The sequence below is a fragment of the Oncorhynchus gorbuscha genome, linkage group LG05, assembly GCF_021184085.1.
Source record: "Oncorhynchus gorbuscha isolate QuinsamMale2020 ecotype Even-year linkage group LG05, OgorEven_v1.0, whole genome shotgun sequence".
NCBI lineage: Eukaryota > Metazoa > Chordata > Actinopteri > Salmoniformes > Salmonidae > Oncorhynchus > Oncorhynchus gorbuscha.
Genome location: NC_060177.1, coordinates 23,553,366 through 24,577,840, shown reverse-complemented (window position 1 = coordinate 24,577,840; position 1,024,475 = coordinate 23,553,366). Strand labels below are relative to the sequence as shown.

The 1,024,475-nt window shown below is 43.6% G+C and overlaps 40 protein-coding genes, 3 long non-coding RNA genes, 1 other non-coding gene and 5 pseudogenes across 89 annotated transcripts; 25 read left to right on the top strand and 24 right to left on the bottom strand.

Moving 5' to 3' along the window:
* Positions 1 to 32,039: 32,039 nt before the first annotated feature.
* LOC124035050 (DNA-directed RNA polymerase II subunit GRINL1A-like) lies at positions 32,040 to 34,727 on the bottom strand. Its single transcript, XM_046348465.1, has 4 exons — positions 34,363 to 34,727; positions 33,430 to 34,041; positions 33,071 to 33,302; positions 32,040 to 32,730 (listed from the first exon to the last, which is right to left on the bottom strand). Exons 1-4 carry the CDS (start codon positions 34,482 to 34,484, stop codon positions 32,587 to 32,589), a joined length of 1,110 nt encoding a protein of 369 aa, XP_046204421.1. The 5' UTR covers positions 34,485 to 34,727; the 3' UTR covers positions 32,040 to 32,586.
* Positions 34,728 to 37,307: 2,580 nt separating this feature from the next.
* Positions 37,308 to 58,536, bottom strand: LOC124035049 (myocardial zonula adherens protein-like). Of its 3 annotated transcripts, none has more exons than XM_046348461.1 (14): positions 58,078 to 58,536; positions 57,089 to 57,169; positions 43,311 to 43,397; positions 42,217 to 42,384; positions 41,915 to 42,007; positions 41,678 to 41,791; positions 40,965 to 41,117; positions 40,070 to 40,195; positions 39,456 to 39,584; positions 39,235 to 39,329; positions 39,038 to 39,143; positions 38,836 to 38,919; positions 38,443 to 38,549; positions 37,308 to 38,344 (listed from the first exon to the last, which is right to left on the bottom strand). In XM_046348461.1, the coding sequence occupies exons 1-14, from the start codon at positions 58,141 to 58,143 to the stop codon at positions 38,095 to 38,097; spliced, it is 1,659 nt and encodes a 552-aa protein (XP_046204417.1). In that variant the 5' UTR covers positions 58,144 to 58,536; the 3' UTR covers positions 37,308 to 38,094. The 3 variants fall into 3 exon arrangements, with proteins under 3 accessions (XP_046204417.1, XP_046204420.1, XP_046204418.1); XM_046348464.1 differs by having other exon boundaries at positions 38,443 to 38,504; XM_046348462.1 differs by having other exon boundaries at positions 42,217 to 42,381.
* A 6,459-nt stretch (positions 58,537 to 64,995) lies between these two features.
* Positions 64,996 to 108,278, bottom strand: LOC124035723 (cingulin-like protein 1). The gene is made up of 19 exons (XM_046349335.1): positions 108,130 to 108,278; positions 103,183 to 104,884; positions 102,958 to 103,052; positions 100,692 to 100,788; positions 100,029 to 100,130; positions 99,584 to 99,732; positions 98,238 to 98,376; positions 97,722 to 97,934; positions 86,383 to 86,589; positions 83,770 to 83,874; positions 83,058 to 83,210; positions 82,750 to 82,920; positions 81,109 to 81,270; positions 70,381 to 70,470; positions 68,112 to 68,195; positions 67,729 to 67,853; positions 67,290 to 67,398; positions 67,023 to 67,186; positions 64,996 to 66,630 (listed from the first exon to the last, which is right to left on the bottom strand). Exons 2-19 carry the CDS (start codon positions 104,833 to 104,835, stop codon positions 66,489 to 66,491), a joined length of 3,960 nt encoding a protein of 1,319 aa, XP_046205291.1. The 5' UTR covers positions 104,836 to 104,884; positions 108,130 to 108,278; the 3' UTR covers positions 64,996 to 66,488.
* A 3,009-nt stretch (positions 108,279 to 111,287) lies between these two features.
* On the bottom strand, positions 111,288 to 203,968 carry LOC124035721 (transcription factor 12-like). 6 transcript variants are annotated; one of them, XM_046349332.1, is made up of 21 exons: positions 203,662 to 203,968; positions 202,819 to 202,907; positions 202,539 to 202,611; positions 181,693 to 181,775; positions 176,348 to 176,450; positions 149,922 to 149,986; positions 144,781 to 144,916; positions 144,183 to 144,235; positions 130,076 to 130,175; positions 129,219 to 129,358; positions 128,500 to 128,644; positions 128,308 to 128,378; positions 124,278 to 124,422; positions 120,468 to 120,544; positions 119,366 to 119,437; positions 118,629 to 118,814; positions 115,377 to 115,497; positions 115,061 to 115,226; positions 114,653 to 114,888; positions 114,379 to 114,535; positions 111,288 to 114,253 (listed from the first exon to the last, which is right to left on the bottom strand). In XM_046349332.1, exons 2-20 carry the CDS (start codon positions 202,888 to 202,890, stop codon positions 114,390 to 114,392), a joined length of 2,190 nt encoding a protein of 729 aa, XP_046205288.1. In that variant the 5' UTR covers positions 202,891 to 202,907; positions 203,662 to 203,968; the 3' UTR covers positions 111,288 to 114,253; positions 114,379 to 114,389. The 6 variants fall into 6 exon arrangements, with proteins under 6 accessions (XP_046205288.1, XP_046205283.1, XP_046205286.1 ...); XM_046349327.1 differs by lacking the exon at positions 119,366 to 119,437 and having other exon boundaries at positions 203,662 to 203,966; XM_046349330.1 differs by lacking the exon at positions 119,366 to 119,437 and having other exon boundaries at positions 124,317 to 124,422; positions 203,662 to 203,966.
* LOC124036786 lies at positions 123,397 to 123,479 on the bottom strand. The gene has a single exon (XR_006839036.1). It is a non-coding gene; the product is annotated as a small nucleolar RNA SNORD35 (small nucleolar RNA).
* A 6,050-nt stretch (positions 203,969 to 210,018) lies between the features above and the next one.
* On the top strand, positions 210,019 to 224,379 carry LOC124035720 (zinc finger protein 280C-like). 3 transcript variants are annotated; one of them, XM_046349325.1, is made up of 22 exons: positions 210,019 to 210,122; positions 210,238 to 210,385; positions 210,678 to 210,816; positions 210,949 to 211,124; positions 211,334 to 211,548; positions 211,898 to 211,997; positions 212,405 to 212,614; positions 212,759 to 212,824; positions 212,933 to 213,042; positions 214,484 to 214,683; positions 216,013 to 216,170; positions 216,343 to 216,443; positions 216,638 to 216,784; positions 218,818 to 218,952; positions 219,141 to 219,379; positions 220,064 to 220,204; positions 221,068 to 221,130; positions 221,398 to 221,516; positions 221,621 to 221,654; positions 222,354 to 222,396; positions 222,485 to 222,531; positions 222,647 to 224,379. In XM_046349325.1, exons 4-22 carry the CDS (start codon positions 210,956 to 210,958, stop codon positions 223,362 to 223,364), a joined length of 3,015 nt encoding a protein of 1,004 aa, XP_046205281.1. In that variant the 5' UTR covers positions 210,019 to 210,122; positions 210,238 to 210,385; positions 210,678 to 210,816; positions 210,949 to 210,955; the 3' UTR covers positions 223,365 to 224,379. The 3 variants fall into 3 exon arrangements, with proteins under 3 accessions (XP_046205281.1, XP_046205282.1, XP_046205280.1); XM_046349326.1 differs by lacking the exon at positions 210,678 to 210,816 and having other exon boundaries at positions 212,408 to 212,614; XM_046349324.1 differs by lacking the exon at positions 210,678 to 210,816.
* A 6,691-nt stretch (positions 224,380 to 231,070) lies between these two features.
* On the bottom strand, positions 231,071 to 236,433 carry tex9 (testis expressed 9). Its single transcript, XM_046348460.1, has 12 exons — positions 236,364 to 236,433; positions 235,917 to 236,041; positions 235,724 to 235,787; positions 235,536 to 235,609; positions 235,388 to 235,433; positions 235,088 to 235,161; positions 234,744 to 234,910; positions 234,395 to 234,477; positions 234,131 to 234,304; positions 231,817 to 231,951; positions 231,506 to 231,640; positions 231,071 to 231,408 (listed from the first exon to the last, which is right to left on the bottom strand). Exons 1-12 carry the CDS (start codon positions 236,385 to 236,387, stop codon positions 231,331 to 231,333), a joined length of 1,179 nt encoding a protein of 392 aa, XP_046204416.1. The 5' UTR covers positions 236,388 to 236,433; the 3' UTR covers positions 231,071 to 231,330.
* Positions 236,434 to 238,193: 1,760 nt separating this feature from the next.
* On the top strand, positions 238,194 to 273,321 carry LOC124035719 (DNA-binding protein RFX7-like). Of its 3 annotated transcripts, none has more exons than XM_046349322.1 (10): positions 238,194 to 238,614; positions 249,578 to 249,611; positions 256,929 to 257,011; positions 257,912 to 257,950; positions 258,106 to 258,228; positions 259,195 to 259,311; positions 260,542 to 260,626; positions 260,863 to 261,070; positions 262,145 to 262,443; positions 265,722 to 273,321. In XM_046349322.1, the coding sequence occupies exons 1-10, from the start codon at positions 238,481 to 238,483 to the stop codon at positions 268,983 to 268,985; spliced, it is 4,386 nt and encodes a 1,461-aa protein (XP_046205278.1). In that variant the 5' UTR covers positions 238,194 to 238,480; the 3' UTR covers positions 268,986 to 273,321. The 3 variants fall into 3 exon arrangements, with proteins under 3 accessions (XP_046205278.1, XP_046205279.1, XP_046205277.1); XM_046349323.1 differs by having other exon boundaries at positions 258,103 to 258,228; positions 260,863 to 261,058; XM_046349321.1 differs by having other exon boundaries at positions 258,103 to 258,228.
* An 8,682-nt stretch (positions 273,322 to 282,003) lies between these two features.
* Positions 282,004 to 319,467, top strand: LOC124035717 (E3 ubiquitin-protein ligase NEDD4-like). Of its 4 annotated transcripts, XM_046349319.1 has the most exons (29): positions 282,004 to 282,252; positions 284,231 to 284,304; positions 285,778 to 285,856; positions 285,950 to 285,988; positions 294,145 to 294,198; positions 305,756 to 305,806; positions 306,286 to 306,347; positions 306,738 to 306,834; positions 307,354 to 307,517; positions 307,671 to 307,791; positions 309,965 to 310,123; positions 310,602 to 310,691; positions 310,974 to 311,093; positions 312,993 to 313,196; positions 314,983 to 315,060; positions 315,223 to 315,277; positions 315,367 to 315,425; positions 315,628 to 315,693; positions 315,890 to 316,119; positions 316,322 to 316,443; positions 316,630 to 316,700; positions 316,839 to 316,934; positions 317,070 to 317,143; positions 317,387 to 317,447; positions 317,542 to 317,601; positions 317,703 to 317,810; positions 318,232 to 318,328; positions 318,521 to 318,593; positions 318,689 to 319,467. In XM_046349319.1, exons 1-29 carry the CDS (start codon positions 282,205 to 282,207, stop codon positions 318,789 to 318,791), a joined length of 2,715 nt encoding a protein of 904 aa, XP_046205275.1. In that variant the 5' UTR covers positions 282,004 to 282,204; the 3' UTR covers positions 318,792 to 319,467. The 4 variants fall into 4 exon arrangements, with proteins under 4 accessions (XP_046205275.1, XP_046205276.1, XP_046205274.1 ...); XM_046349320.1 differs by lacking the exon at positions 284,231 to 284,304; XM_046349317.1 differs by lacking the exons at positions 282,004 to 282,252; positions 284,231 to 284,304; positions 285,778 to 285,856; positions 285,950 to 285,988; positions 294,145 to 294,198 and adding an exon at positions 299,843 to 301,800.
* An 8,174-nt stretch (positions 319,468 to 327,641) lies between these two features.
* On the top strand, positions 327,642 to 373,243 carry LOC124035716 (protogenin A-like). Its single transcript, XM_046349316.1, has 19 exons — positions 327,642 to 327,776; positions 328,902 to 329,204; positions 344,045 to 344,189; positions 344,380 to 344,513; positions 344,669 to 344,965; positions 345,067 to 345,226; positions 345,663 to 345,910; positions 347,553 to 347,717; positions 348,613 to 348,918; positions 351,251 to 351,439; positions 365,723 to 365,818; positions 365,939 to 366,125; positions 366,549 to 366,676; positions 367,289 to 367,459; positions 368,252 to 368,428; positions 368,726 to 368,846; positions 368,978 to 369,119; positions 369,245 to 369,358; positions 369,491 to 373,243. The coding sequence occupies exons 1-19, from the start codon at positions 327,710 to 327,712 to the stop codon at positions 369,884 to 369,886; spliced, it is 3,546 nt and encodes a 1,181-aa protein (XP_046205272.1). The 5' UTR covers positions 327,642 to 327,709; the 3' UTR covers positions 369,887 to 373,243.
* Positions 373,244 to 374,816: 1,573 nt separating this feature from the next.
* On the top strand, positions 374,817 to 379,848 carry LOC124035715 (pygopus homolog 1-like). Its single transcript, XM_046349315.1, has 3 exons — positions 374,817 to 375,024; positions 376,471 to 376,556; positions 376,804 to 379,848. Exons 1-3 carry the CDS (start codon positions 374,976 to 374,978, stop codon positions 378,004 to 378,006), a joined length of 1,338 nt encoding a protein of 445 aa, XP_046205271.1. The 5' UTR covers positions 374,817 to 374,975; the 3' UTR covers positions 378,007 to 379,848.
* A 3,967-nt stretch (positions 379,849 to 383,815) lies between these two features.
* Positions 383,816 to 387,710, top strand: dnaaf4 (dynein axonemal assembly factor 4). The gene is made up of 9 exons (XM_046349310.1): positions 383,816 to 384,034; positions 384,214 to 384,361; positions 385,031 to 385,164; positions 385,237 to 385,453; positions 385,558 to 385,703; positions 386,322 to 386,431; positions 386,521 to 386,674; positions 386,791 to 386,896; positions 387,472 to 387,710. The coding sequence occupies exons 1-9, from the start codon at positions 383,912 to 383,914 to the stop codon at positions 387,582 to 387,584; spliced, it is 1,251 nt and encodes a 416-aa protein (XP_046205266.1). The 5' UTR covers positions 383,816 to 383,911; the 3' UTR covers positions 387,585 to 387,710.
* Positions 387,711 to 388,946: 1,236 nt separating this feature from the next.
* Positions 388,947 to 393,088, bottom strand: LOC124035714. The gene is made up of 4 exons (XR_006838794.1): positions 392,804 to 393,088; positions 390,036 to 390,265; positions 389,338 to 389,451; positions 388,947 to 389,116 (listed from the first exon to the last, which is right to left on the bottom strand). It is a non-coding gene; the product is annotated as an uncharacterized LOC124035714 (long non-coding RNA).
* On the top strand, positions 391,735 to 409,120 carry LOC124035710 (cell cycle progression protein 1-like). 7 transcript variants are annotated; one of them, XM_046349306.1, is made up of 11 exons: positions 391,735 to 391,878; positions 394,611 to 394,703; positions 396,384 to 396,498; positions 396,747 to 396,832; positions 396,935 to 397,142; positions 401,259 to 401,582; positions 401,724 to 401,735; positions 402,806 to 402,924; positions 406,133 to 406,258; positions 406,560 to 407,920; positions 408,015 to 409,120. In XM_046349306.1, exons 2-11 carry the CDS (start codon positions 394,644 to 394,646, stop codon positions 408,202 to 408,204), a joined length of 2,601 nt encoding a protein of 866 aa, XP_046205262.1. In that variant the 5' UTR covers positions 391,735 to 391,878; positions 394,611 to 394,643; the 3' UTR covers positions 408,205 to 409,120. The 7 variants fall into 7 exon arrangements, with proteins under 7 accessions (XP_046205262.1, XP_046205263.1, XP_046205260.1 ...); XM_046349307.1 differs by having other exon boundaries at positions 391,784 to 391,878; positions 394,633 to 394,703; XM_046349304.1 differs by lacking the exon at positions 391,735 to 391,878 and adding an exon at positions 394,179 to 394,217 and having other exon boundaries at positions 406,560 to 407,914.
* A 2,034-nt stretch (positions 409,121 to 411,154) lies between these two features.
* On the top strand, positions 411,155 to 412,242 carry LOC124035713 (protein PIGBOS1). The gene is made up of 2 exons (XM_046349314.1): positions 411,155 to 411,288; positions 411,849 to 412,242. Exon 2 carries the CDS (start codon positions 411,892 to 411,894, stop codon positions 412,120 to 412,122), a length of 231 nt encoding a protein of 76 aa, XP_046205270.1. The 5' UTR covers positions 411,155 to 411,288; positions 411,849 to 411,891; the 3' UTR covers positions 412,123 to 412,242.
* rab27a (RAB27A, member RAS oncogene family) lies at positions 411,267 to 436,591 on the top strand. 2 transcript variants are annotated; one of them, XM_046349313.1, is made up of 6 exons: positions 411,267 to 411,288; positions 431,933 to 432,105; positions 432,732 to 432,817; positions 432,964 to 433,067; positions 433,199 to 433,322; positions 435,594 to 436,591. In XM_046349313.1, the coding sequence occupies exons 2-6, from the start codon at positions 431,953 to 431,955 to the stop codon at positions 435,796 to 435,798; spliced, it is 672 nt and encodes a 223-aa protein (XP_046205269.1). In that variant the 5' UTR covers positions 411,267 to 411,288; positions 431,933 to 431,952; the 3' UTR covers positions 435,799 to 436,591. The 2 variants fall into 2 exon arrangements, with proteins under 2 accessions (XP_046205269.1, XP_046205267.1); XM_046349311.1 differs by lacking the exon at positions 411,267 to 411,288 and adding an exon at positions 416,137 to 416,324.
* Positions 436,592 to 436,785: 194 nt separating this feature from the next.
* LOC124035047 (probable ribosome biogenesis protein RLP24) lies at positions 436,786 to 440,309 on the top strand. Its single transcript, XM_046348459.1, has 6 exons — positions 436,786 to 436,949; positions 437,376 to 437,489; positions 437,600 to 437,672; positions 439,446 to 439,509; positions 439,765 to 439,850; positions 439,998 to 440,309. The coding sequence occupies exons 1-6, from the start codon at positions 436,869 to 436,871 to the stop codon at positions 440,066 to 440,068; spliced, it is 489 nt and encodes a 162-aa protein (XP_046204415.1). The 5' UTR covers positions 436,786 to 436,868; the 3' UTR covers positions 440,069 to 440,309.
* A 290-nt stretch (positions 440,310 to 440,599) lies between these two features.
* Positions 440,600 to 455,487, top strand: LOC124035709 (annotated as a pseudogene).
* A 794-nt stretch (positions 455,488 to 456,281) lies between these two features.
* On the bottom strand, positions 456,282 to 469,383 carry LOC124035708 (guanine nucleotide-binding protein G(o) subunit alpha-like). Its single transcript, XM_046349301.1, has 8 exons — positions 468,971 to 469,383; positions 468,766 to 468,808; positions 461,599 to 461,740; positions 461,131 to 461,291; positions 460,357 to 460,485; positions 460,105 to 460,234; positions 459,857 to 460,010; positions 456,282 to 459,687 (listed from the first exon to the last, which is right to left on the bottom strand). Exons 1-8 carry the CDS (start codon positions 469,086 to 469,088, stop codon positions 459,500 to 459,502), a joined length of 1,065 nt encoding a protein of 354 aa, XP_046205257.1. The 5' UTR covers positions 469,089 to 469,383; the 3' UTR covers positions 456,282 to 459,499.
* A 4,022-nt stretch (positions 469,384 to 473,405) lies between these two features.
* Positions 473,406 to 484,378, bottom strand: LOC124035707 (tumor necrosis factor receptor type 1-associated DEATH domain protein-like). Its single transcript, XM_046349300.1, has 6 exons — positions 484,260 to 484,378; positions 475,798 to 475,891; positions 475,348 to 475,498; positions 474,683 to 474,963; positions 474,353 to 474,500; positions 473,406 to 473,894 (listed from the first exon to the last, which is right to left on the bottom strand). The coding sequence occupies exons 2-6, from the start codon at positions 475,816 to 475,818 to the stop codon at positions 473,596 to 473,598; spliced, it is 900 nt and encodes a 299-aa protein (XP_046205256.1). The 5' UTR covers positions 475,819 to 475,891; positions 484,260 to 484,378; the 3' UTR covers positions 473,406 to 473,595.
* A 3,364-nt stretch (positions 484,379 to 487,742) lies between these two features.
* On the bottom strand, positions 487,743 to 496,218 carry ogfod1 (2-oxoglutarate and iron-dependent oxygenase domain containing 1). The gene is made up of 13 exons (XM_046349298.1): positions 495,984 to 496,218; positions 492,286 to 492,431; positions 492,129 to 492,175; positions 491,701 to 491,801; positions 491,349 to 491,465; positions 491,180 to 491,271; positions 490,942 to 491,070; positions 490,728 to 490,841; positions 490,567 to 490,646; positions 490,106 to 490,338; positions 488,435 to 488,563; positions 488,188 to 488,246; positions 487,743 to 488,094 (listed from the first exon to the last, which is right to left on the bottom strand). Exons 1-13 carry the CDS (start codon positions 496,138 to 496,140, stop codon positions 487,933 to 487,935), a joined length of 1,566 nt encoding a protein of 521 aa, XP_046205254.1. The 5' UTR covers positions 496,141 to 496,218; the 3' UTR covers positions 487,743 to 487,932.
* Positions 496,219 to 496,629: 411 nt separating this feature from the next.
* Positions 496,630 to 502,846, bottom strand: LOC124035706 (cleavage and polyadenylation specificity factor subunit 5-like). The gene is made up of 7 exons (XM_046349299.1): positions 502,569 to 502,846; positions 499,816 to 500,016; positions 499,631 to 499,694; positions 497,568 to 497,657; positions 497,391 to 497,466; positions 497,194 to 497,308; positions 496,630 to 497,068 (listed from the first exon to the last, which is right to left on the bottom strand). The coding sequence occupies exons 1-7, from the start codon at positions 502,691 to 502,693 to the stop codon at positions 497,047 to 497,049; spliced, it is 693 nt and encodes a 230-aa protein (XP_046205255.1). The 5' UTR covers positions 502,694 to 502,846; the 3' UTR covers positions 496,630 to 497,046.
* On the bottom strand, positions 497,668 to 499,620 carry LOC124035705 (annotated as a pseudogene).
* Positions 502,847 to 504,080: 1,234 nt separating the features above from the next.
* LOC124034852 (C5a anaphylatoxin chemotactic receptor 1-like) lies at positions 504,081 to 504,956 on the top strand. Its single transcript, XM_046348270.1, has one exon. It carries the CDS (start codon positions 504,081 to 504,083, stop codon positions 504,954 to 504,956), a length of 876 nt encoding a protein of 291 aa, XP_046204226.1.
* A 116-nt stretch (positions 504,957 to 505,072) lies between these two features.
* Positions 505,073 to 513,245, bottom strand: acd (ACD shelterin complex subunit and telomerase recruitment factor). 3 transcript variants are annotated; one of them, XM_046348458.1, is made up of 14 exons: positions 513,006 to 513,245; positions 512,222 to 512,357; positions 511,375 to 511,499; positions 511,102 to 511,192; positions 510,898 to 510,977; positions 509,609 to 509,653; positions 509,107 to 509,153; positions 508,838 to 509,013; positions 508,677 to 508,755; positions 508,401 to 508,580; positions 508,172 to 508,285; positions 507,498 to 508,045; positions 507,303 to 507,379; positions 505,073 to 505,482 (listed from the first exon to the last, which is right to left on the bottom strand). In XM_046348458.1, exons 2-14 carry the CDS (start codon positions 512,336 to 512,338, stop codon positions 505,377 to 505,379), a joined length of 1,785 nt encoding a protein of 594 aa, XP_046204414.1. In that variant the 5' UTR covers positions 512,339 to 512,357; positions 513,006 to 513,245; the 3' UTR covers positions 505,073 to 505,376. The 3 variants fall into 3 exon arrangements, with proteins under 3 accessions (XP_046204414.1, XP_046204412.1, XP_046204413.1); XM_046348456.1 differs by having other exon boundaries at positions 508,401 to 508,583; positions 513,006 to 513,243; XM_046348457.1 differs by lacking the exon at positions 513,006 to 513,245 and adding an exon at positions 512,670 to 512,989 and having other exon boundaries at positions 508,401 to 508,583.
* Positions 513,246 to 513,633: 388 nt separating this feature from the next.
* Positions 513,634 to 522,099, bottom strand: LOC124035703 (capping protein, Arp2/3 and myosin-I linker protein 2-like). The gene is made up of 8 exons (XM_046349296.1): positions 521,950 to 522,099; positions 518,105 to 518,208; positions 517,352 to 517,814; positions 517,077 to 517,178; positions 516,961 to 516,997; positions 516,790 to 516,861; positions 516,609 to 516,656; positions 513,634 to 514,334 (listed from the first exon to the last, which is right to left on the bottom strand). The coding sequence occupies exons 1-8, from the start codon at positions 522,046 to 522,048 to the stop codon at positions 513,940 to 513,942; spliced, it is 1,320 nt and encodes a 439-aa protein (XP_046205252.1). The 5' UTR covers positions 522,049 to 522,099; the 3' UTR covers positions 513,634 to 513,939.
* A 444-nt stretch (positions 522,100 to 522,543) lies between these two features.
* Positions 522,544 to 534,729, bottom strand: LOC124035699 (transcriptional repressor CTCF-like). The gene is made up of 13 exons (XM_046349290.1): positions 534,505 to 534,729; positions 532,657 to 532,939; positions 532,356 to 532,547; positions 531,888 to 532,242; positions 531,346 to 531,516; positions 531,093 to 531,226; positions 530,899 to 531,019; positions 529,442 to 529,591; positions 529,172 to 529,332; positions 528,769 to 528,951; positions 524,441 to 524,576; positions 524,160 to 524,315; positions 522,544 to 523,949 (listed from the first exon to the last, which is right to left on the bottom strand). Exons 2-13 carry the CDS (start codon positions 532,927 to 532,929, stop codon positions 523,669 to 523,671), a joined length of 2,313 nt encoding a protein of 770 aa, XP_046205246.1. The 5' UTR covers positions 532,930 to 532,939; positions 534,505 to 534,729; the 3' UTR covers positions 522,544 to 523,668.
* Positions 534,730 to 535,538: 809 nt separating this feature from the next.
* On the bottom strand, positions 535,539 to 547,788 carry LOC124035700 (rho family-interacting cell polarization regulator 1-like). 5 transcript variants are annotated; one of them, XM_046349291.1, is made up of 17 exons: positions 547,597 to 547,788; positions 544,794 to 544,878; positions 544,351 to 544,468; positions 544,158 to 544,236; positions 543,960 to 543,983; positions 543,777 to 543,830; positions 543,409 to 543,558; positions 543,050 to 543,113; positions 542,837 to 542,880; positions 542,624 to 542,749; positions 542,204 to 542,352; positions 541,824 to 541,932; positions 540,041 to 540,733; positions 539,710 to 539,966; positions 539,362 to 539,464; positions 539,133 to 539,265; positions 535,539 to 536,110 (listed from the first exon to the last, which is right to left on the bottom strand). In XM_046349291.1, exons 3-17 carry the CDS (start codon positions 544,440 to 544,442, stop codon positions 536,043 to 536,045), a joined length of 2,145 nt encoding a protein of 714 aa, XP_046205247.1. In that variant the 5' UTR covers positions 544,443 to 544,468; positions 544,794 to 544,878; positions 547,597 to 547,788; the 3' UTR covers positions 535,539 to 536,042. The 5 variants fall into 5 exon arrangements, with proteins under 5 accessions (XP_046205247.1, XP_046205249.1, XP_046205248.1 ...); XM_046349293.1 differs by having other exon boundaries at positions 539,362 to 539,461; XM_046349292.1 differs by having other exon boundaries at positions 547,617 to 547,788.
* Positions 547,789 to 549,294: 1,506 nt separating this feature from the next.
* Positions 549,295 to 556,871, bottom strand: LOC124035045 (inactive serine/threonine-protein kinase VRK3-like). Of its 5 annotated transcripts, none has more exons than XM_046348450.1 (15): positions 556,794 to 556,871; positions 555,491 to 555,708; positions 555,273 to 555,416; positions 555,042 to 555,164; positions 553,238 to 553,378; positions 552,928 to 552,983; positions 552,770 to 552,836; positions 551,645 to 551,729; positions 551,041 to 551,143; positions 550,841 to 550,933; positions 550,614 to 550,746; positions 550,384 to 550,504; positions 550,213 to 550,271; positions 549,882 to 550,117; positions 549,295 to 549,747 (listed from the first exon to the last, which is right to left on the bottom strand). In XM_046348450.1, exons 1-15 carry the CDS (start codon positions 556,862 to 556,864, stop codon positions 549,733 to 549,735), a joined length of 1,665 nt encoding a protein of 554 aa, XP_046204406.1. In that variant the 5' UTR covers positions 556,865 to 556,871; the 3' UTR covers positions 549,295 to 549,732. The 5 variants fall into 5 exon arrangements, with proteins under 5 accessions (XP_046204406.1, XP_046204411.1, XP_046204409.1 ...); XM_046348455.1 differs by having other exon boundaries at positions 549,981 to 550,117; XM_046348453.1 differs by lacking the exon at positions 556,794 to 556,871 and adding an exon at positions 556,325 to 556,509.
* An 11,690-nt stretch (positions 556,872 to 568,561) lies between these two features.
* LOC124035698 lies at positions 568,562 to 573,484 on the top strand. 7 transcript variants are annotated; one of them, XR_006838792.1, is made up of 6 exons: positions 568,562 to 568,612; positions 570,552 to 570,630; positions 570,707 to 570,972; positions 571,278 to 572,115; positions 572,376 to 572,646; positions 572,952 to 573,484. It is a non-coding gene; the product is annotated as an uncharacterized LOC124035698 (long non-coding RNA). The 7 variants fall into 7 exon arrangements; XR_006838788.1 differs by having other exon boundaries at positions 570,552 to 570,972; XR_006838790.1 differs by lacking the exon at positions 568,562 to 568,612 and having other exon boundaries at positions 570,460 to 570,630.
* Positions 573,485 to 575,534: 2,050 nt separating this feature from the next.
* Positions 575,535 to 579,717, bottom strand: LOC124035044 (zinc finger BED domain-containing protein). The gene is made up of 3 exons (XM_046348449.1): positions 579,228 to 579,717; positions 576,352 to 576,816; positions 575,535 to 576,169 (listed from the first exon to the last, which is right to left on the bottom strand). Exons 1-3 carry the CDS (start codon positions 579,469 to 579,471, stop codon positions 575,730 to 575,732), a joined length of 1,149 nt encoding a protein of 382 aa, XP_046204405.1. The 5' UTR covers positions 579,472 to 579,717; the 3' UTR covers positions 575,535 to 575,729.
* Positions 579,718 to 580,502: 785 nt separating this feature from the next.
* On the bottom strand, positions 580,503 to 590,036 carry LOC124035043 (annotated as a pseudogene).
* A 6,925-nt stretch (positions 590,037 to 596,961) lies between these two features.
* Positions 596,962 to 600,029, bottom strand: LOC124035697. Its single transcript, XR_006838786.1, has 2 exons — positions 598,988 to 600,029; positions 596,962 to 598,347 (listed from the first exon to the last, which is right to left on the bottom strand). It is a non-coding gene; the product is annotated as an uncharacterized LOC124035697 (long non-coding RNA).
* A 39-nt stretch (positions 600,030 to 600,068) lies between these two features.
* LOC124034851 (centromere protein T-like) lies at positions 600,069 to 611,909 on the bottom strand. Its single transcript, XM_046348269.1, has 15 exons — positions 611,898 to 611,909; positions 610,301 to 610,537; positions 608,831 to 608,934; positions 608,522 to 608,651; positions 607,648 to 607,804; positions 607,409 to 607,502; positions 607,153 to 607,289; positions 603,605 to 603,671; positions 603,358 to 603,509; positions 601,831 to 603,132; positions 601,310 to 601,651; positions 601,131 to 601,230; positions 600,875 to 601,042; positions 600,539 to 600,643; positions 600,069 to 600,428 (listed from the first exon to the last, which is right to left on the bottom strand). Exons 1-15 carry the CDS (start codon positions 611,907 to 611,909, stop codon positions 600,296 to 600,298), a joined length of 3,240 nt encoding a protein of 1,079 aa, XP_046204225.1. The 3' UTR covers positions 600,069 to 600,295.
* On the top strand, positions 609,647 to 611,403 carry LOC124035696 (THAP domain-containing protein 11-like). The gene has a single exon (XM_046349289.1). It carries the CDS (start codon positions 609,770 to 609,772, stop codon positions 610,601 to 610,603), a length of 834 nt encoding a protein of 277 aa, XP_046205245.1. The 5' UTR covers positions 609,647 to 609,769; the 3' UTR covers positions 610,604 to 611,403.
* Positions 611,910 to 615,790: 3,881 nt separating the features above from the next.
* Positions 615,791 to 619,677, top strand: LOC124035695 (neuritin-like protein). Its single transcript, XM_046349287.1, has 3 exons — positions 615,791 to 616,077; positions 617,061 to 617,208; positions 617,485 to 619,677. The coding sequence occupies exons 1-3, from the start codon at positions 615,891 to 615,893 to the stop codon at positions 617,792 to 617,794; spliced, it is 645 nt and encodes a 214-aa protein (XP_046205243.1). The 5' UTR covers positions 615,791 to 615,890; the 3' UTR covers positions 617,795 to 619,677.
* A 141-nt stretch (positions 619,678 to 619,818) lies between these two features.
* On the bottom strand, positions 619,819 to 627,431 carry dnaaf1 (dynein axonemal assembly factor 1). The gene is made up of 10 exons (XM_046349286.1): positions 627,161 to 627,431; positions 626,919 to 627,054; positions 626,731 to 626,822; positions 622,917 to 623,138; positions 622,292 to 622,458; positions 621,978 to 622,099; positions 621,692 to 621,858; positions 620,837 to 621,453; positions 620,544 to 620,609; positions 619,819 to 620,313 (listed from the first exon to the last, which is right to left on the bottom strand). The coding sequence occupies exons 1-10, from the start codon at positions 627,285 to 627,287 to the stop codon at positions 620,011 to 620,013; spliced, it is 2,019 nt and encodes a 672-aa protein (XP_046205242.1). The 5' UTR covers positions 627,288 to 627,431; the 3' UTR covers positions 619,819 to 620,010.
* Positions 627,432 to 634,569: 7,138 nt separating this feature from the next.
* Positions 634,570 to 638,657, top strand: slc38a8b (solute carrier family 38 member 8b). Its single transcript, XM_046348448.1, has 10 exons — positions 634,570 to 635,160; positions 636,223 to 636,421; positions 636,590 to 636,746; positions 636,894 to 636,998; positions 637,151 to 637,208; positions 637,363 to 637,477; positions 637,727 to 637,874; positions 637,965 to 638,167; positions 638,299 to 638,350; positions 638,536 to 638,657. The coding sequence occupies exons 1-10, from the start codon at positions 634,972 to 634,974 to the stop codon at positions 638,636 to 638,638; spliced, it is 1,329 nt and encodes a 442-aa protein (XP_046204404.1). The 5' UTR covers positions 634,570 to 634,971; the 3' UTR covers positions 638,639 to 638,657.
* A 15,883-nt stretch (positions 638,658 to 654,540) lies between these two features.
* On the top strand, positions 654,541 to 659,872 carry cmtr2 (cap methyltransferase 2). Of its 4 annotated transcripts, XM_046349283.1 has the most exons (4): positions 654,578 to 654,779; positions 655,232 to 655,416; positions 656,122 to 657,386; positions 657,683 to 659,872. In XM_046349283.1, exons 3-4 carry the CDS (start codon positions 656,139 to 656,141, stop codon positions 658,751 to 658,753), a joined length of 2,319 nt encoding a protein of 772 aa, XP_046205239.1. In that variant the 5' UTR covers positions 654,578 to 654,779; positions 655,232 to 655,416; positions 656,122 to 656,138; the 3' UTR covers positions 658,754 to 659,872. The 4 variants fall into 4 exon arrangements, with proteins under 4 accessions (XP_046205240.1, XP_046205239.1, XP_046205238.1 ...); XM_046349284.1 differs by lacking the exon at positions 655,232 to 655,416 and having other exon boundaries at positions 654,541 to 654,655; XM_046349282.1 differs by lacking the exon at positions 655,232 to 655,416.
* A 25,057-nt stretch (positions 659,873 to 684,929) lies between these two features.
* LOC124035041 (purine nucleoside phosphorylase-like) lies at positions 684,930 to 699,147 on the top strand. The gene is made up of 6 exons (XM_046348447.1): positions 684,930 to 685,051; positions 695,209 to 695,378; positions 696,136 to 696,239; positions 696,636 to 696,811; positions 697,422 to 697,612; positions 698,800 to 699,147. The coding sequence occupies exons 1-6, from the start codon at positions 685,029 to 685,031 to the stop codon at positions 698,994 to 698,996; spliced, it is 861 nt and encodes a 286-aa protein (XP_046204403.1). The 5' UTR covers positions 684,930 to 685,028; the 3' UTR covers positions 698,997 to 699,147.
* Positions 699,148 to 703,083: 3,936 nt separating this feature from the next.
* On the top strand, positions 703,084 to 720,556 carry LOC124035040 (calretinin-like). The gene is made up of 11 exons (XM_046348445.1): positions 703,084 to 703,264; positions 709,601 to 709,677; positions 709,975 to 710,064; positions 710,257 to 710,337; positions 711,194 to 711,250; positions 711,416 to 711,493; positions 711,592 to 711,647; positions 711,755 to 711,794; positions 712,392 to 712,445; positions 719,468 to 719,539; positions 719,864 to 720,556. Exons 1-11 carry the CDS (start codon positions 703,171 to 703,173, stop codon positions 719,978 to 719,980), a joined length of 816 nt encoding a protein of 271 aa, XP_046204401.1. The 5' UTR covers positions 703,084 to 703,170; the 3' UTR covers positions 719,981 to 720,556.
* Positions 720,557 to 746,845: 26,289 nt separating this feature from the next.
* Positions 746,846 to 754,220, top strand: LOC124035692 (aspartate aminotransferase, mitochondrial-like). The gene is made up of 10 exons (XM_046349281.1): positions 746,846 to 747,028; positions 749,762 to 749,918; positions 751,609 to 751,737; positions 751,835 to 751,894; positions 752,141 to 752,302; positions 752,487 to 752,591; positions 752,814 to 752,964; positions 753,151 to 753,316; positions 753,500 to 753,650; positions 753,810 to 754,220. The coding sequence occupies exons 1-10, from the start codon at positions 746,946 to 746,948 to the stop codon at positions 753,930 to 753,932; spliced, it is 1,287 nt and encodes a 428-aa protein (XP_046205237.1). The 5' UTR covers positions 746,846 to 746,945; the 3' UTR covers positions 753,933 to 754,220.
* A 3,099-nt stretch (positions 754,221 to 757,319) lies between these two features.
* Positions 757,320 to 767,696, top strand: LOC124035691 (putative sodium-coupled neutral amino acid transporter 7). The gene is made up of 12 exons (XM_046349280.1): positions 757,320 to 757,464; positions 760,713 to 761,198; positions 761,330 to 761,383; positions 761,483 to 761,627; positions 763,351 to 763,495; positions 763,620 to 763,718; positions 765,467 to 765,524; positions 765,659 to 765,773; positions 765,902 to 766,049; positions 766,135 to 766,334; positions 766,420 to 766,471; positions 766,542 to 767,696. The coding sequence occupies exons 2-12, from the start codon at positions 760,944 to 760,946 to the stop codon at positions 766,657 to 766,659; spliced, it is 1,389 nt and encodes a 462-aa protein (XP_046205236.1). The 5' UTR covers positions 757,320 to 757,464; positions 760,713 to 760,943; the 3' UTR covers positions 766,660 to 767,696.
* Positions 767,697 to 769,410: 1,714 nt separating this feature from the next.
* LOC124035690 (lysosomal protective protein-like) lies at positions 769,411 to 773,845 on the bottom strand. The gene is made up of 11 exons (XM_046349278.1): positions 773,573 to 773,845; positions 772,778 to 772,889; positions 772,504 to 772,641; positions 772,128 to 772,286; positions 771,831 to 771,922; positions 771,591 to 771,675; positions 771,299 to 771,448; positions 770,979 to 771,133; positions 770,360 to 770,522; positions 770,178 to 770,267; positions 769,411 to 770,032 (listed from the first exon to the last, which is right to left on the bottom strand). The coding sequence occupies exons 1-11, from the start codon at positions 773,746 to 773,748 to the stop codon at positions 769,949 to 769,951; spliced, it is 1,404 nt and encodes a 467-aa protein (XP_046205234.1). The 5' UTR covers positions 773,749 to 773,845; the 3' UTR covers positions 769,411 to 769,948.
* Positions 773,846 to 786,415: 12,570 nt separating this feature from the next.
* On the top strand, positions 786,416 to 797,254 carry LOC124035689 (transcription factor E2F4-like). Its single transcript, XM_046349277.1, has 10 exons — positions 786,416 to 786,726; positions 787,241 to 787,649; positions 789,578 to 789,687; positions 789,769 to 789,930; positions 790,156 to 790,264; positions 790,400 to 790,649; positions 790,779 to 790,904; positions 796,088 to 796,135; positions 796,385 to 796,429; positions 796,528 to 797,254. The coding sequence occupies exons 2-10, from the start codon at positions 787,506 to 787,508 to the stop codon at positions 796,641 to 796,643; spliced, it is 1,110 nt and encodes a 369-aa protein (XP_046205233.1). The 5' UTR covers positions 786,416 to 786,726; positions 787,241 to 787,505; the 3' UTR covers positions 796,644 to 797,254.
* Positions 797,255 to 801,644: 4,390 nt separating this feature from the next.
* On the top strand, positions 801,645 to 812,104 carry LOC124034850 (annotated as a pseudogene).
* Positions 812,105 to 842,468: 30,364 nt separating this feature from the next.
* LOC124034849 lies at positions 842,469 to 843,950 on the bottom strand (annotated as a pseudogene).
* A 9,201-nt stretch (positions 843,951 to 853,151) lies between these two features.
* LOC124035687 (furin-1-like) lies at positions 853,152 to 947,798 on the top strand. 3 transcript variants are annotated; one of them, XM_046349276.1, is made up of 16 exons: positions 853,152 to 853,288; positions 859,476 to 859,778; positions 906,966 to 907,064; positions 914,650 to 914,745; positions 917,847 to 917,975; positions 918,163 to 918,239; positions 927,962 to 928,050; positions 932,141 to 932,313; positions 934,029 to 934,241; positions 935,637 to 935,737; positions 936,547 to 936,650; positions 936,957 to 937,074; positions 938,516 to 938,695; positions 938,924 to 939,048; positions 940,040 to 940,168; positions 943,978 to 947,798. In XM_046349276.1, exons 2-16 carry the CDS (start codon positions 859,575 to 859,577, stop codon positions 944,589 to 944,591), a joined length of 2,451 nt encoding a protein of 816 aa, XP_046205232.1. In that variant the 5' UTR covers positions 853,152 to 853,288; positions 859,476 to 859,574; the 3' UTR covers positions 944,592 to 947,798. The 3 variants fall into 3 exon arrangements, with proteins under 3 accessions (XP_046205232.1, XP_046205230.1, XP_046205231.1); XM_046349274.1 differs by lacking the exon at positions 853,152 to 853,288 and adding an exon at positions 853,690 to 854,420; XM_046349275.1 differs by lacking the exon at positions 853,152 to 853,288 and adding an exon at positions 855,622 to 855,761.
* Positions 947,799 to 966,840: 19,042 nt separating this feature from the next.
* LOC124035686 (tyrosine-protein kinase Fes/Fps-like) lies at positions 966,841 to 1,015,693 on the top strand. 4 transcript variants are annotated; one of them, XM_046349272.1, is made up of 19 exons: positions 966,841 to 967,035; positions 968,708 to 968,937; positions 969,935 to 970,108; positions 982,150 to 982,246; positions 984,211 to 984,394; positions 986,409 to 986,546; positions 986,658 to 986,777; positions 990,183 to 990,305; positions 991,777 to 991,972; positions 1,006,940 to 1,007,017; positions 1,007,987 to 1,008,196; positions 1,010,069 to 1,010,191; positions 1,011,540 to 1,011,593; positions 1,011,716 to 1,011,834; positions 1,011,937 to 1,012,031; positions 1,012,126 to 1,012,249; positions 1,013,762 to 1,013,919; positions 1,014,352 to 1,014,474; positions 1,015,118 to 1,015,693. In XM_046349272.1, the coding sequence occupies exons 2-19, from the start codon at positions 968,713 to 968,715 to the stop codon at positions 1,015,267 to 1,015,269; spliced, it is 2,493 nt and encodes an 830-aa protein (XP_046205228.1). In that variant the 5' UTR covers positions 966,841 to 967,035; positions 968,708 to 968,712; the 3' UTR covers positions 1,015,270 to 1,015,693. The 4 variants fall into 4 exon arrangements, with proteins under 4 accessions (XP_046205228.1, XP_046205227.1, XP_046205229.1 ...); XM_046349271.1 differs by having other exon boundaries at positions 968,677 to 968,937; XM_046349273.1 differs by having other exon boundaries at positions 968,661 to 968,937.
* Positions 1,015,694 to 1,024,475: the final 8,782 nt, after the last annotated feature.

Below are 1,024,475 nucleotides of genomic sequence, written 5' to 3'. Positions count from 1 at the left end.
GTCTTGGTTAGTGATGACAACTCTGATCTCTTCCCTTTGCAGGCACTCTCCTTTGACGAAGCCCAGCATATTTCTCTACTACTGGACAGAGCAATCAACCCTCTCTCTGTGTCACATGCACAAGTGCACACCCAGCGCACGCACACACACGCACACGCACACAAACGCGCACACACACACACACACACACACACACACACACACACACACACACACACACACACACACACACACACACACACACACACACACACACACACACACACACACACACACACACACACACACACACACACACACACACACACACACACACACACACACACCTACTACATCGTGGGCCATTTGTGTTGTTAAGTGTGTGCTAAATGCTACAAGGTGATTATCAGGGGGGGGGCAGCTAATTGCCCCATGTCCTATAAGAACACCTTGGCTGTTGTGACTCTCACAGTCCTCCTTGAACTTCAGTGGAGAGGCCTCACTGTGCTGAGAGTTCCAAAGACATCCAATTAAATATTTTGGACTGGAGATATAAACAATAAAAATATTATACTTTTTGATCATTGTATCTTGGAGACAGCTGAGCTCTAAGTCTTTATTGGGGATGGTTTGCCTTCACAACTTTGCTTTGATGCAAATCATGCAAAATTTTCACTGCTTTGAAAACACATTATGTGTTTTTACAAGTTATATCCAGAGTATGACAGCCTCCCCTTCCTAACAATGGAGGAGGAGAACAGGGCTGGTGGGATGAACATATTTCCATGATGCACTGTGGTCACTTCTTATCTATAATGTAATTATCAAGGTTATTATAGTTTTGTATCTTTATGTTAGTTTTATTTCTATTCGTTTTTAGATTCTTTGGGGGAAATTCAGTGTAGTTTCAGTTAATTTTCTGACCTGATTTACTAGTTTGTATTCAGTTTTCATTTGATAAAACATGTATATTATATATTATATTATATTTTATATTATTCAGTTTCAGTTTTAGTGTTAGGGACATAAAGTAGCCTATGCATGGGAGGCTAGGAGCCATGTATCTGTTGTAGGATCTATTTATTCCCTGTTAGCTAGTGTTAGCTAGTAGTCTCCTGTTAGCTAGTGATAGCTAGCAGTCTCCAGTTAGCTAGTGATAGCTAGCAGTCTCCAGTTAGCTAGTGATAGCTAGCAGTCTCCTCTTAGCTAGTGATTTAAATTAGTCTCCTGTTAGCTAGTGATAGCTGGTAGTCTCGGAAATCCCAGACCTAGATCAACAAATAAATAAATAAAAGAAAATGTTATTTGTCACATGCTTTGTACACAACAGGTGTAAACTAACAGTGAAATACTTTCTAATGGGTACTTTTCCAACAATGTAAAGTTAAAGATAAAGATACAAAATAGAAAATAAAAATGTAAATAGTGACACGAAGAATAAATACACCGCGGATAACGAATTAAAATAACAAGTAAAAAATATCATGGCTATAAACAGGGAGTACCAGTCCCAATGTGCAGTCAATGTGCAGCGGTAAGAGGTAACAGAGGTAGCTATATACATATCGGAGGTGGTAAAGTGACTAGGGAACAGGATAGATACAGTGCCTTCAGAATGTTTTCACAACCCTTGACCTTTTCCACATTTTGTTGTGTTACAGCCTGAATTTAAAATGGGTTAAATTGAGAGTTTGTGTAACTGCCCTACACACAATACCCCATAATGTCAAAGTCAAATTATGTTTTCAATTTTTTACAAATGAATTCAAAATGAAAAGCTGAAATGTATCTAGTCAATAAGTATTCAACCCAATTTGCTTTCCAGTAGACACAAATTCACCTTTCAGCAGGACAATAACCTAAAACACAAGACCAAATATACAGTGGAGTTGCTTACCAAGACAACATTGAATGATCCTGAATGGCCTAGTTACAGTTTTGAATTAAATTGGCTTGAAAATCTATGGCAAGACTTGAAAATCTTGAAAAGCTTGAATTATTATTTTGAGAATAATGTGCAAATATTATACAATCCAGGTGTGCAAAGCTCTTAGAGACTTACCCAGAATGTTCCGTTCTGACCCTAGTTCCTTTGTTTTGTCTTTGTTTTAGTATGGTCAGGGCGGGAGTTGGGTGGGCAGTCTATGTGTGTTTTTCTATGTTGGGGTTTTATGTTCGGCCTAGTATGGTTCTCAATCAGAGGCAGCTGTCAATCGTTGTCCCTGATTGAGAATCATAATTAGGTAGCCTGGGTTTCACTTTTGAGTTGTGGGTGTTTGTTTCCGTGTGAGTGTTTGTTGCCACACTGTACTGTTTCGGTTTTCGTTCATGTTCACGTTTATTGTTTTGTATTTCATAGTGTTCCGTTTATGTCTTAAAATAAACGTTATGGACACTTACCACGCTGTGCATTGTTCCCCCGATCCTTCTCGCTACTCCTCCTCAGAAGAGGAAGAAGAATGCCGTTACACAGAAATATGTCTGTATTCGCTGCCAAAGGTGATTCTAACGTCAAATCAAATCAAATGTATTTATATAGCCCTTCTTACATCAGTTGATATCTCAAAGTTCTGTACAGAAACCCAGCCTTAACCCCAAACAGCAAGCAATGCAGGTGTAGAAGCACGGTGGCTAGGAAAAAAACCCTAGAATGGTCAAAACCTAGGAAGAAACCTAGAGAGGAACCAGGCTATGAGGGGTGGCCAGTCCTCTTCTGGCTGTGCCGGGTAGAGATTATAACAGAACATGGTCAAGATGTTCAAATGTTCATAAATGACCAGCATGGTCAAATAAAAATAATCACAGTATCACAGTAGTTGTCGAGTGTGCAACAGGTCAGCACCTCAGGAGTAAATGTCAGTTGGCTTTTTCATAGCATTGAGAGTATCTCTACCGCTCCTGCTGTCTCTAGAGAGTTGAAAACAGCAGGTCTGGTACAGGTAGCACGTCCGGTGAACAGGTCAGGGTTCCATAGCCGCAGGCAGAACAGTTGAAACTGCAGCAGCAGCATGGCCAGGTGGACTGGGGAAAGCAAGGAGTCATCATGCCATGCAGTCCTGAGGCATAGTCCTTGGGCTCCGGTCCTCCAAGAGAGAAAGAAAGAAACAAAGAGAGAAAGAGAGAATTAGAGAGAGCGTACTTAAATTCACACAGGACACCGGATAAGACAGGAGAAATACTCCAGATATAACAGACTAGCCCCCCGACACATAAACTACTGCAGCATAAATACTGGAGGCTTAGACAGGAGGGGTCAGGAGACACTGTGGCCCCATCCGATGATACCCCCAGACAGGGCCAAACAGGCAGGATATAACTCCACCCACTTTGCCAAAGTACAGTCCCCACACCACTAGAGGGATGTCTTCAACCACCAACTTACCATCCTGAGACAAGGCCGAGTATAGCCCAAAAAGATCTCCACCACGGCACAACCCAAGGGGGGCTGGACAGGAAGACCACGTCAGTGACTCAACCCACTCAAGTGACGCAACCCTCCTAGGGACGGCATGGAAGAGCACCAGTAAGCTAGTGACTCAGCCCCTGTAATAGGGTTAGAGGCAGAGAATCCCAGTGGAGAGAGCGGAACCGGCCAGACAGAGACAGCAAGGGCGGTTCGTTGCTCCAGTGCCTTTCCGTTCACCTTCACATTCGTGGGCCAGACTACACTCAATCATAGGACCTACTGAAGAGATGAGTCTTCAGTAAAGACTTAAAGGTTGAGACCGAGTCTGGATCTCTCACATGGGTAGGCAGACCATTCCATAAAAAATGGAGCTCTATAGGAGAAAGCCCTTGCTTTTTGCTTAGAAATTCTAGGGACAATTAGGAGGCCTGCGTCTTGTGACCGTAGCGTACGTGTAGGTATGTATGGCAGGACCAAATCGGAAAGATAGGTAGGAGCAAGCCCATGTAATGCTCTGTAGGTTAGCAGAGGTAGAGGTAGAGGTTGTTGTCCTGGCACCACACTGACAAGTTTCTGACCTCCTCGCTATAGGTTTCCTCATCATTGTCGGTGATCAGTCCTACCACCATCGTGTCATCAGCAAACTTGATGATGGTATTGGAGTCATGTAGTTGTGGGTGAACATAGAGTACAGGAGGGGACTAAGAAAACACCCCTGAGGGGCCCATGTGTTGATGGTCAGCATGGCGGATGTGTTGTTGCTTACCCTCACCGCCTGGGGGCGGTCCATCAGGAAGTCCAGGATCCAGTTGCAGAGGGAGGGGTTCAGTCCCAGGGTCCTGAGCTTGGTGATGAGCTTGGAGGGGACTATGGTGTTGAATGCTGAACTGTAGACAATGAACAGCATTCTGACACATGTATTTCTCTTGTCCAGGTGGTTGACTGCAGTGTGGAGTGCAATAGAGTTTACGTCATCTGTGGATATGTTGGGGCACTATGCGAATTGGAGTGGGTCCAGTGGGTCTGGGATGATGGTGTTGAGGTGAACCATGTCAGATTCTCTTGGACATTTATAAAAACTTTGTTCTGGGGAGGGTCCTCTTCAGACAGACAACTCTGCCAACAAGTCATACGTTTGGGTAGGCGGGCCAAGCCTGAAAAATCAAACTCTTTCCGTAGCCTGACATCTCAGAACGTCAGAACGTGCTGGCAAAACCTTTGCATTATCTACCTTCACTAAAACCACAGCAAACTAGCCACTTGCAATACACTCATTAAAAATAACCTCCACATTTTCCATCTTGCTATCTAGCTAGCTACTACTTTGTGTCCAGCGGGGATGTTTACGCTAGGGCAACAAGCGGATAAGGCGGGGCTGTCACTGGATAAGGCGGTGACTGTCTTCCCTGTTCTGACTCATCCACTCTTTCCCGTCGCAGGTACTGTACTTGTAGAGATGTGTATGCTGAAACATTGGTACATTGTGTGAGGCAACCCATCTGTCTAGAGAGATAGATAGTGATAGTGTTGCACTAGCTAGGCCTATTTGAAACATTGCCATCTCCTGGCAGCATTTACCTGCCAGATTCAGAAGCTTGAAAACCCCATTGGAAAAAGTTAAGAAGAGAAAAAAACTACAACTGAACATAATGTTCCATTTTTTATTTTATTTTGTTTTTTAGTAAAAGAAAGTTTTAGTTTTGAAAGAGGTTCCTAAATTATTTATTTGTTTACTAAATTGTTTTTTCATCATTAGTTTCATGATTCCTGCAACATCTGTAGTAAACAGGTTGGCCATCCAACGTAGCTAAACTCAGCCAAAAAAGAAACGTCCCTTCTTCAGGACCCTGTCTTTCAAAGATAATTTGTGAAAATCCAAATAACTTCACAGATCTTCATTGTAAAGGTTTTAAACACTGTTTCCCATTCTTGGTCAATGAACCATAACCAATTAATGAATATGCACCTGTGGAATGGTCGTTAAGATACTAACAGCTTACAGACGGTAGGCAATTAAGTTTACAGTTATGAAAACTTAGGACACTAAAGAGGCCTTTCTACTGACTCTACTGAAAAACACCAAAAGAAAGACGCCCAGGGTCCCTGGTCATCTGTGTGAACGTGCCTTAGGGATGCTGCAAGGAGGCGTGAGGACTGCAGATGTGGCCAGAGCAAAAAATTGCTATGTCTGTACTGTGAGACGCCTAAGACAGGGAGAGAGGATGGACAGCTGATCGTCCTCGCAGTGGCAGACCACGTGTAACAACACCTGCAGAGGATCGGTACATCCAAACATCACACCTATGGGACAGGTACAGGATGGCAACAACAACTGCCCGAGTTACACCAGGAATTCACAATCCCTCCATCAGTGCTCAGACTGTCTGCAATAGGCTGAGAGAGGCTGGACTGAGGGCCTGTAGGCCTGTTGTAAGGCAGGTCCTCACCAAACATCACCGGCAACAAAGTCGCCTATGGGGACAAACCCACCATCGCTGGACCAGACAGGACTGTCAAAAAGTGCTCTTCACTGACGAGTCACGGTTTTGTCTCACCAGGGGTGATGGTCAGATTCAAATTTATCATCAAAGGAATGAGAGTTACACAGAGGCCTGTACTCTGGATCGATTTGGGGGTGGAGGATCCGTCTTAGTCTGGGGCGGTGTGTCACAGCATCATCGGACTGAGCTTGTTGTCATAGCAGGCAATCTCAATGCTGTGCATTTTAGGGAAGACATCCTCCTCCCTCATGTAGTACCCTTCCTGAAGACTCAACCTGACATAACCCTCCAGCATGACAATGCCACCAGCCATACTGCTCGTTCTGTGTGTGATTTCCTGCAAGACAGAAATGTCAGTGTTCTGCCATGGCCAGCGAAGAGCCCGGATCTTAATCCCATTGAGCACAATCTTAATCTCATTTTTACCAAGATGGCGTAGCAGTAACTCGTCCTGTCGTATCGTCTCTCTGTAAATATCGTCTCTTTTTCGTTTTAGATATCTTTTTCTTCGCATATCTTTAAAAACATTTTGCTAAACCTAAGCTCCCAAATACTCTTCTGCAACCCGCCAATGTAGCTACTTTTCCTAAAGTAGTTATATTTACCTCGAAACCGAAACCCTTCAACTGAAGCTAGCCAGCTATGCTAGCGGTCTTCAGCTAACCTTTAGCTCGTTTGCACCCACGTAGCTTGAAGCTAGCCCGGCCAGAGCTCCTAGCATACTCCTGGGCTTCTATACCCGGATCCACGACCGGTCTATCGATGTCACCGCATGAAGAGGAATAAACAGACTCACCCCATCGCAACGTCCTACAAAGGCTAACTCACTAGCCCTCGCTATTTCCTTGCTTGCTAACTCGGCATGCTAACTGCTAGCTTGTTTAGCTTGTTTAGCCCAGAACACACCCAAGAACCTCCAGAAGCTAACCAGCTAGCTACAAGCTATTTAGCTACCAGCTAGCTAGCTACAAGCTACTTAGTCATTGTTAGTTTTTCTTAACCTGGATAACACTCGCCAGCCCAGCCCCCCTGCCCCATCCACCGCTGCCCCTGGACTCTGATCACTTGGCTACATAGCTGATGCACGCTGGACTGTCCATTAATCACGGTACTCCATTCTGCTTGTTTGTTTTATCTGTCGGCCCCGTTGCCTAGTCAATGCCATTTTACCTGCTGTTGTTATGCTAGCTGATTAGCTGTTGACTCACCCACTGTTTTAGCTAGCTTTCCCAATTCAACACCTGTGATTACTGTATGCCTCGCTGTATGTCTCTCTCAAATGTCAATATGCCTTGTATACTGTTGCTCAGGTTAGTTATCATTGTTTTAGTTCACTATGGAGCCCCTATTCCCACTCCTCATACCCCTGATACCTCCTTTGTCCCACCTCCAACATATGCGGTGACCTCACCCATTACAACCAGCATGTCCAGAGATAAAACCTCTCTCATCATCACCCAGTGCCTGGGCTTACCTCCGCCATACCCGCACCCCACCATACCCCTGTCTGCGCATTATGCCCTGAATATATTCTACCATGCCCAGAAACCTGCTCCTCTAATTCTCTGTCCCCAACGCTCTAGGCGACCAGTTTTGATAGCCCTTAGCCGCACCCTCATACTACTCCTTCTCTGTTCCGCGGGTGATGTGGAGGTAAACCCTGGCCCTGCATGTCCCCAGGCACCCTCATTTGTTGACTTCTGTGATCGAAAAGCCTTGGTTTCATGCATGTCAACATCAGAAGCCTCCTCCCTAAGTTTGTTTTACTCACTGCTTTAGCACACTCTGCTAACCCTGATGTCCTTGCCGTGTCTGAATCCTGGCTCAGGAAGGCCACCAAAAATTCAGAGATTTCCATACCCAACTATAACATCTTCCGTCAAGATAGAACTGCTAAAGGGGGAGGAGTTGCAGTCTACTGCAGAGATAGCCTGCAAAGTAATGTCATACTTTCCAGGTCCATACCCAAACAGTTCGAACTACTAATTCTGAAAATTACTCTCTCCAGAAATAAGTCTCTCACTGTTGCAGCCTGCTACCGACCCCCCTCAGCTCCCAGCTGTGCCCTGGACACCATTTGTGAATTGATTGCCCCCCATCTAGCTTCAGAGTTTGTTCTGCTAGGTGACCTAAACTGGGATATGCTTAACACCCCGGCAGTCCTACAATCTAAGCTAGATGCCCTCAATCTCACACAAATCATCAAAGAACCCACCAGGTACAACCCTAACTCTGTAAGCAAGGGCACCCTCATAGACGTCATCCTGACCAACTGGCCCTCCAAATACACCTCCGCTGTCTTCAACCAGGATCTCAGCGACCACTGCCTCATTGCCTGTATCCGCTACGGTGCCGCAGTCAAACGACCACCCCTCATCACTGTCAAACGCTCCCTAAAACACTTCTGTGAGCAGGCCTTTCTAATCGACCTGGCCCGGGTATCCTGGAAGGACATTGACCTCATCCCGTCAGTTGAGGATGCCTGGTCATTCTTTAAGAGTAACTTCCTCACCATTTTAGATAAGCATGCTCCGTTCAAAAAATGCAGAACTAAGAACAGATACAGCCCTTGGTTCACTCCAGACCTGACTGCCCTCGACCAGCACAAAAACATCCTGTGGCGGACTGCAATAGCATCGAACAGTCCCCGCGATATGCAACCGTTCAGTGAAGTCAGGAACCAATACACGCAGTCAGTCAGGAAAGCTAAGGCCAGCTTCTTCAGGCAGAAGTTTGCATCCTGTAGCTCCAACTCCAAAAAGTTCTGGGACACTGTGAAGTCCATGGAGAACAAGAGCACCTCCTCCCAGCTGCCCACTGCACTGAGGCTAGGGAACACGGTCACCACCGACAAATCCATGATTATCGAAAGCTTCAACAAGCATTTCTCAACGGCTGGCCATGCCTTCCGCCTGGCTACTCCTACCTCGGCCAACAGCCCCGGCCCCCCCTGCAGCTCCTCGCCCAAGCCTCTCCAGGTTCTCCTTTACCCAAATCCAGATAGCAGATGTTCTGAAAGAGCTGCAAAACCTGGACCCGTATAAATCAGCTGGGCTTGACAATCTGGACCCTCTATTTCTGAAACTATCTGCCGCCATTGTCGCAACCCCTATTACCAGCCTGTTCAAACTCTCTTTCATATCGTCTGAGATCCCCAAGGACTGGAAAGCTGCCGCAGTCATCCCCCTCTTCAAAGGGGGTGACACCCTGGACCCAAACTGTTACAGACCTATATCCATCCTGCCCTGCCTATCTAAGGTCTTCGAAAGCCAAGTCAACAAACAGGTGACTGACCATCTCGAATCCCACCGTACCTTCTCCGCTATGCAATCTGGTTTCCGAGCCGGTCACGGGTGCACCTCAGCCACACTCAAGGTACTAAACGACATCATAACCGCCATCGATAAAAGACAGTACTGTGCAGCCGTCTTCATCGACCTTGCCAAGGCTTTCGACTCTGTCAATCACCATATTCTTATCGGCAGACTCAGTAGCCTCGGTTTTTTGGACGACTGCCTTGCCTGGTTCACCAATTACTTTGCAGACAGAGTTCAGTGTGTCAAATCGGAGGGCATGTTGTCAGGTCCTCTGGCAGTCTCTGTGGGGGTGCCACAGGGTTCAATTCTCGGGCCGTATCTTTTCTCTGTATATATCAATGATGTTGCTCTTGCTGCGGGCGATTCCCTGATCCACCTCTACGCAGACGACACCATTGTATACACTTTCGGCCCGTCATTGGACACTGTGCTATCTAACCTCCAATCGAGCTTCAATGCCATACAACACTCCTTCCGTGGCCTCCAACTGCTCTTAAACGCTAGTAAAACCAAATGCATGCTTTTCAACCGATCGCTGCCTGCACCCGCATGCCCGACTAGCATCACCACACTGGATGGCTCCGACCTTGAATATGTGGACACCTATAAGTACCTAGGTGTCTGGCTAGACTGCAAACTCTCCTTCCAGACCCATATCAAACATCTCCAATCGAAAATCAAATCAAGAATCGGCTTTCTATTCCGCAACAAAGCCTCCTTCACTCACGCTGCCAAGCTTACCCTAGTAAAACTGACTATCCTACCAATCCTCGACTTCGGCGACGTCATCTACAAAATTGCTTCCAACACTCTACTCAGCAAACTGGATGCAGTTTATCACAGTGCCATCCGTTTTGTCACTAAAGCACCTTATACTACCCACCACTGCGACTTGTATGCTCTAGTCGGCTGGCCCTCGCTACATATTCGTCGCCAGACCCACTGGCTTCAGGTCATCTACAAGGCCATGCTAGGCAAAGCTCCGCCTTATCTCAGCTCACTGGTCACGATGGCAACACCCATCCGTAGCACGCGCTCCAGCAGGTGTATCTCATTGATCATCCCTAAAGCCAACACCTCATTCGGCCGCCTTTCGTTCCAGTACTCTGCTGCCTGTGACTGGAACGAATTGCAAAATCGCTGAAGTTGGAGACTTTTATCTCCCTCACCAACTTCAAACATCAGCTAGCTGAGCAGCTAACCGATCGCTGCAGCTGTACATAATCTATTGGTAAATAGCACACCCATTTTCACCTACCTCATCCCCACAGTTTTTTATTTATTTACTTTTCTGCTCTTTTGCACACCAATATCTCTACCTGTACATGATCATCTGATCATTTATCACTCCAGTGTTAATCTGCAATATTGTAATTATTCGCCTACCTCCTCATGCCTTTTGCACACATTGTATATAGACTCCCCTTTTTTTCTCTGTGTTATTGACTTGTTAATTGTTTACTCCATGTGTAACTCTGTGTTGTCTGTTCACACTGCTATGCTTTATCTTGGCCAGGTCACAGTTGCAAATGAGAACCTGTTCTCAACTAGCCTACCTGGTTAAATAAAGGTGAAATAAAATAAAATAAAAAAACATCTGGGACCTGTTGGATCAGAGGGTGAGGGCTAAGGCCATTCCCCCCAGAAATGTCCAGGAACTTGCAGGTGCCTTGGTAGAAGAGTGGGGTAACAGCAAGAACTGGCAAATCTGGTGCAGTCCATGAGGAGGAGATGCACTGCAGTACTTAATGCAGCTGGTGGCAACACCAGATACTGACTGTTACTTTTGACTTTTACCCGCCCCCCTTTGTTCAGGGACACATTATTCCATTTATGTTAGTCACATGACTGTGGAACCTGTTCAGTTTATGTTATTGTTGAATCTTGTTATGTTCATACAAATACAGTGGGGCAAAAAAGTATTTAGTCAGCCACCAATTGTGCAAGTTCTCCCATTTAAAAGGATGAGAGAGGCCTGTAATTTTCATCATAGGTACACTTCAACTATGACAGACAAAATGAGAAACAAAATCCAGAAAATCACATTGTAGGATTTTTAATGAATTTATTTGCAAATTATGGTGGAAAATAAGTATTTGGTGACCTACAAACAAGCAAGATTTCTGGCTCTCACAGACCTGTAACTTCTTCTTTAAGAGGCTCCTCTGTCCTCCACTCGTTACCTGTATTAATGGCACCTGTTTGAAATTGTTATTAGTATAAAAGACACCTGTCCACAACCTCAAACAGTCACACTCCAAACTCCACTAAGGCCAAGACCAAAGAGCTGTCAAATGACACCAGAAACAAAATTGTAGACCTGTACCAGGCTGGGAAGACTGAATCTGCAATAGGTAAGCAGCGTGGTTTGTAGAAATTAACTGTGGGAGCAATTATTAGGAAATGGAAGACATACAAGACCACTGATAATCTCCCTCGATCTGGGGCTACACGCAAGATCGCACCCCGTGGGGTCAAAATGATCACAAGATCGGTGAGCAAAAATCCCAGAACCACACGGGGGGACCTAGTGAATGGCGTGTTTGGAGGACAAATAATGCTGAGTTGCATCCAAAGAACACCATACCTACTGTGAAGCATGGGGGTGGAAACATCATGTTTAGGGGCTGTTTTTCTGCAAAGGGACCAGGACGACTGATCCGTGTAAAGGAAAGAATGAATGGGGCCATGTATCGTAAGATTTTGCGTGAAAACTTCCTTCCATCAGCAAGGGCATTGAAGATGAAGCGTGGCTGGGTCTTTCAGCATGACAATGATCCCAAACACACCGCCCGGGCAATGAAGGAGTGGCTTCGTAAGAAGCATTTCAAGGTCCTGGAGTGGCCTAGCCAGTCTCCAGATCTCAACCCCATAGAAAATCTTTGGAGGGAGTTGAAAGTCCGTGTTGCCCAGCAACAGCCCCAAAACATCACTGCTCTAGAGGAGATCTGCATGGAGGAATAGGCCAAAATACCAGCAACAGTGTGTGAAAACCCTGTGAAAACTTACAGAAAACGTTTGACCTCTGCCATTGCCAACAAAGGGTATATAACAGTGTTGAGATAAACTTTTGTTATTGACCAAATACTTATTTTCCACCATAATTTGCAAATAAATCCATTAAAAATCCTACAATGTGATTTTCCGGATTATTTTTTCTTATTTTGTCTGTCATAGTTGAAGTGTACCTATGATGAAAATTACAGGACTCTCTCATCTTTTAAGTGGGAGAACTTGCACAATTGGTGGCTGACTAAATCCTTTTTTGCCCCACTGTATTTACACATGTTAATTTTGCTGAAAATAAACCCAGTTTGACAGTGAGAGGACTATTCTTTTTTTGCTGAGTTTACATATCCAATCCCTTGGTCGTATATTATATATTCTATTTAATTATTGCATGATAACCTTACATAGCACACTGGGTAGAAAAGGAAGACTGATTATTTATCTTTTTACGTCTTGCCTCTTTGTGTGAACCCATTAGTGAGTCCGGTGCATGGGAGTTAGTGCATGTGGCTCCAGCTGAAAAGAGTGGCAAAATACTCAGGTTTTTTAAATGTCCATTTATTCAGATCTGCCAGCGTTGTTTTCCTCTTTAGGTCTCTTAGAGACTGGTTTTACACTGTCTACACGCATTACTTCCATAGCCGGTTGAAGGCTGAACCTGTCACCCACATTTTGTGTGCAGCTGGGCCACCCAGTCTGGACGTGCCTCTAGCATGTCATCCCTCTGTGTGGTCCTCACAAAAGAGAAACAGATAGATGGAGGGAAATGTAGGGAAGTGCCAACAAAGAGAGAGATGTTTCAAAATCTGACACTGTCATTTCTGGGCAAGGAAGGGAGGGGAAAGGAAGGGAAGGAGAAGGACGGAGGAAAAAAGACAAAGCATAGGAAGAAACAGAAAGTGTTGTGAGTCATGCCATGGGAGGAAAGAACACAGTTGGAATGGTAGTGTGAGAGGTGTCAGAGGAGGAGTGAATTCAAGCATTCAATTGGATTTGCAGGGAAATAAATCTATATTATTCTAGGTACCTGTTGGTAGGCCTGGATATATGTGAGAGGCAAAGTCTGCAATGCTGTCATGAAGGCAAAGGGTGGCTACTTTGAAGAATCTAAAGTGTAAATTATCTTTTGATTTGTTTAACACTTTTTTCCTTACTACGTGATTCCATATGTGTTATTTCCTAGTTTTGATGTCTTCACTATTATTCTCCAATGTAAAAAATAGTACAAATAAAGAAAAACCCTTGAGTAGCTGTGTCCAAACGTTTGACTGGTACTGTACATATATTGAACTATGCTTCCCTCCTGGAGTTGATAGTATGAGAGCCATTGAAACCATGGAGCCCAAATTAGAGCAATAACATTATTATACTGGAATATTTTATAGCTTTTAATAAGGGCAAACTCTCATTTCCTATTTGTAGAGTAAACACAGGTGATATCATTTACTGACATTTGCACTTTTTTCACCATCACATACAGGCATCTCCTCATGTTTTGCAATAAAAATACAAGTAATGTAGACTATAAATACCATAAACCAGTTTGGATCTTCAAATGTGGGTTTGTGAAAATTCACCATAAAGAGCACAACATTCCCCCTTAATCAGGTTTATTTGTGGCTTGCTGGATGGAGAGAAGAGAAAGGCCTTTTCCGGAGCACAAGGTGCAGATCCAGTGCCCTGAAGGTGTTGTGTCAGTGAAACACAGGCAGCTGGGAGACATTAATAAACGTCTGTGCATCGTAAATACTGCCGTGCTCCTGTGATTTATGCCATATCAGACAGCGGAGGGATGGGGAGATAAGGGCAGCGCAGAGACAAACGTTCGGTTCCAGCGCGGGAGGGGGGCGGGACACATCTCCCCACCCTCCATCTGATGCGAGCTTGTGCTGTGCCAAAGGTATCTGAGGCTGGAGAGACTTGATGAGGAGTCTGGAAGTGACAGAGAGGAGAGGGGCATGAGAAAGCAGGTTTTACTGTTGTCATATGGGTGAGTAACCTTGCATCCAAAGAGACTGCAAACTAACTTAGTCAGTCAAACAGAAATGTATGTTTCTTGAATCAGTCACTCGTATACATGCCATCGGATCACAGGTGATAAAGCACAGAAATACTGGTCTATATTTGAGAAGACAGCTGTGTCTGTGTTTAGTTTATTACTGCAATACAGTTGTTCCCTACCTCTAAATCAGTATTTTCCTATCTGGAATCAATCATATACACATAAGATAGCCTCCAAAATGACCAGTTGACTTGCTCAATGAAAAGCCAACGGGTGCAAGTATTTACACTCACACAGATGGGAGTGATTTGTTGATATCCAAACTAATATATAATGTCTTGTTTTACCAGGGTTTGCAGAATGTTGCAGTCACAGAGGGGAGGAAAGGGTGAAATACAGAGCTCTCTGGCCAACAGGAGAGGAAGAAGGTGGTTAGAATCAGGTCTTTTGACTCTGCTGATCTTCCTCTGGGGAGGAAGGAGGTTTCCATGGCCAGAAAATGTAAGACATGTAAAACAGGATCTACAAACCAGTAACCTACTCCAGGTTGACTCTCCACCCCAATGGGCACAAACTGGTTGAATCAACGTTCTTTCAAAGTAATTTGTCAACGTATTGTAATGTGGAAAATACATTGGATTTGGAAAAAGTCATCAATGTGTTGTTTTGAAGGTGAAATTTCAACCGCTGGATTATGTCATAATGGTAACCAAATTTCAACATAGACAAACCTTGTATAAAATATGTTGATTTTGTACCTTTAAAATAACCTCAGCATTATATCCAATATCAGAAAAAACAAAAACAATAGGCAGGGCAGCACCTCCTACTGGAGAATTGATATATCTACAGCTAACCTTTTATCTCCCATACATTTTTAAACAAGCTCAACCCTGCTTAGCTTTGATATTTGTCAATGACTATTACCAATGTGCTTTTGAGAGATCTCCACTTATTTAGCCCTAAAGTATATGCATTTGCCAAGTTATTAAGAGCTATCGTTTCGATGAAACCTAGAATTCAACAAAAATAGACAATACAATAGGCCTAGGGCAGGGTTCCCTAACTGGCAGTCAGAGGCCGAATTTGGCCCGTGGGTGATTTTATTTGCCTCCTCTCAATTGCTGGGCATAAAAGACTGTAAAAACACCAGCAAATCAGCTCCAAGTGATATTAATTTTGGAAATCTGCTCTAAAGTATTCCCACGTATAAGTATTCCCACGTATAATAGATATATGACACCGTGAACCATCAGATCCTCCTCTCCACCCTCTCAGGGCTGGGCGTCTCAGGCTATGCACACTCTTGGATCGCATCCAACTTGGCAGGCCGCTCCTACCAGGAGACATGGAGAGGATCTGTGTCTGCACCACGTCTCACTACTGGTGTCCCCCAGGGCTCGGTTCTAGGCCCTCTCCTCTTCACTCTATACACCAAGTCAGTCGGCGCCGTCATATCCTCACATGGTCTCTCCTATCATTGCAATGCGGATGACACTCAACAACATTTCTCCTTCGACCGTTCTGACACCCACTTTGGGACACGCATCTCTGTGTGCCTGACAGATATCTCAGCTTGGATGCCAGCCCACCACCTCAAGCTCAACCTTGACAAGACAGAGATGCTCTTCCTCCCGGGGAAGGCCTGCCCACTCCAATACCTTTCATTCACTGTTGACAACTCCACAGTGTCCCCCTCCCAGAGTGCAAAGAACCTTGGCATGGGCCTGGACACGATCTGTCCTTCTCTACAAACATCAAAGCTGTGACTTGCTCCTACAACAGCCATATAGTACAATCCTACTTCACACAGGAAGTGGCGCATGTCCTAATCCAAGCACTTGTCATCTCCCGTCTGGACTACCGCAAGTCGCTGTTGGCTGGTCTCCCCGCTTGTGCCATCAAACCCCTGCAACTTATCCAGAACGCAGCAGCCCGCCTGGTGTTCAACCTTCCCAAGTTCTCCCATATCACCCTGCTCCTCCGCACATTCCACTGGCTTCCAGTCGAAGGTCACATCCACTAAAAGACCATGGTACTTGCATATGGAGCAGCAAGAGGAACTGCCCCTCCCTACCTTCAGGCTATGCTCAAACACTACACCCCAACCCGAGTATTCCGTTCTGCCACCTCTGGTCTCTTGAGGTCCCACTCAGCCCAGTCAAAGCTTTTCACTGTCCTGGCACCCCAATGGTGGAACCAGCTTCCCCCTGAAGCTAGGACAGCAGAGTCCATGCCCATCTTCTGAAAACATCTGAAATCCAACCTCTATCTTAAATAATCCCACAGCACCCCGCCGGAAAGGTATCTCTGCTTGGATAGTTCCATCTGTGCCACTGATTTAGTCTGGTTTTAATTCCAGTTTGTCTACAAATTAATAATTGATATGTTGGATTCAGGTCTCCATCTCAACAAAAAAAGTTTACAAAAAAATAGAACTAAATCAAATTCAACTTTCGATTTTTGGTTGAGATGGATAAGTGAATCCAACATATCAATTATTCATTTGTAGACAAACTGGAATTAAAACCAGAGTAAGTCAGTGGCACAGATGGAACTATCCAAGCAGAAGTTACATTACTTTGAAATGTTGATATTTGGTTACGTTAATAACCAAACACAATTCAATATCAATTTTGAAATACAATAAATAGCCTATTAACTTGTTTGACAACTTAACAGACTCTTTGGTTAACCAAAAATAAAAGTTAAAGAATGGGATTAAGTTAGTGGCCCAGATGGAACTATCCAAGCAGTAGAAACATCTCCTTAAAATGTTGATATTTGGTTACGTTGTCAACCAATAATACTTTTTTAATACAGTAAGATTCAACCTTAAAATTAGTAATAGATCCATGGCCACCTTTTGAGGTTACTGTAAGTATACATTTCTTCTTATGTAATGATATAAAACCTGCATGTTCAAGATAACATGCATAGGTCTTCACAGATCTTCACAATTAGTCAACAAAATAAAATATCTAGATGTATTTTCTTATCAATAGGTGAACGATAATGGCAAGGAGAAGGTATCAATATTTAAAAATGTATAGATTTGGTAGATATATTTTTATAATTTTGACCTCCCCACAGTTGTGTAAACTCTAACATAGACAATTAGCTAGGAAGGTAACTCCAAACACCCTGTCAGTAGTAGCAGCTGTTTAGCAAATGAAGTGTAACTTTAGTCCGTCCCCTCGCCCCTACCCGGGCTCGAACCAGGGACCCTCTGCACACAGACAACAGTCACCCACGAAGCATCGTTACCCATCGCTCCACACTTCAAGGTCTCAGAGCAAGTGACGTCACCGATTGAAACGCTATTAGCGCGCACCTCCGCTAACTAGCTAGCCATTTCACATCTGTTACAGAAGCGAAGCACAATGATAGCACATTAAAAAAAATATCTGACATTGTATTCCCATTTGAACTTTGCTATGCTTTTAAATGGTTGAAATGGTTGAAATGGTTGTGGCGGCAGGTAGCGTAGCGGTCAAGAGCGTTCAAATCCCTGAGCCCACTAGGTGAAAATCTTACGATGTGCTCTTGAGCCAGGCACTTAACCCTAATTGCTTCTATAAGTCGCTCTGGATAAGAGCGTCTGCTAAATAACTTGAAAGTCATGTAAAATGTTGAAAGCGCAGTGATAGACATTTGGGTGACAGCTAAATGAAGAATCTGACATTGTTTTTCACTGGAATTTGGTTGTGCTTTTTTAGATGCTTTAAAACATAGTGATAACACATTGACAATTCAACTAACCTTTGGGTGAATATAGGTTGTAATCTCAATGATCAACGTCTAAACCAAATATTACCCAATTATCCACTTTGAAATGAAGTGTTGTGCCCGGTGGGACTTTTAGAGCTTAGAAAGAGCTAGAGAGAGAGTTTGAGAGGAGAGAGACACTGGACCCTTGTGCCTTGTTAGTTGTTACTGTACCTGACAAAGGCAAAGGCCTATAAACAAATGGCAATATGGAGCACTACTGTGTACCTTTCTTTGCCAATGGGCCTTCCTCCCCACACAGACTGATGCCACTTCCACTCATCTCTCTCTCCCCTCTTCGGGAATTTGCGGTCATTTTGCAATCAGATCAACTTTAAATGTAGATACTTACAATAATCATTCCAAAGTAAAGTATACCAAACTATGAAGACATGAACATACTACAACCATGTGTGTTCCCTTCACTGTCATACAGTACAGTTCACTGAAGTGCAGCCAAGGAGAATGATTAATGACTCACGTTTTCTCTTTTTTTAACGGAACATTATCAGATAATTGTGACAAAATGGAAGGGTGTGAGTTAAACAAGGAAGAGCTGGCATGGCACAATGGATGAGAGCACTAAATATAGCTGCTGCAGGGATGTGGCCAAGTGGGATAAGGTACTGGTATATCCTGTTAAACTCAAACAGTGTGTGATATTATCAGACCGACGGTCTGGGATCTTAAATCCATCCAAAATGGAAGGGTGTGCCAAAACACAAAGGTGGAACACAAGCTGCTTGGCTGAGCCCTGTGAATCCGAGACCCTCGTGGGAGCGGATGGGGAAAGCGGACGGGGTGAATAATTGCTTTACGACAATGACATGGGTGATAATGAAAAGAAGATTTACATCATCACAATAATCACAATACTTCAGGGGTGATGTCATACAGAGCCCTTATGGTAGCAAACATCTCGCTTACTGCACAGTATGGAGGCTGTGTTGCAACGTCACACAAATATCCCAGTGTTCAGGTGGAAGACCTCATAGTTATGGCCAATTACTGCATAATATTTTGTTTATTTTGTCATTTGTATACCCAAGTTTTAACTGGCAAACCTCTTGTCAGTTGGAGAAAATACCAGATGACACTGAAGGTGCAGACTATAGGGCCACCTTCCAGTGTCTCCTAATACTTCAGAACTGTACACACAGCACAAAGCACTGGAGATGAGTCAAACACATGGGATGGGGCCAGCAGGCTCAGCTCACCATGTTGAGCTGTCCAGCATAGATGATGTCACTCGCAGCCCGTTCTCGCCCCCTCCTCGCCTCGGCCTCAGCAGTGGTGCAGGCAAGCTGAGTGGCGGCAGGATTTGTTTTTCTGGGCAGACAGCAAGGAGTCGGTTTATCGGTTGGGGATTATTATTTAACGGCGCTCCACATGGAGCCCTGCATCCCCGCTCCTGAGAGAGAAAGGTGTTAATGCCATTTCTCAATGTGTTTTTAGTTTGCCCCATCGCTGACATGCTTCTCAGCTCTAATGGGCACCAGTGACGGACAGCCCAAAGCTCGCACCACGTTTGGTGGGAGAGAGTGTGCAATTATGTGGATGGAAAATGCAAGGCAATTACTGAATTGAGCAATCCTTATATTTATATAATAGCATCCACTACCACACCCTTGGGAGAATATAAATAAATAGTGAGGTTAGTGAACAATGACATAGTAGAGAGTTTCTACATCATTAACAAATAACGGCATTAACCAATAAGGCATGAAACAACTTAGCATACAGAGCGCTGTGGATGAAAACTGAGGGGCTCCTATTTAGCAACGGCAAACAAACAATTGCCTCATAGATGTAGATCAAGTCAATCCTTTTAGTTTGGCATCAGTTCTCTCAGATGTTCTTTCAGTCTGCTGTCTGGCAAGGTGAAGGTAAGAGAGGAAGATTGGCTTTTACTTAGCAGATCAGCAGTCCAACAATACTCCCATCCACCCTATGTGTAGTGGGACTGGACAGAATACACTTTAAACTGAATGGGTGGACAACTTAATCTTGTTTCATCATAGAAGGCATGTGAACAGTCAGTATATCAGCTATATTGGCCAACAGACCACCATTCACATTTTTGAATTGCACAACACACTAGAAAACACATTTGATTCAATGTAATAATCCATCAACTAACGATTACATGAGAATGCATCTAAGTGTAAACCAGGCCCAAGTATGAAGACATTCTGGGCCAGCAGCTGGGTGGGTTTCAGCAGCTAAGCGGTTCTGCTCTGGTCTGCTGAGATCCTGCTAATGACCATCCATGTGGACTCCATTTCCTTCCTGTCCCCAGCCCGCCCACCTATTTATCCTGACACACACACACACACACACACACACACACACACACACACACACACACACACACACACACACACACACACACACACACACACACACACACACACACACACACACACACACACACACACACACACACACACACACACACACACACACGCACGCATGCACACACACGCACGCACGCACGCACACACACAGAGAGAGAGAGACAGAATGATATGGTGAGAGACTTGTCGTTTTTCTCTCATATGCTTTTAAACAGCAGATCGGAGTTCCCAGTAGGTTAGAGGGCAACAAACTTCAAATGCCTGGACAACAACCGACAACAGTGCTTTCCCCGTCATTTGCTAGGAAAACACTTCCCGTCGTGGGCTCCCCGCCCCCAGCCTGCGTTCCCCCACTGTAAATCATGATGAAATGGCTTGCAGGTGTCAGGATTAAAGAATAGTCACACAGGACCTCCAGCCCCAGCTGGGTCGCTCCCTTTGCCAGGTCTTCTGTTGCTATTTGTTTTTGTGAGATCCTCTTGTATAGTACCAGGGACCGGCACCGAGGAAGGCAGGGCCGGTTGGGGGACAGGGGGGCTCTGGGCCTGCTCTGAGTTATGCACTCAGTTAGCCCAGTGAGTAAGAGAGCAGATGTCCCTCCTGCCCTCTCATGGTGTTTAGCATACCTGCCTCCTCCAGTTAAACAACATAACCTTCACACATCTCTGGCTGTATGAGCCAACACCGGCCCCGTGCCAGAGGCTCTGGGATCAATAAATCCTCCTGTCAGCAGCCATGAGCAGCACAGAGAGAGGAGCTACGTAAAGAAGAGGATGCTTCAGAAATGTTATTTTACGTGACTGCGGTGTAAACCGTGGAAACTGTAAAACTGACAGCACAGCGCTAACAACACGCTCAAAGTATAAACCCAAATTAATCAACTTTAAAGCTATGTGTCTATAGGCTGAGCAAATTCTTCTGATAGTTTCACTCAGGGGTGATCCCAGATGGGCTGGTCCATTCATAGCCTAGTGGGCCTCTCTAACTTGGCTTTTTTGCACAAAATGAGAATTATCTGGCTAATAAAGGGCTAACAATAGGCCACGTGGGGGCCACGAGGAAAAAAATGGCCGGTGTGTTAAAAATGCCAGAGATTATATCTGGTCCCAGTCTGCCCCTGGTTTCACTCTGTTAAATCGACCAATTTTCCCCTAATATAATTTCCAAGAAACAGAGAGAAAGGGAAGAAAAAGAGAGAACACCATTTTCTCTCTCCAATCTTTCTCTGAAGAACCTGGGTACCTGATTACCTGCTCTTTAAGTAGTTATGTTCCTCCCCTGTGTTGTGCTGACTAGGCTGTTGTGAGAGAAGCGTGAGTGGTTCTGCCAGCTCTGTTCGCCAGCTGAGGAGAAACCACAGTATTAACCAAAGACAGCTTTGACAGTGTGGGAGCAGCCTCCATGGAGAGATGCAGTCCCTGGGCATTCTGAAGTGGTCCAGAAACCTTCTCACTGAAATTATCACTGACTCATTGGTGAGTCTGCAGCTAAGGGCTGGAGAGATTATGGAGATATGTTGATATATTGAGAGGGACTCTCAACTACTGAGCCAATTACTGTGAACCATCTATAATACTACACACTGTAGCTATGGGCTATACTCGTCATTATCATATCCTATTCTTGTGAAATGTCATATAATCTTTAGGTCTTTAACATCCAACAATACCGTTTGCGAGGAGCATGCCATGTTAATATATAACAACTTTAATAATACTTAGCGATTTAAAGGAACACTGCCTTCAAACCCCCCTCTACCACAAAGCTGGGGGAAACTCAATGGTTTGGTGGGAAGTTGGGTTAGTTTACAAGTGCTTCAGTGAAAGGGGACCCCACAGAGCAGGTTTTATACAGCCAGCGTTATTTCACAGAACACAATCTCTTGGACCACTTGTACCCCCTTCTTGCGCTAAAGAGGAGAGCCAGTCGGGGGGAGGGGGAAGAAGAAGGCTCTCATGTGGCTGATTTGATAATGACCGTTCTGTTGAGAGCAGATTGATAGACGCTGTCAGAGAAACATAAGAACTCTCGAGAGCGTTGTCAGGGGCCTGCGCGAGCCGAAAGCCATAAGAGACGTGTGTAGCTCCTGCCAAAGGATGTGCACCAGTCCCCATCCACTGCCAGACAGGAAGAGGAGACCCACTCAGGTTGAATGGAGCGAGCCGCTCAGCAGCAGTTGTAAGGGTGGATTGTTCCCAGTAGAAATATTCATCCAGAAGGGTTTGAAGATTATGTCATGTCGTTAAAGGCATTTCAATAATTGTCAGAGTTGACATATTTATTTTGTTGAAAGGAGGAAGAGGAAGAGACATCTCTCCGGAAGATAAAACAAACCCCTTGAGACCTCACAGTGTAACACCATCTGAGACTGTTGTTCCTGTGCAACATCTGAAACACACACTGTCTCTTCACACACAGAGACGGGAGATCAGTTGGTATGGTGGATGGCCTGTCTATGTCTTACGAGGGCTCTATTTCTCTGGGAGCCCACTGTATATTTGCAAGAAGTGAAAACGATATGAGAGGGTGGATACCTGCCTGCGGAGGCACCCCATGCTGCATGTAAAACATGTCAGGGAGGAGTGGAGCCCTCCCCTTTCCTTCCTTCCATCATCCCTTGCTCTGATCTGCTCTCCTCTTCCACAAACTCTGCTTTCTATTAGACAGCACTGTGGCACCTGTAGGGGCTCAGGCAGGGAGGTACAAACATGACCATCTGCAGCTCTGTGAGCGTTTGCCAGAGTGTGATACATTCTCCATTGGTCACGGCCCTCTGTGTAATTCTGTTTTGTTTTGTGCTGGCGAAGAACAAAGAAGAACAGGAAGACAAACAGCCTTTATGAATTTAGTTAAGTGGATGGGTGGATGACACTCCACCCATCATACGATTGAATCATAGGGCCGCCCTCCATAACAGGAAGACAGCACTTTCTTTCTGCCCCCTTTACCTTTCCATTTCATACTGTGATTATGTCAACAGAGATTGTTTATAGATAAAGGGATAGTTATTCTGGATTTTAACCATATGTTTATGGGTGGAGAATTCCATGTAATCATTTCCCATAGGATTTTGTTTGTGAGCCATTTCTAGACGTATATATGACATACATCTCAAAACCCACCAATAAACAATGGATCCAATAACAACAGCAGGAGAGTTTTACTCACAGTTACACTGTATGTACACTATATACACAAAAGTATGTGGACAACCCTTCAAATGAATGGGTTCAGCTATTGTTGTTGTTGACAGGTGTATAAAATCTAGCACACAGCCATGCAATCTCCATTGACAAACATTGTCAATAGAACATGCACAGAGCCCTGACCGCAACACCATCGAACACCTTTGGGATGATGAATTGGACGGCCGACTGCGAACCAGGCCTAATCGCCCAACATCAGTGCCCGACCTCACTAATGGTCTTGTGACTGAATGGAAGCAACTTATAGCAGTAAAGGGGGGCACCAACTCGGAGGAGTATTTCTGTCTGTAATAAAGCCCTTTTGTGGTCCTGGCTCCCAAGTGGGTGGGCCTGTGCCCTTTCCAGGCCCACCCATGGCTGCTTCCCTGCCCAGTCATGTGAAACCCATAGATTAGAGCCACATTTATTTATTTCAACTGACTGATTTCCTTCTTCAAGTAAAATCTTTGAAATTGTTGCATGTTGCATTTATATTTTTGTTCAGTATATGTATGTATGTAACACTAGAGGAGGATGAGTGTGTAAGGTTCATTTAAGACCATCCCTGCCTCATTCTGCTGTAAAATATTTAATACAGGAACAGGAGACTGATCCCTCTGACTGGGCCATGGATACGGGAGTCTATACTATCCTGTAACACACTCACACTGCACAGTCACATGGCCCATGTTCCTGAAAATGATTAAGTTGGCCAATCCAGACTCTCTCACCATTAAAAAGGGATTGGATTTCATGAGATTTTGACTAATAATAGAACCCAATCCTAATGACAATAGCAGCAACCCAGGCTGTAAATGGATATGAAGCAGTCCCAGTGCAGCGCAGTGAGAGCAGGGCCACACACTACAGTACTGCTCTCTCCTGTCACGACCAGTGGGAGGCTTCCTGACATTACATCCAGGCACATTATGTCTTTCCTCAGCCCCAACAACTTGTAGGATATCTTGTGTGGCAGTCATACGAGGCACACAAGACCATCAAGAGGACTGTGAGAGGCTACAAAAGGAGATATCAGACAGAGATGTAAACACTCAGTCGTTCAGAAACTTGATCAGAAAAGTGCTGACTAAGCATCATTTGTGAATAGTATTAACGCTGACAGCCTGGAGCAGTTTAAGACAATTAACGTTTGGAATTGGACAGTGTCTTCCTCCTCATTGAACACAGATGTTTTGTTTTGGGGATGGAGAGATGGGACTGGAGTGAAAAAAAAGAAGGGGGGCTTCCTGTTTTCCCTGACAAATGCAGTTTGTATCAAACAAACAAACAAACAAACAAACAAGAAAACAATCAGGGAAAGTCCTCCCACTCTCACTCTGTCTCCTCTGACGGATCACACCCTTCTGAAGCCGCCCTGCAGAGCCAGAACCATGCTGCAGACACAGCACTCCAACACACTCCCTGCAGCAATCAAAACCACCAGGCCCCAGGGCTCAGAACGAGCTTGGCGTGGACACAACATTACAGCATATAAACAAGCCTGCAGTTCCTTATAGAGGCCCTGTAATTGTTATGAGCTGAGCTAAGGAGGATTGCCTCTTTTTTACAGCAGGGTTTTACTACTGTTGTAAGACACAGTGCCCAGATCAGAACTTTATTACACAATGCAGACTTCATAGAATACAAGACATTCTCACCAAAATGCATACAGTACAGAACCCCCCTCCACCTTCCCCAGCAACACCCCCTCATCTGTAGCCTACTCCATGACTGCAGCTTATGTTCGTCATGTTAGAGGAACTGTCCTTCAGATTTGATCTAAAAAACCCTTTCAACTCCCTGCCCTCATCCAAGTTGTACACCTGCAACATTAAAAAGAATGTGGGAAATGATATTTGACATTTCAGAGGTTGTATTTCATGACCCTTTAAATGAAGTTAGTGCTCAATGTGTAATGTCTGGCACCATTCCCTGAGTTGCTGCTAATTTACACTCCTGGTGCTTGTCAATTGGTGCGTTCACAAATCAGGAGGCATGATTTCAGTTAAAAATAATGAAAATAATGAAAAACAGAATTACATTGTATTCATCACGCCTCTTTGCTGACAACTTTAGATTGACGTCACATGTAAATGCCCCAGCCAAGAAGTTATTACTTAAAACTGGTGTTTTACATCTTGAATGCCATAACTGACATCATCCAGTCATCAGAGCCTCATGACAACCTCTCTAATGCCATCTACCAGGCTACTAGCAAATATGCCGAGACAACCAATGTTCTATCTGTCACTTTGAATGGAAACATGCTCACTTTGTACCACTATAAGACACCACATGAATTAAGTAACGATGTTACACAACGTCAGAGTTAGCAGTCTCATGCACCAGGATACAGTATAACTCCTCTAATAAGCCAGGCAGCTGGACTTGTGTAATGTGTTGGGAGGTTACCACGTAACATAACTCCATTAGATATAAATAGGTGAGACAGAAAATATAGGCCTACTAATCATAATTAAGGCACTTGGTATAGCTGATGAGCAGAAATTAAGGAGGAAAAAAGGGTACTGAGTAAAAAAAAAGAAAAGTTGGACAAAAGCAAATTGTTATTGTTACATTAATTTGGATACAAGAATGAGAATTTTCCTCCTCATTATGGCCAAGCTGCTGGACAAGACTCTGGTTTCTCTCCCCTACCGTGCCCTGGCACTCCCGCAGCATCCCCACGGAGACGGCTTCCTCGCCGTGATGAGCTTTTGACAGGCCTCGAAACAGCCCGCTTAATGCCGTGCCAGCCCAGACATGGGGCGGCTGGGACGCTGGCAGCTTCTTGGCCCTCTCCGCGCACCATGGGCCTCGGCCCATCTAGACCCTCTTTTCTCTGCTTTTCTTTCTGCAGCCTCATGATTGTTATGCAAAGTTCTCCAAGCAACAGTTGTTGGAGTCTGCTTAGCCACAGATGTAGACAGGGATTTCAGACTGTTTCCCCTCTTGGTAGATTTGTAGATCTGGGCTGATTGTTGGTGTTATCTGGACTAAGCAGATGCTGGGCTGTGGCACATTGGGCCACACACGAGGGACATCCACCACACCTCAGAACAGCAGGTTCTGGAATTAAACACAATTATGTCAGCTCAGGACTGAAAATGAAAGCTGACAGCTGTTCAGTCAGATCCTTTCAGAAATGGTGACACTTGTTGCGTACTTTCGTTATGATGAGGTGTCTTCATAGCCGAGGGCTTGCTGGTGTGCTTGCTTTCCAACTCATACAAACAACGCTGACTGTATCCTCATGAGAGCAGTTTCATGAAAACAGAACCTAGTTATTTTCTGCATGTATATCATTATCGTCAACTGGCCAACAAAAACCTTCTATGTTTATCCAAAGTTTACTGTATGTTGGTGGTCTGTCCAGTGTAAAAAGGTGCGAGACAACAGGTTCCAGGTACCGTAAGGAAGGGCACAAAGTGGTGCTACTGCCATCTAGTGTTAGACTGTGGAAGCTACATACTGTAGGTAACACGTCTGTAGTCCCATCTGCTGGAGGAAGCTTGAAAACGTCATAGTAATTCATTACAGCCATGTAATGTTTTTTCCCCCCATATGTGGTCAGGGATACAGCTACTGTAAGATAAATATTTTTGTTAGGGAAACTAACGTGACTTATTCTTGTAGGCCACAGGAGTGCCGAGCCTGGCATACTGTATTCCACATGGAACCTCAGTAGGATACAGTTCTGCATGCAATGTGTGACCTGGACATACAGTACAGTAGCCTATATCTTGACATATATCACTCAGAATGATATGCTGGCAAAGCACTATATTAAAGATATCAAATGCTACTACTCATGGCCATAACTTGTCCATGTCACGATCAGCTTCTATATAAATAATGTTTCTATGGTTAAGTGTTATTTTTGCATAACACATACCACCTTTTCTATTTATCCCTGCCTGTGCAAGGGCCTTCTCTAATGAATCTACGCCTTCAGAAAATATTCACATCCCTTGACTTTTTCCCACATTTAAAATTGATTAAATTGAGATTTTGTGTCATTAGCCCATCATTTCAAAGTGGAATTGTTTTTGAAAATGTGTACAAATGAATACAAAATGAAAAGCTGAAATGTATTGAGTCCAGAAGTATTCAACCCTTTATGCCAAGCCTAAATAAGTTCAGGAGTAAAAATGTGCTTAACAAGCCACATAAAAGTCGCTTGGAATCACTCAGTGTGCAATAATAGTGGTTAACATGATTTTTGAATGACTACCTCATCTCTGTACCCCACACATATCTATAAGGTCCCTCAGTCGAGCAGTGAATTTCAGACACAGATTCAACCACAAAGACTAGGGAGGTTTTTCAATGCCTCGCTAAGAAGGGCACCTATTGGTAGAAGGGTCAAAAAAAAACTTTGAGCATGGTGAAGCTATACATTTTGGATGGTGCATTAATACACCCAGTCACTACAAAGATACAGGCGTCCTTCCTACCTCAGTTGCAGGAGAGGAAGGAAACCGCTCAGGGATGTCACCATAAGGCTAATGGTGAATTTAAAACAGTTATAGAGATATGAGAAAACTGAGGATGGATCATCAACATTGTAGTTACTCCACAATACTAACCTAATTGACAAAGTGAAAAGAAGGAAGACTGTACAGAATACAAATATAAAAGAATAGAGCTACGCACAAGCAAAATCCTAGAGGAAAGCCTGGTTCAGTCTCCTTTCCAAAAGACTCTGGGAGACAAATTCACCTTTCAGCAGGACAATAACCTAAAATACAAGACCAAATCATCACTGAAATTGCTTACCAAGACAACATTGAATGTTCCTGAATGGCCTAGTTACAGTTTTGACTTAAATTGGCTTGAAATTCTATGACAAGATTTGAAAATGTCTGTCTAGCAATGATCAACAACCAACTTGACAGAGGTTGAAGAATTTCAAAAATAATAATGTGCAAATATTGTACATTCCAGGTGTGCAAAAGTCTTAGACTTACCCAGAAAGACTGCCAAAGCTGATTATAACATGTACATAGTCAGGGGTGTGAATACTTATGTCATTTAGATATTTCTGTATTTCATTTTCAATCAATTTGCAAACATTTCTAAAAACATGTTTTCACTTTGGCATTATGGAGTATTGTGTGGAGATGGGTGAGCGAAAAATCTATTTAATACATTTTCAATTCAGGCTGTAACAACAAAATGTGGAATAAGTCAAGGGGTATGAATACTTTCTGAAGGCACTGAATCACAATATGACAAAGAAAATGTACACAACCAAGCCTTTCGCTGTCTTCATACGAACCAGACATTAAAATCAACTTCAACTCATGGAAAAGTAAATGATGGTGTTCATCTAAAAATAGCAGCATTTTGAAGGGGATGTTTACTTCATGCACGGTGAGACCCAGTTCCAGACAGCTGTAGTGAATCTCTAATGCAGTGTTTTATTAGGAGTAACACCAGCCAGGGAATTCAGTGATCTTATCTGCATATGGTGTTGATGATGGGGCAGCTGCACACACTTCCAGGACTGTTGAGGCCACGTGCGATGTCTCTTCTGGAAGACATCAGGCATGACATAAACAACCCTTTTCCTTACTGTCGTCTGTCTCACAACTTTCTCACAGAAAAACAACCTGAGACAGAGGCTTGAGAAACCCACTGTTGTCTTGTTAAAGTTATGAGTAACCTCCTTCTCATTGGACAGAACAGACTAGACTAATGAATAGCAGCGGAATTGGGTAAAATAATACTTACATGTACAACCATGAGAGAACACAGCAGGATACCAGTTCAATAGCACCCACTCCCTGAAAACTATTTTCTCTGTGTTATCAAAACACTAACCATCTTCTGACCTGCTTTGACGTATGTCTTCCACGCATCAGGATTGATTGTGAAAACAAATTTCTGGTGAATACCATTGGTTGAAAAAAGCACTACATCATAAATTGAAAATTAGACTGAAATGTACAATTGATCAACAATACACATATCAAAATACCAATGAATGAAACAAAAAAACCTGGAACACATCATTCAATCTGGTCCCAGTAAGAGGAGGCAGAGCTGGTTGTAATTGGGAAGGGGAAGATAAACTACCATTACAAAGCTGCTGACTGCTGCATTATTTCATATCCATATCCAGGGCTCTGTTCTAGGCCCTCTCCTATTCTCGCTATACACCGAGTCACTTGGCTCTGTCATAACCTCACATGGTCTCTCCTATCATTGCTATGCAGACGACACACAATTAATCTTCTCCTTTCCCCCTTCTGATGACCAGGTGGCGAATCGCATCTCTGCATGTCTGGCAGACATATCAGTGTGGATGACGGATCACCACCTCAAGCTGAACCTCGGCAAGACGGAGCTGCTCTTCCTCCCGGGGAAGGACTGCCCGTTCCATGATCTCGCCATCACGGTTGACAAATCCATTGTGTCCTCCTCCCAGAGCGCTAAGAAACTTGGCGTGATCCTGGACAACACCCTGTCGTTCTCAACTAACATCAAGGCGGTGGCCCGTTCCTGTAGGTTCATGCTCTACAACATCCGCAGAGTACGACCCTGCCTCACACAGGAAGCGGCGCAGGTCCTAATCCAGGCACTTGTCATCTCCCGTCTGGATTACTGCAACTCGCTGTTGGCTGGGCTCCCTGCCTGTGCCATTAAACCCCTTCAACTCATCCAGAACGCCGCAGCCCGTCTGGTGTTCAACCTTCCCAAGTTCTCTCACGTCACCCCGCTCCTCCGTTCTCTCCACTGGCTTCCAGTTGAAGCTCGCATCCGCTACAAGACCATGGTGCTTGCCTACGGAGCTGTGAGGGGAACGGCACCTCAGTACCTCCAGGCTCTGATCAGGCCCTACACCCAAACAAGGGCACTGCGTTCATCCACCTCTGGCCTGCTCGCCTCCCTACCACTGAGGAAGTACAGCTCCCGCTCAGCCCAGTCAAAACTGTTCACTGCTCTGGCCCCCCCAATGGTGGAACAAACTCCCTCACGACGCCAGGACAGCGGAGTCAATCACCACCTTCCGGAGACACCTGAAACCCCACCTCTTTAAGGAATACCTAGGATAGCATAAGTAATCCCTCTCACCCCCCCCCCCATTTAAGATTTAGATGCACTATTGTAAAGTAACTGTTCCACTGGATGTCATAAGGTGAATGCACCAATTTGTAAGTCGCTCTGGATAAGAGCGTCTGCTAAATGACTTAAATGTAAATGTAATGCTTTGAGAAAAATTACAAATAAACATAAGGGGAGAGAATTGAAAAAAATTGTATGACCTCAGACTTTGTAACATGGCAAACGTAAGATAATGCAATAATTTAACTGAGATTGAGTTTAATGCCAGTCTATACACTACTGTTCACTGTACGGGCGAGCTGGCTGCTCTTTGAACAGGCAGTTTTAAAATCATATGCCATTTCCCCTTCCCAAATCCAAATTATTCCAGCTCCCCAGAGATGTGTGATTTCAGACACACACTAGGAGCAAATCACCTGCAGACTAGCTGAGCAGTTTATTAATCTGAGGTAAGAAGTGTGGGATTCACCACAACTATAAGCAACCTCCCAAACGAACAACTTAAAGGCTCTGGACATAGAACGCATGCTTGGTTCCAGCTCAGACATATCAATGTACTTGTGAGTGATAGCACAGGCCAGAAACCATGGAGCAAAGCTGTAGGAAAAATGCAACCCTGTAATTGGTAACAGTCTCCACATTTATGTAAGCAAGGTAGGCCTAATTAATACCAGTACGAGGAAGATCCTCTCCTGAGCTCGCTGACATATTTATTATTGGACGTCGGAGCAGAGCTTTCTGGAGTCCATCAGACCTGTGTCTAAACACACAGCAGCCAGATGGTGGTTTTTTCTATAGCAGCTCCCACCAATGGCTCAGCAGCAATTACCAGGGGTTATCAAGGGGCATCAACCATGGAGCTCAGACAGACCAACATGAATTCTCCCTCATTTCCCCTGAGCTCGCCTCAATCACTTCTCTCTTTCTCCTCATTAAAATTCCTGAATCATAATAAAGTTAAAATGGTTCTGTATAACTACTAGGGAGGATTGGACTGTAGGTGATGGGAATGGATGTTTGGGAAGAGTTTTTAATGTTGCTGGCACTCCTTATCAGCATTAGTAAGAAAAAAGCTGAAAAATGGTATGTCAGTCTGCTGCCATCCCATCATACCCTGCCACAAGTAACATGAGCCAAATGCAAGCCAGATGTATTTCAGCCATTGGGCCAGATTCCATCAAGCTACAATATTTCACTAGACCATATATTAATCTTCTAAAGCGTGTCACAGATTTCTCCACTGATAACATCACAGGGTTTAAATGACAGCTGAGTCATAGCTCTCATCAAACTGTGGCAGGGTTAAGAAAACATTCTGCTGGAAAATGTCAGCACGCTGCTCCGTCTTAGACCGCAATTAACCACTACCACCTTTATTTTCAGAGCTCACAGAACTTAGGGCTATGATGATTTGTTCCCATTTCAAGAATATGATCAACCAAAATATGGTAAGAACAGATTTTTATTTTCAATCAGAAACACTTTAGAAAAAGATCATACAAAAAAATATTTTCTTTATATTTCTCACATGCATACGGTCAATACTTTTGTCTTTTGGAAATGCAACCACCATGGGAGTCAACAATACCAGACAATACTGTAGCAGCCTCATCACACAACTGATCTTTTACTCTCTGACAACATGGTGAGATAGCCTCTTGCAGGGAGCATTAGGTTTGCTAACACATCACCCAACGGGAGGCCTAAGGTTCTGTGGCAGCTCTGATAAACTGGACAGGATGCTGACAACTCAGTGAATTACTGATGGTGAACCAAGACCCACACAATTCACCTCCCTGGATAGACAAGACAGGGACACCCACTGTGCCTTCAAAACCACCTGATGCCCATGACCCTTTCCATCTCCTCAGGCAGGCCTCTCGTCTTTGAATTGCCAATCCCCTTCCTTTCATAGGCCCTGATGCAGGGCACAGAGACTTGTCTCAGAGGTCAGGGGTCACCTGAGTTTCCTTGATGTGGCCCCCCCCGGATTAGTCTTCCTCTGAAGAAAGCTGGGCTACGTCGTCATGAACCTCCCTGTAGGCGCCCAGCGGGCACCCTTCCACAACATAGCTCCCAGTGCTGAACCTCAGCCCCTCAGACAGCTTCTGGGCTGCCAGCTTGGCCTGCAAATCCTGAGGGAAACACACAATACAGGAGAGATGCTGACATTGATAGGGCAATTAACCTGAAAAATGAGCAAGTGCTTAGCAGTAAGTATTAGGCTGCTATACTATACCATGAATGGAAGTAGCATAGGGAGTGTTCATCATTAGATGAGCAGTGTTTTTGTGGTGATAATGGAATAGGTAGGTAGACTTTGCCTCAACACTTATAACACTTTTAATTCCCTCATGTAATCTGATCGTATATCTGATCAGGAGTAACTGTTACCTTGAGCAGTGAGCATTTTGGTGTTGTTGGACAGACCTTAATGTTCCTCTGTTGTGTCAGACAGACTCAGGGGCCACTCACCTGGTGTTTCCTGGTCTGCTCGAGTAGCAGGTCAGCTGACTGCTCCAGTGTCAGCAGCTGGGCAGGGCTGTAGTGGAGCAGTGGCAGCCTGGCCGCAGTGACATCGTCAATGTGCTTCCTGTCTCGCTCCCTCCTGGCCTCAATGGAGAGCACTGGTGATGGTAATAAGCCTCCAGGGGATTGGCTGGGTGACAGAGACCCTGACGGGGAGCCATCTGTGTTGTGGGCAAACCTGTAAACATTACAGGAAGAGTAATATAAGAGTTAGTAGGTGAGAATACAAGTGCATTGCCATAACTAAAGGCATCATCACTGAACTATACAGTATTCTTAAATACTTTCATACAAAGTGGACATACTGATTAGGCTTATACTTCTGTCTCCTCATAGCCGGGTCCTTCTCAGTCCTCGCCAGGACTTCTATGTAGTGTGGTTTCTTCTGTGGCTGCCTTCCAAGGAAGGGGTTGCCAGTAGCAGGTCTGTTGAATGTGTCTTTAGGGGATCCACTTGAGCCACTTGAGTGGTCAGACAGAGTGACCCTCTGCAAGGCCTCCGCTAGGTCGCTCTCTTTTGTCCTGTCAGAGTCTAGAGAGGCCCCTGCATCACCACCAGCCTGGGCCACCTCCATGGTTTCAGCAGCAGATACTTTGGACACACTGTCTTCTTGCAACGTGTGAACTATTTTGCTCTCCTGAACATTAGGTGACAGAGGTGAGACATCCAATTCTTGGACATTTCCAGGAGCTGTGTCCCCAGCTTGTCTCCTATGTTGGGAAGTTTCTGGTTTATTCTGGCTACCATGTTGTCTCTGTGTCAAAGTCTGCTGGTATTTAGACTGCAGCTCTGTCCTGACATATGACAGCATATCTTGCTTCATCTCCTCTTCTTCATTGTGGGCAAGAGCAAGGCATAATCTCTCTGCAAAGTCTGAGATCTTCTTCCCTTTGTCTGGAAGGGTCTGTATGAACCCCCTGTTGATAACAACATATCAAATCAGTCTGTCAACAAGAAATAACGAATAACTAACTACTGCTTTCAGCTCAACTTTAAGAAAATGTAGTTGGCAGTAATAGTAAAAACAAAGGAATGTCAGGTTCAGGGTAAAACGCATTTCCCTAGTTGAAGTAACATCAGCTAGCCTACATTGAGGCGGATAGCATATACACACATGCGCCAAAACTGGCACCACTGTCTAGACAACAGCTGGAAGTTTCTAGAAGAATGTAATGTTGTAGCAGCTAAATAATCATTTGAGTTAGCTTCTGTCAGATGAATGATATGAAGTTACATACTTGTTAGATAATAATTTATCTTGGCGTGACAGTAATTCACCAAGTTCTTCTTTGCTCTTGGTTTTAAGAACCCCCACTTGACCCTGGCGTTCTGATGGAGCTGCCCGCGATGACGAGAACATTGTTAGCTAGCTAGTAGCTACTAGTCTAAAACCCGACCAAATAAGTTTACCGAATAGCTCAAAATACTCTATAAAAACATGACTTTGTTATTCCATTAGCGTTACACTTAACGATATTATGCTGTTCAATAAAATATACTTTCATCTTCAGCTGTCTGTTAGATTGAATTTGTATTTTGGTAGCTACGTAGCCGGCGCGCTTTCATTGTAACCGGAAGTAGTACGGAAGTACGTTGCCTTCAATATTCTTCTTCTTTTGCTTTAGGATTTGGTTGGCGGATCGCGTCCAACTTTTAGGTGCATACACCGCCACCTACTGTACTGGTGTGTGAGGCCATTCACGGCCTACCTACAATAAATTATTGATACGGTAATTCAAAATTGGGAAAAATTAAAATTGCCCTGTCAACTATTTGCCCTCTATAAAAAAAATAAAAAGCACACCACCCCATTCCACTTTTTAAACCTATCTAATCATATTACACTTCCTAACTTGACATTGTCAGGAAAAGACTACATCAAAACTCAGCAAGACAGACAAGTACCGACAATTATTATTATATATTTTTTTCACCTTTATTTAGCCAGGTAGGCAAGTTGAGAACAAGTTCTCATTTACAACTGCGACCTGGCCAAGAATAAAGCAAAGCAGTTTGACACATACAACAACACAGAGTTACACATGGAATAAACAAAACATACAGTCAATAATACAGTTGAAGAAAATAATATAATGATAATAATAATAATAATATATGCCATTTTTACCCAAAGCGACTTACAGTCATGTGTGCATACATTCTACGTATGGGTGGTCCCGGGGATCGATCAACTGAGCTACAGAAGGACACACAAAATCTATATAGTGTGTGCAAATGAGGTAAGAAAGGGAGGTAGGGCAATAAATAGGCCATGGTGGCGAAGTAATTACAGTATACCAATTAGACACTAGAGTGATTGATGTGCAAAAGATGAATGTGCAAGTAGAGATACAGGGGTGCAAAGGAGCAAGATAAATAAATAAATACAGTATGGGGATGAGGTAGTTGGATGGGATATTTATAGATGGGCTATGTACAGGTGCATTGATCTGTGAGCTGCTCAGACAGCTGGTGCGTAAAGCTAGTGAGGGAGGTAAGAGTCTCCGGCTTCAGTGATTTTTGCATTTCATTCTAGTCATTGGCAGCAGAGAACTGGAAGGAAAGGCGGCCAAAGTAGGAATTGGCTTTGGGGGAGAACAGTGAAATATACCTTCTGGAGCGCATGCTACGGGTGGGTGCTGCTATGGTGACCAGTGAGCTGAGATAAGGCGGGGCTTTACCTAGCAGAGACTTGTAGATAACCTGTAGCCAGTGGGTTTGGTGACAAGTATGAAGCGAGGGCCAGCCAACGAGAGTGTACAGGTCGCAGTGGTGGGTAGTATATGGGGCTTTGGTGACAAAATGGATGGCAATGTGATAGACTGCATCCAATTTGCTGAGTAGTGTTGGCGGCTGTTTTGTAAATGACAACGCCGAAGTCGAGGATTGGTAGGATTGTCCGTTTTACGAGGGTATGTTTGGCAGCATGAGTGAAGGATGCTTTGTTGCAAAATAGAAAGCCGATTCTAGATTTAATTTTGGATTGGAGATGCTTAATGTGAGTCTGGAGGTTAGTTAACACAGTGCCCAATGATCATACCATAGAAGTTTGTTACATTTTAGGAATCTATAGTAAGTTACTCCTCCACACAAGCCTTCGTTTGAGTGTTTGAATATTTTCTTGGAGCTAGTAGTATGGCATAAACTACATGTTATTTACCTGCATTCATGTATTTGCTTACCTTGCAGTAAAATACTTTCAAAGCTGCTTCATATCATATGGCATGTAAATAGAGATGAAACACAGATAATTGATCAGATGGCGCCACCCAGCGTTGAGAAATAAAGATTACACTGATGCGACCAATGACTTTATAAAACTTGGATTGCTGATGCTTGGCACTCCCCAATAGGAGCATTCCTCCATTTATTTTTTATTTTACCCTTATTTTACCAGGTAAATTGACTGAGAACACATTCACAGCAACAACCTGGAGAATAGTTACAGGGGGATGAATGAGCGAATTGTAAACAGGATGATTAGATGACTGGTATTAGGGCCAGATTGGGAATTTAGCCAGGACACCAGGGGTAACACCCCTACTCTTACAATAAGTGACATGAAGAGTCAGGACACCCATTTAACATCCCAGCCAAAAGATTGCACCCTACACAGGGAAATGTCCCCAATCATTGTGATATTTAGAAAGGGTGGCACCTACTGGCCCTACAACACCACTTCCAGCAGCATCTGGTGTTTCATCTTGAGACCAAGCAGGATCATTCCTGCTAAGTTTCAGAAGCAAGCCAGCAGTGGGATGAAGGGTGGTATACAGCTGCTACTTAGGAATGCTTGGAATTCTACAATATTTAAATGAAATATCTCAATGACAAAATTACATGTATTTAAGAATTTAGTTGTAGTGGGTAATCTAAAAAAATATATACTTTAAGTAAAATGTTTTATATATTTTAACCTTTTATGTTTAGCCCACATAATATAATTTAAAAGTATGCATTACAGTGTCGCTAATAGAATAATTATGGCAAAAACGAATGTAGACATTAATAAGTGCATTTCTATAGGTTCCAAAACTATTATTTTAAACGGTGGCAGAGTGGCAAGATTGAGTCATGTTGGCTTCAACACAGAGCCCCCTATAGTCATCTAGTGTATATATAAACCATTGTATGCTACATATAACCTACCTGAAAGCTTCACAAAATGAACAATCAGCCACTGGACAGTGAACATTTTCATGAATGATTATAAAAACACCACAATGGTAAAATGGCACATTTTCAAAACATACACTGATGTCATTAGTATGCACTGAATGAGTATCATTCAAGAAAGGCACGTCATGATAATCATAACTTCTCATATACACAGTCCTGGCAGTGTAGACAAATGACTTATACCAGTGGCTCAGGGATGGCAGTCAGTAGAAATACAGTTCTTCAGTTTGTCAGATATAGTTCAATATTATCCAATAGATAAAACACAACCGATTATCATCACCGTTGTGGAGTATCAATGATTAAGCTGTTAATAAAGGCACAAAGTATATATATTTTACATATTTTGTACATAATTTGACTAATATTGCATCTCATTTATATAGTGCAAAGTAAAAATGTCAAAAAAAGATACAGTATAAATATATACCTTCATACATGATAGTGAATTCAAAATTCCATAAACCATACAAGAACATTCACTGTAAACAAAACCAAACATAATTCTTCAAAATGATACTTTCAAGTATTATTTACAGAACAGTAGACTATTTACACAATATGCAACATTGTCCCTTATACAGTATACTGAATAGCCTTCATAAAAAAAATATTTCTTCATGTGATTACTCAATGTTAATCTTTGCTGTTATTTCTATAAGTTTCATGAAAGGTGTGTTGATTTTGGATGGGCTTGATCTTGCTCGAGAACAGGATGGGGCTGAAATGTCCACCTCTGGACTTGAGGCTTTATCTGTGATTTGAACTGAGGCAGACTCTTCTGTACTGGACTAATCAGGGCTTAGTGGGCCAGACGAAGACAGCGTTGGACTGGTTAGTGTTCCAAAGGATCTTGAGTTGGTTGACAGATACCTACTGTACTCAGGAGGAGAGTACCTCAGTAAACTAGACTCCAGTCTGCTGGGCGGCGGTGGACCTGATCTGAATGTCCTAGACTGTCCTAGGTATTCTGTAGAAGAGGGACGGATTGGGGTTTGTCTGGGTTGGTTAGTTACAACCTCATACCCCTGTATTTCAGGTCTGTGGAAGTAAAATGAGAAAACAGAATGAGAAACTTCAAAGAGAAACCCAACTACAGGAAATGAAGACACGTGTATAGTAGAACCAGTGGTTCATACCCGGGGAGCAGATGACAGCCCACTCCTATCTCTCTGGTTTGCACAACTTCCCTTGGTGTACTCTGTACAGACATAAAATACTTCAGCTTGTCTTCTAACTCATTATTCTAGGAAGAAGAAAAGAGGAAGGAGCAAAGTCAGATCCATGCAAATGAGGTGGATGTGATGTAATCCAAGTGGACCAGACAGAGACAGATGATGTCACAAAAGGTGCAACACTGAATTTATAGGTAGAGTAATGTCAAAGCACAACAAACAGATTGACAATCTGAAACGTAGGAGAACGCTGGACATGAATGCACCCATAAAGTTAAACGTTTTGAAAACCACACCATGCATTCATAATGGTTCGGGAAGTGGACAGTACATAGTGTGGTGGCAGTCCAGTCTCACCTCACACTCCACAATAGCAATTCTGTCCAGAAGCTCTGAGATGAACATGTCCTTCTGTGCCAATTTAGCTCGTAATGATTCGACCTTTACATTTTCAAGATGAAAAAAAAGAAACAAACGTTGCATATCAGTATAACATTTATATGTCAGTGTACTCATGTTTCCATTGACAGTGAGACAGAAAGAGTGTGTAGTCATTCACCTCCTCTATCATGCCTTTGACCTTCCTCTGCTGACAGAACACCATGTCATTCAGGTGTTTGATTCTCTCACGGAGCTCCCCTGCCTCCTCTTCCAACTTTTGAGAACTGTAATAATTAATTATAGTGTTATTACTTCAGTATATCATTTCAACGGGATGGAATATGTAAAATGCCATTATTGTTTTGGCATTTGTACCTCTTTGCTACAGTTGCATCTGTTTTGTATGTCACCTCCATCGAGCGTAGACGCTGTTCACATTCCTGCAGTTTATTCTGAAGATGGCCCCTTTCCTACAAAAAATACATATTATTATAGTATTCTTGCCCAAAGGACTTGACATATCACACCTACAGTAAATACTATAGATATAAAGATAATGTTGCATGCATTATTGCATGCGTTATTCTGGGTCTTACCTGTCCCATACAGTCCAGCAGGCGCTCCACCTCACTGATCCTCTGGTCCCTTTCAGCAATCTTGGCCTCTGCAATCTTAGCATTCTTCTCTTCCTCCTCTAATCGCCTAATATACTCGTCAATTTGGGCCTAGTTGAAATATATTGATGGTAAACAAAATATATTCAAAGCTTTAAGGCAGAGAACATACAATTTAATCTGGGCTCATTATCATATCAACACTTGGAAGTTAAGACTACTCTACATTTAACAGTACCACACTAGAGGGAGACTCATACCACTTGTATGAGCAGAGTGAAACTGGAACCTTTTATACTGTTTACATCACAGGAGGTTGGTGGCACTCTCATTGAAGAGAACATGGTAATGGTGGGAGCAGAATCAATGAAATGGTATCAAACACATTGTTTCCCTTCCATTTGCTCCATTCCGGACATTATTATGAGCTGTTCTCCCCTCAGCAGCCTCCTGTGGTCTACATATACACTTTTCATGAACATGTAAGATGGTGAACACATCACCATCCTTACTTTTTACATGATTAATCAATCACCACCCTTTCTCTTCAGGCAGGGGCTTGGGTGAAGTGATATCAAAAGGAGACTCAGCAGTACCTGTAGCTTCTCTAACTCCTCTCTGTGTTTACTCTGCTCCTCTTGAAGTCTCTCCTCATACTGTCTCTGTAGCCTCGCTGTCACCTCCTGCACTGCATGGCTGTTGGCCTCCTGAGACGATTCCACCTGGACAATACAAGCACACATCGGTCAATTTCATACAACAATGTGACGATTCAAAGACTTGCTAAAGATCATGTAGAAATGTCTATTGATTCTGTATTTTTCTAGTGAGTCCGGCATGAATGTTAATAGTTCAAATCTGGATGACTGGTTCTTTGAGCTTGAACTGTCTGTACATTCATTATTTGTCCATTTTTTAAATGAACTTTTTATTTAACTAGGCAGGTCAGTTAAGAACAAAATCTTTTTTACAGTGACGGCCTACCCCGGCCAAACCTGGACGACGCTGGGCCAATTGTTTGCCGCCCTATGGGACTCCCAAACATGGCCAGATGTGATACAACCTGGAATCAAACCAGGGACTGTAGTGACGCCTCTTGCACTGAGATGCAGTGCCTTAGACCGCGGCGCTACTCGGGAGCCAAATAATGTGTTCCCTGACTGGGAATGGAACAAAGGCCGCGGCGGTGAGAGCACGGAATCCTAACCATTAGACTAGACCATTCATCTAATTGATTTTAAAAATTCAGAAAGTTTTGAGTATCTTCATCCATTGTCCAACTTTTGCATTTATTGGAATTGTTTTCATAACCTTTTAACAATTGTGATGACTGTTGTTACTTCATGGAACTCGTTCAGGGTGAGGATGGTGTATCCTGTGATCACTAATGACTAGAGTAAACTGTGCCCCATAAACAAAAAGCAAACACTTACCAGGCTTGTGCCATCCACAGTGTGGTGCTGGTGTGCTGTGTTTACAGTAGTACTCTACCTTCAGTTTGAGTGTGAGGTTCTCAGCCTGGGCAAGTTCCAGCTGCCTCTCCCTCTCCTTCAGCCTCTCCTCAGCCTGTTGAAAGGAGTTTCTCAGACCCTTCATCTCATCCCGGGAGTCCACACGATTGTGACAGCTCTCTAGAAGAGATTTCTGCAAAGGAAGCTACTTCTTTAATTCCTCAAACCAACCCTGGACATTATTGAATGCAGAAATCATGAGCAGAAAGGTTGACCCATACACTGAAACTAAGATTAACAGCTTAGAGCTACTTTATAAAACAAACATGTATAATGAACGACAGGATATCTTTCACTCTCCACAGATCAGTAGAAGAAGGAAGTATAGTGCTGCACATCTCTGTTTGAGAGGATTAAGACTTTCCATGGGGGGGGTTATGAGACATCCCACTGGGCAAAAACTGGTTCAATCAATGTTGTTTCCACATCATTTCAACCCCAAAATTCTATGTGATGATGTTGAATGAAAGTGGAGAACTGATTGGATTTGCAAAAAGCCATCAACTTAAGGTAATTTCATATTTCTTTAGCTAACTTTGAACTTAAATCCAATGACAGGGTGACATTTTTGGTTTATTTCACATTGAATTCACAAATGTAAATCAAAACTAGACATTGAACTGACGTCTGTGCCCAGTGGGATGGCCGTGACGAGACAGTAACAGGCCTGTTTGACAGTCGTTGATCCTGTACCTGGAGGTCAATGTTGGCAGATATAAGGGAGTTGTTCATCTGGTCGAAGCTGTCCATGGCTGCAGTCCGAACCCTCACCTCTTTCTCCAGAGTCTTCCTCTGGGAGTTGGCAGTCTGGAGAGACACATAGCACACCCAATTCTCAGATTTTGGATCCATTTTGTGTTTATAAGAAATTGAAAGAGAAAGGATTTCCAGCTGTTAGCTGTCTTATTAGTCATGTGTGTATTGTCTTACCCTGATGTCTTGTGATAGTTTCTGCATCGACTGTTGCATTCCTCCAACCTGGCTGTACATCCGCTCTCTGACCTTCTCCAGGGAATCTCTCACCTGTGCAGCACAGAGATAACACACGATTGAAGTAATCCATCCTTATTGCTTGATTAGCAAATCCATAATGTTGTCCATGTTACAGAATCCCGGTGTTAGCTCTTGGATACCCTGCAGGCCTGTCAGGTGTACTGTACTGTAGGCCTCTGCTCTGTTTACACTCCTTAACTTGGATGAGCTTCATCGTTATCTTCTCCATCTCCACTCACCTCCTTGATGTACCTCATCTCATCCCTCAGGTGATTGACAGACCACTCGCACGCCATCACTTCCTGCTGTCTGTCCGAGCCTATCCTCTGCAACACACCGTACACCTTGAGCCCATGCTGTCGCTGCAGTGACGTCTCTAGCTCCCCATTGGTCGCTGCTCTGAGCTGCTGAGGGAGACAGGATCAACCCGGTCAGGTTTCTATCTAGGCACACTTTCTATCAGCCTGTAGATGTGTGTGTGTGTGTGTTCGCCTCTATGTGAGTGTTTGTGCGCTTGCATACTTGCGCATGCCCAGGTATTTAAAGTATTGCTGCTGAGCACTTGAATCTGGAGGTTGGGAAGCAGGGATGGAAACAGGGTGCAGTGAGGGTGTCATGTTTCTGCAACCCAGTATATGAGCTCCCGCTGTCTCCCTGCTATTATTCCTCTCCAACAGGGCTCTCAAGGAGTACAGGTGCACACTGACACAGGTCCTTTGTAGATCAGCAGTATCAGGAAGTGGCTCTAGCACCTTTATGTTATCTTACAGTAACATACAATATGAGAGGAATCAACTGAGTGACACAGATAAAGAATCTTATCAAAGTCTCATAATAAATAAGTCTTACTGTGTGAAGAAGCAATATGTTTCCATTGTTATGATCAGACAGGCAGCCAGCCTGCATTTATCCACCCTACATTATTCAACAATAGAGGAGCCAAAACCATGAAAGGTGAATCTGTTTTCCTTTGACGATAAATCCAGGACACTCAAATTAGTATGATAGACCAGGTTGTGCACACAGGTCCATGTGACCTCTGTTTCAACCAGAGGCAGAGGGTTGTACCCAATACTACATATCGACATAATCAATGCTTGGAATTATCTGAGGATAGGTTATATCAAGTATAGTACAAAAGGTTCTAAATGTTCTTGTTTATATACAGTGCATAGCTTGAATATTTGTGTTTCACACGCCAATAAAAGAGTTGACCACAAATTCAGGAAGTTACTTCCCATATTCTCACCATAACATTCTGTAACTTTCCCTTTCAAAAGCCTCTATGTGGGAAACCATGATAGCTTTTTGTGTTGTGGTTGTGGTAGTTTACCTGTACAGGTGACTCACTGCCAGCTGGCCTCTCTCTCTGGATGAGTCTGTTCTTCTTCCATGTTCCATTGACAACCTTCTCCTTTTGCTGAGAAGACAAACAGAAACAAATGAACTGTGTGCTCACAATATCTAGAGATATTTCACAACCCTGTAACCTGATTGTTACTGAATGCTTGGAATTCCTGTTTTTTTAAAGCCACATATTCAGTTTGCAAATTATGTGCTTCAATGTACACACCGTATTCCCCTCTTTCAGATAATGATATGGGCCAAGGGTATAGTTTAAATGCATGGATCCTGTACCTGTTCTCATCAAACTGTTGATGACAGATTACCATCTTTGTTGAACATAGTCTACTGTAGTTTTGATCACTGGGAACAGTCATTATACTCTTTTCTAGACCACATCTTAGTCATAACCCATACATGTTTTAAAAATACGGGTTTGGACTACTGCAATGCTTTGTGGGGAACGAGCTAGGAGGAGCCTAGTTTCTGAACCTGTTTGGGATAGGCGTCCCGCTACTGGAGGGCACACAATTTTTTTTTTTATCATAAAAATTATGGGTATTAAACATTTAGTTACATACAAGTGTCTTATATTGGTTGAAAGCTTAAATTATTGTTAATCTGATTGCACTGTCCGATTTACAGTAGCTATTACAGCAAAAACATGCCATGCGATTGTTTGAGGAAGGCGCCCCACATCAAAATATTTTTCCACCGGCACAGGTTTCATACATTCACAAATAACGATTAAATATTCACTTACTTTTTGAAAATCTTCCTCTGATTTGTCATCCAAAGGGTCCCAGCTATAGCATGTAGTGTTGTTTTGTTAGATAAAATCCTTCTTTATATCCTAAAAAGTCAGTTTAGTTGGTGCCATTGATTTGAGTAGTCCACTCGTTCAACATGCAGAGAAGGAATCCGAATATCTACCCCTAAACTTTGTTTCAACAAGTCAAAACAAGTTTCTATTTACTCCTCAGATACCCTAAAATGTAATCAAACTATAATATTTCTTATGGTAAGAAGTATGTTCAATAGGAAACCGATTTTAGCAGGTGCATCCTGTCTTCATGGCGGGCGCAAACGCCGAATTTCCAAGACTGTGTCTCTGTACTAAAACTGATATTTATTCTTTGCTTTTGAAGTTACAAGCCTGAAACCTTGACCATAGACGGGTGACACCCTGTGGAAGCCATAGGAATTGCATCCAGGGAGCTAATTGTCAATATGACCTTTCTAAGAAGATGGTCTTTCAAAATAAAATGTCCGGTTGGTTTTTCTTTCGATTTCCTCCTACCATATCTATTGTGTTATATTCTCCTACATTATTTTAACATTTCTACAAACTTCAAAGTGTTTTCTTTCCAATGGTACCAATTATATGCATATCCTGACTTCAGGGCCTGAGCAACAGGCAGATTACTTTGGGGACATCATTCAGGCGGAAATGAAGAAAAAAGGGGCTTAGCCCTAAGAAGAAGCACTTAATGACAGACTTCAACAACACAGGGGATGGTAATTGATATACAGTACCAATCAAAAGTTTGGACAAGCCTACTCATTCAAAGCTTTTTCTTTATTTTACTTTCTTCTACGTTGTAAAATAATAGTGAAGACATCAAAACTATGAAATAATACATATGGAACTATGCAGTAACCAAAAAAGTGTTTTAATAAATAGAATATATTTGAGATTTTTCAAAATAGCCACCCTTTGCCTTGATGACAGCTTTGCATTCTCTCAACCAGCTTCATGAGGATTGCTTTTCCAGCAGTCTTGAAGGAGTTGCCACATATACTGAGAACTTGTTGGCTGCTTTTCCTTCATTCTGCGGCCCAACTCATCCCAAACCATCTCAATTGGGTTGATGCCGGGTAATTTTGGAGGCCAGGTCATCTGATACAGCACTCCATCACTCTCCTTCTTGGTCAAATAGCGCTTACACAGCCTGGAGGTGTGTTTTGGCCCATTGTCCTCTTGAAAAACAAATGATAGTCCAATTAAGCGCAAACCAGATGGGATGGTGTATCACTGCAGAATGCTGTGGTAGCCATGCTGGTTAAGTGTGCCTTGAATTCTAAATAAATCACAGACAGTGTTACCAGAAAAGCACCCCCACACCATCACACCTCCTCCTCCATGCTTCATGGTGGGAACCACACATGCAGAGATCATCCATTCACCTACTCTGCGTCTCACAAAGAAGATTGGAACCAAAAATCTCAAATTTGGACTCATCAGACCAAAGAACAGATTTACACTGGTCTAATGTCCATTGCTCATGTTTCTTGGCCCAATGAAGTCACTTCTTCTTATTGGTGTCCTTTAGTAGTGGTTTCTTTGCAGCAATTTGACCATGAAGGCCTGATTCACACAGTCTCCTCTGAACAGTTGATGTTGACATGTGTCTGTTACTTGAACTCTGTGAAGCATTTATTTGGGCTGCAATCTGAAGTTCAGTTCTAATGAACTTATCCTCTGCAGCAGAGGTAACTCTGGGTCTTCCTTTCCTTTGGCAGTCCTCATGAGAGCCAATTTCATCTATAATAGCTCTTGATTGTTTTTGCGACTGCACTTGAAAGAAACCTTCAAAGTTCTTGAAAAGTTCCCGGATTGACTGACTTTCATGTCTTAAAGTAATGATGAACTTTCGTTTCTCTTTGCTTATTTTACCTGTTTTTGCCATAATATGGACTTGGTCTTTTACCAAATAGGGCTATCTTCTGTATACCACCCCTACCTTGTCACAACACAACTTATTGGCTCAAACGCATTAAGAAGGAAAGAAATTCCACAAATTAACTTTTAAGAAGGCCCAACCGTTAATTGAAATGCAGGTGACTACCTCATGAAGCTGGTTGAGAGAATGCTAAGAGCGGGCAAAGCTGTCACCAAGGCAAATGGTGGCTACTTTGAAGAATCTCAAATATAAATATATTTTGATTTGTTTAACACTTTTTTTGTTATTTCATAGTTTTGATGTCTTCACTATTATTCTATAATGTAGAAAATAGTACAAATAAAGAAAAACCCTGGAATGAGTAGGTGTTTGCAAACTTTTACTGGTACTGTATATTTTGGACAACAACTAAAAAGCTCTCGTTTCTTAGAAGAGAAAAGAGAAGCTTCCCTACTAAACAAATATTAGCTCAGAGGAACATCATCCAAGACCTCTGATCTGCAGCCAATCCAGCCAGAGAGAGAAGGCGTCCTTCGCCCATCCAGCAGAGATAAGAGATGGGGAATAATGACGCCACTGTTGTTTCATGGCCTCCTGAGCTGGACGTTGCTTCACATTTCCACACCAGATAATCCACAGAGAGAGAGAGCAGGCTGACATTACGAGGGGCTCCAAATAGGCAATGTGAATTCCAACAGATGGGAGAGAAGAATGGCCGTCATTATGTGTTATGGTCGGTACTGCACACACCCTCTGAAAGAACTTCATATGTCAGCCTCTATTGCATTTTAAATATTACAATATAGGTGTTTCAGCATGTTTACGGAGGGGGTATTTATTCCAGTTTTGTTCCAGTTTTGTCCTGGATTTTCTGAAGCTGAATTGAAACAGAAACTGATTTTTCTTCTTCTATCCAGGTCAGATAAGGGGCTGTGAAAACAGCTTTAATGTCCTGCCAAAGGAATGTGAAAGAGAGTTTATAGTCTAACCAGACACCTAGGTATTTGTAGTTGTCCCCATATTCTAAGTCAGAACTGTCCAGATTAGTGATGCTAGACGGGCGAGCTGGTGTGGGCAGCGATCGGTTGAAGTGCATGCATTTGGTTTTACTTGCATTTAAGAGCAGTCGGAGGCCACAGAAGGAGTGTTATATGACATTGAAGCTCGTCTGGAAGTCTGTTAACACAATATCCAAAAAGTGCCAGAAGTATACAGAATGGTGTTATCTGCGTTGAGGTGCTTATTGAAATTCTCGATTATCGTAGATTTATCGGTGGTGACAGTGTTTCCTAGCCTCAGTGCAGTGGGCAGCTGGGGGGAGGTGCTCTTATTCTCCATGGACTTTACAGTGTCCCAGAACTTTTTGGAGTTTGTGCTACAGGATGCAAACTTCTGTTTGAAAAAGCTAGCCTTGGCTTTCCTAACTGCCTGTGTATATTGGTTTCTAACTTCCCTGAAAAGTTGCATATCGCGGGGTCTTTCGATGCTAATGCAGTACGCCACAGGATGTTTTTGTGCTGGTCAAGGGCAGTCAAATCTCTTGTGAACCAAGGGCAATGTCTGTTCTTATTTCTGCATTTTTTAAATGGGAAATCTGAGTTAAGATGGTGAGGAAAGCACTTTTAAAGAATAACCAGGCATCCTCTACTGACGGAATGAGGTCAATATCCTTCCAGGATACCCGGGCCAGGTGAATTAGAAAGGCCTGCTCGCTGAAGTGTTTTAGGGAGCGTTTGACAGTGATGAGGGGTGGTCGTTTGACCGCGGACCCATTACGGCCTCAGGCAATGAGGCAGTGATTGCTGAGATCCTGGTTGAAGACAGCAGAGGTGTATTTAGAGGGCAGGTTGGTCAGGATGATATCTATGAGGGTGCACGACTAGGAGATCAGGGTTGGCGGAGTGTGCTATAGCAGTAAATAAAACAAACTTAGGGAGGAGGCTTCTGATGTTAAAACATCTTAGGGGTAGACCCATTTGTTTTACATATTCACCTAAAATGACATACCCAAATCTAACTGCCTGTAGCTCAGGCCCTAAAGCAAGGATATGCATATTCTTGGTACCATTTGAAAGGAAACTTTGACGTTTGTGGAAATGTGAATTAAATGTAGGAGAATATTTCATCTGGTAGATGAAAATACAAAGAAGAAAAACGTTTTTTTTCCTTTTTCTACCAACATCTTTGAAATGCTACAGAAAGGTCCCACATCTAGCCATCACTCTGGTTGTAATTCCTATGGTGTCCACAAGATGGCAGCAGTGTATGTGCAAAGTTGTAGACGGATAACATGAAGTATGAGCAAATTGCATGACATTTAGTGTGAAGTCACCCAGGAACATTTGGGCAAATCGTGAAGGAGACATTTACATTCACATTACATTTTACTGCAAGAATATTGTCAAATCTGTATACTTGGATTTAGCTTGTCCAGTTAAAGTAGCCACCCAGTTTTCATAACTTCATAACTCTCCATATTCTTATAATTTTTGTCCAAAATGAAAAGGCTTGCTGTTACACAAGGTTAGCAGCTACATTTTGCGGCATATACGGGGCTCATTGGCCTGCTCATTGGCTATCTAGCAAGCTTTGTTTGACCCCAATTGGTGCTTATTTGACAAAGTTACAGTCGATCAAGTGAAGATTGCCCGCGTCATCGGCGTGCCATGAAGGCGTCGCTTTTGGACCAAATTTGGTGTCCTATAGGATATACTACACCCCTAATGATATAGTGAAATCTGGTTACATTCTAGGATCTCTGAGGAATAAATATGAATGTGATTTGACTGGTTGAAACAACGTTTAGGGTTAGATTTTCACAGATTCCTTTATTTGCAAATTGAGCGAGTGGAAATACAAAATCGATCGTGCATGCTATATGGACCTTTTTAGGATATGAAAAAGGATTATCCAACAAAAAGAAATGTCATGTTATCTCTGGAACCCCTTGGATGAATGTAAGTACACATTTCACCTTCAGAGGTGAATGTATCAAACCTATCGCGGTGAAAAACGTGCTTGTTGTTAGGAGCTCTCCTCAAACAATAGCATGGTATGTTTTTCTCAGTAATAGCTACTGTAAATTGGACAGTGCAGTTATATGAACAAGAATTTAAGCTTTCAGCCAATATAAGATACTTACATGTATATGTACCGACATTTGTTGTTTTTCTCAAATCTTTGATCGTGATTTATAGCTGTCCCTGTTGACGGGACGCCTATCCCTAAATAGCATGCATGAATCCAAGGCTTTTACGGTTACAGAAGTCAAAAAATGATAGTGCCTGGGGGAATAGAAGTGTGCCTTGGTTAACCTCTACATGACCAGAGGAACGGAGTAGGATAAGGGTATGGCTAAAGGCTATAAGAACTGGTCATCTAGTGCGTTGGGGACAGAGAATAAAAAGGAGCAGATTTCTGGGCATGGTAGAATAGATTCAAGGCAAAGGTATGGTAGGATGTGAGTACAGTGGAGGTAAACCTAGGCGTTGAGTGACGATGAGAGAGGTTTCGTCTCTGGAGGCACCAGTTAAGCCAGGTGAGGTCTCCACATGTGTGTGGGGTGGGACAAAAGAGATGTCTAAGGCATTTTGAGGGGACTAACAAACCAAGAATATGTGCACAATATGGGAGTGTTACCTATAGTTACCTATATTTTCAATTCCTCTGAAGATAACATCTACATACAGTGAGTTCAACCATGAAAGAATCCAGTGTCAAGGACAGCCCACAGACCTTTACGATGGTTGCTCTCCATGTTGGATGCTGACCTTTATTATTGGATGTACACTACCGTTCAAAAGTTTGGGGTGTCCTTGTTTGTGAAAGAAAAGCACATTTTTTGTTCATTAAAATAACATCAATTTGATCAGAAATACAGTGTAGACATTGTTAATGTTGTATATGACAACTGTAGCTGTAAACTAAAAAAAGCTGATTTTTAATGGAATATCTACATAGGCGTACAGAGGCCCATTATCAGCAACCATCACTCCTGTGTTCCAATGGCACGTTGTGTTAGCTAATCCAAGTTTATCATTTTAAAAGGCAAATTGATCATTAGAAAACCCTTTTGCAATTATGTTAGCACAGCTGAAAACTGTTGTCCTGATTAAAGAAGCAATACAACTGTCCTTCTTTAGACCAGATGAGTATCTGGAGCATCAGCATTTGTGGGTTCAATTACAGGCTCAAAATGGCCAGTCTCAACGTCAACAGTTGTCACGCCCTGGCCATAGAGAGGCTTTTATTCTCTATTTTGGTTAGGTCAGGGTGTGACTAGGGTGGCATTCTATTTTCTTTTTTCTATGGTTTTGTATGTCGTTGGTTTTGGCCGGGTATGGTTCTCAATCGGGGACAGCTGTCTGTCGTTGTCTCTGATTGAGAACCATACTTAGGTAGTTCTTGCCCACATGGGTTTTGTGGGTAGTTGTTTTCTGTTTTTATATTCTGTACCAGACAGGTTTCGTTCATTCTCTTTTGTTGTTTTTTCATTCAGTGTTCAATTCATAAATAAAGATGAACAGGTACCACGCTGCACCTTGGTCCTCACGTTCTTCCACCAACGGCCGTTACAACAGTGAAGAGGCAACTCCGGGATATTGTCCTTCAAGGCAGAGTTCCTCTGTCCAGTGTTCTTTTGCACGTTTTAATCTTTTATTTTTATTGGCTATTCTGAGATTCTGCTTTTTCTTTGCAACTCTGCCTAGAAGGGCAGCATCCCGGAGTCGCCCCTTCACTGTTGACGTTGAGACTGGTGTTTTGCGCGTACTATTTAATGAAGCTGCCAGTTGAGGACTTGTGAGGCATCTGTTTCTCAAACTAGACACTCTAATGTACTTGTTCTCTTGCTCAGTTGTGGACCGGGGCCTTCGACTCCTCTTTCCATTCTGGTTAGATCCAGTTTGCGCTGTTCTGTGAAGGGAGTAGTACACAGCGTTGGACGAGATATTCAGTTTCTTGGGAATTTCTCGCATGGAATAGCCTTCATTTCTCAGAACAAGAATAGACTGACAAGTTTCAGAAGAAAGTGCTTTGTTTCTGGCCTTTTTGAGCCGGTAATCGAAGTTTTCAGCTGTGCTAACATAATTGCAGAAGGGTTTTCTAATGATCAATTAGCCTTTTAAAATGATAAACTTGGATTAGCTAACACAACGTGACATTGGAACACAGGAGTGATGGTTGCTGATAATGGTCCTGTAAGGGTTTTCCTCCTCTTTGTCTGAGGAGGAGAAGCGAGAAGGATCAGAGGACCAATGCGCCGCGTGGTAAGTGTCCATGGTTCTTTAATAACAGAAACTCAACATGAACACACTACAAAACAATAAACGTGGCAAAACCCGAAAACAGTCCTATCTGGTGCAGAGAACACAGAGACAGGAAACAAATCACCCACAAACCCCAACACAAAACAAGCTACCTAAATATGGTTCCCAATCAGAGACAATGACTAACACCTGCCTCTGAATGAGAACCATATCAGGCCATACATAGAAATGGACAAACCAAGGTGCGGACTCCGACCGCACAACCTAAACCTATAGGGAGGGTCTGAGGTGGGCATCTGTCCGCGGTGGCGGCTCTGGCGCTGGATGTGGACCCCACTCCATCATTGTCTTAGTCCACCTCCTTAGCGTCCTTTGAGTGGCAACCCTCGCTGCCGACCTTGGCCTAGGAACCCTAACGAAGGGCCCCACTGGACTGAGGGGCAGCTCCGGACTGAGGGGCAGCACGGGACTGAGGTAGCTCGGGACTGAGGGGTAGCTCAGGACTGAGGGGTAGCTCAGGACGTAGAGGTAGCTCAGGACGGAGAGGTAGCTCAGGATGGAGAGGTAGCTCAGGACTGAGAGATAGCTCAGGTTAGTTGACGGCTCTGGCAGCTTCTGGCTGACTGACAGCTCTGGCAGATCCTGGCTGACTGGCGTCTCTGGAATATCCTTGCTGACTGGCGGCTCTGGAAGATCCTGGCTGACTGGCGGCTCTGGAAGATCCTGGCTGACTGGCGGCTCTGGAAGATCCTGGCTGACTGGAGGCTCTGGAGGATCCTGACTGACTGGTGGCCCTGGCGGATCCTGGCTGAATGCCGGCTCTGGCAGATTCTGGCTGAATGGCGGCTCTGGCAGATCCTGGCTGACTGGCGACTCTGGCAGATCCTGTCTGACTGGCGGCTCTGGCAGATCCTGGCTGACTGGCGGATCTGGCGGCTCCACGCTGACTGGACGCTCTGGCGGCTCCATGCTGACTGGCGGCTCTGGCGGCTCCATGCTGACTGGCGGCTCTGGTGGCTCCACGCTGACTGGCGGCTCCACGCTGACTGGCGGCTCTGGCGGCTCATGACAGACTGTCGGCTCTGGCGGCTCATGACAGACGGGAGACTAGAATCTCTGGACAGACGGGAGACTCTAGCAGCTCTGGACAGTCGGGAGACTCTAGCAGCTCTGGACAGACGGGAGACTCTAGCAGCTCTGGACAGACGGGAGACTCTAGCAGCTCTGGACAGACGGGAGACTCTGATGGTGCTGGGCAGACGGGCAGTTCAGGCGGTGCTCGGCAGATGGCCAGCTCAGGCGGCGCTGGGCAGACTGGGGACTCCGGCAGCACTGGAGAGGAGGAAGGCTCTGGCAGCGCTGGACAGAGGAGCTCTGGTGCCTATAGACTGAGGGGCTCTGGCACCTCTGGACTGAGGGGCGGAAGCTCTGGCAGCGCCGGACAGGCGGGAGACTCCGGCAGCGCTGGAGAGGAGGAAGGCTCTGGCGCCTCTGGACTGAGGGGCTCTGGCGCCTTTGGACTGAGGGGTGGAAGCTCTGGCAGCGCCGGACAGGCGAGAGACTCCGGCAGCGCTGGAGAGGAGGAAGGCTCTGGCAGCGCTGGACAGAGGGGCTCTGGAGCCTCTGGACTGAGGAGATCTGGCACCTCTGGACTGAGGGGAGGAAGCTCTGGCAGCGGCGGACAGGCAGGAGACTCTGGCAGTGCTGGAGAGGAGGAAGGATCTGGCAACGCTGGACCGAGGGGCTCTGGCGCCTCTGGACTGAGGGGCGGAAGCTCTGACAGCGCCGGACAGGCGGGAGACTCTGGCAGAGCTGGAGAGGAGGAAGGCTCTGGCCGCTCTGGACAGAGGAGCTCTGGTGCTTCTGGACTGAGGGGCGGAAGCTCTGACAGTGCCGGACAGGCGGGAGACACCGGCAGCGCTGGAGAGGAGGAAGGCTCTGGCGCCTCTGGACTGAGGGGCTCTGGCGCCTCTGGACTGAGGGGTGGAAGCTCTGGCAGCGCCGGACATGTGGGAGACTCCGGCAGCACTGGAGAGGAGGAAGGCTCTGGCGCCCCTGGACTGAGGGGCTCTGGCGCCTCTGGACTGAGGGGTGGAAGCTCTGGCAGCGCCGGACAGGCGGGAGACTCCGGCAGCGCTGGAGAGGAGGAAGGCTCTGGCGCCTCTGGACTGAGGGGCTCTGGTGCCTCTGGACTGAGGGGTGGAAGCTCTGGCAGCGCCGGACAGGTGGGAGACTCCGGCAGCGCTGGAGAGGAGGAAGGCTCTGGCGCCTCTGGACTGAGGGGCTCTGGCGCCTCTGGACTGAGGAGTGGAATCTCTGACAGCGCCGGACAGGCGGGAGACTCCGGCAGTGCTGGAGAGGAGGAAGGCTCTGGCAAAGCTGGACCGAGGGGCTCTGGCGCCTCTGGACTGAGGGGCGGAAGCTCTGACAGCGCCGAACCGGCGGGAGACTCCGGCAGCGCTGGAGAGGAGGAAGGCTCTGGCCGCTCTGGACAGAGGAGCTTTGGCGCCTCTGGACTGAGGGGCTCTGGCGCCTCTGGACTGAGGGGCGGAATCTCTGACAGTGCCGGACAGGCGGGAGACTCCGACAGCGCTGGAGAGGAGGAAGGCTCTGGCCGCGCTGGACAGAGGAGCTCTGGCGCCTCTGGATTGAGGGGCTCTGGCGCCTCTGGACTGAGGGGCTCTGGCGCCTCTGGACTGAGGGGCTGAAACTCTGGTAGTGCCGGACTAGCTGGAGCACCTGTATTGATGGTACGGAAAGACAGCCTGGTGCGGGGTGCCGGCACTTGTGGTACCGGGCTGGGGACATGCACCTTCAGGGCGAATGCCTTGCATACTACGCCAAATCAACTGCTCTCTCTCTTCACTCTCCTCCAATTCTATTAACACTTCCTCGAGTGTCTCCTCATCTCCTATCCGTTCACTCTCCTCCATTCTGTCCAATAACTCCTCGATCTTCTCAGACTCAGCTTCGCCTACAGCTCCAAGTGCCTCCCCCCAATAATTATTTTGGGCTGCCTCTCGGGCTTCCTTGCCAGTCATGTTCCCTCGTATCGATGGCTCCTCTCTCCGGCTGCCTCTGCTCTCCTCAATGCCTCCAACTGTTCCCATGGTAGGCGATCCCTACCAGCCTGGATCTCCTCCCATGTGTAGCAACCCTTGCCATCCAACACATCATCCCATGTACAGGAATCCTGACATTTCTGCTGCTGCTGTTGCTTCTTCTGCTGCTTCTGTTGCTTCTCCTTCTGCTGCTTTTGCTGCTGCTGCAGCTTCCTCTGCTGCTTCTGTTGCTTCTTCTGCTGCTGCTTTTGCTGCTGCTGCTGTTGCTCCTGCTGCTGCTGCTTCTCCTGTTGCACCGTGAGACGGCGACACTCCCCTGGCTTGGCCTAGGGTCCTCTCCCGTCGAGGATTTCCTCCCACGTCCAGGAGTCTTGTGTCTTCGGCCGCTGTTCCTGCTGCCCATTACCACGCTGCTTGGTCCTGTTGTGGTGGGTGATTCTGTATGGGTTTTCCTCCTCCACTTCATCTGAGGAGGAGAAGCGAGAAGGATCGGAGGACCAATGCGCAGCGTGGTAAGTGTCCATGGTTCTTTAATAACAGAAACTCAACATGAACACACTACAAAACAATAAACGTGGCAAAACCTGAAAACAGTCCTATCTGGTGCAGAGAACACAGAGACAGGAAACAATAACCCACAAACCCCAACACAAAACAAGCTACCTAAATATGGTTCCCAATCAGAGACAATGACTAACATCTGCCTCTGATTGAGAACCATATCAGGCCATACATAGAAATGGACAAACTAGACACACAACATAGAATGCCCACCCAGCTCACGTCCTGACCAACACTAAAACAAGGGAAACACACAAGAACTATGGTCAGAACGTGACAGGTCCTCTGTATGCCTATGTAGATATTCCATTAAATATCAGCCTTCTCCAGCAGCAATAGTCATTTACAAAATTAACAATGTTTACACTGTATTTCTGATCAATTCTATGTTATTTTAATGGAACAAAAATGTGCTTTTATTTCAAAAATAAGGACATTTCTAAGTGACCCCAAACTTTTGAACGGTAGTAGTGACGTCATCTGCTTACGGCTTTATTCACTCAAAGTACTGTACTGATGAATACTGAATTGGCATTACTGACTGAAACCCTGATAACAAGGGAAGAGTCATGTCAATTTCAGCTGCCTTCAACATGCCTGCTAAGTCAATAGATAAAGGGAAGCTAGAGGAGATGTGGTTGGAGGGGGGGGGCACTTTGATCATCCTTCTCTCCTCCTTTCCCACTGTACATCCTTACATACTAATCCTCTGTTTATGTTCTATCTGTAAGGTCTCTGAAGTTAATGGGCTGGGATAATTATTCATGTGATGTGCAATATGTCCTGGCTGCTCCAGAGCACTGCTCTCGTTATCGCTGGTTGGCTCGTTAAGTGGGCCTAGCTTCAGCACAGACTGATACCACATTGCAGACTGGAGTGCACAGCTGGCCGTGGCAGTGTGGCACGGCCCCCATACGACTGGCACAGATGTGTTGTGTCATCAGCAGGGCCCTGAGTATTTCCAGACCACATAACTAGACCAGGAAAAACTCTGGGCCCTAATTAACTAGGGCCCAACGTTGTTCTCCTCTGTGCTGCTCTCTGTTCAACTCTGACCTGGCTGTCGTCATTCATCAGTAGTAATGCTGTAAACATGCACAGTTTCCTGAAGGGAAACACCATCAGATGACACTATTAGTCACACTTCTATCAGCTGAACTGTGATGACCAAGGGGTGGGGCAGGTTATAGAAACAGTGTTCAAGGTACAAAGAACAGCATGGACCTATCTCTCTGCTTTCTGTCACTATCTCAGTCTCTGTGGAGGAGCGACTGAAACCACACTTCCCCTAACCTCAATGTGATTCCAAGCAGCACACTGAGTGCTGTCAAACACTTAGATTACAAACTAGCTGATGTAACTTTGCCAGACCACAGCTTCTCAACACAAACAGAGCAAAATGGCAAACCACCTCTGGCAAACAACATGTCTGCCTTTATTATGGCGTAGGCTACCCATGTGTATTAAGTAGGTACCGTGTAATTAAAAAGAGATCCATGATTGTTTAGTGATTGTTTATTGGCTAAACATTTGTATAAGACGACCTATACAATTTTACAGTAAGATATTATCATGTGCCGTGTACATTATATATGATATATGGCATCTGAAAATAGACATCAGCATGCGGTTCTGTGTAATTCTGTCGTCAGCTGAAGAGAGTTTTACTGTAGATGAAAAGGGACACGCACCTTCTAAATTTGTGCAGAGTGCTGTGAAAATCAGACACAGCTGTGTATGTATGTGTGTGTGGTGTACACACCCCTGTGTGGATACAATTGCATAACCAACAGCCCAGATAACATAACAGCAGTAAATCTCAGTGGTTCCACCTTTCTCCGTCTCTGTATTGTGTAGACAGTCCATGGAATGTTTCTTAAACTGGATAAAAGCTGGTTCCTAGTTCACAAACATTCCCACCTGATTTGTGTTTTTTTTTTGTGTGTTTGAGGGATAGAGAGGGCCGTGAATAAGAAAGGGAGTGAGGCAGAGCACACTGACTACAGGTTGAGCAAGTGACGATTAAGGGAGGGGAGAGAAGGAAAAGATAAGATCCAGGATCCATAGGGTGGTGAAGATGAAGACATGTGGGGCTGACTGGGTGTGTGAGGCTGACTGGGTGTGTGAGGCTGACTGGGTGTGTGAGGCTGACTGGGTGTGTGAGGCTGACTGGGTGTGTGGTTTGGGACTCACTGTGTCTGAGGTTGGTTTCTTGGTCTCATTCTGTCCATTGTCTCCTGTATGAAGAGTTAGTCTGAGTCGCCGGATCCTCCTCTGGGGGAATCAAAAACAGACAGAAACACACACAGGCATAAAAAGAAAATGTCAAGGTCACTCAGTTCAAGCTCATGCACCAGTAATCAATGTCATAGTTGGATGAAAACTCAAATGTGTTGTGTTCCCCAGTGTCACTCTTTACGACATAAAAATGGATCGGTTCATATGTAATGTGATAAGCATGTGAGCACAACATTTGTGTTGTAATGAGCCTGATTGTTGTGTTACAATAAGCAGTGGAATGTTTCTGACGGGGTCCAAATACAACAGGTCACCATCAGTATTTATAATGATAGACTGTGACACCACAAACAGAAATGATGCAAATGTAACTGCAATGAGGTAACAGCATCAAAATGCCTTATACCACTTCATGCTAGCACTATCTTGTTTACAAGTTCAACACATCCCTTTAGAACCAAGGTGCCCTAGGAGCTGATTAACATACTGTAAGTCATACATACTGTAAGTCAATGGGAATAATTAACTTTCTTAAAAGGTGTTAATTGCTAAAGCAATCTCTTGGTTGAGAGTGAAACATGACGCTGTAATCACCATAAAGATTAATCCAACTCCATGTTGGCTTTTATGTTTGCTATAAATCCTTTGGTGTCACTTCATTAGCTGTGAGAATGGCTTTTATTGGCAGTTTAAAGATGTGGTCTCTGGGCTGATCAAATAAACATGACAGCCCTGCCTCCCAGATACTCGGCTCTCGTTACAAGCTCAAACAGATACACATATCCCTGAGCCACATGGGAGAGGAGACAAAAGCAAACAAACACCAGATAGTCTACAAACACACTGACTTACACAAACCAACACGCCATGCTACTCATCTGACAGGTGAATGAGTGATGTTTGGGTTCTATCCTGGGACAGAGTGGCCCCCTGGGGCTCCTTACCTCACTGGGCTGCTCTGGATTGTCCTCAGTGGTGGTGACCGATCCTGGTGAGCTGTAGCGTAGCATGTCTCCCCTGGCCTCTGTCCACTCCCCTGTTATCTCTTTTCCTCTCTCCCTCCCTCTCTTCCTCTCACTCTCTTTCCAGACTACTGTACAAACTCACACAGCCCCCAGCTCCAGCCACTGTGTGAGAGACTAGAGAGTGAATGAACAAGACGGGAGGGGAAAGAAAGTTCCACTCTGACAAGTTTCTCTCTTCAGTGTTATGTATAATTCATTTTCCAGTTGATAAACAAGGCCTGGTATTCCTGTTGAGTGCCAGTCAGTCAGTTAGGGGCTAGCCTACAGCCCAGCTCCACACAGTCCCTACTGCTCTACTACTGTATAGAACTATGACACTGTCCCAGCCCAGACTGTAGACAGCACCTGACTCCACCTGGCTGACTGCCTCTCTCTCTCTTTCCCTGGGCCTCCCATCAGACCTGTCGGGCCACATTTCTCCCACTCTCATGCTTTCCACCGCCCACCTGGGCTGGGCTGTCACAAACATGGACAGGTAGAGCTCTATTGCACATTGGGGATGGGCCATCCATCAACAGAAGCCTCGTTTACACCTGTGGGTTTTGTGATCTGATCAATATGATCAAATCACTTTCTGATCAAGGTTTGTTGGTTCTACACATGGTTTTAAAATGTGGCTCTTATCCATCCACTGTGTCCCCATTGTGACCAGATTACCTGGGGTCTCCCTGTATGCAAATCACTCAAAGTATTGTCATAAAATTAATTTCAGAATATGCCATTCTGTTCTTCAGAAGAAAAAAAGAAGGAACAAAAATTACGTTTCAAAATATTGTTGAAGACCTGCCCTTAACAAATTAATCATTATTGATCTTTATGATGGTGTTTTTAATGGATTTTACCACTTGAATTGTGGTGTTTTAGTGGTTTTTGGTATGTACTTATTGTATGCAGTTACATTAAATTGTTTTATTTGAAATACATTTTCTTTCATATTCTATTGTTACCTAAGACCTTCATAAACACAACCAATGATTATTTTTGCAATGGCATATATGAAATGTATTTATTAGACTGTCAGAATGTTTACGTCCAAAAGACTCATCACTGGCTCGAATGGGGGTCCCTCAAGGCCAGGCTTTTCTAGTGGTACATGGTTTGACCATCCAGATCTGTTTACACTTGACTGATATCCAGATACAATGGGTCCCTGACTACCTCCAAAGGTGGTCAGAAAGATCTGATCGCAATCAGATCACAATGCGTCCTTTAATCGTCTACACCTATCTTTAAAATGTGTGCACAATCAGAATGTGGACAAGATCAGGACAAAGGATGCATGTTAGCACCAGGTGTAAACTGGTAGCTAGGCAGGCCTGCTTCTGGTACAGTAGCAGTATTGAGTGTATGCATTATAAACATTGAATGGTTTGTGGGAAATCATGTGTGAGTTGAATTACAGTAAGGTTGTATGGACAGGTGTCTGTTTGCTTATATTCAGGTTTCGATCGTGTTTTAAGGCTTGGGGTGAAATGTGTTGATGATATGGTAGGCTGCTCATTTAAAATGTGATAGTTGATATTTGATCATTATATTTGATCATTCCCTTGAGAAAAAATGAAGTAGTTGACACATTTCTCCATGTCAAAATGGGGGATCACATTCCTGGCATTGGTATGGTCACAACTCTATGTCCTCCCTCAGCAGGAACAGACACATAGAAACTAAACTAATATTCAGGGTATTTTCATTGGTCTCATAGTAAAACCAATGGCGTAACAGGTCATGTTGCACATAGGCATTGAGTGGTGGCATAGAAAAGTTCAACTGAAATATATCATATGTTTCAACAAAAAAGCACCAATATGTAAAGTAAGTAAATTGTCTGAATAATATGAGTGTTATTTCCACACTTTAAGGTTTAACCATTAACCACCATTAACCACCATCAGCCAGCCCCCTTTCATGCTATACCGATCACTTCTTAAAGTAACACGGGGATGTATCAAACTCAGATGCCATATTTCACTATCCCATGAGTACTATATGTCAGGTAAGGTGTGTTGATTGTGATCTTAGTGTCTTGCTTCTGGGAGGCACTTGATTCAACAGTGTTACTCTTGTTTCCACCTGGCTGGTCTTTCAAGAATGACTAGATTCATACTGGAGCCGATCTGATAGTCGAGCTCAGACCTCAGCAGGCCTCCAGGGAGAAACAGTTCAAGCCCAGAATATTTAATTCTCTCATGACCTGGCATCCTCAGCATATCAAACTGCATACAATGACAACCACACGACCCTAAAGCTCCCAGACAACTCAGACACGGATGACAAGTTCATATCCTTTCAATAACAAGGCAACATACAAAACATGTATGTATTCTACTGACTTGTTAATTCAGTGTTTGATGTCGGAAGGCTGGCTGTAGGTTGTCTGTTCCTTTCTGATGCTTTCTGTTTGTTTTGTAAGAGAGAGGCTCAGTGCATTGGGCTCTCCTATCAACCATTGGCTGCATTAGACCCTCAGAAGACTGTCACTACACTTCTATGGGGATACTTACTGACGTGGGGAAGTGGCTGTTGTTGTTGTAACCAACAACAAAAGCTGTTGTCTGTCCTGCATCACCACAGCCGTGGAATGTCATAGACTTTTGTTTTGGCAACTACCTCACGGAAGAGCCAATCGTCACCCACTGACAGACAGTCTTGTATCACAGATAGTCTGTCCCAATTGTACAATTATTCTGTCTGTTGCTGGAGTTCTCTGGAGTGAGTGAACAGCAAACAGGTTGTTTGACATTTGTAATGTTATCTGATCCCACTGGGCACACACTGGTTGTTTGACATTTGTAATGTTATCTGATCCCACTGGGCACACACTGGTTGTTTGACATTTGTAATGTTATCTGATCCCACTGGGCACACACTGGTTGTTTGACATTTGTAATGTTATCTGATCCCACTGGGCACACACTGGTTGTTTGACATTTGTAATGTTATCTGATCCCACTGGGCACACACTGGTTGTTTGACATTTGTAATGTTATCTGATCCCACTGGGCACACACTGGTTGTTTGACATTCGTAATGTTATCTGATCCCACTGGGCACACACTGGTTGTTTGACATTCGTAATGTTATCTGATCCCACTGGGCACACACTGGTTGTTTGACATTCGTAATGTTATCTGATCCCACTGGGCACACACTGGTTGTTTGACATTCGTAATGTTATCTGATCCCACTGGGCACACACTGGTTGTTTGACATTCGTAATGTTATCTGATCCCACTGGGCACACACTGGTTGTTTGACATTTGTAATGTTATCTGATCCCACTGGGCACACACTGGTTGTTTGACATTCGTAATGTTATCTGATCCCACTGGGCACACACTGGTTGTTTGACATTCGTAATGTTATCTGATCCCACTGGGCACACACTGGTTGTTTGACATTCGTAATGTTATCTGATCCCACTGGGCACACACTGGTTGTTTGACATTCGTAATGTTATCTGATCCCACTGGGCACACTGGTTGAATCAACGATGGTTCCACCTCATTTCAATTAAATGACGTTGAACCAACTTGGAATATATGTTGAATTGATGTCTGTGCCAAGTGGGATGTTACTGTAAACCTTGAGGCATGATCTTGTGTTGGAAGCATTTTTTATTTTTTGAAGGACTTAAAGTGTCCTTCATATTGTTGGAAATATGTCTGAAACAAGCAGTCATTGTGGGGTTCAGAGTGACTCAGTGATGATGAGGTGTAAACTAAAATGACTGAAGATGAGGAAGTTTTTACTATATTTCAGGTTCATCATATAGGGTAACACTGACTAACACCGCTACAGAGAGATAGGGAAATCTGACTCCTGAAGAAGTTAGGCATCTTTAAGATTTAGTCATCTTTGTAGTGAATGGTGGTTTTGGGGTGTGAATGGGGGCCAGTGGTTGTGGAAGGCAGCCACCCTCTCTCTCCCTCTGGGTCTATTAAGGCTCCTGACAGTCAGGAGCCTTAAAGCCATCTGCCAGGGGCCACAGCCCCCTATTGAGATTCATTATCTACCTCATCATTAACGCTCTCACCCATAGAGATCATACATTAATCAGCATGCCTGCCCATTAACACGGTCTACAATTCATCTTCCAGCAGTGTCAGTCTCTCAATATGTATTCTGTAAAATGTTCTTTCTCTCCCATCATGAATAAGTAGTTGAGGTTTGTTATGAAACTTCATCAGAGGTGTCATGCCCATAGGGGGCACAAAGGCACTTGCCCCCTCAGATTTGTCATCTTAAATAAAATAATAGTTTTTTTGTTTTGTTGAATTAATTACTAAACTTAAGAGGGGGTACACTGACTGGACCATGCAAGGTGTACCCCACCCACGTAGTAAGTGGTTCCTTACAAGGTGCACCACAGAGAAAAGATATGCAAGGCAGGATGCTAGATACTCTACCAGGATTTCCCAAACTCAGTCCTGCTTTTAGCTGTCGGTAATGGGCAGGACTCACAGTCAAAAGTTTGGACACACCTACTCATTCAAGAGTTTTTCTTTATTTAGACTAATTCTCCTACAGGAATTTACGACCTGAGATAACAGCAGCCTGGCAGCGAGAGAGAGGGGGGGAGGCACGCTATACCCAAAGAGGGCCACGTCATGACAGTTGAATTGCTGCAAAGAAACCACTACTAAAGGACACCAATAATAAGAAGAGACTTGCTTGGGCCAAGAAACACGAGCAATGGACATTAGACCGGTGGAAATCTGTCCTTTGGTCTGATGAGTCCAAATTTGAGATTCTTGCATTCCAGGTGAAGCTGGTTGAGAGAATGCCAAGAGTATGCAAAGCTATTATCAAGGCAAAGGGTGTTTACTTTGAAGAATCTCAAATATAAAATATATTTAGATTTGTTTAACACTTTTTTTGGATACTACATGATTCCATATGTGTTATTTCATTGTTTTGACATGTTCACTGTTATTCTACAATGTAGAACATAGTAAAACTAAAGAAAAACCCTGGAATGAGTAGGTGTGTCCAAATGTCTGACGGGTACTGTATGTCTGTAAATGAGTTTGATTCAGCTATTATTTTTTGATGAATAAATAAAACAAAAATGTTTTTTTTGTTTCTGTAATACTAGCCACCTGGCCATTTTATAAAGATGGCTTTAGCTAGCCAGCTAGATAGGTTCCCAATCTCCCATCATCATAACTCCTTACCAAGCCATTTCAGGCTATCAGTCAAGTTAGAGTAGCTTGTCTAACTATCTTAGCTGGCAAGATTGTTTGACTTTAGAAGAGACAAAAATGGATTTAATTATTGGTTTATGATACTACATCCCAGTGGCAGTTGTACTAAACTCCTAAGGCATAAAAGTTCTTAAAGAATCAATGTGGATTATTGGTTAAAATGTCAAGATTGCAGAGAAACACTGTTTCAGATGTTTGAAAAATGCAACATTTACTGATATTTGGACCTCCCTCCCTCCATCCTCATGTACTTCTTGCCCCTTCTAAAATAATGGGTGGATGACTCCCCTGTTCATCATCAGCATGTCATGCTTCTTTCCCATCTCACCAACAGGCAAGCATGCATTTTACCAGCTTAGAGAAGAATATCAAGAGGACTTGAGAACGCAATTTACAGCAGACAAAACAAAGCCAACATTCCAGATGTCTTTGAAATTCTTCCTCGTACCTTCTAACGTGTGCCGTTAGCATTTCTACAGCTAGAGGGCAGCAGAGTACCATGTACAGTTTTGAGAAAGTTCTCAATAGTTGGTCGGACTACCTATTTTCATTTTTCAATATTATCTGAAAGAACAAGATATTCTTCAATCTCAACTAAAACATTCTAAAAGTTATACAATTGAGACCTGAGGTAAAACAATGAATAGTGTCTGAGGCCATGGTCCACTACTTCCAACTTTACAGAAAATCACTACAGCCACCAACCATGACAGCTTAATATTTTGCAATTGTAAAGTTACTACCTCATGACCATTTCCCGCTCCCCACTCCCATCTTTCACCAGTTACTGCATGAGTTCACCCAAGCACGGGACAAGAATTTAAAGAATGGTCATTCTCTAAAGCCCTCACAAAAGCCCCACCCCGAGCAGTGCACTCCCAGTGTGTGTGCTGTTTGGACTGACAGGGGGGCCAGAGATGATCCCCATGCATTTAAAAGGTTGATTTGTTTGTTCTCCACAGAATGGCGACAAATGCAGGTCACGACCTGGGAACAATGACCTGCCAGTCTTGCTGAGAGGATAAGAAAGCCTTGTCTCTACTTCCTTTCTTCTGCTGTAGTCAACTGTAAAATACCTTTAAAAATAATGTAGTCATATCTCCTAATGAAGCCTGGATTGCACCTTCCCACATATGGTGTCATCTCTTTAACACAAGGGATCAATCATGTCCTTTCCCCCTGAGACCTTGGAGGACCTGTCCTGCGGTGCTTTGGTGTCAGGTGCTGGACACAGGATCAATAGGCTTCAGCAGGCAAATACTGGCCCACTCATCCCCCATTAAATATGGGGGGCTGATATTGACACAGCTGCTTTGGCCAGCCAATAAAATAATAAGTAGGATGAATGAGGTCACACTGAGAGGATCATAAAGCATTCACGCACCACTGAGGTCAATCCTTTCAACTTCCTCATACAACTAAACACTCTCCAAAGTTGCTTATTTTGTGTACCTAAATAGATTAGAAGAGACAGATGTGATCAGCAGTATGATTTACAGAGACAATAATGTGAGATTAATGTGAGATTAACTAAGGATAACTTTATTTCATTTTAGCAGGGTTTTTAGTCTCAGTAAAGTACAGATGTGTACATACAGAGAGGTAGAGGCAGTATTTCTTCTCAACCCCCCCCACTCCAAAACGCCTGGAGGAGGCACACAGCCAGAGACCTCTTCTTCATTCCATATGGCAACAGCCTTGGAAACCTTCAGAAATAATCCCTCGGACAGTGCAAATCATCACAGTGTAGCTAAACAGATCGATTGTCAATACAGCTCACCTGTAGAAAGTCCCTCATCATATAAACTTGCATAACAGAGGACAGTCCCCTCCAACAGATAATATATAGGCACAACAGATGCTTATAACAGGTACTGACTGTATGGTCATATAGCATATTAATATGCTCCCACAGGTGCACATAGCAAATACAAAGGTAGGCGACACAAAAATAAATGTTAATTTTACAGTAGATTGACTCGTATGTCCAATATTAACACTGTTTAGTTCTTGGAGGATATACCATAAACATAGCTTCTTCTCACATTGTAACATGTTTCTGGTAAAAGTCATATTTCTATGAAATACAGAGATGAATCACTTTTAAACAAAAGTAAGGAATGTGTTTGTTACTATAATGCAAAAAAATGGATTATTGACGATTTAAACAATAATCTCAGGAGTAACAGAGCAGTCCCAGTAGTTAGTGGAAAAGCCCAACTAAAAATACACAGTAGAACCTTGATTTGAGAACGGTGATCTAACCAGTCTTTATAAAAGTTCTACTGCATCTTATTTTAATAAAGGCAGGGTTGAATACTGCAATAAGTCAGGAGTCGTAAACCTGAAAACAGAAGTGATAAAACCGAGATGTGTTCTGTAGACCACGCTAACATTATGGATGGATTACTATTCCTTATTCAGGTTTTAAAAATATACTAAAAAGCATCTATATAAAGAAGAATCCCTCGTACAAATTTCCCTGAAAACATATTGCCCTTCATTCAGCCATTTCTTCATATATTCAAAAGTAAATAAATAGCTAATATTTCACTCAAATCAATTTAAGGCCTTACACTCTGCCTGACTTCATTACAAAATTGAATTGATGTTCTAATGCACAATACAAAAATGAATGTTTCAAATGAAATTTGTTGCTATCAGACTTGATAAGCGGCTTAACATATTTGATTAAAGATATCAAATCTAGTGTGGGATTAATACATTGATACATTTCAATAAGGCATAAGAGGTTACAGAATGCAGTCCTTCACAGTGCATTACACGGTGAATATTTGGATTCCCTTTACATCTCTTTGCTGGATCATTCATAAGATGTAAGAAGACACATGCAATGATTATCTACAAACTTAGAAATTGTGCTGATAATTCAACTATTGCTAAATTATAATCAATAATTTACAAGACATTGCAATTCATCAATAACTATTATCTAGCCATTCCCTCTCAATCTATGTACTGTAAAAGGAAAAGCAAACACACATCACTATGCTATTTGACCGGTTTTCCAAAAGCACGTCGTGACCTGAAAGTGGTCTCTCTGAATAGGAGTCAGTCCACTTGGTCCTTGTGTAGTTTTAGTGACATTCTCTTTATTATGTTGGTTCACAAAGAGTATGTTGACAGGATGTTGTCTTGACTAGAGGAGCGTTTATAGCCAGATGAAGAGCGGAAGTAGGTCTCTCCGTCCGTGCTGATGTCATCCTCATCATCATCGTCGTCCAGAGGAGCAGAGTTGGTCTTACGCCTTCAGGGAGGGGAAACTAGTGTTATTCTGGGTGGAGGGCTGGGTGAGGTAGTTTACACAGTATGAAATAGTTACAGTTTGAGAGAAAGTGGGCTAAAGCCTACACACATTGCATTTTACTATGTTCATGTTAGACTACATTGCTCAGGAAGGTGTGATTAATACCCTAGGACAGTGGTAGGGAATGTGTTCAGATCAATTATAGTGGGTTCACATAATGTGTGTGCAACTGTGAAACTTCATAAACATGTGCTTTACACTGTGGAATCTCTTGGTGCTGTTAGCTTCAGCTGGCTAGAGCTGCATTATAATTAACTAGGTAAACAAATGCCAAAGCAGAATGAGCATGTTCTTAGCATCTTCTGTTAGCCATGTGTATTTAGCATTTTTACCTCATCTCGCTGCGCAGGGATTTGAGCTGGCTCTGGAGCTGCTCGTTGGCCTCCTGCTGTTCATCCAGGTCTCTCTGCAGCTTCTTCTTGCCGTGTTCCAGCCGGTCAATCTCCTCCTCCGCCTCGTCCATCTGCCTCTTCAGGGCCTTCAGACGCAGGTTCAGCTGCAAGAGGAACACCGAGGGTTAAAACAGCTTTTTTTGTGTGTGTGTGTGATATAGATATATAGATAATATGTGTGTGTGTGTGTATATGTTGCATCCTGACCTGGTCCTTCTGATCCTGCAGTGAGTGGTGCTCTTCATCAACTTGCATCATCATCTCCTTCACCTTCCTCTCCAGCCTCCGGTTCACCAGCTGCAGGTTGGCACGGTCCCTAGAAAACACAGCATCATGGGTAAGACTACCGATCTGCTACATGTCACATACTGTAGCAGTACATAAAACACTCTGGAAACCTCAAGGTAATTGGCCATATGCCACATACTGCATGCATCTACACATAGTATGCAGTATAACCTAAAGAATGTAAAACTAAACTAACCAACCCAAAGAACCAAGGTTAAGTGCAATGTGACCTAATTAGAGCCAGACAGCTTCTGTAATGAGTCTGTAGGCAGCACTGGTCCCTATAGCAGGACCTCTCTTCTCCCTCCAAATCCCACCTCTCCCTAGGAACCCAAACCAACCCCAACCCTAACCATACCGCTCCTCTCCCTCCAGCCTCTCCTCCAGCTCCTGGATCCGGCTCTCCAGTTGGCTAACCAGGCCCTCCTTGTTAGACTTCTGTGAGCCCTCCTGATGGGCTATTCTGCTCTTCAGGTCCTTATTCTGTTAGAAACAGTGTGAGAAACAACTTTGATACACAGTCTTAGTTCTACTTTATTAGGTAATGTTTTGGTCAACAAGAACATTTTCAGAGCAGGAGTATAGAGATGGAGACAGAGAAGGACAGATAGAAGACAGAGATGGATTAGATGAGTGCATGTTTTGGTATGTTCTGGTAATGGACTTTTCACAGATAGACTGCTGTTGTTTCCCCCCAGACAGGAAGGGAAGAAGGAGCGGGAAGAACAGGGCCGTGTGTACCTGTCTCTCCAGAGTCATCTTGTCACATTCCAGGTCCTGTCTGCCTGCCCTCTCCTGCAGGAGTTCATTCCTCATCTGCTCCACCTGTCAATCAGAGCGGAGACCTTCATCTCAATAGTTACACAACCTGAGAACACAATTATTATGAGAGGCTGCTCATGTGTCGGTAGGAAGACCCCTTCCTGTATGTGTAGGTGTGCAGATGTTGTAGTGTCTTACTCAAGGTGGAAGGAGCCTTCCTGTAGCTAATTGGGGGTTTGGATATTCTTATTTCGGTTGCATGATCTCACGTCAGCACTCAGTAATCTACATTCAGATAGACTCATATTTAGATTAACCTATCATAGCTAGTGCTGGGAATGCACTGACACCTCTCAATTCCTCAGGGAGTTGAACTTCTTCCAAAAGCCAGACAGAGAAAAATGTAAATGTTAGCTTTTAAGCTTGACTATTTCTGTGAAAGATTAGAAACTGAGAAAAATAAACAACCTTTGACTCAAAGTTACAAACTCAAACTGTCAAACTACTTAATTGTCTCAGAGAGAAAGAGAGCATGAGAGAGTGAGAGAGAGCGGGAGAGACAGACAGACTAGTTCAAGAGAAGGGAATACAGATGTGGATGGAAAAAAGACAACTAATCAACAATTGTTTTTGCAAGGGAAGCTTAGTATGGGTGATATTTTATGCCAATTAGTGTGTGAAGGTGGGCTGCTCTGATGAACGATGGGCCACATAACTGGTGTGCCCAGTTCAGTGCTTGAGGGAGCTGATTCAGCAGACTGGAACATACAGCAGAAACTAATCTGCTTTGTGAGAGACGGTGGGAGGAGAGAGGAGAGATTACTCTCATTTAGACAGGAGAAGAGCACCTGGTGCCAGGAGAGACGCAGGTGTTCTTCCTGCCGCCCCTGCCCCCTCCCTCACTCCAAGCCATCATGGCCATGGAGACCCCACTCTCTCCGTCCCCCTCTCCCCCTGACCACCACCACCACATCCTCCTACCCTAACCTCATCCACTTCACTAGGACTGTACACCACTCCACTGTTGCCTTGGCAACTCACCTTGGCCCAGTGTTGCGGTAATGCCACTTTGTCTAGTGCTACTCTTTTGTCTGTGCCAGGAGTTTCTTGCCTTTAAGGAGATGTAAGTACTTGTTCATTCCTTTAGGCCTCTCATACTTAGTTCAGTTCTTTACATTTTCATCCATTTCAATGTTGGAGGACTGTGCAGACTTAGCCCTTTAATCTTACCATAGCGGCACAATGAGCCTGACTGTAAAATAAATGGCCCTATCTTTGTTAGACATGAAGAATGCATCATGATTGCATTGGCAGTATGTAAATCAATGAGAGCACAGTGAATTGCAGAGGTATTGCAACAGGCTAGATCCTTGGAGGTAAATGCACTTAGCACGTGTTGAATAATACAAACACATCCTAGAAGAAAAAGCTTGTCCTGTACATGAATTGTATCTGGAACAATGTCACTTCCTCATGAAAGAGCACCAGTCCAACAGTCTCCTGATCTGAGTTAGCAACGCTTTCTGACAACAACTCTTTCTCCAGGAAGCATGTACTAGTTTATAATGGCAACATCAGCAGGTTTATCAGAGGGGAAGGAAAGCTGCAGTGTTTAGGTCTGACTCCCTCAAGATGTGAGAACTATGATCAGCCACAAGAAATGGATTTGTCCCTGAGACGCAGTCACAGCTAAGTGAACTCCATTGCCGTAAACTTGATACATTTGGCAGTGTGCATATTTTGGCTGAGGTGGTGCATTAAAAGGGGTATTTTGTGACTGATGCATGAGAATTGGATTGGTGCTTTTACACCGAGCAGGCAGCCTGCCAAACTGAACGATTATGCAAGATCCTCTTACAAGATCCCCTCTGCTCTCTCCAGAACACAAATTAACTGGGATAGTGGGATTTTTGGGTGGCTGTTCCACACACACACGCAATGAAGAATGGCTTGGTGTGTAGGTCTGTGTGTGTGGGTATTTGAGCTGTCGATGGCGGGAAGGGATGGCAGACAAGCACAAAGAACTGATACGGGGTGTAAGCTTAGATTAAGTCACATTATGCCAAGCTGCTCTGGAAAGACTGTACTTGAAATGCTTTCTGTCTTTTGCAGATGATAATGAAGTTCATGAAGTTTAGGAGTGTGACTCCCGGTCAAAATAGAGTAAGAGACAAATTGGTGAACCATGGTTAATGAATGTTAGAATGCCCCACTGACTGGAGGTCAGTTAGAGTGGTCAGGGACTCACCTGTTCTCTGCCTCGGTCTATCCTGACAATCAGCAGGTCTCCACTTTGCTTTTCCTCATCCAGATCCAGCTCCAGCTGATTGATCCTGTCCTGCAGTACACAGCATCAACATTGACATGGTAATACCAATGACATTATTATTTGACCTTGCTGTAAACATGGGGTTGCTTTTCTGAATGGCAGCTTTAGATTTCCTTCTGCCGTGTTTGCCATCACACCACAGTCAACACCAGAGGCCTGCAGTACACATGACTTGTGTCTATAACAAACTCAGGAAAGATCCCAGCTAGCACATTTGGTTCCTTGGAAGTTGTGGGATTGTATGTTTTTGATTTCACATTGGTTATGGGAAGCAATACTTTTCCTGACCGATAAAACTGAACGTTTTATTTAAACGTTTTGAGAACAGAAGTAAAAATGTTGCCTTTTCTGGGAACGTGCATTTTTTTGGTTGCAGGGAGGTTCTGAGAATGTTTTATTCTGGTTCCTTGAATTTTTTCCTGGGAGGTTTTATTAACGGTCTGAGAACAGAATTTATAGGTTATTTGGAGGTTTTTAAATAATTTCATAAAAATGTTCGCTGAATCATTTAATAAGACTTTTAATAACATCTTATTTTGCTTTAACTCTTTAGCACAGATAGGACACACAAATGAATTTCCTTAGACATTAATCATGCAACCACATTTATCTTTAATAGTGACACGGCATCAGTGAGATTCGAACGTATAAATTGTTGCATCCCCAGTTAAAGGAAGTAGGTTCTTTTTAGTTATTGCAAAGAGAAACTCGACAGTATAAAGCATTAACATCATGGAAACGGTTTATTTCCAACATGACAACAGATACAACATAGCCAGTTCAATGAGGGCCTGCCAATTAAGCTATGCGCATCCAATCAGATACATTCTTCCAATATCACGCCCTGAACATGTGCATACCATTTTAACCAGAAGCAGCATGTTATTATGCACATCTCTCACACACTACAGATCCTCCCCTGTAACTTCAACTAGTTGAGAACCTTACTCTTGTCACGCCCTGACCGTAGATTGCTTTATATGTTTCTATTTTTTGTTTGGTCAGGGTGTGATGTGGGTGGGTATTCTATGTTTGTATGTCTAGGTTTTGTATTTCTATGTTTTGGCCGGGTATGGTTCTCAATCAGGGACAGCTGTCTTTCGTTGTCTCTGATTGAGAACCATACTTAGGTAGCCTGTTTTCCCACTGTTAGTTGTGGGTGGTTATTTTCTGTTTAGTGTTGGTTGCACATTGCAGAACTGTTTTGGCCATGTTTGTGTTATATTGTATTCCGTGTTCAGTCAGTTAAGCTAATAAAGATGAACACGTACCCCGCTGCATTTTGGTCCAATGACTCCTGTTCTTCCGACGAAAGCCGTGACAACTCTCTTATTTTAACTTTAACAATGTTTATTTTAACAACTCCTAAGTACATAACCAATTTACTGCGTTAACATTCAAGGATTCGTCAAAACAAGTTGTTACATATTTCTTTGTTAAAAAATAAAATAAAATGATTCCCAGTAGTCCTTTTACAAGTCCAGCTTCTGTGTTACGGACAGGGTCTCAGAACATTCTGAGGCTTCCACCAAGGCGCATCTCAACTGTTTCAGCAGCTGTGCTCTGAGGCATATTGATCGCATTGTCCATCTCATTGTCCATATCAATGTCATCAACATCATAGTTCCAAAATCCTCCTACATAAAGAGAACCATCTCCCTGTGCAAGAGCATCACCTTGTCTCCTTGGCTTGATGTTCAAAATCTGATTCACGTCTTTTCACACAGTTACCCTCAACATTAACCATGTATGTAGCAATAACCAGAACCTTATCACACCATTCAACCATATTTCTCCTCCCCTGTAATTCTTTACCAAGACCTCTTGAACAACAGAGAAGGATCTGACACTGGCCCCTCAGTCTGTTCACTCGGCGAGAACTATGGTTTAATCAGGGACAGCCGTGTACGAACCTGTCTCTTTAAGGACAGCTCTGCTGGCGTTTTGCGTGTTCTAGTATGTGGTGTGTTGTGGTAGCCATATAGGAAGTTAGCAACATAATACTGTAACGTCATACCACCTACTGCTCTGTTCTTAGCTAGTGACTTCTTAAGATTTTGCACTAGCCTTTCAGCTAACCCATTTGAAGCTGTGTGATATGCAGGTGGCGTGGTATGCTTGATACCATTCAATTTTAAGTATGTTTTCATTTCACAGGAAGTGAATTGTGGGCCATTATCTGTGACTACTTCCTGGGGCAGACCATAGGAAGCAAACAGATTTCTGAGTACCTCAACAGTTTTAGCTGAAGTAGTACTCTGCATGTGTACAATTTCTGGCCATCTAGCATAAGCATCCATAACGATCAAAACCAATTGCTTGTGGTCTTCTGCAAGGTCTAAGTGAATTCTCTCCCATTGACCTGATGCCCATTGCCATGTACTGGCAATTTTGCAGGCATGCTACACTTCTGCTTGCATATGTCACAGAGACGTACTTCAGTTTCAATATTTTCATCAAGAGTGGGCCACCAGAGAAGACTTCTAGCTAAGGATTTCATCTTAACTACACCCCAATTACTCATGTAGTTCTGCCAATAGTCCGCTTTGCAGGCTTTGTGGAATCACCACCCTGAAACCCCAAAGAATACAATCATTCTCAATGGTAAGTTCAAACTTTCTTTTGACATAAGGTTTAAAGACTTCGTCTGGTCATGGTTTGGCCAACCTGACATTACATACTGCTTAACCATTTTCACTCTATACACTGGATTTGGTGTAGGACCCCTACAATCACCCAGTGGGAGTCTGGACAACGCATCTGCATTGCCATGCTGCCATGTTTCTAAAATAAAAGACCATCGCTGCATTCTAGCTGCTGCAAGTGTTGGGACCTGTCTTAGGACCAAGAATCATAAGAAGAGGCTTATGGTCTGTCAGCATGGTACTTTTCCTACCATACATATACTCATGAAATTTCATGAAACTCCAAACACCAGTCCTAGTGCTACTTTCTCTATTTGAGAATAGTTCCTTTCTGTTTGGGAAGCATCCTAGAGGCAAAACATAACACGATTCAACAACTGAGACATAAACTGAACAAGTTCCACAGACATGTAACTAACAGAAATTGAATAATGTGTCCCTGAACAAAGGGGAGGTCAAAATCAAAAGTAACCGTCAGTATCTGGTGTGGCCACCAGCTGCATTAAGTACTGCAGTGCATCTCCTCATGGACTGTACCATATATGCCAGTTCTTGCTGTGAGATGTTAACCCACCCTTCCACCAAGGCACATGCAAGTTCCCGGACATTTCTGGTTGGAATGGCCCTCACCCTCACCCTCCGATCCAACAGGTCCCAGACGTGCTCAATGGGATTGAGATCCGGGCTCTTCGCTGGCCATGGCAGAACACTGATATTCCTGACTTGCAGGAAATCACGCACAGAACGAGCAGTATGGCTGGTGGCATTGTCATGCTGGAGGGTCATGTCAGAATGAGCCTGCAGGAAGGGTACCACACAAGGGAGGAGGATGTCTTCCCTGTAATGCACAGTGTTCAGATTCCCTGCAATGACAACAAGCTCAGTCAGATGATGCTGTGACACCGCCCCAGACCATGACGGACCCTCCACCTCCAAATCGATCCCACTCCAGAGTACAGGCATTGGTGTAATGCTCATTCCTTCGACAATAAACGCGAATCCGACCATCACCCCTGGTGAGACAAAACCGCGACTCATCAGTGAAGAACACTTTTTGACAGTCCTGTCTGGTCCAGTGACGGTGGGTTTGTGCCCATAGGCAATGTTGTTGCCGGTGATGTCTGGTGAGGACCTGCCTTACAACAGGCCTACAAGCTCTCAGTCCAGCCTCTCTCAGCCTATTGCAGACAGTCTGAGCACTGATGGAGTGATTGTGCGTTCCTGGTGTAACTCGGGCAGCTGTTGTTGCCATCCTGTACCTGTCCCGCAGGTGTGATGTTCGGATGTACCGATTCTGTGCCGGTGTGGTTACACGTGGTCTGCCACTGCTGCGAGGACGATCAGCTGTCCATCCTGTCTCCCATTAGCGCCGTCTTAGGCATCTCACAGTACAGACATTGCAATGTATTGCCCTGGCCACATCTGCAGTCCTCATGCCTCCTTGCAGTATGCCTAAGGCATATTTACGCAGATGAACACGGACCCTGGGCGTCTTTCTTTTGGTGTGTTTAGAAAGGCCTCTTCAGTGTCCAAAGTTTTCATAACTGTAAACTTAATTGCCTACCGTCTGTAAGCTGTTAGTGTCTTAATGACCGTTCCACAGGCGCATGTTCATACATTTTTTATGGTTCAATGAACAAGCATGGAAAACAGTGTTTAAACCCTTTACAATGAAGATCTGTGAAGTTTTTGGGATTTTTACTAATTATCTTTGAAAGACAGGGTCCTGAAAAAGGGACGTTTCGTTTTTTTTGCTGAGTTTAGATGTCTCTTAGCTTCCTCAAAAGTACTTTGGCTTTTCTGTGACCATTCCCATTTAACACCTTTCTGCAGTAGAGCGGTCACAGCCTTAACTATGGTAGACAGATTTTGAATTCATTTTCCATAATAGCTAAGTAACAAAAGAAAAGACCTGAGCTCAGTGGTGTTTGTAGGAATGGGAGCCTAATAGCTTCAGTTTTCTGTTTCATGGGGTGCATCCCCTCTGCATCTGTCACATGACCTAGATAGGCTATGCTGTTCTGGAAGAAATAACATCTCTTTTAACCTTCAGATTTCAGTCTTTTTAGCACTTCTTCAAGATTTCTCATGTGCTCTACTGTGTTACGCCCTGTGATAAGTATATCATCAAGATAGTAGATTACCCCATTTATACCTTGTAGGATCAGATCCATTATTTTCTGAAAAATAGCTCGAGCACAGGCAACACCATAAGGAAGCCTGTTGACCTTAAACAACCCCTTATGCATATTCATGGTGAGATTGTGTTTAGAGCTCTCCTCTAGTTGTCCTGGATGGTATGCCTGTGACAAATCCAGCTTTGTGAACTTCTCACCCTGTCAGCTTGGTGAACGAGTCCTGCGTTTTTGGTAACGGATACTGATCTACTTCCAGCCACGGATTGATAGTTATCTGTATTTTCTGTTTTCGGTATACACACACAACTGGAGCAGCCCATTCACTGTAGTTAACTAGAGTAAGGACCTCTTCTGACTCCAATTTGACAAGCTGTTTTTCAACAGCTTCTATAAATGCAGAGATTTTCCCTTTTAGAACTTGTGACTCTTTACTGTACGTTTTTAAACACAAAGTTTGCAGGTGTTATGTTCCCCAGTTTCCGTGTTGTTGTGTGTTTGTACAGTTGAAGTCATAAGTTTACACACACTTAGGTTGGAGTCATTAAAACTCGTTTTTCAACAACTCCACAAATTTCTTGTTAACACACTATAGTTTTGGCATGTCAGTTAGGACATCTACTTGTGCATGACACAAGTAATTTTTCCAACAATTGTTAACAGACAGATAATTTCACTTATAATTCACTGTATCACAATTCCAGTGGGTCAGAGGTTTACATACACTAAGTTGACTGTGCCTTTAAACAGCTTGTAAAATTCCATAAAATGATGCCATGGCTTTAGAAGCTTCTGATAGGCTAATTGACATAATTTGAGTCAATTGGAGCTGTACCTGTGGATGTATTTCAAGGCCTACCTTCAAACTCAGTGCCTCTTTGCTTGACATCATGGGAAAATCAAATGAAAACAGCCAAGACCTCCACAAGTCTGGTTAATCCTTGGGAGCAGTTTCCAAACGCCTGAAGGTACCATGTTCATCTGTACAAACAATAGTACACAAGTATAAACACCATGGGACCACGCAGCCGTCATACCGATCAGGAAGGAGACGCGTTCTGTCTCCTAGAGAGTGCGAATCAATCCCAGAATCGCAGAAAAACAGCAAAGGACCTTGTGAAGATGCTGGAGGAAACAGGTACAAAAGTATCTATATCCACAGTAAAACAAGTCCTATATCGACAACCTGAAAGGCCGCTAAGTAAGGAAGAAGCCACTGCTCCAAAACCGCCATAAAAAAGCCAGACTACAGTTTGCAACTGCACATGGGGACAAAGATCATACTTTTTGGAGAAATGTCCTCTGGTCTGATGAAACAAAAATAGAACTGTTTGGCCATAATGACCATCGTTATGTTTGGAGGAAAAAGAGGGAGGCTTGCAAGCCAAGGAACACAATCCCAACCGTGAAGCACGGGGGTGGTAGGATCATGTTGAGGGGGTGCTTTGCTGCAGGAGGGACTGGTGCACTTCACAAAATAGATGGCCTCATGAGAAAGGAAAATGATGTGGATATATTGAAGCAAAATCTCAAGACATCAGTCAGGAAGTCGAAAATGGGTCTTCCAAATGGACAATGACCCCAAGCATACTTCCAAAGTTGTGTCGAAATGGCTTAAGGACACCAAAGTCAAGCTATTGGAGTGGCCATCACAAAGCCCTGACCTCAATCCTATAGAACATTTGTGGGCAGAACTGAAAAAGTGTGTGTGAGCAAGGAGGATTTACAAACCTGACTCAGTTACACCAGCTCTGTCAGGAGGAATGGGACAAAATTCACCCAACTTATTGTGGGCAGCTTGTGGAAGGCTACCTGAAAGGTTTGACAAAAGGTAAACAATGTAAAGGCAATGCTACCAAATACTAACTGAGTGTATGTAAACTTCTGACCCACTGGGAATGCTATGAAAGAAATAAAAGCTGAAATAGAAAGTTATTTACTATTATTCTGACTTTTCACATTCTTAAATAAAGTGGTGATCCTAACTGACCTAAAACAGGGAATTTTTACTAGGATTAAATGTCAGGAATTGTGAAACTGAGTTAAAATGTATTTGGCTAAGGTGTATGTAAACTTCCGACTTCAACTGTATGTGTTTGTACGTGTGTGCATTTCAGGTTGGCTTCCTGGATTCCAAAGCAGCTGATATGTCGGCTCATCACTAATTGGAGCTCTGACCCCGCCCTCTCGTCAGGGGAAACAGCTGACTGCAATTACCGACTCCTTCTGCAGCTTTAAAAGCCAGTGTTCCTTGTGTTAGGAGAGAGATGTCTTGTGTTGGTCTGGTAAATTTGTTGAAAGTGGTTTTGAGCTGTTCCTGTAGAGGTATATGTGTATACCATAGTACCTAGTGTTTTTGGTTTATTGAAATTGTTCAATACGTTTGAATTATTCTGTTCATTTGTTCCCAGGGGGGTAAGGGGAAGGCACCTTGGTAGTTTTTAGGCAAGAGGCCTGCAGGCATACATATACCCCTAGTATTTACTCTCTCTGCACACTAGGTAAGACCTGGGCGGACCACCCCGCTGTATTTTGGTTAGTGCGCCAGGTGGTGCTAAGAATAGGTAACCAGTGGGTAGGCAGGTAAGGTAGGAGAGGGAACTTTAACTTTTCTTTGGTTCCGTCCAGCCCCTTTTCCCCACCTTACCGTGTGAAGGAAGAATAAATTCCTTGTAAACGGTAATATTCTCTGCCTCTCATCCTTACCCGCACCTACAATCACGTACCTTTTTTCCCCACTCCACAGGGAGTTGAGTTGTAGTCTGGTGTTACGTTCCCTCAAAGGTGTATGTAACAGCAGGACTCGATTTCACCCTCTTGAACCTGCGGTTATACAACCTCTATCACAGAAACTGCTGCACCTGTATCAACTTCCGTTTTGGGTCTCACATTTACATTTACATTTACATTTAAGTCATTTAGCAGACACTCTTACACAGTACGGTTTAGTAATGTCTTTACCTGTATTTAATGCAAACAGTTCAATTCCTTTTACGTTACCCAACTCAGTCAGTGGCAAACAGCCGATGTCCCTTTATCAGATGTCTGGCTCATGTGAGATGTAATGCTCATCTCTGTTGCAATGACGTTCTTGCCTCTCTCTCGCTGGTGTTCGTTGCCCTGGTGCTGATCATCGTTGCGCCTCTAGTCTTCCTGCAGTCGAAGTAAGGAGGCCTCTCCGTAGCATCCAGGTGCTTGTTCCATTTTGTTTGCTTCGTCATTGTTTTTTCTCACTTGACACTCCCAACAGGCCCTGGCTATGTGTTCTTTCTGCACTCCCGATAGGCCCTGGCTATGTGTTCTTCTTGCACTCCCGACATGTCCTGGCTATGTGTTCTTCTTGCACTCCCGATAGGCCCTGGCTATGTGTTCTTGCACTCCCGACAGGCCCTGGCTATGTGTTCTTCTTGCACTCCCGACAAGCCCTGGCTATGTGTTCTTCTTGCACTCCCGACATGCCCTGGCTATGTGTTCTTCTTGCACTCCCGACATGCCCTGGCTATGTGTTCTTCTTGCACTCCCGACAGGCCCTGGCTATGTGTTCTTCTTGCACTCCCGACAGGCCCTGGCTATGTGTTCTTCTTGCACTCCCGACAGGCCCTGGCTATGTGTTCTTCTTGCACTCCCGACAGGCCCTGGCTATGTGTTCTTCTTGCACTCCCGACATGTCCTGGCTATGTGTTCTTCTTGCACTCCCGATAGGCCCTGGCTATGTGTTCTTGCACTCCCGACAGGCCCTGGCTATGTGTTCTTCTTGCACTCCCGACAGGCCCTGGCTATGTGTTCTTCTTGCACTCCCGACATGCCCTGGCTATGTGTTCTTCTTGCACTCCCGACATGCCCTGGCTATGTGTTCTTCTTGCACTCCCGACATGCCCTGGCTATGTGTTCTTCTTGCACTGCCCTGGCTATGTGACATGTCCTGGCTATGTGTTCTTCTTGCACTCCCGACATGCCCTGGCTATGTGTTCTTCTTGCACTCCCGACATGCCCTGGCTATGTGTTCTTCTTGCACTCCCGACATGCCCTGGCTATGTGTTCTTCTTGCACTCCCGACATGCCCTGGCTATGTGTTCTTCTTGCACTCCCGACATGCCCTGGCTATGTGTTCTTCTTACACTCCCGACATGCCCTGGCTATGTGTTCTTCTTGCACTCCCGACATGCCCTGGCTATGTGTTCTTCTTGCACTCCCGACAGGCCCTGGCTATGTGTTCTTCTTGCACTCCCGACAGGCCCTGGCTATGTGTTCTTCTTGCACTCCCGATAGGCCCTGGCTATGTGTTCTTCTTGCACTCCCGACATGCCCTGGCTATGTGTTCTTCTTGCACTCCCGACATGCCCTGGCTATGTGTTCTTCTTGCACTCCCGACACTCAACCCTTGTAGCGGCACTCATTTGGCTTGTGCCCTTCTCCCGCGCAATGGTAACATGGTTTACCTGTTTTTCATCATGACTGCATTTTGCTTTAAAGGTATTTTGTGAGAACTGCTGTGCACTTTCTTTAAATCAAAAGTATTTTGTGTGATCTATGTTTAGTAAACGGTTTCTCAGCTCTGCACTTTAAACACTGCACACATCTATCACGTAATGACTCAAACTGACCAAATGTACATGTGGCTAATGCTTTTCTTAAACTAGCCAAGTACTCACTAATAGACTCTCCCTTGAGTTGACTCCTTGACTGGAACTTTCATCTTTCAGTAATTAAATTTGTCCTCGGTACGTAGTGATTTTTCAACAGTGTGACCGACAATCTTTTTTTTTTTTTTTTTTTTTTTGGTTTCTGTGGAGCACAAGTCCATTAACAAATTGTGAGACTTTCTGCCAACAATAAGAAAAATGGCTTTTGACTTATCCTCGTACTTGAGCCCATTAACTTCAAATCTGTTCGACACTTTCCTCAGTGAAAATCCTCGGCCTTGCCGAACATCATCGGTGCTAGCTTTTCTACACAGACTGTCTCGACGGCGCTTGCACTTTCTTGCTCGCTCTTGTTCTCCTTCAGACAAAAACTTGCATCCCCGGTTAAAGGAAGCAGATTATTTTTAGTTATTGCAAAGAGAAACTTGACAGTATAAAATATTAACATCATGAAGATGGTTTATTTCTAACATGACAGCGGATACAACATAGCCGGTTCCAAGCTGAGTCCATCTGCACCCGCTCAAAGGTAGCACACTTGAATACCCTGGCCAACAACCAATGAGGGCCTGCCAATTAAAGTTGGCGCATCCAATCAGATCCATATATCACACACTGAACACGTGAACACCATTTTAACCAGATGTGCATAATAACATGCTCCTTATCTCTCAAACTACAATCTTATGTTCTCTATCCATGGAATTAGTCCACTCAACAAGTACTGCCATTTCCACAGAATTTGTCTCTTAATGTTCTTTGAACTATTTAAGAACATGCCCAATGTCAAACCAGTTGGAGAATGCTCCTAGAACATTACAAACATTTTTATTGAATGTAACCATGTTTGAACTTTTAGGAAACATTCTGTTCAAGTAATGAAATCCCAAGAAAAATTTATTTTGTCAAATTCCTTAAATATGCCAGGAATGTTCTAAAACCAAGTAACTATCTTGCACCATTCCCAGAAAGTTGTTGTATGCAAAATAACCATAGGACAACGCTGCTCTCACCAAGCTCTAAGAAACATATGGTTCTCAGAACGTTATGTGCTAGCTGGGAACTGTTCCTTTCTCAGGACTGGAGTACAAACAAACAGACTAAATGGAAGGACTAGCATAGACTGACTGAAGACTCAAAGATAACCAATTAATACAGCCCAAAAAGTCTCCATGAACACATGTATAGTTTAGAGACAATGTGAAATTAATAATTAAGATATACCTCCATGAGTTTGATCTGTCGGATTTTGTCATCCTTGGAGTGGGCTTTGGTCTCTGCCTCCACCTCCAGGTCATAGACTTTCTGCTCCAGGGCCTTCTCCTTGAGCACCGAATCATCCCTCTCCCTCTTACACTGCCTCAGGTCTTCTTCCACATGGCTCAGCTGCAGGACACACACCACACATACTTTTAAAACAGAATGGAAATGGAAAACAAGTTTTGTGAATGCCTCCTACTCATTTACCAGTACACCACAGCGAACAATAAACCACACGTATGTGTCATACTGTTACAGTAACATCCATACCTGTCATGTCTGCTTTAGCAATGCAATTTCAGCAGTGGCCACAAGATGCCATCTGTTCCTTTAACAATAGTGACTTAAGAGAAACTTTCACAAACACTAGCCTGGTGAGTGAAGAAAATGAAAGAAGAAAATACATTTGTCTTTAGCATGTCTCAATGTGCATGCTTATAAGATGGATGTCGGGGGTTGGGACAGACTGGAGATCTGAAGCAGATGAAACAGTGACCTCATCACCAGGCTATAGAGGAGTATGTCAGTCGGGAGGAGGATGTGGGGTCAGTCATTCCTGCTCTCACAACAATGACACTACATCCCCCTCTTCCTGTAGACCAGCTGGACAAAGATACATCAGCCTATCCCATCTGTGCATATACATTACACTGGGTAGACTACAACACAAAGATGAACCATTAGCAGCAAGTCCTCTCTCTTCTGTAAAACGGACACATTTCTATGGAAGAAATGAGCATGTTATGGCTCACAATTCCAATGGTGTTTGAACTGTGTTGGACTGAGTCTGGCCACCTGTCTTTAACCTACTGTAGGAAATAGCCAGGTTTTCTTTAATGACATTCTGCAGGGGTTAGTAACTCAGACACACAATGAGGGAGGACATTATTAGATCAAATAAACAATGCTTATCCCATATTCAACAAAAACATTCCAAAGATTCCAAAGTGTTTAGTAGGTTAAACCACACCCAATGAGCAGTGGCCCGGGGTTATAACAACATTATGTGGTGCAGATCACAGCTACTAAGGAGTTATAGTTAGATTGTGAAAATGAACCACAGTAATTGGAAAAATATTAGCTGGAGAATTCCTGAATGAGGCAAAATGCCATGAAGAACTTAACAGAGGCTCAATCCAAATGTCATAAGCCTACCTAGCTACAACTCCCTTAATGTATGAGAACAATGGATGTAATGTAAGATAGTCACAGCTAATAATTTGATATTGTTCAATTAAAAGAGGTTCATAAATTCATCCTAGTGTCTGAAGTTCTAGATTGCTAAAACATTCTGATGCTTCACCAATAGAAAAACAATGACTCAGATTTTTTTACCACCCTCCACAGCTCCAACTCTAAACCACAGATATCTATGAAAATATACATTATCTAACCTCTTTAACCCTGTAATACCACCAGGCCACCAGGCATCTACAGCTGTGACCTTCTGGTCCAGTTCAGGGCAAAGGGGAAGTATAAGAGGGGAGAGGACACGCATTCCAAAGCCATGACCTCACTGTACAGACCCTGAGTGGGGGTTTACAACACACTGAGTCAGGACAATGGCTCATCCTCCATTGTCATGGGGAGCACTGGCCAACCCACCTCCTCCTGCAGGGACTTAGCAGCCAGACGGGACTTGTCCAGATCCACACCCCGTTCCCTCAGCTGCCTCTGAAGCTCAGCCAGCTCCCGACGGTTCTTCTCCTTGTACACGTCTATCTGCTCCTGCAGCTCCTGGGTGGACGACTGAGAGGCCTCCACGATCTCACTCATCTACAGGGAGAGAGGGAGAAGGTATAGTTAGCCTTGCTAACAAACAGACATGCATGCACACATTGACACATACATGTGGTGTGATATTTGATTGACTAAAACAAGGATGTCCGAAGGCCTTTAGTTGGTCCACTCACCTCCCTCTGTAGTTTCTCCACTGTGCGGTCCAGCAGACTCCTCTCGTCCTCTATCTCATTCTTAGTGTTCTTGAACTGTTCTTTTTGACTCCTCTCCTCCTTCAGCCTCTCCTCCAGCTCTCTGTGGTCATGGTTCAGCTTGGTCAAGTTCCTCTGTAACAGAAAGAGTTTAGAAAGATGGGTCAGAATGGTAAGGAGGACCAGCACTTATGCTTTATTATTCTCACCAGTAAATTCTCCCGAGCTTGTGGTCAAAGCTTGGTCAATCTTAGCTGTACATCCTCTAACCATGTGGTCAAAGCCTGGTCAATCTTAGCTGTACATCCTCTAACCATGTGGTCAAAGCCTGGTCAATCTTAGCTGTACATCCTCTAACCATGTGGTCAAAGCCTGGTCAATCTTAGCTATACATCCTCTAACCATGTGGTCAAAGCCTGGTCAATCTTAGCTGTACATCCTCTAACCATGTGGTCAAAGCCTGGTCAATCTTAGCTGTACATCCTCTAACCATGTGGTCAAAGCCTGGTCAATCTTACCTGTACATCCTCTAACCGTGTGGTCAAAGCCCGGTCAATCTTAGCTGTACATCCTCTAACCATGTGGTCAAAGCCTGGTCAATCTTACCTGTACATCCTCTAACCATGTGGTCAAAGCCTGGTCAATCTTACCTGTACATCCTCTAACCGTGTGGTCAAAGCCTGGTCAATCTTACCTGTACATCCTCTAACCGTGTGGTCAGAGCACGGTTGGCACGTGACATCTCCTCCTCCTGCTCCTTGATTTCTTCCAAAGACTCTTCCAGCTGCCTCTTCTCTCTCTGTGAGCTCACACATACACATTAACATACACCAGCATAAGACAATAGGTAACAGATCTGATCTTCAATGTGAAACGTTTTATTACTGTCAATCTGATTGACACTCCTGTGCAGTTTACAGTGGCTCTCCTTTATATAACTAGCAGCTCATGTTACACTCGAGGATCTGTCTTTTTCAGCCATCTATTTCCTGTGTTTGAGGAACGCAAAATACACTTGTAACTTAAATCTTACATGAATTGATTGCTTTCATTTTACTCCTGCGACTGTTTCATACTTTGCTTGTGCCTGTCTTTTTTATTTGTTAACATTACGACTGCGGAAATGCTTGTAATGACCTGTCAAACACCCCGGTAACGGCTGAAATGGGGTCAATGGAATACAATGTCTTTCAGTTGAATCTATAATAATGCTAAAGCTTCATCAGGGATTTAACGCACCGCCTCGACACTTACATCACAAGAAAGAGAAGAAAGAAAGAATTGAATACAGTTGAAATTTTTACAAATTACATGCACTGCAATGATTATAGTGATATTATCTCTGATCTCATAAACAATGTAAAGTATCTTTCGATATGTTTAATCTAGAGCAAAGTGTGTTGATTTTTAATCCAAGGATATCCTGCTATTGATACACTTGTTTAATTATGCAAGAGAACTTGACAACAACAGTAATTAATGAGGCAGTCTAGACAGCGCATGAGAGTGAGGGTAGGGTAGACAGAGAAAGAATTTGGTAGTTGAAGTCCTGTTATGTTAATGTATCCATATATGCAAATACACCCTGTGTGTTTATGCAAATGAGGCACATAAAATATATATATATACACACAGTTGAAGACAGAAGTTTACATACACCTTAGCCAAATACATTTAAACTCTGTTTTTCACAATTCCTGACATTTAATCCTAGTAAAAATCCCCTGTTTTAGGTCAGTTTGGATCACCACTTTATTTTAAGAATGTGAAATGTCAGAATAATATTGGAGATAATTATTTCTTTCAGCTTTTATTTCTTTCATCACATTCCCAGTGGGTCAGAAGTTTACATACACTCAATTAGTATTTGGTAGGATTGCCTTTAAATTGTTTAACTTGGGTCAAACATTTCAGGTAGCCTTCCACAAACTTCCCACAATAAGTGGGATGAATTCTGTCCCATTCCTCCTGACAGAGCTGGTGTAACTGAATCAGGTTTGTAGGCCTCCTTGCTTGCACACGCTTTTTCAGTTCTGCCCACAAATGTTCTATAGGATTGAGGTCAGGGCTTTGTGATGGCCAATCCAATAGCTTGACTTTGTTGTCCTTAAGCCCTTTTGACACAACTTTGAAGTATGCTTGGGGTCATTTTCCATTTGGAAGACCCATTCGTGACCAAACTTTAACTTCCTGGCTGATGTCTTGAGATGTTGCTTCAATATATCCACATCATTTTCCTTTCTCATGAGGCCATCTATTTTATGAAGTGCACCAGTCCCACCTGCAGCAAAGCACCCCCACAACATGATGCTGCCACACCCGTGCTTCACGGTTGGGAGGGTGTTCTTCGGCTTGCAAGACTCCCCCTTTTTCCTCCAAACATAACGATGGTCATTATGGCCAAACAGTTCTATTTTTGTTTCATCAGACCAGAGGATATTTCTCTAAAAAGTACGATCTTTGTCCCCATGTGCAGTTGCAAACTGTAATCTGGCTTTTTTTATGGTCGTTTTGGAGCAGTGGCTTCTTCCTTGCTGAGCGGCCTTTCAGGTTATGTCGATATAGGACTTGTTTTTACTGTGGATATAGATACTTTTGTACCTGTTTCCTCCAGCATCTTCACATGGTCCTATGCTGTTGTTCTGGGATTGATTTGCACTTTTGCACCAAAGTACGTTCATCTCCAGGAGACAGAACGCGTCTCCTTCCTGAGCGGTATGACGGCTGCGTGGTCCCATGGTGTTTATACTTGTGTACTATTGTTTGTACAAATGAACATTTCATCTTCAGGCATTTGGAAATTGCTCCCAAGGATAAACCTTATAGGTGGAATAATCTGTCTGTAAACAATTGTTGGAAAAATTACTTGTGTCATGCACAAAGTAGATGTCCTAACCGACTTGCCAAAACTATAGTTTGTTAACAAGAAATTTGTGGAGTGGTTGAAAAATGAGTTTTAATGACTAAAACCTAAATGTATGTAAACTTCTGACTTCAACTGTATACATCTACAAAAACTGATACAATAAGATAATGTATATACAGTATGAGTGGATTTATGTTTTTCTTTCTTTATTTGACAATGAATTGAATACCTGAATTCCCACCAAAATCCCTTTGTCCATGCCAGTAAATGTTTAATGCGCTGTAATTCATGTGATGGATTATACATATTCTAAAAGTTTGGAGTATCTTCATCCACTGTCCAACAGTTGCAATTATCTTCAAATTGTTTAAAAAACATTTCAACAATTTCTATGACCGTTGCTACAGTAGTTACAGTACATTAGGTTTCTCTGTTCCTCACCTCAAGCCGGCCGACTCTGTCCCCCAGCTTGCTCTCCTGTAGCTTGGCATCATCAATGATACGGTTGAGTTTGGCCACTTCGTTCTCCAGCTCCTGTGCCCGCTTTCTCAGCTTCTCGGCCTCCTGGCTAAGACGTCCCGCCTGGCCCTCCACTGCCCCCTTGGCTGCCTCCACTTCAGCCTTCTCCTTGCCCACTGCAGCACTGCTCTGGAGAGCAGACAGAAGGGTCAGTACAAAGTAAATACAGGGTAGAAAGATGCAACGTTGCATAGAAAAGGACACAATACTGGCTTGATAACTGGTTAAAAATAAAAGTCTACGGTCTTATTTGCAAGGCAACTCAAATTCCTTCACAGCTCCTTCATGACAAGCTCAGGGGGATTTAAGAGGTGGATGCATGACAATAACTCTAAGCCTCCATTCACCTCCCATTGAACTGCCTCTTCTGCTGTAGCTTGGCCCACACAAAGACAGCATGTCACCCGCAAAAGGCTGGGGAGATTGAGGTGAATGGTCCAGTCCAGTAAATCCGCCCACTTCATTCTGAGTCCCCTGAGCATGACCAACATCAATGTCTCATTGGCTTTATCTGCCAGAGTTGTACAGTTGTGGGGCTGCTGCTTAAGCCTCATGGCTCTGGCTTGTTCAACGCTTGTCACTAAACAGGACCAAATTCCATAATTAGATGACCCACTGTTGGTGGCAGCCTGTCTTTGTATGAACTTGGCTGCTGTGGCAGGACTGTGTGAAAGGAGGTCCCTGTGTGCTTTGCCTCTGCCCAGTTTTATCAATGGAGAGCCTGCCCTGGCTAGCCTGTCTGGGCTGCTGCTGTCCTAAGGGAGAGCAGTCAATGCCTGAATTCTGTCTTCATGTAACCTCTTAGCTGACAACAACACACAGCACTCTATCTCGGCCCGCATTAAGTTTTGAATAGAAAAACAGATAGCAGGTTTTGCTGTGATGACGCTGTCAGAGAGGGATTTACTTTATATCCTGAAAGTGACCGTTTAAGAAGATATTGTAGCAGCCAGGCTCCCAAATATTTGTTCAAAAACAAGAATATCTGGAAATGAGGCAATGCTTGACAGAATGCCAGATGACAGGTTTGACAGTTTCTTGTTCTGTTTACTAAAGTGAGGAATACCCGTGCTGCACTGGTCCACAGAAACAACCAGGAACTGACGTTCATATGGAGTTGACTACTGATACAAAGGGCCAGGAGTTTTCCCTAACCAGGAAAAACTAGAAGACCTAGGTAAGTTATACACAAGGCCTAGAGTTTTTCCTGGTTGGATTACATGGCTCCTGGCCATTCTCATTACAGTACTAGGCCTATATTTAATTGACTAAATATGATTATGTAAACACGTTTTATATTTAAGCAATAAGGCACGAGGGAGTTTGGTATATGGCCAATATACCACGGCTAAGGGCTGTTCTTATGCACGGGGCAATGCAGAGTGCCTGGATACAGCCCTTAGTTATGGTTTATTGGCAATATTTATTAAATTATTTTATTTTACCTTTATTTAACTAGGCAAGTCAGTTAAGAACAAATTCTTATTTTCATATATATATATCACAAACCTCTGAGGTTCCTTATTGCTATTGTAACGATGTGCGCTGAGAGTCGGGAAGCAAGTTCAGGGAGTGAATAAATTTAATAAATAATAAATAAATGAAAATATAATACAAAACAAGAAACACAAACAACTCACAGACATGAAACAGAAACAATGACACCTGGGGAAGGAACCAAAGGGAGTGACATATATAGAGAAGGTAATCAGGGAGGTGATGGGGTCTGGTTACCAACGTAATTAGAACAGTAAAAATACATGTTTTGTCATACCCGTGGTTTACGGTCTGATATACCACGGCTTACAGCCAATCAGCATTCAGGGCTCAAACCATCCAGTTTATAATGTAGGCTATCAGTTTTCTCCCCATTCATGTTATACAGTATGCAGGCAGGGAGGGACTTAGCAGGTTCATTATGATGAGGAATGTCTGCTCCCAGGGGGATTAGAGGCAAATGGTGCAGATTAACACACTGTGGTTCAATTCCCCTTAGCCTCGCCTGGACAAGCAGGCAGGCAGACAGGCACCTCTCACTGGACAGGTCCAGGAAAAGCCTATGCCTACACACACTGCACACACCTGACGCAGATACCCGTCACATACTCCGCTCACACCTGACGCACGCACACAGATGCATCTGTTTCTCTCACAGACAGACAGACACACACACACACACACACACACACACACACACACACACACACACACACACACACACACACACACACACACACACACACACACACACACACACACACACACACACACACACACACACACACACACACACACACACACACACACACACACACACACACACACAGTGCTCCAGGTGAGCACCAACACTGACTCACCCAGTGGAGAGTGAAAAAACATTCACTAACGAAACAGCATGATAAATAGCAGACAGCTAATGTCATGAAACTACTTCAATTACAAGTCCTGTGATTATCAGTCATAGGTTTAGTTAGATACAGATGTCTTACTAAATGGGTGTCTTAAAAGGAATCTGACTTAGTGCTTGGGAAAGTGTTTGAATCCCCTCTTCTGTCATTAGAACCACTGTACTATGGTCCCTTAGTGACTCATTATCTGTACACAGAGCTGAAAGAGTCCAAAGTCCAACCACCTCGCCCCCTCAATCATCCCCTCACCACTGGGTGAGTTGGAGGACCCTCATTGGTCACTGAGGCTTGGTGTTCCAGTGTTTGAGCGGAGGGTGGTAGGCGAGGGGTTAAGGTCACCCAGTGGAGGGGAGAGCATAGAAGACAGATCATTAACCACCCCACCTCCAGGACCCACTGAGGTCTGTTGGGCCTGTTCCTCTCCCCGACACCCTTATCCCTGCATGGGTCAGCTGGGGCACAAGTACAGACTGACTGACTGATATGCAGGTGTCACTGGAATTACCTACATCCCAGACCAGGATATTCTCACACAAAAAAGTGCTTAAAATGTGTAAATGAAGGCAGTGTTCTATTTTTCGAAACATTGGGCATATCCCAAACATCTTTCACCTGTCTATGACTGTACAGAATCCAAGGACAGCAGGGGGTAGAAGCTCGTGAAAAACCTCACTGTTTTACAGGTCACTTCGCCTACTTAGCTAGAATATGTGAAGATTGTAGTATCATCTCTGTATTCAAACTAATCAACTGTGGCTGTGGGTAGAGGGCAGGTTGAGGGGGAGGGGAGCATAAAGAAAATGTAGACTCATTGAGTTCTCCGTTTTTTTTCTCATACAAACATCCCCTCACCCCCTCTTTCACTGTCCCGTTTCCCCTCCTGGGTTCTTTGAGTGTCCAGTCTGGGCACTACCACTCAGAGGGTGAGGGGGAGAAAGACCCATGCGTGGTGGAAATTCACAGGGTGCCTTGGTGATCATTGTTCCTTGTGTTTGCCATTTTTTACTCGCTCAGACTTTTACAAAGCCTTAAAATTAACAATTGGAGAGTTTAATTTCAAGGGCTCTCTTGTGTACTCTTAAACTGTGTGTCTATAGTCAGACATTAACTACCATTGTGCGGCCAGTAAAAAGAGTGACACTAACAATGCAGTGAAGTATGCATGGCCCAGTGTGCGAGGTCTGAGCTTTTACAGGGTGCTCTCAGGTTGCTGGGAACACACACAAACCCCTGCTGAGCCCAGGGAACACGCAATGGAGGGGTAATCCCACATCCAGCAGAGCCCCACTCTATTCACATTTATAGGCACATACATATCCCTTTTTAAAATGACAAGAGTGTTAATCCATTCTAGATCCACTGTCAAGAGTCAGTGTGCAGCAGGTAGGACGGAGTCAGGCGCAGGACACAGAACTCAGTAACAACGTACTTTACTTGGAAAATCACAAACAAATACCATACAGGGAAAAATATTCCAGCTCGACACAACAGAGCGACTACTTCAAAAAGAACAAACACATACCAAACCATGTGGGAACCAGAGGGTTAAATAGGGAATAAATTATAACGTAATGGAAACCAGGTGTGTTAAATCAAGACAAAACAAATGGAAAAAGAAACGTAGATCGGTGGAAGAAACGTAGATCGGTGGCGGCTAGAAAGTCGACCGCCGAACGCCGCCCGAACAAGGAGAGGCACCAACTTCGGCGGAAGTTGTGACTTCCACAACGCATCAAAATAGTATAATCTAACTTTTAACTGAATCAAAATGTTAATCTTTCAACAAATCCTGAAAATAAAGATTGTGGAGTACTCATGCCCTTGTCAGTGAGTAGCATACCCTCTGATTGGTTATCACAGACAAACTGGTGTCATCTATACTACAGAGATTAAAGTAAAAGTCCTGGCACACCCCATAACACATTTTATGTGTTTACTATCACATGCATTCATAACACTGAACTCAACCTTTTATATGAGTGCACTGTTGTGGGCATACAGCATTCACACGGTTTTAGAAATAATACCTATTTCAGACAGTAACACTCACAGTGCAAGATTGCAGTATATCAAAAATAAGTAACTCCCTCTGCTCTACCAAGACCTTGGGAAAGGTACAAAGCAACACTTCTTTGATTGAGCTGACACATTGTCAAGTTGCTATAATGTCCCAGCAGCATCCCTGACAGAAAGGCTTTGGTTAGGAGCTGAGGGGCAGTGTTCCCCCTACCTAACCCAGGACATAGGCCAGGATGCAGAGAAACACAGGATATCCCTCTACCCCAGCTGTAACAACACACGGGTGGTGACATCGTTCAAACAGACACATACTGGCCACAACCACAAGTGAATCAAATCAACGCGCAACACCACATCCTTTACAATTATTTACTTCAGTCTACCTTAGTTAGAGGGTACTGTGAGCCAAGGTTGATGCGGCCTCATAGTTTTATGGTCCTGTTTTCAAATGACTTCCATTCATGTGCTCTCCCTGAGGGAAAAGTAAATATGGGATAAGAGGGGAAGTCGAGATAGGCAATCGGGACTAAATAGAAGCACAAAGATGACCAAGGTCCTTCCAGGAACGGGTCATATCCTGTGTGATATCAAGTTAATGGTATTCAACACCATGTATTCTGTCTTCAAGGAAAGTGAATAGCATCACAGGTCACTCAAGCTTTTCTCCGGCAATGAATAAGCCTTAGTTTGTTTCACCAGCAAGAAGGTATGCATTACAATAGAGACGCTCTCCAACAAAAGGCACATAGACTAGTGTCTGCCTAGTAAAGACAGGTTTGTGATGGCTTGGGAGAAAAGCTTGCAGTGGAAATTAAAACTTGCTGCTTGAGGAGCACTGGCATCTCTCCAGTCACCATAAGATGCCAGCAATCAAATCTTGTCTTGTCCTTCGGGACATGGAAACAGAAACCTTTTTAAATGGAGTCTCTATTGCCGGGCCAAATGATAGGATTTCAGGGGTGTTTGGCTTTAATAGAGAATTAAATAGGCCAGTGCAGTGAGAAGGCAGTCACAGTAGAGCTTTGAGGGACACTGGCCCTTTGTGTCAAAAAAATGGAACCAGAGAATTAACATTTACTGTCACAAAACTCCAAGCCTCCCCAGAATGTGGCATTATTACAGTTTAGCACTTCGCCAGAAGGCCAGTGGCTTCAAAAGAAGGGAGTGGGATGACACAATGTCAAATTCCACACACAGTACTCTATTCTGATCTTAAATGGTTGATATGAGGCCAACCCAGAGTGATTATAATATCAAAAGACCCTTCAGAAACTCATTATAGTAGGACAAAACACTGACATTGAGCATAGTACTTCTTTTAACTCTTGGACGAAAGCCAGACCTTGGGGAATCATGCTGCCTGGTCGGGCTGGAGGAAAATCACAGGCAAATGACTGGGCTTTGAATGTCAGAGCTGAGGTCAGATCCTGCTGGAGGGAGAGTGACCAGTGCCACTTGCAACCGGAGCAGACTACGCCACAGGAGAGTAAGTCCATGTTAAATACTTTGCCTGTACTTGCGAGTACTCCCTACTCTGTTGGATGTTGAAAAGCAATGTACCAACACAAAACAACCTATTGAGTGGAGAAACCACATATATATAAAGTCTCGGTGTGAGCGAATTAGCTTTCTACCTCTGGTCTTAAAACTGAGGTACATCACAGTCTTGAGCACACTGACCCTCTACTCCACACTCCTGGGGGTATTTGTTGGAATCCCCAAAGCCTTGCATGCATTTTGGCAAAGTAGGCTCCCTCCCCACCAGCTCAGCTCTGCAAGGCAGTGACGCAGCAGAGGAACAATAGGCCCATGAATTCAGGCTACAGCCTCACAGCAGAGCGCTATCATCAACTGAGGAAACACACTGCCTCCTGTGGGACTCTTTACCTTCAAAAAGCCCTGAGGAGGTGCTCACCAGGCCACATGGCTTCAATGATTACACACAAAAAGAAGTCAGTCACAGAGAAAATAAAGACAGGAATCACTCAAGTGGAGGGCTAGAAGCTGGGGGATGGAGCTGCCAGTGTGTCAGGGGATGTATGAGATAGGGCTATAAGGGCTGAGGCTTGGGACTGTGGCTAATTAATTTAGGAGTGACTGTATGGTTAGGGTGGAGGGAGGGAGAGGATCAAGGCTGAGGGATGAGAGTGGGCTGGAGCCGGGAATGGGGTTTGAGCCTGGAAATGGGACTAGGGGCTGGGGCTGGTACTAGAGGCTGGGGCTGGTACTAGGGGCTAGGGCTGGTACTAGAGGATGGGGATGGTACTAGAGGCTGGGGATGGTACTAGAGACTGGGGCTGGTACTAGAGACTGGGGCTGGTACTAGAGGCTGGGGCTGGTACTAGAGGCTGGGGCTGGTACTAGAGGCTGGGGATGGTACTAGGGGCTAGGGCTGGTACTAGAGGCTGGTACTAGGGGCTAGGGCTGGTACTAGAGGATGGGGCTGGTACTAGAGGCTGGGTATGGTACTAGAGGCTGGGGATGGTAGTAGGGGCTAGGGCTGGTACTAGAGGCTGGGGATGGTACTAGAGGCTGGGGCTGGTACTAGGGGCTAGGGCTGGTACTAGAGGATGGGGATGGTACTAGAGGCTGGGGCTGGTACTAGAGGCTGGGGCTGGTACTAGGGGCTGGGGCTGGTACTAGGGGCTAGGGCTGGTACTAGGGGCTAGGGCTGGTACTAGAGGCTGGGGCTGGTACTAGAGGATGGGGCTGGTACTAGAGGCTGGGGATGGTACTAGGGGCTAGGGCTGGTACTAGAGGCTGGTACTAGGGGCTAGGGCTGGTACTAGAGGATGGGGCTGGTACTAGAGGCTGGGTATGGTACTAGAGGCTGGGGATGGTAGTAGGGGCTAGGGCTGGTACTAGAGGCTGGGGATGGTACTAGAGGCTGGGGCTGGTACTAGGGGCTAGGGCTGGTACTAGAGGATGGGGATGGTACTAGAGGCTGGGGCTGGTACTAGAGGCTGGGGCTGGTACTAGGGGCTGGGGCTGGTACTAGGGGCTAGGGCTGGTACTAGGGGCTAGGGCTGGTACTAGAGGCTGGGACTGGTACTAGAGGATGGGGCTGGTACTAGAGGCTGGGGCTGGTACTAGAGGCTGGGGCTGGTACTAGAGGCTGGGGCTGGTACTAGAGGCTGGGGGGCTAGGGGCTAGGGCTGGTACTAGAGGCTGGGGCTGGTACTAGGGGCTGGTCCTAGGGGCTGGGGCTGGTACTAGAGGCTGGGGATGGTACTAGAGGCTGGGGATGGTACTAGGAGCTGGGGCTGGTACTAGAGGATGGGGCTGGTACTAGAGGCTGGGGCTGGTACTAGAGGCTGGGGCTGGTACTAGGGGCTAGGGCTGGTACTAGAGGCTGGGGCTGGTACTAGAGGCTGGGGCTGGTACTAGAGGCTGGGGATGGTACTAGGGGCTAGGGCTGGGGCTGGTACTAGAGGCTAGGGCTGGTACTAGAGGCTGGGGCTGGTACTAGAGGCTGGGGCTGGTACTAGAGGCTGGGGATGGTACTAGAGGCTGGGGATGGTACTAGGGGCTAGGGCTGGTACTAGAGGCTGGGGCTGGTACTAGGGGCTAGGGCTGGTACTAGAGGCTGGGGCTGGTACTAGAGGCTGGGGCTGGTACTAGAGGCTGGGGCTGGTACTAGGGGCTAGGGCTGGTACTAGAGGCTGGGGCTGGTACTAGAGGCTGGGGATGGTACTAGGGGCTAGGGATGGTACTAGAGGCTGGGGCTGGTACTAGGGGCTAGCGTTGGGACTACGGGTTGGAGCTGTCTGCAGTTGTGGCCCTCTGAGAGAGCATTGAGAATCAGGAATGTCTCTGAGAGGGGGTATAACAGCAGCCCCCTGAAGAGGCATGGTCACGTCGCACCCCTCCCGACCCCACCCACTGGTCAGAGCTGGAGCATTGTAACAGAATATGCAGGAGGGAAGGGGTCTGCTGGGTGCACATTCTCTAACCAGCCAGAAACATTCTCTGACACACCCTTCTCGCTGCTCACTGTACCTTATCAGTTCACATTTTCACATTCCCTCGAGTCTCACTGTTGTGAAAAACCTGATTTACACAGAACTGATCTACAATAAGTAACTTACAAGGGGGAAGACTACAGTCTGATTATAGATTCTCTATGAATACTGTTGTTTGACCTCTATAGGTTCTACCTATAGATTAACATCTAAAGAATGGACCATGCTACAACTCAATAAAAATACAATTGAACCTAAAAATGCAATGACACAAAACAAACACACATATTTTCAGGGAGATGTCCACTCCATAACTCATCTGACCCACTTTATTCAGCATATCCCAACCATATTCCAAACCCCTGCTGCTATTATTGTGTGAAACAAACTCATCATTCATCTACTGAGGTCCACAATTACCCCTGCCCTTTCAATGGATGAACAGAGAGAGAGAGAGGAGGAACAATGAGGAAAAATGCACAACTCATGAACTACAGCTCATTAAATTAGTGACGGCTTGCCACTGCAATTAACGGGCAACGGGAACAATTTAGTGCTCCAGTTTCCAGCATTATTCTCTGCATGGGGCAGCACTATCAATGCACATTTCATGGCCGAAGGAGAGAGGAGCAGCGTTTCGATGGAAGACAGGACAGATGAATGCCAGACCGTGCACACTTTATGCTAAGCAATTTAGCAGGCTGTGCGGTTGCTCACTCACATGCAGACATTTGTATTACTTTCAATCCTGCCAATGCCTGGTGGATAAAAGTACAGTAGACTGAAATTGACATAAATAGTTTTTGTGTGTGACAACCTAACAATGGATTGTTATTTTAAGGGAAAGGCCCAAATTACTGAAGATAAACTCAAACTGATAGCAGCCAAACTGTCTGAATACTGAGTAACAATAAAGTCAGACATCTTGTAATTTATTTATAAAGCACTGGTGGTGAATTCTTGATCACAAACTCTTCCCCTCAAGCAAGAACAACAATATCTCAGAATGGGCTGGCTGCTGTGTCGGCAGGAGGAAGTGGGGGCAAAGAGAGGACTCACAAACAGGAAGCATGTGAGCCAGGCAACACCTAGTCAACACAATGCTCCTCTAGCCTTGTCAGTGGTTCTCTTATGCCTCTCTCCTCCATTAGCCCTATTTATGCTCTTACCTCACTGTCCTCTCTACCACTTCCCTACCCTGTCTTCTCTTTACTAGTCCATTTGCCTCTCCCCATCCCCTCTCCCAAGTCTTTTAAAGGCTTTGTTTGGTCCTATTTTTCTTCCTGTTGAGCCACCCAGTAAAATCTGTTTACAGCAAAATCACACCTCAACATCATGAAATACGTCCTAAAGCTTCTTAATGACACTATATGTCATCTAGGATAAACAGAGTCCAAAAAGTTCCCATGAAAAGTGATGACAAGTTGGTTTAACTGGATTGGATAGCTGAGTCTTTTTTTAAATCTTGGTTGGTTCAGCTGAACTACAGAGAAGGGAGTGTTTTTTCCCAGCACAGTTGAACCGTTTTCAGACTTGTTTTTCAGCCTTCAGCTGGGGTTGTTATTACAGTGTGTGCAGTGAAATGCAGTTAGGCAAGTGCAAGAAGAGAGAGGAATAGAGCAGTTCATGTATAGAACTATGACATTCTCTAACACTGGCACCATGCAATGATTCACTAACTCCTAGAGGACTTTCCAGACATTCATTCAAGTATGCATACTGTATGTAACATTTTCATCTCAATAAACACAAAGGCCTGATTTCCTTATAATAACACATAATGAGGGTTTCATTTCCTCAGTAAATAAACAATGGAACACTAAAGTTATACAAATTCAATGGCCTTTGGATAGCAATGATTATTTACTTGTTCCAAACCAATGAAATATCTTAACAGCTGGTAGACAATGATGGGGGTGTAATTTTTCCAATTCCAATACACAGCAGTCATAACAAAAACAACTTAAAGCATTTTTTTGTTCGAGGTAAGACGGTCCTATTGGGTTAGTTACTCAAATTAAGCTTAATTTTGAGGCACAACTTTGAAGCTGGTCGAAAGCTATCGAATATCTACTGATGCCGAACATATGGCAACAAAAACCTTCCCAAACAAACCTTCTAAACAAACACTTTTACTACCCAAAGTACACGTGATGCCCAAAGGGTTTGCCCAATTCTCCCATTAACATCAATACACCCAGCAAACAGGTGACGTCTTGAGGACATTTGGCGACATTTCCATTAGATCCCTTAAGGGTTTCGACACAACGTTATCCCACTGAACTTTCTAAAAGCGTTGCGTGATGTACCCAAGGGAACGTTCTCCGGGGGACCTTTTTATTGTTCCCGGTTTGTCGCGGGGATGTTCTTAGAATGTTCTTGGAACGTTGTGTCATGGTCCTCTGGAGGTTTTGTCTAGTTTCTGGTTAGTAACGGGGCCCTCCCGAGGACGTTTTTGGGCATTCTTGTGATATTGTGTCATGGTCCCCTGAAAGTTCTTGGGACATTGGGTCATAGTTCCCTGGAGATTTTTGTCACGTGATGGTCCCACGTGTCCCAAACCATTATAAGTAAAGTAATGAAATATATGGGGGTTTGGGGGTTTTAAGGTAAGAGGTGGGGTGATGTATAAAGAAAGTAGGGTGCGTGTGCCCTTAAAATGTTTGTTTTTTTGTGGGGGAGAACGTTTCTTTGCAACCATCAGGTGGCGTCCCGAGACAAACCGGGAACTAGACAAAACCTCCATGGGACCATGACACAGCGTCCAAAGAACGACCTAAAAATGTCCTCAGGCATGTCCCCATATCAACCAGGAACTACACAAAGCCTCCAAGGGACCATGACACAAGGGACCAAGAATGTCCTAAGTTACCTGCTTGACCTTCTCCACAGACGTCTGCAGCTTGCGGATCTCCTTCTCATACTGCTCCCTCAGTTTATCCACCTCCTGGTCGTGTGTGGCCACCTCCTCCTTCAGTGCTCCCTTCAGGGCAGTCAGCTCCCTCTCCCTCCTCCTCAGCACCTCCTCCTGCTCCTCCTTGGCCAGCAGCACCTCCTGTAAGTCCAGCTTAATTTGCATCAGCTCCTACATAGGAGGAGAGGAGGAATTGGTGACAATGTCTCACTAAAATCTCACCCTGAGATTAACCGCTACCTTAACAGGTGACATGCACAGAAATCTCCAGCACTGCCATTATTGCTGAGAAATTCTGCTTCAGCAAATGTGCCAGTAAGAATAACATGTTTACACATTACCAACACTGGCACTACAATGGTATTGACATGGCGGTTATTATGGGACTGCAAAGCCCTTTCCATGCAGGCCGCTAAGCTCCTCTATGTCAACGCTCTGTCCTCTGAGAGTTGTGGGACCTGGCCTGTGTTTTACCTCCATCATGGCATCCTTCTCTCCGTCGGCCACCACCGTCTTGGCGCCATCCAGCTCGTCGTGCATCTCTGACAGCTGGTCCTGCAGGTCCCTGATCTCCGTCTGGTACTGCTCCCTCTCCATCTTCACCTGGAACAGCCTGCCAGACACAGAGCAGCATACAGTCACAACACACACACCATCACCTGAACACCTGCACCCTGCCTCACACAATGGAACGATACCACCTGCGCTCTGTCAGAAACGCCTGTTCTCCAGGCTAACAGGAGCTATGATGAGCACCTGGGCACTGATCTACCAATCACATCACAGTCACACCACCTGCCCTCTTCAACACAGAGAGGGTCTGTTTAGTGACAGGGGGTCATGCGCACAGATGTAGAGTAAGTAGACTGAACACTACTTATTCGCCAGCTCAGTGTACTTATTCCCACATACTGACATGAACCTTTTTCAAAATAGAGAATCCATTCTTGAAAAATTGAATCAATTATACAATGGCTGAGGGTAGTTGAGTGATTCTTTCTAAATAAGGCAGGCCCCTCTCTGTCTCTGTCTCTTATTTCTATGGAGTCCATGACATAGACGTCTCTATGTCGTTAGATTACAGGGGAGTCTGGCTCCACAGGGCCTCCACTATCAGCTGATATCCACCAGGACGGCCAGCCTCTATTGATATCCACCAGGACGGCCAGCCTCTATTGATATCCACCAGCCTCTATTGATATCAACCAGGACGGCCAGCCTCTATTGATATCCACCAGGACGGCCAGCCTCTATTGATATCCACCAGGACGGCCAGCCTCTATTGATATCCACCAGCCTCTATTGATATCCACCAGCCTCTATTGATATCCACCAGCCTCTATTGATATCCACCAGCCTCTATTGATATCCACCAGCCTCTATTGTGATTGTCCATGATCAGGATCAACAAATCCATCCCCAGGTTTCACAGACTAGTCCAACATCAGACATTTAAGCCATGAAGGTATACACTCATCACTTTGTAGGGCTTTGGTGGGACTGCAGTGTACATTAACACAACATGTCAGAGGAGAAGGAGAACTATAGGGGGCCATTATTTTCAGACTAAGACAGAAACTCTCATGGCCGAAAAGAGATTGCAAGCCCAAGGAACACATTATAATCATCCTGAGACTACAGAAAACAACCTACAACTTTCTCCTCCACAAAAAAAAGAGATATAGATAAACAACTTTCCCCCGATAAGAGTCTTAAATCTGAGGATTATCCCCATTGTGCTGGCTTCTTAAGCCAGGCTTTGTCAACCTGTCACTCCTTGCCTCACATGGTATGCCCTGGTCTGGTGGTCAGTCACTTACTCCTCCAGTGTGGTGCGGAGCTCAGCCTCTGTTTTGGCCAGTTTGTCCCTCAGTCGGGAGCATTCCTCCTGGCTCCTCTCCAGCTCCGTCTGCAAGACCTTCACCCCCGCTCCGGCCTTTTCATGGGCCTCAGTCAGACCCATCTGCTTCTTTAACACGCAAGGACACACGCACACACACACTTTAATAAAACACCATTCCTCTCACCACGCCAAATAAATATGAAATGCATGGCGTTCATAGTACAGTATCTGAATGACAGTTTTGACAGTATCTAACCAACAAACTCAGTGGCTGTGATGTCAACTGGTCCGCTTAAGTTAGGTATTAGCACCAATAGGATTATTGTCTCTTAAGAGGCGGGAGCCAGGGATTCTCATGCCCTGCACAGACATCCAAGATAGCAGCTAGGTTCAACATGTCTGACATGGCATCATAGTATTACCTTGGTTTGCTCCTCCAGCTGCTTTTTAAGTTCAACAACTTCCTTCTCTAGTGCTACCCTCTGTTCCTGTAGGGCTTTGGCTTGGGTAGCCATGTCAGGAGACTGGGAGGGGGAACAGAGACAGGAGTTATATTTGAATCCATTTACCTTTTCAAAATCACTCACAATATGTTTGCACGATAGCATTACTCTAAAATGTCTTATTTTCGTAAAATACAAAAACATGTTGGTTGCTTTGGTTCATGGCAGATCTCAGTGAATAAAAGGAAGGGTGGTGACTAGTTTCTCCCCATAATGCACAGGTTTATACATGGCGGTCAGTGGAGGCTGGTGGGAGGAGCTACTGGCTCATTGTATTGGCTGGAATGGAATATATGGAATGGAGTCAAACATATGGTTTCCATATGTATGATGTGTTTGATACCGTTCCATTTATTACATTCCAGCCAATACAATGAGCGCATCCTCCTATAGCTCCTCTCACCAGCCTCCACTGATGGGGGTGGTAATTACAGTGGCTGTTGTCAATGCTAGGTAAACACAGCCTGGTGCGTTGTATGCTGCTCACCAAGTGAAAGCTTCTGGACTAAGGCTAAGATAAGAGGCTCACAGATTTAGCTGTTTGTTGAGCTAAATTACAACAACTCCACAACAATGCCTCACTTTGTTGTCGCTCCCTGCCGCCCGCGACTTTAATGTCTGTATCTTCTCAAACACCAGGTTGACCTTCCTCTTAGTGGTGTCCTCATTATCAGTGCTCCTGCGGGGACACACACACACACGCGCACACACAGTCAGAACACAGGTGCACTCCCACACTCGGCTGATTTGAAGGTAAAGAGGGGTCTGTGTGTGTGGGGTAGGTGGATCAGATTAGGTTCTAATCCCAGACTGTTCTGGTTCCTGCTCTGCCGGGGACCAACTGCTTTGATGTGTCACCTCGCGACCCGGTCAACCTCATTATGCCCATCCATTAGGAGGCACACGCAGGGGAATCCCTGGCCCTGCTATAGAACCTGGCTGTATGCAGGGTGCACCCTCTCTCTTCCTATATCGGCCACAACCAGGGGAAAGGTTCTATGGTTCCATTCCATTCCACTACCTGACAGGGAAGTTCTAGCCCCCCTCCTTCATGTTTTATAACTTCAGCTGGTGAATGTTTGTCCTTTCTTTGATGACCATCTGTGTTCCATCCATCTGTGTTCCTTTCCATTGACTTCTGACCCTTGACCTGTGACCTGACACACCAAAAGCAGTTTTCTGAACTCACTGGGCATCGAAAAAGCCTGGAGCACACATGGAATGTAGACACTGAGGAACTGAGGCACTTTAGAAGTTTAGGATTTAAAATACAAAACTTCTAAAACCATGGACACAAATGTGCAGTCCAACCATGACACAATGCTCTGTGAGAGAAACAGAATTTGACCTGGGATTGGAACTCTAAGATCCAACTTTACTGGTGCTGTGATTGACATGTTATCCTATTGTATATGCACTGGACTTTCAGACTTGGCTTCTTGACGAACATAACCTAGACTAGGTTAAAAGCCTTTTAACCTAGTCTAGCTATAACACTTTTAGAGCGTGAAACCAAATGTTAGCTGGTGTACCTTGGTACTGAACAACAACGAAACTGTCTAGCACCTCATATTACTGTTTCATAATATAAACCATCATGTATCACCCTTACCAGTTCCTCTATCTTAAACCATGAAGTACACCATAGAGATACTAATCTGATTGGGTATCTATGTGAGATGCTTCCCACTGATGACTCCTCCATTTCCCCCTACTGTAAGGGATGGGATTTACAGCGTAGGGTGAAAGGAGAACATCAAGAATCAGGTGATAAGCTGAGCAGGGTTGATACCCTACATTCCTCAGTAGAGAGGGAGAGAGAGAGACAGGGAGAAAGAGAAATGGGAAGACGAACAAACACCACTAAGCAGCTGCATCGACCACAGCTTAGAAATGGAGGAGGAGACTGAATGGGAGTATAAATTCCTTCCCTTTTATCACAAACAGTCAGACTCAGATAAAAAACTTTTTAGTGCTCCCATGGGTTTTTTTCTTCAAATGGTGCATTACTTAAAGATGCACTATGTAGAAATTGTTCCTCTATTTTATGTTTGCAAAATGTTTCATAGTTTGCTTCATTTCAATGTATGTGGCAAAACAAGCAAGTATACTGTATCATTGCACCATCTAAACCCCTGTGAAATATTTTTTCATAACTAAGATTGGGAAGTATAGAAATAGCGCACGTAGAACATATCTACCTGTCACGCCTTGGTCATTGTATTTTGTGTTTTCGTTATATATTTGGTCAGGCCAGGGTGTGACATGGGTTTATGTTGTTGTATTTCGTATTGGGGTTTTTGTATTATTGGGATTGCGGCTGAGTAGGGGTGTTGTATGGGCTTGGCTGCCTGAGGCGGTTCTCAATCAGAGTCAGGTGATTCTCGTTGTCTCTGATTGGGAACCGTATTTAGGTAGCCTGGTTTCGCTGTGTATTTCGCCTTTTTCTATTAAAGTCATGAGTAACCACTACGCTGCATTTCGGTCCGACTCTCTTTCTACAAACGAAGAACGCCGTTACACTACCACTGCTTTTAATGAGAATGACAGCGCTATAACACATATTTCTATGTGAATTTCTATGTAAATTTGGTGGGGTAGCCCAAAAAGTTACATATTGCAGCTATAAGAGTGTAACTTGGCACATGTTATGTTTAGACTGTGCAGTTTACTGCCCGCTGCATATTGAAAGTGATACTCATGGCGTCATCATGTTGCCTACTAGTGTATATCTTTTAAAAAATCTACCATTAATACCCTTTAGATTTAATGGACATTGCTGTAAAACTGGAAATTGTTGTGCGATAAAATGAACCAGGAACATTACATCAGTGAGGTAAAAACTCACCCATCCTTGAGGTAATTAAACAAAATCTGTTTTGCCGTCTCTTCATGTGTTTGTTGTGAAAGCTCCTGCTGACCTTTCAAAAGATCAGGTGTCACCTGGATGCAAGAGGAAATAAGCAGAGTCATCAGAGTTCTGACAGATAATTTCACATGCAGTTACGTAGTAATAGAGAATGATTTGTTAAACAACTAACCTAACTGTAATCATAAATAATGTATTGTTTACCTGCACATCCATCTCTGCATTAGGCTTCTTGCCAAAGTTAGAGGAAGGCTTGGATAGTGAGGTTGTAGCCACACTTGTTAAAATCTTTGTGTTTGGTGAAGACTGACCATCCTCAGCATCTGTACTGTCCAGGGGTAACGTAGAGGAGCGATTTAGCACCACCTTATACCCCTGGATGGAGCCTGCTGCTTTAGAGGTCATGCTCTGAGGGGAGCCTGGAGCACTGCTACCACAGGCCGAAGCTTTGGCACTTGGCTTCCCCTCCACCGCTGTCACCCAGGAGTCTTTACTCCCAGATAACTTCTGCAGATGCAGCTGTGATGGGCGGAGGACATGCTCTGTGGACCTCCCCTGGTTCTTGCTAAACTCATCCATGTATTCCGATTCTCCCCGGAGGCTAAAGGGGAGGGCGCTGTCAACACTCCTAGAGCGCTTCCTGTCCTCTGGATTGATCCTGTTCCTGCGGCCTGCCCTGCCCCGTCGCTGGTGACCACCATCCTTACCATCAAACTTATCGATGAGCTCGTCCACGCCGGGGATGGAGCCTGTGTCGATGTCTCGGCCCGTGCCGGGTTGGAAGGGGATGTAGCGTCGGTTCTGGTGGCGGTTGATGGTATCTGCGTACAGCGCCTCCAGCTGATCAGTAGATGAGGTAGAGGAGTGGCGGGAGCGGGACGAGGACTGCAGCACGGGGCCACTAGAGTCAACTCTGCGCAGGGGGAGGACGTCTGGCTCATGGCGGCTGCGCTCCAGACTAGAGTTGGCACTGCTAATGGAGCTGACGGACCGGCAGGAAGCCTTGGTCTGCTCACTGGGAGGTCTGGACACAGCATAGGGCTGGGGTATGGGGATGCGTTGGGGCAGCTGGGACTGGGGTGGAGACTGAGACTGGGGAGGAGACTGGGGTTTGGACTGTGGCAGAGACTGGGGTTGGGGTTTGGACAGGTGCTTGAGTTTGGACTGGGGCTGGGCCACCTGGGTCTGAGGCTTAGACTGTGGCTGAGCCAGCTGGGCTTGAGGCTTGGATTGAGACTGGACTAGTTTGGTTTGAGGCTTAGAGGGGGCTGGCTGGGGCTGGGGCTGGGGCTGTGTTCTCTCCTGCAGGGCAGGGCTCCTCCTATGATCCAGGTTGGATGACCCGGCATGGGCGACTACTGGGGAGGTGGATCTGGGAGAAGAGCCCTGGTAGGTGCTCCCAGTCTCCGCCAGGGACATCGGCCGGGGAGGCAGGCTGTGGTTACCATCCAGGTTCAAGGTGTTGTTCTCTGGGTCATAAGGCTTGAGGATCTCTGGGTGTCTCTGGAAGTTCAGCAGGGTGGACGCTGGCTTCTTCCTCTGCTCTGTGACCTCATTGTGAGAGCCCCCAAACTGCATCTGTTTCTGGGACCTGTACTCAACAAAGGGGCTGTCAGAAACAGCCTCCCTGCTTCCTTTGAAGTCATACTCGTGGTAGTTGTCAATAAAGGAGCCCTGTGTGTCATTGTAGCCGTTACTATTAGGATCTGTATAGGAGTTGGACCCACGGTCCTGGTTGTTCAGCACCACGTAGGGGTGTCCATCAATCCCCTGGACCCTAATGCTGAGGCCATAGGAGCCAGCTCCATTGTGAGGCCTGGAAGGGCGAGCCGGTTGATTGACTCTGTACGACTCCATCAGGAATGCAGCAAAAGAACAAATCCCTCTTGCTGGATCAGGCCCACCTCTGCAAAAAAGGGACATAATCAGCAAATGTTTCACTGCTCCATGGCCTGCTAATGAGAGTTTAAAGCCTCACAATATTTGATTATGTCATCTGGTCTAATTTGACTTTTTTCTGTACTTAACGGTCTCTGTGTCTAGAGAGTGGTTCCACAGAGAGCACTCTAACTGTTCAGCTCCACCACAGGTTGCCTAGCAGTTAAGAGCATTGGGCCAGTAACCAAAAGGTTGATGGTTTGAATCCTGAGCCGGCAAGGTGGAAAAATCTGCCATTCTGCCCCAGTTAACCCCCAAAAACAACAACAACTGCTCCCCGGGCGCCGATGACGCCGATTAAGGCAGCCCCCTGCACCTCTCTATTTCAGAGAGGTTGGGTTAAATATGGTGCAAGGCATTCAGTTGGGCAACTGACTTGGTACTCCCTTTTCCTGCCAATGAAGGAGTGAGGCACTGCACTGCCCTAAAATAACATAAGAGAGGCCAGTCTTTATCAACACACTGAACTTGAAAAACAGTGAGTCAACAATTCCTACACTCTTTTGAAGGGCAAATATGACCAGGTACTGTATACAAAACCATAACAAGCAGGTTACTAACTGGCATCTTAATCCGCTGTAATAGGCTGTTACTAACAGGCATAAGTGAATAATTATATACATGGTGTGAATGAATATTTACTGTACATAAAGGTGTATTCAGGTCTAATGGCCTAACAATAAAAACTGGTATTACAGCATAGCGACAGACTCCAACGATATGTCACACTACACCTGGAAATCCCATGATTGTGCGTAGCCGTTGCCTCTACAGTAACCTTCTTGAATGTCTTTGCTAGTGACTGTGTGTGTGTGTGTGTGTGTGTGTGTGTGTGTGTGTGTGTGTGTGTGTGTGTGTGTGTGTGTGTGTGTGTGTGTGTGTGTGTGTGTGTGTGTGTGTGTGTGTGTGTGTGTGTGTGTGTGTGTGTGTGTGTGTCTATCTGTGAATCTATTGAACCAACCTCTGCCAATCCTTGTAAAATGCACTGTGATTTGCAGTCCCTGTAGAGGGCCCTGGTCGGTGTAACAGTGTACCATGGGAGGACCAGGGTAACAGACCTACAGCAGGGCCATTGTCATCAACCCCACTTAACACCACAGCATTAAGAGAGGCGCTACACCACTGAAGACAGGAACCTGTGCTGATAGGTTCAACTGTTTTCTACTATACTTGCCAAAAATATAAACAAGTAACTGAATATTTAGACCACCTTGATACTATTGGGTATTCACATTATAACACACAGATATGGTAGAGATCAAGTTCATTGGTCTCAAGTATCTGAGTGTCTTCTCAGTAAAGAAATATAATATTTGTGAATTATCTACCAGATTACAAGTAGTGTGTAGTCTGAAGCTGAGGACAGAGCATAGGGACATTTGACCCTAAGAAACAGGTATGTATCAGCTAACAGGAAGGCCAGCAGAGACACACAGCATCACAGACATCAGTGGGCACCATGTGTTTGTATAGACAATGGGCTCTTATCAGAGACCTGTAGGCTCAGCTGATAATGTCCTATTCCACCCCCAAACAAACAAATACATAGGTGAATGTCATGAATGGCCTGGTTTTACAATAGCAAGACAAATGGTGATAGGGATGGGAGGGCTATTATAAGGAAACAAAGGTGACAGCAGATAATGTCACTTTGTAATGAAATGCACAGACATGCCCACAAGGCCTTTGAGGAAATCTCAATAAATCACTCTTTCAAACTGAAAACGAGTGTTGTATACTGCTCTACAGAACTGAACCAGCATGTTGATATCAGGGGTGACAGGGAGAATAGAAGCGATGCAGCAGGCTCTTCTTGATTCTATTAATACTCAGAGGACAGAACCTCATACTTTCCAACCATTGATTGGAAGGGAGAACAATGAGGCCAAGTTAGCCCCTTATCCAAAAGGAAAGGCACTGTGGAGGACAGAAAGCAGCAGAAGACGACACAATAGCCTCTTTCACTCCAAGTATCACATGTATCCAACAACACAAGGGCTGTGAGGTTTGAGTGCAGCTCGTTTCCTCTCATTGTGTTACTCTCTGCAAGGGAGGAAACACTTGCTGAGCCAACTTCTCCCCCCTTCTCCCCTGCAATCCATAACTAGAGCACTACCCTCGCCACGGTCCCCCTACACCTCAGACCAAAGGTCAGTGCTGAGAGTGGGTCAGGATGTCAAGGCCCTGCCTTTGATCTTTCCAGGGAAACATTGAGAACAGAAAAAAGGAGAATAATCTACATGTGCAGTGCACTAACTGATTCTCTACATCCTGGGGGTGTGTTGTTATCACAATACACCATTCAGGCCTGTAAAAGACAACTATAGGAGAGCACATTAGGACACTGCCTTGATTGCAGATTAAAAACTGAATAGAAAAGAGTTACATTCATGGCAGATTTGATATTATTACTGTACTCGTGACAGATTGAGTGTATTCATATTCCAGGGAGAGCTATTAAGCCTTAGAAATATTATGCAATTCATAATTCAAAATCCCTTAAACAGATTATTTATGGAAGAATATCAGTTACTTATAGCATGTTATGACATGTAGATCTCATGCATTCATACCAAGTAAATAACAGAAAGTAATGGAAAACCAGGAGAAAAGAGGCAGACATCTTATTCAAAGGAATTTGCTCTTTGGAAAATATAGCCATGCATGACTTAATCATTTTTGCATACTGAATACATGAATTAATCTATTCATATTACAGAATGTGGTATATGATATTAAAGAATGTGTAACATGTTTGATTAAAAATAATGTTTTAATGCTGAATAGATTCACTTAGTTTACAACAATTCTTCAAATTCTAAATACATACTGAAAGTCATTTATACAATGTATAATATGTATACAAACATATTCCTATTTAATATCTATTGACTTAATAGAATTATTGTGTAAAAAAAATTGCACAGATAATTGAATTGGAACAGGGCAAGATGAGCAAAGTTTTCAAAAGTTTATACTGATGCTTTGGTTTAGGGTACAACAGGTGGTTTAACTTCTTATTTACATTAACATGAAATAACACGATTTTTTAATGTAGTTTTCTCTATGATTATTATTTTAAACAAGTAAACAATTTATCTGCATTTGTGCTTAAAGCAGCCACTGCCCAGTCAGTAACCTAAAGTTCCCACGCTATGACGCATTCAATAACTACTGTAACAAAAAGTGTAAGAAGAGAAACTTGTCACTTACCAGCTGCGCTTTACGAACAATAATCGCGTATTAGTTGTTCAATAATGGCCAAAAGTTTAAGTGACATGCTCCACGGAATTGTTCAAAATCTATTTGTTGCAGGTCATGTTTACTGAGTCAGTTCAGTTTAAAGACGCCTGAAGCTCTGCAAACCCCGCCCCCTGCTAAGAACTCTGTAAACCCGCCCATCTCAAACCCTACTGCTAAACACTAAACCTCAAAACACTGACCTAGGAACAGATCGACAATGCCAACCTGAACACTCCCAAATGTTCTGTTTGACAAAGTATCTCTTTATCAGTTTCGAAGATACCGGTACTCTGTTGTGAGCCACAAGTTGCAACAGTTTAGTAGGCCGTCATTGTAAATAATAATTTGTTCTTAACTGATTTGCCTAGTTAAATAAAGGTTAAATAAAATTAAAAATTAAAAAATAGTTAGGCCCTGCTAAAGTCCATCATGCTGATTTGAGTATGAATAGCCCATGTTGATGTTGATTGCAATTTGTGAATTAAAATTAAAATGTATACTGTATGGAACACGTCATATGGCAGGGTCCATCGCGCACTATATCGTCAACATTAATCATAGATGAAAATATGGGTGAGCTATTGTACAAAATCCTTCAGGCCCAGTTAATGGGTTTTCCATTAGCCCAACTAGGGATTTGTGGTTATAATAAAGCTACCAAATAAAATATAACTGAAAAGTCCACAATTAATAGTTTAACTTGTTTTTTTTGGTTGTTTATTTAAAATTATTATTATTTGTACGCAGATAATGTATGTTTACTGAAGCATATGGATTCACTATACTGTGTGGACCACTCCCAATTTTCTCATCTATTTTTAAGACCAATAGCGTCATCTAGTGGATAATCACTTACCTCTATGCAATTTGCCTAGTGATTACTCTGGCTGCTGTTATACACTGTTATACAGCACTTTGATAAAGTATGAAGTCCGACCTACAAGAAACCTCCCAAATTAGCAATGTTTATTTGTGATTTTTGTGAACATTACAGTGCTATAAAAGAACACATTACAGACTTATTAGAGTATAATAACAGATATTTTTATATTTCTATTACAATACTTCCCATCATCTTTTACACCTAGTTCCCAAGCATGATGATAAAAAAATATATAATTCTCATTCTTTAGTTGCTCTGAACCTTGAGAAAGAAAACCCCCCAACAATTGCCCTCGGTCCTTGTTGTAGCACAGAGTAGGCATTTCAATGGCTCACACAAGGACTTCAATAAACATTAAAATCGGAGTTCTTTTGTTTAGAGGATAGCAAAGGGCATCACACACATTTTATTTGTTCCTTAGCTGCCCCCTCCCTTTGTTGTGGCCCACTGTGTTTTCATTTCTGTGTCTGTGAGAGGACTGAAAGTGTGGGCTGTAAATGTGTCTTTAATCTCAACTCTCTGGCGCTATGTTGTGTTACAGTGCTGCACAATAGGGGCTCTGTTCTCCTCCGAGGTGCAGCAGCTGGGACCTCCAAGCATGCTCAGTAGAGTGCGCTGTTTGACCCTGGCTGAGGGAAACTGGAGGCGTTCTAGAAAGACAATGGAATACAATGGCTATACAGTCAGGTCACAGTCAAGTTGGACTCTTGTGATGGTGTGGCGGATGTTTTTATGTAACATCTTTCTATGTAAGAGGGGAAATTGTCCGTTGCGAAAGCAATCTGGGTTTAGAAAAGAAAATGTACGGAGCTATAGATACTTAATAATAAAAGAGGAGTGTTGACAGATCATTCTGTGGGAAGGAACAATCAACAAACACAGACCGACAGAAATACAGACAGACCTAGAGACAGAGATAGGCTTGGGATCCACTGCGTGGCAGTAGGCCCTCTGGTTTGGCTCCAGAGATATGAGCCAAGACTCATCTGTCAGCAGGCCCACCATGGCTCACTCACAGGCAGCCAGACCCACAGGAAGTCAGCCTTCAAACAAGGTGGTCCCACTCTTATATAAAACATGCCCATGACTCTAGGTGACCGCAAATAAACACCCCCGGACATGATAAAAGCAGGAAGGAATAAATACACCCACGCACACAGGCAGAAACACACAATCACACACACACACACACACACACACACACACACACACACACACACACACACACACACACACACACACACAGAATAACTTTACGTCTGTCCCCTCGCCCCTACCCGGACGCGAACCAGGGAACCTTCTGCACACATCAACAACAGTCACCCTCGAAGCATCGTTACCCATCGCTCCACAAAAGCCGCGGCCCTTGCAGAGCAAGGGGAACTACTACTTCAAGGTCTCAGAGCAAGTGACGTAACCGATTGAAACGCTATTTAGCGCACACCGCTAACTAAGCTAGCCGTTTCACATCCGTCACACACACACACACACACACACACACACACACACACACACACACACACACACACACACACACACACACACACACACACACACACACACACACTCTACAGGGGAAGTGGGGATATACGTAACTTTTGATTCCTGATTAAATGCTATTTTAAAAGATGACAGTCATAATTCACAGTGCATAACTTAAGCGATCCACAGACTTTACAGCAGTCAGCATCTTCTCTTGTCTGTCACCTCTGTCAGTGCTCTGAACTTGGATCTGGCCTGTCAGGATACCGTGAGGAATTGTCTCACAATCTCACATACAAAAGGATAATGCTCTGCAGATGTGGTGGGTCACTGAGACAACTTCTGGGATTTAAATCTGTCTTATAATTGGACAAAGAGGGCTGACTGATGTCACAGCACAAATATGTGCAGATGACTTCCTAGTTAGGAGTGGACAGCCAACACTATGCTTCTGCAAATGTCCATGCAAATATCCTTATGTTTGCATGTCTACCACTGACCTGCATGCCTGTTGACATTCTGTTTAAATGCAATGGGCTCCTTTTAAGATCTTATTTGTGAATGACAAGTGTGGCATTTTTATTTTATTTCATACTTGTGAACAACGCACACAGCAGCTGAATTTAACTAAATGTGTTGTCTATTATTTTGTGATGCCTTAATACGTAATACAAAAAAGTTATACCTTCTCAAAGTTATTCTGTAAGTGAGCATAAAATGAAATTCAAAAAGAAAACGGCATTTTGAAAAATGAGACTAAATGAATGCTGCTATCACACTTTATTAAAAATAGAAACATATATTCAATACAGACTACAATGGTCCACTGATATTGTTTTAAAAATTAGTAACATACTATAAAACACACTCTTGCACAGAGTTCCTCATTTGGCCTAGATCCACTGTAGAAAAGTCTTCTGAGAGGGAAAACCTGGGAAGGGTTGTTGCGTCAGTAGCTCACTTGAGTGAACACATCATGGGACTGTACTTGTATTGAGCTCAACCAAATGCACCACCAGCACATCATTTCATAAAACAATCACACAATTCGAAATTGAATGTAAATAACTGGAAAATGAAAGGTGGAGAAACAGAAAATAAAGATGACGTCCAAAGAACGAAATAAATCCACATACAATTGTGTTAAAAAAAGATGGCACATTTATTGCTACATAAATGTTATTTACATGCTGTGGTTTCTGTTACAGAGACAGACAGTTACATTTCTTGTTGCTGGTTTTTGATGTGCATCAACAATACCTAGACGTTTTGGACACAAGTACATATCTTTTATCCACCAACAATAGAGACTGAAGATCACACCTTCATGAAATTTGAGCTTGTACAATACCTCAATGTACTAGACTGCCAGCTACAATCCTACTATGTTTTCGGATGCTATTTGTACGTTTCGGTTAATAATGGACAGGTTATGGATAACCGTGCATTTTACTATCTAACATAGTAAAATAAAGTAAGAAACTTTTTACTCAAAACTTTCGATTAAAAAAATCTAGAAAGAGTAATATTTAGAATTCAAGAAATGTTCTTACAATATTATTGTATAAAAGACTAACTACAGTGAAAAATAAGCCAAATGTTTTTTTAAATCTTATTTTTGTTATTTTTTCATATATTATACGAGGAAAATCATCTGGGAATACAGAAAAGTCTAACATAGGAGCAAAGAGACAGACAGCAGAACATTAGAAAATGACGGGGGAAATGAGAGAGCAGGCAGTGACATACATTATAACCTCAATCAGAGTCTGCCAGCAACATGAATACAAGCTCATGAATACTGAAATGATGAACAAGGCCACATGCAGTCAGAGAAAACACGACAATATGTTTCCAAGTTTATCACAAAAACAAAATGATTGTAAAATCAAAAATATTTTTGATAAACTCCTTGGGGTGGTTCTCAATGGCATCCTTCATTCTATGACTTTATTTTCACAGAATAGGCTACTTGTCTCTGGATGTGGCAGCCTTGTTTTAAAGGTTGATAATAATGGAAGACAGTATTACAAGGAAACAAATGGAATAAAAACCAGGAGTTAAGACCAAAATACTTTTTTTAAAGAAAGTAAAGCATGCAAACAGATAAAACATGTAAGTGGTGACCATTGTTCTTCATCCTGAAACATTTAAAAAATCTGCTCAAAACTGCATTTGTTCATCATTGTACTATACCTATCTGAAGGACCAGCTGTTTGTGATGTTTAACAGCATGTGAACTCTTAAAGCTCCCCCTTCCCTTCCCTTCACCAGTAACTTCACTGCTTGGATCAAAACAAAGCCATTCTAAATAACTTAGAACTCCTCGCTGCTATTTCACGCTTGACATCATATTCCATACTATGAAGCCTAGAGAAATGATTTGTATACAATTACAAATAAAGATAACTTTTGATTACTTTGAATAATGTTTTTTTTAAACTTTTTTTCTTTAGTTATGTTTAACAGAAAAAAAATTATGTGAAAAGTTCATTCAGGCCAGGTGATATTGTGGTCGTCGTTTTGATTAAACTTTTTCACTAAGCAATCTTTGATAAAACAGCGCTAGGCGATTACAAAGAGCATGACCATGGCTGTTCAACTAACCAGAGACCATACTGTAATATAGAAAACAAACTGCAATATCAGAAATATGTCATTGTTTACATTTAACACTATATGGCATAGGAATGAAAAGGCAGTGAAGTCCCTTTTCCTTTAGTTAAGACACTAAGAAATATGCAGGGAATGCTAAGGGTTTCAAATGGTTTGCTTTCTGTATTTGAACTGCTCACTACTGAGAATAAACACCTTATAAGTCTTTAGTTGACCTTTCAGGGAAACTAGAGTTTGCCATTCGTCTGTCACCTGTGACACAGCGTTTATAGTGTTCAGGCTAGTGTATGTGTGGAACACTATTTAGCTGGGCTCATACCCACCACTCATGTCTAATCCTCTTCCTCTAATTATGTCAGTAACATGAAGACTGAGCTATACCAAACGGACACATGAGCAGGTCGTTTTGGTTTAAACATGCTGTTCATTGCAGCATGAATAAAATATAAATATAAATAATATATGTTCTTTTTTTCAATGGGATGCTTTCTTTTCGTACTCAATACCACTAATTGATTTTTAGTTGGGCCCTAAAGATCACTTTAAATTGCCGAATATATTAATGTATATCTTTCTCAGGAGCCTGAGTATCTTAATCTTAGCTCAGGCTAGCCCGAGACTGGCTAGGGAGAAGGGCTGGGCCATACTAGTGACACTGGCAAACTGTAGATCAACTGAAAAGCCAAGCATATTAATAACTTTCCCTTTAGACGTAGACTTTACAGCTCAATAACATAATAAATAGAAAAAATAATACAAAAAAAACCAACATAATTGCGGTTACAATGCATTCGTCAATTCAGTTTAGGCACAAGGCAAACTTCCACATGGGAGGGTGGAGGAGATCGCGACAGTCTCTGATTGTTCAGATGCGACACGCTGCTTGCAGACAGTGATATGTGCTGAAGTTTTCTCGTGGGCAGAAATGTGTTGGATGTCATCACAGGGACCTGGACACTGGGCTTTTCTTCAATCTAAGGATTGCGTTAGTCTGGGGTTTAGCTTCAAGTGGTCTGTCGCCTCCAATTTGTGTCACAAACTGTGAGTCCTGTCTGCCATTGGGAAGCAAGGGCACCATCTCTATCTTACAGAATTGATCTGGATCATTTTGATCTGAAGGGGCAAAAACAGGAATAACTCAGTCACAGATGTCCAACAGTAAAGAAAATCTGATGTTTCACAAAGTAAGTAATATAGTATCTCATCATGCTCCATGGAGATGTACTACTGTACTATACCTGTGTGCTCCTCAGAGTCGGCCCATGGGGTTGGATGTGTCGGTGAGGCCGGGGTGGACCCCATGGTGGGCCTGCTGGTCCCCAGAGATCCCATGGCCAGATACCTTCTCCTCTTCCCTCCTCTTAAGGCAGGCTGCTTTGGGGTTCAGATTCCGCTCTGCGTGTATAGAAACAGATTTACTTGTGTTATTACTCTTCATAGGTGGTGTTATAACTCTTCATAAGCGGTGTTATAACTCTTGTGTGTTACATGTGAGAGTGTAGGAATGCTGACCTCTGACTTGTTGCTCCAGGCTCAGTATGACTGCCACAGCCTGGTGCAGGATGAGCAGCTTGGTCTGGGGCTTCTCGCTCTTCAGGTGCAGCTGAACCATGCGGCCCAGCTCCTTGAAAGCCTCGTTGATGTCTCGCACCCTCAGGCGTTCGCGGGCATTGTTGGCCATCCTCCTCTCGCGCTCCCGCTCAGCCTTCTGCTCTGGGTTCAGGTTGTCATCATCCTCATTGATGCTGCTGCAGAGGAAGAGAGGCCCAGAGGTGCAACAGTAAGAATGAGGCTGATCGTTTTTGGTTATTCACATGTGGAGATCGGACTCCAGGGAAGTTTAGGGACATTCTGAGGGCACTGCATGTTTTAGACAGAAGGTCATAAAGATTCATGTTTGTGGTTGTTAGGTTTATTTACCTTGTCCGTGTACCTCCTCTGGGAGTCTTGATGTCCCTCTTGTCACTTTCGTCTCCGGAGCCGAGGTCGTCGGAGGAGTGGCCATCATGCATGTCGTCTCTGTCCTGGTTCTCTACCTTCAGCTCCAGGGCTGCAGCCACCTGACCAGCCAGACCTGCAGCCAGACCTGCAACACGCAGACATAAAGGTAGAGAGTCAGTTCAAATGGAATCTCCGATCATTTACAGCCAACAGACATTTCACATGTAGTTATTTTCGGTGTGTAGTGCAGAGATGGGATGGTCATGGGTGAAGTTGGGAGTGTGTCATGTCATACCTCTGAAGGTTTCCACTTGGTGGTTGAGTTCAGCGGTGGACATGCTGGACATGGAGCCCACGCTGGGCGGCCCTCCGTGACTGTTGATCAAACTGCCAGCCTCATCCCGGTGAGAACCACCCTGTCAGAACACACAGAGACAGAGAGACAGAGAGCGAGAGAGGAGAGGATGAGAGAGAGGAAAGAGGAGAGAGAGAGGAAAGAGGAGAGAGAAGAAAGAGAGGAGAAAGAGAGAGAGAGAGAAAGAGAAGAGAGGAAAGAAGAGATGGGAGAGAGAGAGAGAGAGAGAGAGAGAGAGAGAGAGAGAGAGAGAGAGAGAGAGAGAGAGAGAGAGAGAGACAGAGAGACAGAGAGAGAGAGACAGAGAGACAGAGAGACAGAGAGACAGAGAGACAGACAGTGGGAAACAGTACACGTTCAGCTGTGTGGAAGGGTTCTGGTCTGAATGAGTCAGGTACACACAGGAAAGGAATGATTTCTATTCAACCAGAGTGAATGCTTTTATGACTCAGATATCTCACACTTGAAAAGCAGAGAGAGAGAGAGAGAACTTTGTTGTTCAACTTCACTTTAGACTGACCTTCACAAACGGAATGCTGTTGCTGTCTGTTCAAAAAATTAAATAACAACCTTCCAGAGCCTGGCTCAGAGCTTTGAGGGAGATTTTGTAGTCTACAAGCCGATGATGAGAACCTTGGTGGAAAACTGTCCATTGAAAGCGCTTGTAAAAATACATGTTTGACTTGGATTTCAAAACAGGATTTTCTAAACACAAATTGAACACAATGCCTGACCTTTCTGGTCAGCTAAACAATCATATTTCCTCAAATTAAAAGCAGGATCTACAGGTGGAACTGCAGTACAGGAGTCCGTTTCTGAGAACTAATGATAGTTCTCAAGTCCCTCAGTTCTGACACTGGGGGGTGCTTTGGTGCTGTACTTCACCATAACAAAATGCATAATTCATATTCAGGATAAGGGAAACACAAACACACATTTGTATTGCTGTATAATCTCTCCATAATAATCAATGCAGTATGTGATGGTAAACCTATCCCCTTCTCTCTCTTCTTTCTGTTTTCATTTCTATTGCTTTTCTCTCTTGGGTTAGCCACGGTCATTATGTTCTGAGGGTTCTTCTTCCTCTTCTAGATATATCTATCTCTGATCTATTTGGCAGCAATATAAGGCAAAACCCACTCCAAAGACAGACCATTTCCTTATTTTCCCTCCATATTGGTTGTGAAACAGAGTCCTCCCATCATGCTGCATCACCATCGCTGTGCTCGCTGGGGTTACCACATGTTCCCCACTCAGCTATCTGGTTCTCTTCTGGGAACTAGGGGAGGAGGATGAGAAACTAGTACGGGGGGGGCATCTTCCCCTTTTCTTATGGAATGTGATCCCAAGTCATTTTTGGCCTACGTTATAACCCCGCTGCCCCCAAACCCTCCCCCTCCTCCTCACTACGCTAATCTCTGCAGCGCTCTCAACAGGTGTCCAAACAAGTCTTTGTCTAGAGGAGGAGGAGGGGCGCGGGGGTGCTGGCGAGGGAAGAACGCTGCCATTTTCCTGGCTGGGCCTGATTACCATACAGCTGAGGACCTCTATTTGGGTGGAGACTGTGGCCTCAGGCGCGCGCTTCTAACCATTCAGATTTGTTGAGTTGGTTAAAAAGAGGCGGTGAAAGAGTGAAAAGGCCTGTCCTGAGTAAACGGTTGTGGCTGTGCCATGCTGAGGTGGCTGAGCTCTGTCTGAGCAGCAGTCTGAGGGGACCCTCTCTCTCTACCACAGAGGAGGCTCTGTGTTCATGCAGACACAGCCAGTCCTCTTTTAGTCTCACAGCCCACCAACACTATCACTATAGTCCCTCAACACTCTGTAACGAGCACACCAAACTGAACTGCACCATGGGAGAACCACTAAAAAGCACTTTCAGTCACAGACCAGTAAATACTATCCTGAGAGTTCCAAGGACCACAACATCAAAATGGCCATGACTGAAAACACATGGTGCGCTGGGACATTTTCTTCCTTCTACAGAGAGTAACAAACCAGAAATACTAGCCCCTGTATTTAAATTATTCTGGGCAAAAGGGACACAGGCTGCAAGCTTGCATGCTGCGAAGGCTGTGAAAGGCTGTAAACTTGTCTGTAAAATGACACTGGTTTTAGTTTTGGCAATACAGATACAGGAGCACCAACTCCAATAAATGAACAGTTAGGGAAGCAGTAATACGGCAGAAACACAGAACACATCCAAACCTTGTCCACTTGAAATTGGATATGATTGTTACCATAGGCCAGGGATCAAATGCCTCCCAATTCTCTTGTGGGTTTGTTGGCCCTGATTACCATGTGAGTAATTCAAGGACTTGTCTCACAGATGCTACTACTCAGCAAGAATGTTTACTAATCAGCCAGTGGTAGGGGGACAGGTTCCTGTGAGGAGCTGGGACTGAGGTTGAGGTCTGGACAGTAAATGATGAGGTAAGGGAATGCTGAGCATGTTTCAGTCCTCGGCATCCTCCCCTCCTCCATCACTTCCCCTGAATGCCTCCATCCATTTTCTTAGAAAAGGGAGTTTAATCCAAGAGGATCTTAATCCAACCCTCCACCCACGTACGCCAGGACTGATTCAGAAAACTCAGGAAAAATATGGCCTAAATTATTTCCCATCACCTAGGGATTAGTGTAGAACTGTCTCCCTCTGTTGAAACTTCCACTACAGATGTGCTCAAATCCCTCTCCTCTCCGATATGAAATAGTTCAGATGGAGGATGGGCAAACACATTATGCTCTGCACCGAGACCTGCATCCCCCCGTTCCCCAGGAACCGCCTCATAGGAGTGCAACTGACAAACACTTTCCAGACCAAAGCAGAACTTCACTCCGTTTTGCCTGGTTTTCTCATTCAAACCTGTATACGAGGTCTTTCTTAAGGAGAGTAAGCCTTCAGGCCAACCATTACACATATGGAAAGTATGTGAGTTTAAATTAAACTGCTCTCTGTGGAAAAAGCCAGAGTTTTTGCACATGGCTGTGGACTCATTCTGAACAGGTGGCCAAGGCTTGTTTATTAGCCTATTTGGAGAAACGCAACGCAAAAACACATATGCCTACCCTCAATCCAAAAAACAGACTTTCTTTTAAGTATTCAAAGTCAATTCTTAAGTTGCAAAAACATGAAACATAATATCCTTAACATCTAAAACACTCAAGATCTTTTTCTTCTGTAAAGTTAATTCATACCATTGTAGCTGTCCGACTAGCAACCAATCCGGCGCCAGGGAAGTTTGCTCCGAGGGCTGCTATTGGCCCGTTCTGTCCCAGCAGGCTGTGTATGTCGCTGGGCAGACTGGTGGTGGAGCCCACGGCATGGTTCCGCAGGACGAGGATGGCATCATCCAGTCTGTCCAGGCGATCCTCCATCCGAGACTGGGAGGACCCAGAGAGAAGAGGGGAGGGGAGGGGAGAGGGGGGCGAAGAACAGGAGAGAAGGACAGAGCAGCTTAATATAAGCACATTAGGACAGAAAATGGAGGACATTGTGATTTTATGGTGTGATCTTGGAGTGAAAAAACACCACAGGGATAACAAAAGCATAAAAGAAAGACACGCAAAAACAGATGAAGATAAGTCATTTCAACCTGAGGAGGGGCACAAGGGATGCATGTGTTCATAACAGACAAGCATCCTCATTTGTATCTATAGAAACTGATAAACGGGCTGGCACACCACTCATTTGGAGCACCATGACTATTCATTTGGTATTAAAGCGTCTTATGCTCCTAAGCTGATTACTGCAAGCTGAAATGTCAGTATATAAATAATAAACAACAATAAAAAGCATGGCAACAAAACATTTGAAACTCCAATTAAATGGAACGGAACGGAGGCCAAGCTGGTGAAAGAAAGAAAAACAACTAAGGATGTGCAAAGGTGTCAAACACTGATGGGTAAAGTCTCCATCTAAAGGACAGGAGTACCTCGCATACATCCTTTAAGAATGACATGGCATCCTGGAGATGCTCATGAAGCTGCTGATGGACTCGAGTTTTCTGCCAAAATCAGATAGAACAGGAAAGCATGTGAGCACAAATAAACATTAGTGGAAGAGCCAGAGATAGTATAGACTGAGATAGAAGTACAGAAATAGTGTAGACTGAGATAGAAGGACAGAGATAGTGTAGACTGAGATAGAAGTGCAAAGATAGTGTAGACTGAGATATGAGGACAGAGATAGTGTAGACTGAGATATAAGGACTGAGATAGTGTAGACTGAGATATAAGGACTGAGATAGTGTAGACTGAGATATAAGGACTGAGATAGTGTAGACTGAGATATAAGGACGGAGATAGTGTAGACTGAGATAGAAGTACAGAGATAGTGGAGACTGAGATAGAAGGACAGAGATAGTGTAGACTGAGATAGAAGGGCACAGATAGTGTAGACTGAGATAGAAGGACGGAGAAAGAGGAGAGTCAGACAGAGACAGATATATGGTAACTAATAACTGTGTCAGGCAGCATCAAAACTGTGGTCCTGTGTAGATAATAACCCCTGACCCCTCGTCCTCTCCTCCCACACGTCCCATCCCTCCCACACATTCGCCGTTCACACTGATCATAGGTTTGGTCGCTTCACAAAAATCCCATTGTAGGTGGCATTCAAATATAGTGAGTAAATATTTATCCCCACAGCCGATGGTGTGAATGTGTGACGTGGGCGTCAGGTGGTGTGGGGTGAAAACTGATCCCAAGTCGTGTTTCTGGTCCGCTTACGGACAGGCAGCTAGCGCAGGAATCCTGGAGCAGTGGTGGTTCAGTCAATGCAACAGCTGCCAGGCTCCCCAGCCCCCCCAACCCCACCCTGGTCCACGAAGTAGGGGACAGATGGCAGGAGACACGCCCCAAGGGACGGTTATTGTTCAGCACCCCCAACCCCCCCCCACCGACATTTGTCAGCCAAGAATCTTCATGTAATGCTATCCCTGCCCTCCGTGAGAGAACCCATCTACTGTGTGCGTGTCCATTAAAAAGTGCTCAGGGTGTGGGGGAAGGGAAGAGAAGGGAGGCAGGGAGACTTACCAGTGAGTGCAGGGAGTTCTCATAGTTGGGGGAGGAGGAGCTCTGTCCGGCTGCACCACGGGACCATTGGTTGTTACCTGAGAGAGACCGAGCGGGAGAACCACAGTTATCCACCTGACATGGCTGATTCAGACATCACAACATGGCCAATGATAAGAGACCTGCATCCTGCTCCACTCTACAGGGGCTGACTGACACACTGCACATCCACATCCTGTCTGGTCTCTTGTTGTTATGCTGTGAGAGGTATTTTCATCATTGGGGTTCAGCTGCATCATTTCCTGGTGACTGGGCTGCATCCTGCATCATGAGCCAGGGCCGTGGGTGGACGGCTCCAACATACACCAGGACACTGGGACACACTGGGACATGGCCTACATGTACATCCGCTCATTAATGAGCTAATAGCCCAGGGAACAAAGTGAACAGTGATAAGAGGCCCGGCTGGGATAGAGGCTGTCTTCCACTGACACTGACAGAGTGATTCTTCCACGACAAAAGGACTCCCTTACTCCATCCAATGAGCCAGAAAGTTCCAGAAGGCTCTAGCAAGGCTGCACTCATGGGTGCTCCTCTTGTCCACTGATCTAAGCCCAATGTGATTGGCTGACAAGCTTCCAGGGGTCACAACACAAATATCATCTGTCCAATCACATGCCAAGCTGAGGTATAGTGTAACAGCTCCATGGCTTGCCAAAACATGCAGACCAAGAGAGACTCAGAGACTTGACCTGAATTAACTTTCCATTCTGAGATTCTAGAGACAACCAAGAGACAGGGCAATAGTCCAAACAAATGGTGGAAACATCAAATGAAGGAATTCCATTCTGTCCCAGACTGGGTGATCTCTAGAGCACATAAAGCAGAGGGGATCACAATGTGTGGGAATGGTTACAATCAGTACATGAAATGTGCAATTGCACATACAAAACAAGTGTGAAACGAAAATAATCTGCTAATCAAATTGAGGTCTGACGCAACAAAATATATTTGTCTTTGACTCTTTATTTTAGCAAATGTTGTCTGAAATAATCCAACTAACAAACAACAGTGCACCAGGAGTTAATGCATTACACCAAGCCTGTTGTGTGCACATGAGAACAGTTCAAGTCTCCGTAATCGATTGTGACAACGAGGAAACCTCCCAGGTTATTTATACTGGGCTGTGTTAGTGAGCTAGCCCCAGCTATGGGCCCTCACTATACCGTCTGGTCTCCATAACTGTGGCAGGAGACCAACACCCAGCTCGCGTACTGTAGCATACTCTACAGATGGATACATTGTTTAGCTTACCTCTCATTCTCTTATTTAGGCTGTTTGTCAAAACCAACAGCAGGCCCCATTTTCTCCCTGTTCTCCTCTAAAATGGTATTTCAGTATTTGAGAGAGAAAGATCGGAGATCACTAGCTAACGTTAGCTTGTTTCTGACGAACACTAGGATTACATCTCCACTTGACCTGGGGGAACTGTTTAGGATTTTCCATTGATTCATCGTCAGCAGTGTAAACTAAGCATTAGTCCTCTTCTGAGAGAAAGTCTCTCCACACAAAGGTCCTGGAAAAGCCAGGCTTTAATTAAGAGGCTATTAAAAGTAACTTTGGAACAGGGATTGAGGGAGCCTCTCTGCTCAACCTCAGTGTTTCCCTGGCGCGAACCAAACAGGAAGTACTCATAACTAAGCCTCCCTGGGCCTCTGGTCCCCACGTGGAGGAGAGGGCTAATTTAACACACCAGCAAGAGTTGAGTTGAGCAGCACCAGGGTGTATATCTGTTCCTGCCTGGTTGGGTTATGAAAGTAGCTAATCCTAATGAACAGATGGAGCAATTTGTGGTTAATCTGAACATCATGCCAAATCATGCCCCAACTGACCTCTGTAATGCCCCCTATTCTAATTAACAAACTTCAAACAAATAAATGGATATTAGATCGCAAAACATGAAACAAGAAATACATTTTCAATCATCCCAGTTGCCCTTTTAAGCTACATTAACTTTAGTTTTTATGGAGGCGTTCTATTAAACTAATGGAAACAGATTTGGAAATGGATAAGTTATGACTTTTGGGAAGGGTTTTGGACAAAGGCAGATGTTTATTCATATGGAAAGTCATGGATGTGGAGTATTTGTTTTGCATTTGTAAATTGAACAGAAACTGTAGATTCACTGAGGATGATTATAAAGATAAACTCTGTTTCACATTGTAACACAAGTTGGTGCCCTTGGTATCATGTTGTCTCATTATTTGTATAACAAAACATTCCACACCCACATAACTGGAGTTCTCAATCTCCAGGTGACAAGAACTTCACTGATAAAATCAAAATGGTTGTTGGCATTCTACCTCCTCTGTCCTCCCAAGTAGGGCATGCTGCCCTGAGGCCTGGCTGGCTGAGGTGTAAAGAGGGTGCGTGAGGGGTCGACATCCCTCTGTGTGAAGCCGATATAGTCCTCCTCATCAGCTGAGTCACTGTCGCTCCTCGGGCAGATAAATGAGGCCCTTTGCAGGCCGGTCGATCCGTGGGGGGAGAACAGCTGTCCACAGACCAGAGCAACAGCTGAGGACAAGGGGGGCATACGTGGAGACAGCTGTCGCCACTACATCACCACACACGGCACAACTGCCCACTAAAACAACACGCTGGGCTTTCCTCTCTTTCTCTCTCTCTCTCCCTCCCCTTTCTCTCTCCTCGCTCTCTCCTCTGCCAGAGTGTCTCTCACAATTATTAAATGTCCCCTGCACATTGCTCTGCTACTTATGGACCCAGTTTCAGGGAAATGGATTATCTGAATGATCTGGTTGGTTATCTGGTAGCATGAATACAGTGACTGAGAGGAGAGGATGTCAAACTCTAAGATAGTCTCTTAGTTCCTTTCACCAACCGAAGAGAGCTGACTCTTTATCACTATGTAGCTATGGGTTGTCTGGGGTAAACTGCATCAGCTGTCGCCGTGAGGCAATGTCGTCAAAGTCACAGAGACTGAAGACCATCGTGAGACAAACATCACTTGAAGACCATCGTGAGACAAACATCACTTGAAGACCATCGTGAGATAAACATCACCTGAAGACCATCGTGAGATAAACATCACTTGAAGACCATCGTGAGATAAACATCACTTGAAGACCATCGTGAGATAAACATCACTTGAAGACCATCGTGAGATAAACATCATCTGAAGACCATCGTGAGATAAACATCACCTGAAGACCATCGTGAGATAAACATCACTTGAAGACCATCGTGAGATAAACATCACTTGAAGACCATCGTGAGATAAACATCACTTGAAGACCATCGTGAGATAAACATCACTTGAAGACCATCGTGAGATAAACATCACTTGAAGACCATCGTGAGATAAACATCACTTGAAGACCATCGTGAGATAAACATCACTTGAAGACCATCGTGAGATAAACATCACTTGAAGACCATCGTGAGATAAACATCACTTGAAGACCATCGTGAGATAAACATCACTTGAAGACCATCGTGAGATAAACATCACTTGAAGACCATCGTGAGATAAACATCACTTGAAGACCATTGTGAGATAAACATCACTTGAAGACCATTGTGAGATAAACATCACTTGAAGACCATTGTGAGATAAACATCACTTGAAGACCATTGTGAGATAAACATCATTTGCAGTGTTCACCTACAGCACTAAGACAGAGCCTTATGGAGGAAGCAGTGTGAATGCTCTGAGGAAACAATAACCCACAAATCTCCATGGCATTGGGACTAGTTTAGGCTGGTATAATGCTATAGTGCAGTAGATCAGAATGCAGACTGATGTTCTACCTGCACTTCCAGAGGGGGCGCCGGTGGTCACCACTGTACCTGCTGAGGCAGCAGCACCTGCTGTGCAAGTCAGGGGCGACGGAGATCCTACAGGGGTGGAGGGGTTGGATGGAAAACTACTGCTGGTGTGGTCAGGTGAGTAAATCTGTGGAGAGAGAGGGAAGAGAGAGAGGGGAAGGGGGAGAGGAACGGAGGGAAAGAGAGTGAGAGGGATGACAGAAGGAGGGAGAAGGAGAAAGATCCGTCAGTATGGTAGAACATGCATCTCTTTAAAATCACAACCTATCGTTTCCCCATACTTTTTATAGCCTGTGTCACCATCCTTCAGCGGGCGCACGGCCGAAATTGGCTCATCAATTCTGGGGATTTTCCAACCAGGGAGCCCATAAAAATGTTCAGAGCATACATATGGGTCTTGAGCAGTGGCTTCAGTGAAAGTTTAAAAAAGGGTACCGCAAACCATATTCACTGCGACACCTGAAGGCTCTGACCAGTCAGGTGCCCTTCTCCAACTCTGATTAGTGTTGTTTTATTTAGATCTCCCCCACTGGCCACAACATAGATAATATCATACAAATACTGTATCTACAGTAATATGGCTGATACACTATTAGTGGAGAAAGTCAACGTCTTTACTTTGGGGGGGAAACTGGAACAAAGCGGTTGAAATCCTTTAAAGCTAAAGTGGACTAAAATCTGCCCTAGATCCCATTAATATCTTTCTAACATGGTGCTATATAACTCCAGTATAAACCCAGGGTGGAGCCATAGACAGGGAAAGATACAAAGGCCAGCATTAATCCCCCAATAGTGATGGAGCGGAGGGGGTTATCCTGAATGAGCTGCACCACCGCACCTCTCCATGCTAGACCACGCCCTGAACTAACTGGCAGAAGACCTCTGTTACCATACCGTAGCATGTACAGCCTTCCACTGTGTTTGTGGGGAATGTTAAGCTTGGGTCAATGAGGTTTTAGGGCAACATGACGAGAGAGAGACAGAGAGAGAGAGAGCGAGAGAGCGAGAGAGCGAGAGAGCGAGAGAGCGAGAGAGCGAGAGAGCGAGAGAGCGAGAGAGCGAGCGAGAGAGCGAGAGAGCGAGAGAGCGAGAGAGCGAGAGAGCGAGAGAGAGAGAGAGAGAGAGAGAGAGAGAGAGAGAGAGAGAGAGAGAGAGAGAGGATGATGTGATTCTGAAGCACACAGATTACATCTCTAAAACTTTCACAGGGATTTCACTTGTTTAGAGAAATGCTGGATTAAAGCAGACAACACATCCCTGATTTGTTCCCTTTAAGAGGATAGTTTGTGCCAGAATGGAAAGTGTCTCCCAGTAAACCAGGGTATTAGAGGTTTGATTCCCATTAATTAGCAGAGGCAGTAGATCCAGAAGGATTTCCCTGCAAGTAAACATCACATCCTACTCATAGGAAACCGTTTAATTTCAGTAAACACAATGGAATGCCGTTGTTAATAATCTTCTCTTTTAAGCTTGATCACCAAGCTTTTGTGTTTCAATCAACTTTTGGAAGTCCACATGGTTTGGCTATTGCATGTCACTCTGTGTACCAAATGTTTTTCCCTGTGGGGATTTATACCCACTTCTTCTCTAATCTTTTAAAATCACATTTCTCAGTCAAAAGCATTTGTTACTGTTCAGTATCTTTACCCTGAGACACTCACTCCTGTTGAGAAGTAATGACCATCAACTGTGATCACAAGTGTATGTCTCAAATCAATGGGACTCAAAACGAATTAGCCAATATCTCTTCTCTTTCTAAAGCGGGCCGTCTATAGCCGTGACTCCTGACCCTGCAATATACAACGGGCCATTCTTCTGGTCCCGGGCTACTTCTGCTGTATTCAAACTGCAACACGACTCATTTTACCAACAACAAATGAGGCTCCGCCTCCTCATCGGTCACGCTCCCCCAGGCAGTGGGGGCCAATAAGCACGGCCCGTTTAAAAGGCCGGAGAACAAAAGGCCCACAAAGGGCGGCCCGCAGAGTTGAGCCACAGCAGTTAGGAACCCCCTTCGCTCCCCCTAGCCTCCCCACCCCTCGTCTCACCCAGCCCAACAGTGTCCATTTCACTGCAGCTTTGTCATGCTAATAGAATTGAGTCTACGAATACAAAAATACTTAATTTGTGATTATCATACACCCTCACACACACTTTCCTCTTTCGGGTGCGCACCACTAAACCATAGCACTTCCCAAATGTAAACCCATTACGCTTTTACACATCCTACTTCTCTCACTTTTTACTAGGAATAAAAGCTATGGTGGGTTTCATTTCTCTGAGGTGAGATACACTATATGGACAAAATTATGTGGACTCCCCGACAAATTAGTGGATTCGGCTATTTCAGCCTCACCCGTTTCTGACAGGTGTATAAAATCAAGCACACAGCCATGCAATCTCAAATGACAAACATTGGCAGTAGAAAGTCCTTACTGATGAGCTCAGTGACTTTCAACGTGGCACAGTCATAGGTGCCACCTTTCCAACAAGTCAGTTTGTAAAATGTCTGCCCTGCAAGAACTGCTGCAGTCAACTGTAAGTGCTGTTATTGTGAAGTGGAAAAGTCTAGGAGCAACAACGGCTCAGCCGCGAAATGCTGGGTCACACGAGCTCACAGAATGGGATCGTCGAGTGCTGAAGCGCGAAGTGCGTAAAAATAGTTTGTCCCCGGTTGCAACACTCACTACCGAGTTCCAAATTGCCTCTGGAAGCAACATCAGCACAAGAACTGTTCGTCGGGAGCTTCATGAAATGGGTTTCCATGGACGAGCAGCAGCACACAAACCTAAAATCACCATGCGCAATGACAAGTGTCGCCTGGAGTGGTGTAAAGCTTTCCACCATTGGACTCTGGAGTAGTGAGAACTCTGGAGTGATGAATCCTGCTTCACCATCTGGCAGTCCAACAGACTAATCTGAGTTTGGCGGATGCTAGGAGAACGCTACCTGCCCCGATGCATAGTGCCAACTGTAAAGTTTGGTGGAGGAGGAATAATGATCTGGGTCAGTTTTTCATGGTTCAGGCTAGGCCCCTCAGTTCCAGTGAAGAGAAATCTTAACACTACAGCATACAATGACATTCTAAACGATTCTGTGTTTCCAACTTTGTGGCAGCAAAGAGGGGACCAACTCCATATTAATGCCCATGATTTTGGAATGAGATGTTTGACGAGCAGGTGTCCACATACTTTTGGTAATGTAGTGTATATTAGGCCGGGTTACAGATGAGTTCTGGGAGTTATTCAAATGAGAAATAATCAGTAAGAGGAGAGACAGAAGAGCTCTCTGTGAGGTTCTGTGGCTGTTGAAACCAAGAGGGCTCTAACTGGATGGAGGACATATTCATCCTCAGTAGCACAATGGTTTATGAGTCACTGTGTGTCAAACGTGCAGGGAGACATGATCAAAAATGGAACAAATACCAAGGTTGGATTATTCAAACTGGTGAGGTTTTTTTTAAACATTTTTTTTTTTTTTACAATTTCCTTCTTGTATACTCAGAGATTAAGTCTATAATTATCCAGGCTTAGGCACGAAAACAACTGCAAACACATCCCTCTGGGCTTATTTAATCAGCATTCACTATAGCACTTAATACCCATCGTGACCACCGAGGTCACTTCCTTTACAGACTGAAGAGAGCCATTAATATAATGCACCATCTCAGTTTAACACAGAAATAAAAAATATATTTGATATTAAAGTGAGTGGAGAAGGTACTGTAGCCAAGAACACAGGATTCACACCCAGAGAGGGGACCAACCCAGAGGGGATATCCACAGAGGATTCCTAACCATCCATGTCAGCCTAACGCCTCAATCAAACTGCCATTCAGAGGGAGAGAGTGCAATTTTAAGTGCTGCATGGATTGTGCCTCCATTTACAAGTAAACCAATAGGGCTTTACTCCCAACAAACAACCTCTGTGGATTTGTAACATGGTTTCTATCTAAATCTCTTTTGAGGCTTTCCCATTTCCCCGGAGGAGAACAGGGGTGGGCTGTACTCACCGAAGCCAAGGCTTTGCCCAGTGCATCTCCAGTCTGCTGGCTTCCAGAGGCGTTCCCCCGATTTGCAGCAACTACAGAAACAAGGAGAGGACATTTATAACACAGAGCATAGATGAAAGAAGAAAACATCATTGTAGGAATTTATCTCGCCTATTGATATTTAAGAGTAGATCAACCAAATATTCGCCGTACCCATGACCCCGTCGGTGGTGTTGACGGGCGGGTTGTGTGTTGGGTTAACGAATGGTGAAGTGCTGGCATTGCTGCGGTGGAAGCTGGACATTGGAGGAAGACTGGCATGGATGTCTGTCGGCGACACAGAGTGTGGAGGGTAATTCTGAAAGAGAAAGAGGACAAAACACTTGTTCATCAGGACAATGCAATATTGTGTGTGCATACACTTGTTCAGTGGTAAGAATAGCATTGTGCATGGTGAAAAAATATCACTTGATAAAAGAGGTTATATGAATGTGGAGCCCAGACAGACAGAGGGCTTTGGTTGGGCAGCAGCTGCAGGCTCCCTGTGATTCCCAGTGAGACACAGTGGGCAGACAGAGCAGATGAAACACTGATAGAGGAGGTCAGCCGTGTCTTACACAGATACTGCCCAGACAGCAACATCACTACGGGCTCAGCAGAGAGGAGGGGATGTGCTCTGATGGGGCAGAACAGGACATGGAGGCTGAATACGCATCAGTCACAGTGTTTCCCCTAGCTGGACTTTTTCTGTAGGCAGGGTGGGCAATATTGCACACCACAAATATTAAATTGAAACCAATGCAAGCCAAATGTTTTAGGAGAATGGGGCAATAGAGCTTAACAGGGAGGAGGTAGACTGTCTAAGAATAGGTAGGGGAGACATTGAGACATCACTTACAGTATGTGCTTACATCACTAGCTGGGTTGCTTACCTGGCGGTCATGTGAGTGCATGTTGACGTAATTTCCTGACTGCGGCATGTGAGATGAAGATCCTCCCAGCATTCCTCCATAACTAGGCTGGTTGATCCCATTGGAGGAATTCCACGGATCAGAAGAGTTGTGGGTCCCATCTAATGACAACAAACCGAGTTGAGTTGAAATGGATCCATCTTGAGTTTCATCCCTATTCTTTACAGTATAACGACTCACGTAACAAAAGGATCGTCCAATTGAAGAGACATCCTGGATTTGATTCCAGAAGGGAGCAAAGACGTTTTAATAGCTTTAGTTTAACAACCAGACAAGTTTACATAAAATTCAATATGCCTGAACCGCCGTGAAGCAAACCACAACACACAGCTTGATTATGAGAGCCCAGAGAGACCTTTCCACAGAGGGCAGTCACCCTCCTCTCTGCTGAGTCGCTGGATCACACAAGGGGGTTGTTCACTCCCCCAGTCTGGTCTTAGGACTGAAACACAAGCCCTGTCCTGGACACAGCTGAGATAACACTAAGCCTCCCTTGGCTAACAGAAACCAACCCGATCCCTTCAAAGACCAGCGACTCTGAGACCAGGCTCAGTGAAATACTGTCTACCAGAAGAAAGAAATGGCTAAATCGAGTTGAACATTTGAAACTGTTTAGCAACATCAGAGAGAGTGACTACAGAGAGAGTAACTGAGTGTGATGTTAGGATGTTTGTCCAGAAATATTTTCTCATGGGTCCACTGTCCATCAAGAGGCAGGAGAAGAAATAGATAAAGACAGCGCATCCGATTGCACAAACAGATGACACTGGCTTCTTTAGACTCCATGACAGAGACGGTCTTAAGTCAGAATCACTTACCAAAGAAAGTGGTTGCAAACATACTGCTGGGGGGTTTGGGAGATGAGTAGGAGGGAGAATCTCTGTTGAAGTCTTCTGTGTTGGGAGACGGGGCATACACCTGCCAAAAGAAAACAGACATTATTAACATGAATAACAACAGCAGGTGCATAGGGCAGTCTAGCATTTTGTCAAAGTCATTATCCTCTAAGATGTAACTTGTGACTGTTCTCTGTATGTGGCAGGAGCATAATGATGATGATTTGGTTGAGTTATTAGGATGATGTTGAAGAGGAACACTTCTAATGCCCCACCACCCTGCCTGGTGGGTTGATCACAATCTAAAGCCAGTGCATTAAGGACTGCTTCATTAACCATCATTAGATGCAAACGAGTACCTTCGCCTAAATGTGTCCCTATTCCTCACACGACTGTCATTTGTAAAGTAGAGCTGTATGTTGAAGCCAGATTCATGTCTACTTTAATGAATGTAGTGAACAAACTGAGCCGTGCCGGTTTAAGAAGCCAGTGGTGTGGCAGCTGGGCTCATTTGGAAGGCTCGTGGAGGGAGGACTGGATTATCAGGGGGTGTTTGCATTTCAGATTGTCTCAGCTCTTAATGGAACTATAATGACACCAGCACACACACTTTCATATAAACACTGCAAATTGCAGCTCGCCAAAGAAACAGAAATCAAATCAGAAAATCAAATATGGGGCCTGTGCTTTTCTTCATTTTGCTACCTGGTTGTGAGCTGGCGAGGGATCGAGGGAGGGGATGAGCGGTGAGGCACAGAGGGCTGTTGTGCAGCTGTGGCTGTGCCAGGCTGGGTGGGAGGATCAAAGGGTCGTGAGGCCAAACATTAGTGATGTGGTCTCTGACTTCATCCACTCCAGATGGAGGGAGAGAGAGCTAGTGAACTCACCACGCCATAAAGAGGGCCGGTCCCTCAACCTTAACACCATCACCATGCAGCACAAATCACTACCAGACCTGCCACCCAGCCCCCCCCCCCACCCATCCTCTAGTCACCAGCAACATAAATTCCTTTTTTAATGACCCAATGGCATACTCATCTGTTTGTGTGAACAGAGCCCTTCAAGAACTTCAAAGTTTGCTGCCTAATGCAACAAGATGTGTCAGTGGGCTTGGAGAGAATGTTTTGCTGTCCTACTGAAGAATAATCATCTTATTTACGAGACACAACCTCAACTTCATTCGTCATCACTTTACCACGTACGTCAAGAGAAAGACACGCACATACACACTCACACACACACACAATCACACTCACACACGTGAACGACATATCAGTCAGTCAGCTTAGCAAACACTCAGGGCCACGGGGTCTTGCTGAGCAAGCAGTGTGTGTGAGCATGTGATTAGCTGTGTGTGTAACTCCAGCACCCTGTGTACATGTCGTTTAGCAGGGAGGGGAGGGGATCTCTTGGCTCCTCTGGCTCGCACATGTGACCCAGGTTGTGGGGACTCCCGTGGTGATTCCAGGTTTGCCTCACACAGGAGCCCTGGCTTTGTCCCAGTCTGAGCCTCAATGGGCAGCATATGGCGGTGGATGATGCTAATTGTTCTCTTCACACTGTGCTAGACAGTCAAGGCATTAATAAAACACCCAAACACCGGGCGACCTCATTCCCCTAGCCTCTGGAGGAGAGGGCCCGCCTGGGTTTCCTTTTACTACAACATGAATTAAAGAGACATCACTCAGAGCCCGGGCCAGCAGGACCAGCACAGTTGTTGGAGTTTGGTCGTTTAGTTTCTGTATATTTTCCGCATCACGTTTAATTTAAGAATATCTGTAGCCATCATAATCCATAAGCAATCATTAATTCAGGGTTTGTGGTTCATACACTGAGCAAGGGCACCACCGTTCATCCACCTCTGACCTGCTCGCCTCCCTATCACTGAGGAAGTACAGTTCCCGCTCAGCCCAGTCAAAACTGTTCGCTGCTCTGGCCCCCCAATGGTGGAACAAACTCCCTCACGACGCCAGGACAGCGGAGTCAATCACCACCTTCCGGAGACACCTTCCGGAGACACCTGAAACCCCACCTCTTTAAGGAATACCTAGGATAGGATAAGTAATCCTTCTAATCCCCTTTAAGATTTAGATGCACTATTGTAAAGTGACTGTTCCACTGGATGTCATAAGGTGAATGCACCAATTAGTAAGTCGCTCTGGATAAGAGCGTCTGCTAAATGACTTAAATGTAAATGTAAATGTAATATCAACAAGCATCAGATTTCACTGTCAGATTGGAGAGAATGGGGACAGTAGGTTCTTGGCAGAGCTTCGTTCTGCAACTCTCTCATCTCTATGTAGCTGGTCTGAGAGGGCTGATGAGTCCCTCCACACCTTTCCACAAGTCACCAGCCTACAGCACCCGCCTTTGATCTCAACACCACACCAATCAAAACAGCACATGTAAAAAAACATTAAAACTGTCAACATATGGATACACCAAATGACGACGGCAAAAATAACCTCTTAAAAATAAATTATCACCGCAGTAAAAACTCACAAAAGAGAACAGCTGAAAGCAATGGGCTGCTGGTGTCAACACAGTATCCTGTCTCTACACGTCACTATGTGGAACCAAACCATGCCCGAGGGCCTTTCTTTTCAAGTCTAAATCTAACACACTTATAGAGGCTAAAAGGCACACACGCAGCTCCAACACAATGGTCCCCTGCTACACAGCCCCAGAACCACCTTCCTGATGGGGCATGTTGAGCGCTGCAGACTGGTACCAGGCAACCCTTTAACAGAGACATCTCAAGCCTCAAGCTGTTGATGCTTAAAAACTCCAAGATTTAGGTCTCAAGAAACACCATTTTCAAAGATCAACTGCACTCTGATAAATGAGGTGATATCAGGTGTTATATACGTGGGAAGCTGTCAACATGAATTTTAAACTCTGAGGCAAAACCTGATGTTATCTTGTGCTGTAAACACTTATTCCATATTTCCTGAGCTGGGAAGAAAAACAGCCATTTACTGGATGCCTCCTTGGTCCAGTCCTCAGTGCACTTGAGGGATATTAGACAGGAAAGGCCACACCTTAGAAAAACACACTCCACCAAATCCTCCCAAATATCTGAATTCTCCAAAGCTTGGGTTACTCATTGTCTATGGAACTGGAGGAAACAACGGAAATCAAACACTTAATACGCCATAAAACACAGAAATCAAAGACTTTAAGGCTCTTACCATAAAAACAATGATTACTCTCAAAACTCCAACAAGTAAATGTGAGTTTTGTTGATGCTCACAGTAAACACAATTTATCTCTCCGAAGAAGAAGAAGAGAAGATAAAGAGCTTGTTATTGGTTGGTTATTTATCGACTGCTTTGGATCATAAAGTTGACCCATGCTGCCCACACGTTCCCAATTCTCTCCCTCTGCCAGCCTGTAAGACATTCCTGGTAATCCTTAATATAAAAAGATCAAAGGGATCTGTGGTGCTGTAGAAACAAAGGGCATTGTCCTAATGGGGTATGAGGAGGGCTAAAACACGAGCCTGAACATGTTGACCTCATAAAAGTGAATCTCACAATAGTATAGAAATGTTCAACTTCCTGGTTTCTAAAGTCAGAGAATGAGGTCCAATGAGGCCCTGACTCTGAATAGTGGAGTTCTCTTTCTGGATGGAGCTGACTGGGTGTTTCAGTGTTTTTGCTCTCTGGAGAGAAGCTGAGAAACAGGAGGAGACTTTTCTCTGCTCATCTCTTATTCAGCAGCTGTGCCAGTGAGACTTTTACACCTGTGACACAATTACTGCAAGCATCTGAGGAAACTCAATTTAGCTCAGAGGCAGGTAAACCGAAACACAAATGCACGCAACCACACACACGCACACTACACACTCTCCCACATACACACAAAAAAATAAAGTTTTTGCAGGAACACAGAAATCAAAGAGTTTTTTACTGAGCAATCCAGGAATCACATTAGGCTCCCTGTAGAGTCCAGAATGCCGATGTGATTAAAAACAGATGGAATAACAGCAACGCTGGTGCTCAGAGCTCAATCTACAAACAGGAAAGTCTAACCTCAACAGGCAGCCTCTTTTCCTTAATCATTCCCAGACTCCCACGTGTTATTATTTCAAACCAGTCTCAGTTCTGAACCAACCAGCCAGTAAAAATAAATTCACAGCTAAAAAAATATATATTTTCAGTCTGACTACAAACAGAGGTGAGAGGAAAAAACGTGTTTGACATTTTTCAACCACACACATCCACATATTGAGTTTTGTTCCTACTTATATACAATTGATGTGCCTTGCTTATATTCTGCTTTATCTCTAATAGAGAAGTCTGTGCTGAAATTAAGTGTAAGTTTTGACATACATGGTTAGCTAATAAAAGGAAGTGAACCATCTAACAGATTCAGGCTATAACATGTCTAGAACATATTGAGAAAGAAATGAAGTAAGTCCTCTATTTGAACTGCAAAGAAAAACAAATGGTACTGTCACACAGCTGTAACTGAGGCAACGGAAAAATCAGTCCACAGAGGAGAGAGGGAAAATGAGAGAGAGAGAGAGAGAGAGAGAGAGGGAAAATGAGAGAGAGAGAGAGAGGGAAAATGAGAGAGAGAGAGACAGAGAGAGAGAGAGACAGAGAGAGAGAGAGAGAGAGAGAGAGAGAGAGAGAGAGAGAGAGAGAGAGAGAGAGAGAGAGAGAGAGAGAGAGAGACAGAAAGAGAGAGAGAGACAGAAAGAGAGAGAGAGACAGAAAGAGAGAGAAGTGCAGGGAGAACGGGAGAGAGAGAGTAAAGCAGAGAGTAGTGATAAACTCTAGAGCCGAGAAACATCCTGTGCAGCCGGAACAACCCAATATTCTGCAACTCCATACCCGTGGGCCAATGACAAACGTGGAGACACACACACACACACACACACACACACACACACACACACACACACACACACACACACACACACACACACACACACACACACACACACACACACACACACACACACACACACACACACACACACACACACTCTTTCTCCCGAAGACAGAACTCACCGATTTCCCGTTGTAGTAATACATTAAGGAGTTGCTGCCCATTCCAGGGACAGGGTAGGCGCAATACATGATAGCTTCGGCTATTATACTGATGACTGGAGCAAGTGTACTGTTTCAGAGCACGGCAGCAGCAGCACACAAGCCTTCTCCCTAGACATACATCGAACCCGTTAAAAAGGGACTAATTCTTTCAGTCCTGGGCTGGCCCTTCACACATGGATCTACTCAGAGGAAACTTATGCAAAACAGGGCTGAACCATTCGCCGCAGTGTTAGGGGGTGGTTGAGAGAAGGGGAGGGGCTGAAATGGTTCTTCCCCTTGAGCCTCATAAGTGCTGAGGCAAAGAGGAAAGCAGATTGGGGGAGGGGAGGCGAACCGGAGGGAGGGGGGATAAAGCGAGGAGGTGGGACAGAAAACAAATGCTTGAGTTGATTTAGAAAGAGGAGAAAAAAAATTGTGACTCCCAAAAATAAACATTTACATTTTCTGCAGGGGAGATTGAACTAAAACTATTTAGCTTTGGGCACAATATCATTAATTTATGTTATTCAAAAGCAAACAAATTACTGAGTAAATAACTGCAATAAACAAGCTCTCCCACACAGGTTTTAATCCTGAGCGGGCTAATCTGTTGTTTTTGTAATAACTGAATTAGTCCGCTAGCAGTGAGGTAACATGAAGGGATAGGGTTTCTACACAGCCATCTGGACAGGAGCTGAACCTGTTCCCACACTCAACATTATGCCAATTAACAACCGATATGGGAAAGTGGACTCTCAACAAGGAAAAGGAAAAAGGAAGGAAAAATAAGACCTCAAATTAAATTTGGATTCTTTTTCTTAGGCAGAATACCCAGAGTCATAAAAACAGACCGGGAGAAGGAGAAAGAAACGTTTAGAATGTTGTAGAACGTCTTAGTGAGAATGTTCATGTATACTGTGTGTTTCCATAACAATGACACTTTCCCTATAGTCAGAATGAACCCCCTTGTCACGACGGTGACTGTAAACAGAGAGAGTTGTTAAACACACGCCACAGCTGCAGAGGGGCCGGGCCTTGACGTCAGACAGGCAACAGAACTGTGATGCTCCATTTCCTAAACCCCCGGGGGCCTCAAGCTCAGACGTACACCACAGGCCAGGGGGAAGCAGAGGGGTACAACCAAAACAGCCACAGCCACTTCATTTCACTGTCCGCCTGTCACTCTCAGACCGCTCTGCTGTTCCATGTCGGCCTCCATTGAAGGAGGAGAAAGAGGAGAGGAGGAGGAAGGGAAGTCGAGGAAGAGCGAGGCGAGAGGTGAGGACTGACCCATGTGCTGTACAGAGCCTTTAAAGCCCACTCCATCCAGCCTCCCTGGAGCCTTTCATGTCTGCCAGTGGAAGCTCCCTGGACTAAACACAGTCCTGTGCACTCATTGAGAGCATTATTGTTATAGAAAGATGAAAGTCTCCTTTCCCAAAGAAAACGAGGCTTTATTATGTTTTTCCTTCAGTACTATTATTATGTATTCCTCTTTCTTCTCTGAGATTCTTTTAAACTCTTCCAAGGCACTGGGGTCCACATGCTGGTACCACTTTATATCTGAACCCGTTTCAAGTTGATGCTTTAAGGAAAATGTGTGTTCGAATGGTCCAAAAACGGGTCCAGACACAGAAGGCCGAGCTGAGAAAAAAACACATGAAAGCTCAAAGAGAATGAGTAAAGAGAGATGGACTCAACATTGATTAAAGCAGACGCATTACTACTACTCACAAACACAGCATACAACATGTAGCTGCAAACACAGGGACACTTTGGAATCATTTACATTTGTCTAACAGACAAACAGATATTAGCTGTATTAGCGAGAAGATGCCCACGTTGTCATACTTCATTTCCTGAGCTTCTGAACCATGTCAGATCTCATCCTAAACACCAATCGTCTTAAGACAGAGCCAGGACCACCACCCTCTATCACTTCATCAACATTGAACCTGGGCCCGGCCCCCTGACCCATCAGCCACCAAGAAACAGGACCAGTCTGCATCTGTGTCAAAGTGGGCCAAATGTAACCTCACTGGCAACCAGCCAGCCATGCACCTGTCCACACAACTCCCCCCTCTAATCACATTTGAGCCAGTGGCCATGCTTTTTTCCCTGGGAATTGTTTGGGCGTTAAAAAAGATCCACCGCAAATCCACCCACTGAGGTCACCTCCATCTCACGCATGGATTTAGCCATGATGTCATAAGACTGGATGGGGGGATTGTTTCCTGTAAGAAACTCGGGGGGAGCGGGGGTGCTGAGGGGGGTTCTTAATCTGCCCAAAACCCCACAAGACGTTCATAACACAAAGCTTTGCCTTGACTTAATTACACATATATTACACATGAACTCTAATGATTTACAACTGCATAAATCAGCACAGAACAGGCATTTTGTCATCTGTAGGCTGTTCCAGAGCAGGCATACAGTGCAGTGCTACTGGCTCTGCTTCAGTTTGAGATGTCAGAGTATCTCTAACTGCTGAATCTCTAACGACAGACACGTTTCCTCCTCTTCCAACTCCCCCCTGACCATATTTCCCTAACACTTTGCATGTGTGTATGAAGCAGAAAGGTGCTTTAGGGTTATTTATAAAGCACTCATTCTGTGTGACTGAGTCAACATACACTTCCTCTAGTGCTGCTTCTGCCAGACATACGTACATGTAGCTATAGGTAATCCTGGCTGAGCCACTCCTGGCCTGGCTGACTGATTGACCTGACATAGGAGATAAACACACACACGTACACAGAGAGACAGACACAGACACACAGAGAGACACACAGACACACAGAGAGACAGACACAGAGAGACAGGCAGACAGACACACAGAGAGACAGACACAGAGAGACAGACACAGACATACAGAGAGACACACAGACACACAGAGAGACAGACACAGAGAGACAGGCAGACAGACACTCTACCCTCCCCAGAGTTAACATGGATCTCCAGTCCACAGACATGCCTCATGTGATCTTTTTCAGTACATCCCTACACTTCTGTGAGTTCATTCAACATAGGCTGGAACACAGACCCTCTCTCTCTCCCACCCAAATATGATCTGAACCACATTCCCTATGAACCACAAAATAACACTCCACCCAACTCCCTTTCATCAACTCTGCCCTTTGTCATCCAAATCCTCCCGGACATACAAACCTCCGTCCCCCAAACAACTGTTCATAAAGTTATTTAGTGATAGGACACTGCTCTAGCGCCATAGCGCCGTCACATTGAATTCCTTCCTTGTCTCTTTGTTTGTTCTCAGTCATCAAACACGACTCTGGATCCAATGAATTGTATTAATATAAAGGGTGTCACGACAACGGCAATGTGTACTACACAAACACAGCGATCCAATACGCATGAGTAAAGCTGCTGGATGGAAGGAGGCTATCTCTGAGCCACGACATTAAGACTGAGCCTCTCTATCCAGTTCAGCCTAGTACAGTAGGTCAGTGTTCTTGCCAGTGTCCTCTAGTCTTTCACTGGTCAAATGCACAACCAGGCACCCAAGAAGGACCAATCCAATCAAAGCACCCTGACATGGCTCTGACTTACACACTCTGAGGAAACCCTCCACTGCGTTAGGGGGGTAACTGACCTACAACTGGGTCTGCAGATACAGCCTATAACGTGAGTTTCACCTGTTGACACTCCCTTAGACCAGAGGGTATACTACAAAGGAGGATCGATGAGTTAGCCAGATAACTTTGATAAACAACTAGGAATAACTATTGATTTTCTGGTTCATTAAGAAAGTTATACTTGGATATGTGCTTTTGGTTGTTGTTGAGTCAATTAGACCATACTCATTTCAAGCTTATCTTTCAAAAAAATACAAAATAAAAAGACAAGTTACCTGGCTAACTCATTGATCCTGCTTTGTAATATACCCCACTGGCCACTCTGGTGTGGTTTAGAGTTAAACGACCTCCAACTAACACACTCTATTAACCTAATCATTAGTGATTGTTGACAGAGCACCGTGCCAAGCCTGCCAGGAAGCAGTCTAAAACCAAGGCCTGCGTTAATGTGGTGCACTCACGCAGCCAGGCCCTACATTAATCATTTACTACAGGCCGAAATGTGAGTAATGACTTTAATGTGTGCATTCATTTCTGCTTCATGTTTTTTTTTAAACTCTGTTTCTCTCCTTTAGATGAAAGCAGCCGGGACCTTTGGAGTTGTTGGCCTTCTCCTTTATCTCCACTTCTCATGTCATTGGTAAATCTGAGCAACCCAAAGACGGATAAACAAACCAAGGCAAGGCCCTGGGGAGGGGGGGGGGGGGGGTTCTCTGTTCAGGATCATCCCAGTCAAACGAGGGGCATCTATCTAATCAGCCATCTGATGAGCTCATCTCCATAGGGTCTTCAGACTGGGGTCAGAGCAGAGCGGCAGAGCCTGGCACACTGCCCCCTGGTGGTCTGACTCTAACCTGCTGACCTGATAGGACGGGCAGGGTGTTGAGATAATGGGCATCATGCCAACCCAAAGATGGATGGGAGCTGGTCTGTTGCCAGGAGGCAGAGGTAGACAGAAAGACAGTCCTGTTCTGTTTAGTACTATAAATATTCTAGAATTGATTTTAGAAAATGAAATGAACCATGTCAACCCACATTCCATGACCATAGAAAGTCTTGTCAGCTAAGTCACAATGACCATACTCTTAAAATCCTCCTTGAATTAAAAAAAGAGAGAAATTAAAATAAATGCTTAATCAAAAAAAAGTGATAGAAGAATGTCGAGGTACAGTGCATAACGACCGTTGTCTGGTAAGTCATCTGATGCTGTGAAACAGTCAGACAACAAGGATATCCAGATCACTTGAGAAGATACAACCGTGTCTACATGAAAGGGCCACATCAAACAATGATTGTTTGGCTGTATTTGCAGAAGGCTTTGCTGACGCGTTTCATCCAAAGGCACGTCTACACACAAGAGCTGCCCTCTGCCAGGTCCTGACCTGCCCTGGCTCAAAGAGAACCCAAAATGAGCTCTGCTTACTGCACCATCCTGCTCTGCCTGCAGATGGCTGTCTAGTCAAAATACATGTAGCTGCATCGATGAAAGGGAACTGTAGTCTCTCGGAGTTCAGCTAAACACACACACACACACACACACACACACACACACAAAGGAGATAACCTCTGTGTGTCATTCACCCGACCACTGTGAGGCAAAATCCTGGGTCTTAGTCTCAGAGCCCGGAGCAGAGCAGACTTCCTTTCTTCTAGTCCCTGTTTCCCTGCTAAGTGAAAGTCTCTCAGAAACAAGGGTGTCTGAGTGATCTGTCAAAAGCAAATTACAATCTTTTTTGTCATTCACAGCCAGGGTTCTCGCTAGCAAAAGTCCCTGAAGGGAGTTGATTCTCTCCCCCACCTCCTCCCTCTCCCACCACTTTCTTTCTTCCCCTCCTCCAGACTAGCATCACCACAGCCAAGGAGGAAATGTCACATCAAGCCGTTGTGCCAGTGACAAGGGCACGTAAAAAAAGCCTGGCTATTTACACACACACCAGCAATGGCCTCCCAGCTACACATGAATATCCTACAAGATATAGCTTTACCCCACGAGCCACAGAGCTGCCGCCGCGGCGCGTCTCTCTCCTCTGTCCTCCTGTCAGACGGACCCTTAACGCAGGTGCCCGTACAGCTGCCCGTCAGCAACCCTGCTCCGCAGCATGCTGTCCATCCAATGATAGCCCGTTATGTCTTCACTCAGAGCGATGCTCAGTTTACAAAGTGATACATCTATCTATGACCACAGTCAGCCCACTGTATCATGAAGTCAGCCTTACAAGACTTAAGACTGATACAGTCAATCTCTGATCATCTGCAAGGACCTTGTGTTTGTGTGCATTGTACTGGATTCATGATCTACATCTACATTAATGTGTTTGAATTGGGAATAGTGGACTCCACTGCACATATACACTACATCAGGGTTCCCCAATATACAAAATGCTTTGAAATGATGATGTTTTAGTCAAATGTTATATCTGCTTGGGCCAGAAGAGGACTGTCCACCCCTCAGAGCCTGGTTCCTCTCTAGGTTCCTTCCTAGGAAAAGATTTCTACATCTGCATTGCTTGCTGTTTGGGGTTTTAGGCTGAGTTTCTGTACAGCACTTTGTAACATTGGCCGATGTAAAAAGGGTTTTATAAATACATTTCATTGATTGATTGATTCTTGCGGTCAATTTGCAGTCCACATATTATTTGTAAATAAGTTCCGGCCCCCTGACCAACGGCTGAATCTCGTTGATGATCCCTGTACTACATCATGTTCGTGCCACATTGCTCACTTTATTTGTATTTCACTATGTACACAGTTTATCTATTGATCTACTGTTCAGAGGGAAATGGTGCTTATCAGGCTGACAAAGTTGGTCACGCACCTACATATGTAGGATCTTCCTTTGAGCCTGAATAATACAATAATAATCCTGCAGCAAGAGGAAATGTGAATTATTATGTGGATAAAAATGTATGGAACCGTTTTGTAGGGGTTGATACATTTTTCATTAGGGCAATTCAAGTCTGACATTTTAAAGTGGAAATGACAAACTTCAGACTTTTTAAACATGACTTTAAACACTACAAGTTTGCATTTCCTGCTGTGCAGGAAAATTCACAGTAACAAAAGAGTAATCAAATTAAGATCCTACATCTGTACAGTAGCTCCTGTCCCCTAAAAGGAGTATGTACGTCAAATGAACTGCAAAAGTGGGTTAAGGAAAAAGTGTGTATATGAGACGAGATTGGGGTATAAACATGTGAATGTTTGCAATCAGCAGCTGGCTGGCTCTCCCTGATGGCCTCCACATCCTGGTATATACTGCAGGGAAACAACCTAAATGCACAGAGGATGTGCTCCCATAAATATTTTGATTGCAATATAAATCTTACATATACACACATCATATATACACACATCAGCCGCTCATTAAAAACACACCACTCTTCAAATCTAAACTCCTCACCATTTTTAGGTGAGGATGAAAAAAGTAAAAATAGTTTGAAACAAATAAATAAATAAAAGAGAATTCCCAGTAGGGGACATAATGATATGAAGCTTTGTGTTCATTTTGTTTATCATGCAGCTCTTCAGGCCTCTGGTGAAGCCTGGGTGCTTACACAAGCAAAAGCCTTTCAGCAGCATCTGCATCCAGCTGCATTTCTACATTACAGGTACACTGCAGGCTCCTCACCCGGCATGTCACAGCACAGCTGCCCCCGGCAACCCTGCTCTGCTCCAGGTGCGCCTGTGCCCTCGACACTCCTAAACTCCACCACCGCTGTCTGCCGCCCACACACACACACACACACACACACACACACACACACACACACACACACACACACACACACACACACACACACACACGCACGCACGCACACGCGCACACACACATACACACACCCGCACCTCCTACCAGCCAGTATATAACCTCTAAACACCTATAACCAGTTGCAGGACAAGCTATGGCAGCTCATATCCCCTCCATCTCCTCGCCCTCGCCTCCCACCAGGCCCATACAACACCTTCTAAAAGCCTCCAGACCAGCCCTCCATCACCGCCTACTCAACCTCCATCCCCACACACCCCCCATACCACAGGCTCGCTCTCTTTACCTTTCCCTGCAACCAGAGGAAATAAGAGAAAAACAGCCCCTTTTTCCCTGTTAAAGTCTTGGCTCTGTCTTGGGATCAGAGACCAACTCCTCCAACATCCAGGCCTCGTCTTCTCCACACAGAGTGACAGAAGAAGAAGAAGCTGCATTAGCTCCTCTACTTATTCCACTCAGGATTGTACTGCTTTGATTCTACTGTTATGAGTCACATAGTGCACCTGCGCCCATGTGTTAAGCAGAGACAAATAAAAGCCCGTCGCCCATTTACACAACAAAGAGATGTACCCCGCAAGGCAACCAATCTTTCTCTGCCTCCCTCCCTGTCTCCTGGCACCACCCCCCCCCCATATCCCCTTCACCTACTTCAGGAGGGGAGAGGCGGCGTGCCTTTCCCACTCCGCTGCTTTCCTGACAAACTAGTGTTCAAACACAAATTCAGAGACAAAACACATCTCTCTCTTTTATGTCCTGTGTCTTGTTCCATATTTGATTTCAGAGGAACAGCGGTGGAGCTCGCGATTATCACAACTCCCAAAAGCAAATCCAGTCTCTGAGCCACCCTCATCAAAGCCCCCTTGTTCTCTGGGGCTGAAGACTAAAACCAGTTGCTTTTTTTTTTAAAGCATCGGCCGGTACCAGTGGCTGGGAAGTTAAGGCTTAATCGCCCGCTTTGAGAATCCACCAGGATTTTCACAATGAACATCTGACTTAGTGATTTATGCATATTAATGAGGCCCGGCCCAGGCGGAGGCAAGCTGAGCTCCACACTTCCTCTGCATTCTAATGTCTTCTGCTCCACCGGGATTATTACCCATGGAAATGTCTCTGATTCTGCACTATTAATCTCTGTCTGTCCTCCTGTTTGGCTACATAATGACTAATTAAACATCAAAAGAGCAGCGCCTGGGATCCACTCTGACAGCTCTGCTCCCCGTGCCCCGCATAGCCCCGCGTCCCAGGAGAGGAGCTGAGGAGACCACGCTGTGACAGGACAGACCCCAAAATCAATCACCCCAATGTACACACACTCTCTAGTACACACACACACACAAAAACAGCAAGGCAGGGCTACAGGCTCCCTTACACATCAACCAGGTACCAACGGTGCCACTGCAGAGGACGTCTTTGAAGAGTCAAGGAAAGCAAGTAAAACAGCTCTCTTTGTCAACAGCTCTCTTTGTCTGTGTGTGTCTGTGTGTCTGTGTGTCTGTGTCTGTGTCTGTGTCTGTGTGTGTGTGTGTGTGTGTGTGTGTGTGTGTGTGTGTGTGTGTGTGTGTGTGTGTGTGTGTGTGTGTGTGTGTGTGTGTGTGTGTGTGTGTGTGTGTGTTTGGTTAAGCTCACTGAGAGATCTATTTATATATGAGAGGCATGGCAGGCAGATGAAATGATCTTCCACTCACAGATGAAGGCAGACCAGGAGGGACCTTGCGAACTTTCTTTGTTTGTAGAGGATCTGTGAAAAGATAAAACAGGATTGAGGCAATAGAAAGGGCCTTTGTGGGATGTAAACAACACAACAGCTCATTCACACACTGGCATAAATAAGGGAACGACAAGGATGCCTTCCCTGGCCTAGCATTCTTTTGTTGCACACAATCAAGTCAAATAAAAAATAATTTGTCATGTAAAACCAAAACAATTTGTGCATGTTGGTATAAAGAAGATTTCTATTGAAATCACCAGGATAATCATTATTAGTGTTAAAATAGGAGTATAATGGCTAAGCAAAAGTCATTAATCCATTGAAAACACAGGGACTCCTGCAGGCTTGTTCACGGAGTTAGTGAAAACAGATCAATGGTCTCTTGCAAATGTCACATCCAGTAAAACGAGTGCTCTGGCTTTGACTTTGCTACATCGTCTGTGGTCAGCCTGAGGTTTAGAATTGTGTCCGCACATACTGCTATAAACACTATACTAGACTAAAATGCCATTTTCAGGGACTGGATAACTTGCCCTGCTCTGTATCTCTATAGGTATGGGTTAATTGGCACTGACCAATGGGAGTAGGTTCCAGTAGGGGGCGTCTTCTGGGGTTGGCCCCTGTGAAGGGAGGGTAGAAGGGAGGGGCCGTTTTCCCCGATGTGGTCACAGGCCCAGGACTCACCAAACCAATGTCCGGCCGCAGATTGGCCTGGAGGAGACAACAGAGAAACAACAGATAAGTGGAGAACAGCAGATGTGTAACTAGTGTGTGTGTGTGTGTGTGTGTGTGTGTGTGTGTGTGTGTGTGTGTGTGTGTGTGTGTGTGTGTGTGTGTGTGTGTGTGTGTGTGTGTGTGTGTGTGTGTGTGTGTGTGTGTGTGTGTGAGAGAGAGAGAGAGAGAGGGGGTACTCATTCAATCAGGGGGTGATCTCATGCACTGTCAAATATTATCAGAGACACTTGGCCATGAATCAGCCATTCCCCTAATGATCTATTAAATACCATGAATCAATCCATTGAACAGCTTTATGGAGATGTGCTCCAGTGGGAATAAGGGGCCACTGTGTGTTATGCTACCATAATTCACTAACAACCTGCCCTCAAACAAAATACATTTCTCTTTAACGGTAAAGACAGTAAATACCTATTATCACAGCAGCAGATGAGCGCAGACACCTCAATTAATGCATGTCCACTTAGTAGTAAAAGAGTTCTTATTCAAAATGTCATAGATATGTGTTAATGAATGCTTCCTGTGGAGCTGACAAAAGGTACAAAACATTCAGATTTGTTTTTACTGTTCTATAATGCTGGTAAATGGTGCTGTGTTATGGAGCATCAGCATAAGAAATCTAATCACAAGATACAAATTTCAGTTACAATTTTTTTACACACACAGTCATTTGTGTACTCCTGTGTGCTCCACTGTTAGCAGCTCCACTGAACTCCAAGGAGAAATCCATCCAATCAGTCTGACCTAGTGATTTCTCTCTCCTCCAACCTGCAGTGGAACGGTATTGATCAGCAGCGATCACGGCCTGAGGGCATCCTCAGACACAACCAGGGACATGCCCTGACTTGCAGGAGCAGCTCTTTGAATGGAGGGGGCACAGGGAGGTGCAGGGGGGTGAGAGGAGGCGCAGGGGTGGGGGGCGAGAGAAGGGCAGCTCAAGGCTCATTAAACCATCTGTCTGATCCCAGGATCTGTGGGCTCCCCCGAAAACCATGCTGGCTTAACTGGACAAAACGGCCATCCCAGAGACCTGGGAGTCACCAGGCCACCAGCCTGCTGGACCTGTGTCTGATCTCAGGCACACGTATCCAATTAGTGGAGGAGAGCCGAGATGACACAGAGCTGTCCCAAAACCTGCCTCTGATCTGACAGGCCCAGATTAGTGGGCTGGAGTCCTGAGTCCTCAGCACCCTCCTCTCCTGTTTACTGTGTCATGTGACTGAGCTGAGGCATCCTCTGGAAGGTTCCAGCAGCCTCCAGGCTCCGCCAGTATCCACTCCACTCCAGTGAGCACTGTGCCCCTAGCAAACAGGCCAATTAACGGCCTGGACCAATTCGTCTGATTTGCTGCAACCGTAAGTGGAGAAGGAGGGAGGGTCGAAGTGAGTGAGGATACCTCAGAGGAGAGAGCTGCTCTGGAGACTGGAGCCCTCGTGTGCTTCCAGGAAACACTACAGTAGACTGAGAGGGCTGGGGATTGACACGGACACCAATGGCGTTAAACTAACATAGGTCAGAGGGATGGCTTTGTCCTTGGTCAATGGCCCAAAAAATGTTCATCATCATTATTATTATCTGGATTCCCTGGGTATTTCACCTACGATAAATACAAAATATTCCCCAAAATCAAAATCTCTCATAACAACATCAAAATGAGGTGTTATTCTAAAAATACTATAGATTCTGATTTTAACAGATTGGAATGAAGGCCATCAAGTCCTGTGAAAATCAAGTCTGCCACTGCTTTACAACAGTAGAAATGAGGGGAGAAGCAGGCTCTGCAAACTGACAACCTGTCACAGAGGCCACTGCATTGACATTGACATGGCACAACAGACCAGACTCACTTCTGCTGCCTTTGTTCAATGATATTCAATCTTCCCAGAAATATTAGCTGGTGTTTCTTTTATAGAAACTACTGCATGGAACAAAAAACATACGAGATCCACAAGAGGTCAAATGAAATACCAATTACCATGTAATCTACAGTACACATAGTAAAGCATAGGAAACTCAAGCAAGGCCAGGGTTTATTGGTTGTTGATTACATAGATCTTCAAATCATCAGAATCCTATTTAAAGATGACAGAAAATGTTGTTATGCATTCATGAAACTAAACCCATAATCTTTGATTTTCTGGAGAGAAACAAAGAGAGACAATTGAGGCGAAGAAGAAAACAGACAGAGAATTGAGTGAAATTGAGTTTAACAGCCAAGGCTTGTTCTGTAGTCAGTGTGTGACTGTCTAAGGAGAAGGAGAAAATGTCCTCCCCTAGTACTCCAATAACACACTTGCATCAAACGTTGCAGTCAATCATGTTGCTAAAGCCCAATACCCGACACAAGGCTTTATTATGTCAAGAATTTCCTGAATCACAGGGCTTTCTGCCCAAGACTCTTCACATCTCAATGATCATCTTCCACAGTGAAATGTCACGCAGATTTGAGGAGATAATGGGAGTCGTCTGTCAACTGCTTCCTGTCACTTTAATCAGGGTAATCCGTCTCGCAGGAGGCACACAGGAGCTACCTGCTGAACACAGTGCTGCTGGCGCCACGGCAACACAGCGACCCGCCAACCCCTCTCTCCCTCTTTCTCCCAACCCCTCTCCACCCCCTTCCTCCCACTCTCTCTCCCCCGTTCTCCCCCCACACCCCAGCCCTGTTCATTACCTCATCCCACTGGGGACATAGGCCCAACTCAACATGGGTACACACAGAACAGTATGCCCGCACACTCAGGGGGAGGGAGAGAGAGGAGAGAGAGAGAGAGAGAGAGAGAGAGAGAGAGAGAGAGAGAGAGAGAGAGAGAGAGAGAGAGAGAGAGAGAGAGAGAGAGAGAGAGAGAGAGAGAGAGAGAGAGAGAGAGAGAGAGAGAGAGAGAGAGAGAGAGAGAGAGAGAGAGAGAGAGAGAGAGAGAGAGAGAGAGAGAGAGAGAGAGAGAGAGAGAGAGAGAGAGAGAGAGAGAGAGAGAGAGAGAGAGAGAGAGAGAGAGAGAGGGATGATATGCTGAAGGCCTTCAATTAAATCTGATTTCCTGCTATATATGATGAAGGCTGAATAACACCTTACCATGTGGTTACATTGGGCTCTTTTTCTTTTACTGGTGTGCAGATAACAACTGTCCGAAAAGATGACGCCAGAAGGTTTAGAACACGGGTTGATTATGGTGAGACCGACATGTTCGGTGTAAAAAAGGAACAGTGGAATAAGGGGCCACAGCTGGCTACAGCACTCTGAATATCTAACCCAATAAGACATGGGGAGTTCTTCATCACGTTCAAATGATGCAATAATCTGATGCTGAGCGAGGCAATTTGCTTAGACTTGACGACAAGCCCACAACTGACGGTCTGTTTGGCAGATATCTGGCGCTATTACGGGAGTTTCCAAAAATCAACCTCTTGATAGATTGCTTGTGTGTTTCGAATTTCCATTCTTGGTCCTCCGAGAAGAGAATACAATGTTACCTTTTATTAGGTTAGTGTGGATGGATTATGAAATCTCCAGGATATGGGGGTTGTGAACATTCAGGCTGCTCATTAAAAGATAAACAATGCCTGATAATCTTTGCACCTGAGATGCTTTGCTCATGCGTGATTCGGCTGGGCAAGATTCAGCGGTGGAGCCCTGTTGATAATCACTAGAAGTGTTACACAATATTAATAACGTCTTTTCCAGACAGCATTCTTCCTACATTCTCGAAAGAATGAAATTACTTTTTTGGTCTTCCTCTTTTTTGTTTTTTTCTGGGACCAGACAAACTGAATCTCTGCCAGCCTCAGATCTCAGCAGCTGCAGGCCTGCATCAATTCCCCAGTTCCCACACAAAATGTCTGAACTGGCATTCCATCTCCAAAAGCTCTTTTATGAATGACTAAATGAGCTTTCAACTCACATCAGCTATTTTTTCACTCTGTCTGACTGGAAGCACAGACCTCTGTATGACCACATAGTTGTTAGTAGTAATGTGTACAGTGTGTACAGTGAGGGGATAGAGAGGTGAAGGGTACTACTCTGGCACATGATTAGCTTGGGGTTAAATGAGTGGTGAGTCAATGAGGTCAGAGGCTCCCTTGATCTTTGGGTTAAGCCCAAAGAGGTGGGCTTAATCTTTTAAAGACATCTTTCAGACGTAGCCCTAAACCTAATCTTAAAGTCCAGACTCACAAACCCCTAATCCCAATATCATTGACCATAATGTGGAACATAAATGCTCAGTACTGGGAACAGTGGAGGGTGAAGCAGACCCTGACGGAAGCCATTTTCTGTGGAACTTCTCTTACTGGTCTCACAGCCAGGGCAGAGGGAAAGGAAATACAGAGATACTCGAGATAGAGTGGGAAGAGACTGAAAAACAGTGAGTGAGAGCGAAAGAGGAGAACAGAGAGAAGAATGAACGAGGGAGAGAGAGAGAGAGAGAGAGCTATGGCTTGTGCACACAATCAGGCCTTTGTGTTGAACATCTGTGTGGCTGTGAGAGGGGATCTGGGCTGAGCTTGGCTGTGCTCACTGACCCTGACTTAATGGAGGTGTTGAAAGTGGTGTTTCTCTGTGGTTTTGGGCTGCCCCTGCTAGACCCTGCTAGACTACACAGGGCACGGAGAAACTCCTCAGCCCAGGCAGCGAAGACCTGAGGACGCTCCACTGTAATCACTCACTCATTATCTCTAAGCCTCCACACCTCAGAATATTCTCGGGAGCTTTCTTGTTTGCATTATAAACCATCTCCAGTGCAAACGTTCCTTTTCACTCTAATTATACTACCAACAAAGGCATTTTATCTGATGAGCTGGACACGCCAATTAGTTTTAACAATGTATTGAGAATGCCCAAACAAAGAGAAGTTAACAAGCAGAGTTCACCACACTATATTGACATTATAGTCATTTAGCAGATGTTCTTATGCAGAGCGACTTACAGTAGTGAGTGCATACATTCTCTTACTTTTTAGCAGTAAATAACGGATATCAAACTTACCTGGCAGCCAGACACGCCAGGCTCTCTTCCATAGGCTGGAAATTGAGCCCTGTCTGCTGATTTACCTGTGGAGGCACATAGAAAACCATTTTTAGACAAAAACCATTAACACCACATTATGGTCTTGAAATCATGTTTCTTATTCATTGTGTCTTGAAATAACAAGGTAATATCCTAATTCCCTTTCACACTTATACAGGTCACATATTAGGCCCCACATTAGAACATAAACCACATATCATAATGCAGATCTGTACAAAATGTTATGTAGAATACGTATTCCTTAAGCTAGAAGAGATCCTCCTAGACAGAGTTGCTCCATCAGTGTCACACTTTTGGTGTGCAGCACTCCTCCTGAGAGAGACGCTTCCCGGCAGCCGTCAGGACAACAAATAAAACACACGACGCACAACGCACATGAATCATGCTCCTCACAATATACTAAACTCAGCACTTTTTCTCCGGCGGAAAAAACAAGAGGTTCCTACAAGGAAATGATAAACAACTTTAACAACATCGTACATTATTTTTGTCAGACTTTCAAACATTGCAAGCACCAGACGCAGCCCTGGAACAACACTGGGTTTACTCTGGGGAAAAGGTAGATATTCTAGTGAGTTCAAAACTTGCCTAGCCAGGAGATTCTGTAACGCTCTGACTGAACAGAACATCATACTGGCATGCCCAGGTGAACAGAGACACATGTTGGAGGATTCACATCTCTGAGTATTGCTGCGGGGCACAGTTGTACTGCATCTGCACACAGTCTCCAGAGAGCTAGAGAGGAAGCTGCCGAAATCAGGTAAAGTGGTTTAACTGACAACGCTGCTTCCCTTTCAGTAGCAACACAACTCATTTGATATGATATAACATTTCGGATTTAGCTCTCTCACAAAGGAAGGAGCATTTAGTTGTGGGTTAACTACATACCCCGAGCCACCGCAGAGGGACAGAACATCTGTCTTGGCTGACTAAAAAGGTTATACCTGTTTTGTTTTTTTACATTTCCTGAGCTGCACCTCAGCCTCGGCGTGGTTTGGTCTCCATCAGTATTACTTAGTCCTACTCTCTCCCCTGTGAGGAGATGCTCGTGCCCACAGTGAAATATTCATCCCCAGCATGTGTTTTGTCACACACTCTCTATCCACCGTGAATAATTGATGGCTGAGTGTTAACCCCAGCAAAGCAGGAAGTCATGCTCAGGAAAACTCTCTCTCCAGGTCTGGACCTACCTACCAACCAACCAACCAGGGTGAGAGGTAGCTAGCTAGCGGCCAGGCAGGCAGCTCCCCTGAACCTCTGGAGCACGACCCGGCCAAGCCAAGCGTTGTAACACGCCCAGGGACCTGAGCACAGTCAACAACGCTGCAGTTCAGCCCAAACCGAGGGGAAAACATCCCTGAGGAACCCGACGGTAAACAGACATTTAACTGTTTAGCGTGCCGCCACACATGATCACACAGCATTGGTAAACAAAGAGATGTTCTCATTCTCATGTCACTGCATTTACCAGCACAACACTGAGTTTACCACCGCTACATGTGTAGATACAGAGGATAATAACAATACTGAGATATAGATACATTTATTTTGAGGTGTATATATATATATATATATATATATATATATATATATATATATATATATATATATATATATATATATATATGAGGTGTATAAGATGTGTGCTACTACACTGTATAGAAATCACCAGCATGCGTTTTATTTTTAGGGGGGAGGACATGCCAAAATACTATATTCTGTACATCAAAAAGAAAACCCCAAAACACATCTACGAATCTCTATTCAAATGCTAAATATTATATTACATTTTTTGAACTGTTTCAGATATCATGAGACAAAATATATTTTGGGGGTGAGGTTGTACATTCTCATAGGCAATAAATGCTTTCAGTGGACAATGTCGAAACCTTTCAGTGGATAATGTAGAAACCTTTCAGTGGATGATGTAGAAACCTTTCAGTGGATAATGTAGAAACTTTTCAGTGGATAATGTCGAAACCTTTCAGTGGATAATGTCGAAACCTTTCAGTGGATAATGTAGAAACCTTTCAGTGGATAATGTAGAAACCTTTCAGTGGATAATGTAGAAACCTTTCAGTGGATGATGTAGAAACCTTTCAGTGGATGATGTAGAAACCTTTCAGTGGATAATGTAGAAACCTTTCAGTGGATAATGTAGAAACCTTTCAGTGGATAATGTAGAAACCTTTCAGTGGATAATGTAGAAACCTTTCAGTGGATAATGTAGAAACCTTTCAGTGGATGATGTAGAAACCTTTCAGTGGATAATGTAGAAATCTTTCAGTGGATAATGTAGAAACCTTTCAGTGGATAATGTAGAAAACCTTTCAGTGGATAATGTGGAAACCTTTCAGCAATGTTCCAGTTTGAAAAAAAAGAACAGGGTGTCAAAGAGAAGCTTCTGTAGAAGACCGGCGGAATAAGGTGCTCAACACACAAACACAAAGATTAGAAAACAATGTGGGCTCGCTCATAACATACAGTCATCTACATGATGAAAGCCTCCAAAAAGGAATATAGGGGAGAAAAAGTCTCTTAGAATGTCAAAAATCAACAATGTAAGACAGCCCAGCTATTGCAATTGCAATTTGTTTAAGTGTTACTGGCAAGTGTTTGTGCCAAGCAGGCTGCTGGCTGCGACACTGATGTTTGAGGAACCGGTGCCAGCTAGCGCAGCTGTGAGGCCACTGCCCCACCCCCGTCGCCCACCCACCCCAACCCTCTCTCTCTGCTTCATGAGCCAAATGAGTCACTCAGAGGAGAAGGATGCAGTGGCGAGGGGAAGGGCCAAGTGGGAGCGTGCCTAGAGATGTACTTCAGGATCTGGTGTAGAGGTCACTGATTAACAAGGTTCTGGGCTCGGCTCACCTGCCTTGATGCCTGCCTGATGCGGATGCTCCTCTAACCCCGTTTTTATCTAATCACATCCTCCATCTCTCCTTAGCACTGCTAGAGGAGTGACAGGCTAGAGGGGCTCTGTGATCAATAACCTGCCTGGCCCAGCACTCCCCTCTGTCTCCCCCTGCCTGTCCCCCTGGAAGCCACCAGCAGGCACTTCCCCTCCGTAATAGGACACATCATACATTATAGAAACCCTCTGACTGGGATGATTAATGGAGCCAAATCATCACACTTAAGAGCAGAGCGCATGTGGAGTGTGATGTGTTGGTCGAGGACACAGTACAAGACCTGGGAGAGTCTCTCTCACATGCCAGTGGATGAGGGGAGGCAGAGAGCCAGGGCAGGATTACTGTGCTTTGATTGTAGAGGGCACTGCTGCTGCTGCCGCTGCTGCTACCACTGAGACTGCTAACTCAGCCATTTAGAAACTTGGTTGAAGAAAACTTGGCTCAAGGAAAAACAAAGGAAGTTTTCTACAATACTTTAACAAAAGACTTCTAACAATAAAGTAAAAGGTAGACTGGATAGCGTTCCATCACAGAGCACCGAAACTCTATGGCCTGGCTGTCTTGCCATGAAAGTTAATCCAGCAAAACATCAGAATGAATAGAAATGTACAGCTAATAGGTACTTTCAAGGGTATCACTCAATGTTTTTTAAACCACTAATCATGTGAAGTGATGGAGAAGTTGATCACAGGTCTGGTGGATGTGTGTTCAAGATGCTGAACCTGTGAAGAACAAGTTATAATAAATCAGGTGGAACAGATTGGCACTTAGGTTTTTCTTCTAGAGCCGAGCGAACACCCAAATTAGCCCGAAAAATACACCCTCATCACAACACAGCGCTCTCCTCTGTCTCTAGCAGACATAACTCAATCTGAGGAGAATAGGTCCCCGTAATAACCTATATTAACAGAGACAGAACATGACTCGAGCCATTAAATCTTAATTCTCCTTTACGAAGCACTGAAGTCTGAAACAAGACCTCATCCATCAAAGCCCACTAACGTTGTGAGCGAAAAGAGGAACGAAAACCATGAGAACAAGAGACCAATTTCACCAGAGGAGTCGCAGGCCTGACACTTTCCAGGGCATTAGCCATGCTGTTTATTATCTCCCCAAGCAGGCCTGTCCTATCACAGCCAGCCTGGCATTCACAACAGCAGCGCTAATATCATTATTACAAGATTTGTTCTGAGCAGGTGCAGTCGGTCTACAGAAAGCAATATTAATGTTTCCTTTTTTGATTCTTGTCTGTGACAGTCTGTATTTTCTTAATTTTTTTAATACATGTTTGTACTTCCTTAGACTACAGTGTGTGTTGATGGATGGGATGCTAAGTGAATTCATCATTCTGCGAGGAAGAAGCCCAGGCTGTCCAGGTGTCCATCAAGAACAGTGTTGACACCGGACGCAATCCCCCAGACACATGATGCAAAAACAACAAGAATAAACCGGCTTAATTACAGCCATCAGTGCAGATGATCTAAATAGAAATGAAGTCCACTGGGACAGACACCTTGGCTAATACTGTGGCTCCTAGCCAAATCAATAGCACTGATGACACCGGCTCAATACGAAAATCAATTTGAACGGAAAATGGCTTCATTTAATTCTGGCATACGACTAACACCGTCTGAATGTATACGTGTCACAATATACATTTGGCATTTTGAATGGCCATTATGATTGCTTCAAATTTCTAACAGTTTTGACATTGAATGCAATCCAATAGATGTGTTGTGAATAATTATGTTGAACAGTTACCATCAATACCAAAAATAGATGCTATGCTAGTCTATGCTAGTGTGCAGCAGTGGAGACGTTGATTTGCCCTCCACCCTACAATTCAACCTTACTGAACTGAATGACTTCCTTAGATAGAGTATAATGAGTGAGTGAGGTATGAACAGCATCTGCAACATGAAATATTGAAATGAAATTGGGATGCAGCTCAGAGACCTCAGAATGAAGGCGTTGTGAGGAGTCATTCAGAGTATGACTCCCTATTGATTGGAGCATGGAGGTGCTGTGCAGTGCGCCTTGTTTTGATACTCTGGGAGGTAGTGATCTAAGCATCTCTAGGGATCAATTCAAAACCCCAGCCACAAAAACAGCAAATTAGTGAGCTCTGCTCTGCTCCCTCCGCTATACAGCATCTCTGATGCATTACTACCGAGGGCGTCGGTAGGAAGGAACGGACCAAATAAAACACAAACAACACGGAATAAAATCTAAGTTATAGGTTGTGTACACAGATTGGCAGATGTTATCACAGGTGCAGTGAAATGCTGTGTGCAGTGAAATGTTTCTAGCTCCAACAGTGCAGTAATACCTAGCAACAAAACACACAATCAAAAAGGAAATATCAGAACGAGCTATATCAGAACATAAATATAAATATATATACACTGAGTGTACAAAACATTAGGAACACCTTCCTAATATTGAGTTGCAGTTCGTTGGGGCATGGACTCTACAAGCTGTCAAAAGCATTCCACAGGAATGCTGGCCTGTGTTGACCATAATGCTTCCCACACTTGTGTCAAGTTGGCTGGATGTCCTTTGGGTGGTAGATCATTCTTGATACACGCGGAAAACTGTGTAGCTTGAAAAACCCAGCAGTGTTGCAGTTCCAGACACACTCAAACTAGTGAGCCTGGCACCGACTACCATACCCTGTTCAAAGGCACTTAAATATTTTGTCTTGCCCATTCACCCACTGAATGGCACACAATCCATGTCTCAATTGTCTCAATGCTTAAAAATCCTTCTTTACACTGTGTCCTCCCCTTCATCTACACTGAATTGAAGTGGATTTAACAAATGACATCAATAAGGGACCATAGCTTTCACCTGGAATCACCTGGTCAGTCTATGTCATTGAAGGAGCAGGTTGTACACTCAGTGTATATACACTACATGACCAAAAGTATGTGGACACCTGCTCGTCGAACATCTCATTCCAAAATCATGGGCATTAATATGGAGTTGGTCCCCCTTTGCTGCTATAACAGCCTCCACTCTTCTGGGAAGGCTTTCCACTAGATGTTGGAAAATTTCTGCAGGGACTTGCTTCCATTCTGCCACAAGAGCATTAGTGAGGTCGGGCACTGATGTTGGGCGATTAGGCCTGGCTCGCAGTTTGCGTTCCAATTCATCCCAAAGATGTTCGATGGGGTTGAGGTCAGGGCTCTGTGCAGGCCTGTCAAGTTCATCCACATCAATCTCGACAAACCATTTCTGTATGGACCTCGCTTTGTGCACAGGGGCATTGTCATGCTGAAACAGGAAAGGGCCTTCCCCAAACTGTTGCCACAAAGTTGGAGAACTGAATCGTCTAGAATGTCATTGTTTGCTGTATCATTAAGATTTCCCTTCACTGGAACGAAGGAGCCCGAACCATGAAAAACAGCCCCAGACCATTATTCCTCCTCCACCAAACTTTACAGTTGGCACTATGCATCTGGCAGGTAGAGTTATCCTGGCATCCAGTAAACCCATTTGTCTGTTGGACTGCCAGATACTAAAGCGTGATTCATCACTCCAGAGAATGCATTTCCACTGCTCCAGATTCCAATGGCGGGAGGTTTACACCATTCCAGCAGACGCTTAGCATTCTGCATGGTAATCTTAGGCTTGTGTGCGGCTGCTCTGCAATGAAAAACCATTTCATGAAGCTCCCCATGAACAGTTATTGTATTGATGTTGCTTCCAGAGGCAGTTTGGAACTCGATAGTGAGTGTTGCAACTGAGGACAGACGAGTTCTACTCACTACATGCTTCAGCACTCAGCTGTCCCGTTCTGTGAGCTTGTGTGGCCTATCACTTTAGCCGTTGTTGCTCCTAGACATTTCCACTTCAAAATAACAGCACTTACAGTTGACCAGGGCAACTCAGGGAAGAATTACTCTGACGGTGTCACGTTGACAGTCACTGAGCATATATAGTGTATATATATATAAATGGTGCGTATAGACAGTATAGACAGTATATGAATAGAGAAGGTGTGTACAGAAGTAGTTATATAGGATGAGCCATGACTAGAATACAGTATATACATATGAAGTGGGTAAAACAGTGTGTATACATGAGGAGATAGAGGGTAATGCTAAAGCCAAATGAATAGATCATACATCTGTTCCTCCCTCTTTCTTTCCAGTGTGTGCTGTGCCTGTGAAGTATCCCAACCCATGCTCCTGTCCCTGCATTAGGAGTGCTAGCCAAGAACCTCATCGCAATCCATTATCGCTGTCAAGTTAATGTTCCATGTTGAGCCATGTGGCAGGGCTAACACACGCAATAAAGGAAATTCCTTCAACTTGTTACAATCAGCACTTTCAGCTGTCCAAAAAAACAAACACAAACAGCTTTATTGTGTTTGCTGCATTTTCTGTTGATATTCATGACAAAAACAGGAAAGCCGACAGGAAAAGAGAGAGACAGAGGGGGTGTAGAAGGGGTGGACTCAGGGACCTACAGTGGGAAAGTAAAACATAGGAAATTGATTTTAGACCACATACTACAGAGCAGCTCCATTTCCACCCTTGATATTCTACACTAACCCTGTAGTGGAAAGTTCTGGTCTCTCTGGAAACCTTGACATGAAGCACTGCAATAGGCTCAGTAGCTCCCAAACACAATCCACTGGCAGGCGTGACATTACAGCCGAGAACAAAGCAGCACACCCACTCACTGGTTTCCCTGGCTTTTAGAACGGAGCTGTTTGTTTCCTTGTCTCGACTGTTTGTGTACATCCATCCTGTTGCAGGATTTTGATGTTCCCGCCAGCTTGTGTTTGACCGTAAATAAAAGCTGTGCTGTGAGCTGGGCTGGGGTTGTGGAGAGGTCAGCAGGTCTTGTGGAGAGGTCAGCAGGTCTTGTGGAGAGGTCAGCAGGGTGATAAGGGTAGTACATCAGCACCTCCTCTCTCTCTGATGTAGCAGTCAGTGCCCACTGCCCAGCCAGCCCAGTCCACATACCAGCAAGGCATAGGCCCACACTGGGCGCACAACAAAACTCTGGGGATACAACTCTCTCTTCCCACCCTGAGCTCAGCATCAATTTCTGTTAATTACAGCCTTGTCAGCAGCAGCATTATTCAAACAGCCAGCGCAAATGTTAATGAGTTCTTTTGCATATTTATTTTTTCCTTTGTTGAAATGTCATTGATTATTACGTTCTACGATGATGAATGCCTTCGCTGATGCGCTCTGATATGTAATTAGTCATTAGGTGGAATGAATAGATCAATTAAAAGAGAGAGGGGCCGGGATTAAGAATAATCAGAATCAAACGAGGAGGAATCTAAGTAGAGCAAAATGAAACAGACTTGTTAAGGTGAGACACGCTCGACAAAATGAAAAGGCTCACTTTTAACAGCAAAGACAAGCTTCCTCCATCTCGCTCAAGTTCAGGATGGGAGGAGCATGAGATATAAATATTCAGCTGGATCAAAGACGACGTTCACTATAACACACAGCTTTCAGCCTTGAAGTCTGCCATTCAAAATGAAGTACCACTGCCCCCCTGACTACCTAGAGACAGAAGGGATTTGATTCCCCTGGTGGTCTGTCTCTGTGTATAAGAGACGGATTTCCAGATTGTATTTATCCCAAACACCCCCGGCCCCCACCACACAGGATAATCAGACGAGAAGCTTGGTCTATTTGATTTTCCGCGTTGGTAAAAAGCAAAAAGGGGAGGGGGGGAATGTTTTCGTTTGGCCTTTCCCATTTTTGGAGCCTCACTGTCCTCCAGCCAGTGCTTGCTATTCACAGGATGGAAAGAAAATGCATTACTGCAGACCAGATGGGAACATTCCACATGACCAAACCAATCAATCACCTTGGTGGGACGCAGGTGCGACACAGCCGTGCTGCAATACACCATTTCACAGTCTATCGGGCACAAACACATGGCCACCAATCAATGGCACCCGCGAGAAGGGGGGTGCCTCCCCAGCCCTACTGGTTCATGGCTGATGACTTCATAATCACGCATCCATTCTCTCAGCGCAGGAGGGCCATGAGCTACCTAACAAACTCTCCCACCACGTGGTTCACACTGACGCTGTGATGGAGGCCATGAGCTACCTAACAAACTCTCCCACCACGTGGTTCACACTGACGCTGTGATGGAGGCCATGAGCTACCTAACAAACTCTCCCACCACGTGGTTCACACTGACGCTGTGATGGAGGCCATGAGCTACCTAACAAACTCTCCCACCACGTGGTTCACACTGGACGCTGTGATGGAGGCCATGAGCTACCTAACAAACTCTCCCACCACTGTGATGGAGGCCATGAGCTACCTAACAAACTCTCCCACCACTGGTTCACACGCTGTGATGGAGGCCATGAGCTACCTAACAAACTCTCCCACCACGTGGTTCACACTGACGCTGTGATGGAGGCCATGAGCTACCTAACAAACTCTCCCACCACGTGGTTGAGCTACACTGACCGCTGTGATGGAGGCCATGAGCTACCTAACAAACTCTCCCACCACGTGGTTCACACTGACGCTGTGATGGAGGCCATGAGCTACCTAACAAACTCTCCCACCATGTGGTTCACACTGACGCTGTGATGGAGGACACCACAGTAGAGTCACTAACACACACGTAGTCACACCCCTATCAAGACATGCATGTGAGACGGCCATATTCGGGCAACTGGAGCGTCGAGGAAAAAACAAGAATACATTTAATAAGCCATGGAAAAGGAGGGGAGATAATTCTTGCATGTCCCTGGATGGATATTATAGTACAGTCAGTGTGCCACATCAAAGTGTGTGTGTGTGTTGGCGGCTGGTATTAGATGCCAGGCAACTGTTAAACAATGAGACATCAGAGGATCAGAGATGAAGGACCAGGAAGGATAACACAGGTCAGGAAGTTCGATCCGGCTCTTAGTCACAAAGCACTTTGAGCATATTCCCTTTCACAGAAATCCCAGAGACCCAAATGTCCGACAGAACAACCCAAACACTAAACAGCCATATACAGAGGGTGGCTAAATGGGACCAGTCCTTTGATAATAATTTCAGAGCTGTGTGTATTTATGTGTGTGTGTGTGTGTATATTTATGTGTGTGTGTGTATTTATGTGTGTGTGTGTGTGTGTGTGTGTGTGTGTGTGTGTGTGTGTGTGTGTGTGTGTGTGTGTGTGTGTGTGTGTGTGTGTGTGTGTGTGTGTGTGTGTGTGTGTGTGTGTGTGTGTGTGTGTGTGTGTGTGTGTGTGTGTGTGTGTGTGTGTGTGTGTGTGTGTAAAGTGCGTTGTAGGCGTTTCAGAGGTCTCAGTTAAATTCTCTGAGTTGACTAAGCATTTAATTCCCACCTTCATCTCCCTGGCAGCAGCGGGGGGGCTCCAACAGGGGCTGAGAGAGGTGGACAGAAGAACAGGAGGAGGAGGGGAATAGAAGGAGAGGGGAGGAGGTGGTTAAAATAAGAGGGATAGAAGGAGAAGGAGAGAAGGGGGATAGAAGGAGAGGGATAGAAGGAGGAGAGGAGGGGATAGAAGGAGAGGGGAGGAGTGGGATAGAAGGAGAGGGGAGGAGTGGGATAGAAGGAGAGGGGGAGGAGGGGGATAGAAGGAGAGGGGGAGATAGAAGGAGAGGGGGAGGAGGGGGATAGAAGGAGAGTGGGAGGAGGGGGATAGAAGGAGAGGGGAGGAGGGGGATAGAAGGAGAGGGGAGGAGGTGGTTAAAATAAGAGGGATAGAAGGAGAAGGAGAGAAGGGGGATAGAAGGAGAGGAGGAGGAGGTGGATAGAAGGAGAGGGGGAGGGGGATAGAAAGAGAGGGGGAGGAGGTGGATAGAAGGAGAGGGGGAGGAGGTGGATAGGAGAGGGGGAGGAGGGGGATAGAAGGAGAGGGGGAGGATAGAAGGAGAGGAGGGGGATAGGAAGAGAGGGGAGGATAGAAGGGAGGGGGAGGAGGGGGATAGAAGGAGAGTGGGAGGAGGGGGATAAAAGGAGAGGGGGAGGCGGGGGATAGAAGGAGAGGGGGAGGATAGAAGGAGAGGGGGAGGAGGGGGATAGAAGGAGAGTGGGAGGAGGGGGATAGAAGGAGAGGGGGAGGAGGGGAATAGAAGGAGAGGGGGAGGAGGGGAATAGAAGGAGAGTGGGAGGAGGTGGATAGAAGGAGAGGAGGGGATGGAAGGAGAGGGAGGGAGGGGGATAGAAGGAGAGAAAGAGGAGGGAGGCTAAGCTTGGGCAGGGGAAACAGGGGACATTCTGACAGACATTCATCCAGCTCTCTGTGAGGGCTCTAATTGAATCACAGGTCAGGTGTGGCAGAGTTTATGCTATTTCATGCTTTTTAGTGTTTTAACATGTACTTAGTGTTTTAACATGTACTTAGTGTTTGCTCCAGTTCCCCTGTTTCTGTGGCTAACTGAAACCTACAGAGATAACAGAAATATGCAAAGTTAGAGCTCATGTAGGTGGATAATCATTTATATAGAAGACAACCTTTCGTGTACAGTTAATGAAACATAACAAAGGTGAGTACACAATGACAAAGAGAATGGAACCAGATCTGTTCCCAGGTAAATATAAATGTTCCAGCTGAAACACAGGATTAATATCTCATTAAGCCACAGCGCTCCAGGCTAGGACGGGAAGCAATGAATAAAATAAGATATGTGTAATGAAAGATTTAATATGGATGAACAGGAACGAAGTGGGGAGGATTGGTGTGTGTGCTCAGTGGAGTGTGTGTGTGTGTGTGTGTGTGTGTGCATGCTCTTTGCCAAACCCTGCAGGTTGGATTATATTACACAGGCAGGGTAATGACACTGTGGATTCCCTACGTATCCTGGGAGGATTGTGGTGCCCTGCTCCTGGGACGAGCACGTCTGAAAACTCACACGATTACATTGATTCATTTGCTACATTCATTTCTCTCCATGAATCGGATCCATGCGGGAGGATATTTTTAGGGGAGGCTGTGCCGGGCGCTGTGTTTGCCACCTGAGGTCCCTGGGCCAGGTGTGTGTGGAGTGTGTGGTATGTGTGTGGACTGGAGTGTGTGAGGGCTGGAGTAGTGCACCTGCATGGCTCTGTAGGAGTACAGGGCACAGACACACAACTGGCCCCAGCACTCTAAACATGAAGTCCTATGAATTGAATTGGGTTGATTCATCCCAACAAGGCCTTAAACACAGAGGTTTATGAATGGATGTGTGATCATACTGTCAGTCTGGGTCATGGGGACAAAGTCAATTATTCCTGCTAGACTCCTTGAAGAAACAACTGTAGCGCCGCCTGTGTGCTCTCAAGGTTACATGGGGCGGGAGATAGAAGGAGAGTGGGAGGAGGGGAGCCTAGTGGTTAGAGCGTTGGGCTAGTAACCGGAAGGTTGCAAGTTCAAATCCCAGAGCTGACAAGGTACAAATCTGTCGTTCTGCCCCTGAACAGGCAGTTAACCCACTGTTCCTAGGCCGTCATTGAAAATAAGAATTTGTTCTTAACTGACTTGCCTAGTTAAATAAAGAAAAAATAAAATAAAATCTGCAAACTCAGAAGGATAGTGCCAATGACAGTGCCAGTAATACAGTGCCATCAATACAGTGCCATCAATACAGTGCCATCAATACAGTGCCATCAATACAGTGCCATCAATACAGTGCCAGTAATACAGAGCCATCAATGCAGTGCCATCAATACAGTGCCAGCAATACAGTGCCAGCAATACAGTGCCATCAATACAGTGCCATCAATACAGTGCCATCAATACAGTGCCATCAATACAGTGCCAGTAATACAGTGCCATCAATACAGTGCCATCAATACAGTGCCATCAATACAGTGCCATCAATACAGTGCCATCAATACAGTGCCATCAATACAGAGCCATCAATACAGTGCCATCAATACAGAGCCATCAATACAGAGCCATCAATACAGAGCCATCAATACAGAGCCATCAATACAGTGCCAGCAATACAGTGCCATCAATACAGTGCCATCAATACAGTGCCAGCAATACAGTGCCATCAATGCAGTCCCAGCAATACAGTGCCATCAATACAGTGCCATCAATACAGTGCCATCAATACAGTGCCATCAATACAGTGCCATCAATACAGTGCCATCAATACAGTGCCAGCAATACAGTGCCAGCAATACAGTGCCATCAATACAGTGCCATCAATACAGTGCCATCAATACAGTGCCATCAATACAGTGCCAGCAATACAGTGCCAGCAATACAGTGCCATCAATACAGTGCCATCAATACAGTGCCAGCAATACAGTGCCATCAATACAGAGCCATCAATACAGTGCCATCAATACAGTGCCAGCAATACAGTGCCATCAATACAGTGCCATCAATACAGTGCCATCAATACAGTGCCATCAATACAGTGCCATCAATACAGTGCCATCAATACAGTGCCATCAATACAGAGCCATGAAAAAGTATTTGCCTCCTTTCTGATTTTCTTTATTTTTGCATATTTTTTATATTGAATGTTATCAGATCTTCAACCAAAACCTAATATTAGATAAAGTGAACCTGAGTTTACAAATGTGATGGTTTGGGGATGCTTTGCTGTCTCAGGACCTGGAAGACTTGCCTTAATAGGAGAACCCATGAATTCTGGTCTATATTAGAGAATTCTACAGGAGAATGCCAGGCCATCCGTCTGTGAGCTGAAACTGAAGTGCAGCTGGGTCATGCAGCAGACAATGATCCAAAAGACAAAATCAAGTCTAAAGTATATGAAAATGGCTAAAAAGCAACAAATTACAAGTTAGTCCCAATTGAGATGTTGTGGCAGGACTTGAAATGAGCAGTTCATGCTTGAAAACGCACAAATGTTGCTGAGTGACAGCAGTTATGTGTGGAAGAGTGGGCCAAACTTCCTCCACAGGGATGTGAGAGACTGATCAACAACTACAGGAAGCGTTTGGAGTCATTGCAGCTGAAGGGGCACAACCAGTTATTGAGTGTAAGGGGCAATTCATTTTTCACACAGGGGCATTGGGTGTTGCATAACTTTGTTTATGAAAGAAATGAAATACGTTTGTAATTGTTGTATTATTTGTTCACTCAGGTTCCCTTTATCTAATCTTAGGTCTTGGAAGATCTGATAATATTCAGTATCAAAAATATGCAAAAGTTGAGAACATTAGAACGTTGCAAATACTTTTTTATAAGCACTGTATCTCATGTAGAAATGTAGCATCTCATCACACTTTAAAGAGCCAATCCGGAGCTCAAACAATGGCCACACCTCCACATGTTTTGGTAAACAGCTGACAAATGGGGCTTGAGAAATATAACCACTCTCATAGACAGAGCTATGGAGGCAAGGACTGACTAGCCATGAGATCAAAATGATCGTTTTAACCATGTTTTAAAGCAACACAGTTTTTGTTTACATTAACTTTGTTTACAAACATTGGAGTAAAATATGCTTATATTTTGGATATAATGTATGTACCAACTCCAGATTGGCCCTCAGTAAAAAGTTCTCAAGGCTGGTCTCCCTGAATAGCGAGTCATCCCAAACTGTACCTAAAATAAACGTTGTTGATGGTTTGTGTACAACTGCCTCGCCTTGCCCTTTCGCTGAATCAAAGGACATGTGAAAGCTCAGACTACCTCAACTCACGCAACACTGAGTCACAGAGACCTCAGCGCAGTACTTCAGTGTTAAAACTCTGCTACTGAACTGGCTGGACATGGAGCCTGGCAAGACTCTCAATCAGGGAACAAGATAGAGCACAATGCCAGAGACCGGCAGACGGACGGACACATTCCAACAGATATATGGAGGTACAGTAGCCAAGAGTGTGTCTGTGATGGAGATGCAGTGCAGTAGTGGAGTCAGGAGACTTGAGCTGTTCCACTGGCAGCATTCCTTCCTAATGAATCATTGCCCTTAAACTTTGTGTTTTCATTTAACAATCACTAACATTTTTATTGGCATCAGCTGCCTGCTAGTGTAAGGGGAGCATAAATATACAGAAGAGACAAAGGGGACAGAGAGAGAGAGAGGGAAATGGGGGAGGAAGAAAGAGAGAGAGAATATGAGGGATAACGAGGGGTGTGGGGGGGAAGCAAACAAAGGGGGCTAAGGGAGGGAGAAGGTAGGAAAAAGGAAGTGGTCAAGAAAAGAGAGTGTGACATGGACAAAGTACAGCGAGATGAAGAAAAGAGAGATAGAGGGAGGGAGAGAGAGAGAGAGAATGCCTAGTCTCTGCTAAAAGTATGGATGCTTTCCAATAGTGATTGTAGGCAGATTCTTTAGATGTGTGTATAAAGGGATTGGCTAAATGCTGGCAGCTCGTCAAACCCTAGTAAGACACTGCCTCCACTATTCTTAAAATCCTTCCTTGCTGTAGATGTAGTATCTCACATTTGAGCAACGCACCGAGCTACACTTTTTGATGTGTCATTTAGCATTACAGAGATTTCTATGGAAATAGGCTTGCCTGACTTTAGGTGGGCTTTACAGGAGTGGGTTGGCTTTGTCACCAAGGGAAACAGCAGACAAGGTAGTGGAGACAGGATGTGAATTACTGAACAATCAAACGCCCATATATTTTATGAAACGGGAATGAAAAGAAGAGCTGGTTTTACTGAATGCTTATAATCCACAGTCAAACCAACACCAGAAATATTTCACTATGATGTACAGTATGCTGTGCTGTCAGAATGAGTGGAGGTGAGGTGACTATCATGAACAATATGATACAATATTACATGCAGTGGAAAAGGATGATATTTCCAGATGTTCCTGGACTGGCTGGACCTGTAATTACTGTCATCGCCCCTCCGCTGCTGCAGCTGCCCCTCAAGGACCTGTTACATCACCTCACCTCTCCCCTGGCCCTCCTTCTTGGACAGACAGCCCCCTCTGCAGCTGGGCTGGGCAACGCCACACTGACAGCACTGGGGCCAGGGCCTGAGGAGGAGGGCAGGGCAGGGACCGGGTGGGGGTGAGTGGGGTGGGGAGGGAGGGAGCGCGGCATGGAGGAGAGGGATTTGTGCCCTTTCAGCTCGTCTTCAGCTCTTCACGCTTCACTGAGCACAGTAACAGATAAGCGCACCCTGCAGCTCTGCATAATGACCGGCTACATCCACTAGACTACAGCGCACCACACCTCTCCCCGCGCCTCCCCTCTTCTCCCTCTCCACCCTCTTTCTTTCTCCTCCTCTGCTGGGCTGACACACAGAATAACACTAGACACATTCAAAGATGCACAGAAAAACAACACACACAAAAAATATATTCACCTATTGTTTAGTACCCAGTAAACAAATCACAAGTAGCAATACATATGCTTGAAATGGTTGCAGAAATGTGCTCTCACTGTGCTACGGCCTTGTGCCTTCACACAAGAGTGGATTCATTACAAACCAGTCTTCTCTCATAATGTGGTACCAGTGGAGTAGACAAAGGGATAATATCATCTATTCCATCTCTAGTTCAGTTGAGCTAACAGTGAGTATGGTTAAAGGACCAAACACCACAATCACTCACAGTCCTTAATGATCTACTGTTACTCACACCTGTGAGTACAGCTCACCATCTGTGTGTGTGTGTGTGTGTGTGTGTGTGTGTGTGTGTGTGTGTGTGTGTGTGTGTGTGTGTGTGTGTGTGTGTGTGTGTGTGTGTGTGTGTGTGTGTGTGTGTGTGTGTGTGTGTGTGTGTGTGTGTGTGTGTGTGGTGTGGGCAGATATGAGCGTAACCAGGAGAAGACAGAGAGACAGAGAGAGAGAGGGGGGGCAATCAGAGAGAAGGGGGGTGCAATCAGAGAGAAGGGGGGTGCAAGCAGGAGCGAGTGAGTGACAGACGGAGGAGAGGAGAAGGAGCAGCCTAGGCAGCACCTGTGACCCAAAATGCAGAAGTACCCGGGTGAACACCTGAGCAGCACCTGGCCGCAATCACAGCCTGGGTCGGGGGAGGGGCCCTCGCGGGACAGAATGGCGAGCACACCGACACCTGCACCAGTTAAACACGCTCGGGATGCTAGCGCCATGTGGGATTTAGCTCTCCATGATAAGCCTTAAGGAACAATTAAAAAGGAAAAGTAGAAAAAGACACTACTGAGGCACTGAGAGAGATTGATTTTTCCCCCCGCTGCACAAAAGGCAGGGAGAATACATCTTGGCGCTGTCATGGCCCCTCTTGTGCACAAAACCCTGGGCAACATAATGCTCTGAACACTTTGCATTGTCACTAAACGACTGCATCACTTCATTTCCTGGAAACCCATTACGTTTCATCAAAAGGAGAGGAAAAACAGATGAGAACAATTCTTCTGTGCAGGGAGAATTCATTTAGCAGAAAGCCGAGGGAGAAGAGAGGGGAGAGAGGAGGAGAGAGAGGAGGGCTAACTGCAGAACACTCTGCAGGCTGGCAATGAGGATGCAAATCTCAGAAACTAGTGCTGCATGGGCTCCACAATTATTTTCCTGGTGACAGCAAGCATTACAGCTTTAATTACCCAGATAAGGCAAGCAGCACAAACTATTCTTGGAAACTGTTCAATTTAAACTGTGTGATATTCATCTGTTCCAAGGATACTGAGCAATGCTGCTTTTAAAAAAGGTGTACTTTCATCCAGATTGAAATTGTTGTATGAAAAGCATTGATGCACTTGGATACATGGTCACAGTGGTCTTGGACACACTAACAGGGGTTGGCTGGCCTTCAAGGACAGATTGTGATTTAAACTCCGTTTTCACTGCTCTCCTCTCGTCCATCTATCAACTGCGAAAGCATGTCAGTCTGTGGACTTTTCCTGAGCCTATACACAGACTTTAAGACTGGTCCAAGGCCTGGCTGTTGAGTAGCTCTGGAGAAGGCCTCACATTTTCAATAAAGGAGCCTGTGGAACCTAGTCTCCACATATTCTGGCCTGAAAACTAAAAAGCACTTTCCTCCAGGGAATTATATGAAAAAAATACAAATGAATTGACATAGAGACAACACTTTCTATGAAAATAAAAATCTGTTACAGATCAATTTCATCTATTACAAATGAATTAGGGTTAGGAGTCCAAGGTATTTGGTGACGGTCCCAGTGGTATCAGATGGAAACCCAGTAACCACTGTCTCCAGAGGAGACAGTCTGTCTCTGGGGCCCAGGCCACAGCCTCCCCTGCTCCATTAACTGCCATTTAATAGATTTAATTTATCTGGAAATATGAGCCGTGTTTAAGCAGGTTAGTTAGGGGACTTTTCACAGTAATCCCTAGAATGGTGTTCAACAACTGGAAGGCAACACCACACACAGCTCTGAGATCATCATGGGTGACTCGAAATACAGTCCCATGCCATTTCAGACATGACGTAAAGTGAAATACCATTAGCCCACCAAATCCAGTCTAACGACAGAAGGCCTGGGAGTGTGTGGCGAGTTAGTCATATTAATCAGATTTGTTTTCATAGTACTAGACACACACAGAGCGTATGAGGTGCGCTGGAGGAACGTGAGGGTGCATCGTAGCAGCTCAGCAGAGTTATTAATACAGACACAGTCACATGGCTGAACACACACACATACAGTACTAGTCAAAAGTTTGCACACACCTTCTCATTCAAGGGTTTTTCTTTATTTGACTATTTTCTACATTATGGATTAATAGTGAAGACATCAAAACTATGAAATAACTCACAAGGAATCATGTAGTAACCAAAAAAGTATTAAACAAATAAAATTATTTGTTATATTTGAAATTCTTCAAAGTAGCCACCCTTTGCCTTGATGAAAGCTTTCCACACTATTGGCATTCTATCAAACAGCTTAATGAGGTAGTCACCTAGAATGCATTTCAAATTCAATTAACAGGTATGCCTTCTTAAAAGTTAATTTGCGGAATTTATTTCCTTCTGAATGCATTTGAGCCAATCAGCTGTGTTGTGACAAGGTAGGGGTGGAATGCCGAAGATAGTCCTATCTGGCAAAAGACCAAGTCCATATTATGGCAAGAACAGCTCAAATTAACAAAGAGAAATTACTGTCCATCATTACTTTAAGACATGAAGGTCAGTCAATCTGGAAAATGTCAAGAAATTTGAATGTTTCTTCAAGTACAGTTGTAAAAGCTATCAAGCACTATGATGATATTGGCTCTCATGAGGACCACCACAGGAAAGGAAGACCCAGAGTTACTTCTGCTGCAGAGGATAAGGTCATTAGAGTTAACTGCACCTCAAATTGCAGCCCAAATAAATGCTTCACAGAGTTCAAATAACAGACACTTCTCAACATCAACTGTTCAGAGGAGACTGCGTGAATCAGGACTTCATGGTTGAATTGCTGCAAAGAAACCACTACTAAAGAACACCAATAAGAAGAGACTTGCTTGGGCCAAGAAACACCAGCAATGGACATTAGACCGGTGGATGTCTGTCCTTTGGTCTGATGAGTCCAAATGTGAGATTTGTGGTTCCATCCGCCGTGTCTTTGTGAGACGCAGAGTAGGTGAACGGATTATCTCCCCATGTGTGGTTCCCACTGTGAAGCATGGAGGAGGAGGTGTGATGGTGCTTTGCTGGTGACACTGTCTGTGATTTATTTAGAATTCAAGGCACACTTACCCAGCATGGGTACCACAGCATTCTGCAGCGATACTCCATCCCATCTGGTTTGCGCTTAGTGGGACTATAATTTCTTTATCAACAGGACAAAGACCCAAAACACACCTCCAGGCTGTGTAAGGGCTATTTGACCAAGAAGGAGGGTGATGGAGTGCTGTATCAGATGACCTGGCCTCCACAATCACCCGATCTCAATCCAATTGAGATGGTTTTGGATGAGTTGGACCACAGAGTGAAGGAAAAGCAGCCAACAAGTGCTCAGCATATGTGGGAACTCCTTCAAGACTGTTAGAAAAGAAAAAGTATTCCTCATGAAACTGGTTGAGAGAATGCCAAGAGTATGCAAAGCTGTCATCTTTTTTCATTACTGCATGATTCCATATGTGTTATTTCCTAGTTTTGATGTCTTCACTATTATTCTGGAATGCAGAATAATAAAGAAAATACCTTGAATGAGTAGGTGTGTCCAAACCTTTGACTGGTACTGTATACATACATACTCTACATATGTACTCTATACACACACACACACACTAACTCTCATACTCAAACTCTCATTAAATCACTTTCAACACACTCAGCAAACAATGGTCATCAAACCTACTTCAACTGTCAAGAGGAAGGTTGCAACAGATTTTTTGCTGCAAAAAAATAGAAAAGTGATCAAAAGACAGCAACAATGTTTCATGTTTCTGGATATCCTTGTAGGACATTTCCCCTTCTTTCTCTTCTTCTTTGACGCACAGCCATCAACGTGACTCACGGAATAAATCCTGTCTTGCGAAATGAAGCAGTGATTACCAAGTGCCATCTGAGAGCCAGGTTGAAAGTCAGTAGCTCTTCCTAGCCTCTGTCTTTAATGGTAGATATAGGCCTTGTCTATGCCGAACTGAAGGAAAAGAGCAAACACCGCCAAAAATATTTCGAATAGAACTCACCCAAGGTGAATGAAGAAGCTCAAAGCCAACGGACTTGAAAGGAGTGAGAAATGAGTGGAGGACTTATTTAAACTGACACCTGAAGCAGCGTACAGTAACCCTCAACACCCTTCCTCCTCACCTAGGAGGGTGAATAGGCTCTGTGCTTCTACTCAACAGAAAAGGCTTAACAAAAATCACACTGCTACTAGTCTATTTATATCTTATCATCTGAACCAATTGTTCAAATTGCATCAGATTGTTAAACGTTTCCTCTCCATTCTACAGTAAGAGATGAAACTCAGCAGGAAATAAGATCCAAGTCTGGTACTCATATAGTCATCCCAACGAACCAGCATAGGGCTCTCAGGAAATACAACTCAATGAGTCCTGTCATGCTCTCAATGCAGGAGCAGATACAAGTATAGCTATCGTTCACCATAGGTCTGGCAACTCTGAAAAATGAAACAACATTACAGGGCCAGGAGAATTCTCCATGTTCCGCTGTTAAATGAACATATTGAAGATATAGAACCACTCATATGTACATTAAGAACACCTTCCAACTATTGAGTTGCACCACCTCCTTTTGCCCTCAGAACAAGTTGGCTGGATGTCAAGTTGGCTTGATGTCCTTTGGGTGGTAGACCATTCTGGATACACACAGGAAACTGTTGAGTGTGAAAAACCCAGCAGAGTTGCAGTTCATGGCACCTACTACCATACACTGTTCAAAGGCACTTAAATATTGTGTCTTGCCCATTCACCCTTTGAATGGCACATTATTGAACCAGTCTCCTCCCCTTCATCTACACTGATTTTAGTGGATTTAACAAATGACATCAATAAGGGATCATAGTGTTAACCGGGATTCATCTGGTCAGTCTATGTTATGGAAAGAGCATGTGTTCTTAATGTATTGTACTCTCAGTGTATATACACATATGCACAGATGTGGACCACAAGCTGACCCAGAATGCATGGTGACACTACAGGGAAATCTCAGGGCTACAGTGCCTTCAGAAAGTATTCATACACCTGGACTTATTCCACATTTTGTTGTGTTACAGCCTGAATTCAACATTTCTTACATTTATATTTTTTTCTCACCCATATACACACAATACCCCATAATTACAATGTGAAAACGTGTTTTTTGGAGATTTTTGCAAATGTATTGAAAATTAAATAAATAAATATCTAATTTACATGAGTATTCACACCCCTGAGGCAATACTTGTAGAAGCACCTTTGGCGGAAATTACAGCGTTATGAGTCGTCTTGGGTATGTCTCAATCAGCTTTCCACATCTGGATTTAGGCATTTCTCCCATTCTTCCTTGCAGATTTTCTCAAGTGCTGTTAAGTTAGATGGGGAGTGGCGGGGAACAGCAATCTTCAAGTCTTTTCACAGATATTCAAGGTTATTCAAGTCTGGGCTTCAGCTGGGCCACTCAAGTTCTTTCACATTCTTGTTCTGAAGTCATTTCAGTGTTGCTCTGGCTGTATGTTTGGGGTCATTGTCATGTTGGAACGTAAATCTTCGCCAGTCTAAGGTCATTTTCACTCTGAAGCAGGTTCTCATCAAGGATTTTCCTGTATTTGCCTCCATTCATTGTTCCCTCTATCCTTACCAGTCTCACAGTCCCTGCCACCATCATGCTTCAAGGTAGGGATGATGTTAAATGGTTGATGAGCTGTGTGTGGTTTTCTCCAGACATAGCGCTATTGCATTCGGGCCAAAGAGTAAAATGTTTGTCTCATCAGACCACAGAATCTTTTGCCTTTATGATCTCAGAGTCTTTTACATCCCTTTTTGCAAACTCCAGGTGTTCTGTCATTTTTCTCAGGAGTGGCTTCCGTCTGGCCACTGTCCCATAAAGCCCAGATTGGTGAAGTGCTGTAGAGACTGAGGCAGGTTCTCCCATCTCAGCCAAGAAACTCTGTAGTTCTGTCAGAGTGGTCATTGGGTTCTTGGTCACCTCCCTGACCAAGGTTGGTCGGGCAGCCAGCTCTGGGTAGTTCCATATTTAGTCAATTTCCCAATGATGGAGACCACTGTGCTCTTCGAAACTTTCAACACTCTAGAAATAATTTTATACCCTTCCCTTGATACACTGAGTGTACAAAACATTAGGAACACCAGCCCTTACCATGACATAGAGTGACCAGGTGAATCCAGGTGAAAGCTATGATCCCTTATTGATGTCACTTGTTAATTCCACGTCAATCAGTGTAGATGAAGGGGAGGAGACAGGTTACAAAATGATTTTTAAGCCTCGAGACAATCTTTCTAAATCATGTCCAAACAACTAAATTACTTTCTGCCAGATCTTTTTTCTGATTTAGTTTTATATTAAAGCAGAAAGATTTTCCCATCCCAATAATACAATTGAATATGCTTAATTATGAGACTATATTTCAAGTGATACATACTATATGACCCAAAGCCAAAACAGGTGTGTTTTGCCTTGCCAACTGTTACTGTTTGTGTCTTGAATATCAACAAAAGCCTAAACCAATTTCTCTTTGTGATCATAATCTGTTTGACCAGTAAATACTACACCCGCTGAAGAGGCAGGATTCCCTATCTGCATGCATATTTCTATTTAATCTAAAGCTGGATTAGTGCTTATTAAATATTACCTCAAACAACTACTCACAGTCAGCGTTATGCAACACCCTCCACTCCTCCCTCAGAGAAACACTGGTATACAGGACACATCCTCAGCCAGGAGAGAGACGGGGCAAGGAGGGCTGGACATAGGCCATAATCATCTTTTACCTTAGAGCTTCTAGAACTTGTTCTAGGGTTCCTTACATGGAATATAGAGTGAACAGAAGAATATGGGTGAAAAGGGAGCAGAGATATAAGTATTTAATAAATCTAGAACTTCAGTGAGAGTTGTAAATACTAAGAATATTGCATTTGTAACACTGGATGGGATTGAACAAGTCGTTCCATTAGAATACTCACTCCATCCTTTCCCACTTTGTTTTCCGCTTACCATTATTTACTGTTTACTGGATCTTGTCAAGGAGCAGCATTTGCATACATACAAACATGGAAACACAATGAGCAGCATGTCCGTGTTGCTCACCACCTCGTCATCTACACAGTCAGTGACTGAGTCAGAGGGATCTACATGGCCTTCTGAGTGAGACAGTGAGCTGATACTGCACTACTGTATGTATGGATAGTGTAGTGTGCTGAGGAGGATGTGTCGTCGTGCAGTAAGAGGATTGGAGAGCCTGACCCGCTCTGACACAGGCACTGCGTTAGCCCCAAGAGAGGTTGCTGGTGCCATCACTGGGAGCTCACACGACACCCTGCCCTCCTCCTCATCCTAATCCACATTCCTCACCCTCCAACCCAAAGGCTTTACTCGTGAGGGACAGACAATAAGGCCATCACATGAGGCAAGAGGGAGTAATTCTGATCATCATCTATTTATGTAGATTCATATCTGATTCCTGAAAGACATTGGGTACTCCTTTTCCCATACATGTAGCTACATACGAATAGCTTCATTGAATTTATATTTACAACACAGTTTACTACTCATTTGTTATTCTACTATTCCCAAGCTGTACAAAGACAAAGCCCCAATGAGCCAAAGATGACGTCTAGAATGAGCCTCCATTATTCAAGTCATGCAGCATATTCTGCTGGTAACTGTCATTAAAATATAATGTCAAATAAACAGTCATTGCCAGCCATCTGTTGGGCACTAACAACTGTAACATGTTCATTATCATATACAATAGCTGACCTCAAATAACCCCAAGCTGCTTTCAACATGTCATACTTCTCTTTGGTTGAATGATGGAGTCAGGTCTGAGCCAACCGTCTCCTCTGTTCCATTTACCAACCATGAAATTAAATACAAAGACAAAAACATGCACACACACACACACACAATACAATCAGGACAATGGCTTGCTGGCTTTTCTTCGACTAAGTACGTCTTAGGAGGTAAGATTTCTTATCTAAACTAAAGCTGATTTAGATGTTGCTCAAAAGCATTGCGAATGAGGTTTCCTGGTCATTGTGAGTCAGGTCTGTCGAAGCCAAGGACTGTATGGGTCTGAACACACACACAAAGCAGTGAGTAAGGAAGGCCATTGTCCCTTTCCACCTGCAGAGCTATCAGTAAAGCACGGCGCACTTAAGAACAATATCCATTCGTATACAGTGCCAAATACAATACCAAAAATAAGGCTTGGTAAATGCTTCCAATCCTTCAAAACATGTCATCTTCTTTTAAATGTCTTGAGTAACCACATACACTGAGGTATCTAAGCAAAGGGTCTACATCCTCCAAATATTTGTCGAAGGAAACTGCAGACCATTGAGATTTGGATTAAGATAATCCATTCAGATGACCATGGCTCGGTTGTAAAACTCCAATGGTGAGATCAAACAAAAATGGGTCACGTAGTACTGTACAACCAGAGGGTTCCCTTGGAAATGCTGCGTGTATAGTTGTAATGCATAATTGTGTAATGTCCCTGCATGCGTGTTCCACCTCTTTCATTGGTGAGGAATAACCTTTCAGGCTTGATTTAATAATGCCGCCCCAAACTAGGTAATTCCATGTAAATCCCAGATATTACTGCTGAAATTCAATTGTATTGAAGACCAGGCTCATCTTCCAATCCCAGCCTCTGATAAGCACAGGCTATTTAGGCCCACAATCAGATTGTCTAATGCCCTGACACATCATTGCAGCAGATCATTTCCATATTGTGCCACTTATAAGCATAATTACAGCCAGAGCTGGAGAACAGAGAGGAGCCCACCCTCCCAGACGCATCCTGTGATCAATCGCCACAAAGATAACATTTCATTTTCAGTCGTCTCCTGCACCAGCACCCATCCGTAAACTATCCACCTTGCATGGCAACCAGTCTCCAGGGCAATCTTACAATGAGCCGGGGATTCAGTTGCCCATAAAACTGTCATGTGCTAACACATCACAACGACTCCAGGAGAAAGGCCAGTGTAATATATAGCTTTTAATTGTTAGAATGTATCTATCACATCAGGGGGGAATAAATAACCTTTAGACATTCTAAACCACAATTTAGGTTTGATAAATCTATAATATGGTGTTATGATGGGGATTTTTTTAACCAGTGATCATCATTCTTATCTGTTCATACTCAACAGTGATTATATACTGGGGTGGCAAAGGACCAGCACAGTAAATTCAATCTCCTAAATCTCCAAAAGCCTCCCAATCTGAATGGAGTCACTACTGGCTTCAAAATAAATGCTTTTATTTGGAAGGGAATTATCATACTGCTGCTGGTAGCAGACAAATGGAGGTGGTGGTGCAACATCAGAGCAGCACAATCAGGCTATGCATGATTTAACAAACCCAAACGCTAAGTCTGCATAAACCATCACAGATCACCTGCCATTAAAGCATCTATTAGAAATCCTGAATGATATCCCACAATGGTGATGGTGGGCTGTTTTTGTATGAAATGGTCTCTGGCACATCTGCTTGGTTAACCCCCCTTCCTTAGACACCACCTCCTGCTACTGGAAGTTGCCGGTGGCTTTTCTGATAGCTAGAAGACAGTCTTTTGTGATGGAAAACTGTACTGATGGTGTGACTTCCACCCTGGGGGAGGGTCAACTTCTGAAGACGGTCACCACAGGACGAGGAGAGAGAGGGTGAAGTAAGGCGGGAGAGGAGAGGAGAGGAGAGGAGAGGAGAGGAGAGGAGAGGAGAGGAGAGGAGAGGAGAGGAGAGGAGAGGAGAGGAGAGGAGAGGAGAGGAGAGGAGAGGAGAGGAGAGGAGAGGAGAGGAGAGGAGAGGAGAGGAGAGGAGAGGAAAACACTGCTTGACCTAGCACGGCTGTGAGGGCTGCCACTTCCAGAAGCGTGACATGCCTTGTCCACACAGGGCTAAAGGGAGTTTTTAAAATAAAATAAAATGGATCTCTGAGACCTGTGGGCATGTGAGGGGTGAGACCTACTTACCCATTATGCTGGAGTTCATAAAAGGTGTCTGGGACAATCCTTCATGGGACACTAATCGACTGTCACTCATGTGATCACCATAATGAGGGCTGTCTGCCAAACCCTGGGGGGAGAGATCAGAGTATTAAACACATTATTAGGCTGCTTGGCTAATTGAGTGCTATGACAGTACACTAATTACTGAGGAAGGAGAGCACAATTGGTCAACTGTCCCTTGAAACTGTACTTTTTTCCCCTTTCCGTCATTAAAAATGACTTTTTTCATCTTTGACTGATTGTAAAAGCAGTAAAACAGAACCCTGATGAGCCTGTCAACGCATATGCCACGTTTCAGGATTAGAAAATACAAGGTTAATGATGCACATGTAATTCTGTGGATCTGAAGAGGCAGTGGGCTTTTTGAGAGAAGACATGTTGACATGTTAATTGTACACACATTACATGGATCAGAACATGCATGATGCACAAACAAGCACATTCACATATGGATGAAAAACTATTAGGAAAAGCCCTTAGTCCAAATGGATACATAACAGCATCATTCACTTGTGTCAATTCTAAGGTGTAGTTGCAGAGATTCATCTTCCAATGTCCTACAAGAGTCTGTCGTGAACCAGTCCAAGAGATCCTAGCAAACCTCTCATAAAATGCGATACCCATTTCCAAGATCAGTTTTAAAATGTTTCCCCCATAACCCTTCTAGGTGGTGTATTTGTTTAGCCAAAGACAGCAAGTCTCAAAGCGTTGCCAAGCAACACTAACACTAAACGCAACACATGCGGCTTTGTATTTTTAAGGATTTTTTTGGTCTATGAATGAACAAATCTTACTCACTTACGATAATTAAAAACCTCTATATACTGTGACAATATTGATTTTAATTTAAAACATTTAATAACAGGGTATTATATTCTATGACGGGGAAAACTGCCGCCCTCCATCCTACCAAGGTACCTGCAGCTTAAAAAATTGCCTTTTTCTCCTGCGGCCTTTCATGACAGTTATCAGCTTCAGGAGCTTAGGTCTAAATATCGGTCACAGTATGGTCTTTGAAAACTCAGGGTCCCCTGCAATAAAAGATACTCTGTAGCAGTGCTAATCCCAGGCCCTGTGAAAATCCTCCTGCGCTCCAGTCAAATGCGTCCTTCCAAACTACATTAACTCCCACCGGAGGGACCGAGCAGCACTGGACGAGAATTTCTATAGCGCTTTTTTTCCCCAACTCGTACCCTCTGCATTCAACATACAGTAAAAAAGTAAATCTTATTATCCATCTTTTTTTTGTGAGCAGACGGTGATGGAGTAATTTCAAAGGCAGTGGAGTGTTGTGCTGTGTCGAGGGAATCCACAGAGATTCCCCATTGTGTTCCTGCCAGGCCGTGCTCCCCGTTAATCACGCCATGAACGGACTCACTAATAACACCACTCCTGTGAGAGGCTCCGAAAACACACACACACACACACACACACACACACACACACACACACACACACACACACACACACACACACACACACACACACACACACACACACACACACAGGCAACAACAAACCATACAAACCTCTCCTGCACTACAAATCAAATCCCCCAGGTGTGTTTCAACTGACATTTAACCAAATAAAACAAAGAGTAGTAAGTAATGAACAACTTCATCTGGACATCTCAGTCCTCCATTTCCTCCTGGTCTTTTCTTCCCTGGTGGAGACAGCTGCCACAGAGCTGGAAAAGGCCAGCGAGGAGGGGCAGGTAGGGAGGACCAGAGAGAAGAAAGGCAGAGGGGATAATGGTCAGGGTGAGATCACACTACCCAGCCCACCCTGTGTCTGCTCCTCTGGGACCATTAGATCATCAATCACAGAACCCTCATCATTTACAAACACTGCTCGGCTACGTCGGCCCAGACACTAACACATGCTGTCACTGCGACCAACGGGGCCAGTTACCGCCGGCTACATAACTGTCAAATCACTACTTAAGCATGCAGGCCACAGCTCCTGCCTTGCCCCTATCCTTCGCCACAGAGTTTAAAAAGTCATCTCTTAGATGGTGTGTGCTGTCCCAGGTGAATGTGTGGCTGCACCACGGCGGCTTGGGGAGGCATGATACGGGCGTGATGGACGTGTACGTGGTGAGTGTCGCGGCAGGGCTGGGGCGTGCGGTGGCGTTGGGCACAACCCCGTCTGTCAGACGGCCGGCCTGCAGCCACAACTGCCCATGGTACGTTGGCTGGCTGGAAGCCAAGGTCAGGACGGAGGGCTGGAGTCTGTTCACAGTCCACTAATCATACACTGTTAGCTTGAAGCACCCAAGCAGGCCCCGCTCGGACAGACACACTACACTGAACTCTTTGAATAACAGAAACGCGCTTTTCCGAAAAGTGTTTCTTCTGGGAAACCTTCCTTAGTATTGACGCTGGACACAATTTATGAAACATTACAATGAGAATTATGAAAATACGATTTTTAAGACAAAAGCTGAACCGTAGATAAGTGCTTGACTACTGTTTAATGGATTTAAAGGGTTCTGTTCCTAGACTCCTCCCTGTCTTCCGGCTGGGCCTCAGCTCTACGGCTAGAAACACACTGATAAACCTAATAATCCCATTATTTCCAAATCTCAGATGAAGATCTAAACCACATCTCAAAATCAGAGGACACTCTTCCTCTTATTTGGGAATAAGTGCCATTGTGCTATAAATACCACTGGATAACAACCAAGTAGTACCAAGTAGTATCTGTGCATGTGTGCTGCTGCAGGCTATTTATCTGTGCAATCAGCACATTGCTAGTGAACATTGTAACTGCATTTTAGGTACACTGCTTCAACGTGAATATGGCGCAGGAGTGTGGGCCAGCAGAGGCACAAAGACATAGCACACCATGGTCTGTACGGACAGACAGAGTGATGAATGGACAGATGTACTAGTGCAGGCAGAGATCAAATGTGCCTGGGGATTAAAGAGATTGGCTCCATTCTCTTTGGTCAAAGTCATCCAGATGAACCTTTGACAGGCTGGACACCAGGCAGTGTATAGTTGGTATGTTGTGTCCATACTCACTCTCAATTATGTTTACAAAATATCTCAAATAGCATGCGCTGCCAATAAATGAAATGGTTTGGTATAAGGTGTCAATTAAGAGGACCCTGCAATTTGCTGTGCAGAGAAACTAGAATAAATCCCATATAATGAGAATGGTTATTTCAGAGCAAGTCTTCTCTGGCCTACATGAGTAATCACATTGACAAAACACCTGTAAAACCTGGACAAACAACCCCATCTCTCTGGCTCTCTGGTATATGTGTGTGCATCCATGCGTATCTGTGTGCATGTATGCGTGAATGTATGTGGAAGTTTGTGTGTGTGTTTTTTGTTGTTGCATGTTTGTGTGCATATGTGCAGTATGGAGGCACAAACAGCTGTCTGCTTACTGATGCCCGCCCCTTGCAATGTCAGAAACACTGATTTATATGCACCTAAAGCAAAGATATCTCAAACGTCTACATCTTATAATTCGGATCAGGCAGCCGATGGACCCATAGCCTGTAGAGGTTCATTCGGGAAGGGCATTGGAAAATAAACAAGGTAATGCGGGCCGAGCAGACCTGACATTTAACTGATTTCTGATGGAAAGTGACAGGAGATTGACGTTAAATTAAATTCATACAGGGCACCCAGAACCACCATGGTGTAGGAGACAAACAACAAATACAGAGACACAGAATATACATTCACACTTTGAACAGAAATGCCATACGAACCAGTTCATGTCATGCATCATTCTATGTTTTTATCTCTTTGCATGATTGCATGATGAATTCAACGCAACTGATCATGTCTCTGAAATAACATTTGAATTACTGCCAAAATATTTCATATGAGTCTGGAAATCCTAATGGAAAGAATGAATTAATCACTCGTTGCTGGTACTGAAATCATTTCGAAGGAATATTCATGACCTAATATAAACATTAGTCACAGTTAGAATTTCAATCAACCAAAACGAACAATATTTCCATTGATGTCCACTTCCATAAATATAGTTTGCACTTTAAATCCTAATATTGGCACAGATCTACAAATGGTGGAGTAATTTCCCCCAATTCAGAAATTCCACAATGTAGCCATAATGTTCCAAAGCACACAACATTAATCAGCTTCCCCTGACAAATGCTTCATATTTCAGTTTAGCGCAAATAATCCAACGCAAATGACAAAATATTTAAACCCATCACTAAAGAGGATATTGGTGCCATGCAATTAGGTCATTCTGGAAAATAAAATTATGCCAATTACAGGTCACACAACATGACTGGTGCTCTCTCCCTCCCTGCTCTGCAGTGAGCTGTGAACGTAATGTAACACGTTGATGTAATGAGTGTTAAATGATGCGGTGCAGAAAGGCCAGGCAGAGGGAGACAGAGGGGTGAGGTGAGGGAGACAGAGGGGTGAGGTGAGGGAGACAGAGGGGTGAGGTGAGGGAGACAGAGGGGTGAGGTGAGGGAGACAGAGGAGTGAGGTGAGGGAGACAGAGGAGTGAGGTGAGGGAGACAGAGGGGTGAGGTGAGGGAGACAGAGGAGTGAGGTGAGGGAGACAGAGGGTGAGGTGAGGGAGACAGAGGAGGGTGAGGGAGACAGGTGAGGTGAGGGAGACAGAGGAGTGAGGTGAGGGAGACAGAGGGGTGAGGTGAGGGAGACAGAGGAGTGAGGGAGGGAGACAGAGGAGTGAGGTGAGGGAGACAGAGGGGTGAGGTGAGGGAGACAGAGGAGTGAGGTGAGGGAGACAGAGGGGTGAGGTGAGGGAGACAGAGGAGTGAGGTGAGGGAGACAGAGGGGTGAGGTGAGGGAGACAGAGGGGTGAGGTGAGGGAGACAGAGGGGTGAGGTGAGGGAGACAGAGGGGTGAGGTGAGGGAGACAGAGGGGTGAGGTGAGGGAGACAGAGGGGTGAGGTGAGGGAGACAGAGGGGTGAGGTGAGGGAGACAGAGGGGTGAGGTGAGGGAGACAGAGGAGTGAGGTGAGGGAGACAGAGGAGTGAGGTGAGGGAGACAGAGAAGTGAGGTGAGGGAGACAGAGGAGTGAGGTGAGGGAGACAGAGGGGTGAGGTGAGGGAGACAGAGGAGTGAGGTGAGGGAGACAGAGGAGTGAGGTGAGGGAGACAGAGGAGTGAGGTGAGGGAGACAGAGGAGTGAGGTGAGGGAGACAGAGGGGTGAGGTGAGGGAGACAGAGGGGTGAGGTGAGGGAGACAGAGGAGTGAGGTGAGGGAGACAGAGGGGTGAGGTGAGGGAGACAAAGGGGTGAGGTGAGGGAGACAGAGGGGAGTGAGGGTGCCAGGGTTCTTACCCTGGAGGACTCGTAGGAGGGACTGGACGACTGGCCACCTGGGGCCCAGGAGGACGATGCCTGGCTCGGCCTCTCATCCATACCTGTCAGAAGAAGAGATGCACAACTCCATCAGCACCGTGTCCTCAGACTCCTCACCAACACACACACACACACACATTTAACAGTTAGACAGAGCTGGAGTGACAGGTTACACACATAAACAAACACAGAAAGAGAGGGGCCATACAGCACAGGACGGGAACCAGTGTACCCCTAGAGGAACTGAATTAGACATTCACACTATTCAAAATGTGATTTAACAAATGAATTGCAAAGTTGCATTGCTATCCAAAGTGATTGTTTTTCACATTTCTTTATGATCTCTCCTGAATCAAAAGGCGAAGGCTGCAGTTAATCAAACAGGGCAGAGATATTTCACACGTCTAATGTCTCATAGCAACGGCCTCTCAGTTCTCCAGGGGCCTGGTTTAACAAAAGACATAACAGTGCATCTACAGTCATGTCTGTCCCTGGGCGAGCGAGCATGCTGCCATTCTCTTGGCAGGAGGACAGACAACAGAGCAGAGTAGAAGAAAGTGACTAATCTATTATACCTCTATTCAAAGGCTGTGCTGCCTTACGAGTGCCAGGCACATTTTCACGGCGTCATTTATTTTGGTTTACATAAATCACGGACAAAACAATGTGCACTCCTTAGCATGTGTGCATGCTCAAAATGTGCTTCAGAGCACTAGAGCTGTATGATTTGGCAGTGATGTATAGTCCAGTCCTGTCAAAACAGCTGAGCACTGAAACTTCATAAAACTCATTTTAAAAAAGTCCATGTTTCCAAAGACAGCAAAATAAAATAATAGATAAACAAATAAATCAATAAAGTTGCATGAACACTATTGCATCAACACTATTGCATGAATTCAACATCTGCTATGTGATGAACAAATATAATATCTGACCTTCAAAATTACATTTATGGGGCCTGCTCAGTAAAGAGATACGATTCTGAGATTCTTCACGCTGTTTGAGCCAATATTGTTTTGTAGGTAACAGCATTCCACTCCCGGCCCCATGTAAGTTACATAATTGTAGGAGGGGGAGTAACATCAACATTTTGCAAGTTATTGATTGTTGCCTTGGTCATTTCACCCTGCTTCAGAAAACTGCAATAGCATTCATTTGATTCCGCTCTCAAATATAACAGATCAGATTTAAAGGAATTGTATATACAATGAATCAAACCTTTAAACCATAACACAGACTCTCAGAGGGCCTGTAATCCAATTTAATTGGTTGAACATTTCAAAATATTAGTGACAAAAAAACATACATCTTCGGTTGCCTGAACGTGCCACTTGACCGCATGGCTGGGCACACACTAAACACCAGCTATCTGGGCACACACTAAACACCAGCTATCTGGGCACACACTAAACACCAGCTATCTGGGCACACACTAAACACCAGCTATCTGGGCACACACTAAACACCAGCTATCTGGGCACACACTAAACACCAGCTATCTGGGCACACACTAATCACCAGTTATCTGGGCACACACTAAACACCAGCTATCTGGGCACACACTAATCACCAGCTATCTGGGCACACACTAAACACCAGCTATCTGGGCACACACTAATCACCAGCTATCTGGGCACACACTAAACACCAGCTATCTGGGCACACACTAATCACCAGCTATCTGGGCACACACTAATCACCAGCTATCTGGGCACACACTAAACACCAGCTATCTGGGCACACACTAAACACCAGCTATCTGGGCACACACTAAACACCAGCTATCTGCATTTGCATGAGTAGAACAAACAGGCGAGGGGAGAAGTAGACTTTTCCACCGTGAAAAAGAACTAGGCCTACATCACACAATCACGATGTGCGGGCTGGACCCCGTGCCAAAGACAATGTCGAGGCCGGCCAATGTGAGGCTGGCAGAACTGCAGAGTGCAGCAGTCAACTTAACTCATGGCACCTTCATTGGCATACTCTAGCAATACACAGTAATACACTTTTCAAAAGTGAAATAACATGTTAACACTACACATAATAATATAACATTCCAAAAGGGGGAAACGCTGTACTCCACACTAGCTGTAGCACCTGGCTCTGACTGTTGTGCAACCTTTAGGGCACTAGTTGTCACCAGCTCCAGTCTCTAGTCTCTGTCCTGACTGCCAGCTCCTGCCTGAGGCTCCAGGGTCCTCTCTCTACACACGACTACAGATGTAGCTACACCAGCCAGGGACAACACAATATCACTATGCTTCACACTGATCGAGACAAACACAGAGCAGTAGAGTTGTCTTCAAATGAGGAGATAATTCTAAAATAGTAATCTACGGAATAGCAACATGACACGTTTTCTTAAGCATTCTCTTCAAGGGGTTAACAAACTAATATAAATGCGTGAATGTGCTGGTTATATTATGAATGTAAACACCAGTGGTATTTGCGCAGATGTCGTTTTTGATTCTTCCGTGCTTATGCCGTTTCTTCAGGAATATCCATCGTTTTTGTTCTCTAGAGAAACATAAATATGGCTGCCATTGATAGGTGAAATGTTAGGGGAAATGACATGGGTTTTGTATCTACAGCACAGGGAAGTCCTCCTCTGGGGAGTAATTAGGCTTTTATTTTATATTTCTAATGTGGAATGCATTACTAATATCTCTGGAAGAAATATCTAAATGCACATATGTGATGTCAATTCTAAGCTAACAGACTACAAGGTTTGAAAGAAAGTGGCCCAGGGACTCGGATCGGAACCATTTGGCTTGGAAGGAAGGAACCTCCTCTCTGTGGTTTCTACTGTTATGAGTCAGCCGCTCCATTTAACCACCCACCAAATCACTGACAACCAACGTCATGAGACACTGCTACAGTAGCTGAGGTCACACACACACACCAACAGTTAAGCAGATAAAAGACAAGAGGCATACTTTTATTGTAGCCTGACAAATGTATTATAAGATCAATTCCACCTGTCTGTAATATCATCCGGGTTTCATCTGCTCTTAATACAGTCCATATTCACCTACCATTCATCACTTTCATCACGTTTGATGTGTAACAGGTTTCATGGAACAGGGTGCCCATGTCCTGCTGCTGGGGCTTCAGAGGTTCAGAGGGATGGCACGCAGACCTGTCAGCCCCATCTGTGGCAGCTCTGCTCTGGAACAAACTCTATCATATATCCACTCCGCAAACCAGCACACTGGTCACACTGGTCACACACTTAACATGGAATCATAATGCACCGCATTGACAGCCACATTGTCAGCTGTGCATGTGTGTGTGGCAAAGACCCTCTTCTAATTATTTCAGAACCCGAGTTCTCAATTATAGAATTGAACAGGAAATAGACAAAGACATTATGCAGATATGAATGCTTCAGTTTGACTAAAGTGGGATTTTGCTCTCTGGCGTGCCCCCACTGCATAAACCTATGCCAAAGAATGTTCATTTACATGCAGTGTATGTGGAATAGAGGATTTAAATATGGATTTAACTTGGCACGGGCACTGCTCTGTGTAAAAATCTTTGTCTATCCTGTTTTCAAGTCTGGCAGTCATTAGATATCCTCAACATTTTATTCAGTTTAGTGTTTAGGAAGAAATCAAAGCAATTCTTTGTTCATTGATTAAAATAACATTTGAAGGGCACTCTGGACATAGGAGACTAACTCCTAGGAGAGGTCTTAGGTTGGCATACTTTTATGAAGCCCTTAGCAATAAAACAAAATACAAATAACTGATCACAGTCAGTCACAGTACTTGTGTTGTGCATTTCAGAATGCAGCCTGACACACAACCTGGTACTCATTTGCCTGTAGTCTCTATAGTCTCTGTAATCGTTGTAGTCTTTGTAGTTGTTGTAGTCTCTGTAGTCTTTGTGGTCGTTGTAGTGTTTATAGTCTTTGTGGTCATTGTAGTCTTTGTCGTCATTGTCGTCTCTATAGTCTTTGTGGTCGTTGTAGTGTCTATAGTCTTTGTGGTCATTGTAGTGTCTATAGTCTTTGTGGTCGTTGTAGTCATTGTAGTCTCTATAGTCTTTGTGGTCGTTGTAGTCTGTAGTCTCGGTGGTTGTTGTAGTCATTGTAGTCTCTAGTCTTTGTAGTCTGTCGTCTGTGGTAGTTGTAGTCTATATAGGATATGTAGTTGTTGTAGTCTCTGTAGTCATTGCGGTCTCTGTAATCATTGTGGTCTCTGTGGTTGTTGTAGTCATTGTAGTCTCTATAGTCTTTGGGGGTCGTTGTAGTCGCTGTGGTCATTGTAGTCTCTGTAGTCGCTGTCATCTCTGTGGTCATTGTAGTCTCTGTGGTCGTTGTAGTCATTGTAGTCTCTATAGTCTTTGTAGTCGATGTAGTCTCTGTCATCTTTGTGGTAGTTGTAGTCTATATAGTATCTGTAGTTATTGTAGTCTCCGTAGTCATTGTAGTCTCCGTAGTCATTGAGTCTCTGCGAGCCGATGCAGCCTAGGAACAGTCAGATCCAGAACCTTCTTTTCTATTCAGAATAGTCTAATAAAAACATCCTGTACCAGCTTTAAGTTCAACTAAAAGCATTTCTAGGGTCTATAATCTTTTCGGTTATCCTGTCAGAGGTTACCGTTTCTTCAGAGGAAAACAATCTCCCAAAAATAAAGACAGGAAATGTCTTGCTGATCTACATGTATGCCTAGAACTAGTTGAACTACATATGTGTGATCCATTCCTCAATGCATACCAACACCTCTATCTGCACTATTTAAAGAAATCAGTGGCAAATATATTTACGGTTACACAGGAGCTCGGAAGAGAAGCTTAGGAGCACCGTTAAAATCACACCCTTTCTCACAACATCCTAGGCACTGAACTCTTTTTTTTTAAGTGAGATTGTCACAACAGTAAAAATGTAAAAAGGGTAGCTAACATTCTTACATTTCATCTGCTACCTTATGACATAACTGCTACATAACTGTATGGAAACACAACATCTTGAAGAACAAAATGTATACATCAAAGAAATTCCAACATAGTTTATTTACAGATTTATGGATAGAGACTGAATACAGACAAACAACTCATTGTAACTCTGCTTGAGCCAGTAAGAACATTTAATCAAAATAAGCCACACTAAACATTGGAACTCTGTCACAGTGCAAAATACAAATAAAATCTACAGCATCATTTAAATGAGGTAGCCTGAACAGCAAATGTTTAGCCTTATGAGTAACCTCACATGAAACCACATGTTCCACAGCCACTGAGCAGTGCTGTTATGTTCTGAGTACTCTGTTTGAGTGAACAGAGGTGTTCAGTGTGGGGAACTGGAGCTTACATCACTGCCAACTGACTGTCAGGAACAAACACGTAATATCCTCCACGTCTCAAATCAAACACTTGAACACAACCTTGAATTGGAGGGCAAATATTTATCTTGGCAATGTCTGCTCTCCTCTGTAGTTTAATTGTTGAGCAGGTGTCCACATCCCCTCAGACATACAGTCAAAAGCGCACCGCACCGAGTGTTCAAACGGACCCTGTTTCCTGGCAAACACCACTGAAAAAAGAAATGCATTTGTTACTTCACACAACTGTGAACGACCACTGCTAAAAACAACAAGCACACCAGACGCGACATCACAAAGCGATGTCCAAGTCATTCGGCAGAACTGAAAACACAGTTTTTCTTTGCCAAATTGCTAGGAAACCAAACATTCAGACCAAGCGTGCATCGCTTGTGGAATCACTGCGGGCTGCAATCGATACGGACCTACAGGGAAGCAACATCGTAAATGATGGCAAACAGTTGTGGCTGCCGGGGCATTACCATGTCTTTACCAGTTGTGCTCTGCCTCCTCAGAGAGGAAACACATCCTCCAGACATAGTCTAGGAGTGAAACATCAATACAGAAAGAAAACGTAAACAAGCTAGCCTCATACTTCACCTTACATGACTGAATTTACATTGGGGTTAAAATAATAAACTAAACATTCTCAGAATCTTAAATAATGATCACTACACTCAACTGATATTTGTCAAAAAGCAATGAAGACATCAGGTATATTGATAGATGTTTGATTCATTGTTAAAATAAGTAAACAACACAGTGCTTATTTCACATACGGTAGTAACCATCATACAAATCAGACCAAAACAAGTTTACCGTTTACTATGTTCACCTCCTCACAATTAATATTTCTAATAGACTACCACTACTACAACTACCAAGGCTCTGAAGAGCTCACCAGCCTGTTAATTGAATTAAGTCCAATTTCTGCAATGTACAATGTGACTTCCCCATACACATGTAGCAATGAGAGGTTTGTCAGAGCTAGTGCCGTAGTGTCTTCATTAGACAGACTCTCTCTCTGCACTGAGATCCAGTCATCCACAAAGCGCTGTCACAGACAGAGGCCTTGACAAGCAAATGACAAGACGCTTCCCCTTCGGGATCCCCTCCAACTTCGAGCAAACAGTCGTAAGGCAGGCAGCGGGCAGGTTAATAAGACATGCTGTAGCGATAGATAGATATACATTTGAATTTGTCACGGTATCTTTAATGAAATGCATCAAACAAGAGTGCCTGCAAGCGAAAAACCAAGTCTGCCACGGTGCACAGCTTGAGCTGATTTGACTGTATGCAAAGAAGGGAGCTATTTTCAGTTGTTCACTTCCAATCTAACAGCTACTCTCTCGTGTCACATGGAGACCGGCTCGGCTCGCTGCGAGGGACAACCCCTTATTGGGTCTGTGTGTGTGTTGAAGTACCCTAAACTGTTCACAACTCACAAGGATGTAGACACCAACAACAAAAACATTTTGACTGTGTGCAGAGAGATACATTTTGTTTAATAAAAAAACATTTAAATGGGATATCGACTAGGTTTGGGCAGTATCCACATTTTCATACCATCATACCATTTCTGTACCATACCGGGGTATACAGTATATTCGAATGTGCACAGGGATCTTGATCTAGGATGGGCTTGAATGTCCAAGATACTTGATCTTGACATCTAGCCACTTAGTTAGCAAGTTAACAAACCAAATGCATAGGTGGAGCCCTGAGCTGGATTTAAATGATTTGACCAGTTAGATTTCTTATAGTTGAATTTAACTGATAACTAGTAATAAGCAGTGGGGTAGCACGCACTTCGTCAGCCCCGTGACCCCCCCCCCTCCCAAAAAAGTATATATATATATATATTTTTTTTAACAGTATTGAAAATCATACCGTCTGTATTTCGAAATACCCCAGTATACGGTATATCACCCAAGCCTAATATTGACATAGCCAAATGTCATCAAATAAACCATAATTAGTATCAGTTTCATAATTTGTTTTATACTTAGTGATTTGAATTTGTAGAAATATCTCTAGGTAGGCAGAGGTATGGAGCCGGCGAAGCTGCAGTATTTGCCCAATGTCCCCCTGATGAGCACACACAACCCACAACCGATGGCCTCTTCAAATTCATGTCATTAAAAGGCACGAAGGAGAAACCACAATCTCCCTCTGTTCAAGCTGCAGAGGTGTATATGTTTGTTTTGCTATCTCTGTTTCTCTGGCACACTTCGGAGGGGCCTTGAAGGGTCCTGGCAGTGCAGTTCTGCTGCATTTGTCTGGGTATGCCCAGTTCAGACGCATTAATCCAAACTCTCATTCCCTGCAATTTCCACACTTCCTTCCTGTGCTGCTGCCTGCGCCCCTCGCCATATGTTCACAGTGGCTTACGGAGGAAAGGTGCTTTTTCCTCTAGAGGAGCTGGAGCACGCAGGCTAAAGAGATGAGGAATTTATCTCTGCTATAACATAAACTGCCAGAGTGCAGTAGTTATGCAGAATAAATTTGTTTCTTATTTAACATAAATCAATTTCCCTTAGGTTTTTAGTTAATAACGTGTATCTAAAATGTTTACGAACACCAAATCCACTCATATTTCATTCAAAAGGCAAAAGGCCTTGAACTGGTTGAGAAACAGTGGCAGACTAAATGAGCTACAGTTGAAGTCGAAAGCTTACATACACCTTAGCCATATACATTTAAACTAAGTATTTCACCATTCCTGGCATTTAATCCTAGTAAAAATTCCCTGTCGTAGGTCAGTTAGGATGACCACTTTATTTTAAGAATGTGAAATGTCAGAATAACAGTAGAGAGAATGATTTATTTCAGCTTTTATTTCTTTCATCACATTCCCAGTGGGTCGGTAGTTTAAATACACTCAATTAGTATTTGGTAGTATTGCCTTTAAATTGTTTAACTTGTGTCAAACGTTTCGGTAGCCTTCCACAAGCTGCCCACAATAAGTTGAAGGTGAATTTTGGGTCAGGTTTGTAAGCCTCCTTGCTCACACACGCTTTTTCAGATCTGCCCACACATTTTCTATAGGATTGAGGTCAGGGCTTTGTGATGGCCACTCCAATACCTTGACTTTGTTGTCCTTAAGGCATTTTGCCACAACTTTGGGAGTATGCTTGGGGTCATTGTCCATTTGAAAGACCCATTTGCGACCAAGCTTAAACTTCCTGACTGATATCTTGAGATGTTGCTTCAATATATCCACATAATTTTCCTGCCTCATGATGCAATCTATTTTGTGAAGTGCATCAGTCCGTCCTGCAGCAAAGCACTTCCACAACACGATGCTGCCACCCCCGTGCTTCACGGTTGGGATGGTGTTCTTCAGCTTGCAAGACTCCCCCTTTTTCCTCCAAACATAACAATGGTCATTATGGCCAAACAGTTCTATTTTTGTTTCATCAGACCAGAGGACATTTCTCCAAAAAGTACAATCTTTGTCCGTATGTGCAGTTGTCAACTGTAGTCTGGCTTTTTTTTAATGGCGGATTTGGAGCAGTGGCTTCTTCCTTGCTGTCATGTCGATATGGGACTCGTTTTACTGTGGATATAGATACTTTGTACCTGTTTCCTCCAGCATCTTCACAAGGTCCTTTGCTGTTGTTCTGGGATTGATTTGCACTTTTTGCACCAAAGTATGTTGTTTGTACAGATGAACGTGGTACCTTCAGGCATTTGGAAATTGTTCCCAAGGATGAACCAGAATTGTGAAGATGTACAATTATTTTCTGAGGTCTTGGCTGATTTCTTTTGATTTTCCCATGATGTCAAGCAAAGAGGGACTGTGTTTGAAGGTAGGCCATAAAATACATCCACAGGTACACCTCCAATTGACTCAAATGATGTCAATTAGCCTATCAAAAGCTTCTAAAGCCATGACAACATTTTCTGGAATTTTCCAAGCTGTTTAAAGGCACAGTCACCTTAGTATATGTAAACTTCTGACCCACTGGAATTGTGATACAGTGAATTAGAAGTGAAATAATCTCTCTGTCAACAATTGTTGGAAAAATCTCTTGCGTCATGCACAAAGTAGAGAACCTAACCGGCTTGCCAAAACTATAGTTTGTTAACAAGAAATTAGTGTAGTGGTTGAAAAACAAGTTTTAATGACTCCAACCTAAGTGTATGTAAACTTCAGACTTCAACTGTAAGTACTCTAATACTGCTATACAATAATATTTCAAATAATGTTACATCAACAACAAAAAAGACTCATAATTGCAGACTCAATTTTCAATGAACCTGTACTGTAAAAACCCTCAACTTGCAATCCACTCAGCAGAAAGGTTAACTACAGAGAAGTGCTCTCGTGTGGTCGCACAAGCAGACAAGTCATATCTCTTTATTCATTCACCGTGCGTGGATCTTTTTAGGGTGAAACAAACACGGGAGCACAAAAGGATTAGCCTACCACACCAGCGGGTTCCTGCAATCAGCAGCGTGTTTATTACATCAGGAGGAATTTGTTTTATTGAGCTGCTCATTAGTAGGTTTAATCAGAGTCGTGTCTTATGACTGTTCTAACAGCACTATCAGATCCCTCATCAGAGGGCTGAGTGCTATCACACACACACACACACACCTTCTGATACAGAGGCCCATCGAGTCCCACTCCTCTGCCTCCAACTGCTGTGCTGAATATAACACAGGCCCTGGTAGGCAGTGGACTGAGGGAACGTTCCAAACGTTCCCTCATTCTCCCCTGTCCCTGACACCAATGGCAGGGCTGTCAGCACAGCAAGCTACTCTCACGCTACTCATAGAAGGGGGACAGCAGGCTTTCCTGACTCATTTGGTCTTGTGTGATCTTCTCTTTCTCGTGACGTGTTTTATAGTGATGGAGATGAACATGTGGGAGTGAGAGAGCCCTTCTTTGGTATCAAAAGTGAAATAACATGATGGGACGATATTAATGATGTAATAAGGTGAGTGACAGCCAATCAGAGTGCATGACCAGTGCCCCTCTGCTGTCCCATCTGTTTCACAGTCAGAGAGGATCCTGGGACAGGGCCAAAAGGAGGCTGGATAAACGACAAGCTCTCTCAATTTATTAACTCACTTTTCATCACCCTTTTTGATCAATGTTGATTAGCACAAATAATCAAAAAGCTATTTTAAGTATTCTGGACCTAACTGTCAAATAATAAGTGATTCATATTTCAGTTTTCTAGCTCAGTAATAATTATTAGATTTTGCAGGAAGGGAACATATTCCCAGCTGAGAGACAAGGAGAAAAATGTTAGGAAAGCACACAGTGCAGTGTCATCAGTATTTCCTTCAAATCCTGTTTTTTTATTAATCTGAAATAAAAAATAAAATGTTAATGTTGCCATTTATGATGTAAAGGATGTAACCCATACGGCTGCTTCCTCTCCCTCATTCAATAATGTAACAAAGCCAAAGAGAAAATGATTTCCCTTCATTACAATAATTACCATGGTAACAAACAAAATGAGGTTGCACGAATTGAAAGTTGAGAGCTTTACAAAAGATTTAGCTCGAGTCCATCGTCTTTAATTTATTAGTGTAAATCCTTCAAAAGACAAATTAAAACCAGGAACAAATCAGTGGTACGCACAAATCCTCAAGTATTTTAAAAGAGGAGAGATTGAACTTCAATTTGATTGGTATTTTGCACAGCACAGCAAAAAAAAACATTTCAGACCTCAGACCTAAAAATAACATGCCACATTCACTGTAAATGCAGTTGCAACTAAATCTATACATAGGAGAGGCTGGCCCAGCCACTGCTGAGGGATTAGGCCTACACAACAACGACTTGGACTCATCAGCATTTTCTATATCTGAAATGGAAATCCTAACAAATGTATCAAGCCTCAGGTCACGGTCAGCCCCAAACACTCAGTTATCCTCACAAACTAGCCACAACACCTGAGAAAATGTTGAGAGAGCGAGAGAGAGAATTTATGAGTGTGGGAAAGTGTGAAAGAAACAGAGATGCCCCATTGTGCAACAATCCACTCTGTGATCTTTAAAACCACTAGAACAAAACATGACCCTATGATGGAAACCTATCTGATAAGGACAATTATTTGGTATGTTTTTTGGCAAGGCAGTGGTGTATATAGTCTGATTCCTGCATTTAAATCCCCCTCCCCTCAACACCCGCAGTGACCAAACAGACCATTTCCTTATCATCCCTTCCATCTTCAAACACAAATAGGACATAGCCAGTGAAGAAACTCAAACAGCTAGGTAGGCAGAGAGAAAGCTGTAATAAAAACAGTGATAGTAGAGGGGTGGTCACGTACTGCACGTAACCACTGCACTCTGGATGGCACATAACATAACATCCCAGGTCGGAGCTCCCATGCAGTCCGTTGGACACAAACAGTCAGGTCCTTTCCTGGCACTACGTATATCAATACAGGTGCAAGACTTGAGCTGCTACTGGAAAATAGAACACATCTGAATCTGCAAATACAAAGCTGTGTGTTCATAATCACACAATTTACAATATCACCTTTTCCATTCAATAATGGCTGTCTCTTTAAAAACAGCACATAGCACATGCTCCCTCCTAGCCTGCATCCCTCCCTCCTTCTGAGATCCTGAGTAGATATGGTTAAACTGGTAAAGGGCCAGTTCCCAACTCAGCATCCCAGCAGCTCCCCAGAGTACCCCCAGTAATGCTCTGTCCAGGGCTCTCTGACTCCCACAGGGGCCTGGTAGATCAAACAGGGGATCATAACTCATTCCTTCCCACTAACCCCTGCTCTGTTATTCCCAATCGAAGCCCAGCGCGCTCCCAGGCGCATCACTGACACCACACAGCAGGCCCGGCTGCATGCAATGGCCACGGGCTCTCAGATCATTAGATGAGGACAACCCACCCCTCCTCCTCCCGCTGCTGCCCCCAGATACGTCCTCAGAGGGTAGGGTCAGTCATTAGTGGTCAGGATGGAGGTAGCTAAAGCTAATGCTCTCTCTCACTCTGTGTGGCATGTTGACCAATGCAACTCTGTATCTCTGAGGAGTGCTTTCCACCTGACACCCAACATGCTCCCTTAAGTCCAGAGTACTCAGCATCAATGTACTGTATTTGGGAGTTTAGTTTTAAAACTAACAGACATCCTGTGCTTCAGCAGCAGGTGTTCTTGAAGCATACTACCGTTCAAAAGTTTGGGGTCACTTAGAAATGTCCTTGTTTTTGAAAGAAAAGCACATGTTTTGTCCATTAAAATAACATTAAATTGATCAGAAATACAGTGTAGACATTGTTAATGTTGTAAATGACTATTGTAGCTGGAAACGGTTGATTTTTAATGGAATATCCCGACTCCGGGATGCTGGCCTTCTAGGCAGAGTTGCGCTTCTGTTTCTCAAACTAGACACTAATGTACTTGTCCTCTTGCTCAGTTGTGCACCGGGGCCTCCCTCTCCTCTTTCTATTCTGGTTAGAGCCCGTTTGCGCTGTTCTGTGAAGAGAGTAGTACACAGCGTTGGACGAGATCTTCCGTTTCTTGACAAGTTTCAGAAGAAAGTTATTTGTTTCTAGCCATTTTGAGCCTGTAATCAAACCCACAAATGCTGATGCTCCAGATACTCAACTAGTCTAAAGAAGGCCAGTTTTATTGCTTCTTTAAATCAGAACCACAGTTTTCAGCTGTGCTAACATAATTGCAAAAGGGTTTTGTATTGATCTATTTGCCTTAAAATGATAAACTTGGATTAGCTAACACAACGTGCCATTGGAATACAGGAGTGATGGTTGCTGATAATGGGTCTCTGTACGCCTATGTAGATATTCAAAAAAAAAAATCAGCCGTTTCCAGCTACAATAGTCATTTAAACATTAACAATGTCTACACTGTATTTCTGATCAATTTGATGTTATTTTATTGGACAGAAAAATGTGCATTTCTTTAAAAAACAAGGACATTTCTAAGTGACCCCAAACTTTAGAACAGTAGCATACATACATACATACATACATACATACATACATACATACATACATACATACATACATACATACATACATACATACATACATACATACATACATACATACATACATACATACATACATACATACATACATACATACATACATACATACATACATACATACATACATACATACATACATACATACATACATACATACATACATACATACATACATACATACATACATACATACATACATACATACATACATACATACATACATACATACATACATACATACATACATACATACATACATACATACATACATACATACATACATACATACATACATACATACATACATACATACATACATACATACATACATACATACATACATACATACATACATACATACATACATACATACATACATACATACATACATACATACATACATACATACATACATACATACATACATACATACATACATACATACATACATACATACATACATACATACATACATACATACATACATACATACATACATACATACATACATACATACATACATACATACATACATACATACATACATACATACATACATACATACATACATACATACATACATACATACATACATACATACATACATACATACATACATACATACATACATACATACATACATACATACATACATACATACATACATACATACATACAGATACAACTCACTACCTCCGTCCAACACCTAACAATGTGTCCATTCAGACTATATCAGCCAGAGGTCAAGCACAGATAAGCAGGTATAGAAATGCATCTCTGGCTGGTTTTAAATCCAGCAGCCTCAAGTCACAATAAGGGTTGTTTGGTCCCCACCAACTAAGTGCCTTCACAACTTAATACAACATCAAATACATGGTAATAAACTGCTCATTTAAAAAATGAATTGGAATCCACATCAAAGGAGCCACATCTGATGTACAACACCAACTTTCTTATATCAAAATAATGACATTCTAGGAGAAGCCTGATAGTAATCTACCGCATATTGGGTGACTGAAGACATTATTTTAATGCTTTTCCTCTTGGCAGACGTGCAAAAAAAAAATGCAAAAGGTGTGCCAAGTCACCTGCCTTCAATGGACTTTCATTGCTATGGCAACAGCACAGTTCTCCATAACCAAGTCAGGAGGTGACCTGTGATACATAAATGAGAGATGTCCAAACTCTCCCTGAATCTTCCCTCCAATGGAGGGTAGGAGGCCCAGTCTGCCAGGGGAGGGTACCCATTTGAAGGCATCACAAACACAGTGTGGCCCAATAGTTCACAGAGCAGCCAGCAGGTTATCTCAAAATAAACAGGCATCTCTGAAAGAAAAGGATTCCTTCAGCAATACACTCAAAGGCTTAAAACATGAAATGAGGTTTGTCAAACTAAAGCCTGCTATAAGACCTGATCAAATTTTTAAAAATGAAATAAAATCTTTTTTTTATATAGTCTATCATTTTTTCATGCACTTTTGTAAAACAGGGGTTCTGAGATTACAAACTAAAATGAGATGATCTTATTGTCACGCCCTAACCATAGAGAGCCTTTGTTTTTTTTCTATGGTATAGGTCAGGGCGGGACTGGTTTTCATTTTTGTTATTATTTTCTATGTGGGGTTCTAGTTTAGTTTTTCTAAGTTGGTGTTTGGTATGATTCTCAATTAGAGGCAGCTGGCTATCATTGTCTCTAATTGGGGATCATATTTAAGTAGCATTTTGTCCACTTGTGGTTTATGGGATATTGTTTTGAGTTAGTGCAAGTAGCACCTCTGTAGTCACGGTTCGTTGTTTGTTTCTTTCTTTGTTGTTTTGTTTTGTGCGTTTTCAAATAAATATTATGTGGAAACCATATCGCGCTGCAGTTAAGCCGATAATTATTCCAGCGAACGTGACAGAATATCCCATCAAACCAGGACCAAGCAGTGTGCCCAAAGAGGGAAGGAGTTCTGGACATGGGAAGAAGTGATTGGGAGATGCGAAACCCTTCCTTGACGACAGACGGAAGGAGATTATGGAGGACAGCGATGACGACAGGGTTCGTGGCTACAGAAAGCCCAAGGACAACCAAGTTTTTTTTTTTTGGGGGGGGTGCACATGGAGATGGCAGCTGAGCAGAGGGAAGAGTCAGAGACTGTCAGGGAGGCAATAGCGAAGTTGGGAGAGAGTGAGATGAGAGATGTTGTGGCCACCCCTCAGCCTGGTTCCTCTCTAGGTTTCTTCCTAGGTTTTGGCCTTTCTAGGGAGTTTTTCCTAGCCACCGTGCTTCTACACCTGCATTGCTTGCTGTTTGGGGTTTTAGGCTGGGTTTCTGTACAGCACTTTGAGATATCAGCTGATGTACAAAGGACTATTTAAATAAATTTGATTTGTTCAAGTGTGTTCTGCTCAACGTCCGACCAGAGGATCTGGTTAGCAGTCTGGTGCAACCTGTGCTGGTTCCACACTTCTGGCCTCAAGTGCACCTCTCCAGTCCGGTACGTCATGTGTCTTCTCCTCGCATTCTCCCTGAAGTGCGTGTCCCCAGTCCGGTACGTCCTGTGCCTGCTCCTCGCACTCTCCCTGAAGTTTGGTCCCAAAAATTATTCCAGCGAACGTGACACTTATGTGGATTTAAATAAACACACAAACCAATGAGAGCCAATGATAAATGAAATCAGTCAAAAGGAGAACTGGAGTGGGAAGCATCTCAAGGGACAACCGCTTCATGAGCAAAATAAAAGATTCAGCTCAGTCCTTCTTTAAGAACCTCAGTTGAAAGCACTGTTGTGGTTACATATATTGAATCTGTTTGAAATAATCAATTTTAGAAGAAAAATGCATGCTTAAATTGAAGACCGACTTAGCAGTTGCTTTAAACAAAAAAAATACAACATTCCAAATCCTTAAATGCTTTGAAGATAAGTTGCATTCAAGATGAGTTTTGTCACCTTTTATTGCTTCACACATTGTGCCATGTGCAGTGGAGAGGTTTTTGTGTGTGTTAAATTATCTTAAAATGCAAGCTGGGTACTTCTGCAAGTTCTAAGTCTTCTGACAGAACAAAAACATCCTTGCTTAATAATTATGAATGCGAATAAGTAATTCTTTAACACTGTATTATTAATTAATCAGCAGGTAATATTTCCTAATCCATGGGGATAAAAGCTGAAGAAAGAGCTTTAAACTGAGAGAAAGTTTGCTGAAGTGGAAGGAAAATGCAGTGTATGTCTATCACAAGCATATAATTTAAATTATATTCACAAAAAGTATTGTAAATATAATTGAACAGTTCTGACATCCTTGTAACATCCTTGTACAACTTGTCTTCATCTATTCTGTAAACAAGTGAATGATAACATGTGGCACATTCTTTGAATTGACTGCAGTCCAACCAGGAATACTTAGGCCCATTTTAAACAAGATGGGATAAATAAACAATTACAGGAAGGCAAATTTGCAGGAGAAATGTATCAAATTATGTTCAGGTTGCCAATCCGCAGTAGGAGCAGAATTGCAAATATGCCTCAGTCTGTCCCTCTAGGAGCAATAACAACCCAAACATAATTATGGCTTTTCTGATTCTTGGCTGACTTCTACAGCAAGTCTAAAGTAGGTGGGACAGAGAGAGCAAACCATGATCTGAAAATATTCCTAATATAGCTCTCCAAATATAAAAGTGCCACAGTGAGCTATGAAGCAAGCTAACTGAGCAGCTTGGACATAGATGTTAACGTGAGTATTGCATCATGCAGAACATTACATTTGAGGTATCAGTGGTTTCTAGTTTACTACTTACTTTAGGTCAAGGAGTATATCAAGCTTGGAACAGACAGGTGTGTGACTCTGACACACATAAAAAACCTCAAGGAGACAGTAAGCCCAAAACAGATCCCACATAATGTCTATTGATGGAAATAGAACAAAAATACCATTCACATAAGCCTCTACAAAACATGGCTCAATTCTTGTGACTTTTCTTACTGACTAAATAAATAACACTAGGCATTTTAGCCATGACGATGGGCTTTGATGGGAAAAACAGTCTTAACAGTCTCTTTCTTTTCTATTCTAAACAAAAAGCACCATGCCGATGCTGGTCTATTTTGGAAGCCACAGAGTGCATGCCCAACACATCAGGCTTAAATGTGGCTGGTCACATGATGTCCATGAATGCCATGCTATATTAAATTCTAAAGCACACCGCAGAGTTTACTAAGTTCAATTCTCCCACTTCACACATTAAGAATTCAGAAAATGAGTTCCTTTGTAACACTTGAATTGAAGCAACATTCTATTTTATATTTCATTATGGTGGGGCAAAATGGAAGGTATGATCACTGAAACCGAATTGCACTCAAAAATGAAGTAGGCCTATTCAGCAACACTTTACATAGCATTAGCTACATAGAGCGCTATTAAAGGATGGTTGGGAATATATTTGACATAACGTCAACAGGCTCAAATTGATATATATTGATAATGCTCTGTAGTTGTTAATACTCATGAATGCACAGTGAATGCTTTACCCAAACTGATTGATGAAAGTGCAAGTATATACAGCGCCGGCAGGTAGCCTAGTGGTTTGAGCCAGTAACCGAAAGGTTGCTGGATCGAATCCCTGAGCTGACATTGATAAAAATCTGTCATTCTGCCCCTGAGCAAGGCAGTTAACCCACTGTTCCCTGGGCGCCAAAGATGTGGATGTCGATTAAGGCAGCCCCCCCGCATCTCTCTGATTCAGAGGGGTTGGGTTAAATGCGGAAGACAGATTTCAGTTGAAGGCATTCAGTTGTGCAACTGTCTAGGTATAGCACTTTGTGACATTGGCTGATGTAAAAATGGCTTTATAAATACATCTGACTGATTGATTGACTAGGTATCCCTCTTTCCTTTCAGAAAGTATTCAGACCCCTTGAAATGTTCTACATTTTGTTACAATATAAAAATATATATATATATATATGCCATTTAGCAGACGCTTTTATCCAAAGCGACTTACAGTCATGTGTGCATACATTCTACGTATGGGTGGTCCCGGGGATCGAACCCACTACCCTGGCGTTACAAGCGCCATGCTCTACCAACTGAGCTACAGACTTATTCTAAAAATGGATTAAATAAATAACAATCCTCAGCAATCTACACACAATACCCCATAATGACAAAGCGAAAACAGGTTTTTAGAAATGTTTACAAATGTATTAAAATAATAAAACATACCTTATTTACATAAGTATTCACACCCTTTGGTATGAGACACGAAATTGAGGTCAGGTGCATCCTGTTTCCATTGATCATCCTTAAGATGTTTCTACAACTTGTATGGAGTCCACCTGGTGTAAATTATATTGATTGGACATGATTTGGAAAGGCACCCCTCTATATAAGGTCTCACAGTTGACATTGCATGTCAGAGCAAAAACCAAGCCACAAGGTCAAATAAATGGTCCGTTGAGCTCCGAGACAGGATTGTGTCGAAGCACAGATCTGGGGAAGGGTACCAAAAATTGTCTGCAGCATTGAATGTCCCCAAGAACACAGTGGCCACCATCATTCTTAAATGGAAGTAGTTTGGAACCACCAAGACTCTTCCTAGAGCTGGCCGCCCAGCCAAACTGAGAAATCGGGGGAGAAGGGCCTTGGTCAGCGAGGTGACCAAGAACCTGATGGTCACTCTGACAGAGCTCTGGAGTTCCTCTGTGGATATGGGAGAACCTTCCAGAAGGACAACTATCTCTGCAGCACTCCACCAATCAGGCATTTATGGTAGAGTGGCCAGATGGAAGCAACTCCTCAGTAAAAGGCACATGACAGCCCGCTTGGAGTTTGCCAAAAGGCAGCTAAAGACTCTCAGATCACGAGAAACAAGATTCTCTGTTCTGATGAAACCAAGATGGAACTCTGAATGCCTGAATGCCAAGCGTCATGGCTGGAGGAAATCTGGCACCATCCCTACAGTGAACCATGGTGATGGCAGCATCATGCTGTGGGAATGTTTTTCAGCTACAGGGACTAGGAGACTAGTCACGATCGAGGAAAAGATGAACGGAGGAAAGTACTGAGAGATTCTTAATGAAAACCTGATCCAGAGCGCTCAGGAAATCAGACATTTGCTTACATTTCTAAAAACCTGTTTTTGCTTTGTGATTATGGGGTATTTTGTATAGATTGATGAGGGGGAAAAACAGTTTAATCAATTTTAGAATAAGGCTGTAACCTAACATAATGTGGAAAAAGTCAAAGGGTCTGAATACTTTCCGAAGGCACTTGTACTTAAAGCATCAATTCAGCACTGACTTGACCTGGATCCCAAGCTATTTACTTCTGTGGAGACAGCATCCAGAATGGGAAGTGAGGATGTAAAGTACTATGAAAAACATCAGAACACTTCAACAGGCTTTTCACAAAAACTCCCTTTTGGCTCCATTGTCTTGCTGATCAGTCCATTGTCTTACTGTTGTTTCCAATAAAAGTGTGTCATTTAGAACTAACGACAAGGCAAGGCTTTGTTGCTTTACGTAAAACAAGTATTGAGGAGATAATGCTTGATTGTGCTATGGATTAATGTGTTGGAGCCTTTACAGTAAAGAAATGACTTATTAAAACATCTACACCAATGAAGCAAGCTGAATCAGTCTAAACAGCTCACTTCTGCATGAGAAATGCTCCCGGCTAAAATTACACTACATCAGATCACATCCTCTAGTCATTGAGCCTGTGAGATAGGTGTGTGAAGGCCACATGAATGGCCAGGCCTTTAGGGACCTGGGGCTGAGGAACTCACTGCCTTTTTCAAAGAGCTCAGCACTGGGGGACGGACACAGTGAAACACCACTTGATGAACAGGAAGTAACCCCATACTGTACTTACTACACAACTGATAGACATTGGATATCTTTGGCGCAGCTTTTATATGTTGCACAAATCTAGGGAGCAATATATCACAAACACAATCAATGCCCCACTGTCAATATGAGCAAAATTGATTTTGTGTCATAATCAATAGAAAATGGATATGCGAACAAGCCACAGATATCTTTCTGCACACAAACACAAGGAAGGGTTATAAAGAAGTGATCATTACAATTATATTACACTGTCAGAGCTGTTAGGTCGATAAGCATTCTTTCACATAGGTCAAATAAGCCTAAACCAGTCCTTTTTTCCACATCTTTACAGCAGTCAGTCTACGATAATTCCAGGTGAAGGTGGCATGTTTCACACACCAGATGTGGAGTGCACACACACACACACACACACACACACACACACACACACAGGCGCGAAATGAATAGTAATACTATGTTGAATATGAAACCTTGCTCCTTTGGCTTTTCACAAAATTAATAACACAAACATCCAAAATGCAGTGGGAGACATCAGGAACACGCATATGAACTGATTTCAAACAGCAGTGGTTAGACATGACACAACAGGGGGAGAGAGAACCAGGGCTATAACTGAACAAAACAGAACAGAGAACATATTAAAAATAGGTTTCTGGGATAAAATCCTACCTGGTGCACTGAACTGGCTGCTTCCAAGGGTGGTTGGCCTGTTTTTCCCACTATTTACAGGTGGAGAAAACATCTACCAGAAGAAAAGAAGTGGTCTGAAAAATGTGACTGAGACAAATTAATATTTTGCCTTTGATAATCATGCATCTGTTACAAGCTGTTCAGACTTCCTGTGTTTCATAATCAATTTCCTCACTGGAGAGACATTGACTGATACAGAATAAAGTGGGCTAAATAACAAACAAATAAAACATTGTAAAAAGATAGATAACTGTCCTACCGCGCTAAAATCCAGTAAGTCACTCAATTCCTTGTCTGTTCCGATAGCGGCAATCCGCTGTTGAGGATTCATCCTGCCAATCTTTAGACCTAAAGAAGAAAGTTTGTTTGCTTAAGTCCAATTTTGTTTTAAATTGTCCTAATTCCTTGATTTAAAAAAATATCCATTCAATAACGAACTTCAGTAAAGTGAAATCTCATTCTAGATTCTCACTGAAGTTGACAAGGAATATTCCCAGAACACGTCGGTTCCGAAAATAAATCTGCACAGTGACCCTTGACATTGTTGTGCGAGTTAATTGATCAAAGGTAGGCTACTGCAACAACCGATGAAAGTAATTGTAATTGACCCATTCATTGTCATCCACGTTTCCACGCTCCCTTTTAGAAAATGTTATTGCACATTATGACATCTGAACAGAATGAAAAGGAAAAGGTAGCCAGTACGTGGTAAGTAAATTCTATCTATTTACAATGGTACAGGCACATTGAAAATGCTTGGCGCTGCGTGTAACACCAGTGACACACACTGAGACCTGCAGCATCGTTTTTCAAATGTTTATCTGACTCCCCAAACGCTACATTTGTATCAATCTTCCGCGACAGACTAAGTTACAAAATAACTAACCCACTGTAGATGTTCAAATCAAGGACTAATGAATGATACGCTATACAATATGTTGCTTTGCAATAGTCAGTGATGAGCCACGAATTTGATGTGTCATTAAATAGAAAGTGAATTAGCATGTTAAACAAAAAGGAAGATCCACCAATATGCTGTAGGCTACAAATTCAGGCTGTGTAAAACGCCCTTTCAAGTAAAAGTAGTAAAGCAAATGCCAACCCTTTACTCCATACCAGCTCCAGTCTCTTGTATCCCAACTTCTTTCACCCAGTCCGAAACCTTTTTTTGACAAACTCACTACAATATTTTACCTTTTCCCCTTTAAAATTCCAACTAGGGCGATCGGGTGTGGTAGTATGGAGCCTCGTTCTCTTGTAACGCGTATCAAATACTGTAAAATAGTGATTTAGGTTGTAATAGTTAGCAAAATATCCCTACATGTCACTTGCGAGTTAACCTTAGGCAGACAGACATTTTTGCTTCGCAAAAACCTCAGCACTATACAATGACATTCGGTGTTGTATCCTTCCGCTGAAAACCGTGAAACGATATCCCCAGCCTAGCCTACTACAGACACCACGCGGAGTGGTAGGAGATGACAGCAGTTGAGAGGACCCATCATATTACATTTAGCCTGTCTTAATCAATCATTAGGCAACATTATGTGACACTAGTACAAAGAGATCGAAGCCAGATTTTGTAAGTTGTGTCAATCAGCGAATTGGTGTAAGGAAAGGTATTGGTGAGACCTCTGAATTCGCTACACTGGTGTCAGAAGTGGGACAACGAATAAATGAGTAGCCAATGAATGCATATGGACCGAGAGAGTGGGAAAGAGAGAGATCACTTTAAGGTGGTTGCAACTAATTGGACATGTAGCAAAATTCTGTCCCACACTAAATGGGAAATGTTGACGCAGAGTAGGCCTAGTTTCTTTAAAAATACGTTAGAGTATCACAGTTCTAACCTGTTTGTCCCTATGTATGTTAGCCTTATTAATTGAGGCCGTCTAAAAGACCGAGAGCATAGTGTGCTGCAGTGTCATGTTTATCACGGTTTGAGCTCACTCAAAAAGCAAGCAAACTGCAAACTATTTTTATGAACAGCACAATAAATCGGGAATACTTTTTCTGTTCCGCTAAGGCAAGAGGAAAAAGGGAAAGAAAGTGGTGTGAAAAAACTGTAGACTACATGTATCGACAATTTATATAATTATTAAAAAACAGCTTGATCGGATTATTAATTGCTAAAATGTTAATAGTGGTAATATCCTAGCAATTCGGCTGCATGCTTCTTCAGCCATTGGTGTTGAATGGGCTCAGAAAACAATAGAGTTGGGTCAGGGCCAAAACTCTAATGCAGGGGTTCTCAAAGTGCGGCCCGATGTACTGTAGAGGGTCTGCGGCCAGATAAATCGTCTAAAAAATGAATACATAAAAGTTTTTTTATTTTTTATATATATATATATACGTTTTTTAACATAAATATTACTAACAACAACAGATTCAACTAATTTTGGCCAAGGGATCCATGTAATACGTTTAGTTTGTAATACAATAAAATGTAATATTACTCATCAACAATTTATGTACTTAACCCTGGGCACATGGGCCTAGGAGGCTCACAGGAATATTGGTATCCACAGAACTTCACCATTTACATTTACATTTAAGTCATTTAGCAGACACTCTTATCCAGAGCGACTTACACAATTATAAGTCTGTGGCCGCTTCTCCAGTTGTTTTCCCCTCTACTATCTAGAGGATTTCAGTTATTCGGTTTTGAGCATTAATAAACTCTGTTTCTGTTAAAGTCGCGTTTGGGTCCTCCTTCACCTGCATGACACTAGGAGGCTCACAGGAATATTGGTATCCACAGAACTTCACCATTTACATTTACATTTGTTTCAACTCAATAATTATTGCATTTTTTAAATATAAATGGCCTGTAATTTAAGCTTTAAAACGACAACATTTTCTCTCAGCCTCATAGAACAATGTGTTAGAATTGCAGGATATTAGAAGATGCAACAACAAACAATACAAAATGTGTAGAATTGCATGACAAAATGTGTAGAATTGCATAAAATTAGCTTGAAAACTGCTTAATATTCTCTCTGATGCTAAGAGGCTGGCCTTTAAAATATTACTTCCAAGAGCCCAAGACTTGATTCATCCAGCCATGCATGCACTGCTGAAGTCATAGTAACTCCATATATGCTATTTTTTCTCATTTGAGTTGTGTTCTGGGGGGGTCACTGATGAATTTTCTATCACGAAAAGGGTCCTCGGCCACAAAAAGTTTGAGAACCCCACTTCAAATGATCAAAAGTTTGGTGTGCGATCAAAATGATAAATTGAAGAACAAATAATCTGGTCCATCCAGGCTATTATGTTTTGTTTCCACAGTAAAAAAAGTCAAGAGAAGAGACATGATACTTACGGATAATAGAAAATACTGCTGAATATTGAAAATATCAAATCTCTGTAGCCAGTGATCGTCAGTAGCATATGCATACTGGATGTAGATACTTAGAGGAATTCAAATGCTTTGGTATTATACAGTTAAACACATTTATCCAATTTAGTTCATTTTGTGAGTCTTTCTCGGATTACATTTTCTCTTGGTAGAATAGTAGTATTTGTCTGGCTGCAGTCTGATAGGCCTACATCACCAGGTATATCTATATAGTTATATATCTTATCTATATAATCACAATGAAATCAAGTTGGGAAAATGCATTAAAAAATTTGTGGTTTGGTAAGACAATGCATCTAGGTTTAAAAATACCCCCAAACAAGGCTAACACTGCTTGTTTGGATGTGGCCCACCTTGAGTAGAATACTGTAGGTCAAGCTTTAGCCTTGGTTTTATGCTGTCCATTGTCCACTCAATGGGCCTCTACTGTATATCCACTTATTACTTTTCTGAAATCCAGACTGCCACCTGTTGGACAAACTAACCATAGTCGACTATGTTACTCATCACCAATGTGTAAAATGTATAATTGAATGTAGCTCTGATTAATGACGTTTGTAGACCTATTTAGATGTCCTACATGGCAACTGGCAATATGTGTGAAGAGTTTTTTTAAATAACAGGAAACCCAAAGTTTATAACAGGCTGAAATGGATAACGTCAGAGTGTTGATGTTGCTAATCCATACCATGTCATAGATCATATTCAGACATTGAGATTTTTCACTTACCAGTGCATCAATGCAAACTTGCATGGAGTGCATCAATTGTTTTATGTTAATTAAATTATAAATATGGGACCCAATCATGCTTGCCTCAGAACCAGAGAAACCTGGATTGGATCCCCAGCTGGGTTACCCCAGGATGTGCTACACTAGTGGGCGGCAAGCCTAATGACAATACTTATAGGTGGGGCGGCATTCACCTTTAATGTTTGTTTGTGGACCGCCATTATATCATATAAGAAGAAGAAGTGCATGTCAGAGCAGAAACTATACATGAAGTCCAAGAAACTGTCTGTAGATCTCAGAGATAGGATTGTGAAGAGACATATATCTGGGGAAGGGTATAAAACAATTTATAGAGTGCTAAAGTTTCCAAGAGCACAGTGGTCCCCCTCATTTGGAAATTGAAAAAATGTGGAACTACCCAAACTCTGCCTGGAGCTGGCTGTCCAACCAAACTGAGCAACTGAGCATGAAGGACCTTGGTCAGGGAGGTGACAAAGAACCAAATGACTACTCTGACAGAACTACACAGTTCCTTGGCTGAGAATGGAGAACATTCCAGAAGGATAATGGTCTCGACAGCACTTCACCAGTCTGGGCTTCATGGGAGAGTTGACAGACACTCCTGAGAAAAAGGCACATGACAGCATGCATGGAGTTTGCAAAAAGGCACATGAAAGACTGTATTAAACTATTTGGCCTGAATGCAAAGCACTGTTTGGAGAAAAACAGGCACAGCTCATCACCCGTCTTAACACCATCCCTACCGTGAAGCATGGTGGTGGTAGGATCATACTATGGGGATGCTCGTCATTGGCAGGGACTGGGAGACTGGTAAGGATAGAGAGAACAATGAATGGAGCCAAATACAGGCAAATCCTTGATGGAACCTGCTTCAGAGTGCTAACAACCTTAGACTGGGGGGCGAAGATTTACGTTCCAGCAGAACATTGACCCCAAGCATACAGCCAAAGCAACGCTGGAATGGCTTTAGCAGAAGAATGTGAAAGTCCTTGAGTGGCCCAGCCAAACTTGAACCCCATTGAAAATCTGTGGAAGACTTGAAGATTGCTGTTCACCACCGCTCCCCATCTAACTTAACAGAGCTTGCAAAACCTGCAAGGAAGAATGAGAGAAAATCCCCAAATCCAGATGTGCAAAGATGATACAGACACCCAAGATAACGCAAAGTTGAAATGCAGCCAAAGGTGCTTCTACAAAGTATTGACTCAGGTGTACGAATACTTATGTAAATTCGATTTATGTATTTCATTTCAATACATTTGCTAGCATTTCTATTTTAAAAAATCACTTTGTCATTATGGGGTTTTGTGTATAGATGGGTGAGAAAATATATTTTGAATATAGGTTGTAACACAACAAAATGTGTTATAAGTCTAGGTGTATGAGTACTTTCTGAAGGCACTGTGTATATAAAAATAGAAACACAACGTGCACAATTTCAAAGATTTTTTTGAGTTACAGTTCATAGAAGGAAATCAGTCAATTTAAATAAATTCATTAGGCCATAATTTATGGGTTTCACAAGACTGGGCAGGGGTGCAGCCATGGGTGGGCCCCACTGGGGAGCAAGGCCCAGCCAATCAAAACAAGTTTTCCCCCACAAAATGGCTTTATTACAGACAGAAATGCCTGTGATGACAGAAGAACGCTGTCTGCCCCAATGCATAGTGACAACTATAAAGTTTGGTGGAGGAGGAATAATGATCTGAGGCTGTTTTTCATGGTTCAGGCTAGGCCCCTTAGTTGCAGTGAAGGGAAATCTTAATGCTACAGGAAACAATGACATTCTAAACAATTCTGTGTTCCCAACTTTGTGGCAACAGTTTGGGGAAGGCCCTTTCCTGTTTCAACATGACAATGCCCCTGTGCACAAAGCGAGGTCCATACAGAAATGGTTTGTCAAGATTGTGTGTGGAAGAACTTGATTGGCCTTCACAGAGCCCTAACCTCAACCCCATCGAACACCTTTGGGATGAATTGGAATGACAACTGCGAGCTAAGCCTGATCACCCAACATCAGTGAACCTCCTCACTAATGCTCTTGTGGCTGAATGGAAGCAAGTCCCCACAGCAATGTTCCAACATCTAGTGGAAAGCCTTCCCAGAAGAGTGGAGGTTATTATAGCAGCAAAAGGGGGACCAACTCCATATTAATGCCCATGATTTTGGAATGAGATGTTCGATGAGCAGGTGTCCACATACTATTGGTCATGTAGTATACCGTATATATACAGTATCAATCAAAAGTTTGGACAAACCTACTCATGCAAGGCTTTTCTTTATTTTTTACTATTTTCTACATTGTAGAATAATACTGAATACATCAGAACTATGAAATAACACATGGAATCATGTAGTAACCATAAATGTGTTAAACAAATCAAAATATATTTTATATTTGAGATTCTTCAAAGTAGCCACCTTTTGCCTTGATGGCATCTTTGCTCACGCTTGGCATTCTCTCAACCAGCTTCATGAGGTAGTCACTTGGAATGCATTTCAATTAACAGATGTGCTTTGTTAAAAGTTAATTTGTGGAATTTCTTTCCTTCTTAATATGTTTGAGCCAATTAGTTGTGTTGTGACCTGGTAGTGGTGGTATACAGAAGATAGCCCTATTGGTAAAATATAAACAATTTTGAATGTCTGTGCAGTTGGTCCTTTTGTGTGTTGTAATTTAAGAGAACATCCACAGAAAAGTATTATTAAACAAACCTTTCCAAACGCTGGTACTGCCATTGCCATTTCAATTACCTGGCACATGCGCACAATTCTACATGTTAACACCTGTAAGACTTCAGTTAGTACGCATGCATTGTGTGCACGTTCTTCCGTCTTGTGCGCGTGCTTCAGGTGACGAGAAAGAAAACAGTGATAGCTAACACCGAGACATAAGTTTTGAAGCCTGTTTAATAATACTTTCCTGAGGATATTTTGTCTTACATTTCTACCCACAAAAGGACAAAATCAGTAGACAACAGGTAGAGTAAATGCAAATGGAATGTCATTCAATATTTGTGATAGACAGGGAACAAATAGGTTGTAGGTGACTATGTTGTCAAAGGGACAGCATAGGAACGTTGTGACTAAGTGCTCCAGTGCTTTCACGGGCTTTGTTAGGAGTTGCCGACAAGTTCACAACCGACCAAAAACAAGTAGTGGAATAGTGGTGAGGTTTTAATGGGTGTAGGGTTAGTCAGTAGGCGGAAACACATGGCTAGATAAGATAAATAGATGGCCTCACACTCCAGTACAGTAGGTGGCGGTGTATGCACCTTTCAGTTGGTTGTGATCCTCCAATACACATTTCAAGAAGAAGAATTAAGCTGATCTGCTTAAAACGTGGACAGATTTTGGGTGGTGTTTGTTTGCGCACCGCCATTATACCATAGAAGAAGATTTTGGGCGGAGTAAACACAAATGCTTCGCTTTTTCCTCTGTTTGTCACTAGGTACCACTTCCACAAAGTCATAAATCCTGCCTATTTCTATCATGTATCTTCTTAAAGTGTGATATTAAACCAAACGGTTAACTCTAACTAATTGTTGTTTTCATGTATTTTAAAGATATAGCTCATTTTGAGGCAGTGGTAACCTTCCTCTCAGCAAACCCCAAATTTCCCATCAGCCACCACAATATTCACAGGCGCTCCATAGAAGGTATTTCTCGTTTTGTACTAAGGACAAACCACCCAGTTAAACGTTAGATTAAAAGGTAAGTGGACTCTGTACTTGGCCACTGGTATACCTAGAATGTTGGTATTGTTGAATAGCATTTAAGCATATCGTAGTACTACTGCATCAGATAAAATTAAGTTGGAACAAAGAGATCTATGTTGTGTTGTCGCGCCAGACGCCATGATTGGTTGCCCACACTAGCTAATAATGGCTGGCTAGCAGAGTTAGCTAGCTACTGTAGTGAGTTAAAATAGATGGCAACTGGACGTTTTGGTAGATAACGTGAGTATCGCTAGTTAACTATGTGGTGTTCTGTATTGTATTTCCAGCTTGTTGATGTAGCTAGCTATGGTTTTTCGACGGGATATAAGCAAGAGGTCCGTTAACTAACTAGTCGCGCGGGCGCACGGCTATGAGGAATCAACGTATCCAGTTTCCAAGCTTTTCCTACTAACGTTAGTTAGCCAGGTACGCAAAACATGTTAGCTAACGTTAGCTCGCAGCTAGCTGAAGAAAACATAGCTAACTTCGTTTGACTAACTAGCTAGTTAACATTTGTTTTCCTAGCTAACATTAACGTAACTCTCATCCATTTTTCAGCATCACAATGTCCGAGCTTTTTATGGAATGTGAGGAAGAGGAGCTGGAGCCATGGCAGAGACAGACACCAGAAGTTAATTTGTTGGGCGACGGTAAACATGATGATGATGACGACGATGAACCTATATTTGTTGGGGAGCTTAGTACTTCAAAGGGCACCATTAACACCAGACCAAGTATGTTTTCTTCTCTTGGTATGGCTCAGTTAATGTCAGGTCTCCGACGTCTGTTTTCTCTAGTTTGGATAGTTTGCTTACACAATGTCCTTCCATTGGATGATTTTCCCTTAGTTGCTCTACAAAGTTGGTAAATGTGATTATCAATATATATTGTATTGCTTTGAAAATTAACCAGTCTTGTTCATGTATCTGACCTGTCTTTGAAGCGAACAACCAAAGAAATGTGAAGACCACCCCAGTTCAAAGTGGCGGAGTTGGAAGACCAAGAGCCCCTAGGATGACAATGACACACAGCTCCCCCCAAGCTCATCTCACTCAGGGTCCAGTTCCCCAGAACATCATAATTCCAGGGAAAGGGTTGAACAATGCACCTCAACCCTTAACAGCAGTACCACCACAACCCATCATTATCAACAACCAGGTATTTTGTGCTATATCCCTTATTTCACTTTGCTATACATTGCAAAAAAACCACACATTACATTTGAGTCATTGAGCAGAGACTCGTATCCAGAGCAACTTACAATTACTGCATTAATCTTGAGATAGCTAGGTGAGACAACCACAGATCAGTTGTAGTAAGTACATGCTCCCTCAATAAAGTAGTTATCAGCAAAGTCGGTGCTAGTAGGAAAATGCTGATTTTTCCATGATTGTGGTGCTGGGACAGCAGAGCTTTGACTGGACACCTGTTTAGTTGTAGAGATGTAACTTGGCTTTAATGGTGTTGGTGCAATGTTTTAATAAAAACGGTTTGCCTTTTTTCTTAGGGTTACATTATGACCACACCACAGTTACCGGCCAACTCGGCTTTCCTTGCTTCCCTTGGGAAACAGTATCCCCCCGGGACATCTTTCACTGTGGTTCCAGGTAAAAAAAAAATAGAAACATTACTTAATTTGATTGCAGACAGGCAAGCAACAAACCAAAACATAACACATATTTTTGTATTTCAGAGCAGACTAATAATTGGAAATGAATTTCGTGAATCTATGCCCTACAAGTAAACTTATATATTCCCTATACAGCCACAGTGCACACGTACTACTTTTTTGCTGTGTTTCATATTTGTAATGTGGTCCTGTGGTCCTGTGTAGCTCAGTTGGTAGAGCATGGCGCTTGTAACGCCAGGGTAGTGGGTTCGATCCCCGGGACCACCCATACGTAGAATGTATGCACACATGACTGTAAGTCGCTTTGGATAAAAGCGTCTGCTAAATGGCATATATTATTATTATATTATTATTATTATATATTATAATGTGTTTTTTTTTCAGCAGGCCAGCAGCACATTCTGCAGCAGGTGACTCCAGGGAAGCCTTCACCTGGGGTTATCCACAGGCCTCAAGTGCACATGATCCACAACAACGTAGTGACCTTGTCCAATGTGCAGGGCCCCGCTGCATTGTCTTCCCAGCCCAACCGCTCAAATTCTACCAACCTCCAGATTGTGTCCCCAGTTATTCATGCCAAAGGCAACAGCTGGGGTGAGCCAAAATATCTAACTTGTTTGACCCAGAGATATTCCTGGCCAGGTCAAAACTCCTGACCCTCTGTGTGACCTCATGATCTGAAGATTGCATGTGACTTGTGATAATAAGTATGAATCATTTTTCTCTCCCCTTAAACAGACTATGGCAAACGAGGTTTACCTCAAGACCAAAACAGCACAGCTAAAAAGGCAAAGCAGGACATGGGTAGGGGTTTCCTTACATTAGTTGCATGTTCTGTTATTAGCTAGATTCATTAGCACTTACTTTTTTTATTTTGACTGAAAACTGAAATTTAGATTTTTGTTTTTGCAGGGTCTTCCCACGCCCAGGAGATATTAGAAAATGGGGCACGTTTTTGTAAAAAATGTCCAAAGTGTAAATTTGATTTCTACCAACAAGTTGTCATGAAAGATCACATGGTGGTGAGTTCAGTTATTCTAAAATGCATGCCTTTAGCTGTGACAATTGTTTTACATAAATATTGTATAACGTTACTATTCAGGGCTTGACATTAACTTTTTTAGCTGCTTGTACTTCGGACAAGGGTGACAGATTTTCTTTAACGCCATTTTGACATCATTGTATGATGCAAGGAACTACTTTTCAAAATCTCTCTAATATATATATATATATAAATAAAAGCAAATTTACCATTAAAAAAAAGATACATTTTGCTGGGCTACACTCTGCCTATTCGTGTCTTTGCATATTAATTTGTGTGTCAAAATACACCACTGCCCCTTTTAAGGCTAACCTTGAGAATAGTTGGCCACCCTTGGTAGCCTATAAAATATTGCAACGTTACAATTACAACCAAATACTTTTTATGGCTTTTATATATTAAAGGGCGTCCCTGGGACGATAAAACATGTATGCGGTTCGAAACAGACCCTGGGACGGTTCTGGGATGACGTCCAAAAATCATACAAAAAAATCATACAACTGCTGCACATATAATATATATATATATTTCCATATGCACACATGGCTGCACACAAATGTTCCAACATGCGATTAGTGAGAACACCTTTTTCAGTGTGCGAGCGGTTTCATATGACAGAGATTAAAATGTCTGTTAGAAATGAAGAAGTGAGATCTAAAGCTGTATAAACTGGCATGGTTTACTCACGACTAGTATTATGCCTTTGGCTGTTGGGAAATAATATTGATTTGGGAAATAATATTGATTTGAAAGCTAATATAACATGAAAAATTCTGGTTTCAACATTTCTGTGGTCATATTTTGCCTAGGCTAGACTACATCCAGGTTTGAAACAATTAAGTTTATTATGAAATAAGTTTATTATGAAATAGTTTCAAAATGTTGGCCGCCTCCGCTCAGATTCAAGGTGGGTGATGTGCAGTGCGCAACATGCACTGTCTTTCACTCTCCGGTCTTGACCATTTGATCTGAACGAAGTGCCTAGAGTATGTCGACAGATTCAAGCCTTCAGACATTAATGTTAATTATTATTAATATTTAATGTAATTACAATTCTCATTAAAGTTTTCCTACATTTTCTGCCTCCTCCCTCATGTCAGTATCCGTCTGGACATGAGGCTGTAGCCAATATGCATATACATTTATGTACATGAAAAATAGATTTGAAAATTATTTCAGTGTGCTTCTCACATCCAATTCTGATCGCAGTAATTATTTGATTTTTGTGATAGATTTGTTGTCCAAATGGACAAGTGAAAAAAATGGTTCTTGTCCCGAACAAGAGGTCATGTGTTAATGTCGAGCCTTGCTATTAGTGCATGAACCAGAGCCTTATATAAGGCATTTTTTAAGAACTACAATATCAACTCTGCAGATTGCAATTTGTCAGCCTATTTTAATTTAAATTCCTTTAATTACAGAAATGTTGTCCTCACCTGTTGGAGTGTGTCTTCCCCTCAACCCCGAAGTCTACTTACCTTTTTGCAAGCAAGCGCATCATGCTTGTCACAGACTTCTACTATGGTAGATTTGAGGGAGACAAACCAAAATCGCAGCAGCAGAAGACCCCATTTACCTATAAGTGCCAGAGCTGTTTGAAAGTACTCAAGAACAACGTCAGGTAACTACAGCAGACTTTGCTTGCTATGCAGCTCTGCTTCTGTTTTCAATAAGCCACCGTATTCCTCAATAATACGATTATTTGTGTCGAAAAAGGGTGTCGTGTCTACTGCGCAAAATGTGTTTTGTATAAACAAGGTCATTTTCTAATCTAAAGAACTTTTATATCCTATTTGTCCAGTGGTATATTGAAAACAATACATTTGGCATGTCACGTGTTTACATAATGCACACACATTACACAATTACACCAATAAGCAGATTGGTGGACATATCTTCTACATTTATATGAATGGCTAAATGTTATTGGTAATGGATGGATACATCAACCAGCCTTTCGTCAATACGTCACCCCAAGTGTCTACTGTGCTGTTTTGGTGCATGGAAATGGTGTTCATGAACAAGTGTTAAATGAGCCCTCTGCCCATGGAGAGTGATTAACTTCAATGTGAAGAGAGGAGATTCAATGTGTTTCAGCCCTCATCACAGTTTTCTCCCCCAGGTGGATGACATATCAACTCATATTCCCACTTGGGGCCAGAGATGAATAATGGCTGCTAGTTTGGATGGTGTAAGAACTGCTCCTTTGATTAAATAACTTTGCTTCAGAACGTTGCAAGAAAAGCCTCTGTAAGCTCCTTTTAATGGGCAGACGCATTTGTGCTGTACTCAGTCTGGCAGCAGAGGTCATAGTTGGTCTGCATAAAAATCCCTATTAGGGGAGCTGAGGTAACAGACTGTGCTGGCTGAAAAATGGGCCTTGCCTGCCTTGTCAGTGCAGCGGTTACATGTAGAGGTCATGCGGCTCGGTGCAGCCGTGGAACACCTCATCATTAAGCCAAACAAAAAGCTGTGTGTAATTGGCGGTATTATAATGGCAATTATGCATGCTTAGGAAGTGAGGTGCAAGGAGTGGTTGCTAGTTTCTTTTCTTTTTTTACCATGGGGATCCGAAGCGCAGGTTTGGTGTTGCACACAGGCCACGATCTGTTGAAGTGTTGTTGAATACGGCTTCACTGTAATTTAGCTCAGTACATTAAGTTTTTCTTTTTCCAAATGGTTGAAGTAGGGTAGTTATTTATGCATGTATGTATGCATATATTGAATTATTTACAAGTTTGACTAAAAAGATAATGAGCTTTTTTAGAATATATTCACAATTTTTTTTATGAAATTTGCTCTGGGTGACTGGATAGTAGTTCTCTTTTTTTTTAATAGCTTGTTTAAAAATAACATTCCGTTTTTTGCAATGTAAACTAAAGATAAATGGCAAAGCTCACACCCATCTTTGTTTCTTTGGCATATCTTGCACTTTGTGGGACTCTTGTAGGTTCATGAACCACATGAAGCACCATCTGGAGCTAGAGAAGCAGAACAGTGAGAGCTGGGAAAGCCACACTACCTGCCAACACTGCTACCGGCAGTACTCAACCCCATTCCAGCTGCAGTGCCACGTCGAGAGTGCCCACAGCATGGTCGAATCTTCAAGTAGGCATACCAGTCAATGGCAACCAACATGAAACTTCAGTGAAACCATACATTTCACCTTAACGTATTGAATACCGTCTCAAGCAATCATACATTGTACATAACTTTATATATAATCAACCTGTCCTTAACAAGTTGGGCCCATTTTTAGTAATTTGTTCTTGTTTTGTAGCCAATTGCAAGATATGTGAATTAGCCTTTGAGTCTGAGCAAGTGCTCCTGGAACACATGAAGGACAATCACAAGCCTGGAGAGATGCCCTATGTCTGCCAGGTACATTTTGTTTATCGATCATGTTTTTATAGTAGTTTGTTCACAAAGAAAAGTTATTCACAGTTGATCGTAGAGATGCCCTGGCACTACAATCAGGAATTGAAACATTTAATTCAAATTATTGAAGGGATTTGACTTGCAGTCTTCCTGAACCTTTTATTATTCAAACAAATACTTTAATTGTCTCCTTCCAGGTGTGCAACTACCGGTCTTCATTCTTTACCGATGTGGACACACACTTCCGTACGGTGCATGAAAACACAAAGGATCTCCTTTGTCCTTTCTGCCTTAAAGTTCTTAAAAGTGGTCATGTCTACATGCAGCACTATATGAAGCATCAGGTAAGAGGCTTAGTTATATTGGGTACTTTTCTATTGTTAAATATGTGCAACAATCCATGATCAATAAATATGTTGATTGGGTCATTTTTGATTGATGGGGCTCATGTTCTGACTGACCTGTCACACATTGTAATTTCATGTCAGTTTCCTGATGGTTCAGGCTCTTAATAAAGCAGTGAATGCAGCAAATAGTTTTTCTCTCAGAGTTAGAGTTTTATAGCTGGCTGGTTTAAAGAAAAATTGAACACTCTTGTGAGTTACCCTATTGGCTTTCATTCTGAGGTTGGATTGATTTGGTTGTCTGCTGAACACCTTGCTGTAATACAGAACTGTCTTACAACAATGTCTGCTTCCTTTCTCCTGCCTAATGGGCTCTCTGGCAAAAAACTAACATTTACATTACATTTACATTTAAGTCATTTAGCAGACGCTCTTATCCAGAGCGACTTACAAATTGGTGCATTCACCTTATGACATCCAGTGGAACAGCCACTTTACAATAGTGCATCTACATATTTTAAGGGGGGGGTGAGAAGGATTACTTTATCCTATCCTAGGTATTCCTTAAAGAGGTGGGGTTTCAGGTGTCTCCAGAAGGTGGTGATTGACTCCGCTGTCCTGGCGTCGTGAGGGAGTTTGTTCCACCATTGGGGAGCCAGAGCAGCGAACAGTTTTGACTGGGCTGAGCGGGAACTGTACTTCCTCAGTGGTAGGGAGGCGAGCAGGCCAGAGGTGGATGAACGCAGTGCCCTTATTTGGGTGTAGGGCCTGATCAGAGCCTGGAGGTACTGAGGTGCCGTTCCCCTCACAGCTCCGTAGGCAAGCACCATGGTCTTGTAGCGGATGCGAGCTTCAACTGGAAGCCAGTGGAGAGAGCGGAGGAGCGGGGTGACGTGAGAGAACTTGGGAAGGTTGAACACTAGACGGGCTGCGGCGTTCTGGATGAGTTGTAGGGGTTTAATGGCACAGGCAGGGAGCCCAGCCAACAGCGAGTTGCAGTAATCCAGACGGGAGATGACAAGTGCCTGGATTAGGACCTGTGCCGCTTCCTGTGTGAGGCAGGGTCGTACTCTGCGGATGTTGTAGAGCATGAACCTACAGGAACGGGCCACCGCCTTGATGTTAGTTGAGAACGACAGGGTGTTGTCCAGGATCACGCCAAGGTTCTTAGCGCTCTGGGAGGAGGACACAATGGAGTTGTCAACCGTGATGGCGAGATCATGGAACGGGCAGTCCTTCCCCGGGAGGAAGAGCAGCTCCGTCTTGCCGAAGTTCAGCTTGAGGTGGTGATCCGTCATCCACACTGATATGTCTGCCAGACATGCAGAGATGCGATTCGCCACCTGGTCATCAGAAGGGGAAAGGAGAAGATTAATTGTGTGTCGTCTGCATAGCAATGATAGGAGAGACCATGTGAGGTTATGACAGAGCCAAGTGACTTGGTGTATAGCGAGAATAGGAGAGGGCCTAGAACAGAGCCCTGGGGGACACCAGTGGTGAGAGCGCATGGTGAGGAGACAGATTCTCGCCACGCCACCTGGTAGGAGCGACCTGTCAGGTAGGACGCAATCCAAGCGTGGGCCACGCCGGAGATGCCCAACTCGGAGAGGGTGGAGAGGAGGATCTGATGGTTCACAGTATCGAAGGCAGCCGATAGGTCTAGAAGGATGAGAGCAGAGGAGAGAGAGTTAGCTTTAGCGGTGCGGAGCGCCTCCGTGATACAGAGAAGAGCAGTCTCAGTTGAATGACTAGTCTTGAAACCTGACTGATTTGGATCAAGAAGGTCATTCTGAGAGAGATAGCGGGAGAGCTGACCAAGGACGGCACGTTCAAGAGTTTTGGAGAGAAAAGAAAGAAGGGATACTGGTCTGTAGTTGTTGACATCGGAGGGATCGAGTCTAACCAAATCAACTCCACAAATCACTGTATGTAGCCATAGAACAAATAAATAGCTGAACCTATTATCTACCTATATGCAGTCTTGTTATCTTGACTCGTGCTTTTCTATTGTACTTGTTTTGTAAATTCACCAGAAAAAAGGAATTAATCGTTGCGGGAAATGCAGGCTGAATTTCCTCACCTACAAGGAGCGAGTGGATCACAAGACTCAGCACCATAAGACTTTCCAAAAACCCAAAGCTTTGGAGGGCCTTCCTCCTGGAACCAAGGTTAAACTCTTCTTATTTATTCTAGGAAAACATGTCAATACCTCTGTACCAAGTATCTACAATATAGATAAAGTCAATGGCAACTGCAATAAAGCCTCATTTGAAAGCAAGTTCTATTACAAATGTTTAAATTACGGCATGAATTCAGATCATCTTAATTTGATCTGTTCTTTTAATACATTTTTCAGGTGACTATCCGGGCCTCTCTGACAGGGCCATCTCCCAGTTCCGCCCGTGCTGCTGACAAATCCAGTGTCAGTGTCATACCAGAGGTCTCAGGCATGAAGGGAGCCATGAAGGCAGCCAATGTAAAAGCTCAGAGCAGTACATCTACCACACAGGGCAGCAGTGGGGGGAAAGGCAAGGGCGCAGTGAGCAAAAAGCTCCTCAAGCAGCAGAAGAACAACCATGTGTTGCAGAGTCTCAGGTCGGTACATCACTCAGTCAACTTGTTTTTTTTTCTCATGGTGCAAACTACATAGTTTCTGTTATAGCAACTATGGTCAGGGACAGTTTCTTTTCATTGTTGGTTATGAACAGGGCTCTAAATTCAAACGTTTCATTGGTAGCACTGGTGCTCTCAACATCAAGTTAGGAGCTAATGAGGTTACGTGACTGAACAACAGGTAAACAAATGCCTGCGAGTGGTTTTGGAACAGCTTGTGAAGTGGTTCATGAATGTATAACCAATTCACAATAGAACACTGCAGGTAATATGGGTTGTATTTTTTTTACCAGTTTGTGCTAGAAACAATGTGTTTTCGCTGTAGTGATGGTGTTACCATGACAGTAATAAATATGTGCTTGCTTTTATGTCTAGTTCACTCAAATAACGGTACGGCGAAGCCTAATCATTACAACAATTATTATCTGGGAGATTGTATTCATAGACGCACAGTGCTCCCAAAATAAAATGTCAGGTCGCACAGCAAAATATTTAGGAGCATATGTGACCAAAATGGTCGCACTTCAGAGCCCTGGTTATCAATATATTACACCAATCAAGTAACTTGTATGTTTAATAATGCATCTCAGAATGTTTTACTGAAGGTAATAGTACTTCAGATATAAATGAAATAATGATGCCCTAATTAATTCTCTACTTTTTTAGTATTGGAGAAAGACGGCATACCTGCATTGAGTGCTACTCGGAGATTCATGACTTCTATAGTCACTATCCCATGGTTGCAATTTGTGGTGCATGCAAGTATCGGACGAGTTGCAAAACATCCTTTGGAAACCATATGATAAGGTAAAGCATCAGATTCATAAAGCATATATACACTGAGTACAAAACTTTAGGAACACCCCTACAAGGTGTCAAACGTTCCACAGGGATGCTGGCCCATGTTGACTCCAATGCTTCCCACAGTCGTCAAGTTGGCTGAATGTTCTTTGGGTGGTAAACCATTCTTGATACACATGGGAAACTGCGTGGAAAAACCCAGCGGTGTGCAGTTCTTGACAAATTGGTTCGCCTGGCACCTTCTACCATACACTGTTCAAAGGCACTTAAATATTCTTGCCCAGTCACCCTCTGAATGGGGTACACACACAATCTGTCTCAATTGCCTCAAAGCTTAAAAATCCTTCTTAAACCGGTCTCCTCCACTTCATCTACTCTGATTTGAAGTGGATGTAACACGTGACATCAATAAGGGATCATAGCTTTTACCTGGTCAGTCTGTCATGGAAAGAGTAGGTGTTTTTAATGTTTTGTGAACTGTGTGTATGTCCATTTTTACATTTGAGTTATTTAGCAGATGCTCTTATCCAGAGCGACTTACGGGAGCAAGTAGGGTTAAGTGCCTTGCTCGAGCACATCGACAGATTTTTTTCACCTAGTCTGCTCAGGGAGGATGTTTTATTGTTCATATTAAATATATATTGTAAAAATAAAGTCTTGAGTCACCCTGAGGAAGGAACAGTGATGCCGAAATGTTTGTAAAAAAAAAAACATTAAATTGCTGGGAGTTTAAACATGGAGTGTGCAAATTCATTTTTATAGTTTATTCGCTGTTAGTCAGCACCTCCACACAAACTATTTTTTTCTGCGTGTGTGCCAGCTCATGTTTTTTAATCCATATTAAATATATACAAATATATTTTTGTCAGGTTCCATAGTGCCATCTCAAAAGAGAGATTCCGGAAAATGAGGAAAATCCCAGTTGTCCTAAGGTACGTCTCCCTAACTAAACAAATCTGGTCTCAAATCAATTCTTTAATGTTGCCATTGTTCTGCACTTTAGTTTTTGGTAATGACTTCTTTATGTAGTGTTGCATTTTCACCAAATATGACCAAAATTAATAATATATATATGCCATTTAGCAGACGCTTTTATCCAAAGCGACTTACAGTCATGTGTGCATACATTCTAGCACCATGCTAGTTTATTCTGTTCCATTAGGGTCATTATGAATCACATTTTACCTGCGGTCTTGCAGGAATTTAACCCTTGTCTGTCTGAACTGTGACTTCCTGGCTGATGCGCATGGAACTGACCTCATGAGCAAGCATTTGATTGACAGACCACACCACATCTGTAAGGTCATACTAGAGAAAGGTATAAGGTTTATCACATTCTTCACAACCAGATGCTTAGGCGTCACATTTTGTTCATATAATAATAATAACCTGTCTGCATGTCATGTTTTTCTTGTCTTGCAGGAGAAGGTGGTGCTGTAGATGATGGCATTAGAGGGTGAGTAGCTACTCTCCCAATGCAGCAGATAACGAGAACATCCTAAAATAAAAGTAACACCCCTCATAGTGTTGTAATGAGATTCTCAGAATTTGATCAAGTACTTGTGAGACTTCCAACTCCCTGACCTGAGTTTGAATGCATCCATTATTTTGAGAAATCTTTACCATGTACCGGTACTTTTTACATTAAGCTAATTGGGATGCATATTAAGTGGATTCTTTTTTTTTTTTTTTTGAACTTTGGCCTTAATTAATACCAGAGAACATTGCTTAATTAATGTGTGCCTAAAGTTAGGTCATTTTGTCATTGGGAAGCTGCTGAAATGAATATCCTCGTCTTAATTTGTTGTATTCCCTTGAGAAGCCAAACGCACTGACAATACACGAGATCAAGTTCAAATGTTATCATTTCATAAATATGTTGTTCCTCCTGAGATTTTAATATGTACAATTGAATTGTTTGAAGAATAATTTGTCTGGACAAGGACATTGGTCCTTTTGCTTCATGATTAATATAACTATTTTTTTAAATAACTATTTGGATACTAATTCTGTGCTGATAAGCCGGTCTTAATTATGCTCTGAAAATTAATTTGACGTTTTCATTACCATATTCTAACGCTATCTCCAAAGTAGTTTTATTAAAAGTGCTCTACGTTTAATGGATTTGAGGTGATTCTCTTTTGTTCTGTTTCAGAAATAAGCAAGGGATCTCTGCTCTGATGTTCCCTGATATCCAGGTACTATAGCTGGATTGTACCTGAGAAACGGATATGTTTGATTTTGAACTGTTTCCTCAACCCAGCACCTCTTTTTATTTTTACATAGAATGCTGAAACTGCCACAGTGAGTGGCGCTTTTGACCAATTCCACAGGTAATTAAAGGGTGGTCCACACAAAATAGAACCTAGGAAAAATATTTCTATCTTCGATGGAGTTGATTAGATTGATTTGGTATGTTCCCCCCACCCCCTCCCTTCTCTTTCACAGCGTTCCCAGATTGATGGAGACCTCCAATGTCTTGTGTATCACCCCAGCTGCTGAAAGAAGGGATGGGCCAGAGGTAATGCATGTTCAGACCCAAGAGTCAGGAAGGGGTGCTGTAATTCTACTAGACAACGATGATGCAGCAGTTAACCAGCTAGGAGAGGCAGAAGTGCAAGGGCTTCCACATATCTCTACAGTGGATCAGAGCCAGGTAGTCACACAGGCTACAGAGCTAGAAACACCCATGGAAAGTTCAGTTGAGGAAGACCCGTCTTTGCAGTCAGGGCCCATGGATAGAGAAACAATTATAGGAAACTCAGTTGAAGGGAAGTGGAGAGAAGAGCAGTCTTTGCAGTCAGGCCTCGTGGAAAGTGAAACACCCATGGAAAGCTCAGTTGAGGGGGAGCAGAGGGAGGAGCGGGCTTTGCAGTCAGCGACCAGGTCCCCCACTAGTTCTGTGGCCTGTGAGTTAGATGGGGAGACGGTGCATTTGCATGCGTCATTAAGCAAACCGGAATCTGTGAGCTTTGACGACCGTAAGGTCAGCGCTTCCCTGGAGACCATCCCCTTTAAGGTTGTAGACCAAGAGGTGAAAGATATCGTGGAAGCAAAGGACATCTCGTCCTCTCAAAGTCCAGCTGACGTCCTGCATCAGAGGGCAGACGACAAAGACATTCCCTCCAGTCCTAAAACACTGAAGGGATCGGTGTCCTCGGAGTAGTGAGAAGTGGACCGGATGTATTTTTAAGAATACTGCATATCATTGAAATGTATTTCTCTTCCCATTTTCTTATACTTGACTGTCCTTGACCAGATGGAGATGAGCTGAGACGTGTTGTGTTTATTAGATTTGGCATTTGGAAAAACATGTATCATTTTTTTCTAACATCAGTGCAAGATTTGACTTCTGTCTGTCAAACTTACAATTTGGTTGTAAGCTTTCAATGAAAGTGAAAATGGTACACTGAATAATTTGACTTTCTGTAGTGTCGAAAAATACAATTTCTGAATGTTTATGCTTTCCTTTATCTGAACCTGTACTCGTGTGAAAAATCCTTGAAATATCTTAACTATCCTTCCACTGGTAGAAATAGGCCTTTTTGTTTATTTTGGATACCTCCTCTACTTCCATTGACATTTCATAGGTGCTTTTGTGTATTTTTAATATACTATAATCCATCACTTTCCCTTTGATCATCTGTATGTCTTTAGTTTGAGAGCAGTCCAATGGACTTGAATCATTGAGGGATTTTTAGTTAAATGGAACTGCGGAGCACCGGTCTATGGCCCATCACATGAACAGGCAAAAGCAGTGGGGGGAACTGAAAATCTTCTTTACACTCTCTTGGGTAATTCATTCTAATCATTTTAAATCGAACAGTAGTCTGCGTCGCTTGATCATGTCAACAGGGCAGCATGGTGCATCGTCCAGAAACACTTTGCCATAACTTGTTTGAAAATTGAAGCATTTTTTTTTATTGTAAAGGTAGATGGTGTTTTGATCAAAAGCAATCACTTTTTCACTTGAAACCAGTATCTTATTCAATACTCCACGTGCTTAACCTACGTCAGATGATTTTGCCATCAGCCAGAGTGGGGCACCTGGCTCAAAAAAGAATGCAATCACATCCAGTGCAAACTCCTCCCACTGGAGACAACTGGGCCAGGTAATCTAATCCCCTCAGTGTTTCCATTGCAGTCGTGCTAACATGTAAATAAACTTTGGTAATACAGTATGAAATCTGCTATTGACACTTGATTAAGAACGGACTGTCCATGTTCATTATGGTTGAGAGAGATGATCAACTGGTCAACTGTGGTCCTTCTGTAGCTCAGTTGGTAGAGCATGGCGCTTGTAACGCCAGGGTAGTGGGTTCGATCCCCGGGACCACCCATACGTAGAATGTATGCACACATGACTGTAAGTCGCTTTGGATAAAAGCGTCTGCTAAATGGCATATATTATTTATATATAACTGTAGTCTGTAGGATCATCACTGCCCAGCTTACATGAAAAGTAATAAAATGCATTGATTCCCCAGTTACCTCACAGTAGTTATAAATTACAAGCATCTTGATAGGTTTAACACTGACGGGAGTGTTGACTTAGCACTGAAATGTCTTCACCTTTGCTATGAATGTGATCATTGTGCCATTTTGTGTTTAGTTTGGTGAATTTTCAGCTGATGGGGAGGTTGAGGATGCAAAAAGCTTGAGGGAGAAGTGTGACATGAGTTGGTGCGTAAACAAGCTAGAGATGGATTTAATTTTTTTGACAGGTGACAGCAAAGGTGTCGCTCTTGGCCAGCATGTGCAGATAATACATACAGAATTATCCCAAGCAGTGAAGCCAGACTGTTTTCTTGCATCCTTAAAATAGACAAGAATGGGAAGTAATCATGTCTAATTATTCTGTTTATTATATCCTGTGTGTAACATCAATCCACCAGAATTGCCTGATAGTTTTTCTTGTGATCAATGGATTGTACTGTACCAGTATTAGAGGACCTGACAGTGCAGAAAGGGTACACCACTACAGTAGTAGTAGTAGTAAACTAAAACCGAGATTTATCTGTTTCCTTTGTGGGATCCTCCAGACTGAATGTCACTGTTCAATCTTTATTTACTTTCTTGAGGGAAATTTAACAAAAGAAACAATGAGAGCAAAGACAATTGTCATATTATTTCAGCATTTCCTTTTCTGGCAGGGCACAGTAGGCCCAAATACAATACTCAGTTGTCACCTCAGGCTAAGTCGTTTTGAAGATTTACGGATGAGTTCTCAGAGGGAGGCACACTTCTGTCAAATTTCAGGGCACCTCGAGGAGCAATGCCACCTTGTGAAGTGAGAACACCTCATGTATGCACAGCCCCACCCCCCCAGTCATTTCTATCTGTATTTGTTTGCAAGTGTTCCAAATGTCAGCTAATGATGCTCAATGGGAACAAGCTTTATAGAATGGCTGACAGTATATGACAGTTTCAACCAAGGAGCAAGAGACTTTGAAAAGTGAAACTCAAAGATTGTCTCCCTTTTGACTTCTATGCATATGCAAATCCTGTAAAACCTTCAAAGTAAATTCTGGATGTCAGTACCACTGCATTTTTTTCATTGTTCCCCTCTACTCAGGGACTGATTTAGACCTGGAACACAAGGTGGGAGCAGAAAACCAGCAGGCTCTGGACCTCAGAGTAGTTGAATAACCTTTCTGTAAAGGCAAGATAAAAAGAAAATGACAGGCTTCTGAGTTTGTTTATTATGGTCCCTGCATCATTGTGAAAAGGATCAAACAAATGGCCTTTGGATCATCTGAAATCAAGTGATATCATAGCTCCATATCTGAAATCAATTGATATCATAGCCCCATATCTGAAATCAAGTGATATCATGGCCCCATAATTTTTCAGGCTTCAAGGAGTTATACCTTCAGAAAGTATACCCCTTGACTTATTCCTCATTTTTATTTTACAGTCTGAATTCAAAATGGATTAAAAACAATATTCTCACTCATCTACACACACCAGTTTTTTTTTTTTTAAATGTATTAAATGTAGTACAGATATCTAATTCACACCCCTGAGTCAATACTTTGTAGAAGCACATTTGGCAGCGATTACAGCTGTCTTTCTGGGTATGTCTAAGCTTTCCTCACCTGGATTGTGCAAAATTTGCCCATTTATTTTCTAAATTCTTCAAGCTCTGTCAAATTGGTTGTTGATCATTGCTAGACAACCAATTTCAGGTCTTGCCATAGATTTTCAAGTAGATTTACGTCAAAACTGTTTTACTCAGCCGCTCAGGAACATTCCAGTGTAAATCTGGCTTTGTGTTTAATATTATTGTCCTGTTGAAAGGTGAATTAATCTTCCAGTGTCTAGTGGAAAGCAGACTGAAGCCGATTTTCTTTTCCTCCAGGATTTTGACCGTGCTTAGCTCCATTCCTTTTCTTTTTTATCCTGAAACACTCCCCAGTCCTTAACGATTACAAGCATACCCACTTCATGATACAGCCACCACTGTTCTTGTAAATATGGAGTGGTACTCAGTAAAGTGTTGTATTGGATTTGCCCGAATCATAACACTTTACATTGAGAAGGAAAATTAATTGCTTTACCACATTTTTTGTTGTATTACTTTAGTGCCTTGTTGCAAACAGGATGCATGTCAATTAGGTTAGTATTGTGGAGTAACTACAATGTTGCAGTTTTCTCAGGGGCCTTGCGGATAATTGGATGTGTGTGGGGTACAGAGATAAGGTAGTGATTTACAAAATCATATTTAAACATTATTATGGCAAACAGAGTGAGTCCATGCAATTTATGACTTGTTAAGCATATTTTTTACTCCTGAATTTGTTTCGTCTTGCCATAACAACGGGATTGAATACTTATTGACTAAATATTGACTAAATTATTAATTTGTAAAAAATTCGAAAAACAATTAAACTCGTGTGTAGGCCAGTGACAAAAAAATCGAAATGTAATCTATTTCCAATGTAGGCTGTACAAAAAATTTGGAGTAATTCAAGAAGTGTGAATACTTTAAGGCATTGTAATATAATACTTGTGACAGCTTTACTGACAATACTCTGTCCCCAGCATCGATCAAATTAGAACTTTTTTTATATACCAGTAATCTGAAATCAAGTAATATCAGGCCCACCCTTAAGGACCTGGCAATTGGACAAATGATTTTAGAAAAGTATTCAGAGGTAACTAGACCGGGGTAATCCTATTATTGTCCTTTAATTTTTAAAAAAACTACAAAATACATATCCATTGTACAAACTATGTTATATTTACATAGTTTGAAGGGGGTGTCATAGAATGGGAGAGAATTGGGACTTGTGTGTGGATGGGCATAGAATGGGAGAGAATTGGGACTTGTGTCTGGATGGGTAGGTGATATGTTGTCTGATGTTTGTGATGAACTATTGTGTCAATAACTTAATTGGTTCTGCGCAGTACCTGTAACGTTACCTTAGGGAAGATGGGAGGACCAAACTGACTTTTTAACCAAATACATTTGAGTTTATTGTTAGGCACAAAAGGCGCGATGTTACCAAGACGACTGGAAGCAAAATAAATTGAGCAAAGTGGCAGATGAAGATGACATTTTTGCCTGGTGAAACATACAAATCAACGAGGGGCTTGCAACAGCTCCACGCAATGATGGTAAATTACTTTGTTGTCGATTATGTTTTCCATGAAAATGACCTTGCTATTCGATGGTTAACGACGTTAGCTAACTTTAGTTAATTTACCTAACTAGCTTTGAGGTTCCCAAACTTCAAACTTGTTTGCGTCTGGGACCACTTTTGTGATAGACGCATGAGAATATCAGAATACAACTCCAACTTTACAGTGCGATAAATACAAATAAATAAAAAAACAGGATACAAGCAGTTTTACTATAACTGCAGTGCACAAGTCTCGGTCACTGGGAAATAACATTTAAGGCTCTTTTGGCATCAGATAAAATGTTGACATTTTAAAATACATTTCCTGCAATTCTACACATTTTGCCTTGAGGCAGAGAGAATATTTCAGTTGTAAAGCTTAAATTACAGGGCATTATGCTCAAAACAACATTTGAGGAATGCAAGAAGAATCCAGTTGAACAAATTGATCATTGATGGAGCACTGTGGATACTATATCCCTGTGCCTCCCAGGCACACGTGCATCTGGAATCTCTTACGGATCTGACCCTTTTAAAAATGTTCGCCAAAAATGACATACCTACATACATAAATCTAACTGCCTGTAGCTCAGGACCTGAAGCAAGGATATGCATATTATTGATACCATTTGAAAAGTTAACACTTTGAATTTTGTGGAAATGTTAAATTAATGTAGGACAATACAACACATTCGATCTGGTAAAAGATAACACGAACAAAAAACATGCGCTGATGGAATTTAGATTTTGGCCACTAGATGGCAGCAGTGTGTGTGTGTGTGTGCAAAGTTTCAGATTGATTCAGTGGAGCATTGCAATACTGCACAGTATTTTGTATCAAGTCTGCCCAAATGTGCTGAATTGGTCAATTGATACATTTCAAGTACATAACTATAGAGAACATACAAAAATGATATGGTAATACAAAATTTAAGTTTACGCACACACAGAAATGTCATACATAATGGATCATTAGCTTATACACTAACTTTCACACATCTAGATGGCAGGGCAGGGTGGGTGTAGAGACAGCAGGGGTTCAAACTTTAAACTGTAGAACCCAGTTCCTACATTTGAATATAAAAATAAATTTTATTAAACAAAACCATGATACATTTTATCTCTGAGACCCTCAGACAAATCAGAGCAAGATTGAATGTAAGTACATTTATTTACCTTTCAGATGTGAATGTATCAAACCATTTGCCGTGATAAGTTGTTGTGCACTCCTCAAATAGCATGGTATTTTTTGACTGTAAATTTTACAATGCAGTTAGATTAACAAGAATTTAAGCTTTCTGCCCATATAAGAAATGTTTATGTCCTGGAAAGTTTTCTGTAACTTACAACGTCATGCTAATCACATTAGCGCACGTTAGCTCAACCGTCCCAGTATAGGGACAACGATCCCGTAGAGGATTTATTAAGAACATCAATAGCGATTCATGATATTACATTATATTGTATTGCACCCTCAACTTACACAGATCCCTTGTCTAAAATTGGTTGGTTCTGTTGGTGCTAGTAATATTCATTAAAATGAACCCACTTTGGAAATCCTTAACCTAGCTGTTAGTGCTAAGTAAGCCAGACTAGCTAGGGTTGACATTAAGGGTTGCCCTCCTATTGCCTGGGTCAAGTGAACTGAGCAGTCGCACCTGCTCTGAGGTTGCCCCATTGGGCAGGTCATTTAAAAATAAGAAGTGAAAATAATTGAACTGCAACTAATTCCAGTAGCCTAAAACTGAAAGACAGTCAATTTATGGCAGTTGGGCAAGTTGAGCCTGCTGAGATTTTATTTTTTACTGAACCAAAATACAACAAATTCCAGTACTGATCTTTCTGATTCCTCCCCTATGTGTAGATGAAAGGCAGGCAATATATGGAGCATGTAAATAGCTCATTTACATTTGCTGGCAAGTGATCATAATCTTCGGTCAACCCAAAAATACTCTTGACTTGCATGATGGGAAAGTGCCTTTCAGACTTTAATAAAAATCCAAGGGTTAGTGTATCAACAATAATCTGTCCATAGTTGTTGCAGGATGGATGTTTTATGTTGCTGTTAATGTTTCCTTTGTAATTTTAGTGTTGATCTCCGTGAGTTGGAGGGGAAGCTCAAGTCTGCATAACTAAACCTGGAGAGGGCCGCACAGATTGCTGAAAAGGAGTCTGAGATATGAGACAGTAGTAAATTCATAAATGTCCTTTCCCAGGGTAGAAGGGACATCTGAGACTTGAACCAAAACACTTGTTGGTTGTGCTTTTTGTGAATCCATATTTTTCTCTGACATTAGCGTCAGGAGGCTGATATTGCTCGTAAGATGAAGAGCAAGCATGAGCGGGCCTCTGTGGAGCAGGAGAAGCAAGACCATAAGCGCTACGAGGAGGTGGTAGAGTACCAGCAGCTTTGTCAGGAAGGCAGAAACAAATCGTATTCAAGCATATTTACATTTTATAATTTCCTAAATTTCCAAACCACCTTTAGAGGATTCAACCCTTTTTAAACGGGTTAACAGGAAGATATGGTGAAGAGAATCAGACAGAGGCTGGAGTTGCAGCAGACCTGCCAAGAGCAAATAGCCTTCAAGGAAATGTGGAGGCAGGCTGATGTAACAGTATAATTTTAAACCGTCCCCTCGCCCATACCCGGGCGCGAACCAGGGACCTTCTGCACACATCAACAACAGTCACCCACGAAGCATCGTTACCTATCGCTCCACAAAAGCCTCGGCCCTTGCAGAGCAAGGGGAATTACTACTTCAAGGTCTCAGAGCAAGTGACGTAACCGATTGAAACGCTATTTAGCGCACACCGCTAACTAAGCTAGCCGTTTCACATCCGTTACACTGAGAAGGTGGAGGGAGATCTTCAGGCAGATGATGATGGCCAAGTTTGCTGAGGACCACATAGAGCAGATGAATGCACAGAAACATCGCATGAAGCAGCTTGAGCACAAGAGTGCTGTGGAGAAACTGCTGGAGGACAGGAGACAGCAGTACCTGACTGACAAGGTACAGTATATTGCTCTCATCATGAACACACTTGTGCACTCTTTATCAACATCAAAGTGATGTTATTGTAACTGAAGCTTTTCTGTTTAACACTGTTTTGCCTGCCTCAGAGGTAGTCTTTAGGTACCTTAAGGAATATTTGTTGAATGTAAGTTTGATCTCTCTTCCCAAGGAACGTGAGGCTGAAGAAAGAGCAATGGAACAGGAGAGGGAGACATTGTGTTGACAGATCATCGAGGAGGAAAAAACACAATTTCCTTTATTAGGTGATGATGCAACTACAGTTTAAATTGATTTAACCCCATTATTGTAATAAAATGTTAAACTTTTAAAATCCAACTGCATTACAAATATATTCTGTATAAATGAACAATGCATACATACTACATAACTTACATACAATGTTAAAGGCCACATAATTAATGTTGTAACTAACCATAAGAATACATTCAAGGCAAGCAGGATTGTATTACATACATTTTTCAGTATTGCTTTATGATTTCCCCCAGTCAAGAGCTTTCATGAATTCCTCTTCTGTAAATGACAACATCTTGGCAGCTTCAAAATGCATCTGCTCAAGCAAGAGGGAAAATGTCAGTTTGATAAGGAGAAATATGAATAATGATACTGCCTTGTAATAATTACTTGGATTTAATATGAAGACTTACTTTTTGCCTTTTCAGTATATCAATCAGTTTGAGCTGTTTTTTAAAACCCACTATCAGTTCAGCTTTTTGCTTTTCCAGCTTCTTGTTTTCAGCTTTTAATGCTTCTATTTTTTTATGCTCCTGGTCTGCTGTGTCCTTTTGGAAAGGATAGACATAAAACAAGTCTATGCAACAAGTGACAGAAGCCAAATTTGAATGCCAAACTCCGTACCATGCTATTAGTATAGTTCCATCTATAAATACAATTTACAGTGTAAATTATGATTGATGTGATCACTAAATGCACTGATAGGTGGTGTGGTTTAATTTACCTTGCTCATCTGCTTGATCTTGGTCAGTTGTGTCTTGGACCTCTCAACTTCCTCCAAGGCTCTGTTCAGTCTTACCTCTATGGCACTGTGATTGGTTGCTGCCTGTTTTTGTGCTCTCTTCAAACCCTCGATTTCCTTTGTTAAACACACACAGGTAAACGAAAAAAAAGAGAGAAAAAAACACACACAGGGGCAAGCTAATTCAGTAAAATCATTTTGTGTAATGTTTTTATAGCGCACCAACACACACTTTCAAAAGCACTGTAATGATAATGGTAATATTTGGTTAGATATCTACAAAAACTGTCATCAGTTACTTGTTAACTTTATATTTCAGAAATTAAATGCTAATAGTTCATTTAAACCGATAATTGTTGTGACTAAGCAATAGGAAACCATCAACCATTCATTCTTCTTTTTCTTTGGGAGTGGACATACACAAAGTGTACAAAACATTTTGGAATGCCTGCTCTTTCCATGACACAGACTGACCAGGTCCCTTGCTTTTTTTCAAGCTTTACTAACGACATGCCACTGGCTTTGAGTAAGGCCAGTGTGTATGCAGATGACTCAACACTATACACATCAGCTACTACAGCGACTGAAATGACTGCAACACTTAAAGAGCTGCAGTTAGTTTCAGAATGGGTAACAAGGAATAAGCTAGTCCTAAATATTTCCAAAACTAAAAGCATTGTATTCGGGACAAATCATTCACTAAACCCTAAACCTAAACTATGTCTCCTAATGAATAATGTGGAAATTGAGCAAGTTGAGGTGACTAAACTGCTTGTAGTAACCCTTGATTGTAAACTGTCATGGCCAAAACATATTGATACAACAGTAGCTAAGATGGGGAGGAGTCTGTCCATAATAAAGCATTGCTCTACCTTCTTAACAACACTATAAACAAGGAAGGTCCAACAGGCCCTAGTTTTGTCGCACCTAGACTACTGTTCAGTAGTGTGGTCAGGTGCCACAAAGAGTGACTTGGGAATATTGCAGTTGGCTCAGAACAGGACAGCACGGCTGGTCCTTAAAAGTACACGGTAAGCTAACATTAATGACATTCATGTCAATTTCTCATGGCTCAAAGTGGAAGAGAGATTGACTTCATCATTAGTTGTTTTTGTAAGAGGTGTTGACAACCTCAATGTACCAAGCTGTCCGTTTAAAATACTAGAACACAGCTCAGACACTCATGCCACCAGAGGTCTCTTCACTGTCCCCAAGTCCAGAACAGACTATGGGAGGCGCACAGTTCTACATAGAGCCATGACTACATGGAACTCAATTCCACATCAGATAACTGATGCAAGCAGTAGAATCAGATTTAAAAAGCATGTAAAAATACACCTTATGGAGCAACGGGGACTGTGAAGAGACACACATAGGTACAGACACATGCATACGCACACATTGTGATATTGTTGTATGGTGGTATTGAACATTTTGTGTTGTGGATATGTGGTGGTGTAGGTATGTTATATGATGTACTGTTTTATCTTTAGCACATTCAGTACAAACATAGTTCACTGTTTTATCTTTTGTTTTATATGTATATGTAGGTGCTTTGGTGTGTTTGGACCCCAGGAATAGTAGTTGCTGCCTTGGCAACAGCTAATGTGGATTCATAATAAATACAATACAAAAATACCAGGTGAATCCAGGTGAAATACTCCACCAGCCAATGTATATCCAGCCACCTTGACACAACTGTGGGAAGCATTGGAATCAACATGGGTCAGCATCCCTGTGGAATGCTTTCGACACCTTGTAGAGTCCATGCCCTGACGAGTTGAGGCGATTCTGATGGCAAAAAGGGGTGCAACTCAATATTAGGAAGGTGTTCCTAATGTTTTGTACACTCAGTGTATGTCTCTGTTGTGATCCCTCCCAGTGGGAAATATTATACAACCATGTTTTACTCCACCCCTAGTCAAGGCGAGGGAAATGTCGCTGGGGGATTTCTCTGAATTCCAAAGATATCTATCACATGAGGGCCGCACTATCGCCAGCTGCAGGAGAGGTTCACCTTACAGGCTGATCATGTTAATGAGACCATGCCAGGCATTCCCCTGCTGAGGGGTTGATTTCATATTTCATTAACAACTGTGTCTAAACTGTATAACGTCCCCCTCCCCATTCAGCAATTAAGACATTAACAGCTATCTCAACTGCTGTTTACACACATCTAGGTTTCTCGGTCACTGTTCATGGACTTTCATGGTTACAATATGTGCTCTTTAATATGACCAAAATGACTAACTAGAAAGATAATCAATGTAATAACTGTTTTATCCTCAACACCCACCTTCTGTAGAGCAGTTACTTGTTGTTGAAGCCCATCACCTTTTCTGTTAGACTCCTCCGCTAAAGCTCTGTGTTTCTCTATCTGGGTTTGCTGAATGTTTGTGGTCTTCTGTAGTCTAGCTCGATCCTCCTCCACCTCCTTTATGTTGGTGCTTAAACTACTGTTTGCATCATCCTAGAACAAATAACTGTTTTATACTTGTTTCAATGTTAAATTTTACTCAAAAATATACCTAATTTCCATCTCTCATATTTCTATCATTACCTTTTTGTTGCACTCATATGATAGCCGGTTAAATTCTTCTTGCAAAACACAAAGCTTTGCTTTGAGAAAACGGATTTGAGCATCTAAAACACAGCACACACAAAAACTATTATACTATAGTTACATAAAAAAATATATATATTTTTAGGATATGCGAGATTATACCATTTTAAGGATATGCAAGAAGTTCAAACTAAGAAGGCTGAAACAATTGATATTCTGTAACTCTGATAAATAACTTATTTTTTTGTAATTAATGTTTTTGCAAAGATCCATTCTTGTGCTCCAGATGTGATATTGTGAATGTGTGAGAAAGCCACAAAGTGTGATAAATTAAATCAGAATTCACCTGATCCCATCTCATCCCCAACACTGGGCATGATATCTTCCATAAGATTGTCATGAGTATCTCCATTATCCAGCTTCCCCTCAATGTTACGTATTGTTTTAGACAAGGAAAAATCCACAAAATCTTCAAGAACTGCAACATCCTCAACTGCAGCTGCCTTTGTTGTTCTGAAATAAAATAACAAATAAACAAAATACAACTCAAACAAAACATTGAAAAAGTAATAAACATAAGGAACTGATATTCACAATGCTGGACACTCATTAAGCCATAACCTTTCACAATCTTCCAATGTTTACAATAGATATTTGTGTGAACGTTTGTGATAAGGATAACATTCTTACTGTGCTTTTCTCTGGTTTCCATGAGGTCTGTTTTGTGAATTGGATTTTGATGTGACCCTTTTCTTTGGCATGACCTGAACAACAGAAATATGATTTAGGGAGAATTTCAATTGCATTTCCTTGATTCCTCACCTTCTTCTCAAGACCATTGGATGAGAAGGTCAGAGGTCCCTCCCCTCTGACCTTCTCATCCAATGGGTTTTAAAAAGGCGGTGAGGGGAGAGGAATCAAGGAAATGAAATTACCTTTGCGTCTCTGAGATGTTACATTTTACCTATCATACTGAATTGAATACTGCACCTTAGTAGTGGACTTCATAACTGAAGATTCCAGCATGTTCACATTCCTAAAGACAAATACATTTGTATTATTGGCTGTTCTCATATATTCTTATCAAGTCAACTACACTGAAATGCTATACGTTTAGAGCAATGCAATATTTTATTACTTGAAATCCTCCTCCTCAATGTCAACATCAAGGTGGAAAGAGATTGGCTTTGACAAGACTTCATTTTGGTCACTCTGAAAAAAAGAAAGAAAAATAATGTTTGAATCAAACAAATATGTCTAAAAATGAATGTTTTATGTTGTTTTGAAGAGTGTCAATTGGTCAGGTAGCTATCTTAAACCACTTACCATAACCTGTTCCGCTTGCCTTACTAGTTCGGCTGTTTTTGCCTCCAGCTCTGCATTTATACGTCTGGAATGGGAGAAATATGATTTATTTTATGACAATAGCCATCTGGTTACATCATCTCATATGATACAGTCTACATTGACTCAATAGATGTTTGGCAATGGGTACAGCTGTTTGGGCAAGGAACCTTACTTGTATTCCTCCTCTTTAGCAAGTAGGTCTATCGTGGATGGTTTCTTTGAGGGGACAGAGGCTGGACGTCTCACAGATTTTCCTCCTTGAGACTTTTCTGCCTTGGATGACATGGGTCTTTTGGTCTGAATAAACAAATGTAGTAAGTTAGGTAGCTAATTACAAATATATTAGTTGTTGGTTATTTTAGTCAACAGGCATATAACATTTCAAAGGAACAACGCTTTCGTTGAAAGTCAGGCTGCGTATAATATAGTTTTTAGATAGCATGCTAACTATCTAGCTAGCAGTTAGCTAACTTAGATCTTAAACAGCGATATAACTAGGACACATAAAGGTGGCTACAGCTAGTTAGTTCTTCTTGTATTTAACTTGTGAATGGGTATGTTAACGTTTTTTAGCAGTATAATACTGTAGCTAGTTGTTTGAAACAATACATTGACTCACCTCATGCATTCTTCTTTCAGACATTTTGATGTGCTGAATCTGGCGGGTGGCGTTGCGGTTGCATAGCAACAAGTCGTGGCCAAATGTTTTTCTCGGCTGTGCGATAAAGCGAAGGAACACGCACATTTGCTGTGCTCGCTGTTTTCCATAATCTTGACTTTGATACGTTTAAGAAAAAGATGATGTTAGGGACCCATTGTGGACTAATGAACACATTCATTTGAGTTGTTTGCTAAAAATAAAATGTGAAAAGCTGAAATGTGCAAATGTGTAGGGGGACAGCCTTTACGAAGGCTAACATATTCGCTACATGTCCACACATGGAGCATTATGCCATTGACATGTTCATGTGTTTACCAGTTATTGTAAATAATTGCATTCAAATGAAATAGAAATGTGTAACTGTTATTTAACCCATTGGATTATTGAAGACCACGTCCATAGTACTGCTCATTCATACATTTTTATAAAGCATTTTTACTGTGGGCATTTAAGCCAAATGTTGCCATTAGGCACACTACTGCTCACCACCGCTGTGTGGGAAAAGAAAAGCTCTTAATTCTTCACTCGTGTATGCTGCGCCTGCGCTGCCGATGCTTGACAGCAGCAGCAGCATCCTATTACCGTTCTCCAAGCAGTAGGATATTATGCTGACGGTCGCGCATTATTTTCTTCAAAATAAGAGTTCCCCTGCAAAGACACGCTAAACTGTGAACATAGATTTTTTTTTAAACTTATTTTGTATTTATACCAGCATTTATTTTGAACGTTTGTACAAGTACTGGTATGTTGAAAGCTATTCATTTGGCTATATTTAAAGAAATGGTGACACCTTACTCCACCCACTCCTTTCACTGCAACTCAATACACAGTGGGATACTTATTGGCTTGTAGAGAGATATTTTATACCTGTCTCAGCTGAAGTGGGGTTGGAAATATTCAGTAGGGTGTAGTTTTGGAGGGGGACTGTGTCGCACGGCCTGCTGCAGGCTTTTCACTCCGCTCCTACATAGCCCCCAATGCAATATATTGTAAAAGACTGTTTTTATTTATTTTTATGAGGCAAGTCAGTTAAGAACAAATTCTTATTTTCAATGACGGCCTAGGAACAGTGGGTTAACTGCCAGCTCGGGGGTTTACTGTCAGCTCAGGGGTTTGAACTTGCAACCTTTCAGTTACTAGTCCAACGCTCTAACCACTAGGCTACCCTGCCATGGGATACATATTGGCTTGTAGAGAAAGAGAACAAGGACAGGAAAAAAACGTTTGTGGAAAAAAATATATATAATCAAGGCTACATTGTTCCCTAATACAGGACTAGTAAAGGCCCAGTGATTTTTTTTATTTTGTGATTTTAAAATAGTAATGAAATAGTATTCCGATTGTTCAATGGGTCCTGCATCACCCCTACTTCCTGTGTATGTACAACACAGTCCCACTCCAAAACTAACCATATTTGGTTAATAGAGACCCTACTGAGTATTTCCCATGCCACTTTAGCTGAGACAGATAGAAAGGTTTTCTCTCTACAAGCCAATATGTTTCCCATGTAAAATATATTACAGTATATTGCTATGGAGGAGACGGAGTGAAAAGCCAGCAGTAGTAGGCTGTGCGACACAGTCCCCCTCCAAAATTACACATATTTGGTTCGTAGAGACAAAAAAAAATGTTAAAAGTAAACATCTTTTGAATGAGTTATCCACATTGCAAGGTTTTGAAATGCGGGCTTTTATTTAGGAGCTTTCCTCATTAACATACAACGTGACGTCACTTTTCGTGCTGCTGGCAGAATACTAGTCAGCATCACAAACACTTCCACCACTAGTGTTTGCAAACGCACGGGTCGTCCCAAAAGGCTGCGACAGAACCCTGGCGAAAGCCTGCATTTTGTATTCCTCTACACGTTTTAAAACATGCCTGTGCATGGTGTTCGAAATTAACTGTCTAACCATGTTTTCCCGGCACCGTTTCTACCTTGGAACTGAGGCCACGTATATCGCAAATGAGAACGGGTGGGTCCGTAATGTACAGTAGGAAAATAACTGCTTTCTCGAGGTCCAGGTTGAGGCCTGCATGTTAAAGATCCCTTTCCTCCCATCCTGAAACTCATCGTGATGACTGAGGATCAACAACAACATGATCAGCACCCGAAGCTGGGCTCTGGAATAAGCACCTTACCATCCCTAGTTCCTGGACTGCAAGGGACTGAGGCCAGTGCGTTGCAGCTCAAAATAAAGAATTCCATCTGGTAAGGAGGACCATTAGCTAGCATTGTGCTACTTTGATTGCTAGCCAGATAGCTAGCTTAGTTAACATACATTAGTTGAGCCAGCTCCATATGTTTTGCCATTATAGTGTGGCTACATCTAGCTAGCTAGCCCATTTATTTAATTAGCCAGCTCATTACTAACTTGCAGCTACAGTGTTGCCTCCTTCGTCCATTTCCATAAACGTAAACATGTCAACCTTTGATTGGCGTTGACAATATGACACTTTTTACAGTCTTCGTGACTTTCCTGGTACCAAGAGCTAATATTGTTTACTATAAATTGTCGAACACATCTTCATGACATTAAGCAGCAAGTTATCGCTGCCTTTTTCGTAGTGGTGGACAGGTCTGTAATGGCCCAAATGTGTGATTATTCACAACCCGGGTGCTGCAAGAAACCTCACGGTTGGTAACTAAACACTAGCGAGCTGGGCCACTGAGGTATATATGGGCTGGACTTGTGCAAGGTTTCCGTATCCTCATTAGTGCACGCACTCTAGGCAATTTGGGCAATTTCGGGAAAACAGAATAGTATGTAGCTCGTACGCTTGCCCGCCTTATAACGAAGTTAGTTTATGGGAGAAAGTGCAGGCGTGCACAACTGGCTAACTGGGTTGAAAACCGCAATCATTGTTTTTTTTGCATGTCTCAACATGCATTTCAAATCCATGGCGGTATAAATGGCTATGGTAATAATAACACAGCCTGCCCTGCACCTTAGCATATTTTCATACATAATAATGACCCGCATGTTGTATCAGTACATGCCTGCAAAATATTATTCGGCAACATTCAACATTAATCACTTCACATATCTCTAGGTAAAGATTTTTGCACTCATTCCTCAGTCAGCTTCCAGAATTATATACTCAATTTGCACACTGAATAATATGGTGATTTTACTTTTATGCACGTTTCACCTGTTGTCTTATCCTTTGGTTTCATATAGAAACTCCCTACATGAATTATGAAGTATCACCAGGAACCATAATATGTTAATAGATGTGGTTTGCTTTTTGCACTTGAACTGTTGTTGACTGATGTTTCAGATAATCATACTTAAATGTTAATTGTCTAACTTGATATCACCATATTATGTGGTGCACAATCATTCAGAACCTACTTGTGATTTGTCTTGGTTGCAATATTGTGTAAATGGTTTTAGATTATATATAGTGGCATGTCAAGAACTGAAGCACACCAGACTGTTTGTTTGTCTGTCAAATTACAACATTGGGAAAGTCATGACTGGCACTTTTTTATAAACTTTTCTAATCTTAATGGACATCATATGAAAAATATTGAACAACTTGGGTAACATGTAACCATAGCCTAGTCACAAATTGCAAAATGCCGCCATTAACATAGGCTTATGTTAATCATCGGAAAATACATCACAGTATATTTGTTGATTCTCTGCACAGTAATCTGCTGTAAGGCCAGGGTCCCCCAGTGGTACCCCCAAACCAGTGGGAAGGAATGCGGTTCTGGATGACATGGATCCATCCATGGGATATCACTTCCCTATTTTGATGGGCATAAGTTCCATCATCAAAACATTGACTTGATGTGTTATGGTCAACATCAGACATTGTTATGGAATAGTGCAAATACATTTAAAACATGGAAATAATTGTTTTGCTTCTTCCTTTTTTATTACAGGGGAAGTGTTGGAACTCCCTTTATGAGATGACAACTAATGTAGTAGTATTTTGAAATACCATGGAAGATTTTGTAATGGCCATTTCCATGTTATAGGACTCACGAGCACCAACATGTGAAGTTCATAGGAGCACATCAAATGAAGGTTGACTCTATATATTTTTAATTAAGGCATATAGCTTTTTAAAAACAAATTTCCACCCTTAAATTTAGGAATAAGCAAAGGCTTTGATTTCAGGTCAAACAAAGGGGTCTTAGAAAACAACATGTTTTTAAATTATTATTTTTAACCTTTATTTAACTAGGCAAGTCAGTAAAGAACAAATTCTTATTAACAATGATGGCCTACCCAGGCCAAACCCTCCCCTAACCTGGACGTCTGCCAGAAGTCTTAAAAGCTATTAGAATAACATTAAAACCCAATATTGTTGCAGTTAAGACCCTTGACAACTAATATCAACATTTTGTATTTAATTTTGCTGGAATTATTTGCCTTCTGTAAGTTGAAGAAATATTGCCTCGTGACTTGTCATTCTTTTACAACAAAAAAATGCACATTTAAAATGTCATTCTGTTACGAAATCTGCAACAGAATGACTGACAAATCAATAACAGAATTACTGCAATTGAATTGGATAAAATGGGAAATGATAGTAGTCACAAACCACAGTTGGTTCACCTGCTACTGTCCTTCCTTCCACTGGCATACTGTTATGTTCAGCTCATAATTGTGAAAAGTCGAGAGAGCCCCTCTCTCTTTCACTCTCAGTCAATGTCATCTCTCCTGGCTCTTACTGACACCTACCTAATAAGCCCCCTCTGTTTCCATTTACTGTAACCAGCGTCCTCAACCACTGAGCACCGGATGTGCATAAATGTTGAAAAGTAGTTGAATTTTAGACATGTTTCACAAGTTTAGACAGCACATTGCAGTACATACAGTCAATAAATGTAGAGTCGATATCAATACAAAACAGCACTGTACAGGGATTAAAGCACACTAGAGTGCAGTATAATGTACTGAACGCTACTCTACTGTACTTTACTGTGCTCTACTATGATGTCAAAACTTGAGAGACTTATATCATTGGTTCACATATGGTCTGGTCCGTACCAACCAAATGTGGTCTTGTTTGGGGGGAGCATATTGGCTATTATTCTAATGTGTAAAACAATACTCAAACATGCAAAGGAGGATAGTGCATTTTTATATCTTTTTTGTGTACCTGTTCAAGATACATCGCAATGAATAGATCATATATCCATAATTATTAGGGATGTGCATCTTTCTCTTTCAAGACGAGTCTATGTATCTAGATACTTTTGTGTATGTGGTAGAGGTCGAACGATTATGATTTTCAACGCCAATACCGATTTATTGGAGGACCAAAAAAAAAGCCGCTACCGATTAATCAGCCGATTTTTATTTTATTTTTTATTTATTTGTTTATTTTCAAAAAATAAATAACAATTACTTTGTAATAATGACAATTACAACAATACTGAATGAACACTTATTTTAACTTAATGCATCGATAAAATCAATTTAGCCTCAAATAAATAATGAAACATGTTCAATTTGGTTTAAATAATGCAAAAACAAAGTGTTGGCACATATTGCACTTTTACTTTTTTCTCCATGTAAGAAAGCTAACATTTAAGTTCCTTGCTCAGAACATGTGAACATATGAAAGCTGGTGGTTCCTTTTAACATGAGTCTTCAATATTTTTTAACCATTATTTAACTAGGCAAGTCAGTTAAGAACAAATTCTTATTTTCAATGACGTCCTAGGAACAGTGGGTTAACTGCCTGTTCAGGGGTAGAACGACAGATTTGTACCTTGTAAGCTCGGGGGATTTGAACTTGCAACCTTCCGGTTACTAGTCCAACACTAACCACTAGGCTAACCTGATGCAATATTCCCAGGTAAGAAGTTTTAAATTGTAGTTATTATAGGACTATTTCTCTCTATACGATTTTGTATTTCATATACCTTTGACTATTGGATGTTCTTATAGGCACTTTAGTATTGCCAGTGTAACAGTATAGCTTCCAACCCTCTCCTCGCCGATACCTGGGCTCGATCCAGGAACACATTGACAACAGCCACCCTCGAAGCAGCGTTACCCATGCAGAGCAAGGGGAACAACTACTCCAAGTCTCAGAGCGAGTGACGTTTGAAACGCTATTAGCGCGCACCCCGCTAACTAGCTAGCCATTTCACATTGGTTACACCAACCTAATCTCGGGAGTTTATAGGCTTGAAGTCATAAACAGCGCAATGCTTGAAGCATTGCGAAGAGCTGTTGGCAAAACGCACAAAAGTGCTGTTTGAATGAATGCTTACGAGCCTGCTGGTTCCTACCATCACTCAGTCAGACTGCTCTGTCAAATCATAGACTTAATTATAACATAATAACACACACAAATACGAGCCTTAGGTCATTAATATGGTTGAATCCGGAAACTATAATTTCGAAAACAAAATGTTTATTCTTTCAGTGAAATACGTAACCGTTCTGTATTTTATCTAACGGATGGCATCCCTAAGTCTAAATATTGCTGTTACATTGCACAACCTTCAATGTTATGTCATAATTACGTATAATTCTAGCAAATTGGTTTTCATAAGATAAGTTTAATGCTAGTTAGCAATTTACCTTGGCTTCTTACTGCATTCACGAAACAGGCAAGTGGTTAGAGCGTTGGACTAGTTAACAATAAGTTTACAAGATTGAATCCCTGAGCTGACAAGGTAAAAAATCTGTCGTTCTGCCCCTGAACAAGGCAGTTAACCCACCGTTCCTAGGCCATCATTGAAAATAAGAATGTGTTCTTAACTGACTTACCTCGTTAAATAAAGTTGTAAAAAATATATTTTTAAATTGGCAAAATCGGCGTCCAAAAATACAGATTTCCGATTGTTATGAAAACTTGAAATCGGCCCTAATTAATCGGCCATTCTGATCAATCGGTCGACCTCTAGTTTTTGGAGAACTTGGTCACAGTTTTCTACCGTCATTTGTCACAACTTCACATCTGCACTGTTCTTCAAGTAAATGTGTTTTTGTAACATTGTCAATGGAAATTGTTGAACATTGTCCTTGTGCATAGAGTTGTATGGTTTGTTTAACTTTGCAATCAATGGTTTTACTTTGGCATGCATATTAAGGTGAAGATTCTGTCTCTGCATCATTCTGTTACCATAGAATTGCCCTAATGTTAACCAACAGGATTGAGTCCTGAATGGTGCCCATTACACTTGACTGGGTGAGTACAGCCTGAGTGATAGATGATACCTATGATCTACATTTGGAGAGCTGGCACAGAAGTAAATGCTGCCTCCCATGGAAAAGATCTGTCCTTGGCTTGGTTCTGGTGGCGCTGCACTGCCCTTTGGAAAGTTATGATGAGAGCTTTGCATGTCTCTCGAGTCAGTGGGAGACTGAGGATTGATTTGGCAGTTTTTATACTGAACAACAATATAAACACAACATGTAAAGTGTTGGTCATGCCTCTTGAGTGGCACGATGCATTGCAGTGCTAGCTGTGCTACTAGAGATTCTGGGTTTGAGTCCAAACTCTGTCGCAGCCGGCCGCGTGACACGATGCATTGCAGTGCTAGCTGTGCTACTAGAGATTCTGGGTTTGAGTCCAAACTCTGTCGCAGCCGGCCGCGACCTAGAGACCCATGGGGCAGCGCACAATTAGCCGAGTGTCATCCAGGTTAGTTGGAGGGTTCGGCCACCAGGGATGTCCTTGTCCCATCGTGCACTAGCAACTCCTGTGGCGGGCCCGGGCGCAGCACACGCTGACACGGTCGCCAGGTGTATGGCATTTCCTCCAACTCATTGGTGTGCCTGGCTTCCGGGTTAAGTGGGTATTGTGCGAAGAAGCAGTGTAGCTTGGTTGGATTGTATTTCGGAGGACGCATGACTCTCGACCTTTGCCTCTACCGAGTCCGTACGGTAGTTGCAGTGATGAGACAAGACTGTAACTACCACCTGGATATAAATTGGGGAGAAAAAGGGCAAAACATTATTTTTTTTAAAGATCCCAGAAATGTTCCATACACACACACAGCTTTGTTTCTCTGAAATATTGTGCACAAATGTATATCCCAGTTGGTGAGTTTTCTCCTTTGCCACGATAATCCATCCACCTGACATGTGTGGTATATCAAGAAGCTGATTAAACAGCTTGATCTTTACACTGGTGCACCTTGTGCTGGGGACAAAAAAAGGCCACTCAAAAATATGCAGTTTTGTCACAAAACCCAATGCCACAAATGTCTCAAGTTTTGAGGGAGTGTGCAATTGGCATGGTGGCTTCAGGAATGTCCTGAAAATTTAGGCAAATAATGCTGCAATACATTAGTTCAATCTACCCTTTAAATGACTTTATTTTAAGAATGTGAAATGTCAGAAAAATAGTAGTGATTTATTTAAGCTTTTATTTCTTTCATCGTATTCCCAGTAGGTCAGAAGTTTACATACACTCAATTAGTATTTGGTAGTATTGCCTTTAAATGGTTTAACCTGGGTCAAACATTTCAGGTGGCCTTCCACAATAAGTTGGGTGAATTTTGACCCATTCCTCCTGACAGAGCTGGTGTAACTTAGTCAGGTTTGTAAGCCTCCTTGTTCACACATGCTTTTTCAGTTCTGCCCACAAATTTTCTATAGGATTGAGGTCAGGGCTTTGTGATGGCCATTACAATAGCTTGACTGTTGTCCTTAAGCCATTTTGACACAACTTTGGAAGTATGCTTGGGGTCATTGTCCATTTGGAAGACCCATTTGCGACCAAGCTTTAACTTCCTGATTGATGTCTTGTGATGTTGCTTCAAAATATCTACATAACTATCTTCCCTCATGATGCCATCTATTTTGTGAAGTGCACCAGTCCCTCCTGCAGCAAAGCACCCTGGGGAACATGATTCTGCCACCCCCGTGCTGCACGGTTGGGATGGTGTTCTTCGGCTTGCAAGACTCCCCCCTCTTTCCTCCAAACATAACGAAGGTCATTATGGCCAAACAGTTATATTTTTGTTTCATCAAACCAGAGGATATTTTTCCCAAAAGTACGATCTTTGTCCCCATGTGCAGTTGCAAACCGTAGTCTGGCTTTTTTATGGCGGTTTTGGAGCAGTGGCTTCTTCCTTGCTGAGCGGGCTTTCAGGTTATGTCGATATAGGACTCGTTTTACTGTCGATATAGATACTTTTGTACCTGTTTCCTCCAGCATCTTCACAAGGTCCTTTGCTGTCGTTCTGGGATTGATTTTCACTTTTCGCACCAAAGTACGTTCATCTCTAGGAGACAGAACGCGTCTCCTTCCTGAGCGGTATGACGGCTGCTTGGTCTAATGGTGTTTATACTTGCTTACTATTGTTTGTACAGATGAACGTGGTACCTTCAGGCGTTGGAAATTGCTCCCAAGGATGAACCAGACTTGTGGAGGTCAACAATTTTTTGTCTGAGGTCTTGGCTGATTTCTGAGTTTGAAGGTAGGCCTTGAAATACATCCACAGGTACACCTCCAATTGACTCAAATGATGTCAATTAGCCTATCGGAAGCTTCTAAAGCCATGACATTTTCTGGAATTTTCCAAGCTGTATAAAGGCATAGTCAACTGAGCGTATGTAAACTTCTGACCCACTGGAATTGTGATACAGTGAAATAATCTTTCTGTAAACAATTGTTGGAAAAATTACTTGTCATGCACGAAGTAGATGTCCTAACCGGCTTGCCAAAACTATAGTTTGTTAACAAGATATGTGTTGAGTGGTTGAAAAATGAGTTTTAATGACTCCAACCTAAATGTATGTTAACTGCCGACATCAACTGTATGGATGAATTATAAAGTCAGGCACATTTAACAGTTAGGCTATTGATTATAGACCTAATTAGGTTGGTTTGCTCTCTACTCACTTTTCTTTAGACAATTAGGTAAGTGCTGTTTTTTCATATCTTATCTCCTCTGCTGCCTCTGCCGCATTGTTTTCAACACCAATATACTGGTTAATTTAGCTATTATGCACATAGCAAAATGGTCTAAGAAAAGGCGCCAATTCAACAGCGCACTAATATTTCAGAACCGTGGAAAGCGACCGCTATCAAACGTGGGAGAAAGCGCATTTGATATAAAATAATTTTTATTAGCGTTGCACCGCTGTCCTTAACCATATACAATTTCAGTAACACATGTCTTTTTGTGATGGACTGTTATGGCCTGCGCAATGGAGTAGTCCACTCAGACACGCGCAAATCGAACAGTTGTCTTGTACACCATGTTTTTAGTGTTCGTCACTGCTCGACTAAAGAAATCTTGGTCGACCAACAGCCTATCGACCAAACAATCGACCAGTCGACTAAATGGGGGCAGCCCTAAATATTGCTAAAGTTAATGTAACAAAATATTGTTTTCTGAAGTCCTCGTTAAAGCAGTTGGGAGACTCGAGTGAAGGGATGTCATGTCTTTGGTGGCTCTATTTAACAGTTGACCTACTGTCTTTAAACCTCTGTGAAAGTTATGTTCGATCTGATTATAGGCCAACTGTAACTCCCAGTCGTAGTAGTGGGCTGTAGCTGCTACACACACAATTTGGTGGCTGTTCTGATGGTATGTCAGGCTTCAGTTTAAAAGATTCACCATCACCACTCTAGCGGAAGAATATGAGATCAGAGAGGTTCAGAGAGGCTCGCCGTTGGAGGGTCTCCCCACATTGATAATTCAGAATAGCACAGCTTTGGTGTTCCAGCCTTCCCGAGTGTCAGGCTATACTGTCTGCGGTTGCTGAGGTTTAGAGGTTAATGTCAGGCAATCCAATTTCTCCCTGAAGCGGCCATATTGAGGGAGGGTGGCAGACAGTGAGCCTCCAGGGCTGCCCCTTCCTGCCAGCTCTGACTGTTTACGTTCAATAGGGGGAGTGCAGGAGGGGCCAGCTGGGGGGGTGGGAGAGTCTGCTCTGCTGCTTTTGGAAATCAGGGTGCTTTTCAGGAAAAAACGATACACACAGTCCCTATTAATGTAACATTTTAGTGTTTATTATTTCAAAAGATGTGAATTATTTGAACATGTCAGGTCATATTACCAGTTATAATTTTCTAATGTTGATTTGTGTTTTGACTTGGTTCTTATCTCTCTCAATGTTTCAGAATGATTTATTAAAAGGCTGAAATAAGATCTGTGTGGTAGATGTAGGCACATTAGTTGATGATCATTGAAGGGTTTCTGAATGGGGTAACTAAGAGTAATTCAATACATGCAGCAGTTAGTTGCTTAGTGCAGAAAGGTTTTTGTGAGACAAAATCCTGCAAATATATACAATCAATCATGTAAATCTCAAGCTGTGGCGGTTGGTGCATGCCACTAAATAAACAAAAATAATTAGATCAGACATGTTGAAGTTTACCTCAGTGACCTGGTGCACCTTGGATATAGATGAATGAGACCAACAGGCAGTGTGAGGGGGTTCATCCCTCAGAGCTGAACTCCTCTACTGCCAGCCCAGGGTTCAACAGGATGTGTTTAGAAACCAAAATTCCTCAGTCTCAACGTACGTACAGTCTCAACGTAGGTACATTGCATGGCAATGAGTCCATGTTTCACATGAACATCACCAAACTCAGAATTTAGGGACAGGGATGGCTTTTCTAGAGGAATACAAACACACTCCACTCTGATCCACAGGAATGTTATTTTTCTCACTTTTTTTTTTTTTTTTTTTTTTAAGTCGGAGGAATCAGTGCCATTTTTATACTGCAGGTTGATTTACCCCTAAACCCACTTTGTAATACCAGTCATCAACATTATTGTGTACCCTGCCAAGTGAGGTTCTAGTCCAGACTAAGTAATTCTAGATAGAGCTTGTTAGGTCATGCTCAGTCAGGGGCTCTGTGTGACCAGAACTGGGGCATAATTGCTGCAGAACATTTTAAAACTTGAGTGATGTGCAGTAAGGAACCGGCAGGGAGAATCTAAATCCTGTCTTCCCCTTTCCCAATCCCCTCCCAGCTCCCCACAGCAACAATGACTTAACGAGGCGCTCTCTCGGTACCTGCCTGGCCTTACCTAGAAACAGCTTAATGAGAGGAACCTGGCAGACCTGCTTATTATCAACACTGAGAAATCCTGGCCTCACCTAGTAACAGTCCATTAAAGCTTTACTTTCTCTGTCACAGCTAATAACAGTCTCCTGATTCTGATCTGCCCTGAGTAACCTAGTAACAGCCCCTCAGTCTGCCTGACTTTTACTTAACAAATAAGTAAGTCCTAGGTTCTGCCCCTTCATTGTAATAGATGATCAAATAGAAGCAGCCGGCCTCATTATGACCAGTTCATGCATTGATTCTTAGTTGTATGAGAGGCCATTGCATGAGAGCCAAGTTACCATCTCCTACTACTATGTTATCCAGGTAAACTGACTTGAATGTGGGCTGAGCCACACCATGTGGTTCAGTTGAATTGTCATGGACCACGCACCTCTTGAGCTGCAGAATGTGTAGGCACACGCATACTGAGTGAGAGAAAGTGTTTTCAATTCTGCATCTCTCAATTAACCTTTTGACTTGTGTTGTGGTTCACACCAATGTCTAGGCCTTGCCTCACGTAACATTTCTGAAGGCTATGGAGAGGAAATTGGGTCAATTTAGGCTATGGGAGTAGATGTGTGTTGTTTTTGAGTGGGCGGACTCAGCAAGGGGCCACGAGAATCTCTGACTGTAAAAGCATTTAGCAGCCTCTTCACTCACTTCACTGTGGGGAACTGTAGCAGGTTTAATGAACTATTGTAACCAACAGTCAGTGAGTCCGTTTTCTCTATTTGATTTTAACTGTCTGTCTGAGAGAGCTTGTCTGTCTCCTATAGGTCCTTTGACTAATATGCTGTGGGATAATTTAGTGATAGGTTGACTTTCCTTTCTGTAGTTCTAGCAGTATATTGCCTTGAGGTCAAGTCAGATTTTACAGTACTTTTTATATGGATGAGACCTAGATACCGGTTTGTACTGGATTGAAGTCCCCTCAATGACTTTCTGAGGGAGGTGTTATAAATAGGCATTGAGTGCTATAGAACATTTATGTAGTGTCTGTCTCCATTTTTACATATGACAACGTGTTCCTAGGATATATTGGTTACGACCAGGGAGAAGCTGGTGAGAGGGTAGTCTCATGCCTTACGTTACAATGATTTATTAATACATCCGGTGTATGCATGGTGCTCACGTTACACTTGCGTCATACTAATTTGTCTTCTGTTTCTCTTTTTTTTCAGTAAATCTGTACAGTCAAAGGTGGACAATATTTTGGTGAGTCTTCCTTGTCATAAAGCCTTTAACCACAATGTATGCTCTGTTCATAATTGTTCAACTTTTCCCCCCAAAGTTTAAGGTGGGTTTTTGACTTGAGTAAGGTCAATTTTAGGTTTCTGAAATGTAATCTATGTGCTTATCTCACCTCTTCGCCAGTGTTGTGAGACTGTTAGAGGATGAAGAGAAGCAGCATTGCCATCTACTGTCTGTAGTATTTAAACAGGTGGTCCTATGTTTGACTTATTTATACTACACTTGATGTCAGAGCTGAAAGTAGCCCTGTTATGAAACGGCCATTGCTGACCATAAAATACTGCTCAGTTCTGTTGAATGATCTCACTGAAACTCCACTAACCCATTTAATCTTACTTCATGAGTCCTATAGTTATACTACACCGTATTTGGCTCGTAATGGTCTCCAGAAGATGGGGTGAAATGATTTACATCTGTGTTTGGTGTTGTGACCAAGCCAGTGGTCATGTCCCTTTGTCATCACCTCGTCTTTTTAGCCCTTTGTTTTTTTTTTCTCTCAGGTTCTGGCCTTCAACTGAAATTCAGTCAACCACGGTGTGATTGAACATACATTATCATCTAAAACCCACCTTGACATACTTGAACATAACTCATCTGCAGCACATAGCTTACCTGAAAGTTCAAGATGTGTACGTGTGTTCATGTGAGGATTTGGCCCTATGTACTGTAATTGAGCAAGTATAGAAATATTTTGCCTGTCAATAGAGATGGGTGCTATACAACACTGAGGTAAGATCCAGTGCATTGCCACCAGGTGAGGCAGGAGAATGATCAGAGGTCAAGGCTACACTCTAGTTACTCTGGGAAACCTGCTGTGTTTACTCGATACTGCAGGCTGGGCTTCAGCTTGTCAGAGGTGTATCTTACCAAGAGGTATGTTGAGGATAGACGGCTAGACCTGTCAAAGCAATCAAATCACCCACCACCACTGCAACATAGTAACCTGCGTTTTGCACTCAGGCTCAGGTCAAGTTGTTTGTTTTCCTTGACCTGCCTTGCCTCTCCTCCTCCTCAGTGAGAGGGAACCCCAATCCCAGTGGTTAAAGTCCTGTCTCATGTACTGTTAAGTTCCGAATCCAGAATCCCTGGAGTCCTAAAGTTTCACACAAATCTCCATGTTCGTGGCAGGTGCCAGAGTTAGCAAAACACGCATGAGCTCTCGTGCTCCAGTCAGCTGCCGCGCTCCAGTCAGCCTTACGGTGCTAAATGTTGCAATCTCAAACAATACCTTGCATCAGCTGCGCTCATTAAAGGTTAATGCCTTCAGTTGTATTCCACAAGGGTCTTGTGTTTTTCAATTCCGACAGACTTTGTTTTCTTTGCCTCTTAAGGATTTCTAGAGGACATGGGAAAGCACTAGTGTCTAATATTAACTGCTCTCTCTCTCCCTCTGTTTTCATTTAGACTTTGAATGTGTCAGCGGTGGTGATAAGTAGAACACACATCAATAATGAAACTTGTGTTGATACACTGTGGTTGTTTCCTGCCTCAGACTGTGTCTTATGGAGATGTGAGAGTGGTCTCTGGGGAGAGGTGGCTGTTTTTAGTCTTTCTAAGGAGTAACCCATCTGTGTGTGTGTTGAATCACTAATGCCCAGCCCTCGCTCCACTAGTAATGTCTTAGTACTATTACTAGGCTTCCACCATCAGGGTCTGCATGATGCATCTCTTTCTGGTGTCTGGCCTCATATCAAACTGGTTCTTTTCAGATGTCCTCAGTTATAGTTGCCCTTTGTGTGAATATTAATTCGCTGTAGAGCTTTGGGTTTAGTTGGAAGACTCAGAGGTTAGTGGTTCTTAGAGAGAGAGAATACAAAGTAGATAATGTACAGTATCAGGCCAATGTAACCAGAGGCTTAACCTGTTAATTACCATTTTTTTTCTCCCTGTGTGTTATAGTTTCCTCTAATAGCTTTCAGTTTCTCTGAGCCTCAACACAACCAATCCGGTTCCTCTCACGTCTAGTTCATTCTCCTAGATGGTATCAGGCTCGGTAATAAAGTTGTCGGGTTGACGCCATAGCTCAGTTTTGCCGACACATAGCATAGCTAGTTGTGTAACTGCCATTTATGAACTTGTCTTTCATCCAACAAAAAGCTGTGTTGTTGGCGTGAGAATACAACCAGGCTATAATTGTTCTGTTGATGTTGTTGGTACCGAGGGGACTGATATATGATTATGGATTGTGGTGGATGGGTATTTAACCTTGGCCGTGTGAAGTTGCAGGGGAGTGTAGACTGTCTGCTGACACTGACTCATTTAGGATTGTCATCCAAGTGTGGACCCTTGCCCCTGTGAAGGGTGCTGTAGTTTGTAGGTTCTTCAGGCCAGTCAAAGTCTAAATTAATTTCAGAGATGTAAGGTCTAAGTGGCTGAAGTTGAATGACTACAGAAGCAGGGCTGGGCGACTATATGGAATTAATTTGAATGTATGTTTTAATGTTTTCAGTTTTTATGAGCATTTGTCTTTTTGGTCTCGTCTCCTTCGATCCTTCTGTGCTGTGTGCACCTTCCCACTCAGACACCATTCCCCCCCTGCCTCTCACGACAACAAAGCCGAAAGATCAATTCAACCTCTGACAAGTAGTTTCAACTTGCCTTTTGCATTTGAGGTTTGGTCCAACAATTGGTCGTTTTCCCCTTCTATCGATAACCTACCTCCTTCTAAAAAGGAGAGTCCAGTTGAATCCACGACGTCTGTATGTATGTATTTACCCCCCCCCCCCCCCCCCCAATCGCTAACTCTGCTCAGTGGCTGATAACTTTAGCTATTGGCGAGCTCCTGTTCGCCTAGCAACAAAGAAGTGAATAGAGAAGACAGAGGGGCGAATACTTCTATTCTTAGAAACCAATTGAAGGGGGGCGCTATGTTTGACGGCTATGTTTGACTATGTTTGACGGGGGCTGCTGACCACACCGCTAGCAGAGGCCAGTCCAGGGGAAAGGGTTAACGACAGGGGATTTCAGTTTAACTCAGTCTGCCGGCGCTGCGCACAAACACCCCCCACCCCCAGACCCAACTATGGCTGTCTGGCTCTGTGCACTCATGCCGTTAAGACACACTTGTCAGCATCTCTGTGTGTGAATGCTTGTCCCCTCCCTGCTATGGCACCCAGAGCTTCTCTTTATGGTCATGTGTTGTGTGTTTAACTCTTTTCCATAATGTTGGTGTCAGAGATGCTGCTCTGGGCAGTTTTAGCTGTCCACTGCAGTCTGCACCACAATGTAAAGCACTGGTCTGGTGGTCTGATGTTCCTTAGCGTTGGTGTCCTACAGCAGACACCATTTAAACAAAAGCTTGTTTACGAGAGCTTAACTGCCCGCTCCGCTCTGCTAGCCCCCGGATTAGGTATTCCTCGGATTATTGCTACCTCCGATGACTTCCTCTATGGGGGGTTGGTTGGGTCATTGAAATGCCATGTCTGTATCCCTTCTGCTTTTAGATGTTGTCGTGATCCATCAATCGGTATTGAAATAGTGCATTGCACTCACAGCTTCATATTAAATAAACATTAAATTAAGTGTTTGCCTCTAAATAGTTTTTGTAAAAAATATAACAATTAGGTGCTAGAAAAAACCATCGTACTACATGTTGGTTACTGTTTTAAAACAGTGAATATTGTGTAGTAGTCAGAGGCACCATGGCCCCTTCAGATCATCAAGAATCCAGAACGTGATGTGGGAGCCTGCTCCTCCCCCCTGCAGGGCCCTCGCGCTCCGTGTTGGAGAGTTGTGCCTGGAGCCAAAGTCTCTCGTCTGCCGCCTTCTACTCCAGCAGAATTTAAATCACCCCTGCCCCACCCTATCATCTTCCCTATTCCCTTTGAAACAGTGTGTTGGAGAGGGCTGTTTCTGTTTGTAGCTCTGGGCCCAGCCATTCTCCAAACACTGAACTGGGTTGGGTTCAACTGGCACCCACCATCCATTGTAGTACTGGGGTAGAGAGAGGGTGAGAGATGGAGATTGTGCTTTGTTTATTTTTCACGTCTGTCTATTAGCCAATGTGTTTCATAGGTGAGCTTAGCAATGTGTATTTATTATGGATACAAATCTTTTTACTATTGTTCTTTGTCATTTATCTTTGTTTCATAGTGTAGTTTCTTCTTTTTATTCAGTTTAGTCACATATCTCAATTTGCAATACGTTTGCCAATCGGTTGTGCAGCCAGACTTATTTGCCATACCTTTTGCCTCCTCCCTCTCAACCATACAATTTTTCATTCCCCATCAATCCACTGGGATTTAACTGTGTGTGTGTGTGCCAGCACGTTTCAAAGCTTGTGTCTGTGTGATTGAGAGGGAGGTTAAAGCGAGAAACCGACAGTGAATAAGAGTGCAAGCGTGATCCAGTGCTTGCTTGCTTTGTTTACTGTTGTAAGTTGTACTTATCTGTGGCATACGTGGCCACTTGCTGTTGTATTTCTGTTAGTGCTCTGCCCAGGCGGGGAGTGGAGGTGGTCACTGAGCAGTGGAGATCAGATCATGGAGTAATACAGCCCCAAAGCCCCTCTGTCACGACATCTGTGAGACCCAGTGCTGCACGTGCCCACCCCAAAATTGTTGGCATGCCTTCCAAAGTCTCTCAGTGAAATTGCTTCCTAATACGTAAACCATCATCCCAGTTAATGTTTGTTGATGTTTTGTAAAATAATATATAATAATAATATATGCCATTTAACATGTCATAGACTTGGGTAGCTGGGCTACAGCCCTAAGGCATCTATCTTGTATGTGTGACACCCTAATCATCTGCATTCACATGGAAATGTCTGCCTCCAGCGTTATTTGACTAACCGCAAAAAAAAAAAAAAGTAGAAAGTAATGAACTTTAAAATGCATTTTGTTCCACCCCCAAAGACTGTCTGTTTGTTAGGTTAGCAGGTATCAGTGTTTTAAAGTTATTTCACTGTCCCATGGTAGCTGCAACAACCCCCTCTGGATATTGCAGGGATCCATCACCTCATATTTATCCTCATGTTCCTTCAAGGTCTTCTCATAGGGGATTTTCCCACATAGTCCTCTTTAAAAGAACAGATATCATATGTCTCATGTTGTCTTCTCACACTTCAAACCCCACAATCTCTTAGCCCATAGATCACATTTCAAACAAATAATCTGAACATAACTCCACACACATTTTGGTATTTCTGTGCATCCTTGACAAGGGCTAAAATCAATATCCCAAAACGATATCCAAAAACAACACGAGATGTGCAGTAGTCTAGTGTGTGGTGTGGGAATTTTGGTGTTGACATTGCCCTAAAAAATGGAACCGGACTGTCGGATTTCTAGAGAACCGAACTCAGACCACCTTTCGAGATGGTCTCCGGTCGCTTCAGGGACTCTTTTGAGGGGCCCGAGTTCCTTTGAAGTGTTCACTCTGCACCAAAATTAAGTGAACTGCACTGAATTTTTTTGTTGTTGCTAAAAGGGACCAAGTATGAAAAAATCCTTAGGAGCTCTCAACACACACACACACACACACACACACACACACACACACACACACACACACACACACACACACACACACACACACACACACACACACACACACACTAACCCTCTCCCCTCGATGGAAACATTTGTTTGATCTCATTAAGAGATTTCCTCATGGCTTTTGTCATTGTGGCAGGGATGAGGACCCCCTGTGTTGATCTTTAACACCCTGTGGTATTTGTTGCACACACACGTTTTAGAAACATTCAGAATCCAAGAGGTTGAATGTTTTTTGTAATTTTGTTTATCCTGACACTCGTCCACATTGATCTTAGCTTGAGCACTGTTTATCAGGATGCATCCAGGATCCTTCTGAACGAGACCTCAACAAGAACAGTGGTTCTCTCTGCCGCAACTTCCACCCCTTCTCTTCCCGTATTTTTTAATCTCTCCTTTACATCCCTAATCTCATTTGCAGGATCATCCATGTTTTTGTTTTCCTGTGGGGGGGGGGGGGGGTTTGTTCCTGAACACTGTTGTCTTTTAGGGTGTTTTTACACATTTTGAGCAGTAGTGAACTAAAACTCCTAAAACAAATACGTGCCCATGCACAAAATGTGTTTCTTGGACAAAAAAATGTGGTGTTCTATGCGTTCCCAGGTGCGGATAGTGTTCAAACTAGTCCAACCAAACTAAAGGGGATTGTTTGAAATGGTTGTTTTAGGTTTCACTGGAACTGAATAGTCTGTCGTAGATTTCATAACTTTTGAATTAAAAATGTTACGCTGATGGTGCCTCAAGCCCTACATAGTACAACTAAACACTGTGTTACTACAGCAGAAGCAATGAGAGCACCTGACTTCACTCAGTGGAGAATAGACTAAGAATGGATCATTTAAACAGGAAACATTTCTGTATTATTCATGCTCTTCAAACTGGAGTGGAAGGCAACCGGTCAGCCTTTGGAATGTATCTTGGTGGATTATTGTAGTAGTGAGAATGAAAAGAATAATTTCCTTTCTCATGAACTGGACTGCCAGTCTGAGAGAGACATCAGTAGAGCATGTTAAATCAGTGGAGTGATAAAGACTACCATGAACACAACTACTACCGATATTTACAATTTTTGCTGCCTTTTAAGCATTCAGTTAACACACACACACACACACACACACACACACGGACGCAGATGTTTAAGGCACTGCATCTCTGTGCAAAAGGCGTGACTACAGTCCCTGGTTTGAATCCAGGCTATAGTACATACGGCTGTGATTGGGAGTCCCATAGGGCGGTGCACAATTGGCCCAGCGTCGTCCAGGCCACCATTGTAAATAATAATTTGTTCTTAACTGGCTTGTAGTGCAACATCTGAAAAATAGCACACTTGGTAGTGTACCGGTGCTCGACCAGTTGGCAAAAGCCAAAATCACCCACGACAGAGAATGGTTGATTGTCAAGGACAATAATTTCCATTATCTTGGCTTTAATGGGTTTTGCCTTTTGAGTTGTCTCACTGAAATGTTCTTACTCTTTGAAATGACTGCTTGACTTGTTGACTGCTCGATCCACACAGCAGACATTGTGGGCGAGGTTAGGAATGCTGTGTTACACGTGTAACGCTACATTTTACGTGGCGTCATTACGTCACGTGCCTACATTATATAGGTCTGCACGGTAGCTTTGACATCGGTTTTTAACATCGGCTTTAAACTAGACATCTGGCCGATACCGATGTTGGTATTTTTAGCTATTATTGGCCGATTCCAATATGTTCACCGATATATCGTGCATCCCTACTGTTTGTTATTAAATACCTCTTCTTCCCTGTGCGCCGCTTTTACAGCAAGATGTGGAGACGTTTACAGACATCGAGAAACTCTACCTCTACCTTAAGTTGCCTTCTGGTCCCAGCAACAGTGAAAAAAGGTAATTGATCATTCTGTCATTTGATTGAACATAGTTTGTTTTGTGTCATGTCTAGATGCAGTTCCATGCCATTTGCACATGACTTAGCCTGTTGTTCATCTACCCCATTATCCATTAGCCTAGTAGCATAATATAGATGTTCTGCACCCTATCCTATCCCCACATGCTACAATGGTTGTCAACATTAGCTTGGACTGTGGTTAAGTCAAACTCTGCTCATTATGCCATACTCTCTCCCTTAGAGAGCAAGTAGGCTTTGGCTGTTTTTAAAAAATGAAAAAATAAATAATTGCGTTGATTGATTTGATATTGGACTACCAGTTAGGGGGGTGTGTGTGTGTTCAAACATTCTCTCTTCAATAGCAAATATGCTTTGGTGCTTTTGTTTTTTATTGTTGCGTTAGTTGATTTGATAATGATTTCCCACATGACTATCACCTGTGTGTGTTCTGATAGAAAGTCCTTACTTAATAACTTATTAATAACATCTTTCCTCAACCCTTCATGTTTGACCTTTTTGCAAAATATGTGTAGATTTATGCCCTGTCTTCTCTCTAATGTATATTTGATCTGTAACACACACACGCACACATACGCACTCTTAATTCCAAATGACCCAAGCCCCTACTCCCTAGGAATGTGTGCAGATCTGAGACGATTGGATATGTATTAGGCCTAAGGAATACTGTAATAGCTTTACTTCTGATAGGCTAAGAGGAATTTCCCCACATTGTTTGAACTTATCCAATCCTCTCATCTACAGAAGTGTCCAAACACACACTGCTCATTGATGTTGTCAATATCATACCTTGATTGAAAAGCAATGATCAATTCCTACTTGTTCTCCACATCTAATCCTCATCACCTCAACTCCCCAACACTCCACACGATGCCCATCAGGACTGAGAGAGGGTCTGCCAGTCCTGGAGAACTGTCATGGTACATAAACCTCTCTCACTTACAACATAGAGACATGGGGGTGATGTGTGTTGGTTGCGTTTGAAAAATGGGGCGGGAAAGGTAGATCCGACTGTAAATGTTTTTTTTTGTGATTGTATTGTAAATAACCTATTTTCTCCTGCTTTCTCTAGCAGTGATCAGAGCTCCATGTCATCAAGCCGCACTCAACAGATGCACGCGTTCAACTGGATTCGCAGTCACCTAGAGGAACACCCAGAAACCTCTCTGCCCAAACAGGAGGTCTATGATGAGTACAAGTGGGTATCTGACAGTGAGAAAGGGGAAATAGGGAAGTGTGAAGCCAATGGTGCTATGCCCAACTCGGGTCATTTTCAAAGCAATAGCACTGTTAAATACAAATAAAAAACTGTCACCCTGTTTTGATGTTCTGGAAAGGGATACCGGACCAATTTAAAAACATATAATACCTGCACTGTGTACAGGTATTTTAGGGAATTTGGGATACCTGATAGGTTAAATTCCATACCAGGTGTAAATGGATGGATTTACTTTTGAATTTGATTTCCATGAGTACTTGAATTCTAAGAGGTTTCACAAGAACAAGGTACACATTTGTATGGCCGTTTTATTTTATGACATGAGATACATGTTATGAAAGTACATAACATTTGGCATTTGGCTGTTACTAAATAAATAAGCCTTTAATACACACTGCCAGCTATGAAGGATCTACACACTGCCAGCTATGAAGGATCTACACACTGCCAGCTATGAAGGATCTACACACTGCCAGCTATGAAGGATCTACACACTGCCAGCTATGAAGGATCTACACACTGCCAGCTATGAAGGATCTACACACTGCCAGCTATGAAGGATCTACACACTGCCAGCTATGAAGGATCTACATACTGCCAGCCAAAGCACCAATATAAATAGATGCAGAAAGCATGGGAAAAGATGTGCACCATGTGTTGGTAACACTAGAACGGAAAGTCTGAAATGCTATGTGACTGTTACGTAACACGCAGTTTGACGTCCTCATTCATTGCAAATTAAAGTACTAATAATGTTTCTGATTTCTATGGGAACGTCTTCACCCAGATGTCACTGTTTTGATGTGACTGTCTTTTATTTGATATTTAACATAGTTTATTTGGTTTTACTGAGATTTCCAATACCTTGCTTATCTGAACCTTACTTCCCCTGTCCAACAAATGTTTACTGTCTGTGTCTGTCTGCCTCTTGTTTGTTTGTTTCAGGAGCTATTGTGACAATCTCTGCTACCACCCACTGAGTGCGGCGGACTTTGGAAAGATCATGAAAAATGTATTTCCAAACATGAAGGCACGTCGACTTGGCATGAGAGGCAAATCAAAATATCCTTCACTGGAATGGTTTGTAGCGAACAATCTGGCCTCTCTGGACTCTGGTCGCAGAACATCTGTTGTCTCAGTTCATGGAGCCTCTAAATATAGAACTGAAATTAAATCAAATAAAGCGGCCTCTGCCTGGAGAGTAGTATAGTAGGACAGAGACACTTAGGGGAATCACTGTGTTCTTGACCTTCAGGAAACAATTTGTGAAATGTCTTTTCAATGTCTTTTCCATGAGATCACGACTCTAGACTTGGCAAAGCTACAGTCTCCAATGAGATTAACGTCCGTTAAATTAGTAAAGTGACAAGTGACTTAGTTCTTATTTTGTTGTGGAGTTCAAAAAAAGAATAGCATAAAATACTTGCGTATGAATGCAGTTTTTATTTTCAATGCTGAGCCTTTCTGAAATAGACCTTGTTTTTATATGACTGTTGCAATAGCAACTGAAACTCAATATGAGCGCCCAAGTCAAATCATACCAAATCAGAACATCTTGAGCTGTGGCTTGCTTAGTAATCTATATCTCCCTTTTTTTAAATTAACTTTTTTCTGTTACCAAAGTTAATACACACTCTACAAAGGTACAAGTTAATTCAAGATCTTGGACCTATTTGTCTGTATTTTATCATTTGTTTTGTGTGAGAGAAAGTGAGTCATTCATAACTATGCTATACCTCTGAGTAGTTCTTTGCCTGGTTGTGTGGGACACCTCCTAAGTGTACACTCTCACACACCAGCATCTGATAAAAGTCTAGCTCTCACCACAAATCCACAGCGCCTTATTTTGGCAGTGGAGTTGGTCACATCTCCAAAGGTTGGAGGGGGAAGAGAAGGTTCAGTGGGAGTGTGAGGGGCTGAGGGATTAGTAGTGGAGGGACTAGTGACTGATGCTGACTGGGAGATAGGTTGCAGTTGTAAATTATAACTTTTCCTAACTGGGCCTACCTGCTTAAATAAAGGTGGAAAAAAATAATAATAATAGCCGTCTCAGCTTCGGGTGAGAAGGCTCTTCCTCAGATCTGTCTGTGAGTGACAACTGACCTTCTGCCCTGAGTCACTTTTCTTACCCTATCCTATGGGGCAATCCCAGTCTCTTATGGCTAGAATGGTCCCTGAAGCACTAATGCCCGGCTCTTTACAGACAAACAACCAACACATTTTAGCACCTCCATAAATTAACTCTTAAATATTTGACCGTTTAGTGTTTTTTGAACCTTAACCCCTGCTCACATACTGCTATAGTGGACTGAGGAAGAAAGCCTTTGTCCACATGCCAGCTTTACCCAACCTGGAGTTACATAAAACAGGGGACGGGGTAAGTTGTCTTTCTGCCTTCCTCTCTCAAGGTCTTTACCTTATTTAAATAGATTTTCAAGAAAATAAGTAAGAAATGTTTGCCTAACTGTAGTCCAACCATAACATAACTTTCATTAATTGAATGTGTTAAGAAAAGGACTACGTTTTGAGGCTTCATATTGAACTAAAAGTAATACAGGAATATGTACGACTATAATTCCTAACACCTGTACATGTGCCTATGTTATGCTTCAGTGTGAGGTGCTGGAGGCCTCAGGTCAGCTGTGCAGTGCGGACGAGGAGGTGCGCTCTGCGGCCTGTGGCCTGGTGTGTGAATGGGCCCAGAAGGTGCTGAGCCGCCAGTTTGATGCTGTGGAGGACCTGGCTCGCTTCCTCCTCAACAGCCACTATATCGGCACCAAGTCTGTGGCAGCCCTCACGGTCATGACTGGTACACCAACAGGTGACAATACAGTGCATCCGCAAAGTATTCAGACCCTTTGAATTTTTCCACATTTTGTTACGTTACAGCCTAATTTTAAAATGACAAAGCAAAAACAGGTTTTTAAGGCTTTTTTGCAAATGTATTAACAAATAAATAAAACTGATTACATAAGTATTCAAACCTTTTACATAGTACTTTGTTGAATCACATTTTGGCAGTAATCACAGCCTCGAGTCTTCTTGGATATGATGCTACAAGCTTGCCACACCTTTATTTGGAGAGTTTATCCCATTCTTCTCTGCAGATCCTCTCAAGCTCTGTCAGGTTGAATGGGGAGCTTCGCTGCAATGCTATTTTCAGGTCTCCAGAGATGTTTGATCGGGTTCAAGTCCGTGCTCTGGCTGGGTCACACAAGGACCTTAAGAGACCTGTCCCAAAGCCACTCCTGTGATGTCTTTGCTGTGTGCTTAGGGTCGTTGTACTGTTGAAAGGTGAACCTTCGGCCCAGTCTGAGGTCCTGAGCGCTCTGGAGCAGGTTTTTATCAAGGATCTCTTTACTTTGCGCCGTTCATTGTTCCCTCAATGCTAAATACTTATGTAAATAAGGTATTTCTAATTTTTTTATTTTTAATACATTTCCAAAAATGTATATAAACCTGTTTTTGCTATGCCATTTTAGAAAAGGGCTGTAACGTAACAAAATATGTGAAAAGTTAACGGCTCTGAATACTGTCAGTGTGCACTGTAAGTCAAACTTCACTTGTCCTTTCACTGCCTCATGTATGGTGAACAGTGAAATGTTTCCATCTAGTGGCAGATTTTTCTCAATGACCTGCTGTAGTGCATTTACATACCACCTCATGTCAGTCCCTAAAAGCCATCCCATTAGGTACAGATGTCAATTCAACGTCTATTCCACATTGGTTCAACAACATTTCATTGAAATGATGTGGAAACATCATTGATTCAACCAGTTTGTGCCCAGTGGGATAGTTATGCTTTCTACAAAATAGAAGCTGCTCTGTCTAGGAGGACCGTGACAATTTGTTAACTCAAAATATGTGTTAACCTGTTTCTGTCTCCTCCCTTTAGGAGTTAAAACGCCACTGCCATCCACAGCATTCGCACCAACAGCTGAAGCCCACTCCTTCCAGTCCCAAGTGAAGACCCTGCCCTCTCCCTCCATCGATGCCAAGCAGCAGCTCCAGCGGAAGATCCAGAAGAAGCAGCAGGAGCAGATGCTGCACTCCCCCCTCCCCGGAGAGGCTCAGTCTAGGCGGGCTGACGGGGGCACGCCTGGGGTCGGCTCCATTACCTGTAGAAGCCCAGCCCTGCTCTCCCCACATCCCACCATTGGCATTATGGTAGCTGCAGTCCCCAGCCCCATCACGGTAAGCCAAGCTTGTATTCTACTTCTGTGTTTGTCTAAGCTTACTCAATATATCCCACTGTCTTTGCAGTGTTCCTGTTACTCATCTATACAAGCAATAACTTTGTGTTGCCTATATCACATGTGCAACAGAAGCTATTCATAACTGGAGTTATGAAAGTGTTGCATACTTTTACAGTTGACGTTGGAAGTTTACATACACTTAGGTTGGAGTCATTAAAACTTGTTTTTCAACCACTCCACAAGTTTCTTGTTAACAAACTATAGTTTTGGCAAGTCGGTTAGGACTAGAGGTCGGCCGATTATGATTTTTCAACGCCGATACCGATTAATTGGCTGTATTTTATTTATTTATCTGTAATAATGACAATTACAACAATACTGAATGAACACTTATTTTAACTTAATATAATACATCAATAAAAATCCATTTAGCCTCAAATAAATAATGAAACATGTTCAATTTGGTTTAAATAATGCAAAAAAAAAAAGTGTTGGAGAAGTAAAAGTGCAATATGTGCCATGTAAAAAAGCTAACGTTTGAGTTCCTTGCTCAGAACATGAGAACATATGAAAGTTGGTGGTTCCTTTTAACATGAGACTTCAATATTCCAAGGTAAGAGGTTTTAGGATGGAGTTAATATAGTATTTCTAGGACTATTTCTCTCTCTACCATTTGTATTTCATATACCTTTGACTATTGGATGTTCTTATAGGCACTATAGTATTGCCAGTGTAACAGTATAGCTTCCGTTCCAAATCATAGACTTAATTATAACATAACAATTAGAAATACAAGCCGTTGGTCATTAATATGGTCGAATCCGGAAACTATCATTTCGAAAACAAAACGTTTATTATTTCAGTGAAATACGGAACCGTTCGGTATTTTATCTAACGGGTGGCATCCCTAAGTCTAAATATTATTGTTACACTGCACAACCTTCAATGTTATGTAATAATTACGTAAAATTCTGGCAAATTAGTTCACAATGAGCCAGGCTGCCCAAACTGTTGCATATACCCTGACTCTGCGTGCAATGAACATAAGGAAAGTGACACAATTGCACCTGGTTAATATTGCCTGCTAACCTAGATTTCTTTTAGCTAAATATGCAGGTTTAAAAAATATATACTTCTGTGTATTGATTTTAAGAAAGGCATGGGTGTTTATGGTTAGGTACAGTCGTCCAAAGAATGTGCTTTTTTCGCAAATGCGCTTTTGTTAAATCATCCCCCAGCGTTGCATCGATTATATGCAACGCAGGACATGCTAGATAAACTAGTAATATCATCAACCATGTGTAGTTATAACTAGTGATTATGATTGATTGTTTTTTATAAGATAAGTTTAATGCTAGCTAGCGACTTACCTTGGCTTCTACTGCATTCGCTTAACAGGCAGGCTCCTCGTGGAGTGCAATGAGAGGCAGGTGGTTAGAGTGTTGGACTAGTTAACTGTAAGGTTGCAAGATTGGATCCCCCGAGCTGACAAGGTGAAAATCTGTCGTTCTGCCCTTGAACAAGGCAGTTAACCGACCGTTCCTAGGCCGTCATTGGAAATGTTTTCTTAACTGACTTGCCTAGTTAAATAAAGGAATAAAATGTATTTATTTATTTTTATCGGCAAAATCGGCACCCAAAAATACAGATTTCCAATTGTTATGAAAACTTGATATCGGCCCTAATTGATTGGCCATTCCGATTAATCGGCCGACCTCTAGTTAGTTGCATGACACAAGTAATTTTCCCAACAATTGTTTGCAGACAGATTATTTCACTTATAATTCACTTTATCACAATTCCAGTGGGTCAGAAGTTTACATACACTAAGTTGACTGTGCCTTTAAACGGCTTGGAATATTCCAGAAAATTATGTCATGGCTTTAGAAGCTTCTGATAGGCTAATTGACATCATTTGAGTCAATTGGAGGTGTACCTGTAGATGTATTTCAAGGCCTACCTTCAAACTCAGTGCTTCTTTGCTTGACATCATGGGAAAATCAAAAGAAAGACCTCAGAAAATAAATTGTAGACTTCCACAAGTCTGGTTCATCCTTGGAAGCAATTTCCAAATGCCTGAAGGTACCACGTTCATCTGTACCAACAATAGTATGCAAGTATAAACACCATGAGACCACGCAGCCGTCATACCGCTCAGGAAGGAGACACGTTCTGTCTCCTAGAGATGAACGTACTTTGGTGCGAAAAGTGAAAATCAGTCCCAGAACAACAAAGGACCTTGTGAAGATGCTGGAGGAAACAAGAAAAAAAGTATCTATATCCACAGTAAAACGAGTCCTATATCGACATAACCTGAAAGGCCGCTCAGCAAGGAAGAAGCCACTGCTCCAAAACCGCCATTAAAAAAAGCCAGACTACGGTTTGTGACTGCATGTGGGTACAAAGATCATACTTTTTGGAGAAATGTCCTCTGGTCTGATGAAACAAAAATATAACTGTTTGGCCATAATGACCTTCATTATGTTTGGCGATAAAAGGGGTGTCTTGCAAGCCAAAGAACACCATCCCAACCGTGAAGAACGGGGGTGGCAGCATCATGTTGTGGGGGTGCTTTGATGCAGGAAGGACTGGTGCACTTCACAAAATAGATGGTATCATGAGGGAGGATAATTATGTGGATATATTGAAGCAACATCTCAAGACATCAGTCAGGAAGTTAAAGCTTGGTAGCAAATGGGTCTTCCAAATGGACAATGACCCCAAGCATACTCCCAACGTTGTGGAAAACCGGCTTAAGGACAACAAATTCAAGGTAATGGAGTGTGTATCACAAAGCCCTGACCTCAATCTTACAGAACAGTTGTGGGTAGAACTGAAAAAGCATGTGGGAACATGGAGGCCTACAAACCTGACTCAGCTACCCCAGCTCTGTCAGGAGGAATGGGATAAAATTCACCCATCTTATTGTGGGAAGCTTGTAGAAGGCTACCTGAAACGTTTGACCCAAGTTAAACAATTTAAAGGCAGCTACCAAATACTAATTGAGTGTATGTAAACTTCTGACCCACTGGGAATGATGAAAGAAATAAAAGCTGAAATCATTTTCTCTGCTATTATTCTGACATTTCACATTCTTAAAATAAAGTGATTATCCTAACGGACCTAGAACAGGGAATTTTTACTCGGATTAAATGTCAGGAATTGTGAAAAACTGAGTTTAAATGTATTTGGCTAAGATGTATGTAAACTTCTGACTTCAACTGTGCATCTTATTAACACTTTTTTGTGTCATGTTTTTCTATGCTGTATATGCAGGTACAAAGGAGCAGGCAGCTGATGTCCCCCAGTCCTGTGGGAACATCGGAGGGCAAGATTCTGCCTGTCAACTTCCAAGTGTTGACCCAGTCAATGCAGCCTGTCAAGTGTCCCAAGACCCCTCAGAATATCCCAGCCAGCCCTGTGGGGGACCGCTCTGCCCGCCACCGCTATGCCCAGATCCTGCCTAAACCCTCAGCCACCAGCGCCATCACCCTGCGCTCTCCCCCCACCCTACTCATCACCAACAGCCCCATCAAGACCGTGATGCAGCCCACACCCCACATCAGCTCTGTCAATGTGGTCAAGATGACCACCATATCCCTGGCTCCCAACTGCAGCACTACAACAACTTTAACAAACACCACCTTAAGGCCTGCCTCTGCTGGCATGGGCAGCACTGTAGCCCTGGAGGAGAGCAGACCCAGCCCACGGGCCAGGAGTGGCTCTGCAGCCCCCATCCTGTCCCCCTTAGCCAGGTCAGGCTGGGCCACCACCACCCCTACCATCGACATCAAGATGATTGAGGGTGAAACCATAAGTGAAGGCAGTCCGGCCCTGGGTGCTAGCAGGCTTACTATGAGTCAGGAAGCTGCAGGGGGCCAGAGGGCTGGAGGAGCTGTACCAAGGGCTGCCAGTGTGCCCATGCCTCACACTAAAGGCTCCCTGGGACTGGAGGCAATGGCTGGAACCAATTGCAATGGCAAGTCCTCTTTGTGCAACAACACTGTGGCAGCTACAGCTGGTAGCAATAATGACACCAATAACGAAAGTACTTTGTATTTGACGGTCTCCAATCAGAATACCAGCACCACTCTGTCACCCAATGGCGGTACTGTTGCCACATCACTCATCGCCTCCAAGAGCCCCAGGAAACGCACAGGCGTCGGCCCAGAGTCTTATCCCACGCCTGTCAAAAGGGTCTTCATCTCCCAGCAACCTCTTGGGGGCTCCGATGGTTACAGACATGGGATTGGTGCAGGAGTGAAGAAACTCCCCAGGGCAGGAACCCCGGTCAGACCTGAAAGTGCACCAGCCATTGGTAAAGTTACTGTGAAACTGAACTCCACTGTCCCAACTCGAATCCTGTCACTCTCTGATTCCCCCATCGGAACCAGAGGCTTCCAGACTGTTGTCAAGCCACAGAGCTCCGTGCAGAGAAGAGACACTCCGATCACCATGGACACTAGCAGCATCGGCAACGTTAGTGCCCCGGCTGGTCATGCACGAATTCAGCACCAGCAGCACATGACGGGTAACATGCAAGCCATGCCCAACAGCTCTGCCCTACTGGAGCAGTCTGCTGTGAGTGACCTGAGGAACACCATGTGGGTTGGGGGCCAGCTGGAGGGAGGTAAGCAACAACAGCAGCAAGCCTACGCCCAGCAGATCACAGACCACAAGCAGGCATCCACACAGGTCATGGAGCCCCTGGCCATGATGGGCCAGGCCCCAGCCTCTAGCCAGCTCTCCATGCAGACAGACATGGACTACTTCCATTTCAATGATGACGATATGACCCAGGACAGCATTGTGGAGGAGCTGGTGCAGATGGAGGAGCAGATGAAGCTCAACAGCAGTCTGCAGGCCTTCGGAGCTGACGTGACGCTGCAAGGCCATCAGTCTGTAATGCAGGGCAACATGATGTCCTCCAACCAGACAATGACCCCTTACTACCAATCAGTACACAGCAGCACCACCCCTGTCCAAACTCCCACCCCTACCCCAACTCCCACATCCACCTCTGAGATGATGGGAGGAGGCCAGGGCCTGACTAGGGAGAGCCCCTGCTCCCACATGGCCCCCACCACCCCAGTGGACAGTGCCCTGGGGAGCAGCCGACACACCCCCATCGGCACTCCACACTCCAACTGCAGCGGCAGCGTGCCCCCCAGCCCTGTGGAGTGCAGGAACCCCTTTGCCTTCACTCCCATTAACTCCAGCATTACAGGCTACCACGACGGCAGCATTGTCTCCAGCAGCCCCGTCAAGCCCATGCAGAGGCCCATGGCTACTCACCCAGACAAGGCCAAACTGGAGTGGATGAACAATGGTTACAACAAAAGCGGGGGGAACTCCATCAACGGCATCAGTATCCTCCCCAGCTATCAGGACCTGGTCGACGACCACTTCCGAAAGCCCCATGCCTTCGCCATCCCTGGCCAGTCCTATCAGTCTCAGACGAGGCACCACGACGGACACTACGGCCGCCTGACACCCATCTCTCCGGTGCAGCAGCAGGCAGCCAGTATGGCCAACCTGAACAAGCAGGAGAGCTTTGCTGTGCCCGCCCCTCTGGACAACAAGACCACCAGTACATCTTCAGCAGGCGGGACCTTCCGCTGTCGTAGTGTAAGCCCTGCCGTGTGCCAGCGAAACCTGAGTGGCAACCAGAGTGGCAACATCCCCCGAACAGTGGTGTCCCCCTTCACCTCCCCCGTGACCCCCGAGATGATCAACATCTTCGCCAACAGCCATGGGGATGTCAGCAGCATGGCACAGAGGAGCCAGTCTGTGCCTGTTAACGTGATGATGCAGACGGAGGTGCCGCCCACGCAGGGCCAGACCAACAGCAAAAAGATCACCAACGTGCTCCTGAGCAAGATGGACGGGGACAGTGACGACGCGGTGCGGGGCCTGGGTATCAACAACCTTCCGTCCAACTACACAGCCCGCATGAACCTCACCCACATCTTAGAAACCACTCCCAGCTTCCCCAGAAGTGCCAACCATCAGACTCTGATGACTTCCAACACTCAGAATGCGTACGAGTTTCAGAAGCCTGGTTACCTCATGAAGAACTCTAGGAACGAACAGATGATTCTCTCAGCAGGTGACAGCCAAGCACAATCGGCTACTGGAGAACAGCAGCATCAGCAGAGCCAGCCTATGCTGCTGGCCCAGAACCTTCAGCAGCAACAACAACAGCTGCAGCTAGATTTCAGCACCACCGTTAAAGACCTCTTAGCGGACGGCAGCCTTACTCCTGGCAATCAGCTTGTGGGACAGGTGTCAGAACTCAACCCTGTGGGGTCTGATTTTCGACTGACCTCTGATCTTTCCAGTAGCATCAATGACCTGAACAATTTGGACACAAACCTTCTGTTTGACCCCAATCAGCAGCAGGGACAATATGAAGACTCTACACTGGAAGAACTGAAGAATGATCCGCTGTTCCAGCAGATTTGCAGCGAGACTGCGAATTCCAATGGATTTGATTGGCTGGAAAGTAAAGACCAGCCCACAGTTGGGTTAATGGGTTAATATGGGCTCTGCTTTTATTTCATGAAGGTGAAATGGTTTGTTTATACCTATTGTTTTGTAAAAATCTTCTTTGTAATTATTCACATTGACATTGTATAGCACACTGCAACACTCGGGATACAATGACTTTTGTCCAGTCTAAGTGCCAGGCTGAACAGAAATGATCACACTTACAAATATGCTGGTTTTCTCTCACAGCTCAGCGCTGGTGCTGACTCATCCATTTCTTCCTCTTCAGACATCATAGTTATTCAAGACCATTCAAATCAAGACCGTAGAATAACAAGTATTTTTACATTTTCAGAAGGACAGGATATAAAGAGAGAGATGTTTAAGAGATCTCTATCTGTAGACTATCATTTTGGATAATGTTTTTGTTCAGGAGCTGTTGACTAAAACAAGAGGTTTGGCAAATAATTGGCAACTGTTCCTCCCTCTGTAAATTGTTTTACTTCCATTGAGGTAGATCCTGAAGATGGACTTTATCAGACAAATCATTTGGAATTGCTTTAGAAGCATACTGTTGTGCAAGAACGGTAAATGGGTTGTATGCTCACCTAATATGCCCCTGTACCTCTCAATTAAGAGTTGAGATACTTCGAGAGGGCATTTGCAGTAGCATGCACTGGTACTAATGTTTCAGGTGCAAGACAAATATACCAAAATCAATCGATGGTTAAAAAAAATCCCCCATAATCTGTAAATAAAAATGTTTTGTTGGTCTACTTAAAGAACCATGTTTTATATATTTCCACACTGGTTGGAATAATACTGTGAAAATGATAATGCCCTTTTAGTGTAGGAGCTGTTTGAAAAGAACGCCTAAAATTTCAGCCTGTGTAGGTGAGATGGAGTTTTGGCCTGCATGGTGACATCACCTGGCAGTATATGTATTTAATAGACCAATAAGAAAGAGTTCCAAACCTTCTGCCAATAACAGCTAGTTTTTAGGTTTCCCCTCCCTACTCAGTCCTAGCAAAATTCTTGCTTGAGAATTTGTTCTTTGCTAAGAACCTATTTTTATTACTTTTTGCCCATTTCTTTCAATTAAATCACAATAAGGTACTTCATTTTTACCCAGAAATAAATGATTTGATATTGAGATAAAAAAAACCCCGCTGTGTTCGACCTTTAACATACATTGTTTGCAATGATATTGAGGCAAACTAATTCCATTCTCTCAGAATTTGGATTTTTACAAGTAGGAAAACGGCAGCTGTTTGAAAAAGAATCTGTGTGACTACAGAATATTATTCAAACTATAGATTTAAAGGTCAAGATATACTGTCTGTATACTAAACTTGTCAGAAGATGTCGGATTGTCCGTTTTGCTGAAATGTTATGCAAACTTTACAAATAAGATATTGACCACTCAAATTGCAGTGTGCATGGTACAAAAAATGTAGGCTATTAAATCGAGATTTGAATGTACTATGTCTTTTCACCTTTTCAAATTTCCCCTCATGTCTCAGTAGTTAATGCACTTTGGGACATTGAAACTGAGCGCAGGTAGCTGAAGAACAACAGATGGTATCTGTTAATATTGTCATTTTGTAGGCTTGCTTCACCCACATTTTGCCCTGAATGCTGACATTATTACTGTAGTTGAGCTCCCCTGTCCTTCGTGTCGAAAGGATTGCTTTGTTTAGAATCGTATATGTTTATAAGAATTAAAACAATCATAATAAAGACCTGTAATGGGGATAGCTTGCACTTTAGTGACTGCAGAACTAAAGGAAATGGGCTTTAAGATGGAGCTCAAAGAACAGTTAAATATTGTATTTAAACCGTATAATGCAGAAGATGACCCTTTTCACCTCTGTCAAGTTTTTTTAAGACTTGTGTAGGGCACTCGTGGGGAGTTTTATTTACGTTCTTTGTGACTATATGGCGGGTATCATTTTAATTAACAGAAATATATTGATTTAAGTAAGGAAGTGGAGGAATATATGAATAGGAATTTACCCTTATAACACCCCTATACCAAAGTGTATTGACTGGAGATGACCCTGCCCTGTTTCAGTCGTGTATCTATTTGGGGGAAAATGACTATTCATTCTGGTTCTGATTTATTTTAACACTATGCATTTTTTACTTATCAAAGCGGCTGCTACTGTCAAAGTAGGTTACTGCAGGTTTATGTAAATGTGTGTCGTTTTTCCCTTAAAAAAAAATTGTTTCATGTTACATACATTCAGTAAAACATGTGGTGGATATGAAGTAATTCAGATTAAATTAAAGTTAGTTTAGTTTAATATTATGCCATTAGATATTCAAAGTCCTTCCTATAAAAAGGCACAAAAGTGCATATTTTACCGTCATACATCGAAAGCTATTCCCCTTACATTAGTCTAGATCCAGTAGAAAATACAGTATTCTGGAATACTGTAATACAGAATTACATAAACATTTGTATAAATTGTCATTTTCTTCCCCTTGAATAATGTTTTTGTTGAGTTCATTAATGCACTGCATTTTATTCTAACAGTGAAGGGACGTGTTTCACCTGGAAACAAAAAAAAGGCATTTCTTGGTAAAGTATGGGTCATCTATTACAGGTTTAAATGGCTTATAGTATAGTGAAGAACAGTGTGTGAATAAGGCGTGCAAATCATAAAGGGAATAGCTAATTGGCCAGATCCTGTGGTTTTTATGAGCTTTTAATCTTCTGAGCCTTATATCCATACCAAAGAGTAACTAATGAGAAAAAAAGCATTAAATAGGATTTTTTTTAGAAGTACCCACAAATAACCCTGACATCAGTCAAATACCTTTATATGGCCATTTGGAATTGTCCTTCTTTCAGGTGGGATGGTTGAAAATAATTTGAGGAAATTGTGAAACTGGCAACTGATCTGTAGCACTGGAAAACATGCTGAAAACCACACTACTGTTCTGGTTTATAAAAACCAATGTAGCAGGACAATATTGGGGTTAATTCAGTTGACTGTTGTAAGTGTTCCTCTCATTTTGAATCCCACAGTTTGTACATATGAAAGCTCTGACACTGTATTGTTATAACTTAAACTGGTTCTGTGCACCTGCACCCTCTGAAATGCTATATTGGTGATTTTGGATCAGGAGCCAGCTAAACTGTGCTTGTGTGTTTGGCCGCTGGCACCCTGCCCTTTCTTGTACAGATAATGCTGTGTTTGTTTTTTTCTTAGCTTGGTGTTTTTTTGTTTGCTTCCTGAGATTTATATTGGTCACCTTTTTACAGAAGACGTCTGCTTCGAGTGAGAAAATAGCATGGGTATTTACATTTTAAGTATTAGATATTACCAGGTTGCATAGCTATCTTTCTCTGACAGATTTTGTGCCCAGAACATTGCAATGGACATCGGAATGTCATGGTTAAAATTTCAACAAGCTTTGAAGGTTCATGTTATTGCACTAAACATTTAATGAACCAAGGCATTGGCACCTCTTTTAGGACAAATGCATTAATTGAAGCCACCCAAATATTTTTTTAAAGAGCTTAACTAAGTGAAAAAATAATTGAAATGTCAATCAAAAAAATATGAGAACGCTAATTGTCTTGTGTAGCAATGTACCTTAATCTCAATGAGACTTTTTTTTTACTTCATTCTCATGAGAATATGAAACTCCATTTAAAGAAACATTTAAACAGAAATATCGTCAAATAAATCATTCACCATGTTAATAAATTATATGTGTGCATGTTTGTAGAATTATATTGTACAGAGTATTTGTAACCACTTTGCTGTAATTCAGGATTGGTCCTGTCAATCGGAACAGAAAGGAATAGCGACTCACAAGTTACTTGCATTGTTTGATGTTTACTAATTCAGATTAATATTTGTTCTGTATGTTCAGGTTTTGAATACGTTCTGTTTATTTAGATGTTTTTACTTTTTTTATGTAACTCTGTGAAGATTTATTTTTTCTCTCCAGAAACAATTGAAAATAAGCACTGATGTTTGTACTTAAATGAAGACAAACCCTGTCTGTTCTTTAAGTGCACAGGGGCAGCTGAGTCCTGTACTTTTCACAGACCTGGTAAAAAGTCCCTTTAACCCTTGTTGTTGTCTAGTGTACAGCAGACCGTAGAGTAATTTGATAAAGTTGCTTTAGCGTTTCAGCAAAGTTTCTTCTGTCTTTTTTTAATTGAATGTGCTCAAGGATGTTGAGATTTTTTTAAGGGTTTTTAAAACCAATAAAGTTTTTTAAAGTACTTGAATATCTTGGTTTCAATTGTTGTTTTTCCACTCTGTGCATTTACATTACCTTCACTTAGCTAGAATCTTCTGGTTTGGTCCCACAAAGGTTTTATCCCCAGAGCTGTGATGATTAAAATAAATATGTATTTACTTTACTGTTAATCTCACTTTTGTTTTCAGTGTCCTTTTCCTCACCGTAGCTTAAGTTATTCAATATGAAGCTAAAAAGAAATGGTGTGCCAAACACCACGTTCCATAGATCCTATATCTATTCTGGTTGATTAAGTCACATGAGTGTGGAAGACCATGGTTTGAACTGATCTTCTCAAATCCTGTTCCATAGGGGTTATTGAAAATGTTACAGTACCACAAAAGGAATGAAACCGAACTTGTGGGAAGTGTATTCACAATTTCCAATTATGTTATTTGTACGTTTTAGCATTTTTGATGTGAATGTGGTGATGATGTTCCAGAGAGTGGCTAATCTGTATACAGCCTGATGCAGCTCATGATAGAACAATTATGCACATTTGGCATCATTTGCACCATCTGTCTGAGATATCAAGCCTGCTGATAAGAGCTGGCTAGTAGAAGAGCAGGAAAAAATGTCTGCTTCTAGTCTTTGTAAATTGCTTATAGCTCCAATGCTAATTCATGAGCTACGATCCCTTATTGATGTCACTTGTTAAATCCACTTCAATCAGTGTAGATGAAGGGGAGGAGACATGTTAAAGAAGGATTTTTAAGCCTTGAGACAATTGAGACATGGTTTGTGTGCCATTCAGAGGGTGAATTGGCAAGACAAAAGATTTAAGTGCCTTTGAACAGGGTATGTTAATAGGTGCCAGGCGCACCAGTTTGAGTATCAACAACTGCAATGCTGCTGGGTTTTCACACTCAACAATTTCCCATGTGTATCAAGAATGGTCCATCACCCACAGGACATCCAGCCAACTTGACACAACTGTGGAAAGCATTGGAGTCAACATGGGCCAGTATCCCTGTAGAATGCTTTCGACACCTTGTAGAGTCCATGCCCTGACAAATTGAGGTTGTCCTGAGGGCAAAAGGAGGTGCAACTCAATATTAGGAAGGTGTTCCTAATGTTTTGTACACTCAGTGTAGTTCTATTGTAAAAATGGTGAGAGGAGATTACCATTTGGCTTAAAGAGCTTGTCTGCAAAAACATTCTCCAAATTAAAATGTTCTGTTGGTGAGAATGTTCCATTATGTAATGAACCAACTTGAACAGATTAATGTGCAACAGCAAACTGTGTAATTGGTCTGGTAAATACAATGTCCCACTCCATTGTCTGTTTTTGGAGTTGTTAACTAGCTCATACTGAACTAAGAATCTTCTCAAATTCCCAATGATGTGGTAGTTCAGTGATTTTGTAAATGTGTGGTAATTGAGGGAGAACAGCTGAATCAAGGCTTGAACCCAGGGCAAGTGAACTACCTCTCCAAAAAGCCCAAGATCTTTTGGTAGAGGACATATCCTCCCATTTATTATACAGTGCACTCATTGTACTCCCTTCTAAACAGAAACGGGCTGAAGTTGAGAGCTAATGTTACATTTTACAATGCTGTCGCCTTGATTTGATCAAGATGATCATTGTAGAACACTATTGCTGAATTTAAAAAGTATAGTCCAAGTCCAATACTTTTTACTGATTTTTAATTTCTTGACTTTTTGTACAGGTTCCAGCGAGGGACGGCATGAACAAAAATACTTCTAAGCAAGGTCAGTTGGATCAGGTATCTTTGAATGTGAACAACATCCTTTCGTCCATCTCATGGGATGTGGATTAACCTGTGTGTCATTCAACTGGTTTCCTAAATTATGATAACGAAGTAATGCTTGTCTCAAGGTAACCCATTCATAGATGCTAACTACCTTTAGCTCCTATTGACGATAGTATCTTCTGGCCTGATGAGTTTTGTTAAAAGCCCAGAAGCGTGTGGTACGGTTTTGTTAACATATCAGCGAGAAATGATACTTTTTTTATGGTTGAATTACTACACACCTTTTTATAGGGTTAGGGTTCCCACACGGCCATATTTGCATGTTACAGCGCTTGTTTCCGAAAACATTAAATTTGATTTGTCACATGCGCCCAATACAACAGGCCCAAACAATGACAGTTAAAAAGTAAGAAAAATGTGTTAAATAAAATCTAGTAACACAATCAAATGACAATAACGAGGTTATATACAAGGAATACCGGTACCGAGTTAATGTGCAGTGGTATGAGGTAGGTGAGGTAATATGTAGAGTACTAGTCAAAAGTTTGGACACACCTAATCATTCAAGGGTTCTCTATTTTGACTATTTTCTATATTCTAGAATAATAGTGAAGACATCAAAACTATAAAATAACACACATGTAATGTAGTAGCCACAAAAGTGTTAAACAAATCACAATATATTTTAGATTCTTCAAAGTTGCCACCCTTTGCCTTGACAGCTTTGCAAACTCTTGGCATTCTCTCAAAAACATTATCTCAAAAAAGCTGATGCAGCACTCGATCACTCTCCTTGGTCAACTAGCTCTTACACATCCTGGAGGTGTGTTGGGTCATTGTCCTGTTGAAAAACAAGGATAATTCCACTTAGCGCTAACCAGGTGGGATGGTGTATCGCTGCAGAATGCTGTGGTAGCCATGCTGGTTGAGTGTGCCTTGAATTCTAAATAAATCACAGATATTGTCGCCAACAAAGCACCATCACACCACCACCTCCATACTTCACGGTGGGAACCACACATGCGCAGGTCATCCGTTCACCTACTCTGTGTCTCATAAAGAGACAGCGGCTGGAACCAAAAATCTCAAATTTGGAGTCATCAGACCAAAGAACAGATTTCCACTGGTCTAATGTCCATTGCTCGTGTTTCTTGGCCCAAGCAAGTCTCTTATTATTTTTGGTTTCCTTTAGTAGTGGTTTCTTTGCAGCAATTTGGCCATGAAGGCCTGATTCACATAGTCTCCTCTGAACAGTTGATGTTGAGATGTGTCTGTTACTTGAACTCTGTGCAGCATTTATTTGGGCTGCAATTTCTGAAGTTGGTAACTCTAGTGACATTATCCTCTGCAGGTAACTGGGTCTTCCTTTCCTGTGGCGGTCCTCATGAGAGCCAGTTTCATCATAGCACTTGATGGTTTTTGTGACTGCACTTGAAGTAACTTTCAAAGTTCTTGAAATGGAAAAAAGGAAAAAGAAATTCCACAAATTAACTTAACAAGGCACACCTGTTAATTGAAATGCATTCCAGGTGACTACCTCATGAAGCTGGTTGAGAGAATGCCAAGAGTGTGTGTTGGAGATGTCCGTGTAGTATGTGTATGTGTGGGTAGAGTTCATTGTGTGTTGGAGATGTCCGTGTAGTATGTGTAAGTGTGTGGGTAGAGTTCATTGTGTGTGCATAGAGGAAGTGCAACAAAAAAAGGGCAGGAAGCAAATGGTCTGAGTAGTCATTTGAGTAACTGTTCAACAGTCTTATGGCTGGGGGTAGAAGCTGTTCAGAAACCTTTTGTTCCCAGACTTGGTGCTGCGGTTCGGCTTGCCGTGCGGTACCAGATGGAACAGTCTGACACTTGGGTGGCTGTAGTCTTTACCATTTTTAGGGCCTTCCTCTGACGCCGCCTGGTATAGAGGTACTAGATGGTAGGGAGCCCAGCCCGGTGATGTACTGGGTCGAACGCACTACCTTCTGTAGCGCCTTGCGGTTGGATGCCAAGCAGTTGTCATACCAAGCTGTGATGCAGCCAGTCAAGATGCTTTCAATGGTGCAGCTTTAGAACTTTTTTAGGATCTGAGAGCCCATGCCAAATCTTTTCAGCCTTCTGAGGGGGAAGAGGTGTTGTGCCCCTTCACGACTGTGCAGTGGTCAAAAAAGTACCCAATTGTTATTAAAAAGGTTTTTTTTTTAATCAAAGTTAAATGTAATTGCTAAAATATACTAAGTATCAAAAGTAAAAGTATAAATAATTTCAAATATCTTATTAAGCAAACCAGACTGCACCATTTTTTAAATGTACAGATAGCCAGGAGCACACCAACACTCAGACATAATTTACAAACAAAGCATGTGTGTTTAGTCCACCAGATCAGAGGCAGTAGGGATGACCAGGGATGTTCTCATGATAAATGCATGCATTGGACCATTTTCTGTTCCTGCTAAGCATTCAAATGCAACAAGTGGGTGTCAGGGAAAATACATGGAGTAAATTTAGGAATGTAGTGAAGTAAAAGTAGTCAAAAAAGAAATAGTAAAGTACAGATACCCCCCAAAATTACTTAAGTAGTATTTCAAAGTATTTTTTACTCAAGTTCTTTACACCACTGCAACGGTGTTTGGACCATGATAGGTCACACCCCTGAAGGGCCCCCATGTCGAGGGTCAGTATGGCGGATGTGGTGTTGCCTACCCTCACCACCTGGGGACGGCCCAACAGGATGTCCAGGATCCAGTTGCAGAGGTTGGTGCTCAGTCTCAGGGTCCTTAGCTTAGTGATGAGCTTGGAGGGCACTATGGTGTTCAATGCTGAGCTGTAGTCAATAAACAGCATTCTCACGTAGCTATTCCTTTTTTCCAGGTGGGAAAGGGCAGTGTGGAGTGCAATAGAGATTGCGTCATCTGTGGATATGTTGGAGTGGTATGCAAATTTGCAGTGGATGTCTGGGATGATGGTGTTGTGAGCCATGACCAGCCTTTCAAAACATTTCATGGCTACAGATGTGAGTACTATGAGGCAATAATCATTTAGACTGGTTACCTTGGCATTCTTGGGCACAGGGACTATGGTGGTCTGCTTGAAACATGTAGGTATTACAGACTGGGTCTAGGAGAGGTTGCCAGCTGTTCAGCGCATTCTCTCAGTACGAGTCCTGGTAATCCGTCTGTCCTTGTGAATGTTAACCTGTTTAAAGGTCTTACTCACATCGGCTACGGAGAGTGTGATCACACAGTCATCCAGAACAGCTGGTGCTCTCATGCTTAGTTCAGTCTAGCCCTTGATCAAGACTCTCAGTTGCATTACACAGTCATTGTAAGAAGGCGTCTTCTGTAGAGGGGAGTTTTGTTAAGAGCTGCAACGCTCGGTCTGAACATAAACACGATCTCTTGCGGTATGGTTTTGGAAGCACAAGGACCTCATCTTTCATATCAGAGAAAAATGATTAAAAGATTAAAAGTTCAATTGAAACACCTTCATAGTATTAGTGTTCCCACACTGCCATATTTCCAGTATCTGCATCTCCGAACACCTGTGTGTAAACGGAAGACAGACGCCACAAACGTGTTGTCACTGAATAATACTGTCGGCTGCAACAGTGTTAAAACCAGTTAAAACAGTGTACAGAAGCGTATATTTTGATTTGTGAAATTATTTTATTGTGATATGAAAGCAGAGGGATTTATGTTTCTAGAACTTTACCACAATTGAGAATCAATACACGTTTAGATTGATTATTTGGCTGTTTTGGATTCCAGAGACAATACGCCCTTTAAACAGAACAGGTCCTTGGAGTAACGTTAGGCTCATTTAGCCCAATATTGGGCTTGATTCAGTGTTGCTTGCCTCGAAGCGAGCATAAAAGGCATTTAGTTCATCTGATAGGCTCGTGTCAATGTGCATCTCGTGATTGGGTTTCACTTTGTAATCCGTGATAGTTTGCAAACCCTGCCACATCTGACGAGCATCAGAGCTGGTGTGGTAGGATTTGATCTTAGTCCTGTATTGACGTGTTGCCTGTTTGGTGGTTCATTGGAGGGTGTAGCAGGATTTCTTAAGTGTCCGGAATAGTGTCCTGCTCCTTGAAAGCAGCAGCTTTAGCTCAGTGCAGATGTTGCCTGGATTCCATGGCTTCTGGTTGAGATATGTACGTACGTTCATTGTGGGGATGACGTTGTTGGTGCACTTAATGAAGCCAGGGACTGATGTGGTAAACTTCCCGGAACATATTCCAGTCTGTGCTAGAAAAACAGCCCTGTAGCTTAGGAGCACTTCCGTATTGAGTGTGTCACTGGTACTTACTGTTTTTTTTTTTGCTTGTAAGCAGGAATTAGGAGGATAGAGTTATGGTCAGATTTGCCAAATGGAGGGCGTGGGAGAGCCTTGTATGGAGTAACGGTGATCTAGAGATGTTTTCGCTTTTAGTTGCACAGGTGACATGCTGGTAGAAATTAGGTCAAATGGATTTTAGTTTTCCTGCATTAAAATCACCGGCCATTAGGAGTACCGCCTCTGGGTGAGAATTTTCTTGTTGGCTTATGGCCCTATACAGCTCATTGATTGCAGTCTTGATTGCAGTCTCAGCGCCAAATCAAATCAAATCAAATCAAATCAAATTTGATTGCTGTCTCAGCGCCAAATCAAATCAAATCAAATCAAATTTTATTTGTCACATACACATGGTTAGCAGATGTTAATGCGAGTGTAGCGAAATGCTTGTGCTTCTAGTTCCGACAATGCAGTGATAACCAACAAGTAATCTAACTAACAATTCCAAAACTACTGTCTTATACACAGTGTAAGGGGATAAGGAACATGTACATAAGGATATATGAATGAGTGATGGTACAGAGCAGCATACAGTAGATGGTATCGAGTACAGTATATACATATGAGATGAGTGTGTAGACAAAGTAAACAAAGTGGCATAGTTAAAGTGGCTAGTGATACATGTGTTACATAAGGATGCAGTCGATGATGTAGAGTACAGTATATACATATGCATATGAGATGAATAATGTAGGGTAAGTAACATTATATAAGGTAGCATTGTTTAAAGTGGCTAGTGATATATTTACATCATTTCATCAATTCCCATTATTAAAATGGCTGGAGTTGGGTCAGTGTCAATGACAGTGTGTTGGCAGCAGCCACTCAGTGTTAGTGGTGGCTGTTTAACAGTCTGATGGCCTTGAGATAGAAGCTGTTTTTCAGTCTCTCGGTCCCAGCTTTGATGCACCTGTACTGACCTCGCCTTCTGGATGATAGCGGGGTGAACAGGCAGTGGTTCGGGTGGTTGATGTCCTTGATGATCTTTATGGCCTTCCTGTAACAACGGGTGGTGTAGGTGTCCTGGAGGGCAGGTAGTTTGCCCCCGGTGATGCGTTGTGCAGTCCTCACTACCCTCTGGAGAGCCTTACGGTTGAGGGCGGAGCAGTTGCCGTACCAGGCGGTGATACAGCCCGCCAGGATGCTCTCGATTGTGCATCTGTAGAAGTTTGTGAGTGCTTTTGGTGACAAGCCGAATTTCTTCAGCCTCCTGAGGTTGAATAGGCGCTGCTGCGCCTTCTTCACGACGCTGTCAGTGTGAGTGGACCAATTCAGTTTGTCTGTGATGTGTATGCCGAGGAACTTAAAACTAGCTACCCTCTCCACTACTGTTCCATCGATGTGGATAGGGGGGTGTTCCCTCTGCTGTTTCCTGAAGTCCACAATCATCTCCTTAGTTTTGTTGACGTTGAGTGTGAGGTTATTTTCCTGACACCACACTCCGAGGGCCCTCACCTCCTCCCTGTAGGCCGTCTCGTCGTTGTTGGTAATCAAGCCTACCACTGTTGTGTCGTCCGCAAACTTGATGAGCCAGCATGAGTTTGTGGTGGTAAATAGACAGCTACGAAATATATAGAAAACTCTCTTTCTAAATAGTATGGTCTACAGCTTATCATGATGTATTCTTGGCGAGCAGAACATTGAGACTTCCTTAATATTAGAGATCACGCACTAGAAAAAACAGCTCCAGTTATATTTTCCTTGTTCAGTCATGACTCAAACAGGATACTAGAGTTCTTCAGATCACGTTTATAGGGTAGTATCAAATGGGGATCGTCCAGTTTATTCTCCAGTGATTGCATGTTCGACAATAGAATGTGTAGAGGCGGTTTATCCACTCGCTGACGTAGTCTCATCGTATTCCGCAATCCGGCCTCTATAATGCCGCCTCTTCCTTTTTCAAGTGTCAGGGATTTGGGCCTGGTCCGGATGAGCATTATGTCCTTCGCTGTCAACTCTTTGAAGTAGAAATCCTCATCCAAATCGAGGTTAGTGATCGCTGTTCTGATGTCCGAAAGCATTTTTTCGGTAATAGGAAATGATGGCAGAAAAATCATGTACAATTTTTTTTAAGATCAGCTCAAAAAAGCCCAATGTTAAAACGTCTGCTCTTCCCTCCAGCGCCATTCTAAAAAGGCAGAAGACAGAGGGGCATACTTTATGCTACTTTACCTATCTGTGTTTCAGAACACCTGTGTGTAAACAGAAGATGGATGCAACAAAGGTGTTGTCACAAAAAAATACTGTTGGCTGTAACTGTTAACGGTGTACAGTAAGTGTTTATTTTAGATTTGTGAAATTATTTTGATGTGATATTAAAGAGAGCTTTACGTTTATAGAACTGTACCTCAATTGACAATCAACTCACGTTTAGATGGAGTATTTGGATGTGATATTAAAGAGAGCTTTACGTGTATAGAACTGTACCGCAATTGACAATCAACTCACGTTTAGATGGAGTATTTGGCTGTTTTGCTGCCAGAGCCAATTCGGATCTGAACAGAACATGTAAGGTCCTTGGACTATAAGGAGTAAAGTTAGGCTCTTTTTGTCCATATTCGGCTAGTCTCAGTGGTTTGGAAAATGATGCAACATTACAAAATTTTAAATGGGTACATTATTTGTCATGGTCTGCAATGGAAGTGAAGATGCAAAACTATTAATTACAACCATTTGCACTAACCACCGGATGTTATGTGATGGCTGTTTTGTGTCAACTTTTTATATACATTGTACATCACGTTCTTGTGAATTACTACGTAGGGGTGGAGGCGTGGTAGCGGAGGGAGGAGAGGAGTCAGGATCCTGTTGGTGGAGAACAACGCACGACACATTTGAACATTTTAACTAGAATTGAGTTTGGAACAGTTCATTTGTTAGTGAAAGGTAAATTGGTGGAAGAGCACCTACAGCGTTAAAATTCTGTACATTTTACTTTAATCGAGCTACAGGACAACTACGGGGCTGAGGATATGAGTATGGCCGCACTTCCCGAGGTCCGTGGACTTCAGACTGATGAGGTAAATATTTAGCTAACGCTACCTAACTAGCTAGCTAATTAACCAACTGGCTACGTGGGCAGACAAAATCCGTTATATCCAAGTGTTTAGCTAAATTGTCATTACATTTCTTTGGGTATTGTCAACCAAGCTGTTAGAGTTGGACAGTCAAGTCCCAACATACCAATATCCATTTTATCGAAGCAACGTTAGCCAACTAGCTAGCTAGTTAGCATGTGTAACAGTTGATGGTCACTGAGTACATCATCAGCTATCTGGTAGCTGTCATCGTTGTATAGGCCTACTGTTGATTAATTAACACACATTTTTTGACCACCTATAGATAATACAATATATTAATTGAATTATCAACTAACCATGTCAGTTGGCTATAAACTCAGAGAGCATTGCCCAAAGGAGTCATGTGAGTTATTATCACGTTATTATTAATGTGGCCTAAATTGATCTTGAATGTTTGAGATCAAATAAGTATCCACTTGGAAAACCACACTTTATATTCCTGTGAGTCATTTACAGTAAGTAACATTTATGTAGTTAACATAATTTAAACTGATATTTACAGTGTTGCATTTGGGAAGTATTCAGACCCCTTGACTTTTTCAAAATTTTGTTACTTTACAGCCTTATTCTAAAATCGATGGGAAAATAAATAAAACTCAGCAATCTACACACAATAACCCAAAATGACAAAGCGAAAACAGGTTATTAGATTTTTTTGCAAATGTATTAAAATTAAAATAAAATAAACTTATTTACAAAAGTATTCAGACCCTTTGAGGTCGGTATTTTCGGTAGAGCTCAGAGTCAGCAATGTGTCACAGCACAGATCTGGGGAAGAGTACCAAAAAATGTCTGCAGCATTGAAGGTCCCCAAGAACACAGTGGCCTCCATCATTCTTAAATGGAAGAAGTTTGGAACCATCAAGAGTTGTCCTAGAGCTAGCCACCCTGCCACACTGAGCAATTGGGGGAGAAGGGCCTTGGTCAGGGAGGTGACCAAGAACCCAATGTTCACTCTGACTGAGCGCTAGAGTTCCTCTGTGGAGATGGGGAGAACTTTCTAGAAGAACAACCATCTCTGCAGCACTCCACAAATTAGGCTTTTATGTTAGTGGCCAGACGGAAGCCACTCCTCAGTAAAAGGCACATGATAGTTTGCCAAATGGCACCTAAAGGAATCTGACTATGAGAAACAAGATTCTATGGTCTGATGAAAACAAGATTGAACTGTTTGGCCTAAATGCCAAGCGTTACGTCTGGAGAACATGGCACCATCCCTATGGTGAAGCACGGTGGTGACAGCATGCTGTGGGGATGTTTTTCAGCGGCAGGGACTTGGAGACTAGTCAGGATCGAGGGAAAGATGAACAGAGCAAAGTACAGTGAGATCCTTGAAAACCTGCTCAGGACCTCAGACTGGGGCAAAGGTTCACCTTCCAACAGGACAAAACTCTAAGCACACAGCCAAGATATCGCAGGAGTGGCTTCAGGAAAAGTCTCTGAATGTCCTTGAGTGGCCCAACCAGAGCCCGGACTTAAACCCGATCTAACATCTCTGGAGAGACCTAAAAATAGCTATGCAGTGACGCTCTCCATCCAACCTCGCAGTGCTCGAGAGGATCTGAAGAGAAGAATGGGAGAAACTCTCCAAAAACAGGTGTGCCAAGCTTGTAGGGTCATACCCAAGAAGACTCGAGTCTGTAATCGCTGCCACTGATGCTTCAACAAAGTCCTGAGTAAAGGGTCTGAATACTTATGTAAATGTGATATTTCAGTTTTTTTTTTTTTAATACATTAGCAAGCATTTCTAAAAACCTGCTTTTGCTTTGACATAATGGGGTATTTTGTGTAGATTGGTGAGGGGAAAACGATTTAATATTTTAGAATAAGGCTGTAACGTAACAAAATGTGGATAAAGTCACTTTGCACTGTAAGCAGCAACTAATGTGATTTATGTCCTTATTGTTTTTTTTTCCAGAATGAGGCTAGAATTCTAAGAGTGAAAGTCATAGCTGGAATTGGTTTGGCCAAGAAAGATATCCTTGGAGCCAGGTCAGTCTTGATTTTGAGGAAAATATGTCTTCAAATGGATAATCCAATCTATCAGTATCACTTTAACAAATTCAGAAGATTGGTTTTTAATGGTATTATAGCGAATGGTGGGACAGAGAAGTTAACCTCATATTAGCGAGGATAGCTTCACTGCCCCCCTCCGAACGCAAAATCACGTCCCTGTGTTTTGACCACTCGTACGTCCCATCCCGCCTTACATTCTGATGCAATCCCAATTCTGACACCAATTTAACGAACAGCGGTCCAGGGAAGCGAACCCGGGTCATTGGTGTGAAATGCAAAAACCCTACGGATTGCACCCATAGGGTCAACCCACTTGGTTGGAATTGTAACCAGGCTCATATTAGCGAGGATTGCTTCAGTATCTTTGTACAATTCCGGTGTCTCATGTTACCAAAATACGGTGTCCTATCTTTGGTACACTCCCTTTTTAGGAAACTCATGCTTTTGGCCATGTTATACCATAAAATACTAAATTCTGATTCTACATGATCCTTAGTGTGGACTGTGGAACCTTCCTAACTTATTGGACTCTTAAATCATCTATTACAATTCTGTGTGCTATTTTGCCCAAAACACAAGAGTCTAGAGTTTATAAGCAGGTCTATTGCCCCAATCATTTTACACATCTACCCACTTCATTATAAACAGCAAACTGATTATCAGTTTGTACTGTAAACACTTGGTAATGAACCCATGTGTGTGGAACTTTTTTTATTTAGTCAACATTGTGGACCTGGTGGTGTGCAGGCGCATACTATACTATATGGTTGTTGAAGGCACTGTGCATTTAGAAATACAAACTTATTTGCCTAATACCTATTGAATATTATTAATCAAACTTGAGTGCAAAAACCTGAGACTTGCAAAATCATCTTCAAACTGTGCTGTTCCACAGACAGATAATGGTTGCTGTGGTCCTGTTTTGCATTGTTGAATGGAAAGTTCAGCACCATAGCAGTGGGTTGAAAGACGGCCTTGAAGAAACCTTGTGTACCCACTTCAAAATATGATATTCTTATTCATATCAAGTAGGCTTATGTCATCTTCCATGCGTTCCTTAAATTGTTACATTTTTCCTTAAATTCTCTTTAGACCGTAATGTAACTGTCCTGTGCAACCTTAAGATGGCGCTATAATCAGGAGTTCTGTGCCCTTGCATACAGTAGATGCTCCAGAATCTCCAGACTCCTTTCCCCTAAAAAGCCCACCATTTCCCCTCAAGGCAGTGCTGTCGAATAAACACTTTTTTTTCTTCACATGTCCATTGTAAAAGATCAGTCGTTTATTTTCAGTGCAACTAGTTAAGGTTCCGATGACATCATTGGTTTGTGCTCCATATGGCCTGTGGGATAATGTTACATGCTGAGATGTTCCCTCGTTTGATCTTTGGGCACACCAAGGGACAGATAGACAACAAGTTGAGCATTGTCTTTTTATTTTCTATCACAGTGATCCATATACAAGAGTGTCCCTTTATGACCCTGTCAATGGAGAACTAACAAGTCTTCAGACTAAAACAATTAAAAAGGTGAGTAACTGCGCTAGCTGAATAAGTACAGAGCATTTATTTGTTTGTTTTGTAAGTATCCTATTTACATTTGAAATGCATTGTCATTTCCAGACATTGGATCCGAAGTGGAATGAGGAATTCTTTTTCAGGGTAAGTAAAATATATGGTAAAAAGAGCATTGTGAATGTGTGTGTAGTTTCTGTTTTACCCAGGGCTCTGAGAACATTTAAGACTCAACCTTTCTAAAAAAACAACAACAATTCTCTCTCTTTATCTCATCTCTTTTTGCTGCATGCCTCCATGTAGTATGGACAATTAACTGGAGCCTTATTTCCTAGCCCTAACGGCTCAGTAATATGTTCCCTATTAGTGTTTGAAACTGCTCCAGATTCTCACTGGGAGAACATTTCACAAACAGTAAGTTAAAAGTCAGAACGCGAAACATGTTATGTTCATGTCTGCAGACATGGGTGTTTTTTGAAGAAAAAAAAATTCACAATGTTCATGGGTCTCTGTACATAATGAGCACCAACAGGAAGTCCTCCACTGTGTTGGACATTGTGATTGGTCAGTAAGACCCACACAGCATCCTGTGACTATTGTTGCCCCTTGTTCCTATCTTGGGGATGTAAACACAGCTTGATTGAATGTTGAACTGAAGGTGTGAAACAGAGCCTCTGTGAGTCAGCTGGTGTTGACGTGAGTCTTTGCTCTGGGGTTTTTGTGTGGAGAGCTGCGTATAGCAAGGTCCTTCCTTCCTGATTGTTTTTCATTAGGTTGATCCTCTACGGTGGAGGAACAGACATAAATATTCACGACTCTTTTTTAGTAGCTATGGTGGCACAGATATGAATTTGAAATGTTAGTGTTCAAGGGCACAATTCAAAAGCTGGAACTTTTGCTGACGGAGGTTGAATTCGTTATTTCAACAAAAATACTTTGAAAAGAGCAGGTTGTTTGGGTGGTGGATTCCTAAGCCTATTGTGGTTGCAAAACTGTAATCTTGATGGAGAAAACCACATCTTCTGCATGTGGAGAAAAAGCAGAGAGCTGGGTAACTTCTACCTGCATCTGGGTGTACCACATAGCAGGAGACTTGGGCCATCTTGCCAGGAGACCGAGGGAGATATTTGAAATGTTTTAATTTCTCTGGCCCTGGAAATTGAGCACGAAGCTTTTGTGTGTGTGTATATATAGTTGCACACATTCACTAAAATATCCACTATGTTTAAGCCTTAGACACTCATTAGCCATGTCTAGAAATGATGGCAGTGTTGCACAATGTCTCATTGCCCTGGACAATGATTCAACACTCTCCCAGTCATCTGAAATGTAAAAAACAATCACGTCACCATGCCAGTTGAGATTTCTCCATCTCCTACAGTCTATTCAGGCCTTTCTCCATCATGGTTTATTGGTACAGTAAATCAGTACCTTAGTGTTACAACAGCTGTATACGTCTAACAGCTCCCTGCACTTTGTAGTACTTGTCCCTAATGTGAATATTATTATGTTTATACCTGCCCTGGAACTCTATATAGAACCTTCTTGATAAAATAACGTGTCCAACCAATGTCAAAATATATTTTTAAACACCTGATTCCCTAGCCTATCTCTTATCTTTATCCTTTGATTGTTCTTTTGAAGTTAATCATATAAAGTAAACAAGTTATATTTGACAAACGCACTCATATTCTACAGGCGTTGCGGCCTATTTGGCCCACCTTACCAACGTGGCAGTGTCAATAATGGCTTCATTTAGCAAGAGGGCCCATTTTAACAGAAACACATTTCATTTTCCAGTGGTCATGAAATTCCTGGGGGCAGTGACTTTAGTTACAATGCCCCTGTGCGCCCCTTCCCAGCTCTGCCAGGTGGTTTTCTGACGTATTTTACTTATAGATCATTTCTCTGTTTTAAGCATTGAGAGGAAACAGTGGGTTAACTGCCTGTTCAGGGGCAGAACGACAGATTTGTACCTTGTCAGCTCGGGGGTTTGAACTTGCAACCTTCCCGGTTAGTAGACCAACGCTCTCGCCCCCCTGGGCCGGCAGGGTAGCCAAATGGGATGGGTTTTGTAATTAAAGATGGGTGTAAGCAGATGGAGGATCCAATTAGCTTTCATTAGTCCAGTCAGCGATGGATTGAAACAGTAGCCATGTTTGGTGTGAAACCTACCAGTTTTCAAGGACCTGTTTGTGCTATGTCTTAGCCAACCAGCCAGAATACCACAGGGCTATCTTTGCTTGTGAGTGGAGCTTGATTTTAGCTTTGACAGCTGACATTGGTCACCAGCCATTTGTGGTGCTGAGGACTGTGCTATTGGGGAGTGGGCTTCCTCCAAATATCAATCAATCAATCAAATGTATTTATAAGCCCTTCTTACATCAGCTGATGTCACAAAGTGCTGTACAGAAACCCAGCCTAAAACCCCAAACAGCAAGCAATTCAGGTGTACAATCGTGGCCAAATGTTTTGAGAATGACACAAATATACATTTTCACAGTCTGCTGCCTCAGTATGATGGCAATTTGCATATACTCCAGAATGTTATGAAGAATGATCAGATGAATTGCAAAGTCCCTCTTTGCCATGCAAATGAACTGAATCCCCAAAAAACATTTCCACTGCATTTCAGCCCTGCCACAAAAGGACCAGCTGACATCATGTCAGTGATTCTCTCGTTAACACAGGTATGAGTGTTGACGAGGACAAGGCTGGAGATCACTCTGTCATGCTGATTGAGTTCGAATAACAGACTGGAAACTTCAAAAGGAGGGTGGTGCTTGGGCTTGGAATCATTGTTCTTCCTCTGTCAACCATGGTTACCTGCAAGGAAACACGTGCCGTCATCATTGCTTTGCACAAAAAGGGCTTCATAGGCAAGGATATTGCTGCTAGTAAGATTGCACCTAAATCAACCATTTATCGGATCATCAAGAGCTTCAAGGAGAGTAGTTCAATTGTTGTGAAGAAGGCTTCAGGGCGCCCAAGGAAATCCAGCAAGCGCCAGGACCGTCTCCTAAAGTTGAAGGTACAGATTTGGACTGCTGAGGACTGGGGTAAATTCATTTTCTCTGATGAATCCCCTTTCCGATTGTTTGAGGCATCCAGAAAAAAGCTTGTCCGGAGAAGACCAGGTGAGCGCTACCATCAGTCCTGTGTCATGCCAACAGTAAAGCATCCTGAGACCTTTCGTGTGTGGGGTTGCTTCTCAGCCAAGGGAGTGGGCTCACTCACAATTTTGCAACTTCTCCCAACCATCCAGGAACAGTTTGGTGACAAACAATGCCTTTTCCAGCATGATGGAGCACCTTGTCATAAGGCAAAAGTGATAACTAAGTGGCTCGGGGAACAAAACATAGATATTTTGGGTCCATGGCCAGGAAACTCCCCAGACCTTAATCCCATTGAGAACTTGTGGTCAATCCTCAAGAGGCAGGTGGACAAACAAAAACCCACAAATTATGACAAACTCCAAGCATTGATTGTGCAAGAATGGGCTGCCATCAGTCAGGATGTGGCCCAGAAGTTAATTGACAGCATGCCCGGGCGGATTGCAGAGGTCTTGAAAAAGAAGGGTCAACACTGCAAATATTGACTCTTTGCATCAACTTCATGTAATTGTCAATAAGTCTTTGACACTTATGAAATGCTTGTAATTATACTTCAGTATTCCATAGTAACATCAGACAATATCTAAAGACACTGAAGCAGCAAACTTTGTGGAAATTAATATTTCTTTTGGCCATGACTAGAAGCACGGTGGCTAGAAAAAACTCCCTAGATAGGCCAGAACCTAGGAAGAAACCTAGAGAGGAACCAGGCTATGAGGGATGGCCAGTCCTCTTCTGGCTGTGCCAGGTGGAGATTATAACAGAACATTGGCAAGATGTTCAAATGTTCATAGATGACCAGCAGGGTCATATAATAATAATCACAGTGGTTGTCAAGGGTGCAACAGGTCAGCACCTCAGGAGTGAATGTCAGTTGGCTTGTCATAGCCGAACATTGAGAGCGTCTCTACCGCTCCTGCTGTCTCTAGATAGTTGAAAACAGCAGGTCTGGGACAGGTAGCATGCCCGGTGAACAGGTCCATAGCCGCAGGCAGAACAGTTGAAACTGGAGCAGCAGCACGGCCAGGTGGACTGGGGACAGCAAGGAGTCATCACGCCAGGTAGTCCTGAGGCATGGTCCTAGTGCTCAGGTCCTCTGAGAAAGAGAGAATTAGAGAGAGCATACTTAAATTCACACAGGACACCAGATAAGACAGGAGAAATAATCCAGATATAACAGATAGACCCTAGCCACCCGACACAAACTACTGCTGAGGCTGAGACAGGAGGGGTCGGGAGACACTGTGGCCCCGTCCGACAATATCCCCGGACAGGGCCAAACAAGCAGACTATAACCCCACCCATTTTGCCATTGCACAGCCCCCACACCACTAGAGGGATATCTTCAACCACCAACTTACCATCCTGAGACAAGGTCGAGTATAGCCCACAAAGATCTCCGCCACGGCACAACCCAAGGGGAGGGTGGCGCCAACCCGGACAGGGAGATCACGTCAGTGACTCAACCCACTCAAGCGATGCACCCCTCCTAGGGATGGCATGGAAGGGCACCAGTAAGCAAGAGAATCCCAGTGGAGAGAGGGGAACCGGCCATGCAGAGACAGCAAGGGCGGTTCGTTGCTCCAGTGCCTTTCTGTTCACCTTCACACTCCTGGACCAGACTACACTCAATCATAGGACCTACTGAAGAGATGAGTCTTCAATAAAGACTTAAAGGTTGAGCCCGAGTCTGCGTCTCTCACATGGGTAGGCAGACCATTCCTTAAAAATTGAGCTCTATAGGAGAAACCCCTGCCTTCAGCTGTTTGCTTAGAAATTCTAGGGAGAGTAAGGAGGCCTGCGTCTTGTAACCGTAGCGTACGTGTTGGTATGTGCGGCAGGACCAAATCGGAAGATAGGTAGGAACAAGCCCATGTAATGCTTTGTAGGTTAGCAGTAAAACATTGAAATCAGCCAGTGTAGAGAGGCTATCACTGGAGTAATAGCAGCTGTTTTTAGCACTAGTTTCTGATTTTTGCAATGTTACGTAAATTGAAAAAAATCTGTCCTTGAAACAGTCTTGATATGTTCGTCAAAAGAGAGATCAGGGTCCAGAGAAACACCAAGGTCCTTCAGGTTTATTTGAGACGACTGTACAACCATCAAGATTAATTGTCAGATTCAACAGAAGATCTCTTAAATAGAAATAAGAAGCTTGAAGCTTGCCTGAGTTTATCCGCATAGACAACTCATGTTTTACAGACCCCTCATAACATGGCTGGGCTCGTTCTTACTCAAATCTGGTCATGACTCAATCATGACTCAATGCATAAACACTCAACTTATTTACAGTAGGAATTACTCAGGACGTTTTCGCAAGTACAAATATATTGTCTGGTCCTCCTTAGCCATTTAAAAAATAATTCATATAAAAAAGAAGCTCCATTTGCTGTCTGGTCCGCTGAGCAATGGCCCACCTTTCCCATTGTCCTATTGTACCTTCATTTGGTCTAGACCAGGTATTTTCAAACAGGTGTATGTGCAATGCCGTCGGGGGACTGCATTGCACATACATATTTTCCAATGGGGCTATACATTTGGGTGAGTTTTTTTTCTCTCGCCTGAGTAGCCTCGTTTCGCTGCCCCCAAAAAAATCACCTATCCAGTGGTCATAACAACACAATGTCAAATACAGGTAGCCAAGTCAAATAATTAACATCCATTAACTGTTACTCTCTCACGGGAATTCCATGAACTGTCTGTATGTAGCCAAACGTAGCTGCTGCTCATTCCGTTTGCTCGAAAATTGATGAATGGTATAAAAAAAAAAGTAGACATAGACACATTTTATTTGACCTTTATTTAACTAGGCATGTCAGTTAAGAACATATTCTTATTTTCAATGACGGCCTAGGAACAGTGGGTTAATTGCCTTGTTCAGGGGCAGAACGTCAGATTTTTTCATTGTCAGCTCAGGGATTTGATCTTGCAACCTTTTGGCTACAAGTCCAACGCTGTAACCACTAGGCTACCTGCTGCCCCACATAACAGCTCTGAACTACCAGCAGTACTACACCTGCACCTGTCAACGACACAAGTTGTTCTGCTTCCATGAGCACATCCAATGCTAGCATCAGTAATTCTAAATTTGTTGTTAGCCCAGCTATTATGGACACTGACAGTTGTGAATCTGATGCAGCCGAAGAGCTACTGCCCCCCCTTACCCGGGAATGCACCGAACAGACCGGGATGTTGGACCATCGAATAGATGGCAAATGTGATAAGAACTACATTGATTTGGGTTTCACTTATATTGGGAGTAATGCCTGTTATACAGTGGGGCAAAAAAGTATTTAGTCAGCCACCAATTGTGCAAGTTCTCCCACTTAAAAAGATGAGTTAGGCCTGTAATTTTCATTATAGGTACACTTCAACTATGACAGACAAAATGAAAGAAAAAAAATCAAGAAAATCACATTGTAGGATTTTTAATACATTTATTTGCAAATTATGGTGGAAAATAAGTATTTGGTCAATAACAAAAGTTTATCTCAATACTTTGTTATATACCCTTTGTTGGGAATGACATAGGCCAAATGTTTTCTGTAAGTCTTCACAAGGTTTTCACACACTGTTGCTGGTATTTTGGCCCATTCCTCCTTGCATATCTCCTCTAGAGCAGTGATGTTTTGGGGCTGTTGCTGGGCAACACGGTCTTTCAACTCCCTCCAAAGATTTTCTATGGGGTTGAGATCTGGAGACTGGCTAGGCCACTCCAGGACCTTGAAATGCTTCTTACGAAGCCACTCCTTCGTTGCCCGGGCGGTGTGTTTGGGATCATTGTCATGCTGAAAGACCCAGCCACGTTTCATCTTCAATGCCCTTGCTGATGGAAGGAGGTTTTCACTCAAAATCTCACAATACAATCTTTCCTTTACATGGATCAGTCGTCCTGGTCCCTTTGCAGAAAAACAGCCCGAAAGCATGATGTTTCCACCCCCATGCTTCACAGTAGGTATGGTGTTCTTTGGATGCATCTCAGCATTCTTTGTCCTCCAAACACGACGAGTTGAGTTTTTACCAAAAAGTTCTATTTTGGTTTCATCTGACCATATGACATTCTCCCAATCTTCTTCTGGATCATCCAAATGCTCTCTAGCAAAATTCAGACGAAGTATATGAAGTATACCTATGATTAAATTATAGGCCTCATCTTTTTAAGTGGGAGCTTGCCCCACTGTATGTACAAAAGTACTATCTGACAGCTCGATGAAACCTTCACTCTTGCGCAGACATTTAGAAACAAAATATTCCAATTTGAAAAATAAGCCACAGGAGTTTTTTGAACAAGATTTAAGATGACTATAAAAGCAACAAATACCATTAATAAGAAGGGTCAAGAAGCATCTTACATGGTGAGCTACCGAGTGGCTAGGACAGGCAAGCCCCATACGATTATGGAGGACTTTATTCTTCCTGCTGCTACGGATATGGCTGGGGGAAAAGGCAAAATAAAACTATAGAGGCAATGCCTTTATCAAACAACACTGTTTCACAACACATCAGTGACATGGCATGAGATGTTTTGAAACAATTACTGCTTCTCATACAAGCCAGTGAATTCTATGCGTTACAGCTGGATAAGTCAACAGGCGTGGCGGGCCTGGCACAGCTCCTGCTATATGTCCGTTACGTTTATGGCGGGTCAATTAAGGAAGACCACCTCTTCTGCTAGCTCCCGTAACCAGCACAACAGGAAATTATATTTTTAAAGTACTGGACAGCTTTGTGACATCAAATAGACTTTGGTGGTCAAGATGTGTTGGTATCTGTACTAATGGCGCAAAAGCCATGACAGGGAAACATAGTGGAGTGGTAACGCGTGTGCAAGCAGTTGCTCCCGACACCACTTGGGTACACTGCAGCATCCACCAAGAGGCACTTGCTGCCAAAGGAATGCCTGACTGCTTGAAAGATGATTTGGACACTACAGTGAAAATGGTTAACTTGGTTAAAGCAAGGCCCCTGAACTATTTTCTGCACTATGCAATGATATGGGCAGCGACCATATAACGCTTTTACAACATATAAAGTGGGCTGGTTATCAAGGGGCAAACAATTTGTTGTGATTGACAGAAACTAGGGTTCTTCTGACTATACCATGTTGGGGAAATTAAGTAGGGGTTGTTGTTGATTTAATTTGTTGATGTTCTTTGACCCATTTATTGACGTCGATCTTTTCTCTTTCAGGTTCATCCCAGGAAGCATCGGCTGTTGCTGGAGGTGTTCGATGAGAATCGTCTGGTAAGTCATTACGATATTCTTTCACTATGCCCAGGCCTGTGGTTTTGACACTGCCACCACTGCTGCTGACTCACTTTACTGGAAGTGGAAATTATCTTGAAGGCAGAGACATAGTGATTGTTATTATAATCCTGTACATATGTTTTACCGTTTAGCACTTTATGCATCTAGTCCCCCTATTTGGAGGTTCATAAGTATTTGGACAAATTCACCTATGTGTATTAAACTAATCCGAGGTTAAGTATTTGGTCCCATATTCCTAGCACGCAATGGTAAAATCAAGCTTGTGACTCTTCAAGCTTGTTGGATGCATTTGCAGTTTGTTTTGGTTGTGTTTCAGGTTATGTTGTTCCCAATGAATGGTAAGTAATGTGTTGTCATTTTTAAGTCACTTTTATTGTAAATAAGAATAGAATATGTTTCTGAACACTTCTACATCAACCCCTTACACTCGTGGAAATTGGCCTATATGGATAAGGCCAAATTGAAATGAAGAACAATGAAAAGCATTTGCATGACCATGTTAGCAATTGAAAGAGAACACTTTTGAGATTATGGGGAAATGATCAAGCCAAAGGTGAGGACACAACAGTTCACCTGACACAAGACTGAATCCAAACATTACACTTTTGATTTAATGTGCATTTTACATTTACTGTACATTTTTCACAGCCTTTTTCAATAACGAAAATCTGAAAATACTCTGGATACATTCAGTAACATAATAAGAATATTCATTGGCATTTTGGAGTAGGTGCAATATATAAAAAAAATATTACAAGGGTTGAGTGAGAGGTCAGAGTGGTGTTTCCAAGTGGCCACACACCACTCCAGTGTGCACAGTTCCTAAGTCACTTCAAGTCACTTCAATGCACTTTTATCATATAGTTGACAGAACCCTTAACTATAAGGTTATTTTTTGAGCTCTCCTGGATTTGCCATTGAGGAACTGAAGCAAGCCCACTTGTAGTTTTTTTCTGTGGAACACAGCCCTGTGTCCCAACCATCATACATTACTGTTGTATACGCAATCAAAAAACTTTCCATTTATAAATCGCAATTTGGGACAGATGGCATCATTTGAAGGCTGATTCTATTGCCAACATGGCTAGCTAAGTTATAAAATATGGTCTTAGTGTTAGGCTTTCAAAAGGCACTTCAGAAGTTGAATGCATTTAAGTGCGTGTTCTGCTGCAAATTTTCTTCACAATACGACAAACACTCTTATTGTGTCCAGGACAACCAAGGGTATAACGCATGTCATCCTGTAACTGTGGATCAAACATAATGATCATAAACGTTGATAATGTAAATGACATGAGTTTTCAGATATGGACATGTGAAGTGCACATTTGGACTGTCGAGTGTGTGGTTTGCTTCTATAACATCAACGTGGTATTCATTATGATCCTCAAGGGTTCAACTTTCAGAACACATCGACGACTCCTGATTTACAGCATTATCCTCACTCAGACAACAACTGTGCAAAAGTAGACCCAATTACTGGGAGGGACGGGGGCATCTTCTTGTCTCGTGCAGCTCTGTGAACTGTAAAAGCTGAGCTCTGACGTCATGTCTAGCATGTTACTGTACAGCCACTGGTTTCCAATTTTGGTGCTTGTCAATTACAAAATCTGCCATTTTCAACATGTGGAAATGGTTATTCTGAATGAATCGTGAATGAGAAAGTTACAAAGGCGTATGATGTTTGGGCCTCTAACGTTCTCACTCATCATTATTCATGATTCATTCATGATTATCCATAATCATGGTAGCATCCACATTAGTACTGAAGTGTTCGGAAACATATTCTATTCTTATTTACAATGAAAGTGACTCCAGAATGACACACTACATTGTTTACCATTAATTTCTATTGGGAACAACAATCTGAAACACAACCAAAACAAATTACAAATGCATCCAACAAGTTTGAAGAGTCACAAGTGTGATGTAGTCATTGCGTGCTAGGAATATGGGAACATATATTACACTTTTCACTAATTTAATACAGAAGTGAATTTGTCCAAATACTTGACACCTTAAAATGGGGGGACAAGATATATGAAGTGCTTTAATTTCTAAACGGTAAAATGGATATGTATGAAAATAACCTCAAATGAAAGGTAACATTTTGTGCTCTCGCCTCAAATTAAACATTTGAGCTCAAATCCAAAATGCTGGAGTATAGAGCCAAATGAAAAGTTTCAGCTTCACTGTCCAAATAAGTACATAGGGGAGTGTAAATGTGGTGAGTTATCACTTGATTCATTCTGACAATGGTCAGAATAACTTTTACTCCACGAATAGGCCTAGTTTATATTCAAGTACGCCAACACTGAGTAGGCCTACCTGTTTGTATTGCTACCTTCCAGGTGTATTTGGCTTTCATTTGGTTATTTCTGGTCTCTGTAATTGTCACATCGACATATTTTGAATGACTGAGCAGCATCAAGCAGTGAATGCCAGTTGTACGTATGACCTACAATACATAAAGGCTGGTATGTTTGTGTGCATGTTGCTGCCTCAGTCACATTTAGTCTAGATCTAGGTTGTTAACACTGGTGTTTTGTCCAAAAGTACAGACCTATGTTTTGACTTTTGATGAATACTATTATACCTTTTATAGCAATTTGTCTCCATTAAATCCAGGTATTGGAAATAGAATATCCCCCTGGGTCTTATTAAGAGTGAAAGGTAGGCTATTTGGTTCTGAATACATTAAACTAACTCAAGTATGACCAAGCAGTGATTTGTTTTAGTAGTGTTATGGTTTGCCAACGGCCACATAGCTGAACTGCTGACTAAGACCCAGGATAGTCTCCCTTTTAGTTCTAAGTGTGTAAAATTGTGCATACATGGGGCCTCGTCCAAACTTTAGACACGCCATGTAGGCCTGACTCAGACTTTCAGGCTTTGTAAATTATAATTCATTGATATCAATAGATTTGCGCAGATCTTAACATAGTGTACATGTATACAATATATCAGTGTTGATACTAGAGGTTGACCGATTAATCGGAATGGTCGATTAATTAGGGCCGATTTCAAGTTTTCATAGCAATCTGAAATCGGTATTTTTGGACACCGATTTGGCTTTTTTAATATATTTTTTTGCACCTTTATTTAATCTTGATTTAACTAGGCAAGTCAGTTAAGAACACATTCTTGTTTTCAATGACAGCCTAGGAACGGTGGGTTAACTGCCTCGTTCAGGGGCAGAACGACAGATTCTTACCTTGTCAGCTCGGGGGGGAATTCAATCTTGCAACCTTACAGTTAACTAGTCCAACACTCTAACCACCTGCCTCTCATTGCACTCCACGAGGAGACTGCCTGTTACGCGAATGCAGTAAGCCAAGATAAGGTGAATGCACCAATTTGTAAGTCGCTCTGGATAAGAGCGTCTGCTAAATGACTTAAATGTAAATGTAAGTTGCTAGCCAGCATTAAACTTATCTTATAAAAAACAATCAATCCATCAATCATAATCACTAGTTATCTACACATGGTTGATACTACTAGTTTATCTAGTGTGTCCTGTGTTGCATATAATCGATGCGGTGCGTATCGTTGCTCCAATGTGTACCTAACCATAAAATCAATACACAGAAGTATATATTTTTAAACCTGCTTATTTAGCTAAAAGAAATCCAGGTTAGCAGGCAATATTAACCAGGGGAAATTGTCAGGGTATATGCAACAGTTTGGGCCACCTAATTTGTCAGAATTTTACGTAATTATGACAGAACATTGAAGGTTGTGCAATGTAAACAGGAGTATTTAGACTTATGGATGCCACCCGTTAGGTAAAATAAGTAAAGGTTCCGTATTTTACTGAAAGAATAAACATCTTGTTTTCGAGGTGATAGTTTGTGGATTCGACCATATTAATGACCTACGGCTCGTATTTCTGTGTGTTATCATGTTATGACTAAGTCTATTATTTGATAGAGCAGTCTGACTGAGCGATGGTAGGCACCAGCAAGCTCATAAGCATTCATTCAAACAGCACTCTTGTGTGTTTGCCAGCAGCTTTTTGACTTCAAGTCTATCAACTCCCGAGATTAGGCTCGTGTAACCAATGTGAAATGGTTAGCGGGGTGCGCGCTAATAGCGTTTCAAACGTCACTCGCTCTTGGAGTTGGAGTGGTTGTTCCCCTTGCTCTGCATGGGTAACGGTGCTTCGAGGGTGGCTGTTGTCGATGTGTTCCTGGTTCGAGCCCAGGTAGGAGCGGGGAGAGGGACGGAAGCTATACTGTTACACTGGCAATACTAAAGTGCCTATAAGAGCATCCAATAGTCAAAAGTTAATGAAATACAAATTACAAATGGTATAGAGAGAAATAGTCCTATAATTCCTATAATAACTACAACCTAAAACTTCTTACCTTGGAATATTGAAGACTCATGTTAAAAGGAACCACCAGCTTTCATATGTTCTGAGCAAGGAACGTAAACGTTAGCTTTCTTACATGGCACATATTGCACTTTTACTTTCTTCTCCAACACTTTGTTTTTGCATTATTTATACCAAATTGAACATGTTTCATTATTTATTTGAGGCTAAATTGATTTTATTGATGTATTATATTAAGTTAAAATAAGTGTTCATTCAGTATTGTTGTAATTGTCATTATTACAATTAAATTTTTAAAATGGCCGATTAATCGGCATCGGCTTTTTTGAGTCCTCCAATAATCCCAATAATCGGTATTGGCGTTGAAAAATCATTAGCGGTCGACCTCTAGTTGATACTTAGTGGCTCTTGATACCCCCATGCCCATCACGGGTTGTTGTGGGAATAGTCACTATGTGGTGTGACGTGGGCGCCCTGACTGCGTCAGTCTCAACTGGTGAGTCATTATCACATCCAGCCTGTGCCACTTTCATAGCATTACAGTATGGAACTGACCTACTGCAGGCCAGGCTGACAGTAATGCCCCAGAATAGCCCCAGCCTCACACAATAGCTTTTAGTTGATATGGAGTGAAATGTCAATGACCGCATATTAAATTAAACCAGCTACTGGCTGTTATATGAGGTGTCGAATGACAGGTGATGCCGCATATATCCCTTTGTGTTTCAAAGCTGCTTTATACATGAAATTAAGCTCTCTATAGTTGCCTAGTTTTGTGCCGAGCTACTGTAGGAGTGAAGTTTGTTTGTAATAGGTATGAATGTTTAAACGTTAAAATGAAGTTGGGATCAATTATTTTAAGAAAAATCGCCAGCCGATAAGCAATTTTTTATTTTTTTCCCCCCACAAAATTCAAATCACAATGCAGTTACCACAAAACATATGACTTTCTGTACTTTCTCTAGGGCTTTTCAGACTGCTGTTAGGGGACCCTTCATTAATTAACTTATTTGTATTTTATGATTGCATTGTGTGTATGGTTTTGTGTGTATGATTGTGTGGATTTGTTTTTTATGATGAACGTGTATATTGTGCTTTTTTGTATAGATATGTATATTTTTATCTACAGGGCTCATCTGTCAAAATAGTGATACAAAAAAAGTGTGTGTGTATTAGGACACCCATTCCTCAGTTTCATATAGAATTATGCTGAAACTCATTCCTCTTGATTTCCTGTAATTGAATACCAGTGGGTAAAAATATGTGTGGGGGCACAGCGCAGGAGAAACATTAGAAGCATAGCTGCTGCTGGGAGCCAGTAGCGCCAGAGTCTTGAGTGAGTGGCCTGAAACAGAAATGAACAGTTCTCCAGTCTGAGATGCCGAAGAGACTCCTGTGTTCTTGTTTCTAGTGAAGCAACCAGGAGGAGTGGGGCTTTTGGAAGAGGCAGGGGGGTGTCGGACACGGTCTGTCTATATTTCAGAAGGCACAGTTGCAACAAGGCTGAGGTTTGGCTGGAATGGGAGTACTGCCTTTTAAAGCCTTGGTGCAGCTCTCTGTGACTGGGTTGAGTTCAGTTCCATAAAGAGGCAGACCACTGGGGTTACTTCAGTCTGAGGGGCTTGTGCGTTTGGGTCGTGGCTCCACAGAAGAGTGCCTGACCTCCCCTGACTACTAGCCTTACAGGGCAGCCCTGAGAGGAATGTAGATTGTCACCAGAGCTATTTTGGCTATGTGCAACCGCTAATGATTGTAATCACAGAGCAGAACGGGACTCTGAGAAGTTTTTCCTCCCCAGCAGTTCTCTTGCCATACCACGCTCACTACTGTCTCCCAGAGATTAGAGCGTTAGCCGAATGGCACGTCGGCTCCGCTTGCACTTTGCGTCGAGAAGAAGCAACACGGATCCTCTGTCAGAGAGCCTGAGCAGCCATGGTGAGGAGAGCGGTCTCTGTGTGTCAACCCGCAGCCCCGCAGAGATCCTAGCGCACAGCTCTGTCCAAATGAAGGTGATTCCAGGGAAGCTAGCCTTGGCTTTGCCTCCCCTGTCCCCGGAATACGGTAATTTACAGCGCTACTCATCCGTATTTATACCCAAGGTGAACACCGTCAGCAAGAAGAGTACTCTGCAGATCTCCCTGCAGCCCCGTGGCAAGCTGAATGGAGAGCTGGAGAACAGCACTGAGGGCGGGGAGCCAGGGGTCTGCGAGGTGGGAGCAGGCAGTGGCTCAGACGGGGTATCCTGTAGCAGCAGCACGGCCAGTGACGCAGGCTACTGCAGCAGCAGCAGCATCTTTGAGCCAGAGTTCCCAGATCAGCGTAGGGCATCCCATGAGAGAAGTCTGCCCCGTAGGAAAACCAGGGTCCCCCTGAGACGCTGCTCCTCCCTGGTTATATTTCCAAGGAGCCCCTGTAATACACCACCAGCCTCCCCGATCAGCCCTGTGGCACTACCCGCCTTGCCTCTAGCCAGGGGCTCCTATCAGACTTCTCACCAGCTCCAGTTGTCCCCCAGTGAGCCCCCGCAGGAGGACGAGACGGGGACCTCAAAAGCGTCCATCGCCACGGCGATGAACGGCCTACGACTCTCTAAAGGCAGCTTTCCGTCAACTGAGTTCAGAGACGCCAGGCCCATGGTGCATTTTAACATTCCCCTTCCAGATAAACCTAAAGACAAAATGGAGGAGTGTGAGAAGACTGACCACTCGGCTACCTTAGACAGACCGTGTCGCGACAAGGCCGACCTATCGGCAAATTTAGACCAACACTCCAGTGTGCTACTGCACTTTGCCCACCAGCGACCAATGTCTGGGAAGGCATCTAGAAACAGAACAACAGTCAATGTTGAATGTCCTGAATCTCCAACCCAGCCCCCTCAGTCGGAGGGTGAATGTTGCCCTCGACACATTAAGCTGTTTCGCAGCACTTCTGCTTGCTTTCTCCCCTCAACTAAACTTTCAGAGAGGAGCCACATTGCCGGTCTCGCAGACAATGGAAATGGACAGGAAATGCCTGAGGAAAACCATTGTCATCACGCCTTACAAAGGAGCTTTTCTCTGGAAGTCCCCTACCATAATACTAGTATTTCATGTCACGTTTCCAACCAAAAACTATCTAACTCTCCACATGTGCACATCCATGTGTCCCACGGCTCTGGGGCAAGGGTCTCTAGCCCTGTCATTGATGTAAACACTAACCACAAAGGGGATCACATACAAAAGAGCCCTGCAAGAAAGACCACGGTGAGTTTTTTCCTTCACTGGGTGGGGTAGGATAGGAGCTTAGCAAGGCTGAGAATAGAGAGAAATTAGGCCAATGCTTTGGCCAAATGTAGTAGAATGGGTGGTACATTTATTGGTTAAATTATAGAATTTATGTTTTCAACTGTGTAGTGTGATAGTGTATTGGCTAATTGTGGTTGGTCTGTATTTGAACCATTTCACTTCTAACCTCAATAAATAGAGATTGTGGTATTCACTAAGTGGGGTATTTATGTTGTACTTGTTATGTTCGTCACCCATAAGATGGCGTATCTGAAATGCTCCATTAGATTCCATTTTAAATATGTTGTGCTGTTTAGTAAAGCAGTAAACCTACTCTCTAAGAGCGATGGCTAAGAGTTTGTGTGTAACTTTCAGTGATTTCCATTTGATAATGCTACCTCCTTAATTGCTCAGTGCTCAGTCTGTACCCTACATGTTTCTCTGTTTACTCAGCCTTTGGGCTCCCTGCGAGCAAGCAGGAGCAAAGTTCAGTAACTGAGAAGACAGCTACAGCTAAGTCATGCGATTAACAAGCCCAATGTGGACAAAAATTGAAAGGTATTCAGTTGTATAACAGTAAACCATTAACATACTTGCACCCAGCAAAATGCTAAAAGAGAAAGAAAAGAAAGCCTCCCTCTTGCAATTACTGGTCTGCGGCGGCCTTGTGAGTGTTTCTGTACACACGTGCTTTGGTTAAGAGGGGTTCTCTGTTTTTATTATTCTAATAGTGCTTTGAGTAATCAGTTTAAGTATTTACCCCTGACTAAATTTAGTTGTGGGAAAAGCAGGGCCCCCCGTCTCGCTATAAATAAAGCTCCTCTGAAATATTCCCCCCGACTCCAGATAGTCTGTCCCGCTGTTGCCCTGACCAGCCCTATGAATTCAAATTGAACAACGTGATACTAGAGTAGCGCTCATTTATGCCAGCCTTCCGCAGGCCTGGGGATCATGTTATGTAGGTAGAGGGTGTTTGGAGACGGAGTCTTTTACAGTAAAAGGATGGTGTGTTCCCTTCCTCGCGGGTCCCCCTGCTAGACCGTGTTTGTAAAGCATCATGAATCAGTCCTTCTCCCCCTCTATCACTCATGTTCCCTTGCTCCCTCTCCCTCTTTGCACTTAGCAGCTTGTCAAGTAAGACCCGCACCAGCAATTAGCCAAAGCTGCTATCGTTATAACAGCTGAACTCTTATATAAATCTCATTTAGGACATGAGAGACCCTCCGCTGCATATCTCTTGCTTAAGCCCAGCAGGTCATAAGCATATGCGCTCCTGTTTTACGACTTATTTTAATCCAGTGATAGCCTCCTAGTGAAGCTCCTCTGGAAACATAATCTGAATAACAGTTGCAAGACATGTTTATTACATTTATTCCACAGGACACTTTTGATATTTTTGACTGGTATATTCTACTTTTATTAGCTCCAATCAGTACTGTTGCCAGGAAATGGCTTGTGCTATTTAAAGAGGGCTGACTGATAACATATGTTCCTGTATTTTGACACTGTTAGTCTCAAAGTAAGAGTTCTCTGATGTAGGGAAAACTAGATACTCAAAACGCTGGTGTATGTGTTGCCTGTCAGTGGAGCGTGAAGAGAAGGTAGACAAAAGCGTGCTGCCAGAATTGTGCCAGAATTAGCCACGCGGTGAGAGCTTTGAAGTCCGAGGCGAGCCCTCATGGCCTCCACTGTGGCTACATCTCCTCCCTCCTTATTTACTTTCTCTCTGTCTTTCCCACTCTCTTCTTCCCTCTGCCTCTCTGTGTTCCTTGCCTATTTCTTGTGAGCTGACCAGATGCCTTTTGGACATTGACAAGGCTAAGCACCATCTTGATATGAGCCCTGATACCTCACTGAGCCTGATAAGTGACCATTTCTCCTGATCAGTCGATACACCTTAACCCATATTTGGCTGTTTAAAGGGCAAAATAGTAGCAGCCCCAGAATCATGATCAGCAGCTCAGTGTTGTGGCCAAACACAGAGGATAAACAAGACACCAAGCATGAGAATGAGGAGAATGAGATGAATGACAGTCTCATAATGTAAACATTGAATCTCCCTAATCATGACGATCAGTCCCCAGGCAGTGAAGTTCAACAGAGCTCAAAGGTCATGCTCGTTTTTTGCATCACATCTGAGTGTTGTCCTGGATGATGCAAGAATGACCTGCTTTTCCTTCCAAGGTCGTGTAAAGATACTGTACAGTAGCAGAGCTGTTGGCAAACACTGTTTTCCAAGACCAAGCTGGTTGACTACAGTAATCAGACTATCGATAATGAATAACAGGTGACCGAATGCGTTGTTCCCTCTAATTTTTGCAGCACTGAGCAAATTTAAAGTCTGCTGAGAGCAAACGTCAATATTGTGAAAATTCTGTGCAACTTCCTTTGTGAACACTGAGGTTGTAGACCCTTTAATTTCCTATTTTAATAGTGACCAGGTAGGCTACTGTGACTATTTCATAATAATCTAGCCCTAGCAGAGTGGCCTACCATAAAAAAAACTATGAAGAAAATGCATCACATAACATTTTAACATGGAAATAGCGGTTCTATCATTCAGCCTACAGAAGCGGCCAATGTGTAGTGTTCAATGTAGGCCTACATTCCTTGAGACTTTGGAAAAAAAACATGCAAGCTTGGCATTAACCTGTTTATCCACTTGTCCTTCAGATGAGGTGACTGAACATTTTGTTTTGATGCAAGAAACCACTTTACAAAATAAAATATATTATTATCCCCATACCGTTATTACAGAGAATCAGACAAATTATGCTACTCTCAGCCTATTGACTACTTAGCTTATTCAAGCCTTTTTTCAAATACAACACTGGCCATTTAGGGCACACAAAAAAAAACTCTTTCCCTAACTCGCTTTTCAAAGATGGCTAGAAATGTTCACATTTTGTGCTCTTGTAGGAAGCAATCAATCCCACATTTCTGACTACAAATGAGCTATAAATTGGCTAATAAATCACGAACTAGAAAATAATATGACCAAATGTACATACGTGGCTATTTGCAGCTCTCGCTTTGATCTAAAAAAAAGTGCATAATAATCGTTCATGCTGTAAAACAGTCCAGTTCAAAGTGAATGGCACAAATCCGTATATGGCAATGGTTGATTTGCATATAGGTCTACTGCAGCTCTGATTTGGATATGGCGCACGTAGTATGCAGGCCTGAGTCCTGCCTGCCAATGCAATAGAAGTCCTACCCCGATGTGCTCTGCCAACAAAATCTCTTGCGTAGTTAGTTTTGCATAATAATTATTGCGTAATTCATTTTATTTTGTTATGTTGCATTGAAAGTGGCTATTGCATTGATTCAAAATGCACGCAGAGACGTACAAATGCTATCCATGAGTTCATCTGACTCTGAGGAAGTGGATAAAGGGCTTCATTGCTAGAATCCTGACGTTTCCCTTTAACTAGATATAATTTTTCCAGATAGGGTCCCCAGCTTTTTCTGTTGTCAATTTGGGGTTGTGTGCAGTGCCATTTATTTGGAACACCTTGTCTAATAGAACTATGTGTATAATGTGCCAATGAATACATTTACAACTAAATCATCCATGAGGGCTGATGGCACGTGCTGTAAAGGTGACTGTATCATGGAAAATTATTATCTATCTTGGCTAGTCGTGTGTGTGTGTGTGTGTGTGTGTGTGTGTGTGTGTGTGTGTGTGTGTGTGTGTGTGTGTGTGTGTGTGTGTGTGTGTGTGTGTGTGTGTGTGTGTGTGTGTGTGTGTGTGTGTGTGTGTGTGTGTGTGTGTGACTCATACCTATTGCACTTGAGAGGTAGGTAGGTGTGTGTGTGCGTGCGAGCCGGCAAACATGCCGATACATTGTAACCACTCCCTTTTTTGTTGGACTGACTCATGAATGACTACTGTACATGACTCCCCATTACAATCTCTTATATCCTTCCGCAGACACGTGATGACTTTCTGGGGCAGGTGGACGTGCCATTACACCAGATACCGGTGAATCAAGTGCAAGGAAATTGTTTATTTAGCACTTGCATAATGTATGTGGAAACCAATTTTCCTAAATCAACATGTTTCCAATCCCACGTCTAAAGGAGTAGGCTATTCTGTGCTGTTTGGTGTTCCATGTTCTCCTTTAGATATCATTTGTTGGAGATCTGTACACTTTACATAGTTATCTTCACCCATGAACTCTTCATAGGCGCACTCATGTAAACATACCCCTAAACATACCCCTCATGTTCCACAACGTTGTCCATAGTTATGGAAATACAGTCCTCCATATTTGTTACTTTTTCCTACCTTTAGATGGCATTTACAGTAGACCTACTGTACATCTGTCCACTGTCTATACAGGAATTGTTTATTGTTCATATATTATACAGTTACTGCATGCGTAGATGTTATACAGCAAATATCTTTATAGAGCATTTCAACTGGTTTTTAAATACTTTTATTTTTGTTTATTTTTTCAGACAGAAAATCCTAACATTGAAAGGCCATACACATTCAAGGATTTTCTACTTCACCCGAGAAGGTTGGCATTATTTCATGATTATTCAAGCTGCTTATCCTTCCTGGTTTAACATGGATTTACTTTGTGACATTTTTATCACATTCAGCCTCTTGGCATTGCATAAATTAATTTGAATAATATCTTGAGTTCCATTCCAGTGAGTTTGCCTAACATTCAATAACCTTATTTCCTGAGGTGTATAAATTAAGCTCAAATAACATGAGGCACATATTGATTTTACCTCGGAGAAAGCTCAATTTCATGTTTGAGTCCGTCACAATGATAAATTGTTCGAATGACATTTATTGTGTATTTGATACACCTAAGAGGCTCACATTACTCTCATTTAGAAAGTGCACTGTTTTCCATGTCATTTGTTTTGTAAAGTGTTTACTTTTTGTTTTGATGTAGTCACAAATCCAGGGTCAAGGGTCATCTCCGTCTGAAGATGACCTACTTACCCAAAAACAACTCAGAGGATGCTGCAGAACAGACTGAAGACATGGATGTAAGACCGCCACCCACCCAACCTACCCCTATCTCCTGCCCTCTGTCCCCCCTGATATTGAATATTCCCATGCCGTCACCCCCCTCCTCCTTTGATTAGACTGTGTCTAATCTACGTGCCTTGGCTATTGCTCAGTCGGCGTGCTTCAGTATATACATGTAACAGCATATTGGTGCTCAGAGCCAGGAGAAAAGACACTAGGCTTGTTTTACCAATGTCAAGCCAAGATGGCTGATTGCCTGCCATCTCCCTCCTGATGTAGTTTTGATAAAACCAGCCTGTCATCATTCTTGAACATGCTTAATGTAAGCAGTGGCTAGGAACACCATGTCCAAAAGGCCAATCTATATTTGTCTCACCATGGGTCACTTCAATAAATTACAAGTCCCTATGATTGCCACTGAATTTTCTGAGTAGTGGCCAAGACCTTGTTTGACTTGAACAAACGTATGTAGAGGATTTGGGCAATGTTGACATCTGCATGTGCCGTGTTGTGTAACAGTTGTTTTTGTTGTACAGCCTAGCTGGGAGTTTCTAGAGGGCCAGGACATGTCCGGTCCCAGGCATAACCACCTGCTGCCTGCAATGCCCCCTGGCTGGGAGGAGAGGCAGGACAACCTGGGCAGGACCTACTATGTCAACCACGAAACCAGGACGACACAGTGGCACAGGCCCATAGTACAGTAAGTCTGGGGTTCTCCTGTCATGTCCTTTATTCTGACAGCTTGAACTTAATCTAGCACTATTTCAACACAATGGTAGTATTGGAATACAGTAACACCTGATTGGTCAAGAGATGAGAAGTTGACTGTGAGTGTGTGTGTTTCCCTGTGTAGAGACAGCCAGGTGGAGGCAGAGCAAAGGCAGAACATCCACATGGAGGCCCAGCACGCCTTCACTGCCCGCAGGCAGATCTCCGACCAAGAGGACTCCAATGACAGACACGAGTCTCCTGAGGTAACTTTCAAGTCAATCGAAGTTCAATTAATGTATTGAAAAATTCACATTAAAGTTTAATGACACTTTAAATTCATAAATTGAATTACAGTTATTCTCCTGAATTGGATATTGAAATGGAGACGAGACTCTATTATATCCTTTTGCGGTCTCTGGTACGATTATGAAACAACTGTACGTGGTGTGCAGTCCAACTATACGACCTATCTAAGGTATATAGGCCCGGACCTAAACTCAGCAAAAAAAGAAAAGTCCCTTTTTCAGGACCCTGTCTTTCAAAGATAATTCGTAAAAATCCAAATAACTTAACAGATCTTTATTGTAAAGTGTTTAAACACAGTTTCCCATGATTGTTCAATGAACCACAAACAATTAATGAACATGCACCTGTGGAATGGCCGTTAAAACACTAACAGCTTACAAATTAAGGTCACAGTTATGAAAACTTAGGACACTAAAGAGATCTTTGTACTGACTCTGAAAAACACCAAAAGAAAGATGCCCAGGGTCCCTGCTCATCTGCGTGAACGTGCCTTAGGCATAATGCAAAGAGGCATGAGGACTGTAGATGTGGCCAGGGCAATAAATTGCAATGTCTGTACTGTGAGACGCCTAAGACAGAGCTACAGGGAGACCGGACGGACAGTTGTTCGTCCTCGCAATGGCAGACCACGTGTAACAACACCTGCACAGGATCGGTACATCCAAACATCACACCTACAGGACAGGTACAGGATGGCAACAACATCTGCCCGAGTTACACCAGGAAAGCAGAATCACTCCATCAGTGCTCAGACTGTCCACAATAGGCTGAGAGAGGCTGGACTGAGGGCTTGTAGGCCTGTTGTAAGGCAGGTCCTCACCAGACATCACCGGCAACAACGTCGCCTGTGGGCACAAACCCATCGTCGCTGGACCAGACAGGACTGTCGAAAAGGTGCTTTACACTGACAAGTCGCAGTTTTGTCTCACCAGGGGTGATGGTCGGATTCGTGTTAATCGTCGAAGGAATGAGCGTTACACTGAGGCCTGTACTCTGGAGTGTGATCGATTTGGAGCTGGAGGGTCCGTCATGGTCTGGGGCGGTGTATCGCAGCATCATCGGACTGAGCTTGTCATTGCAGGCAATCTCAACACTGTGCGTTACAGGGAAGACATCCTCCCTCATGTGGTACCCTTCCTGCAGGCTCATCCTAATAATAATAATAATATATGCCATTTAGCAAACGCTTTTATCCAAAGCGACTTACAGTCATGTGTGCATACATTCTACGTATGGGTGGTCCCGGGGGATCGAACCCACTACCCTGGCGTTACAAGCGCCATGCTCTACCAACTGAGCTACAGAAGGACCACAGCATGACAATGCCACCAGCCATAATGCTCATTCTGTGCATGATCTCGTGCAAGACAGGAATGTCAGTGTTCTGCCATGGCCAGCGAAGAGCCTGGATCTCAATCCCATTGAGCATGTCTGGGACCTGTTGGATCGGAGGGTGAGGGCTAGGACCATTCCCCACAGATATGTCCGGGAACTTGCATGTGTCTTGGTGGAAGAGTGGGGTAACATTTCACATGCCGAACTGGCAAATCTGGTGCAGTCCATGAGGGGGAGATGCACTGCAGTTCTTATTGCAGCTGGTGGCCACACCAGATACTGACTGTTACTTTAGATTTTGACCCCCCTTTGTTCAGGGACACATTATTCCATTTCTGTTAGTCACATGTCTGTGGAACATGTTCAGTTTGTCTCAATTGTTGAATCTTGTTAGGTTCATACAAATATTTACACGTTTGCTGAAAATAAACGCAGTTGACAGTGAGGATGTTTCTTTTTTTGCTGAGTTTATAAGGACAATATCTTACGACCATGTGTTCTGGTCCTAGCCCCTCTCTTTAGAGGCTGCTAACCGAGCAAATTACTAAATGTCAGGAAGGCCCTTAACAAGATCAAGTTCAGGATCAGGGTGTTCCGCAAAGTCCCCCAAAAAAGTTGCACTACTGAAGTCATATGACATGTCAGTTTTGTGTAATAACGTCACTCCGTGCCAGAACAAGCAGGCCAGAACTGTTTTCTTAGCTTATAGCCAGATAAGAAGACAGTGACGTAACACTATCAAGACATCCTTCAGATGGTAAACTCTTCATTTGTCTTGTTTCCTGTCTGCTCCAGAGCTGGGAAATCATGACAGAGGATGAGTCCACCTTGTACAACAGCCAGTGCTCCCCCCCTCCACCCCACTCCCCCCTGGAGTTTCACTCTTTCTGTGATGAGCTCAGTCGCCTCCAGGCCTCGGGTGCCACATCCGGCAACCGACGTACCTCCCTCCAGGTGAATAATTTACTGGCCGGCGCTGACCGGGCTCCCGTTATTAATCAACCGACACCCAAAGCCTCCTGGGGATACGCGTCCTCCACAGTTCCAAGAAGGGACTGAAACACACGTTATAGCTTGTGTTATAACAACACAGCTATAATCAGTCCCTCCAGGATTTCGCTGGGATTTTTTGTGATATGCAAATATTACTGATTTTGCAAATATTTTACATGGCAATATGCAAAGTTTTTCTGTGTGGCTTGATTGAACCATATTATGCAGTATATGTGCACTGCTGATTGGTTGGAGTTGGAAGTCCTTGCATAATATTGTTGATTTAAAAAAACATTTCAAATGCATTTGCGTAATCTTGGAGGGACTGTAATATTTTAGTGTAAGACGGGTATTAGTGCCTGTCTAGAGCTGGAGAATATGTGCCTATTAACACGTGTATGGGTAATGACTGTGGTTTCTGTCGTCTTGCTCTCTTCAGCTGCAGGGCCCTTCCAGTCATTCAAGTCACTCCAGTCGCAGAGGCAGTGCCCAGACTCTGACCGTAGAGGAACACCCTGTTCATCCTGTGGTGTGTTGCATTCCCTGAATCCCCTCCGCCCTCACACACACACACACACACACAACACTCCTGTATTACAGCAGTATTTGTGGGATAGGGTCATCTGAGCTGAGATTTAGCATGTAAGTGTGGCTTCCATAGTTTTCCGAGATGATGCAAGGACAGTGAGAATGCAGTCATTAGGTTTGAGCATGTAGCTCAGTGATTCAGAGGAAGTTATTGTTCTATTCACTTGAGGTATTGTTGTATGGATTGTTTGATGCCTCTCTCTCTCTTTATGTTGTTTAATAGTTGTTAGCAACCTCAGCGGGGCTGCCTCCAGGCTGGGAGGAGAAGCAGGATAGTAAGAGCAGACCCTACTACGTTAATCACAACAGCAGGATAACCACTTGGACACGGCCACTCATCCAGGTAGGCTGCATTCCTCCTTCTTTTGCTCTCACTCTCTCTCAAACCACAGTGCACTGAAGAAGTATTCAAAGTCATGTCAAAAGCCAATCAGGACCTACTTAACTTGTGTAGTTCCAGTGCTTTCGGAAAGTATTTAGACCCCTTGACTTTTTCCACATTTTGGTAGGTTACAGCCTTATTCTAAAAATGATTACATTGTTTTTTTCCCCTCATCATTCACAATATCCCATAATGACAAAGCAAAAACAGGTTTTTAGAAACGTTTGCTAATTATTATTTTTTTAAGTAATCAGTCCCTTACTCAGTACTTTGTTGAAGCACCTTTGGCAGCAATTACAGCATCGAGTACTCTTGGGTATGACGCTACAAGCTTGGCACACCTGTATTTGGGGAATTTCTCCCATTATTCTCTGCAGATGCTCTCAAGCTCTGTGGGGTTGGATGGAAAGCATTGCTGCACAGCTATTTTCAGGTCTCCAAATATGTTTGATCAGGTTGAAGTTCCTGTTCCACTCAAGGACATTCAGAGACTTGTCCCGAAGCCCTGCGTTGTCTTGCCTGTGTGCTTAGGGTCGTTGTCATGTTGGAAGGTGAACCTTCACCCCAGTCTGAGGTCCTGAGCGCTCTGGAGCAGGTTTTCATCAAGGATCTCTCTGTGCTTTTCTCCGTTTGTCTTTGCCTCGATCTTGACTAGTTTCCCAGTCCTTGCTGCTGAAACACATCCCCACAGGATGACTGGCCACCAGGCTTCACCATAGGGATGGTGCCAGGTTTCCTCCAGATGTTATACTTGGCGTTCAGGCCAAACAATTCAATCTTGGTTTCATCAGACCAGAGAATCATGTTTTTCATGGTCTGAGAGTCCTTTAGGTGCCTTCTGGCAAACTACAAGCGGGCTGTCATGTGCCTTTTACTGAGGAGTGGCTTCCGTCTGGCCACTCTACCATAAAGGCCTGATTGGTGGAGTGCTGCAGAGATGGTTGTCCTTCTGGAAGTTTCTCCCATCTCCACAGAGGGACTCTAGAGCTCTGTCAGAGTGACTATCAAGGCCCTTCTCCCCCGATTGCTCAATTTGGCAGGGCAGCCAGCTCTAGGAAGAGTCTTGGTTGTTACAAACATCTTCCATTTAAGAATGATGGAGACCCAGTTGAGTCATGCGAGCGGTGTCGATAGACCCTATTCTGCAGATAACATACTGCGCATCAGTAGCCGCAGGACTAACCTCCCAACAGACTTTACAATGTGCTTTTACACCCGGCCAACATCAAGAGCCTGCAAAGTACTTATAGGAGACTTAAACCCTTTACCCGTCTGTATTACTAGCGTCACCACCAGCTGGGCGTCGGCCACTGTGTTCTTGTGGACCTTCAAATCTGCAGAAATGTTTTGGTGCCCTTACCCAGATCTGTGCCTCAATACAATCCTGTCTTGGAGCTCTACAGACAATTCCTTCGACCTCATGGCTTGGTTTTTGCTTTGACATGCACTGTCAACTGTGGGACCTTTTTATATGGACAGGTGTGTGCCTTTTCAAATCATGTCCCATCAATTGAATTTACCACATGTGGACTCCAATACAGTTGTAGAAACATCTCCAGGATGATCAATGGAAATGTGATGCACCTGAGTTCAATTTCGAGTCTCATAGCAAAGGGTCTGAATACTTATGTAAATAAGGTATTTCGGTTTTCACTTTGTAGTTATGGGGCTATTGCTGAGGATAATTTTGAATTTAATCAATTATCAATTTTAGACTACGGCTGTAATGTAACGTGGAAAAAGTCAAGGGGTCTGAATACTTTCCGAAAACACTGTAGATAATGTTGATATAGGATCCAGTCCACCCTCCTATTGAGTATACCAATAGTGTTCATCTTCATCTCTTCTTCCATGTTCCAGATAACCTCAGAGGCAGCAGCCCAGGCTCTTCTATCCCAGAACGCCACTGTGTACCAGCCCCCCATGCTCCCTCCTGAGGGCTCCCCCCAGCACTCCCCCGGCTCACAGAGGGAGTGTGGTTTCATGCCGGCGGGCTGGGAGGTCCGCAATGCCCCAAACGGAAAACCCTTCTTCATCGACCACAACACTAAGACCACTTCCTGGGTGAGAGAGCAAGCACCTGCATACCGCCATTCTTAAAAGGACATGCAGTACCAGTCAAAAGTTTGGATACACTTACTCATTCAAGGTTTTTTCTTTATTTGTACTATTTTCTACATTGTAGAGTAATAATGAAGACATCAAAACTATGAAATAACACACATGGAATCATGTAGTAACCAAAAAAGTGTAAAACAATTCAAAATATATATTTTATATTTGAGATTCTTCAAAGTAGCTACCCTTTGCCATAATGACAGCTTTGCACACTCTTGGCATTCTCTCAACCAGCTTCATGAGGAATGCTTTTCCAACAGTCTTGAAGGAGTTCCCACATATGCTGAGCACTTGTTGGCTACATTTCCTTCACTCTGTGGTCCAACTCATCCCAAACCATCTCAATTGGGTTGAGGTCAGGTGATTGTGGAGGCCAGGTCATCTGATGCAGCAATTCATCACTCTCGTTCTTGGTCAAATAGCCCATACACAGCCTGGAGGTGTGCTTTGGGTCATTGTCCTGTTGAAAAACAAATGTTGATCCCACTAAGTGCAAACCAGATGGGATGGCGTATCTCTATAGAATGCTGTGGTAACATGCTGGTTAAGTGTGCCTTGAATTCTCAATATATCACCGACAGTGTCACCAGCAAAGCACCCCCACACCATCACTCCACCTCCATGCTTCACGGTGGGAACCACACATGCAGAGATCATCCTTTCATCTATTCTGCGTCTCACAAAGACACGGAGGTTGGAACCAAAAATCGCACATTTCGACTCATCAGACCAAATGACAGATTTCCATTGCTCGTGTTTCTTGGCCCATGTAAGTCTCTTCTTGTTATTGGTGTCCTTGAGTAGTGGTTTCTTTGCAGCAATTCGAACATGAAGGCCTGATTCACGCAGTCTCCTCTGAACAGTTGATGTTGAGATGTGTCTGTTACTTGAACTCTGAAGCATTTATTTGTGCTGCAATTTCTGAGGCTGGTAACTCTAATGACCTTATCCTCTGCAGCAGAGGTAACTCTGGGTCTTCCTTTCCTTTGGCGGTCCTCATGAGAGCCATTCTCATCATAGAGCTTGATGTTTTTTTCCGACTGCACTTGAAGAAACTTTCAAAGTTCTTTTAAATTTCTTTACATTCGTGTCTTAAAGTAATGAGGGAGTGTTTGTTTCTCTTTGCTTATTTGAGCTGTTCTTGCCATAATATGGACTTTGTCTTTTGCCAAGTAAGGCTATCTTCTGTAACCATCCCAACATTGTCTCAACACAACTGATTGGCTCAAACGCATTAAGAAGTTAAGAAATTCCACAAATTAACTTTTAACAAGGCGCATCTGTTAATTAAAATGCATTCTAGGTGACTACCTCATGAATCAGGTTTGAGAGAATGCCAAGAGTGTGCAAAGCTGTCATCAAGGCAAAGGGTGGCTGCTTTGAAGAATCTCAAATATTCAATATATTTTGATTTGTTTACACATTTTTGGTTACTACATGATTCCATATGTGTTATTTCATAGTTTTGATGTCTTCACTATTACTCTACAATGTAGAAAATAGTACAAATAAAGAAAAAACCTTGAATGAGTAAGTGTGTCCAAACTTTTGACTGGTACTATATATGTAGTTTTTCTTGATCAGGTCACATGATCAAGAAATACACCCAGGCCCTACCTATAGGGTCTAGTCACACATCATCATGGCCAGAATGTCCACTGGACAATACTGCCATTCTCACTACTCCTTCCTGTTTGTGTGACTTATTTCCTGTTTATCTGGCTGTGAACAGGAAGACCCCAGATTGAAGATTCCTGTGCACATGAGGAGGAGACCTTCGCTAGACCCAACTGACCTCGGGCCAATGCCGGTAAGCTTTACAATAATATCATACCCAATAATAGCATTCTAAGAAGGCAATTAGCAGCCCAATGTGATGAGCCTCTTAAAGTTGAAAATTGCTGAGTGAATGGTTGATTTTTAAGGGGGGAAATGATGGTGGGAGTAATGTTTGTGCTATCCCTTATCTTAGCCTGGCTGGGAGGAGAGGGTCCACAGTGATGGGAGGATATTCTACATAGATCACAGTATGTATGGCATGTATTAAAATGTATTAAAATTTGTGAAAAATGCATACGCCGACTACCAATGCTGAATAAATCTGATGTATTTTCAGATACGAAGAACACACAATGGGATGATCCAAGATTGCAGAATTCAGCCATAACTGGACCAGTAAGTACAGATTATATATTTTAAAAGCTATAGCTAGAGATTTTTATTTATTAGATTCCGATTGGGTCATATTGCATTCCTCATAAATTACTCTTTCTCTTTTTGGAGTCAGGTTCTCCAGGTTGGCCATAAAACCGCGTAATTCATAATGTGTTCATAATTGATTTCCGGTCATTGGATCTCCCATCCTTGTCTATTTTAGGCTGTGCCTTACTCCAGAGACTATAAACAGAAGTATGAATACTTCCGGAAGAAGATGAAGAAACCAGTAAGCATTGTTTTTATTTCACAATTAGGCCAGATATACAGAACATTCAAACTGTAAAAGCCTATCTTGTCTTTCTTTCAATCATCCTCACAATATCTTCTATGACATTTAGTCTAGCTACATCCCCTGACCTGATGTCAACTCAGCTCTTCAGTAGAAAGTCCACTCACTCAGCCTGCTCTATCTCCAATTCCAGGCTGACATCCCCAATCGCTTTGAGATGAAGCTCAGGCGGAACGCCGTGCTAGAGGACTCCTACAGACGAATCCTGTCAATCAAGAGGGCTGACTTCCTGAAGGCTCGGCTGTGGGTGGAGTTTGAGGGAGAGAAGGGCTTGGATTACGGTGGCGTGGCCAGGGAGTGGTTCTTCCTCATCTCCAAAGAGATGTTCAACCCCTATTATGGGCTGTTTGAGTATTCTGCCACGTGAGTCTATTTGAATGTGTTAGAATTCCATTTTCAGGCAAGGAAAAATGGAACATGCCCTCAATGGGGCTTGTTAGTGAATAACATCTCTGACAGCATTATGAATCACTTTAATGAGGGGATATGTTCTGGAATGGATCAGAGAAGGATTTGGATAACTTTAGAGCTGTTTTAAGTTTCTCCTCTGCCTGTTCTGTGTCAGGGACAACTACACTCTGCAGATCAACCCCAACTCAGGCCTCTGCAATGAGGACCACCTGTCCTACTTCAAGTTCATTGGCCGTGTGGCAGGCATGGCTGTCTACCATGGCAAGCTGCTGGATGGTGAGTCTCACTGCTGGGGATTTTGCTCATGAACTTTGTGTTTGGTAAAAGATCATTAATTTGTATAATCGTAGTGTTACACAAGTGTGTGTGTGTAGAGAAACTAAGAGCGGAGGACAGCTCTATGCTTGGGCCACAAGGATTAGGTGTGTGTTGAACAGATCCTGACATGTAATTTTTTTCTAGCCTTCTTCATCAGGCCTTTCTACAAGATGATGTTGCAGAAGCCCATTACTCTACAGGACATGGAATCTGTGGTAGGTGCCTAATACTATCTAGATTACTCTCACATCTTCCCATCACCTAATCAGATAGTAGAGACATGATAAATCAGAGAGCTAAAACAGCAGTGTTTCACCATAAGAGGTAATGGTGTTTGTGTGTTGTTATTTCAGGACAGTGAGTACTTCAACTCCCTGAAGTGGATATTGGAGAATGACCCGATAGACCTGGATCTGAGGTTCACAATAGACGAAGAGCTCTTTGGACAGGTGGGACCTGCTTCCTATTTGTTGTTTGGCACAAGTATTTTCTGTTCAATCTTGTGCCTATTGAGTGAAGTGGATAAAGTCGATGCTAGGTGGTACTCTGGTATCAGTCATGCTGACATGACATTTCCTCTTTAGACACACCAGCATGAGCTGAAGCCAGGAGGATCTGAAATAGTTGTCACCGATGACAACAAGAAGGAATACATCCAGTAAGCACCAGAGCCCTCTGCTGGTAGAAAGAGGAAACACGCCTCATACTCACTGCCATGTAGTGCTGTTCAGCTGGTTACCTGTTGGTGACCCACAAGTCACGTATTTGGCCTTGGAAGGGTTTGCTAATGGACAGTGAAACCACCACCCACCACATAATGTCTGCATCATTAGATAAATTTGAAATTATTTTCAAATTATTTTGAATGCTTCCATTTCAAAGTAAACCTTTTCTTTGTCAGTCTTGTCATGCAGTGGAGGTTCGTGAACAGGATACTGAAGCAGATGACCGCATTCAAGGAGGTAAACACTAGGTTTTATTGAGATGTTTTGATTGAGTTGTGATGAGATTGAAAGAAATGGTTGACCTATTACTTGTTTCTCTCTCTTGTCTTAGGGATTCTATGAGTTGATACCCCAGGATCTCATCAAGATATTTGACGAGAATGAGCTGGAGGTGGGTGTCATTCCTATCACTCTGAAATGTATGCATGACTGAGAGCCTGTCTTTCCAGATAGTTGAGTGATGTTCTATCTTGTTTTTGTCTCTCTCTCTAGCTCCTGATGTGTGGCCTGGGAGACGTGGATGTGAACGACTGGAGGGAGAACACCAAGTACAAGAATGGCTACTGTCCCAACCAGCCTGTCATCCTGTGGTTCTGGAAGGTAAGAGGATACTCCACCACTAGAACAGAAGCCTCTGGATTCTAGAATGTTTTTGTTAGGGATGCAGGATTGATCGGTGACCATATCGATATCGGACGATAATTGGTTAAAAAAAATATTATGTCTATCTGTCTGATGTGGAGACAAAGGACAATGATGGAGACCGTGGTCTGTGGCGTTTTTTAAAAGTGGGTAGGACAATGTGAAGAAAAGGTTTTCCTATGAATTTGGCTTTAGCGTCCAAATGGTTTGAGCTATTAGCTATTATTAGCCCATTCCTGAAAGCGAAAACTCCCAGGAACGCGTTGGATATCGCTAAATATCTGATATCGGCCCAGAATTTCCACATTGTGCAGCCTTAGTTTTTGGGTGAATTCTCAATATTCATTCCAACTATTTGATGATATTTTGTCATTCTCAGACTGTTCTGCTGATGGATGCAGAGAAGCGTATCCGCCTGTTGCAGTTTGTGACTGGCACCTCCCGGGTCCCAATGAATGGCTTTGCAGAGCTCTACGGTGAGTCCTCTTCTCTACTTCTCTGTATTAAGACTCATTTGTATAATACAGGGTACATTCTGGTTATGTTTTTAACCATTTTGTCATTACATAGATTGATATGAACTTTGAAACATGGATTTTGAGTTGTAACCAGAGCTGTTTGTATAAGATTCTCACCTCCTAATCTTGTTTTATGTTGTGAAATCGCAGGGTCTAACGGACCACAGCTGTTTACCATTGAGCAGTGGGGAACACGAGACAAACTACCCAGAGCCCACACATGGTGAGTAACTAACAATACAGCAGTTTGGCTAATAGTCCTACCTGGTTACTGCAACAAATGTGCATTTGAATTTGGTTCTGTTTTACCGTCTTCAGCTTCAACCGGCTGGACCTGCCTCCCTATGAGTCGTTTGAGGAGCTGAGGGAGAAGCTACACATCGCCATAGAGAATGCACAAGGCTTTGATGGAGTAGATTAGGGGAGTGTGTGGCCTATGGCGCAGATGTTAAAAGGGCAGTTACTGCCAGTGAACTGAGGGCTAGCACCAAGTTTTTGTGCTGTAGTTCTGTTTAATGCTGATAAAACACCTAATATTCAGGTCCAGACCTGACAACCGCCTGAGAAGATGGAGAACAATCACAGACAGCAAGGTCTTTGGTGCTCCTCTCTCCTGCACAGTGGAAGGGATGGATGATGAGTGAAAATCACTTCTTAAATCACTCTTGGTCTGTGAAGTTTACAAATAGTTTTTTTGTGTCTCGTAAATATGTATGTATACTTAAACCAGATCTATATACAATTTATCAAATGCATTATAGCATACAGATATTATTGTTCATCTATGATAAACATTCTATCATGAGGAGATTGACATTGGACTTCGATATACATTACCGTATATACACTGGTGTCGAAAGAGTTCAACAGGGATTCTGGCCCATGACTCCAATGCTTCCCACAGTTGTGTCAAGTTGGCTGGATGTATTTTGAGTGGTGGACCACGGGAAACTTAAGTGTGAAAAACCATGCAGTGTTGCAGTTCTTGACATAAACCGGTGCGCCTGACGCCTACTACCATACCACTTTCAAAGGCACTTCAATCTTTTGATTTGCCCATTCACCCTCTGAATGGCAGACACAAGCCTTGTCTCGAGGCTTAAAAATCCTTCTTTAACCTGTCTCCTCCTTCTACACTGATTGAAGTGGATTTAACAAGTGACATCCATAAGGGATCATAGTTTTCAGCTGGTCAGTCTATGTAATGGAAAGAGCAGGTGTTTTCTTCCTGTTTTGTACAATCAGTGTATGTGTACGCAATTGACAGTGAATGCACTTTTGTATAGCTTACTGAGGAAACCACAGACTCCACATTAGACTCCATTGAAAAACCATGTTGCCATTGCTTTCTCATTCTTGCACACACACTTGCAAAATATTTCCTCTGCTGTTTTTTTATTCAGTGATGGATGTATTATTTTTTATTCCGCTATTCCAGGGCTCTCAACCCTGTTCCTGGAGCGCTACCCTTCTGTAGGTTTTCACCTCCAACCCCAGTTGTAACTAATTAACATAATCAGGAGCACTAGATTAAGGTTGGACTGAACCTACAGGACAGTAGGTCTCCAGAAACAGGGTTGGAGAGCCCTGCTCTATTCATGGGTGTTATAGAGCAGTATAATACTCTATTTTTAGGAGTACATGTATTTTTTTCAAATTGCTCTATGTAATAACTCTGTTGAATTAATATCAAGAAATTGATTTGGTCAATTCTCAAAGATTTCTGCGAATGTCTTTTTGCCTTTGATTTTCTTGAGGGAATTGACTGTACATATGCAGTGGTGTGCTCTATCAAGAATGTATTGTATGAATGGTAGAAAACATGTTTACACGCTGGTATGTTTACAGATTGTTGATGAAGGAAAATATGATGGGCTTTTTCATTTCTCTTAAATCAAAATGTTATACTTGTGCTTTTATAAGGTAAAGCACTTAGTTAAAATGGTTATAAAAGTCTTAATGTCTTGATCTTTGCCAAACTACCAATTTCAGAATGCATACGTTGAGTATGATTTCATGCTAAAATCCTCTGCTTTTAAGTGCATGACTTGAGTACATTTTACTTGCCAAGGAAGAAAAAAGTGCATTCTTTCCTTTCACTGGTAATTAAGACTTACATTACAAATGAAGGCATTGTAATTTATCATAGAATTTGATCATCAAAATCGTTTGACATGTTCTTATCCTTTAGTTGAATGGATATATTGTTAACATCCGATACTCTATAATTCATTATTTTAAGAGATACTTAATTTATATATTATGTCAGAACTGTCATTCTGACAACTGTAAGTGGATTTTCTATCAATGTTTTAATGAAATAAAACTTCTGTATCTTGATGAAAACATGTTTTGATTACATTACAAGTAAATGGCAGCATATTTAGAAAAATAAATACATGGAAAATGCCACCTAATGTTCTCCTTTCATATTATACTGAACAAGAATATAAACACAACATGTAAAATGTTGGTCCCATGATTCATGAGCTGAAATTAAAGATCCCAGAAATGTGCCATACACACAAGCATATTTCTCTCAAATGTTGGGTACAAATTAGTTTACATCCCTGTTAATGAACATTTTTCCTTTGCCAAGGTAATCCAGCCAACTGGCAGGTGTGGCATATCAAGAAGCTGATTAAACAGCTTGATAATTACATAGGTGCACCTTGTGCTGGGGACAATTAAAGGCCACTCTAAAATGTGCAGTTTTGTCACAACACAATGCCACAGATTTTGAGGGAGAGTGTAATTGGCATGCTGACTAGGAATGTCCACCAGAGTTGTTGCCAGAGAATGTAATGTTAATTTCTCTACCATAAGCCCCCTCCGTCATTTTAGAGAATTTGGCAGTAGATCCAACCGGCCTCACAACCGCAAACCGCGAATAACCCATGCCAGCCTAGGACTTCCACATCCGGCTTCTTTACCTGCGGGATCATCTGAGATGAGTCACACGGACAGTTGATGGAACTGAGGAGTATGTATGTCTGTAATAAAGGCCTTTTGTGGGGAAAAATTTGTTCTGATTGGGTGGGCCTGGCTCTCCATTGGGTGGGCCTATGCCCACCCATGGCTGCGCCCCTGCCCAGTCGTGAAATCCATTGATTAGGGCCTAATGAATTTATTTCAATTGACAGATTTCCTTAAATGAGCTGTAACTCAGTAAAATTGTTGAAATTGTTGCATGGTGCGTTTATATTTTTGTTCAATATAGTTGTTTGATATCTACAAGCCAGAGAATTACTTTTATTCTGTACTTTTTGATGACCGTATTTGTCTGTTTTAAGAGTAGTTAATTTCTCAAGACATCAAATCAAATGTATTTATATAGCCCTTTTTACATCAGCTGATATCTCAAAGTGCTGTACAGAAACCCAGCCTAAACCCCAAACAGCAAGCAATGCAGGTGTAGAAGCACGGTGGCTAGGAAAAACTCCCTAGGAAGAAACCTAGAGAGGAACCAGGCTATGAGGGGTGGCCAGTCCTCTTCTGGCTGTGCCGGGTGGAGATTATAACAACATGGCCAAGATGTTCAAATGTTCATAAATGACCAGCATGGTCAAATAATAATAATCACAGTAGTTCTAGAGGATGCAGCAAGTCAGCACCTCAGGAGTAAATGTCAGTTGGCTTTTCATAGCTGATCATTAAGAGTATCTCTACCGCTCCTGCTGTCTCCAGAGAGTTGAAAAAAGCAGGTCTGGGACAGGTAGCACGTCCGGTGAACAGGTCAGGATTCCATAGCCGCAGGCAGAACAGTTGAAACTCGAGCAGCAGCACGGCCAGGTGGACTGGGGACAGCAAGGAGTCATCATGCCAGGTAGTCCTGAGGCATGGTCCTAGGGCTCAGGTCCTCCGAGAGAATTAGAGAGAGCATACTTAAATTCACACCGGATAAGACAGGAGAAATACTCCAGATATAACAAACTGACCCTAGCCCCCCGATACATAAACTACTGCTGAGACAGGAGGGGTCAGGAGACACTGTGGCCCCATCCGATGATACCCTGAACAGGGCCAAACAGGAAGGATATAACCCCACCCACTTTGCAAAAGCACAGCCCCCACACCACTAGAGGGATATCTTTAACCACCAACTTACCATCCTGAGACAAGGCTGAGTATAGCCCACAAAACTCTCCGCCACGGCACAACCCAAGGGGGGCGCCAACCCAGACAGGAAGATCACGTCAGTGACTCAATCCACTCAAGTGACTCAGCCCCTCTAATAGGGTTAGAGGCAGAGAATCCAAGTGGAGAGAGGGGAACCGGCCAGGCAGAGACAGCAAGGGCGGTTCGTTGCACCAGAGCCTTTCCGTTCACCTTCACACTCCTGGACCAGACTACACTCAATCATATGACCCACTGAAGAGTTGAGTCTTCAGTAAAAACTTAAAGGTTGAGACCGAGTCTGTGTCTCTCACATGGGTAGTAGGCAGACCATTCCATAAAAATTTAGCTCTATTGGAGAAAGCCCTGCCTCCAGCTGTTTGCTAAGAAATTCTAGGGACAATTAGGAGGCCTGTGTCTTGTGACCGTAGCGTACGTGTAGGTATGTACGGCAGGACCAAATCAGAAAGAGAGGTAGGAGCAAGCCCATGTAATGCTTTGTAGGTCAGCAGTAAAACCTTGAAATCAGCCCTTACCTTTACAGGAAGCCAGTGTAGGGAGGCTAGCACTGGAGAAATATGATTAAATTTTTGGGTTCTCGTCAGGATTCTAGCAGCCGTATTTAGCACTAACTGAAGTTTATTTAGTGCTTTATCCGGGTAGCCGGAAAGTAAAGCATTGTAGTAGTCTAACCTAGAAGTAACAAAAGCATGGATTAATTTTTCTGCATCATTTTTGGACAGAAAGTTTAAGATTTTTGCAATGTTACATAGATGGAAAAAAAGTTGTCCTTGAAACAGTCTTGATATGTTAGTCAAAAGAGAGATCAGGATCCAGCGTAACGCCAAGGTCCTTTACAGTTTTATTTGAGACGACTGTACAAACATCAAGATTAATTGTCAGATTCAACAGAAGAGCTCTTTGTTTCTTGGGACCTAGAACAAGCATCTCTGTTTTGTCCGGGTTTCAAAGTAGAAAGTTTGCAGCCATCCACTTCCTTATGTCTGAAACACAGGCTTTCTAGCGAGGGCAATTTTGGGGCTTCACCATGTTTCATTGAAATGTACAGCTGTGTGTCATCCATATAGCAGTGAAAGTTAACATTATGTTTCCGAATGACATCCTCAGGAGGTAAAATATATAGTGAAAACAATAGTGGTCCTGAAACGGAACCTTTAAAGAGACTTGCAGCTCTTTACTATTCACTATGTGTCATGGGCTCTAAGTCAACTGTGCAATAAGCAATTTTTAAATATATATATATATATAGCTTTAAAAATAGATTTTTCCCATCGTCACCGGGATACAGAGGTTTTGCTTGACCACAATGAACACTGCCTACATATTGGCTGTGTTCGAGCGCATCAAATCAGTGATGTAGTGTTAGTCAATTCGGACTGATTCTAACCCTAACTTCCCAGTTCAACCACAACCCTAACTCTAACCCTAGCTTCATGCACACATCCCAGTTCAACCCTAGCCTCAACCACAACCCTAACTCTAACCCTAACTTCATGCACATATCCCAGTTCAACCCTCAACCACAACCCTAACCGTAGCTTCATGTCCACCATCCAGATCAACCCTCAACCAAAACCCTAACTGTAACCCTGGCTTTATGTCCACATCTCCAAATAAGTGGATGAAAGGCTTCCCCTCTAAAGCATGCAGGGCCCATTCATATGATTCAGCTTATCCACAACTGTCCTATTTTCCCCCAATCCCCAAAGTGCTGGCTAAAGACCAACCCCCCAGGCCGAAGGGTCAGGTGGTAGGTCACATACAATTCAAGCCAGCCTTTTGGATGCTGCTGGGGTCAGTGAGGATGGGTGTGTATGTGAGCAGGATGGCACTGGGTTTGTCCAATAGCAGAAGGCCATGGAGGTGCCGGATACTCCTCAGCCCCCTTTTAACCTATTGATCTGGCCCCAGAGCTCGACCTCCATCCATGTGCAGCCCTATCTTCACTCCACCCCCTAACAGTGTCGTGTTGGCAGGTGCTCAAAACCAATTTATAATCGAACATCCTCGAGACCCCTCGTGAGGGGTCACCATAAATGAGGCTGCATATTCACTTTCACATGTTATGTAAGAGCAAAAGCCATAAGGTTAGCCTGGGTCACAAACAAACATCTTTCTAATACAACGATTCGTCAGGAGGGTACTGTAGTATATCTCTACGCAGCCTACTGGATGTTCAGTTATTGTGATGGATCACATAGTTGTAGTATTATTACATAAGAGGATCATAGTGTGTCCACATTGATTGTTCAAACCAACAAACGATATTAGGCTAAGTGATTTTAGAGTTATTACAGTCATAAGGCACTATACATTGTAAATCATGTTAGTTCAAAATTAGCAGATCTTAAAGTAGATTTTTTTTTCAAATTAATAATCATAAGTCCTTGCACTTGCATTTTAACTTCAAATATTTCACGAGTTCAGTTATATTTCCTAAAATAGTTTTGTTTCACCACTTTTACACCTCAGCTTTCATCCATTTTCTCTTTAAGTGCACACCTTGATCCTTGACTGTGAGAATCAGCTTTTGGTTTGGTTATATTTTAGGCTGGGGACACTCAAGGACACAACAGCTGGGCCTCGGCCCTGCTGCAGAATGAGAGTCCGGAGCAGGGAGGAAGGTCAAACTCACTCCATAATAAAACATGGACACTGGATCAATATCTGCATTTTCTGCATTTACACAGTAGTTGTCCTGCTCCTACCAATGCTTCCTGGTAATTGCTGAGCCTAGTTCTCAGTGGTTGAGAGAGTGCCTCATTTCCATAAACAGTTTTTTCTCCTCCAGAGTGACCATTTGCAGTGCAGTTGTCCTGTTTGACATGGAGTGACTTTTCCCGGCCCATGTTGAAACAAACACAAATGTATCTATCTTTACCCATATGCCTTAATAAAGGTCTATGTGACCGAAACATTTTCATTTGTCAATTACGTTTAATTATGCAAGTATACACAATGAGTTCTTCTACCAGTTCTCTATATCCATGTCGTTACTTTCAAAGTGGGAACGTTGGTCAAATTCCTCAACACCTTCTTTTCGTTCATCAATTGTCCCTGAGTTGTCTTAAAACGCATCATACTGGTGTTGGAATACAGCCGTGTCCTTGAGAGCCATTAAAAATAAATGCATGGTGTAAATAGTATATGGCATTGGCAACTGATAGTGTGTAAGGCCAATATGTCAAGAGCTTTTAAAAGTTTTAAGATGTCTGTAAGTGTCTGAGCATTATGCAATGGAGGTTGCTATTTTAAGGACACTCAGAGTTATGTTGTGGGATATCTCACTAAGAAAGTTACTGAATTATTGAGACTAACTGGGAAGTGTTATGATGCTCTGTCAACCTAAACCCTTATGATAGGTAATTGTCACCAACCTCTTTATTTTCTTCTTCCACTTTTCATCTTCTTCTGTCAGTTTGTTCTCTAACTGTGGCTATTAGCAGTCTTAACTGCAACTCCTTTGTGTTAGAATACAGACTCGTCATTGAGGGGCATTAAAAATAAATGCATGCTTGGAAGACAACATGATAACCAGTGGTGGAAAAAGTACCCAATTGTCATACTTGAGTAAAAGTAAAGATACCTTAATAGAAAATTACTAAAGTAAAAGTGAAAGTCATCCAGTAAAATACTACTTAAGTAAAAGTCTAAGTATTTGTTTTTAGATATACATAAGTATGAAAGTAAATGGAATTGCTAAAATATACTTACTATCAAAAGTAAAAGTACCAATCATTTCAAATTCTTTGTATTAAGCAAACCAGATGGCCCATTTTTTCCCCTTTTTTCTGGTAGCTAGGGGGACACTCCAAAACTCAGACATCATTTACAAACAAAGCACTTGTGTTTAGTCAGTCCACCAGATGAGGCAGTATGATGATCAGGTATGTTCCCTTGATAAGTGTGTGAATTGGACCATTTTCCTGTCCTGCTAAGAATTCAAAATGTAACAAGTACTCTTTGTATAGAGTAAAAAGTACATAATTTTCTTTAGGAATGTAGTGAAGTAAAATTAGTCCAAAATATAAATAGTGAAGTAAAGTACAGATATCCCCAAAAATGACTTTAGTAGTACTTTAAAGTACTGGTGATAACTCACCTTGTCAGGTGTAAAATATGTTATATGCTTTGTTGAACCAATATCCTTTTGGCTATACAGTATCTGAAATTAAATGCAATACCTTGGTTAGAGTGGGAATTTGATCTACAGTCCAGCTAGCTGGTAGAGGATGGTTCTGAGTAAATCTGAATGGACTTTTAAATAGACAATTGTTGGAACAGCCTTGGGATAACCTAATATGAATAAATATATGCACACACACATAAACATTAGGCACAGAATATAACACATTGCCCTGGTTCTTTTTACAGACAGCATGATAAATTATTTATTGCATATCCAAACTATCCACATGAACTATAACTCCAAAGCCATTTACACACAAACACACTTTTCCCGAGGAACTGATGCTTCCCAGGATTTAAATTCTCAGTAAGCAGTAGACCATAGTCACACCTTGCACATTAACAACTGTGAGTTTCGTGTTGGGTTTACTCTAGTCATCATCATTCAGCACTGCACTCAGGGCATGATAGCTGTGCATAATGCTCCCCAGATCTATGAGGGCATGTGGATCATATTCTCTCAATGATACTCAATCATGTTCCATGGTTGAAACTCTATATTCTTGTTTATTTAGGTATGTCTATGTCTAGGTGAATTATCATTCTAATTCCCAAGCCTCTTAGTTATCATTGAATTATCATTGATCCTGATGAGTCATCAAAGTAAAGGTCTGCTCCATGTTTTCAAAAGGCATAAGGGAAATTAACAAACCATATGCATTAATCGCACAGGTGTGTTGCATGCATTAACTTTCGTGTATTAACTTTACACAATTACCAGTAACACCTGACCAAAGTATACCTGCTATGGCACTCATAAAAAAATAGTGATTAAGATGTTGGCCTGTGTATTGATTTGCCGACTGATGGTGGCGGAGGAACTCTCCCCATACGTTTCCCCCATGAATTACTCAACCGTAGAACGCAGCACTGGGTGGGGTGATGTCCATTTGCCCCCGAGAAAAAGTAATCCCTGCTGAGATCAGAAGCGCAGTCACTTTCCTCTTGGATTAGCACGTAGTTCGACTGGAGGTGGTGGCTGAGAGAGTTAGTATGCGTGAACTATTTGAATAAATGGAGTCTTTTAAAAGGAAGTTATATCAGCGCTTGCTGTTTTTTGCGTTTTTTCTTCCAATCTCAGGTAAGAAAGTTAATATTTTGTTTGAGTTTATTTCAAATTGAAATTATAGTGACTGGTTTAGTGGTGGGAAAATGCCGAACTGGTCATTGGAAGTGTGTCCGTACTCATAACGTAACTACCTAGTCTAATGGGGGTTGCTATTTACACTGATAAAGAAGAAGTTAGTTGACGTGTTCTGTATTAACGAATATTCAACATTGAAGAGTTTAGCCTTAGTTGCGAGTTCTATAGATGAATGGACGCACTGCCACTGGCCGGAGTTTAGGGGGCAATGAAATGGCCACGCTGACCACTGACTGCTTCGAGTATTGCCCGATGTAGGCTATACATTTAGATAAACACAGAACCTATACACGTTTATGCTTGGTTTTTGCTTGTATCTCGAGTTACATGATAACCCGGGTTTCTGCATGAAATTGTGTACGTGCAGCACAACACAGCATTCAGATACACGTGGATTGTACAACATCGTCAGCCCTGGTTTGAGATATTGATCAAAGCAAAAAACATATAGGTTTGCCATGTTATGTTCATTCAGTACATACAAATGCATTATTATATCAATAGAAAAACTGGCTACTGATTTTATTTCCATAAATAATCCACTTTGACGTTTGATGCAGACAATTAACATAGGCAATTAACAATGAATATAATGTGGTGTAAATTAGGACATTAGACGTGTGAAGCCATCACATTTGATTTGGAAAATTATAAAGGCTTTTGCTTCCTGTCTGGATTGTTACTTGTTTACAGCTGGCGGTCTTATCATTGAAAGGGGAGCTACTTATGAATTTCATGCTGGGGAGTGCAGTAAAACATTTGTGACTGAATGGAGCCATGAAATCAGTGACTTCACTGCTTTATGAGACACGAGTAATAGGATTCAATTGGAGCAGAAAGAAATGAAATAGGAGTAACCTGCTGTTGGATGGGCTCCAAGCCCCTGCCTGTAGGCACTATGATGTTATCATGCTTTCAAGTGTAGATCCTACCAAAGCAATATGCCTGTGGACAAAGTAGAATAGTTGTAGGTCCTGGCCTAGAATTGTCGCTAATTTCATCACATTGATTCTTCTCCCACTCCAGCCAGGCACTGACTCTGTTCTCTTCTCTTCCCCACAGGTGTTTTGTGTTTTAGTGAGTTGTTTTTTATCAAAGAGCCCCACGATGTTACTGTCATGCGGAAGGATCCCATTATATTGGACTGTCAGGCGCACGGAGAGTCGCCTATTTCCATCAGGTGGCTTAAAAATGGAGTAAAAGTTGCAGAGAATGACCGCGTCTACATTCTCTCCAACGGCTCCCTTTCTATTCCGGAGGTGGAGAGCAGGAGAGGAGACAAATCAGATGAAGGGTTTTACCAGTGCCTCGCTCAGAACAAGTATGGAGCCATCCTGAGCCAGAAAGTCTGTCTTACAATTGCAAGTAAGTATCATACTGGAGTTGTGTATCAGCACCACATGGAATAATGGAGAGGTTAGGCAGGACCTCCAACCTTTGGGCCACAGAAGATGTACATCATTGGTCATGTTTGTGCCTGGTCATGGGGAACTTCATAAACACAGTAGAAAAATAGACAACAGTTTACATTGGATGTACATTGTATACTTACTTACATAAGATAAGTAACATAAACTGTCTACATTCTCTTTCGAATCTATTAGTTACTGTGTAGTTACTTATAATTACAATTTCATGTAACTGCATGGGATCTGTGTGACTTATTTTAATGTGTTTAATGCTTTGATAGGTTAACCAAGCCTTAGTCTGAGGATGTTATGTCATAGCATGTCATAATAACATTTACTTGATGAACAATGGAACCCCTGAGTCACAATTGTGTTTTCATCTTAAAAGCATGGTAAACATATCCACTTTAGAGGTGAGCTTAGTACAAGCCCCACACTATCAGCACAAGTTCTTAACTTCTTAGCAGGTATACAACTGAACAAAAGGTTTCATGTACACTCTTAGAAAAAAGGCTGTGCCCATAGGATAACCCTTTTGGGTTCCATGTAGAACCCTCTGTGGAAAGTGTTTTATATATGGAATCCAAAAGGATCTACTTGGAAACAAAAAAGTTTCTTCAAAGGGTTCTCCTATGGGGACAGCTGAATAACCCTTTTAGGTTCAAGATAGCACCTTATTTTCTAAGACTGAAGAACAACAATCTCTGTGATGATTAAATAGAGTGAGAGATCTTGCTTGTAGTTATCTGCTAAAATGTTTAAATCTGGCATAGTAATTTGGGAGTAGATGGGAGACTTTGCACTCTTAACAGGCATAAAATAGGCTTTTCCCGTTCCCAGGGAAAAAGGGTCTTTCTCTCATCACCAGCAGGGCGCTATAATTGTCTATGTAGTCTGGTGAGTCTAATCTCTCTTCTTTCTTCGCCAGTGTAATGCCCAATGTTGGGTATTCCGGTTATCTAATCCACCTAATAGCTGAGGAAGGGAAGGCATTGGAGGCTTCAGTGGTGGCATTGGGGGGAAGGGAGGTACAGACTTCAAAGTTTGAGGCCTGCAGCCAGAAAGATACTCCGGGTGGAAGATAATATGTCCATTGGTGTGCAAATGAGGGAGCTGCAGGTTTGAAAGGTTAGGAGCTGTCCAGGATGCCGGTTACACCAGTGTTAAAGAGCAGATGACCCCTATTCACTGGACTGGGCTTTCATGTCGTTGCTCCATGATCACTGGGAATTGTTCTTTTGGAATGCTTTTTTCTCTCCCAATAGCATGTATGTGAGCCTGCTGCCTATTCTTTTAAAGGGCTAGTGGAGCAGCTTTATCCAGAGCTGCTCTTTAGGGACCCTGTTCCCTGGTGTCACCACCCCCCAGGCCATGTTCCTTGCTGTGCTTCTTTTGCACAAAGGAATTTACTTTTTTCCCCCCTCCCCTGCATTCGCTTTCACAGGGAAACCTGAGCTTTTACGTGGCGCTTAAGACATGCACTCGTCCAAGAATATTGTGATGGTTACTAATTCTAACTGTACATGGACAAGTTAGGTCCTGATCCATGTAAAATTGGGCAGGATTGTTGTGAAATTATTTAGTTGTGAAATTGTTACAATTATTTACCACTGTGAGGTCATGATTCCTGAAGAGCCCACTGGTTGGAATACTATTCTTTAGGAGCACATCTCCTGTCTGATATGATCCTGACAATCCACTGGCAAGTAGATGTTGAGAGACAAGAATGTGTCAATCCTGGTTCAGTTCCCTAAGCTGCATTCTATTGAAGAACTCTAAAACAAACAGATACCATTGATAAAATGTTTGCTTTCCAGATAGGCCTAGATTTATATGTAAAAGAGAAAAGTTACTATTTTTGGGCCTTTACAAGCACTTTTGAAATGACTCACAGGATAATCTCTCTTGGACAGATCTACGTAAACACAAGCGGTACCATAGCATCCGTTGGGAAGGAAGCTCCTCGTTCTGGCTCCGCTCCTCATTCTAGCATCTCTTGATCCCTTCACTTAACATGTATAGACCCAAAACTTAATTGAGCACCTGACCAATTACGCAATAATTTTATTCTGGGTTAACTGAGATTACTGTCAGGACAATTGAGTGCAGTACAACCTCAATCTTTTTTTGTTTTGGAAGATGCCACACATACTTGTAGATGCTACACCAATAAAATACAGAGTTAATGAGCCTTGATTTGCATGAGGTCCATGAAAACAGTGACTGCCTTAAAGCCACTAAAACTACTCTGACCCTCTCACATGCTATACAGCAAGTTTCAGTCCGGTATTACTGTGGCCCGAGTCCTTGCTGTGATTTTTACAGGACGCTGTGTGTTTGTAGTTTTATTAATTGAGAGGGTTTGCTCTTTTATATTATGAACTTAAGAGGTGATAAAGGCTGCCAGCGGAGTTTATAGGCTTGTTTTAAAGGGACACTTAGACCTGCTTGACGGTCTATCTGGAAGCTCATAAAATTTGCACGTACCTGAGAAATGCTCAGTGGTAGAAAACAAAGGTGGCAGTGGGGGTTGTTGAGAATCACACACACACATACAGTACACACACACACACACACATACAGTACACACACACACACAATTTTGAATTTGCCGTTCCCTCATACCACAGCCTTTCCTTGAGTGTCTAAATGGCCAAACTTTATTGCATGGCCAGCCAGTGAGGCAGAGGCTAGTGGTCTCCTCACTATGGTTTTTGGCTCTGCTACTCTGAAGATTAATGAAAAGCTTTTCACTCTGGCCTTCTTTGTCCACCTTGCCCCCAACTGCCCCCTAACTAAAATTAGTTATTTGGGGGGCATTTGTTTGTCCAGAGATCAATGGTTAGGACAGCTGGGCCTATTCACTTCTGGAAGGGTAATTATGAGAATGGCACTGCAGAGTTTTATTAAACTTTTAAAATTTGGATTTTGGAAATCTAAAATCAAATGTGATTATCCGAACTTCAATTCTGCTTTTTCAATAAATTATTTTTAAGTTGATAAAGTGACTTTTTGTAAATGATATGACTTTCCGACGTGGCCTATTTGTTTTTTTATCCTTAGGTCTTAAGATGCTTTTTATTGATGTTACTGTGCCCTAGGTGGTGTTTATGACGCCCCTGTTTGCATTGAAAAAACACTCCTCATTGAATGATGTGAAAAGATTTCAGAGTGAGCGTTACTGTGGCTCTGAGCTTTTCATGTGTTGCATCCTTCACCAGGAAGATTGATAGTACAACATGTGGGGACCTTTTGTACCTTCTGCCCAGAGGCTCTTCTCACCTCTGGCCTTAATAGATATCCCTCACTATCAGTCATGCTGCCAAGTCCTTTCTGACTATGGCCTTTAGAAAGACTGTGGCATTATTTAACAAAAAATAACACTAAATTCAGTTAATTGTTTTATGTTATAAATGTGGGAATACCATCCCTAACACCATCTTAGGCTGGTTCTCTTTTCAGATCTGGTTTCTACTCTTTCAAAATCCCTTTGTCCTCGGAGCAGATGCGCCCACTTTGAAGCCGGGACTTCCTTTTTTACCTGGTATTTTTCTGAACAAGTAAATGTTACAGTGTCAGAGTCAGAGATAATGATTTAAGTCGACCATTACAGGCAGGAAATGGAGGGTTTGAGAAACGTTAAATGCCAGTTGCCCTGAGGGAAACGATGAGAGGGGATTGTGTCTTGATAAACGGCCATGTGACTTGGTAGCTAACCACGTGAGTGCTGTCAATAGGCCTCCTCAGATTGATGGGGTTGTCCGTAGAGACAGTCTCATGTGTATGATCCCTCCAGGCATCCTAAACCATGTTTCCAGAGGTTCACAGGGCATTACGCAATACACAGACATTGTAAAACCATATCCATGTCCTTGCCCATATCCTTATCCATCGGTTCCGATGCAAGGTCTTACTGTGAGTGTGCTGGGATGTTTTTAATTGATTCGAAAATTAGCTCCCAGTTGTGTTTTTTCGAGGTTACAAAACCAGTGTAGAGAATATATCTCGCTCATTGGTGTCATAAGAGAGAATAGATAAGAGGCATAAAATATATAACAAATCACACACATCCCTGATGAAAAAAACCCAGCATAGACCAGCATAGGTTGGTTCAGCACAGGTGCTGGTTTTGCTGCGTTTTTGTGGTGACCAGCTTTACCTGTATTTTTGCAGGTTTAGTTTATTTTATTTTATTTTTACAGGGACAGTGCACATTAATCAACGTTTCAGTAAAAGTGCCGGTTTTAGCCAGCCGGCTAATTTTCAACCGCAGTCCCTGGGCAGGTTATTAAAAACAATAGGTGGCCAGCCTTCACTGTATTTTTGCTGGTGACCTGCATAAGTTGGTCACCAGCAGAACCAGCATCAAGTCACATTATATTGGCTTGCAAAGTGATGTTTCATTCCTAATGGAATCCAGCCAGAGTGTGGATAACCAACAATTGGAACGTTTCTTCACCCACAATATGCATTCAGAATAACTGCCAAGGTTAGCAAGAAGAAGAAATTAAACTACCCAAATAATAAACTGTGACAACCATTTCAGTAATGGTTGCAATAAATCCAACTAACAGATTGGATTCATTTAGAAAAATGTATGTTATTTATCTTTGTTTAACATAAGATTAATCAATCAATGTACATGCAAAAAACACAACAAACAATTCTAAAAATCACCTGCAATAGAGCATGCTGGGAAATGTGATAATGATGGACATGGTCAGACCAGCTTAACCAGCTTGGTCACCAATATACTAGCAATACCAACATAAGCTGCTATGTGTCCAAAACACAGTGAAGGCTGGTCACCAGTGTCTAAAATATCAAAACCTGGTCTAGCAAAACGAGCTAGACCATGCTGGCCAACCAGCATAACCAGCTAGAACATGCTGGTCAAACCAGCTTGACCAACATCTGACCAGCAAATACCAGCATGGACAAGCTTGAAATGTATGCTGGTCTATGCCATATTTTTCAGCAGGGATTTGGGACCAGTTTTGACTACCCCAATAAATGCAAGTATGTAGTGCAAAGATACTTGGCCTCTGGAGTAAGCATATAGAATACAGGTTTTAAAAAACGGAGTACATGGTTGTAAGGATTCCTAATGCTGAACAGTTTACTAACCTCATATTGTGGTCGACAATAAAGCACCTAAATCAGTATTCCACAGCAGACTTTGTGACTCCAACAAAATGGTTGTTTGACCCCACCAGCTCTCTCCGTGTGTGACCACAGCCCCAGTGTTTATTTTGGTTGCTACGGAATGTATAAGACCTGCAAAGGCTTGGCAGCATTAGGACCACAATAAAGGAAAAGCAAACCTAAAGGCACAGTAATGGATTGAAGTGAATGTTTGAAATAATTATTTAAGAGAAATAAGTCTCGGAGCCTGGATTCGTTTTTCCCTAATCAGCATCTGTGGGACAGGAATGGTTTCCTTGGACCGAAGTTCCAGAGGTCCAAGGTGTCTTTAGATTGCCCAATAGGTGTTAGGTACTGAGAGTACTCACAATTTAAATCCTCCCTGCAACAATGCTAGACATTCTTTCTCATTTATCAATTACTTCAACAGTCCCCTATCAGTGTTGACCCAAACTACAGGTATGTCTACCCAAAAAAGGTGTTATGCTTTCAAGATTTACTCCATTGGCATCATCTCCCATTGGAATTTGAGCACAAAGCCACATTTTGTGGTGAATTGTTTTCATTTTAGAGAAACAAAGCATGACACTATAATTGATTCAGAGGGGTTGGGTTAAATGCGGGAGACACATTTCAGTTGAATGCATTCAGTTGTACAACTGACTAGGTGCCCCCTTTCCCTTAATTAAGTAGAAGACTGTACTGATTTGAAATTGACTGTTTAAAACCAGCACTCTGATGAAGAGATTAGACACAATGAAAACACTGTCTCTGGTGGGTGAAGGGCTGATGTTGAATGATTGGAGAACTTTGACACCAGATAAGAGATGGGAGGAGGGGGCAAGTGTCCCTGTCCTAACCCCACCCCCCCACTAGCCAGGGGACTGAGAGGTCACAGTGCTCATGGGATATGTGCTTTGTTTGGCCTGGGCCAATGACCATTGGGCTGTTCTGCAGGCTCTATGGAGCTTCCTCCAGTAGCCTGCTTCCTGGCCCAGCCCAGCCCAGCTCGCCCGGCCAATGATTGATTTGTGGGGCTTTTCAGCATTGCATTCTTCCCCTCAGTTGCCAGGCTGAGCATTCTTTTTCAGGAACCCTTATTATTTATTAAAGGGGGGAAAGACAAACGTGGTGTGGGGTCATTGCACATTATGAAGGAACTCATCACTCAAGAGTTTCTTGGGTTCTGTTCCATTGGAGGCATTTCATTTGAAACTCATTAAATAGCCTCCTTTAAAGCAACATAAGGAAACAAAGCAAAGGATTGATTTGTCAACTAGCTCCTTTTGTTTCCACTCAGAGTTAAGGTTAGGAGGGAGAGAGACTAGCCTGGGCTATTCTTGTTACATAGTGTGGAATACCTAGAACTCATTCTGATGTGTGACGCATTCCAATGTACAGAAAAGACCCAAGGACTACGCGACTCAGTCCCTCTTGACAGAAAGAGACCTGGCTGTTCCTCTTATCTTTATTTTCTGGGATTCTCAGTTCTTTGCCACCTTTTGACCTTTCATAAAATGTGGGCAGCAAACCAAGGCAGTGTCCATTTACATGAAACCTCAACAGAAAGAGACCTGGCTGTTCCTCTTATCTTTATTTTCTGGGATTCTCAGTTCTTTGCCACCTTTTGACCTTTCATAAAATGTGGGCAGCAAACCAAGGCAGTGTCCATTTACATGAAACCTCAACTGCTTGCTTCCTAAACTGTTTCCTCTCTTAGGCCATTCATGTGTCATTTGAATATGAAGTCAGGAAATGAGCGGTCCTCCCCACCCACTCACCCTGATCCCTTCACTGCTCAGCTCTGTCCCTCATTTGAATGAATTGCACAAATCAATATCACCATGACAAACATTTGTCATAGTAATTATCACTGAATTTAATGTTTTTGTGTGTTTTTTGTTGTTGAATTTGACCCCTTTTTCTCCCCAATTTTGTGGTATCCAATTGTTTAGTAGCTACTATCTTGTCTCATCGCTACAACTCATGTACAGGCTCGGTGACGAAGGTTGAAAGACGAAGGTTGAAAGTCATGCGTCCACAACCCAACCAAGCCGCAATGCTTCTTAACACAGCGCACATCCAACCCGGAAGCCAGCCGCACCAATGTTTCGGAGGAAACACCTGACAACCTTGGTTAGCGCGCACTGCGCCCGGCTGGCCACAGGAGTCACTGGTGCGCGATGAGACAAGTATATCCCTACCGGCCAAACCCTCCCTAAACCGGACGACGCTAGGCCAATTGTGCATCTACCTCGCGGCGCGAACCCAGAGTCTCTGGTGGCACAGCTGGCGCTGCAGTACAGCACCCTTAACCACTGCGCCACCCAGGAGGCCCTTGAATTGAATGTTTCTAGAAATTGGTTGAAATGAAAACCAAATGCTTAACAGCTTTAGTTGTGTTATGGCTCTTGATGAGCTCTGACAAGTCTGATGACGTTGAATGCTAAAGTGGTTAAATGTTTTATTGGGTTGAGTACAGAACTGTTCAGAACTGTCCGTATTTGGACCTTGAGGTCGAGGCCAAGGAGTTTTGTTGAAGTCATGAATAGCTGTTTGCTTCTTCCTCTCCCTTGCAATGCTATCCAAAGAAATCATCCTTCAGTCCTACTGTTTAACACTTACAGTAATGCTATTTGTTCTGTCACTTATGACTCATAAGGGTGGGGAGAATCAACTCCTTTATTCTTTCATTGATTATGAGTAGGGCCCAGAGGGTTTCCTGACCACATGACCTGACCAGGACCAACTCCAGTCCTTACCTAGTCATGCGTAGTGAAGCTGCAAGCCTTGCCCAGGTCATCTGCCAGATTAGGGCCAGTGTTTCCACTCAATTGCTCTGCAGATCGCTTTAGACAAAGCTGCCAGAGCAGATCCCCGACCAGCCACTCTGGATCTGGCCTCAGTGCTCATCCACCTTGTTCCAATCAGGAGCGAGGAGAAGTCACACATGTAGCCAGGGCCTTGAAGTAGATAGAAAGGTCCAGTTCTGTCCCCTGCTTGACCACTTACTGTGTTTGTCTACTGCTAGGAACCTAGAGGCCTGGAGGAAATTAGTGCTGCAGAGCTCAGAGCAGAGCTCAGCAGCAGCCATTGACCTGTCGACAGACGCCCTGCCTAAACTCTGAGCTCCTCTGCCCCTGCAAAAAACAACAACATAGGAATGTTTCTGAGTTACAGCTCAGAGAACAACAAAGTGAACCCCTGACCACAGAGGGATGTATCTGAATGCACACATACTGACTCTGCACACTATAAACATTTGCTTTATGGTTTGCTTTACTGTGAAGATATTCTTTGCTTTTTATTATTACTGGATGATTCATGCTCATTGGGCAACCTCTCCATACAGCACATATAGAACACATTCTTCTCACCTCATTATGAGCATTTTTTAAAACCTACATATTAGTGAGGTAGAATTTGTGCCTGCAGTGTGATCCTTCAAGCTATAGTAATTAGGAGCGCATATAACTGCTCTGAATATTGGATTCCCATTTGTTAAAGAGCATGTCCTCGACTGGGATGGGATGGGGAGATTTGGGTTGATAAAGCACCCCTGTACTGTGGAGGAACCAGAGGGAAGGGGGACAGAGCTGGCCCCTGAAGTTTCTAAGGGAACCTTTGTCCGGGCTTGACCTGTCCACTGACCTGCGGTTTACTGAGCTTCTGGCTTCAGCAGGCCTCTGGAAAACAAAGAGATTGGCCAGCTGGGAGTCAGGGCACGGAATAATTCTATAGTTTAGTTCGGACATTGGTGAAGGTGTTTTCAGTGGTCACTCACTGATTTTTTTGTTGATGCTGTCAAACTTGTTTCTGTTTCTTAGAATAAGGGTGCAGTCTGTATTCTGAAAAACCTCAGAGGAGGTTTAAATGGTCATTACTAATAATGGAACACCCATCATTATGTTTTGTGTTAGAGATTTGATTTATTGTGAATCCCCACTTTGTTCATGATCAATAGTAACATATTTTCTTTCCTACTCGGCACCAGCATCCACCAACATCTCCCATCTGCCCAGTGACTAAATGAAGAAAAGCATTATGCAAAGCGTTGTTCTACTGTGCCAGTATGGGATGGCAGTGGACAGGGTTTAAGAGAAAGAGCATGTTAGCGGGGGCATTTCATATCTGTAGGAAGGCAGAGTACCCTCCCAGTTTTAGGAGGCTCTGAGTGATTGATTGGCAGTTTGCAGAGAGCCAGCAGGGGAGCGTTAGCATTGCAGCAGTGCTGGGGTGGCCTTGCAGGGCTCTGCCTTGATGGGCGGTGTGCTGGACAAGATTTGTAGAGGTTGGAGGTCAGAGGTGGGGTCACTGCAAGGGGCAGATGGCCAGATCCTCTTTTTTGTGCCGCCTGGCGCAGGCATTCACCCCATCATTAGAAACATCTGGGCAAAACATCCGGGTAAACAATCAATTATTTTACATTTAAGCTAGGTGGGTTTGGTAGTTATATATTCTCCAGGTGGTTGAATGAAATCATTAAGTAACAGAAACACATTGTGAAAGGTGGAGAATAGTCAAGTCACCTTTTCATTTATGGAGGCCTTGCTCAATAACTGGATACCCAAGGCTCCAGGGGAGAGGTGCATATGATGAGCATTTGTGTGTTTAATGTGTTTCAAAAGTAATCTGGAAGGTGACTGGAAGAAGTAAATGGTAAATGGGCACACAGAGATAATTGAAGGTATAATCTAGTCATTGTAGTGTGAGCCTCATCTGCTTTAATATTTCATCCTAAGAGCATTAGGTGCTGCCTCTGGCGACCATCATCACTCAAAGGAGATGGTCAATCGCATATTTTGAGCAGCCATGGCAGTGACCACAGCTCAACAAGCCCTAGCAGAATAGATTTTAGACTGAGGCTTAGTACGCAATCCATAACCAATAAGGATCTCTCTGTTTGTCAATCCAGCATTTTTTGACTGTTCAGAGAGACAGAGTATCTGGGAAGCTCATTGTCTCAAGCCCCCAGGCCCCGGGCTACTGGGATGGATGCCTCCATGTTGCATTGCTGCTGTTGTGCAACACTTAGGAATGAGTTTGATGTTGATTAGAGGTTCCACATTCTGTTCCTCCGTGGGAGTGTGTTGCTGAGGGATGGACCCCTGTAGCCGTTCTATGATGCTCCCAATCCAATGCCTGCCTGCACTTCTCTCCACAGCAAATATTCCTCTGCAGAGGGCTGCACTGGGCCTGATGCACAAGAGACCTTACAGCTCAGAACTAATTAAATAAAAAATGCCCAAAGCAAAGTGGCCAGGGGCTCAGTGAAAGGATCAGTCCCATTGTCTTCAAAATAACTTCACAACAAAGAAATGGGCATCTACAGCAACTTGTGGCACACAACTCATTAGAGAAGTTAGCATTTCATTTGAAAGTCTGCAATCTAATACTAGAAGGAAAGTGCTCTGCAAATTAAAGTTCAATGCAAAGTGGCGCAGCTCTCTAAAACTGGTCAGGGTAAACAATGTAGGTTATGGATCCTAAATGAATTTGGTTCATTCTAGCTTTGCTCATGAACAGTACATGCTCTGTTTGTGGCCAGTGGAAAAAACGAGGATGTCTTTACCTTGAAATGTCCGAGGTTAAGCTGCATTTAGGAGGGACAGCATTCCCCTTGCCTACTTCCTGAAGACGACACGGAGTAGTTGTCAGTGTGCAGTGCGCTGATCAGGATTCACAGAGAGCCCAGTCTGGCAGTTAGGGCTTTCCCGCTGTTCAGCACCACGACACATGGAAACCCAGGTTACGTCCAGCTATCCATATTGGCTGTTATAGAGGCCAGGACACAATCCAGTGTGTTTATGACGGGGTGGAGTTTACCTTTAGGCAAGGTTTCTCGAGAGCAGTGCTTGAGATTTACATTGCTTTTAAGTAGTACTCTGAGAAAGGTTTGTTAAGGATACAGCTAGAAGTGTACCACCTGTGCTGTGTGCTGATTGTCAGTGAAATTTGATGATTGGTAATAGTTCAATTATTCAGACTTAAGGTGCAAGAAGATGTTGATTGGGGTCCTCTCTGAAGTCAGTGGCAACAGCTGTTCAATCAGAAACGATAAACCTCGCACCTATCTTTGCACGGCTCCTCGTATGTTTTCTTTATCTGTTGCCCACCCCCACCCCTGGATTTTCTCCCCTGTCAAGCCTGCTGTGTTTGATGTGCGTTCAAGATATTTCGTGTGCAGAATGTAGAGAAGAGAGGTCATTTCTGTGATAAAGTTAGTGGGGGAACCTCCGAAGGTAAACACTGGGGAGAGTATATCATTGTTTCACTGGGCTAGCGAGATAACTGAGCCTAGGGAGGGGGGAGAGAGTTGGATAGAGAGAGAGAGCCCAGGAGAGGTACTCTGATGCCCCTTTCCCCTCCCCTCAGACTGCCTCTTCATCTGTGAGTGCTGATGGCTCCTCGCCCCTGCAGCATAAACAGCATCGGATGTGTGCAGAGGTCAAAGAGCACTGCAGTCTGTTTGTTAATCCATTACTTAAGTAGTGCACATTGCATTCTGAACATGCAGCTGTTTTGAATCTGAAGACACATGTCACGTGTATCTTTGAATTATCTGATTCCTTTTTCTCTGAGTAGTAAATGGGTGAAGAGGATTTTGTTTTATGGTACTTGTTTTGGGTATTTCTGATGTAGTCTTCTTTATATAGTCCTTCACTGATGTAGCCTAGTCCGTTGGTTGCACTGGGTCCCAGTTGTTCCAGGAGTGGTTTGATTTATTTATGATAATTAAGTTGATGTTATCCAGACCTGGGGCTTTTTGGTAAAGATTTTATTTATCTCAATCCTTCCAAAAATGTGATTTAAATTGAGGTCTGTATCAAGAGCAGCAGTACCATCATTTATTTTAATAAAGTAACTGTCCAGTGTTTCCAGATTTATATGAAATAAGACGTATTATTAATTACAAAATTAGTGAAATAGTTTTCTTTCCTAAAATTGTAATTACGTGTATTACAATACAGATTTTGTGTGTTGGAATGGTGTGGGCGTGGGACACACTCTTTTCACGCCACTTCGAAACAAAGTGATTTTCGTAGCAGGTTTGGAGAGCATTTTCACTAACCCTAACCTTAACCCTTTCCTAACCTTAACCTCAGTCTCCTAATTGGCTATGTTAATTCTCCTAATCTGCTGCGTAAATGCTCCTAATCTGCTACGAAAAAGTCACTTTGGTATCGAAGGCGCGGGCGTACCCCAATAACAGAGTAGACTGCTGATTGGCCATCTCATCCTCCTCAGGAGGATGACATCATACTCCATGATGAAATAGCAAGCATTTTTTAAATGGTCTGTTTGAGATACAAATTTGATGTGGGGTTTTTTAAGTGTTTTTTCTCCATTTATGCTTTGGCCACAAATATGAGTATAGGATCGTGAGTCAACACCATTATTTGGGTATAACTTAACATATTATTAACTTTTAAAAGTAATATTTTCACTGGACAGTAACTTTAACAAACTATTGACCCGAGGCTTCTTTAGTTGAGAAGGGGGATGGGAGTGGATAGCGGTGGATAACCTTAATGGCTTTTTATTTTTTTTATTTCACAGTGACTGAAAAGGGGGGGGGCATAATGTTCTAGGTTATTTTGTATTACTTTTTTGAAACAATGAACAATCTATTCTAGACATTGAACTACTTGCAACATCATTCTTAACGGTGGATAAGGTTTAGGTGAAATCAGTAATGGGACACACGCTGTGTACATGAAGTTTGTCATGGAGTTTAGTTTCCATACAGTTCAGGTGGTGTCTGACAACCAATCAGTTTCAGGAAAACCCAATCCGAGCAGGATGTTGCCGGACCTCTCCACCAATCATCACCGTCCGGCTGCACTCAGCAGGGTAACACTTTTAGATATATCTGTCATCAGGGGTTCTCTTTATCTCAGGAGGATAAAAGTATAAAATCAGTGGCAAATAATATATAGGTAACACTTGACTTAAAGGAAACAGTTATAATGATGTATTAATTACTATAAGCATATGAGATGTACTACCTAGAGGTAGGCCAAATTAGGAATTAGATGCTGTGAAGAGGTAGCACTTTTCCCAAAAGGACTGTGTGTCTGTGAGGGTTGGTTACATGTGATGTTGTCCTTTAAGGCTACTGTTAGCATAGAGCAGTCTTTTTAGGTTCCCACTGGCTGGCCATTTGTTGGGCCTGTCAAAGACCTCACTTTCAGTATCATCTTTCACTGACTGATCTTCCCAAACTCTGCTGCTCCATGAGCAGGAAATTAATCAATGATCTCAAACAAAATGGATCAAGCGCCCCCTCCTCCTCCACATGGCCTCATAATCACCTGTGGGCTTAATGACTCTGTGTTCAAATATAAATATTTTTACAGCAAGCGTATGAGGAATTTTATTTCAGTTAAAGTATTAGCAGTAGTCATTAGGGGGGTCGCTAAAATATTGTGTGCATGGCACACATTTGACTGATTGACCTCTGCTCATGTGCGTAGATGTGTATAGTAGTATAGTAGAGAAGCTAATTAATAAGATGGGCCTAGCAGAGATTTCCTCTGCTCTCTGATCTCCTCAGGGTTTAATGTGCTCCAGCCAGGATGAGCTGACAGGTACATGTAGCATGCTGGTTTGTTTAGGTTAGTTATGGCCTCGGGAACCCCGTCTGATATCTGATGTCTGGTGCTTGTATAACACCTAATTTGAGGGAGAACTGGAGCTTATGCATTTTCAAAGAGAAGGTGAGAGACAGGGCAATGTTTTGTAAGGAGAGAAAAACAACAGCTGATTTCAATAGTGGACTAACCTACATCTCAGGGCAAAGGGTCTTCCTGTGACTGTCTTGATTAGACGGCAATGCATCAACACATGAACTCTGTCTAGGCTGTAAGGAGAGGAGGTCAGGGAGAGAATTTGTCTTGGAGGGGTAAGGTTGGATGGCTTGTGGGGCTCTTCAGATCTTGCTGTCAACAGCCCTTATGCAAATGTTCAATCTCAATGCTGATGTACAGCATTTAGGTTGATTTTAATAGGATATAGCTTTCTTGTTGGGACATGGCAGCTCCCTGGCAAGTAGTTTCATGGACAAATATATGAATAAAGGGGATGGCAGTTGGGGTCGTGATCATTTCGGTATAATTGTGCGCATAGATTTTCCTATTTTCACTGAAAATTCTAAGAATGGGGTTCAGCTTCACAGCACTAAAGTCTCACTATCAGGCAGATACTGAAGTGGGTTGGGCTTTGCTGGGTATGGCTTTAGTGAGATAGTAACCTGAAAGTGAAGTAATGTATATTTATAAGATATGCCTGGCAGATCAATATATTCCCTTATTTCCATAAATGTCATTGATTTCCATTTTAACTGAACAGTGCCCTTAAGTCCTAAGATACAGAGGCTTAGTTTGATTGAAAGACATGTAACTTTATCCACCAAGATGAGCTGCTGAGCAAGAGAGGATATTGGGCCATGAACATACATTTTTGTGATGATTGGTCTTATAGATCCGAATGGGGGAAAACAAAATACTAGAAAAACATAATTTCACAGTTCTTGCTTTCTAATGGCTGCATTGCTAGTAATCATAACTGTGCAAACATGTATTGTACATTAGAGAATGTGTCTACTGTTGGAGTACACAGTGTCTCACCATTTCTTGTTTTGTTCTGTAGGTATCTCCCCCTTTACATATCAGCCAACTTCCATTGTGGTGACAGAAGGATCAGTCACCCGTTTCACCTGCAAAGTCACTGCAAGCCCTCCACCCATCATCACCTGGGAGTTTAATCGGGTCACATTACCGCTGGCAACTAATAGGTATGCATTCTCATTATTTCATTATCATGTCATGTCATTAACTTTATCTTTAGATGAGGTTTGAGATTATTGGAGAAGTCTATTACGACTTTAAACTGTACATGTCAGTGGGATAGAAATATCAGAGCTGTGTGCTCATCCACTAATATCTATGATGTACTGATTGTCTTTGTGTTCTTGTCTCTCCCAGAATCACAGTCCTGCCCAGCGGCGTTTTGCAGATCCATGGGGTGGAAAAAGGGGATGCTGGGAACTATCGTTGTGTGGCGACCAACATCGCCAATCGTCGCCGGAGTACAGAGGCAACCCTCACTGTCACTCCAGGTGGGAGATAGTGGAGAAATTGCACTTTTTTCAGATTAAATCATAATATATTCACAAGCATTGCATCAAACGTTATAAGCCCAATAAAAGCCAAGTTATATTTATGTTGAGTAGTGAAGTGGGCACCCTGGTCAAATCCTGTCTCCCCTCCACAGCTCCAAGCCCCAAACTGCCTCAGAGGCCTCGTATCATCGCCGGGCCCCAGAATGCCACTGTGTCCCTGCACCAAAGTGCCATCCTGGAATGCATGGCTACAGGGAACCCCCGACCCCTCATCTCCTGGAGCCGAGCCGACAGCAAGTCCATCGACGTGTTCAACACCAAGGTGCTGGGCAATGGCAACCTCATCATCTCTGACATCAAACCCCAACACGGAGGAGTGTACATGTGCAGAGCCACTACCCCTGGCACACGCAACTATACCATTGCCACAGCCAACATCACTGTGCTAGGTAAAAACATGTTAGTTGTCTGTGTAGAGGTCCTATAAGTGTCAGTTGTTATTACAGACATGATTGTTGGTGTTTGTTACATCTACGTTTCCCTTATCCAGCGCCTCCGTCCTTGGTGGAGTGGCCGGAGAGCCTGACCCGTCCTCGTGCGGGCACGGCACGCTTTGTGTGCCAGGCTGAGGGGGTTCCCCTGCCCCACATCACTTGGCTGAAGAACGGAGAGAAGGTCCACTCCAACGGACGCATCAAGATGTACAACAGGTCTGAGCTCTAATACCAAATCGACTGTAGCTAATAACTCTCTGCTCCTGTTTGTCTCTCTCTAAATTCTTTATTTATATGATCATCCCATTGTTTTATAAATCCTTGCCTCCTAAACACCAACCATATTGTATGTTCTGCTGTATGTTAATTGAAACAGAATCCCTAATTCCTTTACCCCACAGGTAGGTGTCTTTGTTGATGGTTGCCCTTTCCCACAGAAGAAAGGAAGCTGAATAATTAAAAAACATGCAAATGGCGTTTCAGTGGATTTCCCACTAATTTGCTTCCTCTGCTAATACCACTGCCTTGGCTTGTTAACGGTTTCTGATTTGAAAGAGAATGATAGAGCTGGTAAGCAATGGGTTTAGTATTGGTAGGTGAAGCTGGAGGAGGGACAGAAGTCTAATAATGCCATGTATGTTTTGTCCCACAGTAAATTGGTGATCAACCAGATCATCCCTGAGGATGATGCCATCTACCAGTGCCAGGTAGAGAATGAGCAGGGCTCTGTGCTGTCCATGGCCCGGCTCATAGTGGTGATGTCAGAGGACCGGCCCAGTGCACCCAGGAACATCCGGGCTGACACTGTATCCAGCTCCGCCATCTTGCTGGCCTGGGAGAGACCACTGTACAACTCAGACAAAGTGATTGCCTACTCTGTGCACTACATGAAGGCTGAAGGTGAGACATGATGGCCAATTCAGGGGGAGCCTCTTCTATGTCTTGTATGTTTTCAAACAGAAACTATTTTTGATGTTGGCAGGATAAAGTTAATGTCGTATGTATTAGGGAATTCCATATTAATGGCCTTGGTAGCCCCAGGAGTTAACAGTTCACACTGTTTAGAGTCCTGAATGCTCCGCTTCCTCCTTGCCCCCAGAACAGAATGTGGAGGATTGGCCATCTGTTGTTAATAGTTGGTTGCTGGGCAGAGGTCAAGGAAAACGATGATTACTGCACCGAAGAAAGAACAGCAGCTTACTCTGTACAAACAGGACTAGCCTTCCATAGGCGATCTCAAGCCCTGTGCATTTGTTTTAAATGTGAGAGAACCCCCTACACTAGATGAGATGCTGGATAGACAGGAACCGATCACGAGAATACAAGGGCTGTACTGTAGTCACTAAACCTCAGTCATTGACTGCTGGACCTTTAGCTTTCCTGGGAACCTGTATTGTTGATGAAGAGGCACCAAGAGTCACATTCAAACAATATAACAGTTCAGCACAAATGTTATCCAGTTCATTCAGGCACGGTTGTTCATCCCCGGCTATGGAATACCATTGTATAGGCCAAATGTAGGAATTCCATGCAGCAAAAGAAACACCTGCTAGGCTATGTAAGGATAAGGACTTTAACGGAAGTAAGTTAGAAAATCTGCCCCTTTCTCCTTAAATAACTGGCGTCTGTAAAGGATTTAGTGCACTTGATTAAGATTTTGTGAAACATTCTGTCCGGTCTCAGAGAATGGCTGGCTGTTGAGATTGACAGTAGTAGTAGCACCAATGCATTCTGCACCTGAGGTCTCAGACACAGAGCCTTGGCACTAAATGGAGGTTCTAATGAAAGGAGGAACTAATTAGTCTGTGTGTTGGAGTGTGCTAATCCAACAGAGGAGATTCTGTCAAGGCACTGGGACAGTGTGAGCTGGACTGGGAGGGAGGCTTTGTGTGTCTTTTCAGGGAGGTTTCCTGGGCCTTTCAGGCACCCGGACAAGGCCTTTTCTGTTTACTCTCAAGGATCTTGTTTACCAGGTCAGAAATCAGGCTGGACGATTCAATATGTCCTGGCTACAAGTGAGTCTTTTGTGGGACCTTCCTAATCTGTGCTAATTAAACTGCTATTAGGCTCAGCCAGCAATGTGGGAAAATTGAATGCTGGAATTTGGTCCCAGCAATGTTGATGAAATTGTCTATAAAAGGGGAAGGAACTTGTTTGATTGAGTTGACACTTTTTGTATATTGTCCATACTGAATGGACCAGAAGCCCACCGTTAGAGACAGATGTACATCGTAACTTTGTAAGAATCAGGCGCCTCAGACAAGGAGGTTCCTAAAGCTAAAGTGATTATGTTCTAATTGCTCTGTATACTGAGAGAAATCATTGAATGATGATTATGGAAAGTTATCAAAAGTTGTCTTTGTACTCAGAATGTACGCAAATCTTCATATACCCTTTTATGATTAGGTTCCCCTTTAGTGCCCTAAAGAGTTTGCATTGAAGGATCAGATCCCCTCTGAACTCCTTGCCTGTACATGCAGCTTACAGCTCTGTGGGTGGTAATTGATTAATTGATTAAATGTGTGCCCTTCCCTGAAACCAGGCTTGAACAATGAGGAATATCAGGTTGTCATTGGCAACGACACAACCCGGTACATTATTGATGACCTGGAGTCAGCGCGGAACTACACCTTCTACATCGTGGCCTACATGCCCATGGGAGCAAGCCGCATGTCAGACCATGTGTTCCAGCACACCCTGGAGGATGGTGAGGCCTCGTCGTTTACATACACAAACATACAGTCCACCCTGGCCTTTATCAGGCTGTAACCCAGGGAAACAGAGGTAATGTGCAGCCAAACACCCCCAGATGAATAGTAAAGAGAATGCTTCATATTGATCCTGTAGTCATTGTGTAAGGTCTTCTATCACTCTAATGGAGGACTCACAGAGGATGTTTTCCAGTGTGTTTAATCTGTAATGAATAGGCTGTAGAGAGTGGGCAGTACTGTAGGTCCTGTAATGAATCTAGTGGGGCTAACCCCTGGCTGTCTAATTGGGGTCGTCTCTGAGAGGTGCGTCAGAGGAATAGAGGAGTCTAATAAGCAAGGATTAGATGGTGGACCATTCGACTGGTTAAACATTAGTCAGGCTGATCTTTAGAGTTCAGGAATGAACCTCTCTACTATAATCTAACTCCCCACAAGGGCCCTTCACAGTTCACACCACCCCATTAAATGTTTCTGCACTGTGCAACCGTGACTACCACTTATGATCAAGGAAAATTACATTTCTTACATGTTCCATAGAAGATAACTGGTCTATTGTCCTTGGCTAAGGGAACATCTGTCACATGATTGCATACCAGTCTAAATCAGATCACATATATTTATTGTGTACACTTGCATACTTACTGAATTGATTATCCAGTATGACTGAGTGTGCCGCACAGTGAGCTGATTTGTATCTCTGGGTTTGTTCATTATAGTCTCAGTAGCTAGCTGTTACTTTAGAAATAAATCACAACTCTTCCTTTGGTCCCCACCAAAACACGATACAAAACAACCATAAATATAGACAGAAACCAGAGAAAGTAACACAGTAATGAACAAGTTGGTGACTGTATAAGCCTCTACATGACCACTCTGTCTCCCTCTCCACAGTGCCCCTGCGTGCCCCAGAGCTCAGCCTCACCAGCCGCAGCCCCACAGACATCCAGGTGTCCTGGCAGCCCCTTGCAGCCAAGCTAAGCCGAGGCCGGGTGTCGGCCTACCGCTTGTCCTATCGTACCAGCGCTGATCAAGCCATCACCCAGCTGGAGCTTCCTGGGGAGAAGACCCAGTATCTCCTGGAGGGCCTGCAGCCCGACACCATCTACCTCCTTCGAATCACTGCAGCCACTAGTGTGGGCTGGGGGGAACAGTCAGCCTGGACCTCCCACCGCACCCCTAAGGCATCCAGCGCCAAAGGTACTTACACATGCTCCTCAGTAGTAGTGATGAGTTATTGGCTGCTCCTTGATGGTCCAATGCTAGGTTTCTGCATGCACATATGATGTTTGTACAGATATGATTACAACTGTATGACTTGTAATCAATCAAAGACAAAAGACATAAGTAAGCCATAACATCTTTGATGAACCGGAATTTCAACCTTAGATTTGTGAAGCTACCAGCCTGCCACATCATATAAATAAACATGTAAGGACTTACTTTCTGCACTGACTTATCATGCACAGTAAAACCATCATGCCTTGCAGGTGCCCAGTGAGCGCACACTTCCCTCTACACATAGTCAATATAGGAGCAAAGAGGCTGGATTATCTCTAAACCTTTCTTCTTCCCAGTCCTCTGCTGAGTGTCTGAGAGAGAGCCATGAGAAGAGCGTCCTCTCTAATAATCTTGTTAAGGCATTGCGTTTGTTACTCCATGACCTTTGGTCCTCTGTCAGTAACATCAGAATGGCTTCAGTCATGGGTCATAAAAGAGAGGGACCCAGGCCTCTGGGTGGGAGGAAGAATAGTTCTGTTAAGAGCTACATCTGAGCCTTAGGGGTGGGGGAGGGGATTGCTGCCCTCTCTCTCTCGCTCTGTCCCTTTGGAAACAAACAGGATCTTTTCTACAATTCAGCCAGGATCATGACGGCTGAATAGGCATTCTGTCAGTAGAACTGAGGACCTGGCTCATCTCTGCTAGTGTGTTTGTGCCTGGCTGTGTATCTGTGTGTCAGGCTGGGGCATGGTATGTATGTGCCTCTGGTTGGGGGCTACAGGCTGGGAGCCGGTTATTTCCATCAGATAAAGCCAGTGAGCAGCTGGGTGGAGAGCATTCCTGTTTTCAAGGAACAAGACAAGCTACAGAGTCAACTTGCTCACAGCCTGCCACCCTGCATCTCTTGCAATACAATGCTTTTTGGTGACTTTGACCCTATTTGTCCAGCAAATTATTTCTGGGAAATCTAAATTAGCATGTTTCTGCCATGTTAAGTGGTTTACTCTTAATAATTTGGGTATCCCAAACAAATGTGTTCCTGAACAGGTCTTTAATTTGTTAAGGACTAGCTAACCTTTCATAATAAATAGTTGTGGACTGTCAATAGTATCAAGGCTCTGAATGGTATCTGAATATGAAGCGAATTGACCTTTATGAACACATTGGTGAGGCCTGGCCATTGGGCTTAAGGTAAAGAAGGCCTGATCGGGAAGCAGGGGTTGGGTAGGTTTCATATTCTCCCTTGACTTGGTACTATTCCAGATGAGCTGGTTAAAATAAAGACATCTGACTAAAAATTAAGAGTCATGCAGGTTGAACTCTGTATATAAATAGTACACATGACCTTTAAAAAGAGAGATTCTGTTTGAACCTTACATCCTCAGAACTGTCCTCAATAAATCAAATTGTATTGGTCACATACACATATTTAGCTGATGTTATTGCAGGTGTAGTGAAATGCTTGTGATATGAAATAACACAAACAAAAACAATACTGCAAAGTTGCTTGGGAGCTAGAAGCAGGGCTGCCAAGTCTGTCGGCACCATCTTCACAAAATAATTACATTAAATAAATACTCTCTACAGATCTCTCTCTCTCTTCATGTCTCCTCACAGTGCCTCTAACCACAGATCTCTCTCTCTTCATGTCTCCTCACAGTGACTAACTACAGATCTCTCTCTCTTCATGTCTCCCCACAGTGACTCTAACCACAGATCTCTCTCTCTATTCATCTCCCCACAGTGACTCTAACCACAGATCTCTCTCTCTCTCTTCATGTCTCCTCACAGTGACTCTAACCACAGATCTCTCTCTCTTCATGTCTCCTCACAGTGACTCTAACCACAGATCTCTCTCTCTCTTCATGTCTCCCCACAGTGCCTCTAACCACAGATCTCTCTCTCTCTTCATGTCTCCTCACAGTGACGCTAACCACAGATCTCTCTCTCTCTTCATGTCTCCTCACAGTGCCTCTAACCACAGATCTCTCTCTCTTCATGTCTCCTCACAGTGACGCTAACCACAGATCTCTCTCTCTCTTCATGTCTCCTCACAGTGCCTCTAACCACAGATCTCTCTCTCTTCATGTCTCCTCACAGTGACTAACTACAGATCTCTCTCTCTTCATGTCTCCTCACAGTGTCTCTAACCACAGATCTCTCTCTCTCTTCATCTCTCCACAGTGACTAACTACAGATCTCTCTCTCTTCATGTCTCCCCACAGTGACTCTAACCACAGATATCTCTCTATTCATGTCTCCTCACAGTGCCTCTAACCACAGGTCTATCTCTCTTCGTGTCTCCTCACAGTGCCTCTGGCCCCTGAACTACAGTTGGAGCCTCTGAACTGCACCACCATCATAGTGCGCTGGCAGCTGGCACCAGGAAACTCAGTCAGCATCCAGGGCTACAGGCTGTTCTACCACGAGGAGAGCCAGGCTGAGAGTTCCCCCATTCAGCTGCGTGTCCAGGACAACAGGCACACCATTGGAGGCCTAGGTGAGTAGACTCCACATAGAGGCACCTATGATCTCATTGTTGCTGATGACATTTGTCTTGATTTTGGATTTCAATTGCAAGATTAAGAATATGTTCTAGTCAATGCATGGTTACACAATGAAAGTCCTCCTTAAATTTGATTAAGATCAAAGATGCTCTTAAAAAACATTTTCCATGTCCTCACCAGGCATGTTTAAGGTCTTTTTAGGATCAGAAAATCCCATTAGTTTGGGAAGGACAAAGTCTTTTCATGTGAGTTGTGGGGGCTCATGTCCAGAGGTCCAGATAGAAGCCAACCCCCCATGACCTTACGGCCCTGGCCTGGTTTCCAATGTATGTCCCCCCCAACAGCTTTAGAAATAGCTGCTTGCTGGGACTAAGGAAGGGGTGTTGGGCATATGCTGGTTCTCTGGCCTCTGGGTCAAATTCATTTTGTCACGTTGGAGAGTGTGGAAGGAAAGGGAGTCCCACACCACTGCAGTGGACAACTGACCATCTGTGGCCAGAGGAGGTCGGCCAGGTGGCCAGCAGCTGAATTTTGAATCAGGAAGCTCTGGTACTAGACCAGGATTAGAAAGCGTAGGGGGGAATGGTGGGTAAATACAGTATGTGTCCTTTTTTACCTTTTTGTTTTCTTGCTACAGTATGTGTTTTGTCATGGAGTGGTCTTACTGTGATAGGGGCGATAACTATGACTGCTGAAACTTCCTCCATTTTGCCACCAGCTGTTGTTTAGAATAACACAATGCTATATTGTTGAGTAGGTTTTAAAGTGCTGTACTTTATGAAATATATGTTGTTTTGAATGGATAATTATTTTCAAAATAGAGTATTTTTATAAAGCTTGAGGTAAAACCTATTGGAGAGATAAGAGAAAGAACATAGGAAGTCTGGCTTTGTGTGCATTCTCCTTTTCCTCATGAACCACATTTTCCTCCTGGAATAATGAACATAGTGGACAAACAAGTTGTAGTAATGTGACATAGATAGATATCACCAAAACACACTTACTATGCCTTGGTTTTTCATTAGTTTCTCATTGAAACAGTTTAATGACCTCAAATGTGCTTGTTTGATAGAATAGCTGGCAGAAGTGTATTCCAGGACTGTCTTTAGAGGAGAGGGAAGCTGTTATTGTGGAGCAGATTTATGGTGTGTTTTATGACTGCTGTGAGCAGAGCATTTGGAGGAGAATTCACATCAAAGGCTTTCATTGTGTTAGGCTTTAAGGGCCACAAAAGAGACTTAAATGACCAAGAGTCAACCAAATTCAGCCCCTCACCACTTGTAGCTGAGCTTTTCTGTAAATACATACAGTGGGGCAAAAAAGTATTTAGTCAGTCACCAATTGTGCAAGTTCTCCCACTTAAAAAGATGAGAGAGGCCTGTAATTTTCATCATAGGTACACTTCAACTATGACAGACAAAATGAGGAAAAGAAATCCAGAAAATCACATTGTAGGATTTTTAATGAATTTATTTGCAAATTATGGTGGAAAATAGGTATTTGGTCAATAACAAAAGTTTATCTCAATACTTTGTTATATACCCTTTGTTGGCAATGACAGAGGTCAAACGTTTTCTGTAAGTCTTCACAAGGTTTTCACACACTGTTGCTGGTATTTTGGCCCATTCCTCCATGCAGATCTCCTCTAGAGCAGTGATATTTTGGGGCTGTTGCTGGGCAACACGGACTTTCAACTCCCTCCAAAGATTTTCTATGGGGTTGAGATCTGGAGACTGGCTAGGCCACTCCAGGACCTTGAAATGTTTCTTACGAAACCACTCCTTCGTTGCCCGGGCGGTGTGTTTGGGATCATTGTCATGCTGAAAGACCCAGCCACATTTCATCTTCAATGCCCTTGCTGGTGGAAGGAGGTTTTCACTCAAAATCTCACGATACATGGCCCCATTCATTCTTTCCTTTACACGGATCAGTCGTCTTGGTCCCTTAAAAACAGCCCCAAAGCATGATGTTTCCACCCCCATGCTTCACAATAGGTATGGTGTTCTTTGGATGCAACTCAGCATTCTTTGTCCTCCAAACACGACGAGTTGGGTTTTTACCAAAAAGTTATATTTTGGTTTCATCTGACCATATGACATTCTCCCAATCTTCTTCTGGATCATCCAAATGCTCTCTAGCAAACTTCAGACGGGCCTGGACATGTACTGGCTTAAGCAGAGGGACACGTCTGGCACTGCAGGATTTGAGTCCCTGGCGGCGTAGTGTGTTACTGATGGTAGGCTTTGTTACTTTGGTCCCAGCTCTCTGCAGGTCATTCACTAGGTCCCCCCGTGTGGTTCTGGGATTTTTGCTCACCGTTCTTGTGACAATTTTTTTTAAATATACATTTTATTTTTGCATTTTCCAATTAAGAACATTCAAAACAAAAGTGAAAATATATTAGACAACGATAGGACAAAGTGACAGTAACAGACGAGCGTAACAAAAATAAAATATAATTATAATTATATAAATAAACATACAATAAGGGAAAAAAATATTTAAAAAATAAAAATAACGAGACATTGGATCACCTGCCGTAGGCTACATATTATACGTTACGTGTGAAACTTTATGTGAGGATTATATATAGATTCAATCAATGAGATGTGGGGGGAGATTCTCCATATAGTCAATAAAAGGTTGCCAAATTCTGTAAAATGTCTTTAACTTATTCCTCAAGCAGTAAGTGATTTTCTCCAACAACTATTAACTTCCGATAGCCACATTGCAACTGGCAGGGAGGAATCCAATTTCCATTTCAAGGCAATACATTTCTTGGCAATCGCTAGCAATATTTCTGTTAGCTTTATAGTATGGCTTTGCCTAAGATTGGTGTTAGCAAAGTTACCCAGTAGACAGACCTCCGGGTCTAAAGGGAATGCAACCCCGTGAATTGAGGATATGGTATTGCATACCCCCTGCCAGAAACTGTGTAGTTTTGAACACTGCCAAGTGGAATGGAGGAATGTTCCTTCATCTGAGCCACATCTAAAACATAGGGAGGAGATATCTGCGTTGAACTTGTGCAGTCTAGTTGGGGTGATATAGAGCTGATGGAGGACATTCAACTGGATCAGTCTGTATCTGTAGTTCAATGTGGATGTAACCCCATCCCTGCATAGGTCACTCCATAGATCCTCATCAAGATCAATACCCAGATCTTTCTCCCATCTAAATCAGGGTTTATCTAGCCCAGGCAGTGTTAGTCCTGATATAAGAGCATTGTAAACACAGGAAATGGTCTTGAACAGTGGTTGGTCTGCGTGGCAGAGTTGTTCAATAGGTGTCATCTTAGGTAGGTTCCATTGTCCCTTGAGAGTCACCCTAATAAAGTTTCGTAGTTGTAGTTAGCTAAAGAAGTCCCTGTTAGGCAAGTGGTATTTCTGTTTCAGCTAATCAAAAGACATAAGAACTCCCTCCTTGTAATAATGTTCTAGAAGAGTGATCCCCTTATCAGACCATGGTCTAAAGTTACTATTCTGGAAAAACATAGGGATCAATCTATTGTTCCATAAAGGGGTTTTAGGGGAAAGGAATCCCCCTCGTCCGAACAGCTCATGCAGTTTGCACCATGCCAGGACAGAATGTATGGTTAAAGGGTTGTCTGTGATGTTTTTTATAGATTTTCTGTCCCATTTGTAAAACAAATCTGCCCCAGTGTCATCATTTACCTCAAGCTTTTCAATGTTCAACCATGAGGGAGAGGGACCATTGTCAAACCTCTGAGCCAGAAACCTAGACTGTGCAGAATTGGGGAGGTTTAATTGGGGAGGTTTAAGCCCCCTTGACTGTAATCAAGGGTCAGTTTATCCAGGCCAACCCTAGGGGTTTTGCCGTGCCAGATAAATTGTCTGGTCAGCTTGTCGAGAGAGGAAAAAAATGCTGCGGGAACAGGGATAGGGAGAGATTGAAACAGATATAGAAACCTGGGCAGGACATTCATTTTAATTACATTGATTCTACCCAGTAGAGTGAGAGGTAAGTCCATCCATTTACAAAGGTCAACCTCCACCTTTTGCAACAAACTGGCCAGATTGAGTTTATAGAGGTTGTTCAGATTACCATCCACCATTATGCCCAAATATGTGAAGCCCATAGGCAACCATCTAAAAGGAAACTTGTGCTTGATGGTATGATGGTCAAAGACAGACAACGGTAAGATTTCGCTTTTATCAAAATTGACCTTATATCCAGAGAAAGAACTATAACACTGTAGTAGGATCTGCAAGTGAGAGAGGGAGTGTTCTGGGTTTGTTAGAAATAAGATAAGGTCGTCCGCAAAAAGTGTGATAATTTATGGGTATGGGGGCCCACCTCAAAGCCATGTATGTCAGGGCACGTTCTAATAGCCTCAGCCAACGGTTCGATGGCGAGGACAAAGAGGTGGGGGCTAATTGGGCAACCTTGTCTGTTCCCTCTATAAAGAGGGAAAGAGGAGGAAGTAATCCCATTGGTAGCAATCCTAGCTTTAGGAGATTTGTAGAGTGATTTTATCAAATTTACAAACACGGTACCTAAACCAAACTTTTCCAAGACGCGAAAGAGGTATGGCCATTCAACCCTATCAAAGGCCTTTTCAGCGTCGAGGGAGACTGCGACACTAGGTATTTTGTTTTTGTTAGCAAGGTGAATTATATCAAAGAACCTTCTGAGATTATTGGAGGACAATCTATTAATTATGAAGCCAGTCTGATCTGGGTTGACCAACAGGGGAAGACATGACTCCAGTCTCTTAGATAGCATCTTGGTGACCAGTTTACAATCTGTGTTAAGGAGAGAGATTGGTCTATAGGAGGCGCACTTTAGCGGATTTTTCCCTTTCTTGTGGATTACAGTAATCACTGCTTGAGAGGAGGACTCTGGAAAGCAGTTGTCTTCTCTGGCTTTTTTAAGTACCTCCATAAGGTAGGGGACCAACAGCTCCCTAAATTCTTTATAGAACTCTGGAGGGAAGCCATCCTCCCCAGGAGATTTATTAGAAGGTAAGGATTTAATGGCCTCCAACAATTCAGGAACTGAGAAGTGTTCACTCAGGCGCTCGCTGTCTTCCCCTGACAGGCATGGGAGGTTGAGAGAGGAGAGAAAGGAGTCGATCTCTGATAGATCATCGCTTGATTGGGAAGTGTAGAGGTCTTCATAGTATTTCTTAAAAGTATTATTAATTTCAGTTGGTTCGAAAGATATCTCATTAGTAAGAGTTTCTATGGCATTAATTGTCCTCTTACTTTCCTCTGCTTTCAGTTGCCATGCCAATACTTTGTGAGCTTTCTCTCCAAGCTCATAATAAAGCTGTTTTGATTTAGTGATGACCCTCTCAGCTTGATATGTGTTCAGAATATTAGATTTAAGTTTTTTATTTACCAAAAGCCTGTATAGATCTTTAGTCGGGCCTCTTTGGTAGGTTTTCTCTAGCTCAGAGATTTCAGATTCAAGGGCACTCAGTTCCGCACCGTGTTTTTTCTTCAGCCCTTTAGTATAGGAAATAATCTGTCCCCTCAGATAGGCCTTCAATGTGTCCCAAAGAATGAAGCTGTCAGGAGCAGAGGGTTTGTTTGTCAAGGTAAAAATATTGATCTGCTCTTTGATGAATGCACAAAATTCAGGTTGCTTTAGGAGTGTAGCATTTAGTCTCCATCTATATGCTCCATTTACCTTGGTAGGAATGGAGATTGATAATACCAGAGGAGAAAGGTCACTAAGCAATCTGGGGAGATACTCGACATCTAACACTCTATGAAAGAGTTGTGTCGAAAGTAAAAAAGTTATCTATGCGTGTGTGTGTCTTGTGTGGGTGTGAATAAAAAGAGTAGTTCCTATCCTGTGGGTGCAACTGTCTCCAGATGTCTAGTAAATTGAGATCTTTCATGAATGACATGGTGAGCTTGCCGGCTTTGGTAAGAAGTGAGGGTTTATCAGAAGACCTATCAAGAACTGTATCTAAGCAAAAATTAAAATCTCCTCCAACCAGTAGCCATCCTGGTGGTGCTTGAGCAACCTGAAGGAAGACATTCTGAATAAACATATGGTCATCGAAGTTAGGAGCATAAATATTCAATAGGGTCCAAGACTCTGAAAAAATATGCCCCTGCACCAAAACAAACCTGCCAGAGGTATCAGAGATGGTGTTGTTGACGCAGAAGGGGATGTGTCTACTTATCAAAATTACAGTTCCTCTTGCTTTGGAGTTAAAAGAGGATGCAAAAACTTGTCCTACCCATTCCCTCTTCAATTTCTTGTGTTCACTGGCTGTAAGATGTGTTTCTTGTAAAAACACAATGTCAGCCTTTAATTTCTTAAGGTATGTATAGACTCTTTTCCTTTTAAATCGGGCTGTTAAGACCTTTTACGTTGAATGTGACATATTTTAGTGGATTAAGCATAGGTTGGGTTTCAAATATGTAACTGAATAGAAATCTATCATATGCAGATAATTAGGAAATGTTTCAACTTTGGTTTGAGCACAAAAGTGACCTGTGTGTCTCTTTAAGAAGGAAACAATAAACATTTTAAAAAAGGAAGAAGAAAAAAAGAAAAATCCCACCCACCCCGATTGTCAGACTAAAACAACAATCCCAACAATCAAACATGAATACACTTGTAGAGATACGTTGCTGCTCGCTTTCCATCTTGCTCTTACTAGCTAAACCTTGGCGTAAACTAAAAACTGCGAACTCTCTAAATTGAAAACAAATGTTGTGAATAGATATTTATGGCTGAATATTTACTGCCCACGGTAAGGGATGCTTGAGTCTCTTTTCGGAAGATTAACATAAATGAGGGGGAAAGCAGTGGGCCTAAACCCACTTATTGCTTCGCCCAGTAGATATGGACTAAACCAAAATATACTCTCCTGTAAATGTAATAGAACTCACCCCGGGAAGATACGGTTAGTTGAAAATGTACAAATCAATTATAGTGACCGGGAGATACCAGCAGTTCAATCCGGATAAGAGAAAACAAACAAACTGAATTTTATCACCCAGAGAGACCGTCCTGGCTCGGACGTTGCTCAGTTCTTTGAGAAAAGTGTGCACCTCTCCCGGTGTGTTGAAGAGATGGCTTCGGCCTTTGTACTGATTTTCATCCGCACAGAGTGGATGAGGTAGCCGGTGATGTTCTTCTCCTTCAGTGCTTTGGCGGCAGGTCTGAACTGCTTGCGGCATCTGGCGAGATCCGCGCTCATATTTGGGAAAAGGCTGACCCTCTTTCCATCGATGTGATGTCCCCTTTGGCTCTTGCGAGTTGCAGTATCTTCTCTCTGTCTTGGAAACGGAGGAACCTGATCAGGACGGCTCGTGGGGGCTCATCTGGCCGGGGTTTCGGCGCTGATGTTCTGTGGGCGCGTTCGATTTCCAGCGGCTTGGTGAAGTTGATTATGCCTAGGACCTCCGGGATACATTGAGTGAAGAAATGGACCGGGTCACGGCCCTCGCTGTCCTCTTTCAATCCCACCACATGGATATTACTATGTCTACTCTGGTTCTCCATCTGATCTACCTTGTTTTTGAGGTAGGCATTGTCCTTTTGCAGTTGTATCAAGACCTGGTCGTGTCTAGCGATGGTATCTTCAACTGTGCTAATGCGCAACTCTGCCTCAGTCGTTCTCAAAAGGAGATCATTCATGGAGGATTTCAGGTCGTCAATGGAAGAATGGAGTTCAGCCGATTTCTTATCAATTTTCAGAGAAAGACCTCTGTTACCATCCTGAATTTCCCGGAGGAGAGTAGCCAGCATGTCGGCAGGCTCGCAAGAGGCTTCTGAGAGCAACAGTCTGGAACTGTCGTCTGAGTTATGAGGGCTAATGCTAATCTTGCTAGCTGTAGCCTTATCGTTATCTTGGGAATCAACAACGTTTTGGTCGTCCTTCTTGCCTCTTGGTCGGAGGTCCATGGCTATTTGGGAAGGTAAGTACTTGACAATTTATCAGCCGTTGTTAGAATATTGTTTCAACGTTGTTATTTAGGTAAAAATAGAATAACTTTGAAGAGCTCGGTTTGTCAACGTCTTCTCAGCTCCGCGGCATCACATGCTCCCCTCTTGTGATCATTTTGACCCCACGGGGTGAGATTGTGTGGAGCCCCAGATCGAGGGAGATTATCAGTGGTCTTGTATGTCTTCCATTTCCTAATAATTGCTCCCACAGTTGATTTCTTCAAACCAAGCTGCTTACCTATTGCAGATTCAGTCTTCCTAGCCTGGTGCAGGGTTACAATTTTGTTTCTGGTGTCCTTTGACAGCTCTTTGGTCTTGGCCATAGTGGAGTTTGGAGTGTGACTGTTTGAGGTTGTGGACAGGTGTCTTTTATACTGATAACAAGTTCAAACAGGTGCCATTAATACAGGTAACGAGTGGAGGACAGAAGAGCCTCTTAAAGAAGAAGTTACAGATCTGTGAGAGCCAGAAATCTTGCTTGTTTGTAGGTGACCAAATACTTATTTTCCACCAAAATTTACAAATAAATTCATTAAAAATCCTACGATGTGATTTTCTGGATTTTTTCCTTCTCATTTTGTCTGTCATAGTTGAAGTGTACCTATGATGAAAATTACAGGCCTCTCTCATCTTTTTAAGTGGGAGAACTTGCACAATTGGTGGCTGACTAAATACTTTTTTGCCCCACTGTATCCATGGAATGTGACTTGTAGTATGACATGTTGAAGAGAAGTATGCATCTCATTTATCTTCCCTAAGGTTTCCCCCCTCAGGGGAGAGACTTCCTGTTGGAGAGGAGACACCGTAGTTGAATTTGTCACGTATTACTGTCAGTGTCAGAGAGGTTTAGGTTCGATTTCAGTTCATGTCACCACATTTTTACAACGTTGATTTCAGTAAGTGGCGCGTTAAGCAGTGAGACAGCTTCAGATAAAAATACTGACTTGACTCAGCTTTCCCTTCGGATATATGCTTTGGTCAGTTTAGTGTGACATAGATAATAAACCAGTATGAGAAGTGTAACGTTAAGTATTTTTTTATTTTCGTGGAGGTGACCCACATCTCCAAACAGGGTATTTGAATTAAAACGGGGTGTTCTCAACAATTTGGGTCTGCTTTAATGTCCATGTTTGCCTTGTCTTGATTTAACCTTCCAAGGACAGAACAGCAGTGGGAAAGGGCATTTCCCTATTGATTTTGTTCACTGTTGTTTGAGTGACAAACCATGACTTATGTTCCTTAATAAACTATCCTGATGAGCAGAGGTGGCTGCTCTGCAACCAAGAAAACAACCAGTCACATAACAAACATAAACAGTGGTATACATATTGTGCCCGATAGGACATTGTTTTCTAACTGACTTTTAATCAGCCTACTTACTATTGAATTGATTAAGCGTTTTATCCATTAGAAAACACTCTGGATACTTCTCATAATAATATTACTTACCCTCCATGGCATGTCTGAAGTAGAGAGCAACATGGAGCATCAATTAAAATATGAATTGGATTTTATCTAGGATAAAGGATTACGCTGTAATGTCTCTGATAGTAATGCAATTAACAGAGGATTTAACTCTTTACTTCACCCAAGGACACTTGTGACTTATGACAGTCACACTGGTTTGGAAACCACACACAGACTAGAGAATGTGTTCGATCAGTCAGGGATTATGAACAACACCAATCTCACTGAGTGACTTTAAGTATTTCAGATCCCAGGGACCTAAATTCACTTAGCTTTGATGTGGTAAAGACAACAACCCAACCGTTACTGTATTATTGAGTCAATGTTGCTCTAAAGTGCACAAATAACATACCTCTCTAACAGAAAAAAAGACGTGGTTGAGTTCTGAATCTGTAGTAGAAACAGACCAGCTCTGCTCTGGCTATTACTAAATGATCTCTTAAGACCATTCCAAATGACTGAAAGGGCTCTCTAAGTTAGGAATGTGAAAGGTTGTAGCTCAGTGTATAAATGACATGGTGTTGAAATACTGAGGCCCTCCCATTCATGTTTATTCTTCCTGTGGCATAGTCATGGTTGACATACCTCCCATACCTGTTGGCACCAGGACTGGGTGTACGGTAGTAGATTTATCTCATAGCTTGGGGCCACCTTGCCCATCGTGGAGTGGTCTTTTCTCTGGGAAAACATTAGTTATTGCATGCCTGGTGTCAGATAAAAGATAGATGGGTATTAGTGAGCCCACTACATCAATAAACTGTGTGTGTGTGTCTCGCTCAATCTCTCAGAGGGAGATATGTGCTCCCCCTATGATATATGCTGCTTTGTGGATCAGTGTGGGAGTTGACATTTATGGCCCTGGCTCAGACCCTTCTTGCTGTGGCCTGGGGGGCCATTCTCAGGGCAGAACAAAGCCTTTGGGGCCTGCAGGATCTGCAAAACGGCTGTAAAAAAAATCAGGTGACCACAAACAGCTCAAGAATTTCCCCTCAAATACAAACTGGCATCATAATTTATGGGGAGAGCAAAGCCTTGCAAGATTAACCCAACAGGCTTGACGGGAAAATGAACCAGCTTCACTTTGGTGTATCTTTAAGCAATGGCAGGGTTAGGCAGATAGTGTATTATTCTGAGGAAATTAGTTCTGAACTTTTCTCAAGCAAAGTGAGTAAGGCACAACAAGTTTGAGTGGTTTGTTTTTGTGATATCTAAGAAGAAACATTTGGCCTTGAATCTACACACAGGGGGATTATTGCCCATTATTATGTGGCAACTGAAGCATATCTTATCTTTGTGAGGGATTTGGTGTTGTTGAATGAGCCAGGGCTAACACACATTTCCTTTTGACCAGGGTTGGCGGTTAGTGCAAGCATGGTTGACTCCATACAGAGGGGGAGGTTTGTGTGGACATCTCTTATCTTCAACCATGGAGATCCCTGATAACCTTACCCAAACCATGTGTATTACTCACAGATTTTAAAATTAACACCTCAATACATTTCCTTTTGGAAGTTCAATCACATTTGCAAGTTCTGAATTTATTCTAGGTCAGAAAACAAAGTATAACCTTAGGTCACTCCTCAGTTTACAAAGAGCAGTTAAGCTGAACAATTGAGCTCGCCATATCTAATCATGCTTTCATTATATAGGCTATGAAATTGCCCATTGAAGAGTTCTGCTCTCTTGCTTCACCATTAATTCCTATTGGCACTATTTATCATCACCTATTAAGTGACTTATTATTTTTGTCTCTTATTATTTTTGTTTTTTCCCCCTTTTCTACTCAGTTCCCCTGCTTCTCCACCACCCACCCCCACCCCTTAAGAGCAGTGTCCATAACCCCTCCTTTGGCAGGATTTAGCTTGCCCAGATTCCATGTCAAAGGTCATGGCCCAGATGTCAAAGCTTGCCCCCTCTCGCAGCCCCTCTCCTGCGTAATTACTACAGGCCCATTGTGCTGTGTGGCTGGGCAGGGGTGGGACTGTGAGACCCTGACTGCTCCTCTTCATAGATGGACACTGGGGCTGAACAAAAGCCTCTGGGACTGTCCAAAGCTGGTCAGCCTGACTGTGGACATGGGACAGGAGGGAGCTATGCTAGTGTACACTAATTCATTGTCTTTTACTAGAGAAAGTAAAGATATAGGAACCTCACAAATATGTGCAGCTATTTTCATATTGTTGTTTTCAACAAACAAGAACTCATTAGCATAACTAAATGTTTTCTGTAACAAATTACTACAGTAGCCTAGTCATTGACCCATCTATAATGTAGAAAAATAAAGAGAGAATCTTCATATTTTTATGCAATCATATTATCAGTAATATTTCCTTTGATCCAATTCTAAGCTGTTGTATCTAATCTATAGAGGATACCACATCGTTTTTAAGACACTTTTAAGTAGTTTTTCCTCCCCTCCTCCAAGTCCCTTCTTTATCTTTCCCCATTAAGGCTTAGGGCACAGAGAAAGGAAACTGATTCTGAGAGAGAAAAAAAGAGGCTCAACTCGTATTCCACACCCATGACCTCAGATTCCTTCTGAGTTTTATCTAGGCCTGACCTGCTGGCTCCATTGAAAGTCCTCGGGGCTAGGGGTCTTAGTGGCTCAAACCACACCCCTCGGACAATCCTCCTGCCCATCCCCCTGCCTCCCACAGCCCTGACTCCACCCTCTGGACCCTCCCATAGCCTCAAGGCTCTCAGACCGATCCTAGAAAAAACAGTTGTTTTAACTCTGGAGCATAGTAAACATGATGAGATGGTTGTTCAACAAAGTGGTTGGATTTTTCACAATGACTGTAATTGCTTTTTGAACTGTTCAACTCTTTTGAAGATATAAAGCCTGCTCACCATTACAACATATTTTTCACACACATGCAGTGAATATGATCCTCTAGCAGTTTGTCAGATGAACAACATGGGTTACCCTTGGGTTTAGATCGTCTAATTTAAGGTTTCCTAAACTCGGTCCTGGGGCCCCTCTTGGGTGCATGTTTAGTTTTTTTGCTCTAGTATTACACAGCTGATTCCAATTTATCATCAAGCTTTGGTTATTTGAATTAGCTGTCTAGTGGTAGGGCAAAAAACAATACATTTTTTAACTGACTACCTTTTATTTGTCTCTGAGACATGATCCCAGAAACTGTAAGTAACGTAGAACTCATAAATGACTGCTTCGGTGACTGGAACTGAGGATAGGCATGACTTCAGTTTGTATCCACACTCCTGTGCTCCTCTCAACGTATGTGTCCTGGAGCACAACCTAGTGGTCATGTTCTTCACTGCATTACTGTTCCATGACGAAAGGGAAGGGGGATACCTAGTCAGTTGTAAAACTGAATGCATTCAACTGAAATATGTGTTCTGCATTTAACCTAACCTCTCAGAATCAGAGAGGTGCGGAGGGCTGCCTTAATCGACATCCACGTCTTCGGAGCCCGGGGAACAGTGGGTAAACTGCCTTGCTCAGGGACAGAACAACAGATTTTTACCCTGTCAGCTCGTTGATTCGAGCCAGCAACCTTTCGGTTACTGGTGCTCACTATTCCACTGATACTAGTTATGTTATTAGTACCTGTACATCTTCTCATGAAGTACTGCAATCTAGCTGTATAATTCTGTAAAGTATAGGTGACGTTCTATACAGCCTACTACACTTACCCCCCTCTTCAGTTGGATAATGATGTGTCATCCCACAGCCTCTTACGTAGGCCTATGATGTGCTGTAAGATCTCATGTACGGCCGTGCAGTAGTTCATTTCCCTCTAGACTAGACTGTATTTCAGTGCTGTTTCGACAACTGATGACTGAAATGCAAATCAATATGTCCCAGTGTTTTCAAAATAAACGTATTGAATAAGCACTCACAGATTGAAGATAATTTGCTCAGATTCCTCTGCCTACTGTGTGTGTAATGATGGGTGACATATTGAAGAGCCTTGGCATGCATAAGAGGCTGTAAGCCATTAGTTTGATAGATCCTCAGCTATTTCAGCAAGGTCCTCTAGGTTGGAGCAGGAGCTTCCTGTAATTGCCTGTGTAATGATATTTTAATACACTGCAGCCGGTTCACCCAATACAGCTATACTATTGTTTCGCACAAAACAAGGTAATAACACAATAACATGATGAAGTATTACCTTTCCAACCCTATCCTCCTTATCTGAATATGTCATGCACAGTAAACTGGTTATTCCAGGATGACAAGAGATCGTAGTCTAGGAGACAAATTAACCAATCAATGCAGATATGAAGTGAAACATTTGGATAGTGTTTGGCCTGAACGTTTTATCAGTGGCCTGTTGGGTACAGAGAGAACATTTAACTTAGCAGCGTTTGTTCTACATGGGGTCTGTAAGGCCACTGACTCTGGCCATGTGATTGACCGCTCTGTCTTTCCTAGGGGGGCATTGTCTTGTGGTTTAACCCCCCTGTCCTGGAACTGAATAGGACTGACCACTGGCCAGCAGCCCTGGGTGGGGGAAGGGTTCCCCTATTCTCCCTGAAAAGGCAGAGTGATGGATAGAGGAGCTCCTCTATTGTGTGCCTCATTGCCCTGAGAAGGGCAGGAACTGACCTAGGGACTGGGCTCCCAGCACTCAGCATCTGTCGCAGAGCTCCACAGCCAAACCTCAATGACCTCTCAGCCAAACCTCAATGACCTCTCAGCCATTCTCTTTCTGATCCAGCACTCTCACAGCCTACTGGTTGGAGAAATCACACAGCCTCTGGTTCAGTGTAATGCCCTCCAGTAGACAGACACAGTCACTTCCACTGTAGATCACATTGGTCAATTTGAGGTGAATGTCTATGATATGATGTATACTATACCCATAGGTTTACAGTGAAAGATATGTAAATGTTGTTATTTTTAGACCCAAGGAAGAAGTACCATGTGAAGCTCCTGGCGTTCAGTTTCATAGGAGATGGCTACCAGGCAGACCAGACTATCAGCACACCTGGATGTGTCTGTAAGTTCTTCACTTAATGCAAGCAACCATTGTCTATAATGATAGATGATAGTTATGATAAGTTATCAATCCTTCGATGCATGAGTACCTCTAGCATTCTTTTTTTTCTGTGTGTATCAGCGGTCCGTGATCGTATGGTGCCCCCTCCGCCACCCCCTCACCACGTGTACGCCAAGGCCAACAGCTCGTCTGCCGTGTTCCTCCACTGGGGGCGTCCAGCCTTCACCTCCAGCCAGATCGTCAACTACACCATCCGCTGTAACCCTGTGGGCCTTCAGAACGCTTCCCTGGTACTCTACCTGCAGACGTGAGTGTCCTATATAATACCTTCCTCTTCATACTTCATACTTGCGAGCAAGAAGGTCTCAGTTACACCAACTCTGTCAGGAGGAATGGGCCAAAATTCACCCAACTTATTGTGGAATGCTACCTGAAACGTTTGACCCAGGTTAAACAATTTAAAGGCAATACTACCAAATACTAATTGAGTGTATGTAAACTTCTGACCCACTGGGAATGTGATGAAAGAAATAAAAGCTGAAATAAATCACTCTCCTATTATTCTGACATTTCACATTCTTAAAATAAATAGGATCACCAAAGACAGGAAATATTTACTAGGATTAAATGTCAGGCATTGTAAAAAAAACTGAGTTTAAATGTATTTGGCTATGTAAACTTCCAACTTCAACTGTAAATTCATTTTTATTACTGTGGTTCTCCTCTACAGTGCTGAGAAGAACATTCTGGTCCCGGACTTAGAGCCCAACACCAGATATGAGTTTGCAGTCCGCCTGCACCTTGACCAACTGTCCAGCCCCTGGAGCCCTGTGGTCTACCAGAGCACTCTGCCTGAAGGTGAGCACCAACATGGCTTCATACAGCAGCACATGCTGTATAGATGAATAGAATATTCTCTCACCCTTTTTTGGGCTCCGATGGTATTTCCTAGCCTACTGAAATAGAATACTTAGGCACAATAATTCCAGTGTCTTAAGACTGCTTATCTCACCAGGACTCTCGCAGTCACGTATCCATAAGGCTCTGCGTTCTGCAAACAAATCACAACTAGAGCGCAATCACTTGACAGATCCTTGCCAATGAGCTCTCATTTTCCCTCCAATGATGTTTTGCTCATGAAAGGATGAGAAAGACACAGGAGAAAATTAATTGAACTGCTCAGTAGTCTATATGCCACTCTCACTGCATTATTACACATCTCTAGGGAAAGGGATCATAAGTAAGGGCCATAGCTTGTGAGATATAGTTGTCCTTTTGAGTGACATCAAAGAACCTACTCTGATTGAAATGTCGCTATGGTGTAGGCCCTGGTTCAAACTTACATTTTCAGTATTCCTCAACTCATTACCAGTTACGAAGATCCATTTTTAAAATTTTATATATGACAGTTGTACATCTTCATCAGCGATTTAGCCTCAGGGGTAAAACTGGCATTTTTTTCCTCCTCAGCACCTACTCTGCCACCGTCAGGTGTGAAAGTGACTCTGATCGAGGGCGACACAGCGCTGGTGTCATGGAAACTTCCAGATGAGCCCAACTTGGCGGTGACACGTTATACCATCCTCTACGCTTCCAGGAAGGCCTGGGTAGCTGGAGAGTGGAAGGTGCTGCAGAGAGAAGGTGAGCCAAAGAGGGAGAAAGAGGGAGAGAGTAGCTGCAGCCTAAACTGGGCTGCAGAGACAAAGAGCCCTGCCCCAGCTCCACACCATACAGGCCATTGGAAATCAACTCATTTCTTCCTCCCTTCCATTTCTGTATTTGTTACTAGTCCTTGAGATCTCTGGTTGTTCTTAGATAACCCCCTCCAGTTGTCTTATCAAAGGATGGATTATATACTTAGTTGTTTTTTTTAGCATTGGGTAGCATCTGTCTTTATGGCTTTAGGTCCAATATTGTCATTCTCCTCAAGATTATAATCATTCAACCTGAAACACACTGGTCAAGAGTGCTGTAGTCACTATGGACTACTACCATATAGTTAATGTGGCCATAGCAACACACACATATGCTTTGTGTACCCAAAGGCCTGACGTGTGGCAGTAAGTAATACTGGCCAGCTGAGAGTGTCCAGCTCCTGGGTAAAGAACACAGATTATGGGTAGCATAGGCGTAATTGGGAGCAGATGACTCCAGGAAATGTGAGGCATCTGATCTTTCCTTCTAAGCCACAGGTGAGGGGGTCAAAAGTGAGGCTGTTCACAAAGCCATCCTGCCTTGCTCCAGCCCCCCACCACTGTAAATCAACCCTGTCACCCCAACCGTTACTGCTGAGACCTCACCTCAGTGGGAGCTGGGTGGTGGGGGAGCTGGGTGGTGGGCGTGTTGAAACAATATTCACATGTCCATTTCCTTTTATTGCGGAGGCTCAAATGGGTTGACATAGGTCACTAATCACTTATTTCTCGTTGATAGGGAGCATCACCATGGCTCTACTGGAGAACCTACAGCCGGGGAACATCTACCTGGTCAAGGTGTCTGCGTCTAATGATATGGGAGACGGGCCGTTTTCACACACCGTGGAACTGGCCGTGCAGAGCGATGGCTCCACCTCTGGTCACAACCCCAGGCGCTCCCATGGCTCAGCTACAGGTTAGTGACTAATGTGGTGCATACTTGGTCTTTCTTTCATTGACTTTCATGACAGGATTCCTCTTGTTGTCGTCACTTGACCTACTAGATGTAATTCAAATTCAATAGCTTGGCCTGCAGCCTTCGTCTCCTGCTAAATTATTTACACTGTAATACATCTCTGTGAATGTCAGGGGAGGTGATTGCCAGCTGTATTGATTTTGATACACAGTGTGGAGATGTAGTACCCACACAGAGCCTAGATAAGAGTGTATGTCTCCAGTGGCTGTCTCATCACTTGTGACAACTGCCTTGCAGTGTTCTCTGGTGGCTTCTACCACCTGGACCAGAAGTCAATGACAGGTATCATTGTGGGGGTTTGCATTGCACTGATCTGCATCATCTGTGCCTTCATCCTTGTCTGCAGAGGCAAAAACAGGTAACCATTTTAACAGATTCAATGTGATTTTTGTTGTCATTTGATATGACATTACTTTTCTGACTGCCCCATTGATTTGGATAGAACCTCTGCTGTTATTTCTATATTAATATTGTAGGATTGTTTGACAGGAAATCGTCAGCTACTAAAGCCATCAGGCAGGAGGATGGTCAGGTCCCCTCAGCTTCGGCCCACCTGGGCTCTGAGAGCCAGGCTGAGAATCCTGATGTCATGGTGGCAATGATGAGAGCAGACCACTTCATTGATGCCAAGGTAAGGGGATATGGCTCTATTACGCCCTTCCTTTCCTCTAACATTTCCTCTTGCATTATGTCTCCAAAGTACATGGAAAATAACCAATGTAGAGATATTCAGATATTTGCTAATTTAATTTCCAGGGTGGAACAAATTTGATCATCAATAGCCTTGGACCAGTTTATCCAATCACTGAGAAGAAAAATAAATGGTTTTCCTTCAGAAATCAGAAAAAAATGAATGCTAAGAAAAGCCAGGTAAGAAAGATAAAACAAAAGTGTTCAAGTAACATAACATTACTTAAATAGAACACAATAGGAGGTGACCAGCAGCTATTCCTCCTTTTATCAATATGAATTCCCTTTGTTCACCTTTTCTTACTTACTCAGATCCAGAGGAAAAGCCATGGAATCTGCTCGTACCAGCCAGGAGCAACAGTGCTGTGCTACGAGGATGAGTCTCTGTCGTCACCCAACCAGCCCACCTCCCTGCAGGTCCTGTTTGGCCCACCTGGTGACACAGAGGGCTCCTCCAACAGCGACGGCAGCCACGAGACAGGCGACTCGGGCCGTTACTCTCACGACGACATAGAGATGACCAACCGCACTGCGTCTCTGAAAGAAGAGGAAAGTGGGGGGTCAGGCTGCAGTCCTGCCCAGGAGAGTGAGGGTGAGCTGGGGGAGCAGTCTCACCTCGACCTGGAGATTGGAGATTCCATGGAGAAACCGTGCAACCATCATCACGATCAGGCCCCAGACAATTCCCAGCCTGCACTTTCTCTCTAGCAGTCTGTGTCCTCCCATCAATCTCTCAACCCTAAACTCACTCCACTGTTCTAAAAGACAATGAGCAGTTATCCAAAAATCCAGGTCTTTGGAAGAACTGGGCTCTGGTTTGGGTTCTGGTGATTTCTATCGAAGAATCTTCTTCTAGTGAATGTGTACTCATTTTATTTTTATTCTAAATGTTTGTATGTATTTGAAAGAAATCTCACCCACCATGAATGTTTCAAGAGATTGTCAAAAATGTGAAATGTGACTGTTACATTTCTGACATTATTTAAGAGTTTATCACTGGAGCAAAGTGTAGAGTGAGCCCTTCTTTTGCTGATTATCTACCTCAGTTTACCTCTCGGTGAACTCCAACTATATATTTAATGATAATGACTTATACCTGCGTTATGGAAGGGGTCTCTTCCTTTATGGAACAACTAATGCGTCCTGATGGCAATTTGTTTTTACTAGGTCAGACTAGTCCCGTATTCATTTTCCTCCTTGTTTGTAATGAAGTACGGGATTGTAAGGGTACTGCAGATCTCACTTAAAGCTTTGTCGTTTTATTTTTATCACAGGTTAATTGGACTATTTCTCAGGTTACTTGGCTATGGTAGATTAAGGGCCAGTACAATTTACTACATAAATTGCTGAAATTCAGTAATAAGCCAGTATGACACTTTTCAGGTTATCCATAGTAATAATGGTTAAGATTTTTTGTTGTCAATGTGCAGTTTTCCTTGCAATTCCTGTTTTATACTACCTCTTTTTAAGAATGATTTTGTTGTTATTATTCTCCTGAACTCAGGGAACTAGGTTTAGTACATTTGAAAAGCCATGTGTAGTGTTCCATGGTTGACTGACAGGGTATCTTCTTAGTGCTGAGCTGTTCGTTGTAGAGGGTAGTTGCCATAGATCTGTTATGAATGTATCTCTAGAACATTGTCAGTTACGGTTCAGAGCCTTGTGATGCCCCACTCACAGGTGGAAAAACCTGTTTGAATTCAGTTGGAATTATGTGTCTGGGGTATGGCAGGCTATCTTTTTGGTTATTTTGGGAAAGAACATACCAAAAATGCTTGTGTCGACGCATTTCAATACAGCAGACCTTAAAAGCTTTATAAATGGCCTTAATGGGGAAAGAGACCCTCAGATGTCGGAAACAAACAGAAAGGCTCCTATACCAAAGTCCGATCCATCTGAGGTCCAGCTCTTTGACACATGGGGATGGGAGAAGTGTGAAGAACAATTGTTGAAAACCAAAAGCGTTAAATCAGTGCGATGGAAGTGAATGAACACCAAGAAAACATTTTATCTCTAAAGATATATTTTTGTCTACGTTTATGTACTACTGAGTACAGATTTGAATTACTTTTTTGTTCTTTAAGTAGTTGATACTTTACCATAGAGTAGAAAAATAAGTTTAGCACTTGTCAGATTAGTTTGATTTGTTGATCACAGCCAATGTGTAGCGGTGACTGATGCTATCATACAAAGTAATTGTTTGCTCCCTCTGTTTGTTTTTGATCTCTCAGTGGGCCCCTGGGAAAATTACATTTATTTTTTTCTCATGTATTAGACCAAAAATCGAACGCCTTGCACATGTGTGCCCCCGTTCTGTGACCAACTGAGTTGAGATGCGGGTTCTCTCAAAGTGCCCCCAGGATTTTGGGCCCTTGATAATGGTTAAAATGACAATAATCAATGTCATGCACACTAACCAAATCACCCTATTATTGGATTTCTTTAGAGCTTTACTGTTGCAACTAGATGTGTACATTGTAGGGGGAAATTATATGCAGAGCTAAATACAGTATATTATATTGATTCTCATCCTACATTGTAACAGTATTTTCAATCAACGGATTTCTAACTAATAGGATGACGGTTTGCATGAAGTGTGACACAATCAGTTTTACTTTATTTTGAATGGCAAACAATGTATACCAAAGAATTCAGTTCACTGTTGCACATTGACAAAAGATCCATTTAGACTCATATCTTTGCATGATATTTTCTCATTTTATATGGTTCCAAAAGCTTTATCTCCATTTAGGTTTTGATTACTACTTAATAAATGGGTGTCTATTAGACCACAAACCAAGATGAAAGTTGTACACCGTTAGTGCTTTTAAACGTGCATTGTTATTTGTCATTGAAGCAAAAAATACATTTCTCTACATTCTTTTTAACATTTTCCTCACTGGAGGAGAAATATATATTATTGTTATTTCTATGGGGTTTCGTATACCCCAGTTTTGAGAAAGTACCAACTGAATTTAGTTTTTTCCTAGATGCCTAAAATGTATTAATCTTTGATACGAATGTGAATACCCCTTTAAACTGTTGTAGATGAGCATTAGTCTGAAAAGCTGTGTTAAAATGTCAAGTTCATATTGTATATGGAATATTTTAGTTGTTTTTGCTTTTTATTTACATGTGTAATCCTCTGCATTGTTATAATGCCCAGTGACCGCAATCCAGCTCTCTGATAACAACTAAAAACTGGAATAGACAAGTTATTATTGAGCAGTAACAGTATTGTTCATCTTTTCAATTGTGATAAAGAGTAACCATAGGGTTCTCATTCTTATATATGTTTTCAGAATCAGAATGTTTGAGAGGGTTCTGCATTCTCGTATTGGTTGTGAATGTCCGATAAGTGATATATCGTCTTCTACCTCAGGTTCCTCTTCCAGCTTTTGATAGAGATGTGATGGATGCTATAGTCAGAGGGGGTCAGTGTTATGCAAGAGATGGAAGAACGAGTGATGCAGATCCAGTCCTGTGTCTCTTTAATTTCAAGAGTTGTTCTCTTTTTTTTCCTTTTTTTTACATGAATATAAAGGGATAAAGTGGAGGACTTGGTGTGAATCATAATTCTCTGGTGCTCCGAGTCCTCTTTCCTTCTGCAGTCACGTTTTTCTGTAAAGGCTGTGCTGATGGCTTTAGCTGCAATGGTGGAGCCCTGTGGGTCATTTACAGTTAAACTCAGGGGAACCCACAGCTGCTTCACAGTTGTAGTGAGAGTAGCTTTGGGACACAACATTGGGAGTCTGTGTAACCAATACACAGATTCGCATTGGTGTGTTTCAAAGTTATAGTAAGAGCAGGCACAGGCCTTGAAATTGAATGTACCTTTTGTCATTATTTTGTGTTAATGTTTTGTTTTCCTTTTTTCTGTTTGCTCTTTGATCACACACCAACAGCTTTTCTTCAAGACATTCAGGCAAGCCTTGGTCCTTACTACAACTTTCTTCATGATGAAAATGTTAGCCTACTTGTCCAATTAAAGTTACAAATAAGTTAAACAAATTATTCTCAGAATGACTGATTCTGAGTTTAAATAAAAATAAACAATGTGAACTTTCTTGCACGTATTGGTATGTCTGTCCTCATTGTTACTCTAATACAGTTTAATAGTTTTATAATGATACTCTAATATTTGTTTGTATCAGTAGTTTTTATAATAACCTTCTTTGTAACTCACACAATGCATATTGCCATGAATTTTTGTTTGCTATTAATTCTTGAAGGTGAACTTGGTGATCTCCATTGTATCAGCGTGTGGGGCATAGAAGGGACACACGAGGCTTACCTGGAGGGTCCATGTATGTTTTGTGATTTTCGTTATTGTAGCCAATACAGTAAGTTAAAATAAGCCTTTTTATTGATATGGTTTATAGCTCATCAACATCCTTTCCTGCTGACTGAAAGGCAGACGGGTGCTATTCTCTTCAATTGTGAACACGGCTTTTGCTACGACAATTGGCCTACATCTATAAATGTATACAGGTGTAGGATCTTAATTTGATCAGCCTGTTGTTGCAGGAAATGTCCTGCACAGCAAAAAAATGCAAACTTGCAATGTATTCAAGGTTTAAAAAAGGCTTCTAAAGTTTGTAATTTCTACATTAAAATGTCAGACTTGATTTGCACTAACAAAAAAGGCATCAACCCTTACAACACTGTCAGTTAATTATAATCCACACAATAATTTACATTGTGAGAAAATAAGTTGATGTTCTGTTTTTCACTCTCCATTTTCACTCTGAAATCAAAATAACAAAACGTACACAGACCATGGAGGGCACTTGTAAGGTCATGTCCTTTGGTCCATTTTGTGACAATGGTTGTCTTCCTCACCGGACATTTGGGGCCAAAGATTGAAGGCTTCCTCTTGTAGTCAGTTAAAGGCCCCTCTGGCATTATCTTCAGTTATATTCAGTTATTACAGTCCATCCAATCATTGGTCTTCCCTTATCTGAAAAAGCAGCAATTAATTACTGTTAATGGATGAGAAAGGTCAATACATGGATTGTTTAACCCCATGTGTATGACAGTAGAGCCTCTGTTTGGAGAGATCTGTAACCTACCAAAACAAATGGTGTCCATAGATGGCTGTGAAAAAGAAACAAAAAGTGTAGCCTAAACAACAACTTTATTATTTTAATTTGGTATAACATTTTGCCTTCTGTAAATACTGTAGCCTATTCCTACAGTAAAAACAACTTTTGAAGTGTGTGGAGAAGTTAGGCCTATTAGGCTGCAATTCATCATGACTAAGGAGATAACACTTAAGAAAATGAATAGCGCAAAACTCATCCAAAGAGAGTGGTAAGTATGTCATAAACTTAAAATAAACAGTTATTAGACAGACCGATATTGCCACTAAATATCCAGACTGGACGTATTAGCTTCCGCCCCAGTCGAATCATTACATCAGCGGTTCATCACAATACACCGACACTTCTGACGGAGCGGCAGTGCAGACACATTCAACATGCCAATGTGGAGGGGTCTCTGTGCTGTCACACAAAGGTTCCGTTTGTCAAAATCTAATATTAACCGTGCTTTACAAGTTCCAGTCATGTGCCACGTGGAGAAATATGTGACAATGATACAATGTTAGCAATAATTTCCCAGCGTGACACAGGATATCATGAAGTTGAATTTGTCTGCTCCTCCCAAACTTTGCAAGCGATTGCAGCTTTCCTCGTCACACAGATAGTTGTGATTGCTCCTGGGGGTAGAGAGCGGTCGGGTACTGTTACCTTTTCAGCACAATTATGCACGTTTAAGTCATGTAAGAAGCTCTGTAATGTCAAAAGAACAGGATAAAGATACCTTCTCGCTCAAAAGAACCCGAGGTAATGCGCGTTTTCGATATTTTTCCCTTCCTGCGCGTGGTATGTTGCTGTCTGGGGGCACGACACGCTGCACACAAGTCTCGACAATAATTACGACGTTGAAGGAGCTTATCGGCCTACCTCAAGGCCTTTGAAGTATTGAATGAAACTCCAAATAAATAGACAGCGCTGGCATTTTCAGTTGGAAAAATATATATCGTAAACTATCCAAATCTAATTGACCTTGCTGACGTGGAAAGTTCAACAAAACTTTCACTGTCGGAATGTGTTCGCAAATTTGGAACTGCCACGAAGTGTTTTAAATGTAGCCAGCTGAGGTTTTCTTATTGCCGTGAACGATATATGAAGTGCATTTAGTTAACCGACTGTCTGTTTTACCTCTGTGGGACAAATTATGTTGCATAAACTGTAGGCACTATTTATTTATAACAACAAGATATAGGCTACAGAAATTGAAAACATTGATGACCATTCATCACATGCGCCAGTAGTCTACTGTAGGCTATCATACAAGAGCAAGCCTACTGTTTTGCAATTTTTAAAATATTTTTATAACTATTACACAAACTAGCCCACCAAAGGAGAAGATTTGGGTGGTTTTAATAGCATTCTGTTACATATTTACAGAGCTGTGTGTATAGGCTAATAGATAAGAGCCCCGTATGACCCCCCCAGACACAGTAGATAACAGATACCAGGCCAGTATGACCCCCCCCCCCCCCAACCCAGTAGATCATAGATACCAGCCATTGTAGTGGCATAGCAATCCAACACGTCTTTGTGATTGAAACTTTAATGTACCTTTGCATCCTTGAGGAGCCTTTAGGAGGATGTTGGTTATCGCCTGTATGAAGACTGGGAGGCTGTCAGGAACTCTATAGACCATGGTTAGGCCCCAAATGGCATCATATTGCCTATTTAGTACACTACTTTAAAGGGGTGAGTTACAGAGTTCTACTGTATTGATCTATTGTGGTAATATACCCTGGAGAGGAGGAGAGGCTACTGCTGAATACTGATAATTTCGTTCTGGTTACCAAGTATACTGACTATACCATACTTAGGTTACATGAGTTTACAGCTTGCCGCATATCATAGGGGCAACATGGACAACGTGATAGGGGCAGCAAGCTGCCAAACATTTTAGATTCTTCTCAATGGAGAAGATTGGACCATTGAAATTTGGTTAAACTACATGAAAACAGTGTGCAGCTAGCCTTTCTTATAATTTAATCCTGACACTGCTTGCACATAGACTTCTCAAAGGTGTAGGCAATAAGCCATTCATGAGAAAATTAAACAAGTTCTGTGTTGTTCGTCATATTGGCATGCCACAAGTAAGTTTTCTATACAATGTCTGTCAGAGTGAAAAGTGTGCCTTGTAGTTTAATGGGAAACCTGCATTTTATATGGCTGTATAACATTTTGTGTGGTTTTCCTTCTCAGGTGGAGATGGTGGGCTTGATGATCTAGGAGGGCCGGGTGCTCTGCTGGATAGCCCAGACAAGAAAAAGTGCAAGTTGAACGCACAGGTAAAATACAATATAACTTTCTGAGATTCCTTTTCTTTGTATAGGTCAAAAATCTTGTGGTTTCCAATATTAACCAAACTCATTCAGTCAAACAATGTTATTTCAAGACAAAACTAATATGCTGCTCAATTATTCATCAAACTTTTGAGAAGTTTTCTGAATGGCTGTTGATAGTCAAGTATTTGATGCTGCTTACATAGTTCTGTATCAACTACCTTTATCATTGCCTTTTCATGTGTGTCCCCAGGCCCATTTCTTCGCTCCCCTATCCGAGTATGCTCCACCACCAAACCGAAGTGCCGACCACCTAGTGGCTGCCAATCCTTTTGATGACAACTACAACGCACCATCTTTCAAGCCTCTGTCCTCTGGGAACCCATATTTTGGCAACCCGCACTACCCTGGCTGCAGTGGCTATGGCCCGCCCGAGATGGACCACCTCATGCCCAATAGGATGCCGTTTTCTTACAGGGGTCCCTACCAGATACGAAACCAGCTCCACCCTTTTGCCCAGAATCAAATGGGCATGGGGTTCAATCGACCCCCCGGCTTTAACTATGGTTACCATGAAAATCCCAATTATGGTAACCATCCACCATTAAACAACAACAACAGTATCATGCCACTTCCACCCAATCAATCTTTCAGACCAGGTCCCCGTGGCAACTTAAATCAGGTGCATCTGCATAATGTGACACAAAGCACTTCTCCTGACATGGGCCCGAGCTTTAGATCAACAGTCATCCCAATTGGGAATCCACCTCCCCGACCCGGCATGGACTCTAGTCCCGGTTTTATTCGGCAGCAACAAAACAACAGCTTTGCCCAGTCCAATACACCCACACCTAAACAGGACATGAGTGAGGTGGTGTCAAGCAAAAGTACATCCCAGAATACATCTCCATGGAAACGAAGCCAAGGCTCAGAGGAGATCATGGGTCAGAAAAACTCTGTCGACCTGAAATCAAAGAATAGAGGCGCCCTGGTCTGTCAGGGTGCAAGTCAGCCTAACACCACAGAGAAAATCAACGGCATCATCCACCCCAATAATGATTCTCTGAAGAAGTCCCCACAATCAGGCAGGCACATGGAGGCAGCCCCCCTGGAGCGGAGTAGAAGCAATGGAGGTGGTGGTGTGGTCATCAATAAGACACTGATGCATCCCAACAGGCCTAGCCACTCCTCCACAGAGCCTGTGTTTCCGTGTGGAATATGCCTGAATGAAGTGAATGATGACCAGGAAGCTATCCTGTGTGAGGCCTCATGTCAAAAATGGTTCCACAGGGTTTGTACTGGAATGACTGAGACAGCTTACAACCTGTTGACAGCAGAGGTGTCGGCAGTGTGGGGCTGTGACATCTGCATGGAGGAGAAAGGGGCACAGCTCCATAGAACAAAGGAGATAACAGGGCAGCCAGCAGGGCAGCAGCCAACAGTTAACAGCGAGTGATATGATCATGAATATGGGCCATCAGTAACATTATTAATATACTGGTTATACTATTTCCTTTGCTATACTTCCTTTGTTGGTGATTTTTCCTTACGTTTTTATGTAGGGTTTACGAAGGGTTACATTTTTACCATTTTGTTGTTTTATTTGAGATTTGGTATAATTTGGATAGCAGTGTCTGTCCCCTGCTTAGACTGATGCAAGAGCTAGACTGAAGTTCTCTTTAATGTCATATGTATTCCCTATTTTTGGGCAGGTACCATTGGCCATGTTGACCACAATAATGTCATTCTTTTAACAAGGTCCTCACTGTTTCGCTCAAATTTCCTGGCCTATGGTTTATATAAGTTATTATAACATCAGTATGAGTAAGCTATCCGGAAAGGTTAACTGATTGACGGATGCAAACGTATTCAACGTTTTAATCATATATTTTTTTCAACTGCTGTTATTGTTTGACAGATTTTGAGCAGTATGATTGTTTCCCAAAACGTTGATAGTCACAGCTGGAGTGGTGTTCCAAAGCCATACACCTGTACTGTATGCTATACAACCAGAATTGGATCTGATACATTTTGTATAAATGATTCGATACATGTGGCTCGTTCCACCAATTCGATGCCTTTTGAGGTGTATGTATAACTTGGTGAGAAGAAAAAAAACAGTTTAAAAGTAACAGGGTTGAAGATGTCATCTTAAATTAGACATAAATCCCCTCGTGACAGTGGAAATGGAAGTTGTGTGTGCAACAGGGAGGGGCAATTGAATTCAAGCTTAAGAAAAAAAGTATAAATGTTCCCCCCCAAAAGTAGCCTGTTTAATCTATCTATGGGTAACAGGGTTAACGTGTTATGCTCGTGTTATGCTCCCACAGAACACCAGAAAATGGCCAAAAAGAGTAGAACCAGCTCACCTGATTTTACAATAGGATTTGACTATTAGATGTTCAATGTTGCTTTTCCTTTTTTTTAAAGGAATCATTTCACAATATTAAAACAAAAGTTCAGTTCACATAACAGGATTGACCTTAAAATGAATGCCAGGTTGTTGTGTTTTTACCTTAAAATTATTCACCAATCACATTAAATAATCTTCATAAAATGACTTTGTCAAAGCAAATAAAATAACTAGGGCTTTACAATGATGGTTTAAACTTGGATAAATCTTAGGGTTTTGTGGGTTAAATTCTTCCTGGAAGTCAGAGTGCACGGAGGAACATGTCAAAATGCAGAATTTTGGCACTTTAGCAAGTCTTCATTCATATAAAAACAGGCTTTTAAAATTCAATATTGATGCACAATTTCTACGTAAAATACCAAAGGGACGCAAAAGGCACTCATTTTGTGGAACGAGCCATGTATGTTTTTTAAACTGTTGATATTGAATGTATTTAGAGCCTAAAATGAAGTTACTTTGTAAAACAGTATACAGATTAATCTCATTTAAATTAACCTATTATATAAAAGATATGTACAATGCTCAAAATGTTTTTAGTATGTGTGCACTTTGCTTTAATTGTATTATTTTTGCGCAAACATGATGCATTTACATCAACATTTCTTTATATTTTGTTTTCATTTTGGAAAGGTCAAATAATATGATAATTAGTACTAAGAGACATGCTTACTGCATAAAGGGAAAATAACCTTGGTTCAAAATAAACTTCTTTGTCAAAATATAGTTTCAAGCATGGCTTCCATTTTTGCAAATAGGGAAACTAACTAATACACTGCTCAAAAAAATAAAGGGAACACTTAAACAACACAATGTAACTCCAAGTCAATCAGACTTCTATGAAATCAAAGGTGGTGACTACGTACCACTTCACAGTACCTATGCTTCCTGGCTGATGTTTTGGTCACTTTTGAATGCTGGCGGTGCTTTCACTCTAGTGGTAGCATGAGACGGAGTCTACAACCCACACAAGTGGCTCAGGTAGTGCAGCTCATCCAGGATGGCACATCAATGCGAGCAGTGGCAAGAAGGTTTGCTGTGTCTGCCAGCGTAGTGTCCAGAGCATGGAGGCGCTACCAGGAGACAGGCCAGTACATCAGGAGACGTGGAGGAGGCCGTAGGAGGGCAACAACCCAGCAGCAGGACCGCTACCTCCGCCTTTGTGCAAGGAGGAGCAGGAGGAGCACTGCCAGAGCCCTGCAAAATGACCTCCAGCAGGCCACAAATGTGCATGTGTCTGCTCAAACGGTCAGAAACAGACTCCATGAGGGTGGTATGAGGGTCCGACGTCCCCAGGTGGGGGTTGTGCTTACAGCCCAACACCGTGCAGGACGTTTGGCATTTGCCAGAGAACACCAAGATTATCAAATTCGCCACTGGCGCCCTTTGCTCTTCACAGACGAAAGAAGGTTCACACTGAGCACATGTGACAGATATGACAGAGTCTGGAGACGCCGTGGAGAACGTTCTACTGCCTGCAACATCCTCCAGGATGACCGGTTTGGCGGTGGGTCAGTCATGGTGTGGGGTGGCATTTCTTTGGGGGGCCGCACAGCCCTCCATGTGCTCGCCAGAGGTAGCCTGACTGCCATTAGGTACCGAGATGAGATCCTCAGATCCCTTGTGAGACCATATGCTGGTGCGGTTGGCCCTGGGTTCCTCCTAATGCAAGACAATGCTAGACATCATGTGGCTGGAGTGTGTCAGCAGTTCCTGCAAGAGGAAGGCATTGATACTATGGACTGGCCCGCCCGTTCCCCAGACCTGAATCCAATTGACCACATCTGGGACATCATGTCTCGCTCCATCCACCAACACCACGTTGCACCACAGACTGTCCAGGAGTTGGCGGATGCTTTAGTCCAGGTCTGGGAGGAGATACCTCAGGAGACCATCCGCCAACTCATCGGGAGCATGCCCAGGTGTTGTAGGGAGGTCATACAGGCACGTGGAGGCCACACACACTACTGAGCCTCATTTTGACTTGTTTTAAGGACATTACATCAACATTGGATCAGCCTGTAGTGTGGTTTTCCACTTTCATTTTGAGTGGGACTCAAAATCCAGACCTCCATGGGTTGATCAATTTGATTTCCATTGATAATTTTTGTGTGATTTTGTTGTCAGCACATTCAACTGTGTAAAGAAAAAAGTATTAAATAAAAATATTTCATTCGTTCAGATCTAGGATGTGTTATTTTAGTGTTCCCTTTATTTTTTTGAGCAGTGTATATTTTCAAATTATTTGCAGTTATGAAAACTTAGGACACTAAAGAGGACTTTCTACTGACTCTGAAAAACACCAAAAGAAAGATGCCCAGGGTCCCTGCTCATTTGTGTGAACGTGCCTTAGGCATGCTGCAAAGAGGCATGAGGACTGCAGATTTGGCCAGGGCAATAAATTGCAATGTCCGTACTGTGACAGCACTACAGGGAGACAGGACGGACAGCTGATCGTCCTCGCAGTGGCAGACCACGTGTAACAACACCTACTCAGGATCGGTACATCTGAACATCACACCTGCGGGACAGGTACAGAATGGCAACAACAACTGCCAAGTTACACCAGGAACGCACAATCCCTCCATCATTACTCAGACTGTCCGTAATAGCCCGAGAGAGTCTGGACTGAGAGCTTATAGGCCTGTTGTAAGGCAGGTCCTCACCAGACATCACCGACAACAACGTCGCCTATGGGCACAGTCCCACCGTCGCTGGACCAGACAGGACGGTTTTGTCTCACCAGGGGTGATGGTTGGATTCGCGTTTATCGTCGAAGGAATGAGTGTTACACCGAGGCCTGTACTCTGGAGAGGGATCGATTTGGAGGTGGAAGGTCCGTCATGGTCTCGGGTGGTGTGTCACAGCATCATCGGACTGAGCTTGTTGTCATTGCAGGCAATCTCAACACTGTGTGTTACAGGGAAGACATCCTCCTTCCTCATGTGGTACCCTTTCTGCAGGCTCATCCTGACATGACCCTCCAGCATGACAATGCCACCAGCCATACTGCCTGTTCTGTGCGTGATTTCCTGAAAGACAGGAATGTCAGTGTTCTGCCATGGCCAGTGAAGAGCCCCGATCTCAATCCCATTGAGCACATCTGGGACCTGTTGGATGGGAGAGTGAGGGCTAGGGCCATTCCCCCCAGAAATGTCCGGGAACTTGCAGGTGCCTTGGTGGAAAAGTGGGGTAACATCTCACAGCAAGAACTGGCAAATTTGGTGCAGTCCATGATGAGATGCACTGCAGTACTTAAAGCAGCTGGTGGCCACAACAGATACTGACTGTTACTTTTGATTTTGACACCCCCCCCCTCCCTTTGTTCAGGGACACATTATTCCATTTCTGTTAATCACATGCCTGTGGAACTTGTTCAGTTTATGTCTCACAAATATTTACACATGTTAAGTTTGCTGAAAATAAACACAGTTGACAGTGAGGGGATGTTTGAGTTTATAATAAATATATCCCGCCTACTTTCTATGGGAGTACATTGCTCAAGTTAGGCTTCGGCCCATCAGACATAAATGTTGGTAGTTGATATTGTTCAGAGATTAGTTTTCATATGGTCAGTCATTTAAAAACAAAAATCTAAATATTCTATAAACCAAATCAAAACTACTGATCAAAACTACTCAGATTTTTAAACTACTCAATGTGGCATTGTGAATAGTACTGTGCTCAATTTTGTATAATGTAATTATATCAATGTTTGCTTACTTTTTCATCTGCTACGAACAAGCAGTTAATATTTACTGTTGATTCAGTGCTAACATCAGGATCAACAGCCTTACAATTGTTTTAATACATCATCACTTTTAGATATTTTGCTTAAACAAGTGAAAACTGCATTTGTATGTTGTTGGCTGTTAATCTATTAGCCGTTTGTGACAAGGCTGAATATTGTGTGATCAAAATATTGATAATGTTTATAGGAATAATATATTATTACCCCATTCCTAATGAATTGAGAATGGTTAAATGGTCATGTACCAAAATGTTATTTCATAAGTACATTCGATACAGAATAACAACTCCACTTACATATCTCGTTGTTTGCAAAGTGCAGTTAGCTTGATTTTCAAGCCCATTTTTTCACACAAGATGCCTTATTTTCTTGACATTTTCAAATGTTGTTTATTAGTATGTAATGTATGAATAACCTGTATGTTCATTGTACATGCACATTAAGTATTTGTATTTTCCCACATCGATTGGCCACAAAAAAGGATATCATTTTCAAATGAGCACCTGATTATATTACCTTTAGGATATTGAATGTACCGGTACATGATCTCAAATGTTAATTTCACTCATAGTTACAACAATTTGATTGTGGTTTTATGAAAATTGTGCAGAGGTATAAAAAAATGGCAAACAGGGCTCAATTGCGAGGTCTGGTAATAGATTAGATATGAGCCTCTGTAACATGAACAATATGGTTTAATTTCTTCAATGACCTAAAGCTTCATTTGTTAATTTGTTTTGTATTTTGTTCTTTATAATGAATGTATGCACTAATATTAAAATGGCACAAACTCTTTTTCTAAATTAACAAAGATTTTATTGCAAAACTTATTTTAATAAATACAACTTTGAAATCGTGTCTTCGCTTTCATGTATGAAAATGTTGGGCTCTCAGATTTACACCTTCAAAACAGACCTTTAAAAAAAATAGCCCATTAGAGCACTAGGAACACGACATCAGAACATTTAGAACTGTCAGATATTCTTTGCTTCAACCCTTCAAGTCCAGCTGGGCTCTAGGATCTGAAAGCAGGTTGGCCTGGCAGTGGCCCTTTAACAGGAGATAAACTTTGAAACAGGAAGTACACCAATCGTTCGCGGAAACAACTTTACTTCTTCCTTGGCAACTGCCAAAGTTGTAGCTACCACCACACACTCATAGCAATTTAGCAAATCAAAGTTAACTATAAATTTGTTTGAAATGCCTTTGATTGTCAAAGATTACACATGGACACAGACAGAAACGATTGTTTACATAAATATACCATTAAAAGGAGTAAAGGTTGGGAAAGTAGATATCTTTTCCACAGACGAATATGTGAAGGTAAAAGTTTTTTGGAAACACCCTAAAGCTAGCTAGCTAAAGTTAACTAGTACCTACCTAAATGTTAACAACAGTAGTAGATGGGCAATTGCTTTGGTAATCAGTTTGCTTTGGTTTGCCTCCTTCATTTGAGGTACATTTCCCCACCATTCTTATTTGATTTGCCTCCTTCATTTTAGGTACATTTCCCCCCGTTTTTATTTGAAGCCTTCCTGTCTGAGCCGATAGATGATGACAAAAGCACAGCAAAAATTGGAAATGGAGTTGCAGTTTTCACATTACAGAAAAAGGAGGAGAGACTGTGGGAGCACCTTGTGATTAATAACAGTAAGTCATTAGCTGACAGCAATATAGATATTAGTCTAATTAGCTATGTAAGCGATAATCGACGAGGGGCTATGTATTTGAAAATAATAAATGACATGGAAGACGCGCTAGCAGAGTGAAATAAACCTTCCATGGAGTTGCATTATTTTCCAGTGAACGCATTGAGAGCCCCGAGTTGATATCCCTTTTATACCATGGCTATACTTTTGCTGGAAATGTGTTCAACATCCACTGAAGTAGCTAGCAAGTTTACTAGATAGGCTAGCTACAGTAGTTGCCTTGGTAACTAAACAAACAGACTTGCTAATTTACTAACCAAACCATAAGTCCTAGCATGCCATTATTGAAAGTTTTCAATTCTACTTTTACTCTCAAAAGCAGCTCAAAACATAGAACTTGTAAGAATGAACTAAAGCCATTGAATTCTACCCTGCTGATATACCGTGTGCCTTATAGGGAAATAATGCACGCTCTAGAATGCCCTTAAAGCCAAACAGAAACAACTATTCAACAACGACATGGGTATAAAGTAGCTGCAATACATTATGCAAAGTAGTCACAGTATTTTACAACTTAATTGTATATATTACATTTGATCCTGATTGGTATTATTACGCAAAGAAGATATTATAAGGCTCTTGTTAGTGTGTGTGTGTTTATCTGTTTTAGATGACAAAGACAAATCGAGAGAGATCAGGCAAAGAGCACTCTTGAAAGCCCAGGCAAAGCTTGCTGCTGAGTCGAAAGCCAAAGCCACGAAAACACAAGAAGAAAGAAAATATGCACTGGAGACCATGATGAAGGTGATACACTTGTAAAATATATTCTCTGAAATTTGTGCTAAGAATACATTTTCAGTTATTTAATATTTTTAGCTTGAAGAAGAGGGGAGAGCCAAGATCCAGAAAATGAAGGATGATGAATGTGAGAAAGCAACAGCACAGTTGGAGGCATGGAAACTGAAGCAGAGGCAAATAGCAGAGGAGGAGGCCCAACTAAAGCTACAAAGTCAGAGAATCAAGGTTGACAAACAAAGCAAATCGGAAAAGATACATGTACCCAGAACATCAGACCAATGCAAGGTCAAGCATGGTAAATAAAACTCTGGTACAATCAAATTGTACACTCTGCAATCATAAGTTTGTTGATTGGTTGAGTATTCTGTAATGAATATCATCTGCTTGTTTCTTACATAGATCAGAAAAACAGTGTTCAATCAATCAGCAAGAAAAAACAGGTGGATTTGCCAGCTCCAAGATCCACAGGCAACATTCAGATCAAGTTCACACCACGAGTGTTTCCCACAGCTCTACGAGAATCAAGAGTACCAGAGGAGGAAGAGGTGTAAACTCATTTTTCCCTTTCCACTTTCAAGTATTAACCAGTTTTTTTCATCAGTGAATCTTTGGAACTGTGGTTTATTAAAGAGCAATTCCGCAACTTTTTGACCTCGTATCCATTATCTGCAGCACCATACCAGTGTCTACATACTGTATGTTAAAACAGCACGTTTCTATCATCTGTGGTTAAAAAGATAAGCACTGTCCTAAAAATGCTTCTCTGTGACATCACAGGGTAGGATTAAAACCTGCATCGAGTTTCTTGCCAGAGGGAAGGTATATTCTTTCTCACCACGTCACTGGGAATCGCAGTGTTTGAAAGTCACTGTTTTTAAAATGTTTTCACTTTTGATTATGACGTCGGGTAGAACATTTTAACTTAAACGCACCATTTTCACATATGTAAATGCTGGTATTTTGCCGGAGACAATGAAAAGTGGTGGAATTTCCCTTTAAGTATGGGTATTGATTGCTTTGTCTTTACTTTAAGCTATGGGCATGGGATGCGTTTGTCCATTCTCGGTTCCATATTGGGAGGTAGCATCATGTGGTTTCATAAAAAATGTAAAAAACATTTTATCAAGTCAACCCAATCATATGAATGTGTTCTTTTGGAACAGTGGCTTCAGAAACAGGCCGAGGCCAGAAGGGCAATAAATGTAAACCTGGCAGAGCTGAAGGACCTGACAGAAGAAGAGAGGAACCCTGACTGGTTAAAGGAGAAAGGAGAGTAAGTAGGCTTATCTTGTCAAAATCAGTGATCATAAGAACAATGAAGCATAGCGTTAATATTAAATGTCTTCCCTCCATGTTTTTCAGCAAATTGTTTGCAACAGGTAACTACTTGGCTGCGATCAATGCTTACAGCCTTGCCATAAAGCTTAACAGAAAGATTCCTGCCATGTATTCAAACCGTGCTGCTTGTCACTTAAAACTAAGGAATCTTCATAAAGCTATTGAGGATTCCTCTTGGGTCAGTATTCATCTTCCTTGTGTAAATGTTTCCTTTTACTCAACAGCATTGGTAAAAGAGATTGTTGTATAGAACATGACATTATGTTTCTTCATACACACAATCTTTCATTGCAGGCACTTGATCTGTTGATGCCACCTGTGGCTGGCAATGCAGGTGCCAGAACAAGAGCTCATGTAAGACGAGGCACAGCTTTTTGTGAACTGGAGCTCTATACTGAAGGTCTGTGCAACATCAACTAGGGCATTTCTCAAGCTTTATGGGTCCCCTTTTGCACGTTCTATTTTAGTTTTAGACCTCATTGTTATTCATACTTTGACAAGTGAAACGCAAAAAAAGAGAATACTTTGCACAATACACTGCATCTCAGTGCTAGAGGTGTCACTACAGACACCCTAGTTCGAATCCAGGCTGTATCACAACCGGCCAGAATTGGGAGTCCCATAGGGCAGCGCACAATTGGCCCAGCGTTGTCCAGTGTATGCTGTAATTGTAAATATAATTTGTTCTTAACTGACTTGCCTAGTTAAATAAATAAAAAAAATGTAAAGATTATGTACTGTAGCCCTAGAGATGGGTGTTTTGTACTTTACCCTCTAACACTGACCTCTGCTGGCTAAAAAGTCAATTATTTAGTTTGTTCTGCCCCGAATGACAAGCCGTCTGGCCTTGTGACTGAAATAATGCAGCCGTGGATATCCTAGGCTAGGAAGTAGGGATAGCTGGTTTAGCAGCCTATGCCTACCATGGCCAGTGCAGTCAGCTAAACTTTTTCTCTCTTGGTAATATTTTCATAGGTCTTCAAGATTACCAGGCTGCTTTGACGATTGATCCTCAAAATGAAACTCTACAAGCTGACACACACAAAATCAGACAAATCATCCAAGGGAGTGCACCCTGTCCTGAATGATATATTTAATACATTCATATATATTTTTGCAATGAGGAACACTACAATGAATGCTGATAGCCCACCTGTTCAGTGTAGCCTAATGTGTTTATAGTGATACAATAAAAAGTCAAACATTGTAACTTGCTTTACGTAACCAGCAATTATTGTAACCAGCTATTAGTGTGTTTCTGTATGTCACAAATAACATAAGTGCAAGTAAATCTATGCTTTACTTTGTGTGTAAGTAGAATGATACAACATGCATATTGTAGAACTTAAATGTACAGCAAAAATGCATTTTCAGGACACCAATCATTGTCAATGGAGTGAAGGTCCACCAGGTAGTTTAATCAACACCAAGACAATGTTATACCATGTCAATCAAATCAGATAGTGTTTTGCAAATTAGGGCAGTCATATACCCTGCTTCGATCAAGACTTGTATTGAAGGAGTTGTCACGTAACATCCCACAGTTCCCAAGGTCTTCTGTGAATCTTTGTGAAAGTGGGTGGTAGGTACAGGGTGAAGATTCAAATGTTGGAGATCTAATTCCATAGTCACTTGAGGTGGTCTTGTAGAAGGGGCTTTGAGGCTTTGCCCATGGCACAGGAGAATTGTTAACCACTGGGGTCATCATACATGAGAAAACAGGATTCCCAGGGTTTGCACACAGGGCTCTGCTTTGTTCCTGCTGTTGAGGAGCCGACATTGTTGCCAAGGCCTACCTAGAATGACAGGTTATAACAAAAAAATATATCAAATAGTTCAGGGTTTCCCAAACTCTATTTTCGCAAAATATAAAAGATGGATACTGACAAGATACTGGTCTCTCCGCCCTAACAATGGGAGTCGTTGTCCAAAAAGCAGCACGCCTATCCTTTTTTTTGATTGGTTAATACATCTCATTATTTTAATACTTAAAAAAAATAGTAAAATGAGGGTTGTTGACGTTTCAATTGACTGTATTCAATTGAGAGATGTTATGCCAATGTAGCAAATAAGCCATACATTTGTTGTTGTTGACAAAACTCTACACTCATTATACAAAATATCATTGCCTAGTGGGCGATAGACTTTCAGCCGAGTTGGGCCTAGCTATCTCTTTGCGTCTTCCTCTCTGAATATCAACATGCCTCATGACTGTTTTTCCTAAACTCGGTTCTGGGCCCTTCCCCCTGGATGCACGTTATTATTCTAGCACACAGCTGATTCAAATTTCAAAAATTGATGATGAGTTAGTTGTTTGAATCAGCTGTGTAGTGCTAAGGCAAAAACCATAAGACCCAGGGGGCCCCAGGACAGAGGTTGGGAAACTTTGTTATATGAAACGCTACAAGGTTCAGACAAACTTTGTAAACGCCTAAAGTAAGACTTACCTTGATAGTTGGTTGGTGAGGACAGACCTCTGTCGTGGTTTCAGGATGTTGGTTACCGTAGCTACCCTCCTTTGCGACGGTTTTGACGCGACAGTTGATGTAGATGTACTAGATCGGAAGGATCATCCTCCTTGCTTCATATCTCTTCATTCTAAGCCTTATATTATACAAACCTTACATAAAGTTGGGCGTATTGAATAAAGACAACCCACTGACATAATCATTGCAGTAGACTAAAATCATGAGTTGAGTATGTTGGTTTACATCTACCCATGTATTTCTCAGTTGATCAATCACGTGATCCAGAGACCATAGTATACTGGGAGCTGTAGTTTCCAACTTTGGCAAACGACGTGCTCACTTCACGCAAACTCATAATTAAAACTAAACTTACCCCTCATTACGTTACACGTTCTTCAGCTTCGCAAAGGTCTGTTGTTATTAGAGTCATGACAGCAACATTCGCGTCCCGGTGGCAGCATTAAGACTTCCAGTTTTCAAGTTATTCCTTCAAAACAAAAGTCTGAGGTAAACGCTATCTGTAGGATTTGTTTTTCAGCTTTGCATAGCCATAGTGTATCATGTCAAAATTGTTATAACTACATCAGGGAAAATCTGAACTAAAGAGAATTACTACTCTATATAAGATAAAGAATATGTAATTGTATAGGACTGGTTCTGTGTTTTTTCTTGGTTCTTACAGATCCTATCACGGTTTCAATTTATTTCCAGTTTGTTTAAATTGTATTCCTGGATGATTATATGGCCTTGTGGCTTATTGCCTCGTGTCTTGTCTTAGTAGCGCCCTTTAGTGGCTTAAAGCCTCGTGGCTTATCCTGAACTCAGCAAAAAAACAAGTTTCGCCTTTTCAGGACCCTGTCTTTCAAAGTTAATAAAAATCCAAAATTAACTTCACAGATTTTCATTGTAAAGGGTTTAAACACTGTTTCCCATGCTTCTTCAATGAACCATAAACACTTTAAGAACATGCACCTGTGGAATGGTCATTAAGACACTAACAGCTTACAGGCGGTAGGCAATTAAGGTCACAGTTTTGAAAATGTAGGACACTAAAGAGGCCTTTCTACTGACTCTGGAAAACACCAAAAGAAAGATGCCCAGGGTCCCTGCTCATCTGCTTGAACGTGCTGCAAGGAGGCATGAGGACTGCAGATGTGGCTAGGACAATAAATTGCAACGTCCGTACTGCGAGACGCCTAAGACAGAGCTACAGGGAGACAGGATGGACAGCTGATCGTTCTCGCAGTGGCAGACCACGTGTAACAACACCTGCACAGGATCAGCACATCCGAACATCCCACCTGCGGGACAGGTACAAGATTGAAAAAACAACTGCCCGAGTTACACCAGGAACGTACAATCCCTCCATCAGTGCTCAGACTGTCCGCAATAGGCTGAGAGAGGCTGGACTGAGGGCTTGGAGGCCTGTTGTAAGGCAGGTCCTCACCAGACATCACCGGCAACAACGTCGCCTATGGGCACAAACCCACTGTCGCTGGACCAGACAGGACTGTTAAAAAGTGCTCTTCACTGACGAGTCGTGGTTTTGTCTCACCAGGGGGCGATGGTCAGATTCACGTTTATCGTCGAAGGAATGAGCGTTACACTGAGGCCTGTACTCTGGAGCAGGATCAATCAATGCCCTGCTGCCTGTCCCCTGACCTTACCCTGCTGCTTGCCCCCTATCCCCCTGACCTTACCCTGCTGCTTGCCCCCTTCTCCACCTGACCTTACCCTGCTGCTTGCCCCCTTCTCCACCTGACCTTACCCTGCTGCTTGCCCCCTTCTCCACCTGACCTTACCCTGCTGCTTGCCCCCTTCTCCACCTGACCTTACCCTGCTGCTTGCCCCCTTCTCCACCTGACCTTACCCTGCTGCTTGCCCCCTTCTCCCCTGACCTTACCCTGTTGCTTGCCCCCTTCTCCACCTGACCTTACCCTGTTGCTTGCCCCCTTCTCCACCTGACCTTACCCTGTTGCTTGCCCCCTTCTCCACCTGACCTTACCCTGTTGCTTGCCCCCTTCTCCACCTGACCTTACCCTGTTGCTTGCCCCCTTCTCCACCTGACCTTACCCTGTTGCTTGCCCCCTTCTCCACCTGACCTTACCCTGTTGCTTGCCCCCTTCTCCACCTGACCTTACCCTGTTGCTTGCCCCCTTCTCCACCTGACCTTACCCTGTTGCTTGCCCCTTCTCCACCTGACCTTACCCTGTTGCTTGCCCCTTCTCCACCTGACCTTACCCTGCTGCTTGCCCCCTTCTCCACCTGACCTTACCCTGCTGCTTGCCCCCTTCTCCCCTGACCTTACCCTGCTTGCTTGCCCCCTTCTCCCCCTGACCTTACCCTGTTGCTTGCCCCCTTCTCCCCCTGACCTTACCCTGTTGCTTGCCCCCTTCTCTCCACCTGACCTTACCCTGCTGCCCGCCCCCTTCTCTCCTCCTTGACCTTACCCTGCTGCCCGCCCCCTTCTCTCCTCCTTGACCTTACCCTGCTGCCCGCCCCTTCTCTCCTCCTTGACCTTACCCTGCTGCCCGCCCCCTTCTCTCCTCCTTGACCTTACCCTGCTGCCCGCCCCCTTTTCTCCTCTTTGACCTTACCCTGCTGCCCGCCCCCTTCTCTCCTCCTTGACCTTACCCTGCTGCCTGCCTCCTTCATTGTTAATGTTTAAACAGTTATTTTTCATGTATCATGAATAAATACAGGTTATTGACACGTTTCTACAATTACATGGGATACTTTTATTTAGAACGTTTTCGAAATTCTGATCCGGAAGTACTATTTTTAGTGTTGCTGACGAGACGCTGATTGTGTTGTTGTTGAATTGAAATCGATGAAGCTGTGAGAGCGCAATTGTGACTGCAATATCAAGAATCGTTTGCAGAAATACGTACTTTCTACGTTGGAAACTTACTGGGTAATGATATTACTGTCTGTTGTTTTGTCAGGTTATAGTGGTTTGTAAGTCATACTACCTGTCGTTACAGAGTAGGATAAGTTAGAAACTAAAGCGTACTAGTAGCTAGCCATTACTGTTAGGTAGCAAGAAGCTGTTTAAATGTCAGTCTATCTAGCAGCTGTTTGCAGAAAACACCCCTCAGTTCGCATTTTCACCTGATTGTGTAATTTCTTATGATAATTGTTAGTATTGTGCATATAATAACGTTACATAGCTACATATGTAACGTTAGAGATATATCTATTCAGACATCAATTTGTTAAATAATCAATTGCGGATTGGACTCCTCGTGTGCTAACTGTAGTTGGCTAGCTAGCTGGCGGCATCGCAGCATTGCAATCCTGCACAGTGCAGCTACGAAGGCCCCCCATGCATTGAACCGTGTACACCAAACTCGGGTTGTTGAAATAATATCAACAATACTCACTTGGCTTCGTTTTCCTAACCAGTAAACCAGTTAGGTGGTAAAGTAACAGTATTCCAAAATGTTGTTGTTGTGGTGGGGTTGACATTTGCCCCCGACAATCCACATTCTACACAACCACTACTGGGTACTATGAAAGCTGTATAACCTATCATGTATCAAAAATATTATGCCTATACAGAGAAACAACAGTTTTCGATATCCCCAAAAGTGGGGCATTGGTGCGATCATTCACCAACAAAGGGGGGGTCACATGACATCCCCTACCATTCATAGACGCAAACAACTTTAGCGCCTATTGACGATAGTATCTTCTGACCGGGGGAGTTGTGTTAAGTGCCCGGACGCTTACACTAAACATGAACACGCATCGCATGCGGTACTGTATTGGAAAATAAGTAACTTATATTTCATATCAGTGAAACATTTATTTTAAACAAAAGGTAAATTACTACACACCTTTTATAGGGTTAGTGTTCCCACACAGCCATATCTCCACGTTCGAGCGCTTGTTTACGGAAGACATAATTCGCCACCTGCTGTCTAGTGTGTTCAGAACACCTGTGTGTGTGTGTTAGCAGAGAGGAAGAGAGATGTCCAACTCGGCAGAAAAGCAGTCTCCCTCCTTTAGGTGGTGTTTTTATAATGACTGTCGAATTTGGTCAACAAATAAACTAATGTCTTATTTTCTCGAATATAAGCATAAGTTGTTAAGTGTACTGATATAAGTAGGACACGTGGATAACCAGGTGTTGTGCCGAAAATCTCCCTCCTGGCAGAATACTTGGGGCAGCAGGGTAGCCTAGTGGTTAGAGTGTTGGACTAATAACCGGAACTGCAAGTTCAAATCCCTGAGCTGACAAGGTACAGATCTGTCATTCTGCCCCTGAACAGGCAGTTAACCCACTGTTCCTAGGCCGTCATTGAAAATAAGAATTTGTTCTTAACTGACTTGCCTGGTTAAATAAAAACTTCCCCCTTCGGGTTCTTCATTGCTGCGACTTGTTCTCACTGAGATTTCTGCTCTCCACGCCGTTGTCAATTTAGCCTACATTTCACTGATCTTAGTAGCAGAAAGCATTTTTGTCTGCAGTTTTCAAGTGTATGTGGCGGTTCTAGCTTGTACGGCGCCCTGGCCGAACCCACTCTTCAGCCCCCGCCCGCACCCGCGTGCGCCCCGGGCGCCTGCCCATGTCGCCCGTACCTAAATCCGCTACTAATTTATATTAGTCTAAAAATACATCTCTTTGCCAAAATTCGTCATATCTACCATGGCCTATTCGACTAGTATTTTTGAAAGTGTAAGGATAATAATTCAGCCATAGTTGTTCTGAAATGTTTATTGCTTGCCAACATTTGACTCCTCTGTTTAATATAACAGACACATTAATGATTCATTTCGGTTGCCTATCCTGACTTGAAGTTTGTTCTCTAGAAAGTATTTGACTCTAGCCACAAAATTAAGGAAATTAGAAGGGGAGATTCTGGCAGGGGGATTTTTTCGACACAACACTGGCAACTTTGAGAAAAAACACTTTATATCCGAGTTGTCTCGAGATGGCTATGCATAGTCATGGCATGAGGCTAGTAGCATAGCATCTCTCTCTATTGAATACAGGTGGTTAAAGTCAACAACCCTCATCGAATATTCAAAAAAGTATTATAATAATGAGATGTATCCACCAACCCAAAGAACAGATAGATAGAAGCTAGACAGCCCGTCTTGCCGCTTTGTGGACAACGGCTCCCATTGTTAGGGAGATGCATGTATTGTCAGTATATCCATAATCTTTGGTGTAAGCTAACTAGAGAGGAAAGGTAGTTTGTGAACTGGAGGCACATACAGTGTATGAATCTGTGCACAACTGCTACAGTAAGTGTATCTTTTTTATTTGAAAAATGTTCTCGCTGACATGAAAGATAAGGGGCATATGTTTAGAAAAAAAAACGTTTTGAAAGTGATGATTGACATTTCTAAACGTTAAAACACAATGTCAAAATTGTAGTTGACATGGATCCAAATGTGAGCGAATGTAATGGCTGAAAACCCTCCATATGGAAATGAATGTTTTTTGAGAGCTAGACATTGCCCTGTCAATGAGGCATGCATTATGCTACAATGTCTGTGTACCGTTGTTGTGAACTGTCTTATCTCAATGTCATATCAGTGAACTGTGGTTTTATGCAGAATGATACATTTTGCATTTGAGTATTCAAATGTTCCTCTTGTGCAAAAAATAAAAACTCCTAATCCATTTTTTTACAGTGTGCTCCATTGTTTTTACCAGCTGGCGGAGCCATGTCAGAGAGCTCAAGTGACACAGAGTCCTCCTGTGGGTGGACTATCATAAGTAATGAAGTAAGTCAAGTCTTTCTGACTCGACCTGTGTCCTTATTTGATTCCCCATCAGCCTGAGCACCTCAGCTAACCCTTTTAGGACCAATAGTCCAGTACTAGGAACTAGAGGTCGATCGATTAATCTGAATGGGCGATTAATTAGGGCCGATTTCAAGTTTTCATAACAATCAGAAATAGTTTTTTTTGGGTGCTGATTTGCCTATTTTTTTGTACCTTTTTATTTAATTAGGCAAGTCAGTTAAGAACACATTCTTATTTTCAATGACGGCCTAGGAACGGTGGGTTAACTGCCTCGTTTAGGGGCAGAATGACAGATTTTCTCCATGTCAGCTCGGGGGATCCAATCTTGCAACCTTACAGTTAACTAGTCCAACGCAATAACGACCTGCCTCTCTCGTTGCACTCCACAAGGAGACTGCCTGTTACACGAAGGCAGTAAGCCAAGGTAAGTTGCTAGCTAGCATTATATTTATCTTATAAAAAACTATCAATCATAATCACTAGTTAACTACACATGGTTGATGATATGACTAGATATTATCTAGCGTGTCCTGCGTTGCATATAATCTGACTGAGCATACAAGCATACAAGTATCAAAGTATCTGACTGAGCGGTGGTAGGCAGAAGCAGGTACGTAAACATTAATTCAAACAGCACTTTCGTGCGTTTTGCCAGCAGCTCTTCGGTGTGCGTCAAGCATTGTGCTGTTTATGACTTCAAGCCTATCAACTCCCGAGATGAGGCTGGTGTAACCGAAGTGAAATGACTAGCTAGTTAGCGCACGCTAATAGCGTTTTAAACATCACCCGCTCTGAGCCTTCTAGTAGTTGTTCCCCTTGCTCTGCATGGGTAACGCTGCTTCGATGGTGGCTGTTGTTGTTGTTGTGTTGCTGGTTCGAGCCCAGGGAGGGGCTTGGAGAGAGGCGGAAGCTATACTGTTACACTGGCAATACTAAAGTGCCTATAAGAACATCTAATAGTCAAAGGTTAATGAAATACAAATGGTATAGAGGGACATAGTCCTATAATTCATATAATAACTTCAACCTAAAACTTCTTACCTGGGAATATTGGGTAAAACTCATGGTAAAAGGAACCACCAGCTTTCATATGTTCTGAGCAAGGAACTGAAACGTTAGCTTTCTTACATAGCACATATTGCACTTTTACTTTCTTCTCCAACACTTTGTTTTTGCATTATTTAAACCAAATTGAACATGTTTCATTATTTACTTGAGGCTAAATTGATTTTATTGATGTGTTATATTAAGTTAAAATAAGTGTTAATTCAGTATTGTGTAATTGTCATTATTACAAATAGATAAATAAAAATCGTCCGATTCAATCGGTATCGGCTTTTTTGGGTCTCCAATAATCGGTATCTGCATTGAAAAATCACAATCGGTTGACCTCTACTAGGAACCAGAGGCCTTGAAATTCCTCAGTGCACTCTAATGGGACTGGCCTATGGATATGACTGTTACAGTGACTGACTAATTTAAAGTTTCATGTCATCTAGTTACTTCTTGAGTGCCTTTATGGCAGTCAATGCCATTATGCCGACTGTCTAGATTAATTTGAAAGTCTGAGGGTTAATGCTGTGAACTGGAGATCATAGTATGCCTTCATGTCGGGTTGTCTAAAATGTGGTAGGCTAATATAATAGGTTTGTTTCTAAGGGTTCAGATATTGAGGCCCTGGGGCCAGAGAACGGCCTGGAATGTGGATCTGATCTCCCAGAGAGCGTAGTGCTGGAGCCAGAGCTGCTGCAGGACCAACTCCCCGCTCTCTCTGGTAGGAGGAGTTACCATATGCCTTGTTATGACAAATGAAATATCTAGGCCTATTACAAAAAAAGTATCGATGACTGGGTTAAACTGTTTCAACATTGTAATATACATGTATCAGAAAAACTACATAATTTGGTTTAACCATCTGTAATGAAACACATTTATAGCTGTATTGAGATGTTATGTGCTCACAGTAGATGGCGTGCACTCAACTTTTCTTCAAATTTTAAATGTCTTCTCAATGTGTTTCAGCTGAGTTCACTGAGGAGAGGGGTGAGTCATCTCTTAATGCCACTCTAAAAGAAGAAACCTTAGATGAGATATTGTTTGCTTCTGAGGTGAGGGATAAAAACAAAACATTCTTCAGCTGTATATTTGTATGATTCCCACGTCGCTATGTTTCCAGTCCCTATGCCAACCATGTGGAATATCCTCTGCAGGCTGAAGGTGAGGTGGCCGGGGACGAGCAAGTGACTCTGTGCTCCTCCAGTGACCACTCTGACATTGTGACTCTGGGGGACACGAGGGAGACTGAGCTCGGGCCTTGGGATGAGCAGGCGGTGGAGGAGGAAGAGGGAGCAGTCAGTGAGGAGCTCTACCTGGGCACCTCCTCCAGCAGCCAGTACACCTTCAGTGCAGCAGAGACTGGTAGGGCAAACCAACACACCCTTTAGGGGATGTTTCAATGAATTCCAGTATGAGGTAAATTTGAGAATTTAGATACATTTGTATTTATCTTTGCAGTTCAAAGTTAGAGATGTTTCCATGCAAGGTTTGATGGTCTGGTGATGATCAAGCAACTTAAGTGGATAAGAGAACAGATAGGGCATGATGACAAACAGAAGAAACCAACACAGCACTCCTTCCTATACCTTTCCCTTGTCCTAAAGCAAAGCTGATGATGGGCCACTGGAAGCTTCCACAGAGTCTGTGGGACTTGGGCTGCCAACTGAAAGGGCAGATGTCTGGCAGCCGTTCTCTCTCAGGTGGTATAAACTGGACTGGTGTGAATATGATAGTGTGCTGCTTGTCTTGCTCAACACAGTGTAGCAGGTCTAAACCTGATAAGCTGTTGTCAGGGCAAATTCTGTCCGATGATGTAAACAAGTTCTGCTTCTTTTGAAGGGTGTTTGCAACTGCCACTAAATGTGTGAAACGAAACACTTGCGTGGTATTTCTGCATGATGTGTGTTTTTTAGGCTTAACAACTGGAAGTTGCCCCAGTGATGATTTGCCTAAATGTCATTGGTTTGACTGATATACCTGATGTATAATTAGCTCAGCCTATAATACATTTTATTTCAGAAAAATTGTATATCAGATTAGTTGTTAGTCTGGATCTCCTGTATTTCTCTTTAAACTTTAGGCTAGGGGTCACCTCTGTGATCATGTAACCTAGATTAAACTTGATACTGAGGCATGTTGTTTACATGTTGCTCCTATTACCAGAGGGATGTCTTTAATCAGATTTTGCAATCAATGGTTATTGTTAAGCAAAACATAAGCACATTTTCACAGCAATGTGGGTCCGTTTCACAGGTTTGGCATTTCCTCTGGAAGACTAAAGCATTCTTTTTGTTTCCTCAGTTGAATGTGCACCAATGTCATGAAGCCTAGCTTTACAACAGGGGTCTCCAACCCTGTTTCTGGAGAGCTACTCTCCTGTAGGTTTTTGTGCCAATCTCAGTTGTAACTCACCTGGTTTTTAAACCAGCTAATTGTTAGAATCAGGTGTGCTAGACTGAGAACCTACAGGACTGTAGCTCTCCAGGAACAGGGTTGGAGAGCCCTGCTTTACAAAAAAAAAACTATGTATAGGCTTTAAAGGGGGGCTGAACTTCCTGATTTTGGTTTAGTTTTTCTACTTGGTCATTGAGAAATGCAGCAGCCATGACCAAAGCCAAATAAGAGTTGTCTTGGGGGGGGTGTGGTTTAATGTGTGTGTGTGTGTGTTCACACGTTGCAAGTGTTTGTTTGTGTACTGTTTTGGCAGAGTGAATATAACTTGAACGTCTAACCAGGTCTTGTCTTGATGTCGTCTAGGCTAGTTAGTGCTAGCCAACCTATTTAGCCAATTAAATCAAATCAAATCAAATTTTATTTGTCACATACACATGGTTAGCAGATGTTAATGCGAGTGTAGCGAAATGCTTGTGCTTCTAGTTCCGACAATGCAGTGATAACCAACAAGTAATCTAACTAACAATTCCAAAACTACTGTCTTACACTGTGTATAAGGGGATAAGGAATATGTACATAAGGATATATGAATGAGTGATGGTACAGAGCAGCATACAGTAGATGGTATCGAGTACAGTATATACATATGAGATGAGAGTGTAGACAAAGTAAACAAAGTGGCATAGTTAAAGTGGCTAGTGATACATGTATTATATAAGGATGCAGTCGATGATGTAGAGTACAGTATATACATATGCATATGAGATGAATAATGTAGGGTAAGTAACATTATATAAGGTAGCATTGTTTAAAGTGGCTAGTGATATATTTACATCATTTCCCATTATTAAAATGGCTGGAGTTGGGTCAGTGTCAATGACAGTGTGTTGGCAGCAGCCACTCAATGTTAGTGGTGGCTGTTTAACAGTCTGATGGCCTTGAGATAGAAGCTGTTTTTCAGTCTCTCGGTCCCAGCTTTGATGCACCTGTACTGACCTCGCCTTCTGGATGATAGCGGGGTGAACAGGCAGTGGTTCGGGTGGTTGACGTCCTTGATGATCTTTATGGCCTTCCTGTAACAACGGGTGGTGTAGGTGTCCTGGAGGGCAGGTAGTTTGCCCCCGGTGATGCGTTGTGCAGTCCTCACTACCCTCTGGAGAGCCTTACGGTTGAGGGCGGAGCAGTTGCCTTACCAGGCGGTGATACAGCCCGCCAGGATGCTCTTTGATTGTGCATCTGTAGAAGTTTGTGAGTGCTTTTGGTGACAAGCCGAATTTCTTCAGCCTCCTGAGGTTGAATAGGCGCTGCTGCGCCTTCTTCACGACGCTGTCAGTGTGAGTGGACCAATTCAGTTTGTCTGTGTGTATGCCGAGGAACTTAAAACTAGCTACCCGCTTCACCCTCTGGTGTGCCACTGTGGCAAAGTTGGTTTGACATTGAATAGCTTATCTCTAGGGCTAGTTAGGGGCCATCAATAAATTACTGTAAATGGGAAAATATTTTGATGTTTCACATCTTTTAGTTGTCTCTTCAACGCTTTCAATATTTTAATTTCCACAATTTATTGCATGTTTGAGGTTTTTAATTAAGTACATTTGGAGCTATTGACATTTTAAAATATTGTCCCATGTACATTGTGTAATTTACTGATGGTCCTTAAATAGCCCCATAGGGATGTCACATGTCAAACCAAATTGACCATGGGCATTACGATGGGCTCGCCTGCAGCTGAGCACTGAACTGATGATTACTTGGTGCTGCCAACTGTGGGCAGGATTGAAATATACCCAACCCAAGGAAAACTGTTATGGTACTCATACATTTTTTTCCATCTCGCAAATCATTGTTTTGGACGAGACTGACTTTATGACCAAAATTATCCCATTTACACTTTAGTCAATTTTGATAGTAGAATAACTGCTTCTGACTCATATCGATGCCACATAGGCCGTTTTCAAAATGAGAAGTAGCTTTTTTTACATTACATTTAAGTAATTTAGCAGACGCTCTTATCCAGAGCGACTTACAAATTGGTGCATTCACCTTATGACGTCCAGTGGAACAGCCACTTTACAATAGTGCATCTAAATCTTTTAAGAGGGGGGGGGTGAGAAGGATTACTTTATCCTATCCTAGGTATTCCTTAAAGAGGTGGGGTTTCAGGTGGGGTTTCAGGTGTCTCCGGAAGGTGGTGATTGACTCCGCTGTCCTGGCGTCGTGAGGGAGTTTGTTCCACCATGAGTGTGGGAAGTGTTGGATGAGAGCGAGAGGGAAAAGGATACAAGGTAGTGGTCGGAGACTTGGAAGGGAGTTGCAATGAGGTTAGTGGAAGAACAGCATCTAGTAAAGATGAGGTCGAGCGTATTGCCTGCCTTGTGAGTAGGGGGGGAAGGTGAGAGGGTGAGGTCAAAAGAGGAGAGGAGTGGAAAGAAGGAGGCAGAGGAATGAGTCAAAGGTAGACGTGGGGAGGTTAAAGTCGCCCAGAAATGTGAGAGGTGAGTCGTCCTCAGGAAAGGAGCTTATCAAGGTATCAAGCTCATTGATGAACTCTCCGAGGGAACCTGGAGGGCTATAAATGATAAGGATGTTAAGCTTGAAAGGGCTGGTAACTGTGACAGCATGGAATTCAAAGGAGGCGATAGACAGATGGGTAAGGGGAGAAAGAGAGAATGACCACTTGGGAGAGATGAGGATCCCGGTGCCACCACCCCGCTGACCAGAAGCTCTCGGGGTGTGCGAGAACATGTGGGCGGACGAAGAGAGAGCAGTAGGAGTAGCAGTGTTGTCTGTGGTGATCCATGTTTCCGTCAGTGCCAAGAAGTCGAGGGACTGGAGGGAGGCATAGGCTGAGATGAACTCTTTTTAGGGGCAGTCTCTTTAATTAGAATTAGAATTGAATGGAGACATGATATATTGCTACTAGATCAATGAGGGCAATTAAAACAATATATTTTAAGCAGCAATGTGCTGTTAATGATTTTAGCAGCATAAGCATGATTTACAAGCTTGTCAACCTACATGTCTACCTTGTAATTATGGTTCAGTGCACTAATGATTCTTTGTGTGGGTGTGTGTATGTTGCAGTTTTCCCTGCAGAGCAGCCTGTGGTTGCAGACTCCAGCAGCAGTGAGGATGAGGGAGGAGAGCAGGTCACCCCAGTAATGCGGAGGCGCAGGGTGAGGAAGAGCACCACTAGCTCTGTGGCTGAGCCTGGAGAGGAGGTGCAGGAGTCTGGCCACATTGACCGAGAGGAGACTCTAGAGGAGGAGCAGAAGGAGGTACAGGAGGAGGTGCAGCAGGAACCTTGCGTTGCACCCCCACCTCAAGGCCATGTCAGCACCACCCTTAACAAATGTATCATACTAGCCCTCATCATCGCCATCAGCATGGGCATTGGTCACTTCTATGGTAAGCATCATGGGAAAGTATTGTTAAATATGTGATGAAGAATTTCAATGTTGCTTATTATAAGTATGGAATCATTGGTAAAAGGAATTCACGAGTAGGGCTGTTTTAGCAGTTTTAACTTGTGTTGGTTTTGTGTTCTAGGAAAATTTGAAGGTACAGTATGGAGTGGATGGTATGAGGGTAATTAACTCGGCTTGCTTAGGTGTATAAGTCATGATAACGTCATGTGAATGTTATGTGTCATCACCGCATCGTAGTTTTGAATAGCACAAACTAAACCTGTGTGTTTAGTGGGATTATGCAAAGCATGTCTAGTGCCTACATAGATATATTTGATCATATTGAAAGGATACACATCCTATTAAGATAGTGAAAAGAGAATTACAGTGCTTCTGTTGACTTCTTGAATCCATCCTCATCAGAATGTTTTATGTTTAGAAACAAATCATTTAGTCTTAGGGTGGCAGGTAGCCTAGTGGTTAAGAGGGTCGATGTGCCCTTGAGCAAGGCACTTAACCCGGATTGCTCCTGTAAGTCACTCTCGATGAGCGTGTCTGCTAAATGGTTCAAATGTAAAAATGTAATACAGAATCTGGGTTGTGGTCAATAAGCAATCAGTTTTCCAATGTTATTGGAAGCTCAGAGCTGGCTGAAAGGTGACATTCTGAGTATGACTGATAAACATAATCAGAGGTGTGCCACATTTTGTGAGTTGACTACAAACTCGATGCTCATGATGGGACACTTGTTTAATGTAAGTCCATTTATTTTCTGTTTTTATGTGTGGTAGTATATTACTTTCTTGTGCCATCATCTTTTGTGAGGTAACAATGGGTTCCTAATTTCCCAAGGGTCAGGGAATTCCAACACCTACACCCCACACATGGAATGTCGGTAATTTTCTAATTTGCCAGCGAGTGTGGTCATAAGTCAACAATACACACAATAACAAATTGATGTTATTGAGTTCATTTTGCCACTGCTGATCAATGTCACCAAATAGTTTTGAATCTTGGAAACTAATTGGGCTGCATGGATAAGCCTTGAAATGTTTGTTTGTCCAAGAGTGGGGAACCCTTTTTATTGCACCTAACATGACGTGGACATTTCCACAACTTTTTCTGCTTCTGTGTTACTATTCTTGAATGTGTATTATCATCTGGTGAATCATGCCTATGCTTACGGAAAATGAAGGGAATGCCTAATATTTCATTCTAACACAGGCACAGTACAGGTTCAGGACAGGCAGAAGATTGTGGAGAAGATCTGTGGAGTGAACGACCTTAGTAATTTGAGAGCTCTGCAGCCTCAGTGTCATAAAGGACCCAATGTCATCAATAAGGTCTGTAAAGAGTTCTTCATGCATACACTTAGGTATCTTAAGACACCTCCCTCTATCATTCTCAAATAAATTAGCATAATAAAACAAAATACATGTTATTTTCCTGTTTTAGAAATGGGTTTTTCTTTTTTCTTTGGTGAACTTTGTTTCAGCTATAGAATTCTCTCATTCTTTTGACAGAACACATGCAGATTTCAGGCATTAAAGTGGCAGTAGTCCTAATGTCACATTTGGAACTATCAGTATCATATTTTAGGAATAACTTTTAAGCGTTTCAATATTAAATTGATCTATCCACAACTTTTACACCAATGCTCAGTGAGCACTCATTTCACTATTATTTGTCAAGAAAATCTAACTTCTGTGGTAAGTATGCTTATGCCCCAACTAAAGCACACTATTGCTCCTTCCAGAGAGCAATTTGCTCACAAAATAATGCATCTTCACCACCCACCACACGGAAGGATGTTTTAATTAATTAATTTTCAAATTATGCCTCAAAGGAAGTGGTCAAACACTATCTAGCTTTGTTACATTTTCCACTGATCTCAAATAGTTTTTGATATGACATACAGTAGCAAAATGTTTCTTTAGGCAATGAGGTCCTTGTATTGAAATGCATTGCAAGCCCCCTATATTATACTGTGTAGCCTATCCTTGTTTTTGTGGTTTATATTTAGGGCTTCACAGTGACACTGAAATCTATTGTTATGCTTAGATTATTTTTTCTTGACCTGGTCAAATAACTTAAGATTTGATTGGTAACTTTTTTCTAATTTGGCACAACGAAATTAGAGGCCATGGTTAATTTAGACAAAAATAATTGCCCCGATTGGCCTAAAGGTGGCAGTGTTAACTTGTTATGGCTGCAATCCCACTAACGGGATAAGTGTCATCAACAACTGCTGAATAGCATAGCGCTACATTCAATAAATATTACTAAAAATATTTATATTCATGAAATCACAAGTACAATATAGGAAAACACAGCTTAGCCTTTTGTTAATCTACCTGTCGTGTCAGATTTTGAAATGATGCTTTACAGCGAAAGCAATCCAAGCGTTTGTGTTAAGTTTATCGATCACACAACAAAACCTTACGTACACTTAGCATCAGGTAGCTTGGTCACAAAAATCAGAAAAACAAAATCAAATTCATCGTTTACCTTTGATCTTCGGATGATTTCACTCACGAGACTCCCAGTTACACAACAAATGTTCCTTTTGTTCCATAAAGATTATTTTTATATCCAAAATACATCCGTTTGGCGCGTTATGTTCAGAAATCCACAGGAAAGAGCGGTCACGACGACGCAGACAAATTCCAAATAGTTTCCATAATGTCCACAGAAACATGTCAAACGTTTTTTATAATCAATCCTCAGGTTGTTTTAAAAATATATAATCTATAATATATCAACCGCAAATGTCTTTCACAGTAGGAGAAGGAAAAGCAATACCTATCCAAACTCTGTTGTGTGAGTAAAATTCATGTGACCACTTGATGCGATGTTATAGTTCTGGCTCATTTTTCAAAAGAAAAGCCTGAAACTATGTCTGAAGACTGACACCTTGAGAAAGCGGTAGGAAAAGGAATCTGGTTCATATCCCTTTAAATCCAGCAAAGGGAGGTTATGGAACATGGAGTTTTCAAAATAGAAGCCACTTCCTGTTTTGATTTTCCTCAGGGTTTCGCCTCTAATATCAGTTCAGTTATACTCACAGACAATATTTTGACAGTTTTGGAAACTTTAGAGTGTTTCTATCCAATAATAATATGCATATATTAGCAACTGAGACTGAGGAGCTGGCCGTTTACAACGGGCACCTTTTAATCCAAGCTACTCAATACGGCCCCTGCAGCCATAAAAAGTTAAGCAACCTCACTTATTAAACCCTCATATCCTCCGTTCCATTTAACCTAGAGACTTGAAACGTTGTATGTAGGTGTCTTTCTTTATGCTGAACAAATTTGCCTCAAGGACCCATAAAGTCAATCAGCATAGATTTTGTTCCATCTTGAACATTTTGGAAAACTTAAGACCAAATTCGTCATGTAGGCTCACAGTACATCTCTTAACTTAGTTTGAGAAAAGCTAAGGGATTGGTTACAAGATGGCTGAGTTATTGATAATCAGATTTTACGTGTCCATTTAAATCCTTTGTAAATCCACTTCAAAATCGCCTATCAACTTAACTTTAGGGTCATCAGACATTACCATGATGAACCATGTTAAGTTTGGCATTGATATCTTCAAAAAATAAGGAAACTTAACAATTAACTTTTGACTCTTTAAAGCTAATGCTTAAAATATTCATAAATCTCATGGAATAAAAGTCAGATTCACTCCAAATGTGATCTCTCAAAATAGTCCCTAAAGAGTAAATAAACATTGCATTCAAAGATGGCCACACTATACCAGTATATGCGTATATGCTAAAATAGGTTTAAAATACTTCAAAAATCTTCTCATGAACCATAGGACCAAATTACACCAAATCTGGAAAGTAAGCCCATGGTACATGTCTTAAATTACTTTGAGAAAGACGAAGGGATTGGTCAAAATCTGATTATGTGTCCATTTAAACCAGTGTAAATATACTCCATAGTGGTCTAGCAACTTGAAATTTTTCATCGCTATCATAAGATGAACCACACTGAATTTGGTTTTGATATCTCAAGTCATGTAATGCTAATGCTCAAAATCATCTGCAGGCATATTCTCCTCATGAACCATACATCAGATGCACTCCAGATTTTGTATTTAGACTTAAGGCTTTTAATAGTTGTTTTTTCTCTGCATTCAAATATGGCCACACTGTACCAAAAGATGCACATATGCTAATGATAAAAATGATTGAAATCTTCTTCTCAATGCTTTCAGTGATTGCACATAAAGGAAGATAGCACTTTATCATGTAGGAACTTTCTTTGTTATCCAACTGATATTTTCTCCTTTTTCATCCTGTGACCACGTTCATATTGCTGCTCGCAGCTATATTTGTGATTTCACATTTAAACTCTTCATGTTACGTGACTATTCTCTACAAATTGGATTCTCTACGATTTGTTTTTGATCGCTTTTTGCCCCCTTGAGAACCATTTGACACTCACTCACTTAACTGTAGAGTGAGATGAAGCTTAAGTGTATTCTCATTTTATAGCAATGCATTTGCTCACTTTGGTGATGCTGTTTCCACACGTTTAGGATGTGGTTAAGAGTCTGAGAGAAGATCTAAAGGACAAGAGTGACATGATGCTGTCCCTCACAGGGATTATGGACACGCTTACTAAAGAGAACCAGGATCTCAGATCCAAACAGGCCCAGCTACAGGTAACATGCAAGTACAGGTTACGGTTCAAATGTAACACTAGTGGTGGGTCTTTCCATATAAATTTAAGGGTGACTAATATCTAAAGATAAAGATTCAAATGCTGCAACAAAATTCACCATTAATTGATTTGTCATTTATTCGTCTGACTGAAGAAATTGTATTTTGTCATTGTTTCACTGTTAACCATCTTCATTATTAATTTGAGGACTAACTGTTCCCCTTGTTGTTCATATGTTAAGTGTTTTGCTAATACTCATTTGTGGATGCATAACAAATTATGTATTTTTGTTTTGAAACAAGGCCCAGAAAGAAGACTTGGTCGTGAAACTGAAGCAGACTGGCGAGGAGAGGGTTAAGATTGAGTCTAAGCAGAGTCACCTGATGGTGGAGAACCAGCTGCTGAAGAGCTCCCTGGAGCGTGAGGAGGAGTCCCTGTCCACCCTTCAGGAGGAGCTGAGGAACCTGCGCTCCCAGATCCGAGAACTGGAGGAGACTGGGGCCGGGGCCGACTCCATACTCTCTGAGAACCAGAGGCTGAAGGACCACCTGGAGGAGGAGACGCAGCGCCTCCGCAGCTTCCTGAGCCAGCGGGAGGCCCTGATGGCTGAGGCCCAGACACTGAGGAGGGAGCTGGATAATGAGCGGAGGGTGACTGACCAGCTTAGGGAGCAGCTGAGCAGCCTCAACACCAGGGCTGGAGGAGAGGTCGACCCGGAGACAGAGGAGCTGCAGTCACGGCTCATGGAGTTACAGAAGAAGCTGAGCTTTGAGCAGCAGCGCTCTGACCTTTGGGAGAGGCTCTATGTGGAAACCAAAGAGGAGAGGGCCAAGGGAGACAAGCAGGCCAAAGTCAAGAGGTCCAAGGATGGCGTGATAGGGAAGGTGAAAGACACTTTTGATGCGGTGAAGAACTCCACCAAGGAGTTTGTGCACCATCACAAAGAGCAGATAACGAAAGCCAAAGAGGCTGTGAAGGAGAATCTGAGGAAGTTCTCTGATTCTGTGAAGTCCACCTTCCGCCACTTCAAGGACTCTGCTTCGCGTATGATGGACAAGACTTACCGGCCTCACGATCGGAGGTTTCATGAGAGGAAGGAAGCCAAGACAGAGCAGCAGGAGCATCATAGAGACCATGGAAACAAGGACTCAGAGGAGGAACCATGGCAGCCCAGAACCCACAAGCCCCTGCATCGTCACCCTCGTAAATCCACTGATGACTCTTTCCAGGCACACCGTAACACCCGGAAGTCAGGGGGTAAAGTTGAGGAGGACCCAGAGGCTGAGCAACAACAAAGAGAAGTGCCCAAAGGTTGCTCTGGGGTTTTCGACTGTGCCTACCAAGAATCCATGAGCCTCTTCAACAAAGCCATGGACCCCATAAGAGCAGATGAGTTCAACCAGCTGCTTCACAGCTACCTCCAGCAGGAGGTTGACCACTTCCACCACTGGACTGAGCTGGAGAGCTTTATTAAAAATTTCTTTCACAACGGCGTCTTCATCCATGATCAGATGCTGTTCACAGACTTTGTTAGTGGTGTGGAAGACTACCTGGAGGACATGGATGAGTACCATGGCCACAACGATGACGTCTTTGAAGATCTTGATGAGTATGTCTACAGGCACTTCTTTGGAGATACCTACTCAAAACGTTATGGGTCAAGGTAAGTTTATAGTTTTCATAACTGTTTTTTTCAATCGGATCTTGTGAATGTTGTGCTTTACCATATTCTGACATTTCTTTTCGCCAACTCACAGTAGACCCTTTGAAGTGCCAAATACGGATACGAAAGAAGAAAGAATAGCCAAGCACCAGCAGCGCAATCAGAGGGCCCGGCCCCGGTCACAAAGAGAGAGGAAGTGGAGCAGAGCAGGACGGAACACAGACAGACACATGGCTGATGTAAAAATAGAGTTGGGTCCTATGCCCTTTGATCCCAAATATTGAGAATAATCTTACCTAATGAATCTGTTTTTATAATGGCTGATATTGTAGTTGCAAATGCTATTTAGGATGTGTTTGATGGAAAGCCTTTTCTCTTCTGTTTTTGTGATTTTGCACAATGTTCTTTTAATGCTGCCGAATGTCCCCTTGCTTCCTGTGTTGTGTAAGCAATCCTTAGGTTAGTAGCAATGGTGGTGTATCTGACTGCAATCTAATCTCATGCGCACAAGGAAAATTATTGCTGCAATGATAAATATGACTAACTACAGCAAGAAACATGGGAATGTTTAGTAAATCTGACAGTAGCTAACTCTGTAGTACACATTCATTGTCATCAGGTCAGCTGTTACATGTTCATGTTCTTTTTAAGAGCTGACTAATTTGCACAACATTTCTTAGTTTTGGGCCTTAATTTAAAAAATAAATAATAATCTATTACCATTTTAATTGTCTAAATGTAGGCCTAATGTGAATGAATAATGATTAATTGGATGGATCCAACAATGGAAAGAAATAAAATTTTGTCAGTGGCATTGAGAAGTTATGCACTGACAAATACACTTTAATTTCAATTCCAAATTGTCATAAGGTGACAAATTGATAATTGTGAGATGATGGCCGAAACAATTGCTGACAATGATACTGTTGTGTGCAGTAAAACTTAAAAAGTAGCAAAACCACTGAGAAATACTTGCAAGAATGCAAGCTGGTTCCACAGTCGATTTCTATAATTTGCTGCTACGTTACATATTTGTTTAAAATGGTGAGATAAAGTGCAACTGTGTTGTTGTTAAATTTTTCAGTAACATTCCAACTATGGCTTGTTTTATTAAGGCTGATTTTATTTCCTTTTCATTTACTGATGTGCTGTTGAAAATGAATTGCAGCTTCCCAATAAAATTAAAAAAGTGAATATTGATTGCTTCTCCGCTAACAAAGTGGACTGTCTGGCTAGGTGTTGCATTATTTTCAATGTTTAAAAGATCAATCTGTTATTCAGTTTTAATTATAATTTATTCCTTTACATTGCAGATCCATTTTGATTTAACTTCCCGATGGTTCTGTTCAGTGCATTTTGTAAACTAGGATGCTTCTTCAAACTCGTCCTTGAGATACATGAGTAAGGGAAAATCTTTGTGCTTCTTAGAAATGTATTCGCATTCTGTTCAGTGCTTTTGATAAACTAGGATGCTTTTTCCAACTCGTCCTTCAGGACCGTGACTGTGAAATATTTCTGTACTTCTCATAAATCTATTCCCCTCCAAGAATGCAGAGATCTGAGGACAGAAAAAGATAATAATAAAAGTGATTGTAACAGTGAAGGAGCCATTAGTCTTGAATGACAAAATGCAGAGTATCTAACCTTCTTCAGAACATCAAAGAACACCAGGTGTGTTGGTAGCATTGACTTATAAGGAAATGAGGTCAACCAATGATGAGGATCAGCGAAGAGTCTCTCAGCTTCATCGACATAGCTTTTGTCTCCTGTGAGATCTGGTGGACATTCTAAGAAATGCGTCTTAATTGGACAGTGGATGTGACAACAAAAATGTATATTGAATATTTACTGCACTGCCTCGGTAGCTATAAGCATGCCACAGTTCTTACTCATGCAAAAGCCCACAAAAATGGACTGTACCTGTAGAAAGGTGTAGAGTAATAGGGCATTAGAAAGAGGGCTTCAGGCAGTGTAGGGGTTGAAGGATCACTGTTGTAACACAGGGTCTGGAGGGGACCCATGACATCCAGTGTGCCTCGCTGGTGAAGTAGACCTGTGTACAGGGCTGGGACCTTATATCTGCTGTCCACTCCCATGTCAAATAGGCATAGGTGAAGTTATTAAGGATTTAGCAGAATACACAGCCTATTGTCCACAAAAAAAAGGTTATTAGAAGGGTACTGCTTAAACTTTAAATATTTTTTTTGCAAGAATATTCAAAAACCATAAGATGTGTGTTTTCGAGGGACTGCCAGTATTCATATGGAACAAAGCTGGTCTGGACCAGGAAGCAGTTGATGAGACGAAATGCCACAGTGAAGACATTGACATGGACCCCAAATACACCTGCGGAGAAGAAGAATAAACAAAAACACGTCAGATTAGGCTGCCTGTGTTAGATGTGCATTGGTAATTACATCCATTATCAACTAGTCATTTGAAAGACTCAAGCATTCTGAAACTGCGGGACTTTGCAATGAATTGCAATTCATCAGATCACTCTTCATAGCATTCTGGAGTTTATGCAAATTGCCATCATACAAACTGAGGCAGCAGACTGTGAAAATTAATATTTGTGTCATTCTCTAAACTTTTGGCCACGACCGTAGTGTACCATTATCAAGAGGACATGTTTCTTCTTCACTATATAGTTGGGATTTTCGTTTCCTCAGTTTAACAGGCTCTGCTTTGTTTCAGATATTTAAGCGTGCGCAAATATATTCCTTTACTTAGATAAACTAAAACTAATTACATATAACGTAGATCATTCGAGCAGCACTACAACCCACATTCGTTTTCTTTTTTTTTTTAATTTATTTTTTATTATAAATGTATTTTATTCATAATACAAAAATCAACTTACATTGCTACATCAAACATGTCTAGCAAACCAAACACAGGTCTTAACAATGCTCAAACATACAAAAATATAAATAAAATAAAAGACAAAAAATAAACCATTTAACTGCAATTATATTCACTGAAAAAAAATCCACATTAGTTCCGTCTTTGTGCTCGTAGGTAGATGACGTCAGGCGATTCCTAGGAAAGTGAATGCGATTGTCAAGATATTATTGTGTTACATATCGGTGATGTAAATTTATACAGCGGGCAATGTTATCTGTACCACTTATAGAACATACAATTGATTTAATAAATTATTATATGCATTTTATGGGGATGAATCGTACAAGTCCCGAATCGGATTTTAAATTCATTGTTGTCCTTTATCTTGTCCCCTTTCATTCGCCGTAGATGCATGTTCGACCTTTGCACTCAAACCAAACGTCGTTTTATAACCAGCGTTAGTTGTTTAATTGTTAGCATTTTAGACGGTTTGGTCTAAACACACTTCATAAAAGATCGGGGTGAGTTATGTTAAAGCAAGGAAAATTATGAAAACACAAGATTTTTGTGTCCCTCACCAGCTAGCTATGGCTAACAACCCACGGCTTTGTCTAAAGGGGATACAGTTTTTGTGAAAGTTGACTTTGTAGCAGGTTGGAATTTATACAGCAGGTTAGGATAACGAATTAGCATTCGTGTAAGTGTAGTAGCGCAGGATCTGGTTGAGTATGAATGGAGAGTTTTGCAATGTCGCATGTTACAAATAATCTGACACCACTGGGACGTACAACAATTCATTTCATTATTATTCATATGATGTATGTAGCTGAGGTTCGCGTTTGCATCACGAATGCTGTATCATGCACACAATGTTTTATAAATGCTTACATTTCCTTCTCCGCATATGTAGCAGCCTGGTAATGTCACAACATCCACGTGATTTAAACTTTTGATATGACATTCTACTACACAATTGAGGCCCATGAAGAACGCTTTGTGTGCTTCCTGCAAAAACGTAATGTACAACATCAGTGTGACAATACACGGCAAAGCTTTTGGGTAATCTCTTCTATTCTTCCAGGATCATCGATGCAAGTGTAGGTGGGACTCCTGATCCAGAGAACATGTTTCGACGAAGGATACCCTTTGCACAGATAGCCTTTGCCACTGTGCTAGGAGTTGCTGGGGGAGTTTATATATATAGACCCATGTTTGAGCCCCAGCACAATAACTCTGTTCCAGAGACTTTGAGTCAAACTGAGGACAATAGGATGCCTGAGAGCCAAGGACAGTCTAGAGATGGAAACAACGTGCCTGAGGGTCCTGTACAGTATGAAATCAATAGAACTGTGTAGGAGAGTGTGGGACAGTCTGCGGCCTATGCAGAAGTGGCTGTCAAGGAATCATTTCATTTAATTTGTAGTGTGGTGTGTAAATTAGACGTGAATTAAATAAAATCCCTTCTGCTACTGAAAGATCTCACAAATCCAGTAATGTGTCAGCAGGGTTGGGTAGGTTACTTTCTAATTGTAATCCGTTAGTTACTAGTTACCTGTTCATAATTGTTATCAAATCAAATTTATTTATATAGCCCTTCGTACATCAGCTGATATCTCAAAGTGATGTACAGAAACCCAGCCTAAAACCCCAAACAGCAAGCAATGCAGGTGTAGAAGCATGGTGGCTAGGAAAAACTCCCTAGAAAGGCCAAAACCTAGGAAGAAACCAAGAGAGGAACCAGGCTATGAGGGGTGACCAGTCCTCTTCTGGCTGTGCCGGTTGGAGATTCTAACAGAACATGGCCAAGATGTTCAGAAGTGACCAGCATGGTCAAATAATAGTAATCACAGGAGGAGTCATCATGCCAGGTAGTCCTGAGGCATGGTCCTAGGGCTCAGGTCCTCCAAAAGAGAGAGAGCAACAAAGAGATAATTAGAGAGAGCATACTTAAAACTCACACGGGACACCGGATCGGACAGGAGAAGTACTCCAGATATAACAGACAGACCCTAGCCCCCCGACACATAAACTACTGCAGCATAAATACTAGAGGCTGAGACAGGAGGGGTCAGGAGACACTGTGGCCCCATCCGATGATACCCCCGGACAGGGCCAAACAAGCAGGCTATAACCCCACCCATTTAGCCAAAGCACAGCCCCCACACCACTAGAGGGATATCTTCAACCACCAACTGACCATCCTGAGACAAGGCCGAGTATATCCAACAAAGATCTCCGCCACGGCACAACCCAAGGGTGGCGCCAACCCAGATAAGAAGACCACGTCAGTGACTCAACCCACTCAAGTGACGCACCCCTCCTAGGGACGGCATGGAAGAGCACCAGTAAGCCAGTGACTCAACCCTTTTAATAGGGTTAGAGGCAGAGAATCCCAGTGGAGAGGGGAACTGGCCAGGCAGAGACAGCAAGGGCGGTTCGTTGCTCCAGTGCCTTTCCGTTCACCTTCACACTCCTGGACCAGACTACACTCAATCATAGGACCTACTGAAGAGATGAGTCTTCAATAAAGACTTAAAGGTTGAGACAGAGTCTGCGTCTCTCACATGGGTAGGCAGACCATTCCATAAAACTTGAGCTCTATAGGAGAAAGCCCTGCCTCCAGCTGTTTGCTTAGAAATTCTAGGAACAATTAGGAGGCCTGCATCTTGTGACCGTAGCGTATGTGTAGGTATGTACGGCAGGACCATATCGGAAAGATGGGTAGGCACAAGCCCATGTAATGCTTTGTAGGTTAGCAGTAAAACCTTGAAATCAGCCCTTGCCTTAACAGGAAGCCAGTGTAGGGAGGCTAGCACTGGAGTAATATGATCACATGTTTTGGTTCTAGTCAGGATTCTAGCAGCTGTATTTAGCACTAACTGAAGTTTATTTAGTGCTTTATCCGGGTAGCCGGAAAGTAGAGCATTTCAGTAGTCTAACCTAGAAATAACAAAAGCATGGATTAATTTTTCTGTATCGTTTTTGGACAGAACATTTCAGATTTTTGCCATGTTACGTAAATGAAAAAAAGCTGTCCTTGAAACAGTCTTGATATGTTCGTCAAAAGAGAGATCAGGGTCCAGAGTAACACAGTGGTCCTTCAGTTTTATTTGAGACGACTGTACAACCATCACGATTAATTGTCAGATTCAACAGAAGATCTCTTTGTTTCTTGGGACCTAGAACAAGCATCTCTGTTTTGTCCGGGTTTAAAAGTAGAAAGTTTGCAGCCATCCACTTCCTTATGTCTGAAACACAGGCTTTCAGCGAGGGCAATTTTGGGGCTTCACCATGTTTCATTGAAATGTACAGCTGTGTGTCATCTGCATAGCAGTGAAAGTTAACATTATGTTTTCGAATGACATCCCCAAGAGGTAAAATATATAGTGAATACAATAGTGGTCCTAAAACGGAACACTGAAATGTACAGTTGATTTTTCAGAGGACAAACCATTCACAGAGACAAACTGATATCTTTCCGACAGATAAGATCTAAACCAGGCCAGAACTTGTCCGTGTAGACCAATTTGGGTTTCCAATCTCTCCAAAAGAATGTGGTGATCGATGGTATCAAAAGCAGCACTAAGGTCTAGGAGCACGAGGACAGATGCAGAGCCTCAGTCTAACGCCATTAAAAGGTAATTTACCACCTTCACAAGTGCAGTCTCAGTGCTATGATGGGGTCTAAAACCAGACTGAAGCATTTCGTATACATTGTCTTCAGAAAGGCAGTGAGTTGCATTCAATATAGGCCGATAGTTTTTTATTTTCTGGGTCAAGGTTTGGCTTTTTCAAGAGAGGCTTTATTACTGCCACTTTTAGTGAGTTTGTTACACATCCGGTGGATAGAGAGCCGTTTTTTTATGTTCAACATAGGAGGGCCAAGCACAGGAAGCAGCACTTTCAGTAGTTTAATTGGAATCGGGTCCGGTATGCAGCTTGAAGGTTTAGAGGCCATGATTATTTTCATCATTGTGTCAAGAGATATTGTACCAAAACACTTGTCTCCCTTGATCCTAGGTCCTGGCAGAGTTGTGCAGACTCAGGACAACTGAGTTTTTGGAGGAATACGCAGGTTTAAAGAGGAGTCTATAATTTACTTTCTAATGATCATGATCTTTTCCTCAAAGAAGTTCATGAATTTATCCTCTCTTGGGGAATGCTGCTTTGTAGTTAGCTTTGCGACAGTATCGCAAACCAGAAAATACATTTCTGGTTCTTATTTTCCTCAATTAAGTTGGAAAAAATAGGATGATCGAGCAGCAGTGAGGGCTCTTCGATACTGCACGGTACTGTCTTTCCAGGAACATAACTTTTGGATTACCTAAGCTAAATAACGTAATATGATTCCATTCTTTTGTTTTAAGATTACTATCCCCTTAAGAGGCATTAGAAGAAGACAAACATGTATGTTACCAATTGAACAACATCTATTGCAGCATAAATCAATCTTAAAGTTTACATAGGTGGCCATATATGGATGTTAAATTTTAATTTATGGGTTGGTTATGTAGACTTCTTCTAACCCATCGCTTTCTACTACATATAATAATACGATTAAATTATATCTTTACATTAAAAACCAAAGTCTATCAGAATTCCAATCATTCCAATAAATGTTATACCCCTTGATCTTCAAGAATAGGACTTGGAAGTATAGATTAGCCAAATTGTTTTACCTGAGCATGACCCCAAAACTAAGGACTTATTAGCCAGCCCTACTCTTGTTTATGATTTTGTCATGGAGGACTGATTGGGCTCATGGAATGACATGCTTTGAGCACTACTGAAAAGTGCTATTTACATGTGACAAATGAATGCCATTGCTGCATTTGCTATAGGCCTATTGTTTACTTTTTTTGGTGACACTTTAGATATCTTGATTATATATATATAAACGGCTTGACAGAAATGGTAGCAGAAGGTTAATGTTGAACTTTTGTTGCATACATATCCAGATGATGCTGCTACTATTTTATGCAATGACACTGTCGGTGTCTTAGAAGCATTACTCCCCAACCCTGTGTGTCACTTCCAACACATCGACCGTGTCATGGCGCAAAATAGTATGCAGCATCATCTGGATATGTATGCAACAAAAGTTCAACATTCAGCTACCATTTCTGTCAAGCCGTTTACGCATACAGTTTGACGTATACGTTCGATAAATCCAACGTATGCACTGCAACTACCTCTGCAACGCAAACGCAGCGTTTAATTGTAAATTAATGTTATTATGTTGTACCAAAATGCAATGAAGCTGTGGGTGTGATCAAAGTGTAGTTCCAAAAGAATACTCCTGAGCGGGTAGGGTTGTTTTCCGTTCCGAGGTCTTCTACGGGTTGGCGAGAGAGGGAGGGGCTGGCTCACTTCAACTGAACGGGAAGTGATGTTACATTGATAGTGAAGGGTGTTCATGCAACAAATGGATCGAAAGGACTTAGTAAACTCAATTTAGTGAGTATTTTTAAAAATCTAAAAATCAACAAACTGTCATCGCTTTTGATAGGGCGATTCTACACGAAACACCAAGAAAGAAAGAGACTCACATATACTGGTAAGTTGCATTTCTCGAAATAAAGTTAGCGTGATAAATGTGTCTCGGCATATGGAGCTGTTTAGCGGATTTGTTTCTATCGACAGCTATAAGTGCAACATATTACATTTTTTTCTCAAGACGGGGTAACTTCATCTGCATTTTCACTGAGCCAAGGCTGAAACAAAGTTATTTCCTGCTCACATTTACTAGGCCTACTTGAAGCCAAGGCTACTGAAAGTGCAATGACATTTTTTAATTTTTTTTTTTATAGTTGCCTTGAAGTGAATTCTAACTCAGAGGTGAACTCTTAAATTAGATAGACCTACATTGTAAAACAGGATAGGCTACGTGTAGCCTGTACTTAGGTAGGAATGCGACACTTTCATTGGGAATTGATGTAACATTTTAAAATAAAATGACATTTAATTTTAGTTTTAACATTATACTGCAGTGGGCTAAATCAGCCTCCGTGTTTCTTGGTGGTCTTAAACAAATCTACGTTGAAACAAATGTACACCTCACACACATGATTATGGACTTCAAAAAACAAGATACTTGTACCATGTCAGATATAGCATTTAAATGTATAAAATGGTGAGTTTGCATCCCAATATTATACTTTCAATACACCACAGAAGACAAGAGTTGAACGTAATCACACCTTATTTATTAGTTTTCCAGTCGAAGCAACAATAAAGAGGGAAACTGTTCACGTGTAATGGGACCTCATAATTACAACCCTTGTATTGTCTACATTTATCTATCCATAAACCTGCATTCATTTGGCTAGTGAAACATCAACAGGCGTCTACCTCACTCTTTTAGTGTGGTGTCTTATCTGGCATTTTGGCTGGAGACATGCCATGCAGAAAAAACACAAGCTCAGACAAAACCAAAAATGAACACTGAACTAAAAATGTTTGTCTTTGTGTTAATACATTTTTATTTTCTCAAGGTTTAAACACATTCTGGACATGATAAACCAATTTATTCCAAATTAAGTTTTAGGCTGTCTTTAGTTTACTTTACATCTGTCAGCTATTCAAAGATAGACCTCTGTCTAGTCTGAGATTTGAGCAATTGTGAACAAACTAGGAGATATGGTTATTAAACATGGTCAATGGTAGAGTAAAACATGACCAGAGGGATGCAAAAACACATTTCCAATTCACAAATGGGTATTAATACACACTTGTACATGTGTGAAATAACCATAATTTAAAAATATTGTCCTATCAGTAGAAACATTTCAAACACACATACCTGCCCACACACACACACACACACACACACACACACACACACAGAAGAAAACAATTGATTATCTGACACAAACCCTACTTGAGACATAAAACAACATCTAACATCCAACTGAGCTGGGGGTTATTAGATGTTGTTTTATGTCGGGTTTGTGTCAGATAATCAATTGTTTTCTTCTCTCTGTGTGTGTGTGTGCGGGCAGGTATGTGTTTTTGAAATGTTTCTACTGATAACCATAATTTCTAAAAATTGTCCTATTTCACACATGTACAAGTGTGTATTAATACCCATTTGTGAATTGGAAATGTGTTTTTAAATATCCTAACTCCACCTGAGACACCCTTGGAGAGTGGGGTCATGGCCAGGGTCACCATTGTCCAGCGCCCCTGGAACAATTTAGGCTTAAGTGTCTTCAAACCTAGCGACCTGTCAGTTACTGGACCAACGCTCAGGGTAGCCTAGTGGTTAGAGCATTGGTCTAGTAACCGGAAGGTTGCAAGTTCAAACCCCTGAGCTGACATGGTACAAATCTGTCGTTCCCTGAACAGGCAGTTAACCCACTGTTCCTAGGCCGTCATTGAAAAATCACTCTCTCCAGAAATAAGTCTCTCACTGTTGCCGCCTGCTACCGACCCCCCCCCCCCCCCCCCCCCCCCCCCCCAGCTCCCAGCTGTGCCCTGGACACCATTTGTGAATTGATCGCCCCCCCATCTAGCTTCAGAGTTTGTTCTGTTAAGTGACCTAAACTGGGATATGCTTAACACCCCGGCAGTCCTACAATCTAAGCTAGATGCCCTCAATCTCACACAAATCATCAAGGAACCCACCAGGTACAACCCCAACTCTGTAAGCAAGGGCACGCTCATAGACGTCATCCTGACCAACTGGCCCTCCAAATACACCTCCGCTGTCTTCAACCAGGATCTCAGCGATCACTGCCTCATTGCCTGTATCCGCTACGGAGCCGCAGTCAAACGACCACCCCTCATCACTGTCAAACGCTCCCTAAAACACTTCTGTGAGCAGGCCTTTCTAATCGACCTGGCCCGGGTATCCTGGAAGGACATTGACCTCATCCCGTCAGTTGAGGATGCCTGGTCATTCTTTAAAAGTAACTTCCTCACCATTTTAGATAAGCATGCTCCGTTCAAAAAATGCAGAACTAAGAACAGATACAGCCCTTGGTTCACTCCAGACCTAACTGCCCTCGACCAGCACAAATACATCCTGTGGCGGACTGCAATAGCATCGAATAGTCCCCGTGATATGCAACTGTTCAGGGAAGTCAGGAACCAATACACGCAGTCAGTCAGGAAAGCTAAGGCCAGCTTCTTCAGGCAGAAGTTTGCATCCTGTAGCTCCAACTCCAAAAAGTTCTGGGACACTGTGAAGTCCATGGAGAACAAGAGCATCTCCTCCCAGCTGCCCACTGCACTGAGGCTAGGTAACACGGTCACCACCGATAAATCCATGATTATCGAAAACTTCAACAAGCATTTCTCAACGGCTGGCCATGCCTTCCGCCTGGCTACTCCAACCTCGGCCAACAGCTCCGCCCCGCCCCCGCAGCTCCTCGCCCAAGCCTCTCCAGGTTCTCCTTTACCCAAATCCAGATGGCAGATGTTCTGAAAGAGCTGCAAAACTTGGACCCGTATAAATCAGCTGGGCTTGACAATCTGGACCCTCTATTTCTGAAACTATCCGCCGCCATTGTCGCAACCCCTATTACCAGCCTGTTCAACCTCTCTTTCATATCGTCTGAGATCCCCAAGGATTGGAAAGCTGCTGCAGTCATCCCCCTCTTCAAAGGGGGAGACACCCTGGACCCAAACTGTTACAGACCTATATCCATCCTGCCCTGCCTATCTAAGGTCTTCGAAAGCCAAGTCAACAAACAGGTCACTGACCATCTCGAATCCCACCGTACCTTCTCCGCTGTGCAATCTGGTTTCCGAGCCGGTCACGGGTGCACCTCAGCCACACTCAAGGTACTAAACGATATCATAACCGCCATCGATAAAAGACAGTACTGTGCAGCCATCTTTATCGACCTTGCCAAGGCTTTCGACTCTGTCAATCACCATATTCTTATCGGCAGACTCAGTAGCCTCGGTTTTTCGGATGACTGCCTTGCCTGGTTCACCAATTACTTTGCAGACAGAGTTCAGTGTGTCAAATCGGCAGTCCTCTGGCAGTCTCTATGGGGGTGCCACAGGGTTCAATTCTCTGGCCAACTCTTTTCTCTGTATATATCAATGATGTTGCTCTTGCTGCGGGCGAATCCCTGCTCCACCGCTACGCAGACGACACCATTCTATATACTTTCGGCCCGTCATTGGACACTGTGCTATCTAACCTCCAAACGAGCTTCAATGCCATACAACACTCCTTCCGTGGCCTCCAACTGCTCTTAAACGCTAGTAAAACCAAATGCATGCTTTTCAAGCGATCGCTGCCTGCACCCGCATGCCCGACTAGCATCACCACCCTGGATGGTTCCGACCTTGAATATGTGGATATCTATAAGTACCTAGGTGTCTGGCTAGACTGCAAACTCTCCTTCCAGAATCATATCAAATCTCCAATCGAAAATCAAATCAATAGTCTGCTTTCTATTCCGCAACAAAGCCTCCTTCAGTCACGCCGCCAAGCTTACCCTAGTAAAACTGACTATCCTACCGATCCTCGACTTCGGCGACGTCATCTACAAAATGGCTTCCAACACTCTACTCAGCAAACTGGATGCAGTGTATCACAGTGCCATCCGTTTTGTCACTAAAGCACCTTATACCACCCACCACTGCGACTTGTATGCTCTAGTCGGCTAGCCCTCGCTACATATTCGTCGCCAGACCCACTGGCTCCAGGTCATCTACAAGTCCATGCTAGGTAAAGCTCTGCCTTATCTCAGTTCACTGGTCACGATGGCAACACCCATCCGTAGCACGCGCTCCAGCAGGTGTATCTCACTGATCATCCCTAAAGCAAACACCTCATTTGGCCGACTTTCATTCCAGTACTCTGCTGCCTGTGACTGGAACGAATTGCAAAAATCGCTGAAGTTGGAGACTTTCATCTCCCTCACCAACTTCAAACATCAGCTATCTGAGCAGCTAACTGCAGCTGTACATAGTCTATTGGTCAATAGCCCACCCATTTTCACCTACCTCATTCCCATACTGTTTTATACTGTTTTTTATTTATTTACTTTTCTGCTCTTTTGCACACCAATATCTCTACCTGTACATGACCATCTGATCATTTATCACTCCAGTGTTAATCTGCAAAATTGTAATTATTCGCCTACCTCCTCATGCCTTTTGCACACATTGTATATATACTTCCCTTTTTTTCTACTGTGTTATTGACTTGTTAATTGTTTACTCCATGTGTAACTCTGTCTGCTCACACTGCTATGCTTTATCTTGGCCAGGTCGCAGTTGCAAATGAGAACTTGTTTTCAACTAGCCTACCTGGTTAAATAAAGGTGAAATAAAATAAATAAATAAAAATACTCAGAATGTTACAAAATAGTGCTTCCAGTCCTGAACATGATGAAACCTGGTGATATTTCAGATGCATATTGGCAAGTCATTCTGTCAATACATCTGGGATGAGTGCTGTAGTATTGTAGTACTGCAACACCCTTCATCTTGTGCAGTTTGTTTAAGTTAATGTCATCTGCATATCCTCATTTGAGGAGTTTGTTTTAGTTGGCCAACTGCCCAGGGTGGGTACTTCATCTCTACTGCTCTGAGAATGTCTGAAAGGCTGTGTTCTGATTGCTTGCACATAATCTGAGGTGCCCTCCTCCAACTAGTGTGAAATCCGCACCACCAGAGAACAGGGCTTTGCCTAAAGCCTTCTCTTTTAACCACTTTCACTTGAAGTTTAGGTTTAAAAGTAAACATTCAATAACTTTTAAACACCTTTTGGAAGAGGACTAAGGCTGATCCTTGTTTATGAGCTCAGTTTGGATCTTCTGTTTTAGAAATGGGCAGGGGCAGCGATGTGACTCAAATAATTTGAGCAAATTCCTGAACAAATGTGTAGAGAATCTGAATTTAATATTTACCTGATATCAGTGACAGGCAGTGAGGTAGAACCAGCCAATCAGTGCATAGGGATTTCACTCAAAAACATGTGCAGAAGGCCTACTCAAGATGATGTAATGTCTAACTTGCAAGGTTGTATTTCACACCTTGTTAAAATATTTCATACTGCAGTCACTGTAGTGGGCTTCCTCATCTGCAACACATGTAATCACAGCCGTTCAGGCTTCCTTGTAGAAGCTGTGATCAGATTAGTCTCAGGACAATTCATACACCTGCTACTTGTTATCCCACTCATCAAAAAAAGGATTCCAGTAAAAAAAACTATAGCAAACCCATTTAGCATAATTAGATGAAAATATGTAATTTAGGCTTTTCTTGTTTTTTTTTCTCTACAGGCTGTAGCTTAGGGTAGACGGTCTCAATGGGTGTGCCACAGGGTTCAATTCTCGGGCTGGCTCTCTTTTCTGTATACATCAATGGTGTTGCTCTTGCTGCTGATGATTCTCTGGTACACCTCTATGCAGACGACCCCATTCTGTATACTTCTGGCCCCTCCTTGGACACTGTGTTAACTAACCTCCAGACGAGCTTCAATGCTATACAACTCTCCTTCCGTGGCCTCCAACTGCTCTTAAACAAAAGTAAAGCTAAATGCATGCTATTCAATCGATCACTGCCCGCACCTGCTTGCCCGTCCAGCATCACTACTCTGGACGGCTCGGACTTAGAATACGTGGACAACTACAAATACCTGGGTGTCTGGTTAGACTATAAACTCTCCTTCCAGACTCACATTAAGCATCTCCAATCCAAACTTAAATCTAGAATCGGCTTCCTATATCGCAACAAAGCATCCTTCACTCATGCTGCCAAACATACCCTCGTAAAACTGACCATCCTAGCGATCCTTGACTTCGGTGATGTCATCTATAAAATAGCCTCCTACACTCTACTCAACAAACTGGATGTAGTCTATCTGTTTTGTCACCAAAGCCCCATACACTACCCACCATTGCGACCTGTATGCTCTCGTTGGTTGGCCCTCGCTTCATACTCGTCGCCAAACCCACTGGCTACAGGTCATCTACAAGTCTCTGTTAGGTAAAGCCCCGCCTAATCTCAGCTCACTGGTCACCATAGCAGCACGCGCTCCAGCAGATATATCTCACTGGTCACCCCAAAGCCAATTCCTCCTTTGGTCATATTTCCTTCCAGTTCTCTGCTGCCCATGACTGGAACGAATTACAAAAATCTCTGAAGCTGGAGACTCCCATCTCCCTCAATAGCTTTAAGCACCAGCTGTCAGAGCAGCTTACATATCACTGCACCTGTACATAGATGGGCTGTTTACAGATGGGCTATCTACCTACCTCATCCCCATACTGGTATTTATTTATTTTGCTCCTTTGCACCCCAGTATCTCTACCTGCACATTCATCGTCTGCCGATCTACCATTCCAGTGTTTAATTGCTATACTATAATTACTTCGCCACCATGGCCTATTTATTTCCTTACCTCATCTGCACTCACTGTATATAGGCCTTTTGTACTACTGTATTATTGACTAGGTTTTGTTTATTCCATGTGTAACTCTGTTGTTGTATCTGTCGAATTTCTACGCTTTATCTTGGCCAGGTCGCAATTGTAAATGAGAACTTGTTCTCAACTAGCCTACCTGGTTAAATAAAGGTGAAAACAAAGGGAATGATAGGCAGTTCAATGACACAGTGCCTAGTGAAAGTCTACACACCCCTTGCACTGTATTCACATTGTGCCACCTTAAAATTAAGCCATAACAGCTGTGAATAATTTTCAACAAGATTCTAGCAACTTTGCCCGACTCTTATGGCAACATACAGGTAACTGCTAAAATAATGAAAACACTTGCGTAAATAAGGGATACAAAGTATTGAAAGCAGGTGATTCCACAATCCACACTGGTGTGGTTCCTGAGTTAAATAAGCAATTAACATCCCATCATGCTTAGGATCATGTATGAAAATGCTGAGCAGGCCATTTTTTTTGGCTACCATGGCCATGTCACCATGTTTTTTGGCTACCATGGCCATGTCACCATGTTTTTTGGCTACCATGGCCATGTCACCATGTTTTTTTGTTGAGTTGGTACAGTTATTTTTCTTTCACTTTGAGAATGTGGAGTAGGTTGTGTAGATCAGTAAAATGTTTTAAACACTTGTTGTCCCTTTTTTAGATAAAATTATAAGGCAACTAAATGTGAAGACAGTGTAAGGGGTCTGTAGACTTTCACGAGAGACTGTAAGCCTTTGGCCTACATGATTAGCATCCTCTGTAGCAGCCTGCTTTCACATGAACTTTTGCAGTTAATCTGATTACCATTGGAGGCGACTGGTGCCGCCTCAGTGATCCTAACCTTCGAAAGAGCAGGGCTGCCCGCAAGCCAGGGGGCCTGTTTCTCTGGGGAAATCCTCTGTAAATGTGTCCCTGCTGGCCAGATGGTGTACCCTTATACAAGCATGAACTGCCTGGTGACCAAGAGATTTGAGACATCATTTACTTAATAATACAGTTGACTGTCATTTTTGCTTGACGAGGTCAATCGATTAGTGTGTGCAGGTAGTACTGTGCAGTTGTGCAGTGAAGCATAATAAGTCGGTCCATATATAAGCCTTTAGAATGTAAGCCTGGCTATTCCATTTCCTACTGGGGAACAGCTCAGAGAGGCTGGAGATTGGGTACCACTAGTCCAGTCACAGTTGTGTTCATCACAGAACTTGATTTTGCTCCAGACTTTAAGTAGCTTATTGCTCAGGATGAGGGCTTTAGTGCTGGACAGAGTGAAAGAATGCCTTTTCATACCGTGGTCATGTGATGGACTCTGCTTTCAGTGGGAATCACATCCAGCTTGTTCTCTTGAATATTATTTGATGGATATCTGTGTTCAGTTCATTTTGTGTCCACCACAGTCTCTCATTCACAGGCCTCAACTTTCTAGCTATGCTATAATAACTCCGTAGTAATGCATGTCACTATAGCTTTGTGTAATACATATTTTGTATCTATCAAAAACACATCGATTAATTCTGATTTATTTACAAACTATTTATGGACCAGGACCAATCATGCCAGTGAAAATTTCAGCTCAATACAATTTGAACTCTAATTGTGACAACTCTTATGGAATAACTTGTTTTTCTTGTGAATTTTTAGTCTGTTGATCAATTGTTTAATTCTTAGTCTTATTTGCATAATTACCCACAATTAATCCTCTCATGTAGAGTTTCAATCTGTAACAGTTGCCCCAAATAGGAGATTATCCACTTTTACCAAGCAAACAGGTGAAAGTTCACTGTGGATGGGGTTATAGCAGGATCTAAGTTTGAGCATTTCCTTACTGAACATGCATAGAGGCGAATGTAGTTTCTTTCACATAAAATATTTGTGTTTCCTGTTACTGTGTCCGCATACTTACATGACCATGAGAAGAGAGCTGTAGGCTCTCAAAAGACAGACCGAGGCGTGTCCGTCTCCAACATAGCTCTAAAGGTTTGGTCCTCGGGTCAACTGTTTCGTAGGCACTCTACCCTGCTAGCGTAAAAATCTGCTATTTTTAAGGCACTGGGAACCGTTTTATGTTGTGGTTATGTAGTAGAAACTAGAGGTTGACCGATCAATCGGAACGGCCAATTTAATTGGGGGCGATTTCAAGTTTTCATAACAATTGGTATTTTTGGACACATTTGGCAGATTTAAAAATAATACAAAAATTACACATTTTATTTATCCTTTATTTAACTAGGCAAGTCAGTTAAGAACACATTCTTAATTTCAATGACTGCCTAGGAACGGTGGGTTAACTGCCTTGTTCAGGGGCAGAATGACAGATCTGTACCTTGTCAGCTCGGGGATTCAATCTTGCAACCTTACAGTTAACTAGTCCCAACGCTCTAACCATTTGATTACTTTGCACTCCACGAGGAGACTGCCTGTTAAGCCAATGCAGTAAGCCAAGGTAAGTTGCTAGCTAGCATTAAACTTTTCTTATAAGAAAAACAATCAATCATAAATCACCAGTTAACTACACATGGTTGATGATATTACTAGTTTATCTAGCATGTCCTGCGTTGCATATAATCGATGCAGTGCGTGTTTGCGAAAAAGGACTGTATTGCTCCAATGTGTACTTAACCATAAACATCAATGCCTTTTCTTAAAATCAATACACAAGTATATATTTTGAAACCTGCATATTTAGTTAATATTGCCTGCTAACCTGGCTCGTTGCAAACTCTGAAGACTATTCTTCCTAACAAAGACAGGAAACTTCGCCAAACGGGGGATGATTTAACAAAAGCACATTTGCAAAAACAGCACAATCGTTGGACGACTGTACCTAACCATAAACATCAATACCTTTCTTAAAATCAATACACAAAAGTATATATTTTTAAACCTGCATATTTTGCTAAATGAAATCCAGGTTAGAAGGCAATATTAACCAGGTGAAATTGTGTCACTTCTCTTGCGTTCATTGCACGCAGTCAAATCAAAATCAAATCAAATTTTATTTGTCACATACACATGGTTAGCAGATGTTAATGCGAGTGTAGCGCAATGCTTGTGCTTCTAGTTCCGACAATGCAGTGATAACCAACAAGTAATCTAACTAACAATTCCAAAACTACTGTCTTATATACACACACAAGTGTAAGGGGATAAAGAATATGTACATAAAGATATATGAATGAGTGGTGGTACAGAGCATCATAGGCAAGATACAGTAGATGGTATCGAGTACAGTATATACATATGAGATGAGTATGTAAACAAAGTGGCATAGTTAAAGTGGCTAGTGATACATGTATTACATAAAGATGCAGTAGATGATATAGAGTTCAGTATATACGTATGCATATGAGATGAATAATGTAGAGTATGTAAACATTATATTAGGTAGCATTGTTTAAAGTGGCTAGTGATATATTTTACATTTCCCATCAATTCCCATTATTAAAGTGGCTGGAGTTGAGTCAGTGTGTTGACAGCAGCCACTTAATATTAGTGGTGGCTGTTTAACAGTCTGGCCTTGAGATAGAAGCTGTTATTCGGTCCCAGCTTTGATGCACCTGTACTGACCTCGCCTTCTGGATGATAGTGGGGTGAACAGGCAGTGGCTCGGGTGGTTGTTGTCCTTGATGATCTTTATGGCCTTCCTGTAACATCGGGTGGTGTATGTGTCCTGGAGGGCAGGTAGTTTGCCCCCGGTGATGCGTTGTGCAGACCTCACTACCCTCTGGAGAGCCTTACGGTTGTGGGCGGAGCAGTTGCCGTACCAGGCGGTGATACAGCCCGCCAGGATGCTCTCGATTGTGCATCTGTAGATGTTTTACTCACCTCGGCTGCAGTGAAGGAGAGGCCGCTTGTTTTGGTTGCAGGCCGTGTCAGTGGCACTGTATTGTCCTCAAAGCGGGCAAAAAAGTTTATTTAGTCTGCCTGGGAGCAAGACATCCTGGTCCGTGACTGGGCCGGTTTTCATTTTGTAATCTGTGATTGACTGTAAGACCCTGCCACATACCTCTTGTGTCTGAGCCGTTGAATTGAGATTCTACTTTGTCTCTATACTGATGCTTAGCTTGTTTGATTGCCTTGTGGAGGGAATAGCTACACTGTTTTTATTCGGTCATATTTCCGTCCACCTTGCCCTGATTAAAAGCAGTGGTTCGCAAAAGTCATATTCTTGGTCATACTGATGGTGAGTTGACGCTGCTCTTATATTCAGTAGTTCTTCTCGACTGTATGTAATGAAACCTAAGATGACCTGGGGTACTAATGTAAGAAATAACATGTAAAAAAACAAACTGCATAGTTTCCTATGAACGCAAAGAGAGGCAGCAATCTCTGTCGGCACTAGAAAAGTCAGTGTATATGCAACAGTTTGGGCCGCCTAATTTGCCAGAATTGTATGTAATTATGACATAACATTGAAGGTTGTGCAATGTAACAGGAATATTTAGACTTATGGATGCCAGCCGTTAGATAAAATACGGAACGGTTCCGTATTTTACTGAAAAAATAAACGTCTTGTTTTCGAGGTGATCGTTTCCGGATTCAAATCAAATCAAATCAAATTTATTTATATAGCCCTTCGTACATCAGCTGATATCTCAAAGTGCTGTACAGAAACCCAGCCTAAAACCCCAAACCGCAAACAATGCAGGTGTAAAAGCACGGTGGCTAGGAAAAACTCCCTAGAAAGGCCAAAACCTAGGAAGAAACCTAGAGGAACCGGGCTATGTGGGGTGGCCAGTCCTCTTCTGGCTGTGCCGGGTAGAGATTATAACAGAACATGACCAAGATGTTCAAATGTTCATAAATGACCAGCATGGTCAAATAATAATAAGGCAGAACAGTTGAAACTGGAGCAGCAGCACAGTCAGGTGGACTGGGGACAGCAAGGAGCCATCATGTCAGGTAGTCCTGGGGCACGGTCCTAGGGCTCAGGTCCTCCGAGAGAGAGAAAGAAAGAGAGAATTAGAGAGAGCATATGTGGGGTGGCCAGTCCTCTTCTGGCTGTGCCGGGTGGAGATTATAACAGAACGTGGCCAAGATGTTCAAATGTTCATAAATGACCAGCATGGTTGAATAATAGTAAGGCAGAACAGTTGAAACTGGAGCAGCAGCATGGCCAGGTGGACTGGGGACAGCAAGGAGTCATCATGTCAGGTAGTCCTGGGGCACGGTCCTAGGGCTCAGGTCCTCCGAGAGAGAGAAAGAAAGAGAGAAGGAGAGAATTAGAGAACGCACACTTAGATTCACACAGGACACCTGAATAGGACAGGAGAAGTACTCCAGATAAACAAACTGACCCCAGCCCCCCGACACATAAACTACTGCAGCATAAATACTAGAGGCTGAGACAGGAGGGGTCAGGAGACACTGTGGCCCCATCCGAGGACACCCCCGGACAGGGCCAAACAGGAAGGATGTAACCCCACCCACTTTGCCAAAGCACAGCCCCCACACCACTAGAGGGATATCTTCAACCACCAACTTACCATCCTGAGACAAGGCCGAGTATAGCCCACAAAGATCTCCGACACGGTACAACCCAAGGGGGGGAACCCAGACAGGCCGACCACAACAGTGAATCAACCCACCCAGGTGACGCACCCCCCAGGGACGGCACGAGAGAGCCCCAGCAAGCCAGTGACTCAGCCCCGTAACAGGGTTAGAGGCAGAGAATCCCAGTGGAAAAAGGGGAACCGGCCAGGCAGAGACAGCAAGGGTGGTTCGTTGCTCCAGAGCCTTTCCGTTCACCTTCCCACTCCTGGGCCAGACTACACTCAATCATATGACCCACTGAAGAGATGAGTCTTCAGTAAAGACTTAAAGGTTGAGACCGAGTTTGCGTCTCTGACATGGGTAGGCAGACCGTTCCATAAAAATGGAGCTCTATAGGAGAAAGCCCTGCCTCCAGCTGTTTGCTTAGAAATTCTAGGGACAATTAGGAGGCCTGCGTCTTGTACGTGTAGGTATGTACGGCAGGACCAAATCAGAGAGGTAGGTAGGAGCAAGCCCATGTAATGCTTTGTAGGTTAGCAGTAAAACCTTGAAATCAGCCCTTGCTTTGACAGGAAGCCAGTGTAGAGAGGCTAGCACTGGAGTAATATGATCAAATTTTTTGGTTCTAGTCAGGATTCTAGCAGCCGTATTTAGCACTAACTGAAGTTTATTTAGTGCTTTATCCGGGTAGCCGGAAAGTAGAGCATTGCAGTAGTCTAACCTAGAAGTGACAAAAGCATGGATTAATTTTTCTGCATCATTTTTGGACAGAAAGTTTCTGATTTTTGCAATGTTACGTAGATGGAAAAAAGCTGTCCTCAAAATGGTCTTGATATGTTCTTCAAAAGAGAGATCAGGGTCCAGAGTAACGCCGAGGTTCTTCACAGTTTTATTTGAGACGACTGTACAACCATTAAGATTAATTGTCAGATTCAACAGAAGATCTCTTTGTTTCTTGGGACCTAGAACAAGGATCTCTGTTTTGTCCGAGTTTAATAGTAGAAAGTTTGCAGCCATCCACTTCCTTATGTCTGAAACACATGCTTCTAGCGAGGGCAATTTTGGGGCTTCACCATGTTTCATTGAAATGTACAGCTGTGTGTCATCCGCATAGCAGTGAAAGTTTACATTATGTTTTCGAATAACATCCCCAAGAGGTAAAATATATAGTGAAAACAATATTAATGACCTAATGACCTAAGGCTCGTATTTCTGTGTGTTATTATGTTATAATTAAGTCTATGATTTGATATTTGATAGAGCAGTCTGACTGAGCGATGGTAGGCACCAGCAGGCTCGTAAGCATTAATTCAAACGGCACTTTTGGGCGTTTTGCCAACAGCTCGTCGATGTGCTTCAAGCATTGAGCTGTTTATGACTTCAAGCCTATCAACTCCCGAGACTAGGCTGGTGTAACCGATGTGAAATGGCTAACTAGTTAGCGCGCACCCCGCTAATAGCGTTTCAAACATCACTCGCTCTGAGACTTGGAGTGGTTGTTCCCCTTGCTCTGCAAGGGCTGCGGCTTTTGTGGAGCGATGGGTAACAGTGCTTCGAGGGTGGCTGTTGTCGACGTGTTCCTGGGTCGAGCCCAGGTAGGGACGATGAGAGGGACGGAAGCTATGCTGTTACACTGGCAATACTATAGTGCCGATAAAAACATCCAATAGTCAAAGGTATATGAAATACAAATCGTATAGAGAGAAATTGTCCTATAATTCCTATAATAACTACAACCTAAAACTTCTTACCTGGGAATATTGAAGACTCCTGTTAAAAGGAACCACCAGCTTTCATATGTTCTCATGTTCTGAGCAAGGAACTTAAACGTTAGCCTTTTTACATGGCACATATTGCACTTTTACTTTCTTCTCCAACACTTTGTTTTTGCATTATTTAAACCAAATTGAACATTCATTTTATTTGATGCTAAATTGATTTTATTGATGTATTATATTAAGTTAAAATACGTGTTACTTCAGTATTGTTGTAATTGTCATTATTATACATTTTTAAAAATGTAATCGTCCGATTAACCGGTATCGGCCCCACAGACTCCACTCTTCTGGGAAAGCTTTCCACGAGGTGTTGGAACATTGCTGCAGGGACTTGCTTCCTTTCAGCCACGAGCATTAGTGAGGTCAGGCACAGATGTTGGACGATTAGACCTGGCTCAGTCGGTGTTCCAATTCATCCAAAAGGTGTTCGATGGGGTTTAGGTTGTCGCTCTGTGCAGGCCAGTCAAGTGCTTCCACACTGATCTTGAAAAAACATTTCTGTATGGACCTCACTTTGTACACGAGGGCATTGTCATACTAAAACAGGAAAGAGCAAAGTGGCAACACAGAATTGTCGAATGTCATCGTATGCTGTAGCACCAAGATTTTCCTTCACTAGAACTAAGAGGCATAGCCCAAACCATGAAAAACCGCCCCAGACCACTATTCCTCCTCCATCAAGCTTTACAATTGGCACTATGCATTGGGGCAGGTAGTGTTCTCCTGGCATCCGCCAAACCCAGATTCTTCCGTCAGACTGCCAGATGGTGATGCTTGATTCATCACTACAGAGAACATGTTTTCACTGCTCCAGAGTCCAATTGCTTGGAGCTGTACACCACTCCAGCTGATGCTTGGCATTGTACTTGGTGATATTAGGCTTGTGTGCGGCTGCTCGGCCATGGAAACCCATTTCATGAAGCTCCTGACTTAGCTTCCAGAGAAAGTTTGGAACTCTGTAATAAGCGTTTACAACCGAGGATGGACTACTTTTTCGGTCCCGTTCTTTGACCTTGTGTGGCCTACTACTTCGCTGCTGAGCCATTCTTGCTCCTAGACGTTTCCACTTCACAATAACAGTACTTACAGTTGAACGGGGCAGCTCTAGCAGGGCAGAAATTTGATCAACTGACTTGTTGGATAGGTGGCATCCTGGCATCCTATGACGGTGCCATGTGAAAAGTAACTGAGCTCTTCAGTAAGGCTATGCTACTGCCAATGTTTGACTATGGAGATTGCACGGCGGTGTGCTCAATTTTATACACCTGTCAGCAACAGGTGTGGCTAAAATAGCTGTATCCACTAATTTGAAGGGGTGTCCACATACGTGTGTGTGTGTGTGTGTGTGTGTGTGTGTGTGTGTGTGTGTGTGTGTGTATAGTTTAGTTTACAAATAATTATCTACAGTCTCTGTTTTAAATTTGCATCAGGATATGTGCACAGATTTTAAGTTGCTTCCTTCAATGTTTGGTTTCTTTGTCTGGTTTTCAGGTCTGAAATAAGCACTCACTATGTCTGATGGGGACTATGACTACCTCATCAAGTTCCTAGCCCTTGGTGATTCTGGAGTAGGGAAAACCAGCTTTCTCTACCAGTACACCGACAAAAAGTTTAACTCCAAATTCATCACTACAGTGGGCATTGATTTCAGAGAAAAACGAGTGGTAAGTTGATTGCCCTAGTCATACAATTTGTCACTTGTGTGAGAAACCATTAATTTAATTATTCACATACAGGTACTCCCTTACCACCCGTAATGACCAAATAGTGTGCTGCTTGGTTGAAAGAGTTAACATTTGAAATGGCCAATTATTCCATGTGACATTTTTTGTAGTGCAGGTTTACTATTAACCATGGAAAGTAAGTAGGAGCTTAAAAGCATTACTCCTCACAGTGCAAAAGGTAGTGGTAGAACTGTTTTTTTGTAGAGAATGAGTCTGAAACATATGAACCTGCCGATGTACCAGTATGTGTGGGTGTCGCAGGAATCTGAGGAACTCCCAGACCAAGAATGGATGACTAATATCACTTGAGTTCAGCAGCACCCTCCTAGAAAATAAACACTTCACACCACATAACCAAACACCAGGGTCATTTAATCATAATCACTCATGCTGTGTATAATTGTAGAGATTATCAGGGCAAACATTTTCCATCTAAATGTTGCAAGATTGGGTTGCAAGATAATACAGTATATGTAGGCTGACCAATAGGAAAGTATATTTTTAGGGCCTCATAGCCAGAATGACCTCACTGCTTTATATTGGTATAATAACTCTTTGTCTGACAGGTATACAAATCAAATGGTCCAGATGGGGCAGCAGGCAGAGGACAGAGGATTCATGTTCAGCTGTGGGACACGGCAGGGCAGGAGAGGTAAGCCAATCCAAAACTCATCTCCCACTGACACTCGTGCTCAAGCCCTCACTGGCTGTCAGGTAGTTGTTGGCAGCTTTCAATTGCTTACTTTCTTCAAGCTGAATGAAGCTCTTTACAAGGTGTTTTTTCTTGTGTGGTGTCAGGTTTCGGAGTTTGACAACAGCTTTCTTCCGAGATGCGATGGGCTTCCTCCTCCTGTTTGACCTCACCAATGAGCAGAGTTTCCTTAATGTCAGAAATTGGATGAGTAAGTCCTCTGTACATGTAGATTCTGACAACCACAATCTCATGTTGACTTCCAAAGAAATGTGCAGTGTCTTAACCACTATCTTTCAATCATGACTGGTGGGCTGATGACTGGCTTATTCACTTTTTCAGGTCAATTACAGATGCACGCTTACTGCGAGAATCCAGACATTGTTCTCTGTGGCAACAAGTGTGACCTGCAGGAGCAGAGGGCAGTCCGTGAAGATGAGGCCCGTGAGTTGGCAGAGAAGTATGGGTATGTGTCCCTTACCTGTGACTAACCCTCCCTGAAACATTTGCCAAGAAGGCAGTGGCTGATGTGTGTTTACTCAAGGCTGTGCAGGGGAATCTCGAACAATACTAAATGTTAGGCTAGGTTGGTCTTTCTGGAAAGGCAAATATTTACACATCCATGTAAAGTATCCTGCTTGTGGCCTGAAATTACACATTTAGTGAATATAAAGGGATTAGATATGGACATCCTATGTTTTGCTAAAACTAACAAATGCAAATTTGTGGTCAAAAGCCATGTCGTAAGAGACTACGGACTCTATTTTAAAAAACCTAACTCAATGGTAAATATAAGCGCTGGGGGTAGCTCTGTAGGTGGAGGGGTGTGTCAGTAATATTTTTGCTATTTTCACAGCTGTTATTATAAGCATAATAGCTGGCGGTGGTGCGAAATGGCTGTTTTATAAATGTATGAATAAACAAGTTGTAGGTGGGAGGAGGACTTGACCACTCACTGGCCAATCAAGGCTGCATGTGTTAGTCTCAAGTTCTGTAGGTTATTGAAGGTCTTTGCATTGTCATCAACTCCAGTTTGGCTGGGGGCATGGAATATTCTGTCCTAGACCATTGTAGTACAATACAGTATAATACAGTTTGGTCATTAGCATAGGCTACAGTAACAAGTGATAACACGAGTAAAAAATAAAAAATAACATCCTGTGTTTGCTCTATTTTGAGTGTTGACAGCCAACCTGGTTATAATAGGCTTCAATCAGTATAGGCCTTTAGATATTGCGCTTAAAAAATAGTCTGCCTTAAATTGTATTGTTTGTGTGAGGCACATTCTCAATAAGAAAGATATAGCCTATGTCTACCGTTGATACTGCATAATAGGACTGAATTGTTTAAATACACTTGAAGGAGTGTCTTTATTTTTTTTACAAATCAATACAAAAAGTTTATGGGGGGCTCCCGGGTGGCGCAGTGGCTAAGGGCGCTGTTTAAGGGCGCTGTACTGCGCCACCAGGAGGTCCGTGGGGCGACGCACAGTCGGCCTAGCGTCGCCCGGATTAGGGAGGGGTTGGCCGGTAGGGATATCCTTGTCTCATCGCGCACCAGCGACTCCTGTGCACCTAGGTTGCCAGGTCCACGGTGTTTCCTCCGTCACATTGGTGCAGCTGGCTTCCGGGTTGGATGCGCGCTGTGTTAAGAAGCAGTGCGGCTTGGTTGGGTTGTGTATCAGAGGATGCATGACTTTCAACCTTCGTCTCTCCCGAGCCCGTACGGGAGTTGTAGCTATGAGACAAGATAGTAGCTACAATTGGATACCATGAAATTGGGGAGAAAACGGGGTAAAATTCACAACAACAAAAAAAAGTTTATGGGGAACATTTAAAAAAAACACTTGTCTCTTGTTCCATGTGCATATGAGCACTGTGAATCAGGGCTGGATAGGCTGCGCTTCCGTGGTCAATATCCATGCCATATCCAACCGCGTTAGCTACTGAATTTGCATACTGAAATTGGCATTTTGGCGCATGTTTTTAAGGACACTAATTGGATATTTCCACCCCTCCCACCTCATCTCAAGCGAGTTCATACGACAGGTAAATTACCAATCCTGGCGCTAGGGTGTGAAAATAGAACAGCCCTGGCTTTAACAGGTCTAAATTGCAAACGAGCGTGCGTTTTGACAATTGCACGATCTTAAGGCCAGATGAAAATAGAGCCCCCAGTACTTAGTTATGATCATGTTATGTTAAAAAGTTATGGTGAGCTGAATGGCCATCTTGTGCGTGGAAAATATCTAAATGACAACATATTTAAAGTTTTAGGATGGGTAATCCGATTAACATAGCCCAGTCATAATGTTATTGCTGAATATCATATAGGTAGCCAGTCTGAAGTCTCTCTTCCAGATGCACATCATATTGAGTTGTCATGGTTGACTAGATACGACTCATATGTCAGATTTGGTTAGTGTCGTTATTTTTTAACATTAACGATGGCTCCACCAGTCTGAAATCCAATGTGGTTTTTAGAGAGCCATGCTCCTCTACTATTTCAAATATGCATCTTCCACTACTATAGCACAAGTGCATGTTTCATGACGAAAACCAAACACCCACACAAATATTTTTTTTCAACCTTGATTTCTTTTCAACTGCTGAGAACTATATTCTCTCTTAGAGTAACGCTTTCAATTAGATCAAAACCTATTCAGGTTGTAGGTAGATAGTTTGCATCATACAGAGACATCAGTCAATTTTCTTGTGTTGCTCTCCTTCCCGTGCAGAATCCCTTACTTTGAGACAAGTGCAGCTAACGGGCAGTTTGTTAGCCAGGCCGTGGATGTCCTGCTGGACCTCATTATGAAGAGGATGGAGCGCTGTGTGGACAAGTCCTGGATCCCTGATGGAACTGTGCGATCCAATGGACACAGTGGTCACACAGACATCACAGAGCCCAAGACCCAGGAGAAGGGCAAATGTGCTTGTTAGGGTCCACATACAGATAATGGTTACACCATCCCCTCAGTGATGTTTTGGTAGGACTGGGTTTTATTGTATGTGATGAAAGGCATGTAATATTTGTAAATCAATGATGTCATAGTAAGTTTTTGCAAGATGTGGGGGTGGGTGTGTATGACGTGCAAAGCTGAAAGTAACTACTAACCCCTGCCAAATGTTCCAGAGCATCATTATGTTTTGTTAATTTGATTATGCCATTTGGTGTGGTGCCTCTCCTTACACTTGTCCATACAGTGTCAATTAAGTGCCTTTTTATGTTTTCATTTCAGAGAATATTAAATGTATTTTACATTGTAAAAGAAAAGTGTATTATAACCAACTATTTTCTAAGATCCAGAAGAAAAGTGAGAAGCCACTGAAAATTGTATTAGTTGAGAACACTTTCCTGTGAATTAAAAGGAAACCCATCCTTATTAGATTGAACTTTTTGACACAGGATATTTTTGTCACTATGCACTTCCATTTATTCTTGTACAATGTAAAAGTCCTGAGCACATGCAATCTGTAGTGAATAGTGATTGTTTTTGTATAGGCCTGCTCTGTAGTAGCAGAGTAGCAGTGTGTTTTTATTTGTATCACAACGTCGGGTTATTGGGTCTATCAGAAATGTTTGACGTTCCATGTAATCAATGCTGATTTTGTTCATTCGTAATTTTACAATGTGCCTTAAATCTGCTGTATTCTGTCAAACACTGTTTTCATGCCAAATATGTAAACCATATCCTTTATTCCATAAAATAAATATATTTTATTATTTATTAAAGTGCTGTCTCCGTTCTCACCTTGGCAAACGTTACCTCTGAAACAATCGTATTATTTAGTCAATCTTGTTCTAGTCAATATGTAGCGTAATTTTAACAAACATCTGCATTTCCAAGCGCTAAGGTTTAGAAACGTATCTAGTTACACACTAGGGGGCAGTTTAACGTAAAAATAAATGTATTTACCGGAAATAGTACATCGTAACTTCCTTTCAAATCCTGCCACTCGCATTCCACCACGGATAACACATGGGCAATAAATAATCAAGAGGTCTAACGATGCGAATTGAAAAATGTTACTTTTGCTCGGGACCTGTGTATCCCGGGCACGGTACGATGTTTGTGCGGAACGATTGCAAGGTGTGACTTTTCTTTTTGTGTCCTCCTTTCTGCTTTCACGGCTTCTATGCTAATATGCTAGGTGATTTTCTAACTTCCTGCTAGCTAGCTTGTTTTGTCAGCTGGGATGTTTTTTTTTCTTCCAAATCTGTAGCTACGTAACATAAGACAGTATAAGCCCGGGTGCCCAACTATACCAGATAACCTATTCGTTTTTTTTTTTACCTCTTAGCTATATTTCAACATTTTAGTGCAGTTTCTTAGCCAGCCAGGCCTGTTATTGTTGTGAAGTCTGTCTCACTCAGCAGTGGAGACATTGGCTTTGCTAAAGCTGTAGTAGTGTTGTTTCTCGTACATTGAGTGGGTCTCTCCATGAACAGACATGGAACAGTTCTTGTTGCTGCTACCATGTGTATAAATTAAATAATGACTCAAATGTATTCTCAGACGTTCAGGTTTTGTAAATCAAAATGCCTCAAAAACTTCAAGAAGAAACGTAACCCAAGAAAAACCAGATGGACCAAGGCTTTCAGGAAAGCGTCTGGCAAGGAATTGACAGTGGTGAGTTCCCACGTCCACCCATGCAAGATGTGAAATGGAATGTGATAAGATTGATAAACCATCATAGACGATTTGCCCTTGAGTCTCTTACTGATTTATTTCCAACACAGGATAACTGCCTGGAGTTCGAGAAGCGCAGAAATGTGGCTGTCAAATACCAGAGGGAATTGTGGAGCAAGACAGGTACTTGTTATGGCTAAAGTTCAGGAGTGTATTTATTAGTGCAAACAGTAGCAAAACATTTTGCAATGAAAACTAGTGTTTCCTACTGGGTAAGTCAGGGCTGTTTTCAGTACTTCTTACAACGGAAACTGTTTACCGTTTAAAAACCAAACAAAGGGAATGGAACCGGGAAGGACCTACCTAAATTTGTCCAATATAAATGATAGTTTTCGTTGCAAATCGTTTTCCACTTGGAGTGAACACAGACAAAACATTTTGCAACAGAATCGGGTGTAATCAATAAACCTCTAATGGGTGCCTCTACTTCGGTCTGTTTGGTTCTTACTAATTACAACCCTGCCCTCACTTTCATCTTTCAGTTGTTTTCATACACTATTCAGGTCAATTCTCACATGACAGGTTGATCATGCTCTCTGCACATTAAAAAAAAATATATATATATATATATAGATCACCTTTATTTAACCAGGTAGGCTAGTTGAGAATAAGTTCTCATTTACAACTGTGACCTGGCCAAGATGAAGCAAAGCAGTGCGACACAAACAACAGAGTTATACATGGAATAAACAAATAGTCAATAATACAGTAGAGAAAGTCTATATACAGTGTGCAAATGAGGTAGGATAAGGGGGTAAGGCAATAAATAAGCCATTGTGTCAATTATTTTCAGTATGGCAAATTAAACACTGGGGTGATGGATGTGCAGAAGATGAGTGTACAAGTAGAGATACTGGGGTGCAAAGGAGCAAAATAAATAACAATATGGTGATAATGGTAGTTGGATGGGCTATTTACAGATTGCTTATGTACAGTGATCTGGTGCTTAAAGCTAGTTAGGGAGATACGAATCCAGCTTCAGTGATTTTTTGCAGTTCGTTCCAGTCATTGGCAGCAGAGAACTGGAAGGAAAGGCGGCCGAAGGAGGAATTAGCTTTGGGGGTGACCAGTGAAATATACCTGCTGGAGTACATGCTGCGCGGGTGACCAGTGAGCTGAGATAAGGCAGGGCTTTACCGAGCAACGACTTATAGGTGACCTGGAGCCAGTGGGTTTGACGATGGATATGAAGCAAGGGCCAGCCAATGAAAGCATACAGGTCGCAGTGGTGGGTGGTATATGGGGCTTTGGTGACAAAACAGATAGCACTGTGATAGACTACATCCAATTATCTGAGTAGGGTGTTGGAGGCTATTTTGTAAATGACATTGCCAAGGTCAAGGGTTGGTAGGATAGTCAGTTTTACTAGGGTATGTTTGGCAGCATGACTGAAGGATGCTTTGTTGTGAAATAGGAAGCTGATTCTAGATTTAATTTTGGATTGGAGATGCTTAATATGAGTCTGGAAGGAGAGTTTACAGTCTAGCCAGACACCTAGGTATTTGTAGTTGTCCACATATTCTAAGTCAGAATTGTCCAGAGTAGTGATGCTGGACGGGTGGGTAGGTGTGGGCAGCGATCGGTTGAAGAGCATACATTTAGTTTTGCTTGCATTTAAGAGCAGTTGGAGGCCACGGAAGGAGAGTTGTATGGCATTGAAGCTCGTCTGGAGCTTAGTTAACAGTGTCCAAAGAAGAGCCAGAAGTATACAGAATGGTGTCGTCTGCGTAGAGGTGGATCAGAGTATCACCAGCAGCAAGAGCAATTTAAATGACACATGTTACTTATGGTGTGTATGTTACTTCTACAGCTACATCAAGACCGATGTAGCTAACTGCTAAGGTTTGTTAATAGCTTTGTTGATCTGTTAAATCCAACTAATTTTGCTATTTTCAGTGGAGGCAATGAGGAAGGTGGAAGGAATAAAGCGGAAACGACAGGCACAGTTCATCTTCAACAGGTGAGCCCTAGCTTTCCTCCCACAGATAAGAGCCTGGTTCAATTTGAAATTGTTGGCCACATGGGCCTTCCAACTTTATAATGATAATATTAGTATTCTGTCAAATCTGGTTGAGTGAGTCAAACTTTAATTACACAGTTCCTGCTTCATAACATTACTATGAGTTACAGGAAAATAACAAAGGCCAGTATCACCAAGTATTGGAGTCTGTTTTCAAATTGATTTTGCCATATTTTCTCTCCCTTTCTTGATCAGACTGAAGAAGGGCAAGCAGTTGGAAAAGGAGGAAGCCATCAACGAAGTGAAGAAGAACATTCACCTTATCAAAGCCCCACATGCAGGTGAGTTCACTGATTTCCCTTGTTGCTGTTTAGTATTTTATGTTGTGTTTGTATATCTATCTATATTAGGTGATGGCATTCCTTCCACTTTGAGTTTACATAAATGAAATATAGAATTTTGCTAATCAATTTGTTTTCCATGTGTAGGCAAAGCCAAGGTTCTGGAGGAGAAGATGGTGCAGAAGTTACAAGAAGATGTGGAAATGGGTGACGATTAGCAAGTCCTTATTGGGCCTCTGCTGAAATGGAGACCTACAAAACAACCACTGGCTCTATTCATAACATCCATAGACTATCCTTTACCAAACTCTGGACAACACAGTCAGGGAAGAAACAAGGAGACATAGAAGTGCAACCCAATGCAGTTGCGGAGTGCTAACACAATATTAAACACTTTTAAAATAATTTTGGAGAGTGTTGTCATATGTTGGATTTAATAAAGTCTTGTGTCCTGACAAATATTTGTTTTGTTATTCCTCCTGATATTATTCATCCACATGAACTTTGAAATGGCACATTGTCAAATGTGTTTGAAGTAAATTGCATTTATTGGGAGTTTTGGTGGAGACTTACTGAATTCCAGTACTTCAAGTACAGACATGGCACAGAGGGAATTGAATGGCAAGATAATTGTTTAGAAGTGAATTATGAGAAAGGAATGCATCAAACAGAAATCCTCATTGTTAAATCCGGCTAAATAGCGACGCCTAGCGGTTTCAGGAAATGTGCCGGTGCAGGTACGGAGCGAGCAAACGGAAGTGGCACGTTTTCTGTTTATGTGAGGCAACTATGGCAGAGAGCAGCCCTATAGTAAAGCGATGTGATTCTGCATGTGTATCTGCCGTGAGCATGGATGCTATCTCAGCTCTGACGGAGCTGGATGATCTGGAGCGAGTCTACCAGCAGCTCTGTACCGAGGAGGTGAGAATTCACCCAGCAGGCAGCTGTAGGGATGCAAAGATGTACCCCTAGACTGTTCGCATAGCTAGCTAAACCAGAAACATAATTCTCTGTCATAATATTCTATCTGCCTTATAAACTGGGTGGTTCAAGCTTTGAATGCTGATTGGCCGTATACTACCACGGGCATGACAAAATAAATGTTTACTAATTACGTTGGTAACCAGTTTATAATAGCAATAAGGCACCTCGGGGGTCTGTGGTATATGGCCAATATACCACGGCTACGGACAGTGTCCAGGTACTGCGTGCTTAAGAACAGCCCTTAGTCGTGGTATATTGGTTATATACCACACCTTCTCAGGCGTGTGAGAGAGAGAGACTTTGTGTGTTCATCTACCACAGAAAAAGGTGGAGACTGAGCTGGAGAAGTTGGTTGGGCAGCAGGGGAACATTGACACCAAGATGCTCGCTCTTCAAAGGATGGGGTAATTGTGTGTACTTTAGAGAGGGTGAGAGAAGTTTCACTGTCTATGAGTACATACCCTACATCCCAATAATCTAGAGAGGTTTCCTTTCCTTATCTCCTTTTCTTCATTTGCACTGGTGTGGAAGAGATGGACTCTGGGAAAAGTGATATCTGGTAGACATTCACCACTGTAATTTCAACAATTTCCGATCATTATAGATGAAGGAAAGGAGATTAGTTGTGGAAGCTACTGTAAACTATTGAGATAAATACCATGTCTAATCCAATATCAATTATCCTGTCACGTTGTCCCCCAGGCCCAACCTGCAGCTGATAGGAGGAGATGCCAGTCAGCTGTCTGGCATGATTACATTCACGTGCAGCCTGGCAGAGAATGTCAGCTGTAAAGTCCGCCAGCTAGACCTGGCAAAGGTACTGTCTACAGACACGCTATTTACACCCACATAGACTCACTCACAGAAAGCATGTTTCCATCCACAGTTTTTATGCGAGTGAAGTCATACCATATTTTTTTAAATCAGCTGTGATGGAAACAAGAGGTTTCGGTACAATTTTTAAAAATGCAAAAGATAATTTGTTCATTCGACATGGTGGATCTTTTTGTGTATGTAAAAAAAATAATGTAAGAAATGGCGGGGGAAATGCCTTTATGTGCTAATATTGACATATTTTTGTTTGTATTTATTATGGATCCCCATTGGCTGCTGCTGTGCCCTCAGGCCACGACTCTACTACCACATCTACAACACAAAATCCATGTGTATGTGTGTGTATAGTGCGTATGTTTTCATGTGTGTGTCTTCATGTGTCTGTCTCTTCACAGTCCCCGCTGTTCCATAAGGTGTGTTTTTATTTGTTTTTTAAATCAAATTTTACTGCTTGCATGAGTTACTTGATGTGGAATAGAGACCCTTGTAGTCATGGCTCTATGTAGTACTGTGCACCTCCCATAGTCTGTTCTGGTCTTGGGGACTGTGAAAAGACCTCTGGTGGCATGTCTTGTGGGGTATGTATGGGTGTCTAAGCTGTGTGCCAGTAGTTCAAATAGACAGTTCGATGCATTCAACATGTCTCAACACCTCTCATAAATACAAGCAGTGATGAAGTCAATCTCTCCTCCACTTTGAGCCAGGAGAAATTAACATGCATATTATTATTAATTAACATTAATTATTTATTATTATTATTATTAATGCATATTATTAATGTTAGTGTACATCCATGTGCCAGCCGTGCTACCCTGTTCTGAGCCAATTGCAGTTTTCCTAAGTCCCTCTTTGTGCACCTGACCACATGACTGAACAGTTCTTAACTGACTTGCCTAGTTAAATAAAGGTAACAGTCCAGGTGTGACAAAATTAGGTCCTGTAGAACCTGCCTTATTGATAGTGCTGTTAAGAAGACCGAGAAAAGCTTTATTATGGATATACTTCTCCCTATCTTAGCTACTGTTGTATCAATATGTTTTGACCTTTGACAGTTCTTAGGTAGCGGAATTACTTTTGCTTCCCTTCAGGCCTGAGGGCACACAATTTCTAGTACGCTTAAATTCAAGATGTGGCAATATCGTCCGCTATTATCCTCAGTAATCTTCCATCCAAGTTGTCAGATCCCAGTGGCTTGTCATTGTGATAGACAACAATCATTTTTATCACCTCTTCCACACTCACTCACTTTATGGAATACAAAGTTACAAGGCTTGTCTATAATACTTTGGTCAGATATACTTAGATGTGTAGTGTCAGCGTTTGTTGCTGGCATGTCATGCCTTAGTTTGCAAATCTTGCCAATAAAAAAAATAATTAAAGTAGTTGGTAATATCAGTGTGTTTTGAGATGACTTAGCCATCTGATTCAATGAATGATGGAGCTGAGTTTGCCCTTTTGCCCAACATTTCATTTAAAGTGCTCCAAAGCTTTTTACTACCATTCTTTGTAATTTATCTTTGTTTCATTGTGTAGTTTCTTCTTTTTTATTCAGTTTAGTCACCTGATTTATACATTTGCAGTCCGGTTGCCAATCGGTTGTGCAGCCAGTCTTATTTGTCATTCCTTTTGCCTCATCCCTTTCAACCATACAATTTTTAAATTCCTCATCAATCCACAGATATTTAACCGTTTTTACAGTCATTTTCTTAATGGGTGCATGCTTATTAGTAACTGGGATAGGCAATTTCATAAATGTGTCAAGTGCAGCATCTGGTTGCTCCTCATTACACACCACAGACAAACAAAAATATTATTTGCATCAACAACATAGGAATCACTACAAAAGTTGTGAACTATATTATGCCCAGACTTTGGTATTCTTAGATATGGCTACTATATTGTGATCACTACATCTGATGGATTTGGATACAGTTTTATTTGGATACAGTTTTAAAGCTAATTTCTGTAGCATTAGTAAAGATCAGTAAAGATCAATACATGTTGATGATTTCATTCCTGTGCTGTTCGTAACTACCCTGGTATGTTGACTGGTAACCTGAACCAGGTTGCAGGCACTAGTTACAGTTTAAGCTTTCTCTTGAGTGGGCAGCCTGATGAAAGCCAGTCAATATTTAAATCACTCAGAAAAGAAACCACTCTGTTGATATCACATACATTATCAAGCATTTCACCAATATTTTCCAGATACTGACTGCACTTGGTCTATAGCAGCTTTCCACCAGAATGAAATTATGTCAATTAGCCTGTCAGGAGCTTCTAAAGCCATGACATCATTTTTGGGAATTTTCCAAGCTGTTTAAAGGCACAGTCAATTTTGTGTATGTAAACTTCTGACCCACTGGAATTGTGATACAGTGAATTATAAGTTAAATAATCTGTCTGTTAACAATTGTTGGAAAGATTACTTGTGTCATGCACAAACTCGATGTCCTACCTGACTTGCCAAAACTATAGTTTGTTAACAAGAAATTTTTGGAGTGGTTGAAAAAGGAGTTTTAATGACTCCAACCTATGTGTATGTAAGCTAAGCAGTTGCTAGGGACTCTCCTGGAAGAAGCTAGCTAGCTTACAAAGAATAACAACAAAAAATATCTAGTTAACAGAAGAAAGGAAGACAAAATAAGGACAAAAGAAGGACAGAAGAAAAAGGAAAAGAAAGAGGACAACATAGTGAAACAGTCAGCACTTCTATTGCAACTTGTATTTCGTCGTCCTAACGTAGTCTACACTGCTATCTGCCCAGCAGCTAGCCAGCTAGCATACGTCCACCGTCTACCGAATAGCAGCACTGTAGAAACTATTACACTCAACTGAACGACTTGATTAGTGTAGTGTTAGCTAGCTACATAGTTGTCTTTGCTGTCTTCGTATCCAAGATAATTGTGTAGTTTAGAGCGTGTAGTCTTAGAGTGATTATCTTAATTTACTGAGGTTAGCTAGCCAGCTATTTGTCGTCCTTAACGTAGGAGACACTGCTAGCTAGCCAACAGCTAGCCAACGTCTACTGAATAGAACTTCCGCACTCAACAACCCGGTCGCATTCCGCTCGCTCCACAGGTAGTATCACATTTTTCATTTCATTTCATTACAGCACAACGGTTTGATTTGTTTGATCGTAGCTAGCTACATAGCTAGCTACATAGCCGTCTGTGTATCAAAGATAATTGTTGTCGTTCTTTTAACGCAACGTAACGTAATCAACACTGCTAGCTAGCCAGCTAGCCCCCGAATAGCAGCACTGTAGAAACTATTACACTCAACGGAACAACTTGATTAGTGTAGTGTCAACAACGCAGCCACTGCCAGCTAGCCTACAAAGTCAACAACGCAGCCACTGCCAGCTAGCCTACTTCAGCAGTACTGTATCATTTTAATCATTTTAGTCAATAAGATTCTTGCTACGTAAGCTTAACTTTCTGAACATTTGAGACGTGTAGTCCACTTGTCATTCCAATCTCCTTGCATTAGCGTAGCCTCTTCTGTAGCCTGTCAACTATGTGTCTGTCTATCCCTGTTCTCTCCTCTCTGCACAGACCATACAAACGCTCCACACCGCGTGGCCGCTGCCACCCTAATCTGGTGATCCCAGCGCGCACGACCCACGTGGAGTTCCAGGTCTCCGGTAGCCTCTGGAACTGCCGATCTGCAGCCAACAAGGCAGAGTTCATCTCAGCCTATGCCTCCCTCCAGTCCCTCGACTTCTTGGCACTGACAGAAACATGGATCACCACAGATAACACTGCTACTCCTACTGCTCTCTCTTCGTCCGCCCACGTGTTCTCGCACACCCCGAGAGCTTCTGGTCAGCGGGGTGGTGGCATCGGGATCCTTATCTCTCCCAAGTGGTCATTCTCTCTTTCTCCCCTTACCCATCTGTCTATCGCCTCCTTTGAATTTCATGCTGTCACAGTTACCAGCCCTTTCAAGCTTAACATCCTTATCATTTATCGCCCTCCAGGTCCCCTCGGAGAGTTCATCAATGAGCTTGATGCCTTGATAAGCTCCTTTCCTGAGGATGGCTCACCTCTCACAGTTCTGGGCGACTTTAACCTCCCCACGTCTACCTTTGACTCATTCCTCTCTGCCTCCTTCTTTCCACTCCTCTCCTCTTTTGACCTCACCCTCTCACCTTCCCCCCTACTCACAAGGCAGGCAATACGCTCGACCTCATCTTTACTAGATGCTGTTTTTCCACTAACCTCATTGCAACTCCCCTCCAAGTCTCCGACCACTACCTTGTATCCTTTTCCCTCTCGCTCTCATCCAACACTTCCCACACTGCCCCTACTCGGATGGTATCGCGCCGTCCCAACCTTCGCTCTCTCTCCCCCGCTACTCTCTCCTCTTCCATCCTATCATCTCTTCCCTCTGCTCAAACCTTCTCCAACCTATCTCCTGATTCTGCCTCCTCAACCCTCCTCTCCTCCCTTTCTGCATCCTTTGACTCTCTATGTCCCCTATCTTCCAGGCCGGCTCGGTCCTCCCCTCCCGCTCCGTGGCTTGACGACTCATTGCGAGCTCACAGAACAGGGCTCCGGGCAGCCGAGCGGAAATGGAGGAAAACTCGCCTCCCTGCGGACCTGGCATCCTTTCACTCCCTCCTCTCTACATTTTCCTCCTCTGTCTCTGCTGCTAAAGCCACTTTCTACCACTCTAAATTCCAAGCATCTGCCTCTAACCCTAGGAAGCTCTTTGCCACCTTCTCCTCCCTCCTGAATCCTCCTCCCCCTCCCCCCCTCCTCCCTCTCTGCAGATGACTTCGTCAACCATTTTGAAAAGAAGGTCGACGACATCCGATCCTCGTTTGCTAAGTCAAACGACACCGCTGGTTCTGCTCACAGTGCCCTACCCTGTGCTCTGACCTCTTTCTCCCCTCTCTCTCCAGATGAAATCTCGCGTCTTGTGACGGCCGGCCGCCCAACAACCTGCCCGCTTGACCCTATCCCCTCCTCTCTTCTCCAGACCATTTCCGGAGACCTTCTCCTTACCTCACCTCGCTCATCAACTTATCCCTGACCGCTGGCTACGTCCCTTCCGTCTTCAAGAGAGCGAGAGTTGCACCCCTTCTGAAAAAACCTACACTCGATCCCTCCGATGTCAACAACTACAGACCAGTATCCCTTCTTTCTTTTCTCTCCAAAACTCTTGAACGTGCCGTCCTTGGTCAGCTCTCCCGCTATCTCTCTCAGAATGACCTTCTTGATCCAAATCAGTCAGGTTTCAAGACTAGTCATTCAACTGAGACTGCTCTTCTCTGTATCACGGAGGCGCTCCGCACCGCTAAAGCTAACTCTCTCTCCTCTGCTCTCATCCTTCTAGACCTATCGGCTGCCTTCGATACTGTGAACCATCAGATCCTCCTCTCCACCCTCTCCGAGTTGGGCATCTCCGGCGTGGCCCACGCTTGGATTGCGTCCTACCTGACAGGTCGCTCCTACCAGGTGGCGTGGCGAGAATCTGTCTCCTCACCATGCGCTCTCACCACTGGTGTCCCCAGGGCTCTGTTCTAGGCCCTCTCCTATTCTCGCTATACACCAAGTCACTTGGCTCTGTCATAACCTCACATGGTCTCTCCTATCATTGCTATGCAGACGACACACAATTAATCTTCTCTTTTCCCCCTTCTGATGACCAGGTGGCGAATCGCATCTCTGCATGTCTGGCAGACATATCAGTGTGGATGACGGATCACCACCTCAAGCTGAACTTCGGCAAGACGGAGCTGCTCTTCCTCCCGGGGAAGGACTGCCCGTTCCATGATCTCGCCATCACGGTTGACAACTCCATTGTGTCCTCCTCCCAGAGCGCTAAGAACCTTGGCGTGATCCTGGACAACACCCTGTCGTTCTCAACTAACATCAAGGCGGTGGCCCGTTCCTGTAGGTTCATGCTCTACAACATCCGCAGAGTACGACCTTGCCTCACACAGGAAGCGGCACAGGTCCTAATCCAGGCACTTGTCATCTCCCGTCTGGATTACTGCAACTCGCTGTTGGCTGGGCTCCCTGCCTGTGCCATTAAACCCCTACAACTCATCCAGAACGCCGCAGCCCGTCTGGTGTTCAACCTTCCCAAGTTCTCTCACGTCACCCCGCTCCTCCACTCTCTCCACTGGCTTCAGTTGAAGCTCGCATCCGCTACAAGACCATGGTGCTTGCCTACGGAGCTGTGAGGGGAACGGCACCTCAGTACCTCCAGGCTCTGATCAGGCCCTACACCCAAATAAGGGCACTGCGTTCATCCACCTCTGGCCTGCTCGCCTCCCTACCACTGAGGAAGTACAGTTCCCGCTCAGCCCAGTCAAAACTGTTCGCTGCTCTGGCTCCCCAATGGTGGAACAAACTCCCTCACGACGCCAGGACAGCGGAATCAATCACCACCTTCCGGAGACACCTGAAACCCCACCTCTTTAAGGAATACCTAGGATAGGATAAAGTAATCCTTCTCACCCCCCCTTAAAATATGTAGATGCACTATTGTAAAGTGGCTGTTCCACTGGATGTCATAAGGTGAATGCACCAATTTGTAAGTCGCTCTGGATAAGAGCGTCTGCTAAATGACTTAAATGTAATGTAAATGTAAACTTCCGACTTCAACTGTAAGTTCTGATGAACTTCACAGGGTGATGAAAGTGCATGGTGGAGAGCTTGATGCTCCTTTCCAATAAATATTGAGGTTCTTATTCTGGTGACATGATGATCGATGCTTAACTGCTATTTGACTGATAAAAATATTCTCTATCTTATCCAAAATAATCTCATGTAGACTAGCCTAGATGTATTTGCAAACTGTTGGCTAGAGCGCACGTGCCAAGACCAGAGTGTGCACGTTTGCTATTTAACGCAACAGTTTTTGTGACAAAACTAGTTGTAAATGCGATGGAAACACATTGAACTTTTTTCCCATTTTTTTCAGTGCATGACAACTTAAGCGAAAATGTACATTTTGTGTGCACTACATTACCACGCACTGATTTTTATCCGCAATAAATCAGTTTCCCACGGGTGGGGAAATGCATATATCTTCTTAATGCAGATTTTTGAACATTCGAATCGAAATCTGTCGGCAATTGGATGGAAACCTAGCTAATCACACACTTACTGTATGTGTGTACACAAATCAGCATTATAGGCTGTTAACCGAGGGATTAGGATATAAAATGATGTTCCTATCAACTCCAGTAAGTGATATAATGGCACACTGTTTGTATGTGTGTTAACAGACCCGGCTTTATAAGGTTATCCAGCGGGCTGATGACATCCTGGACCTGAAGTTCTGTACAGACGGCGTTCAGACGGCGCTACACAACGAGGACTATGAACAGGCTGCCGCCCACATCCACCGCTACCTTTCTCTCGACCAATCAGTCATTGAGCTAAGTCGCCAAGGAGAAGAGAGTAAGGCCCCTATGTTCCACCACAACTCACAACTAGGGTTGTAAAATTACGGGAACTTTTAATAATTTCCTTGATTTTCCAGAAAACTGGGTTGGAATGAGTTGAAAATCCAGAATCCTCCAAACAGGATTTCTGGAAATCCAGGCAATTCATTGAAAGTTCCCGTCATTGCAACTCTACTCACATCACACTTGCTGATAGTGCAGGGGTGGGTAATCATTTTGTATCGAGGGCCGCATCGGGATTTCTAAATTCAACCGAGGGCTGCAGTTGTTTTGGGATCGATTTTGTTTTGTCAAAATAAATTATTATTAGTTATTTAAAAATCGAAAGGTCCATTATCATTTCTAACATACTTTCTATCTGGTTCTAGACGTTCATATTTTGTAGGGATGCACCGATGTGGGATTTTTTTCTTTCTATGTTCATAAGAGTAATAAGAAAATATGTCAAATGACTTGAATATGGGAAAGGTGTAGAACATTTTTTTATTTGGATCACAAAGTTACTGAAAAGCATTGGAGAGTTCAGGAAATTTGGGAAGCACATCAGGTAATGTGCAGAAAGTAAGATCTGCATTGCTTTCAGTTTTTGTCACAGTCCCTTCTAACGTGTTCTGTGCGGTCTTTGATACTATTTTCTGCTCAGGCAGTGCTGTGGACGCTAGCCTTGCCATGCTTCAAGTGACAGAGCAGCAATTGAAAGTCCTGGTTGTGGAGAGACTGGATGAGGCTGTTACCAGGGGTGATCTGGCGCAGGTGGAAAGATTCTTTAAAATCTTCCCTCTGCTTGACCTCCACGATCAAGGCCTGGCTCGCTTTGGCCAGTACCTCTGCAGCCAAGTGAGTGGGGTTGTCCATGCAATAGTGTGTGTGTGAGCGTTAATGCTTGTCCATTTTGTTTATCTTCGCAGACATCTTTTTCTCTCTCAGCTGTCCTCTAAAGCAGATGAGAACCTGCTCTTGGCTGTGGGAGGAGAGCTGGGAGAGAGGAGAGCTGCCCTGGTCTTTGCTGACACCCTGACTCTGCTGCTGGAGGGTGAGGGACTGACCATAATGATGATGTCTTTTTAGACATGTCTGTAAACGTGTTGGTTTGTGTGTATGTATAGGAAAATAGAATTGGTGGAAAATATTTAGTGTGTTTTTCAGGCATAGCTCGTGTTGTGGAGACCCACCAGCCCATCGTAGAGACGTACTACGGTCCAGGCTACCTGTATACTCTCATCACTCACCTGCAGCAGGAGTGTGACCGACAGGCCCAGAAAGTAGTTGACAAGTTCATCCAACAGAGAGACTACCACAACAAGGTCTGTGTGTCGATTGCATTCAATTCATTAGATCTTTCAATTACAGAGTAAAGTAAGAAAGTGTTATTAAATTGAATATCTCTGCTTGCAGTTTCAAGTCGTCCAGAGCAGCATGATGAAGAGTGTGCCCACTGAGAGGATTGAACCCAGGTCAGTGTGACAGTTCAGCCCACTTTATTTCAACAGCATTACTCAATGTCATCTTTTGGTGTAGAGGACAATGCATGTGTACTATGCATATTTATGTTGCGTTTCACCTGTGTTTCACCTGTGTGTGTAGGGAGCTGGATCCTGTATTACTGGAAGTCATGCTGATGAATGCCAGGTCGGAGCTTTACTTAAGATTCCTGCGCCGTCGCATGAAGGACGACTTTGAGGTTGGGGATGCTACAGCAACACCTGGCATCGTCCAAGGTAAGACACCCAGCACACACACACACTCAACGTACACACTTATAAAACCCTGTACACACGTTGTTGACTGTGTTAGTAAGTTTGGTTGTCTTTGTTTCTTGCTACAGAGCACAAGCATAATGTGGAGAAACTGCTGAAACACTGCATGCTGGGCCAGCTCATGCAGGAGCTGATTGGCTACTACATTCCAATGGAGGAGTACTACATGAGGGGGACCGTCAGCAAGGTTAGCCACCACTTCTAACTATACAGCAGGGATTTCATTTATCCCTGAATCAGCCCATCATTAGAAGTAAAATAATGAAAACCAGCAATTCTGTCGACCTCAAACCCTGATTTGATTACCATTGATACACAGTATACATATGTAACCACACAATAGTAATAATGATTACATTAATTCCCTTTGCCCATCTCTTCTTAGGCTGTAGCAATGGATACATATGAGAAGGGTCAGCTGACATCCAGCATGGTGGATGACTGTTTCTACATTGTGAAGAAGTGCATCAGCAGATCTCTGTCCAGCTCCAGCATTGACTGCCTGTGTGCCATGATCAACCACTCAACCTCAGTGCTGGAGTCTGACTTCAGGTAGACAGTAGTAGACACACAATCAATCATTTGAACGCTCATTTGAATCTCCTCCTAGCTCTCACACCTTCCTTTTTCTCTCCATCTTCCACCAACCCATGCTTCTCCCTCCCACCTTCTCTCTGTCTCGCTCAGGGAGATGTTGTATAATAAGCTGAGGCAGGGCTTCCCTGCGACCACGCTACAGGACATCCAGCGTGGGGTGAGCAGTGCAGTGAGTCTGATGCAGAGCAGCCTGCAGCAGGGCAAATTCAACCAACAAAATTCAACAACAACAGCGCAGAGGTCGCCAAGGCTGCCTTCCTGGTGAGGGACTTGACAAACACTGACCGACACACACAAACACTGACCGACACACACAAACACTTACCGCCAAACTGAGCATTGAAAGCACAGAAAATGCCGTGGCATCGTTCCTGGTAAGAAACAGACACAGTCTAAAACACAAACTGGTCACAGAGAGCACACTAAGGCAGCATTCCTGATGATAAACACGGAACAGACAACAGACACATAAATTCACTCACACCCATCTTTCTTTCGATCCCAGGTGACTCTGAATAATGTGGAGGTGTGTAGCGAGAACATCACCACTCTGAAGAGGAACCTGGAGGTGCTATAGAGTAACATTTCAGTAAGACACACTATGTGTAGTATACCACAGATAATGACGTTTTCCTCTCTCTCTCTTTCTCAGAGTGATTGCTCCAAGTTGTTCACTCAGGGGGCGGGATCAGGAGAGCAAGCTAAGATTGACAGCTGTCTGTCAGACATGGTCAACACATCCAGCAAGTTCAAGGATCTCTTGCAGGTTGGAGGATGCAGAAGTATACTCAGATCAGAGAGACACATGATCTGCCTCTGTGCAGTTGTGTTAAGGGGGTCTTTGACCTCATTTTGCAAGTAATACTAGTAACAGTAGTAGTACTAGCAGCAACATTTATTTGTAAGTCACAGTGATAAACTGAATTGTGTACCAGTTTACATGCATAGACAATATACAACTACAAAACGTCACCTGTGTGTCTAATCTGTATGGAGTAGAACTAACTCAGTTGTGACCCTCAGGAGGGCCTGACGGAGCTGAACACCACAGCCATTAAGCCTCAGGTCAAACCGTGGATCAGCAGCTTCCTGTCCATCTCACACAACATAGAGGAGGTACAAAAACACACACACTAGGCCACACCCTTTCCTCCCCAGTGTGTGACTGTACTGTTTTCTTGTGCAGTAGGAGTTTAATGAGTACGAGGCCAACGACCCCTGGGTCCAGCAGCTCATCGTCAACCTCGAGTAGCTCATGGCAGAGTTCAAGGTAACCATGGTTCTGCTTAGCTTCAGGAATAAATATCTTACATTAGCATTTTAGAAACTATTTATTTTCTCTTCTCCCCCTCTTTATAATCTCTCTGTCTTGTTCTCTCAGGCGGGGCTCTCTTCAGTTATCTATGACACACTGACCAGCCTCATGACCAGTTTGGTCTCCATGGAGATGGAGAAGACCGTCCTGAAGTGCACCTTCAGCAGGGTGAGATATCCCAAGCCTGGCCACAAGGTGGCATCACACCTACCGCATGCACATCTGTGGTGTAATGATGAGGCCCTCTTTTAATGTTTTATTTATGATTCCAGAAGGATGGTAGATGAAGCTTCTTTCCCCTTGGCATCTGCCTCTTTAGACGGTGTGTGTGCTGTAATTTAGTGCAAGGATACTAAAGCATTTTATTGCAGGCCACGTATCCCCTCTTTCTTTTTCTGGGATGTTCTCTGTTTGATCCTTTGATCATTTTTGATGTGGTCTTTGTTTAAATATTTAATTGCTGGTCTGGACACCTTTTTTTCAGTTTCATGCTCTTGATTTGAACCCCTTATTGCACCTGTCTCTTAGCTGGGAGGGCTTCAGTTTGATAAGGAGCTGCGTTCTCTGGTAGCCTACCTCACTACTGTCACCACCTGGACTATTAGGGACAAGTTTGCCCGGCTGACTCAGATGGCCACCATCCTTAACCTGGAGCGGGTAATCTGCAGTATACACACTCACACATTTCTCAACCCACAAGCAATCCTCAACCCAGACACAATCACATAGATGGGGCCACATTGTTTGTTGAGCTCCTAGACAGGATTGTGTCGAGTCACAGATCTGAGGAAGGGTACCAAAATATTTCTGCAGATTTTAAGGTCCACAAGAACACAGTGGCCTCCATCATTCTTAATTGGAAGAAGTTTGGAACCACCAAGTCTCTTCCTCGAGCTGGCCTTCCGGCCAAACTGAGCAATCAGGGGTTAAGGGTCTTGGTCAGGGAGGTAATCAAAAACCCAATGGTCAGTTCCTCTGTGGAGATGGGAGAACCTTCCAGAAGGAAAACCATCTCTGTAGCACTTCACCAATCAGTCCTTTATGGTAGAGTGGCAAGACGGAAGCCACTCCTCAGTAAAAGGCACATGACAGGCCACTTGGAGTTTCCCGAAAGACACCTAAAGGACTCCCAGGCCATGATAAACAAGATTCTCTGGTCTGATAAAAAAAGATTGAACTCTTTGGCCTGAATGCCAAGTATCACGTCTGGAGTAAACCTGGAACCATCCCTACGTGAAGCATGTGGGAATGTTTTTCAGCGGCAGGGACTGGGAGACTAGTCGGGATCGAGGGAAAGATGAACGAAGCAAAGTACAGAGAGATCCTTGATGAAAACCTGCTCCAGAGTGCTCAGGACTTCAGACTGGGGAGAAGGTTAATATTCCAACAGGACAACGACCCTGAGCACACAGCCAAGACAACGCAGCAGTGGCTTTGGGACAAGTCTCTGAATGTCCTTGTGGCTCAGCCAGAGCCCGGTCTTAAACTCGATCGAACATCTCTGGCGAGACTTGAGAAGTTCTGTGCAGCGACGCTCCCCATCCAACCTGACAGAGCTTGAGAAGATCTGCAGAGAATAATGGGAGAAACTCCACAAATACAGGTGTGCCAAGCTTGTAGTGTCATATCCAAGAAGACTTGAGGCTGTAATCGCTGCCAACAAAGTACTGAGTAAAGGGTCTGAATACTTATCTAAATGTATTATTTCAGTTTTTTATTTTTAATAAACCTGTTTTTGCTTTGTCATTATGGGGTATTGTGTGTGTGTAGATTGATGAGGGGGGAAACTATTTAATCCATTTTAGAATAAATCTGTAACGTAACAAAATGTGGAAAAAGTCGAGGTCTAAATACTTTCCGAATTCACTCTATTTACCACTGACCTCTCATTTTGTACTTTCATGTCTCTGTATACACAGGCCTGTTCTCAGAACTGTGTATGCTTTTGTGTTTCTCAGTAACAGAGACCATGGATTACTGGGGCCCGAACTCTGGTCCTCTAACGTGGCGTCTGACCCCTGCGGAGGTCCGGCAGGTTCTGGCGCTCCGCATTGATTTCCGCAGTGAGGACATCAAGAGGCTCGCCTCTAACTCTGCTACCCAGAGACTGTGCTGGGGTGGCAGGGTAGCCTAGTGGTTAGAGCATTGGACTAGTAACCGAAAGGTTGCAAGTTCAAGTCCCCGAGCTGACAAGGTACAAAATCTGTCGTTCTGCCACTGAACAGGCAGTTAACCCACTGTTCCTAGGCAGTCATTGAAAATAAGAATTTGTTCTTAACTGACTTGCCTAGTAAAATAAAGGTAAAATTATTTTTTTATTTTTTTAAACATGTTACATGGGACTAGACTCATGCTGATTGGTCTTTGAGGAAAAAGAGGAATGTGCAGATGGATCCCCTGAGAGGAAGTCCCTGCTGCTTCTGACCTCTGCTGGCCTCATAGGAGGAGGAAGAGGTTGCCCCTTAAGTACAGATACAGGGATAGATATTTGTTTAACCCCCAAATGGTTGCAGTTAGGTTTGAGGGTAGTGAGATCTGATCCTAGATCTGTAGTTAATGCTACTTCTAATTCTAGCGGCCTCATACAGCCAATCAAGGCTAGGAGTAACAGCTGTAATGGAACTATGGGATTGTGGAACAGTGGGATTATGGATTTGAGCCTTTTGGCTTGGATTAATAAATATTATGTAACATATTAAATGTAAAATATTAAAGTGTTCTCTCGAAGATGTCTTTTTTTGTCATTAATTTATATTGAAAGCCCAGCCCTTTAACGGAATCCATCATATTGAAACGGGGCACGCAGGGACAGATGAGTGCTATACTCTCTGGCGGAGAGGATCTCGCCTATGTTTTCTGACACTGAAATGACCCAGTAATGAACATCGCATCCATCAAACTAACAGAACCAGGTCAGACGGCTGATCTAGACTCATCATTCAATATATAAATAACACATTTTAATTGATGACAGTCTAATCTAGAAGATCGACCACTATCTTAGAAAATGGAATTCTGTTGATAGCTGCTACTTTCAAATATTTCCTGACATGATGTTCCATACATATGTAGATGGCTATGTAGAAGTCTTAGGGCTAGATTCAATGCGATCTGCCCTTTTTGGCCATGCACCCTTTAAAGGCAATGTTTTTGTGGAGACCGCATTCACGGTAAATGCTGCATACATCGGCTCAATCGGAAATTATCTTTAAATGTCAATGGCGCTATAATGCAGATCTGATTGAATCTAGGCCTTATGCTCTCATGAGGCATATAAGACCTGTTTTCAGTCTGAAATATAACCCTGGACACTTCTGGTAGATCTGAGAGGATTAGACATGTAGGCAGTATGGAGGAAAGTCCACCGATCCAACCATAAGAGTCAATATGGAGCTATTACCATATTGCACCCATCCGATCATTTCAGATCAATGAGAATATGAGAAGAGCTTGGGGGTTGATTTCAAACAAAGCACTGGGAGAAAGACAGACATGAAAAAGATACTCAATATGGCCGTGGGAATAGTTAGGAAAAGTGTGGCTTTAATGTAAACACAACATTCGATTGGCTCAGCACAAACATTCCACATGAGAGAGCAACCAATAATCTACGGAGGAGGAAGGGGTGCAGAACAAAAGCATTCACAGTAAAAAAAAAGAAATCTGGTATAATCATATATATACAGTACGGTGTTTAAGGTGAAAATGGAAAGGGGGATTGAGAGAAATGAGGAACGACACGTGATAGAGGGAGTATAGAGGGATAGGATGCATCTTCAGGTGCACAGGTGAATGAGTGGAGAGCAGTACTTTTCCTCTGTGAAAATAGAGAACGTGACAGCCGGAGTTTGACTGTGGCCTGCTCAGGGTTAAGAGGTCAGGGGGTAGGGGTTAGGGTTAACCCAAACTCCCCACTGAGAGACTGCTGCTGAATTCCAACTCTACCCCAGCCCCTGCCGCTTGGACATGTCTGTAGATCAAAAATCGATTGTGTGTGTGTGTTTATATATATATATATACAAGCAATGTGGCAAAAATACCACCCACTCTATCAGAAGAGAAGGTGACGCAATTACCATATTACCTAACCCATTCATGTCCATATTAACAAATGTGGCACTGAACAAATTGTCTTTGGTGTAAATGCATTACATTTGGTGATAACATAGTACAAGTGTCTAGATATGCCAAATTGACGTTTTAAGATTGGCATTATCTATCATACCTCCAAAGTTGGGATTTTGAGACAATAAAAATAATTAAAATGACTTCAGCATATGTATTTTGAAATACAATTCAGAATGATATAGTTTAAAAGCATAAAGTGTTGTTCTGTGACCTGTTAAAGCCCAAATATGCCAAATAGATGATTCAACTCATTGTTGTTTGTGAACTACAGTCGTTTCTGTGTCGTACTATATTTAGTCTTTGGACACATGGGGTTACTGTATTTTACACATTACACGAATCATGTCATGTGAATACATGTTCAAATGATCAGATCTAAATCACTTTTGGTATATAGATTGTCCAGACTAATATAAATATGAAAACAATATTGAAAGAAATCCCCTCCCTCTCTCACACATACACCTCTAGAGTACTTGCAGTATTTCCAAATCCAATGGAGACTGCAGAGAGAAACATTTTACAACTGGTGTGCATTGATGTCTGTGGTGTGTCTACACACGCATGTGCTTGTGAGAGAGGGAGAGAAAGAGAGAGAAAGAGGGCAAATGCTGTAGCAGGCCTCACTCGCCATTGACTTACATTGGATTTGCTTATGCTGTATAATATACTCTAGGAGTGTATGTGGATTTCTTTAGATATTGCTTTTATATTATATTGGTCGAAAAAATTATTAAAATTTGAACATATTCTGAGAATCAGATAAAAAATCTCATAAAATGAATTTGCTTGTGCGATAGAGAGGGTGTGGAATTCTTTAGATATTGTTTTTATATTTATATATTGGTCCAGAAAATCTATATAGCAAAAATGATTAAGATGTGAACATGTTTAAGATCTGAGAAAGAGGGACAATGCTGTAAAATCACTCACTCTCCAGTCTCTATTGACTTGCATTTGATGGGCTTATACTGCATGCACTCTAGGGGTGTGTGTGTGTGGATTTCTTTAGGTATTGTTTAAATGCTTTGGCCGATTTGTCCATCAGTAAACTCAGAGAATATGTGTACTGTAGAATATTATACATTTCTGTTATGGACATGAAAAGGTTAAACCAATCAAATCCTTTCAAATCTACAGGAATTCCTAGAGGGGGTAGTATGGATGGATTTCAAATTCAGCATGCTTGCTCACAAGGGTCATCCTGAGCTAAGCACTGTGTGGCTTATCTAATTTACAAATTACCTCAACTTCCAAATAATTCAGCATTCACATATTCATGTTTTATTACATAAAGAGCACCTAGGAAGACCCTTTTGAACAAGCAGAGAGACTGGTCAGTGGTCTGTGGCTGTCCTCTCCTAAAACTACAAATCTGTAAGGACTAGTGAGTGAAAACAACACGGTGGAAACCTGTCCAGTCCTTTCATCTCAGTGATAAGTGATTAAGTGAAAGGAGACCAGGAGACAACCATATGATACATCACTGACCAGTGGACAAGTCTAAAATGATAACCTATTCCCCATATTATGTACTACTTTTGAAGAAGTAGTACGCTACATGGGAGGTGACATTTGAGACGGTCCATCAGAGCAGCTCTAGACCCTCTGAGACTGAGACAGGAAGTGGTGTTCCACCGGTCTGACAGGACAGGAAATAAATATGTGGCACGGGATTCTAGGAGGTAGGAGGGCATGAGGTTGAAATAAAATCCATAGATAATTTGATGATAATAAAGCGTTTGTGTCCCTTCAATTGCATTATATTTTAAAGATAGTGTGAAAGTGATCAATGATCTCTAATTCTATTCCCCTATCTGTCATGCTCAGAAGGTTGGCACTGATATCACACTTTCCCGACACAGATATATCATTGGCTGACAGGCATTTCATCACACTGCAGGAGGCCAATGGCAGAGCCTGCCACACAAACAGAACCCCCCCCCCTGGATGTTTAAAAGAGAGAGGAATAAAACAGAGCAGAAGGAGCTCATGTAGAGCAGCCCAGTGTGAGTCCAACAGAGATGGGGGTTCTATCCAACGCTGTACAGAACCCCCACTACGCGCCCCAGCCACCAGTACCTCCTCTATTACATCATCACCTAGAGCACAACATCACCTCTGCAAACGGAGCACCAAGGGGTACATTCATCGTGGCTCAATGTTCTGGATGTTGCAGATAGAGATGTAATGTATAGAACTGACACAAATCTCTATCACAAGGAAAAGAGGACCTTCTCCTCTCTATGCATAACATTTCTATCTCATTTGTTGCGAAACATGGCACGAAAACAGAATATACCCCTTGGACCTCCCCTTTTCTGATTTACATCTTACAGTTGTTCACACAATCAACAAAACATGAAAGACATTCAATAGGAAACACATGTTGATAACAAATAAACAAAAGAGGGGTGGTGGGATTCTGAAATTTAAAAAAGGAATAGAGGAACAGAACATGGCAAAGAATCCATCGTGGTGTCTGGCGGCAGCTCTTTGGGTCCCTTTGGACGTGTAGATTTACATAATTATGCCTTTTAATATCATCAAAATTATTATTATTATTAACCACCTCACACCCTCCAATGCAACCTCTGTGCAGGGCTAGGCCTCAGTATAAGCCACACCCCCTCAGGTTGTTGGCGATGATGATGTCAGTGACTGCGTCAAACACTACCTGGATGTTTCCTGTGTCAGTGGCACAGGTCAGGTGACAGTAGATCTCCTTGTTGGGCGAACGGCTCTTACTCTCAAATTGCACCTGAATGTATGCGGTAGCATCATCATAAGTGTTAGCACCTATGGGGAAATTGGGAGGAAAGGTGGGTGAGGGCGAGAGAGAGGAGAAAGAAGAGTAGGAGAGGAAGAGAGATACAGCGCCAGAGAGTGAGAGAGACTTACGACCATCTGTTCTGCATGTGTGTCTGTCTAAGTTTGTGTATATTTGCGGACTGTAGGGAAGTCTTACCTGTATATTCAGGGAAACAGATACTCAGTGGTGACTTCTTAATCTTCTCCTCGAACAGATCCTTCTTGTTGAGGAAGAGGATGATGGAGGTGTCGATGAAGAACTTGTTGTTACAGATAGAGTCGAAGAGCATGAGGGACTCGTGCATGCGATTCTGCAGAAAATACCAAATAAAACAGATGAGATGCATGTTTGAGAATATGTGTGGTGTGTTTGTGAGTAGTACGAAGTGTGTGTGAAGTACTTACAGTTGTTTCGTCCTCATGCAGAACCTGATCATAGCCACTTAACGCCACACAGAAGATAATGGCCGTCACATCCTCAAAGCAGTGGATCCACTTCTTTCTCTCTGACCTCTGACCTCCAACATCAAACAGCCTGAAAGAAACATAAGAGTTATAAACGTGTCATAACATACACCACAAATATGCTACAAACAAATATACTGGACTGGGAGAGGAACTGTATGTGTAAACCTATGTGTGTGTGGTGTGTCTAACCTAAAGTGCAGGTTTTTGAAGGTGAAATGGGTCTCCACGATCCCAGTGGTCTTGACTCGGGTTCTCAGGATGTCCTGCTCGGTGGGCTGGTAGTCAGCAGCACCAATACGGTCTAAACTGTCCAGGTAGCTAATGAGAGAAAGAAGGAAGGAGAGGGGAAATGGAAACAGGAGGGAGGAGGGAGAAGCGAAGGAGGGGGGGAGGGGAGGGGAGGGGAGGGGAGGGGAGGGGAGGGGAGGGGGGGAGGGGGGGGGGGGGGGAGAGGGGAGTAATACACCCTTAGAAAAAAAGGTGCCATCTAGAACCTAAATGGGTTCTTCGGCTGTCCTCATAGGAAAACCCTTTAAAGAACCCTTTTTGGTTGCAGGTAAAACCCTTTTGGTTCCAAGTAGAATCCTTTCCACAGAGGGTTCTACATGGAACCCAAAGGGTTCTATCTGGAACCAGAAAGGGTTGTATCTAGAACCAAAAAGGGTTCTCCTATGCGGAAAGAGGAAGAGCCCTTTTGGAACCCTTTTTTCTAAGAGTGTAGAGCTACAAAAATACAGTGCGAAGACTAACCTTTGCACTGTAAAGACTAACCAACGTAGTCACTTCAAAGACTAACCTTTGCACTGTGTTACTGTTCAAGAACAGGTAGCTAATGGACTCAAATTCCAATATGTTATGTAACTGGAACTTTCTCACAAATCTTCCATTGATTCAATGCATGAATTATGCTTAATTTAAAGTTTCATGCATTCCGATATGCTTGGTCCCTTAGTGTGTACTCACTAGGCAGCGGAGTCATTGAGCTGGTACTCCCTGGCCCTGTTGAAACACTCCTGGGTCCCGGCATCGGCCCACAGACGCTTCATAGCTGTCAGCAGCTCTGCTGAGTAGGGCTCTGTGTCCTCCATACGAGTGACCACATCACACACCAGCTTAGCATCCGCCTGGACACACACATACATAAGATATTATGTACAAAAGATATGACTATGCATCACCACACACACACACACGCACGCACGCACACACACACACACACATACATACATACACAAACAAAAACACATGCATAGATTTATTAAGACACATATGAGGTGAAGACTGTATAGCTGAATTCCTGGACGTCTACCACCATACCCCACTGGAAACATTAAGGTCTGCTTTGCAGTGCACCTTGAAGTAAGGTTTTGAAAGGGCCATTGGTTGTATACTATGGATGAATCCTACTCTGTGCAGGGAGCATGTACCCACCTTTCTGTCCTTGTCTGCGTACTCAATGCCCAGAGAGTCCATAGCTCGGAGGACGGCAGCCAAACTCTGGATGGTGTTGCTGTAGACCACAGGCTTATACTGCTTCACATCATCCCCAGAAAAGCCATCCTCATGGATAATCCTGCATACACACACACGCATCAGAACACATACAAAATAACACACACACACACGTACGTAGGCTAAGTGTGCGTGCATGAGCGCACACACACAAACATTCACACTTCAGTGAACCCACATTTCAGCAGACGCTTTAGTGTATGTGCATCTGTACGCACGTGCATGTGACCAAGAACAGGGTTGTCTCTGAGCGTCAAGCAGTGCCTGCTCCTTTGCACACACCCAAATACACGCAGCACATCAATGGCTGCCACCCACCTTCTCTTTTCTTCCCTCCTTTCACACACAAACACTCACTCACACCTCAGCAGCATCAACTGCAGCCAATACAGCCACTTTAGGTTTCACATTTGTAATGACAAAGGTGGTCTGTACATTTAAACCACTCAACAACATTGACATGAAACGTTCTGATATTGAGGATCAGATTATAAATCCATTACACTAGCCTAGTCTGGAATAAACTTCAGCAGTTGGGGCGGCAGGTAGCCTAGAATGACAGATCAAAATCTGTCATTCTGCCCCTGAACAAGGCAGATAACCCACTGTTCCTAGGCCATCATTGGAAATAAGAATTTGTTCTTAACTGACTTGCCTAGTTAAATAAATAAGTATACCATTGACTTCAAAAGGTGCATAATCCATAGGTATGAAGATCTTATTCTTACAAAGTAAGGTGGTTCACACATTATGGAATACATTTTTAAAACGACTTCTCAGACAGAGTTCAGACTGTCAAATCGGAGGGCCTGTTGCCCGGTCCTCTGGCAGTCTCTATCGGGGGTACCACAGGGTTCAATTCTCGGGCCGACTCTTTTCTCTGTATTCATCTTGCCGAGGATGATTCCCAGATCCACCTCTATGCAGATGACACCATTCTGTATAGATCTGGCCCTTCTTTGAACACTGTGTTAACTAACCTCTAAACGAGCTCCAATGCCATACAACACTCCTTCCGTGGTCTCCAATTGCTCTTAAATGCTAGTAAAACCAAATGCATGCTCTTCAACCGTTGTCTGCCCGCATTCGCCCGACTAGCATCACTACTCTGGACGGTTCTGACTTAGAATATGTGGACAACTACAAATACCTAGGTGTCTGGCTAGACTGTAAACTCTCCTTCCAGACTCATATTAAAAATCTCCAATCCAAAATAAAATCTAGAATCGGCTTCCTATTTCGCAACAAAGCCTCATTCACTCTCGTTGCGAAACATACCCTCGTAAAACTGACTATCCTACCGATCCTCGACTTCGGTGATGTCATTTACAAAATAACTTCCAATACTCTACTCATCAAACTGGATGTAGTCTATCACAGTGCCATCCGTTTTGTGACCAAAGCCCCTTATACCATCCACCACTGCGACCTGTACCTCTAGTCGGCTGGCCCTCGCTACATACAGTGGGGCAAAAAAGTATTTAGTCAGCCACCAATTGTGTAAGTTCTCCCACTTAAAAAGATGAGAGAGGCCTGTAATTTTCATCATAAGTACACTTCAACTATGACATACAAAATGAGAAAAAAAATCCAGAAAATCACATTGTAGGATTTTTAATGAATTTATTTGCAAATTATAGTGGAAAATAAGCATTTGGTCAATAACAAAAGTTTATCTCAATACTTTATATACCCTTTGTTGGCAATGACAGAGGTCAAATGTTTTCTGTAAGTCTTCACACACTGTTGCTGGTATTTCGGCCCATTCCTCCATGCAGATCTCCTCTAGAGCACTGATGTTCTGGGGCTGTTGCTGGGCAACACGCACTTTCAACTCCCCCCAAAGATTTTCTATGGGGTTGAAATCTGGAGACTGGCTAGGCCACTCCAGGACCTTGAAATGCTTCTTACGAAGCCACTCCTTCGTTGCCCGGGCGGTGTGTTTGGGATCATTGTCATGCTGAAAGACCCAGCCACATTTCATCTTCAATGCCCTTGCTGATGGAAGGAGGTTTTCACTCAAAATCTCACGATACATGGCCTCATTCATTCTTTCCTTGACACGGATCAGTCGTCCTGGTCCCTTTGCAGAAAAACAGCCCCAAAGCATGATGTTTCCAGACCCATGCTTCACAGTAGGTATGGTGTTCTTTGATGCAACTCAGCATTCTTTGTCCTCCAAACACAACGAGTTGAGTTTTTACCAAAAACTTGGTTTCATCTGACCATATGACATTCTCCCAATCTTCTTCTGGATCATCCAAATGCTCCAAATTATTTTGGTCCCAGCTCTCTGCAGGTCATTCACAATTCACAGCAAACTTCAGACGGGCCTGGACAATATCTGGCTTAAGCAGGGGGACACGTCTGGCACTGCAGGATTTGAGTCCCTGGCGGCGTCGTGTGTTACTGATGCTACCATCAGTAACACACTACTTTGTTACTTTGGTCCCAGGTCCCTGCAGGTCATTCACTAGGTCCCCCTGTGTGGTTCTGGGATTTCTGCTCACCGTTCTTGTGATTATTTTGACCCCATGTGGTGAGATCTTGCGTGGAGCACCAGATCGAGGGAGATTATCAGTGGTCTTGTATGTCTTCCATTTCCTAATAATTGTTGATTTCTTCAAACCAAGCTGCTTACCTATTGCAGATTCAGTCTTCCCAGCCTGGTGCAGGTCTACAATTTTGTTTCTGGTGTCCTTTGACAGCTCTTTGGTCTTGGCCATAGTGGAGTTTGGAGTGTGACTGTTTGAGGTTGTGGACAGGTGTCTTTTATACTGATAACAAGTTCAAACAGGTGCCATTAATACAGGTAACGAGTGGAGGACAGAGGAGCCTCTTAAAGAAGAAGTTACAGGTCTGTGAGAGCCAGAAATCTTGCTTGTTTGTAGGTGACCAAATACTTATTTTCCACCATAATTTGCAAATTAATTAATAAAAAATCCTACAATGTGATTTTCTGGATTTTTTTCCCTAATTTTGTCTGTCATAGTTGAAGTGTACCTATGATGAAAATTACAGGCCTATCTCATCTTTTTAAGTGGGAGAACTTGCACAATTGGTGGCTGACTAAATACTTTTTTGCCCCACTGTATTCGTCACCAGACCCACTGGCTCCAGATCATCTATAAGTCTATGCTAGGTAAAGCTCCGCCTTATCTCAGCTCACTGGTCATGATAACAACACCCACCCATAGCACTCGCTCCAGCAGTTATATCTCACTAGTCATCCCCAAAGCCAACACTCTTTGGCCGCCTTTCCTTCCAGTTCTCTGCTGCCAATGACTGGAACGATTTGCAAAAATAGCTGAAGCTGGAGACTTATATTTCCCTCACTAACTTTAAACTATCTGAGCAGCTAACCGATCGCTGCAGCTGTACATAGCCCATCTGTAAATAGCCCACCCAATCTACCTACCTCATCCCCATATTGTTTTTATTTACTTTTCTGCTCTTTTGCACAACAGTATGTCTACTCACACATCATCATCTGCTCATCTATCACTCCAGTGTTAATTTGCTAAATTGTAATTACTCTGCTACTATTGCCTTACGTCCTCACGCCATTTGCACACATTTTATATAGACTTTATTTTTTTTCTATTGTGTTATTGACTGTACGCTTGTTTATTCCATGTGTAACTCTGTGTTGTTGTTTGTGTCGCACTGCTTTGCTTTATCTTGGCCAGGTCGCAGTTGTAAATGAGAACTTGTTCTCAACTAGCCTACCTGGTTAAATAAAGATGAAATAAAAAAATATATCAATTTACACAGATGTCCAAGATGCATAGCCTTCCTCAGTATGTGCCTTTCTTAATGTGTGTGTACCACTTTGCTAGTCTGTACTAGTACACTATGATCAAGTTCTATTAAAACATACTTGCTATTTAATAATTAAGGTGTTGGTTTTTAATAATACAGATTGCTGTATACCATTATCAATTCACCTTGCTACATACAAACACAAACACACACACACACCTTTTTTCAAATGTGGCACAAAGAAACAAGAGTCCATGATTAACTTGGTCAAAGAAAATGGCCCCGATTGGCCTATAGATGACGCTGTTATAAGCAGTCTCACTTAAACTCTCATATCCACCGCCTGTTTGACCCAGACACTTGAAAATTTGCATGTAGGTGTCTTTCCGCAAGCTGAACAAATTTGCCACAATGACCCATAAGGTCCTTCAGGATAGATTTTCCTCCATCTTGGAAATTTGTGAAATTTGTGTTTCCTTAGTTTGAGAAAACCTAAGGGATTGGTTAAGTAATGGCTGAGTTATGGATAAATCCACTTCACAATGGCCTATAAGTTTGAAACATTAACATGATGAACCATGTTAAGTCTGGCATTGATATTTTTTTTTTTTAATTAACAGTTCACTATGTAACGCTAATGCTTAAAATAATCACAAAAAAAATATTCTTCTCATGGACTAAAAGTCTGATTCACTCCAAATACGGTCTTTGGACTCATCACAATAGTCCTTAACGAGTTTGACAAAATAACATTGATGAATTCAAAGATGGCCACATGTAGATGCATATTAGCACATAGGCTAAAATTCTAAAATATACTAAAAATACTTCAAACATCTTTTACTTATGAACCATAGGACCAAATGACACCAAATTTGGAATGTAGCCCATAGTACTTGCATTAACTTAGTTTAAGAAAAGATCAAAAGATGGCTGAGTTATTGACAAATCAAGAATCTGTTTTTATTTGTGTATTTAAACCAAAGTAAATCCACTCTGATCTTGTGTCTTTTCTGTCATCCTGAGAACCCCATTCATTGCTGGTGGTAGCTATACTACATGGCCAAAAGTATGTGGACATCCCATAAAATTAGTGGATTCAGCTATTTCATTGCTGATAGGTGTATAAAATCGAACACACAGCCATGCAATCTCCATAGACAAACATTGGCAATAGATTGGCCCGTAATGAAGAGCTCAGTGACTTTCTACGGGGCACCGTCATAGGATGACACCTTTCCAACAAGTCAGTTGCGTCAAATTTCCTCTGCCTTGCTAGAGCTGCCCTGGTCAACTGTAAGTGCTGTTATTGTGAAGTGGCAAGGTCTAGGAGCAACAACAGCTCAGCAGCAGGCCACACAACCTCACAGAATGGGACCGCCAAGTGCTGAAGCACGTAAAGGGTAAAAATCGTCTGTCCTTGGCTTCAAAACTCACTACTGAGTACCAAACTGCCTCTGGAAGCAACGTCAGCACAATAAATGTTTGATGGGAGCTACATGAAATTGGTTTTCATGGCCGAGTAGCTGTCCACAAGCCTAAGATCACCATGTGCAATGCTAAGCGTTGGCTGGAGTGGTGTAAAGCTCACCGCCATTGGACTTTGAGCAGTGAAAAAGCGTTCTCTGGAGAGATGTATCACTCTTCACCATTTGGTAGTCCAAAGGACGACTCTGGGTTTGGAGGATGCCAGTATAACGCTACCTGCCCCAATGCAGAGTGCCAACTGTAAAGTTTGGTGGAGGAGGAGCAATGGTCTGGGGATATTTTTCATGGTTTGGACTAGGCCCCTTAATACCAGTGAAGGAAAATATTAATGCTACAGCATTCAATGACATTCTAGAAAATTCTGTGGTTACAACTTTGTGGCAACAGTTTGGGGAAGGTATTTTTATGTTTTAGTGTGCACAAAGCTAGGTCCATACATAAATGGTTTGTTGAGATCAGTGTGGAAGAACTTGACTGGCCTGCACAGAGCCCTGATCTCAACCCCATCGAACACCTTTGGGATGAATTGGAATGCAGACTGTGAGCCAGGCCTTATCGCCCAACATCAGTGCCCAACCTCACTAAAGCTCTTGTGGCTGAATGGAAGCAAGTCCCCGCAGCAATGTTCCAACATTTAGTGGAAAGCCTTCCCAGAAAAGTGGAGGCTGTTATAGCAGCGAAGGGGGGACCAACTCCATATAATGCCTATGATTTATTTTTGAATGAGATATTTATTATTATAATTAGACTCCTTTGTAAAACATGATAGGGTATGTCATGGGGTTTATCGTGTCAATGAAATTCTGGCAAATAAACATATGGATGTAAGCACATCCAGACACACACCATTATCAATATACATACATACAAAACTACACAAATGCACACCCATGTGTACACACACAAGGAGCCAATGCTATCTCTGTCCAGGATCAGTTTTTCCTCTTCCGATCCTGGCATTATATAATATAACCAATGTAACATATGTAGTTCACAACAGAAGCCTCTCCTGAGCGATGCTTTTGGGTAACTGTCTGAACCGCTAGGGAGAAACTCCAGGATAATTAAATATGGAGAGAGTGCTAGAATGGAAGGAAACAGAGTGGAGTAGAGGGAGGAGTGTGTGTGTGATGGAAAAAGCAGGGTGTGTGTGGGGCAGATGAGTGTGTGCTGAGGTACAGTGAATGCACTGAACCCAACATTTTTTAAATTGTGTATTTTTGAGAGGATGTCTGCATAGCAACAGCCATGTTTAATTATGTGCATGAAAATATTATATAATGTGCTTTTCCGGTTGGGCCCTGGATACAGAGGTCTTCTTTAAAGAAGAAATCTAGTAACAGGGTTTAGAAAAAGAACAGTGATTTAGATAAGAGAGTGGTTTAGACGAGAAGGGGAAAGGTTTAGATGTGGTTTTAGATGCCATATTTTCTGAGTAAATCCGCTTTATAAGCAAAGTACTCTCAGCGATATCAGGCACTTAAAGCCAGTAAGATTAAACCAGAGATATTTGCTAATGGAGCTGTAATGTAGTGACCTCACTAATACACACATATTGACTGCACAAAAAAACACACACACACACACACCGATGTATTCGCCATGCCTCTTTATCGATAGATGCATGAAAAACCTATGGGTAAATTTCAGCACCATGTCAGTGGACAGCACCCCTGCGGCCTGCTACTGACCGTGAGCACCGCCTCCGATTACCGTCTACAGGAGGTGCTCGAATCACCGGCAAAGGTACGGCCTCTGAGGAAACATGGCGGAGCTAGCGGAGGCGCAATCTCAGGCCTCGTCAAAGACGCCTGTTTCAGAAAAAGAAGCACTTACTTCATTTGTTTGACGATGGTGCTTTTGCCCGATTCTCCTCCCCCTAAAGGGAATAGAGAGCAGAGTGAGAGTCGGTTGTCTTTAGGGGGACATGACATCAGGACCACGGAGAGCGCCTGTCGCCCCGGCCCGTCTCTCTGCAATCGACATCAACATCAACCGAACCGTGCAGAACGGGCAGCCCCCGTTATAAACGGTATCTTACCAAGCAGTAGCAGTTTCACTTCCTTTGCGGCAGTGACTCCATCATCCTTCAGGTTTTTTTCGATGGCTTTGCTCCTGTCCAGAGCAGCGCGCTCCTCAGCGCTGAGTGTACATCCCATGTCTAGAGCCGAATGAACAATCCCTTCTCCTCTATTCCGCCCTGTCCCTCGCCGACTCAATATGTGTGTTTGTCTCTCTCTCTCGCTCGTTCAGTCTGCTACAGCATGAGGCCCGGATTGAGGGCAAATAAAGTCGGGTCAGAACAGGGTTTTTTCTCCGTCCCTCTTGGAGCGGGGGTGGGGTCGTTGTGTTCGAGCCTCGGGGCTGGGGGTCTCTATAGGGCGGCACTGATGACAGCGAGCGCGAGCGATCTCATCGTTCAATCTCTTCGCAATAACCGACGGAGAGAGGAGGGGAGGGGAGGGGAAGGGAAGGCAATGTGCGCGAGACTCACCTAGCGCAGACAATCTCGTTGACGTCAGAGCAAAGGCAGGCGCTAATCGTCCGATGCGACCACATTCAAACGGGGATTTTAAAGACACATTTTGCTTCGTGGAATAATTTCGCTGAATATACAATGTATAATACGCCTTTTTATTACATAAAAGGCGTGGTCTCGCACGATGCTTGGAGTGGGCTATTCTTGTCTTCCGTGTCCTTATAAATACAATTTATAATCCACTAGGAGTGGGTAAACATCGGCCTATAACTTTAGCCTTTTTACATTTGACATTTTAGTAATTTAGCAGACACTCTTATCCAGAGCGATTTACAGGAGCAATTAGGGTTAAGGGCCTTGCTCATGTAATGTCAACAGCAACAATAGGCTACACAAGGTAGTACAACACAATACCATTTCAATTGTATTAATTATTAATCTAGCAATTGCTTTTATCCCGTGTGTGTGTTATGTTGCTTACATATGTGTTTATGTCTGCAGTGCAGTATGTGTAAAAGTGAATGTGTGTGTTTCTTTGTGTGTCTCTGTGTCAGTCTTACTGTGCATGTGTGTGTAACTATGTGTGTATGTGTGTGCACATTAAAAACTTCCAATCCACATGTGGAAAGAGTGGAGTGTTAAGGTGTGAGGGTTTTACAATGGACTATACTGACACCAAAAGCCTGAATTACCAGTTAAACCTACAGCCTTACAAGTCAATTCCTCAACCTGCGAAGGCCTATAGCCTTCATAAACTAAGCCCCAAGCTCTTACCTTAATGCAAGAGGACATACCGTGATCTCCAAAAATATTGGGACAGTGACACGTTTAGTTGTTTTGGCTCTGTACTCCAGCACCTTGGAATGATACAATGACTATGAGGTTAACGTGCAGACTGTCACCTTTAATTTGAGGGTATTTTCATCCATATCGGGTGAACCGTTCGGTTGAAAAATAATCCCATATTCCTAGCACGCAATGATTACATTAAACTTGTGACTCTAGAAAATTTGTTGGATGCATTTGCTGTTTGTTTTGGTTGTGGTTCAGATTATTTTGTGCCAAATAGAAATGAATGGTAAATCATGTACTGTGTCATTTTGGAGTCACTTTTATTGTAAATAAGAACATAATATATTTCCAAACACTTCTACATTAATGTGGATGCTACCATGATTACGGATTGTCCTGAATAAATAATGAATAATGATGACTGAGAAAGTTAGACACACAAATGTCATACCCCCCCAAAAAGGTAACCTCCCCTGTTATTGAAATGCTGAGAGGTTGGCATGTTTTGGGGGTATGATACAGTGGGGCAAAAAAGTATTTAGTCAGTCACCAATTGTGCAAGTTCTCCCACTTAAAAAGATGAGAGAGACCTGTAATTTATCATAGGTACACTTCAACTATGACAGACAAAATAAGAAAAAAAATCCAGAAAATCACATTGTAGGATTTTTAATGAATTTATTTGCAAATTATGGTGGAAAATAAGTATTTGGTCAATAACAAAAGTTTATCTCAATACTTTTTTATATACCCTTTGTTGGCAAATGACAGAGGTCAAACGTTTTCACAAGGTTTTCACACACTGTTGCTGGTATTTTGGCCCATTCCTCCATGCAGATCTCCTCTAGAGCAGCAGTTTTGTGGCTGTTGCTGGGCAACACGGACATTCGACTCCCTCCAAAGATTTTCTATGGGGTTGAGATCTGGAGACTGGTTAGGCCACTCCAGGACCTTGAAATGCTTCTTACGAAGCCACTCCTTCATTGCCCGGGCGGTGTGTTTGGGATCATTGTCATGCTGAAAGACCCAGCCACATTTCATCTTCAATGCCCTTGCTGATGGAATGAGGTTTTCACTCAAAATCTCACGATACATGGCCCCATTCATTCTTTCCTTTACACGGATCAGTCGTCCTAGTCCCTTTGCAGAAAAACAGCCCCAAAGCATGATGTTTCCACCCCCATGCTTCACAGTAGGTATGGTGTTCTTTGGATGCAACTCAGCATTCTTTGTCCTCCAAACACGACGAGTTGAGTTTTTACCAAAAAGTTATATTTTGGTTTCATCTGACCATATGACATTCTCCCAATCTTCTTCTGGATCATCCAAATGCTCCAAATGATTTTAGTCCCAGCTCTCTGCAGGTCATTGACTAGGTACCCCCGTGTGGTACCCCCGTGTGGAGCCCCAGATCGAGGGAGATTATCAGTGGTCTTGTATGTCTTCCATTTCCTAATAATTGCTCCCACAGTTGCTTTCTTCAAACCAAGCTGCTTACCTATTGCAGATTCAGTCTTCCCAGCCTGGTGCAGGTCTACAATTTTGTTTCTGGTGTCCTTTGACAGCTCTTTGTTCTTGGCCATAGTGGAGTTTGGAGTGTGACTGTTTGAGGTTGTGGACAGGTGTCTTTTATACTGATAACAAGTTCAAACAGGTGCCATTAATACAGGTAACGAGTGGAGGACAGAGGAGCCTCTTAAAGAAGAAGTTAGAGAGCCAGAAATCTTGCTTGTTTGTAGGTGACCAAATACTTATTTTCCACCATAATTTGCAAATAAATTCAATGTGATTTTCTGGATTTTTTTCCCTCATTTTGTCTGTAATAGTTGAAGTGTACCTATGATGACAATTACAGACCTTTCTCATCTTTTTAAGTGGGAGAACTTGCAACAATTGGTGGCTGACTAAATACTTTTTTGCCCCACTGTATTTGTGCCTCAGTAAATTTCTCAGTCATCATTATTCACGATTTACTACACACTATGTGTTTATGCACACATAGTTGCACACACACACACAGAGAGACAGACACAGTGACATATACACATGAACTTTTACAAATACTGCACTGCAGACAAATACCAACACACACACACACACACACACACACACACACACACACACACACACACACACACACACACACACACACACACACACACACACACACACACACACACACACACACACACACACACACACACACACACACACACAACATAACACACACAAATCCATCCAACAATTTTGTAGAGTCACAAGCTTGATGTAATCATTGCGTGCTAGGAATATGGGACCTATACTAAACTTTTGACTACTTTAATACACATAAGTGAATTTGTCTCAATAATTTTGGTCCCCTAAATTGGGGGGACTACAGTATGTACAAAAAGTGCTATAATTTCTAAACGGTTCACTCGATATGATGAAAATACCGTCAAATTAAAGCTGACAGTGTGCACGCTAACCTTATAGTCATTGTATCATTTCAAATCCATCCAAAGTGCTGGAGAACAGAGCTAAAACAACACAAAATGTGTCACAGTGTGTGTGTGGGCTCGTATTACTATCCGCATGGCTACCAAAAATCCCCACAAGGATAACAAAACAAGGAAAATTCTCCCTTGGGGGATATCTCCTAGGTCCCCACAAGGACAAAGGCTGTTTTAAACTTTGGGGTTAGGTTTAAGGTTACAATTAGGGTTAGGTTTAGGGCTTAGGGAAAAAAATATTTTGAATGGAAATACATTTGAGGTCGCCACAAGGATAGTAAAACATTTGCTGTGTGTGTGTGTGCACATTTTTTAGATACTGCCCATTTCCCAAAGTTGACACATATTTTTTACCTGGGTGGTATTTCCATAGACTGTAGGGCATTTCAGAAAGCAGGATCAACGGGTTTGCTAAATATGAAATGCAACTCTCGACATGACTGAAAGCAATGGGCAATTTGTTTTTATAAATCCAACACTTTATTTGGATTTCGGAACAAATATTCCCCAAACCCATTGCAAATAGTTCAATATCAATCTAGTTTTTGTAATAACTAAAGGTTATTGGTAGAATGATCAAATACATCAAGGGTCCAGTCTGTGGTGGAGAAAGGGGGTTGGGTTTATAGCGGAAGAAGAAAAGGCCCGCAGTGATTTCAGTTTGCTCTCCAACCAGAGACAACAATGAAGTGACATAGCAATTATGAGAACTATTGGTTTTGTAACACAATACAATTTTACTCAAATAAAAAAAACATACAATCAAGCTCACAGACACAAAACTCACACAGAAAAGACATGTTGTCGCACACAAGAAATGCCACCCACACGTTACCACTCTTTCACAAAGACACACACACATACAGACCAACACACACCCCCCAGACAGTTTGACAGACAGCGTCACTCCCGGGGCTGGCTGTCCAAAATGTTCTCAGCCAGGCTGGTGAGTTTGCTGTCTTCCAGTGCTCTGACCAGCCGGCCTAGCCGTGCCGCCCTCCCCTCCGCCTGGATGAACAGGCTCAGCAGCTGATAGGCCTGCTCGTACAGCCCCTCCCTCTCATACTCATAGGCCAGGTTGTCTATGGCCGGCCCCTTCAGCGCACAGCAGTTCTTGCCCAAGGCCCGCCCCACTTTCCTCCAGTCCCGTCCAACGCCGTTGGAGAACCGCTGCAGGTCCCCTGCCGCCAGTATGCGGTCCTCTGATATGTCAGGAGACAGAGTGGGAGGGGCTGTTAGAGACATGTATCCAGAGTCTATATATATTTCTGCATGTAAGACGTGATGTAAGTAAGTAAAATACAGCAGCAACCTTCCAGCTACTGGCCCTCCTCTCTTACCTCTAGGCTACCCTGCCGTCCCGGGTGTAGTAGATGACCCATAATGAGTGTCCTCTATACCAGAGATTGGGCAAGCTATAATGGTCCTCTTCCTCAAAGGACCACTTAGATTAAAACCAGCACTTGAGCTGACTAAAAGTGTCATCAAACTATTTGAGGCACAGGTCAATAACCTTCCCTAGACCAGTGGTGGTCTACTGACCGAGAGGTGAGAAACACTGTTCTATGCCAGTGTATGAATGTAGAGGACCCTGGGGACAGCCCCCTGCTGAACCCCCACTGAAGATAAGAAGCAACCATGGAAGTCGGAGACAACTCACCAAACACCCTCTTCTGGAACAGGAAACAGTTGCTGGGCACAGGGGGCTCTTCCTGTGAGAGGGTGGGTGGCTGGGGGATGTGACCCAAGGCCTGGCTCTGCAGCTGCTGGTCCAGCTCAGCAATCTCATCATCCCTTAGGCGCTCCGGCTGACAGGAAGTGACATCAACATTTAGAACACCTCATAGTGAGTCATAAGGCATAAGGCACAGCAGAGCACCTGTTAGGTATACACTATAGATTGCTGAAGTATTGCTTGTGATCAGTTGATCATATATTACCAGTAACAACACCACTATATATGGATTATAACCGGTATATAGTATATTACCTGTGACTGGTGGATGTGTTGCAGACAGAGCTCCAGGTCATCCAGACAAAAGTCCAAAGTGTGCGTCCCGGCTTTGAGCTGGGTTTCCAAGGCAAGCTCCTGTGGGCCGTGGAGGAGGCGGCAGGCGTGCTGGCAGAGGGCCTGTTGTACGGCACCGGAGCCATAGCTCTGCAGGAACCTGCGGCATGCCGCCACATCCTCAAACTTCACCTCTACACCCAGCAGAGGATCTGCATCATGCAGCTTCAGGATCTCGTACCCCTCCAGCCCCCCAGCTGAGTCTGGGACACAGTCCATGTAAGGTCAAAGGTTAGAGGTAACCATAGCGAATCACTGGCACAATAGTAATATTACTGTGACCATAAAATAAATATAACCTGACTGTGTATCCCTCCACTACTCTGGTCCAGGCAGAGCTCTGAGCTCAACCGTGTTATGACTTCCTAAAAGATCTACTAGCGTTTATCTGACAGCAGTTTTTCATAAGCTTTTAACTATATTCATCCCCTCAGTAGATAAGCAGGTCACACTGCAACACCAGCCCTTTTTCACTCCCCATGACCACCAAGCTAAGCCTTTCTTTCTATCAATAATACATCTGCCTCACCCAATGCTCAGCATGCTCCCTACGCTAGCTGGAGACCGGATGGCCTGATGTGGCTCACCTGTGAGTGTCAGCTTGAGGACTTTGAAGACGCTGAACTTGCCCTGCTGGTCTTTGTAGAGAGAGAGCAGGTTCACTGCGGGACAGGCGTGCAGGAAGAGAACCGCACATCCTGTCCACGGGCCATCCTCTACACTCAGTGTCACCATTTTCTAAAATATCAGATTAAAGTTCATAATGCCTCTGCTCTGTATACTACTAGTCAGACATTATGCTGAATTTTGTACAGCACAGGAGCATGTACTTATAGCTATATTCTTACATACACAGTACACACACATTCCCCACTTGACATTATCACACGCATGCGCACTAACAGAAACAGACATGCACGTTGTCCTATAAATAGTTAATGGGAACTGTCTCTGTCTCTGCCTCATTCCCTTTTCTCTCTCATACATATCACAGCTCCTCTCTCCTGCCTCTCTCCTCCCAACTAAACATACAGTACCTTTTCATCCATTATGTCCATTGTTTGGGCATTCCCGTCATCTGACCTCAGCTGTCACAAGCTTCTTCTGTGTTTCCTTCAAGCCTCCTCCTTCCTGCAGAGATAGAGCCGATATATTGCTCAGACAATCAAAAGTCTGAGTTCAAAGGCTAACATCAATCAAATCCCTCCTAGTATTAAAAAGAGTCAGGATCCAGATGCAGTCACAATACCATTTTATTTTATTTTTACCTTTATTGAACTAGGCAAGTGAGTTAAGAACAAATTCTTATTTTCAATGACAGCCTAGGAACAGTGGGTAAACGCAGAACGACAGATTTGTACCTTGTCAGCTTGGTGATTTGAACTTGCAACCTTCCGGTTACTAGTCCAACGCTCTAACCACTAGGCTACCCTACCCTGCCACCCCAATGCAACCCCTCACTTCATATTATCTCCCTCCACTATTCTTATTTTACCCTATCTTATCTCCCCTATATGTCATTAATAATTTACTATTTAATGTCCCTTTACTACCCAGGGGCATTTCTAGGATTTGAAGACATTAGGAACTTAGCCCAAACCAGTAGGGGGGTCTGGGGACATTCTCCCCCAGATAAAATGTAAGGAATTTCAACAGTTAAATGCATTAATTTGGTGCAATTTGAGATTAATATTGAGAGATCAGAACATTGAGAGAATATATATTTTTCAGGTAACTTCCACCTTCCCACCTGCCACAGGGTCTCTCTACTCTGGAACACACACATCTACAGTGTATTTCCAAAAACCACTGAGCCAAAACTGATTAAAGTCCCACTGTCACTTTGGTATGAATGATTCGGGAGACAGGCGCAGGAATGCGTAATACGTTTTTTTTATTACACCCAAATTATAACGTGCCGTGCAAAGACACAGGGACAAAGACGAAACAAACACTATACAAAACACAGGGTAGAAACCCCCCAAAAAGAGCGAGGAATACCTTGAATAGGATAAGTAATCCCTCTCACCCCCCCCCTTTAAGATTTAGATGCACTATTGTAAAGTGACTGTTCCACTGGATGTCATAAGGTGAATGCACCAATTTGTAAGTCGCTCTGGATAAGAGCGTCTGCTAAATGACTTAAATGTAAATGTAATGAATAGATAACATAAGCGCACAATGATTAACACACGGAATGAGACCCGTAATTATGTGCGCATTTCACAATGGCACGAAAGCCAAAACACACAGCACAGGTACTCGCACGCACCAACTGACATTGTAACAATAATTGTCAGGACACTTGTAAACCAAGGGCACGCTTATACAGTGACTAACCACTGGGAATAGGGGGCAGGTGTGCGTAATGAAAGTTCCGGAGGGATCCGTGACACCCAAAGTACCCAAACACCCTCTCTCTCTCACACACACACACACACACACACACACACACACACACACACACACACACACACACACACACACACACACACACACACACACACACACACACACACACACACACACACACACACACACACACACACGTAATTAGAATCCATAGGGAAGCTTTAAGTGATAGTTTACTGTGTGCTCACCCCTCCTCTACCTCTCTCCATCACTTTCTATGTGTCGTCTGTTGCTGTCCCTTAGTATTCTATGTTGCTGTCTTTTGTCTACCCTCCTCTCTCATCCTGTCCTGGTTGTAGAAAAGTATAAAAGTAAACAAATGTTTTAATAGTAATTTCACAGGATTTTCACCTTACATTTTTTGTAAGCCATGTTTTATTTTTTCACTGTCTGTATTTCACTTCTTATAATTTGTGAAAATAAATTACACAAATTATATTCTATTGAGCAGCTTGATTATATTCTATTGAGCAGTCTACTGTGTGCTCAATCCACCTGCCCTCTTCTGTTACTTTCTATGTGTCTTGTCTGTTGCTGTCTGTGTCTTGTCTGTTACCGTCTCCTTTGTCTATCCTCTTCTGTTTATGGCTTGTTCTGTTCTTCTGGTGTCTCTCCATCCTATCCTATTCTTCTGTTGCTGTCTCTGTGTCTTGTTTAGTGTGTTTCTTTAATTTTGCAATCCAAAACGGTCAAGGGGATACTGGGGTAGCTTAACTTGTTTTGGGCCTGTGACCGGATCACCTAAATCATCCTCTTTCCTACCATTTGCTCCTGGCTGCTGCTGTTCTAATTGCTCCACTGACCTCCTCCTAGGCTTATCTGAAAGGTATCAAGGTGCAGCATGTCATTAGTTTGTTTTGAAGGGCAACTGCACTTCCTGATTTGACCTTGTTTGGTTTTGGGGTGTGGTTTGATGTGGGTGTCTCGTGTGCATGTTCACAGGTGGGAAGAATTAGACAAATTATATTGGCAATTATTGTCAGCCTGCTGGTGTGTGTTCTGACTTTGGATAGCCTATCTCCGAGGCTAGTTATGGCCAGGAAATAAATTAAACAATGTAAATGAGCCAATATTCTCATGCTGCACACCTTTTAGTTCTCATGAAATGCTTTAAACTTTTGTATTAGAATTTCTACAATTCATAGTCATTGAAGTCATTGAAATTTGGAGCTATTGGAGCTATTCAAATATTAACATATTGTCCCATGTACATTGTGTAATTTACAGAGGGTCCCTAACTAGCCTCATATGGATATCCAAAGTCAAACTAAATTTACCACAGGCATTACGATTGGGTCGCATGCAGCTGCACTCCAAATTGATTATTACTCGTGTCCTGCCAGCTGTGGGCAGGATTGAAACAAAACCGATTTACGTTTTGATGCGGTCACAACCACAAGTCTCACAAAACTCCGTTTTGGACAAGATTGACTTCATGACCAAAATCATCATATTTACACTTTGTAGTTAATTTTGACAGTAGAATACATGTTTCATATCTTTTTAGGGGCAGATGCATATTTAAAGTTATTTTTAAGTTATGACCGGGCAACTGTAAAGATTTTTTTTTCTGCGTAACAGCGCAACACAACTCCAAACATGACAGATAAGAAGCTACATAGCCCCTAGGCCAGGGATGGGCAACTCCAGGGGACTGGAGTGGTGTCACAATTTCGCCCCATCCCAGGAAAACACAGCTGATTAAACTAATTGCATTCTAAAATGAAGATCATGATTAGTTGATTATTGGAGTCAGGTTTTTTTGCTGAAGCAAAAGTGTTACACCAATCAGGCCCCCAAGGTTAACTCTGCTGCTGCTTTGATTTTCTGGCTGTTCTGCCCTCTCCACCTGCTCGCTTTTTTTGCCACTCTTTTGGAAGAAGTTCTGAATATCCAGACTCTGACTGAGTGACAGGCGTATTCATAAGTAATGACATTGACATTTAACCAGTGCTGCAGGGGTGAGGGAGGGGTCAAAGGACATGAGCGGTCCACTGCATTGTGAAATCTCAACCAATCACAGCAGGCACTGCATCACTCCAGGGGCTTCTTGCAGTGCCTAGAGCAGTATATTGTATTGTTTATTTTGTGATATGTGTTTATGGAAACTTAAATCAGACTGAAATGTGAAAAACAATGTTGCCATAACCCCTATCTAACACCTATCTCTGGATAGACTTCTTTCAATATGACTTGGGTCTGGTTTAGGGTCAAGTAAATGCTTGATGTGCTAGACCTGGGAGAGGGATAAATAAAGGGAAAACAGTATCTGAGCTAGATTATGCAGTCTGTGATACAGTCTGGAATCAAACCAGGGTCTGTAGTGACGCCTCTAGCACTGAGACGCAGTGCCCTAGACCGCTGTGCCACTCGGGAGCCCAAAATAATACATATAGAAATCTAACTAACATGTCCATAACTCAGCCTACAATTCAGGGTTTCAAATTTGGCCTGTGGGTGATTTTATTTGGCCCAAGTTTTCTGAGTAAAGAAAAATATATATCTTTTTAAATTGCTGCCTATTGGGGAACATAAAATACTGTAAAATCACCAGGAAATCAGCTCAAAGTGTTTAAATTTAAGAAATCTGTTCCCATGTATTCCCACGCATAAATAGAGGCACGTACAGTGCCTTCAGAAAGTATTCATACCCCTTGACTTATTCCACATTTAGTTTCGTTACAGCCTAAATTAAAAAACTATTTAAAAAACTGTTCTTACCCATCTACACACAATACCCCACAATGACAAAGTGAAAACATGTTAAGACATTTTAGTGCATTTATTGAAAATGAAATACAGAAATATAATATTTACATAAGTATTCACACCCCTGAGTCAATACATTAGAATCTCCTTTGGCAGCAATGAGCTGTGAGTCTTTCTGGGTAAGTCTCTAAGAGTTTTTCACACCTGGATTGTACAATACTTGCACATTATTATTTTTTTAATTCTTCAAGCTCTGCCTTCGGAAAGTATTCAGACCCCTTGACTTTTTCCACATTTTGTTACGTTACAGCCTTATTCTAAAAAAGTATTGTTGTCTTGGCTGTGTGCTTAGGGTCGTTGTCCTGTTGGAAGATGAACCTTTACCCCCAGTCTGAGGTCCTGAGTTCTCTGGAGCAGGTTTTCATCAAGGATCTCTCTGTACTTTGCTCCATTCATATTTTCCTCAATCCTGAGTCCCTGCCGCTGAAAAACATCCCGACAGCATGATGCTGCCACAGGGATGGTGCCATTCAGGCCAAATAGTTCAATCTTTCATCAGACCAGAGAATCTTCTTTCTCATGGTTTGAGTTATTTGGTTCCTCTTGGCAAACTCCAAGCGGGCTATCATGTGTATTTTTACTGAGGAGTGGCTTCCATCTGGCCACTCTACCATAAAGGCCTGACTGGTGGAGTGCTGCAGAGATGGGGAGAACCTTCCAGAAGGACAACCATCTCCACAGCAGAACTCTGGAGCTCTGTCAGAGAAACTATCGAGTTCTTGGTCACCTCCTTGACCAAGGCCCTTCTCCCCTAATTGCTCAGTTTGGCCGGGCGGCTAGCTCTAGGAAGAGTCTTGATGGTACCAAACTTCTTCCATTTAAGAAGGATGGAGGACACTGTGTTCTTGGGGGCCTTCAATGCTGCAGAAATATTTTGGTATCCTTCCTCAGATCTGTGCCTTGACACAATCCTGTCTCAAAGCTCTAAGGACAATTCCTTTGACCTCATAGCTTTTTTTTTGCTCTGACATGCACTGTCAACAGTGGGACCTTATATAGACTGGTGTGTGCCTTTCCAAATCATGTCCAATCAATTGAATTTACCACAGGTGAACTCCAATCAAGTTGTACAAACATAAAAAATGATCAATGGAAACAGGATGCACCTGAGCTCAATTTCGAGTCTCATAGTAAAGGCTCTGAATACTCGTGTAAATAAGTTATTTCTGTTTTTAAAATATCTACAAACCTGTTTTCACTTTGTCATTATGTGGTGTTGTGTGTATATTGCTGAATAAAGTATAATATTTAATCCATTTTAGAATAAGGCTGTAACGTAACAAAATGTGGAAAAAGTCAAGGGGTCTGAATACTTTCCGAAGGCGCCGTATGTGTGAGGTACAGAGATGAGGTTGTCATTCAAAAATCATGTTAAATTATTATTGCACACAGAGCCCATCCATGCAACGTATTATGTGACTTGTTAAGCACATTTTTACTCTTAAACTTATTAAGGCTTGCCATAACAAAAGGGGTTGAATACACAAAATCAAAATTGAATCAGTTTTGAATTCATGCTGTAACACAGCAAAATGTGGAGTAATAATATAATATAATAATAATATATGCCATTTAGCAGACGCTTTTATCCAAAGCGACTTACAGTCATGTGTGCATACATTCTACATATGGGTGGTCCCGGGAATCGAACCCACTACCCTGGCGTTACAAGCGCCATGCTCTACCAACTGAGCTACAGTAAACCAAGGGGTGTGAATACTTTCTGAAGGCACTGTATGTGATCTTTTCTCAATGTAATCAAGGTTTGAAATGATTCTGTTTTTGTCAAATACTATATATGTTTGGAATTCTTGATGTCAATTTGCAGTGTACAAATTATTTAGATCTGTGTTCCGGACCTCCGACCATCCGCTCAAAGAAAAATCAGTTCACAGCTGAATGTAATTGGGGACCCCTGGCCTACATGTAATCATAAGCCATCATTACATTCATAGACCGGTAGTGTCATACATTATTAAAACTGAAAGTGTACTGGATTAATTCACCAGATGTAGCCTAGAATACCATAGAGTGTATGGGGATTATGTCATCATCAAGAGTTTATTAATGCAACATTTAACATCCACCACTGCAGCGTCAAAGACTAAAATCATCCTGCCAAGTGCCAACCAAAGGATTCCCTGGACATTGGGTGAATTCAGTGAATGCCATTCTTTTGATTGGGATGAAAATGAGAATCAGTCTACAAGGCACAGACTGCCAAACAAGTAGAATTGGTCGGTTTCATTTTTTGTAGTGAATACTTATATTGTACAGTCTATAGATAGCAATAGTAATGATTCATTGGGCAAAGCTTACAGGAAAATTTAGTTTTTGTAGGGTTTATTGATAAACGCCGAAAATAAGGCCTGTGGTAAACACAGGCTTAGACAATCTTATACGTTTTGTTCTATGAAATAATCTTCATCAGCTAAAATCCCTTTTTGTGAATGTTGAAGCATTTACATTATAATAAACACATATATTCATAAAGATCATGTTAACTGACTTATTTTCTCATAGAATAAAATATATAAGATCTCTTAAGCCTGTGTTACCTCAGACATTATTTTTGGTGTTTATCCCAAATCAAATTCTTTCTCCATTCATTTTCCCCATAGGAATGGCTGAATGAACCAGAGGTAATGCATTTCTGGTTTTTAGGACTACAAACTGGTGAGCTCAATGCTGGGTTAGACTAAGCATTTAAATATACACTAGATGACTGACAGGGGGCGCTCTTTTGAAGCTACAGATATTTTGGAATATTTTAGAACGCATTTATTTGTTTTTGCCACATTAACTCTATTACAGACACCTTAATGCATACTTGTGAATCATATTATGTGAGCTAAGCATACAAATACAACATTTAAATATATAAACACATCTTCCTTAAAGTATAATATTTTGAAATACTAATATGTCACTGTCCCCACGACAACAAAAATACTTAAATAGATGTAATTTTGTCCTTGAAAGATTTAAATGAAATACTGAATAATTCTATTAATTCCTATGGAACTGCTGCTTTCTGAAGAGTGCCAACATGGCTTCAAAGTCTCTCATTGGCCAATACAGAGCATCAGCAATCCAGGGTTTATATACATCATTCGGTTAGACTACTGGGCCTACAAGACAGGTGGCACTGTGGGGTGTGCAGTCCTGTGAAAACCTCGAGGCCCGTACATGATGACAGGCATTTCATTACATTCTCTCCTGCTATGAGGCAAGAATATGACACAGCAGACTGGTCTCATACACTAGACGTAACATAGTAAATGTAAATCCAGGTCACTCAAATTAGTATGATATGTTTGGTATGGTGAAAGAGATGGAGACCCGCAAACTGTCTAAAAAAAGGAATGAATCCAAAACTGAGGCTTGAATGTAAAATAATGATTGTTTATTAGAACATCATGATTCCCAAATAAGTGAAGGTATGTTTACACTGAGAATGGCCTAAGGCCAAAACTTTTGTGTTTTGTTTTGACTTTTCATTTATGTACTTTCTTGCACTATGAATAACATCACCCAGGCAAAAACTAAAGGAGGGTGGTTGGTCGGGGTGGATGGGTGAGCATATAATGCAAAAGTGTTTGAATTTCATCACTGACAACTTTAGCATTTTAGCTAATTAGTAACTTCTCCTAACCTTAACACTTTTAGCGAACCCTTCCCCTAACACTTTAACTCCCAACCTTAACCCCTAGAGCTAGCTAAAGTTAACATTAGCCACAAAAAAATGAATTTGTTGTGTAACATATCAAATGTTTTGGAAATGCATAACATATTATATTAATCACAATAAGTAACATAAGGTTCAAATTGCAATTCGTAATATGTCATATGAATAGTAATTTGTAACATATCATACAAAATAGATGGACATCCACAAATTAATACTTCCCATGCTAAATTAATTAAATGTCTAGCATTTCCGTACAAAATACATTTACGTACAGAATAACACGAAATGCTCTGAGACCACGTTGGACACAGTGCGGTTCAGACTTTTAGGAAACTAGAAAAGTAGACCTACTTAATAGTAAATTAAGCTTCACCAAACACCGCCTATTGACCTTCAATAATAAATAAATAAAATACTGCTGAAGTTTTAATCATACAGTCAAGTTGTTACAAAACAGTAGCCTAATTAAACAATAGAAAGGAATCATAGCAACTTGAGAACATTTTCTTTCACGATTGACTAGTACTGTTATGCATTTGTCTACTGTCATTTGTGGCATTAACTGTTGTATAGGCTATAATTTCGTTTTGGGTTTAAAGTAAATTCATAACTGTTTTGTTAACTTACCTTTAAAGAAAAAAACGTCGTAAGGACGGCAACGCGTCCTGACCACAGGAACACACAGACACATTCATAACTTCCCGTGCAGGTGATTGGCCACAGGGAAACCTGGAGGCACTGTGATTGGTGAGAAAGAACATGCCGTTTCCCTATTGGTTAGAATCACGGATCTTTACGGGAAGGAAGTAGTTGACTGTTTTTGTTGGTTGATTGGATGGAAATAATTGTCTAACTGATCCTTTACTGCTTTAGCCATTTGCTTGCAACTGTGTAGCTAACGACAATGTTGAAATTATATCATTGCATGTACTCACTGAACATGACACTGAAAGCAAAATGAATCGACTGAGAAGCAACATACCAAATAAGTAACAGGTTATATAGATATAGGTACCGTTATTTTATGTTTTTGGAAGCAGGGCCATGTGTGATGTTATTCATTTGCCCGGTTTAAATGTTGTTAACATGTACAATCCTTCCTCGAAGTATTCACTGCGCCATTTGAATGTAAGGGGGTGGGGGTACCTTACGTGCACATCCACATTGTCAGACAAGTGATTCATTCCGAGAAGGTAGGCCACATTTAACAAGGAAATACCTCTGTTACAGACTGAAACTATGGCAACTGCTTGGGGACAAAAACAGGCCAGATGAAGCCTATAACAGAATAAAAAGGATTCACGTAAAAATAAATGATGTGAGCAAGGCCCACATAAGGTCTGATAGTAAACTGCCAGTCTTATCTAGGCATGGCAGGAAATTGCCTCACTATTAATCAGAGAGCCACTTCGAGGAAGATTCGGACAGGTGAAGTCAAGACAGACTTTAGCCATTACATTACATTACATTTAAGTCATTTAGCAGACACTCTTATCCAGAGCGACTTACAAATTGGTGCATTCACCTTATGACATCCAGTGGAACAGTCATATTACAATAGTGCATCTAAATCTTAAAGGGGGGTGAGAGGGAATACTTATCCTATCCTAGGTATTCCTTAAAGAGGTGGGGTTTCAGGTGTCTCCGGAAGGTGGTGATTGACTCCGCTGTCCTGGCGTCGTGAGGGAGTTTGTTCCACCATTGGGGGGCCAGAGCAGCGAACAGTTTTGACTGGGCTGAGCGGGAGCTGTACTTCCTCAGTGGTAGGGAGGCGAGCAGGCCAGAGGTGGATGAACGCAGTGCCCTTGTTTGGGTGTAGGGCCTGATCAGAGCCTGGAGGTACTGTTCCCCTCACAGCTCCGTAGGCAAGCACCATGGTCTTGTAGCGGATGCGAGCTTCAACTGGAAGCCAGTGGAGAGACTACTATAACTATAACCAGTCAGTACCATTACTACTGCAGACACTACTAATACTATAACTATAACCAGTCAGTACTATTACGACTGCAGACACTACTAATACTATAACTATAACCAGTCAGTACCATTACTACTGCAGACACGACTAATACTATAACTATAACCAGTCAGTACTATTACGACTGCAGACACTACTAATACTATAACTATAACCAGTCAGTACCATTACTACTACAGACACGACTAATACTATAACTATAACCAGTCAGTACTATTACGACTGCAGACACTACTAATACTATAACTATAACCAGTCAGTACCATTACTACTGCAGACACGACTAATACTATAACTATAACCAGTCAGTACTATTACTACTGCAGACACTACTAATACTATAACTATAACCAGTCAGTACCATTACTACTGCAGACACGACTAATACTATAACTATAACCAGTCAGTACCATTACTACTGCAGACACTACTAATACTATAACTATAACCAGTCAGTACCATTACTACTGCAGACACTACTAATACTATAACTATAACCAGTTAGCCCTCTCTTCCTCTCTCAGAATCTGATTTGTCAACACTTTACAGTGTGCAAAGCTAAAATATATTGATTAATAAACCCTAGTGCTGAAATATATCTGTAGTGCTGTCAAAACACCCACACACATTAAACGTGTTAGACTACTGTTCATCTCCAAGTATCCTCTTTGATCACAGCAGTAAGATTGTTACCATCACAAACACATTCTCTCTATTTCAGTGAAATGGGGGGAGGGAGGGGGAGAATTAACAATTGTGATGACCTTTTTTTAATGAAAGGAACAAATTATTTTCATAAATTTTATGATATAGACCATTTTTACTTTGTGGTTGTGGAATCTAGTGAAACCCATTTATCGTCCACATACGGGCTTGCAAAATAACCGCACCAGTTCAAGCACCGCCTTCGCCCCAATCTTGATTTATCCAAATAATCAATGATGAAAACCCAAAACTAGGAACTACTGCTGCTAGTAATAACAAAATGATATGTGAGCCTTGACAGTTTCTCGCCGTTTCATCTGTCCACAAGAGATTATGCCGCTTTCACAAGCAAATTGGAATTAGGAAACTCATACATTTCCGATGAGCTAATTCGTAAAATAATTCCCAGTTATCATGACACACCTATCTCGATCGATGGGAGAAGATTTGAAATAGACAAGATGGCGGCGTACACATCGTTAGATTACTTAATGGAGCAACACATTTATTTTAATATTGGGGTATTTTCGCACCACTTGCAATTGGACACATACATTTTAGAATATACGTTTGTCCGAATCGAGAACGAAGATAGTGTCGCCATGTTAAAGTTGGTCGAAAATTCTCTGTGCTACACCAAACAGTACCTAACCTGTAACTCCCAGTAATGGATACCAAAAGCTTCTGGTTAAATCACAATATCTGGTGTAACAATCAATAACTACAGTATGTAGCTCCATCCTTTGTCGAAATTTAAGTCAGATTGCAACAATTGTTTCAATAGTTTCACTAAGGTGACTAAAAACTATATAATGTATACCGATGTGTTTAAGTACTATGCAATGTATTTAAAATAACACTATTTTGCTATGTAACTACTGTGTAAAAAAAGTGCCATGTATGTAAAATGAGTCATATGTAAATGTAACAACAAAAACTGTAAGAGGGGATGGGCCAAAAAAATACATTTAAAAAGAGTAGTGAAATCATAGGTCTGCCAAACATTTAGCTGTTATTACTAATTTGTTATTCAGTTTGATATCCAAGTGAAGAATTTAACATTGGAGTGGTGGTTGTGCGAGTGTGTGTGGATTTGGTTCTCTAATGTTCAATCACTGCTCTGTAGTTTACTTTCCTTGCAGACAGATTCATTTTTTTACAGTGACAGCATGAATACTGTAAGATAGTTTGAACACATACTACAGACACATACAAATAAACTAGCAATATATAATAATAATATTATATTCCATTTAGCAGATGCTTTTATCCAACGCGACTTGTAGTCATGTGTGCATATATTTTACGCCTGGGTAGCCCCGGGAAACAAACCCACAACCCTGGCGTTGCTAACGCCATGCTCTACCAACTCAGCCATACAGGGCAACAATAATGAACATAAAATACTACCAAATGCTGCCACTGTAGACAATTTTTAAAAATCTGTTTTACTCTGTGGCTGCCGACCAAAACCAGGTAACCACGGTAACAGGGTATCCCTGCCTGTTTACTTTAATGAAGAACACATGACATCATGAGGCTTTAGAGTAGACCGACCACCCCTCACAGTGGTGTTATATTACAAACACATACACCTCAACACATACACACAAAAACTCATTCATAATACACAAAGGAGAAGTCATAAACTGCTCTCCTACAAGAATCACCAATAGGTAGAGTGGAGCTTCTGTGATTGATATGTTTGACAAATTTGAGAGTCTCTTTGTCTCTGTAGACAAGAGCCAGGGAGTTCTCCTCTGGATACACCATCAGGAGCTGCGGACAGGAGGACACCGATGAGAAATGACAACCATGACAATCACAGGAATCTAGTTGATCCGTTGCCATTTGAACAGTGACAGCACTCACCTCCTCATCCTCTTCATTAGCAATGTAAGAGGTGAAGCCCCCAAACTCGGTCTGCCAGTCTGAAAAATAAAAAGACAGTTATTACACTTTAGAGTTGATATTGTGTATGATAACATTCACACCTACAATTTTGAAAATAGTTTCCAAAACTATGATTCTAACCTACATTGTGTGTCTGTGTGTGCGTGCTTAGGCATGAATGTCTGATTAAAGCATGTGTGTGTGTGATTAAGCGTGTGTGACTGACCAGGACAGCTCAGGGGCAGCAGTAGGTCAAGGGCGTACTCCGCTTTCGATGCATCTCCATCGTGCAGTAGTGTGTAGTCCCCGTGAGCCCAGCGACGGAGCTCTCCAACACACACCGGTGTGCTCGGCTCTTGAGGATACACACAGAGGGGTCAACACATACTTACAAAGGCATATTCAGTCCTGAGGAGGTACAGAAAGGTCAAGGCTCACAAAGGATACACACAGGGGTCAACACACACACCCGAACCCACACATACACTACTGGTCAAAAGTTTTAGAACACCTACTCATTCAAGGGTTTTTCTTTATTTTTACAATTTTCTACATTGTAGAATAATAGTGAAGATATCAATACTATGAAATAACACATGGAATCGTGGTAACCAAAAAAACCTGTTAAACAAATGAAAATATATTTTATATTTGAGATTCTTCAAATAGCCACCTTTGCCTTGATGACAGCTTTGTACACTCTCAACCGCTTCTTGGGGTAGTCACCTGGAATGCATTTCAATTAACAGTGTGCCTTCTTAAAAGTTAATTTGTGGAATTTATTTTCTTCTTAATTCGTTTGAGCCAATCGGTTGTGTTGTGACAAGGTAGTGGGGTAGATAGCCCTATTTGGTAAAATACCAAGTCCTGGCTGTCATGAGGACCGCCACAGGAATGGAAGACCCAAAGTTACCTCTGCTGCAGAGGATACGTTCATTAGTTACCAGCCTCAAAAATTGCAGCCCAAATAAATGCTTCACAGAGTTCAAGTAACAGACACATCTCAACATCAACTGTTTAGAGGAGACTGCGTGAATCAGGCCTTCATGGTCGAATTGCTGCAAAGAAACCACTACTAAAGGACACCAATAAGAATAGACTTGCTTGGGCCAAGAAACACAGGCTATGGACATTAGACCAGTGGAAACTTGTCCATTGGTCTGGAGTCCAAATTGGCGATTTTTGGTTCCAACTGCCTTGTCTTTGTGAGATGCGGTGTGGGCAAACGGATGATCTCCACATGTGTATTTCTCACCATAAAGCATGGAGGGTGTGTTATGGTGTCGGGTGCTTTGCTGGTGACACTGTCTGTGATTTATTTACAATTCAAGGCTTGACCAGCATGGCTACCACAGCATTCCGCAGTGATACACCATCCCACCTGGTTTGGGCTTAGTGGGACTATCATTTGTTTTTCAACAGGACAATGACCCAACAGACCTCAAGGCTGTGTAAGGGCTATTTTACCCAGAAGGAGTGATGGAGTGCTGCATCAGATAACCTGGTCTCCACAATCCCTCGACCTCAACCAAATTGAGATGGTTTGGGATGAGTTGGACTGCAGAGTGAAGGAAAAGCAGCCAACAAGTGCTCAGCATATGTGAGAACTCCTTCAAGACGGTTGGAAAAGCATTCCAGGTGAAGCTGGTTGAGAGAATTCCAAGAGTGTGCAAAGCTGCCATCAAGGCAAAGGATGGTTATTTGAAGAATCTCAAATATAAAATATATTTTGATTTGTTGAAGACTTTGGTTACTACATGATTCCATGTATTAGTGTTGATGTCTTCACTATTATTCTACAATGTAAAAAATAGTTTAAAAAAAAAAAAAAAACTTGAATGAGTAGGTGTTCTAAAACTTTTATTTGGTAGTGTACATACACAAACAAGCAACACACCTTTGTTATTCTTATTAGCTGATGGTGTGTCCCCAGATGACCCTGTGGCTTCTCCCTCTTCCTCATCTTCTTGGTCCTTCTCTTCCTCCTCGTCTTCGTCACTAGGGCTGAGGTAGTGCAGTCTCAGGCCAGTGAAGTTGGACAGAAGCAGGAAGAAAGCCTCCGAGCACAGCAACTCCCAGCATGCACTTACACACTGGGGGAAGGACTCTAACGAAGCCACTTCATAACATCTGCACAATGCACATATATAAAAATATTTACACACATCATATACATTTACTGTCATCACAACATCTTAGGGATCTCTCTCTCTCTCTCTCTCTCTCTCTCTCTCTCTCTCTCTCTCTCTCTCTCTCTCTCTCTCTCTCTCTCTCTCTCTCTCTCTCTCTCTCTCTCTCTCTCTCTCTCTCTCTCTCTCTCTCTCTCTCTCTCTCACACAAATTACTCGACAGGCTCACCTCCTGTTGGGAGGACCTCGCTTGGTCCACTGGACATCAGTCAATCGCAGTGCTTCACTCACCTCCTTAAACTTCTCCTCCTGTAGAGAGAGACACTGTCAACCAGGAGAGGGGCAGCAGGACAGAGATGGAGAAATGAAGAGATAGAGTAATGGTGTTACTTTGAGAAAATTCTTGAGCTGGATCTCAGAGCTGTCCTCAAACTCTTGCTGAACCTGTGACTGGTAGTCAACATCCAGATACAGTGGATTCAGCCACTCTAGCAGCAGTGTCTCCTGTGACCAGACACACAAAATACACACACATGTATTTATTTCATGTGACCACATCTTTGCTCTATGGCTGTGAGTTCACTCTTTCAGAACAAACACACACATCTCTGGGAAGGTGGGGGCTCCTTAGGAAGGGGGGCTCGATGTGACGAGGGGGTCGCTCCAAAGACGGCCCGTGAAACCAGCCACTCAGAGAGAGACGACACTTATCCTCTGACAACACCTCTGCAACCTGGACAAACACACAGAGAGACAGCCATCTGTAGATTGCACTACTGCTACCTGGACAGGTGAGAGGTGTGAAGTGTGTGGTTATTACCCAGTGGTATAGGAAGAACTACCTGGTGGAAGGAGACGGGTGAAACCTCAAAGAGAATCAGAGTGTTCCAGCTGGGCACCAGAGACTTCACCACACTATGGGGCTGGAAGTGATCTATGCACAAAGTAGATTATAAATTAAAACACATGTTTAACTCATGCCAATACACACACCCACAGACCAATACTTACCATCTGTGCTGAAGAGATCCAGGGTTCCTCCATCGCTGCTCTCCCATGGAGGGACAAGGTAGAGGATAAAGGCAACACGCCTCCCCTCCAACTCATCATCATGACACAACAGAACATCTACCGACAGAGTGATAGAGAGGGCATAGATAAAGAGAGATATGAAACAGATTATGTATATTTCATAATTAATTCCAGAAATATGCATGTCCATATAGACTAACTATGCAGTGGGTAGAATAGGATATCTTGGGGGGATAGCTCAGTGCTTCTGCTCTTTTCTAGGAGGAGCATGCTAATATTAAGGCTTGCTCATTGTCTTTTTGAAGAGTAGAGGTAAAAAGATGTGACTCACCAGTGTATTGGTACTTGGCACAGGAAACATCCACTATAGGCTCCAGTTCTACCCCCAACACTTCCCCCAGCCAGGATCGAAACAGCCCAAATAGTGCTGCCCTGAAATCACACACAAAGCTCAAAAACAGCCAAACTGAGAGCATGCACATGTGAAGAACATCACACAGCTTGCTTAGTGAGTAACACTTTCCCTGATTCAGCACATACCAAGGCTTGAACTCAGGACCTCAACCTCAAAAACACGTGACCACCATCCTGAAGCGTCTTACTCAGTCGTCCAAATGGAGACACTTGTGGAAGCACGCGCAAGTGGAGATACTTCAGGCTGAGGACTGAGTTACACAGATACCCCCATCTGCTACACACACACAAAGCAAACATGTTCTCTCTACCTCCCTAAATTGCTCTCACACACATACAAATTACCTCAAACCTGTGATGTGAGGCTCTTTTCTCTTTTTCAGGTCGTCTGACTGTAAGAGAAATTGTCAATGAGTATCAACTCCAAAAAGCAGAGTAAAAAACATTACGAACAAGAAGCAACCCGTTTAAAAACTGTATTCCTATCAGTTTTTCTTTTCACCTGATTAAATTTGTACAGGTCGTTGGATTTCTCATGGAAGTTGAGGTCCAGAAGCTCCCTCTGTAGGTTCTCTGTAAAGCTGTCACCCTGGATGAAGTTCCTGATGAGCAAGTGAGGGAAAGGGTGGCAGTCCAGCTCCAGGTCCCCTTAAGAGGAACACCAGAGGAACACTCAACGACTGGTCTACCAATATAAAAACGTTTTAACACTAATTATGTGAATAAATGTAACATTAACTAACGTATGTCTTAGAGTCAGTTGTTACCTCTGGAACATTTTCATTTGAGGTTCTAACCCATTCTAACAGCACATAGGAAGGTGGTAAACCTTCTCAATACTCCAAAAACATACTTTTTTGTGAATTCTCTTTGGGTGCCATATATGTGTCATGTCATGCTCAACAATACAGTACTCACAATACAAACAGTTTCCTCTCATCTATTTTCCTTTCCTACAATGCTGAGAGCCTGTACTGCAGCATTCAATGTCAGCAGAACGAACCCCAATGAATCGGTGGTGCGCAAAGTGTACAAGGCAAGCAGGTACGAGCTCCGCAAATGGATTAGGGACGCAAAAAGACAAACTTAAATTGATGTTCTACAACTCAGACTCGCGTCGCATGTGGCAAGGACTACTGACTATCACAGACAAATCCAGCTGTGCGCTGCCCACCAAAGCCTCACTCCCAGACAACCTTAACACATTGAAGGCTTGCTTCGAAGCAGACAATAAAGAGCCATCCAGGAAGACTCGCTGCTCCGGACGACCAGGTGTTTTCGCTTTTCAAGGCTGACTTGAGGAAAACTCTCAAAAAGTGAATACTCAAAGTCGCCGGCCCAGATGGCATCCCTAGCTGCGTCCTCAGCGGGTGTGCTGACCAGCTGGCAGATGTCTTTTCGGACATCTTCAACCTGTCCCAGGCTGTAGTCCCCACCTGTTTTAAGGAGACCACCATCGTCCCAATGGCCCAAAAAAACAAGGTGTCATGCCCAAATGACTATAGCACAGTCGCATTCACATTGTCATCATAAAGTGCTTCGAGAGGCTGGTCATGGCTCACAACAAGGCCAGCCTGCCAGGCAGACTGGACCCACTCCAATTTGCCTACCGTTACAATAGATCCAAATCCATTTACATCGCTATGCACACGGCCGTAACACATCTGGACAAGAGGAACACCAAAGTGAGAATGCTGTTCATTGATTACGGTTCAGCATTCAACACTATCGTTCCCTCCAAGCTCGACACCAAACTCAGAGCCCTGGGTCTGGACACCACCCTCTGCAAGTGGATCCTGGACCTCCTGACAGGCAGACCACAGGCTGTGAGGTTTGACAACAACACCTCCGCCACACTGACTCGTAACACAGGGGTCCCACAGGGGTGTGCCCTCGGTCCTCTGCTGCACCCCCTGTTCACCCAGGACTGCGTGGCTTTGCACAACACCAACTCCATCACCACGGTTGTAGGCCTGATAACAAACAATGACGAGTCAGCCTATGGGGAAGAGGTACGTGAATTGGCATTGTGGTGTCATGACAACAACTTCTCCCTCAATGTAAAGCAAAACAAAGAGTTTATTATTTTTTTTAATGTTTTTTTTAATTGAACCTTTATTTAACTAGGCAAGTCAGTTAAGAAAAAATCTTATTTACAATGATGGCCTACACCAGCCAAATCCTGGGCCAATTGTGCACTGCTCTATGGTACTCCCATTCACGGCTGGATTTGAACCAGGTACTATAGTGACGCCCCTTGCACTGATGCCGTGCCTTAGACCGCTGCGCCACTCGGGAGCCCAAAATGATTTACTTCAGGAAGCAGAGGAGGGAACAAGCCCTGATCCACAACAACGGGACTGCAGTAGAGAGAGTCACTAGTTTTAAGTTCCTCAGCATCCACGTCACAGAGGACATGTCATGGATCCACAACCCCACCACTCTTGTCAAGAGGGTGCAACAGCATCTCTACTTCCTAAGGCGGCTGAAGAAATCTGGCATGCCTCCAAATACTACCGCTGCACCATCAAGACCGTCCTGACCAGTTTCATCACGGCCTAGTATGGGAATTGCTCCGTGCACTAATGGAAGATCCTCCACCGGGTGGTGAAGATGGCCCAGTACATCACTGGGACCGTGCTACCATCCATCCAGGACATCTATTCGAACTGGTGCTCGAGGAAGGCACACAACATCATAAAGGACACCACACACCCAAGCCACAAGGAGAAGGTATCAGCAAATGAGGTCTGATACAAACAGGCTCGGTGGCAGTTCCTTTCTACAAGCCATCTGACTGCTGAACACTTGAACTGGACTAACCACCTGTTCTGATTCTCCGCACACATGCGCTCAATCACGCACAGACCCACATATATACAGTATTCAGACCCCTTGACTTTTCCCACATTTTGTTACATTACAGCCTTATTCTAAATGTTTTTATTTTTTTTTAAAGCGAAAACAGGTTTAGACATTCTTGCTAATTTATTAAAAATAAACAGTAATGCCTTATTTACACAAGTACTCAGACCCTTTGCTATGAGACTCAAAATTGAGTTCAGGTGCATCCTGTCTCTATTGATCATCCTTGAGATGTTTCTACAACTTCATTGGAGTCCACCTGTGGTAAATTCAATTGATTGGACATGATTTGGAAAGGCACACACCGGTCTATATAAGGTCCCACAGTTGACAGTACATGTCAGAGCAAAAGCCAAGCCATGAGGTATAAGGAATTGTCTGTAAAGCTTTGAGACAGGATTGTGTCAAGGCACAGGGGCGGCAGGTAGCTCAGTGATTAGAGTGTTGGGCCAGTAACTGAAAGGTTGCTGGATCGAATCCCGGAGCTGACCATGTAAAAATCTGTTGTTCTGCCCCTGAACAAGGCAGTTAACCATCCAACCTGACAGAGCTTGACAGGACATGCAGAGAATGGGAGAAACTCACCAAATAGTCTTGTGCCAAGCTTGTAGTGTCATACTCAAAAAAAAACTCAAGGCTGTAATTGCTGCCAAAGGTGCTTGAAGAATGTACTCAGTTTCTTATTTTGAATACATTTGAAAAACGTATAAAACTATGTTTTTGCTTTGTCATTATGGGGTGTTGTGTGTAGATTGACGAGAAAAACACAATCTATTTTAGAATAAGACTGCAACGTAACAAATGTGGAAAATGTGGAGGGGTCAGAATACTTTCTGAATGCTACACACACACATCACAACTTATGCTACCAGACTCGTATTACACTGCTCAGTTTATACACTGCCCCCCTCCCCTATACACGTGTAAATATTAGCTATAAATGGTGCATTCCTGTATTATACCTAAGCTAAAAAAATATATATATTCTACGGTGTAATTTACTCTATGTTCGTAATATGATTTGTATTGTTGTTGCATTGTCGAGAATGAACCTGCAAGTAAGCTGGATGATGTATAAGACTTGTAGAAAAAAGATGTAACTTCGTGAAAAGTGATAATGGTTGAGGAAGATAGTTTGATCCACATGTTTTAGTGCTTTCGTATCAGTGGTCATGAAAGCAAAGTTGACTAAATCTGTGCACTTGACTGACAATATTGTATTGTAATATGTAGGGAGACTAATAGCGTATCAATTAAAATAACCATCAACAAGACTAGCCAAAGCATGTGCTCGGTGTAAACACATGTAGCTAAGATAGCTAGCAAGTAGCTGACCATGAGAGTACTGCGCTCGCTGCGACCATGCTTCCTTCACTCCCCTCTTCACATCATCGTCCTCGAGTAGTGCAGAAAGTTCTGCTCTCTCTTCGCGTTTATTTCTCTTCTTTCCTTTCTCGGCATTCTTGCTATCTCGCTGTCGTTTACAATTCATTTTTGTATAAATGAGTCGCGGTTAAATTGCGTCATAACACAGGACGTTAGTGGTTCCGAGTCTTTTCGGTGAGCCGGTTCATTTGGCTCATTACATTTAAAAGAGCCGGCTCACTTGGCTGACAAACGACTCTTCTTTCGCAATGTTTTAAAATCGAGGGAGTCGGTGGGACACATTTTGACATGTTCATAGAAAGAGATCAGGGTCCAGAGTAACGCTGAGGTCCTTCAGTTTTATTTCAGAGTACTGCGCAACCATTGATATTCATTAGCAGATCTCTTTGTTTCTTGGGACCTAGAACTAGCATCTCTTTTGTCAAGAGTTAAAAAGTAAAGCATTTGCAGCTACCTACTTCCTTATGTCAATATAGCAGTGAAAGTTGACATTGATTCCAAATGACATCACAAAGTATATATATATATATATATATAGTGAAAACAATACATCAAAACCAAGAGGTCATCAACACACTTGTTATAAGAGACCAAGTCTAAATGAAAAGACTCATTTATTTTAAAGAAAATGAAATAGCATGACAGTAATACAGGTTAAAACACAACAGGAAACTCAATGCTGTTGTTTCTTTAATCAAACAAATGTATTCTGCTGCAAGAGCATAAAATCTGATTCTTGAGACACTGGGTGGCAGTATAAGAAATTACTGATTTTTTTCAGATCCAAACAAAAATTCTGACAGTGTATTTTCTTCCATCATTGTAAACAGCACTTTTACAGTCCCTTCTCTTGAGGTGGTGTTTTTTTTGTTCAGCCTTACCGGGAAGCCAGAGGTGAGAAGCCTTATTTGGATTTCCCCACATTGTTTTACTTCACCTCCATGTCTTCATTTCACCCATAATTGGCTGCACTCACAGAGTCAGCTAGCCACTGTGCCCATTCTCATACCATTTAGTTGTAGATAAAGTTGAACCTACAGGAAATAAATATGAATATACAGCATACCTGAGCTCACACACACACACCCTTTATACACATTCTAACACACACACAAAAGTGCTTAATACACAATATACAACACACACACACACACACTACCTGCTTAGTAGTTGCGGTAGGCTGGATATGATTGGCCCATAGCCGGGGGCGTTGTCATAAAGCTCAAACAGAGGGGCTGCCACCAGTTTGTAGTTCTTTGGGACTGCAAACAGAGCTGAGACACAGAAGCAAATATCACTCAAGATTATGTGTGTAGAGTATGTAGAACAGATTTTGACTAACTAAGGGGAACTTACCTTTTTCCTGCAGTTGAACCAGGAAGAGTTTTTTATGCTCCTTGGGTTTAGTGATGTGGGCTGGAATGTAGGGATACTGCAGCAGAACAGACAAACACAAATATTTACTGTAGGCTCAATATCTCCTCCTCGATACATTTCAGTATAAACTATACTGGGTGTTGGGGATGTGCTCACCTGTGGGGGTTCAAAGTTGGGGCGCCACCAGTTTCCGATGGAGTCATCGATCACCCAATCCTGCTTCACCCCGTCCTGCCGGCCCAGGATCTGACAAAGACACAGTAAAGACAATAACTATGGCATCAAGGCTTCCTGCAGGATCTTAGAGAATGCTACCCCACTGGTAGATGCAAACTACTTTAGCATTTTGTTAAGAGCCCCTGACACTCTCTAAATATTAACACGCATCACTTGCAGTACTGTTTTGGAAGCATAAAGAATGCATCTTTCATATCAGCGAGAAAAATATATATATATTTTCAAACTGTAAATTACTACACACCTTTATAGGGTTACGTTTGTGTTCCCACAAGACCATATCTCATTTCATTTACATTTACATTTAAGTCATTTAGCAGACGCTCTTATCCAGAGCGACTTACAAACTACCATATGTTTCTGGAGTTAGTCCACAAGCTTGACCACAGAGGCCTCAACTTAAACTCACATCTTCACCAGTCCTAATGGCTCTCAATCACAACTGGCTCATAGACACCGGCGGACACCCTGTTTCCAAGCTGTAGCTCATTCAGGGAAGTGGTCCCGTCTTTACTGACAAACAGTCGCAGGTTACTGTCTTCAGTGTTACTTATGTCACCAAAGTTCTGGCTCTGGACGATCTTTTCAACTATATCGTCAGCATCGATGCGGGTGTCATTCACCCAGGTGGGATGGCTCTCCACAGAATCCTGCTTCCTCCTATGGGGTCTGTTGGATGGCAGGATGGGCCGCAGATGTCGCTCTCCCTCTCTGGGGGTGTCTACAGTCACACTCAGGCCCCCAGAGGTGCTGCTTCCTGTGGAGGTGTTCCTCCGGTGTGTGAGATCAGACATACTGGAGGAGCAGGAGTGCTCGGTGCTGTAGCCTGAGATCTTGCTCAGCTGGCTGGCGTAGCTGGAGTTGCGAGAGTGGCCCGACTGGAACACTTCTCCTGGGCTGGCCACCTGGGTCTGGTCTGGCTCCTCTGGAAGTCCTGAGCTGATGACAGAGGGCCTGGGCTTCATGGACCGGCCCAAAGATGGGGGACGGTTAGGGGTTCCAGTGCCCTCACCCTTGCAGTCTAGCTGCAGGGTATGGTCCTGGCCTGAGATCGAGATGGACTTGGCTGTGCGGGGGGCGGTTTAAAAACACGGATCTCCAGAGAGGAGGGTCATCCCGATAGTCACCTTCAGTATGGAGTTGTCCTGTCTGGTATTCTTGGTGTTGTATCCCTCCAGTAGACAACAGCGGACCGCAGAGCCTGAGCCAGCGAACTCTGCCATGTTTAGGTCAGTAAAACCCAGCTTTGAATACGTTTTTCCTCCTTTGAGTTCCTTCCGCACAGAAACCCGACAGATCGAGGGATCCAGCACTCCAGTTGCGGGGTTGGCACTCATTTTACACAAAAAGGTGAACCTCTTCTTCCATCGAACACAGTTCTCCTGAACCTCCACTCTTGATGAAGTTGCAACAAAGTCTCCACCGTCCAACAATCGAAGCTTGCAGAACAATACTCCGTTGACAAAAGGCACAGCGGTCAGCTCCTCCAATGTCAAATGTGTCTGAAACTTGAATTTCTTTTTCACAAAAAAAGCCATTGATGAAGGATATTTTAATGAACCTTGAGACCGAACCAGTTTAGATTTTCACGTCACAACTTTTTCTTGAGTGCTTGATGCAATGCGCTTGTTTACAGCAGACATAGGCTGCCACCTGTGCTAATGAGCTACCTGTGTGTGAGCTAACTGAGGAGGAAGTGTTGTTCATGAACTGGAGGAACACAATGTGTGCAAACCTGCTACAATAAATTATTTTTTTAAAGATTATTTCTCAAAACAATGATTATTGATGTTTCTAAACGTTAAAACACAGCATTGGAATTGGAGTTTACATGGAGCCAAACGTAGGGGAATGGAATGGCTGAAAACCCTACATACAGAGAAGAAGAGTTTGAGAGCTAAGTGAACGCTAGGATGGATGTCATCCGAGGTTGTGATTCCAACTCTTGGCCGGCCTCCTTTGAGAGTGCATGTGTATCGTACCTCTGTCATCAGGCGTTTCAGCCCATCCACCTCATCCTCCCCCGGACACAGCTCTCCACCTGGCCTGCAAGAGAAATACAGACAACCCTATAAGAGAACCATACAAACACGCATGCACACTTTAAAAACAAACAGACTGTTGGTGTAACTCCTGCAGTCTGTGCTTGGTTGGTGGTAGTGCTTACAGTTTGAAGAAGGTGGTTCCCAGCTGCAACAGCAGTACATGAGGCAACCTGTGTTCATGGACAATAAGCACTCCCTCCACTGCCCTCCGCATGCCCAGCTTGTCAAACTCCTCCCTCATCCTCTGGAACCGTGCTGCCACTGAACTGTCCTTCTCATACAGAGGCTCCTTGGTCCCAAATGTGTAGTTGGTGAGAGGGTATCTGAAACACAATGTTATGAATACCATTTTTAAGGGTGAACATCCCATAGCATGCCTCTAATAACATGCACACACTACCCAGAACAGGCGATTGGTGGCACCTTAATTGGGGAGGAAGGGCTTGTGGTAATGGCTGGAGCGGAATCGGTGGAATGGAATAAAATACGTCAAACACACAGTTTCCATGTGTTCGATGCCATACTAATCGCTCCGTTCCTTCCAGCCATTATTATGAGTCGTCCTCCCCTCAGCAACCTTCACTGCTACCCAGTCAACCCCCCACGAACACACACTATATAGCTTTTGAATGAGGATGCATCAGATGACTATCAATTCATCATCATTTTTATGTCACAAACTTTGGCTGTCAAATAGGACAGAGCCAGTTGCAAAGCTAGCCAGAATCCAAATAGACGTTCATCACATTCTCTCTCCAGTCGGAAGGTGGCTATGCAACGATCAGGACAGAGCAGAGCCGGCTCAAGATACTGCTCGGAAAACGTACCTCAATCCAGGGATGGGAGATGGCAGCGTACTACTAATGGTCTCATCATCCTAAATGACAAATCGAGATTTAAATACTGCTAGTTTTTTCGTCAGCATGCTAGGCTAGCTAATTCTATAGCAGTCCACCAGATTCGACAACACTTCCAGTAGTTGCCCACCCCAATACTACGCCAGAGACGGTAGAGAAAGCAAGACAACCCACTCTCTAATTTTTTCTGATCGGGGTGGGGCCACTCTGGTTTACTTATTGCCCCCGTCCCGTGGGTGCCCCAGGGCGAGACATCTCACTGGCAAACGTTTTCTGGGCGGGACAGGTGGAGTGAAAGGGAGGGGACAATAAGTAGACCAAACCTAGCTCAAAGACAGAAGAATGAGCCAACAGAACAAGCCAGATATTTCACCTGATGTAAATGTGAAGCATCTGGTTGGCATTTCCACTCACTACCAAATATGGTGATGAGAGGAAGCCCAGTGGCTGGCAGTGGGAGAAGATGGAGTGAGATGGATTTTGGCAGACATTCTGCAAATTTTCTCATCAATTAAACATTTGATCTTAATACATTTGATCTTAATAATATTTTCTGTTTCCAAAACTATAATCTGTAACAGAGTGGACTGCATTTTGTAGATTTAACCCTTTTCCAAAGTTTCTAAAGGTGGTGTTGTTTAGGAGTGCACGAGTGAATTGAGTTCTTGCACACACACGCACTTCAGAGTAGGCGTTCCCTAACGGAAATATGCAAATACATGCTACAACGTGCCAATAGGATCTCACTAGCGGGTGTTGAGTGGTAGTGTTCTGACCTGTGGTCTGGAGTAGGATTAGATAGGGTTAAATAGTGGAATGGGATGGAGTTTTTATTATTATAGGGCAAATAGTAGGAGGGGCAATTTTCCACTACTGTATCAATAATTTAATGTAGGTAGGCCGTGAATGGTCTCACAGCAGTACAATAGGTGGTGGTGTATGCACCTAAAAGTTGGATGCGATCTGACAATCAAATCCTAAAGAAGTAAAGAAGAAGATCTCGCTAGCTTGTACTTGTTTCACATTTTACAAACATAATAGATTAATTCATATGAATACAAATTTCAATAGGGTTCATCGTCATGGGTTCATCGTTAGGCTAATTAACATAATTTACATATTTAATATTGTCAATGGAAGCTGTTGTATGCCAACTTGTTTTTTGGAGTTCAGCCTTCTTTTTAATTCAGTTTTGATTTGTTATAATAATTCTGCTCACGATGCTTAATTTACTACCACTGTAAATGACACAGATGAACAATCTTGGGTTAGTTATTTAAGCAATAAGGCCTGGGGGGGTGGTATGGCTGTTCTTTCGTATGACGCAACATGGAGTGCCTGGACACAACCTGTAGCCGTGGTATATTGGCCATATATCACAAAACCTTATATTGCCGGAGGTGCCTTATTGCTATTATAAACTGGTTACCAACGTAATTAGAGTAGTAAAAATAAATGTTGAAATACCCGTGGTATACAGTCTGATATACCATGCCTGTCAGCCAATCAGCATTCAGGACCTGAGCTACCCAGTTTATAATTGTATTTTATTTTTTATTATAGACGCATGTTCACGCGAGAGATGAAACGCCCACTTAAACAGACAATATCATTTGTTACGGTTCCTATTTAGCCACCATCTTCGGCTAGGATTAAACTTTTCATGGAATCCAATGGGCTGCTATAGCATTAGCCTAGCATACCGACGAAAAAACTAGCAGTCATTAAAAAATATTCTCGATTTGTTGGAATAACTGGGATTGAGGTCAATTTTCCGAGCCATATCTCTCGCCAACTCTGTGCTAACCTGATCGTGTCATAGCCGTGTTCCGACTAATGTAACCAACGTCTAACTTTAGTCGGATTTTGGCTACTGCAAAGCTTGCAATCCATTATTTTTTCCATACAATTGAATGAGACTGGTATTTTAGGAGTCTTTGCATAACCATGATACATACACACATAATCTGAAGTTAGAAACCAATCCTCGTCCCCCCCCCCTTCATCCTGTTACTCACAAATTAATGGTTCTCTCCAGGCTGAGTGGTTTTGCAGGCGCGCTCATGTATTTGTTCCCGCCGAACTGACTGACCCCGCGCGGCCAGCCGGCGGATGAGCGATTCGGAACAGGCACACTCGACATTGCTCCAATACCACTAAACAAAATCTAACTCCAAAATCCTCTGGTAGAAATGCAATGCAAAACATGTATTATAACAATAACAAAGAAAAATGGAAGGACGTAACCATGCGCAAATTGTCTTCTCCCTTTCTCCTTTTCCTGTTCCGTGTTTGATGCAGTAGGTATACTTCGGCAGTACCACCACCTATCGTGCTGGAGTCTAATAACCAGTAATAAAGTAGCTCCTGTAGATGAAGATCTTACTTCAAGAGACTAAATTCTGAGGTGGTCGAACTCTATCCAATTGCTTTGCCCTTGTCCAACATAACCCAAAGGTTGTGTTAAATGTAAAAACTATAACCCTGCATGGATAAGGTCATGATGGTTCATCAATAAAAGCACTTTCCTCCATCAAATCTAATTGTATTGATCAAATTCACATATTTAGCAGATGTTATTGTGGGTGGTTATGATCCTTGCTCCAACAGTGCAGTAGTATGTAACAGTTCACAACAATACACACTCATCTAAAAGTAAAATAATGAAATTAAGAAATATATGAATATTACATTGAGCAATGTCGGAGTGGCACTGACAAAAAAAATTGTTTTTTAATTCACCTTTATTTAAAAAGGCAAATACAGTAGAATATAATACAGTATATAAATATGAGATGAGTAAAGCAGTATGTAAACATTATTAAAGTGGCCAGCCTGGTTACGTAACCCAGTCTCTAAGGTGCAGGGTTACATAAGCGGGTGAAAGTCAGCTAATGATGGCTGTTTAACAGTCTGATGGCCTTGAGATAGAAGCTGTTCTTCAGTTTCTCAGTCCCAGCTTTGATGCACCTGTATTGACTCACCTTCTGGATGATAGTGGCAGGAACAGGCCGTGGCTCATGTGGTTGTTGTCCTTGATTATCTTTTTGGCCTTCCTTTGACGTCTGGTGCTGTAGGTGTCCTGGAAGGCACGTAGTTTGCCCCCGGTGATGCGTTGGACAGACCGCACCACTCTCTGAAGAGCCCTGTGGTTGCGGGCGGTGCAGTTGCCATACCAGGCGGTGATAAAAGTTTGTGAGGGAGTTATGGACCTCTGTTGAGGTTTTCCTGTAACTCTCATGGGTCAGGAGGCTATACATGAGTGTGTCATGTTGGTAGGCTGTTACCTTCACATAACACAGAGCTGTGCACACGTTGTATATTCAAAACAGGCCCAGCCCAGAGTCATACACAGGTACTCTTTGTTCACAGCATATCATCACTACCACCAGTAGTTAAGCCAATCTGGGGGACGACTCAGAGTTTAGTGTGTCACAGTCAGCCCAGCCAGACAGAGGTAGTGAGACATCCCTGTTTAGTTTCTAACCAGCATTCTCTGTGGATTTTAATAGTCTGGACAGTTCAGCCCCATGCAGCAGCCAGAGTCCTATCCGTACTGGCACATGGCCCGCGTGATGCCCAGCGTGATCATGGGCTTCTGTTGCATGGTGGGAATTCCTGGGAATGTGGTGGTTCTGATTGTCGTGGGGCGGAAATTTGAGAGTGGGAACTTCAACATGCGTCTGATGCTGAACCTGGCACTGTGTGACCTGATGGTCTTGCTGTGCCTGCCTCTAGTGATTAACAACCTTCTGAGGAACTGGGATTTGGGCTCTGCCGCCTGCAAGCTGCTCTTCTTTCTGATCTATTGCAGCCTGAATGGTAGTGTGCTAACCATCACCCTGCTGAGCGTGCAGCGCTATGTCCAGGTGCTGTACCCCCACAGCTGGGCGCGGCTGGGCCGTATGGGGGAAGAGGCACTCCTCCTGTCTCTGTGGGGGCTGGCAGGGTTCATTGCCTCTCCCGCCTTCTCTGTCCTTGACGTCAAGACATACGACAACCGCCAATTCTGCAGCTCGCACTACCAGAGCCTCAGACAAGAAATGGCCATCCTACTTGTCCAAACGCTGCTGGGGTTTGTAGTTCCCTGCTGCATCCTGGTGACGTCCTACTTCTACCTCCACAAGAGGGTGAGCCAGGCGGCCCTGTTCAGGCAGCGGAGGCTGACCAAGCTGGTCACCTGCATCGTTGTGTCCTTCTTCTGCTTCTGGACTCCGCTGCACCTGTTCAACCTGCTGGCCCTGGTGAACTTGGCCGTGCAGAATGAGGTTGTGGAGAATGTGTGTGACTCAGCTTGGAATATCCTCATGGGTTTCACCATCATCAACAGCTGCCTCAACCCTTTCCTCTATGCCTTCGCCTCTTCAGAAATCCCCAGGGCAAGCCCCCACCCCACCAGCACATGACACTGGCTTCCATTGAGTAGATATAATTGATTAAAGCACTATGTACAAGCATTATGTACCTGTGACTATTTTTGTTATGCTTATATTTTGCAAACATTATTCTAGAGGACATCTGATATGATTTGTATTTTATTATAGCAGCCAGTGAATGTTTGCATAAGGAAATAAGTGCATGTGTGTTATTCAAATGTCAAATTAAGGAAAGAACATCTGTGTAACTGACAATGAAATTATCTTGCTGTTGATAAATTCACATTTGCCTGCTTCACAATAGAGTTGACAATTCAATTACTAATGTATATGTATCAATATTCAGAATGTTACATAAACATAACAATAGAGATTCATAAAAAAACAAAGCTGCCTCTGTACACTATGGATTCAACACAATGGGAAGATGGGGGTGATGACCTCAGGTTGTCAACTGGGGTGAGTCTGGGGTCGCAGCTGTGTATCCTTGACAACCTCCGTCTGCATGGAAGGGACCAGGTACCGTACAGCCCAGTGCAACATGCCATCAGGTATCCTGCAGGATACGTACGGACAGACACACACACAGTTACACATTGTACACACATACAATGCCTTCAGAAAGTATTTAGACCCCTTGACTTTTTCCACATTTGTAGGTTACAGCCTTATTCTAAAATTGATTAAATTGTTTTTTCCCCTCGTCATTCTACACACAATATCCCATAATGACAAAGCAAAAACAGGATTTTAGAAATATACATTTACATAAGTATTCAGACCCATTACTCAGTACTTTGTTAAACCTTTGGCAGCGATTACAGCCTTGAGTCTTCTTGGGTATGGTGCTACAAGCTTGGCACACCTCTATTTGGGGAGTTTCTCCCATTCTTCTCTGCATATCCTCAAGCTCTGTCTGTCAGGTTCGATGGGGAGCGTTGCTGCACAGCTATTTTCAGGTCTCTCCAGAGATGTTCAATCTGTTTCAAGTCCAGGCTCTAGCTGGGCCACTCAAGGACATTCAGAGACTTGTCCCAAAGCCACTGCTGTCTTTGGCTGTGTGCTTAGGGTCGTTGTCCTGTTGGAAGGTGAACCTTCTACCCAGTCTGAGGTCCTGAGCGGTCTGGAGCAGGTTTTCATCAAGGATCTCGCTGTCCTTTGCTCCGTTCATCTTTTCATCGATCCTGACTGGTCTCCCAGTCCTTGTAGCTGAAAAACATTCCCACAGCATGATGCTGCCACCACCATGCTTCACCGTAGGGATAGTGCCAGGTTTCCTCCAGAAGTGACACTTGGCATTCAGGACAAAGAGGTCAATCTGGGTTTCACCAGACCAAATAATCTTGTTTCTCATGGTCTTAGTCTTTAGGTGCTTCTTGGAAAACTCCAAGCGGGCTGTCATATGCCTTTTACTGAGGAGTGGCCGGGCTGTCATATGCCTTTTACTGAGGAGTGGCTTTCGTCTGGCCACTCTACCATAAAGGCCTGATTGGTAGAGTGCTGTAGAGATAGTTGTCCTTCTGGAAGTTTCTCCCATCTCCACAGAGGAACTCTAGTGCTCAGTCAGAGTGACCATCGGGCCCTTATCCCCCGATTGCTCAGTTTGGCCAGGCCGCCAGCTCTAGGAAGTCTTGGTGGTTCCAAAATGCTTCCATTTAAGAATGATGGAGACCACTGTGTTCTTGGGGACTTTCAATGCTGAAGAAATGTTTTGGTACCCTTCCCCAGATCTGTGCCTCTACACAACCCTGTCTCTGAGCTCTAAATCAAATCACATTTTTTTTGTTACATGCTCCGAATACAACAGGTGTAGACTTTACCGTGAAATGCTTACTTACAAGCCCTTAACCAACAACGCAGTTCAAGAAATAAAGTTTAGAAAATATTTACTAAATAAAATAAAAAAGTAACAAGAAAATTACATAACAATAACAAGGCTATATACAGGAGGTACTGAGTCAATGTGGACAATCTACTGACAATTCCTTGGTTTTTCATCTGACATGCACTGTCAACTGTGGGACCGTATAGAGACAGGTGTGTGCCTTTCCAAATCATGTTCAATCAATTGAATTTACCACAGGTAGACTTAACGTCTCAAGGATGATCAATGGAAACAGGGTGCACCTGAGCTCAATTTTGAGTCTCAAAGCAATGGTCTGAATACTTACGTATTTCTGTTTTTTATACATTTGCAAAAATGTCTAAAAACCTGTTTTCGCATTGTCATTATGGGGTATTGTGTGTAGAATGCTGAGGATTTCAATTTTTTAATCCCTTTTAGAATAAGGCTGTAAAGTAACAAAATGTGGAAAAAGCCATGGGGTCTGAATACTTTCCGAAGGCACGGTACACACGCACACACGGCTTACTCACTTTAAATGGCTTAAATCCTTCGAAATGTGGCCACCCAGCTGATAAGAATATGAGAACAAAGTGCCATCACTGTGAACCTGAGAGAGCAAGACAGATAATTTACTTCACACCAATCTAACAAAATGGACAGGTTCAAAATTCCATTAAATGGTCAATATAAATACTATTTCTTGGTTTAAAACTGGTCACCCTTACATTGGAGGGCCTCTGGGGGGCTATTGCTGCAACTGCGTTCTGATTGCAGCTGCTTCCCTCCCCAATCCTGGGAATATCCTGAGTTTCAAACATCCAGGAGGGCGGGCTGCGTTTCTTCTGCATATCTTCCTCCTCCAAGGTGATATCATTATCCTCGGAGGTCTGCACAGAACTCTTCCTCTTAGCCTTACTACACCACCTCTTCACAACATCCTCCTCTTCCTCCACCTGATCTTGCTGCTCTGTGATTGTAAGTTGATGTGCTGTGGTTGAGCTACAGTGGTGGAGCTTCATGCCAGAGTGTTGGTTCTTTGTAGATAGACTCACAGTGAAGGAGGAGCCACTGGAGGGGAGTAGGCTGTGGGAGGGGCCTGGTTTTTGATAAGGAGGAAGGGAGCGCTCGCCTGACCTTTGGGTGGCCCCAGGGGTCAGGGATGGCACCTGGGTGCTGGTTGCCAGGGGAAATGTTGCAAGAGTGACTGGTTGTGGAGTGGAGTCAAGCAGAGACTGGCTCTTCTGGAGGGGGAGGGGCTCCGAGGTGATGGATTCTATCAGGGAACCAATGAGAGACAGAAGTCATAATATCTGTAGTACGGCACAAAGATAAATGTGCATGGTGTGGTGTGTGTGTGTAAAGGTTGAATGATTAAAAAGTTAAAAGGAAAGGAGCACACCATCAGATGCAGAGGAGGTCCTGAGCAGCTCCGCTGCTGGTGCAAACATGTCCCATGGGCTCGCCACTGCTCCTCCGGTCATCCCTGACACCACCTCGCCATCCATACTCTCCTCTGGAGAGAGGCAGAGAAAAATAGAGATATTTGTACACACACTGGGCTCTATTGTGGTAGCAGCATACTTCAGCTCGCAGTAACTGATAACAAATACTTAATCTACAGCACGGACCAGTTAACAAACATAAGTCATGAGAAAGTGTGAGCTCATGGGAAGGATGTCTTCTCTCCAGAGGCATTGGCCTGTCAGTCTGCCTGCTGTCAGCAGCAACGATTGGTTGATCTGTCTCTGGTGGGTCTGTCGGTCTGTCTTCAGATGGAGGGACCAGTCCACTCTGCGTTTCACTGTTGTCTTCTAAATAAAACACAACGGTCAGTTCAGAAAGACAGAACAGGTATAGATGATTTTCAGGAGTGAGAGAGATGGTGAGGCATCCTTAAATGTTACCTGAGGGTGCGTGCAGTTTCTGACTCAGATCATCTGGGATGTGTAGGTGAGACACAGGGACATTGAAAGTATCCTCCCTCTAGGAAAAAACAACAACCTTCTTGTAAAGTTGCAGATTTCCTACTGTTTTCTTACATTTAATAGGTTGGTCACACACACACCTTATATCTGAACCTTTCAAAAGCCCATCTGGTGCCAGTGTATGTGAGGGCGTTGGAGGTTGAGGCCTGTGGGGAGGAGAGGTTTGTGGGTGTCCTCAGGAGTTCCATCACATCCTTCAACAGAGACTGGCGCCAGTCATGCTGCCACTCCCCCAGCAGCTCTGACAGACTGAACTCTAGGAGACAGGAAACACAGTCATATACACAGGTGTGGCAAACAATAAGGATACAAATCATCAATGTAGTGCAGAGTGTATAGAGTTCCATACCAGACTGGGTGTTCTGAGTATGGACAGAATCCTGAGCAAGCAGGGATCTGGGGATAAAAGAAAACACATTATCAACAAATACAATATACAACGTAATGTACACATGTATTATACGCAACAACAAAAAATTAGCAAACACAGACACTTGTCTCTACCTTCTTGCCCTTTGTGCTGTTGTCTGTGCCCAATAATGTTTGTATCCTGTTTTGTTCTGCTACCATGTTGTGCTGCTTCCATGTTTTGTTGCTACCATGCTGTGTTGTCATGTGTTGCTGCCATGCTATGTTGTTGTCTTAGGTCTTTCTTTATGTGATGTTTTGTTGTCTCTCGTCGTGATGTGTTTTGTCCTATATTTTTTGTTACATTTATTTTTAATCCCAGACCCATCCCTGCAGGAGGCCTTTTGCCTTTTGGTAGGCCGTCATTGTAAATAAGAATTTGTTCTTAACTGACTTACCTAGTTAATTAAAATAAATAATAAATACACACACCCCATGCTCACCTCCATGTTGTACAGATCCTTTGTCTGACTGAGTTGAGCGATGTGCTGAAACAAAAGCCAGTTGGAGAGTCACTACATTTAATGTGTGTAGAACAGGAGGATTGTGAGGAGAGAACGGCTCATAATAATGGCTGAAACGGAGCAAATGGAATGGCATCAAAGACCTGGGGTTATATCCTTCCTGTTTGGCCCTGTCCGGGGGTGTCCTCGGATGGGGCCACAGTGTCTCCTGACCCCTCCTGTCTCAGCCTCCAGTATTTATACTGCAGTAGTTTGTGTCGGGGGGCTAGGGTCAGTTTGTTATATCTGGAGTACTTCTCCTGTCCTATTCGGTGTCCTGTGTGAATCTAAGTGTGCGTTCTCTAATTCTCTCCTTCTTTCTTTCTCTCTCTCGGAGGACCTGAGCCCTAGGACCATGCCCCAGGACTACCTGACATGATGACTCCTTGCTGTCCCCAGTCCACCTGGCCATGCTGCTGCTCCAGTTTCAACTGACCTGAGCCCTAGGACCATGCCCCAGGACTACCTGACATGATGACTCCTTGCTGTCCCCAGTCCACCTGGCCATGCTGCTGCTCCAGTTTCAACTGTTCTGCCTTACTATTATTTGACCATGCTGGTCATTTATGAACATTTGAACATCTTGGCCATGTTCTGTTATAATCTCCACCCGGCACAGCCAGAAGAGGACTGGCCACCCCACATATGCTCTCTCTAATTCTCTCTTTCTTTCTCTCTCTCGGAGGACCTGAGCCCAAGGACCGTGCCCCAGGACGACCTGACATAATGACTCCTTGCTGTCCCCAGTCCACCTGACTGTGCTGCTGCTCCAGTTTCAACTGTTCTGCCTTGTTATTATTCGACCGTGCTGGTCATTTATGAACATTTGAACATCTTGGCCATGTTCTGTTATAATCTCCACCCGGCACAGCCAGAAGAGGACTGGCCACCCCACATAGCCTGGTTCCTCTCTAGGTTTCTTCCTAGGTTTTGGCCTTTCTAGGGAGTTTTTCCTAGCCACCGTGCTTCTACACCTGCATTGCTTGCTGTTTGGGGTTTTAGGCTGGGTTTCTGTACAGCACTTTGAGATATCAGCTGATGTACGAAGGGCTATATAAATAAAATTTGATTTGATTTGATTTGGAAACCATGTGTTCGATGCATTTGTTACCATTTCACTCAATCCACTCCAGTCAATAGAATGAGCCTGTTCTCCCCAATTAAGGTGCTACCAACCTCCTGTGGTGTGTATGTGTATGGATTTAGAGGCCAGGATGTGCGTCTCTTACCAGCAAGGGGTGTTGTCTTTAGCAGCCCCAGCTGATGTGGTGGTCAGCTCATCAACCGATAAGTAAAACTGGCTCTTTGTCTGAGGAGATGAGGACACATTTAGAGTAAAATAAAATATGAGTGGTAAAGACTAAAGAACATGAACTGTCTCTCTAAGACCAAAGGACTACTAGTACCAGTATTATAGGATCATTCACACGCACCTGCTCAGAGTCCATGTTGAACTTCAGTGTGTATGAAAACACACACACTGTGCAATTAATGAGACTGGAGAAGCACTCACGGTCCTCCTGCCTGCCAGAGGATACAGATAGATGGAAAAGCATATTATCTTAATATGTTTTGTCTCGTCTTGTTTCTCCTTATGTTGGCTGTTAGATTTGTACTGGGCTTAACAAGATATGGTTTATAAATGACATACATGTAATTTAATACGATCTCATAGGCCCCTTGGCTTGTCCTAAATGTTAACTCACTCCTGAAGAGTCTCCCAGGCGTCCTGGGTCAGTATGGCGGGGATGTGCACCACTCCATCAGAGAGGAACAGCAACGTTGTCAAACCCTCAGTCTGCCGGGCCTGGGACTCTGACATCCGGCCAACCTACAGAGAGAGACAGAAAGGTGTGTGCAGCCTCCCGAGTGGTGCAGTGGTCTAAGGCACTGCATCACAGTGCTAGCTGTGACACTAGAGATTATGGGTTCGAGTCCAGGCTCTGTCGCACCCAGCTGCGACCGGGAGGCCCATGGGGCGGAGCACAATTGGTCCAGCGTCATCTGGGTTAGGGAGGGTTTGGCCGGCAGGGATATCCTTGTCTCATCTCGCACTAGCGACTGCTGTGGTGGGCCGGGTGCAGTGCACACGGTCGCCAGGTGTACGGTGTTTCCTCCGACACATTGGTGCGGCTGGCTTCCGGGTTGGATGGGCATTGTGTCAAGAAGCAGTGTGGCTTGGTTGGGTTGTGTTTCAGAGGAATCATGGTTCTCGACCTTTGCCTCTCCCGAGTCTGTACGGGAGTTGCAGCAATGAGACAAGACTGTAACTACTACCAATTGGATACCATGAAATTGGGGAGAAAAAAAGGGTAAAAAATACACACAAAAAAAGGTGTGTGTAAAATAAGTGCCCTCTTGTGCGCACACACACACACACACACACACACACACACACACACACACACACACACACACACACACACACACACACACACACACACACACACACACACACACACACACACACACACACACACACACACACACACACACCTTCTAAACTTGGAACACAGGCCTTGCATGAAGTGTATGTAGTAGATGCCTCATTACCCCCACAACATGCGCTTTCATCAGAGTGTTCTTCTTCTCCTCCTCTGGCTCTGTGCCATAACTCAGGATGACCTGCTCTATCCAGGGCTCCAACTTAGTCCTCCTACCCCGAGTCATGGCCACACACCCTAAAACACTGGGGACAGGCATGTACAGAATAAGTTGAGAGTTGCACTAGTCTCTTATGCTATTTTCAGTATAATAGCTAGTTACCTGTTACACTAACTGGTGTGGTGACTATAATATCCATACACAATTGTGGATGTATTAGCTAGCTAAACATTGCAGTGAAAAGGCTCTCATGGTACTAACTTTTACACACATAACTAGTTTACAAACTAAACTAAGATCAATTAGAACTATAAGTCGCTCTGGATAAGAGCGTCTGCTAAATGACTTAAATGTAAATGTAACTAGGCCTAGCTAATAGAATAGATCATATCCATACCGAGCTTTGTTGTGAACTGTACGGCGAGGTCTTCCTCCTACTCGTGTGACCGCAAACTTAGCTGCCTACACCTAACGTTAGCTAGCTACTGTAGACCCCCCTTGGTCAGTGGTTTATAACCTTTTTCAGTTACTGTACCACCAACTGAAGTTTGCTCTTCCCGGAGTACCCCTGAAGTATTTGACCAGTAGGCCTATGGTCTCATGAGTCTACTCACGTACCCCCTGTGGATAGGCCATGTACCCCCCGGTTGGGAACCACTGCCCTAGGTCGTCATGTCGTTCAGATGTATACTATTACATTTGGGATCAGAGGCAAATAGATATTGCAACTCACCTGATAGTAAAACAACGACAACCACTTTTGAACCTGGTTAAATGTAGTGGTTCCACTGAGTGTTACTTTATTTACGTTCCGTTGGTGAACCTTTCCACAGCAATTGGTACCCACTGCAGTCCCCTATCATGGGAACACTGTTCACGCCATTTCGATACCGAAATGTGTCCTGTCCCACTGCACACGCGTGCGTGCGTGCGCTCGCTCGCTCGCACACACACACACACGTTACATTCCTTTCCTTGTCCATTCATGATCCCTTTTCTAAAATGTCTGTATTAAAGTACTTATGGAGAACACCTGTACAGTCCCTTCATCTACCCTTAAAAAAGAAAGGAGATTAAGGAATTATGCCTATAGGAGTACCGGGAGCAACATCTCCTTGTGTAATTGCTTGACAATTTGTCCTTGGAAACAGGTGATGGCCAGATATGTATTCTGCTACCACATATTACCTTCATCAATCCAATCATTTCTGTCCCTCAAGGTGTGTCATCGAGGGAATATGGGAATAGGGCAAGGATTCACTCTGGTACTACCATGACAAAACACTTCTATCTCAGACATTCTCTCCTTTCACCACCCTTTGTCATACATTTCTGGTTTAGGCTTAGTTATAGATATTACAAAGAGATTTGGAGCCAGGAACTAACAGATGGACTGAAGCGTGATAAAGACATCATGACATTATGAATATTCATTTTAATAATCATAAGTAACTATATGTCTCATATCCATCTATTGTAAACATATTTCACCACAGTTAATAATGTATTACATAATCATACAATACGTGCAATGCAAATGTAAACATGGTCGTGAAAAAAAGGACACGTTGCTGGGTCAGTCCATTTGTGTAACACAGAGGGGGTCTCAGTTCTTTGGTCTGATGTTCCACCCTCTGCGGTTTGCTGCTGTGATGTGGTTCCGGTACTCAGTCCCATGGACTCTCCCCCGTTTCTTTTACTGTGGCCTCCCCTGCCTCTATCACAGTAGTTGGTCCCTTGTTTGACTTGCTGTCTACCACCTCCTTAGTATTGAACTCTTTTTCATCTGACCCATTAGTCCCTCCTTCCCTCTTTTTATCCCAATCCTTTTTACACAGCTCTCTACCCTCATTTGATTTGGTCCCTTCTACTCCCTGCCTCATGATCCCATCCACCTTCTGCAGACCCTCTTCCTTCTCCTCTTTTATGGTTTTGTCTATGTAGTTCGCCAGTGATTTCTGTTCTTTTTCTTTCCCTGTGGCCCTCCTGACATCTTCTTCCTTGCTACGTTTCTCCTTCTCCGTCTCCTTGTTCCTCTCTACCCTCTCGGCATTCAGGTCATCTGTAGGAGAGATAAGAGAAGGACAAATTATGTTATTTTCAACAGGTTACTTCCAAATTTCAAGCAATATTATTATTATTGAACACACACACTTACTTGTACCCTTAGTCATGGACAGCAGTCCCATTGCAGGATTAGGGCTAATTCTCTCCTCAGGTGATGGCTGAATAGTATTAGTTGGTGTTTGGCTAGTAGAGTTAGTGGGGGTTGGACTGGAAGAGTTAGTGGGGCTATGAGTAGAAGAGTTAGTGGAACTATGAGTAACAGAATTAGTGGGGATTGAGATAGTGGTTTGTGTAGTAGAGTTAGTAGGTTTAGTGGTGTTGGTTTGATTTGAAGGGTTAGTGGGGGTGCTGGTAGTAGAGTTAGTGGGGCTGAGGGTACTGATGAGGACAGAAGAGTTAGTGGCAGTGGTGATATTAGAAGGGCGTGTAGAGATAGTGGTGATATTAGAATGGCTTGTAGAGATAGTGGTGACGGGGCTAGAGTTAATGGGGGTGGGGGTAGTGGTCAGGCTAGTAGAGTTAGTTGGGATGGGACTAGCAGTGGTAGTAGTGGTGTGAGTAGAAGACAATGTGGGGGAGGAAGTAATGGTGGAGTTAGTTGAGTGAGTGGCAGTGGGGATAGAAGTGACAGTGGGGGAGTGATTAGTAGAGAGAATGGGAATCGGACTGCTAGGGATAGTAGCAGTGTGAGCAGCACAGTTAGTGGAAGTGGAGCTGGTAGAGGAAGTAGGGATAGGACTAGTAGAGTTAGTGGAGCTTAAGGTAGAAGTGAAGTTGACAGAGTTAGTTGCGCTGGTATTGTTAGTTCCAGTTTGGGTAGCGTTGGAGTCAGTAGAGTTTAAGGAGGTAAGGGTGGAAGCACCATTCATAGATTTAAGGGTAGAGGTTTTTATAGTAGCAGCAGGAAATGAAGGTGGGGTAACTGAATTAGTAATTAGGGTAGTGGGGGTGGGACACAGAGAGGTAGTGGGGGTGGGAGTATAAGTGTTGTTGGCAGCAGAAGCAATTATGGAGATGGAAGTATTTAGTGTTGGAGTTGTCAAGTCAGTAGAAGTTGAGGCAGCAGTATCAGTAAAGGTAGGGGTAGAAGCATTAGTGGTGGGGGTTGTTGATGTATGAGTATCAGTATTAGTGTTAACAGGTGTTGGGGCAGTAATGCTTGTAATGGTGATGGTGGCTAGATTAGGGATGGAAGACGCAGAGGTGGTTGGGGTGGTGGACTCAGTGGAGGTAGGGGGAATTGGGGTGTGGGTAATAGTGGGGATAGAGCCAGAGTTCATGTCAGTAGGGGGGGTGGAAGTTGTAATATTCATAGTGCCAGATGTAGTTGTGATGGAGGTAATGGTAGTGGTTGTGGCAGGGTTAGTACTGGGGATGAAGGTGGTGGTGTTGGGGGTAGGGGCTTTAGTATTGATAGGGACGGGTGCAGAGGTCATAGAGGGGATGGTGTCATTGGGGGTTGAATTAGAGGAAGTAGCGGTGGTAGAAACAGGGATGGAAGAGTTAGTGGGATCTGGGACAGGGGAGGGAATGATGGTGTCAGTGAGAATAGAAGAGTTAGTGGGATCTGGGACAGGGGAGGGAATGATGGTGTCAGTGAGAATTGAAGAATTTGTGGGATCTGGGACAGGGGAGGGAATGATGGTGTCAGTGAGAATAGAAGAGTTAGTGGGATCTGGGACAGGGGAGGGAATGATGGTGTCAGTGAGAATAGAAGAGTTAGTGGGATCTGGGACAGGGGAGGGAATGATGGTGTCAGTGAGAATAGAAGAGTTAGTGGGATCTGGGACAGGGGAGGGAATGATGGTGTCAGTGAGAATAGAAGAGTTAGTGGGATCTGCAACAGGGGAGGGAATGATGGTGTCAGTGAGAATAGAATAGTTAGTGGGATCTGGGGCAGGGGAGGGAATGATGGTGTCAGTGAGAATAGAAGAGTTAGTGGGATCTGGGACAGGGGAGGGAATGATGGTGTCAGTGAGAATAGAAGAGTTAGTGGGATCTGGGACAGGGGAGTGAAGGATGGTGTCAATGGGAATAGAATGGTCAGTGGGATCTGGGACAGTGATGGGAATAGGGGTGTCAGTGGGGATAGATTTAGAACTGGTAGAGGTATCAGTATCAGAACTGGTAGGGGTGGGGTTTGTGGGGAAACACGCTTCTACTTCCTGTATTTGAGCTAGATCATTCTCAGGGGTGAGATGACCGGAGACAGTGGGAGGTGGGGTTGGGCCTCGCTTAATTATTGGCTTAGGAGGCAGAGCAGGTTTACCAGCTGACTCATGTGCGGACACACTCTGTCGGACCGGACGTCTCGTATCTAAATAGAAAGAAGATGAGCATAAGATACACAAAATTGTATTCAATAATGTGTGTGTTTGTCTGTGTGTGTGTGTGTGTGTGTGTGTGTGTATGTGTGTGCGTGCGTGCGTGTTTGTCTGCGTGAGTGTTACCTGATGAGGTGGACATGGTCCTGGGCTTCATAAATGTGGGTGGGGGCTCAGGTTTATTATCGATGATAGTGCCTGAAACCGAGACAGAAAATTAAGGAACACACACATCAAACACCATACACAGACTCACACATACACTGTAGCAACTGTTATATGAGTAAAGGGACTTACCCTCTGATTCAGCTTTTTTCATCTCTCTCTCCTGACTCTGTAGAATGGAATAAGACTTTTTATGTTTTCCTTAGACACACAACCACATACACACTCAGATTAATACACATACACACCTGTGTCTCTCCTGGCTGAGCTTTGGACACACCAATACGTTGTAGCATGAGCTGCAGGCGCTGCTCAAAGCCATGATGGCCGTCAGATGAGTGTTTCTGAAACTAACCAGAACCAAGGAGAAGCAGTCAGTGCCGATAAGAACCAATCAAAACTAAAGAATGCTCAAAATAAAACCAAAAACAATCCTTCCATAGGCGGTGTAGAATTATTTACCAAATTGCTTTAACCCATCAAATTGTTTCAAGGGTCGGTATGAATACATTTGAATACCTACCTTCCCTTGTGCAGTGTTCTTGGTGTTCCCAGCATTGGCTGCAGATCCAGAGAGTAGAATTAGAGACTGTGACTTCCCCTCTCTTAGCGCACGACGGGGTGGAGCCTCACCCCTCAGTGGAGTGGGACCATCAGGAGGGGTTTCTGCTTCCACTGGATCTCCTGTCACAATGTTGTCATCCACACTCTCCTTCTCTTTCACTTTTTCATTCTCCTTCACTTTATCTTTTTCAGCTCTGGTGGCCTCCCTGAGAGGCCGGATGAGGTCGGCAATGGAGGTCTTCTTGGCCTTCCCCTCTTGGCTTCCCTCTGATTTCACAGCCCTCCGCTTTTTAAGGGTGAAGAACTCGCCCAGCTTCCTCCTTAGGGTTCTGGAAGGGGCGGGGCAAGGGGCGGCGCTAGTAGGTGCTACTTCCACTTCCTGTTCAGTAATGGAAGGTTCCCCAGCCTCATTCTGTGTTTTCCTGGAGGAAGAGTCAGAGTAGCACAGGATCAGCGTGTGTGTTAGTCAATCATAGGTCCCTGAGTTTTTCTGGCCAAGTGGCCTGACCTGGACAAGCTAGGGCCTACTTGCAGGTAATCTGGTCGGGAAATGTTGTTTATTATATTTCTTGAATGTACTTATTGTAGGTTGTTATGAACGTCTCATAAATTACTCAAATTTAAAGAGGTTTACTGTGAGCTGGTTAAGATGTGTTGGGTATGAGATAGTGAAGAGTCAGATTATCTAGGATGAGTTTGGTCAGATACTCACAGGGTGTCGACAGGAAGGACTCGCTTAGTAAAGAACTCCTCAACTCCCTCATCAACTCGCCCCATGTGATCAGGGACTCCATTTTCATTGTCAACCAACAATTCCTGTGTCACACGCATGCACAGAGAAAGAGATGATAAGTGTTATGATATCTGTGATTATTAGGTGTTTGTGTGTGAGAATGTGTGTGAGCGCTGTTAGACTACCCGAAAAATAGAAATGAAAGAGTTTTCAATTGGTGGAAAGAGTGCTATGTTGGATATCAGGAGGTTACTGAGAACAGTTTCCTTCATATAGCATATAGTAATTATTACATAAATTGTCACCTCATGGGCTCAGACTTCCCTGACACACAGATTATACACAGACACATCAACAACACCTCATACATACAGTGGGGCAAAACAGTATTTAGTCAGCCACCAATTGTGCAAGTTCTTCCACTTAAAAAGATGAGAGAGGCCTGTAATTTTCATCATAGGTACACTTCAACTATGACAGACAAAATGAGGAAAAAAGCCAGAAAATCACATTGTAGGATTTTTAATGAATTTATTTGCAAATTATGGTGGAAAATAAGTATTTGGTCACCTACAAACAAGCAAGATTTCTGGCTCTCACAGACCTGCAACTTCTTCTTTAAGAGGCTCCTCTGTCCTCCACTCATTACCTGTATTAATGGCACCTGTTTGAACTTGTTATCAGTATAAAAGACACCTGTCCACAACCTCAAACAGTCACACTCCAAACTCCACTATGGCCAAGACACAAGAGCTGTCAAAGGACACCAGAAACAAAATTGGAGACCTGCACCAGGCTGGGAAGACTGAATCTGCAATAGGTAAGCAGCTTGGTTTGAAGAAATCAACTGTGGGAGCAATTATTAGGAAATGGAAGACATACAAGACCACTGATAATCTCCCTCGATTTGGGGCTCAACGCAAGATCTCACCCCGTGGGGTCAAAATGATCACAAGAACGGTGAGCTTGCTGTCTCTGCCTGGCCGGTTCCCCTCTTTCCACTGGGATTCTCTGCCTCTAACCCTATTTCAGGGGCTGAGTAGGGCTCTTTCATACCGTCCCTAGGAGGGGTGCGTCACTTGAGTGGGTTGAGTTACTGGTGTGATCTTCCTGTCTGGGTTGGCGCCCCCTTGGGTTGTGCCGTGGCGGAGATCTTTGTGGGCTATACTCGGCCTTGTCTCAGGATGGTAAGTTGGTGGTTGAAGATATCCCTCTAGTGGTAGATATCCCTTTACATACCCTACATTATTCATCTCATATGCATACGTATATACTGTACTCTATATCATCTACTGCATCCTTATGTAATACATGTATCACTAGCCACTTTAACTATGCCACTTTGTTTACATACTCATCTCATATGTATATACTGTACTCGATACCATCTACTGTATCTTGCCTATGCTGCTCTGTACCATCACTCATTCATATATCTTTATGTACATATTCTTTATCCCCTTACACTGTGTATAAGACAGTAGTTGTGGAATTGTTAGTAAGATTACTTGTTGGTTATTACTGCATTGTCGGAACTAGAAGCACAAGCATTTCGCTACACTCGCATTAACATCTGCTAACCATGTGTATGTGACAAATCAAATTTGATTTGATTTGATTTGGTGTGGGGGCTGTCCTTTGGCAAAGTGGGTGGGGTTATATCCTTCCTGTTTGGCCCTGTCCGCGGTGTCATCGGATGGGGCCATAGTGTCTCCTGACCCCTCCTGTCTCAGCCTCCAGTATTTATGCTGCAGTAGTTTGTGTCGGGGGGCTAGGGTCAGTTTGTTATATCTGGAGTACTTATCCTGTCCTATCCGGTGTACTGTGTGAATTTAAGTATGCTCTCTTTAATTCTCTCTTTCTCTCTTTCTCTCTCTCGGAGGACCTGAGCCCTAGGACCATGCCTCAGGACTATCTGACATGATGACTCCTTGCTGTCCCCAGTCCACCTGGCTGTGCTGCTGCTCCAGTTTCAACTGTTCTGCCTGTGATTATTATTATTTGACCATGCTGGTCATTTATGAACATTTGAACATCTTGGCCATGTTCTGTTATAATCTCCACCTGGCACAGCCAGAAGAGGACTGGCCACCCCACATAGCCTGGTTCCTCTCTAGGTTTCTTCCTAGGTTTTGGCCTTTCTAGGGAGTTTTTCCTAGCCACCGTGCTTCTACACCTGCATTGCTTGCTGTTTGGGGTTTTAGGCTGGGTTTCTGTACAGCACTTTCAGTTGATGTACGAAGGGCTATATAAATAAAATTGATTTGATTTGAGCTAAAATCCCAGAACCACATGGGGAGACCTAGTGAATGACCTGCAGAGAGCTGGGACCAAAGTAACAAAGCCTACCATCAGTAACACACTACACCGCCAGGGACTCAAATCCTGCAGTGCCAGACGTGTCCCCCTGCTTAAGCCAGTACATGTTCAGGCCCGTCTGAAGTTTGCTAAAAAACATTTGGATGATCCAGAAGAAGATTGGGAGAATGTCATATGGTCAGATGAAATCAAAATATAACTTTTTGGTAAAAACTCAACTCGTCGTGTTTGGAGGACAAAGAATGCTGAGTTGCATCCAAAGAACACCATACCTACTGTGAAGCATGGGGGTGGAAACATCATGCTTTGGGGCTATTTTTCTGCAAAGGGACCAGGATGACTGATCCGTGTAAAGGAAAGAATTAATGGGGCCATGTAAGATTGTGAGATTTTGAGTGAAAACCTCCTTCCATCAGCAAGGGCATTGAAGATGAAACGTGACTGGGTCTTTCAGCATGACAATGATCCCAAACACACCGCCCGGGCAACGAAGGAGTGGCTTCATAAGAAGCATTTCAAGGTCCTGGAGTGGCCTAGCCAATCTCCAGAGCTCAACCCCATAGAAAATCTTTGGAGGGAGTTGAAAGTCCGTGTTGCCCAGCAACAGCCCCAAAACATCACTGCTCTGGAGGAGATCTGCATGGAGGAATGGGCCAAAATACCAGCAACAGTGTGTGAAAACCTTGTGAAGACTTACAGAAAACGTTTGACCTCTGTCATTGCCAACAAAGGGTATATAACAAAAGTATTGAGATAATCTTTTGTTATTGACCAAATACTTATTTTCCACCATAATTTGCAAATAAATTCATTAAAAATCCTACAATGTGATTTCTGGATTTTTTTTCTCATTTTGTCTGTCATAGTTGAAGTGTACCTATGATGAAAATTACAGGCCTCTCTCATCTTTTTAAGTGGGAGAACTTGCACAATTGGTGGCTGACTAAATACTTTTTTGCCCCACTGTATATCCCCTAGATCTACATTATCACACTACCATTGGTATGTACAATTACCAATGACTGACTCAGAAAACCAGTAAGACCCTATGATGTCATGTCCTGTGGCACTAAGCCTGCCCATGTGATTAGGTTTGGTTTAGTTCATCCAACAAAAGCAGCATTACATGTGTTAACTCTGATCGTGACTGATACAGTACCAATGGCAGGCATACAATGGATAGGGTGATGATGGCTAAGGTAGAGAAAATTCACACCTACCAAGAAAAAGCCTGCCAGCTTCAGACGAAGCATTATATAGCCTTAGAAATTAGCCACATATAATCACAATCCTATACACCAATGCAACCCCCCCCCCCAAACACACACTATTGGTGTTGAATATGCAAGAAGCTGGTTGCTGTTGCGATCCAAGTACCTTGAATCAAGCAGGCACCAGGCATGTTCCCTCCCTTCCCCTGCCTCTTCCCACTGTACCCTATCACATCTCCCCCTCCTTTCCATTATGCCTCTACACAGCACCCCCTTTTCTCAATCTCTCTGTACCTGTGGTCTGCTGGGGCGGAGGTGTTGGTTTTGTCGGTGTGGTCTAGGTCTGCTGCGGGTGTAGTGCCTCAGCGCCGGCCCACCCAATGGAAGCTCCATAAGGGGAGACACAGCACTCCGTTGCCGTGGTGCTCCGTTGCCGTGGCTCTGTTGCCGAGACACCGTTGCTAAGAGCACCAGCAGCAGTATTCTCTGCCTCCACCAAGGTAGGAGGGGCCAAGCTGAGCTAGACTGACAGATTTGACAACAAGGGGCCTCGCCTTTCTCTCGCCTTCCTCGCCCCCTCCCTCAGAAAGACAGAAAGAATGAGAAGACGGAGAGAGAATGGAGAAATTTAGAGCTTGTGCTAGAGGGAGAGCAGTGCAGGTGCACAAGGTAGTCTAGTATATATTCATTTATAATAGAAATTAAGGTTCTTCATGGAACTGACCAAAATGCAGGAAGGGAACAATGTGCTGAAATGACAAATTAATAATTAATTTTACGTGGATGGGATATAGAAAATTCAGGGGGTGACTGGTGATCTGGCAATGGGTTTCTGGTGTGTGTAAATCTCCATGAAGTGATTCAAATATCAAGCAAGGGAAAACCAGGTAGGGGACTAAAATTGTGTTTTAATAAAGCACTCAATATCAGAGGGCAGATCCTCTGAAAGAAATTCAACAGGAACAACCAAAATAGTCTAGTTCACCTACTACTCCAAACAGGTTTCTAAAGAGACTTGTGGTATACGCATTCTGTCAGAACCATGTAGCAGATAAATAGGGCAGATTATGCTGTAGTCTGAACATGATCGAACATCCTATAGTGTCTATATTTCAGTATTACATGCCATACTAAATTAGCCTAATCAAGGCTGAAACTGAAGCAAATTGACTCATGACAACACAGTAGGTTGATCTTTTTTTAATTTGTATTATTATTAGCTGTACAGTCAAGCATTCTCCCACCCCTCCAATCATATCATTGCCATTCAAGTCCCCTAGCATTTCATTTTGATGGTACAAAAAAAAGAGAGCATCAAACCAAAAAACTAATACATTCTAAAAGCTTTAACAAGAGCAAGGTATTGTGTTTAATTTGAATACAGTTTAACAGTTTGTAAAAGCAGAATATTTCAGGTCATCCCACCCCCTAACCTTTGAACCCCTAACAGCTAATTCCATGGGTGAAAGCACATGATACTTTTTAGACAGACAACAGAGCACGAGAAGAGGGCCAACATGAAGAGATCAAATGTGGGCCAAAATATGCTACAGAGAAGGCATTCTGAGGGCCTATAGAACATAATTGACAGCAGAATGAGAACATGATTTATGACATAATACATCATCATGAGCTAAACCACACCCCCTCTCCTTACATCTTTTCCAGTGACAACACTCTGCACAATGTTATCTAGATTCTGTATACAAACATAATTCAACATGAGGGTGTCAGGGGTTTCGCAGTAGGATGTAGATAGAGATCGCAAGAGAGGTAAATAAGCTCTTAAAAAAATAGAATGGGCTAAAGGTATCTTTAGACATGTCCCAGGCATTATCATCAACATCAGAGAGAGATCTAAGGTTATAACTGGGGTGTGCATGTGTGGTATACGTGTACGGTGTATGCGAGGGCAGGTATGTGTGTTTGAGAGTGGGTACAAATGGGGTGCATGTGAGTGTACAGATAGGGGACAATTTGTATTGTTAGATGTAGACAGAGGCTTCGTCTTCATCACCGGTCCATCATACTGAGAATCATCTCAGGAGTGAGGTCACCGTTGGGCGGAGCCTCTGTGACAGACAGTGCCACTTCCTGCACCACCTCCTCCCCCTGGAATGACTCTTCTACCTGATTGACAGGCTCTCCTTCAGCATGCTCCACCTCTACTGCTGGCACCTCATCCTCAACAGCTTCTTCCTCCTGGCTCGCCTGCTCTGCCTTCATCTCTTTCTTCACGATTATGTCATCCACCTCGCCTGTGGTCTCATCCTCCACACGGATGATTGCCGCCGCTGAGGGAAGAAGAAAACCACTTTTACAATCTGTTCAGCTGTTTTGAGTCCCTTTGGGTACTGATCAGTGATCTGCACCTGATTAAATATGTGAAGGCCAAATTATTCACTCGATTGCATGTCTGCATGAAAAGTGATTCCTTCAACAAATTAAGTTGGGAGGGTGGTATTTTTTTAATTATTCCAACAGAGTTCCAGAGTGTGACTCACTTGGGGCAGGTTTAGCCTTTGGAGGTCTTCCACGTTTCCTCTTGGCTGGCGGGCCAACAGGGGCAGGGACAGGGACAACCGGTGGTGCCTGTTCGACCTCAATCTCAGCTAGCAGCTCCTCCTCCTCCTCTTCCTCAATGTCATCCAGCTCAGGCTCTGTGGAAGAGAAGAACAAGAACGACCTGATTTTAGCACTGTACTCTTAAGATGTACACTAAATAACATTACATGATATTGTTGCATGTGTAAGAACAATAACATTAACTGTGACTTGGTCGTACCGGTGTCATCATCATCGTCATCCCGTCTGGAACGCATCTTCCTCTTTCTGCCGCGGCGGCCTTTCTTGGGCGGGGTCCCGTTCTCGTCGCCGGTGTTCTCTCCATTACAGTTCTCTGCGTGACGCAGCATGGTGTTCTGAGGAGCAAACAGTAATATACAGTGCCTTCAGAAAATAGTGAGATAATCATCCAGCCCAGAGACTTTTAATCACTCATCTTGAGAACAATTATACTAAAAACATGTAAATTAACATAACGGGGGAAAAAAATCTAATGATTTATTGAAATAGCGTGGGTGACCTAGAAAGACAAATTGGTACAATTTAAGGCCATGTGGCAAACAATAATGCTGGTACTAGGGATGCGGTGTGAGCATGTGGGTCTGGGCAGACGAGATGTAGTCGTTGTTCGTATGTGCAACTGGTTTAAAAATAATAATTGGGGAAAAAAAAATGTAAACAGGTATTCATATCCCTTGACTTATTCCACATTTTGTTGTGTTACAGCCTAAATTCAAAATGGATAAAATATATTCTCGCTCACCCATCTACACACAATACTCCATAATGACAAAGTGAAAACATGTTTAGAAATGTTTGCACATTTATTGAAGATAAATACAGAAATCTCATTTACACAAGTATTCACACCCCTTTGCCACGACACTCCAAATTGAGCTCATATACATCCAATTTCCTTTGATAATACTTGAGATGTCACTACAATGTGAATGGAGTCCACCTGTGAATAATTCAATTGTTTGGGCATGATTTAGAAACACCTGTGTATATATATGGTCCCACAGTTAACAGTGCATGTCAGAGCAGAAACTATACCATGAAGTCCAAGGAACAATCAGAATGGTGATGAGACATCTGGGGAAGGGTATAAAACAATTACTGGAGTGTTCAAAGTTTCAAAGAGCACAGTGGTCTCCATCATCGGGAAATTGTTAAAATATGGAAGCACCCAGACTCTGCTTAGAGCTGGCCTTCCAACCAAATTGAGCAACCGTGCAAGAAGGACCTTGGTCAGGGGGGTGACCAAGCACCCAATGACAGAACTACAGAGTTCCATGGCTGAGATGGGAGAACCTGCCAGCAGGACAACAGTATCCACAGCACTTCCCCAATCTGGGCTTTATGGGAGACTGGGCAGACGGAAGCCACTACTGAGAAAAAAGGCACCAGCACGCCTGGAGTTGCAAAAAGGCACGTGAACGACAGATCATACGGCAAAGATTGTGTTCTGATGAAAAAAATTTAACTTCTTGGATATAGGGGGCGCTATTTTAATTTTTGGATGAAAAACATTCCCGTTTTAAACAAGATATTTTGTCACGAAAAGATGCTCGACTATGCATATAATTGACAGCTTTGGAAAGAAAACACTGACGTTTCTAAAACTGCAAAGATATTGTCTGTGAGTGCCACAGAACTGATGTTATAGAAAAAAAAACAGATAAAAATCCAATCAGGAAGTGCCGCCTTTTTTGAAACCGCCTCATGCCAATGACTCCTTATATGGCTGTCAAGGAGCTTGGAGTAAGCTTACGGTTTCCACGTTTTCCCCAAGGTGTCTGCAGCATTGTGACGTATTTGTAGGCATATCATTGGAAGATTGACCATAAGAGACTACATCTACCAGGTGGTCGCTTGGTGTCCTCCGTCGCAAGTCGCAATTATTGCGTAATCTCCAGCTGCATTATTTTTCCGTTTGCTTCTGATGAGAAGCCAACTGCCACCACCGATAGATTATCGAATAGATATGTGAAAAACACCTTGAGGATTGATTCTAAACAACGTTTGCCATGTTTCTGTCGATATTATGGAGCTAATTTGGAAAAAAGTTTGGTGTTGTAAGTGACTGCATTTTCCGGTCTTTTTCTTAGCCAAACGTGATGAACAAAACTGAGCTATTTCATCTACACAAATAATATTTTGGGGAAAAAATAAACATTTGCTATCTAACTAAGAGTCTCGTCATTGAAAACATCCAAAGTTCTTCAAAGGTAAATGATTTTATTTGAATGCTTTTCTTGTTTTTGTGAAAATGTTGCCTGCTGAATGGTAGGCTTAATGCTATGCTAGGCTATCAATACTCTTACACAAATGCTTGTGTAGTTTTGGTTGAAAAGCATATTTTGAAAATCTGAGATGACAGTGTTGTTAACAAAAGGCTAAGCTTGTGTTTGAATGTATTTATTTAATTTGCGATTTTCATGAATAGGAAACGTTGCGTTATGGTAATGAGCTTGAGGCTATGATTACGCTCCCAGATACAGGATTGCTCGACGCTAGAGGTTAACTCCTTGGCCTGAATGCAAAGCACTATGGAGGCAAATACAGGTAAATCATTGATGAGATCCTGCTTTATAGCCAATGACTTTAGATTGGAGTGAAGATTTACGTTCCAACCGAAAAATCACCAAGCATACAGCCAAAGGAAGACTGGAATGGCTTCAGAACAGAATGTAAGAGTCCTTGAGTAGCCCAGCGAAAGCCCAGACACAAATCCCATTGAAAATCGGTGGAAAGACTTGAAGATGGCTGTTCACCGCCGTTCCCCATCTGGCTTAACTTCTCTAGGGTAGGGGGCAGCATTTGGAATTTTGGATGAAAAACGTGCCCAAACTAAAACTGCCTTCAACTCAGGCCCAGAAGATAGGATGCGGCAGCGTAGCCTAGTGGTTAGAGCATTGGACTAGTAACCGGAAGGTTGCGAGTTCAAACCCCCGAGCTGACAAGGTCAAATCTGTCGTTCTGCCCCAGAACAGGCAGTTAACCCACTGTTCCCAGGCCGTCATTGAAAATAAGAATGTGTTCTTAACTGACTTGCCTGGTTAAATAAAGGTTAAACATTTTTTTTAAAAGGATATGCAAATAATTGGTATATTTGGATGAAAACATTAAAGTTTCCAAAACTGTTCAAATATTGTCTGTGAGTATAACAGAATTGATTTGGCAGGCGAAACCTGAGAAAAATCCATTCAGGAAGTAGGATATTTTTGTTTGTTGTAGTTTTCTATTCAATACCATTACAGTATCCATTGACTTAGGTCTCAAATTGCAGTTCCTATGCCTTCCACTAGATGTCAACAGTCTTTAGAAATGGTTTCAGGCTTGTATTCTGAATAATTAGGGAGTAAGAGCAGTCTGAATGAATGGACCCTGCTGTGTCAGAGCCTTTTCATATGCGTGAGAGTGAATTTCTTGTTTACCTTTTATATTGACAACGTTATTGTCCGGTTGAAATATTATCTATTATTTAGGCTAAAAACAACATGAGGATTGAATATAAACATTGTTTGACATGTTTCTATGAACTTTATGGATACAATTTGGATTTTTGTCTGCCTGTTGTGACTGCGTTTGAGCCTGTGGATAACTGAAGAAAACGCAAACAAAACTGAGGTTTTCGGATATAGAGACTTTATAGAACAAAAGGAACATTTATTGAATGTCTTCTGAGTGCAACCATCATCAAAGGAAAGTGATTAGTTATATCTCTATTTCTGACTTGTGTAACGCTTCTACTTGGCTGTTTACTGTTTGTAATGATTTGTCTGCTGGGCTATGTTCTCAAATAATTGCAAGGTATGCTTTTGTCGTAAAGCATTTTTGAAATCAAATCTGACCCCGTGGTTGGATTCACAAGTTAGTTAGAAACAAAATTGTACAACTAAGACATCCTTGGCAAAAACATAAAAATTATTTACAGATTTGAGTTCTCTTAGATTTATTCAGTGACTAATGGGGGTACAATCATAAACCAAATGCGGATTTTGGTCAGGAAAGACTGAAATCCCATTTTTAATGAGCAACATAAAAAAAACTGCCAATTGCCGTGTTCAGTGGCTCTAACAGAGCTTGAGAAAATCTGGAAGAAATGGCAGAACACTCCAAATCCAGGTGATAGACAGACCCAAGACGCCTCAAAGCTGTAATTGCTGCAAAAGGTGCTTCTACAAAGTATTGACCCGTGGGAGTAAATACTTATGGAAATTAGATATTTCATTTATAATAAATTTGGGAAAATTTCAATAAACAAGTTTTCACTTTGTGATTATGGATAGTGTGTGCAGATGGGTGAGAGAAAAACCGGTTTAATTCAGGCTGTAAAACAAAATGTGGAATAAGTTGAGCAGTATGAATACTTTCTGAAGGAACTAAGACCACAACACACGATGGAGCAACTAGGCTTCAAACCTCCCCTACCTGGTGGGAGGGTGTGTTTTTGTGTGTGTCCTGTATTCTGCTCAGGAGGATATGGGTTTGGATGCGAAGAAATCCTTTAGTTTTCTGTGTGGATGTGTATTGTCCCCTTACCCTGCGAGTGAAGGTCTTGGCACACTTGCTGCAGACGAAGGCAGTGGGGATGAAGTTGGGGTCATGGTAACGTTTGAAGTGCATGTCCAGCAGCTGCTTCTGCCGGAAAGTTTTTTCACATTGGTTGCAGGCGTACGGCTTCTCCCCCGTGTGTGTGCGTCTGTGCATGATCATGTGACGCTCCTAGGGGTAAGAGGTTAAATATAGGACAGTCAGTGAACACACCGAGGCCTAGAACAGTCTCCAGCTGATTCCAAACATATCCATGGGATGCATCTCAATAATCTAAAGTGGCCTCTTCTCCTCATCTCAGATTGATGATGGCAAATATCTGGTGGACATCCACCATTTCAAATCAGGGAAGATTGAGAGGAAACAAGCAGAGAAAGTCTCTTTCACGTACCTGTCTGCAGCAATAGTCACACTGGTCGCACTTGAAGCGCTTCTCGTTCTTGTGGGATTTCTGGTGCTGGATGAGTGCGTAACGCTCGTGGAACACAGCGTCACAGTAACGGCACTTCCTGCCCATCTCCATGAACGAATGCTGCTTCCGCAAGTGCACACCTGAGAGTGAGAGAGGGGACAATCCAAATGTAAGGAACACAGACTGATCCAGGTTACAAGACAGTATTTCAGCAGAAGAGATATGACTGTGCACAAGCGAGTCACTTACCCAGGTCGCTCTTGCGAGCGATGACTGTGTCACAGTGGGGGCAGTGGAATTTGGCCACATTCTCTGTGTGCTTCTGCAGGATGTGCATCTTCATGGTGCCGCTCTGCGTGAAACGAGCATGGCAGATGTAGCACTCATATGGCTTCTCACCTGCCAGAGAGAGACACTTTAATAGGTTGTATGCGAGACAGAGATATACATCTACACACACACACACACACACACACAACTTCAAATTAGTGGATTCAGCTATTTAAGCCACCCTCATTGCTGACAAGTGTATAAGATTGGCTGCGTGCTCAATCTCCATAGACCAACATTTGCAGTAGAATGGCCTTACTGAAGAGCTCAGTGACTTTTAACGTGGCATGTCATTTTATTTATTTAATTCGGCAAGTCAGCTAAGAACTATTTTTCTTTTATTTACAATGACGGCCTACCCCGGCCAACGCTGAGCCACCCTATGGGACTCCCAATCTCAGCCGGATGTTATGCAGCCTGGATTCGAACCAGGGACTGCAGTGCCTTAGACCGCTGTGCCACTCGGGAGCCACCATTCCAACAAGTGTGTTCGTCAAATGTTTGTCCTGCTAGAGCTGCCCAAGTCAACTGTAAGTACTGTTATTGTGAATTGGAAACATCTAGGAGCAACAATGGCTCAGCTGAGAAGTGGTAGGCCACACAAGCTCACAGAACGGGACCGCCGAGTGCGGAAGCATATAAAAATCACCTGTCCTCAGGTGCAACATTCCCTAGCGAGTTCCAGACCGGGGGCAACGTCAGCACAAGAACTGTTCGTCGGGAGCTTCGTGAAATGGGTTTCCATGGTCGATCAAAAGCACACAAGCCTAAGATCACCATGCGCAATTCCAAGCGTCGGCTGGAGTGGTGTAAAGCTTGCTGCCAATTGACTCTGGAGCAGTGGAAAGCGTTCTCTGGGGTGATGAATCACGCTTTACCACCTGGCAGTCCGATGGGTGAATATGGGTTTGGCGGATGCTAGGAAAACACTACCTGCCCCAATGCATAGTGCCAATTATAAAGTTTGGTGGAGGAGGAATAATGGTCTGGGGCTGTTTTTCATTTTTCAGGCTAAGGCCCTTAGTTCCAGTGAAGGGAAATCTTAACCCTACAGCATACAATGACATTCTAGACAATTCTGTGCTTCCAACTTTGTGTCAACAGTTTGGGGAAGGCCCTTTCCCGTTTCAGCATGACAAAGCCCCAACATCAGTGCCTGACCTCACTAATGCGCTTGTGGAAAGCCTTCCCAGAGGAGTGGAGGCTGATATAGCAGCAAAGGGGGGACAAACTCCATATTAACGCCCATGATTCTGGAATGACATGTTCGACGAGCAGGTGTCCATATATTTTTGGTCAAGTAGTGTAGCATCGATCAACAGAACTAAAATCAGGAATACTTGGGTGTAAGGCTGAAAGATTGGGGTATGTGTTACCCGAGTGTGTCCTCATGTGTCTCTTCAGTTTGTAAGTGTCTCGGCTGGCGTAGCTGCACAGACTGCACTGGAAGGGCCTCTCGCCTGTATGGGAGCGGATGTGTCTCTTCAGCTTACTCACCTGGGGCAAAGAGAAAGAAACATTTAAACAACATTCCAGAAAAATGTCAGTTAGACATTGCAAATGTACTTACCTCCACACTAGCGTAGTCACACATGGAGCACTTGAAGGGTTTCTCGAATGTGTGTTTGTAGCGACGATGACGCACTAGCTCTCCACTGGTCACAAATGCCATGTCACAATCTTGGCATTTATGAGGACGAGTGCCTAAAAAGGAATGGTAAGGGGCAATAGTAAACATAATTAACACGCACCCTATCAATTCATTAAGGGTAAATATTATTTTTTTTAACAGCCTGCGACTGAACATGAAAGGCAGTAGATACCTGTGTGTGTGTTGAGGTGGTTCCTCAGCAGTGTGACTGTTCTGAAGGCCCTCCCACACAGGTGGCATTTGTGTGGCCTCTCATCTGTGTGGCTCTTCATGTGGCGGTCCAGGTTAGAGCGCCGGGGGCAGGTGTAGCTACACAGCTCACACTGGAACGTCTTCTTCACACCTGAGAGAGACAAGAGGTTATTAAACACATTAAAAAGGTAGACTCAGCGAAATGACGTCGCCACGAGCAGCGCCACAGATATTGAGATGAGCGAAATGCAAGACATCGCGCTCACTGTCACACAGTATCGGCACAGAGTCGCTTCACGCTGTTAAGAGCGTGGTAGCCACGGGACCAAAACAGCACAGAAGTTGAGCCTTGCTCTTCAACGTTCATAGTTGTTGCGGAAATTGACCCACTATGCGTTCTACTTTCTGCATCATCGCCGATTCTCCCTTTAACACACATAGATCTCCTCCTCACACCCCAAAAGAGAGGGGTTGCCATACCCCCACATACACACAAAACTTGACCTTTCACACAACTCTGACCTTTCTTTTTTATCTTGGTGGGTTTGGGCGGCTTCATGTTGCCCACAACCTTCTCAGCGTTGACCTCAGAAAGCATCCCCTCCTGCTGCTCCTCCTCAAAGTCGTATACAGACACATCCATGTCCCGTTCCCCCTCCCCGTAACGCAGGCGGCTCTTCTTGCCCTTCTTCCCCTTGCGGATGCCAGCAGTTGGCTGGTAATCTGGGTCTTTGGACCAGGTCTGGTCCTCTACTTGGGGCTCAGCTTCCTCCTCCTCCTCCTCCTCCCCATGGGTCACCTGGAGCTCATCCTGGGCTGCCTGCAGTTCTTCTTGCTCAACTGTCTCCACCTCTCCATTCGCCCCCACCTTCACCACCTTCACCAGACAAAAACAATTTGCCAGGAAGGGATTAGAGTTGTATTATAGACAGTGCATCTCACCTGAGCCTTCAGGCCAAAGTGTGTGTTTGTAGTTGAGTAGCGTCCGACCTGGAAGCCCTCAGGCAGAGGGAGGGTGTGGCAGATCACTGGCTCTGCCTCAGTATTGCCTGCAGAGGCGTCAACAAAGCTGGCCTGGAGTTCTTCCACGGTGGCTGTAGTGACAGGAACCTGCACCAGCTGCAGCTGTCCAAGCCCCAGTGCTGCACTTGTCTGCTCCATGTTCCCCTCCATGTTCACCACCTAAAGTCAAGACACAGTCAGGGTCAGTCAATTCTCTGAATAATTTATGCCTACAAGTTTGGCTTACAAAGGATATCTTTCTCAGCGTAAACTCACAAATCACACTAACCTGCAGGGTGATGATCTGTCCCTCATCTCCCCCGGTGACCGTCACTGTGCCACCCCCTTCGAGGACCTCAGTCTTCATCTGTAGCAGGGCAGGGTCAAGGGTTGAGTCCAGGGTGTCCATCACCATCATTTCAACATTCCCTGTCACCACTTGGGGTGCCACACCCCCTTCCATTAGGGCAGCCTCTACAGTCTGGAGCAGCTCGGATCCCTCCCCACTGTCCTGGAGACCCTCAACCTGAGCGGTCTCAATGGAAATGACTTCACCCTCCATAGAAAACGACCTGTTAATAAGACCATAAAAATAACTTTGACACATGATACATATATATATACATATACATATACACATATATATACATATACATATATATATACATATACATATATATATATACATATATATACACATATACATATATATATACATATATATATATATACATATATATATATATATATATATATATACACAAAAGTATGTGGACCCCACTTCAAATGAGTGGATTCTGCCATTTCAGCCACACACGTTACATACAAGTGTATACAATTTAGCACACAGCCATAGACACACATTGGCAGAAGACAAATCTGTGCTTCCAACTTTGTGGCAACAGTTTGGGGAAGGCCCTTTCATGTTTCTGCGATACAGAAATGGTTTGTCGAGATTGGCATGGAAGAACTTGACTGGCCTGGACATAGTCCTGACCTCAACCCCATCAAACACCTTTGGGATGAATTAGAACACCAACTGCAAGTCAGGCCTAATCACCGAACATCAGCTGATTATTTTAATTTTAATCCTACTTCTCTGATCTACCAAACATTTGACAAAGTCCCAATAAAAAAAAGAACACTGCCAAAATACAAAATAAGCAGATATTTTGTTTTGGTGGTGGGGGGGTATAAAACTCACTGGTAAAAGGAAACTACCCTAATCACCCTCGTGTCTTGCCCAGGGAAGAGCGGATGTTTTTGTAACATTAGTGTGCAGGTTAGAGGGAGCTCGGGCTCCCTCTCTCATGACAAGTTTTAAATCGAAAGGCGGCTGTAGGCGGACCGGGCTAGAGGGATGGGACGTGGTGCCGATGATAGGAAACCAACCCCTAATCTAGTTTCTGATTTGGAAGAAATCTACTCTCCGTGCTCGCAGATTTATTTGGGCTACATAAGAGATTACTCTACATTCCCTCCTTCCGTGTTTACTCTCGGGAACCTTTGTGAAACGTTACCTAGTTACCGAGCCAACTTAACTAGAGCCCCATTTTGAGAAGCAGTAAAATAACGAATCCATAGAAAGTATTATACAATTAGTGTTGATATTAGAACCATCGGATGGTTCTAGAACATAGACTAAAACAACTACCCAGATCAGGGGCTATGTAGTAAATCTGAGACTACAGAAGATATTCATTTTCATTTTTTCAAATCGTAGCACCATGAGTGACAGGAAACATTAAGGATGTTACATTGAAATTGATATAAAGTTTCAACTCGAAATGTTGAGCTTTCGTTCTAGAACCCGGAGACGCAGGTTCTCTTCTCAAAAGAGGAAACAAAGGGCACGAGAAGATGGACGCCTGGCCTAAACAAGACCCTAAACATTAAAGCATTTATAAAGCCATCCGTGCCTTAATACGAACCAATAGCCGTCCAAATACACTAATACGTTTAACAGAAGCTCTAACTTCTGGGTTATAAATGTTTTTAGTAAATTTTCGATAACGATAGAGGGAGACAAACACCCCCCCGCCAGTCGCCTGGACCGCGAGCCCCACCGTGACACCTAGAGGCCGACGACAGCTCCTACAAAAATGCCCCCCCTTCATCGGAGAAAGTGCCGTTTTACCTGGTCCTCGGTCTTCCTTTTCCGGGTAAATTTACTTGAGCGCTCAGTGCTTGTTCGGTCTTCCTCTGGCGACGGTAGGGAAGCTTGCCCTTACGTCCCAGCTCGATTAATCCTCACACGCGTTGACAGAGTTGTCTCTAGACAAAATGGTGGCCTGGAGCAGGCGAGTGTGCATGCGCAGACAGAAGCCCGACGGGAGAAGTGGGAGGGTGGTACGGCAGCAGTTGGGTGGCAGTGACGTCTGGGCGCCAGTTTTGAATTCAAGGGTTCGGGGGCGTGGTTCTGGGTGAACAGTTGTTTCCACACTACAAAAAAAATGATTTTTTTTCTACAGTTTAGTTTGCATTACCTTAAGAGGGCTATTTTACCCTAAAAGCTAAATATTTCAAGACTAAAGACTACCATGCAACCAGAACATAAATGCATGCTTGTAAGAATAGTTTGTGCAAGATGTAGCTTTTATTACATAATGTTATTGTGCGGCTGGGAAGGATTGAAGCAGGCTATTATAGTGCATATCAGTGCTTGACTTGTACCGGCCCCTCAACGTTCTACTGCTTGAGCTCCTAATCCTCTTATAAAATATTTGCTCAAAAGTATTGGGGAGCTCCTGCACCTAGAAATATACAGTACTGGCACCAAACATTTGTACCGACACATATTTTAGTCCAAGTAAAGCACAGTCAGTGTATATCCTATATACCTCCTTCCAATGATCAATCATTTAATTAAAGGTCAAAATAATATTGTGTAAAATTGTATGGCCTCCTCTCCATCATGACCCAGGAGAGGGCAGTACAGATTAGAAAGATGTTGAAGTCTGGAAGTCATGGACATAAAAGTGCTGCTTTTGGGTAGTGGATGCCAGCCCAGAACATTTGAGGGGTTTTGTTTAATTGTTATTAAACAATGAGAAAGTAGTCTCATAAAAGTAGTCTCATAAAGTAGTCTGAAAGTAGTCTCAAATACCATCCAATGTAGATTTACCAAAATACTTTTTTATAATACAGTTTAAAAAAAATTGAGAGCAGGCAACTTATTTGCTCAACATTATTTATTTATATGAAACAGTAAAGAATTGTATATTTTATTGTGTGCAATCTGTAAGTCATCCTAAAAATAAACAATGTATCAAAACTCTATACTCATTCATATTCTTCTCTGGTTCGTAATAAAAGTACATTTTCTTTGTGTATTTGTTAACTGACAATCCCCCTTTAACTTGAGGCACTTTCTGATTGAAGAGGCTCCATTAGACTACAGATGTCTACCTTCACTGTAAGGTGACTGTGTGCATACCTGTGGCCTTTGGATGAGTGGACAACAATAGTCAAATGTTTTCAATCACGAGTGGAGAGAGGGAAGCAAATACATTTCTGTTCATTTGCGCAATCTCCACCCACATGGCAGAAATCGCTTGTCTGATCTAGAAGGGGAGCGGAGCTCTTTGATCTGTGAAATGGTAAGGATCTCTTAGGAAAGTGGTGGGATTAGGATGGCATCCGATAATGGTCTGAGGAAGTGGCATCTCCATTATGTTAAAGGACAGTGGTGGCCATTATGCTGGGGGTGGAGCGGGGTTCCTCATCACAGGATGCCTCATCACCTGCATGAAACATAAATTCAACTTACTCTTCACCAATGACAACTCCACAATCAATACAGTGCATTCAGAAAGTTTTCCAACGCCTTGACTTTTTCCACATTTTGTTACATTAGTCATAATCTAAAATTGATAAATATTTTTTCCCCTCAATCTACACCATACCCCATAATGACAAAGCAAAAACAGGTTTAGAATTTTTTGCTAATTTATGTAAATAAGTTAATTCTGTTTATTTTAAACTTTTAATAAGTATTCAGACCCTTTGCGACATGACTCAAAATTAAGCTCAGGTGCATCCTGTTTCCACTGATCATCCTTGATGTTTTTACAACTTGGAATCCCCCTGTGGTAAATTCAATTGATTGGACATGATTTGGAAAGGCACACACCTGTCTATATAAGGTCCCACAGTTGACAGTGCATGTTACAGCAAAACCCAAGCCAAGAGGTCGAAGGAATTGTCCGCTGCATTGAAGGTCCCCAAGAACACAGTGGCCTCCATCATTCTTAAATGGAAAAAGTTTGGAACAACCAAGATTCTTTCTAGACCTGGACAAACTGTGCAATTGGGGGGAATGGCCTTGGTCAGGGAGATGACCAAGGACCCGATGGTTACTTTGACAGAGCTCCAGAGTACCTCTGTGGAGATGGGAGAAAGTTCCAGAAGGACAACCATCTCTGCAGCACTCCACCAATCAGGCCTTATGGTAAGAGTGGCCAGATGTAAGCCACTCTACAGTAAAAGGCACATGACAACCCGCTTGGAGTTTGCCAAAAGGCACCTAAAGGACACTGACCATGAGAAATAAGATTCTATGGTCTGATGAAAACAAGATTAGACTCTTCGGCCTGAATGCCAAGCGTCAAGTCTGGAGGAAACCTGGCACCATCCCTATGGTGGCAGCATCATGCTGCGGGGATGTTTTTCAGCAGCAGCAAATGGGAGACTAGTCAAGATCAAGGGAAAGATGAACAGAGCAAAGTACAGAGAGAGATCCTTGATGAAAACCTGCTCCGGACCTCAGACTGGGGCGAAGGTTCACCTTCCAACAGGACAATGACCCTATGCACACAGCCAAGACAACGCAATAGTGGCTTCGTAACAAGTCTCTGAATGTCCTTGAGTGGCCCAGCCAGAGCCTGGACATCTCTGGAGAGAACTGAAAATAGCTGTACAGCGACGCTCCCCATCGAACCTGATAGAGCTTGAGAGGATCTGTAGAGAAGAATGGAAGAAACTCCTCAAATATAGGTGTGCCAAGCTTGTTTTATTTTCATTTAACCAGGCAACCTCTATTTAACTTGTAGCGTCATACCCAAGAAGACCCGAGGCTGTAATCGCTGCCAAAGGTGCTTCAACAAAGTACTGAGTAAAGGGTCTGAATACTTATGTATTCTCAACCACACTGCACACTGCCCTAACCAATCTGGACAAGAGGAATACCTATGTGAGAATGCTGTTCATCGACTACAGCTCGGCATTCAACACCATAGTACCCTCCAAGCTCGTCATCAAGCTCGAGACCCTGGGTCTCGACCCCGCCCTGTGCAACTGGGTACTGGACTTCCTGACGGGCCGCCCCCAGGTGGTGAGGGTAGGCAACAACATCTCCTCCCCGCTGATCCTCAACACGGGGGCCCCACAAGGGTGCGTTCTGAGCCCTCTCCTGTACTCCCTGTTCACCCACAACTGCGTGGCCACGCACGCCTCCAACTCAATCATCAAGTTTGCGGACGACACAACAGTGGTAGGCTTGATTACCAACAACGACGAGACGGCCTACAGGGAGGAGGTGAGGGCCTTCGGAGTGTGGTGTCAGGAAAATAACCTCACACTCAACGTCAACAAAACTAAGGAGATGATTGTGGACTTCAGGAAACAGCAGAGGGAACACCCCCCCTATCCACATCGATGGAACAGTAGTGGAGAGGGTAGCAAGTTTTAAGTTCCTCGGCATACACATCACAGACAAACTGAATTGGTCCACTCACACAGACAGCGTCGTGAAGAAGGCGCAGCAGCACCTCTTCAACCTCAGGAGGCTGAAGAAATTCGGCTTGTCAACAAAAGCACTCACAATCTTCTTACAGATGCACAATCGAGAGCATCCTTTCGGGCTGTATCACCGCCTGGTACGGCAACTACTCCGCCCTCAACCGTAAGGCTCTCCAGAGGGTAGTGAGGTCTGCACAACGCATCACCGAGGGCAAACTACCTGCCCTCCAGGACACCTACACCACCCGATGTTACAGGAAGGCCATAAAGATCATCAAGGACATCAACCACCCGAGCCACTGCCTGTTCACCCCGCTATCATCCAGAAGGCGAGGTCAGTACAGGTGCATCCAAGCTGGGACCGAGAGACTGAAAAACAGCTTCTATCTCAAGGCCATCAGACTGTTAAACAGCCACCACTAACATTGAGTGGCTGCTGCCAACACACTGACATTGACACTGACCCAACTCCAGCCACTTTAATAATGGGAATTGATGGGAAATGATGTAAATATATCACTAGCCACTTTAACTATGCCACTTTGTTTACTTTGTCTACATACTCATCTCATATGTATATACTGTACTCGATACCATCTACTGTATGCTGCCCTGTACCATCACTCATTCATATATCCTTATCTACATATTCTTTATCCCCTTACACTGTGTATAAGACAGTAGTTTTGGAATTGTTAGTTAGATTACTTGTTGATTATTACTGCATTGTCGGAACTAGAAGCACAAGCATTTCGCTACACTCGCATTAACATCTGCTAACCATGTGTATGTGACAAATAAAATTTGATTTGATTTATATAATATTTAAGTTGTTTATTTTTAATAAATTTGTACCCCCCAAAAATAGAATAAGACTAACGTAACAACATGTGGAAAAAGTGAAAGGGTCTGAATACTTTCACAATGCACTGTATATACAAATTACACACATCTCGATCAACACCACTCCCACTTCAAATCACTCTCAAGTTAGCAGTTTCCCCTGTTTTGACCCTCCCCTCTCACCATGCTCCTGCCTGGCAGGGATGTCCTTCTCTGTAATCTGCTCCTCCTCCTTCTTGTCTTCCACATTCTCCTTTTCTTCCTCCTGCTCGTCCCTTGTCTCACTGGAGGCTTGCAGCTGCTCGCTACTCTCCTCCTACGTAAATTTTACAAGCAAACATGTCTACAGTTTAGAACACTGAAATCTAAGGCACTATTTATACATGCATACACTCATGATCATTATCATTACCTCAGAGCTGCAGTCTGCATCTAGAGGAGGACAGTCCTCATTCCGGAAGCCTTCAGGGGCCTCGACAATGATTTCTATAACATCGTCCTCACACTCATCACTACTGAGGACAGCAAAAAGGAGAATATTACAGACCACAATCTGACATACACACTCACACACAGACTCACTCTGTGTAATACAAAATATTGAGCAAACAGTTCTGTCTTATGAAATGGATATGAAGGATTTGGGCACATTCAAAGAAGTGCCCAAATGGGAGTACAGCATTAGAAAACAGCACTATGCAACTTCACCCAGTATTATACAAACTAAATCCACCATCAAGACTCAACTAAATTCACGTACCATTCCGCTTTCCAAACACTAGATGGCAGGATGAGTTCAGTTAGAGCCTGATACTTAAGAGAAGAGAATGCTGACCTATCAGCAGAGTCCCTTGTCTTGTCTTCCTTCTCATCCCTCTCCTGTACATCTTCTTCTTGTTCTTTCTCCTCTTCATCATCATCATCATCATCAAGGTCAGAGCAGTTGAGAAAATCAAAGCTCTCCAGGGCCGTCTCAACTTCCTGAGTGAAGCTGGAGGACCGACTGCGAGATCGACCCTATGGAGGAAAGAGACTTAGTACACACATCACACAATTACATGTGTACCCACACACCTGTCACATACACTCACAGTCACTGTCTCTTCTGGTTGTGTTAGCTCTTGTGGCTGGGTAGATTGGAGTCTGTGATTGTGTTCCGTGGAGGACTTTTCCTCCCTCAGTCCCTCTCCCAGTACACGGTCTGTGGGAAGAGGCTCTACTCCAGCCCTAGGCTTCTCAGCCGGCAGTGTTGAGGCCGGAGGAGCATCATCCTGATCCACTGGGGTTGAAACGCATGACTCTGGGCCCCCAGATTCAGGCAAGTCCAAGGCTTCATGCATGTCCTGGTTAGAGCAGTGAGAAGCCACATAGGAGCCTTCAAGGTCTAAGCGGGGTAGGGGTTCTGGCGTTTCAGAGGATTCAACCGATTGGTCAGACAACCTGTTAGTCGAAGCACAGTCTATGGCTCTCTCACTGATATGGCTGAGAGATCGAGAACACTTCAAATGGCCATTCAGCAGTGTACACTTCACAGAGTCTGTTTTGCCAAATCCCTTGGTGGTGCCTGGCTCCCCTTCCTCATGATTGGACGAGAGGGATGGGGTAGAGACGCTTGATTGGCGGGGGTTGAAGGAGATCTGGATAGTGGGTGTGGTCTGCAGGCTGTGAGTGGCCATCATCCTTTGTGTGTGTCCCATGGCTGGGCTGGAAGAGTCATCTGATGATTCAGAGGAGTTTGACCAGACTGTACCATTCTCCAGCTCCCCTGGTCTCCTCAATAGAGACTACAGAGAATGATAAATGAGAGAGGGAAGAGGTGGAGGCAGAGGAAGAGAGAAAGATATTAATAACAGCCAAGTCCATCTGACAAAATATGGAAAGCAAAAGTATATTTATTTCCATCTGGAAAGGAGAATTTAAATTCCTATTTTGATGACCCGGTGTTGCTGTCACACACTTATCTTGGCTAAAACACCATTAATGACATAACAATTATACCAGAACTGCACACTGAATATACACTTTAAATACAAACATGATTTTCAATATATCTGAAGGATAAAATAATCAAATTCCGTAGATGGCACTGCGTTTCAGAAAATTGCAATGATCAGACTACATGGACAAAGGCTCACTCACTGGCTAGTTCACATTTACCAAGTACAGAACACTGAAAATCATGACTTGACTACAAACCACCACACACTAACCAGACCACCATATTTCAACTACAGACAACCACACTTCTTCAACTGTATGCAGCCACACACCAACTGTGAGTGGACACGGCTGGGTGGAGAGAGCCTGTCTGCCAAGGTGTCACGGAACACCTCCAACGTTGACCAGCGTTGGCCCAGTCTGGCCCTGCTCCGAGGAGAAATGCTCTTCAGCGCGCGAGGAAGAGGGAGAAATTGGACTACTACTCAACCACTATTAAACAGCTAAGAAAACCACAGCTACATTCATACTCATTTCTGTTCTCACACATATCACTGGTACCCTCATTCACTCCACAACCAGATCGCCACTCTTCACACAACTCACTGCTATCCTCACACACTTCTCTCCTACATTTACATGGCTCACCAATACACTCACACAGTCCACAACCCGATCTTGTACGCTCACACACTCCTCTCCTACACAGCTCACTGATTCACACACCTCTACTACAATCACACACACACCACTGCTACCTGAAACAAAACAAACTAATAATAGCGAGTAGTAATCAATGGTTATAATTACATTATAATTACATCAATACAATAATACAACAATACAATATTTAGGTTTTCCAGACAATTATGAACTGCTGACTTAAGCATAGGTTAAAGTTGGGGAGAGAGGCAGGGAGGCCAAGGTATGACTCACATAAAACACCTGCTCGCGCATGGAAGGTGTGTCTGGAGGGCTCTGATTGGACAAAAAGCGCTTGGAAACCGTACTGGAGGACGAGGTCTGGTCATCTTTATCAAACGGACTGAGAGAGAGAAGGATAGTGTGTGAGAGAGCGAAAGAGGGCAATATAATTACATTAGATATGTATTTCATAGAAACAGCTGTATCATGTGTTTATTACTACTGACAAACGTATGAGTCTTAACACAAACAGTACTCTTTCTCTTCACAAATGGCCTGGTTTGGCTATCACCAATAGAATGGGGAGATAGATGGAGGTGGAACAGGGGTTGAGGTGGAGGAAGGTGAGACAGGGGGATGTGGTAAACAGGGATGATTGAGGTGAGACTGACCTCCAGTTGACCTCTAGGTTCAGTTTTACTGTCCCCAAGTCGTTGATATCCACGGCAACCGTCTGAGGCAGCGGACAGAACAGGTCGAGTGTCTCACAAGACACACTGCCAACCACCACGTGATTGGCCAAGCTCTTCAGCTCAGTCACCTTGGCAACCATAACGGACAATAAACCCCAGTTAGTTGAATGGTGGCGGTAAGTGATGTTTTTTAGGACTATTGTTAAGTTCTGGGTATTTTTGCTGTTTGTGTAGAATAATGTGATAATAACATGGCAATACAGTAATAACAGTTATTATAAACATGTTTATAATATCAATATGTTATTATAAACACAAACACATTCATCCAGAGTTAATTACAGTAAATACTGATTTGATCATAAACACTATCATGCTCCATCCAAAGGGCTTTCTCACCTTGATTGACAGGAGCTCTGTGATGAGAGGCAGGAAGACATTGTCCTCACTGTCCCACACTTGTTTACTGCTGACCTCCACACGCCCTTTCATCCGCCAGCGCTGACGCCCGTAACGCATCAGGACCTGGGGGTCAAGAGTACCATCAGTGCCTCGTGTGTGCGCATACTGCATGTGTGTATGTGTCAGTGTGTGTCCATTAGTTATTCTCACCTCATATTGGTCTCCTGCACACAACCGTGCATAGCCAACCAGACCTGCAATACAGGAGACATACAGTTACGGCACATAACATATGCTCACAGGGAGAACACTAGAATGAGAGAGAGAAAGAGAGCGAGGAGGTGGTAAGAACAGATGGGATTGAGGGCCAGAACAAATTGGTGGGAGAAGAGGGGGTAAGTGGAGGGTGAGAAAATTACTCACCTTTCATCTTGATATGAAACTCTCCCATCTGGTTCTCCAGTTCACCCTCCAGGGAACACATGTGCTGCAGAGAGACACGAGAGAGAGAGAGAGAGAGAGAGAGAGAGAGAGAGAGAGAGAGAGAGAGAGAGAGAGAACGAGTCATTCATATCAATAATATTCTGACGTTTGTTGTCAGAGCAACATGACATTGCAGTCAAACTCTTATTTCTGATAAGTTACTTATTTCAATACTTACTTTACCTTACTTTCCTTTCTGTAAACGGCTGTTTTAAACGTTAAAAGGCGCTATTGAAAGAGCGAATAGCCTTGTGCTCTAACACATCTCCCCAGTGTACCCATAAGCCCCTGCCCCTTACCTCAGTGTACTCCCTGTAGCCCCTGTTGGCCTCATTCAGGCTCTCCCGTGCCTCCTTGCTCCCTGTGGCAGAGTTAAAGGCTGCCACCATCTTGCTGGCCCCATCCCTCAGCCGCCGCTGCATACAGTAAGCATCGTACAGCTCCTCTACCTGGAATGTTACAGCAACATTACAGCTGTGCAGAAACACTATGGTGATGCAGACCTGTAAAGCTCCTTAATCTGCTACCAAAAAGTATTAGAGATGGTTATACTATAACAAAACAGAGTCTACTCTGTAGTTACAACATTATGACAACACTATGACAAATGTACGGCTAACAGGTATCTTACTGCACTGCAGATGCACACACACACTCAAAGTCATACCTTGCTGAGGTGGAACTCTAAGCGACGCATAAATCTCTCTATAGCCTTCACTTGCTGATAAAGCACAAAGATCAAAGACAAGTTATTCAGTCATTAAATCACCCCAAAATGTACATATTCATTAGTTTATTAATAGAGTTGTGAATTAATACAGTCATCTCCCCTGGTGTGATTGAAACCCACCTTATCCAACTCATACAGAGACCCCTGCAGAGAGGAAAGGAGGCATATAACAGTTAACATCACCTTGCACACAGTATTACTCGAACAGACTGTCCTAAGAAATTAAACGTCCCCTAAGTCAGAAGTTGCGGGTGGCATTGGCTAGTGTGATGATGATGGGTTAGTAGTACTGGTGTGATTGGTGGTGTGTGTTCTCACCAGACGGCCATTTCTCTTGCTCTCTCTGATCTGCTGCCCCAGGCTGTCCAGCTCCAGCTGGTGGACCTGCAGGAATGACCTGAGAACACAGCATTGTGATGTCATTTCCTGTTTCACTTTGAACCATTTCCTGTCTCGCTGTCGACCTGTCTGTTACAACAGCCAGGCCAGTTGTGTGTGTGTGTGTGCTCACTGTAGGCCTCTCCTCAGTGCAGAGTACACCTCGTCCAGCCGCTCAGGCTGAGGTATTTTAGGGGTTGGGTTCTTGGTAGAACCTGTAAACATCCTGGTTCTTTAGATGGCGCCGTGAACTTAACACAGAGAGAGAAAGATACTTTGTAATAGACATAGTGGAGTACTGAAGATTAAGAGAGAGAGAGACAACACACACACACATGCAATGGTGTTTGCTCGTTGTGGCTTCGTACTCCACAGGGGGTGAAGAGGATAAGTGACTAGTACACACACAGGCAGCCAGACACACAGACACAATGAGTAGATTTGGCTCAATGAGGAAGATAAAGTCACAGTTCACAGACACTGCAGGATGGACTTGCTTTTGTCTGTATGCCAGCAGTCAGTGTGTTACAGCATTCAGGTGTGGAGAGTGTCTATGTGTGTACATGTGTGTCTTACCTGTGGAGTTAAGGTGGACCGCCCCTACTGCATGCTGGGATGACGTAGCACGGTGGGGAGGCTTCCACAGATCCTAGGACACGTCCTGTATGTAAAGGAACAGGAGGGAAGACATTACAGGTTGCACACACACGCTCTCTTTCTCCCCTTACTCTCTACCATACTCCAACCCATAGCTTACTTTCAAAAGCATCCTTTCCTTCATTTTTTAATTTCACCTTTATTTAACCAGGTAAGCTAGTTGAGAACAAGTTCTCATGACCGTTGATGAGAAAGGACTAGATAATTGATATTGTATAAGACAAAATGCGTATGGGGAAGGAGAGCCATTTAACAGGCCATAGCCTAGCTCCCACCCACTTACTTCCCCTCCTTCCCTCAGAGCTTGTCTGCTGTGTCGTGTCCAATATTATGTGGCTGCATTGTGCATAGCTCAACAACCAACACTGACTCCAGCAAACACTTCCTCGCTCTCCTTTCCTGTTCCCCATTACCCCCCCCCCCCACCCCCAATCCTGAATACAGGAAGTCTGATGGCTGACTCTACACAGGAAATTCTACAGAGGAGCTTGGGCCAGGAATAGAAAACCATCTGTGTGCGCAAGTGTACCCATATGAGTAGGAGTGTGTGAAAGAGTGTAAAACTGCCACTCTTCCTCCTGCTCATATATTCAAGTAATTTGTTAGATTGCATGTGTGTCCACTGTATCATACGCATTACACACGAACACACACACACACACACACTACAAAATGTTCTGGTTGAAGTACTCTGGAAAAGAGAATCCAAGAACAGTCTAAACAAGCAAGAAACCAGCCACATGTACAGTCACCATGAACAGAGCCTCTCCAAGAACAGAGTGTAATAAGCATTACAGCCACCCCACAGGGTAAGTGTCTTAGCTATGATAACACAAAAGGATTAAAGGCTAAACTTGATCTTACTAGCGAAGGCCAAACCTAAATTAATACCATGGTTCAATAAATGAGCTGAGGCGAGGCTTAAACTCCACACGCCTGTAGATGAAACTGACATGACGACTCAGCAGTAGCCTACCTTTTACACGTAACACTCAAACCACTTACTACCAATTGCTATCCCAAACAGTGTTAGTTACCCTTACTCCACCCTGCATCTTTATGGTCGGGTGTTTCTGTGAGAGAGTAAGTGGCAGGCAGAGAGAGAGGGAGAGAAGGACAGATGGACAGGTAAACTAAAATCATCTTAATTTGATGCCTATTTAATGGACAATAAAATAATGCACACATCCAACCTCAACCATCACCATGGAACTGTCCAAGTGATTTCTGGTCTAAGATTGTGAAATCCTTAGACCATGCTGAATTCCAAGCGTCCAGTTTAATCCTTAATCCAAGCCGGACGCTGAGAGGATTAGCTTGGGTTAGTCAAGGTCAGGTTTAGTTTTGGATAGAGGTGTGGTTTGGGTAACAAATCTGATAAATGAAGGCAGTCTATTACATTTTATGGATTCCTTTTGTTTTTACCAGCCAACACATTCACTAACATAGACACATACACAAAACACACATACACCTCTCATCCCAGACATTTTCCTCCAAACACACAAATCCCAAAACTCAACCCCTCCAGTGCCACCTCCTGATCCAGGTGTAGACTGCAGTAGATCTACATTTGTGATGTTTATGTTTTTCTGTGTGTGTATCCCTTTCTTCACCAGTGTTAGTGAGCAGCTGATTGGATCATTAGCTATTATTACTCCTCTACAGAGGCGACTGGCACACAAAGGACAGATTGTAAGAATTAACCCACAAGGCTGAGTTTCCATAGAGCTGTTCCCACACACTCAGCAGGCCAGCGCATGAGCAGCAGGCCACTCTCTCACACACACAAACACACGAAGCCATACTCTATGGACCTTCTGCAAACCATTAAATATTTCTTGACCATCCTGCTGTAACCTACTGCAAGTCTTTTACTCCACTGTAACTTTGTAATATTTACAGGACACGGTTAGCCTTCTTTTGAAAGATCTCCCTAAAAAGGGTTTGAATTACAGATTATAGTAATAATGTAGTCAGGGAAGAGATCAATTCAATGATACCATGAGGTCATCACTGTGAGACAGTGGCCTTGCACTGTTGTGTATGTGGAGCTCTGTCAAATCCATTCTGCACTGCACAAGCAGGGCCATGCTGTCGGTTTTGACAATGGTGGCAAAAGTTACATTCTGGGTAGGGGTGATGGGGACTGGTCCCCTGCATGAATAAACTAACACAGATTATAAAGGAAGGAACATGTGGAGGGATGTAGAGAAACCCATTGACAGATTGACAGACACCCAGCGGTGTGAAAAAAAGCATTTGGAGTACTTTGGATTAGAGATTACGGGATTATCGTCAAAGACACAGACATACATGGACGACATAGGCAATGGCGAACAACTCCAAAACAGCGCATTTACGCAGCGTTTAGGATGCTCCACTGAGTTGGAACACGGCCTCAAAGTTTGCCACCCAGTAAACTGACTCGAGACAGTGTTTGTGGATGTTTTCTCCTCTGTGTCACCAAAAAATAAAAGTAGGATGTATTATCGGTCACGATTTTTTTTTAAATGACATGACTTTCAATTTGAACTAAACCAAGCCTAGTTAAAAACGTTTAGTAGCCTACCAGAACATCTACTTATGAGCACTGGCTCACACTGTCACTTTGCCACATAGCGGAAGAGTGTGAGAAAGCCGAAAATAACACTGTAAACTGTAAATTACGATATGGATGCAACCCCCACCCATTAGAAAATTAAAGGGAAATTATTCTTACAAATTGCTGTTGTTACGTACATGTCCATAGGACCCGATGTTTCAATTGCCGCTATTCCGACCGGAGCACGAGAGTCCGATGTTTCGATGTGAAAATAAAAAGGTATTAAAAAAGGTAGGCCTATCCTATTTCAGCATGGGCGCTGTCCTGCTATCCTTACTCCGACTCCCAACAATTTTTTCACTTTGTCACTGTCACTCTCTCCCATCTCCTCCTCCTCCTCCCCCTCCCCCTCTTCTCCTGGAGACGCCTCGGGGTTTAAACCCCTCCCCTAGTAAGGGGTGTGGCGTTCGGGGTAAACGGAAAAAGCACGTCGGTTTGTGACTAAATTTCCCGTTATATCTCGGGAATAGGAAGGGGAGCTGAAAATAAGTTCTCCATAAACATCGACGACGTTTCAGGATTTGCTTGCAGTGTTCTGGAGCCATCAAGCGTCGCACATACCCATCTGCACTAGGGGCCAATAGAAACAGCTTCTGGCACATATTTATTTCCTTCTCTCTCACACAGTAACACAATGTTTAATACAAGGTAGTATGGGCCATGTGTGAATATGCTATAGCCTTAATGTGTGTCCGTGCATTAATGCACTACCTCTTTTACTTCAAGTGCAGCAGAACACCTGGGTTATGTAAGTGTTTTGTGCAGGGAGGGGTGGAGAAGTCAGCCAGTCTCTCTGGGCATGGGTATAGTTCTTCCTATACTGAATTATTCAAAAGGTCTGATTAATATACTCTTCCACAGCATAAACTAGGACGCTGAAGTTTGTGATGTTTCCATGACAACAGTATGTAGTCTCTGATGCTAAATATAGAACCTTTCACATATTCTTTTCTTACACCAACATGGTGGTTCACACAGGGATCCTATTAAATGACTAGAAGGGCTATGTCATAAACCCTCAAAGTTCCAGAAAGGTGTGAACATGGCAGCTATATTGGTCAGGGAGAAATCCAAACCAGTCCAATTGGAATGAATGGCAGTAGAGGTATAATCAGGAGTTTTCTTATGCAGGAAAATAAAAGGCATGCACACAATTAACCTATATCAGCATAGAGACTGAAGAGGTAGCCTAACATCTTTATGGAACACCTAACATTTTAAATGTCATCCCTAAATGTTTATTTTCTCAGAAGAAATGTTATGGGTGGAGGGTGGAATATATGCAGAGGGCTACAAACGGAGTAAGATAACCACAGAAGTTTGAAAATGAACAGGATTTCTCTGCTTCCCCCCTTTCATGGGACTTAAAGGTTCTCTCCCTCTTATAATGAATCTGTTGCCTAACTTTTTTTCATAGCCAGCAGCCTCACAGGGAGTCCCCACCATGTAAGTGTCCTGACTTAGAAACTGTTCCCTCAGGGAGGGACCCTCTTAAACAGAGGGGTCATAAGAGATGCACCAGTCTAGAGGTGACAAGAGCATGTTGACTAGTCTGTGTTGTATGGCTCAATCTAGCCTCCATACACAGTCTTCCACCATGTTTCTCACATCACAAACATCAAGTCCTGACAGATCTGAGAAGGGGCTCAACAAGAACCTAGGGATATGAGCAGCGAATTAGTTTGTAATTGGGCCATGATAACTACTCTTCCAGATCAGTGTACTGACCCTGAGCACTCAGGGGTACACAAGAGAGTTTCACAATCGACACCAGAAACCCCAAAGAAATTAGCACATACAGATACACAGTTGAATTAATAAAAGCTCTTTAATAACAAAGTATTATCCTGATATGAAAACAATACAAAAAGTCAAATGCATATCATGAACATCTACAACACCTAACTGGAACAGTGTACATTTTTGTACTTACAATCATTACCACCCTGAACAAAGGTTCTTTGTTATGAACTGTATTATTTCATAGGTTAAACATTAACTACCCACTCACTGCCACAGCGCCAACTACTGCTGACAATAACACAGTACAGCAGTGCTCACTAACCTGGCATAACCAGGAGTTTCTGTGCACTGCACCTCCAGTGAACTTAATGAAACGCACCTTCACACGCTCCTCCTTGAGTGCAGTAAAACCACAGCAGGACCCACACCACATAGTCATGAAGTCAGCATTTTAAAAACAGCTGGCTAAAAATTCCATTAGTGAATTATCATCCCGAAGTATCGTCTTCCTCAGATCGCTTTCATCTGAAGAGAGAAAGATAAAAACAAACATTCAGACTGGTGTAGAGGTGTAAATTCGTTCAGGAGATAACCTGAACAGGCAGCAGTGTAAGGATGAGTGGTCTAACCAGTTGGAAGGGACCGGTTTCGGGTCAGACCTGCTGGGGGGGAGGGGGAGGTTCCAGGTTTCTGTGGTCATCTGACTGTTTTCTCAATGGAGCTTGGGGATAGTGTAGAGGTTGTGTGGGTGTTCTGACCTGAAGGTCAAGGGGTTGCTCCAGTGACCCTCCCAGCTTCTGCAGAGCTGCACTAAGGCCTGCCCTCAGAGCCCTGTAGTCCGGCTGGTCAGAGTACTGCAGAGCCATCACCTGAGACAGGTACACCTGCAGCGCACCTGATACATAGTACACACAGATGCATTATATCCCATGCACACACAAAATATATTATGCTGCATACAAAAATGAATCACTAGTAAACTGGACTTACTGGAGACTTTCTTCTGTCCGAAGCAGTGACTCAGGAGACCTGGAACATCCCCCATGTACCTGGATCATTAGTGAATGGTCAGGTTTGGCCACTCAAGGCTTTACCATTTTATAAATACAGAATAACATTATCATAATGGCCTTGTTGCCATAGTGAGGACCTGGCTCTCACCTCTCCTTCTCCGTGGCAACGCGGGCTGGATTGTGTGTGAGGGAGGTCCAGGGCAGTGCCCCTGTGTACCAGCGCAGCATGCAGTAGCCCAAAGCCTGCAGGTCACTACGACGAGACGGACCTAGAAGTACGATCACACACAAGTACTTATGGTTGGTTAGAGGCAACTTGTACATCCTCCACAGTATCCGAAGGACTGCAGATGATTGACAGGCCATAGGATGACTCACCTGCTCCCTTGTGAGATTCCAGGCTTATAAAATCTATGGCGCCTTCATTTGGTGTTCGGCTACCCTCACGGTACTCCACATGCCGGCCACCAGGTGAGTACCGGAAAGCATGGCAGTACCCTGCAAGGTATACCTACACACATGCATACAGGAGTAAGAACATATTAGAAGGGTCTGGCAGCTACACAAAAGTACACAAACAAACAACTATACAAACACACTCTAACCTGTGTTTGTTGTGCTGGGCTGATGTAGATGTTTTCAGCATGGATGTCTGCGTGAACATACTCATTTTCATGGATGAACTCCAACACATCCAACTGGAAGAGGAGGGAGAAAGGCAGAGTCAAACAGGAAGCACATCAGATAGGACTTCAAAATAGGATTCCCTATCAGGGCCTCAGTATGAGCCTGAGAGAGCACTCACTACTCTGCAGGCCAGCTGAAGGACCGCTTTCTCAGACAGGAGCCCCTCCCCCTCATCCATGAAAGACTGAAGAGTTTGGCCCATGCTGGAGAAAATCAAAAACCTGAAACAAAAAATATTATGTCACATGCGCAGAATACAACAGCCCTTAACCAACAATGCTTTTAGTTAAGAAAAAAAAAAGGTAAGTAAAAACATAGATGTAGAAAATAAAACAAATAATTAAACAGCAGCAGTAAAATAACAATAGCGAGTCTATATACAGTGTGTACAGGCACAGAGTCAATGTGTGGGAGCACCGGTTAGTCGAGGTAATATGAACATGTAGGTAGAGTTCAAGTGACTATGCATAGATTATAAACAGAGAATAGCAGCAGTGTAAAAGAGGGGTCTGGGTAGCCCTTTGATTAGCTGTTCAGGAGTCTTATGGCTTGAGGGTAGAAGCTGTTAAGAAGCCTTTTGGACCTCGGCTCCGGTACCGCTTGCTGTGCGGTAGCAGAGAGAACAGTCTGACTACACATTCAAAACACACATACAAAAACACACCACAAATTCCCCCATATGTACAAGCAGGCAGCAAACACACATCTCAATGTACACACACCTGTATGAGTCTGCATGGAGACCAAATCCTACACAGGAAGGAATCCCAAGGAAGTCCATCTTGGCATGCTTTATCCACTTGTCCACTAGGGGGAGACAGCATCAAAGCAGTTAGAAAGGCTCATTAGTAACTAACAGAGCCTCTACAATGTGCTTCCACCACCAGTAGTCTCGCCAGTCATACACAAACCAAACAGTTCCTCCTACTCTATACCTCAGTTTACACGTCCACCTATGGGTTCCCATCGGAGTTGCCCATTCATACGCCAGTTTGCAGCTTTGCATTAATATAAGGATGTTCCAGCCAAGTAGAGCCCAACAGGTATGAAGTACTTAAGTCAAAAATACTTTAAAGTACTACTTAAGTAGTTTTTTTGGGTATCTGTACTTTACTCTTTATATTTGACTACTTTTACTTCACTACATTCCTAAAGAAAACTATATACTTTTTACTCCATACATTTTCTTTGACACCCAAAAGTACTCGTTACATTTTCAATGCTTAGCAGGACAGGAAAATGGTCTAATTCACACACTTATCAACAGAACATCCCTGGTCATCCCTACTGCCTCTGACCTGGCGGACTCTCTAAACACATGCTTCGTTTGTAAATTATGTCTGAGTGTTGGAGCGTGCCCCTGTCTATCCGTAAATAATAAATGATCCCATCTGGTTTGCTTAATGAAAGGAATTAGAAATGGTTCATACTTTAACTTTTGACAGTTAAGTATATTTTAGCAAATACATTTACTTTTGATACTTAAGTATACTTAAAACCAAATATTTTTAGACTTCTCCTGGGTGACCTTCACTTGAGCCATTTTCAATTAAGGTATTTAAACTTTTACTCAAGTATGACAATTGGGTACTTTTTCCACCAATGCCTATGGGCTAAACATCAGTGATCTGCAAGCCCCCTCTGTGACCTGCTTATGAAAGGATTTTGTAACAATCTTGGCCTGGTATTCTTTAGAGCTTCTGTCAAATGTGTTACTGTACGGCCAGACCTACTTAAATGTGTAGATAGCTATGGTAAGAGAATGGGTAATGCAGTCAGGGGTCCGTTTAGAGCTGTAGTCAAGCTGAGGGCTGGCCAGATAACCAAAGGCAGATCTTGACACTCACCAGATGAGGGCTTGGCAGCTCTCTGCAGGAAGTTCTGCTCATTAAACATCTTCCCGTCCTTAGCCCCCTGAGAACAACATACATCACTATTCACCACATAACACTGAAGCCAACATAATCATTCTATATTAGAGAACAGTCTGTGCAGTTACACTCACTAGTTTGAGGATGTGCTTGTAGTCACTGGAATTGGCACCTTGCCCATTCTGCTGGACTGGGGAGAGATTGAAGACAAGAAAAAATAATAAGTGTCTGATTAAATCACCCTAGCCCATGTTAGACACCATCCTGTGTGAAAGTATTCTTCAATCCTGGTCCTAGGGGGTCGCACAGGGTGTTGCAGATTTTTGTTCCAGCCCAGTACTAACACACCCGAATCAGTGAATAGTCAACTAATCATCAATACGTGTTAGTGCTAGCATGGAACAAGAGCAGTACACCTTGAAGAAGAGTGCAGTGTGACCTCACCTCCATAGAACATCTCTGCATCGCTCTGACTCAACAGTTTCAACAGCCTCCATTTCCTGCCAGTTGTGTCACAAAGCTCTTCCCCTTCCTGCAGTGGCTCCACAGCACATACCCGCTTGGCCTTCTTTGCCTTCCCCTTGCCTACAGACACACAGGAACATGCATATATACAAGCACACATACAGTTGAAGTTGGAAGTTTACATACACCTTTGCCAACCAATTACATTTAAACTCAGGTCAGTTAGGATCACCACTTTATTTTAAGAATATGAAATGTCAGAATAATAGTTGAGAGAATTACTTATTTCAGCTTTTATTTCTTGCATCACATTCCCAGTGGGTCAGAAGTTTACATACACTCAATTCATTTTTGGTAAAGTTGCCTTTAAATTGTTTAAAACTTAGGTCAAACGTTTCAGGTAGCCTTCCACAAGCTTCCCACAATAAATTGGGTGAATTTTGGCCCATTCCAACTGACAGAGCTGATAACCGAGTCAGGTTTGTAGGCCTCCTTGCTCGCACATGCTTTTTCAGTTCTGCGCACAAAATGTTCTATGGGATTGAGGTCAGGGCTTTGTGATTACCACTCCAATAACTTGACTGTTGTCGTCCTTAAGCCATTTTGCCACAACTTCGGAAGTATTCTTGGGGTCATTGTCCATTTGGAAGACCCATTTGCGACCAAGCTTTAACTTCCTGACTGACGTCTTGAGATGTTGCTTCAATATATCCACCATTTTCCTACCTAATGATGCCATCTATTTTGTGATGTATACCAGTCCCTTCCACAGCAAAGCACCCCCACAACATGATGCTGCCACCCCCGTGCTTCACGGTTGGGATGGTGTTCTTCAGCTTGCAAGCCTCCCCTTTTCCGCCAAACATAATGGTCATTATGGCCAAAGAGTTCCATTTTTGTTTAATCAAACCAGAGGACATTTCTCCAAAAAGTACGATCTTTGTCCCCATGTGAAGTTGCAAAACATAGTCTGGCTTTTTTTATGGCGGCTTTGAAGCAGTGACCTTTTCCTTGCTGAGCGACCTTTCAGGTAATGTTGATATAGGGCTCGTTTTACTGTAGATATAGATACTTTTGTAACCGTTTCCTCCAGCATCTTCACAAGGTCCTTTGCTGTTGTTCTGGGATTGATTTTCACTTCTCACACCAAAGTACGTTCATCTCTAGGAGACAGAATGCGTCTCCTTCCTGAGCGGTATAACGGCTACGTGGTCCCATGGTGTTTATACTTGCGTACTATTTTTTTGTACAGGTGAACGTGGTGAACATTTGGAAAATGCTCCCAAGGATGAACCAGAGGAGGTCTATAATTTATTTTCTGATGTCTTGGCTGATTTCTTTTGATTTTCCCAAGCAAAGAGGCACTTGAAATACATCCACAGGCACAGGCACAAATGATGTCTATCAGAAGCTTCTAAAGCCATGACATCATTTTCTGGAATTTTCCAAGCTGCTTAAAGGCGCAGTCAACTTAGTGTATGTAAACTTCTGACCCATTGGAATTGTGATAGTGAATTATAAGTGAAATAATCTGTCTGTAAAAAATTGTTGGAAAAATTACTTGTGTCATGCACAAAGTAGATGTCTTAAACGACTTACCAAAATTATAGTTTGTTAACAAGAAATTTGTGGAGTGGTTGAAAAACTATTTTTAATGACTCCAACCTAAGTGTATGTAAACTTCCGACTTCAACTGTACGAGGGAGAAGGACACAAATCACGATGCCAGGCTGTTGGGAGTAATGTGTTTTGTTAGTTGTAAGTGGCTGTAGTTTAGACTTACCTGTGAAGGGGGACCCGGGGCGAGGTGAAAAGCCAGGTGAGGCGGCAAGCTCCACAGACTGTTCTTCTTTTGGGGTGAGAGCACGTCGTTTCCGTGGAGACAAAACAGATTTGTGGCTTTGATCTGCCGATAGGGAGGACAAAGCATCAATGTGACAATTACATTTCCAAAGCCCGTCAATGGCTACGATCATTACCACTGATGATAATCATACTGCCCCTGTCCCCTTACCTGCAGTATGTTTTGTGGAGGCTGTGACAGGGGGACTGGTTATACTACTAGGAGCCTCCTCACTCCAGGCCATGGGGACAGAGTTACAGGTCCTATGGAGTGAGGGACGGGTCGACACAGGGCTGGGGGTGGCACAGACGAGGCCTGTAAACAAACGAGAGATGTGACAAGTCCATATTTTAATCTCCAGGAAGAGAACCGCCCTCCCTGTCCATTACCTTCTGTGTCCCAGCCAGTCAGCTGTGCTGTGCTTGGAGTAGGACTGCTTGCATTAGCAGTCATAATTACACCATGAAGCTGAGAGACTCCAGAGGAAGCAGCCTCCACAGGTCCAGAGGGGTCCACAACACACTGCAGCTTGTCCCCACAGGAGGGGCAGAACCGGAAGCCAGGCTGTAGTTTGGTGCCACACTGGGGGCAGAAGTGGAAAAGCATCCTGGAAACACAACACGAGTTTTACAGACAGACAAGATCATGCTGTTTAACACAAACGGAGCCAGAAACTTTAGCTACACAAGGTTTTGCTCATGATTGATGACTGCTTTTGAACATTCAAGGGCAATGTAGCTAATAACATTTAGTTTACATTTTGGCTTAACTCTCAAAGCTATGAACACAACGTTGATAACTAAGTTAGTTAACTAACTTAACATAACGTCTAATCAGATGTTTAAAATCAGGAACCTAGCTAATGTAGTCATTTCCTCTGACTTGGTCAGATCTTGCCTAAAAACACAAGGTGACATTCTTTACCATACAAATCTAGATAGAAAACTAAGCTAAACGCTAACGTTGAATCTAGCTAAAGGCTCACGCTCGCTATCTCAACGGTGTTATTAGCAAAACAAGTTTAGACAGCTGCCCTCCGTCTCCTATCGCTAGCTAGCGAAATAAATTAGTCTAGCTTCAGCTTGTACTGCTCTGGTACCTTGCTCTTTGCAATCACAGGGACCTAAATCTGCCAATAAGGATTCATCCAAGGAGCTTCTTATTTCTAGCACATTGCAGAGACTCACCTTTATTGGCAGATTTAGGTCCCTGTGATTGCAAACCTGGGGAGAAGTGAAAAGCCAGGTGAGGAGGCAAGCTCTACAGACTGTTCCACTTTTGGGGTGACAGCACGTCGTTTCGGTTGAGACCCAACAGATTTGTGGCTTTGATCTGCCGATATGGAGGGTGGCGCTGTTAGTAATTACTACATGTGACCATCTGTACTTGCAGTTGACCCAATGACATCAGATAAACGTTATTTTACACGCCTCAGTGTGCTAATATATTACATGTTCTCATAAGTTAATACAAAAGAAAGCTCAATATTACGAAACATGGAACAAATGACACCACCAACTCCTCTGAACCTAGAAGACAATCTAGCCGAAAATGTAACCTTTATCATAGCCAGTGGCATCTCAGAGAAATCCGAAGTCTAATGTGCCACATTCTTGCACGTAGCCGGAAATTTTTTGATTGACTGTCATTTGACGATGACTTGGATGTATTAAAGTAGCAAATCGGACGTACTTGAGGCATATCTTGTAATATATTGTCCGCGAGAGACTTAAACCCTGAAAGTGAGTGGCGATTGATTCCATGCAATAAAGTACAACTGCAATCTAGTGGCGTATTCTGGCCACCAGATGGAGCCAGAAGGCAAGAAACTACCCATGTCAATACAAAAACGGCGTTTGAACTGGAATTTCAAGTGACAAGATGCACCGGCAATACTTGGACGATCAGCTTGTCTGCAAATGGCCTTTAATAAAGAGAATATTCAAGTTCGAACAAAGGACAGAGACCGACATTGAGTTAATATGAAGATTTATTCACAGGACTTTGAGGAGTTGTTGCAGGAGTTCATTTTTTATTTCACCTTTATTTAACCAGGTAGGCAAGTTGAGAACAAGTTACTATTTACAATTGCGACCTGGCCAAGATAAAGCAAAGCAGTTGGACACATACAACAACAGAGTTACACATGGAGTAAAACAAACATACAGTCAGTAATACAGTAGAAATATAAGTCTATATACACAATGTGAACAAATGAGGTGAGATAAGGGAGGTAAAGGCAAAAAAAAGGCCATGGTGGCAAAGTAAATACAATATAGCAAGTAAATCACTGGAATGGTAGATTTGCAGTGGAGGAATGTGCAAAGTAGAGATAGAAATAATGGGGTGCAAAGGAGCAAAATAACTCACCAGCAGCGAGATCCTTGATGTATACAGAGAAGAGTCGGTCCAAGAATTGAACCCTGTGGCACCCACATAGAGACTGCCAGAGGCCCGGACAACAGGCCCTCCGCTTTGACACACTGAACTATATCAGAGAAGTAGTTGGTGAACCAGGCGAGGCAATCATTTGAGAAACCAAGGCTAGCGACTCTGCCGATGAAGATGTGGTGATTGACAGAGGGGCATCTCCGGCGTGGCCCACGCTTGGATTGCGTCCTACCTGACAGGTCGCTCCTACCAGGTGGCGTGGCGAGAATCTGTCTCCTCACCATGCGCTCTCACCACTGGTGTCCCCCAGGGCTCTGTTCTAGGCCCTCTCCTATTCTCGCTATACACCAAGTCACTTGGCTCTGTCATAACCTCACATGGTCTCTCCTATCATTGCTATGCAGACGACACACAATTAATCTTCTCTTTTCCCCCTTCTGATGACCAGGTGGCGAATCGCATCTCTGCATGTCTGGCAGACATATCAGTGTGGATGACGGATCACCACCTCAAGCTGAACTCGGCAAGACGGAGCTGCTCTTCCTCCCGGGAAGGACTGCCCGTTCCATGATCTCGCCATCACGGTTGACAACTCCATTGTGTCCTCCTCCCAGAGCGCTAGGAACCTTGCCGTGATCCTGGACAACACCCTGTCGTTCTCAACTAACATCAAGGCGGTGGCCCGTTCCTGTAGGTTCATGCTCTACAACATCCGCAGAGTACGACCCTGCCTCACACAGGAAGCGGCACAGGTCCTAATCCAGGCACTTGTCATCTCCCGTCTGGATTACTGCAACTCGCTGTTGGCTGGGCTCCCTGCCTGTGCCATTAAACCCCTACAACTCATCCAGAACGCCGCAGCCCGTCTGGTGTTCAAACGTCACGCCGCTCCTCCACTCTCTCCACTGGCTTCCAGTTGAGGCTCGCATCCGCTACAGGACCATGGTGCTTGCCTACGGAGCTGTGAGGGGAACGGCACCTCAGTACCTCCAGGCTCTGATCAGGCCCTACACCCAAATAAGGGCACTGCGTTCATCCACCTCTGGCCTGCTCGCCTCCCTACCACTGAGGAAGTACAGTTCCCGCTCAGCCCAGTCAAAACTGTTCGCTGCTCTGGCTCCCCAATGGTGGAACAAACTCCCTCACGACGCCAGGACAGCGGAATCAATCACCACCTTCCGGAGACACCTGAAACCCCACCTCTTTAAGGAATACCTAGGATAGGATAAAGTAATCCTTCTCACCCCCCCCTTAAAATATGTAGATGCACTATTGTAAAGTGGCTGTTCCACTGGATGTCATAAGGTGAATGCACCAATTTGTAAGTCGCTCTGGATAAGAGCGTCTGCTAAATGACTTAAATGTAAATGTAATGTAAATGTATTTCTTCCCTTGTTTTCCGTTCCTGTCCTGTCGGATCCTTGCCTATTGTTCACCGTGCTGTGTCTATGTATTACCTTGTCGTGTCGTGTTTCCCTCAGATGCTGCGTGGTGAGCAGGTGTCTGAGTCTGCTACGTTCAAGTGCCTTCCCGAGGCAACCTGCAGTTCTTGATCAAGTCTCCAGTCTGTTCTCGTCATTACGAGTAGTATTATGCCTTTTGTTTGTAAAGTAACTTTACTGGATTAAAACTCTGTTTTCGCCAAGTCGCTTTTGGGTCCTCATTCACCTGCATAACAGAGTCGGCTGGATCGGTCAGATATACCAGTCTAACTTTGATGCAAAAGCGAGAGGGTTAGCAATCCTGATAAGGAAAAACATTCCGTTTGTTTTCTCATCCTCGATTTCAGATCCTACTGGTCGGTATATTATTGTGGCTGGTACACTGTGGCTGGTACACTGAATTCGAAACTCAGTTGGTAGAGCATGGCGCTTGTAACGCCAGGGTAGTGGGTTCAATCCCCGGGACCACCCATACGTAGAATGTATGCACACATGACTGTAAGTCGCTTTGGATAAAAGCGTCTGCTAAATGGCATATATTATTATTATATTAAAAGCCTTGGCCAGGTCAATGAATACGGCTGCACAGTATTGTTTCTTATCGATGGTGGTTAAGATATCGTTTAGGACCTTGAGTGTGGCTGAGGTGCACCCATGACCATCTCTGAAACCAGATTGCATAGCGAAGGTATGGTGGGATTCAAAATGGTCTGTAATCTGTTTGTTGACTTGGCTTTCGAAGACCTTAGAAAGGCAGGGTAGGATAGATATAGGTTTGTAGCAGTTTGGGTCTGGAGTGTCACCCCCTTTGAAGAGGGGGATGACCGCAGCTGCTTTCCAATCTTTGGGAATCTCAGACGACACGAAAGAGTTTGAACAGGCTAGTAATAGGGGTTGCAACAATTCCGGCAGATCATTTTAGAAAGGGTCCAGATTGTCTAACTCTCCTTCCAGACCCATATCAAACATCTCCAATCGAAAATCAAATCAAGAATCGGCTTTCTATTCCGCAACAAAGCCTCCTTCACTCACGCTGCCAAGCTTACCCTAGTAAAACTGACTATCCTACCGATCCTCGACTTCGGCGACGTCATCTACAAAATTGCTTCCAACACTCTACTCAGCAAACTGGATGCAGTTTATCACAGTGCCATCCGTTTTGTCACTAAAGCACCTTATACTACCCACCACTGCGACTTGTATGCTCTAGTCGGCTAGCCCTCGCTACATATTCGTCGCCAGACCCACTGGCTTCAGGTCATCTACAAGGCCATGCTAGGCAAAGCTCCGCCTTATCTCAGCTCACTGGTCACGATGCCAACACCCATCCGTAGCACGCGCTCCAGCAGGTGTATCTCATTGATCATCCCTAAAGCAAACACCTCATTTGGCCGCCTTTCATTCCAGTACTCTGCTGCCTGAGACTGGAACGAATTGCAAAAATCGCTGAAGTTGGAGACTTTTATCTCCCTCACCAACTTCAAACATCAGCTAGCTGAGCAGCTAACCGATCGCTGCAGCTGTACATAATCTATTGGTAAATAGCACACCCATTTTCACCTACCTCATTCCCACAGTTTTTATTTATTTACTTTTCTGCTCTTTTGCACACCAATATCTCTACCTGTACATGATCATTTATCACTCCATTGTTAATCTGCAATATTGTAATTATTCGCCTACCTCCTCATGCCTTTGCACACATTGTATATAGACTCCCCCTTTTTCTCTGTTATTGACTTGTTAATTGTTTACTCCATGTGTAACTCTGTGTTGTCTGTTCACACTGCTATGCTTTATCTTGGCCAGGTCGCAGTTGCAAATGAGAACCTGTTCTCAACTAGCCTACCTGGTTAAATAAAGGTGAAATAAAATAAAAAAATAAAAAAATTGTAGGGGTCCAGATTTCACAGCACTTTCAGAACATCAGCTGACTGGATTTGAGAGAAGGAGAAATGGGGAAGGCTTGGGCGAGTTGCTGTGAGAGGTGCAGTGCTGTTGACCGGGGTAGGGGTAGCCAGGTGGAAAGCATGGCCAGCCGTAGAAAAATGCTTACTGAAATTCTCAATTATAGTGGATTTATCAGTGGTGACAGTGTTTCCTATTCTCAGTGCAGTGGGCAGCTGGGAGATGTTCTTATTCTCCATGGACTTGACAGTGTCCCAGAACTTTGAGTTTGTGTTGCAGGAAGCAAGTTTCTGCTTGAAAAAGCTAGCCTTGGCTTTTCTGCCTGTGTATATTGGTTTCTAGCTTCCCTGAAAAGTTGCATATCACAGGGGCTGTTCGATGCTAATGCAGAACACATAGGTTTTTGTGTAGGTCTTTGGGAGTATGCAGTTGCATGGTTTGCTAACTGTCTGATAGAACTCAGTGCACTCCATTTGATGGGCTTATGTCTGTTAAATTGTCTGTTTTGAATGGTGTGCCACAAGGCTCTGTACTTGGTCCTCTCTTATTCACTATTTATATAAATGATTTAGACAAATTTCCAGAACATGCAAACTGCTTTTTATACTGTTCAACATACCTTGTGTCAATTGAAGTTTATCCTCAATACTGACAAAACTAATGGCGTTTTCTAATGCAAGTGTCATGACGTTGCCCTCTTTGGGTATAGCAAGCCCCATCCCCATCTCCCTGCCTCTTTCAACTAGGTTGCTGTTGTCAGAGAGATGTCATAAATTCCTGAGAAGACCCTGTCACATAGTATAAGAGGCAGACTAAATTTTCATAGAGCACAAAAGAATTTCTTCCAACACACAGACATCGAGGTACGAACAAATTTCATGTTCCGGAGAAAGTATAAAAGATCGGTAAAGAATCCAGCTACGAACTGGTCCGTTTGTCACAACTTGGGGAAGCTCATGGGAGACGTGTGGCCGCATGACCATAATACTGTTTATATAATAGCCCCAGATATGAGGTTTACATCTAATTGTTGTATAAGATGAATAAGTGAATAGGATACTGTTTACACAATTTTACAATGTGATTTTGGACTGTTTAATGAAGGAAAACTCAAAAAGGGAATTGGATTTGAAATAAATCAGAGGACCGCCCCTGAGCCCAGTTAGGGTCAGACATCCTGGGACAGCCCTTTTCTGCCATTCCGAATAAAACCCCCACTCTGGTTTTCGATCAGCAGACCGAGCTTACCTCAAATTACAAGATGGCTAAAGGTTGCAGACCATGTTTTTCTCCATTATGAGAGGACAAAGGTTGTAGACCATTGTTGAATCTTTTAACCATACTGCGTGGTTAAACTCTTAGACTACCGATACCGACAGAATAAGACTTTGATATTAATTACTAGTCTGCAGCTAGGAATTCGGTAAAATTGAACGCGAAGAACAACAACCTCCGAAACAACCATTCTATTCTATTCAATTGTTATAATTATCACTCTGTAGTGACTTCTTAGTCGACAAAGTTATCATTTCCTAAAATAAAGTGGGGGTCATCTGAATATTTTTCCTTGGTGCCCCGACTTCCTAGTAATTACGGTTACATGATTAATCAGTCTGATCGCGTAATAATAATTACAGAGAATCTTGATTAAAAACTATAAGTCGTCAGTTAATGATAGTAAAGACAACACACACATATATAAAAATATATATACACACACACACACACGTGTCTTTGGCTATGCCGGATTTATGCTATTCTATAAAATAATTTCTCCATAATTAATATTACCTGATTGAGCTAATTAGGTAAATGTAATTAACTAGAGAGTCGGGCACCACAAAAATAATATTTATAGAGCTGTTATCTTCCGAAAACTCTTAAAGACCTAGTAATATTTTACATCAATAGCAGTCAAGATGAATCGTCATCTTAATTCAGTCTCATCTGAAAGTTGTAAATACTTGGTTATCTACACAAACCCTGGCTAACAAGTTGAACCAGCAATACCAAATTGGGTTTAATTATTTATTTACTAAATACCTGACTAATCACACAGAATTACAAATACACAATTAAATCATAACTTGATTACAAATGACTTCATAAAGGAAAACGTCCCTAGTGGGCGGAACAGATATGACAGCTTGTTACACAAAAGAAAAGGGCTGGGTTTGAGTGAAAGAGCGGGAAGACTGAGGAACAAAGGCCGAAGCTGTGCTACCGTAAATACAGTATCTTATGAATTCTAAATTACCGCCCATTTGGAAAAGGAAAATGCAATAAATATTTACTCTGAGCTGCGCTTCGGTAGGTTGGTGGTAGATGGAAGGCAGTGTTGCCCAACCGAGTCCTTTGAAGAATGTCTCTGGTTGTCAATTGGATACGTTGTAGTAACGTCGTTGTGTGGTTGATAGGATACTCTGTCTGTTCCTTCATAACCTGCGTTTGCATCTGCTGTTGCTAAGTCAACAGCTAGGAGGCATCACTTCTGTAGTGAATAAGAGTTCAAAGTTTGTACCATTAGCAACCAAAGCTCACGCTGATGTTGGCTTCGTTCTGTAGTTATCTGAACCATTCTGACATCGGACCATTGTCCTCACATCCTCGGAACAGGAGGTTATATTGTCGTCAAGGCTTTATATAGGAAGGGAGAGGGGGCGTGTTTGAAAAGTTTTATAGCCCATGTCCCTTCACAGGGGCAGGCCCCTGATTGAGCAGAGCCCTATCTTATAAAAACCCCAAAGCTCACATTGTAGAAGCTAAAAATCACATTTCATCCCATCACGAATCATTTCATATTCAAACATTTAAATTGAACAACAATTCCATGTGAATCCGATAACTCTGATGTGTAGACTTTCCACTGTAGAGTTTGTCATCTTATCATTGATGAGAATTGCTCAGATGACAACCGAACTGACGACATATTCATTAAGTACAACCGCATATGTTCCATTGGTCGGATTACCAGAATATAGTTCATTTCCCCCCACCTTCTGATGTTCCCAGAATCTCTATGTTAACCAAGGGTTTTGCAAATATAACATCAGCAGGGTAGAGGAAAAGAGGTATTTATGACCGTCATAAACCTACCCCCAGGCCAACGTCATGACACACACACACACACACACACACACACACACACACACACGTGTATTTATGTATATAAACATATATATATACATACACATATACATACACATATACATACATACACATACATACATACACATATACATAAATACACATACATAAATACACATACATAAATACACATACATACATACACATACATAAATACACATACATACACATACATAAATACACATACATACACATACATAAATACACATACATACACATACATAAATACACATACATACACATACATAAATACACATACACATACATAAATACACATACACATACATAAATACACATACATACACATACATAAATACACATACATAAATACACATACATAAATACACATACATAAATACACATACACATACATAAATAAATACACATACATAAATACACATACTCATACATAAATACATATATATACACATACTCATACATAAATACACATATATACACATACTCATACATAAATACACATATATACACATAAATACACATAAATACACATATATACACATATATACACATACATAAATACACATAAATACACATACATAAATACACATAAATACACATACATAAATACACATAAATACACATATATACACATACATAAATACACATATATACACATACATAAATACACATATATACACATAAATACACATATATACACATATATACACATATATACACATACATATATACACATATATACACATATATACATATATACACATACATATATACACATATATACATACACATATATACACATAAATACACATATATACACATACATAAATACACATACATAAATACACATATATACACATACATAAATACACATATATACACATACATAAATACACATATATACACATACATAAATACACATATATACACATACATAAATACACATATATACACATACATAAATACACATATATACACATACATAAATACACATATATACACATACATAAATACACATATATACACATACATAAATACACATATATACACATACATAAATACACATATATACACATACATAAATACACATATATACACATACATAAATACACATATATACACATACATAAATGCACATATATATACACATACATAAATGCACATATATATACACATACATAAATGCACATATATATACACATACATAAATGCACATATATATACACATACATAAATGCACATATATATACATACATAAATGCACATATATATACATACATAAATGCACATATATATACATACATAAATACACATATATATACATACATAAATGCACATATATATACATACATAAATGCACATATATATACATACATAAATGCACATATATATACATACATAAATGCACATATATATACATACATAAATGCACATATATATACATACATAAATACACATATATATACATACATAAATACACATATATATACATACATAAATGCACATAAATACATACATAAATGCACATATATATACATACATAAATACACATATATATACATACATAAATACACATATATATACATACATAAATACACATATATATACATACATAAATACACATATATATACATACATAAATACACATATATATACATACATAAATACACATATATATACATACATAAATACACATATATATACATACATACATAAATACACATATATATACATACATAAATACACATATATATACATACATAAATACACATATATATACATACATAAATACACATATATATACATACATAAATACACATATATATACATACATAAATACACATATATATACATACATAAATACACATATATATACATACATAAATACACATATATATACATACATAAATACACATATATATACATACATAAATACACATATATATACATACATAAATACACATATATATACATACATAAATACACATATATATACATACATAAATACACATATATATACATACATAAATACACATATATATACATACATAAATACACATATATACATAAATACACATACATACATAAATACACATACATACATAAATACACATACATACATAAATACACATACATACATAAATACACATATATACATAAATACACATATATACATAAATACACATATATATACACATAAATACACATATATATACACATAAATACACATATATATATACATAAATACACATATATATACATGTATTTTATATATATGTATATATGTATGTGTATATGTGTATGTGTATATGTATATATATATATATATACATACATACACACACATATACATATACATGTATGTATGCATGTATGTATGCATGTATATATACACATATACACACTGCGCAAAACATAAAGGGAACACTAAATAACATCCTAGATCTGAATGAATGAAATATTCTTATTAAATACTTTTTTCTCTACATAGTTGAATGTGCTGACAACAAAAATCACAAAAATGATCAATGGAAATCAAATTTATCAACCCATGGAGGTTTGGATTTGGAGTCACACTCAAAATTAAAGTGGAAAACCACACTACAGGCTGATCCAACTTTGATGTCCTTAAAACAAGTCAAAATGAGGCTCAGTAGTGTGTGGCCTCCACGTTCCTGTATGACCTCTCTACAACGCCTGGGCATGCTCCTGATAAGGTGGTGGGTGGTATCCTGAGGGATCTACTCCCAGACCTGGACTAAAGCATCCGCCAACTCCTGGACAGTCTGTGGTGCAACGTGGCGTTGGTGGATGGAGCGAGACATGATGTCCCAGATGTGCTCAATTGGATTCAGGTCTGGGGAACGGGCAGGCAGGTCCATAGCATCAATGCCTTCCTCTTGCAGGAACTGCTGACACTCCAGCCACATGAGGTCTAGCATTGTCTTGCATTGTCTTGCATTAGGAGGAACCCAGGGCCAACTGCACCAGCATATGGTCTCACAAGGGGTCTGAGGATCTCATATCGGTACCTAAGGGCAGTCAGGTTACCTCTGGCGAGCACACGGAGGGCTGTGCGGCCCACCAAATAAATGCCACACCATGACTGACCCACCTCCAAACCGGTCATGCTAGAGAATGTTGCAGGCAGCAGAACGTTCTCCATGGCATCTCCAGACTCCGTCACATCTGTCACATGTGCTCAGTGTGAACCTGCTTTCCTCTGAAGAGCAGAGGGCGCCAGTGGCGAATTTGCCAATCTTGGTGTTCTCTGGCAAATGCCAAACGTCCTGCACGGTGTTGGGCTGTAAGCACAACCCCTACCTGTGGACGTCGGGCCCTCATACCACCCTCATGGAGTCTGTTTCTGACCATTTGAGCAGTCACATGCACATTTGTGGCCTGCTGGAGAAAATTTTGCAGGGCTCTGGCAGTGCTCCTCCTGCTCCTCCTTGCACAAAGGCGGAGGTAGCGGTCCTGCTGCTGGGTTGTTGCCCTCCTACGTCCTCCTTCACGTCTCCTGATGTACTGGCCTGTCTCCTGGTAGCGCCTCCATGCCCTGGACACTACGCTGACAGACACAGCAAACCTTCTCGACACAGCTCGCATTGATGTGCCATCCTGGATGAGCTGCACTACCTGAGCCACTTGTGGGTTGTAGACTCCATCTCATGCTACCACTAGAGTGAAAGCACCGCCAGCATTCAAAAGTGACCAAAACATCAGCCAGGAAGCATAGGAACTGAGAAGTGGTCTGTTGTCACCACCTACAGAACCACTCCTTTATTGGGGGTGTCTTGCTAATTGCCTATAACTTACACCTCTTGTCTATTCCATTTGCACAACAGCATGTGAAATGTATTGTCAATCAGTGTTGCTTCCTAAGTGGACAGTTTGATTTCACAGAAGTGTGATTGACTTGAAGTTACATTGTATTGTTTAAGTGTTCCCTTTATTTTTTTCAGTAGTGTATATAGACTCACACGCACACATATATATATACACACACACAGGCAACTTTCCAGGTAGGTGGGTCTAGCATTCACACACACTTTGGTTTGGTGTGTGGATTTAATGGTATAAAATGTAGGACGATTACAGCCATATATAAAGCTTTGCGAAGGTAAATGCAGTTGATACTGTTGAATGTTAATATCTGATCTTTTCCAAACACACACTAGAGGAACTTTATGAAGCAACCATGCGGTTTAGATGCCTCATTCCGTTACATATCATAGCATCTACACTTTCTATTTTTTTATTACAAAAAAATAGGTTCTTGCACTAACAACCACAACAGCCACTACTACTACCCCTACCTCCATAGCAACTACTGCTCCTACTCCTTCAACTACTTCAACTATCGTTAATTTTAGAAGCCGATTTAGCCAATTAAACAAAAATATATATATTTTATAAATTTATTTAAACGAGGCAAGTCAGTTAAGAACACATTATTTTCAATGACGGCCTAGGAACGGTGGGTTAACTGCCTGTTCAGGGGCAGAACGACAGATCTGTACCTTGTCAGCTCGGGGATTCAATCTTGTAACTTTACAGTTAACTAGTCCAACGCTCTAACTCCCTGCCCCTCTGCACTCCACGAGGAGACTGCCTGTTACGCGAATGCAGTAAGAAACCAAGGTAAGTTCCTAGCTAGCATTAAACTTATAAAAAAAAAAAACATAATCACTAGTTATAACTACATGGTTGATGATATTACGAGTTTATCTAGCGTGTCTTGCGTTGCATATAATCGATGCCGTGCGCATTCGCGAAAAAGGACTCATTGCTCCATCTTGTATCTAACCATAAACATCGATGCCTTTCTTAAAATCAATACACAAAAGTATACATTTTTAAACCTGCATACTTAGAAAGGTTAGCAGGCAATATTAACCAGGTGAAATTGTGTCACTTCTTTTGCGTTCATTGCACGCAGAGTCATGGTATAGGCAACAGTTTGGGCTGCCTGGCTTGTTGTGAATTAATTTGCCAGAATTTTACGTAATTATGACATAACATTGAAGGTTGTGCAATCTAACACCAATATTTAGATTTAGGGATGCCACCCGTTAGATAAAATACGGAACGGTTCCATATTTCACGCAAATAAACGTTTTGATATAAGGCCACTCGAAGATGTGGAGAGAGTGTGTAATTGGCATGCTGACTGCAAGAATTTCCACCAGAGCTGTTGCCAGAGAAGGTAATGTTCCTTTCTCTACTGCCTCAACGTCATTTTAGAGAATTTGGCAGTACGTCCAACCAGCCGCAACTACTTTTTCTTGCCATTCATTCATATAATTAATATTATTATTATTTTTGCTGCCTCTGGGCCCTAGGGCTTTAGCCCTGGTAAGCCCCTGCATTATCTGGCCCTGCCCATAGGAGAAACCTTTGAAATATAATTTTAGGTTCCAGGTAGAACTCTTTTGGGTTCCCTTTCTACAGAGGGTTCTACATGAAACTCAAAAGGCTCCTATGTGGAATTAATAAAGGGTTATTATATGGGGACAGCAAAGAACCCTTGAGTGTACATACAGTATATCAGACATATATACTGCACGCAACCTTCCAATACATATCAGCATCAAAAGATTGTCAACTCCAACGAACCATGGATTTCAATATAAACTTCCTCTCAATTATATACTATATCAAGAACATCTCAACACAGCATTTATCTGAACATCTAAAACAAAGCACATTTACAATTACTCACTGTTCATTAAGAATTTCTCTAATATTTGTGTGTAAGTAATATACAGACCGATGTATCTGAATAGGAGATGGAGTTGTCACTGGTACAGTAAGTGCATTAGTGTACATGTAAGTATCAGTATGAGGGTGTTGATGCGTCTCTCCCTAGATCTTATTCAGCATCGCAGAGATTTTGAACCATGAACTACAGGTGAACCCACCCCCTGACATCCTCTCAGGGCTAAAGCGTAGACATGCCCCTGACATGGTTAAGTTAATCTTCTCTGTGTCTAAAAGCCCACCAACAAAATGGGTGAGTTACCATGCACTCCCAAGTTGCACATCACATGGCGAAAACATCTCAAACTTTTGTCAGGAATAATGTCTGTGTGGAGACTGTTGCGGGACAACTTGGCAAGATTCTCTTTGGTATTGAAGTTGAGAACATAATGTGAGCGGACCAAGTAATTAGGCGTCACTCTAAAGCGGGAAGGTGTAATAAACGAGTCAGGAGTAGGTTTTCTTGATTGAACATGGTTCTCTATTGAGGGTATTTTGTCAACAAAAACATTCTAACATAATCAATGAAAAATCTTCCAAGGAAAAACACACATCTTCTCCAGATGAAACAAGAACATAATAGGATAATCTTTAAACTACAACAAACATAAATCACAGGTTTGTCACCGTCTTAGTGGTTCTTTCAGCACAGCTTCTCTCTCGGTGGCCATCTTCCAGAGATAGATTTCCCCCTCTCTGCTGGTTCCATTCTCTCTTTTATAGGGGAAGGAGAGTATCTCATTAGTACCGTCAGCTGTGCTTAATTGACTCTGGTTACCTTGTCTCCCATGCTTTGTTGGGCTACTATCCATGAGCCCAGCCTGCCCTCTAGTGGTCCTTCCACAATAACCATCTCTCACCTGTCAACACCATTCAACATGGCCAAATGTGAACTACAGGTAGCTACCGTCAAAATCAACTTAACAGTGGTAAGATTTAAACAAGCTGCTTACATTGTCATTTTCTTTTCTTCAGGAAAAAGGAGAATACAACATGTGTCTACCTCAACCAGAGTCATAAATATGGACTGCATATCTTTCAACTAATGGGAAATGTTGTATCAAATCGATATATACAGGCTAATGCTTTGATAGAGCATGATATGAATCAGAATGACTTATTCAAGAATGGAATATGAACGTCTGTTTCTTACTGTTGGAGGTGAACGGGTCACTGACTGCTGCCACACCGAAGCTCACCAACCTGACCATCTGTAGCTGTGACCACTTTTTGCCCTCATGGTGAGATGATCCTACTTTTCATATTACTTCCCAGATTATATCTTAGTGTTTGCCATTTCCTTTCCTGAGATCTATTCATGGGCAGCATTTGCATATCTCCAGAGTCAAAAAGTCAGCTCCAGTTACGATAGTGTCATGCTGCCCTGAGAAGAATAGTCAATGCATTGAGATTGTGTTCCAATATCCATATTCGCTTCTTGTTTACTACACACTGCCAAAGTAATATACAAATGGTATGTAGATAGTCTTAGGGTACTCAGATCTGTATGAATGTCATGTGCAGCATGATGTCACTGCTCCCACAGATCCCTGATGTGAAACTGAGTGAGGTCCATGCCAGGACGATGAGCATGCTCACCTGTGTGGGTGGAGCCACCTGTGTTCTTCTGCACGTCACCTTACTGACACACTGCCTCCAGCCTTTGTGAGTGACACCCGTCAAGCAAACACACATTTTAAATACTTAAATTGAACCCACCAATCACATTACAGTCGAGAAGGATTCAAACATTTCATAGATCATGGATACAGAAAACACATCCTTCTCCATACAGCTAAGCTGCCCATGACTGCTGACAGAGGAGTACCTCGCTAGTTGCTTTGCCTTCGTCCGATGCAGGTCTGCAATCTGAAGGCCATGTACTGTCAGCCTATGTACATGGCCAAAGCTCCCAAGTATCACCACTACAAATCAAAAGAGCAACTGTATACAAGAAAACATCAAACCAGCCTCCTCTGATAAGATAATGTTTGTGAATAAGCACTGATGGTGGTACTGTCTGTCTCACCTCACTAGCTAGCAGGTTAATGAGGCGGTCATGTCTAGCTATGTAAAAGTCCTTGTATGAATGGCAAACGACCACACACAAAATCTCTTTCAGAAGGAAATCTACTGACCATGTCATGCTGGTTCATCTCCAGTTGGGGGCATTTCTGCTGTTACTCAACCTGCTGCTGTTGAGCAGTGTGGGTTTGGCCTTTGTGGGCCCTGCATCTATGGCCCCTGGCCTGTGTCCTACTGTGGCCGCCCTGCTGCACAACTCACTGCTTCACCTGGATGGGCTAGCATCTGTACAGGCTGCTGGTCCTAGTCTACAACACCTACATGAGACTACCTGCTGAAGCCAAGCCTGCTGGGCTGGGGTAAGAACAGCAGTTTCAGAACAGACACCACAGTTAAATAGTCAACAACAATTAACATGTCCAGACCAACAGAAAACTAAAAATCCAAAGCCTCAAATCTGTCTCCTCTCAGGTGTTCCTGCTTGGTTGTATCCATAGTTGCAGCTGTCAGTACAGATTTCTATTGGCTGAATAGCAGAATGAGAGTTTATTAACAAACCATATCATATCGGTGCATTGCTTACCAGCCCTAAGGAGGACTTTCTCCCTCTGATACACAGGTGCTGGATAAGACGGATGTGTTGTACGGCTGTGATGTGGCTTACCTGTTAGTGGTCCTGCTCTTCAACAGCACCATCTTCGTCATCACAACGATGCTCAAGCTGCGCTCTGTCACGTTGCTGCAGGAGAAGAGGCGGAGCCGCAACATCACCTGCAGTGTTCTGAGGCTGACCTGCGCCATGGGCCTCACCTGGGGGCTGGGCTTCTTCTCCATTGGCTACACCAACTAAGTCATCCTCTACGTCTTCACCATCCTCAACTCACTTAAGGGTAAACTCTCATCCTTATCGGAGGGAACCAACGGCATACTTTATTTATTTTTCCTTTCTATAAGAGTGCGAAAACAAGCAAGTAACAGGGGTGAAAGACTTCCCGTACATACTATCTAAATAATGCTTATTCAGGAACATCACAATTTTACATTTCTAACAATGCAGATCGCAATAATGTAGTGCTGAGCTCCACAGACAAGTATGGCTGTTCTACACAATATATTTCTTTCTGAACATTCAGCAATGTTGAGCTCTCCAGATACACCTCTGCTAGTTTATGACACTGCTTCCTGTTTTACACAGGGTTCTTCCTGTTCCTGAGGATCTGTGTTAAGAGACTGCAGGGGCCAGAACCGAGTTCCATGACAACTGGACAGAGGTCAAGCACCCACATTCTCTCCGTTGGAAGCGAGGTCTGGCCCTCTTCTGGAAGAACAAGGCAGTCAGTGCCTAAAGAGGGAGCAATTGGAGCAAATACATCCAAGTTCTGAACAAAAGCTCAATGAGATGAATGGAAATTACTAATGGAAATGAAGTACCGTGAAGGAATTGTTTGCGTCGGTCCCAAACAGTACATCACATTGTTAAATAAATAAATGTTGAAGCAGATAATCACTAAGAAAGAACTTGTTGTACTCCTATCGTTTAATTTCTTCCTGTTAAAATTAGATTGACTGTTTTTATGCCATGATGTATGCACATTTCACCTAAAGCCTTCTATTATATTTTCCTGGGATGGAAAGGGGGGTTGGATTAGGGTTGGGACTGTTCCCAGAGATTGTAATTGTAATGAATTGTACACTTTAATTCTGTAATAAATATACAGTACCAGTCAACTTGACACACCTACTTTATTTGTACTATTTTCTGCATTGTAGAATAATAGTGAAGACATCAAAACTATGAAATAACACATACGGAATCATTTAGTAACTAAAAACATTTTAAACAAATCAAAATATTTTACATTTGAGATTCTTCAAAGTGGCCACCCTTCCCCTTGACACTATTCTGTATACTTCTGGCCCTTCTTTGGACACATAACAAACCTCCAGATGAGCTTCAATGCCAGACAGCTTTCCTTCCATGGCCTCCAACTGCTCTTAAATACAAGTCAAATTAAATGCATGCTTTTCAACCGATCACTGCCCGTCCATCCAGCATCACTACTACAGTTCGGACTTAGACTATGTGGACAACTCCAAATATCTAGGTGTCTGGTTAGACTGTAAACTCTCCTTCCAGACTCATATTAAGCATCTCCAATTCAAAATTGGATTCCTATTTCACAAAAAAGCATCCTTCACTCATGCTGCCAAACATACCCTCGTAAAACTGATCCTCTACCGATCCTCGACTTCAGCGATGTCATCTACAAAATAGCCTACAATACCCTACTCAATAAATTGGATGCAGTCTCACAGTGCCATCCGTTTTGTCACCAAAGCCTCATATAATAGCCACCACTGCGAACTGTATGCTCGTTGGCTGGCCCTCGCTTCATACTCGTCGCCAAACCCACTGGCTCCAGGTCATCTACAAGACCCTGCTAGGTAAAGTCCACCCTTATCTCAGCTCGTTGGTCACCATAGCAGCACCCATCTGTAGCACGCGCTCAAGCAGGTATCTCTGGTCACCACCCAAAACCAATTCCTCCTTTGGCCGCCTCTCCTTCCAGTTCTCTGCTGCCAATGACTGGAACAAACTACAAAAATCTCTGAAACTGGAAACACATCTCCCTCACTAGCTTTAAGCACCCGCTGTCAGAGCAGCTCACAGATTACTGCGCCTGTACATAGCCCATCTATAATTTGGCCCAAACAACTACCTCTTTCCCTACTGTATTTAGTTTATTTTGCTCCTTTGCACCCCATTATTTTTTATTTCTACTTTGCACATTCTTCCACTGCAAATCTACCATTCGAGTGTTTTACTTGCTGTATTATATTTACTTTGCCACCATGGCCTTTTTTTTGCCTTTACCTCCCTTATCTCACCTCATTTGTTCACATCGTATATAGACTTGTTTATACTGTATTATTGACTGCATGTTTGTTTTACTCTATGTGTAACTCTGTGTCATTGTATGTGTCGAACTGCTTTGCTTTATCTTGGCCAGGTCTCAATTGTAAATGAGAACTTGTTCTCAACTTGCCTACCTGGTTAAATAAAAGGTAACATAAAAAATTTGAATTCAAGGCAAACAACCAGCATGGACACCACAGCATTCTACAGAGATACGCCGTCCCATCTGCTTTGCGCTTAGTGGGACTATCATTCGTTTTTCAACAGGACAATGTAACACCACACCTCCAGGCTGTGTAAGGGCTATTTTAACCAAGAAGGAGTGATGGAGTGCTGCATCAGATGACCTGGCCTCCATAATCACCCGAACTCAACCCAATTGAGATGGTTTTGGATGAGTTGGCCCGCAGAGTGAAGGAAATGCAGCCAACAAGTACTGAGCATATGTAGGAACTCCTTCAAGACGGTTGGAAAAGCATTCCAGGTGAAGCTGGTTGAGAGAAAGCCAAGTGTGTAAAGCTGTCATCTAGGCAAATGGTGGCTACTTCAAAGAATCTCAAATATATTTAGATTTGTTTGACACTTTTTTAGTTACTACATTCCAAGTGTTATTTCATAGTTGAGGTCTTGACAATTCTTCTACAATGTAGAAAATAATAATAAATAAAGAAAAAACCTTGAATGAGTAGGTGTAGCCTAACTTTTGACTGGTACTGTATATAAAAAAATATTTTTGTAACTAAATATGTTATACCCCTAACTCAAATGAGTCACTTTGTTCTATAGTACAATTATTTAATGGTAGGTAGTCTTCTGCACGAGGACTTTCTATACTCCTGAACTAAAAACTCCACAACTTAATGACATGGTACTGGTTTATTTTCATTTTTAAAAAGTTAAGTATTTACATCACTAAACCCTCTCCAGAGTGCATTAACCCACCATATCCCTCCTTTTAGAGAGGTGTTTGAGGTAGAGTCTGAATGCATGGTGATGGGATAGGTTGTCAACTTCTGAATATTACAGTATCGTCCTGTTGGCTTACTGAAACATCCCCTAACCAAGAACCTCTTCCCTCATAGTCACCTCCTGTTCCTGTACCACGTCCCCCTGGAACAACCCAGTGGTTCGGTCTACTGTCTGCACCGGACTCCTGTCTTGCCCATACTCCCTTCGTAAGCACTCCAGCTCCTCTCTCTCCCTTTGCATCCTTTCCTTCTCCAACTGCAACTCCACTCGCTCTCTCTGCAAGTCTTCCCTCTCTCTCTGCAGGGAGCGGGCCTCCTGCTCTTGGCTTCTCCTCAGGGTCTCCAGGGCCTCTTTCTCTGCAGATGTCTCTCTGGTGTTGGCCCGACGTAGTGTCTCCAGGAGCTCCCTCTGCTGCTCCAGTGCCCGTGCCTCCTGCTGCTGAGCACTCCTCAAGGCCTCCGTCAGCTCACGCTCCCGCTCCAACACACGCACCTCCCCCTCACATGCTCCCATCACATCAAATGCATCTACAGAGTGAGAGAAAGAGAGCGGAGACAGGAAAGGAAGCATGAAATCAAGAGCTCAGGTTCTCCAACTTATGTAATTTCATAAATGAACACACGTATGAGCATCAGTTCTTCAAATACAGAATAATACAGTATTTTGGGATCAACACCGACATTCACATATATACAGTCATCAGACCGACCTGGAAATTTCCCTGGGCTTTGTTTCAGTGCAACCTCTCCAATTCTCCTTGACAGGTTGGTGTGTTTGGGGCCTGAGTCGCCGTCTCTGCGCAATGTCTTCTGGACACCGCTGGTCTTCTGTTTCTTGATGTGGCACTCCAGGCGAGCAAAGGCATCTGGATGTCTCTTGGAGAGATGGCGCAGCAGGTTGCTGGTGCTGCTCTGGTGCTGGATCTTCTCATTGCAGATCAGACAAAGCGAGCGGTTCTGCCCCCCCAACCGCTCGTAGTGCGTCCACACGGAGCTCCACTTCCGGCCGGATGGTGTGGCCCCTGCACTGCCCTGGCCCACAATCCCAGCCCCGCTGTCACGGACCACAGCATGATCCTCTGCTGCCTTCAGGATGCCATTGATGGCGCTTGCGATGTCTGCATCACTCACCGAGGCTGCCTGCTCTGGGGGCTGCTCCTCTAGTGCTACCTCCACTGAAACAAACAGACCAGCAAAAAACTAAATACAAAAAATAAGTTACTCCACTGAGGACTGTCTGACAACCATTCACCTAAAATGCATTGCTAGCTAATCTATCTTACTACAAAAGTATGTGGACATCCCTTCAAATGAGCAGATTCAGCCATTTCAGCCACACCCATTGCTGACAGGTATATAAAATCTAGCACACAGCCATGTAATTTCCAGAGACAAACATTGGCAGTAGAATGGCCTTACTCAAAGTGGCACCGTCATAGGATGCCACCTTTCCAACAAGTTAATTCGTCAAATCTCTGCCCTGGTCAACTGTTAGCGCTGTTACTGTGAAGTGGAAACATTTATGTGCAACAACGGCTCAGCCACGAAGTGGTAGGGCATACAAGCTCACAGAATGGGACTGCCAAGTGCTGAAGCACGTAGCTCATAAAAAAAAATCTGTCCTAGGTTGCAACACTCACTACAGAGTTCCAAACTGGCTCTGGAAGCAACGTCACCACAAGAACTGTTTGTTGGGAGTTTCATGACATGGTTTTCCATGGCCTTAGATGACCATGCAAGATGCCAAGCGTCAGCTGGAATGGTGTAAGCTCACCGCCATTTGACTCTGGAGTAGTGGAAACGTTCTCAGGAGTGAGAAACCACACTTAACCTTCTGGCGGTTCGATGGACTAATATTAGTTTGGCGGATTCCAGGAGAACACTACCTGCCCCAATGCATCGTGCCAAATGTACAGTTTTTTGGAGGAATAATGGTCTGGGGCTGTTTTTTTTATATATATATATTTTTAAATAGGTCCAGCTAGGCCCCTTATTTCCAGTGAAAGGAAATCTTAAAGCTACAGCATTCAATTACATTCTAGACGATTCTGTGCTTCCAACTTTGTGGCAACAGTTTTGCGAAGGCCCTTTCCTTTTTCAGCATGACAATGCCCATGTGCACAAAATGAGGTCCATACGGTATGTTGTGGTCCTTCTGTAGCTCAGTTGGTAGAGCATGTCGCTTGTAACGCCAAGGTAGTGGGTTCGATCCCCGGGACCACCCATACGTACAATGTATGCACACGTGACTGTAAGTCGCTTTGGATAAAAGCGTCTGCTAAATGGCATATATTATTATTATATATTGTTGAGATCGGTATGCACATGCATAACTAATGGGTTTGAGCCCTGAATGATGCTTGGTTGAAAGCCATGGGAATTGCAAAACCAAATAAGGACATAGCAATCAGGCTCCTCAGGGGTTTGTGGTATATGGCCAATATACCACGGCTAAGGGGTATGTCCAAAGAACAGTCCTATTTATTGGCCATATACCACACCTCCTTGGGCCTTATTGTTTAATCATAGCAGTCAAAACCATTTCAAATCAACATCCATTGATAGAAAATAACCTGGAGTTTACTAAGGGCGATTTAGATTCTCTTGCAACATTCTTAACTTGCAATATTCGGTTTCCCATTAAAATAATAATTATTGCTTCTTACCCTACGTTGATATTCCTTAATTCGCTCGGTAAAGTCCTGGAAAAGGGTTTCATGGATAAATTAGGCAAATCCTCTGACGCTGCAAAACAACATTTTGGGGATAATTTTCAGGCCTTGTGGACGCGTTTTCAGAGGTCATTGGGTTAGACATTTTTACTAAACCTGGCAACACTGTGTGGCTTGTTCAATTAACCTAAAGTTGCAGACATGCTGCCCCAAACGTAAGGAGTGTTATCACAAATCAATTCGTAGATCAGCATGTTTCTCCACGATCACTACATTGTAACGTTGGGTCAGCAACAGCTGATTCCGGACAGACAACATAGCTGCTAACTTTACAAGCTAGCTAACATTTGGTGAAAACATTCAGCATTGTGTGCAGCATAATATAGCTAGTTGGTAAGCAGCATTCCATTCATTTATTTTAGTGTGACTTGCTCAGCTAGCATAATAGGTCTTCCCATAGATGTCCAGCCATTGAGCTAACGACTATCTATTTAAAAGGGCGGCTCGGCAGAAATATTTATATAAACTAATGACATTTGACAGCGGTTGCATATATGAATATAGGCTAAACACTGCCTTTAGGTCATGATCAAAAATAACTAAGCATCTGGGGTCAGAAAGACACACACATTAGGCAGTCAACCAAACTTTGCAACAAGAATTTCCGCTTTGAACCGAGACTCGTAACACTTGGATATGGGGGACGTTAACATAGCTAGCCCGGCCTAGTATGGGTACAAATGTGTGTTAGCTAGTTGAGTTAGCATCTGGGCTAACACAATGGAAACATTTGACTGAATAACTAAACACCGTATGTGCATCACACGTGGGTTGACCAAGGAAAGTTTGATACACTTTACATTCGCATTACCTGATATTCGAGTATGATAACTTCACATAATATAAAATCATACCATCACAATAGTCTTCACTATTAATCATCATTGGTTGACTGTTGTCGTCCGCCGCCACAGACCGCCTTTCTTTTGATGCTGCCGCGCTACTATACTCGTTCAGGTGTTTGCTTCGCAAATGCCTTAGCATGTTCGTGGTGTGGCCGCAATGAAGGACGGTCTCCAAACACAGCAGACAAGTCACTTTCTTCTCGTCTACTGCTCTGAAAAAAGACCAAACGACACTTCGCTTTCTAGGCGCCATCTTCACATAAACGTCTCGTCAGTCGTCACTAGTTACCACAGCCTCAATGTCATAACGCTAGCCTATTTATATAATTTATCTTATTAAATTGTGGTTTTGAACCTAACCTTAAACAAACTGCTAACCTTAAATGAAGACCACATGTTTTTTCATTAATTTCTACGATGTAGCCCTTTTGACTTTGTGGTAACTAATAGACGTCTCATCAGCGACCCCAATAAGTACTTCCGAGTCACGACATTTCTGAAACGTTATAGTGTCGCGGCGAGTCGACTGTTATACGGATGATGTATTTGTGCACATGCGCTTAGCTATCTAACGTCGCCTACAAGTGTGATCAGGGATTTCTCTTGAAAAAAATCAGTTTTATTTTTATCTTCATTTTGGTGTCACATGCGGAAAACTGACAGCAATCCTTGCCCAATCTCGTCACAGAACTGCTTATGCTTCCAGATGCACAACCAAAATTGCTGACATGTCAGAACATCTGACAGGGGTCTAGAGAACAAAACAGCCATTATCGGTGCGTCCTTGACCCGCTCAAACGACGCGAGTCCCGGCTGTTCTGATTCTAACCCAAGTTCATATGATCCTAGGCCAAAATCAGAGGATTTTACCCCGATCATGACAACTTGTCTGGGACGGCAAAACATGGCGAATTCGTGGCAAAATCGTATAGTGTCTGCATTATACCTTAGTGATTGAGAGTTGCTTGAATGCTGGAAAATGACACTAACGTTGCCACCTATCGTATTTGCAGTTTTCATCGAAAGCCTGCAGCAGAGAATTGGAACCCCTAGCCCGTCTTAATTATCAACATTGTGATGCAGTGCACTTTTGGGCAGTCTAATTGTACATCCATCATTTGAATGAGACCCCAATTCATAGGGGAAGATTGGAGCTATATTATTCAATGAACATTGTGTTGTGTGGATTACTTTACACTACTGGAAAACATTTACATTTTATCAGTCATTTTTGAAAATCCTCACGTCTGAGTAAATTAAACACGCACGGAGGCAGCAATATTTGTCAGATATTTATTAACTTGGGAGCTGACAGGATTGCACGGTGTTTTCACAGCCTCTGGCCACTCCCCTGAAAATAACATTTTCAGTTATTTTGTGTAACAGTGATAACACCAAGTAAAACTGAAATAACTTAAAACAAAATATAAATATCCATTTGTCTTGTTTTGCACGCTTCGTACAAAATAATAAAATGCAGTACTACAGGATATTTCTTAACGTAGCTCTTTATTAGCTAGCTACAACTGCATGTTCACTTATCTCCAACCATGATCAACTGACCATGACCTAACCCTCTGGGTGGTCTTAACCAATCATAGCACAGTATGATACGGCGATAAAATGCATCCAATTATAATTCAGTATGTTTACACATATGAATATTACACCATTAACAAACATCTTATAGCTTATCAGACAGATTTCAACTTGCTGAACACATACTAATTCAATAAAACAGTCTTTCTTAGTAAAAACGCAAAAATAAAAATGAAATAAATACAGTAGTCTTTCCACCATATAGGTCAGACACATTCTATTCACAGGCTTGCACATAGCACAGGGTTGTAGTAGCATTTTATCAATGCAAGAGATGCTGATATGGAAAATGGGATCAACAATCAATTAATAAAAAAATACAAATATACACATCAAATAATAATTAACGGAAAGTCAAGGGGGATTGCATATGAGTAACCCTGCTGTGATGGCAGTCTGATGATGATGATACGCATCATCTTGTAAACTTTACAAGAAGTTGTAAAGTTAGATTTTTTTAATGAAATTCATGAGTTAGTAAGTTAGTTACTTTTAAATAGGATGTTTTTTATGTGTATAATACACATTTGTGTAAGAGAAAACCCAACATTTCATCTGTGACATGTATGTAAACAACTCCAAACATTTCTTTCATCGGCAGAATACTGAGGCACTGTGAGAAACGGTAGCATGAATACTAAACACTTCCTTCCTTCAAGGTGTTCACTGATTTGATAGGAATGTGTGTCGGTAAGGTGAACTAGGGTTGGATTGTCTGGAAAATGTAAAAACGCACACACAAAAACTCTGCTGAGAAGAAGAGTTCACATCCAGTAGAAGGTGTGCCCACCAGTCTGCCTGCCTGTGGCTTCTTGCAGGGCAGGATGCTGTGGCTTTGAGTGTGGCCCTGATGCACGGAAGAGGTCGCCAGACACAGGGTAGTGGTTGATAGGGGACAGTCTCCTCAGGACAGGCCATAGAGGCTGTCTGTAGGTCATTTAAATTAGTGTGTGTGTATATATATAAATGAGTACTCAGTTCTTGTTTATCAGCAGCACCTCACAGAGGTTTTGGTTGGGATCTGGTTCCTGAGTCATGACCTCCACACTTTCCCACTCTCCGCTGCGGCTTGACCGTTTCACCGCCTCCACCACCGTCTGCACATACAGCCCATCCTCAAACGTCGACGCCATAGCAACCGGCCCCCGCGCCCACAACCGACGCTCTTCCTGTGCCTGGAAAGCATCTTTTAGAGCCGTAACCATGGAGCCTAGCCCCCGCAGGTGTGGCAGGGGGACATCCTTGACCTCTTGTCCCGTCCCTCCGCTGTCCCCTAGCAGCAGCTCCTCCTCTTTCCCTCCATTGCGCTGCCCATACAGCTCTGTCCCCCTGGCAATCAGCCTCCCTGCTGACCCAACAACCATCACCTCGTGGACAAAGGCCCCCGGCATGTTGAAGTTCAGAGTCACAGTGCAGCACACTCCTGACCCAGTCCCAGTCCCTACCCCTCTACCAGAAGCAGACCCTCCCATCAGCATCTGGAAGAAACTGAAGTCATCGCTGGTGACGCAGCGGATCCCGTGGATTGCTCCATTCTGCCCCACGAACGTCCGGAGAAGGCCGCGCACCCGCACCGCCCGTGCTGCCGTCAGGTGACTCAGAAGGTCCACGAGGGAAGAGCCAACCGCGTGGAGCCCGCCACCCCCCATGAACTCCTCGCAGGTCCAGCCGTATGATTGATCGAGCAGACTGGGACCATAGACACGGGCGTCGCACACTTGCAGCTCACCCACGTATCCCTCTGCCAGCAACTGCTGCATTGCTACGAACGCTGGGAGGAAGCGCAGAGCATTACCCACAATGCTCAGCAACTGGGGGTAGTATTGCGCAGCAGTCACCATCTTGAACGCGTCCACAGCAGTAGCAGCCTTCTCACATACCACATTCTTACCTATCCCTGAGAGCGAGAGAGCGAGAGAGAGAGAGAGAGAGAGAGAGAGAGGTGTTCTTGAAAACACCTCTATGCTTCAACAACCACCATGTGTGTATGTAGGTTGTGGCACTATTTATTAACTGTGTGTGTGTCTATATGCAAATATAACCTCAGCCCTGACCTTAAAGCCCCACCCAACACAGGAATTCCACCATTCGGTCGACTCAGTAGGAGGAAGACCATACTGTCCAGACCCCTCTGCCGCATGTGCGCACACACACACGCACACACACACACACACACACACACCTCCCTCCCTCCCCCTTCCGGTTGGTGGAGACACTCTCAGGAAGCAGAAACTAAAGCAGGAAGCTGAGGTCAAAGCTCAGGAAATCACCCAGATAAGACGGTCACCTCCTTTGACATAACCTACTAGTACCTCAAAACTCACGATTCAGTTAAAGCTTATAGGCAACTATTGTAAATCAATCGGAATACAGTGAAAGACAGAGAGGGCTCAATAGAGACTAAGAGAAGGGATGTAGTGAGAGAGGAAAAAAGAGCCTCAGCCGTGGAGAGGGAGAGAGATGGGGGGGGTATGAGTCCATAGCATTGCTTCCCTACAGCTTCGTCAAGTATTTGTGTGCTATGAAAACACAGTAAGAGTATTCTGTGTATTGGCTGAGCGTTGTGTAGGCATTGTGCCAATGTTTGTGGTGTAAACACTGGGATTTTTACAGCGATTAACCACGCTCTCCCACGGGGCAGAGGCAAATCAAAATCAAATCAAATCTTATTTGTCACATACACATGGTTAGCAGATGTTAATGCGAGTGTAGCGAAATGCTTGTGCTTCTAGTTCAGACAATGCAGTGATAACCAACAAGTAATCTAACTAACAATTCCAAAACTACTGTCTTATACACAGTGTAAGGGGATAAGGAACATGTACATAAGGATATATGAATGAGTGATGGTACAGAGCAGCATACAGTAGATGGTATCGAGTACAGTATATACATATGAGATGAGTGTGTAGACAAAGTAAACAAAGTGGCATAGTTAAAGTGGCTAGTGATACATGTGTTACATAAGGATGCAGTCGATGATGTAGAGTACAGTATATACATATGCATATGAGATGAATAATGTAGGGTAAGTAACATTATATAAGGTAGCATTGTTTAAAGTGGCTAGTGATATATTTACATCATTTCCCATCAATTCCCATTATTAAAATGGCTGGAGTTGGGTCAGTGTCTATGACAGTGTGTTGGCAGCAGTCACTCAATGTTAGTGGTGGCTGTTTAACAGTCTGATGGCCTTGAGATAGAAGCTGTTTTTCAGTCTCTCGGTCCCAGCTTTGATGCACCTGTACTGACCTCGCCTTCTGGATGATAGCGGGGTGAGCAGGCAGTGGTTCGGGTGGTTGATGTCCTTGATGATCTTTATGGCCTTCCTGTAACAACGGGTGGTGTAGGTGTCCTGGAGGGCAGGTAGTTTGCCCCCGGTGATGCGTTGTGCAGTCCTCACTCACTACCCTCTGGAGAGCCTTACGGTTGAGGGCGGAGCAGTTGCCGTACCAGGCGGTGATACAGCCCGCCAGGATGCTCTCGATTGTGCATCTGTAGAAGTTTGTGAGTGCTTTTGGTGACAAGCCAAATTTCTTCAGCCTCCTGAGGTTGAATAGGCGCTGCTGCGCCTTCTTCACGACGCTGTCAGTGTGAGTGGACCAATTCAGTTTGTCTGTGATGTGTATGCCGAGGAACTTAAAACTAGCTACCCTCTCCACTACTGTTCCATCGATGTGGATAGGGGGGTGTTCCCTCTGCTGTTTCCTGAAGTCCACAATCATCTCCTTAGTTTTGTTGACGTTGAGTGTGAGGTTATTTTCCTGACACCACACTCCGAGGGCCCTCACCTCCTCCCTGTAGGCCGTCTCGTCGTTGTTGGTAATCAAGCCTACCACTGTTGTGTCGTCCGCAAACTTGATGATTGAGTTGGAGGCGTGCGTGGCCACGCAGTCGTGGGTGAACAGGGAGTACAGGAGAGGGCTCAGAACGCACCCTTGTGGGGCCCCCGTGTTGAGGATCAGCGGGGAGGAGATGTTGTTGCCTACCCTCACCACCTGGGGGCGGCCCGTCAGGAAGTCCAGTACCCAGTTGCACAGGGCGGGGTCGAGACCCAGGGTCTCGAGCTTGATGACGAGCTTGGAGGGTACTATGGTGTTGAATGCCGAGCTGTAGTCGATGAACAGCATTCTCACATAGATATTCCTCTTGTCCAGGTGGGTTAGGGCAGTGTGCAGTGTGGTTGAGATTGCATCGTCTGTGGACCTATTTGGGCGGTAAGCAAATTGGAGTGGGTCTAGGGTGTCAGGTAGGGTGGAGGTGATATGGTCCTTGACTAGTCTCTCAAAGCACTTCATGATGACGGAAGTGAGTGCTACGGGGCGGTAGTCGTTTAGCTCAGTTACCTTAGCTTTCTTGGGAACAGGAACAATGGTGGCCCTCTTGAAGCATGTGGGAACAGCAGACTGGTATAGGGATTGATTGAATATGTCCGTAAACACACCGGCCAGCTGGTCTGCGCATGCTCTGAGGGTGCGGCTGGGGATGCCGTCTGGGCCTGCAGCCTTGCGAGGAATAACACGTTTAAATGTCTTACTCACCTCGGCTGCAGTGAAGGAGAGACCGCATGTTTCCGTTGCAGGCCGTGTCAGTGGCACTGTATTGTCCTCAAAGCGGGCAAAAAAGTTATTTAGTCTGCCTGGGAGCAAGACATCCTGGTCCGTGACTGGGCTGGATTTCATCTTGTAGTCCGTGATTGACTGTAGACCCTGCCACATGCCTCTTGTGTCTGAGCCATTGAATTGAGATTCCACTTTGTCTCTGTACTGACGCTTAGCTTGTTTAATAGCCTTGCGGAGGGAATAGCTGCACCAAAGGTTGCCACACTTCCTGGGTGGGGCTGGACACCATAGAACCCAACTGAGTGTGTGTACAAGCGTGCATGCATGCATTTGTGTTGTCTTACCCAGGGCTTTGACTGCAATCTGCCGTGTGAGTGGGGGTGAGATGTAGATGCAGACCAGGTCAACATTAGGGTGCAATAAGACATCATCCGATTGGCTGGTGTGAAACAGAATGCCAGCTCTTGCGCCAGGGAGCTTGCCTCCTCCTCGCTCCTCCCCCAGAGCGTGTGTACCTCAAACCCTTCCCCCCGCAGCAAAGGAACTAGCACCCGTGCCGTACTCCCTGTGCCAAACACACCAACACCAGGCAACATTGCTGCCACTCCACTTCACTGTATGTCTGTTTGGCACCACACAGACACGCAAGCATCCCAACGTCGTCCTCTTCTCTCACAGTGGTAGTATCTGTTGTTGCCTGGAAACACAGGAACATGTTTTAGAATTATTATTATGTACAATGGAGAAACTAAACTATAAACGTCCACGACTACCTGCTCCTCTGTCCTACTATCTACACATTAGCTACAAATTGTTAGACCAGATGTGATTTAACCAAAGATTTTTGGTATCCATTACTGCGAGTTACAGATTTGCCTATAAAAAATGTTGCCAGAGGTTTTTCAACGAACCTGGTATTGATTGAGATAGACGGGTCCACCCCAAAGTGTCGCATGTCATGATGACACTCATGTCTCGATCAGTGAGAGAAGATTTTAAATAGATAAGATGGCGGCATACACATTGTTAGATTACTTTATGGAGAGAAGCATTTATTCATTTTAACAACAGAGCATTTTAGAAATTCCAAACGCACCACTTGCAACTGGACATTTTTGTAGATACATGTTTTGTCGAATAGAGAACGAGGATAGTGTCGCCAATATCAGGTTAGTTGAAACTTATTCTCAAAAACAATTTGATATTCATACCTATGGTTCTATGGCTGATAACCAAGTAGTTTACACTACAGAACTGCAAAGACTGCTACTTCTGCATGTGTGAGTTAAGCAGAACCATAGCTCTCAAACCCCCTAGTTCTCAGCCATTAGTTTTCCCCCAGACTGCCTTGTGTGAACTACAACCACAACACTGTGTTTTAACGTTTGGAAATGTCAAGTCATCGCTTGCGATACGGCCCTCATCAGCGAGAAACAATCCTTCAGATAAAGAAGATACTTACTGTAGCAGTTTTGCACAGTTCCATACAGCTATGGGTATTTCCATCCTATCAAACTACACTTCAAGTTATGCTTACATACAGGTGTTCGGAGCATGCTAGATTGCTAATTAGCAGAGGTGGTCAGATTTTGTCTTCAGTCTGTTTTCTGTAAACAAGAGCTGTAACATTGAGATATGGCAGTGTGGGAACACTAATCCTATCAAGGTGTGTATAAACGTAACCTTTTGTTTTCTGAAAATTATTTATTGCTGATATGAAAGGTCCATATGCTTCCAAAACCTTACTGCAAGCAATACATGTTAATGTTCAGACCGAGTGACGGGGATCTCAACAAAACTTCCCTCTAAAGAAGACGCCTTTGTACAATTAGTCTTATTATGTGTAATGGAACTGAGAGTCATGACCTAGGGCTAGGCAGAACCATATCCAGACTGAACAAAAATATAAAACGCAACACAAGTGCATGTAAGTGTTGGTCCCATGTTTCCGATCCCCGGGACCACCCATACGTAGAATGTATGCACACATGACTGTAAGTCGCTTTGGATAAAAGCGTCTGCTAAATGGCATATAGTATTACTATTATCTGAAATAAAAGATCCCAGAAATCTTTCATCCACACAAAAAGCTAATTTCTCTCAAATTTTGGGCACAAATTTGTTTAAATCCCTGTTAGTGAGGATTTCTCCCTTTCCAAGATAATAACACTATGAAGTTTCTAAAACTGTTTGAATGATGTCTGAGTATAACAAAACTCACATGGCAGGCAAAAACCTGAGAAAGAAATCCAACCAGGAAGTGGTAAATCTGAGGTTTGTAGTTTTCAACTATTTTCCTATCGAATACAGTGTCTATGGGGTCATATTGCACTTCCTAAGGCTTCCAATATATGTCAACAGTCTTTAGAACCTTGTTTGATGCTTCTACTGTGCAGTGGGGGCAAATGAGAAGGGATTGAGTCAGAGGTAGAGTGCAGAGTGCCATTAGCTGACCACGCGCGTTCACATGAAAGTTAGCTTGCTTTCCATTGCATTTCTACAGACAAAGGAATTCTCCGGTTGGAACATTATTGGTGGTTTAGCTAGATGCTAAAAATATATACATCGTTTGACATGTTTCTACGGACTGTAACGGAACTTTTTTTTACTTTGTCTGCACACGCGTCATGAATTTGGATTACTGGGCTAAACACGCAAACAAAAAGGAGGTATTTGGACATAAATGATTAACTTTATCGAACAAATCAAACATTTGTGGAACTGGGATTCCTGGGAGTGCAATCTAATTAAGATCATCAAAGGTAAGTGAATATTTATAATGCTATTTCTGACTTCTGTTGACTACACAACATGGAAGATATCTGTTTGGCTTGTTTTGGTCTCTGAGCGCTGTACTCTGATTATTGCATGGTGTGCTTTTTCCGTAAAGCTTTTTTGAAATCTGACACAGCGGTTGCATTAAGGAGAAGTGTATCTAAAGTTCCATGTATAACACTTGTATTTTCATCAACATTTATGATGAGCATTTCTGTAAATTGATGTGGCTCTCTGCAAAATCACTGGATGTTTTTGGAACTACTGAACATAACGTGCCAATGTATACTGAGATTTCTTAAATATAAATATGAACTTTATCGAACAAAACATACATGTAATTGTGTAACATGAAGTCCTATGAGTGTCATCTGATGAAGATCATCAAAGGTTAGTGATTCATTTATCTCTATTTCTGCTTTTTGTGACTCCTCTCTTTGGCTGGAAAAATGGCTGTGTTTTTCTGTGATTAGACACTCACCTAACATAATCGTTTGTGGTGCTTTCGCCGTAAAGCCTATTTGAAATAAGACACTGTGGTGGGATTAACAAGAACTGTATCTTTAAAATGGTGTAAAATACTTGTATGTTTGAGGAATTTTAATTATGAGATTTCTGTTGTTTGAATTTGCACTTTCTGCACTTTCACGGGCTGTTGTCATATCGATCCCGTTAGCGGGATCTTAGCCCAAAGAGGTTTTAAGGGAGCATGCAATTGGCATGTTGATTGCAGGAATGTCCACCAGAGCTGTTGCCAGAAAATGTAATGTTAATTTCTTTAACATAAAGCGCCTCCAACATCATTTTAGAGAATTTGGCAGTACGTCCAACAGGCCTCACAACCGCAGAAGACGTGTAAGCCGTGGGCAAGCGGTTTGCTGATGTCAACGTTGTAAACAGAGTGCCCCATGGTGGGTTATGGTATAGGCAGGCATAGGCTACAGACAACAAACACAATAGCATTTTATCAATGGCAATTTGAATGCACAGAGATACCGTGACAGGATCCTTAAGCCCATTGTCCTGCTATTCATCCTGATGACATCACCTTGGGATGCTCTGGATTGATGTGTTCGACAGTGTTCCAGTTCCCAACAATATCCAGCGGCTCAGCAACTTCGCACAGCCATCAGAAAAGAGTGGGACGACATTCCACAGGCCACAATCACCAGCCTCATCAACTCTATGTCAAGGTGATGCATCTTGCTGCATGAGGGAAATGGCGATCACACCAAATACCGACTGGTTTTCTGATCCACCCCTTACCTTTTTCTTTAAGGTATCTGTGACCAACGGATGCATATCTGTATCCCCAGTCATGTGAAACTAATAGACTAGGTCCAAATTTATTTCAAATGATTGATTTCCTTAAATTAACTGTAACTCGGTAAAATCGTTAATTGTTGCGTTTATTTTTGTTCACATAAGTTAGCTTGTTAGCTAACATTAACGATCCACTGGCTGGGGAGACAGACGCCCAGGGGTTCTGGATAACGATTTAGAAAATCGATGAGATCTGTATAACCACTCTTGTGACTAGGATATATTTTGGTGGTTTAGCTAGATGACTTTTGCTCCGCCGATTGTTAGGAGGCTATGCCGTGTAACGTTACCTGCTGATGTGATGACGTCCCCCGTCTCGGTCAGACTCCCGGTGGTGGTTTAATCTGTGGCAGCGAGACTCACCATTCACATTCAGGTCAAAAGTTAATGGTATCAGAGCAAGACTCTCAATTTATTCACACTTCTGTATTCTGTCGTCAGTATACTTTTCGAGGTTCACGTTCGCCCAGCATCCGTCTTTCTTCACGACGTTGTCCTGATGAGTTTGGGCAGTGTTGTCGGAGAAACACAATTCCAGGCACGTTCATCAGAGCAACGCCTGGACTGGTTCAGAGGAGGGCTCCCAAGCCATCAAGACCCACGCCATTGGCCGTTCGATAGCCAATGGGCTCTCAGCAATGATTTCACCACCGCGTTTGAGCCTTCGAGGAGAAGCAGTCTGCCTGCAGCAGTGCTGCGTCCAACCAGCTTGTTCGATTGACTGACAGCGAGTTAATGTAAATTAAGGAAGCTTGCTAACGAATTAGATATGGTTTACGAGTAGAATTGCTTGTTTTCAGATTCAAAAATAGAGCTTAAATTGCATCATTGACATTGTCAAATACGTACACACATTGGTATGCTGCGTTGCACTTCATGAAATCAAGAAAAAAACTGGCGACTTTGACAGACTGAGCAGTAGCCTACACTGGAAGAAAGTGAAGACAACTCAGTAAGGTAGCTAGTTACTATAATTTATCTGTCTATGATGTGTCACTCTGAAATCACAAAATGTCTGTACACTTTTATTTCAATAGCGTGTGCATGTCGTTACATATAAAACAGCACCCACCAGTATCATGAAAGGTAATAGGAAGTCGACCTAATGGTAAATGTTAATTCTGAAATATTGTGATGCATGGCATGCATACAAAAGTATTAGTTATTATATTAATGCCATTTTGACATTTGTTTCCATCAATGACGGGTGTGTGTGTGTGTGTGTGTGTGTGTGTGTGTGTGTGTGTGTGTGTGTGTGTGTGTGTGTGTGTGTGTGTGTGTGTGTGTGTGTGTGTGTGTGTGTGTGTGTGTGTGTGTGTATATGTATATATATATATATATATATAATATACTTGTTTTTTGTATAATTCTAAGACATGTCAATCAGCAGTAGATCCAACAGTGTCCTCCCTTCCCCTGGTATGGTGAAAAGCTGAGGGATGGGCCTGGAGAAATATAAATTATCTCAGATTCATAAATGGTGCTATTGATGTAAGGACTGACCATCCATGATATCAAAATTATAGTTTTAACCATGTTTTGAGGCTATATAGTGTTTGTTTACAAACGGAGTAAAACAATTTTGGGTTCTGATGGGACAGTTGAACTAAGCTCTTGAGGCATTTCTAAGTTATATTCTTCAATAATCATTGGATACATATTTAATTTAAGTCCAAAAATGGATGTACTGTAGTAACTTCTGATTTCCCCTTTTAAAGTCTGCACATTGGACAAACTGTCAATGCCAATTGGAGACTACCCCACTGGAATAAGAGGTCAACCACCTCCGTACTCAACTGCCTGTCTCTGCACCTCAGAAAAAGCAGTGTCTTGCCCACACCAAGGCAAAGAAACCAGTCAAGATTCAGGTGGGAAACTGCTGGCAGACCATGCTAGGGCTGCCCAAAACAGAACAAAGTAACAAAGAAAGTAGTTTTAGGCCTATCTTAAAATACTTGTCCCCCCAAAGGGCTTATTATATAATAAAATGTAGCCAAAGCTATGATATTAAACAGCGTATTCTTTTATCAAATATCTATTTCAATAGTGTTAATAGTTTTGATTGTAATAATACTCTGTTGTGTATTTTTAACTTCACCCCGCTCCTCCGTTCTCTCCACTGGCTTCCAGTTGAAGCTCGCATCCGCTACAAGACCATGGTGCTTGCCTACGGAGCTGTGAGGGGAACGGCACCTCAGTACCTCCAGGCTCTGATCAGGCCCTACACCCAAACAAGGGCACTGTTAGTCAGTCATCTATTTCCGAATTGGTTAAAATAAGGTTAGGTTAAAGGTCCAATGCAGCCATTTGTATCTCAATATCAAATCATTTCTGGCCTGGCGAAAAATTATGTACCTTTTACTGTGATTGTTTTCAATTAAAATGATTAAAAATGAAATCAATCAATTTTAGCAAAGAGTGATTTCTCAAGCAAAAATTTAGCTAGGACTGTTGGACTGGTCTGATTGGGGAGGGGAAACTGAAAATTAGCTGTTATCGGCAGAAAGGTTTGGAACTCTATTTCTTATTGGTCTGTTAACTAATTTACTGCCTGGTGATGTCACTAGTCAGGCCAAAACTCCATCCCACCAAAGCAGGATGAAATTCCATGCAGTCTTGTCAAACAGCTCTTACATTAAAAGGGCATTATCATAATGATCATAATCATGATCATAATTATCATAAACATAATCAACAGTGATTGATCTGTTGCTCTGCAGAGAGGCTGATTGAGACATTGTACTCTCATAAGGTCTGATTTCACAAGCAGGTCAACACTCCAGGAGTCATTTTCATGATGCCTGTCCAGGGTCTTCATTTTATTCTTTTGGTTCATGGTACTGTTGGCAATTTCGTGGCATGCCTTGCATTGAAGAGACAAGATCTCAATATATGTGACCAGGTCTGGGTGGATGTGGTTTGTCACATTCTCAGAGTGGGAATTCTCATGGCCCTTGTTCTCCAGCATCTTTCTGATACACACTTTTGAGGTGGGCCCATCGTTGATGTCAATGGACACATAGACCTTACAGCTGTTTGCCGTGGTGTCCTGTGGCTGCCGTGTCGACTTTCCTCTTGCCATGTGTTTTTCACAGTAAATATGAAGTGGTTGTGTATTTAGACTTTTGTAGTCATATGACCCATCAAGGTCACTGATATAGCTTTCGATATACACCTCCACCTCTGCCCTTACGACTCCTTTTGAAAGCACTCTTAATTTTAAAAATCTTTCTGGAAGAAAATAACATACAGCATAGAATTTCACTCCTCTACCTTTACCTTATAAACTGCCTCTACCCCCCCACTATCATATTTTTATTGAATTTTGGGTCAGTGGGGCCCCTCAGAAGGATTTTTTAAAACGCCCCCCCCAATTCAGTAAGTCCCCTGCAAGTAGGCCTATTGAGAGCACTCTCTCGGAGGTGAATTACCTCTGAAATTATGTGCAAGCGAGCACTCTCCGACTTGTCAATCAACCAAAAGCTATTGTAATATTTTACATTATATACAAGTCCATTGTAATGATGGGTATTAAATCCTAGACAATCATTTTCTAACTATTTTCATTAAATCACTGAGCCTTCACCTACTTCTCGCTCCAATAAGTTTCTTCTCACACAAGTCTTAAGTATTCTCCTGAGGGGAAGACACAGGGGACAGCTGATTGGCAGATAATTAACATATTCATATATTCAAAACCAAAAAGTTTAGTGGTAATAGACAAGTTTTTTTATATATATATATATATATATATATATATATATAAAAAATTAAAGACTGATATTCAGCTTATTAAACAGACATATGTACATCATTTATCAACCTCTTTCCTTGGGCTCTCGAGTGGTGTTTAGGGTTCTAATGCACTGAATATCAGTGCTAATGGCGTCGCTACAGACCCTGGTTCGTTTCCAGGCTGTATCACAACTGGCTATGATAGTATGACGCACAATTGGTCTACCGTCGTTAGGGTTTGGTTCGGGCTGTCAGTCATCAAAAAAATTGCCTTACGCGTCGAACACACCGACTGTGTTATTGCATCGCTGCTGCATAACATTTTGCGCAGCAAGGCAACTATACTGATGCAGGTACCTTTTGCCGACGGTCGAATGCGGTTGGACACATGGAGAGAATAATTTTCGCAGTATCCTCAAAATCGTGTATTTTTGACACAGCTGCTGACAGCTACATAAACACAAAAAATGTTGCTTGGTGACAAGTATGAGGTTTCTGTGTTTTACACTATAGCCATTACCATATATATCATTGAATATTATCTGCTGTTGGCTTGTGTGGATGTATGTATGTGTTATGCAACATAGCTGACATGAAACATTGTTAACAGTTTCAAGGCCATGGGCCTTTCTCATGATGGAAAAGTAGCATGAAGACAAGAACTGATTTAGATGCACTATTGTAAAGTGACTGTTCCACTGGATGTCATAAGGTGAATGCACCAATTTGTAAGTCGCTCTGGATAAGAGCGTCTGCTAAATGACTTAAATGTAAATGTAAATGTAACTGTTCAATGAGTTGGGAGGGGGGCACATTCAGAGCGGGGTGTTGAGAGAACAAGCGGTCTTTTGTTAGATAACAGGAGCCAGGTGCGAGATAACTGTATGAGCGCATGGATAGGCTGAGCAAGTTTAAACCACGCCCAGTCTCTATTGCGATAGGCCAACAGACGGGTTGGAACTGTCTATCACAGTATAAAGAATACTGTTTACATACATCTTGTCAGTTCTCTGTTTTGCCCTGCGAGGTGGGACAGAGAGCCCGTATATACGATAATTGCATTTACCACTTATTGCTTAGCTAATAAAAAATACATAGTATACAATCGGTGACTCATTGTCATATTTATCCTGATACCAGATTCGAATTGACGCAACTCTAACACAAGTGTCCACGATAGTAGGATTGCCAGGTCAGTTTAGTAGTGAGCTTGTGCTAGATGTGGCTAGTTAACGTTAGTTAGCTAGCTAACCTGTTTTTTGTTCAAATATATCCGTTATTTTACCAGGTAAATTGACTGAGAACACGTTCTCATTTACAGCAACGACCTGGGGGATGAATGAGCCAATTGTAAACTGGGGATTATTAGGTGACCATGATGGTTTGAGGGCCAGATTGGGAATTTAGCCAGGACACCGGGGTTAACACCCCTACTCTTACGATCTTTAATGACCTCAAAGAGTCAGGACACCCTTTTAAGGTCCCACCCGAAAACCTAGCTAATGAGGTGTGTGTGTGTGTGTGTGTGTGAAAGTCAAATAAATAATGCTAGTTACTACCCCTGATAACTTTACCAAATAATCATGTTTGAAAGAGTGAGTGTGTATGCTAGAGTAATAGAAATGGTAGATACTACTGTACCCCTGATAATTTGGTCAGATAACCGTGTGTTTGTGTACAGTAGGTGACATGTCCATGATAGCTATCTAATAACTGTAGTTATGCTAGGTAATGGTTTGGCTTATCGTGTTCATGCCTATGTAGAAGAATACTGTAGGAGGAAGTGGAGAGGACTCAGGGACAGGTATCAGAGAGAGAGAAGGGCAGAGAAAAATAAGAGGCTTCAGGCCAGCAGCATTGGTGCTTCTGCCACATTCTTTATTTTCTGGATCCATTTGTTGTGCCTAGGGAAACGAGTGGCAATTTTACAGCCAGACCCTTTACTTCATCCACAAGTGTGGGTGCCACCCGTGCATCAAGACCCCTTGTCATTTACAAGTGAGTCCACTGGTGCAGCGAGACCCTGTCATCTACTAGTGCGACCATCACCAGTGCAGCGAGACCCTCTACAACATCCACAAGTATGACCACCACCGGTGCAGCCATGGAAGATAATGGAGCAAGCACCTCTGGATCTAGGAACACCTGAGATTATTATGACCACAGAGGACCTTGAACAGGATGTGGCCGTGGAGACAAACATGGAGAAATGAAGAGGAACACAACAGGCGCTATCGTAGGTACCAGCTCCCAGATCCACTCAACTCATTTCAGCATAGGTTACTCCAAGCCGTCGAGAGGGAAGCAGCCCAACCTGATCCCCACATTGAGGATGAAGAGACACTCTGCCTGTTGCCAACCCTGAAGAGGCTGCCTCAGCAAAGAAAAGCAGCAGTTAAGATAAATTCTTCAGCTCCTTTTCGATGACAAGTTCAATGGTACGTTTTTTTTCTCTTCACTACACAGGTAGTGTCATAGGTTTTCAACAGTGAAGTAAAGTGTATTTTTTTACAGTATACTCATGTAGGCTAATTGGTATTTCAGATCAAAGGATTAATGTTTCTGTTTCTGGGATAGAAAATATCCTAAAACAACAGTTTGCTGTCTAAATATTTGCCTGTCATATTCATCTTTTGATCTGAAACACAAATTCCATGAGTAAACAGCAAAAAGTATTGTAGCGACCCGCACAGACAGCTGTGTGTTAGGTTAGTAGGTGGTTGTGTTGTACTTACCAGTACCCAGTGTTTGCGGGGCCAACATAACAATCAACCTGCTATCTGCCAATCACGGGAATGCCTGGAATGTTCTGATGCCGGGCATCCTGGCGGTTGGCAGAGTGGCGTGGAGGGGGGTTGGGCAGGGGGATGGAGCATTGGAAGTTAAGACCAGGTTTAGCCTTTGTTCTCTCTCTATTACGGCTGTCCTTTACAAGAGGTCACGGTTGGCTTGTGGGGTATCTTTAGTTTAATTGGCATGGGCTACGGCCAAACAGTAGCCTGTGTAAAGTTGGGTTAATAAACCGTCAATTTGTAAACTCAACCCTCTGTCTGGACAATTGTTACTTTATGATCTAGTCAGGTCATTACAGTATTACCAACTTTACCACACTGCTCCAATATTTATGCCATAAACAAACCTAAATACTGTTTGTATAGTGAACATAAATCTCACATTTAATGGTGTTATTTATTATGTAATGGTTGTATGTTGTTTTTCTCTTCTTCACAGGAAGGACAGGAGGAAGAGTTGTCTGGTTGTTGTTTTGACCTTCTCCAATGGGTTTTGAGCAGGTGAGGAAAGAGGATGTGAGGAATCAAGGAACTGCAACTGAGATTTTCCAACTGTCCTTATTCCGCTTACTATGTCCTTGTTAGACTTTTTTTAGTTTACAATTAATTGAATTCATAAAGTAAATCGTTTCTCAATATTTAGGATAGCATTCATTATTTGTTGTACATAGATTGCATGAAAACTGACACACCGGAGAATTCAGATTTTCTTGTTCTTTTACAAAGACTAAAGGTTAAATGTGTGTTTATCAGTATTGTGGCTACACATTCACTTTTAGTTTTCAAACACACCTCTCCTCTCTGTACCTCAGATATCCAGTGCCTTGCCCTTTCTCTCTTTATGGCCATGTCTGAAGTTCCCTACTACATCTAGGCTTTATGGAGTAGTCCCTGTATCTGTCTGCAGTTGTGCAAAAAAATACATGCTCTGGTTCTCTTACAGATTACAGGCTACACATTTAATTGTTGTATTTTTACACACAAGTTATTTTTTAAAACATTTTTACAACACATACCTGTCATGTTCTTTCCTGTACTTGAATACTTATTAAATTCTAATGTTTTCATAGTCATTTTCATTTGTTTATTAATATCTCATTTAGACAAGATGAAAGTAAACGCACTCTTTCTAATTGTTTTTTCCCCCACCTGCATTGTGTCAGAGCAGTGAAGATGGTGGTAAACTGTACTATTTGTATGGACTCTAGGTTACCTTTTCCCATTATCATACTAACTGTATGTCTTATAACCTTAGAGGTCCTGCAATTTTGTGGACAACGGTAGATGTTTCTTAAAATAACCTTGGTGTTAAAGGGCTCTTAAAAGAGCCGTTTCACTTCACGGCATACTGCCATGGGACTTCACCTGCCGGCGATGAAGTAGGTGGTCAGCTTCTTCTTCACCTGGAGTGCCTGCCTGGGGGTGTTGGCACCTACCCTGGTGACATCAGGTAGGTGACCATTTAGCGTGCCCGTCTCCATCCGGAGTGGCTCCTGGAATGACCTCTGCAGGTAGTTGTGGAGAACATGTGGTCTTCATGCAGGCATCGACATTTGAGGGGCTGAGACCAAGCACTCTCCGATACATTTCTCCACCAGGCTGCCAGACCCCCAAAGACGCATTCAACAACTAACCTTGACCTGGATAGTCGTTTGTTAAAGATTCTTACAGCCTTTGGCAATGGCAGCTGGTGTCCAGCATAGAGCCTCGTGAGGTTGGGTCTCAAGGAAAGGCCTCATGCCGACGAAGACGTGGGGAACAGGTCCCAGGTCTTCAGCCTCAGGGAGTGATGCAGGTGGTGGAATCTCCAGGGTTTGAAAATAAAGGAGAGCTGCACACTCTAGGAGCTCAGATGCAAAAAAAAAAAATGTAGATTTTGGATCTAAGCTCCTAGTGTGCAGCTCTCCTTTATTTTCAAGTTTTCTACTCGGCTAGCCAGCACCTCACCTAAATAGGTGTGAGTTTATTTTTCTTCTAGGAATCTCCCGGAGGGTCCCGCCATCACTTCCCTTGCCGTAAGCACCAACATTGACGACATGGAAACAGTAGATGGCATCTACAACAGCCAAGAGTACAACTTAATATGTACCCTTGTTGTAGAATTGCAAACCCGAGCACGGTGGAGCCTGGATTACTACATGTTTCCCAGCAATGGAGCCAAGAAAGTTGGGGAAATTCCACCTCTCCAGGAACTCTGCAGCAATGGCCCTCCAGTCTTCCTCCTTGGGGACAGACATGTATTCACCAACCAGACAGTCCCAAATGGCGTGTGCCACAGAGGGGACAATGCCTACCACTGTGGACCGTCCAACACCGAAGCTGAATCCCGTCCCCAAGAATCTGAAATATAATTCAAAATAATTATCAATATTGTGTGTAACTTGAAATTCCACCCACATATTATATCTACTCATACCTACACCTCATTAGTTTATTATGCTCTAATTATATTTTAAGTCATCAACCATCATTAACAATGCCTTGAAACAATACAATACAATTCAATCTGACTATCAAACTGTAGCCAAGGCCAACTCTACTCTTAGAAAAAAAAGGTGCTATCTAAACCTAAAAAGGTTCTCCGGCTGTCCCCATAGGAGAACCCTATTCGGTTCCATGTATAACCTTTCCCCCAAAGGGTTCTACCTGGAACCAAAAAGGGTTATCCTATGGGGGAAGCAGAAGGACACTCTTGGAACCCTTTTTTCCTAAGAGTGTAAGTAATTCCAATAAGAATTTAATGAATGACTGTCTTGAACAACAAGGGGCCCTGGACTTAATTTTCATTTGGTAACATTGCATCATTAAAGGATTTTAAACTAACTTTGGAAGTTAAAGTCCGAATGAACATTCTGTTAAAGTACATCTGATGTCACATAGGGGCTATTAACTAAAGAGCCATTCAGCTCATGCACATAAAATATCTAATCAATCAATTACGGCATCAAAGGCTTTTAAAATGTACTAGAATTTAGCTTACGGGAGAAAAATCGCCAGGCGTTCAACTGGGCTGATGGACTTCCGGTAGTTGGTTTCCATCGGGGCGATTCTGGCTCCAACAATCCGGAGCAGGTGATTGAACTGGCTGCAGTCCAGACGAAAGTAACTTAGAAATTCCTCACCAATCGAAGCTTTTGAATGATACGGAACTCCCCTCCATGCTTTCGGGACATCAACCATTTCTGGACCCACACAGACCTGCGCTTTCCGCGGGGCTGGCCCCGAACACCGGCCCAACAACGCGATCAAGACCACCTTCCACAACGTTGGTCTCATTGTTGAAAGAGCCTACGCTGCTATATAGACTATTTATTATTGCATTTCGCTCCAAAACTATGCATTTGAGGTAAATGATAGGCTCTCACAATTTTTTGATTTCACCTTATAAATATGTATGCTACTTGGCAAATAAATGAATAAAATATGTAAAGAAATTATGTAATTCAACTTTATTATGGAATCCCACTTTTTTTACTGGATATGTGTGCAACAAAAATTCAACATTCTACGCATACAATTTAATGCATACATTCGATTTACTACACAACGGATTACAACTGCCTCTGCAACGCAATATAAGGGAAACGCAGCGTTCCACTGGAAATGAATGTAGTTCTGGTGCACCAAAACGCAAGACACAGTCGGTGTGTTCGACGCGTACGGACTGAAAACTGACCGTTTACCAAGAACCAAACGAAAGCAAACAAGGCGAACGAAACCGGGCCTACCTGAATTAGTCCAATATAAACTGTCGTATGCATTTTCTGTTTGGAGTAAATTGTTTGTTGCAAAACGTTTTGAAACAGAATTAGAGTAATGATTACACAAGTATCGAATGCGAAAGTTTGAATTATTGCTTTTTTTAAATTCTGACTGTACTGTGATTAGCTGGGTCGATTTTGAAAACTGGGGGCAGCATGAGGGCATTAGATTAGAGTCTACAAACTATAGTGCTTGTATTGGTTGTGTCTTTCAGGTTGCTCTAATGGAATCCAATGCGCTCATAACCTCAGGGGTTTAAACTCCAGTCTCCTTTCTCATCCAAAGGCAGGTACAAATGCCAGACTACTGAATAAATCAAATAAAACATTTTGCAGTAATATTCGACAAATATAAAAGAAAGCCATATTCAAACAAATACAACACATTTACACCAGGTTACATGGTCTTGTCCTGGCTGTGTTTGAATGAGTGTCTACAAATAATAAATGAACAGCTGTTCATAGATATTCAATCAAATATACAACATCAGCCCTCATTTGGGCTGATCATTCTTAGTATAGGCTGATCATTTTCTCCTCGGTTTGGGAATGACGTAGTTACCACTTGTTGCCATGGGAATGAGGAGCTTTCGGGATTCCATTGGGAGATATTTCTCAATCAACACATTTACTGGCATGCTGTCAGTCACAAACCCCTGTCTGGAGAGAAAAACAGAGTTAGAGAAAGACGAATGCACACACACACGACAAGGTGATTATAGTACATACTGTACACTTAAAAACCTGGCGAACCACAGCTATAAACAAACCTCCGCATCAGCAGCTCTACATCCTCTACCTCAATGGTCTTCCTCTTGGCGTGAGCAGCAAACGTCTCCAAGTCATCAGCTAGCCGGTCAAAGTAGCGCTCCATTCTGATAAGTAAATGTTACACATGCATTCATCCATCCATCAATACCTTATCATTAAGAAAGTCCTATATTCTGTCACTAATACATACATCAATGAATTTAACATCAACGATAAAAGAAAAGTTGCATTCTGATGTTTTCCTGTCTTTAAACAGATCGGTACATCACTAAATCACTTGATGTGCAAGTTAATGAACATAAGCACTTTTCCCTAAGATGGGTGTAGATTCTTACATCTCCTTTAGGACAGGGTAGACATCTGTAGACACCTTGGTCTTGGCGAAGTGTTTGAACACGCTCATGATGTAGCTCTTAGAGAGACCAGGAGCCTTCTTGGCTGATCCAGTCCGCTTTCCCCTCACCACTTTGGGCTTCACCGCAGCTGCAGCACCAGCCGAAACACTGAGGCCCCAAAAGACAACAGATTAGGTCACAAACTAGCACACAATACTACTACTAAAATGATTGCATGTGTTTGTGTGTGACTTGCCTTGGTTGAAGGTCTTTGAGAACAGTGGGTGTGGCCAGGGGGTCAATAGGCAGAGCATTCCTCTTCTCTCTGACAAACGCAGGAGTCTTCATGGACAGCTCTGTAGGAAAGAAGGGGTTAGTCATCACAACATATACGCATGTGCACACACACCTGAATGCAGATTTTGTGGATCCAACCTTCACTCCGGATACCATCCCCCTCTTCCACATCATCCCAGTCCTCCTCATGCTCAGCTGGGCTCTGGGCAGTGATGGGGTGCAGGGATGAGTTGCTGCTGTGAGGGACGTTGTTCCCAGGTTCAAAGGTCATCTCTAAAGGAGGCATGGAGTTCTCCATCTCCTCATTGCCAAGGCTGGTGCCAGTTCTACTCAAAACTTCCAGCTCATCTTCCTGGGGCAACGGGGAGGGAGGGACGCTGCCAAGGGTTACTGTGCGGGTGTGGGCGCTCTCACTAGCTCCCACCTCCGGCCCGCTGTGCCACTCACCAGCCGTGTCCCCCTCTGACCTGCCTGCCCACCCTACAAAACACACAAAGACATCAATAAAACAGTCTCACAAATACTACATTAAATAATAGAATAGACCCACAAATATTATTTTTTCAAACTTGAAAGACTGAACAGTCTTGTTGACAAGCAGTATTTGAGCCAAGTGAAATCCACATGGGACAATGCCACATCATGCCCTCATTACCAACCTGACTCACCAGTCTCTGTAGGATAGAGCGCTGCTCCCATGCTCTTGTAGCCCCTCCCTCCTTCCATCACTCCAGCAACCTTGACGCCACCCTCTGAGCAATAAGTTCTCCGACTGATGTGCATCGCATTGTGTGTTAAACTCTGTGATATCAATCTTTTTTCCTGCACTTCTTCCACTACCTGTCCCCCTTCATCTGCTACATCTTCTGCTGTCTGAGATTCAGCCACCTCGTCCTCTGCTGTCTGAGATTCAGCCACCTCGTCCTCTGCTGTCTGAGATTCAGCCACCTCGTCCTCTGCTGTCTGAGATTCAGCCACCTCGTCCTCTGCTGTCTGAGATTCAGCCACCTCGTCCTCTGCTGTCTGAGATTCAGCCACCTCGTCCTCTGCTGTCTGAGATTCAGCCACCTCGTCCTCTGCTGTCTGAGATTCAGCCACCTCGTCCTCTGCTGTCTGAGATTCAGCCACCTCGTCCTCTGCTGTCTGAGATTCAGCCACCTCGTCCTCTGCTGTCTGAGATTCAGCCACCTCGTCCTCTGCTGTCTGAGATTCAGCCACCTCGTCCTCTGCTGTCTGAGATTCAGCCACCTCGTCCTCTGCTGTCTGAGATTCAGCCACCTCGTCCTCTGCTGTCTGAGATTCAGCCACCTCGTCCTCTTCTGTCTGAGATTCAGCCACCTCGTCCTCTTCTGTCTGAGATTCAGCCACCTCCTCCTCTTCTGTCTGAGATTCAGCCAGCTCCTCCTCTTCTGTCTGAGATTCAGCCAGCTCCTCCTCTTCTGTCTGAGATTCAGCCAGCTCCTCCTCTTCTGTCTGAGATTCAGCCAGCTCGTCCTCTTCTGTCTGAGATTCAGCCAGCTCGTCCTCTTCTGTCTGAGATTCAGCCAGCTCCTCCTCTTCTGTCTGGGAGTCAGCTACCACTTCTACAGTCTGTGATTTGGACACCTTCTGTCTCACTGAGTCCTCGCTCTGCCCAGCATCTCCAGCCAAATCCTCTCCATCTTTGTTGTCTAATTCCATCTTGTCCTCATTTTGTTCCCCTACCTCCTCCATAATTTTCTCATCCTCATCCTTCATTCCTCCCATTTCTCGCTGGATCTGTGTTCCCGTGATGGGGTCTTTGTCCTGGGTGGTGATAGTGAAGGTTGTTGCTGTGTCAACAGGCAGGGAGTAGAGCGCTGTGTTGCTGGTGATGATGTCATGGGTGATGTCAGGAGCGGTGAGGTCACTCTGTCCCAAGGTGAACCCCTCAGACCGAACGGTCTCACTGAGACCCTGTTGATCCTCCCTAACACTCAGCTCTGAAAAACAGGGAGAGGGAGGTGGGCGTGGGAAGAGAAAAATAGAGGCGGAAGAACTAGGTGTAAGTTCTACTCTTCACACAAAATGTAGTCTTACATAAGTCTCAATTTCATATTGTTCCAGATCATTTAAGTACATATCAAACAATATAATACACCGAACAAAAGACAAACAGAAATATAAGGGGGGAAGAAATGAGATAGGATGCAAAGGAAGGGGCTTACCAGGGTCTCCACCCATCGCCGCCAGTCGATTTTGTAGGGCCTCGTCAAACTCCTCAAGGCAAATTTTTTTACGATTTGTTACCTTCCTTTGAAATCCCCTTTTCTCAGTCCGAACATCCATAAAGGGTGTTTTCAGGGAGAAGGTGATAGAGCTAGAAAATGTGTGAGAACACAGCCTCAGTTACATTTCTGACATTCACCACTGAAATTCAATGACTAGAAGTTTTTCCAATTTGCAGCTCCTTACTTTGGAGAGGCAGAAGACAGGGATGAGAGGTCTTTTTCTGTTGCACTGCCACCTTCAGCCTCTCCATCTGCAAAGAAAAAAAAAATCTGAACATAAAATTCTATCAGAAAATGAATACATCCATCATCAGACTCCTAACCAACATGCTATGAGACAGCTTCTACCCCTAGGCCATAATACTGCTAAATAGGCATAAGAATATTAAATAGTGAGTCCATGTAGCCATTAAATTATATTCAAAAGTTTGGAGTCACTTAGACATTTCCTTGTTTTTTAAAGAAAAGCACATTTTTGTTAATGTTGTAAATGTTGTAGCTGGAAAAGGCTGATTTTAGTGGAATATCTACATAAGCGTACAGAGGCCCATTATTAGCAACCATCACTCCTGTGTTCCAATGGCACATTGTGTTAGCTAATCCAAGTTTATCATTTTAAAATGGCTAATTGATCATCAGAAAACCCTTTTGCAATTATGTTAGCACAGCTGAAAACTGTTTAAAGAAGCAATAAAACCAGCCTTTCATTTTTTAAATTGAACCTTTATTAAAAACTAGGCAAGTCAGTTAAGAACAAATTCTTATTTACAACGACAGCCTAGGAACAGTGGGTTAACTGCCTTGTTCAGGGGCAGAACGACAGATGTTTGCCTTATCAGCTCAGGGATTCAATCTAGCAACCTTTCGGTTACTGGCCCAACGCTCTAACCACTAGGCCACTCGCCACCCCATTAAAGCACCCGCAAAACACCAGTCTCAATGTTAACAGTGAAGAGGCGACTCCGGGATGCTGGCCTTCTAGGCAGAGTTGCAAATAAAAAGCCATATCTCAATAAAAAGAAAAGATTAAGATGGGCAAAAGAGACTGGACAGACACTGGACAGAGGAACTCTTCCTAGGAGGCCAGCCTCCCGGAGTTGCCTTGATGTTGCGACTAGGAGGTCGACCGATTAAGATTTTTCAACGCCGATACCGATTATTGGAGGACCAAAAAAAGCAAATACAGATTAAAGGGACAATTTAATTTTTTTGTAATAATGACAATAACAATACTGAATTAACACTTATTTTAACTTAATATAACACATCAAAATCAATTTAGCCTCAAATAAATAATGAAACATGTACAATTTGGTTTAAATAATGCAAAAACAAAGTGTTGGAGAAGAACGTAAAAGTGCAATATGTGCTATGTAAGAAAGCTAACGTTTAAGTTCCTTGCTCAGAACATGAGAACATATGAAAGCTGGTGGTTCCTTTTAACATGAGTCTTCAATATTCTCAGGTAAGAAGTTTTAGGTTATAGTTATTATAGGAATTATAGGACAATTTCTCTCTATACCATTTGTATTTCATTAACCTTTGACTATTGGATGTTCTTAAAGGCACTTTAGCATTGCCAGTGTAACAGTATAGCTTCCATCCCTCTCCTCGCTCCTACCTGGGCTCGAACCAGGAACACAACGACAACAGCCACCCTCGAAGCAGTGTTACCCATGGAGAGCAAGGGGAACAACAACTCCAAGTCTCAGAGCGAGTGACGTTTGAAACGCTATTAGCGAGCATCCCGCTAACCATTTCACATCAGTTACACTAGCCTCTTCTCGGGAGTTGGTAGGCTTGAAGTCATAAACAGCTGCTGGCAAACGCACGAAAGTGCTGTTTGAATGAATGCTTACCAACCTGCTGGTGCCTACCATAGCTCAGTCAGACTGACAAATCAAATCTATCACATCATAGACTTAGCTATAACATGATAACACACAGAAATACAAGCCTTAGGTCATTAATATGGTCGAATCTGGAAACTATCATCTCAAAAACAAGATGTTTATTCTTTCAGTGAAATACGGAACCGTTCCATATTTTATCTAACGGGTGGCATCCATAAGTCTAAATACTCCTGTTACATTGCACAACATTCAATGTTATGTCATAATTACGTAACATTCTGGCAAATTAGGCGGCCCAAACGGTTGCATATACACTGACTCTGCGTGCAATGAACGCAAGAGAAGTGACACAATTTCACCTGGTTAATATTGCCTGCTAACCTGGATTTCTTTTAGCTAAATATGCAGGTTTAAAAATATATACTTCGGTGTATTGATTTTAAGAAAGGCATTGATGTTTATGGTTAGGTACACATTGGAGCAACGATAGCCACCACATTGATTATATGCAACGCAGGACACGCTAGATAAACAAGTAATATTATCAACCATGTGTAGTTAACTAGTGATTATGATTGATGTTTTTTTTTTAAAGATTAGTTTATTGCTAGCTAGCAACTTACCTTGGCTTACTGCATTCGTGTAACAGGCAGTATCCTCGTGGGGTGCAATGAGAGGCAGGTAGTTAGAGCATTGGACTAGTTAACTGTAAGGTTGCAAGATTGAATCCCCCGAGCTGACAAGGTAAAAAAAATCTGTCATTCTGCCCCTGAACGAGGCAGTTAACCCACAGTTCCTAGGCAGTCATTGAAAATAAGAATGTGTTCTTAACTGACTTGCCTAGTTAAATAAAGATTAAATAAAGGTGTAAAAAATTTAATCGGCCAAAATCGGTGTCCAAAAATACAGATTTCTGATTGTTATGAAAACTTGAAATCGGCCCTAATTTTTCGCCCATTCTGATTAATCGGTTGACCTCTATTTGAGACTGGTGTTTTGCGAGTACTATTTAATGAAGCTGCCAGTTGAGGACTTGTGAGGAGTCTGTTTCTCAAACTAGACCCTCTAATGTACTTGTCCTCTTGCTTAGTTGTGCACCGGGGCCACCCACTCCTCTTTCTATTCTGGTTAGTGCCAGTTTGCGCTGTTCTGTGAAGGGATAAATCCACAGCGTTGTACAAGACGTTCAGTTTCTTGGCAATTTCGCACAACAAGAATAGACTGACGAGTTTCAGAAGAAAGTTCTTTGTTTCTGGCCATTTTGAGCCTGTCATCGAACCCACAAATGCTGATGGTCCTGATACTCAACTAAACTAGTCTAAAGAAGGCCCGTTTTATTGCTTCTTTAAATCAGGACATCAGTTTTCAGCTGTGCTAACATAATTGCAAAAGGGTTTTGTAATGATAAATTAGTCTTTTACAGGAGTGATGGTCGCTGATAATGGACCTCTGTATGCCTATGTAGATATTCCATTAAGAACTCTGCCGTTTCCAGCTACAATAGTCATTTACAACATTAACTATGTCTACACTGTATTTCTGATCAATTTGATGGGCAAAAAAATGTTTTCTTTCAAAAACAAGGACATTTCTAAGTGACCCCAAACTTTTGAATGGTAGTGTATATGCACTTACAATACTTTGTACAAATACGTTGTATTTGCAGAATGTAATAAATACAATTTAATTTAAACATGAACCCATGAAAAGTGGAATTGTCAGTGGGTCAAAATGAGTGGAACAGAAAATTTATTCTCATATAGAGCAGTTGACCAGTATGTTTAATCACACCCTCTAACACGTTCAGAACATGCTCCAGTTACAGATGTCACACAAACTTAACCATGCGCACACTGTACAGTGCCGACCCTGACCGTACCTTCATGTTCAAGCTGCCTGTTGAATGCTGTTATGTTGAGACTCCGACGTGGTCGCTTCCTGCTTAGTCCCTTCACCGTATGTGACAGGTTTACTGTGGTGGTCATGTCAGGGAAATCCAAGTCAGACAGCCCTGTACTAGGAGGCACAAACAAAAACAAGGTGTAAACGCACAAACACATCACCACACCAATAATGCAGAGGGCTGTGTGTCCTGAGTGCACCTATGAGGATATCGTCCTTGTCTGTCAGCATACCTTGGGCGGTTGCTGTGAATACTGGAGTTTGTGGAGGGCAGCTCTGGCTCCTTCTTGACTGGCCGGTCCTGAACCAGAAGGGATGTCTCCGGCTCTGACCAATCAGAGAGGAGACAGAAGAGCAACAAAGACAAAGATCACTGAACAACGTGCCCATGATGAGCATATAATAACACATCCATCTTACCGCTAGTCAATAATAAAGGCACTAACGCACACACTGTGACGACAACACTCACCTGTTTGCAGGATCCCCCTGAGTAGGTATCTAGGTGTGATGTCATCATCATAGAGAAGTGAGGCTGTGGCTGGTGCAGGCGTGTTTATCTTCCTGACTCCCTCTGATATAGTCCGCCTCTTACTGGGTGGCACTGGCAGGGTAAACCTGGAAGTGCTCTGTAAGAAAAAGACAAATGCAGATGAACTCAACACAAGCCTGGTTTAAAACAGTTTCTCTGCCCAACACAGACAAACGAACAGAAAGACAGATCTCCAAAGTAACACCGAGCAGACACTACAGGAGTGTCAAACTAAGACATGCTGTCTTGACATGGATGTGATTCCATAGCTAGAACGAGCTGTGGCTCAAAGCAGCCTCAAACGTTTTCAGTCAGACATTCATGCTTGCCCTACAGAGTTGAAATATATAACCAATACATTTTTAATTGAATAACATTGTGGGTAAAGAGCTGTAACGATTTGACACTTTGGCAAGGACAAACGCATACTAGTAGTATTCATCGCTCCTGCTCGAGAGTACACATTCTGGATGATGCGATACAATGTCATCTCACTGGCTCCTTCTCAGGAGAGCTCTCATTGGCTATTGCTGATCACCGTTCTCAAATATTTTCATTACATATGTCACACTACAAGAACATTGCAGATTTTGTGCAGATAAAATCAAACATGTTTGAAAATATTAGGACGTCAAAGACAGGATCGGAGCCCTCTGATTGTGTCTCTGACCCGCCTACATTAAACAAGCGTAGCTGATGGCCGCGCACCCAGAGTAGGCAAGGACATTGGGATTTTGTCTCAGATCTCAAAAACTTATCTGAGACAGCTAAAATTGGGGCCAAAAATCACAGTGTAGACCCGGCTTAACCGAACCTCATGAAGCTTCTTTTTGATGCTCTGTTTGAGGGCCTCCTGTGGTGTAAGGGTCCCAACATCACTCCTCCTTAGTCTGATACTACGTCTAACTCTGGACCCCGGGGACTGGAACTGAGCCTGGGAGGCACTAGAGAGGACATAACACACATGGCTTATTCCATTAAAATTACACATTTTATCTCGAGATATCACAGTTGGCAAGAGAGAGCCTTTCAAACTAACACTCGACAACCGTTGCCAAAGCAAGTTTAGTTGATAGATAGTAGTAGGTACTGTGGATGACACTTTTCGACAGTGTTAATTTACCTGCGGGTAATTGGGGACCTGGAGGACTCCGTATGAATTACACTTTGCAGGAGAACTCGAGCAGACACGTCCTCGTCTACAGAATCCATGGCATAACGTTCAGTCTGTCGAAACAGAAGAAGTCAACGTTTTATCAATATTCTGGAAATAATTGACATGCTGTCATCTTTAATTAGCTATCTAACTACTGGTTTAGTACTTGCTAGCTAACGTTAATGCAAATAAACACATAGTTTACTACTTCTGAAAGTAAGTGGGGCGACTAACGCGTTAAAGTTAACTTCGCTAACGGATTAAATTAAATAAATAAAAACTTAGCTAAATTAGCTATCCATGCTAGGCTAAAGTTAGATATATCATACACTGACTTACACAATCAAGGAATTCTACCGGGTCGTGTTCACGATACGTTAGATTCGTGTCGCCTCTTTATGTGGAAAATCACCGTTTTGATGTGCTATTTTATGAAAGTATCCTAAGCTTGCTAAATAAATACAATAAAAAGCTTGCTAGCTGGTGTTTACCTTTCAGCGGGTGGCTCCCGCTTTAAAATTCAAGTGACAACTCGCGAGATGAGAGTTTATGGAATGCATTAGGGGACTTGTAGTTTATTTAAGTTCTTAGTTCTGATTCACGCTTGCTTGGAAAGCAGTAATAATGGATAGAATAGTTAAACATCTATCAACATAATAAAAGTCTGCGACATTATATACAAATACGTCTAAAAACATTTGAATTGTGCGCAACACTAAACAAAATGTCATATTTTTGGGGCTACCTGCTTAGGACACAAAACAGGAAGTTGTAAGCATTGTGGGACGTGTAGTTCCGCTTCGAGGCCGATCGGCTTGATAACAACGCGAGGAAGAACGAAACAAAAATAAATTAGACAAAACTTCAATAGAATAACAAGTTTATCAGATTTTCGTTGTAATAAACATGCCTGGATTCACCTGCTGTGTCCCTGGCTGCTACAACAACTCTCATCGGGACAGAGAGCTGCGGTTCTACACATTTCCAAAGGATACCACGCAAAGGGAGATTTGGCTCAAGAACATCTCCCGGGCCGGGGTGAGCGGCTGTTTTAGTACCTTCCAACCCACTACGGGACACCGCGTCTGTAGCGTACACTTTCCCGGTGGCAGAAAGACCTATACCGTTCGAGTACCGACGCTCTTCCCGCTGAGAGGAGTGAATGAACGCAAGAATCGAAGGGGCAGGAACAGGAAAGCGTCTGCGGCGGCTCCTATTCCAGCCCCCAGTCCAGGCAACATTGTCATCACCAACGTTGTTTCGACAGCCCCAGATGCCGTTGAGACCGCTCAGAGCGATGCAGTCACCGACATAGCTGCTACTGATGGCCCTATCCTGGTGCAGATCGGTCCGGACGGCGAATACCTCGGACCAATAAATCCAGCCGCGCAGGGTGACGGGTCCTGTTTTACTGCAGTCGTCTCCAGCTCCACTGACCTGGCCAGGGGCGACGATCCCCCTGCAGACTCCGCGGCCACTGCCCAGCAGCAGACTGTGCAGTACTACAGCGTTGTCAGCAACCCGCTGGACCACGCGTACTCGCTGACCACCGGGACCACCTCGGCCGAACTGCTTCGGAAGCTGAATGAGCAGCGGGACATCATCGCACTCATGGAAGTGAAAATGAAGGAGATGAAGGCAACCATCCGCCAGCTGCGCGTGACCGAGGCCAAGCTACAGGAGGAGGTGCGCGAGCGGGACCGTTTGCTGTCGGCAGGAGCAGCGGTAAAGAAAATGTGACCATCATTCCCACCCAAATGATGGATAACTAAAGACCGTCGCGACCTAAGACTCTAACGTGAGATGAAGGGGTCCGTGGAGAACAGAGCAAACCCTCTTTTTTACGAAAGCGTTGAGAATTTATTTTCAATAGAGGGATAGCAACTTGTTGGTCTACTAATGCTATTTTTGGCTAGCTAGTTGATAGTAATAATCCCATAGTTGCCTATAAAACATTGCCCAGTTTAGTCCACCCATGTGTTTGCTAAGTGCAAGCAGCCTTTTAGGAGAGTGTAAAATCATTGACGAATGAGTTCTTGTGGATCGCCTGGCTGCAACTCTGTAGCCTACTTTCGACAGAACATTTAAAGGGAGATGGGGGAATTATTAGGCCATTGTTTTGTTGTTAAGCTGTTTGTGTTTGTATGTCAGTGTCTGCAGTTGAATTCTCCTTGCAGTATATTAAACACCAGCTTTTCAGCTCAGAGGCCATCCTCCAAAACAAGGTTGCTTTGTGACTAACTGTGGGAAGATGTGTTGTGCATCATGAAAGTGTGTGTGTTTATCAGGTGCCTATTTCCACCAGAGACCTGGCTTGATCCATGGCTCCATCTGGTTGTAAGACTTTAACACCACCTAGAGGTTCACTGTGACTGGTGTCTCAACCTTCTCCTCCCAAATGGTTTGCCTTGGTATCTGCAGTTGGCACTCCCATATGGATATTATGTTAACCTCTGACTGTTGAACTTTGACCTGACAGCAATGACTGTTCTGAAACTTAAACCATATCCATTTGAAGTAAATTTCATTTTAAAATAATATATCCTGCGTTGTTTCTTTATCTGTTTAAATTGTTGCATGAGTGTTATTATGAGTGTTACTAATTTCTTGGATATAGCTCAGGCTGGATAGAGACATTGGTGCAGTGACCTGGATCATATCATGCAGTTGATGTCTATCATTTCTATTCCCCTTTTCAATTTAAACAGACATTCTATTACAGAAATCCACTAAAGTGAACACCATAGGGATCTAGAATCATGACTTAATCTTATCTTGATTATTGGCCTGATTTGTATGGTCAAGTTCTGCAGAAAAATACCTAGTTAAGCTGCAGCTGGCCCAGAACAGAGCTGCATGTCTTGCTCTTCATTATAATCAGAGGGCTAATATTAATACTATGAATGCCAGTATCTCTTGGCTAAGAGTTGAAGAAAGACTGACTGCTTCACTTCTTGTTTTTATAAGAAATGTGTTGAACATTTCTAATTGTTTACTTAGTCAACTTACACACAGCACTGACACACACACTTACCCCACCGGACATGCCGCTAGGGGTCTTGTCACAGTCCCCAGGTTCAGAACAAATTCAAGTAAATGTACAGCCATGAGAGCCATGAGACAGAGCCATGAGTGCACAGAACTCCCTTCCATCTTATATAGCGCAAATGAACAGCAAACCTGTTTTCAAAAAACAAATAAAGCAACATCTGATGGCACACTGCCTGTCCCCCATGTGAACTACTTGTTGTGTGTTTCTACTGACATGTATGTGTAACTGATAGATACACACACACACTACATGGTAATGTTTTTAAATGTAAATGGTAAGGTCTTTTGCCTGTAATGTATTTTTCGTTATGCATCGGACCCCAGTAAGACTAGCTGTCGCCATTGTCGTCTGCTAATGGGGATCCTAATAAATCAAATTAAATGACTAGCTCACATTAAGGAATATCTGGTATGGCGAGTTCATTTTTTAAAATAAAGTTTGAATCCTCTCACCAGACCTGCAGCACTATAGAGAAACTGTAGATGGCACTACACTACAGCTTGGACATCAATGTCACTGGACTTTCCCCTCCCCATTCTGTCTGACAAGTGTCCACCCCTATTGTCATCTCCTTCGGCGGATCATGGTCCACTATCTTACCTTTCCTTTGTTATATGGGACCTTGTGCATTCTCGTCCCTTCCCTGTGTCACTTAGCATCAGAAAACTATTGTATTATTTTCTATTGTATTATTTTGATGTAGATTATATGTATTAGTGACTTATCTTTAGCAAAGACTAATTCAAATCCATTTATCATAGTTAAATAAAGGTTAAATAAAAACCATTTAAAAAAGAGAGATGTGGTTAGCATTGCAACGTAGGAGGCGTGGCGACAGTTTTTCATGTGAATATTCTCAAATCCGCATAAAAACAATACGCGCATTTTCCCACCAGAGATGTTTCCATCAAATTGACTTATTGCTGATAAAAGGCTGTGCGTGATGACGTAGTACACATAAAATAAATTTTGTAGTTCAATTCCCATGTGCCGTATAAAAAACAGAAGTTAAATGGGTTTCCACCGAATTTTCAACTCTACTGATGGTTTTCTCACAAACTATGATGCGTTATATAGCGAGTGTGCCCACTTGAGACGTGCGCTCTAGCGGTGTTGGCTAGAGCTCATGTATAGCCTACATAGTGAGATTATTATTTATTTGTCAAATGGCAGCCAAACATCGACCATCATGTCACCATAACAAGACCCTCGATATTTATTGTAAAGGAGCATCAAGCTCATCACCTTGCACTTTCACCACCCTGTGAAATTCATCATAATGTATTTAATCTGTAGCCTAATAAACTGTATGGTTTCCCAAACGTAGTGGGAGGATCACACATGTCATAGCGTGACTCCAAGTTTTTCCCCATATGATGGTTATTGTATCAATATTCGCGCATAAAAGCGTTTTAATCGACATATCTCGCATAATTCATTTTACTGGCACAAAAAGATCCCACTATACCTAGCGGATTGAGTTTCATCAATATTTGGAATGTTTCCCGAAAAATGTTCTGTTTCCATCAGGCTGGTCATGAAATGTTTATATCCGACATGTACTTTACCAGTATAAAAAGGTTTAATAGAAACCTCCTTAATTTGTATGGATTTAAAAGCACTGGACAGTCAAAAAACACTTTGAGGGATGTCAAATTATACAGTGTAGATTAAGGAAAGGAGACGAGGAGGCCAAGTAAGAGTATTGATATGCACCCTCAGTCTTCTGACCAGACCACTCAAGAGGCTCCACTGCTGGTTTGCAAAGGGTTTGTCTGAGGGTTGACGCCTCACATGAAAGCTAAGAGCTGTTTCCCAGGGTTGGTAACCTGTATGTGTGTATGTTTGTTAGAGACTGTGTATAATGGGTGTGTTTGAATATTCTGTGTTCATTGCATTGCTAGTTATTTTGGAGTTTAAAGACCAATGATGTGTGTAAACTGGATGACTGACTATGCAGTGTTTAAATATATGTATATTTGTTCAACTGACATGGGTACAGGAATTATGTGTGTGACAGAGTGAGAGAATGAGAGAGAGAGAGAGATGAATGGAGAGAGGGAGGTTCCTGATCCTAATCTGGATTTATTCTCTACCCCAGGTCCCAGTAGAGTTATGTAATGACTTAATCTAGGTCTGTCAATCAAATTTACACAACTCTCCCTTCATATTTTTTACAAAACAAACAATTCATGAAATACTCTATCAAACAATCCCATGCCAAAGCTCTCAGTGGTCATCGTGTGACTTGTGTAAGTGACCACACTGCCATGCATCGTTCCAAGTGGATTTGCCTCTATTTGTAAGGATATTACATTCACTTTTGTGGCACATTTCTTCCTTTGGTTATGTTAAACCTGTTTAGCCTTGTTTGCCCCTGTGGATTTCGTTAGCCCCTGTGTACTCTGGTTCTATAACCTATACTGTCCTTGCTTTTCATTGTTAGATATTGTTCTTCTCTATTCTCTGAACAACCATAGAGATCAAGCACATACACTTTATCTGACCATAGTGTCCCTACTTCTTAATCTACATAAACCGACCCTCAAATCTATATAAAGATGCCACCCATTGAACTGTGGGAGATTAAACACAAGTGTGACGATTGTGGCTCTCAGCTTCCTGCCATGCTGAGACCCTTATTCTGAAATCAGATATTCAGGGATATTGTGTACAGGACCAGTATGGGGTTACCTGTCTTTAGAACAAAATATACATTCCATGTGTCCTAATCTCAATCCCTGCTTCCAGTTGTCATTCTGATTGTCATTCTGACGGTAACACACACACACACACACACACACACACACACACACACACACACACACACACACACACACACACACACACACACACACACACACACACACACACACACACACACACACACACACACACACACACACACACACACACACACACACACACACACACACACACACACACACACACACACACACCAGAGGGACATAGCAGGTATCTCCAGAGGCAGACAGGCAGTCAGATTATTCAGAAGTTAATGGTTGTATTAAACCGCAGATATCGAGATATTGAGATATCGTTCCTCCCATGTGTGACTGTCTACAGATGTGAAACAGAACTTATCTATTAATGTACTCAGCGCCAGCCATCTGGGGGGCATGGAGGGTGGAGCAGGGGGCATACGGTAGGAAGAGGGTTGTTTAAACTGTCTGTAAAATATATTGCAAAGACTCAACCAGGAAGGGCTGGCATTGGATGTGGGGCAGATGGAAACTCCACATATGATCTGTGTGTGGGTAACTAATGTTGCCTGAACCCGGTCCCCCCTCCCTGTCCTCTGGGGGCTGAGTTTCCCAGAGGATCCTGTGATTCCGAGCTTGTCTCTCCCAGGTGGGCCGGATTCTCTAATCCTCAGAAGCGGGCCATCTGCCCACTTCTTCCCAAACATCGGATTATTTAACCCAGCACAGCCCACCTCACCGCCCTAGAAAACAAGACATAGCCCCACTCAGGCAGAAACTGTCAAAATATACAGGACAGATTTACTGAGTAATTCTCAATAAACCCAGAATAAATTATATTCATTGAGAAATAGTAACTCCAAACATCTGGAATCTACAGGTCTGTATTCGGAGTATTTCCCCTCTTTTGTAAGAAACTGTTTTGCAAACTATATGAAGCCCATATTTCTCAGGAGCTCTGCTCCCTCTTCTATCTCTCTACCAAATTGAGCTATGTGTTTTTTTTTTACCTTCACTAAATGCCCTTAATACTGAGATTGGAAATGAGAATGGTCTAATCCAGTGTGCTATGATGTGACGTCCCTGGTCCGTTGCCCCCAAGCTTTCCACAGCTTGCCCTCCACCCCTCCCCTACACACACATCCCCTGGATGCAGCACGTCGGCCCTTTGCTCTGTTAATCCCGTGAACACTCACTACGATCTGCCTGTATGCTCTGCTCTACTCTTGAGCTCTGATGATCCAACAAATGAATGACAGGACACCTCACTCTGAGAAGACACCAAAATTCTGTCCGGGATTATAACACTGCTGTGAACGTCATCAGATCAGAGCCCATTAATTGTGTGCTGGGGCTCCACTGGACTCAGTTGGGCCAGTTGAGTATGAGGTGCCATGCCTGCACCGTGACTTTCCTCCTGCCTGTTGCTCTTTACCTCTGTAAGGATGCCTTTCCCTTATCTATTTATATAATGTATATCTATGTGTCTCTGTCTGTGTGTGTTGTAGTGATGTTACTTTAGTGTGGTGAGCGCAATGTGACACTTCATAGGCAGCCTTTATCTCACTCTGCTCTTACTAGTTTCCTGTATTTTGTCTGTTCAATTGTTTTTGTTTATTAGAATATTTTAAACTGAAGCGATGGAATAAGTAGCAGGGCAGGAGTGATGGTTTGGTATGAAGTGATGGTAAATTGGTCAGGAGAGGAGTGCAATGGTATGGGTGAAAAAGTATTTATTTCTGAATCCATTCGGAAATTAAGGAGAGAGGTTTTACGAAGTACTTATCCTAACGAAATACATGTTGTTCTTGTTCCGAACAACGCAGTGTGTGTGTGTTTATTTGTGTGTGTGTGTGCCTCCCACTGTCGTCTCTCAGGGAGTTGTGGGACAGCTGTAGAATACTATCCCACTGAGTGCTGAGGATGGGGGCGGTACCTCCTGTAGTTTACGGAGTTACTAAAGGCCATAAGAATGTTATGTTGAGAGAGAGACATCATGCATGTTGTGCCAGGACACCAGACCAAGAGATTAATTTGTAGAGTGTGTTGCATTCACCCCAACCTTCCCCCTGTGGTGATGCTCATCTTCATGTTCCTTCTCCACCCTCTCTCAGAGAGAATGTGTGTGTGTTTGTGTGTGATTATGTGGTTGTTTGTTTGTATGTTTGCCAATGTGTGTGTACATGTGGTTTACACACACACACATACACACACAAAGACACAGACACACACATGTGATGTAACTGTAACATGCAGTGTAACTGTAATATATAATGCAGGCTGATGAATGACCTTACTCCGATGCTAAAACCCCAGACGTAAATAAACAAATGAAAAGTAATCTATTAACAGCAGTGGACAACGGAGCTTATCTATCTACTGTAATTAACATTGATACTCTTCACTCCCTCCCCTCCCTCAGGTCTGGCCCCTGTGTGTTGGGCTGCTGCGCTCCCTAGCTCCTGTGGCGTCATTTACAAGAGCTTTGCTCAGTGTCTCCTCACTCTGGGGGACAGTCTGGGTGACACACAGAAAGAGCAGAGCACACAGGACATTGACACAATCTGCAGGTGAGTCTCTCTCTCCCACTCCAAATTGACACCTACTCTGACTCTCTCACTCCAGCTCTCTTTTTATCCTCGCATATTCTCCCATCTCCTCTCGAAAATAACTGTTGTAAATGTTCATCTGACTAAATCACATTTTCAGCCACTCATACAGAATCAGACTGTAGCCCAACATGTGCTCCAATACCTGTAAACACACATACGTCTCACTCCCTTACATGTCCCTCATTCACAACCTTCAGAATTCCTTAGAGTGTAGAGTTCCTTGCCCCCTTACAGATCATGGGATGCGTTCCATGTGTGCGCAAATGCGGCACTTGCCAGTTGTCCTGGAGACGCAGCGGCTGTGTGGGAGTCTCTGAGGCAAGAGTCCAGGAAGACCCAGTTTTCTGGAAACCTCTATGACATGTGTGCCAGCCGCACCACACTGGCACCCAATACAGTGCCCGTGCCACCCTCCCAGAGGCCACCAACGTCAGACCAGACCAATCAAGAAACTCTAAAAGGGTACACGCATCACCTTGGACCCGCTTACACCACGCTTCTGCTCTCAGCATGCATCTCTCTACTGCTCCTGCTCAGGATGTAGCCCTGGCCTCCCTCAGACTGCTATAGGTTCTCTGTGAGCCTTGTGTTTAAATGGACTGAGCATCAAATTAACCAACACACACTTGTAAACAAACCTCACTCCAACACACACACAAGCACACTCCAAAATGCATACCTCCTCCAACACGCATCCACACACACGCAAGAAAACACTCCCAAGCGTTATGGACATCATTATTATGCATATTATGTAAAATAGAGTTTCTATGTCAACCTCTCTGTGCAATTGTCTGTATACCACCTATCATTTATAAGAGGGAAGTACTGCCATTACTGATACAGAGTTGCTCTATAATCTACATGTTGGGTGAACTCTGTTTTTATATGTGACATGTGTAGTGGGTCAATATTTGATACATGTATGTATGCATATATTATATATACCTCACATGCAACTTGTAAATAAGACTAAGCAATAAGCCCATTAACTGAATTATCTGACTTCAGAAGATAAATAACAATATGAAAAAGACTATAGTTAAACCATGTGCAATCAAGTATCATGCTGACTTATATCAAGGAACTGTCACGAGAAGTGAATATCAAAGCAAGTATTACTTAATAACTTTATGCAATGAATGGATTCACATACAAGACATTAAGCTTAAGTTACAAAGCATTAGCAAGCATTCTAGGCATGGTCAGAGAGAGAGACAAAGAAACCATAGCTTGAGCCATGGCACATAGCTCATGGGAGAGGGAGAAAACAAGAAAGAAAGACGAAGTATCTCACCATCTCATCGTAAGAGTTCACCTGTACAAAATGTATTTTACTCAGCCACCAGCTGACTAAGTCCCTATATTACCCAATCATTGATTCTTGCATTGTCTGTGTGGGCACTGGGCACGGAATAGCCACCACACACATTGTGCCTGTGGACTTATTATGTAATGATTCATCATAATGTAAAAATTATATCAGAAGCAGCACTTCACTTACATGTTTGTCTTCATAGTTTCATGTGAGCTTGCTCAGAGCAGTTGCTTTAAGGGGTGCATGCTTTGTTTCATTAAATTGTAAGATGTGAAATCAGACACACATCTGATTAATCCAGACAGTTAGATTGAATAATAATTCATGCATTCATTTGTAATAAAATATATTAACAAGAATATGTATGGTGTAGCATGTAACGTGCAATGTGTGTGTATCCTGTATGTGTGTGTGTTTGTAATCTTTGCTCTTAAATCCTTTCATAACAGAAGGTCATGAGCAGATCAATTTAATCTGTCTTTGTTCCTGCCCAGCATCCCTCGATGCACCCTGACAGCCCATGTGTCAGAGTAGGGGAGGGAGGAGGGGTATAGGGAGGAGGAAACATGAAGAGATGGTGAATTATGATGTGAACATGGTCATGAACAGAAACAAATATTTAGAGAACAGTAGACAATCCCATTTGTGCATGCGTGTGGCTATGACGAGAGAGATGAAGAGACAGGTGGATATATTTTTTGTTAATCCTCTTTTTGGTACCTTTATTTAAAAGACCCAATCTACTAAAATCTATTCTCTAGTCTCCCTGTGACCAGTATTTGACCTGAGCACTTGGCCCTGAAATCTCACCCCCAGTCCAGGGTATATTAAATGATAAAGAAGAGATTCTATGTGTTTTTGCATTAGCAGTTCTGTAATAATACTACTACTAAAACTCGCAAAGACTTTGACAAAATAATTGTTCATCATCATCATCATTATTCTATTTTCTAAACTTGTTTTTGTTTTTTATGTTTTATTTTCTGTAAGAATGGGCCAGTCTATTGCACATATGAGGTGCACATTTGGTACTTAAGTGCCACCTAGTGGTATATTTTAAGTATTTGCGTAACAAGCAATGAGACAAATTCCCCATACTGTACTGTAACGTTTTATTTTATGAGCCCTGACTATAATCTGCCTGGGATTATTTTGGAATGGATTTGAAGTGGAGTTTATGAACATTTCATTTAGAACACTGAGCCTGAGAATACAGAATATAAAGTATAACCAGTAACAGAACAGCTACGAATAACTAACAAAAAAAACACAAAAAAATAGTTTTCTGCGGAAAATGTGTTGGGTGTAAAAACCTGTGGCTGCAAAATAGCTCCATAGCAGCTCTCTGTGCTTACATTGTACCTGTATTCAGCAAAACAAGGCTTTCCCAGATTGAACACCTAAACCTAGTGTTGTTAATGCTATCACAGCCTTCTGCCGAGTTAGTCCAGCTCCTCAATGAGACAACCTGGTTTTCTGGCTTCAGGGCTCTGCCTCTGTCTGGGTTCTCCCTGAGGGTCTGATATCACCAGCTCTGGGGCATCCCCCGCCTCTGGGTCCAATACTACTAGGTGATTGGTGGGCGATTTGTTTGACGTGTTGTCACAGACCCTGAACAGTGAAGATGAGCTTGGATCTGAGGTAGGTGTGGTCTCTGTGGTCCACACAGTCCCACTCTGATGTATGATTGGATCTACATCGTTGGTGTCTCCTGAAATTACCTCTATCTTTGGCCGGAATACTTGCTGGAAACACAGGTGGTCAATTCAGACACAACACAGCTGACCCAAATTGAATACACTGCTGACTTAAATGCTGTGTTGACTTAATAAAATATTAGTATGTGAGTAATTTAGAGACTAATTGTGTGTATTTGGAATATGCATGCTGACTATTGTACAATAAATTCTAAAGGTATTCTATTCTTTCTTTTGGATAATCAAAGTTACAGCCTAGTGTATGGTATGTAATGTACCTGAGAGGAGAAGATGCAGGCGCTGTCTGGATCTTCAACATTCACATCCTCCAGATCAGGGAGATCCTGTAGTGTCAGGTGACCATTAGTCAGGGGACAAGGCTTTAGTTCTCTAAATTAAGGTTAGAGTCAAGAGCTAAATGATATGAGTCTGAGGCAGTCTGTGCTTTTAGATAAGATGCTGATGGAGAGGGACTAGATAACAACAATAAAAAGTTATTACAGTGTAATAATCACTCTATTATAGTAATAGTGACTGGTAATGCTTGGCTGTGGTGGTCAGTCTGACTCACATCAATACGAAGTGGTGGGCGTGGCTCCAGGTGGATGGTCTCCAGGTCCTCTGTCTCCTCTAGCTCAGTCACCATTGGTCCAGGACCGTGCTCTACAATCATCCCAGCTGTCTGAGACTCTGGCTGGCCACATACTGACTGCTCTCTCTCTAACTTCTCTCTCTTTGGCTGCCTTCTTTGTAGTTGTTCTCTCTTTGACTGGTTTAACAGTTCTTCTTTTAAGCTTTCTTCTGCTGCTTGCTCTCCATCTGGCTGTTCTCCCTCTTGGTCCTCTCTCTCTGGCTGATCTCCCTCTTTGTCCTCTCTCTCTAGCTGATCTCCCTCTTGGTGCTCTCTCTCTCGCTGATCTCCCTCTTGGTGCTCTCTCTCTAGCTGATCTCTCTCCAGATCCTCTCTTTCTGGTTGTTCTCTGTCTAGCTGTTTCTTCAGTGGCTGTTCATTCCCTAGCTCCTCCTTTTCTGGCTGTTCTCTCTGTGTCTGTAGGAACTCTTCATGGGCCTCCAGACTGTCCTCCACAAATGCCTGAATCCTCTCCTCCCAGCCCAGGCTCTGATTCTGTCTCTGGTTCTTTTCACTGGGGCTCTCAAGTTCTGGAGTTGTAGTGGTCTCATACTCCCCTGGAAAAGGTCAACACACCCTTATCAAACCTTCTCTATGTTGTGTGTGTGTAGGAGGTTCCAAGTGTGTGTGTGTGTGTGTGTATGTGTGTGTGTGTGTGTGTGTGTGTGTGTGTGTGTGTGTGTGTGTGTGTGTGTGTGTGTGTGTGTGTGTGTGTGTGTGTGTGTGTGTGTGTGTGTGTGTGTGTGTGTGTGTGTGGGCACGTGCGTGTGTAAATATGAGAGTGTGTGTGCGTACCTCTCTCTTGCAGCTCTCTGACTCGCAGTCTCTCCCTGGCTTGGTCTCTGATGGTTGCCATGGCGTCCAGACTGTCCTGGATCTTCCTTCTCTCTCGTGTTTGCCATGATTCCCTCTCCCTGCGCTCCCCCTCTGGACCCGCTGTCCCCCACGCCTCCGCACACGCCCTTCATACCGCAACCACATGATAATCATACAGCAACCAAGGACCAACATCATAGAGCACACAATGACTCAACCATAAGTTTGACATGCACAGGCAAACAGAGACAAACTGGTAATGCACCTGTCCTTTGGGAACACAGGTCGGTCATCCAGGTACGTGAGCTGTTTTAGACGTATGATCATAGTCTTCCTGTAGTATGGGATTTTCTTTATCACTTCATTTCCCATCAGGTTCAGCACGCGCTGAGGAGGAGGGGACAACAAGGGTGTAATCACACACACACAAACACAGGCTTGGGTATATTATCAGCATGAAGAAAGAGTATTTGCATTTTATAGTCAGTGTGTCATGCGCATGGGCATACTAACAAATAAAGATGATATGATCTCTATTAGCATACAGTACTGTTTATCTGTGTGAGCATGTCTTCTCACCAGTTCAGGCATTCTCTCCAGCACAGTGAGGATGTCTGGGTCATCCAGCAGGTTGTGGGACATGTCCAGTACACTGAGGGAGAGGCACTGACTCAGATGCTCCACGTCTCCCACTGTCTGCAGCTTATTATGGGCTATCTGCAGGGTGCCCAGATCAGGGAGGCAGGCTGGGAAAATACTCACAAATCAGATAGATGGAGTTGTAACAGTATAACTTTAGACCGTCCCCTCGCCCATACCCGGGCGCAAACCAGGGAGCCTCTGCACACAGACAACAGTCACCCACAAAGCATCGTTACCCATCGCTCCATAAAAGCCACGGCCCTTGCAGAGCAAGGGGAACCACTACTTCAAGGTCTCAGAGCAAGTGACAGTCACTGATTGAAACGCTATTTAGCTCGCACCACCGCTAACTAGCTAGCCATTTCACATCCGTTACACACACACACACACACACACACACACACACACACACACACACACACACACACACACACACACACACACACACACACACACACACACACACACACACACACACACACACACACACACACACACACACACACACACACACACTGAGATAGCCAGATAGGTGTGGTATGTAGACTGAGGACAGACTCACCAATGTTTTCAATGGTGCGTATGTAGTTGTTGGAGACATTGAGGGTGCAGAGCTTGCTGAGTGGTTCTAAGTTCTCCAGATTGTGTATGAGGTTCTGGTGGAGGAAGAGGCAGCGTAGGTCTGTTTGGGCATGCAGGTTCTGGATGCGCAGCAGCCCGTTGCACTCCAGCCAGAGACACTTCAGCCCTGTGTACTCCTCCAGATTCTCTATAGTGGAGAAGCCTAAGAGGGGGCAAACATAAAACAAAACATAAAAAAATAACTACATTAGAATACTACAAGAACACTAACAGCGTAGTTATATTCCACCTACAATTCTATATAGACCACACAAAGCTTGTGATTTTTAACGCAACGTAACGTAATCAACACTGCTAGCTAGCCAGCTAGCCCCCGAATAGCAGCACTGTAGAAACTATTACACTCAACGGAATGACTTGATTAGTGTAGTGTCAACAACGCAGCCACTGCCAGCTAGCCTACAAAGTCAACAACGCAGCCACTGCCAGCTAGCCTACTTCAGCAGTACTGTATCATTTTAATCATTTTAGTCAATAAGATTCTTGCTACGTAAGCTTAACTTTCTGAACATTTGAGACGTGTAGTCCACTTGTCATTCCAATCTCCTTGCATTAGCGTAGCCTCTTCTGTAGCCTGTCAACTATGTGTCTGTCTATCCCTGTTCTCTCCTCTCTGCACAGACCATACAAACGCTCCACACCGCAGGCCGCTGCCACCCTAATCTGGTGGTCCCAGCGCGCACGACCCACGTGGAGTTCCAGGTCTCCGGTAGCCTCTGGAACTGCCGATCTGCGGCCAACAAGGCAGAGTTCATCTCAGCCTATGCCTCCCTCCAGTCCCTCGACTTCTTGGCACTGACAGAAACATGGATCACCACAGATAACACTGCTACTCCTACTGCTCTCTCTTCGTCCGCCCACGTGTTCTCGCACACCCCGAGAGCTTCTGGTCAGCGGGGTGGTGGCATCGGGATCCTTATCTCTCCCAAGTGGTCATTCTCTCTTTCTCCCCTTACCCATCTGTCTATCGCCTCCTTTGAATTTCATGCTGTCACAGTTACCAGCCCTTTCAAGCTTAACATCCTTATCATTTATCGCCCTCCAGGTCCCCTCGGAGAGTTCATCAATGAGCTTGATGCATTGATAAGCTCCTTTCCTGAGGACGGCTCACCTCTCACAGTTCTGGGCGACTATAACCTCCCCACGTCTACCTTTGACTCATTCCTCTCTGCCTCCTTCTTTCCACTCCTCTCCTCTTTTGACCTCACCCTCTCACCTTCCCCCCCTACTCACAAGGCAGGCAATACGCTCGACCTCATCTTTACTAGATGCTGTTCTTCCACTAACCTCATTGCAACTCCCCTCCAAGTCTCCGACCACTACCTTGTATCCTTTTCCATCTCGCTCTCAACCAACACTTCCCACACTGCCCCTACTCGGATGGTATCGCGCCGTCCCAACCTTCGCTCTCTCTCCCCCGCTACTCTCTCCTCTTCCATCCTATCATCTCTTCCCTCTGCTCAAACCTTCTCCAACCTATCTCCTGATTCTGCCTCCTCAACCCTCCTCTCCTCCCTTTCTGCATCCTTTGACTCTCTATGTCCCCTATCTTCCAGGCCGGCTCGGTCCTCCCCTCCCGCTCCGTGGCTTGACGACTCATTGCGAGCTCACAGAACAGGGCTCCGGGCAGCCGAGCGGAAATGGAGGAAAACTCGCCTCCCTGCGGACCTGGCATCCTTTCGCTCCCTCCTCTCTACATTTTCCTCCTCTGTCTCTGCTGCTAAAGCCACTTTCTACCACTCTAAATTCCAAGCATCTGCCTCTAACCCTAGGAAGCTCTTTGCCACCTTCTCCTCCCTCCTGAATCCCCCCCCCCTCCTCCCTCTCTGCAGATGACTTCGTCAACCATTTTGAAAAGAAGGTCGACGACATCCGATCCTCGTTTGCTAAGTCAAACGACACCGCTGGTTCTGCTCACACTGCCCTACCCTGTGCTCTGACCTCTTTCTCCCTCTCTCTCCAGATGAAATCTCACGTCTTGTGACGGCCGGCCGCCCAACAACCTGCCCGCTCGACCCTATCCCCTCCTCTCTTCTCCAGACCATTTCCGGAGACCTTCTCCCTTACCTCACCTCGCTCATCAACTTATCCCTGACCGCTGGCTACGTCCCTTCCGTCTTCAAGAGAGCGAGAGTTGCACCCCTTCTGAAAAAACCTACACTCGATCCCTCCGATGTTAACAACTACAGACCAGTATCCCTTCTTTCTTTTCTCTCCAAAACTCTTGAACGTGCCGTCCTTGGTCAGCTCTCCCGCTATCTCTCTCAGAATGACCTTCTTGATCCAAATCAGTCAGGTTTCAAGACTAGTCATTCAACTGAGACTGCTCTTCTCTGTATCACGGAGGCGCTCCGCACCGCTAAAGCTAACTCTCTCTCCTCTGCTCTCATCCTTCTAGACCTATCGGCTGCCTTCGATACTGTGAACCATCAGATCCTCCTCTCCACCCTCTCCGAGTTGGGCATCTCCGGCGCGGCCCACGCTTGGATTGTGTCCTACCTGACAGGTCGCTCCTACCAGGTGGCGTGGCGAGAATCTGTCTCCTCACCACGCGCTCTCACCACTGGTGTCCCCCAGGGCTCTGTTCTAGGCCCTCTCCTATTCTCGCTATACACCAAGTCACTTGGCTCTGTCATAACCTCACATGGTCTCTCCTATCATTGCTATGCAGACGACACACAATTAATCTTCTCCTTTCCCCTTCTGATGACCAGGTGGCGAATCGCATCTCTGCATGTCTGGCAGACATATCAGTGTGGATGACGGATCACCACCTCAAGCTGAACTTCGGCAAGACGGAGCTGCTCTTCCTCCCGGGGAAGGACTGCCCGTTCCATGATCTCGCCATCACGGTTGACAACTCCATTGTGTCCTCCTCCCAGAGCGCTAAGAACCTTGGCGTGATCCTGGACAACACCCTGTCGTTCTCAACTAACATCAAGGCGGTGGCCCGTTCCTGTAGGTTCATGCTCTACAACATCCGCAGAGTACGACCCTGCCTCACACAGGAAGCGGCGCAGGTCCTAATCCAGGCACTTGTCATCTCCCGTCTGGATTACTGCAACTCGCTGTTGGCTGGGCTCCCTGCCTGTGCCATTAAACCCCTACAACTCATCCAGAACGCTGCAGCCCGTCTAGTGGTCAACCTTCCCAAGTTCTCTCACGTCACCCCGCTCCTCCGCTCTCTCCACTGGCTTCCAGTTGAAGCTCGCATCCGCTACAAGACCATGGTGCTTGCCTACGGAGCTGTGAGGGGAACGGCACCTCAGTACCTCCAGGCTCTGATCAGGCCCTACACCCAAATAAGGGCACTGCGTTCATCCACCTCTGGCCTGCTCGCCTCCCTACCACTGAGGAAGTACAGTTCCCGCTCAGCCCAGTCAAAACTGTTCGCTGCTCTGGCTCCCCAATGGTGGAACAAACTCCCTCACGACGCCAGGACAGCGGAGTCAATCACCACCTTCCGGAGACACCTGAAACCCCACCTCTTTAAGGAATACTTTTAGGATAGGATAAAGTAATCCTTTTCACCCCCCCCCCCTAAAATATTTAGATGCACTATTGTAAAGTGGCTGTTCCACTGGATGTCATAAGGTGAATGCACCAATTTGTAAGTCGCTCTGGATAAGAGCGTCTGCTAAATGACTTAAATGTAAATGTAATTTTAATTTCTATAAATGATTCATGCAACATATATCTAAACTGTCCATAAACAACAACAATTCCACACATACCTTTGAAGTGCAAATACAGTGTGTCATTCAATCGAGGTGTCATGTAGAGTTTATTTTGTTTGCAGTGGTCCTTCAGAAATGTCTTTGTCATTCTGAGGAACATAAAGCGTCACTAGTTAGAATGCTAGACAGAACGAACAATAATGTTGGAAGACTACTGACAGCCAATTCCTAGCTTTTAAGATTACCTTGGACCTGAGTCCTTTTCCTTTTTCTCTTGTTTTTGGGCTTGTATGAGTTTGTCGACTTCTGTATGTGAGGACACACAACGGTCTCCTTCGATATCGTTTGGCAGGGGGCTGCAGTTCGCCGTGGGGGCCTCCTCTGAAGTTAGAGAGGAGTATAACTTTAGACATGGCTAGACACATGCGATTATTTAACATGCTGCCAAGTGCTGACTATTATGCTAAATTATAGTGAACTGTCTAACCTAGTTTACTGTAAGTTGTTGACATTGCGTTCAGCAATATTTCTGCATCTCCAGCTTGCAGGGTCGTACTGGAGTCCACGCCACTCTCTTCTTCCACCTCACCGGATTCGAGGGGTTCAGGATGCATCGTCGATTGTTTTAAGTGATTACTACTTCTATATACTATTTACTTGTTTAGTTAACAGTTTGTGTTTACTTATTAGCCAGGTGTAATAACTTGTCATAAACTCCCTATCAGCTATTTTCCGGTAAAGCTTTTCTGTGTTTCCGTAGCAACGGTGAACACCAAACGACGACCGCCATCCTCTCGTGATTGGTTGTGCGAGCCAGAGTCATATTTCATTTAAACTTTATTTTATCAGGGAGTCATACTGAGACCAAGTTCTATTTTACAGATGAGCCTTGAATTACACAAATAAAAGGAAATACATTATAAATAAACTAAGAAATTCGTCAGTATTAATTTGCGGATTCGATTATGCTAAACCGCGTGGCACTGGGTATGGCACGTTACGTCATCGGGTGATATCGGGAGGGAGGAGCGCCCTTCTCAAATCGAACAGTATTCTGCGCCGCTCGGTCATTTTGTCAACAAGGCGACATGGTGCACCGTCCAGAAATATACACCTCTTTTCCATAAAATTGTTCGACTTTTCTAACTATTTTTCAGTGGGAAGGCAGATAAGCCGTTTTTATCCCTTTAGCATGGGAAACCACAGAATCCCAGTAATTACTACACGTGCTTAATTAAGTCACTTTTGGGCTTTGAGCCGACTTCGCCTTGCTCACTCCCAGGAGGTGAGCCACCTCCAAATCGAATACAATCACCATTCAGGCAACGCAAAACACACCGACAAGAACGCCCGGCGGGATTAATCGAACCCAATCGATGGCTCTGATATAAACTCATGTAGCCAAGCCGTCACGTAAACATTTTCATTGGTCAAAAGGACTGACAGTCAATCTATTTTTTTCTCCGAGATAAAAATATGAATATTTACACAGCATACAGCGATTCCAAAATAAAACTTGTATGTAATCAGTGTATCCTATTCTGAATAATACACGTATTGTCGACCACAAAAAGGCAGAGATCCTATACATCTAGTTTTATTTCTAGTTATGTAATTCTATGCACTTATATGATCTAACTCTCACAGTAGGCTTATACAAGGCTTCAACGATGATTAGGCTACCAAAAACAAAGCAATCTAACACCTTAAAGGGGCAATCTGAAGTTGCTTCATTCATCTGAATAAATTAAATGTACCCATTGATTCTTGAAGAAGATAACTTATAAATGCTGCATGAGTTTAGTTCATCTGTCATACCCCATCAGAACCCAAAATACAAGCTTGTTTCAATCCAATGTTAGGAAACAAAGTACATGTAAATAAACACTATATAGCGTATAAACATGGTTAGAACTAGAATGTTGATATCATGGATGCTCAATCCTTGATTCCATAGCCCTGTCTAAGAATGTGACATTGATTACATTTCTCCAGCCCTTTCCCTCAGCTTTTTACTGAAACAGGGGTGGGAAAGCGGTTTGTTATTGTTTGAAATGCTGATTACCGCTTTAACGGTTCAATATGCAGAAATATCTCCGCCATTTGCTGGTTGCTAACATTCTAATAGTTTGCTTAATTTCAGTTTATGTGACAAAACAAGCAATGCCCTGTATAGTGTAGAGAATCAGTATATCGTCTAAACTACATATATTGTAGGCTAAAATACAGTCAGCAGAAAATGTTTTTTTATGCTTGAACACACAACGTTTGTGACAGAATCAACTAAACATGTTTTTTTTTACAATTGACGTCATAGGCTACATAGTGAGAGGTGCGTGAACCGTTAAATTGAGGGGTCAATTTGAAAAGCGTAGCTTTCTATGAAGACACCGAAATCCAGACTTACTGTTGCAACCCGCTGTTCCAAGCTAGTGCAGTGACATGAGCAAGACAGAAGGGGGCAACACGAGCATGCGGGCGCGAAGCTTCACTCAAAGGGAGCTTGACGCAGTGTCCCGTTCCTCTTATTTCCAGCGCATGTTACCAGAGGTAAATCAAATGCATTGCTATAAAACATAACATATCCACCCATGCCTACATAATTGCACCCTAGTGTATTATTCTCATCTGATATAAGTTGCCGTAAACATGGGAAAGTCAGTGCCTTAGCCTCACTTCTGTGCCAAAAAGGTCAAAGGCTGTAGGCAAAATGAACTGATTCTGGTCTATTGCCCCTCTAAAGACATGGCCAAATACAAAACGCAATGTAAAAGTGAGCACATTTCTAACAAAGATCTATGAGACTGGATGAATCACTGCTGCCATGTAGCAACTGAGGGGGTAGGCTACAGCAAATAAATTCAATTGCATTTGTCACATGCACCGAATACAACAGGTTTAGGCCTTACATAGACCTTACTTTGAAATGCTTACTTATAGCCCTTAACCAACAATGCAGTTCAAGAAATTGAGTTAAGAAAATATTTACCAAAGACACAATAAAATTACATAACAATAAGGATATATGAGTCAATGTGTGGGGGTACAGGTTAGTCGAGGTAATTTGTACATGTAGGTAGGGGTAAAGTGACTATGCATTAATAATAAACAGCGAGTGGGAGGGGGGGGGGGGTCAATGTAAATAGTCCTGGTGTCTATTTAAATCATTGTTCAGCAGTCTTATAGCGCTCAGGGTAGAACCTGTTAAGGAGCTTTTTGGATCTACACTTGACGCTCCTGTACCGCTTGCAGTAGCAGAGAGAACAGTCTATGAGTTGGGGGACTGGAGTCTTTGACAATTTTTTGGGCCTTCCTCTGACACCGCCTAGTATATACACTACCGTTCAAAAGTTTAGGGTCACTTAGAAATGTCCTTGTTTTGTAAAGAAAACAATTTTTTTTGGCCATTAAAATAACATAAAATTGATCAGAAATACAGTGTAGACATTGTTTATGTTGTAAGTTACTATTGTAGCTGGAAATGGCAGATTTTTTATGGAATATCTACATAGGCTTACAGAGGCCCATTATCAGCAACCATCACTCCTGTGTTCCAATGGCATATTGTGTTAGCTAATCCAAGGTTATCATTTTAAAAGGCTAATTGGTCATTAGAAAACCCTTTTGCAATCAAGAGGACAAGTACATTAGAGTGTCTAGTTTGAGAAACAGACGCCTCACAAGTCTCCGGTATGCTGGCATTCTAGGCAGAGCTGCAAAGAAAAAAACCATATCTCAGACTGGCCAATAAAAAGAAAAGATTAAGATGGGCAAAAGAACACAGACACCGGAGTCGCCTCTTCACTGTTGACGTTGAGACTGGTGTTTTGCGGGTACTATTTAATGAAGCTGCCAGTTGAGGACTTGTGAGGAGTCTGTTTCTCAAACTAAACACTCAGTTTGCACTGTTCTGTGAAGGGAGTAGGACACAATGTTGTACGAGATCTTCAGTTTCTTGGCAAAGAAAGTTCTTTGTTTCTGGCCATTTTGAGCCTGTAATCAAACCCACAAATGCTGTTGCTCCAGATACTCAACTAGTCTAGAGAAGGCCAATTTTATTGCTTCTTTAATCAACACAACAGTTTCAGCTGTGCTAACATAATTGCAAAATGGTTTTCTAGAGATCAATTTGCCTTTTAAAATTATAAACTTGGATTAGCTAACACAACGTGCCATTGGAACACAGGAGTGATGGTTGCTAATAATGGGCCTCTGTACGCCTACGTAGTAATTCCAATAAAAATCAGCTGTTTCCAGCTACAATAGTCATTTCCAACATTAACAATGTCTACATTGTATTTCTGATCAATTTTATGTCATTTTAATGGACAAAAAAATTGCTTTTCTTTCAAAAAACAAGGACATTTCTAAGTGCCCCCAAACTTTTGAACGGTAGTGTAGGTCCTGGATGGCAGGAAGCTTGGACCCAGTGATATATTGGGCCAAACACACTACCCTCTGTAGCGCCTTATGGTTGGATGCCGAGCAGTTGCCAAACCAGGCTGTGATGCAACTGGTCAGGATGCTCTCGATAGTGCAGGTGTAGAACTTTTTGAGGATCTGGGGACCTTTTCAGTCTTCTGAGGGGAAAAGTTGTTGTCGTGCTCAATTAATGTGTTTGGACCATGATAGTTTGTTGGTGATGTGGAGACCAAGGAACTTGAAATTCTTGACCCACTCCACTACAGCCCTGTCAATGTTAATGGGACCTGTTTGGCCCTCCTTTTCCTATAGTCCATAATCATCTCCTTTGTCTTGCTCACATTGAGGGAGGTTGTTGTCGTGGCACCACACTGCCAGGTCTCTGACCTCCTTCCTGTAGGCTGTCTCATTGTTGTCAGTGATCAGGCCTACCATTGTTGTGTCGTCAGCAAACTTAATGATGGTGTTGGAGTCATGCTTGGCCACGCAGTCGTGGGTGAACAGGGAGTACAAGAGGGGACTAAGCACGCACTCCTGAGGGGTCCCGGTGTTCAGGAACAGCGTGGCAGATGTGTTGTTGCCTACCCTTACCACCTGGTGGCGGCCCGTTTGGAAGTCCAGGATCCAGTTGCAGTGGGAGGTGTTTAGTCTAAGGGTCCTTAGCTTAGTGATGAGTTTTGTGGGCACTATGGTGTTGAACACTGAGCTGGTGGGAAAGGGAAGTGTCCAGGTGGGAAAGGGCAGTGTAAAGTGTGATTGAGATTGCCTCATCTGTGGATCTGTTGGGTTGGTATGCGAATTGGAGTGTGTCTAGGGTTTCCGGGATGATGGTGTTCGTGTGAGTCATGACCAGCCTTTCAAAGCAGTTCATGGCTACTGACGTAAGTGCTACGTGGCAGTAGTCATTTAGGCAGATTACATCCGGGGCAGGGCTTGTACTCCTGTACTCCTGTAGTTAAGCTATATGGCACTACCTCCTCTAAAATATGCTTCCAGGGACACTACTACCTCCAATGATGGCATTAGCAACTGTTAATCACAGTTTTTTTTGTATACACAGCGTGAGGAGCAAGGAAGGGTTTATGATGCTGTGTTCCATCTCAGGGAGGGGTATGAACCCAAAGTGTCACGTGATGACAAGGCTGTGAACCTTACACTGAACATTAATAAGGAGGTAAGTATTTACAAAGCTTCTTCTCGGGCCATAATCTTTCTGAAGATGGCTCTTCATTTTTGCCAGTCCACTTAGAACTCTTACTGCCCATTATTGATGTCGATGATTGATTAACCATTTTGTCCTGTTGCACCAGGAAAGGGGTAGACGGGTGCCTGTCCTCTCATCGTCTATGTACGGCTGGCATGTAGACAAACCCCTAGAGGCTCCCTACAAGAATAATGCGCGCGTGCAGATGGTGAACAAGGGGTTCTTCCGATCCCGAGGGACCTGTATCCCACTAGAGACAGAAATGGGAGAGTTGAATGAAAAATGCAAACCTTAATAAAAGATGCAAAGTGAAATTTTATGCACTGTAGGATATATATGTCAAACACATACATACACACTCGTATACATTTGCACCCGGAAAGACAGGAACTGGACAGAGATCAGCTAGAGAGCTAGCAACAAGAGGGTGAGAGGTCAGCCAGAGGGAGAACAAGCACAGCAGCAGAATAAAGTACTGATACTACGAGATAACAAAATTTAAGCTCTTGTTCTACATACCCAGAGTCAGATGAACTCATAGATACCATTTGTTTGTCTGCATGCAGTATGAAGTAGTGGTAGTTTCGTGAGTCAATGCTAACTAGTGTTAGCACAATGACTGGAAGTCTACAGGTATGGTAGCATTGCGAGAGAGAGCAACTACAAAAAACAGAGAAGCTAGAGAGAGTGGTCAGTATGTGGCCAGCCAAAATCTCAGACAGCTGAGGTGATCATAGAGCAGGGTTGGAGAGTAACTGATTACATGTAAATAGTTACATGTAATGTGATTTTTTTTAAAACTACTAATGTACTCATTTACATTATCAGCAAAAATATTGTCCCTCTCCATCAGTGTCTTATCCAAAAGCAAACTGCCCCAGACATCTCTTGATTCTAACCTTAATTTAAAGCCTTATCCCCTGACTAAAGGTCACATGACTCTCCACATGATCTCCCTGACCTTGAGAATGTGAATGTTGAAGCTCCAGACAGCACCTGCATCTTGTTCTCTCAGATACATTGCATACCACACACAATGAAATAGGAAGAACCTGAGATAATGTATTCTCTATTGTCTGACAGCCCTCTGCTGCATGCTATTTGTCAGGTCCACCTGAGAGATGACCCTCTGACCCCTGACCTGCTCCTGATCCTAAAGTTCACATTACAAACAAGGAGGGTTTTCCATCTGTCAAAATGACCATTTGTACTTGTAAATCACAAACGTTTACCTGCTGATCATACAATTAATTTCATTTTGCAAGGATGGCCACGGGAGACTAGATCCTCATAGATAAGCCACATTAAACCATGCAGTTGTCAGGTTCGCTGTCAGCACTCGTCACGTTATCCTATTTGCTCAGGTGATACTGTTTGCTTTTGGCACGAGTCACTCTCGTGCCGAATTCATGTGAGCATGCCGAATTCCTTTGAGCATATTTTACTCTCGGTGGGCCTCTGTGTCGTCTGAGTTAACTCGAATTCTAGACGAATGTCGCTCGCATCAATTTTACGCACATGCGCCTTTATGTACCGCGCTCCTCTGTCCCTATACTAGCGGCTGCCAGCCACTGTTCTTCATATAACTGGACAAAGAGCTGATAATCACTCAACAGTCAGCAGATACAAATGAAATCTGTCGATATAATCTACAACTATCATCAGAAATCAAGCGATATGAATCAAACAGTGGGGCGCAGACAGACCCACTAGTTGGTCAGAAGGTTCAAATCAACATATAACATCGTGGTGCAGATGTACTGTAGATCGAATTGCACTCAATACATGTTCTTCCTTACCATGGATCATATTAGATGGCTATCCCGGGGTAAAAACACTTTTAAAAACCCAGTACGTATATTTGACGAAAGGAAAGGACATCATAAGATATTCTAGTTTCAGTTTCAGTTACAGCACAATTAAAATTATCATTACCCCCTACTCGGAAATTACGATATGAAACGATGATTTGAACCTTCCGACCAACTAGTGCGTCAGACGGCGCCCCACTGTCTGATTCATATCGCTTGATTTCTGATGATTGTTCTCGATTATATCGACTGATTAGTTCTGTATGGGGTGAAATAGGGCATATTATCCCGGGTTGAATCAACGTTGGTTTCACGTCATTTCAATGAAATCACGTGTAACAAACGTGGAAATTACATTGAATTTGAGCATGTACCCAGTGAGCTTACAGGTGTCCGAGTCACACACACACACACACACACACACACACACACAGTCAGACACAAAATTACACACACACAGTAACGGTCGCAGCCTGGTGTCATATTTGTCACCTTAGAGTGAAATGTGTTGGCTGTTTTATTTGAGTCCACCTCGGATTCTCTTGGGTAATCATGGCGATGCGCGTGGATGCCTCATGGACAGAAAGAGCGGCCACCTAGGGTCGGCCTATATATACAGTATATATAGCACAAATGTATGAAAGACTACTTTTTCTTTCTGAAGCCATAACGCTGAGGACTCTATGGGACTGGAAACTTCAGCGACACTTACATTAATTTCCTCACACTCTATAGCTATTTGAGGCTCAAGGCGCACTTGAAGGCAGAAGCGCTTTGAAGCGCAACCGTAACATCTGCCATCCCGACTCCAGGAAACTGTACTGCAAAGACGGACAAGGACGGTGACCTGTGTGGCCAAACATGGAAGAACTTGCTCGTGAGAGTATCAGCCTGTTGGCGAGATCTGCTTCGCACGCGGATCCCCCACGGCTCGGTTCGTTCGGTGCCATCTTCATCATGCTCAAATCTGCCCTAGGCGCGGGACTGCTTAACTTCCCGTGGGCTTTCGAGAAGGCGGGAGGAGTCAATAAAGCCATCAGCGTTGAAATGGTGAGCGCAATCAAACATCAAGAACCAAAAGAGTGGGATTGTTCTAAAAAAAGAGTAAAGTAATAAAACAGAAAAACATTTTTGTGCACACAATCAAGAAATGTGCTGTAACTTGGTGTCAATTCAATCAAACATACACTATGGGAAATATGTGGAAGTCATAGCAAATCAAATCAAATGTATTTATATAGCCCTTCGTACATCTGCTGATATCTCAAAGTGCTGTACAGAAACCCAGCCTAAAACCCCAAACAGCAAGCAATGCAGGTGTAGAAGCACGCACCTTGTTGCACCCTTCATTAAAGTCAAAATTAGTTTACTTCATCCTGTTAATACTTAAATGTTCTCATATTAGTTTGTGTGTGTGTCATAATGGTGGACTGGCCAACTGGCATACTGGGCAAATGCCAGATGGTCTGGTCCATTTCTAGCCCAGTGGGCCTGTTTTGCTTTTTTTTTTTTGTTGTTGCACAAAATGATCATTAACTGGTTAATAATGGGTTCCTTGAGGAAAAAATATGTCTGTGTGTTAGAAATGTCAGGACTGATTTCTAGTCCCAGTCTGCCCCTGTGTGTGTGTGTGTTTGCCTGTGTGAGGCCGCATACACCCATGGCCTAGGCCTGCTTTGTTGAATTTCCTCTCCTTGGTGTGAATGAGATGCATCTTTTCACATGCTAACTCTAATGAAGGGCTCATGGGTCAGGAGCCAGGCAGGCGCCCATGCATGTATACTGTAATAGCAGCAGTACCCACAACGAAGGCCTGCCTGTGTGTGTATTTGTGGTTCTTTCTGGATGTGTCTGATGGCTGGATGATTTACTCCATCAGGGCTACAACACACAATTAGTCTAGTGGTTTCCATCTCACTGTATCATTGATGGGGAACATGGTTTTCATTTAAATTGCCAAGTGTGAGCTCCCTGTCAAACGTCTAGCACTTATCCAAACTATTTTAAGGATTCAATTCAGGGAGGAAGGGAGAATAGCCCTGGAACCATTTATGTGCTCAGACATAATGATATCTGTACTGCAAAACACTCTCCTTCAACCCCGACCCCCAGGTATCACTGGTGTTCCTGATCAGCGGATTGATCATCCTGGGCTATGCTTCATCCATCAGCAGAAAGAATACCTATCAGGACGTGGTGCGAGAGGTGTGTGGGGGGGCCATCGGCCAGCTGTGCGAGGTCTGCTTCTGCTTCAACCTCTTCATGATCTCTGTGGCCTTCCTGGTGGTGGTGCAGGACCAGCTAGACAAACGTGAGTGATAACGTCCAGACCAGCATTGACACAGCATCACGCTGTTCCCACAATGGCCCCATAGCCACAGTTATAAATGGATGCTGTTATCTGATATACCGATAGAGCCACCAACGTCCTGAAAATGTTTTAACGTGTATCTATGAGTGTTTTCTATATGTGTTCCAGTGTGTGTGTCTCTGTATGAGACGGTGACGGGGTCCTTAGAGGGCGAAATACCGTACCACTGGTACACGGACCAACGGTTCCACCTCTTCATCATGTGCCTCATCTTCATCCTCCCTCTCTCCATCCCCAAAGAGATTGGCATCCAGAAATACACCAGGTGTGTCGGTTGGAGCGGGGGTGCTTGCCTCTGTAATATGTGTTGTGTATGTCTGTGTGTGTTAAAAATTGGGATATGACATGGTTATTCAGACCCCCTATTTCCCCTCTCTTTCTTTGACTCTTTGACTCTCTCTGTATCACTCAGTGTGCTGGGCACTCTGGCTGCTACATATCTCTGTGTGGCTGTCATTGTCAAATACTACATGATGGACGAACATTCAGCCGTCATTACCCCAGAGCACAGTGAAGGGTCAGTGAGTGTGTGAGTTGGTTTGTGTGAGTGTGTGTATGTATGTATGTGCATGTGTGTTTGTGTGCACGTGTTTCTTCGGCAAGTTTGAGTATACTTGTGCACATGATATGTGTGATAATATGTTATCCCCTGTCTTCTATGTTTTCTAGAAAAGATTCATGTGCCTCAATGTTCAGCGTCGTCCCCACCATCTGTTTTGGCTTCCAGGTACAGAACAATCTTTTAACTGTTTGAAGTCTGGAGACAGTATCTGTACTATAGGGTTATGCATTTTGATTGTGTGTGTGTTACACTGCTACAACACCTATACTATGTTTGTGTATTATTAGTATGTATATGAATGTGTGTTTGTGTGTTGCAGTGCCATGAGGCCTGTATAGCCATCTACAGCAGCATGGAGAACAAGAAGCTCTCCCATTGGGTGATCATCTCTGTGATCTCTATGTTCTTCTGTCTGCTCATCTACACCCTTACAGGTGAGCTGGCATGTCAATCATGGCATGGTCCCTCCTTCCTTGAAGTAAATCACTGATAAAAGTGGTTGGATTGGTGAAAGCAGTTGGATAGTTTTAGCGTTGAGCAGTGAATACCTCAAGGAAAGAAGGATGGATTTTAGGATGCAAGGAAGTATTCTAACAGGACCTGATGTCCAATTGTTTAGTGCATTGTGGGAGCTATTGTAGGAGCTGTCAGGCTGTCAGACATATCCCTTTCTCTGTTCTTAGGTATCTTTGGCTTCCTGACGTTTGGGCGCACAGTGGCGGCTGATATTCTGATGTCATATCCTGGAAATGATGTGGTCATGATCATTGCCAGACTGCTATTTGGAATATCAATCATCACCATCTATCCAATTATACTTCTGTTGGGAAGGTAGGGTCCCACTTGGACAGCACAAGCAATTGTTTCTGTGTGTTACCATGTAACTGAGTCTGTGTGTGTAAATTTATGTTCATTGCACAGGTCTGTCATTCTGGACCTGATGTTGCGAATTCGTCGCCATCGGCGCGGTGGGGTCACACACTCGTTTGAGAACCGCTGCAGAGTGATTCTGACTGTCATCTGGATCACAATCACCCTCCTCATCGCCATGTTCGTCCCTGACATGAGTGAGGTCATCAGCGTTATCGGAGGAATCAGTGCCTTCTTCATCTTTATCTTTCCTGGTATGAAACAAAGTGTGTGTGTGTGTGTGTATGTAAGCATGTGTCCGAGGTTGTCACATGCGTTCCTGTGTTGAGCTGATCCTGTGTTTGTGTAAAACTTGTGTCAACTAACATTGAGATGCGTGTTGCAGGGCTTTGCCTGGTATTCACTATGCAGTCAGAGCCTGTGTCGCCCAGAGTCAGGTGAGTGGAGTAGTTTGAAGTTATGAGATCACCTGGTGGTTTTGAATTTAATCACAAAATGCCCACAAAACATGAGTTAAATTGCATACTATTGCATTACTATTGTAAACATTCATGAATGTATCTGATTCCACCCATTTCTTTCTCTTTTGTCCCTCTGTCTCTCTCTCTCTCCCTGTCTGCAGGGTGGTGTGCACTGTGTGGGGTGTGATTACTGTAATTGTTGGAGCCTTCATTTTTGGACAGAGCACTACCATTGCCATTATGGAGATCTTCCACAAATTCTGATAACCATCACCATCAGAACCACCAAAATCACCAGCACTGTCATCTTTGCCAGCGTCATTATCAATAAAACAACATCATTATGATTGTACACGGGTTCTGTTTGAGGTTCATCATGTTTTTAAAGTTGAGGTTCATGGGAGTCAGAAGTCAAGTCTAGAATAACATATTGATGTAGTGCTGCTATATCAACACTGCATTGAGAAATTGATCTATGTACAGTGGGGAGAACAAGTATTTGATACACTGCCGATTCTGCAGGTTTTCCTTCTTACAAAGCATGTCTGTATTTTTTATCATATGTACACTTTAACTGTGAGAGACGGAATCTAAAACAAAAAATCCAGAAAATCACATTGTATGATTTTTAAGTAATTAATTAGCATTTTATTGCATGACATAAGTAATAAAATGCAAATTAATTACTTAAAAATCATACAATGTGATTTTCTGCATTTTTGTTTTAGATTACGTCTCTCACAGTTGAAGTGTACCTATGATAAAAATTACAGACCTCTACATGCTTTGTAAGTAAGGAAAACCTGCAGAATCGGCAGTGTATCTAATACTTGTTCTCCCCACTGTATGTATGTATGCATAGACATGTATGTGCATTCATAAATTATTTTTCCTTTGTGGCCATCACAACCAATCACAACAGATATGCAGCTACAGTCCAGTCAGCTTGCAGTGTCATGTTGCAGAGCTGTGGCAGGAGGCAGTCTTTCATAGGGGCGGCAGCATAGCCTAGTGGTTAGAGTGTTGGACTAGTAATCGGAAGGTTGCGAGTTCAAACCCCCGAGCTGACAAGGTACAAATCTGTCGTTCTGACCCTGAACAGGCAGTTAACCCACTGTTCCCAGGCCGTCATCGAAAATGATGTTGTATGTTCTTAACTGACTTGCCTGGTTAAATAAAGGTAAAATTAAATTAAATAGGGATGAAGGCAGGAAGACTGAATGAGTTCTTCCACAATGAGACATTGTAAATAAAGATTGCACCTCAAAATGACAGAACATATGGAAAGACTTCAAATTTCTCTCCCTTTCTACGTATTTATTTTTTTGTTGCTCTGCATCTCTGCATCTCTTCTTCTCTCCCACCTCACTGACCTCTCTCTATCCCAGCGGTGAGTACTGGTATATCAGTGATGGTGCAGTGTAGAGCCCGACAGCAGAGATGCTGAATATGACTGTTTAAGTGTTATCCAACATCAGAATCAGTAGTTATAGCAATCAATCAATCAATCAAATGTATTTATAAAGCCCTTCTTACATCAGCTGATGCCGCAAAGTGCTGTACAGAAATCCAGCCTAAAACCCCAAACAGCAAGCAATGCTGGTGTATAAGCACGGTGGCTCGGAAAAACTCTCTAGAAAGGCCGGAACCGAAGAAGAAACCTAGAGAGGAACGGCTATGTGGGGTGGCCAGTCCTCTTCTGGCTGTGCCGGGTGGAGATTATAACAGAACATGGCCAAGATGTTCAAATGTTCATAGATGACCAGCAGGGTCAAATAATAATAATCACAGTGGTTGTAGAGGGTGCTACAGGTCAGCACCTCAGGAGTAAGTGTCAGTTGGCTTTTCATAGCCGATCATTCAGAGTATCTCTACCGCTGCTGCTGTCTCTAGAGAGTTGAAAACAGCAGGTCTGGGACAAGGTAGCACGTCCAGTGAACAGGTCAGGCTTCCATAGCCACAGGCAGAACAGTTGAAACTGGAGTAGCCGCACAACCAAGTGGACTGGGGACAGCAAGGAGTCATCAGGCCAGGTAGTCCTGAGGCATGGTCCTAGGGCTCAGGTCCTTCTCAGAGAGCGAGAGAGAGAGAGAGAGAAAGAGAGAGGGAATTAGAGAGCATGCTTAAATTCACACAGGATACCAGCTAAGACAGGAGAAATACTCCAGATATAACGGACTGAACCCTAGCAGAGTGAAAAGCGTATGTGTGTGAGTCGGTGTGTGAATGAGTTATGTGACAGAGTGGGGAAATGAGGGATGTACTGTATCTATGCATAGAGAGTCATAGGCTGAAAGCACAGATCAGGCTGCTGACAACACACACACGCACACGCATGCAGCCTTTATACCTTAGACACATTCACAACAGTGTAACATCATTACATCTGCCTCCTAATTTGCCCTTGACAAATTAAATTCCTTAAATTCAATAAAGTGGCACTATTTGAAGACAATTGAATAATTACTGGATACTATTATGTAAATTAAACAGGAAAACAATGGAACTGACCGTCAAGCATTTAATCAATGTGACAGTGGCAGCACAAGATCACGCACACACACACACACACACACACACACACACACACACACACACACACACACACACACACACACACACACACACACACACACACACACACACACACACACACACACACACACACACACACACACACACACACACACACACACACACACACACACACACACACACACACACACACACACACACACACACACACACACACACACACATCTCTGATAGCTCGCAAGCTGATGGTAGAATATGTTAATGATTACTATTGCTCACATGGAAAGAGAGGAGATTGGGGTTTGTGCATCCCCCCCCAGATCTTTACTGGCAGGGAGTGACTGAGAGGGAAACACTGCTCAGATGATCAATCAGAAACACTTTTAATCCTCTTAGTCACACATCATTTGCTTTGTTATCTTGCTGTCAGGCTGTGTGAGAAAACTTGAAACGTGTGTGTCTACGTGAGTGTGCATGTGAGTGTGTGTGTGTATAAATTTGTGTGATTTGAAGATTGTACAGGTGTTTCAAATATACAATAATTCTGTCCCTAGTAGCTGACAGATTGCCCTGTGATCCAAGCACAAGCAGGCTATCATAACCTACACTGCATTGCTCTATACTGCCCGAGGTATCTAAAACACACATCAGAGCTTAAATAAAGTACATGTTCTTAATCTGTACCACAGATTAAGAGATTGGTTATGTAATTGAAGGCACCATCAAGGAGCAACTCTCTTCTATTTCTAGGTGTTTTTCTTTTGGAAGGCTGTATGTTAATAGGTTAATTTAGAAGAAAAATGCTAACGCTGTAATCTGTGGCAGATATTGCTATTATCGTCTCACTGCTGCTCTGATTGGTAATGAGAGGGATTGCTGTCCCTGCAGGAAGCTCATCAGGGTTTCTCTAAGAGTTATGGAATAACTGGAAGCTGGGATAAGAGGAGGTAAACACAAATGACATAATATACAGTATGTGCATGAAATACAGTGAGTATACCAAACATTAGGAACACCTTCCTAATATTGAGTTCCCAACCCCCCTCAGGACAGCCACAATTCATCGGGGGATGGACTCTACAAGGTGTCAAAAGCATGTCGGGATGTCCTTTGGGTGGTGGACCATTCTTGATACACACGGGAAACTGTTGAGTGTGAAAAACCCAGCAGTGTTGCAGTTCTTGACACAAAAGCCTGGCATCTACTACCATACCCTGTTCAAAGGCACTTACATTTTTTTACCCTCTGAATGGCACACATACACAAAACATGTCTCAATTGTCTCAAGGCTTAAAAATCCTTCTTCAACCTGTCTCCTCCCCTTCATATGATTGATGTGGATTTAGCAAGTGACATCAATAAGGGATCATAGCTTTCACCTGGATTCACCTGGTCAGTCTATTTCATGGAGAGAGCCGGTGTTCAAAATGCTTTGTATACTCAGTGTACGTGTATTCACAGCACATGGATACATACAAGCACTCACATGCACAAACACACACACACACAGCCTCCAATTCTTTCTGCATCCGAGCCAAAATTCTCACCTAATGGGAATGTGTGAAACACACCAATGAGCCCAGCTGGGCCACAATTACAGTACAGCACAATGCAGACATCACACACAACCAGTGTGTACTAGAACTACAAAACATATTGCAGTGTTTTTAACTGGCTCTCCCCCCTCCATCATTCTCTCCCTCTGCTTCTGCCTCTCTCAGGCTGTTATTCAGTAATTGAGTTGACAGTTAGAGGACACTTTAAGCTCGGTTCTTCCTAATCAGATGTAATCGGATGTTCACAATCATCGGGGGGGAAAAAACTGTAGAAGGAACGTGCGTCTCTTGTTGCCACTACATTCAAATACGCTATATATACAAAAGTATGTGGACACCCCTTCAAATGAGTGTATTTAATAATAATAATATATGCCATTTAGCAGACGCTTTTATCCAAAGCGACTTACAGTCATGTGTGCATACATTCTACGTATGGGTGGTCCCGGGGATCGAACCCACTACCCTGGCGTTACAAGCGCCATGCTCTACCAACTGAGCTACAGAAGGACCACACTTGTTGCTGACAGTTATAAAGTCGAGCATACAGCCATGCAATCTCCATAGACAAACATTTGCAGTAGAATGGCCACACTGAAAAGCTCAGTGACTTTCAACGTGACACCGTCATAAGATGCCACCTTTCCAACAAGTCAGTTTGTCAAATTTCTGCTCTGCTAGAGCTGTCCCAGTCAACTGTAAGGGCTGTTATTGTGAAGTGGAAATGTTTAGGAACAACAACGGCTCAGCTGCGAAGTGGTAAGTCACACAAGCTCACAGAATGGGACAGTAAAAATCGTCTGTTCTCGGTTGCAATACTCACTACCGAGTTCCAAACTGCCTCTGGAAGCAAAGTCAACACAATAACTGTTTGTCAGGAGCTTAATGAAATGGGTTTCCATAGCCGAACAGCCACACACAAGCCTAAGATCACCATGTGCAATGCCAAGTGTCAGCTGGAGTGGTGTAAAGTTCGCCATCATTGGACTCTGGAGAGGTGGAAACGCGTTCTCTGGGGTGATTAATTATATTTCACCAAAGCTACCTGCTTGAATGTATAGTGCCAACTGTAAAGTTTAGTGGAGGAGTAATAATGTTCTGGGGCTGTTTTTCATGGTTCGGGCCCCTTAGTTCCAGTGAAGTTAAATCTTAACGCTACAGCATACAATTACATTCTAGACGATTCTGTGCTTCCAACTTTGTGGCAACAGTTTGGGAAAGGCTCTTTCCTGTTTCAGCATGAAATGCCCCTATGCACAAAGCGTGGTCCATACATTAATGGTTTACCAAGATTGGTGTGAAAGAACTTTACTGGCCTGCACAGAGCCCTGACCTCAACCCCATCGAACACCTTTGGGATGAATTGAAATGCCCACTGCGAGCCAGGCCTAATTGCCCAACATCCGTGCCCGACCTCACAAATGCTTTTGTGGCTGAATGGAAGCAATTTCCAATAGCAATGTTCCATCATCTAATGGAAAGTCTTCCCAGAAGAGTGGAGGCTGTTATAGCAGCAAGGGGGGACCAACTCCATATTAATGCCCATGATTTTGGAATGAGATGTTCAACGAGCAGGTGTCCACATACTTTTGGTCATGTAGTGTATAGTTGTATGATGGCATCAAAAGTTCCGCTCTGTTCTCGTGTGTTACAGTTCCAACACACTGCTCCCTCTAACACACACACACACACACACACACACACACACACACACACACACACACACACACACACACACACACACACACACACACACACACACACACACACACACACACACACACACACACACACACACACACACACACACACACACACACACACACACACAATGATAGTGACATCATGAAGAGACATTGATATAATTGACATAGACAACTGCAAACAAATCAAATCAAATCAAATCAAATCAAATCAAATCAAATCAAATTTATTTATATAGCCCTTCGTACATCAGCTGATATCTCAAAGTGCTGTACAGAAACCCAGCCTAAAACCCCAAACAGCAAACAATGCAGGTGTAAAAGCACGGTGGCTAGGAAAAACTCCCTAGAAAGGCCAAAACCTAGGAAGAAACCTAGAGAGGAACCGGGCTATGTGGGGTGGCCAGTCCTCTTCTGGCTGTGCCGGGTAGAGATTATAACAGAACATGACCAAGATGTTCAAATGTTCATAAATGACCAGCATGGTCAAATAATAATAAGGCAGAACAGTTGAAACTGGAGCAGCAGCACAGTCAGATGGACTGGGGACAGCAAGGAGCCATCATGTCAGGTAGTCCTGGGGCACGGTCCTAGGGCTCAGGTCCTCCGAGAGAGAGAAAGAAAGAGAGAATTAGAGAGAGCATATGTGGGGTGGCCAGTCCTCTTCTGGCTGTGCCAGGTGGAGATTATAACAGAACGTGGCCAAGATGTTCAAATGTTCATAAATGACCAGCATGGTTGAATAATAGTAAGGCAGAACAGTTGAAACTGGAGCAGGAGCATGGCCAGGTGGACTGGGGACAGCAAGGAGTCCTCATGTCAGGTAGTCCTGGGACATGGTCCTAGGGCCCAGGCCAGTTGAAACTGGAGCAGCAGCATGGCCAGGTGGACTGGGGACAGCAAGGAGTCATCATGTCAGGTAGTCCTGGGGCATGGTTCTAGGGCTCAGGTCCTCCGAGAGAGAGAAAGAAAGAGAGAAGGAGAGAATTAGAGAACGCACACTTAGATTTACACAGGACACCGAATAGGACAGGAGAAGTACTCCAGATAAACAAACTGACCCTAGCCCCCCGACACATAAACTACTGTGTGACAAACACATTGTCATAGAGGAAGAGTGAAACATCTCTCTAGAAAGGGAAACACAATAAAGTAAGAAAAATAGAAAGTGGCAGACAAATACAGTTTAAGTCGGAAGTTTTCATACACCTTAGCTAAATACATTTAAACTCAGTTTTTCCACAATCCCTGACATTTAATCCTAGTAAAAATTCCCTGTCTTAGGTCAGTTAGGATCACCACTTTATTTTAAGAATGTGACATGTCAGAATAATAGTAGAGAATTCTTTTTTTCAGCTTTAATTTCTTTCATCACATTCCCAGTGGGTCAGGAGTTTACATACACTCAATTAGCATTTGGTAGCATTACCTTTAAATTGTTTAACTTGGGTCAAACGTTTCAGGTAGCTTTCCACAAGTTTCCCACAATAAGTTGGGTGAATTCTGGCTCATTCCTCTTGACAGAGCTGGTGTAACTGAGTCAGGTTTGTTGGCCTCCTTGCTCATACACGCTTACTCAGTTTTGCCCACAAATTTTCTATAGGATTGACGTCAGGGCTTTGTGATGGCCACTCCAATACCTTGACTTTGTTGTCCTTAAGCCATTTGCCACAACTTTGGAAGTATGCTTGGGGTCATTGTCCATTTGGAAGACCCATTTGCTGTCACGACTTCCGCCGAAGTCGGTCCCTATCCTTGTTCGGGCGACGTTCGGCAGTCGACGTCATCGGCCTTCTAGCCATCACCGATCCACTTTTAATTTTCCATTTGTTTTGTCTTTGTTTTCTACACACCTGGTTTCAATTCCTCCCCTTTACATGTTCATTATTTAACCCTCTGATTTCCCGCATGTTTGTGTGCGTGTTTGTTTTATTGTTAGGCTGTATCTGATGGCTGGTATTATAATTGCTGGGTTTTGTTGTTACGCCCGTTTAATTAGTGGTACCAGTATCTTTCCAGCACCATAGTATTGTGTTTGTACTGTTGTTTTCTTGAATTAAATACCTTGTCCACACATCTCAGCTCTCCTGCGCCTGACTCTTTTCATCAGTTACCCACAGCCTTGACATTTGTGACCAAGCTTTAACTTCCTGACTGATGTCTTGAGATGTTGCTTCAATATATCCACAGAATTTTCCTCATGATGCCATCTATTATGTGAAGTGCACCAGTCCCTCCAGCATCCTCACAAGGTCCTTTGCTGTTGTTCTGCGATTTGTTTGCACTTTTCGCACCAAAGTACATTCATCTCTAGAAGACAGAACACATCTCCTGTCATGCTGGTGAAAGAGGACCCAAAAGCGACTTGGGCGATGTGAGACCATGGTCGAGAAGGAATGGGGAGCGGTCTGAGACGACCGGCAGGAGGAGAGTTACCCGACTTAGTCTGCGCGCAGTCCGAACAAGCAGCCACGAAACGGCGCGTGTCACGCTCCTGAGTCGGCCACCAAAAGCGCTGGCGAATAGACGCAAGAGTGCCTCGAACACCGGGATGACCAGCTAACTTGGCAGAGTGAGCCCACTGAAGAACAGCCAGACGAGTGGAAACAGGAACGAAAAGGAGGTTACTAGGACAAGCGCGCGGCGACGCAGTGTGCGTGAGTGCTTGCTTAACCTGTCTTTCAATTCCCCAGACTGTTAACCCGACAACACGCCCATAAGGAAGAATCCCTCGGGATCAGTAGAAGCCACAGAAGAACTAAACAGACGGGATAAGGCATCAGGCTTGGTGTTCTTGCTACCCGGACGGTAAGAAATCACAAACTCGAAACGAGCGAAAAACAACGCCCAACGAGCTTGACGGGCATTAAGTCGTTTGGCAGAACGGATGTACTCAAGGTTCTTATGGTCTGTCCAAACGACAAAAGGAACGGTCGCCCCCTCCAACCACTGTCGCCATTCGCCTAGGGCTAAGCGGATGGCGAGCAGTTCACGGTTACCCACATCATAGTTGCGCTCAGATGGCGACAGGCGATGAGAAAAATAAGCGCAAGGATGAACCTTATCGTCAGACTGGAAGCGCTGGGATAGAATGGCTCCCACGCCTACCTCTGAAGCGTCAACCTCGACAATGAATTGTCTAGTGACGTCAGGAGTAACGAGGATAGGAGCGGACGTAAAACGTTCTTTTAGAAGATCAAAAGCTCCCTGGGCGGAACCGGACCACTTAAAACACGTCTTGACAGAAGTAAGAGCTGTGAGAGGGGCAGCAACTTGACCGAAATTACGAATGAAACGCCGATAGAAATTAGCGAAACCTAAAAAGCGCTGCAACTCGACACGTGACCTTGGAACGGGCCAATCACTGACAGCTTGGACCTTAGCGGAATCCATCTGAATGCCTTCAGCGGAAATAACGGAACCGAGAAAAGTAACGGAGGAGACATGAAAAGAGCACTTCTCAGCCTTTACGTAGAGACAATTCTCTAAAAGGCGCTGTAGAACACGTCGAACGTGCTGAACATGAATCTCGAGTGACGGAGAAAAAATCAGGATATCGTCAAGATAGACAAAAACAAAGATGTTCAGCATGTCTCTCAGAACATCATTAACTAATGCCTGAAAAACAGCTGGCGCATTGGCGAGACCGAACGGCAGAACCCGGTACTCAAAATGCCCTAACGGAGTGTTAAACGCCGTTTTCCACTCGTCCCCCTCTCTGATGCGCACGAGATGGTAAGCGTTACGAAGGTCCAACTTAGTAAAGCACCTGGCTCCCTGCAGAATCTCGAAGGCTGATGACATAAGGGGAAGCGGATAACGATTCTTAACCGTTATGTCATTCAGCCCTCGATAATCCACGCAGGGGCGCAGAGTACCGTCCTTCTTCTTAACAAAAAGAACCCCGCCCCGGCCGGAGAGGAAGAAGGCACTATGGTACCGGCGTCAAGAGACACAGACAAATAATCCTCGAGAGCCTTACGTTCGGGAGCCGACAGAGAGTATAGTCTACCCCGAGGAGGAGTGGTCCCCGGAAGGAGATCAATACTACAATCATACGACCGGTGAGGAGGAAGGGAGTTGGCTCGGGACCGACTGAAGACCGTGCGCAGATCATGATATTCCTCCGGCACTCCTGTCAAATCGCCAGGTTCCTCCTGAGAAGTAGGGACAGAAGAAACGGGAGGGATGGCAGACATTAAACACTTCACATGACAAGAAACGTTCCAGGATAGGATAGAATTACTAGACCAATTAATAGAAGGATTATGACATACTAGCCAGGGATGACCCAAAACAACAGGTGTAAACGGTGAACGGAAAATCAAAAAAGAAATAGTCTCACTGTGGTTACCAGATACTGTGAGGGTTAAAGGTAGTGTCTCAAATCTGATACTGGGAAGATGACTACCATCTAAGGCGAACATGGGCGTAGGCTTCTCTAACTCTCTGAAAGGAATGTCATGTTTCCGAACCCATGCTTCGTCCATGAAACAACCCTCAGCCCCAGAGTCTATCAAGGCACTACATGTAGCACCCGAACCGGTCCAGCGTAGATGGACCGACAAAGTAGTACAGGATTTTGATGGAGAGACTTGAGTAGTTGCGCTCACCTGTAGCCCTCCGCTTACAGATGAGCTCTGGCTTTTACTGGACATGAATTAACAAAATGTCCAGCAACTCCGCAATAGAGGCACAGGCGGTTGGTGATCCTCCGTTCCCTCTCCTTAGTCGAGATGCGAATCCCTCCCAGCTGCATGGGCTCAGTCTCTGAGCCAGAGGAGGGAGATGGTTGCGATGCGGAGCAGGGAAACACCGTTGATGCGAGCTCTCTTCCACGAGCCCGGTGACGAAGATCTACCCGTCGTTCTATGCGGATGGCGAGAGCAATCAAAGAGTCCACATCTGAAGGAACCTCCCGGGAGAGAATCTCATCCTTAACCACTGCGTGGAGTCCCTCCAGAAAACGAGCGAGCAGCGCCGGCTCGTTCCACTCACTAGAGGCAGCAAGAGTGCGAAACTCAATAGAATAATCCGTTATGGACCGTTCACCTTGGCATAAGGAAGCCAGGGCCCTAGAAGCCTCCCTACCAAAAACTGAACGGTCAAAAACCCGAATCATCTCCTCTTTAAAGTTCTGGTAATTGTTAGAACAATCAGCCCTTGCCTCCCAGATAGCTGTGCCCCACTCTCGAGCCCGGCCAGTAAGGAGTGAAATGACGTAAGCAACCCGAGCTCTCTCTCTAGAGTATGTGTTGGGTTGGAGAGAGAACACAATCTCACACTGCGTGAGAAAGGAGCGGCACTCAGTGGGCTGCCCGGAGTAGCAAGGTGGGTTATTAACCCTAGGTTCTGGAGGCTCGGCAGGCCAGGAAGTAACAGGTGGCACGAGACGTAGACTCTGGAACTGTCCAGAGAGGTTGGAAACCTGAGCGGCCAGGTTCTCCACGGCATGGCGAGCAGCAGACAATTCCTGCTCGTGTCTGCCGAGCATGGCTCCTTGGATCTCGACGGCAGTGTAACGAGCGTCTGAAGTCGCTGGGTCCATTCCTTGGTCGGTTCCTTCTGTCATGCTGGTGAAAGAGGACCCAAAAGCGACTTGGCGAAAACAGAGTCTTTAATCCAGTAAAGTAAATACAATCAAAAAACACAACTTTCACTCGAAATGACGAGGACAAACTGGAGACTCGATCTTGAACAGCAGGTGAACAGCAGGTTGCCTCGGGAAGGCACTTGAACCAAACAGACTCAGACACCTGCTCACCACGCAGCATCTGAGGAAAACACGACACGACAGGGCGATACACAAACACAGCACGGTGAATTCTAGACAAGGAACCGACAGGGCAGAAACGAATAACAAGGAGAGAAATAGGGACTCTAATCAGGGAAAAGGATCGGGAACAGGTGTGGGAAGGCTAAATGATGATTAGGGGAATAGGAACAGCTGGGAGCAGGAACGGAACGATAGAGAGAAGAGAGAGCGAGAGAGTGAGAGAGGGAGGGGGAGAGAGAGGGATAGAAAGAGGGAAAGAACCTAATAAGACCAGCAGAGGGAAACGAATAGAATGGGGAGCACAGGGACAAGACATGATAATAAATGACAAAACATGACATCTCCTTCCTGAGCGGTATGACAGCTGCGTGGTCCCATGGTATTTATACTTGCGTACTATTGTTTGTACAGATGAACGTGGTACCTTCAGGCATTTGGAAATTGCTCCCAAGGATGAACCAGACTTGTGGGGTCTACAATTTTCCAAAGTGTTTAAAAGGCACTGTCAACTTGGTGTATGTAAACTGCTGACCCACTGGAATTGTGATACAGTGAATTATAAGTGAAATAATCTGTCTGTAAGCAATTGTTGGAAAAATTACTTGTGTCATGCACAAAGTAGATATCCTAACCGACTTGCCAAAATTATAGTTCTGTTAACAAGAAATGTGTGGAGTGGTTGAAAAATGAGTTTTAATGACTCCAACCTAAGTGTATGCAAACTTCCGACTTCAACTGTAACTTGTTAGCAGGTCTACATTGGTAATAAAATAATTTTAAACAAATACTTTTCTAAAATGGTCTGAATAGGACAATGGCATCCTCAAGTGTGGAGAAAAGGCTGAGACTTCCTCAAGCTAAAGCATGTCACAAATAAACAATATATTTTTGGTTAGTGAATAACATTTTTTAAATGTACAATAATTCCAACTCTTTCGAACCCATTCTGTCATTACTGGCATGTGTCTCTAAAGGGAGTCATTTCTAAGATGTCTAACTCTTATCACAGTTACAGCAGTAGTAATTTGGGAACATACTGTGAGACAGAGCACAGATGTACGCGCCTCAAGGCAGTATGGGTAGAGTGCACACAGTTCTTATGTTGTTCTCTCAGACTAATAAATGAACCATTATCATGTCAAATTAAGGCCATTACATCACCTGCAGCTCCACTCGACAGGCTGAGACATTGGGTGATGGGGGTGAAGTTGTGGATTGCTGGTTTCCCAATGGTTCGGTGCAGTCAGAGAAGGACTTATGTCAGACTTCACTTAATTTGTTCTGGATCAGTTCTATTTAGTGTGGGATTTCCCTAATGGCCCCATTGCCAGTGCTTGACTCGGGCCCCAGCTCACAAGAACTGTACTGGCACCTCAAATGTTCTACAGCTTGAGTTCTGACACCTTAAATATTGGCTTAAAGTTCCAGCACCTAAATACAAACAGTACCGGGACCCAAAAATAGTAACGACACCTATTTCAGACCAAGTCAAGCACCGCCCATTGCCAACCAGGCAGCGTAAGGTAGTCGTTATCCAATCTTTTCAAAATGTTATGTTGCAAACATGGATTAAAACTATGGGTTTTGTGTGGGTGTTTGTCTGGATGAGGTTCGCAGACTGGATTTATTGGTTATAAAATGCACAAAATACAGAAGGATCTGGTGGAAAAGCAAAAGAGTGATAAATTCTAAACTTAGATATAGCCTAATAATGGGGGGATGACTAGGACTGGGAAAGAAGAGCCCTAAAATGGGAAGTGGTCGTTTAGGAGGAAGACGGTGGAAGTGAATGCCGGGGTTGAATCGAGCAGTGCGTTGAGCAAAGTTGGTGAAGATGAATGGACAACAGTAGTGTCAAAGAATGAAACAAAAAGGAAATGATCTAAAGTTGGAAAGGAGTGAAGGATGCATACATGGGAGACCCATTTGAGGTGTCGAAGATGGTGAAACATACTCTGGGAAAAGTGGAATCTATCAAAGTGACCAGAAGTGCTATTATTCTGATTAATTAGGTTTCTGTAGAACAGAGGAAGGTTGCAGTATGCCTCAAAAGAATCAATACAACAGAAGTATCATGCTTTGAACTTCAGAGCAGAGCTCCCCGAGTCATTTCAGGGGTGACGATGGATGTTAACATTAAACACATGAAGAGAATTCCTGGTGTAGTTGGTGTCCGGCGCCTTACCCGCTGGGTGAATGAAGAAAAATAAGAAAGTCTGTCGTCCTGTTTTATTTATTAATAAAGAGCATCTACCTACGAATGTGAAACCTAGTTATGTAAGATTCGCTGTAATTGCTTTCTTCACCAAACCATTGCATTGTAAAAAATTACAAAGAAATTGGCCATGTTTCAAGTTTGTGCAGACGGATGGATGGAGTATACGGAAGAACGGTGTGTAGAAGGACAACGGTGTTACAATTGTGGTGGGGATCATGATCCCAAGTTCCTGGAGTGCCCTGTAAGGGTGAAAGAGATTGAGGTGGCAAAAGTTAGAGCAGTCAATCGAATCTCCTATGCGGAGGCAATTAAAAGAGTTGACAAAACAAGTGAAGCTAATGAAGATATGGTAGCGGATGCACCACAGCTTGTCGTAAATGTTTGCTGCCATTCAAAAGATACCCTGTTTGTTATAAGGTGGAGTTGGTGGCATCATCGCCACAGTTCTAAACCTTATGGCTCAAGTGTCAAAGAAGTCAAAGAAACTTGTGGCTGCAGCAGAAATGTTTTTGAGACTTCAGGTGTTTACATCAGAAGACTTGAAGGGGTACTGGCGCCGGGAGACGGCCCGCCCTCCCAGTTCACCTGGAGCCTGTGTAGGGATCAGATCTGTTTTTATTTTGAACAGAAAAGATTCTGGCCCAGTGAGACTGAGATTTCTAAAGAGAATGTTTCCTTGCCTTCTGGAAGGTCCATATGTGGTGTCAGGTTGGGTGGAAAAAAGGTTGGAGACTGTTGTTGGTGAAAGTAACTCGAAATGGACTCGTGATGATTTTTTACATTTCTACCACCCAGAGGAAACGGGTGCTTCTCCCAAGCACCTAGGGACAAGTACTGGGACTTTTTTTGCTCCCCGGAGCAGGGCGCTGTTGAAAGGAGTGATAACTGGGTATAAGGAGCGTTAATGGGTATAAGGTAAGTTGGTATTGCAATTTTTCTACGAAGTGTAATGAATTCACACTCCAGAATAGTAGGTGGAAACACAGAGCAAGATAAGAGGGATAGATGAATAGGGAGGCTTTGACTCCAGTACAGTAGGTGGCGGTGTATGCACATCGCGGTTTCGATCCGCCAATACACATTTAAATAAGAAGAAGAACAACATTTAGCGCATTCAAGCAGTTAACTCATTATGTGTCAGTGTATGCGGCCAAGTTGATGCGCTTGGTAATAGGTTTAAAATTGGTGGAGGAGATGAAACATTCAGAGTGATGATCAGCTCTGATTCGGCTGCAGTGTTGAGTAGTGTTGAGTAATGTGAAGATGGGCAGGTCAGATAGGGGAGACTTGTTTTTGGAGATGATGGTGCTGTTAATGGGAGTGGTAGTAAGCTTTTTCTGGGTTCCCACCCATGTGCATGTGGAGGGTAATAAGAAGGCTGATGTGTTGGCTAAGAGTGCTGTTAGGCGAGAGGGTATATATTGAGGTCCCTCTGGGCCGCAGGGAATTCAAGTCCTTGATCCGAGCAAAAGGGTTTGATTTTTGGCAAAGGAAGTGGGATGCTAGTAGTCAAGGGAGCCAATTTTCTCACATGCAATGATCAGTAAAGGAAGAGGTGGGGAGTATGGGATGTAGGTGAGAGGAAGTTGTGTGGAGTAGACTATGGTTTGGGCACACAGGTTTGAATGCCACATTGTGATAGGGAGACATGAAACAGGTCAGTGTGATGACTGTTTAGTGGAGGAAACGGTGGAGTATGTGTTGATATTTTGGGAATTATATAGCGTAGATAAGGAGAGATTGTGTAAAAGGGTTAGAGAGGCTGGACAGGGTTGGGGTTTTGGTGGTGCAGTGGGGGGAGGGAAGTGGTGTTTTAAGGCTCTATTTCACTTTCTTAGAGGAACAGGACTAAGGACATAATTTTATGTAGTTTGGCTTTGCCTGGCCTCACACTCCAGTACAGTAGGTGGCGGTGTATTCACCTTAAGTCAGATGCGATCCACCAACCCAATCCCAAATAATCTTAAATCAATTAAAGGTAACCTATAGTGGACTTGTGATATTTGTTTGTGTTACTTATGACCAGAGGGAGAAGGCGCTTTGTGTCATGCAACGTGGGTAAAGATCTGTTTCTTGCAGAGAAGTATTTAGGTAAAAAAAGATTTAACTTCAGAAGAGTTACAGGTTGTGTTGAGCGGTGGTGTCCCATCTTCTCGGGCTGTTGCCCTAGGGTAGGATCAGAGAGGGTTAAAGTGGTGGAATAAGGTGATGGGTTTTAATGAGTATAGGGTTAGTTGATAGGGTAATAATATATATATATATATATATTTTATATATTTTTTTCTGATTCCCATTTAGTATTTTAAGTGTAATGGATCTATAGTTCAGTTGGGGGCGGTAATGCAACATATTGGATGCCAACCGCCATTAAACCTCACCGAAGAAGTCTATTTTTTTCGGGGGGCGCACATCTGTCTCATTAAAAAAAAATGTCTGCTGAGAAGCTAGCTGTGCTGAGAGAAAGAGGATGTTAGCTGGCCTAGCATTAGCTAGGTATGAACCTTTTAAGTTAGCATTATGACCGGCGGGAAGATTTGAGTTACAAACAAAAATTAACGACCGTAAGCGTTGTAAACGTGTGTCTATTATGGAAGTGTTTGTACAGTAAACAAGCAAGGTATAGTAGATGTAATGTTATTCATTAGGATATGTTCCTTAACGCTAGAGAAACTAGCTTAGTTAGCTAACGAAATGAGTTTAGCCCTAAAAGTCGACCCCGTAGTTTCTTGCTTAGCAACACAGACGTAGCAGCTGCACCTGCAAGGAGAGGGGGACAGATGCTGTTAGCAACTCACATAATCATGTCATAGCCCGTGTGATGTGTGGCCATTTAAACAACTAGTTAAGTTATGTATGCCTTAAATATGTATTATAGCCAGCAATAAAATGTAAATGCATGATTTCGCTTACTTGTTTCGCCTTTAGGCACATTGTATGAAATGCCTAACGTTTGGCTAGCTTTATTTACTAGGAGGTTAGCTAGCTAGTCAGAGGTGTAGTAAGCTGTCCTGCCTGCTTGCTGTGAGTGCGTTCCTAAATTCGCTCTGTGTCTATCTACTCCGATTTCAGACCACTCTCGTCTGAGTATGCAAGAGCGCAGTATAACTTTATGAAGTTACGAACACTCAACACCCGTTCAATGTGGCCGGAATCAGTAAACGTCTGCAAAAAAACGCGATTAACTTGTTGCCAGCACCCCATTTAGTCACCAAAGCTCTGAATTACATGAAAACAGCCTAACCTGCTCTGCTAGGGTGAGTAATGGTCAGAGTGAGGTGTTCTCTCATTTGTGTCTGGAAGTAGCTAGCCAACGTTAGCCAGTTCGCTTGGGTGATTGACTGCGGTTGTGAGGTCAAAACGCTCAGATCAACCCTACTCTTCTTTGGCCGGAGCGTCCAGTGTGCGCTCTGAATGCTCCAAGAATGAAACGCTCTGAATTTACAAACGCCCAGAGCACACTCTGTCACTCCAGGTTGAATTTACAAACCCACCCTGTTGATTCAGATGCAGAAAATGATTAATGTACACTGCCAAATGTCCATTTAACATAAGGCAAAGCCTACTATTCCATTGTAGTTAAATCACGATAGCAACAATGTAGCTGGACTTGAAGAATGATTGCGGGCATGGTTATGTGTTTAGAAAGGTTTATTCAGTTAGGCCTATTTTATTAGTGTGTTCAGACTCCGAGACCATAACCTGGTAGAACTCGTTATGGTACCAGCCATTAGTCTAGTGTACATATAAATCAGTAATCAACCACTGCCCATGCATATATAGAGTGACGGCAGTAGCTACACAGACCTGGGACTAGGCATTAATGCATATAAACTAAAATTTCAACAAATATGAGTGTAAATAAAATACAGTTTCCTGATATAATCTACATTATGCAGGGCATGCATTGTATAGCGTTGTGGACATCATCAAATCACATCGGTTGTTTTTTTTTGCTGCAGGGCGTCTGGTGGAGAGGATGAGTTGGGGCCGGGGAGCGAGGAGGAAAGCTGGCAGGCAGCAGCCCACTGACGTGGAAGCCTTTGACCCGGAAGTAGTTGCAGAGGTCAGAGAACTCTTCAATAAAGTCAGGACATACGTCAAACCGACCAATGGGGAGTGGTGTATCCCTGACCCCAGAGAAGCACTGAGACACCCGGCCCAGGACCACGTCCTCCTGCAGACCCTGAAGACGTCACTAAATGAGGTGAAGAACCAACTTAGCGATAAGGATCTGGATGTCTGGCACCAGCATACCAATTCCACCAACCGTGCTGGGAAGGTTATTGGTACTGTGCGAGCCGCCTCCAATGCCGAAATCTGCACTCAGGCCTGGTGCAAGTTCTATGAGATCCTGGGCACCTTCAACCTTCTGCCAGAGGAGGCGTTGCAGAGCGGGGAGCTGAACACTGTTCACCTGTGTGAGGCTCCAGGGGCCTTCATCTCCGCTCTGAACCACTATCTCAAAACCAGCAAGCACACGTGCTACTGTGACTGGAGTTGGGCAGCCAACACACTCAACCCCTATCACGAGGCCAATGGAGGGGGCACCACCATCACAGACGACCGCCTCATCGTCAACACTCTGCCCTGGTGGTTCTTTGGCTCGGACAACACAGGAGACATCATGAGCCAGAAGCACCTGTTGGAGCTGCAGACCTTTGTGGGTAACATGCGCAGGATTGACGTGGTGACGGCGGACGGGAGCTTTGACTGTCAGGGGAACCCTGATGAGCAGGAGGCCCTGGTGTCATCGCTGCACTACTGCGAGGCTGCGGCAGCACTCCTCCTCCTGAGCCCAGGCGGCTCGTTTGTACTGAAGATGTTCACTCTGTACGAGCACTCCTCCGTCTGCCTGCTCTACCTGTTAAACTGCTGCTTCCGCTCCGTCAGCGTCTTCAAACCGGCAACCAGCAAAGCAGGGAACTCTGAGGTGTATGTCGTCTGTCTTCACTACGATGGTAAGAATGCTGTGAGGCCCCTGCTGTCCAAGCTGATCCGTCACTTCGGGCCGGACCTGGCTGCCCGTGAGGCCCTATTCCCCAGCCAGCTCCTCCCACAGTCGTTCCTGGCGCAACATGAGCAGGCGTGCTCCTACTTCCATGACCTACAGACAGGGACGATTTGGGAAAACCTGAGAATGTTTGAGGGCCTGAATGAGAAGCAGAGGCAACGACTGGAAAACATCAGGGACTGCACTGCTCAAGAGTATCTGCAGCGCTTCCAGGTAAGAGTGGCAAATATGAAAAGTTAAAGTAGATAGCGAAGCCTATAGCTCAATAAAAGTTTGCTGATGCCCTTTTGACCATTAGTTAGACATTATGAAGTGCTAGGATAATAATTATCTACAATTTAAGAATAATGTTTGATGAGTATAATATGAGATATTCAGTGACCGATGGAAACCTCCTGAATTTATTTTTGGTTGATCTGTCATTTATTATCAGTGACTTGTTTAATACAAAGTTCTGCATAAAAATGTTCAAGCCAGGCTTGAGCTGTTCTTCCTATTCCTGTGTGTAGGTGAGTTCTCTGCCACGGGCCCGCTGGTTGTCTCGTAACACAGTGGCCCCAGCGTGTTGCAGCGTAACGGGTCGGAGGCCCCTGGGCCAGAAGAATCAGATGGGCTCCTTTAACCAGCGGAGGGAGCTGCAGGCCCTGGGCTGGAAGGAGCGTGTAGGGAAGGGCCGCTACGCTGCCTGTGTGGAAGGCCACGGCCCCGACGGCACTGGGGCAGGCTGTGTGCTGGCAGGGCCGCTGGCAGAATGCCATATGGACACCTGGTTTGTGATAGTGGGGGCAGCCCTCACTGTAGTCAGGAACTCACCATTCTGTGATGGGGGTCTGTTGAAACACCTCAATGAAGCCTTGGAGCAGGCTGCCCTAGGCTCAGGCATGGACAGGTCAGCTGCCTGGACTCTGGTCCCTCCCTGTAGCTCCTGCCCAATGGTTGGTACCACCTCCATCCTCTCAGAGGTGGCAGCCCAATGTGACATCACTCCCTGCAATGGCAAGGGAAACAGAAAGTGCCTTGTCTTTGGCAGAGCATCGTGTTGGGGGGATTGTGAGGAGCAGGCTGTGGGGTTGGTGCTGGAGTTCTGTTCGGAGCCCTCGTTACCACCTACGGCCCGCACCACTCTGCATGACGGGGAGCCACAGTATCAGAGAGACCTGCTGGACTGTGTCTTGCTCTCCCTGCACCGCATGGGACCCGGCGACGCCCTCCTCTTGCCCATTCTCTCCGCCTTTACCCGCGTAACCGCGGCAACCGTCCTTTGCCTCCACCTGTCCTTCCGCTCTGTCACCTTCAGGTGTCCTTCTCCTCCAGGTGCTGCAGGGGCGGTGCTAGTATGTGTGGGGTTCTGTCCAGAGGCTGCTGCTCGACTCCTTCCCCACCTCGGTGACCTGCAGGAGCGTATGGGCTGCCTGGCCAGTGGGGAGGAGGAGGCTGACATTCTGCCTCCTGTTGGCCAGAGACAGGTACTGCAGTTTGTTCCCATGGAGGAGCTGCTCAAAGGAGAGCTGATAGAGTTCCTGTGGACCATGAACTCAGCCATCGCCCGTCAACTGCTGCACCTGCTCATGCAGGCTTAGCTGGGGTCAACAGAGGGTCTCTGTGTGTCTCAGGTGGATTGTACCATAGCCTGGCCCGAAAACAAGCACTGACTAGATCATTTATCTAGCCCCTACCCCATCAGTGTTGACAGATGTAAAGGAATTGGATGGGTGGAAGCTCCCCCTTAACTTAATCCCATCTGGTCCCTTCAGATCTGTATCACAGAAGTGGGATGGGGTTGTTTTTGGACCTTGCAACTTTCAATATTTAGTAAGGGCACATTTGGTCCCTGTTTTGATGAAAAAAAGAGCCAAGCAATGCTGTGAAGTAGATCTATTTGATATAATTTGATTGATACTGTGGTGATCAGACATTAAAGACCGAACTGACTTATTTTTTTTTATGATTGTAAATATCAACAGTTAATCTGTTTCAATTAGGACAACATTTGGTCACATTTCCCTGGGTCTCTGATCTAATGTATTTTTAGGACAGCACAACAACTCATGTACTGCTAATTCAAGTTATTTAAAGTAAAAAATACTTTTCATATTAGTTTCACTATTAAAATAAAAATATTATCATGCAGTTTGTTAGGAGTTAAAAGGCCTTTTTGTGTAATTTTTCTGACACTGTCTAACCAGAAGTGACTAAATACAGTAGATTGTGTGACTGTGTTTTTACCTGGGGACTGCTGTGAAGGCTAGCCGTGCATGCACTGTTTCACTCTGCAGGGGTTTGAAGAAAATGTAGTCTTGCCTCTACGGCATCTATATTTAGACCCCATTTACACCTGGTGTTAAACTGCAAATGAATACCTGATTATGTAGGATCTGATAATATCCACAGCTGGCCTTGAAATGTCTCATATCAGTCTAACCTGCATTTTTATGTTTTCTTTGGAATGATGCATCCAGTAGAACAGCTCGTCTATGTGGTCAGATACTTTATTGAAAAAAATGGTTGGACCGAAATGTTGTGCTTTGGGTTTTGGGAACATGCTGTGCAAGCCAATGTGTCCACGAAATGTTTTATATATACTTTTGTATTGGTTTTGTTTGCCTTTGAAAAAACTTTTTTATATTTATGTGCTATTGAATTTTTTTTGTTTTTTTGGTGCAGGTTGTATTCCTTTAATAAAAAAAATATTGACTTCACTGAATTCTTACCTCGTTTTGCCTTTTAGTCTTCTTTAGTGAACAGAAACAGAGGAGAGCTTATTTATTTTCAAGATATTCACAACAAAGAGTCTGGAACACAGCCATTTGTGAAAACCAAGAAAAGTCTTCATTAGCAGAAGCTGTCAGGACAATCCTGGTGTCTACTTCAGCAGGAGCCTCCACTTCAGGAAGAGGGTTTAAGGTTTACCAAAGCGAGTGAGAACCCCCAGGGGTGCCCTGTAATATTCACAAGCTGCTGAAATCAGGGTAAATAAAGATACTGAGAGATGATTCTTCTTTCTCTTTGTAATGCTCTAAATTTGTTTTTATAAAACCATCCAAAAGATCAGGGATGTAATCACCTAATTAACACCAGAGAGAAAGGCCAAAGGTGAAGTGAATGGAGTGGAAAGGCTGTCCTCCTATAATAATAAAAATAATAATGAATAATTATGGGGTGAGCGTGTTGCATTGAAGATGTAGGGGCTTGTGTGGGAAATTACACTGCAAATCCCACCCGACATCCCAGTGATGTCCACCATGCCCCACGTCTGCCGCCCAGGTTATACTTGTGTGTTGATGTTAGCTATTGTGTGAAAGGGGGTATTTACTTTCTATGGGATGTCTCCAACCCTGGCTATAATAACAGACTGACATTGACATGTCATAGTGACAGTGTCAGGGTGTTTGGGTTTTTGCAATGAAACGTGTCAGAGTGTGTTTCTGTTTGGAAATGATGGATTGGTGAAGTTCTGCATTTTGGGAATGTTGGAGTGTGGGGATGACAGCTCTTTTCTGTGGCTGGTATCTCCTGAGACAAACTATCACACTGAGACACATTGGGATGCAGAGGCTTGATATAAACACCAAAGAGAAGCACAGTGAAAAGCTGTTTTCTGTTGCAGAAACACAACAACAGGACAGAGAGCCGGTCACCCTCCTTGTTCCTACACTTTCTCAGTTAAGAGATCGAATAGATTCTAAGGAAACAGGTAGAACAAGTGAGAGAGAGAAGAGTGAAGAGACATAGGGAGGGAGCGAAGACAGGAAAGAGAGAGGGAGTACAGAGACAGAGGAAAATGAAGGATGATGAAAGTAGGGGAGATGAAGGGAGAGAGAGAGTTTGAAGAAAGGGAGGCGCGTGGAGAGGTTTGTGAGACAGTTGTTCTCCCCAGATGCTTGTTACAGGCAGAGCCTTCTGAAAGAGAACTGTGAGAGCAGCTGTGAGAGGAGCTGGGACACTGTACTGTTCGCTCCACAATAAACATGCCAATAGGAATAAATATAGAATAGAATAAAAAATAATAGAAATCATCAATGGCAAAGACTGGTAAGCAGGTCAGGCCACAAACAGCAGTAATTAAAAAGCCAATGCTCAAGGGAGGCTTTAGTCCTTAATGAGGTGCCTTACGGTATGTGATTAACCAAGAGGAGCTTGTTTGGTAAATGAGAAGTAGGTTCCCCTGTCATGTCATTGATTATCGAAGGAGTCTTGTCCAGCCTCATAAAGTTGTGATGGTAATAAACATAAAGGTGGTGATTGGAAGAGGGGGGGTCTCCAGCCAAATCAAAGACTGAACAATCAGATGAGAAGGGGAAGGGGTGTGAGGATATGGAGGGGTCACAAATCTCTTGATGTTTTCCATCAATTAAACAACTACAACAAATTAACCACTTACAATTAGTCTGGATTGGAATATCCATCTTTGTCGTTACTTGAAAATATTTAATTCTGCCCCCCAGTTGAACGGCTGGTTTTCTGGACTGAGTATGTACATCATGCTAGACTGTCTATGTAGTGCTGACTCCAGATGATCTATGCCTTTGTCTCTTTAAAGTGTTCTTCATCAATGCTGTCCTTCTTCATGTATTTACATTCTGTCTTTCATTTGCCGTATGGAACAAATGAGGCCGGTGTGTGTTTGTGTTTCCTAAAGATTTGAATTAAGCTTTTACTGATTTAATTAACATTCCTCCCCTAATCTGTGCTGGTGTGACGAGTTGTCTGTGTGTGTGTGTGTGTGTGTGTGTGTGTGTGTGTGTGTGTGTGTGTGTGTGTGTGTGTGTGTGTGTGTGTGTGCGTGCGTGCGTGCGTGCGTGCGTGCGTGCGTGCGTGCGTGTGTGTGTGTGCGTTTGTGAGACACACAGAGAGAGAGAGTGTGAGTGAGAGTGAGAGAGAGAGAGAGAGAGAGAGAGAGAGAGTGTGTGCAACTGTGTGTGTATATGTGTGACTGTGTATGTGCATGCAAGCATGCTGGTACACAGAGCAGTCCCATAACACACACAGTGCCTTAGGTGAACTTCTGTCCTGGTTGTATTTGGGAACAGAGCCAAATATTTGGGGAATGAAATTCAAACACTCTTAACAACCCAGTGGAGCCTGCATAGTCTGACACTCTAATAGTCTACTGCAATCATCCCTCTTAAGCTTTCACCCATCAACATAATGGAGATGCTTCAGTGTTTGTGTATATGATTAGATGAGAAATGGTACTGGTGGGACTGGTCTGAGGTCAATCTATTTATGATTTCTGTGCTGTGAGCTGGAGAAACTGACACAAACACCCCTCTCAGTTTTATTGCAGTCTCTCTCCTTCTCACATGACAATTTACTGTCATAACTCAGTGTCAGTGTGTGATAAATGGATGAATGTGCAGCTTTGATAATGTTTCTGTAAATTCCAATTCTTCCTTTCCCCAACCTGTGTTGTGTGTGTTCATTGTGTTGTTGTATGGCTGGATTGCATTTCCATTTCTCTTTGTAAGTGGCGGCCTTACACTCCCCTTGCAGTAAGGGGAGTGATGATTGTATAGGCCCCAGCCCAGCTCAGAGTGAGGGTGTGTGGGTCGGGGCCACTATGTCGCTTTTCTCTTCCTGTCACTGTAAAGTGTAAACTAATGCCATGAAGCCTCTCTCATGCATTACAGTATGGCCATTAGTGCGCTCATTGACCCCATGTCTTTTATTCATGCTTTTAATGCTTTTAAGAGCTCCAATTGGGCTCCATTAATTGACACTACTTCAGTTTCCATGGAGCCACAACACTTTTAATTTCCTTGCATTTATACACCCACTCCTTTACTTCTCGCCCTTTGCTATACAGTGCCTTGCAAAAGTATTCGGCCCCCTTGAACTTTGCGACCTTTTGCCACATTTCAGGCTTCAAACATAAAGATATAAAACTGTATTTTTTTGTGAAGAATCAACAACAAGTGGGACACAATCATGAAGTGGAACGACATTTATTGGATATTTCAAACATTTTTAACAAATCAAAAACTGAAAAATTGGGCGTGCAAAATTATTCAGCCCCTTTACTTTCAGTGCAGCAAACTCTCTCCAGAAGTTCAGTGAGGATCTCTGAATGATCCAATGTTGACCTGAATGACTAATGATGATAAATACAATCCACCTGTGTGTAATCAAGTCTCCGTATAAATGCACCTGCACTGTGATAGTCTCAGAGGACCGTTAAAAGCGCAGAGAGCATCATGAAGAACAAGGAACACACCAGGCAGGTCCGAGATACTGTTGTGAAGAAGTTTAAAGCCGGATTTGGATACAAAAATATTTCCCAAGCTTTAAACATCCCAAGGAGCACTGTGCAAGCGATAATATTGAAATGGAAGGAGTATCAGACCACTGCAAATCTACCAAGACCTGGCCGTCCCTCTAAACTTTCAGCTCATACAAGGAGAAGACTGATCAGAGATGCAGCCAAGAGGCCCATGATCACTCTGGATGAACTGCAGAGATCTACAGCTGAGGTGGGAGACTCTGTCCATAGGACAACAATCAGTCGTATATTGCACAAATCTGGCCTTTATGGAAGAGTGGCAAGAAGAAAGCCATTTCTTAAAGATATCCATAAAAAGTGTCGTTTAAAGTTTGCCACAAGCCACCTGGGAGACACACCAAACATGTGGAAGAAGGTGCTCTGGTCAGATGAAACCAAAATTGAACTTTTTGGCCACAATGCAAAACGTTATGTTTGGCGTAAAAGCAACACAGCTCATCACCCTGAACACACCATCCCCACTGTCAAACATGGTGGTGGCAGCATCATGGTTTGGGCCTGCTTTTCTTCAGCAGGGACAGGGAAGATGGTTAAAATTGAATTGATGGGAAGATGGATGGAGCCAAATACAGGACCATTCTGGAAGAAAACCTGATGGAGTCTGCAAAAGATCTGGGACGGAGATTTGTCTTCCAACAAGACAATGATCCAAAACATAAAGCAAAATCTACAATGGAATGGTTCGAAAATAAACATATCCAGGTGTTAGAATGGCCAAGTCAAAGTCCAGACCTGAATCCAATCGAGAATCTGTGGAAAGAACTGAAAACTGCTGTTCACAAATGCTCTCCATCCAACCTCACTGAGCTTGAGCTGTTTTGCAAGGAGGAATGGGAAAAAATGTCAGTCTCTCGATGTGCAAAACTGATAGAGACATACCCCAAGCGACTTACAGCTGTAATCGCAGCAAAAGGTGGCGCTACAAAGTATTAACTTAAGGGGGCTGAATAATTTTGCACGCCCAATTTTTCAGTTTTTGAATTGTTAAAAAAGTTTGAAATATCCAATAAATGTCGTTCCACTTCATGATTGTGTCCCACATGTTGTTGATTCTTCACAAATAAAATACAGTTTTATATCTTTATGTTTGAAGCCTGAAATGTGGCAAAAGTTTGCAAAGATCAAGGGGGCCGAATACTTTCGCAAGGCACTGTAAGTGCACATGACAATGAGAAATCGTTACCATTTATGCAGAGGCACCTATTTATAGAGAGGGTATTTTCTGATCAAAAAATGGTTTGGGGTGAGTAATCCCCTTTTATGTGAGGCCTTGCTCACACAGATCAATGCGCTCAATAGGCCTATGCGTAAAGTTCCCTATAGCTTATGCTTTATGGCCTACGAAGCACATCACTTGTCCTAAATTCTTGAATATACACTCTGAAACATGGTTGGTTATTTCATGACAGGAATATGACTAATCCAATGGCACAGGCCATATGACCAATATACAGTGCACTCGGAAAGTATTCAGACCCCTTGACTTTATCCACATTTTGTTACGTTACAGCCTTATTCTAAAATGGATTAAATTACACACAATACCCCATAATGACAAAGTGAAAACAGAAATGTTTGCAAATGTATTCAAAATAAAAAACAGAAATACCAACACAGTGAAAATTGTACAATTAATATCCATAATGGCCGCCATAATTCAATAAAGTAGTAGTAGTCAGCCTTGAGAGCAACGTAGGTTATTAAATCATGCAACAAATATAAAAACATACATTAACACGTGTATTTTTTTTATTTTTAATGGACCCAGTTGAAAATTCAAAATGGCAAATTTTTCAAGATGGCCGCCATTGAAACTTTAAATGAGAGTAAACGAAGTCACCCTTGCAGTGGACGTTTCAGTGAGAAGGCATACAAGTGGATCCAGTGCAGCTGTCATGTTTGTCATTTATTATCTTGTCTTGTCCCTGTGCTCCCCATTCTATTCGTTTCCCTCTGCTGGTCTTATTAGGTTCTTTCCCTCTTTCTATCCCTCTCTCTCCCCCTCCCTCTCTCACTCTCTCGCTCTCTCTTCTCTCTATCGTTCCGTTCCTGCTCCCAGCTGTTCCTATTCCCCTAATCATCATTTAGTCTTCCCACACCTGTTCCCGATCCTTTCCCCTGATTGGAGTCCCTATTTATTCCTTTGTGTTCCGTTCCTGTCCCGTCGGTTCCTTGTTTAGTATTCACCATGCTGTGATTGCGTATCGCCCTGTCCTGTCGTGTTTTTGCTGTGATTGTGTATCGCCCTGTCCTGTCGTGTTTTTGCCTTCATCAGATGCTGCGTGTGAGCAGGTGTCTCTGTCAACTACGGCCTGCGCCTACCCGATAGCGACCTGCAGTCTGTGGCCGCTTCTCCTGTTATTCCCCTCTACAGACTAGAGGATTTCTGTTATTCCCTGTTTGGACTTGAATAAACTCTGTTTCTGTTAAGTCGCTTTTGGGTCCTCTTTCACCTGCATGACAGAAGGAACCGACCAAGGAATGGACCCAGCGACTTCAGACGCTCGTTACACTGCCGTCAAGATCCAAGGAGCTATGCTCGGCAGACACGAGCAGGAATTGTCTGCTGCTCGCCATGCCGTGGAGAACCTGGCCGCTCAGGTTTCCGACCTCTCTGGACAGTTCCAGAGTCTACGTCTCGTGCCACCTGTTACTTCCTGGCCTGCCGAGCCTCCAGAACCTAGGGTTAATAACCCACCTTGCTACTCCGGGCAGCCCACTGACTGCCGCTCCTTTTCACGCAGTGTGAGATTGTGTTCTCTCTCCAACCCAACACATACTCTAGAGAGAGAGCTCGGGTTGCTTACGTCATTTCACTCCTTACTGGCCGGGCTCGAGAATGGGGCACAGCTATCTGGGAGGCAAGGGCTGATTGCTCTAACAAGTTCCAGAACTTTAAAGAGGAGATGATTCGGGTTTTTGACCGTTCAGTTTTTGGTAGGGAGGCTTCTAGGGCCCTGGCTTCCTTATGCCAAGGTGAACGGTCCATAACGGATTATTCTATTGAGTTTCGCACTCTTGCTGCCTCTAGTGAGTGGAACGAGCCGGCGCTGCTCGCTCGTTTTCTGGAGGGACTCCACGCAGTGGTTAAGGATGAGATTCTCTCCCGGGAGGTTCCTTCAGATGTGGACTCTTTGATTGCTCTCGCCATCCGCATAGAACGACGGGTAGATCTTCGTCACCGGGCTCGTGGAAGAGAGCTCGCATCAACGGTGTTTCCTGCTCCGCATCGCAACATCTCCCTCCTCTGGCTATGAGACTGAGCCCATGCAGCTGGGAGGATTCGCATCTCGACTAAGGAGAGGGAACGGAGGATCACCAACCGCCTGTGCCTCTATTGCGGAGTTGCTGGACATTTTGTTAATTCATGTCCAGTAAGAGGCCAGAGCCCATCAGTAAGCGGAGGGCTACTGGTGAGCGCTACTACTCAGGTCTCTTCATCTAGATCTTGTACTACTATGTCGGTCCATCTACGCTGGACCGGTTCGGGTGCTACATGCAGTGCCTTGATTGACTCTGGGGCTGAGGGTTGTTTCATGGACGAAGCATGGGTTCGGAAACATAACATTCCTTTCAGACCGTTAGACAAGCCTACGCCCATGTTTGCCTTAGATGGTAGTCATCTTCCCAGTATCAAATTTGAGACACTACCTTTAACTCTCACAGTATCTGGTAACCACAGTGAGACTATTTCTTTTTTGATTTTCCGTTCACCGTTTACACCTGTTGTTTTGATGGGTCATCCCTGGCTAGTATGTCATAATCCTTCTATTAATTGGTCTAGTAATTCTATCCTATCCTGGAACGTTTCTTGTCATGTGAAGTGTTTAATGTCTGCCATCCCTCCCGTTTCTTCTGTCCCTACTTCTCAGGAGGAACCTGGCGATTTGACAGGAGTGCCGGAGGAATATCATGATCTGCGCACGGTCTTCAGTCGGTCCCGAGCCAACTCCCTTCCTCCTCACCGGTCGTATGATTGTAGTATTGATCTCCTTCCGGGGACCACTCCTCCTCGAGGTAGACTATACTCTCTGTCGGCTCCCGAACGTAAGGCTCTCGAGGATTATTTGTCTGTGTCTCTTGACGCCGGTACCATAGTGCCTTCTTCTTCTCCGGCCGGGGCGGGGTTCTTTTTGTTAAGAAGAAGGACGGTACTCTGCGCCCCTGCGTGGATTATCGAGGGCTGAATGACATAACGGTTAAGAATCGTTATCCGCTTCCCCTTATGTCATCAGCCTTCGAGATTCTGCAGGGAGCCAGGTGCTTTACTAAGTTGGACCTTCGTAACGCTTACCATCTCGTGCGCATCAGAGAGGGGGACGAGTGGAAAACGGCGTTTAACACTCCGTTAGGGCATTTTGAGTACCGGGTTCTGCCGTTCGGTCTCGCCAATGCGCCAGCTGTTTTTCAGGCATTAGTTAATGATGTTCTGAGAGACATGCTGAACATCTTTGTTTTTGTCTATCTTGACGATATCCTGATTTTTTCTCCGTCACTCGAGATTCATGTTCAGCACGTTCGACGTGTTCTACAGCGCCTTTTAGAGAATTGTCTCTACGTAAAGGCTGAGAAGTGCTCTTTTCATGTCTCCTCCGTTACTTTTCTCGGTTCCGTTATTTCCGCTGAAGGCATTCAGATGGATTCCGCTAAGGTCCAAGCTGTCAGTGATTGGCCCGTTCCAAGGTCACGTGTCGAGTTGCAGCGCTTTTAGGTTTCGCTAATTTCTATCGGCGTTTAGGAGGGACATTCGTAATTTCGGTCAAGTTGCTGCCCCTCTCACAGCTCTTACTTCTGTCAAGACGTGTTTTAAGTGGTCCGGTTCCGCCCAGGGAGCTTTTGATCTTCTTAAAGAACGTTTTACGTCCGCTCCTATCCTCGTTACTCCTGACGTCACTAGACAATTCATTGTCGAGGTTGACGCTTCAGAGGTAGGCGTGGGAGCCATTCTATCCCAGCGCTTCCAGTCTGACGATAAGGTTCATCCTTGCGCTTATTTTTCTCATCGCCTGTCGCCATCTGAGCGCAACTATGATGTGGGTAACCGTGAACTGCTCGCCATCCGCTTAGCCCTAGGCGAATGGCAACAGTGGTTGGAGGGGGCGACCGTTCCTTTTGTCGTTTGGACAGACCATAAGAACCTTGAGTACATCCGTTCTGCCAAACGACTTAATGCCCGTCAAGCTCGTTGGGCGTTGTTTTTCGCTCGTTTCGAGTTTGTGATTTCTTACCGTCCGGGTAGCAAGAACACCAAGCCTGATGCCTTATCCCGTCTGTTTAGTTCTTCTGTGGCTTCTACTGATCCCGAGGGGATTCTTCCTTATGGGCGTGTTGTCGGGTTAACAGTCTGGGGAATTGAAAGACAGGTTAAGCAAGCACTCACGCACACAACCGCGCGCTTGTCCTAGTAACCTCCTTTTCGTTCCTGTTTCCACTCGTCTGGCTGTTCTTCAGTGGGCTCACTCTGCCAAGTTAGCTGGTCATCCCGGTGTTCGAGGCACTCTTGCGTCTATTCGCCAGCGCTTTTGGTGGCCGACTCAGGAGCGTGACACGCGCCGTTTCGTGGCTGCTTGTTCGGACTGCGCGCAGACTAAGTCGGGTAACTCTCCTCCTGCCGGTCGTCTCAGACCGCTCCCCATTCCTTCTCGACCATGGTCTCACATCGCCTTAGACTTCATTACCGGTCTGCCTTTGTCTGCGGGGAAGACTGTGAGAGCCGCCAATAAACGCAGGATTAAGAGTCCAAGGTATTGTTGCGGCCAGAGAGTGTGGCTTTCCACTCGCAACCTTCCTCTTACGACAGCTTCTCGTAAGTTGACTCCGCGGTTCATTGGTCCGTTCCGTGTCTCCCAGGTCGTCAATCCTGTCGCTGTGCGAGCTCTGCTTCTTCCGCGACATCTTCGTCGCGTCCATCCTGTCTTCCATGTCTCCTGTGTTAAGCCCTTTCTTCGCACCCCCGTTCGTCTTCCCTCCCCCTCCCGTCCTTGTCGAGAGCGCACCTATTTACAAGGTACATAAGATCATGGACATGCGTTCTCGGGGACGGGGTCCCCAATACTTAGTGGATTGGGAGGGTTACGGTCCTGAGGAGAGGAGTTGGGTTCCGTCTCGGGACGTGCTGGACCGTTCACTCATCGATGATTTCCTCCGTTGCCGCCAGGATTCCTCCTCGAGTGCGCCAGGAGGCGCTCGGTGAGTGGGGGGGTACTGTCATGTTTGTCATTTATTATCTTGTCTTGTCCCTGTGCTCCCCATTCTATTCGTTTCCCTCTGCTGGTCTTATTAGGTTCTTTCCCTCTTTCTATCCCTCTCTCTCCCCCTCCCTCTCTCACTCTCTCGCTCTCTCTTCTCTCTATCGTTCCGTTCCTGCTCCCAGCTGTTCCTATTCCCCTAATCATCATTTAGTCTTCCCACACCTGTTCCCGATCCTTTCCCCTGATTGGAGTCCCTATTTATTCCTTTGTGTTCCGTTCCTGTCCCGTCGGTTCCTTGTTTAGTATTCACCATGCTGTGATTGCGTATCGCCCTGTCCTGTCGTGTTTTTGCTGTGATTGTGTATCGCCCTGTCCTGTCGTGTTTTTTGCCTTCATCAGATGCTGCGTGTGAGCAGGTGTCTCTGTCAACTACGGCCTGCGCCTACCCGAAGCGACCTGCAGTCTGTGGCCGCTTCTCCTGTTATTCCCCTCTACAGACTAGAGGATTTCTGTTATTCCCTGTTTGGACTTGAATAAACTCTGTTTCTGTTAAGTCGCTTTTGGGTCCTCTTTCACCTGCATGACAGAAGCACACATGATGAGGGCTTTTATAAGTGAAGTCATGGAATCAAAGACTGTACACTATGTACATGAATGTACAACATAATAACAAACAGGACATAGACTGGACAGGTAACAAAAACTGAAAGTACATTTAAACATAGTAGAGCTCAAAAAATTAACCACGCCTCAATCATGCCACTGCCAGCATGGCACCTTATCTCTGTCTGGCAAGACACAAATGACAAGGTTTAAATACATTTCAAACATGGCACCTGGACCATACAATTCTCAGCCAATCAGAAATCACTTGTATAATTAACTTTAAAAAAGGCATGAAATGCACAATAAACCTATTCCCGCATTAAATCAACCATTCTTAAATACATGTACACTTCATCATAGTGTTTTAACAAGCATGAAGCATGCATCAATAAATACATGTGTATTTCATTCAGATAGGTCCGGCCGGCCAGATAAGTAGGTCCGGCCAGATAGGTCAGGCCAGATAGGTCAGGCCAGATAGGTCCTTTCGGATAGGTAGGTCTAGCCAGATAGGTCAGGCCAGAAGGGTCCGGTTGGCCGGCCGGCCGGACGGCCAGATAGGTCGGGTCAGTCAGATAGGTAGGTCCGCGGCCAGCCAGATAGGTAGGTCCGGCCAGATAGGTCAGGCTGGCCATATAGGTCAGGCTGGCCAGATAGGTCAGGCTGGCCAGATAGGTAGGCCAAGTTGGCCGGTAGGCCAAAGAGGTATGTTCGGTCGACTGGCCACCCAGATAGATAGATCCAGACGGCCAGATAGGTAGGTTCGTATAGGTCCGGTGAACAACCCTTCAAATTATGTGGACGCCTGTTCAACTTAGTGGATTCGGCTATTTCAGCACCCGTTGCTGACAGGCGTATAAAATCGAGCACACAGCCATGCAATGTACATAGATAAACAATGGCAGTAGAATGACTTTCAATGTGGCACCATCATAGGAAGTCGGTTCATCAAATTTCTACCCTACTAGAGCTTCTCCGGTCAACTGTAATTGCTGTTATTGTGAAGTGGAAACATCTAGGAGACAATGGCTCAGCTGCGAAGTGGTAGGCCACACAACCTCACAGAATGGGACCTCCGAGTGCTGAAGCACATAACGCATAAAAGTCATCTGTCCTCGGTTGCAACACTCACTACCGAGTTCCAAACTGCCTCTGGAAGCAACATCAGCACAAATCTGTTCGTCAGGAGTTTCATGAGTTTCAAAATGTACATTTTGGTGGAGGAGGGACAATGGTCTGGGGCTGGGACAAAGGGACAAAGGTTCAGGCTAGGCTCCTTAATTCCAGTGAAGAGAAATCTTAACGCTAATGCATTTAATGGCATTCTAGATTATTCTGTGCTTCCAACTTTGTGGCAACACTTTGGGGAATAACCTTTCCTGTTTCAGCATGACAATGCCACCGGCCACAAAACGAGGTCCATACAGAAATGGTTTGTTGAGATCGGTGTGAACTAACTTTCTTTTTTATTTAACCTTTATATAACTAGACAAGTCAGTTAAGAACACATTCTTATTTACAATGACGGCCTAAATTTGCGTGGCCTGCACAGAGCCCTGACCTAAACCCCATCGAACACCTTTGGGATGAATTGGAACGCTGACTGCGAGCAAGGCCTATTTGACTAACATGAGTGCTGGACCTCACTAGTGCTCTTGTGGCTGAATGAAAGCAAGTTACCACAGCAATGTTCAACATGCAGTGGAAAGCCTTCCCAGAAGAGTGGAGGCTGTTGTAGCAGGGGTGACAAATTCCATGATTTTGGAATGAGATGTTTGACGAGCAGGTGTCCACATCCTTTTGGCCACGTAGTGTATGACATGCAGGGGCGGCAAGTAGAGTTTAATTGCAAATCAAATGTTCATCATCATAAAGGTTGGAGTGAACTGTATGGAACAGTATCAGATGGAAAAATAAATAATACAAAAATACATAATAATTCATGTCCATGAGACATACAGTTGAAGTTGGAAGTTTACATACACTTAGGTTGGAGTCATTAAAACTTGTTTTTCAACAACTCCCCAAATTTCTCGATAACAAACTATAGTTTTGGCAAGTCGGTTAGGACATCTACTTTATGCATGACACAAGTCATTTTTCCAACAATTGTTTACAGACAGATTATTTCACTTATAATTCACTTATAATTCACTGTATCACAATTCCAATGGGTCAGAAGTTTACATACACTAAGTTGACTGTGCCTTTAAACAGCTTGGAAAATTCCAGGACATTATGTCATGGCTTTAGAAGCTTCTGATAGGCTAATTGACATAATTTGAGTCAATTGGAGGTGTACTGGTGGATGTATCTCAAGGCCTACCTTCAAACTCAGGGCCTCTTTGCTTAACATCCTTGGAAAATCAAAAGAAATCAGACAAGACATCAGAAAAAAATTGTAGACCTCCACAAGTCTGGTTCATCCTTGGGAGCAATTTCCAAATGCCTGAAGGTACCACGTACATCTGTACAAACAATAGTACGCAAGTATAAACACCATGGGACCACGCAGCCGTCATACCGTTCAGGAAGGAGACGCGTTCTGTCTCCTAGAGATTAATGTACTTTGGTGTGAAAAGTGCAAATCAATCCCAGAACAACAGCATAGGACCATGTGAAGATTCTGGAGAAAACAGGTACAAAAGTATCTATATCTTCAGTAAAACGAGTCCTATATCGACATAACCTGAAAGGCCGCTCAGCATGGAAGAAACCATGTCTCAAAAACCGCCATAAAAAAGCCAGACTAAGGTTTGCAACTGCACATGGGGACATAGATCGTATTTTTTGGAGAAATGTCCTCTGTTCTGATGAAACAAAAATAGAACTGTTTGGCAATAATGACCATCGCTATGTTTGGAGAAAAAAGGGGGAAGCTTGCAAGCCGAAGAACACCATCCCAACCGTGAAGCAAGGGGGTGGCAGCATCATGTTGTGGGGGTGCTTTGCTGTAGGAGGGACTGGTGCACTTCACAAAATAGATGGCATCATGAGGAAATAAAATTATCTGGATTTATTGAAGCAACATCTCAAGACATCAGTCAGGAAGTTAAAGCTTGGTTGCAAATGGGTCTTCCAAATGGACAATGACCCCAAGCATACTTCCAAAGTTGTGGCAAAATGGCTTAAGAACAACAATGTCAAGGTATTGGAATGGCCATCACAAAGCCCTGACCTCAATCGTGTAGAAAACTTGTGGGCAGAACTGAAAAAGTGTGTGCGAGCAAGAAGGCCTTACAAACCTGACTCAGTTACACCAGCTCTGTCAGGAGGAATGGCCAAAATTCACCCAACTTATTGTGGGAAGCTTGTGAAAAGCTACCTGAAACATTTGACCCAAGTTAAACAGTTTAAAGGCAGTGCTACCAAATACTAATTGAGTGTATGTAAACTTCTGGGAAAGGGAATGCTCTGAATGTGATGAAAGAAATAAAAGCTGAAATAAATCATTCTCTCTACTATTATTCTGACATTTCACATTCTTAAAATAAAGTGGTGATCCTAACTGACCAAAGACAGGGAATTTTTACTCAGATTAAATGTCAGGAATTGTGAAAACTGAGTTTAAATGTATTTGGCTAAGGTGTATGTAAACTTCCGACTTCAACTGTATTAATATGTGAATAGTATTTATTGTCTTAGTGCCTTCAGAAACTATTCACACCCCTTGACTTTTTACAGATTTTATTGTGTTACAGCCTGCATTTAAAATTGATTAAATTGAGATTTTGTGTCACTGGCCTACACACAGTACCCCATAATGTCAAAGTGATTTTTTTTAAAATAATGAAAAGCTGAAATAAGTAATCAACCCCTTTGTTATGGCAAGTCTAAATAAGTTCAGGAGTAAAAACAAGCCACATAATAAATTGCATTGACTCAGTATGTTTGCAATAAAATTGTTTAACATGGTTTCTGAATGACTACCTCGCCTCTGTAACCCACACACACACACACAATTATCTGTAAAGTCCCACAGATTATTTTGCCTCCCATCCCATTTTAACCTCCTCTCGCCGGCTTTGCATTCATGTTACCTGATGAAATTGCTGTACAATATGATCTTGTTGCCATCTGATGCACATTCAGATGTCATAAATCAATACTGCAGAGCTCTCCCTGTACTATGCCATGCCTTGATTGTATTACTGTTGATGATATCTGGAAATGTGCATGTACCCCCTGGCCCATCTACAGTTGCTAGCCCCAAATTTGACTTGTGCTCTGATATCTACTTCACTGATTTCTGCTCTTGTAAAATCCAGGGTTTTCTGCATGTTACCACTAGAAGCTTACACATAAAATAGATCAATTGAAAGTGTGGGTTCCCAGCTCCAATCCAGATGTGTTGGTCATTACTGAGACGTGGTTAAGGAAGAGTGTTTTGAGTACTGATGTTAACCTTTCTGGTTATAACCTTTTTCGGCATGACAGATCTTCCAAAGGTGGGGGAGTGGCAATCTTTACCAAGGATCACCTTCAGTGCTCAGTCTGTCCCCAAACAATTTGATTTGCTGGTTTTAAGTATTAAACTTTCAAATAGCTCTTTGTTGACTGTTGCTGGGTGCTATTGTCCTCCATCAGCACCGGCCTGTACCCTACCTGCCCTGAGCTCTCTCCTGGCCCCTTACACTAAGTCTGAATTTGTCCTGTTAGGTGACCTAAACTAGGACATGCTTAAACCACCTGACCAAGACCTAAAGCAATGGGACTCCCCTAAATCTTTCTCAGATTATTACCGATCCTACAAGGTATTACTCCAAACACCCAGAAAAGGCTACTCCTCACAAATAATCCTGATAGGTATCAGTCTGGTGTTTTCTGTAATGACCTGTGTTCGTAATGGCTGCTCAACCTGTCCTGATTTGTCATAGACGCTTGCTAAAAAACTTTAATGAGCAAGCCTTCCTTCATGAACTGGCCTCTGTAAAATGGTATAGAATCAGCTTGATTGTCACGGTCGTCCTCCTCTTCATCTGAAGAGGAGAGGCGAGAAGGATCGGAGGACCAAAATGCAGCGTGATATGTGTTCATGTTGAATGTTTAATTAAAGAAAGTTGAATACAAAAACAGTAAACAAAATTAATTAAAGACAAGAACATTCACCCACAAACAAAATGACACCTGATTCTCAATCAGAGACAACTAATGACACCTGCTTCTGATTGAGAACCATACTAGGCCGAAACATAGAAATACCCAAATCATAGAAAAACAAACATAGACTGCCCAAGCAACTCACGCCCTGGCCATACTAAATAAATACAAAACAAAGTAAATAAAGGTCAGAACGTGACATTGATCCCCCTCTGTCAAAGACACTTGGACATTCTTTTTTTCTATATCTTCAGTGGTATTGTTAGAAAACACACCCCCATAAAGAAAACGAGAATTAAAAACAGATTCAGCCCCTGGTTCGACGGTGATCTTGCAAAGTTACTCCACCTCAAGAATTGCATTTGGCGAAATGCTCGGCACACGCACACTCATGCTGACTGGCTCTCGTTCAGGCAAATGAGAAGTAAGTGCACTCAGGCGATCCGTAAGTTACTTTAAGGAGCAGTTTTCTCTCTGTGGGTCTAACCCCAAGAAGTTCTGGAAAACGGTTAAAGACCTGGAGAATAAACCCTCCTCCTCACAGCTGCACAAGTCCCTTAAAGTTTATGACGTGGATGTTACTGACAAGAAGCACATGGCTGAACTCTTTAGTCACCACTTCATTAAGTCAGGATTCATATTAGACTCAGCCATGCCTCCTTGCCCGTCCAACATTTCCTCATCTCCCACCCCGTCTAATGAGACTCCAATGCTTCTCCCTCTTTTTCCCCTGCCCCGCAACAAAGTTTCTCCCTGCAAGCAGTTACTGAAGGAGCTCCTGAAACTTGACCCCCAAAAAATATCTGGGTCAGATGGTTTAAACACTTTCTTCTTTAAGGTTGCTGCCTTTATCATTGCCAATCCTATCTCCGACCGTTTTAACCTGTTTCTCCTTTCTTGGGAGGTTCCCATTGCTTGGAAGGCAGCCACGGCTCGTCCTTTATTTAAAGGGGACAATCAAGCGGATCTATTATAGGCTTATTTCTATTTTGCCCTGTTTATCAAAAGTGTTCGAAAAACTTGTCAATAATCAACTGACTGGCTTTCTCTCAAAGAGTGCCATGTATAAAGTCAGAAAAGCTGCTGTCTCAGCCACTGCCTTTCACCAAGGGAGTACCCCAAGACTCAATCCTAGGCCCTATGCTCTTTTCAATTACATCAACAACATAGCTCGGGAAGTAGGAATTTCTCTCCTCCATTTGTGTGCAGATGATACAGTCTTATACTCAGCTGGCCCCTCCCTGTATTTTGTGTTAAATGCTCTTCATCAAAGCTTTCTTAGTGTCCAACAAGCTTTCTCTACCCTTAACCTTGTTCTGAACACCTCCAAAACAAAGGTTATGTGGTTTGGTAAGAAGAATGCCCCTCTCCCCACAGGTGTGATTACTACATCTGAGGGTTTAGAGCTTGAGGTAGACACCTCATACAAGTACTTGTGAGTATGGCTAGACAGTACACTGTCCTTCTCTCAGCACATATCAAAGCTGCAGGCTAAAGTTAAATCTAGACTTGATCGCTCCTCTTTCACCCAGTTGCCAATCTAAACCTGATTCAGAAGACCATCCTACCCATGCTAGATTACAGAGACATCATTTATTGATCTGCAGGTAAGGGTGCGCTCGGCGGCTAGATGTTCTTTACCATTCGGCCATCAGATTTGCCACCAATGCTCCTTATAGGACACATCACTGCACTATACTACTCTGTAAACTGGTCATCTCTGTATACCTGTCACAAGACCCACTGGTTGATGCTTATTTATAAAACCCTCTTAGGCGTCACTCCCCCCTATCTGAGGTATCTACCGCAGCCCTCATCCTCCACATATAACACCCGTTCTGCCAGTCACATTCTGTTAAAAGTCCCCAAAGCACACACATCCCTGGGTTGCTCGTCTTTTCAGTTCCCTGCAGCTTGCGACTGGAACGAGCTGCAACAAACATTCAAACTGGACAGTTTTATCTCAATTTCTTCATTCAAAGACTCAATCATAGACACTCTTACTGACAGTTGTAGTTGCTTTGCGTGATGCATTGTTGTCTCTATCTTCTTGCCCTTTGTGCTGTTGTCTGTGCCCAATAATGTTTGTATCATGTTTTGTGCTGCTACCTTGTTGTGTTGCTACCATGTTGTTGTCATGTTATGTTTCTACCATGCTGTGTTGTCATATGTTGCTTCCTTGCTATGTTGTTGTCTTAGGTCTCTCTTTATGAAGTATTGTGTTGTCTCTCTTGTCGTGATGTGTGTTTTGTCTATATTCATATTTGATCATTTTTGTATTTTTAATCTGTTTTTGTGGGAGGCCTTTTGCCTTTTGGTAGGCCGTCATTGTAAATAGGAATTTGTTCTTCTGACTTGCCTAGTTAAATAATAAAGGTTTAATACAAATTTATTTTAAAAAATACACCCAGTCACTACAAAGACACAGGTATCCTTCCTATCTCAGTTGCCGAAGAGGAAGGAAATCGCTCAGGGATTTCATCATGGGGCCAATGGTGACATCAAAACTGTTACAGAGTTTAATGGCTGGGATAGGAGAAAACAAAGGATGGATCAACTGTCACACCCTTATCTGTTTCACTTGTCTTTGTGCTTAGGTATTACCCATCTTCCCCATGTGTTCTCTGTTTGTCTGTTGCCAGTTCGTTTTGTTTTGTCAAGCCTACCAGCGGTTTTCCCGTGCTCCGGTTTTTCTCTCGTTCGTTCCTGTTTCTAATTTTCCCAGTTTTGACCATTCTTCCTGCCCTGACCCTGAGCCTGCCTGCTGTTCTGTACCTTGTCACACCACCCTGGATTACTGACCCCTGCCTGCCTGAGCCTGCCATTCTGTACCTTTTGTACTCTGCTCTGGATTTACTGACCTCTGCCTGCCCTTGACCTGTCGTTTGCCTGCCCTGCTGTTTAGTAATAATCTTTTGTTACTTCGAAACTGTCTGCATCTGGGTCTTCTCCTGAGCCTTGATATCAACAACATTGTAGTTACTTCACAATACTAACCTAATTGAAAGTATGAAAAGAAGCAAGCCTGTACAGAAAAAAAATGTGGCAAAGAAATTAACTTTATGTCCTGAATACCGCACAATACATCACTGAGTATCATTCTTCATATTTTCAAGAATGTTGGTGGCTGCATCATGTTATGGGTATGCTTGTAATCGGCAAGGACTAGTGAGTTTTATTCAGATAAAAACAAACGGAATAGAACTAACCACAGGCAAAATCCTAGAGGAAAACCTGGTTTAGTCTGCTTTCCAGCAGACACTGGGAGACAAATTCACCTTTCAGCAGGACAATAACCTAAAACACAGGGGCCAAATATACACTGGAGGGACTGGCCTAGTTACAGTTTCAACTTAGTTCATCTTGAAAATCTATGGCAAAACTTTAAAATGGCCGTTTAGCAATGACCAACAACCCATTTGACAGAGCTTGAAGAATTTAAAAAATAATAATGTGTAAATATTGTACTCAGAAAGACTCACAGCTGTAATCGCTGTCAAAGGTGATTATATTATGTATTGACTCAGGGGTATGAATACTTATGTAAATTAGATATTTTTTTTTTAATTTTCAATAAATGTCATTATGGGTTACTGTGTGTTGACATTTTTTTTAACATTCAGGCTGTAACAACAACATGTGGAACAAGTCAAGGGGTATGAATACTTTCTGAAGGAGCAAAACTGAAATAGCCCATCATTTATTTTAAAAAATGGGTCAATGAATGGGAAAAATTTCAGAAAGTTGATTGTCAAAAAACAGTGCAAGAAGATATTACTCTTCAAACACACGCATCCAATTCGCTGTCTATCAATGCAGCGATCAACACAGGACTGTATGTGATGAGGGGCGGAAACGAGGGGCGGGAAATCAGAACAGGAGAAGATCTCCTGATGGATGAGACACCTGAAAGTTGTCTTTCTTCATATTTGACCGTCGGGACAAAGTTTTCCAAATAACATAACTACTACATATTCACCATCTGCAACACTGTAAAAAACGCTTCACTAATCACTAAAAGCGAAAACTGGGCAGCATCCTCGAATGCTGCACCTCCCTCTGGAATTTAATTCGTTAGCTAAGCAGTTAGCTCGGAGTTTCAGGACAGCAGTTTAATGGGCACAGTACATTTTATATCTGAAATCTGCAGAATATTAAGCATGTGTTATGCAGGTGAATGAGGACCCAAAAGCGACTTGGCGAAAACAGAGTCTTTAATCCAGTAAAGGAAATATGCAATGCTCCTAGACAAATCGGAGCGGTAAATAAAGCATAAAAAACAATTCCACTCGTAATGACGAGAACAGACTGGAGACTCGATCATAAACTGGAGGTTGCCTCGGGAAGGCACTTGACCGTAGCAGACTCAGACACCTGCTCACCACGCAGCATCTGAGGGAAACACGACACGACAGGGCGATACAAAGACACAGCACGGTGAACAATATACAAGGATCCGACAGGACAGAAACGGAAAACAAGGGGAGAAATAGGGACTCTAATCAGGGGGAAAAGATAGGGAACAGGAGTGGAAAGACTAAATGATTGATTAGGGGAATAGGAACAGCTGGGAGCAGGAACGGAACGATAGAGAGAAGAGAGAGAGGGAGGGAGAGAGAAAAAAAGGGAACGAACCTAAAAAGACCAGCAGGGGGAAAACGAACAGAAGGAAAAGCAAAATGACAAGACAATATAAGACGAAACATGACAGCATGACTGTGGGTGAATATATATGTACATACAAGGTAAACAATCTACAATTCAACAATAACTCACACGATGATCAGGAACTTCAAATTCCGTGGTGTATTTTCGACTTCTTCTCTTTAAATTGCCACAGAAAAATGTCCTGAAAAGATTGGCGAATCGGGGTGATAGAAATAGAAAGCTGGACTTCCATAGATTCAAATAACATATAGATCATGTTGAGGAATTGTCCAAACCGCAGAAAAAAAACCTAGAAACGCATCTCCAAGTTGTAAAAGCAGAAGTTGGGTAGCCAAAGGAGCCTTTAATTTCCGCGAACAAAACACACGACACTAAGAACACTAAACACAATATGGGTTGACATAACCCAGAGCAACCAGCCTAGACAGTAGTGACAGTACCCCTCCCTTGACGCGCAGCTCCAGCAGCGCGCCGACACCGGCCTCGGGGACGACCCGGAGGGCAAGGTGCAGGGCGGTCCGGGCGGAGATGGTGGAACACCTGCATTGAAGGGTCCAACACGTCCTCCACCGGAACCCAGCATCTCTCCTCCGGACCATACCCCTCAATAAGACCGCAGAAACCTACCCACATCCTGGTTAACTCTCTCCACCTGCCCGTTACTCTCAGGGTGAAAACCCGAGGTAAGGCTGGTCGAGACCCCCAGACGTTTCATGAACGCCCTCCAGACCCTCGAAGTGAACTGGGGACCCCGATCAGACACTATATTCTCAGGACCCCGTAGTGCCGGAAGACGTGCGTAAACAAGGCCTCCGCAGTCTGTAGGGCCGTAGGGAGACTGGGCAGAGGAAGGAGATGGCAGGACTTAGAGAAATGATCCACAACAACCAGGATCGTGGTGTTTCCCTGTGATGGGGGGAGATCGGTCAGGAAATCGATCGACAGGTGTGACCATGGCCATTGTAGAACAGGAAAGGGTTGTAACTTCCCTCTGGGCAGGTGCCTTACACTGCGCGCACACCGAGCAAGAGGAAACATAAACCCTCACGTCTGTAGCCAAAGTGGGTCACCAGTACTTCCCACTCAGACAGCGCACTGTCTGACCGATGCCTGGATGACCAGAGGAAGGTGACGTGTGGACCCAATAGATCAGCCGGTCACGGACAGCAGACGGAATATACAGACGCCCAGCGGGACACTGGAGGGGAGGGGAGCGGGCTCTGCACGTAACACCTGCTCAATGTCAACGTCCAGCTCCCACACTACCGGTGCCACCAGGCAGGAGGCCGGGAGTATGGGGGTGGGATCCATTGGCCGCTCCTCTGTGTCATACAGCCGAGACAGTGCGTCTGCCTACACGTTCTGGGAACCTGGTCTGTACGAAAGGGTGAAAACAAAACGGGTGAAAAACATGGCCCACCTTGCCTGGCGAGGGTTCAGTCTCCTCGCTGCCTGGATGTACTCCAGATTGCGGTGGTCAGCCCAAATGAGAAAAGGCCCATTTCTCCACACCTTCAGAGCCTTGATGACAGCCAACAGCTCCCTGTCCCCCACGTCATAGTTTCGCTTAGTTTCACTCCGCCGGGCTGAGCTTCCTCGAGAAGAAGGCATAGGGGCAGAGCTTCGGTGGCGTACCCGAGTGCTGAGAGAGCACGGCTCCTATCCCAGCCTCAGTCGCGTCCACCTCCACTATGAATGCCAAAGAGGGATCTGGATGGGCCAGCATGGAAGCCCAGGTAAACAGAGGTGACCAAAAGGTGACCAAAAGCCCTGTCCGCCTCAGCCGACCACTGGGAATGTACCGGTCCCCCCTTCAGCAGTGAGGTAATGGGAGCCGCTACCTAACCAAAACCCCGGATAAACCTCTGGTAGTAATTGGCAAACCCTAGAAACCATTGCACCTTCTTTACCGTGATGGGAGTCGGCCAGTTACGCACGGATCACTCTCCATCTCCATCTCCACCCCCAAGGTGGAAATGTGGTACCCTAGGAAGGAGACGGACTGTTGGAAGAACAGGCATTTCTCAGCCTTGACGTACAGGTCATGATCCAACAGTCGACCAAGCACCCTGCACACCAGGGACACATGCTCGGTGCATGTAGCGGAGTATAGCAGAACGTCATCCATATACACCACTACACCTTGTCCATGCAGGTCCCTGAAAATCTCATCTACAAAGGCTTGGAAGACTGATAGAGCATTCATCAACCCGTACGGCATAATGAGGTACTCATAATGCCCTGAGGTTGTACTGAACGCCGTCTTCCACTCGTCTCCCTTCTGGATATGCACCAGGTTGTAAGCGCTCCTGAGATCTAGTTTGGTGAAGAAGCGCTCCCCATGCATTGACTCAATCGCAGTGGCGAAAAGAGGTAGCGGGTAACTGTACCTCACAGTGATCTGATTTAGGCCTTGGTAGTCAATAAATGGGCGTAGACCTCCCTCCTTCTTCTTCACAAGAAAGAAACTCGAGGAGGCGGGTGAAGTGGAGGACCGAATGTACCCCTGACGCAGGGATTCGGAGACAAATGTTTCCATAGCCGCCGTCTCCACCTGTGACAGAGGATATACGTGACTCCTGGGAAGTGCGGCGTCTACCAGGAGATTTATTGCACAATCCCCCCGTCGATGGGGTGGTAACTGAGTCGCCTTCTTTTTGGAGAAGGCGAGAGCCAAATCGACATATTCGGGGGAATGCGCACGGTGGAGACCTGGTCTGGACTTTCCACCGTAGTAGCACCAATTGAAACCCCTAAACACCTCCCTAAGCACTCTCGCGACCACCCCGTGAGAGCCCTCTCTTGCCATGAAATGGTGGGGTCATGACGAGCTAACCAGGGAAGGCCTAGTTCCATGGGAAATGCAGGAGAGTCAATAAGGGAAAGACTGATTCTCTCCTTGTGACCTCCCTGCGTCACCATGCCCAGGGGAATGGTAGCCTCCCTAATCGACCCGGACCCTAATGGTTGACTGTCCAGAGCGTGAACTGGGAAAGGCCTAACCACTGGAACAATAGGGATCCCTAACCTATGGGCAAATGCTCTGTCGATAAAATTCCCAGCTGCACCTGAATCGACGAGCGCCTTATGCTGGGAATGCGGGGAAAACTCAGGAAAGTAAACATGCACAAACAGGTGTACAACAGAGGGCTCTGGATGAGAGTGGTGCAGGCTCACCTGGAGCAACACCAGAGTGCCCTGCCTGCTGCTTCGACCCCTAGAGGAACCAACCCGGCACCGACCAGCAGTGTGACCTCTGCGGCCACAGATGGTACACGTGAAAGCCCCTCCTCCGGCCTCCCTGAGCGCAGCACCTCCCAACTCCATGGGCACCGGAGCGGTGGTGCTGGGAGGGGGAATCGACAGAGCCCTCTCTGGACGTCCGCGTGTGACCAGCAGGTTATCCACCCGAATGGACAGGTTCACCAGCTGGTCGAAGGTGAGGGTGGTATCCCTGCAGGCCAACTCCCGACGGACATCCTTGCGCAGGCTGCAGCGGTAGTGGTGGATAAGGGCCCTGTCGTTCCATCCCGCTCCTGTGGCCAGGGTCCGAAATTCCAGGGCGAACTCCTGGGCGCTCCTTGTCCCCTGCCTCAGGTGGAAGAGACATTCACCCGCCGCTCTACACTCGGGCGGGTGGTCAAAGACTGCCCAGAAGTGGCAGGTGAACTCCTCGAAGTCGTCCAATGCTGCATCTACTTCTCCCCACACGGCATTAGCCCACTCCAGAGCTCTCCCCGAGAGGCCTGAGATGAGAGTGGACACCATCTCCCTTCCCGAGGGAGCCGGGTAAACGGTGCCCAGGTATAAGTCCAGCTGTAGCAGGAAACCCTGGCACCGTGCCGCCGTCCCATCATACTCCCTGGGAAGGGCGAGACGCATCCCACTGGGACCGGGTACAGGAGGGACGAGTTGTGGTAACCCCTGTTCTGCTGGTGGAGGCGCTGCAGGGACTCTCTTTCTCTCCCAGCGGTCCATGGTCTGAATGACGCAGTCCATCGCGAAACCGAGATGTTGTAGCATCGCCACGTGTTCTCTGATGCGCTCCTCAACTCCTATACCCGGGGTACCTGTTCCTGCTGACTCCATGGTGTGGTGTGTAATTCTGTTAGGTATGCGTAACTGGCTGTAAGGGAGTCGGGCGCAGGAGAGCAGAAGTTGGGTAGCCAATGGAGCCTTTTATTTTGGCGAACAAAACATACAGCACTAAGAACACTAAACACAATATGGGTTGACATAACACAATATGGGTTGGCATAACCTAGCGCAACCAGTCTAGCGTGCACATACACGAAACAACAAACAATTCCACATACAGACATGGGGGGAACAGAGGGTTATATACATGTCTAATACTGAGGGGATTGAAACCAGGTGTGTAGGAAAACAAGACAAGACAAATGGAAAAATGAAAGGTGGATCGGCGATGGCTAGAAAGCCGGTGACGTCGACCGCCAAATGCCGCCCAAACAAGGAGAGGAACCGACTTCGGCGGAAGTCGTGACATGAACACTGTCGTGTATTTTAATGTCACGATGGCGAGAAAAGAGTGTTTTTAATATTGATTAAGTAGTATCCTCTTGAGTGAAGTCGTATTTTCCTGCATTCTAAGAGCAGTGTATGAACCATATATATATATTTTTATTTATTTTTTTATTTCACCTTTATTTATTAACCAGGTAGGCTAGTTGAGAACAAGTTGTCATTTGCAACTGTGACCTGGCCAAGATAAAGCAAAGCAGTTCGACACATGCACATATATATACTTATTTTATTTCTATTTTTTGTGGCCTCTTGGGCCCCCCACAGGCCTGGGCCAAGGGGCTTCAGCCCCGGTAAACCCTTGCATTAAGCAGGCCCTGGCCCTCAAACCAGTCCACGTGCTGCACTATTGTCAATCCACCCCGTGAGCAAATCATTCCACCCCCATGTTTCAAGCGGAAAGCTGTATCACTTCGCATCAAGACAGCGAGAGAAATAAATCTAACAATTTCCTCAACTGCCGTCGACATGTCATCCACCAGCGAGAGCAGGTACGATAAATAAACGACTAGATGATATTAGGCTGGGTCAGAAGGAATAAACCTTAATCTATCACCTCATAAACATGTTTCGCCTATTCGAATTAACCATTAACTCGGGCACAACCAGATCATTGCCATAGCAACGGCGATCAAGCCTGGTAGAGAATTTGAGATTTCAGTGAGAACGCGCAAGAGTTATGTGGCGGCAGTAGCTCTCGTTTCTGATAACGCCCCCGGTCAAAGTGACAGGAAGATAGCCAAAACGTCCTTCCCATATAATACAAGGTGGATGGAAGGAAATAGACTACAGATAGCCAGTTTGAATTCGATGAGAGTTTACCTATATTGCACACAATAAAACCACGCTGCAGCCAAAACACTGCAGGCTATGCAGGCACAATATTAGGCTATAAACCTATTCTCTTAGAAAAAGGGTTTCAAACATGTTCTTCGGGGGACTCAATAGGAAGTTGTGTAAAGTACTGAAGTAAAAATACTTAAATGTACGATTTAAAATGGTCCAATTCACACACTTATCAAGATAACACCCTGATCATCCCTACTGCTTCTGATCTGGCAGACTCACTAAACACAAATGCTTCGTTTGTGAATGATGTTAGAGTGTAACCCTGGCTATCCATAAATTAAAATCAACAAGAAAATTATGCCATCGGGTTTGCTTAATATAAGGAATGTGAAATTATTTATACTTTTTATATTTTTATTTTTATATTTTTTAATTAAATTAACTTTTGACACTTAGGTATATATAAAACCAAATACATGTAGACTTTCACTCAAGTAGTATTTTACTGGGTCATTTTCTATTAAGATATATTTACTTTTACTCAAGTATGACAATTGGGTACTTTTTCCACCACTGTCCCTTGCCGGTTCCACGTAAACCCCTTTTGGTTCCAGGTATTACCATTTTGGGTTCCATGTAGAATCATAAAACACGGGACGAGATGTTAAAAACTGTCCATTGTGCCAATAGATGGAATGCACTCGCATGAGATTTGCCGTGATGTTGACAGAGTGGCATGGGAGGTTTATTTCTTAGACTGGGGTAAGATGTCAATTTTGGGACACATCCTCAGTAGTGTGCCTTCGAATCAGTGGGTGTTTCGGCCTTTAATCACTAAACACCCTCATCAAAGGTGGCCAGCTAAAGGGTGATCAAGCCTTAGCTTGTGTCCCATGCCCAATTAAGATGTCCCACAGGACTGTGCAAGGCAGGGGCGTCCTCTTCTCTGAGCCAGCCATACAGCTGACCGCATACCTCATATGCCCTCCTCAAGTTGGAGGGATCTGAATTGAGTTCTCAGGTGGGGGTGAGGGGTCATGAAGTTATAGCCCAGCAAGGGTCCTTCCGTTTGATCCAGATCCACTGGCTACCTCTTTCAGCTGCTTGAGAAACTGCTCTGACGGTCTGCCGCAGAGCCTGTCCATGGATTCCAAGTTCTTTCAGCAACCTGATGATGGAAGAAGCCACGAATCCTCTGCATCCCACTTCAACTGGCCAGACTTTTGCATTCCAGCCACGCTGAGTTGCGTCTGCTGCCAACTCTGTGTAACGCACGGGACTGTGAGCTCTATGATGTACACAGCCTTTCGTGAAGGGGACCAGAGTACCATGTCTGGCCTAAGGTTGGTAGAAGCAATCTCAGGTGGAAAAATGAGTTGCTGGCCAATATCGACAAGCATCTTCCAGTCCCGGGCCATAGCTAGGTGTCCAGTTTCTTGCTTTGTAGGAGGATACTTGGGCCTTTTCTGTCCCTCCCGGATGAATGTTGTTGTTTTGACGGGATTGCTTGTTTTTGGAGGTAATGAATTGGTTGCACTCCTCTTGGTCTCAAGTGCTGCAGCCAGGCTCTTGAGGACCTGATTGTGCCTCCAGGTGTAGCGGCCTTGTGAGAGGCTGGTCTTGCAACCTGTCATTATATGCCTGAGAGTCGCTGGAGCTGGGCAGAGGGGGCAGGTCGAGTCCTCGCCATACCATTGATGTAGATTTTTTGGTGATGGAAGCACATCATAAACAGCTCTTATGATGAAGCTGATGTTGCTTGCCTCCATTTGCCAAAGCTCACTCCAGTTGATCTTTCTCCTCTCCAGGCCTTCCCACCGCGTCCATTGCCCTTGTTTAGCAAGAGAGACAGCCTTTGCACTTCTTGCAGTCTCCTCCTGTCTTCGCACCTCCTCGACCACCAGCTTCCTGCGTTCAGATGTTGTTGCCTTATGGAACGTTGGTTTGCTTGCTGCCAGGCCAAAGCCTCCTCTTCCATGCTGGATATTCCCCACAATGTCTTGGTGTCTCAGGGCTGATGTTGCTTGCTGCACAGCATTGGATGATGTCCATTTCCGTCCAGTTTGTAGGGGAGGTGCAGCCTTGCTAATGGTCTGGTCTTTGGAGTCCTTCAATGTCATCTGAAGTCTTACTTTAGAGCACTTGTACTCCTCCGTTAGACTTGTAAGAGGTAGTTCAAGGACCCCTTTGCCATAGAGGCCGATGTTACTCAGGCATCGTGGGACACCCAGCCATTTCTTCACGTATGAGGTAATGGTTCGCTCCATCTTCTCCACTGTTGTTATTGGGACCTCATAGACGGTGAGTGGCCACATTACCCGGGGGAGAAGTCCAAACTGTAGGCACCAGAGCTTGAGCCTCCCAGGCAGTAGGGTCTTGTTGATGTTCTCAAGACCGTCGGCGATGTCCTGCCTTACTTGCTGCACTTGATCTTTATCCCGGAGGCTTTCGTTGTACCATCTACCCAGGCTCTTGATGGGTTGCTCAGACACCGTTGGTATCGGGTCATCTCCAATGCAGAACCTCACATCTTTAAGCTGTCCCTTGACTATGGAGATGCTTCGAGATTTGCTTGGCTTGATTTTCATCCGTGCCCACTTGATGTTATCCTGCAGTTTTGCAAGTAGCCGCCTGGTGCATGCTGCAGTGGTGGTCAGTGTAGTCATGTCATCCATGTATGCTCGGATAGGTGGGAGACGGAGCCCTTCCTTAGTTCTCTCACCACCGACCACCCATCTCGATGCCCTGATGATGACTTCCATGGCCATAGTGAAGGCCAGAGGAGAAATTGTACAGCCTGCCATTATGCCTACTTCCAAGCGCTGCCATGTTGTTGTGAAGTCAGGTGTTGTGAAACACAATTGCAGGTCTTGGAAATAGGCCTTTACCAGTGTAGTGATGGGTTCTGGTACGTGGAAAATGTTGAAGGATTCCCAGAGGAGTTCATGGGGAACTGAGCCAAAGGCATTGGCCAAGTCGAGGAAGATGACATAGAGGTCTCTCTTGTCCTTCTTAGCTGTTTGGATCTGGTGCCAAATCATACTAGTATGTTCCAGGCAACCAGAGAAACCAGGAATGCCTGCTTTCTGTACAGATGTATCAATGTACTTGTTCCTTTCCAGATAAGTGGACAGCCTCTGTGCTATTATACTGAAAAAGATCTTCCCTTCGACGTTGAGAAGGGAGATTGGTCGGAATTGACTGATGTCTGTCGCATCCTTCTCTTTCGGGATTAGCACACCACCAGCCCTTCGCCATGCCTTTGGTATTATTTCCTTCTGCCACACTATCCTCATGAGCCTCCAAAGAAAGCGTAGAACATCCGGGGCGTTCTTGTAGAGCTTGTATGGTACTCCATTAGGCCCAGGAGCCGAGGCCGCTCTTGCTCTTCGGACAACGTTCTCTACTTCCCTCCATTTTGGAGGGTCAGTGTCCAGATTGAATTCTGGTGGTTGAATAGGTGGGATGTCATGTGGGATGATTATCTGCTCATGCCTTTTCATGTCCTGGTGGACCTTTTCCAGATGTTCTTCCAGTTCAGGCTTTGTAGTTTTTAGGATTCCGCACTTTTCCTTTGCGAAGAGATCTTTGACAAACTTAAAGGGGTTTTTATAGAACCGTGTTCTTGAGTGTTCCTTCTTCCTACGAAGTTTCCTTAAGTTTTCCGCAAGGTTCTTCGACATTTAAGGTTGCCAGCTCGACATTTAATGTCTGCTTGGAGTAGCATGAGACCTTCTCTCTCTGCATCAGAGGCCTTCTTCCACTGCTTCCTCAGCTGCCTTCTCTCTCTGACAAGTATCTCGATCTCCTGCTGTCTCCTAGATTTGGCTGGCGCGGGAGGTGTCTTGCCACTTCTCCTTTCGTTTACGCCAAAGCGCTCTTCTCCGTAGTGGTAGATAATGTCTCCCATCCTTTCAAGCTTTTTCTCTGCTTTTCCTACCTGTTGTTCCAAGATTTTTGTCAGGTCGTTGTTGATTGTTTCCCACTCTCTCTTTTCAACGGCTTTGGGCCACTTCACACTCGGTCTGTGCCCTTTGATCTTTTCCTCTTTTAGAGGTCTCTGTGGTTGGGTGAGTTCATCCACCGGCATTTCTGTGCTTGTGTTATCCTCCTCAGTTACAGGGGTGCTGATGCTCTGCGAACTTTGGTTTGCGTCCCGTCGCTGTGCTTCATTCGACTGATTTGACTGGCTGCTTCGTAAGAAGTACTGGTCAATGCGAGGTCCCTGTCTCTGCTTCTCTAACAAGCACCTTTTCCTCCCTTGATGGATCCTTAACCCCCTTGCCGATGTTACTCTCTCCCAACCACAGCTGCACACCTGAAGTGTGTGTCCTGCTGCTGTTATGGTTATCTCATGTGCTGTGTTCCTACTCGTAGTCGTTTCCGTTCCTGGGTCCGTAACCGTGTGATCAGTCGTTGAGCCTTCAGTGATTGGTTTGTGTACATCTTGCGCCCCAGCTCTCGCAGGCTCTAGGGGTATGTTCCTTTGTTGACTTTCAGTAGCACTTAGTGGGTGTCTCCAACATACTGAAACAGCGTCGGAGACTGCCAACATGGGTAGCTAACCCATGACAGCCCCAGTGGGGTCTATTCCCTCCGGTCAGCTGTCTCTCCAAGCTGTCACACAGACTTTCCTATGTTGTCAGCTGTCCTTTCACAGCAGTCACTGGACTGGTCCAGATAATCAGAATCATAAAACACGGGACGAGATGTTAAAAACTGTCCATTGTGCCAATAGATGGAATGCACTCGCATGAGATTTGCCGTGATGTTGACAGAGTGGCATGGGAGGTTTATTTCTTAGACTGGGGTAAGATGTCAATTTTGGGACACATCCTCAGTAGTGTGCCTTCGAATCAGTGGGTGTTTCGGCCTTTAATCACTAAACACCCTCATCAAAGGTGGCCAGCTAAAGGGTGATCAAGCCTTAGCTTGTGTCCCATGCCCAATTAAGATGTCCCACAGGACTGTGCAAGGCAGGGGCTCTGTAGAAAGGGTTCTACCTGGAAGCCAAACCGGTTCTATTTGGAACCCTTACCTACCCTAACCTAACCATAATCCTTAATAGTGTGCAATCTTTTTGTAAATACCTTATAAATAGTTGAATATGGACCGTATTAACGTGTAACTATTTAGCATGCAAACTAAAGAGGCTACTCACCCGACAAAAAACAATGCTAAAACATGCAGAATTCCGCTGCATAATTTCAAGATGCCAACTTGAAAACTCATCAGTCACTGGAGTTGTTTTCCTGCACAGCTACATGAGGGACTAGGCTAGGGAGAGGTTAGAATTCAGAGTACATGCCTCTCTAGGCTGCTCCTGAGAGGAAATACTGTATATCAGGGCTTTTCGTTGTAGCCTACATTAGGCTAGGCCTGTTTGGTATTCAAATGCTCTGAACGAGGCTGCTGTGCTGTGGTCAGTCTTTCTGTATTCATAGTGCAAGGGACAGGGACTTTGCCAGAGCGACCGTCAGGACCTTCGACAGCTCTGTGTAGGAGGGGAGGCATGGGGCGATCTTGGGCAATCTAGTTTCCCCTGTTGCGCACTCTGTGCTCATTGTTTGTTTTCTAGTTTCTTAGTACTTTTCTGGTTTCTCAGACATGAGCAGTCGTGCAAGTTGAGCCTGTGGATGCCCCATGTGGCAGGTGATTTTTTTTACTGATAACTAGATGCAAAGAATTCCAGTAGTCTGATCTTTCTGGTTCAACACACATGTGAGTGGTGATGTGTGTGAGTGTATGTGTGTTTGTGTGTGTGCATCCCCTGTGTGTAGTGGAAAATAGCTATTTTACATTTTCGGGAAGTCATCATAATCTTTGGGAAACAAAAATATATTACTGACTTGCCCAATGGGCAAATGTCTTTGAGGCCTGAATGTCAATTCCTGCATTCTATAGGATGAACTATACTAGAATATACTACTTGCTTCTTTTGCTTATTTAGTTCACCTTAACCTAGTAGGCCATTGTTCCCTTTCCTATAGCCCTTCCTCTAGCTACCTTTTCTTGCAACCTCTCACTCATTACTGCCTTTAAGAGCTCTATACACCGAGAGAGAGGGAGAGCATTAACCACACTGACCCATTACTGCCTTTAAGAGCTCTGTACACAGAGAGAGAGGGAGAGCATTAACCACACTGACCCATTACTGCCTTTAAGAGCTCTATACACAGAGAGAGAGAGAGAGAGAGAGAGAGAGAGAGAGAGAGAGAGAGAGAGAGAGAGAGAGAGCATTAACAACACTGATTGCTCTCTTCAATGGCTTCTCATGTCAGAGAACTCTAGTCAACTCCATCCCAACAGACCATCTCTCTCTCTCTCTCTCTCTCTCTCTCTCTCTCTCTCTCTCTCTCTCTCTCTCTCTCTCTCTCTCTCTCTCTCTCTCTCTCTCTCTCTCTCTCTCCTTGCCTTCAGGACAGAGTGAGAGATGTCTACTCACCCAGTGAATTGAATTGATCGAATTTGATGAATTTCTCAAGCCATTCCACCCCCCATGACCAAGGCTATCACAAGCGCGTTTATCCCTGCTGGCTGATGGGGCCAGAGGGATGGGGGTTTATTTACGCATTCTAACCCTCCGATCAGGCTTCAGGGCCCACTTGTTGGAAGTGCATGTGTGTGTATGCACACACACTCATACATCACCACCCACGCGTGTGTGTTGAGTATCGCATTTTGATGTGTGTGTAAGGGACGGCTTGCTTGCTGTGCTCCAGTGGATTTGCTTATGGAGGCCTCTCAGACTGTGATTCATCACCATCCTGCCAAGTTACCCTGCCCAGGGCCTGAGCTAAACGCTCCACTGCAGGAGTGGGACAAAACTGCATTTACACCCCCCAAATCCTTTCCTTTGCCCCGAACCCTTCATTGTTACAAATCAAATCAAATCAAATTTTATTTGTCACATACACATGGTTAGCAGATGTTAATGCGAGTGTAGCGAAATGCTTGTGCTTCTAGTTCCGACAATGCAGTGATAACCAACAAGTAATCTAACTAACAATTCCAAAACTACTGTCTTATACACAGTGTAAGGGGATAAAGAATATGTACATAAGGATATATGAATGATTGATGGTACAGGGCAGCATACAGTAGATGGTATCGAGTACAGTATATACATATGAGATGAGTATGTAGACAAAGTAAACAAAGTGGCATAGTTAAAGTGGCTAGTGATACATGTATTACATAAGGATGCAGTCGATGATGTAGAGTACAGTATATACCAGGGGTGTCAAAGTCAAATGGACGGAGGGCCAAATAAAAAATTTAGCTACAAGCCGAGGGCCGGACTGTTCGAATGTTCATTGAAAATTTTTTAAATGACGCATATAGTCTAGTGAACCTAATTGAACCTACTGAAAACCTAACAAATATATTCCAATATGATCAGATAAATAAAGCAATATTTTCTTATGGCTCTGTCAGTAATCTTTAATTTTCAACAGACACAAAAGACAAATTTCCTTTATATAAAAATCCCCATAACATGAACATTAAATGAAAGAAACCGGTATTCAAGGCACCATCAGTAGCCTATATTTTCTATTTTAGCAAAAGTGGGCTAAATTTACTTCAAAGAAAAAAACAATAATAGCAATTTTCTATCATCCACTCAACTTGGTTTTAAATGCCTTCACTGTACTGTACATATCAGAGATGACACGATCCCGACCCTGCAGCTGCAAGTTCATTGCATTCAGATGACTCGTAATGTCACACAGAAAAGCCATTTCACACAGAAACATTTCGTCTCGGAGTTGTGTTGTGTCTTTCCCTTTGCTGTCCAAGAACAGACAAATCTCCTCACGAAGCTCGAAACATCTTTGAAGCACCTTTCCCTGGCTTAGCCATCGCACCTCTGTGTGATAAGGCAAATCACCATGCTCCGTTTCTAACTCCGTCAGAAATGCCTTGAACTGGCGGTGATTCAAACCTTTGGCTCTGATAAAGTTAACTGTGCGCGTGATGATGCTCATTACATGCTCCATTTTCAAGGCTTTACCGCACAACGCTTCCTGGTGTATGATACAATGATAAGCTGTCAGCTCACCTGTCGCGTTTTCCTCTTGCATTTTTTTCCTTATCTTCGACACCAGTCCGCTCCTGTGTCCACACATCGCAGGTGCTCCGTCGGTTGTCAAACCCACGAGTTTTTCCCAAGGCAGCTCCATCTCATTTACACATCTTGACACCTCTTCATACAAATCATGCCCCGTAGTTGTGCCATGCATAGGACGTAAAGCCAAAAACTCCTCTGTCACGCTTAGGCTGGAGTCCACTCCGCGGATGAAAATTGACAACTGGGCAATGTCAGAAATGTCGGTGCTCTCATCCACAGCCAAGGAATATGCAATGAAATCTTTTCCCTTTTTCACAAGCTGCTCTTTTAGATTGATGGACAACTGGTCTACTCTCTCGGCAATGGTGTTTCTGCTCAGACTCACATTTAAAAAGAGTTGCCTTTTTTCTGGGCAAACTTCGTCACAAACTTTAATCATGCAGTTTTTGATGAAATCCCCCTCCGTAAATGGCCGGGCTGATTTAGCGATCTCTTCTGCCAAAATAAAACTGGCCTTGACAGCAGCCTGGCCTTGTGATTTGGCTTTTTTGAACAGAGCCTGTCGAGATTTGAGGCCTCGTTTTAATTCCTCTGCCTTTTGTAGCCTTTGTTCCATGTCCATATTCTTGTTTTTGTCCGCGTGTTTCGTTTCATAATGTCGTCTCAGATTATACTCTTTCAGTACCGCCACACTTTCTCCACACAGAAGACACACAGGTTTTCCAGCTACCTCCGTGAACAAATACTCCGACTCCCACCTTGTTTGAAACCCCGGTTCTCAGTGTCCACCTTCCGTTTTGCCATTTTTGATGGGTATCTGAAAGTTAATTTTACTGTGATGCTGACAACTGCTGTGCCAATAAATATTGAAATGAAGCAGCCTACTGCTCGGTGCGTCACCGTTGCATTGTGGGAAATGTAGTATTGGTGCGTGTAAAAGATCTGCGGGCTGCCGGCTTGCTGCGGTCTGCGGGCCGGTTCTAATAACAAATCAAGATCATCCCAGGGGCCGTAAAAAACCTTCTCGCGGGCCGGATGTGGCCCGCGGGCCTTGACTCTGACATATGTGGTATATACGTATGCATATGAGATTAATAATGTAGGGTAAGTAACATTATATAAGGTAGCATTGTTTAAAGTGGCTAGTGATATATTTACATCATTTCCCATCAATTCCCATTATTAAAGTGGCTGGAGTTGGGTCAGTGTCAGTGACAGTGTGTTGGCAGCAGCCACTCAATGTTAGTGGTGGCTGTTTAACAGTCTGATGGCCTTGAGATAGAAACTGTTTTTCAGTCTCTCGGTCCCAGCTTTGATGCACCTGTACTGACCTCGCCTTCTGGATGATAGCGGGGTGAACAGGCAGTGGCTCTGGTGGTTTATGTCCTTGATGATCTTTATGGCCTTCCTGTAACATCGGGTGGTGTAGGTGTCCTGGAGGGCAGGTAGTTTGCCCCCGGTGATGTGTTGTGCAGACCTCACTACCCTCTGGAGAGCCTTACGGTTGAGGGCGGAGCAGTTGCCGTACCAGGCGGTGATACAGCCCGCCAGGATGCTCTCGATTGTGCATCTGTAGAAGTTTGTGAGTGCTTTTGGTGACAAGCCGAATTTCTTCAGCCTCCTGAGGTTGAAGAGGCACTGCTGCGCCTTCTTCACGACGCTGTCAGTGTGAGTGGACCAATTCAGTTTGTCTGTGATGTGTATGCCGAGGAACTTAAAACTTGTTGTCCCTTTCTTTCTTCTCCCTCTCGCTCTGTCTTTTTCTTGCTATCTCTCTCCACTTCGCAGGTACACCTATGAGCAGTACAAGGAGACAGCTGATTGGCTGCTGGAGCGTACGCAGCACATGCCCAAGGTGGCCATCATCTGTGGTTCTGGACTGGGAGGGCTGGCAGACTTACTGGAGAATAGTGTAGCCTTCCCTTATAAAGACATCCCTCACTTCCCTCAGAGCACAGGTACAGTATACACACACAACCTTGAGGACTTCTTATCTCTGACACTGTGTTGTGAGTCTGTAGCTTAACATCTTCTTCACCTCACATGACTACATTGCATAATAAAGTTCTAAAGCCATGTCATCAACATTGGTCCCAGGTGACATCATTAATGAGGGAACATGGTGAGTAGATGGGGGGGGGGGGGTGGCTGGGTTGTTTTCCTACTCAGATGTAAGCTCTGGGGTACAGGGCTTAATCACCCCTCAGGGGGTAGGGGAACTGGCCCTGCCACTGAGACACACAGAGAGAGGCTACTACTAAACACACACACCAAACTCCACCATACTGCACACCAGGTAGACTGGTCTGTTAGTGCTTTGACCTGCAACTTGACCCCCTTTCCTCATCTGTCTGCCTTAATCCCATCCCATGTAGGGTAACATACCTGTGTATGTATGTGTGTTTGTGTTTGCATGCGCGTGTGTGTGTGCAACACCTCGTCGGACCCAAATCTGGCAAGGAAGTTGGTGTATTTTAGTGTGAATGTGCCAGTGCACCACAAGCTGCCGGTGGCACCTTAATTGTGGAGGACAGACTCCTAGTAATGGCTGGAACGGAATTATGGAATGGTATCAAACACATGGTTTCCATGTTGTTGATACCATTCCATTCACTCCATTCCAGCCATTATTGTCAGCCGTCCTCCCCTCAGCAGCCTCCTGTGCCGTGCACGTATTTGTGTATCGCTCTCTTTTTCTCTCCCTCTTTCTATCAGTGCCAGGCCATGCTGGGAATCTGGTGTTTGGGGAGCTGCAAGGGAAGACCTGTGTTTGTATGCAGGGCAGGTTCCATTACTATGAGGGCTACAGCATCGCCATGGTTAGACTGCCTCTTCCGCTCTGAAACACAAGGCAACACACATACAGTACATACCATGCTGTGTATGCTATGCTTCCCATAAAAAGTATTTTGAAGATAAATTGCTGTAAAATAAAGACATGCAGTAAACATAGGTCCTGCTTAGACAGTATCAGTTACATGAGCTTGTTACATAGTACTGTATTGGATTCTGCTGTGTCGCTGTCCAACATGAAGCTCCTAGACTATGACCACAGGGCTGGCAGATGACATTATAGTTGGGACAGCAGTGGGGCTGATGGGTCCTAAGTAAAGACAGCTGATTAATGTGATGATGCTCTCTGTCACTCCAAGACATTGTAATGGTGTAGGTCCACTCTAACTGCTGAAGTACTGTATATTCTGTGTGTTGTGCAGGTGACGTACCCGGTGCGTGTGTCCACTCTGCTTGGGGTGGAGACGTTGATAGTGACCAACGCTGCAGGAGGACTGAACCCTAAGTTCAATGTTGGTGACATCATGTTGATCAGAGACCACATCAATATGCCTGGCCTGGCCGGCATCAACCCTCTGAGGGGACACAACGATGACAGGTGAGACACCTAAACTATGAGACAGTCAAACAGGTCCCTTTGATCATCAGTGAGCCACCCAAACACTGAGGCTAAATGACCATAAATGACACCCTATTCTATGGGGTTCTGTCCTATGCACTTTGTACTATATTGAGAATAGAGTGTAATTTGAGATTTGTCATGTTTGAGTCTGAACTAGCAATTCAAGTGCCTCTAAGCAGTCATCACTAAGCCACTGATAATGAGATGTCGATAACCTAAATGGAGTTATGACGATAATGAGTCATTTCGCTGTGATGAGCTCTTATTCCCATCATTAGGTGCTTTGATTGTTGAAGGTATGTGTGGACTTTAAAAAAGTACACTTTAGCATGTGAGGTTTTGGGGTGTATGTTTGAGAGGGTTCAGTGTGTGTGTTAAGTCTACTGCTCTGTGTGTGTGTGTGTGTGTGTGTGTGTGTGTGTGTGTGTGTGTGTGTGTGTGTGTGTGTGTGTGTGTGTGTGTGTGTGTGTGTGTGTGTGTGTGTGTGTGTGTGTGTGTGTGTGTGTGTGTGTGTGTGTGTGTGTGTGTGCGTGCGTGCGTGTGTGTGTGTGTGTGTGTGTGTGTGTGTGTGTGTGCGCGAGTGTAGGTTTGGTGTGCGGTTCCCCTGCATGTCGGATGCGTATGATGCAGACCTGGGCCGTTTGGCTCGAGAGGTGGCGGAGGAGCAGGGCTGTTCCTCTTTCCTCCAACAGGGGGTGTACTGCAATGTGGGCGGCCCCGCCTTCGAGACAGTGGCAGAGAGCAAGATACTGCTGAGCCTGGGGGCAGACGCTGTGGGTGAGTACAAAGCACTGATTTATGGTCAGCTTTCAGATCTGTGCTAAAGGGAAACTTGTACCTTCAGGGAGCACATCAGGCCTCTGATGTGTATACTGTCTTCTGACTGAGGAAATGGAGAAGGCTCTCCCCAAGAGCACTCCATCTGAAAGAGAGTGACCCGGCTCTACATATTTTACTGGTTTGTGACTCACTGACACCGCCCCCGGGTAGAGGGGAGTAAAGCAGCCAAAGAGCGAACACACAGGAACTTTATTTAAACACACTGAGGAAGATGAATATGGGGATGCATATGGGGGATGTACATGGGGATGAAAAGTGGGAGAGGTTGTGGAATGGTAGTGGATTTTGGGCATGCGCACCATCCCACAAGTCCAGAGATATTATTGAGTCCAGTTGTTGATGGGCAGAGACCTGCTTAAGGGAGACTGCAAGTATTGTGTGACCTGTATAATCAAGAGGATGGGCAAATGTCCGGCCACCTACTAACCTCCCTAGCAACCAACCAGGGCACATCTCACACAGGTCAGGGCGAGTTTGAAAGGCAGGTTTATGGGGCCCCCTAGACTCCAAGGCTCCAGTTGTGGGTGATGGGGAGTGGAGTGTGAAGCTCAGGGTTGTGAGGTGCTAATACCAGTCACTGGATTTTGTAATACTATCTAACCAATGACACCATCAATAAAACACAGACACACACACATGAAGAGGTGCATGCAGCTAGAAACAGTATTAGGAACAAACAAATGGATGTTAACAGAAAACATCAGGTACTCCTCTCTCTCTAACACACAACATCAGGTGTCATCCCACTGGGCACACACAATCAACATTGTTTCCATGTAATTTCAATGAAACCAACGTGGAATAGACGTTGAATTGACGTCTGTGTCCAGTGTGATATCTATGCCAATGGGGTCAGCTTCAGGGGTCACAGTTCAATTGATCTGAACCCTGAGTGGTGTCAGTTAGAGGGTAACAGGTTGACAGGGAGGAAGCTGTACATGTTATCCTTTGACATATCTAATTTTCTAGGTCTCCCCTCCCCCTACCTTTCCCTTCCCCTCTTTATCCCCTGTCTTTACACACCCACACCCTCCTATATCACTTTCTTTCTCCCCCTCTGTCTCCCTCTGACCTCTCCTTTTTAACTCTGTCTTGCTCCCTGTCTCTCGCTCCCTCTCACTCAGGTATGAGTACAGTGCCAGAAGTGATTGTGGCTCGTCACTGTGGTCTGCGTGTGTTTGGCCTGTCTCTCATCACCAACCGCGTGGTGTCAGAGTATGGCAGCCAGGACCGCGCTAACCATGAGGAGGTGCTGGAAATCACCCAGCGACGCACACAGGACCTGCAGAAACTCATCATTAACCTCCTGGCCCGGATATAGATACACACACTATCTGATAGTGATGTTCAATTATTTTTTGATTTATTTCACCTTTATTTAACCGGGTAGGCTAGTTGAGAACAAGTTCTAATTTACAACTGCAACCTGGCTAAGATAAAGCAAAGCAGTTCGACACATGCAACAACACAGAGTTACACATGGAATAAACAAACATACAGTCAATAATACAGTAGAAAAAGTCTATATACAATGGTGGCAAATGAGGTAGGATACGGGAGGTAAAGCAATACATAGGCCATGGTGGCGAAGTAATTACAATATAGCAATTAAACACTGGAATGGTAGATGTGCAGAAGATGAATGTGCAAGTAGAGATACTGGGGTGCAAAGGAGAAAGATAAATAAATAAATACAGTATGGGGATGAGGTAGTTGGATGGGCTATTTACAGATGGGCTATGTACAGGTACAGTGAGCTGCTCTGACAGCTGGCGCTTAAAGCTAGTGAGGGAGATATGAGTCTCCAGCTTCAGTGATTTTTGCAGTTCGTTCCAGTCATTGGCGCTGTGATAGACTGCATCCAATTTGTTGAGTAGAGTGTTGGAGGCTATTTTGTAAATGATATCGCCAAAGTTGAGGTTCGGCAGGATGGTCAGTTTTATGAGGGTATGATTGGCAGCATGAGTGAAGGATGCTTTGTTGCGAAATAGGAAGCCGATTCTAGATGTAATTTTGGATTGGAGATGCTTAATGTGAATCTGGAAGGAGAGTTTACAGTCTACCCAGACACCTAGGTATTTGTAGTTGTCCACATATTCTAAGTCAGAACCATCCAATACTGTCAGTATAATAAAAACTAAGGACAGCTTGAATCAGAGAGATACGAGTGTATCTGATTCCACACCGTTTTCCAAATCAGTATTTGTGAGTTATTAATATGTGCCTGAGATTGAGAGGACATGGAACTCAACTCCACCTTATTATTGTCCACAACTGATTATTCTTTCTTAAGTAATATCTTATTTTCTTGAAAAAGCTGACACTGATATTCCATTCAGTTGAAAGTCCTTTTTGTAACTATCTTTCTAAAAATAAATGAATATATTATATTATAGTACTGTTATCTGTTATTGTACTGACAGTATTGACAGTTTTAATTGATTCATATAAAAGTTTTTATTCTATGAACATAATGCCTCTTTCTGCTGTTGTTGCCTTGCTTATAACCCTGCATCTCTTCTGAAACACTCTTGTGTTATAAAAGGCACCATTCCAATCATGTGTGTCTACCTCCATGTTCAACTGCTTTTAAGTTCCTCAATCTATTAATCAAATGGTTTGGTAAGTTAAACCAGTATTGCTTCTCTGATCGAAAGAGAAGGAAGAGAGGAAGAGTGGGAATGGGGAAATGGAAAGATGCTAGAGTAAGTCTCATTGATCCAAGCAGGAGATAATCTGGTGAAACTACAGAAGACAAGAAAGGTATTGTCATCAATAACATGGATCAATAACCAAATGGAGAGAGGGAGGGAGTTAGAAGGATAGTGAGGAACTAGAGAGAAATTATGAAGGGAGAGAAGGAGAGTATTGCAGTTGCATAGAGGGGATGACGGGCAGGATCTACTGTAAGCAATATGACCTCTTGCTTTAGGATGAACTCCCTGAACACCCACCCTAAACACACACATGCCTAATGGACACACACACATGTCACGCATACTCTCATCCCACGTAGCTCTACCCCAGCTATGGAGTTAAAAAATATATATATTTCAAAAATTAAATTAAAATGGTCTGAAAAGCCTGTTTATACACCTGCCCACCTCCTTTATGCCTCCTCCCCCATGTCCCCTATTGTGTTAAAATATGCACATAATTTTTAAAAATATCTATCACATTCTAGCCATTTCATCCTCACTCTAATTTACATTTAAATGCTAAATATGCAGGTGACATTTTTTTTAAGGACGTTACCCTGATTGAAAATTTACTTTCAAATGATCCATGGGGGGTGCAGTGAGAGTGGCATGCTAAAATAATACCCTCACCTTATCAGCAGATGAAATGTAATGGCCTTTCTGATGACCGGATAGTTAAATAAAGGGAGTAGGTCTGAGGATCACTGTACAGTATGTGTGTTAGTGCATGCATACATGCGTGTGTGGGGATATTTTTGTGTTCAGGTAAATCTTGCGTGAGCATTTAATGGACATATTCACATGAGAGCTGATCAGTGGTCCATCTACTCTAACTACTACACCCTACTCTCTCTTCCAATCTCTCTATCGCTCCCTCTCCCCCCTCTATCTCTCCTCTCCCCCCTCTCTCTCTCTCCTCCCCCCCCTCTCTCCTCTCCCCCTCTCCCCTCTATCTCTCCTCTCCCCCTCTCTCTCTCCTCTCCCCAGAGAGATCAGAGCAGAGGGAAACACTCCTATATACACGGTCTGTAATTATTATTCATACAGTATAGATTTCACAACAGGGGTCCACACACACACTCTCTCTCTCGCTCTCTCTATCTCTCTTAAATTCACTCTAATCAGTACACAACACTGCTATGTGGAGATAAAATGCTTTTCTCTCTCCATTTCCCCCTTGAAATTCTCTCTCTCTCTCTCTCTCTCTCTCTCTCTCTCTCTCTCTCTCTCTCTCTCTCTCTCTCTCTCTCTCTCTCTCTCTCTCTCTCTCTCTCTCTCTCTCTCTCTCTCTCTCTCTCTCTCTCTCTCACACGCACCTTCAGGCTTTATCGGAGCTGCTGGAGCCTCAAATAGAAAGAATGGGAGAAAAGTGAAAAGAAAATAGATAAAGGAGGAGTGGGGTTATCCCCCATACCAGAGCCTAAAGACGCTTTTTTATACTTTAGTGGCAGTACAATATAGTCGTCCTACTGGGTGATATGATTTGTGCCAGCTATCAGGTTGAATGGCCAAGGAGTCTGAGGAGAAACTTAAATCTAAACAGACCCGATAGAAGAGCGCAGGAGATGAGGCAGTGAGAGAGGGATGCATTGATGGATGGGGGGATAAAATGGGAGTAAATTAGGAATGGTGAGAGAGGGGATAGTACAGTCTTTTTTCAAAGTGATACTTGATAAGTACAGTAAGATCAATGGTGAGGAATTTGTTAGAGCAGAGAGATAAATACTCGTTACCAGAGCATGTACACACACACTCACGCACATGCTCACACACACACACACACACACTCACGCACATGCTCCCCCCCCCACACACACACACACTCACGCACATGCTCACCCCCCCCCACACACACACACTCACGCACATGCTCACCCCCCCCACACACACACACACTCACGCACATGCTCACCCCCCGCCACACACACACACACTCACGCACATGCTCACCCCCCCACGCACACACACACTCACGCACATGCTCACCCCCCCCACACACACACACACACTCACGCACATGCTCACCCCCCCACACACACACACACTCACGCACATGCTCACCCCCCCCCACACACACACACTCACGCACATGCTCACCCCCCCCACACACACACACACTCACGCACATGCTCACCCCCGCCACACACACACACACTCACGCACATGCTCACCCCCCACACACACACTCACACTCACGCACATGCTCACCCCCCCACTCACACACACTCACGCACATGCTGCCCCCACACACACACACACACACACACACACGCACATGCTTCCCCCCCCACACACACACATTCACGCACATGCTCACCCCCCCCCCCCCCACACACACTTAGTTGGATTCCTACTGTCTTCCTGAGGTGTCGGCCTGTTTGATGGGACAGGCTATGTGATGGAATGCTTTGATGTAATTTTTGGCTCATGAGTGCCAGTATATGGGGCCTTTCTCTGTATGATTATATTTCCATAATTCCAATCAACAGAGAGAACTGCCCGTGTTATTCTGTATGGACAGAGCCTGCATGGACAGTGCCATTGTGTATCTCTCATCCCTCTGGAGGCAGTGACAGATCAGTACAGCTCCTGCAGGCTCTCACACTCCTTGGCTCAGAGTACATGCGGGTTCAGAGCCGCTGCGCCCCCGTTCTGTCAGCGTGAAAAGTGCATGCGCCGCGGGGGGGTTTAAAAGCCCCGGCTGAGTGCGAGCCGCTGACAGTTTGGAGAGGATCTGGATCAGACTGGGAACAAGTTAACTCCGGAAGAAGAAGAAAAAGCAGCAGCGACTGAACGATGGCGAGTCAAGCACAGCAGCCCCCTCATCTCCACCTGGCAGAGCTCACCGCGGCGCAGTTTCTCGACATCTGGAAACATTTCGACGCAGACGGTCAGTACTGCTACGGCCAAGGGGTTACATTTGGGCAGGACTGGACTATGGGCATATTATAGGAGTAGGCTGGTTGTAAATTCAGAATGGTTGGATAGTTATTAAATTTATAGGCTAGTGCTTGGTGGGACAGAGAAAGTGAGCAGATGTGATAGATGAGGGTAGGAAGTCCTGTGTGTTGTACTGCGGGACAGAGGAGCATATGGGTTGTTATTTAAACAGCGTCTTGTGAATCTTGGCTGTGATTGTCAGTCAGAGGTCCCTGTGCCCTGTACCCTGTTCCGTGATCATGCACTAATGGAAAGATTTTTTAACCTGACACTCCTTTTTTAACTTTAATTGCACAATTAGCATATTGAAGTTGTATAAAGGGGCATTTGTGAGGTTTAGATATTTGTTGCAGAACTGTCAGGTAAGGAAACATATTTTGAAGTAGCAAAGTAGAAAAGCATTTTCAAATAGTTCAGTTTGTGCATTTTTCCCACACGAGCGTTATATGAGATTTCAGTCGACACGTAGGCTACATATAATCCCCTATAACCATATTTGTTATTCATCATTTTATTTTAGTTCCTCAGTTTACGCATCAAACCGCGCCAAGCTGTGGAACAGAAGGGCGCTGCTTTGGGCCACATTTGTGGCACTATTTTCTGTGCGTAAAACACGAAAGTCTAATACAGCACTACATTCTTTGAGGGTAAACATGCGTTGTTCTTGCTAGATCATTTATTATATAGAGTGGTGACGTGTGTGCAAAACGGAGTGGATGTTTTTAGCGCTGTTTGATCGCTGTGAATTATATATGTGCCTGGCTTGTAGCGACCCCAACGAGGCAACCGGATCCGCGCGTCTCCTATGAATGAATCTACAGTAGCCTATGTCATCAACGGGGCTTGTGCCAGGCGCGGTGTATTGACAGGCAGCTTGCCGTGTCCGGGGGGGGGGGGGGGGTGCACGCACTAGATACTGGGCGGTTATGGGTGTGACTGACTGCAAATCGATGGCCTAGTCGCGGGTATGGTGTGCGTCACTGTGCGCTAGAGCTGGTCTCCGTCACACAGCACTCAAAGGTGATCATGAAAGGTTATAAACAGTGATTATAACAGCAGCTCTACAAGTTGCTAAATCCCATGACCCTCAGTATCTCTCATTTACGTTTTTGAATTTGAATATATTGCATGGTATAGCACTGCGTTTTCTTTCTTTAATCCATCCATGCATTCATTTCTGCACTGCGCAAAGCATGTTGAATCCTTCTCCCCCATCCCATGGTGGTCCCTTAGGGCCGTTGGAGACGTTCTGCTTGGCAACAAAACGCTGGGCTAGGCCCGTTTAGACTTACTGAGGGCTCTACTAAACAAGCGCCTGTTGAAGTGTGTAAAGATGTGTCAAAAAGTCTGTGACATTGTGCAGGCTTGACATGTTTCCGCCCCATAGCGCTCACTCTGAGCTCTGCAGCCTCTCACCTAGAGCGTGTAAACAGTCACACCTGAGCAAGCGCATGGATTCTCCGAGCCGCTCAAACACTCCACTGCCCCAGCCCGAGGGTTAAATCCGCCCACCGGGTCAACAAATCCATACGCATCCCTGGTGTGCACTGGACTGGAATGGACCTAGAAGTAGTAGAGCCAGGGATGAGGAATGAGAGCAATTACACACACACACACACACACACACACACACACACACACACACACACACACACACACACACACACACACACACACACACACACACACACACACACACACACACACACACACACACACACACACACACACACACACACACACACACACACACACACACTTTAATTCCACAAATTATAGTTTGTGGAATGTAAAAATAGGTCTCACTGTTCGCTGTGAATACATGAATGCATCTAAGGCTTTTCAGGGATCGTGCAAGTGATCCATCTGTGGGAGGCAGAGGTGGTTAACAGAAACATATTGCGGCCAAGCAGGTTTGTGTCAGTCTGTCAAGCCGAATCCGTATGCCAATCTGTGTCCATAGTCTCATACATGATAAAGTGGGACTAGAACTGGGGTAGTGGAGCATGCTTTTCAAGAATCATAGATTTTATTTTTCGGTCACTGTCAATGACACGTTTCAGATTTAAAACTTACAATGATTCACTCTTAGGACAGGCCTTGTATGGTGTGTGCGTGTGTGTTATGGTTTGTGCAGAATGTGTCTGTGTGTGGACTAGAGAATAGGCCTATGATATTTGGGAAGCGCATGCATTATTCCACTCTTCACACCAAGTATTATTACATGCAAGGAAACAAGACATCTTTGTCTAACATAACTGGAAAATGTATGAACAGGTTCAAGCCTTTTGGGGCCGGGCCCTATACGAGATTTGATGGGGGGGCCTACCACCTCGCTGGTAAAATATTTTAGTGGCTCCCCACTTGACCACGGAAATATTTATACATTTTTAAAGTTAATTTCCTGTAATTCCACACATTTTGCCATAAGGCGTAGGCATTTTGCCATTTTAAAGCAAGTTTTCTGCAATTGTACACATTTTGCCATAGGACGAAAAATAAACTATAGCAAATGTCTAACTAATTTCATGCAATTTTATTCGTGAGTGAGAGTGGCAAACAAAATCAATGGGGGCCACCTAAAGGGCAGGGCCCCTATGCACATGCCCTTCGTTCCCGTTCGGTAATTTATTTATTATTACCACAAATTTAGATAGCAGGGTAGACTAATTTACCAATCTAAAAATGTGTAGCTTCTCGGGCTAATTGAGTGCTGTCAGTGACTGACATAACAGGAGGAAAACTGCTGATGCACAACCACATTTCGAAATTGCACTTTGTGTATACTGCTGTTCAAATTCTCAACAGTAAGAATTTGTTCCTTTTTGGGTCAGGGGCCCCCTACACGTCCCGTAGACAAACCGCCTATGCCCAAGTCCGGCCCTGTGTAAAGACATGGGCATAATTCACATTAAATCCTCACATTGGGAAGAGCAATTAGAATTGTTTGTGATGGTCTGCACATATCTAGCATAATATCCACGTCTCTGGTGAAACTTCTTTACACAGTTAACCAGCCAACTCATTCACTTCCCTCCCACACAGTACAGGAATATGTTTAGTTGTGCTTCTGTGGAGTGATGACATGTTGATATAGAGAGGAGACAGCCCTCAGTCCCTCCACCTGATGGGCTGATTTATTTACATACACAAAGCTTTGTGTTTCTGCAGTGATTTGCTTACATCTCAAAGACCAGCCGAGCCGATGCACAGATGGTGATTTACCTATCAAATACAAAACACAAAGTTAAATGTTTTACGTTGAAAGTTTTATTAGTTGTACGGGATACGTATTGTATACATCGTCCAACGAAATGCTTACTTGCAGGTTCCTTTTCTACAATGCAACAACGATAAAAAAACAGTAAAAAAATAAGAATAAAAACAAAAAAAGGAGCCTGTTGATATTAGACCACATGCTTCGAAACAGTCTGCCTGAAGGTAAGGGAGAGAACGGCTCGTGGCTGGGGTGTGTGGGGTCCTTGATGATGCTGAGTGCCTTCCTCAGGCACAGTTTCAAGTAGACGTCTTGGATGGGTGGAAGCATGGTCCCAGTGATGCACTCAGCCGTCTTCACCACCCGCTGGAGGGCTTTGCGGTCGTGAACGGAGCAATTCCCATACCAGGCCGTGAATCAACCGCTCAGGACGCTCTTGATGGTTCAGCGGTAGTATTTGGAGCAACATGTCAAATTTCTTCAGCTGCCTTAGGAAGTAGAGGTGCTGTTGCACCATGTTGGTGCTGTTGCACCATGTTGGTGCTGTTGCAACATGTTGGTCCAAGAAAAGTCCTCTGTGATGTGGATGCTGAGGAACATAAAACTAGTGACTCTCTCTACTGCAGTCCCGTTGATGTGGATCAGTGCATGTTCCCTCCTCTGCTTCCTGAAGTCAACAGTCAACTCCTTTGTTTTGCTGACAGTGAGGGAAAGGTTGTTGTCATGATGTCACCACAATGCCAGTTCACTTATCGCCTCCCAATAGGTGAACTAGTCATTGTTGGTTATCAGGCCTACAACTATTGTGTTGTCAGCAAACTTGCTGTACACCATGCGTAGCCAGTCACATGCTTGTCATGTTTGTGAATGTTGCTACAGAATATCTAGTGCCCCAATAAACATCTACCTGACCCCCCACTGTCAATCCCCCAGGCACAAAGCCATTCCACTGTGAATATGTTTCTAATGCCTTCTGAGCTGCAGGCGATACCTGTTTTTAAATATCATTCTGTGGCAACATTACCAGAGAATTTCCACACTTCCCATTTGTAAATGCCACCCTGATCTGCGTAAAGTTTCCAGATGCGAGCAGTGCTTTGGTCATGTGACTTATGCAGAACCCCTACCTTCTCCCAACATTGAGCTAACTACAATAATGTAGTTCCCTCTCTTTACCCCCCCCCTCTCTATTGCTGCATCTCCTAGCTATCTCTTCCCATTCTCTCTCTCTGTTTCTCCTTTTCTATCTGCCTGTAGGGTGGTGTGTGATGTGTTTTTCTCCCGTGTGTGTTTGATGGCCTCTGAGTGTTTCTCTCATCTCCCCGATGGGGGAACTCACAGAGCACAGACCTGGGGGAACTCATAGAGAACAGACCTGGGGGAACTCACAGAGCACAGACCTGGGGGAACTCACAGAGCACAGACCTGGGGGAACTCATAGAGAACAGACCTGGGGGAACTCACAGAGCACAGACCTGGGGGAACTCACAGAGCACAGACCTGGGGGAACTCACAGAGCACAGACCTGGGGGAACTCACAGAGCACAGACCTGGGGGAACTCACAGAGCACAGACCTGGGGAACTCACAGAGCACAGACCTGGGGGAACTCACAGAGCACAGACCTGGGGGAACTCATAGAGAACAGACCTGGGGGAACTCACAGAGCACAGACCTGGGGGAACTCACAGAGCACAGACCTGGGGGAACTCACAGAGCACAGACCTGGGGGAACTCATAGAGAACAGACCTGGGGGAACTCACAGAGCACAGACCTGGGGGAATTCACAGAGCACAGACCTGGGGGAACTCACAGAGCACAGACCTGGGGGAACTCACAGAGCACAGACCTGGGGGAACTCACAGAGCACAGACCTGGGGGAACTCACAGAGCACAGACCTGGGGGAACTCATAGAGAACAGACCTGGGGAACTCACAGAGCACAGACCTGGGGGAACTCACAGAGCACAGACCTGGGGGAACTCACAGAGTACAAACCGTTAGAGATCTGATCGGCCAAGACAATTAGGAGCCTGTTATATTCATAATCAACCTTAAGTATCTACAGCATGTTGGTTGCCCCTACAGTGTGCGCGCGCACACACACACACACACACACACACACACACACACACACACACACACACACACACACACACACACACACACACACACACACACACACACACACACACACACACACACACACACACACACACACACACACACACACACACACACACACACACTTATCAAGTATCAAATCTCTTTCCCCTCTCCATCATTTTCTTCCCCGTGAATTCCGCTATCATTTTATTCCTATGGTGCTATGACACAATAAGTCACATTAAGCCCCTGCCCTTTCAGAACCCTACCTCCGACCTACCCTCCATTTCTCTCCTCCTCCCTCAATCTCATCCTCCCATCAGATACTGGGCCTGATGGTTTTGCTGGGATATCAGATTAATCCTAGTAAGGACCAGGGAGCTCAGCAGTGTGTTTGTGTGTGTGTGTGTGTGTGTGTTGGATATAAATACGTGACTCAATATTATGCTACTGTACTCCTGTGGGAGTTGTGTTGGCCAGATGGACAATATCGTGTGACTGTAGCATTAGGCTAGATAATGAGAGTGTTTTTGTCAAAATGTTTCCATATCGTTTAGAGTATGCAAACAGTCATGGTGGTGCTATACAACACTTGAATCTCTGGACTCCTTGTGGACTCGTTGTTCTGGACTTTCATTGAGCTACTTGTTTAGTAAATGGCTTAAAAAATGCCTCCATATTGAACCCTGTTTTTTTTACAGTAATGAAACACTACATACCAGGGTTCTATCTCAATTCATATCAGCTGTATTGGAGAAGAAGGTCCAAGGTCCCTCCCCTTACTTTTTTCTCCAATAGGATTTGCGAAGGAGGTGAGGAGAGAGGATGCGAGGAATCAAGAAAGATAAATTGAGAAAGTGCCATGTAACTATTATGTTTTCCACAGGTTCAAAAGTCAATGTAATCCCCATCTCACTGATCCCAGGAATGACCTTTAATTTAACCCTTGGGTATGTTCTACAGGAAATGGCTACATCGAGGGAAAGGAGCTGGAGAACTTCTTCCGGCAGCTAGAGACTGCGCGGAGAGGAACAGGCGTTGTGAGTGGGTTTGAATACTTTGAAAATGCATCCTTCCTTCCTGCCTTAAAGTGAGTGACTGACTCCATCCTAGTCGAGGCAACTTTAAACATTGTATTTAAATGAGAAAATGGTCCACTTTACTTGACTGTCATCGTCCATGGTATATTCAGGCTTCTAGATAGGCTAATAGACTAGACAATTTGATATAATATGCTATAACAACTCATCATCATGGAGAGTCGTTAGGTAGGAAGTCTCTGTTTTAGTCGTTTTTGATTTATTCCGTGTGTTTGTGTGTGTGTTTGCCTATTCAAGGATCCCACACATGCTGCCTTTAGAGAGAAAATGAAGGAATTCATGATGAAATTTGACAAGAATGCAGACGGAAGAATCGAGATGTCAGAAGTAAGACTCATACTGTACACAAGCACATTCAAACTCCTCTGTTGAAATGTCTGCTTACTTTTTATGTTTACCTCTGATGCTATATCTGCATATATGTTATTTGTTTTGTACACAGTGTTGTTGTTGAAATCCGCTTTAATATTGAGTTGCTAGCCAAGTGTACTAATCCTCTCTCTCTCTCTCTTTCTCTAGTTAGCTCAGATTCTGCCCACAGAGGAGAATTTCCTGCTTTGTTTCAGAACATTTGTGGGATCCAGTGCAGAATTCATGGCGGTAAGTTGTGTCTGTCTGTGTGTGTGTGTGTGTGTGTGTGTGTGTGTGTGTGTGTGTGTGTGTGTGTGTGTGTGTGTGTGTGTGTGTGTGTGTGTGTGTGTGTGTGTGTGTGTGTGTAGGCCCACTGCACTGTACAGTATATCTATCACTAAAGATGACTCTTGCTATCATTGCTCTCCGATACAGATAACTTTTTGGTGTATTGCTAAGTCTGATCACTTCGTCCCATACACAAAAACCAACACACATCCATCCACACACACACAGAATCAATTCCAAGAGAGCTTAGAAATATCAGGGAAACAGGCATCTCCTTGTCTAAAGTGTTTTATATCTAGAAATAACTAGAGAGAGAAAGAGAGAGAGGGAGGGGGGGGGTCCTTTTAACTGTTCTCTGTTGGTGAAGACACGCAAAGTAAGGAGAAGAGAGGATAGACAGAAGGAAGGGGTTTTGCAGTGGTCCAGTGTGCTGGCTACCCTGTGTTAAAATTGGAGGGGGGAGGGGAACACAGAAGCTATTCTCAGACTGCCATACATTATGGATTGGTTGCAGGCTTACTGCAGGAGAGTGGGGGGGGGGTGATGTAGTTTGGGCATCCATCTTTGATAAGGTTTCACTCTAGACACGGGTCAGCTGGTAGATTATAACACAAATTATATACTTTTCTGTCTAACTCTCATCCTCTTCTATCTCCGTCTGGCTACATTCTCTCTACCGATTATAGCATCATGACTTTTCCACTTGTTGTTAAAGTAAAGAGGGTTTTAAGGCTTTAGAGTTCTTAATTCTTAATCCCTGTGTTTAAATGCATGTGTACTGTGTTGTAATGAGATGTTAAAAATGCTCTGTCTACAGGCATGGAGGAGGTATGACACTGATCGCAGTGGATACATCGAAGCCAATGAACTGAAGGTAAACAAATGTGTCAAGCTTTTAAACATTCATAACCTTCATTAGTCAATTTCCAAGGACTTGTGCTTGTTGTCAGAGGAGGACCCCTGAGCACTCATCCTTAAACTTTAATGTTGGGTCATTGAGCCAGTTACCAGTGGGGTAACGAGGATCTGTCTTCCTCAGGGTTTCCTGTCAGATCTTCTGAAGAAGGCCAACAGACACTACGATGACAAGAAACTCAACGAGTACACACAGACAATCGTGAGTGTGACACACATACTGTACATGTGTACACAAACACACAGGTTTAACACCGTGTAGTAATGTTATGCCACACACTGTTGCATTTCACTCTCCAGCTGAAGATGTTTGATCTGAACGGTGATGGGAAACTGGGCCTGTCTGAAATGGCCAGGTGAGTGTATGTGTGTCTTGTTCACTGAGAGACTCTCTGTGTTATACTTAAATCCATTTTGAAGTAAAGAATCTGAATGTGAATGATTTTATTTTATCTCATTTAAGGCTGCTGCCGGTTCAGGAAAATTTCTTGCTTAAGTTCGAGGTGAGACCACACCCAGACACCCTACCCCACCGCCACACCCCACCCCACACACAAAATCCTTTAGGAATTGGGGCAATGGAGTCATTTGTGAAAGAGTCGGTCACTATGTGAATTAAAGCAGTCTTGACTATAACCCTAAGGTAAAGGTCATACAATATGTATGTAGGCAGATCTATGGTACAATTCAGCTTTACTGCTTTCACTGTACGAGGATTAAACTGTTTATCACACACACACACACACACACACACACACACACACACACACACACACACACACACACACACACACACACACACACACACACACACACACACACACACACACACACACACACACACACACACACACACACACACACACACACACACACACACACACACACACACACACACACACACACACACACACACGTCTGTCAATTCTGCAGGCCCGTTAATGAAACCAGTTAGACTCCAGTTTGGGAGGAATTCCCAGGGTGCTACAACTCAATATTAGGAAGGTGTTCCTAATGTTTGGTGAACTCAGTGAATATATATCATATACAATAGATATTATTTTTTTCCTTTCCTTTCACTGTTTTTTCCATCTCTCCAGGGATGCAAGCTTTCAGCAGAGCAGTTCAACATAATCTTCACCTTCTATGACAAGGTAAATGAGCACAGTAGACATATTTACAAGGAGGGTGTATGGGTGGGAGAGTGTGTGAGAGAGATTGTTTGTATCCCTGTCACTCAAGCTACAAGCTCCATGCAAATGGTCACTTGCACAGGTAAATACTCCAGACACACCTGCGTCTGTATCATTTATTTTGTTAGTGTTACCTTGGTAACCTTCCCAGTAGCGGTGCATGGGTTAAATGAAGGGGGAAGCTGTCATGCAGGTGAAAGAGGACCCAAAAGCGACTTAACAGAAACAGAGTTTATTTAAGTCCAAACAGGGAATAACAGAAATCCTCTAGTCTGTAGAGGGGAATAACTGGAGAAGCGGCCACAGACTGCAGGTCGCTTCGGGTAGGCGCAGGCCGTAGTAGACAGAGACACCTGCTCACACGCAGCATCTGATGAAGGCAAAAAACACGACAGGACAGGGCGATACACAATCACAGCAAAAACACGACAGGACAGGGCGAAACGCAATCACAGCATGGTGAATACTAAACAAGGAACCGACGGGACAGGAACGGAACACAAAGGAATAAATAGGGACTCTAATCAGGGGAAAGGATCGGGAACAGGTGTGGGAAGACTAAATGATGATTAGGGGAATAGGAACAGCTGGGAGCAGGAACGGAACGATAGAGAGAAGAGAGAGCGAGAGAGTGAGAGAGGGAGGGGGAGAGAGAGGGATAGAAGGAGGGAAAGAACCAAATAAGACCAGCAGAGGGAAACGAATAGAATGGGGAGCACAGGGACAAGACATGATAATAAATGACAAACATGACAGTACCCCCCACTCACCGAGCGCCTCCTGGCGCACTCGAGGAGGAATCCTGGCGGCAACGGAGGAAATCATCGATGAGTGAACGGTCCAGCACGTCCCGAGACGGAACCCAACTCCTCTCCTCAGGACCGTAACCCTCCCAATCCACTAAGTATTGGTGACCCCGTCCCGAGAACGCATGTCCATGATCTTATGTACCTTGTAAATAGGTGCGCTCTCGACAAGGACGGGAGGGGGGAGGGAAGACGAACGGGGGTGCGAAGAAAGGGCTTAACACAGGAGACATGGAAGACAGGATGGACGCGACGAAGATGTCGCGGAAGAAGCAGTCGCACAGCGACAGGATTGACGACCTGGGAGACACGGAACGGACCAATGAACCGCGGAGTCAACTTACGAGAAGCTGTCGTAAGAGGAAGGTTGCGAGTGGAAAGCCACACTCTCTGGCCGCAACAATACCTTGGACTCTTAATCCTGCGTTTATTGGCGGCTCTCACCGTCTGTGCCCTGTAACGGCAAAGTGCAGACCTCACCCTCCTCCAGGTGCGCTCACAACGTTGGACAAACGCTTGAGCGGAGGGAACGCTGGACTCGGCAAGCTGGGATGAGAACAGAGGAGGCTGGTAACCCAGACTACTCTGAAACGGAGATAACCCGGTAGCAGACGAAGGAAGCGAATTGTGAGCGTATTCTGCCCAGGGGAGCTGTTCTGCCCAAGACGCAGGGTTTCTGAAAGAAAGGCTGCGTAGTATGCGACCAATCGTCTGATTGGCCCTCTCTGCTTGACCGTTAGACTGGGGATGAAACCCGGAAGAGAGACTGACGGACGCACCAATCAAACGACAGAACTCCCTCCAAAACTGTGACGTGAATTGCGGGCCTCTGTCTGAAACGGCGTCTAATGGGAGGCCATGAATTCTGAATACATTCTCAATAATGATTTGTGCCGTCTCCTTAGCGGAAGGAAGTTTAGCGAGGGAATGAAATGTGCCGCCTTAGAGAACCTATCGACAACCGTCAGAATCACAGTCTTCCCCGCAGACAAAGGCAGACCGGTAATGAAGTCTAAGGCAATGTGAGACCATGGTCGAGAAGGAATGGGGAGCGGTCTGAGACGACCGGCAGGAGGAGAGTTACCCGACTTAGTCTGCGCGCAGTCCGAACAAGCAGCCACGAAACGGCGCGTGTCACGCTCCTGAGTCGGCCACCAAAAGCGCTGGCGAATAGACGCAAGAGTGCCTCGAACACCGGGATGACCAGCTAACTTGGCAGAGTGAGCCCACTGAAGAACAGCCAGACGAGTGGAAACAGGAACGAAAAGGAGGTTACTAGGACAAGCGCGGCGACGCAGTGTGCGTGAGTGCTTGCTTAACCTGTCTTTCAATTCCCCAGACTGTTAACCCGACAACACGCCCATAAGGAAGAATCCCCTCGGGATCAGTAGAAGCCACAGAAGAACTAAACAGACGGGATAAGGCATCAGGCTTGGTGTTCTTGCTACCCGGACGGTAAGAAATCACAAACTCGAAACGAGCGAAAAACAACGCCCAACGAGCTTGACGGGCATTAAGTCGTTTGGCAGAACGGATGTACTCAAGGTTCTTATGGTCTGTCCAAACGACAAAAGGAACGGTCGCCCCCTCCAACCACTGTCGCCATTCGCCTAGGGCTAAGCGGATGGCGAGCAGTTCACGGTTACCCACATCATAGTTGCGCTCAGATGGCGACAGGCGATGAGAAAAATAAGCGCAAGGATGAACCTTATCGTCAGACTGGAAGCGCTGGGATAGAATGGCTCCCACGCCTACCTCTGAAGCGTCAACCTCGACAATGAATTGTCTAGTGACGTCAGGAGTAACGAGGATAGGAGCGGACGTAAAACGTTCTTTTAGAAGATCAAAAGCTCCCTGGGCGGAACCGGACCACTTAAAACACGTCTTGACAGAAGTAAGAGCTGTGAGAGGGGCAGCAACTTGACCGAAATTACGAATGAAACGCCGATAGAAATTAGCGAAACCTAAAAAGCGCTGCAACTCGACACGTGACCCTGGAACGGGCCAATCACTGACAGCTTGGACCTTAGCGGAATCCATCTGAATGCCTTCAGCGGAAATAACGGAACCGAGAAAAGTAACGGAGGAGACATGAAAAGAGCACTTCTCAGCCTTTACGTAGAGACAATTCTCTAAAAGGCGCTGTAGAACACGTCGAACGTGCTGAACATGAATCTCGAGTGACGGAGAAAAAATCAGGATATCGTCAAGATAGACAAAAACAAAAATGTTCAGCATGTCTCTCAGAACATCATTAACTAATGCCTGAAAAACAGCTGGCGCATTGGCGAGACCGAACGGCAGAACCCGGTACTCAAAATGCCCTAACGGAGTGTTAAACGCCGTTTTCCACTCGTCCCCCTCTCTGATGCGCACGAGATGGTAAGCGTTACGAAGGTCCAACTTAGTAAAGCACCTGGCTCCCTGCAGAATCTCGAAGGCTGATGACATAAGGGGAAGCGGATAACGATTCTTAACCGTTATGTCATTCAGCCCTCGATAATCCACGCAGGGCGCAGAGTACCGTCCTTCTTCTTAACAAAAAGAACCCCGCCCCGGCCGGAGAAGAAGAAGGCACTATGGTACCGGCGTCAAGAGACACAGACAAATAATCCTCGAGAGCCTTACGTTCGGGAGCCGACAGAGAGTATAGTCTACCTCGAGGAGGAGTGGTCCCCGGAAGGAGATCAATACTACAATCATACGACCGGTGAGGAGGAAGGGAGTTGGCTCGGGACCGACTGAAGACCGTGCGCAGATCATGATATTCCTCCGGCACTCCTGTCAAATCGCCAGGTTCCTCCTGAGAAGTAGGGACAGAAGAAACGGGAGGGATGGCAGACATTAAACACTTCACATGACAAGAAACGTTCCAGGATAGGATAGAATTACTAGACCAATTAATAGAAGGATTATGACATACTAGCCAGGGATGACCCAAAACAACAGGTGTAAACGGTGAACGAAAAATCAAAAAAGAAATAGTCTCACTGTGGTTACCAGATACTGTGAGGGTTAAAGGTAGTGTCTCAAATCTGATACTGGGAAGATGACTACCATCTAAGGCGAACATGGGCGTAGGCTTATCTAACTCTCTGAAAGGAATGTCATGTTTCCGAACCCATGCTTCGTCCATGAAACAACCCTCAGCCCCAGAGTCTATCAAGGCACTACATGTAGCACCCGAACCGGTCCAGCGTAGATGGACCGACAAAGTAGTACAGGATTTTGATGGAGAGACTTGAGTAGTTGCGCTCACCTGTAGCCCTCCGCTTACAGATGAGCTCTGGCTTTTACTGGACATGAATTAACAAAATGTCCAGCAACTCCGCAATAGAGGCACAGGCGGTTGGTGATCCTCCGTTCCCTCTCCTTAGTCGAGATGCGAATCCCTCCCAGCTGCATGGGCTCAGACTCTGAGCCAGAGGAGGGAGATGGTTGCGATGCGGAGCAGGGAAACACCGTTGATGCGAGCTCTCTTCCACGAGCCCGGTGACGAAGATCTACCCGTCGTTCTATGCGGATGGCGAGAGCAATCAAAGAGTCCACATCTGAAGGAACCTCCCGGGAGAGAATCTCATCCTTAACCACTGCGTGGAGTCCCTCCAGAAAACGAGCGAGCAGCGCCGGCTCGTTCCACTCACTAGAGGCAGCAAGAGTGCGAAACTCAATAGAATAATCCGTTATGGACCGTTCACCTTGGCATAAGGAAGCCAGGGCCCTAGAAGCCTCCCCACCAAAAACTGAACGGTCAAAAACCCGAATCATCTCCTCTTTAAAGTTCTGGAACTTGTTAGAGCAATCAGCCCTTGCCTCCCAGATAGCTGTGCCCCATTCTCGAGCCCGGCCAGTAAGGAGTGAAATGACGTAAGCAACCCGAGCTCTCTCTCTAGAGTATGTGTTGGGTTGGAGAGAGAACACAATCTCACACTGCGTGAGAAAGGAGCGGCACTCAGTGGGCTGCCCGGAGTAGCAAGGTGGGTTATTAACCCTAGGTTCTGGAGGCTCGGCAGGCCAGGAAGTAACAGGTGGCACGAGACGTAGACTCTGGAACTGTCCAGAGAGGTCGGAAACCTGAGCGGCCAGTTTCTCCACGGCATGGCGAGCAGCAGACAATTCCTGCTCGTGTCTGCCGAGCATGGCTCCTTGGATCTTGACGGCAGTGTAACGAGCGTCTGAAGTCGCTGGGTCCATTCCTTGGTCGGTTCCTTCTGTCCTGCAGGTGAAAGAGGACCCAAAAGCGACTTAACAGAAACAGAGTTTATTTAAGTCCAAACAGGGAATAACAGAAATCCTCTAGTCTGTAGAGGGGAATAACTGGAGAAGCGGCCACAGACTGCAGGTCGCTTCGGGTAGGCGCAGGCCGTAGTAGACAGAGACACCTGCTCACACGCAGCATCTGATGAAGGCAAAAAACACGACAGGACAGGGCGATACACAATCACAGCAAAAACACGACAGGACAGGGCGAAACGCAATCACAGCATGGTGAATACTAAACAAGGAACCGACGGGACAGGAACGGAACACAAAGGAATAAATAGGGACTCTAATCAGGGGAAAGGATCGGGAACAGGTGTGGGAAGACTAAATGATGATTAGGGGAATAGGAACAGCTGGGAGCAGGAACGGAACGATAGAGAGAAGAGAGAGCGAGAGAGTGAGAGAGGGAGAGGGGGAGAGAGAGGGATAGAAGGAGGGAAAGAACCAAATAAGACCAGCAGAGGGAAACGAATAGAATGGGGAGCACAGGGACAAGACATGATAATAAATGACAAACATGACAGAAGCCAATCCAGAAAAAAAAGCCATATTACAACCTATGTGTTGTGATAACTGTGCTGTTTGCTCTATAACCTGTTAGTTCATATGCCTTGACATCGTGATATATAGGCCTAAATGCCGAGGCAATAATAAGACAGTGGCAGAATAAATTCAACCACACATTTGTTTCATTACAAAACCGGAGAGTAACATCTGTCCACAGAACACATTGCATGTAACAGTTACATGACCTACAGCATTGTCAAGCAAGGTATTGTTTCCCACATTTTTGGACTACTAAACAACTATCGATTTAGAACCACAGAGAGTTATTGCAAGATACAAAGAAAACAGGAGCTGCCTGTCAATGTTACTGATTTATGTGTGTGTGTGTGTGCCTAAACGGTCTATGATTCTGTCATACAGTACACACTTTTAGTTTTTGTTGTCCTATCTTGCTAAAATACTTGCTCGCTAGCTTCCTTTCATAGACAACAATACACCAGGCCAGCCAGTTAACATTAGCATACTACACTCTTTGAAAAAATATGCTATCTAGAACCTAAAAGGGTTCTTCAGCTATCCCCATAGGAGAACCCTTTGAAGAAACATTTTTGGTTCCAGGTAGAACCTTTTTGGTTCCAGGTAGAACCCTTTTGGATTTCATGTAGAACCCTTTCCAAAGTCCTCTTGTGGGGGCAGCCAAAGAACCCTTCTGAAACCCTTTTTTCTTAGAGTTTACATCTAGCTACATGTTGAACTTCCATCCTCTCAGGTCAGGTGCACAATGTATGAATTTATGGATGGATCAGAATCCCCATTATAATCATTGGCCAGTACAGAGAATTAAGTAAAACCACAAGTCCAAATCCCGAATTTAATGTATTGTTTTTATCAAGGGAGGCCAAATGCTCGCTGGCTTCCCTTGAATTCAATGCTATGGGTGGCAACAATGTCATACTCTTTCTGACCAGAGAGCATCAGATAGATACTCTACACATACTGAGACAGAGGGGGGCTGTTTGGTTTGCTCGGATGCTTTCTCCGGTGAGATATATTCATTTCAGCCTCTTGTGAATTGAAGGAAATTTATGAAAGACAGAGCGACGAAATATGTATTTTTTCTTGGTCAACTTTTTGGGGAAGCCTGGCTTCCCTTGGTATCCATGAATTCATGCCACTGAACCTTCCACAAAGAAAACAATACAGTAGGGAAGATGTGTACAGTACAGGAGTCTCATACTAATGCCTTTGTAATGACTGAATTGGCAGTTGGTCTGTGAATGATTGATCTTACCTGTGTATCCTCTGAGTGGGAGGATATCTGAGTGTTTGATTGTTCTTTTAATGAGAATATGATACAAGATGCCCAGCCCCTTTCTGTTGTTTCACTGTTTTTCATTGTTTCACTAGGATGGAAACGGTTACATCGATGAGCAGGAGCTGGATGCACTGCTGAAGGACCTACATGACAAGAACAAAATGGTAAAGAACAAGAGACTTCACTTATATCCTGACTCATCTTTTGATTAGTTGATTGGTTGATTATGTCATACTGCACCTGGAGTGTTTACCAGACCAGAGGGGGGGGGGGACAACCAACCGGGAACTAGACAAAACCTCCAAGGGACCATGAGACAATGTCCTGACGACTTCAGGCGACCATTTTGTGAAGTCCTGGGGACGTCCTAATGGCTCATTATTGTTTACGGGGTAGACACCATAGTTAATGATATCATTGGTTGAGGCACTAGCACTCACTGTTTCTCTCCCTGTTTCTCTCCCTGTTTCTCTCCCTGTTTGCTGTAGGAGTTGGACTCGACCGGTCTGGTGGGCTATAAGAAGAGCATCATGGCTCTGTCCGATGCGGGGAAACTCTACCGCACCGAGCTGGAGATCGTCCTCTGTCGCGACTCCACACTGTGATCTTTCACCTCTGACCCCTGACAACCCCCACTGCCCCCATCCTGGCATTACTAGGTGCATGTATGCCCCCTCCTCCACTCCAACATCTGTAGAGTGAAAGTGAATGTCCACTTGAAGGCATAAGCAAGACCCTCAGCCCAACTGCCCCACTCTGTTTAACTACCTGTTCCTTACTATGCCCCACCTCACCTCCCCCCTTATCGCAGCGTGGCGCTACCTGATGATGTCATCAGCGTCTGCAGCTTTTTTGTTCTTTTTTTTTACATGCAATTCTATAGTGAGTTAACCAATACATATGGAAATAATAGAATGAATATACGATACGACTATTTATTTGAATGCATATACATTTTGCCTGAATGTCCTTTATACTATACCCCCTAAGCCTACTCTTTGTTTTTTTACAGTTCGCCTGTAAATCTCTCTTTCTCTGTCTTTTCCTATTTACCTCTAATCTCAATGCCCACACCCGCACTATTCGTTTCAGTCTGTTGCCTTGTTTTTGAATTGGGTTTAGGCTCGTACTGTTTTAGTGGAGATATTATTGAGAGCATCAATAAATATAGCTGATGATCACTTATGTCTCTGCCTTACTCACAACCACAGGGCCAAACTGTCTCTATCCTAACCATGGGATCTCAGTCTGCTAAACTTCTATATCAGCCTATACATCTCTATAAATACATAGTTAAATCTGTTTCTATGAAGACTTAATCTTGGCCAGGCAAAGGAGAGCTATTTTTCTTTGCCAGCATAATGTGTTTCCTGTGAAGATAACATTTCCAATACAGATGTTGGGAGCAGGCGCGTTATCTCCCTGAGCACTCCACTCTCGCTGTTTTAATCTCCAGTTGAAAGCCAGCTTGATGAAGGGAGCCTGCACACTCCATTTTTCATAGATGAGAACTTTCAGAGGTACTTATCTGTCTCTATGGCACACTACGAACACTGAGTGGGTCAAGGCTGGAGGAGATGAGTGACCGAGGGGAGGGATATGAATGGAGTTAAACAGCCATTCTCCAACACCTGCTAGTAGACTAGTCCTACCATAACAGCCTAACAAACCTTTGAGATCACAAAGGAATTGAAACTCTCAATAAGTTTGTTTACTTACTGTGTCACTACAAGAAAAACTCCTGATGTTTTTTTGCCTCAGCAGCTCCATCTGAGCCTTTGAGCCTCACTACTTACATGCACATCCCGAATTTGCAGACAGAGCAATTTAGGGCACTCCAGTTCTTGGACACATTTCCCTGTGTAATATACAGTATATACATGGGAATGTCCAGAGTCCTGAAAGAGAATGACAAATATGCACCAGGCTTGTTTTTGGTCTTTAAAGATTTAAAAGAACAACACCACACAACACAGCAATCATTACATTGTTGCACATTTTTTAAAAATATATATTTTTGTGAGAACCTTCAGTTTCTTGGGTAATACATCTAATTTTATGTACAAGCTTTTGGAGCTGTCCGTATTTTTCACTGTATGGAGTGGTCTGGACACCCCTGGTTTAGTACCAAATGGAACAGTCTGACTTCTATCAATTAATCATCCGCACTTTAATCATTAATTAAACTCGCATTAGTTTTCTTAAAGCACAAAAAACACCAAACCTCGCACTTACACACGTACACACACACACTATTTCTCCTGACAACAGTACAGGAGAAATAGAGTCTGCTCTGATTCCCTCCCCCACATTGGTTCCTCACTCAGAAAGAAAAAGGGAAGAGAGGGAAGCGAGAGATGGGGGAAAGACAAGCTGCTAAGATTGGGGTCCATATTTAGCTACTCTCCCCTGAGTAGAATTGCTATTGCTTCAAACAAAAGGGATAGGTGCACACGCACGCACGCACGCACGCACGCACGCACGCACGCACGCACGCACGCACGCACGCACGCACGCACGCACGCACGCACGCACGCACGCACACACACACACACACACACACACACACACACACACACACACACACACACACACACACACACACACACACGAGAGGTGCATGTAGCTAGAAACAGTATTAGGCACAAACAAGCAGATGTTAATAACAGAAAACGTCAGATGCTCCTCTGTCTCAAACACACCAAAACAGCTTCAGCTGAGTCAGAGGATGAGGCAAGGTTGCAGCCTCTTAGCACAAACATATTTAAAAGAGTTATCGGCACACAAAGTAGAAAAGTTGGGTCTTTTTAGAAATGAGTTTGGGCTTATAAAGTCTGCTGTCTTTTTGGTCCAGTACAGATACAGACACAGCCACGCACACACGCACACACACACACACACACACACACACACACACACACACACACACACACACACACACACACACACACACACACACACACACACACACACACACACACACACACACACACACACACACACACACACACACACACACACACACACACACACACACACACACCACTAAGTGTTGTTGGACAGCTCTGCCATGGCTGGATAAGGCAAACAGTTGTAAAGCTTTTCAGGAATTTTCTCTGTGAGTCATGGACATGGCCGGAGCAGAGAGGGGAACAGATGCTGTCAAATCCCTGATGGGTTTTGGAACACAGGCCTCTCCTGCTCAGCACAGTCCCAATGTGCCACTAATCCCTGATTTCTGAAATGGTGGCAAAAGAAAAAACACTCGTTGGATTTTCCCTCCGTTGTTTCTGTCTCTAATCCATTTATTCAGCAGAGAAATTAATCTCCATTTCTGAAAATGAGTGAGACGAAGAGAGTCAAAGATATTAACACGCACACACACACACACACACACACACACACACACACACACACACACACACACACACACACACACACACACACACACGGATGCATGATTTTTCACAGCTGTCAGTACCAGTAGTAGTAATATGTTGTCTTCTTTTGTTGCCTTGCTTATCTATTATTCTTTTGAGTAGTAAATGCTTGTCATTGGCTGTGCTTCCTATGTGAAAATACATGTATTTGTTTAAATACCCCACTAGCAAGGATACACTGAAAGAAATACACCCATAAAAATGTATATACTGTAGCCACAGTCTCTCAATCAACTCTCTTTGTCACACAAGATTTCCTGCAAAAGAGTGTCCCACTCTCCCTGGCCCACTTCTGTGTTTGTGTGCTTACATATGGCTGTCCAATTACAATGCCACAACTTCTTATTTCCGCGGTAACGTATTTCCACAGCAACGCATTACAGTGTAATTAAACTGGCCGAATCTCTCCATGAGAAATACTGCACCTCTGGGTGTGGAGGAACAATGGGGAACTGTTTGTCTGTGTGTGGGTGTGTGTGTGTGTCGGATGGGGGCAAAACATGATCTTTTATCGTTCCCTATAATTACCTTTACCCTTTTTGACAGCTGCATTCCCTGCAAGCAATTGGCTTTGCACATGTACACACACAAATACTCACGTACACACACACACACACACACACACACACACACACACACACACACACACACACACACACACACACACACACACACACACACACACACACACACACACACACACACACACACACACACACACACACACACACACACACACACACACACTGTGGGTTTTATGAAAGCCTGTCTGACATGGTGCTCAAGGAAACTCCTAATCAGGGGAGGCTTTCAAATGTCATTCAGCATTACAGTCAGTAACACTGCTCTCTCATCATTTTCTCCTGCTTCTATCCCCTCTCTCTGTCTCTGTCACTTCTCCTCCATCTTATCATTTATTGTTTCCCCCTCTCTTCCTCTCATTTCCTCCTTCTCTTTCTCTGTTACTCTGTCCCTCTGTCATGCAGGTGAAAGAGGACCCAAAAGCGACTTAACAGAAACAGAGTTTATTAAAGTCCAAAACGGAATAACAGAAATCCTCTAGACTTGTAGAGGGGAAACAACTGGAGAAGCGGCCACAGACTGCAGGTCGCTTCGGGTAGGCGCAGGCCGTAGTCGACTGAGACACCTGCTCACACGCAGCATCTGATGAAGGCACAAAACACGACAGGACAGGGTGATACACAATCACGGCAAAAACACGACAGGACAGGGCGAAACGCAATCACAGCATGGTGAATACAATACAAGGAACCGACGGGACAGGAACGGATCACAAAGGAATAAATAGGGACTCTAATCAGGGGAAAGGATCGGGAACAGGTGTGGGAAGACTAAATGATGATTAGGGGAATAGGAACAGCTGGGAGCAGGAACGGAACGACAGAGAGAAGAGAGAGCGAGAGAGTGAGAGAGGGAGGGGGAGAGAGAGGGATAGAAGGAGGGAAAGAACCAAACAAGACCAGCAGAGGGAAACGAATAGCATGGGGAGCACAGGGACAAGACATGACAATAAATGACAAACATGACAGTACCCCCCACTCACCGAGCGCCTCCTGGCGCACTCGAGGAGGAATCCTGGCGGCAACGGAGGAAATCATCGATGAGCGAACGGTCCAGCACGTCCCGAGACGGAACCCAACTCCTCTCCTCAGGACCGTAACCCTCCCAATCCACTAGGTATTGGTGACCCCGTCCCCGAGAACGCATGTCCATAATCTTATGTACCTTGTAAATAGGTGCGCTCTCGACAAGGACGGGAGGGGGGAGGGAAGACGAACGGGGGTGCGAAGAAAGGGCTTAACACAGGAGACATGGAAGACAGGATGGACGCGACGAAGATGTCGCGGAAGAAGCAGTCGTACAGCGACAGGATTGACGACCTGGGAGACACGGAACGGACCAATGAACCGCGGAGTCAACTTACGAGAAGCTGTCGTAAGAGGAAGGTTGCGAGTGGAAAGCCACACTCTCTGGCCGCAACAATACCTTGGACTCTTAATCCTGCGTTTATTGGCGGCTCTCACCGTCTGTGCCCTGTAACGGCAAAGTGCAGACCTCACCCTCCTCCAGGTGCGCTCACAACGTTGGACAAACGCTTGAGCGGAGGGAACGCTGGACTCGGCAAGCTGGGATGAGAACAGAGGAGGCTGGTAACCCAGACTACTCTGAAACGGAGATAACCCGGTAGCAGACGAAGGAAGCGAATTGTGAGCGTATTCTGCCCAGGGGAGCTGTTCTGCCCAAGACGCAGGGTTTCTGAAAGAAAGGCTGCGTAGTATGCGACCAATCGTCTGATTGGCCCTCTCTGCTTGACCGTTAGACTGGGGATGAAACCCGGAAGAGAGACTGACGGACGCACCAATCAAACGACAGAACTCCCTCCAAAACTGTGACGTGAATTGCGGGCCTCTGTCTGAAACGGCGTCTAACGGGAGGCCATGAATTCTGAATACATTCTCAATAATGATTTGTGCCGTCTCCTTAGCGGAAGGAAGTTTAGCGAGGGGAATGAAATGTGCCGCCTTAGAGAACCTATCGACAACCGTCAGAATCACAGTCTTCCCCGCAGACAAAGGCAGACCGGTAATGAAGTCTAAGGCAATGTGAGACCATGGTCGAGAAGGAATGGGGAGCGGTCTGAGACGACCGGCAGGAGGAGAGTTACCCGACTTAGTCTGCGCGCAGTCCGAACAAGCAGCCACGAAACGGCGCGTGTCACGCTCCTGAGTCGGCCACCAAAAGCGCTGGCGAATAGACGCAAGAGTGCCTCGAACACCGGGATGACCAGCTAACTTGGCAGAGTGAGCCCACTGAAGAACAGCCAGACGAGTGGAAACAGGAACGAAAAGGAGGTTACTAGGACAAGCGCGCGGCGACGCAGTGTGCGTGAGTGCTTGCTTAACCTGTCTTTCAATTCCCCAGACTGTTAACCCGACAACACGCCCATAAGGAAGAATCCCCTCGGGATCAGTAGAAGCCACAGAAGAACTAAACAGACGGGATAAGGCATCAGGCTTGGTGTTCTTGCTACCCGGACGGTAAGAAATCACAAACTCGAAACGAGCGAAAAACAACGCCCAACGAGCTTGACGGGCATTAAGTCGTTTGGCAGAACGGATGTACTCAAGGTTCTTATGGTCTGTCCAAACGACAAAAGGAACGGTCGCCCCCTCCAACCACTGTCGCCATTCGCCTAGGGCTAAGCGGATGGCGAGCAGTTCACGGTTACCCACATCATAGTTGCGCTCAGATGGCGACAGGCGATGAGAAAAATAAGCGCAAGGATGAACCTTATCGTCAGACTGGAAGCGCTGGGATAGGATGGCTCCCACGCCTACCTCTGAAGCGTCAACCTCGACAATGAATTGTCTAGTGACGTCAGGAGTAACGAGGATAGGAGCGGACGTAAAACGTTCTTTTAGAAGATCAAAAGCTCCCTGGGCGGAACCGGACCACTTAAAACACGTCTTGACAGAAGTAAGAGCTGTGAGAGGGGCAGCAACTTGACCGAAATTACGAATGAAACGCCGATAGAAATTAGCGAAACCTAAAAAGCGCTGCAACTCGACACGTGACCTTGGAACGGGCCAATCACTGACAGCTTGGACCTTAGCGGAATCCATCTGAATGCCTTCAGCGGAAATAACGGAACCGAGAAAAGTAACGGAGGAGACATGAAAAGAGCACTTCTCAGCCTTTACGTAGAGACAATTCTCTAAAAGGCGCTGTAGAACACGTCGAACGTGCTGAACATGAATCTCGAGTGACGGAGAAAAAATCAGGATATCGTCAAGATAGACAAAAACAAAAATGTTCAGCATGTCTCTCAGAACATCATTAACTAATGCCTGAAAAACAGCTGGCGCATTGGCGAGACCGAACGGCAGAACCCGGTACTCAAAATGCCCTAACGGAGTGTTAAACGCCGTCTTCCACTCGTCCCCCTCTCTGATGCGCACGAGATGGTAAGCGTTACGAAGGTCCAACTTAGTAAAGCACCTGGCTCCCTGCAGAATCTCGAAGGCTGATGACATAAGGGGAAGCGGATAACGATTCTTAACCGTTATGTCATTCAGCCCTCGATAATCCACGCAGGGGCGCAGAGTACCGTCCTTCTTTTTAACAAAAAGAACCCCGCCCCGGCCGGAGAAGAAGAAGGCACTATGGTACCGGCGTCAAGAGACACAGACAAATAATCCTCGAGAGCCTTACGTTCGGGAGCCGACAGAGAGTATAGTCTACCTCGAGGAGGAGTGGTCCCCGGAAGGAGATCAATACTACAATCATACGACCGGTGAGGAGGAAGGGAGTTGGCTCGGGACCGACTGAAGACCGTGCGCAGATCATGATATTCCTCCGGCACTCCTGTCAAATCGCCAGGTTCCTCCTGAGAAGTAGGGACAGAAGAAATGGGAGGGATGGCAGACATTAAACACTTCACATGACAAGAAACGTTCCAGGATAGGATAGAATTACTAGACCAATTAATAGAAGGATTATGACATACAAGCCAGGGATGACCCAAAACAACAGGTGTAAACGGTGAACGGAAAATCAAAAAGAAATAGTCTCACTGTGGTTACCAGATACTGTGAGAGTTAAAGGTAGTGTCTCAAATTTGATACTGGGAAGATGACTACCATCTAAGGCAAACATGGGCGTAGGCCTGTCTAACGGTCTGAAAGGAATGTTATGTTTCCGAGCCCATGCTTCGTCCATGAAACAACCCTCAGCCCCAGAGTCAATCAAAGCACTGCATGTAGCACCCGAACCGGTCCAGCGTAGATGGACCGACATAGTAGTACAAGATCTAGATGAAGGGACCTGAGTAGTAGCGCTCACCAGTAGCCCTCCGCTTACTGATGGGCTCTGGCCTCTTACTGGACATGAATTAACAAAATGTCCAGCAACTCCGCAATAGAGGCACAGGCGGTTGGTGATCCTCCGTTCCCTCTCCTTATTCGAGATGCGAATCCCTCCCAGCTGCATGGGCTCAGTCTCAAAGCCAGAGGAGGGAGATGGTTGCGATGCGGAGCAGGGAAACACCGTTGATGCGAGCTCTCTTCCACGAGCCCGGTGACGAAGATCTACCCGTCGTTCTATGCGGATGGCGAGAGCAATCAAAGAGTCCACATCTGAAGGAACCTCCCGGGAGAGAATCTCATCCTTAACCACTGCGTGGAGTCCCTCCAGAAAACGAGCGAGCAGCGCCGGCTCGTTCCACTCACTAGAGGCAGCAAGAGTGCGAAACTCAATGGAATAATCCGTTATGGACCGTTCACCTTGGCATAAGGAAGCCAGGGCCCTAGAAGCCTCCCCACCAAAAACTGAACGGTCAAAAACCCGAATCATCTCCTCTTTAAAGTTCTGGAATTCGTTAGAGCAATCAGCCCTTGCCTCCCAGATAGCTGTGCCCCATTCTCGAGCCCGGCCAGTAAGGAGTGAAATGACGTAAGCAACCCGAGCTCTCTCTCTAGAGTATGTGTTGGGTTGGAGAGAGAACACAATCTCACACTGCGTGAGAAAGGAGCGGCACTCAGTGGGCTGCCCGGAGTAGCAAGGTGGGTTATTAACCCTAGGTTCTGGAGGCTCGGCAGGCCAGGAAGTAACAGGTGGCACGAGACGTAGACTCTGGAACTGTCCAGAGAGGTCGGAAACCTGAGCAGCCAGGTTTTCCACGGCATGGCGAGCAGCAGACAATTCCTGCTCGTGTCTGCCGAGCATGGCTCCTTGGATCTCGACGGCAGTGTAACGAGCGTCTGAAGTCGCTGGGTCCATTCCTTGGTCGGTTCCTTCTGTCATGCAGGTGAAAGAGGACCCAAAAGCGACTTAACAGAAACAGAGTTTATTAAAGTCCAAAACGGAATAACAGAAATCCTCTAGACTTGTAGAGGGGAAACAACTGGAGAAGCGGCCACAGACTGCAGGTCGCTTCGGGTAGGCGCAGGCCGTAGTCGACTGAGACACCTGCTCACACGCAGCATCTGATGAAGGCACAAAACACGACAGGACAGGGTGATACACAATCACGGCAAAAACACGACAGGACAGGGCGAAACGCAATCACAGCATGGTGAATACAATACAAGGAACCGACGGGACAGGAACGGATCACAAAGGAATAAATAGGGACTCTAATCAGGGGAAAGGATCGGGAACAGGTGTGGGAAGACTAAATGATGATTAGGGGAATAGGAACAGCTGGGAGCAGGAACGGAACGACAGAGAGAAGAGAGAGCGAGAGAGTGAGAGAGGGAGGGGGAGAGAGAGGGATAGAAGGAGGGAAAGAACCAAACAAGACCAGCAGAGGGAAACGAATAGCATGGGGAGCACAGGGACAAGACATGACAATAAATGACAAACATGACACCCTCCTTCAATTATTCTTCCTTCTCTCTCTCTCCATCCTGTCCTGTCATCAGCTTCTCCCCCTGACGAACTGCTACAGCAGACCTCCATTCCTGTAACTACTGTGTTTTTCATCCAAGAGCAAATACACACAGCCACAACATACTTCTAAGCAGTGGTGTAAAGTACAAATACTTTAAAGTACTCCATAAGTCGTTTTTTGGGGGTATCTGTACTTTACTTCACTATTTATATTTTTGACTACTTTTACTTTTACTTCTCTACATTCCTAAAGGAAATAATTTACTTTTTACTCAATACATTTTCACTGTCACCCAAAAGTACTCTTTACATTTCAAATGCTTAGCAGGACTGGAAAATGGTCAAATTCCCACACTTATCAAAAGAACATCCCTGGTCATTCCTACTGCCTCTGATCTGGTCGGACTCACTAAACACACATGCTTAGTTTGTAAATGATGCCTGAGGGTTGGAGCATGCTCCTGGCTATCCGTACATTTTTTTAAACACAAGACAATGGTGCCGTCTGGTTTGCTTAATATAAGGAATTGGAAATTATTTATACTTTTACTTTTGATACTTAAGTATATTGTCAACCAAATACTTTTAGACTTTTACTCAAGTAGATTTTTACTGGGTGACTTTAACTTTTACTTGAGTCATTTTCTATTAAGGTATCTTTACATTTACTCAAGTATGACAATTGGGTACCTTTGCACCACTGCTTCTAAGTCTTGGATGTTACATGCACAAAAACAGTATGCAAAATGTTGCTTAAATCAAATCAAATAGCATTGGTTGTGTAAACATATTTAGCAGATGTTATTGGGGGTGTAGCGAAATGCTTATGTTCCTAGCTCCAACAGCACAGTAATACCTAACAATACAAAACAATACACGCAAATCAAAACATTTTAAATGAATTAGAACGAGCCAGAATATAAATATATGTGTATGATGGTGTGTATACAGTATACAGTTGAAGTCAGAAGTTTACATACACTTAGGTTGGAGTCATCAAAACTTGTTTTTTAACCACTCCACAAGTAATTTTTCCAACAATAGTTTACAGACTATTGGTGGCTGACTAAATAATTTTTTGCCCCACTGTATGTAAACAGGACAGTACAATGTGCATAAATATTAATCATGCACGTACACATGACCACATGCATGTACACACATACACCCACAAGCACACACAGACACAGACACAGACACGATATTAGTGTGCCAGTGGAAGCTGTTGTCATATGCCAGAAGAAGGATGTTTCATGGACTTCTATGTTCTGTCTGTGGAGGTTCCTCAGCTGGTCGTTGGGGAATAGGATGAAAGTAGAATCAGAACATGCAGAAACTGTCAGTGTGTAGTGTGGTGGTTCATTTCTTTACTATCAAATGAGGAGAGACAAACTTATCACACAAGTCAGAGTTATACTTAAACTAAATCTTTAATAGTGAGAGCTTTGCAATGCGATGGCTGGTCGACGAATCACCGTCTGATGATTTGTTGAAAGTGGCGAGACAAAAGTACAAAGGTCTTTTATAGGCAAGATCCACCCCCTAGTCGACATAACAAACCACAGATGTTTTGAACGGGTCACAAGGTGTCAGGGTTTTCCTGTGGTGAAGTAGAGGAGGACCAAAACGCAGCGTGGTTATATTGACTCATGTTTAATAAAAACGGATAAACATGAACACTACAAAACAATAAACGTGGAAAACCAAAAACAGCCCTATCTGGCGCAAAACACAGAGACAGGAACAATCACCCACAAAACCCAACACAAAACAGGCTACCTAAATATGGTTCCCAATCAGAGACAATGACTAACACCTGCCTCTGATTGAGAACCGTATCAGGCCAAACATAGAAATAGACAAACCAGACACACAACATAGAATGCCCACCCAGCTCACGTCCTGACCAACACTAAAACAAGGAAAACACATACGAACGATGGACAGAATGTGACAGAACCCCCCCCCCCCCACAAGGTGCGGATTCCGAACGCACAACCTAAACCTATAGGGGAGGGTCTGGGTGGGCATCTCTCCGCGGTGGCGGCTCTGGCGCTGGACGTGGACCCCACTCCATAATTGTCTTAGTCCACCTCCTTAGTGTCCCTTGTGTGGCGACCCTCGCCGCTAACCTTGGCCTAGGAAATCTAACAATGGGCCCCACTGGACTGAGGTAGCTCAGGACCGAGGGGAAGCTCGGGACTGAGGGGAAGCTCGGGACCGAGGGGAAGCTCAGGAGTGAGAGGAAGCTCAGGAGTGAGAGGAAGCTCAGGCAGGTTGATGGATCTACCAGATCCTGGCTGGCTGGTGGTTCCGGCAGATCCTGGCTGACTGGCAGATCCTGGCTGATTGGCAGATCCTGGCTGACTGGCAGATCCTGGCTGACTCGCGGATCTGGCAGATCCTGGCTGACTGGCACTTCTGGCGGATCCTGGCTGACTGGTGGATCCTGGCCGACTGGCGGATCCTGGTCGACTGGCGGATCTTGGCCGACTGGCGGATCCTGGCTGACTGGCGGATCCTGGCAGACTGGCGGATCCTGGCTGACTGGCAGTTCTGGCGGATCCTGGCTGACTGATAGTTCTGGCAGATCCTGGCAGACTGGCGGATCCTGGCTGACTGGCAGTTCTGGCGGATCCTGGCTGACTGGTAGTTCTGGCAGATCCTGGCTGACTGGCGGATCCTGGCAGACTGGCGGATCCTGGCTGACTGGTGGATCCTGGCAGACTGGCGGATCCTGGCAGACTGGCGGATCCTGGCACACTGGCGGATCCTGACTGAATGGCGGATCTAACTGATCCTGGCCGACCGGCAGATCCTGGCCGACTGGCGGATCCTGGCCGACTGGCGGATCCTGGCCGACTGGCGGATCCTGGCCGACTGGCAGTTCTGGCGGATCCTGGCTGACCGGCGGATCCTGGCAGACTGGCGGATCCTGGCTGACTGGCAGTTCTGGCGGATCCTGGCTGACTGGCAGTTCTGGCAGATCCTGGCTGACTGGTGGATCCTGGCAGACTGGCGGATCCTGGCTGACTGGTGGATCCTGGCAGACTGGCGGATCCTGGCAGACTGGCGGATCCTGACTGAATGGCGGATCTAACTGATCCTGGCCGACTGGCGGATCCTGGCTGACCGGCAGATCCTGGCTGACTGGCAGATCCTGGCCGACTGGCAGTTCTGGCGGATCCTGGCAGACTGGCGTATCCTGGCAGACTGGCTGATCCTGGCTGACTGGCGGATCCTGGCAGACTGGCGGATCCTGGCAGACTGGCGGACCCAACTGATCCTGGCTGACTGGCAGATCCTGGCCGACTGGCAGATCCTGGCCGACTGGCAGATCCTGGCCGACTGGCAGATCCTGGCCGACTGGCAGATCCTGGTGGATCCTGGCTGACTGGTAGTTCTGGCAGATCCTGGCTGACTGGCGGATCCTTGCACACTGGCGGATCCTGGCTGAATGGCGGATCTAACTGATCCTGGTAGACTGACAGATCCTGGCTGACTGGTGGATCCTGGCAGACTGGCGGATCCTGGCAGACTGGCGGAACCTGGCAGACTGGCGGATCTAACTGATCCTGGCTGACTGGTGGATCCTGGCCGACTGGCGGATCCTGGTCGACTGGCGGATCTTGGCCGACTGGCGGATCCTGGCCGACTGGCGGATCCTGGCCGACTGGCGGATCCTGGCTGACTGGCGGAACCTGGCAGACTGGCGGATCCTGGCTGACTGGCAGTTCTGGCGGATCCTGGCTGACTGGTAGTTCTGGCAGATCCTGGCTGACTGGCGGATCCTGGCAGACTGGCGGATCCTGGCTGACTGGTGGATCCTGGCAGACTGGCGGATCCTGGCAGACTGGCGGATCCTGGCACACTGGCGGATCCTGACTGAATGGCGGATCTAACTGATCCTGGCCGACTGGCAGATCCTGGCTGACTGGCGGATCGTGGCCGACTGGCGGATCCTGGCCGACTGGCGGATCCTGGCCGACTGGCAGTTCTGGCGGATCCTGGCTGACTGGCGGATCCTGGCAGACTGGCGGATCCTGGCAGACTGGCAGTTCTGGCGGATCCTGGCTGACTGGTAGTTCTGGCAGATCCTGGCTGACTGGTGGATCCTGGCACACTGGCAGATCCTGACTGAATGGCGGATCTAACTGATCCTGGCCGACTGTCGGATCCTGGCTGACTGGCAGATCCTGGCTGACTGGCAGATCCTGGCCGACTGGCAGTTCTGGCGGATCCTGGCTGACTGGTGGATCCTGGCCGACTGGCGGATCCTGGTCGACTGGCGGATCTTGGCCGACTGGCGGATCCTGGCCGACTGGCGGATCCTGGCCGACTGGCAGTTCTGGCGGATCCTGGCTGACTGGCGGATCCTGGCAGACTGGCGGATCCTGGCTGACTGGCAGTTCTGGCGGATCCTGGCAGACTGGCGGATCCTGGCTAACTGGCAGTTCTGGCGGATCCTGGCTGACTGGTAGTTCTGGCAGATCCTGGCTGACTGGCGGATCCTGGCAGACTGGCGGATCCTGGCTGACTGGTGGATCCTGGCAGACTGGCGGATCCTGGCAGACTGGCGGATCCTGGCACACTGGCGGATCCTGACTGAATGGCGGATCTAACTGATCCTGGCCGACTGGCAGATCCTGGCCGACTGGCGGATCGTGGCCGACTGGCGGATCCTGGCCGACTGGCGGATCCTGGCCGACTGGCAGTTCTGGCGGATCCTGGCTGACTGGCGGATCCTGGCAGACTGGCGGATCCTGGCTGACTGGCAGTTCTGGCGGATCCTGGCTGACTGGTAGTTCTGGCAGATCCTGGCTGACTGGCGGATCCTGGCAGACTGGCGGATCCTGGCTGACTGGTGGATCCTGGCAGACTGGCGGATCCTGGCAGACTGGCAGTTCTGGCGGATCCTGGCTGACTGGTAGTTCTGGCAGATCCTGGCTGACTGGTGGATCCTGGCAGACTGGCGGATCCTGGCTGACTGGTGGATCCTGGCACACTGGCAGATCCTGACTGAATGGCGGATCTAACTGATCCTGGCCGACTGTCGGATCCTGGCTGACTGGCAGATCCTGGCTGACTGGCAGATCCTGGCCGACTGGCAGTTCTGGCGGATCCTGGCTGACTGGTGGATCCTGGCAGACTGGCGGATCCTGGCAGACTGGTGGATCCTGGCACACTGGCGGATCCTGACTGAATGGCGGATCTAACTGATCCTGGCCGACTGGCGGATCCTGGCTGACCGGCAGATCCTGGCTGACTGGCAGATCCTGGCCGACTGGCAGTTCTGGCGGATCCTGGCAGACTGGCGTATCCTGGCAGACTGGCTGATCCTGGCTGACTGGCGGATCCTGGCAGACTGGCGGATCCTGGCAGACTGGCGGACCCAACTGATCCTGGCTGACTGGCAGATCCTGGCCGACTGGCAGATCCTGGCCGACTGGCAGATCCTGGCCGACTGGCATATCCTGGCCGACTGGCAGATCCTGGCCGACTGGCAGATCCTGGTGGATCCTGGCTGACTGGTAGTTCTGGCAGATCCTGGCTGACTGGCGGATCCTTGCACACTGGCGGATCCTGGCTGAATGGCGGATCTAACTGATCCTGGTAGACTGACAGATCCTGGCTGACTGGTGGATCCTGGCAGACTGGCGGATCCTGGCAGACTGGCGGAACCTGGCAGACTGGCGGATCTAACTGATCCTGGCTGACTGGTGGATCCTGGCCGACTGGCGGATCCTGGTCGACTGGCGGATCTTGGCCGACTGGCGGATCCTGGCCGACTGGCGGATCCTGGCCGACTGGCAGTTCTGGCGGATCCTGGCTGACTGGCGGATCCTGGCAGACTGGCGGATCCTGGCTGACTGGCAGTTCTGGCGGATCCTGGCAGACCCTGGCTGACTGGCAGTTCTGGCGGATCCTGGCTGACTGGTAGTTCTGGCAGATCCTGGCTGACTGGCGGATCCTGGCAGACTGGCGGATCCTGGCTGACTGGTGGATCCTGGCAGACTGGCGGATCCTGGCAGACTGGCGGATCCTGGCACACTGGCGGATCCTGACTGAATGGCGGATCTAACTGATCCTGGCCGACTGGCAGATCCTGGCCGACTGGCGGATCGTGGCCGACTGGCGGATCCTGGCCGACTGGCGGATCCTGGCCGACTGGCAGTTCTGGCGGATCCTGGCTGACTGGCGGATCCTGGCAGACTGGCGGATCCTGGCTGACTGGCAGTTCTGGCGGATCCTGGCTGACTGGTAGTTCTGGCAGATCCTGGCTGACTGGTGGATCCTGGCAGACTGGCGGATCCTGGCAGACTGGCAGTTCTGGCGGATCCTGGCTGACTGGTAGTTCTGGCAGATCCTGGCTGACTGGTGGATCCTGGCAGACTGGCGGATCCTGGCTGACTGGTGGATCCTGGCACACTGGCAGATCCTGACTGAATGGCGGATCTAACTGATCCTGGCCGACTGTCGGATCCTGGCTGACTGGCAGATCCTGGCTGACTGGCAGATCCTGGCCGACTGGCAGTTCTGGCGGATCCTGGCAGACTGGCGTATCCTGGCAGACTGGCTGATCCTGGCTGACTGGCGGATCCTGGCAGACTGGCGGATCCTGGCAGACTGGCGGATCCTGGCAGACTGGCGGATCTAACTGATCCTGGCTGACTGGCAGATCCTGGCCGACTGGCAGATCCTGGCCGACTGGCAGATCCTGGCCGACTGGCAGATCCTGGTGGATCCTGGCTGACTGGTAGTTCTGGCAGATCCTGGCTGACTGGCGGATCCTTGCACACTGGCGGATCCTGGCTGAATGGCGGATCTAACTGATCCTGGTAGACTGACAGATCCTGGCTGACTGGCGGATCCTGGCAGACTGGTGGATCCTGGCAGACTGGCGGATCCTGGCAGACTGGCGGAACCTGGCAGATTGGCGGATCTAACTGATCCTGGCTGACTGGCAGATCCTGGCCGACTAGCGGATCCTGGCCGACTGGCAGATCCTGGCCGACTGGCAGATCCTGGCCGACTGGGCAGTTCTGGCAGATCCTGGCAGACTGGCGGATCCTGGCCGACTGGCGGATCCTGGCCGACTGGCGGATCCTGGCTGACTGGCGGCACTGGCGGCGCTGGGCAGACTGGCGGCACTGGCGGTGCTGGGCAGACTGGCAGCACTGGCGGCGCTGGGCAGACTGGTAGCTCAGACGGCGCTGGGCAGACGAGTAGCTCAGACGGCACTGGGCAGACTGGCTGCACTGGCGGCGCTGGACAGACTGGTAGCTCAGACGGCGCAGGGCAGACGGGTAGCTCAGACGGCGCTAGGCAGACTGACGGCACTGGCGGCGCTGGGCAGACTGGCGGCGCTGGGCAGACTGGCGGCACTGGCGGCGCTGGGCAGACTGGTAGCTCAGACGGCGCTGGGCAGACTGGAGAAAAAGGGTCTGGCACCGCTGGACTGAGGAGCACTGGTGCCTCTGGAATGAGGGCCTCTGGCGCCTTTGGCATGAGGGGCGGTAGCTCTGACAGCGCCGGACAGGCGGGAGACTCTGGCTGCGCTGGAGAGGAGGAAGGCTCCGGCAGCGCTGGACAGGCGGGACGCACTGTAGACCTGATGCGTGGTGCTGGCACTGGTATGCCGTCCATACTATGCCAAACCAACAGCTTTCTTTCTACTCTGTCCAATACATCCTCCACACTCTCAGACTCAGCACTCTGCTTCGCCGACAGCTCCAATTCCATCCATGGCTCTGCCCAGGGTCCTTTTCCGTCAAGGATCTCCCTCCAAGTCCATTTATCCAAAGAGTGCAGCATCTCCCACTGCTGCTGCTGCTGCTCCTGTTGCTGCTGCCTCTGTTCCTTCTCCTGTTGCTGCTTTTGCCGTTGCCCGTTACCACGCCGCTTGGTCCTTGGTTGGTGGGTGATTCTGTCAGGGTTTTCCTGTGGTGAAGTAGAGGAGGACCAAAACGCAGCGTGGTTATATTGACTCATGTTTAATAAAAACGGATAAACATGAACACTACAAAACAATAAACGTGGAAAACCAAAATAGGTTTAGGGGACAGTCGGATCATCACATAATTGGCATATATATTACTCTTATATTATTTATTATATATTACTCTTACAGAATTTCCATGTGGGCGAGGATATTGGAAATTTAATCAAAGCCTACTAGATGATAAATTGTTTAGAACTAGGACAGAAGAATTTATAAATGACTTTTTCAGACATAACATAGGTACAGCAGATCCCCTTACTGTATGGGACACTTTTAAATGTGCCTTTAGAGGCAATGCAATACAGTAGTCATCTATAAAACAAAAGCAATTTAGATCAAAAGAGTCCATATTAACAAAGGAAATTGAAGGACCATCAGTACAGATAGATAGCAATAAAAACGGTACTATAGAGGCACAGAATAAGTTAGAGGAAAAACAAAAATAAATGGAGGAACTTATTCAAGAATGAGCTAGTGTAATATATTCTAATAATAAATCGAACTGGATGGAATATGGGGAAAAATGCACCAAATTATTTTTTAATCTTCAATATAGAAATGCTACCAAAAGAAATGTATTAAAACTTGTTGCAAATGATGGAGTCACGCATGATTCACTAAATGATATTTTGAAAGAGGAAGTAAAGTACTAAGAATATGGTTTCATTTCAGTTCTCCTCCATCTTCATTAACTGAAACTAACTGTATTGATTTTTTTCCTAATAATAATGTAAAATGTATATCTGTACAGAAAGACTCATGTGAAGGCCAAATTACTGAGGAGGAACTGCTTGAGGCAATGGCATACCAGTGGAGGTATACAAACGTTTTTTTGGGTATACTCAAAGGACCATAATTGGCTTGTTTTAACCACTCCTATATAAATGGTAGATTATCAGACACGCAACAAGAAGGTCTGATATCATTATTACTGAAACAGGACCCAAGTGGTATATATATAGATCCAGTCAATTAAAAAAATTGGAGACCTCTTACACTTCAGTGTTGTGATGCAAAAATTCTAGCAAAATGCTTGGCACATAGAATTAAAAAAGAAAAAAAAAAGATATTATTAATCCTAATCAGACAGGTTTTTTACATGGACGATACATTGGAGATAATATAAGACAAGTACTGGAAACAATAGAACACTATGAAATATCGGGGACACCAGGCCTGGTTTTCATAGCTGATTTTGAAAAGGCTTTTGATAAAGTATGACTGGATTTTATATATAAATGCCTAGAACATTTCAATTTTGGGGAATCTCTTATAAAATGGGTTAACATTTTTTTTTAAAAGGTATAATTTTAGTGAATGATATCATAAATAGGACAGGTTGAGTTATGTCACATTGCTAACACAGACATATGGAAATGTCTGCTCTACCCATAATTACAACCAATTAATTGCAGCATTACCACAAAAATGGAAGAGGCAAGTAGAAGGGCAAAATAGTAAGGAACTTGTATGTCAGCCCTGTATTTTTTTAAACCTTTATTTAACTAGGCAAGTCAGTTAAGAACAAATTCTTATTTTCAATGATGGCCTAGGAACAGTGGGTTTAACTTCCTGTTCAGGGGCAGAACGACAGATTTGTACCTTCTCAGCTCAGGGGATTTGAGGTCCAAGGCTCTAACCAATAGGCTACCCTGCCACCCCATAAATGGTTAAAGAAAAGTGTGATAAATAAAAACATATACCAATTTCATTTAAGGACCAAAAAACTGACAGCTGTGCCATATAAATTGCAAAATAGTTGGGAAGAGATTTTCGATGTACCCATTCCAATGAATTGATACGCAAAACAACGCCGGATTCAAAACTTCAAATTTTTCAATTTAAATTACTACACAAAATTCTTGCAACTAATAGAATGTTATATACTGTATATGGGGGATACAATCTTCCCAGCTCTGCAGATTCTGCTGTGAGGAGGCAGAGTCATTAGGTCATTTATTAGGTCATTTATTTTGGTATTTGGCATCCAATATGATCCATTACTGCCCCAAACTTAACTACAATATAGATACATTACACTTTGTGATACAAAGTGGGAAAGGGGAAGCGGGAGAAAAATCGAAATATGCATATATTTTAATTATCCTACCAACTAACCCTATACCCATTAAAACCAATCACTGTAACGCTCGTCGTTGGAAGGAGTAGACCAAGGTGCAGCGAGCTAGGCGTACATCTTTCTTTTATTGATGACACCGAAAAGAAAACAAAAAACAAAAAATGAAACACACAGTTCTGTAGGGCTGGAAAGCAACAGTACAAAACTAAGGTGGAAAAAAAGGCTGCCTAAGTATGATCCCCAATCAGAGACAACGATAGACAGCTGCTTCTGACTGGGAACCATACAACAAATAAATAGAAAACCTAGATTGCCCACCCTAGTCACATCCTGACCGAAGCAAATAGAGAATAAAAGTCTCTCTAAGGTCAGGGCATGACAGTACCCCCCCCAAAGGTGCGGAGTCCGTACGCAAAACCTGACTATGGGGGAGGGTCTGGATGGGCATCTAGCCTCGGTGGCGGCTCCGGTTCGTGACGTAGACCCCGCTCGGCTCGCGGATCCCTCCGCTTCCGTGGAACCGGACCGTAGATCGTCGCCGGGGACTCCAGACTGTGGATTGTCGCCGGGGACTCCAGACTGTGGATCGTCGGAGGAGGAACCGGACCGTGGATCGTCGCGGGAGGCGCCGGACTGGTAACCCCCGCTGGAGGCTCCGGACTGAGAAGCGTCGCTGGAGGCTCCGGACTGGGAACCGTCGCTGGAAGCTCCGAACCTTAGATCATCTCTAGAGGCTCTGGGCCATGGATCATCACTAGAGGCTGTGGGCCATGGATCATCACTGGATGCTCCGGGCCATGGAACATCACTGGAGGCTCCGGGCCATGGATCATCACCGGAGGCTCTGGGCCATGGATCATCACTGGAGGCTCCGGGCCATGGATCATCACTGGAGGCCTCGGGCCATGGACGACCATTGGAGGCTCCGGGCTACGGATCATCACTGGAGGCTTCGGGCCATGGATCATCACTGGAGGCTTCGTGTGTGGAGCTTCTACACCGTGCTTCTACACCTGCATTGCTTGCTGTTTGGGGTTTTAGGCTGGGTTTCTGTACAGCACTTTGAGATATCAGCTGATGTACGAAGGGCTATATAAATAAATTTGATTGGATTTGATTTGGAGCTGGCACAGGACCTACCAGGCTGGAGAGACACACTGGAGGCTGTGAGCATGGAGCATGGAAAAATCTAAATATGCATACATTTTAATTATCATACCAACTAATTCTATACCCAATTAAAACCCATCACTGTAACGCTCGTCTTCGGAAGGAGTAGACCAAGGTGCAGCGAGCTAGGCGTACATCTTTCTTTTATTGATGACACCGAAAGAAAAATAAAAAAATGAAACACACAGTTCTGTAGGGCTGTAAAGCAACAGTACAAATACAAGATCCCACAAACTAAGGTGGAAAAAAGGCTGCCTAAGTATGATCCCCAATCAGAAACAATGATAGACAGCTGCCTCTGACTGGGAACCATACCCGTCCAACAAAGAAATAGAAAACCTAGATTGCCCACCCTAGTCACACCCTAACCTAACCAAATAGAGAATAAAAAGGCTCTTTAAGGTCAGGGTGTGACAATCACCTTATTCCACTACTTTAACCGTTGGCCTGAGAGGATGGGACACTACCACCCAACACACGCTGTAACTCTTCTGAAGTGAAATCTCATACCCGCAAGTACTTCTCTGCAGCTGCCATCACAACATCTATTTTCTGTGATTTACATTCCATTTCTGCAGTACAGTTGATGACATTGCTATGAACGCTAAGAAGCCAACCTTACTGAAGCATATAGACCCCTTCCCCTTTTCCACATTTTGTTACGTTACTGCCTTATTCTAAAATGGATTAAATATGTTTTTTCCTCATCAATCTACACACAATGACAATTGAAAACAGGTTTTTAGAAATGTTTTCAAATGTATTACAAATAACCTTATTTACATAAGTATTCCGACCCTTTGCCATGAGACTCGAAATTAAGTTCAAGTGCATCCTTTTTCCATTGATTATCCTTGAGATTGTTCTACAACTTGATTGGAGTCCACCTGTGGTAAATTCAATTGATTGGACATGATTTGGAAAGGCTTCCAACTATATAAAAAGGTTCCACAGTTCATAGGGCATGTCAGAGCAAAAACCAAGCCATGAGGTTGAAGGAATTGTCCGTAGAGCTCAGAGACAGGACTGTGTTGAGGCACAGATCTGTGGAAGGGTACCAAAAAATGTCTGCAGCATTGAAGGTCCCCAAGAACACAATGTCCTCCATCATTCTTAAATGGAAGAAGTTTGGAACCACCAAGACTCTTGCGCCCAGCCCAACTGAGCAATAAGGGTAGCAGTGCCTTGGTCAGAGAGGTGACCAAGAACTCGATGGTCAGAGCCAGAGCTCCAGAGTTCCTCTGTGAAGATGGGAGAACCTTCCAGAAGGACAACCATCTCTGCAGCACTCCACCAATTAGGCCTTTATGGTAGAGTGGCCAGATGGAAGCCACTCCTCAGTAAAAGACACATGACTCCCTGCTTAGAGTTTGCCAAAAGGCACCTAAAGGACTCTCAGACCATGATAAACAAGATTCTCTGGTCTGATGAAAGATGGAATTCTTTGGCCTGATTGTCAAGTGTCACGTCTGGAGGAAACCTGGCACCATCCCTACAGTGAAGCATGGTGGTGGCAGCATCATGCTGCGGGATGTTTTACAGCGGCAGGGACTGAGAGACTAGTCAGGATAAAGGGAAAGATGAACGAAGCAAAGTACAGAGAGACCCTTGATGAAAACCTACTCTAGAGCGCTCAGGACCTCAGACTGGGGCTAAGGTTCAGCTTCCAACATGACAACGACCCTAAGCACACAGCCAAGACAACGCTGGAATTGCTTCGGGACAAGTCTCTGAATGTCCTTGAGTGGCCCAGCCAAAGCCCGGACTTGAACCCGATCAAACATCTCTGGAGAGACCTGAATATAGCTGTGCAGCAAAGCTCCCCATCCAACCTGACAGAGCTTGAGAGGATCTGCATAGAAGAATGGGGGAAACTCCACCAAAAACAGGTGTGCCAAACTTGTAGTCTCATACCCAAGAATACTTGAGGCTGTAATTGCTGCCAAAGGTGCTTCAACAAGGTTCTGATTAAAGGGTCTGAATAGTTATGTAAATGTGACAAAATTGTACATTTCAACGTGACAAAATATGGAAAAAGTAACGTGACAAAATATGGAAAAAGTAACGTGACAAAATGTGGAAAAAAGTAACGTGACAAAATGTGGAAAAAGTAACGTGACAAAATGTGGAAAAAGTCAACAGGTTTGAATACTTTCCAAAGGCACTGTATCGCTCATTGGTCTATTCCTCTGTGCTGTCACAGATCTACAATTCACAGGAATCCTCTCAGAATCCCTCAGTCTTGACCCATCGTCCTCTACTTTCTTCACTGCCTCAGCATAAGACACCTTCTGCACTACTCTGACTCAAGCCACCTCAACCTGCCACTCTCGAACCGGACACTTCTGATCCCCAGCAAACATGTACACCCCTACAGTTGACCTACACAACTTTATCCACTAAAACTACACAATCCTCTTGTCCATGCCCCCCTGCACACTTCTCACATCTTGGTCTCTCCCTTCACACACTACTGTGACATGACCATAAACGGTGCTCCTGAAACAGCGCAGTGGTTTCTGCACAAACGCACTAACAGGATAACTGATATATCCTGACCTTTTTGCATAAACAACTCAAAAGGTTGACAGTGACTCCTCTATTTCACCACGCCTACCACCGGGTCTGCATCGCACCAAACCGCTGGTGTCACAAACACCAGGAATCTTCAACTTCAATTGCTTCACCTCCACACTTAACACCACCCCAGAAATCACTCCTTTCAATGATGCCCTGTTCCTAAGAGCTTAGCAAAAAACATATATTTACCCAAGTTGCCTCGCACGGAGCGCTTGTTCCCTCTGATGAAACATAAACAAACATTAAAAGTCAACTTTGGGTCACCTTCACCAGTTCAACAGCACCCACCAACTTTTCTACCCAACCTGCAACCACCCATAGATCAGCCAAAAGGCCTGATTCCGCCCTCTTCAAAAATATCACTCCCACTGGACAAAACGTATCTTTATCATAACCATGTCCATTAATGTAGGCTCCGAGCCTCTCAGAAGACCTTCTACTCCCTTCATTTCACCCCCAGAGCTCGAAGTGGCGTCCAGCTCACTCTGTTTGAACTTGGCACCAATCTTCATCGACATACCCTCTCCCTTGTTATTGCTAGCTTCAACAGATTCAAGCCCATCCTCTGCGCCACCCTCAGTCTTTTCAACCTCCTCTCTCTTTACCTCCAATCCTCCCCCCTTGACCAATTACCTGCCTCCTTCTGAAAATATAAAACTTTTTCAAGCCAGAATCTCTTTTTAGCCTCCCTCCACTTCAAACACACTACTCTTCGACAGTGGCGATTGAATTTATTCACCCCCGTCCATTTGGTGGCGACATACAACTCTAACATTTGTTGGCGGACCACTAAAATACCATAGAAGAAGAAGACCTGAGCACTTTCCCCCTGGCTTTACAAGTGGGATGCACTGTTGAGCTCTACATCCTGAGGAGTTCATGCTGATTGTATGAAGATTGTGACAGCCGGTTAAATGGCGTCACTTGACAAGGCAATAACAAGATGTATGTCAGGAGAAGTGCAGTATTATCATAAGGAGAGTTATACCTGGAATACGGAGGAGGAATGGAGGGGGAAAAAGAGCCAGAGGAGGTCTAAGAGAGAGAGGGAGGAAGAGGGTGAGCTTGAGTTGGTTAAAAATGGAGGAAAAAAGGGAGATGGTTTGTTAAAGAAGAATGGTAGAAAGTGTAAGCAGAGTGAGTTGAAGACAGGAGGAGAAATGGAAGTGAATGAGGGTGAAGTATTGGAGGTGGTAGGTGTGGGGAAGTTCTCGGAGCCTGAGGCTTGCACCGATGGTCAGGATAAAGATGAGTCTGTGACAGTAGGAGTGAAGTTTTTGGAAAAAGTGGGCCCTTGCTTTTTGGCTGATCCATTTGATGTTTCAGGGTAGGTGAAAACAGAGTTGGGTGCTGTGGAATTGGTGAGGGTAACCAGATGTGGTCTTCTGCTGGCCAGAGGGAGCAGGCGCTCCGTGTTAAACGAATGGGGGCAAGAGATGTGAATTGTGAAAAGGGTGCCATTGAAAGTAGTGATTTCTGGGGTAGCAGTAAATGTGAAAGCTGACCAACTGAAGGGGAAGATTCCCGGTGTATGTGATGCTCGTTGTTTGGTGTGTCGCAGACAGCATGGCGTGAGTGAGTCATTGTATGTACTTTTGAGTTTTGGTGTTGAGTCTTTGCCCGACAAGTAATGTTAGGATATATGAGTTATCCTGTACTAGCTTTTGTGCCGACTACATTACGTTGTTACAGGTGTCAAGCTCATGGGCATGTGAGGCAGTGAAGAAAGTAGAGGAAGAGCGGTCAAGGGGGAGGGATCCTGAGAGGAGTGGTGTGAGTAGTAGATGTGTACCAGTATAGAGGGATAAAACAACAAGTGATATATATATGTTTCAGTAAGATTGGATTTTTGCCCTTTATAGTAATGGTTATCCACTTTACTGCAGGGATAGAACGTAATTTGCACAAAATAGAGATTGTGGTAGCAGCTGTAGAGAGGTATTTGGGTGTGCGAGTTATGACATCAGAAGAATTACATGGTGTGTTAAGTGGTGGTGTCCCATCCTTTCAGGCTGTTGGCCTGAAGTCGCACTAAATAAATTTAAATAGTGGACTATGGTATTTATTAATACTTTTTGTGAGTGTAGTGTTAGATGGCAAGGTATTTGTTGAATAATTTTGAATATATACTGCTCAAAAAAATAAAGGGAACACTTAAACAACACAATGTAACTCCAAGTCAATCACACTTCTGTGAAATCAAACTGTCCATTTAGGAAGCAACATTGATTGACAATACATTTCACATGCTGTTGTGCAAATGGAATAGACAACAGGTGGAAATTATAGGCAATTAGCAAGACACCCCTAATAAAGGAGTGGTTCTGCAGGTGGTGACCACAGACCACTTCTCAGTTCCTATGCTTCCTGGCTGATGTTTTGGTCACTTTTGAATGCTGGCGGTGCTTTCACTCTAGTGGTAGCATGAGACGGAGTCTACAACCCACACAAGTGGCTCAGATAGTGCAGCTCATCCAGGATGGCACATCAATGCGAGCTGTGGCAAGAAGGTTTGCTGTGTCTGTCAGCGTAGTGTCCAGAGCATGGAGGCGCTACCAGGAGACAGGCCAGTACATCAGGAGACGTGGAGGAGGCCATAGGAGGGCAACAACCCAGCAGCAGGACCGCTACCTCCGCCTTTGTGCAAGGAGGAGCACTGCCAGAGCCCTGCAAAATGACCTCCAGCAGGCCACAAATGTGCATGTGTCTGCTCAAACGGTCAGAAACAGACTCCATGAGGGTGGTATGAGGGCCTGATGTCCACAGGTGGGGGTTGTGCTTACAGCCCAACACCATGCAGGACGTTTGGCATTTGCCAGAGAACACCAAGATTGGCAAATTCGCCACTGGCGCCCTGTGCTCTTCACAGATGAAAGCAGGTTCACACTGAGCACATGTGACAGACATGACAGAGTCTGGAGATGCTGTGGAGAACGTTCTGCTGCCTGCAACATCCTTCAGCATGACTGGTTTGGCGGTGGGTCAGTCATGGTGTGGGGTGGCATTACTTTGGGGGGCCGCACAGCCCTCCATGTGCTCACCAGAGGTAGCCTGACTGCCATTAGGTACCGAGATGAGATCCTCAGACCCCTTGTGAGACCATATGCTGGTGCAGTTGGCCCTGGGTTCCTCCTAATGCAAGACAATGCTAGACCTCATGTGGCTGGAGTGTGTCAGCAGTTTCTGCAAGAGGAATTCATTGATGCTATGGACTGGCCCGCACGTTCGCCAGACCTGAATCCAATTGAGCACATCTGGGACATCATGTCTCGCTCCATCCACCAATGCCACGTTGCACCACAGACTGTCCAAGAGTTGGCGGATGCTTTAGTTCAGGTCTGGGAGGAGATCCCTCAGGAGACCATCCTCCACCTCATCAGGAGCATGCCCAGGCGTTGTAGGGAGGTCATACAGGAACGTGGAGGCCACACACACTACTGAGCCTCATTTTGACTTGTTTTAAGGACATTACATCAAAGTTGGATCAGACTGTAGTGTGGTTTTCCACTGTAATTTTGAGTGTGACTCCAAATCCAGACCTCCATGGGTTGATAAATTTGATTTCCATTGATCATTTTTGTGTGATTTTGTTGTCAGCACATTCAACTATGTAAAGAAAAAAAGTATTTAATATGAATATTTCATTCATTCAGATCTAGGATGTGTTATTTTAGTGTTCCCTTTATTTGTTGGAGCTGTGTATATATATGTTTTTGAAGGATAAAGGAGTAATACTCCAGTCTAGTAGGTGGCGGTAATGCAACATTTATCCGATGCCAACCGCAGTTAAACCTCATCGAAGAAGAAAGAAGCTCGTGTGCCTGTTATCCCTCGGATTCATATGCTCACGCTTTGCTTTTTCTGCCATTCTGCGCTTCGACTCAACAATGTTTCTGTTGAAGTCCGGCAAGGTGATCTCCAGTATTGGGACTTTCTCCCCGTCCCTGGGAGTTTTGTCTACACGTAACAGGTAATACCAGACATGCAATATCTGCACTGTCATGTCTGACACGTAGCTACTTTGGTAGTTTTCCATTGAATGAATAGCTAGCAGCACTTAGATAGTTAGCTAGCCATGCCGCAATGACTCAAGTGGCCTAACTTCAAGTTTACTGAATGGGGTCCGAAGCGGTCATGCACTTACGTCTCTCACCGTAGTTTAGCTATCTACCTAATATTTACATTTCATTTGCTAACTGACTGAAACTCGCATTCATCCATCCGCCGCCTGTCCGTGACTGAAATTTCCACGTCATATTTTTAGTTTTAGTCAAGTCATACGTTGTAGACTTCAAGGCTCAACCAGTTCACTGACAGTCGAACTTCGCAAGGTTACTTTCCAACTATGGATACTGATACTGTTATTTGGTGGCTCTGTAAAAATATTATTCAGATTGCAGTGGTAGACAATCTGTATGTTGTCAACATATCATAGTGATCATTCCCGTGAAAGGAAAATTATTATTAAATTATTTTTTATATTTTAGGGTCGCAGTGCGGCCCCCCTTTGGAGATTCGACATATTTTCTCGGTTTGATCTCCCTCGCATACCGTAACTCCCCAATTCTAGCGTGATCATTGGTTATCGTGTGCAGGCCCCTGGTCGTTGATTGGCCACGGGATGTCCCGGTTTCTACTGCGATGTGACGACAGTAACCAGTGTCCTTTCTCTCTCCTTTTGGAGGGCAAACTCTGTTTCTCACTTGTTAAGATACCGCTTCACATATCTGGAAAACAGGCTGTGTTAGAAAAGCATCACCAAATACACTCTGCATCACTGTCGGGTTTTGTTAGAAGACCGTGCGCTGAGTTACATTATTCTCATTCAAATTATATCGTTCTGTATTCAAGTGCATTTTAGTCCATTAGCAGGCTAAATTCAAGTCTGTGACTCAACATTGGATGGCCCCTCATTGATGCTGTCATAGTGGCATAAATAGGACTCAGTCACTGTACTCCCTGGCCTATGAAGTGTTTATCAAGCATATTTATGTTTGCGTGACATCTCACATGTTAAAATGTACTGGTTCTGTGTGTATGTAGTTCGCACATACTGCTGATAATAGTATCACTATGCACCAGTGGGTAGGCTGATAATATGCCAAGGTTTTTCTCACTCTGATAACAGATTTGTCAGAATCTGATAACAAGTATTCATATTTGTTATCAGTTTTACTGATTGAGGATCTGATTTTAATGTGCAGTCCCAATGTTTCTGACCAGCTGAGTGTTCAATTTTAGTCACCTGGAATCTTTTTGATTTTGGACAATGGGTGTTCTATAAGGATGTTCTATAATGCTATGTAAACAGGCTCTATGACAGGTGACTGTTCAGTGTGTTCCCTAAAACTCGATGTGGGTGTCATGTCATCATTCTTGTCTATATTCTCATGTTGCGGTCTTGGAGTTGCTGCCCTTTGCGAAGCATTCGGCTCTAGGTATTGCTGTGATTTCCAGGGTGTGTGAACACAACCGTTGAACCTGAATTTTAGTGAGCTGCAGAGTGTCACTGCTCACGTCATAGTGGCTCACCACTACATTGACATATCAAAACATACTACTGTACCAGTGTGCACTGGTGAGTAGCATCAGACACAACACGGTTTTAGTGAGTTCATTCTTACAGAAGGCTCCAATAGAAATGTAGGCTGTCTAAAACACATGTGATTCTCTGTCGGGAGTCTTGCTGTGAACTTACATTTTTTCCATGCAATGTTCTAAATGGATCTCTAGTTCAGCCCCAGCAGGCCTATAGCCTCCAGTACAGCAGTGAGAGGAATGTGTAAGATTAGAGGCCCTGCTTGCCCCTCTTTCAGAGGTCATGTGGAAGAGGTCAGGTGTGTGTGTGTGTGTGTGTGTGTGTGTGTGTGTGTGTGTGTGTGTGTGTGTGTGTGTGTGTGTAATATTAGTTCCTGAAGTGGGCCCCTGCTAATTTTCTGTTCTTTCCTCCTCATAAGACACATTCCATACAAGGGGAGAGAATCGTTTTGTGTGTGAGAGCATATGTTTGCAGTGCCTGACCTTTGTGTGTGTGGCTGTGGAAAGGGAAGTGTAATGTATTGGATGGATAATCAGCTTGGTGGGGTCAGTGTGAAAGGAAGACCAGGCTGTAATGACCGGATCCAAAGATATGATGAATGAATGTGTTCTGAATTTCAAAGAACCAATCGTTGCCTTTGTTTCAACCACCCTCCCCCTGCCCTTTAGAGCTGTCATTCTGGTAGTGTAGTGGCGATGGAGAGAGATGTTCATGTATTTAGTGCAGTACATCTCCTCCCTTTTATTGACTCCCCCTAAGCCATCCAACCCGGGCCCTTCACCTCGACAGACTTCAGCTGTGTGTAGTGGTGATTTTGGTGTGTGTGTGTGTGTGTGTGTGTGTGTGTGTGGCTTTTCGCTGTGCAGGGACTGGGGGATGACCAGGCATTCACCAGGTCATAGTCCAGAGTGTTGGTCTACTGTGGGTGGTTGGTGCTTCTCTCCTCTGGTTGGATGAGAGCAACTGTTTCTTGAGCAGAGTATAGAACAGTTTACCGTTGTGCTTTAGTCTTTTATTTTAAGTCTAGTTTCCTGGAGAAATATAAGCCTACACTGAGTGATTAGAAAAATAAACTTGTCCACTATGAAACAAATAAGAAGACAAGTCTGCAAAATGATAAATTAAGCTGCTTCTGTTTGTTTCTCCCCCTCCCATCTGTTGCAGTTCATGGTGGGGTGGGGTGCAGATGGGGCCCCCTGACCCCATCCTGGGGGTGTCGGAGGCCTTCAAGAGGGACACCAGTCCGAAGAAGATGAACCTGGGGGTGGGGGCCTACAGGGACGACCACGGCAAACCCTTTGTGCTCGATTGTGTCCGCAAGGTAGGAATACCATGACAACCAGTGTAAATACCCAAGCTTTCACACACACAGGGACAAGATAACTATCCCCAGTATCACCCAGCCATTCATATTGAGGCTCACTCCTCAGAGGAAAGGTGAGTAGCTACGCCGGCTGTTATTGTTTTGTAATCCCGGGCTCAGCATTGGGGAAAGGCTAATCCAGTCACACGGCTACTAGCCCTTTTATGTAAGAACCGGATCAGTTAACAAACACGTAGAAGCATGAAGAAGGTGGTTTCATGTTTTTGAGCTGATTCTCACTATACAAGCTTTTGTGGAGTTTCAGGCCTGTGTGTTTCTGATGCTTGAAGCATTGCAAAGAGCTGCTGGCAAAACGCACTAAAGTGCTGTTTGAATGAATGCTTACGAGTCTGCTGCTGCCTACCATCTCTCAGTCAGACTGCTCTATCAAATATCAAATCATAGACTTAATTATAACATAATAACACACAGAAATACAAGCCTTTGGTCATTAATATGGTCGAATCCGGAAACTATCATTTCGAAAACAAAACGTTTATTCTTTCAGTGAAATGCGGAACCGTTCCTTATTTTATCTAACGGGTGGCATCCATAAGTCTAAATATTGCTGTTACATTGTACAACCTTCAATGTTGTCATAGTTACGTAAAATTCGGGCAAATTATTTCGCAACGAGCCATGTGGCCCAAACTGTTGCAAATACCTTGACTCTGTGTGCAATGAAAGCAAGAAGTGACACAATTTCAACTGGTTAATATTGCCTGCTAACCTGGATTTAAAAAATATTTGTGACACAATTTCCCTAGTTAAAAGAAATTCATGATAGCAGGCAATATTAACTAAATATGCAGGTTTAAAAATATATACTTGTGTATTGATTTTAAGAAAGGCATTGATGTTTATGGTTAGGTACACGTTGGAGCAATGACAGTCCTTTTACACATGGTTGATGATATTACTAGTTTAACTGGTGATTTATGATTGATTTATGTTTTTACAAGATAAGTTTAATGCTAGCTAACAACTTACCTTGGCTTCTTACTGCATTCACATAACAGGCAGGCTCCTCGTGGAGTGCAATGTAAAGGCAGGTGGTTAGAGCGTTAGACTAGTTAACTGTAAGGTTGCAAGATTGAATCCCCGAGCTGACAAGGTAAAAATCTGTCATTCTGCCCCTGAACAAGGCAGTTAACCCACCGTTCCTAGGCAGTCATTAAGAATGTGTTCTTAACCGACTTGCCTAGTTAAATAAAGGTGTAAGAAAAAGAAAAAAAGATTTCTGATTGTTATAAGAACTTAATCGGCCCTAATTAATCGGCCATTCCGATTAATCGGTCGACCTCTAATTTCTGCACGATCATCCTGAGCTTAACTCGTATAATGTATACCTATATTGAATCTCTATTACTGTGTGGATGTGTTTGCGCATACTTTTTGTATGTAAGTTTGAGGTGCAGGCTCCAACAGACCCATGTGTTAGACATCAACATTATTTCTGCATAGTCGTTCTGAGCTCCGCTCATACAGCCCTGCTAAACCCCAGCTGTGTGTGTTACGCTATTAGCTCTGATTTGGAAGGGCTTTGGATCAGTCATGAAGTGGATGCTCAGAAAATGTCACCATTAAAAACCTTTCTACTTCCCCTCCCACTCACTATTTCTCTACCATCATCCCCGACCCTCTCCAGGCAGAGGCTCTGATTTCTTCCAAGCAGTTGGATAAGGAGTATCTGGCCATCGGTGGTCTGGGGGACTTCACCAAGTCCTGCGCTCTGCTAGCCCTGGGGGCTGACAGCGAGGTCCTCAAGAGTGGCAGGGTGAGTGGATGTGTGGGTGGTAGCATGGAAGCACATTTGCTGTCGGTGTGTTCAGTGAATGATAGAAATGCTATTAACATCTCTCTCCTCTCTTCAGAACATCACTGTCCAGACCATCTCAGGAACCGGCTCACTGTGCATCGGAGCCAACTTCCTGGTAAAGACCCACCTCTTTTAGCAGCTAAACAGGAAGAGAATGAATGCACCTACACTGCCACGGTTGCATTTGGGCCCTTAGCCCCCTAGAACAGTGCACTAGCCTATACATGCCTGAAACGAGTGCCTTCTCTATAATATATATGCATTACAAATGATTGTTCTATGAAACAATAATTTCTTCATACCGGTAGTACTGCGGAGTGTGTATGGTGTCAGTCAGTTAATTCCTTATATTTTTCTCTAGTCTCGTTTCCACAGTGCGTCCCGTGACGTGTACCTGCCCAAGCCCTCCTGGGGGAACCACACACCCATCTTCAGAGATGCTGGCATGCAGCTGAAAGCCTACCGCTACTACGACCCCTCCACCTGCGGCTTCGACTTCAACGGGGCGCTCGACGACATCTCTGTGAGAGAGGGGTGGGAAAGGGGGGGTTGTATGATTCCACACTAACATGGAGGACCATTACCACGTCTTGTGATCTGTTTTTATATTGTTATGTTGACTTTATAAGGTTAAGGTGTGGGGGTCTATTTCCGTCATGAGAATCTGATTTGAATGTTAGTGTAACACTATTTTCCCTCTGATACAGAAAATGCCAGAGAAGAGTGTGATCATGCTGCATGCCTGTGCCCATAACCCCACCGGTGTGGACCCCAAGCCTGAGCAGTGGAAAGAGATCGCTGACCTGGTGAAGGTGAGTGTGCTTACCATAGATATGAAATACCTCAATGGTGATTTCTCTGTAAATGCCCTAACTAGCTAGTCTCTGTCACTATTGGGACTCTACTGCTGAAGAGCTTTACTGCCCAGTGCCTACAGGGGTTTTGTGTGAAGTCTGGCACAGTAAAGATGTCAGTCAACTATTTACACACACGGTCCTAATAATAACTCCTCCCCTGTTCTGCTGTTCCTTCAGAAAAGGGACCTGTTGGTGTTCTTTGACATGGCCTACCAGGGCTTTGCCAGTGGAGATATTGATCGTGATGCCTGGGCTGTTCGTCACTTCATCGAGCAGGGCCACAACATTGTCCTGTCGCAGTCGTTCGCTAAGAACATGGGCCTCTATGGTTGGTCTCATTTTATATATATATATAAATATATATATATATTTTTGGGAGGGGGTGTGGATGACCACACACTATAACAGTCTATATATATATATATATATCTCTCACTCAGACTATGGTATTGACATACTAGAAGGGTAAAAAAAACTCCCACTGGTATGGTATCTTACCCATGTGTTTTGACAGGTGAGCGAGTGGGAGGGTTCACTGTGGTGTGTAACGATGCCGAGGAAGTTAAGAGGGTGGAGTCTCAGCTGAAGATTCTGATCCGGCCAATCTACTCCAACCCTCCAATGAATGGAGCCAGAATCGCTGCCACTATTCTCAACACACCAGACCTTTATAAAATATGGTAAGTGTATATATATATACACACACACACAAATGTTTGCCCATTTCACTGATGCTGTGATTTTACCTTCCTAGGCAGTCAGCTAGATTATATCGGAGTTCTCTTTGGAGTGGTCTCCTGTCTCTACACACAACTTCCATTCTGTTTCCTCATCAACCCCCACTGATTAACCTCTCTACACAGGTTGGGGGAGGTCCACGGCATGGCCAACCGCATCATCAAGATGAGGGAGCAGCTGGCGGCCAACCTGAAGAGTGAGGGCTCCACTCACAATTGGCAGCATGTCATCGACCAAATAGGCATGTTCTGCTTCACAGGCCTCAAGCCTGAACAGGTACACACAAATGACCACACCCACTCTTAATATCCACACCTGTACCTTATAACCTTATGACATTTATTCTATTCATGTTGGTCATATTCATCAGTTGGAATTAAGTTCTAGTATAATGATAAATTGCGTTGACTCCAGGTGTTTGTGTGTCTACCCCAGGTTGAGCGTCTGACTAAGGAGTTTTCAGTGTACATGACCAAAGATGGTAGAATCTCCATGGCAGGTGTCACCTCCGGTAACGTAGGATACCTAGCACATGGAATCCACGCTGTCACTAAGTAAAAAGGAGAATGCTGGGAGAAACAGTGGGGCACGGTGGCGCTGGACACAATCCTTAACAAAATAATAATGCCCACTCCACCCACCCCTTACAGAGGAGCTGGACATTCTTTAAGACTGTAAATTGTTCAACTTTGACCTCAACAACGAGGCCACCATGTCAAAGGTTGTTTAGTGATGGTCCAATGATCTGCCCTACATTTGACAAAAGGTCTGATGTCTGTCTTCTACGCTTATTTATTATATGTCAAAGTTTAATATGAATTAACTTAATAAATGGCTTAATAATGACAGGTTAATATTCTCTTTTAAACCTGCTCTGCCTGCTGTGGTCCAAATTGCTGTCAGGCTACAGATGAGTTCACCAACACTTAGGTTCTGTTGTGTGTATGAACTGTGAACTCTTGTGTCATTCCATATTTTATGTAGGATGTGAAAGTTAAACTTTTCCTCAACACCAGTATTGTAGCAGAAAACTCAGCATTTCCAGATAACAATTAGTTAAAAGATTGTCTGGAACTACTTTTAGATGAGATACGGTAATTGATGTTTTAATATGCTTTAGAAATGGACCATGTATGATCATTCTGTCCTTTCACTCAGCCTCTCTTGCATTATCTTGTCTTCCCATATTCAATATAAATAATAGTATTGCCGTACAAGTTTTGTGCTTTTTGCACGAAGAGCAGGGTCTATTGCGTTTTTGTTAAGTGTTGATGAGTGAGCAGTCAGCCAGCCAGTCTTAAATGCCCACTGATTGTCCCTCTACACCCCCCCAAGCACTTGGTTTATGAGGTTTTAAAGGTGCATTATACAGAAATCGCTCTTCCATTTCCTGTTTGCTAAAATTCTAATAGTTAACCTAATTTAAGTTTGACAAAACAAGTAATGTGTAGAGAATCATTGTACCATCTAAACCGCTGTGAAATATATCTTAAATAACAAAGTGTTGTAATTTCAGCTAGTGTACCAAACAAAGTAAGATGCAAAACTGAAACTTTGGTAAGCAGAACACAGAACAGATCTACTGTTTCTTAGACTTATTGTCAATGACTGCTCTATAACTAAACATTTCTATGTGAATTTGGTCCAAAAAGTTACAAATTGCAGCTTTGAAAGGATAGACTGTCCTATGATGGTGCTCTTGTATTTCCACAAGAAAAGGCATTTCACAAGTGTTATTTGGGTCACTGCGCAACTCTTATCCCCTCCTTTTCAGAACCAAGAGGTTATAGAACTTATATATATATATATATATATGAAAGTTGTATAGACCAGTGTTTTGCTCTAATGATCAGCCTTCAAACATGTTCTCTGTGTGTGTCTTTCTGATTGTAGCAAGACAGATTGTGCAGGTAAAATCACCTTTCTGCTGTCTACTCATGAAGATGAATCTGCTCTGACACCATGTTCGCTTTAGAGCGAAGTAATAAAACAATATGGAGCTTAAGTTATGTCTCTGAACAATTAAATATCTATAATTGAAACAACTGGGCTTATTTTGTCCTTTCTAAAAAATAATATTGTTAAACTAAATGTAAGAAACTGAACTGATACCGTTGGACTAGGGCAGTGATTCCCAACCTTTTTAAGTTGCTGTACCACCAACTAAATTTTGCTCTGGCCGGAGTACCCCTGAAGTACCCCTGGTTGGGAACCACTGGACTAGTGTAGGACTTGATTTTACTTATTTATTTGTCACAAATCAAATTTTATTTTTCACATACACATGGTTAGCAGATGTTAATGCGAGTGTAGCGAAATGCTTGTGCTTCTAGTTCCAACAATGCAGTAATAACCAACAAATAATCTAACCTAACAATTCCACAACTACTACCTTATACACACAAGTTTAAAGGGATAAAGAATATGTACATAAAGATATATGAATGAGTGACGGTACAGAACGGCGTAGGCAAGATGCAGTAGATGGTATCGAGTACAGTATATACATATGAGATGAGTAATGTAGGGTAAGTAAACATATTAAGTAGCATTGTTTAAAGTGGCTAGTGATACATTTTTTACATCAATTTCCATTATTAAAGTGGCTGGAGTTGAGTCAGTATGTTGGCAGCAGCCACTCAATGTTAGTGATGGCTGTTTAACAGTCTGATGGCCTTGAGATAGAAGCTGCTTTTCAGTCTCTCGGTCCCTGCTTTGATGCACCTGTACTGACCTCGCCTTCTGGATGATAGCAGGGTGAACAGGCAGTGGCTCGGGTGGTTGTTGTCCTTGATGATCTTCATGGCCTTCCTGTGACATCGGGTGGTGTAAGTGTCCTGGAGGGCAGGTAGTTTGCCCCCAGTGATGCGTTGTGCAGACCTCACTTCCCGTTGTGGGTGGAGAGGGCTCCTCCCTGTAGGCCGTCTCGTCATTGTTGGTAATCAAGCTTACCACTGTAGTGTCGTCCGCAAACTTGATGATTTAGTTGGAGGCTTGCATGGCCACGCAGTCGTGGGTGAACAGGGAGTACAGGAAAGGGCTCAGAACGCACCCTTGTGGGGCCCCAGTGTTGAGAATCAGCCAGGAGATGTTGTTACCTACCCTCACCACCTGGGGGCGGCCCGTCAGGAAGTCCAGTATCCAGTTGCACAGGGCGGGGTCGAGACCCAGGGTCTGGAGCTTGATGACGAGTTTGGAGGGTACTATGGTGTTAAATGCTGAGCTGTAGTCGACGAACAGCATTCTCACATAGGCATTCCTCTTGTTCAGATGGGTTAGGGCAGTGTGATTGCGTCGTCTGTGGATCTATTGGGGCGGTAAGCAAATTGGAGTGGGTCTAGCGTGTCAGGTAGGGTGGTGGTGATATGGTCCTTGACTAGTCTCTCAAAGCACTTAATGATGACGGAAGTGAGTGCTCTGGGGCGGTAGTCGTTTAGCTCAGTTACCTTCGCTTTCTTGGGAACAGGAACAATGGTGGCCCTCTTGAAGCATGTGGGAACAGAATGTGGGAACAGCAGACTGGGATAAGGATTGATTGAATAGGTCCGTAAACACACCAGCCAGCTGGTCTGTGCATACTCTGAGGACGCGGCTGGGGATGCCGTCTGGGCCTGCAGCCTTGCGAGGGTTAACACGTTTAAATGTTTTACTCACGTCGGCTCTGATATACTCTCTTTTATAAAGATGTATCTGCAGTACGCAGGAGGTTGGTGGCAAATTAATTGGGGAGGATGGGCTCGTGATAATGGCTGGAAAGGAATAGGTGGAATGGTATCAAAAACATGGTTTCCATATGTTTGTTGCCATTCTATTCGCTCTATTCCGGACATTATTATGAGCTGTTCTCCCCTTAACAGCCTCCTCTGCTGCAGTATCTACCCTGCTTAAAGCCCTCTCTGGAATGATTTGTGTTGTTCTCGTGGCAGTAAACTACAATTCCCACCACGCACTTCGTTTTTAAAGGCGTAATTTTACATTGTCACATGATCACATCCCAATCAAGTCACATGCCATCGTTGCTTGTTCAGCAGGAATTTCACAGTGCTTGCGGTTGTTGGAGAAAAACAAGCATCGGCGATGTAATAGAGAGGTATTTATCGAATATTTGAGTATATTATATGCATTTTCATATTTTCAACTGAATAGGTTAAAGAATATGAAGATGGGGAGGTCGGTAGCAGCTTTCGGAAACTATCAGCCAGCTAGCAACAACTGACGATGATGCGGTGTCCAGTTTGCTATAATAACATCACCAATCAGGTTCATTGTTGTGATTTGGGATTTTCTAGGCCTGTTGCTAGATCTGAATCTAAGATTCAGCTGCTTTATATGCAAAGTTGACAATTAGTAAAGCTACCAAATTTCTGTATTTTATTAATGTTTCTAGTCATTGTTATTGTTTAGGGAGCTCCAGTGGCGTTTCTATGATTTGATTACACAAGGGGAACACTAGTAGGGGGGTCCGTGGGCATCCTCTCTGGAAGGAAACATTTTAGTTTCAATAGCTAAATGCATCAATCTGGTTAATTTTGAGATTAACATTGAGAGATTATAATTATTAAAGCTGCAACATGTAACTTTTTGGGTGGCTGTCCAAATTCACATAGACATGTGAATCATAGGTCGGTCATTCTCATTGAGAGGAAGTCTAAGAAGCGGGATATGTACTATGTGCGCTATTTCTATGCTTAAGTATCGTTTTTTTAAATTTAGCTTTCAGTTTTGTACAGACGCTTCCAAGAACTTAAGTATATACCCTACTGGTCAAAAGTGTTAGAACACCTACTCGTTCAGAGGGTTTTTACATTTATTATTATTATTGTTAACTATTTTCTACATTGTAGAGTAATACTGAAGACATCAACACTATGAAATAATACATAGAATCATTTAGTAACAAAAAAAGTGAAAACAAATCAAAATATATTTTAGATGAGAGTTTTTTCAAATAGCCACCCTTTGCCTTGATGACAGCTTTGCAAGGTCTTGGCATTCTCTCAACCGCTTCATGGGGTAGTCACTTGGAATGTATTTCAATTAACAGGTGTGCCTTTTTAAGTTAATTTGTGGAATTTCTTTCCTTAATGTGTTTGAGCCAATCAGTTGTGTTGTGACAAGGTAGGAAAATAGGGCTACCAAATAGGGCTATTTTCCGTATACTAACAGCACAAATAAGCAAAGAGAAATGACAGTCCATCATTACTTTAAGACATGAAGGTCAGTCAATACGGAACATTTAAAGAACTTTGAACGTTTCTTCAAGTGCAGTCACAAAAACCATCAAGCTCTATGATGAAACTGGCTCTCATGAGGACCGCCACAGGAAAGGATGACCCAGAGTTACCTCTGCTGCAGAGGATAAGTTCATTACAGTTACCAGCCTTAGAAATTGCAGCCCAAATAAATGCTTCACAGAGTTCAAGTAACAGACACATCTCAACATCAACTGTTCAGAGAAGACTGTGTGAATCAGGCTTTCATGGTCGAATTGCTGCAAAGAAACCACTACTAAAGGACACCAATACAAAGAAGAGACTTGTTTGGGCCAAGAAACACGAGCAATGGACATTAGATTGGTGGAAATTTGTCCTTTGGTCAGGAGACCAAATTGGAGACGTTTGGTTCCAACCGCCATTTCTTTATGAGACGCAGTGTGGGTGAACGGATGATCTCTGCATGTGTATTTCAACAGGACAAAGACCCCAACACACCTCCAGGCTGTGTAAGGGCTATTTTACCAAGAAGGAGAGTGATGGAGTGCTGCATCAGATGACCTGACCTCTACAATCCCCCAGCCTCAACCCAATTGAGATGGTTTTGGATGAGTTGGACTGCAGAGTGAAGGAAGAGCAGCCAGCAAGTGCTCAGCATATGAGGGAACTCCTTCAAGACTGTTAGAAAAGCATTCTAGGTGAAGCTGCTTGTAAGAATGCCAAGAGTGTGCAAAGCTGTCAAGGCAAAGGTTGGCTATTTGAAGAATCTCAAATATAAAATATATTTAGATTTATTTTTGTTACTACATGATTCCATGTGTGTTATTTAATCGTTTTTACATCTTCAGTATTATTCTACAATGTAGAAAATAGTAAAATAAAGAGTACCCTTGAATGAGTAGGTGTTTAGATGGTAGTGATTCTCTACACTGAGGGCTTGTTTTGTCACAAACTGAAGTTAGGCAAACTATTTAGAATTTTTGCAACCAGGAAATGGTGGAGCGATTTCTGCATATTGCACCTTTTTAAGAATTTGGTAAAAAATTATAATAAATGTAGGTAAACTATCACTTTTTAAAATAGGTCTTGAAGAAAGTCCTGCAGGGGATATATTTCCCCTTCAGAGGGTTTGAAAATGTTCATTATAATTAATTACTCCCAAGTCACCTCAACTTCAAGAAAAATCTAAAGGTGGTTGAGGATGACTCGTTGCAGACACTTGTCATCTTTTAGTATGTAGACAAGATATTTTGTGAACACAAACAAAATGACAAAATAATTGAGGTAAGATATGTAGTCTATTTCCCTTTGACTAAATGAAGTGAGATTAAGTTGTTATCCACCTTGTATTTCAATATAACCTATTCTTATTTATGACTTACAGTCAACATGTCCATGACATAGCTTACCTACATGAATGACTACAAAATGCATAGCCTCTGACAAGCACTAATAATTAGCCTTTTTAGTGTGCAGGTCACACGCCTGACAGAGTGAGGTTTACAACAGTTATCTACTGTGACACACTGTGTCATCATGAGAACAGTGACCCTGATCACTGAAGTCTACTTTACTCTGATCCTTCTCAGGGATATGAAGTGAAAGGTCTGATCCCAAGAGATTATCTAAAACTAATGATTACATGTCTCTTTCGAATGTGTTTCTGAGGGATGCTGTAAAGCAGGGGTAGGCAACTAGATTCAGCCTAGGAGCTTTTTTTGTTTTTGTCTGAGCGATTGGTCGGGAAAGTTGACCACAACTAGGCCCAAAAAGAGACTGTATTTGAAAATAACAATTTCATACCTTGATTACATTGAGACACGATCATGTCTCTTTTTTTAAATTTTTATTTGTGGGAATACTTGGGAACAGATTTATTAAATTAAACTCATTTTTAGACGAATTCCTGGTGATTAGTCATTTTTTGACCAGTCTTTTTATTTGTTATTTTTGGTCACATTCTGGTGTTGGTGCGTAAAGCAAGGTCAGCTGACAGCACAAGGCAGGGGACCGGGGGGAGAACGCACTGACAAGAACGTGTAGGCTACTGGGAAAGCAGATTGTAGTAAGCACTTAGAGAGAGCTGAGAAGGCCAAAGCTGTAATGTGTGTTTGTCTTGTTGCAGATTGAACTAAGGGTTCACTGCTGGGTGACAATACATCCACTTTGAGGATAAACTGACAACCAGTCATCTGTGTCCTGAATGTCACAAGAGCCACTACAAACTTTCAGACTGACCCCTCAACCCAAACTCTGAATACCCTCAACTCAGCTCTTTAGTGTTGAAGTCTGTGTTGAACAGAGTAGAGTGAATTTGGGTAGTGTTTTTGGGGCTGTGCCAGCCGGGTGGTGTCCCATGGCGATTAACAGTGAGGCGAGGGACTGGGCCGAGGCTGGGAGTGAAGATGCTGGTGAGAGGGCGTGGCTACTGCAGAGCCCCAGTGTGGAGTCTGTTCGCCCCCCTTTGTCAGACAGGGAGAGGAGTGGAGGGGTGTCTGCCACAGCCGCTGTCTTCATTGTGGTGAACGCTGCGCTGGGTGCAGGACTACTCAACTTCCCTGCCGCCTTCAACATGGCCGGAGGCGTGATTGCAGGGGTGGTGCTACAGATGGTGAGCGCTACATACACACTTTTGAGACCGAAGCCTGCACACTCTGGCACTCCAGGAGCAGAAGTGAGAAATACTGCATATATATATACAGGGATGTATTCGGTAACACTTCCTTTTTTTGCATGTTGTAGTCCATGCTGATTTTCATTATCAGCGGTCTTGTGATCCTGGCATACTGCTCCCAGGTTAGTAAATTAATACCCCCCTTATAAACACACAATCTACAATTTAAGACAGTCTTTTCCAGCAGTACTCATCCTAGTGACCCCGTGCTGTTTGTCTAGGTCAGTAATGAGAGCACCTACCAGGAGGTGGTGCGGGCCTCGTGTGGAAAGGTCACTGGGGTAATCTGTGAGGTGGCCATCGCTGTCTACACCTTTGGCACCTGCATCGCCTTCTTTATCGTCATTGGAGACCAGCTGGACCGCTGTGAGTTTCTCTCACACACAGATAATGAACATGTGTACACACACAGATAATGAACATGTGTACACACACAGATAATGAACATGTGTACACACACAGATAATGAACATGTGTACACACACAGATAATGAACATGTGTACACACACAGATAATGAACATGTGTACACACACAGATAATGAACATGTGTACACACACAGATAATGAACATGTGTACACACACAGATAATGAACATGTGTACACACACATTTTTAAGTACTTTATTTGAATCCACAAATCACATTACAGTCGAATAATTCAAAAAGACACGGATATCTGGACGCTTATGGATGCATTTACTTGAAAAGCAGTGCAGATGCAAAGTTTGGTAACAGAATGACGGCACGCGGGTTACTAAACTTTGCATCTGCACAGTTCTTCAGATAAATGTGTTTTTGGAAATTGTTAAAAGTAGGCCTTGTGCGTAGAGTTTTCTGGGTTGTTTAACTTTGCAATCATTGTTTTTTGTTTGACATTTTAAAGAGAAGACTTAGATTTTTCACATCACTCTGTTACCGTAGAATTGCCCACCAACTTCTCCAAACCGCTAAGCTGCCTATGACAGCTGACACACAAGGGGCTGGTATTTCAGCAACTTGTCAGCAAAGGTCTGCTCTATGTAGGAGTCAAAAGAGTAACCCACTTCCAGAATGAGCTCCTTCCCCACAACAACAATATCTGGCATATTCCGTATACAAGAAAACACATCAACATCAAACCAGCCTCCTCTGATGGGAATATTTGTGAATAAGCACTGATGGTGGTACTGTCAACTCGAATCAAATCAAATTTTATTTGTCACATACACATGGTTAGCAGATGTTAATGCGAGTGTAGCGAAATGCTTGTGCTTCTAGTTCCGACAATGCAGTGATAACCAACAAGTAATCTAACTAACAATAAGGGGATAAAGAATATGTACATAAGGATATATGAATGAGTGATGGTACAGGGCAGCATACAGTAGATGGTATCGAGTACAGTATAGACATATGAGATGAGTATGTAGACAAAGTAAACAAAGTGGCATAGTTAAAGTGGCTAGTGATACATGTATTACATAAGGATGCAGTCGATGATATAGAGTACAGTATATACGTATGCATATGAGATTAATAATGTAGGGTAAGTAACGTTATATAAGGTAGCATTGCTTAAAGTGGCTAGTGATATATTTACATCATTTCCCATCAATTCCCATTATTAAAGTGGCTGGAGTTGTGGCTGGAGTTGGGTCAGTGTCAATGTCAGTGTGTTGGCAGCAGCCACTCAATGTTAGTGGTGGCTGTTTAACAGTCTTTAACTGGCTATCAGGTTAATGAGGCGGTCATGTATAAGTCCTTGAATGAACGGCAACCATTAACAACATGCCACAGACTCCATTACGTTTGACTTGTGTAAAATACAATACAGATCATGGTTTGCAGGGTCCTGGAGTATCACTCAAAGTTGCAGATTGTAGCATTGGCCTTTTTCACCAGGTTTCCGTTTCCTTTATATCTTCAAAAAAAGGTTGGAAAGCCACCGTAGGTTAGTCTCAGATGGACGATGACCCTGCTATCAGATAGCCAGCACTAAAACAATTCCACTGTAAATAAGACTGTAGTCAATGGAATGTTTTGTTTGCTCTGCTGCCTTTCCTCTATTTCTCTCACTTCATCTACTCACTATCTCTGTCTTTCTGTAGTGATAGCTGCAATGGCTCATTTGCCAGACGGTGTGGTCGGTGGTCACTGGTACATTGACCGTAAGTTCACCATTTGTGTGACTGCTGTCCTGGTCATTCTGCCTCTTTCCATCCCCAAAGAGATTGGCTTCCAGAAATACGCCAGGTATACCTTCTCACACCACCCTTTAGTCTACAACTGATGATTGAATTAGAATTTGAAGCCTGCTTTGTATCAGTAGTCTACATGAACGCAGGTCAGTCTGATAGTGCTGTTCTCCTGTTTGTAGTGCGCTGAGTGTTGTTGGCACCTGGTATGTCACAATTGTGGTTATACTGAAATACATCTGGCCTGATAAAGACATGACCCCCGGCTACATTGCAACCAGGTATGCTAACTGAACTACAGTACCAGTCAAAAGTTTGGACACCTACTCATTCCAGGGTTTTTCTTTATTTGAACTATTTTCTACATTGTAGAATAATAGTGAAAACATCAAAACTATGAAATAACACATATGGAATCATGTAGTAACAAAAAAAGTGTTACTAATCAAAATAGGTTTCTTCTTCAAAGTAGCCCTTTGACTTGATGACAGCTTTGTACACTTTTGGCATTCTCTCAACCAGCTTAATGAGGTAGTCACCTGGAATGCATTTTAATTAACAGGTGTGCCTTCTTAAAAGTTCATTTGTGGAATGTATTTCCTTCTTAATGCGTTTGAGCCAATCAGTTGTGATGTGACAAGGTAGGGTTGGTATACAGAAGATATCCCTATTTGGTAAAAGACCAAGTCCATATTATGGCAAGAACAGATCAAATAAGCAAAGAGAAACGACGGTCCATCATTCCTTTAAGGCATGAAGGTCAGTCAAACTGGAAGATTTCAATAACTTTTTTCAAGACGTGCAGTCGCAAAAACCATCAAGCGCTATGATGAAACTGAGTCTTATGAGGACCGCCACAGGAAAGGAAGACCCAAGGTTAACTCTGCTGCAGAGGATAAGTTCATTAGTTAACTGCACTTCATATTGTAGCCCAAATAAATGCTTCACAGAATTCAAGTAACCGACACCTCTCAACATCAACTGTTTAGAGGAGACTGCGTGAATCGGGCCTTCATGATCAAATTGCTGCAAAGAAACCACTACTAAAGGACATCAATAAGAAGAAGAGCCTTGCTTGGGCCAAGAAACAGGAACAATGGACATTAGACATCTGAAAATCTGTCCTTTGGTCTGATGAGCCCAAATTTGAGATTTTTGGTTCCAACCGGCGTGTCTTTGTGAGACTCAGAGTAGGTGAACAGATTATATCCACATGTCTGGAGGAGGTGTGATGGTGTGGGGGGTGCCTTTCTGCTGACGCCGTCTGATTTTATTTACAATTCAAGGCACACTTAACCAGCATGGCTACCACAGTATTCTGCAGCGATACACCATCCCATCTGCTTTGCGCTTAGTGGGACTATCATTTGTATTTCAACAGGACAGTGATCCAAAATATACCTCCAGGCTGTGTAATTGTTATTTGTCCAATTAGTGATAGAGTGCTGCATCAGATGCCCTGGCCTCCACAATCACCCGATCTCAACCCAATTGAGATGGTTTTGGATGAGTTGAACTGCAGAGTGAAGGAAAAGCAGCCAACAAGTGCTCAGCATATGTGGGAACTCCTTCAAGACTGTTGGAAAACAATCCCTCATAAAGCTGTTTGAGAGAATGCCAAGAGTGTGCAAAGCTGTCATCAAGGCAAAGGGTCGCTACATTGAAGAATCTCAAATATAAAATATATTTAGATTTGTTTAACAATTTTGGGGGGTTACTACATGATTCCATGTGTGTTATTTCATGGTGTTGATGTCTTCACTATTATTCTACAATGTAGAAAATTGTTTAAAAAAAAAAAAAAAAGAATTACCCTTTAATGAGTAGGTGTGTCCAAACTTTTGACTGGTATTGTACATATACAATTCCCACTCATTCAGAACCATTTCCTACACCCATGGTGCCAGACAGGACATAGAGTCCAGAAATGGCATTTCAGCCCACTGACTTTCATTAAAGCTCAGTCTACATCAAACTACTGTTCCCATCATGCTTTGTTTCTGTTAATCAGCCAGTGTGTCTGTTACAGCCCGTCCTCCTGGAGTGCAGTATTGAACGCCATGCCCACCATATGCTTTGGCTTCCAGGTATCTGTCTGTGTTTGTGAGTGTGTGTGTATGAATGTGCAGGGGTGTGCATATGGCTATTTCTATTCCTTGATTGAAAATGCTTGAAGTTACTTCCTCTCACAATCTCTCTCTCTTTCTCACTTTCTCGAAAGTGTCATGTGAGCAGTGTGCCAGTGTTTAACAGCATGAGAAGGAGTGAACTCAAGCCCTGGGGAGGTGTGGTCACCGTCGGCATGATAATCTGCCTCTTTGTCTACACTGGCACAGGTGTGTGTTTGTTTGTACATTGTGTGGCTCAATAGTCAGTTTTGAAGCATCAGGGTTTTTTTTAAATGACATTGCCCATTTCTTGTGTGATTCGTTGATGTGTTAATAGTGCATACTCCTTGTGTCAGGTGTCTGTGGCTTTCTGTCGTTTGGGTCTAACGTCAGTCAGGATGTACTGATGTCATATCCTCCTAATGACATCGCTGTGGCGATCGCAAGGGCCTTCATCGTCATCTGTGTTATCACCTCCTATCCCATTTTACACTTCTGTGGCCGGTGAGACACTAACCTTAACCTACAAAGTACTGTGTGCCACCAATGCCATTTCAGTACTACATTGTTGTGTAACTTGTTTTTTCAGGGCGGTGCTGGAGGGGCTATGGCTCCGTTTCCGTGGCGAGCAGGTGGAATTGTGTGTGAGGCGTGAGCGGAGACGCAGGGTGTTGCAGACGCTTGTGTGGTTCACAATCACACTCGTCCTCGCACTCTTCATCCCCGACATTGGCCGAGTCATCTCCCTCATTGGAGGCCTGGCAGCCTGCTTCATCTTTGTCTTCCCAGGTATGACCAGTTTGTCCTGATTCTGTGTGTGTTTATAACAGCAATAAGCATAATGCCTGTATATAATGTCTGCTCTTCCCTGCAGGTCTGTGTCTGATTCAGGCAAAGCTCTCAGAAACAGAGGTCCGATCTGCTAGGTAAGACTCACTACCTGTAGATAATCTCCTCTTTTAACTGTTACTAAACACTGATCTTCTCTCTCCATAGCTGGCATGGGATGGTGGTCTATGGTGTCATCATGGTAACCATCGGCACTTTCGTCTTTGGCCAGACCACCATCAATGCAATCTATCAAGACTTTATCCACTATCCGGCCAGCCAATAGAATTCTGACCAGGAAGACTCTTTGTTGGAGGAGGAGGATGCAGGTCTATGCTGCTATTCTGAACTTTATTGACTTATATCAGGATGTGGAGGATCCAACACACACATGCAAACACACTCCCTCCTGTGACATCTCCTGCATGCCGCACGTCTCGTTGTCTCCCTGACGATGAAACCGCTCCATAGCAAGCACTCGTGTCACACATGGAGCGATGCTGTAGGATTGAACGAGAGTCCCGAGCGCAACCACTGACAATGACCTAACTTTTTTTTTGAAAGATTATGCAAATGTTATGTTGTTTTTATTACATTTTATTGTGGGAACAGTCCTCAGTGTTTTCACCCCGTTGTGGGCTGCAGTACTAAATCCAGCATACACCAACCACTGCACTACAGGTGGCATCCCATCCCTCAAGAAACTGGGCAGTGAGAGAAGGGTACCTCACTCTGATGGGTGTTGTTACTGAGGAGTAATGAACATACTGTTTTAAGAATGTGGCCAAACATTTCCATCCATTTTTATAGTAATCTTACAATTCCAATGTTTAAGTGGTTTAAAGACGTATCCTTCAACTGTAGTTCTGAAACCTGTGTAATGTGGCAAGTGTATTGTAATTTGAATCAATTTTGAATGCCTTTGAGATTTCAGAAGTCTGGGGTCTCAGGCTGATTCCTGTGGTTAAAAGATTGTATTGGGCCTAGCTTTACAGACAGATATTTTAAAGGTGCTTTACCGACAGAGAGAGATTAGCTCTAGGCTACAGAAAGAGGTAAAGAACAAAAATCTATCATGTTCGAAGGGATTGTTCCTCAGGGCAGCAATTACTGTTTTACAATGACTTGAATGAGATTGGAAATGCTTGAAATTCAATTACTTTTTGTTTTTATTTGTATTCTATAATTGGAGCCAAGGGAAATAGTTTTTTTCTGAACTGAACCAATTTAGTAATCTGGTTGAACAGTAAGCAGTCTTATAGTATCATGAATTCTCCTGTTATCAATCTACATTTTAATAAACATGATGGTTTTGTCATTGAATTCAGATTGTCATAGTTTTGTCCTAAACCCTCATGTTAGTAAAAACATCGTCTTATCAGGTGACTAGCTACAGTATACATATCTCCCTGGCATATTACATCATTTATGCTGCAGCATACAATACATGGACTCACCTTGTGCTGCGCTCACTTGAACAGGAAGGTGGCGTGGCGGTCCTTCGTGGGCAAATTTTGTCATCCAAGTCTACCATTTTCTGAATTTATGGTTCTTTCAAAACAACTGGGAACTCTGGGGAAAAAAACAATGTCAAATCATAATGTCATTGATCTTCAGGTTGTAGCTCTAGAACGATGGATTTACAATTCCGAGTTGGATGACCATTCAAAACATACTTTCCCAGTCGGAGCTAATTTATTCTGGACTTCCCAGTTGTCTTGAACTCATGGAAGTCAAGTTTTCGCTGTTCTGAGTTGTTTTGAGCGTGGAATAAATCATGCCTCATTGACAGTATGGCCAATGTTGAATGTTATAATTTTAAACTTGGAAAAGAGCCCCTTAATCGCAGAAGTGGAACCACACAGCCACTGTCACTGATTCCATACCAACACACTCATTGTTGAATATGCGATTTACAACTTGTGTAATGTTTATGTCCAGTGGCCGATGAGCACCGCTACGTATTATCTATTCTCTTCATATGACAAGGATTAGCCAGTAGATTGACTTGATTCATGACTAAGATTTACTGTAAATGTGATTTGACTTAATTTTATCTGTGACCAATGACCTTGAGCCTTCTTGGATGGGTAATTATGGCGGGGCCGGAATTTGAGGTCTACCCTTAGACTTGGCGGTGATGTAGTAGCCAATCACAGCGCAAAGCTCAATGTTTTCTGCTGGCTTACCCCACCACCACAGGAAGCACTGAGCTAGGCTGAAACACCTGCATTTTGGTGCTGCCTTCAAGAAAACTGAGACCATGTTTGTATGTGGCTTTATTAACTAGATTATTTTTGCAAAATGTGGGGCTTAAATGACAGGTTGCCACTGGTGTAGAGAAAATGTAAAAGAATTCTGCAATTTTACTAATTTTTCCATCTTGAGCTGGAAGAAAATGTAGCCGTTTTGAAGCTAATGTCCAGCAATTCTACAGTGAGACAATTTTGCCATGACTGATACTTTGCGCCTCTGCTCAAAAAAATACAAATAAAATCTGAGTGTTCCAAATATCTGTTTTTATTTGTCTGGCTTTTGTTAGTTCTCAAACATGGCATTGTTTAATACCAATATTTTTCCTCCAAACAATTGCAGACCCCTGCAGTAAGTACCACATTTGGAAAACACATGGGCTAGTCAAATTTATTTATAAAAACCTTATATCAGCAGATGTCAAAGTGCTATACAGAAACCCATCTTAAAACACCAAACAAGCAATGCAGATGTAGGAAGCACTAGACACATTGATGTATCCTGACTTCTGCAAGAAGGCCTACCTGTAAGTCTTGAAGCAACTAAAAATATAGCTTAATTTCAGTTAACACAGGAATCACTAGTCATTTCCAGTTAATCTCTGCTACACAGATTGGCCTGTTGTGTACTGAATCTTTAGTATAATGGCTGAGGAGATTTGTTGCTCAATCACAATCCCTGGAATTCACCACCATTATCTTTAAGTATCTATGGAAGTCACTTAAGATTACGTGGATGTTTTTACACATTCTGTAATCATGTTCAGTAAAAAATTAATAAGATAAATGGTTTCATAAAAAGCATTTATTAGAAAGACAAAGAATGTTGGATTCTTTAAAAGTGCTGATTGGCCTTTTGGCAATTTGAGTTCCATGGCATTTCAGCTCCCCCAAGTGGTGACAATTGAAAACCCAGATACAGAAACTGCATGAGGAAACTCAAAAGACAGCAGCTTATTAATCACAGAGCTAATCAGTTAGAAAGCCAACTAGAGTGATTGCACAGCATCACCAAAGGAAGATTTGACATGTGATGCACCTAAACATTTCTGTAAGGCTATTACTATGCAGTTTGCGTCAAGTAAAATTAGACATTCACTGAAATTAAGAAATGGCTTAGTCCGATTACACTCCTGTCACCCCAACTCCAGTTTCACTTTGATCTATTGAACTTAAAGTGCAACAGAAACATTTCATTTGATCACAAAAAAAAATACATTTGTTTCCCCCTTTCCACCCAACACACCCTGAGAAAAATGGGCCATCATCCTGACCCACTAACAAGTTCCATTACAGACACTGGAGGCAGCCCCAGGAGCATGCTCAGTAGGGTTTGTTTGACAGGAAGGACTGGAACATGTCTAAGGCGGGGCCTGGAGCCCACTGCGGCACCATGTGACCAGCGCCCTGAAACAGAAGATGGGATTAGAACGCAGCAGCCTCACCCCTGTTGCATCCACTAATCTCTAAATATTGGTATGTCTGTGGTGTGTTAATGAGTCTGAAGACAGTGAATCAATGCTAATGTGCTTACTAAGTAAGTAGTGCTTACCTTCACAGTCAGGAGGGTGAGGTTTCCATACTGCTCATAGAAGCCAGCAATCTGATCATCAGATATCCAGCTCTGGTACTTGCTGGTTGTCTGGAAATTAAAGAAAACAGTGAGTTACACACATGCCAAATACCCAGCATCCAAATCTCTATGCCACAAATACCAGTCTTCAAGAGCTTTACCTTCTGGTTGAGCTGCTCCACAAACCACTTGTCTCCCAGGAAGTTGCAGGCCATGTCAGTGTCTCCGTTATAGACCAGCGCCCGGACACCCAGAGATAGCAGCTTCAGATACACATCCTTCACTGTCGGGTAGATGTTGGTGTACTGTCCTCCCACCACGTCACTACAGAGTAATGGTAAAGATGTCCTTTTTTGTTTAATTTTACCCCCTTTTCTCCCCAATTTCGTGGTATCCAATTGTTAGTAGTTACTATCTTGTCTCATTGCTACAACTCCCGTACGGGCTCAGGAGAGACAAAGGTCGAAAGCCATGCGTCCTCTGAAACACAACCCCGCACTGCTTCCTAACACAGCGCGCATCCAACCCGGCTGCACTGCGCCCGGCCCGCCACAGGAGTCGCTAGTGCGCGATGAGACAATGATATCCCTACCGGCCAAACCCTCCCTAACCCAGACGACGCTAGGCCAAATTGACCTCCCGGTCGCGGCTGGCTGTGACAGAGCCTGCCCTAGACCACTGCGCCACCAGGGAGGCTCTGTAAAGATGTCCTTTAGGTAGTTTACTTTTGTCAAGTTTTAGATGTCCTGTCGCTGCATTTAGACTTCACGAGTGTAATACCTGCAGATGTCCCAGGGTGGAAGTGTATCAGGGATGTGTAGGGCTTTCCTCACATCAGCCCGGTTGAGCCAGTTCATTTGCGCTGTGCTGTTAATGCAAGGAGGGACCTCACCCACAGAAGGAGTTTGGCCAGTGACGGACGGCACCTTCAGCAGCTACAGCGAGACACATTACTTACATATCACACCAATATCTTCCATTATAACCACTTCAAACAATTTGAGAATAACCAGAACAACCCTTCTGAACAGAAGATTAACAAAATCTAAAGCCAGAATGGACTTGAACACTGTATTCCTCCATAGGGGGGGGGGACTTACCTGGAAGGTGTCCCAGTGCTTCCTGTAGTTCCTGAAGAGGTGGCTCATGCTCCTCTTATAGGCTCTGGCCCCGACTCCACCCTCACAGTCCATGTAAAGTGCATACTCATTCAGCCCAGAATCATACACAATACTAAAGGCCTGGCTCAACTGAGAGGGCAAGAATGAATGAGAGGGAGAAACAAAGGTACAAGTATCCATTTCTATGTTAAACCTGTGCATGTAATAGCGCAATTTTTGTATTTGATATATAATACTTCTTATTCGATTGTAAAAGTGTTTCCATGTGTACCAGTGTCTTGCAGGCCTCCTTGCTGTTGTTGAAGAAGTTACATGTTCCCTTATCACAGCAGTTTATGTTCAGATCTGTCCACAGTCTGCAAGAGGATAGTTTACTTAAACTAAATGTCTTGTAACAGAAGCATCAGACAAGCTTGGATTCATATTGTCGGTTTTTCATAAGGAATTATCCCTAGTCATGTAAACATAACTAAACAGACAGAGCATGAGTGAATGTGTTGTGAGTTCTTACTGTTCTCCGAAGAGGCCGTGGTAGTAACCAAAGTAGATCAGAGACTGGTCATTCAGGGCATAGCTACTGAGGCCATTACCCACTGCAAAGCCCTGAAAAACACATTAAAGGAGTCATTTTATAACTGTCATACATATTCAAGTTATACCATCCTCTCCTACATAATCATTGACAGGTGGTTGGATAGGATTGAATTCCATTGCATTGCTTTGAACTTATGCTCAGTCTTTAGATTTTCAGAGAACATAAGAGTGTAATCCACTCAAAACAATTAAATTGGTGTGGGAATCAACTCACCTTGAAGTTAATCTTTGCGGTCCCTGTGGCCACACGCTGGCTGAGTGTCGGGGCATAGATCCCACCATAACTCTCACCGATGATGAAGAACTCATTCTGTGTGAAGTTTTGAAACTTGGCAAAGAAACTCTGCAGAGCTAAGTAGTTGTCGTCAGCCACCTAATAGTAAGGGGAATAAATCAGTTACTATTACTTTAGTATTCAATAAGGAAGAGTGAACTGCATGATTTCTGAGCCACTGTCAGTGGAGCACAACACTGGAACATTCAGATAGAAATACAGTGTGTATAACAGACATGCCTGTGACAAAGAGGTAAATAATTGTGTCCGATTTATTAAATGCATTCCACTCTCCCGAATGAGACCCTGATCTCACCTGGTCATCATCAGTTTTGTACTTCTGGTCATCAGAGTAGGAGTATCCCACACCTGCAGGGGACTCTAGGTACAGAACGTTGGCAATCCTGTTCCAGCTGAAATTATTCTCATACAGAGTGGCCCCATCATCATTCACCTGAGGGAGACAAAATGATGATGTTATTCTGTGGGACTCAGAATCACTGCATACAATAAGGTTACGCTGGGAGACAAACTGAAATCACAGGTCCTGCTAAACTCATGCTGAAAAGGTAACGTGTGGGAGAACTAACATGGAAGGGGCCGTTCTCTGACAGAAAGCCATCCAGCGAGCTGCAGCCAGGCCCTCCATTCAGCCACAGCACAACAGGGTCCTTCAGTGGGTCCCTCTGTGAGGTCACAAACCTGGGGAAGCAGGGAGGTAGAGGGCCAGGTTAACAGGAGATAGAGAGTACCCAAAGACACACTTGGTGCACTCCGCACTTAGTTCTAGACCCCAGGTACAACGGTGTCTGTGGATTATGTTTATGGCTGCGTACGTCGACCTGTGTGTGTGTGTGTACAGTATGTGTGTGGTCTATAGAACACTAGAATAAGTGTCATGTGTTATTTTGTCAATCATGAACTTCTCATAGCATATGGCAAAGGATGTTCTAGCTCTTAAAACGTCTCAATGAAAAGGTACAAGCTACAACACAATGCATGACAAATGCTGGATGAAGTAGCAAAAGAGGAAGTATAAATCATTATCTAGTCCAGCTTCAGAAGCGTTCTCTTCTGCCTTTGTGACATTCTATTTGAAGAGTTGTTAAACAAGCTTCAGTGGTCTCTGTACTAACTTCTGTATTAATTTACTATTGAGCAATAGTCAATCTTGTAAGTTTATTTGAGGACTTAAAAAGATGATACGGTTATTTATGCCATTCATTTATTATTTGACCCATTTGGAATAAACCGATATATAGATATTGTACATTAGTAAACTAATGTTGTGCACGAGCTGGAGTTTCTGAAAGCATCCCCAACCAAAACAAACACTAAGTTGTTAGTTAGTCAAGGTAGCGACATATGGCATTACTGATACTCACCAGTAATGGAGAAACTTTCCAGGGCTGGCTTTCAAATAGCCCGACCATTGTCGGTAGTTTGGTTTAAACGACATTCCCGGTAGTTCGGTTACCTCGTCAGGGGCGTAGTTAGCCCATGTAAGACACGAACCAGTAAGGAAACACACCACCAAACTAACAAAAGACATACTGGTCATGTCGAGGACGAAACTAGCCTAATGCGCCAACAATGTTGACCTCAAATGCTGAACTCGAAGTCCTGTGTGCGGAACAACTGCCGTGTCTATGCCCTGTATATAGAAGCACTACAGGTCATATGACTACTAACTGAGCTCTCTAGTCACGTGGTTGATCTTTTGTTTTGACGTTCATCACCGGATTGCGTTTCATTTGATAGGCTAAAATTTTTGCATTAATAATTACTGCCTGCGTCTCGGTTATATCAAGGACGGCAATTCGATGTATTAGTTACTCAATATGTTAATCAGTCGAAATGCCAGCAGGTAGCAAAACAACTATGGCGAGCTCTGAATCATCGAGAAAAGTATAAAGCTGAAAATATGACAACTAGGCCTACCAAGAATTGGCTACAATTGCCAACATTGTTCCATCATGGCGTAACATTTAACATATCAACGTTTGATATAACATGACAGTGAAGAATGTGAGGGTGGTATAATTAGGTGGCAATGTGTATTAGTTGGGTGAGTGTCAGAGAGAAAATGGTAGCTTATTAGTCGACCTGAGTTTTCAAAAGGCCAGTAAAAAGAGTAAAAACAAAAAAGACAAGTAAGTATCAGTCATGCGTTTTTATAAGGGTCTCTGGCAAAAGATCCCTGAAAATGCATGTTTATAAGGTGACGCTATGCATGTACATTATGCATATGTATGCATGTTAGGCAATCAAGAGTTAGACAATACATAGCCTAGGCCCAAGGCCTACATTTAAGTTGAAATATGATCCATTGACTATTGCATGTTATACATTGACTATTATACATTTTACATCAACAGTTAGACAATACATAGTTGTCTATGCACAGTCACTTTAATAACTCTTACCTACATGTACACATTACCTCAATTACCTCGACACCTGTGCCCTCACACATTGACTCTGTATCAGTACTCCCTGTATATAGCCCTGATATTGTCATTTACTGCTGTTCTTTAATAATTTGTTATTCTTATCTCTTACATTTTTTGGGGGTATTCTCTTAAAACTACATTGTTGGTTAAGGGCTTGTAAGTAAACATTTCACCTGTTGTATTCTGTGCATGTGACATGTAAAATGTGATTTGATTTGAATACACAGTGCTTGACTTGGGCAGGATCTCACTGGAGCTGAGTACTTGCACCTCAATGTTGCTACTACTTGAGCTCCTGCACCTCTTATTTGATTTAACCTAGTCAGTTAAGAACAAATTCTGATTTACAATGACGGCTTACCGGGGAACAATGGGTTAACTGACTTGTTCAGGGGCAGAATTACAGATTTTTACCTTGTCAGCTCAGAGATTCAATCCAGCAACCTTTCGGTTACTGGCCCAATGCTCTAACCACTTGGCTACCTGCCGCCCCAAAATAGAATATTTTAGAATATCTTATAGAATATTTCCTCAAAAGTATTGTGGAGCTCTTGCACCTAAATATAAAAGTACTGGCACCCAAAGTGATTACCAGCACCTATTTCAGGCCAAGTCAAGCACTAACAATACATAGCCTAAACCCTAGCCTAAATGGGAAAAGTTTCAATATGGTCCATTGACTATTGAATGTTATACCTCAGTGTGTGTATAATGGTCTTATTAAAGTGGGCGTGTGCACTATTATTAAGCCCCTGGGTCTGTGTGTGACCTCTGGGGTTACGCTGTAGTGCTACAGAATTTCTCTCTCTCTCCTTTGCTGTGCTTGTTCTGTAGCCTGCGGAGAACTGAGACACAGTGAACCTTACTAACCCCCATCCCACTATCTTCCCTCTGTGTGTTACTGTGTCCATGTTTGAGTATGTGTGTATGTATCAGTATCTGACAGAACAGTAACACAGATCATGTACTTATATGTGATTGAATAGTGCCCTGCATCTCTCTCTTTTCCCTCAGGTGACTTCGATCAGTGTCTCATTGATGCAAATGTGTAAAGGGGTGTGTCTTTGCCACTAGGATTTCACAGTCCTTTTCTACACACCCTTCAATAATAGTACAATCATCACAGTCAGAAGAGGACAAGCCATCTGAGGCCTCCTAGCCAGCTACTTAGACAGGGCATCCTCCATCTTTCATTACCCCATGTGCTTAGCCTTTCTTGCTGGCTGGGACTGAAATCCAGAAAAGATCCAGACATGATTACTGCTGCTTATGTCAGAGGACAAGTCACTCTTCTCTGATAAGGACACATATAAAGTTTTATGAGTGGAGATGTTTATGAGTTTCTTGTTAAATTGTCTTTCAAACCATTCTCTTAAATGTTTAAATTCCACCTGTGTCTGCATCTAATGTTTCTCTACTTGTTAAACGGAGGCCAAAAATATATTGAATGCAATAAATGTATATACTAAGTAAGAACAAACTTGGATTTTTTTCTCTACGCTGAATGTCAGTCTGCAAGACTTTTGAGTAAGCTCATATTGAGCTTTATATATATGTTTTGTTGGGTGTGGGGACTCCTGTCCTCCAGCAAGAGTTATGGATGCAAAGGGATCCGAGGAACATTTTTTTAAAAATCGAAGTCAACTTTTTAACCATTGTTATTTCTTTACAAACGCTTTGAAATAATATAGTTTGATTTATCTGTGATAGAAACACCAATCGAAGGATTTTAAAAATGGAATTACAAAGCATCAACAATCGATCTGACCTGCGACAAATTCTTCAGCTGGAAGGCCCAAGACTGTCCCCTGAAATCAATGTTGGAGATCATTCTAAGACATCACATTGAAGGAAATAAAGACATAATAAAGCATACTGAATCATCTACTTCTTGAATGATCATTCCCATATCACAGATGATAAGGAATTAAATTGTGGGTAAAGCATTGTTAAACTACTGCTGTAGTTTTATTTTTCATGACCTAGTAACTGCTGAAGGTGAATGAATTACAGAATAAGATCTCCCTAGCTCTGGCAGAACTAGTGCGCCCTTGTGGAGACTATGGGTAGCTCACCCTCACTCGCTGTTCCTAGTGCAAAATGCTTTTGAGACTTTCCTGCCAAAGAACAGGTTGAAATCTGGGACAACTCCATCCTCATGCCACCCTTATTACATCAACAGTTGTCACACACTTCTTTACAGAAATCCAGCCTAAAAACCCCACAGAGCAAGCAATCCAGGTGCAGAAAAACAGTGGCTTGGAAAGGCCAAATCAAATCAAAGTTTATAGGTCATGTACATATATTTGCAGATGTTATAGCAGGTGCAGCGAAATACTTATGTTTCTAGCTCCAACGGTGCAGTAACATCTAGAAACAATACAGTAACCCCAAAAAGTAGAATGCTTGTTTTGGAACATTTGTATTCTTTAATTTATGTTAGTATTGTGGAGTAACTACAATGTTGTTGATCCATCCACATTTTTCTCCTATCACAGCCATTAAACTCTGTAACTGTTTTAAAATGCCCATTGGCCTCTTGGTGAAATCCCTGAGCAGTTTCCTTATTCACCAGCAACTGAGTTAGGAACATTTGTAGTGACTGGGTGTATTGATACACCATCCAAAGTGTCATTAATAACCACACCATGCTCAAAGGGATATTCAATGTTTGCTGTATTTGTTACTCATCTACCAACACTTCATTGACCCCCTCCAGTTTGCATACTGGTCGGAGAGAGGAAAAGATGGACATGCATTTGAAGGGCAGCAAAAATGTGCATATAATTTTTGAAGATTTATCCTTTGCATTTAACACAATCAATACTTTTATCCTCAAGGACAGACTTAGAGAAGACTTCGGACTTGATTCTATGCTTATCAAATGGATCACCAACTTTCTCACTGATAGGTCTCAGCAGGTATAAGTTGGCAACACACTCTCTGAGAAGTGCACTTCTTCAGTTGGAACCCCACAGGCCAGCGTTCTTTCACCAGTTACATACATATTGTATACAGACAGCTGCTGGAGCCAGTTTCCAGGGTGCCACCTGATCAAATATGCTGACGACACTGTTTTGGTCAGTCTCCTCGAAGGGGATGAGACCGAACACGGACCAGCTCTAAATGATTTTACTGGCTGGTGTGAGTCATCCCATCTAAAAAAAACATACAAAACAAAGGATATGGTGATTGACTTTTGAAGGAACACTACCATGCACACACAATCACTGATAAAAGGTGAGCCCATTGAAATAGTGGAGTACAAATATCTTGGGCTAGTCATTGACAACAAGCTGTCCTGGGATCCGTGTACTGACACTATTTTAATGAAAGGCCAACAGGGACTGTATTTCCCACAGAAATTGCACTTTTGTAATGTTGACCTAACCATTGTGGTTCTCTTTTATGAATCATTATTTGAGAGCATTTTGTCCTACTGCTTAAACTGCTGGTTTGGGAATATCAAGGTTGCACCAAAAAATAGTTTGGGTAAGATAGTCAGGACTTGCGGAAAAAGCAAGGAGCAGCAACAGTAAGAACTGTCATCTTTCAACCTGGGCAGAGCTCTCCAGACTGTGAATGATATAGAGGTTGACTCTTTCTCATCTACTCCACCCCGAATTCCAGCTCCTTCCCTCTGGCCGCAAGTACAGGCTACCTAAGGTATAAAAAAAATAGACAGGGCCAAGTACTCTTTTATTCCGAATGCAATTCTGTAATTTAACAAAATGTTGAACTAATTGCACTTTAGCACTTGCACTTTAACATGTAGCCCATTTTTACATTTTATTATGAAAATCCACTTACCCAGCCTAGTTGCTTGTAAACATCCTTTGCTATTTTTTAAATATAATTTAGTTTTGTTATGTGATATGTTTTATGACTGCTGCAAAATGAATTGCCTCTCTGAGGACATTAACGTTTTCTGAACCTGAATAGTAATAACACTTCTTTGCAAATAATTGGAAAACCTCCCTGGTCTTTGTGGTTAAATCAGTAACACTTAATTTCACAGGGTCCTTATTGCAGTGTAATTACATGTGTAATTACACCGTAAAAACCAATAGTGTAATAACAACATGTAACTGGTGGTAATTGCGGTCTGTAATTACAAAGGTGTAACAATGAATGCTTGTTACCATGCTTGTTGCAAATGGGCAGGTTTCAACTAAATTGACAAACTTAATGTTTTGATCCTTCTCAGCTTCATCTGCTTCAGCAACAACTGTCACAAAGGTTTTGACCCCTTGGGGATGCACTGTGTGTCTGAGAGATTATGCTTAATAGGCTCTAATTACACTGAACAAAAATATAAACACCACCTGTAAAGTGCTGGTCCCATGTTTCATGAGCTGAAATAAAAAGGTCCCAGAAATGTTCCATATGCACACAAAAAAGCTTATTTCTCTCAAATGTTGTGCACAAATTTGTTTACATCCCTGTTGGTGAGAATTTCTCCTTAGCCAAGATAATTAATCTACCTGACAGGTGTGGCATATCAAGAAGCTGATTAAACAGCATGATAATTACACTGGTGCACCTTGTGCTGGGGACAATAAAAGGCTGCTTTAAAATGTGCAGCTTTGTCACACAACACAATACCACAGATGTCTCAAGTTTTGAGGGAGCGTGCAATTGGCTGTTGTCAGAGAATTTCATGTTAATTTCTCTCCAAAAGTTGCCTCCAATGTCGTTTTGGAGAATTTGGTAGTATGTTCAACCGGTCTCACAACCATAGACCACGTGTAACCATACCAGCCCAGGACCTCCACATCCGGCTTACCACTGTAGTTTTGTCAGCAAACTTGATGATTGAGTTGGAGACACGCAGACATGGGGAACAGGGAGTATAGGAGAGGTCTAAGCACGCACCTCTGTGGGGCCCCCGTGTTGAATATCAGCGTGGCGGGGGTGTTGTTGCCTACCTTCACTACCTGGGGTCGACCCGTCAGGAAGTCTAGAACCAAGTTGAAAGTGTTCAGACCCAGGGCCGTGAGCTTAGTGATGAGCTTGGAGGGCCCTATGGTGTTGAAGGCTAAGCTATAGTCAATGAACAGAATTCTCACATAGGTATTACTCTTGTCCGGGTGGGATAGGGCAGTGTGCAGTGCAATGGTGAATGTGTCAGATCTGTTGGGGCGGTATGCAAATTGTAGTGGGCCTAGGGTGTCGGGTAAGGCGGAGGTGATATGATCTTTAACTAACCCCTCAAAGCATTTCATGATGACAGAAGTAATTTTGTTAGAATACCTATGCTTTTTGGGGTACAGGAACAATGGTGGATATCTTGAAGCAAGTGGGGACAACAGACTGGGATAGGGGGAGATTGCATATGTCCGTAGACACTCCAGCCAGCTGGTCTACACATGCTCTGAGGACGCTGCTTGGGATGCCGCACGGCTGTGGCACCCTGTTGCTGGCTTGAATCTGCAGAACATTGTCTCTGGTCTGCCTTTGTGGAGTAGCAACTCATTAACCCCAATGCTCCTCAGATGTGAGGGACGTGGCTCTGGTCACCAAATCTGTGTTCATAACCAAGTGGTAAGGTGCTAATTACTAGTTGTGAAGTTGTGAATACCGGTTGGATGCATTCACGTGCTTTGAACTCATTGAGAAACGGCGATTGGTTAATGGCCAAAAAGCTGCATCAACCATCAACTAAAAATACAGCTATCATGCTTGTAAACAATTATAGTGTTAAAAAAACATATTGATAGATTGCCTCTTGTGGTGAATACCACCTTCCCACTTTGTTATGAACGCAGTCAGCTGCAGGATTCAGATACCCTTATCATGAAAAAGATGGACTTTTGGGCATTTATTGTTACAGTGATAAACTGCACTTCAGGAGTGGTAAAGAACTCGTAAAGTTTGCTATTATCGTAGCGGAAGCTGAAAGAATCTTGGAGTGAGGGATGTAAAGGGTGAAGGGCTGCATGAAGTACTGGCAGGAGCATGGCATCCTCTCAGGTCCCCGGATCTGTGTAGGGAACTGAGTATTTTTTGTTTTGTTTTGTATGCTGTTTTCGGACGTTAGAGGGTGTCACGAATATTACCGAAGGTGACTCCCCTTCTTGTTCGGGTGGCGCTCGGCGGTCGTCGTCGCCGGTCTACTAGCTATCGCCGATCCGTTGTTCTGTGTTCGTTTAGTTTTGTCTAATTGGTAGCACCTGTTTCTAGTTTGGTTGTTAGGATAGGGTATATATAGTCTGTTTAGCCCGCTTCTGTTTCGTGCGGGCTTGTTCGTCTGTTTTGTTGGTTGAGTGTATTTTGTTGTATTTTTGGGTGAGTGTATTTTTGGGTGAGTGTATTTTTGGGTGAGTGTATTTTTGGGTGAGTGTATTTTTGGGTGAGTGTATTTTTGGGTGAGTGTATTTTTGGGTGAGTGTATTTTTGGGTGAGTGTATTTTTGGGTGAGTGTATTTTTGGGTGAGTGTATTTTTGGGTGAGTGTATTTTGTTGTATTTTTGGGTGAGTGTATTTTGTTGTATTTTTGGGTGAGTGTATTTTGTTGTATTTTTGGGTTACACGCTGTCCGGTTATATTTTCTGTTCATTTGTGTTTTCACTTTGTACATGTTGGGTTTCGGGACATTAAAGCGTGTTGTTTTTCCCACATCTTTGCTCTCTGCGCCTGACTCCACACCTCTTCACTCATATCTGTGACAGAGGGCATTAAAAGTTTTGTTTTCCCATTTCCGTTTTGGATTTGTTTTCTGAGTAAGCTTGACCCTAATCCAATACAACTTTTCAGGATGTAGTCCCCCTTAAAACTCCACCAAAGAAGAAGGTTGTGAATGCAGCATTTTTAAAGGTAGGCTCAGTGATGTGACATAGATGCAGAAAGTAAACAGCTTAGTGGATCAATTTCAGCAACAACTAAGATGCAGCTCGTGGCAACATCATTTGGCTGAGTCTATCCTGAAGAAGGCATGGTGATGCTGAAGCATTGGTAGTTTACCCAATAAACTACTTGGAGCTTGTATGTAGAGCGTGCTACTCTCTTTATTTATTTTTATAGTTGAATCTACCTTTAACACTAATTTCCTCAATCACGCAAAGAGACAAACACTCAAAAGGGGTTTAACCAATTCAAATTAAAAGGAGTCACTCAAATAAGTAAATAAGGTGTAAACCTAAATATAGGCAGACATTAGGAGTAAATCAATATTTAAAGCACTTCTAAGTAAATAAATTCAAAATAAAGCACACATGAGGGAATAAAGAAAATGACTAAATTAGTCATAGGCACACATGACAGTTAGGGGAGACCAGATTTGGCTGTCTCGGGGGTTGGTTGTCACAGATCTTATACTCCCAATATAGAGGTTGCTTTGTATGAATTCTTTAAAATAATTAATCCACCTGCTCCTCAATTCATGTCAGCGTGACAAAACATTGAGGTGAGGGAAATCTGTGTTTTTCATCGGTGAAAATGTTATTATGGCCGTATCCATGAACACTTATGTTTGTTGAAAAGAGGAAGAGGATAACTATATTTCAAACCTATTTCTGAGTTGCTAGGTCATGCCATGTGGTAACTAGCATCATAGTTAGCATTTTTGCTCAGTTAAGGATGGTTGTCACATTGAATTTGGCGTTCAATGTCACTATCAACTCCATTATAACTATTTGGAGGGTTGGTTGTCACAATCTAACCCATTATAACAACATTATTAGTGGACATTGCCAGTATATAATAAATCCTGAGCTCCATTCTGGGCTTGTGCTTTAAAGAGCTCCCTCAGTTGCCTCTCTCTCACACACATATTTTTTCTGTCACACCTACACATGCAAACATGCATGTGCAAACACACATTCACACACAAATTTACTCAAAATGTAATATGCTGTTCTCAATGAATAAAATGCTGAATTTTGTTAGGAATATTTTTTGATCAAAGAAAGGCTATTTATAAGACTGTATGGTATAGGCTATTGCTTAAAACCTCTTAAGGATCGGACCCTTTTTTTTCCAATTTTCGCCTAAAATGACATACGCAAATCTAACTGCCTGTAGCTCAGGACCTGAAGCAAGGATATGTACTAACCCCGTAGAGGTTCATTTCTTGTTACAAAAGGAATACGCTACCAGCAACATTGTGACAACCAACCACATTCTGTGTGACATCCAACCCTGCTAATAACTTGAATAAGGAGGATAAAAATGGTCCCCATTTCAACCCAAGAACTTGGTATTTATATTGATGTTGAAAATATTATTGTAAGGGATGCCTGACAATACACACAAGAGTAAAAAGCGTGACAACTTCAACCCAGGTCCCGGTCTCCCCTACAGCCTTGATAGTCTGTACTGACTTGTGTTTGAACAAAACTTTTTGATTGGAATAGTTTTCCAAACAACAAATTGTGATAACTGTGCAAGGGGGTGAATCTGGGTGGCACTTTACCAGACTATCAAGTAGGTCCCAACATTAATACGGAATTCAACCATGTTCAAAATGTGTTGAATTTAGAAGATTCATTAAATGTATTGAACTTATTAGAAAATCTATTGACCTACACAAGTTTCTCACAATATGAGAAAATAATATGAAAATAATGCATCAGTGTTTGGTATTTCTAGTAACTTTTTGAAGAGCATGAGAATGCCTGTCTGTGTGGTGCTTGCTTGTCCATCACTTTGTGTAGCCAGTTAGCCAGTTCGCTTGACCTAATTCATGGCTTCCTCGTTCATAAAGGTGGTCAAGGTCAGAATATGGCTTATCTGTAGACACACCGGTCTGCCACACCTTAATTTATTAGATCTCCACCTTGAAAGAAAAGTGGGGGTGAACAGCATGCTATTTTCATGTTTAAGTTCAAGGTCAGAATATGCATATGTGTCACGCCTTGGTCATTGTATTTTGTGTTTTTGGTATATGTTTGGGTAAGCCAGGGTGTGACATGGGTTTAATTGTTGTGTTTCGTATTGGGGTTTGTAGTAATTGGGATTGTGTATGATTAGGGGTGTGTCTAGTTAGGCTTGGCTGCCTGGGGCGATTCTCAATCAGAGTCAGGTGCTTGTCGTTGTCTCTGATTGAGAACCGTATTTAGACAGCCTGACTTTCACGTTGTAATTTGTGGGTGTTTGTTCCTGTCTCAGTGTAGTGTTCACCAGATAGGCTGTAATAGGTTTCACGTTCCGTTTGTTGTTTTTGTATTTATTCAGTTATTTCATGTACTGCGATTTTCTTCATTAAAGTCATGAGTAACCTACACGCTGCATTTCGGTCTGACTCTCTTCTTACAACAGACGAACGACGTTACAATATGGAGAAAAGCGCATAAAAATAAACAACATTCAATTTATGGCTTAACTCAAGCCGGAATCAGGCATTAGGTGCGCAATTAAAGGAATCTACACAAAAAAATCTACATTTTTAATTGTTATTTATTTTCCTTTTAATTTGATTGATGCATTGACATGGACTCAGAACATCCAATGTTGATGTTTCTCTATAAATAATTGGAATTTTGAGAGTAAATAACTGAATCTGAAACTAGAAAAAATAAAACAGAGAAACTCAATTTGGGAGAAATCTAAACAGAATTGGGGAGAGGGTATGACATATTTAGTATGACAATTGGTGTGTTGTGTTCTTCAGTCTTGGAATATTAGTCACTCATCATCAGCTCCTACAAGATCATAGAAATCATATTCAGTCCTTTAACCCCCTCCCTCATACTCGCACTCAAAATGTTCTCCTTTATATACTGGCTCATTCTTATTTTATTATGAGGAAGAGGCCCTCTCATTGTGTTGTTGTCTCTTTTGGATGGGGATGTGAGGTGGGAAATTCTAGTTTTGGTTTTGTAAGGAGAAGGGGGGCATCTGATTGGGTGTACTCTCCAGATACTCATGTTCCCCCTTAGTCTCTCATCCTCTGTCCCATAGGGGCCAAATGCTCTGTGGGTTGTCCTGGGCACCGTTAGCCTTTTGTCTGTCAAACAATGCCCCCCCCAACAGTGCAGGGACAGCACAGCGGCCTGGACTTTCATGTTGTTCATTGTGCATTCATAGCATACGGCTGTCCCTGACCCCCAATGCACCCATTTCCACACAACTGATGCATCAGGGGTTGTCTCTCCAATGTGACCATCAGACCAGGGTTTAAATCATTTCGACCTTGGCTTGATCCAATACTCTGACCGTAACTAGTCTATGTTTTGTGAAAAATGTGGGTTCAATTCCTGCGAAGATCACATTTATAAAAAAATTAAAAATTAGGCACACTGTCATACATGTCACTCTGGATAAAAATAATCTGTTAAGTGGCGTGTAGTAAACTGAACTAAATAGTACCATAGTATTTTATTGTGCTGTCCCTGCATCTTGAAGCATTGCTACATTTTGGCCTCCATGCTGAATTGGGGTGAGAGGGATGCTACCCCAATTGACTGTCCTACTCCAGTCTTCTCTGTCTGGGCTGGGCCGCCTGGGAAGGCTTCTTTGTGGGTTTATAACCACTGTAGACAGAAATAGGTCAGGCTGTAATTTTGGAAGGGAGATGCCCCTTTTGGCCCCTCCCCACCTTGTGCCCCTTTGTGTTTAACCATCACACCTTTAGCCTCTGATCCAGTGGTAGGATGCAGAAGTAAAGCACACACATGCACACGCACACTTACACACACAAAAACACACACGTTTTAAATACTTTATTTGAATCCACAAAATACATTACAATCCAAAGGCCACACTGTCAGTTAAAGCACAAGACCAAGACTGTTACACACACACACACACACACACACACACACACACACACACACACACACACACACACACACACACACACACACACACACACACACACACACACACACACACACACACACACACACACACTTCGAATCCTAAAGCTAACCCCTATGCCTAAAATAGTCTTTTTCCTCATAGGGACCTGGGAAATATCCGTACGAGGGAGAATTTTCCTTGTTTTACTGTCCTTGTGGGGACTTTTGGAGATTTCTGGTATCCATGATTTCTGGTCATTTCAATCTTACACTTGGGTACTTTCTAAAAACACTACACTTCAGTACAAGTGACTTTTTGTAGAATGTATGGAGAACATTTTCGCTAACCCTAACCCTTTTCCTGACGTTAACCTAATTCTCCTAAACTTCTACATTAATTCTCCGAACTTGTTACGGAAAAGTCGTAGCTGTGGCATGTTTTTAGGGAATCTACTTACACATGAGTGACTCATAGAGGGTAGGGGCTTTGCAGAGTAGTGGAAAAGAGTCCTTGACTTATCAAAATTATTTCTGCTAATAAACTTTTTTGTGGGTGTATGGTCTATTGTTCATTCTCTATATTGTTCCAAATTGTTGAGCGTGAAAAACCCAGCAGGGTTGCAGTTCTTGACACAAAGCGGTGTGCCTGGCACCTACTACCATAACCTGTTCAAAGGCACTTAAATATTTTGTCCTGCCCATTCACCTTCGGAATGGCACACATACACAATCCTTGTCTCAATTGTCTCAGGGCTTTAAAAAAAACTTACTTAACCATCATCTACACTGATTGAAGTGAATTTAACAAGTGACATCAATAAGAGATCATAGCGTTCATCTGGATTCACCTGGTCAGTCTATGTCATGGAAAGAGTAGGTGTCCTGCATGTTTTGTACACTCAGTGTATATTACAATATCGTTTCCTTTTGCGCTGTATCGTGATACTCTTCTATATGTGACGTTCCCTAGCGCTAACGTGATTTCATTGGCTATCTCCTGCGTCGCTCCATGCCCTGTTCGCTGTCAAGTTCGCTGTAAGCGGGATATTCGTGAACAGGAAGAAAAATGCATAGGTTCTGTTGGATGAAAGATGCAGTAGGAGGGAGTTTTTAAACTGCCTTTCGAATATTAGACATTACATTTACATTTAAGTCATTTAGCAGACGCTCTTATCCAGAGCGACTTACAAATTGGTGCATTCACCTTATGACATCCAGTGGAACAGCCACTTTACAATAGTGCATCTAGTTAAGTAAATGCCCTGAGTGATTGCTTGCTTACAATATATCGATGAAACAAACTCAATTTGAATAGTATTCCAACGCTGCTTTGAGGACAACTCATTGGTAAGTACATACGACCATTCATCAGGACACTCGTGACAGGAGATAGCTAGGTACTGTACTTTAGCTAGCTAACGTTATCTAGTCTATTGGTAATCGGGTGAGTTAGTTATCTTGCCACCTAAGTGAACGTTTAGTTAACGAGAGGCAGTTAGCCACTAGCCATCGTTGTTTTAGTTATATGCATGTACCTATTGTACATGTACCTAATGTACACTACCTAGCTACCTTGTTGTGCTAACTACTGTAGTTAGCTAACGTAACTATGGGTGGTTGGCGAAAGTTGCCAAGCCAATCCAGTGGCGGAGGTCTAATCGAAACCGGCATTTACTGCTAACTTGTTATTTTGCACTCATACACAATCTGATCAAATCAAATTGGATTAGGGACTCTAACATATATAACTAGTTACTCAAATGTAGCTTCGTCTCCGTATGCAATGCATACAGCAGGTTATGGTACAGTGAGTAGTTGTGTGTTTTTCGTTTAACTTTACCGTGGTGTCCTCACTTTGCAGACGCTCCCTACGCTTGAAACCATCCCAGCCCGCCTCCAACGGCTCGAGCACAGGGTCTCATTGCTGGGTGGCTGCTTACTGTGTTTTGGCTCACGGGGAGACGAACTGGACCGACCACTGACCCGGTGTCGGCACAGCCTTTCTAGGGTTGCAACTATCCCTACGGTTGCACTGGACTAGGACGGTCGAGGGCATAGGCCCAGTGCTTTACAGCATTTTGGGAAACCTCCCATTCACTATATCATCCAATCGATTCAGACTTGTTATGGAGCTGGAGGTGAGCCGAACCGAGCTGGAAGGTTCCGACGCTCCCCAGTCTCAGAGACACGAGAGGAGCCTCGGACTTCTCACCACGAAGTTCGTTACTTTGCTGCAGGAAGCGGAGGACGGGGTGCTCGATCTTAAAGTAGTGAGTGATGGGCTGCATCTCTTTTGACTGTCTGACTGTGTAAGAATTGTTAGCTATCTTTTGTTTATGTTTTAGTATAATCGCAGTCTCCAATTGTATAACCTATATAAGTCTAAGCACTGCCATGTTTGATTGATATTGATTGCTACATTGTGTTGTAACAGATGTGCAACATACTCCGAGGAGATGAATGCGACATGCACTCAGACACCCACACCAGGGTTTCCATTAGAAAAATGTGTCCGGGAAGATCTTAATTACAATCTAGTAGGTGTTGACTAGCACTGTCATGCTTAAAGGGATACTTCGGGATTTTGACAATGAGGCCCTTTATCTACTTCCCCGAGTCAGATGAACTCGTGGATAACATTTGTATGTCACTGTGTCCAGTATGAAGGAAGTTGGATGTAGTTTTGCGAGCCAATGTTAACTAGTGTTAGCGCAATGACTGGAAGTCTATGGTATCTGTTATCAACTTCCTCAACTGCAAGCAGAGACATTAAAATGGTATCCACGGGTTCAACTGACTCTGGGGAAGTAGATAAAGGGCCTCATTGCCAAAATCCAGAAGTATCTCAATAAATGGCAAATGCAAGGCATGCTTCAATTATCAGTTGAGAAATAAAGCAATAGTAGCTATTTTTAATCATGACCATCAAAACCTTTTTTAACATGGGATTGCATTTGGAATTGTTGCGCAATGACACTCCAGAAGCAAGGAGCTGAGGATCTGCAGCAGCAGGTCTAGCGCTGTCTGACAAGTAATATTCTGTTAAAAAATTGGCTCTGTATGCTGTGCATGTGTAATAAATAAAATGCATGTCTACTCACGAGAATACACACGCCCCAATTTAATAACACAACATTTTGTAAATTGAAGCTGCATTATGCAGAAATCAATCCCCCTTTCCTGGTTGCATAAACTGAAATTAGGCAAACAATTAGAATTTATGTGACAAAACAAGCAAGTACCGTGTGGGGAATCATTCTGCCATCTAAACAGCTATGATATATATTTTCCATAATGAAAAATATTTAAAAATATTGTATTTTCAGCTGTTTGAAGCTGGTGTACAAAACTGAAAGTAAAATATGCAAAAACAAAACTTAACAATAAGCATAGAAATAGCTCACATAGAACAGATCTACCGCATCTTAAACTTGCTTTCAACAATGACTGATCTATAACTCACATTTCTATGTGGATTTGGTGGTGTTGCCCAAAAGTTACATATTGCAGCTTTAGCCTATAGACCGATGACAGTCATGTATTTCCATCAACTGATATTTCCATCAACTAATAAAAATTATTATTTGTAATGGGATTGTTTTTTTTCTCACGGTCAAATTGACCAGCAACATTTTTTTTATTGGCCAAAAGCCAGCAATTACACATGCCCTGTGATGTGGTGATTTATACTCTAAAATAAAATAGAAGCTTAAACTCTAATATAAAACTAAGTGTAAAACTGTTATATTATCGAGGTTACTGTCAGTAAGGAGTTCAAGGAATAAAAGAGGGTAAAACACAGAAAGAGTGTGTGTGTGTGTGTGTGTGTGTGTGTGTGTGTGTGTGTGTGTAAAAGAGACAATCCGTGTCTCATCGCTCAGTGGGTGGCTGTGTCACGGTCTGTCATTATTGTCCGCATTGTTTAGTCCCCCCTCTGATAGGCTCATAGGGTTGTGACCTCTCCTATTATTGGCTACCAGGGCTATGACCCATCCAGTGATTGGTTGACAGGCCACCTTTGTGATTTGTTATTTAACCCCACGCTGGATATGCATTTCCCTCTAAGGAAAATAGCCTTGGTAGGGACATTTGAGTGCTTGCATTTTAAAATCAGTCATTAAGTTATTTTGTTTCTGATGAAAGAGGGTGTACTTTGACAGTTGTGTTGTGAGTAATGTTGTTTCTTCTGCTCTTGTAGGCAGCAGACACCCTGGCCGTCAGACAGAAGAGGCGCATCTATGACATCACCAATGTACTGGAGGGCATCGGCCTGATCGAGAAGAAATCCAAGAATAGTATTCAGTGGAAGTGAGTGTACGTTCGCGCGCTTGTATGTGTATAGGTATGCACACAGTATGTGCTTACATTTCTGTACACTATCTGTCTAAGGGGAGTTGGGCCAGGCTGTAACTCAAGGGAGATTGGTGACAGGCTGATTGACCTGAAGTCGGAGCTTGAAGATCTGGATATGAGGGAAAGTGAGCTGGACCAGCAGAGGGTGTGGGTCCAACAAAGCATCAAGAACGTGACCGAGGACACACACAATAGTCCATATCCTTACTGTGTACCCACATACTCATACCTACACCAACATCTAAATTGTTACCCCCAACCTAACCTTAGATAGGTGTCCATGACAGTCCACACCAGTAGAAAAGTATAGAAAAAGAGCTGCAGCTCTGTCTTGTCTGTACAATAACAGAGGATACACTTGCCAGCATTAACACTGTTATAATACTCTGTTAAGGTGTGTGTCTGACCTTAACTCTGACCAACTCTGGCCTATGTTAATCATGAGGACATCTGCAACTGCTTCAAAGGTGATACCCTCTTGGCGGTGCGTGCTCCCTCTGGTACGCAGCTGGAGGTGCCCATACCTGAAGCTGTAAGTTCAATTTGTTTCTGCCCCCCCCCTAGTCAGTCCGTCAGTCTTCTCAGGGTGAAAAGTGTGTGTGTGTGTGTGTGTGTGTGTGTGTGTGTGTGTGTGTGTGTGTGTGTGTGTGTTTGTCTCCACTTTTAGGTTCAAAATGGTCAGAGGACGTATCAGATCCATCTGAAGAGCGCTGCTGGGCCCATTGATGTTCTGCTCATCAACAAGGACCCAGTTAACTCAACCCCCGTAGTGCTGCCAGTCCCGCCCCCTGAGGAAATGCTGCAGAACACCAAGTCTGCTGCAGCCTCTGCAGGCACAACCATTAACACATTTGTCAAGACCACCCAGAGTCTGGCCACCGGCAAGCCTAAAGCACATACAGCAGCTAAGCCATCAGGTGACCTCACTGTTATATCTCTCATGGTCTATGAAAGTGTTTTGTCTGCTAAACTCTCAATACAATATCATTGAATTGTCCCAAGTTTACATCTGTATTCATATCTATTTCTCTATCCCTACCTACAAGACACCTCCAGCACTGAAAAACCTGCTCAGCAACCACCATCATTGGACACTCGATCCCTCCAGTCTTCTGCTTCATTGGACAACAACTTGACTGTCTTTGAACCAATCAAATCCGATTCATCTGACTGTGAGTTAGAATTCAATTTGATATGAATATGACTTAAGTTTTTATGCATGCTGGCTTTCCCCTGCACCTCCCTCCGTGCTACTTCATGATCAAACAATTAGCTTAGAATGCCGTTAGATAATTTATCTCTATGTTTTAGGTTGTTTTTGAATAACCTTAAAACATGATAGGCCTAAGGTAATAATGAGAGGTAGAACAAACAATAACAAGATAGAAAAATCTAATGAGTAGTTTGAACAAACATTACAGTTGAACAAAGCTTAGTCTATTATAAAATAATGCATGCAACCCTCCCTATATCTGTTGTGAACTAAATGGCTAAAAGCCAAATCCCACTAATTAAAATAGCCTATCAAAAGCATGAAGTTAAAATGATGAATACAATTAACCAAATAAGCTATTCTAATGAAGTGTTTTAACGTCCTAAAGTTGCAGCTTTCAAATGCGAACATCTGTGAAAGGCAGTCTATAGGCGAGTCTCTATCACAGCGTTATTTTAAATAACAAATGTTACAGGCAACAAGAAGTCAAATTTAGGAAACAATATCAAGATGGAAAAATGTAATGAAGTCAAAAAAACTTACAGCCTATCAAAGCTTATGAAAGAAATGATGTGTAGAGTAGGTCAATTTCCATAGCCTATAATTAGCAATGTAGTCTACAACCTACCTATACAACATATAGAAAGAAACCTAGGCCTAATAAGGGAGGAAGATTAGGCAAAACAATGTGACTCATTTAATAATTATCCAGTTATGGGGACAGCGGAGTTGCATGCTCTGCAGCTGAGCCGTTGATCATTTACAACCCATCACATGACACACAGCCAGCGAGGATCCTTGACTGTCACTTGCACTTTGGCACACAGACTAAGGCTGAGCGATATCAAATTAAATTTTGCACGATATTTCAAATGCCTGTATCGCAGAATATATTTTTTGAGTGTATGTTCCCTTGTTCTCATGTCTTTTTGGACCAGTCTCCTTCACTCCTTCTGTCCTGTGTGCACCTTCCCATTTACACCAGAGATCTATATATAATGACAAGATTCTCATGTCTCTGCCCTAACAATGGGAGTCGTTGTCCCAAAGGTGGGAAGGTATGCGACAAGCTTACGTCCAAAATAAGCCCATAGAAAAGCATTGGGCTTATTTTGGACAGATTTTTGCGGGAGAAACATTTGTCAAACCTCTCACTTCGCCTCTTCCTCTCTATTTACACACACACACCAAGCCCCTCCCCCTGCCACTCAGAACATCAAAGATGAGAGATCACTTCTTCCTCTCTGACAAACAGGTTTCAAATCGTTATTTGAATTCTGATCCAGCAGAATGGGTCATATGGAGACTGAAACACATTGAGATATTATTTTACTGTAATAGAGGAAGTTAACCGTTCTAAATGATACCTTTTTATCTCTCTACTCCTCAAGTTGTGCACAGAGCGAACAGTACTAAAGCAGGAGTTTCAATGAACATTGGTTCTGGAAAATGAATGCTCTGTTTGTCACGCACGCATTGCGGTACCACGTACAGCTAGCAGCATTTTAGTCAAAAGATTGTTATGCTAGCTGTCTAATTTGTTTGAGACCTGTGTTAATGTTCTATAATGCCTGCTACAAGAAGTTAGTCATTATTAGTGAATGTGCATTATACATGGTTCTGGTTAAATTAGTACAAAAAGGCCATTTTCATAGACTGACTTGAAAGCCAAATCAGTGATTATTGCAAAAAAACAGGTTAAATTAAGTTAATATTGGGTTTTATGGTTGTGGAAGGTGTATTTTTAGACTAGGTATAATTTCACAAGCCCTGAATCCATTTGGATTATTACTGAGTTGTTGAAATGCAGTATATCTGCCCTTTAATTGTACAACAAAGCTTATTTAGAGAAAACATCAACAACAAAAAATCAAGAAATATATATTGTGAATCGCCCATAGGTTTGAAAGGATCGGGAGATGATTTTTAGGCCATGTCGCCCTGACCTAAACACACATCTTTCGTGCCAAAGCTCCAACCTAGAGGAATAAACTACTAAAATAGATTTGGCTCCAATGTATATTTTATCATGATTCCTCTCGCTAGTGGTTCCTTTTAGCAGTTTTTTTTGTGTTTGATTTAATTGTTGTTGTTTTTTACCCTTTTTAAAAATAATAATAATAATGATAATAAATAAGTACAATTGTGGGGTTGGCCATTAGGGGGTGTACATTACACTGTTTTATGGGTACTTAATCACGATAGGACAAAGGTTGACCGCCCAACCATAAGCAGGAATGTGATGGAGGGAGATAAACCTTGGCACTGGGCTAGTATTCCAACGGTCTCTCACACGTACCAGTCAAGTTTGGACACACCTCTTCATTCAAGGGTTTTATTTGAACTATTTTATACGTTGTAGAATAATACCGAAGACATCAAAACTATGAAATAACACATATGGAATCATGTTATATCAAAAAAAAACTGTTAAACTAATCAAAATATATTTTATATTTGAGATTTTTCAAAGTAGCCACACTTTGCCTTGACAGCTTTGCACACCCTTGGCATTATCTCAACCAGCTTCATTAGGCAGTCATCTGGAATGCATTTCAATTAACAGGTCTGCCTTCTTAAAACTGAATTTGTGGAATTTCATTCATTCCTTCCTAATGCTTTTGATCCAATCAGTTGTTGTGACAAGTTAGTGCCATCTTCTGTATACGCCTATTTGGTAAAAGACCAAGTCCATATTATGGCAAGAAACGATAGTCCATCATTACTTTAAGACATGGTCAGTCAATATTTGGAAAATATCAAACTTTATTCAAGTGCAATCGCAAAAACCATCAAGCGCTATGATGAAACTGGCTCTCATGAGGACTGCCAAAGGAAAGGAAGACCCAACGTTACCTCTGCTGCAAGATGGGCTCCCGAGCGGCGCAGAGTCACTGCATCTCAGTGCTAGAGGTGTCACTACAGACAAATTGGTTCGAATCCAGGCTGTATCACAACCGGCTGTGATTGTTAGTCCCATCGGGTGGCGCACAATTGGCCCAGCATCGTCCGGATTTGGCCAGTGTAGACTGTCATTGTAAATAAGAATTTGTTGTTAAGTAACTTACTTAGTTAAATGAGTTCATAAGAGTTATTTAACCTTTATCTTTTGTTTTAACTGCACCTCAGATTGCATCCCAAATAAATGCTTCACGGAGTTCAAGTAACAGACATCTTTACATCAACTGTTTAGAGGAGACTGTGTGAATCAGGCCTTCATGGTCGAATTGCTGCAAAGAAACCACTACTAAAGGACACCAATAAGAGGAATAGACTTGGTTGGGCCAAGAAACACGAGCAATGGACATTAGACCTGTGGAAATATGTCCTTTGGTCTGATGAGTCCAAATTTGAGATTTTTGGTTCTTACTGTGTCTTTGTGAGATGCAGAGTCGGTGAATGGATGATCTCCACATTTGTGTGGTTCCCAAAGCATGAAATCAGTGATTTTATTTATAATTCAAGCCACACTTAACCAGCATGGTGTTAGAGTTGCGTAAATTCTCATCTGGTATCAGGATAAATATAACAATGAGTCACCGATTGTATACTATGTATTTTTTATTAGCTAAGTAATAAATGGCAAATGCGACTTTTGTATATACGGACTCACTGTAATACCACGCAGGGCAGAACAGAGAACTGACAGGATGTATGTTAACAGTGTTCTTATACTGGATAGACATAGTTCCAACCTGTCTGTTGGCCTATCACAGTAGAGGCTGGGCGTGGTTTAAACTTTCTCAGCCTATCGCAGGCGCTCAGACGGGTACCCGCCTCTTGGCGCTTCTTGGAGTTCTCCCTCCGTCGATGTATAGATCCTTACTGTTCTGGTATCACCCCCTAGTTATAACAGTTGCTCAGTTCCTACTATTGTGTTGTTCAGTATTTTTCCATCTCAGTTAAACCTCGTCATGACCACCCCTCCCTATCACAACTTTGTAAGATACAGCAAGTCACACCATGTGCTCAATATTGTTACATACAAACACAAGGACAAAGCATCTGCTGGGCTGTTATCTACAGTTTTGCAACATGCAGGTCACACCATGTTACTCAGTTCTTGTCACACACACACAAACAGGCAAGTAGATGTAGCAAGCAATTGTTTACTCTCATGATGATGCTCCAGTGCACAAATGCAGATAACTCACACAACCAACATCAGATAATATATATATGGTAATGGCTATAATGTAAAATATAGAATCCCACAATGCCTACCACAGCATTCTGCAGCGAAACGCCATCCCATCTGGTTTGGGCTTAGTCCCACTATCATTTGTTTTTCAACAAGACAAAGACCCAACACACCTCCAGGCTGTGTAATGTCTATTTGACCAAGAAGGAGAGTGATGGAGTGCTGCATCAGATGACCTGGCCTCTATAATCACCCGACCTCAACCCAACTGAGATGGTTTGGGATGAGTTGGACCACAGAGTGAAGGAAAAGCAGCCAACAAGTGCTCAGCAAATGTGACTACTACTTCAAGACTGTTATAAAAGAGAGAATGCTAAGAGTGTGCAAAGCTGTCATCAAGGCAAAGGGTGGCTACTTTGAAGAATCTAAAATATATTTTGATTTGTTTAACACCTGTTTTGGTTACTACATGATTCCATATGTGTCATTTCATAGTTTGTCTTCACTTTTATTCTACAATGTAGAAAATAGTTTAAAAATAAAACATTTAAAATATGAATTGCAACTTGAATGAGTAGGTGTCTCCAAACTTTGGACTGGTACTCTGCGTACATTGTTTATCTGTTTCATAAGCACACACTTCCGACCACAGTGTTTTTTTTTACATTAAAAGCCTGGTTATCCCCAATGCACTGTAACAGGAAGCATCTGTGTGGCAACAAATGATGTACAATGCCTGCCTGCTATAGAAGTGTGTGTGTGTGTGTGTGTGTGTGTGTGTGTGTGTGTGTGTGTGTGTGTGTGTGTGTGTGTGTGTGTGTGTGTGTGTGTGTGTGTGTGTGTGTGTGTGTGTGTGTGTGTGTGTGTGTGTGCGTGCAAGCTGTATTATTTTTGGTTGTTTAATAAATGTACACAGGAAAACGGTGTGTAACTTGGCTCTACTTTATAAAAACCACCTCTAATGTACTTGTATGGTGTCTATTGTGCCTTGTGTTTTTCAGTGCTGGATTTCCCCAAATACTTTTCTGACATGTTTGACCCCGCTAAAGGTACTGTGTTTGACCCCGTGTGCATGTGTATCATGTCTTAAACTTTATTTAAATGTATCCGAACAGACCCTTGAACTTAATTTCCTGAAATAAAACACATCAAACTGTGACTTTGTGTACAGCAAACACTCTCTCACCTCGCTGTGTGTGTGTGTGTGTGTGTGTGTGTGTGTGTGTGTGTGTGTGTGTGTGTGTGTGTGTGTGTGTGTGTGTGTGTGTGTGTGTGTGTGTGTGTGTGTGTGTGTGTAGAGATGGTGAGTGCAGATCTACTAGAGGAACTTATGGCTTCAGAAGGTAAGAGTCTAAAATGGATTATGTTATAAACACCTTTTACTTTGACTAGATGATTCCAGTTATTCATGTTTATATCCCACTTTCTCTCTCTCTATCAGTGTTCTCTCCACTCCTCCGCCTTTCTCCTCCCCCGGGTGACCATGACTACTTCTATAACCTGGATGAGAGCGAGGGCCTCTGTGACCTCTTCGATGTCTCCATCCTCAACCTTTGACCTATGAACCCTTACACAAGGCTCACATGAAGAGACCCTTTTTTAAAGAAAGCCAAGAACACTTTTTTAAACACTTGTTTGAGTACTAACAAACAGGTCTATTTTTGGAGTCTTGTAATATAAGCTGAATTGATGAAGAAACAGTTTTTGATACTTTTCATACTCATACCTTCATACTTTATTTTTGTCGCGTCCCCTTTGTTGATGTTTGAACAGGGAGATGATGCAATTTACCCTGGAGAGCAGCCCTCCCCTACAGGAATTATAAGCTTTAATGATGTCATGGAATATATTTTTTGATCTGTGCTATTGAAGTAACAGTGGATGTGTTTTTAAAAGTTGAGTTGTGCTCCATTTGGATTGAGTAAATATGGATTGGGTTGAGGTAAAGATAGCAACCCATTCATTTCCTCAAGGAAAAATCAACCACTACACCTAGGTACTTATGTACATCTGAAATGGTTGGATAGTAAGCAATGTAGTGAAAATTCCATCTAGTCTTTTAGAGGGCTAGGTAGAGCTATTACCATATTGCAGACATATTTGATCCTTTCAGATCTACATGGTGACTAAGGGTAGGAAGGGATAGGTGCTGTGAGGAGCTGCATTGTTTGTATTGTTGTTATGGTCTAATGGTCTAATGCTGTTATGATCTAATGGTCTAATGCTGTTATGATCTAATGTTGTTACGATCTAATGTTGTTATGATCTAATTGTCTAATGTTGTTATGGTCTAATGGTCTAATGTTGTTATGGTCTAATGGTCTAATGTTGTTATGATCTAATGGTCTAATGTTGTTATGGTCTAATGTTGTTATGGTCTAATGTTGTTATGGTCTAATGGTCTAATGTTGTTATGATCTAATGTTGTTATGATCTAATGGTCTAATGCTGTTATGGTCTAATGGTCTAATGTTGTTATGGTCTAATGTTGTTATGGTCTAATGGTCTAATGTTGTTATCGTAGAATGTATGCACACATGACTGTAAGTCGCTTTGGATAAAAGCGTCTGCTAAATGGCATATATTACCTATATTATTGTATTCTACTGTCAATGAGCAGTGAGGAGTGCAGCTACTCCATTGCCCACATAGTGGTGCTAGAGTCACAGCAGGAAGAGAAAATCAGCTCCCTCACCTGCTGCAACCTAGTCTCCTATGAGTCAGGCACACAAGACCAGCCACAACACTGACAACATGTAAATCCATTCAAAACCTTTACCAGTCCTAATCTTTTGACACTATTGATGAGGCTTACAGTTCTGTTCAGTTGCTGGTGCATTTTATATCTTGTCTGTTTCTCCCTCAGTGTGTGCATGTGGAGCACATTTTTTGGGGTGTAATTTTCAAAATTCTCAACTCTGATTTCTATTTTAAAATGCTCTTTATTTTGGTGTATTTTTCTAGTGAACTGACACTGTCAAGGACAGTACATACATATTTTGTCTGTCTCTTTTTTAACATCCAGATTCAACTATGATGATATGTGTTCTTTGAGCAGTAAATATTTTTCAAATTTAGTGTCAAATCTGCTGTTTCATTTGTGTTGTTTGGTTTTATTGCATATTTATGTTTGTAACCTGCTCATGTTCTGACGAGTTAAGTTCACATCGTGGCAAACGGGAACCAGAAATGAGCATGGGAATTTTTGTCACCCCGGCCTATCAGTTCGGGACCGTATATTTTTGGTCAGTGTCTGTGAAATGGGACGGCAGCAAATAAGCATCATTATTGTGGGAGATAAATAGAGAGGCTGAACTATTCTGCAGGTGATATATTGGTTGTATACATAAATGTGTTTGAACTTTTTTATATTATCAGGCATATGCTAATTGTAATCCCCCTATCTCTACAATGTATAAGTTGCAGATTGACACTCACACCCGTCTTTGTTGTCATATGTGAGGCTCAGAGGATATTTGTTTTAAAAATGGGAAGTCACTCCTGATTACCTGTATGAATGAAAAATAATATATGAAAACTTTTTGGAATTTTGTATTTTTTTTTGTTGCATCACACAAAACACACTTTTGTCTACTTCGTTGACACCATGAGGGCATATTATTATGGTATGTTGCTGGCAAGTGGTCAGTAGCTTTCAAACAGGCAGGCAATTTAGATTGAGTCAAGGATACAACCTTGGAGTTCAGTGGTATAAAAATTATTTAAAGTAGAATTTTAAGTTGTTTTTTTTTGACAACTTTTACTTCACTACATTCCTAAAGAAAGTAATGTACTTTTGGCCCATGCATTTTCCCTGACACCCAAAAGTACTCATTACATTGTGAATGCTTAGCAGGACAGAAAAATTGTCAAATTCACTCACTTATCAAGAGAACATCCTGGTCATCCCTACTGCCTCTGATCTGGCGCACTCACTAAACTTAAATGCCTTGTTTGTAAATTATGTCTGTGTTAAGAGTGTGCCGCTGGCAATTTGTACATTTTTTAAAACGAAATTGTGCCTTCTGGTTTCCTTAATATAAGCAATTTGAAATGATTTATCATTTTACTTTTGATACTTAAGTACATTTTAGCAATTACATTTACTTTTGATACTTAAGTATATTTAAAACGAAATACTTTCAAACCTTTACTCAAGTAGTATTTTACTGGATCATTCACTTTTACTTGAGTCATTTTCTTTTAAGGTATCTTTACTTTTACTCAAGAATGACAATAGGGTACTTTTTCTACCACTGTTGGAGTTCAATCTTTCAATTAATTCATGACCCGCTCAATTCTCAGAGTTGTAAGTGACTGCTTGCTAAATTCTTCAGGGCTATCTGACTGAAGGTGACAGACTGGCATTTGAGCTTGGCTGAAGCAGTGTAACTAAAGTAGCGGAGCTGTCTCACAATTGAAGAAATTAAACAAGTGTTTTTGGCCGCCTGCCAATCATGACGTAGTGGTAGTGGTGGTACAGAGAGTAGTGTATATGGCCCATCACTGGGGCCGAGCTCCCTGCCAGGCCCTAAAAATGGTCAAAGACTCCAGCCACCCAAGTCACAGACTGTTATCTCTGCTACCACGTGGCAAACAGTACCGGATCACAAAGTCTGAGACCAAAAGGCTCATGAAAAGCTTCTACCCCCAAGCCATGAGACTGCTGAACAGTTCATCAAATGGCTACCCGGACTATTTACATTCACCCCCTGATTTTTACACTGACTGTCTTTCACTGACTCTATCCACACTTCTACTCTACTCACACACGCTCACATACTACATTTACATTCCAACACACACATGCATATTGACTCCACACACATGCTCACACAGACAAACTTTCACATACCCTGTTGCTACTCTGTTTATTAATCTGTCCTGATTGCCTAGTCACTTTAAACCCAACCCACATGTAGATAATACATAAATGACCTCAACTACCTCGTACTCCTGCACATTGAATCGGTACCGGTACTCATTGCACAGTATTTAGCCTCGTTATTGTTATTTTATTGCATTACTATTAACTTTTTTAATGTTGCTAATTTTTCTTCCTTGTAATTAAGAGTTTCACGGTAAAGTCTACACCTGTTGTATTCGGCGCATGTGACAAATAACGTTTCATTTGATTTGTATGAAAGATAAGAGTCACTGCACGCTGCTCAGTCCGCTCTACAAGTAGGTTGAGCTGGAGAAATGGTTAAACTCAAACGTAACTCAACTTTCTATGATCGGAACCCCTTTCTACTTGTTTGTGGTTCTTTTTTGTTTTCAATTCTTAGAGTTGTGACTGCTTGCCACATTCTTTAAGGCTATCTGACTGAAGGTGATAGAACCACATTGGAGCTTTGTTGAAGCAGTGTAACTGAAGCAGCTGAGGAGTTTCAGAATTGAAGTGAAACCAGTGTTTTTGCCCCCTGTCAAACACGATGTAGCGGTGGTATGAAAGATAAGAGTCACCCTGCACACTACTCAGTTGGCTCCACAAATAGGTTGAGCTGGAGAAATGGTTACACTCAAACTCAACTCTCCCTGATCGGATCTCCTCTCTACTTGTTTGTGGTTCTTTTTTATTTTATTTTAATACCAACTGCTGTCTCAACAGCTGTATCCTACAGGCTATTGTTCATAAGTGTCCATATATTTAATAAAAATGCTACATATCACCTAGCCTTTATGAAGTCAATACGAACTACTTACTAGAACTTAAACGTTTACGTTAGTCATTTCTGTCTCGTAGATCGCAAATGTCACAGACACATACTTTATGTTGACTGATAGTATTTTTTGTGACAATTTAAAAACCTATTAGCCCATATCAAATGTTTTTAACCGTTTTAAAGTATAGCTTAATCTATATTTTTTTTAACTTGCCTGAACTCTAATGGTATGACTGATGCAGAAATTATTTTATTGAAGTAGCTGACATATATTTACGTTTTTAGTTTTTAAATGTTATCATTTAAAATGAGCTGTTCTGAGTGGTGGCTGATGACTTCAAATGGGTGCTGGCCAGTCAAGTAATGGCGCAGACTGCTGTGTTATCTTTGTTACTGCATGTTATAGATTCCTCCCTTTAGTGAGTTGAACAGTAGGAGTCAGGTTTGGGCGCCCACAGCCTTCAATTGCTTCCCTACAAAATAAAAATCCAGCTATAACTTTGTTTAAAGTGCTGTGGTTTATGACCTGACCTAGGTCATATAATAATACATATTAAAATTGAAATATTATGATAATATCAGACTAATTATAATACATAATAAAATGGAAAGGCAGCATAAACAGACAATGTGTGTAGGTGGCTTCTCTTTAAATCGTGAACAACTCTAATCAAAAAGTTGAATGAACTCCATTTGAGTGCAATTATTAGTGGTGAACACTGTGTTCAACCACAGGTTCATAATCCCTTAATAGGCTAAATTGGCTAAATAGGCTGTAAACTCAGAGTAAGCAAATATCCCTCCTCATGAACATTGTCTGACCTGCTAGTTTTCAAAGCAGTCCAATGTGTGTGGGTGGCATCTAAGAGTCAGCAAATATCCCTGGGTGGTGTGGTTGGTATCTTTAAATGGCGAAGAACACATTTCCTGCAGCCCAATCACCATGATAGGCTCGGTGATGTTGTTGGTATTTTTCCTCCTCTTATTCTTGATCAGGGTCCGCCGACCTAAAAACCTCCCCCCAGAACCCCGTCCCCTGCTCATCCTAGGCAATCTGCTACAGCTGGACCCTGTCAACCCCCTCAAAGACCTGGAAAGGGTAAGAGAACTTTACAAAAAATCCACAAACCTGGAAAAGTTTGGTTTACCCTGGGTTTATTTTTGTGTCATACACTGTATGTTGTCAGTGATTGAATAGTTACCAGTAATTTGGTTTTGTTTGAAGTTGCCCAAACTGTGTGCAGGAAGATATGGTTTTGTAGCGTCCTTACAGACCTTTAAGCTTGAACAAACAACTATGTTTTTAGAAGACTAAAGCATGTTAGATACTAACTTAAAATGCCATTGTGATTCATGTCAGAACAGCAACAGCCACTAAACTGTGTTTGATCCAAAATAGGTCAGGTTCCAAAAGGTTTTATCAGGCCTAAATCAACATGCACTGTCTCCGCTTTTGAAACAACCCTCAAAAAGGTTCTTGATGGGAATTTGTTTTGTTACAGACGTTTGTTCAACCATATTAATTTAACCCAGATAGTGAGGAGTGTCAATGATACAATACAATAACATTTCACAGGAGGTTGGTGGCACCTTAATTGGGGAGGACAGGCTCGTGGTAAATGGCTGGAGCGGAATAGGTGGTATGGTATCAAATTCATCATTCCATTTGCTCCGTTCCAGCCATTATTATGTGCTGTCCTCCCCTGGAACTGTCAGTAGTTGCTTGCTATGGTTTAGTTTCATCTTCAGATGTGTCTGACTTGTCACACAACTTAATGTTCAGCTTGGGAACTCTCTCTCCCTCTCTCTACCTCTGTGTTTCAGCTGAAGAGGTGCTATGGTAACGTGTTCTGTCTGTACATCGGATCACTCACTACCTGTCGTGGTTCTGAATGGTCTTGAGGCGGTTTGTGAGGCACTGGTGACATGCACAGCTGAATTTTCAGGACGACCAAACCATCTCATGATCAGCGACATCACAGAATGCACAGGTACTGTGTTTTTTAACCCCTAGTGTCCCCTAGGCTGGTCCTGGATCAGCTTTATAATTTGTGATATAATTGTATTGGTGTAGGTAGAAGTAGAGGTGACCTTAAATCAGTTTATATAATGCAGAGCACAAACACACACCGCCTTGTCAGTACTGTGTGAACTGCATATGTATCAGTGGAGGCTGCTGAGGGGAGCATGGCTAATAGTAATGGCTGGAATGGAGTCAATGGAATGGTATCAACCACATGGTAACCACATCTTTGATACAATTCAATTGACACTATTCAAGCAATTATTATGAGCCGTCCTCCCCTCAGCAGCCTCCACTGGTATGTATGTACTGTATGTCTGTGTGTGTGTATATGTGTGTGTGTCTAACAGATAGGGATCATACTTCTTAACTCTCTTGAGTTGTGTTCTTAAAGAAATTCCCAGCCAGTGTGTGTGGGTGGCATCTAAGAGTCAGCAAATGTCCCAGTTGACTAGTGTTTACTCGCTTGCATACATACTGTATATCAGACTGGGCATTTTTATTTTCAAACATCATAACAATGACAAAAATAGCACAAAATACAATAAATGTAAGTACCTGATAATAGAAAAAAGGAAGCACATTAGATGTGCTGGACAACAGTTTGTTGACGACTGTAGATTTGTGAGATTCGTCTGTTAGCATGGAAATAACTGTGAATTAACAGGGAGTTAATGTGACCATTACATTTAGGGCATGCTAGCTAACTCACGTATAGAGCAATCATGCATACAAAACCACATCACAGGAAGCCCCCCAATATCTAATATATATATATATATTTATATATATATACTATCATTCAAAAGTTTGGGGTCACTTAGAAATGTCCTTGTTTTTAAAGAAAAGCATATTTTTTGTCCATTAAAATAACATAAAATGTATCGGAAATACAGTGTAGACATTGTTAATGTTATAAATGACTATTGTAGCTGGAAATGGCTGATTTTTAATGGAATGTCTACATAGGCGTACAGAGGCCCATTATCAGCAACCATCACTTCTGTGTTCCAATGGCACGTTGCGTTAGCTAATCCAAGTTTATCAATTTAAAGGGCTAATTGATCATTGGAAAACCCTTTTGCAATTATGTTAGCACAGCTGAAAACGGTTGTTCTGATTAAAGAGGCAATCAAACTGGCCTTCATTAGACTTGTTGAGTATCTGTGTTATGCAGGTGAATGAGGACCCAAAAGCAACTTGGCGAAAACAGAGTCTTTAATCCAGTAAAGTAAATCTACAATCATAAAGCATAATTCCACTCGTAATGACGAGAACAGACTGGAGACTCGATCATGAACTGCAGGTTGCCTCGGGAAGGCACTTGAACGTAGCAGACTCAGACACCTGCTCACCACGCAGCATCTGAGGGAAACACGACACGACAGGGCGATACACAGATACAGCACGGTGAACAATAGACAAGGATCCGACAGGGCAGAAACGGAAAACAAGGGGAGAAATAGGGACTCTAATCAGGGGGAAAGATAGGGAACAGGTGTGGGAAGACTAAATGATTGATTAGGGGAATAGGAACAGCTGGGAGCAGGAACGGAGCGATAGAGAGAAGAGAGAGAGGGAGGAAGAGAGAAAGAGGGGAACGAACCTAAAAAGACCAGCAGGGGGAAAACGAACAGAGGGAAAAGCAAAATGACAAGACAAAATAAGACAAAACATGACAGTACCCCCACTCACCGAGCGCCTCCTGGCGCTCTCGAGGAGGAACACTGGCGGCAACGGAGGAAATCATAGATCACAAACGGTCCAGCACGTCCCGAGAAAGAACCCAACTCCTCTCCTCAGGACCGTAACGAAAAACGATAAAAAGGGAAACTAGGGTACTACTCTAAAAAAAAAATGAGACACGGGTAGAGAACTGAAAGCTTTAGAGCAAACAGGACCAAACAGGCCAGGAGAGTAACAACTAGGGACATACTGAGACACAGCAAGGGCAGGAACAAGAACAGGAGAGATGCGATGGCAGGGAACAGACTGAGACCCAGCAAGACCAGGAGCAGAAGCAGAAAAAAAATTACCAGACTTCTTCTGCGCGCAGTCTGAACACGCAGCCACGAAACGGCGCGTGTCACGCTCCTGAGTAGGCCACCAAAACCGCTGGCGAATAGAAGCAAGCGTACCCCGAACGCCGGGATGGCCAGCTAACTTGGCAGAGTGAGCCCACTGAAGAACAGCCAGACGAGTAGAAACAGGAACGAAAAGAAGGTTACTAGGACAAGCGCGCGGCGACGCAGTGTGCGTGAGTGCTTGCTTAACCTGTCTCTCAATTCCCCAGACAGTCAACCCGACAACACGCCCAACAGGAAGGATCCCTCGGGATCGGTAGAAGCCACAGAAGAACTAAAGAGACGGGATAAAGCATGAGGCTTGGTGTTCTTAGTACCCGGGCAATAAGAAATAACGAACTCGAAACGAGCGAAAAACAACGCCCAACGAGCATGACGCGCATTCAGTCGTTTGGCATAACGGATGTACTCAAGGTTCTTTTGGTCAGTCCAAACGACAAAAGGAACGGTCGCCCCCTCCAACCACTGTCGCCATTTGCCTAGGGCTAAACGGATGGCGAGCAGTTCGCGGTTAGCCACATCATAGTTACGTTCCGACGGTGACAGGCGATGAGAAAAATACGCACAAGGGTGGACCCCATCGTCAGTATCGGAGCGCTGGGACAGAATGGCTCCCACGCCCACCCCGACGCGTCAACCTCAACAATAAACTGTTTAGTGACGTCAGGTGCAACAAGGATAGAAGCGGATGCAAAACGCTTCTTGAAGAGATCAGAACAACAATCATACGACCGGTGAGGAGGAAGGGAGTTGGTTCTGGACCGACTGAAGACCGTGCGCAGACCATGATACTCCTCCGGCACTCCTGTCAAATCACCAGGTTCCTCCTGAGAAGAGGGGACAGAACAAACAGGAGAAATAGCAGACATTAAACACTTCACATGACAAAAAACGTTCCAGGAAAGGATAGAATTACTAGACCAATCAAAAGAAGGATTATGACACACTAGCCAGGGATGACCCAAAACAACAGGTGTAAAAGGTGAACAAAAATCAAAAAAGAAATGGTCTCACTATGGTTACCAGATACAGTGAGGGTTAAAGGTAGTGTTTCATATAATATACTGGGGAGAGGACTACCATCCAAGGCAAACATGACCGTGGGCTCCCTAACTGTCTGAGAGGAATGTCATGTTCCCGCGCCCAGGCTTCGTCCATAAAACAGCCCTCTGCCCCAGAGTCTATTAATGCACTGCAGGAAGCTGCCGATCCGGTCCAGCGTAGATGGACCGGTAAGGTAGTACATGTACTTGACGGAGAGGACCGTCTAGTAGCGCTTATCAGTCGCCCTCCGCTTACTGATGAGCTCTGGCCTTTAACTGGACATGAAATGACAAAATGACCAGCGGAACCGCAATAGAGACAGAGGCGGTTGGTGATTCTCCGTTCCCTCTCCTTAGTCGAGATGCGAATACCCCCAGCTGCATGGGCTCAACACCTGAGTCAGTGGGGAAAGACGGTAGTGTCGGAGAGAGGGGAGACACAGTTAACGCGAGCTCTCTTCTATGAGCTCGGTGACGAAGATCTACCCGTCGTTCAATGCGAATAGCGAGTTCAATCAAAGAATCCACGCTGGATGGAACCTCCCGAGAGAGAATCTCATCCTTAACCTTAGCGTGGAGTCCCTCCAGAAAACGAGCGAGCAACGCCTGCTCGTTCCAGTTACTGGAGGCAGCAAGAGTGCGAAACTCTATAGAGTAATCCGTTATGGATCGATTACCTTGACATAGGGAAGACAGGGACCAGGAAGCTTCTTTCCCAAAAACTGAGCGATCAAAAACCCTTATCATCTCCTCTTTAAAGTTCAGATAATTGTTAGTACACTCAGCGCTTGCCTCCCAGATAGCTGTGCCCCACTGCCGAGCCCGACCAGTAAGGAGTGATATGACGTAGGCAATCCGAGCTCTCTCTCTTGAGTATGTGTTGGGTTGGAGAGAGAACACTATATCACACTGGGTGAGAAAGGAGCGGCACTCAGTGGGCTGCCCAGAATAACATGGTGGGTTATTAACCCTAGGTTCCGGAGGCTCGGAAGAACCGGAAGTAGCTGGTGACACGAGACGAAGACTCTGATACTGTCCTGAGAGGTCGGAGACCTGAGCGGCCAGGGTCTCAACGGCATGCCGAGCAGCAGACAATTCCTGCTCGTGTCTGCCGAGCATCGCTCCCTGGAACTCGAGAGTAGAGTAGAGAGAATCCATAGTCGCTGGGTCCATTCTTGGTCGGATCCTTCTGTTATGCAGGTGAATGAGGACCCAAAAGCAACTTGGCGAAAACAGAGTCTTTAATCCAGTAAAGTAAATCTACAATCATAAAGCATAATTCCACTCGTAATGACGAGAACAGACTGGAGACTCGATCATGAACTGCAGGTTGCCTCGGGAAGGCACTTGAACGTAGCAGACTCAGACACCTGCTCACCACGCAGCATCTGAGGGAAACACGACACGACAGGGCGATACACAGATACAGCACGGTGAACAATAGACAGGGCAGAAACGGAAAACAAGGGGAGAAATAGGGACTCTAATCAGGGGGAAAGATAGGGAACAGGTGTGGGAAGACTAAATGATTGATTAGGGGAATAGGAACAGCTGGGAGCAGGAACGGAGCGATAGAGAGAAGAGAGAGAGGGAGGAAGAGAGAAAGAGGGGAACGAACCTAAAAAGACCAGCAGGGGGAAAACGAACAGAGGGAAAAGCAAAATGACAAGACAAAATAAGACAAAACATGACAATCTGGAGCATCAGCATTTGTGGGTTATTTCTAAGTGACCCCAAACTTTTGAACAGTAGTGTATATACATATATATCAAGTACATTTAGACGTTAGGAAATATACATAGTGAACTCTTACACATTGTAATAGAATACAGTATTTCAGAACGGGACCTGCTGCTTGCATGTCAATATCAGACTGGGAAGAATTGACGAATCTTCCCCTATCAGCAAGCATAGCCAATGACAATAAACCTTATTGGCATCTGACTTGAACCAACCAATATAAATACATAAACATTGAATACATATTTCTGCAGTAGCAAGTGGAATCATAACCAACACTGTTACATGTGTTCATCAGGGATCATCAACAAAGATTTTGTCTCCAGCTGGAGGGACCACAGATGCTTTGCTCTGACCACGCTGAGAAACTTTGATCTGGGCAAACACTCCATGGAAGAGTGCATCCTTGAGGAGGTCTCCCACACCTGCTCTGTGCTGGAGTGCAATGCTGGTACAGCCACACACACACACAACGTACCACATAGTCATCACCATTCCTATTCATGTCATTATCACCACATACTCAGTATCCAGACTAAAGTTACCCAATATCAACCAATTAGCGTTACAATATGTACAATATTGTATTAACATTGGGTATAAAGAATGTGGTCATTTTACCATATCTATCCTATCATTGTGTTCAATTTCGGAAGCTCTATGATCGGTGCTCTTATCTTGTCTGTGTGTTTTGCCTGGTGCGGTGATCGTTGCTGTGTCCTGGCAGGCAGTTCGGTGGACCCTCAGCACCTGTTCCATTAAGCAGCGTCTAACATCATCTGCTCACTGATTTACGGGGAAAGGTTTGGATACGACAACCCAGTCTTCCTCACCCTCATCAGTAGGATACAGGATTTAACCAAAATTGCTATCGGACCTTGGGCCATGGTACATAACACTATTATCACTACGACTGCTGCTACTCCACTACCTTTAATTAAAATAATAATAATATATATCCTAATGGGAAAAAAATCATAATGGAAAACCAGGGTCGTTCCACCATTTTATGTCCCCCAGACATTATGGGTGTATGTTTTTATGAAACACTCAATTTAACAGTTCGATCACATACATCTATGCTCTAACTTAACTAATCAATGTAAAAACAATACAATAGCAGTGTTTTCATTAAAATAAGTTATTTGTTTTCTCTGGAAATCCCCATTTTGGCATGTCATGTTTTTCCAAGTTCTAGGGAAGCCCAAATTGTTTCACGTTTTCACCATAGTCAAATGAAATAACATTTTATTGGTTGTGTACGCATATTTGCAGTTGTTATCGCAGGTGCAGCGAAATGCTTGTGTTTCTTTTTTTTCATTTCACATTTATTTAACCAGGTAGGCCAGTTGAGAACAAGTTCTAATTTACAACTGCGACCTGGCCAAGATAAAGCAAAGCAGTGCGACAAAAACAACACCACAGAGTTACACATAAACAAACGTAGTCAATAACACAAAAGAAAAATCGAAAAATCTATGTACAGTGTGTGCAAATGTAGAAGAGTAGGGAGAGAGGCAATAAATAGGCCCTAGAGGTGAAAATAATTAAAATGTATTATTAATACTGGAATGATAGATACTCAGATGATGATGTGCAAGTAGAGATACTGGGGCGCAAAAGAGCAAGAGGGTAAGTAATAATATGGGGATGAGGTAGTCGGGTATGCTATTTACAGATTGGCTGTTTACAGGTACAGTGATCGGTAAACTGCTGATGCTTAAAATTAGAGGGAGATATAAGACTCCAGCTTCAGAGATTTTTTTTCTAGCTTCAACAGTGCAGTAATACCTGGCAATACAAAACAATACACAGAATAAATACAGAAATATCTCATTTACATAAGTATTCACACCCCTGAGTCAGTACTTTGTAGAGGCACATTTGGCAGCAATTACAACTGAGTCTTTCTGGATAAGTCTTTGAGAGCTTTCCACACCTGGATTGTGCAATATTTGCCCATTATTCATTTCAAAATTCTTCAAGCTCTGTCAAAATGGCTGTTTATCATTGCTAGACAACCATTTTCAGGTCTTGCCATAGATTTTCAAGTCGATTTAAGTCAAAACTATAATTCAGGAACATTCACTGTTTTCTTGGTAAGCAACTCCAGTGTAGATTAGGCCTTGTGTTTTGTCTTATTATCCTGCTGAAAGGTGAAATCATCTCCCAGTTTCTGGTGGAAAGAAGACTGAACCAGGTTTTCATCTAGGATTTTGCACCGTTCTGTTTATTTTTTATTCTGAAAGTTTCCCCAGTCCTTAACTGTTACAGGAATACCCATAACATGATACAGACACCACTTTGCTTGAAAATATTGGAGTGGTACTCAGTAATGTGTTATATTGGATTAGCCCCAAACATAACACTTTGTATTCAGGACAAAAAGTAACATTTTTATTTAACACCACAAACTGATGCAGGCACTAAGACTGCACTCAACGAGCTGTATAATGCAGGAGAACTTCATTCCGTTTTACCTCATTTCTACCAGCATGTCACATGTGCAACCAGAGGAAACCAAACTCAAGACCACCTTTACTCCAAACACTGAGATGTGTACAAGCTATCCATTGCCCTCCATTTGGCAAATCTGACCTGATTCCTGCTTACAAGCAAAAACTCAAGCAGGAAGTACCAGTTACCCGCTCAATGCATAAGTGGTCTGATGACATGGAAGCTAAGCTACAGGACTGTTTTGCTAGCACAGACGGGAATACGTTTCGCGATTCATCCGATGGCATTGAGGAATATACCACATCAGTCACCGGCTTCATCAATAAGTGTATTGATGATGGTTTCCCCACAGTGACTATACGTACATATCCCAACCAGAAGCCATGGATTAAAGGCAACATCCACACTGAGTTAAAGGCTAGACCTTCACCCCCATTCTGAGGTCCTGAGTGCTCTGGAGCAGGTTTTCATCAAGGATCGCTCTGTACTTTGCTCTTTTCCTCGATCCTGACTAGTCAAAAACGACTGAAAAAAAATTATGCTGCCACCACAATGCTTCTCCGTAGGGATGGTGCTAGGATTTCTCCAGATGTGATGCTTGGCATTCAAGCCAAATAATTCAATATTGGTTTCATCAGAACAGAGACTCTTATTTCTCATGGTCTGAGAGTCTTTAGATGCCTTTTGGAAAACTCCAAGCGGGCTGTCATGTGCCTTTTACTGAGGAGTAGCTTCTGTCGGGCCACTCTACCATAAAAGACTGGTGGAGTGCTGCAGAGATCGTTGTCCTTATGGAAGTTTCTCCCATCTCCCATCTCCACAGAGGAACTCTAGAGCTCTGTCAGAGTGACCATTGGCTTCTTGGCCACCTCCCTGACCAACGTCCTTCACCGATTGCTCAGGTTGGCCTGGTGGCCAGCTCTGGAAAGAGTCTTGGTGATTCCAAACATCTTCCATTTAAGAATGATGGAGGCCACTGTATTATTGGTGACTTTCAATGCTGCAGAAATGTTTTGGTGCCCTTCCCCAGATCTGTTCCTCAACACAATCCTGTCTCTGAGCTCTACGGATGTCACGTTCGTCATAGTGAGGAGACCAAGGCGCAGCACAATTTAAATATATTCTTCTTTATTTAAATGAAGAACACTAAACAAACGAAGAACACTAAACAAACTTTAAAAAAATAACAAAACGAACGTGACACTATAAACACGCGTGCTGACATGCACCTACACATAGACAATAACCCACAAAACCAAAATGGAAAATGGCAATCTAAATAGGATCCCCAATCAGAGACAACGATAAACAGCTGCCTCTGATTGGGATCCAATTCAGGCCACCATATACCTACATTTACCTAGACAAACCAAAACCCCATAGATATACAAAATAAAACTAGACAAGACACAAACACACATACCACCCTCGTCACCCCCTGACCTAACCAAAACAATAAAGAAAACAAAGAGAACTCAGGTCAGGGAGTGACAACGGACAATTCCTTCGACCTCATGGATTGTTTTTTTTCTGACCAGCACTTTCAGCTGTGGGACGTTATATAGACAGGTGTGTACCTTTTCCAAATCATGTCCAATCAATTGAATTTACCCCAGGGTGGACTCAAATCAAGCTGTAGAAACATCTCAAGGATGATCAATGGAAACAGGATGCACCTCATAGCAAAGGGTCTGAATACTTATGTAAATAGGGTATTTCTGTTTCTTGTGTTTATTAAATTAGCAAACATTTCGAAAAGCTTGTTTTCGCTTTGTCACTCTGGGCTATTGTGTATAGATTGCTGAGAATGTTTTTTTTAGAATAAGGCTGTGACGTAACAAAATGTGGGAAAAGTCAAGGGGCCTGAATACTTTCCGAAGGTATTGTACATGTAGAAACGGCCTGTCCACCATGTTTACTACAGCATGTGTATGAAGGTGTCGTCAACATAAATAACTGTGTTTGTGTTCCACAGGCTCTCGTGTATGCCTGGGAGAAGGGTTAGCGCGCACGGAGCTCCTTCTGATACTGGTAACCTTGCTTCGACATGTCCAATTTGTCTCGCCTGAACAAGAAGGTGCGCCTGACTTCCGACAGATTTTTGGCATTTCACAGGCGCTAAAACCCTACCGCCTGGGAGTGCGTCTGAGAAGCAGCCAGTGATGGTGAACTACCGACAGTTTTCACTGAGCGGCAATATCACTAAAGCAGCACATTAAACAATGCTATACCCTCCATTGAGTTCCTTATAATTTTTGATAACACGTTTTGTTATCTGTGATGGACAGTCGAAATGACCTCTTTTCATGCTAAATAAATTAACCTCCTCAACAGGTAAACATCACATAACATGTAAAATTATGTCATATTCTGCAGTCAGTCCAGAAATAAATTGGATAGTGATTTTTGTGTTTCCTCTTCTCCTACCCATGACTCTTCAAACCACATTCCATACTGACACAGTAAACAGACCCAGACACGATACAAACATTTCGAATGAAACTAGAGAATATAATTAAATGTAAAAATCCTAAAAACAACACTCAAACAAAAGAACCATTTAGGTATTTTTTATTTATTTATTTGATTAATTCTAAAAGAAAATGCTAATAGCCCTCTGAACATACAAAATATTAGCTGACTGTAGAAACAGTAAATAGAACGGTGTGTAAAAGTAATTTGTAAGGGCTTGATCAAACTATATGAATAAATGTTCGTTTTTTCAAAGCACAAGTACAGTAGTTATTCACGTTTTATTTTTGATATTAAGCTTTATTTAACCGGAGTCACATTGAGATAAAACTCTTCTACAAATCAAATGGTAATAGTCACATGCGCCGAATACAACAGGTGTAGTAGACCTTTCAGTGAAATGCTTACTTACGAGCCCCTAACCAACAATGCAGTTTTAAAAATACGGATGAGAATAAGAAATAAAAGTAACAAATAATTAAAGAGCAGCAGCAAAATAACAATCGGCAGACTATATACAGGGTACGGCCTGGTACAGAGCCAGTGTGCTAGGGCACGGGTTATTTGAGGTAATATGTACAAGAGAGCTTTGCATAAATTTACAAATAAAACCCAATACATTTTTTATTTTTTTATTTTACATTTATTTAACTAGGCAAGTCAGTTAAGAACAAACTCTTATTTTCAATGACGGCCTAGGAACAGTGGGTTAACTGCCTGTACAGGGAGAGAACAGCACTACAAAACACACTATAATTAAATGCATAATACACAACATTAAATATATAAGAAAAGCAATCGAATTCTGTAACATAAAAGTCTCCAATCAATAATTTAAAATTCCTGAAAGGCACCAGAACATCTAATTGCAAGGCATTTTGTGTATTGGTCCACACATAAGTGCAAAAAAACTAAAAGCATATTTTCCCAATTCTGTGGAGACCAACGGGATCTCGAGAGTTAACCATCCCTGAGAACGGGTTTGGTCATTTGTACGTCTAAAATGAATCAATGATGTAATGTACAGAGAATGTTTCTGCAAGACTAAAAAAATCAAATAGAGTGCAGTTTTCTTCTTACAGACCGAGGTCCATCCCACATGTTTGTACAGAATATAATAATGAGTCCTAAAACCATCCCCAGTGATAAAACGGATTGCTGAATGGAGTGGAATACTGACTCAAATTGTTTCAAAACAGAGGCCGCTGCTTGCATATAAATAATGTCACCATAGTCTATTACAGGGAAAAGCGTTGTTTGAACATTCTTCCTTCTATTTTCAAAACTGAGGCAGGATTTGTTTCTATATAAAAAACAATCGTAATTCTCAGCTTCTTTGTCAAGTTTTCAATGTGTTTCAAAAGACAACTTGGCATCAAGCCAAATACCCAAATACTTACAGTGAGAAATGTTCTCATTTTGGGCTCCATTTGGAGTGCACATACGAAAGTCCTCAGGGTCAACATTATGGGCTGGCTGTGAAATACATTATGTACATGTATGCGCGAATTGAATGTGAGATTGGGCTGCGCTTAGAGAAGTGCTTCCATAAACCAATTATTGTATTAGTTCTACCGTCAACTTTAATCACTTTATCCCAGTGTTAACCAGCCCACACATACTAGAGACAACAACCCTGTTGACAATACCCAATCCATCCATTTGCCGGTGTGTATTGGAAGAATAATGATCCTTTACATTTTTATATTGAGATTAATTTTTTTAATGTAAAAGGTTAATACCAATTATTTTATGATCGTATATGCCTATTCCATTAGAGAACCTAGGCTGGGTTTTAATTATATAATCCTTTATCCTAGTCCTATAATACATATTCATATTTATTAGGTTAAATCTTAAAAGCTAATCATTCCGATTCACATCGGCGAACAAGGGCCGCACTATATAACGGCTTTTTAAGTCATAATATACCCGACCTTTACAATTAGGACATATCATATTAAACAAAAAAACGACCTTGGTTTTTCTAATGTACAATAAATAATAAATACATTTGAAAAAAATCATTCAGTAGCCTCTCTGTAGTGCCTTTTAGGGAGTCCACTGTAGTTTTCAATATCTTATTTTACGCTCGTATTTTTTCCATACTTTTTACTGTAATCCAGTCCTGTTTTTAAGGCCTCAACCTTCCCCAGTAGCCCAGGCAATAGATCACGATTTTTTAAAACTGCTCGTTCATGCTTGTAAGCAATGCTCTATCTTCTGGAGACATAATTATAAAAACGCCCCCCTCCAATGTTACGTTTGGAATTTTAGACGGCGGCTTTCCTCCTGTTTCACTCGCAGAACTCAATGAAAGGTCTTGTCTGGTTCGCTTCGATGTATCCGTTTCTTTCTCGAGCATTTCAAAACGATGATCAATAAATCGTTCCAGATTCTCTATATTATCCAGAATGTTTGTATCGTAGTTATCAGCTAATTCTCATTTTTTTGTGATTAATTCATGGGACAAGCCTTGCCATACCACGCTGTCACATCATCACCTCTACTAGTCCATTTTTGGCAAAAGGCTGCGAACGTTTAGGTGCATGAATTTCTAACCTTTTTAGGGGTTTGAAATCACCTGGGGTGTCAATAAAAACCGTATCATTACCTGCCAATCTATTATTCATAACCAAAGGCTGCATAGCAATGGGAATTACATTGTCAAAATTGACCCCAATCCGCCTTACATATTGTTTATCTATCACTGTTTGCTGGGGGCGTTGAGACGTAATGGTGATTACCTGTGACAGCAGCGGCTTCACTTTACAATACACCTTTGTAAAAGTGTCAATTTCTTAGAGCTGCCTTGTAGTGATTAGATAGTGTCCACGCGCCAATGTGATTTCGGTGACTTTTTGTTGCAAAAAGGTATCAACATTCTCCATAAAAGTAATTCCTGCAGATCTACGGTAGACTTTCAGACATTCATGGAGTGCTAGCAGTCTGCTGAATCTGCCACTTCTATGACCCAGTGGAGGAAGGCAAGAGATGAACGGACACTCAGTCTTTCAGCTTGGTCTATAAAGGTCTATAAATTTTTGATCTGGCCAACTAATTGTAATTTGATCTTAACATACATAAGGTAGGCCGTCATTGTAAATAAAAACGTGTTCTTAACTGACTTGCCTAGTTAAATAAAGGTTAAATAAAAAAATATATTCAAAAAATAAGACAATACTTGTGCATAAGTGAGAGTACTTTTACATGATTTATCCAATCGTTTTACACTACCAAGTTATCAAGAAACATACAATGTTACAAGTCATCCTCAATGTTTTACAAAATAAAAATGCATTATTATTCCCATATAATTATTACAGAGAATCGGACAAATTATGCTACCCTCTGCATATTAGCTATATTTGGAAATGTACACATTTTTTGCTGTTGTAGGAAGCAATCACTCCCCTATTGCTGACTACAAATGATCTATAACTGGGCTTACAACTCACTAACTAGCAAAGGATATGAGCAAAATGTGCACATTTGGCTACATACAGCTCTCGCTTTGATCTCAAAACAAGTGCATCTACTCACGACCGCTCATGCTGTAAACACAGTCCAGCTCAAAGTAAATGGCACAGATCAATATATGGCACTGCTCTATTTGCAAAATAGGTCTACTGCAGGTCTGATTGGTTATGCCGCACCGGTCTGTGTAGAGAATGGGTTGAGTCCTGCTTGTCAATGCAATGGAATCCTACTCCGATGCGTTCTGCCTACAACAAAATCAGGTGCATAGTTAGTTTTGCATACTAAGTCTTGCATCGTTCGTTTTGTTTCTGTATGTTGCATTGAAAGTGGCTAATATTGTGTTGATTCAATCACAATTGCCACAGTAAAGGGAAACATTGATAGTGTTAACTAACAAGGAAAACTCTAGAAAGTTCAGTGAAGTTCAACCCTGTGCTTCTCTCCATGGGCTGATATTTCTTCTGTGCGGCAGTCCTGAGGGATCTGCATGGCAGTCTCGGGGCTATTGCGCACCCACGTGTAGCTTAGCGGGAACATTGGTCATCATGATAAACAATAGGAGGCCTAGAAGGCTCAGTCTTTTCTTCTTTCTTCGTGGAGCAGATGAAGTTCAACCCGTCCTCACAGTCCCAGGTTCTCCAGTGCTCTCCCATCTTGGCCAGAGTCCCACAGCGGATGTGTTGGGCAGGGCAGTGGGGCAGCTTCCCCCAGTACATGCCTGGTACTCCAGGGGGTTCCTGCTCACCCACAGCTACTCGCCAGCCAGGAAGAGCAGACCCAACCACACGTGGTCCGTCTGGGCTTCTGAGATCTGCTGTTGGATTTGGAGTTGCTCTGTTTTAGAGAGCAGGCTGGAGAGGTTACTGTGGTGCTGCCTGCAGTACTCAAATCAAATCAAAGTTTATTTGTCTCATGCGCCGAATACAACAGGTGTAGGTAGACCTTACAGTGAAATGCTTACTTACAGGCTCTAACCAATAGTGCCAAAAATGTATTAGGTGAACAATAGGTAGGTAAAGAAATAAAACAACAGTAAAAAGACAGGCTACATACAGTAGCGAGGCTATAAAAGTAGCGAGGCTACATACAGACACCGGTTAGTGAGGCTGATTGAGGTAGTATGTACATGTAGATATGGTTAAAGTGACTATGCATATATGATGAACAGAGTAGCAGTAGCGTAAAAGAGGGGTTGGCAGGTGGTGGGTGGGACACAATGCAGATAACCCAGTTAGCCAATGTCGGGGAGCACTGGTTGGTCGGCCCAGTTGAGGTAGTATGTACATGAATCATTTAAGATTTACATTTAAGTCATTTAGCAGACGCTCTTATCCAGAGCGACTTACAAATTGGTGCATTCACCTTATGACATCCAGTGGAACAGTCACTTTACAATAGTGCATCTAAATCTTAAAGGGGGGGTGAGAAGGATTACTTATCCTATCCTAGGTATTCCTTAAAGAGGTGGGGTTTCAGGTGTCTCCGGAAGGTGGTGATTGACTCCGCTGTCCTGGCGTCGTGAGGGAGTTTGTTCCACCATTGGGGGTCCAGAGCAGCGAACAGTTTTGACTGGGCTGAGCGGGAACTGTACTTCCTCAGTGGTAGGGAGGCGAGCAGGCCAGAGGTGGATGAACGCAGTGCCCTTGTTTGGGTGTAGGGCCTGATCAGAGCCTGGAGGTACTGAGGTGCCGTTCCCCTCACAGCTCCGTAGGCAAGCACCATGGTCTTGTAGCGGATGCGAGCTTCAACTGGAAGCCAGTGGAGAGAGCGGAGGAGCGGGGTGACGTGAGAGAACTTGGGAAGGTTGAACACCAGACGGGCTGCGGCGTTCTGGATGAGTTGTAGGGGTTTAATGGCACAGGCAGGGAGCCCAGCCAACAGCGAGTTGCAGTAAACCAGACGGGAGATGACAAGTGCCTGGATTAGGACCTGCACCGCTTCCTGTGTGAGGCAGGGTCGTACTCTGCGGATGTTGTAGAGCATGAACCTACAGGAACGGGCCACCGCCTTGATGTTAGTTGAAGTGACTATGCATATATGATAAACAGAGAGTAGCAGCAGTGTAAAAAGAGGGGTTGGGGGGAGGCACACAATGCAAATAGTCCGGGTAGCAATTTGATTACCTGTTCATGAGTCTTATGGCTTGGTGGTAAAAACTGTTGAGAAGCCTTTTTGTCCTAGACTTGGCACTCCGGTACCGCTTGCCATGCGGTAATAGAGAGAACAGTCTATGACTGGGGTGGCTGGGGTCTATGACAATTTTTAGGGCCGTCCTCTGACACTGCCTGGTGTAGAGGTCCTGGATGGCAGGCAGCTTAGCCCCAGTGATGTACTGGGCCGGACACATTACCCTCTGTAGTGTCTTGTGGTCAGAGGCCGAGCAATTGCCGCACCAGGCAGTGATGCAACCAGTCAGAATGCTCTCGATGTTGCAGCTGTAGAACCTTTTGAGGATCTCAGGACCCATGCCAAATCTTTTTAGAGCCTTCTTCTCCTTTACCAGGACCAGATCACTGTCACACTTCTCCTTATATCAGAAGAAAGGGTGTACTTCAGCATAGTTCTCACATAACCGTGCAAATTTTGCATTACAACACAGTTATTTTTGCCCCCATCTGGTTGCTGAGGAGCCTACATTTTAAAGAGTAAACTTTCCCCTCCAGACAACTTCCACTCTGTAGTCAAGTCATCTCTGTATATGCCAATCCAGATATAGGTGCCATATTTGCCCCCTACGGATTCGAGCTCATCATCATACATCTTCTTGAAGGAGGCCAGGTCAGTGTAGTGCTCTTTGCAGTACTTCTAAGCCTGCTGCCAGGTCATTTCTTGTTTCACATAGATGTATTCCTTCTCCAGACTGGAAACCACTGCAAACAGCTCAGTCCCGGTGGATGGAATCTCAAGCCTTTGCTGCTTCTGTCTATCATGTACCTGACATCAAGTACGTGTACACACCCACAAATCAGTTGACTCCTGTGCCCGTACAGCCCACCAATCAGAGAGATCTCTCAGTACCTGTGCCTGTTCAGCCCACCAATGAGGAAGCTTTATTTTGTGATCTGTGAAAGATAGCTGAAGCCAAATTACCTCTTTTCCTGCTAAACAAATTAAGCTCCTGAAAAGGTAAACATCACATAACCTGTCAAGTTCACAAGGAGAAGCTCAGACTCTACCCACATTGTCTTTGTAGGTCCTATTAGTAAAATTACAGAGCTCAGCACATTTTAATTTAGTCTCTACCAACTTCTTCATGTGGTCCAAGAACATTGTTGACACAATAAAGGTAATATAAGGATTCATAAAATCACCAGGAATTAGCATACAGATGATTTGGAAAATAGAGCTGTTTTAACATAGGTGTAAGAGGGTCCAGCCTGGTCTCATAGAATAGACGTAGCATAGTAAATGTAAATCCAGGACATTCAAATTAGTATGATATGTTAAGTTTGGTATTGTTACATAAGACAGAAGGTTACTTTGGTTGGGGTGAATCAGTGGGCATATAACCCCAAAGGTTGCGGGCTCGAATCTCATCACGGACAACATTAGCATTTTAGCTAATTAGCAACTTGTCATCTACGTATTACTTTTAAGCTATGTTTCCACTACTTAGCATGTTAGCTAACCCTTCCCCTAATCCTAACCTCAACCCTTTAACTTAACTCATAACTTTAACCTAAACCCTAACCTCTAACTCCTAGCCTAGCTAACATTTGCCAGCTAGCTAACGTTAGTCACAACAAATTGCAATTCATAACATATCATTACAAATTGTAATTTGTAACACCCAGTATCATACAAAATGGATGATGAACATCCACAAATGAATACATACCATACGAAACATAACATATCATACTAAATGAAGTGCCTTACATTTACATAAAGAATAATATGAAATGCTCTGAGACCAGGTTGCAGTCAGCGAGGGTTGGACCAATACCACATTTCACAGATCTAGGCAAAACACATTTAGGGTTTGTGGTCTCCAATGGTTTTGAGACTGAGACCACAATTGACTCCATCGTTGATAACAATTGTGATTTACAATATTTGCCAAGGACCAATGTACCATTTTCATTATCTTGAGTGTACTGTCCCCTAGTGGCGATTACATTTCATAGCAGATCTTTATTCTCATTTGGAGCACATGGCCTCCTAAACCTAAAGAAAAAAAAGGGTCAGCCTTACCCATCCTCGCCTTCCCTAAAATCAAAACCTGATATTACGTCCATATAGTCCAAAGTTCCATATTGCCTAAATAGAAAAAGGATAAGTTCATCACAACCATTCTGCATTACCATAAATCCAACCTTATTTTACGTCCACGGTTCCATAATGCATGAATAAAAACAAAAAAAGTTGTTCATGCAAAAAAATTTTTTTGTAAAAAAATCAATGAATCCTTATTTGTACTGTGTAATGCGGTGCAAATATGTAACGGGGACTACTTCAACAGGAGGTAGCTTTCACTCACAGCCACGTTGTAATCTTCGAGTCCGTGAACATGTTTGATTATTTCCATATAATTTATCGACCACTAGACGAACATTCTGCTTTTCTGCTTGGAGCCTTTTGAAAGTGGGGTACAGGGCACGTCGTCTCTCCACTATTTCACGAGGAAATTGTTCATGAATAGAGAATGGGGGGTGTTCTTCAATTCCCTACCCTGTTGTAACAAGGCAATTTTCATTTGGTAGTGGGTAAGCATAGCTACGATCAGACGGGGCCTTCGCTCTACTCTGCCACCAAAACGGTGAGCTCTTTAAGTCAATTGTTTCCACCTGTTCGTCCGTCCTTTTGAGATTACATTTCATGAACACTTGTTCACTTTGAAAATGCATCCTTAAATCATCCCTACCTTGAAATAATCCATGATCTGACATGACTGGATTGGTGAAAGATATTTGGTGGAATCCTTGCCTTCACCCGTCCAACCAGTGATTATTTCAAGAGGGGAGGATGGATGGATCATAGAGTATATATCTATCTCTATCTCTATCTCTATGGGAAGGATGCCCTCTTCAAGTATTCAAACAGGTCCCTTGTCTCTCCAGCACCCTCTGTTTTGAAGGTCTCCCCAGTGTGCTATGTGTTCTGCAGGCACACAGATAGAGAGGCTGGCGCTATCCTGTTTCTCATTATATATTCCTTTAGCCAACTGAACCCCACAGTGCTGACTGACTGCTGTTTCCCTACAGCATCAATAATACAAGAGGGAGTTATTGTTCCACCACAGGCCACAGTGACACAGAATTAAAGGGCCAGGGGGGCAGGGAGGGATCCTTTCACTTGCCCCACTCAGGTTACGGGGCCTGCAGACAGCAGTCTGATACCAGGGAGCCTGCCGCTGTGGCCCAGTACAGGGCCTGATTGTGTGGCTGCAGTGACCGGAGGATGGATGTGTCTGCTGTGACAGCACACAGAGACGCGCTGGCTTGGCCATCTGGATAAACCTGTACTCCACAGACCCAGAGTAACACAGGATGAGCCCTAGCTGAGAGAGAGCTCAAAAGAGAATTAGTCAGTGGGAGACGTGGGACAGCTAGAGAATGGGAGAGATAACCTGGGTGTGATTAATACCATCCAGATTTTCACCCTGCTTGTGCGTCAAGGTGACAGTCCTGACCCTGGGATTGTTTCAAAACAACATTGAAATCATGCCGTGCTTCTACACCTGCATTGCTTGCTGTTTGGGGTTTTAGGCTGGGTTTCTGTACAGCACTTTGAGATATTAGCTGATGTACGAAGGGCTATATAAATACATTTGATTTTAAATTTGATTTGATTTGATTAACATATTATATGAAAAAAACTATTGAAATATAGCAAAACAAGTTTGTTTTATTCTTTCCTAAAGTGGGTTGTTTCACATATCATGGGGAAATCTAAACCTTTTATAGTAAATGCCCTGATAGAAGGGACCACCTCTACAGTATGACATAGTCATAGAGGTTTGTTAAAGTTGATTTTGTTTATACACATGCAAACTTAGCATCGTACAGACAACACTTAATCCATTGTCCTGTCCTCCATTGTGTTAAACTCACCTTAGAAAACAGTTAGCTGGCACAAGATAGGGGGATACCACTGAAATATGAGGCTAAACTATGGTCCTAATTCATCCAACTGGATCTCAGGGTCTGGGTGAGCAGGTGCACAAAACAAGATAAACACAGAGAGGGAGAGTAGGAGTGGGAGGGGCTGACAGGGAAACACAGAGAGGCAGAGTAGGAGTGGGAGGGGCTGACAGGGAAACACAGAGAGGGAGAGTAGGAGTGGGAGGGGCTGACAGGGAAACACAGAGAGGGAGAGTAGGAGTGGGAGGGGCTGACAGGGAAACACAGAGAGGGAGAGTAGGAGTGGGAGGGGCAGACAGGGAAACACAGAGAGGGAGAGTAGGAGTGGGAGGGGCTGACAGGGAAAAACAGAGAGAGGGAGAGTAGGAGTGGGATGGGCTGACAGGGAAACAGAGAGAGGGAGAGTAGGAGTGGGAGGGGCTGACAGGGAAACACAGAGAGGGAGAGTAGGAGTGGGAGGGGCTGACAGGGAAACACAGAGAGGGAGAGTAGGAGTGGGAGGGGCTGACAGGGAAACACAGAGAGGGAGAGTAGGAGTGGGAGGGGCTGACAGGGAAACACAGAGAGGGAGAGTAGGAGTGGGAGGGGCTGACAGGGAAACACAGAGAGGGAGAGTAGGAGTGGGAGGGGCTGACAGGGAAACAGAGAGAGGGAGAGTAGGAGTGGGAGGGGCTGACAGGGAAACACAGAGAGAGAGGGAGAGTAGGAGTGGGATGGGCTGACAGGGAAACAGAGAGAGAGGGAGAGTAGGAGTGGGAGGGGCTGACAGGGAAAGAGAGAGAGAGGGAGAGTAGGAGTGGGAGGGGCTGACAGGGAAACAGAGAGAGGGAGAGTAGGAGTGGGAGGGGCTGACAGGGAAACACAGAGAGAGAGGGAGAGTAGGAGTGGGATGGGCTGACAGGGAAAACACAGAGAGGGAGAGTAGGAGTGGGAGGGGCTGACAGGGAAACAGAGAGGGAGAGTAGGAGTGGGAGGGGCTGACAGGGAAACACAGAGAGGGAGAGTAGGAGTGGGAGGGGCTGACAGGGAAAAACAGAGAGGGAGAGTGGGAGTGGGAGGGGCTGACAGGGAAACAGAGAGAGGGAGAGTAGGAGTGGGAGGGGCTGACAGGGAAACACAGAGAGGGAGAGTAGGAGTGGGAGGGGCTGACAGGGAAACACAGAGAGGGAGAGTAGGAGTGGGAGGGGCTGACAGGGAAACACAGAGAGGGAGAGTAGGAGTGGGAGGGGCTGACAGGGAAACATAGAGAGGGAGAGAAGTTGAAAGTGAGAGAGAGAGAAAAGAGGTAATATAACGTTGTTTTAGTGCACATTTATACCTGGAACTTATATTATATTCACAAAGCCTAATAAACACATTTTCAAGGATTTGAAGAACTGAATGGAGCGTCATTGGTGAGTACAAACAATTATAATTCTCTTTATACTCCTTTTGTACTCCTATTGCAGATGTCTGCTGTTTAGTATTTTTGGGACATCAAACAAATCCCAAGTATATGGATAGAGATGCATAGGTGGCAAATGTGAACCTATCTTCATATTCTCATAATGTCTAAGACCTGTTTGAAAAGAGAATATTTCTGAATAGATAAACAACTTATTTAGTGCCAGTATTTGAAATCCTTCTGTGCATATTTCAAAGTCTCACTCAAAACGGCTTCAAGTTCATAGAAAGGATAAAGAATATACCTCAGTTGATTGAAATCCATGGAAATACAACTCTATTGTGAGAGGGAAGGTGCTCAGGTGACGGTGACCTGTCATTAAGGTTTAATGTCCACTCTACAATGAAACAGTCTACTCCCTGTGTCCACCCCACTGACCCCAACCCATTGCCAGAGGAAGGCTGTAACAGGGGATGCAGTCCAAACTCAGGGATATGACATCACTCAGGCTTAGGCCACAGATGTGACATCACTGTGACATCATCAGCACTGGCTTGGAGGTGATAGAGAAGATGGCAGTGTTTAGGGTCGTGCGCATCGCATTGTTGGTTGTTTTACTGGGAAATACATCAACCAAGAGTTCAGGTGAGGAGACTATCTTACAATTTCTTGTTATGATGTAGTCTAATGGTGTGATGATGCCTTGATATTAATCATGTTTGCCGTATCATGCTCAAAATATGGCTTTTCAACATCACTTCCAGCAAGTACAAAAGAGGACCAAAGAGAGCCCATTTTCAAGGAGTTAGTATCAATATTGCATAAAGGAGGGTGGTGGTATCCTAGCAAAGAGTCTGCCTCCCCGGAGAGAACCCAAGACCAGCAGGTCCACAGCGTGGTGAGGAGCATCATGGGAAGTCTGAAGACCCTGGGCCTCCTGCCCAGTAAGAGCATGGGCCTCCCCTCCCTCCAGAAGCCTGTGGACAGGCACCGTCTGTCAGGCTTCCTCTACAATATCTCCATGTACCTCCAGGAGATGGGTGCTGAGATGGAGGAGCGACAGCTCGTCTCTGACGAGGAACAACTGTGGGAGAAGGTATTGCAGTCCTTTATCCAGTCAGAGGGGGGCGCTGCGCTGAGCCAGTGGGACAGCCGGGAGTCCCCCAGGCCCAGCGTCAGACTCCAGGACTGGTTCCTGTCCCTGAGAGGCAGCCCTCACTTGGACGGGCTACTGGGGCTTCTGCAGAGCCTTATGTCCCTGTCTGAGCGGCAACCCCACAGGCCCCTGCTTGACTTCCTGTCCCAGAACTGGAGGACAGTGAGTGCTCTGCTGGAGGTGGCCCTGCAGGCGCTGGTCAGCGGGACCTATGGCCAGGCCAGCGCCGGGCTGCAGGGCTTCATCTGTGCCCTGAGGGGCCACAGTGAATGTGCCTTCAGTGTCAGCTGGCTAACACAGTTTCTCCGCTTCATGGAGACACGCAACTGGAAGCCCGTGGTGAACCTGCACCCTGCGGGGATGGGGGCCGATCAGAGAGGGGGCTCGGCTGCTTTTGAGCGCCTGAAACCTTTCAGCATGCCCCCCAAGGCCCTGAGAGAGGAGGGGTTTTCTGGGAATGCCACTCAAGGCAACGTTGGGGACAGAAGGGGCATGGGGGGAGACCTGGACTCCCTTCATACACTGCTCCTGCAGGCTTTATCACGCTCCGATGGGGGCAGAGGGCGGGGAAGCTGGCAGAGCAAAACCCTGCCCTGCTGCAGGGTTTGGACGGCCTCAGAAGGGGATTCTTGCACAGGGTGGGCAGCTCAGTGTACGGCAACCTGAGGAGAAAGGTGTCCCGTGTTACCATGGCGCTGCTTGATGATGTCAGCAGTGTGGTGGACGTGCCACAGCCCAAACATAAGGGCAGATGCTCCATAGGTGAGTCCATGATGCTCACCATCACCAAAAGGTTGGGGTCAGTTCCATTTCAATTGAGTTAATTCAGTGGATGAGCTTTAAATTAAATTAAATTAAATGTTCCTATTTCTTTCCTTGAGGATTTTGAGATTTCACTGAATTCAACTGGAATTGTGCCTCGACCCTGGTGGCTAGCTATACTAAACAAAAATATAAACTCAACATGCAACAATTTAAAATATTTTACTGAGTTACACTTCATTGAATGAAATCAGTCAATTGAAATAAATTCATATTTTTTTATTTTTTAAACATTAGGCCATAATCTATGGATTTCACATAACTGGGCAGGGACGCAGCCCTGGGAGGGCATAGGCCCACCCACATTGGAGCCAGGCCCAGCCAATCAGAGTGAGTTCTTCCCCACAAAAGGGCTTTTTACAGACAGAAATAATCTCAGATGTGGCGGTCCTGGGCTAGCGTGGTCACACGTGGGTGTGGGCTGTGGTTGTGAGGCCGGTTGGATTTAATTGAACCTTCATTTAACTAGGCAAGTCAGTTAAGAACAAATACTTATTTACAATGACGGCCTACCCCAGACGACGCTGGGCCAATTGTGCACCACCCTATGGGACTCCCAATCATGGCCGGATGTGATACAGCCTGGATTCAAACCAGGGACTGTACTGACGACTCTTGCACTGAGATGCAGTGCTTTAGACTGCTGCGCCACTCAGGATGGTCTGCTAAATTCTCTAAAACTATGTTGGAGGCAGCTTATGGTAGATAAATTAACATTCAATTATCTGGCAACAGCTCTGTTGATATTCCTGCAGTCAGCATGCCAAATGCACACTCTCTCAAAAGAGACATCTGTGGCATTGTGCTGTATGACAAAACTGCACATTTTATTGTTACCAGCACAAGGTGCACCTGTGTAATTAATGATCATGCTGTTTAATAAGCTTCTTGATATGACACATCTATCCAGGTGGATAGATTATTTTGGCTAAGGAGAAATGCTCACTAACAGGGATGTAAAGACATTTATGTGTCATGCAGGTGAAAGAGGACCCAAAAGCGACTTAACAGAAACAGAGTTTATTTAAGTCCAAACAGGGAATAACAGAAATCCTCTAGTCTGTAGAGGGGAATAACTGGAGAAGCGGCCACAGACTGCAGGTCGCTTCGGGTAGGCGCAGGCCGTAGTAGACAGAGACACCTGCTCACACGCAGCATCTGATGAAGGCAAAAAACACGACAGGACAGGGCGATACACAATCACAGCAAAAACACGACAGGACAGGGCGAAACGCAATCACAGCATGGTGAATACTAAACAAGGAACCGACGGGACAGGAACGGAACACAAAGGAATAAATAGGGACTCTAATCAGGGGAAAGGATCGGGAACAGGTGTGGGAAGACTAAATGATGATTAGGGGAATAGGAACAGCTGGGAGCAGGAACGGAACGATAGAGAGAAGAGAGAGCGAGAGAGTGAGAGGGGAGGGGGAGAGAGAGGGATAGAAAGAGGGAAAGAACCCAATAAGACCAGCAGAGGGAAACGAACAGAATGGGGAGCACAGGGACAAGACATGATAATAAATGACAAACATGACAGTACCCCCCCCACTCACCGAGCGCCTCCTGGCGCACTCGAGGAGGAATCCTGGCGGCAACGGAGGAAATCATCGATGAGTGAACGGTCCAGCACGCCCCGAGACGGAACCCAACTCCTCTCCTCAGGACCGTAACCCTCCCAATCCACTAAGTATTGGTGACCCCGTCCCCGAGAACGCATGTCCATGATCTTATGTACCTTGTAAATAGGTGCGCTCTCGACAAGGACGGGAGGGGGGAGGGAAGACGAACGGGGGTGCGAAGAAAGGGCTTAACACAGGAGACATGGAAGACAGGATCAAGATGTTTCGCACAGCGACAGGATTGACGACCTGGGAGACACGGAACGGACCAATTGAGTCAACTTACGAGAAGCTGTCGTAAGAGGAAGGTTGCGAGTGGAAAGCCACACTCTCTGGCCGCAACAATACCTTGGACTCTTAATCCTGCGTTTATTGGCGGCTCTCACAGTCTTCCCCGCAGACAAAGGCAGACCGGTAGTGAAGCCTAAGGCGATGTGAGACCATGGTCGAGAAGGAATGGGGAGCGGTCTGAGACGACCGGCAGGAGGAGAGTTACCCGACTTAGTCTGCGCGCAGTCCGAACAAGCAGCCACGAAACGGCGCGTGTCACGCTCCTGAGTTGGCCACCAAAAGCGCTGGCGAATAGACGCAAGAGTGCCTCGAACACCGGGATGACCAGCTAACTTGGCAGAGTGAGCCCACTGAAGAACAGCCAGACGAGTGGAAACAGGAACGAAAAGGAGGTTACTAGGACAAGCGCGCGGCGACGCAGTGTGCGTGAGTGCTTGCTTAACCTGTCTTTCAATTCCCCAGACTGTTAACCCGACAACACGCCCATAAGGAAGAATCCCCTCGGGATCAGTAGAAGCCACAGAAGAACTAAACAGACGGGATAAGGCATCAGGCTTGGTGTTCTTGCTACCCGGACGGTAAGAAATCACAAACTCGAAACGAGCGAAAAACAACGCCCAACGAGCTTGACGGGCATTAAGTCGTTTGGCAGAACGGATGTACTCAAGGTTCTTATGGTCTGTCCAAACGACAAAAAGGAACGGTCGCCCCCTCCAACCATCGCCATTCGCCTAGGGCTAAGCGGATGGCGAGCAGTTCACGGTTACCCACATCATAGTTGCGCTCAGAGATATTCAGACTGGAAGCGCTGGGATAGAATGGCTCCCACGCCTACCTCTGAATCAACCTCGACAATGAATTGTCTAGTGACGTCAGGAGTAACGAGGATAGGAGCGGACGTAAAACGTTCTTTTAGAAGATCAAAAGCTCCCTGGGCGGAACCGGACCACTTAAAACACGTCTTGACAGAAGTAAGAGCTGTGAGAGGAGCAGCAACTTGACCGAAATTACGAATGAAACGCCGATAGAAATTAGCGAAACCTAAAAAGCGCTGCAACTCGACACGTGACCTTGAACGGGCCAATCACTGACAGCTTGGACCTTAGCGGAATCCATCTGAATGCCTTCAGCGGAAATAACGGAACCGAGAAAAGTAACGGAGGAGACATGAAAAGAGCACTTCTCAGCCTTTACGTAGAGACAATTCTCTAAAAGGCGCTGTAGAACACGTCGAACGTGCTGAACATGAATCTCGAGTGACGGAGAAAAAATCAGGATATCGTCAAGATAGACAAAAACAAAGATGTTCAGCATGTCTCTCAGAACATCATTAACTAATGCCTGAAAAACAGCTGGCGCATTGGCGAGACCGAACGGCAGAACCCGGTACTCAAAATGCCCTAACGGAGTGTTAAACGCCGTTTTCCACTCGTCCCCCCTCTCTGATGCGCACGAGATGGTAAGCGTTACGAAGGTCCAACTTAGTAAAGCACCTGGCTCCCTGCAGAATCTCGAAGGCTGATGACATAAGGGGAAGCGGATAACGATTCTTAACCGTTATGTCATTCAGCCCTCGATAATCCACGCAGGGGCGCAGAGTACCGTCCTTCTTCTTAACAAAAAGAACCCCGCCCCGGCCGGAGAAGAAGAAGGCACTATGGTACCGGCGTCAAGAGACACAGACAAATAATCCTCGAGAGCCTTACGTTCGGGAGCCGACAGAGAGTATAGTCTACCTCGAGGAGGAGTGGTCCCCGGAAGGAGATCAATACTACAATCATACGACCGGTGAGGAGGAAGGGAGTTGGCTCGGGACCGACTGAAGACCGTGCGCAGATCATGATATTCCTCCGGCACTCCTGTCAAATCGCCAGGTTCCTCCTGAGAAGTAGGGACAGAAGAAACGGGAGGGATGGCAGACATTAAACACTTCACATGACAAGAAACGTTCCAGGATAGGATAGAATTACTAGACCAATTAATAGAAGGATTATGACATACTAGCCAGGGATGACCCAAAACAACAGGTGTAAACGGTGAACGGAAAATCAAAAAGAAATAGTCTCACTGTGGTTACCAGATACTGTGAGAGTTAAAGGTAGTGTCTCAAATTTGATACTGGGAAGATGACTACCATCTAAGGCAAACATGGGCGTAGGCTTGTCTAACGGTCTGAAAGGAATGTTATGTTTCCGAACCCATGCTTCGTCCATGAAACAACCCTCAGCCCCAGAGTCAATCAAGGCACTGCATGTAGCACCCGAACCGGTCCAGCGTAGATGGACCGACATAGTAGTACAAGATCTAGATGAAGAGACCTGAGTAGTAGCGCTCACCAGTAGCCCCCGCTTACTGATGGGCTCTGGCCTCTTACTGGACATGAATTAACAAAATGTCCAGCAACTCCGCAATAGAGGCACAGGCGGTTGGTGATCCTCCGTTCCCTCTCCTTAGTCGAGATGCGAATCCCTCCCAGCTGCATGGGCTCAGTCTCAAAGCCAGAGGAGGGAGATGGTTGCGATGCGGAGCAGGGAAACACCGTTGATGCGAGCTCTCTTCCACGAGCCCGGTGACGAAGATCTACGTCGTTCTATGCGGATGGCGAGAGCAATCAAAGAGTCCACATCTGAAGGAACCTCCCGGGAGAGAATCTCATCCTTAACCACTGCGTGGAGTCCCTCCAGAAAACGAGCGAGCAGCGCCGGCTCGTTCCACTCACTAGAGGCAGCAAGAGTGCGAAACTCAATAGAATAATCCGTTATGGACCGTTCACCTTGGCATAAGGAAGCCAGGGCCCTAGAAGCCTCCCTACCAAAAACTGAACGGTCAAAAACCCGAATCATCTCCTCTTTAAAGTTCTGGAACTTGTTAGAGCAATCAGCCCTTGCCTCCCAGATAGCTGTGCCCCATTCTCGAGCCCGGCCAGTAAGGAGTGAAATGACGTAAGCAACCCGAGCTCTCTCTCTAGAGTATGTGTTGGGTTGGAGAGAGAACACAATCTCACACTGCGTGAGAAAGGAGCGGCACTCAGTGGGCTGCCCGGAGTAGCAAGGTGGGTTATTAACCCTAGGTTCTGGAGGCTCGGCAGGCCAGGAAGTAACAGGTGGCACGAGACGTAGACTCTGGAACTGTCCAGAGAGGTCGGAAACCTGAGCGGCCAGGTTCTCCACGGCATGGCGAGCAGCAGACAATTCCTGCTCGTGTCTGCCGAGCATGGCTCCTTGGATCTTGACGGCAGTGTAACGAGCGTCTGAAGTCGCTGGGTCCATTCCTTGGTCGGTTCCTTCTGTCATGCAGGTGAAAGAGGACCCAAAAGCGACTTAACAGAAACAGAGTTTATTTAAGTCCAAACAGGGAATAACAGAAATCCTCTAGTCTGTAGAGGGGAATAACTGGAGAAGCGGCCACAGACTGCAGGTCGCTTCGGGTAGGCGCAGGCCGTAGTAGACAGAGACACCTGCTCACACGCAGCATCTGATGAAGGCAAAAAACACGACAGGACAGGGCGATACACAATCACAGCAAAAACACGACAGGACAGGGCGAAACGCAATCACAGCATGGTGAATACTAAACAAGGAACCGACGGGACAGGAACGGAACACAAAGGAATAAATAGGGACTCTAATCAGGGGAAAGGATCGGGAACAGGTGTGGGAAGACTAAATGATGATTAGGGGAATAGGAACAGCTGGGAGCAGGAACGGAACGATAGAGAGAAGAGAGAGCGAGAGAGTGAGAGGGGGAGGGGGAGAGAGAGGGATAGAAAGAGGGAAAGAACCCAATAAGACCAGCAGAGGGAAACGAACAGAATGGGGAGCACAGGGACAAGACATGATAATAAATGACAAACATGACATTATGCACAACATTTGAGAGAAATAAGCTTTTTGTGCATATGGAACATTTAATAATAATAATAATAATATAATAATAATATAATAATAATATATTATATTTATTTATTTCAGCTCATGAAAAATGGGACCAACACTTAACATGTTGCGTTTATATCTTTGTCCAGTATACCTGCTCTTACTTTTACTGTTCTTATAAAACACGTCAGAGACGGGTCATACATGTTGATCAAGGTTTCTTGAATTTGATTTCCATTCATACTAAGCTGATAATATGTCTCAAACAGCTCTTACTCATTAGTCATGAATGATTTAGAGTGAAACATATGACACATGAGTGTTTGGACTGACACTGCTTTAAAATCATAATGGCCATGTTAGTCATTGAGAGGATCGGTGTTACCCTGCATCCCATGCCCTAGCTAATCTCGTTGTCCTCTCATTGATGCCAGTAACACTATCTCCTGGGCATTGTGAGCCCATCTATGCTGTTACATCAGGCCTGATTGTATGGTGCAAATAGCTTTTTCCACCATTGATCTACCATAATATTCACTAGCTCTCTTACACTGTCTGTGATTTTCCATTAAAGTCCCTTTTATCCATCTTTGCAAAGGTGACCTGAGACAGCTAATCTTATGGTAAGTAATCGAGAAAAAAACTAAGCTTATAATATAAACTACAGTATGGACAAATATATCATACATCATGATGGTTTCATTTGATAATTTTCCCTCACAAAGAATATGAGGTTAATAGAAAATGTGTTTTTTGTCATATCATAGTTCACCATTCTCTCTCCCCTTGTCTGTGACTTGTAGGGGGATCAGACATAATATCACGTGGAATGCTCAGGCTCTGGGCTTCAACTCACAGGGCCCTCCCAGCACCCCATCCTTCCTCTTCTGCCCCTCAATAGAGGGTGAGAGAGGGGACCCCAGACCCCCACCACGCCCCTCTCGCCCTAAACCAGCCCTGTCACCCCGCAGGGTGCCCAAACAGAAACAACCACCCAGCTCAACCCCAGTACCCCGCCGTTCCCGTCTCCTCAAGCCCCAGTCTGAGGCAGTAGAAGTTGGCCACAGCCACCTGAGAGAGATGGGGTACTTTGCCTCAGCAGAGATCCTGGAAGCAGTGTGTAACGCCTCTATCCCAGGCCTTACAGGTGTGTCCAACTTCACTGTGTTCCTCTACTGTAACCTGTTTGACGGGGACGATGGGTCTGTGAACCCGGAGGTTGGTCAGGTGGGACCCAACCTACACGCCACATGTTCTGACGCTGCCTGGTACCTGTCTGCAGCCGAGGATGACTTCTTGTGGGTCCACGTCTGCAGCGAGTTCTTCACCCACCAGTTCAACAACACTGTGTGTGCCAACTCCTCCTTTTGGCTGCAGAGAGCACACCAGGTACAGTCCATGATTAAACCCCACTTCTGAATGCAAAAGAGTTGGGTTCTCAACTCACTTTTTAACTTCTCCACAATGTCTAACTACATTCTGCCTGTGATGTTTGCAGGCTGCAGACATGAAGGACTACCACTACTTCAACCCGTCCAGTATAGGTGACCTGTGTGTGCAGCTGTCAGGGGAGGTGGTGGAGGGCGGAGGCAGCCCAGGGCCTGACGAAGCCTGCCTGGCCCAACTGGGCACCAGGTCCCTCAGCGCCCAGGACTTCAGACGCTGCTTCCTGCCCAACATTTCTGCTCTGGTCTCAGCTCTGTGTGGCAGCGAGTCCCCTGAAGCCCATCCTTCCTACACATCCCTTACGGAGGGCAGCTGGGCTGCAGAGTACTGCTCCAGGTTCCACAACTCCTCCCACCCTGAATCCATAGAAGACACATGTAACTACAGGAAGTGGAGCCTGCAGCATTTCACCAACGCCACCCTACTGGAGCTCTGTGGCAGTACAGAGGGGCTGAGGGAGTATGTTTGTAGCAATGCCACCCTCTACCGCCGGCTACTCTCAGCCTATCCTCAGCTCTCTGACCTTTGCATTGACTTGGATGTAGAACAAGAGGACAGGAAGTGCTTCCTCCAGTGGTTCTTTGACATGCTCCCGGCGCCGTACGACTTTGACACATCACAGCTATGTGTGAGTCCTGCTCCGCTGCTGGTGGAGGCACTGCACAGGCTGAGTGTGTGTGAGGTGGATGGGGGTGAGCGAGGAAGCTGGGTGGGGGCTGTGGGGTACGTGCTGAGGGTACTGGACTTTGTGGTGGGGCTCTCGGCAGGGCTGGATGAGGGGGAGGGGGAGGTGAGGCAGGGCCTGGGTCAGGCCATCCTCCTCTCCAGTCTCCTTGACAACACCTCATTCTGGGCGACTCTGCGTCCCGACGCCTCACTGAGCGTGCTCCAAACCGTGGGCTTGTTCCTGCGCAGGGAGCAGAGCGCAGCTCTCAAAGAGGACCTGCTCAGCTGCTTCAGTGTAAGCCACATACCTTATACACAGAACACATACACATAAACATAGACACATGAAGGTAATGTGAATGCCTCCTCTGTTCTGACAGCCTGTATTATGGGACCTCATTGAGAGAGAGGACAACTCCTCTGCCCTCAGCGTCCTAATGCAGGTACTGTACACCTTTATAAAACGGTTAGTTGGGATCTTAGATGCAGATTGACTGGTTACCTGTATTAAGGTGAACGTTGTTTTCTCTCCAGGAGTACCTCCAAATGCCCAGGGAGAGTATCCGCACACTGGTGATGTCAGCAGAGAAAGATGCAGTGAAGAGGTTTCTGTCTCACATGCACCAGAGCTGGGACCAACTGCACGTAGAGACCACTCAGGTTTGTCCTCAACACTCTCAGTTTAGCAATGGATGCTGGAAAGTAGGGATGTTACTGCTACTGTCAATAAAGACCACTGTCTCCCCCAGTCCTCTCAGAGAGAACTGCAGGCCATGGAGACCATGACGTCCGCCTTCATCCACAAGTTCCCTCGTGTGACCCCTGACCTCTTCGTCGACCTATCACAGTTTATACCTTTCATGTCCGTCTCTGACATCATGAGCTTCCCCACCTCCCTGATGGTCAACACCAGTGTGTGAGTTACTAGACCTGAGCTGCCATTTTAAGCCAAAGGCCAAAGGTAATCGTGTTGACTGGTTCTGTGTTGAATCATAGGTTGATAGCGATCCGTGACCACAGCACAGAGATGAAGTCTCCACAGAAACAGGCGTTTGTGAAGAGGCTCCTGCAGTCCAGTGTGGTGGGAGATGTCCCTTCCTGGCCACCGTACTTCCTCAGCTCCATCCTCCCACTGCTCCCACACCTCCCAGTCAGCCAATTTCAGCAGCTGACATCAGACCAGGTTACACATCTCATTCCTTATCTACTCTATAGATATTTTCATTTAGTATTGTGTACTGCATTGGCATTACTCTGTCATCATGTCCCTCCTTAAGCTGAGTCCCCTGGTGGAGTTTCTGGGAAACACTAGTCTGGATGGAACAAGGGGTCGTCATGTTCTACGGACTCTATTCATTAAAAAAAGGAACTTCACCAGTGATAACATATCGAGGTAGGGTCTTTTGTCTCAAGTTGTAACCTATTCCGCATATAGTGCTCTAGTTCTGACCAGAGCCACAGTGTCCCTTTGTGCAGTTACCAGTGTATTATACCAGAGAGACGAGGGCATTATTTTTCAACAGGCTGGGAGTTCTGGTTTGTTACCTGAAACCAGAGGAGCTGCGTCCGTTTCTGCTGGCTTCCCCTGTGTCCTCTGCTCTTTGGCAACAACTAGCTCTCTGTGTGTCTGAGGGACTCATCAGTGCTTCAGGCAGGGTGAGAGAGAATTGCATGTAAAAAATTGGGATGTACTCCAAAAGTTCCAAGTTCATTTTGACAATTTTGTCCTCCAACACACCTGTTAGGATATGAGTAAAAATATCAGTATTGCCATTTGTATATGTATACAGTCCATATCATATGTGAGGGGCTCTGACCCTGTCGTTCCTGCTCTTGCCATGTTCAGCTGTCTCTCTGGCTGGTCCAGGCGGTGCGGCCTCTGAACGCCAGCACTCTACCTCCTCCAGCACTGGCCACCCTCAGGGGCCTACTGCCCCAGCTAGGGGCTTCCTTCCTGCAGTCACTGCCCTCACTACAGCTCTTGGACCTGCTAACACAACCAGGTCTGCCCAGCTTCTCCCCAGCACAGGTCAGCACTGCATGGACTATGCCTACACACTGAATCTACCAGTATGTTGTTTTCTGCTGAGCGACCATTACATGTTGTTTTTAACTTCCCCCAGGCTTTCCAGATATTATCCAAAATTTCACAAGACACAAATGTAAGTAAAGGCTTATTAGTGACCTCTTCAGTTATGTTTTAATCTACACAGCTTGTTGTGCATTCTTACGAGGCCATATTTCCATGGTGATCCTCTCCTTGTCAGCTCACCATGGATACACTGTGCAGGCTGAAGCCCTTACTGCCTGGCCTGTCCCCTGCTGTGCTCAGAGGCATACACTGGTCTGAGATCAGTGGAACCACTCACTGCCAATGCTGGAGCACTCTACTGCCTGACCTGAAGCCTGCCCATAGAGCCATGCTCCACAGGGCAGTGCAGGAGGTAAGGTGCTCTTGTTTCTCTGTGGGGAGATTACTTTCTCCTCTCTGCCAAACGGTTCTTTATTCATCATTTCCAGTGGCTCTACATTGTCTTTCTTACCACACTGAGAGCAAATGATGACACAGTAAAGATATGGTGGAATGTAAATGCTAACAAACCAATTATGCTGTCAATCATTATACGCCTAAATGGCTAGTCATTGTGAATTTACCTGGAAGTAATTCCATAAGTACAGTACTTAACCTATTACCAATTACTATTACTCAGGCACATATTCAATTGTTTATTCCATTGCTTAAAAAAAGGCTTTGGCCAGCAACTCAAGGAACTTCACAGCGCAGCTCCAATGTCTCCTGCCGTTTGTGCCCCTGAGGGAGCTGATAGAGGTTCTGGATGGAGAGACATTCCTGAGAGATATGAGCCTGTACAGAGACCTGCCCTGGTCCCCCCAACAGGTGTACATCCATCTCCACTATGCTCCGTCTGAACATACACTACTTAAACACCCACTCCTTTGGCTATGGTATAGCATCATTACTGTTGTTGCTCTAGAGGGAAAGCCATGCTGCCAGTGTAGGCCTGGGCTCCCATTAATCTGCAAATCATTGGTATTGCTTCAGATGAGCCATTCAGGATATTAATACCCCATACGCCTCAGCCGTCATCAAGCAAATTGGTTTGGATGTAGTACAATAGTCAGGAGGGGGAATATAAATGAGTAATGCCTACCCTAAATAGATTAGATTCCTTTCACCACCTGTTTTCTCTCTCACACACACTCTGTCTTTCTGAAATATATAGGCTCAGCTCCTTTTCAAGAGGACCCATCAATCTGAAATCATTACCAGAGACACTGTAGAGTAAGTCAAATATTATTAGGTGTCATGAGTATGTGCTGTGTTATTGAATATCATGTGATATTCATGCAAATCATTACATGACAAAATTGGAGACTCAATCAGTACCCAGTTTCATTAGGTTTCCTTCACCTGGATTACAAATGCAATGCAGTCTTCCAGATACAATTTATTCACCCAATCATCTATTTGGTCTTTAGGGACTTGGGTCATATTGCTGGTGGAATGAGCTGTGATTGGCTAAAGCTTTGGACCAATGAAACTGATTTTTCAGAGTTGCTTCAGTTTGTCAGTGAGTTGCCAGGAGGGGTGAGACCAGCTCTGGTGAGGAACAACAAGCAACCCACATGGTATCCCTCGTGTCACCCTCCCCTCCTCTTTCATCTATATTTAGATACATCTTTCTTTGTCTATAGCATTTTATCTACCATTTCAAATATCAAGAAAAGTATTCATGGAATTCTTCAGAGCTTCCTATTTCATACTAGTTTGTTCAGATGTTTTGTGTTTTGTTACCAGAGGAAATGCGTTGTAGAGGAGCTGCGGCAGAGACCAGAGGAAGACCTGGATGGTATAAGCCCCTGGTTTGCTGCAGAATTACCGTACGATATCATTCACTCCAAAATATATTGTAGAAATGGTCCAACATTTAATCTTTCTCTATACAAGATGAATCTAACCAGATTCCTGCTGTCCCAGGGTGAACCTGATTGAGAGCCTGTCTAATACTTCACTGACAGCCGTCCTGGCTCACATTCAGCAGCACTTTGTGGACTTCCTCAAGCTGCCCCGTCATAAGCAGATGGCCTTAGCAGAAAAGGCCATCACTGTGCTGGTGAGGAGAGACTATAATATTATTAGCACAAAATCCTCCTGATTAATAAAACATACACACAATTCATCCAAACATAATGATACAGGGTTGCATGGCATTACAATACTTAATAATCAGCTAAACGGATTGTGCTTTGTTGTCATCTGTAGTCATTACCTGCAGTAATTATACCTTAGTAACTGTTATGGTGTGTCCACCCAGGGCAACTCTCAGGGCCTGGCCGAGGGGGAGCTCAGGGGGGCCTCTGTGGACCTCCTGGGGCCCCTGTTGCCCTTCCTGGACAGAGACACCCTGGGGCTGGTGGACAGAGGGGCCCTGGGGCTGCGGCTGGATGAGCTGAGGGGGTACTGCCTGCCCTGGGACACCCTGAAGGACATGGCTGCTCTGCTTACTGGGAGAGACCTGCTGGGGTGAGAGACAACTGGGTCTGTTTTAGGAGATGGTAGAGTGGGAGACCTGGGTTGTGAGCTGGTTATGGCAGCACTGGGCTTGTGGGTATGTCATGTATGCATTTATAACAGAAATCTGGTGTGTGTATGTGTGTGTTCATTGTAGAGAGGCATCGGCCTGGACGGTTGGGGATGTGGAGCTTGTTGGCAGACTGTTATTTACTCTCTCTCCAAAACAGATCAACTCCATCCCACTGGTGAGGGCTCCAATGGGCGAAACATCAAATTATAATGACTATCACTTTATCATTGGGAGATGACTAATAAAGCCCTACAGTACTGTATGTGTGTACTTTTAGCAGGATGTGCTAAGTGTGTTTTACTACCATATATCAGGTGGTGCTGAGTGCAGACACGGTGGAGGAGGTTCTGGCAGGTCAGTGGCGCTGGGAGAACAGTGATGTGGGTCAGGTCTGTGCGTCCCAGTGTGTGGACCAGCATGGCCAGAGAGAGAGGATCCACAGCCTCATACGAGGGGTCGTCAGAGCACAGAGCAGGAGGAGAAAAGGTCATCATTGATCCACTCTCTATATCACACATGTATCATACCCACTAGCTCTGAAGGGAAAGCTTGATGATAAATGCATTGTGGTTCTAAACTCATTACGGTCTCATGTCATCTATCCAGTGCCAGTCCCAAGCTGTGGTGACATAAGAGGCACCTTCCCCTCAGCATGGACAGCCAATCAGCTGAGCCGGATGGCGGGGGAGGAGTTGAGGCAGTGCGCAGAGGTCATAGGTCAGGACGCTTCACTGAGCCCTGACCAGCGCAGAGCACTGTGGGTAAAGCTCAGGCAGGTTAGTTTTAGAACATCGGAGACGTTTTGGTTTTCATCACTGCCTGCTAAAGATTGGAAATGTGGAAATGTGTTGTGTATCTTGTGCACTATCCTTCACCCTCCTCCAGGCCTACAGTCCAGTTAGAGGCCTGAGGCCAGAGCAGGTCCTGGGGCTGGGCTGTCTGGTCACTGAGCTGGGGGAGAGGGAGCTCCAGGACACTAATCTGACTGACCTGGGTGTCCTGGCCTACCTGGGGGCTCTGACCGACTGGAGCCCAAAAAAGGTGACGAGGCTCCCATATTCCAATCTCACGTGTGATATTTGTAGTGTGGAGGGTTGCCCACTTCTGGTGTAGGTTGTTTAACTCTCCAACCTTGTGTCTCGTTTCAGATGAGAGCAGCAGTTGTTGGTGTGATGCGGAAGCAGAAGTTGAAGGTGGAGCAGCTCGGAGCTGTAGAAGTGGCTTCTCTTGGACACCTGCTCTGTGGTTTCACACTGTCAGAGATCAACAGACTGGACCCCTACAACCTCAGGTCAGTCATGTATTAGAAATAAACACTTGATTTTAACCACATAAATATTAGATTACATACCTTGTGACTAAAGCTCAGCCTATAGTGCAAAAGGCAAAAATGTCATTTTTTGCTGTCTGATTCCACTTGGTGATAATGCTTCCATCAACCCAGTCCTAATGAGTCCTCCTCCTGTTTGACTGACAGCATGGCTACTCTGTTCCTGAGGGAGCTGGCCCTGCCCTGTTCAGAGCAGCAGATGGAGGCTCTGACCGCCCGTCTCTCCAGTCCTCAGGCCTTTGGCCCCGTCAGTACCTGGGGCCCAGAGGTCTTCACTGAGATCGGCACACTAGCAGGTACAGCTGTTCAAATGGGGCAGGGGTTTAAACTCAGAAATCTTTGTTGTAAATTCAGTATATTTGATTCCTTAAATCTAAGGAATAGTTAGTTAGTAGGGACCGGTGAATCCACCCCTCTCACACGCACACTCATTTCATGAGTCCTCTCTCCCTCCCTCTCTCTGTCCAGCGGGTCTGGAGGACATGGTTCTATCTGCTCTGGTACAGGAGCAGGTGGAGGGGCTCATACCCGACGCTATCGCCCTGATTCCCCCCACAAAGATGGCTGTGAGTCTCTCTCTGGTTCACCTCAGGATACTTAAGAGCTGATTTGGATAATGCTGTTTACATAATGCTCTCCAAACCACATCCCATTTTGTTAGTTGATGCACGATGTGTGTGTGTCTGTCAGGTGGTATTCAGTGCGGTCCAGTTGTCATGGCTGAATGTGGAGCAGGCGTGGGTGGTCACAGAGAAGCAGTGGGCAGAGCTGAACAGTGGGCAGAGACATGCCTTGGGCCTGGCACAGTATGAGGGGGATGTCCTGTTAGAGCACAGAGGTAATAGCATACCAATATCATCATAATGTCATGTTTAACAGTAACTATATGGTATGATGTGTTTTGTTTGCGTCCACAGGGAGGAATGTGGCCCCGGCAACAAGGTCAGCTGACAGCCTCACTGTGTGCTTATTGTCTCTATGCTGTATGTTATGGCAACTATCGTAAAACACACAGTAACCCATTTGTATTTATTTGTTCTTTGACCTTTTATCGAATTGTAACATTTGTACTTAAAAATAAACCAAACATTTTGAACTGTGTTCCATTTGTATCCTGGAATGAACCCTTCACCTCATGCTATTCTAAAGCCTGACATACTCTGCATGCATCATTCTGATGCATCTGTGTGTTTGGGAGTATGCTACTCTGTTAATGTGGTTACAGTGTGGAGGGCATTCATTAAATTCAATATAAAAGCACCTCTCGGAAAATAGGGCAGTAGGACACAATTCAGAGAATTAGATGCAATATGGTGACGGCAAGCACCTTATTTTGTATAGTACACAACAATTACTAGTCGATCCCCAAGTTTAATTTGAATGTATTGATATATGCAGTGGGGAGAACAAGTATTTGATAACCGGCAAAATCAGCAGTATTTCCTACTTACAAAGCATGTAGAGGTCTGTCATTTTTATCATAGGTACACTTCAACTGTGAGAGACGGAATCTAAAACAAAAATCCAGAAAGTCACATTGTATGATATTTAAGTAATAATTAGCATTTTATTGCATGACATAAGTATTTGATACATCAGAAAATAAGAACTTAATATTTGGTACAGAAACCTTTGTTTGCAATTACAGAGATCAAACGTTTCCTGTAGTTCTTGACCAGGTTTGCACACACTGCAGCAGGGATTTTGTCCCACTCCTCCATACAGACCTTCTCCAGATCCTTCAGGTTTCGGGGCTGTCGCTGGGCAATACAGACTTTCAGCTCCCTCCAAAGATTTTTTATTGGGTTCAGGTCTGGAGACTGGCTACTCCAGGACCTTGAGATGCTTCTTACGGAGCCACTCCTTAGTTGCCCTGGCTGTGTGTTTCAGGTCGTTGTCATGCTGGAAGACCCAGCCACGACCCATCTTCAATGCTCTTACAGAGGGAAGGAGGTTGTTGGCCAAGATCTCGTGATACATGGCCCCATCCATCCTCCCCTCAATACGGTGCAGTCGTCCTGTCCCCTTTGCAGAAAGCATCCCCAAAGAATGATGTTTCCATCTCCATGCTTCACGGTTGGGATGGTGTTCTTGGGGTTGTACTCATCCTTCTTCTTTCTCCAAACACGGTGAGTGGAGTTTAGACCAAAAAGCTCTATTTTTGTCTCATCAGACCACATGACCTTCTCCCATTCCTCCTCTGGATCATCCAGATGGTCATTGGCAAACTTCAGACAGGCCTGGACATGCGCTGGCTTGAGCAGGCGGACCTTGCGTGCGCTGCAGGATTTTAATCCATGACGGCGTAGTGTGTTACTAATGTTTTTTTTTGAGACTGTGGTCCCAGCTCTCTTCAGGTCATTGACCAGGTCCTGCCGTGTAGTTCTGGGCTGATCCCTCACCTTCCTCATGATCATTGATGCCCCACAAGGTGAGATCTTGCATGGAGCCCCAGACCGAGGGTGATTGACCGTAATCTTGAACTTCTTCCATTTTCTAATAATTGCGCCAACAGTTGTTGCCTTCTCACCAAGCTGCTTGCCTATTGTCCTGTAGCCCATCCCAGCCTTGTGCAGATCTACAATTTTATCCCTGAAGTCCTTACACAGCTCTCTAGTCTTGGCCATTGTGGAGAGGTTGTAGTCTGTTTGATTGAGTGTGTGGACGGGTGTCTTTTATACAGGTAACGAGTTCAAACAGGTGCAGTTAATACAGGTAATGAGTGGAGAACAGGAGAGATTCTTAAAGAAAAACTAACAGGTCTGTGAGAGCCAAAATTCTTACTGGTTGGTAGGTGATCAAATACTTATGTCATGCAATTAAATGCAAATGAATTACTTAAAAATCATACAATGCGATTTTCTGGATTTTTGTTTTAGATTCCGTCTCTCACAGTTGAAGTGTACCTATGATAAAAATCACAGACCTCTACATGCTTTGGAAGTAGGAAAACCTGCAAAATCGACAGTGTATCAAATACTTGTTCTCCCCACTGTAGCTGAAGAGTTTATAGCTGCTATTCAGGTAAAGTATTTGGAGGACCACAGTTAATGATTTGGATTTATATAGCTTTATTGAAGTATATTGTTTGTGAATGTTGTGTGTTGTCTTTGTGACCAGTATAATGTTTCCTCAGTGATCATTTTTGTTTGCATGATTTTGAGTTGGGTTTGAGATGGGTGCAGGGATTTGGATATTCTGATCTCGCTCCAGTCTCTTCTCACACACAATCAGGTATTTAACCCCATCAATCACATTCTGAACCAGCTGGACCTATATACAACACACAAACCCAGATAGCATTCTCTTTCAACACTCTCTACAACGGCCTATTAAAGCTGAATATTATGATTGTCACTTGTGCATTCTATTCTGTGATCAAGTGATGCAGTGTCTTACCTCTGACTCACCCAGTCTGGTCAGATTAGAGATGTCAAAGGTTGTGCCCACAGCTGCGGCGTCCACGCCACCCATACCTCGCTTCTGCAGAAGCAGGTTGTCCAGTATCTTCTGAAAACAAGCATCCCAGTAAAAAACAAACAGAAAAACAGAGCATTTAGGATCCTGGAATTTGAGAAGGACAGCTAGGCACAGAGATCCCCTGAGCAGTTTCTTCAGATGACTGTTCATGTGTCAACCCATAGGTGAGTGAGGTGGTAAGGGCCAGACCTTGCTGAGACGAGGCAGGTTGACCTGAGTCCAGTGCCCAGGTTGGAGGGGCAGGTGAGGATGTAACCCAGCCCCTTGCTCCACATGAACTCCCAGCCCTTCTCCATGATCAACATCTCCACCTGGTGGTGATGACAACAACAGCTCATTAAAAGACAACAAAGTATGAAAGGTTTGTCACGTAAGACACAGTTAACGTGTGGGTGTAGGCAATGAATCCAATCACTGATTCTGCTGGGCTCACCTCCTTGAGTCCCCTGTAGAACCTCTCAAACACACTCTTCGTGTCGCTGGCTCACTTGAACAGTTTAGAATGTAGATATGTAGGTCTGGTACCTAGTCAACTGGGTGGTTGATGCAATGACATTTCTATACTTATATCCATGGACATTCTTATATCCATGGACATTCCGATCATTCTGTACCTTGCTGGCATCCAGGTCTGTGGGGAGAGATTGTGTATAAATGTATGGCCTTAAATAAATGAAACTTTCGTAACCAACAGCGATCACAAAGCTTCTGTGTTATTCTTTCCTTTCAATACTTCTCTCTACACACAAAAAGGTAGAATATTGGGAGACTCTGCTATTAAGAGTCTGCAGAGCACTTGCCTTCACTTCAAGGCAGAATTAAAAACTGTAGTTGATCCCCTTTCATCTCGGTTTTATCTGTATAACACATTTATAACGAATGGGTGACGCTCCAATATGTGTAGTAGCTTTAGAATATCTTTTTCACAGTGACTGCCATTATATATATTTTTTAAATACACTGAAGTTCCAGCAAGATAGGTAGTAGGCATAACAATTCACTGTGAAAAGACACGGACCACACAGGCCATTGTGATCCATCCCGATAGGACTCCTCGTCTCCGGCTACCATGCCAACAGTCTTTATGAAGGGGTGTCCAGGATTGTCCAATCCTGTCTGGATAACATTGTCCATTGGCAAGGGAAGGTATGATGTGACTGGCCTTGCAGTTGTTGTGTTTGAGTAAATCAGGGAACTCTGAACTGTGAGAGAAATTGAAGGTTGGTCACACTATTGAAATAAGTACAGACAAAAAGGGGATACAGTGATAGCACACCCCTAACGAATGAATAGGTGAGGCTGTGGACACTGGGATCTGTCCCTGTCTGTCTGGGATAACCCGGCATGGTACAGCCTCCTGATTTGAGCTCCTGTGGTGACATGCTTTCTGTTCAGAAAAAAATCCTGCTGTAGCAAATGCCCATACTCCACTAAGAGACAGGACTTCTACGTTGCACTTCCGAGAGGACAACAGCTTTAAGAAACCGCTTGCCATTTTCCCTGTGAAACATGAGGAGATTGCGTTACTGATACTAGCCGCTGTCCCCTTGATCCCTCATGAAAAGTACTACTGAATTACTACTCATCCCTACTACTCAAGATCTACACTAAACCTACTGGTTTTACTACTTGATTGCTATTGAGATGTGTAGTAAACCAGTAGTGATTTATGTAGTAATTTAAGTACCGGTAATAATGAGTGATACATTGGGATGTTTCACTACATATTTCCTACTCAAATCACTACATACATCTCCCTTAATGACTACTGTGCAGCTACTGAGCTTTTGGGTATCTACTACTTAAAATCTACACATACCCACATAATTCCTACATGTTCACTATTGGATTACCACACAACGCCTGCACATTACTGATGTATGCCTATTCAATCCCTATTTAATTACTACTGCCAGTGCCATCTGTGTGTGCAGTGTCACTACTGAATTGCTTCTGATCCTTTTTAATTTCCTACATATACCCTTTAGAATTACTATTGAAAACATTTACTACCGTTTATCTATTCAAAATCACTACTGACATCTTCATGTTTCACTACTGTCACTACTAGACTAGTGCACGTTATTGCACTTTTTATTATTATTACATTAATTACATATTCAATTGCATATTTACACATTTTTGTTAAACCCTTTGAGGTCTTTGACTTAACTATCTTCAGATCCTATTTTTTGTTGCAGTCACATTTCTCCACCACGTAACTTTTAGAAAACAAAGATATGCAGCAGTAATATGTAGGCATTGTGTAGTAATACAATTATAAGCCATTATTTGTCATCTGCTAACATAGGTCACATAAGACAACAAAGAAAAACATTTGAAAAACAATTTAAATCTAACCAACAATGGCCTCCAGTATTTTTATGTCGAGGGCCTCCTTGGGAACATGTCAAAAGAGGTAAGTAGAATGGATAAGTACACCAATATGAAAATACTGTACATTTGCACACAAACACACTTATTATGTATCGTGAGGCTGCATACTGTAGCTACATTTCAATGGTGTTAGCAGAGAGCGAGGATAAACTCAATTGCATCTCTATGACAACGGCTAACGCCTAAGACCGTTTTGGCTAGCAATCGTTTTGATGTGGTGAAAAGTTAAATCGACGACTAAACAACGACGTGAAAGTATTCATAAATCACGATGGAAAGATAATTTACAGATGGTACCAGCATAAGGGTCATAAAAGCCAGGATGAGGAAGGATGGAAGATGATTACATTCGGGATTGTCAAAAACAGTAACGTTAGCTGTCTAACAACAACAACCAAATACTTCCCGTTAGGTATTTTTCTGCGATCGCGAAAAACCAGTGTAATCTGGCTGTACTGTTGTGACACTTATTTAATAACAACATCAAGTTGTAAAAGCTCTACCTGATTACTAATGAAAAGCTGTGTAGTAAAGCTGTAGTGTTTTGAATAATTATTTACTAACAACATCAAGTAGTAAAACTCTACATGATTACTACTTGAAACACTGGCTTTCCTACTGAACTCTACTTGTGTATCTGGAGCAGTGCATGAACTACACATTCACTACCCAATCCCTACAAGTCCCTACATAGTCACTTCTACAACAAGCATAGGTTTTGTATAGTAATTCCATAGTACTTTTTCATGGGGGATTCAACTGTATCAAACACCATAACATATCAGAAAGTCTACAGTAATGTTAGCTAGCTTCATTTTCACACTATGATGATTGTTTAGGTCATATATTAGGCCTATTGTACCTACATCAGTAGATTCATATGATAGGTAATTTAAGGTATGTTGTCCTACCTAACTAGCCTCTTGACTGGAGGACTCTGGCTATACGTATTAATCCAATAACACAGGCTGGTTTGCTAACCTAGATAGCTAGCAAGACTGGTTTGCATCAAATAGCGAATGTTGGATCAAATTGATTTATATAGCCCTTCTTCCATCAGCTTGTAACGGCGTTCTTCGTTTGTTGAAAGAGAGTCGGACCGAAATGCAGCGTGGTGGTTACTCATGTCTTTAATGAAAGAATAGCGATACATGAAAATAACTGAAAGATCCAAAAACAACAAACGGAACGTGAAACCTATTACAGCCTATCTGGTGAACACTACACAGAGACAAGAACAATCACCCACTAAATACAAAGCGAAACCCAAGCTACCTAAATACGGTTCCCCATCAGAGACAACAAGAATCACCTGACTCTGATTGAGAACCGCCTCAGGCAGCCAAGCCTATACTAGGCACACCCCTAATCAACCACAATCCCAATGTCTACAAAAAAAACAATATGACAATACAATAACCCCATGTCACACCCTGGCCTGAACAAATAATGAAAGAAAACACAAAATACTAAGACCAAGGCGTGACACAGCTGATATATCAAAGTGCTGTACATAAACCCAGCCTAAAACCCCAAACAGCAAGCAATGCAGGTGTAGAAGCACGGTGGCTAGGAAAAACTCCCTAGAAAGGCCAAAACCAAGGAAGAAACCTAGAGAGGAACCAGGCTATGAGTGGCCAGTCCTCTTCTGGCTGTGCCGGGTGGAGATTATAACAGAACATGGCCAAGATGTTCAAATGTTCATAAATGACCAGCATGGTCAAATAATAGTAATCACGGGGAACGGGTCAGGGTTCCATAGTTCTGCCGCAGGCAGAACAGTTGAAACTGGAGCAGCAGCAAGGCCAGGTGGACTGGGGACAACAAGGAGTCATCATGCCTGGTAGTCCTGAGGCATGGTCCTAGGGCTCAGGTCCTCCGAGAGAGAGAAAGAGAGAATTATAGAGAGCATACTTAAATTCACACAGGACATCGGATAAAACAGGAGAAATACTCCAGATATAACAGACTGACCCTAGCCCCCCGACACAAACTACTGCAGCATAAATACTGGAGGCTGAGACAGGAGGGGTCAGGAGACACTGTGGGCCCATCCGATGATACCCCCGGACAGGGCCAAACAGGCAGGATATAACCCCACCCACTTTACCAAAGCACAGCCCCCACACCACTAGAGGGATATCTTCAACCACCAACTTACCATCCTGAGACAAGGCCGAGTATAGCCCACAAAGATCTCCGCCACGGCACAACCCAAAGGGGGCGCCAACCCAGAAAAGAAGACCACATCAGTGACTCAACCCACTCAAGGGACGCACCCCTCCTAGGGACAGCATGGAAGAGCACCAGTAAGCCAGTGACTCAGCCCCTGTAATAGGGTTAGAGGCAGAGAATCCCAGTGGAGAGAGGGGTACCGGCCAGGCAGAGACAGCAAGGGCGGTTCGTTGCTCCAGTGCCTTTTCGTTCACCTTCACACTCCTGGGCCAGACTGGACCTACTGAAGAGATGAGTCTTCAATAAAGACTTAAAGGTTGAGACCGAGTCTGCGTCCCTCACATGGGTAGGCAGACCATTCCATAAAAACGGAGCTCTATAGGAGAAAGCCCTGGCTCCAGCTGTTTGTTTAGAAATTCTAGGGACAATTAGGAGGCCTGCGTCTTGTGACCGTAGCGTACGTGTAGGTATGTACGGCAGGACCAAATCGGAAAGATAGGTAGGAGCAAGCCCATGTAATGCTTTGTAGGTTAGCAGTAAAACCTTGAAATCAGCCCTTGCCTTAACAGGAAGCCAGTGTAGGGAGGCTAGCGCTGGAGTAATATGATCACATTCTTTGGTTCTAGTCAGGATTCTAGCAGCCGTATTTAGCACTAACTGAAGTTTATTTAGTGCTTTATCCGGGTAGCCGGAAAGTAGAGCATTGCAGTAGTCTAACCTAGAAGTAACAAAAGCATGGATTCATTTTTCTGCATCATTTTTGTAAAGAGAATTTCAGATTTTTTCAATGTTACGTAAATGGAAAAAAGCTGTCCTTGAAACAGTCTTGATATGTTCGTCAAAAGAGAGATCAGTGCCCAGAGTAACGCCAAGGTCCTTCACAGTTTTATTTGAGACGACTGTACAACCATCAAGATTAATTGTCAGATTCAACAGAAGATCTCTTTGTTTCTTGGGACCTAGAACAAGCATCTCTGTTTTGTCTGAGTTTAAAAGTAGAAAGTTTGCAGCCATCCACTTCCTTATGTCTGAAACATAGGCTTCCAGTGAGGGCAATTTTGGGGCTTCACCATGTTTCATTGAAATGTACAGCTGTGTGTCAACCGTATAGCAGTGAAAGTTAACATTGTTTTCAAATGACATCCCCAGGTAGAATATATAGTGAAAACAATAGTGGTCCTAAAACGGAACCTTGAGGAGCACCTCAATTTACAGTTTATTTGTCAGAGGACACACCATTCACAGAGACAAACTGATATCTTTCCGACAGATAAGATCTAAACCAGGCCAGAACTTGTCCGTGTAGACCAATTTGGGTTTCCAATCTCTCCAAAAGAATGTGGTGATCGATGGTATCAAAAGCAGCACTAAGGTCTAGGAGCACAAGGACAGATGCAGAGCCTCGGTCTGACACCATTAAAAGGTAATTTGCCACCTTCACAAGTGCCGCCTCAGTGCTATGATGGGGTCTAAAATAGAGGTTGACCGATTAATCGGAATGGCCGATTAATTAGGGCCAATTTCAAATTGTCATAACAAGCGGAAATCGGTATTTTTGGACACCGATTAAAAAAAAAAAGTTTACACCTTTATTTAATCTTTATTTAGCTAGGCAAGTCAGTTAAGAACACATTCTTACTTTCAATGACGGCCTAGGAACGATGGGTTAACTGCCTTGTTCAGGGGCAGAACGACAGATTTTTACCTTGTCAGCTCGAGGATTCAATCTTACAACCTTACCGTTAACTAGTCCAATGCTCTAACCACCAGATTACATTGCACTCCACGAGGAGCCTGCCTGTTACGCGAATGCAGTAAGCCAAGGTAAGTTGCTAGCTAGCATTAAACTTATCTTATAAAAAAAACAGTTAACTACACATGGTTGATGATATTACTAATTTATCTAGCATGTCCTACGTTGCATATAATCGATGCGGTGCGTATTTGTGAAAAAGGACTGTCGTCGCTCCAATGTGTACCTAACTATAAACATCAATGCCTTTCTTAAAATCAATACACAGAAGTATATATTTTTAAACCTGCATATTTTGCTAAAAAGAAATCCAGGTTAGCAGGCAATATTAACCAGGTGAAATGTGTAATTTCTCTTGCGTTCATTGCACGCAGAGTCAGTGTATATGCAACAGTTTGGGCCACCTAATTTGCCAGAATGTTACATAATTATGACATAACATTGAAGGTTGTGCAATGTAACAGGAATATTTATCTAACGGGATGTCACCATGAATGACCTAAGGCTCGTATTTCTGCGTGTTATGTTATAACTAAGTCTATGATTTGAGAGAGCAGTCTGACTGAGCGGTGGTAGGCACCAGCAGGCTCGTAAGCATTTATTCAAACAGCACTTTCGTACATTTTGCCAGCAGCTCTTCGCAATGCTTCAAGCGTTTCAAACGTCACTCGCTCTGAGACTTGGAGTGGTTGTTCCCCTTGCTCTGCATGGGTAACGCTGCTTTGAGGGTGGCTGTTGTCGATGTGTTCCTGGTTCGAGCCCAGGTAGGAGCGAGGAGAGGGACGGAAGCTATACTGTTACACTGGCAATGCTAAAGTGCCTATAAGAACATCCAATAATCAAAGGTTAATGAAATTCAAATGGTATAGAGAGAAATAGTCCTATAATTCCTATAATAACTACAACCTAAAACGTCTTACCTGAGAATATTGAAGACTCATGTTAAAAGGAACCACCAGCTTTCATATGTTCTCATGTTAAACGTTAGCTTTCTTACATGGCACATATTGCACTTTTACTTTTCCAACACTTTGTTTTTGCATTATTTAAACCAAATTGAACATGTTTCATTATTTAATTGAGGCTAAATTGATTTTATTTATGTATTATATTAAGTTAAAATAAGTGTTCATTCAGTATTGTTGTAACATAGGAGGGCCAAGCACAGGAAGCAGCTCTTTCAGTAGTTTAGTTGGAATAGGGTCCAGTATGCAGCTTGAAGGTTTAGAGGCCATGATTGTTTTCATCATTGTGTCAAGAGATATAGTACTAAAACACTTGAGTGTCTCCCTTGATCCTGGGTCCTGGCAGAGTTGTGCAGCCTCAGGACAACTGAGCTTTGGAGGAATACCCAGGTTTAAAGAGGAGTCCGTAATTTGCTTTCTAATGATCATGATCTTTTCCTCAAAGAAGTTCATAAATGTATTACTGCTGAAATGAAAGCCATCCTCTCTTGGGGAATGCTGCTTTTTAGTTAGCTTTGCGACAGTATCAAAAATAAATTTAGGATTGTTCTTATTTTCCTCAATTAAGTTGGAAAAATAGGATGATCGAGCAGCAGGGAGGGCTCTTCGATACTGCACGGTACTGTCTTTCCAAGCTAGTTGGAAGACTTCCAGTTTGGTGTGGGGCCATTTCCGTTCCAATTTTCTGGAAGCTTGCTTCAGAGCTCGGGAATTATCTGTATACCAGGGAGCTAGTTTCTTATGACAAATGTTTTTAGTTTTTATGGGTGCAACTGCATCTAGGGTATTGCGCAAGGTTAAATTGAGTTCCTCAGTTAGGTGGTTAACTGATTTTTGTCCTCTGACATTCTTGGGTAGGCAGAGGGAGTCTGGAAGGGCATCAAGGAATCTTTGGGCTGTCTGAGAATTTATAGCATGACTTTTGATGCTCCTTGGTTGGGGTCTGAGCAGATTATTTTTTGCGATTGCAAACATAATAAAATGGTGGTTCGATAGTCCAGGATTATGAGGAAAAACATTAAGATCCACAACATTTATTCCATGGGACAAAACTAGGTCCAGAGTATGACTGTGGCAGTGAGTAGGTCCGGAGACATGTTGGACAAAACCCACTGAGTCGATGATGGCTCCGAAAGCCCTTTGGAGGGTCAGCTACATAGATATTCTACACAACTACTGACCACTGAAGCGCCTAGGGGGCTGGGACCAGCTCGGGCGCCAACAATAGGCTGAGTGAGTTTAAACCACGCCCAGTCTCTACTCTGACATTCTGGCTCGGAAGCAGGAACTACTTCTGTCAGAGTATATTATAATATCTTTGTCAGGAACAAGTCAGTTCTCTGTTTGCCCTGCGAGGTGTGACAGAGAACCCATATATACGAAAATTGCATTTACCACTTATTGCTTAGCTAATAAAAAAATACATAGCATACAATGCGGTGACTCATTGTCATATTTATCCTGATTCCAGATTCGATTGACGCAACCCTAACAGTCTCAATGGGGATAGCTGAGCTGACTACACTGACCGTGGTAGTGGCAGACTCCACTAAACTGGCAGGCTGGCTAACAGCCAGCTGCCTGGCCTGCATTCTTATTTCCTTGTGGAGCTAGAGTTAGAGCCCTGTCTATGTTGGTAGATAAGATGAGAGCACCCCTCCAGCTAGGATGGAGTCCGTCACTCCTCAGCAGGCCAGGCTTGGTCCTGTTTGTGGGTGAGTCCCAGAAAGATGGCCAATTATCTACAAATGCTATCTTTTGGGAGGGGCAGAAAACAGTTTAACCAGCGATTGAGTTGTGAGACTGCTGTAGAGTTCATCACTCCCACTAACTGGGAGCGAGCCAGAGACAATTACTCGATGCCGACACATCTTTCTAGCTGATTTACACGCTGAAGCTATGTTACGCTTGGTGACCTCTGACGGTTTCATCCTAACATCGTTGGTGCCGACGTGGATAACAATATCCCTATACTCGCCAGTTTTAGCTTTAGCCAGCACCATCTTCAGATTAGCCTTAACGTCGGTAGCCTTGCCCCCTGGTAAACAGTGTATGATCGCTGGATGATTCGTTTTAAGTCTAATAATGCAGGTAATGGAGTCGCCAATAACTGAGGTTTTCAATTTGTCAGTGCTAATGGTGGGAGGCTTCGGCGTCTCAGACCCCGTAACGGGAGGAGTAGAGACCAGAGAAGGCTCGACCTCTGACTCGCTGTTTAATGGGGAGAACCGGTTGAAAGTTTGTCGGCTGAATGAGCGACACCGGTTGAGCATTCTTACAGCATTTCCATCCAGAAGCCATGAGAAAGTTGTCTGGCTGCGGTGACCATGCGAGGGGATTTATACTACCATCTGTACAGACGCGTTTTCATCCTTTCCTACACTGAAATGACCTTTGCCTAACAGATCGCGTCTGAAGCTGGACTTGCGGCACAGCTATCCTCGCTGTAAGGCGATCGTTCTCCTGTATATTATGAGTACAGTGACAGCAATTAGAAGGCATCATGTTAATGTTACTACTTAGCTTCGGCTGTTGGAGGGCCTAACGAACCATGTCCAGATAAAGCGTTGAATGAAAAAAAGTTGAATGGGGGAAAAACTAAAAATATAAAACTGTAATTAAGTAAAAACCGTAAAGTTAATAAGGTAAGCAACAAAACGCACAGCAGCACTTAAACAAGTCTGCAAGTTGTGACCGGAAATGAGACGTTCAAGTTGGTTTGATAGGTTTAACACTAAAATGGGATATTTCATTTAACATTCTAGAACACCACTGATCAGGGGCCGCGCTGAACGTAATCACTGCCAGTAGTCCAACCAGCCGCAAGATGGAGGTATTATTCCTAAAGGTTTTAACTAAACTTTTATTTGAGTCGACCACTGACCAATGTTCGGTGGAAGATTAAAACCTTTTTCAAAATTAATTTTCAATCTATTTTACTAACAGGGTTGCAATTGTATTTAGCCTTGGATCAGACAAGCTAATGAAAGTGACCAGATTGAAAAGTATAATAATGCCGTTGATTGGCTGAGTAGGCTGGCGTAATTAAGTTACAGTTTGCACCAATGGTGCGATCTGCATGTCACGCGGCAGGCTATTCAACAGCGTGTGCATGATTACACGCTCCATCCTTTTGCAGCCATTAAATGGCAGTGAGCAGCTGTATACTTCAACAGAGCCAGGTGGGTTTTTGTCTGGGCAAAGGCAATTTAAAAGACTGAGGTGGAAGGGTTTTTCTTCGTTTGAGTTCTTCTTGGAAGGCTCTTCAGCTCAGAGCTTTTGAAAACGAATTTGTAGTGGTTGTTTTAGGGTTGTGTGTGAGGGCCCTATATTATTTAAAACCTAAACTATAATGTTATGCATATAGGCTATATTATAATGCATATATGATGCTCATCAAAATGAAAACATCTGGTCTTTGCACTACCCCCCCCCTCTAAAAAACAATTATTAACACAGTGCAGACAATATTTGTTATAGATTATTCCAGCAGATGGCGCTATACTACTGTGTATATTACTATTGAGCAGTAGGTGTGTCCAAATCCTGTGCATTTTCTCCTTGCCCTCGTTCGCCATGACGTATTTCCTGAGGGGCTATGTGATGTGGACCCCTCAGCTGTTTTGAGAGGGTTCATATAATCATGTTTATTTTATTTTGTAACCATTAACAATGTAGTATGATAGTTGTAAGACTATATTCGATGAATTAGTATATCGAAGAAGACAGGGGGTCATGCGTAATGTAAACGGGAATTGGTAAGCCTACAGAATAAACCCTCCTAAGGCATTGGAAAGTTTCCTGATAATTGAGGCGCTCATGGGGTGTTTTGTACTGGTGTACCTTCGTTCCTGGAAGAGGCCAGACTAGTTGCTTAGTGCGAGGAGTGTGCTTTGCCTGTCATCGGCATTGCCTTGTCCCTATCAACGGAGACACTCGGGCTGTAACTGTCTGTGTCCGCCAAAAGGGCATTACGAGCCTGGCTGTAACGATAGCTGAAACATGACGCCGTCGACGTTGATCCCGGTTGTTGTTGTTCTGTGAGAGTGGGTTTGTGTGAAATTATATTCCGATCGCCGTCCAAATCGGAAAGATCAGAGAAACACAAGGCTGGGATTAAACAAGGGAAAATTGTGTAAAAGAGCGCGTGCTCTGAGCGCTGCAGAATCGCAGTAGGCTACATTGTATCAAGTAGTTGTAGCTGATAACGCGATACAGTGTTGCTTTACTGAAATACCAGCGGGAGACGATCCAGGAACGTCTTGTTTTCGAAGTTTATCGCCCAGCTGTATGCAGTTGTCAAGGACATTTGTGGTAAGTTGTCTTTTTTTTATAGCAATAATAAGCCATTTCTGCTATGAACCACAATTGTTGTCATAAAATATAATGAAACTTGAATGGTTTAATGACACGTGGGATAACTTTTTGAGACACGAGCAGAAGTTTTATTTTATAGCCTAACTGGGCATGTTGACTCACTGGTATAACTGCCAAAAGAGGAGATATTCACTGTTTTGCGACCACCATTAAGAAAGACTTCTTGAAATACTTTTTGATTTGAATTGTAGCTTGGCTCCTTATGATTTGAAGAAGGATCTATTCGGCGGAGTAAACGCTATTACTGTCGCTTTGCTACTGTATATGATCCTTTTTTTCATGGTAATTTAATACTTGTGGCAGAGAATATTCATTATCTGCAAGCAACATACAATGGAGTGTTAGAGGAGCTCACGACAAGACAGTATATTGTAGTATGCTGTAAATGTTAACCTTAGGACCTGGATCTTTTTTTGTGGATTGTGATACAAATGTATTTTATTCATCACGTATTCAATTGATTATCACCTTTTAAGTGCCCCCATCATGTCTCCGTGTTAGTGTGTGTCAAAGCACAGCAGTCCTCTCCCGGGGTTCCAATTAGCCTATGGGGAAAATGCAAATTCTGCAAATAACCACTGGGCTCTGTGTAAGTTTGTTCCTGTTTGAGATTTCTTGACTTTCTAGCCATTCTTCAACTCCTGAGCCAGTGGCCATGTTTTGATTGCTAGTAGGGAGACCTGACACCTCTGGCAGGGGAAAATGCTGAAGTATTCTAACCTTGGGCATTGCTCCGTGGTTTGCCAATGTTATCTCCTGTCAAGGGCAATAGCAGCATCACCACCCCCATCTGCAGTTTGACTTACACTTTGTAGAATGTAATGTGTTTTCCATTTGGCCTTTGGTGACCCTTTTTAGATAATTTCAAGCAGAGTTATGAAATGTATGACTACTTGCTGATTTTGATTCACATTTATCTGTTTAACACTTGTGCAGCTTTATAATATTTGCTGCCAAACCTTGACGTATGGTATCATTTACTCTGCTAACACTTATGAGCACTGGCAGCAAAATGGCTGGTTTCCCACTTTCTCCTGCGAGCAGTAAAGTAGTTGAGCTTTTGTTATTCCACGGTGTATGGTTTTTATACTGACATTAAACTCCGGCTGAACGGTTGAGTGCCCAGATGAGGTCACTAGGGGCGGGTGTACTTTGAGCCATGCATGTCTGTGAACGTTAAAGGGAGGCTTGGGGAAGGTGCACACCTCTGTCTGTGTGTGCTGCCTCCGCATCAGATCGGACTGCATCAGAATCACAACAACAGTCTGAAGCTCAAAGGTGAGCTGCATATTTTACAGCTTTTTTCCCCCCTTGAAAGTGTTAGTAATGTCATTTTGGAATGTCAGGTTCTTGTTTCTTGAGCTGTCAATCAGTGCATATTCCTACTATTGTAACAGTGCAGTTCTTTCTACCATTTATAGTTAAAGTTAAAATTGCCTTGTATTTGGTGGTTTTGGCCAAGTCTTCTGTCAGAATAATGCATCCGTTCTGAAAGCTGAAGTTGTTCCACCAGAGTTTTCATACGGGTACTATTTGTAGAGTTTTTAAAAATTGTTTAGTGATGAAAAAATTCATCAACCCCTCTAAAATATAATTATGTTGCCGGCCAGTATGACAGCGAAACAAGGCATTGCATAAAGTGGAAATGTTGCTGCTTGTTAGGTGGGTATGTTTTGTCGGGTCTATTGTAACAGCTGTAACAGAACACACTGCCTGGAGCACTGGACAGTGATTTGACAGCCACTCTGTCAATGGATTTCACAGACCCTAGTATTTCAACTAGGTCTTTGAAAAGTTGTCATTGATTGAAAACATTTGATGCATTCCAGGTTAATTCAGATAATTATTTTGTCTTGTTTGTAGCCTCTTTAAACTGTAATGTTTTGGTTGCTTTTGAGCTCAATTAACAAGTTGTTTTGCCAGAAACTAATCACTCTGACCATGTGGTTGAGCAGGTTTTAAGACTATGCTTAATCTGGACCTCTGCATTAGAGGTCGACCGATTTATGATTTTTCTACGCTGATACCAATTATTGGAGGACCAAAGAAAAGCCAATACCGATTAATCGGCTGATTTTAACAATAAAAAAACGTGGTTTTTAAAATGTATATATTTTATATGTATTTGTAATAATGACGATTACAACAATACTAAATGAACACTTATTTTAACTTAATATAATACATAAATAAAATCAATTTAGTCTCAAATAAATAATGAAACATGTTCAATTTGGTTTAAATAATGCAAAAACAAAGTGTTGGAGAAGAAAGTAAAAGTGCAATATGTGCCCATGTAAGAAAGCTAACATTTAAGTTCCTTGCTCAGAACATGAGAATATATGAAAGCTGGTGGTTCCTTTTAACATGAGTCTTCAATATTCACAGGTAAGAAGTTTTAGGTTGTAGTTATTAGAGGAATTATAGGACTATTTCTCTCTATCGTTTGTATTTCATATACCTTTGACTGTTAGATATTCTTATAGGCACTATAGTATTGCCAGCCCAATCTCGGGAGTTGATAGGCTTGAAGTCATAAACAGTGCTGTGCTTCATGCATCGGGAAGAGCTGCTGGCAAACACAGGAAAGTGCTGTTTGAATGAATGCTTATGAGCCTGCTGCTGTCTACCACCGCTCAGTCAGACTGCTCTATCAAATATCAGATCATAGACTTAATTATAATATAATAAACACACAGAAATACAAGCCTTGGTTTCTGGATTTGACCATATTAATTACTTATTTCGAAAACAAAACATTTATTCTTTCAGTGAAATGCGTAACCGTTCCGTATTTTGTCGAATGGGTGGCAACCCTAAGTCTAAATATTCCTGTTACATTGCACAACCTTCAATGTTATGTCACAATTATGTATAATTCTGGAAAATTAATCACGGTCTTTGTTAGGAAGAAATGGTCTTCACACAGTTGCAACGAGCCAAGGGGCTCAAACTACTGCATACACCCTGACGCGAAAGCGCTTTTGTTAAATCATCACCTGTTTGGCGAAGTAGGCTGTGATTCGATGATAAATTAACAGGCACCGCATTGATTATATGCAACACAGGACAACCATGTCTAGTTAACTAGTGATTATGTTAATATTGATTGTTTTTTATAAGATAAGTTTAATGCTAGCTAGCAACTTACTTTGGCTCCTTGCTGCGCTCGTGTAACAGGTGGTCAACCTGCCATGCAGTCTCCTCGTGGATTGCAATGTAATCGGCGTAATACCGATTTGTTATGAACTTGAAATCGGCCCTAATTAATCGTCCATGCCAATTTAATCGTTCGACCTCTCCTCTGCATTGTGTCTTTAGCATTGCATATAATTCTGTAAGTGGATCATAAATCTTTGGGCACAAAGAAGTTTTGGTGTGCCCGAATAAATGTTTATTTTATGTAATGTTATTTGTGATGGAATTAGGATTCTATAGTACAAATTTAAACATTTTAGTTAAGAGTCAGGAGGGATTTTGTCATCCCTATACATTTTCTGAAAGGCGCAGTCAGAAGTAGTTTTATAGCTAGATCAGTATTGAAGCGATTTTTAACTGTGCCATGCTACTTTGTACCTCTGCCTGCTATTTTTATCTTTAATGGGTTGAATAATCCAGGATTTTTCACCCAGCTTCTCATTTAGCATATTCATGCCATGCAACACTATCTCTCTGCTTTGTTTCTGCATTTCAAGACAGTCTTTTTTCCAGCCGATCTGTAATTTGCATTTATTGGGTTTCAAGTGCCAAAAGTGCTTCAAAGGGGAGCCGATCCTTGCATGTTATTTCATATTTTCTTCTTTCAAATTTCCTGTGTGGAACTTGAGCCTCCAAGGTTCCTCAGCCAGAGTCCTATCCCAGCTGAGGTCTCATAACTGACTGACTGCCAATGGCTAACACTCATCCTCATAGGGGAGATTTCAGCTGGTCGTCCCATCACTCTCTCTCTTGGACTCTCTCTGTGACTCATCATCATCCAATTTCCTTTTGAAAGATCGAGCTGGAAATGAAATGTTATGTTCGATGAAAAGTCTTCTTGGAAGGTTGAGGAACAGGTAGGGCCAGTGTTCTTTGTAGCTTTTTGGGGAGTTAATGGAAGGACGGAAGTCTCAAAGCAGCCTCAACCACATTCTTTGAAGTCAGCAGGCTACATTTCTTAATTGGTTTCACTCTTGGTTTCACACCTCTCATACTAGTGGTTAGGGATCTCTATGGGATTGGACAGTTGGTTTTTCTTCCCATGATTCCTGTTCAGTGTTCTTTACTTGGAAAAGTTTGTCTGACATCTCATTAGTGAAAACCTAGACTAGTCTAACCTAGACTAGTCTAGACATTGCTGGGCGAAAAAGTCTCTTGGCTTACAGAAAAGAGGAGAAGTAGAGTTGTACATGTGTGATCATAAGCTTTGCATTATACATGGTAAGAGACATCCACTTCTCCACCACCTCCAGTGCTGAGAAAAGCCAAGAAGCAAAGTTAGGAGAGACATAATTCTGGATTTGTTACTAGTTTGTCAGGTGAACAGGCTGAAAAGTCTGCCACACACAAACCGTCTGCATTTGCAATCAACATTTTCATGCTATAGAAATTGGTATGGACTCTGTTTCCTTCAACTAATGATTCTTGTTTTCTTTCAAAGTGCCTTTTGTAATTCCAAATACAATACGTATTTAATTGTCATAGCTTCACTGAAAGGGAGAAGTAAGGACCTTGGACTCCTTTACCTCAAAAGTAATTACAGTCTGTTGTTAATCTGGTATTGTTCCCCTGTAAATGTTGATATCTTCACATCACTCCGCTCTCCTTTTGTAATGCTGTTGCAATGTAACAAGTGAGCAAACCTTTGCAGGATTGACGTCTCTCTGACAATACACACTGCTTCAGCTCACTATTACAGCACTCTGAATAGAAGTTGTAAGAGTTGTTGTTCTCATTGTGCTGAGCTCTGCTACATGTTTCTAACCCGCTCTCTCTCTTCTTCGGTGATCCCAGGTGCAGTGACTGTCCTGTGCGGTCTCTCTCCACCCCTGTTTGTCCCCCCGGCCTATCATAAAGACGCTGAGCTCAGGGACTGCGCTGCTGTAGGACCCCATGGCTCTGGGCCTTCCATCCTCCTCCATGGGCCCCTGGTCCCGGCTTGCTGAGCGGCTGCTGTTGGGGCTCCTGCTGGTGTCTGGGCTGGGCATGGCCCTTGGTCAGAGGGTTTACACCAACACATGGGCCGTCCACATCGCTGGAGGACCACACGAGGCTGACCTCATTGCCAGTAAACACGGCTTCGTCAACCATGGCAATGTGAGTTGTTGGGGATTCTTCACCCTCTTTTGTTTGTCTCTGTGTGTTTTGTTTAAGTGAATAATTAGAGAACATCTACTGCAGAAAGTGCTGCTCTAGACCGCTTTTCCCACATTGCCTTTTTGTGCCAAAATACCTGACCTTAAATTGGCTTAAATATTTATTAGACTTGGAAGATGCCAGCCTCAGACACTTGGAACCAATTTAATTATATTACTTTGCTATAGCAGAAAAAATACTTATCTTTAAAAAAAACATTATATATCGGAGTAATATTGACGGTGTTTGATATTTCCCATATAACTTGTAAATAGCAGTGCTTCTTCTGGAGATTTAGGATAAATATTAGTTTACCATAGGCAGTGGTCCTTATAGAAACCCCTTGATGACTGAGTTTCAGTTCATCCATTCCAGAGAAATGACTCACCCAAACAGACAAAACACAGTTACCTGAACGACTGCAGCATTGCCTTTCTGGGTAAGATGCCTCTTCTGTTACTCTCTTACTGAGAGTGGCTGACCACAACCTCCATATGAATCAAATCACATTCTATTGTTCACATACACGTGTTTAGCAGATGTTATTGTGGGTTTAGTGAAATGCTTGAATGATACACCTGTGTGTGTCTGTGGAAATTTCTGCATTGTCCTGAAAGCGTCACTCTGCTTTTCACACAGCTTTGATCTCATTGCTTAAGGGGAGGAGGCCCCCCCCCCTCCCATCTCTCTGACATGTTAGCATCCTCAACACTAACAGTCTTTCATGCTTTTCAGTTTCTGTTCAATTAAACACCCCACAAACTTTTTTTCTGTGGTGGTCTTCCTTTGTTGCAGATGAGAGGCAAGTCATGGTACATTTCATGTGGCATTAACAGAACTTACTTCCTGTCTTCTCCTCAATGTGTTGTGGCATTGTTTGCATATCTGAGCTGTGTGTTTGACAGGAACAGATTATCCTATAGGAGCTTCCTGACTGGAACGCCCAATCAGAGCGTGGGTGAGATGGGACTTTGAACTATGAATTGCACAGTGCGGCTGAGGGAAGACTAACCGGCAGTGACAGGAATGGGACTCCGATCCAATGAGCAACACCACCAGGGTTTAGGTTTTCACTTTTCCTCTCCCTCCTTCCGTTTTGAGGACAATCTATGATTAATTCAACTCTCCTTGTTGTTGGTGCCACAGTGGGGGGTGCAAGAAATGAAACATTTCCTGTTTGTAAGTGGGCCATTATATTCTCTGGTTGTAAGTGGGCCAATTATATTCTCTGGTTGCTCCATCAGAAGACTTCAATGTGGGCGTGATGAATATAATTACTTTGTTTTTTTGCCTCTGTCTTTCTGCATCCATTTCACATGTAACTTTTATAGCTTCCTTCCTGGTTAGCCTGTATCCTGCTAGGCAACTAAATCTCACGTCATCCAGTTAGAGATCATTCGATGATTCATCTGGTCATGGAAAATATCAGAGTGTAAGATAATAATTATTCTGGTGACATAAGGTGATACCGTTAGGTTTTTTATCATTCTGACATGTCTATGTAATAGTTTCCATACAGATTTTTTTGTATGCTGCCTAGTTTGGAAATATAGTGGCTGTAAGTCAATTTCCTTTAAAATGCCCTTTTGCCTAAAGGTCTGTTTCATACTAATGCCATGGGCAATAATGTTGATTTATCAAATAATGATCTGAACCACATAGTAAACATCAGCTTAGCCCTTTTTAGAGCTCAGACCGACTCAATAAAGGTTGCAAATGGGGGGGGGGGGGACATCTATCAATGGTTTCTGAAAACTCACCAGAGAGAGATGAAATAAGATTGCTTAATATGTTGGGAAAATAACTGGGGAGGATTGTGAAATCACTAGCTAGTGAGCAAACACAAAATGGTTGCAAGAAAATATTATATTTTTTTTAGTGTTCTTTATAATATGTTTACATTGCATCCATGAACAGATTATATTTTGGGCTATGGGAATGTCAGACGATAAACCTTCCCTCACACTGACTCCTAGTTTGTATTTAGTGGATGTATAATGTCAGTAATTGGTAGTGGTGTGGGCTTGTTGGCTGACGTGTGGGTTACTGATTGGTTCTAATGGAAAGGGGGACCCAGTAATTCTTCCTTCTGAGGGAATTGAAGGAGCGTTTAATCAGCCTGCCCTGCCAGTGTGACCGGTGACCGGACCTAACGTGGTAGTTTGAGTTTATTTGATTTTTACAGGGACAGTGCACATGAATCAACGTTTCAGTAAAAGTGCCAGTTTTAGCCAGCCGGCTAATTTTCAACCGCAGTCCCTGAGCTTAGCTTAGTTTACCTCTGTAGCAGTCGGTCAACCAGGGACAGTAGTGGATATTTGGGGGGCGAGGTAAGGGATTGTTACTCCTTCTTCCACATCAGCTGACCCCTCTTTCCCTTGTGTGATATGACAGTAATTGAAGAGCTTGGTCGTTTACGAAGCCAGGCTTCCTGCCCTGGGGCAGGCTTGGACTGTGGGTCTCTCTGTTGACAGATGTTAGGCTTCTCCATTTTAAAGACTATACCCCACCACTCTTCACAGGGCACCCATTTTTGATTAGGGCACCCAGATCAGCCACCTCACTGTAGTCCGACAGCATTTCTTACCGATCAACAGGAATGTTGCAAACTATTCAGTAATCTCAATGTGAAATGTCCAATGGCCTTGTTTTTACTGTGATTACTGGGAGGCCATTAACTATGTGTTGGCCATAAGGGAGTAAGGAATCCAGACATGACCATTAGAGACACTTACTCAGACTGTGTCCAGGAAACTGCGAGCTGTGTGTGGGCGTCTGTCTGTATGACTGCTGAGTAGATTTGTCCCATCACCATAAAGGGATCTGAACATGTTGGAGACTTAAAGCTGTTTTGAGCCAAAATGGTGAAAAGTTTTGGGCCTCCGTTCGGCTGACCAAAGCCAAGTTTAGCCAAGCCTCATTGGTCAGATCAGTAACTCTACTCAGCTAATGTGCTTTACTCTGACCTTTTGCTCTGGCAAAAAACAACACTATTTTCTCTACATGGTTATACCTGGCCCAGCCCCAGACCTACAGCGGGGAGGGACATGCTGTAATCACAACACTTCAGCTTTTATAAGCTCTTGTCTTCCACTTTAGAGTTGTCTGGAAATGGAGTCTGAAATGTAGTTACATTTTTCTCTCCGCAGCAGTGTGGTATTGGAGTCTTCTCAGACTCCAATACCACACAGATTGCTCTTCCATTGCCCTCGGGACTCTTGAGTAATAAGGCAGCCAACTTCCTCAATACAAGCGTGGCACTTCTGTGGTGTTTGCACCGCGTCTAATGGTATATATTTGACCTTCATGTTTACTCAATTGCAGTGGGCTCCAGTTAGAGGACAATGTTGACCCTGTCATGCTGTTAGCCTTTACACTGCTAGTGAGTACTCAGTCACTGTGTGATATTATAACGCTACCACCTCCAACGTGGCTACAGGAAAACCACAGTGTTTTGACATCTGCATAGGCTGTTGTAAACACATTATCTTGACACCCAGATCAGCCACCTCACTAGTAGTTTCTACATGCCTCATCCTCTGCCTCTTATCAGCTTGGTGACGCACTGCGTGACCTTAACTCCCTCAGACCCAAATCATAAACCTGCCCGGGAGGAAAAGGCCTTTCACAGGGTGACGTGGCATGAAACCTGCAAACGTAGAAATTCCCAGCCAATGTGTCCCCGGAAGATTGAACATCGCACCTAGAGCAGCGCTGACTACAGCGGTGTTTGTTTTGTGGACAAGGTCCCAAATGGCATCAGGCAAGGTTGATGACTTGATGGGCTGTTGATGCAACGTGTGCAGCCCCCCCCCCCCTACTCATTAAAATAGACCATTAGGCAAAGGAGAGGGGGCCAACTGGGCACTAAGAGTGAGAGGGAGCGAGGAGCTCTGTGCGGCCTGCTTGAATGAAGTGTGAGATGATTGGAGTATGGTAATGAAGGGACCAGCGTTTTACATTTACGAGGAGGTGGGTGTAGAGCAGCGAGTCGGACAGCGGGTGCTGAACTCGCCATAGGTTTGTGTGTGTGTGTGTGTGGGGTAAGGTCATGCTGGGGGGTGTTCCGTCTGTATTTTGAAGGCCTTCCGGACTCATCTCATTACCATGTGGATCAGTGTGAGTATGTGTTCATCTGCTTTATCTAGCTGTATAGAAGGCCATGGCTTGAGCCCACAGCTGCATGGACTGGGGCCATACAGAACCATGACTACACCTTACTACATGGAACAGTCACATATGTTCAGCCAACAGTACATCATTTGTGCCGTATCTGGAAGGAGATGAAACGATCACGCAGAAATGCAATAATACCATCATGCAGAGAGATTCTCTATTGAAATAGCTGTACTTAATGATCTTCCTGATGCAGCGAGGCATCCGTCGCCAGTCATTGTGCAAAAGCAATTGTAGTAGATCTCTAATCAAAGCAGTGATTCTGCCTTCCCTGGACTGATGGTGAAGGAAAAGAGGGTTGCGTGAATAGGACCTGGTGAGGAATGGCATGCCCCAGCTGTGGTGTGGGGCTGGTGTGTGCAGGTGTTGTATTGAAGTGGAGGGAGGGCAGGGGGATCACAGGCTGCAGCTGAGGGGGTTTTCTGACCCCCCCCCCCCCCCCCTGATTGTCCCTGTAGAGTTCCCCTCCACCCCTGGGACTCAGCAGCTCTGGCCCCTGGCTGATTTTTTTTTTTTTTTTTACAGCAGTGAGCCACTGATGTCTCTATTAAAAACGCAAGCACCTTTTTCTAATTTCACTGTTAAAAGTAGATTTGATAGGTGGCCAAATGGCCCGATAATATATAATTTTTCTCGTTGCTTGCTAGAGCTCTCTGACAATGCAGGTGTACTGCGGTAGTTGGCGTTTCTCAATGTTGGGTGTTTTGCCTAAGCTCTGTGTCTGGCCTGCCTGAGACGTCTCTACTCCATCATGCCTGAGACGTCTCTACTCCATCATGCCTGAGACGTCTCTACTCCATCATGCCTGAGACGTCTCTACTCCATCATGCCTGAGACGTCTCTACTCCATCATGCCTGAGACGTCTCTACTCCATCATGCCTGAGACGTCTCTACTCCATCATGCCTGAGGCGTCTCTACTCCATCATGCCTGAGGCGTCTCTACTCCATCATGCCTGAGGCGTCTCTACTCCATCATGCCTGAGGCGTCTCTACTCCATCATGCTTGAGTCCTGGTGTTAAACCTGTCCCTCTGCTGGAATAGTCTGCTATTTCTGGGGCTCACCTCGTCTCGTGTGGTTTACTGCCCCTGCCTGGCTTAATGGTCTCATCTCTCTGGTCCTCTTTCTACCTAATCCTGATTAAACACATCTATCCACAGTCAATTACTGTCATTATAGAGTGATTTTCACCCTGGCTTTTATAACATGGGTGACCTTCTGGCACCGTCATTGGGTTGGGGTAAGTCGACTAGCAGAAGTTACACACACTTCTATATGAAGTTGAGAGGTGTTTGAAAAGCAGTGTTTGCATGATGGATGTCTTTCTTTTCTCCACCTACTTTCATAGTTCCCAGGAATTTAGAACAGGTTTGTGCTGTTTCCCTTTTCGAGAAGAGATGCAAATGCCTTGCTACTGGTGTACAGATCTTTAACAAAATCTGCCTTTTCTATCCTATTTTCTTCTTCTTTTGATTATTTATAGACGGATGTGGGAAGGAAGCTGATTAATAAATAAATGCCTCATTGTTTCCTGCACACGCACATCAAAGTAGAATCCAGCGTTTCTCAGAACCCTGCCGTTTCCTTTTTTCTCAAAGAACGCTGTGGTTTCTGTCACTAATGGCTGTTGTGAACGCTTCCTGTGTTCAGGGTGTAAGCTAGGATGAGGAAGTGCAAGGTGGGGTACTCTTATTAGAGAAGGTCAAATCTCTTCATCTTTATGATAATAAGAACAGGAGCCTCCAGTTCATTTCACTGGTTGAACCTCCAACTCTGTGCCTGTGTTAAGAGTACTCTATCCCTTCTGTACTACGTGGAACCAGAACGCACAAGGCCTAGCATTAAACCCATACATGATCTAATGGGGAAGTCCATCTCTGCCATCGTGAGATGGGCTGATTCTAATCAGTGCTGGTACAGACCAGCACCATGACTGGGCGGGATTAGTGTTAAAGGGGGCAATTCCATCTAAAATGCCCCATGAGCATCAACATGTGAAGTTCATAGGCTCATGTCAAATGAAGGTGAAGACTTTTTGAGAAATTAAAGCATATACAATTTTCAACCATTTTCCATCCTACAAATTAGGAATAAGCAAAGGCTTATCAGGAACGCAATTACTGCAATAACAGAATTACTGCAATTGAATTGGCTACAATGGGAGGTGGTAGTCACAAACCACAGTTGGGTCACCTGCTACTGTCCTTCCTTCCACTGGCATACTGTTATGTTCAGCTCATAACTTTTATATTTTCCCTTTTGTCTGGTGGTCAAAGCAAGACTGTGAGAATCTGGACAATCTCTCACTCTTACACTCTTTCTCTCTCTGCTGCTCTCCCTCTTCTCTCTCCAGTTAATGGGCATGTTCCTCTGCCTCCACATTACTAATGCCTGCCAGATCTTACAATGCCTAGATGGGTATTTTATCAGCTAGCCACATGTTACAACAATCTGTCAGTTGGTGACAGTAAATGACGTGCCATGCAATCGGCGTCTGAGCTGCATGCACCTACTTACCTACCCTCTTTATTTGCTGTGACAAGCATCTTCACCGACAGACACTGGATGTCCATGGATGTTGAAAAGTAGTTCATTGAAATTTGGTCAATCCACCCTGGCCGGACCAAATCTGATCCAATCATAGACGTCTGTTTCACAAGTTTGCACAGCACAGCAGTGCACACTGGAGTGTAGTACAGTATAATGTACTATACTGAACATATCTACTGTACTCTACTCTGATGTTCAAGCTTGTGAAAACCGATGTATATGATTGGTTCAGATTTGGTCTGGTCCGGGCCAACCAAATGTGGTCTTGTTTGGGGACAGAGCTCATTATAATAATAGCCAGTGTGTAGATTAATACCCAAATAATTGAAATATTTCTACCTTTGTGTACCAATTCAGGCTACATCACCATGAAGATGATGATATCCATAATTATGAATATCTGTATAGTACAGCTCAGGGACCAATGTTATAATTCTGTTACCAGATGTAAATACACTTCGACTATAGTCAGGAACCAAAATACATTTTGGTTACAAGGTGTCATGTCATAGCTGACAACCCATTCTTTCTGCAGACTTAATATTAATTCGTAGCAGATATATTTTCGTTTTTGGAGAGGAAGAAAAATCTGTAATCCTGTTACCAAACTTTGCATCTGCACAGTTCTTCCAGTAATTGTGTTTTTGTGAAATTTTCTGTGTAAATTGTTCAGTGGTCCTTGTGTTTTAGAGTTATGGTTTGTTAAACATTGAAATTTCTGTTTTTTCTTTGGCATACATTTTAAAGTGAAAAATGGGATTCAAAGTGTAATTCTGTTATTGTTTAATTGCCCTGGGAAAGATTGATGTCGATATCCTAAAGGCATGGCTAACTATGGCAAGCTAAGGCCTATACACTACATGTAGCAAGACTGGAGGCCTATCTGTGCACCACAGGCATCCGGAGTGTTTATCTGTTAGATTCCCCATCTGTATAGTTCTTGTTTTCGCTCTAGACTTATCTGTTCTGTTGTCAGAAGTGTCTCTGCTCTGTCTCCTTCCCAGTGCATTTACATTTGTTTTGATCTTGTGATTGTGCGAAACGACAAGATCATTTTCATGCAAGGTAATGCACAACACATCCGCATGCTCATCTCTTTAGCAGATCTCTGGCATCGAGCTGGACAATGAGGACTAGACGATTGTAAGTGCGCATTGCAGCGGTGCCAAATTACTTTTGGTTCCAAATGTCCATGGGCATATTGTAGTGCAGTGCCAGAACTCTCTGCACCTACTGTAAATCACCAGGCCTGGTGACAGTGAGGACAGATGAAAGCTTGCCGCTGCAGAAAAACACTATGTAGCAGACACACACACACACACACACACTTTGCCATTTTGAACGAAGTTGTTTTTGATAAATAGCTTTACCATGTCTCAAATCGTACAGAGGGCAATCTTGAACGATATAAATATAATCCAGTGTTCATGGGAACTGTGTGTGTTTCCAACTCTTCAAGTCTCTCTACTAGCTGCTGGACCTGAGCCACTCCACCAGCCATAAATCATCTGTGACCCTTTTTGTTTTACTCTTGATGCTTTCTCTAGCCCTCTAAAATGTAGCTATGGCTAATGTGGAACAGAACCTCAGGCTCAAATACAAGAGGCTGGACTCACACAGCCCATAATTGGTCCCTGGGGAGTCCAGGCTATTGACTGGGAGGCAAAAGGGGTTTGAAGTGATTTGCTGGAGAGAAAGGAATGAGGAGGTTATTGGGAGAGGGCGACACAGAGAAAATGGCGCGCTGATGGGCTTTGAGGCCCCACTAGGCAGAATTCAGCTTGACTCCACAAAGGTGCTTTCTCCTGTGCACAGCACCAGTTCAGGTCCTAAACATAACTGAACTCACCCATATCATGCTCCCTCACCCCTCTTCATACAACCTCTCTCAAACACAAACTCCTCTTCAACCCCTACTCCCCCTTTCCTCTCACAGCCTGAACACAAGGACTCTCTCATGATATGGTTTCTTGGAGAAACTGTTAGCGCCCAGTGTGGTAAGGTGACTTTTTTGGCTTACGAGTTACCACTCCCTTGGTTGGAGAGACTGTATTGGAAACACTTTGGCTATAGATCTGCTGTGGTAAGTATTGCATTATGGCTTTGCAGTGTTTTGTGACATGGCACACTTGTGCAATCGCTGTGTCAATCTTTAACAGGCCTGTGACTGTGCTGTAAACTCTGCTGTGGCCTACTTTAGCCAATGAGAGCTGACTGGTCTAAGGGAGCGTGCAGCTTCTATACAGCCAGAGCAGGATGCCTCTTAGAGACTGCAGATTTGAATTGCCGTAATATCACCGCGACTGTGGCCCTTAGACCTAACCATGGGAGTTGGCCCTTAGACCTAACCATGGGAGTTGGCCCTTAGACCTAACCATGGGAGTTGGCCCTTAGACCTAACCATGGGAGTTGGCCCTTAGACCTAACCATGGGAGTTGGCCCTTAGACCTAACCATGGGAGTTGGCCCTTAGACCTAACCATGGGAGTTGGCCCTTAGACCTAACCATGGGAGTTGGCCCTTAGACCTAACCATGGGAGTTGGCCCTTAGACCTAACCATGGGAGTTGGCCCTTAGACCTAACCATGGGAGTTGGCCCTTAGACCTAACCATGGGAGTTGGCCCTTAGACCTAACCATGGGAGTTGGCCCTTAGACCTAACCATGGGAGTTGGCCCTTAGACCTAACCATGGGAGTTGGCCCTTAGACCTAACCATGGGAGTTGGCCCTTAGACCTAACCATGGGAGTTGGCCCTTAGACCTAACCATGGGAGTTGGCCCTTAGACCTAACCATGGGAGTTGGCCCTTAGACCTAACCATGGGAGTTGGCCCTTAGACCTAACCATGGGAGTTGGCCCTTAGACCTAACCATGGGAGTTGGCCCTTAGACCTAACCATGGGAGTTGGCCCTTAGACCTAACCATGGGAGTTGGCCCTTAGACCTAACCATGGGAGTTGGCCCTTAGACCTAACCATGGGAGTTGGCCCTTAGACCTAACCATGGGAGTTGGCCGGTCTCGTAGTGCAGAGAAACTTTCTCCTCCCACCTGTTTTGGTGGTTAACAGTTTACCTCTGCATTGTCTTTGGCCTTTGTTGCTCCCTATAGACGAATGCCCATCCCCCTCTCTGCTGCGCCCCCTGACATTCATTACTGTGTAAAGATATTCCTCAGTGTCTCTGGCATCTTGCGAATGGTGGAATCAACTTTGTTTTGCTCCAGAGTTGGAGTTGAGGCATGGGACATTTAGATGTTTTTGTAACACGTATAACTTTTTGTAACCTTTTTGGTGATGAGCCTGAAGGCAGAGCATTATTTAAAAGGTAAATGACCTTTCAACATCTGCGAAACCATCCTCAACTTGGCCCGTGAGAACAGTCAGTAGTCGAGGGAAATGCATTGCATTGCAAAAGCTGCTCTTGTTTGGTGCTGTGTAGTTAAGAGACATGACCTGAGTATGATGTAAACCTCTGGACAGAGCTGGGCTGGGATGGCCGCACCCCGACTCCCAAACAAGAAAAGCCAGCTGGTCAGTAGGCGGCCATCTGGAGCCGACATCAGAGGAGTGGACACCCAGAGGGGCCAGAGGGGCCAGAGGGGCCAGAGGGGCCAGAGGGGCCAGAGGGGCCAGGGGAACTTCAGTGTCTGTTATTCCCCTGTTCCCTCTCAGGACAGGGATGGGTCAGGGCTGAAGGACTGAGGTGAACCACTCACAGGTCACAAGTGCTGTAACTAGAGCCAGATGTGCTGAGGGGACACAAATGACCGCACACACTCACAAACACACGAAACACGCTGGGTCACCTCTCCTCACATCTGACAGGGATGTGTGTAGAAGGCTGTGACAGTAATTGAATAACCGTGTAACTAAAGGTTATGGATAAAGACCTAGTTGACCATAAAATAACCCTCAATGGTTTAAATAGACTTACATCCATTTTAGGATTTATTATTTTTTTTTCATGTAGATAAAGGTGTGCTAATGATTTAAGCAATTGTTTTGCTAACTCAGTCTGTCTATTCAACTTTCTACATCTCTTCTCCTATGGCACTTTAGTAAAAATATTTTATGTGAGCATTCTTTTATACTTTGTTATTATTCAACAGCAGTCGACAAGGTTGTTCTGGCTCTGAGGCCTATAATGAACTAATGTGTCGTGGACAATGTGCCAATCCTCTCCAACCTGGCATGGTATAATTTGATACTGAATAGTTTCTTAATTTGTATACTAACCCATGCTGATCAGGCCCAGCTCTGGCTGATATGCCGCCCTAGGCGAGAAAGAAATTGCCGCCCTCCTATCCCTGCCAAGTAGAATAGTAGCCTAGGCTATACAGTGTCGGCCTGCAATGCATTTTTACGAATGCCCATGTGGTAGCCTCGCGTTTGAAAAACAGGCAATTTAATGTTAATCCCTGTCATTTGGTTATATTCATTTCTGTGAATGCGTGTATTTACCATTCTCACTGCCTGCTACGTGCAAAATGTAGGAAAGTGCCCATTTGGCAATGTCTGATTTCTTTCATGACTCACCACCTCTACCACTAATAAGCTGAGCTTCCCAGCAATTTTTTCTTCACCTCACACAATGTTAACGAAGTCTGTTTTTCTCACATGTATTGCAAAAGATAGTTCCTTTAGTATATGAAAAATCTTTCCAACACTCCTGGGCGTCTAATCACCAAGCCTCAGTGTGAAATAGCTAAATATCATGATCTGAAAATTCCATATATCCAGTGGAAACGTCATTTTAAAAAGTAATCTGTCCCGAGCTCACTGGAGGCCCAGAATAAGCTAGTTGATACCATGTTTCAAATTCGCTAGCACCAGCTTCTAGCCGAACCCAGTTGATGATTTGATACATTGTTGCACTTCACTAGCAATAGCTCAAGTCAAAGTGAGGCAGGGAGGTGGAGTAGAGAGATGAATGTGATAACCAGAATTTTCAACAGGATATTTTTATTTTTTATTTTTCTGCTTTAGGCCTATGTATTTTACTTTGTTGACAATGGAAGTTATAGGCCTACTGCTGCACTGGTCTAATAGGCCATCTCTGAGTTCTATGCGTTCATTTCTTTAGTCGCCAGTGGACCACAGCATATCAATGTGTCCACATGGCAGAGGCTGGTGCTCTCGCCTTAGTTGAATTTGAACTTTTATTTTTGGAATTTGGATTTTTTTTTCATTTTATGATTAACCTATCTAGGACTGGGGTTCCGCAACAGCCAGTGAAAGTGCAGGGCGCCAAATTCAAATTCCTCAAGCATTCAAGTATTTTACTCCATTTTAATTATAAAATTCTCATTAATCCAGCCACAGTGTCTGATTTGAAAAATGATTTACAGCGAAAGCACCACAAACGATTGTTAGGTCACCACCAAGCCACAGAAAAACACAGCCATTTTGTCTAGCCAAAGAGAGGAGTCACAAAAAGCAGAAATGGAGAGAAAATGAATCACTAACCTTTGATGATCGTCATCACATGACACTCATAGGACTCCATCTTACACAATACATGTATGTTTTGTTTGATAAAATTCATATTTATATACAGAAATCGAGTTTATATTGGCGCGTTACATACAGTAGTTCTAAAACATGCTGTGATATTGCAGAGAGCCACATCAATTTACAGAAATACTCATAATAAACATTGATAAAGATTTGACTATTATACATGGAACTTTAGATGAACTTCTCCTTAATGCAACCGCTGTGTCAGACTTCATTAATGTTCCAACCAGACAATTCCTTTGTCTGTACAAATGAAGTGGAACGTAGCTACCTTTTCACGTGAGCGTGCCAGACCGAGGCTGTGGCACTCTGCCAGACCACTCACTCAAAGAGCCCTTATGAGCCTGTCCTTTAGAGTAGAATCATCAAAACAGATTCTAAATACTGTTGACAACTAGTGGAAGCCTTGGGAACTGAAACATAACTAATATCACCCTGTATCTTCAATGGGGGCTGAGTTGAAAAACTATAAACCTCAGATTTCCCACTTCCTGGTTGCATTTTTCTCAGGTTTTCGCCTGCCATATGAGTTCTGTTATACTCAGACATCATTCAAACAGTTTTAGAAACTTCAGAGTTTATATCCAATACTAACAATAATATGCATATGTTAGCATCTGGGACAGAGTAGGAGGCAGTTCACTCTAGGCACGCTATTCATCCAAAAGTGAAAATGTTGCCCCCTATCTCAAAAAGGTTAACCACATGACAATGATTTTAGAAATTAAAATGTTATTGAAATGAAACTTTCACAATAATGCACATAATAAATAACTGTCATGCAGATTGGTAGGATAAATTGTAAGGTTCTCCAAACTTCCCCTGAAAAGAACCCGCATCAATCAAAGCCACCAGCATATGTCAGACACGAGCAAATATTTATCCTTTCCTTAAAACGTATGAAAAAAACTTAGGCCTACCTTAGGCTTTCCAGATAGGCTACAAGATAATGAATTGACCAGGAAAGTATGAAGGCGACAACTATGCTGTAGTATGACGTTGGCGACAATTAAAATAGAAACAAATACACGCAACATGTCCATAGCCTATATATCAGTGATGCTGATTATTGAGGTGGAGTGTTGGAAATATTTTTTAAATTCTGTAAGGAAATATAATAATCTGGATGTGGACTTACTGTGTGAGGTGAAGACAAAATGACTGAGAAGGCCAGCTTATTAGTGGTGGCGTGTTTAGACAATCAGACATCCCCCAAATGGGCACTTTCCTACATTTGCCATTTGCGAGAAGCAGGCCAGGTACTTCTATGAATGCTCAGGCGCGTACGCATCGCCGACATTGATGAGATGGAGAAACCAGACACATGCTCATTGCTCACATGGAGTGTGTAAATAATGGTATGAAATAAACCAAAACGTGTTTCTCACAATTGATAAAAAAACAAAAACAATCAAAGGGCAAACAATTCACACAATGAATAACGCAAGAATTGCCGGGAGACAGCTGAGCGCATGCATTCTGGAGGGACGCCAATTCTTTGCCAACCCCCCCATTCTTCTTGTTGCAACCTCTTAAATTATACTGAAGACACTTATCTTCACATTGTAGTTGCTTTTTACTGACAGCCGCAACTCGATTAGCTAGACATATTGCAACACGCGCTGTGCAAATTGCAGGCTTCCGGAATGGGTATAGACCTACCCACCTGTGACTTCAAACAATCCACAGCTGTTTTTAAAAAAATAAGCCAATGATCCTCTGTGGCTAAGTTATGCTCTCTGGTGACGTTTTTATTTTGACTGGAGTAATTATATCAATTTCCTTTAGGGGAACCCAGCACCCTAACAATGCGCTGTGCACCCTCTAACTTTCATTTCCATATTCGCAAGAGGCTGAAACCAGAGATCTATATATAATAATGAGATGCTCATGTCTCCGCTCTAACAATGGGAGTCGTTGTCCCAAAGGCGGGAAGGCACCTATGATCCCTTATTAATGTAATTTGTGTTTAAAGAGTGAATGGGCAAGATTTGAATGGGTGTCCGAAAGATGGCACCCTACACAGGGCAATATTTCCATTCACTACCCTGGGGCATTGGGACAATTTTTTTAAATATTAGGCCAGAGGAAAGACTGGCCCTCCAACACCACTTTCAGCAGCATCTGCTCTTCCGACCAGGACCCACCCTGCTTAGCTTCACCCTGCTTATGCTGCTGAATAGTTTCCTGTGTGTATCAAGAATGGTCCACCACCCAAGGACATCCAACCAACTTTACATAACTGTGGGAAGCATTGGAGTCAACATGGGCCAGCATCCCTGTGGAATGCTTTTGACACCTTGAAGAGTCCATGCCCCAATGAATTGAGGCTGTTACGAGGGTGGGGTGGGGGTGCAACTCACTATTAGGAAGGTGTTCCTAATGTTGGGTATACTCTATTCCCATTCAGAAAGTTTCCTGAAATTGCCTGTTTGGACTCTTCTTTAATAAGAATGGCCCTGTCATAATTTCATCTTGTAAAAAGCTTATTTTCAGTAGTTTAGGCTACATTATTTCTGTCATTTCGGCGTCCTCTCTTTGAAGAACAAATGCCACTGTAATCAAATGACCGCAGCAGCAGGGGTTGTGACGCAAATATTTAGGGAAAAGAGGAAGAAAACCCGTCGGACCTCAGCCCTATGGGTGTGTACTACACACACCGGTCTACTGCTACCTTCTAAAGATATTAGATGGAGTCAAGGTTACAAAGAGGCTGAGATGAGTCACCCAAACCTCTTAGTAGATACTTGTGTATGTGGACACCTGCTCGTCTAACATCTCATAAAAGGCATTAATATGGAGTTGGTCCCCCCTTTGCTGCGATAACAGTTTCTGCTCTTCTGGGAATGCTTTCCACTAGATGTTGGAACATTGTTGCGGGTCTTGCTTCCATTCAGCCACAAGACCATTAGTGAGGTCGGCACTGATGTTGGGCGTTTAGGCCAAATCAAGTTCTGCCACACCGATCTCAACAAATCATTTCTGTATGGACTCACTTTGCGCACAGGGACATTGTCATGCGGAAACAGAAAGGGGCTTCCCCAATCTGTAGCCACAATGTTGGAAGCACATAATTGTCTAGAATGTATGATGTAGCGTTAAGATCTCCCTTCACTGGAACGAAGGGGCCTAGCCTGGACCAAGAGAAACAGCCCCAGACCATTATTCCCCCACCACCAAACTTTAAGGTTGGCACTGCATTCGGTTAGGTAGTTCTCCTGGCATCCACCAAATCCAGATTTGGCCATTGGACTGCCAGAGGTGGTGTTTCCACTGCTCTAGGGTCCAATGGTGGCTAGCTTTACTCCACTCCAGCTGAAGTTTGGCATTGCGCATGGCAATCTAATGCTTGTGTGCGGCTGCACGGCTATGGAAACTAATTTCATGACGCTCCCGACGAACAGTTATTGTGCGGACGTTGTTTTAGAGGCAGTTTGGAACTCTGTAGTCAGTGTTGCAACCAAGGACAAATGATTTTTACGCGCTGCGCACTTCAGCATTCGGCGGTCCCCTTCTGTGAGCTTGTGTGGCCTACCACTTCACGGCTCTAGACATCATTGCTCCTAAACATTTCCCCTTCACAATAACAGCATGGGTAGTTCTAGCAGGGAAGAACTTTGAAAGTCTCTGAGCTATTCAGTACGGCCATTTTACCTCCAATACTTGACTATTGAGATTGCGTGGCTGTGTGCTTGATTTTTATACACCTGTCAGCAACCGGTTGTGGCTGAAATTGCCGAATCCACTAATTTGAAGGGGTGTCCAGACTTTCAGAAAGTTCCCATGCTAGAGGGCCAAGGAGACCTGAGACTTCTGCTGAAGCTTGTTTTTAATACTGAGCTGTTGAAATGAAAAACTATCAATCACGCTGATACACTTTTAAAAGGATATTCCTCAAATATTTGGTTGTAAAGGATACAGCGTGTGGGAAGGGAAAGTTAGTGTCTTTTGTTTCTGGCAGCTGGAGCTGGGTTCATTGTTTGCTGTTGTGTAAGCGCTCAGGTGTTGGCTGGCGTTCAGCAGATTGAATAACTCCTGTAGGTCGCTGGTGCATGTGGCTGGATCTAATATCACGGACTGTCCACCCGGGACAGGAACCACTGCCCTCAACTAGGTCCGCTTGAAACCCTGCCTGCCAGCCATCCCCTGGATGACCTAGTCTCTCACAGCCAAGCACACACGTGCACTCTCTGACTGTTGGAGAAAACACACTTGGTGTGTTTTCAAAAGGTTAACGCTTAGATCAAATAAGACTTTTACAATGAAAACAATGAAGTCTGCCTTAAGTCTTTTAACCAGTGTAATGGTTGTGGTGGTGGTAGGATGAATGCAGGATTTGGGTGGAGTTTTTATGCTGTCTCTTTGTAATAGGAGTCATGGTGGTGCGTGTGTGTGTCAGATCTTAGTGTAGATTTGAGCTGGCTGCTCAGCACCTCTCTGTAACGTTGTAGCAGAGTAGCTGGGCTCACATTTCAGCTCTCCTGTCATCATTACCACAGAGAAATGTAACCTGGGTATCATTTTCTGCTGGGCTTATTGTGTTATGGACGTGCTGCTGCTTTATTGTAACATCATGAATGAATCAACAGGTCATACATTGCATTACATGCTCTTACACCACACATGCACACACAGGCCTGTGTTGTAAGGAGGAATGCTGCATTAGTCATGCCATGCTGTGGGTCTCTGGTCTCATCCTGCCCACTGCCAACACCCCAGAGAAGGCTGCTGTAGCCACACTGATACTGGCATCCTCCCTACTTGTTACTGTCTCTCCATCTCTCTCCCGCTCTCCATCTCTCTCCCGCTCTCCACCTCTCCCGCTCTCCACCTCTCCCGCTCTCCACCTCTCCCGCCCTCCACCTCTCCTCCCTCCGCCGCTCTCTCGCTCTCCGCCGCTCTCGCTCTCCGCCGCTCTCGCTCTCCGCCGCTCTCGCTCTCCGCCGCTCTCGCTCTCCGCCGCTCTCGCTCTCCGCCGCTCTCGCTCTCCGCCGCTCTCGCTCTCCGCCGCTCTCGCTCTCCGCCGCTCTCGCTCTCCGCCGCTCTCGCTCTCCGCCGCTCTCGCTCTCCGCCCGCTCCCGCTCTCCGCCCGCTCCCGCTCTCCGCCCGCTCCCGCTCTCCGCCCGCTCCCGCTCTCCGCCCGCTCCCGCTCTCCGCCCGCTCTCGCTCTCCGCCCGCTCTCGCTCTCCGCCCGCTCTCTCGCTCTCCGCCCGCTCTCTCGCTCTCCGCCCGCTCTCTCCTCCCCGCTCTCGCTCTCCGCCCGCTCTCGCTCTCCGCCCCTCTCTCGCTCTCCGCCCGCTCTCGCTCTCCGCCCGCTCTCTCGCTCTCCGCCCGCTCTCTCGCTCTCCGCCCGCTCTCTCGCTCTCCGCCCGCTCTCTCGCTCTCCGCCCGCTCTCTCGCTCTCCGCCCGCTCTCTCGCTCTCCGCCCGCTCTCTCGCTCTCCGCCCGCTCTCGCTCTCCGCCCGCTCTCTCGCTCTCCGCCCGCTCTCTCGCTCTCCGCCCGCTCTCTCGCTCTCCGCCCGCTCTCTCCCGCTCTCCGCCCGCTCTCTCGCTCTCCGCCCGCTCTCTCGCTCTCCGCCCGCTCTCCGCTCTCCGCCCGCTCTCTCGCTCTCCGCCCGCTCTCTCGCTCTCCGCCCGCTCTCTCGCTCTCCGCCCGCTCTCTCGCTCTCCGCCCGCTCTCTCGCTCTCCGCCCGCTCTCTCGCTCTCCGCCCGCTCTCTCGCTCTCCGCCCGCTCTCTCGCTCTCCGCCCGCTCTCTCGCTCTCCGCCCGCTCTCTCGCTCTCCGCCCGCTCGCTCTCCGCCCGCTCTCCGCTCTCCGCCCGCTCTCTCGCTCTCCGCCCGCTCTCTCGCTCTCCGCCCGCTCTCTCGCTCTCCGCCCGCTCTCTCGCTCTCCGCCCGCTCTCTCGCTCTCCGCCCGCTCTCTCGCTCTCCGCCCGCTCTCTCGCTCTCCGCCCGCTCTCTCGCTCTCCGCCCGCTCTCTCGCTCTCCGCCCGCTCTCTCGCTCTCCGCCCGCTCTCTCGCTCTCCGCCCGCTCTCTCGCTCTCCGCCCCGCTCTCCGCTCTCCGCTCTCCCCGCTCTCTCGCTCTCCGCCCGCTCTCTCGCTCTCCGCCCGCTCTCTCGCTCTCCGCCCGCTCTCTCCGCTCTCCGCCCGCTCTCTCGCTCTCCGCCCGCTCTCTCGCTCTCCGCCCGCTCTCTCGCTCTCCGCCCGCTCTCTCGCTCTCCGCCCGCTCTCTCGCTCTCCGCCCGCTCTCTCGCTCTCCGCCCGCTCTCTCGCTCTCCGCCCGCTCTCTCGCTCTCCGCCCGCTCTCTCGCTCTCCGCCCGCTCTCTCGCTCTCCGCCCGCTCTCTCGCTCTCCGCCCGCTCTCTCGCTCTCCGCCCGCTCTCTCGCTCTCCGCCCGCTCTCTCGCTCTCCGCCCGCTCTCTCGCTCTCCGCCCGCTCTCTCGCTCTCCGCCCGCTCTCTCGCTCTCCGCCCGCTCTCTCGCTCTCCGCCCGCTCTCTCGCTCTCCGCCCGCTCTCGCTCGCTCTCCGCCCGCTCTCCGCTCTCTCGCTCTCCGCCCGCTCTCTCGCTCTCCGCTCCGCTCGCTCTCCGCTCTCTCTCTCGCTCTCTCTCCGCTCGCTCTCTCGCTCTCCTCCCGCTCTCTCTCTCGCTCCCGCTCTCTCGCTCTCCGCTCTCTCTCTCGCTCTCTCGCCCGCTCTCTCGCTCTCTCGCTCGCTCTCTCTCTCGCTCTCGCCCGCTCTCTCTCTCTCTCTCTCGCTCTCTCTCTCGCTCTCTCTCTCGCTCTCTCTCTCGCTCGCTCTCTCTCTCTCGCTCTCTCGCTCTCTCTCTCTCTCTCTCTCGCTCTCGCTCTCGCCCCGCTCTCTCGCTCTCGCCCGCTCTCTCGCTCTCGCCCGCTCTCTCGCTCTCTCTCTCGCTCTCCCGCTCTCTCGCTCTCTCTCTCGCTCTCGCCCGCTCTCTCGCTCGCTCTCTCGCTCTCGCCCGCTCTCTCGCCCGCTCTCTCGCTCTCGCCCGCTCTCTCGCTCTCTCTCTCGCTCTCGCCCGCTCTCTCGCTCTCGCCCGCTCTCTCGCTCTCGCCCGCTCTCTCGCTCTCGCTCTCGCCCGCTCTCTCGCTCTCGCCCGCTCTCTCGCTCTCGCCCGCTCTCTCGCTCTCGCTCTCGCCCGCTCTCTCGCTCTCGCCCGCTCTCTCGCTCGCTCGCTCTCGCCCGCTCTCTCGCTCTCGCCCGCTCTCTCTCTCTCGCCCGCTCTCTCTCCTCTCTGTTGATCATTTCACCTCCCGACTCCTAGTCACATCACACACATCACGCCATTACCTCCACATGCCACCGTACACTGACTTTGATGTGTTTTCCTATGGTTCCAGTAATGTCTTGGTATCGTGCCAACTCCACGGAAATCATTATTTTGGAGGACATGTGCTCCTGAGTACACCATCTGTACAGTAGTTTATTTGATTCAGTGTTTCTTTTTAAAGTGTTTGACGTCTTAGTGCCTTGTTGTGCAGTCATCAGACTGCCGTATTAAAGCTGGCAACTTAGTCAGGATGTGACTGATTCTGTTCCTCTGAATTCTCATTACATTTCACTAGAAAGCTTTGAAATGGTTTTGATCTTGACAGCACAGTTACTCACAAGAAAGACTGGAACCCAGTCACTAAACATACCAGTAAAAACAGCTTGTATGATCTAGGAGGCTGTATGTCTGTTGCTGTGAGGTAGCGTACGTGGGAGGGTTGGTGTCTGTCATTGGTCTTTTTACAGTATCTGTTGCAGTGATGCATTTGACTGCTTGTGAATATTTTTTATCAGAGATGCAGGTTTTCCATGAAGGGACCACAGCCAAGCAACCCCACCCCCTTTGTTTTATCAGTTGTTAATGAAAGTTGACTCTCCACTCCACATGAGCAAATTGCTTTGAAGACTGTTCTCATATTCCCTGTTTTGATTTAATTTGTGAAATACACAACTTGCCTATGACGGCAATATATTTAGATTACTTTGCGGTTGTCTGGGCTTGCTAGCAGTAGCCAATAGCCAGCCAGCAGCCCTGGGTGGCGAATTGCACCCTGGGAGTTAAAATGCACTCTGGGAATCGTAGTATGCTGTGTAAAATCCATTGAATTTCTATGGCTATTGCAATAAAGAAGCTTCAGAAATGAGCTTTAGTTTTTGTTTCGGAACTAAACTATTAATTTAATACAATAAATGATTTAGCTGATGAATAATGAATCTTAGGTCTTATGAATGTCATTTGACCAAATATTATGGCCATGAGAAAATTAACCCTGATATGTATCAAATTAAAAAATATAATTTAATACAGATGTAATTGTATGAGTCTCAGATATGATTTTTCATAAGGGAAATGTAACATTCCTCTGTTAATATGGTGTTTTATTTTTTAAGAAGTTATAATAGAAGATATATTTGAGTTTTTCTACCTGTTATCAACATATTGTTGTTCAATGTTAAAAGAAATAAATCCCTATGGTTATTCTGTGACTTTAGCTAATATGCCATGTTTTGTCGTGGTATGTCTTCGGTATCGTTTCAGTATCAAGTATTGGAATACAAACCTGGTATCAGTATTGAAGTCATAATTATTGTATCGTGAAGTCACATTTTTTTAGTGGTTATGACAGTTATATTATTTTCATTGACTGTCTTCATCCATAACCACTGATTACACAGTTATACGGTAATTGTGCCAGCCCTATCTGGGTCTGAAGTTGGTTTGGCTGAGTGGGCAACACCACAGACTAGGACAAAGCTAGAGAGGTTATAATTAGTAGGCCTCAGTTCTCTCTGTGTCTCGCTCTCTCTGAGACTCGGACTGCAGTCTTTCTCTGAATGTCCAGCTCCCTTCCATTCCTCGACTTGCTTGTACATGAAGTAGACCACAAGGCCTGCAATTACGGTACATGTGAAATAGCTGAGAAATGCGGCCACCTGCGAGGGAGCTTTCCCAACCGGTGGGTTCAGTCCTCACTCTGCACTCAGCCCTCACCCTTAACATTGTCCCCTCGGACGCAAAACCTGCCCTCGACAAACCCACTGAGTCTGTGAGCGGCTCAGCTGAGGCCAGAGAAACCTCTCATTATCTCTATCAGTTTGGCTTGTTTGTTATTTTATAACCACTGCTTCTTTGGAAGTCAAACGTGGTCTGTAGGTTGAGCAGTAAGTTCGCTTACAGTAAACAGAGGCTGATAAGTCTGCTGCTTCCGTCCCTCACCTTGCCCCAACCTGGGCCTAACCAGAAACCCTCTGAACATACTGACAAGTCACCCACCTATCACTCCACAAATGCCGCTGCCCTTGCAGAGCAAAGGAAACGACTTTTGAAAGGTTTGTGACGACACCGATTTGAAACTCTACTAGTGTGCACTGCTAACTAGCTAGCCATCACACATGCATATTAATGCACACTTGTACATGTGTGAAATAGGACAAATATAAGCACCCACCAAATTATTATTATTATTGTTCACAACAGTTACATAAGCAGCATTTTTCTGTTTGCATGTTCAAGCTCAGCCATGGCGGAGGATGGTGAAGTGTATTTCATGAAGGTTTGATGTTGGAGGATGAGTGAGAACTCCTCTGAGAAAATGGTGTAAATGTGCAATCAATGCTGTCTTTTTAATGGAGGTGCTGGGCCTTCACATTCAAATGCGCCAACACCATCACTTAATTACAATAGTCTCTGAGGGGTGTTAAACCCTTAAGTTTTGGTTGGCCCTCCTGACATCTCTCACTGCTGAGCAGGAGAGTGGCTCGGGGCCAACAGTGACCTGTGACCCTGAAGCAGTTGTCATGGTGACCGGCTGGCTGGCCGCAGGGCTCAGAGTAGGGGTGGACTCTTGGGGACAGAATGGAATGTCCCCCCCCCCTGTGGGGTGACTGACCTGGCGTGTCTGTACAGCACACTCCAGGTCTGAACACCACAACCTCACAAAACACACACTACAATCACTGCCAAGAACATTGTTCACAGTGGTCTAGTACCCTGGACAAGAACATGTTGAAGGTTTTAAATCAGTAAATAAATAAACCTTTATTTAACCAGGAAATCCACATCGATATTGACATCTTGGTCTGCTACTTTGACTGTCGTTTTCTGTTCTTGGACGTTGTCTGCTGACGAGGGTTGTCTGCTGACGAGGGTTGTCTGCTGACGAGGGTTGTCTGCTGACGAGGGTTGTCTGCTGACGAGGGTTGTCTGCTGACGAGGGTTGTCTGCTGACGAGGGTTGTCTGCTGACGAGGGTTGTCTGCTGACGAGGGTTGTCTGCTGACGAGGGTTGTCTGCTGACGAGGGTTGTCTGCTGACGAGGGTTGTCTGCTGACGAGGGTTGTCTGCTGACGAGGGTTGTCTGCTGACGAGGGTCAGGGTTTGGCTGCTGTCTGGAGGAGAAGAGGAGAGGCTGCCAGGTGGCTCTGTGTGCTCAAGAGGACATTGAACACATCCTGTCACCGTTAGGGAAGGCCCTGCCACCCTGTCCCTGGCTCTACCCTGCTTCCATGGTGTTTGGCAGAACGTCAGGCTTTACATTTAGACTACTGCTGGGAAGACACCTGATTCCAGTACTACTGAGAGACAGTAGAGCGTTTGGCTTGACTGAGTTAACAGTATGCACACACAGCCCTATCCAATCCCCACACCTCTGTGATTTTACAGGGACAAAAGCAACATGAGCGCAACTCCTGTATTGTTTTAGTGATTCAGTGCCCGCTCGCTTTCGCTGGGCTTGTGCATCTCATTTATGTGTGCTCATGTCCTGGTTCGCGCCTATGTCTGCCTTGCATCCTGGAAAGAGTGTGTCTGATTGGTTTATTTGATGTTGGGCCCAATTCTGAAGTCTGTGACATCGATCTGAAATACACCCATGTTATTAGTGTTCAGTGGGCTCCTCATAGACACTCGGTGTAGATGATGAGACTGTGGTTGTCCTCTGCTGTGCCACCGCTCTCTGTATGAATAATTTTGTGTCCCTCTCTCTCCTCATCTCCCGTTGCCTGAATTATTTGGTTGGATGAATTTATTTATTCATTCCGGCTGCTGAGAGAGAAACTCTGTGTGGAAATCAAAACAAAATTGACCCAAATATGCTGGAAATGGGAAATGTTTTTTTCACACCGAGATGAGAAATGTGTTGATTCTCTCGGAAATAGCAATAGCGAGGTCAAGTCCTGTACCATTATCGCCCATCACTCTACCGGTTGGATGAAGCCGCTTTCATTTTAGTTTGAACAGTCATTGCACTCCTCCTACCTGGCTTGTGAACCAGAAAGCAACCTATTATAGGTGCTTCCTAACCATAACACGGCACTAAAACATCCCTGATGTTTACCCAGTACAGAACTGTTAGACTCATGATCAACCGATATGGACACTGCTATGCATCTTGGTTGCCCAGTGCACAAGAGGAGCAGAGCAGTCTGTCAGTTTTGTCTCGTTTCCCCTGCAGCTCAGTCTATAGGCCTACACTCCCAACCAACACCTCCCCATCACCTGACCCTCCTGCCCTCTGGTCTCTGTCAAGGGTTAAGAGCCCAATTTGTATTAACCAATCAGACTTTTTTGACAGTTGGCCTCCAAATGTTTCATGAACTTGAGACAACCAGAGCATATGTTTTACCTGCAGGCTGTGTGTGTGCATTTTGTGCGTGTGTGTATGCGTGCGCCCAGCTCTCTCAATCATTGATCTTAAATTGGGGAATTGTGTTAATCCTACTGTGAATGTCAGGCAGGTGTTCCACAAAGAGCTTCCCCATGCTGTGTCCTTCAGATCCAGCCCTCATTGTGCCCTGGCTAAGAGCTGGAGTTCCCACCACACCCTCTGGTACCGAGGGAAATGATCCTGTACCTAAAATATGTGCTTTTATTTCCTCCTACAGATAAATCTCCAGAAAGTGCTTCTTGAAAATGACCTCTTATCTATAGAAACACTATTTCCTGGAGTTTCTTTTTGCCAACAACGTGTGCTTTAATGACCTATTTGATATCTATTACAGTTTTGACTTTGGGGAGGGACTGGCAAATGCTGAGCCAACAATGCCATCCGGTGTGAGAGAACAGCCTAAATATAATACCCTGTCACTTACACCTCCAGTCGATCATCATCTTCTGCTTCTGTCTCTGCTAGGGGGGTCATCAAATTACCCTAAGGCCCATCCACTCTCACTGTAATGTTGTCAGTCCCCGGCTCTCTGTACATGGAGGGCTAATACACTGAATCCCCCAAATAGAGAAATGGGTCTCTGTCAGCGTCTCGTTGGTTAGTGTGTTTTGGCTCACTCAGATTACGTATGAGTGGTTTTAATGCTGAGTAGGATTGTGAGTTGGCTTAGTTTTGACAACTTGTTTTGAAGACCAGACACAAACACGAGATCACATACAGTGTGGCAGATGAATAAGCTACTACATGTTTTGTACATGTAGAGAAGCCTTCTACAATCCATCTGGTGACTGGAACTTGTAGGACCAACAGATCTGATGTGAGTAATGTTAAGCCTTTTCAATTTCCTCTCTGTCTGTAGCAGGGAAGTTTAGGTTTTGAAATGGTTTACTTTAGATTTTGACACCTCAAACATCCAATATTGTTGTACATAAACGATCATAATGTTTTAAGTCTAGCAGCTATTCTACCCCCGCCCTGCTTAACAAAGACCACACCGTTCAATATTTGATCATAAAATGATTTTATCGTTGCAACTTCGTCTCCATGGGAACGGGAGTAACTAACAGTCTTGGAAAGGGGGTGGGGGTCGCTCCATTTCATGTTGACTTTGTTCACCTCTAGTCAGAGGGCCACCTGGGATTGAGATGTTGGAAAGACTAATGAGGATGGGTCATGTGAGGAGATGGAGAAAAGGAAGGGTGAGAGACTGAGGAAAGGACAGACTTTTAAGACACTGCATACCTGTATATGCAATTGTTGTTGGATCGGCGGGCGAGGTCCATTCCCCCCAGAGATGTCCGGGAACTTGCAGGTGCCTTGGTGGAAGAACGGGGTAACATCTCACAGCAAGAACTCATGGACTGCACCAGTTTTGCCAGGAGGAGATGCACTGCAGTACTTAATGCAGCTGGTGGCCACACCAGATACTGACTGTTGCTTTTGATTTGGACCCCCCCCCCTTTTTGTTCAGGGACACGTTGTTCCATTTCTGTTAGTCACATGTCTGTGGAACTTGCTCAGTTTGTCTCAGTTGTTGACTCTTGTTTTGTTCATACAAATATTTACACATGTTAAGTTTGCTGAAAATAAATGCAGTGACAGTGAGAGGACGTTTCCTTTTTGCTGAGTTTAGTTCAGTCACATTTAGTCTGGGTCTGCATTGACATCATCACTTAGTTTGAGCTCATTAGCGACTCTCTGGAGGAGAGCGGTGGAGAGCCTGTGAGACTAGGCCCAGTCTAACTGTTTCTCACTCAGGACAGAGCTGCTTTTAAACTGCTTGTAATTCCCAGGGTGACTGTGACACTTCTGGAGAGCCCTCTGGAAAGTCTATTATAGCTGGTCCAGGACGGGGGGACCAGTTTTAGCTCCCCAGAGTAGGAGCAGTAACAGCGGTAACCTACCCCTCTGAGGGGATGGGGAAAGGACTACTACTTTAGAAAACTGTTAGAGGCTGTTAAGTCTCTTCCCTCCTCAGAGGGCCCATTGCTGCTTCCATGGTTCTGTTCTAATCCTGTTCTGTATATCCTCCTGCTCTACTCTTACAAAGGGCCTAGGAGTGGAGAGGTGAGAGAAGGGAGAGCGGAGAGCTATAAATAGATCCAGAAGTTGATCTCATTAGCCTCTGATCTCCCCGGCCTATCATGATGACTGAACCCACCTGAGAGTTGGTCCGCTCGGCTCTGTGTCGTGTGATAGGAGGGGAAATTAAGTGCAACCCTGGAGAAGGAATGGGAGCCATGAATAATGAACGAGTTCATCAGGATGGCTTTAATGGCTTCTGGTCTAAGAGGTACGGTACAGTTTCCATGGATATAGTGACCAGAACCCTTCTACCCCTTCTATCCACGCACACACAGTGCAGAACTCACTGTAGTGCCCTTACTTGCTGGTACCTCTGTCAGCATTGTTGCCCTCTTTTGTGCAGTAATGTTAACCTTTTAAAATGTTTTTGGAATGTTGAATACTCCAGGCCACAATGACAAGTGATCAAACTGTGACACTGTTAGTGTATTTTAAAACACTCTGGTTCCACTGGCATTGCTGTGACTCACTCCTGCATTCATATTATCCCTAATGTTTATTCATCAACACGTATTCATTCTGTTGAACCCAGAAGCATGTATAGCGTTACGATGTGTGTGCGCGCAGTCCCGAGTGGTACTCTCTCCATGCATGTCTACACACACAATGCCATTTGTGCCAGCGCTATAATTTCCCTGTTGCTGTGGGACATGGCGAGCTGCTCCATGGTAATGCAGAGAGGAGCCTCGGCCTCGTCTCAGATTAGATTAGATTTAGCGCTCCCTCACAGAGACCTGTGCAATCATCCAGCCTGCCCTGCCACTGATAGGGCCAGCTCCCTGGTGTCAGAGCCTGATGTCCTCTCTCTCTCTGAGCAGGGTAACGTGTTACTGGCTCAGGTTTAATGAAATAGAATTCCAGACCTGTCAAAGTTTGAGCTTGCCCACCAGGCTTGCATGAAAACATACACATTTGAATATATTATTTCTGCACAGGGTGGATATGATTGCAATGAGGGTGACCTTTTCATGTCCACAATAATAAACAAGTGATGCAGAGCAGCTAGACTGACTTGCAAAAGACAGATTTGTAAGGCAGTCTGGGAATTGCCTTATGATATTTTCAAAATACTTACTGTAGGTGTCTATGTATTGGGATTTTCATTATTAAAATGTGCAGTGCATTCAGAATGTATTCAGACCCCTTGACCTTTTTCACTTATTCTAAAATGGATTAAATTGTATTTGTTTTACTCATCAACCCTAACACCTAAACCAATAATGCCAAAGCAAAAACAGGGTTTTAGAAATGTTTGTAAATGTATTAAAAATTAAACACTGAAATATCATATTTACATAAGTATTCAGACCGTTTACTCAGTACTTTGTTGAAGCACCTTTGGCAGTGATTACAGTCAAGTTTTCTTGGGTATGAAGCTACAAGCTTGGCACACCTGTATTTGGGGAGTTTCTCTAATTTTCTGCAGATCATCTCAAGCTTTGTCAGGTAGGATGTGTGGCATTGCCGCACAGCTACTTTCAGCTCTCTCCAGAAATGTTAGATCGGGTTCAAGTCCGGGCTCTGGCTGGGCCACTCAAGGACATTCAGACTTGTCCCGAAGCCATTCCTGCGTTGTCTTGGATGAAGTGGAACCTTTTCCCCAGTCTGAGCTCCTGAGCGCTCTGGAGCAGGTTTTCATCAAGGATCTTGCTGTACTTTGCTTTGTGAAAATGAAAGTCACCCAGTAAATTATTACTTGAGTAAAAGTATTTGGTTTTAAATGTCATTAAGTATCAAAGTAAAAGTATAAATAATTTGAAATTCCTTATTAAGCAAACCAGACAGCAATTTCTTTTATTTATTTATTTACAAATTGCCAGGGGCACACTGCAACACTCCATCATTTACTGATGAAGCATTTGTGTTTAGTGAGTGTGCCAGATCAGAGGCAGTAGGGATGACCAGGAATGTTCTGTTAATAAGTGTGTAGACCATTTTTATGTCGTCCTAAGCATTTAAAATGTAACAAGTGCTTTGGGTGTCATTGAAATTTGTAAAAAGTATATTTTTTTAGGAATGTAGTGAAGTAAAAGTTGTCAAATATAAATAGTAAAGTAAAAGTTTTTTGGGGTGTACTTTTCAAGTGTTTTTACTGAAGTAATTTCCACCACTGTCTGGAGGTATGTCAGTGACCATTGGGTCTTTGTCACCTCCGTGACCAAGGCCCTTCTCCCCAGATTGTTCAGTTTGGCCGGGTGGCCAGTTCTAGGAAGAGTCTTGGTGGTTCCAAACTTCCTCCTTTTAAGAACGATAGAGGCCACTGTGTTCTTGGGGATATTCAATGCTGCAGAAATGTTTTAGTACCCTTTCCCAGATCTGTGCCTCGACACAATCCTGTCTCGGAGCTCTACGGACAATTCCTTCGACCTCATGGTTTGGTTTTTACCCAGACATGTACAGTCAACTGTGGGACCTTTTTATATAGACAGGTGTGTGTGCCTTTCCAAATCATGTCCAGTCAATTGAATTTACCGCAGGTGGACTCAAAACTGTAGAAACATTTAAAGGATGATCAATGGAAACAGGATGCACCTGAGCTCAATTTGAGTCTCATAGCAAAGGGTCTGAATACTTGTGTAAATAAGGCATTACTGTTTTTAATTTAAGACATTTGGCACAAATGTCTCAAACCTGTTTGTCCATTATGGAGCTTGACGAGGAGAAATATCAATTTAACCCATTTTATCATTTAAATGTTTATTTGACATTTTATCTAACTATGCAAGTCAGTTAACCTCTCTACGGTACGCTAGTGTCCCACCTCGTCAACAGCCAGTGAAACTGTAGGGCGCCAAATTCAAAACAACAGAAATCCCAGAATTAAAATTCCTCAAACATACAAGTATTTTACACCATTTTAAAGATACACTTGTTGTAAATCCAGCCACAGTGTCTGATTTTCAAAAAGGCTTTACAATAAAAGCCAAACGATTGTAAGGTCAGAAAAACACAGCCATTTTTCCAGCCAAAGAGAGAGGAGTCACAAAAAGCACAAATGGAGGTAAAAATGAATCACTAACCTTTGCTCTTCATCAGATGAGACTCATAGGACTTCATGTTACACAATACATGTATGTTTTGTTCGATAAAGTTCATATTTATATCCAAAAATCTGTTTACATAGGCGCATTATGTTCAGTAGTTCCAAAACATCCGGTGATTTTGCAGAGCGCCACATCAATTTACAGAAATACTCATAATAAAGATTGCTGAAAGATACAACTTATTATGCCATTATGTATGGCATTTTAGATCCACTTCTCCTTAATGCAACCGCGGTGTCAGATTTAAAAAAAACTTTACGGAAAAAGCAAACCATGCAATAATCTGAGTACAGCGTTCAAAGACCAAAACAGCCAAACAGATATCTGCCGTGTTGTGTAGTCAACAGAAGTCAGAAATGGCATTATAAATATTCACTTACCTTTTGATCTTCATCAGAATGCACTCCCAGGAATCCATGTTCCACAAATGTTTTTATTTTATTTTCGATAATGTCCATAATTTAGGTCCAAATACCTCCCTTTTGTTCGAGTTTAGCCCAGTAATTCAAATTAATGACGCGCGATCACTAGGTGCAGACAAAGTCAAAAAGTCCCGTTACAGTCCGTAGAAACATGTCAAACGATGTATAGAATCAATCTTTAGGATGTTTTTTAACATAAATCTTCAATAATGTTCCAACTGGAGAATTAGTTTGTCTTCAGAAATGCAATGGAATGCAAGCTAACTCTCACATGAACACGCGTGGGTCTCTGCCAGACCCCTGACTCATTCCCCTCTCATTCACCCCCACTTCACAGTAGAAACATCAAACAAGGTTCTAAAGACTGTTGACATCTAGTGAAAGCCTTTGGAAGTGCAATATGACCCCATAGACACTGTGTATTCGATAGGCATAGAGTTGAAAAACTACAAACCTCAGATTTCCCACTTCCTGGTTGGATCTTTTTTCTCAGGCTTTTGCCTGCCATTTGAGTTATGTTATACTCACAGACATTATTCAAACAGTTTTTAGAAACTTCAGTGTTTTCTATCCAAATCTACTAATTATATGCATATTCTAGCTTTTATGGCTGAGTAGAAGGCAGTTTAATTTGGGCACGCTTTTCATCCAAAATTCCCAATGTTGCCCCCTACCCTAGAGAAGTTAACATTTCTTATTTACAATGACAGCCTAGGAAAAGGGGGTTTAACTGCCTTGTTCAGGGGCAGAACGACAGAGTTTTTTACCTTCTCAGCTCGGGGATTCTAAACGCTCTAACCACTAGGCTACTTGCCACCCCAGAATAAGACTGTAACTTAACAAAATGTGGAAAAAGTCTAGGGGTCTGAACTTTCCGAATGCACTGTATTGCTGTTCATTTCTGTTGCAATTAAAAGTGCTATTAACAGTTGGCTCACTATTTTAAAAATATGGAGAGCAAGCTATAGGATGAAAAATACTGTACTTCTGACGCAGGTACAGCTGACCTGCGCTAGCTAATGCTACCTACCTACAGAGTTAAAAGTATCAATATAATATTGCAATATGTAACTATGGATTTTTTTTCCCCCTATTACTATTGGTGGGTGACTTGATATGGTTGCGACTGCGAGCGAGGGAGTGTTTTTGCCTCAGATGTGTGGCTGTGATTATATAAAGGACTCTAATGACCGACTCCTTTGGATTTCATGCACCATGCTTGTTATATCACAGGTTCTTTGAGTCACTACTACAGGCATTCCTTTCCTCATTTTTGATTTCAATGAAAAACATGTGCAAATCTCAGACAGAATTGCACAGCAAGAGAAGAAAAAGCATGTTCCTCTTCTGATACTGCTGTTTTGAAGCTCCAGTCTCTCGTAAAGTAGGCCAATGGTGTGGTGGGGAGTGTTTGTGTAGTGGGGGAGTGGTAGGGTAACATTATGGTATATTTGTACTGTAGGCCAGGGGGGTTAGATAGTGTGTAGGATTTTAGATTCTATTTAGATAATTTTGTAAACTGTAGTCACTCAGGTTGCACTGGGCAAAGTAGAGCTGTTTAGCAGACCCATTCTGAGCCTGTGAGGCTACATGAAATTACCCCCCAAATCTCAGAAGGGGTTGTCTAGTCCACATGAACATTCCAGACAGGCTCTTATTATATTACCTGCCCATTTAATAGCAGTCACCACCACTGGGCTGGGTAGAGTTGATCCCCATTTGAAGGGGCTGTGTGCTGGGATCTGTGTGCTGGTGTCGTCGCTCTCGTGGACAGATTCTCGTGTAGAGAGGGTTTTCATCATTGATTATTTGGATGAATCAGGATTGGGTGAAGGCTGTGCTCGGATGATAAGCGGTTTCCACTAGATTCCATAGCCACAAGGCCAAAAAGCACATTATTGTTGATGAATCAACATGAAATTAGTGGAAGAGAGGGGTTTGGACGAGAGTTTCTGTTTGCAAGGGAAGAGACTTCGCTACCTAATCACAATTGTTAATGTCCACCCCAGAAGTAAAACAAATGACAAACTTTCACAATATAATTTTACTTCTGGGTAACCAAGCTTGCTTGTGGTGTGGCGAGGTGGTTGTGTGTATAGTGGTCTGGCACTTCTCAATGGAACTGGTTTAGTTAGCGTCATGTCTCCTTTGGACCTGTGTGTAGGTTTTTGCGTGGCTGGTCATGTTTGTTGGCATTTCAGTTGGGTGGTGTTTTGGTGTGTGTGTGTCTCCCCCTTTACTGCAGCTTGTTAACTCGCTGATGCACAGGCCCAGTTAATGGGGCATCTCTGCAGAAGTGGCCCTGTATCTTTTCCTACTGCCTAGAGTAAATATTAGCTTTCCTCTGGCCACATGCTCTATCCTCATGTCTCTTCTCCTGTCTGAAGCCCTTCATCCTCACTGGGTTCACAAGCCCGAGAGAAAAAAGTAGAACATCTGTCCTGTTTGATTGTTATTATAATGCACCACACACATACACTCCCATTTTGAGAAACGTATTTATGTCCCCTATTTGGAGAAGGTATTTTTAGTGTGTGTTCTTAGAGCTTCTCACTACTGCATGGACATGGACAAAGTTCAACCTAGTTAACAGAACCTCCAATGCAGGCTCCAGTTGCAAGAGGAGTATAATTTGTTTTCATGCTTGAAAAGCCAGGGCACTGAATGCTTATTTTTCAGATATTGGTAAGATGGTTCGCCGTCAAGCTGTGACATGAAAGTCATGATTTGATTTTTGGAGCTCTAGAAATAGTGATTTCATTTTATCAACAAGCAGATTGAAAACAAAGGAAGGGAAACCAAGCCATGTTTCATGGTTATTTACTTGGAGGAAAAATTGAATTCATATATATGGCTTCATGCTGCTATTGTCTGTCTTTTCTGTCCGTCTGGCTCTTACGCTGAAAAGTGGGGTGGAACGGATACCATTTCACTCTCAACCCCATCACACATGCTCACACACATGCCTACATTTGCGGTCTATTATTTAAACATTGCACCTCAGGTCTCAATGGCTGAAATTGCCTGTTAATTTTGAACAGCAATAACTTTCCAATCTCTTATCTGTGCTGCACGCTGCCTCTGTTCCCAAGGCGAACGACTGTCCAGCATTTCTATAACGTTTGTCTTGCTTAAATGGGTCCTGGGGAGTGTTGACTTAATTAAAAGCTTAAATGATATTCCCTCCTAGTGAGCACTAGGATTAGTTTTTCCTGTGGCTACTGAGCTACCATCCACCAGCTCTCCTCTCTCCTCTGTTCATATAAAGTCTTTTCTCTTGGGTGATTTTGAAGTGTTGAACAGAGACTTACACACGTTTTGTGCAAGCTCCATTGAATTGTGACCTTCTAAGCATTTCAACTGTCAAAAAGACAAGAGTACGTGCTCCTTTTTAAAAGGCTTTTTAGATTTAATTACGTTTTTGATTGAGGCCATTGATGTTTGGCTTTAAAACTGTCTTACATCCTGTCTGATTCACCTTATAAAATCAAACTCACTACATGAGGATATTTAATCCAGTGAATGTAGTGTGAACCTCCATGGACAGTTCTTCATTGTGTCAAAACATCTCAATAGACCAGCTATTATTCTCAATACTGTTTAATTTCAGACTTGTACGGACTGTTAACGCTCGATACAGCAGTCAACTGGTCAAATCTGGTCGAAACCCTTTTGTATAAACTTTAATTTACAATCCAAAATGGATAAATAAGATTGGAGTTGCTCATTAAACTATTTAACGCTCTGGGCCTTTTGTGAATTTCCCTTACAACTGTCACCTCTGTACAATTTAGAGTAATCTCACACAGGTCTTAATGGACTGTTTGTTCAGTGTTTCTGCGAGGCCAGCTGTTTGTGCCCTAAAAGGACCAGTCAACTTTAACCTTTGACCTTTACTCACCCCCTAACTGTGATGCCCCTGAAAGCACTATGCACATCAACATTTGGGGACGATGTTGTATTGGGTCTGTGTGAGTTATTTAAAACGTGTGTTGAGTCGAGTTGCCTTTATGCATAGTTTCCCCTTACCACTTGACTGGCCACAGTGTTCCAAAGCACAACACTGGTGATGTAGAAGAGTCCCATCTGCTGAGTTGTCAGGTGCTCAGTCGTATTGATCTGGCTGTAATTGATTATGATAGAGTCTGAAGATAAAGGCTTCTGTTAAACCGTGGCTGGGCATTTGCAGGGCCCTGTAATTGCATATGCACGCTGTCCCTGTGCTTATCTCCTTGCTTTCTCCCAGCACCATACAGCTCTGTCAGCTTAAAGACCTCGGCAGCACGGCGAGTTATGCCTCCAAGGACACTCCTCGTCAACACCAGAGACTGACAGCATCTGCAGCAGTTGTGCTACAGTTTTACACACCAATCCACTCCATAAACTACACTGGTGCTCCTGCTGCTGGGGGTAATGTGATGTCCGGTCCTCTGCTTGAACTTAAATAAACCCAGTGAGTTTGGCCACACGACATGCTAACAGATTGTGTGTGCCTTTCCTGTGTTGTGGTGTAGCTGACAGTGGGCTCTCACCCCCAGACCATTGACCACCACGAACTGGAACACTTATGTTTCACCCGCAACTATACGCACAACAGTTTCTAAATACTTTAGCCAGAGTTGCGTTGTTATTTGGTTTCTGCAGTAATTGTCATTAAAATGCCAACATTTTATCACCCAATTCTTATCTAAGTCAGTTGTTCTTGTCAGCGCTATTAAATCCATTACTGTAAGCTGTTTTCAGAACAACACAGGCGGGCAGTTTACTGTTCTGAGAGTGATACGCCCTGTCAGACAGTGCAGAGAGAGGAATTCGGTATCTTGTCCGGAATGGGCTGGTATGTGGATAAATGAGTGCGCTGTAGAGGGCCATATAAGGTTTCATAAACACACCGTTTGTCTGGCAGGCGGACGGCTGCGGTGGTATGGTGCTGCCGGAGTGAAGGAAGTTCTGTCAAAGTTGTAAGAAAATCAAATCAAGTTTAATCTGTCACATGCTCCGAAAACAACAGGTATTTGTATTCCACCTTACAGTGAAACACTTACTTACAAGCCCTTAACCAACAATGCTTTAAGCAGTTAAGGAAAATAATAAGTGTTAAGTAAAAAAAAATGAAAATAGAAGTAACAAATAATTATACAGCAGCAGCGGCTATATACAGGGGGGTATTGGTACAGAGTCTGTGTGGGGGCACCGGTTAGTCCTGGTAATAGGTACATGTAGGTAGAGTCAGTGACTATGCATAGATTATAACCAGAGAGTAGCGACAGTGTAAAAGAGGGGTCTGGGTACCTTTTGATTAGCTGTGCTCTAATCTGGAACTAAAGACAGACCCACATTAACAACCCACTTGAGCAAACTGGAAGGAGAGCGTAAGAAGGAAAGACGAGAGGATGGTGGATGAGAGAGAGAAATGACTCCGGAAGGAGATTATGGAAAATTGGTACCAACAAGGATGAGGAAAAGGCGTATTATTCTGGCAGACTGAATGGCAGAACAGACCCATCTGCCGTGTGTGGGCATATGGGCCCGGCTTGGCCCAGCACGCCTTACCATTATTAAGGTAAACTGCCTGTTGGCTCCAACTGCAGCCCAGTGCAGCGTTGCCTGGCGCGCTCTCTGCCACCTCCCTCAGCCCCGGCCCTAAGAGCAGCAGCTGAGACAGGGTGTGGCTCCCAACACATTCTCTAAACCTGGAGGTGGTGTTTATGTTCCAGCGCAGAATGTAAATAAGGTGGGAAATCATTTCTGGGAGATGTTGTGTTTTTAACTTGTTCCTCTACTGGCAAGTATGCATTTCAAAGTTTGTTGATTTTATAATAAACTTAATCTTAAGAGGTTAAATCTGGGTTGTTTCTAGAAATATTGGCCATTGGCTGACCTCTGTACTAATCAAGTGACTATATTGTGCTTCACTTGGGCAATTAATGTAAAAAATGGAGGCTGTGAATCATTTTAGACGTGTTGAGTCAAACACATTGTTCCAGATCCATACCTGTCTTTACTCTTTCCACATGTGCACCTCTATAGCCATTGGAGCCACTCTAATCACCAGAGGTATTCCCTTCCTGAGCTCATAACTCCTTCTGGAATAGAGAAACTTTAACTTCACTTTGTTCCCATTATGCCTGCCCCTCCAATTTGTCTCCAGACAATGGGCTTTTTGTAACACCTAATTGTGTCTACAGTCTGAAGACGCCACACCTTATGATAAGTGCATTCCCACAAGCGAAACTTGGCAGGGCTCGAGTAGAACCAACAAACAACCCAACAAACATGCAGTTATTCCAGAGCCTGTTGCTCTGCATCCCAATGAGGCTGATGGATTAGCGCTCTGCCCCAGTAATGGGCTGAGAGGAGGAGTGCCAGAAGTCCCATTCTGCTTTTATCAGTGGCTCGCTGCTTCTCACATTTGTAATGGTGGCTGAGCCGGCTGTTTTCCACATTTTCCTCTCTTATCTAAACTTCTTTGGTGTGTAATTGCAGTAAATGGCCTGTTTCCCCCACAACCGACTAGTTAGTTTACTGCCCGAACGTGGATGCCAGATTAGATGGATGACAATAAGGCTTTTATGTTTGGTTCACAAATGCAGACACAGGGCTAAAATAATCCAAGGGGCTTTTAGTCGTGGTGGACTGGGTTTATGTTTGTGAGTCCATCCGTTCATAGTTTATGCGTCTTTCCAAGAGTGCGGTGTATTCTTGATGTCTGTGTGTGTGCGCTCTGCTTGGTCCCGCTCTGAGAACGGAGTCCTCTCTGACTTCTACTGAAGGGTCAGGGGTCATCTTTGAACTAATTGGGTTCACCTCGCTCTGGTCATGACATTCTGGGGTCACACTGCTTTCAAATGTCAGCCTCCAGCCGTGTTCCATGCCAGCCAGTCCTGAGAACAACAGAGCATCAATGCCACAGCCTCTCTGCCGTAAACCTTGCCAAGGACCGTCCACCCAAACATCTTTTGAGAACCATTTATGAATTCACCTTTTGTATACGAGGACTGTACATTTCTCACATCCCAACTAAAGTCAGTGGTGAGTGTTATAGAGTTAGGACATTGTTATTGCAGTTTTCAACCTCTGCAGTTAAGAAGTTGTATTGTAAAGGTCCTTCAGTGAACTCACTTCTGATGTAGTGAAGGAGAGGTCTGGGGTCTTTCTGAATGGTGGATGATCTGGAAAGGGCAGTAACATTCTGATGTAGTACTCTAAGACAGTGTGGCGTGATCGAGTGTTTGAAGGTAATCACAGACCGGCCATAGCGTACGGCAGCAGTCAGAGACTACGCATGGCAGAAGCCTAAAACCCCTAATTGATTCCATGGTCGTGTTTTGAGTTTACTTTATGACGTGCTGCTGTGCGCTTGTCTTCCAAAACATTCCACACTCTTTCAACTGTCGCCTAGCAGCAGTGAGGTTTGGCACGAACCGTCATGACTTCAACCACAACCCATTATCTGATTTTTATCAGTGTCAATCTCTCAGGCTTAAACCATTTCTCAGACCTCTATTGAATTCTAAGGCCGCAGCGTTGGCTAATTCTTAACCGTGATTTCCAGGCTAATGAAGCACTGTAAAGCGGATGGGCGACCTTAAGTAGCGATCACTTTAGCTGAATCAATCCTGGCTGCTTTGTATCACGCGTCCCTTTTACTTGGTGTTGATGTGATTTAAGAGCTGCCTTAATGGACCTCGCGGCTCTCTGTTGAAGCCATATCTACATATCTCCCTCCACCTCCCTCGAGTCTTTGATCGAAGCCCACCCTCTCAGGCTGTTATCTAGGCTCACACACACAATGGGGCCCTCAGCGCTCCAGGTCTTCTTCCCTTTCTTTAGCATCCTATCTCTTCCATCTCTGGACGGGACAATGGGCTCTTGTGGAGCCGCTCATGCTTATGTGATGTCAGCATTTTATTCCATTTTCATCCCGCTCTCTCATGGGTTAACATTCTGTTCTTACACACACACACACACACACACACACACACACACACACACACACTCCCCATCTCTTTGTTGGTGTTTGTGATGGTGGGTCGGGCTCTGGGAGGCATTTCATTGTGAATCATGTCATACGCTCTTTCTGGGTTATTGCTTCTCTATTTTCCGCTGGCTGTGTTCTGAGAGGGGGGATATTTGTATTGACCTGCTTGGAGCCGACCTGTTTTCTGGGATTTAAACGGGAGCAAGAGAGGCTGAATCCCCCCAGAGTGGAGGAATGGTGTTCTATTTCCCATCCACTGCAGCGTCTTAACGGTACTGTACTGCCAGCCGAGACAAAACGGCACAGTTACTATGTGGCCTGAAATACCCCAGCCTAAATGGTCAACTTGGTTATATAAGGGCCATACTGTAGCTGGGTCATGTTAGGACTATTTATTCAGAATAGTCCTTCCTAGCCATTTCCCAGCCCTAGACTTTGTCACAGCCAGGATGGACATATTGTACTATTTATTATTACATAGTCTGCCACAATTCAGTCTGAAGTCATTCTCTGGTTTTCTAAAGCAGTGCCCTCATTTGGTGTAGACATGTTATGATCCACCTACATTACTGTGTGAATGTTGTAGACATGTTATGATCCACCTACAGTACTCTGTTAATGCTGTAGACATGACACTTCTAACTGGCAGGCTTTAGTTAGCTACAGTGATTTATACACTTCCATTCTTTCTAATGAAATCATTAATTGGCCATTCAGAACCCATCAGGCTGACATTAGGTTGAGCTCTGCTCATTCAAAAGGTCTGGGTGGGCGGTTCAGCACTCATTCTCTCTCTCTCTCTCTCTCTGAACATTAAGCCTTTTTCATTTTAGATTTCTGAGGGCCTCATTTGGTCTTTCTGGTCTGACAGTGCTCCAACTTCACACTTCCTGTCTCTGGCTCTGTCATTCTTAGCGGGGGAGGGATTGATGCCCATCCCAGCCACACCATCAGACTACCGTCTACCATCACGTGCTGCTCTGTCATTAGGAAAGGTGCAGAGGGCATATGGAAGGTTGACTCATCAGCACTGTATGTGTGTGTTTTCACATATTTAGCCCAGGACTAGAGGTGTTACTGTGTGGTTATAATCATCTCTGCACCCGCTATGACTGGACTGAGAGCAGAGGATAATTGGACAGACATGGCCTGTGCTCTGTTTAACCAGGTCTCTGTGTCAGACCATTTCTCTTAAATATATGTGCTCTGTACACACAGTGTGTCCCAAACCATCTTACTCAGTGAGGTCACGGTCAGGGCAGCAGCTGTGATCCTGCCGTTGACCTCGTTTTAACCAGGGCCCGTAGCGCTCCACTACCCTCCTTCAGGTCGTTAGTGCAGCTCGTTCTCAATTAGTGTCTCTGTAGTGCTGAGCTGTAGTGCTGAGCTGTTAGGCCCTGCTGGAGTACACCAGGTTAGAGACTATTCCACATCTGCCCCCCCCCTCACTTGGTAGAGTACTGTACAGGATCAGCCTGCTATCATTTCTCTATGCTATTTTCCAACTGTGTGCTTTCCTTGACTTCTGAACTAGTCCATGCACTTGTGGCAAGAAACTTCTCTACATTGCGGCACTTCATGTTTTCAACTTTGTCTGAGCTTTCTAGAGAAGGTGTCAAAGCAGGGCAGGTAGTTTCCTCCTGAGCTCTGAGCGCAGCTGAAGTGTGTGTGTGTGGGGGGGTGTTTTTTGTGGTACAGTAACCCAGACAGGGTATGTTTACTGCAGCGCTGTCACCCCCTCAGACTCTCCAGGAACTCAGCTGTACTAATGAAAATAGCTGTATTAACAATGCTAGAGGGATTACATATACTGTTTGATGATGAATACTGGTGATCAAATTCCTTGACTTAATGGAATCACAATGAGATTAATGGATTCCTATGTATATTTTCATGAATCCATAAGTCAGAATGAATTGGCTGTTTCATCCTCCAAACTTTAACACGCGTGTCAAACTCATTCCACGGAGTGCCGAGTGTCTGTGGGTTTTCGCTCCTCCCTTGTACTTGATTGATGAATTAAGGTCACAAATGAGTAAAGAACTCACCTGGTTGTCTAGGTCTTAATTGAAAGGGAAAAATCTGAAGACACTAGGACCTCTGTGGAATGAATTTACTTTTAACAGGACATTGTCTGGCTTCGGTCTTCACACCCCCTCATGTATAATACGGGTGGATTTATATTTGTAAAGTATCTAGTGATTTATCTTCAACATCAGATTTGCAACTTTTCTGTTTACACTAGCCTGGGATGTGGTGTGGCCAAAAACCACATTCCTGCATCTTGTGAGTGCAGCTAGTAGCATACCGTTAATATCATAGTATATAAACAAATAAAACAAAATGCAATTCAAACTATACAGGTGCTTCTCAACTAAATTGTGTTGATTTAATGCAATGATTCACAAATGTGTGGATACTTTTAAAAGCAGAAAATGCTGTCTACTGGTATAAAGGTAATTCTTGCAGGTTAATGTGGTGTGGGAGAGCCGTTGTCTTTGCACTGTACCACTCAGAGGGGGCTATGTCTCCAACACTACCGTTGGAGCAGGATTCCCTCAGGGTTCCCCTTTAGGAAAATGTGGTGCCGGACATTTGACCGGCAACATTTGAATATACCGGACATTTGAGGAATTCTCCGGACCCATATGCATTGGGTGTGTAACCTGATTAGGGCGTCCACCCACGGTGCGCAGAATGACAGAAAATACATTTAGAATATGGTAATTCATTAACGGAACATGTCAGTTGAGGATTCAATGATGTGATGTCCTTACCGAATTCTGATGTTCACTTTGAACATGTCAGTATAACTGTTCACATTTACTCTTCCTCAGCCAACAAGACGAGTAACGAACAGCAAAATCACTGGCATTTGTCAATCTACTATAGTAAAGAAGTTTAGGCTGCCTATTCTTCTATTGGTCAGCTTGTTGAGAAAGAAATGGCCTATTTCAAACGGACTCTGGGACAGTTATGGGACGATAGATCCCAAATTCATACGACCAGTATGCCTAGGCTCAGTGGCGATTTTTAGAATGTACATCTTGGTGGGGCAAAAAAACATGAGGGATGCATGCCAGCAAAGCCACTACACAACGCTAAACAATACATTCATGTCACTATAACGGTGACAAAACGGTGCCCACAAACTGTTAGGGCCTACATAAAACTGTCCCAACAGCAGATGGACGTAGTCAATATAACTATTTGTTCAACACTTGTGAAATGTACAGCGACAGTATTCAGGTACGCCGAGGAACTTAAAACGTTCCACCTTCGCCACTGCTTTCCCGTCGATGTGAATCGGGGGTGCTCCCTTTGCTGTTTCCTGAAGTCCACGATCATCTCGTTTTGTTGACATTGAGTGAGGTTATTTTCCGGACACCACATTCCGAGGGCCCTTACCACCTCTCCGTAGGCTCTTCACGAACACTGGCTAACAAGTTGAATCAGCAATACGAAATTTGGTTTATTTATTTACTATAAATACCTAAATAATCACACATAATTACATCTACACAGAAATGGATAACACATTGATTACAAATTATGTCAAAGGAAAACGTCCCTTAGCGGACGGAATCGATATGACTGCTGGTTACACAAAGAAAGGGGGTTGGGTTTTGAATGAAAGAGCAGGAAGTGTGAGGAACAAAAATATTTTGTCTCTATCGGGCCATAGTCAGCAATGCTATCGTAAATATAGTATCTTATGCATTCTAAATAACCGCCCATTTGAAAAGGAAAATGCAATAAATATTTACTCTGAGCTGCGCTTCGGTAGATTGGTCATAGATAGAAGGCCGGATTGTCCAGCATGGATGGATCTCTTGTCCACTGAAGAATGTCTAGTAGTGAATTGGAGCATGGTAGAATGGATACTCTGTCCGTCCTCTCCTAGTCCACATTTACAGCTGCTGTTGCTAACGCAACGGCTAGGAGTTATCACTGCTTTAGTGAATAAGAGTTCAAAGTTCATACCAAGTTGCCATACTTTAAGCACATGCTATATTCTGGCTGGTATAGTCGAAATTCATCCTTTTTGGTGTGTTGGTCGTCATCTTCACGTTGAAATTCAATGCTAATTTTGTTAGGTTCTTGTCGTTCAACCAGAGCTCACGCTGAGGTTGGCTTAGTTTTGTTGGTGATCTTGTCCTTTTAACGCAGGGACCGCAAGTCCTCACATCCTTGGAACAGGAAGTTGAATTGTCATCAACGGGTTTATATAGTGGTGAAAGAAGGGTGTGTTTCATAGTTTACAACCAATGTCTGTTCACTTGGGCGGGGCCTCTTGAGTGAGTAGAGTTTCTCTGACAAACCGTTCTCTCATTTAAAAAGCTACAATTACATTTAATCTTTTCAAATAGTTTCATATTTAACTTCTTGCGTTGAGCAATCCCGTATCCGGGAGCATAATCATAGCCTCAAGTTCATTACCATAACGCAACGTTAACTATTCATGAAAATCTCAAATTAAATTAAAGAAAAATATTCACTCACAAGCTTAGCCTTCTGTTAACAACACTGTCATCTCAGATTTTCAAAATATGCTTTTCAGCCATAGCTACACAAGCATTTGTGTACGAGTATTGATAGCTAGCATAGCATTAAGCCTAGCATTCAGCAGGCAACATTTCACAAAAACAAGAAAAGCATTCAAATAAAATAATTTACCTTTGAAGAACTTCGGATGTTTTCAATGAGGAGACTCTCAGTTAGATAGCAAATGTTCATTTTTTTCCAAAAAGATTATTTGTGTAGGGGAAATCACTCTGTTTTGTTCATCACGTTTGGCTAAGAAAAACCCCCGAAAATTCAGTCACTACAACGCCAAACTTTTTTCCAAATTAACTCCATAATATCGATAGAAACATGGCAAACGTTGTTTAGAATCAATCCTCAAGGTGTTTTTCACATCTATTTGATGATAAATCATTCGTGGCAGTTGGGTTTCTCCTCGGAAGCAAATGGAAAAATACACGCAGCTGGAGATTACGCAATAATTGCGACGGAGGATACCAAGCGATCACCTGGTAGATGTAGTGTAAAATGGTCAATCTTCCAATGATATGCCTACAAATATGGGGAAACAACAAAGTGTAAGCTCATTCCTGGCCCATTCACAGCCATATAAGGAGACATTGGAACACAGCGCCTTCAAAATCTGGGGCACTTCCTGTTTCAAATTTAATCTTGGTTTTGCCTGTAGCATTAGTTCTGTGGCACTCACAGACAATTATCTTTGCAGTTTTGGAAACATCAGTGTTTTCTTTCCAAAGCTGTCAATTATATGCATAGTCAAGCATCTTTTCGTGACAAAATATCTTGTTTAAAATGGGAACGTTTTTTTAACCAAAAATTAAAAGACCGCCCCCTATATCCAAGAAGTTAAACATTTAAATTGCACAATTCCATGTGAATCTGATAACTAGAATGTGTTGACTTTCCAAGATAGTTTGTCATCCTGTCATTAGTAATAATGTCTCAGGCAACAACTGATCTGAGATCATATTCATTAAGTACCAAAGCATATTTTCAAACGGTTGGATTACCGAAATATGGTTCCGTTTCCCACCTTTTGATGTTACCAGACTCTCTGTTACGAAGGCTTTACAAGAGTCAACTCTATAAAGGGGAAAGGTATTTATGGGGGTCATAAACCTCCCCAACAGGCCAACGTCATGGCACTATTTTCAACACCTCCAGGACACAGTCGCACAGGGTGGGGTCGAGACCCAGGGTTTGGAGGGTACTATGGTGTTGAATGCTGAACTGTGGTCAATGAACATCATTCTTACATAGGTTTTCCTCTTGTCCAGATGGGATTGTGCAGTGTGATGGCGATTGCATTGTCTGTGGACCTATTGGGGATGTAAGCAAATTGGAGTAGGTCTAGGATAACTGGTAGGGTGGAGGTGACTAGTCTCTCAAAGCACTTCATGATGATAGATAGTCGTCAGTTACCTCAGCTTTCTTGGGAACAGGAACAATGGCAGCCATCTTGAAGCATGTGAGGACAGCAATCGATTGAATATGTCCGTAAACACCAGCCAGCCAGCTGGTCTGAGGATGCGGCTAGGGATGCCGTCTGGGCCGGCAGCCTTGAGGGTTAACATGTTTTAAATGTTTTACTCACGTCGGGCACTGAGAAGGAGAGCCCACAGTCTTTGGTAGCTGGCCGTGTCGTTGGCACTGTATTGTCCTCAAAGCACGCAAAGAAGTTTTAATTTGTCTGGGAGCAATACATTGATGTTCGCGACGGGGCTGGTTTTCTTTTTGTAGTCCGTGATTATCTGTAGACCCTGCCACATGCGTCTCGTGTTTGAGCCGTTGAATTGCATGCTTTCAGTGTTACATGCGTTCAGTTTTGTGTGAATGCTGCCATCAATCCACAGTTTCTGTTTAGGCAAGGTTTTAATAGTCAGTGGGTAGAACATCTCTTATACACTTCCTTATAAACTCGCTCACCGAGTCAGCGTCTACATCAATGTTATTGTCTGAGGCTATCCGGAACATATCCCAGTCCACATGATCAAAGCAATCTTGAAGCGTGGAATCCGATTGGTCAGACCAGCATTGGCTAGACCTAAGTACGGGCGGTTCCTGTATTAGTTTCTGCCTATAGGAGGGGAGCAACAAGATGGAGTCGTGGTCAGATTTGCCAAAATGAGGGTGGGGGAGGGCCTTGTATGCATCGCGGATGTTAGAGTAGCAGTGGTCGAGTGTGTTACTCACTTGTGTACTGCAATCAATAAGCTGATAGAATCTAGGTAGCCTTGTTCTCGGATTAGTTGTGTTAAAATCCCCAGCTACAATAAATGCGGCCTCAGGATATATGGTTTCCAGTTTGCATAGAGTCGAGTGAAGTTCCTTGATGGTCGTCTTGGTATTCACTTGCGGGGGATATACACGACTGTGACGATAACCGAGGAAAGTTGTCTTAGGAGATAATACGGTCGCCATTTAATTTTGAGGAATTCTAGGTCAGGTGAGCAAAAGGACTTGAGTTCTTGTATGTTGTTACAATTACACCATGAGTTGTTAATCATGAAACATTTTTTCACCGGGAGATGTTTGTTCCTGTTGGCGCGATGCACTGAAAATCCCGTTGGCTGTACGGACTCCAACAGTATGTCCCCAGCTAGCCATTTTTACTCTGAAACAGAGTGTTATAATCCCAGATATCTCTTTGGAAAGCAACTCTTGCCCTAATTTCGTCAACTTTGTTAACTAGGGACTGGACATTAGCGAGTAATGTACTCTGAGGTGGTGGGTGGTGTGTGCGCATCCGCAGCCTCACTAGAAAACCACTCAGGCACTAATTGTAACCTTCTGAATCACTTTAAAAGAGGTACTTTTATTTTGAAGGCAAAACTGCAAATTCCACTATTGTTCCTTGTCATAACACATAACCCGGTCCGGTCGAGCCTCACTAGCCACAGATGAAGCTAGCTGGCCGCTTATAACGTTAGCTTTGGGCAACAGGGTTAAGTAGCTGGCTCGTTATTTATTTTCATGAACTGAAGTTCAATTTCAATAGGCGGACAACAAGTCCCTACCTAGCTAACACTTACTCACACGGATTCCTAAATCATTGCTAAGAATAATGAAAATTACTACAGTTTCTACTGTTCATTGTTTTCAGGCAGGTTGTATTGGTGCTAGCTAGGTACCAAGCTAAAGCTAGCTAGCTACCCCAGAAGTTGCGGTCGAACAAATAATGCTTTATTACCAACCCACTATTGTAAACACATTTTTGTGTGTCTGTTGTTTGCTTGGTTGCAGACTTTTTTTTGTACAGCTTTGCCAGTGCTACTGATAGTAATGATGGCTCTTGTCTTGCACGTGCAAATTCAGAACACACAGCATTCTTTAATAGAGTTGATAGGCTTGAAGTCATAAAAAGCTGCTGGCAAAACACACGAAAGGGCTGTTTGAATGAATGCTTACGAGCCTGCTGCTGCCTGCCATCGCTCAGTCAGACTGCTCTATCAAATCATAGACTTAGTTATAACATGATAACACACAGAAATATGGGCCTTTTGGTCATTAATATGGCCGGATCCGGAAACTATCATCTCGAAAACAAGACGTTTTATTCTTTCAGTGAAATACGGAACCGTTCCTTTTTTATCTAACACGTGGCATCCATAAGTCTAAATATTCCTGTTACATTGCACAACTTTCAATGTTATGTCATAATGATGTAAAATTCTGGCCCAAAATGTTGCATATACACTGACTGCATGCAATGAACGCAAGAGAAGTGACACAATTTGACCTGGTTAATATTGCCTGCTAACCTGGATTTATTTTAGCTAAATATGCAGGTTTAAAAATATATACTTCTGTGTATTGATTTTAAGGCATTGATGTTCATGCTTAGGTACACATTGGAGCAATGATACGCACCGCATCGATTATATGCAACGCAGGACACGCTAGATAAACTAGTAATATCAACCATGTGTAGATAACTAGTGATTATGATTGATTGTTTTTTATAAGATAAGTTTAATGCTAGCTGGCAACTTACCTTGGCTTCCTTCGTTCAGGCAGTCTCCTCGTGGAGTGCAATGTAATCAGGTGGTTAGAGCGTTGGACTAGTTAACTGTAAGGTTGCAAGATTGAATCCCCCGAGCTTGACAAGGTAAAAATCTTGTCGTTCTGCCCCTGAACAAGGCAGTTAACCCACCGTTCCTAGGCCGTCATTGAAAATAAGAATGTGTTTTTTTAATTTTACCTTTATTTTACTAAGCAAGTCAGTTAAGAACAAATAATTATTTTCAATGACGACGTGGGTTAACTGCCTGTTCATGGGTAGAGCGACAGATTTGTACCATGTCAGCTCGGGGGTTTGAACTTGCAACCTTCCGGTTCCTAGTCCAACGCTCTAACCACTAGGCTACCCTGCCGTCTGACTTGCCTAGTTAAAGGTGTAAAAAAAAAAATGTAAACGGCCAAATCTGTGTCCAAAAATACCGATTTCCGATTGTCATAACTCGATGTCGTCCCTAATTAATTGGCCATTCCAATTAATCGGTCGACCTCTAGTTTGATGCCGTGTTCAAGACAACTTTGGGAAAAAAACAAGCTCCGACTGGGGATTTTTCTTTTTCTTTTTTCTAACGGTCATCCAACTCTGAATTCGAAGTTCCCTGAAATCATGATTTGACCTCCTTCCCAGTTGTCTTGAAAGCACAACAAGACATCCGCAGCAGTGCTTGTTCTGTATGACAGATTTTCCACTCAGGTTTCTGTGTGCTCTATGGGTGTGATAAATAAGAAACATAACGAATAAAATGTACACGCACCAATTTAATTCCACTCAATTATGCAAAGTAACTTAAAGAAATTGGTGTAAGCATGACCAGTAATGTATTTACATGGGATTTTCTTCTACCTGCGCCAATCTTATTTATTGGCTTTTCTTTGATAGGACGAAAGCCAGCTATTACCGGGTAATGGACAACTTGTCCCGGAGGTAGTGTGAGAGACATCTCTTGAAGAGATTCAATTTTTAACGACACAAGTATCTCTCCTGGACCTAGTTTGTGTCGTAGAAGTAGTGTAAAGAGGCCCCTTGTAAATGGAATGCTTTATCTCTCTAACATGTTGGGATTAATGACTGTGTTTGTGTGTGTCTGCAAGTATTGGGTGATAATATTAACAATAATGTGTATGTGTCTGTCTGCAGGTATTTGGTGACATCTATCACTTCCGGCACCGTTCTGTGGAGAAGAGGTCTCTGTCGGGTCACCGAGGGACGCACATCCGTCTACAAAAAGAGCCTCAGGTAAGATGCCTTGGGAGGAGGTGTGAGTGTGTGTAGAGATGTTGGGTGGGTGAGTGTATCAAAGTGGATGAGGAGGTTGAGAGTGAGTGTGCAGCAAGAGAGGGTGGAGGGATGTGAGTGTAGGGGAGGATGGGTTATATCAATAACATGACTTCACCAGCCGCAACAGAGGGTGGGGGTTGGATTGGGCTTGTTGAAAAATGATTCATTAATCTAGAGTCATACTGTAATGCAATTACCCCAATTAACAACACAGCCAGTGTGAGAGAGGTGAGAGGTGATGGGGGGCAGTATGTGAAAGAGGTTGAGAGTCACTGTACTGTAGCTAGGTTGGAGTTGTTAATTTATATTCCATAACATGACTGGTGAAGCAGTTGGTACTACATCACCACCTGTGGAGCGGCCATTAGACAGGCAGTGGGGGCGGGGGTCGACGCAGAGGGGACCACGGTGAGCTAACAACCACAGGGCAGAGTGCCAGAGACCTGAGCTCTCATTTATCACCCGCTTTTAATGGATGTCTCGGACACCCTACAGCATCTGCCTGGTCCGGTTCCTTTCCCTGCTTTATGTTAGGGCTGGGAGGTGAGAGCATGCTAAACATGCTACTCACATACACACATGTATACAGTGCTTGGCTATACTGTGGTGTCTAATGATCTCATTCTCAAACCACTTCTGAATAGATTAGGTTTCCAGTTTGATTTCTAATGCTTGTCATGTCTGATTTCTCTTCCACTCCTATTGTATGTATGTAGTCTGTACTGTGGGTGTTTGAATGATGTTTAAAAGGTCTGTGATTAAGTGTAGCTGGGGCTGTGTGTAGTTCACTCTGTGGTCTCCTGGTCTTGCGTTTCCTTCTAGCTCTCTGGGCTCTGGCTGTGTTTCCATGGCTGTGAAAGTCGAGCGTTTGAACTGCGGCACAATGAATGTCCTGCCATCTGCAGCAGCCGCTCAGAACCGCTCCGCTGTTTGTCACTGAGCGCAGCTCAGGTCCAGATGGGAAGATCAGAGAGAGAGGGCTAGTAACTAGTAACGTGAACTCTGATTCATGTCCAGGAAAAGCTAACATGCACGTGCAGATATGCACACAGTCACACTCAGCACTAGTTCCTCCCCTGACTAACTAATGTTGGTGCTGTTGCGGGCTGGTTCTGCTAATGGGGGTGGCTGGCAGTTCACATGCTGTACCAAACACAGCTTTAAAGGTATGCAGGACCTGTTGATTCAGAGGTACTCTTCCCCTCTCATATCCAAAGAACAGACGTGTGTGTTCTTATGGGGGTGACTAGGTGTGAATGAGCAAGACCTGTGGTACTAACTGACATCCCCTGGGAACCCACAATTGAAAATCCCCTGTCACTATGCAGTGTCATGGGAAGTCCATTGTCTTCCCACGACACTCCCATGAAGGACTAAGTGCTACTGCAGTCTGCCAGTGGTCATCTCTCCTACCCAGTCCTGTTCCTGTCGACTGTAGAGAACCCACGTTTTGGTTTCCCTGCGTTATGGGAGGTAATTCAGCCAGCGAACTGTGTGGCCAAGTCTCGCTGCTGTTTTGTCTTGAGCAGGCGCACGGTGGGAAAAGTGTTGTGTGGCCTATCCTCTTACCCTTAGCAGCACAGCACCAAAACAACACTGCTCCCGCCCCGCCCCAACCCCACTCCTCCCCTCACCACTCAACTGATGGGATTTCCTCTCACACCGCTGCTCCATTTCCTGTTGTTGAATTCCTTTTCTCCCTGAGCACCTCAAAGAAAGGGGAACCTCCTTGCACCTCCTTCCCTGCACTGCTCAGTCCTGTGGCCCACAGCAGTCACACTGGGGGAGATGGATCTTAAATAAAAGCAGCAATAAACCCTGCTCAAAGACTCACATTACTGTGGACCAAATGGCCAGGGACTCTGCCAAAACTCAGTCTGGCTGACAGACCCCGCTGATTGGGGAGCTAATGCCTGGGCTTGGCCCGGCTGCTCATTCACATGTAATGGTGATGCATTGATCTAATATTGTGTTGCTGTTGTAAGACCATTGCTGTAGTGAAATTGTGTTAGGCCTAAATGATGTACCCATAGAAATGCCATCAATCCAGTATTACTACAACTTATTCCTGGTCAGGCCATGTTGTCAGGGAAAAGCCCTAGACCTAATCATTTTACAATCCATACAGCTACCGTTACTACAGCAATGTAATACTACAGCCATGCTCTGCCATGGTAATAGGCCCACACCAAAGCTAGAGTACTAAGGTTGTGTTCATGTTTGGTTGTGTTCATGTTTGGTTGTGTTCATGTTTGGTTGTGTTCATGTTTGGTTGTGTTCATGTTTGGTTGTGTTCATGTTTGGTTGTGTTCATGTTTGGTTGTGTTCATGTTTGGTTGTGTTCATGTTTGGTTGTGTTCATGTTGTGGTTGTGTTCATGTTTGTTGTTCATGGTTGTGTTCATGTTGGGTTGTGTTCATGTTGTGGGTTGTGTTCATGTTGTTTGGTTGTGTTCATGTTGTTTGGTTGTGTTCATGTTGGTTTGTGTTCATGTTGGGTTGTGTTCATGTTTGTATATGGAGGAGAAGAGGGCAGGAAGGAAGGCACAGAGACCTGTCTGCTCAGTATCTGCTGGACAGCAGCGTTTAACCAAGCAGCCGGGGTCTTGTATGTGAATGGTCTGGAGCAAAGAGAAAAGCAGTCTCAGATAGCTGGCATCCGGACCCATTTATAATGGAGATCTTATCTGTTAACTGCTAGCTGGTTCCCTCTGTTCTGTCCCACCTCACTCGGTCTGTTTAAGAATTCCCGGAGACTCCCTCTCTGGCTCGCTCCGATGTTTCCCTTTTCAAACATTTGCTTAATTATCTCTCTTTGCGATAGGGAAACTTTGGCAAAGGCCTTTAAGTGTAATTAACATTGGAAGCGTCTGTCTTTCTTGACAGAGGATCGGATGGTAATTTGTGGTAAACTTAACTTTGTCTCAGAGTTAACTTCTCTTGTCTTAATGTGTTGATTTTAAATCCATCCATTCAAAAGGTTTATTCACTCCCTGTCTCATATGAAAAACACAAGCCTCTCATTAACCTCTCTGGGATATGTGGGACGGTAGCGTCCAACCTCTCCACCAGCCAGTGAAAGTGCAAATCGCCAAATTCAAAACAAGAAAAATCTCATAATTAAAATTCCTTAAGCATACAAGAATTTGACACCATTTTAAAGAATACATTCTCGTTAATCCAGCCACGGTGTCTGATTTCAAAAATGCTTTACAGCGAAAGCACCACAAACGATTATGTTAGGTCACCACCAACTCACAGAAAAACACAGCCATTTTTCCAGCCAAAGAGGAGTCACAAAAAGCACAAATAGAGATAAAAGGAATCACTAACCTTTGATCTTCATCAGCTTACACTCATAGGACTTGATGTTACACACTACATGTATGTTTTGTTCGATAAAGTGCATATTTATATAAATAAATCGCGTTATGTTCAGTAATTCTAAAACATGCGGTGATTGTGCAGAGAGCCACATCTATTTACAGAAATACTCATTCTAAATGTTGATGAAAATACAAGTGTTATACATGGAATTAGAGATATACTTCTCCTTAATGAAACTGCTGTGTCAGATAAAAAATTTAAAAAACTTTACGGAAAAAGCAAACCATGCAATAATCTGAGTACAGCGTTCAGACAACAAAACAGCCAAAAAGATATCCGCCATATTGGGTGGCCAACATTAGTCAGAAATAGCATTATAAATAGCTTCTGTTAGGGCGTTTGGTAAACAAATCTAAAAGTGCGTTCCGGTCTAACCGAACGTCGGACAAAAAGTTCCGTTACAGCCCGTAGAAACTTCTCAAAAGATGAATAGAATCAATGTTCCAACCGGAGAATTCCTATGTCTGTAGAAAAGCAATGGAACGAGAGGTAACACTCTCGTGACTGTGCCTCAGAGCCTGTGGCACTCTGCCAGACACCCGGCTCATTCTTCTCTCATTCGGTCCCACCTCACAGTAGAAGCCTCAAACAAAGTTCTAAAGACTGACATCTAGTGGAAGCCTTAGGAAGTACAACATAACCAATATCCCACTATCTACAATAGGGGCTGAGTTAAACTACAAGCCTCAGATTTCCCACTTCCTGGTTGGATTTTTCTCAGGTTTTCGCCTGCCATATGAGTTCTGTTATACTCACAGACATCATTCAAACAGTTTTAGAAACTTCAGAGTTTCCCAATACTACTAATAATATGCATATATTAGCACCTGGGACAGAGTAGCAAGCAGTTCACTCTGGGCACCTTATTCATCGAAGCTACTCAATACTGATATCCCCTGCTGTACTGGTCACCAAAAAGTTAATGCTGTTTTCTGGGGGTGATCCGTTAGGCTAATTTGAAAAGATCAGTCCTATGGAAAGGATTGGTTGCGCCATGTGTTTTTTAAATTTTATTTAAAAAAAAAACATTTTTGCCTTCCCATCCTCAAATCAAATGTTATTGGTCACATACACATGGTTAACAGATGTTAATGCGAGTGTAGTGAAATGCTTGTTCATCCTCTATGCAGTCAGGCGCTACTTGATAACCCTGTGCATCTTAAGAGAGGGATTTAGCTACTCTGGGATGCTATCTTTCATGACTCTGACCTGTTTTTAATCAATAACCTCAGAGATACTGACGCTGTCTGGGCTTAGCAGACTGTTCATTAACAGTCCAGAACCTCCATTTTCCATCTGAACCTCCGGTTTTCCATCTGGAACATCAAGGTAACAAACTATCAAAAGTGTTCTTTCTGGTTGTATTGTGGTTGGCAGAGTTCATGAAAGCAATGACAGGCTCCATTGGTCAAATGCAGACTGTAAACAGTGTTGCCCTGAGTTACCATAGAGACTGTTGTTTTCATGGAAAGTGAGTTTCTCCCTAATGTGTGTTCTCAGTACACACCACATAGTGAGCCCAGTACCAGCAGCTAATCTGCATGCTTGACTGAGTGTGCTTGAGCTGTGATTAAGGGGTCTTGTAGCAGGCCTTGTTAATGCCTTGTTTGCAGGAGGACGAGCCCAGACTGTGGCATGGCACAATAACAGGGGTCCTCTCCCTCCCTCTTTTGGCCCTCTCACTCTCCGCATGGCTGACCTAGCCTCATTCTGTGGCCGCCAGTAAATCGCAGAGTAAGAGTTAACAGTCAGGGAAAAACCATGTTGCTTCTGGCCATGCAATATCACTGTTTCATTTTTAAAACTTTGTTTTTGATGTCGCCTCAGTCGTCATTATTCTGTGTGGAGCTGGTGAGTGTAAAGCTGATGACTGGTCTGTGGGGAGCTGGTGAGTGTAAAGCTGATGACTGGTCTGTGGGGAGCTGGTGAGTGTAAAGCTGATGACTGGTCTGTGGGGAGCTGGTGAGTGTAAAGCTGATGACTGGTCTGTGGGGAGCTGGTGAGTGTAAAGCTGATGACTGGTCTGTGGGGAGCTGGTGAGTGTAAAGCTGATGACTGGTCTGTGGGGAGCTGGTGAGTGTAAAGCTGATGACTGGTCTGTGGGGAGCTGGTGAGTGTAAAGCTGATGACTGGTTTGTGGGGAGCTGGTGAGTGTAAAGCTGATGACTGGTCTGTGGGGAGCTGGTGAGTGTAAAGCTGATGACTGGTCTGTGGGGAGCTGGTGAGTGTAAAGCTGATGACTGGTCTGTGGGGAGCTGGTGAGTGTAAAGCTGATGACTGGTCTGTGGGGAGCTGGTGAGTGTAAAGCTGATGACTGGTCTGTGGGGAGCTGGTGAGTGTAAAGCTGATGACTGGGTAAAGAGAGGAAAGAAACACTTATCTACTCTGTTCCATGACTGCAGCCTGGATTAGAGATCAATGGAAACTGTTGCTTCCTGACAGGAAGTCACGTGGACTCATGGGTAATGGAGTGAAGTCGGATGGTACATCCCAATAGTCTAACGTAGCCATGCCCCACTATTTCATCTGATATCCCCTGCTGTAGGACACAGACAAATCCCCCATGTTGTCTCTGTTTTCATATTGCTGCTGTCAGTACAGTAGCGCCCCACCCCCAGTCCCCCATTCTTCTTAATGTGTTGACCTTGTGAAGGGGCCACCCACTGTGGAAGCATCTGCTCCAGTGTGATTCTGTACAACTGCCAACCAGCAAGGGCCTTTCAACACTGATTCATGTAAACATGTCCGTTCTGTACACCAATTATTGGTTGGAGGGCAGTGCATAAAGGTGTGTGTTGTGTCGGTAGTAACCTTGGTGTTATTGACGCTCTTGTGGTTTGAGCTGTTAGCAGAGAGGGGGCTGCTGTGGTTCCTGGTTGTCCTTCATGCCTGCCTCTCTGTCCTTGCAGCAGTCTCTTGCCTCCCTGCTGCAGCTTCTCGTCCACACCCTCTCTCCACTTCCCCCTCTGCCTGCGTCCCTTTCAGCCACTCCACTGTACGGAGAGACAGCCCGTAGAGGGGGTGTGACGCAGGGTTGTCGTTGTGTGCAATCTGCCTCTGTCCACACTTTCTGCCGCACGCCGGCTGGAACTCCCCGAGAAGAATATATCAAATCACATTTTATTGGTCGCTTACACAGTTTCTAGCTCCAACAGCGCAGTAATACCTGGCAAAAATAATAAATAAATAAATAAACACAATGCACACATAATCCAGAAAAATCCCTCCCTGCTTACTGTTATTACCAGGGCTTTGTGTGGGGAGGCAGAGCACAGCGAGGAGGGACACTGAGGATAAAGACTGGGTGTGTTTATATATCCTCCTTTCTATGTTGTTTTTGTTTTGTGTCTGTCTCTGTCTGCGTTAATGTGATTTTGTGTGCGTGTCTGTGTGGCCCCCTATCTGACCTCATCTAGCAGTTGTAATTAGTCTCAGCGCAGGCCGTCGTTAGGCTCGGTCTCTAATGAGGAGCTCCTGAAACGTATGTTAGAACTACTGTTCCCTTTATCTCTCTCTGCTGTCATCCCGCTCTGCTTGCTGAAACTAGATTTCTCTTTCATTTCGGGGAAACTGTGACCCTCATGTTCCCTCCTGCTCGCAGTTATTCCTTATACCCTGTACTAATGGTCTTCCTCTGGTATATCGAGTGCCGCATTAGCACAGCGAGTTCATTAATGTCCCTCCTCTGGTTGAAATCCCTGTTACTATAGGAGTAGTGGCATTCCCATCAGGATATTAAGATGGTGAACGAGTCTACTTGAAAATGGAATCCGCAGCAGGGGAAAGGGCGCCACTGTTTGCCCCACGGCTTTTGTTTATTGTTTTTGTTTAGTTGATGAAGTGGATGTGAGGAGTGTCGCCCAATGTGGTCAAAAATTGCAGTACATATTGCTGCTTCTCACTAGTACAGTGTCTAATGAAGAAGAACAAATAACAGTTTGCAGTAACTTGTTTGTTGTAGTTTCGGGAAAGGATGTGGTAGTTTCACCATTAAAGATTCCAGCTTTAATGTAGAGTGCCCAAGCTGAGTGTAATCACGTCTCTCTGTTTAATGCCATGACTGATGCCTCTCGTGTGTGTGTGTGTGTGTGTGTGTGTGTGTGTGTGTGTGTGTGTGTGTGTGTGTGTGTGTGTGTGTGTGTGTGTGTGTTCCTCAGGTGACATGGGCAGAACAGCAGGTGGTGAAGAGTAGGAAGAAGAGGGACATCTACACGGAGCCCTCAGACCCCAAGTTTACCCAGCAGTGGTACCTGGTGAGTAGACCAAGTCTGGCTGACGTTTAACAATCTTTATCACTTTATTATCTCTCAATAGGAAAAATATGAGGAAGAATGTGTCTCATGCGAGGGAGAGAAATCAATACCCACTCTCAGCGCTTCATTGCCGTCATAAATAAGCCACAATGGCTTCCTCAGTGTATGCACTGAAATTTCAGAAACAACCTCTCCGACAACTTCAGACTACTGACCATCACTGAAGCTACTGTGTTGTCAGGCGACAGACAGTTCAAACATCTTCTCAGTTGATCAGTAATTCCTCCCTGTGCTCGGCTGTGTGCACTGTTATGTCTTGATGCACAGGGCTCTATAGAGCCAGTCTCTTTATTAAAAGGGAAATGACATAAGAGCCCATACAGTGACACAGCAGGGCCCAGCGCTCTGTTTGATCTGCCCGTTCTCAATAACTCAGTGGATATTTCCCTGTTGGCTGAGTAAAAAAATCAACTTTACTCTATTCAATATACTGTATTAATACATGGCGGCCCTTTGTCTGAAGGAGTGGGTGTGATTTAAACGTCTTGGTCGATGCAGAATGGACTGCTTAATGACCATGGTCTTTTAGGAGTCCATTATCAGAACGGCATACACATTTGGGTTTCCAGTCTTAAATTGAATTCATCTATTTATTTTATTCCCCAGACAATGGCACAGTCCCTGAACGAGGCTGTGAATACAAATAAAGGACTGAAATTAAACCGGTCTCAGTTATTGACTGTATGTATCATCTTAAATGCAAAGTGAAGCACTTTGACAAGGTTACACAGTCTGATCCAGTGGTCCATGAAAGAAACGGTGAGATAAACAAGTTGTGATTTCTCTTCACTTTGCTCCACCTTTAATTAGTCTCAAAGAAGGTTCAAGGCAATATAAAAGAGTTGATTGTAATTCTTAACAAACAAACATTCCTCACTTATTCTCCAACATGCTGGAGCTGAAGCAAATCCAATTTCGCCCCATGTCCCCGAGCTGTTGGGGGGGGGGGGGGGCTGCTGACTTCACCAGTGTGACTAGCTACATTTAATTCCACTCCGGAGTTCACAGCTCTGTCGCACACCACACAGCTCGCTCGCAAACTCTCCAGGCACACTGATTTGACTTAAGCAGTTTACTATCATGCCACAGAGGGAGGCAGGGAACCTGGGGCCCTGCGATGGAGAGGTACAGCTGGTGCTGCTTGCGGTTAGTGGGTTTAGTAAGGCTACTGTGCAGTGAGGTACGAGGAGTAGAGAGTATGCAATGAGATGGTTGTGAGGGTGTAAGGAGTGTAAAAAGGGTATTTAGTTTTAGTGGGCGCATGTAGCTGTAGCAAAGGTATAATGTTGTAGTGTGGTGTGTGTATATGGGTGTAGGTGTACTGTGCATGTAACAAGGGTGCACTCAGGCTAAGCAGTGTTCTAGATGGGGTGCTGCTGTATGAGCATCTGAGAGCCTAGTCTGAGAGCCTGAGCCCAGGTGATTCTTGGTGGCAGAAAGTATCTGTCGTCAGTTTACACTGTGTCTCTATGATAAGGACATAGATAAACTCTGCTGCTACTTCCTCTGCTTATTCTTATGTATGACCGCAGCTCATATCACTGGTCTGTCCCTCATGGATAAAAAATAAAAAAAATAAAAAGCTCAAGGCACAGTGTGAGATTTGGAAGGCAGGACAGTTTGTTCATGTGCCAATATTTAATGCAGTAAGTGGTCAATTTAGGTATAGGAGAAATACCAATGTCCAAGAGCCTGGAGAATTTTCAGGGTAATTTCCAGATTTAATCAGGATTGAGATGGACCCACACAACCATGGCCAAAGCTTTGATCTATCTGACACTGAAGGGGTGTGGTATCTGACACGGAAGGGGTGTGGTATCTGACACGGAAGGGGTGTGGTATCTGACACGGAAGGGGTGTGGTATCTGACACGGAAGGGGTGTGGTATCTGACACGGAAGGGGTGTGGTATCTGACACGGAAGGGGTGTGGTATCTGACACGGAAGGGGTGTGGTATCTGACACGGAAGGGGTGTGGTATCTGACACGGAAGGGGTGTGGTATCTGACACGGAAGGGGTGTGGTATCTGACACGGAAGGGGTGTGGTATCTGACCACCTTCTGGAGACACCTGAAACCCCACCTCTTTAAGGAATACCTAGGATAGGATAAAGTAATCCTTCTCACCCCCCCTACCCCCCCCTTAAAATATTTAGATGCACTATTGTAAAGTGGCTGTTCCACTGGATGTCATAAGGTGAATGCACCAATTTGTAAGTCGCTCTGGATAAGAGCGTCTGCTAAATGACTTAAATGTAAAATGTAAATGTAAGGGGTGTGGTATCTGACACGGAAGGCCTTGGATGAGAGGAAAATAGTAGGACGCTTTTCAGACAAATTACATTAAATTGCAGCAGCATTTTAGAGAAATGGCTGTGAACTGCAAGGCCTCAGTCGTGGTATTTGACCAATGGTCAAGTATGATGTGGAGAGAATACCAAAAGGCCTGTGTAGAAGTCTCTACCATTACCCTGGTGGCTGGTTGCCCACTAACAGAGACCCTCGGGGTGGCTCTGATGAGAGATGTATGCTGGTTCTGGTCTGGGACTGATGCTACATGCTGAGTGACGAGCCTGTCTGCCTGTCTGTCTTTGTCTGCCTAGCACCACAGGATGTTGTAAGCCTGTCTGTTGCCACAGGATGCCGTCTGCCTCCCGTGGGGATTTAGTCATTTTCTTTTATGATTGATGTCTAATGCAGTCTGACACACCACCCAAACTCTCATCTATATATTTCTGGTTGGAGACGATCGCAGTATATTTTTTTCATTTCATAAAAACAATTATAAACTGGGTGGTTCGAGCCCTGAATGCTGATTGGCTAACAGCCGTGATATATCAGACCGTGTATCAAAACATGTATTTTTACTGCTCTAATTATGTTGGTAATAAGTTTATAATAGCAATAAGGTTCCTCAGGGGTTTGTGGTATATTTCTTAATTTGATGATGCAAAGATGTTGGATAATTTTCGTCATTTAACATGTGTCTTGTAATGGATCTTTAGACTCCATTGACTGTTCTTGGTGTTTTCTACTCCACAGTACAATGCTAATCATCGTGACCTGAATGCTAAAGGTGCATGGGAGCTGGGCTACACTGGGAAGGGAGTGGTGGTGTCCATCCTGGACGATGGTATAGAGAAGAACCACCCAGACCTTATATCAAACTATGTGAGTATCACCGTCATCTTACCCCTGGCTTCAAGGCTGGGGCTGCTGCATCTCAATATTTTAAGGTGGCTTCATTTCCATGATCCATGTTGATGAGGAGGCCATTTTGGACTATTTGTATTCACCCCTAGACTTTTACTCCTCTTATCATAGATGAGTGATTCTGATTGTCCCTGTCTGCCTGTAGGACCCAGACGCCAGCTATGATGTGAACGATGGAGATCCAGACCCTCAGCCACGATACACACAACTCAACGATAACCGGTAAGACACCGTTTCAGTGACAGCAGAATTTGTTCTCCCCGTGCCTAACTTGATTCTTTATACAAATCTACCATTGACGTCGATGCATGATTATCATGGAAATACGAGTCACGTCGTGTGCCCATGCCACATTATGATCCAGTTCTGAGAGAAGAGAGGATGGTTCTTATATTAGGAAATACTTAACGCATAACACGGGAATCGTCACGCCTCTACATGAATAGGCTGTTTCATTGTGGTGTCCTCATAAAAAAATACTGTAATTTCTCATGCAGTCAGCTGGGTGTGTGGTTCTATTGAAGAGAGACAGAGGAAGGAATCTGGAATAGCTGGGGGGGGGGTGTAATGGAGTGAGTTATGGGCACCGTCACTCTGGCTTGGTTCCAGGTCTGTCAGCTGTTAGAGCAGAGCTTCTCTGAGTGAAAAGAGAAAGGGACATGCACTCAATGAATGTGACAGTTGAGTTATTTTAATAAGCCGGGAGACAGATTGAAGTAGTAGACTCTTAGAGGGTTGGAGGACATGTCAATGGGTTTTGGGTCCCCCCCCCCAATCGAGAGCAAAAACATGTGCTTTAGTCTTAAATCACCCAGCTGCTAACAGGGCATTTCTGTGGCCTAGTTAAGTGGAGTAAATCTCCTGGGATTAAGTGAATTTGTGAAGAAAGCAGCTTTACTGCAGTGGCCTGAGCAGATGGCATTAAGACTTGTTTACTACCGCCCCGATGTCTTCTCTGCTGCCCTGAATTGATCAAATTAATTTCCTCAGCGTTAATGAATACAACAAATCTCCTGGCTCTGGAAAGGCCTGCTCCTCTCGTTCTGCTCCCCTGCATGCTTCCCCTTTCTGACTTAAATGTGTGATTTTCCGTAATCTGCTGTTTTCGGGCTGCTAGCCAAATACCCTTTTTTTTTAAATCTTGAGGCAAACCATGCATGGTGATGACAGGCAAAGAGGGTTATAGTTAGATGCTGGTGGAAATCAAAGGTCTCCAACTGAGACTGCATGGGTCTGGAGCAGGCACTGTCCACATGGAGGCCAGACTGGTGTAAGGAGAGATGGAGATGGCCTCAAGTAAAATGACATACATTACTTCCTACGCTAGTGTGTATAGCCATAGGTCTTGAGCCTCCTGCGGTCAAGGCGAGAAAGTGAAACGGCGGAGTAAGAGCCAACGCCAATGGAGCTCTGCCACTTACTACACACACGCATACACACACACAGAGCCATCCATTATGATTCCCCCAGCATACACACAGAGCCATCCATTATGATTCCCCCAGCATACACACAGAGCCATCCATTATGATTCCCCCAGCATACACACAGAGCCATACATTATGATTCCCCCAGCATACACACAGAGCCATACATTATGATTCCCCCAGCATACACACAGAGCCATACATTATGATTCCCCCAGCATACACACAGAGCCATACATTATGATTCCCCCAGCATACACACAGCCAACAGATAGTTAATTCCCCTATCCCCCACACACAGTGCAGTAAATGCCTTTGGACTGAGAATCCTCCTGGCTTGTCCTCTCCTCCCTGCCTAGCTCACCCCAGCCCTTATCTCCAGCCGCCCAGCTCTGCCTCGCTTCCCCGTGGCAGGACTGAGGTGTGTGTAACTACGTGGGGTTGGTGTAGGCGTGTGTGTAAACACCCTGTGGGCAGGCTGGAGCTCTGTAAGGCTGTGTAAGGGTCTGTTCCCTGCAGAAAGCCCAGCTCTGTTCACCTCCATAAAGCTCCCTTTCTTCCACTGCGTGAGGAACGCTCCTCTGCAGCAATGTGGCCATTCAGCCCTGTGATTCTCAAGTCAACATGTGATCTGGCCCTGTGGCTCTGCAGCCATACTGTCTTAGAACAGGAGGATGAGTCTCTCTAGGGGCCTCTGCTGTGAGCTAAAATTGGAATGGGGGGGGGTTCTTTTTATGCATCAAATGTTTCCCAAATAGCCCGTCCTCAGCTGGGAGTGGCGGGCTTTAAAGCTAGGTCTAGCGCAGGATAATCTCCATAAGATTTGAACTGAGGTTCTCTTGTAATTGATTTAGCCAACGGAGGCTTTTCTGTTATTTGAGGTATTTTGGTAAAGCAGACTTGAGATGTATTTTTTTATGTCCTGGAGGAAGTTGATTTTATCACACGGTGCTGTAACTGCTGTACTATGGCTGATATCATGTTATTCATATTTTAATTAAAAAGAGCCAGAGTTTGAATCGTGCTTTACATTAAGTTGGCTTGCTGCAAGATACCATCAAGGACAAGAAACTTAGATTAACTGTACTGTAGTTGTACACACACACAGCAATGTAGCTGTATATTGGGTGAACATTGGGGATATTGCTGGTAGCAGTAAGTGTTGGTGATCATCTGACCACCTTTTCTCAGGCATCCAGGGTGCCAGTGCTCTGTGTCTGTTAGTGCAAGACAGAAAGAGCTCTTGCTTTGTAACAGGAGGCATGTGTGTTTGTGTGTAGTATTTGCTTTCAGTTTCCTCTGTATCACTGTCACATGTCAGGTTGGGTACACACAGCATGAAATGTCTAGTACACACACACACATGTTTGTGCCTGTAACAAGGCTGCAGGGGCCAAGGAAAAATGGTTCAATTGATGTTATATAAGGTTGCATTCTGACTTATCAAATATTGCTATCAGTTAGAGGAGGAGAACGCTTGTTCTTCATTACAGCCCATCATTTCTTTGGAACATTAAATCCCTCTTTCTAATGTGACCGGTCGTTAGTGTTGGGAGGAAGGCTCTTTATCAGGAGCACTCCACAGAACAACGCAGGTTGATTCATTTTACAGCGTCTCAGATTAGTTACACAAGATGTTTGCTTTGTATTCCCCCTCTGCCTCTGTTCCATAAACACTGAGAGACCTTTTGTCCTGTAGGTCAACTCATTAGTCAGCTGATTAAGTAGGAGCGGGGCCAGAGCAGTTGTCCAGATTTACCTCTGGGCAGGCAGGCTAATGATCAGCTGGGGCCACTGGCCCAGCCTCAGAGCACAAATGATTTTCTTCTCAGTAATTAATTCAGGTTAGGGAAAAACAGCAAGTGGAAGGAGCACCCTGTCAAGCTATCAATAGCCCAATATGGCATCTGAGCGAGAAGAGCTCTCACACAGACAGGTTACTCAAATGGAACCCTATTCCCTATGTAGTGCACTGCTTTTTGGCATCATTTAAAAAGTAGTGCACTATGGGTAGTAGGGTGTCATTTTGGATTTTGAAGCAGGACTTCAGTGGACTGGACGGTAATTTTACTGCTTGGACCTGCCGTAGGAAGTTTCATCACGTTACGCAATGATAATAGGTGTAACTTTATGTAATGGCTATTAGCACTGTGTTTCTGCTCTGTAGGAAACCTCTAAAGTTCCACCTGTAGTTTTTCCCACAAAAATATTTGTGTTGTTAATCTCTGTTCTTTTAACAGTTGGCTCCTTTTGAAATATTGTGTCTTTATGGAAGTTCCACCTGTGGTTTCCCCTTGTGTTAACATTTATTATGCTAATGTTAAGACCTTTAAGGAGGCAGCTGGTTGCCATGGGGATGTGAGCACCAAATTGGCTGCATTATCCCGAAAGTTCATCAAACTGTAGCCTTATGGTTTCAGCACTCCAATTCCACACCAGTATGGGAGCCATGTTCTATCGAAACTGATAACTATGAAATATGAGTTCCAGCTAAGGAGAAAGCAAAATCAGCATTCTCACAGCACAATGATAATGTTGTTTTAGCTTACCATGGAAATCAGCTTTCTTGTTTTATTTTAATATGCCCTTCGGTTAAGTTAGTCCAAACTTCCGGGAGGTTTGTCTCGTTCCTCTCATAGTTTATCATTCCAACACCGTCTACAGTATCCTGTCCTCAGTTTACCTTTATGTATTACTTTCTGGCCAGCTCAGTTTCAAATTGGCTTTGTCAGTGGTGTTAAGACTGGAGATGGCCTTGTCTCTGCTCCAGTAGTTCTGGTCAGGCTGACTTGCAGCTCCTCGGGGACCAGCCTCATTTCCTGCTCAACTGCAGCCGAGATGAAGGATGGAGTTGCCCCTTCACAATGAGCCTAAGTTTTTTAAATAAAAATAAATAAATAAAAATTCCCCTCTGCGGGTGACGTTTTGGGCACGGTAAGCTCATCCTAGATCCATACCTAATGGTAAATTCTGCCAGGAGGAACGGCCAGCCAGCGGTCTGAAGGAGATGGATTGTTTGACCTACTGCACTTGTCAATTAAAGCAAGGACGAAGACAACTGACCCAACGTCATTACATAAAAGTAAAATGAGCACTTGGTCTAAATCAATGTCAGTTTTGAGTTCTAGCCTAGGATTGGGGGGGTTGATCCAAGATTTGTGCCCATCTTCCAGACTACAGTAGAGAAATTACTCAGAATTAGTCTGTTTCAACGTGACTTTGGTGAGGTATTACCCTATGGGTGTATCGGGAGTGCCTGGACACTGCCTGTCTGCTTTTAGTTGAGTCATTGTTTAAGAATCTTTGAGTAGAAGGTGTTTCCTCCACACAGTGATGTGATGCAAGTAGGGCTGTCTGTTCTTTGAATGAATGCTAATCTAATGGTTAGCTTTGGGCTGGCAGCCAGCTGTAGCTGTGTGTAAGTCTCAGTCTTCTCTCCAGACATGTGTGTCTGTAATCAGATGATGCCTGTTGTGTTCAACTCATTGACATGGCTTTTTGTTGCTCTTATCCCTCTAGATAAATATCACTGTTGTGTGGAGACTACAGATTAGGGCAGCAGCTACGATTAGGGCAGCAGCTACGAAGGCAGCAGAGTGGGCAGCAGCTACCTTATAATAAAAAAATCCAGCACATAAGCATAGATCTTTAGCCACAGAAAATCTGGAACCGTAGCCACTATTTGTAACCTCAAATATGAGACCATCGTGTGTGTGTGTGTGACGTGACGGACGGACGGACAATAAATTGTTATTCAACCTGCCTGTAACAGATGGTCCAGGGATTGGATCAGAGCGGATCTCATTACAAACAGTAACCGTTGAATAAAACTGAAGGGATAACTATAATCTGTTACTGATGATGCACCTCTCTACATACTGTAGTTTATCATACCAGCACGGTGCGATTCAGAGTCTTTGTGTCTTTGTGTCTTTGTGTTGAGTGTCAGTGTATTCTTTCATGAAATATAAGATGGAGGCCGACCTACTCACATGAGTCAGTGTCTGATCCCAGGCAAGTACATTTAGTTCATCTATATTATATAGCATTGATGGTTGTTTTATGGAAGGCTTTTTAACTGCACACTTTACAGCTGTAATATAAAGTAGAGTTTCTGTCCTCTGGTCTGTGACTGATGGTAAGTGAGGCTTCCAGTGTGTCAGATCAGTCCAGACTGTGTCAGGAGGATATTAAGGCTCTGATGTTCATTTATTTCACTGTGAATTGATGAAAGATGCCGCCCTCCTCCCCTGTGAGAGTGAGAGACGTCACTTTGTTCTGCCAGAGTGGAGCAAAGTGTGTTTTGATAGGCCAATTCATCTGAGCCCCCTCGTATAGCCTACACCAGAGCTCTGCTCAGTTACAACCTCTGTATCCACACCACAAGGTTGGGTTCAATCCCATGTCAATGCCAGGCTGATGCAATGCAGGAAATCGAATCAATTGAAATTCAATGGTGGTAGGTAGCCTAGTGCTTATGAGCATTGGCCTAGTAACCGAAAGGTCACTGGTTTGAATCCCGAGCTGGCGAGGTGAAACATCTGTCAATGTGTCCTTGAGCAAGGCCCTTAACCCTACTCGCTCCTGTAAATCACTCTGAATAAGAGCGTCTGCTAAATGACTGTAAACCAATCATTATCATAAATCTTGGGAATGTTCTTTTTGTTTGTGTGCTTCCATTGCATCAGGAAATTAGTTGGAAGTGACCGTGACTCTGGCCAGCTGGTTGAACCCCCAGTGGTTATTTGGCTGGAAGCCTGGAACATAATATTAACCCAAGACAATCATCCAAAATACAATCAAATTTGAAGTTTTGTATTGGCCTAGTCAAAGTGCAGACCTAAACCCAATATGACAGGACTTGAAACAAGCAGGTCATGCTTGAGAACCCATAGATGTTGTTGAGTTAAAGTAGTTCTGCATGCAAGAGTGTGCCTAAATTCCTCTATATGAGAGACTGATCAACAACTACAGGAAGCATTTGCGTTCAGTGGTGGCACAACCAGTTAGTGTAAGGGGGCAATTACATCGGAGCAGGGACTCTACAAGGTATCGAAAGCTTTCCACAGCAATGCTGGCCCATGTTGTCACTGCTTCCCACAATTGTGTTAAGTTGGCTGGATGTCCTTTGGGTGGTGGACCATTCTTGAAACACACAGGAAACTGTGTGAAAAACCCAGCAGTTTTGCAGTTCTTGACACAAACCGGTATGCCTGGCACCTACTGCCATAACCCATTCAAAGGCACTTAAATATTTTGTCTTGCCCATTCACCCTCTGAATGGCACACATACACAATCCATGTCTCAATTGTCTCATGGCTTAAAAATCTTTCTTTAACTCTCAGGGATGGGCGCCCCGCTAGCGGGACAACTTTCTGTGAAACTGGAGGGAGAGTCATTCAAATAAATAATCATACAAATGATGGATATTAAACATTTAGGAACATAAGTGTCTTAAATCTGTTAAATTCTTGTTAATCTAACTGCACTGTCCGATATAGAATAATTACAGCGAAAGCATGCCAAGCGATTGTTTGAGGACGACGCCCCACATTAAAATATTTTTCCACCAGCACAGGTTTCATAAATTCACAAATAGCAATTAAATATTTGCTTACTTTAAAAAAAAATCTTGCTCTGATTTGTCATCCAACGGGTCCCAGCTACATGTAGTGTCGCTTTGTTAGATCAAATCCTTCTTTATATCCCAAAAAGTCTTTAGTTGGCGCCATCGATTTGAGTAATCCACTTGTTCAACATGCAGAGAAAGGGATCCAAAAGCTACCGCTAAACTTGGTTAAAATGAGTCAAAATACATTTCTATCTAATCCTCATATACCCTAAAATGTAATTAAACTATATTTCACAAGGAAAGAAGTATGTTCAATAGGAAAACGATATTAGCAGGTGTGCATCTTTGTCGCGCGCATAGACTAATTTCCAAGTCTGTATCCCAGTACTAAAACTCATCATTCTTCCTCGTTTGGGAAAAAACAAGCCTGAAACCTTGACCAAAGACTACTGACATCCAGTGGAAGCCATAGGAATTGCATACTGGGAGCTAGATTACATTTCTTCCCTATATGTTCGATTGGAAGAGCATGGGCTCGCCAAAAATACATCTGATTGGTTTTTATTTGTATTCTCTCCTACCATATATATTGTGTTAGTCTCCTACATTATTTTAACATTTCTACAAACTTCAGTTTTCTTTCCAATGGTACCAATTATATGCAAATCCTGGCTTCAGGGCCTGAGTAACAGGCAGTTTACTTTGGGCACGTCAGTCAGGCGGAAATGGAGAAAAATAGACCTTAGCCTGAATTAACCTGTCTCCACTTCATCTACACTGGTTGAAGTGGATTTAACACACTTCATGAATAAAGCATCATAGCTTTCAGCTGAATTCACCTGGCCAGTCTGTCAGTGTACATTCCTCATTAAAGAAGACTTCACAAACCATTTCTTCAGCAGTTCCAGTACCTCCAAAAGCCCACTTTCACCCTAGACCAAACTGGATGACCGTGGCATGTTTGCTTTTTCCCTCTCCATTGGAGCAGCAACCCACAGTCTGTAAAGGCCCACTCACTCGGAGGATGTGATTGACTGGGCTGCTGACCCAACCAGTTATGTCCTCCACATTCTCTGAATGAGGAGGTCAGATAAGCACATTGTGTGGCTCTGAGATGGACTGCTGCTGTGCTGCATTGCTGGCCAATTGACTTCCCACCATTGTGGGATTCCTGACCCTGGGATGTCTTTCACCACGAGAGACACCAAATGGTCTCTCCTGGATCATTTTCAACCTTTTTAGATATGTTCAAATGCCTTTAGTGGTGCAAATGGATCAAAATGCCCTTGTCTTGTGGAAAGAACATTTTGCATCAAAAGGATCGCACGTCTTGGATTCTGGAAGATGTTCAGATTGGGATATTTTCTGCATCCTTTGATTTTACCCTAGCAACATCACATGCCAGAAGAACGTGTCAGATGTACGTGGATATGTATTTTTCAGAGGCAGGTATGACTCTGACAAATGTGTCTTTCTTTAGATGTGTTCTTTGAATTTTCTTTGAATTACTTCTACACCTTCTACCCTTCACCATTCAAGCATGTCGTTAAAAGGCCCTCTGGTCCTGCAGTTAATCCAGGTTCCATGACACGTGTTAGTGGGACATTGAGCACTCGGGTAACTCTGACATTAATCTTTGACTCCCAGCTCATAGCCGCGTCTAAAGAGATCTCAGATGGATTGGTTGATCCACAGTGCAGCGCTCTCTGGTCCTCTTGTTTAACGGGTCCTGGTCTTCGTCCTGTGGGTTTAATGGAGTACATTAGCCTAGCCTAACGGCCATCAGTCAGGCCTGGATAAGTGAGGTTAAAGTGTTGCGGAGGTTGTTTGAGTACAGCTGACCCCCCAGAATTAAATGGCAGTTAGATGTCCCACTATAAGAGAGGTACTGGAGGCATTAAGTCCCTTTCATATTCTTTAATTGCTCATCGAGGGCCATGGCTAACCGTTTGCATATGCTGCTGCTTTCATAGAGCTCTGGTGGCTCAGTCACAGTGCTCCATAGAGTCACATGCTGAGACCACATGCAAGTTATCAATGGAGGGTGTCAGTCTCTCTCAGCCCACTGGGGTATTTCCTGTGAGCTATGATAGAACACCATAGTACTGGTTGATTTACTCACCCTGAATGGGAGCCTGCTGGCTGGGCTGCTGTCCTTGGCGGTGGAGCTGCTCTCTGCTGCTCTGGTGTATCCTAACCCTGGCATTATCCGCTCCCACTGATTGTCCTGGGGAGCTGGTGGTTTGGAGGACGTTTAGTGTCCGTGTCCATCCGGTGGTGCAAAGCGAGCGGAGGAATGAACCGGACTGGAATGTGGTGGTCCACATTCTCCCACCGATCCCCTACAGCGCTGAGAGGGAACGATCAAACCGGCGTGGCACAGACTCTATGAAAAGCCCTTTTGTGGAAATGGCTAATCTAATTTGTTTCCCCCACCGTAAGATGGTAGCATGTCAGCTCATTTTGCCTTTCCTTGCTGCCGGCAGGCCCCGCGGCCCCAGACTCATGGTCAGGCCTGCTGGAAGGGAACAGTCTAGTGTTTCGTGACCCTCGCTCACTGACTGACTGACTGTTTTTCTCTGGGCTACAGCTGAGTCGGAACAGCTGAGAGGCAGCCAGAACCAAGGACTTGTCTACATGAGTTTGTTTTTTTGTCGATGGCCACAGTATCGCAGGGAGTGCATTCCTACACAAACTCCTGTATCTGTTAATTTACTCTCTCCAAGAGCTCCATTCATAGATAATGCACACTGCCTGGAGACTATTATGTAGTTTGTAGCTAATGTAAACTGTGTTTATATGGGTAAATCACATCAAGATGAGGACATATATTCTCTCCCCCCCCCCGTTCTCTCTCTCGTTCATTTGCTCATTTTCTCTCTCTCATTCTTTGTCTTTCTCTCTCTCTCCCTCCCTCCCTCTCTCTGCCTCTTTCTCCCTCCAGGCATGGGACTCGTTGTGCAGGCGAGGTGGCGGCAATGGCCAACAATGGGATCTGTGGAGTCGGAGTGGCTTACAATGCCAAGATTGGAGGTACAGTACCGTACAACAGAGTGCGATTCATGTCATCTCTCTCTGTTATCTCCTCCATTTTTATCTTTCAATTCTTCATGTTTTCTGACTGCTAAGACGTGTGCTGCATCCGTACTATTCTGAGCTCAGTTTGAGCAGGAGTTGCTCAAGGGTAACTCTTCCTCCTCCACTTCTCGCCCGAGATGACAGTGAGGCTCTATGAACATTAGGCGTGTGTGATAATCTGTGTGCAGCGTGACTCCTCTGAGCCCATGCCTCAGTGTAAGTGTGTGTAATCCCTTTAATTAGTGCCATCTCTTTTATCCAGTCAGTTCATGCTCTCATCTCATTACCCCTCTGCATGTTTTATCTCTCCATGCTGCTGCATGTTTCCAGCTGTCACAGCCCGGCTAAATCCAACGCATAGTTTTAGTCCTTATTGGTCACATCCAATAGCTGCCTGCCGCCACTTCTCTACTGTCTGGAGTAGTACTGTCTCATTTAAACGATGAACATGCATACAAGTCTTATTCAGTTAGTCGAAAAATAAATTCTGTAGATGTTTCACATTGTATGCCTCCTGCATTCAGCCTCTTCAGCACGACTACTTCCTTTATAAAGGTAGACTCCACACTGGGCAGTGATTAAACAGTCTGCCTTGGAACCTGCGTGTTAATGAGATGGTTAATGAGCAGCAGCTTCTGCTCACCTTCCCCACTCAGAGGACAGAAACTTTCTGACCAACCACAGTCCTTCCAAGACTGCAGCAAGGGTGCCCTGTCAGGCGTAAAGGAGAGTGAAGCAGAGGAACAGCAGTGTGTGTGTGTGTGTGTGTGTGTGTGTGTGTGTGACCTACCCGCAGGCTTGGCCCAGTCCGGCAGCTGCCTGTTAATAAGTGAGTAGAAATACCCACTTCTAGAAATAAATATTTTTTATTTCACCAGGTAGGCTAGTTGAGAACAAGTTCTCATTTACAACTGCGACCTGGCCAAGATAAAGCAAAGCAGTGCAACACAAACAACAACAGAGCTACACATGGAATAAACAAACATATAGTACAGTAGAGAAAGTCTATATACAGTGTGCGCAAATGAGGTAGGATAACGGAGGTAAGGCAATAAATAGGCCATAGTGGTGAAATAATTACAATATAGCAATGAAACACTGGCGTGATAGATGTGTACAAGTAGAGATACTGGGGTGCAAAGGAGCATGAAAATAAATAATATGGGGTGAGGTAGTTAGGCTATGTGCAGTGATCTGTGAGCTGCTCTTGAATGCTGGTGCTTAAAGCTAGTGAGGGAGATATGAGTCTCCAGCTTCAGTGATTTTCTTTTTGCAGTTCGTTCCAGTCATTGGCAGCAGAGAACTGGAAGGAAAGGCGGCTGAAGGAGGAATTGGCTTTGGGTGTGACCAATGAAATATACTTGCTGGAGCGCGTGCTACGGGTGGGTGCTGCTATGGTGACCAGTGAGCTGAGATAAGGCGGGGCTTTACCTAGCAAAGACATATAGATGACCTGGAGCCAGTGGGTTTGGCGACGAATATGAAGCGAGGGCCAGCCAATGAGAGCATACACGTCGCAGTGGTGGGTAGTATATAGGGCTTTGGTGACAAAACGGATGGCACTGTGATACACTGCATCCAATTTGCTGAGTAGAGAGTTGGAGGCTATTTTGTAAATGACATCACCGAAGTCAAGGATCAATAGGATAGTCAGTTTTACGAGGGTATGTTGGGGAGCATGAGTGAAGGATGCTTTGTTGCGAAATAGGACGCTGATTCTAGATTTAATTTTGGATTGGAGATGCTTAATGCGAGTCTGGAAGTAGAGTTTACAGTATAGCCAGACACCTAGGTATTTGTAGTTGCCCACATATTCTAAGTCGGAACCATCCAGAGTAGTGATGCTGGGCTTGCGGGTAGATGTGGGCAGCGATTTGGTTGAAGAGCATGCATTTAGTTTTACTTGCATTTAAGAGCAGTTGGAGGCCACTGAAGGGGAGTTGTATAGCATTAAAGCTCGTCTGGAGATTAGTTAATACAGTATTCAAAGGGCCAGAAGTATACAGAATGGTGTAGTCTGCGTAGAGGTGGATCAGAGAATCACCAGCAGCAAGAGCGACATCATTGATGTATACTGAGAAAAGAGTCGGCCCGAGGATTGAACCCTGTGGCACCCCCATAGAGACTGGCAGAGGTCCGGACAATAGGCCCTCCGTTTTGACACACTGAACTCTGTTTGTTTGAGAAGTAGTTGGTGAACCAGGCGAGGCAGTAATTTGAGAAACCAAGGCTGTTGAGTCTGCCGATAAGAATGTGGTGATTGACCGAGTCGAAAGCCTTGGCCAGGTCGACGAATACGGCTGCACAGGATTGTCTCTGATGGCGGTTATGATATCGTTTAGGACCTTGAGCGTGACTGAGGTGCACCCATGACCAGCCCGGAAACCAGATTGCATAGCAGAGAAGGTACGGTGGGATTTGAAATGGTCGGTAATCTATTTGTTAACTTGGCTTTCGAAGACCTTGGAAAGGCAGGGTAGGATAGATATAGGTCTGTAGCAGTTTGGGTCTAGAGTGTCTCCCCCTTTGAAGAGGGGGATGACTGCGGCAGCTTTCCAATCTTTGGGGATCTCAGATGATATGAAAGAGGTTAAAAAGGCTAGTGATAGGGGTTTCAAAAATTTCGGCGGATAATTTTAGAAAGAGAGGGTCCAGATTGTCTAGCCCGGCTGATTTGTTGGGGTCCAGATTTTGCAGCTCTTTCAGAATATCAGCTATCTGGATTTGGGTGAAGGAGATTTCTAGAAAGGCCATACTGTGGAGGGCCTATTGCACTGCCCCTCCACCAGCTCTCATACCATACACACCTAAACAAACACAACAATGTCTTACTATACACGTGAGGACTTTTTGCGGACCAACAATTGATTCCCATTCTAAATCCTATTTTACACCTTACCCTAAACCTAACTCTAATTCTAAACCTAATTTCCTCACTTCTCTGAATTGTATTGGTTTATTATTCTTGCGTGTCATTCTGGTACTCACAAGTATTGTAAAACGTACACACACACACACACACACACACACACACACACACACACACACACACACACACACACACACACACACACACACACACACACACACACACACACACACACACACACACACACACACACACACACACACACACACACAGAGGGAGATATCAATCTAATATCCTATCACTATGGCAGTGACTACCAATGAAAGGTAGGTCTTTGTCATCCCACCAGAAATCCTACCACTATTCCAGAGCACAAACTGTAAGCTCAAGCTTTGACCTTAAGATTTAGAAAGCTGTATTGGCTTCAACCCACCTACAGAAGAATCCCTGTGTGTTGGTGGAGGTAAGGGGTAGCAGAGATGGGCGCAGCGCTCCCCAGATAATGGGCTATCTCCTCCTATAAAACGATTTGCTCGTTTCGTTCTGAGCTCTACGGGGACCCTGAGTCAGTGCCCTCGCCACTGGATGCCTTTGGAGAACTTCAAAGGGCTGAACTTTATTTGTTTACTTTAACCGGTATGAGGGCAGTATGGATAGCTTGACCCTCCGTGCATCAAAGCAGCCAACGCGTTTGTTTTGAAGATGTCTGCCTTCGATTTCTCAGCTTCCTATCTGCTGGGCTGGGATGGGGGTGCGGAGAAAAAGAGGATGAGGAGGCTCCGAAAACTGCCCTAGAGGCTAGCGCTAGAAAACGTTCAAATTTAAATTCAGAATCGATGGCTTTAATATTTTAAAAGCGCTGGCATATCCCAATTCAAGTGTCCCTCTTCTGCAGAGGGGATTTGTGCAAAGCAAAGTCCACCCGGATTCAAACTTTTCATCTGTTTTCTTTGGAGGGAAACAGAATGTTCTCATTTATGACCTGTTAACGAACTTTCAGTATCAGCGCTTCTTCAGATCTAAGACTTATTTATCACCAACTCTGCTGCTGACTGTTTGTTTTTCTGTGGAACACTTCCTACCAGTGGCTTTGGTATTTGAGTTTAACCTTGCCTGCATTTCTCTTCAAAGAAAAGGAGTAGATGGTTATTAGATTGTGTGTGTGTGTGTGTGTAGGAGTGCGTATGCTGGACGGCGAGGTGACCGACGTGGTGGAGGCCCAGTCTCTCAGTCTGAACCCACAGCACATCCACATCTACAGTGCCAGCTGGGGCCCCGAGGATGATGGGAAGACGGTGGATGGGCCCGCCAAGCTCGCCAAGGAGGCCTTCCTGCGTGGAGTGACCGAGGTGTGTGTGTGTAAATATCTGTGTGTTCTGGGCCTCAGTTGTGTGCCTCGTTCCCAATGCCTGCCTCACCATCAATAGTTTGTATGACTTCCTCTACACACAGCCAGTAATTATGTAGTAAACTATTCAACCATTTTGACGGCCAAAGGCAGCTTGAATAACGCAAGTGCACTTCATGACCCAGACGATTATGAATGGGGAAATTTGATTTGGTCACAGTGGAAGTATCAGGCTTTCTAAACTCCACTAAGGATACAATAATAAATGGCCTGAACTAATACTGTAGGAAAAAGAATCCTCAATACAAAGCACTGAAAATATTGTACATTCATAACCACCTGAAGTGCACTTTACACAATCAACTCTCTTCACATCACTACCGTACCACAATTGTAGAAGTGATTTCAGAATCTGAGTGGGAGGATATTTGTGTTATGAGATTACCTCAATAAAACGCCATTGAGCTCAGGTCACGTGCAGATTTTCTTTTGCATGTGAAATGCAAACAGTTGTAAATAGTTCATGGGCTGGCTTTAACATTAGGGTGGCAGGATTCAGAGAGACCGAAGTCTTAGCTCCAGCTCCTCCGTCTCACATGGGCATCCGGGCAGAGCATTGGCATACTGCCAACCCTGAGACTGTGACATACTGCCAACCCTGAGACGTTATCTGTGTGTGTGTGAGAGAGAGACTATTGCTTTTAGGCATTTTGATAACTACTTAAAGAGCAGGATGGTTACTGGTCCTGGTCTTTAGTGTCAATAGGAAACAGTAGCTGGTTTGCTGAAGGCTCTGTCTTTAATGGGCTTCTTACTGTATACAGCCTCCACCAAAAGAAATGTGATTACAAACGCTTATACTATAGTTAAGCAATAAGGCACAAGGGGGTGTGTTTAGTCTTTGGATGTGTGAGCGGAGGGAACAGTAAGCATCCAGACTGCAGACTTATAGGGGCCATATGCCAGGCTCTCTTTAGTGTACACATGGGAGCCTGCATCCATCTGATCCCAGCTCTAAGGGTAAGAGGGTGTGAGAGAGCCAGTCATAAAGCATTGAGCCGAGCCAGGACCAACGGGCCATTCAGACAAAGAACCATCAGACCTTATGGGGCAAACCCCATCTGAGGGCCGTTACTGGTGCCCTGTCTGCCTCCTTTTTATTACAGGCCTGTCAAATAAAAAGCATATGGCATGTAAACACACTATTCTATAGGGAGCCATGGCATCATCAGTAGCTCCAGTCTGTTGTTTACATTGTTCATGATTGTTGCGTGTGATGGTCAATGTGTGGAGGCTGCACCACCCAGCACAATGGAGCATACTGTGGGACTTTGATATTTATTCACTGTGAATGCTGAATAGCACAGATGATTTATTGCTCAGGGTTTGTTGACAGACAGTCCGGTCCCTGTTGTCTTGTATTGCGGCCGTGGTACATTAAAGCTCTTTGGATTCAAAGCGTCTGAGTGATCACACAGTCCTGTGATGTATGGATGAGCTGTGGCAGGCCTTTCAGAGATGGACCCTGGAAATAGTTGTGCTGTCGTATCAATGGGAATCTAAATTAGATTGAATGACACTGTGTTCCCCTCTTTCATAAGCTGCGCCACACCAAGATACACATGCATGTGGTCTTGTGCGTCAGAAAGGCCTGTCTAGAAGCCTTGTGGTTGTCTAGGTTTGTTATTGACTCTGTTCTGTCTCTCCCTCCTCTAGGGTCGTGGGGGCCTGGGCTCCATCTTTGTGTGGGCATCAGGGAACGGCGGGCGTGAGAAGGACAGCTGTAACTGTGACGGCTACACCAACAGCATCTACACCCTGTCCATCAGCAGCTCCACCCAGAACGGCAACGTGCCCTGGTACAGCGAGGCCTGCTCCTCCACCCTTGCCACAACCTACAGCTCTGGCAACCTCAACGAGAAACAGATCGTGAGTTGAGTAGACGCGTGTTCACGCACACACATACACACATATACACTTACAGTGGCAAACGGAGCGGGGAACACGGATTTTGATGAATTAACATTAATTAACAACACACACTCTCATTCACTCCCAGTGTGAGCGTCATGAGGAGTGCGGGAAACATTTGTCTGTACAGTCTGAAAATGGGCATGTCAGAAAACATTCAACTGAGTGGTGGTGTGTGTGCAGGGTGGAGGAGTGTGTGAGTCGGGGCTCCTGTCCTGTGAGAGTCTTGTGCTCTGTGGTTCCAGGGCCTCAGTGGTATTCTGTTGCTAACTGCAATAGGAGGTCACACAGCTTCCCTTGAGCTTTGAAGAGAATGAAGTCTATTTTACAGCATATTAGTCAGGGGAATGATGTGTATGTTTGTGCTTCAGTGAGATGTAAAAATGGATGGATACTTTTGATGTATAGCCAGGGTGTTGCTGTTTAGAACCAGGTTGACTTGGCTCCTGGGATCCGTAGAGTATCTCAGATGGTTGAATCCAGAGCCAAAGCACTAGTACTCTCTAGCTGTACTCTAGAGGTTTGAATGTTTCTAGATGTCCTAGTTATCCTGTCGCACTTCTTTCTTATTTTTGTTGCACTTCTTCGTCGGTGTTCCTACTGGTTTTAGTGCTTCCTCCTTCCAGTCAGATAGAATATAAGCCAAATGCTTATTGGACTGTTTGGTTCTTCAAGGCAGGTTGTGTGTGTGTGTGTGTGTGTTCAGTCTGGAGGAATGACTGAGTCAGTTCTCACTGGCCTGCCTCAGACAGCCATGGCCTACAGTGACACTCTCTTTCCCGCTTTCCTTTTCTCTCTCTTCATAAACTCTTGCTCTTTGCACTCTTTCCCACCCGCCCTCTGAGGCCCATTTGAATGAAGAACTGTAAAACGTTAAAATCCCATCTCCATCTCTCTCACACACACACACACACACACACACACACACACACACACACACACACACACACACACACACACACACACACACACACACACACACACACACACACACACACACACACACACACGCGAACGAGGTGGAGGATGGAGAGCCTCTCACTAGGAGAGATTACAGTACAATACTGTATAATGGATGTTCATCCCAACCTCTTGCCATGAGGAATGCTGTACACACATGATTAATGAATTGGTGTGTTTCCACATTCATGATTAATCATTTGAACCATGTGTTGATACATAAACGTTTATCAAAGTAGAAGGGGCTGAGTAGAATATGATTTTTATAGTGTATAACTCACACTCCTACTGATTTTTCAATAGAAAGTTCTTTATTTGCCCATATATTAGGTGTTAACATTTCGGCCCTGTATGTGCAGCACAATATCTAACTACAAACTCTCTTCCTGTCAGGTGACAACAGACCTCAGACAGAAGTGTACTGACACCCACACGGGCACCTCCGCCTCGGCTCCTCTGGCTGCTGGGATCATCGCCCTTGCACTGGAAGCCAAGTGAGCCACTCTTATCACCTGTCTGTCTGTCTCGATCTGTGTCTCTGACCGTTTGTCTCAATGTCCCCTTGCTTGTTCCTATTTTCCTCTCTGTCTGCTTCTCTCCCTCCTTTGTGTTTTTTATTGTCTGTTCACAAATATTTGCCGTCTGAGCGCACACACAGATGTCTCAGAAGTATGACAAACTCTTGGGGGAAGGCAACTGTCTTGTAATAATGTATTGTGGATCAGAACAGATGAGTCAGTCATCTCCTATCATTCTGCTATGAACGTGTCATCAGCTCAGTACTGTAGTCTGGTTGGGGAACGGGGCACTTGTGACCAGTAAAAACCTCCTGTAGGTCCCTGTCCATTTAAAAGTGTCCGACTGTACTGCAGGACTTTGACTTTCCCTTCAGCCAAAGCTGACCTTTCAGTAAAAGAGAACTGATGAGGTTTAAACTCAATGTTTCGCTGGGGTACTGTACACTATTTGACTCTGTTTTACTGTAGGCTTTTACTGTTGCTCTGCTGGGTGGAACTGCAGTAACACAGGGTTTTATATGGAGAACAGAGGAGAGTGAGAGAGCAGAGATGTGACTGACAGAGGGATCTCTGGTCTCGATCTTTTCAATGCAGTAACATTAAGCCTGATGTTCAACTCTTCTAGTGGACTTGGGCACCTAATGCCATTTCCTTTGCAATTTGTTGCTATGCATTGTGGTAGGATATGTTGTTGCATGTTTTACTCTCTTCATAATCATGTTAAGTGTATTTCAGATCTGGAATCTTCTATATTGATGAAAGGTATGGTTGTTGTGTGTGTGCAGTAAAAACCTGACATGGCGGGACATGCAGCACTTGGTCGTGAGGACCTCTCATCCCGCCCACCTCCTCACCAACGACTGGAATACCAATGGGGTCGGCCGAAAAGGTACAGCGAGTTCCATTAGCTGAGCTCGGTTGACCATCACTCCCGTGCCCTGCCAGTTACACAATGGAGACTGATCTATATTGTATTTACATCAATTGATTTTAAAGTTGCCTACATTAAGAAATTACAGAAGGCCATGGCTCCAAAGTTCAGGGAGAGGTTTTACTGGGCACACAGCAGGGTACATGCAATAATCTAATAGTGAAGATGCCCTTATTGAGTTGGAACTGGAATCGTGATGAAGTAGCCTTTCAGCAGTCTATCGATCTCTCTTTTTCCTTCTCTCTCTCTGTCGATCTCTCTCAGTGAGCCATTCATATGGGTATGGTCTGCTTGATGCCAGTGCGATCGTGGCTCTGGCTGAGAACTGGACCAATGCTGGGCCCCAGAAAAAATGTGTGCTATCCATGGTGGCAGAGCCCAGGTGAGCCACACACACACACACACACACACACACACACACACACACACACACACACAGCTCTACCAACTTGACCTGTAATGCCACTGTTTGGCTGGCAGGAGCATCAGTACTAGCTTCATAGGGATTACATTGGTTTTGGGTATAGTACAGTTAACCTACCAGGTGATTAGCATATAATAAACCTATGTGATCCTTATTAGAATAGGATGCTTCAGATTGTGTGTGTGAGAGTCTCACATCTTGGGGTGGGTCGGCTGTGGAGGTGATGAGCGCTGCTGTGTGTGGGCTGGTTTGTGATGGCCCGTAGGTGTGAGAGGTGCACATGTGGGACCAAGCTGTCATACCCCAGTGTGACTGCACGTCATGTTTAGATTCTGAGCATGGCACCGGGAGCCCATTGATAGGCTCTGCTGGTTCTTGTGTGTGTGCAAGGGTGATGATATTTTGAACCTGGGGGAGCATGTTTAATAAAATAAATAATCACTTACAGATGAGTCTCTCTCTGCTTCCATGTTCTCCACGCTGTCCTGGCTGTCTCTAAACCTCAGTCGATATTTGACTCTTTCACTCTCTCACTCCTTTGCTCTTGCTCTCTGTTCCCCTCTCATTCTCTTTCCCTCTGTCTTGTGCTCCTTCTATCTCTTCCCCTCTATCTATTCCCCTCACACTTTCTCTATCTCTCTTTCTCTCTCCCACTTTAAGCCTGCCTCTGCTACATACTGTAGCTGACAGGTTCCCAGCCCTGTTGTATTGTCTCTGTACTGGTCCCCAGATCACAGCCCACTGGAGCCTGTTAAAGGTGTTGGTGGCATGGTGTTTGTGCAGTGTGCATTGTACAGTGCAAGAGGTGTTGCTTCTCCTTCACTCTCTCTGACTGCTGCGGATTAGATCCTAACATTTTAAGGGATTTAATTAGGAGGAAGCGGTGTGGTTTTTACACTCAGTTCACCGATTACGGCCCGTATTTTCTATTAGCTGGACGCCACGGCTTTTGTAAAGCCTCATGCCCTCCTCTCTCTCCTCCTCTGGGTTCAGTTGTAGTGGATGTGTGTAAGCTGCTAAGCGGATTGGGGGGAGTCGGGGGAGCCTGGTACTTTTCTCCTGTAGAGGACAGGGCTGCTGCAGGACCTGAGCTGCTAATCCTGTTTCAAGGCCGCAAACCCTGTGCCCTCAGCAGGCTCTCACTCACACACATACTTCTCTCGCACACTAGTCTAGAGCGACAGTCACACACTCATGCAGCATCACTCACACACTCAGAGAACAATTATAGTCACGCACACAGATGATGTCACATGCTCATTCCCAGCTGTGACATCTTCCTCACAGACACCAAAAGCCAGCAACATGAGAACACAAGCCTATTCAATCACTATGCTGTCTTTGTGTAAATGTATGTATTTGGTCATATATGCTGATGTGCTGTTTATCTGTGTGTCAGGAACATTGGGAGCCACCTACTGATCACCAAGACAGTGGACGGCTGTGTTGGGACAGCCAACCATGTGAGCTCTCTAGAACATGTCCAGGCCCAGCTCACCCTCTCCTACAACCGCAGGGGCAACCTGGGCATCTACCTGACAAGCCCACAGGGCACCCGCTCCACACTGCTCGCTCCCAGGTACACACACACACACACACACACACACACACACACACACACACACACACACACACACACACACACACACACACACACACACACACACACACACACACACACACACACACACACACACACACACACACACACACACACACACACACACACACACACACACACACACACACACACACACACACACACACACACACAGTGTATTACATACTTCCTGTCTCTCCTCTGCAGGCCTCATGACTACTCATCAGAGGGCTTTAATGACTGGGCTTTCATGACCACACACTCCTGGGATGAGGACCCCCGGGGGGAGTGGACCCTGGAGATGGTAAACGTGGCAGGGGCCAGCGACTACGGTAAGCCACCTCTCATTTACTACCTTATTAGTTATTGTTATGTCTGGAACATTTTCTGGGAGCTCAGAGAGAGAGAGAGTGACAGGGTTTCTGTTAGTGCAGCCGTGTCTGACTAGCAGTGTCACTGAAAGAATGTGTGTGTGTGACGGGATGTATGCTTGTATGTGCATTTATCTGTGCAATATGTGTTTGATTCATTGATGTACTGCGTGTGAGAGAGTGCGCGTGCATTTGCAGTAAGTGCTTGATTTATGTGTTAATGAATTTGATTATTTCATAGTGTGCATGTGTGCATCTACGTCATTCATGTGTTGATGATTGTGTGTGTGTGTGTGAGATGCTTCCAGACCGCTAACCTGGAGTGTTTTATGCACGGGGCAGCAGTGTCTGTGCCTGGAGAGCTTTCCTTTTGATCTCCTTTATACAAACTGTCAGGCAGTCTCTCTCTAGCTCCACACACCCACCTCTAAATCAGCTTCATTAAACCAGGGAGAGTAAATTAAGCAGGGGAGTGGAGGGCCCTGCTGTCTGGCCCAGGCTAACCCAGGCTGATCCAGAATAACTATGACCTAAGGCCCATCCAGGCCCTCTCAGACAATCTTTTTGGGGTTTATTTGTAGTCCTCTCTTGCTCTTTATTTTTGTTTTCTTTCTCTCACTCTTCTCTCGCTTTCCCTCCCTCCCTCCCTCTGGCTGTAGACCCTCTCAAAGGGCTCGTCATATAAATGGCTCTCCCGGGAAGTGTTGTTCTGAACTAACGGGTCTATAGAGAAACACCAGAATGTATACTTATACATTTAATGCTTTACTTCTAGGAATCTTTTCCTGTCATTCCATCCAGGAAATCCAAGAATATAAAAGGAGCAGGATAGAAGCTGCAATTACAGAACCCACCCTGAAGAGTGCCAGAGCCCTGCTGGCGTAGACGGTGGCTTGGAGATCTGTGCTCTTGTTTCTTATGTGTAACACTCTCTCTCCCTCCCTCGGTCTAGGCACTCTGACTCAGTTCACCCTGGTGCTGTATGGTACAGGCTCAGACTCTCCCAGCTCCACAGCCAAGGACCTCTCTCAGCCCAGTAACGGCAGCTGCAAGACTTTTGACCTACAGCAGATCTGCATTGGTAAGCATGTTACCATTGGTTACTGTAAGAGAATGTACATTCTGTACCTAGAGTTAGGCAACTAGGGTCTCAGAGCTGTGGTGTGCCCAGGCTTTTGTTCCTGCACAGCACAAATGCACCTAATTTCTAATGGATCAAAAGTCTGCCCCACTGGCTCTGCAGGCTTCAGTTGCCTACCCCTACCCTAAGCCTACATTTAATGAACAGGTACATTTACACTGCACACTGTACAGGTAAGAAAGATTAAACACTGGCTCTCATATCAAAAGTGTATGGCTTGTATAGGTTAAACCCTAGAGCAGGAGTCTCCAACAGGTAGATCGTGAGCTACCAGAAGCTCGCAGCCCACCTATGATAAGCTTGCCAATGAATTCTGAAAGTACATGCATTTCTTCATGTGTTCCATCACAAACTGTTGTAAACGTAAGGCTCCCTCCCGGCTACTATCGAATCAAAGGCACATTGACATTATCCCACCCCTGGTTAGCCACTGTTGACTTAAAAATCCAACTGTAACACAATCTGCCAATTAAATTCCGGCAATGTTGTTTGGTGCGCGCATTTGTCTAATGATAGCCGGCATCTTGTGGGTAGACAGGACTTTCCCCATAAACCTTCTGAATTAAATGTGAACAAACATTTAACCTCACAGAACTAGGATATATTATGATTATTTGTATCAATTGGGTGGCCATTGCTTTGCAAACTGCCATGTTCTATAGACATCAACACTTGTCTTCTGATGTGGTTTAAGCATTGACATGGATACCATTTTTGTTGTTTTCTTTATGAATAATTGTTATATTGAGAGTAAAAAATACAATTAAACTGCGAGAAGTGAATTCAGAAAATACAAAACACAATTTTATGGGGCCTGTCAAGACAGATACTGTTCAGTAACCATTATATTACCTGGGTATATTGACAGAAAGCACAAATCTGGTTCACTAAGGATCCAGGGAAGAGTTGCATGGTAGAGGAGAATAAATAATGTGCCTACTTGAAAGCTATAAAAAAAAGAGTAGGTTGTGACATGTTTACATCTTTAAAAGTAGCATTCATGCTAGAGTTTGGAGCCCACTGCCCTAGAATAAGACTGGGAGAGACAGGAACAGTCTGACCCCTGCAGGATCCCCTGGGTATCACAATTTAACAGTTGTTGGTATATTGTTTCAGATAGTGAGTGGCGTAATGGCATAGATGTAGGTTGTGAAGCAAGAACTCTGGATGGTTGAGTTTGTTGATCAGCTCGTCCTCAGAGACATCTACTGCGATAAATTAAACATGGGGGCAGATTAGCGAGGACTGCATTTTCCGAGCTAAACTAAGACTCACCTCCAACACACAATTCTGCCCCAAAACAATCCTAAAATCAGGACAGGTAAAACAATAATAATGACATTATGGGATGGACAACCAGTGGGTTACATTGGTTTCAAGTTTGTATCTGTACATATTTGACGAGCTGATCATAGTGAAAAATAAAATACTTCTGCATTTGCCGTTGTGTTAACACATTGACTCTCATTGCAAATAGGCCCAGGATAACTCCTGATAAAGTTGGCTAACTTAGTCATGGGAATCAGGAATAATAAAGCAAATGCAACTGCCTGTTTTAGGAACAGTAGGCCTACCAAATGGATGGGCATTCATAAAATTCCATTTCAGGCCGACACTGTAGGCTACACCCCCACCGACTGACGCAGACATCAATTGGGTGTCTTTTTTTTTTTTGGTCCTTTCCGGACCAGTCTCTTTTTTTGTTGATTTCCACGCCCACGGATGTAGATTTTTGGTCCGGACCAAATCTGAACCAATTATAGACGTCTATATTTGGTTTGGTTTGGGCCTCCCGAGTGGTGCAGTGGTCTATGGCATGGCATCGCAGTGCTAGTTGTGCCACTAAAGATTTGGGGTCCTAACAAATGTAAAAATGTGGTTTGGTCCAAACATAGACGGCTGGCTATAAATGACATATTTTTTAAACTTTCATTAAGAACTGACATTTTTACCTGATTTCAACATCTGGAAAATACGTATTTTAAACATCTGGAAAATATGTATTTTCACCTTTAATTCAGAACCTAAAATGAACCTCACTTCAACGTCTGGAAAATACTTAATTAATTGGACTACTCTAGTTTTGTGGGGGTATAGGAGGAGGGTGGGAAAGCAGAACGGCCAACACTCTCACTACTCCCACCCTCTTCCTTCCTCTTGCCTCTGTCATCAATCCCTTCTCCCTCAACACTCTCACTACTCCCGCCCTCTTCCTCCCTCTTGCCTCTGTCATCAATCCCTTCTCCCTCAACACTCTGTCACTACTCACTACTCCCACCCTCTTCCTCTCTCTTCCTTCCTCTGTCCTCTGTCATCAACCCCTTCTTCCTCTGTCCTCTGTCATCAACCCCTTCTTCCTCTGTCCTCTGTCATCAACCCCTTCTTCCTCTGTCCTCTGTCATCAACCCCTTCTCCCTCAACGATCTGTCACTACTCCCACCCTCTTCCTCCCTCTTGCCTGTCATCAACCCCTTCTTCCTCTGTCCTCTGTCATCAACCCCTTCTCCCTCAACGATCCGTCACTACTCTCACCCTCTTCCTCTCTCTTCCTTCCTCTGTCCTCTGTCATCAACCCCTTCTTCCTCTGTCCTCAACCCCTTCTCCCTCAACACTCTGTCACTACTCCCACCCTCTTCCTCTCTCTTCCTCCCTCTCCTTCCTCTGTCATCAACCCCTTCTCCCTCAACCCTCTGTCACTACTCTCACCCTCTTCCCCTCTCCTTCCTCTGTCATCAACCCCTTCTCCCTCTGTCCTCTGTCATCAACCCCTTCTCCCTCTGTCCTCTGTCATCTTCCTTCCTATGTTGTCCTCTCCCTCAACACTCTGTCACTACTCTCACCCTCTTCCCCTCTCTTCCTTCCTTTGTCCTCTGTCATCAACCCCTTCTCCCTCAACACTCTGTCACTACTCCCACCCTCTTCCTCTCTCTTCCCCTCTCTTCCTTCCTCTGTCCTCCTCTTTTCCTGCTGTCCCCTTTCATTTGATCCTTCCTTTCTCTCCCACCCACTTCAAGTCTTTCAACAGGGCGAGAATGACAACTGATTATGAACCTAGTAATTAGATTGGGGTAATGGCCTGTCTGACTGTGTAGGCTGGAGGGAATGCGCCTTGGGTGGATGCGGAGGGGAGGTGTGGAGCCTCAGTAGCTGTGTGTGTGAGATTCGCTTTCCAAATCATTGGGGGAGATAAGGAGTTACAGGGTGCTGCAGTGATAACACACTAATGCCACTGCCAAACTATTCACATGGATGTGCAGACTTAGTACAGATAAATGCTTCAGAGCTTATTAGAAAGTCCATATATTTGCAATATTATTTCCAACTGGGTTGGCAAAGCACGGCTCAGGGCATAGATATGCTACAGTGCATTTCTCCTCAGATTGATGAGGGATTTACACACGTTGCATTTGTCTCGGCACACAATCGGCACAGCTCATCAACACATTCACACTCCAAACAGTTTGCGGCAGGAAACTGTTCATTCTAGCAGAAGCTACATCAACATTATGCAGCTTAAGTTGAGGGCACATTCACAGGCTCATGATTTTAATGCCCCAGAATGAGGCGATGCGTAATGTGCTGCATGATTGTCATGGCAGACTATTCAAATACAGTTCACATATTTGAAGCTTTGTGTGAACTATATCCATTAATTACCGGTGGTTGTGCACTAACTGCGTTAAATGAAGAATTTGATCACCAGCGGTACTAAAATATGTCTGTTTCTCCTCTTGTCTCCTTGTATGTAGAGTGCAATGGTGGCTACTACCTCTTCCAGCAGGGCTGTGTGAGGGGCTGTCCAGCCGGCTACACCGCAGGCTCCCAGCTCCTCAGTTACACCATGGGGAACTCTGTGGATCCAGCCTCGGTCCCCTCCTGCCTGCCCTGCCAACCCCCTTGCCTGACCTGCAGCGGCCTCAGCCCCAGCGCCTGCCTCTCCTGCCCCCCTCACAGCCACCTTGACCCTGTGTCCAGCACCTGCCTGCACCTCAACCAGATCCAGAGGGAGTCCCCCGGGAACTTCATGGTGGGCCAGGGCAATGCCGGTCCCCGCCTAGAGCTCAGCTCCCGCCTGCCCGTCACCATCGCCGTGCTCAGCTGCATGATCATCATGGCCACCTTCGCAGGGGTGTTCGTTCTGCTGCAGCTGAGATCTGGAGTCCTGGCCAAACTGCCCTCACTGGAGGAGGCCGGCTCAGGCCTGAGGGGGGGCTTCGGCCTGGGGGGCAGCAGCAGAATGGTGTCGTACCGCGGTATCCCTACAGTGTGGGGCGATGAGGGAGTGAACACTGACTCCGACAATGATGAGTTTGACGTCCACAATGAGAAGACTGCCTTTATCAAAACACAAAGTGCTCTTTAACCCCCTCCTGTCTTCAAATTCCTTCTTTCTACAGCCTCTCCCCCAATTCTCTGAGTCGTCTAATTCCGGGCTCCCTGTCCTCATGTTCCCCTCCTCTGGTTTCTCTTTCCCTGTTTCACTCCCTCGTTCTTCCTCTCATGGGGTTTAATTCCCCAGGTTTAGTGTTCCACTCTGTAGTGGGTGACGTGATGTGAGACTGGAGTCACGCGGAACAGGGATGGCCTGGGTGCGCTCGGCGCTCACTACACACTCGGGTGCTTTTCTATTAAACTGTCTCTCCGTGCCCTTTCGCCCTCAATCACCATCAGACAGAGTGTTTTCTGAACACAGCCCATTTCCCGGACGGCTCCAGGGTTTCCCTGTCACAATAAACAAACCATTATTGTTTGCTCTCTCCCTTTTTTTCCTCCTTCAGTTCCAGTGCAGTAGCCAGATGAGATTGTAAATTGGGGGTACAGTGTGTGTGTGTGTGTGTGTGTGTGTGTGTTGAGTGGATACTAAGATCGGGGTAGGGTCAGGTTCTGAGAAGCCACAGTGGAGTCGTCAAAGTCCCACGGTTTTGGTGAATCAGCCCCAGGCCCTCCCAGAGCTGCGGAGTGTCCATGCTGCAGTATGACTGTGTCTCTCTCTCTCAGCTCTGGCTGGATACAAGGCTATGAGTCCATGAGACTAGCAACGCTCACTCTACCCCCAGCATGGGGAGAGAGAGGGGGGGGGGGGGGGGGGTTCGGACCGAGTGCTCGCTCGCTGCCAGATCTCCAAAAATAGGTCAGCAGTTCACCCAGCTAGGCCGCCACACTTTACTGGGCCTCAGAATTTTGACCAAAATAATATTGCCTCTATGATTATTACCCCATTCCCAAGGAAAAAAGTACCTAGGACTAATTAAATTGGCTTTCCACTTAAGTATTTTAATTGCTCAGCTTCTGAGGGTGAGCGTGTTAGAGAGATGTATTGTGGATGGGGCTCAGTACAGTAGAAGTGACTTTTAACACAGGGGTTTCTCTGAGCAGCTATACAGGTAGTGAGAAGAGTGTGTGATAGAGAGAAGGGTTTTACGCACTGCAGAGGAGAGAGAGAGAGAGAATAACAGTCTGGCCATGATTACCAGACGGGGCACTCTACTCTCTCTACTCTGCTGCTCTTTTAATGCTGTTCATCACACACACTTTGCACTATGTTGGTCTTGTGTTTTTGTGTGTCTTGAATGTGTGCAGGCCAAGTGTGTGAGCAGTTGAGCAAAAGGAAGGAATGCCCACATTAGGAATACTAAGGATGTGGTTGTGTTTGTCAGCTGAGTTAGGCCAACCGGTATCATATGTAGTTTCCCTGTCTGCTGTTCTTTAAAGAACTGAGGTTGGCTATAATGAGCAAACTTCTTTTAACATCTTTTATCTGTCTGAGACTGATCACTGCTTCTCTCCACTCGCCCTCCAGTCGTCATCAGGGGTGTCGATGCAAACTACAGATAATCTGTTTCATATACTTGCCAATGAATTATATCCTGAATGACACTACAGCTCAGATGTGTTCCAAGGGAGTTTTTTTTTCTATTCAAACTGTGTCTTTATTGAAAAAGTTAAGTGAATATTTGGCTGAATATCTTCCTTCTACAATCTTCTGTACCTCATTAATTCATCCATTGGACAAATATTGGATCCATCCATCTTTTTTTTTCTTTTATGTTGAAATTATTTTTCATTTCCAGCAGATAATAAGGGGCTTCGCTGAGATGGGTTGTCATAGTGACAACATGCATAAAAGATTGATGCAGCTGCTCATCCCGTCCTCACTCAGATCACACAGCAACGGCAGCAGAGTATGTGTTACATAGCGATGATGAAGGATTATATAGGTCAAAGGTGAAAGCTTTTCAGAGAAGGATATTTCTATTGAATCGATCCGGAGTTTTCCTTTCACTGATTTACACTTCTGCAGTAATAATAAGACTGAAATGTCTTTATCTACAGTGCCACAGGGCTGTAGGGCTGCATTCTCGCTTTGTTATTTCTCTCTCTCTCCTCCCCTACTCTGTCTTGGCACAACTTAAATGTAAATTAATATATCCTGATTTATGCCCTCTGAATATATTGTTTTCAGGATTGTTTTTTAAGGTGGTGGGGAGGGGGGGGGGGGTGATCCCTGTGCTTTAAATCTTATGTAATTATAAACCTTGCTGAGAAAGACTTAATCTTCAATACACATGTTGGGGAGTTGCTACCCTCTGAATGCAAAGTAATGACGGCCAACTTTGAGCAAAATATGTAATTATTACAAAGATGGAATAGTGTGCCATTTAGCCCTGGCTGATGTAAGGTGCAGTAATGCTGTCATTGTCTTTTCCCTTAAAATGAAGAAGTAACCGATAAATCTTAAGATTTTTCTTCCTACCAGAATTCTAGTTGAGGCAATCATTTGAATGTCCCAACGTACTTCCCCCACTTACATCCGTTTCATCTAAGTTGGTCACTCCTGAATGTGGAAATCTCTATTGCATTATAACAGTATGTCTAAGGAAACGGACAGCTGCTGGGGAGGAGGTTGCGCCCTTTGCAGTGCAGCCTCAATACTACATCTGACTGCAGCAGAGTTTATGGCATTACCAGGGCAATTTAGAGATGTGTACAGTTCTGCTTCAGATTGCTGAGCCTGAGTTGGGGAGATGACGCAATCTGAGGTTTTCTATATGCATTGATTCATAAATCAGATGACTTTTTTTTATTTTTTTAGCCCTTTCTGTTATTCCTGCCTTTTAATGCAGAGACCTTTCCCTCTCCACCCCCTGCTTGGTGACGGTGGAGCAGAGACATTCTGTATGCTGAGATGCAGGGTTGGATGTGGAGGGAGCAGATTGAGAATGTATCCCATCCCCATACACTAAAGGGCTGAATGAGGCTGTATGTGTGTGTGTTATAACTACAGAAGAAACACACTCATGGGGGTTAAACAGAGCTCTGTCCACCTCTCCTTATCAAGTCTTTGGCCCGGGGCTACATATTATTCCTTACAGAAACAGTGACCTATGAATAATGTAAAAGAATGACTACCTTAGATGGGACAGAACTCTAAAATAAGGCCTATTTTTGTACTATATATGGTGCAGTGTAATTTTATTGTAATTTAAAGATTTTTTTTTGCTCTTGTTAAATTTGTCCTTTTTATTTAATTGATAGATTCTATAAAAAATAAAGATCTATGCAAACTTGAGGATTTGTCATGTGCTTTTCTATGTGATTAATGGTTGGCTGTATTTCAAGAATCAATATCTTCTGTCCAGCTAGATTGAATTGAGTAGAGTACTTTATTTCACCTGAGTGCTGTGCTCCAGGACAATGACAGTTCAAATATAGAGTCAAAGGATAGCTCTACAGGAGTTGGACAATTGTGGTAAATGAAAAGTAAAAGTATAACTGTTTCTTACATCCGCAGTACTGTCACACCAGAAGAGCTACAGCATGTGGCCTCCACCCAGGGTTGGGTAGGTTCCTTCTTTAACATAATCTGTTAATTACTAAACTCAGCAAAAATAGAAACGTCCCTTCAGGACCCTGTCTATAAAAGATCATTAGTAAAAATCCAAATAACTTCACAGATCTTCATTGTAAAGGGTTTAAACACTCTTTCCCATGCTTGTTCAATGAACCATAAACAATTAATGAACATGCACCTGTGGAACGGTTAAGACCCTAACAGCTTACAGACGGTAGGCCATTAAGGTCACAGTTATGAAAACTTAGGACACTGAAGAGGCCTTTCTATGGACTCTGGGGGAAAAGCACCAAAAGAAAGATGCCCTGGGTCCCTACTCATCTGGGTGAACGTGCATATTAGGCATGCTGCAAGGAGGCATGAGGACTGCAGATGTGGCCAGGGCAATAAATTGCAATGTCGGTACTGTGAGACGCCTAAGACAGCGCTACAGGGAGACAGGACGGACAGCTGATCGTCCTCGCAGTGGCAGACCACGTGTAACAACACCTGCATAGGATCGGTATACCTGAACATCACACCTGTGGGACGGGTACAGGATGACAACTGCCTGAGTTACACCAGGAACGCACAATCCTTCCCATCAGTGCTCAGACTGTCAGATTTCCAGTCATTCCAATTAATTTAATACCCCTTGATCTTCAAGAATAGGATTTGGATATATAGATTAGCCAAATATTTTACCTCAGCATAACCCCAAAACTAAGGACTAATTAGCCTACTCTGTTTATAATTTATTTTGATGTTATGGAGGATTGATTAGGCTCATTGCTTTGAGTTGAAAGAGTAAATGCTGCTCTCGGGAATGGCATGCTTTGAACACTCCCGAAAAGCGCTTTTTTGCATGTGAAAACTGGAACCGAGGTAGTTTCAAGTTGGATATTCAACGCTTTCAAACCTCAATAGCTTTCAAACCACTTGAGCTTTCAAACCACAACTTTGCACAGGTCTTATTTTCACGATTTTGACATTAATTCGCATTCCAAAGCTAATAAACATGTGGAAATGTGAGCAGCATTTTGTATTCCTAGTTGAATTAGTTAGGGAGCATAAACAAAGTACAAACTATTTATACATTTGAAATTCAATAGCTCCCTGGTTGTGACCTACTTGACTCAAACACGGTTCAGAATGTCCACTGTCTACCCTTCTATATTGCACACCCTTTGGTTTGTCCATTTTCATCTCACTCGATTTTACATGAATTCTAAAATGTCAATAGCTCCTTGGTCATGTGACCTACTGACCTCAAACAAGGTTAAGAATGTCTAGTGACTCTACCTTCATATCACACGTATCTGACTGATAGAATCGTTAACAGTGATTACTATTATCTGTCTGACCCCCTTGTATCCTCAAACCCTCCCAGGATATTACAATCTCACAACGCAGGATATTTGATGGTCCCTACATTCCTTTCTAACAGTCCTCAAGCTTCAATAGGACAGTCAATGACTGTGTAACTGTTGAAATTCAGAGTCAATGTTATCATTTTAGCATAAAATGTTGTCTCCAGTTTCTTGCATTCTCAGGTCCTGCTGAGTGGACTGTATTGATGCCTTTTCAGTCTAGCTCCAGTAAGGAGTCATTATGTTATAAGCACCACTCCTGTTTCATAACACCCTCATACCATTTGTCTACACTTCAAGAACCATGAGAGCCCTCTAGCTGTAGACGCCCACCGAGAACCGAGATTCCCATATCCATAGCCTTCTTAGCATGTAGGTCTAAAAGCGTTTTTGTCCATACTATGTTGAAATATCAAAGACTAAGCTTTTTGTGTGACTGGAAAGTCAAAGCCTTGTTTTCCCTGGTACATAAACGTATTCTACTAACTAGTTCTGTTTATTTTGACTTTGCAACATAAAACTCTTGTTGGGAGCTGTAAAAAATACTTTCACAGATGTATGAAGAAATACTACAGCTCAGTGCAATGGTAAATGTTAAGTCAGCTGTGGGATATGGACAGTAGAGGAGGATGCTGTTGTAGTGGCAGAGTCATCACTATTTTCAGGACTTTGTTTTTATGAGGGTCACAGCACTGGAGAATAACCTGGTTCTGATCCAGATGTACCGGACTCATTTGCCTGAGGGTGGCCTCTAAAATAGTGAATACAGTTGTTTGCTTGTACACTGGTCAACCTTAGGCACTGCATGCAATACTTGCTGTTGTTTGTAATAGTTATTGTCATGTTTTTGTCCACTTTTGTTTGGAAATACGTGTAACTGTCCTTTGTCGTTGGCGCATACAGCTGCATGGTACTGTGATATTAGTTGTCATGTTGTCACTAAGCTGGTTGTTGTCACTAAGCTGGTTGTTGTTAGTCTAAAGCATACTTTAAAGTTTGTTTAATATTTTTATTTGTCACCCAGCTCTTTGCCTCAAGTCCAGTCTGCCTTTCACAGCCCTTATTGAAAAGACGACATTGTAATTAATTTGGTGTTCGGACAGAGGTACTTAAAGGAAGTTGCACAGGTAGGCCTCATGAAAAACAATGTTTCATATGCTCTTTTTAATCACAGTAATAGGCAGTGATTTGTCAGTCGGAGTGAGCTTGATAATGTGAAATAATAATTTTCATAGCATCACTTTCATACACTGTACATTAAGACAAATCCTTCTACTGTGATTATTAGCACTCAGTAGCACTCAGTTTACATAACCTGACAATGACTTGATATTTGAGTGCATTCACAACAAGCCACCTGCAGACAACTTACAAAATGCAATAGTACATTTGAGGGTTCCTTTCTCTGGTGAAAATAGTTATTTGATGCATGGCCTACTATTTCTAGCTGGAAAAATAAATTCCCACATATTTTGTGTAACACGAACATGTATAACATTCACACCACAATTACACGTTGTAACTAGTTGTTTTCCTGTGCAGTGATCAACTTATATTTTGATACCTTTACGTCACTCAGAAATACAAAAAGCTATCGACATAATTCGTCACTAAGTATTAATGTCTTTACGGAAAACATACCACAAAAAGAAAACGATGGAGTTAACAACACATTAGAAACTCTAAAAAAACTGGCAAATAAAGATGACAATGGAAAGGGAAATATTGATGATGGCCAGAAATTCAGTCGACAGCAACTAGATCATTCCTCCAGAGGTTCTGGAGGACAGGAAAGATGACATACAAGCACAACGTGATGAAGAGTACTCCAGAGACAGGGACAGAATAAGTGAGTGATGCTAAAAGAATGACCAGACCAGGGGGCAAAGTCATTTGACATTTCTATTAAGATGGACAGGTGGAAGAAAATAGAGCCTTTACCAGGCTTCCTCAAATGTACAACAGCCATGGACAGATGTGCTTTATTCTGAATTTAATAAGGTCAATCCATGCTGCATCTTGGCATTCAAATACCAGCAAATCAAAGCTAGTCACATCCGGAAAAAAGCCTCACCTTACTTCTGTACCTCGGCCACCTGCACCTTTCAGTCGTGTAAAGCGAAATACATGTTTAAACGACAAAAAAGGCCTAGAAAATATTGCAAATATGTCAAATAATGGTATTCAGATTTGGTGAGGTGACACACTAACGAAGTGAGAGAAGATTTAGGCCTGTAAGATATATCAGAAGTGCAGTAGCAAAGGCAACACAAAAAGGTGTCCGCAGCTAGCACTACAGACAGTTAGAAAAACACACGTACAGAAGAGATTTTGGCAGGCAACATTACAAGAAGCCCTTCAAAAGATATTCTCAAAGTGATTGGGGCTGAAATCAGAAAGAGCACAAAAGGTTTTGAAGGAGTGTGCCACAACTTCAGCTACTACATCTGGATACATGCAGCACCTCCAAGTCGAGCCGTTTGGCATTCACTTGTTCACAGAAGAGGGTTTGAAGATCCTAGTTGAACATCTGAGGATGTCTCTTCATCTTGATGCCACTGGTGAGATTGTGTCTAAGATTAGCAATCAAAGTAAAAGAGTTCTGTACTATGCTCTGGTTCAGCCCGGAATGGGCAAGGATAAACCCCCGCTCCCCGTATCTGAGATGATTAGTGTTCAGCACTCCATCCCAACAATAACCTTTTGGTTAATGGAAACAGTATGCAAGGTCTCACAAATGACAAGCTGCAAGATGAGACAGGTGGAGGCTGATTTCAGCTGGGCACTGATTGGAAGTGTATTGCTCTCATTTAACAAAGAGAGCATCACTTCTGATCTAAACAGAGCCCACAGCAGAGTTTCCTTGGAGGAAAAAGAAGATTGCGAAGACTTCACAGTGCTCCATCTGTGCTCTGCCCAGATCCTTAAGGCTGTTGCCCGGGGATTTGGGAAGAAAACAAATGACAATGGGCTCAAAGAGTTTGAAACTTTTTGGTTTGCCTTGTTGCTCAACAGCACCTCTTTCTTCAAGGCACTCAATGCCTTTAGACAAGTGTGTGCTTTTGAAACCACAACATAAAAGTAATCTTGTGGATGAATCACAAAAGCATTTAGATGAGAGTATTGAAGTCCGAGAAGGTGAAAGTGGAGGACGTGATGAGAGATTGCACTTTTTCATTAACTGTCATGTCAGCAAAAAATAAAACAATATGTGGACAATCTCCCTTCACATGTGAATTTATGTCAGTTCTTAAACATTCGCAGAGGCTTCTGCAGGAGACATAGACAGGGCCTGAAAATAGTTTTCTGCCCTGGAATAATCAATGTTCTAATGGAAACTTACATGGCCGTTTTCCCCCATATGGAGTGGGATACTGCTGGGTGACCTTACAAGATATTGTAATGTGACCAACACAACATTGCAACCAGTGAAGTCACGGGACACCAACTGCTATGTGGAACAGTGGTTTTGGATCCTGAAGCATTCCATTTTGCAAAATAAGAAATTCCTCCGTCCAGCTGAATTCATTTTGAAAATGCATGCCCCCCTCTAAGGAAGGTATAGGGAGCACATAATAAAACATGACCTGCCAGAATCACTGTTCACTAAATCCCCCTACCGCAACAAGTTGTTGGACCAGGAAGAGGAGCAGTGGGCCAAGAGATAAAGAAAATACTCACCTCACAAGTCCAGGTCAAAGTATTTCCAGCCTCCCAGACAATTACTTGAGCCAAAGAAGAAGGGTAAAAAGAACCCAGCAGGGAAGGCACACCACAAGAAATATGAAAGCAGGGTTGAGGCAACATCACTCCAAGACAACGAGGCTGCAGGCCAGGTATGTTTTTCCCCCCCCAAATGTTAAAGGATTGTGATAGTTTGTTTTCAGTTCTTGTTTAAGCGGACAATAAGTCTTCTAAATGTGTTTAATTTGCATATTGCAGGTAACAGCTCTGTGGCGAAGAAACAATTGCGAGGTGGTGGTTGCTGTTGTGAGGTCTACAAAGTCTCTTTCCTTCTTCATCATTCTCAGTTTAAAACTCTGCAGCCCCATAAATGGATTGTGGGTGAGGTAATAAATACTAGTCATAACATGATAATGAGCATTTTTTTCAATCACAATTCTCAACATATCTTGGGGAAAAAATTCATACAGTATGAAGGATGAACATAGAAGTACATTAGATTAGGGGCGGCAGGTAGCCTAGTGGTTAGGTTGCAAGATAGAATCCCCAAGCTGACAAGGTAAAAATCAGTCGTTCTGCCCCTGAACAAGGCAAGAAACTGGAATTGGAGTTGAATGTTTCTGATGACGTACACTTGAATATTTATGGCCCTTATTCTGCCACTTTAAAGTAAATAGTGAAGATGTGTCATCACGTAAATACAGTATTGTCAGCAATAACACACTTTTTTGACCCATTAAATTGCATGTAGCCAGAACATATTAGACAAATAAAAACAAAGGCAAATGAATGTTTTAAATCTTGATTAACAATCCTTCTAACCAACCAATATTCTCTGAAATGTCTATGTATTTTAGTTTATGCTTAATTATTTGTGGAATTTTAAAGGATTAACTATTGATACATTTTTGGGGGTCTTAGTGGCAAGCATGTGAAATTATTTATTTCAGGTGAACTTCGGTAACTACAATGCTGTCATGAGTTTCTTGAATGTGAACCAGAACTACTGGAAGTTCATTGTGAGTCTAATCCTTTTTCCAAGATTGATTTAGGTACATTTTTGTGAAGAGGTATGAGGGTTGTGATATGGGTGATTTAATAGTGAAATCATTTAAGTGATCAACACATTTCTATATTGCTTCCCCAGTATCTGCATGAACCATCAGGCCAAGTGTTTTTGGTTGACCTTGCAGGACAGAAAGAGAAGGAGGAATCGGAACACGCTGCATTCAAATTCAGGTCTTAGTTATTCCATTGTACTGGATCTAATACATATTAGCATTTTACATACATTCATAAGTGTAATACCTTGTTATGACATACTGTGATAAACTCTCTTGGCTGCTGGCTGTCACTTTCAGACATGCGCAGAGCAGACTTGAACCACAGGGGTTCTCTGTAAAGAGAGATTAATCCAAAAGGCACAGACACACCCCTTGACTTTCAATTGGCACCGTTGACCTGTATGTATTCTCTCCTGATTGGCTCTGTGGGGTTTAGTCAATGGGAACTCCTTTGCCGGCCCCATCATGAAGTTTTTACACAGTCTGGCAGTCTGACTAAAGTGTATTTATGGGAACAAATATTTCCTAACAGTTTGGATTCTATTCTTGGACGCAATGCGTCAATGCAACAAAATACAAATACATTTACATTTAAGTCATTTAGCAGACGCTCTTATACTAATTACTGTCCATGAGTAACCTCAACCTTGTGGGAGTTTTGGCCAATAAAGTGCCAACTCAATTCTACCACTGACTAGTCTCTCATGCCCCTATGAACGGGGGCACAGGGCAATAGTTTTTAATCTAAACCAGCCCTTTTTTTACTGGAGTACATGAACCCCTAATTGGGGCTCTTTTCTTGACACAAAGTAGCAGTTTACCAGATAAGAAGATCAAGAAGTAGATTGTTGTAAGGGTGTATTACATCCTGTGCTGCCCCATTGTCACATCCATTCTGGATTCTGAGTGGTAAAATCAGAGCTGAAAAATGCCTTATGTATGTGTATACTGTATGTGGGAATATCTTATGTTTGTCCTACATGTAGTGTTGGTACATGGAATATTCCTCAACTGCATATATCATAAATTGCTACTGCAAATATACTTATTATGTTCAACAACTGATATTTTCAGATATTATTTTGACAAACACTAAGGGGCACTATTTTCATTTTTGGAAAAATAACGTTCCCAAAGTAAACGGGCTATTTTGTCAGGACAAGATGCTAGAATATGCATATAATTGACAGCTTAGGATAGAAAACACTCTAAAGTTTCCAAAACTGTAAAATATTGTCTGTGAGTATAACAGAACTGATATTGCAGGCGAAAGCCTGAGAAAAATCCAATCAGGAAGAGACTCTTATTTAGAAAGCTCTGCGTTCCTATGCGTCCCTTATTGAGCAGTGAATGAGATATCAACCAGATTCATTTTTCTATGGCTTCCCTAATGTGTCTGTCACAATACATAGTTTCGGGCTTTTATTTTGAAAAATGAGCCTGAACGACAACATTGCGTCAGTGGTCAGCTGGAGGCTCTCAAGAGTGTTTGTGCGTAAAAGACAAATGCGGCCATTGTTTCTCTCTTTCCTACTAAGAAGCCACCTGTCCCGGTTGATATATTATCAAATAGATATTTGAAAAACACCTTGAGGATTGATTATAAAAAACGTTTGCAATGTTTCTGTCGATATTATGGATCTAATTTGGAATATTTTCCGGCGTTGTCGTGACCGCAGTTTCCGGTGGATTTCTCAACCAAACGTGAAGTACAAACGGAGGTGTTTCGGCTATAAAAATAATCTTTATGGAACAAAATGAACATTTGCTGTCTAACTGGGAGTCTCGTGAGTGAAAACATCCAAAGCTCATCAAAGGTAAACGATTTAATTTGATTGCTTTTCTGATTTTCGTGACCAAGCTGCCTGCTGCTAGCTAGGCATAATGCTATGCTATCGATACACTTACACAAATGCTTGTCTTGCTTTGGCTGTAAAGCATAATTTCAAAATCTGAGATGACAGGGTGATTAACAAAAGGCTAAGCTGTTTTTCAATATATTTCACTTGTGATTTCATGACTCTGAATATTTTCTAGTGATATTTTTTGTCCGTTGCATTATGCTAATTAGTGTCAGTTGATGACAATTCTCCCGGATCCGGGAGAGGGAGTTCCAAGACACTTTGGTGCTTACAATTCATTCTCTATTGTCATGGACTTGGTGGGCACTGTCATCTGTGATCTTTGTGATATGACTTTCTTTAAGCACGTACTGATGAAACTGTCACTTCATTTAAAAAAAATCTTAGTCTACAAACGCTCTACATTTATTCACTCTGTGATAGGGTTGGATCCTATATGCCACTTTTATTATTCTCCTGTAAATGGTTCAGTGCCTGTAATTTAGGCTGTAAGACAATTTATGATATAACACAATGGATGGCTAATTCGTCATACTGCTTTGATATTTGATATTATTTATAACGTGTTCCGCTTTGTTTTGTTTTAGATTGAATGTTTTGCATGTCAACGGTGGTTCCATGTTCTGTGCCAAGGAATGAAGACAAGAGTTCAACAGAGTAAAGAACACATTCTGGAAGTGCAGTCTGTTGTTGAAAATGTATGCTATACCCCATCCACACGGAAGAGGCTCTGAAATGTACATCAACCAGGGATAAAGAGAAAGTTAACACTGAAATGTTTTGTACTTAATAAAGTTTCTGTTGGCATGTTGGAAAATATTAAAGGTCTACAATTTGTTATTACATTTTTATTCATTGATTTACTGGCCACCATTACTGTGGTTAAATGATCAGTATATGTATTGTTCATCAAACCCACTGCAGCCTACCTCACTAGCTCCCTCTCCATCCCTGCTTTGGACAACTAATAGCATGACTCTCATACTTTGGCATTTTCCTTTATGGTTGATATTAACGATGAAAGTAGATATTATAAGATAAATAAGTACTTATAACTACCAATTATTATAGATAAATATTAAAGAAAAGGGACTGAACCTCCTAATTGTCAAACTAATATTAATGTAATATTAACTAGAGGTTATGCAATATGGGTGTATATCCATTGCACGCTTCTTAGGTGTGTAATTGACGTGACCAAGGAGCTACTGAAATTTAAAACTATGAAAAATGTACGTTACTCCATGTGATTTTACAGTACACAAACAACAGTGTGCAATATATACAGTTGAAGTTGGAAGTTTACATACACTTAGGTTGGAGTCATTAAAACTCTGTCTGTAAACAATTGTTGGGAAAATTACTTTTGTCATGCACAAAGTCGATGTCCTAACTGACTTACCAAAACTATAGTTTGTTATCAAGAAATTTGTGGAGTGGCTGAAAAACGAGTTAATGACTCCAACCTAAGTGTATGTAAACTTCCGACTTCAACTGTAAGTCAGTGATTGCGTCCATAACTGTTTGTATGAATTTACATACAATACATGTTAACAGCATGGAGAGAGAGACTGTTGCTGTACTCCCACATAAGGCCCTGCTTTTGGTACCATTGAAGGTCAGTTTTCAGCCAGGCAGCTTGAAGATGTCACCATCCAGGTCCATGTCACAGCATGCAGTGACCTGATAGGGAGATGACAATAAATGGATGATGTACCTTTCATCACCAAAGCCATGTTAGCATTTACTGCACATGTTGCTGAACAATTTAACCTTTTTGTTAGTGTCACCGATATATGGAAATTGACATACAATATTCAGTTCATAGGCATTCATGTTTTCAATTTAACCAACCTGGAAGACCAGTTGTATTGAATTTAGGCAATCACTGAAGTGATCAAATAGCCCAGTTGATCAGGGCTGTGTTAAATGGAACTGAGCTCTACGGAACGACCAGTTGAAAAACAGGGAGGGGTTTGGTTGTGGGTTCAAAACGCACCGCTGACATTTAAGTATGTCACTCATTGCTTCAAGCCACACCCACTGAACGGCACAAACGTATCTCAGTCTGTTCAAAAATGTTTTGGGAAAACGTGTTCAGTACAAACTGTTGCAAACGTTCAAGTGAAGTCGCTCTGGATAAGAGCGTCTGCTAAATGACTTAAATGTAATGTAAATGAACTGAACACAACTCTGGTACGGCACTCCAGGAAGAGGGTTGCCTTTTTCCCCCTTAAATTTTTTTTAAACAACAAATCAATACATAAAGCACATGAGGGAACACAAGCATACATAGATTAAAACAATGGACAATCGAGCTAGGGGGTACAATATCACATTACAATTACACAAGGACCTTAAGGGACATGCATATTCTAACAGCTTTTTTGTTAGTAGAGCATTTAACCGTCTTAAAATACAGTTCAAATTTTTTTTTTGTAGGGTACGAACATGTGGTTTTCTGTTTGTAAATTTACATTTGTGTATATTCAATTTGGCCAAAAGAATAATTGAATTAATTACATAAAAATTTTCAGCTTATTTCTATTGTATGTAAAGAATCCAAACAGTACATCTCTCCACAATAGTGTAAAATCTTCATAAATGTGTTCAATGATAAACCTACTGATGTCTTGCCACAGTTTTCTTACATGCATACAATGCCAAAAAAGATGCAACACTGTTTCTGGGTGGTCATTACAAAAGGAGCAATTTGAGTTGATGTTTTCCTTAAACTTCTTCATATAGTGGTTGGCAGGATAATATTTATGAATAATTTTAAAGGAAACTTCCTTAATTTTGTTAAATAAGTATGTTGTTTGTGGCAACATCCAAACTTTTTTCCAACAGATATTATCAATAAATCCATTCCAATAAGGCATGACATAAGGTATAGACACAACATCCTGCTGAAACAAGAATCGTATCGCTCTGTTGTTGAATGGACCAAAAGAGAAACAAATCTTTCCTACTGATGAGTCAACAGGGTCAACAGAAGGTAGGCTCTGAGGGTCAGGTCTTGACACATTCCTGAATAACATTGCAACATCTGAGGGAATGGCAACTAAAACAATTGCAAAATCTTTAGGTGTTACAGGGACCTTGTAAAGTGATGAGAGTTCTTTATAACTGAGTAAAAGACCCTCTGCATTTACCAGTTGTCTCACCAATAGGATATTATTTCAGAACCAATATTCTAAAAACAAAGAGGTATTTTTATACAATATATCCCGATTATTCCATATATAATATCTGTGTGGAGAAAAATTGTGTTTATAAATTAAGGACCATGACAAGAAAACCTGCCGATGAAAAGCAGCAAGTTTCACTGGAACTTTGTCAATATTATAATTGCAAAACAACATTGTCACGCCCTGGTCGAAGTATTTTGTGTTTATCTTTATGTATTGGGTCAGGCCAGGGTGTGGCATGGGGTTTTTGTATTGTGGTGTGTTTTGTCTTGGGGTTTTGGTGTGTATATATTGGGATTGTAGCTAGTGGGGTGATCTAGCAAAGTCTATGGCTGTCTGGAGTGGTTCTCAATCAGAGGCAGGTGTTTATCGTTGTCTCTGATTGGGAACCATATTTAGGCAGCCATATTCTTTGAGTTTGTCGTGGGTGATTATCCTTAGTGTCTTTGTTCCTGTCGCTGTGTTAGTTGACAAGTATAGGCTGTTTCGGTTTTCAATACGTTTATTGTTTTGTAGTGTTTGTGTTATTTCGTGTTTACGTTTGTTTGATTAAACATGGATCGCAATCTACACGCTGCGTTTTGGTCCGACTCTCCTTCACCACACCTAGAATACCGTTACAGAATCACCCACCACAAAGGGACCAAGCAGCGTATCAACAGGCAGGAGCCACAGGAGAAGCAACAAAGGCAGCAACAGTGGCGCAATGAGGATTGGACATGGGACGATATATTGGATGGCAAGGGTTGCTACATATGGGAGGAGATCCTGGCGGGAAGGGATCGCCTTCCATGGGAACAGGTGGAGGCAGCGAGGAGAGCAGAGGCAGCCGGAGAGAGGAGCCGGCGATATGAGGGAACACGGTTGGCAAGGAAGCCCGAGAGTCAGCCCCAAAAATGTATTGGGGTGGGGGGGTCTCACAGGGAGTAGGGCTACGCCAGGTAGGAGACCTGCGCAAACTCCCTGTGCTTACCGGGGGGCTAGAGAGACCGGGCAGGCACCGTGTTATGCAGTGGTGCGCACGGTGTCCCCTGTGCGGGTGCATAGCCCGGTGCGGTATATTCCAGCTCCTCGTATCGGCCGGGCTAGAGTGGGCATCGAGCCAGGTAAGGTTGTGCAGGCTTGGTGCTCAAGAGCTCCAGTGCGCCTGCACGGTCCGGTCTATCCAGTACCACCTCCACACCCCAGCCCTCCGGTAGCAGCTCCCCGCACCAGGCTTCCTGTGCGTGTCCTCGGTCCAGTACCACCAGTGCCAGCACCACGCATCAGGCCTCCAGTGCGCCTCGCCTCTCCAGCGCTGCCGGAGTCTCCAGCTTGTTCAGCACTGCCGGAGTCTCCTGCTTGTTCAGCGCTGCTGGAGCCTTTCTCCTCTCCTGCGCTGCCGGAATCTCCCGCCTGTTCAGCGCAGCCAGAGCCTTCCTCCTCTACAGCGCTGCTGGAGTCTCCTGCCTGTTCAGCGCAGCCTGAGCTGCCAGCCTGCATGGAGCAGCCAGAGCTGTCAGCCTGCATGGAGCAGCCAGAGCTGCCAGCCTGCATGGAGCAGCCAGAGCTGCCAGCCTGCATGGAGCAGCCAGAGCTGCTAGCCTGCATGGAGCAGCCAGAGCTGCCAGCCTGCATGGAGCAGCCAGAGCTGTCAGTCTGCATGAAGCAGCCAGAGCTGTCAGTCTGCATGAAGCAGCCAGAGCTGTCAGTCTGCATGGAGCAGCCAGAGCTGTCAGTCTGCAAGGAGCTGTCAGTCTGCATGGAGCAGCCAGAGCTGTCAGTCTGCAAGGAGCTGTCAGTCTACATGGAGCAGCCAGCGCTGTCAGTCTGCAAGGAGCTGTCAGTCTGCAAGGAGCTGTCAGTCTGCAAGGAGCTGCTAGTCTGCAAGGAGCTGTCAGTCTGCAAGGAGCTGTCAGTCTGCAAGACGCTTCCAGATCCGCCAGTCAGCCAGACTCTTCCAGGTCTGCCAGTCAACCAGACTCTTCCAGGTCTGCCAGTCAACCAGACTCTTCCAGGTCTGCCAGTCAACCAGACTCTTCCAGGTCTGCCAGTCAACCAGACTCTTCCAGGTCTGCCAGTCAACCAGACTCTTCCAGATCTGCCAGTCAACCAGACTCTTCCAGATCTGCCAGTCAACCAGACTCTTCCAGATCTGCCAGTCAACCAGACTCTTCCAGATCCGCCAGTCGGCCAGGATCTGCCAGTCGGCCAGGATCTGCCAGTCGGCCAGGATCTGCCAGTCGGCCAGGATCTGCCAGTCGGCCAGGATCCGCCAGTCAGCCAGGATCCGCCAGCCAGCCAGGATCTGGTAGATCTATCTACCTGCCTGAGCTTCCTCTCACTCCTGAGCTTTCTCTCACTCCCGAGCTTTCTCTCACTCCCGAGCTTTCTCTCACTCCCGAGCTTTCCCTCAGTCCCGAGCTGCCTCAGTCCCGATCTGCTCCTCAGTCCAGTGGGGTTCTGGGTGAGGACTACTAGGCCATGGTCGGCGGCGAGGGTGGACTATCCAGGGACGCGAGGAGAGGGGATTAAGACATTGACTGAGTGGGGTCCACGTCCCGCGCCGGAGCCGCCACCATGGACAGACGCCCACCCGGACCCTCCCTATTGTTTTGAGGTGTGTTCGGGAGTCCGCACCTAGGGGGGGGGGTTCTGTCACGCCCTGGTCGAAGTATTTTGTGTTTATCTTTATGTATTGCTCCGACAGCGCTGGAGAGGCGAGGCGCACTGGAGGCCTGATGCGTGGTGCTGGCACTGGTGGTACTGGACCGAGGACACGCACAGGAAGCCTGGTGCGGGGAGCTGCTACCGGAGGGCTGGGGTGTGGAGGTGGTACTGGATAGACCGGACCGTGCAGGCGCACTGGAGCTCTTGAGCACCAAGCCTGCACAACCTTACCTGGCTCGATGCACCCGCACAGGGGACACCGTGCGCACCACTGCATAACACGGTGCCTGCCCGGTCTCTCTCTTTAGATGCACTATTGTAAAGTGACTGTTCCACTGGATGTCATAAGGTGAATGCACCAATTTGTAAGTCGCTCTGGATAAGAGCGTCTGCTAAATGACTTAAATGTAATGTAAATGTAATGTATTGGGTCAGGCCAGGGTGTGGCATGGGGTTTTTGTATTGTGGTGTGTTTTGTCTTGGGGTTTTGGTGTGTATATATTGGGATTGTAGCTAGTGGGGTGATCTAACAACGTCTATGGCTGTCTGGAGTGGTTCTCAATCAGAGGCAGGTGTTTATCGTTGTCTCTGATTGGGAACCATATTTAGGCAGCCATATTCTTTGAGTTTGTCGTGGGTGATTGTCCTTAGCGTCTTTGTTCCTGTCGCTGTGTTAGTTGACAAGTATAGGCTGTTTCGGTTTTCAATACGTTTATTGTTTTGTAGTGTTTGTGTTATTTCGTGTTTATGTTTGTTTGATTAAACATGGATCACAATCTACACGCTGTGTTTTGGTCCGATGTTTTGGTCCGGTCCGACGCTGCGTTTTGGTCCGATGAAGTTAAGGTCACCAAAAGTAGAGAAGACATGATGAGGAATAAAATTCAAGATAGAAGTGGGTCTTCTTAGGAATTGTTTTATCCAATTGATCTTAAAAGTATTATTTAAAGTAGTAAAACCCAGAAAATTCAGTCCACCATTCTCATAAGTGTTCATTACAACAGTGTTCCTAATATAATGGGTACGGTTTCTCCAAAGAAAGTTGAAAAGCATCTTGTCTATCTCCTTGCTTATTTTACTGTCAAGATATAAAGATAGGAGCACCATATGTTAGTCTAGAGATACCTTCAGCCTTGGTTATTAGGACTCTACCTTTTAAAGATAAGTCCCTCTGTCGCCATTGATTTAGTTTCTTCTGGGTTTTTTTAATAAGAGGGTTAAAATTTAGTAAGCCTCTAGACTTCTGATCCTTTGTAATGGTTATGCCTAAATATGTAAGTTCTTCTTTTACTGGAATACCATAATATGAAGGTGTCACACAATCTTTGACAGCTATGAGTTCACACTTATTCATGTTAAGATATAGACCAGACGCTTTGAAAAAGGATTGTATCGATATGGGAATTTGGTTAGGGTCTTTCAGAAAAAGTGTAGTATCGTCAGCCAGCTGGCTTATAATAATTTCTTTACCAGCTATGGAAATACCTTGTACAGGACTATTATTTAAAGAATTTGCAAGGAGTTGGGTGATTAATAAAAACAGGTACGGAGAGATAGGACAACCTTGCCTAATTCCTCTCTTTAACTCAAATCTAGGTGAGGTGCCATATTTCAATTTGATAGAGCTGTTACCATTTGCATAAAGAGTCTTAATAGCCTTACAGAAAAAATCCTCAAAGCCAAGTCTCTCAAGGGAGTGGAAGAGAAACTGATGCTCTACTGTGTCAAATGCTTTATAAAAATCAAAATAATATGAAGCTATCCTCGGTTATTAGGTCTGAGTAGTCAAGTATGTCTAATACTAGTCTGACATTGTTAGAAATATGTCTGTTCCTCATGAAGCCAAACTGTGTTTCATCAATGATTGCATCCAGGACTTCTTCAATTCTTTTTGCAAGTAGTAAGGCTAATATCTTATAGTCATTATTAAGAAGACAAATTGGACGCCAGTTATCGATGAGCAGCACTTCTTTTTTAGGCTTAAGTATCAGTGTTATTAACCCCTGACTCATTGTAGGAGGGAGAACATTATTTTTAATACTCTCTAAAAAGACTTCAAATTGGAAGGGAGCTACTTGTTCAGAAAATAATTTGTAAAATTATGATGTAATTCCATCAACACCTGGTGATTTATTGTTCTTTAGATGTTTGATAGACTCTAATCTCTTCAACTTTGATGGGTTCATCACACTGTTTAGATTCTATATCACTGATAGAGTGAACATTATTTAGTGAGTTAAAAAACATCTGTGGATTCCTGACAGTACGTAGAGCTATATCATTTTCTGTAAAAATTGCTACATTATTTAGCGATTAATTTTTGGTCATCTGTAATAACACCATCAATGTTTAACTTATGGATAGTGTTATTTTTAGAGTGAAATTTCTCAAGTCTAAAGAAATAGGATGAATTCTGTTCTCCCTCAACCCGTTTTTTCCTAGATCTAATAAAGGCTCCTTCTGATTTTAATTTATATATATTATCCAGTTTATTTTGTAACTCAATCAGTTCCATCTTCTCCTCCCCCAAGAGGTCGGCTGGGGACCTCTGAGAAAGGGAAGTCATCTGAATGATCACCTTTCCTCCTCAGCTCTTCTGGTCTTAGCAAGATTACTACCATATTTTCTAAGGTATTTGGACACCTCAAATTTAAAAAGCTCCCAGTTCTTGCAATAAGATTTTTCTTCACAAGCCCTTTCCCAAAACTGTGAGAGCAGATCTTTAACCTCAAATTTAACTATATCATTATTTAATAATGAGCTATTTAGCTTCCAGTAGGATGCTCTACCAAGGTTCGTATCAGGTGTAAATATTTTGATATCAATGCAAATAGCCCTATGGTCTGTGAGGGAAGTAGTACAAATATTTCTAGTAACACACTCACTATCAATACATATGGATATAAGCCAAAAATCTATACTGGATTGTCTGGAACCTGTTTTGTTACTCCAAGTGAATGATCTTTCGGCCGGTACCTACTATTTTAAGTACATATGAAAACTGATCATAAAAAATACTTTTTTTTTTTACATATAAACGTTCCTAAGACCTTTTTTTGGAAATAAGTATTAATAACTAAATCGAGCAATAACCGTGTAAAGTCAGAGCAGACCTGTATGCCCTTTAAAACACTATCTTAGTTACTGTATACATAAAAAATAAATACAACTTTCAATCTTCTTCGTAAGTTTGTAAACAAAATAGGTCTTCTGGTCATACAAGAACAAACTAATAAATTGAGGTACCTGAGTATTCCTGAAAAAATAGTCACCTGATGCGTGTTAGGTAAACAACATAAGGAAAATGAGAATACCATGGCTGAAACCATCAACCTGTTCCTTCTGGTGAGATTTTAGGGAGGAATGTGGATTTCTGAACCGTTGATGGAGCCTCCCCTCATTTCGTATCTTGATCGTTGGCCACAACTTGTTCCTTCTTTCTATGTCTTCCGGGCTGAGATGCTCGGCGAAACGCATACCATGGCTCTGAAGGAAGGCGTTCTTCCGAGCAGCTTTCCAGACAGCATCCCTGTAGAATCTGGTAGTGAATAGGATGATGATACCCCTGGGTCTTGAATCGTTTTGCTGTTGCTTCTTGCCGAGGCGATGCACCAACGTCGATGGTATCACAAACTTAGTTCTTCTCTGCAGGCAAAACTTCTTGGCAGATACGGATAGCCTCTCCTCGCACATCTTCATTCTCCACCTCTGTCAAGCCGTAGAGTCTCAGGTTCCATTTTCTTGTGTATTGTTTCAGATCAGTGAGACGTCTATGGTAGACATTGTTATTCTTTTCCACCCTTTCCACATTTTTTTCAACTTTTGCCACTCTCGTTTTCACATCCTTGATTTCACCTTATGCAAACTCCAGTCTTTTTCAATCCTTCGATAACCATGGTTGGCGTCACACCTGGACTTGATGAGTAAGGAGAGGGTAGCCACGATGTCAGAGTTCATGTTGGGTTTTTTGGAGGTTGGAGGTTTGCACGGAGTAACCGGTAAAGAGGGGAATTCGTCATCTTCAACAGCATTCGAAAGCATGATATTATCCATAGGCCAAGCCTAGTTATGGCACGTTTCTCTCTTGTTGATTAGCAATAGAACGGCTAACTTCTTCCTTTCTTTTTTTGTCACGACTTTGCATGTACATGCCGAAATAAATGAAATAAAAATAGTAATGACTGTAAACTTTTTTTTCACAATCTTTCTGAAGTTTGGTACGGAGCTCGGTAAAAAAAGCGTCTGTTCAAGCCGCCATCTTGGCACCTCTCAGGAAGAGGGTTACCTTCCCCTGGCTCTAGAGTCCTGTTGTGCAAGGTATTGGGCATCAGCTTTCTTCCAGGGCCCATATCCCCAAAGCGTCTCACAGTAGGGATAATGATCTAGGACCTCCCCCTTGTCAATGTAAACTTAAAATCAGTACTCTTTGTGAATATGGGCCCTGGCTTGTCAGCAATGTCTCTTCACCTGAAATACAACAAAGAAGTCACCTTTTCCTAGAGAGATTTACACTGTTATCAAAACGTCACGCCAGGGTAAACCTACACGAAATTCCCTATGGGAAAGTGAATGGAGGAAAACTATTAGAACAATTTCCCCGTTTGCCCACTAGGTTTTATGGGTATTATGACTCATACTGTGGTCATTAACAATTCCTTTAATTTATATTTATGGTGCATTCTTATGCATGTACATTTCATACTAATATATTCCATTGTGCTGTAGGCAGGTGTTCTACAGCATTTTCAGAAAGTATCATTTTAGATCATGAGTGTCACTTGGGCAAGTGCTGTAGGTCAACCGCTGCTCAAGCTAATGATGCGTTCCAACTTAGTCACCTGCTTACCTCAATTATTGTCCCCGTTTATCCACCCAGTTAATGAGATGTTATGTTCTTGAACTGTGCTGTACCAAGCCTTCCGGGACGCAGTCACTCACCTCCCCAGTCAGTCCCACTGTGGTAGGACAGCGTTCGCTTCCTGCTTTTATGTTTCTGATGCGAGTATGGTCGCGGAGCCAGACCAGGGATATCAGTACTAACTCACTGTAACAGTTTCTGTCCGCACAATTAATGCCTCCTCGATAAGAATCGTCATAGCCTTACATATGCTATAAATCCTTGAAATTTAGGAGTGGACTGCTTGCAATAACCTGAGGTGAGAATATTTTTTTCGGACAACGTAAACTCATAGTACACTACACTACAGTATACTATTATTTAACTCTTAATGATAGCCTACATGGGCTATTGATAATGATACAATTTATATCTGATTCAACAGCAAGCTACACATGCACATATCACCTATGTAGTTAGATAAAGGATTTTGTGTAATCGAATTTCGATCAAGGTAAATTTATCATCAGGGCGCGTTTACATGTTCAGTTGTAGGTTTCGTCAACATATTACTCATCCCTGCTGTATGTACGCAGAACCAATGTATAGATTCAACGTTCAATAATTTCAAAGATTTTACTGAGTAACAGTTAATATAAGGAAATCAGTAAATTGAAATAAATAAATTAGGCCCTAATCTATGGATTTCACATGACTGGGAGTACAGATATGCATCTCTTGGTCACATATACCATAAAAAAAGAAGGGGCATGGATCAGTAAACCAGACCGTATCTGGTGGGACCATAATTTGCCTCATGCAGTGGGATACATCTCCTTCAAATAGAGTTGATCAGGCTGTTGATTGTGGCCTGTGGAATGTTGTCCCACTCCTCTTCAATAGCTTTGTGAAGTTGCTGGATATTGGCTTGAACTGGAACATGCTGTCATACATGTTTCTCCAAAGCATCCCAAATGTGCTCTATTCGGTAACATGTCTGGTGAGTATGCAAGCCACAGAAGAACTGGGACATTTTCAGCTTCCAGTAATTGTGTACAGATCCTTGCGACATGGTGACATACATTATCATGCTGAAACATGAGGTGATGGCAGCGGATGAATCACATCGTCACCATATCTCTGTGCATTCAAATTTTCCATCAATAAAATGCATTTGTGTTTGTTGTTCATAGCTAATGCCTGCCCATACCATAACCCCACCGCCACCTTGGGGCACTCTGACACTTTGACATCAGCAAACCTGCATTCCTGCAGTCAGCATGCCAATTGCACGCTCCCTCAATTCAAGAGATCTGTGGCATTGGGTTGTGTGACAAAACAGTACATTTTAGAGTGGCCTTTTTTGTCCTTGGCCATCAGGTGGATGGATTATCTTGGTAAAGGAGAGTGGTTATGGATGATGCCAGAGTTCCACAGTAGGCTGCATTATGTTAAGCCTCAAGTCCAACTTATTTGAATGTTTTTCTCTGTAATAGTATAATTTTACTAAGTGAGTTATTAATAACTCACTTAGTAAAATTATACTAAAATGAAAAAAACAGTTTAGAGCCATGTCACACTTCTCAGCACTTCTGTATTTCAAGAGGAAGTGCTGCCTAACTGTTTTCTCCCTTTGAAATAAATCACCCAGAAGTGAAACCCTCCACATGCCACATTTGCTTAGTTACACAAATACAACTTGTTTAAATAACCAGTTGTGTAGTCTTGAAATTATTATTTAAACACCTTGGCCTCACTAAGTTGAACTAATTCAAATGACTCTACAGTCCGGTAAAGAAAGTACACCCAAAGTCCAGAGTCTAGAGTCTAGAGTCTAGACTGAGAGGATAAATCCCATGCATTCTCATTTAGTTTTTCTTTTCATCTTCCTGCACCTTATTAGCCAGGTCACGTGTGTGGTTCATTCACTCAAATCCACTCCAGTGTCTACTGTCTACAGTTTGACTGGGATCCCACTCCTCTGGGTGCAGATCTGATGGGGTTTGGGGAGGACCTGTGGTGTCCCCAGGCCCATGCGGCCCTGATGCGGCTGCAGGACTCGGAGCTGCGTCTGATGGAAGTGATGAAGAAGTGGATGAGCCAGCGGTCCAAGAGCGACCGGGAGTTCTCTGTTCAGCTGCACCAGATGGCTGCCATGGTTGAGAAACTGGAGGGGCCCCAGCCTGGGGGAGGACTGGACTACATCAGCCAGCTCAACCAGGTTTTTTACGGGTCCTTCCATTTGATTGACATCTTTTGTTTTGAATTAAACTTTTTATACATATTTGCCCATCATAGAAGTGGTCAGAAAGTAACTTTTTGGACCTGAATGCCAAAATATTTAGAAGATAGAAGTGCTCAGTGTTGACCCATTTTGCATACCTCACCCCAACATGAGACATCCATGTCTTCATCACTGGAAAATATAAACGCTTGGGTTTGATAGTGACAGTTGTTTTAAATGATACTGTCAATCTTCCATATGAAACCTATTGAATATAGATAAAAGAATAGCCATTCCTAAGTCGACATTCCACGGTGGGTGGATCAGTGGCCATCTTTGTTCAATGATGTACCATCTAAATGGCAGTGGTCTGGGATATGTCCATATAATTGAAATGACATCCACCCTGTATTCAAAAGTATACTGCGTCTCGACCGATGGCGGGCACAATATAAACATCTCAGATTCTGTAAAATAGGGTCTAAGCTACAACATAAGCCAAAACAAAAAAACAGCGTAATTTACTTGTTTGTAGGTAATTGATGTTAAAGGGTTTGACAACCCTGTTTACATTTTTTTATTATGTCAAACTCAACCGTTTATCTTTTCCAGTGATTAAGGCATGTATAGTATGCCTCATTGTAGGGTGGGGTAGGCAAAATGGGTCGACTTTGAACACATCTCCTAAATATTTTGGCATTCCGGTCCAAAAAGTCAATTTTCTGACCACTTTCTGACCATGGGCAAATATGAATGGGAACTTTCATTCAGTGATTGAAATCAAATGGGATGACCCCTACACTATATCAGTGGGTTTTAGCAAGATCATTGGTTTAGACATTAGACCACATCCACCCCCAGCTGCAAAGTGGACTTGACATTTCAACAGTATTGATGATTGAGCATTACGTTTGATCAGTAGATGGCGATACGCAGAGTATTCTCTTTATTAATTCAGTCTCTCTCTCTCTCTCTGGCCTCCTTCCTCTTTCAGTCGTGGGGTGTGCTGGTGGCTCAGACGGAGAGTTTGAGTCGTGTGATGCGGCGGCAGTCTGAAGACCTGCAAGTTGGGCCTCTCAGCAAACTGACCCTGCTGATCAGAGACAAGCAGCAGCTCAGGAAGACCTACGCAGAGCAGTGGAGCCAGCTCAGCCAGGAGCTCAGCAGGGTCAGACACACACACACAACTACAAAGATACACACACACATACACACACACACACACAAACAGATGAACATATCACTCTGTAAAACTCAATTTGCCCTGATAAATATTACCAGGGACTTTGTAGTCCTCCACCAAACACATTGTCAGTTTGCTTTCAAAGTGGGAAGTAGCTTCCACTTTCACATGCTGGCTTTCAGCTATATGCTTGTGCTGGAGAAATATGCAGTAGCCTACAGTGTTGAAAACATCACACAAATTTACTGAGAGTGGTGTTATTTCTGAGTCTTGTTTGTACAGTGCCTTGCAAAAGTATTCATCACCCTTGGCGTGTTTCCTATTTTGTTGCATTACATCCTGTAATTTAAATAGATTTTGGAGGGGATTTCAGGTAATGGACATACACAAAATAGTCCAAATTGGTGAAGTGAAAAAAATGACTTGTTTAAAAAAAAACAAAAAAAACAATTACAACTGAAAAGTGGTGCGTGCATTTGTATTCACCCCCTTTGCTATGAAGTCCCTAAATAAGAGCTGGTGCAACCAATTACCTTCAGAAGTCACATAATTAGTTAGATTGTACACAGGTGGACTTGATTTAAGTGTCACATGATCTCAGTATATATACACTTGTTCTTAAAGGCCTCAGAGCCCGCACCACCACTAAGCAAGGGGCACCACCAAGCAAGCGTCACCATGAAGACCAAGGAGCTCTCCAAACAGGTCAGGGACAAAATTGTGAAGAAGTACAGATCAGGGTTGGGTTATAAAAAATATCTGAAACTTTGAACATCCCACGGAGCACCATTAAATCCATTAATAAAAAATGGAAAGAATATGGCACCATAACAAACCTGCCAAGAGAGGGCCGCCCACCAAAACACACGGACCAGGCAAGGAGGGCATTACCGAGAGGCAACAAAGAGACCAAAGATAACCCTGAAGGAGCTGCAAAGCTCCACAGCGGAGATTGTAGTATCTGTCCATAGGACCACTTTAAGCCGTACACTCCACAGAGCTGGGCTTTATGGAAGAGTGGCCAGAAAAAATCCATTGCTTAAAGAAAAAAAAGAAGCAAACAGGTTTGGTGTTCGCCAAAGGGCATGTGGGAGACGCCGCAAACATATGGAAGAAGGTACTCTGGTCAGATGAGACTAAAATTGAGCTTTTTGGCCATCAAGGATAACGCTATGTCTGGCACAAACCCAACACCTCTCATCACCCCGAGAACAATCATCCCCACAATAAAGTATGGTGGTGGCAGCATCATGCTGTGGGAATGTTTTTCATCCGCAGGGACTGGGAAACTGGTCAGAATTGAAGGAATGATGGATGGTGCTAAATACAGGAATATTCTTGAGGGAAACCTGCTAAAGCAACACTCGAGTGGTTTAAGGGAAATGTAAATGTTTTGGAATGGCCTAGTCAAATCCCAGACCTCAATCCAATTGAGAAACTGTAGTATGATTTAAAGATTGCTGTACACCAAGTTATCTGTTTTTTGTGTGTTATTTCGTGTTTGTTTCACAATAAAAACATATTTTGCATCTTCAAATTGGTATGCTGTGTAAATCAAATGATACAAACCCCCCAAAAAACAATTCTAATTCCAGGTTGTAAGGCAACAAAATAGGAAAAATGCCAAGGGGGTGAATACTTTCCCTAGCCACTTTAGCTCATACTGTATTTGGTTTGTTTGTTATGAGTTCTGATGGTTTCTGTGGTTACCACTCTATTTTAGAGACAGTATACATCTCTATGTAGAGCCTTTTGCCACTGATCTTGTCAAACAGGAAATGTACAAATAACAATGATCAAAGATCCTGTAACACAAAGGGCTATTACTGTAAGACTATTAATATTACTATTATAAAGGTGTTTTGTTGCCCGAAAGACCTTATGTAGGAATACTGTTATCACCTGAAACAAACAGTCAAAACAGATGGTCACCTAATCTCTGAAATATGATGTGCTTAATATGAAGATCATGGCATAGGTTGCAAAGAAAGCCATTTAAACTTTGGGCTTGAAGTAGTTAAATGAATCACAAATGTGTGAATTTAATGCATTTCCTTTTCACCAGTGTGAATATGCAGCAGGCGCTCCTCTTTGAGATGCAGAGCTGCACAGTTATTGTAACTTCATTAACAGACAGCACTCAGTTGAAATGAAAGCCAATGGGCTGTAACTGAGTTTGGCCATTGTTGTCTAATTGAGAATTGCTCTTGCATAGCAAATGCATTTTGATGAACAAAAGCCATCAGGGACTTTAATATGACAATAGTTTTTGCCCTTTCCGTGACTTATATCATTACCATATTACGGCGAGCAAATTATGTGTTAATCTTTAATGAATTCCTGGGTTTATGGGTTGCAGTTCGTACGTTTCCTGGGTCAGGTTTTGCTTTAGTACCTTGTACAGTGCACTACAAACAAGTCACAGGCGTCATGCAGACATCCTCTGCACTTTGGTAGTGCAAGGTATAATTAACCTTTTGTAAACTTTTGTGAAACGTCACAGCACAGTTGAAAATATATACGGCAACTAGAAATCAACTGGATGGTGTTCAGAGATAGATGGGAGGGGTTGAGTGGAGTTGAAGGATGGTATTAAAACAAACAAGATAACTATTGTAAAATATACTGTGTCCATCAATCAATCAATAAAATATATGTCACAAAGTGCTATACAGAAACCCAGCCAAAAATCCTAAATGGCAAGCAATGCAGATGTAGAGGCACGGTGGCTAGGAAAAACTCCCTAGAAAGGCAGGTATCTAGGATGAAAGTGGAAATGATGCAGACAATTACATTGATGGAAGCTACAATCTATCTGTAATATTAAAGCTGATCTACCCCCTAAAAAAAAAAAAAATATATATATATATATATATATATATATATATATATATATATAGTTATAATTAACCTTAGGTCAGTGGTCACCAACCGGTCGAACGCAATCGACAGGTCGATCTCAAGGCATTCCTCATCGATCACCAAACATTTCTGTAAATAAAACTACGATAAAGCCTTGTTCCTATTTTTATTTTTGTGCTATTGGTGGTAGGTGCACTTCACTCAGCAGCCCCAGTCCCGGGAAGGCAAAGTGTTCCCATTTTTAACCATTTAATGTCTGAATGTAGAACTCCTAGAGAGCAAATCAAGTGCACCGGCGTCTTCACAGACAAGTTGATACTGTGAAATGTAAAAACTTTTAAAACGATGGCTATGAAGACTCAATGAGTACAGCAAAGAGCTGCTGTTTTCATGAGTACGTTCTTGTTTAACTTGCTATTCAGCACTGTCAACACTTTGTTCAGCACTGTCAACACTTTGTTCAGCACTGTCAACACTTTGTTCAGCACTGTCAACACTTTGTTCAGCACTGTCAACACTTTGTTCAGCACTGTCAACACTTTGTTCAGCACTGTCAACACTTTGTTCAGCACTGTCAACACTTTGTTCAACACTGTCAACACTTTGTTCAGCACTGTCAACACTTTGTTCAGCACTGTCAACACTTTGTTCAGCACTGTCAACACTTTGTTCAGCACTGTCAACACTTTGTTCAGCACTGTCAACACTTTGTTCAACACTGTCAAAACTTTTCTTTTTTCTTTTCTTTTTTAACTCTGATTATTAAGTTTTACACACACACACACATAGACAAGACAAAGCAATATAAATAATATACTCAACTAGAAAAAAAATACAAATAAAAATACAAATAAAAAATAGCTTTAAAGATACCATACTTTATACAAGTTAAACATACCATGCAGAACGCTACAGAGATTAAAGGGCAATCTATAGTACAGGGACAGAGCAAACACCTCACCATTGTTCCTGTAAACAGTCAAGGGACAAGGGTGGAGAAATGCAACCACTCACAGAGAGTCATGGCCACAGACCGACCATCCACTGGACAGGTTTTTTTTTATGCTTTAAAATAAAAAATAAAAAATGATTATTCATGTAGGTGTGAACAAAGTGTAAAAATAACTGGGAAAAACAAGCTCACACTTCAGTCTCTGCCCGAGCAAGATGAACAAGGCATCTGCGGATCACAATCAATAAGCACATGGACCTTAATGCCCCCGCCACCTTTTTGGGGTACCCATGGGCAGTACTCCAAAAAGGGCTGTAAGGGGAGACGGATCTATAACAGTGTCATATATATCAGAGAAACATTTAAATATTAATTCCCAGAAACCTGACAGTTTATGACAGCCCCAAAACATATGCAACAGTGTGGCTGGTTCCACTTTACATCTGACACAGGTAGGATCAAAATTAGAGAATATTCTTCCAAGTTTGGCCCCCAACCAGTGGATACGGTGAACCACCTTGAATTGAATGAGGCTGTGTCTAGTGCTAAAAGAGGACGAGTGCACCCTGTGCAGCACAGATTCCCAGGCATCTTCCCCAAGTTCCTCCCCCAAATCCTTTTCCCATCGAGTCTTTAAAGGCACCAAAGAAGGGTTCTGTAAGTCATGAATGATTGCATATACATCTGAAATTATGCCCCTAGGAAGCTTGTTTAGCTCCAAGATGCTCTCTATAGCTGTATTCGCAGGCCTATTGGGAAATCCAGGTGTGTTAGCCCTGACAAAGTTTCTAGTCTGGAGATAGCGGAAAAAGTGGGATTGGGGGAGATTGAACTTTTCCTGCAGCTGAGAAAAAGAGGCAAATGTATCATCCAAGAATAATTGGTCCTTCTGTAGCTCAGTTGGTAGAGCATGGCGCTTGTAACGCCAGGGTAGTGGGTTCGATCCCCGGGACCACCCATACGTAGAATGTATGCACACATGACTGTAAGTCGCTTTGGATAAAAGCGTCTGCTAAATGGCATATATTAATTGGGCTAGCGAGGAGAGGCCTAGTGAGTGCCAAATGCCAAAAGCCCCATCATTCAAAGATGGAGGAAATAAAATGTTCTGATTGATTGGGCCTGATAGAGAAAAGCCTCGGAGGTTAAAGGCTAAACGGAACTGATTCCAAATTTTAAGAGACTGCTTTACAATTGGGTTGACACACCTTTTGACTAGGGACACTGGGAGAGACGAGCACAGCACAGAGGAAAGTGCTGCAGGTTTACACGATTCAGACTCCATCTGGACCCAGAGTGGTTTAGGGCCAGTAGGATCAGTCTGCAGCCAGTACAGAATGGCTCTGAAATTTGCAGCCCAGTAGTATGTCTGAAAATTTGGTAGAGCTAAACCCCCCAATGACCTAGGCCTCTGTAAATGTTTTCTACCAATCCGTGGTACCTTGCCATCCCAAATAAAATGCATGAATGTTTGATCCAGTGAAATAAAAAAAGATTTTGGAATAAAAATGGGTAAACATTGAAATAAATATAAAAATTTGGGCAACACATTAATTTTAATAACATTAATCCTTCCGATAAGATAAAGGGGTAGCGAATTCCAAAAAGTAAAAGATTGTTTCAATCTGTCTACTAGAGCAACAAAGTTTTCCTGAAACAAATTTGAATATTTCCTTGTCACTTTTACTCCCAAGTAAGTGAATTGATCCCGGACAATCCTAAACTGAGAACTTGTAAAAGAGCACTTTAAAGCAGCCTTGTTTACCGGAAAAAGCTCACTCTTGCCTAGATTCAGCTTGTACCCTGAGATTGATCCAAACTTTTTAAGAACAGATAGGGCACGTGGCAATGAGGTATCGGGGTTGGAGATAAACAAAAGCAGGTCGTCAGCATATAGCGAGACTTTCTGCTCCCAGCCCGCCCTGATTATGCCTTGAATGGCATCAGTAGAGCTTAGTGCAATGGCGAGAGGCTCGATTGCCAAAGCAAACAACAAGGGGGAGATTGGGCAACCCTGTCTGGATCCGCGGTGCAAGGGAAGATAGTCAGAGGACAAGTTATTAGTCCGTACCGAAGCCATGGGGGAAAAATAAAGAATCTTTATCCACGCAATGAATTTGGGGCCAGAGCCAAATCTATAAAGGGCAGCTGTTAGGTAATCCCACTCAACGCGGTCAAACGATTTTTCGGCATCAAGTGAGACCACCACCTCCGGGTCCTCCGACGTTGGAGAGTACAGTATATTCATAAGGCACCTAATATCGAAAAATAAATGCCTATTTCTCACAAAGCCAGTCTGGTCAGAGTGTATTACTTGGTGCAGCAAGCCTTCCATACGGATGGCTAAAAGCTTCGCTAGGATTTTGTAATCACAGTTTAAAAGCGAGATTGGGCGATAGGATCCACATTCCAGGGGGTCTTTGTTTTTCTTTAGTAGTAATGAAATTGAAGCCTGATAAAGACTAGGCGGTAGCTTTGAAGTATTGAGGCACTCTGCAAATAGTCGAGACAAGAATGGGCAAAGCAGACCAGAAAACGTCCTGTAAAATTCGGTTGGAAAACCGTCCGGACCCGGTGATTTAACATTTTCATTGCGGACACTGCTGTTGCAATCTCCTCAAGCGTAAATTATTCTTCTAGATAGTCATGGGAGTCTGTATCAATTGAAAGCATATTCAAGCCATTAAAGAAGGAGTCAATCAGCAAGGGGTCTTGAGGGGGTTCAGAGGTGTATAGCGCAGAGTAAAATTGTTTAAATTGATCATTGATTTCTTTATGTATAACTGTGGTGGCACCAGACGGGGTCCTTATTTGTGGGATTAAACGTGAGGCCTCAGATTTACGGATCTGATGCGCAAGGAGTTTACTGGCCTTGTCGCCTTGTTCATAGACTTTGTATCGAGCTCGCAAGAGTAACTGTTCAGCTTGCCTGGTAGAAAGCTCATCAAATTCAGATTGGAGTAGTTGGCGCTCTTTATGCAGATCAGAGGAAGGATCCGTAGCATACTTCTCATCCAGTGTGGCTATGGACTCGCTCAGGTCCCGAAGTCGCTGAGAGCGAACTCTGTTTTGGTTGGCTGTATAAGAAATAATTTGGCCACGTAGGTATGCTTTGAGAGACTCCCATATGGTAGAGCAGGACATACCTGGTGTTGAATTAGTTTCTAGGAATAAGGTGATTTCAGAAGAGATGAAATTGACAAACTCCTTATCTGAGAGTAAAATGTGGTTGAGACGCCAACTGATAACACATAGGAGGTCGCTGGGGAAACTCTAGTTCAAGCACTAATGGATGGTCAGAGATAACAATACTCTCGTAAGTACACTGCCGAAGGTTAGGCAGAAGTTTTTTTGTCCAAAAACAAGTAATCAATCCGGGAGTATGTTTGATGAACATGAGAATAAAAGGAATATTGTCTATCTGTAGGATGTAGGAAACGCCAGGCCTCAAACATAGCATATTTCTGAAGAAAGGCTTGAATAAGTAGGGCACATTTAGATTGGCCTGTATTTGTTTGTGAGGACTTGTCAAGAACTGGGGACATTTTACAGTTGAAATCCCCCCCTAAAATCAACAAATGAGAATCTAAATTGGGAATAGTAGACAGAAAGGAAGAAATGAAACTTGTGTCATCCCAATTGGGAGCATAAACACTAGCCAAAACAAGAGGGGTAGAAAACAGTTCACCGGTTACTATGACATATCGTCCCTTAGGATCAGCAATAACCTCAGAAGCTACAAAGGGAGTAGCTTTATCAACCAGAATAGCAGCACCTCTTGATTTACTATGAAAGTTCGAGTGGAACACTTGACCAACCCAGTCCTTACGCATCCTAAAATGCTCACCAGTCCTCAAGTGAGTCTCTTGTAGAAATGCAATATTTGCATTCAAACCCTTTAAGTGTGTCAACACCCTCTTACGCTTCACCGGGTTGTTAACCCCTTTGGTATTCCAAGAAATGTACTTGATCGTATTATTTCGGCCCCTCTGGGCATTCCCGTTATTCAACCCTGTCATTAGAGCATAGAATGGAAAAGCAATGAGCTTTTCCCCCAGAATAACTTGTCTCAGAGTAATAATGTACGGTGGTAAATAATTGTAAAAAGTACAGAAAAAAACAGATAAAAAAACTAAAAAGACAGAATGACAACATTAGAACTGAACAATTCAACCTGCCCTCTCACCCCCTCCCCCCATCCCAGACAATACCTCCCCAAACGAGGTACAAGCCTAAATAGAACATGTTCTCTTCGCACAGTATGCCTGTGAGAGTGTGGTCTTAAACCTAAACCCACAGTCACGCTCTTTAAAATCACATTTTGTTAGTGGATCAAGCAGCAAAAAGCAAGATTTGTATGTATTTTTTTCAAATAAAAAAAAGGCTAATCCCTTGGGCAAATGGAATGACAAAAGCACCACTTGAAGATGTATATAATTGTATTCCCATTCTTATAACAGGCATTGAGAGGGAAAATAAATCAAATGTATATAGGCTCTCAGCCAGAAATCTAATTTGAAGTAAGGAAATCGTAGTAAGACAATCAAAAATAATAGTAATTATAATAGTAGTCTAGTTGACTAGTTAACTATGTGTAGCCTCGGGAGACATTTACTGTTAACCTGTTAAGTCGACCCTCTACTTTTTCGAACATTCTGTTAAAAATCGCGCAACATTTCAGCGCCCTGCTACTCATGCCAGGAATATAGTATATGCATATGATTATTATGTGTGGATAGAAAACACTCAGACGTTTATAAAACTGGTTAAATCACGGCTGTGACTTTAACAGAGCGTGAGTTTCATCGAATAGCGCAGGAAAACCTGATCACTGAAAATGGAAATAAATATCCTTGCGCTTACTTCCAGGAATTGTTCAAAGTGAACCGAATTACATGAGACCGAGGTTTCAGCGCCTACAGCTACCACACATTGTCTAGAGTCTTGTCATTTGATTCGCAATTGATTCTTGGTCTAACCGGTTCAAGGGAACTCCTTCCCTCCTGTCTCCGACCGGATGTTTTGGTCGAGCTCTCTCCGGCCACGTTTTTTTCCAGACGACACTATAGAAGTTACATCGCCTCCTGATGAATTTTATCGCTTATTAACGTGTACTAATACCTAAAGTTGCATTACAAAAGTATTTCGAAGTGTTTTGTGAAAGTTTATCGTCGACTTTTTGAATTTAAAAAAATGACATTACGTTATGAAACGCTATTTTTTTTCATTTATCATACAGTCTACATAGAACGATATCTAGGCTATATATGGACTGATGTAATCGAAAAAAAAGACCCAATAGTGATTATGGGACATCTAGGAGTGCCAACAAAGAAGATGGTCAAAGGTAATGAATGTTTTATATTTTATTGTGCGGTTTGTGTAGCGCCGAATATGCTAATTATTTTGTTTACGTCCCCTGCGGGTCTTTTGTGGTGTTACATGCTATCAGATAATAGCTTCTCATGCTTTCGCCGAAAAGCATTTAAAAAATCTGACTTGTTGCCTGAATTCACAACGAGTGTAGCTTTAATTCAATACCCTGCATGTGTATTTTAATGAACGTTTGAGTTTTAACTAATACTATTAGCATTTAGCGTAGCGCATTTGCATTTCCAGAGCTCTAGATGGGACGCCTGCGTGCCAGGTAGGAGCAAGTGGTTAACTGGGTCAATGCAAACGGAAGCAGTAAACAAATAACCAAAAATATTTTGAGTCACCGAGACAATGTGTAAACAAACTAAATAGGTGAGCGAGATAAGGCACGTACACTAGATGATCAAAACATTAGATCACCTCAAATAAGCCTGAATAGTTTCACCAACTATACAAGACTAGCCTGTTATGTCTAAGCATAATTGTACCACAAGTGGGTTACTTACTATCCAGAGTACGCAAGCAACAGTTGCTGAACTGTGAGCATATTCAAGACTTCTTGATGTGACGTTGAATGTGAGCCATAGCCTCATCCGGAGATTAAAATGTGTAGTCTTTACCCTGAGATATATATAAACGGGCCGGGAATCGCAGTCCATACTTCACACTTGGATGGTCCCGAAGTACTCGTTTGGCCTGTCCGAAAGCTGCGCGCTGCCTGGAAACAGTGGGGGAGTAGTCCTGGTAGATGGAAAAGCTCTGTCCTTGAAAGCTCAGAGTGGTATTGCGGGCTCGTCGGAGGATCTCCATCTTCTCATGAAAAAAAGTGCACTCGAAGAATTATGTCATTATGTCACGGTGCCTCTCCCCATCCCTGGGCTTTGGGCGCAGCAACTGGTGGGCTCGATCAATCAGGGGCTTTTCATCTAAGGCAAGAACATCCTTCAGCAGCCCCGAAACGAAATCCGTGGCGCGATGCATTTCTGCGGACTCTGGGACCGATACAAGTCTCAGATTATTGCGGCGAGAGAATCCCTCTAGACTTACGCAGCTCTCCTTCACCTTTTTCAAATCCGCAGCTAGGCGTTTAACTTCAGCCTCCAGGGATGTAGTTAAATCGGAGACATTAGTAGCGGAGGCCTCCAGTGCCGCAATCGTTGTAGTGTGTGACGCAGTTGTTGTTTTGAGTATTGTGATTGCTGGCACAGTCTCGTTCCGCAGGATGGTTAAATCTGCTTTTAAAGTATCAGAAACCTCCTGTATTCTGGCCTCAATCGTAGCAACCACCTGTGTTTTCATTTCAACTATCTCAGAGCGTAGTAGTTTGATGGCCTCGAGAATGTTCATTTCAGCGCCGCCAGCCGAAGCCGCGCCCCTGGTTAAAGTGTGCGTCCCCGGGCCCTCAGACTCAGGAGAGGGCGGTGATGAGAGCGGGTCTTGTAGGCCGGGTTTTCTCAAAGTCATGCTTTTGGTCGACATGCTAACATTCTGAAGCAAAGTAGTCTTGCTTTTTACGGAAAGGGATCACCAAATTAATATTTGAAAATAAATACGGTTCTGCTGCAGAATTCACATAAACTTTAAGAATACCACGGGAGCAAACGGAAAACACTTCAGTCGCACATGGCGTCCCCTACCTTCCCCCCCACTGTCAACACTTTGTTCAACACTGTCAACACTTTGTTCAACACTTTTATAAGCCATAAAATACACATTCTTCCTAATTCCACTCATGCTACAAACAGCACTGCAGTTGCAATGAATGAGTTTAGCAAATTTTCGATAAGCTTGCATTGTTGTTATTATTAGCGGCTTGTGTCTTTTTTTAATATCAAGGAATATTTAACTTTCTCTGGTCATAGGAAGAACAACATGAATTGGTACATGAGGCAGAAATAATGCAGTGTGACTTGAGTTTTGCCATCAGCTAGAAGACTGTTCTCTTTTCTCAGCGGAGGTACCGCAGCTCCCTGCCTCCCCTCAGACTGACCATCAGATGCAGGCTATTAGTCCAGTAATATATATATAATAATATTATGTTCACTCAGCTCACCGCCTCACAAGTACTACATAAAATTATCTATTACCAGTGTGATCATATACCTACATTTTTAAAATATAATTTCAAAAAATTCTGAGAGGAACACAATTGGCAGGGCATTTCAAGCATAGCCAATATGCAGTGATAATGTATTGGGCCACCCAAGCCTTCTGCACAATTGGTTAATGTAGGCTTATGTTTTTTAAGTCATGTTTAAAAACATTTTTTAACATGCATGCTCAACTTGCGTTTTGACTCAGAAAGTGATCTTGACTCAGAAAAGGTTGGTGACCACTGCCTTAGATGGTGGCTAATGGAAATGTTAAGGGTTAAAAAAAAGGAGTCAAACCAGTTTCTGTTACCAGGGCCTCTCTGACGTCACCGACCACTTCATGTGTGCTTCTACTTCTGAGTTGAGAGGTGTTGGGATACAGACCTGTATGGTCTGGGTTCCGGTCTTTCCTGTCTGGTCTTTCTACTCTCTCTCGTCTGTCTGTGTTGTCTCAGAGGTGGCAAAGCTGGGGTCAAACAAAAGCCTGCGTTGTGAAGGCACTCCCACTTTTAACAAACCACACCCGTATCACTTGTTTGTACAGTATCACCTCCACTCCTTTTTAACTCCCCTCCTTTCCCTCTCTGATGACGGTGCTGTGTGGTTAGATAGTAGAAATGTATTTGAGGACTCTCATTGTCCTCAGAGAGTGGCTGAATATCTCTCTACTCATCCCTTTTGTTCTTCAATTTATGCACCTTGTTTGGATGAGGTAACATTAATATACCCTTTCCATTTGTCAGGTGACCCAGACAGAGCTGGAGAGGCTGAAGGCCAGCTATAGACAGCTGGTGAGGGATGCAGCACAGGCAAAGAGGAAGTACCAGGAGGCCAGTAAAGGTGGGGAAGCTCACTCTGGCTCCGTCTCATTTCTCCAAACAGCACAGACACACTCTCACTTTGACTGGCTGAAAGGATTACATTCTGGACAACAGATTATCATTACCTCCTGATAGTTCTGTTTAGACAACTGGTGTCCTAATGATTCACCAAATGAACACAGTTGATCATATTAGTAGTGACTATTTGTCATGTGTATTGTTTTTCCACTTTTATGCTACATTTGTGTGTGTTCTACTGAGATATATATATATATATATATATATATATATATATATATATATATATATATATATATACAGTGCCTTGCGAAAGTATTCGGCCCCCTTGAACTTTGTGACCTTTTGCCACATTTCAGGCTTCAAACATAAAGATATAAAACTATTTTTTTCTGAAGAATCAACAACAAGTGGGACACAATCATGAAGTGGAACGACATTTATTGGATATTTCAAATCAAATCAAAAACTGAAAAATTGGGCGTGCAAAATTATTCAGCCCCTTTACTTTCAGTGCAGCAAACTCTCTCCAGAAGTTCAGTGAGGATCTCTGAATGATCCAATGTTGACCTAAATGACTAATGATGATAAATACAATCCACTTGTGTGTAATCAAGTCTTCGTATAAATGCACCTACTCTGTGATAGTCTCAGAGGTCCGTTAAAAGTGCAGAGAGCATCATGAAGAACAAGGAACACACCAGGCAGGTCCAAGATACTGTTGTGAAGAAGTTTAAAGCCGGATTTGGATACAAAAAGATTTCCCAGGCTTTAAACATCCCAAGGAGCACTGTGCAAGCGATAATATTGAAATGGAAGGAGTATCAGACCACTGCAAATCTACCAAGACCTGGCCGTCCCTCTAAACTTTCAGCTCATAGAAGGAGAAGACTGATCAGAGATGCAGCCAAGAGGCCCATGATCACTCTGGATGAACTGCAGAGATCTACAGCTGATGTGGGAGACTCTGTCCATAAAACAACAATCAGCCGTATATTGCACAAATCTGGCCTTTATGGAAGAGTGGCAAGAAGAAAGCCATTTCTTAAAGATATCCATAAAAAGTGTCGTTTAAAGTTTGCCACAAGCCACCTGGGAGACACACCAAACATGTGGAAGAAGGTGCTCTGGTCAGATGAAACCAAAATTGAACTTTTTGGCAACAATGCAAAACGTTATGTTTGGCGTAAAAGCAACACAGCTCATCACCCTGAACACACCATCCCCATTGTCAAACATGGTGGTGGCAGCATCATGGTTTGGGCCTGCTTTTCTTCAGCAGGGACAGAGAAGATGTTTCAAATTGATGGGAAGATGGATGGAGCCAAATACAGGACCATTCTGGAAGAAAACCTGATGGAGTCTGCAAAAGACCTGAGACTGGGATGGAGATTTGTCTTCCAACAAGACAATGATCCAAAACATAAAGCAATATCTGCAATGGAATGGTTCAAAAATAAACATATCCAGGTGTTAGAATTGCCAAGTCAAAGTCCAGACCTGAATCCAATCGAGAATCTGTGGAAAGAACTGAAAACTGCTGTTCACAAATGCTCTCCATCCAACCTCACTGAGCTCGAGCTGTATTGCAAGGAGGAATGGGAAAAAATTCCAGTCTCTCGATGTGCAAAACTGATAGAGACATACCCCAAGCGATTTACAGCTGTAATCGCAGCAAAAGGTGGCGCTACAAAGTATTAACTTAAGGGGGCTGAATAATTTTGCACGCCCAATTTTTCAGTTTTTGATTTGTTAAAAAAGTTTGAAATATCCAATAAATGTCGTTCCACTTCATGATTGTGTCCCACTTGTTGTTGATTCTTCACAAAAAAATACATAATATATAATATATATTTATGTTTGAAGCCTGAAATGTGGCAAAAGTTCGCAAAGTTCAAGGGGCCGAATACTTTCGCAAGGCACTGTATATACATATATATATACATATATCTTGTGTTTGTTTAGATAAAGAACGTGAGCGTGCGAGGGAGCGCTATGTGAAGGCTACTCTGAGGCTCCATGAGCTTCATAATGAGTATGTGCTGTCAGTCAGAGCAGCCCAGGTGTACCATCAGCACCACTACAGCCAGGCCCAACCTGCCCTGCTCATGGCACTACAGAGCCTACAGCAGGAGATGGTACTCGTACTGTAAGTGTGTGCGTGTGTGCGTGTGTGTGCGTGCGTGCGTGCGTGTGTGCGTGTGTGTGTGCGTGTGTGTGTGTGTGTGTGTGTGTGTGTGTCTGTCTGTCTGTCTGTCTGTCTGTCTGTCTGTCTGTCTGTCTGTGTGTCTGTGTGTCTGTGTGTCTGTGTGTCTGTGTGTCTGTGTGTCTGTGTGTCTGTGTGTCTGTGAGTGTGTGTCAGTGAGTGAGTGAGTGAGTGAGTGAGTGAGTGAGTGAGTGAGTGAGTGAGTGAGTGAGTGAGTGAGTGAGTGAAAAGCACAACTCTGTCAGTGAATTCCCAGTCAGTGATAAGATCATATTGCGTGTGTGTCCACCGTGGTAGGAAAGTACTGTGACTATGGTCATCCTATTGTTACACTGCATGGTTTTGTACCTCACATAATATCCTTCCCTTTTGATAAGAATTCAAGCACTCTCATGGGAAGTTTGATATAATAGTTTTTGGCTGTTGTCCAAACCCACGTAATGTTATCAATACTGGCCCTGGAGACCCACAGTGTGTTTCAGCCCAGTACTATACATACATACAGTGCCTTCGGAAAGTATTCAGAACCCTTGACTTTTTACATTTACATTTTTCTACATTTTGTTACGTTACAGCCTTATTCTAAAATGGATTAAATAAAACAATTTCCTCAGCAATCTACACACAATACCCCATAATGACAAAGCGAAAACTGTTTTTTATACATTTTTGCACAATTAAAACAAAAACTGAAATGTATTTATTATTATTATTTATTTATTTATTTAGATAAATATTCAGACCCTTTGCTATGAGACTCAAAATTGAGCTCGGGTGCATCCTGTTTCCATTGATCTTCCTTGAGATGTTTCTACAACTTGATTGGAGTCCACCTGTGGTAAATTCAATTGATTGGACATGATTCGGGAAAGGCGCACACACCTGTCTATATAAGGTCCCACAGTTGACAGTGCATGTCTGAGAAAAGCCATGAGGTCGAAGGAATTGTCAGTAGAGCTCTGAGACAGGATTGTGTTGGCACAGATCTCGGGAAGGCTACCAAAACATTTATGCAGCATTGAAGGTCCCCAAGAACACAGTTGCCTCCATCATTCTTAATTGGAAGAAGTTCGGAACCGCCAAGATTCTTCCTAAAGCTGGCCGCCTGTCAAACTGAGGAATCGGGGGTGAAGCGTGGTGGCAGCATCATGCTGTGGGGATGTTTTTCAGCAGCAGGGACTGGGAAACTAGTCAGGGTTTGAGGAAAAGATGAACGGATCAAAGTACACAGAGATCCTTGATGAAAACGTGCTCTAGAGAGCTCAGGATCTCAAACTGGGGTTAATGTTCACCTTCCAACAGGACAACGACCCTAAGCACACAGCCAAGACAACTCAGGAGTGGCTTCAGGACAAGTCTCTGAATGTCCTTTAGTGGCCCGGCCTTGAACCAAACCGAACATCTCTGGAGAGACCTGAAAATAGCTGTGCAGCAACACTCCCCATCCAGCCTGACAGAGCTTGAGCGGATCTGCTGAAAAGAATCGGAGAAACTCCCCAAATACAGGTGTGCCAAGCTTGTAGCGTCATACCCAAGAAGACTCAAGCCTGTAATCACTGACAAAGGTGCTTCAACAAAGTACTGAGGAAAGGGTTTGAATACTTATGTAAATGTGATATTTCAATTTTTTATTTTTTATGAATTAGCAAAACATTTCTAAACAGTTGTTGCTTTGTCATTATGGTGTATTGTGTAGATTGATGAGGGGAGAAACGATTTAAACAATTTTAGAGTAAGGCTGTAACCTGACAAAATGTGGAGAAATGTAAGGGGTCTGAATACTTTCCGAAGACACTGACCTATTTAATAATGGATCATCAAGCCTTTGATTAGATGAAGCAGGTGCGTTTAGTGCTGAGCTAGGAAAAAGCCTGCACACCCAGTGGGTCCCCAGACCAGGATTGAATAATACTGCCCTGACCTCTACCAGACCTTTGACTTTTTCCCTGTAACCCAGGAAGGAGATCCTGCAGGAGTACTATGACATGTCCAGTATGCTCCAACAGGAGGTGGTATCTGTCCACGAGGAGATGTCTACTGCTCTGAAGGCCATAGAGCCACACAGAGAGTACGAGAGTTTCATCCATCAGAACAGGTATTCAGCTGCAAGTTGCTCTAGATAAGAGAATCTGCTAAATGACTAAAAGGTAAATATGCTGATCTTAGTGCAGTCAAGAGGCTGAAAAGTTTCACCATGTGTGTTCAGGTCTGTAGGGGAGGTTCCGGTGTGTGTGGAGTTTGACTCTGGTCTTCTGGAGAACACAGATCGACTAAAGACTGGAGAGCTGGAACTAAATGAGCTTACAGTGGAGGGGATCCAGCACAGGTTAGTTTATACGCACACACAGACACAGCGCAATCAAAAAGTATTCAGACCCCTTGACTTTTTCCCCATTTTGTTAAGATACAGCCTTATTCTAAAATGTATTCATTATTTTTTCCCCTCATCAATCTACATACAATTCCACATAATGACACAGTGAAAATAGGTTTTTATATATTTTTTTGCACATTTATAAAAACAGAAATACGTTATTTAAATAAGCTTTCAGAACCTTTGCTATGAGACTCGAAATTAAGATCAGGTGCACCCTTTTTCCATTGATCATCCTTGAGATGTTTCTACAACATGATTGGATTCCACCTGTGGAATCAATTGAATTGATTGGACATTATTTGGAAAGGCACACACCTGTCTATACAGTATAAGATCACACAGTTGACAGTGCATGTCAGAGAAAAACCAAGCCATGAGGTCGAATAAGTTGTCCCTAGAGCCCCGAGACAGGATTTTGTCGAGGCACAGATCTGGGGAAGGTTACCAAAACATTTCTGCAACTTTGAAGGTCCCCAAGAACAGTGGCCTCCGTCATTCTTAAATGGAAGAAGTTTGGAACCACCAAGACTCTACCCAGAGCTGGCCACTCAGCCAAACTGAGCAATCAGGGAATACGGGTCATGGTCAGGGAGGTGACCAAGAACCCGATGGTCACTCTGACAGAGCTCCGGAGTTCCTCAGTGGAGATTGGAGAACCCTCCAGAAGGAGAATCATCTCTGCAGCGCTCCACCAATCAAGCCTTTATGGTAGAATGGCCAGACGGAAGCCATTCCTCAGTAAAAGGCACATGACAGCCCGCTTGGAGTTTTCCAAAAGGCACCTAAAGATTCAGATCAGAAACAAGATTCTCTGGCCTGATGAAACCAAGATTGAACTCTTTGGCCTGAAGCATGATGGTGGGAGCATCGAGGTGTGGGGATATTTTTCAGCAACAGGGACTGGGAGACTAGTTTGGATTGAGGGAAAGATGAACAGAGCAAAGTACTGAGAGATCCTTGATGGAAACCTGCTCCAGACCACTCAGGACCTCTGACTGAGGCGAAGGTTCACCTTCCAACAGGACAACTACCGTAAGCACACAGCCAAGACAATGCAGCAGTGGCTTTGGGACAAGTCTGAATGTCCTTGAGTGGCCCAGCCAGAGCCCGGACTTGAACCCAATCGAACATCTCTGGAGAGACCTGAAAATAGCTGTGCAGCGATTCTCCCCATCCGGCCTGACAGAGCTTGAGAGGATCTGCAGAGATGAATGGTAGAAACTCCCCAAATACAGGTGTGCCAAGCTTGTAGCGTCATACCAAGGAAGACTCAAGGCTCTCGTCGCTGCCAAAGGGGCTTCAACAGAGTACTGATTAAGGGTATGAATACTTATGTACAGTGGCGCAAAAAAGTATTTAGTCAGCCACCAATTGTGCACGTTCTCCCACTTAAAAAGATGAGAGAGGCCTGTAATTTTCATCAAAGGTACACTTCAACTATGACAGACAAAATGAGAAAAAAAATCCAGAAAATCACATTGTAGGATTTTTAATGAATTTATTTGCAAATTATGGTGGAAAATAAGTATTTGGTCAATAACAAAAGTTTATCTCAATACTTTGTTATATACCCTTTGTTGGCAATGAAAAGAGGTCAAACGTTTTCTGTAAGTCTTCACAAGGTTTTCACACACTGTTGCTGGTATTTTGGCCCATTCCTCCATGCATATCTCCTCTAGAGCAGTGATGTTTTGGGGCTGTTGCTGGGCAACACGGACTTTCAACTCCCTCCACTGTACATACATACACACACGCTACCGGTCAAAAGGTTTAGAACACCTACTCATTCAAGGGTTTTTCTTTATTTTTTACTATTTTCTACGTTGTAGAATAATAATGAAGACATCAGAACTATCAAATAGCAGATGTGGAATCATGTAGTTACCAAAAAAGTGTTAAGCAAATGAAAAAATATTTTAGCTTCTTCAAAGTAGCCACCCTTTGCCTTGATTACAGCTTTGCAGATTCTTGGCGTTCTCTCAATCAACTTCACCTGGAATGCTTTTTCAATTGGGTTGAGGTCGGGTGATTGTGGAGGCCAGGTCATCTGATGCAGTACTCTTATCATTGTGCTTCTTGGTCAAATAGCCCTTACACAGCCTGGAGATGTGTTAGGTTATTGTCCTGTTGAAAACCAAATGGTAGTCCCACTAAGCACAAACCAGATGGGATGGCATATCTCTGCAGAAACTGTGGTAGCCATGCTGGTTAAGTGTGCCTTGAATTCTAAATAAATTACGGACTGTGTCACCAGCAAAGCACCATCACACTTCTTCCTCCATGCTTCACGGTGGGAGCTACACATGCAGAGATCACCCGTTCATTTACTCTGCATCTCAAATTGGGACTCATCATACCAAAGGACAGATTTCCACCGGTCTAATGTCCATTGCTCGTGTTTCTTGGCCCAGCAAGTCTCTTCTTATTATTGGTGTCCTTCAGTAGTGGTTTCTTTGCAGCAATTCGACCAGCAATTTGGCTTATTCATGCAGTCTCCTCTGAACAGTAGATGTTGAGATGTCTGTTACTTGAACTCTGTGAAGCACTTATTTGGGCTGCAATTTCTGAGGCTGGTAACTCTAATGAACTATTCTCTGTAAAGAGGTAACTCTGGGTCTTCCTTTCTTGTGGCGGTCCTCATGAGAGCCAGTTTAATCATAGCGCTTGATGGTTTTTGCGACTGCACTTGAAGAAACTTTGAAAGTTCTTGAAATTTCCCAGATTAAAATAATGGACTGTCTTTTCTCTTTGTTTATTTGAGCTGTTCTTGCCATAATATACTAAATAGGACTATCTTCTGTATCCCACCCCTACTTTGTCACAACACAACTGATTTGGCTCAAACGCATTAAGGAAAGAAATTCCACAAATTAACTTTTATCAAGGCACACCTGTTAATTGAAATGCATTCCAGGTGATTACCTCGAGAAGCTGGTTGAGAGAATGGCAAGAGTGTGCAAAGCTGTCATCAAGGCAATGGGTGGCTACTTTGAAGAATTTCAAATATAAAATATATTTAGATTTGTTTAACAGTTTTTAAAAATGTATTTCATAGTTTTGATGTCTCCACTATTGTTTATTATTCTACAATGTAGAAAATAGTAAAAAAAAATACCTCTAATGAGTAGATGTGTTCAAACGTTTGACTGGTACTATATATATCACACACATACACACACGCACACACTGCACACACACACACTGCACACGCACACACACTGCACACACACACAGTGCACAACACACACACTGCACACTGCACACACACTGCACACACACACACACTCTCAACACCAACAACACATTTCACCCCTTTGTCCCCCTTCTCTCCCCATGTCTCTCCCCCTCTACCAGGTTGACTGTAGTGGAAGAAGAACTGCTGTCTCTTGCTGGTAATGTGGTTTCCCAACAGGCCTCAGTCAACCAACTGGAGTTGGAGCTGGAGGCAGAGGAAGAGGGCATCAAACGGGGTCAGAGGTGAGGTGATATCCACATGTACAGGAAGGTCCAACTTTACATGGGCAAGCATACTTGGTAAGCACTTAGGCAGATGTAGTGTAATTAGATAGTACTTACAGCTGTTATACCTGATAATATGATAATTTATCCTGGGTAAAGAGAATATAATTATATTTCTATGGTCTGAACCAGGATAAAGTTGGCTCTGGCTGCACCAAACGACTCTCTTCACCAACAATGACTAGAAAAAAAAGAGTAATGAATTTTGGCATTGATCTGCATCATATCTGTGCAGTGTGTTGGTATTTTTGCAGTGTGTTGATCTCCTCAACGGTGGTGTTCATCTACAGGCAGTCTCCTATCAGAGTAGTTTAGTCTGCTCTCCTCTCTGCTATGGCTGGCTAAGCTGGCTGCTCTCTGGGGGACAGACTCACTATGCCTTATGAATATAACATGGTGATATGAGGAGACGTTTCAAGCTTCTCCTCTCATTTGTCTTGGTTTAGATGCCTGTCCGATGTTATTAGAAGTTACTAATAAGCTCTTCGTGCATAGATGGAGCAGCTGTGTTGACTGACACTAGCCTAATGTTCACTGGTTCCGAGGGAAACATGCCTCTCCTTAAGGAGTCATGGGCTTGATGAAACACTTTGGAAATCAACAGATACAGACAATGCTTCCTGGATTAGTAAATAACTATTTTACCCAAGTGGTGATGTTAGTTGATGTAGCAGTGTAATATTTGAAAGTTAAGTAAGGAATAATTCTGTCCACAAATATACCCACATATCTATTATATGTCAAATGTTTATGATTAGTGAATGCCATCATGTATTTAATTTGTTAGATACTCCCTATTAGCTGAAATATATGTATTTTACAAAGCCATTTTAGCTATCGCACTAGCTGTTTGGTTCAAACAGATTCACAAATCATGGGAATTTGTCACACTATGAAGACGTCTCCCTACAAGGCTCGTGCCTGGTCTGGTCTGCTCCCGCCATGGCTAAAGCCAGTGTGAGAAACGTGCTAACAAACATTTGTGCTTTGAACTAAAGAAATACTGCACTCTGATCCACAAAACCTATTCACTAGATTCATGATAGTGTTGTTGGACAAAGTAAGGAAAGTGATCTTCAAAACGTGATGTAATTTTATTGGAATTTGCAGCTGTTGTTGAGTAATACATCTGCTACCTTCTGACATGACTTACGGCATCTTTAACCCTACTTCTCCCATATAGAATATCTCAATTAAACTATACAGTTGGTGAGTGCCCTGTGGAAATGATATGGCTAAGGTGTAGGAGATGGGCCAGTGAACCAGCATTCTTGTGTAAAACCATCAGGCATGTCAGTTATGCTGTAAATATATTGACAGTGAGGCGACAATGGAATTGTTGCAACATGTTGTAATGGAAACACATTGTTCCACAGTATCATCACAATGCTTTAATTGATGAGCTGACAGGCTGCTTCTCTCTCTGCAGGGTTTACCAGTTCAGTAAGAGGCATGCGCTGGAGGAGAGCCGACAGCAGGTGATGCTGTCCCTGGGAGCTAGAACTAGGCTGGAGGCACAGAGGTTGCTGTTGAAGGGGAAGCTGGAATGGCTGGGATCCAGTGAACCCCCTCCTGCCTTGGGGCTGGAAGAGGACCGTATCTCCCTGTCCTCCATCACCTCTAGTGTAGGTCTCTCTCTCTCCCTCTCTCTCTCTCTCTCTCTCTCTCTCTCTCTCTCTCTCTCTCTCTCTCTCTCTCTCTCTCTCTCTCTCTCTCTCTCTCTCTCTCTCTCTCTTTCTCTCTTTCTCTCTCAAGCACACGCACACACACCCTCTGCATATCTGATCCCTGCCACTCATCTGAAAGAGATACCATGCTTCCTGTGGTTGAGATTATCTCTGTTCCTTGTGTCTGTTTCATTGTCTTGTCTCGTATGGGAACCTGACCTGTGATTGCATCATTGTGTAAGATGTTGTAAAACATGACGTTATTGGCTCTTGTTCGTTTCTAGTCCTCCATTGTGTGTTCAGAGTTCAGGTTCTACTCATTCATTACAGTACTTTGCAAAAGTATTAACCCCTTTGCGTTTTTCCTATTTTGTTACATTACAACCTGTAATTTAATTGGATTTTTATTTGGATTTCATGTAATGAACATGCAGAAAATTATCCAGATCAGTGAAGTGAAGTTAATTTTTTTTAAATACCTGTTTCAAAAAATTCTAAAAAATAAAGAACTAAGTGGTGCGTGCATATGTATTCACCCCCTTTGCTATGAAGCCCCTAAATAAGATCTGGTGCAACCAATTACCTTCAGAAGTCACGTAATTAATTAAATAAAGTCCACCTGTGTGTGTCAAATCAAAATCAAATCAAATCCAATCAAATCAAATTTTATTTGTCACATACACATGGTTAGCAGATGTTAATGCGAGTGTAGCGAAATGCTTGTGCTTCTAGTTCCGACAATGCAGTGATAACCAACAAGTAATCTAACTAACAATTCCAAAACTACTGTCTTATACACAGTGTAAGGGGATAAGGAACATGTACATAATGATATATGAATGAGTGATGGTACAGAGCAGCATACAGTAGATGGTATCGAGTACAGTATATACATATGAGATGAGTATGTAGACAAAGTAAACAAAGTGGCATAGTTAAAGTGGCTAGTGATACATGTGTTACATAAGGATGCAGTCGATGTTGTAGAGTACAGTATATACATATGTATATGAGATGAATAATGTAGGGTAAGTAACATTATATAAGGTAGCATTGTTTAAAGTGGCTAGTGATATATTTACATCATTTCCCATCAATTCCCATTATTAAAATGGCTGGAGTTGGGTCAGTGTCAATGACAGTGTGTTGGCAGCAGCCACTCAATGTTAGTGGTGGCTATTTAACAGTCTGATGGCCTTGAGATAGAAGCTGTTTTTCAGTCTCTCGGTCCCAGCTTTGATGCACCTGTACTGACCTCGCCTTCTGGATGATAGCGGGGTGAACAGGCAGTGGTTCGGGTGGTTGATGTCCTTGATGATCTTTATGGCCTTCCTGTAACAACGGGTGGTGTAGGTGTCCTGGAGGGCAGGTAGTTTGCCCCCGGTGATGCGTTGTGCAGTCCTCACTACCCTCTGGAGAGCCTTACGGTTGAGGGCGGAGCAGTTGCCGTACCAGGCGGTGATACAGCCCGCCAGGATGCTCTCGATTGTGCATCTGTAGAAGTTTGTGAGTGCTTTTGGTGACAAGCCGAATTTCTTCAGCCTCCTGAGGTTGAATAGGCGCTGCTGCGCCTTCTTCACGACGCTGTCAGTGTGAGTGGACCAATTCAGTTTGTCTGTGATGTGTATGCCGAGGAACTTAAAACTAGCTACCCTCTCCACTACTGTTCCATCGATGTGGATAGGGGGTGTTCCCTCTGCTGTTTCCTGAAGTCCACAATCATCTCCTTAGTTTTGTTGACGTTGAGTGTGAGGTTATTTTCCTGACACCACACTCCAAGGGCCCTCACCTCCTCCCTGTAGGCCGTCTCGTCGTTGTTGGTAATCAAGCCTACCACTGTTGTGTCGTCCGCAAACTTGATGATTGAGTTGGAGGCGTGCGTGGCCACGCAGTCGTGGGTGAACAGGGAGTACAGGAGAGGGCTCAGAACGCACCCTTGTGGGGCCCCGTGTTGAGGATCAGCGGGGAGGAGATGTTGTTGCCTACCCTCACCACCTGGGGGCGGCCCGTCAGGAAGTCCAGTACCCAGTTGCACAGGGCGGGGTCGAGACCCAGGGTCTCGAGCTTGATGACGAGCTTGGAGGGTACTATGGTGTTGAATGCCGAGCTGTAGTCGATGAACAGCATTCTCACATAGGTATTCCTCTTGTCCAGGTGGGTTAGGGCAGTGTGCAGTGTGGTTGAGATTGCATCGTCTGTGGACCTATTTGGGCGGTAAGCAAATTGGAGTGGGTCTAGGGTGTCAGGTAGGGTGGAGGTGATATGGTCCTTGACTAGTCTCTCAAAGCACTTCATGATGACGGAAGTGAGTGCTACGGGCGGTAGTCGTTTAGCTCAGTTACCTTAGCTTTCTTGGGAACAGGAACAATGGTGGCCCTCTTGAAGCATGTGGGAACAGCAGACTGGTATAGGGATTGATTGAATATGTCCGTAAACACACCGGCCAGCTGGTCTGCGCATGCTCGGAGAGCGCGGCTGGGGATGCCGTCTGGGCCTGCAGCCTTGCGAGGGTTAACACGTTTAAATGTCTTAATCACCTCGGCTGCAGTGAAGGAGAGACTGCATGTTTCCGTTGCAGGCCGTGTCAGTGGCACTGTATTGTCCTCAAAGCGGGCAAAAAAGTTATTTAGTCTGCCTGGGAGCAAGACATCCTGGTCCGTGACTGGGCTGGATTTCATCTTGTAGTCCGTGATTGACTGTAGACCCTGCCACATGCCTCTTGTGTCTGAGCCATTGAATTGAGATTCCACTTTGTCTCTGTACTGACGCTTAGCTTGTTTGATAGCCTTACGGAGGGAATAGCTGCACTGTTTGTATTCAGTCATGTTGCCAGACACCTTGCCCTGATTAAAAGCAGTGGTTCGCGCTTTCAGTTTCACGCGAATGCTGCCATCAATCCACGGGTTCTGGTTAGGGAATGTTTTTATCGTTGCTATGGGAACGACATCTTCGACGCACGTTCTAATGAACTCGCACACCGAATCAGCGTATTCGTCAATATTCCCATCTGACGCAATACGAAACATGTCCCAGTCCACGTGATGGAAGCAGTCTTGGAGTGTAGAGTCAGCTTGGTCTGACCAGCGTTGGACAGACCTCAGCGTGGGAGCCTCTTGTTTTAATTTCTGCCTGTAGGCAGGGATCAGCAAAATGGAGTCGTGGTCAGCTTTTCCGAAAGGGGGCGGGGCAGGGCCTTATATGCGTCGCGGAAGTTAGAGTAACAGTGATCCAAGGTTTTACCACCCCTGGTTGCGCAATCGATATGCTGATAAAATTTAGGGAGTCTTGTTTTCAGATTGGCTTTGTTAAAATCCCCAGCTACAATGAATGCAGCCTCCGGATAAATGTTTTCCAGTTTGCAAAGAGTTAAATAAAGTTCGTTCAGAGCCATCGATGTGTCTGCTTGGGGGGGGATATATACGGCTGTGATTATAATCGAAGAGAATTCTCTTGGAAGATAATGCGGTCTACATTTGATTGTGAGGAATTCTAAATCAGGTGAACAGAAGGATTTGAGTTCCTGTATGTTTCCTTCATCACACCATGTCCCGTTAGTCATGAGGCATACGCCCCCTCCACTCTTCTTACCAGAGAAATGTTTGTTTCTGTCGGCCTGATCTGTCACCTGATCTGTCACATGATGTCAGTGTATATATACACCTGTTCTGAAAGGCCCCAGAGTCTGCAACACCACTAAGCAAGGGGCACCAACAAGCAAGCGGGACCATGAAGATCAAGGAGCTCTCCAAACGGGTCAGGGACAGAGTTGTGGAGAAGTACAGATCAGGGTTGGGTTATAAAAAAATATCAGAAGCTTTTAACATCCCACGAAGCACCATTAAATCCATTAATAAAAAATGGAAAGAATATGTCACCACATCAAACCTGCCAAGAGAGGGCCGCCCACCAAAACTCACGGACCAGGCAAGGAGGGCATTAATCAGAGAGGCAACAAAGAGACCAAAGATAACTCTGAAGGAGCTGCAAAGCTCCACAGTGGAGATTGTAGTATCTCTCCATAGGACCACTTTAAGCCGTACACTCCACAGAGCTGGGCTTTACGGAAGAGTGGCCAGAAAATATCCATTGCTTAAAGAAAAAAAGAAGCAAACATGTTTGGGGTTCACCAAAGGGCATGTGGGAGACTCCCCAAACATATGGAAGAAGGTACTCTGGTCAGATGAGAATACAATTAAGCTTTTTGGCCATCTAGGATAACACTATGTCTGGCACAAACCCAACACCTCTCATCACCCCGAGAACAGCATCCCCACAGTGAAGCATGGTGGTGGCAGCATCATGCCGTGGGGATGTTTTTCATTGGCAGGGACTGGGAAACTGGTCAGAATTGCTGCTAAATGCAGGGAAATTCTTGAGGGAAACCTGTTTCTGTCTTCCAGAGATTTGAGACTGGGACGGAGGTTCACCTTCCAGCAGGACAATGACCCTAAGCATACTGCTAAAGCAACACTTGAGTAGTTTAAGGAAAACATTTAAATGTCTTGGAATGGCCTAGTCAAATCCCAGACCTCAATCCAACTGAGAATCTGTGGTATGACTTAAAGATTGCTGGAAACCAGCAGGAACCCATCCAACTTGAAGGAGCTGGAGCAGTTTTGCCTTTAAGAATGGGCAAAAATCTCAGTGGCGGGGGGATGGTAGGGGACGCCATGTGCGACTGACGTGTTTTCCGTTTGCTCCCGTGGTATTCTTAAAGTTTATGTGAATTCTGCAGCAGAACCGTATTTATTTTTGAATATTAATTTGGTGATCCCTTTCCGTAAAAAACAAGACTACTTTGCTTCCGAATGTCAGCATGTCGACCAAACATAAGGCCAAAGGCATGACTTTGAGAAAACCCGGCCTACAAGACCCGCTCTCATCACCGCCCTCTCCTGAGTCTGAGGGCCCGGGGACGCACACTTTAACCGGGGGCACGGCTTGGCCTGGCAGCGCTGAAATGAACATTCTCGAGGCCATCAAAATACTACGCTCTGAGATAGTTGAAATGAAAACACAGGTGATTGCTATGATTGAAGCCAGAATACAGGAGGTTTCTGATACTTTAAAAGCAGATTTAACCATCCTGCGGAACGAGACTGTGCCAGCAATCACAATACTCAAAACAACAACTGCGTCGCACACTACAACGATTGCGGCACTGGAGGGCCTCCGCTACTAATGTCTCCGATTTAACTACATCCCTGGAGGCTGAAGTTAAACGCCTAGCTGCGGATTTGAAAAAGGTGAAGGAGAGCTGCGTGGGTCTAGAGGGATTCTCTCTCTCGCCGCAATAATCTGAGACTTGTATTGGTCCCAAAGTCCGCCAAAATGCATCGCGCCACGGATTTCGTTTCGGGGCTGCTGAAGGATGTTCTTGCCTTAGATGAAAAGCCCCTGATTGATCGAGCCCACCGGTCGCTGCGCCCAAAGCCCCGGGATGGGGAGAGGCCCCGTGACATAATTCTTTGAGTGCACTCTGAGCTTTCAAGGACAGAGCTTTTCCATCTACCAGGACTACTCCCCCACTGTTTCCAGGCAGCGCGCAGCTTTCGGACAGGCCAAACGAGTACTTCGGGACCATCCAAGTGTGAAGTATGGACTGCGATTCCCGGCCCGTTTATGGATATCTCACGAGGGTAAAGACTACACATTTGAATCTCTGGATGAGGCTATGGCTCACATTCAACGTCACATCAAGAAGTCTTGAATATGCTCACAGTTCAGCAACTGTTGCTTGCGTACTCTGGATAGTAAGTAACCCACTTGTGGTACAATTATGCTTAGACATAACAGGCTAGTCTTGTATAGTTGGTGAAACTATTCAGGCTTATTTGAGGTGATCTAATGTTTTGATCGTCGAGTGTGCGTGCCTTATCTCGCTCACCTATTTAGTTTGTTTACACATTGTCTCGGTGACTCAAAATATTTTTGGTTATTTGTTTACTGCATCCGTTTGCATTGACCCAGTTAACAGTAAATGTCTCCCGAGGCTACACGGTTTTTGGGGCCTCACTTTAATTTTAAAGTTTTGAACGTCATTTATGCCCAGCAAACGTTCAACGTTGCGCACACGTAGTCTTTTGGTATTGGTTGTAAGCTGTCTCAGCTTCAACTAGACTACTATTATAATTACTATTAGTTTTGATTGTCTTATTAGATTTTTGGCTGAGAGCCTTTATACATTTTATTTATTTTCTTTCTCAATGCCTGTTATAAGACTGGGAATACAATTATATACATCTACAGGTGGTGCTTTTGTCATTCCTTTTGCACAAGGGATTCACCTTTTTAAAAAAATACATACAAATCTTTCTTTTTGCTGCTTGATCCACTAACAAAACGCGACTTTAAAGAGCGTGACTGTGGTTTTAGGTTTAAGACCGCACTCTCACAGACATACTGTGCGAAGAGAACATGTTCTATTTAGGCTTGTACTTCGTTTGGGGAGGTATTGTCTGGGATGGGGGGGAGGGGGTGGGGAGGCAGGTTGAATTGTTCAGTTCTAATCTTGTCATTCTGTCTTTTTAGTTTTTTTATCTGTTTTTTTCTGTACTTTTTCCAATTATTTACCACCGTACATTATTACTCTGAGACAAGTTATTCTGGGGGAAAAGCTCATTGCTTTTCCATTCTATGCTCTAATGTCAGGGTTGAATAACGGGAATGCCCAGAGGGGCCGAAATAATACGATCAAGTACATTTCTTGGAATACCAAAGGGGTTAACAACCCGGTGAAGCGTAAGAGGGTGTTGACACACTTAAAGGGTTTGAATGCAAATATTGCATTTCTACAAGAGACTCACTTGAGGACTGGTGAGCATTTTAGGATGCGTAAGGACTGGGTTGGTCAAGTGTTCCACTCAAACTTTCATATTAAATCAAGAGGTGCTGCTATTCTGGTTGATAAAGCTACTCCCTTTGTAGCTTCTGAGGTTATTGCTGATCCTAAGGGACGATACGTCATAGTAACCGGTGAACTGTTTTCTACCCCTCTTGTTTTGGCTAGTGTTTATGCTCCCAATTGGGATGACACAAGTTTCATTTCTTCCTTTCTGTCTACTATTCCCAATTTAGATTCTCATTTGTTGGTTTTAGGGGGGGATTTCAACTGTAAAATGTCCCCAGTTCTTGACAAGTCCTCACAAACAAATACAGGCCAATCTAAATGTGCCCTACTTATTCAAGCCTTTCTTCAGAAATATGCTATGTTTGAGGCCTGGCGTTTCCTACATCCTACAGATAGACAATATTCCTTTTATTCTCATGTTCATCAAATATACTCCCGGATTGATTACTTATTTTTGGACAAAAACCTTCTGCCTAACCTTCGGCAGTGTACTTACGAGAGTATTGTTATCTCTGACCATTCACCATTAGTGCTTGAACTAGAGTTTCCCCAGCGACCTCCTATGTGTTATCAATGGCGTCTCAACCCCATTTTACTCTCAGATAAGGAGTTTGTCAATTTCATCTCTTCTGAAATCACCTTATTCCTAGAAACTAAATTCAACAACAGGTATGTCCTGCTCTACCATATGGGAGTCTCTCAAAGCATACCTACGTGGCCAAATTATTTCTTATACAGCCAACCAAAACAGAGTTCGCTCTCAGCGACTTCAGGACCTGAGCGAGTCCATAGCCACACTGGATGAGAAGTATGCTACGGATCCTTCCTCTGATCTGCATAAAGAGCGCCAACTACTCCAATCTGAATTTGATGAGCTTTCTACCAGGCAAGCTGAACAGTTACTCTTGCGAGCTCGATACAAAGACTATGAACAAGGCGACAAGGCCAGTAAACTCGTTGCGCATCAGATCCGTAAATCTGAGGCCTCACGTTTAATCCCACAAATAAGGACCCCGTCTGGTGCCACCACAGTTATACATAAAGAGATCAATGATCAATTTAAACAATTTTACTCTGCGCTATACACCTCTGAATCCCCTCAAGACCCCTTGCTGATTGACTCCTTCTTTAATGGCTTGAATACGCCTTCAATTGATACAGACTCCCATGACTATCTAGAAGAAGAATTTACGCTTGAGGAGATTGCAACAGCAGTGTCCGCAAGGAAAAGTGGTAATCACCGGGTCCGGACCGTTTTCCAACTGAATTTTACAGGACGTTTTCTGGTCTGCTTTGCCCATTCTTGTCGACTATTTTCAAAGTGCCTCAATACTTCAAAGCTACCGCCTAGTCTTTATCAGGCTTCAATTTCATTACTACTAAAGAAAAACAAAGACCCCCTGGAATGTGGATCCTATCGCCCAATCTCGCTTTTAAACTGTGATTACAAAATCCTAATGAAGCTTTTAGCCATCCGTATGGAAGGCTTGCTGCACCAAGTAATACACTCTGACCAGACTGGCTTTGTGAGAAATAGGCATTTATTTTTCAATTTTAGGCGCCTTATGAATATACTGTACTCCCCAGCGTCGGAGGACCCGGAGGTGGTGGTCTCACTTGATGCCGAAAAAGCGTTTGACCACGTTGAGTGGGATTACCTAACAGCTGCCCTTTATAGATTTGGCTTTGGCCCCAAATTCATTGTGTGGATAAAGATTCTTTATTTTTCCCCCATGGCTTCGGTACGGACTAATAACTTGTCCTCTGACTATATTCCCTTGCACCGCGGATCCAGACAGGGTTGCCCACTCTCCCCCTTGTTGTTTGCTTTGGCAATCGAGCCTCTCTCCATTGCACTACGCTCTAATGATGCCATTCAAGGCATAATCAGGACAGGCTGGGAGCAGAAAGTCTCGCTATATGCTGACGACCTCCTTTTCTTTATCTCCAACTCCGATACCTCACGTGCCCTATCTGTTCTTAAAAAGTTTGGATCAATCTCAGGGTACAAGCTGAATCTAGGCAAGAGTGAGCTTTTTCCGGTAAACAAGGCTGCTTTAAAGTGCTCTTTTACAAGTTCTCAGTTTAGGATTGTCCGGGATCAATTCACTTACTTGGGAGTAAAAGTGACAAGGAAATATTCAAATTTGTTTCAGGAAAACTTTGTTGCTCTAGCAGACAGATTGAAACAGTCTTTTACTTTTTGGAATTCGCTACCCCTTTCTCTTATCGGAAGGATTAATGTCATTAAAATGAATGTGTTGCCCAAATTTTTATATTTATTTAAATGTTTACCCATTTTTATTCCAAAATATTTTTTTATTTCACTGGATCAAACATTCATGCATTTTATTTGGGATGGCAAGGTACCACGGATTGGTAGAAAACATTTACAGAAGCCTAGGTCATTGGGGGTTTAGCTCTACCAAATTTTCAGACATACTACTGAGCTGCAAATTTCAGAGCCGTTCTGTACTGGCTGCAGACTGATCCTATTGGCCCTAGACCACTCTGGGTCCAGATGAAGTCTGAATCGTGTAAACCTGCAGCACTTTCCTCTGTGCTGTGCTCGTCTCTCCCAGTGTCCCTAGGCAAAGGGTGTGTCAACCCAATTGTAAAGCAGTCTCTTAAAATTTGGAATCAGTTCCGTTTAGCCTTTAACCTCCGAGGCTTTTCTCTATCAGGCCCAATCAATCAGAACATTTTATTTCCTCCATCTTTGAATGATGGGGCTTTTGGCATTTGGCACTCACTAGGCCTCTCCTCGCTAGCCCAGTTTTTCTTTGATGGTACATTTGCCTCTTTTTCTCAGCTGCAGGAAAAGTTCAATCTCCCCCAATCCCACTTTTTCCGCTATCTCCAGACTAGAAACTTTGTCAGGTCTAACACACCTGGATTTCCCAATAGGCCTGCGAATACAGCTATAGAGAGCATCTTGGAGCTGAACAAGCTTCCTATGGGCGCAATTTCAGATGTATATGCAATCATTCATGACTTACAGAACCCTTCTTTGGTGCCTTTAAAGACTCGATGGGAAAAGGATTTGGGGGAGGAACTTGGGGAAGACGCCTGTGAATCTGTGCTGCACAGGGTGCACTCGTCCTCTTTTAGCACTAGACACAGCCTCATTCAATTCAAGGTGGTTCACCGTATCCACTGGTTGGGGGCAAAACTTGGAAGAATATTCTCTGATTTTGATCCGACCTGTGTCAGATGTAAAGTGGAACCAGCCACACTGTTGCATATGTTTTGGGGCTGTCATAAACTATCAGGTTTCTGGGAATTAATATTTAAATGTTTCTCTGATATATATGACACTGTTATAGATCCGTCTCCCCTTACAGCCCTTTTTGGAGTACTGCCCATGGGTACCCCCCTATCAAGAATCCAGTCGGACACTGTTGCTTATACAACTCTTTTAGCTAGACTGCTAATACTACATAACTGGAAGATGGCAGCACCCCAATCTTATAAATATTGGGTGAGGGATGTGTTGTGCTCTCTGAAACTAGAAAAAATCAAATTCAATTCATGTGGGAACCCCAAACTGTTTGATGAGGCTTGGGCTCCATTCCGGTCTTACTTTAAACAGTCCATCCTCTGATGGCATTCCAATTAATACTAAAATAAGTCTGTGACTTAAGGGTTGGAGGAGCCTCTCTCTGTGTTTTTGCTGGGGGGGCATTAAGGTCCATGTGCTTATTGATTGTGATCCGCAGATGCCTTGTTCATCTTGCTCGGGCAGAGACTGAAGTGTGAGCTTGTTTTTCCCAGTTATTTTTACACTTTGTTCACACCTACATGAATAATCATTTTATTTTTTATTTTAAAGCACTGTAAACAACAACCTGTCCAGTGGATGGTCGGTCTGTGGCCATGACTCTCTGTGAGTGGTTGCATTTCTCCACCCTTGTCCCTTGACTATTTACAGGAACAATGGTGAGGTGTTTGCTCTGTCCCTGTACTATAGATTGCCCTTTAACCTCTGGAGCCTTCTGCCTGGTATGTTTAACTTGTATAAAGTATGGAATCTTTAAAGCTATTTTTTTTATTTGTATTTTTTTTTCTAATTGAGTATATTATTTATATTGCTTTGTCTTGTCTGTGTGTGTGTGTGTGTGTGTGTGTGTGTGTGTGTGTGTGTGTGTGTGTGTGTGTGTGTGTGTGTGTGTGTGTGTGTGTGTGTGTGTGTGTGTGTGTGTGTGTGTGTGTGTGTGTGTGTGTGTGAAACTTAATAAACAATTTCTTTTTTAAAATCTCAGTGGCTAGATGTGCCTCGCTTATAGAGACATATCCCAAGAGACTTGCAGCTGTAGTTGCTGCAAAAGGTGGCTCTACAAAGTATTGACTTTAGGGGGGTGAATAGTTATGCACCCTCAAGTTTTCTGTTTTTTTTGTCTTATTTCTTTTTTGTTTTGCATCTTTAAATTGGTAGGCATGTTGTGTAAATCAAATAATACAAACCCCCCAATAATCTATTTGAATTCCAGAGTCATCATGCCAGGTTGTCCTGAGGCATGATCCTAGGGCTCAGGTCCTCTGAGAGAGAGAAAGAAAGAGAGAATTAGAGAGAGCATACTTAAATTCACACAGGACACCGGATAGGACAGGAGAAGTACTCCAGATATAAGAAACTGACTCTAGCCCCCCGACACATAAACTACTGCAGCATAAATACTGGAGGCTGAGACAGGAGGGGTCAGGAGACACTGTGGCCCCATCCGATGATACCCCTGGACAGGGCCAAACAGGAAGGATATAACCCCACTTTGCCAAAGCACAGCCCCCACACCACTAGAGAGATATCTTCAACCACCAACTTACCATCCTGAGACAAGGCCGTGTATAGCCCACAAAGATCTCTGCCACGGCACAACCCAAGGGGGGGGGGGGGTGCCAACCCAGATTACACTGACAGTCTCACACAAACACATTCACATTCACATACACTACACACACACACACACACACACACACACACACACACACACACACACACACACACACACACACACACACACACACACACACACACACACACACACACACACACACACACACACACACACACACACACACACACACACACACACCAACGCCATACACACATAATTTCACAATCATCATATGCTGCTACTCTGTTCTTTATTTTACTCTTATTGTTATCTATTCTGATGCCGAGTCACGGTACCCTGCCTTTATGTACACATCTACCTCAAATACCTTGTACCCCTGCTCAGTGACATGGTACTGGTACTCCCTTTTATACAGCTTCATTCTTGTGTTACAATTTGTATTTTTCTTATTTTCTTATTTATAACTGTGCATCGATGGGAAGAGCTCCTAAGCTTAGCGTTTCATAGTAGTCTAATACAAACTGATTGAGTACAGCACAGTAAAGAAAACTAGAGTATAGGTCAGTACTGTACTTTAGAGTATAGTAGGGCTTAGTACACTACAGTAGAGCACCCTAGAGTAGAGTACAGTATACTTTATTGTATAGTACTATACTTCACTGTACTGAACTCTGCTGTGCTGTACTGAACTCTACTGTGCTAATCTGTGATGTACAAACTTGTGAAACATAGACGTCTATTATTGGTACAGATTTGGTGTGGTCCGGACCAACCAAATTTAATCTTGTTTTGGGGCGGTGCTCATTAGAATAATACCCAAACATGCGGAGGATGTAAAATATTTCTACCTTTGTGTACCTATTCAGGATACATCACCATGAACAGAATGCCATTCATGATTATGCATTTCTGTATAGTAGAGTTCAGCCCCCATGATGCCATTATGTTACCATCACTCTGTTACCGGGTGGTAATCCACTTCACTTATTGTAGTTCAATATCCAAAATATAGATTGTTTTCAAACTCAAGGTATCATGCTATAGCTGACACCCCAATCTTTCTGCAGACATCTTTTAATCTTAATTTGTAGTAGATATTTAAGAGTTCTTGGAAAAGGTGGTCACATAAAAAAACTGAAGGAGATTTTTACAGTCATTCTGTTAACTTCTTATGGCTGCAGGGGCAGTATTGAGTAGCTTAGATGAAAGGTGCACAGAGGTGCCCATATTCAACGGCCTGCTCCTCAGTCATAGTTTCTAATATTTGCATATTATTATTAATATTGGATAGAAAACACTCTGAAGTTTCTAAAATTGTTTCAATTTTGTCTGTGAGTATAACAGAACTCATATAGCAGGCAAAAACCTGAGAAATTCCACTTCCTGTTTTTTTCTGGGAGTGGCAGATTTTCAACCAACCTCTCATTGAAATTACAGCAAGATATGGATGAGTTTTCACTTCCTACGCCTTCCACTACATGTCAACAGTCAATAGAACTTTGTCTGATGACTCTAATGTGAAGGGGGGTCGAATGACACAGGAAATAGTCACCACTGCCACGAGTTGACCATGCATTCACTATGTGCGTTTACAGGGGAAGGACCTGCATTCCACCGGTCATCTGAAGTCATTCTAATTCTCCGGTTTGAACGTTATTCAAGATATATGTAAACAATATTCTAAAGATCTATTCAGTACATCGTTTGAAATGTTTCTACTGACTGTTACGGAACTTTTGGACATTTCGTCACGTTATAGTGGACGCACTTTGTGACTTTGGAATTGTTTACCAAACGCACTAACCAAAGTAGCTAATTGGACATAAATAACTGACATTTTCGAACAAATCAAGCATTTATTGTGGACATGGGATTCCTAGGACTGCATTCTGATGAAGTTCATCAAAGGTAAGGAAACATTTATCATGTATTTTCTGGTTTCTGTTGACTCCAACATGGCGGCTAATTTGGCTACTGTTCTGAGCGCCGTCTCAGATTATTGCATGTGTTGCTTTTTCCGTAAACTTTTTTAAAAAATCTGCCACAGCGGTTGCATTAAGGAGAGGTATATCTATAATTCCATGTGTATAACTTGTATTATCATCTACATTTATGATGAGTATTTCTGTTGAAACGATGTGGCTATGCAAAATCACTTGATGTTTTTGGAACTAGTGAATCTAATAAACCAATGTAAACTCAGATTTATTTTATATAAATATGAACTTTATCAAACAAAACATGCATGCATTGTGTAACATGAAGTCCTATGAGTGTCATCTGATGAAGATAATTCAAGGTTAGTGATTCATTTTATCTTTATTTCTGCTTTTTTCTGAATACTATATTTCGCTGGAAAATGTCTGTGCTTATTGTGGTTTGGTGGAGACCTAACATAATCGTTTGTAGTGCTTTCGCTGAAAAGCCTATTTGAAATCGAACACTTTGGTGGGATTAACAACAAGATTACCTTTAAAATGATATAAGACACATGTATGTTTTAGGAATTGTAATTATGAGATTTCTGTGGTTTGAATTTGGCGCCCTCTATTTTCACTGGTAGTTGTCATATCGATCCCGGTAGTAGGATTGCAGCCATTTAACAAACTTTACATCTGCACTGTTCTTCCAGTAAATGTGTTTTTGTAAAGTTCTGTGGAAATGTTTAGAAGTACTGCTTGTGCATAGAGTTGTATGACTTGTTTAACTTTGCAATCAGTGGTTTTTGTTTGGCATACTTTTAAATAAAAAAATTCCAGCGTCATTCTGCTGCCGTGGAATTGCCCTTATGTTACCTTACAGTTCAACTAGAAGGCATCTGAACTACCGACTGACTCAACCAGTCTGTTCTGTACTGAGGACAACCTATACTCGTGTCTTGTTCAGACACAACCATCTCTATTGAAACAGAGGCATGATTGAAGATCTTGGTGCTTTGCATACTTTGCTGTCTGTCATGGTGTTGACTCGAGTGCATTCCTTCACTCATCGTGCTGTTTTATCCAGATCCGCCCTAAAGCAAACAAGTAGTTTCTTCTTTGATATTCTCTACTCTAATCATTTTTGTAATGTTTTGTGATATTGTGATATTCTCTCCCCATCTGTGGATTATGTTGTGTTTCTGAGTGCTGTTACATGTTGTTATTATAAACACAGGTACTGGTGGTGATGAGCATTCCTAAGAGAGGTTGATGATGGTTGTGCTCTGTGTTGTTTCAGGAGAGGGACGGCCTCAGAAACCTCAGTGTGGACGGCATCATAGGCCACCTTAGTGGCCTGTTCAAACCCAAATACACGGTCAGTGATGTAACATACAGTGTTCAGAAATAGTCAGCTATGGTCATACATACTACGCAGTTGTGGTCATACCACTGATGCAGCATACACAATTTGTTATGTTCCTACACGGTCAACTATGGTCATTCATTGTCTGCGAGGCATCATTGTGATCACCCCTGTCACAGGTGGACCTGTTCTGTTTTTACCTACCTGCTACCTTTTGATTTATCTGTCTCTTTCTATTCAAACAACTCAAGTCAGACAGTCAAACAGCAATTGGCCGTGTTTTCTCTGTAAGCCAAACTGTTCAGAGTAGGACTCCAGTAGTAAAACGTTTCTCATCTGTCTTTCCTCTTTATCTATCTTATCTCTAGATATGTTTGTTTACAATGTTGTAGTTGCCTTATCATGTCATCTGAACAGTAGTATCTTTTTGAATTGGCGCCATGTTGTCTGTAGTAAAAAAAAAAAATCACTAGGTATCCATGTGGTCTTTAGATATACATTGTATTGTTTTTGAGCAGTGTGTTTTGTATCTCCTGATCAATGTAGTTGGTAGCTGTATCCTCCTTGTATCTAGTCTCCTTAGCAGTGTATTGTTACCCTGTCCATGTATTCTTCTGTGATGTAGTGGTAACAAAGTTGGTGGGTAAACTCTGATCGCCGGGTTTTGGTGAAAAATGTAATCCTTCCTATTCTTTCAATGCATTTATTCCGCAAAAGGTGTGTAAACTGCTGGGCAAAAAAAAGGTGTGTAAACTGTGTTGACTTTTTTACCCTCCACTACACCACTGGATGTACTTCAGTAGTGTTTGTTCCCCTGTGCTGAATCTCATCTAGAGATACACATGTGAGACATCTCAAACCGCACTAATCTCCCATTGAAATCAATCTGTTGTTTATGAATGATTCTCACAGTGGGCGCTCCAAGCCCAGGTCCCTCCTTACCTGGCCCCTCATTGACCTTGCTGTGTGAACCCCCTCCAGGTGCCCCCTGCCCTGTCCCCAGTCCCAGAGGTAGAGCGCCCCCTGGAGCAGCAGAACTGGTACCACGGAGTCATCCCCAGGCTGGAAGTCCAGGAGCTGCTGAGGTGTGATGGAGACTTCCTGGTCAGACAGAGTCAGGGCAAACAGGAGTATGTCCTCTCTGTCCACTGGGCTGGCTCTTGCAGGCACTTCCTTATCCAGAGCACAGACGTGAGTGAGTGAGTGAGTGAGTGAGTGAGTGAGTGAGTGAGTGAGTGAGTGGTGAGTGAGTGAGTGAGTGAGCGAGTGAGCGTGTGAGCGGGTTTGAGCGTGCGTGTATTTACAATATGATCATGTCTGTACAGTTTGTATAGTTATAAAATGTGTGCGTTTAGAATATGATCATGTCTGTACAGTTTGTATAGTTATAAAATGTGTGCGTTTAGAATATGATCATGTCTGTACAGTTTGTATAGTTATAAAATGTGTGCGTTTAGAATATGATCATGTCTGTACAGTTTGTATAGTTATAAAGTGTGTGTGTGTGTTTAGAATATGATCATGTCTGTACAGTTTGTATAGTTATAAAGTGTGTGTGTGTGTGTGTGTGTGTGTGTGTGTGTGTGTGTGTGTGTGTGTGTGTGTGTGTGTGTGTGTGTGTGTGTGTGTGTGTGTGTGTGTGTGTGTGTGTGTGTGTGTGTGTGTGTGTGTGTGTGTGTATTTACAATATGATCATGTCTGTACAGTTTGTATAGTTCTAAAGTGTGTGTGTGTGTGTATTTACAATATGATCATTTCTGTACAGTTTGTATAGTTCTAAAGTGTGTGTGTGTGTGTGTGTGTGTGTGTGTGTGTGTGTGTGTGTGTGTGTGTGTGTGTGTGTGTGTGTGTGTGTGTGTGTGTGTGTGTGTGTGTGTGTGTGTGTGTGTGTGTGTGTGTGTGTGTATTTACAATATGATCATGTCTGCAGTTTGTATAGTTATAAAGTGTGTGTGTGTGTGTATTTACATTTACATTTACATTTAAGTCATTTAGCAGACGCTCTTATCCAGAGTGACTTACAAATTGGTGCATTCACCTTATGACATCCAGTGGAACAGCCACTTTACAATAGTGCATCTAAATATTTAAGGGGGGGGAGGGGGGGTGAGAAGGATTACTTTATCCTATCCTAAGTATTCCTTAAAGAGGTGGGGTTTCAGGTGTCTCCGGAAGGTGGTGATTGACTCCGCTGTCCTGGCGTCGTGAGGGAGTTTGTTCCACCATTGGGGAGCCAGAACAGCGAACAGTTTTGACTGGGCTGAGCGGGAACTGTACTTCCTCAGTGGTAGGGAGACGAGCAGGCCAGAGGTGGATGAACGCAGTGCCCTTATTTGGGTGTAGGGCCTGATCAGAGCCTGGAGGTACTGAGGTGCCGTTCCCCTCACAGCTCCGTAGGCAAGCACCATGGTCTTGTAGCGGATGCGAGCTTCAACTGGAAGCCAGTGGAGAGAGCGGAGGAGCGGGGTGACGTGAGAGAACTTGGGAAGGTTGAACACTAGACGGGCTGCGGCGTTCTGGATGAGTTGTAGGGGTTTAATGGCACAGGCAGGGAGCCCAGCCAACAGCGAGTTGCAGTAATCCAGACGGGAGATGACAAGTGCCTGGATTAGGACCTGCGCCGCTTCCTGTGTGAGGCAGGGTCGTACTCTGCGGATGTTGTAGAGCATGAACCTACAGGAACGTGCCACCGTCTTGATGTTAGTTGAGAACGACGGGGTGTTGTCCAGGATCACACCAAGGTTCTTAGCGCTCTGGGAGGAGGACACAATGGAGTTGTCAACCGTGATGGCGAGATCATGGAACGGGCAGTCCTTCCCCGGGAGGAAGAGCAGCTCCGTCTTGCCGAAGTTCAGCTTGAGGTGGTGATCCGTCATCCACACTGATATGTCTGCCAGACATGCAGAGATGCGATTCGCCACCTGGTCATCAGAAGGGGGAAATTTACAATATGATCATGTCTGTACAGTTTGTATAGTTATAAAGTGTGTGTGTGTGTGTATGTGTATTTACAATATGATCAAGTCTGTACAGTTTGTATAGTTATAAAGTGTGTGTGTTTAGAATATGTACCGCCTGGATGGAGATGGATTCCACACCGTTCCCATGCTGATGAACCACCTGGTCTCCTCACACCAACATGTCACCAAGAGGTCCGACATTGTCCTAAAGAGACCTGTTCTAAAGGTAACGCACCTGCTGCACACACACACACACACACACACACACACACACACACACACACACACACACACACACACACACACACACACACACACACACACACACACACACACACACACACACACACACACACACACACACACACACACACACACACACACACACACACACACACACAGGTCAACTGTAATCTGTTGTCGATCTTGTTTTACCTTTGTTGAAAAGTCCATTGTTTTGTTTTATTGTGCTTAATTCAAGGTTCCCCAATGCTTTATTTGTCTAAGTATTTCTTAAATATTAATGTTATTAGTTGCACTTATCTAAATAAGGATTACATTACACTCCCACATGTTGAGTTATCTTTCTCTAGTAGTTCTGTAATTACATAATGGACTCCTTTATTTTTATTGTACCTTTCATTTATCAGGGAGTTATACTTTTACAGATGAATTACGTACAATTTTATCTCAATAAAAACCCTCAGCTGCCCTTCTCATTCTGTGCTGTGGGACATGTGGCTGTTGGTTAATGCTTCCAACAGGTTGAGAATAACGGTGCGGCCATCAATTAAGTCTGGGGCCTAGAAAAGTGTTGTTATTGGGCCCCGTGTCTCCGTTCCTGTGTGCTGCTGTTAGGTGGACCTGTGGGTTTAACTTTGTCTGTGGGAGGAGGGAGATGTGTGAGTCAGGGGGTGTTCTTGTATGTATATATGTAGGCCTATGTTTTGTGTGTGTGGAATAGCGAGTTTGTAGTGTGTGCAAAACACTGTGTGTGTGCCTGCATCCGCGCAAGCTTCTATTTACAACTCTCCTGAGCATGTTGGGAGCGAATGGGCTCGGAACACCCCTGCTCTGTTCACCACTCTGAGTGTAGCAGCTGTCTCAGCGTTAGGATCCATCAGATTTTAATGAGCTCCCAAGATCCACATACTCATACTTGCTCTCCACCCTCCTGCAGAGTGCTATACATACCACACTCACATGTTCTCTAGAGTCTAGAGCTGCATACATACTGTACTACCACCATGCTGCCCATCAAAAGGGCTCCAGTGTTTTTCACACACAACAAGGTCTCCATTCCACACACACACACACACACACACACACACACACACACACACACACACACACACACACACACACACACACACACACACACACACACACACACACACACACACACACACACACACACACACACACACACACACACACACACACACACACACACACACACACACACTATTTTACACAATGCAGTTTTAGAAGTTTGTCCGAAATGCTCTACCCATTCAGAAGGAACAGCAGCACCGGTGTCTCTGATTGGTTCCTCTCTATCTCTCTCCCTCCAGGACAAGTGGGTTCTGGAACACGATGATGTCATCCTGGGGCAGAGCATTGGCCGGGTGAGCTCACCACCTGTGGAATGTCTGTTTGGAGTTATGAGAGGCTCTGATTGTCAGGTTGGCCTTCTGTTTTTGTTTTGGCCAAGCTCCAGAATGAAGCCTGATGTGTGTCTGTTGTCCAGGGTAACTTTGGAGAGGTGTACAGTGGTCGTCTGCTTTCTGATAACACCCCTGTAGCTGTGAAAGCCTGCAAAGAGAACCTGGCCCCAGAACACAAGAACAGGTTCCTTATGGAGGCCAGGTCAGTCTGTTTCTCTCCCTCTCTCGTTCTTGTTCTCAGTATCTCTCTCACTCACATTGACCTTGCTGTCTCTCTCTCTCTCTCTCTCTCTCTGCTGTGCAGGATCCTGAAGCAGTATGACCATCCTAACATAGTGAAGCTGATTGGTGTCTGCACACAGAAACAACCCATCTATATCATTATGGAGCTGATACAGGGTGAGCCAATCTATCGAGGGCCTTTACACGCTAACCACAGCTACAGTACATTCTATCATTACAATGGACTAATAAAGTGTGTGTGTTCTGCCAGGGGGAGACTTCCTGTCCTTCCTGCGCTGTGAAGGTCACAACCTGAAGTCAAATATGCTGGTGAAAATGGCAGAGAATGTGGCATCTGGCATGGAGTATCTGGAGAGCAAGAAATGCATCCACCGGTGAGAGGCTAGGGAGATGGATCTAGTCTTCCCAGATATGGAGCTGTATGAAGGCTGACATACAATATGACAAGATTACATTTCCTTTGATTGCACAATTTATTCTAGATGATGAAACAGATTGAGGTTTTTGGGACAGTGAAGTTAACCCAGTGGGTAGGGGTTACTGGAGCCTATAGCGTAGGAATGACCCTAGGAGTGTTAAGCTGCTGTGTCTCTGAGGAGGTAGTAGAGGAGCAGAGGACGTAGGGCTCAGAGCCCTGGCTCCTGGCTCATCAGAGGAGTGCTGGATAATTAACCCAGCAGGAACACATCCAGGTTGGATGCTCCAGCCCCCGTTACCCTCTAACACTCCTCCTAACACTGCATGTCAAACTTCCTCTGCTCACTACTACACCCTGCATCATGGAGCCCACAGATGACAAGAGGGGCTGATTTTCTCTCACTTATTTATCAGCTGTCATTTGCTTCCTTCCTTCACTCGCTCTGGCTCTCTGTCTCGCTCTCTCTGTCTCGCTCTCTCTGTCTCGCTCTCTCTGTCTCTCTCTCTCTGTCTCGCTCTCTCTGTCTCGCTCTCTCTGTCTCACTCTCTCTGTCTCGCTCTCTCTGTCTCTCTCTCTCTCTGTCTCGCTCTCTCTGTCTCACTCTCTCTCTGGCTCTCTCTCTGGCTCTCTCTCTGGCTCTCTGTCTCGCTCTCTCTGTCTCACTCTCTCTGTCTCGCTCTCTTTGTCTCACTCTTTCTGTCTCGCTCTCTCTGTCTCACTCTCTCTGTCTCGCTCTCTCTGTCTCGCTCTCTCTGTCTCGCTCTCTCTGTCTCGCTCTCTCTGTCTCACTCTCTCTGTCTCACTCTCTCTGTCTCGCTCGCTCTCTCTGTCTCACTCTCTCTGTCTCGCTCTCTCTGTCTCGCTCTCTCTGTCTCGCTCTCTCTGTCTCGCTCTCTCTCTCTCGCTCTCTCTGTCTCGCTCTCTCTGTCTCGCTCTCTCTGTCTCGCTCTCTCTGTCTCGCTCTCTCTGTCTCGCTCTCTCTGTCTCGCTCTCTCTGTCTCTCTCTCTGTCTCACTCTCTCTGTCTCTCTCTCTCTGTCTCGCTCTCTCTGTCTCGCTCTCTCTGTCTCGCTCTCTCTGTCTCGCTCTCTCTCTGGCTCTCTCTCTGGCTCTCTCTCTGTTTTGGTCTCTCTCTCGCTCTCTCTGTCTCGGTCTCTCTCTCTCTGTCTCTCTCTCTCTGTCTCTCTCTGTCTCGGTCTCTCTGTCTCGGTCTCTCTCTCTGTCTCGGTCTCTCTCTGTCTCTCTCTCTCTCTCTGTCTCGGTCTCTCTGTCTCGGTCTCTCTGTCTCGGTCTCTCTCTCTCTGTCTCGGTCTCTCTCTGTCTCTCTCTCTCTCTGTCTCTCTCTCTCTCGGTCTCTCTCTCTCTCTGTCTCGGTGTCTCTGTCTCGGTCTCTCTGTCTCGGTCTCTCGGTCTCTCTCTCTCTCTGTCTCGGTCTCTCTGTCTCGGTCTCTCTCTGTCTGTGTGTGCAGAGACCTGGCTGCCCGTAACTGTCTGGTGGGAGAACATAGCAGGGTGAAGATCAGTGACTTTGGGATGTCTCGCGAGCAGCAGGACGGGGTCTACTCTGCCGCGGGGGGCCTCAAACAGATCCCTGTCAAATGGACGGCCCCCGAAGCCCTCAACTATGGTACCTGGCTCTGCCCCGCGGCCACAACACTCACAACTATCCCTCTCTCCCCTCCTCTCTTTATTCATGAATCTCTATCTGCATATCCCAAGGCTAGATAACTCACTAAACACGGCAACAACCTGTCAACCCAGACATCATTCCGTACCCTGTGATCAGTGTACTGCTTTTGTATTTCTCTGAAATGTCATCTCTAACAGACACATGCTGAACTGTGCTCTCTGGGGTTGGAGTGCTGGTGAAACATAGAAGAGTTCTGTCAGAAAAAAAGTCAGAACATACCTTTTGGGGCTTAGAGGAAACTTCATTTTCAAAACTCTATCACTACTTTTCTCAGGCTGTGATTGTGGAATAGTGTGCTGTAGTACAGTTGAATAGGATCATCATCAAATGTAATAGCTGTGTTAATGCTGCCCCCTGCCTGTGTTTCAGGGAGGTACACCACGGAGAGTGACGTGTGGAGTTTTGGAGTTCTCCTATGGGAGATATTCTCCAGGGGAGTCACCCCCTACACCAGCATGACCAACCAGCAGACACGGGACGAGGTGGAGAAAGGTACAGCGAGTCATTGAGATTTCTAACACGAGTCAGAATTTGCTTTGTAGGAGTTTCTTGTTTTAATGTCACATGAACAAGTGCAGTGAAATGCCTTTCTTGCAAACTCAAATCCCAACAATGCAATGTAATACTGGACAAAAAAAACCATGAGAAATATGAGGAACACAATAAGTACGTAAGCATATTATATACAGGGTCAATTCCAATACCATGTTTACAATGTGCAGGGATACTGGAGTGATGGTGGTAGATATGTATATGTAAGGTGACAAGGCACCAGGATATAAGATAAACAGAGTAGCAGCAGATTGTATGCGAGTTGGTGTGCGTGTGTATCGAGTCAGTATAAATGTATGTGCATATTATGCGTGAGTGAGCAGTTGGAGTGAGTGTGCAGGACTCTGTGAGTGTGCAAAAATAAAAAGGTCTATAAGGATACAAGGTTAACTCAGACAGTCCGTGTAGCTAGTTTAGGAGTAGAGATGCAACATTATAGAAGTGTATAGAACAGACATGACGCTGGGTAGAATATGGACTTAAGTCAGCTCTATACAGGCGTCCAAAACATTACACCCCTCTGGATTAACCCCAGGTGAAGCCAACCTGATGTCCAATCATGCTCTCCTGTCCCGTCTCCTAGGATACCGGATGCTAGCCCCAAACTCCTGTCCTCCAGATGTGTATGCTGTTATGTGTCGCTGCTGGCAGTACGACTCCAGGAACCGGCCGTCCTTCAGCAAACTCAGGACCGAACTCAGTGCTTTATACCAGAAACTGTCCTTACTCAAGTGACTTGTTTGACTCTCTTTTACCTTTTTATATGGAGCAGATGTTGCCTTTATTTCATATTCATTGATTATAGAGAACCAGTTGCTATGTGATTTTGAATTGACCATATTTAATTAGTGATGATCCAACAGGCTGTGAGACCACAGGTAATATAAGTACACAGGACATGTGTGTATTGAAAACATTGGTACCATATTCTACAAAGTAGCATATTCTATATCTGTTGAATATTGCTATTGTTTACTGTATTACATTACTGTAAATGTACAAATTGAATGTTCCTATTATATCAGCTTTAAAGAATTGATGGGATATTTTTCTCTCTTGTCTTTTTTAATATACACTGAACAAAAATTTGAACGCAACATGTAAAGTGTTGGTCTCATATTTCATAAGCTGAAATAAAAGATCCTGGAATTTGTTCATACGCAAAAAGAAAATGTATTTTTTTTGTGCAGAAATTTGATTACATCCCTGTTAATGAGCCTTTCTCCTTTGCCAAGATAATTAAATCACCTGACAGGTATGGCATATCAAGAAGCTGAATAAACAGCATGAACATTACAGAGGGGCACCTTGTGCTGGGATCAATAAAAGGCCACTAAAATGTGCAGTTCAGTCACACAACACAAAAGCCACAGATGTCTCAAGTTTTGAGGGAGTGCGCAATTGGCATGCTGACTGCATGAATGTCCACCAGAGCTGTTGCCATTTCTCTACCATAAGCTGTTTCCAATGTCGTTTTAGAGAATTTGGCAGGAGATCCAACCAGCCTCACAAATGCAGACCACGTGTAACCGCGCCAGCCCAGGACCTCCCAATCTGGCTTCTTCACTTGCGGGATCATATGAGACCAGCCATCCAGACAGCTGATGAAACTGTGGGATTGCACAACCTAAGTTTTTGACAGTTTGTGCAGATATTCTATCTCAGGGAAGCTCATCTGCATTCTCGTCATCCTCACCAGGGTCTTGACCTACTGCAGCTTGACGTTGTAACTGACTTCAGTGGGCAAATGCTCAGCTTCAATGACCACTGGCACCCAGGAGAAGTGTGCTCTTCACGGATTAATCCCTGTTTCAACTGTACCGAGCAGTCGGCAGACCGCGAGTATGGTGTCATGTGGGCGAGCGATTTGCTGATGTCAACATTCTGAACACTGCCCCATGGTGGCAGTGAGGTTATGGTATGGGCAGGCATAAGCTATGGACAATGAACACAATTTAATTTTATAGATGGCAATTTGAATGCACAGAGATACCGTGACAAGGCCCATTGTCATGCCATTCATCCATCACCTCATGTTTCAGCATGATAATACATGGCCCCATGTCACAAGAATCTGTACACAATTCCTGGAAGCTGAAAATGTCCCAGTTCTTCCCTGGCCTGCATACTCACCAGATATGTCACCCATTGAGCACATTTGGGTTGTTCCTGAGCAATGTGTTCAACAGCATGTTCCAAGTTCCCGTCAAAATCAAGAAACTTCGCACAGCCATTAAAGAAGAGTGGGACAACATTCCACAGGCCACAATCGACAACCCGACCAACTCTATACGAAGGAGATGTGTCGCGCTGCATGACGCAAATGATGTTCACACCAGATGCTGACACATTCCCCTACCTTTTTTAAAGGTATCTGTGACCAACAGATGGATATTTGTATTTCCAGTCAGGCAAAATCAATAGATTAGGGCCTAATTTATTTATTTATATGATCTGTAACTCAGTACAATCTTTGAAATTGTTGCATGTTGCGTTTATATTTTTGTTCTGTGTATTTTTATGAATTAAAGTCCTCTGATCATGATGATGCCAGTGTTTTCTACTGCTTTTTAAAGGTGGCCGCTAGAGAGCAGCGCTGTGTGTATGACAGAGTGATTCACTTACAGTGAGGCTAGTGATGAGACAGTTCACATGTAGATAACTACTGTACAGTATTGTATGTGACACACCCTCGGCACGGGACCTCGTCTAAACATTGATACTGGCACATTCTCAGAACTTTATTTCCAGTGATTGGCCCATCATTTAATTCCAGATTCTTAGACTGGCCTTTGTCTACAGGCATCAATGTGTTTTTATTCAGATCTTTCATGTCAAGACCTTATGTCATTAAGACCTTTCACAACAATTCTAAATGACAAGAGGGGAAACAGTAGCCTGTTCCTAGATCTGTTTCTGCATTAGCCAACTTGACACGTCAATGATAGTCAGAATGGTTGGCTAAAGCACATACAGATCTGAGACCAGACCAGCAAAACAGAGTTCTAAAAAGGAGCTAAAAGACAACGGTGACACTCGTGACTCATCACTAAAGCTCTTGATTCCGGAAGGTCAGCAAATCGCATGACAATCAAGTTAACTGATTTGTGAGTCACTTTCTCATGAGCAACCACCTATTTATTATACAGGAGTGACACCAGAGACTTCTGGGGACATGCTAACCCCTTCTGTGGAATCACACAAACACTGCTACTAGTCATTACTTAGAATGAGGCCAATTATTGGGGAACGTCATTGTTAGCCAAATATGTCACATTATTCTACCTGTCTAAGCAAGAGTGAGAATGTACTATATCAGTAACCAAATCTGTGGAAATTGTGCCTAACATTGGCCATTTGTATTGTATTTTTATTGTACATGTGTATAAGATCAAAAGCATGAAAAGCAACAAAGAAAATAGAGGTTTATAGTGTTGGTAAGCAGTGGTTAGCCCATCTACCGACTGATCCAGGGAAAAGACAGATGAACGTACAGGAGAGTAGCCCAAGTGATTTGGATCCTGTCTGTTGTAGAAGAATGCAGACATGTAATATGGCAGTGCTTAATAGCCATTTATGGTCTGCTGATCTAACAGGAGCAATACCTACACAGTCTTGGGGGAGTGGCAGCAATTCACTCATCCCCCATCTTCAGCAAATAGCATGACAGGCAGACAGCCAGGTGATAAAGATGTCACATTCTCTGTGATTGTGCAACTAGTCTGATGTGAAAAGCACCTCGCCAGTTAAGCATGTTCAGTCACTTTCTGCATCAGCTGAATGTCTTAAGGTGAGGGAGCGGCAGGTAGCCTAGTGGTTAGAGCGTTGGACTAGAAACCGCAAGATCAAGCCGACAAGGTACAAATCTGTCATTCTGCCCCTGAACAAGGAAGTTAACCTACTGTTCCTAGGCCGTCATTGAAAATAATCATTTTTCTTCACTGACTTACCTAGTTAAATAAAGGTTTTAAAAAAAGAAAGAGTTTGTTCGGTCTCTATAGAGATCAACAAACAAAGAGAACCCATCTGATATGTATCTTATTGACTCCAGTGGATGAAAGTAACCCATCTGATATGTATCTTATTGACTCCAGTGGATGAAAGTAACCCATCTGATATGTATCTTATTGACTCCAGTGGATGAAAGTAACCCATCTGATATGTATCTTATTGACTCCAGTGGATGAAAGTAAAGTATGGCAACGGCCTTTATCTCTTTCCAGTTATAACACCCATTTTTCCTCAAACACACAGGTAGTCACATCCAGTCATTACTAACTGCACAAATGTACATGCATAAACACAAACTTTGAGTTAGTTTGAGTCAAAGATGTTGCAACTACCCATTTAATGTGTGCAAAAGTAGGGCAGAATTCACCCTTTGTTCTAAGTGAGATGTAAGGAATGGGCTGGTTTGAAAAGTAGGACCAAATTCACTCTGTTCCAGGAGTTTCCCTCGATTCCTGTAACAGAGTGAATTTGGAGCGTTGACTTTAAAAGCCACAATGACTATAACTCGTGATTGGCTTGAATATACCGGTCTTAATTTGGCTCGAATCTTGTAGACATGAAATGGATTGCTGCAGTTGCAACATATTTGACTCAAACTAACTTTGTGTTTATGCATATTCATTTTTGTAGTTAATATCTAACTACTAAACATATAACTTATAGTAAAGTTGTATTGATAATTATTGTGGTGTGTCTCTAGGTCTTTAGTAGTTGAATATTAACTACAAAATGAACATGCATGAATGCAAAGTTAGTTTGACTGAAAGATGTCGCAACTGCAGCTTCCTATTTCATGTGTATAAAAGTAGGGCCAAATTCACTCTTTGTTTTAAGTGAGATGTGAGAAATGGGTGTCTGTTGATTCCTGGAACAGAGTGCAGTTAAATACTGTATGTAGCTGCAGTTGTTCTAAGTGAGATATAAGGAATGAGACTGGTTTGAGAAGTAGGACAAAATGAACTCTGTTCCAGAAATCAACACATATTCTTTTTTAAATATGCAGAAACACAGTTACTTTGAGTCAAATATGTTGCAACTGCAGCTACATACAGTATTTATGTGTACAAAAGTAAGGCCACATTCACTATTTGATATAAGTGAGATAAGGAATGGGACTGATGTAACGGCGTTCTTCGTTTGTCGAAAGGGAGTCGGACCGAAATGCAGCGTAGTGGTTACTCATGACTTTAATGGAAAAAGTGACACATGAAATAACTATACAAAATACAAAACAACAAACGGAACGTGAAACCTAATTACAGCCTATCTGGTGAAACTACACAGAGACAGGAACAATCACCCACGAAATACACAGTGAAACCCAGGCTACCTAAATACGGTTCCCAATCAGAGACAACGAGAATCACCTGACTCTGATTGAGAACCGCCTCAGGCAGCCAAGCCTATACAACACCCCTACTCAGCCGCAATCCCAAATACTACAAACCCCAATACGAAAATACAATAAACCCATGTCACACCCTGGCCTGAACAAATAATTAAATAAAACACAAAATACTAAGACCAAGGCGTGACAACTAATTTTGAATGTAGGACCAAATGCACTCTGTTCCAGGAATCAACAGACACCAATTTCTCACATCTCACTTAAAACAAAGAGTGAATTTGGCCCTACTTTTATACACATGAAATAGGAAGCTGCAGTTCTTTGACTGAAATGATCTTTGTGTTTAATTATATTCATTGTTGTAGTTAAAGGGGAACTACACTCGCTGAATTGGCCTCGTTTTTTGGCTTGCTCCTCAAGAAATGCTGGAGGCCATAACAGAAGCCAAATGTGAGTTGGCTTGGGGGTGTGTTTTGATGTGGGTGTTTCTTGTGTGTGTCCTTGCCACACCCATCTGTCAAAACCTTGCCTGCAGCTGGTTCCCCCACTCAATCACAACAAACAAACCGCCTGCAGGTTGAGTTCAATAACTACAGGCAGATAGATGTATGAGGAGATGCCGGATGAAGTGGTGAATAGGTCAGTAGCCTACAGTGTAATATGAGACGAATGCAATTGCTGAATTTATGTAGATATTCTAAACTAGGTGTTTTGATAACTTTCAAATGTAGTAACAGGTCCATGTACAATAAACAACCGTTTACATAATACATAATACCATATAAGCAGTGTTCTGCTAATATAGCAATGTGCAATGTCTTTCTCAGGGATTTTGTCTGGTGGTAATAGGGCTACCGTGGCAAACATGTCAGAGCGGTCAGACTTTCCTGTGTGGTGTCCCGTACACAACAGGAATTTCCTGATCCTGATGCAGAATACATACGGGTCCTCCCTCCCCATATTGATTCAAATAAATAATACAAAACGACAATACAAGTTAAAGTTGTCTAGTAAAATGTTAATGCTGAGTGCCAGGTCTCTGTCCATTCAGTGACGTCAGTATCAAGCCTGTCTGTCGGTCAGGACTCTATCACATCATCTTGCAAGTCTCCAAGTGCTGGCTCCATAGAGCCTCTTGATATCTGACAAACATACACTCACTGACCAGTTTATTAGGTACACCCATCTATGTAGTACTGTGTCAGAACCCCATTGCCTCCAGAACAACCTGAATTCTTCAGAGCATTCTACAAGCTGTTGGAAACGTTCCACAGGGATGTTAGTCCATTCTAATGCTATGGCATCACACAGTTTCTGCAGTTTGGACGGGCGTACGTTCATGCTGCGAACAGCCAGTTCTATATCTTTCCAAAGGTGCTCTATTGGGTTGAGGTCTGGGGACTGTGCAGGACACGCAAGTAAACTGAACCCGCTGTCATGTTCCAGGCAATGTTTTTCACTCTTCAATTGTCCAGTGTTGGTGATGGCGTGCCCACTGGAGTCGCTTCTTCTTGTTTTTAGAAGATAGGAGTGGAACCCTGTGTGGTCGTCTGCTGCAATAGCCCATTAGTGACAAGGATCGACTAGTTGAGTGTTCCAAGATGCCATTCTGCACACCACTGTTGTACTGTGCCATTATTTGTCCATTTGTGGCCCGCCTGTTAGATTGCACGATTCTTGCCGTTCTCCTTTGACCTTAATTAATTGCCAATCTCCTTCGGCCGCCCACAGGACTGCCGCTGACTGGATGTTTTTTGTTTGTCACACCATTCTCAGTAAACCCTAGGCACTGTTGTGTGTGTAAAGACCAGGAGGGAGGACGTTTCTGAGATACTGTATCAGGCACTCCTGGCACTGACTATCACACCATGCTCGAAGTCCCTTAGGCCACTCGTTTTGCCCATTCTAACATTCAATCGAACAGTAACTGAATGCCTCGATGCCTGTCGGCCTGCTTTATATAGCAAGCCACTGCCCCGTGACTCACTGTCTGTAGGAGCAATCCATTCTTATGAACAAGGTATACTGGCCACGGAGTGTATACTATGTTGAAGTTTGAACAGGTCAAACTCAACCTACCTAATTATGGTCTCTGTCATGCAGGTGAAAGAGGACCCAAAAGCGACTTGGCGAAAACAGAGTCTTTAATCCAGTAAAGTAAATACAATCAAAAAACACAACTTTCACTCGAAATGACGAGGACAAACTGGAGACTCGATCTTGAACAGCAGGTGAACAGCAGGTTGCCTCGGGAAGGCACTTGAACCAAACAGACTCAGACACCTGCTCACCACGCAGCATCTGAGGAAAACACGACACGACAGGGCGATACACAAACACAGCACGGTGAATTCTAGACAAGGAACCGACAGGGCAGAAACGAATAACAAGGAGAGAAATAGGGACTCTAATCAGGGAAAAGGATCGGGAACAGGTGTGGGAAGACTAAATGATTGATTAGGGGAATAGGAACAGCTGGGAGCAGGAACGGAACGATAGAGAGAAGAGAGAGCGGGAGAGTGAGAGAGGGAGGGGGAGAGAGAGGGATAGAAAGAGGGAAAGAACCTAATAAGACCAGCAGAGGGAAACGAATAGAAGGAGAAGAACAGGGACAAGGCATGATAATCAATGACAAAACATGACAGTACCCCCCACTCACCGAGCGCCTCCTGGCGCACTCGAGGAGGAATCCTGGCGGCAACGGAGGAAATCATCAATGAGTGAACGGTCCAGCACGTCCCGAGACGGAACCCAACTCCTCTCCTCAGGACCGTAACCCTCCCAATCCACTAAGTATTGGTGACCCCGTCCCCGAGAACGCATGTCCATGATCTTATGTACCTTGTAAATAGGTGCGCTCTCGACAAGGACGGGAGGGGGGAGGGAAGACGAACGGGAGTGCGAAGAAAGGGCTTGACACAGGAGACATGGAAGACAGGATGGACGCGACGAAGATGTCGCGGAAGAAGCAGTCGCACAACAGGATTGACGACCTGGGAGACACGGAACGGACCAATGAACCGCGGAGTCAACTTACGAAGCTGTCGTAAGAGGAAGGTTGCGAGTGGAAAGCCACACTCTCTGGCCGCAACAATACCTTGGACTCTTAATCCTGCGTTTATTGGCGGCTCTCACAGTCTGTGCCCTGTAACGGCAAAGTGCAGACCTCACCCTCCTCCAGGTGCGCTCACAACGTTGGACAAACGCTTGAGCGGAGGGAACGCTGGACTCGGCAAGCTGGGATGAGAACAGAGGAGGCTGGTAACCCAGACTACTCTGAAACGGAGATAACCCGGTAGCAGACGAAGGAAGCGAATTGTGAGCGTATTCTGCCCAGGGGAGCTGTTCTGCCCAAGACGAGGGTTTCTGAAAGAAAGGCTGCGTAGTAACCAATCGTCTGATTGGCCCTCTCTGCTTGACCGTTAGACTGGGGATGAAACCCGGAAGAGAGACTGACGGACGCACCAATCAAACGACAGAACTCCCTCCAAAACTGTGACGTGAATTGCGGGCCTCTGTCTGAAACGGCGTCTAACGGGAGGCCATGAATTCTGAATACATTCTCGATAATGATTTGTGCCGTCTCCTTAGCGGAAGGAAGTTTAGCGAGGGGAATGAAATGTGCCGCCTTAGAGAACCTATCGACAACCGTAAGAATCACAGTCTTCCCCGCAGACAAAGGCAGACCGGTAATGAAGTCTAGGGCGATGTGAGACCATGGTCGAGAAGGAATGGGGAGCGGTCTGAGACGACCGGCAGGAGGAGAGTTACCCGACTTAGTCTGCGCGCAGTCCGAACAAGCAGCCACTTGCGCGTGTCACGCTCCTGAGTCGGCCACCAAAAGCGCTGGCGAATAGACGCAAGAGTGCCTCGAACACCGGGATGACCAGCTAACTTGGCAGAGTGAGCCCACTGAAGAACAGCCAGACGAGTGGAAACAGGAACAAAAGGAGGTTACTAGGACAAGCGCGCGGCGCGCAGTGTGCGTGAGTGCTTGCTTAACCTGTCTTTCAATTCCCCAGACTGTTAACCCGACAACACGCCCATAAGGAAGAATCCCTCGGGATCAGTAGAAGCCACAGAAGAACTAAACAGACGGGATAAGGCATCAGGCTTGGTGTTCTTGCTACCCGGACGGTAAGAAATCACAAACTCGAAACGAGCGAAAAACAACGCCCAACGAGCTTGACGGGCATTAAGTCGTTTGGCAGAACGGATGTACTCAAGGTTCTTATGGTCTGTCCAAACGACAAAAGGAACGGTCGCCCCCCTCCAACCACTGTCGCCATTCGCCTAGGGCTAGCGGATGGCGAGCAGTTCACGGTTACCCACATCATAGTTGCGCTCAGATGGCGACAGGCGATGAGAAAATAAGCGCAAGGATGAACCTTATGTCAGACTGGAAGCGCTGGGATAGAATGGCTCCCACGCCTACCTCTGAAGCGTCAACCTCGACAATGAATTGTCTAGTGACGTCAGGAGTAACGAGGATAGGAGCGGACGTAAAACGTTCTTTTAGAAGATCAAAAGCTCCCTGGGCGGAACCGGACCACTTAAAACACGTCTTGACAGAAGTAAGAGC

Excerpts from the sequence above, each read along its gene's own strand:
- slc38a8b (XM_046348448.1), top strand. The coding sequence starts at position 634,972 with ATGGAAGAACTTGCTCGTGAGAGTATCAGCCTGTTGGCGAGATCTGCT. Across the intron at positions 637,209-637,362 it reads CCATCTGTTTTGGCTTCCAG|TGCCATGAGGCCTGTATAGC; the intron begins GTACAGAACAAT and ends TGTGTGTTGCAG. Across the intron at positions 638,168-638,298 it reads CTTCATCTTTATCTTTCCTG|GGCTTTGCCTGGTATTCACT; the intron begins GTATGAAACAAA and ends TGCGTGTTGCAG.
- LOC124035723 (XM_046349335.1), bottom strand. The coding sequence starts at position 104,835 with ATGGAGTCGTACAGAGTCAATCAACCGGCTCGCCCTTCCAGGCCTCAC. Across the intron at positions 67,399-67,728 it reads AGGCTGGAGGGAGAGGAGCG|GGACCGTGCCAACCTGCAGC; the intron begins GTATGGTTAGGG and ends TGTGTTTTCTAG. Across the intron at positions 67,187-67,289 it reads TGCAGGATCAGAAGGACCAG|CTGAACCTGCGTCTGAAGGC; the intron begins GTCAGGATGCAA and ends TTCCTCTTGCAG.
- LOC124035047 (XM_046348459.1), top strand. The coding sequence starts at position 436,869 with ATGCGAATTGAAAAATGTTACTTTTGCTCGGGACCTGTGTATCCCGGG. Across the intron at positions 436,950-437,375 it reads TTGTGCGGAACGATTGCAAG|ACGTTCAGGTTTTGTAAATC; the intron begins GTGTGACTTTTC and ends ATGTATTCTCAG. Across the intron at positions 439,851-439,997 it reads TATCAAAGCCCCACATGCAG|GCAAAGCCAAGGTTCTGGAG; the intron begins GTGAGTTCACTG and ends TTCCATGTGTAG.
- LOC124035045 (XM_046348450.1), bottom strand. The coding sequence starts at position 556,864 with ATGGAATCAATCGCCACTCACTTTCAGGGTTTAAGTCTCTCGCGGACA. Across the intron at positions 552,984-553,237 it reads TGCAGAGATGTTCTATGGAG|TCCAGCAGAATGGGCAAGGT; the intron begins GTGAGGTCACAC and ends ATCTCTCCCCAG. Across the intron at positions 551,144-551,644 it reads CTCCATGCAGACTCATACAG|GTTTTTGATTTTCTCCAGCA; the intron begins GTGTGTGTACAT and ends TTTTTGTTTCAG.
- LOC124035049 (XM_046348461.1), bottom strand. The coding sequence starts at position 58,143 with ATGCTACGCTACAGCTCACCAGGATCGGTCACCACCACTGAGGACAAT. Across the intron at positions 42,008-42,216 it reads AGATGAGGTACATCAAGGAG|GTGAGAGATTCCCTGGAGAA; the intron begins GTGAGTGGAGAT and ends TGTGCTGCACAG. Across the intron at positions 39,144-39,234 it reads GATGCAACTGTAGCAAAGAG|TTCTCAAAAGTTGGAAGAGG; the intron begins GTACAAATGCCA and ends TAATTATTACAG.
- LOC124035700 (XM_046349291.1), bottom strand. The coding sequence starts at position 544,442 with ATGTTTACAGGTTCTACCAAGAACCCAACCCCTAAAATACCTCAGCCT. Across the intron at positions 543,984-544,157 it reads GCAAGAGAAATGGCCGTCTG|GGGTCTCTGTATGAGTTGGA; the intron begins GTGAGAACACAC and ends TCCTCTCTGCAG. Across the intron at positions 539,465-539,709 it reads AGTGTTTGGAAAGCGGAATG|TAGTGATGAGTGTGAGGACG; the intron begins GTACGTGAATTT and ends TGCTGTCCTCAG.
- LOC124035690 (XM_046349278.1), bottom strand. The coding sequence starts at position 773,748 with ATGACCAGTATGTCTTTTGTTAGTTTGGTGGTGTGTTTCCTTACTGGT. Across the intron at positions 772,287-772,503 it reads ACAAAACTGATGATGACCAG|GTGGCTGACGACAACTACTT; the intron begins GTGAGATCAGGG and ends CCTTACTATTAG. Across the intron at positions 771,923-772,127 it reads CCGCAAAGATTAACTTCAAG|GGCTTTGCAGTGGGTAATGG; the intron begins GTGAGTTGATTC and ends TGTGTTTTTCAG.
- dnaaf1 (XM_046349286.1), bottom strand. The coding sequence starts at position 627,287 with ATGCATCCTGAACCCCTCGAATCCGGTGAGGTGGAAGAAGAGAGTGGC. Across the intron at positions 626,823-626,918 it reads GAAAAGGACTCAGGTCCAAG|AATGACAAAGACATTTCTGA; the intron begins GTAATCTTAAAA and ends TATGTTCCTCAG. Across the intron at positions 620,314-620,543 it reads CCTGCATCTTCTCCTCTCAG|CAAGTATTCCGGCCAAAGAT; the intron begins GTACATTACATA and ends CTGTGTTTCCAG.
- LOC124035708 (XM_046349301.1), bottom strand. The coding sequence starts at position 469,088 with ATGGGATGTACACTCAGCGCTGAGGAGCGCGCTGCTCTGGACAGGAGC. Across the intron at positions 468,809-468,970 it reads AGTGAAACTGCTACTGCTTG|GGGGAGGAGAATCGGGCAAA; the intron begins GTAAGATACCGT and ends TATTCCCTTTAG. Across the intron at positions 460,011-460,104 it reads TGCATGAGGACGAAACAACT|AATCGCATGCACGAGTCCCT; the intron begins GTAAGTACTTCA and ends TATTTTCTGCAG.
- LOC124035715 (XM_046349315.1), top strand. The coding sequence starts at position 374,976 with ATGTCAAAAGAACAGGATAAAGATACCTTCTCGCTCAAAAGAACCCGA. Across the intron at positions 375,025-376,470 it reads CTCGCTCAAAAGAACCCGAG|GTGGAGATGGTGGGCTTGAT; the intron begins GTAATGCGCGTT and ends TTTCCTTCTCAG. Across the intron at positions 376,557-376,803 it reads AGTGCAAGTTGAACGCACAG|GCCCATTTCTTCGCTCCCCT; the intron begins GTAAAATACAAT and ends GTGTGTCCCCAG.
- rab27a (XM_046349313.1), top strand. The coding sequence starts at position 431,953 with ATGTCTGATGGGGACTATGACTACCTCATCAAGTTCCTAGCCCTTGGT. Across the intron at positions 432,106-432,731 it reads ATTTCAGAGAAAAACGAGTG|GTATACAAATCAAATGGTCC; the intron begins GTAAGTTGATTG and ends TTTGTCTGACAG. Across the intron at positions 433,068-433,198 it reads TAATGTCAGAAATTGGATGA|GTCAATTACAGATGCACGCT; the intron begins GTAAGTCCTCTG and ends TCACTTTTTCAG.
- LOC124035686 (XM_046349272.1), top strand. The coding sequence starts at position 968,713 with ATGGGGTTTGGGGAGGACCTGTGGTGTCCCCAGGCCCATGCGGCCCTG. Across the intron at positions 991,973-1,006,939 it reads TGTCCTCCATCACCTCTAGT|GAGAGGGACGGCCTCAGAAA; the intron begins GTAGGTCTCTCT and ends GTGTTGTTTCAG. Across the intron at positions 1,007,018-1,007,986 it reads TGTTCAAACCCAAATACACG|GTGCCCCCTGCCCTGTCCCC; the intron begins GTCAGTGATGTA and ends AACCCCCTCCAG.
- LOC124035717 (XM_046349317.1), top strand. The coding sequence starts at position 300,415 with ATGGCACGTCGGCTCCGCTTGCACTTTGCGTCGAGAAGAAGCAACACG. Across the intron at positions 307,792-309,964 it reads ACAGACACGAGTCTCCTGAG|AGCTGGGAAATCATGACAGA; the intron begins GTAACTTTCAAG and ends TGTCTGCTCCAG. Across the intron at positions 315,278-315,366 it reads GATATTCTACATAGATCACA|ATACGAAGAACACACAATGG; the intron begins GTATGTATGGCA and ends ATGTATTTTCAG.
- LOC124035050 (XM_046348465.1), bottom strand. The coding sequence starts at position 34,484 with ATGTTCTCGTCATCGCGGGCAGCTCCATCAGAACGCCAGGGTCAAGTG. Across the intron at positions 34,042-34,362 it reads GATAAATTATTATCTAACAA|GGGGTTCATACAGACCCTTC; the intron begins GTATGTAACTTC and ends TGTTATCAACAG. Across the intron at positions 32,731-33,070 it reads AGCAGACCAGGAAACACCAG|GATTTGCAGGCCAAGCTGGC; the intron begins GTGAGTGGCCCC and ends TGTTTCCCTCAG.
- LOC124035706 (XM_046349299.1), bottom strand. The coding sequence starts at position 502,693 with ATGTCGAGTGTGCCTGTTCCGAATCGCTCATCCGCCGGCTGGCCGCGC. Across the intron at positions 500,017-502,568 it reads CTGGAGAGAACCATTAATTT|ATACCCTCTCACCAACTACA; the intron begins GTGAGTAACAGG and ends ATTGTGTTTCAG. Across the intron at positions 497,309-497,390 it reads GGTTCAACTGCAGGAAAAAG|CTCTGTTTGCAGTCCCAAAG; the intron begins GTAAGTTCCCCT and ends TCTGTGTCTCAG.
- acd (XM_046348456.1), bottom strand. The coding sequence starts at position 512,338 with ATGACTCGGGGTAGGAGGACTAAGTTGGAGCCCTGGATAGAGCAGGTC. Across the intron at positions 508,286-508,400 it reads TGACTTATGTTTGTTAACTG|AGGAGAGTATGGATGGCGAG; the intron begins GTCCGTGCTGTA and ends GCCTCTCTCCAG. Across the intron at positions 505,483-507,302 it reads AAGGATTTAAGCCATTTAAA|GATACCTGATGGCATGTTGC; the intron begins GTGAGTAAGCCG and ends CGTATCCTGCAG.
- dnaaf4 (XM_046349310.1), top strand. The coding sequence starts at position 383,912 with ATGCCTTTGATTGTCAAAGATTACACATGGACACAGACAGAAACGATT. Across the intron at positions 385,454-385,557 it reads CCAATGCAAGGTCAAGCATG|ATCAGAAAAACAGTGTTCAA; the intron begins GTAAATAAAACT and ends TTTCTTACATAG. Across the intron at positions 386,675-386,790 it reads CTATTGAGGATTCCTCTTGG|GCACTTGATCTGTTGATGCC; the intron begins GTCAGTATTCAT and ends CTTTCATTGCAG.
- LOC124035721 (XM_046349332.1), bottom strand. The coding sequence starts at position 202,890 with ATGAATCCTCAACAGCGGATTGCCGCTATCGGAACAGACAAGGAATTG. Across the intron at positions 144,917-149,921 it reads CTGGCGTGTCTGGCTGCCAG|GCCAATCTGCGGCCGGACAT; the intron begins GTAAGTTTGATA and ends TGTCTCCTCCAG. Across the intron at positions 118,815-119,365 it reads TCTTAAAGGATGTATGCGAG|TCTCGGATGGAGGATCGCCT; the intron begins GTACTCCTGTCC and ends GGGTCCTCCCAG.
- LOC124035691 (XM_046349280.1), top strand. The coding sequence starts at position 760,944 with ATGGCGATTAACAGTGAGGCGAGGGACTGGGCCGAGGCTGGGAGTGAA. Across the intron at positions 763,719-765,466 it reads CCCGGCTACATTGCAACCAG|CCCGTCCTCCTGGAGTGCAG; the intron begins GTATGCTAACTG and ends TGTCTGTTACAG. Across the intron at positions 766,050-766,134 it reads ATTTTACACTTCTGTGGCCG|GGCGGTGCTGGAGGGGCTAT; the intron begins GTGAGACACTAA and ends TTGTTTTTTCAG.
- ogfod1 (XM_046349298.1), bottom strand. The coding sequence starts at position 496,140 with ATGAATTGTAAACGACAGCGAGATAGCAAGAATGCCGAGAAAGGAAAG. Across the intron at positions 491,272-491,348 it reads GGATCTCTTCAGCACAGATG|ATCACTTCCAGCCCCATAGT; the intron begins GTAAGTATTGGT and ends CTTTGTGCATAG. Across the intron at positions 490,339-490,566 it reads CGAGGTCCTCCCAACAGGAG|ATGTTATGAAGTGGCTTCGT; the intron begins GTGAGCCTGTCG and ends TGCATTGTGCAG.
- LOC124035719 (XM_046349321.1), top strand. The coding sequence starts at position 238,481 with ATGACTGAGGATCAACAACAACATGATCAGCACCCGAAGCTGGGCTCT. Across the intron at positions 249,612-256,928 it reads CAAAGGTGGACAATATTTTG|CAAGATGTGGAGACGTTTAC; the intron begins GTGAGTCTTCCT and ends CCGCTTTTACAG. Across the intron at positions 262,444-265,721 it reads CAGTCCCCAGCCCCATCACG|GTACAAAGGAGCAGGCAGCT; the intron begins GTAAGCCAAGCT and ends CTGTATATGCAG.
- LOC124035044 (XM_046348449.1), bottom strand. The coding sequence starts at position 579,471 with ATGGCGCCTAGAAAGCGAAGTGTCGTTTGGTCTTTTTTCAGAGCAGTA. Across the intron at positions 576,817-579,227 it reads TAGTGAAGACTATTGTGATG|TGGAGGTAGCACTAGAGGAG; the intron begins GTATGATTTTAT and ends TGTTTGTTTCAG. Across the intron at positions 576,170-576,351 it reads AAGCCCAGGGAAATTTCCAG|ATGCATTTGATGTGATGGGA; the intron begins GTCGGTCTGATG and ends CTCACTCTGTAG.
- LOC124034851 (XM_046348269.1), bottom strand. Across the intron at positions 607,805-608,521 it reads TCAAAAAGAAGCTTCATGAG|AGCACTTCCAGGTTTACCCT; the intron begins GTTCGGTTAAGC and ends TTTTTCTTACAG. Across the intron at positions 603,133-603,357 it reads GGCGATGGGTGGAGACCCTG|AGCTGAGTGTTAGGGAGGAT; the intron begins GTAAGCCCCTTC and ends CCTGTTTTTCAG.
- tex9 (XM_046348460.1), bottom strand. The coding sequence starts at position 236,387 with ATGTCTGAAAGAAGAATGCATGAG. Across the intron at positions 235,610-235,723 it reads GGCAAGCGGAACAGGTTATG|AGTGACCAAAATGAAGTCTT; the intron begins GTAAGTGGTTTA and ends TCTTTTTTTCAG. Across the intron at positions 231,952-234,130 it reads AAGTAACTGCTCTACAGAAG|GAAATCGAGGGTTTGAAGAG; the intron begins GTGGGTGTTGAG and ends TGTTTAACAAAG.
- LOC124035689 (XM_046349277.1), top strand. The coding sequence starts at position 787,506 with ATGGAGCTGGAGGTGAGCCGAACCGAGCTGGAAGGTTCCGACGCTCCC. Across the intron at positions 789,931-790,155 it reads GAGGACACACACAATAGTCC|TCTGGCCTATGTTAATCATG; the intron begins ATATCCTTACTG and ends ACTCTGACCAAC. Across the intron at positions 796,430-796,527 it reads GGAACTTATGGCTTCAGAAG|TGTTCTCTCCACTCCTCCGC; the intron begins GTAAGAGTCTAA and ends TCTCTCTATCAG.
- LOC124035687 (XM_046349276.1), top strand. The coding sequence starts at position 859,575 with ATGGCTCTGGGCCTTCCATCCTCCTCCATGGGCCCCTGGTCCCGGCTT. Across the intron at positions 914,746-917,846 it reads TTACCCAGCAGTGGTACCTG|TACAATGCTAATCATCGTGA; the intron begins GTGAGTAGACCA and ends TCTACTCCACAG. Across the intron at positions 938,696-938,923 it reads TCCACACTGCTCGCTCCCAG|GCCTCATGACTACTCATCAG; the intron begins GTACACACACAC and ends TCTCCTCTGCAG.
- LOC124035703 (XM_046349296.1), bottom strand. The coding sequence starts at position 522,048 with ATGGAGCTTCCATTGGGTGGGCCGGCGCTGAGGCACTACACCCGCAGC. Across the intron at positions 517,179-517,351 it reads AGAACACTGCACAAGGGAAG|TTTCAGAAACACTCATCTGA; the intron begins GTAGGTATTCAA and ends GGTTCTGGTTAG. Across the intron at positions 516,657-516,789 it reads GACCATGTCCACCTCATCAG|ATACGAGACGTCCGGTCCGA; the intron begins GTAACACTCACG and ends CTTTCTATTTAG.
- LOC124035696 (XM_046349289.1), top strand. The coding sequence starts at position 609,770 with ATGCCTGGATTCACCTGCTGTGTCCCTGGCTGCTACAACAACTCTCAT.
- LOC124035716 (XM_046349316.1), top strand. The coding sequence starts at position 327,710 with ATGGAGTCTTTTAAAAGGAAGTTATATCAGCGCTTGCTGTTTTTTGCG. Across the intron at positions 366,126-366,548 it reads CTGGTACTCTACCTGCAGAC|TGCTGAGAAGAACATTCTGG; the intron begins GTGAGTGTCCTA and ends TCTCCTCTACAG. Across the intron at positions 367,460-368,251 it reads GAAGGTGCTGCAGAGAGAAG|GGAGCATCACCATGGCTCTA; the intron begins GTGAGCCAAAGA and ends TCTCGTTGATAG.
- LOC124035040 (XM_046348445.1), top strand. The coding sequence starts at position 703,171 with ATGGCGAGTCAAGCACAGCAGCCCCCTCATCTCCACCTGGCAGAGCTC. Across the intron at positions 709,678-709,974 it reads CGCGGAGAGGAACAGGCGTT|GATCCCACACATGCTGCCTT; the intron begins GTGAGTGGGTTT and ends TGCCTATTCAAG. Across the intron at positions 719,540-719,863 it reads TACATGACAAGAACAAAATG|GAGTTGGACTCGACCGGTCT; the intron begins GTAAAGAACAAG and ends TGTTTGCTGTAG.
- LOC124035707 (XM_046349300.1), bottom strand. The coding sequence starts at position 475,818 with ATGGACATAATGGATGAAAAG. Across the intron at positions 474,964-475,347 it reads CCTCAAGCTGACACTCACAG|ACTCAGCTGGGGGGCTGGAG; the intron begins GTGAGCCACATC and ends ACTGTGTCCCAG. Across the intron at positions 473,895-474,352 it reads GTTCCAGAAGAGGGTGTTTG|AGGACCGCATACTGGCGGCA; the intron begins GTGAGTTGTCTC and ends CTGACATATCAG.
- LOC124034852 (XM_046348270.1), top strand. The coding sequence starts at position 504,081 with ATGCAGCAGCCAGAGTCCTATCCGTACTGGCACATGGCCCGCGTGATG.
- cmtr2 (XM_046349284.1), top strand. The coding sequence starts at position 656,139 with ATGAGTTGGGGCCGGGGAGCGAGGAGGAAAGCTGGCAGGCAGCAGCCC. Across the intron at positions 657,387-657,682 it reads AGTATCTGCAGCGCTTCCAG|GTGAGTTCTCTGCCACGGGC; the intron begins GTAAGAGTGGCA and ends TCCTGTGTGTAG.
- LOC124035710 (XM_046349303.1), top strand. The coding sequence starts at position 394,194 with ATGAATCTGTGCACAACTGCTACA. Across the intron at positions 394,218-394,610 it reads ATCTGTGCACAACTGCTACA|TGTGCTCCATTGTTTTTACC; the intron begins GTAAGTGTATCT and ends ATTTTTTTACAG. Across the intron at positions 394,704-396,383 it reads GGACTATCATAAGTAATGAA|GGTTCAGATATTGAGGCCCT; the intron begins GTAAGTCAAGTC and ends TTTGTTTCTAAG.
- LOC124035713 (XM_046349314.1), top strand. The coding sequence starts at position 411,892 with ATGTTTCGACGAAGGATACCCTTTGCACAGATAGCCTTTGCCACTGTG.
- LOC124035041 (XM_046348447.1), top strand. The coding sequence starts at position 685,029 with ATGTCATCCACCAGCGAGAGCAG. Across the intron at positions 696,240-696,635 it reads AGGGCTACAGCATCGCCATG|GTGACGTACCCGGTGCGTGT; the intron begins GTTAGACTGCCT and ends TGTGTTGTGCAG. Across the intron at positions 696,812-697,421 it reads AGGGGACACAACGATGACAG|GTTTGGTGTGCGGTTCCCCT; the intron begins GTGAGACACCTA and ends GCGCGAGTGTAG.
- LOC124035692 (XM_046349281.1), top strand. The coding sequence starts at position 746,946 with ATGTTTCTGTTGAAGTCCGGCAAGGTGATCTCCAGTATTGGGACTTTC. Across the intron at positions 751,738-751,834 it reads AGGTCCTCAAGAGTGGCAGG|AACATCACTGTCCAGACCAT; the intron begins GTGAGTGGATGT and ends TCCTCTCTTCAG. Across the intron at positions 752,303-752,486 it reads GGGCGCTCGACGACATCTCT|AAAATGCCAGAGAAGAGTGT; the intron begins GTGAGAGAGGGG and ends CCTCTGATACAG.
- LOC124035699 (XM_046349290.1), bottom strand. The coding sequence starts at position 532,929 with ATGGAGGGTGAAGTCATTTCCATTGAGACCGCTCAGGTTGAGGGTCTC. Across the intron at positions 531,517-531,887 it reads CACCAAGATAAAAAAGAAAG|GTGTGAAGAAGACGTTCCAG; the intron begins GTCAGAGTTGTG and ends TGTCTCTCTCAG. Across the intron at positions 529,333-529,441 it reads CGCTCGCAAGAGCGACCTGG|GTGTGCACTTGCGGAAGCAG; the intron begins GTAAGTGACTCG and ends TCTCACTCTCAG.
- LOC124035720 (XM_046349324.1), top strand. The coding sequence starts at position 210,956 with ATGTCCGAGCTTTTTATGGAATGTGAGGAAGAGGAGCTGGAGCCATGG. Across the intron at positions 212,825-212,932 it reads AAAGGCAAAGCAGGACATGG|GGTCTTCCCACGCCCAGGAG; the intron begins GTAGGGGTTTCC and ends TTGTTTTTGCAG. Across the intron at positions 218,953-219,140 it reads GCCTTCCTCCTGGAACCAAG|GTGACTATCCGGGCCTCTCT; the intron begins GTTAAACTCTTC and ends TACATTTTTCAG.
- LOC124035695 (XM_046349287.1), top strand. The coding sequence starts at position 615,891 with ATGACAGGACACCTCACTCTGAGAAGACACCAAAATTCTGTCCGGGAT. Across the intron at positions 616,078-617,060 it reads GCCTGTTGCTCTTTACCTCT|GTCTGGCCCCTGTGTGTTGG; the intron begins GTAAGGATGCCT and ends CCCCTCCCTCAG. Across the intron at positions 617,209-617,484 it reads GACATTGACACAATCTGCAG|ATCATGGGATGCGTTCCATG; the intron begins GTGAGTCTCTCT and ends GCCCCCTTACAG.